We start from the raw sequence: 1,036,439 nt of genomic DNA on the forward strand, positions 1-1,036,439 counted from the left end.
CAAAATGTAAAGTCCATCAATGCTAGGAAGAAACTGCATCAACTAGTGAGCAAAATAACCGGCTAATATCATAATGACAGGATCAAGATCACATATAACAATATTAACCTTAAATGTAAATGGACTAAATGGTCCAATTAAAAGACACAGACTGGCAAATTGGATAAAGAGTCAAGACCCATCAGTCTGCTGTATTCAGGAGACCCATCTCACATGCAGAGACACACATAGGCTCAAAATAAAGGGATGGGGGAAGATCTACCAAGCAAATGGAAAACAAAAAAAAAGCACGGATTGCAATCCTAGTCTCTGATAAAACAGACTTTAAACCATCAAAGATCAAAAGAGACAAAGAAGGCCATTACATAATGTTAAAGGGATCAATTCATCAGGAAGAGCTAACTATCCTAAATATATATGCACCCAATACAGGAGCACCCAGATTCATAAAGCAAGTCCTTAGAGACTTACAAAGAGACTTAGACTCCCATACAATAATAATGGGAGACTTTAACACCCTACTGTCAACATTAGACAGATCAATGCGACAGAGAGTGAACAAGGATATCCAGGAATTGAACTCAGCTCTACACCAAGCGGACCTAATAGATATCTACAGAACTCTCCACACCAAATCAATATATACATTCTTCTCAGCACCACATCGCACTTATTCCAAATTTGACCACATAGTTGGAAGTAAAGCACTCCTCAGCAAATGTAAAAGAACAGAAATTATAACAAACTGTCTCTCAGACCACAGTGCAATCAAACTAGAACTCAGGACCAAGAAACTCAATCAAAACCACTCAACTACATGGAAACTGAACAACCTGCTCCTGAATGTCTACTGGGTACACAACAAAATGAAGGCAGAAATAAAGATGTTCTTTGAAACCAATGAGAACAAAGATACAACATACCAGAATCTCTGGGACACCTTTAAAGCAGTGTGTAGAGGGAAATTTATAGCACTAAATGCCCACAAGAGAAAGCTGGAAAGATCTAAAACTGACACCCTAACATCACAATTAAAAGAACTAGAGAAACAAGAACAAACACATTCAAAAGTTAGTAGAAGGCAAGAAATAACTAAGATCAGAGCAGACCTGAAGGACATAGAGACACAAAAAACCCTCCAAAAAATCAATGAATCCAGGAGCTGGTTTTTTGAAAAGATCAACAAAATTGATAGACTGCTAGCAAGACTAATAAAGAAAAGAGAGAAGAATCAAATAGATGCAATAAAAAATGATAAAGGGGATATCACCACCGACCCCACAGAAATGCAAACTACCATCAGAGAATACTATAAACACCTCTACGCAAATAAACTAGAAGACCTAGAAGAAATGGATAATTTACTGGACACTTACACTCTCCCAAGACTAAACCAGGAAGAAGTTGAATCCCTGAATAGACCAACAGCAGGCTCTGAAATTGAGGCAATAATTAATAGCCTACCAACCAAAAAAGTCCAGGACCAGACGGATTCACAGCCAAATTCTACAAGAGGTTCAAGGAGGAGTTGATACCATTCCTTCTGAAACTATTCCAATCAATAGAAAAAGAGGGAATCCTCCCTAACTCATTTTATGAGGCCAACATCATCCTGATACCAAAGCCTGACAGAGATACAACAACAAAAAAGAGAATTTTAGACCAATATCCCTGATGAACATTGATGCAAAAATCCTAAATGAAATACTGGCAAACCGAATCCAGCAGCACATCAAAAAGTTTATCCACCATCATCAAGTGGGCTTCATCCCTGGGATGCAAGGTTGGTTCAACATACACAAATCAATAAATGTAATCCAGCATATAAACAGAACCAAAGACAAAAACCACATGATTATCTCAATAGATGCAGAAAAGGCCGTCAAAAAAATTCAACAGCCTTTCATGCTAAAAACTCTCAATAAATTTGATATTGATGGAATGTATCTCAAAACAATAAGAGCTATTTAAGACAAACCCACAGCAATATCATACTGAATGGGCAAAAACTGGAAGCATTCCCTTTGAAAACTGGCATAAGACAGGGATGCCCTCTCTCACCACTCCTATTCAACATAGTGTTGGAAGTTCTGGCTAGGGGAATCAGGCAATAGAAAGAAATAAAAGGTATTCAGTTAGGAAAAGAAGAAGTCAAATTGTCCCTGTGTGCAGATGACATGATTGTATATTTAGAAAACCCCATTGTCTCAGCCTAAAATCTCCTTAAGCTGATAAGCAACTTCAGTAAAGTCTCAGGATACAAAATCAATGTGCAAAAATCACAAGCATTCTTATACACCAGTAACAGACAAACAGAGAGCCAAATCATGAATGAACTCCCATCCACAATAGCTTCAAAGAGAATAAAATACCTAGGAATCCAACTTACAAGGGATGTAAAGGACCTCTTCAAGGAGAACTACAAACCACTGCTCAGTGAAATAAAAGAAGACACAAACAAATGGAAGAACATTCCATGCTCATGGATAGGAAGAAACAATATCATGAAAATAGCCATACTGCTCAAGGTAATGTATAGATTCGATGCCATCCCCATTAAGCTACCAATGACTTTCTTCACAGAACTGGAAAAAACTACTTTAAACTTCATATGGAACCAAAAAAGAGCCCACATTGCCAAGACAATCCTAAGTCAAAAGAACAAAGCTGGAGGCATCATGCTACCTGACTTCAAACTATACTACAAGGCTACAGTAACCAAAACAGCATGGTACTAGTACCATAACAGAGATATAGACCAATGAAACAGAACAGAGCCCTCAGAAATAATACCGCACATCTATAGCCATCTGATCTTTGACAAACCTGACAAAAACAAGAAATGGGGAAAGGATTCCCTATTTAATAAATGGTGCTGGGAAAATTGGCTAGCCATAAGTAGAAAGCTGAAACTGGATCCTTTCCTTACTCCTTATACGAAAATTAATTCAAGATGGATTAGAGACTTAAATGTTAGACCTAATACCATAAAAGCCCTAGAAGAAAACCTAGGCAATACCATTCAGGACATAGGCATGGGCAAGGACTTCATGTCTAAAATACCAAAAACAATGGCAACAAAAGCCAAAATTGCAAATGGGATCTCATTAAATTAAAGAGCTTCTGCACAGCAAAAGAGACTACCATCAGAGTGAACAGGCAACCTACAGAATGGGAGAAAATTTTTGCAATCTATCCATCTGACAAAGGGTTAATATCCAGATCCTATAAAGAACTCAATCAAATTTACAAGAAAAAACAAACAACCCCATCAAAAAGTGGGCAAAGGATATGAACTTCTCAAAAGAAGACATTCATACAGCCAACAGACACATGAAAAAATGCTCATCATCACTCACCATCAGAGAAATGCAAATCAAAACCACAATGAGATACCATCTCACACCAGTTAGAATGGCAATGATTAAAAAATCAGGAAACAACAGGTGCTGGAGAGGATGTAGAGAAATGGGAACACTTTTACACTGTTGGTGGGACTGTAAACTAGTTCAACCATTGTGGAAAACAGTGTGGCGATTCCTCAAGGATCTAGAACTAGGAATACCATTTGACCCAGCCATCTCACTACTGGGGATATACCCAAAGGATTATAAGTCATGTTGCTATAAAGACACATGCACACGTATGTTTATTGTGGCACTATTCACAATAGCAAAGACTTGGAATCAACCCAAATGTCCATCAGTGACAGACTGGATTAAGAAAATGTGGCACATATACACCATGGAATACTATGCAGCCATAAAAAAGGATGAGTTTGTGTCCTTTTAGGGACATGGATGCTGCTGGAAACCATCGTTCTCAGCAAACTATCACAAGAACAGAAAACCAAATACCACATGTTCTCACTCATAGGTGGGAATTGAACAATGAGAACACTTGGATACAGGAAGGGGATCATCACACACCAGGTCCTATTGTGGGATGGTGGGGGAGGGATAGCATTAGGGGATATACCTAATATAAATGACGACTTAATGGGTACAGCACACCAACATGGCACATGTATACATATGTAACAAACCTGCACATTATGCACATGTACCCTAGAACTTAAAGTATAATAATAAAAAAAAAATTTTTAAAGAAAAAAAAAAAAGAGAGAACAGTGAACCAAGAGCCTCCATGTGCAGCAGGAACCTCTTCACAATTGAAGCAAAATGTAAAACCCAAGTGGGCTCTGCTGTTCTCCTTCAGTCCACTTAAAGAATGAGCTCTGATACAAAATGTAAACAAAATTAATTCAAATAGATCTATATTCAAGTTGAAATGATCAAATGCATCAGAACCTCGGGAAATGGCCCAGGAACTGACTGTGATCAACAGGGATTATTTGAGGAAGTATTGCAGAGAACATCATTAGGGCAAACTCATGGGTGGCAATGCAGGTGATTTTAAGAAATAAGAGGATCCAGCATTAAACACAGTAAATCACAGAGTGAGAATGTCACCTTCTTCCAATGTTCTTTCAGTTAGACTCCCTCAGTTTGGCCTGCTAACTCACTACCTCTAATACTTGGTAGCCTTCCCTCTTAATAAAGAAAATGGCAACCTCTGGCTAATTGCTTTCAGTAGGTAAGAGTATCCAGTAATAATTGTAACATTATTTTGTTTTTGTTTTATTTATCTTCATGACTCCCTTGTACTTTTAACAAGTGATGCCAGTTTGCAATTTATAGTAAAAACATAAAATTTCCCTTTAATGAATTTATGGTTTTTTTAGAAAGTGAATTTATGGGCTGTTTTTAGAAAGTGTGTCTTTTCACCTATCTTACTGGGAGAAGCTTAGAAGTCTGTATTGAGGAGGGTGCAGTTTTATGAGATCCCTGTACATGGCTGCTGGCAGAATTAATTGGTATGAGCACTTGGGAAAACAGTTTGGCATTATCCCCTTAACTTGAATATTTGCCTGCCCGAATAACCTGCCAGTTCCACCTGCTTGTCTGAATCTAAGATAGGTTTTTGTGCTTAAATAGTGGGTAGAGAACCTTCCCAGCAGCCCTCTCAACAGGACCAAAAACATGGAAACCACCCAATGCCCAATGGCAACAGAAGAATGAATTAATAAATTATTAATTAATAAACGATGGAAACTTCATATCATAGAGTATTATACAGTGGTCAAAATGAGTGAACCATTGCCATGCAGAACACTATGGATACATCTAAGTAATATAAAGTGAAAAAAGCAAGACCCAAAAGATTATATGTGGTTAGATTCTTTTCCTAAGAATAAAACCAACTAAAATTCAAAGTGAAAATGAATAAAATGAGACATATTGATAAAAAAAAAAGACTGTACAGAAAAGAAAGCAACAGAATGATGAACACAAGACTCAAGATGATTTTGAGGCATCAGAAGGCAGCGGCAAAGGTTGTGGAGGGTTGTCATATGGTTGGATTTAGACTATCACATGGTTGGCTTTTGTTTTTCAAGGTGGTTCACAGATACTCATTACATTATTCAAAGTAATTAAGCCACTAACAAAACAAGGAAAAGTAAGCCTTGAGTGTGCCAATAATGAGAGTCTGTCATGAACCAACAATTATGATTTACTCAATTCTGTACATTTGAGGTCCAATAAGATAAACAAGAGAAGTAATTTTTAAAAGGATAGTAAGCAGAATAATGGCACATGTGGGAAGGAATATGCAACTGACTAAAATTTTAAAAATATTGCAACAGGGAAAGACCTTTCCCAGGAAGAGTGGTTTAGACAGTCCCAATAGACTGGAGCTTGGGAGTCAGGTCCGAGGCAATTGGGAAAGTACCTGTATTAGTTGGTTCTCATGCTGCTAATAAAGACATACCTGGGACTGGATAACTTATAAAGAAAGGAGCTTTAATTGACTCACAGTTCCACATGGCTGGGTAGGCCTCACAATCATGGTGGAAAGCGAAGGGGAAGCAAGACACATCTTACATGGCAACAGACAAGAGAGAGAGAGAGCTTGTGCAGGGCAACTCCCATTTATAAAACCATCAGATCTCATAAGGCTTATTCACTACCATGAGAACAGTATGGGGGAAACTGCCCCCATGATTTGATTGTCTCCACCTGGCCCCACCGTTGACACCTGAAGATTATTATAATTCAAGGTGAGATTTGGGTGGGGACATAGCCAAACCATATCGGCACGCCAGTTGAAAATGCAGTTAACCACTGGGACCAAATAAGCAAAGAACTAGGGGCAATATGAGAACTGTGTGGGGACAAATGGAAAAATAGGATGCATAACTGAGAATTAGGAAAGAAAGCTCAGACCATCAAGGGCTCCGCAATGTGGTCAGGGGAGGTGTCAACTCTGACTTTTTTTTACATTTGGGGCCTTGGCTTTCTGTCTCTTGGAGTGTCCAGAGCTGGGTCCATCTTTAGTACTTACTGGTCACCTACCTGCTTTCAGAAAGAATTTCTCATGCTTCACAGAAAGACTTAAAATATAGCAAGGTAACCTAGGTGAGGAGCAGGTGAAGGATAAATGAATAAATACAAGGAGAAGAAGCCAAACTGGAGTCTGCAATACTCCTAATACAAAAAAATAACATGCCAGAAGGTTGGCCAATACACTTGCTCTGTAACAGATGTGGAGGGACAGCGAACACTCCCTTTAGCTGCTCTTTTGGAAGATTCACAGGCACATTCTTCAATTATTGTTATCACAGGGCTCCTCCATTGAAGGCAGGGGTACAATAATGTTTCTCTGAGAAAGCCTGCCTTGGGAGAGCTAAGCAGGTGCACTGATTTTGTAACCTAACTTATGAATGAATGAAGAACCTACAAAAATGATTGGGGAGTACAAGCCCTAAATAATTTCTACCAAATAATAATAGTGTCAGCAATATTTTTTGTAAGGAGCATTTAGAAGTTGAGTTCCAGAATGTGCCTGAAGTGGGTGTTAATCTCTAAACAGAGAGATCCATGAGTTTCAGATTCTTAGGGTTTTGTTTGTTTGTTCAGGGTTTTTTGGAGATGGGGGTCTCACTATGCCGTCCAACCTGGCCTTGAATTTCTAGACTCAAGAAATCCACCTGCCTCAGCCTTTTGAGTAGCTGGGACTGTGGGTGCAAGCCACTGTGCCCACCTTGTTTCAGATTCTTAATGAGCAAGTGGCTTAGTTGGTTTTTGGATACTAGATACTAGCATGCAAAAGCATGACCTGCGTTCCAATCCAGACTGGAGGCTGTCCATTTTCCACACCAGGAGAAATGTCGAATACATAGAATTTAAATGGGTGTTTGGAGATGGCACCTCAGTGAATTAAATATTCTCTGTAGGAAGTGGAGCTGAATGGATGATTTGGAGTCTCGAATGAGCCTGGGGGTGATGGGAGCCAAGCTGGCAAGAAAAAAAAAATTTTTTTTTAGTCCACAGGAGTGTTTATCTCTGAGAGAAATTGGTGCTTTTTCCCATGTGGAAAGGAAAAATAGAATAATTATTTGAGCTGCAGAACAGCAAGAAAACATTGGCACCTGGAGAAGATTAGCAGCGCAGTCGCTGGGTGCTGTTTGGGGCTGGACATTGGAGGTATGAAGCCAACTGAGGAGTTCTGGCAGTAGCTCAGGCCCCGAGGTTATGAGCTCACCTCTCAAGTGATCGTATTTTCGCAGCACCTTCCTCCCAGATGCTCCTAGCTCTCTATAAGTCTTCTATGTTTTGCTACACACAGTTTCAGCTGACTTTATTCTCCAATGTAATTATTTTTAGTTGTCTAGGGAAATAATTATTGTTTAAAATCAGCCCTTTCAATAATAACCAGTCCAGAAACCAGAAAGTACACAAGATGTGGCAGAAATGAATAAGAAACCGGTATTAGGGGAACTACTTTCAAAATTCCATTCTTTTTCCGTTTACAATACACTTGAGCAAAATAATACTTGAGATTTCTGAATGAAACACTGCACGGATGTCACACGGTTCCTCTTGAAATGACAAGAAGGTTGAGATACCAATAAATCAATCTGAGACATTCCTTAATATCCTGTAGCTGAGGAATGGCTGCAATAGGAATCCCTGCAAAACACAGCATATCCTTTTCAACATCCAAAACCATGGGCTCCGCTAGGCTTTGACACCTTATATCCTCTCTGGGTTCTGTTGGGCATTTATTACAACACATGCCATGTGATGACCCCTCCTTACCTCATTTTTTTAGATTATAGCAAAATCTCAAAGTAAATCCTTCTGGCAAAACAGAAGGAAGCCAAACAAGTTACAGTTTATTTGAGCTGGCTGGCCGGGAGGCTGCCGTGTATGTCTACTAGGGCACATAAGTCCTGTGGAGACCTAAGGAGAGGGAAAAACAAGTGGTTAATGAGACAGAACACTGAGTCCAGTGCTATTGAAATTTTTGGCCAGTTCCTAATTTTTTGTGCTTAAGTGATATGACTTCTGAAATAAAACAAAATAAAAAGTATGGGTGTTACCACCAGTTGAACTTTCATACTGAGTAAAAATAAAATCCTAAGCCCCACAGCTGATTGAATAGACCCCCTCTTGGTCTTATAGGAATAATGGTGAGATTGAAATAACAGGACCAGCCTTGCTGGAGGGCCACTCTGATCCAAGTATTATTAAGAAGGAGGAAATTCCCATTACTGTACAACAAGAAGTCTATATAAAGAGAACCTAAAACTTTTAGGAAGAGATTCTGAGGAAGCAGAGTGCTTGGAATCTAGCTAGTAACATGGGAAATTAACTCCCAGACTAGATAGCGGCTTCAAAAGTAATGGCACTTTTTTTGGAGTTTTTCAGTATTTAGATTGTTTTCCACTTTCGAATGGGCTTAATACAATTTGACCCCTAAGAAAGAAATGGACAACTATAGTCTGGTTATTTATACTGGGGAGGCGAGCCAGAGGAAAAGGAAAGAAGAACTGGATTCTGAAGTAGTTGTATCCAAAAGACACAGACAATGTCTTCTTTGACTGGGCAGCAGTTAAAGAAAAGCTGTTGGGAAGGCCTTTATCCCAAAGATGCTCGAACTGCCAGTGGGAGCTGGGAGGAGATGCCAAGGCTGGAATTAAAGGACATCAGCAGTCACATCTTCAGAGTAAAATTTGAAAAGTATTTTTATTTTATTTATTTATTTATTACTTTAGAGACAGGGTCTTGCTCTCTCACCCAGACTGGAGTGCAGTGGTGTGATCACTGTAACCACAGGACTCTGAGAATGTAAGGTATTCCAAGGAGGCCAGTGATGAATTGCTGCCATTCGGCATGAACATAAAACTCAACATATTCAATACCGAACACTAGAGTAATAAATCTGGGAATCTCAAAGATGACTTATATCTCTAAATGCCAGTCACAGAAATTTCTTAAGACTCACTAATGTAGTCCAGAAACTGCAAGAGGATCAGGTACTTCAACTATTCCACCATGAAATATACCTTTTATTAATCCTAAATGCCAACTGCTTCTCACCTAGCTGGCATTTCCTGAACTCAACAGGGAAATATTACTTGATCCTTTAAAATTAAGGAACTGTGGTATGGAAGAATTCAAGACAACCCCAGGTTTTGAAGATAATTATAAAAATACTTTATATTTGTATAGCATTTGATGTACAAATGTGTACATAAGTGCCCACGTATTAGCTATGCCTATGAGCTTTACAGCAGTCCGATGAAGTGGGTGTCACAGGCATTCCCATGCTACTGTTAATTTCCTCCATTTTCTTTATCTTCATCCTCTGTGAGTTTGCACAAATGTATATGCCAGTATTAATGATTCCAGTCGTTCCCAAGTGTGGTCTCTGGACAGAAATATCAGCATCACTTGGGTACTTGCTAGAAATGCACATTCTCAGGCACCCCCCTGCAGACCCACTGAATCAGAAACTCAGGGGTTGGGGCCAGGAATCTGTGTTTTAACAAGCCTCCAGGTGATTCTGATGCATGCTTGAGTTTAAGAGCCACTACACTATGCTCAGTCTCACTCCAATTCCTGAGCAAATCCTGACTGCTGCAGGATACAGATCAGACAGCTCAGGACTCCACTTGTTGGGACTTAGACTATTTGTCTCTCCAGCTCCAGAATCTGGGTGCCCCAGAGCCAAGTTTTAATCTGGCCCACTTATTACTCATCTCCGTTCTGAGTTTCTAGACTCAGCTGAAACTTGATCTGGGTCCTGGGAAAGCCAAAATGCACCTGAGAAAATGATTTTGCAGGACAATGTTCATTCATGAAGGCAGTAAAGGAAAGGAAACATCTTTCCCATCTTAAGTTCACGGTTAAGGCACCTATAATAAAAGATAGACTAACAGGAGAAAAGTGTACACATTTAATTTTAATATAAGTTTTATGTGATGAAGAGCCTCATGAAGAAATGAAGACCAAATAAACAGGTATTTCTATGCTTAGATGAAGAATGGATAGTCATGGAGAGATACAATTTGACAAAGAAGGTATGATCTAATATAATAAACTGGGGGAAATATAAAAAGACCTGTTTGTTCAGATTCTTCTTTGCATCTCTGTATCTCTGGCTTCTTTCCCCTGAGATACAGGGAGAACACCTCATAAATGAGGGTCAACTTCCTGCTTCTGCCATTTTCTCAAGTGCCAAGGTGGCATAGTTTGTGGTAGTGTGTTCTGAACTCCATCAGGATGAAATATTCCTCAATGCTACAGTTCCTTAATAGAGGCTGGGCCGGAAGAAGTCACAGTCATTGAGGAAGGGTGGAGGTGGGTCTTGCCTCAGAATATGGAGAGCAACGTGGTCCTTGTTTTTTGTTTTGTTTTGTTTTTTGTTTGTTTGAAAACAAAAGGGTAGAGGATTTCTTACCTGTCTCTGCTTTCCAGGAACACGTGGCTCAGATGAAGTTCAAAGTTGCCAGCACCCATCTAGGCTACAGCTTGGGTCTCCCTCCCCCATCCATATTGGCTTTTTCCTGAGGCTGCTTCTTCTGTCTCAACCCAGTTCTCCCAAATTCTGATGTTCATTTCACAGTGTCTACCTGTCTTCTGATGGACTTTCAGCTCATAACTTGCTTTGGCCTTCCAAGTCTCCCTCCTAGGCACAAACACCTTGTCCCCGGACCCCAGCACAGTGGCCAAGGCTGGTAGCCCATGGCAATCCCTTCCCAGGTAAGGTAATGTCTGCTTCATGCCTAAGGAGCAGATTCCAGGATTTCCTGTCTTCAAATGTCTTCCTGCCTGTTAAAATCTTGACCTTGCACTTTCCCAATGTCCACCACTACTGAAATCAGCATATACACTGGGGACATTATGCATTTGAGACATATGCATGTGGGACATTGTTCCTGACTCTTTGAGCCATACCCAGAGTCTGCCTCCACAGTCAGATCCCTTTCCCCAGCCTCATTCCATGGTCTGGATGTTTATCAGGCTACTGGCTGCCTCTGCCTCCCTGCCTGGACCATGTTATTTCACTGGACCCATAAAGTCTCATTTGAATTGTGAATTGTAACTAATGAACCAATACCACAGAACCAACAAGGACCAGTTTTTTTCTTTTTTCATTTTAATTTTACTTTAAGTTCTGGGATACATGTGCAGAACGTGCGGGTTTGTTACATAGGTATACATGTGCCATGGTGGTTTGCTGCACCTATCAACCAGTCATCTAGGTTTTAAGTCACGCATGCATTAAGTATTTGTCCTAATGCTCTCCCTCCCCTTTCCCCCAACCCACTGACTGGCCCCACTGCATGGTGTTCTCCTCCCTGTGTCCACATATTCTTATTGTTCAACTCTCACTTATGAGTGAGAACATGTGGTGTTTGGTTTTCTGGATAAAGAAAATGTGGCACATATGCACCATGGAATACTATGCAGCCATAAAAAAGAATGAGTTCATGTTCTTTGCAGGGACATGGATGAAGCCGGAAGCCATCATTCTCAGCAAAGTAACACAGGAACAGGACCAGTTTCGTCAACTGCATACCTTTAACCAGCAGGTGACTTCGGGAAATACCTCATGTTTTATGCTTTGTTGTGCATGATATATAACAAAATGCTTGGCACCTAGTATATCTGATCAATAAATATTTATTGAAGGGAAGAGAGATGGGGGAGGAGGAAGGCAGGCAGGCAGGAAGAAGGAAGGGAAGGAGGGAAAGAGGAAGGGAGAGAAAGTAAGGAAGGGAGGGAGGGAGGGAAAAAATGTAATGTGCTCCTTTTCTTACTGGGTTGTTGGGGGAGTACATGACTGATTATATGCAAAGTATTTTCAGCTTTTTGAAAATTCGCTGCTTAAATCTCAGGTTATTTTAATGTCGACATTAATAGTATAATGAGTTGTATCCACAAGATTCTGGTACATTTTTAGTGAGGTCAAGCTCACAGCTACTGGTGGTGGTTATCTGTTAAGAGAGTTAAAAACTCAAAGAAAAAGAAGATGCAACAAATTCAAGGAGAAGGTAGCTGAGCGCAGGTGGGGAATGACTGCACAGGACACGAAGAGCCAGAGAGGCCTGAGACCCTGGAGGCCTCCAAGGAGGCGCTACCGGCGGCTCAGGAAGGGATTGGCAGGGGCAGGCTCATTCATCACGCAGCCGCTTGCGAGAGATGAAAACGCGGTTCCCTTGCAGGGAGGCTGGGGATGGGGTGAGTCTCGCAGCCACAGGACGAACTGAGCACTTCCACCTGCCAGCAGCAGCCCGTGCTCCGGACCCCTCCCCGCGCCTCTCGAGCTGCCTGGCAGGAGCCCTCCTCCTCCTGCCCGCCCGCCCGGAGTCCTTTCCTTTCTTCTCAACTGCCAGGCTCCAGATCTCCCCGAAAGGAGGTGGGAGCCCGAGGGTTCCCACCTTCAGAAAGAAATCTGAAGGTGCCACCTGTTTGCTCCACACAGGCCTCTTAGAGTTCTAGGGTTGGGGTGGGAGGAGGGGGTTGATTTCCTGAGTGAAGTTGGTATTTTTCTTAAACAGTTAATTTATCCGCTTTTCCTTTTCAAGTGAGCAGATTTCCCATGTTCTCAGACTTAAAAAAAAAAAAAAATCTTTTTACTATTTTCCTTCTGCCATAGGGAGATGCGCGGCATCCTTAGAAAAGCCGGATGCTAGGAAACCTGTACCTGTGCAATACAGTTTCAGGGTTTGGGGAAGACCACCTGAACCCCAAGACCACCCCCCCACCGTCCCCAGCCTCCAAGACCACCCCTCCCCCACCCCGTCCCCAGCCTCCACAGAGCCTGCATCCCACCGCTGCACTCAGCTCTCTGCTGCAGCGACAGGCCAGGATTCCACCCCGGCTCTGATCCCTCTTTCGCCTTGCTGGAGCAGGTCGGGAGAGGCCAGGGATGGGGCAACACAGCAAGGCCAGGGCGTCTCCTTCCTGGTTCTTTCCTTCGTTCCCCACTGCCAGCATTACCTGGCTTCTTTCACCTGCAGACTCTGTCTAGATCCATGTCCTGGACCAATTCTGATCTCAGTGGTTATCTACAGATGCGCACTCCATCTGGTGACTCAGCTTCGAGTTTCTGTGGCTCCTGGTCCACCTCTGCTTTTCAAGGAGGACAGGGGCCATAATGGTTTGGTTGGCCCGGGAACCCTGTCCCAGGCCTGAGCCCTCAGAAATGGGATTCAAAATGCATTTGTCCGGGCTGTGGTCTTGGTCTAGAGATCAAGCCACTACCACATTTCCTAGACCCAGCACTTGAAAACTTGCTCAAGCTTGAGATCCTCCAGGCAGAGACCTGCCTCATTCTTGATTTTCTCTCCTTTTGTCCTGAAGTCGTGGAGCCCTGTCTCTGAACCACATCCATGTGACTTGACTCTTGCTATCTGTGGTCAGCTTCCCATTCCACTAACTGTGCTGGTCTACCTGGCCCTCCACTTCCCATGTAAGTCAGCACTGCCTGTTGCTACCTTCTTGGCGCTCTCCTATGCACCATCTTCTCTAAGCACTGAGGTGCCCAGTTGCAAAACACCTGGAGGTGATGGGAGGGGTAGTGTAGACCTACTGGACTTTCTCTTACTGGCAAGGATGACAGTAGGCAGAGCATGCTTGGCTATTTAGGCCAGGGCACCCACCACTTCCTACATGAGTGGGTCTCCTATGCTTCAACATGGGATCATGTAAACATTTTAAGGTAATAGATCACTTTCTTTTTCTCACACTGAGCATTTGAAATCTAGTGTGTCATTTAAACTTACAGCACACCTGCATTTGGACCAGCCACTTTTCCAGTGTGCAATAGCCACACACAGCCAGTACTACTGTGTTGGACGGCACAGGTCTCCATACTCTCAGGGAAGTCAAAAGTGGGTTACTGTACAAAAAGAAGATAATATTTTAGATTTGTTGGATTAAATGAAATCTATTGTTAGAGTTAATTTCATCTACTTTAAAAATTTTTATTGTTTTCAATTATTATACAGTAATATTATTAACTAACTGCATTGTGCACCCCCCCAAAATTAAGCCTTAACCCCAATGAGACTGTATTTGTAGACAATGCCTTTAAGGAATGAATTTATTTTAAATGAGGTTATAAGGGTGGGGCCCTACTCCAACATGACTGATGTCCTCATAAAAAGAGAGAGAAACGTCAGAGAGATGCGCCCCCACAGAGAAAAGGCCATGTCCGGACATGATGTGGTGAGAAGGCCAGAAGCCAAGGAGAGACAGCAGCCTGCAGAGAAACCAAACCTGCTGATTGACACCCTGATCTTGGATTATCCAGAACTGTGAGAAATAAATTTTTGTTGTTTAGTCACCCAGTGTGTGGAATTTTCTTATGACAGCTCTACCAAATTAATATACATTGAAATTAACTCTTGTTGTGCAGACCTATGAGTTCTAACACATGTATAGATGCATGGAACCATCCCCTCCATACAGAGCAGTTCTATCACCCCCAAAATGCCCTTAGGTTTTGCCTTTACAGGCATCTGCACATTCTATCCATAATTTTGGCAACAACTGATATGTTCTCCTTTACTATGTTTTTGTCTTTTCCAGAATGTCATATCAGAGAAATCATGCAGTATGCTATGTTTTGAGAATGGCTTCTTTCGCTCAGCACAATGGCTTTGAGATTCATCAGCGTGGCCGTGTGGATGAAAAGTCTCATTTGTTGCTGTGTGGTACTGCTGAGCTGTGTGAGTTTGTTTGTTTTATTCACCCAATGGACGGCATTTAGGCTGGTTCCAGTTTGGGCAATTATAAAAGGAGCAGCTATAAACATCCATGCACAGGTATGGGAGGCCAATAGCTCCTCAAAGATATCCTAATCCTGAACTCTGGAACCTAGGAATATGTTGCCTTTCAAGACAAAAGGGACTTTGCAGATCTGATTAGGCTAAATATGCAATTAAGGTTAAGATAATGAGGTGGGGGAGATTATTCTGAATCATCAAGGTAGAGGCCAAAGTAATCACAAGGGCTTTTATAAGAGGTAGACAGGAAAGTCTGAGTCAAAGATGGAATGATGAAAGCAGAGGTCAGAGTGGTTCAGAACCATGAGCCAAGGAATGCAGGCAGCCTCTAAAAGTGAGAAAGACAAAGTAAGAAATTCTCCCCTAGATTCCCTAGAAGGAACACAGCTCTGCCAATCCATCTTGGACTCAGGACTTGCAGAACTGTGAAATAATACATCCACATTGTTTTAAGCCACTAAGTGTGTGGTAATTTGTTACAGTAGCAATGGAAAACTAATACAACAAGTTTGTGTACAAAGGTGCTTTCATTTCTCTAGGTTAGACACCCATGGGTGAAATTGCTGGGTCAAACAGTAAATGTATATTAATTAGAAGTTACCAAACTGTTGTCCGGAGTAGCAATAAAACTTTTTATTCTCATTAGCAATACATGAAAGTTCCAGTTGCTCTACATTTATGTCAGCTCTTGGGATTGTCAGTATTTTTTGTTTTAGCTGTTCTGATAGGTGTAGAGTGATGTCTAGTTGTGGTTTTAATTTGCATTTCCCTAATGGCTAATGACACTGAGCACCTTTTCATATACTTTTTTTCATTCTTACTTTCCCTTTGATGATATGCCTGTTTATGTCTTTAGCTCATTTTTTAAATTCATTTTTTGGTTTTCTTATTGTTGAGTTTTGAGAGTTTTCTTAATAGTCTGTATACAAATCCTTTATTAGATATGTGATTTGCAAATATTTTTATCTTAATCTGTAGGTTGTGTTTTCATTCTCTCAATATCTTTCACAGGGCAAAGTGTTAAATTTTGATAAGATCCAATTTATCAATATTTTCTTTTATGAGTAGTGCTTTCGGTGTCATGTCTAAGAATGCTTTGCGTGACAAAAGGTCACAAGAATTTTCTCCTGTGAATTCTTCTAGAAGGTTTGTAGTTTTATTTTTACCTATAATCCCTTTTGGGTTCATTTTGGGGAAGCTGTTAAGTTTAGGTTAAGCTAATTTTTGGTATACAAAATTCCAAATAATCCAACACCGTTTGTGGCATCACTTTTGCACCTCTGTCAAAAATCAGGGAGACATGTTTGTGTCATTCTGTTCCACTCCTCCACTTGTCTGTTTATTCACCAATATCATCATATCTTGATTGCTACAGCTTTATAGTAAATCATTAAATCTCATAATGTGAGTCCTTGAATTTTAGATTCCTTTACAAAAGGTTTAGCTGCTGTAAGCTCCTTTGCTTTTAAATATAAATATTAGTATTAATTTGTCTACATCTACAAAAAAAATCCTGCTGGGGTTTTTACTGGGACTGTGTTGCATCTTTAGATCAATTTTAGAAAAATTGGCCTCTTTACTATGTTGAATCCTTCAATTCATGAACATGTGCTGTCTCTAATTATTAATATTTAGTTATTTCTTAATTTCTTTCATTGGTGTTTTGTATTTTTCAGATCACAGACTCTATATGTTTTGTTAGATTTATCTTTAAGTATTTCATTTTTGCACCTATTGTAAATTAGACTTTTTAAAAATAATATTTCTATTGCTTGTAATATATATTTGTATATCTATTTTATTCCTATAATATATATTTGTATATATTTCAGTATATTGATTTTTATGTGAAACTGTATCTTGCAATCTTGCTAAACTCATTTATTAGTTCTAGAAGTTTTTGTTGTTGCTGATTCCTTGGAATTTTATACATAAATAATCACGTTATCTGTGAATAGGAATAGTTTTATTTTCCCTTTTTCCATGTATATACCTTTTATATGTTTTTGTCTTTTTTTATCTTATTACTCTGGCTAACACTTCTAATACAACATTGAGTAGCAGATGTGAATATGGACATTCTTGCCTTATTCTCAGTCTTAAAGATAAAGCATTCAATTTTTCATGATCAAGTATGATGTTAGTTGCAGGCTTTTTAAAAATGGCCTTTACTGGAATCAGGAGGGTCTCTTCTATTACACATTTTCTCTGAGAGTTACTAACGTGAATGAATGTTGTATTTTGTCAAATGCTTTTTCTGCATTAACTGATATGATCATGTGGATTTTCTTCTTTAGACTATCAATATTGTGGATTGCATAGGTTGACTTCCAAATACTGAGACAACCTTACATTCCCAGGATAAACCCTACCTGATCATGATATATTATTCTTAATACGTTGATGGATTCAATGTGCTAATATTTTTTCTTGAGGATTTTTGTGTCTATAATCACAAGGAATATTGTGGGCATTTTGGAAACTGTGTTCCATTCTGGTTATGCTGGCTTCATGAAATGAGTTGGAAAATATTCCTTCCACTTCTGTTTTTTGTAATAAATGGGTAAATTGGTGTTATTTTTACTTTGAATGTTTAGTAGAATTTGCCAGTGAAAGTATATTGATATAGAGGTTTAATTTTGGAGTGCTTGGCAATGAATTCTATTTCTTTATATTCATAGGACTTTTTAGGTTACCCATTTCATCATCTTATGTGAGTTTTGGTTGCTTGTGGTTTTTGAGAAATTGGACCTTTCATTTAAGATATTGAGTTTATGTGTATACAGTTGTTATTATTCTTTTTGATGAGAAATCCACAGAATAGTTGTTCCTCTATAAATAAAATGTCATTTTTCTCTGGCTGCTTTGCAGATTTTTTTTCTTTTTTTACATTTCAGGAGTTTTATTAAATGTTGGGTATGGATTTCTTTGGGTTTTCCTATTTGTGGTTTGCTTAGCTTCTAATGCTTGTAGGTTTGGGTCTCTCACCAAACTTAAGCTTTCAGCTGTCATTTCTTCATATATTTGGTCCAGATCATACCCTTTCTCCTTTTCCTCTGAAACTTTGAAAAGAAGAATGCTAGACCTTTGGTTATCGTCTCCCTGAGGTTCCCTTCATTTGTCTTCATCCTTTTTGGTCTTTGTGGTTCAGACAGAATAGTATCTGTTAGCCACTCTTCAAATTAATGAACTGTCTTCCTGTCAATCTATACTGCTATTGAGCCCATCCATTAGGATTTTTATTTATTATATTTTTCAGTGCTAGAATCTCAATTTGGTTCTAATTTATATCTTGAATTTTTTGTTGAGATTTTCAGTTTTAACATTTTTTCCAATAGCTCGCAATTACCAATTTGAACATTGTTATGCTAGCTTTTAAAAGTTGGCCAGATAATTCCAACACCTTTTTCATCTCAGTGTTTGCTTTTGTGGTCTTTTACCATGTGAGTTATAATTGTCATCATTCTTCTTAGACCAAGTAACTTTGAATTGTGTCCTGGACATTTTGAATACTAAGTTCTGAGACTCTAGATCTCACTTAAAGGCCATGGAAAACTTTGATATTTTTGCTACGGAAGGTAACTGAACTGGTTAGGTTCAAGCAGAAAGTTCCAACCCACATTCGGGGGGCTATGGTTTTGATACCAGTTCAGTTTTCAAAGCCCTTACAGAGTTCTTCAGCTGTGTCACGGGTGTGTGCCACCCAGCGGCCTGTCTGGGGCATGGGCAGTGAACTATTTGTGAGTGTAGTTCCCCAAATATTTGGTTGCTAGTTAGGACCAGATTCACATGTGTGCAGCTCAGGGATTCATAAACAAGTTTATGGGGTACCTTTCCTGATCTCCTTCCTCACTGTGATCTCCTCAGTAGTTTTAGGTTTCTAGAGGCTCTGTTTTTATATAACCTCTAGCCAGAAACCTGGGGTTCTAGTTCCCCTTCTATTCTGCATACTTCCATGGTAGAGGGCAAGCAATAGGAGGACAGAAAAAGGGAGGAGAAAAAGCAGTGGGGATTTGTCTCTCTCATTGCGTCTACACTAAATGGAGAGGTAGGTTCCCCTCCTCTACTAGTCAGGGTTCTATAAAAAAATACAGAACAATAGTCATTTGTATTTTGTTATGAATGAGTGTGTGTGTGTGTGTGTGTGTGAGAGAGAGAGAGAGGGAGAGAGAGAGAGAGAGAGAGAGAGACTGATTTATTTTAAGGAATTGGATCATGTGCTAGTGAGGGGCCTGCAAGTCCAAAGTCTGCAGGGTAATCTGGCAGGATGGAGACCCAGGAAGGAGTTGAAGTTACAGCTTGAAGACAGTATTCTCCCTAGAAGGAAAACCTCCTCTTCCTTGGGAGTCCTAAGTCTTTTTCTTTTAAGATCTTCAACTAACTGGATGGGGGCCACCCACATTATGGAGGACAATCTGCTGATCTCAAGTTCTACTGATTTAAATGTTAATCTCATCTGGAAAACTACCTTCACAGCAACATCTAAACTGATGCTTGGCCAAATACCTGGGTCTTGTGGCCTAGCCAAGTTGATACATGAAGTTAACCATTACAAGGTCATCCCTTCTCAACTTGGCACCCATGCACATCTCCTTAAACCACACTTAATCTCCAAATAAAGGCAATACTCCTGCCTAACGAGATACCACCATCCTGCACAAAACTGAACACGCACTATTCCTTCCCCAGTTATAGGATGCAGAGTCCTTGGGTGATGTTTACACTTTTCGATATCCTGAGTAATATGATGTAAAGTTAACAATATACTTAAACACCATAAAGTAGAGCCAATACATCTTATGTTATATGATAAGGAGATAAGAGAGGGAAGAAAACAAAGATATTTGCTTGATATACACACATTACACATCTCACACACACACACACACACACACACACACACATGCTCGTAACAAAATACAAAGCAATACCCATGACAATTGTATCTCTCAGAGCTTTGACTCCATCAGCTTCCTGTTAACAGCTACTGTCCCTGCTGCCTCCGGATCACTTGCGGTCTCAGTGAAGAGAGATTAGAGATAAGAAAAATAATTGTTTTAAAAATTACGGATTCTCTCACTGGCTGCATTAGGAGTTCACTTTCCACCTCCTTAAGCTGGTGGTACTAGAGGGGCTCTTAGAGTTCTGTCTGTCTGTGCCCTGATGTCCCCTTCTAGGTTTGGAATATGAGGAGTACAGACCAGGGGACACTGAGGGGGCAGGAAAGCTCACTGCCAGATCCATGGTACTTCAAACTTTTGTGCTCTTTTTCAATTTTATTACTGCTGTTTTCTTTTCAGGGTCTTTACATAGCTTCCCCATGCATTCTGCCCAAGTTTTATGGTTGTAATCGGAGGGAGAAAAAATGTGGGTGCGTACATCTCACCCACAATCAGGACTTCTCACCTGTTTTGTTCACCTGATAAGGGAAATACAAAGTGACTACTAGAAAATTTCAAGTAATATATTTGACTCACATTTGTGGTTTTCTTTCTTTATATTTTCATTGGATAGTGCTGGTCTAGAAGTTTGGTAGACAATTTTTTAATCCATATAATTAATATCAATGAAGCACCTACTTTGTGTTAGAATGTTTGCTAAGTGCTGGGATACCACATTGAACAAGATAAACACAGTGCCTTCCATCATGGAAGAGTCTAGAATGGTAACAGACTTCAATAAGTGATAACACACCCAAAACTATATCATTATTCTTACAATAAGCACCGTGAAGGAAATAAAGAGTATGCCATAAAGTTTCAAACCTAAGAGTGTAATGCAGCAGGGCAGGCCGTGGAAAACTTCCCTAAAGGAGTGGCATTTAAGTTAAGGTGTGAAGGTAAGTAGGAGTTTCCTGGTTGAAGAGGGGAGGGAAGGAGCATTCTTGGCAGATATGACCCATAGGTTGCAGATTTTAAGGCAGGAAAGAGCTTTCCTCAAGGAAAAGAAGGTTGGTGCTGGTAGGAGCAGAGCAGAGGCCTGAGTTGGTTGGGTGAGGTACATAGTGCGCCTTGGTAAGACCCCATCTGGAGTGATGCCTGACATACACTAGTTATGTATTTCTCCACAAGATTATCCTGTTTGCTTTGGGGTTTGTTTCGGAGAGGAAGTGGGCCCAGGAAAATGTGCCCCACAACTTCTAGAGAGTAAGTGTTTTGGAAGCCTGAGAAGATCCATTAAGTGTTTCCTAGACCACTTCCCCTTTCTACTCTTTCCTCATATCACTGGACGCCACCCAGGGCCTGCAGAGTATCAACTCTCGAGTTTGAGAAGTTTCCTTGTAGTTTTTGTAGTTTTTCTAACACAATACCCTCATAAAGGTGTGCGATGCAAAATTATGAGGTCCAGAGGAATTACAGATGAGTCCAAAATAATAATGCAAGTTAGTAGCAGCAGAGCTAGGACAGAGCCTGGAACTCCCTCACGTTTGCCATGAAAAAGGAAAAAGCAGAAGTGTTGACCCTGACTTCTTTTTAAACCAGTTGTTTCCCACTTCCCTAACTCGGCTCACACTGGCTGGAGACACAAGGTCTCTTTGTCCTCATCTTCCCACATACAGCCAAGTTACTCTGGTAGTGATAGCGGCAGGCGGCAGTCAAATGCCTAAGCAGATAGGGGCGGGTCCCCAGTGAAACCCCACCTTCAGACCAAAGACAGTTTAAAGCCTGAAAACCAAGCTACAAGTCCTGGGTAAATCCATAGACCAGATTGAGAGCTTCTCTTCCCATTTGGCACTTTCTTCTGATTGATTCCCACCCTTCACCTATTTTATACATACCTACCCTTCTCTAATTAGTTTTTTACACTGTTGTGCCCACCTTTGAGTGGTCCCTTTGTTTTGGCCCTTTTTGCATACTCGCAAACCAGTCAGCATGCACTCTCCCATTCTGAGTCCATAAAAGCCCTAGACACAGCCACACTAGGAGGGAGACCACCCAACTTCAGGTGGGGCACCACCCTCACATTCTCTCTCCACTGACAGCTGTTCTGTCACTCAATAAAACTCTTCTCTGCCCTCCTTACCCTTTGATTTTCAGCATAACCTCATTCTTCTTGGATGTGGGACGAGAACCAAAGAACCGCCAAATATGGGTACGAGCTGTAACATAGGTGGGCTGGGATGCACCTGGTCCAGCTGCAAGCTGAGCATGGATCTCACTGTGTGCATGGGATCTGGGCCAGTGCACAAGCTCAGGTCCAGGGCTGAGAGAGGCCTGGGCGGGGACTTCGCTGGCCACGGAGGTCCCTGGATGGCAAAATGACCAAGAAAAATCCTGCATCAGTAGTTTTTTAAAACCACTGCCCTGGTATAGATTATCGCCAACTTTTATGACTTTCCAAAAACTAAAGGGTGGAACTAAATCCATTCTAGAACATTCCTTTGACTCCCAACCTGTATGTAAATAAAGTCATATTTATCTGAGTAACTTTTAAGAGTATTGCTAAATTTTCTCCTTTTCCCTTTATCAATTGCATCCACATTGAGCATACTGACAGAGGAAACTTTGGGTTTCATTTTTCATAAAACAAAACACTATTAAGAGGTTCACTTTTACAATCAGCTTGACACATGTGAGTACACTCTTTCAAATGCCATTTGGATAGTGGACGCCATCAATGTGAGGGGCTTTGTGGCTTGGATCTCTTCTAATCCCAGTTTAGCTGGCTACAAGAGAACTTTGGACACTAGTTACAACCTTCCCAGCCCTGGAAAAGAGAGACATTTTCCTATCTTGCAGCATCTGTATCTGGCGAGTAATAGAAGCATTCATAATCAGGCCTGTGAAGGAATTTCATCTGGTTAGATATTTATTGGCTGACATTAGCCCAGTAGATGGAGGGCATTGTATATGTTTATTTAATGATCAGTCACATTAAGTGTTAAAAAGCAAAGTTAAGATTTTGGGGAGAAAATGGCCATCTCACACATCTGGTGAGTGCATGTTGCTTAACATCACAGGCAGACCAGAGATTTATTCTTAAATATCACATTAGCCAATATTTGATGGTCCCTTTTCTATACCTGTCTGTTACTTTTTATTTAACAAACAACTATGTAAGACAAATTAATCAGCAGTGTAAAGTCACCTGTAGAGAACTGTACCAAGACTAAGTGGATGTTTGACTATGGGTCTTGCTCTGAAAAACTAGACAAGAGTCACAGGTTCCTGATTTGGGAACCACTTTCACTGAGGCAAAAGGCAGAAAAGGGTGATTGTAAATCCAGGCTGGCCAAGAGGAATTGCAGTTCCTTCTGCTGTCAGCCAGAGAAAAAGCTATTATGCCCCCCACAAGAGGAACAAATGGCCCACGAGTGTCTTCCTTGGCCACTCTGTAGGATGCTCCCTCTCTCACTCTGTTTCCTACTCCTGTACTCCAGACACTGCTGCTCACACACATCCTGAAGCAGGTATGAGTTTTGGTTTTCCTGGCAGCTTGGGTTGGACAATGTCAAAAAGAGAACCAATGTTAAGACTGAACTGGAGAGGGGATTCTAGCACACACTGAGTTGCTTTAGTATGCAAGTAAGTTTCAACTGCAGAAAAAAGAGTTTAAGACAGATGACATGGCTGTCTACAGATGTCTTAAGGACCACCAGAAGGAAGAGGGTTAGGCTTATTTTGTGTAACTCCAGGATGCAGAATTTTGTCAGGCTGGATTTATAACCAGCTGTTTCCCCCTCTTGCCTCAGCGAAAACCAGTGAAAGTCTGACTCTTCCAAGCACTGACATTGCAACCTAAGAGTAAGATATAAGACAAGGTAGGTGATCACTTTGCCAGGATTGTTTTTTCCTCTCCTATATTTACTTTGCTATCAGTTAAAATAACACAGTATTATTGATAATTGATAATATTGATAATCCAATGATTGTAATCATTAACTAGAAAATTACTTTTCTTCTGGATTTATTACTTTAAAGCCCACTGTAATCAAAATTATTATTTCATTACACTCAGCTTTTACAGAATTCTCAAAGAAAATATAACTTCAACTCTAAGAGAAAATTAATGCATACACAAGAAATTTCATTTCAAGGTAGTGTTGGAATGCTTGTGCTCAAACGAATAAAGAACATCTGCCCTTACACCATCCACCTTTATAGTCACATTTTCAAACTTGTATTTCCTTTAATTTGCTATATCAGAATCTCTCTTTCCTGGACGAAGACAGGCACAGAAAGAGACAGTAGCTTCTCCTCTTCATTTTAATAACCATCAAAATGTTTTTCAATTAAACATGAGATTTGAAAAGAATGAATAGTGTGCAGAAAAAGTGAGCCTAGTTGTCAATCCACCTTTTCTAGCTATGTCTTGACTTTTAACTGTCAGCAGCTAAAGACCAAGAGATCAAAAAGCCAACAAAGAGCCTGTATTGTAACCCCCAACTGTGAACCGCGTGTTTTCTCTCAAGGATTGAATGTTTGAAAGATAAGCAGATTTTTAGCTGTTCAGAAAAGTTTGCACACAGTAGGAAAGGAAGAACTTCAAAAGCTCCACATCCTTCTCCTAGTTCCTGCACCTCTGCCAAAATCCAGATATATTCTAGTTACTTCTGGGAAAGCCTCTTTCTCTGCTGCAACAGAAAAACACATCAGCCTCGACATTTAACCGGCAGATGGCTTCCAGGGAAAATATAAATGATCCACCTGCTGAAGCAAGGAGCTGACATAAAGTTGGACATATTTACAAATGACTCATGGTGATGACTTCCTTGTGGTTGTCAACATGTAGCCTCCTCATCCACCTCTAATTGCTGGGTGGACAGCCCAGCAGGTGATGTAGCTTCACTGTTTGTCCTGCAGGGGGACTGCGGGGACCCATCTCTAACATGACCCTTGAGCCCTGTGGCAAGGATCTGGCCTCATCTTTCTTGCAGCCACAATGCTTACCCCACTTGCTTCCTGCAGCAGGCACTTGTAAATATTTGTTGAAATGAATTTGAATCCAAGGCAGCGAATGAGGATGCTAATTTCTCTAGTTGTCTTTCAGGACATAAGTAGGCAGGTTTATTTTTAGAGTATTGATGGAAAGTCCACACTTATGTCAATGTCTCTTCACTAAGTTGTTCTCCTAGAGTCATAGAGCCTCAGACTTAAACAACCTGTTGGAGGTTACCTGGTCTTGCAGGTCCTCTGTATACATTTATGCTTCTCCTAGGAAGCAGTGGCTTCTAAACTCTTCTGAACAGCACATATTCCACCACCATCTCATAAGGATGTCAAATAAAATCTATACTTAGATTTAGAAATCAATTCTATTCATAGATAAGAATTATTCATTTTTTGTCAAGGAAAAAACACAGGGGTGCTATGGTGTGAGCATGTGTCAGGAACTTAATCCCTAATGCAACAGTACTGGGAAGTGGAGCCTAGTGAGAGATGATTAGGCCATGAGGGCTCTGCCCTCGTGAATGGATTAATGCTGACATGGCAAGAGGGGGTTTGTTATAAAAAAGTGAGTTTAGTCCCCTCTCTCTTGCTCTCTGTTGCCCTCTCTTTGCCCTTCTGCCATGGGAAGACATGGCAAGAAGGCCTTTGCTAGATGCCACACGTCCCTCTCAACCTTGGACTTCCTGGCCTCCAGAACCATGAGCCAGTGAAGTTCCACTCATTGTAAATTGCCCAGTCTGTGATATTCTGTTACAGCAGCACACATTTGACTAAGACAGGAGGGTAATATAACTATTAAGTATTGTAATAAGCATTAGTTGTGTTATTTTGGAAAGTGAAAGATATTTGACTTGCCTCTTTTTAAATTAAATCATTCAAGATTTACTAAATCTATATAATACAGTATTCTGTGTGTGTACTGCATGTAAACATATAATGCTAGATCAGTGAGCAACATTACTGATTATATACCGTGGTCTCCTTATTTACAGAAAAGGAACATTAGGAACATAGAGAAAAGGGGTGTACCCAGGAACATGTAGTGGCAAAGCCCATTAAAGGAAAGTGAAACATCAACAGAGCCTGGAAGATGAACAAAGATCAAGACAGAAAGAACAAAGAGGAGAAATGGAAGAGGAGAATAAAGAAGCAAGGTGGGAGAAGAGATAAATAAGAGCCTGGTAGAAGTAGGAAAAGAAGAAACAGAGAGGACAGTGAGCAAGGGAAGGTGAGGAGTGGAGGAGAGGAGGAATAGTGAAAGGAAAGCTTAATGTAAGAGAAACTACAGTCTAATAGTTAGGAAAATGGGCGTTGGGGACTAATGACCTAGGATGATATACCGACTCTGCTCCTTACCTGCTGTGTGATCTTGGGTAAGTCACTTTCCTCAGTTTCCCTCATCTGTTAAATGGGAATAATAGCAGTGCTTCCTTCACAGTAAAGTGCTGGAGCAGGATGAGCACTATAGAAATGTGTCGTGTCTCATTATTGTCTTGTGATCCATCCCCTAACCTGAGGCCCTGGCAGCTCCCATGTGTCTCATTCACTGTCAAAATCAAATAATAAGCATTTATGAACCATGTCTTATTGATTTTTCAAGTCCTAAATATGAAAAAATTTCTCCTAATACTATATATTTTTTTCAATTTCAGATAATTAATCTATTAAAAGCATTATTACGGTGATTAGATTTTTGGAATAGTCTGGACTTTAGATATTCTTTCCCAGTGTCCCCATAAGTAAAGCAAGTCAGACCACATGTTTCTAATTCCTCAGATACATAGACATGGTATATTGTTGTTTTGGCATGCGGGGCAAAGAAATTGTCCAGACAATGAGCACAGGAGGGCTAACTCATGTGGTTGTCAGTGTGGTGACATGCACTTCCAAAAGGCTTCTAAACAAAACCTATCCTACATTTCCACAGGGAGCCCCAGCCTATCAAATGAAATCCATTTATGGACTTCTTATTTGTTCTTCCTTTCCATGCTTCACACTTCTGCCCTCCACTCCCTACCAGTTCACCCAACTGCCATTTCAGATCAATCTGAATTACCAGTTTAGATGCCTAATGCCCTAGAGTACATTGCTCATTGACACATTGGCTATGTGAAAGTCCCTAAAAGTCAAGACAGGTTTAAAGTCCAGACAGTTTTGATGGTTGTCTTGGACAGCCCAGTCTTTCTGAAGCCACATGGCTATAAACAGACAGAACAAATATTATGGTCTAGTCCTATCGGATTTCTTGGTTGTGATGAGCCCATAATCTACACTTACTAGAGAAGCTAATGTTTTCATTATTTTTATTTTCAAAATTGTGTCTTTGGTATAATTGACTCAGGGCAAAAAAAGCAAATATTAACACATTTATTAAAATGCATAAAACGCGGACTGGAAACAGTAATTAAAACAGCTGAATTCTGCCTCAGGGGTATCTAACCTACAATTTCATGGGAAGTAATTCAGAAATCCTGAAGAGTTCAATAAAGTTCACTCTGGCCCTCATATAGTAAGTATTAGTTCTCCATTGGATCTCAGCTTCTATACCATTGTCAGCAATTTGCAAAATGTACCAAATAAATACTAGCTTTTTGAACTGAGTACTTTAGGGTACAGTCATACTCCACATTACCCCCCATTTAAGGCAGGTAAGTGACCAAAGACAGTATAAACTTACCCACTGCTGCTTTCCTTCTTCTCCTAAAGCTTCTTTTACTTTCTGGGGTGATTTTAAACTAAGGGTCATATGTACAGATGTAGACATGGGAAAGAGAGTAGGGGCCAATAATAAACATTGAATTTTTGAAGAAAATAGACAAGAGTATTTTAGAGGATTGTACTTGGGGATGGGGGTGGGGGGAGAGCAAATACAGGCAAGCTCTGCCAGTTCTTAGTGCCCGCACCTGGTTTTCTGTGGCATGACTGTTCAAAGATAGCTTTTAAATTATGGTGTATTTCAAATATACTGCATGTACTACATACACACACACACACATACATACACACACACACTACAAACCTTGTGCCCAGCTAAAAAATTAAAATTTGAAAATTCACTGAAGTCCCCATATGTCTCCCTGATCTCATCCTCCCCCGCCACACAGTGGAGAGCATTATCTGTGAATAGGTGTTCAGATGTATCCTCACGTATATAGAGAATATTGTTTTCTATGTTTGCATATTTATTTATACTACTATGTAAAATTCCATTAGCCATTTTTTAATTCTAGGCTAGCTTCTGTCATTTACTTGTCATTTTGCAGGATAATCATTTCTGCCACCAAATGGCTACTCATTATGGAAATAAAATGATGTAATTTAGAGGTAAAAAAAAAAAAAAAAGAAAAGTATATATCAACAATTAATTCAAAGCTCCATGAGTGCAGAAATGGGCCTCTTAGCTAGGATTCTATTCTGTTTTCAGCACCTAGTGCGATTGCCTGGCATAAACTTGGTGCTCAGTGAATAACTGTCAGGTGAGCAGATCAGCAGATGAAGACAGGAAGAAAAGATCTCTTGTCCCATGATCGCTGCTTGGTTTCTCCTCACTGCTGTTTCCTCCAGTGGTGTAGCCTGAGTGCTGAAATCAGTCTTTCATTCCCACAACATATTAACATCGCAACGATTTCAGTTGAAGAAATCTGCAATGCATTTTGGGGTTGTAACCAGAGAAACAATGCAACTATTACAATTCTCTAAACTCTAGTAAAATGTATTCAGGCAGGACCTCAATCAATAACCCTGGAGTTGAAGAGAAAAGGAGGAATTGTTGAGCAAGGGGCTAAATTATCTTGTTCGAGTGATTTGATTTCCTCTAAATACAAGGTCACATGTGGCCAATTTAATTCTCCCTACTCATAAAGAAGTCCAGATCAAAACAACTAAATTGAACCCAAATTTCACAGTTCTTTTCCCTCAAGGCCCAACTCAGAAGCTCACAGACATCAATGACTGATGATTTTTATGACAAGCTCCAGTCTTGGCATAATGGGGTCCCTCAGTTAGTTTGAAGACCTTTTCATTTGTGATATAACAGCACTGTTGTTGGCAGCGTTCGATGACATCATAGTCATAAAACTCAGCAACAGCAGGAAGATTGTCTTGGTGTTGAAGTGGGAATTCTGCCGTGGCCAACACCACGCCATCCTGTGTTCTTTGTTCAAACTCAATGTTCAGGCTGGGTTGGCCTTACCCAGTTATGGGCTATAACTAAACATGTGGGCCTGCTCATTTTTGATTGCTGTGTCCAGCTAAGAAACACAGCTTGTCTCTGACTTTTGACCCCCAGCATTCTCCTGTTCTCAAGCCTTTAGGGCTAGTAAATCTGGTAGCCACGTCTATGAGGCCTTTGATGGGTTTCTAAGAAATGCAGACATGAAATTTCACCACCAGAAATTTGGCTCTTTAGCTATCAAGGGTATTTCTGACTTTGTTGGACCTAAAAAATGAAAATTCTCCAGGAAAAGGTCCGACAGCTCTCTGTGGGGAGAAGGAACTTGTGATCATACAACATGGCCCAGTTTCTTCTCTAGTAGCTGGCTCTATCCCTGCCCCGCTGGCCCCAACCCAACCATGGGCCAGGTGTGCAAGGCCCACGCCTCTCAGGTCTTGGGTACTCTTAGGCCGAGAGCAGGCAGGGGATGCACAGGCAGCTCCACTGAGAGTCTAGCAGAGCCCTGCTCAGATCTCAGCAATATAGCATCTGTCCTTGATGAGGACTAGAAAATGGTTCACTCACCCTCCGTTTGCTTCAAGAGTTATTAAAAATAATCAAGAGTGGAAATAAACGTAACATAACTGGGCCATTGTAGAGACAGAACGTTGCTATAAAAATCTGCAGAACCGAACTAAAATACCAGTCTATCTAGGTAAAACACAGACATGAAAATGGCTTTAACAGGAGGTATATAATATGAAGTCACATCCTCAGAAAGTGACCGAATCTGCCTACCAGTTATTCTATAGGAAGGAGGAGCTTTGCAGATAGACACTTCACTTTGTGCCTCCTGTTGCCATAAGACAAATCCGGGCATTTTCTGTGAGTTAATGCCACTGTCTCTTCAGCACCCTGTCTCTTCAGTATCTTGGAAAGTAAAAACAAACCACATCTGAACAGGATCCTAGGAACTCTTTCTCCCAGAAAAGCTAAAAGTGTTTCTTGAAGGCCACTGAATTGCGTGCCATTGCTATTCCCAAGCTGGCTTTTCCTAAGTTGAGCAGAACAACAGAGGAATCTCATGTTCCTGTCCTTAGGGAAGTATTTCCTCTTTATTAAACTGTTAGCGTTCCTGAGTGCCGTCTTCAAAACCTGCTGTTCATTCTCCACTGAATTCAGGCCAGTCATTCTTCATTTCCTCAATTAAAGTGGGCTGAGAACTTCCCTTTCCTCACAGAGGGATTGTGACTTTTAATTGCTCTTCCAAGGGTCCCTGAAGTCCCCTTAGAGCTACCCCCACAGCCTGTCTCTCCAGCTCCCACAAGCCTGCTCTGCCATGTTGCATGGACCAAGGCTAACTCTGGCAGACTGAGGGACCCTGCAGCTTCCTCCTGTAATATCCCAGGGTGAATTGATCTCTCCAGCCCTTCTTGAAAAGTCTTAACGACAGCTTCTCTGAACTAGTTCAACAGGAATAAATTCTCCCACTCTTTCTGACTAGCATTTAATTACTCTAAGTGCCTCTGCCTGGAGTCCCTGAGAGAAAGACATTGTCAGGCTTGTTCAGCAAGTGTTTCTCAGAGTAGGTTCGTTCTGCAGAGCACGCATTCTGCAGAATATTAATAGGTGTTGCCTGCCACACACACAAACTGCAGGCACTTACGCACACATACACACCATGCACCTATGCACACAGCATGCCATACATACATATACTCCTCCCTGCACACGCACATACACTACATGCCACATACAAAACGGTCAAGTAAGTACAGACGTGCAAACTTAATGTAAAACCAATATTTCACATCTGCTTTCAGAGCCTTTAATATACTAATGTGTATTGTAAAACTTCAAAAGCAGGATTTGAAGCACTGTTTCCCAACCTGTTCAAACACAGCGTTGTTGCTTTGTGGAAAGCATCTACAATGAAACACAGTCTGCAAAAAACTCTGTCACAACATTTTTTTTTAAAGACCACTTATTCATCTAAAACTGAAATGATAATGCCGAGCATTTTAAATAATATTAAAAACATAAACATTTTCAAAAGCAATAAGAGATTAGGCCAGGAGGTGGCAAACTGTGGCCCACCAGCCAAACCTGGCCTATTGCCTTTTTTTTTTTTTTTGTACAACCCGCAAGCTGAGAATGTTTTTATGTTTTTAAAGAATTGTGAAAACAAAACAAACAAAAAATCAAATATGCCATGGAGACCATATGTGACCCACAAAAAAAGCTCTCTATAGAAAAAGTTTGCATAGCTATTAACCACATGTGCTATTTAAATTTAAATTAATTGAAAATTAAGAAAAATTAAAAATTCAGTTTCTAGGTCACAGTGGCCATATTTCAACTGATCAGCAGTTACATGTGGCTAATAGCTATCATACTGGAAAATGCAGACATTCTCAGCACTGCAGAAAGTTCTGTTGCATTATGCCAGTCTAAACAAAACTTTCTGTTGAGGTTTAGGGTAACACTGTGATTCTCTCCTGTTGTTGCTGTGTTTAAGGCATTTTATTTAAGCACTGTGGATATCAGTCTTGCAAAAGAGTCCTGACAGATTTCTGATGAATTTCCAGCTGAGTATGTTTACCATCTGAAGCCCTCACTTGTACCTCGGTCTTCTGCAGCTCCCAGAAACTAGATCTTGACTGACCCCACCACACCACCAGACCCAGACAGCTCCTGAGACTAGCTAGTAGTTTACAGGAAAATTCCCAGTCTTGAGTGATTTTGGCTTGCCTTCTCTCTTCTTCAAGTTTCTGCCAGCCTCTCTACATCTCTCAGTTTCTTGAGCTTCCCTGCCTTCTGCCTTTCCTGCTAAAATGCAATTCCCTTCACTTTGTTTTTCAGAATTTTATTCTTCACCTTTTTCTTGGCGTTTGGCTTATATTGACATATTTAAAGACTCATAAATATATTCTGCTAAATATATTCTGCTATATCATCTACTTAATTATCCTTTAGCAATATGGAAGAATTGGCAAAACCCCTTAAGCAGAAAAGCTTCTTTCTGCATTTTCCCACCAATAACTAAAAATGGAAAAGAATAGTATCAAAATTTAGTATTTATAAATATATATATACACATATATATAGTATTATATATATTATGCCTCCCTCATTAGAAGGTCAAGTGCAGAGGTTTTGTGTAAACGGCATTTCCCCCTTGCCTTATGTCAAGAGTGAAATCTGTTGTTTGTTATATTTAATGTTTCCTATATTTTCTCTTTCTTTTAAAAAAAATGTTTCAGATGGGAAAGTAAACCTTGCCGGTGGGGAGGGGGAATGTCATTTACGTTTTTGATGTTATTGAAAATGATTGGCATCATCACTTCAGTTTTAGATGAGTAAGTGGTCTTTTTAAAAAAAAATGTTGTGATAGAGTTTTTGCAGACTGTGTTTCATTGTAGATGCTTTCCACAAAGAACAGCCCTGTGTTTGAAGGAGAACCTGTGTTGTCAACAAGAGTGAGAAGAGCATTAGAAGAATCAAGGGGTCAACGCCATCAAATGTTACAGAGACCAAAGAAGATGAAGACTATGCCAGACCATTTTAATGGGCTTCTGAGAATTTCTTTAATAAACTATTTTAGTACAGTATTGAGAAATGTGTAAGGGTGGGTAGAAACTACAATTTTAAGAAATTTGAGGATGAAAGAAAATAAAAGGACAAAATGTTCAAGTACATTTTATTGTTTTAAGACAGAATAAACAGGAATATGTAGACTCCAATGGATAAACCAGTTATGAAATGGATAAAAAACTGTCCTATGAGAAATTAAACTTAAGTTTACACAATAGGGCAGGTATAGGGTCAGAACTTATAACACCTGTGTGGTGTAGTAAACACTAGCCAGGTCATTAAAACAAGATTTCATCTAAGAATCAAGAATCAAGGGATTCTGCAGAAGGAGATATAAAATTATTCCATAGGATCACTTATACAATTCATGGTCCATAGACTGCAATTGTTCCAAGTAATAAATAACGAAATTAAGTAAAATAAACAAAAAAAAAAACACAGAATAAGATTAACTATAGCAATACAAAACATCAAATCGTATAAAGGAGAAAATTACTACAAAAGAGAGTTTATAGACATAACAAAAGGCAGAACTGATGTTATACAAACTAGAAACAAGAGACAAATCCTTTTAATATAAATAAAAGAGATTTTTTTTTTTTTTTTTTTTTTTTTTGAAGATGGAGTCTTGCTCTGTCACCCAGGCTGGAGTGCAGTGGTGCGATCTCAGCTCACTGCAAGCTCTGCCTCCCAGGTTCATGCCATTCTCCTGCCTCAGCCTCCTGAGTAGCTGGGACTACAGGTGCCCACCACCATGCCCAGCTAATTTTTTGCATTTTTAGTAGAGACAGGGTTTTCACCATGTTAGCCAGGATGATCTCAATCTCCTGACCTTGTGATCCACCCTCCTCAGCCTCCCAAAGTGCTGGGATTACAGGTGTGAGCCACCGTGACCAGCCTAAAATAGGTCTCTTAAAAATGAGTAACAAAAAAATAGTAGTAGTAGATATCATCACAAATAGTAAAGGATTGCTGAAACAAAAATAGCCATCGAATTCAAAATTTATTGAAGAGTAAAATGGGTTAGACAGAGCTGAAAAAAAGAATTTAAAGCTGGAAGATTGATTTGAAAAATACAGGCAGAATGAAAAATGGAGTGATAAGGACGTGGAAAATATGAAAGAGGTTAAAAGACATGGAAGTTACTCCTGTTTTCTAAGATGGAGTAACAGGAACTAGATTTACTTTCCCATCTGAAGCAATTTTTTTAAAGAAAGAAGAAATACAGGAAACATTAAATATACCAAACAACACATTTCATTCTTGACATGAGGCAATGAAGAACAGTAATTTCTGAAATTAAGCAAACAAATGAATTGAGCTCTACCTTTGCCGTAACTGTCTTAAGAGAGTTTTTAGGTAATGGCACAAAGAAGGGAACCTAGGCAAAGCCCAGTGGAATCCCTTAGATGAGGAGACAAAGGCAGCTAAAATATACAAGGCAGAGTGCTGGGAAAAGACAGAAGCGCACAGAGAAAATTATAGGGATATGCAAAGTGAACCCCTCCAGTATTCAGCTGAGTGTGAATTAATTCATGGATGTGAGGAAAATACCCAAGACTAGGAAAAGAACCACCTGAAAGGAATAGAAGTAACAGTACTCTGACCAGGATTAATGCCTATTCTAACCAGTGTGAATTGCTAACTTCACAAATCATGGTACACTGGGTAGAATGCCTGAAGAATCTCGTGTCGCTAGTAGAAAAATATTAGCCCTGGTCAAAAACTATCTAACAAATCTTTAAAACAATACCCAAAAGAATCAACGTGTTTTCCAGTAAGTCACATCTCTCCAGACCAAACACACACACACACACACACACACACACACACACACAGCAAACAAAAATTGAAAGAAAATCTTCAAGAGTATTGACAGGAATACAAAGATAACCTGCGTCCAACATGATAAAATACACAATGTCTAGAATCCAATAAAAAAATTACCAGACATGCAAATTAATGGGAAAACACAATATTTGATGAGAAAATAAAGCAATCAACTGAAACCAACTGACATCGATATTAGAATTTGAATATACAAACTGACACAGATATCAGAACTAGAATACAAGGACATTAAAATAACTATAATTCATATGCTCAAAAAGTTAAGTGGAGAGATGGAAAATACAAAAAACAAACCCACAAATCTACTTCTAGAGACAAAAAAAGGATGGAAAACATATGAATGAGATTAATAGCAACTAGACAGTTCAGTCAAAAAAAAAAAAAAGAAATGGTGGTCAGGCACAGTGGCTCAAAACTATAATCCCAGAACTTTGGGAGGCTGAGGTCGGTGAATCACTTGAGCTCAGAAGTTCGAGACTAGCCTGGGCAACATGACAAAACCCCATCTCTACGAAAAACACAAAAAATTCATCAGACATGGTGGCATGTGCCTGTGGTTCCAGCTAGTCAGGAGGCTGAGGAGGGAGAGTCACTTGAACCTGGGAGGCAGAGGTTGAGGTGAGCCGAGACTGCCCCACTGCACTCCAGCCTGGGTGAGACCCCATCTCAAAAAAAAAAAAAAGGTTAGTCAACTTGAAAGCATGACAGTAAAATCTTTTCAAATTTAAATGTGAACAAAAGAAGAATAGGAAAAAATGACAGAAGTAAGTAGTGGAAATGAGTAGCAAAACTGGAAAAACATCGAGCACATAATTACAGTCCTGGTAGAAGAAAAATGAAACGTGGGCCAAAAAAAGTATTTGGCCAAAATGTTTCAAAAATGACAAAAACTGTAAACCCATGGATCCTAGAAGCATAACAACCCCAAGATGAAGGAAAATGAAGAAAACCACACCAAGGTACATCATATTTAAATTGGCCAAAAGCACTGGTAAGGAGAAAAATCTTTGAAGCAGCAAGAGAAAAAAAAAAGACATATAAAAAGAACAAATAAAGATTACAGTTTATTTTTTCAGAACAACTCAAACAAATAAACATTGAATAAACATCTTTAAAGTACTGAACAACAACAAAAAAAGCTATCGGCTCTGAATCCTATCTTAGTCTTTCAAAGATGAAGGCTAAATCAAGAAATATTAAACTAATTAATCACCAGCAGACTGATACTATAAAAACTGTTAAATCAATGTTTTCTAGCAAGTAGAAAAATACATAGATGAGATTAATGGCAACTAGACATTGCAGAAAAAAAAAAGATTAGTAAACCTGAAAGCATAACAATAAAAGCTATTCAAATTTAAATACAGAGAAAATTTAAATACAGAGAAAAGGAGAGTTGAAAAAGTGAGCAGATAGAAATCTGGATCTATGCAAATGGGAGAAATGGAAACAAAATGCATAAGTATATAGGATATTTTCTTATTTTAATCTCTTTAAAAGATGACTGACTGTTAAAAAAAACAAAAAATATTAGCAATGCGGTGAGGTGTTTATAGCATATAGAAAAAACAAAACATTTTATAACAATAGCACAAAGTTTGGGAAGGGTGAAACGAAAGGATACTACTGTCAGGTTCTTACACTATATGTGAAGCCATATAATATTTGGAGGTGACCTTCGATACAGTAACAATGTGTATTGTAACCTCTAAAGCAACCATTAAACAAAGCAAAGGGTTATAGCTAATGAGCTAACAAAGGAGACAAAACAGAATCATAGAAAATATCCACTCTATGCACAACAAGGTACAAATGAGGAAAATGTAACAAAGAAGCTTTGGGACAAACAGAAAACAAAGAGCAAGATAAGAGACTTAAATTTAACCATATAAATAATCACAATAAATATAAATGGTTTAAACACCCCAAAGCAAGACCCAACTATACGTTACACACATTAATGGAAAGACATAATTTAGTTAGGAAAAGTGTTATGTGCTAACACTAATCAAAAGGTGATAAATTTTCTATATTAGTTTCAAAGTAAATTTCAGAGAAAATAATATTGGCATAGATAAAGAAAAAGATAAAGATAAAGAAAAATGAGGAAATCCTGCAGGAAGACAAACAATGCTGTGTTTATTTACCTAATAACAGAACTTCGAAACACATGGAGCAAAACTTGATAGAACTTCAAGGGAGAAAAATATTCACAGACAGTTGGAGATGTCAATGCTTTTCTCTCAGTAAAAACAGAATAAGTAGGCAAAAATTCAGTAAGAATATAGAAGATTTGCAGAATTATAGACTACTCCACACATCAACAAAATATACAGTCTTTCCAAGAGCATACAGAAAGACTATGTTCTGGGCCATAATACAAGTTTCAATAAATTCAAAAGGATTGAAGTTCATGCAAATTATGCCCTCTTATTACAGTGGAATTAAATCAAAATCAGTAACAAAAAGATCTCTTGAAAAAATCTCTTAATACTTGGAAACTAAAAATGTCACTTCTAAATAACACATGGGTCAAAGACAAATCAAAGGAGAACTTAGCATTTCAAACTGGGTAAAAATGAAAGCACACCATGTTAGGTGTGCTTTGTGGGATGCTGCTGAAGCAATCAATAAAATAGAAAGCAAAACACAACAGAGAAAATCAGTGAAACCAAAAGCTGGTTACTTGAGAGAATAAATAAAATTAAGAAACCTTTAGCTAGACTGATCGGGATGAAAGAGAATACACAAAAAATTACCAATATCAGGTATAAGAACAGTGATATTTACAGATTTTACTGATATTAAAAATATAACAAGCAAATATTATGAACAATTTTGTTCTAATAAATTTGCCAACTTAAATGAAAGGGACAAATTCCTTGAAAAACACAAAACTACCAAAATTCATTGAAGAAGAAATACATTACATGAATAGTGCTATATCTATTTTTAAATTGAATTTGTGCTTTAAGTCTTGCCACAATTGAAACACCAGTACCAGATGGCTTTTTAGGTGGATTCTACCAAACTTTTAGGGAAGAAATAATCCCTTTTATATACAAACTCTCCCATAAAAGGAAGAAATATGAATACTACCAAATGCATCCTATGAGGCCAGAATTACCTTGATATCAAAACCAGATAGGTATTTACAAGAAAAGGAAACTACTAGACCAATTTTCCTCATGAACGTAGATGAACATTTTAAATGAAGTCTTAGCAAATCAAATTCAACAAATATAAAAAGTTTAATACATCCTAAGTGAGGTTTATCCTAGGAATGCAAGGTGACTGAACATTCAAAAAGCAATCTATGTATTAAAATTTTTTTTAATGTATGATCACCTCAATAGACACAGAAAAGGCATTTCGCAATATCAAACATTTATTCCTGATAGAAATGCAGCAATCAAAAAACAGAAGGGAACTCCCTCAGTGTTCAGAAGACATCTCTGAAACCTCTGTAATGGTGAAAGACTGAATGCTTTTCTTATAAATTGAGGAACAAAAGGATATCTACTCCCATCACTATAATCAACACTGCACTGGAGGTTCCACTGGGGTGTCCAATCTTTTGGCTTCCCTGGGCCACACTGAAGAATTGTCTTGGGCTGCACATAAAATACACTAACAATAGTGATAGAAGATGAGCTTTAAAAAAAAATCACAAAAAAGTCTCATAGTGTTTTAAGAAAGTTTACCAATTTGTGTTTGGCCACATTCAAAGCCATCCCAGGCCACATTCAGCCTTCAGGTTGCAAGTTGGACAATCTTGTAGACAGTTTGGACAAAAATTGCATCCAGAGTAGAAAGGAAGAAATTGAACCATTTTTATTTGTAGATGACATTGTTATTTACATAGAAAACACTATGGAATCTACAAAAATCTGTCAGATCTAATGAATAAATTAGCAAAGTTATAAGGTCAATATAAAAATACATTGCTTTTCTATATACTGGCAGAAAATAATTGAAAAATTTAAACTAAAACCCAACACATCTTATAATAGCATTAAAATAAGTATTGAGAGATATAGCTGACAAAACTTAGGATAGATGCATAAGGTAAAAACTACAAAATATGGCTGAGAAAATTTTAAATGGACCCTATGTAAATGGAGATATTCATGGTTCAGAAGACTAAATATTAAGATATCAATTCTCAAATTGATCTAGGTTGGGCATGGTGGCTTATACCTGTAATCCCAGCACTTTGGAGGCCAAGGCAGGCCAATCTTTTGAGCCCAGGGGTTCGAGACCAGCATGATAAGACCCTGTCTCTACAAAAAGTAATTTAAAAATTATCCAGGCATGGTGGCATGTGCCTATATCCCCAGTTACTCAGAAGGCTGAAGCAATAAGATCCCTTGAGTCCAGGAATTCAAGGCTGCAGTGAGCTGTGATCATGCCACTACACTACAGCCTAGAGTGAGATCCTGACTCTTAAAAAAATTTTTTTTGATCTATTGATCTATAGATTCAAACCTCAAACCTGATCAAAATCCCACCAGGCTTTTTTGCAGGGAGTGTGGGGGTAGATGTTGACAAACTAATTCTAAAATATGTATGGAAAAGAATAAGACCTAGAATATCCAAAACAACTTTAAAGAAGATAAAGAAAGTTGGAGTAATGACACTACCTGATTTTAAGTCTTATAAACAAGTCAGTGCAGTGCATCAATATCAAAAAATGGGTCGATTGAAGAGAATAAAGAGTTTATAAATAAACCCAAACAGAGATGGTCAACTGAATTTTTATAAAGATGCAAACAAAATTTAGACGCAGAAGCAATTGGATGCCTGAATGCCAAAAAAGGATAACTTCATTTCACTCTTCATACCAAGTAAAAAATTAAGTCAAAATTTCAAAATCATCATTTTGACCTTAAATGCAAAACCTACAATTATAAGACTTAAGCAGAAAATAGAAAACCTTTGCAAATCTGAGTTAGATACAATCCTTTAGGTAAGACACCAAAAACAGGATTTGTGAAAGAAAAAAATGGAACATTGTACATTATCAAAATTATGAACCTTTTGTTCTACAAAAGGCACTATTAAGAAAAAGTCACATCACATACTGCAAGAAAACATCACAGATCTGATAGCGGATTTGTATCCAGAATACATAAGGAACTCTTAAAACCCAACAATAACGATAGGAAAACAATCAATGTTTGTAATGTGCAAACAACAGATGCTCCACCGAAGAAGATCTACATGCAGAAGCTACCCCTTATTCACAGGGGATGTGTTCCAAGACCCCGAGTGCATGCCTGAAATCATAGATAGTACCAAACCTTACAGATAGATAGATAGATAGATAGATAGATAGATAGATAATAGATTGATAAATAGATAATAGATGATAGATACATAGATAGATACATAGATAGATAGAGTTTTTTCCTATGTATACATACCTACAATAAAGTTTAATTTATAAATTAGACACAGTAAGAGATTCACAGTAATAACTAATGGCACAATAGAACAATTATAAAAATATGCCAGCATCACTACTCTTGTGCTTTGGAACCTTTATTAAGTAAAGTGAGGGTTACTTGAACACAAGCACTGCAATACCAAGACAGTTGATCTTATAGCCAGGGCAGCTAAGTGACTAATGAGTGGGTGACATAGGCATTGTCCTAGGATATGCTGGACAAAGGGATAAGTCACATCCGGGATTGAATGGCACAAAATTTCATCATGCTACTCAGAAGGGCTTGTAATTTAAAACTTATGAATTGTTTATTTACGGAATTATCCATTTAATATTTAATATTTTTGGATGGCTGTTGACCACAGGTAGCTGAAACTGTGGAAAGTAAAACCACGAATGAGGTGGGAACTATTGTATAGCAAATAGGCACATACAAAGATGCTCAATATAATTTGTTATTTCAGAAATTTAATTAAAATTAAAACCACAATGAGATACTCTACAAACATTTTAGAATGGCTGAAATTAAAGACTGACCATATCAAGTGTTGGTGTGAATGTGGAGGAATAGACTCCCTTAACTTGCTGGTGGTTTAACTATAAACAGTTAAATATCCATCTACCTTATGATCCAGTCACTCTACTCCTAGGCATTTACTCAAGATAAATAAAAGCATATGCCCATTCAAAGACATGAATACAATTTTTATAGCAGTTTTTAAAAATAATAGGCAAAAAGCTGGAAACAATATAAATATCCACCACGAGCTGAAGGAATAAGCACACTGTGGTATGTCCATACAATGAAATACTAGTCAGCAATAAATAAGAATAAACTGTTGATACATGCTAAAGCAAGGGTGAATCTCAAAATAATTATGCCAAGTGAAAGAAACCAAACTCCAAAGAGAGTCCACACTATATGATTCTATTAATATAAAATTCCAGAAAATGCAAACTAATCTGTAGTAGATTAGTAGTTCCAAGAACAAGGAAGGATGGACAGGATGGTGCAGAAACTTTGGGAGCACCTGGACATGTTCATTATCTTGATTGTAGTGATAGTTTTACAGGTATATACATATGTCAAAATTTATCCAAGTGTATACTTTGTTGATTATTTTTGTTGTAGCCATAATGATACAATCATTGTGTATCAAATAAACCTCAGTGAAGCTTTCTAAAAAGTAACAAAAGACATAGAAACAGGTTCAACTTATATTTAACAAAAATTTTAGAAAGAGTAAATACAATGAGTCAAAGGTAATATTTGCATCAAAATAGCTAAATATTTTTGAGAATCAGGAACAACAAAAACAAAAATGTGAGTCTACAAATTTAGCAAGCTTATTTAGTTCGAGCAGAATAATAACAAGAGAAAAATTATTAATACCTAGGCATAAGTGTAACAGCAGAAAACCAACAACAAAGACTAAATCTTTAAAACACAAAACAGAAACAGAGCAAGATTTACAAACATACACATTTCTAAATACAAATGTTATCGTCTGCAACAACAGAGCCCAGATGACAATGGGAAAATAGCTTAATGGTTGCAGAAACTCACTAGTCTGAACTTAATCCTGAGGCGGTAGTGGGTCCTGAAGGCTTTTAAGTAGAGGAGTGATAAGATCAGATTTGTATTTTAGGAAGATCCATCTGACAAAGTTTAGACCAAGAGGATTTAAGCTTTTTTGTATTTCAAGAAGTAAGCGATGAGAGCCTGTACCAAGGGGCAAGGGGAATGGAAAGAACTAATGAGGAGGTGGAATTAAAGGGATTTGGAACTGAATGTTTTAGTGAAAAAAGACAGGAATCAAGAATGACTCCCGAGTTTCTGGATAATACAGAAGAAACTGATTTGAGTGGAGAGTAAATGATGAGTTCAGTGTCCTTGCAGAGAGAATTTGAATGCCTAAGATTATCCAGTTGGAACTGTCTAAACAGATCTGTGTTTTTTGTTTTGTTTTTTTGGATATGTGTCAGTCTGGAGAAAAAGACTGGGAAGTTATCCAGGATCTTCATAGGTATGAAGTAAATTCATCTGCCATGAGTGCATTGAATAAGAAGGGAATTTATCATACAACAGGATTATCTAAGGAATCTTGTTTTGTTTTGACTATTATAAAAAATTCAAATAATAAGTACAAATTGGATAAACCCCATTGCCCACATATAATAGTCTTGTTGACAGCATTCCATTATGTAATGTATATTTGCATTTATAAGGAAAGGATATATAAATACACAAACTTTTTTTAAACGGCATTATATTATACATGTTACTTTCAAAGTACTTAATTACTTTCATTTTAACTGAATTTCAAAGAAAATAAAAACACCAAAAAGAAAAGGAATCACTGAATTTGAAGAAAATGTTTCTTCAACCTCAAGAAATATTGTCTTCTAAAAGATTTCAGAAATGTTATAATATTATGAAAATATGGAGTGATTTTTTAATATACATGTTTACAAATCAAAAAGTTCCAGTGGGCCAGGCTCAGTGGCTCACGTCTGTAATCCCAGCACTTTGGGAGGCTGAGGCGGGTGGATCATGAGGTCAGGAGATCGAGACCATCCTGGCTAACACGGTGAAACCCTGTCTCTACTAAAATTGCAAAAAATTAGCCGGGCATGGCGGCGGGTGCCTGTAGTCCCAGCTACTCGGGAGGCTGAGGCAGGAGAATGGTGTGAACCTGGGAGGCGGAGCTTGCAGTGAGCGGAGATGGCGCCACTGCACTCCAGGCTGGGCGACTGACCGAGACTCGATCTCAAAAAAAAAAAAAAAGTTCCAGTGGCTCCTTGTTAACCTTTAAACTAATTTTCCAAATCTTAGATATGTATACAAATCTTTTTCTAATCTTGTCCCAGTTTTCCTTTCCTTTCCATACTCATGTCCCACCACACCTACCCACACACCCAAACCTCCAAACCCAATTAACAACTCTAAGTAGAATGGAATCTCCAAGGACATTCAAGTTTATCTACATTGTGTTTCTGCCTTCACCCAGAGCAAAGTGCCTCACTGCAAGTTTAAGTGATCCTTAAACACGTATGACTCTGCCTAGCATGCACCTGACACTTTAATTTATTAATTGGTGATTAAGTGTGCTTTGATGCTACGATGGCTGCCTGCTAAGAGAAAGGCTCTGAAGGCTTATAAAAATCAGTCTGCTACCACTGCCTTGAGAAAAGCTGACTTAGAACCCTTTCCCTCCAATGTTACTTTAAGCAGGGGTGAGGGGTTGGTGTTGGGTGGACAACTAAGTGAATTCGCTACTTGTGAAAGGGTGGGCTGGCAGTCCCGAAAGTTCATATGCTCTTCCCTGCTGAAGATGGAAGACATTGCCCAAGTAGCACCAACATCTCCCCGCAGCACATCCCAACCCTGGCTGAGACAACAAATAATCTAGCAGTTCCTTTCTTCAGAGTGTGGAAATCTGGTGATATAACAGTAAACCTATGGGTTGGTCTCTGAGTGCAAGTCCTCCATTGATTTTCATAAGTTGAGGTATCAGTGCAGAGTGATAAAGAATGCAGGCTTTTGATTCAGAAAGAAATAAGTTCAAACCTCAGTTCCACAACTTACTCCCTGAGCAACCTTGGGCAATTTGCTGAACCCCATTTTATTTCCACTTCTTCACCTGAGAAATGGGGCTAATTATAGAACCTACCACACTGTTTCGTCATGAATATTAAATTATCTAACACATAAAACAATTGGACAAATAGAAAATGGCTAATCATATATTGAATGGTTAATAAATACTTTTAACAGTAATAAAAATAATCTTGTAAAAACTGATGGTGGCCAAAGGCTAGTCTGAGTTATGAATAGAAAGAAGGGGGATAAAAAGGAGGCAGGGAATAAAAATTTAGAGAGAGAAAATAATTATCAAAATTAAGGGCATGCCACAGCTTAATGTGCAACATCCAGCTAATTAGATAAGTCATGGTTGAGATCCTGAATTACTCAAATTAGTCATTGGTTCTGAATCAATCACTTCCCAGCCTTCTCCCTGAATCTGCACTGGATAGATATGGAAATAGCCAAGAATCAAAAGCAGCAATGTATGAAAGTTGTTTGTCTTCTATGGTAGGGACATATGAACCTTCTAGACTTACTACTCCACAAAGTGACGGGAGCTTGTAGTTCTAGCAAAAACAGTGACCGTGCTGCCATATTTGAGAAATGTTTTCCTCAGCTGGGTCCCTAATGTCTTAAACAAAGGAAGACTCTACTTCACCTCTTAGAACTTTCCTTCTGCTTACTTCTTTTTACAATCATCTTTTCCTTCTCTTTTACTTTTTTTCTTCAGTAAATGTTCTCTCAATTATCACTTGGAAGAAAAAATGACATCTCATTTCCATGTAGAATTTCTGGGGCTTAATTCCCCCAAGCTGTCTTCTTCCTGTTGTGGTAAATTCTAATGCATCACATTAAGTTAAAAACACCACGGAATTGAAGTGGTGTGTATTGAAAACCATTGCATGGAGGACAACTCTCCAAAAGAGATTTTCAGATCCATATTAGGCTTTGCACAAGAGAAAAAGGAACTCTTCTTGTGTAAGTCACTGAGATTTGGCTGTGGTTTCTTACTCAGCATTACTTAGCCTATTCTGACTGATACATAGTTGCCTGTCCTTTCCATCCTGCTACAAATGAGATAAAACAATAATGATTCTCACTAAGAATTTGCAATCTTAAATCTGCTCTCCAGCAGATCTAGGGTTCAATTCACACCACCTGCATACAGAAAAATCCAAGCCCGAAAAAATTTAATTAAATGTTAACATGTTATTCATATCAAACTCACATTTTTCTGAAGAAAATTTTCACCAGTGATACAATAGCTCATGTTCAACTAAGCAGGAGCTTAGAATACTAGAGAGTGTATTTCCATACACTGGGGAAACCTACCACACTGTTTGGTAGAAAAGTAAGCAGATAAAGAACAAAGATCAGAGCCCCTCCAGGACAACTGGTGTTAAAATGATAAGATTTACAACATAATGTCAATATGTTTGAAATATTTCAAGATAAATATGGACTGTAAAAAATTAGCAAGCAACATGGCACTACCAAAATGATCAGGTTTAGAAATAGGTATAATTATTTCAGTAAAGGCAAAAACCTTCACTGAATTAGGCAACTGAAATGAGAGTTAGTAAGGTAAAAGTTAAAAATAAAGAAACTTACCTAATAGGCAGCATAGAAAGCTCAGGAGATGGAAAATATAAAAAGGAAGGGTAAGGTATGGAGGATAGGCAATGCAAAGTTATTCTTTGTGTACTCTTACCTGACAAACAAAAAGAACCTAAAGAGATTGACTTCCAGGAAAATAGTGAGACCAGTTCACGCTATAGGCAATCTACGGAGAAGAACCTCCAGCCATGTGATCAGAGCTGCCAATCAACAACATAGAGCTCTGCTCTGGCAATCAACAACTAGCCAAGAACCACGGGACTGCAGCAGAAGATCTCAAGCATGGAAGACAAAGTCCACAAAAAGAAATAAAAGCAGCATGGATCAAACAGACTACAAAGGGAAATAAATACTTTAAAAATCTATTATTAATTTCAGAGAAATAAATTATATTGCATCCATGAAACAAGAACTGGGTGCTCTAAAAAATAATAATAAAATTGGAAAGAGCACTTGGAAATTAAAATCATGTTGACAGAAATGAAAGACTCAGCAGAGAATTTCTGAGATAGAGAAAGTTTCCCAGAAAAATAGAGCAAAAGGACAACGTGGAAAACAATGGACACAGCAAAGATACAAATGATAGTTAGAAAATCAGTCCAGGGTGAACACAGGTACTTCAAAAACATTCCAGACATGAAGAACACTATTTTCAAATTGAAAATTACCATCTGGTACCCAATATAATGGATAAAACTGGGCAGGCAACAGATGACATTATGAAATTTCAGTATACTGAGGATAAGGAAGAGATCCTAAGAATGTACCTTGTAAAACCCATATTGGAACCTAGAAGACAATGGAATAAGGTCTTAGAAATCCTAATTAAAATTATTTGTGACAGAATTACATAGGTATCAAATTGTTATTCTATTGTGAGGGTAGAATAAAAATGTTACATGTGCAGGGTATAAAATATTTATTTTCCATGCATGCTTTCTCAGGAAGCCGGTGACACCTACATCAATTAGGTTGGCAGCAGGAACAAAGGGCACACTGAAAATGAGGGAAATCAAGTCTAATTGAGGTACATTTTACAAAGGTGTGGGGCAGGCAGCAAGGTGGAGAGGGGGTGAAGTACTCCTGTGCTAGAAATGATGGGAAAAAATTCTCATCCCTAGGCCAGAAGGGCCGAGGAAGGCAGTGGTTTCTAGAAGAAGAGTACCTTTACTTTCAATCAGGGCTGCCCTAGGAGCTTATGGAATTCAATGAAGGAACATGGACAGCTAGTGGGGACTAGGACAGAGGGAAGCCGTGGTCAAACACTCTGGCCTTGCGCCCCTCTTCCTGTCTCCTGTTGGTGCTTCCTCCTGGCCTAGTCCACTGGGAAAGTCAGAGAGCAAGAGATTTATGCAGTGCATAAAAATCAGCCTTGTAGGACATAAAGTATGGTAGAAAAGTCCAGAGAGTGGATCTGTGGGGCAACTAAGACTATCTATGCAGCACTCTCTCCTAAACCCAACAACGAGGCTGGCCAAAACCAGGAAAGAAATCGGATCCAAGAAACAGATTCTAACTCAGGAAAGAGGCAAAAACATTCCCAAAATCCCAACAAAAATAGTAGAGCTAGAGAACAATCAGCACATTCTGGAGTAGGTCAGAAGTCTCCAAGAAAATGAAAACGATACAACATCACCTAATGTGGTGGCTTGAGAGTTTGGATTTATTGTACAAACAAATGGTGGCTTTGTTAAATAGCAGAGAGTTTGGGTACAGACATTCATACGCCAACAGACACATGAAAAAATGCTCATCATCACTGGCCATCAGAGAAATGCAAATCATGAGATACCATTGTAATGGCAAATTAAAAAGTAAAACAAAGGTGAAAAAAATAGGAACACTTTTACAATTGTAAACTGTTCACCATATATAGATTCCTCAAATCTAGAGGTACATTTATACAATATGACACGATGTTTATTGCATGTGTATTATCATGACTTGGATTAATGTGGCAAATACACCATGGAATACTATGAGCCATAAAAAAGGATGAGTTTGAGTCCTAGGGACTTGGATGCAGCTGGAATCCATCATTCTTAGCAAACTATCACAAGAACAGAAAACCAAACACCGTACTCATAGGTGGGAACTGAACAATGAGATCACTAGGAAGGGGAACATCACACACCGGGGCCTATCATGGGGGGTTGCATTGGGAGTTATACCTGATGTAAATGACGAGTTGATGGGTGCAGCACAGCAACATGGCAAAGTATACATATGTAACAAACCTGCACGTTATGCCCATGTACCCTACAACTTAAAGTATAATAATAATAAATAAATTTAAAAAAAAAAAAAAAAAAGAAATTACCAAAGAAAGTAGGTATAGTTCTGTGAATTTCAGACATTATAGATTTCTCATATAAGTTTATATATTGGAGGGTAAAATAGTTGCTACACAATGAAAAAATTTCATATTACTAGGAATCATGTAACTTAATATCTCAAGTATACAAATAAAATTATTTTTAAAATTAAAAAGAGAGGCCAGGCACGGTAGCTCACACCTGTAATCCCAGCACTTTGGGAGGCTGAGGAGGATGAATCACCTGAGGTCAGAAGTTTGAGACCAGCCTGACCAAAATGGAGAAACCCCGTCTCTACTAAAAATACAAAATTAGCCAGATGTGGTGGTGCATGCCTGTAATCCAAGCTACTCTGGAGGCTGAGGCAAGAGAATTGCTTGAACCTGGGAGGCAGAGGTTGCAATGAGCCGAGGTCATGCCATTGCACTCCAGGCTGTGCAACAAGAGCGAAACTCCATCTCAAAAAATAAATAAATAAATAAATAGATAGATAGATAAATAGATAAATAAAATTACAAAGAGAAACTGACAAAGTCACTATCATAGTGGGAAACACTTAACGTCTGTTATTGATAAGTCAAATTAACACCCCCAATAGTAAAGATACAGAAAATTTGAACAATACAATTTGCAAACTTAAGAGAGATAAATACATAGATAAGTAGGTAGAAAACTAAGTACTCAATAATTAAAAAATATACATTTTCTATCTGCTTTATATACACGGTAATATTTATTAAAATATTACATACTAAGCTCTTAAAAAATCTCAACAAATTTGGTATCATCCAGATTGTGTTTTCTGATGGCAATGGAACTAATTTACAAATCTAAAAACGAAAAGATGGCTAAGAAAAAGGCACAGGACTGTATTCCCAGCTACTACTTGGGAGGTTGAGACAGAAGAAATCGCTTGAACCCAGTAGGTGGGGGCTGCAGTGAGCTGAGATCACTCACTGCACTCCAGCCTGGGTTATAGAGCTAGACTCTGTCTCAAAGAAAAAAAAAAAGACTGTATTTATATGGAAATTTTAAAATGTGATTCTAAATAATGAACAATTAAAAGTCAAAATCATATTTTAAAGTATGAACTACTGGAATGGAATGGTACATAAAAACTACATTTTAAAACTTAAAATTGGTTAAATCTAAAGTGTTTATTAGAGGAAAAGGTTTAGTCTTAAATGTTTAATTAGAAAGAAAGGAGAAAGAAAATTAATGAGCTAAGTATTCAGCTAAAGAAGCTGCAGAAAGAATCACAAAATAAAATAAAAGAGCAGATAGAAGAGGGCCAGATGTGGTGGCTCACATGTGTAATCCTAGCACAAGATTTGGGAGGCTGACGCGGGCATGGTGGTGCATGCCTATAATCCCAGCTACTTGGGAGGCTGAGGCAGGAGAATCACTCAAGCAAGGAGGCAGAGGTTGGCATGAGCTGAGATCATGCCACTGCACTCCAGCCTGGGCAAGAGAGTGAGACTCCATCTCAAAAAAAAAAAAAAAAAAAAGTAGATAGAGTAGACAGAAGCTGTAAGTATGATATCAGATATTAATGAAATAGAAAATAAAGATAAATTTAAAATGATGAACAAAGCCTAAAGTTGCTTATCAGAAAAGAATTATGAGACAAAGCTCTAAGGACATTGCTCAAGACAAAAGGAAGAAAAGGCATACATGAACAATATAAAGAAAATGCTTTTAAAAGTCAACCTTAATCAACATATTTAAATACTTAGAAAATGGCATGTTTTTACAAAATATAACTTAGCAAATAAAATGCCAGAATAATCTTGCAACATTAAGAAACTGAATCAATTGGTTAAAATCTTCCCAGAAAGAAAACACCAAGTCCAAAATATTTCATTGGAAAATTTTACCAAACTTCCAAATCACAAAATATTCCAATGTTATTTACAGTCTTCCAGAGAGCATAAACGATGGTGCACTCCTCACTCATTATATGATGAGCCTAAGATTACTATGACAAAATAAACAGAGAAGAACATTATGTACAAGAAAATTAGACCAATACCACTCATAAATATGTATGCAAAAATCCTAAACATAATTTGACAATACAAATTCACCAGCGTTAAAATAAATACGCAATGGCTACATTGAGTTTATCCCAGAAATGTAAGAATGATCTAAAGTTAAATAATCTGCAGATGTTGAAAACGGCAGGCCAGCTCTTTAGACAAAACTTCCTGCTGAAAAGAATTTAAAATGTTGCACCAAAATCTTTTTTTAAAAAAAATCACCAAACTTCTGAAATAGTGTAAGAAATTCTTAAGCAAACATCTAAGAAAAGCAGGACAGTAGGAAGAGATCCAGAACTTCAGATATGATAAATATTATATACAGAAGAAGCATGGCAGAGCAACGGGAAAAGGACTTAGTTCCTAGTGCTTGACCAATGTATTAATCTCATAGAAAAATAAATAAGAGGCTTATACCCCGACGCCAATGGAAAAATTAATTCCAGATGAATTAAAGACTTAAAAAATAAAACTTGATAACTTTGGAAGGGAATGTGGATCTTTATTATCTCCAGGTAAAAAAGGATTCAGTAAACAAGATACAAAAAGCAAAACTAAAAAGAAAATAAATTCTGCTATGTACATATTATGAATGTTTATGAAAGAATCTATTATTATTATGAAGGAACATCTTATCAGTAAACCTAAAAAGGTCACAAATTGGGCCCAGCCTTGAGTGCGACGGCGCCATCTTGGCTCACTGCAAGCTCCACCTCCCGGGTTCATGCGATTCTGCTGCCTCAGCCTCCGGGTAGGTGGGACTACAGGAGCCCGCCACCACACCCAGTTAATTTTTTGTATTTTTAGTAGAGACGGGGTTCCCCGCGTTAGCCAGGATGGTCTCGACCTGCTGACCTCGTGATCCGCCAGCCTCAGCCTCCCAAAGTGCTGGGATTATAGGCGTGAGCCACCACGCCTGGGCAAAGATATTTTCAATGCATGATCTCCAAAAGGGATGATTATCTAATATTTTGAAAGGACTTACATAAATTAATTTTTTAAAATAACATGAAAATTGGCGAGAATATAAATAGGCAACACATTAAAAAAACATGAAAACAAATTAGCAAATGACATGATGCTCAATTTTGTTAATAATGAACCAAAGGCAAATTAAAATCATGAGATACACTCTTAAACCCAAAAGACTGGTAAATTTTAAAAAATGAAAAACATTTTGTGAGCATGTAGAACAATGGGGATTCATACTCTGTTGCTGACAATGTAAATTGGTTCAACCATTTTAGAAAACGATTCAGCGTTTTCTCTTATATTTGGAGATACGCATAAGGTATGGCTCAGGAACTTTACTCTTTTTTTTGTGTCCCAGAGAAATGCTTGCAGGCATATCCAATATGACATGTACAAAGAGGTCCGTAACACCAGTATTTGTTGTAATAATAACCAGAAACAGCTGCTGTCTATAGGCATAGCCATGTAATAGAATACTATACATAGTGAAATATAATTACACTGGCACACATCTACACGGGCGAGTTGGGAAAATGAAAAGTTGAGACATCAATACAGTTGCCGAAGAGGACAGGTAGAACTGTTCCATTTCCATAAAAGTCAAAATTACATGAAGCATCACAATATCTTTGTTTGGGAAGGCATTCTTATGAGGCAAAACTATACCAAAAGCAAGTGATTCATAAATGTAAATTTCACAATCGTGGAAACTTAGCTGCGGAAGGGTGGGAGTAGTAACAATGAGAGGCACAGGAAGGTGTTTGACACTATTAGTCATGCTCTATTGCTTAAGCTTTGTTGTTTACTTGATTAATTGGATTGTTAAAAAGTAAAAACCTCATCTCAATTAGGGAAATACATCTCACCACAACCTGCAGGGATTTGCTCGGCTTGGTCCTTTCTACCTCTGCAGTTTCACGTACCACCACTCTAACATATATTTATCATTTTCCAAACATACTGGCCTTCTTTTAGTTCCTCAAAAACGCCAAATGTTTTCCCATCTCCATGCTTTTTCTGCTGTTCCTTCTGCCCAGAAAATTTAGTGATGAAGACTCAGGAAAACCTGTCCATGGGAAGCATAAAAAGGCCACTCAGAACAATGTGAAACTCAAGCAGTGACGACCGTGCCCTCAGTGTTTAACTATCATGCTCCATCCAATTCAAGGAGTGTGAGAACGAGAAGTCATGAGTATCTGGTCCAGTGTAAATTGGAGCAAAGTAGCAGCACATGCCTCATGCCATGTTTCCTAGAAGATTCCCGCAAGACTGAGAACAGCAGAAATTATACAGAAAAGCAAATTCCAATTTGTGAAATCCTACACTTCCTTCCCCTGGATATTTGTTTCCTGCTTGGCTCCAAAGCTCAGGGTGCAGGTTTGGCCCCAGAGTCAGGCGGCTGGCAGACATTCGGCGCTAGCACTAGTCTGTGCTGCACAGCAGCCGGGTCAGGACTGGGCAGGCTCCTCCAAGAGAAGCACTGCAGGAATTAGGATGGAAAAGTTAAGCAAGCAAACAAAGAAAGAAACAAGTTTGGAGTTGTTTTATCTCAAGCTATAACTAACTTTGTGACCATGAGTAAGTGAAAACAGGAAGTTTAGGAAGAAACTTGAGCATATACTAAATGCCACCCCATCCTAAATGCTTTACATGTTCCTAATTACTCACCACAATCAAAACCTAAAGTAGATTTCGCTGCATTGTTTTTCAGATAGATGACTTCACCATAGACATTATGTCACTTTTCTGAGGTTAGGAAGTAGCCAATCTGGATTTACCTGATTCCAAATCCGATGCTCTGTGCACCACATCCAGCTGTTTTCTATCAGATTTCTGTGGGCTTCAGTCTCCTCATCTATCAAAACAAACAAACAAATATGGGATTGCAACAAATGATACCTTCTGCCTCTTTCATATTTTCAGTCCTAGCAATGGCAGTGCTGGTATCAGCTCTGTATTCCTCAGCTCTTTCCCTATGGTAGGGAAGACTCATGAAGACATTCACCATATTGTGACTTTGCAGATTTGCTTTTGGACTTTCAAACTATTGTCCTAAAAGGAATGTGAAGAATAATGACTTCTTCAAAAGTTGGAGTAAATTTATAACATCTTAGGGCCTTCTCTTCAATTTGAAGACCCCATTCTTGGTGCTGACAAATGCTGAATGAAGGTTGGCTGCCCCATGCTGGAACAATCACTAAAATGAACAACAGGAAGATGTTGAAGTCAAATGTATTAGTTTTCTGTTGCTATGTAATATATTACCATAAAACTTAGCAGCTTAAAGTAACACACATTTATTATCTCACAGATTCTGTGGGTCAGGATTCTGGACAGTTTCTGTGGGTCAGGATTCTGGACACAGCTTAGGTAAATTTCCTGCTTAGAATTTCACAAGGCTGTAATCAAGGGACTGCCTGGGCTGTGTTCTCACCTGGAGCTCTACTGGGGAAGAATCTGCTTCCAAGTTCACTCAGGCTCTTGGCAGATTAATTTCCTTGCAGTTTTAAGACTGAGGGTCCCAGCCTCTTGCTTGCATTAGTTGGAGGTTCCCTCAGCTCCTGTAGGTTGCCCACAGATCCTGACCACATGGGCTTTCCCAAAATAACCTATTACTTCATCAAGCCCAGTGGCATTCTCTAGACTTCCACTTACCTTTACATATATAAACAACTGTTTTTGCGTAGCACTAGGTATATGATGTGTAGTCCTTACTCCCAATTCCATTTATTATAGGAGATTGGATGCATAAATACCTAAAATTAAGTACCCAGTCAATCATGAAAAGGTTCTGGAATTAGATAGTGGTGATGAGTGCACAGCTTTGTGAATACACTAAAACCACTGAATGGCACAACTTAAAAGGATAAATGTTATGGTGGATGAACTATATTCAACAACAACAACAAAATCCTTCAAACTATTCATAAAGTGTACATGCAAAATAAAAATTTCATACCTGCAAGGATTTAGAGAATATGCTTTTCATGTAGCTATTCTTTAAAAGCTACTAAAGAATGTGCCTTGGGAAAACAAAAAAATCAATCAAAAAGAGGAGAACATAATACTTGAGAAACCATGAAGACAGATGACAGGTCCTAGGACAGGAGCTATACAGTAGGTTATGCTGCAGGAAGGCAGTTGCAAATGCTGCCAAAATTGCCAGAAAGGATGGCCTGAATCCACTGGAGACACTCAGCCATAAATCCCCAGCAGCAGCACACAGGACATTTCTAGAGTCCAGACCTTCCCTAGAAAAGATGACACCACTGAAAAGGACTGACATTATTTAGAAACCCCCAGAAATCTAAGCTGGGAAATAAAACACAGACATTTGGCCTTCTGCCCATAAACTTGGATCCATTGGGGATTCTACTAAAATGATTCAAAACTTTACTCAGCCATTAACATGGTAGTTTGGTAAATTGGTTTTATAGCTCATCTTTCAACTTTTGCAAACCAGGCATATTTATTTCTCACAGTTCTGGAGGTTGTAAAGTCCATAATCAAGGTGCTAGTAGATTTGGTGTCCAGTGAGGACCCGTTTCCTGGTTCAAAGGCAGCTATCTCCTCACTGTGTCCTCACATAGTGGAAGGGGCAAGGGAGCCCTCTGGGCTTCTTTTATAAGGGCACCAATCCCATGACCTAACCACTACCCCAAAGGCCCCCACCTTCTAATATCATGACCTTGGGCATTAATATTTCAACATACAAATTTATGAATTTTAGGGAGATGCAAATATTCAGACCATAGCACAAGTCAATAAGTGAGTAAAACAAGGAGAGAGAGAAGCACACATTTTCTTCTGTGGAATAGCAAAGAAGTAGATTTTTGAAGAAGTAATGATAAATAAAACTCAATTCAGTCGTGGCCAAGTCATGAGAACAAGGAATACCCATTGGATGCTCCTCACTCTGCATTCCCGTACACTATATTTCAGCCTGCTTAGTGCAAACTATAAAAAGTAAGTAAGCAATACATCTGTTAAATGATAACATAAATTGTACTCTATTTGTTTTTTAAATTATTTTTATTGCTTATTATCATTCTTTTTAGAGACAGAGTTTTGCTCTGTCACTCAGGCTGGAGTCCAATGGCACAATCATAGCTCACTGTAATCCCAAACTCCTGGACAAGTAATCCTCCCTCCTGAGTAGCTGCAGATATGCATCACCACATTCAGCTAATTTTTAAATTTTATGTTGTGCAGACACAGGGTATCACCATGTTGTCCAGACTGGTCTTGAACTCCTGGCCTCAAGCAATTCTCCTGCCTTGGCCTCTCAAAGCATTGGGATTACCATTGTGAGCCACCATGCCCAGCCTATTCATATGATTTTATGACTACAAAAACATATGGATTCTTCCTCATACAAATTCCTTAAGGAAAGAAGTGTTAATTATTTCTCTCTATATCGTAAGTGCCATGCACCTTGCTAAGATATATTAGATCTGCAAAGTGTTTATTGAATTAATTTCTAAAAATACTAAAACTTTTAGCTTTGTTGCATGCTTATATATATACAAGTAAAATGCTTATTGCACAGGCTAAACTCGCTGGAGTAAAAACAACAAACAGTTTTATTTTTTCCTCCAGCACCTTACATGTGCTATACAAACCCTCCCTTCCCTTATCAACATCTGAGTCAGATTCCATGGTCCCTCTCAGGTATTGAGAATGGGGTGGAGGAAATGCTTTTAGTTTGTATTATTTAACTGTTTCTGCTGATGTAGTTCTTTTGGTCACCATGGGCTGGCCTAAAGTGGCATCTCTCATGGGGTGCATGTGCCACCTCTCTAGAAGCCCTGTGCAGACTAATGTAGCTACTGTGCTCTCCAGCTCTCCTCTGTGACCATTCGCAAACACCTGTCCCTAGGAGGACACCTGACAAAGATGCTCACAGCTGGCATGGAGTCCAAAGCTAGTCCTTTTCATAAGGGTACCTTTAAGAAGCCTTTAGACTGGGTCTCTTCTTCCATGTCTGTGCACTTTGAAAAACTCAAGCATCCTTGCCATGCACCTGACCTTTGTCCTTACCCTACAATTGCACCTGCTCGATCCAGCTTCCTGCCATCAGGACTCTCCAGGTCAGAAGTGAGCATTATTGTCCACACTCACAAACACCACAAGTTTTCAGAGACACACAAAATTATCCTGAGAACTCTTCTCACTAGTCTTCCTTCTGCTGAATTGGAAGCCCCGGAGAAGTCCTGCAGACACCATAGCTCAGCAGAACATCTCACCGTGGGGGGAAATGCAGGCTTCTTTTCTCTCAGCAACCACAGTTTCCACACATAGTTTTCTTAGAGCCCTTCTCATCTGGTTTGAGGGATGGGAAATGCTGGGCAGTCCCCACTTAGGCAACAATGCAACATAAAACTGCTAAAACTTCCTCCACTATATTTAACTCCCCTTAGCATTTATACTCTTCTCTTTCTATAAATATTTGACAATGGGAACAGAGACTTGTAAGACCACTTTGGCCAACTCTTAATAATTCCTGGAGAAGATACGCGCAGTTGGAAGAATTTGAGGTACTTTTCAATCCTTATCCTCAGCTTGGGGCCTTCGATAGAAGTGTTAGATGACAGGAAAAGTCTAATGGATGTCTTATTACGTATGAGGCATGTATGTGTCCTTGCGTGTATACCCCAGCTCATCTCAAAAAGGTTGTATGCAGCTGCAGAGATGCATAAAATACAACAGAACACAGATAAGACTCAGAAAAAAAAAAAAACCTATCTGGTACTATAAAGATATGGCAGATACATCTGAAGATTTTTGACCAAAAGAGTGACATGATGAAAAAAGATGTTTTAGAAAGATGGAGAAGATGAAGAAGGCTTTGTGGAACACGTATCGGGACTAAGTAGTGGAAATGCGTACAGGTTGTAGATGGATTTTGCTCTTCTGCTGAAGCAAGGCACAATGTGTTTGAGAAGACACACTTGAAGGCTACTACTCTTTTCCAATGTCAGGTCTCAAATATTAATGCCTGGGCAATTTCCTCCAAAATGTACTCCACAGAGTCAGCAGTGTTGTACAGGTGAGAATCACTAGGCAGGCATTAGATGATAGCAGCCAAAATCTGGGTGCTTGCTCATTGTACTTTAAGATAGAGAAAGAGAAAGAGAGAGAGAGAGAGAGAGAGAGAGATCACACAAATGAATCAGCACTAACTGCACTCTCACCCAAGTTCTGCCCAAAGGCAGTCCTTGCCAGATAACCAGCACTATATTAGACTTTGGAAAACAGTGCAACAGTGTCAACTTCCATGATAAATCATCCTTTCAGGCTCTCAGAGCAGAACAAACACCTTGACTTTCCTGCCATGGATGATACTTGCTCTCTCTCAAGTCCTGAGTCACCCTGGAGCTTCTCCAAATGTGGATGCAGAGGCAGTTAGAAGATACTCAACAAAGCAGCAGCACCAGGCTGACATATTTCTGGGGAGACGAAGCTGGGCTGTCCAATTACCCTTCACCACACTCTGTGGAGCTCTCTGTGGTTCACAGCCTGACTGCCTTCAAATGGTACCAGGCAAGTCCCCTGGAACTTTTCGCAGCTATTCCTTACAGCTGTGAAGACAGCTCCTTGGGTGATATCCAGCCTGCTGAATCATTCATTTCCTGTTCTTGATCTCAGAAAGTTCTGTTTGATGTTGTTTTCTCAAGACCATCATTTTAAAGGGAGCAATATTTTATATAATGCAGCTTTGTGGGCTTAGGCACTAAAACCAGATTATTTTGAATATGACTTACCCTTATAATCATTTTCCTATGTAGAATTCTGGGTGCTGAGAATAACTCTACCATGATCCTCCCATGACATGAGGATGCTGGATGTCATAGGCAGGATTCCCAGTTCTGTTTATGCTATAAAGTTGAAGACATTGCTCAACTTGTCAGTAACAAGTCAGGAGAAGTTGCCGTTTGTAAAAGTGTCAGATGTGTTTGCTAGTGCAACCCAAGAATCTGCTGTGTGGGTGTTTCCAAGACTTCCATCTTATGAGAGCACTCTTCTCTTTAATGTTAAAATAAAAATGAGTTTATTCCCCATCCCTCACTTAGTCAACTCCCTGCATTTCTCAGGAATCTCAGGGACTTTCCATTTCTCATAGTTACTCCCTCTTCTAATATCCTCCTGTTTAACTATCTTTCACTTGGATTCTCAATGCTTGCATCTGCTGTTTCTCTCCACTCTGCATCAAATGAAATGTGGAAACATGGATGCTTTTCCATGATTAAAACTGTTAATCAACTTTAATTTTAAAGGTCCTAACTTAAACAACTTTAATTTTGATAAAACTACTATCTTTGGGTAGTTTTAACAAAATTTATTAAGGAGTCAGAGGTAAAGGAGCACGTGACTCAACACTGCCAATCAGTCCACATGCGACCCTCCTGATCCTAGAAGTCTCCTGGCCGTCCCCCCGGGAAGCATCTCACTGGCTGACCCTTGCCTTCTACAGCTTTCCATGCAGCTGGTCCTGCTTCCTGTTCATCCAGAGCCCTCCCAGTCTTTCCTTCTTAAGTTACCATGAAAAATTTAAATGCTCCTTGTTTTATTCGGCAACCAATATAATGCTCTTTGTCTTACTCTTCCTCCTTCTAAATCAAGGCCTGGGGTCTATTTCCTCACCAAAAATTCAACAATAATCAATCGTACTGTCAGCCAAACTTTGTCTCCCTACTCCTACCTCCTACATTAGTTTTAAAATTACTAAATTTTAAAACATTTAGATACCGTAATGTATCTACTCTCATTAGAAATCAGATACAGAACACAGAAGGACTCAGTTTCAAAATACTGTAATGTATCTATTCTTGTTAGAAATCAGATACAGAACACAGAAAAATTCAGTTTCAAAACTTATCAGCCTCTGTTATGAACAACTATATGCTAATATATTTAAAAACCTACAGGAAATGGCTAAATTCCTGGACACATACAACCTACCAATATTGAACCAAGAAGAAATAGCAAACCTGAACAGACAAAAAACAAGTAATGAGATTGAATCAGTAATAAAAACTTCGCAACAAAGAAAAGTCCAGGACCAGATGACTTAATAGCTGAATTCTACTGAACTCTTAAAGAAGAATTAATACCAATTCTTCTACTCTAGGAGGCCGGCGTAACTCTGATACCAAAACCAGATAAGGACACGAAAACAAAAGAAAACTCTAGATCAATATCCCTAGTGAACATAGAGGCAAAAATTCTCAACAAAATACTAGCAAACTGAATCCAACAGCACATCAGAAAGATCACATGCAATGATCAAGTAGAATTCATCCTATGGATGTAAGGATGGTTCAACATAAGCAAATCAGTAAACATGATACATCACATCAGCAGAATAAAGGACAAAAATTATATGATCATCTCAACAGATGCAGAAAAAGCACTTGACAAAATTCAACATCCCTTCATGGTAAAAACCTTCAACAAATTAGGTATAGAAGGAAAGTACCTCAACATAATAAAGGCCACATATAACAAACTAAAATCATACAGAATGAGAACAAAATCTCACCACTCTTATTCAGTATAGTACTAGAAGTCCTAGCCAAAGCAGTTAGGCAAGAGAAAGAAATAAAGGACATCCAAATTGGAGAAGAGGAAGTCAAAATGTTTCTGTTTGCAGATAAATGATCTTATATATAGAAAAATCTAAAGACTCTACCAAAAAACTCAGAACTGATAAATGAACTCAATAAAGTTGCAGGATACAAAATCAACAACAAAAGTCAGTGACATTTCTATATACAGACAACAAACTAGCTGAAAAAAAAATCAAGAAAGAAACTCCATTTACAATAACTACAAAAATAATAAAATATCTAGAAAAAGAATTTAACCAAGGAGGAGACAGATATCTACAAGGAAAACTATAAAACACTGTTCATAAAAAATAAAGAAAACACAAAAAAATAGAAAGACATCCATACTCATGAACTGGAAGAATTAATATTGTTAAAATGGCCATATTAACCAAAGTGATCTTCAGATTCAATGCAATCCCTACCAAAATACCACAGAAATAGAGAAACACAGTCCTAAAATTTGTATGGAACCAAAAAAGATCCTGAATAGCCAAAGCAATTCTGAGGAGAAAGAACAAAGCTGAAGGTATCACATTACTATTCTTCAAAATATACTACAAAGTTAGAGTAGCCAAAACAGCATGGCACTAGCATAAAAACAGACACACAGGTGTATCTGTTCCATTGGAACAGGATAGAGAATTCAGAGATTTATCCACACATTTGTATCCAACTTATTTTTGACAAAGGCACCAAGAACACTCATTGGGAAAAGGACAGCCTCTTCAATAAATTGTCCTGGGAAAACTGGATGTCCATATGCAAAGAATGAAACTAGACCCTCACATTTCACCCTATACAAAAGTCAACTCAGAATGAATCCAAGGACTAGATGTAAGACCTGAAACTATAAAGCTACTGGAAGAAAACATGGGGGAAATGCTTCAAGACATTTGTCTGGGAAAATATTTTATAAATAAGATCTCCAAAGCACAAGCAACTAAGGCAAAAATAAACAAATGAAATTATATCAAATGAAAAGGCTTTTAAACAACAAAGAAAACAATCAACAGACTGAATGGACAACCTACAAAATAAGAGAAAATATTTGCAACTATTCATCTGACAAGGAATTAATATTCAAGAGTATACAAGCAACTCAAACATCTCAACAGAAAAAAAATTTAAAAACACTAAAGAAAAGCCTGATTTAAAAATGGGCAAATGATATGAACAGATATTTCTCAAAATACAGAAATTGCGAACAAATACATGAAAAAATGTTCAACATCATTAATTATCAGGGAAATGCAAATCAAAACTACAATGAGATATCATCTCGTCTCAGATAGAACTGCTATTGTCAAAAATACAAAAATAATGAATGCTGGTGAGGATGCAGAGAAAAGGAAACTCTTATACACCACTGATGCAAATGTAAACTAGTATAACCCTTATGGAGAATAGTGTGGAAGCTCCCCAGAAAACTACAAATAAAACTACCATATGATCCAGCAATCCCACCACTGGCCATTTATCCAAACGAAAGGAAATCAGTATGTCAAAGACATGTCTGCAGCCCCATGTTGATTGCAGCACTGTTCACAATAGCCAAAACATGGGATCAACCTAAGTGTCCAACAACAGATGCATAAAGAAAATATGGTATATATATACAATAGATTACTATTCAGCCACGAAAGAGAATAAAATTCTTTTATTTACCACAACATGAATGAAACTGGAGGACACTGTACTAAGTAAAGCAAGCCAGGAACACAAAATTAAATACTGTATGTTCTCACTAATACGTAGAAGCTTTAAAAAATTAATTTCATAGAAGTAAAAAGTAGAACAGAGCATACTAGAGGCTGAGAAGCGTAGGAGGGAAAAGAGAATAAGGAGAGATTTGTTAAAAGGCACAGAATTACAGCTAGACAGGAGGAATAAATTCTAGTGTTTTATAGAACATCACTATGTGCCCCATAAATATGTGCAATTATTGTGCCAATCAAAAATAATTTTTTAAAAAGAAAATTATTGGTCTTGGATTTATTCTGAAAATTTTTATCCATTTGACTTGGAAAAAATAACTCTTGTTTAAACTATTTTTTTCTGACTCCCCTTGAGGGTAATGAATCAGCAGCCATGATCACTGGACATGTGTATGGACAATGGTATCCTCTTTAGGCAAGCAAGAGACCAGCTCCCAGTGAAACCAGTCAAACCCTCTTCTTTGTAGACCATAAAAGTGTCCCTGCTCTTCAGTATGTGTGAGAGAAGAACACACAATGCAATATAGCACCTGCTATGCTAAACATATTCAACATACATCTACTGTGAGAGAAAGGACAGATCAGATCTTTCTGAGGGTTTGCTAACAAAGGAGTGTTACTGAAAATGTAGATAAAAGAGCCATCAGTTTGCAAGTAGCAGTCATCCCTAAGAGAGCAATCCCAATATGGACAACTGCTGCCATTTTGTGGTCAAACTTTAATTGGTTGAAGACAAAATGAGAAAAGTAACTATAATATTGTGTTTTCAAATACATACATGTAAACTTCCCATCTCTGGTAGTAGAGACAATATTGTGGCATAAGATGTGGCTGTCTCTCCGTTTTACCTTTTTAGTGTTATAATGTTCTGTACTAAATTAAAAAATGGTAATTCTAGGTGGTGGTTTAGTAGGATTTTTAAAAATGATTGTAGTGAAGCAAACTATGTCCTCAATTTTAAGACATGACTCACAAATATCTGGGAACTAGTTCTCCAGAAACATATTTGAGGGGGTTAGGAAAAGAAACAAAATAAAACATCAACATAAATCTTTCAATCCCCTAGAAATTATAGAAAACTTACAGAGGGCTTCACTGAAGTCAGGACCTGGAAGAACTGCACAGAAAGCTGAGAGACAGGACATACCTCTCTCTCAGGGTGGAGGGTCAGGAGAGAGGACTCTGGGACCCCCAGAGACCTGGAATCAGTATCCTTTCCAGTCTGTACCTCACTCATTATTCCCTTCACCTTACACTGCCAACACTCTCATCCCCCACTGCAGATTTGCATATTCTTCCTAGGAAGTCTAGGGAAATTTTAGATGCGTAGAGAAAAGAAGATACAACCAGTAGGTTTCAACTATGTACTTGGAAAAAAAAAATGGCCACGTTAATTGCAGAATGAGAGAGGCCCTTCTAGACTGTGTCTGTTCTCACAGTGGCAAGAGTGGCCTCTGGAACTGAGAATGCTCTCCTGCAGTCCCAAGCCTGCTGCTAGGACAGATGGATGTGATTTTGGACGGTGAGTTGCCTCCTCAGGCAGATAATTTTTCTAACAAATTCTCTCTCTTTCTTTTAATTTATCTGATCTTTGAGGAGACATCAAATTTTTATTACATGTAAATCTAAAATGCATATGAAATTAAGAGTTAGATAGGTGCTTTGTAAGTCTTGGGTCTATGAAGATGAAGAAAAGTAATACAGAATTTCAGTCTTGAAGAGATCCTCAGAGATTTCATTAGAGACAAGAAACTGTGGCACTTAGAAGTTACATAATAAACCAGGATGCCCAGCTCACTAGATGAGAACTTTTTGCCTACAGGGCCCCTTCAAGCAAAGCACACCACTTCTCTTATTTGTCAAGCATATATTTTTCCAGGACATAGATTTATCATATTCTTAAGAACATATGTCTTTTATTTCATCCTGTGTTTAGAGAAAGTATAATAGGAAAAGTTTGTATTCTGAAATTTCCCAGTTTTGATTCTGCCTTATGGATTTAGAAAATGACAGTAATAAATTATAGCCCCCATATCATGTCTTTGTGTCTAAGTGTTGATTTTTAATTATTTCTTCCTTTATTCATACCTTTATTCCTCCCTGCACACCCATTTTTGCTAATAAGCAAATTGCATATTACCTTCACATTTGATGAGTTCAACCCATGATTAATCAAATATACGTGTAGATCATGTATGTAAACTCTATTCTGGAAGTCTGAATAAGAACAAGAGACAGCATTAAAAGGGAAGACAAAATTTCTTATAATGCAAGTGTCTCATCTTCCATTCTTTTTTGGTTTGGGAGGAGGGAAGCTCAAAGGCCTGCACCTAGCTAGGTCAGTTTCAGGATTTCTGCATGTTGACAGATTCTAGTGCTTGAGGGTACTGTGCATGGAACTAAAGCATAGATTCTAGAAATAGTGTCCTGAAGCAATAAAAGACGAGAACAATGGCCAGATATCTGAAAGCATGCCAACTATCTAAGGGTGCTAAATGAAGAATGGAATAGAGAAACCATGAGGCTGAAGATAGAGACAGAAGAAGGTGAGACTGGGGAATTCCAGAGCAGTGCAGGACATGAGTCCCTGTGGGCATTGCCGCCAGCTTACCAGGTGCATTAAAGAGGCTGAGGCAGAGTAAACAGGGAACAGTTTATGGTGGCAAAATGCTAATAGGAAGAGATTTGATCAAAAGCAGAGGTGAAGGAGGCTGTCTTTAATCAACAGAAAGGATACTCCACTCTATGGGATTCAGGCAGCTAGAAGGATTGATGTGGTTGCACACAAATTTGAAGATGAAAGGGAGATGGGTGATGAAGCCATTCACATCCTTTCCCTTTCATTTCTTTGATACAGTTGGAGGGTAGGCCATTTTTGTAGGGTGCTGGTAAGGACCGGGTAGAGAAGAGAGGAGCATGGTGAAACCTTGCTTGCTGCTACAGGTTGCTTCCAAGGGCAGGAGAAAGACATTCCAAACAGAATTGTGGGCTCAGCTGCTGCTGCAGACCACCGATGTGCCACGACACTGATCCACACAGATGTGGGGCTTCTCCAAGAGAGCTCAGATATGGGAGTGGGGATGACCTCCTCTGAATCAGTTTGGGGATTGATCCAGAAATGGAAAATTTTCAGGACAAGCTTTCTAGAGAGATGAGGGTCTAGAGAGAGTACAGGGTGCTGACTACTAGGAGTGAAGAAAAAAGGGGGCTGGAAGTGGTGTGGTTAGAAGGTTGATGCAAGAGGAGTGAGTGTGAGTTGGAGGGAGAGGTGTGTGAGGATGCAGTGGAGTGATGCCCAGAGTAGCTCTGGTTGTGGTGGATGAGGGAAGTTGTAAGAACAGTGCTTGGCATGAATGAGTTTCATGAAGATCAAAATCTCCCAGACAATAGAAGAAATTGAGTTAAAGAGGAAGATTATGAATCGGGCACCTCCAACTTCAAGGAATGTAATGAAGCAGCAAGAAGGGGGAAAGTCACTGAAATTGAATACGAGCTTAAAACCAAGGAGCTTTTGCATTAAAAAAAAAAAAAACAGGAGGAATTCAATTATGGTAAAGACGGGGAGGTGAAGTAGAGGATGACTGAAATATTTTGGAGGGAGAAAGGGTTATGTAACCAATATGAGCCTTGAAGAAAATGTAGCTTATGGGATGCAAACTCTAACCCCACCTGCTCACTGCTGATTGAGTTCCAAAAAAAAGTAAAAACCAAGGTAGCCTCTTACGAGCAAATCAGCTTGATTGTACACTTCTTCCTGTGTGAACTATTGGTTCCCTGGATAATAAGTCCCCGTGTTAAGGCAAGTCAGGTTGATCTTTGGTTTTATGCAACATCCATCCATCCATTCAATCAGTAAGTCTGAATAGAGCACCTTTTCTATGCCAGGCATTGTGATGGGGGCTGAGGAAATTGTGTGAAATAGAGGTGACCCCTCCCTTTATAGCAATTCCAGTCTAGTGGAAAAGACATGCATGAAGCAAAGGGTCACCCTCCAAATGAACAATGACAACTATGATGAGGGCAACCCAGGAGTTACAGGTGCAATGAGAGCGTGTGATGTGGGATGGAACTCATGAGATGAGTTGGGATTGTCCTCCCCAGGACACAGCATTTGAGCAATACACGGGACCTAATCACAGCAGAGTAGCCCAGGAGCGGTTCAGCATAGGCAACGGCCCTGTGTGTGTGGCGGAGGGCGGGCAAGGAGTGTGAGCACATCACTAAAGGAAAGAAGGCCAACACTCTGCAGTCCCAAAACAGCGGGGAGCACAGTGCCAGGAGAGCAGACAGCACCCTGGAGGCCAAATAAAAAACCTCGCATATGTTCCTCAGAGTAATGGGGAGTGATTGAAAGGTTGAGAACAAGGGAATGACAAAATTAGATTTGCTTTGAAAAGATCATTTCAAATACTCAGTGGAGAATGGACTGGGGGGAGAGGGGAGGAGAAGGCAAGATTAGATATGGAAGATCAGATAGATTCCAGTAAAGAATGAGTGATAGGAGGTGCAGAGAGCACTGAGAAGAGCACATGGTGTACGCTAAGCACCTGACAAATGTTAGCTATTAGACCTATTTAGATTTCAAAAGAAGGGCCCCTAGAATGGCAAGATAGCTTAGGACCATATCAGCTATGTGTTTAGTCCTTATTTGCATATTATATCTATTTTTTCATTAGCTTCTAAAGTCAGTTTATAGAAACCTGTCTAGTCAAAGTATAAGGTTTTTTTTTTAAGTGATAGAGCCGGAACAAAGGAAGGTAACACAAAAAATGTTTTTAACTCACCCCTTGCTTATCCTCTCATCTTTTAAAAACTTACAATGGTTTCACCAGACCCTGGTCTTGCTCCTAAGTAGATTCGTATCCCCATGGCTGCCTCCTCAGATCCGTAAATTCCTGCTGGTTCCTCAGGATTCCACAGGCTTCTTTACTGCCGCCCCCCTCGGCTTCTCTCCATGAGGCCTTCTTTAATGCTGATGAGTTTCATTTCAATTACTGTCCCTTTCATCTCAAACACCAGTGAGGCAGAAGCAATGGATAAAGTCAAATTGTTTCTTTGAAAACCAGAATTTATTGTGTCCTAGTGTCACTTTTATTAATTGTTGAAAGTTAATGGTATCCAGACCTACAGAATTTTGTATAAACATTTAACTTTTTCTTTTCTTCAAAGAGAAACCTCTCTGACATTCTATATACGGCGATGTGCCTTCTGTTGTAGACTAGTTACACATAGTAGATTTATTTACACTGAAGAACCTAGGAATTTGACCCTTGAATAACATCACTAAGAAAAATCATGTTGAGATCAGGACAAAGCGGAACCTACCATACAGGTAACTGGGAGTCTTTTAAACACTGCCCATTTGACTCTCACTTCACCTGCTGGAGGATTTCCCACACTCCTGTCCCCGTTACACAGGCTCAAGTTGTGTTGGCCATAAAGGACTTTCAGGAAAAGAGCGATCCTCTTTCTTGGATTCTGAGCCAGAGTCACTTGGAGAGAAGCATAGAAAATTATCCTCTAGATAACACGAGGAGAAGAAAAGTATGGTGCCTTTTGCTTTATTTTTGGCCTAAACTATTTGGAGAAAAATTCCTGGGAAGATATCAAAGGAACCCTAACTTCAACGTTAGAAATATTTTAGCAAAACATGACACCCTGGGGAACAAGAAGTTATTCCGGAGGCATAATCTCTCCCCAGGGTAGGCAGAGTGCCTTATAATCATTGCCCCCAAGAGGGTCTTGTACCTTGTGATTTGAGAATAAATTGAGAACAAATCTTAGTAGTTAGGATGAATGCCAAAATTCATACCAGTCACTCCTGACTTTTAGGAGAAGCATGTGGATTTCTTGCACACTTAATGCATTGATCAATTGCCTGCCTGCGTGCATCTCAACAGAGAGATGCTTAGTTTTCATTATAGATGTAGCATTGCCCATTCGGCTCTGTCCTCAGAATTGGATTGTGAACATAATTCTTAGCAATGCTGCCTTAATTTATCTACAGAAACTTCATAAAAGCCATTTTATTAGATGAGCCAGAGTCATACTCTATGTCTGATGTACTGCACATGGCAAGCAGCATGATTTATATCCTGGTGTGCAGTCTGCTATAGGCAGGCATTTTAATGCTATGCCGATTATTTAGATGTATTCAGAATTTTGCCCTTTCTTGCCAATGGACACTAAGCTTTCTCCAAGAGCTTTATGTATGTGTCAAGATATTCTTTCCCTCTGAGAGATACCAAAACCAGATTTATCCCCAAGGTTAAAGAAATGAGGGAGATGTCCTTTGTTTTTCTCCACTTCTTACTCCCAGAAAATAATTCATCTACATCCACACAGAGACAGCTCTTGGCATGAACAAAGGTGTCCCAAGGAAAACCAGGAGGCATTCATGCAATTGTTCGTGATTGTATCATTATGTATTTAGCATATTGGCTGACGTTTAGGTTTATACACTAGTCTGATCCAAAATAAGGCAAAACAAAACAAAATTTGTAAATATTCACTCATTTTTTTATCATACTTTACAGTAGACCTTGCAAAATGTCGATATAGTCCAGCAGGTAAATAAATCTAATAACAGAATTAAAAAAAAAAAAAAAGGCCATGTACCAGCTTTTTTCCAGTTAAGTTTCTCTGATTTTCTTCCTTGAATCTGAGATAATTTATATATAAAATCTATTTTCAATCACATAAGCAGAGTCTTTTTATTTTTTATTTTTATTTTTTGCTTTTGGTTGTGTTATGATTTTTTTCTTTCCCCTTTGCCACTTATATAGCAGATGCTTCATGTTAACATTTATTTCAACACACATCCAGGCATGACTGGGCTTCAAGTAGGTAGAAGCAGGAAGGATGGGGTTAACAATGTATGGAAGCTATTCCAGTGCAAATGATATTTATGGAATGTTACTTTTTTCTCTCTCTTGCTTTATTTCTTTATTTAAGATTTCCCTTAAGAAAACTGTTTTGAGATCAGTAATGATTTCACTATGTATGAGCATCTCATATGTGTAACTCTCAGGTGAATTGTCCCATTCAGTCGATGATATTTTTAAGTGCAGCTGTCATTGTTAGCATTTTACAGAGAAAGAAGATATATAGTCACAAATGTATTAAACAGATCTATTAGGCAGAAGCAACCTGGAACATAATCTGAACTTACTGCCTAGAATCATCTGCTCTTTCCCTTAGAGGTGGGCCCGTGCTGTAATTCACATTGGTGGGGCATGAGAAATAAGGAGGGCTGGACCAGGTGCCACACCTGCCAGCACCTTGATCTTAGACTTCAAAGACTCCAGAACTGTGAGAAATAAATTTCTGTTGCTTATAAGCTACCCAGCCTATGGTATTTGTTATGGCATCCCAAATAGACTAAGACATAGATCAACGGAAAAAAATAGAGTGTCCAGAAGTAGATGCACACACACATGGCCAATGGATTTTCAACAAAGGCACCAAGACAATTCATGGGAGAAATAATAGTTTTTCCTACAAATGATGTGGCAACAACTATTTAATATATATCCATATTTTTAAAAAGGAACCTCAACCCTTATTCTCATACCATGCATAAAATTTAACTCAGAATGGATCATAAACCTAAACATAAGAACTAATATGTAAAACTGCTAAAAGAAAATACAGAAGAAAATCATCATGTAGAGAACATCAAAGATTTCTTAGGACACAAACCATTAAATAATGTCATATTGGATTTCATGAAAAATAAAAACTCTGCTTTTTCAAAATATTGTTAAGAAAATGAAAAGGCAAGCCACAATATATTTTTTTAAAACTCGACAACTAAATAAGACAAACAACATAACAAAGAATGGGAAAATATTTGAACAGACACTATACGAAAGAAAATAATCAAGGGACCAAGAAGCACATGATGAAATGCTCAGTGTCAGTAGTCACCATGAGATACCTCTTCATACTCCCTAGAATGAGTAAATAAAAAAAATCAACAATACCAAGCGTTGGAGAAGATATGGAGCAACGAGAACTCTCCTACATTGTTGATCAGAACATAAAATGATATGACCAATTAAAAAATAGTTTTAAAGTTTCTTGCAAAGTTAAAGGTACACTTTCCATACAACAGGCAATCCCATGCCTACCTATTTACTCAAGGGAAATCAAAACACTGGTCTATAGGAAGACTTGTACACAAATGCTCATAGCAGCTATAATCATATTAGTCAAGACTGGGAGCAGTCTAATGCCCATCAACATGTAAATAGATGAATTATGAGACATCCATACATGGGAATACTAGCTAGCAATGAAAAGGAATGAACAACAACATGGATGAACCTCAAAAACATGTGGAGCGATACAAGCTAGATACAAAAGGAGCACATACTATCTGATACCATTTATATGAAACTCTAGGAAAATCCAAAACAATCTATACTGATAGAAAGCCAGCCAGAGGTTGTGTGGAGATGGGAGTTAGGGGGGACTGACTGGGAAGGGGCACGAGAAAGTTTTGGGGTGATTGAAATATTCTGTGTCTTGATTGTGCTGATGGTTATATGTGTATATAATTTTGTCAAAACTCATTGAAAAGTGCACATGAAAAAGCTCTGGTTTGTCTCTGGGTTTTACATGTTTTTAGGGACAGGCTGTGGAATATGTACACATTGTGCTGGCCTCCACGTCCCCCTGGGGAATGCTGTGGACTTTCTACAGCCTGCCTGGGCTGAAGGAGAGCTTGTGGGTTCACACCTTAGAAGAATGAAGCTGGCTTCACCTGCCAGCTGCAGGCTTTTAAGGAGGCAGGGGCTGGAGGGGAAGTTGTGTCCTGTGGAGACTGGATGGGGTCACTCCATTTTCAACCCTGGTCCTCACAACACTAGGAAGCTGCACCAAAGCTCTGCTGAGAGTCAGTTATATTAGGGTGATTTTGCCTTATTTTATTGTTTCCAATTCCTAGTTTTCAGTCTCAAAGTCACCCTGAGGTGGCCCACTTTCCCTCCTGCAGGCATGGTCTGCCTAGCTGCAGTCACAGTGTCTGCAGAAAAGTCAGTTTTCATCAGAGATTGCTGGTCTCACCTGCAGAAGTAGTGGTACTCCCAGTCCTCTCCCCAGCCTCACTCCCAAACCTCTTGTGAGTGACCAGAAGGGCTGGGACTCACCAGCTCCTTGCTTTTTGCATCAGGAAGGCACCAAACTCCAAGTCCAGAGAAGACTCTGCCTTACACTCCAGGAGATATGCCGAGAGAGACGCTGCCATAACCACGTGGGTAGTATGCACACCATTACACATCAGCAGGAATGGACACAAGGAACTTAGGGCGGTTTTCTCCTCTGTTTTTGCCTTCCCAGGGTCCTCTCCTTTACCATATGGTGTGATCACCCTCTAGGGGTCAAACGCCTCTTCGCATCCACACAAATATTCAGACCGTCTTCAGGCCAAGGAAAATCTCTAATGCTGTAGATGTTTACCTCTTCAGCCCTCTCACAGAGGGCAAAGAGGAAGCCTGTGGGAGGGACACAGAGCAACACAGTGGCTGCTGGAAATATTTTCCTCACTCAAAAGAAGACAACTTAATGAGTGCAGGAGTAACCCAAGCGCTCGCCTGCTTTCCCCAACCCACTCCCTCTGTCCGGGGTTACTTTCAAATACACCTGGGGAAATGGGCTTTGTCATAGTCTCACCCTGCTCTCTGCTTCTACATCTGATAACCTCCTTCCTATTGCTCTTGCTCCTTCTTCCTTCATTCCTCACAAAGTTCAATACAAGAGAATTGGATGTAAGGTTTTGGGGTAGATGAGAGGTAGATAGCACCAGACAGGAAATAATTCCAAGTTCACTTCTGGGCATTACTAAAGAAAGAACCCAGGGACCATTTGACACCATAGTGGAGTTCCTTCCTGGCCTGCCCTTCCCATCTCCCACGATTTTCTCCTCTTCAAGAGATTCTCCTTCATACTGCAAATTGCCAAATTCTTGTTATTCTCTTTTCCTATGGAAGCTACACCCAAGTGGCCTTATTATTTTAAATTATCTTAAGGTATTTTCCTCACTAAAAGATGATTTTGCCTTCTTCCTAAGAAGATAGGTTCAAAGTACCACCAGGCTTTTGAAATTCTTTCTCCCCATTCTGCCTTTCATATATGTCTGTGTGTGTATATGTGATTATATATGTGTGCATATGTGTACATGAGTGTAAGTACATATACATATGTGTTATATTTTTATGTGTGTGTTTGCGTATGTACATGTATGAGCATGTGACTGTATGTGTGTATTTGTGTATACATGTATGTATATGTATGTATGTGTATGTGTATGTGTGTGTTGTGTGTATACTTGCATGTGTGGGCATATGTATGTTATAGTCATCCAAACATTCTTTACTTTATCCTTGCTTTTGGAGAGGAAATAAAATAATTCTAGTCAAATAAGTCCAAATTACTACTTTCAAATTTTATTTAACCATTTTAGTAACAAAAAATGTCTTGTTACTGTGTACATAATTTGCACCTTGGCCTGCAACTTTGTCATTTGCTGATTATTGGACTTTTTCCCAAACACTTGTTTTGACTTACACAACTCCCTGAAGAAAATAGTTCCCAGTAACTGCTTCCCCGAGGACCTAAAAATGGGCTCTGAATCTTTGAAGGCAACTCACAATATGGTTCTCAGAGATACAGAAGATCAGATAACTTCTTTAAGCTTTTCTCCCAAAGTGTGCTCCATGGAGAGGTGGATGCAGTCCCCACTGACCGAGGCCACCCCACATGGAGCCCTCCTTGATGCTGAGTTAGAATGGTCTTCGCTTCGCTCTCTTGTACGCAGGAAGCAGCCACAGTAGCGCCATGTCCTTGTTCCCTCCAGAAGCCAATTAACCCTTTGGGTAAAAAACAAATTTTCTGACCTAGCTGCAGTTTCTTATTTCCTAGTCTCCCCTTCAGCACCAGACATAGGAAGCATGAAAGCTTAGCATCAGCGTGGAAAATATGATTCAAACACAACACTGGCTCATTCCAGACGGCAACATGTTCCCTAAATGTAAAGCAAACTGTAACAGGAAACCTGATTTTCATTACGAGAGAGGAGTCTGTGTGTAGCTAAAAAGAATCTGACCAGAAAGGAATCAGTCAGTAATTCTACAAGCTCAGGAACCAAATGATCCTGTAGCAAAGAAAAAATATGAATCAGAGGGAGAACTAAGCCCTGGCAGTCATGTGTCAGAGCTCCTGGTGGTGCTGAAATCTCAGAACATTTGTTGTCTTCCTTATGTCAGCGCTTCCTCTCAGTGCCGGCTCCTTGCCTCGTTTGCTCACTGCATACACCTGGAAGGTAGGTGAGCTTTGTCCGTGGTCCTCTCAGCTCAGTTTTTAGTCTCTTCTTTCCCCAGCCTTCTCTGCTCAAGAGACCACAACCATGGTGCCCCAGTGGTCTCCAGCAAGGTGTGCATTTTCCCAGTGCCTGGCATCAAGTGCAACAGGCATCAAGTAGTTGGGGGATGCTGGAATGAATGGATCTCCTTCCTTGTCTGACTCACAAGAGAGCTACACTCTTGCCTTCACCTATGTAGCCCAGCTCTCAACCCAATAAACAAATCTACAGAGAGATGTTCATCAATAAATAACAGCTTAATGAGTTACCAACTCAACCATAATCACAGAAGCAATGCCTTCACTCAATAAAGGAAACTGTAATTGTGACAGCGAGAGTCACAAACTCCCTAGAAATAAAAAGTAGAGGACCATTCCTATTTACTTCTAATGGATAGTCCTGATCTATCCCATAGCACACTTCCCTTCCAAATTTTAAATAATTAGTGAATAATAAACTCTGACATAATTTTGAGATAAAAAAACACACAATCACAATCCACTGGAAGATTTGGCTCCTTTCTCTAAATTTTGAGCTGGGTGGCTTTATTACATTTTTGTGTAAGAGTCCACCCTGAGTTCTATTCAGCCAGGACTCCTGTGCTGATCCATGGTGGTTTGGAGTCAGTCTGCCCCTTCCCTCCCAGCACAACTCCCTGGAGTGACTGAAACTGAGAATTAGGCTTCCAAACTTCCTCACAACTCCACAGATGTGGACTGAGTAAGAGGCTGTCCTGGGACCGCACTCAAAGTTTTGGAGCGGATCTGGCCTCAGGCCCCAGCCTGGGTTCTCACACTCCTCAGCTGTCCCTGCATGCGTAGCCTAGAAGTCGCAGCCAGGAGCTTCAGCCTCCAGGTGTGATTCCCGGGGAACCACAGAATCTTGGCTAACTGCCTCTAATTGGCCTCCAAGCTTCGAGCATGCGTCGCTTCAACCTAGAACACTCTTCTCTAGCCTCCTCGGAACTGACTCCTATTTATTTATCCTCCCATTTCCAGTGTGTCCTCTGGACTCATCATGACCCGTGATGCCTGATAAATTCCTTTATACGGCACTCATCACATTTGTAACAATTTGCCTAGAGCCTATGTCCCCTATAAAACTATATGACCAAGAGGAGCAAACTCAGCACCAGACTTTGGTAAGATACTTGCAAATCCTTGTTGAATTAATGATAGAACTCACCCAACCACCATACCTTCAGTGAAAGGCGACTAGGTCCTTTCAGGCTTTATCTGAATCATGGTAATTGCATTAAACTTGAATAGAAAAATTATAACTTGGGGAAGTGACCAAAGAAGAAGGGAAAAATCAAGTTACAATATACCCAAGAAACATTATAAAACACTGGGACAAACACAGGCTCTGAAGGCATGTCATTATGGGTCAAGGTCCAACCCTGCTTCATATGAGCTATGTGACCCTAGAAAACTCATGTAACCTTGTTGTGCTGCATTTTCACTTGTACAATGAGGATAAGACTACTATGGAACTAATGGGGCCACCATGAAAATTATGTAAAGTAACACATGCACATACAACAGAATTAAGAAATAGCATAATTGTCCTCATCATTCAAAGCAGGGTCACCACCTTCATCAAAGACACTGTTCTGATAGTGTGGCCAGATCCCCACCATCACCGTAGTGGGCCATCTCCTCTCCTAACCTCTCCTCTCATATTTCACAGGCTGGGAGCAAGATCAATTTTGGGGGAAATGCTGTGTTATGAAGTGATATAAGGTGCTAAAATGTTTAGAAAAGTTTTTGGTCACACATTATACAAGTTCCCCACCCAATTCAAGTCTGGTAAACTTTGCCATAACACTCTTGGCCATGCAAAAGAATTAAAAAAAAAAAAGTCAGTAATGATTAAACTCAAACTAGAACTGGACTCACTGGTTTGCCTTGCCAGGCCCCTTCATTGAGGAAGACGCCTGTAACAAACTGTAGAGCCAGGACAGCAAAGTCCTTGGACTCAGCACTCGGGCTTGGTACCAGGACCCAATCTGAATTCTACAAAGAGCATCATGGTATTCCCTGGGATGAATAAGGACCCCAGAGCTCTGCCTCTGTCAGCTGAACTGAAAAGAAAGTTCTAGGGAAGAATGAGCTGTCATGAATCTAAGCAGCCACTGGCTCTTGGCACTGGAGCTGGAAACAGAAGTTGGCTCTAAGTCAAAGCTATAAAAGGGGTTGTGTGTGGAATACGTGTAGCTAAGCAGCTGCTGACATTGCAGAGTTCTACATAAAATCCCCAGGTCAGTTTCAGACATTACAACTAGGAGATCTCTTTATAACCTTCACCAGCAATTTCAGTCAGGTTTCCTTAGGGGAATAGAAGATGCCAGGTTGAAACAGCTACATGTTCCAAGCCTGCAAGTCCTCATGTCCTTCATTCCATATTTCTCCCAAATAAAGTGATGTGAGTGTGGTGGGGTACAGAGAGAGAAGCAGGACAAACCCCAAGCCTGCTTAGATGAAGGAGAAAGGATTGAAAGTTGGAGCAGAGACACTGGAATTGAATACAATGGTGAGTGTGATGGCCTGGAGTTAGTGAATTATTTGGACAAAGTATTTGTTATTTTAACAAATCAGGGAAAGGCTGGGCACAGTGGCTCACGCCTTTAATCCCAGCACTTTGGGAGGCCCAGGCAGGTGGATCTCTGAAGGCCAGGAGTTTGAGCCCAGCCTGGCCAATATAGCGAAACCCTGTCTCTACTAAAAATACAAAAATTAGCCTGGTGTGGTGGTGCACACTGCAATCCCAACTATTTGGGAGGTTGAGGCAGGAGAGTCACTTGAGCCTGGGAGGCGGAGGTTGCAGTGAGTGGAGATTGTGCCATTGCATTCAAGTCTGGGCAACAGAATGAGCCTCCATCTCAAAAAAAAAAAAAAAAAAATCAGAGACAGCTAGTAATTTTCCAGCTAACCTACTTTTGATCAGTTTAAAGAGGTGGAGGTATCATGACTCTGAGCAATCTTCTTCAGCCAACCTTTTGCACCTCTCCCTTCATGCCTTTCACTAAGGCTGCTGCACTAGCATTGCGTCTCCTTTCTGCTTCCCTGCCAGGGGAGTTCGTAGTAAAAATGACTTAACGGCATGTAGCAGAAGGGAGGTGAAGGGAGGAGGAGGAGGAACCAAGGCCTTAGATAATCTTTAAATTGTATGATCAAGTTCCAGAAATTTGACTTCATCCATGTTAAGGAGTTTTTAATAAAATAAATCTTATAATCAAAGAATGTTAGAGCTGGAAGAGACCTTTATAGAGATCCTTAGAACCCTATCTATTTAAGGGTATAGATAAGGCCACGTTTATCCCAGAATAAAGGACTGATAAGAATGTTTCAGAAAATAAATTTTGGAGGTTGGATATTAATTTATGCAACTGACAAGATGCTCAGTATGTTTGCAACAAGGAATGAAGAGGCATTAGGTTCAAGAAAGAGAGAGTAATGTTTTGAAGAAATACTGAAAGGCAACACAGGAACAAGACTAGATAATGTTCAGAGTTGGTCTTCGTCACTAGAAGAGAGTAACATTTATTGGAAGCCTACTATGTGGCATGTGGTTTCCCATCCTCTATCTCCTTTAATACCCATCAAAGGTTCTTCTGATCCTATGCCAGTGGCACCTGCCAAGAGTGCAGAGAGTGAGAAGGCACCAGGGAAGACTTTATGGGATAAGCAGGATCCGTACTGGCTCTTGAATGAGGAGCAGTGGGGTCAGCCACATGGCAGGGAGGAAGAGATGTGCTCTTGAGGCCAAGAGAGCAGGGTGACTTGTCTCGGAAACCAGAGGGAGCATGGAGTAGGGAAGGGCTGGCAGGAGCTTTGGGAGGGAGAAAATGAATGCACTGAGGAGCAGGCAGGAGCCAGACTGCAAAGGGTCAAGTAAGTCATGCAAGGATGTGTCACCTTCAACCTGAAGGACACGGGAACAGCTGAAATCATTCAAGGAGGAAGGATGAGAAAAGAAATCATGATTTTTATCTCTAGAAAAATTATTCCTGCTCTAGTTGGAAAGACCACAAAGTTGAAGTCAGAGAGATCAGAGAATAGGTTTCCAGGAGGGAAATGATAAAATAAGTGAAGAATTTGGTTTCCCCTGTTCACTCTAGGACATTTCCAAAGTGTGGGTGACAGGCCCTGTGGTAGTAAGAAAGAGATTAAATATTTTGAACAGTATGTAGAAGAAATAGGAGAAAGATTGCAGAGTTTGTAGAAGAAAAAGAATAATTTCTGAAAGAGAGGGAGAGACTATAGATTAAGGTGGGTCTAAGAGGAGCCATCACTGCTTCAGGCCTCAGCTGCTGCTCCCAGGAGGGGCTGCCGCAGGATGACGCGTCACAAGCAAAGAGCCATAAGACAGCTTGGACATGTCCATTGTTTTTTTCATTTTTACTCTGGCCAATCATTATCTAAAGGACCATTATACAGGCAGTTATCTGAACAAACAGGAGCCTTTTGTTAGCAGTTTGGAAGCTTACTGAAAAAGTAGAGGCAGATTTAATTCCCAAGGACTTGAGTTGGGCAATCAGAAATTCAACTGTGATGAGATATTTAGTCAATTCTCTCTCTGGTTCAGAATAGGAAACTGGGTCTTAGAGTGAGCAAGTGACTGGCTCGAGGGCATCTATATAGTGAGTGGTGGGGTTGGAATTCAAATCCACACTGGTTTTATTTCAAAGCCACTAAACTGTAGCACCTCCATGATATAAAAACTCTTGTGATAATTTATATATTTTGGCAACATATTATAAAAGTATTTCTAAGAGAACTCTATATACAATTGTTTTAAATGTCAGAGGGCTAGGTCTGTTGAGTTGTTTTATTACATAGGTGATTCTGATGTGTGTTTCCTGGATAGTTCCAAACTGGAAGAGAAATCCTAACCCACAATAACAATGAAAACAGCATTTCTCTAATTTTAGCTGCCCCACACTCTGCTATTGAGGACTCCCAGCCACTTAGTGAAGCAGCACTTTCAGTTCTAATTGTAAGTCTTCTCTTCTCAGTTGGCAGAAACCTGTAGAAGTGACAGATACAATACAAGCCTCAGAAGTGTATCTCCTCCTAATGCTGACACCTTGTCCTTGGACTGCCTTAGTATATAGAGTCTTGACTCTTACTTTCTTGGTGGCTGTCTGTGTCAATGCAAATAGAACCATGGCAGGCCTTCCTCACATTCCCTCCAGAGGTGCCTGGACATTTCAAATTGTGGAACTCAAGCATCTGCCCTCATACCATAGGTTAACATGCATCCACAGGCAATGATCAAGGTAGTCAATTGCTACCCGTGTTTGGTTGTTTTTAATAGACCTATTTATATCCATAAGGAGATTCAGGTTTGATAATACAATCAATTATAAATAGGTCCTTGGACGTATATTTGATTATCAGAAAACAGCAAGCATAATGTTTCTATATGGCTCAAACTGACACAAAAGAGGGATCCTAGAGAAGTTGGGGAATTGGTATGGCCACAGGAACGTGTGTACAGATGTTCAGATTTATTTCTTTGGCAGATAGCATTTATCTAGAGGTTTAGTTTTGTTCTAAAGTTAATCTCTCTACTGTTAGTCACACCTCCAGCATCATTCTACTTTAAATGTATGATAGGACAGGGGAACAAAGTTTGCTGACTTTAATCAAGCCAGAACGGCTTTTCATATTCACACCAGCTGTTGGCATATGCTGACTTTTACTTTATTTCCTTCTCCTGGGAGTCATTCATTAATAGGGATAAAGAATTATCCTAAACATTTTTTTGGCCACTTCACATTTCAATCGACAACTGCTAGACACACTAAAGTATTATATGCAGTCAGCCTATGCAGCGTGCAGATTTTTCCTAGTAGAGTTCTACTTTAACTCTGCCTCTGTTCTTATCCATAGAAGGGGAAAACTTAAGCCAAAAAGGAAAAAAAAAATTGGATGATTGCCACATATCTCTGCAAATATGGGTTGGACGTGAAATAATTTAAAATGCAGTAAAACTCAGTAATTTAGCATATGAGTTAGTGAACATGCACATGTTTTGCCAAGAGCCTACACACAGATGAAAAGCCCATTTTCTAGACAGCAATTCATGGGGTTCTACAAGCCCCCTGTTTACTTTATTCATTGCAGAGCTTATTTTTATTTGTAGTTTCTGTGGCAAAATTGTTGGTAGCAACTATAAAGCCCAGGCAAACGTCTTAGGAATGATCCTTTGCTACCCACATTTATATCAGCAATCAGTGGTGTGGGGGGGGGGGGGGGAAAGTGGATAAAGCAGTGAAATATAGACCTGCCAAGTGATTGCAAAAATTAGGAAACTCCTCTTGAAAGAAAGTAGTGGGTGATATATGGATGTTCTAACCTTTCACGTGTTGGATGTACCCCAGAAGTTATATATCTCTGTTGTCAGCAGCCACATGGAGGTAGATAAGGAGAGAGATTCCAGTCTCTTTCAGCATTCTGTGTATCATTTCCATGTACAAATATCTGCTTCGGTGTCAGAAGTTCTGTACAGCAGAAAAGCATGTGGAAGGGATGAAAGAAGAGAGCAGCCAGGTTCCAAGAAGATAAGGTTGTCACCTTTTCAAGATTGACCTCAGTCTTTCAGGAAGCCGAGGTAACAACATGGAACTAACGAATTCCAGTGGAGAAACACTGAGTTGAATATTTTCAGCATCCTGGGTTTTCCAGGATTTTCACATGTGAGAAATGCAGAGACGATGGTGATAGGGAAGCTCTAGCCTTGGCCACACAGCAGCATCAGTGCCTGCAGGACAGCTGCTGGCACTGGTGGTGGTGAAGGCAGCGAGGCTGGTCCAAAGAAATGGAAGGAGCAGCAGATACTTTTGAACCTCATGTTAATACTCTAACAAAATCTCGTTCACTTCATTTATTACAAAGTGGCAAAGGAAAAAGAAACCATATTAACCAAACAAACAAAAACAATAAAAAGTTAAAAATAACAGAGCAGAAAGCATGACTGCGGAATGCCAGTGGTCATTGTTTTCTTTAGCTTGTGCTACTTCAGAAAGCTTCATCTGCTTTTTACTTTTTTGTTTTCCAGATTTTCTGTGATCACTTTCTTTCTCTTCATCCTCATATGTTTAATTTTTGTATTGTATTCATTTATTAACCCGTGTTTTAAAAAATCATGTCATGTTTCAATGTCGTGAGGTTCTATTAAGCTTAGATTGTAAATATTATATTCTAGAGAATTTACTGAGTCAGAAGAGAGATAAATAAAATCAAGTTCATCAGTCGAAGCTTCAGGGACATTTAGATAAATAAACATAATCATTGCATTGAAGACAGTTAAACACCATCTGGCAAGGATCAGTTCCTGAAATGGAAAAGCTGGGAGCCAAGTCAGTAAAGCAGGAGAGAGACCTTTTTTTGGTCAGGGAAAACATAGAACTTGGGTTCAGTGTGGGAGTACTGCATTTTAAAATTTCTGTCTTAGCATCTATGGCTAGCAAAACCTTCCCCCTGCTCCCTAATAGAGGAGTCACTTTGAAAGTAGGTGGTGGCTATGTGGAGTTCCGACAGATAAGAGACCTCTAGAAATCAAATCCTTCATCACTGCTTCCCAAGGAAACTGAAGTCAGTGGAAATAGCATAAAAATTTTGTAAGTGCTATGACGTCTTACTCAAAGTTAATGGGGTTTCTCATATACCTGCTATGTGCCAGGCATGGTGCTGGAGGCCATAAAGTCATGTGACCTTGAAGGACTTTTGGCTCCTACCATCAAGTTTTGGAAGCAGTTAAAAGGAATCTTTGATAAAACTTGGTGAAACTCCAAAGTTAAATTAAGCAACAATTGATAAGAATTGGGGACCCATTTTTGCCTTGACTCACACGATTACTTGCTCTTTACTATTTCTCCTCGTTCTTTCTGGCCCTGATAATCCTGACTGTCCGCATTCCTGGCTCGGGCAGTGCTACTATGCACAGAGTAAGAACTGGGCAGTCCAAACCATGGACCCAAAGGGAGTCACAGCCAGACCTCAGAGGACTCTCAGCTTTCAAACCTATAGACCTGGATGCCAGGCCTCATTCTTTCACCTTCCATCTCTGTGACTGTATTCATCAAAGCTTTCCCAAGAAATGGAACCAATAGGATTATCTATCTATCTATCTATCTATCTATCTATCTATCTATTCATCTATCTATCTATCCCTCCATCTATCTTTCATCTATTATTATCTAAAGAGATTTATTATAAGCAATTTACTTATGAGATTATGGAGGTTGAGAAGTCCAAGATCTGCAGTTGACAAGCTAGAAACCCAGGAGAGCTGATAATGCGATTCCAGTCCGAGTCTGAAGCCCTGAGAAGCAGGAGAGTTGAGGGCTTAAGTTCCAGTCCAAGTTTGAAAGCAGGAGAAGAGCCCTGTTCTAGCTCAAAGACACTCACAGAGAGAGAGAGTTCTCCCTTCCTCAGCTTTTGTTCCATTCAGGCCCTCAACAGATTCAATGAGCCCCACACACATTGAGGAGGGCACTCTGCTTTACTCAGTTCACCCATTCCCATGTCAACTGCATCCAGAACCACCCTCACAGACTCACCCAGAATAATGTTTGACCAAGTATCTGGGTACCCTGTGGTCTAGAAAAGTTGACACATTTTGATGTGACCTTGGGCAAGTTGCTTAATCTCACAGCACCTCAAGCACACATTTGTAAAACTGGGCTAATAGGTTTAAATTATAGGCAACATCTTTGGCACAGTGTCCATTCAGTGGGAAGGACTTAACGATCAACAGGTATCAATCATATCTACAACAGTTATCATACCCCAGGAACTTTGTAGGTGTCAAACTCTACAACACCAACACTTTAGACATATTATCTCACTTAATACTCGCATCAACCCTATGAGGTGTTTTTATCCCCATTTTATAGTTGAGTAAACTGAGGCTCATTGAGTTATACCTTGTCCCATGGTCACACCGATAAATAGGCCATAAAGCTAGTATTTGAACCAGATGTTCTAACCCCAGAGCAAGCTCATAGCTGTTACACTGGGTTTCCTCAAGCTAGAGGCCACACGAATTACATAAAAGTTAATTAGCCCACCATCATTACTTGTTTTAATTTGTAGCATTACAATAGTATTATTCTCTACCATTTTTTATTATAAATACAAAGTATTCCAGCTATGTTATGTGGTAAGTAGGTTTTTATAAGGTAGCCTGGAAGCCTAACTGCCATTTATAATACCATTTCTGAAAATGTGATCTAAATTTTAACAACCAACCTAAAACTGAGCTTTGAATGGTGACATGTTTTCGAGTTGGGGACCATTTGCTGAAATCAGCAAAACGGGGTAATGTTGGTTCATAGTTGTTTCACTACAGCTTTCTTTAAATATTGTTGAAGGTTGTTCTATGAAAAGCTATGCCAGTGTCTCTCACAGCACTCCATATTATTGGACTAGGTAGCCCCAGAACACAAAATCAGAAGTATTCCCCCGAGTACTCATCCAAGTCAGCAGGCAATTGAATTGTAGGCAAACTCTGAAGTAGGGAGAAATAAGCACAGATTTGCAAGTTCTGGCTTAGAAATGCAGGAGACTTTCGGGCACCCCACCACGCAGGCATCCGGGGTGCTCTGTCCCTGCAGAGGTAGGGGTTCCCACTTGCCCTGCCCACTTAGAGCAGCTTCACAAGCACTCAAACACTGGAAACAGAGGGGCCTCAGTTTGGCTCACAATTAGCAACTTACTAGCTTTGCAACTTCGGCTTTCTAATTAAAATAACATCTCTAACCCTCATTTTTTTTCCATCTGTAAAATAAGTCTAATCATAACTATTTGTGGGATTGCTGTGGGATTACATAAAAGCTTTTATATATAGTTCCTGGCAACTGAGTACACCTTCAGTACAGAGCAATTCTTCACTGCTTCTCTTATCTTTTCTGCTATAATTTCTGGGCAGGTTGAAGGTAGAAATAACAGTGATTGTTACCCATGGCCTGAGTATAGATGGCCAAGAAAGTGGTGGAGGAAGGAAGGAGGCTGGGAAGGGATGCCCGTACGTTTGGCCATGAAAAACCCAACAAAGCTCGGCCAAATGTGGGGTTCCCATTAGTGAGGCTTTCTAGGTTCAGGTTCACTTTTTAATTTCTGCTCTGAGGACAAGCTGATGGGAAACAGAAATACCTTTATTCCACCTGGATTTCAGGCAGCTTGTTCTTAGGCTGCTGCAGGCACCGGGTCCTTCCTGGATGAGCCAAGGAGGCCAGGAACAGGTGAGGAAGGCCAGGCAGTTGAGTAGGGTCACTGCCCCTCTCTCCTTCCTTGTCTTTGTCAACTTTGAAGAAAGCCTGTTTGAGCTAGCATTTATCCTAAACACACTTTCTGAAAAATTAATTCAAATCTAATAGGTAAGATCTGTACTCCAAGGAGCAAATGCTTCCAAATTATACCCCTATTTAAAAATACAATTTAAAAACCACATGGCAATAACAAAAAACTGAAGGGTTCATAAATTAGGAAAGAGTCATACCCTTGTGCAAAATAAAACTCTGGTCTATAAGACACTTCAATCCAACCAGAAATTCTGTTCGCCCCTGGGTTTTACATATCCTCAGTTCACCCATCAGTACAATTTGAGAACTTAGAAATAAAAATAATAGAGATATTTTAGTACTCAATTAGTCATTCTGCCTACTGAAAGCAAGGATTAAAGCCTCTATTAATTAAGTCACAGTCAACAATGAAACTTTCTGTTGTGTTTTGTTCATTTGACACATATTTAGGTCATATTTCTAGACTTTCTTTCTTCCTCATGGAATACATCGTGTTCTCAGAAATAATTTCAAAATATTGATGACAGGAAGTAATAAGAAATTCCCAGTCTACAATTTTATTTTCATTTCTTTTAACCTACTATATCTTCTGCCTTTGGCTTGGAAGTCCCTTATTTTTTTTCCTAACATGTTACATCATGTTTTTATAGCATGGCTGTGCTAATAAATAGTATTGAAAAATTCTGAAATGAAGGTAATTAGTCTCAGGGAGGTTAAGTTACCCACCCATCTATTGAGTGACAGTGTCAGGATTCAACTTCTTGTCCTTTGACCCCAAATCCCATATAATTTCCAATATAAATAAACTGTCAGGATATTTCCAATGTATCTGGATATTGAAAAACAGGTGTTAGATCTATTTTGTTGGGCTCTTGTTTATGAGAAAATAATATTGGTAACTCTAAAATTTACTGAAGATTATTTTGGTCTTACTAATACATTAACTCATGATTATTCCCATGTTGATTGAGGCATGAGTTCTATATGTATAAAAAAGACTCCAGGGCCAGAAAAGGATGTCTGGGAAGCCAGAGCCTCTTGGTACAATCATGAAACAACCTAGAGTTCCTTCCTTAGTACAGACTGTCTTAGCCCTAGAGTCTTTCTGCACAGATGGAAATTGTGCCTCAATGACCTTGAGAATAATCATAAAGCTACTATAGTATATGGGTATGATGACTCCAAATTGGCACCACTGACTTCATGTTGAAGAGTTGTTAAGACTCCAGTAAGCACATTTTTGAGGTAAATAATTTGGACAAGGGAAAGTAAGTTTGTACCAAACAGGTCATTTGCAGTGCCTGCCATAATCATCTGAGAAACAGTCAAGGCCATAGTCAATACTGAGGAAGGACTCCTGCATCATCCCTTGAGCTGGGAGCTGTCCACTGTGCCACAAGGCTGTGGCTTCACAGGCATCCTAACTGAATGGGCTATCTCAAATGGCCATAGTCAAGGTGACCACTAAATTATGAGTTGGCCTGAAAAAAAAAAACTACAATGAAATAGCCTCTTAGAGAGGTTTGAAAATGAGACTCCACTTACAGTCTGAGCAGAGGATAAAATAAGGAGAAGGAAATAGTTGGGAGCACAAACTAAGTTCAAGTAATGAGTAAACTTTAAGGCAACAATAATAATAATAAACAATAATATGTAGTGCTTACAAAATGCCATGCTCTCTTGACTCATTTAATCTTAGCAACAAGTGCATGTGGATGGATAATCGCCAGGAGTTCCTCAATAGTGACAGAGGTTACTTCTGATGCCATTACAGCAACAACATGGAAAGCAATAAGAGGGCAAAAGGATTACCCGGCCCTCCAGACACCTGGCTTCCACCATGACCATCCAGCTGTCTTCTCTGCATGGCCTGGCTCCAAACACTTCTCCCTCTGAGATTCCACTTCCTCCTCTGTATCTCTAAGATAATCTCCTTACTAAAGGTAGCATAAATCGGTTGCTCTTCTTTGCAGCCTAACAATGTGAATTGACATAAAGCTCATTCACAGCCATATTGAGTATAGTTACAGAAAAAAATACAGAAATATAGGTCCATAGGTCAGCATAGGCTCTGAGGTCAGCAAAGTAAGCAGAACTCCCCAGAAGGAACATGAAAGAGTTTTCAATCTGCATCGCTAGTGGAATTAAACAAATAATGTGCAATGTATTCACACGAGTACTTTTGCCTTTTGTACAAAATCAACTAACTCTATGTCTGCAATCATGTCTGGTACTTAGCACTTCAGCAAATGTTTGAATAATGCTATCCAATGAGAAAGTGGATGTATGTGTGTGGGGACACAAACGTGTTATGTCCTACGGCCACCTGCACATGACACCAAGAACACCGCCAACATATATGTTATCTATAGATAGGGAAGAAATAACAAAGAAAAACAAAAAGCTCATGAGGTTACTGTGTGATAGTAAACACCGGGACACCATGAACTATCTATACAGGACACATTTGCCTTTGTACCTCCAGAACTTAGCACAGTGCCTCGCATATAAAGAACTCTCAATTCTTCTGTAATTGAATGGAACTGAATTGATCTAGTTACATGTATCCTTGCTTAATCTCCAGGTAGCCATGTGATTGTAGTGAATGCCATTAATGCTGATAAATTTTATTATCTGATGGAAGCATTAAACTTCTGTTCCTGTTAAGATCAAACTTCTGAAATTGTTATTGTTGCATGACTTTTCCTCAGTACAGCTAACGACTGAGTCCTTGTCCATCCCACAGTCATCAAAATTTAGGCTCACAGATGGTCTTAAGAGTAAAGAAGGATTTGAGTGAAAAGGAAGAAAAGGGGGACACAGGGACTCTCCTAAAGGCCACAGGCCCCTGCTAGAGTGCTTCCTGCCTCACTGCTTGTATCCCAGGCGACACACAGGAAGAGGAGGGGCCAGACTCCTCCTCACTGCAAAATGGCGGGAACTTCTGTAGCTCCACGCCAGTGCTCATTCGTCCCAGGGAGCAGGTCTTTGTGGCCCTCCCCCCCCCTCAGCTGGCTGTCTCGTTATTTCTGTAACATGGCTCTGTTTATGTCACACACACACAAAATAAAAACATAAAGGGACCTTTGGAAAAGATTGTATGATGTGTTTGAATTTTTATTTTTTTAAATCATAAGATGTTTTCTTACAGACAACTATAAAGAAACTTCAGCACCCACCAGCCTGCTCTATCAAAATAACATTGGTCTCTATTAACTGTTTTTTAAATTTATTTTTATTGAACCCAGATGCACAAAATCATATTAATCAGAGTTCTTGGTTCTTGACACAATATGATCCTCGGCTCTTTCATGGCTTTCAATTAGTTATAGATTAATTTATTCATGTGGTCATTTTTTATTTTGAGTGAGTACTTCTGAATCCACCACGCAATCCAAAAACTTAACACATTAACAATAACTAGGCTTCACCCTATCTTGTGTTCCTGCCTACGCCATTGGGACAAACACTAGCCTGATTTTTGTGTTTGTCATTTTCTTGGTTTTTTAAAAAAATATTTTATTATATATATACCACATACAAAAAATATCATATATATGAGATGTGTGTGTGTGTGTGTGTGTATATATATATATAGTCATGTTGTTTTCAACCAATACATTATTTTACTTGTTTTGACCTTTATTAAAAGGGTATCATGTTACACGAAGTCTTCTAATGTGTTCCAGGGACTCAGGGACTCAATATTACATTACTAAAATTCAACTGCGTGTTATGTGTCTCTGGTGCACGCAATGCTGGCTTGTTCTGTTGTGAAGACTTGCCTCAATTTTGCATGATTTGGGGTTGTTTGCCATTCTTACTATTAGAAAAACTACCGGTGAACATGCTCATAGGTATCTTTTGGTGTGCTGTGCAAGAGATTTTTCTGGGTGTACTTCTCATAGTGGAGTTTCTGGGCCATAGGATATATGAATAACTACCTCTATAATAGACTGCCAAGACGTTTTCCAAAGCGGTCGTCCCAATTTTCACTCCCACCAGTTGGTCCACACACTCTTTAACACATGGTTAGTCAGATCCCTTAATTTTTCCCAATAAAATAGGTGAAAAATGACATTTCATTCTGGCCTTGATTCTAATTTCCATGGTTACTAATGAGGTGGAATATTTCATCTTTTTTTGGCCTTCTATGTTTTCTCTTCTATAAAGCACTCACTCATATATTTTGCTATCTTTTTTATTGAATTGCTTGTTGCTTCAGGATCTTTTTACATAAAATAAAAATTGCACATAAAATTGAGGTCCTCATGTAGCTATTCTTGTCACATTTCCCTTTTCCTTCCTCGGCATAAATCACTATCAGTAATTTAATGTTTCTCTTTCTTAGGCACCTTTTGATCAATTTACCATACATTTGTGTATATATAATATATACATACTGATATTTTGCTATTTTTTAAACTAACGATCAATAGCATCCTATTGGTCAATGTTTGTAAAACTTACTTTTCTCTCAACATTATGTTTATGAGATTTATTCTGATTGTTGTGGCTCTCCTTTCGTCTTTTAAACTGGTATATAGTATTTCACTGTATAAATATACAAAAGTGTATGTATGCATATTCCTATTGATGGACTTTTAAGTTTTATCTATTTATTTTACTATCGTAAACATTCTGCAAGAACCTTATGTTTCCCCATATGCACATGTGCAAAAGTTTCTCCAGGAAACGTACCTACAAGTTAAATGGCTCAGTCATGGACGTTGCACATCCTCACATTTAATAAGCATTGCCAAAGTAATTGTACAAAATTCCACCACCAGGATATGACAGCTCCTATTTCTCCATATTTTTTCTAACATTTAAAGTTATTTAGTAGACTTGTTTTCCCCAATCTGATGTGACATAGTATATTACTATACTTTTAATGTGCATTTCTATCACTGTTAGTGAGTTTGAACATTTTTCAGATGTTTGGACTACTTTTCTATAAATCTCTTGTTCATTCTCTCCTTGTTTCAATGTTTTGAGGTTTATTTTTCCTATTGACATATATTATAAATAAATTGTCTACTTACAGTTTATGATTTATTGTATATTATTGTCATTTTTCTGTTTTGGGGGTAGATTTTGAAACATTTTCTCCTGCTCAGTACCATGCCTATTCCTCCTTCCCTCCTCCTTTCTTCCCTCTTTCCTTCCTCCCTCATTTGCTTGTTTCCTTCCTTCCTTCCTTCTTTCTTTCTTTCTTTCTTTTTTCTCTCTTTCTTTCTCTCTTCCTTTCTTTCTACAAAACTTGTGATCTTAGTGTAATTACATTTGTATTTTTTTCCTTTTCACATTTTTGTTTGTCTTTGTCTGAGATGCCCTCTCCTGAGCTGATACCATAAAGATATTCTCCCATCATTTTTTTTTCCCAAGCATCATACAGTTCCTCAGTCATCTTTAGGTCAACATTCCAGCCAGAATTGATCTGAGGGCATTAAAACAGAGAGCTGATCCTGTTGTATTTACTAAGCAGTGCATCTTTCCCCATCATTTTGTAAGGCTAGCTCGGCCATGGATCAGGTTTCCATGCATACATATGTCCATTTGTGACCCACTTCTCCGGCCCTGCACTGACATTATGCTACACAAAGTTCTCCAGCTTCCTAAGATGTCATGGCCAATAGGGCAAACACTTCCCTCATGATGTTCTTCAAAAAAAGTTGTTTTGGCAATTTGTGGCCCTTCACTGTTCAATGAGGTTTTTAGATTCAGGTTGTCAATTTCCACGAACTCTCTAGATTTCAACTCTAACTGTGGTGAATTGCATGGAAATTGCTTTTCCTAACATAATTTCTAGCCTGGTCTTGTTTTTTTCTACCCTATTTTCTCTCAATCTTAAATTTGTTTTAAATACTTTTCATATTTTACTATAAACTACTATTAATTCTTTTTGGTACTAGGCAGGATATAATTGAGCAAAATGGGTAAATAAGTGCTTCTGTATATTTCCTGTGGGTAAGCTAAGTACTCTGGAGATATAATGTTTTGGGTCGATTTAGAATCTTGCACATTCCTGAATATCAATCTCATTGTGCAGTAATATAAGCACTATATCAGTTTTAAAAAGTGTACAAGAAGGCAGAGTAAATCCATCCTAATCTCAACAGAAGAAAAATCTTGTTTAGGTTGAGATGGCAGGATAATTAACCCTCCCATCTCAAGGGGAATAAATTATTATTCCTGTACCTTTCTATAAAACATGAGCATAGGCCCAGGGTCTTTCAGCCTGCTAGTAGAATTATTTTATTTTCTCCATCTTTACCACTCAAACTTCGAGCTAAATTCATATGTGAAGCATCCTTGTGTGAACGTTGTTCAAAATAGCATCAATTTTCTTTGTATTAAATGAGCTTTACCTCCTTTGCAATACCAATGGTGGTCATTACCTCTAAGAGTTGTACTCAGCGCTAAGATAATGCCTCACTATCTGAAGATTTCATAGTGCCTTTCACCTCATCTTCACTCTACCTCTGAAAACCATGAGCGTAGGTCCCATTTTATAGATGAAGTTTGGGTACCAAAAATTGGAAGATGTTCTATTCCCCCTATTAAAACTCTATGCAGTTAAAAGGAAGCATAGTTTGGTAGTCACCTGTGTATAGAGTCCAACTGCATAATGCATACTGTGAGGGCTCAGGCTGATGCATGAAGGATGAGTTTGTGGATCAAACACTGGCGTGGTTGCCAAAGTCTGCTTTCTTTATGTGTCTTGGACCCAGCCAAGACCAGCATGCAGTGACTTTGGGATCACTAGGCTTCTCGACTCAGGCTCCACCTATGAGTTGCTCATTTCCCAGCCTTTCCCAAAGAGTGTGTTGGAAAAAAGAGGGATGTGATAGATAGTTATACATAAAAATGAATTCCTTGGCCATATAGGCTTGAAAATCTTAAAGTGTAAAAAAGCTTCTCAAGTGTAGAATTTGTGAACTCTGACTATGTCATTGTTAATTTCCAAAAGGATACAGAAAATACCACATCCTCAAATATTTTGATAATACATTCTTTTATTACACAGCAGAAGTCACAGAACTAGTGCAATACACAACTATCTGGGGACCATTGCTCAGTGGATTTCAAGCAAATATATACTTCGATACATTCAAATCCTGAATGATATGAAAGAGTCACTACTAAATGCTTGTTGAATGGTATAATGTTTAAGGAAACACTTGTACATTTTTTTAAACATTAAAATACCCAGATTAGAAACAGAATGTCTGTCCCACCTGACTGGGCACATTTGAGAAGGCTGGACCTTCTCCACGTTCTTGAATCCCACCTACCTCACAGAAAGGCAGGTGAGAGGCAGTCAGATTGTCACTCATCAAATGGCAAGAAACTTGAATCAGTGTGCGAAAAGAATGTTAGAGAATCTTCTCCCCATCATGATGCCTTAAGGCCATCTCCCACATCCTTGTCTCCATCATCTTAAATGTACTGGCAAAGTATAGATTCCCTTGGACTATTATAGCCAAACTCCTAGACCTTACTTCATGAACAGGTGCTCTGCCTGGGGGAAGACATGGGAGCGCGATGGCAGACATGCACTATACGACCACAGCTGCCTTCTCTGGTACTCTGAACTGATGTATACACATAAGGGTCCATCCTGTCACAGGACCATCACATTCTGCAGCCTAAAATTTCTGCTGGAGTGGAGGATAGGATAGACAATAATGTTATAACCCAAAACCCCACACTCCTCTAGGGTGCCATTAACTATGTTTTTCCATGTCAGAATTATTCCTGAGAATCCTTGGCAAGTTCCAAGCCAAAATGGCCATCACAGGAACTTCAGAATTGCACAAGGCACAAAGGTCATTCTGCCTAGGAGACTATCTGAGTTTAAATAGAGCCTCCTGGGAGACTGCAGGTAATTAGGCAATTTCTTAGCCACAGGGGTAATGAGGAATGAGCAGAGGCTTTGCAAACAACCAAATGCACTCTCTGGATCTACCTCTTACTAGCTGTGTGCAGGTTTTGGCAAGTCACTTTGAGTCCCTGAGATTCAGTTTATTCCATCTTAAAATACTCTGTATTAGTTGGGGTCCTCCAGAGACAGAATCAATAGGATGGATGGATGGATAGATAGATAGATAGATAGATAGATAGATAGATAGATAGATAGATAGATAGATAGATAGATAGATATGTAGATACGTAGATACATAGATAGATACAGAGATACAGAGATAGATAGAGGATTTATTAGGCAAATTGGCTCACTTGATTATGGAGGCTGAGAAGTCTCCATAATCCAGGATAGGCCACTCATAAGCTGGGGACCCTGGGATACTGGTAACAAGGCTCAGTCCAAGTCTGAAGGTTTCAGAACCCGGGAAGCCAATAGTGCATCTCTCAGTCCCCAGCCACAGGCCTGAGAACCATGGGACCAGTGGTATAAGTCTTAGAGTCCAAAGGCCGAAGAACCTGAAGTTGTTGTCCAAGGACAGGAGCAAAAGAGTGTGTTCCAGCCTCAGCATATGGCTTCATTTTTTGTCTTTTCTCTGTTTTTGTTCTTTTTGGGCCTCCTGCAGATTGCATAGTACCAACCCACATTGGGGGTGGGCCTTCCCCAACTAGTCCACCCACACTTACGCGCTAATCCTCTCTGGAAACACCCTCACAGACACATCCAAAAATAATGCTTTACCAGGTTCCTAGGTACTCCTTAATCCAGTCAAGATGACACCTAAAATTAACCACATACTCATTCATAGGGTCCTTGAGACTACTAAATGAGGTGATGTAGTCAAAGCATCCCGCACAAAGCCTAACAGAGTTGGGGCTCAATTTGTTGCATCTACATAAAAAGTTCAGAACCTTTTTTTCATGATTAAATCTTAATCAGATCTATTCTCTTATTAACTAAAAAGAAAATTTACCTTTTTCAGTAGGACTTCAACTAAGTTAAAAAGAAATAAGGATCGTATAAAGCATAACAAAATCACAATTGTCAGTGTGAACCAGAAGAACCTATTGAATCTTAGTTTCTGTCTTTGCCTCACATGAGAGATGCTAGTAAACAGCAAAAGACTTCAAAATCATGAGGAGAGGGAAGGAAGTGGCCACAAGACACTAAAAGCTTGGATTGTTTTGGCCAGATAATTCTTCATTGTCAAGCCACTGGTAGGTACATACATCCCTGTGATAGATGTCATCAAGTTCCACGCAGGCTGGAGGCTGGCAGGTCTGTCAGAAACCTGACTGGTGTCTGGAGAATTACTGAATGGTGGAGTTCACAGGAGATGGACTTCTGGCTGTGCCCTTTTAGCTTCTACTTTGCAATGAATGATGTTTCTGCTGGACAGGCCAAAAGTTGTTTATACTTCTTTTGAGCAGGTTGTAGTCCTTCTAGGAGCCAGATGGTTAATTACATGACTATGGTGCTCAGAGGTGCTATGATGAACCTGTTGTCACCTGGAAAGGAACTGTTTACATCAAGGCTACATTCATTTCCCATTGCCATTATAACAAATTGCCATAAACTTAGTGGTTTAAAACAACATAAATGTGTTATCTTACAGTTCCAGAGATAAGAAATCCAAAAGGAGTCTTATGGGGCAAAAACCAAGGTGCAGGAAGGGCTGGTTCCTTCTGGAAGCCCTGAGGGAAAATCTGTTCCTTGCCTCTTCCAAATTTTTTAGCTGCTAACGTTCTTTGGCTTGCAGCTGCATCCCACCTATCTCTGCTTCTGTCTTCACATTGCTTTCTCCTCTACTTAGCCTGATCTTCCTCTGTTTTCATCTTGTAAAAACAGTTGTGTTTATATTGGGTTTACTGAGATAATCCAGAATAATCTCCTTATCTCCAGAGATTTAACCTAAACATATCTGCAAAGCCCCTTTGGCCACGTAAGGAAATATTCATTGTCTTCAGGGATTAGGGCCTAAATAACTTTGGGAACCTTATTCTGCCTTGCCCAGACATAAGGAATGAATTTCTGTGGACTATATCTTCAGTGCCCGAGGACTGATCCGGTGCTGTGTGTCTCTGTTGGGGGTAATCAATAGACCTGTTGATGGACTCCATGTGGCACCAGGAAGTGGAACATTGGGGTCAAAAATAGACAGCTCTGGATAATGTTTTCCAAAACCAGGAATAGAATTGTGGAAGTAGGTGGTCCTGGTTATAGATAAAGGGATTGAGTTGTCTATGGACTCTGATCTGTGTAATGAACAGAGAAGTTAAATTTGGTGCAGGTGCAAGACCAGTGTTGAGGACAGATTGAGATTGTCTTGGTTATGGGAGAGGTCAGCTCCCCAAGAGTGCACATTGGAAATAGATGCATAAAATCTTCAGGAGTCCAGGGTTCATCATTGACTTATGGCTGAGTATTCATTCATTCATTCATTCATTCATTTATTCAACAAATGCTTATCGAGTACCTGCTGTGTACCAGGCCTTGGAACAGGTCAATGTACAAACAGATGAATATCTCTACCCTCCCGTGGGTCACGGAGAAATCAGAACTGGAAGGTGCCATGTCTGATGTAGGGCTGGGAGCACTTCCATGACCCAGGTTAAGGAACTTGGAATGTGGGTAGTATTGAGGCACTGCCACAGTCCTTGGGTACCAGTATCTCCTCCTGGGAGATGGAGTCCTCTGTTCTGGACAGCCAGCTCTCCATGCTGTCTGCCACTGGATGGATCTGAGCCAGGATCTGTTGTGAGTTACCATGTGTCAGCTGCTCCCCACGGATCATTGCCATTAGCTGTTATACAGTCTGAAAGGCTGAAAGCATCTCAGTCCAGAGGGTTTCTTAGAGCTCTGAGGTCCTCTTTGGTATTCTGACTCATGTTATGAATCTTCTGCCCAGGGGCCTGGGATGTCAGGCAATTGATGGTGTCAGAGTAAAACCATTTGAAGGACATGGCCCACCTCACCTGGCAGTAGCTGAATTCAAGGATTAGTAATTAAATCATGTTGTCACAACATACTGGATCATTTAAGGTAGTGCCTCTAAGCCATCAAGAACGTCCAGCTCCTACATATCCCATTATGTCTTCCTAATAAAACTGGGTTCTTTTTCCAACAGCCTAGGGAGCAATCTGTTCCAGGAGTAAGAATGGGCAGTCTGCCATGTATGGCCATGCAAGGTTATGCCCCACGGGGATTCCAGGGACACTTTTTGCATCATAGATCTTGGAAAGTGTCCCACACAGGTGGGCAATGCATAACCATACATGGAAGTCTTGAGAGAAAGAGATTCAAAGCACACCTCCTGGCTGAAATATGCTTCTGAGCACTAAGATGTCAGAGGACTTGGATCCTGGATCTAGGTCATCATATAGTTCCCAACTGAGGCCCAAGTGAACCCAGTCAGGCACTGGGACTTGGCCCAGAGATGCTCTGGAATATGTCACGGTGTGGCACTGGAGGGGGACATCTTCTAGGGGCAAGGTGATGCCTGGGGTAGGGCCTAGTTCCCAGCTGGGTACCTCTCCATGGACTCAGGGGTTGTTTGTAAAACAAAGAGAGATCCAGTTTCTGAAGGCTGGTAGGGATCCTCATGTTGAGAGAATGAGCACAGGCAAGAACTGAGTGGTGAGACAAGGTCCAAAAAACCAAGGTGGAGATTCCAATGAGTCCCCAAAGACAGACATCAAAGCTGGTGCCATGAAGTCAAGAATCTGAAAGCCAAGGACATGAGAACAAGAGCCATGGGATGTGCTGAGACACCCCTCAGCTTTCCAACTGGAACACAGTTTGAAAACATCAATTTTGACTATCAGAACCATTTTCCATATGGGGAAGTTAGGGCCAGAATGTCAAGATAGTTGCTAAGTAATGGCAGGGCCAGACCACATCTCAGGTTCCTGAAGCCTCCCAGTAGACCACTTCCTTCTCTTGATTTCATGAAACAGTCAGAGTAATGGTACACTCCCTGGAGAAATGGGCCTGCAGTCCTGAAACCAGCTCCTTCAGAGAAAGCAGATTGTGTCCATCAAGTCCCTCAATTCTCCTCCAAAGTTACTTTGGGATCTTTCATATCTCCCAGTCATTGTCTGACAGGCTGTCCAAGCCTATGGTGCATATCTGATTAATCTAAAGATATTTCAGCCTATAACCCAAATAGTTTTTTTCCTTAAGATTTTTATCGCTCTCCGGTAAACCTTATCATTTGCTAAGCTTGCAAAGTTCTCTTACTTTCCCAACAGTGAGCAGATAATTGAAGGACGGGCACCAATTTTACTGCAGACTTCTATGCACTTGCCTGGGCACTGACACCTGAATCACATGAGGCTTGTGGTCTGGGGTCATGGATGGGAAATTGAAAGACAGTTAGTGGGACTAAGGACAAAGTATGGCTCAGAAATGTTCGTGGGGAAAATAAGGGACAAGGAGAAATTCAGACTCATAATGTTTTCTAAGTCGCATGGGTGCATTTTATGGTCCTGAACTTCATGAGCTTATTAACAGAAAATCCAAGATAAGTGATGGCTCCCTAGAGCTGTAATGAGAACAAACTGATTTTTATTTGCACAAACATTCCTCAGATGGAGAAATGATGTGGGCATTTTTACTATAAAGTTTTTAGCACATTGGTTTTTGGCAGCAACTTCAAAAAGGTAGTTCTGACTATTTTTTTCCATGTTTCCATTCAACATCTTAGTTCCTGAGCTCTGAGAATCTCTAGTCCCTAATCAAACTCAGAGGCTTTTTGGGCTTATAAGTCCCAATAGAGCTTCCTGTTGGTTGAGGCAAGGGAGAGACAGAGAAATGGTTTTGAGTGGCTAAGAAGGCATGGCTGAAAGGAACACAGCAGATCTCCATCTGAGAACCACCATTCAGGGAAGGTGCTTCAGAGGGCTCCTGAAAGAGTCTTCATGACTTTCCAGACATTAGCCCCAAAGCCAGGATCTGCAGTCCCCAGTTTGTCAAAGCACCTGCCACTCTACCTGCACTTCATCCTCAGGAGTCCCTCTCCTTATTGAGATAGATCCTTCCCTCTGTGTCCAGCAATTCTTGTTTATGTTGAATATCAACTGCCCCTTCCCCACTGCCATGGTAATCAAGACATGAAACCAGGTCTTCTTCTCCGGTGCATGGTCTAAGGCTTGCCAGGGGCACCAATGGCTGGGATGATAACCATTCTAAACCCCATCCTCACTTCCATGGGCTCAGCCACCTACTGTGTGGACCCAGCCTTCACCTGGAACAATCCTACCTCTGAAAAGGTAAACTCTGATCTCCAGCTCTCAAACCCATAGCCTCCTCTTCCATAATGCTTCCTGTGACCAGCAGCCTCCTGGCCGCACTTTCTTACCTGCTCAGTCCTCACACCAGGGATAGCCCCTAAATACTCCCAGCAGCTCCTGAGTCAGCATCTTCACTCCCTTAACTTTCCCATTTGATATGGTTTGGCTTTGTGTCCCCACTCAAATGTCACCTTGAAATGTAATCCCCACGTGTCAAGGGTGGGACCAGGTGGAGGTAATTGAACCATGGGGGCAGTTCCCCCATGCTGTTCTCATGATAAGTGAGTCTCATGAGATCTGGTGGTTTTATAAGCATAGGGCATTTTTCCTGCTTGCACTCACTTTTATCCTGCTGCTCTGTGAAGAAGGTGCCTGTTTCTCCTTTGCTTTTCACCATGATTGTAAGTTTCCTGAGGCCTCTCCAGCCATATAGAACTATGAGTTGATTAAAACTCTTTCCTTTATCAATTATCTAGTCTCTGGTACCTCTTCATCGCAGCATGAGAACTGACTAATACACCCTTCCCTTGACCCTCTGAACCTTGCCCAGAATATTTCCGTAACCCACTTTCCCTTCTAACAGAGCTGCTGAGGGGCTGGAAACCACCCCATTCATGCTTTCCAGTTTTTGCTGAACCCTGAGGCTCGTCGCTGGTTTTCTTTTACTTGTCTTTATGTTTTCTTTCCTTTTCTGCCTTCCCTTCAGTGACTGCTATCCCAAGCCCTTGCGACTCCCCTTGGCCTCCTCTCAGAACATCAGCTTCCATCTCACCTTACCAGGATGGTTAGGGTTATCAGGAAATGATGATCCTAAATTTCTGTCTACAAACCCACTTACTAATATTGTAATGTTCTGCAAAATATATAATAGGTGTCTCTTTTCCTCCTCCTCCTCCATTATTAGCCTTTTATATTTGTTCTTAGACCCATTTAATCCCATTTTGTGAAGGATCTTTTTATGATTATACTCTCTTTCCTATACCTTCAACCTCTTCCTAGCTGCTAGTAATATCCCCACATCCTACAGTTATCTCCTGTCTACCACAAAATCAAAGCTGAAATGCATTTTTGCATCTCCTCACCTAAGAAATATTTACTGGGAGCCTACTAGGTGCCAGCTGCTAGAACAGGCATGAGAAAACATATTGGCATGATCCCTGTCTTCATGAAACTTTGGGTCTAGTGAAGGAGAAAGACAATGCATAGTGAATACAAAAGAAGAATATCACTGGAAATACTTGAAAACTGCAAAAGAGAAGCACATACTGTCATGTAAGCTTATGTCAGGGGTTATCTCCTTGGTCTGGGGTTAGGTAGGATTTTCTGTGACAGCATATACCTGAGCGGACAAGGATCAGTATGGGTACCAGCCCACCTACTCAATAGCTGGTCTCTTCTTAATCTTGAGCTCCGATATGGTTTGGTTATGTCCCCAAATCTCATCTTGAATTCCCACGTGTTGTGGGAGGGACCAAGTGGGAACTAATTGAACCATGGGGGTGGGTCTTTCCCATGCTGTTCTCATGATGGTGAATAAGTCTCATGAGATCTGATAGTTTTGAAAAACAGGAGCTTCTCTACACAAGTTCCCTCTTTGCTTGCTGCCATCCATGTAATACGTGACTTGTTCCTCCTTGCCTTCATCATGATTGTGAGGCTTCCCCAGCCACATGGAACTGTAAATCCAATTAAACCTCTTTCTTTTGTAAATTGTCCAGTCTTGGGTATGTCTTTATCAGCAGCATGAAAACGGTCTAACACACTGCCTCTTGCCTCTACCTACCCATACATTTCTTCTCTTTGGGGCCTCTTTTCAGAGTAGTCTATAGTTCCACATCCTTGGTTTCCTTGCTTTCTTCAACCCACTGTCCTGTGGCTTCTGTTTCTGCTCTGCCTCCGGATCTGCTGTCACCAGTGTCTTCAATGACCTTCCCATTACCCATGGAGAATATCCGTATGCCTACAGGTCTGTGGGGCAACCTCAATTCTTGCCTCCTCAGAAGAAAGAATTCGTCTGAGGAGCATAAGGTAGAAGGAGAGACCATGGCACATTTTAGAGAAGGAGTGAAAGTTTATTAAAAAAAAAAAAAAAACTTAGAGGCCAGGCGCACTGGCACACACCTGTAATCCTAGCACTTTGGGAGGCTGAGGCAGGCAGATTGCCTGAGCTCGGGAGTTTGAGACCAGCCTGGGCAACATGGTGAAACCTCATCTCTACTAAAAATACAAAAATTAGCCAGGCATGGGGGTGCACACCTGTAGTCCCAGCTTCTCAGGAGGCTGAGGCAGGAGAATTGCTTGAACCCAGGAGGCGAAGGTTGCAGTGAGCCAAGATCATGCCACCACACTTCAACCTGGGAGACAGAGAGAGATTCCATCTCAAAAAAAGAAAGAAAGAAAGAAAGAAAAGCTTTAGAGCAATGAAAGAAAGAAAAATAGACTTGGAAGAGGGCCAATCCAGTGACTTGAAAGACAAGTGTGCATTTTGACTTCTTGACTTGGGGTTTTATGTGTTGGCATACTTCCGGAGTCTTGCGTTACTTCTTCCAACTCCTGAGATCTTATCAGGAAGCTGCTGATCACCAGTTTCAGGTGTTTTCTATCTATTAGGAGACTGCCTTTCCCTGGAGCCAGCTGTGACCAATTATTACTTTAGAGAGACAGTTAACAACCACCTGACCATCACCTGATGGTCACCCAACACTCCTGGTGGGGGTGGTGAGGCGGTGGGGAACCCTCTCCTGCCCTGTTCATGCCTTACTAGCTACCTACTATAGCATTGTGGTTCCAAACACAAAGGACACTTTCCAGGCTGTGTTAAAATAGAAATTCATAATTAGTGCCCCCAAAAGAGACTTGTGTATATTACCTTCAGTAACATATAGTTAAGGTGTATAGCCATTACATCTTTTAGTCTCATGAAATTAGGAATGGAAAATAGGACATAACCACAAGCATAAGAGTTTTTAGATCAAAAAAGAATAATTTGTCAAATATTAAATACGTAATTTGAAAATCTCAGTGGAATAGACTAATATCTAGGAAAAGACTGACTCAGAAAGAAACAAAAACTGTAATAAAAAATGAAATCATGAAAGCATTGTCTTTAGTGGTTTTGCATGAGATTTTCCTTCTTTATAATTGTCAAGGGAGATATATTTCCTGTGCTATTGGCTCCAAAGCCCAGGTCAGTGCTGTCCAATAGCAGAACCACTAGCTTCCTGTGGGTACTAAGGAGTCAAAATACAGCTCATCTGAATCAGGATGCTTTGTGTGTGGAAGTACATGCTGATTACAAAGGCCTAGGAAGAAAATAAAAAGAAAGTAAAGCATCTCATTAATAATTTTTATATGGATTACATACTGAAATGATAATATTTTTCTTTGGGAACTTTAAGTATATTATTCAAATTAATTTTACCTGTTCCTTCTTACTTTTTAACGTGGCTATTAGAGAACTTACAATTACATATGTGGCTTGCTTTTCGGACAGTGCTGGTCTAGGAAAAGAAGGGACATGAGACAAATTATTGTCAACAACTAGCAGAAAAGTAAGAGCAATCTTGGAAACAGTATCAGGGGCACCTAACATGGACTGTGGTTTTACTATGTACCAGCACTGTGCTAAACATGTTAATAAGCTGTCTCATCTGTGGCCTCAGTATAACCCCTCAGGGCAGGTGCCCCCTGCAGTTTTCAACAGCGTGACTGTGACCCTGCCCAAGTCACACAGCCAGGGCAGGAAAGAGCTGACCCTGCAGCCAGGCTTGCCAGACCTCAGAGCACTTGCTGCCAACCACCTTGACACCTTCCTTCCCTCCATCCACCAGAAAGGGCTTAGGAAGGAACATATGTATAGTATGGCTCTCTTTATAACATGAGACTTAATTTTTTACGGTGTCTCTGCTGCCGAACTTCAAGCCGGTTTTTATTGTGTTCTGGAGTCCACCCTGGCATGACAAGCAAGGGGCTGGGTTCGGTCTTGCTAAATGGACCTAGGAGCCCATGATGTATGTTTGGAAGGCAGAAGAGAGGTGCAGAAATCCCCCAGGGCCAGGCTGACCACAATCAGCTGCTGGTGGTTTGGCCATTTGGATTCTATTTGCATTCCTTCTGTACTCCTCGACAGGAACAGGCCTTTTCAAATGGGCTTAGCTCTCCAAATCCACTCAAAATGTCACAAAATTAAATGAATGGTTTCTTAGACACCATGGGGAGTAGAAACCCAATAGCAAAACACTAATGGTTTCCTTTGCAGGAAGCCCCTTTGAGGATAAAAGAATTCATCTGAGAGTCAGATCCCTTCCTGGCTGGTGCATCCGTCCGCCACATGACAAGCAGTGGGGAAGTCAATAGCACCCTCGCCCGGCTCCACCTGTGATCCTGGAGAACAAGAGAGAAGCCGGCCGGAGGGAAGAAAATCCTGATCTTGTGATTTCAATTACAGGGAGGTGAAAAATTATTTGATATCTGAGCTTGCTAAAGGCGCCCATTCCTTCTGCTCCAAAGATCTTTCCTGCTAAACTGAACAAAAGAGGAGAAAGAAGTGAAGATGCATATTGAGGGGAAGGGGTAGTGGAAAAGAAAGCCGGCACAGCAGGCGGAGAGTGGATGACAATGCAGACACAAGAAAGAACTTCTTTGGATTCTTCCTAAGTGGAATCGACGCAGCGCTGGCTCTTTCATTAGACTTCTCTCATCCTTTCCCCTGCTCTCGATCTCTCATGCCAAGAATCGCATTTAGATTTTTGAATCTACATTGATAGCACATTTGGCTGTTACTCTCCAATGATAATGTCACTTCGGTCCCCGTGTCTGGGTAGAGAGCAAGTATGATGGCAGTCCCCGCCAGGGCCCCAACCCAGCCCCAGCCAGGCATCCTCTGTGATTCTCCTGGGAGCAAAATCCTGATGAGGCTTTTGACATGGTTCTCCTTCTCAAGTAAATAAGAGAGAGGACTATATGAATGGCAGCCGTGGCTGACTGGAGACATCTCACTAGGTGAAGGCAGTAGATCATGTGACCGTGGAGTCCCAGCGACCAGCATTCAAACCTGCCTTGACTTCTGGATGTGCGATGTTGGGCAACTTCCTAAGCTCTTGGAGCCACAGTCTCCTCATCTGGAAAGGGGAGGAGAGTAAAGTTTACCCAATAGAGTCATGTGAGGCTCAAAGAAAATATATACACATTACTTAGCTCACATGAGTACTCTGTGTCTCTAGAAGTCAGCTCCCCTCTGTATACAGAAAGAATCCTCATAAATTAGGCTTTTGGAAGAATAAAATCCTCTGTTGTATACAAGATCAATATATAGTATCCAATAATGGTGAAATAAATTTGCCTCCGTGCTCTGTTTCTAGTTTAGCACCATGAGCATTTTGCCTAACCTTGTCTTTAGACTCTATGTACGTGCAATTAAAATTTAGACTCTATGTACGTGCAATTAAAATGTTGCCTCTGTGTAGCGATCAAGGAGGATACCCTCTGGTTGTGTGGTGGCTGGGAAAAAAAATCATCTCATTTTTACATTTCTGCTGTCCACTGTACTTACCACAAACATGTCACAGTGCAAAGCTGCGTAACTATAATATAAACATTACATAACTGGAAATGATAATATTTAATGTAGGAACATATGAGGGAGACTTAGCCATGTAAAAATTCTGGCATGTTGGTTTTAAAAATTAAGTCACACTACCTTCGAGTCACACATTATAAATTTTGTCTCTTCATCTAGACTGCAAATTTGCCAAAGGCAAGAACCCTTTCCAACATCTGTGCATTTCCTTCAGCATCTGCCACTTTGCTTGGCAAAGGGGCTGCCTAATTAACATTCGTTACTTGGCTGATTGATTGATTAATTAAAAAACAACGACGCTTTGTCTGGAGGCTACAGAGGCTGAAATAAAAGAAGCATGGTTCTCCTTATTTCCTGGAGACCACACCCTCAGCCTAAGACTTTGAGCGCCATCTTTGTGTCACAGTCCTACAAGCACAACAGCACTGGGAGCTGGAAACTGGAAACCAGCCACCACTCTGAACCTCTTTTAAGTGCAGCCTCAACTACATGCACTACTACTCCATCAGTGGGCATGACCTCCTTGTGTTGGGAATCTGCTGAACGAAGCTCAAACCCACATGCAGCACATGTGAGCTGACCAATAGATCAGTCCTGGCCACAGCCTAATGGGCAGGTCCAGTGTAGTCAGTGGGGCCTGTTGTCGGAGACTTACAGAAACATCAACAATGTTCCCCAATCTAGAAAGCTATGCTAAGGAAGGAGCTGAGGCTGACTTCAGCTTCAGGAACATGGGTTTGGTTGTAGGGCACTCCTGACAATGTGTTGAAAAAGCTATTGTGCTGAGCAGCCTGGGCCACATGCAATGAACACAGCCCACACCACACAGGGCTGTAAGGGGCCAGCAGCAGCCCATTCCTCAGTGCCTAACCCTCCCAGGTTCCCAGCTCTGAGTGGGCCCAAAATGAGCTCAGTCCTGTTCTGTTATGGAAGCAAGGCTCTCTGAAGACTACAGTGTGTGGAGGTCAGGGGAAGGAGAGCTCAGAGGACTTACAGAGGCTGCCAGTGCCCCCTTACCTGACTTCCCATTGCTAGTATCTGCCTGTTAGTACCTAAGTACTTCCTCCACCTGCCAGAGCTCACTTTGCCTGCCCAAAAACCAGGCTGCAAGTGCTAGAGGGGTGACCTCCCCCTATCCAGCAGCTCTCCAGCAATGAGGGAGAGGAGGTGAGGTGGTGTTGCTCTCCCCACCAGGTGGGCTAATTCTGAATCACATGATCTACTCTGGCTCCTAGACTTTTCCAGTGGGATCATGCAACAATGTTTCCTGGGGTCACCTCCCAAATAAGCAACTTACACTCAGATCCTTGCTGCAGACTTGCTTAATGCAGGTCTGTTTCTTGTAGCTCAGTGCAGATTCTTGAAATTTTGACAGTTGATAAATGCTGCAAGGAATGACCACATGGAAATAGTGAAGGTCCTGGTTGTTTCGCAGCCTCTACGATGCCCATGTAGGATGTTCGAATGGCCCCGGCCAGGCAGGGCTGGGTCATGCAAGCAAGAAGCTCCCAGCCTTCCTTCCCTCTCCACGGCAGCAGGCACAAGGACACATCACATTACCTTGTGAAAGACACCTGGCTGTGGAAGTTCTCCAGAAGCCAGAACAGCTCGTTCCTGCTCATTATTATACTGTTTCTTACCAAGTCAAGGAGAACCTCATGGAATGCTTATCCCTGGCAGGGATGTACAGACAAGAATCACAACCAGTAGGGCAGCCACGAGAAAAATCCTGGCCACGGCTGCCTCCAAATTGGCACAGAGAGCAGCACAGAGATCTGTCCACGGATCAAGACAGCCATGCAGCTGGAAAAGCCATGCCATCCCGGCCAGGCTGCAGCGAGGGGAGGTTCTCAGAGCACAGGAACGACACAGAGCAGCAGGTCCGTGGATCTTAGGTGCGTAAGCTTGGGTGACAGAGTGTCTGAGTGTCTTTGTTTTCAAGCAGCTGTCACCAGGCTGGCACTGAGAGAGCTGCCTGGTGGTGCAGAGAGACCGGAGGCCTCAGTGCTGGCAGTAAGGCCAGGGACCAACAAATCCCATCAGAGGTAACTCCAGGCTTCAGAGGTGACCCAGAATAGGATGAGCCTTTCAGGGAATATTTTTCATGTTCAAGTGTTACTTTTTGGTGCTCATTTTACATGACTTTTCAATAGGCCTAGTTGTTCATCCCCTCCTTTTAAAAATTGACTACTTTTTTCTTTTTCAGACAGTGTCTTGCTCTTTTATCCAGGCTGAAGGGTATTGCTCACTGAAGCCTCGACCTCCTGGGCTCAAGCAATCCTCCTACCTTGCCCTCCCAAGCAGGTGGGACTCCAGACATGCGCCATCATGTCCAACTGATTTTTTAAATAATTTCTTTGGAGAGACAGGGTCTCACTATGCTGTCCAGGCTGGTCTCAAACTCTTGGCCTCACACAATCCTCTTGCCACAGCCTCCCAAAGTGCTGGGATTACAGCTGTGAGCCACTGCACCCAGCCTAAAAAGCTGACTACTTTTAAAATTTCCTCTCTTTTCACCTTCCTGGCCAGACTTTATCAGTCAACATTTTGTGTGTTTTGTGAGAGGTGTGGGAGTTATATCTACCTGAACTTCTTAAATGTATCAGGACTTTTCTTCATGAAGAGAATCTGTGATTGTCATATGAGACAGCTGTTTATATATTTATGGGCCTCCATCATGAAACATACCAGTTTGAATTCCATAGTGTGTTCTAATCAAATAACTTATATATTCTTTTTCATAAAGTCATGATTTAAATAATTCTTCGAGACATTTTTATATATCAATACCTCCATTGAGTGGTGTCTACCTGACTGTTGGGTTCAAGATTCTGTTGAATGGGAATCTTAATTCAATGAGGCTAGCCAGACCAGGTCCTCAACACCCTAGAGAAGGGTCTCCCTATGGCATGTGGTATTTCTGATGCAAAACTTCTTTTCCCCAGTGAAGATTTCATTTTGTCATTTTGCTTATGCAGAATTAGAACTCTTCATACCCATTGGGGGTAAAATACAAAATGATATAGACGTTAGTACGGGTGTCTAAAAAACAGCAACTGGGATGGAGAGTTTTCTAGAACAGTTGGCAAAGGCTGTCACGATGGAAGAGAGGAGAAAGGGCAGGAACTGCGCCAGGAGACCCGCCTGTGGATGAGTCTCCAGGTCACACTGAGGGAAAGAGTTTGAAAGGGGAGGCCAATCAGTGGATGTCCCCTGGAGCTCCTTTATCACTTTTTCTATCTCATTGGCTCTTACAACCAATGACTACTCCTTTCTGAACCTATGACACTGGATATCCATCTATCTTCCAGTGCAAAGGTTTAAACTGGAGTTGTGTCTGTTTAAAACTCACACTGACAAGCCTTAATTCATTTATTTAAGTACAGCTGAAAGAGAAGTTCTCTGTTACCTCAAAGATATTAAGTCCCTGGGTTTATTTCAGTGTAGCTTCAACAGATGTATGACAGGTCAGTGCCTATGACTGAGAGATGTGTCGGAGGCTCCTTTATCATCATTCATTTCATTGTTTTAGAACCCAAATCAGGAGTGTGAGAGGCTGTGCCTGATTTCTCTTTCCATTACCCAAAAAGAACTCAGGACACATTTTTAGGAGGATGTTGGGAGATGTGATTCAAGCTCGTCTCCTGAGACGGTGATTTTGTTCTTTGACTGCTTCTGTGGGGAAGGCGGAATGTATGACATTCCAGCCGACTGCATTAAAATCGTCCGTGAGCAGACAAGTTGGGTAAGCCTGAGAACCCACATGGGCTTGCAGTCTTATTTTTCTTTTGCTTAAACTCTGAAAAATAAATAAATTACACATTAATTTAAAAATCAGTTGATTCCTAAAAAAGTAATAAACTGCATAATTTTGAAAGAGGTAGCATGATATTCCCACTGCTTAATTAGCTAAAGAAGGATGCAAGTTCCCCTCTCAAATTACTTTAGTCCAAAAAGTTCCTGAGATCTGCAACTTCTGGCAAAGCTCAGAGTAACATTCTGAATTTTTTATCCATAAACATTTGGAAAGGACTCATCCAATTCCCAATAGCTTATGGCAGACCAATTAGAACTGCCAATTCTGTGTACACGTGTAATTTAAAATCTGACTTTATAACTAATATTGACAGCTTTTACCTGGGTCTAGGTGACATATAATTTTTCTTTCTATACGAAGTGCATAAATTAAATTAGACATATATTTTCCAGTGTCCACATCTGTACACAGTCTTGCAAACACTTTGGTGAAGACATAATCATTAACTGTGTGCCTCAAAACCTCCATTGTAAAATACCTTGAGAATTTCTGGTGAATCCCCCTTCTGTCTGTGAAAGATATGTGGGTAATTACTCAAACTGAGGTTAGTATTAATTTATTACCCTATCCAACGAGTGACTCCATAGTTTTAATTTAGATCACAATGATAAAAAAAAAAAAACTCCAAAGAAATTGTAGCGACTTAAAAATATATTTTATTGAAAAACTAAAGTGAAAAGCTGTCTCCTGTAAACGGAAATTACTCAAGGAACAAATGTTATAGACCAAATTTTAATCTGCATTTAGAAATGAGGTGATGAAAAGAAGGCAGAAAGTGACCTTATTACCTGTTGAAAATCAAGAAAAGGTCATTGATATCATCAACATTAGGAAAATGGGATTGAAATATTCAAGTCATGATTCCAAGGTATGAGATTCTTCAAGCAGAAAAAGAGTACTACACATCTCTAAAAAAAAAAAAAGTTACTCCAAAGAGCAGTTGTATATAATATAGATAAGGAAAAAAATGCGCTGTAAAAAAATTGTATTAACTACATCAAGAAATCACTCATAATCTAAGGTTTGTAGACAATATGATATAAAGATGAGTTGATGTCAGAGAAAATATTCAAATATCCATTGACTGTTTTTTGACTGAGATGCTATAATGTTGCAGTTATATTCTTTCATAGTTGTAGTTTCAAGTTGAAACAATGCCCAGTATTTCAAAGATTTTCTTGTTTTCTATGATAATCCTGACTAAATTTCCACGTCTTGGAGCGTTCTCCCAAACTGTTCACTGACTCTCACTCAATCCACAATGGATTAAAAACTCAGCTCACATAAAACAAACAACTTGGAAAACTGGCGGGCTTGTCAGCAAACCAACATGTTAAATGTTTGAGTTTTAAAAAATAGAAAAATGGAAAATTCTTCTATGATACTTCCACAATGGGAGCAGACGGCAGGGCAGTCATCTGGCCCTAGCTCTGTGGCAGGGAACTACCCTTGCGGATAGGTCCTTGAGTTTTATTTACCAAGATGGGCATCACCAGGATTTGCAGGCACATTCCATCATGCCAAATTTCCAAAGAGTACCTTTTACACACGCACATACACACACACACACACACACACACACACACACACACTATTTTAAATATCAAATTGATCCTTAGCCTGAAATCCCTCTCTATTCTCCTACCTTTGTGACCAGACAGACCCAGGTAAGACTAAGGGATTCTTTTGCCTGAACTAAAAATAATTGGAGCATTCTGCTTAGGCTTTCCCCCTTGGCTTGTCATCTGATTATGGCCTTCAAGGTTGGTCAATAAAAGGCATGAAGAGATAAACCCAAGGAAAAATATTTCTTCCTATAGTCTGGAACAGAGCTGGCGTGTGTCTTCTGCTCCTGTTTTCCTTGAGCCCATTTCCAAATGACCTTCTAAAGTTGAAGGAGAAAGGACCAGATACAGACATACCTCTTTTAGAAGAGAGAAAAATCAGCCTTCTCGTCATAACAGTCCCATGAGAAGGGAAATGCAGAATCAATCCGAAGGGAAAATGTGATCCAAAGACTCACCAGAACATGATTTTCAAGCTGGGCTTCTGGAGGTCTGTAGATAAGTTATCAGATGTCTGGAAGTTTTCTACAAGAATTGTGCCCTTAGTTTTATTTTTATGTCAACTATAATCTAAAATAAACTAATATAAACATAATCTAGATTTCCTTGCGGATAATTTTATAACTAAGTATGCCACACTATTTTATCCCTGCATTTCTGCTTATAGGTACAAAGCTATTAGCTCAAAGTTATTGCTTAAGTGATGTCATTTCAAAAACAATGCAATTGTTCTCAAACGATGTTTTACTGAATCTCACAAGACCAAGGTGTCCTAGCCTCTTCAGTGTAAGAAACACCACTATAGTGTATGATCCCTAGTCTGGTTCTATTTACAGTCTCACTGTTCCTACTCTAGAAAGACTATTCCTCTGGCATCGTGACCTGATTGTGACCTTGGGGCCCAGGTTGTCCTTGATTAAGACTACAGGCCCTCTTTCTTGATAGCGTTGAACAAAAATAAGAGTGAGGTAGGGAGGGGAATGAAGAAAGTGAGAGGTTCCTACTAGAGTTTAGAATGTCTAACCATATTGTTTAATGACTTAACTCAAGGTCTGAAATAAACAAATGTTATTTGAGAGTACATTTGGACTGCTCCATTTGAATCTAATGGCACCTTGAAACTGATTCACAGCACTAGGTTTTCTACCATATATAAACAAAACATTATTTTCCTCCTGACCATCTTATTAAAAGCAAAGAAACAAAAATAATGCATCATCTTATTAACTGGCCAGTAGTGCTCAGCAAGGCAGAGGCAATATAAACTTTGCTTCTCACACCCCTTACTACTCAGCAAATTAAGTGTACAAGTGCAGACATCTCCATAATAAATGTAATGACATGTGAATTTACTTTTTTACTTCATCAAAATATCCACATCAAAATATGCACCTAAGAATAAAGAAGTGAAAACAAAACTAATCTATCAGTTTATCAACTATAGAAAAATGACTTCAATGTACTACAGAAGTCTTCCATTTAAAAAAAAAATCCAATAGTATGCAAACATATGCATAAATGAGCTTCTACATAATTGACACTCAAGGTATAGTCCAAGGACCAACATCTGCAACATCTGGAACTTGTTAACAATGCAAATTCTCAGACCCCACCCAAAAACTACTGAATCACTAGCAAGTTCCCCAAGCTAAAGTATGAGAAGCAGTCAGTGTTCTGCATGGATGACAGTTGATGCATATTAGCATGTTGAAAGAATATACACATAGATATATAGAGAGATATACAATGCAAGTTGAGAAGTAATTCACATAGTCATAACTCAGAATTTTAACTCAGTGCATCAAGTGATGTGTAAAAGTTCTTAATCCCTCTTTGCTATGTCCCCTCTACTCCCTGTTTGGCTATGGTAGAGCATATTACAATGGCTTTATTTCCCCCATTTTGGTTATTTTAGAAGTTAGATTGAATGCTGAGATAAAAGAGTTCCTACATTTCTAAAGAATGCCCAGCAGGGTGCATGACACATGATTAGATTTTTAATGACTGAATTGTGTGAATTAAAATCTATCTCTATAAATAGAAATGGCAAACCTACTAAGTAATAAGCCATTTTGGAAAAGTTAAATCCATGCAATGGTGGTTCTAAGTGAAATCTTGTAAACTGTCATCTTCTCAGAATCTACTAGTATCTGAACTTAAAAATATAAATAGGTAGAAATTTTCAAGACTGGGCATACTGGCTCACGCCAGTAATCCCAGCATATTGAGAGGCCAAAGCAAGTGGATATCTTGAGCCCAGGAGTTTGAGACCAGCATAGGCAACCTGGTGAAACCCCACCTCTACAAAAAGTATGAAAAATTAGCCAGGCATGGTGATACACACCTGTAGTTCCAGCTGCCCAGGAGACTGAGGTGGGAGGACCACCTGAGCCTGAAGAGTTCGAGGCTGCAGTGAGCTGCGATTGCACCACTGCACTCCAGCCTGGGTCACAGAGTGAGATCTTGTCTCAAAAAAAAGAAAAATAAATAGAAAAAAGAAAGAAAGAAAGAAGAAAGAGAGAGAAAGAAAGAAAGAAAGAAAAGAAAGAAAGAAAGAAAGAAAGAAAGAAAGAAAGAAAGAAAGAAAGAAAGAAAGAAAAAAAGAAAAGAAAAGAAAAGAAAAGAAAAGAAAAGAAAAGAAAAGAAAAGAAAAGAAAAAAGAAAAGAAAAGAAAAGAAAAAAGAAAATTTTCAAAATGAATGTATCAAACTCTCCAAGCTTTTTTCCCTCTGCTGCCTGTGTATTACCAAAAACATCTCTAGTTTTTCTTTTTTTCCCCAATACCATTGATTGGTCCAAATTAGCTTACAATTCAAGTTTGAATTTTGACAATCTTGCCCAGGTGAATGGCTTGTTTGCCAAGTCTCATCAAATCCAATCTGCTGGAGAAAGAAAAGACAGAAAATAATTCATATTGTACATCATGCACCAACATCAGATATTCCTTTGTCATTAAGTCTTTTCACTCTGTAGTTACCTTTCTAAATACACAAAATTGTTAATGTTCTATGATATTGCTGCTGGTATTTCACTTTAGCTATAGTTCTTCCATGAAATGGCAATGCTCCCAGAATCCACTAACCTGTTTATTTTGGACAATCAACTAGAAATTTGAAATATCTTTCTGCACTACATCATGAAGGTTAAAAACTGTAACAGATATCTTTTACTACATGAATGTAATTGGAAACTTTTAAAAAGTTTATGACTAATTCTAATGAATATGTGTAAAGATTGGTAACTAAGCAAACATTACACTAAATCTTCATGTTTCTTCATAGAGTGCTTTCTTCAAATTAATCAAAATCATAAATATATCAGACCTAAATAAATCCAACTGTAATTAATTTTAACACTGGAACAGCTAATAGCAAAAAAAAATGCTAATGAAAACTAAATAAAATTATATTTCCTTTTCAAATAGTCAATAAAACAGTGCATAGTTGATATGGTTTGGCTGTGTCCCCACCCAAATCTCATCTTGAATTGTAGTTCCTGTAATCCCCACATGTCATACAAGGGACCCGGTGGGAGGTAATTGAATCATGAAGGCAGTTACCTCCATTCTGCGGTTCTCGTGATAGTGAGTGAGTTCTCCTGAGATCTGATGGTTTTAAAAGGGGCTTGCACCTCTTTTGCTTATTCTTCTACTTGCTGCCTTCATGTGAAGAAGGATGTGTTTGTTTCCCCTTCCACCATGATTGTAAGTTTCCTGAGGCCTCCCCAGCCATGCTGAACTGTGAGTCAATTAAACCTCTTTCCTTTATAAATTACCCAGTCTCAGCTATGTCATTATTAGCAGCATGAGAATGGGCTAATACAATAATCTTGACATACTATGAATAACCAGGCAATATTTTGAAATAGAAGAAATGAGCATTTTCTGTATATCTCTGTCATTGTTAGAGTCAGCAATATTTTTCTTCTTTATCAAAGACTGCAGTTTTTTGTTTTTGCTTTTGTTTTTTGAGACAGAGTCTCGCCCTGTCACCCAGGTTAGAGTGCAGTGGGACGATCTCGGCTCACTGCCAGCTCCACCTCCCGGGTTCACACCATTCTCCTGCCTCAGCCTCCCGAGTAGCTGGGACTACAGGCGCCTGCCACCACACCCGGTTAGTTTTTTGTATTTTTAGTAGAGACGGGGTTTCACCATGTTAGCCAGGATGGTCTCGATCTCTTGACCTCATGATCTGCCTGCCTTGGCCTCCCAAAGTTCTGGGATTACAGGCGTGAGCCACCGCGCCCAGCCCAAAGACTGCAGTTTTGAGGCTCATGCAATCATTGCAGCACCCTATGGGCAGTCTTCAAGCAATCAAGAAACACGTGCTATAGAAATTTATCCAACGTCTTCCTGTCTAGGGCAATCGTTCATTCCTAATGGGACTGAAAAAGAGAAACTAGCATTTATGGAGTGCCTACTATATATCAAAAGTATATAGTACCTACTATATAGTTTTACATACCCTATTTCATAAATAGAATCCTCACACTTTGGGGGAGAGCTCCTACCAGTCCCATTTTTACTGCTATCTGAGAAGAGATCCAATATGACATTGCCAAGATGTGGTCAAAATGTGCCACCAGTAGAATCTGAATCCCGACATATTTTACACTAAAGGCCACTCTCTTAAATTCATGAAAATCCTATAAGCTAGGTACAATTTTATCTTTATTTTAGACATGAGGAAATGAGGCACATAAGGTCCAAGGTTGCAGAGCCAGGAAGTGGCAGAGCCAGAATTAGAACTCAGCCTGCCTGTAGAGTTCATGGCATTAACCATGATGTCATCCTGCCCAGCCAGACTTTTGGTTCACAGCAGCATCCTGAGCAGGATGTGTGTAAGCTTTTGACCCATCCTATGGACCCACTGAGATAATATTACTCATTGTAAGTTGTTACTGCTATTTTAGCTATGGTAACTAATATTTGATAAAAACTTAAAAATAAACAAAAATATAATGCCTAAAATTACAATAGAAACTACCAAAAGTACAAAAATCAGAAACTGTCAAGTTGTGGTTTCTAAAGAGTGGGATTTTTACCCCAGGAAACAGAATGGTAACATTTACTTTTTACTTTACAGAATTTGAACTTTTTGTTACTGTGTATATTTTTATATCTATATCGTTTCATTTAGAGGAAAAAATTAAAGGAAGAAAACACAAAACAAGAACATAGAAGAATGAGAAAAGAAATAAGCATGCATGAAATTCCACACAATAGAATACTGTGCAGCTGTCCAAAAGATGGGGGCAGATTCATTGTCATGTCATGGAAAAGGTCTCTAAAACATATTGCTAAATAAAAAATAATCCTGATACAAAACAATGTAATATATGTAATACAGAAATACTTGTGTAATACGAAATTGTATACATTTGCATATCCCTAGAAAAACATGGAGAAGGACATATTCCAAATCTAAGACTCCTGTGAGGAGTAGAATTGGGGCTGGATAGAATCAGGGAGAAGAATTTGACTTACTACTTATTTGATGTGAATGGCTCTGTACTGTTAGATTCTATACTGTGTACTTCTCTACTAATTTTTACAATAAACTTATTTTTTGTATAGTTAAAAACTTTAAAAATTAATAAGGACACCGTGTCAATTAGGTCTCTTGGAAAGCCAACACTGAGAGAGTTAGGAGTGCAGATGGTTTAGTGGAGGATAAGCTGGGGAAAGATAAATGTGGAGGGAGCAGAACTGGGCAGGGGAAGGCTTCCCACCTGCAGGTAGGTCTCCTACCAGTGCCAGGAAAGGAAGGGGAAGTGGGCTTAAGCAAGGCGGCCTCAGACGATGATGCATATCCGACAGAGGCACAGCCACCCCAATGGGAGCTCCAGAGCACACACTCCCTGGGGGCTGCCTGAGAAAAGTGTGAACATGGCTGGGAAGCAAGGTAGATCCGAAGGTGTTAGCAGCTGGAGGTTGTCATCTGTCTTGCAGCTGAACAGCCAATACTTTCTCCAAGGTACACAGCAATACACCTTCCTAGCAGCCATAGCATGGTATGCCCGTTAGAAGCTCACTGTCCAGAGTCTTGTCCCACTCAGCGCTCCACAAGCAGGCAGCCAGAACAAGCATCTAACAGACGTGCTATCTCAGGTGTGTGTTAGTGCAGATTGTACCACCCAGGGGCTGCTTCCAAGGGTGCCTCCTTCAGCTTAGAAAGGCTTCCTTTCTCTACAAGGAGGAAATTGAAACCATTTGTGAAAGAGGATTTCCTTTTCAGAGTCTTATCCTAGTACCTCCGAGAACTCTGTGAGTCTGTTCATAGATGGGGAGGGAACGGGAGAAAAGACTGAGGGCTTTTTAATATCTGGGACAAAAGAACCTTTCCCTTAAAATAAAAAACACCTAAAAATTCTAAATTAAAACTGCAGTACCTGTGCAGCGTAACGTACTCAGTTTTCAAAACTCTCTGACAGATAAAGATGATGAAAACTCATTAGGTAGATTCTCATGACCTATCTCTCTCTGAAAGATTATACCTAGATTTTTTGTTCTTTGCATCTTAGTGAAGAATAACAAATTTGGAAACATTTTCTCATTCCCATTACTCAACACACAGATCAGAGATTTTTATCTAGCTACAAATTTTTATGAATCAATTTTTCCATTTATCTCTGCATGATGTAATCAAAGTTTACTGAATCCTTTTCACCCAGAGGGGGGAAAAAAAAAAGCCCATTCTCTTGCTTTTAGTAAACGGGGTCTCAATTCCTGGTGTGAGATCTTCTCTTGACTCTACTTAGCAATTCAAAGTATCCCTTGACAGGGATACTTCTTCAAGAGAAATCAAAAGCGTGCCCATTCTGGCCCACGAATAAGAATGGCTTTCTTTTTCATAAAAACATATCTATCTTTTGGTTTTATATACTCAGTATATTACATGTCTTGTCATAATTTCTAATCTTATGATTTCATTTTGATTCTAATTTGAGAGAGAGAGAGAGAAAGAGAGAGAGAAAACTCATATTAACCAAAGGTGCTCAGACAATAGAGTGACCCAAAACTTTATCTTCCTGAAATAATGTGCATACTCTAAGCTGCTACCATTCTCGTAACACAGGTAGATGGTGTTCCACCTCTGCAGTATAGATCCATTATGTAAATAATGGGCTTTGGACAGGGGTTGCCTCTCAAGAGTGATGCAACAAATGAATACTTCTCTTAGGAAAAAAAAGAAAAAGAAGAACGAAACCATATAATTCCCCAAGATAACAGTGCTCAGTCATTCAGCAAGTATTTACTGGTTCCTTACTATCTGCCAGGAAACGTTCTAAGAGCTAAGGATAAAGCAATGAATAAAACAGATGAAAAATTCCACTCTTACACCAAAGGCACCATCCATGAAAGAAAAAAGTGAATGAAGTTGGACTTTATTAAAATTAAAAACTTCTACTCTGTGAAAGACATTGTTCAGAGAATAAAAAGACAAGCCGCAGACTGGCAGAAAATCTTTGCAAAACACATATCCATTAAAAGACTGTTACTCAAAATAACATGAAGAACTCTTAAAACTGCAGGATAAAAAACAAATAACTCAATTTAAAAAATGGGTCAAAGACATCAACAGATACCTCACCAGAGAAGATCCAGAGATGGCAGATAAGCATGAAAAGATGCCCAACATTACATCCCATTAGGGAACTGTAAATTGCAACAACAATGAGATACCACTGCATATTGGAATGGACAGAATCCAGAATGCTGACAGCACCAAATGCTGGTGAGGATGTGGAGCAAAGGAACTTTCGTTCATTGTTGGCGGGAATGCAACATGACACAGCCACTTTGGAAGACAGTTTGTCAGTTTCTTACAAAAATAAGCATACTTTTACCCCACAATCCAGCAATTGTGCCTCTTGGTATTTACCCAAATGAATTGAAAACATATGTCCATACAAAAACCTGTATATAAAATGTGATCGCAACATTATTCATAATTTCCAAAACTTGGAAGCAAACATGATGTCCTTCAGTAGGTGAATGGGTAAATAAATTGTGGTACATCCAGACAAAGAAATATTATTTAGCACTAAAAAAAAAAAAAGAAGAAAGAAATGAACTATCAAGCCACAAAAAGACATGGAGGAATCTTAACTGCATATTGCTAAGTGAAAACAATAAAGCCAATTTGAAAAGACTACATGCTGTATGATTCCAATTCTATAACATTCTGAAAAAGACAAAACTATGGAGACAGTCAGAAAGATCAGCGGTTGCCAGGGGTTCAATTCAGTAAAGGAAAAGAGGGAGGAATGAAGAAGGCAAGCACAAGGGATTTTAAGGGCAGTGAAACTACTCTGTATGATACTTTAATGGTGCATACATTTCACTCTACATTTGCCAAAACCCATAGACTGTACAACACAAAGAATGAATCCTAATGTAAACTATGAACTTTAGTTAATAATAATGTATCAATATCGGATTATCCATGGTAACAAATGGACCACACTTACCTCAGGATGTGAATACAGGAGAAACTGTGTTGAGGGAGGGAGGAGAGAGAGTACATACTTGTCACTCAAATTTTTTGTAAGCCTAAAATTACTTTGAGAAATAAATCTATTAATTAAAACAATGCTACTCTTATAAAACTTATAGTCCAGTGAGGGAGGTGGAAGGAAGGGTTCAGGAAATCAATAAAGAAAGTATGGGAATGAATGATATACTATGGTAAAAGGTGATAAGTGCTATGGAAAAAAATAAAACACGTAAGAGCTATAGGAGTGCCCTACTGGAAAGCAGCATTGCAACATCAAAAAGGGAATTGAAGGAAGAGTTCACAGGCAAGTCAACATTCAGACACATTGAAGTGAGGGAATGAACCATAGGATCAATGAAAAACTAATATTCCAGGCGTGTGCTGAGAGCTGGAAGAAAAGCAAGTCAATCACAGTGGCTGGACTAGAGTGACCTAGAAAGTGTTATGGTCAGAGAAGAGCCAGGGAAGTGGGAGCCAGGATCTGTAAGGTTTTGTAGATCATTGCAACAGCTTTTACCCCGAGTGGGATAGGTAGTCATAAAAAGGCTTTGAGTGAAGGAATGATATGTTCTGATAGGATCACTGTGTTACCATATTGAAAATAAACAGTATGGAGCCAGGCATGGTGGCTCATGCCTGTAATCCCAGCACTTTGGAAGGCCGAGGAGGGTGGATCACAAGGTCAAGAGTTCAAGACCAGCCTAGCCAATATGGTGAAACCCTGTCTCTACTAAAAATACAAAAATCAATTGGGTGTGGTGGTAGGTGCCTGTAGTCCCAGCTACTCAGGAGGCTGAGGCAGGAGAATCTCTTGAACCCGGGAAGCAGAGGTTGCAGTGAGCTGAGACTGCACCACTGCACTCCAGCCTAGGTGACAGAGTGAGACTCCATCTCAAAAAAAAAGAAAAGAAAAAAAGAAAAGAAAAGAAAAAAATAAAATAAACAGTATGGGGGAAAGGGTAGAAGCAAGGATCCCAGCAGGAGGTGTCACAGTAGCCCAGGCTAGAGGCAATGAATGTTTGGACCAGGTTACAGCAGTGCAGGTGCAGAGAAATGCTCGTAGTTCAGATATACGTCAATGAAGAGCTCACAGGTTTGCAGTACAGATGAGCTCCAAAAGGGGAGTCCCAAGTAAGGCAGAAGACACTCCAAGTGGACCCAACTCTCTCCCAACAGTCACTTATCCCATGCAGCTGAGAGATCCTGGGCACCATGAAAGGAGCTGGGGCTGTGGAGTCAGACAGATCTGTGTTGAATGCCAGGTCCTCTGCTAAACAGCTCCATGGTCTTGATTAATTTCCCTCATAGGTTTCTGGTTTCCTTATCTAAAAATTGTGATGATACCTGCCTTAGAGAAATGATGCGAAGGTGAAATAAATAATATCTAGTACATAGGAGGTACTCAAACAATGGTAGTTTCCTCCACAGGAAGATTTCTGCTGCCAGCACCAACTCCTGCCCCTAAGCTGCAGGCCACACACAGAGGTTATGAAGGGGCTGACAACAAGGCCTTTTCCAATCACGGTTCACCCAGCCACCACCACCAAGGAGTGCTCCCATGACAACAGCAGGGGACTGTGGAACCCTTCAAATTTTGTCCATGTGATTCCTGACAGCCTCCCCTTCAGAGAGTGCCTTCTGTTGAGCATTCACATGGAACACAAATATCTTCATGCTTGATGCCCATTCCAAGATTCCCACCCACATGCCTCTATAAAAGCCTTCCTCATCGCCATCCTCTCAGCTTGTTCTTTTCAAATCCCTTACTGCTCAGTCACACCAGCATGGATTACACAGTTAGCCATAAACAGTGTAGATATGTACCCCTCTGGCCATCTCATCACTCAGGTAAAGTGAACAATAGGATAAAGTGTTCAACAGCATGGATCATTTTCCCTCCCCAAGGTCTTTGGGACACTCCTACTTGGATAATATTGTAGCCATCCCACTGCCAGCCAATACCAACATATTGTGCAGAGCCATGATTTTTCTTCCTCAGTCAACTCTGTCCATGGGGTTGAGGGGTAAGAATAGGGAAGAGAGAGGCCCTTTCTCTTTTGTTCTCCTGGCTGTTTCCTACTTTCATGTGAAAACTCCACCCTCAGGTCTCAGGCTAGCATACAGAGCTGTAGCAGTTCATACAACCTCACACTACATTTTCTGTTAGAGTATAGACTCTCTCTTCTCCTTGCCAACAGTCAAACTTGCTGGCCTTCATTCTAATTGGTTGCACTCTGTTTACTTCTTTCTTGAATTAATCGCTTTGATCATGAGAAAGTAAATCACTGATTGGCTTATTCTGAATTATGTAACAATTTCTGAACTGGAAACTGGAGTCATTGCAATGAAATTACATTGTTTGGCTAAGGCTGGTCCAGGTTCATCCTGAATTGATTGGTGGAGTAAATCCTACTGAAAGTTCTGACTGCTAAACAACCAAAGAAAAACCTCGGTGCCATCAGGAAAGAGGGGGAAGAGAGTAAACAATAGACAAATAACCTACAAACATCCAACACTGCCATCACTACCATTTCCATGTGTTCTAATGGATGGGATGAGGAAGAAGGAGATAGAATAAACCAAAAGGCCAAGAGAGAAGAAAAGAAAAAGGGAGTAAAGAATTATAAGGAACATCAGAGACGTATCTAATCTGCATCCAAGCACTCAGATATAGGGGGAAATGACATAGACACACAAAAGAAAAATGAGGGAGGAACCACTGTCCTGAATTTCCAGTTTGCCTCCAAAAATGAAGATGATATGAACGTATGCTTATGCAAACTTAAGAGTGGGTTCCAAAAACTATTTTGGCCGTAGTACCTGTACAAACCCTTATTAAAACACTGGAAGTGCTGTTTGTTCTTCATCCCTCTGTGAAGCATTCCAGTTATGTTTCCCATCTCTTTATAACAATTATTAATAGCTGTAGAGGACTCTAGACATTACTGTGCAAATTGGGTTGCCCAAAAAATGGACCCTGACACAAGGCTTTGAATATAAATGGTTTATTTCACAGGTGATTCCAAAATGAGGAGATGAGTGAATTAAATTTCTATTGTTGCCAAAACAAAATATCACACATTTGCTGGCTTAAAACAAGACACATTTATGATTTTACAGTTCTTAGGTCAGAAGTCCAATGTTGATCTCACTGAGACAGGATGAAGGAGTAGGCAGCCCTTGCCTTTTCCAGCCTCTCAAGGCCACCTGCATCCCCTGGCTCATGGCCCCTTCCTCCATCATCAAAGCCAACAACATTGCATCTCTCTCACCCTTTTTCTGTCATCTCTCTCACCAGCCAGAAAAGGTTCTCAGCTGCAAAAGACCCATGACAGTAGATTGGGCCCACCTAGATAAGCCAATACCCCATCTCAAGTTCCATAACCTTAATCACATCTTCGAAGTACCTTTTGCCATGTAAGCTAACAGACTCACAAGTCCTGGAGAGTAGGGTAGGGTCATCTTTCGGGGTCTTTATTCTGCCTCCCTTGGGGAGTATGGAAGTGAGACAGCAAAGAGAATGACGCCCGAAGAGCATGCATTGATGGGCAGGTCGCTGCTGTAAGCACCTGGGGCTCAGTCCCCCTGGGGCATCCGGGAGATGATGTCAAACTGGTCTCAGAGTTGTCCCACTCTAAAGCACAACATCTCCATCCATCATTGGCTGAGGTCCACTCCTAGAGGCTTCTTCTGAAAGCCCTCAGGCCAAGAGTTGTAGACACTTCCCGGAGGAAGCCAGCAGCACAGAGCGTGGGAACTGAAGAAATCTGGGTGAAGTGCCAACAGCATCTGCTACACAGAGAAACAATTTAGTGTTGGACTGTCAGAGTCGATGTAAAGCAACAGATGAATCCTTTATAATCTCTCCGTCTCTTCTTCAATTAGGAGTAGTTTAGTGGAATCACAAGATCAAGGACTGGAAACCTGGGTTCATGTCCTTTATCTGCCACACTGCGTTGAATTATTGGCCCAAACACTTGTCTGAGCTTCCACTTCCAATCTGAGAATTTGGACCAGAAAAGCTCTAAAAGTCCTTCCAGTTCAGACATGCTGCATTTTGTGCGTTTTCAGGACAATGACCCTGGCGATGGCTATAGATAACATAAAGAAGACATGATAATTTTCTGAAAAGGCAAGGAAGTCTTTTTCACCTCTGGTAGAAGTATTCTTTGGGGTTGATGGAACATGCTTTAGGGTTTTAGCTCCACACTTTCTGAAAAAATCTGCTGCTTCCATCTTTACCACTGAAGTTGAGGAATGTTTAAGGACATTTCATAAAAGAAATCCACACCACAAGAAGGAAGCAGCTGCAGATGTGAACTGTTTCCTAACTCGATTTCAAATGTCAATACAAAATTCAAGAACAAAAGTGGCAGGAAACAAAAAATAATAATAATTATGTAATGGGAGGGTATAATTATACCAAATGCTGTCTGCAATTGACTTGGGATGCTAACCAGGGAAAACCAAGAACCAACTAAATTAGACCTTAACCAACCACAGGAAAGTTGGAAAATTGATCAAGTATGCCAGACTACAATCGTTCCTGACCTCGGGAATGAGTTCTTGACCTTGGAAAAACTTGTGAGTCAATGCAGAATTTCCTGGGAATCCTCTAGGTAGATTTGAAAATGCTCGACAGACTCCGAATGTGCAAGTTATTGTGGTTCAAAATAAAAACTCACCTCTAGGAAATCAGAAGAGTTTTGAGACAACATGACAGGAGCTAGGATAGAAGCACGGGCATGAGGTGGAATCAAGCCCCGCCTGTGCACAGTCATTTGGCTGTGCTTCCAGTGTGTATGTTGCTAAACTACCTGGTTCCACCTTTGTCATCCATACACATTATCCTCCTTTGGGTCCCATTGTCCCTCTTTCAGTTGTCCTAATAAATAAATAAAAATAAAAATACATAAAATTATTTTATGTATTTATTTATTTATTTTTGAGACACAGTCTTGCTCTGTAACCCAGGCTGGAATGCGGTAATGTGATCTCGGCTCACTGAAACCTCTGCCTCCCGGGTTCCAGCGGTTCTCCTGCCTCAGCCTCCCAAGTAGCTGGGACCACAGGTGCCCACAACCACACCCAGCTAATTTTTGTATTTTTGGTAGAGACGGGGTTTCTGACCTGGATGTAGGACACAATGCTCCTCGCCCTTTGACCTTGCTAATCATACCTATACTGTTTCTAGAAGAATGCACTGCATGGTTTGGGGATATTACCTGTTTATTTGGGTGACAGCTTAGAGTATGTCCTCTAACAAGCTGAGCAGATGCTTTGCATATAGACTCTCATCCTTTTCTGTATTTTTTATCTCTATAGGAAGGTTCAACTCAAGGTTGAACAAGTGCTGTGAAATGGATATGTTAAATGCTTGAATGGTTTGTTTTTAAATTTTTATACTAGTCGAGTTAATGTGGACAAATACACACAACACTATAACAACAACACTTAATTGTAATAATTTTAAGGTAATAACCTTGTCCCTAACTTACCACATTTTCACATTTCTAGATGAGCATTGGATTTTCCCCATGTATTACTTTTAGATATTAAAATTGGATAAGCATAGATTTTAAAAAATTTTGATTACTCAAAATTTGCTTAAAATTAAAAAAGAAAAGCACTTATAATTAATAGCTGGAATAGAATATATCCAAACTACTTATAGTTGGTTCTGTTCAATTTATCTTTCAAAATAATAAATTCTAATTATAAAGTAAAAATAATAAAATTATGGATAATCTTATCCTTATGAATGAACAGCACTTGATAATTTCTTGTGTGCTTCCATTTTTGTTATCACAATCATGGTCCCTAATAATGCTCTTAGCAGAAGACAGGTATAACCTCATTTTCCCTAGAAGAAGGCTGAGGCTCAGAGCAGCTAAGCCACCTGCCCCGGGCCATTCAGAGTTCCGAGTTTCATTTCTGGCTCTATTCCTACCTCATCCTTACAACAAGAAAGATGGTGGTGGGCTGGCTGCCGACCCGGTGAAATGGCAAAATGTTTCCCTGTCTCCAGACTCTGTTCTATAACTTTCCCCTTTCGCTCTTTTAAGTGTCCAAAACCTCTCGTTAATTTCTTACCAAAACCTATGCTCAACGAAGACTTAAACTCAGTTAATATTAGTATGCAGCCTAGTGTTTTCTTTTCCAGAAGAATTTTACATTTAACAGAGTTCTGGAGCTTAAGCTCTGGGAATAAAGTTTTCAGGGAGCTTTGAACTAAAAAACTGCAGCGGAGGGTTTTGTGAAAAGGAGTGGTGAGGTGGGAAACAGGGAAGAAGACTACTGCACAACACCAACTGTTTGCTGGGCAATAAAATCTTTCATGATTAAGCTAGGTTTTTATTTTCTTTTTTTAAGCCTTCTTTACTCATACTAGACTCAGTATTCCTTATAATTTCAAAAAAAATTTTCTTTGGGGAATTTTGTTGTGAAATGAAAAATGGAAACATGGTTTCTCCAAACATGTTCTCTTAGAAACCAAGTGGTTCGCGTGGTTTACATTTCATCATTCTCTGAAACATATTTTCCAAAGGAAGGAGCCACACATGCCCGCTGGGGCCCGGCTGGCTTTGGCAGCCTGTGAAAGCATTTTTTTTTTTTTTTTTTTTTTTTTTTTTTTTGGTGACTTTGGTCATCCAACACTTAGTTCTCCTCACAGACACGGAATAATTACTCGCAGGACTATGTATGTGAGTTTTTTTTTTTTTAAGTGATGATGAAGGTTGAATAACTACAGATTTTTAAATTTTTAAACTCATTGAAATACTGTTGGTTTTGTGCCTTAAAGTTAGCATTCTGTTTATTCCTATACTTGCACAAATAGAAAAATAATCCCAACAAAAATTCCGAAGATGAATTTAGAATATCAGGGAATATCTTTGCTATGCAGACCTGTGGCAAATTCTTTTTTACACACACTCTTTTCATGCTAGAAAAGAAAAAATGTATTAAAAGGAAAGCCAGGTTTTTCATCTGTTTGTCGGCGCAGGGGGTGCTCATGAGGAAAATCAGAAGGGGAAGAGAAGAGAAAATAAGCTGAAAGTGTGATTCTGTCAAAACAACATAATGAATGTGTAACCAGAAACGAATTTGAGCCAAATTCAGTCACCAGTAAGCTGTTCAGTTTTATACAAGTCCCCCAACTCCACTGAGCCTCTATTTTCTCAGCTGTAAAATGAAGGGTTGGACAACGATGTTATAAGAATCCATCCAACACACTATGATTCCGTGAAACCCAGTCTACCAGCCACAAGGAGCAGGGATAATAGCAAGAAACTCCTGAGATTTCCACCCCAAAGTCTCGGCCAGAAGCCAGCCCTCAGCTGGGGCCTCCACATGCAAATGCATTCAATGACTGGGACACTGACTTTTTAACATATTAGGGTCCACAGAGGGAGGAGCAGAATTTTTCTAATAATATAAACACTTTTGAGAACATTTTCAACCTAAACAAAATTAGGCTTCTTTCTCAAACTGATCAATAAGTATTATTACTAAGTCTTCATAGATTATTTTGAATTGTTGTCTGGGATAGAGACACTTAATAAGTTTTTAGAGTTTAATCCCAGAAATGACTCAGAATGGAGGAATATCCAGTTGCACTTTACTTTAATCCACTCTGGTTGAGTACGCTTTACTGCTTGGGCCAGAATTCACAAACCAAGCCCAGTGGGCCTGAGAGTATGAGATCAACCTACTCTAGGATTTGACTTCATTGAGTACAAATGTTCACTGGTGTCTGTAACAAGAAGACTAGTTGGCTCCAAGCCCCGAGTTGGAAAAGATACCCAAGTATACTAGCAAGGAAGAAACAACAGCAAATTCATAAATTATAGTTCTACAGATGCCCTGATGCCTGTGCTGAGCCTGAGGCTTGCTTAGAGTTTTTAGCAGATAAAATTCTACTTGAACTTGCTCCCATGTATGCTCCTGGGTTTAAAATGTAAACTTACAGAAATTTACCCACATTTTCATTTACTCATTGTCAGTAATGGCCTTAACCAAGGCAAACTCATTTATGTACAGTAAGTTATTATCTGTTACAACAGAATCATTAAGATAATCTAATGTATCAACTTGATCATTTTTCTTCCTTTCCACAGATATTTGGTCCAGCAGTATGTAGTCCACTCATCAAACGGAAAGGAAGACATATTCCATTACTCAGCACTGTCCCTGGAGGAGTGGTGAACCCAATAGGCAAACAGCAGATAAGGCTAATTTAAACTCTAAATTCTGAAAAGGCCCCAATCCAGGGGTAATTAATCTGGGGACCAAGGAAAGAGTTGGGGGGCTTATAGAGTCAAATGCAGTATTATATGAATATGAGAGTATGTGCATTTTTCTAAGGAGATGAATCATATTCTCAAAGGATTCTATGACTAGCAAATCCATGAAATCCATATTTTTTTAAAGTCTAGGAAGTGCGTTGGGATAAGGCAGAAACTTCCAAATATAACACGCGTGTGAAGGTACTGGTAGAAAGTAAAATACGAACTGCAACCAGGTTGGAATAATGCCATAGTCACTAGCTTGAGAGGAAATAATGTGGGATGAGCCTGAATGTGTGCCTTCCCCAGGAGAGAGCATGTTCATCCCAGGTTAGAAGCCCAAGATGTATTCCTGACATGAAGGTTGACGTACATTTTTAAAAATGAAGAAGTCAGCGAAACTATCTTTGGAAAACTGGGAGCTCAGAGGAAGAATGAAGAAATCTTTGAGAGGATTAGATTCATAGTAGGCAAGAGGGTTATTTTGTGTTCTGAACTATTTAACAAAATATCTGTAGGCAGCATCCAGGGGCAGCAGTGGGGTCATGGTCTGGGTGGTTGCTTCAATCTAGGACCGAGAAAGAAAAATATTGTGCTTTCCAAGAATGAATGACCATAACTCTAAACTTAGACGGGGTGGAATAAAAAAGAATAGCAAATTTCACATAAGGGCTTGGACCTAGGAAAGCAATCAGTTGCTTTCATGATGAAGCATGAAATACCAAAGTAACCATGGAGTTCAGCCATGAGCCAGCTGTGTTTAAATAAAACTTGAGTTCCTGGGACCAAGGCCAACCCCCACCCCAATACCCTTACTCCCCAGGGCTTGGGTTTCTAGACAGGAGTTGATATGTATGATGGGATTTTTTTTCCTACAGTACATTGGGAGAAGTCTATACAAGGGTGCTAGGGAGACCAAAGGGAAAGTGATGGGTGACATAAGGTGGCATAATACCTATCCTTACTTTGAACTATTTGGGACCTTTTGGAGTTTCTAGAAAAACAAGAGCATATTTATTCCTGAGATTAGGTGACACTCTCTCTGAGAGTTTGAGAAATAACTGGTGAAGATTTTGAAGAGAGGCCAGATGACCTTGCACTAGGAATAAGGGGCTAATGATCCAGAAAATTCCAATATCAGTGTTTGATATGAATTCTTAGACACCAAAAAGAGATGAGGCCCAGCCGAGGTTCCTACCCATTTCCACTCCATTCTCTTGCTGTGTAGCTCTTTGTCTTTTCTCCAACTCCTTTGCTGAAACATATTCTCCTTTCAGCCAGAGTCCACCATATCTCTATAACCTACTGCCCTCTGTGGGACCGGGCCACATTGGCCATCCCCCGAGTTGCACAACTCTCTGATGGCTGCAAAGCACATCATCTGCTCTCCTCCCTAACTCACAGCAATCTTTCCAGCCTCTGCCCAATATTTCCAGTTCTTTCTCTAAACAATCCTTAAACTTAGGTGTCACATAAGACCAGCTGAAGTTTCTACTTGGATTTCACTGCAAAATTTCTATTTATGTAAGACAGCACGTCTCTGTAGAGGAATTTCACATTTCATAAAGACTTGAGAAGGTCCCTTATTTTACCTACACCATTCACTATCATTATATTTCTTTCTAAATAACTTCGCTGCATTTAATATCATGAATGTTATTTCAGCTGTTGTAGTCAGAAGTAATTAGATATATATGAGACTTCTTTCTTCATTGTCCAGATACTGCTAAAATTATGTCAGTCATTTGTGTTTATGATGTCATCGTTTGTAACCATGGTAACAAATATGTAGTCACAAATGCCTCATTATCATTTCATTAGAGTGATGACATATTTATAGTATTCAGGAACAGCATATTACTTCTTAAATAATAGTGCTCCTATGTTGCACACAAATAGGCTTCTTCCTCACTGTACATTTTTCCCTGTGGTTTGCATCATTTCCTATATAGACTGCACACTGTTTGCTTGTTTCATATGGAAGAAAAAAATGAAAGCTTGTTTAAAAGAGATAAGGTGATACAAAAATAGTAAAACAAATGGACCTAAGAGAAAAGAAACATTTATAATGAGAAACTCAAACTAATGTCTAAGTACTACAAAAATTAAGCTGTGTAAAACTTCACGAATAAAAGGATTTATCAACATGTTTACTGAAAATATTAATACTAAAAATGAAAATCAATCAAATACTTTAAATAATCTAAAATTACCTTTTCTATTGCCTTTTCTATTACTTTTCCATATTAGAGCATTATTAATTACATATATGTGCAGAGTAACTTGAAATTTTGGCACTCCAATTACTTAAAACAAGCATAAATTTCTATTTCATTTAAGACGTGAAGACTGATAAACAATTTCAGGTCACACATTTCAGATCAGTCAATGAATATGGCTCTTTTTTCTTGCCACCACCATCCCCCTGCCTTTTTATGAATCCTATTCAGAAGTGAAACATTTATTCAGCTCAGGAAGATTCTCTCTGGAGGGGAAATAATTTTATCAGTAAGACTCCCTGGTGATCAGGCCGACTTGGACCTGCTGTTAATCAGGCTTTTTGACATGGTAGCTTGAATAGCACTTCCCATGATGCTTTGTGATTCCACCTCAACACTTTCCTTTTGAACTCACCATGACTCATAAGTGCCTTTTTCTCCCTTTGTGTGTCTGAAGTTATCCCACTATTAACTCTAATTGGAAAGGTGCCTTTTGTTCCCCTAGTGTAGTCATACACTAACCACTGAACTCCCTAGGCTGAAATTTCAGGGGTAGCAAAAACTTAATTTTTTTAATAAGTGAGGGGGATAAATGATGATAACTCTGATAACTTGATAGCTGTTAATAGGAAGTTACTGAAAAGGAGGGATGAGACAATTATATAAATTTCACTATGTAAAAATATTTTGGTTCAAAGGTCCAGCATGAGATGAATCTGCATTCACTTTAGGATTCAACAATTCCCAAACAAAATGACGGTCTCCTCTGAAGGAGGAGAAAAGTAAAAAACACAGCTGGGGAAGTGGGGCCTCCAAGAGGGTATTTGTATGAGAATCTGAGGAGCTTCCTGGCAAAGAACTGACCATGGGGAGAGAAAAGGGCTTGGAGGAAAGTTCTCTCACCATCAGTGAGAGGGGTGATTTGAGCACCAGTGGATAGTTATTTATCTGGCCTGAAAACGCCTCTAGCCCAGTCCCCAGGGACTCATTCCTGGGCTGCACAGAATGTGCCTGTGAGCAAAAACAGAAAGAACTGTTTGACTTGAATCTCTGGAAGATTTTGAGAGCATCCGGAAATTTTACTTGGGAACCTTGTAGCACAAAGTTCAAGGAGATAGACTCAACCACATTAGGCTTTTTGTGCCCTTTGGAGCTCATGGCAGCACTTCCAGGCAGTTGGATACCAGTGCCCTAGAGAGCAAACCTCAGTAACCAAAAACAGACTTGCAGAAGCATCACCATGAGCTGGGACACCTTTGTCTTGCATCCAAAGTCTAGCGCCCCTGGTGGACGTTGCCTGCTTCATAGGGATGAGAGACCCAAAGAGTAGATCACAGAAAAACCAAAAGAAAATGGTGACTTCTCTGGGGTAGCTAAGAGGAAACACTTGTGGGTACATCAAGGATATTCTCCAAATTATTAGGAACAGAGGGTCCATGTCTTGTAGGGGCATATTAAAGTCCTACAACGTTAATTGTAGGTAGAAGTGAGAGCTATAGAAATACACTACTCTCTATGTCATATGACCACCTGTTTGACCTACAGATTCTTGTGTGGTTTAGGGAAGTGGCTGATCACTATACTGGTGGTAAATAGTATGAACAGTACCCAGGTTACCATAAGTCATAAAACTATATGTTTAGGTTGGCTTTCATCATTATCCTTGCAATCACAGTGTTCATTTAAAAATGAACAAATCAAATCATACTGACATCAGTTTCAGGAGTGAAAAAGTTTATTTTTGTTCTTATTGAATATAGTTTTTGTCTTATTTCAGGAACTGGATAATGTTACAAAGTACAAAGAGGGATCAAGATTGTTCATTGTTCATGTCATCCTGTATTTAAGTATACCTCCTTATGGAAAAAGCCCCCCTTGAGGGGCCAGATCATCTAGAGTCTAGCCACAATTTTACCTTCTACCTTGTGACCTTCAGGTAAATCCTCACTTCTCTAAATTTGAGTTTTCCTGTATTTATAATTATGTTAATAACATTCATTCCTACCTCTTTCAGAGAGGTATTGACAGGGGTGATTTATGGAAAAATGTTTTGTAGCTGTAAAGCACATAGCAAAGTCAAGACACTGTAGCTATGATTTCTGGTTTCATCTGGTTTCGAGTTTGACACGCCTTCCAATAACTTTTTGATGACTGCAGTTCTCATTCCTCCTTCTTTTGCTCTTTTTCTACCTTTGATATGGTCTTCAGAGAAATGATTGTTCATTCAAGGCATATGTGATGAAGCAATCTAGGAGTTTACAGACTTTAAATGGGATTGACTTAATATGTGACCACATCAACAAATAATGCAGAAGCAACCCCACCCTTTCTAAAGAGTTCCCTTTTCTGGCATAAATAAAAAGTTGAGATGAAAAAAGAGGAAATGACTGCCTGATGAACTTTATCTGTGTTTCTCTCTTTTGAACTCTTGCTCCTTTTCATTCACTCCTCTTTTTTTTACCCCCATGGCCTGTGCTCCCAGAAATGAAGACATGAAGCCAAAATTACAAGGTACCCAAAGGAAAATAAAATTGGAAGAAAATGTACCCAGGGACACTGAAGAGAGAAATAACTAAGAAAACACATATAAAGATTAAAAAGATGAGAAAAATTTACATAGAATATCCAACATACTCAACATATATTTAATTTGCACATACTGACCTGCCTGTCAAATCAGCCATTTCCAAAGAAATAAGTACATAATGATATTCTAATTTTATATGTAAGAAAAAAAAATCCAGGGCAGAAAAGGGAATTTTCCATAGCCAAAGAGCACTGGCAAGAACAGGTCAGTTCAGAGATTCCCTTGGGGTTAAGCAATTAATGGGGGGATGAGGGTATTGTGTGTAGAGTTATATATATAAGGAAATGAGGAAGAGAGAAACTGATGTATGACTAGGACTCAAAGAACTTTGCCACAAACATGCAGCTGGACCATATAAAGACTAAAATGGTTGGGAGCTAAAAGACCACCCAATATTCAATTATCCTCTATCTACCAATCACAGGGTGAGCATAAGAGTTTTTTGATGAATATTCTTGTGCAAGTTCTCCAGCACTATCACAACTTGCTCATCAAAGACTCCATGGGACAGATTGCTCACATCAATACTTCCAACTTTTGACATGAAAAATGACAACAGTGATGAAGATGATAATGCTGATGACCATAAATTATTAATCATGTACCATGGGCCAGGCAATGTGTTAAGTATTAGCCCCCTTAGACAGAAAATAAAACTCAGGCTGGGACTTAGACCTAGTAAAATACTTACCCTGCTGGTCTGATTCCAAAGCTCACTGTGCTGTAACATCTGCAGATTTTGTGACCTTTCCATAGATCAATTAGCTGTTTCTGCCTGAGTTGTGGGGTCATACAGAACCTATATGGTGACTTATACTTCAGGATACATCTATGGCCACTATCTTGCACAGGTGGCTATGAGAATGACAAAACCAGGATTCCAAGTCATGCAGGTGCCTTCATGTCTTGGGGTGGCTAACATGCTTGTTCAGAGGTTGCTGTCACCTCCCTCTGCTTGCACTCAAGCCTGATGCCTGACTTACTCTTGTGACTGATCCTACACCGAGATCCTGCAACTTCCACATTTAGGAAAAGTTTTACCCCAAAAAATCTAAGTTCTAACAGAAGGTCAAATACTGTAGGTTGTCACTTATGAATAGGAGCTAATCAGTGGGTACACATGGACATAAGGAATGGAAAAACAGACAGTGGAGATGCTAGAAGGTGGGGAAATGGGAGGAAAGTGAGGGCTGAAAAATGACCTGTTGGATACAATGTTCACTATTCAAGTAATAAGTATGCTAAAAGCCCAGTCACATGGCCTAATAACTGCAAGGAAGGCTGGGAAACTAAGTTTTCTCTTCTGTACTCAAGAAGGAGTAATGGATGGGTGAGCATCTTCCAGGCTCTGCCTATAAATTTTATAATCTTCTAGCAATTTAGATTCTAGATCAAACCTTGCTAATACCACACATCTGTTTACTCACCCAATTCTGTAACCTCTACATTCAAATTATATTGAGAATATAACTGTTTATCACCACCTCTGCTGGTTCCACAAGGGTCTCAGCCTCCATCATCTCTTGCCTTGATGAGTGCAAGAGATTCCTTACTGGGTTCCTTCCTTCTATCCCCGCCCAGGTTGTCTTTTCTCAAAATCAGCCAGAGTGATCGCGCTGAATGTGGGTCAAGTTACAGTCTGCCCCCTTTCACACAGAGTGAAATGTTCTTCAGAACCAACTTCTTCTCATGGCCTGCAAGGCTCTTTGCCATCTGCTCCCCATGATCTCTGACCTCATTACCTGTTCTCCCCTTTTTGCTCCTCAGATACTCCAGCATGCTTCCACCTTAGGTCCTTTGCACCAACTGTTCCTTCCTCCTGAAATGCCTTTCCCCCAGATATCACCACGGTTCATCTCTCCTCCTCCTTCAAGTCTGTGCCCAACTGTCATTCTCTCAGTGAGGGCTTGCTGGCCACATCCTGCTCCCCACACCCTGGCAATTCCCATTCCCATTTTGCCCCTTTTTTTGTGGGAGAGGGGATGTTCATTGTGCTTATCCCCTTTCAACATCATGTATAACTTACATTTCTTTTTTTCTTATCTGACCCAACATATTAATTAGAATAGAAGGTCCATGAGAGCAAAGAATTTTGTCTATTTGGTTCACAAGACCCTACAACAGTTACCTGGCATATTACACTGTTACACTGTCAAATAAATGAGTGAATGGATCCTGGCACCCAAGAGACCTAGGGCTGAATCCCAGAATGCTCATTACTATTTCTACTAGAAGATGTAGGAGAGGTAAATACATCTCCTTCCTTGATATCCAAGAATTCCCAACTTAGATATGTCAATTAGGCCTTTACCATGGCTTTCACTAAAATTCATCAGTCATGTATGTTTGTCACTTGGCTATGTTCATTTTGTAGTTTTCTGTGTTTTCTTTTGTATCACTTCTGTTTTTGACACTACCAGTAGAGCATACTTAAATGTTAAGATGTTTAAGGAAAGGATATGACTTTTAATTTTATCAGTACATCAGGTGACTTAATAAAATTAATTGGGTATTATTGTTGCTGATTTTTTACTAAACATTTTAGCAATTTATCTTAGGTTTTATATCCATGCAGTTTCTCTTCTATATAGAGAACCAGACCAACCAAAGAAAAGGGGCGAGCTGAGGAAACGAACATTCTCCCACCACACAAGAATCCCCTCAATAAGTCCTGGAGCTCCTTGGGGGCAGCCGCACTAAGCTGTCAGAACTTAGTAAATGAGTATCCCCTCATTAGAAAGAAAGTCTGAGAAGCAGACCAGAAAGTTTAGAGACCATTTTTCTCTTTCTTCCCAAGAGGCTGGGCTGCTGGTGTCTGGACGCAAGCTGAGCATTACAGTCATTGTTTTAAATAAAGGGCCTCTTTGATCTGGTTTAAAAACACAAACAGAAGGGCCTTTGCCCAATGTGAATTTGACATGTGTCCTTTGATCCTGTAAATAATCAAATTTGAACACACTGTGTCTTATAACCACAACTGCAAAGTGGAATGAGGCAAGTTTTTGTTATAAAAAGACAATTTGCATGTATTAAGCAATATTTTCCAACAATACCTTCTTGTTTCCAAGATTCTTTGCATATTCCTTCATCAGCAATAATACTACTTATTTCTTTTTCCTACCCTTCCCCATAATTCTTAACAGTAAAGGGAGGTCTATTTAAATAGCTCATTTTCCACAGATAGGGGGGAAAATAGTGTTTTCAAAGAAACCCAAGCCAAAGTCGTTCTGATTCATTCAATCTGGGATTCTGAAGAGCTTGATTTTTTAGGGTACAATGATTCTTTAAGGGTTTCACCATGCAGTCCAGAGGTTAGCACTGTCTGGATATCATCAAGTGTGTGAAACACTAGGCCCAGAAAGGAAAAGACTCAGCAGGAAGTAGGAAAACGTTTACTTTCAATGTGACTTTCTTGGGTCTTTTGGCCTCTGGATTTCTGAGCCCCAAGGCCCAAGAGAGGTTACAACCCTGAGCCCAAGCTTCCTGGAGCATCAAAGTCATTTCTGAACTTACAGGGTGAAATGTATTTAAAGCCATTCCCCAGAGGGAGTTGCAAAAGTTGGAGGTTGTTTCACTGTCAGGGTCAATTTATATTCGAGCGAGTGCAGGAGATGGGGTCTTTGCCCAGGGGACTTCCTAGGAAAAAAAGAATTGACCTATTTTTAAGGGGAATGAATTCCAGAACTCAGTCCTTGTGACCCACTCCCCACCCACATCCGTTCCCCATTCTTCCAGTGGAGGAGAAAACTTTCTGCAAATCACTTCTGCTAATAACAATTGTCACCCTTAGTACAAGGAACTGCCAGGATCCCTGGGTCCCTAACCCTCATCATTAACTCTGAACAGGCAAGGACCCTCCCTGTATTCCAAAGCCAAATTTGAATCTCAAAAGCAATTGTGCACGGGACATTAATGGCTAACATAGATGTTAGTTCCTATTATTCCTATTTTAATAGTATTAACTTTTAAAATGTTTATACCTGTCTAAAATTATTATTAATATGGAGTAACCCCTTGACATACTTGAATAGAGAACACTGCAACCTGAGTATTGTTTGTTTTGTTTTGTTTTGCACCAGAAGTTCTGAAACTTACAGAAATAGACTTCCCTATAGAGGCTACTTAGGAAGCCTTTTACAAAGTGTGTACCTTGACAGTCCAGGAAATAAGGAACCAAGACTCACATGTATTGCCACCGGAAGCCAGATCACAATTACAGAAAGTATTGTTCTAAATAACACAAGAAGTGGCTGTGGATCAGAGAAACAAGCCAGAACTGTATCAGCCTGTTCAAGTGTATGCACGCAGAAGACTTTAAGAAGAAGTAGATGTCTCAATTCTAGACGCCATTTTAGAATAAAAAGATCATCTTAATACCTTCAATATATGATATTCTTTCATATCCAAGATAAGATAGCATGTGATAATATTTCCCAAAAGATAAAGACCTCCATGTGAAAAAGTGTTGAGAAAGAAATTTACGCTCTGTTTTTTCAATAGCCACCAAAATTTGAAACCAATATAAGGAATATCTCTTGAAGAGAAAGTAAATTACTATGTTTTTCCAAAAATATTCTTCATGTTCTTGTTAAATCATGAAGACTCAAGATCAGATTTGTGTTCCTAAGAATTAACTTCCATTCTCCTGAAGAAATACAATGGCCATCTCTAATCACTTGCCTTCTAGAACCAAAGAAACAGTGCCGCTGCTTCTTTCAACACTGGCTGGCACCAAAGGTAACTGGGTGCTTTAAATATATGCTTCACTTCATGTTTTAGTATTAGAGTCTTAGTATGAGGGTCAGACTTCTACAGAGGACACAGAGACCTTTTGAACTGTCGAAAGCATCAGTCCCTCCTCTGGAATCCAGCTGCTCCCCTGTGGCTTATTATTAAATGGCCCTTCAGGCCAAGCCAACGTGGGGACTCCTTACCTATGCTGTAGTGAGGAGATTGTTGTGGTCCATTTCCTTATTTTGCTTGTTAAATGGCCAACCTGGGTTCTAATCTCTGTTGGGAAACCAATCATCTGTGTTTCTGGGGTCTGTCACTTTTGCTTTTCTGGATATCAGTTTTTTCCCCTGTAAGATAAGGGGATAGGGTTCAATCTTCATTAATAATACCTCCAGAGCTGATGGTCTAGGATTATGTAGGCAACTGTGAGGTACATGTACTTATTTAGTAATTAATAAGGACACAGACAAAATTAACTGAATCTAAGGTAAGTCATCTTAGAGCTGCTGTAGAGACATTTTCCCAAGGTTTTCCTGTATGCATATAGTAAGTAGAATGCCTTTTTTTTTTTTCTTGAAACAGGGTCTCATTTTGTCACCCAGGCTGGAGTGTACTGGCCCCATCTTGGCTCACTGCAACCTCCGCCTCCCAGGTTCAAGCAATTCTCCTGCCTCAGCCTCCCAAGTAGCTGGGATGACAGGCATGCACCACTGTGCCTGGCTAGTTTTTGTTTGTTTGTTTGTTTGTTTGTTTTGTATTTTTAGTAGAAGTGGGGTTGCACCGTGTTGGCCAGGCTGGTCTCGAACTCCTGACCTCAGGTGATCTGCCCACCTCGACTTCCCAAAGTGCTGGGATTACAGGCAGGAGCCACCGTGCCTAACCTAGAATGACCTTATTATCCTTCATATAGAAACTGATAATATAAAACATGAAATATTCACAAGGGGTTACCTAGAACCTAATTTTGCTGTATAAATGTAGCTTAAACCTGAAATTATCCTTAGAAATCTATCCATTTGACTCAAGGATTTATTCCATCTGGAAATAAAGATATCACTATGACAAATGGTCATTTATCCCTTAGAATGAATAAGTTTATCAAATCATCGTCTTAAACTTTTGAGAGAAGAAAGAGCAAGAGAGAACTTTCTGAGTGAGAGAAAAATCCCACAGGGGAGAATATGAGCTGTAACTAGAATGACCTGGGACAAACTTGGCCTCTGCACGGTTCTGAGGTCAGTTTTAATCATAGGAAAAATCATAATCTTCATTTGCTTCTTTTTTAAAACTGAATTATCATCCTATCATTTTGTCAATAGAGCAGGAACATGCATATGCAGCTTGTGGCTCAAATACAGTCTGGTTGACCCTAGGTTAAGGGCTGCTTGAGATTCTTAGCAAAATAATTTCTTACCTAATTAGCTGGTGCACATGAACTAATTAGGGCCTTACTCCTTGCCAGTAGGAAACTTGAGAAGTTTGGACTCAACATGGAAAATCTGATTTCACTTGCAAGAGTTGAGACACCTGCAATGAATGGGGAGAAGAGGAGGATTTATTCAAGTCAAAAGAGAAGACTGGTATGCCCTGCTTCTGTTACATCATTCATTAAGATGCTGTGGGGGAAGACTTCACAGGTCACGTGCATGGCATGATGGAATGGAATAAGTGACCAGACAGTGAATTAACTGGTGCATATGTGCTTGGCCATAGTTTTAAGTATTTATGGAGGGTTTAGACAAATGATTGTAGTCACATGGCTAAGCCATGGAATCACTGAAGTAATTAGCACAGCTGCTGTGTTATATCAAGGACTTTTGGGAATGGAAGGGCTCTGAGCTTTTCATGAGTAAAGAATTATGGGCAGGACTTCAAGCTACATACTGTAGAGTTAAGGTATTTGGTCAAAGAAAATCCGGACCTGCCTTCCAATTCTGTCAGTTTCTGTATGACGCTGGGGATGTTAACTGATCCAATGTCAATTTCATCTGGTTAACTTAAGGTTCCACTGAGGCAATGAATGAGAATATATTTATTTTTTCTTTGTTTTTACTACTTGCATTACTGTTTTTATAAAACTTATGTATACTTGTTATATACATTTTGAGCAATAAAAACAATTAAAAAGAAAAGTGACAAATCACCCAAAGATGTACCATACAGAAATAATCTGTGTTAAAATTTGGTGGATATCTTTCTAGATATCTCTCAAGGATAGATGGATGAATGGATGGATGGATGGATGCATAAGTGGATGGATGGTCAAATAGATGGATAGCCAGATTACATGCTATTTTTATGTGAATGTAATTTTTAATTGTATTTCCTCAAATTTAATAGGAAAAGGAAACTAAAATGACACTAAAGGAACTGCTGAACCTCTAATTTTTGAAAATGAAATGTATCAAATTAATCTGTATATTTTAAAGAATTATGTGGATATCCATGTGATAGCATAAAGGTTAAGAAATTTAAAACTCCCTGTGGGGCTTCCCAGATCACATCCCTCTCATCTCTCTTATTTTTGCAGTAATCATTCCCTTGCTTTATTTAGTAGTTTTACTATATATATGAAGGTATTCATAAACAATATTTGTTTAGGTTTGCCTGATTTAAATATTATATACAAAGAATCATACCATGTGCATTAGTTTGTTTGCTTTTACTCGTTATTATATATATAAGATTCATCTATGTTCATATGAATAATTGTAGTGTATTCATATTTGGTGTTGTATATTATTCTACTATATGAACATAGTACAATTTATTTATTCATCCCACTGACAATAGCCATTCACCTTCCATGGGCATTTTGAGTAGTCTCTGGTATATGTGTGCAAGTGCCCAGGGTGTACACTGTAGGATGGAATTGCTGGTTTGTCCACCATGCAAACATTCTACTCTTCTAGGTAATACTAACTTCTTTCCCAAAGTGGTTAGACAAATATTCACTCCCATTTGCAATAGAAAAGAGTTCCCATTGTTTCCCAGTTTCACCAGCACTCAGTATTGTTGACCTTTTAAGTTTATTACAACCAGTATATATAATACTGTTTCTCTCTGTGGTTTTAATTTGTACTTGCCTGATTACTAATGATGTGGAGTTTTGTGTCATATACTTATTGGTCATATGTTTCCTATTTTGTCAGATGTATTGCCTATTTTTCTGTCAGGTTATGGTATTTATTTCTTATGGATTTATAAGCGATATAGATAGATGATTGATAGATAAGGATACCTAAATATATAGATATTAGATGTTAGTTTTGCCAGTTATTAATCTAGCTCTTATTTTCAAATCTATCTTTCTATATTTTGCTCTGTGATTCTAGAGCTATAGGTTAGCTATTACTACGTAACAAATTAACCCCCAAAATTTAGCAGTTTAAAACAACAGATGTCTATTTTCTCCTAGACAATGAATCTCCCAGACAGTGAGCCAAGAATCCAGGCAGGGCTTAGCTGTATCCCCTGCCTCACAGTCTCTCACAGGCTACAATCAATGTGTCAGCTCAGGGCCTATGGTCTCATCTGAAGATCCAACTGGGGAAGGATCAATTTGAAGCTCAGCCAGTGATATATGACAGTAAGCATTCAGTACCTCCCAGGCCATTATCACACTGCAGATCTCAGGTCCTTAGTGGCTACAGGCTAGAAACCACTCTCGGTTACTTGATGTGTGGGCTTCTATCTCATGGAAGCTGCCTTCATCAAAGCATGAAAGCCAAGAAGAAAACAGAGAGAGTACACCAGCAAATTGAGTCATTGTTTTTAATAAACTAAAAACAGAAATGATAACCTTTACTTTCCCGTTTGCCTTGAGAATACTCACTGGTGGTGCTTGTGGCTGCAGCATTTACTGAGAGATAAATTTGCCATAAAATATCTCATTTTTATCATTATTATTGCAACACTCTAGCTCTAGTATATTGGAAACAAATGCATCATTCTATTTATAGCATTCTGTTTTTAGTAGTAGTATTTACATTTACAAAATATAGCAATTCTCGATTATTGAAAATGTCAAATTCTAAAAAACGTAGCATTTGTATGTGTGATATTAACACCATTCTCAAACAGTTGTTGGCTCAAGTTTCATTTGATAAATCCAACTTTTCCGAAATAGATGATTCTGATGATTCAGGTAATCCTGATGTTAGTTCTGTTCAGAAATAACTCCAGTAACAGTTTTTATATTTTATTTTCGCATTGAAAATCAGTCAGATTTCCTTCAGCCTCAAATACCATGTTTATGTAAAATTAAATAAGTACTGGCAACAAGCTGAACTTTTTTCTCCTAAATGGGAAAAGGGTTAACTTTTGCCATATTCTAGCAAATCTTTAGGTCCAACCCGCACTCAGAGGAGAGGATTACACAAGGTCATGAGTGCCAGTATACAACGACCCTTGGGAGCCATATAGGAAGCTGCTTACCTCAGGCTGGGAATCCACATTCCTCCATGGTCAGTGGGTTCCTGTTAAAGGCCATCAATATGGGGCCCTATAGGGTTTAGGAAGGCAGAAGAAGGGAGAAGGATTTTACTCCTTCTTATTGCCCTCTGTTCCTATTTGTATCAATGCAGCAATGGCTCTTCATCTTGGAAGCAGCAGCTGGATTCAGAAGCAGTTGATTTGAGTCTCCAGATTTTTATACTCCCTGAACCAGTCTCCTCAGACCACCTCAGAGCTCAGTGAGCAGACCAGCACGGCAGCATCCACTCACTGAGGCCTGAGCTCTAGCTCCACGTGGCCTTTCCGGCAAGCATTAGCCTGAGAGCACCTCTCTTCAGAGGTCTGACATCCAGTTTCTCTGGGCCCTCCTGCCAGCTCCTAGTTGCTCATAATTCTACCACTTCCCTGGGCCCCCATGTCCTAAGAGTGGGAGCTGCTTCCTGCAGTTACTACCTCTATGTCATCTTGGTGTTTTCTTTTCCACTTTTCAGTCCCTCCATCCTGATTTAACCAGTTCTCTACATTAAATAATTTCTGGTGAGATAACAAGTTTCTGATTGATGAACTGATATCTGGTGAAATCTGGTTTCTGATTGATGCACTGATATCTTGTCCCAGTTTGAGGAATTTGAAACAGAACTACAGGGGTCCTTTTCCCTCAGATTTGCAACTTAGTGGGGAAATAATAGAAAAGCACAAATATATATAATACAGACAGACATTTATTGGTGCCATAAAAAAAAGCTACCAAGAAAGAACTAAAGAACTTTCCTTGTTTAAGAACTTAAGGAAAAATGTTCTTCTGGCTGTGAGAATCAGACAGTCTTCAAAAACAAGGGGACAATTTTAGCCAGATCTTAAAGGGTGGTTGGTCCTTAAAAGGAAGAACAAACATCCTGAGAGGAGGAAGCAGAAAGAGAAAAAACAAAAAAGAAGACGTAAAATAAGGAAACAACGTTAGAAAACTAAGTATAGAGGGAAACACACACACACACACAGTGTAGGTCTCTATGCTAGCGCTACTAATAAAAATATACTGTGAGCCACAAATGAAAGCCACAAAAGTAGTTTTAAATTGTCTAGCAGCCAAATGTAAAAAAAAAAAAAAAAAAGTAAAAAAGAAACAGATAAAACGCTACAAGTTTTTATTCAATTCAATATATCTAAAATGTCACTTCAATAAGTAATCAGTATAATAGTATACTAGTGTTTTACTAGTAAAATACTTGACATTCTTTCTCTTATATTAAGCCCTCAAAGTCTGGTGCGTATTTTACATTTGCAGCACATCTCAGTTTAGACATGCTGCAGTTTAAGTGTTAAATAACTGCATGTGACTCTTGGCTACCATATTGGACAACTATGAAGGGAACTATGGGAGTTTTCTGAGCAAGAAACCAATGTAGTCAGAGAAGCACTTTGGGAATTTTAATACGGAAAGACTGTTTATTAAATGGGCACCTGATAAAGTAACAACAGTAAGAGAGCTACCATTTACTGAGTGAAAAACTATGCTTAATCGTCAATGAAAAACTTTAAAATATTTTTTAAAGAGAGAAAGTAAATGTTCTGCTCTAGTAATGTCTTCAGTTTTTTTTTAAACATTATTTGAATGTTATAAATACAGTGAGGCTTATGAAATTTCTCAAGATAATTAAACATAAAATTTTGGGTTTTCTAAAATGTATTCTCCTTAGAAAATCCAACAATATAAATCTGCATTTTGGATTTATGCTTCCTGAATATTTTAGGATCCACCTATCTTCTTAATCCTCTCCCCTAGAGACCTTTAATATGGGTGATTACTGACATTCCTACTAAAATGATAAAAATACAGGAAATGTCATTTTAATGACTGTGGGTTTCAGCCTTTCCAAGTTAGATGATTTAAATGAGAATTATTTACAAGTGGAGTGTGTTCTCCCCTAGGAATTATTTTGAATCACCTGGATTTATGAGGTTTGTCTGTTTTCCATTCCATTTTATAAATGTTAAGCTAGCTGTTAAGATAGGAAACACATATTGGTAATGCATGGAGTGGGAGCAGAACCATGCTCTTTCCATAATCAACAATGCTGATATTTTTTCATTTTATTTAAATCTTAGGGAATCAGTCACAAAACTCTGTATTTTACCTTTTAATATTTTAAAAAATATTTCTTGTTCCCCTACAAAAAGAATAATTTCATAATTTTTATCAAATCCTTTTTGGAATCAAGACAAGTATAAACAATTGCCAAGATTCCATAAATACTAACAGAGCTGCCCCCATACTTTCAGCTTATATCAGAGGATTCTGCAAATGCTTCTTCCTTGTTTGGGGTCACGTCACACAGGATTGTAATAAAGCAATGGAATCTGGGTTCTGAGCACAACTCCTCTGACACAGGCTTTGCTAAATAACTCGGGACTTGGCCTTGATTGTTGGCAGCATGGAGGAGGAGAAGATGAAAAGGGAATTGAAAATAATTATTTAATTCCAAAGTATTTATTTAATAAAATATGTGAGGTATTCGTTAATATCAGGTCTGCTTTTGTAAGCATATTACAACCTAGTTGGGAGCTAAGTCATATTTACATGGAAAGTGAGGCTGCAGAAGGGAGATCTATTTTGGAAAGGGACTTTATTGATAGGAGCTTGAACTAATGCCTGCGGAAGAGGAGAGGAGTCAGACTGAAGAGAGTTAGTTCTGATGAAATTCAGCAATTGATGTGATGCTGACAGACAGCGTGCCTTCAAGGATGGCTTCTCTCTGGGTTTTCTCATTTTGACCACTGCGTATCAGGCTGTGCCATTCTCCTAGAGATATCTATGGAGTGGAAGTGACTTTGGAGTCTAGGGGTGGAGAGAGAATTGCCCATGGACATGATGAATTCAACTTCGTGTAGGTGAAGATGCCCATTGGACACACAAGAGGAGATTTCCACAGCCAACTGGATATATGTGCCTAAACCTCAGGAGATGCACCTGGGTAGAAAATACATATTTCAGAATTCAGAGGTAATTAAAGGCGTGAAAGTGGATGAGCACTCCTGGGAGGTGAACGGAGAGAGAAAGGAAATGGAGCAAGAACAGAACACTGGGGAAACCAACATTTAAGGGAAGGGAAGATGTATTAGTCCATTCTCATGCTGCTAGTAAAGACATACCCAAGACTGGGTAATTTATAAAGGACAGAGGTTTAAGTGACTCACAGTTCAGCCTGCTTGGGGAGGCCTCAGGAAACTTACAATCATGGTGGAAGAGGAAACCGACACATCCTTCTTCACATGGTGGCAGGCAGAAGAACAATGAGAACTGAGCGAAGGATAAAGCCCTTATAAAACCATCAGATCTCGTGATAACTCACTCACTATTATGAGAATAGTATGGAGGAAACCACCCCCATGATTCAATTATCTCCCACCGCATCGCTCCCACCACACATGGGGATTATAGGAACTATAATTCAAGATGAGATTTGGGTGGGGGCACAGCTAAACCATATCAGAAGAGAAATACAGCTCACAAAGGATCCAGCGACTATCAATGCCTGCCACTTCACTGCCCCTGCCCACATCCAAGTAGTTTACTTGCAGCTGTGCTGGAGAGTTCCTGTGGGCTGGCAGCCTCCCACTTCTCTGCTTCTCTGCCTGAGGGCTTTCTCTGGTGCCAGGGAATTTCCTCTGCAAGTGCAAGGACATCCTACAAATTCAGATGGGAAAATAATCCAGCTTCCCATCCTTGGTGGCACAATTCTGAGATGTGTTCCGCAGGGTTCATCAGAGACCCCATCGAAAAGGAGCTTCCCCTCACTAACCTGTTCACAATCATATCCTTCCTTGCCTTTTTTTTTTTTTTTTTTCTCTCTCTCTTTCCTATTTCACATTTCCTTGCTTGTGCTTTCTGGGATCATTTTCCAAATAAATTACTTACATTCCCTATCCCACCCCCCAAAAAGATTACCCATCTCAAAAAATTGCCCTCCCATCTTGGAAGGAAAAACAAACTAAGAGAAAAGGAAAGACCAGATAGGTAAGGAAAGGAAAAGCCAAACTAAGAGAAAAGGAAAGACCAGACAGGGAAATCAATACAGTCTGATGTCCTGTAGGGTAGTGGGAGAGGAAAAGGAAGGATAGAGTTTCATGAAGAAATTGACCAACAGTGAAATATAGTGCAGGGATATGGAGCCAGATAAGGACTGAAAATATTTCTCTGAATTTAACAGCTGGAAGGTGACTTTGACAAGAGCATTTTCAGCAAAATGGCGGGAGTAGAAGGAAAATTTTGAATGCTGTTATGTGATTGTGAGAAAGAGGAAGCAGTAATGAAGGAAGAAGAAATGGTGGGGAGGTGTGTTAAGTGGTTTGAGATGGTGTGGACAAAGTGTGCCAAAGCGGAAAAAGGCATAAAGATGGAGCCAGTAAAGGAGCATGGGCAGTTACTAGAATAGAAAAGAGAAGAGAGAAAGAATAGAATCCAAAATGGAGATTATTCACCTGGACCTACCTTGTTCACAAAAACTAGACCAGATGATAAATGTACAATGAGAAATGTCATGGTGGGTAAGAAATAGAGAAAGTTTCAAACAAGACTTCTATTTTCTCTGTAAAGTAGGAGATCAGTCATTGGTCAATATCTACAGCAGAGATATTGCTGTATCTAGGTTATTCCCTGACCTTCAGGATCACTCTGGGTGAGGGCAGGGTTGCGGTTGGATGGCAGACAATAGATGCATTAGAAGAGAGAAGAGGAACCAAAAGGGATACAGTACAGAGGCAAGAGCAGAGCGTGAGGTACGATGTTGAGTACTATCTGTCTCTTGACTTTTTACTTTCCCACAGTAGAAGTGAGCAAGTGAACCTTCTTGAAAAATAAGCAGGGACAGCAACATACTTGGAGACTACAATCAAGACAAGAATTTGCGTTGTAAGAAGAGTCATCAGACAGTGAGGGAATGTGTTTTCTCTTGGAACAGGGTTGACAGGGGGAACCATGGAAAATTTGGAGGAAAGGAGGTAATGAAAGGAGGTCTGGAGCATGAGGGGTGCTCCATGACCAGCAGGCTTTTGGGGCAGAGGCCAAGGAAAACAGGATTTAGCATCTGCAGGATTCCCTGGAGTCACAGTTCCAAATGGAACTCGGGATGAGGGAAACTAAATTTTGATTAGTTTGGATGGTTTTGTGAAATGATAGTTATAGCAGACCAGCCTTTTGCCCTGGGTTCAAATTAGAATAAGCTATTTTGGTCTCCAGGAAAATCCTATCCCAGATGTGCAAGTGAAGACACTGGTTAGTTCTCCGAGACTTTGTGGAGGAAGCATCATAAGCTAGCTGTGGAAGGAAGGATGAACAGAAGAGAATTTTGGATGAATGGCTTGAGCAAAAGCACGAAGAAGAGAAAGAACAAAGCACACTGTGACTGCAGGGACCAGACATTACATTGTGGGTGCTAGATCCTGCCATGCTTGGCCCTCAGGAGATTCTCATTTTTCTCTAGGATCACTGGAGATGTCCGGCATGGGTGAGATGATTTTCTCAGAGCTGTCTATGCACAGGCTGTTCAGGGCTGTCCAGGGAGTCCTGGAAATGGGAAGATAAAAGGGAGACCATTCCTCTACTGACTTCACCTCCGAAGACTGATGGGCCCAGAGTGGCTGAGCGGGGGCCCCACCGCCTGCCTGGGACATGTTCATATCCCCAGCAGCGATTCCTAATGGCTTTAACAAAAGTCTTGGCTTTTTCTCAAAGCAGAAGAACACCAGTGTGAGCTAATTTGAGCCTGGTCAAAGGGAATGATGTGGAGGAGAACTTAGGAAAATTTTCTCTTTCCATCTGCCCCAGAGACAGCATTGCCGGTATCTTCGCTTGTAAAATAAAAGAGAAATCCTTTTGGGAATTATTGTTAGTTGTACTCATTTCAACCAAAAATACAAAGGCAAGTCCTGACATCATTTCAATATTTAGTACAAAAGCTTGAATAAAAACAGTTTCTAGAAATTTTTCATAAATTCCTCATTTCTTGAATAATTAATTGGTTTTCTTGTGAGAGAACATATAAGGCACTGAGTTTTAGTTCATTACATATCGTCCTTCAACTAGGTTCACTTGGAATCCAGGAAAACATTTTTAGGCGTTTTCCTATATTGTGAAACCTGTGTTATAGGCACTTATTCAATTTTCCTCAGTAACTCAGGAGCACGTGTGTCTGTGTGTGTTTTAACAATTAGAGGAAAATACATGTAAAGAATGTTTATCATACAATCTAATGATAAATCTCTTCCTGGGGACCTAAATCAGATACCTAATAAGATAGGAATGTCACAATGCATTTGTGGCCCCTGGCTGGATCCCTGCTCTGAATAAGGGCTGATTGTGCTGACGATAGTGATTTATGTATCATTCATGGTTTGTTAAATCAGATCATATGTAGGAAAGCAAGGTAATAAGTAAAGAACGTGTGAGTAAATTGAAGCAAAATCAAGTAAAGATTTGAGAAAACTGTCTACGTAATTCTTTCCTTAAAACTCCTTTTTGAAGAAAAGGGAATTTGTGAAATCAATCTACACTGATCAGATTACTTCCAATAAAACTGCTGGGGCACTGTTTTAAGTGCTCCTTATGAAAAAAAATCTAACCCCATGAATATAAAAGTAGCAGTGTATTTTAATTTAAAGTGGACTATGTGGACAAGGAATCTGAAATGTGGATTCTTATTAGCTACACCAGTGATCATTTTGCATGGCCTTGCATGCCCCAATCTGTATAAAAGAGACAATGATGCCCATCTTGGCTTCCCTACAGGGTTAGTGTTCTAAGAAATAAATGAGATCTCTTTTAACTTCTGAAGCATTCTGCAAATGTAAGGGATTCTTATTATTCGACTATTCTTTGGAGTTGCACTTTTTCTTAACATGTGTAGAAAAAGGCACTACGCATGAACCGAACTGAAAGAAAGGTGCTATGCATGAACCAAAAGATAAAACTGCAGCTCCCCTAAGTATCTGGGTTGTTCTCTGCTTGGCTACCTTTCGCCACTTCTGCAGCTAAATATAGAAAAATAGACTCCAATGCAGAAGGTGGAGGCAAATTGTTAAGCTCCTCTTCCAACTTCATCAGGATTTTTGGCTTTCTTCTTCATACCAGTAGTTTGAATTATTAGGTAGCAGACATGCTGTCAAAAGACTGGATAATTATCTGTCATTTTCCATGTCTGAAGGCAGCCTTCCACCTCTGCAGCTAGATGGATAATCTGTGCTTGCATTCCAAAATTTATTATATTTGGATTTTATGTGGGTGTGCATGATCCCTCGAGGGAGAAACCTCAAGCAACCTCTTTTCCTCACCACCTCCATCCAACCCACACTTCACACACACAGACAGCCCCACACATACCACTCACACGCACACAATCACACACATATCCCACCATACCACACACAAATACACACAGTCACACACACACAATCACACCTGTACCCCCCCACACACACACAATCACACACACGGCCCCACACAAACCACACACACACACACACACACACTCTAAAACAGGGCTTTATGGACAACTGACCAAAAAACTTTGGATATTTGCTCATTAATCCCTTCACTACATAGATATGTTTATATTCTCATTTTCACATCATTTCCCAGCCCAATCAGTGTTCAGTCACATGCAGTCAGGAGAAAAACAAAACCCTAAGTATTGATGGAATTTTTTCTTAAGCCACCATTGCTCTTTGCAAAAGCTTGTCTCATTCCATATAAAACATGACAGTAACAGCTTTAGGGTTGAAGATATTCATTAAAAAACTCTTCACTAAAGGCAAAAATCAAAATGCTGATTCAGTCGAGAATGTGATGCAGTTTTCCACTTGTAGAAAGGGATCTACAACAACTAATCTCTGTCCCTAGCCCAGTTCTCTCTGGCATCATCAGCATGTATTTTTAAGTCACCTTGTAAGGGTTAGAGGAAAACAAACTCCTTCACTCTTTCTTAGATTCTATCCAGACAATAGTAATCATGAAGAACGATCATGTATTTACTCAGAACAAATAATTAAATTATTCCCTCCATGTACTTTATTAAACTCTCACAGTGTGTCAGACCCTGAGAAGACAAAGATGAAAGACACAGTCATCTGTTCTCAGAGACACACACGAGTAGACCGTGAGCACGATGAGTGCCGACACGCAGCAGAGAATAGAAGGCTCTCTGCCTCTGAGCACAGGAAGAGGGCCTGGAGAAGGGAATCCTTAAGGGAGGAACAGAAATTTTCATGCAGACACAAGAACTACAGCTCTTGCATGGAGGCATGCAAGAGCATGGGGAATTTGAGGATTGGTGAGGAGCTCCACCTGGTTTAGGACTCCACCACCTGGAGGCAGGCAAGAGTCAGATCATAAAGACAATGCATAGGGTACAAGGGCTCGGCACTTCATCCTTGAGGTCAGTGATTCTCAGAATGTGGTTCCCAGGCTAGCAGCATCAGCATCCCCTGGGATCTTGAAGGAAATGCAAATTCTAGTGCCCCATTCCAGGCCTAATGAATCAGAAACTCTAAGGTGGGGCTCAGCCATCTATGTTTTAACGACCTCGGATTCCACTGCAGTTAGTTTGAGGACCATCCAGTTCTCAACTCTGACCACACATTAGAGCCACCTGGGAAGATTTTAAACACTGTGAATTCCCATATTTCACTTTGGGAAACAAATGATTAAATGAGTAGCATCGGCTACTTCATGGGTGCCCAGCCTGTACAGTTGCACAGGGTCCCAGGCTCAGAAAGGCCCACACTTGATTTCATGCTCGGCAAAATCACCATTTTGAAATTCTTAATAATTTTTGAACAAGTGGCCCTGCATTTTCATTATGTACTCATCCCTACAAATTATGTAGCCCGCCCTGGGCTGGGCCTTCAGTGTATCTTAAGTGTATCCTCAAGTTTTCTCCGGTGATTCTAACGGTGGTCATTGCTGAGAACTGCCAGGTTAGGAAATCTAGAAAAAAATCTAATTCAACTTCAATACAGGATTTTAAAAATTTCAAGATGGCCTGAGTCAAGATGGACAAATGTTGAGTGAATCAAGTTGTAATGATGTTGATTAAAAACTGATTGATAAGAAATTTTAAAGTTCACTGAAATAGACTGGTAACCTGAGGGAGTCCTCCTGGGCAAATTACCAATCTCCTTCCTGTTCAATAGAAACATTCATTGGGATTTGGATAAAGATATTAAAGTAATGCTCATATATTTACAGATGACACGATCCAATACTTTAGCTGACCGAATCAAAATACGATTGCCATCAGTGGGATGTGGGAGCTGCCTGGCTCCAGCTCAGAAGAGCAGATTGTACTCATCTCTGCCCAATCTCATTCCCAGTGGCATCACGATGTAGTTTGACATCAGCCATAACAGGAGGATTTACAACACAGAAATTGACAAGTGCTGAATAGAATCAGTTGTTAAACATTTACTAGCACACCACTGATTACCACCACTATTTATTGAATACTTTAGTTTACATTATGTCATTATACATTTACCTTATGTAATTATACATGTTGCATTTTGCAGAGAAGAAAATCGAGTGATCTTCCTAAGGCCCATAAGAGGCCAAATATCAACGTTAACATTGTCTGTCTGCAAATTTTTGTGATTTTTCCACAGTGTGTCCTATCAGTGAATAAATCAGAATATGAAAGGCCTTTAACAGACTCAAATATAATCCAAATTCAACAAGATAAAAATATGATACACAAAAAGCTTCTTGATTTGGAATCCATGAAATAACTGCACAAGTATGGGATGAAAAAAATGGACTTCAATATAGACTTATAAAAGGAGATTCGAGGTATTATTTGAGAATACAATCTGAATTGATCAGCGTGATGCCCATTCCTGATTTGGCTTTAAACTTGACTGACTTACTCGTGAATGCATCATGACCAAGGGACCACATAGCACCCGGCCACCAAGAGTGGCTCCTTGTGTAATCACCTGTCCTCACCTCTTCACATTGAGCCAGCTTGGCCCTTGTTCTATATCCTCCTTGGTGGGCTCATCCTTTTGGCTTTAAAGCAGTCTCTTTTGAGTAAACATTCAGTCAATTCAAAGTTCCGGCTCATATCAGGAATGATGTCCTCCAACGGGGTTCCCCTCTACCTTCTCCTTCCAAGTGTCTCAGAGCAGCAGGGGAGTGAAGTTTAGGTTTTATGCTCTCCTTTGGGCACCCACTGGTGCTGGCTGCAGCCTCCCAATTCCCCAAACCGCTGGTCTTCTTTAACAGATGCCCACCATCGGGTCTGGTCTTTAAAGGTGTCTGCACCTCTGACCACGACCTTCATGACTACAGTTTCCTTGCTCTGCTTCCTCATCCTGATCCTTCTTGTCCATAGTTCCATCAGCTCTTCTGTCCTCCCTCTGCCCAAACAGGACATGCAAAACATCTGCATTCCTAATATTATATACTCTGGCTGTGAGTAACAAGAAAACTGTCATATCATTAGTCATCAGGGAAATGAACATTAAAATCACAGTGTGATGCCACTGCACATCTATTAGAATAGCTAAAATTAAAAGGACACCATACCAAGTGTCGGTGGGTATGTAGATTAACTGGAACTCTCCTACACTGCTGGTGGGAATATAAAACTGTCACTCCAAATATGACCCCGCCTTTCCACTGCTGGGTATTTACTGAAGAGAACGGATAGCATATGTCCCTGCAAAGACTTCCACAGAGAGTGATGTCTCCTCAAAACTGCCTGGGGCTGAAAGATCAGATGTGGCATCCTGAGAAGGCAAGTAGACCTGGGGTCATTTTAATAGGATCTTTTCCAAGAGGAAACATGTCACAGGGCAGGGGGACAAAAGAGAATCCTGGTGGGAAGATCATGGGGGTGCAGTCAGAAAGTCACGGGGAAAATCATCAGTTTTTAACAGCATCCAGGCCCGGCGTGCAGGAAGACAGTTCACCCTCACTCTCCAGACAGTGACTTCTTTTCTGCAAGTAGCTGGCAGAAAAGGAGAAGGTTTAACTCTAAATCAAGTTCAGAAGTTTTGAAATACACACAAGATTGTACAGTCTATAATCAAATGGAAAGTCCGAAGACCGTCTATTACCTAGGACATAACAGAGAAGTCATGGGTCCTACCACGGGATGGGAAAAACCTTGGGATACAAAAATCAAAATGCGCTTTGGTCATATCCTCAGAATAATACTTGTTTAGTGAAATTGTTATGCTTAAAAATGCCTTAGGATATAGGGAAGGCTTGAATAAATCACAGTGTGTCCGTATGAAGAACTGGTTAAGATAATTATGTAATTTTTTAAATTATTTTGAAAACTATAGAGTAGCCTAAAAAATGATGCTATGTGAAAAAAAAGTTCTCAAAACATTATTTCACAGTGTGATATCATATACTGAAAATACACGTATTTATAGTATTTAAAATTATGAGGTCAGATGAATTTGTCCAGCACAAGCAAAAGTTCAGTGTACTGAAATAAAATTGTCAAGAATATTAACATGTAGAGTGGATGCCAAGCTGCTCAGTACAGTTGTGTAGGTTGTACACTGCACGTTTATGGGAACCAGTCATATCACTCCAGGTGAAGGGCAACCCCAGAAGTTGTGTAGCACACAACCTGCGTGATTGTATATGGCAATTGGGTAAAGAGAAAGTACTTATATAAGGCCGAGAAAGACTGGAATTAGAGATAGGAACAGAAGTGGGAAACAATGTGACACAGAAGTCATGGAAGCAGAATATTTCTCTAGAAGGGAACAAGAAACTATGTCTGAAAGCTCTGAAGAGATCTAATAGTTTAAAACCCCATAAGACTGTCTGACTGAAATGCAGTCTCCATCTCTAGGTAAAATTGCCATATTTAACCTATAAAAATATATTATTTCAAATATTGCATGAAACACATGTGCCAAAAAATTATTCATTGTTGATCTCAAGTTCAAATTTCACTGGGTGCCTTGTATTTTATCTGGCAAACTTATCTGTAGAGGTAGTGACTCAGGGAATGGTAATCTATCGGAGGGAAACATTTTTTTAGCCAAAGCTTTTAAATTATTTCTGCCGTTGCTCTTTTCACTCATTACCTCTTTTGGAGACAAGATTTTCCTCTGTGTTATAGCCTACTACCACTTTTCCTCTTGGAGCCTGTCCCAGGAGCATCCTGGTCCAAGATATTCCCCAGGAAGCATTTTTGGATGCTGTGTCAGACAACCTTCAGTGCCTTTTGACTGGGAAAATCCATAGACAGTAACACTTTTAAATTAAAAACTGCACATTAACAAAGTGCTTCATGGGCAAAGCCAGAGCAAGAGGACTAAAGCGTGAGCATCAGGAAGAATCACCTCCTTCTGGTTGCTCCTGATGAGCCTTCAGCCTGGCCTTGTGCCTCAATTCCCACAGTAGCATCTTCCTCCCACTGCCAGAAAGAGCCTTAAAGGACACGCCCTCCAATGACTTCCCCTTGGTCTCAGTAAAATTAGAGCTGTCACCGTGGGGTGGGAGGCCCTATGTAATGGGCCCTTGCCCATCCTCTAGCCTGCTGGCAGCTCCCCAAATGTCCAGGCAGGTGCCTGCCCTGTGGCCTTTGCACTTCCTCTTGCACTGGCCCCCTCTCTCACTACTGAGGGTCTCTGCTCAAATGTCACCAATCAGAGAAGCCCTCTCCCCACTGAACCCACGTTACTCTATCCCTGTAACCGTTCTTTGTTGCATTTTGTTCATAGCTCTCACCACCCTCCACAGTATGTACTGATGCTGTCACCCACCAACCATGTCTAGATTGTGAGAAGAAACACCGTCTAATTTAGTCCTGCTGTACCCGTTGTGCCTGGAGTCATGCCTGGCACTTGGTGAGCACTCCATTCATTCATGATGAAGTGTTCACTTCCAGTTAGAGATGCGCGGAGCCTCCTCCACACAGCAAAGAGGGCACGATGGAGGGAGGAGAGCAGATAGCCGGGAAGGGACAGGATTCAGGGAGAACAAATTCTAGAGCATGGGACCCTGTAGACCCTAGGACAGCCCCTCCCACAGGGGTAAGCCCCACTCTGGCACATGGTTGACATGTTCTCCTGACTGGGACAATCCCCTGTGGTGACCTCAGTGCCACACCATGACTGATGCTGCCTTCCCAGGGCTGGAGGGAAAGGACCTTGTTTTGGATGATGGTGGTGACTGGTTCAATTCCTTTTTTTGTTTTCACCTTAATCTCCCTCCTTTCTCACTTTTCCTGCCAGATTCTCTTTGTAGCAACTTCTTCCTTTCTTACCAACCAGCCATCTTACTTTTACTCCTGCCTCACTCATAACCATGTGCAGAAAAACCCTTCCATGACACTCCGCCCCTTTTGGCCACCCTCCTCTCTCTTGGCAGACGCAACAGTGGAGAGAGGCCTCCATTTGTAACCTCCACTGCCTTGCCTTCGATCACACTTCGACCTTCAGAGTTAAGACTTCTGTCCCCACCAACATGTGGAAATCTGTCTCTCCAAGGTCACCAAAAAATACCTATCAAGCAGACCCTTAGGATTAAACTACTAGATCACTTCATAGTTTTCAGACGTAGTTTATTGCTCCCTCCCAGAGAAATATTCTGTGGCTTCTGTGTCACATCATTCCCAGTTCTGTTCCTATCTCTAACACTAGTCTTTCTTAGCCTTACACAAATACTTTCTCTTTCCCCGGTTGCCACGTACAGTCACATAGGTTGTGCACTACACAACTTCTGGGGTTGCCCTTCACCTAGACTGTGATATGACCAATGTCTGGAAATGCACAGTGTACAGTCTGCATAACTGTACAGAGCTGCTCTGTATCCATCTACATATTATATTCTCCACAATTTCATTTCAGTGCACTTAACTCCTCGCTCTTCATGTTCACACTGGGCAAATTCATCTGATCTGATACTTTTAAATGTTCTGTATACGATGATGTTTCCCAAATTGACATCCCCACTTCAGGCTTCTGTTCTTGTGCAACAGACCTGTATTTTTATTGCCATTCTGGATATTTCCCTTTGGATGTCCCACAGGCACTTCAAATTCCGCATTTCCAAAACTTAACTCAGTATATTTATCACCCATTGAACCAGATGTTCTCCTATATACCCTACTTCAGTTAATGAGTCTATTATCCACCTGTGACCCAAGTCAGACATCGAAGAGTCATGCTTTTCAATATTCTCACCACCCAGCATGATTTATCACCAGGTTCTGCCAAATGAGCGTATCTCTGCCTCTCCTTCCCCCACCTCCACTCTTCCAGCTATGCCCCTCTTCATCACCCTTAGGCTATTGCAGAAGGTTCCAATTTCATCTCTCCATCTGCAATCCATCTTCCACATCATACCCCAAATTGTCTTAATAAAAATACAAATCTGATCTTGTCAGTTCCCTACTTAAAACTCTCATTATCTTAAAAATTACATCTCATCTTTGACAAGCAGTGCCCTCAACAATGTGGCCTCCTGCTGATGCTCAGATTCATATCATGCCAGTTTCCACCTATACCTCCTGCTCCAGCCATACCAGCTATCGCCATTACAGAGAAAACCAGACTTCTGGTACAGTTTTGTGCTTTTGCGCAAGCCAGTCTCATGATAGGACTTGTTCTCCAGGCTACCTGGAAAACCCTCAAAATCAAGTCCTCTGTAAACTCACCACTTGGCTCAGACCAGGCTAGCCACTCTGCTGTCTGTGCCACCATGTAAATATGTGTATAACTCTATGCTTTTCCTTATCCCACTACATTGTAATTGTTTTGTTTGCATGATGGTCTGTGTGATTGCTTGAGGGCCAAGCTCATATCTTGTTCGAATTTGCATCCTCTGTGCCTGGCCTAGTGCCTGACGTTGATTATGTATTCCACAATTACATGCTGATGAGTGATGAAAAGTTATATGAGTCACCATCTAAATAATACAAGGAATTGAAACATTTTACATGTTTGGAATTAGTGGTTCTAAGTCTTCCCCGAGGGAATGCCTAATTTACATACATGGAAAGGAGAGAATCTTTCACCAAGCCTCTTTCAATATTGTCCCTTTTGCCCATATTTCATTTTGTGTGAACAAATAATAAGCCAACTGCAGCCAACAGATGTCTCCTGTAATATGTCTAAGTTGCAAGCATGTGACAAGGGGGAACCCAGGAAGGGACGCAAGTTGCCAGGCCAGGGTTAATGACTGGGTGGAGAGAAATAGATGCAGAGGATGGGTGAATTAGAAGTCCAGGCAATTAAATGGCACTAAAGGAAGAGGGGGTCAGGGTTCACAGGAGGACAGAAGCTGCAACTAAGAAACAGCCAAAGGGTTCTGCTAATGGGCCAAGCAGAGGCCCAAGAAGATATTGCTGAGGCTACTTGAAAGAGAACCTGCCCTTCAGAATCCAAGTTAGAGGTCAGGCAAAAGCTGGCTAAAAGTTTTAGTCTGATAAAATGATGGGAAGAAGGGCAGGAGAAACAAACGCTTATATCATAGTACTCACTATGTGACAAATACCGTTCTAAGTTACCTTTACAGGTGTTTACAACATTCCTAGGAGTTATTTTCCCAAACTTTACAGATTAGGGAAATTGAGTCCCAAAGAGCTGAAATATCATTTCCAAAGCTGCATAGTAAGTTGTGGAGCCAGAATTTAAACCAAGGAATTCTAGCTGCTGGGAGAAGGCACTCTCAACAATATGCTGCCTCCTAGAAGTAAATTTCTGGGTCAAATTGTGTTTGATTTTTAATGATCTTTTTCCATATTACCAAATTGTCTGAGAAAAGGGTTGAAACACCTGATCTTCAGAAGTAAAGTATAAGGCTGAGCCTTTTCTCACACCTTTGCCAGCTGCGAGCACCATCATGTTTCATTCTTGCCTATCAGATATACAAAAAGTGGTCCCTATTCTCAGAATTTGATTACTAATAAAATCATCATTTGTTTACTTATTTTTATTTTTGCGAATTTTGTTGTTCATGTTGTTGGTTCTTTTTTTTCTTCTGGCATCCATCTTTAATGGTGATTTTAAAGCAACCTTATATTTTAAGTTGACTAACCTTTTGACTCTTATATGTGTTGCTAATTATTATACAATTTTGTCTTTGTATTATGTATATAGTGTTTTTTACCATACTCAAATCTTGAGTTTTTCATAGTCAAATCTATCTCCCTAGAATTTTAACTATGAAACTTTATTATTTTATACATAATTTTCATTACTACTAGTTACTTCATTATTATTCTTCATTGTAATATATTACTATACTTTAATTAATACATATTTTATATACAAAGGAAAGCACAGATTCTCACAAACATTCATGTAATCTCGTTCAAATTTCACCATTGTAACTTTTGGCTGCAAATGTATTCAGATCATTTAAAAAATAACATATCTCGAATACAACTAGCAACTCTTCCCACATTCTCTAACTCCCTAGTTATTGATAGTTCTGAAAGTTTAAGCATTTTATCACTTACATTTCAGTCTATGATCCATTGTGAATTAATTTTTGTGCAGCATAAGGTAAGAATCTAGGTTATTTTTTCCCAAATAGAATTTTTCCCAGCAGCATTTATTGAAAGGAATGTATTTTCCCCATAGGAATACCTGAGGAAAATCAATTAAGCATGTAAGTATGGATTCGTTTTTTAACTCTCTTCTGTTCCATGGATCATTTTATGTTTACACCATACCACACTGTCTTAATATATGAGGGAGTTTATGCTATTATTTTCTCTTTCTAAAAAATGTTTTGGATATCCATGTATTTGTCTATTTATATAAATTTTAAACTCACCATGTTAACTTCTTTAAAAAAAAAAAGGATTGCTAATAGTTTGACATTTCACTGAATCTGTAGATTACTTTGGGTAGAATTGGTATCTTAACAATATTGACTCTTTAAATTGATTAACATGGTGTAAGTCTCCATTTATTAATTACCCTTGGCAACTTTTCTACATCATTTATTAAATGTATTCCTAATTTTATGTTATTGTCAATAGTATGTTTTATCTCATTTTCTAAATGTTTATTGCTAGAACATAGAAATACTACTGGGTTTTGAATATTGGCCTTTATCCTACAACCTTATTAAATTATTAGTCCTACTAGATTTTTGTAGATTACGTAAGCTCATGCTGTCTGCAAATAATGACACTTTGCTTTTTCTTTTCCAATGTTTTTACCTTTTTTTCCTTGCTTTACTACACTGGCTAGGATGTCTAATAAAATTATAAATATAGAAGTGCTGAAGCAGAAATTCTTAATTTATTCCTGGTCTTAGGCAGGAAGCGCAAAGCTTTTCATCACTGATATGTGCAGTAGATTTTAGGGGTCTTAACCAGGTCAAGAAATTTTCTTTCTAAAAATCATCATTCATTGAGATTATTTTAATTATGAATGAGTGTTGAATGTTGTCAAATGTTTTTGGCAACTTTCAAAGTGATTGTATGTTTTCTTCTTCTTTATTTTATTAATATGATAAGTTACATTAATTGATTTTCAAATATTAAATCAATCTTGCTTTTCTGGAATGAAACCCCACTTCCCCATAATCATGTCTCATCCTTCACATATACAATTAGATTTGATTTGCGAACTTTTTAAAAGGATCTTTGTGTCCATGTTTGGCCGGGCGCGGTGGCTCACGCCTGTAATCCCAGCACTTTGGGAGGCCAAGGCAGGCGAATCACAAGGTCAGGAGATTGAGACCACGGTGAAACCCTGTCTCTACTAAAAATACAAAAAAAAAAAAAAAAATGAGCCGGGTGAGGTGGCGGGCGCCTGTAGTCCCAGCTACTCGGGAGGCTGGGGCAGGAGAATGGCGTGAACCCAGGAGGCGGAGCTTGCAGTGAGCCAGGATCACGCCACTGCACTCCAGCTTGGGCAACAGAGCAAGACTCCGTCTCAAAAAAAAAATAGTGGCCTCACAAAATAAGCTAAAATGTTTTTCCTCCTCCTTTATTTTTGAAAGGGTTTTGTAAGAGTAGCTTTATTTTCTTTTTTACATATTTGATAAGAGATATCTAGGACTAGAGTTTTCTGTATAGGAAAATTTCAAGTCATAAATTCCACTCTGATATGATTTTGCTCTGTATCCCCTCCCAAATCTCATGTCAAATTGTAATTCCCAATGTTGGGGGAGAGACCTGGTGGGAGGTGACTGGACCATCGGGGTGTTTTTCCCCCTTGCTGTTTTCATGATAGTGACTGTGTTCTCATGAGATCTTGTTGTTTAAAAGTGTAGCACTTCCCCCTTCATGATCTCTCTGTCTCCTGCCATGATGTGGAGATGTACTTGCTTCCCCTCTGCCCTTCTGTCATAATTGAAAGTTTCCTGAGTCCTCCCAGCCATGCTTCCTGTATAGCCTGTGGAACTGTGAGTCAATTAAACCTCCCTTCTGCCTAAATTACCCAGTCTTGGGTAGTCCTTATAGCAGTGTGAAAATGGACTATTACAAAAAATTGGTACTAGGAGTGGGGTATTGTTATAAAGATACCTAAAAATGTGGAAGCAACTTTGGAACTGGGTAATGGGCGAAGGCTGGAACAATGTAGAGGGGTTCTAAGAAGGCAGGAAGATGAAGGAAAGTTTTGAACCTCCTAGAGATTTGTTGAATGGTTGTAACCAAAATGCTGATAGTGATATGGACAATAAAGTCCTGGCTAAGGTGGTCTCAGATGTAGATGAGGAACTTACTGGGAACTGGAATAAAGGTCACTCTTGCCATGCTTTAGCAAAGAGACTGGTGGCATTTTGCCCCTGGTCTAGAGATCTGTGGAACTTTGAACTTGAGAGAGATGATTTAGGATAGCTGGCAGAAGAAATTTCTAGGTTTCTGGCAGAAGAAACTTCTAAGTGTCTGGCAGAAGGAATTTCTAAGCAGCAAAGAATTCAAGATTTGACCTGGCTGCTTCTAACAGCATATACTCATATGCATTTGCAAAGAGGTGATCTGAACCTGGAAGTTACATTTAAAAGGGAAGGAGAGCATAAAAGTTTAGAATATTTGTAGTCTGACCATGCAGTAGAAAAGAAAATCCCATTTTCAGTGGATAAATTCAAGCCAGCTGCAGAAATTTGCATAAGTAAAGAAGAGATGAATGTTAATAGCCAAGACAATGAAGAAAATGTTTCTGGGGCATTTCAGAGACCTTCACAGCAGCCGCTCTTATCACAGGCCTGGAAGCCTAGAAGGGAAAAAAAGTGGTTTTCTAGGTCAGGCCCAGGGCCCCAATGTGCAGCCTCAAGACATGGTGCCCTATATTTCAGCCACTCCAGCTACAGTCATGGCTAAAAGGGCCCAAGGTACAGCTCAGGCCATTGCCTTAGAGGGTTCAAGCCACAAGCCTTGGCAGCGTCCATGTGGTCTTGTGCCTGTGGGTGCACAGAAGGCAAGAGTTGAGGTTTGGGAGCCTAGATTTCAGAGGATGTATGGAAACACCTGGATATCAAAGTAGAAGTCTGCTGCAGGGTCAGAGCTCTAATGGAGAACCTCTACTAGGGCAATGTGGAGAAAAAACGTGGGGTTGGAGCCCCCACATAGAGTCCCCAGTGGGGCACTGTGTAGTGGAGCTGTGAGAAGAGGGCCATGGTTCTCCAGACCCCAGAATGGTAGATCCACTGACAGCTTGCACCATGCACCTGGAAAAGCTGCAGGCACTCAGTGCCAGCCCATGAAAGCAGCCACGAGGTCTGTGTACTTTGCAGAGCCACAGGGACAGAGCTGCCCAAGGCCTTGGGGAGCCCACCACTTGCATCAGTGTGGCCTGGATGTGAGTCGTGGAATCAAAGGAGATTATTTTGGAGCTTTAAGATTTAATGACTGCCCTGTTGGGTTTTGGACTTGCATGGGACCTGTAGTCACTGTGTTTTGACTGATTTCTCCCTCTCAGAATGGGTCTATTTACCCAATGCATCTACCCCCGTTAATATCTTGAAAGTAACTAACTTGTTTTTAATTTTACAGGCTGATAGGCAGAAGGGACTTGCCTTGTCTCAGATGAGACTTTGGACTTGGCCTTTGATGAATACTGGAATGAGATAAGACTGGGGACTGTTGGGAAGGCATGATTGTGTTTTGAAATGTGAGAAGGACATGGTATTTGGGAGGAGCCAAGGGTAGAACAATATGGCTTGGCTCTGTGTCACCACCAAAATCTCAGGTCAAATTGTAGTTCCCCATATTGGAGACAGAACCTGGTGGAAGATGAATGGATCATGGTGGTGGACTTCCCCCTTGTTATTCTCACGATAGTAAGCGATCCTGAGATCTGGTTGTTTAAAAGTGTGTATCACCTCCCCCTTCACTTTCTCTTTCTCTCTCTCCTGCCACCATGTGAAAACATGCTTTCTCCCCCTTCAACATTCTGCCATGATTGTAAGTTTCCTGAGCCTCCCAGTCATGCTTCCTATACAGCTTGCAGAACTGTGAGTAAATTAAACCTCTTTTCTTCATAAATTACCCAGCCTCAGGGAGTTCTTTAGAGCAATGCGAGAACAGACTAGTATACACTCCCTTAATTAATATAGAGCTATTCAAGTTTTGTATTCCTATTTTGGTAATTTGTGTTTCTCATTTCTATTTTAGCAATTTGTATTTTTCAAGGAATGTAGCCATTTTATCTTAATAGATTTTCAAATCCACTGGCATAAAGTTAATATTCTGTTGTTGCCTTTTTATTATCTATAAGTTCTATAGTAATGTCCCCTCTCTCATTGCCATTGTTATTTTAGTCTTCTGTGGACATCAATGAAATCAAGATGGTTGATAATGTTGTTCACATATTCTATCTTTGCTGGATTTTTGCTTAGTCGTTCTTTTGATTGTTGTTGTTGTTGTTGAAACAGGCTCACCCTCAGTCACCCAGGCTGAAGTGCAGTGGCACAATCATAGCGTACTGAAGCCTTGACCTCTCAGCCTCAAGTCATCTTCCCACCTCAGATTCCTGAGTGGTTGGGACTACAGACGTGCATCACCATGTCTTGCTACTTTTTAAAATTTGTTTGTAAAAAGGGGTCTTGCTATGTTGCCCATGTTGATCTTGAACTCCTGGGTTCAAGTCAGCTTCCTGCCTCAGCCTCCCAAACTGCTGGGATTACAGGCATAAGACACCATGCCTGGCCTTTTCAATTGTTGAGAAAGTAGTATTAGACTCTCCAACCATCATTGTGGAATTGTCTATTTCTCCCACTAACTTTGTCAATATTTGCTTCATGTACTCTGAAACTCTGTTATTAGGTTCATGCACATCTATGATTGTTAGAAGCAGCAGTGACTTCCAGAAACTTCTATTATTCTCTGGGAATTATCAACTTCAGAGTTACAGGCAGCTGAAAATATTGGTAACATATACTTGCATTTCCAATAATTTTTTTACAGCTTTATTTTCCTACGTTAAACTTCTTTCTACTCAAAAAAACCTTAAAATTGTTCCTGTTTTACTTGAACAACATTTTACAACTGTAAGTACAAGCAATACCTACATGATCATAATAAATACTGAATATTTATTTAGTAAAAATTATCACATATAAAAATAATGTGGGCTACATAAGACGAATGGGAGGAAGGAAGTGTAAAATTGGTGATGGGGTACAGAATTAGTATAGCAGCTAAATTTTCATCTTCCTTAGTAGGAAGTGAATTCATAATCTAATATTAATGATCAAGAAATAAAAACTTAGGTATGTTATATACAAATATGGAAATAGGCCGGGCGCGGTGGCTCAAGCCTGTAATCCCAGCACTTTGGGAGGCCGAGACGGGCGGATCATGAGGTCAGGAGATCGAGACCATCCTGGATAACCCAGTGAAACCCCGTCTCTACTAAAAAATACAAAAAATTAGCCGGGCGAGGTGGCGGGCGCCTGTAGTCCCAGCTACGCGGGAGGCTGAGGCAGGAGAATGGCGTGAACCCGGGAGGCGGAGCTTGCAGTGAGCTAAGATCCGGCCACTGTACTCCAGCCTGGGCGACAGAGCCAGACTCCATCTCAAAAAAAAAAAAAAAAAAAAAAAAATATGGAAATAACTACAAGAGGAAACATTTAAGAGTTGAAATTGTTTATTCTGGAGAGAGGCACTAGGTTTCTTCTGGAGACAGGTACTTGGGTATAGGGAAGGGTGGAAGAGAAGGAGCCAGAGAATGCTGGTTTTTATTATTAGTCCTGCATTATTATTTGACTCTTTATGTATACTTTGATAAAACCAAAATTTTAATTAAATGTAATTTAAATGTAACTCAAAGTGTGATTCCATTTGTGTGGACGGTCATACAAGTACCATATCCAGGGAATATTCAGTAGAAGAAAAGAATCAGTGGCTGCTTGATAGGTCCTGGTTTCATGGCGGAGACATAATTTAACTTGAATTCTAAAACATGAGAGCAAGTGACATTAGATTTCAGTTGGTGATATTACTAGGTTATAAGTGTTTTCTAGGGAAGATACATACCCATGACAACTTACAGGCCTGAATTCTTAGCGACATTTCCTGTCCCAAGGCTGATTCAATTCTCAGACTAACAATTATTGCCTTTCTCCAATATCCTTTTTCATTTCTGTAACACCAAAGAACTTTCTGGCCTAGAATTGTTCTACTTCCAACACAGCTGACATGTGATGTTATGGCAAATTCAGAGACTCAGGTTTCTCCTGAGAAATCTGAACATCTTTTCCAATTAATTATATTAAATAGTACATAATTTTTCTTTGAGGATTCAGAAAGCCCTTGAGTTGAGTTTGCCTAAGTAAATTAGAAGCAACAACTTAGAAATAGCAGGACTCTGAAGGGTCTGAACATTTACCTAAGCAACTATACTGTGGAATGTAATGAAAAGGCGATTTTAGCATTTTTCCACTATACCTTAAATACTTTTCTGGGTCTAATTTCTCACGAGGATGAAATTTGAGACAAGTTACATGAATCTTCAGGTAATTCTATTTCAGTGATTAAAATGGACATTTCCCTGTAATAGAAGTGACTTTAATCTAGAGTTAAATTCACTCTCTCCTGAAGTTCAAAACTAATAGGTACAAAGTTCTGAAGTCAAGAGAGTCAGTGTTGTCAGAGTACTTACTCTTTCCTATTGCATATTTTTATGTGTTCTCCCCCAACCTCAATTTATGACCTTGCCAGCTTTGGAAGAAGGGAGGAACAGAAATGTTTTACAGTGGTGAGTCTGTTTCATACTCTCTGATCCTTGCAGCCAGGGTCTCTCATGGGGTCTTTGCACAGTTTGAAGGATCCCACCTCCTTTATCTCTGGAAATCTTCAATAACTATTTCCACAGAGCAGGTGGTCCATCCTCCCTAGTTGGTCATATATCTCTTTCCTTAGTCCTTAGACACCTAGCTCAAAGGAAAATGTCTTTCTGCTAAGATCTCTTCTCCTGTCTCATTTTTCCTCATGAAACTCTCAGGAAACCCCCACATTGATCTCTATTGCAGGTGTCCCACAACTGGGAAACACTTGCTCAGCCTCAGCCCCATCAAACATTTTGAGTGCCAACTGCCCACAGAAGATGCTGCTCTTTCACTCTTCCATTAAACAGATTTGTTGGCCCATAGCTCACCACGTAGATTTTCCAGGAGGATGTTAGCAACAATCCATTATGTCACTTAAACTGCTGGGGACACATGAGGCACTCTGTACCTGGTCCTGTTGCATCCTCATTGTCTTGATTTGAGAGGATGGAGGTAGGGAAAGGCATCACAAGACACTAATATTTCTTTTTAAGAATAACGAATAATCTCTTATTGTCAATTGTTTTATACCCTTGATGTGGATGAGAGATGTAAGAGGCAGAAAACCAAATTATTATTGCCCCCCGGTAAATCCTTCATCACTGTAAGTGGTAAACATGGAGATGTGGTGCTCATATCCTCTTTCATGAAAGGACATTTATTGCCCAATTGCTGGGAATGCTGTCTGTGAAGTCTTTAGGTAACAGTCCTTTAGGAATTGATCCACCCAAGGTCACACCCTTTTTGGGGATGGCCAACATGATGGAGGCAGAGGTATCGAGGACCACCTATTTTGTCGCAACATGGAACAACTTTGACAGATCATTTTGTAGGGTTTGCTGAGACTGCTGGGCCTGCATCACAGCTCAGTTTCTTCCCCTTCCCAGTCCTGCTCCATCCTTCTACCTTTCACGGATATGGATGCCAATGGCACTACTTAATAAACATCTAGATGACTAACCTGTATATCAGAGTCAGGTCCTGGAGAACAAAAACTGTAACGATAGGTCTCATACCAACGAGCAATGTGACACTTATCAAATCTTGGTGCTCTCACCAACATTTCTACATTTATATCTTAAAACACCATTTGAGCAAAAAAGAACAAATACAGGCCTTACTTAATAACCTTATGCTGAGATGGAATATTTATCATAATAAAAACACTTTTACCTTGGTATCATTTTTACATGAAATGTCAAACATTATATTCTGGTATTAAATCTATTTGAATTACTCATCCCTTATTCTTTTGTGCTACATATATACTCTGCTTTTATCACTGTATATTATAATTATCTGAAGTAACAGACCTTGGTTTATCAAAGACAAGAACTCTCTCTTATTTGTAGATATGAAAAGACTTAAGTCAGAATTACTAGTACTTAGAAATTAAGAAATATAACTTGGGAAATAAAAAAATTATGTCAGAAATGATGACAAAATTAGAAAGAACAAGAACAAGAAAACACAAAAAATATTCCTTAAGAAAAGCAAAAGGTAAAGAGGATAAAAAATTAAAAATCTAAAATAAATGTAACAAGAGAAAAAAATTAATAACAAATATTGAATATAAGCAAAGATTTAACACACAGATAATATGAGTCTCTGAAGAAGAAAACAAATCAAGAGAAAAGAGCAAATAAGAAAGAATAATCAAGAAAACTCTCCTTAACTTGAATATGTTATTTGAAACTACATACAAAACCAAGAAAAGTACATACCTGAGAATACTGACTCAGAGTGACCAGTGCCAAGAAAGTCTAGTAAAATGACTGCACTTTGAAGAAAAAATTTGAAAATCCTTTGGACAGCTAGGCAAAAAAGCAAGAGATTAATAAGGGAAAATATTAGATTATTATTAGACTTTTCAACAGTAATGTTTAATGCCAGAAGTAAATGAAATAACATATTTAGAATACTTCAGGAAAAAAAAAATGTGAGTCGAGGATTTTTATATCCTAAAAACTCTCTTTCGAGTATAGAGTACACATACAAACTGTTACCACCATGTAAGAACTCAAACATGTTCCCAAGAGCCCTTGTGAGAAATCTATTGAGTGTAAGTTTTAGGAAACAAAGTGACCAAAGGAATATTGATATAAGAACTGATGGTGAATATAAAACATATAATTACTTATAGAAGTAATTTTAAATTTAAATTTAATACATATTTACACACAGAAGAAAAAATGAGCTGTCTTCACCAAAGAGACTTAGGTATAAAGGCCAAGAAAGAAGCAATGATTTTTCCTAACAGTCAAATTTTATCTAAAATATTATTTACCACTAAAAGAAACCAGAACTTCTTGGCTGATTTCAGGTTTGGGGCAAGAAGTGAACCAAACAAACCTGAAACATCTTGTCATATGAAGAAGACATGAGGACATATGTCCTCAGACAGTGAGGAAGCCATTCAAAACTATTAGGGTCATGTCAAAAGAACTCAGAAACCAGCTTGAAGAAGCTTCTCTCCACAAAAGATGAAACAATTTGAGCCTCAAAATAAATACAATTTCAACCGACTGAAACTCAGAGAATATGTTTAAGTCCATGAGTATATAATAATATTTCAATCTAATTGGTTTCCTTAGAAGATGATAGGTAATGAACTTATTATTTTTAAAACAGGTTAAATAAAAAGATCAATAAAAATCAACCATCTATCCTTCTTCCTGTGTGAGAATTGTACCAGAATAACAAAATAGTAAATGACATAACGTACCACTTTATAGAAGTTTTCTAACAAATAGATAAAAAGTAGCAATAGCATTAGAATACAAATTAATGAATTTAGGTATTGAGCACCAACAGCTACTAATATTACAGAGAGAGAGACAATTATACATTTTATGCCTTCTGATGAAAGAACATCAGAAGGATTAAGCAAGTCTCTGGATCCAACTATCAATTTACAAGAAATACTGAGAACTGAGGAACCTTTTAACCTACACCAAGAGAATGCAAAATTTAGACTGCGGTAAACTCTTGGGAGGAAAATAAACTGTATGAAAAACAAAAGAATAGGAGGCTGGGCGCAGTGGCTCACGCCTGTAATCCCAGCACTTTGGGAGGCCGAGGTGGGTGGATCACAAGGTCAGGAGTTCAAGACCAGCCTGCCCAATATGGTGAAACCCCACCTCTACTAAAAATACAAAAAAATTAGCCAGGCGTAGTGGCACATGCCTGTAATCCCAGCTACTCAGAAGGTTGAGGCAGGAGAATTGCTTGAATCCGGGAGACGGAGATTGTAGTGAGCAAAGAACCAGCCCCGGCAACAGAGCAAGACTCTGTCTCCAAAAAAAAAAAAAAAAAAAAAGAATAGGAGAATGACTTACAGATTAAAGAAGACATAAAAATATGTCTATCTGTTAATGGCAAGGCTATTAGCAATTTCTAGGGTGCCCATGAGGATAATAAAGCTATGAAGAAAAATAAAGAAGTGAATAATATAAAGTCAGGATAATCATTACTTATTGGGGTAGGGAGGCCGTGATTTTCAATTACACATAAAGAAACTTCTGAAGTGACTATCACAGTTTTATTTCTTTACTGAGTGGTAGTTACAATACTGTTTGATTTACTACTCATTAAGTTATATATAATATGTGTTTTTTTGTTTCTACAATAAAAGGTTTTTTTAAAAAAGTAATAAAGTGAAATTTCTTGGAAGAATTAAGAGAGTTACATGGGCATTGAAGCCTCAAACCTCTGAATACTGGAACTTATCAACCCATCGGATAGTCTCAACATAATCCCTATCAGAATCCTAGATGAATTCTTAGTAGAAATTGACAAGTTGATTTTAAAATTCACATAGAATTGCAAGAGACCCAGAATAGCCAAAACAATCTTAAAAAAGAACAAAGTAGGAGGACTCATGCCTCCTGGTTTCAAAATATGCTACAAAGCAATGTTAATTAAGACGGTGTGCTACTGGCACAAGGATAGACAAATAGATCAGTGGCATAGAATTGATAGAGTCCAGAAACCATGTGTCTGTGGTCCACTGATTGTCAACAAGGGTGCCAAACTATTCAATGGGGAAAGAATAGTCTTTTCAGTAAATGGGTGCTGGGACAACTGGATAGCCTCATGCAAAAGCATGCAAAAAAGGTAATTTAGACCCTCACCTCATGCAAAATTTAACTCAGAATGGAGTTTAAAATTAAAAAATTAACTCAAAATGGATGGAACACCTACATGTAAGAGCCCAAATGATAAAACTTTTAAAGGAAAACAGAGGTAAATCTTCATGACTCTCAATTTGGCAAAACATTCTTAGCTAAAATACAAAAAGCATGAGCAACAAAAGAAAAGAAATACATAATATGGACTTCATAAAAATGAAAAATCTTTGTGGCTTAAAGGATGCCATTAAGAATGTGAAAATACAACACAAAGAATGAGAGAAAAATACTGGCAAATCATATATCTGATAAGGCAATTGCATCCATAATATATATAGAACTCTTACAACTCACTTGTAAAAAGGAATAATGCAATTTTTATAATGAGCAAATGATCTGAATAGACATTTCTCCAAGGAAAATACGCATATGGCCAATAAGCACACAAAAGGATATTCCGCATCATTAGTCGTCAGAAAAATACAAAGTTAAACCACAACGAAAGACTTCTTTATACCCATTACAATGACTAGCATCAAAAATCAGGTAATAGCAAGTGTTAGGGAATCTGTGGAGAAATCGGAATGCTCATACTCTGCTGGTGGGAATGTAAAATGGTGAAGCTCCTTCAGAAAACAGCGTGGAAATTCCTCAAACTCTAAACACAGAGTTGCCTTATAACTCAGGAATTCCACTTTAGATGTATATCCAAGTAAAATGAAAATATATATATCAAACCAAAAACCTTATACGTTAATGCTTATAGCAGCATTATTGATAATATCCAGAGATGAAAACAACCCAAATGTCCATCAACTGACGTATGAGTGTAGTATATCCACACAACAGAATATTATTGAAGCATAAAATAATAAGTACTAACATATGATACAGCATGGATAAACTTAAGAACTTTATGCTAAGTGAAAGAAGTCAGTCGCAAAAGACTACATGCTGTGTGACTCCATTCATAAGCAACATCCAGAACAGGGAAATCTAGAGAGACAAAAGGTAGATTAGAAGGTAGATTAGCGGTTGCTGGCCGGGCGTGGTGGCTCACAGCTGTAATCCAAGCACTTTGGGAGGCCAAGGCGGGCGGATCACGAGGTCAGGAGATCGAGACCATCCTGGCTAACACGGTGAAACTCCGTCTCTACTAAAAATACAAAAAAAATTAGCCGGGCGTAGTGGCGGGCGCCTGTAGTCCCAGCTACTGGGAGGCTGAGGTAGGAGAATGGCGTGAACCCCGGAGGCGGAGCTTTCAGTGAGCCGAGATCGCGCCACTGCACTCCAGCCTGGGCGACAGAGCAAGACTGTCTCAAAAAAAAAAAAAAAAAAAAAAAAAGGTAGATTAGTGGTTGCTTAGAGCTGAGGGAGATGGGAGGTAGGGGCTTATATAATAGCCAAAGGGCATAGAGTTTCTTTTTGAGGTAATGAAAATGCTCTAAAACTGATGATGGTGACAGTTGCACAGATCTGAAAATACACTAAAAACCGTTCAATTGTATACTTTAAATGGGCAAACTGTATGTTATGTGAATTATATCTTAATAAAGCTGGTTTTAAAAAATCAATTGGAATGGACACACAGTGTTCCCAAGCAATGATTACTCATTCTTAAATATATATATAAAAAAAAAAGGCCAAAAAATGTCTAAACATAAATCAAAGGAACAACATGATACATATTTTAAATTGACCTAATTGTTATTCTCAGAAAGTTTTGAGAATATATTTATCCATGAAACAAGTACAGGATATTAAGAGGCAGAAACAAAGAGATGATTTGGAAGGTGAAGTAAAGTAAGTCTACCAAAAACAATCACAAAAACAGGATAAAAAAGAAGAAGGGGGTAGAAATGGCATAGAGAAGCAATCCAGCAGGTTCAACCTCCTGATAGACATCCCAGAAAGAGAGAATTAAGAAAAGGAAGAAAAAGAGAGTGATCAAATAAGAAAAGAAAATAATATCTAAGAGCTGAAAGTCTTCAGATTGAAAAAGGTCAACAAGTACTCAGGGCAATAAATGAAGAAAGGTCCTTACCTAGATGCTTGATGTGAAATTTCAGAACACTGAAGATAAAGAAAATGGTTTACAAACCTTCACAAAGTAAAAAAAAAATTAAGACCTCATACACAAAGGAACAGACAGACTTCTTAGCAGCACACTGGATGGCAGAAGATGATGGAGCAATGTCTTTTGTGTTAGGCCATTCTTGCATTGTTATAGAGAAATACCTGAGACTGGATGATTTGGCTCATGGTTCTGCAGGCTTTACAAGAAGCATAGCGCAGACATCTGCTTGGCTTCTGGGGAGGCCTAAGGAAGATTACAATCGTGGTGGAAGTTGAAGGGGTAGCAGGTACATCACACGGCAAAAGCAGGAACAAGACAGCAAAGGGGGAGGTACCACACACATTTAAACAACCAGATTCCACAAAACTCACTCACTATAGAAACTCAGCACCAAGAGGATGGTGCTAAGCCATTCATGAGAAATTTGCCCCCATAATCCAGTCACCTCCCACCAGACCCCACCTCCAACACTGGGGATTACATTTCAGCAAGAGATTTGGAAGGGGACACACATCCAAACTACATCACCTTCCACAATCATAGCAAATCATTCTCAGCCTTTAGGTATATTAAGTAAATATGAGTAAAAGATAAACCATGTAATGGCAACTTGATTTGTCAAGCTTGGGTTGCCTAGCACCCAACTTCCTTCCTAATAAAATCCTAATATTTTTATACATCTTTACTGCTCCCTCCTTATACATAGCCTTGGTGGAAGAAAATTCCTGGTTGATACGTCCCACTGCCCCCTACCATTACTAAAGCTAAGAGGCAAATTCTTCCTTCTTTCTGCCACATGCTATATGCTTCAGTATGGGCCCATGATATAGGTTCAACCAAAATAACTCCTCTCCATTGAACCATGAATACAAAGACTAAACAAACTTCTGGAACTCCTTCTCTTCACAGTAATGCCAGCAACTGTAGAGCAGTGGTATCATGGTCTCAGAAAACTTCTCTTTTCAGGAATTTAATGATATGTGCATATAAATAAAATAAGGAGAAAACCAAAAAGAAAAAATATATATTAGTTTACATAATACACTATATTAGACTAGATTATATATAATAATCTAGAATGATTTATATCCTGTTTATAATACATATCTTATATTTATAGATCCAGTAATTTACATATATAATTTACTCCAGAATAATTTTCTAATAATAATTTATATTTTGGTATAAATCCACTCTTTCTTTTTCCTTCCTGAAGAAAGAGTAGATCTAATATAGAATATAAATTATACAGGAAGAAATCAGCTGACATTGGAAAATCAGAGAAATCATATAATTTGGAAGTTAGAAAGATTTAATGGCATAATAAAGTAAATGGAGGGTGGAAAAGAAATCATACTTGAAGTTTAAACAAGAAGTATTCTCCATTGAAGGACACAGTGGTTATGATATTTAATCCACAAAGAAGGAAATGTAATCTTAGTTTATTACTAGGCTTAGAGTATACAACATTTACCTAGTCATAATAATAAAAAATATTTTATTGATTTCAAATTTCTAATATTGACTTGTAGAGAAATCATGGTAGCTTCTATCATATTAACAAAATAATATTATTCATCTTGTCAATGTAAAAATAAAGATATTTTCAACAGAGATAAAGAAGTTAAAAGGAGTAAGAAGAGATAGGACTGGCTATCTATGGGATAGCCGTAGATATTTGGAATCATTAGGGTGCTTCTCTTACAAAATGAGGGTTCATAAGCAATTTTCTCTGGTTGATGAAACAAGAAATGGAGGTTTAGATTGTTTAAAATCATGGAGTTTGTAAGTGAAGCTCAGAACAGTGAGATAAAATACACTGAAAGAATTTCTGGAATTCAAGGAAGATGAAATGTAATTTTTCCAATTCCTCTCACTAAGTACAACTAAAACTCTGAAAATTTTATATATAAAAAAAAAAAAAATAAGAGAACTCTACTATGTAAAAAGAATGGCTAGGGACCACAGGACAGGAGGAATAACATGATGGTGACCTCTCCAGGCTTTCTTTTTGCCTCACATACTTCAGACTTGGAGATTAAAAAGCCAGAAATTCCATAATGCCAATAGAAGCAGACAAGAAGAGCCCCCCAAAAAGCCTACTCTCTCTCTCAGAGGACAGGAAGGGGGCAACTATCAAGAGAGACAACTTTTAGACAATGGCCATCCTACTCGGGCTACCACCACAGAAAACCCATGGCCCAAACCCATCATACCAGTAGAGGCACAGTGGGGAGCCTCATCCATCCTTTTAAGTTTATAACAAGTGTGTCAACACCTCTGCAGTTTCAGAGTAAAAGAAGGACACATAATGAACCAAACCTTTTTCCCACCCCCTGGTTACAATCACCCCACCCCACCCCAACCAAAGTGCCAGTGGATACCACATAGAAAGTCTGGATTTTTCCCTACCTGACAGTAATGAGGTATCCTTCCTAACTGGTTTAAAATAGGTGTTTAAAATAACAGAAATTTATTCTTTGACAGTTCTGGAGACTAGAACTTTAAAACCAACGTTTCATCAGAGCCACACTCTCTGAAGGCTTAGGGAGAAGATCCTTCCTTGCCTCCTCCTAGCTTTTAGTGGTTGCTGGCAACCCTTAGCTTGTAGATGCATCACTTCCATCTCTGCCCTCACCATCACACCACATTTTGTGTGCCTTCACTTCATCTTCCTTCTGTGTGCATCTCTGTGTCCAAACTTTTCTACTCTTATGAAGAAACTAGTCATTGGCTTAGGGCCAACACTGTGACTCATTGTAACTTGATTACATCTACAAAGATCCTATTTCTAAGTATGGTCACATTCTAAGTTTCTGAGTGGGCATGAGTTTTGAGGGAACACTACTCAACCCAGTGGAGACAACTAAAATAAAATGTTTAAATAAGATCCAGAGTCTTATATTATGAAAATTTTCCAAGTTTCCATGGAAAACTACTCTCATACCAAGAATCAAGAAGTCTCAAATTAAATGACAAAAGACAAGCAATAGATGCCAACACAAAGATGACATAAATGTTAGAATTATGAGACAAAGATTTGTAAACAGCCACAATAAAAATAACTTAATGAGCAACTAGAAATATGCTTGAAGCAAATTTTTTTAAAAATAGAAAACCTCAGCAAAGAAATAAAAAGTCTCAGTAGAGACTAGAAGATGTAAATAAGAACCAAATAAAAATGTTAGAGCTGAAAAACACAATAACTGAAATTAAAAGCTCTATACATAGTCTGACAACAAAATGGGGGAAATAGAGGAAATAACCCATTAATTAGAATACAGAACAATAGAAATTACCTAATTTGAACAGCAGAAAGAAAAACTGAGAGAAAAAAAACAACAGGAAACAGAGTCCCTGGGGATTTGTGGGACCATAAGAGATCTAACATTCATGTCATCAGAGTTGCAGAAGGAAAGAAGAAAAAAGGTAGGCTAAAAAAGCATTCGCAAAATAACTGCTGAAAACTTTCAAAATTGACCAAGAGACATAAACCTAAAGAAACTGAGAGAATCCAAACAGGATAAACAAGAATATCCACACCAAAGCACACCACAAGCTTCTAAAAACTAAAAATTATAAACAAAGAAAAAATATTGAAAGCAGTCAGCAAAAAGCAAAAGACATCTTACCTATAGGGGGAAAATATTCCATGCTAATGACAGCAAATTTCAATCAGACACATTGGAGGTTATAAGGAAGTGGCACAATATTTTCATCTGCTGAAAGAAATCAACTATCAACCCCAAATCCTGTATTTATATCCTTCAGAAATGAGCTGAAGATCAAAATGTTCTCAGAGGAAGAGAGAATTTGTCATCAGAAGATCAATTCAAAAAGAATGAAAATGAAATGATAAAAGAAGAAATCTTGGAACATAAGGAAGGAAGAAAGAACACAGTAAGCAAAAAAAAAAAAACAGGGAAATACAATATACTTTTCTTCTCTTGTTACATTTTCTAATTTATGTTTGACATTTGAAACAAAGCTATAACACTATCTGATGCAGTTAAGGCAATTACATTACAAGCAGAGAGGTAAAGAGAAGTAAAGGAAAGTTAGATTTCAATATCTCACTTGCACTAGTAAAATGATGACACCAGCAGTGTAATATCTAAAACAACTACTTTTTTGAATACATAAAAAGAAATGCATTTAAAAACATTATACATAAGTCAAAATGGAATACTAAAATATAACCCACTGGAAGGCAGGGGAAAGAAAGATAAACAAAAAAAAGGAGAGAAAGAGAGAGAATAAAATGACATAATTAAAACTTAATACATCAGTAATTACAAGAAAGGTAAATGGTATAAATATGCCAATTAAAAGACAGAGTTTGCCACAGTGGATTAAAAAAACACAATCTTACTATACGCTGTCTAGAAGAAATTCAGCTCAAATGTAACAATTTAGGCTGGTTGAAAGTAAAATAATGAAAAAAATTTATGCAAACCTTTTTTTTGGTTGTTAAATAATTTGTTCATTGTATGACATTTACAAAGAAAACAAAAAGGATAGCAAGATAAAGTAAACTTCAGAACAAAGAAAATTGCCAGAGATGGAGAAGGATATTGTGTAATAATAAAAGGGTCAATACAGCAAGAACACATAGTAATTTTAAATGTGTATGCACCAAAAAGCAAAGTTACCAAATATGTGCAGAAAAACTGATAGAATGGAAAACAAAAATAGGTAAATCCATAATATATTTGGAGGCCTTAACAACCTTCTCTCAAAATTTGATAGAGCAATTAGAGAAAAAAATCCAAGTGAGACCCCATCTCTAATAAAAAAATAAATAAATGACCAAAGATATGGAACTCAACCACACAATCAACCAATAGGATCTAATCAACATTTATAGAACACTCCACCCAAAAACAGCAGAATATACATTCTTTTCTAGTGCCCATAGAACATACACCAATACAGATCATAGACTGGTCCATGAAACAAACTTCAACAAAATTTTAAGTTAAAATTACGTAGAGTGTTTTTCTAAACACAATGGAATGAAAGTAGAAATTAATGACAGAAAGATTTTAGGAAAATCTCCAAACACTTGGAACTGAAGAGCATGCTCCATGGATCCAGGAGGAAACTTCAAGGAAAATCAAATGGCACATTGAAATGAACAAAATGAAAACACAACAGGAGATTTCTCATTTCTGGCCAGCATGCAGAAAGCATGGAATTGCCACTCAATCCTAACAAGTAAAAAGTTGGAAAAATGAAAAAATGAACAATTCTTAGATTTGTAAGAGAAGTGAGGATGCAGGGCAAACCACTGGCCCCAAAATCAGAAAGACAGACACGTATAGAGAATCACAACTTACCAGAGCAGAAACCCATGAGCAGAAGCCTCCATGGGAACCAGTGCCAGGGTGGGAAAACCTGAACTGTAATTAACAAATCGCTGGAATCTCAACGTGGACAAGTCAGAGAATTTGAAACTTCAGAGGGATTCAGTTATTGAGGGGCCCTCTACTTTTGTGAGTTTTGCCTGCTAGAGCTCCACCAGTTTATCAAAGCAAATACCAGATTTTTTTAAATGCCTCCATGCTTACAGCAAGGGAGGGAAAAGTGCCATTTTGAAATATGCCAGAGCATTGTACTCTTCTTAACAAAGTCTGCCCTCAGGAGAAACTATTTAACCAGAACCTAAACTGCTGGGGTTTCATCAGTGCCTAACTAACTTGGAGGAAGTAAAATTACCAACTCCAGCTGGCTCTAGTCTTCCTGTGGAACAAAGGAATTACACAATTCCAGCCCCCTCCAGCCATATGGTCATACCTAAGGAGGGGAGTGGAACTGAACAGCACTTGTGAAGTTCACAGTCAAGAGGTACAGGCTCACTAAAAACTGAGGCCTAATCATAAGTAATTACATTACTTAAGGCCTATTTATAGCAGTTTCCTTGACCCAATACATCATGTCCAGCTGTCAGTTAAAAAATTACAAAACATACTAAAAGGCAAAACACAGTTTGGAGCGATAGAAAAAGCACCAGAACAAGACTCAGATATTGGAAGAAATGTTGGAATTATTAGATGAGGAATTTTTAAACAACTGTGATTAATATGCTAAGTGCTCTAATAGACAAAGTAGAAAGCATGCACGAATAGATGGGAAATGTAAGCAGAGAGATGGAAATTCTAGCAAAAAGCCAAAAGGAAATGGTTGACATCAAAACTAATGTAGCAGAAATGAAGAATGCCTTGCCTTTGATGGGTTTTTTAGTAGACTGAACACAGCTTAAGAAAGAATCTGTGTATTTAAAGATATCTCAGTTAAAAACCTCTAAAACTAAAACACAAAGGGGAAAAATTTTGTAAAAATCCAGAATATTTGAGAACTGTGAGAAAACTACAAAAGGCATAACATATGCTTAATGGGAATACCAGAAGGAGAGCAAATATTCAAAAAAATAATGATTGAGAATTTTCCCCAAATTAATGTCAGGCATCAAACCCAGATGCAAAAAGCTCAGAGAACACCATGAAGGATAAATTCCAGACAAACTACACCTAGGCATATTATTTCCAAACTACAGAAAATCAATGATTAAAAAAAAATCCTGAAAGAAGCCACAAGGAGTGGGTGCTGGCCCTTGCATACACAGGAGCAAAGATAATAGTTACATCCTACTGCTTCTCCTAAGAAACTATGCAAGGGTGGAGTGAAATATTTAAAGTGTTGAGGAATAAAAATCAGCCTAGAACTCTGTATCCTGCAAAATTATCCTTAATGTGAGAGAAAAATAAAGACTTACTCATACAAACAGAAATTGAGGGTATTTGTTGCCAGTAAACCTGACTTGCAAAAAACGTTAGAAGTTATTTAAGGAGAAGGAAAATAATATGGGTCAGAAACTCAGATCTACATGAAGAAAAGAAGAGCATTAGAAATGAAGAGATTGGTGAAAGTAAAAAAAAAAAGAAAAAAACCTTGTTTTTCTTGTTCTTAATTGATCTACACGTATATATGCTTATGTTTGCTTAGGTACAAGCAAAATGAATGATAGCGACGATACAAGGGATCGGCAGGAGGAATTAGGATTATTTTGTTATTATAAATTACTCATATTACTTGTGAAGTAGTATAGTGTTATTTGAAAATAGACTTGGGTTGAGCAGCTCTTGGGGAATCGCTCCCGTATGCTCCATGCGGTCGCTGCCACTGCTATGGTCCCCGGTCGGCCGAGAGACCGCGATACTGGTTGCCCGCAGTATGAGCAGAATTCAACGTGTACCGCTGCCGTGAAGATGGAGGGACCTTTGTCCGTGTTCGGGGACCGCAGCACTGGGGAGGCAATCCGCTCCCGGAACGTTATGACTGCAGCTTCGATTGCCAATATTGTAAAAAGTTCTCTTGGTCCAGTTGGCTTGGATAAAATGTTGGTGGATGATACTGGTGATGTAACCATTGCTAAGGATGGTGCACCCATCCTGAAGTTACTGGAGGTAGAACATCCTGCAGCTAAAGTCTTTGTGAGCTGGCTGATCTGCAAGACAAAGAAGTTGGAGATGGAACTACCTCAGTGGTTATTATTGCAGCAGAACTCCTAAAAAATGCAGACGAATTAGTCAAACAGAAAATCCATCCCACATCAGTTATTAGTGGCTATCGACTTGCTTGCAAGGAAGCAGTGCGTTATATCAATGAAAACGTAATTGTTAACACAGATGAACTGGGAAGAGATTGCCTGATTAATGCTGCTAAGACATCCATGTCTTCCAAAATCATTGGAATAAATGGTGATTTCTTTGCTAACATGGTAGGAGATGTTGTACTTGCTATTAAATACACAGATATAAGAGGCCAGCCACACTATCCAGTCAATTCTGTTAGTATTTCGGAAGCCCATGGGAGAAGTCAAACAAACAGTATGCTCATCAGTGACTATGCACTAAACTGTGTGGTGGGATCCCAGGGCATGCCCAAGAGAACTGTAAGTGCAAAAATTGCTTGCCTTGACTTTAGCCTGCAAAAAACAAAAATGAAGCTTGGTGTACAGGTGGTCATTACAGACCCTGAAAAACTGGACCAGATTAGACAGAGAGGATCAGATATCACCAACAAGAGAATTCAGAAGATCCTAGCAACTGGTACCGACATTTTCTAACCACTGGTGGAATTGATGATACGTGTCTGAAGTATTTTGTGAAGGCTGGTGCTATGGCAGTTAGAAGAGTTTTAAAAAGGGGCCTTAAACACATTGTGAAAGCTTCTGGAGCAACTATTCTGTCAAGTCTGGCCAATTTGGAAGGTGAAGAAACTTTTGAAGCTGCCTTGGGACTGGCAAAAATGGTACAGGAGAGAATTTGTGATGATGAGCTGATCTTAATCAAAAACACTAAGGCTCGTACATCTGCAACGATTATCTTACGTAGGGCAAATGATTTCATGTGTGATGAGATTGAGCATTCTTAACATGATGCTCTTTGTGTAGTGAAGATAGTTTTGGAGTCAAAATCCGTGGTTCCAGGTGGGGATGCTGTAGAAGTAGCCCTTTCCATATACCTTGAAAATTATGCAACCAGCATGGGGTCTTGGGAACAGATTGCTACTGCAGAGTTTGCAAGATCACTTCTTGTTATTCCTAATACACTGGCAGTTAATGCTGCCCAGGACTCTACAGATCTGGATGCAAAATTAAGAGCTTGTCATAATGAGGCTCAGGTTAACGCAGAACGTAAAAATCTAAAATGGATTGGTCTTGATTTGAGGAATGGTAAATCTCGAGAAAACAAACAAGCAGGAGTTTTTGAACCAACATAGCTAAAGTTAAGAGTTAGAAATTTACATGCCCCGTTCCAAGTTGGCCGAATAAGAACAGCTCCAGTCTGCAGCTCCCAGCGTGCTCAACGCAGAAGACAGGTGATTTCCGCATTTCCAACTGAGCCTCCGCTGGTGATACCCAGGCAAACAGGGTCTGGCGTGGACCTCCAGCAAACTCCAATAGACCTGCAGCTGAGGGACCTGACTGTTAGATGGAAAACCTAACAAACAGAAAGGAATAGCATCAGCATCAACAAAAACGACATCTACACCAAAACCCCATCTGTAGGTCACCGATATCAAAGACCAAAGGTAGATAAAACCACGAAAATAGGGAGAAACCAGAGCAGAAAAGCTGAAAATTCTAAAAACCAGAGTGCCTTTTCTCCTCCAAAGGATTGCAGCTCCTCGCCAGCAATGGAACAAAACTAGATGGAGAATGACTTTGAGAAGTTGACAGAAATAGTTTCAGAAGGTCGGTAACAACACACTTCTCCGAGCTAAAGGGGGATGTAAGAACCCATCGCAAGGAAATTAAAAATCTTGGAAAAAGATTAGATGAATGGCTAACTAGAATAAACAGTATAGAGAAGACCTTAAATGACCCAATAGAGCTGAAAACCATGCCAAGAGAACGTGACACATCCACAAGCTTCAAAAGCCAATTCGATCAAGTAGAAGAAAGAGTATCAGTGATTGAAGATCAAATTAATGAAATAAAGTGAGAAGAGAAGTTTAGAGAAAAAAGAGTAAAAAGAAATGAACCAAGCCTTCAAGAAATATGGGACTATGCGAAAAGACCAAATCTACATTTGATTGGTGTACCTGAAAGTGACAGGTAGAATAAAACCAAGATGGAAAACACTCTTCAGGATATTATCCAGAAGAACTTCCCCAACCTAGCAGGGCAGGCCAACATTCAAATTCAGGAAATACAGAAAATGCCACAAAGATACGCCTCGAGAAGAGCAACTCTAAGACACATAATTGTCAGATTCACCAAGGATGAAATGAAGGAAAAAATGTTAAGGTCGGCCAGAGAGAAAGGTCAGGTTACCCACAAAGAGAAACCCATCAGACTAACAGCGGATCTCTAAGCAGAAACACTGCAAGCCAGAAAAGAGTGCAGGCCAATATTCAACATTCTTAAAGAAAAAAATTTTCTACCAAGAATTTCATATACAGCCAAACCAAGTTTCATAAGTGAAGGAGAAATAAAATCCTTTACAGACAAGCAAATGCTGAGAGATTTTGTCACCACCACACCTGCCTTACAAGAGCTCCCGAAGGAAGCACTAAACATGGAAAGGAACAACCCGTACCAGTCACTGCAAAAACATGCCAAATTGTAAAGACAATCGATGCTATGAAAAACTGCATCAATTAACGGGCAAAATAACCAGTAAACATCATAATGACAGGATCAAGTTCACACACAACAATATTAACCTTAAATGTAAATGGACTAAATGCCCTAATTAAAAGACCCAGACTGGCAAATTGGATAAAGAGTCAAGAGCCATCAGCATGTTGTATTCAGAAGACGCATCCCACATGCAAAGACACACATAGGCTCAAAATAAAGGGATAGAGGAAGACCTACCAAGCAAATGGAAACCAAAAAAAAGAAAGGGTTGCAATCCTAGTCTCTGATAAAACAGACTTTAAACCAACAAAGATCAAAAGAGACAAAGAAGGCCATTACATAATGGTAAAGGGATCAATTCCACAAGAAGAGCTAACTATCCTAAATATATATGCACCCAACACAGGAGCACCCAGATTCATAAAGCAGCCCCTTAGAGACCTACAAAGAAACTTAGACTCCCACACAATAATAATGGGAGACTTTAACACCCACTGTCAATAATAGACAGATCAACGAGACACAAGGTTACAAGGATATCCAGGACTTGAACTCAGTTCTGCACCAAGCAGGCCTAATAGACATCTACAGAACGGTCCACCCCAAATCAACAGAATATACATTCTTCTCAGCACCACATCACACTTATTCCAAAATTGACCATATAATTGGAAGTAAAGCACTCCTCAGTAAATGTAAAAGAACAGAAATCACAATAAACTGTCTCTCAGACCACAGTGCAATCAAATTAGAACTCAGGATTAAGAAACTCGCTCAAAACCACACAACCACATGGAAACTGAACAACCTGCTCCTGAATGGCTACTGGTAAATAACAAAATGAAGGCAGAAATAAAGATGTTTTTTGAAACCAATGAGAACAGAGACACAACGTACCAGAATCTCTGGGACACATTTAAAGCAGGGTGTAGAGGAAAATTTATAGCACTAAATGCCCACAAGAGAAAGCAGGAAAGATCTAAAATTGACACCCTAACATCACAATTAAAAGAACTAGAGAAGCAATAGAAAACACATTCAAAAGCTAGCAGAAGGCAAGAAATAATAAGATCAGAGCAGAACTGAAGGAGATAGAGACACAAAAAAACCTTCAAAAAATCAATGAATCCAGGAGCTGGTTTTCTGAAAAGGTCAACAAAATTGATTGACTGCTAGCAAGGCTAATAAAGAAGAAAAGAGAGAAGAATCAAATAGATGCAACAAAAATGATAAAGGGGATATCACCACCAACCCCACCGAAATACAAACTACCATCAGAGAATACTATAAACACCTATACTCAAATAAACTAGAAAATCTAGAAGAAATGGACGAATTCCTGGACACATACACCCTCCCAAGACTAAACCAGGAAGAAGTTGAATCCCTGAAGAGACCAAATTGAGGCAATAATTAATATCCTACCAACCAAAAAAAGTCCAGGACCAGATGGATTCACAGCCAAATTCTACCAGAGGTAAAAAGAGGAGCTGGTACCATTCCTTTTGAAACTATTCCAATCAATACAAAAAGAGGGAATCCTCCCTAACTCATTTCATGAGGCCAGCATCATCCTGATACCAAAGCCTGGAAGAGACACAACAAAAAAGAGAATTTTAGACCAATATCCCTGATGAACATCGATGCAAAAATCCTCAATAAAATACTGGCAAACCAAATCCAGCATCACATCAAAAAGCTTATCCAGCATGATCAAGTCGGTTTCATCCCTGGGATGCAAGGCTGGTTCAACATATGCAAATCAATAAATGTAACACATCACATAAACAGAACCAACAAAAAAACCACACAATTATCTCAATAGATGGAGAAAAGGTCTTTGAAAAAATTCAACAGCCCTTCATGCTAAAAACTCTCAATAAATTCGGTATTCATGGAACGTATCTCAAAATAATAAGAGCTATTTATGACAAACCCACAGCCAATATCATACTGAATGGGCAAAAACTGGAAGCATACCCTTTGAAAACTGGCACAAGACAGGGATGCCCTCTCTCACCACTCCTTTTCAGCATAGTGTTGGAAGTTCTGGCCAGGGCAGTCAGGCAAGAGAAAAAAAATCAAGGTATTCAATTAGGAAAAGAAGTCAAATTGTCCCTGTTTGCAGATGACATGATTGTATATTTAGAAAACCCCATCGTCTCAGCCCAAAATCTCCTTAAGCTGATAAACAACTTCAGCAAAGTCTCAGGATACAAAATCAATGTGCAAAAATCACAAGCATTCCTATACACCAATAACAGACCAATAGAGAGTCAAATCATGAGTGAATTCCCATTCACAATTGCTACAAAGAGAATAAAATACCTAGGAATCCAACTTACAAGGGATGTTAAGGACCTCTTCAAGGAGAACTATAAACCACTGCTCAACGAAATAAAAGAAGACACAAACAAATGGAAGAACATTCCAGGCTCATGGATAGGAAGAATCAATATCATGAAAATTGCCATACTGCCCAAGATAATTTATAGATTCAATGCCGTCCCCATCAAGCTGCCAATGACTTTCTTCATAGAATTGGAAAAAATAAAAAATAAAAAAATAAACTACTTTAAAGCTCATATGGAACCAAAAAAGGGTCCGCATTGCCAAGACAATCCTAAGCCAAAAAAACAAAGCTGGAGGTATCATGCTACCTAACTTCAAACTATACGACAAGGCTACAGTAAACAAAACAGCATGGTACTGGTGCCAAAACAGAGATCTAGACCAATGGAACAGAACAGAGGCCTCAGAAATAACACCACATATCTACAATCATCTGATCTTTGGCAAACCTTACAAAAACAAGCAACAGGGGAAAGGATTCACTATTTAATAAATGGTGCTGGGAGAACTGGCTAGCCATATGTAGAAAGCTGAACCTGGATCCCTTCCTTACACCTTATACAAAAATTAATTCAATATGGATTAAAGACTTAAATGTTAGACCTGAAACCATAAAAACCCTAGGAGAAAACCTAGACAATACCATTCAGGACATAGGCATGGGCAAGGACTTCATGACTAAAACACCAAAAGCAATGGCAACAAAGCCAAAATAGACAAATGGGATCGAATTAAACTAAAGAGCTTCTGCACAGCAAAAAAAAAAAAAAAAAAAAAAAAAAAAAAGAACTACCACCAGAGTGAACAGGCAACCTACAGAATGAGAGAAACTTTTTGCAATCTACCCATCTTACAAGGGGCTAATATCCAGAATCTACAAAGAACTTAAACAAATTTTCAAGAAAAAAACAAACAACCCCATCAAAAAGTGGGCAAAAGATATGAACAGACACTGCTCAAAAGACATTTATGCAGCCAACAGACACATGAAAAAATGTTCATCATCACTGGTCATTAGAGAAATGCAAATCTAAACCACAATGAGATGCCATCTCACACCAGTTAGAATGGTGATCATTAAAAAGTCAGGAAACAACAGATGCTGGAGAGGATGTGGAGAAATAGGAAGGCTTTTACTCTGTTGATGGGAGCATAAATTAGTTCAACCATTGTGGAAGACAGTGTGGCGATTCCTCAAGGAGCTAGAACTAGAAATACCATTTAACCCAGTGATCCCATTACTGGGTATATACCCAAAGGATTATAAATCATGCTGCTATAAAGACACATGCACACATATGTTTATTGCAGCACTATTCACAATAGCAAAAACTTGGAACCAACCCAAATGTCCACCAATAATAGACCAGATTAAGAAAATGTGGCACATATTCACCATGGAATACTATGCAGCCATATAAAAGGGTGAGTTCGTGTCCTTTGCAGGGACGTGGATGAACCTGGAAACCATCATTCTGAGCAAACTATCGCAAGAACAGAAAACAAAATACCGCATGTTCTCACTCATAGGTGGGAATTGAACATTAAGAACACTAGGACACAGGGAGGGGAACATCACACACTGGGGCCTGTCGTGGGGTGGAGAGCTGCGGTGGGAGGATAGCGTTAGGAGAAATACACAATGTAAATGACTAGTTAATGGATGCAGCAAACTAACATGGCACATGTATACCTATGTAACAAACTTGCATGTTGCACACATGCACCCTAGAACTTAAAGTATAATAAAAAATAAATAAATAAGAGTTTGAAATTTGCAACTGAAGCTGCAATTGCCATTCTTCAAATTGATGATCTTATTAAATTACATCCAGAAAGTAAAGATGATAAACATGTAGGTTATGAAGATGCTGTTCACTCTGGAGCCCTTAATGATTGATCTGATGTCTCTTTTATTTATAACAATGTTAAATGCAATTGTCTTGTACGTTGAGTTAAGTATTATACATTAAAGTGCAACAAGCTGAAAAAAAAAAGAAAGGAAAAGAAAATAGACTTGGGTTAGCTATAAATGTATGTTTCAAACTCCAGAGCAATCACTTAAAAATGTGTTTTAAAAAGGAAAATTGATATGCTGAGAAAGGAGATAAAATGGAATCATATAAAATGCCCAGTTAAAAATTTCAAAAGGCAGAAAAGAGTGGAAGAAAAAATATGAACAAAGAACAAGAGTAATAGACAGAAGACAACAGTAATAAACACTGTAGATGTTAATGCAACTATAGCAAAATTACTTTGAACAACAGTGGTGTAAATGTACCTATTAACAGATGGAGATCAGAGTGAATCAGAGACAAGACCAAAATATATGTTGTCTACAAGAAATGCACTTTAAATATGAAAAGACATATGGATTAAAAATAAATATGAATAAGTGGAGAAAGATATACCATGCTAACACTAAGCAAAAGAAAGCAAAAGTGTCTCTATTCATTTCAGACAAAACAAACTTCATACTAGCATATTTATTAGAAATAAATAGAAACATGACATAGTTATAAAGGAGTCAATTCTCCAAAATAATATAACAATCTTTAATTTGTATGAGCCTAACAACAGAGTGTCAAAATATATGAGGCAAAAACCTACGGAAAAATAGATGAATCCACTATTACAGTTGGAGACTTCAACACCCTTCTATCAGAAATGAACAGATTCAGCAGGCATAAAATCAGTAAGGATATAGTTGAACTAAAAATACCACCAATCAACTGTATATAATTAACACCTTTAGACTACTTAATGCAACAACAGCAGAGTACACATTCTTCTCAAGTACACGTGGAACCTTCACCAAGATATACCACATCCTGGGCCATAAAACACATCTTAACAAATTTAAGAGAATTAGGAATCATATGATGTCAGCTCTCAGACCAAAATGGAGTTAAACTAAAAACAAATAACACAAAGATATCTGGGAAACCTCAAAACTTGCAGATTAAACGACACATTTCTAAATAACACGTGAGTTGGAGATAAAATCTCATTGGAAATTTTAAAATATTTTTTAAAAGATCAAAATTAAAACAAAACTTATTAGAACTCTGGAATGCAGCAAATGCAGTTCTTAGATGAAAATTGATAGCATCAAAAATAAAAAAAAAAAATTAGCCGGGCATGGCAGCAGGCACCTGTAGTCCCAGCTCTTAGGGAGGCTGAGGCAGGAGAATGGCATGAAACTGGGAGGCAGAGCTTGCAGTGAGCCGAGATCTCACCACTGCACTCCAGCCTGGGTGACAGAGCAACTCCATCTCAAAAAAAAAAAAAAAAAAAAGGGAAAGAAAAAAAAAGAAAATTGATAGCATTGACTGCATATATTAGCAAAGAAGAGAGATCTGAAATCAGTAATCTAAGGCTATACCTTAGGAAAAAAAGAGCAAATTAAATTCAAAGCAAGCAGGAAAACACATTAAAATTAGAGCAGAAATCAATAAAATTGAAAACAGAAGATCAATAGAGAAAATAAATAAAACCAAAAGTTGGTCTTTGGAAAAGATCAATAAAATTAATATGCCTCTAGTCAGGCTATCTAAGGGGAAAAAAAGATGACACAAATTACTAACATCACAAATGAAGAAACACATTAAAAGAATAGTAAGGAAATACTAGGAACAAGTCTATGCCCACAAATCCGATAATCTACATAAAACAGACCAATTACTTGAAAGATACTACCTGCCAAAATGCACGCAAGAAGAAATAGGCAATCTAAACAGTCCTGTATCAAATAAATTGAATCAATAATTAATAATTTTCCCAAAGGGAAAGGACTAGGCCAAGATACATTCACAGGTGAATTCTAAAAAACATTTAAAGAAGAAATTATACCAATTCTCTACACTCTCTTTCAGAAGATAGAAGCAAAAGGAAAATTTTCTAACTCATTCTATGAGGCCAGAATTACCTTATACCAAAACCAAACAAAGATATTACAAGAAAAGAGAATTATAGATCTGTATGTTTCATGAACATAGATGCAAAAGTTATCAAAAAAATGTTAGCAAATCAAATCCAACAATATATAAAAAGAATTTTACACTGCAAAGAAGTAGGATTTATTCCATGTATGCCAGCCTGGTTCAACATTAAAAAATCAAATAATGTAATCCATTACAACAAATTAAAGAAGACAAATTACATGATCATATCAATAGATACAGAAAATTTATTTCACAAAATTCAACATCCACTCATAATTAAAACTTTCACAACCACAGATTGCAAACACTGGAGTTACCTGGAGCACGAAATACATTCTACGACCAGACTGACTAGAATCCATTGAGTTATCTAGCCAGCAGCTCTGCCTGATAGCAGAGCCCAGCTAGTGGTCTTACTAGAGATTGGAACCCAGAAAATACACATCTGGCCAAAATCAGTGGCCCAGACAACTAGAAAACTCACAACAGCTCTGCTTGCCCAGGGTCAGTGAGGGTCATCATCAGTTGTCCCTTCCAGAATCACAGACTACACTAAAGTGAAGGTCCATCCCTAGCAAAGAACACCTGTGAAAGCCAGAGAAAGGCTTTCTTCTCAGATGTTCAGACAACAACACAAGGATGCAGGAATTATGAAGACTCAGGGAACCATGGCATTTCCAAAATAAACTAATAAAATTTCCATGGTGGACCCATAAAAATGGAGATCTATTTATAAAATGACAAAGAATTCAGAATAATACCCATAAAGAAGTTCAGTGAACTAAAAGAATATACAACAAAAAGTTTAATGAAATTTGGTAAACAATGCACAAAGTGAAAAGTTTGACAAAGAAATGGAAACAAAAGAAACAGATAAAAATCCTACAAATGAAGAATACAGTGACTAACGTGAAAAATTTAACAGAAGTTTAACAGAAGGCTGCAAGACCAGACTTGATCAAATAGAAGAAAGAATTAGTGAGCTTGAAGACAGAACACTTTAAATCATTCAGAGGAGCAAAAAGACAAAAAAAATAAAGAAAGTCTACGAAAATTAAGGAACACCACCAAGAGACCAAACCTTTGTGTAATAGGACTTACAGAAGGAAGATAAAGAAAAAGGGACAGAAAACATATTTAAATAAATAATACCTAGGATAGAGGAGGAAAAATGACGGATAGGAGGCAGGACTAACTTGCAGCTCCCACTCAGATGGACAGAGCAGCATGTGGAGACCTACATTGTGAACTTTGCTCCAAGAACTACCATAGAATTATACCAGGAAAGCTGAGAGAATCCACACACCCTTTGAAGGAGGTAGATTGCTGTTACAGGCTCCATGGGATAGTGGAGAAACTGTGAGTCTTCTTGCTTTCTCAGCTGGGAGGCTTGTAGCCTGAGGCAAGTTCTCAGTCCTGCTCACCAGCTTCCTGGAAATAAACTCACTGCTGTTGGGGTGGCACGGCCAGAGTGAGACCAGTCTTTCAGGCTGTAGGCTGCATGGGAGCTGGGTGAGGCCTATAGCTGTTGGATTTCCTCCACTTCCCTGGTGACCTGTGTGACGCAGTAGAGGCAGCCAAAATTCCCCTGGGAACATAACTTTATTGGCCTAGGAACCACACTTCCATCCCCCATTGCAGTTGCAGCAAGCTCTGCCCAAGGAGAGTCTGAGCTCACACATGGCTAACCCTGCCCCCACCTGATGGTCTTTCTCTACCTGCCCTGGTAGCCTAAGACAAAGGACATAATCTCCTGGGAACTTAGGGATACCAGCACAACTGAGAGAACTGAAGATGGATTACATCAGAGGATTCTGAATTGCCAGAAAAAGAATTCAGAAGGTCAACTATTAAACAAATCAAGGAGGCACTAGAGAAAGGTGAAAACCAACTTAAAGATATCAAAAAAGTGATACAGGATATGAATGGAAAAATCCTCATTGAAATAGATAGCATAAATATAAAATGATCACAACTTCTAGAAATGAAGGACACACTTAGAGAACTGCAAAATACCCTGGAATGTCTCAGCAATAGAATCAAACAAGTAGAATAAAGAACTTCAGAGATTGAAGATAAGGCTTTCAAATTAACCCAATCTCAAAAGACAAAGAAAAAAGAATTTAAAAAAAGAACAAAGCCTCCAAGAAGTTTGGGATTATGTTAAATGACCAAACCCAAGAATAATTGGTGTTCCTGAGGAAGAAGAGAAATCTAAAAGTTTGGAAAACATATTTGAGGGAATAATTGAGGAAAACTTCCCCAGCCTTGCTAGATATCAAGACATCCAAATAAAAGAAGCTCAAAGAACACCTGGGAAATTCATCACAAAAAGACTGTCACCTAGGCACATAGTCATCAGGTTATCTAAAGTTAAGACAAAGCAAAGAATCTTAAGAGCTGTGAGGCAAAAGTATCAGGTAACCTATACAGGAAAATCTATCAAATTAACAGCAGATTTCTCAGCAGAAACCCTACAAACTAGAAGAGATTGGGGTCCCATCTTTAGCATACTTAAACAAAACATTTATCAGCCAAGAATTTGGTATCCAGTGAAACTAAGCTTGACAAATGAAAGAAAAATACAGTCCTTTTCAGAAAAACAGATGCTGAGAGAATTTGCCAATACCAAGCCAGCACTACAAGAACTACTAAAAGAAGCTCTAAACCATGAAACAAATCCTCAAAATACACCAATATAAAATCTCATTAAAGCATAAATCTCACAGGACCTATAAAACAATAACACAATGAAAAAAGAAAAACAAGGTATTCAGGCAACAATAGCATTAAGAGTAGAATAGTACCTCACATCTCAATACTAATGTTGAAAGTAAATAGCCTAAAACTCCACTTAAAATATACAGAGTGGCAGAATGGATAAGAATTCATGAACCAAGTATCTGCTGTCTTCAGGAGACTCACGTAACACATAAGGACTCACATAAACTTAAGAAAAGGGTACAAAAAGATATCCCATGCAAATGGACACTGAAAGCGAGCAAGAAGTAGGTATTCTTTTATCAGACAAAACAAACTTTAAAGCAACAGCAGTTTAAAAAGACAGAGAGGCCAGATGTGGTAGCTCATGCCTATAATCCCAACACTTTGGGAGGCCAAGGTGGGTGGATAACCTGAAGTCAGGAGTTTGAGACCAGCCTGGCCAATGTGGTGAAACTCCATGTCTACTAAAAAAAAATACACAAAATTAGCTGGGTGTGGTGGCAGGTGCCTGTAATCCTAGATATTCAGGAGATTGAGGCAGAAGAACCACTTGAACCTGGGAGGCAGAGGCTGCAGTGAGTTGAGATCACACTATTGCACTCCAGCCTGGGCAACAAGAGTGAAGCTTCATCTCAAAATAAATAAATAAATAGACAAAGAGAGACATTATGTAATAATAAAAGGACTAGTACAACAGGAAAATATCACAATTCTACATATATATGCACTTAATGCTGGAGATCCCAAATTTATAAAACCAATTACTACTAGACCTAAGAAATGAGATAGGCAGCAACACAATAATAGTGGGGGACTTCAATACTCCACTGACAGCACTAGACAGGTCATCAAAACAGAAAATTAATGACAGAACAATGGACTTAAACTATATCCTAGAACAAAGGGACTTAACATATATTTACAAAACATACTATCCAACAACTGCAGAATATGCATTCTATTCATCAACACATGGAACATTCTCCAAGAGAGACCATATGATAAACAACAGAACAAGTCTCAACAAATTTACGAAAATTGAAATTATAGCAAGTACTCTCTCAGACCATAGTGGAATAAATGAAAATCAACTCCAAAAGCGACCTTCAAAACCATGCAAATGCATGGAAATTAAATAACCTACTCCTAAATGACCATTGGGTCAACAATAAAATCCAGATGGGAATAAATTAATTCCAGAAAATTAATTCCCATCTGGATTTTATTGTTGACCCATTGATGAATGATAATAGTGACATAACCTATCAAAACCTCCGGGATACAGCAAAAGCAGTGCTAAGAGGAACATTTATAACATGAAATGCCTACATAGAAAAGTCTGGAAGATCACTAATAGACAATCTTAGGTCATACCTCAAGGAACTAGAGAAACAGGAACAAACCAAACCCAAACCCAACAGAAGAAAATAAATAACCAAGATCAGAACAAAACTAAATTAAATTCAAAGAAAAGAAAATACAAAAGATATATGAAACAAAAAAAAACTGGTTCTTTGAAATGATAAATAACATTGATAGACAATTAGTGAGATTTACAATGAAAAAAAGAGGATCCAGCTAAGTTCAATTAGAAACAAAACAGGTGAGGCCAGGCATAATGGCTCATGCCTGTAATCTCAGCACTTTGGGAGGCTGAGCAGGCAGATCACTTGAGGTCAGGAGTTCGAGACCAGCCTGGCCACAATGCGAAACCTGTCTCTACTAAAAATACAAAAAATTAGCCAGGTGTGGTGGTGGGTGCCTGTAATCCCAGGTGCTCGTGAGTCTGAGGCAGGAGAATCACTTAAACCCAGGAGGCAGAGGCTGCAGTGAGCCAAGATCGTGCCATTGCACTCCAGCCTGGACAACAAAAAAAGAGAGAGAGAGAGAGAGAGAGAGAGAGAAGGACAGGGAAGGAAGGAAGGAAGGAAGGAAGGAAGGAAGGAAGGAAGGAAGGAAGGAAGGAAGGAAGGAAGGAAGGAAGGAAGGAAAGAAAGAAAGAAAGAAGTGGGTGATATTAAAACTGGTACCACAGAAATATGAAAGATCATTCAAGGCTACTATGACCACCTTTACACACATAAAGTAGAAAACCTAGAGGAGGTAGATAAATTCTTGGAAATATACAACCCACCTAGATTAAACCAGGAAGAAATAGAAACTCTGAACAGACTGATAACAAGCAGTAAGATTGAAATGGTAATTTAAAAGTTAACCCAAAACAAAAAGTCCAGGATCAGATGGATTCACAGCTGAATTCTATCGAACATTCAAAGAAGAATTGGTACCAATCCCATTAACACTATTCCAAAATATAGAGAAAGAGGGAATCCTCCCTAAATCATTCTATGAAGCCAGTATCACCCTAATACCAAAACCAGGAAAAGACATAAAAAAAAAAAAAGAAAACTACACGCCAATATCCCTGATGAACATAGATGCAAAAATCATGAAGAAAATACTATCTAACTGAATCCAACAGCATATCAAAAATATAATTCACCACGATCAAGTAGGTTTCATACCAGGGATGCAGGGATGGTTTAACATACACAAGTCAATAAATGTGATACACCATATCAAAAGAATAAAAAAACAAAAATTACATGGTCATCTCAATAGATGCAGAAAAAGCATCTGACAAAATCCAGCATCACTTTATGATTAAAACCCTCAGCAAAATCGGCATAGAAAGGACATATCTTAAGGTAATAGAAGCCATCTATGAGAAACCCACAGCCAACATTATAATGAGTGGGGAATAGTTGAAACATTCTCCCTGAGAACTGGAACAAGACAAGGATGTCCACTCCCACCACGTCTATTCAACACAATACTGGAAGTCCTAGCCAGAGCAATCAGAAGAGAAAGAGATAAAGGGCATCGAAATTGGTAAAGAGGAAGTCAAACTGTTGCTGTTTGCTGATGACATGATCGTATATCTAGAAAACCCTAAAGATTCATCTAAAAAACTGCTAGAACTGGTAAATGAATTCAGCAAAGTTTCAAGATACAAAACTAACATACACAAATCAGTAGCCCTGCTATACACCAACAGCGACCAAGCTGAGAATCAAATCAAGAACTCAACTCCTTTCACAATAGATGCAAAAAAGTAATAAAATACTTAAGAATATACCTAACCAAGGACGTGAAAGACCTCTACAAGGAAAACTACAAAACACTCGTAAATGAAATCGCAGATGACGCAAACAAATGGAAACACATCCTGTGCTCATGGATAGTTAGAATGAGTATTGTAAAAATGACCATACTTCCAAAAGCAATCTACAAATTCAATGCAATTCCCATCAATATAGCACCATCATTCTTCACAGAACCAGAAAAAAAATCCTAAAATTCATACAGCACTAAAAAAGAGCCCGCATAGCCAAAGCAAGACTAAGCAAAAAGAACAAATCTGAAGGCATTACTTTACTTGACTTCAAGCTACACTAGAAGGCCATAGTAACCAAAACAGCGTGACAGTAGTATAAAAACAAGCATATAAATCAAGGGACCAGAATAAAGATCCCAGAAATAAAGCCAAATACTTACAGTCAACTGATCTTCAACAAAGCAAACAAAAACATAAAGTGGGGAAAAGACACCCTATTCAACAAATGGTGCTGGAATAATTGGCAAGTCACATGTAGAAGAACGAAACTTGATTCTCATTTCTCACCTTATTGAAAAATCAACTAAAGATGGATCAAAGACTTAAATATAAGACCTGAAACCATAAAAATTTTAGAAGATAGTATTGGAAAAACCCTTCTTGGCATTAGCTTAGGAAAAACCCTTCTAGGTATTAGCTTAGGAAAAGACTTCATGATCAAAAATCCAAAAACGGAATGCAACCAAAACAAATAGGTGGGACTTAATTAAACTAAAATGCTTATGCACAGCAAAAGAACAATCAGCAGAGTAAACAGGCAGCCCACACAGTGCGAGAAAAATCTTCACAATCTATACCTCTGACAAAGGACTGATATCTAGAATCTTCAAGGAACTCAAACAATTCAGCAAGAAAAAGAAAAAACAAACAATCCCATCAAAAAGTGGACTAAGGACATGAATAGACAATTCTCAGTGGGCAAATCACGAGGTCAGTAGATTGAGACCATCCTGGCTAACACGGTGAAACCCCATCTCTACTAAAAATACAAAAAATTAGCTGGGCGTGGTGGCGAGCGCCTGTAGTCCCTGCTACTTGGAAGGCTGAATGGCATGCAGGAGAATGGCATGAACCCAGGAGGCAGAGCTTGCAGTGAGCCAAAGTCGTGCCACTGCACTCCACTCCAGCCTGGGCGACACAGCAAGACTCCATCTCAAAAAAAAAAAAAAAAAAGATATAGAAACTGCCAACAAACATATGAGAAAGTGCTCAACATCACTAATGATCAGGGAACTGCAAATTGAAACCACAATGCAAAACCATCTTACTCCTGCCAGAATGCCCATGATCAAAAAATCAAATGTTGGCATGAATGTGGTGAAAATGGAACACATTTACACTGTTGGTGGGAATGTAAACTAGTACAATCACTATGGAAAACTGTGTGGAGATTCCTCAAAGAACTAAAAGTAGATTTACCATTTGATCTAGCAATTCCACTCCTTGGTATCTACCCAGAGGAAAAGAAGTCATTAGCTTGATGTGATGGTTTATGCCTGTAATCCCAGCACTTTGGGAGGCCAAGACAGGCAGATCATTTGAGTCCAGTCATTCAGTACCAGCCTGGTCAACATGGAGAAGCCCCTGTCTTTACTAAAAATGCAAAAATTAGCCAGGTGTGGTGGCACATGCCTGTAATTCCAGCTACTTGGGAGGCTGAGGCAGAAAAATCACTTGAACCCTGGAGGCAGAGGTTGCTGTGAATTGAGATCATGCCACTGCACCCCAGGCTGAGCAAAGATTCCATCTCAAAAAAAAAAAAAAGTCATTATACAAAAACGGTACTTGCATATGCATGTTATAGCAGCACAATTCACAACTGCAAAAATATGGAACCAGCCCAAATGTCCATCAATCAACAAGTGGATAAAGAAAATGTAGTACAAATATACCATGGAATACTATTCAAACATACAAAGGAATGAAATAAAGGCATTCGCAGCAACCTGGATGGAACTGGAGACCATTACTCTAAGTGAAGTAACTCAGGAAAGGAAAACATCATATCTTCTCAGTCATAAATGGGAGCTAAGCTATGAGCACACAAAGGCATAAGAATGATACAATGAACTTTGGGGACCTGGGGGAAAGGGTGTGGGGTGGGTGAGGGGTAAAAGACTACACACTGGTTACACTGTACACTGCTAAGGTGATGGGTGCACCAAAACCTCAGAAATCACCATGAAAGCACTTATTCACATAAGCAAACACCACCTGTTCCCCAAAAACCTACCAAAATAAAATAAAATTAAAATGTTAAAAATAATAATACCTAAAAATTTTCCCAGTCTGAGGAGAAATGACAATACCCAGGTACAAGAAGCACATAGATCCCAATTAAATACAACCATAAGAGGAGTACACTAAGACAAATAATATTCAAACTATCAAAAATCAAAGACAAAGAAAAATTCAGACAGCAGCAAGAGATAAGTAATACATCATATACAAAAGAATGACAACATGTCTTATCAACAAATTTCTCAGCAAAAGCTCTGCGGGCAAGGAGGGAGTAGGATAATATATTGAAAGTGCTGAAGGGAAAAAAACTGTCCACCAAGTCTTCTTCAACCAGCAAGATAACTTCCAGAAATTAGAGAGAAATAAAAATTTCCCAAACAAACAAAAACTAAGAGAGTTCATTATCATTAAAAATGTCTTACAGGAATTGCTATGGTGATTTCTTTAAACTGAAACAAAAATATGCTAATTAATAACATGAAACATATAAAAGCACAATATTAAGGGTATAAATAAAGCATAGCCATATTCAGAATAATCTAAGACTGTAATGATGGTGTGTAAGGCAATTTTATCCCTAGTATGAGGCTGAAAGATAAAACTATTAATAACAATGATAGCTAAAATAAATTTCAAAGGGATACATTACAAAATAATGTAAATTTTGACAGCAAAATCATAAAATGTGGGAAGGGAAATAAAAATACAGAGTTGTTATGTGCAATTCAAGTTAAGTTATTATCAGTTTGATGTAGGCTGTTGTATAAGAAAGATGTGTGCAAGCTTCATGGTAACCACAAAGCAAAATCTTTAGTAAAATTACAAAACAAAAATAGAAAGCATTTCAAGCATAATACTATAGAAGACTATCAAACCACAAAGGAAGTCATCAAGAGAGAAAGAAAATACCTACAGAAACAACCTAAAAAGAACTAACAAAATGGCAGCAGTAAGTCCTTGCTTAGTAATAATTACCTTGAACGTAACAGATTATGTTCTTCCAAAAAGATGTAGAATGACTGAATGGATTTCACAAAAATAAGATCTACCTATCTGCTGCTTACAAGAGATACACCTTACTTTGAAGAACACACATAGATGAAAGCAAAAAGATGGAAAAAGACATTCCATGCAAGTGGAAATCAAAAGAGCAGGAATAGCTATAATTATATCAGACAAAATATAATTTAAGTCAAAAACTGGAACAGGCAAAGAAAGATATTATAACATAGTAAAGGAGTCAATTCAGCAAAAGGATATCACAAATACATATATCCAACATTGGAGCACCTAAACATGTAAAACAAATATTAAAGAATCTGAAGAGAGAAATAGATTGCAATACAATAATAATAAGGAAACACTGGATTCAAACAACACTTTAGACAACATGGACTGGACAGACATGTACAGAACAGTCCATCCAATAGCAAGAGAATGCATATCTTCTAAAATGCACACAAAACATTCTCCAAGAGAGATCACCTATTAGAACACAAAACAAACTTCATAAAATTTAAGAAGATTGAAATTGTATCAAGTATCTTTTCCAACCACAATAATATAAAACTAGAAATCAGTAACAAAATTCACAAGTACATGGAAATTAAACCATGCTCTTGAACAATCAGTTGGTCTGTAAAGAAATTAAAGAAAAATTTTAAAACATTTTGAGACAAATGAAAATGGAAACAAAATTGTCAAAACTTATCATATACAGCAAAAGCAGTTCTAAAAAGAAAATTTGTAGCAATAAATGCCTACATCAAAATAGAAGAAAGATCACAAAATAAACTAATGTTACACCTCACAGAACAGGAAAAAGAAAACAAACTAAACTCAAAGTTAGCAAAAGGAAGAAAATAATAAAGACTAGACCAAAAATAAATGAAACAGAGACTAGAAAAACAATATAAAACCTCAATAAAGTAAGTCGGATGCAGTGACTTACATCTGTACTCCCAGCAATTTGGGAGGCTGAGATAGAAGGATCACTTGAGGCCAGGAGTTCGATAACAGCCAGGGGAACATAGTGAGACCCTGACTTTACAAAAAATTTAAAAATTAGCCAGGCATGGTGGCACACATTTTTAGTCCCAGTTACTTGGGAGGCATGATGGGAGAATCACTTCAGCCTGGGAAGTTGAGGCTGCAGTGAACTGTGATCATGCCACTGCAATCCAGCCTGGGCAACAGAGCAAGACCCTGTCTTTAAAAATGAACAAAATGTATTGGCTTTTTGAAAAGATAAACAAAATTGACAAACCACTAGCTAAATTAACTGAGAAAAAAGAGAGGAGACTCAAATAAACTAAAAGTGAAAAGAGGAGACAATAAAACTGATACCACAGAAACACAAAGTTTCATAAGAAACTACTGTGAACAATTATACACCAACAGATTCGATAACCTAATAAAGCCCTAAAAGTATACAATGTACTAAGACTGAATCATGCAGAAGTAGAAAACTGAACAAACCAATAAAGGATAAAATGACTGAATCAATGATAAAAAGTCTCTCATCAGGAAAAAAAAAAAAAAAAAAAAAGCCCAGGACTGATGATTTTACTGCTTAATTCTAGCAAACATTTAAAGAACTAACATCAGTCCTTCTTAAACTCTTCCAATACATTAAAGAGGAGAGAATGCTTCCAATCTCTTTTAATGAGACTAGCATTACTCTGATACCAAAGCTCGACAAGGACATTCCAAGACAAGAAAATTATTAGCCAATATCCTTGATGAACATATGCTCTAGACAGGTGATGTGCTTAAGAAATAAGAATTTAATATTTTTTAAAATATCCTTGATGAACATAGATGCAAAAATTCTGAACAAAATACTAGCAATCAATCTCAATAACACATTAAAAAGGTTATCTACCATGATCGAGTGGGATTTATCCCTGGGATGCAAAGATGGTTCAATATTCACATCAATAAGTGTGATATATTACATTAACAGAATAAAGGATAAAATCCATACAATCACTTCAGTAGATGCAGAAAAACATCCTTTCATGAAAAAAACTCATCAAATTAGTTATAGAAAAAACATACCTCAACACAATAAAGATCATATATGAGAAGCACACAGCTAACACAAAAGTGAAAAATTGAAAACCTTTCCTCTAAGATATGAAATAATATAAGGATGCCCACTCACACCACTTCTATTCAACATAGTATTGGAAGTCCTTGCCAGAGTAATTAAGCAAGAGAAAAAATAAAAGACATTCAAATAGGAAAGGAAGAAATAAAATTATCAGTGTTTGCTGATGACATGATTTTATGTAGAGAAAATAGTTTTTACCCAAAAACTCTTAGAATTAATTTTTTAAAATACAGTAAAGTTACAGGATACAAAATCAACATACAAAAATCAGTACATTGGAAATAAACGATCCCAAAAATACATCAAGAGAACAATCCCATTTACAATAGTTATGAAAATAGTCCAATATGGCACAAGTATACATATGTAACAAACCTGCACATTATGCACATGTACCCTAGAACTTAAAGTATAATAATAATAAATAAATTTTAAAAAAAAAAGAAAATAGTAAGACACTTGGGAATATATTTAACCAAGGAGGTGAAAGACCTGCACACTGAAAACCACAAAACATTGGTGAAATAAATTAAAGAAGATACAAATGTGGAAAGATATTCTATATCCATGGACTGTAAGAATATTGTTAAAATGTCCATACTGTCCAAAGTGATGTACACATTTAATGCAGTCTCTATCAAACTTCCAATGCCTTTTCTCATAGAAATAGAAAAAACAATCCTAAAATTCATATAGAACTGCAAAAAAAATCCCTAATAGCCAAGGCATAATGAGCAAAAAGAACAAAGTGGAAATGTCACATTACCTGATTTCAAATTATATTAAAAAGCTATAGTAATTAAAACAGCATGATACTGGCAAAAAAAAAAAAAAAAAAAAAGATAGACACCTCAACCAATGGAACAAAATAGGAAGCCCCGACATAAACCTATGCGTGTGTGGTCAATTGATTTCCAAAAAGGTGCCAAGAATATACGATGAGAAAAGGATAGGTTCTTCAATAAATGGTGTTGGGAAAACCAGATATCCACATACAGAAATGAAAGTAGGCCCTTATCTCACATGATATTAAAATATCAACTCAAAATGGATTAATGATGTAAACATTAAAACCAAAACGGTAAAACTATTAAAAGAAAATGTAGTGATAAACTATATGATGCTGGTCTGAACAATGATTTTTTTTTAAATTTGATCCCAAAAGCACAGGTAGCAAAAGCAAAAATAGACTAATGGGATTATATCAAACTAAAAAGCCTCTGTACACCAAAAGAAATAATTAACAGAGTGCAGAGATAACTTATGAAATGGGAGAAAAACATTTGCAAGTCATACATCCAATAAGGAGTTAATATCCAGTATACATAAGAAGCCCATACAACTCAATAGCAACAAAACAGAAAGCCCAACTTAAAAATGGGCAGGGAAACTGAATAGACATTTCTCAAAAGAAAACACACAGATGGCCAACAAATATATTTTTAAGTGCTCAACTTTGCTAATCACAAGGGAAATGCAAATTAAAACCATGAGATATCATCTCACCTCTGTCAGAATGTCTATTATCAAAAAGACAAAAGATAACCATCAATATTGGTGAGGCTGTGGAGAAAAGGGAACCTTGTATACTGCTAGTGGAAATGTAGATTAGTACAACCACTATGGAAAACTTTATGGAGGTTCATCAATAAATTAAAAATGAAATTACCACGTGATCCAGCAATCCCACTTCTGAGTATTTATCCAAAAGATCTGAAATCAATTGTTAAAGATGTCTCTGCATTCCTGTGTTTATTACAGCATTAATATGATAGCCAAGTTACAGAATCAACTAAGTGTCCATGAGCAGATAAATAGGTAAACAAAATGTGGTATACATACACCATAAAATACTATTCAGACTGAAAAAAAGAAGGAAATTCTGTCATTTGCAAGGACATGGATGGAAATGAAGAACATTATGCTAAGTAAAATAAGCCAGAGAAAGAAAGACAAATACTGGATATTCTCACTTGTATGTGGAATCCAAAACAATTGAACCCATAGTAGCACAGAATAGAATAGTGGTTACAGAGGCTGGGGGTTGGAGGGAATGAGGAGATGATGGTCAAAGGGTAAAAAGTTTTAGACAGAGGGAATATGATTTATTTGATCGCTATTGCTCAAAATAGAACATAGAGTATTGTACAACTCAAAATTGCTAAGAGGGTAGATTTCAAATGTTCTCACCACAAGAAGTGTTAAGTATATGGAGTGATGAATACATTAACTAGCTTGATTTAGTTATTCCACATTTTGTTCATAAATCATAACATCACTTTGTGCCCTAAAAATGTATACAATTATAAATTGTCAATTTATAACTTAAAAATTAAGAATAAGAAAAAAGGAGAAAAATCACAGGATTACACCAATGAATATAGAAAAAGGCTGACAAAACTCAACATCTACTCACGATTTTTTAAAAAACTTAAAAATATAGAAATAGGAAACCTGTCAACTTGATAAAGACTATCAACAATAAACCTACAGCTAACCTTGTGCTTAATGGCAAAAGATTGAATGCTTTCTCCTTAAGAATTTCTGCTCTCAGTTCTCTCATTCAACTTATTTCTGGAATTCTAGCCAGTGCAATAAAGCAAGAATAGGACATAAAAGACATATAGATTAGCAAGAATGAAGTAAAAATGTCCCTATTTGCAGATGACATGATTGTCTACAAAAATCTCCTAGAAATAGTGCATCTCCAAGATTGCAGGATATAAGATAAACATGTAAAAATCTATTGTATTTCTGTATGCTAGTGATAAATATGGACAACAAAATTAAAAACCTAATACAATATATAATCACTCAAAATAAAATACTCAGGTAAATCTGACAAAATACGTACAGGACTTGCCAAAGACTATACAATGCTAATGAAAGAAATCAAAGCTCTAAATAATTGAAGAAACATATATTTATGATTGGAATAAAATGCCTCAAATTAATATACAGCTTTAATGCAATTTCTCTCAAAAACCAAGATTTTTGTAGATATAAACAACAGTATCCTAAAATGTATATGGAAAGGTAAAGAAACTGGAATAGCTAAAATAATTTTGAGGAAAAAAAAGAATAAAGTGGGAGAAATCTGTCTCCCCAATATCAAGGCACTATGTAGTTACAATAACCAAGACTATTGGCAAAGAGGTAAAAACATAGATTAATGGACTAGAACATAGGCCAATGAACTAGAAGAGAGAAACAGAAGGTGCAAAAACTATTTAATAGAGAAAAGATATCCATTTCAACAAATGGTGCTGGAGCAATTTGATATCCACAGTACAAACAGAAAAAGAACCTTGACATAAACCCTGAAACTTCTACAAAAATTAATTAATTCAAAACAGATTAAAGACATGTATAAAATATAAGATTATAGATCCTGGATATCAGCAAAATGGCAGAGTAGAAGATCCAAGTCTTTGTCTCACTAAACACAAAAACATTAGACAGCTGTACACAAATGAAAATAGCTCTGGGAGGGCTCAGAAGTCCAGTTAAGAAGTACAGCAATAAAGTGGAGCACAAAAAGAAGAAGGTAGAAGGAAGAAGAGGAAGAGGAAGGAGGAGGAGGAAGAGGAAGGAGGAGGAGGAGGAGGAGGAGGAGGAGGAGGAGAAGAAGAAGAAGAAGAAGAAGAAGAAGAAGAAGAAGAAGAAGAAGAAGAAGAAGAAGAAGAAGAAGAAGAAGAAGAAGAAGAAGAAGAAGAAGAAGAAGAAGAAGAAGACGACGACGACGACGACGACGACGGAGGAGGAGGAGAGGAGAAGGAGGAGGAAGAGGAGGAAGGGGAGGAGGAGAAGGAAAACAAGGAGAAGGAGAAGGAAGAAAGAGGGAAGAAAAAGAAGGAGAAGGAGAAGGAAGAAGCACACAGAAAGGGTGGGAAGAACAGTTTTATGTTGCCTGCCTCATTCCATTCTCAGGCCAGAACAACTCAGCATCAGTGGAAATGAATTCTGCTCACAACTTCCCCAGTATTTCAGGGCAATGCCCTAAAGGCCCACTTTGTTTCATCTCACCTAGGTAGCTGAGGAGATTTTTATAGCAAGATACCTGAAAACGGCTAGGAACAAAGATGACAGACAGAGGCTATCAGTATCAACCACACAAGGTAGCTTAAAAAATTGCTGAAGGAAGTTCTTCAAATTGAAACAAAAATGATAAACATCAGTGCAAAAGCATATGAAAGCATAAATCTCACTGGTGAAGGTAAATATGTAGACATACACAGATTAATGTTACAGTGTAATGGTGGTACATAATTTACTTTTGACCCTAATACAAAAGTTAAAGCATAAAAAGATGTTAATGAACACACAGTATAAAAAGAAGCAAATTCTGACTACGAGAACACAAAGTATGTTGGGGAAGTAAAACTGTAGTTTTCTTATGAAATTGCAATTAAGCAGTTATCAACTTAAAATAGAAGAGTATAACCAGAAGATAGTTTACACAGACCTGGAGCTAACAACAAATAAAAAACTTATAGTACAAAATACAAAGAGAAACTAAAGCAAATCACTACAAAAATTTATTAAACAACAAAGACATCAAGACAAGACAAAAGAGAAAAACAACCGCAACATAGAGAGAAAACAACACAAAGGCAATAATAGTTTTTCATTTAGCAGTATTTATTTTACATGCAAATAGATTAAACTCACCAATCAAAAGTCATTGAGTGGATGAATGGATTTTTTAAAAAGCATGATCCAGTGATATGTTTTTTACAAGACTCACTTTAGAGAGACACATAGGCTGAAAGTAAAGAGATGGCAAAAAAAGAAAGCAAGAGTGGCTACACTTATATTAGATAAAATATAAGTGTACAATAAGGCCATAAATGTCTCTAAAGATAAATTAGGTCATTATATAAAAATAAAATAGTTGATTCAACATAAAGATATAACAATTTAAATATATATGCACCCAGTAATAGAGCACCTAAATATTGAGAGAAAATGTATCAGATCAAAAGACAGAAATTGACAGAAATATAATAATAGTAGGGAACTTCAGTGCCCAATTGCAATAATGGATAGAACAACCAAACAGGAAATCAATAAGCAGGTACCTGGACAACACAATAGACCAAACTGGCCTAATAGCCTTTAGCCTCATTTCAACCTAAGAGCCTAATAGCCTCATTTCAAAGACCTGTGCAGGTCTTTCAAATAGCCTAATAGCTTCATTTCAACCTAACAGCCAAAGTATACTTACATTCTTTTCAAGGCACACACAATATTCCTCAGAATAGGTCACCTATCAGGTCACACACACAAAAATCTTCCACTTAAGAAAAATCAAGATTATTTGATGTACCTTTTCTGAACACAATGAACTAAAACCAGAAATCAGTAACAGCAAAAAAATTCACATATATGTAGAAACTAAACAACACTCTGTTGAACATCCCATTAGGCAAAAGAGAAAGCAAAAGAAAAATTTAACAGTATTTTGAGACAAATGAAAATGAAAACACAACATGCTAAATCCTAAAGATGGCACAAAAGTAGCACTAAAAGGCAAGTTTATAGCAATAAATACTTATATTTAAAAAGAAGAAAGCTCTTTACCCCTCCATAACCTAACACCGTACAAAGGAATTAGAAAAAGAACTAACTAAACCCAAAGTTGGCAAAAGACTAAAAATAAATCAAATGAGAAACTTTTTTTTTCTTTTTTTTTTTTTAAATTTATTTATTATTATTATACTTTAAGTTGTAGGGTACATGGGCATAACGTGCAGGTTTGTTACATATGTATACTTGTGCCTTGTTGCTGTGCTGCACCCATCAACTCGTCATTTACATCAGGTATAACTCCCAATGCAATCCCTCCCCCCTCCCCCCTCCCCCCTCCCCATGATAGGCCCCGGTGTGTGATGTTCCCCTTCCTGAGTCCAAGTGATCTCATTGTTCAGTTCCCACCTATGAGTGAGAACATGCGGTGGTTGGTTTTCTGTTCTTGTGATAGTTTGCTAAGAATGATGGTTTCCAGCTGCATCCATGTCCCTACAAAGGACACAAACTCATCCTTTTTTATGGCTGCATAGTATTCCATGGTGTATATGTGCCACATTTTCTTAATCCAATCTGTCACTGATGGACATTTGGGTTGATTCCAAGTCTTTGCTATTGTGAATAGTGCCACAATAAACATACGTGTGCATGTGTCTTTATAGCAGCATAATTTATAATCCTTTGGGTATATACCCAGTAATGGGATGGCTGGGTCATATGGTACATCTAGTTCTAGATCCTTGAGGAATCGCCATACTGTTTTCCATAATGGTTGAACTAGTTTACAATCCCACCAACAGTGTAAAAGTGTTCCTATTTCTCCACATCCTCTCCAGCACCTGTTGTTTCCTGACTTTTTAATGATCGCCATTCTAACTGGTGTGAGATGGTATCTCATTGTGGTTTTGATTTGCATTTCTCTGATGGCCAGTGATGATGAGCATTTTTTCATGTGTCTGTTGGCTGTATGAATGTCTTCTTTTGAGAAATGTCTGTTCATATCCTTTGCCCACTTTTTGATGGGGTTGTTTGTTTTTTTCTTGTAAATTTGTTTGAGTTCTTTGTAGGTTCTGGATATTAGCCCTTTGTCAGATGAGTAGATTGCAAAAATTTTCTCCCATTCTGTAGGTTGCCTGTTCACTCTGATGGTAGTTTCTTTTGCTGTGCAGAAGCTCTTTAGTTTAATGAGATCCCATTTGTCAATTTTGGCTTTTGCTGCTGTTGCTTTTGGTGTTTTAGACATGAAGTCTTTGCCCATGCCTATGTCCTGAATGGAGAAACTTTAAAAAAAAAAAAAAAGAAAGAAAATAATCAATGAATAAGAATTCGGTTTTTTGAAAGATAAAATTAATCAAACACTTACTTAGCCTAACAAAACACAGAAGACTCAAAATCAGGAAACATTTCAATGGATGTCTCAGAAATAGAAAGGATCATAAGGAACTATTATGAACAATTCTATGCCCAACAAACTGTATAACTTAGAAGAAATGAATAAATTCCTAGACACATATGATCTACCCAAACTTAATCAAGAAGAAGCAGAACGCCTGAACAAACCAATAACAAGTAAGGAAATTGAATCAGTAACCAAAAACCTTCCAACAAAGAAAAGTCCAGGATGTGATGGCTTCATGGATTAATTCTAACAAACATTCAAAGAAGAATTAATAACAATACTTCTCAAACTCTTCCAAAAAATAGATGAGAGACACTTCCAAACTGATTCAATGAGATTAGCATTACCCTGACACCAAAACCAAAGACATTAGAGAAAAGAAAAACAACAGGCCAATATCTTAAATGAACATAGATACAAAAAATTATCAATAAAATACTAGCAAACCAAATTAAGCAGCAATTTAAAGTATCACATATCATAACTAAGTGGAATTTATCCCTGGGATACAAGAATGGTTTAACTTACGCGAATCAATCAATATGATACAATACAGTAACAAAATGGAAAAAAAAGTATACTTATCTCAATAGACCCAGAAATCACATTTGATGAAATATAAGATACATTTATACATAAAACTCTCAACAAAATAGGTATAGAAGGAACTTATTTCAACACAATAAAGGTGATATGAAAAGCCACAGCTAACATCATAATCAATGGGAGGAAACTAAAATTATTTTCTCTAAAATCTGGTAAAAGGTAAGAATATTCACTTTACCACTTTGTTTCAACATAGTACTGGGAGTCTCAGCCTGAACAATTAGAAAAAAAAAGAAAAGGCATCCAAAGCTGAAAAGATGTAATATTATCTTCATTTTCAGATTACATATATAGAAAACCCTAAATACTCAATTTAAAGAATACTAGAGCTGATAAATCAATTCAGTAAAATCAGATACACAATTAACATACAAAAATCAAATGCTTTTCTATACACAAACAATAAACTATCCAAAAACAAATTAGGAAAACAATCCTATTCACAGTAACAACAACAAGAAGAAAATATGTAAGAATAAACAACAAAAATTTGAAAGACTTATACACTGAAAATTATAAAACACTGATGAAAGAACTTTTAAAAAAACATAGATATATGGAAGGACATTTCATATTCATGGAACAGAAGAATTAAAGAATTTTAAATATCCATACTATTCAAAGAAATCTACAGATTCAATACAATGCCTATCAAAATCTCAATGGCATTCTTTACAGAAATAGAAAAACAATCCTAAAATCCATATGGAACCCCAAAAGACCCAGAATAGCCAAAGCAAACTTGCATAAGAAAAATAAAGCTGGAAGCATAAAACTCCATAATTTAAAACATATTTAAAAGCTACAGTAATTAAAACTGTATGGTACTGGCATAAAAATAGACATATCAACAGAGAATGGAATTGAAAGGCCAGAAATAAATCCATACATCTTTGACAAGGGTGCCAAGAACACAAAGTGGGGATCTCTTCAATAAATAATGCTGGGAAAATATGATATGCACGTGCAGGAGAATAAAATTAGATCATTATCTCACACCATACACAAATATCAACTCAAAATGGATGAAAGACTTAATTAAATGGATTAAAACATCTTAGTTTTATGTCTAACATGTAGGACATAAATAACCAAAAGAAAGCAAGAGTAGCTACGCTTATATTAGATAAAATATAAGTGTAAAATACGGCCATAAATGTCTCTAAAGACAAATTAGGTCAGTAGGTCTAACATGTAAGACATAAAACTACTAGAAGAAATCATAGGGGAAAAGCTTTTTGACAATGGTCTTGGCAATAATTTTTTGGATATAACACAAACAGTGCAGGGAACAAAATCAAAAATAGGCTAATGAAATGGCATCAAACTAAAAAGCTTCTGCCTGGCAAAGGAAATAATCTTTTGGAAATAAGGCAACCTATGTAATGGGAGAAAATATTTGCAAACCATATGTCCGATAATACGTTAGTATTCATAATATATAAGCAATTCATGCAAGTCAACAGCAAAAAAAATAAATAACCCAATTTAATCAGGGATAAAAGTCCTGAATGAATATTACTCAAAAGAAGACATACAAATGACCAACTTAACTTCACTAATCATCAGGCAATGCAAATCAAAAGCACAATGACATAACACCTTACATCCATTTGAATGACTACTATCAGAAAGAAGTGTTGGGGAGGATGTGGAGAAAAGGAAACTTGTATACTGTTTGTGGGAATGTAAACTGGTGCCGGCAGACATTATAGAAAACAATATGGAGTTCCCTCACAAAGAACCCATCAATCTCATTCAAAGGAAATGAAATCAGTACCTCAAAGAGATATCTACACTGCCATTGCTCATTTTTGCATTCTACACAATAGCCAAGATATGAAATCAGACTAAATTTCCATTGATAGATGACCAATAAAGAAAACATGATATATAAATCCAATAAAATATGATTCAAGACTGGTCATGGTGTCTCATGCCTGTAATCCCAGCACTTTGGGAGGCTGAGGTGGGTGGATCACGTGAGTCCAGAAGTTCAAGACCAGCCTGAAAAACATGGCAAAACCCCATCTCTACTAAAAATACAAAAATTAGCCCAGTGTGGTGCCACATGACTGTAGCCCCAGCTACTTGGAAGGCTGAGGTGAATCATTTGAGCCTGGTAGGTCAAGGCTACAGTGAGCCGTGATTGCACCACTGCACTACAGCCTGAGCAACAGAGTGAGACCCTATCTCTCTCTCTCTGTCTCTCTACATATATATACACATATACATGCCTTTAAAAGAAAGCTGAAACACATTTTCCAACAACACAGATGACCTTGGAGGACACTATGCTAAGTGAAATAAGCCAGACACCACAACACGAATACAATGTTTGTTTGTTTGTTTGTTTGTTTGTTTGTTTGTTTGTTTTTGAGACAGAGTCTCTCTCTGTTGCCTAGGCTGGAGTGCAGTGGCGCGATCTCGGCTCACTGCAAGCTCCACCTCCCGGGTTCACGCCATTCTCCTGCCTCAGCCTCCCTAGTAGCTGGGACTACAGGCACCTGCCACCACGTCCGGCTAATTTTGTTGTATTTTTTAGTAGAGACGGGGTTTCACCGTGTTAGCCAGGATGGTCTCGATCTCCTGACATCCTGATCCGCCTGCCTCGGCCTCCCAAAGTGCTGGGATTACAGGCGTGAGCCACCGCGCCCAGCCACAAATACAAAATTAATGCTAGTGAGGATGTGGAGAAACAAGATCACTCAAATATTGCTGACAGTAATGTAAAATGGTACAGCCACCCTGGAAAACAGTTGAGCAGTTCCTTAAAAACCTAAACATGCAACTGCCATATAAAACAGCAATTGTACTCCTTTAATTTATCCCAGAGAAATGAAAACTTAGATTCACACAAAAACCTATGCATGAATGTTTATAGCAGCATTATTCCTAATTGCCAAAAACTGAAAACTATCCAGATGTCTTCCAATGGGTGAATTGATAAACACACTGTGGCAAAGCCATACCTTGGAATACTACTCAGCAACAAAAGTAGCAAACTATTGATAACGTGCAAAAGTCTGAATCAATCTCCAGCAAACTGTGCTGAATGAAAACAAGCAATTCCAAAAGTTTCCATGCTGTATAACTTAATTTATATAATATTATTAGGCCAGGCACCGTGGCTTATGCTTGTAATCCCAGCACTTTGGAGGCTGATGCCAGAAGATCACTTGAGGCCAATAGTTCAAGACCAGCCTAGGCAATAAAGTGAGACCTTGTCTCCACAAAAAAATAGAAAAACTAGCCAGGTGTGGAGGCATGCACCTGTAGTCCCAACTACTCAGGGGGCTGAGGTGGAGGATCTCTTGAGCCCAGGATTGTGCCACTGCAATCCAGCCTGTGCAACTGGTCTCCAGCAAGACCTTGTCTCCAATAATAATGCTAATATTATTATTGAAATGACAAAAGTATAAAAATGGAGAATAGAGTAGTGATTGCCAGGGTTAAAAAGAGGCTGAGGATGAGAAGGAAGCAGAGTAGCTACGAAAGGGCAAGACAAGGGATCTTTGTGGCAATGTAGTGTTCTGCGTCGTGACTATATCAATATTGATATCTTGGTGATGATACTGGACTACTACCTGTGCAGGATGGGGAATGCTGAGTAAAGGGTACATGAACTCTTTCTGCATTATTTGTTATAATTGCATGTAAATCTATAATTACCTCAAAATAAAAACTTTAAAGAAAATTAACAAAATGCATACTAAAGGATAAACAAACAAAGACACATTGGGAGAGAAGAGGTATGAGAAAGCTAAAAGCTCATCTACACACAAGAAACTGGAAAGCAATTACACAATGTCAAAAGCTGATAAGAAAGATCAGTATAAGCTCATTTTATCAATCTAATTATTAGTATAGAATCATATTATTTAGAAATATGAGCTGTTCCCAAATAATGAGGATCAAAAGTGGTTGTCTCTGAAGACAGGCCTTGGGAAGGAGAAATGTGGGAAAGAAGGCAGGTCCTTTCCATCATAAATTCCTCCATGCACTTCTATTAAACAATGTGTTTGCATTACCTTAATTTTTAACACTAAGCTAGTTCAGGGCCTTCTCTGAAGCATACAGTTATAACGCATGTGAATGTCTTTCTGTTACTGATCGTCTTGGTCAACAAATGGCTGAACTTAAACAAGGTCTTAAAGTACCTTTTCCCTTGCCCCTTTGTCGTGGATCAGCTCCTTTCCCAGATCAGAAATAAACAAAGGGAAAAGCCCACCTTACTTTCATTCCTCACATTCTGTTGACTTGTTCAACTCACTTGTGATTTTTATTTCCCTGAGTGTTCACAGGAACACTGTCCTCACTCCTTGCCCCCACCCCTCTGAGCTTCTTGATGAATAGGAATTCAATCCCACATTCACTAAGCCCCTTCAGCTTTAACCTTTTCATTCTTCTCTAGCAGAGACCTCTTCTTGAAGAATCCCAAAGCCTCCTCCTTCTGAACATCTTAGATTACAAATTAAAATTAATACATCAGTTTCAAGATAGAGTTATATTGTGATTTATTCATAATCGCCCTCCCTTCAATTACCCAAACATGTATTCACTTTCCTTGGGCTGCAGATCCAAAGAGTGATTGATTTCCAGGATCATGGTGGACACCAACTCAGGGATAAGGCTGTTCTGGAGGGGAAGGAGCCACCCGTGAGCAGAAGCTACCTTGAATTCATACTCCACAGGTGGAATTAAATGCTTTTGGCACCCACCGTCAATGGGATTTTTAACATATCATGAAAGGAAGTTGAACTAAAAAAGACACATGCAGGAGGAACAAACAGAAGGATTGTGGGGTTTTATTCTTAGGCATTATGATAGAAAAGGTAAGGTGGTGCCAATGGTTTTACAGTTCAAGTCAAGTAAGATAATTTGTGCCGGAGCCTCAGAGTTGGTTCTCGAGAGAGCTGTATCCTACAATGGAGCAGGGAGCGGTTCAGAAGGCACTAACTGACAGATTCCTGAAAATGTTTGTTCCAATCCTAGGCTTAATAAGTGATCCCCTTAAAGCAAAGTTGGTTCCCCAGAACATTCATACCAACAAGAGGGTTTGGACTTCCCTAGGAAAACATTGTCTTTCTGGTTTAAAAGTCGGAGGTTAGGATGAATCTTTTCCCTCAAATTGCATCTCTAAGGGAAATGACAAGTGGAGAGTGTGTGAGCCTTTGGCGTGAGCACCCTCCAAAACCTGAGCCCATTCAGATGCTGCATCTCCAAGGCTCTGAGAAATGATCATCCTCTTTACATCCCATTAAAACACTTGTGCTGAGATGATTTCTTCATCTTGGGGAAATAGAGTTGTGAACCTAAAGATGATGCATTGTGTGGGCTGGGCAAGTCTTATTTAACTCACCATCAAATGTTTAACTTTTGGATCACTTTACCCCAGCAGCAAAACTGCCTCTTTACAATGCATTTGGTTGAGTTTGGAGCCTCTACATCTGGTTTCGTCCAACTTCAGCTCATTTGATTTTCCATTGTCCAAAGATCACATCTGTGCATTTGAAATCCCCCACCAAATGCCACTACCGGCTCTGGTTCCCACTGGATATAGTGCTTCTCCTAATCAGAGCTGATGCTTTAATGGTGAGAAAAACAGGCGTCAAGTATTCAACAAATCTATTCTTTGGCACTTCTTTTAGCTTTTATTAAGGCGAATGTGAACAAGGGCAATGTGAAGTCTAATAAATATAGAGGACAGGAAAGGCTCACGTTGGATTATGGCCAGACCTGCTTTGCCCATAATAGGGCATTTAATTTTTCCTTTATTGATTACACCGTGTTTGCCACAGCAGCCCAGCTTGCCAAGAACATAGCATTATATGAATCCCGAGAGCAGGAAGGACTCAAGGAGTAATACACAAGGAAATTCAAGAAACTTTCTTCAAAACATTGACCATTGAATACCATTTTTCTCAATTTTGAAAGTACATTTTTTAACAAGTATAAGGCCTCACATTACGCGATGTGAAAAGGCTAAAAACAGCAATAGAAATTACATTCATAAAAGTGCACTGCCAACATACAGCAAAGGCTTTGGCTTGTTCTGTGCCTGTAGGGATGTAGACATGGTTAGCAGGGCTGCCTGGTGCTAATCCTCAGCTCCCTGGAGATGCCCATCCCTGGGCACTGGCTTGAAAATATAAATTTAAACCTCTCTGATGTTGGACATGATATGAACTTAAGCCTTACAAGTTGAGTGTCTGTGCATGTGGATATGTATATGTGAGTGTGGACTTTGATGGGTGTGTGCCTATGTGGGATCTACTCCTTTTCCCTGATTATTGTCTGTCCTGGTCATATTCTCATACATTTCTTACCCCTCAGACCCTCTTGGTATAAAAGGAGTACCTATTGACTTAAAAGGGAAATTTTAATTTTAGAGCATTAAATTCCATTGGCATTAGTGATTAAGAGACTCACAGGTCCTTGCTCATCAGACATCAAGAAATCAGAGAAGTCCATGTCTCAGGACTCTTAAAAATAAGATTAACCTCTCTATTTTTTTTTAAATGCTCTCTTCCAATAAGTAGAGTATTTGGAGTTTAACAATCATGTATTTACTATTTTGGTAGCTTTTAATCCAATATTAAAATGGTTCTGTTCAAAACATTTGGGACTATTTTAATATATCATTTGCTTAATACAATCACACAAACATGTTCTCAAAAGGTATGTATTTTATTCCCTCCTAAAGGCACAAAGGGAGGAGGGAGACTTGGCTGCTCTTTGCTGTAGAGCCCAAAGGCATGAACCATTGAGGTACCAGAGTTTGAAAATATACATGGGCTCTTTTTTGGTGCACATTTGGTTTCCATTTGCTTGAAATAGTTTTGTAGCCTAATAAAAAAAGAACCTACATTTTTTATATAGGGAAGTTAACTGGCTGTGGTTGGAAGACTTTTTTGTTTTTTACTCAGTTATTTTAAGGATATTATCACAATAATGCCCAACACTCCATTAGAGTGATGGAAATGAGCACTGACTTGATTTAGTATGTTTTATTTATTCATCATCTAAAACACCAAATGCCAACACCCACATATGGGGTTATGGCATATGTAAAACAGGAAAGCATTTTCTAGAAAGCAGTAGTTCTTCTATAGCATAATGTTCCAAGGTTGCCATCATTCTTTAACCAACTCCCTAAAAGAAATAGTAAATGGTCAGGTATTCTTTCATGCATAAAACTACCATAAACTCTAATCAAATGGATGCTTGCTTAAGGATTTGAATTCCAGAGTATCTCTCATGCAGAATAAGTTAAGAGCTAGTCTGGGTTATTGAGTAAGGGAAGCTCACAGACCTAGCAGAAGTCAGCACAGATGAACATTCAAAAGTTCACAATTTCCAGGCTTAGGTCAGTCCTTAGGATTTCACAAGCACAGATGGAATATTTCTAAATACTTCTACTCAATGTTTAGCTTCCTAAAATATCAACTAATAAGCACCACTGGAAGGATTTCTTAATTGATGAGTTCCAAATACACCCAGAATTTAGCATTTAGAATCCCCGTGATCCAGGTACTTAAAAACTCACCTGTTCATATTCAATCAGACATGTATTCTTATAGATGTTCATTTATTTGAAATATAAATTGATGTTCAGTAGAAAGCAGATTTCTCAAGAAGTAACCATAGTGGCCTAACAACAAAGAGGTAATATTTTGTAGACCAGTGTGCATCTTTCTCATTGGGGGGATTACAACATGAGTTCCTCTCTAGCCATCCCCTTCAGGAGTGTTGTAGGAAGGCAGACAATTCCCAGGCATGGTGGCTCATGCCTGTAATCTCAACACTTTAGGAGACCAAGGCTGGAGAATAGCTTGAGCCCAAGAATTTGAGACAAGCCTGGGCAACATAGTGAGACCCCATCTATACAATAGTTTTTAAAAAAGCAAGTGGACAACAGATGCTAACGCACTTGGGGAAAAACATTCTACCCTCATAAGATAACGGCTGCCAGTTAGTCCTTCTTATGTGGTACTCTTCAGCTTGCCTTCCCCTTCACAGCAATGCTGCAAGACAGGTATCATTGCCATTTTGGAGGAATAAATCGAGTTACCTAGAGGGCAAGTGGCTTGCCCAAGACCACATAAACTAGAAAGCAGAGTACTGGGATTCAGCTTGAAGATGCTGCTAAATTATTCTCACTATCCATGAGCTTAAGTCTCCCCTTTGTGCCTGGAGGAGTAAGGGGAAGGGGACCATTCTACCTTTCTCACAGACATTCTCTCCTACTCCCATCTTTCTATTTCCTGCTAACTCCTGACCCTACTCATGTGGCCAAAGAAGAGGCTAGATTGAGCTGAGTGAGAACAGGTGTTGGAGGAGGCAAAGAATGGAGAGCATTTCCTCAGTCACGGAATTCTCTGTGATTGATTTGGGGTGGTCATGGCGTTTCCTTCACCTGAACAGCAATCTTGAAGCATCATCAGTGGTCCGTAACAAGTTCATATGGTCTCGGCCTTCTCTAGCCTTTTATGTTTCCTTCCAGCATTATCCAGGTGGATGCCGCCTTCGGGTTTCTGGTGTCTGTAAGTCTCCTGCACAGTACCCTGAAATGTTGGGATTTATCAGTAGTCTCAGCAATGACAAAGCCCACCTGGATTCGTGTTTTTGGTTTTATTTCCAGCTTGTTTTTCCCATTAAGTGTGATCACTCCCTTTCTTCTCCATTGGAAGATCAGCTTGACTTGGGGAAGATGGTTCACTCTGTGTTCACAGGTGAACCCCCAGAACTGTTCCTGACACACAGGAGGAACTGGAGGCCTATTTGTTAAATGAATGAATCAATCAATAAATGAATACATGCTAGCGATTAGCCCAAATAAAGCAGGAACCCAATTGCTATGTTCTATATGAAGGTAATGAGTTGGGATAGACTCCTTGTAAAACAAACAAACAAAAAAACAGCCCAGTGGTTGATTTCTCATACCTGGCACATGGCTTTTGGCAGTCAGCAAAAGGCTCTGTTTCTACAGTTCCTTAGGGAGCCAGACTGGGGAGCAGCACCAGCCCTTCTCTGGAGCTCCTTGTCTGAGGGATATGGAACCAGGTAGAGATGCTCTGACCTAGAAGTGAAACACATCACACTCACAGGTCCTGGCCGGAACTAGTCACGTGTTTCTACTCCACCCCAGTGGGCCAGGAAATGCAAACTTCCCACGGGCCTGCAAGGCAGGAAGCCGGGAATATTTGGTAAATTGCATGTCTGGTACCACCGAAAACAAATGAAACAGTGACTCTGTAGGCATCAAAGTGCAGTGTGGAGATTCAGAACACTAGAGCCAGGAAATGGAAGGAGGTGAACATAGAAGATGGCCAAACTAGCCGCATTCAGCATAGCAGTCTTCATAAACTGTCAGAGGCAGTGCTTGCAGTGTGGCTACAGCCGCACTAGGCAACACAGTAATTGACACACAAGAAGAGCTCAAAAAAGATTTGCTGAATGAATGATCACACAAAACACGAATTCTATAGACGAAATAGAAACCGAATGAGGCTGACCATTGCTGCTTCTATTTGGAATGGTATTGTTTCATGGAAGGATGTGGGTTCATGCATAAGCCACATCAGATAGCTCACTTTTCATTTCCCTGGAGTTAAAACATGTGGCTCTTCAAAGTCACACACACAAGGCTGCAGAAACCCAATACATTGGGCAAGAGGCTATAGTCGTAAGTCCTGGGACTGTTGCCATATGAAAACACCCTCCCGTCCTGGAAGCTTTCTGCCTCCTCAGACGGGGGCTTGGATCAAGTGCTCAGCTACCCCGGTCTCTCCAGCTTTGAGATGCTGTTATTCTCTGATCCTGGCTTTGGCTTTAGCACTAAGTTATATTATATTGCTGAGGTCATTGTTTATTCTACCACATGGTTGTAGTGGCCTCATTTTATAAATGAAGGAACAAAGAACAAGAAAGTTCATATAGAGTCCAGACTCACACTATGGTTTTATGCTGAGGCCAGGGCAATGACACAAGATTTAGTGTGGGTGGTGAGTGTGAGTGTGTGTGATGTGTGGTGTGTGTGGTGTGTGTGTGTGTATATATATATATATATATATTTGTGTGTGTGTGACTGTGTGTGTATTGTGTGTATGTAGTATGTATGACTGCATGTATGGTGTGTGTATGTGGTGTGTATGACTGCATGTGGGGAGGGATTGGGGGGTAAGTTTCAACCTCTGCTGAAACAGCAGTTCAGGTGATAGAAGCCTCCCGTTCAACCACAAAACAGATTGTTTTCCTCCAAATTCCTCGGACATTGTGGAGCCCTGAGCCAGGATCACTATCTCCACCGTGGAGAGGGAAAAGGTTAACCTGAAATCAACGTGCAGGAGAGTTGCAGGTAGTCTCCCTCAGTGGCAAACTAACACATGGAAGGCACTCACAAGAAGCATTGAATAGATGCCTCCGATATGGAGTTATACATGCTACTTTATGCACAAAGCCAGGCTGCCTGAAAGTTCCTTCTAAAGTTTTAAAAAGAGTGTGAATCTGTGCTGCAAGTTTGAAGGTAGTTCCAATTCGGACAGAAAGCTCCCTCTGCTGGCTCCAGAGCTCCCCTTTTTCTTAGCGTTAGACAGTGCAACATACTCCACCTGGCAGGGCGCAGCCGAAGGACATGGGATCATGGCATGTATGTGCTGAATTAGCAATACCTGGAATGACAGGCCATGGCTCAGAAAGGATACCAAAGGAAAAAGGAGCAAGTGGCCTTTGGCCGGGGAAGGAAATGCTACTGACACAGCCAGAGCCACTTCTCAAGAATAGTCTTGCACTCCAGCCTGGGCGACAGAGCGAGATTCCGTCTCAAAAAACAAAAACAAAAAAAAAAAATGAAACAGCATCTGCACAGATTAAACACTCAAGTTATCTCCTCCATCCTACAATTCACTCTGACTGAAGCATTTGAGCACAAATTATACTCTCAACGTTTTCTTAGGAACTTATAGTAAATAGAAACTCAAGCTAAAGTTCATCTCAGGAATCTGTCAACTTTACAGACAATGTTTATTTGGAATAAACTCCCTCTCCACGGTAGAGATAGTAATCCTGGCTCAGGGCTCCACAATGTCCGGGGAATTTGGAGGAAAACAATCTGTTTTGTGGTTGAACAGGAGGCTTCTATCACCTGAACTGCTCTTTCAGCAGAGGTCACAATGTGCCACACACACACATGCAGTCACACACACCACATACACACAACATACATGCAATCATGCATACTACATACACACAATACACACACAGTCACACACATATATATACCACACACACCACACATCACACGCACTCATACTCATCACCCATACATGTTTGTACACACATGCACATGCAACCACAGACCCCATACACTGATTCTTACCACTCACATGCACACAGTCACACATGCTTATCCACACATGTTCACACCACACACCCACAAAGTCAAGCACATTTTACTTTCCAAAGTTTTAAAGTTTGTGTGCTCAAATTTAAAACTAGGATTTTATTTGGTAAGTACTCCACACCCCACTCATGCCCAAAGATTTTTGAATTATGCCTTCTGACAGATTTGAAATTCCTGAATAACTCATTCCTTAAGAGGTCACTCTAACCTCTGAAACAGATTTTGGGGGAAAGAGGGTGCCAGAAATCACTCAGCCTAGTGAGGCCAGTTTTACAAGTAGGTGGAGAAGGTGAATATTGAAAAATATAATTACCAGAGTTCAAACAAGTGTTTCAACCCTCAGATGCCTCTGCTACCCTCTTCTGATAGCCTGAAATATAGAATTTAAGCTCTACTTTTTTGGTCTAAAGCCATGTGACCCTTTTAAAGGGACATGTTAGTCAAGGAGTACAAGGTTTCGGTTTTATAAGATGATTAAATTCTAAGATCTTACTTATAACATGGCGACTAGAGTTTCCAAATCTGTATGAATCCTTGAAATTTGCTAAGAAGTTGGTCTTTGGTGTTCACACACACACATGCAACTACATGAGGCAACAGATATGTTAATTAACTTGATTAAAGTGATCATTCCACAATGTATATCAAAGCATAAGGCTGTGTGTACCTTAAATATATACAACTTTTATTAGTCAATTATACCTCAACAAACCTGGAAAAATGAGATAAAAAGAAATAATGACTTAGACCAAGAGGTTATTAGATACTCTCTCAAAAACAGATTTTGTTGGAGGCAGGAGGAGCAAGGCAAGGAAGGAACCCTAAGACATTGGGCAACACATCTAAAGAGAAGTTGGGGGAGGTATGACAGTACCAAGTGGGAGATGACTTCTAGAATGAAGAGCCTTGAAATTGCTAACAGGAGGCTTGGATCAGCTCACGGTGTGGCTAAGCCAGGATGTGGTTTGGGGTTATTAATGAGCACTGATGGCTCTTCATTGCCACATACTGAGTGCTGTGCCATGGGTCAGATACTGGGCCCATTTCCCTATCACAGAATCCTCTCACAATCCTGTGAGGAAGAGACGAATCTCTCAACTTACAGATAGAAAACTAAGGTTTGGTACCTTATCCAGGGTTACGGAGCTTTGCTCTAGGAAGTAGAACCACCTAAGTGCCCTAATAGGGACTGCTCAAATAGCCATGAATGGAGTCATTATTATTTTTCTACTGTTTTCACCACAAACAAGACTAATTCTGAATAATAAACTCCAGAACAGTATCCTGTGAGTATCAACACATTCTTCCAAGGTAATCCTTCAACCCTCCCTTTAGTGATGAAGATTTTGAAGGCCAGAGGGGGCCAGTAGCGAAGCAGCATTGCTCACAAGATGCACAAGCTGCCCCCACCCCTCATTAGGGCAGGACGAAGAGCCAGCCACGATTCTAGAAAAGAAACCAGGCGGGACACAGTGGCTCATCCCTATAATCCCAGCACTTTAGGAGACTGAGATGGGAGGATCACTTGAGGTCCGGGGTTAGAGACTAGCCAGGCCAACATGGTGAAACCCTGTCTCTACTAAAAATACAAAAATTAGCTGGGTGCCACCGTGCCTGTAGTCCCGGCTACTTGGGAGGCTGAAGCTGGAGAATCGCTTGAACCTGGGAGGTGGAGTTTGCAGTGAGCCAAGATTGTGCCACTACACTCCAGCCTGGGCGACAGAAAAAGACTCTGTCTCAGTTAAAAAACAAAGAAAAAAGAAACCAAAATGCACAGTAAATAAAGTATGATTTTTCACAATTTCAAGAACAAAATTGGCATGGGATGGTATATATAATTCCACAACTACATTAATGTTTATAACTAAAGAAACACTCATATATCAGTATTTTCATTGTATTGTGTAGTTTTTCCATTGAATGCATTTGTTTATTTTGCTAATTAAAAAAAAAACAGTTGTTCAGTTAGAAGTTTCCAGAATCTACAAAATAGATATGAATCAATTATAGTAAAATAGCAATTACATTCTAATGTGAATGAAAAAGTTTTGTTCTAATTTTTCATGAGCACTACCTCGATTTAGCCCTCAAGACTGAAGTTTTCAAAGTTGAGGGCCCTCCTTTGTGTAAGTAAATCAGGAAATACGCTGAGACGCATTTACAACCCGCACTAAAGGGACTATTGTGAAATACATTGACTTGGTAATTGCTATGAAGAGTTGCTTTGCTGTTTTGATCTTTGCATGGTAAAACTCTTCCAAATGTTTCTAAAGAAAGAGAGCAGTGTATGAAGTACAAAAGTGTTGAAATCTATTACTGATCAAAATATTCCATTTGATTGTTTTTCTCTCAACACTGTAAAGCTTAGAGTCCTAATTTAGAGAACGGACATAGGTTGTCTCTGTTCTTTCCTAAATTCATCTGCCTTCCTATTGGTGGCCCTGAGAAGCTTTTTGCTATTTCTTCGATGACTTTGCATTTGAGGCTTTGCAGGTGTAGGTGGGCTGGGGAGGTGTTTTTGTTTATGTCTTCAAGGAGAATGCCTGGACAGAGAAAGAATTATTCAAGGGTTTACTTTGGTATTTAAAAAATGATTTTCAACTTATTAAAATTACAAATTCATCTCGTCTCAGCCTTTTGAAAGTTAAAAATTCAAAACATTTATTTCTTCTGTAAGCCTTTAAATTCAATCTATATATATAACTATACGTGTCAGTCTAAAAAGTTTTAACAATCACTTTTAAGGAGACTTTGATTCATAGTTGATCCTACTTACAAAATTAATTTTAAAACTTCAAATATATAAAACAACATTTATAAATTTCAAATAATTTATTTCCTTCTAAATACTACAGCTGTCTAATTGAACAAACTTTTCCTAAATATGTAAAAATTACACTGTACATTTAATAAATTAAACTTATAAATAAGAACTTCAAGTTTTCTAAAATGATCTAATATTTACAAACAAAGCTATTTCAACTTAGAAATTACAAGTTTCAATCAATACTCAATTACACATTTTTAATTTATTGATAAGTTTGACTAGCATTCTAATAGACAAAATCTTATATTCAGATGCCTTATTACAAAAATATTAATATTATGTTTTGATTCTCTTACAGATTTTGATGTTAATCTAAATCTTTTCCTGGGTAAAAGATGCTAACCAACTAAAATACAGTAAGTCACTCTCCAAAATGTAAGGAATACCTTCTTAACAGATAGAAGTTCTTAACAGCTGAAAGTATCAGGTCTGATACAAACTGAATTCTTGTCAGTGACACAAATGGGCCACTTCAAACCGAATGGACAGACTATAACAGGGACTTCATAGTATAATGAAGGGGCTGATATCACAGAGAACCTATGTCCCGCAAAATACAGTTTCCCCAAAATGAATGAAAATCTCAATGAAAAACTGCTACCCTCACTTATGCTGTTACATCACTTAACCGGACTTTTTCATTCCTTTCCTTTACACAATATTTAAATGTCTTTTCAAAAGCTGCAAAGACCTTGAGCTTGACAGACTCTTGCACTTTTTTTCATATTAACCCTATCTCTTAGGGCCACAGAACCTTTATAGATTATAAGATGGCATCTAATCAAATATTTATCTATTTATTTATAGTTAGTTATAGCATAGTTATGAAAAACAGATTTTGCAATCAAATTTGCATGGATTGAAATCCCAGCCCTGCCGTTTTCTAATTAGGTGACCTTGGGCAAGATACTTAAAGTCTCTGGGTCTCAGTTTTCTCATCTGTGAAAAGTATTATTTTGATATTTGTTGTGAGATTTAAATAAGTTAATATAGAAAAAGACATTAAGACAGTCCCGGGCACATACATTATATAAGCATTAGCAACCATATATTGTTGCTCTTTCATAAGATAGAACATTCTCTTGATAGACTGTCTGCCCATTTTGTAGTATTCAATAATTGTCCATAAGATGTGCCTGGTAAAAGTTTCTAGCTTGGGCCTTGTATATTTCTCTATTAATTGCTGTATTAATTATTTCTCTATTATTATTAATTACTGAAGTGTAATTATTTTTTAGAAAAGAGGAAAATGATCATCCTAAAGTTTTGTTGGAGCACTGGGCCTTTTTGCTTAGCCAAAGGCAACTTCTCCAGGCTTAGCCTGGGAAGTCTGAAGCATGGGAGAGGGTGGACCCATGGACTGGCTCACTCAACATCCATCCCAGACTTTTCTCATAGGTCTCCCCTCACAGAGAGGTGAAAAGCTGACCACCTGCTATGGTTTGGATATGGTTTGTTTGTCCCCACAAAATAATGCTGAAACTTGATTCTCAATGTGGTTGTGTTGTGGGGTGAGGCCTAGTGGGAGGTGTTTGGGTCATGGGGCAGATCCCTCATGAATGACTTGGTGCCGTTCTCATGGTAGGGAGTTCTTTCTTTCATAGGACTGGATTGGTTCTTAAGGGAAAAATTAGTTCTCACAAAAGTGGGTTGTTATCAAGCCAGGATGCCTCCCCAGGTATGGTCTCTCTTCTCATGTGTCTGCTTCCCCTTTGACCTTCTGCACTATGTTTTATACAGCACAAAAGCCCTCACCAAAAGTTGAACAGATGCCAGCGCCATGCTTCCTGTACAGCCTACAGAACTGTGAGCTAAATAAACCTCTTTTCTTTATAAATTAACCAACCTCAGTTATTCTTTTATAGCAACACAAAACAGACTAAGATACCACCACGTTCTTAAACCCCCTTGAAACTAAGGTCTGCCCAGTGATGTGGGCTCTACAAATGAGGTGCACCCATACATGAGTGGGAAGGTGGCAGCAAAGATGGAGGAGGTCTGTGGTCCTTATGCTGCTTCTCCTCTTTCTTCTACAATCACAGAAGTGGAAATGTTGGGCTGAAGCAGAGATTCCAGTTCCTAGTCCCTGATTTTGTTAGTGTTGAGAACTAGCAAAAAAAAAAAAAAAAAAAAAAAAAAACACACACACACAAAAACACACACACACAAAAATGTTGCTTTCTTCCTTTCTTCACCCGAAAATTTTGTGTTTGGTCCCCAGGCCATGCACAGTCTAGAGCAGTGGTTCTCAACCAGGGGAAATGTCCCATCCTCCCAGGGGACATCTGGCAATATCTGGAGACATTTTTGATTGTTGTGAGCAGGTATCAGGTGGGATTGGGATAGAGATGACATTGGCATTTACTGGGTAGAGGTCAGGGATGCTGCTAAACATCCTACAATGGGCAGGCCAGTCTTCACAACAAAAAATTATCCAGTCCAAAATGTCAATAGTGCAGAGGCTAGGAAATCCTAGCACCTTACCCTGTGTTCTGTATCTGCTTACTAAGTGGCTCTTTAGCTCCATGAGTGTGCTTGCATTGAACCCCACAAGATGAAGCGATAACAAGTAAAAAGTGAAATTGGGAGGAGAGCATGAGATGACTGTAAGGAGCTGAAAAACTTCCTGGGATTGTGTGCATTTTGTTAGTTTATTGATGAGTTAGTATGCATTTAATTCAAGTGAGTGAATTCAAGTGAGCAAGTGTTCTAAGAGTAAAAAGATGAAGGGAATTTTGAATATGTTACAAAGCTATCAAAATCATCCCCAGACCCTCACCACCCAAAATGTGGTCCAGAAACCAACCCCACTGGCACCACCTGAGAGTTTGTTAGAAATGAAGACACCCATGAAGGGCTGTTGAATTTTGTCAAAGGCCTTTTCTGCATCTACTGAGATAATCATGTGGTTTTTGTCTTTGGTTCTGTTTATATGCTGGATTACATTTATTGATTTGCTTATGTTGAACTATCCTTGCATCCCAGGGATGACGCCAACTTGATCATGCTGGATAAGCTTTTTGATGTACTGCTGGATTCGGTTTGCCAGTATTTTATTGAGGATTTTTGCATCGATGTTCATCAGGGATATTGGTCTAAAATTCTCTTTTTTTCTTGTGTCTCTGCCAGGCTTTGGTATCAGGATGATGCTGACCTCATAAAATGAGTTAAGGAGGATTCCCTCTTTTTCTGTTGATTGGAATAGTTTCAGAAGGAATGGTACCGGCTCCTCCTTGTACCTCTGGTAGAATTCAGCTGTGAATCCATCTGGTCCTGGACTTTTTTTCGTTGGTAGGTTATAATTATTGCCTCAATTTCAGAGCCTGCTATTGGTCTATTCAGGGATTCAACCTTTTCCTGGTTTAGTCTTGGGAGGGTGTATTTGTCCAGGAATTTATCCATTTCTTCTAGATTTTCTAGATTATTTGCATAGAGGTGTTTATAGTATTCTCTGATGGTAGCTTATATTTCTCTGGGATCAGTGGTGATATCCCCTTTATCATTTTTTATTGCATATATTTGATTCTTCTCTCTTTTCTTCTTTATTAGTCTTGCTAGCAGTCTATATATTTTGTTGAACTTTTCAGAAAACCAGCTCCTGGATTCATTGATTGTTTGAAGGGTTTTTTGTGTCTCTATGTCCTTCAGTTCTGCTCTGATCTTAGTTATTTCTTGCCTTCTGCTAGCTTTTGAATATGTTTGCTCTTGCTTCTCTAGTTCTTTTAATTGTGATGTTAGGGTGTCGATTTTAGATCTTTCCTGCTTTCTCTTGTGGGCATTTATAAACTTCCCTCTACACAGTGCTTTAAATGTATCCCAGAGATTCTGGTATGTTGCATATTTGTTCTCATTGGTTTCAAAGAACATCTTTATTTCTGCCTTCATTTCATTATTTACCCAGCAGTCATTCAGGAGCAGGTTGTTCTTTGTAGTTTCCATGTAGTTGAGTGGTTTTGAGTGAGTTTCTTAATCCTGAGTTCTAGTTTGTTTGCACTGTTGTCTGAGAGACAGTTTGTTATAATTTCTGTTCTTTTACATTTGCTGAGGAGTGCTTTACTTCCAACTATGTGGTCAATTTTGGAATAAGTGTGATGTGGTGCTGAGAAGAATGTATATTCTGTTGATTTGGCGTGGAGAGTTCTGTAGATGTCTATTAGGTCCACTTGGTGCAGAGCTGAGTTCAATTCCTGGATATCCTTTTTAACTTTCTGTCTCATTGATATGTCTAATGTTGACAGTGGGGTATTAAAAACTCTCAATAAATTAGGTATTGATGGGACGTATCTCAAAATAATAAGAGCTATCTATGACAAACCCACAGCCAATATCATACTGAATGGGCAAAAAATGGAAGCATTCCCTTTGAAAACTGGCACAAGACAAGGATGCCTTCTCTCACCACTCCTATTCAACATAGTGTTGGAAGTTCTGGCCAGGGCAATCAGGCAGGAGAAAGATATAAAGAGTATTCAATTAGGAAAAGAGGAAGTCAAATTGTTCCTGTTTGCAAGTGACATGATTGTATATTTAGAAAACCCCATCGTCTCAGCCCAAAGTCTCCTTAGGCTGATAAGCAACTTCAGCAAAGTCTCAGGATACAAAAGCAATGTGCAAAAATCAGAAGCATTCTTATACACCAATAACAGACAAACAGAGAGCCAAATCATGAGTGAACTCCCATTCACAATTCCTTCAAAGAGAATAAAATACCTAGGAACCCACCTCTTCCAGAACTACAAACCACCGCTCAACGAAATAAAAGAGGACACAAACAAATAGAAGAACATTCCATGCTCATGGATAGGAAGAATCAATATCATGAAAATGGCCATACTGCCCAAGGTAATTTATAGATTCAATGACATCCCCATCAAGCTACCAATGACTTTCTTCACAGAATTGGAAAAAACTTCTTTAACGCTCATATGAAACCAAAAAAGAGCCCGCATTGCCAAGACAATCCTAAGCCAAAAAAACAAAGCCGGAGGCATCACGCTACCTGACTTCAAACTATACCACAAGGCTACAGTAACCAAAACAGCATGGTACTGGTACCAAAACAGAGATATAGACCAATGGAACAGAGCAGAGCCCTCTGAAATAATACCACACGTCTACACCTATCTGATCTTTGACAAACCTGACAAAAACAAGAAATGGGGAAAGGATTCCCTATTTAATAAATGGTGCTGGGAAAACTGGCTAGCCATATGTAGAAAGCTGAACCTGGATCCCTTCCTTACACCTTATACAAGAATTAATTCAAGATAGATTTAAGACTTAAATGTTAGACCTGAAACCATAAAAATCCCAGAAGAAAATCTAGGCAATACCATTCAGGACATAGGCATGGGCAAGGACTTCATGACTAAAACACCAAAAGTAATGGCAACAAAACCAAAATAGATAAATGGGATCTAATTAAACTAAAGAGCTTCTGCACAGCAAAAGAAACTACCATCAGAGTGAACAGGCAACCTACAGAATGGGAGAAAACTTTTGCAATCTATTCATCTGACAAAGGGCTAATATCCAGAATCTAAAAGAACTTATACAAACTTACAAGATAAAAACAAACAACCCCATCAAAAAGTGGGCAAAAGATATGAACAGACACTTCTCAAAAGAACATATTTATGCAGCCAACAGACACATGAAAAAATGCTCGTCATCACTGGCCATCAGAGAAATGCAAATCAAAACCACAATGAGATACCATCTTACACCAGTTAGAATGGTGATCATTAAAAAGTCAGGAAACAACAGGTGCTGGAGAGGATGTGGAGAAATAGGAACACTTTTACACTGTTGGTGGGACTGTAAACTAGTTCAACCGTTGTGGAAGACAGTGTGGTGATTCCTCAAGGATCTAGAACTAGAAATACCATTTGACCTAGCCATCCCATTACTTGGGATATACCCAAAGGATTACAAATCATGCTGCTATAAAGACACATGCACACGTATGTTTATTGTGGCACTATTCACAATAGCAAAGACTTGGAACCAACCCAAATGTCCATCAATGATAGACTGGATTAAGAAACTATGGCACATATACACCATGGGATACTATGCAGTCATAAAAAAGGATGAGTTCATGTCCTTTGAAGGGTCATGGATGAAGCTGGGAACCGTCATTCTCAGCAAACTATCGCAAGGACAGAAAACCAAACACCACATGTTCTCACTCATAGGTGGGAATCGAACAATGAGAACACTTGGACACAGGAAGGGAAACATCACACACCAGGGCCTGTCGTGGGGTGGGTGGAGTGGAGAGGGATAGCATTAGGAGATATACCTAATGTAAATGACGAGTTAATAGGTGCAGCACACCAACATGGCACATGTATACATATGTAACAAACCTACACATTGTGCACATGTACCCTAGAACTTAAAGTAAAATTTAAAAAAAAAAGAAATGAAGACACCTGAGTCCTACCTCTGAGATTTTTAATGAGAATCAACATTTTTAACAAGACCTCCACTATGCCAATATGCACATTGAAAATGTACTGCATAGGCAACACCAGCAGGTGTGTATGAACTGGAGAGACAACTTTTAATTGACAAGTACTTGGATAGTGAATTGCATGGTATCATACTTTTGCTCCCTGGCTGGTAAAATGCAGAATTTCAACATGAGACACAAATCAGAGTAACTTCAGATCTGCTTTGTTTTATATCTGATTGCTACTTAATCACCAGTGTCCTGGAACACATCGATTATTTCTTTCTCCCTCTATTAAGTATTTAATGATCTGCAAACAAGCTCCTGAAAAGATGCCACTTAAAGAGACCCTATGGTCCTTTTGTAATATGACTCATTTCGCCCCTTATTTTTCCTCTTTGTAAGAAAGATGTTTAGTCCGGAGCATTGGGTATACTATTTAAAAATGTGAAAGGCTATTTATTAGACAGAGATTGTATCTCCCCAACAGAAATATTCCCAGCACTGCCACCCACGCACATATACACACCACTCCTTTTCTATACCCCAAAGAGATTTTGTAGTCAGTACTTCTTGGCAGCCCTCACTTTGCTCCTCCAGAGATCACACACAGACTGTGGCTCCACACATCACTAAATTACCTCTGCAGGGATTCTGCAGGAACATCTGCCAAGAGTAAGATCATGGCAGAGGCAAATGGGTGGTTTTCAAACTCTGTTTCCTGGAGCGCTAGTATTCCTTAGGGCAGTCTCAGGGGTTGAGGGAAAGTTGAGTAGTGGGGTTTATGGGACCTTCCACTCCCACTCCATCAAGAGCACTTGTATTTGTATCTGTTTTAGAGATTGGGGTGTATAAAACTGCATTTGAAAAATGCAGACTGTTTATAAGAAACATCTGAAGGACACTGGAGCAGATGATTGCTAAGATTTAGTCAAGATCCATTATTCTTTAACCTGAAGAAACACAACTGTAACCAAAATATGAAAAAATGCTTACCCTTAACAATAATCAAACACAATTCCATTTTTTTATTGTTATTATGAAAAGCATCAAAAAACACCTACAGTTCATCGGAGTATGATGTAATACATTCAAATATATGTGTGATGAATTATAAAATGACATAAAATTTTTGAGTAGTTAGATAATATTCATAAAAATCGGAAAGATTATGCATATCCTCTTATATAGCAATCCCACATAACCCTTTCATAAAGAAATATTCAAAACTGATTAAAAATTATACTCACTAACATATTATTACAGTGCTATTAATTACATGAAAAAAGGAAAACAATCTAAAGTCCGAAATAGTGCAACTATTCAGATATGATTATAATAACTATGTAATGACATAAGAAATGCTTATGACATCATGTTAGTTAAAAAATACAATACAGAAAGTGTGTAAACTATGCATTTAAAATTTCATTATATATTTTAAAAAGAGCAAAACATTCAGAGGAATTGTATAGATTATGAGATTATCATTCATCTTTTTTGACACTATTTTATTTTCTAAATTTTGTACAATTTGAATGTTACTTATAATGAAAAAAATATTTTTGAACGATCTTAACAGACTTCAGTGATCCACCATTAAAGATGTATCTTCAAACTTTTATGTAACAGCCACCAACCTAGGCACTTAACATTTTAAAAAAGAGAAGAAGCAGTTCTCATCACTTAGTCAACTAAAGAAAACTTTTGACAAGGTAAGTATGCCTAAATGTGTGTACATAGCACTGCAGGGACCCAGCAGCTGAAGGAACTAATTCTATCAGAGTGAACCTCAGAATGTATTCTCTGTATATTAACGATATGACATACAGGAATACGTCTACTTGGATTCATTTCCTTCTTTGTAGTATGTGTCCCCTCACCCCACCCAAAAAGGCGTAAAAGTGCTGAAGGCAGACTTGACTCTATATAGAGAGAGTAACATGGGCAACAATTTTAGTCTTACTTGTGGAGACTTTTATGCATACAAGAAACAGGGTTGAAGGACAGAACTTTGGAAAGCAAGGACTCACTGTCTCTGGGCCATGCTAGAGAGGTAAAGCCAGAGGGTTAAAACAGGTACTTCCCAGATAACCAAACAGAAACAAAGGCAGCATTACATCAGAGACTCTAGGACACCTGGTGATTTCTGGTGCCCTTCTATCTGGGTATGGCCTTTTTAATTTAATGCTTATAAAGCAGACCCCTGACCTGAATTTATAAGTTGAAGGATTATTACGTATGCCAGTAGTTTGTTGGGTATGCCAGTAGTTTGTTGGGAAATAGGAAGTGGAAAGGGACTTACCCTAGAAAATTTATCTAAAGACAGAAAAAGTTTTAGACCTTAATCTAATAGATAACATCAGGCCAGCAAATAGCTCACTGGCTTCCTTTTCCACACATCTTCCTTATTGTTCATTTTCATGCTGGCTTGATGCTTGATTCAACTGGGAATAGTTTAGCTAATTACTAATTAGGGTTAAATGATCATCCCCAATTTGCTATTTTGGGGTATATGGTGATCATTTGTATTAACTGCCTAATACACTTACTGTGTGCAAGTCCTGTGCTGGGTTTTTTGCAGGTTAAATTCATTAAACTAGAAAAGATCATCTATGCTAATTGCCATAAGAAATGTCTGAGGTAGTTGTTGTTAATTCCATTTTATAGATTAAAAGATGGAGGCTTGGGAAACTTGAATAACTTGGCCATGGCACAGGGCGAGTAAGCGGCCAGCTACAAAGTAGACTCAGGTGTGAGTGGGCCCAATGCCCCTGATCTTTCTGCCATGTCAAGTAACCAGCATTCTGGGAGAGCTGATGGGTGGCATGCCTCAAGTCCTTGTGAAGGTACTGTCTCAGCAGCACCAGCTGGGCTGAACAAAGAAAGGAAGTGTAGAACAATTTCAGTGCACGGGGCACAGGGCACACTGCTGCTTGATCTTCCCAGCAGATCTGTAAGTTGGTTCATTGTGCCTGGTCCCTTTCTCCTCCTCATCCTCAGGAGCTGAAAAGTAGTCTCTCTTCATAAAGTGTCTGGGATACATCCAGTTTATGGCCTTGCAATATCATTTCTCACCAAGGGAACCAGAAGAAATGACTGATTCCAGGGCTGGGCCAAAAAAAAGTCCAAGATGAGCCTGGCACGTCTTGCCATACCAAACTGCAACAAAGCTCTTAGTGAGTACCGGGATCATGACCAAAGTACCCAAAAGTCAAGCTGAATAAACCCCCACTGGGCAAAGATAGCACAGTAACTACAATGGGTTGAAACACAAATATGCTTAAATCCATGAATTCATAATGATACCACAACAAAAACCTTATTGGTCACCTTTGGCAGATTCTAGGTATATTAGTCTGTTCTCACACTGCTGATAAAGACATACCTGAGACTGGGTAATTTATAAAGAAAAAGAAGTTTAATAAACTCACAGTTCCACATGGCTGGGGAGGCCTCACAATCATGGCAAAAGGCAAGGAGGAGCAAGTCACATCTTACATGGCAGCAAGCAAGAGAAGAATGAGAACCAAGCAAAAAGGATTTCCCCTTATAAAATCATCAGAGCTCGTGAGACTTATTCACTACTACAAGAACAGTATGGGGGAAACCGCCCCCGTGATTCAATTATCTACCACCCAGTCCCTCTCACAACACATGGGAATTATGGAAGCTACAATTCAAAATGAGATTTGACTGGGGACACAGTCAAACCATATCACTAGGTAATCAGCATATTGTTGAGAAAAAGCATATTAAATACAAGGAAAGCCTCAAACACTTATCCTGTCTCTCTTATAACATCTGAACCTAAGACAGTCAAGTAGTTGATCAAACAAAGTCTCTTTATAGAAGTGTTCCAGTTAATAAAAAGAATTAGCGAATCACAATATGATAAAAAGAGAAACAAGTATAGGTTAAATAGATAGATTATAAACAATAGATGACAGAGAGACAAAGAGAGAGAGAGAGAGAGATGCCATGTATCCAAGCCTCTAACTATAAACACCCAATTTATAAGAGACAGAAAAACATGTAAAACAACCACCACACGTGAACAACAAAATCAAAATTGTGAGAAATTCTCCAGGACAAAAGACTCAGTTTCTTTATCAACAATAACACATGAATCATGAGAGACGTAGAAGAAATGTCAACAAATCACAATGTTTAGGTTATATTTGGATTGCGATTAAAACAAACTATTGAAAAATTTACCTTACCATCGCAAAGCAGATGAGAAAGAAAGAAAATGAAATAATTTAAAAATTACCTGATAATCAGAAATCTGGGAACACTGGATAGTCGATGCTAAGGAATTAATGATGTGAGTGTGACAATAATATTGTGGTTATCTTACCTCTGAGACATACATATCAAAGTATTCCAGTGTGATGTCTGAGATTTAGTTCAAAATAACACTGAAGAGGGTAGAGTTGAAACAATATTTCCCAGGCATTGATAATTATAATTGTGTATGGTATGTATGAATAAGTAATGATACATCGGATCCACTGTACTGTTTTCTCTATATATTTGAAATTTTCAATAATATAACACCTTTTTTTAAAACGCAAAGACTCCTATGAAATAGCATCCTTTATCTTCCAAACTTGGGGACAAATTAAATTTAGTAATATTGGAAGATCTGACCAGAAGCGGTGGCTCACGCCTGTAATCCCAAACACTCTGGGAAGCCGAGGCAGGAAGATCTCTTGAGACCAAGAGCTCAAGACCAGCTTGGTCAACATAGCAAGAGCCCATCTCTTTGTTAAAATAATAATTTTTTTTAATTTTCTTAATAAAATAGAGCAAATGCAGTCTAGGGCTTATTTGCAAATCTAATCCTTTCTTTAGCTGCAGAAACGAGCTGTTCCACACAAGCCATAAAACATAACGTTGCAATGTTCTTCTACTTAAGTTTAAATTCTCACTAACTTTTTGGTGCCACCTCAGATGACTAGATTTGGTGGTCTTGTCAGAAAAGAGGCGTACATTTGGCCAAAACGTGACTATCGTCCTTGCCTCTCCATTAATATAAGGAGAGGGGCGACCGGGCTGTACAGAAAAGGCTTAAAGCTCCCCTGTGTGGTCAGTGTGGGTTAAAACAAGCCGTGCCTCTGGCTCCATGCATGTGAGTAGCTGAGTGCCTCCTTATCCCCTCAGTCCTAAGGACAGCTGTAGCCAGAGATTTTTTGAGAATTCATTTTGCTAGATCTGATACCCTCTTAAAGGTTAATCCAAACCTCCCATCCTAATGATATAATAAATTAATTTCTCAAGAAATTCTTTTTCTTTGGAAGAGAACAACCACCCAAAAATCTTCAATAGCAGTATTTCTAAAATGTTTCGATACTTCATATGTATTTACAGTCTTAGGTGTCAACTTTTGCAGAGACACAGTAGAGTTCACAAAGATACATGAAGTGCAGTTAATATGGAAGGAAGAAAAATGCAAATGAGGAAAAGAAGAGAAAAATAATTAATTAAATAAAACAAAGCAAGAAAAGGGCCTGGCATCGACCAATGATGTGAATGAACTGAGCAGTATAATTAGCACAAATGTCTGTGACTGCAGTTGGAAGGAAGGGAAGAGAGGAAGGATGGAAGCAAGGGTAGGGCGATAGATCCAAAACTACTAGAATCTCACCTCCGTACAATGTGACTTCAACTCTCTGATCTTGCTTCTCCAGAAAAAAAAAGAATAACCTCACCCCCACATCCCACCCAGGTGTACCCCTGTTGTGGTTATTCCATGACTGGGCCTCTGAAAAGCATCTGGCACATAGCAAGAATCTACTGTTAATTCTCTTTTCTCCTCTTCCTGCATCTGGGCTGTCACCTTATGCTCCTAGTTCCTGGGTCCCTGCCTAGCTAACCTTCCCAGTACACCCCAGGACAAGCTCCTCCAGGCATCTTTTAAGGCAAGGGTGTAGATGGGGTTCAGTATATGCAAACGATATCTACTGCCACACACATGGAGTCACCTCTGCAAGATGAACTTTTGCTCCAGGGTCTGCAGGTCTGTAGGTTGCACCTCGGAGCAACAAATGGCAGCAGTGCCCCTTTATGGGGTCCAGTTCCACCAGCATCAGAGTCATCCACTCTGTTCTTTAAAGGCAGATTCCTGGGTAGGAAGCCCAGGAATAAACACAGTTAGCCAACTCTCCAGACGATCTGATGCACAGTAGAGTTTAGGAACCACTTATAGAGTGGGAATGAGATAAACAGGCTAGAATCACAAAGTTTGGGGGCTTTTTTCACGCAAATATTTGAAAATATTAATTGTTCAGCTCATTACTGATCAGAAATATGTCCAGATTAAAATATCACATAAAAAGTAACACTGGTTCACAGTCCTCTATCTGAAATTCTGAGGCCCACAAAGCCCTCACAGCTATGTTGAAACAAATTCATGTGGCTGCAAAACCTGAACTGGACTGATGAGAGACTATTCATATTATTTACATATCTCACCTGATGCAACTATTTGTGTTTCACTGCTGAAATATTTATATTTTTAGAGGATGCTGCCCCAAATACAATTAGGACTATATAACACATGTTATATGCCTTTTCCTGAAATTCAAAATATTCTGAAATCCAAACTAATCTGGCTGCAAAGATTTGAGATATGGGATTGTAGATCTGTTCTAAAAAAGAATGGAGCATATTAAATACTTTCCTCTCAAGCAACTGTTCTTTATTATACCCTGGTTAATGCTAGTTTCTTCCCACTCCTTTGGAAGCATATGAGGCCTCCTAGCATCAGAAACATCCCAGAGTTCTCTTGGAGGAGCTGCTGCAGCCGGCTCCCTAGTAGAGTATGAGTCAGCCACGTTTGGTTTGCATACCTGTCAATAAGGCGCTCAAGTCACCTTCTTTCTCTGCTGAGTCTCTAGAGAAAAACTAGCTTACTGGAGCTTTCTTAGCGTTATCACCAGAGCTTGCCAATTTTCCCCAGCAGAAAGCTCTTCCTACAAAGCAAATAGGAGGCAACCCCACTGCCCTCCACTCTGGCCTTCCCAGATCAACAGAGCAATCACGTCATTGGGGCCAAGAGCACTGGTGTGTGTCACCAGACCTGACCCCTGCATTCAATTCACACACTGTCCTTAGAGCAGGTAAATTCTGCAAGCCTCGACTTTCTCCTTTGTGGAACAAAGGAATATACTTTTCCATGGCAATACTCCTTATCGTCAGTAACCAGGGTTGGAATTTAGGCACTCTCAGCCCCTGATCTGAGAGCTAAACTCATAAAAACAATGCAGATCTGTTGAAACACGTCATCTGCCCTTTAAAAGATGTGATACTTCCCAAGCAGAAATAGGCCGGGCGCGGTGGCTCATGCCTGTAATCCCAGCACTTTGGGAGGCGGAGGCGGGCGGATCATGAGGTCAGGAGACCGAGACCATCCTGGCTAACACAGTGAAACCCTGTCTCTACTAAAAATACAAAAAATTAGCCAGGTGTGGTGGCAGGCGCCTGTAGTCCCAGCTACTCGGGAGGCTGAGGCAGGAGAATGGCGTGAACCCGGGAGGCGGAGCTTGCAGTGAGCCGAGATTGTGCCACTGCACTCCAGCCTGGGGGACAGAGAGAGACTCCGTTTCAAAAAAAAAAAAAAATGAAATAAATGACCAAACAGAACAGACACTCTAATCTTCAGAAAGCCTATCTGAACTAAAGACTATGTGAACTAGGTGATATGAAATGTAGAAAAGACAAATCAGGATTTGTCAGTGGTCTCCTGTGCTTCTCAGGGGAGCAGTATGAACCATTAGAAGCGTTTGGTCATGTGCCCATGTGCCAGGCTCTAGGCAACTTCTAAGGATGCCTGTGCTCCCTGAGTGTCTTCACCTCCTGATACTGTATGATTAGCTGACAAAAGCATTCTGCTCAGCTGGGCAGTCACAGTCTTTCATAGAGACTACATGATGATTCCCATCCGTCATCATTTTCTTGTGAGTTTTGCTTATGTCCCACCACATGAAGGAGATTGAATTTACAGATTTACAGAGTTGAGACTTACACCCAGCCATGTTCTGTGGCAACTGCCCCCTTGGCCCAATCTGCCTCCTCTATTTGCATCAGGAACAAACCATCTTTGTCTGATTTTTCAGTGCAGTTCCCCAGGCCTTTCTCAAGGTCTTACTATTTTAGAATTTCATTCACCCACTTCAGGTTTCCAGCCAAGAACAAAATCTGCATGCCTCCGAATTGAAACTCAGTAAAGATGCGAGATTTTTTTCTTTCTAACACCATGAAACAAATTATCATTTAGATTTACTAAGAACACCTTATACCGTATTATAGTGGAGTCTTTGATATAAAATTAAACATATTGTAGGCACTTGATAAGGAATTATTGGCTGACAATGACCTACATTAAGAAAAAGGGAAGACCTCAAATAAACAACCTAACTTCATACTTAAAGGAACTTTAAGTCCAAAGTCGGCAAAAGGAAGGAGTAATAAAAATTAGAGCAGAAATAAGTGAAATAGAGACTAGAAGGACAATAGGAAAAATCAACACAACTAAAAGTTGTTTTAAAAAAAAATCAACAGAAATGACTAACCTTTAGCTAGACTAACCAATAAAAGAGGAGAGTGGACTCAAATACAATTATAAATGAAAGAGAGGACATTACAGTTGATACCACAGAAATACAAAGAAAGGATCATAAGAAGCTACTATGAACAAATCGAATAATTTAGGACTAGATAAAGTCCTAGAAACATACAAGCTACCAAAACTAACCATGAAGAAATAGAAAACCTGAACAAACCAATATTGATTAAGGAAATTGAATCAGTAATCAAAAACCTCTCGACAAATACAAACAAAAAAATCCCTCAGGAGCAGATACCTTCACAGATGAATTCTAACAAGCATTTAAAGAATAATTCACACCAATCTTTCTCAAACTATTCCTAAAACTTTAAAAATAGAGAACACTTTCAAACTCATTTTAGCCTCATACCAAATTACCATCATATCAAAGCCAGATGACGGTGCTACAAGAAAAGAAAGTTACATGCCCATATCCCTAATGAATGTAGATGCAAAAATCCTTAACAAAACCCTCGGAAGCCAAATTCAACAGCATATTAACGGATCACACAGCATGATCAAGGATGGTTCAATATATGTAAATCAACATGTGTGATACACCACATTAGCAGAATAAAGGATAAAGATCATGTGATCAACTCAAAAAATGCAGAGAAAACATTTGACAAAATTCAATGTTCATTCATGATTTAAAAAAAAAAACTCAACAAATCAACAAATTAGGTATGAAAGGAATGTACCTCAACATAATAAAGGCCAAAATACAAGCCCACAGCTAACATCATACTCAACAGCGAAAAACTGAAAGCTTTTCCTCCAGGATCAGAAGCAATAAAAGGATGCCCACTCTTGCCACTTCTAGTCAACACAGTACTGGAAGTCCTATCCAGAGCTATTTGGCAAGAAAAGAAAAAAGCCATCTAAATTTAGAAGAAAGAAGTTAAATTATCTGCTTGCAGAAGACATAATTTTATATAAAGAAAACCCTAAAATTCCACCCCCCAAAAAAGTTAAAACTGATTAACAAATTCAGTAAAGTTGCAAGATTCAAAAATCAACAAATGCAAGTCAGTTGTATACATTACAACCAACTACCCAAAAAAGAAATGTTAAAAGTGACTCACTTACAAAAGCATCAGAAAGAATAAAATACTTAGGAATAAATTTAACCCAGGAGGGAAAAGATCTATTCACTGAAAACTGTAAAAAATTGATGCAAGATATTAAAGAAAACACAAATAAATGAAAAGATTGTCTGTGTTCATGGATTGGAAGAATTAACATGGTTAAAATAGCTATACTACTCAAAGCATCTACAGAAATGCAAACCCTATCAAAATTCCAATGACATTTTTTACAGAAATAGAAAAATTTGTATGGAATCACAAAAGCCCAAAATAGCTAAATTAATTTTGAGAAAGAAGAACAAAGCTGGAAGTATCACACGCCCTCATTTCAAACTATATTGCAAAGCTCTAGTAATTAAAACAGTATAGTAATGGCATAAAAATAGACACATAGACCAATAGAAAAGAATAGAAAGCCCAGAAATAAAACCAGTAGTGGAATGCACAATGGAGAAAGGAAAGTCTCCTTAACAAATGATTAGAAAAATTGTATAGCCACATGCAGAAAAATGAAGTTGAACCCTTATCTCACACCATATACAAAAATAACTCAAATCAATTACAGACTTAGATGTAACATCTGACACTATAAAACTATCAGAAGAGATCCTAAGGAAAAAGCTTCTTGACATTGACCTGGGCAGTGGTTTTTTTTGGATGTGACCCCAAAAACACAGGCAAAAAAAGCAAAAATAGACAAACAGGATTGCATCAAAGCAGAAAATTTTTGCACACAAAAAAAATGAAACAATAAACAGTAAAAAGGCAACCTATGGAAGGTGAGAAAATGTCTGCAAATTACATATCTGATAAGGAGATGATATTCAAAATATGTCAGAAACTCACATAACACAAAAACCTCAGTATTATTTTTAAATAAAAAATGTATATTAATTACTCCGTATTATTTTTAAATAAAAAAGTATTGATTACTCAATATTATTAATTTAAAAAATAATAATAACCTATTTAAAAGAAGCAAAGGACCTGAGTAGACATTTTTCCAAAGAAGACATACAAATGGCCAATAAGTATATGAAAAGGTGCTCAACATCACTAATCACCAGGGAAATGCAAATCAAACCACAGTGAGATACTACCTCATACCTGTTAAGATGACTGTCATGAAAAAGACAAATAATGGCAAGGGTTGGCAAGTGTATGGAGAAAATGGAACCCTTGTACAGTGTCAGTGGTAAAGTAAATTGGTGCAGCCATTATGGAAAACAGTATGGAGATTCCTCAAAAAACATTGAGGACCTAGCAATCCCATGTCTGGGTATATATCCAAAGCAAATAAAATCAGTATACCTGCACCCCCACATTCATTGCAGCATTATTCGCAAGAGGCAAAATACAGCAACAACCTAAGTATCACTCAGTAGATGAAAGGATAAAGAAAATGTGGTGTATATATACATAATAGAATATTATTTAGCCAGAAAAAAATAAGGGAATCCTGCCATTTGTGACAATATAAATGAATCTGGAGGACATTATGCTAAGCAAAATAAAATCCAGAAATAGGAAGATAAATACCGTGTGATCTCACTTATATGTGGAACCTAAAATTGTCAAACTCATAGAAGAAGAGATTAGAACAGTGGTTGCCAGAAACTATGAGGGTGGAGAAATGGGGAAATGTTGGTCAAATACAAAATGAACAAGTTCTAGAGATCTAATGTACAGCATGGGTGGTAATGGACGTATTGATTAATTTAATTTAGGTAATCATTACACAATGTATAAGTAGATATAATCATCACATTGTACACTTTGAATATACTCAATCCTTATTTGTCAATTAATATTTTTAAATTTTTAAAGTTTTTTTAAAGAGTCATTGGCTATTTGTACCCGATTTAGATTATGTCCATATTTTCTTTTTTTATTATTATATTTTTTTGAGACAGGGTCTCGCTCTGTCACCCAGGCTAAAGTGCAGTGGTGCAACCTCAGCTCACTGCAACATCTGCGTCCCGGGCTCAAGCGATTCTCCCACCTCAGCCTTCCAAGTAGCTGGGACTAAAGTGCATGCAACCACACCTGGCTATTTTTGTATTTTTTGTAGAGACAGAGTTTTACCACGTTGCCCAAGCTGGTCTCAAACTCCTGAGCTCGAGTGAGCCACCTACATCAGTGCTGGGATTACAGGCATGAGCCACTGTGCCCGGCCTATTTTCACATTTTTCATGTCTGTGTCAATACAACTTTGGGAATGAACCTCTCCCTTCACAGCTCTGTAATTGTTACTGCTCAGCCATGTCATCACCTGTCCTTTACCTTCCTTTTACCCACAGGATAATCTGTTTTGTTTAATTTTTTTCTCCAGTTATCCTAGTATATATATTTTTTCTGATGCTTGGTGACCACTTAAGTGTTGACCACCTAGACTTTCAATAAAAGCAAATTAATCTGGGTAAACTTAATTTATTGGTGTCATCTGCTCAAATATGACAATAAGCATCTAGTAATAAGGAGGTTAAATATGAAGGAAAATAATGCATATCAGACTCTCTTAGAAGAAAATAATATTTGGGTTGGAGGCATTCTCATTGAGAACCAATGTTAGAGTTTTCTGAGTCAGTATATATGACTTGAGTCACTGTCTTCTAGATTTGTGAAAATTCCAATTTGCTTTTAACTTCTTGAATGTGTTATTTCCCTGAACTTTGTAGAGCTTAGGAGTTTTTAACACCTCCTAGAAATGGATGGACCTACTGATTTTGATCTCTGCTGACTAACAAGACTAGAATTTTTCATCAAAGTGGCTCATTTGGATTGCTCTTTTGGTACAAAATTTCCTCAAAATTCCCATGCAATTTTGAGTTACATTAGAAAACTTTAAGCTCTGCCCTTTCCTTACACTGGTTCAAGGTACAACTAAAAGGAGAATCTACGGAATATGGGATATAGGGGTAGCAGGGCACAAACAATAATTGCCTTTGTTTTTGGCTGACCTGAAGGTTTGCCTCTAACAGTCAAGGCCGTTTCATGAATACATTAGGTACCGCCACTCAAGATGCAGCCCATTAAAACACTGTGTGTCTTATTTCACTAATGAATATTACGTCTGAAAATATTATCAGCTGGGCACAGTGGCTCACATCTGCAATCCTAGCACCTTGGGCGGCAGAGGCAAGAGGATCACTTGAGCCCAGGACTTCTAGACCAGCCTGAACAACATAGTGAGACCTTGTCTCTACAAAAAAAAAAAAAAAAAGAAAGAAAGAAAGAAAGAAAGAAAAAGAAAATTAGCTGAATAGGGTGGTGCACATCTGTGGTCCCATCTACTCAGGAGGCTGTGGTGGGAGGACTGCCTCAGGAGATGGAGGCTGCAGTGAGCTGTGATTGTGCCACTGCACTCTAGCCTGGACAACAGAGACCCTATCTGGAAAAAAACAATAATGAAGAAAGAAAAGAAAATGTTATCCAATATTGTTCATTGATTAGCCACACATGAAAATTAATGAGACTGAACACCTGCTGCTAGTTTTGCTGTGTTACACCAGTGTGCCACCAAAGTTCAGGTTAGCAGGTTTGGTCAATTGATTATCGCAATGGGAGCTAAATGTGCTAAACTATATAATTTTGGCCCGTTCCAATTTAATTCTATGTAAACTATACCATGGAACCGGGACAGTATGAAGAATCACAATAAAAGGATTATAAAGGATCATAATAAAAGGACCATGAAGGATCCTGACACAAAGAAAATAGATATTAGTAAAGTCTCTGCTCACCTTTGCATCAATATAATTTTATAAAGCCCATATCTGAGAACATTTACCATAATGCGGCCCACAGCTGAAAAACCTATTGGTACTTTTTTTTCTTTTTGTACTTTTTGTTTTTGACTAAAAAAAGAGATTGGGTCAAGTGTAGTGGTGCACGCCTATAGTCCCAGCAACTTTGGAAGCTGAGGTGGGAGAATTGCTTGAGCACAGGAGTTTGAGGCCAGCCTGGGCAACATAGCGAGACTCTGCGTCCTAAAAGGGAGAGAGAGACGAAGAGCGAGCCACATGTCATTCAACTGCGCTGACCAAGGCATAATTTTTCATCTTCCTTTACCCTTAATTTTGAAGAGATACCAGATGTACACTGTTTTATTGTCCCACTCCCTATGTTTCATTTGTAAACCCTGCTTTTTCTGGACTTTTATAAAGTCTGTCTGGCTGTGAGCCTAGGATACACTGCTTACACTAGTTGCATGGAGCTCCAGGCAGAAGTATGTCAGTGATAAAAGAGTTGAAAAGTTTACCCTGAAATCCATTTAGCTCTGCTGACAAACATGACTGGAACAAACAGGGTCCCAAGAGCCCAGGCAACTTTGAGAGGAAAGAGCCAGAGCCCACGTTTCAATTTCCCAAGCTTTGGTCCTAGTGTTGTGAAGCACCCTGTGAGTCCTTCACTCATTCCCTGCTTTTCTATTTACTAGCTATGCAAATTTTAGTGAATTACTTTATGTAAAATGAGGATAATTGCAGCTACTTCATCTGGAGTAAGAGTAAAATGAGATGTAGTAAAGTGCTCTGTGCAGACTGAAGTACATTTTTAGGTGCTCATTACTTGTTAGTGACCTTCCTCCCTTCATAGTGTCACTTGAGTGTGTTGTCATTGCACAACACAAGCAATCCCATAACTTATACATGCACAACTCACATATGCCCCGTACTTATCAGTAGCTGCTTGTAGACATGAAAAACCCTCCTTCCCCTCTGGAACCCACAGAGGTTTCCCCCACATCCTTCACCCCTGCTAACCTGTCTACAGACTCAACCCCTACACCACCCACCACCATCCTTGCTCTCGAGCCCAATCCTGGAACCAGGGACTCCAATCTGCCCCAGGCAGAGCTGGTAGAAGACAGGAGAGGAAGAAAGAGAGAAGACAAGGAAAGGAGAAGAGAGGGCTTCCTCCCCTTCCCCAACCCTCCACTTCAGTACTGCTTTCAGGACAGCTAAGGGAGGGAGGAAGGCAAACAGGACAGAGAAAAGGCCATAGAGGAAACCTTCTCCCATTTTTCTCAGCAGAGACTCAGCCAGGGCTTGGGCGTGGAAGCAGCCATTCCAATGCCAGGGGAGGGATTCTCTGGCTCCCAATTCTGATCTCTGAGAACAATCTACAAACTTTTTGGAACATGGTCCTTTATAAATAGATACTATTTATATTCCACCTTATGTTTCAATATGCATATGTTTATAGTTCTATACTGAACAATATTGTTTTCTATCATATACTAAATATAGCCACTTTAGTCCATCAGTATAATTATTTACATTTGATTACAATTACATTGTAATTATTTACATAAGCACCATTGTTTTAATCATTTTAGAAACCAATTACCTTTATTATCTCACATTTTATAATCACATTTCAATACTTTTATTGTTAATGCAATTACTATTACAAATGTTCAAAGTACCTATATACATATGCATATGAAATTATACATAAGAAATTATATATTTAATATATTACATAAAATACATATTTTACATATATATGTAATATTACACACCACATGAAAAAAGACACAAAAAGACTAAAAGAAAGTAGTAAAATGTTAACAATGGGAATAGAATTATGGGCTAGTTTAGAATTCTTTCTACTTCTCTAAAGTTTCCAAATGTCTTGTTATATTACTTTTATAATTGGAAGAATAAACAAAATTATATATTTTAATATATTCATGCCTGTTAACCATGAAGTCCTGACTAAAATAAGTAAAGCAATGACAATTTTGGAGCACATGTTTCAAATTTTGATTTTGAAAAACAGGGATACCTATTACAATACTTTTAAATACAACAGGAATTTGGAAATTGTCATAGTAGTAAAACCCCACAATTAAGAGGCTTTAAAAAGATATCTTCCCAGAGGTCATCTGTGGTGGGAGAAAAATCTAGCTAATTCCTAGAAAAACAAACCGCTGTCTAGATACACAGCTCAAGTAACGGGAAGTGTCACCTGGTAAAGTCTTCCAGTCTTGGTGAATTTCCTGATTTTAAGACACACATACAGCTTTGTTATTTCTGAGGTGTATATATGTTTTTAATTAAAAATTATTTGTAATATCAGTGTTTCCATCAGAGCTATACTTGCAGCAGACAGTGTGAATGCAGGTAATTAAGGAGAGTTAGTCTCAGCACTCATGATCATGGGCGCTGTCTCTGTGGGGCTGTCACTCACTCAGAGTTCTGGGGCTGCCTCCTCCCCAGAACACAGCACCACGATACAGACTCCCTCACAGTTGCTGCAAGGATCCCATCAGATCGTGCCTACTAAAGGGCACCATTTGAACTGGTTGCCTCTGTGGTGGCTGTGGCTTCTCTGTCTCTCTTGCTGATAAATGAACCAATTCTAGGGGAGTGCACAGAGGCATGGGGTAGTGGACAGGACTCTGGTCAACAAGCTTATGGAAGACACTCCAAAGCAAGAGAAGGACATAGAGAGTAACAAAGTCCTCTGATCCCAGAGACACTGATGGACAGAAAGGAGGCCTGGATAAAGGAAAGGTGCATTTGGAGGAGAAAGTTTGCTTGTTTCCTTTCCCAAAGCCATGGAGACTTGAAGGGATCAAGTGACAGCATGTCCAGCGTGCTGAGGCAGAGCCATGGTATTTGGGACAATGAAGACAGAACAGTGGCTGGTAAACCTCTTGAAGAGACTTGCTCAGAAAGCCTCACCCAGCTCCTGTTTCTGCTCAGGGACTCCAGAGACTCCCTCAAGTGGGACCTGAGGACAGTGGGACTCAGTGAGAGTCTCCAGTTCATTTGCCGGTGAAGATCTATGATTGCTGTGTCCCATTCCTCAGACTCCTAACTAAAATATTATGATAAGAAAGCTCCTGGCAGGGAGCGCCAGCAGAGAGGTTGTGTGTATTTTCCCAGGTGCAAGCTGGGATTAGAGCAAGGAGAAATATGAACTCTTTCGATAGAGCACCTGAGGCCAGTCATCGCATGGACATCTCCAGCCATGGGTTTAAAAGGCTGCTGTTGTGTCTATGGGGCAAGACAAACCTCTGAACGATTCAGACCTTATAGAGGGATCAGATGCTCATTAGGACTTGGGGATGTCAACAATAATCTTTCAAAGGAAAAATAAAGTGCTCATAAACTAAATTCCCTGGCTCACATTTCCCAAAGATCTAACCCGGACGGCTAATTGGTGAACCACTTCACAATGGCTGTGTTTATGCCTTTTTGACTTTCCTTTTGTTTATCTAAAGATGTCTTCAATAAATCTCCACAAGAAGGAGGTTTCACTGACAGAGTCAGTATGGTCAGTGACGATCTCACAGGTCAAGCGACAGAAAGATTAGACTTGAATAGACAACAAAGAAAGGTTCAAAAACTTGAGGATGGAAACCAAAAATTATTTCAGTTGAATGAGAAATATTCACTCAATTTGAAATTCTCATGGACTTCTTTTAATGTATGTGACAAAACAGTCTGGGGTTTTAGCTTCCTATCTAATAAAGTAAAAGATAATGACCACAAAAATTTCCATTTGTTAATATTACATAATTACTTTGAGACTGGACCACAATATTTCTAAATGCCTAATAATATTTTTAAATTTCAAGGCCAAAATAATAATAATTTCAAGGCCAAAATAATAATAATAAAACTTTCAGAAATGTCTGCCCAGTGGTTCTAAGGGTTGTGAGATTTATTTTTAGGAAAGACTTGCTTTATTTTTGCATTCTCTATCTTAGAGATTAAAGGCAGATACTTTATGTCTTCAGTTAGCACCACATAATAGTGAATTCCTGCAAAAACTACTCTATTTACATAATGTAAAAATCTAATTTTAAAAATAAAGGGTACATTCCTAAAAAAAAAAAAAAAAAATTCATATAAGGCTGAGTGTGGTGGCTCATGCCTGTAATCCCAGCACTTTGGGAGGCCAAGGCAGGCCGATCACAAGGTCAGGAGTTTGAGAACAGCCTGACCAACATGGTGAAACCCCATCTCTACTAAAAATACAAAAATTAGCCAAGCGTCGTGGCATGCGCCTGTAATTCCAACTACTCAGGAGGCTGAGGCAGGAGAATTGCTTGAACCCAGGAGGCGGAGGTTGCAGTGAGCCGAGATCGTGATACTGCACTCCAGCCTGGGCAACACAGTGAGACTCCATCTCAAAAAAAAAAAAAAAAAAATTCATGTGAAGAAACTGGCCCTTTGCCCTGGGATGCTTGAAGACTGGTTTGTGGATCTGACATTATTAATGTCCAAGATAGAAGCATTGTAACTGAGTAAAGAAGCAAATTTCCAAGTGGTATCTATAGTATTTCCCTCTTTTATAGTAATAATATAGTGTATGTGCTGAAAATATCTTCAGGAATGTATAACCAAAAAGTGGACCAAAAAATCCCTTGAATGTGAGGCCTTTGCTGGTCCTATCTTACATGTTTCTGTGAAGCTTTCATTTTTAAGCTTTTCCAATCAGAAAAAAAAAAAAAAAAAAAAAAAATGAATAAAGATTTATACGTCGGCTATTATTTTGAGGCACTGACACTCTGGATATTGGAAATAGGCTGAGTTTGATCATTGCATTTCGAAGTACAGATTTTCCCGCACAAACAAAACTAGAGGAGAGAAGCCACGCAATGCAATTTATGCTAGAAAAGGCTTGGCACTGCGCGGAGGTAGCAGCTGCACGGTGAAACCTGCGTGCGGAAGGCGCACTACATCTGCACCCAGCGCGCCGCCTGGAACCGCCCCCGGAGCAGGGGAGCTGAGCTAGGGAAGGCCGAGGGTTTTGCCAGCAGGCCATTGTTAATAAAACTCATTACTCTGGGAATGTTCCGAGGCAGCCCAACCCTTGCCTGCCTAAGAAAATCAGCCTCTGTTCCTCATTTTAAGCCCTTATCCAACGTCCACCTGCAAGACAATTTCCTGAGGGATGAAGACGAGGAAAAGCACGTGGAGGATAGAGTAAAATGCATAGACTAAGAGAGAAAGTGGGATTAGGTGATGAAAGTGAGAGCCGCTTGGAAAAAAGTAGCAGAGAGGAGGATGAGGTGGGGCTTGGAGAAGGAAAGACTGCGGTGTGTGCACGCACGTGCGCGCGAGAAAGAATGGGCGAAAGTAACAGATATTCGAAAGGCTAACTGGGTTGATGAATGGAATTCCCCTCCGTTATTTTTGGAGTCATAATTTTTGCCCCTTGGCCTGTGCTTCTTGAAGTGCAGCGTGCCTGGAGCCCAGGCCATGGGGCCACTCGGCTACTGATGCTGCGAGATCTAACCAGGACCCAGGAAGGGCCCTCTGGCTGCAGTGAGAGAGGGGGACACGGGGCGACACGCAGTGTTCCCGGGAGGGCCTCACAGCTGCTGCAGGTGAGAAGTGCTGGGGACGGTCGAGATCACTGGACGCCCTCAGAAATGGTACTGCAGCTGGAGAAATCATTAACGAGGAAAGAAATAACCCAACTTCCGGGAGGCTGGAACAGGAGAATTGCTTGAACCCGAGAGCAGAGGTCGCGGAAGCCGAGATCGCGCCACTGCACTCAAACCTGGGCGACGGAGTGAGATTCCGTCTCAAAAAAAAAAAAAAAAAAAAAAAAAAAAAAAAAAAAAAAGAAAAGAAAAGAAAAGAAAGAAAGGGGGAAAAAAAGAAGAAACACTCAATTTCAGAAAGAGATGAGAATGGAGAGCTCAGAAGACACAATTTCTCTCTCACACACAGACTTCTGCCTTCTGGACACATCCTCCCAGACAGGATAAATTTGAAGGTGGTTCCCCCACGCCCCGCTAAAGAAAGATAGAGGGAAAAGTGGATGATTAATGATTGCCTGGGCTAACTTAAGTCACAGGCATTATGAATAAAAAGCAGTATGAATTATCAGCCCCTGGAGCAATCCCTATCTCCTACATTCAGGATCTTTAATGGTGCCAGCCCTGCACCTGAACTGAGTTACTCCTAAACTCGAATTTGAATTTGTTAAACTACTTAGTCACAGTGAACTCTTTAGTGAAGCTGAAATTTTCAGAGAAAATGATTTTATGGTAGAGTCCTTTTAAAATACAGTGCTTTTACGAACTAGTCCACTTTTGGCTGCCACACATCTTAGGTTTAAATTAACCACATTTTAAAATATTACGATGAACACTTCCTGTGTTGTCAAGTAGAGGCCACTGTTAAAGCAGTTTCTCAGGTGTTTGAAAACAGGTTGTTACCATTCATTCTTAAAAATATTAGTGTTGGGCTTTGGACTTAGAAGACCTGGACTTCAGGTTCCACTCACTACTAACTTGGGCAAGTTATTTACCTTATGAGCATCAGTTGCCTAATCTGTAGAAAGAAAGAAAAAAAAATAAGAATAGCACTTCACAGAGCTTTTGTCAGAATTAAATTAGATAAACCACAGAAATGGATCTGGCACCATACCCAGCACATTCTAAATGTTAGTTTTCTTTCCCTTAAAATTATTAATTTGCTTTGCAAATCTATTTTCCTGCATCAACAGTGCAGTGAACTCCAGATGAGCATTTTAGAATCACATGTAATTTTAAATTAATGGGGTATGTGTTAATAATGCTGTTATAAAAATTTATGGCAATCAATATTAAATTGCATAACAAATATTCCTTTGCAATACACACATAAAATCAGACGCTTCTGTTCAACAATCAGCTCTCAGGCCAGGCGGCAGATCTAGACTGCACCTTCCTGAGACCTGTGCAGACTGCTCATATCCAACACCTCTTATTCATGTTTAAAATATGCAGAAGGCAAAAGTAGGAAACTTGGGAGGAAGTAGAGCTAAATGGACAGTCGTGACAATTCTGTCGCCCTTTGCCTGCCAGTTCCTCCCAAGCACCCACTCCAGGGAAGCGCTGGAAAGCCTGCAGAATCACGGCAGTGATTTTTATTTTGAATGAGATTATTTTTGTCAGTGTCATTTACAAATAATTTTTTTAACTTCCAAAACTTTAGCTAAACTGAAACTGTGGTCTGACGGCTGTTAACAAGATTAAAAACCAAAGGGTCTGTGTCCAGTTTTCAATGTTGTATAGATTTTATAAATGCTTGGAATCAGTTTTGTTTCTGTTTTTTATTATTATAATTATACTTTAAGTTCTGGGATACATGTGCAGGACCTGCAGGTTTGTTACATAGGTATATATGTGCCATGGTGGTTTGCCGCACCCATCAACCCATCATCTACGTTAGGTATTTCTCCTAATGCCTTCCCTCCCTTTGCCTCCCATCCCCTGAAAGGCCCCGGTGTGTGTTGTTCCCCTCCCTGTGCCCATGTGTTCTCATGGTTCAATTCCCACCTTATGCGTGAGAACATGCAGTGTTTGGTTTTCTGTTCCTGTGTTAGTTTGCTGAAATGATGGTTTCCAGCTTCATCCATGTCCCTACAAAGGACATGAACTCATTCTTTTTTATGGCTGCATAGTAGTCCATGGTGTATATCTGTCACATTTCCTTTATCCAGTCTAACATGGGCATTTGGGTTGGTTCCAAGTCTTTGCTATTGTGAATAGTGCTGCAATAAACATATGTGTGCATGTGTCTTTATAGTAGAATGATTTATAATCCTTTGGGTATATATACCCAGTAATGGGATTGCTGGGTCAAATGGTATTGCTAGTTCTAGATCCTTGAAGAATCACCACACTGTCTTCCCCAGTGGTTGAACTAATTTACACTCCTACCAACAGTGTAAAAGCATTTCTACTTCTCCACATGCTCTCCAGCATCTGTTGTTTTCTGAATTTTTAATGATCACCATTCTAACTGGTGTGAGATGGTATCTCATTGTGGTTTTGATTTGCATTTCTCTAATGACCAGTGATGATGAACTTTTTCTCATATGTTTGTTGACTGCATAAATGTCTTCTTTTGGAAAGTGTCTGTTCATATCCTTCACCTACTGTCTGATGGGATTGTTTTTTTCTTGTAAATTTGTTTAAGTTCCTTGTAGATTCTGGATATTAGCCCTTTGTCAGATGGATAGATTGTGAAAATTTTCTCCCATTCTGTAGGTTGCCTATTCACTCTGATGATAGTTTATTTTGCTGTGCAGAAGCTCTTTAGTTTAATTAGATCTCATTTGTCAATGTTGGCTTCTGTTGCAATTGCTTTTGATATTTTAGGTCATGAAGTCTTTGCCCATACCTATGTCCTGAATACTATTGCCTAGGATTTCTACCAGGGTTTTTATGGTTTTAGGTCTTATGTTTAAGTCTTTAATATGTCTTGAGTTACTTTTTGTATAAGGTGTAAGGAAGAGGTCCAGTTTCAATTTCCTGCATATGGCTAGCCAATTTTCCCAACACCATTTATTAAATAGGGAATCCTTTCCACATTGCTTGTTTTTGTCAGGTTTGTCAAAGATCAGATGGTTGTAGATGTGTAATGTTATTTCTGAGGCCTCTGTTCTGTTCCATTGGTCTATATATCTATTTTGGTACCAGTACACACTGTTCTGATTATTGTAGCCTTGTGGTATATTTTGAAGTCAGGTAGCATGATGCCTCCAGCTTAGTTCTTTTTGCTTAGGATTGTCTTGGCAATGCAGGCTCTTTTTTGGTTCTGTATGAAATTTTAAGTAGTTGTTTCTAATTCTGTGAAGAAGGTCAATGGTAGCTCGATGGGAATAGCATTGAATCTATAAATTACTTTGTGCAGTATGGCCATTTTCACGATATTGATTCTTCCTATCCATAAGCATGGATTGTTTTTTCATTTGTTTGTATCCTCTCTTATTTCCTTGAGCAGTGGTTTGTAGTTCTCCTTGAAGAGGTCCTTCACATCCCTTGCAAATTGTATTCCTAAGTATTTTATTCTCTTTGTAGCAATTGTGAATGGGAGTTCGCTCATGATTTGACTGTTTGTCGATTATTGGTGTATAGGAATGCTTGTGATTTTTGCACATTGATTTTCTATCCTGAGACTTTGCTGAATTTGCTTATCAGCTTAAGGAGTTTTGGGGCTGAGACAATGGGTTTTTTTAAATATACAATCATGTCATTTGCGAAAAGAGATTATTTTACTTACTCCCTGCCTATTTGAATTTCTTTCTTTCTTTCTTTCTTTCTTTCTTTCTTTCTTTCTTTCTTTCTTTCTTTCTTACTTTCTTTCTTTCTCTTGCCTGATTGCCCTTGCCAGAACTTCCAATACTATGTTGAATAGGATGGTGAGAGAGGGCATCCTTTGCCAGTTTGCATAAGGAATGTTTCCAGTTTTTGCCCACTCAGTATGATATTGGCTGTGGGTTTGTCATAAATAGTTCTTATTATTTTAAGATGTGTTCCACCAATACCCAGTTTCTTCTGTGTTTTTAGCATGAAGCGGTGTTGAATTTTATCAAAAGCCTTTTCTGCATCTATTGAGATAATCATTTTGTTTTTGACATTGGTTCTGTTTATGTGATGAATTACGTTTATTGATTTGCATACGTTGAACCAGCCTTACATCCCAGGGATGAAGCCCACTTGATCGTGGTGGATAAGATTTTAATGTGCTGCTGGATTTGGTTTGCTAGTATTTTATTGAGGATTTTCACATCAATGTTCATCAGGGATATTGGCCTGAAATTTTCTTTTTTTGTTGTGTCTCTTCCAGGTTTTGGTATCAGGATGATGCTGGCCTCATAAAATGAGTTAGGAAGGAGTTTCTCTTTTTCTATTGTTTGGAAGAGTTTCAGAAGGAATGGTACCAGCTCCTCTTTGTACCTCTGGTAGGATTCAGCTGTGAAACCGTCTGGTCGTGGGCTTTTTTTGGTTGGAAAGCTATTAATTACTGCCTCAATTTCAGAACTCATTATTGGTCTATTCAGGGATTCAACTTCTTCCTAGTTTAGTCTTGAGAAGGTGTTTGTGTCCAGAAATTTATTCATTTCTTCTAGATTATCTAGTTTATTTGTGTAGAGGTGTTTATAGTATTATCTGATGGTAGTTTGTATTTCTGTGGGATAAGTGGTGATATCCCCTTTATCATTTTTTATTTCATCTATTGATTCTTCTCTCTTTTCTTCTTTATTAGTCTTGCTAGTGGTCTATGTATTTTGTTGATCTTTTCAAAATCCAGCTCCTGGATTCATTAATTTTTTGAAAGGTTTTTTGTGTTTCTAACAGTTCTGCTCTGATCTTAGTTATTTCTTGTCTTCTGCTAGCTTTTGAATTAGTTTGCTCCTGTTCCTCTAGTCCTTTCAATTGTGATGTTAGGGTGTCGATTTTTTATCTTTCCTGCTTTCTCCTGTGGACATTTAGTGCTATAAGTTTCCCTCTAAACACTGCTTTAGCTGTGTCCCAGAGATTCTGGTACATTGTGTCTTTGTTCTCATTGGTTTCAAATGATTTATTTATTTCTGCCTTAATTTCGTTATTTACCCAGTAGACATTCAGGAGCAGGTTGTTCAGTTTCCATGCAGTTGTGCAGTTTTGAGTGAGATTCTTAATCCTGAGTTCTAATTTCATTGCACTGTGGTCTGAGAGACTGTTTGTTATGATTTCTGTTCTTTTGTGTTTGCAGAGCGTGTTTTACTTCCAATTATGTGGTCAATTTTAGAATAAGTGCTGTGTGGTACTGAGAAGAATGTATATTCTGTTGATTCGGGGTGGAGAGTTTTGTAGATGTCTTTTAGGTCCGCTTGGTCCAGAACCGAGTTCATGTCCTGAATATCCTTGTTAATTTTTTGTCTCATTGATCTGTCTAATATTGACAGTGGGGTGTTAAAATCTCCCACTATTATTGTGTGGAAGTCTAAGTCTCTTTGTAGATCTCTAAGAAGTTGCTTTATGAATCTGGATGCTCCTAAATTGGGTGCATATATATTTAGGAGAGTTAGCTCTTCTTGTAGCATTGATCCCTTTACCATTATGTAATGCCCTTCTTTGTCTTTTTTGATCTTTGTTGGTTTAAAGTTTGTTTTATCAGAGACTAGGATTGCAAACCCTGCTTTTTTTTTTTTTTCTTTCCATTTGCTTGGTAAATCTTCCTCTATCCCTTTATTTTTAGCCTATATGTATCTTTGCACATGAGATGGGTCATCTGAATACAGCACACTGATGGGTCTTGACTCTTTATCCAATTTGCCAGTCTGTGCCTTTTAATTGGGACATTTAGCCTATTTACATTTAAGGTTAATATTGCTATGTGTGAATTTGATCCTGTCATTATGATGCTAGCTGGTTATTTTGCCCATTAGTTGATGCTGTTTCTTCATAGTGTCAATGGTCTTTACATTTTGGTTTGTTTTTGCAGTGGCTGGTACTGATTTTTCCTTTCCATATTTAGTGATTCCTTCAGGAGCTCTTGTAAAGTAGGCCTGGTGGTGACAAAATCCCTCTCTATTTGATTGTCTGTAAAGGATTTTACTTCTCCTTCACTTATGAACCTTAGTTTGGCTGTATATGAAATTCAGGGTTGAAAATTCTTTCCTTTAAGAATGTTGAGGCCGGGCACAGTGGCTTACACTTGTAATCCCAACACTTTGGGAGGCTGAGGCAGGAGGATCATGAGGTCAAGAGATTAAGACCATCCTGGCCAATATGGTGAAACCCTGTGTCTACTAAAAATATGAAAATTAGCTGAGTATGGTGGCACGTGCTTGTAATCCCAGCTACTCGGGAGGCTGAGGTAGGAGAATCACTTGAACCCGGAAAGAGGAGGTTGCAGTGAGCCGAGATCACACCATTACACTCCAGCCTGGGCGACAAGAGTGAAACTCCATCTCAACAGAAAAAGAATGTTGAATATTGGCCCCCGCTCTCTTCTGGCTTGTAGGGTTTCTGCAAAGAGATCTGCTGTTAGTCTGATGGGCTTCCCTTTGTGGATAACCTGACCTTTCTCTCTGGCTGCCATTAATATTTTTTCCTTCATTTCAACCTTGGTGAATCTGATGATTATGTCTTGGGGTGGCTCTTCTAGAGGAGAATCTTTGTGGTCTTCTCTATATTTCCTGAATTTGAATGTTGGCCTGCCCTGCTAGGTTGGGGAAGTTCTCCTGGATAATATCCTGAAGTGTGTTTTCCAACTTGGTTCCATTCTTCCTGTCACTTTCAGGTATACCAATCAAACATAGGTTTGGTCTTTTCACATAGTCCCATATTTCTTGGAGGCTTTCTTCGTTCCTTTTTATTCTTTTTTCTCTAATCTTGTCTTCACGCTTTATTTCATTTAGTTGATCTTCAATCCCTGATGTCCTTTATTCCGCATGATCAGTTCTGCTATTGATACTTATGTATGCTTCACGAAGTTCTTGTGCTGTGTTTTTCAGCTCCATCAGGTCATTTATGTTCTTCTCTAAAATGGTTATTCTAGTTAACAATTCCTCTAACCTTTTATCAAGGTTTTTAGCTTCCTTGCATTGGGTTAGAACATCTCCTTTAGCTCAGAGAAGTTTATGTTATTACCTACCTTCTGAAGTCTGCTTCTGTCAATCCATCAAACTCATTCTCTGTCCAGTTTTGTTCCCTTACTGGCAAGGAGTTGTGATCCTTTGGAGGAGAAGAGGCATTCTGGTTTTTCGAATTTTCAGCCTTTTGTGCTGGTTTTTCCTCATCTTCATGGAATTATCTACCTTTGGTCTTTGGTGTTGGTGACCTTTGGATGGAGTTTTTGCGTGGTCATCCTTATTGTTGATGTTGATGCTATTGCTTTTTGTTTGTTAGTTTTCCTTCTAACAGTCAGGCCCCTCTTCTGCAGGTCTGCTGGAGTTTGCTGGGGGTTCACTCCAGACTCTATTTGCCTGGGTATCACCAGCAGAGGCTGCAGAACAGCAAAGATTGCTGCCTGCTCTTTCCTCTGGAAGCTTCGTCCCAGAGGGGCACCTGCCACATGCCAGCTGGGGCTCTCCTGTATGAGGTGTCTGTTGACGCCTGCTGGGAGGTGTCTTCCCATCAGGAGGCATGGGGGTCAGGGACCCACTTGAGCAGGCAGTCTGTCCTAGCAGAGCTCAAGCACTGTGCTGGGAGATCCGCTGCTCTCTTTAGAGCTGGCAGGCAGGAACATTTAAGTCTGCTGATGCTGCACCCGCAGCCACCCCTTCCCCCAGGTGCTCTCTCCCAGGGAGATGGGAGTTTTATCTATAAGCCCCTGGCTGGGGCTGCTGCCTTTCTTTCAGAGATGCCCTGCCCAGAGAGGAGGAATCTAGAGAGGCAGTCTGGCTACAGTGGCTTTGCTAAGCTGCAGTGGGCTCCACCCAGTCTGAACTTCCTGGCGACTTTGTTTATACTGTGAGGGGAAAAACCACCTACTCAAGCCTCAGTAATAGTGGACGCCCCTCCCCACACCAAGCTTGAGTGTACCAGGTCGACTTCAGACTGCTGTGCTGGCAGCAAGAATTTTAACCCAATGGATCTTAGCTTGCTGGGCTCTGTGAGTGGGATCCACTGAGAAAGACCACTTGGCTCCCTGGCTTCAGCGCCCTTTCCAGGAGAGTGAACACTTCTGTCTCGCTGACTTTCCAGGAGCCACTGGGGTACGAAAAAAAACTCCTGCAGCTAGCTCAGTGGCTGCCCAAACAGCCTCCCAGTTTTGTGCTTGAAACCCAGGGCCCTTGTGGTGTAGGCACCCAAGGGAATCTCCTGGTCTCTGAGTTGTGAAGAACATGGGAAAAGCATAGTATCTGGGCCAGATAGCCCTGTCCCTCATGGCAAGGTCCCTCATGGCTTCCCTTGGCTAGGGGAGGGAGTTCCCCAACCCCTTACACTTCCCAGGTGAGGCGACGCCACCTTGCTTCGGCTTGCCTTCCGCGCACTGCACCCACTGTCTAACCAGTCCCAATGAGATGAACCACGTACCTCAGTTGGAAATGCAGAAATCACCTGCCTTCTGCGTTGGTCTCGCTGGGAACTACAGACTGGAGCTGTTGCTATTCAGCCATCTTGCCTGAGAATCTCTGAATCAGTTTTTAAGGCAAAAAAAAAAAAAAAATACCTGAGTGCAGCAGCTCTTGCCTATAATCCCAGCAGGAGATCCCAGCAGGAGGCCAAGGCAGGAGGATTGCTTGCACCCAGGAGTTCAAGACCAGCCTGAGCAACACAATGAGAACCCTTCTCTACAAAAAATTAAACATTTAGCCAGGTGTGGTAGTGGCACACATCTCTATTCCCAGCTACTCAGGAGGCTGAGGCAGAGGGTCACTTGAGCTGGGAGTTCAAGGCTGCAGTGAGCTATGATCGTGCCACTGCACTCCAGCCTGGGCAACAGAGCAAGACCCCATCTCCAAAAAAAAAAAGAAAGAAAAAATACATAGTTTAAAATGAGTTCCAGCTATCTTTAAACTATATCCCACTTATCACTGGTCTGAATAAAGAAGGAGAAAGAGAACTTCCCTGTGCCAGAATGCAGTCAGGTCTATTTCACAGCCAGCTCCTGCTGACTTTGAGAAAGCTCAGCTTACCGCATCAGAGTGGAATTCCTTGGCCCAGGGCCTCCAGCAGAAGCCCCCTGAGAGGACACCTTGATCCTCCAACCCATCCCACCTCCTGACCTTCTCTGTCATTGCTATCTTGCCAGTCACCCCTCTGACCCCCACTTCACCCAAGAGCTTCGCCATGGGAATGAACTGAAACATTGAGATTTTTCTGTGGTGATGGAACTGGAGGACTCTAACTTTCACTTACAAGGTCTATTCATGTTTGCAGCAACATTTCATGATGGGTGGAGAATACTAATACCAAAGGACCGAGTCTCTTTAAATATGACCAACTGACTTAGTAGGCAGCTGGTGCCTTGGTTTCTTTCTATTCCTCACACCTAAGATAACTTGCCAAGACACTGAAGGATATTTTGAACCTTTCAGGCCTAAAAGCTCTGATTTGGATGAAATCAATAAAATGGCAAGGTAATTGCAATCCTTTTCTCTATTTGTTGGCTTGTATTGTGCTATGTTGATTCTGAAGTGGAGGACTTGTTGTTCTATACTTTTTAACTTAAGAAAATGTGTTCAATATGATTTTGTGTCTTCCTTAATGAAAAGAGTGTTTATTTTCCATTGCTGGTTTGCCACAGACCCATTTCTGGCTAAACATAGAACTCTTCAGTCATCTAAACCACTGTCTGGACATATTTGAGCAAGGAAAAGTAAACGTTTTGGGAATTTATCTGTGTTGGGTTGACTGTCGTGTATTTCTATTGATCTCCAGACATAGAAAAGATCATTTTCCTTCCTAGGACACATTCAAATACAAATGCTGGTTTTATGGAAAGATAGTGTCTGGATTTAGCATATCAGATGCCTTAAGATATGTGAATCTGGTAAACTCACTAATTTTCAGGCCTGATTATCTGATCATTATGTATTAACATTTGGAGGCCAACAGCAATTCTCATAGAAGGGAGTGGGAGAGCTTACATAAACTGAATCATTGTATCTAGGCATGATTTTTAAGTGGAAGTAAATTTTTCCTGAGATAACTTGAGTCTTTATCCCCTTTTTATTATTAATTGCCTTGATTTAAAAATGGGGCACACTCAACAGAAAAATGAAAGCAATCTTATATAGAGCCGCATTTCATTTGTTGCAGGTCTTGTTTTCCAGAACTATCTCCAACTTTGCCACCTGAGAAACACAAGTCCAAGTCCAATACTTACTGAAGAAACAACTATTCCACCTAGTCAAGGAACTAGCCAACACTTAACAGAGGATTGCCCTTAGTTATAGAGCTAACTGAAAATGAAGTAACTAGAGGAAGACCATTTACCTTCTCCATTGAAGAGACCGTTCAAGAGCCAACTCAGGAACCAGGGTCTAGCAGTGTTACTGAACGGATGACTGGCACTTAAGAGTCCAGTACCCTGCTGAGAAACCAGCAACCCATGTGGGGATGCCATGGCCGGTAAGCATGCTCTGCTTCTTGACTTTATGTAGAGGCTGTTGGTTAACTTTCCAGTGCAGATTTTGCTCATTTGGATTTCCCTATTTTGTGTGTTTTTCCTTTTCATTCATGCACATTTTACAGTCCACCACTCTGCTTGGCTCCTTATATAGTTTGGATATTTGCCCCTGCCCAAATCCCACTGTTGAGCTGTAATTCCCAATGATGGAGGTGGGTCCTAGTGGGAGGTGTTTAGGTTGTGGGGGCGGATCCCTCATGGCTTGATGCTGTCTTTGCAATAGTGAGTGAGTTCTTGCCAGGTCTGTTCGTTTAAAAGTGTGTGGCACCGGGGCCAAGCATGGTGACTCACACCTGTAATCCCAGCACTTTGGGAGGCCAAGGCAGGTGGATCACCTGAGGTCAGGAGTTCAAGACCAGCCTGGCCACCATGGTGAAACCCCATCTCTACTAAAACCAAATACAAAAAAATTAGCCAGGCATGGTGGCAGGCACCTGTAATCCCAACTACTCCAGAGGCTGAGACAGGAGAACTGATTGAACCCGGGAGGCAGAGGTTGCAGTGAGGCAAGATTGCACCATTGCACTCCAGCCTGGGCAACTGAGCGAGACTCTCTCTCAAAAAAAAAAAAAGAAAAAGTATGTGTCAGCCCCCCATTCCCCTCTGTCTTGCTCCTGCTCTCACCATGTAACGTGCCTGCTCCCCCTTCCCCTTCTGCCATAATTGTAAGCTTCTGGAGGCCTCCCCAGAAGGCAAGCAGATGCCAGCACCATGCTTCCCCTAAAGTCTGCAGAATCATGAGCCAATTAAGCCTCCTTTTTTAATAAATTACCCAGTCTCAGGTGTTTACAGCAGTGCAAGAATGGCCTAATACAGCTTCCATCCTGTCACCTTTGATAAGTGTGGAACAATAAACAACCCCTCTCCTGCAGCCAAAATGTATTCTAACTCATTTCTCAGAAATGAATAGGCTCTATTAGCATTTCCCATTGTATTTCCTTCCTGCAAAGTTTTCTTCAGAGTTGTAATCTTGCCCTACTGTCACATCTTTTCTTTTGAATCCATGTTATGTATTCCAGAAATCAGGTAGGAAGAGAATAATGTGTTCCCTTAGATCACTACACATTGTAAAATAGAAAGAGAAAGAGGTGCAGCAGAGAATGCACAAGGCACCCCTTTAAATAAGCAGAAATGAATTTACTTTCTGGTCCCAACTCAAACATCCCCTATTTGTTTTTATTTCGTAGGCTAAGATCACAAGACTGTTGAGCAGAAGAAATGCCAAGAGAGCCAGAATCTTACAGATGGTGGCATTAATAATGGAGCAAACTAGAACCAATGACAAAGACATGAAGTCTGAAATTAACACAGAGAATATAAATATTGTGAGATGAATCTTCCCCCTCCAATTCTCCTTATTTGCCAAATATTTTCATTTCCTTTCCTCATTAAAGAAAATAGAACCATACATCACAGTCAAAAATGCTCCACTGGCAGCACTGTATGATTCACTCTTTTTGTCATACATGTCTTTAATAATTGATGGATATTAAAATCACACAGAATATTTAATGAGGGCTTATTTTACTTGCATCACCACTTGGATTCAAAAAAAGATTTAAGGTAGTTAATAAGATTAGAAGGAAAGACAGTTAACAAAGACAAGAACTTTAACTAGAGTCAAGACTGAAGTCAGTATTTAAGAAATAAACACCACATAGTCTCCCACGCTGTCTCTGGGTGACATTTAGAGCGGGTGACCAAGGAGAGGCTGAGTCATCTTTTCTACCACTGTCTACCCCGAGGGTTCATGCACACTTAGGCGGAGTTCAAACTCAGAATTTGTGGAACAAATGACAAGCAGCATATGCACAGATGAGCAGTCTTGAACTGGGGACCAAGGTTGATTGGAACATCTGGGTTGTCTTTGAACTGTTTACCATCAGCACTGAAACTTCCCCCAAATCTACCTGCCCACAAAAGTCCCATCTTCCCCCACTCCATCTGCCCTCCCCCACTTCTTAATACACAGGCATACAAGTAAGGTAGCCTGGCCAATGTGTTCTTCATAGAAACTGAAACTAGCCCCCACGACAAATTGCTAGGACTCCTGTTCTGGGGTGGTCACGGAGTGCCATCGTCAAGCCTCACTGGGTTCTCTAATTGTCATGCCTGAATTATTGCCAGAATTATTACCGGGAAAGAGGTGCAATTTTTCTTAGGAGTCAAGCAAAAAAGCAGAAAAAAAAATGGAATTCTCAAAATGAAAAGTAGTCGAGATGCAAAATAATAAGGAAGAAGCATGTGTGTGTGGGACAGATATAGTACATATAATGCAAATGTACACATTATTCAAAAAATAAGCAATTAGCTTGAAAATTAAAAGAATTACATTTAGAAGATACTGGGAATAATGGTCGGGCGCAGTGGCTCACGCCTGTAATCCCAGCACTTTGGGAGGCCAAGGCAGGCGAATCACGAGGTCAGTAGATCGAGACCATCCTGGCTAACACGATGAAACCCCGTCTTTACTAAAAATACAAAAAAACAAAACAAAAAAAATTAGCTGGGCGTGGTGGCGGGCGCCTGCAGTCGCAGCTACTCTGGGACTGAGGCAGGAGAATGGCGTGAACCTGGGAGGCGGAGCTTGCAGTGAGCCGAGATCACGCCACTGCACTCCAGCCTGGGCGATGGAGCAAGACTCCGTCTCAGAAAAAAAAAAAAAAAAAAAAAAAAAAAAAAAAAAAAAAAAAAGGGTACTGGGGATAAAATAACCAACAAGGCTAACAAGGGTACTAGGTCTTTATTTTGTACCAAATTCTCCTCTAAATGCAGTACAGTGTCTTATTTCATTTTAGTCCTCAGGTCTAAAGCAAAGATACTATTATTATTTTACAAGTACGAAAACTAAAGCTTGGTGAAGTTACGTCACGTGCCCCGGATCACACAGATCCTGGCAAAACTAACAATCAAATTAGGGCCTGACTCCAAAGGCCAAGCTCTGACCTTTACATGTGCTGCCTCCCAGTGGGAAGAGCTGGTAATTACAAAGCCTGATTTCTGGCTCTATTACTCCTTCACTTCCCTAGAACTCTTTTTTTTTTTTTTTTAAACAGGTTCCTAGAGAATTTACTCACAATAGCCAAGACCCAGAAACAGTCCCAGTGTTGATAGACAAGTCAAGGGATAAACAAATCATGGTAAGTCCATACATATCTAATTAGCCATAAAAGGGAATATGCTGCTAATACAATATGCAACACCCATGAAGCTCAGAGACCCCATGCTTAGTGAAAACACCCAGACTGAAAAAAAGAACTCTGTCCTCACCTGGAACACGAGATGGGTTAAATAAAAATTATCTTCAAAGTCATTTTTATTTCTAGCATTCTGAATTGCACCAAATTTAGGAAAATATGTTCCCATATCAAATTGATTTTTAAGTATCTTAACCTCATGACCAAAACGATAGCAATTCATTCAGCCTAGAATTTATAAATCACATGTTATGAATAATTAGTCACACATCCCAGTCCTGAAGAATATAATTATTGGGATATACATAAAGCTCCATGAGAACCAGAAACAAGATAACTTCATTCACCTCTGTGTTCCTGGCATCAACATTTTTCACAGCGGACATGCTCACAAATGACTGGGGAATACCAAGGGATTCACGTAAGATCACTAAACCACCTCTATGCTCCTCTTTTTGAGAAAAAGAAAAGAAAAATGGGAAACAATGGATCTTCAGAGCTAAGTTGAAGTTAAGGATTATTTCGTTTATTCTCTTTGTTTTATAAATGATTAAAATAGACCCAGAGAGGGCATTTTTACCATTGATACTGCTATGACTAGTACTGTTGTTGCTATTATCATTGTCTTCATGTTCTGAGGTAATTCTATTGGCTGAGAAATCTTTCTTTTTCATCCACCATGAAATATTGTAGGAGAAGACTCAATGGCTCTCTGCCTTTTTCTTGAACTAGAGATTTAGGAACCACAGCCCTCTGCCCACCAGTCCCCCTCCTGCACTCCCCACTCCTTAAGGGTAGAATTACTGATTGAGTTTTATATATATAAAATAACTTATAACCTATATATATATAACTCAATCAGTAATTCTACCCTTAAAGAGGAAGAGCTTTATTGAGCAATAAAGTGGGCAGGTCCCTGGTGAGGCTCCACCTTCAGGCCAGCGAGGGCCTGAAGGCTGAGGGCCAGGCTGCCAGTCCTGCAGACCACAGTGGGATCTTGTGGTGCCTTCTCCAGGCCTACCCATGGCCACCCATGGACCAATCAGCACATACTTCCTCCCCTCTGAGGCCCATAAAAGCCCTGAGATCAGCCAGAGCAGGGCAGACATCAGGACAACCAGCTGCAGAGAGAAGCAACCCACTCCAGGGCCACCTCGCTGCTGAGAGCTAAGCAGATGATGGGATCACCTGCCTGCAGAGAGGAGCTTCCCACTTCAGGGTCTCCACTCTGCTAAGAGCTGAACACTTGTCAGGACACTCTGGTTGTGGAAAGGAGCTACCCCATTGCTCAATAAAGCTCCTCTTTATCTTGCTTACCCTCCACTTTTCTGTGTACCTCATTCTTCCTGGTCACAGGACAAGAACTTGGGACCCGTCGAGTGGTGGGGCTGAAAGAGCTATAAGACAAACAGGGCTGAAACATGCCCTTGATCACCACATGCAGGCGAAGAGGAGAGAAGAGCTGTAGCCCTTCAGGGAGCCCAGACCTGGAAACAGTCTGAGCCAAGTCTGTGACTTCCTCTTTGGAGCTCTGTGGTTCCTGGTGTCTCCAAGCTTCCAGCACACCCATGTTCCCTGGTGCCAGCTGTGGAAGCTGCTTGTGGAGCATCTGGTCCAGCTGCAGCCTTGCAGAGCGCCAGCACCTGGAGTTGCCCACCCCGCTGCAGCAGCCAGCATGTCTGACTGCACAGTGGCTGGACACCAGGCTCACTCACACACCCCTTGCTGCTCCACACAGTCTCCCTTAGCAGGCATGGGATCCAGGCTGATAGTGTGAGCTGAGCACAGCCTGCCAGGCTGAGTGGCCAGAACAAGCACCACAGGATTGAGTAAACTCAAGCAAAGGTACCACTGGCCACAGGTTTCCAGCCAGAAAAGCAACACCCCAAAGATCCCATAACATAGAGACTACACCTTAGTATAAGGGCTGTGCTGTAGCACTAACAGCAAAGCTGAAAGTAATGCTGCCCAGAAAACCAAACTTTGACAGGATCAAGTAATCCACAAGTAAATGAGTTGTCCACCAGAACATAATTTAACAAATCTTTAGAGGAAGAACCTCCAAAACTTGTAATCTACAATGTCTGCAAAAAAATTATTATTATTATGAGGCACATAAAAAAGCAAAATGTTATAGATAATTAAGAGAAAAAATAACCAATAGAAATAGTGATCTAGAAGATCTATATTTGGGAGTTAGCAGACAAGGACTTAGTTGAATAACATTTTTAAAAATATGAAAGATATATTAGTCAGGGACTAACAGAGCAAATAGGGGGTGTGTGTGTGTGTGCGTGTGTGTATGTAGAGAGAAAAAAGAGAGAGAGAGATTTGTTATAAAGAATCAACTCATGCAACTATGGAGGCTGAGAAGTTCAGACCCAGAAGAGATGATGGTATCAGTTCCAGTCTTGAGTCTGAGTCAAAGGCAGGAGAAGACCAGTGTCCCAGACTAAAGACAGGCAGAGAAAGAACTCTTTCTTATTTAGCCTTTTATTCTATTCAGGCCTTTGACAAATTGGGCGAGGTCCACTCAAAATAGAGACACCAATCTGCTTTCCTCCGTCTACCCCTTCAAATGTGAATGTCACCCAGAAACACCCTCACAGATATACCCAGAAATAGTGTTAAACCAACTATCTGGGCATCATGTGGCCCGGTCAAGTTAACACATAGCTAATCATCACACACGGAAATTGGGACACTTTCAACACACCTGTGTGTCTATATATCCATATATAAATTGCACATAACACATTTACCATAGACCACAAGATGGAAGCATATCCTAGGCTCATATAACAAGTTGACAAGTTTCAAATGATTTAGATCATATACTGCATGTTCTTTCACCACTATAGAATTGAGTGCTCAGTAAGAGAAAGATAAATAGAAGCTAGAAAAGCAACACATTTCAAATTACCCATGAATTAAAGAAGAAATCACAATGAAAAAATAAAAACTATTTTGAGTTGAAAGATAAAGAAAAAACAATAAACCAAACTTGTGTACACCAAAAAGTGCTTTGGGGAATATTAATAGCTTCAAATGCATATATTGGGTAAAAGGAAAATATTGAAAATCACAAAGTTAAGCCTCCATCTCAATAAATGAGGAAAAGAACGATTAATTAAACCCAAGGATAAGAGAAGTAAATAATAAATATAATAGCAGCAATCCATAAGATAAAAGAAGTCAACATAGTCAAAGCTGCTTCTTAGAAAAATGTACTAAAATTAGTAAGTCCCTAGGTACACTAATCAGGGGAAGAAAAGTGAGAAAATTCAATTTATCAGTATCAGGCATAGAAAAGGAGAAATCACACAGAATTTAGAAATATTAAAAAGATAACAAAAAGACATTGTGAAAAACTTCATGCCCATAAATTTTAAAAAATTTGTGTCAAAAAATTAGATTACATGGAGAAAAAAATCCTCAAAATTCCAATATACCATCACTGGCACAGGATGAAATGGAAAAGGTGAATGATATTGAATCTGTAATAATAACTGTTGTTTTTAATTTACACAAAAAAAGCCAACTTCCCACAAACAAAACTTTAAGCAAGATGGGTTTATTAGCGAATTCTCCTTCACATTTATGAAAAAACTAAAACCAATCTTATCCAAACTCTTAAAGAGAGAGAGAATAAAAAGAAATACATTTCAACACATTTTATGAGGCCATCGGAATTTTGATTTCTAAACCTATGAGTGCATTATTTTTAAAAAGGAAACCACAAGCTAGTATATTTCGTGAACACATGAGAAAACTTTAGTAAATCAAATGCAAGTACATATTTTAAAAAGTAATACATATTGAACAAGGGTAGTTTATTCCAGGAATAAAAGGCTAGTTTAACGTTTAAAAGTCAATGTGATTAACCACATTAACAAAACAAATAAGAAAAACTAACCGGTAAAATTCAAATAAACCTAGAAACAGACTATTAGTAAAAAAATTTATCAAGGGCACTATACAAAAGTTGCTGGTATTTTTATATAAAGGCAACAAACAAATAGAAAATATAAATTACCATTTGCCATAATATCAAAACATAAAATACTTACAAATAAATCTAATGAGAAATGTGTAAGACTTTTATACAAAAAACTGCAAAACATTAAGAAGAAAATGTTTGAAATACTTAATTAAATAGGATGTATCCTATTCATTGACTGGAAAACTCAATATTGTTAAGATGTCAGTTCTCCCAGAATTGGTCTATAGATTCAATGCAATCAATGTAATCCCAGTAAAACTCCCTTGGTTTTCTGTTGTTGTGTTGGGGGTTGGGCGGGGGGAGTGGGAGTGGAAATTGACAAGCTGATTCTTCTCTTTTTCCCCCATTGGCTAGGCTCTCTCAAAGCAGACAAGGTGATTCTAAAATTCATACGGAAATGCAGAGAGCCTAGAATGTCCAAGGACATAAGGAAGTGGGACAAAGCTCATATGTTTTAAACCATGAGATATAAAGCCTATTAGAAAACTACAGAAATTAAGACAGTGCAGTACTGGTACTGGAATATGGAGACAGACCAATCCAATAGGAAGAGGAGTTTCCCACACCATAATGGGGAGAGAGGGAACTCCACTGCAATTCAATGGGAAGAGGTACATGGTACCAGGTCACCTCGCCAGCCATATATTGAAAACAAAAACAAGAAACCTTGGCCCCTGCTTTATGAAAGCTGAGAAAATCAAGTTTCTGTAAGAAATATAGGACAATATCTTCATGAGCTTAGAAGAGGCAAATATTTCTCAAACATGACACCAAAACTGAAACTGCCTTTGCAAAACTATGACAATAAAAGAAATTCAGTATGGCTGGGTTCATCTTGCTTCTAGCCTCACAGGCTGGCTGTCTTCGTTCATTCCCGGGTATAGACCAAGCTTACTCTGGGAGAAATTTAGTTTACAGTTTAAATGATAATAACCCTTCCCAAAAACTAAACTTCCTTTGTAAAACTAATGAAAGGCCACCAAGTTAGGAGGATGAAAGGAGTCTGAATTCTACTAGATATAGGGATAAATAATTACCAGTCATTATTCTGGAGGTCTCAAGATTTGCAACTTCCCCCATTACTCCTGCAGATAACATCACTCTTGTAGAACCTAAGATTGACCTTTTGAGATGTCTTTTAAGGCTTTTGCATTTCTGACAATCAGATGATTCCACTTGGACCTGCACATTGGACCTGGACTCCTCTAGTAGCCCCCACTCAGAAACAGCCTCAACACACAAGGATCATTTTCCACACCCCTATGATTGCATCCTCAACTAATCGGCATGTCCCCTTCTGGACCCCCTTGCCCAACAAATTCTCATGGAAAACCCTAGTCTACAAATTTCTGGAGAGATTAATTTGAGTAATAACTGTCTCCCATGTGGCATGGCCAGCCAAGTGTTGATTAAACCCTTTCTTTACTGCAATGTCATGGTCTCAGTGGATTGATGTTGTTTGTGCAGCAGGCAGGAAGAACCTATCAGGTAATTACAGAACTACTCTTAAGAAAGTAAAACAGGCCAAGCATGGTGGCTCATACCTGTAATCCCAGCACTTTGGGAGACTGAGGCAGGAAGATCGTTTGAGCCTAGGAGTTTGAGACCAGCCTGGGCAACACAAGGAGACTAAAAATTCAGCCAAAAATTAGCTGAGTGTGGTGGCCTGCCTGTAGGCCCAGTGTCATGGGACTTTTGGGATACTGCTTTGCCATCCAGAAATCCTGTAGCCAGTGACACCTTCGACCGAGTTTTGCTTGGACTTGGAGCTGGGCTCATTCTGCCCACTCGGCCTGGCAGGCTGTACTCAGCTATAACTACCAGCCTGGATCCCATGCCTGCCAAAGGCAAGCCAGGCACAGAGCAGCAAAGGTTGTGTGAGCGAGCATTCAGTCCAGCCACTGTGCACAGCCAGGCATACCATCTGCAGTGGGGTAGGCAGCTCCAGGTACTGACACAGATGCCAGCTCCCTGTAAGGCTGTGGCTGGACCAGGTGTCCGACAAGCAGTTTCCATGGCTGGCACTAGGGAACATGGTGGCACCTGGAAGCTTGGAGATGCCAGGAACCACAGAGCCTGAAAGAAGGTGTCACAGCCCTGGCTTGGGGATCTCCTAGGTCGGTGCTCCCCAAAGGGCTGCAGCTCTTCTATCATTTTGTTTTATCTCCTTCTTGTCGCCTGCAAAGTGGCAAGCAAGAGGCGTTTCAGCCCTGTTTGTGTTACAGCTCTTTTAGCCCCACCACTCAGCAGGACTTGAGTTCTTACCCTGCATCCAGGAAGAATGAGGTGAACAGACAAGTGGAAGGTGAGCAAGGCGAAGAGGAGCTTTATTGAGTGATAGAACCATTCAGAGGAGACCTGCATTAGGTAGCTCTTCTCCACAGGCAGGGTGTCCCAGTGAGTGTTCAGCTCTCAGCAGAAAGAAGACCATGGAGTAGGTAGCTCCTCTCCACAGCTGATTGTTCCGTTGTCTTCCCAGCTCTCAGCAGACAGGAGACCTGGAGTGTGCAGCTTCTCTCCACAGCTGGCAGGTCACTGTCCCCTCGAGTCTGGCTGAGTCCGAGGCTGTTATGGGCCTTAGAGGGGAGGAAGTGCATCCAATTGGTCCATGGGAGGCCATGGGTGCGCCCAGAAAAAGCACCACAAGTTCCCACTTCGGTCCATGGGACCAGCAGCCTGGATCCAGGCTTCAGATCCTCTGCAGTTTGAAGGTAGGGCTCCACTGAGGACCTGCCCATTTCCACCCAGGAGCCTGTCTGTCTCCTGCTGCCGTTCATGGCACCTAGGCTTTCATGTTGAGGGGTACGTGCAGGCCAGCGCTGAGTTGCCCTTACACCCCCTCGGTCTCCCTCCCATGCTCATCAGCACCCAAAGTGTGGACTTTGGGGGCCAAGGCACCAGAGGGCTGGCATGTGTCAGTGCTGCCCCAAGTGTGCACACACCTGACTGTGTGTGACAGCACCCGGGCTCGGCCCCAACCTCGTTCCGAGATCGGAGCAGGTGGCAGGAGTGGGGAGAAGCCAGGCAGTGGGAGCAGACACCTCTGAGCCTGTGGGGGCAGGGAGGACCAGGTCTGCAGCTGTGGCTGAATGGCTGCAGTTGTGTCCAGCACGGCAGGGCTCCTGCCTGCTCCCAACCCCCGGGAGCACAGGGAGGCCCAGGTCCACAGCCACAGCTGGGCAGCTGCAGCTGTACCCAGGAAGGTGCATTCTTGGCTTCTGCTGGCTCTGTGGAGCATGCAGCCCAGCCACACCTCCCCCACTGCAGCCAGATTCTTGGCAGTTGCTGCTCCAGGTAGGCCACTGCTGCCATCACCAGCTATTAAGGAGGCTCAGGTGGAAGGATTGCTTAAGCCAGGAAGACTGTGAGGCTGCACTGAGTCATGATGGCACCACTGCACTCCAGCCTAGGGAATGAAGTAAGACCCTGTCTCAAAAAATTTTAATTTAAATTTAGAAAAGTAAAAGAATTGAACATCATTAACAGAACATTTGCTCATGAAAAGACACAAAACAATGAAAAAGAAAACTACAGAATGGACAGAAGATACTTGCGATATATGTATATATGTAAAACATATACTACATATATAATATATATTTTATATATATATATCTTACAAACAACTTATATCTAGCATATATAAAGAATTTCTACAAATTAATAAGGAGACACAGACAACCCAGTTAAATAAGTAAAAGATTTGAACTTCAGCAAAAACGATATTAAAATCCAAAATAAACAGGAAAGATACTCAATTTCATTGATCAGCAGATAATTACAAATTAAAAATTACAATGAGACAACACTTCAAATTCAAAATAGTGTCGATATGTACAATGCTTTGGAAAAATGTTTGACAGTATTTTATAAAACTAAACATGCATATATCCCATGATCAACAATTCCACCTCTAGGTATGAGTGCGTATGTTCCGCAAAAGACATGTAAAATAACAGACATGTAAAATGATACTCATAAAAACTTTATTCACAATAGCCAAAGATTGAATACAACTCAAATTTCTATCAATACTTGAATTAAAGTTTGTAGTCATACAATAGAGTCCTACAGAAAAATGAAAGATTATGAACTACTACTGCATGCAACAATATTAATGAATCTTCCGGACAAAATATCGAGGAAAATAGTCAGAAACAAGAGAATACATAATGTATTCTCCATTTATGGGAAGTTCAAGATAGATAAGACTTATCTAGGGTACCATAGGTCAGAATATTGGTTATATCTGGGAGGGGTCTTATTAGGAATAATTAAATAAGCAATTGAAGATATTAAATAATACCACAAATACAAAAATCACAACTCAGAAAAACAGAAGAACAAATAGTGAAATAAGAACTGACAAGTTGAGCATGGTGGCTCATGCCTATAATCCCAGCACTTTGGGAAGCCAAGGTGGGAGGATCACTTGAGGTCAGGAGTTTGAGACCAGCCTGGTCAACATGGATAAAACCCATCTCTACCAAAAACACAAAAATTAGCCAGGGGTGGTGGCACACACCTCTAATCCCAGCTACTCGGGAGGCTGAGGCAGGAGAATCTCTTGAACACGGGAGGCAGAGGTTGCAGTGAGCCGAGATGGAGCCACTGCACTCGTCTCAAAACAAAAACAAAAACAAAAACAAAAACAGGCTGGGCACGGTGACTCATGCCTGTAATCCTAGCACTTTGGGAGGCCGAGGCAGATGGATCACCTGAGGTCGGGAGTTCGAGACCAGCCTGGCCAACATGGTGAAACCCCATCTCTACTAAAAATACCAAAAATTAGCGGAGTATGGTGATGGGCGCCTGTAATCCCAGCTATTTGGGAGGCTGGGGCAGGAGAATCACTTGAACTCAGGAGGCAGAGGTTGCAGTGAGCTGAGATCGTGCCATTGCACTCCAGCCCAGGTGACAGTGCGAGACTCCATCAAAAACAAAAAAAAAAAAAAAAAAAAAAAAAAAAGAACTGACATAATTAAGAACTTGAGAAAAAGACAAATCTTAGAAACAAAAATTGCATTACTAGGTAGCCAAGGGAGAACAGGAAGACAAAAAAGTACAGTAAGAGATATAACAAACAGATAAAAATAATAAAAGCCAAGAAAATGGAAGCAGAAAGAACAGGATACAAGCACAGTCGAACACAAATGTCATTAAAGAACCTGAAGAAGAAAAACCAAATAATAGACTAGGACTAATATGTAAGACTATAATCAAGAAAACTTTCCTGGGGAAAAAAATAAGTTCTGAATCTACATATGGCAAAGATACGGCACACGTATGAAAAATAGACTGCAAGAGATAGCTTAACAAATTATTGTAATTTATAGAACACTAAAACTCAGACTTCACCACTACACAATATATCCATGTAACACAACTGCACATGTACTCTCTAAATCTATAAAAATAAAAATAAAATAAATGATCATTAATGATGGCCCAATGGATACCTTCCAGAAGAATGGAATCAGTCTTCCCCCTTGTGGATAACTAGCAAAAGTACCTTATTTTCTCCACTAAAAGTTCCATGTTAGAGTTTTAAGGGAACCACAGGCTATGTGTTTTTTCCTTCTCATCTAAAGGTAATAGGAAGTCATTTTATATAAAATTTGTGAGCCGGACACGGTGGCTCATGCCTGTAATCCAGCACTTTGGGAGGCCAAGGGGGGCAGATCACTCGAGCCCAGGAGTTAGAGACCAGTCTGGGCAACATGGTGAAACCCCTTCTCTACTACAAATACAAAAAATTAGCTGGGTGTGTTGGCACATGCCTGTAGTCCTAGCTACTCAGGAGGCTGAGGTGGGAGTTTCACTTGAGTCTGGGAGGTCTAGGCTGCAGTGAGCCCTCCTGGAACCAGCACCGCTGAACTACAGCCTGGGCCATGGAATGAGACCCTGTCTCAAAATATATATATATAAAAAAATAATAAATTAAATTAAATTAAATTTGTGATAAAGTAACTACACATATCTTTGTAATAGCTAGCTGGCTTTATGACTGGTATTTTAAAATACATAATTTTTTAAAAAGTAAAAGGAGTCAAAGAGAACAAAATGGAGGAACATTTACAAGAAAACAAGGAAAGTGAGAAGTGAGGCTTCTATAACCATGCAAGATTCCTTCACATATCCAAGCTATGGAGAAACAGTTTTGAACATGCTGAAACTCAGGGGATGCTGACCCATGAGCTCTTTTTGAGAAACCTGACACCTGGGAAAACTGGTGAAACAAGATTCATAGTGAGTGTTTGATATATTTAACTGAAGATCTAAGACTAAACCAAAGGTAAGAGTCAAAGGATGATATGGAAACACGTTCTCTGACAAAGTTAGAAAAAAGCACAACCTAAAAAAAGAAAGAGAGAGAAAAGCATAATTAGCTCACTGATTTACTTACAAAAGTTGGGAAACAAATGACATCATTTCAAGCTACAAAAAAAAAAAAAAAAAAAAAAAAAAAAAAACCAGAAGCTTAAATATATCTAGGTGCACAGAGTGAAAGCAAAGAAAGAGAATATGCATTATAATAATAATTAAAATTGAATGGCAGAGAAAGGAAGGAAAGAAGAGTTTGCAAAACAAATTATATTCTTGCTTACAGGAGAGCTCCAGTCAATATTATCTAAAGGAAAGAAGGAAGAATGGGTATTATAAAAAAAGGTCAGTACTAATACAAAAGTTCAAACATTTCCAATTATCAAAAGCAAAAAAAAAAAAAAAAAACAGAACAGAAAAACTAAGAAAACAGAACACATGGTAAAAGTTTTTTATAACTCTTTTTGAAAAAATGAAGCATCTTTTAATGCCAGAACTGAGTATAAACATGTGGTGAGTGCTTATAATTTTATGTTGCCTTGGCATCCATCTTAAAATATGTTTTAACTTTCTCATACCAGAAGCAGGGCTCAGTCAGCCTTGACACCGTTTCTAATATTATTCCCCACTGGAATGGCTCCAGTCGGTGGCCAGAGATAAAACACAGAAGCATCTTTCTGCCTAGTCGGATGGGCTTCCCACCTTCCTGTTGCTTCCTTTCAAGGGACCATTCAGACATTTGTCTGCAGACTTAACGTGACTGCCTCTCCGTCAGGGGGACCTCCTGGAACCAGTGCCTGCTTGCTTTAAAATCAACAATTAAACCTGTTTGGATAACACTCTGAACCCAATAAAGGTATTGGCCTACGGGTCTCCTCTCTCTCTCTCTCCTCTCTCTCTCTCTCTCTCTCTCTCTTTCTCTCTCTCTCTCTCTCTCTCTCTCTCTCTCTCTCTCTCTCTCTCTGCCTGTGATCCTTGGTTGTGTGGTGTGTGGTGTGTGTGTGTGTGTGTGTGTGTGTGTGTGTGCGCGCGCGCGCCCTCCAGGATCTGTAAGTACCAAAAACACTTAAACTTTCACACTGCGGTTGTGTCACTGAAGCAGTGCCCGAAATCTAATCCCTGAGTGTGACGCCGCCCCAAAGGGCCCCCAAGCAGGTAGATCCCATGCAGATCTTCTTTTATCCTGGTCTCTCAGCGGCTGAGGACAGTAGTTGCGGGGCTAAACTGATAAAAAGTTTCATTCCAAACAATTGGCCTAGTCTGCAGGATTGCGGTCGCGGCTTGGACACCATCCCGGTGTCTGTGCCCCGCAGAGGGCTTGCTACCTTGCTGTATCAGCTGGCCCAGTAGGTCTGGGGCCGCGCGCTGCTTGCTGGCGCTGGATCTCGCTGCTCGCCGCTACGCGCCACCGGGTCCTGCTGCCGACCGTGTCGCCTCCGGCACTCTCCGGAATTGCAGCGGCTGTAGCCGGCTCTTTGCCTGCAGCGCGGAGGGCAGGTCCCAGTGGTAGGAGGATGTGTTCACTTTGCAGAATCAGACCCCCTCCTGGGACCGTGGGGACCCCCGGTCGCCGGCCTCCATTGGATGATGCGTTGTCCCTGGAGCCGGGTGCGCTGTTGCGTGGCCTAGGGCCTCGGTGGTGGGCGAGCCTGTCCATGGTGAAGTGCACGGCGGCGCGCTACTTCCCGAGAACCCGCCAGCAGGCTCTCGGGAAGCAGCGATTTCTCCTTAGTCACAGTCAGAGAGGGTGATGCGACACTGGGATTCACTGTGTTCGTAAAGCGGAGCCAGGGTGAAAGATCTGATGGCTTAACCCTAACCCGAATAGGAGTAACTTCACCTGCGTCCCACGGGCCCCGCTAAAGTAATGCTGCGAGGTAGGCACCTCCCTGGTCGGTTCCTGCTGCTGCCGCTCCAGTGGGTCACCCTGGAAAGGGAAGCTGCTGCCTGCAAGGCCGGTAGACACAGAGGTCACCCTCCAATTTTTTCAGTTAACATTCTGTAAGGACAGAACACCAGGAGGCTACTCCTGCCACCAGGAGCTTGTCAGGTGAACATCCAGAGACAGGAAGGAAGAAAAAATTTTATTTTAGCCACCTAGAAATACAAGCCGTTCTAAAGATTATACTTAAAAAAAAAAAAAAGGAAGAAGAAGAAGAGGAAGAGGAAGGGGAAGGAGAAGGAGGAGGAGGAGGAGGAGGAGGAGGAGGAGGAGGAGAAGAAGAAGAAGAAGGAGGAGGAGGAGGAGGAGGAGGAGGAGGAGAAGAAGAAGAAGAAGAAGAAGAAGAAGAAGAAGAAGAAGAAGAAGAAGAAGAAGAAGAAGAAGAAGAAGAAGAAGAAGAAGAAGAAGAAGAAGGAGGAGGAGGAGGAGGAGGAGGAGGAGGAGGAGGAGGAGGAGGAGGAGGAGGAGGAGGAGGAGGAGGAGGAGGAGGAGGAGGAGGAGGAGGAGAAGGAAGAAGGAAGAAGGAAGAAGGAAGAAGAAGAAGAAGAAGAAGAAGAAGAAGAAGAAGAAGAAGAAGAAGAAGAAAAGGGACTGATTATCTTGCAATCACGGAAGTTGTAGAGAGAGAGCTGGCTGCCTAGAGACGCTGGGCCCTTCCCTCCTCCCTCTTTTCCTCTTATCAACCAGAGACAGAGACTAAGAATGCCTTCAAGCAACTAAGGCCTAAAATAAAAAAGAAAGAAAAAAGGGAGAGAGAGAGAGAGAGAGAGAGACTGTTGCTTTAGGCTATTACAAGTCCAAGAAAAAAAAAAGAGATGAACTTTAAACTTTAAGTACTGCGCGACTGCTAGGTCTAGCAAACATGCTAGCCCTAGATCACTTACTGATTTATAAACAGACCCCTAGATACAAAGGGGAAAAAAGGTAATTAAATAAAAGTTTTATATAATATTTTAACATAAATATATGTTGATAAATGGTGCCTATGATATACTTTTCATCTTTTGATATAGTTAGAAGTTCGTAATGCATACAGTAATTTATATATCAAGGAATTTATATAACAAAAAGATTAAAAAGGACACTTACTGGCTTTGTGCTTCTACAATGTCAGTTCTAATTTAACTTTAACAGTTTGTTAAAATGCACTAACAAAAATTCATGGACTTAATATTGGGGTTCAAATTATATTTATACCTGGGGAATTCCACTAAACTTAAACACTCTTCCTGTGTAATCTTGAGCAGGTAACTGAATATAATATTTTGTAATATTATATTGCCTAAATTTCCCACAGTTATATATCCATTGCTGTAAGATATTCTGTATTAGGCAGAGATGCTCTGACACAATAAATAATAAGTTAAAATTAAAGTAAGTATTTGGCACTTACAAATTGGCTTAATAAAATGGAACCCCTTGTACCTCCAGTTAAGATAGTTAATATGGCCAATGTAAGTTGAAATGGATTAAGACTAATTCTAAAAAATCTATTAATAAAGGCGTGATTATTCCCACTTCCCCATTTAACAGTCCATTCATTAGGGCCCCCGTATCCAATACCTAACATTATTAAAATTGCTGATTCTATTCAATCAACAACCGGTAAATATTTTACTCTTGTGGATTTGGCTAATGTGCTGTTTCAATAGCCACTTCACTGCAGTTTCCCTCCTCCTCTAAAAGAACACAGTCCTTTTCAGACCTCTGCAGCTGTGTCATCACACACAATCTTTAATTAATCTTAACAACATCCACCTTCTCCAGGAGCACTGGTATGAGAGTACATCCAGGACATTCTCAGCCAAGGAGACTCATTTAGTACATACATTAATGACATTTAAGACCAATATTTCTTAGTACTTTTGGGTTTTGGTGGCAACATATTCCTCATTTATACATTTTACTTCTAAATTAAAGTCTACAGACACTCCTGTAAGTGCCTTCTTCAAAACAAAAAAAAATGCCTTTACTGTAGAGTCTTTGCAACCTTCTCAAATGCCTCCTGCAGTCTCTGAATCCTTTAGGATGGCCATCAGTTGCCCCAGGATTTCTGATAGAAGATATTGCCCTAGTGGCTTCATGCTATACAGCATTAATACAACAGATGACTGGCCCCCACTTACTGGGCTCTCCCAGAAATAGAGGCTCTCCCAGACCCTGAGCCCATGACTCTCTATACCCAGCTGCCCATTATGCTTTGGGCCATGGAAACTGACCCCACAAGCTCAACACAGCTACTGAGGCTCCCTAAGACAGATGGGAACAAACGTGGGTCTTCTGGTATATTCTACCCACAGGAGAGTATGGCTTCTCCTGTTCTAAGCCCCTTGCCAGACACCAGGGTGCTGGAGGATGACATCCCTCCCTTAAACCCCTTGACTACTTAGGAAGCCCTATGGATTAACTGAGTGACCAGTAAAGGGAGTTCATAAACTATGTGAATGGCACTGCCAGCCCCTGCGCATGGTGGGGCCTAGTGGAATGTGCTGCTTTCCATTCCTTAACCAGGATGTCTCTAATAAAGGATGGGGCCCAAACACAACACACTTGGACAAAACTCCAGGCGGTCATCTTAGTGCTGGATACCCTGGTCAACAACTGGTCCTGTCTTCGTGTTTATTACAAACTATGAGGCCATTACCGAAAAATTGGCCCCTTCAAGGTTAAAAGAAAAAGAAAAAAAGTCTCTGGGAATCTCTCACTTCACACTCACCCAAAACATAAATGAGAATCACACTTCTCCACTCAGAGTTAAGGCCACAATGCAAGGCCTTGCTAGCCACGCCTTATTCCCTTCAGAGTCACGGTTGTTATTAATAGTAACCAAGGCACACAATTCACTTCTTAGAACACATCATGCTGGACTCCTGAGAAACATTCAATAGAACTTTCATGTCCATGACAGGTCCCAAATAACTGGTCTCAATAAGAGACATCATAATCACCTTAAACAACTCCTTTTCAAACTTCAATACCACAAATAAACTAAAGTTCTCTAGTTTGCCCCAGGCCTTAACCTACTTTTGTTAACAATTTTTTTAATCTTGTCCCCCATCCCTTAAGGGCTGTAGGTCAGATCAAGGACATAGACTCTCCTGGGACTCATTAACCATACATTGTCCCACAGGCCTGGCAGCTGCTCATCTTATATGAAACCCATTTGAACCTAAACGTCCACCCAAAACAAAACCCTGTCAGGTACAGCTGCACACCATTTCTTTGATTGTTGGTCTTATTACTACCGGTTTGGGTGCTTTCATTGGTTTACAATCGGACACCCAAACCCTCCAGTAGACCATTGTTTCAACCAGTTATGACAAACGCTGAGGCCCACACCAACTCAAGTGGCTGCACATTAGAAAGAATACCCCAGTCTCACCTCTTGGGGGACACTGCCCCAACTCAAGACAGCGTTGGAGATGACTTTGCTCCCTGTGCCAGAGATGGCTTCACTCCGGACGCTAAAATCTCCCCCCACTGACACAGACTGCCTCTCCAAAAGCAGAAAACACACACAGGACATGTATTATTTTTCTTCCTGAACTCACTGTCAGCCTGATCCTGCTATACATCTTACTCTCTGCTACCTCCACACTCCCATACCTAAAGGGAACTCGTAATACAGGTTACTAAAATGAATGAAGATTATTGCCTTTCCCAGGAGGTACCAGCCCCACGTCAGTCAATCCTGTGGCTCCCTGGGGAGATGACCACCTACTCCCTGAAATCTTTCCTACTAAGCCCCTCCAGTTTTCACCACAATCTCTCACCCTGCATCTCCAAACATCACCACTATGATCCCTCTCTCCCCTTACTCTTGAGAAATCTCCAGCACTCAACCACAACTGCCTTACTTTTGAATAAGATACCAAAGCACCAAGAGGTGAATTGCAGTGAATTTCATTCAAAATGAAACCTAAAGTCATATATGGACTTAACTGACCAATTAAACATCATGATTTTCAAATTTGATCACATAGCAAAACTCAAACCTGTGCTATAAAACAAGAGATGCATTTAAAATATAATAACTCCAAGGACTACATTGCAGCTTCAGACAGAGCAGCATGCGGAGGCTTGCATTGTGAATTTTAGCTCCAGATCAACTGCAAGTAAAAACCAGCAATCCCAAGAGGACCCACAGACCCTCTGAAGGAAGCAGGCTGCTCCTGCAGGACCCGGGAGACACCCTAGACACTGTGAGTGCCCCAACTGCGGAGTGGGAAAGGGTGACCCTCCTCTCCCAAACACATGTCCTCACTGGAGAAGCTGAAGTTCTGTTTGCAGAAGTTTCCCACTTTACCTGGAGCTGAGTCAGGTTAGAGAGCTGAGCGAAGTGCAGGGGTAGAAGAAGCAGCAGAAAGGCCCTGGGGAGCTTGCTGGATCCCCAAGCAGCCCATTCCTGCCTGGCACCACAGGGATCTGTCGGGAGGGTGGCCAGAGGAACAGGGGTAAACCTCCACAGGGAGAAGGAATTCTCTACCTGAACTTTGTAACAATTTGAAAGGTGGAGAAGCCTCCTGGCCAGAACTCAGTGGGAGGGCACAAACTGGGCATGCACACTTCACAGGCCGGGAAGAACTAAAGTGCTTTTCTATCACAGCTGGGAGGCAGACAGCCTCTGGCAAATTTTCAAGCCAGTCTTGCCCTTCACCTGGAAATGGACTCAGGATGTTGGGGGAGTGCCCGGTGGGAGTGAGACTGGCCCTTCAGTTTGCGTGGGAGCTGGCTAAGGCCAGCCATTGCTGGCTTTCCCCCACTTCCCTGATAACCTGCATGACTCAGCAGAGGCAGCCATAATCCTCCTAGGTACACAACTCCAGTGACCTGGGAATCTCACCCCCTCCCCATCCCCTACAGCAGCCACAGCAAGACTGGCCCAAGGAGAGTCTGAGCTCAGACACCCCTAGCTCCGCCCCCACCTGATGGTTCTTCCTTACCCACCCTGGTAGCAGAAGACAAAGGGCATATAATCTTGGGAGATGTAGGCCACACCCACTGCTGGTCCCTCTCCACAATGCTACATAGAGCTAATGCTTTCTGGAAAGCGCCACCTCCTGGCAGGAGGCCAACCAGCACAAAAATAGAGCATTAAACCACCAAGGCTAAGGACCCTCAAGGAGTCAATTGCAATCTTCACCACCTCCACTGGAACAGGCCCTGATATCCAGGGCTGAGAGACTGATAGACTGTTCGCATCACAGGACTCTGTGCAGACAACCCCCAGTACCAGTCTGGAGCAGGTAGACTCACTGGGTGGCTAGACCCAGAAGAGAGACAACAATCACTGTAGTTAGGCTCACAGTAAGCCACATCCATAAGAAAAGGAGGTGAGTACTACATCAAGGGAACACCCTGTGAAACAAAAGAATCCGAACAACAGTCTTTAGCCCTAGATCATCCCTCTGACAGAGCCTACCCAAGTGAGAAGGAACCAGAAAACCACCCCGGTAATATGACAAAACAAGGCTCTTCAACACCCCCAAAAAATCACACTAGTTCACCAGCAATGGATCCAGGCCAAGAAGAAATCCCTGATTTACCTGAAAAAGAATTCAGGAGGTTAGTTATTAAGTTATTCAGGGAGGGACCAGAAAAAGGTGAAGCCCAATGCAAGGAAATCTAAAAAATGATACAAAAAGTAGAGGAAGAAATATTCATGGAAATAGGTGGCTTAAATAAAAAAACAATCAAAGACTCAGGAAAATTTGGCCACACTTTTAGAAATACAAAATGCTCTGGAAAGTCTCAGCAATATAATTGAACAAGTAGAATAAAGAAATACAATAACACAATCCAACAAAGACAAAGAAAAAAGAATAAGAAAATATGAACAAAGCCACCAAGAAGTCTGGGATTATGTTAAATAACCAAACTTAAAAATAATCGGCGTACCTGAGAAAGAAGAGAATTCTAAAAGCATGGAAAACATGTATAGGGGAAGAATTGAGGAAAACTTCTCCTGCATTGTGAGAGACCTAGACAGCCAAATACAAGAAGCACAAAGAACACCTGGGAAATTCATCACAGAAAGATCTTCGCCAAGGCACATTGTCATCAGGTTATCCAAAGTTAAGATGAAGGAAAGAAACTTAAGAGCTCGTGAGACAGAAGCATCAGGTAACATATAAAGGAAAACCTAACAGATTAACAGCAGATTTCTCAGAAGAAACCCTGCAAGGTACAAGGGACTAGGACCTTATCTTCAGCCTCCTCAAAAAAACAAGTATCAACCAAGAATTTTGTTTCCAGTGAAACTAAAGCATCATATATGAAGGAAAGATACAGTCATTTTCAAACAAACAAATGCTGAGAGAATTTGCCGTTACCATGCCACCACTACAAGAACTGCTAAAAGGAGCTCTAAATCTTGAAACCAATCCTGAAAACACATCTAAACAGAACCTCTTTAAAGCATAAATTACACAGGACCTATAAAACAAAAATTCAAGTTAAAAAGTAAAAACAAACATACAAAAAACAAAGTACGGCAGGCAAAAAGGGCATGATGAAAGCAACAGTACCTCACATTTCAATGCTAACATTGAATGTAAATGGCCTAAATGCTCCACTTAAAAGATACAGAACCGCAGAATGGATAAGAACTCACCAAACAACTATCTGCTGCCTTCAAGAGACTCATCTAACACTTAAGGACTCACATAAACTTAAAGTAAAGGGGTGGAAAAAGGCATTTCATGCAAATGGACACCAAGAGTGAGCAGGGGTAGCTATTTTTATATCACGTAAAACAAACTTTAAAGCAACAGCAGTTAAAAGAGACAAAGAGAGACAGCATATAATGATTAAAGACCCTCTCCATCAGGAAAATATCACAATCCTAAACATATATGCACCTAACAGTGGTCCCAAATTTATAAAACAATTACTAATGGACTTAAGAAATGAGATAGACAGCAACACAATAATAGTGGGGGATTTCAATGTTCCACTGACAGCACTAGACAGGTCATGAAGACAGAAAGTTAAAAAATAAACAATGGATTTACACTATACCTTGGAACAAATGGACTTAACATGTATATATGGAACATTTCATCCAACAACTGCAGAATACACATTCTATTCAACAGCGCATGAAACTTTCTCCAAGATAGACCATATGATAGGCCATGAAATGAGCCTCAATAAATATAAGAAAATTGAAATTATATCAAGCACTCTCTCAAACCACAGTGGAATAAAACTGGAAATCAATCCCAAAAGGAACCTTCAAAACCATGCAAATACATGGAAATCAAATAACCTCCTGCTGAATAAGCACTGGGTCAAAAACAAAATCAAGATGGAAATTTAAAAATTCTTCGAACTGAATGACAATAATGACACAACCTACCAAAACCTCTGGGATGCAGCAAAGGTGGTGCTCAGAGGCAAGTTAATAGCCCTAAACACCTAAATCAAAAAGACTGAAAGAGTACAAACTGACATCCTAAGGTAATACCTCAAGGAACTAGAGAAACAAGAACAAACCAAACCCAAACCCAGCAGAAGAAAGAAAAGAACCAAGATCAGACCCCAACTAAATGAAATTGAAACAAACAAAATACAGAAGATAAATGAAGCAGAAAGCTGGTTCTTTGAAAAGATAAATAAAATCGACAGACCATTAGCAAGATTAACTAAGAAAAGAAGAGAGAAAATCCAAATAACCTCACTAAGAAATGAAACAGAAGATATTACAACTGAAATACAAAAGATCATTCAAGGCTACTATGAACACCTTTATGCACATAAACTGGAAAACCTGGAAGAGATGGGTAAAAACCCTAGCTTAAATCAGGAAGAATTAGATATCCTGAACAGACCAATAACAAGCAGTGAGATTGAAGTGGTAATTTAAAAATTACCAACAAAAAAAGTCCAGGACCAGACAGATTCACAGCAGAATTCTACCAGAGAGTCAAAGAAGAATTGGTACCAATCCTTTTTACACTCTTCCACAAGATAGAGAAAGAAGAAACATGCCCTAATTTTTCTATGAAGCCAGCATCACCCGAATATCAAAACCAGGAAAGGACATAACCAAAAAGGAAAACTACAGACCAATATCCTTGATGAACATAAATGCTAAAATCCTCAACAAAATACTATCTAACTGAATCCACCAACATGTCAAAAAGATAATCAAGTGGGTTTCATACCAGGGATGCAGGGATGGTTTAACATAAACAAGTCAATAAATGTGATACACCACATATACAGGATAAAAACAAAAATCACATGATCATCTCAATAGATGCACAAAAAGCATTCGACAAACTCCAACATCTGTTTATGATTAAAACTATCAGCAAAATCAGCATACAAAGGACATACTTTAATGTAATGAAAGCCATCTATGACAAACCCACAGTCGACATATACTGAATAGGGGAACATTGAAAGCATTTCCTTTGAGAACTGGAACAAGACAAGCAAAGTTTCTGGATACAAGATTAATGTACACAAATCAGTAGCTCTTCCAAACACCAACAGCGACCAAGCAGAGAATCAAATCAAGAACTCAACTGCTTTTACAATAGCTTCAAAAAATAAAATAAAATACTTAGGAATATACCTAACCAAGAAGTCAAAAGACCTCTACAAGGAAACTACAAAACACTGCTGAAAGAAATCATAGATGACACAAACGAATAGAAACACATCCCATGCGCATAGATGGGTAGAATCAATATTGTGAAAATGACCATACTGCCAAAAGCAATCTACAAATTCAATCCGCATCTGAATACCACCATCCTTTTAAACAGAATTAGAAAAAATCAATTCTAAAATTCATGTGGAACCGAAAAAGAGCCCGCATAGCCAAAGCAAGATTAAGCAAAATGAACAAATCTGGAGGCATCACACTATGGGATTTCAAACTACACTATAAGGCCATAGCCACCAAAACACCATGGTACTGGTATAAAAATAGGCACATAGACCAATGGAACAGAATAGAGAACCCAGAAATAAACCCAAATACTTACAGCCAACTGATCTCTGACAAAGCAAACAGAAATATAGAGTGGGGAAAGGACATCCTTTTCAACAAATGGTGCCGGGATAATTGGTTACCCACATGTAACCAATTACATGAAACTGGATCCTCATCTCTCACCTTATACAAAAATCAACTCAAGATGGATTAAGGGCTTAAACCTAAGACCTGAAGCTATAAAAATTCTAGAAGATAACATTAGAAAACCCTTTCTAGACATTGGTTTAGGGAAGGATTTCATGATACCCAAAAGCAAATGCAATAAAAACAAAGATGAATAGCTAGGACCTAATTAAACTAAAGAGCTTTTGCACGGCAAAGGGAACAGTCAGCAGAGTAAACAGACAAGCCACAGAGTGGGAGAAAATCTTCATAATCTATGCATCTGACAAAGACTAATATCCAGAATCTACAACAAACTCAAACAAATCAGTAAGAAAAAACAAACAATCCCATCAAAAAGTGGGCTAAGGACATGAATAGACAATTTCCAAAAGAAGATATACAAATGGCAAACAAACATATGAAAAAATGCTCAACATTGCTAATGATCAGGGAAATGCAAATCAAAGCCACAATGTGATACCACCTTACTCCTGCAAGAATGGGCATAATAAAAAAATTAAAAAAAACAGTAGATGTTGGCATGGATGTGGTGATCAGGGAACACTTCTACTCTGCTGGTGGGAATGTAAACTAGTACAGCTACTATGGAAAACAGTGTGGAGATTCTTTAAAGAACTAAAAGTAGTACTACCATTTGATCCAGCAATCCCACTGCTAGGCTTATATTTTTAAATGAAAAAAAAAAAAAAAAAAAGACAAATTGCTACCTCTTATGAAGAAAAGGAATGGGAAAAAAAAGCTATTTGTATGTATGTGCTTTATGTGAGAAAGAAAAGAAAAAAGGAAAGAGGGAGAAAGGAAGAAAGAGAGAGGAAGGAAACAAGGGAGGGAAGGGGAGTGGAGGGGAGAATAATGAGGTGCAGAGGGAGGGACATATAGAAACAATACATTTGTGATGGCAATTTTTATGTAGTTTTTGCTTTTGAGCCACAAATTTTATATCCTTATATTTTAAAGAATAAAATTAAGTCAAAAAAGAGAACTCCAAAACTGAAAATAAACTAGAACAAATGAAGCTCACTATATATCAAATTAGTAACATAGCCTCACAAAAAAAATACAAATCATATGACTTTAAAACAGTACTTTAACCTTATATCTGGGCTAAAAGGACAGAAGAACTGCAAAGAAATATTCATATTGATTCAGTGACTTTATTGTAAGCCGTGATAATAATATTTTTGAAACATTTTTATGTAGAGCACAGCATAAAGCAAATAAATATGTTAGGAAAAAAGATTTGCAGAGCAAGAGACAAAAGTTTGAAATTAATGTTAAGTAAAAATCTGGGAATATTATATAATGTTAATTTTGATCTTCCCCATCAGTTGAAGATATTTTAATTAATTTGAAATATGTAAACATTTCCATTTTGTGCGTTGCAAGAGCCCAGGATCAATGAAAACTGAGTGGCACTGAGTCCCCCTAGCCCGTGGACTTTTCTTTTGAAATGCCACAAACTAGGAAAGTCTCCTTGAAGAAATAGTGGATTCCAGGTCTCCGGCAGAAAGCACAGGCAACTCTGAGACATCTTGTTCTGCCAGAAAGCATGAAATCAAAGAGCATGGGATTATGTGAAAAAGACACAGGAATCTTGAAGGTGTTTCTAATGGCCAAAGTTTGGACAGTTAAAGCATCAAAAAGAATGATAAATAAAAGCGCAACATGAGAGATCCTACAGTGGTGGAAATACTTGGCATCTTGACATAATCAACATTAATATCCTTGTGATATTGTACTATAGTTTTTCAAGATGCTCCCACTAGCAAAAACTGGATAAAAGGTACATAGGTTCTCTCTGTATTATTTCTTACAACTTCACATGAATCTATAATTATCTCAAAATAATAAGTTTCATTTAAAAAAGTAAGGTAATTGATATGGGCATATTTCAATACATAATTCATGAGTCCAATATAGTCCTCACAACATACAATCTTCTTCCTAAAAGGTTCATTTGATATTATTGGAGGTGATCATAACATGACTCCCTCACTCTGAAATCGTTAACTGGAGAGAAAGAATCAAGGATACGAACTGCCATTCCAGAAGGGGAGCCAAATGGCCCCAGTTCCTAAGGGAAAGCTCTTCTTCATGGAAGAATGATAACTGGTAAGTGTAAAGGAAATGATAGAATTGGGGAAATCACCATTTTGTCACTTGAATGGAATAACTGATTAGGGTTATAATCATCAATGCATGCTAAAATCTTAGGCAAAAGGGCAATGGGTAACTGAACATTCACAGTGGTGCCAAAGCATGACTTCACAGTTTACTTACTAGTCACGAGGGCAAAAACGTAACTTCACAATGGAGAGTTCTAGCTGTTACCACCTTATTCAAGGAACAATACTTAACATCACTAACAGGGGAAAAACCAGATTTTATGTGCCCCCTGGTGTAACGAAAACGAGGAACACAGTATCAACCACAAAGTATTCTTGCCCAAAATGTTTAACCAGAATTGAATCCAGCCTTTAGATCTCCTTTTCAGTTTACAGGAAATCAAACTGACCACTGGAAAATAACCAGAGAAATCAAGAATATAGGATATTCTGTAAGACAACTCTCCTGGTGTCTTCAAAAAACTCAGTCATAAAAGGGTAGGGTAATACCACAGATTGCAACGGAATTAAGGAACGCTAAACCCAAATGCAATATCTGGTGTTTCACTGGATTCTGGTAGACAAATCCCCTGACATCTGAATATAGATTGGGCACTAGATGATGCTCAGAATCATTAATTTCATTAGATGTACTCATGGAATCATGGTTGTCTAGAAAAATGTTCTTTTTAGAGCCAAGTACTGAGGGATATATGTTAAATATCATGATATCTGTAATTTATTTTAAAATAATTTCAGCAAAAGAAAAAGCTAGATAAAGCAAATAAGGCAAAATAACGACTCTGTTTAAACCTTGGTGAATGGTACACTGGTGTTCGTATTCTATTCTAATTTTTTGTCTGTAAGTTTGAAAAATGAATGTGTTCCCTCGTCCCCATTCTGTCTATTGTCTCTTTGTGGAACAAATAAACTTTAATATCAGCTAGAAATATTTTCAACTATATGTAATGGAAAAACCAACTACAGTGGCTTAAATAAATTGGGATTGATCTTTCCACATAGCAAGAAGTCCTGCGGGAAGCATATGTCAGCACCAAAGGCTACAAGCTGCACTTGGTCTTTCTCTCATCACCATAACACAGAGGCAAGTACAACCATCGACCATATCCAACCTTGTGGTGGAAGGAGAAGGCAGCACTATTGCACTTCCACTCGTGTCTCAGAGGCAAGGAATCTGGCTGCCCCAGCTAAATGCAACACTGGGAGTGTGAGGGTTTTAGTCTCCAGCCTCTATGGCACAGGCAGGCAAAGGCGGTGAGGACGGGAACCCGGCTTTGTGCTCAGTCCATATTGTCTGCCAGAACCTTTGATGGAATGGACTCATTTTTTCCTTCATGTCTCAGCATCTTGTTTATATTTTTCATCATTTAATTTATTTGTTGACTCCTGGGAAATTTACTAAGATCTATTCATTTCAGAATTTTTTTAGTTTATCTTAGCTACTATTTGAAACTTTATTTCTGAGATTGTAATTTTAGTGAGTTTTCTATTTCCTGAAGTTTTATTTGCTTGTACTCTTTCCTTATAGCTTCTTTTTTTTCTTTTTTCTTTTTTTTTATTTTTTATTTTGAGACAGAGTCTTGCTCTGTCCCCCAGGCCGGAGTGCCGTGGTACAATCTCAGCTCACTGTGACCTCCACCTCCTGGGTTCAAGCGATTCTCCTGCCTGAGCGTCCCTAGTAGCTGGGATGACAGGCGCACACCATCATGCCTGGCTAATTTTTGTATTTTTAGTAGACGTGGTTTCACCGTGTTAGCCAGGCTGGTCTTGAACTCCTGACCTCAGGTGATCTGCCCACCTTGGCCTCCCAAAGTGCTGGGATTACAGGCGTGAGCCACCACACCTGGCCCCTTATAATTTCTATGCCTTCTTTTATCCCCTTTAATCATTTGTTATTTAGGTGAAGAGGGAAATGCCTTTTTTCCCCATTCTTACTTGCATGATGGCGGGGAAATGGAGGGGTTATATCCCCCAGTATACTCCTGGCCCTTCTCTCCTGAGAATATAGAGAAATATATTTGATTGCAAGTTTGAGAGGAATGCTTGGAAGCTTGGCTTGGCTCATCTCTGTGCTTTCTCCTCTTGTGAATAAGCTTGCCACAGGGTGAGGTGTTCTCTGCAGCCCTTTTGGGACAAACTCTTCCTGACACATGCCCCAGAATTACCTGCAATCAAGTGGTTAATGTCTGCCTAATTCTGGGCTTCAGTGTTAGGAAGCATACTTGCTGCGCAGATAGACCATATCCTCCACCTGAGCTGTGTGTGCAATGTTTGATTGCAGGTGGTATTTTCAGCCTCCCTCTGCCGCTTTGAATTACTACTTCTTTTTTTTTAACAGAGGATAGATAGAGAACACTTAGAAGATCCCAAACTTACTTTATATTATATTTTGCTATTATATATTTTACGTATATATTCTATAATATCATATATTTTATTTTAATGTATTTTGTTATAATCTTAAATTTTTGAAGAACTAATGCTCCTCTTTCTGTGTTGCTGACTCACTGGTGGTGGAAGGTTTCCTTCTACGTTTTGACAGTTTCTCACTGTAAGCGCATCCAATCAAAGCTCAGTTTTTCTATAGAAATCTATGTAGCTAGGAAACTGAAATGTCCCTAAGTCCAGAATGAGGTTCCCTATGTTGTTCTCAGGTGTCTGAGAGAGAGTACTTGCCAGTGGCCAATTTTTATACTAATTTCACATCTCTAGGTTTCCCCCATGGTGCTGTTAAAAGACTTGAACTCTATGTGGGGCATAGTCTGGGCTTTGATTTCTTTCAGACTTCTTCCCCCCACCCCTTCACCCCGCCTCCGCAGAACCACTTGAGTCAAACCCTTGCTGTGTCCTTGCACAAAGTTTACAAGATCCTCTTTCATGGGCATTACAGCCTTAAGGTTCTGGTTCACTCAGTGGGGGTCTTGGGGTTACCTCTTTACCTCAAGCAGGGCTTGTGCCTCTGATTCTATCCCAGCATGGGGTTAATCCCCACAGTCCTACTATTAAGGTTGGGAACTCATCCTTGTCTTTCTTCCTCTTGGGAACAAGATTTTCAGGTGCAATGGCTCACACCTGTAATCCCAGCACTTTGGGAGGCCGAGGCGGGTGGATCATCTGAAGTCAGGAGTTCGAGATGAGCCTAGCCAACATGGCGAAGTCCTGTCTCTACTAAAAATACAAAAGTAGAGAAGTCCCGTCTCTACTAAAAATACTCTACTAAAAACACCACTGGCCGTGGTGGTGCGCGCCTGTAATCCCAGCTACTCAGGAGGCTGAGGCAGGAGAATCAATTGAACCCATGAGGTGGAAGTTGCAGTGAGCCAAGATTGTGCCACTGCACTCCATCTAGGGCAACAAGAGTGAAACTCCATCTCAAAAACAAAACAACAACAACAAGATTCCCACAGCATGAAATGTTCTCTGCCTGAATCCATTTTGTCTGTAATGCCATTTTGTCTGGGATGTTTATATATCGTTTTAAACTGAAATTTTGTTCCAGCTTCTTTTTTATGCAATCTTGTCAGGTTTTAGTATCAGAGTTATACTCATGTTCTGTAAAATGAGTTTGAAAACATTTCCAATACAATGATGACCTGAGACAGCCTGTTATTACATGAGTCAAGAAACACCCCATGGGCTTCAGTCCCATACCCAGGCCCTGTTCTCAAACAGGAGAGCAGGCCAAAGTTCTCTTCTTGGGGCAGGGGACAGGGAGTAAGTGGAACAACACATCTTACCATGTTACATATTTCAACCCCACTTACAGGGTCATGCTGCATATTACCTTTTAGAGCATGGGGATTATTCAGTATTTTAAAGTAGGTAAAAACTTGTCTAATAAAGTTAACTGGACCTGCACATATTTCGGAGAAATTATTTAACTACTTTAACAATGTTTTAAATGGTTATTGCTTATTTAGGCTTTCTATTCAATTCTAATTTACATTTCCTAAGACAGTCATCTGTTCCAATGAGATTTCCCAGTATATCACAATTGTCTATATGTTTCCCTCCAAAGCTGTTTTATATCCTTCTTGTGCTTGCAGCTAGCACTCTTATTTTATGCTTCCTGCTTTTTATGCCTCATTCACAATTCTTTTGTCTTTTTCTTTTTGAGACAGGGTCTCACTCTGTTGCCCAGGCTGGAGTGCAATCAAAATTCACTGCAGCCTCGACCTCCCAGGCTCAGGTGAGCCTCCCACCTCAACCCACCTTGTACCTGGGACTACAGGAGCACACTACCATGCCTGGCTAATTTTTGTATTTTTTGTAGAGACCAGGTTTTGCCATGTTGCCCAGGCTGGTCTTGAAGTTCTGGGCTTAAGGGATCCACCCTGCCTCAGCCTCCCAAAGTGCTGTGATTATAGGTGTGAGCCACAGCGCCCAGCCTGACTTGTCTTTTTCTACATGGACTGCATTTATTCTCCATCCTCATCTTTCGTTTGAAATTTATTCAGCTATTCAGCTTGGTTTAATTTATACTATCAGTTATGTTTCCTGTTTGACACTCAAAACTAAATAGCTCTATTTTTCAATAGCAAAATTTCAAAGCGTCTGTTGACTCTAAGTAAGATGAGGATTTTTAGCATGCTTTTACTTTCCTCAACCACTTCCAATTCCCAGGCATAATGATAGTAGATTACATAGCTTCACTCTTTAGAACTATTTGGATATTTGCTTTATAGCTATAGCTATGTGATTCCTTTGACATGCCAGTTAACTGATATTTAATTGAACATTCCTTTTATAACTTCCCTCATTTTTTTTTTTTTTTGAGACAGTCTTGCTCAGTCGCCTGGGCTGGAGTGCAGTGGCATGATCTCGGCTCACTGCAAGCTGTGCCTCCCGGGCTCACGCCATTCTCCTGCTTCGGCCTCCCGAGTAGCTGGGACTACAGGCGCCTGCCACTACGCCCTTTTTGTATTTTTAGTAGAGACAGGGTTTCACCATGTTGGCCAGGATGGTATCCATCTCCTGACCTCATGATCCATCCGTCTTGGCCTCCCAAAGTGCCGGGATTACAGGCATGAGTCACCGCGCCCGGCCCCCTCATTGTTTTTATTGTCTCTTTTTTTTTGAGATGGAGTCTTGCTCTTGTCACCCAGGCTGGGGTCAATGACACGATCTCGGCTCACTGCAACCTCCGCCTTCCAGGTTCAAGCGATTCTCCTGCCTTGGCCTCCTTAGTAGCTGGGATTACAGACACCCACCACCATGCCTGGCTAATTTTTGTATTTTTAGTACAGACAGGGTTTCACCATGTCAGCCAGGCTGGTATCAAACTCCTGACCTCAGGTGATCCGTCCGCCTCGACCTCCCAAAGTGTTGGGATTACAGGCGTGAGTCACCACATCCGGCCTTTATTGTCTAATTTTTTACCTTTATGAAAGGAATGTTTTGGCCAGCTGGAATAGACCTTGGGATACAGTGGTTTCTAGGGAAGGTGTTATTTCTTACATTCCAGGATCCAATGCCCTACGACTTGAGCATATGTACTGCTTGCATTATTTATTACATTGTTAAGGAATTGTAATCACTGGAACGCTTGAAAAAACATCATGGTGTTTGGCAGGGCCACAGCTGTGGTCACTTCACAGAACACTTTCCTAAAGAGTGCTGTGGCCTGTCCACTTCCTAGTTGGCAAAGATCCCAAGTTCTTAGGTATTGATTGATTCATAGGGAGCAAGGATAGAAATCTACCTTCTTCCTGATGCCCCTTTAAAAAAAGTCTTTTATATGCCATGCCCCTTGTACTGTGTCTGACACATGGCTGTCACTTGATGCTTATTAAATGAATGAGTACATTAATATGTCAATTCTGCCTCAAACAAATCCAACATGTATCCATGACTCTACAGTCCATCATTCCTGCTCTAGCTAAGGTCATTATAGTCCAAACTTTCCTTCCTTTAATTCTTTATCCACACTACAGATTTTTGTGGTTTCCTTAAGAGACCTGATCATAAGCCACACACTTTCTTAAAAATCACCAATGACTTTCTAATGCCAAACTCTTTAGAGAACTTTGACTTTTTTTTCTAGCTCCATCTCATTTTATAAACTGTCCACTTTAGCCTGGTCCCTGAACAGGTCCTCAAGTTCACAGTTCTGGTACTTTTCCAATCCCACTTCTCCATGTACTTTTGAGTACCCTTTCTCACACATCTTGTGAAATTTCACACCCCAAACCCTCAAACGTCACTTCCTCTCTGACTTCCTGACCCCATAACAAGTACTCCCTTACTCTGTCCCCATAGTATTTTAAACGTATCCTAGAGAATTTAGTACATTTAATTGCACTTCAGTTGTTTACTTCCACTTTAGACTTAAGAATTCCTTAGAGGAAATATTCATCTTTTCACACCAAACTATTATAATGCTTGGTACTTAATAGTACCAAGTACTACGTGACCTTAATAGGTGCTCAAAAAGCTTAAATTCAATTTCTAACACTAAACATACACCACTCTACACTAAATTGGAAGCAAATCACAGCCTTTCTGCTAGGAAATGTATTCTGACTTAGCAAAACAATCTCTCCCCAGAGAACGACCCCCATACACTTAATTTTGCATTCATTTCAGGGTGTTCATGAATGCCAATAACCAAATTCCACCCCCTCAACAGTGTGGCTGTAAACTGAGATTCTCTTCTCAACAAATAGGACATCTGGCATGGTAGAAAGAGATCAGACTGTGGCTAGAAACATCAAGTTTTAATACCAGCTCTTACACTTAGCATGAGTTAATATTTAAGCTCCAGGGCTCAAATTCCAAATTTTTTAATGTGGTGAATACATATCAACTTTGCTAGTTTTGCTTTATTGAAAACTGATAAAGTAGCGCAATGTAGCCACAGAAGTGTATTTTTAACTACAACCTGTGTCATGCAATTGGCATGGAATATTCTGTCACCATCTCATGAAAGTGAGGTAATGCAGTTGCCACTTGCAAATGAAACATGAAAATAGTATTCATTGTTCAAATACTTACAATATGGGGGCTTTTTGTATTTAAAAATAAAATTGGAATTTTTAAAATCTTTTACATAATCCTTTTTCAATTCATTCAAATTAGTATTTTTACCTTAAGTGTCCTGGGTTTATCTTATAGTAGTAAGATTGTTGGCTTTCTTTTCACAAAGGTCTACCAATGGGTTCATGGCACTCAAATAACCATAATTCACTTTTTCATTTCTTCTGTATTATGTACTTTTTGTAAAAATACCTATCAGACTGCACCTGACATACAACAATCAAGTAAGATTTTCATTAATGGTTATTAACTTTAGAATCACCATATAAAGCAATACAATGAAAAACAGGCTTGAGGTTTCTCCAGATATTTAATGCAAGATGCAATGTAGCCATATTCCATGAAACGTGGTTAGCAGTAGGGAAGTTGTAGCCCTACTGAATCAAACAAAGTATTACAATACAGCTGAAAGCTTTATATAGATATATTTCTGTTCTTAATTGCACTAATGCAGACAATTTGATAGATAAGCTTGTCTCTTGTGCTTTTTCTACTTTGGGAGGTTATATACTTTAGATGCCACACAAAAGAAACTCTACTGGTTTAAGAGTTATAAGTTTTACTTTTACTATAGACCTTTTTTCCCCCCAGTTTAGATGGGAAGACCCAGCCTTTGGTATAAATAACTTACTTCCACGACAATATTTAAAGGGTATCTTTAGTGTTCACTGTCAGTTGTGTAGTCTTTTGGTAAGGGGGTGGCTAAAGCCTCTTTACTCTCAGTAAGTGCTCTGGGCTGATGGATAAACACACTAAATTTAACACCCTGGTTGTTTGCAGCTCTGACAAAACCACTATTAGCAGTCATTGTGATGGCTTTTAGGGTGTCTCCTGTCCCAAAAATTGTTAATGAGCGGCTATTAATTTTCGAACTGGCCACTAGTCTCAAGGCACGCTCAGAAGGTTGGTCTGGTACCACATTAATTCGCTTAATTAACATAGTGGCCCTCTCTCTCTCCCCAGGTCCTCCTAAGGTATCTAAAATAGACTGAAAGTCCTTGACAGCAGATTCACAAGCAAACAACTCCTTGTCCTTCATAAAGGCCTCCAGCTGAGGTAGAACCTGCTCTTTCCTCTCTTGCTCTGCTTGTTCTGTGAGCACTTTTTCTTTGAAAATAAAGTGGCAGCCTCCATAGCTGAGGGCAGATACATATGTAATTAAAGTAGTAATGTCCAGATTTACTCTTCTGCACACATCGACCTTAATTTCTGTTGGAAACGCAACACTTGCTAGTATATTTTCTCGGTCGACTCTGGTCACCTGCAAAAGTTCAGGGCCCTCATCATCTGATTCACTCTCACTCGGTTGGAGCTCTTCAGGGTGATCTAACAGAGCGTTGACTGCTACTATGTCTCCTCTCACAGATATGCCCATTTCTTTCAGCTTCTCTGCCATGGGGCTGGAGACACTGTTGTAAAACGCAAAGATGATGTGAGGGTTGCTATACTGCACTGGCTGCTGGTGACTGGCCTGGAGGAAGTCTTCAGCCTGCTCAATGATGCTTTTGTCACCATACTGGCCCCTGCCCAGCCAGATGTTATGAAGAGCTTCAGCCTTCCGGCCAATGGCTTTCACCCAAGTATGACCACCATTTGCAACTACATCTACCACAAGGGTTTGCTTTTCTCCAAAGGTATCTGTATAACCAAAGACATGAAGCACACTAACAACTTCTTCCAGGTTTTCTGCTGATTCCACAATGGCTCTCAGGTGTGTTAGGTTAGTGCTTTGTAAATGAGATTCTTTAATAGCTACTTTCCCAGCTTCTACTTTCTGTAAGAATTTTAATTCTGCCTTCAATTTGCTGCACAGCTTTGCACCACCTTCTATGCCACCTTTTCTTGATCTAGAAAGTGATTCTGCTCTCTTGATCAGTTCCTTGGCTATGGCGATTCGTTCACAGAGCATGGAATGTGCAGACATGCTGTCAGCATTATTCCTTTCCTAGGGAAAGAAACAAGGCAAATTTGAGTAGTCTCCTAAAATTATGACAATCGATTCTTCACTGGTGATTAAAAACTTCAATCTAGCAACACAGCTTATGGAGGCTGAGTCTATGAACCTGGGCTTGTGTATGTCTCATTTTGGAGTGGCTCCTTCCTCTGATAGCTAAGGGAAGGATGGCAGCTACACTTCTGAACTCTTTAGGTATGTCTGACCTAAGACCTTCATTTCTTCAGCTTGAAAGCCATGGGGACACGGCATGGTCCTAGGTTAGGATACAATGCAAGAGTTCGGCAATCTGCTATATAAATAATTCCCTTATGTCTATCAGCGGCCTGTTTAACTGCTGATAAATTTTAATGAAAGGCTTGGACAGTCAAGACAAAAATGCTGAAAACAAAAATACACACAGACTGGCTAGTTAGCAAACTGTCCAAAGCAAGTGTCTGTCCTAAACTGAGCACCTCAGCCTCCCTAACCTTTTCCTCCTTCCTGAGTTGGTCTCCTTCAACCGGTTGCCTCATGATTTCCGCCCAAGGCTCGGGGTACTTACGCCAAAAAAAAAAAAATCAACACTGCCTCATTTCTGCATTTGACGTCAACCCAGACTATTTTAAAAGATGGAAGAAGACCACCAATTTGCGCGCCACTCCCACTTCGAAAGAAAACCCGAAGATGAAACTAAACTCCGAGGCTGCACCCCGTGGCGGCCGTGCAGGCGGCCACAGCGCAGGTCGCCGGGTGGGCGGGCCAGAGGCCGGCGGGGCCTTCTCGGTGGGCTGCGGGGCCCTCGGCCCTGCCCGGCCACCTGCACAGCCGGGCCCTGCCAGGAGGGGCCGGGGCCGAAAAGCCCCCACCGCTAGCGCCGCGGCTCAGGAGCGAGGCGCTGAGAGCGCGCGGCCGACCCCCTTCCCGCCGGGTCGGCCCTGCCCAGCCCCCTCTGGCCTCAGAAGGGGCGCCCAGCTCCCAGCCTCCCCGCCTCGCTCCCCGGCTCCTCACCGGCAGCGCCAGAACCGCGAGCGCGAGCACGCAAGCGCGTGCAGGCAGAGGCCAGGACCCGCCAGGAAATCTCAACCGGGTAGCCCCCACCCCGCTCGAACGCCGAGGCGGCTCCACCCGCGCGAGCCCCGCCGCCTCGGGCGCCTCCTGCGTCACGTGGTTCCGGGCCGGGTGACGCCAAACCTGCGATTCCCAAGCGGCAGCGCGGCCTCCCGAGCCGGGTTGACGCCGGCGCGGCGGCCATGTTTGTCGAGGGCACCTGGCTTCTCCCGCTTGCGCCGCCGAGTGAGCCTGGAAGCGCGCACCCACCTGGCTCCAGGAAGGAACAGGGACCGAGCTCGCGTGCTGGGCCTCACTCCCAATGGGGGCGTCGGCCACTCCATCGCAACCGGGTCCTAGGCATTTTGGGGGCTCATTTTAACAGAAGAAACACGCTGGAGAAGCTTGTTAGAGGTGACAGCTGAGAAGTACTGCTGCTGGGGCTTCTGCCTCCAAACCAAAGCACTTTCCACTGCATTGTTCTGGGCCCTCCATAGAAGATGTGCTGTCCTTCTGAAGAGAAAAAATGATTGCATGGCTTCTGCATATTAGCATATTAGCCTAGTAGAGTGTCCAGAGTCACCCAGAAAGATTAGGGCTGTAAGAAAGTAAAGCTAATTTAAAATATTAAAGAGGACTTCCAGTTATAATTAATCCTGTGTATCCTGCTCCTTCTCCAAACCTTAAATAACGGTAAAGCAATGACAAAGGGAATAAACCCACAAAGGCAAAAAGAACGAGAAGAGATGACTGCAGACCGGTTATACCAACACATTTTTGGAGGACAAGAGCAATAACTTATTCCTTACAGCGTGGCAGACATTGTTCTAAGTGTTTTACACATCGTTCAATCCTTTAAACAACCTAAAAGGGAGATATTAAATATATGTTACAGATAAGTGAGCCATAGAGAGGTTACCTGAACCCAAGCACCCTCTCTGCAGATGGAGGTGTCAGGAGAACTGAGGAAACTGCCTGTAGAAGGGGATATTTAGCCAGTGATTCACAAAGCAGAACCCCAGAAAGCTTCAGGTGCCTTGAAGGTAGAAGGGAGGGCAGGCAGGATTGAAAATGTAAATTGTTCAGGCGGAAGACTAGTTTAAGATGCTAAAGACAGGGCATTAGAGGGATTCTAGACACACAGACTAACAAAGGACAAGAGGTGCCATCATGAAGTTTTCCTACTGAATAGAGCAATGCTAGCAGCCACCTTCTCTGCCCCTCCCATAATGCAGGCACCCCTCCACCGCTCCCCACCACTCTCTTCCCATAACCCTATTTTTCTCTGAAGAAATGAGTAGACGAAAGACCCTAGAGAACTGGCTCGGCGATACCAACATTCAGCATCCCCTGGTGTGAGCCTCACAAACACAGCATTTCCCAACATTTTTGTTTGATATTTGAAGGAAATGGAAAACGGGAAAAAATGGTCTCAAAAAGTATTCTATAACTAGCATCTTCAAATAAAAGATATCTCAGCTATGAAACAAGAGGATTTCTTTTTTTAAGAGGAGACAGCAGAGCACAGGAAATGGTTCTTCTATAGTAAAAATGATATCCCCAATTTTAAAACATCAATATGAGTTGGAAAAATTTAGAAAGTAGAAACAGATGAAAAATGGAGCAAAAACAAAAGGATCTAGTATCCAATTAACAGGAGTTTAGAAACAAAAACAAAATGAAGAGAAAATTTTTCAAAAACCTAATACTAGAAAATTTAGCAGACAGAAACGTTTTTCACAGTGCAAGGGCCCAGAGTGCTCACCACAATGACTATTAAGAAACCCACACAAAGGAACATAGTTGTTAAGTCTCAGAACACAGCAGATAAGAGAAAAACTAAGAGCTGCAGAGGGGAAAACTTACAAAGGACTTGGCATCACATACACAATAGTATCAGGCTTCCTATCAGCAACACTGGAATTTAGAAGGGAGTAATGCTTTCAAAATGTGGAGATAATTTATGTCTAACTTAGAGTTTTAAAACCCAGCCAATTCAGAGAGAAAGCAAGGTGAATAAAGATAGTTTCAAACAAGCACCTCGCCTGGATTAGAACAGGAAGACAGGGGGTTCTAAGAGAAACTTCTCTGAGGTGTGGGGAAGAGAACTGATACAGACTGCCTGATATCTGACTGATGAGGAAAACAGTAAGCAGAAGGTGTTAAATTTCTGTTGGGGGAATCTGGCAAGAATTGGTGACAGCTACACAGAAAATAAAGTAACCAAAAAAGTGGGCTGGGCGCCGCCATGGCTCATTTGTAATCCCAACACTTTGTGAGGCCAGGACAGGCGAATCACTTGAGCACAGGAGTTCAAAACCAGCCTGGACACTGTAATGATGAGATCCCTGTCTCCACAAAAAATAAAAAAATTAGCTGGGCATGGTGGCTGACATCTGTATTCGCACCTACTGCAATGGCTGGGGTGGGAGGATCGTTTGAGCCCAAGTCAAGGCTACGGTGAACTGATTTGTGCCACCTCACTCCAGCCTGGGTGAGAGTGAGACAGTCTCAAAAATAAAAATAAAAAAATAAAAGCAGTTATCACCCCCAGGAAAGTTGTTCAGAAAATGTAATAGTAGTATACTTAGTCACAATAAAAATCTTCAACATGATTTAATTGAGGTAGGGAGAAGGAAGTCAGTGTGATATGAGGATTCTAAATTCTCATCTTGCACAATGGGAAGTTTGGCAGCTCAACTCCAAGAATCCAAGAAAAAGGCATATAATCCGACTATTTTGAAATATGGAGGCAAGTACCTGATGAAATACCTAAAAAATTCAAAAGTGATGGCTTTCAGGGAGTAGCACTCACATGTAACTTTTTAAATATGCTCATGCCTAGGAAGTTATCAGTTAATTGGCAGCCAGATATTGCTAGTTCCGTAAGTTTCTTGAGAACAGGGTAGAGGGAAGAGCTCTAAATTGAAGGAACTGTGTGAAGCAAACGTGACTTTCATACAGAACCACCAGGACTGGTTTTCAGGAAATTAGGATTCTAATCCAAGGGAACTCTCAACTCCTATATGTTCTTGGGCAATTCACTGAACATCAACTTGCTCTTCTTTGCAATGGGGGGCTCAGAGAGCTTGCCTACATGGACGAGTAGACTCCTAAAAAAAAGGTGAGGTAACTACTAAGAGTTGGCAGTTTCATTCTATGAAGAAAATTGAGGAATAGATGAAAACCCTTCAGTGTTCATTTATCACCTACTTGATGCCTGAGAGACTGTGCAAGGTAATTATATCAAAGTCGGGTTGTTTTTTTTTTTTTTTTCCCAGGGATGCTTGAGTGTATCAGCACCTGATAATTATAAGGCTCTATATTAGTCTTCTTTATTCCCCATGTATGTGAATTTTAAACATCTCCATGTTTCATTGCTAATAACTGCTTTGCAAATTTAAATTCATGGTTCGGTAGGGAACTGGGAAGAAGTAGAACAAATGGAGTTAAAATGTTTTAAGGGTTAGAAGATACAAAAAGAACCAAAAGAAGGGAGAGGCTGTGAACATTAGGAACATTATGATACTTAAGCTAAAATCCACAGGCTGGAAATGGTTCAAGAGTTTTGGAATGTTTAGGGATGCAGTGGGTTGCTACATCAAAGAACTCTTTCCTAAGAACTGGGGCAAAAAGGAACAACTTAATTTTAAGGTTCGTGGAAAGAATACACAGAACAAAGGAAGAAGTGTTATAGGCAGCTTGAACTGGAACTGGGCTTTGCATTTAATGGGGGCAGGAGGCGGAAAACAGAACCTGGATCAAATCTCGTTCCGCTGATTTCTCCTCCCTTTATTCTTTAGGACTAATTTTGCTGGCACACAATAAAAACCTACATGAGTCTTCCTTACCTCTGAAATATTATATGCCTTTAATTTTCCCTTCTTTGATTTGTAGAATTTTGACATTGCTTTGGTCTTTTGATGCTGGACATTACAGAAAGACTAAACAAATTCAACAGCAGCTAACAGAGTAATTAACTATTAACCACACCAAGCTTTAACTTGTGTTATCAAATTTAGTCCTTAGGAAACCCTGAGATATGGCCAGGCAGAGTGGCTCATGCCTGTAATCCCAGCACTTTGGGAGGCCGAGGCGGGTGAACCGCTTGAGCTGAGGAGTTGGAAACCAGTCTGGGCAACATGGTGAAACCCTGTCTCTACTAAAAATACAAAAATGAGCCGGACATGGTGGTACATGCCTGTAGTCCCAGCCACTCGGGAGGCTGAGGTAAAAGGATTGATCACCTGAGCCGGGGAGGATGAGGCTGCAGTGAGCCAAGATCATGCCATTGCACTCCCGCCTGGGTGACACACACTGTCTCAAGAAACAAACAAACCCTGAGATAATTACCTCGCATAGTCACTCAGCCAGTAGGTGGGATAGCTGAGACTTGACTTCAAAGACGCTTTTTGCTATTATGTCCGCTTTCTAGTGTGCTAAAGTGAAAATATATCAGAAGCCCATAAGAGAGATTATTAGATGAGGCCAAGATAAACATCTTGAAACAGGAAGTCAAAGTTACCATCTTTCATCTCCTATAATGCTTTTGCCACCTAAAACAAGATATGGGTATTATAGTGATGGTAGGTAACAGAACTGGGGACCCTGAGAAAAATCTCCAAAATAAGATTCTTTTGCCCTTAACTAAATCTTAGAATCTTTTGAGCTACATTTAAATCATGGAATTGCCCACTATACTTTCACATTGGTAAGAATGATTATGCTTATAAACTCTCCTTATGTTCTGTAAAGAAAATTAATGATTTTATCCTAAGATGCCTTTAAAAAAATTAAAAAAAAAAAAAAAAAAAAAAAAAAAAAAAGAACTAAGCACGGCCTTCACGAGTTCAGATACTTAATTATAACTTTCATTATAGTGAAGGTACTTATTATACTGAGATTAATGAATTAACAAGAGTCTTAAGCCACAGTTTTGACACTTATGTATTAGAATTTTATTTCAAGCACTTATGCTCATCCTTGAGTTTAAAAAGTCTAACAAAATCTAAGAACCCAGGTTCCTTTAAAACCTACTTGTGATGGAGACACCAACAGGAACTAGCAAACTATTGTTTATTTACTTACATATTGTATCTCCCATGGAGACCTATTTGGCTTACCACTCTTCACAGGCCTAGTACAATCTCATAGAGCACCCTAGGATTTCACTGATCAATACCTTCATGGCACCTAAAAGCACCTATGCTTCTTTTCTTGTCCTATGAATCTGTGAAAGTCTGCAGATCCTCCCAGCTCTAGAAGCAATGATGTTTTTCACCAAAATCAGCATTTTGCTTTATGGAAACACAGGCAACATCTGATAGTGAAGAGGGCAATAAGATTTAACTTAACCAAAATTGCTTGACAACGAAAAAGTGATTTCATCATTCTGCTTCGCAATGTAGTCTTCAGAAATCAACTGTGATAAAAAGCAGGAAGTAACTGTTAAAATTTTAGCAACTCCTAAAAGGCTGGAAGGTGGGTTTAACAGTTTATTAGGATTTATAAGTGTCATTTTAAAAACAGTCGATTTAAACCATGTAGAAATAAGTATGCAAAAAGTCTGCAAAACAAAACATACTTTAAACATGTTTAAGTAGATAGATAATCTGAAATTCTGGATTTTTCAGTCACTTCACTGTTATGCTATGGCAGCCAAGTAATCCTTAACTTCAGTTGGAGTAAGTCTTCTAAATCCAGCTTCATTGCAGATTCCAACTTCTATGTTATCCTCTGTCATTTGCCCTTCAAAGCTTTCCTATTGAGGACGGAGGAAAAAAGGTCAATTTTCTAAGCAGTTAATCATGAAATCATTGTAAATCCAGTTGTTGAATATTGAGCTAACCTTTAGGGTTAAGATGGCTGTATGAATGGCATCTTCAAGTTCCAGATCTTCATTATACCTGAAGAATTAAAAAAAAAATTACTTATATCATTGTTTATATTCTTTAAATACAATGACAGCAACAACCTAAGTTTTTAAAACTCTAAACATCTTAAAAATACTAAATTACACATTCTTTTAATCACCTCCTTGTAGCTGTCCCCAGATAAAAAAACTGACAATATCTGGTGCTCAATTCCCAACATCATGAAGGGTATGACCCTAAAATGAGTTTAGTTTAGGAAACTTTTTTCTTTTTTGAGACAGAGTTATCTTGGCTCACTGCAAGCTCCACTTCCTGGGCTCATGCCATTCTCCTGCCTCAGCCTCCCAAGTAGCTTGGACTACAGGCACCTGCCACCACGCCCAGCTAATTTCTTTGTATTTTTAGTAGAGACAGGTTTCACTGTGTTAGCCAGGATGGTCTTGATCTCCTGACCTCGTGATCCACCTGCCTCGACCTCCCAAAGTGCTGGGATTACAGGCGTGAGCCACTGCACCCAGCCGGGAAACTTCTTAAGTATAAATATTTTAACAATCAGGATGTGGTGGCATTATAATTTTTAAAACACAGAAAAATCAGAACTTTGCTAAAATCTCATCTTTTTCTCATAAGCTAAAACGTAACATGTCACTTCCTGCCAATACCAGTGTGGACAGCGTGAATAGTGGCTGGGTCGTTTCTTTGGTTCTCCCCATCCCCTACTTTCCTCCCTCCATTGTCAACTGTTGCTCACCCTTCCCCGACTCCCCAGCCCCTCCCTAGCTCCTTCCTAATCTCGTTGCCACCTTTTCCTGTTTCCCTGCCCAGCCCCAGTGTTAGGGTGAGGCCTGGAGGAACCCCGGGCGCTGTAGCAGAGAAGAGAAGACAAGGATGACCCTCAGTCCACCAGCCCAATCACTGGGTTCACCATCTCCATAGCAATGAGACTGATGCTGCTCACCTGTTCTGGCCACACACGGCCCGTGGCTGACTTGGCCTTCAGTGGCATCATGCCTTAGGGGCTTTTTTTCCCCTCGAGACACAGTCTTGCTCTGTCACCCAGGCTGAAATGCAGTGGCGCAATCTTGGCTTACTGCAAACTCCACCTCCCAGGCAGGTTCAAGCAATTCTCCTGCCTCAGCCTCCTGAGTAGCTGGGGTTACAGGTGTGTGCTATCACTCCCCGCTAATTTTTGTATTTTTAGTAGAGACGGGGGGTGGGGGGGTTCACCATGTTGGCCAGGCTGGTCTCGAACTGCTGACCTCAGGTGATCCACCTGCCTCAGCATCCCAAAGTGCTGGGATTACAGGTGCAAGCCACTGCGCCCGGCCAGCCTTACAAGTATTTCTAAATCAGTGCTTGCAAAGACAGCAAACCTATGCTATGCCAGGGAGATATAGGAGACTGATTTGGAATCCTTTTGGGTCATAAAGATGCTGTTTGGGGTATAACACTGAATAAGGATGCCATCAAAGCTGCCACAGCAGCTGCAGATCTCACAAAGTGTGGGATGCTATCCCAGGAGATGAACTGATGACCCTGGCTCATAAAAACATTGTCAAGACTATGGATTTCATGCAGGATAGTAATTATTTGTTAACCAGGGAACAGGATAAACTGTTACGCATATATGACTTGAACAAACCCGAAGCAGAACCTGAGGAAGTTAGTGATCACAGCTCTGATATAAAAAAGGCCCTATGGTGCAGTGTGGATAAACAGATTCTTTCTTCTGATGACAAAACTGTTAGACTCTGGGATCATGCTACTATGACAGAAATGAAATCTCTAAATTTTAATATGTCAGCTAGTAGTATGGAATATATTCCTGAGGGAGATATTTTGGTAATAACTTATGGCTGATCCAGTGCTTTTGATAGTACAGTAAGTTTGGAACCAATTAAATCCTTTCAAGCTCCTGTAACCATTAACTCTGAATCTCTTCACCTTAAGAATTTCTTTTTGCAGGTGGTGAAGATGTTAAACTTGTAAGTATGATGACAATAGTGGAGAAGAAATTAGAATCCTACAAAGGACACTCCAGTCCTATTCACTGTGTGAGATTTGGTCCTGATGGAGAACTGTATGCCAGTGGTTCTGAAGATGGAACACTGAGACTGGCAAACCATGGTAGGAAAAACATACAGCCTTTAGAAATGTGTGCTTCCTGAAGAAGATAGCAGTGAGCTGGAGAAGCCAAAGATTGGTTTTGCAGAGACAAGAGAAGAGGAGCTAGAAGAAACTGCTTCAGAGAATTCAGATTCCATCTATTCTTCAACTCCTCAAGTTAAGGCCTGAGCATCAAGCATGTGCCACAGATAATATACAACTGGACTAGAACGAGCAAGCAGAGAAAAACATCAGCCTTTCAGAGTTACTCTCTGCTTAAGGCAAAAGCAGTAATAAATAATGAGGAATATGAATTAGCTCCATTGCTGGAACAACTAACTTGGTGTTACCTGTAAGTGAAATCTCAAGAGGATCAGATGAAGGGAGGCTGAGTTATCCTCTTGTAGTACAATGGCCTGTCATCTTTTTAATGAGTATGTACAAGACAACATCCGACTTCTCTTATTACAATTAAAAGTTCTTGCAGCTGTTTATATCATTATGGAGAAGAAAAATATATTGGCTTATTTGTCTGACTTTCCCTTAAAGCAGAATGTCTTTGTTGTTGTTTTTTGCTTTGGTTGTAAAGAGGGAATACATGATAAAGTAACTGGTTTAATTTCTCTTTCATTGTACACTGGTTCTGAACATCTAATTATTTTTAGTTGTCTAAATAAAATGCCTCTGAAACAAAAATAAAACAAAACATATCATGTAATAACAATGTGAAATATTTGGAAGACTCATTAATATAAAAAAGAAAAATGAAAAAGTACCTTAAGAGCCTAAGATTAAATTTACCATTTAAACCCAGGCCTAAGATTTTTAATAACCTTAACATTACATGAAAAATGTACTGTGAAGGCTCATCTGTTAAACGGAGTTACAAAATTTTTTATTATTATTCAGCCATGAAAAAATGAAATCCTGTCATTTGCAGCAACATGGATGGAAATGGAGGTCATTATGTTAAGTAAAACAAGCCAGGCATAGAAAGATGAATATTGCATGTTCTCACTCATATGTGGGAGCTAAAAAAAGTGGATCTCATGGAGGGAGAGAGTAGCACAGTGGTTACCAGAGGCTGGAAAGGGAGACGGGAAGAAGAAATGAAGGAAGTTGGTGAAGGGGTATAAAAATGCAGTCAGATAGGAGGAATAAGTTCTGGTGTCCAATAGTACACTCAGGAAATTATTTTTCTTCTCCCTATTTCAGAACAGCTAGAAGATCTGCAATGCTCCCAACACAAAGAAAAGATAGATGTTTGAGGTAACGGATATCCAATTACCCTGATTTGACACACTGTATACAGGTATTAAAATATCACATATACCGCAAAAATATGCGCAACTATTACATATCAAGAAATAGGCCGGGCGCGGTGGCTCAAGCCTGTAATCCCAGCACTTTGGGAGGCCGAGACGGGCGGATCACAAGGTCAGGAGATCGAGACCATCCTGGCTAACACGGCGAAACCCCGTCTCTACTAAAAACACAAAAAATTAGCCGGGCGAGGTGGCGGCGCCTGTGGTCCCAGCTACTCGGGAGGCTGAGGCAGGAGAATGGCGGGAACCCGGGAGGCGGAGCTTGCAGTGAGCTGAGATCTGGCCACTGCACTCCAGCCTGGGCGACAGAGCGAGACTCCGTCTCAAAAAAAAAAAAAAAAAAAAAAAAAAAAAAAAAAACATTTTCCTCTTCAAAAGCTTGGAGAGTTTTGAAGGACTACAGTAACACTGAGACTAGAATACAGCTGGAAATAAGTGAGGGCAGCTTGTACTTGGGCACCGACAGATTTTTACATAGTGCTCCACTTTTTATCAAGCACACATACCAAATATTTAATATACCTTCAACTCCAGGCATTTGGTTTCACAATTTTTTTTACTGTCATAATGTAAACTATTATCATTAAATCATTTAAAAATCTGTCTCCCCAAATTTTTTATTCCAGATTCAATGTTCTTTTTCTCCCTCCTAAAATGGCAGAAAAAGTGAAGTAAAAAGTAAAACAAAACAAAACAAAAAAGCATTTAGGAAACCATAGAATGTAAAAAGACAACTCCTTAGGAAATGAATATTAATTACCACTCGATATACTGAAGACTAGGAAACTAGGAGGGAGATAAGTTTTTGATTTATCTGTAACTAGATTAATATACAGAGTAATACAGCAATTTTCTTTAGTCCCATGATATTAATTACTTAAAGAGCACCAAAAACCATAAAGTGAGTTTGCTAATGAATGTAGTTACAGTGAGTGAGCCTACCTTTTCTCAAGGAAAGTTTTCCCATTCACATAGTTCTTTCCCATTGCTGTAGCTTTCCAGGCAAAGTAAGCTCCCTAATCAGGATAGAAAGAGTAAAGAACCATATTTTAAAACACAAATACAATTATATTGCCCTGCCATTTAATTTTTAGCTTTATTAATTGTTCTCTAACTTTGAAGGTCACAGAATATTATTAGAATGGAAAACATCACAGAATAGGTTATTTTTTTTAAGAAGGCTAGAAGGATGGAAACCAAAGAGGCATGGAGAAACTTTTGGAGGTTCTGGAAATTTTTGATATCCTCATTGTAGTAATGGTTTCTTCAGACATTTACATATATCAGAACTCATCAAACTGATGAAGCTGGTGATGATGCAATTAAGTGTACATAAATTATGTCACAAAGCCAGTTAAAAGAAATTGAGGTTAACTTAAACAAATAATCAAGAGTAGTATTTTAGCTTCACAGACTGAAGCGATTTAAGTCTCTCATATAAATCTGAAAAATGGTGACCAACTCTTGATCATTAGTGAATAAATTAAAAAGAGAGCATCTCATCAGAAAAAATACCAAAAGAAACATAATCCATTATGTTTTAAATGAAAACAATTGTTTTTTAGATACAACAGAGGAAAATAGGACAAAAGAAGAAATCTGGATTCCAGAAATGGTGGCTTCCGCTACCTTCTGAAAAGGAAGATAAGAGGGCTTGTCACTTAGCTTTGGAAACTCAGAGATGGAGTAACAGCACTATCAAAGTTCCCCAAATACTTATTTTTTCTGATTTAAGTAACAACCAAAATATTTTTCTTTTGCCATCTCAGGTTTTAAGAGTAGATCATAAGGTCTGCATTGAGTAAACTTCTAATTATCTAATAATCCATAAAACATGAAAGGTAATTTCCTAATCTTGAATTTTGTCTTAAGGTTCTCATAGCAAATGGGACAGATGTGGAGTAGTATTATCCTTTACAAATCCCTTCTATTCAGATACCATTCTTCTGCATTACAGCAGACAACTCACCCAAGGTACCAATTTCACAATCATTCTTGCAAAACACTGAATTCAAGACAGATTAATGTTTTTGCTGGAAAAGTCACTCAAGTCAACCCCAAGATTCAACTGACGGCAAACACCACAACACCGTCCTCCAGATCCACATCTTCAATTGCAATATTTCCCAAAGTTACAGGTTTAAATACATTTGATAACAACTATTTCAACAAATCACCCAAGTGTATGAAGTAAACATGGCAGAAGAAAAGAGGGTAGAACTAATACAGCTTCCTTATCAGAAGACCAAATTACCAAAATTTTAAATATACACACAAAAATGCACGACCTCATACCTTCTAAAGCCCAGGTGAAAAAGAAGAAAATACTGCTAAATTGTAAAGTTTTTATGGCTTCTATTTCTGTTAGATATTCAAAGAGCACTTTTAAAGACAAATCCCTCAAATACATCTACTGATACTTACAGATGGATCTGACTGAAATAAATATGGTCGTCCCTCATTCCAACCACAAATAAGTAAAGAAACTCCAAATGGACGAACACCACTGCAGACAGGAAAATGAAAATTACTTGGCATTTTCATGAAAGTCATCCTCAAGAATGTATCAGTATTCTCAAATAAAGCAAATTATCAGGCAAACTGAATTAGACTTGTAAGTTCCTTAAAAAGTATTTAACACCTTTCTGAATGAATCAATTCAAAACTAATTCTCTTTACAGTAGTGAGGAATAGTAGCCAAAAAAAAAAAATTTGGATTGAATAGAGTGTCACCTAAGACACTGGGGTTAATAAGTGTGGAGTAACATTTAGTGTCCTAACAAAATAACAACTTTTAATTAATGCAGCTTTTTCACTAGGTTTACTTGTCACAAAATGACAACTTTCAATTGATGCAGCTTTTCCACTAGGTTTACCTATTACAAAATGACAATTTTCAGTTAATGCAGCTCTTCCACTAGGTTTACATATCAACAACTACCTATATGCTATCTCATCCACACCCAAAGAAGCTGGGGAATGAAAAGAAATATGAATGTGTCAAAGAGCTGCTTTCATCATGTGCTTACAATCATTTCTGGTTAGAAACATAAATTTGAAAGTAGAGGCCAGGTGCAGTACCAACACTTTGGGAGGCCAAGACAGGCAGATCACTTGAGGTCAGGAGTTTGAAACCAGTCTGGCCAACATAGTAAAACCACATCCCTACCAAAAAAATACAAAAAAAAAAAAAAATTAGCTGGGCATGGTGATGCATGCCTGTGGTGCCAGCTACTCGGGAGGCTAAGGCATGAGCATCACTTGATCCCAGGAGGCAGAGGTTGCAGTGAGCCAGGATCATGCCATTGCACTCCAGCCTGGGTAACAGAGTGAGACTCTGACTCAAAAAGAAAAAAATAAAAATAAATAAAAGTAGCAATGAATTTCTGCCCAAAAAGTGTTTTAATCACTGGCAAAAGAACTTTTTATATCTAGAAGCTGCTTTCTGCTGTTATATGAGCAACAAGAAAACACATTTTTTTCCTTAAGTAAATATTCTAGATCTAGATAAGATCAGAAATATTCATCATAGTGATTTTGTCCACTTGTTAGGCAAATATAGGAATGGTAAGTCCCATTCTATGTATACATCTACTCTTTAAAATGACTTCCCCCTACAATTCATGGCACATTTCAAGTAAAAAAAGCAACTTACCCTGACTGAGTATATTCTTGCATCACAGAAGCTACTCTCTGTACTAGCTGAGCTGTAGGAATGGGTTCTTGGTACACAAGATAGTACTGTTGAGCTAGCTTTCGAGCTCTGTGCACAAGCACTCTAACAAGGAAAAAATAAGATTTAATTACAAGGAAGATGCTCTACTACCCAAAGACTCATTCTTCTTTTACAGGCACGTACCTGCAGCACCAGTTTAACATGTATTGCTTTAATGGTGGCTACTGGATCAAAGCTAGTCTTACTCTAACATTGGATTCCAGTTGATATAGAAGAAAATATCGAAGCATCATAGAGTACCAGTTAGCTTAAAAGTAACAGATTTAATGTACAAAAATGAGAATTTTATCTCACTCCATGGCTTCTTCAAGATTGTCCCCCTTATCCAAGGGCAGCCACTTGTCTTTTTATAGCTCACCCCAGTCCACACGTGCATACAAGCACACATAAACACACAGGCACACAATTCTGGGCATATTTTTCTCACTTCAGGTCACTACTTCCTGCAGACTGTTTTAATCTCTCTGCCTGTGCTTCAAAGAGTACCCTTCAGAGATTAAGAAACAGTAAGAAACTACTTGTAACTAAAAATGTAAAATTCAGCTGGGTGCAGTGTTTCACACCTGTAATACCAACACTTTAAAAGGCTGAGGCAGGAAGATCACTTGAGGCCAGGACTTTGAGACCTGCCTGGGGAAGACCCTGGGTTACTTTAAAGAGAACAACTCAGATGTGAAATAGGAGTGAAATTGAAGTGAAACTTTGCGTCTACCTATCTTGCTCCACAAAATCATGAGCAATAAAGTAATATTCCTTTTACTTGTTTAAATGACAGACACAGAAAGCTGTCAATCTCTTTCAACTTGGCTGGTACCCTGAGTAACAAGATTATTCTCTCTTCCTGTGAAATATAAAGGGGGTGATTATATGAGCACTGGGATCCTGGTTGGCTGCCACACTCAGTAACTTGCAGTGGTGTTTGAGAATTTTGTTCCTTTGTGAAGAACAGGAAAAGAGGTAAGGTTAACTCTGGATGGCGATGCTTTCTTTTGTTGCCTCATACTTTTTAGAATATAGTTTATTATAACATAAATTGCTCTTATCATTTTTAAACTGCACTGGCGAAAACTAAAGCCCTTATGCCCAGTTCCTGGGTAGTAGAAGAGGAATATGTCAGAAGGGAAAGTCCACTAAACAGAGAAAAGAGGAGTTATGTAATCTATCTACCTCCTCTTTCACATCTGAGTTATTCTCTTTAAAGTAACCTACACAGGCAAACTAAATTCAGCTCTCAATGAGGCTGCTATTGCTAAACAAAGCACACAAAAAAAGAGGAATCGGAAGATAAAAGGAAAACAACATTGGTTTTTCTCCTGAAAATACAGATTACAATCAATTCATGAGATGGTGAGAAACACTATAAAAAGTATAAAGTACCTGTAATCGGGGCCCATGCCACTGTACACCAAACCTATATGCTTGGTAATTGGTTCCACTTTGTGTACACTTCGCTCATCATACAGAATGGATTTCTGTTTTTTCTCAGTTGCTAATACCACACCATTTGCAGCTTAAAAAAAAGAGAGAGACCTAAATGTTTAATCATTTATAAGACTGTTTTAACAGCTTTCTATTATGGATGCACTAAACTCAAAAGTCCTTTATTTCCTTTAATTTATAAAACCTTTTCTTCCGGAGTCCTATTACCAAAATTACCTAAGAAATGGTAAGTCCATTTTTCCCTCACTGGTCATTAGTACTACACAAAAAAATTGTCCCTACAGCTATAGGTATTACATAACCTTTTGTAAGCACTCTAAAGATACCTGAGAGTTCACGTTTTAAAATAATGGATTTCTGCCTACTTGTCGCAATAGTCTCATAACATGAAATTTACAATAAATGATACAGCCTTTTAAAGTGAAACACAACATATTTAGCTTATGTTTTATAATTAAACTTTCCTAAATTATAAGGATAAAAACTGCCAGCAAGTAGTGATATAATCAGTGGGAAAAAAAAAAAAAAAAAGAGTTTTCTGAATGAGAAAGACTACTGTGAATATTACAGCTAACAGATAAAGGTGTTATTATTTACTTTGAAAAGAAATTTGAATGACCTTAGACTTATTACTATTTAAACTCCAAAACACTGTAAATTAACAAAAAATTATTAAAAATTATACTACTGCAGCTCTGTATAAATTAACTACTAATTAATTCCAAAATAATCAAGATAACTACTAACAGGCATCTGAAATGAATGAAGCATTTAATTACCTTTAATTCCCACTGACGGGGCTCCTCCAGCTACAGCAGCCAAAGCATATTCAATCTGGACAAGTTTACCAGACGGGCTTAAAAGAAACACAGGTATTTGTTAAGTTCACATATCATCCAATATTTATTGTAAGAACATCTCTGAGATAGTACAGACATTCAGGTCAAATCCAATTTATCCAACCCCAGGGAGTAGCTGGCCTTTGACCTCTATCATGAAGTGGCACAGAAACCAAGTTTACAGCTGGGCACAATGACTCAAGCCTGTAATCCCAGCACTTGGGAAGGCTGAGGTGGGTGGATTACCTGAGGTCAGGAGTTCAAGACCAGCCTGACTAACATGGTGAAACCCTGTCTCTACTAAATATACAAAAATTAGCTGGGTATAGTGGTGCACGCCTGTAATCCCAGCTACTTGGGAGGCTGAGGCAGGAGAATCGCTTGAATCCAGGAGGTGGAGGTAGCAGTGAGCCGAGATCACACCACTGCACTCCAGCCTGGGCAACAAGACCGAAACCTCATCTCAAAAAAAAAAAAAAAAAAAAAGAGAAAAGAAAAGAAAAAACGAACGAAACCAAGTTTACAAGGCAATTAGAACATACTCCTACTGAAGCACTACTTTCTCTTTGGTTTTTGTCTGCCACACGGAGCAGTGGTATTACTGTTGCTTCTTTTCACCCTAAGTTTTCTGTGCTTGTTTTCTCACCTGTAAAATGAGCACACAGTAACCACAACTGGTTTTCCGTATCAGTGGATTCCACAGGGCTGACTATAGAACTTGAGTACGCCTTGACTTGGTATTTGTGGGAGTCCTGAAATCACCATCCCCTACAGGGGTCCTGTACCTATTTCAAAGCATTGTTGTGATTAAGTGAAGTAATTCCTATAAAACTGTCTGGCACAAAATCTGTAACAAGCACATACTGAATGGTAATGTTATTAAGAACATGTATGTGTTTGTTAAAAACCAAAGGGGGGGTTTTAGAACACAGATATGGCCTAAGACAGTAACACCTAGATATCACTCACAGTTAAGTATTCTCTACATAATACACAACTATTTCTAGAAGCCACGAGATGGTCACACTTAACAGATCTGGTTCCATGGATTTGGTAGCTAAACACAAGTCTTAAACTGGCCTTTTAGAGTTATACTTTATTTCAACCTGGTTGTTTAATTAGAATCATCACAAACCAACCTAATTTCATATATAAAGTCTGAGTGAAAGTAATTTGTCCAAAGTGACACAGCTAGATCCTTATCTCCCAACTACTATTGCAAATTTCAGAAGTCTGTATTTTCTCTTCATATAATTACAAATATTCCCTTGGTCACCCAAATCTCAACTCCATCCCTCCTTGCTCCAAACACATAGACTACTCTCAAACTTCAAAAACCTCACTCACAAGCTAATCCCTCCATCTGAAATGCATTTCTCTATTGCCCTGTGAACTCTTTTCCTTCAATCATGTCCTAACGGAAGTTGCCCTGACCCCTCAGATTAAGTTGAATACCTATTCACTGATGCCTGTGATGTCCTGTACTTCCTCTTTGCCTAAGATTCATCATATCTGAATTATTATTATTTTTTTTTTTTAGAAACAGGGTCTCGCTATGTTGCCCAGGCTGGTCTCAAACACCTGGTCTCAAGCAATCCTCCTGCCTTGGCCTCTTTATTATTTTTACAATATTTGTCTTCCTCAATAAAGTCAGCTATGTTCAGTCAGGATTCCAGCACATAACCTAGTACCAGGAATCTACAATCATTTGACTGATAGAGACACATCTAGACCAATTAAAGAAACAGACCTAAGGGTGACAGCTCTAAGGCTCTTGATATAATTAGTTAATTTGAGCAGAACAACATCAACTGACATTTAAATTAAAAAATTAAGCTGAACTTTTTTTCCTTTAATAGTCACTATTTCAATAATCATGTCATAACTTTCTGGGTCCATCCAGCTTTCAATTATTGTTCAATACCTAATTCATATACCCCTGGGTAACATTTAAAGGTTCATATAAACTTAATAGTTACCTTTTCTCTGTTCCTATTAACTGTACTTACCTATCTTTACCACTGCCTGAAAGCTCATTGACCTGTGAGCTGGCTGAGCAATCAACCATCTTTATATTCCATAATGCCACTGGCCCATTCCATAGCATCAGTATCCCTACATGGAATAACTGAAATAGCCTTCTATCTGGTTTTCCTTTCTCAACCTTACTTCCACCCCCAGTCAAAGTTGCCTTTGTACCATGTCACCTCCACTTAGATTTTGTAAGAACTTCTTTGTTCACTTAAAATAAAATTTCCTTCTCTGGCCTACAAAGCCCTATACGATTAGCCCTCTCCCACGTCACCTCCTTGCTCACAATAGCACATTTGCCTCATTTTCATTCCTTTAAGAGCTCAAGCTCCTTCCCAGTTTCAGGGCTTTCAAACATGCTGTTCCCTCTGTCTACAAGTCTCCTTATTTCTATATCTTCAAATAGCTGCCTACTTTTAATCTTCCAGTCTCAAAAATCACCCCGAAGCACAAGCCTTTCCTGATTACTCAATCTAAAGTCATATTCCTTTCTTCACCCTTTTTAAAATAAAATTCCTTAGTAAGAGAATTTATTAGTAGGCACCAATTTGTTTACTCATTTATTGTCAATTCCCCAACCAAATGTACTCCACAAGAACTGTTTCATCCTGTATGGTGCTAGTCCCTTCCACCATTAGTTTAATTCTGATTACGAGAGGCTAGAAAAAAATATTTTATTTTTATTTAAAACAGCTGAATCCACCATGTTTAAAACAAACAAAACATAAGTTTGGTTTTTCTTAAAAAAAATTTTAGACATGGGGTATCGCTTTGTGACCCAGGCTGGAGTGCAGTGGCAGAATCACAGCTCACTGCATCCTAAACTCTTGGGCTCAAGTGCTCCTCTCGCTCTCAGGCACCCAAAAGCTTGGATTACAGGCACATGCCTGGCTAATTTTTTAATTTTTTCAGAGATAGGGTCTTGCTGTGTTGCCCAAGCTAGTCTTGAACTCCTGGGCTAAAGTGATCCTCCTGCCTCAGTCTCCCAAGTAGCTGGGATTACAGTTGTGAGTCACCCTGCCTGGCCAAAAGTTTATTTTAATAAAGAAATTTGTTACAAAAAGATTGAGTCCTGAAGGTATACGGTTGTTTTATGTTTTCAGCTCCACTAGGATTACACTTTCTTTGAGATAAAAGACCACATTTGCAGCCCGGGCAACATCACAAGACCCCAAGCCTTAAAAAAAAAAAAGGCAGGGTGGTGCACACCTCTAGTGCCAGCTACTCCAAAGACTGAGGCAGGAGGATCCCTTGAGCCCAAGAGCTGGAGGCTGCCAAGTCCCTGTCTCTAAAAAGAGGACCACATTTGTTTTCTTCACAAATATGAACAGTGAATACATCCTGCACACACTCTTCTGTCATATGTAATATGACACTTTTTATTGCATAATTAATCTTGTTCAAAGGTTACAAAAAAAAACTATTACGTACACTCACTGCTTACTGAAAACTGCCAAGAGAAAGGTACTTTTGGAATTTAAGACATTATGTAATAGAAAGTGTATTAATTTTTGTTATCAGAAAAAAATCCAGTTTGAATGTCAACTCAGCTACTAACCGATGACCTCAGACAAGTTATTTAATTTGTACAAGCTGTGGTTAGTTCATCTGTAAGAAGCTGAGATAACATTCATCATAGCAGTGGAAAGAGATGGAGCAGGTTACGGTTAAGTTGCACCTACACAGAAAGTACTCAACAAGTTAAATCCCGCCTGCCTTCAGTTGTCAGGACTACATTTGAAGTAAACTGGGCATTACTGATCCTTAAGAAAATGGGTAAGTCAGAAAACTTCCCCAGTCAATTTTTAAAAGTCTTCGTTGATGACTTCCTCACATTGGGAGCCACGGTTCGCCTCAACTATTTTGGAAAGTAAACTTACTATTCTAATCCCCTGTTCTACAATAGAAAAGCCTACAAACTTGTTTAAAGTAAACATCCCCCTCTGCGTTCCCCCTCCACACACCAAAAAAAAAGGCCAAAACTCAAACTGTTGCCTCGTTGTTAAGGGTTCACAAAAAAAGTGATAGGCGCTTTCGGTTTTTACTCCTTATGTTTCTAATTCATGCATCGAAGAAATCGAAAGCGGGAGGTTTTGAAAGACACTAGTGCCAAACGGAGACCAAGACTTCGACTTAACCGTAAAGCTGAGAGTTTTCCAAGAAAAGGGGATCCCACATATTTGACCATGATTCCGAGTTTCAGAAACCACCGCATCAGGTCCACTTGAGCCAGGAAAAAAAATCCTGGGTTCGGAACGGGCCACCCAAAGATGGTTGAGCTAAAACTGCCTTCTTTTCTAGTCTCCAAAGTGAAAGCGAATCCTTGGCTATGTGCCTCACCGTCCCGCAGCCCCCCGATCCTCCAGCAGCCTCCGACCAAGGAAGCTCCAGGAATCCCGAGCCGGCCTGGCAAATGACTTTGCAAAGCCGCATTTCCACCTCCATTCTCTACTGGACCCTCCAGAAGCACCAATCCCGACGTCAGGATGGGAAAAACTAAGTCGACAGAGCTCCTGCAACCTCGACTACGCTGAGGACCTCGAGGGCCCCTTCCATACCTGAATGTAGTCAGCGAAAAGCTGTACCCGCGCTCCGCCATCTTTACCCGAAGAGCCAAAGCACATCCGCATACATGCGCACTGTGGCCGATTTTCTTTCATTTCCCCGCCCCTCGCCCTTCCTTTTCTCTCTATGATTGGAGGAGAGTCAGAGCTGCTCCAAGAGCATGCGGGGTGTTGTAGTTCTAGAAAGGGAGGCTTGCCCGATTCTGTGCCTGTGCGCATGCTGAAAGCAGGGGCGGGACCGGGGCGGTCTTCCAGCAGGGAAAATGGCGCTGGCCATGCTGGTCTTAGTGGTTCCGCCGTGGCCTGCGGCCCGGGGCCTGCTTCGAAACTACTGGGAGCGACTGCTGCGGAAGTTTCCGCAGAACCGGCCGGGCTTTCCCAGTCCTCCGTGGGGTAGGTAAAGAAGGGAGAGGGGACTGATGACGGGACCTCGGGCAGCGTCGCAGACGCAGCTTACACTCTTAACCCTCTCCCGGGTTCTCATCCGCGGCCGCACGTCCGGGACGTAGTTCGTGACATTCACATATTAGCGAGAACACGACTGTTTTTGCGCTCCCTCCACCGCAAAAACAAAAAACAAAAAAAACTTCTGCTTGCTCCATTCGTACACAGGATGTAACCTTGTGTCAAAGATAAATCATAGCCAGCCAGTAATTAAAGTGCTGAAAACGGATTTTATTCAGTAACTACTGCAGATAAAGAGCTGAGCGCCATCCCGGTTCGTGCAGAGGTGACTTGGGCGTTTTAAAGGGAGAATGAGCGAGGCGGGAGTGTAGGGGCTCTGTAGAGTCAGAGAAGTGTAGTACAGTGAAGTCAGTGCAAATGTGATTAGCCGGCTGTGTCTGCTAGCTCGCAGTTATCTTAGGTAGGATTCTGTCCTCCCGCAGATAGTGGGAGACAAAGGCCCTATCCTTCCTAATGATTAGATATCGAAGGAATGGCTCTCAGGGCCTTGAGAGAAACGCTTCCGAGTTAGTTGCAAGGGATACGTATTTACAATTATGTGCCCTTTCCAGGAAATGCTCTAAGGGAGTTCAGGGACCTACTATCAGGGGTATGTTGGCTAAAATAAATAGGAAATTTTCCAGGCAGCGTTGAGCTTTCTCAGGCAGGCACTTTAAAGGAGGGCCGAGGTCATCCTAGGATACAGTCTTATGCTGCTAGAAACTATGCTAGAGTTTGGTCAAGTCTGTTGAGTTCAGGGATTTGTACAGAGTTGTCCTGAGAGGACAGTTCTGCAGGTCTCACTTGGCATCAAGGCTCACCACTCTCTGGATCTGTCTTTCCTTTCCAGCCCTGTCCTCACCTCCCCTCCCCTTCCCCTCTCCCCCTGTACTCTTCCCTTCCCTCCCCTCCCCTCCCCTCTTCCCTCCTTTCCTCCCTCCCTCCCGCACAGTACATGTTTTCTGTGGTGTTTGAGCTCTGAGGAGATGAATTCTGTTTCCCATATTTCACTTGGAATTAATCTTAATTGGAAGTATCTTGGATGTTGAAACTGTCATTGCTTTGGCATTTACATTCTACTCAATTTCTAAGCAGCCTGAAAGTGATAATATCCAGAAATATACCAAGAAAATATATGCCACTATATGCCAAGCAATGTGCCAAGCTTTCTACATGTACTTCCTGGGATAATCTTGACAACAGTCGTATTAGGTGTATACACTTTCCAACTGAAGCAGTAGGCTCACAATGGTCCCAAGTTCACAGTCCGGAGCCTGTGTTGTTAATCACTGGGGCGTGCTTGGCAATACTTGTGGACATACTGAAAATAAATGCCAATTGTTAGGTGTTAGAGAGCTGTGTGCATTCTTAAGAGTTCTTAAAATCAAAAGAAGTATGGCGGCCGGGCGCGGTGGCTCACACCTGTAATCTCAGCACTTTTGGAGGCCAGGGCGGGTACATCACCTAAGGTCAGGAGTTCAAGACCAGCCTGGCCAACATCGTGAAACAGTCTCTACTAAAAATACAAAAATTAACCAGGCGTGGTGGTGCACACCTGTAATCCCAGCTACTTGGGAGGCTGAGGCAGGAGAATCACTTGAACCTGGGAGGCGGAGGTTGCAGTGAGCCAAGATCATGCCACCACACTCTAGCCTGGGTGACAGAGTGAGACTCAGTCTCAAAAAAAAAAAAAGAAAAGAAAAGAAAAAAGAAGTATGGCACTTGTGAGAAATAGCAAGGAAAGGGTAAAGGAGTCTCTTGATTTTTATAAGCAATTCATAGTCACATAAATAAGGCCATACAGAGAAATGGTGAGCTGGCTCTTTAGAGAGCAGACAGGAATCAGTATCAAATATGAGGAGCTAAGTGACTTAAGGGGTTGTATCATAAAGGACCTGACTCAGTTTGAATATAAGAAAGGGCCAATTGGCAGTTACATCAGTGCTGATCAGAAGTATATTCAGGAAATCTGTCTAGATTTACTTGTAAATTAATCAGGTATTTACTACCCACCAAGTATTAATAGAATGTGGACAGTTGAGTGATTCTTTGCTTGTTTTGTTCAAGTTAGGTGCCTATCTAACTTGTTAAGAAACTTGATGGAATTTCACTGATCTATTTTCAGCAGGATCCACTAAGAAAAAATTCTGTGTTCCTTAAAATTGCATTGTATAAGCTTTAGTGTATTTTAATAGCTAAGGTATCCCATTATTGAGTTTCACATTCTCAATTTTATATGTAGTCTCTGTGTGTGTGTGTGTGTGTGTGTGTGTTTTACAATTGATTGTTAAGGAAAATGATATCTGTAAATAGTAATTTAGAAGCTAGAAACTAATTCTGTATCTCTTATGTTTTATTTCCTAGGACCAGCATTAGCAGTACAGGGCCCAGCCATATTTACAGAGCCAGCAAATGATACCAGTGGAAGTAAAGAGAATTCCAGCCTTTTGGATAGTATCTTTTGGATGGCAGCTCCCAAAAGTAGACGCACCATTGAAGTTAACCGGTGTAGGAGAAGAAACCCACAGAAGCTTATTAAAGTTAAGGTAATGCATTGATTTTTGTGGGTGTGCTTTTCCTCAAGTCCTCCACTGAATAAGCTCATGGTAGATTCCTATAGCCTAGGAATAAATTCTTCTCAGATTATATGTGTCTACTTTCCTCTGGCCTAAATGGGATACAATATTCTCATTATATATGCCTGCTGTCCTCTAGCCTGAGTATTAGAAACACAGTTAAGGAAGGAGTGAGTTTGGAGACTGGGCAAGGAACGAGGCTGTGAGGTGCCTACATGACTTTTGAATTGTGAGCTGTGCCAGTCTTGAGCTGTGTGAGTTTTGAACTACAGATGAGTAAACATCCTAACTACGGCAGAGCCTAGAATTAAATTGGAAGCAGTAGGTCTACTGAATCTTGGGTTTTACAAGCCCTTACATATTTATTTTTTTTTAATCATTTCCAATAAAATACCATGAAGGAAAACCCTAAGATAAGTAATAAAATAGCTAACAACGATTAAGTGTCTATGATGTATCTCAGTGCCTTATGTTTATTATATCTCATCATGTCTTCACAATAGCCCTCCAAAGCAAATAAGATATTCTTCATTTTTAGGATGAAGAAACTGAGGCAAAAAGAATTTGCCTGTGGTCACACAGTTATGAAGCAGTAGATTTTCGAGCTCTGATTTTTGACCTCATGTTCTTTTGAAGATTTGCTTTGTGTTCTCCTATGCTCAGACAATTTCATATTCTCCTCTCTGACAACATGGATGTACTGTCTTCACTGATCTAGTAAAAAGAAAAATTACAATGTGTATGACCTCTGATCTGTTCATGTATGGTTTTAACAGTTAGGATTTCAGTTACTGTTTCCTTCATGGCGTTCCACAGCAGCAGCACCAGACCGATGAAACTCAAGAACAGAAAACTGACTTTCATAAGTGTCCACATTCTGTTAAGCAAAACCTGAGAACTTAAGCCAGAAAGTATTATTGAGTAATGGTTGGGGCTGAACTTAAATGTAGAACTGAAAAACACTTTATTACTTAAGACTTAACAGTAATTCATAAATTTGCTCAAGAGGACGTAAGATTTTAGGAATGAGATCTTGCACTGTTCTATTATGTGACTTCCCTGATTGCATTTATTCTGAGGGAATAGTTCTTATCCTGTGCATTTTCTTCCTTGAATTATTTTCTGTTACATATGGTATATTGTGTGTTATGTTGGGTACTTTGATCATGAAAAAAAGACCTACTAACTGTGGGTGTCTTCATACCTTCACTTGTACATGCAATCCAGTTTCCAGTAGTGGAGTAAAATGAGAATATGGTTAGGCGAGTAATATGCAAGCCTCTTTCTTTCCTTCGGAAAAGGAAATTCTTTCGTTATCTGCCTCACAGATGTTAGTATATTAATCTTACCAAGTGTTTAAAGCTTCTTTAATGTTCCTGTTTAGTATTTTTCTTTGTATTTTCTTTCAAACCTATGTCTAGAATAAGTTGATAAATCTTTTAGGGGTTATAATTATTTTATAGTTAGAGTTGGATATATATGTGTATATATATATATATATAAAATCATTAAAATACCCTAAGACTGTAACATAAAATAATTTTACATTAAGGAATAATCAGTGTTCATTTTTAAAAAGAAAAATTATACTATATACCAAACCTGTATTCTATGCAGGAATTTGAATTACACCGTGATAAAAAGAGAAAGCCGAGGAGGTCAACTTGTAATGTTCTTATCTTGTTTTCCCTAAGATAGATTGAAAGACAGAGGGAATTCACTTTTCCTCGGTGTCTTATTTAAGATGCTGAGTGTATGGGTCACTTAATTATGTTGGTGAATTCCTTACTTGATATTTAGTATTTGGAGTTAGGGGAAAGGAGTTTTTTTTTTTTTTTTGGTTTTGGTTTTTGTTTTGTTTTTTACATAACTACAACTGCTGTGTTTACGTAAAGATGTACTAGATTGGCTAAAGTCTAGTTCTAGTTTTTCTCTAATTCAAACTCAATGTTGCTTGTCTTCAGTTAAAGCGAGGTGGAACTAGATGATGTATGATGACCTCATGTAGCCTGAACATTCTAAGAAAGTTAAAATGTAAGCATTGCTCCTGTCAGTGGTTATTTGTTCGTTATATTGCCTCTTGTTAAAATATGTTTTTGTTTATTGTTTTAAAGAACAATATAGACGTTTGCCCTGAATGTGGTCACCTGAAGCAGAAACATGTCCTTTGTGCCTACTGCTATGAAAAGGTGCGCAAGGAGACTGCAGAGATCAGACGACAGATAGGGAAACAAGAAGGGGGCCCTTTTAAGGCTCCCACCATAGAGACTGTGGTGCTGTACACGGGAGAGACGCCGTCTGAACAAGATCAGGGCAAAAGGATCATTGAACGAGACAGAAAGCGACCATCCTGGTTCACCCAGAATTGACACCAAAGATGTTAAAAGGATAACCTCACAGTAAATCATTTCTCCTGAAATAGAGGAAGATTCTTTATGTTGTTGTGCTTGTTTTTAAATCATCAATATAGTTCAACACATTCTAAGCAGTTTTGTGTGGGATAATTTGAAGAATATATTATGAGTACACTGAAAATTTTGTTTATCCAAAGGCTCAATGGATTATGTTTCTATTATATACGAGGTTTTAAGTAAACCTAAAATTTCCAGAACAAAAATAAAAAATTTAAAATTTAGAGCAAGAATTCTGTGTTTTGGCTTTGGTTTTGTTTGCCAGCGCTTCTTCTTACACAAATACTTAACACAGATAACTCCATTTAAGTAAAACATGGAAATAGGTTATTATTTGCATTTTTGGTATTTTTTTTAAGATTGTAGTTGTGGCATTAAGAAAGGTTTTGTTCTTATTTTTGTCTTAGCAAGTTAAAATTGCTTTTGCAGGAAATTACTTCTATGAAACACACTAATTTACTTAGGTGATAGAAGTAATTCTTTATATTTTATATTAAATGAAAATCATGTTCAGAATATATGAGATAGCCCATGGTTTGGAAGAGAGACTATTAGTAAAGATGTGAGCAGATTCCATAGCACACTGAAAATGTGGTAAGAATGTTCCTTGCACTTTTCTTTGAATATGTCCTTTTAATTTATTTTACATTTTATCAATTTTACCTCATTGTAACAATAAGCTCTTTAACTTTTTGGGTTTTTTTGTTTTGTTTTTTTTTTTGAGATGGAGTTTCGCTCTTGTCACCCAGGCTGGAGTGCAATAGCCTAATCTCAGCTTCACTGCAACCTCCGTCTGCTGGGTTCAAGTGATTCTCCTGTCTCAGTCTCCCAAGTAGCTGAGATTACAGGCGCCCGGCACCACACCCAACTAATATTTGTATTTTTAGTAGAGACAGGGTTTCACCATGTTGGCCAGGCTGGTCTCAAACTCCTGGCCTCAGGTGATGCCACCTTCCTCAGCCTCCCAAAGTACTGGGATTACAGGCATGAGCCACCATGCCTGGCCTTTAACTTTCTACAGTTCATTTCTTATTTTCTTCTACGTCTCTCATTCCTTTATCCACCTTGAGCCCAAGGTTTACTATTTTGTTTCCTGCCTCATTCAAAATGAAAAAAGTGAGGTAGCTATTTAAACCACAATGATAAGCAACTTAGGGAATTATAGTTGAAGGGAATGTCGGTAGACAAGATAAAGCCCAGGGAAGTATTTACAGCAAAAATACATGCTGCAGTAACCTGAACATGTATATATTAGGCAGCATATTTGACTCAACGTTTTTTTTCTTTTTTTTTTGAGATGGAGTTGCACTCTGTTGCCCAGGCTGGAATGCAATGGTGTGATCTCGGCTCACTGCAATCTCCACCTCCCAGGTTCAAGCAAGTCTCCTGTTGTCAGCTTCCCACATAGCTGGGATTAACAGGCACCCCCTACCACACCCAGCTAATTTTTATATTTTTAGTCCTGACCTCAGGTGATCTGCCCACCTTGGCCTTCCAAAGTGCCAGGATTACAGGCTGAACTTTTTTCTTTGGAAAGAAGGAAGATTCACTTGTATGGATCAGTCTTCACAAAGTAAGACAGATAATCTAGAAGCTGCATCACTATCTTGGTACTAAGACCTGAAGTGTATTTATCTCATGGGGCTTCATAATGGAAATTGTATAATGGCACAATCTATGTTGACATTCCTAGAGGTAAAATCACCAATTTCATTGGGTACAGTATAGGCCAGTGTTATGTTGAAGTGCAATTCAGTAAAAAATTTTTAAAACTTCCAAAGTGTTAGAATCCCAGCAAATAACTCTTTCAAGGCTGAGCTTAATCCAAGCATTAAAAAGTTGAAATTCCAGAGAAATTGGTTATCTGCATATTATTTAGACAAACTTCTACAGATAATTATTTTTAACCCTGAGAAGTCATACACATGCTATATGTCAAAGATATACTTGAGGTGGAATCAATGGTTCATGAACACTGAGACTAAATATATTCAACTGTCTACTCAGTATCCTCAGTTGACCGACAGGTTGCAAAGCGTATCTCCAGGTAACAAATTGTCCTTTGATAGTATGGACTGAATGTATTCATATATTCATCTGGCTGCTACAGATGTAAGAAAAAAAAATTCTTATATTGAAAGCCTAACCTCCAATGTGATGGTGTTAGAAAGTGAGGCCTTTGAGCGGTAATTAGGGAATAAGGGTATTCCCCTATGAATAAGATTGATGCTCTTAAGAGATAAGAGTTTGTTCTCTCTGCCCTCTGCCATGTGAGGCTCCAAGGAGAAGGCTGACTACAAATCAGGAAGGAGGTCTTCACCAGAACGAAATCTGCCAGCATCTTGATCTGGGACTTTCCAGCTTCCAGAACTGTGAGAGATGAATCGTTGGACACTGTTAATTTCTTAACAGGAGTTTGAGCTAAGACAGAGGCTCTATGTGCAGGTTACCTGGTGAGAGTACGTGGGCAGAGTGACTGTTTTCTATTTTCAATTCATGAACAGAGAAACTTATTATAAATTGCATCCCCAAATTAGGCAATTATTAGATAGCAAAACCAGATACCTAGTTCATGTCAGAAAACCATGTCATAAAGGAGAGTACTTTCACTTTTAGGAAGGGGTTGTCCCTTCAAAGTTTTCTTTATAATACATTTTATCACTTCATGCCTCCAGTTTTTACTATGGCAGAAAATCATTATGAGTTGGAATTAAACCAATTATGTAACTGATTCAGGTTTTGAATTAGAAATTAATTCCCTTGTCCCTACTCATTCCCTACAACATGAAGATGTTGAGACACTTTACTAGGTTATTTTGGAAGAAGTTGTCTTGACTCTGATATCCCACCTTTTCTCCCTTTCACATCCAACCTGCGAGCAAATCCAAAAATCCCATTGACTCTACCCTCAATATATACTTAGAATCTGACCATTTAACATGAAGATTTATGCATACATATTTTTTCTTGGAAAACCAAAAATAGTTTTGGTGCACTATGGATGACCCCAATTTAAATAAATGGTGATCTTTTAAAAATATGATATTTTCATAATTTGTGTAGTGTGACTTTTAAGCTAAAAATTTATTCTTTAAAGTACAATGAGTAGGGGCCTTTGTAACATTGGTGATATAGCGATTGCCCTCCCACTCTCCTCAGAGAACTGTTTTCTACACCACCCTCCCATATGCAATTATGTTTCAGGGGCAGGATTTTCCCCTCAATATTTCTAAATCTGTGCTAAGGAACTCTGCTATGATTAATGTTTTTCTGGCAAATACACAAACATAGATGCTCTGTCTTCAACTGCAACTCTTAAGGAGCAGTGTCATTCCATGGTCTACATTAGTGAATAACATTTCCATCTTGCCTTTGTAAACAGGATGGTGTCGCTTCCACCTGCTGTCCTCTTGTTTTTTTCCTCAAAGGGTATCCAGAACAGCAACAGCTAAGGCAAATAGAGAGATGTTCCCTGGTGCTCAGTGGAATGTCCTGGGCTACTCTTTACCTTACTTCCAACCTTTGTGTTATCCTGCCCCTGTGTTCCTCTGCTGGCCCCGGTGACTGTGCACTCACCTCCTCCATGTTTGTGGAGTCTCTAGTAAGCATTAGGCATGCAATTTGGAGGAAGGACAGGAGGAAAGCTAGAGGGTTAACGAGTTCCAGTCTCTAGACCCTAGTGTTCAAGCTCAGAGCCAGCTTGATAGTTCCAGCCTTTAAACGCACATCAGGAACTGCTACAGTTTACTAGGCATCACCAAACCGCTCCACTAGGGGGCAGCAGGTGAATTGCACTGAAATTCTCAAGTGAAATAATAAACCATGAGGTCCAGCAATGCTGGGGACATTGTCTGTTTCTGCCAAAGCCAAAAGCCTGTGGCTAGCAGACAGGATTACTGCAGGGGGAGAAAAGGCTGTCGGCCACGCTGAGTGAAAGTTAGAGGCTGCCAACAAAACTGAGCCTCCCTACCACTGTGTCCAGGGGCTTCTCCTCTGCCCTGGGTCAGTTTGCTCTCTGCCAGTGTGCCCTCCTTGACCCTCTTCTTTCCCAATCCTGCATCCTTGGGTACATGCAGCCAGCTTAATTCTAAAATCCCTTCCAAGAGCATTTTTCAGGATAAAAACTCTTCTCCAGTATTCCCCAATATTACATTTCGGTGACTAAAAAGAAGTACTGATTTTCTCATTGACATTCTTCTAATCAGTAGTTCTCCACCAGGGATGATCCCCCTTCCCATCCCAGGGGACATTTGGCAATGTCTACAGACATTTTGGTTTGTCACACTGGGGTGGGGGGGTGAAGGATGATGAGAGCTACTGGCTTCCAGTGGGTAGAAGCCAGGGATGATGCTCAATATTTTCCTCTGTCAGACTCAATAAAACTAATTTTTTTGAATAAAAAATGCGACATGAAAATATTTTAATTTTCTAGAAGTCTCAGTGAGCCATCTTATTTTCTTCCGTAATTTAAACATGCAGTGACGACCCTCAGGTTTATGTATCTAGGTCTCATTTTTCTATTAATCTCCAGACCCATGTTTCCAAATAATACGAGATTTCCATTAGAACGTCACATAAGTCTCACTAGATCATAGCCTAACAACTTTTCCAAATCTCTCCCTGTAAATTTGCTTCTCTGATAGCCTAGCTTGGTTCGCTTATTCATTCAACAAATATGTCTAACATTTCTCGTACCGTAGACTACCTCTGATTGACTAATGGACATTTTGGGGTTAGCATATTGAAGACGGAACTGCTGATCACCCTGTCCCTTACCCCACTAAGCCAAACTTGTACCTCATCCAAACTTTCCCACCTTGACAAAAATGAAATTGCTCCAGCAAAATCCTACTCATTCTTGGTTTCTCTCTTCGCATCCCGCATAAGCAACTCCTTTGACTCTACCCCCATAACATATCCTGAGTCCCAAGTGGCATTCAGTTTGGAGTGACAGGAAGGGATGCCAGTGTAAGGAGAATGTGCTGGGAAGGGGCAAGAATGGATCTAGGGAGCCAGGCTAAGGGTCTCTGGAAGTAATCCAGGCTGAAGATGATGTAGCCTAAACCAGAATGGTGGCCAAGGACAGAAAGAACTGGAGGAAACAGAGATACATATTTCAGAAGAGGAATTGGTGATGACTTGGTTGTAGAAATGCAAGAGAGGGGAAAACAGGATAATTCCCAGGTTTCTAGCTTGAGTAACAGAGAGGATGTGATTAGGGAGCCTGTGAGAGGTGAAGGCAGATTATGTAGGAAACTCAAGATCCCCATTTTCGAGAAGCTATATTTGAAATACTTATTGGACATCCAAACTGAGATGGCAAGCAGGCTAATGGATATGTGAGTATGTAAATTTGGAAACAGTCAACAGATGGAGTGTATTTAAAGCCATTAAAATGAATGAGATTATCCACAGCAAGTACTTATGAAAGAAGAGAGCCCTAAACTGAGCCGTGAGGCAGGCTAGCCTGTTGAGGAGGACATTAGACTGTCACACCACAGATTCCAAGGAGAGCATTTCAAGAAGGGGAAACCAGCCACCCTGTCAAATGCTGCTGGGAGGTGAAGATGAGGACAGAAAAGTACCCAATGATTGTGGCAAATGGAATTCATCTGCAAGATGACAAAAGTGATTTTATTTCAGTGTTGATGGCAGAAGACAGATTGGAGTGGGCTAAAGAGAAGATGTTTGCTAAGGTGGTACAGGCAGTGTTCCTAGACAGTTCTTCCCGAAAGTTTTCTTCTGCTAGGGAGTAGAGAAATGAAGCAATAGCTAGAGGAAGATATGGAATTAAGAGGCCACTGTGTGTATGAGTGTCTGTAAGTGTGTGTGCTGCACACTGAGAGATCAACATGTATTTATGCTGCTGGGAATTATCAAGTAGGAGAGGAGACTGTGGATGCAATGATGCCAGGTTCAGGGGAAGTCTTTAATGCAGCTTCATCATGAGAGGATGGGCCTCAAGGCTTGCGCTTATTAGGAAGAGGAATGCATTCTCTATTGTTACACCTGAAGGTTAAACCAGGAGGAGGACCTAGGACAATACCCTAGAAGCCTGATTCATTTTGATACTTTTCTGGAATATGTTGATATGGTTTACAGCTGTGTCCCCACCAAATCTCACATTGAAATGTAATCCCCAATGTTGGCGGTGGGGCCTGGTGGGAGATGATTGGCTCTGGGAGCAGATTTCTCAGGAATGGTTTAGCACCATTTTCTTGGTACTGTCCTCATGATAGTGAGTGAGTTCTCGTGAGATCTGATCGTTTCAAAGTGTGTGGCACCTCCCTCCTCGCTCTTTTGCTCTTGCTTTAGCCATGGGATGTGCGTGCTCCTCCTTTGCCTTCACTATGATTGGAAGCTTCCTGAGACCTCACCAGAAGCAGATGCTGCTATGCTTCCTGTACTTTTCTTATAAATTACTCAGTCTTAGGTATTTCTAGCAATGCAAGAATGAACTGATACACATGTCTAGAAGCCTGAGTGTCTGAACCTGCCATCACCACAGCCCCATCTATAATTTTGCTTTTCATGTTTTTCTGCCACTAGATTTAGACAAAATAAAAAATTCCATTCAGTCAAATATATTGATTTAATGGCCAGTGTCATATGTCATATGTTTTTCCAAAGGTTTAATGGTTTTTTTGCTGATTTTGTCTTGCAGAGTATGAAGGCCAGGGAACTCAAAGTATGTACTTCTAGTTAGCATAGGATGTAGTTTATAGGGGGTTAAAAACAGCAATAGGTAAGACACATTCTCAAAGCTTTTGAAAAAGTTATTACCAGTAAACTTTCTCATTCAAAAACTATGTATTTATTAATATATGTACAGATATTTAATATGTTAAAAATAATATTTTTATTAACATATTCTTTACATTGAGCTCAAAATCATTTTTCTTCAATATAATGGATGGCATTCACTCAACATCTATTATGTGTCAGGCATTCTGCCTATGTTAATCCTTAAAATAATATTATGGAGCAGATAGTAATAATTGTGGTCACTATTTATTAGTGTTTACTATGCATCAGGCACTGTGCCAAGAATTTTACATAAATTATTGTTTACATAAAGGAAAAAAATCTGACACTAAATTAGTTATTAGTAGAGAGTTTATTTGGGCCAAGTTTGAGAACTGCAGCCCAGGAACATAAATTCAAGTTGCCCTGAAACTACACTCAGATTAGCAGCAGTTACAAGCAGGTTTTCTTTGTTTGTTTGAGACAGTCTCACTTTGTCGCCCAGGCTGGAGTACAGTGGTGCGATCTCAGCTCACTGCAACTTCCGCCTCCCGGGTTCAAGCGATACTCCTGCCTCAGCCTCCCGAGTAGCTGGGATTACAGACGTGCGCCACCACACTTGGCTAATTTTGTATTTTTAGTAGAGACGGGGTTTCTCCATGTTGGTCAGGCTGGTCTCGAACTCCCGGACCTCAGGTGATCCGCCTGCCTCCACCTCCTAAAGTGCTGGGATTACAGGCGTGAGCCCCCGCGCCTGGCCACAAGCAGGTTTTTAAAGGAAAAAAGAAGCAGCAGCTTCTAAGTTGTTTACCAGGAATTTGCATTAAATAACACAAACTGTTGATTGGCTATACATTGTTCTTTGTAATACATATTCCAGGAACATGAAGATAATGGGTGAGGCAGCAAATCAGGAACAAAATAACCTTAAACAATTGCCCCAGGTGGCGAGGTGTGACTGAAGGCCCATGTTCCTGTCTCTCTGGGCCTTTTGCAAAGGTCTGCAAAGGCTCTCTGAGACTTTTGCAGAACTCACATAGCTCAGGCTGCTCTGAGCTATTTTTCTTTTTTCACTACTTGTTAAATTTTTAGATGGCACAATATTATAAAATTTTAACTGGTATTTTTTTCTATGACATTTTCATGTGTCTTTTGGCCTTCATCTGATTCAGAGAGCCACAGCATTTTATTCATTTTCCCAAGGAAGGAAAAGCAGAAAGTTGGGGTGGGAAACATTTCAAAATCCTAGCCTTTTGGGGGAAAAAGCAAAGAACTAAAGTTTTGGAAAAATGATTGGGGAAAACACATGTTTATTTAGTAGCTGGGCTTTCCTGCCCCAACAACTAGACAAAAATGCCCTGGGCCAGAGGAGGGTGAGGGAGGTTGTGTGAGAGAAGCTAACAAGCTTGTCCAATGAAACTAGGCCTCATAAAACTTAGAAACTAGGCCTCATATAGAAAAAAATTAACACCAGGTGGCTCTGGATAGGGTCCCACCCTGCCTCGATAAGGACCCACCCTGATAGGGTCCCACCCTGCCAATTCCGGGAAACAACCTCATGGGGTCCCACCCTGCCAATTCCGGGGGTCCCACCCTGCCTCGAAGTTCCCGGAATCAACAACTCCAGGAAAAAACCTCATAAGGTCCTGCTCTAACCAATTAGCATAAGACACCTTGCTCAGGCCATAGCTAGACCCAATCATTTTGCGCCTTAAGCTTTGTTTGAATTTCGCGCCATAAGCTGTGTTTGAACTTGTGTTTGCCTATATAAACAGCCTGTAACAAGCAGTTGGGGTCCCAGGGCCAACTTAGAGCTTGGGACCCTAGCGCGCTAGTAATAAATAACTCTCTGCTGTGAATCTCGTGTCGGTGATCCTTCGCGGCGACCCCTGCCCAGGAGGGAATCGACAGTTCGGTTCCAACATCCAACCCACCTTATTTTGTTGTTGCTGTTCAGTTTTGTTTTGTTTTAGGCTTTTAGCAGCCTGAAGCCATGGTTTTTACTTTCTGTCTCTAGTGATGAGCAGAAAAGAGGGACGAGGAAGGGGCTTTACTGGCCCAACCAGAAGCAGAACCCATAACTGTATTCTCTCCCCTGGACAACCCTGTCAGAGAGCAGGAGTCTGAAAAAGATCCCTGTCCTGTCCACCTCACCCAGTCCCCAGCCACAGTCCACCCCTGCAGGGAGGGCTGCTATAAGCTTTATGGGTGGAGCCCCAGGGAGGCAGAAAGACTCCCAGGAAGAAGTGGATGTGTGGTGTTTTTAAGTGGGTGCAGCCCTTTGCGGTGTTTCAGAGAAGTAAAGGACCACAGCAGTCTCTGGTCCTGATGAGGTCATGCAGACAGGAACCAAGGATGACCGTTGAGACTCTAGGTAGTGAAGACTAAGGGCCAGAAGTTTGATGACTTCTCATTGGATGCCAAGAGTCCCCATTCTCTCTCTCCCTTATCACTAGGCAAGCCCTTCAAAAATTGAAGAAAGAAAGTAAAAGCATCTGTGGGAAAGACAGTGTGCTGTGTGTGTGCATGTGTGTATGTGTGTGTTGGGCACAAAGGGAACCCACTGTCCCGAGCTGGCAGTTGTGTCCTCTGGTGGAATAGAGCCTCACAGTAGGAATTAAGTAACCCTGTGATGTACACTTGGGTGTCGAAGCAAAGTTTTGCCGATGTCAAACCAGCAAAGGGGCCAAGATTTGAGCTTAAACTGACTCCAGATTCTAATCCTAGGGAGTCTAACACTATACTAGATTGCCTTGGGATTTATAGATGGTGAAGCATGACTCACAGGAAGATGAAAACACTTGCCCACAATCCAGAGCTCATGGAGGGAAGTTGGTGTCTGAACTCAGTCTTGGCTCTTTCTTCACATTCCTCACTGACTCCTTAGAGTTAGTATGTACTAATTTTAAAGCTGCACTTTTTCTTTTCCTTTTTCTTTTTTTGGAGACAGAGTTTTGCTCTGTCACCCAGGCTGGAGTACTGGCGCCATCGCAGCTCACTGCAACTTCTGCCTCCTGAGTTCAAGCAATTCTCATGCCTTAGCCTCCCAAGTAGCTGGGACTACAGGCATGCACCACCACACCCGGCTAATTTTTGTATTTTTAGTAGAGACGGAGTTTCACCATGCTGGTCAGTCTTGTCTCGAATTCTTGACCTCAAGTGATTCGCCTGCCTTGGTCTCCCAAAGTGCTGAGATTACAGGCATGAATCACTACACCTGGTCAGCTGTACTTTTAAAATTCTAAAACACTGTATTGGTCAGTCTCTCTAATGGAATATGGATATTTACAGCATAAACATGAACTGTCTAGTCCAATGATTTCATTTTGGAGTAAGAGATATTCATGGAGAGGGCATAGAAGATGCAGTCCCCATAAGCTCCCAGAATTTATTCCCAGGAATAGACTAAGATGGCAAAAGATTCTTGTAGCTAAAGACACTTAAGGATGGTGTTTGTGCTTATGTTGCTCTGGGTATCTTACAAATTTGTGGGGGGCCACCGGTCATCACAAACCCATTAATTCATTGCCTTTGATATTTCACAAATTTGTGTGGTGCTGCCAGTCACCAGACGGTCCCTCCTAGGACTGAATCTCCCCAGGATTAACCAGGCAACCAGGGTTGAGACCACTTACAGATGGAACGACTTAAGACAACCTGTCCTGAAGCCTGACAGGTTTGGAACAAAGAGTGTGCTGCTTAAAATATTACTTGTCTTGGGCTTTCTAATTAGTTTAGTCTGGCCACTGAATGTGACCAGAACATCATGCCTCTCAGATGGCAGAGACCAAAAGAGAGCACTCCCACTTGGTCACGACTCAAACTCTTAAGGATATAAAATAAGACGAGAGGGGAACCTCATCCAGTTTTATTTTGGAGACTCACAGCAAAATTTGTCTAAATAGACAAAAGTCTGGTCAAAACCACAAAACTGTCCAGTTTGCAAAGCCAGCTTGAACAACAGGCTTAGAGAGATTTTAGGCGCATGTTCTACCCTCTGGTACTGTGAAAATAAATAATTCAAATTCTAAGCTGCTGAAACTCTAAATTATGTTTGAGCCTTAAAGGGATGTGATTATGGTACCTGAGTCACATGACAGACAGCTGTAACCTTTGTTTCTCTGATAATAGATTAAGCCTTCTTCCTTACCTGCCTTGTTTTGTAACAATTTTAGTTTACAACATTTTAGTTGTAGATGACAGAAGGGCACCAAGGAAGACCCCTTCCCTCTACTCTGTTGATCTTCATGATAGATTAACCTCCCTCTTACCTTTTTCACACAAAGACTTCATGGCTATCACATTGTCTTAAGGTGGAAGGTGAAATTCAGTCTTGGCTATCACGTCGTCTTAAGGTGGAAGGTGAAATTCACTCTTGGCTATCACATTGTCTTAAGGTGGAAGGTGAAATTCACTCTTTCAATTGGAAAAGAAATGAAAACCAGCTATAAAGAAAACAAGCCATACTGAAAAGAAACGAATTGTACCTAATTAATTTATTATAACTCTATAACTTGTATAGAAAATGTTGAAGTTAATCCTATTACATTTCTTTGTCTTCTTCCTATATAAGCAAAACTCAACTTTTAACTTCAGAGCATTGATCCCATTTCTCTGGAGTCTGTGAGTCCCAGAATGGCCCTTCCCAGCTTTTCACTTGAATAAACTCTTTAAAACTGGATTCTGACCCTTTTAATTATATTATTTCAGGTTGATATATCTGGCTACCCAAGAAGGGACCCAAAATGAATCTTGCCTTGACCGCTGCTGCTTTGTCAATCAACACCTGGTACCAGCAGGACTGTTTTTATCCAACTGACTTTTGCCAAAGTTTGCAGGAGCCCTTGGCAAGGCCCCTCCTGGGTTCCAAACATTATCTCTAATATATCCCACCTTATTACAAGGTCCCATTCCTCAGAGTAAACACTTGGTCCAAATGGTGGGTGTTATAAATACTCCTGTATCAGCACATAAGTCTCAACCTGTAACTTTTCAACTAGGTCCCTTACAAGGGACACATGTTTTACTTTTGGTTTCCTTAGTTCCCATCCAGTAAGAAAACTTCTTAGAACTATGTAATACCCATATTTATTTCTCTTAGAAAGGTGAAATGTATTTAGAATTAGATGCTATACATGATAAAACAGAATTAACAGACAGAAAATTTTTCAAAATCAGCTAGGCGCCTGTCATCCCAGCACTTTGAGAGGCGGAGGTGGGTGGATCACCTGAGGTCAGGAGTTTGAGACCAGCCTGGCCAACATGGTGAAACTCCATCTCCACTAAAAATACAAAAATTATCCAGGCATGGTGGTGTGCACCTGTAGTCCCAGCTACCTGGGAGGCTGAGGCAGGAGAACTGCTTGAATCTGGGAGGTAGGGATTGCAGTGAGCAGAGATAATTCCACTGCACTCCAGCCTGGGCAACAGACTCAGACTCCGTCTCAGAAAAAAAAGAAAAAAGAAAAAGAGAAAAGGATTTTTTTCAAAATCTAATCTAATTGCTATCCATCTTGCCATCAAAGACACTGACTTACTAAGTGATGAATTACAAAATGCAATAAGGCAATACCTGATCAATTGTGGTCAAAGTCCTGCATTGATACAGGAAAATATTTTTTTAACTACTTCAATAAAAATTTAAGTAGACTCATTGGAAATGGCTTCCAAATAGCAGACAATATCCCTTGAGAACTGAAGCCCTAGAAGAAAAAGAAAAAAAAAGTATAATCTTAGATTATATAGAAAGAGTACTGGTCATTCTCTGTACAGGTCCTTGTAATGAACCAATTCTCCTGGTAAGAAAACCTAATGGTAGAGGGTGGAGGTTTATGCAGGATTTGAGAGCAATAAACAGCACAGTAATTCCACGGCATCCAGTTGTGCCTAATCCTCATACACTGCTCACAGCCATCCCATCTAATGCAGAAATTTTCGGTCATAGTTTTTTTTTTTTTTTTTTTTTTTTTTTTTGAGACAAGAGTCTTGCTCTGTCACCAGGCTGGAATGCAGTAGCATGATCTCAGCTCACTGCAACCTCTGCCTCCCAGGTTCAAGCGATTCTCCTGCCTCAGCCTCCCAAGTAGGTGGGATTACAGGCATGCCCCACCATGCCCAGCTAATTTTTTGTATTTTTAGTAGAGAAGGGATTTCACCATGTTGGCCAGGATGGTCTCGATCCCTTGACATCATGATCCACCTGCCTCGGCCTCCCAAAGTGCTGGGATTACAGGTGCGAGCCACTGTGCCTGGTCAGTCATAGATTTATGTAGTTGCATTCTTCAGTATTCCTTTAGATCAAGATAGCTAATTGCTCTTTAACTTCATATGGAAAGATAGACAATATACCTGGACAGTCAGGCCCCAAGGATACACTAAAAAGCCTGACTGACTTTTTACAAATATTAAAAACAGACCACTCAGACATTGACTTCATTGAGAAGTCTATCTTAATACAATATGTAGATTATTTACTTCCTTGATTAAAGAACAATGGGCTTTCATGTACAACAATTGGCCCTAAAGAGTGATAAGGTTTATAAAGGAAAAACTTCAATTTTGTCAAAATCAAGTAAAACACTTAGACCATCTGATAAGGTTTGGCCCAGTGTCCCCACCCAAATCTCATGTTGAATTGTAATCCCCATTGTTGGAGGAGGGACCTGATGGGAGGAGTTTGAATCATGGGGATGGACTTCCCCCTTGCTGTTCTTGTGATAGTGAGTGAGATCTCATAGATTTGAATGTTTAAAAGTGTTCAGCACTTGCCCCTTCACACACTCTCTCTCTCTCTCTCTTCTGCTCCACCGTGGTAAGACGTGCTTGCTTCCCCTTCACCCTCCACCACGATTGTAAGCTTCCGAGGCCTCCCAGCCATGCTTCCTATACAGCCTGTGGAACTGTGAGTCAATTAAACCTCTTTGCTTCATAAATTACCCAGTCTCAGATAGTTCTTTATAGCAATGTGAGAACAGTCTAATATACCATGTAACAGTCAAGGAAGGACTTTCTATTAATCCAGCTAGGTTGAAAGGAATTCTAGCTTTTCCACCACCGAGAAGCAAGAAGCAATTGAGAGGGTTTTGGGGGCTGACAGGATATTGTAGAAACTGGATCCCCAACTTTTCTTCAAACACCCAGCCTTTATATACTCTCTTATAACTGGACATTACAGACCTTCTAGACAGGACAGAAAAAAATCAAATAACATTAGAAATGATCAAAAATGACTTTGCTAAATCCTCAGCTTTGGTATATCCAAATTATTATATAACCTTCCATTTTCAGTACTCAAACACTAAAGTGATGGAAATGCTTTAGGGATTCTAACTCAAAAACATGGAGACCGAAATAGACTTGGGAGTATTATAGCCAATAAAGACCCTGTAGCAGGAGGATGGCCACCTTGTATGCAAGCCATTAACAGCTAATGCTTTGTTAATTAAGACAACTGAAGACATTGCAATGGGAACACTCCTTACCATCTTCATCTCTCATTCTATGGAGGCACTGCTAAACTCACACCATATTCAGTATTACTCAGTTCTCAGACTGGCCTCACATGAGGTCCTAGTTCTTTCAGCTCCTTATATCACCATATCTATGTGTTAACAATGTAAACCCTGCAACTCTTTTGCCTTTGTTTTAAGATGAGCTGCTGCACAACAGCATAGCCCTAATTGATCAATGTCTTTCTCCCAGGTCATATCTATGAGAAATCCACTTTGCAAATACTGATGTTGTTGTTTGGCTTATAAATGGACCTTACTTAATGGATGAATCTGGATTCTATAGGGCTGGATACACTATAGTGCCTTTAACTGAAGAAACAGGAAGTGCCTATCTTCCAAAAGCCACTTCACCTCAACAAGTAGAATTAATAATATTAATTAGGTCCTGTCAATTGGCAGAAAAATATATTCACTAGTATTTACACAGACAGTAGATATGTTTTTGGAGTAGCCCATGATTTTGAAATGTTATGGAAACAAAGAGGATTCTCAATTTCGTCAGGTCAATCCATTAAAAAAAAGACATCTTATTTCACAACTACTAGAAGTCATATTATTGTCCAAATCATTGGCCGTTATTAAAATTCCAGGTCATTTGAAAAAAGATACTCCAGAATGCAGAGGAAATTAGTGAGTGATGTGATAAGGTCACAAAGAGCGCTACTCTAAACACTTCTAAAGAGGAAAATCTACCTGTATTAACCTTTAAGGAAGCACTTGAAATTGATATAAAATTAACTCAATCCAGAGTCCCAAAATGCGCGCAAAAAGTTTGGGACACAAAAGGGGGAGAATAGTCACCAAAAGATGAAGAATGATGACTCGCCCATACTTCTTGCTGAATTACAGCCATCATATTTTCAAAGACAGGGTTTCAGTCTGTCACCCAGGATGGAATGCAGTGGCATGAACATGGCTCACTGTAGCCTTGACTTCCTGGGATCAAGCCATCCTCCCACCTCAGCCTCCTGAGTAGGTGGAACACGCCACCATGATGATTGGCTAATTTTTAAATTTTTTGTAGATATGGGGTCTCACCATGTTGCCCAGCCTGGTCTCAAACTCCTGGCCTCAAGCAATCCTCCTGCCTCAGCCTCCCGAAGTGTTGGGATTACAGGTGCGAGCCACTGCACCTGGCCTACAGTTATCATTTTTAACATATGTGCGTGATGTAACTTACTGGAGTCCTGCCAAAATGGTTGCCTTGGAAAAATAATATTACTGAAAACCATTTCTAACAGTAGCCCATAAGGTACACAAGTGGTCATATTTGCCCAAAATATAATCCAGGAAAAGCACTACTTACTTCCCAAAGATACTTTCCTTTATCTGAGACTCCCTTTGAAATACGGCAACTAGATTCTTTTCTAATTGCCACTTTCATAAGGCTACAGATATGTCCTGGTAATTATTTGCCTGTTTTCTTATTGGGTAGAGGCATTTCCATGAAGAAGAGCAATTGCCTTAGCAGTAAGTAAAATTATTGTAGAAAAAATTATTCCAACCTGGGCATTTCATTGGAACTTCATAGCAACAGAGGTACCCACTTCACTGGAGAGATAATTCAATCAGCATGTAGTATCTGGCCTATTTTTCAGTATTTCCATTGTGTTTATTACTCCCCATCATCTGGGTTAGTAGAATGCACAAACAGAGTAATAAAAACCCAACTGGCAAAATTAACTGAGGCTTTTAAAATTCCTTGGCCAAAATCCCTTCCATTGGTTTTGCTAAACAAAAGATTTACTCCTTTTGGTAAATACCAGTTATCTCCATTTAAAATAACAGGCAAACCTATGAAAATGTCTCCTAGAAATTGTGCCTCCTTGTGACTTAGTAAAATAATCTTTTCACAGAAAACTTCTTGGAAACATAAATCTAAAGAACCACAGAATTGAACCTGGAGATTCTGTCTATTGGAAACATTTCTTAAAAGACTCTCTCCAACCAGGATACAATGGGCCTTACCAGGTACTTCTCACTAATCCTTGTACTGCTAAATTAGAAGGCATAGACTCCTGGATTCACATCTCACATCTAAGGAAAGCCAAGCCTCCTGAATAGACTGTTTCACCAGAGAGTAATCTTCTACTTAAGATAAGGTGATGCCCAATTGAGAAGAAGATGGCAGCAGACATGGTTGGGTGTCTCAAGACCTGGACCAGGTCTGTATCCAAATTAATGCTTAATATTAACAGCCATTAATAGATGGAGAATATTTTATTTTACAAGCTTCTATAAACTTCTTTTTTTTCTCTCCTTGGTTCTCATGCCTTGGTACTACTATACCACTTGTTGCCCATAAAGCAACCTCTTTTTGCAATGGGCCCAACACTATGCTAATAGGTTACAAAAGGATGCTCATTGGGTATGTGGTCTCATATCCCTTTCCAGTAGTTCTGGATTTCCCATGGTGGAAATCTCTTCCTCAAGGGCAAGATTGGATAGAATATCAGAAACATTATATATCCATGTTTCCCCAGAACAGTTATTGGTACTTAACACTATTATGACTAAACATAATAACCATCACTGGTCTATTACTGATACCTTACAAAATAAAGGGTAAGGGAAGAACTTTTCCATAAAAGAAACTAATTCACTAGCTTTAATGCTGTGCTGCCCCAATTGAGACATGAAACAGACACTGCCCCAACTGAGAAATAAGACTGTAACCAAACGTAGGTTCAGCTGCTCACCACTTCCCAAACTGAATAACAAGGACAAGGTTCAGTAGAAGGAAAGTGACTTCATTTTCCAAAGCTAACAGTGGGGAAGTGGTTCAGGCTCCTGTCTTAATGAAACTGCTTCAAAATTCTTGGGCAAAATGCTAGGGTTTAAGAAGGGGAAGTTTGGTATGGAGGATATGTAGTGGATGGGGTTGGGGTGGGGGGCGTGCAAGGCGGTGCTGGTCTACGTGACTTGTTTTGATGACTTATCTTGAGTTATTGTCCCATCTTGAGAATAATGGGTTGGCACCATCTCAGGCTTGACCAGGTTGTACATCAGCTGCTGCCTTGAAGTAATCTCCTGGTGGGGGATAATTCCATAGGCACCTGGATTGTCTCAAGATTCAACCCCTGGAATTTCTGAGCAAACATAATTAGATAAGCTAGCAATGCAAGGAAGTACCTGGTAGAAAGAAGGAGAGTAAAGCTTATTATTTCATTACTAATAATTTGTACAAAGGACTGCAGAAGGAAAAAGGAAAAAAAAAAATAAAGTCCTTGGTTACAACACCTCACTGTCAAATGCCATTCTATTTCTATGGAACACAAGTGACATATTCATTCTAGTGACTTCCTACCGCAAAGGGGTATAGTTAAAAGGTATTGGAATGGAACTGATCTACTTGGAGGTGAAAGTGTTCTCAAGTACCTGGGCTCACGGATGAAACCTGTTGCAGCATTATGGTGAAGACCCTTGAAAGTCCCTGGGAAAGTCTATCTTGTATCCCATGCAAAAGGTATAGCATCAGTAAAACCCACAGCAAAGAAGTATCCCTATTTCCCACAATTATAGTGAGAATTACCAGTAACTGTTCCCATCAGGATGGTCCTGACCCAAACTAGGATGTAAACCATCTAATGACAATGTAGGGTCTGGGTCTAACATGACTTGATGTAAACCATCTAATGACAATGTAGGGTCTGGGTCTAATATGGCTTGAATTTTATGCATGTCTTATGTATATATGTATATATATGCATGTGTGTGTGCATATATATGTATATTTAACAGATTACAGGAGGAGCTATGAATATTGTTGAAGATGGTGATAAACTCTGTCTAGTTCTTAAGAATAGATCAGTTTAGTTAAATAGCTGTTTCCCGTTCCAGGAGGTACCATTGCAGATGGGCTAGGTCTCAATATGTGATAAAGGTGAATAGGAGGCATTTTTATGGAAACAGAAGAAAAACAAAGGTTGATGTTGGGCACAATCTATCTTCAGTTTCAAAAGAAGGCAGTGGCAATCTGACACATTTTTCTCACTTGTGTCTCAAGGAATAAGCTTTAGCTTGTAGGGCCTCAGTAAAAAGGTAGCAGCAATTTTATTGAGTCCAAGTCAAAAAAAGGGAAAAATAAATTTAAAAGCATTAGTTTGGGGAATTGTTGCCTGGAAAAAATCAAGATACAATCCAAATTGCAGAGAAAAATAAAAAATCAAAAACAGTGGACAAGACTAGACTCTAACAATAGGTGTACTATAGTTTTGTTTTTTTTTTTTTGAAACACAAATTTTCTTTTTTCAGTCCCCATTTTTACTACAGACAAATCATAGAACAAATTTATTTGTAAAACAAGTTTTAGTATTATTTTATTTGGCCTGATTAGCCTCATTATTTGTGTAAAGTGCAGCAAGAATAATTATTTGCCATATAGGCCCTTTTAAAAAAATTGACTTTGCTGGAATGCTATTTTTTAAAAAAATTGACTTTGCTGGATTAGACTTTTTAAAGCCTCGAGTTCAGCCATGGATTTATCTGCCTGCAAATATCTGTATGAATTGGGTAAATTCTTCTCCTTTCAAGATCCCATAAAAACTTGGAGCTCCTAGGCCTATCAGAAAGTGACATTTTTTACTTACCACAGGTCAGGAAAGCTATATAGGGACTATATAGACAAGAGGTGAGGCCAGTTTTACTTAGGGTTCTTTTATCAGCTCTATAAGTCAACTTTGATTCCTTAAAGCAGTCTGTTTATAACTGAAACCATGCCATTCCTGTCAATGCCTTGGTAAAATGACCAGTGCCTCCAATGGTGTCCTGTTTAAAAAAAAAAAAAGACAGATTTTTATTAAACTTATACAAATAATTATACTGCCATAAATTAAGTATACTTACAAATAGTTTTCAAATTCTGGAGAAATCAGATAAAGGACAGAAATGTTTCAAATTTTTTTCACAAGAATATACTCTGGAAATCACTCAAAAGAAAAAGAAAGATTTTCTGGACTCTGAAAAACAAAAGAATTACCAATACTTTAAATAAAAGTCATAAAAAGATTATTTTGGCCTTCCATTAGTTCAGTCTGTGTAACTAACTCTTGTTCTGCTTGATATTCATGAACACATTAGCTCTTCATGGGAGTCTTGGAAGTTTTTTACTTTATTCTAATGTCATAATCTCAAAAGTTATCAGAAACCTGCATTTAAGAGCACCTACCTATGGGATCAGAGTCCTATAGCTGATTATAAATCCACATTTTGAAAAGAATCAAAATAAAACAACAATTATGGATGAAACAATTTCAGAGCAGCCATGGTTGAAGACACAATTGACAAGGAAATTTCATCATCTCTGTGGCACATAATAATTTAACATAGCAATCATTATTACTGACAGCATATACTGAGACATATCAGAATTATAGGAACCTTATACAGTTTTGAGACAGATATTAGTAATACATTTATATGAATGTATAATGAATCCAATAAAGTTAAACATTATTTTATATTTCACAATGCTTCCTGCATGATTTTAATTTCCAAATAAGCCAAATATGTCTCTTTTAGACTTTAGGAGATGTAATATCTAAAAAGGTTAATGAGATCTAAAAAGGCTTAATTTAGAACTTGGAATTTCAATTTTGGAAGGTTTGTCATATATCAATGGCTTAAAACATCTGATAACACAAAATGGAATCACAGGTTATTCATTTAGCTGAAATGACAACTCAAAATATCAAAAGACAAAAACCTTTACTCACTGATAGAGGGGATACTCAGTTTTCTAAACAACAAACTTACATAGTTTGTATATTTGTCCCCACCCAAATCTCATGTTGAATTGTAATTCCCAGCATTGGAGGTGGGGCCTGGTGGGGGGTGATTAGATTATGGAGGTGGATTTCTCATGAATAGTTTAGCACCATCCCCTTGATGCTTTTCTCACAACAGTGAGTGAGTTCTCATGAGATCTGGCTGTTGAAAAGTGTGTGGCACCCACACTCTCTCTTGCTCTTGATCTGTGAGATGCCTCCTCCCTCTTTGCCTTCTGCCATGATTGTCAGCTTTCTGAGGCCTCCCTAGAAGCCCAGCAGATGCCAGCACCATACTTTTTATAAAGCTTGCAGAACCACGAGCCAATTAAACCTCTTTTCTTTATAAATTATCCAGTCTTAGGTATTTCTTTATAGCAAGAAAAGCCTAATATAAAGACCAAATAAAGAAATCACCAGGCCAACTAAATCTCTCTCTTCTCTCTTTCTGTCTTCTTTTTTCTTTTTTCTTTTTTTTTTTTTTTCTGTAGCTTACTCAAAAGGCAAAGAAAACCCTTTCATTATCTCTCAATGTTACATGAAAATTTTGTTTAAAAAAGAAAAACAAATTTCATCTTTGTATTGTTGCATTACTAACATTGAGGTTATATTTTTTCTTTTCTTTTTGTTTTTGAGACATAGTCTCACTCTGTCACCCAGGCTGGAGTGCAGTGGCATGATCTCAGCTCACTGCAACATTCACCTCCCAGGTTCAAGTGATTCTTATGCCTCAGCCTCCCCAGTAGCTGGGATCACAGGTGCATGCCAGCACACCTGGTTAATTTTTGTATTTTTAGTAGAGACAGGGTTTCACCATGTTTGCCAGGCTGGTCTTGAACTCCTGGCCTCATGGGATCCACCCTCCTTGGCCTCCCAAAGTGCCGGGATTATAGGCTTGAGCCACCATCCCTGGCCTAAACTTAATTTTTTATAAAATCTTGAAAGCCGGTCTATTAATTTGACCATAAGGTAAGATTTTTATAAACCCTTTATTACTCTTTGTAATTTTTTGTTAAAGAGCAGATCAATGCTCTAAGAAACCTCTGTAATTTTGACACATGGGCACAGATTCTGGCCCTGCACTAGTGTCCTTTTATTTTAATGCTCAATTTATGGATATACAAAATAATATCCTTTAATTTTAGCCAACTTGTTCACACACAGAATTTATTTTATAAGATTAATCAGGCTGGGCACTGTGGCTCACACCTGTGTTCTTAACACTTTGGGAGGCTAAGTTGTGTGGATCATTTGAGGTCAGCAGTACAAGACCAGCCTGGCCAACATGGTGAAACCCCATCTCTACTAAAAATACAAAAATTAGCCGGGTGTGATGGCGTGTGCCTGTGATCCCAGCTACCAGGGAGGCTAAGGCAGGAAAATCACTTGAACCTGGTAGGCGGAGGTTGCAGTAAGCCAAGATTGTACCACTGCACTCCAGCCTGGGTGACAGAGTGAGACTCCATCTCAAAAAAAAAAAAAAAAAAAAATTAATCTTCTATAAACTTTGTATAACTTGCTTAAAATTGGTTTTATTCTTTTTCAAAAAATTTAAAACAATCTTTAAACATCTAAACTAGGCAAAATTACTTTATCTTTAATAAAAAACCATGTTTCCATACCTTTTTATAACTTTTTACCAAGACATATTCTACTTTCTTTAGACAACTTGCATGTAAAACTGTTTTTCTAGTAGTCCCAATTACATATGTATAATGTAAACTCCTAGCAACTTTTATTCTTAGTGAAAGATATAGGAAGTAAGCAATTTTAATTATATACTAGGTGTAGAATCTAGGAGACAGGATAGAACTTCAGATAATGTTTGACTTTTTCCAGCATAGCCAGGGAGCATAACTAAGTCCGTGTGTCCCCTGGCTTTACTTAGAATTTAATGGCTCCAAAACTGGTGAGTTCAACAATTTTTAAAATGTCATAGAAGCAGTTTGTGATCTTAAAACATCTAGCAAAGACAGTATCTGGCTTGCCTAATTCAGAGTAAGTGTCTAAATTCTGAAGACAACTTTACTTTATTTTACCAATAATCTTTACCACTCTCTTTATTTCCCAAAGATTACTAAAGTCACATGACATTTTAAAGCTTTTCTATTTTTCTAATAAAATATTTTGTTTAGCTGCTTATTTTTTTTGAGCCAATTAATTAGAGCTCTTTTCTATATTTTGGTAGTGAAATATCACACACACAATACATATAAATACACAGAGAGACAGACAGAGGCAGGTGATATGATTTTTCATTTGCCAGTTTTAAGTTTCTTCTTCTCATTTTAGATGATCAGTCTCTTGATTACCTGTTCCCTGTCCCAAACAATTGTCAGCCAGACAGCTTCAAATTTACATTTTTATAGAAATATTTATTAGGTGAAATAAAATATAGAACTCATATTTGATTTAGAGTGAGGAAAAATGGTGTGGGTAAAAGTTCAGTCAAGACAGCCGATGAAGGCAGACACTCTTACAAATGGAAATTTTCTAAAAGATCTAAGTTTTTTAATTGGATTATTGGCTTTAAGGTGGAAACTTTTAAGGAACAGGGCCAGGAAACATGCATTTTGTAGGGCTAACAAGTAGGCACAGCTGGAAGGCCAACAGACCTCCCCAAATCAAGGATCTCATTTTTCCACCAAATCCTGGGTCCCCCAAAGAGGGAAATGTTACAGGATAGATAGTGCAATGCTTTCATATTGTATCCCATCAAAAGGACATTTCTGTGAGGCTGGTGGGCAACACAAAGCCAATCAGCCCATTCCATAATCAGCCCATCCCCCATTCCATACCTTCCAGTTGTCCAAGAGCAAACTCTGCTTATTTAAATGCCCAATGAAAGTTGCATGGCCCTGTAAGAAGAACTATTTATTATAACTGCCATCAGTCATTTTACAAAGTATATTTTTAAATCTAGCTATTACATATCAAAGTCAAACTTTTCTCATAATGCCAAGTAATTTCTGGTCCCCCCACCCCACAAAGTAAAAAAGATTAGATAAAAGAGGAAGGAACAACAGGCAGGAGTATATGGAGAATCGGACAGAATTCTGCTGACTAAGAAGTGTTTAAAGAGAGAGAGCAGGGTCTTTAAAACAATATATGTCCTAAATATCAGTTTTAAGTAAGTCGACTTTCAACTATAAAGCTCTCAAAATAAAATCCTTTCAAATCTTTTATTACCAGATTTTAGCTAGGAAAAGCAGCCAATATTTCTGGCATTTGAATTTTTTTTCCTTCAATTTTGAATGAATTTTTACCATTTACATTTTAGTTAGAAGTGGCTGAACTGTATAAGAAAAACAAAATCTCAGTACTAGTAACTTAATAATAGCAGATTCGAAGTAGGCAGAAAAGAAAAGAAATAAAGAAAGATAATGCCCCAAATGTAAATGGTACACACTCACACAGTCACAGTTTCAAATGGTGCTCTCCCAAACAAGTCCCCACTCAAGGGACTGGGTAAAGTGCCTGGAAACCTCCTCCGTCCCGATCACAAATGGCTCCAGGAGTAGCTGAGTCCAAACAGAGCAAAGCTCCAGTGGCATCACACACACAAATAGTGTACATGCCCAAACTGTGTTGTGAGCAGCTAAGTCTAAGCAGACCAGAGCCCAAGCAATACCACCCAAAAAGACAGAGCTAAGCTGGGTGCACACCAGCTGCCTCATTCAGTTTCCAAAGTTTGTCAACTTACTCAGAGGTCACTTTCTTTGTACCAGCGAAGTGCAGAAGCCAGCCAGTGCCATGGCAGACAGAGCAGGGAGGCTCCCCAGGACAAAAGTGTCCTGTCGGTTTTGGGGGAAATTCCACAGGGTTTTGGCCATAGTATCTGCGAGCTATAAGCAGCTGGTGCTCACAGGCAGCCCCCTGGCCCATTTGGCAGCATGAAGCCAGACTGACAGACTAGGATCACCCAGAACACACAGCTTCCCTGTACAGGACTCCAAAAATTGTAACTGAATGCATATTTGGCCGCTTGTCACTTGCAGAATCAAGTAACAAGGACAAAGTGCAATAGAAAGAAAGTGAAGTGACTTTATGTTCCATTGTTGACAGTGGGAAGTAATTCAGGCTCCTGCTTTAATGAAACCACTTTAAAATTCTCAGGCAAAATGCTAGAGCTTAAGAAGGGAAAGTTTGGTATGGAGGAAATGCGCGAGTGGGGGGTGGCAAGGTGACTTGTTCTGATGACTTATCTTGAGTTATTGCCCCAAATTGTGAATGAGCTGGTGCCATCTCAGGTTCGACCAGGTTGTAAATTAGCTGCAGCCCTGAAGTAATCTCCTGGTGGGGGATAATTCCATAGGCACCTGGATTGTCTCAAGATTCAATCTCTGGAACTTCTAAGCAAACATAATTAGATAAGCTAGGAATGCAAGGGAGTGCCTGGTGGAAAGAAGGAGAGTAAAGGATATTATTTTATTACTAAAAAGTTAATAGAAAAGGATTGAAGAAGAAAAAGGAAAAAAACCTTAAAAATAGGATACTTAGTTATAAGAAAACTCAACTTCAGTACCATATAACACAAATTTAAGATGGGTTTATCTGGCTTATTCCCTCCCGTCAACTCAGCTACTTTGTCTATGTTGGGAACAGAGAAATTACATTTAAGATACCTGGCCTAATTGCACCAGAAATATGGGATAGATACCCAAAGAACAGTATTTCCACGCCATTATATTACAAAATACTCACTGGCCTGCCACTGAATAGACACAACAACTGAGTATTTCTTGGTTAGCTTCAAATGGAAAGTTTTGGCCATGTGGCACTAGTATATGGACATGGCTACCCCCAGGATGGATAGGACAATGTTCTTTGGGTTATGCTTGGGCACAAGGTCAAATAGTTCATACCCTATCAAAACCTGCAAATTTTCCTCATTTACAATCCTGCTGGGCTTGTTCTGTGTTCCATTGGTATGTTCATTTAGCTTCCATCTTCATCCCACAACTGGATATTTCAGACTGTGTTTTAGCATGTAGAGGCCCTGATCAATTATACACAAAAGGCTCTAAATGATAGCCACATCAGTACTTTGTTATTACACAATGAAGTTGCTGTTACAAGAAAGGCTGTATTGCACAAGCTTTAGACACACCCACTGCAGCCCAAGTTACCATCATAAAAACTGAATGTTGGGTCTCTATCCTAGATGAATCTAATAACATCAGTAAATTAGTGGCTGATATGCAAACCCCAATAACCAACTTTTCAGATCCCAAATCTTCTCTAAGTGACTAGCTAAGTAGATGGGTTGGATCTTGGATAACTTAACAGCAAAAGCTGTTACTTATTCTAGGAATTGTAATTGTATATTGTGTTTTGTTCTGGTTTTGTCTACACTGTTGTTACAGCATTTCTTTAAAATGGAGTCAACATGTGACTGAAAAGACTAAAATAATGGTCACCCAAATAATTGCATAAATTGAAGACATAGCTATTTAGCCTGACACACAAAATCACTTTCTTTATGTTGACTTAAACTCAGCCTATACTACATCAGCTTACAGCTGGTTTAATCATCCTTTGCTATGGGACATGACATCCTAGGAATGAGCCTTCCTAGTGACGTGGGATCAAAATTTCTCAACATAAAAGGAGTCCAACCATTAAATTCATCTATGATGTTTTCTTCAAAAAGTTATTGAAGAACTTTCCTCCAAAAAGAAGAAAAACGTAAAAATAAATAATCCAAATTGAAGGTGTTGAAACTCTAAAATTATTTTGAACCTTAAAGGGATGTGATTATGGGTCTGCGTCACATAACAGACAGCTGTAACCTTTGTTTCTCTAGTTATAGGTTAAGCCTCCTTCCTCACCTGCATTGTTTTGTGTTAATAAAATGACAGGAATGACAGAAGGGCACCAAGGAAGACCCCTTCCTTCTTCTCTGTTGATCTTCATTATAAATTAACCTCCCTCTCACCTTTCTCACACAAAGACTTCATGACTATCACATTGTCTTAAGATGGAATGTTAAACACACTCTTTTACACTGGAAAGGAAATGAAAATCAGCTATGAATAAAACAAGCCATACAGAAAAGAAAACAAACTGTAACTAATTAATTTGTTATAACTCTTAAACCAGTATATAGGAAATAAAATCCTGTTAAATTTCTTTGTCTTCTTCCTATATAAGCAAAAACTTGACTTTTAACTTCAGAGCACTGATCCTATTTCTCTGAAATCTGTGTGTCCCAGAATGGCCATTCCCAGCTTTTCTCTTGACTAAACTCTTTAAAACTAGATTCTGACCCTTTTTATTATTTCATATTAACACAATACCTCTTTATGACAGAACAACACAGAAAGACAAAGACAAAAGAAAAGACTATTTCTGGGAGGAAAAAGACAAGATGAATTTTCATACCGAAAAGTATACCAGAGTTGCTACACCTAAGACTAGGCTCACAAATCCTTTTCCTCCATTAATCAAGACTTTCAGCTAGGTACGGTGGCTCACTCCTATAATACCAGCTCTTTGGGAAGCTCAGGCGGGTGCATCACCTGAGGTCAGGTGTTTGAGACCAGCCTGGCCAACATGGCAAAATCCCATCTCTACTAAAACCACAAGAATTAGCACCACCACTACGTAGTGGTGGTGCATGGCTGTAATCTCAGCTACTTGGGAGGCTGAGGCACATGAATTGCTTAAACCTGGGAGGCAGAGGTTGCAGTGAGCTGAGATCACACCACTGCACTTTTGGCAACAGAGTAAGGCTCTGTCTCAAAAAAAAAAAAGACTTTGGAGAGGAAAAGGGACAGCGACTTTTACTGTCTACTGGATCAGATTGCACAAAGAGACGCTTGGAGACTGGCTGTTAAGGATTTCTTATCCTACTGGTTTTTTGAGTCCTGGGCTCCCTTGACTGTGGCTTCCAGAAGAACAGAGCAGTTTTGTTATCCTGCTCACAGTGCAAAACTGTAGGGGCCAAGGGAAACTTCCGCTGCATCCTCTAAAAGTTCACTGAAAATCAACTGACAAAAGGCAGATTAATAGGAGAAAAAGCATAAAAATTTATTAACATGTGGGTGAGGGAATCAAACAGTGATTACCCCAATCTCCTAATGGGATACAGAAGCTTCTATACCTTTTTCATAAGGGAGGAAGGATATAGGGAATGTAGCCAGTTCTTTTAAGGGGTGGTAAATGATTATTAGGGAAAATGAATGAACCAAGGATACAGAAATGAGCTTGTAAATGATGATTATCTTTAGAATGTGAGGTGGAGAGGCAGGTATTATCTTGTGGAAAAGTTTATCCAGGTGTGGTTACATTCTTCAATCTTCTTTTCTGCTGTAGATAATGAGGTAACAGGGAGGGAACAGGCAATTGTATTTCTTTTGGCAAGAAGCTTTCTTGGTTAGACAAGGAAATTTCAGAGACAGTCCCTCTCTTTGCTGGGTAGAGGAAGGAGGAGAAAAGACAAGGTTAGAGGGACCTTGATTCTGAGGCTTATTTCTGAATCCTTTCAATTTTGTTTCTTTTTCCTTTTTATTGAGATGGGGAGTCTCACTATGTCGCCCAGGCTGGTCTCAAACTCCTGGGCTCCAGCAGTCCTCCCACCTCGGCCTCCCAAAGTGCCAGGACTATAGGTGTGAGCCACTGCACTGGGTCTCAATTTTCAAGAGCATGCAATATGCCCAAGTGCCATATTTGGGGGAATCATTTTCTATATCCCAAACTCTTTCTATTTCTGGGTGTCTATTTATGTATCTGTCAGGATACTCTATTAAGCTATGGCAACAAACTAACACAAGGTCTCAGCGACTTTATACAACAAAGATCTATGTCTGGCTCATGTTACATGCCCTTTGCCAGTCAGCCAGGAGCTCTGTTTTGTGTCCCTGTCATCCTGACTTGGATCCATGCTAAAGGAGCAGCCACCATCTAGAACATTGTGTAGCCTTGGCAAAGGGAAAAGAGAGAAAGGTGAATCATGCTTCCTTTTAGCAACTTCACAGAGAAGTGGTGCACATCACTTATATTTTATTGGCAAGACAAAGTTCAAGTGGGTGGATGTGATATTGTGAATTATATATTTGGTTTTTGTCCCCATTTCCTGGCATACAGCTCCTAAAAGTGATAAGAGTTAGCTCCTGGAGTGATAAGAATGCCTTTTATATGCTAATGATGACTAGTGTCTAGCAGCCCCTAAATAGCTTCGGTACAGGGACTGGTCATAGGAGAGACCTAGGCCTGACTAGAGAGTTGGGACTTTCAGTCCCATCCTGTAGCCTCCTGGGAGGGGAGAAGGGCTGAAGGTGGAGTTGACACCTATGGGCATTAATGTAATCAATCATGCCTATGTAATGAAGCCTCCATAAAAACCCAAAACGACTGGGTTTGGGGAGCTTCCACACAGCTGAACACATGGAGGTGCCTGGAGGAGACAGAGAGGACATGAAATTGCTTCACGTGGGGAAAGAATTGCTTCGTGTGAGGAAAACCCGTGTACAATTGGTGGCAGAAGTGTTGCGTTGAGTGACTGAGAGTAGAGAGTAGTGAAAACACTTCGTTATTTCTCTATCCTATAGCAGAGAAGCAAACTCTTGCCATTGTCTGGAGGGAGAGAATAATCCAAATGGCGACTGCAGGGATCTGCTCTGGGAACATCTCCATAGCAAGGCATAGAGATCATCGTTATTCCTGTTAAAGGCAGAAGAGAGGGTGACACTCCACTGTGTGAATGTTTATCCAACCAGTGTCCAAATGATGGGCGTTAGGCATAAATCATTTTGCTTTTTTTTTTTTTTTTTTTTTTTTTTTTTTGAGACGGAGTTTCACTCTTGTTGTCCAGGCTAGAGTTCAATGGCGTGATCTCGGCTCACAGCAACCTCTGCCTCCCTGGTTCAAGCGATTCTCCTGCGTCAACCTCCCAGGTAGCTGGGATTACAGGCATGCACCACCATGCCAGGCTAATTTTGTATTTTTAGTAGAGACAGGGTTTCCCCCTGTTGGTCAGGCTGATCTCAAACTCCCAACCTCAGGTGATCCTCCTGCCTTGGCCTCTCAAAGTGTTGGGATTACAGGCAGGCGTGAGCCACCACCCCCAGCCTTCATTTTGCATTTTCGTGAATGTATCTTTGTCTATTTCTAAATTTTTCTTGTATTTTTAGCCTAATCTAATATTTTTGCATTTTAATAGTTTTGATTTAAATCGCTTACACTCATAGTGAAATTGGTATATTTTTCTATATTTCTGATACCTTTAAGGTGTCCTGCTTTTTATTCTTCTTTGTTGTTTACTTTTTTTGTTGTTGTATACTATATGTTCATCTTACATAGGCTATGTTTCATTTATTTTCTTTTTTGAAGTAACATAGATATTAGAAATCATGCTTTAAATCATTAGTTTGAAACCATTTGCTTTCAAATGTATCCAGTAATAACAAATGTATATCAGGATAAAACAGTATTGTGATACCTTTGAAACAATAACTTTTATTGTTTTATCACAAAGTATTCTTTAAATATAAATATGTTTTTAATTCTGTGATTCAACCTTTGCTCATTTTATTTGGAATTTATAGTTCTAGGTTATTATTGTAATATTCCCTCCATTATATCAACAACCACCCCCCAACACACACACCCCTGAACCATTTTTGTCTTTGTCTTCAATTTGTTAACCATACCTACAATGGTCTTTTTCTCAATATTAAAGGACTTCTGAATAGGTTGCACCTTCTCCTTTCCTGAATTTTTGGTTTAGAATCATCTATCTACAGTGCATCTTACAGGATTTTGTTGTTTTTTCTTTTTTTCTTTTACTTTGTTTCTTCAAGTAGGGGGAAGAAGGGTAATCTCAAGCTTTGGTTGCACACTATTTTCTGGTTCTACTCTGACCTCTTTAAACACTCTGTTTCCCTGTACTTCCCCCAAAACGTTGGTGTCCTCTGGCATGCTGGCCTTAACGCTCTTCCTTCCTCCTCCTTTGGGAGGTCTTTTTTACATTCAGGGCTGCAGCTACTTCCCAACTCTGATGAGAACCCAGGGACCTGTATCTCTAAACAGACACGTCCTCCCAAGTACCCTGTAAGTGTTTCCCAAGTCCTTCCAGACATTCTTGTCTGGAGAGTTGAGAATAGTGCGAATCCAACATTTCATTCTTTCCTAAATCTGCCCTTGCTCCTGTTTTACCCTCGTTGAAGTCAAATAAAATATAGAAATGAATCTCAACAGTTAAAACATTTTATTTGAGAAGCAAGAATTGAGATTCAGGGCAAACACACAGACAATGTGATCTTAGGTATGTTCAAAGAACAAAGAGAAGGCTGGGAGTTCCATTAGAAACAGAAATGTCAGGCATTGTTTTTAAAAGAAAGCTCGTAGGCACTAGAGAAGCTTTAGGGAGCTAGCCAGCTCTGATTGGCAAGAGATGGTGGTGGTAACGCCAGTCAGAGACACAGCACGTGGTTTCAGCCGCTGGGCTTGTGGAAAATTTAATTACTGGAGCCGTGTCATGTGCCGTGAGTGCTTTTTTCCCTGGTCCCTTGACTCTGATTTGCTTGGGTATGACAAGAATGACTCAATTTGTAAAATTAACATTCACATCTTCCTTTAGATCATCACCATCTTTCAAGTTATGCAAGTTAAAGTCCCATAAAATCATTTAAAATCCTCTGAATTCTTCTCTAACATGTCCTGTCCAATAAGTTCCTAAATCCTGTCAAGCCACTCCTTGGTGTCTGATATGGTTTGGCTCTGTCCCCACCCAAATCTCACCTTGAATTGTAGCTCCCATAATCCCCATGTGTTGTGGGAGGGACGGGCAGGAGGTAATTGAATCATGGAGGCAGGTCTTTCCCATGCTGCTCTCATGATAGCGAATAAGGCTCACGAAATCTGATGGTTTTATAAAAGGTGGTTCCCTTGCACATGTTTTCTTGCTTGCCACCAGGTAAGACATGCCTTTGCTCCTCCTTCGCCTTCCGCCATCATTGTGAGGCCTCTCCAGCCATGTGGAACTGTGAGTCCATCAAACCTCTTTTTCTTCATAAATTACCCAGTCTCGGGTATTTCTTCATAGCAGTATGAAAATATAGTGTCCAATGCCACTGCCTTCTTTCCATTCCCACAGTTGGCTCTGCACTGGATCTGCCTTTACCTAGAAATCATTTCTCAATTTAGGTTCCCTTTCCTCACTCTTTTACTGATCTAATGTTTAATATCTAGAGTTCTGACTAAGACCATCAGTCATAAATACTCGACAATCTGGCATAGAAAGTCTTTATTTATTTATTTTGAGACAGAGTCTCACTCTGTTGCCCAGGCTGGAGTGCAGTGGTTCAACCTCAGCTCACTGCACCCTTCGCCTCCCGGGATCAAGCAATTCTCCTGCCTCAGTCTTCCAAGTAGCTGGGATTACAGGCACATACCACCACATCCGGCTAATTTTGGTATTTTTAATAGAGATAGGGTTTCGCCATGTTGGCCAGGCTGGTCTTGAACTCCTGACCTCAGGTGATCCACCCGCCTCAGCCTCCCAAAGTACTGGGATTACAGGAGTGAGCCACCGCACCCAGCCAAAGGCTTTTATAATATGATACCCACCTGCATTTAAAATGAGTATTTCAAAAGCCACCTCTTCCATAAGCCATTCTTGATGCCACTCATCAACTGATGTGGTGTTTCCTGTATACAAAACTATATCACTTTTTAAAACAAGTACACTTTTAAAATTTTATAATGGTTTCAGATTGCAGAGAAGTTGAAAAGAGAGTACAGAGAGTTCCCACAGACCCCTCATCCAGTTTCTTCTACTATTAACAACTTACATTAGTACAGTGCATTTTTTACCTTTGAACCAATATTGGTACATTATTATTGATAAAAATTTATACTTTGTTTGGATTTCTTTAGTTTTGTGTAACATTCTGTTGCTGTTGTTTCTGAGAGATGAGGTCTCTCTATGTTTCCCAGGCTAGAGTGTAGTGGCTATTAACAGGCACCATCATAACGCACTACAACTCTGAACTCCTGGCCTCGGGTAGTTATCCCACCTCAGCCTCCTGAGTAGCTAGGACTACAAGCATGTGCCACCATACCTGGTTTCAATGTCCTTTTGCTGTTCCAAGATCTGATTTAGGATATCACATTATGTTTAGTTATTATGTCTCCTTAGGCTCTGTAATGGTTAACTTTGTGTCAGCTTGACTGGGCCATGGAGTGCCCAGATATTTGGTTTAACATTATTCTGAATGTTTCTATGAGGGTGTTTTTGAATGAGATAAACATTTAAATTGGAAAACTGAGTAAAGCAGATGGTCTACATAATATAGGTAAGCATCATCCAATCAATTAAAGACCTGAATGGACCAAAAGACTAACCCTCCGCCAAGTAAGAGAATTTCTCCTGCCTGACAGCCTTCAAACTGGACGTTGTCCCTTCCTGATTTTCCAGGCAACCTCCTAGCCTTCAGACTTGAACTGGGCTATGGGTTCTGCAGACTTCGGCCTTGCCAGCCTTCGTAATCACAAGTTTCTCTGGAGAATTCTAATACAGGCTCCTCTTAGCTAAAATGGTTTCTCAGGCTTTCCTGGTTTCTGATGATCTTTGAGGAAGAGATACCCCTCAAGCTGGGTTTGTTTAATGTCTTTTCTTATTATTACACCAGCGTTACACGTCTTTGGGAGGGAAACCTCAGAGGTGAAGTGCCTTTCCCTCATATAGTACTCTTACTATAAGAGTACACATTTTTCAGTATGAGTTATTATTAATAATATTAGCCTCAATCACTTGGCCAAGGTAGTTTTTTCCAGACTTCTTTACAGTAAACTTACTTCCCCCCGCACCATCTTTTCACACTTTGCTCTTTGAAAGCAAGTCACTAAGCACACACTCACTCAAGGGGTAAAGAAGTAGACTCCATGTCCTTGAAGGGAAATTACCTACATCAACTATTTGGATTCTTCTACATGTGAGATTTATCTCTTATTTTCATTTGTTTATTTATTCAAACATTTATTTATTTATGTTGCCCAGGCTGGAGTGCAGTGGAGTGATCTCAGCTCACTGCAACCTCTGCCTCCTGGGTTCAAGCATCCTGGCATCCTGGCTCCTTCATCATGTGGTTTTAGATATCAGAGTATTCACTTCCAGCCATGCAGAGAGAGGAGAGTAAGATTGGAGTATCTCACAGGAGACTTTAGGGGCCAGCTGAAACTGGTCACTTTACTTCCATCCTCATTCTACTGGCTAGAACAAGTCATGTGACCCATTGAGAGAAGAGGAGCTTGGGAAATGCAGTTTTGCTGTACTAGGATAAAAAAGAAAGGAATAGGTCAACACAGAGCATTGTCTCTGCCAACAGTTTCATAGTACATTTGTGGAAAGTCTTGAGGAACAGTGCTATAAAAAGACTTTTGAAATGACTGAAGAGTTGCATTCATTTCAAGCTGTTGTTATTCTCTGTTTTAGGAATGGGAGATAACTGTTTTACTTTAACCCTGAACATTTCCCTTGCAACGTTCTCTGGCATTTGGAAGTCCTCCAAGCCCCTCATCATTTTTCAACAGCCAGGCTTCCCGCAGTGCCTGCTCACAGTTTCCTCAAGGTCAAGTCTCTTAGAGGAACATAAGTTCAGCTGCTCCTCTTAGAGGGCGCAGTGAATCATCCCTTTTAGCAAATATAGAATTCCCTGTGACCTCTGCAAATGGTCCCACTATGTCTGCTGCTGAGCCAAAAGCAGGAAAGCCAGAGACTGAGTAATTTATTGCAAGCAACCATCACTATTTATCCCAGGCCCAATGGGAGTCAGACAGAGGAAATAGCTCTGCTAATTACATCTGGGAAAGATTAGTGGCTTTAAAGTCAGAAAACATGAGCTTGACATCTGGTTCCTCTACCCATTGAGTGATCTTGGGCAAGTCTTTGATGCTAAAAATACATTAAGCACCTACTATAAGCCAAGTACATAGGGACAGGAGTTGTAAAAATAAATTGCAGGAAGTCAAATAACTTACTGTAATACAATATGGGACATGTTCTCTCACTTCCTCTATGTGTCTGTCTTGGCCCTTGGTGGAAAGGACTTCTGTCCACATTGTAGCCACTGCCTATTCCAGCAGCTGGAGGCTTCTGCTGCTGCCCTCACCAGTCAAACTGATGCCTCACAAACTGATGCCTGTTTCTTTACATTGCTGACTTCCAAGTCAAGATCTCGCAAGGGTGAGTTACCTGGGAATACATAGATCATAAGCCTGTGGTTTAGTTGTACAGGAGGCCAGAAAAGAGGGGAATGCACATTTTCAAATTTCCCAAAAGGATGTTTTAAAATGTGTGGGGCAGGCAGAAAATATGGCAGATAGAAAGATTTCCGAATGGTACTGAAGGGCCATTTGATGTTGGCGATCATGCTTTTGTTTTAGTATGATTGTATAAATCTGTCCCAGCTGTGCCAGGCAAAACCAGAAAGGAACAGAGAAAAGGAATTGTTGGTTTGATCCTGAGTTTAGGATGTTGGGATAGTCGCAGAAGAAAGGTAAGGCTACCAGGATGCCAAGTAGCTCTGAAAGAGGTAAATGGAGTGATAGAGTTCTCCATGAATTTGAAGAGCAGGTGGTAATGACAGAGAATATTTTATGGGAATTTAAGATTGTAGGCATTGTGAAGTTCTGGGTAATGACCTAATGTAGAAACATGGATAATATTCACGCAGTTTGCACTGTGTGGGGATGGTTCTAATGCCCTATCCAGGTTGGGGAAAATATGACATGACCATTGGGCATGGTAGCATGCACTTGTAGTCCCACCTATGCAGGAGGCTGAGATGAGAGGACTGCTTTAAGGCAGGAATTTGAGGCTGCAAGGTGCTATTATTATACCTGTGAATAGCCACTGCACTCCAACTTTGGCAACATAGCAAGACCCTATCTATAAAAAATAAATAAAATGGCACAACCAATTTGCAAGGATCTCAGGATGCAGGCATTTTGGCAGTAGTGCCACATGTTTGCCATTACTGATGTTAAGTGTGGCCACAAAAGGGTGGGTAATGAGAAGTGGTGGTTGATCGAGCAGGAGCACCGTCATCTCGGACAAACACCACCACTTTAAATTCCAGCTCCCTTTCCAGCCTCATGCATTTCAAGGAAATCACTTCTCTTCTAACTACAAGCAGCCAGAAAGAGCAGACAGTAAAACACAGATAAGACAGCGTGGGCACAGAGGGAGGTTGGGGAAAAGCACAACAAAAAAGCAAAAAACAAAAAAACACAGAAGCAGTCCAAGCCTCTGATAAGCTCTCCCAACCTGAATCATTAAAAACTCTTAGTCTATAAGAGAGTGTGCCTCTGACTTAACTTGGCCAGTAGCCTCCTCTCAGGTTTATTTTCTCTAAAATAAATCTGTCTTGACTGGCAAGCCACCTTTCATGTTTCTTTCCTCTTTCTTTAATTCTTACAGTGGTGAAGAAAACAAAGAGTTCAGAGGACAAATGTTACGAGCCTAGGGTGTTTCTAGGCCTCAAGACATGAGCACTGGGCTGTTCTGGTGGTATAATAGGACTTGACTGGCAGACTGTTGTTCAGGTGCCGATGTTCTCAGTGAATGAGGAAAAGTGGCCAGGGGATCTGCAGCACAGACATAGGGTTAGATAACCAAAGGTGGAGGGGTTAAGCATGTGGAAGAAGATAAAGCAAAATGCAGGACTAGGAGAAAGAGATGTTGCCCAGACATGGACAGGGAGAGAGGGTTCTTTTAAGAGGATAGGATAGAGGAAGATTCATTAGAATGAAGTAAAGGATTCCAGAAGATGATGGAGAAAGAATAGTGCAGAATTAAAAAGAATTATGTAAGAAGACACAGAACAGTAAACTCAAAATTAGATGATAAGAGAGCTTTGCATTGTGGGCCACTAGTAGCCAAAGGTGAGAGGGATTCTGAACAGGTGCAGGTAGGACTCTATGTCTTCTTTCAGGGAATGTGGCAAGGATTTTTTCCCTGAGGAGCTAGCATCTTAGGCTGCCTGTGGTGGTCAGGAGCCTCTCCTCCCCTTCTTACATTGTGCATTATTCCATTCTCATACTGCTATAAAGATACTCCCTTAGACTGGGTAATTTATAAAGGAAAGAGGTTTAATTTACTCCCTATACCACATAACTGGGGAGGCCTCAGGAAACTTACAATCACGGTGGAAGGTGAAGGGGAAGAAAGGCACGTCTTCACAAGGCAGCAGGAGAAAGAGAGCGCCTACCACATGGTCAGGCTACAAATTTTCCAAACTTGAATGCTCTGCTTCCCTTTTAAACATAAGTTTCAATTTCAAACCATCTCTTTGTGAGCCCATATAACTGAATGCTTTCAGAATAAGCCAGGTAGCTTCTTGAATGCTTTGCTGCTTAGAAATTTCTTCTGCCAGATACACTAAATCATCTCTCTCAAGTTCAAAGTTCCACAGATCTCTAGGGCAGGGGCAAAATGCCACCAGCCTCTTTGCTAAAGCATACCAAGAGTGACCTTTACTCCAATTCCCAGTAAATTTCTCATTTCCATCTAAGACCACTTCAGCCTGGACTTCATTGTCCACATCACGATCAGCATTTTGGTCAAAACCGTTCAGCAAGTCTCTAGAAAGCACCAAATTTTCCTACATCTTCCTGTCTTCTCCTGAGCCCTCCAAACTGTTCCAAACTCTACCTGTTATCTAGTCCCAAAGTCAATTCCACATTTTCAGGTTATCTTTATAGCAGTACCCCACTCTCAGTACCAATTCTCTGTATTAGTCCTTTCTTGCACTGTTATAAAGATACTACCTGAGAGTGGGTAATTTATAAAGGAAAGAGGTTTAATTGACTCACAGTTCCGCATGGCGGGGAGGCCTCGGGAAGCTTACAATCATAGCAGAAGATGAAAGGGAAGTAAGGCATATTTTCACAAGGCGGCAGGACAGACAGAGTGTGCAGGGGAACCTGCCACTTTTAAAACCATAAGATCTCATGAGAATTCCCTCATATCATGAGAACAGTAGGGGGGAACCACCCTCATGATCCCATCACCTCCCACCAGGCTCCTCCTTTGACACAGGAAGGATTACAATTTCGAATGAGATTTGGGTGGAAACACAGAGCCAAATTATATCACATAGCAAGGACAAGAATGTCTCAATCTTAGAGGATCGTTGTGACACTCAGTGTCACAATGGTGTCCAGGAAAGAAAGCATCCAACAGCCACATTTCCCAGGTCTCTAATGCAGGGTACCATTGAGAGGCAGTTTTCACAGTCACAGAATCCTTTCCTTGAGTGTCTCCTAGCTCTGTCTTTCTTCTTTTGTCACAAGATCTTAGGGCAGATTGCATGTCTTCCATGAAGTCAATATGGCCACTCTTCTGTGCCCCTGTGACCCACTCTGTGCTCTGTAGACCCACCTGTGCTTCTATGGGTCACAGCTCCTGGGACCATAAAGGTCACTGGTGGCCTCACGTTGGTCACCATGTACATGCTCCTGGTTGTTCATTTGTCAGAACTTTTTCCAGTGTGGAACTAGCCTCTCTTACACTCCAACCTTGTGTTGACATAATTTTTGTTGTTGTTATTAGGCTATGAGACAGAACAGATTTTGCTTTAGTTTTCTGGCATCATCCTCTGAGGTGACATCTTCTCTTGACTCATTCAGCTTATTTCAATCACCTTCTCCTTAAGAACTAGGCTCAAGTCCCTCAGGGACTGGCCAGGAGATAGCTAAGTGACAACCTGAGGTTCTGCACACACCACTCTCTATTCCTTAGACAAAGGTTTATGAGGCTAAAGCAAAGGGAAGTAAGGCATTCTGATGAGAGGGAGCTATAAGAGGAGGCTGGCGTGGACAGTTTTCATGGCGTGAGGAGTCCAGATCAAAAGGAATATAGTAAAGAGCTAGGAGCTTCTCTGGGGCAGCACCTCATTAGAGAGTGAGGGTTACAGTGTCAGCCTCTCAGAAGTTGGATATTCTTTCTAATGCAGAGTTGTTCAGATCACTGGTGATTATCTGATAATAACTAAAATCACCCAAGACTAGGCATAAAATCATGCCATCACCATACTCAGTATACTAGGAAGTTCCCATACCCCCTCAAAATTTTCTTTTTGTAGTAAGCCCCTCCCACAACCCTCAACCCCTGACAACCACTGATCTCTTCTCCATCCGTATAGTTTTGCCTTTTCCAGAATGCCATGCAATACTGATATGGTTTGGATTGGTGTTCCCACCCAAATCTCATGTCAAATTGTAATCCCCAATGTTAGAAGAGGGGCCTGGTAGGAGGTGATTGGATCATGGGGGCAGATTTCCCACTTGCTGTTCTAATGCCAGTGAGTGGGTTCTCATGAGATCTGGTTGTTTAAAAGCATGTAGCCCCTCCCTCTTCTGTCTCTTTCTCCTTCTCCAGCCGTGTAAGAGTGCCTGCTTCCCTTAGAAAGTATCCTGAGACCTCTCCAGCCACGTTACCTGAACAGCTGCAGAAACGTGAGCCAATTAAACCTCTTTTCTTGTAAATTACCCAGTCTCAGGTAGAGCTTCTTAGCAGTGCAAAAATGGATGAATACAAATATGTAGCCTTTTGAATCAGGCTCACTCAGCAATATGCATTTAAAATTCATCCACGTTGTTGAGTGGATCAGTAGTTCTTCCTTTTTATTGCTAAGTAATATTTCACTGTACAGATACACCACAGGATTCCCCAACTGAAGGATATGGAGAAGAGTAATTGCAGCCACTTTGGTAAATAATCTATCATGTATACTAATTAACTGACTTAAACAGTTTTATGTTCTTTCCTTGTACAAAAAGTCACACAAATGTAGAGAAGAAAACAAAATGAATCCTAAGATAGTCTTCACTTAGCTTCAACAATTATCAAGATTCTTTCCATCTATCCCTTTTTACTTTAGTCTTTCTTGTTGAAATATATTAAAGCAAATCTTAGATATGAGAGTGAAATATGTAGAGATTATTCCATTTGACTCTCCAAAAGTTATGAATGTTTTTCATATAACTTTAATGTATCAGTATTTTTTTCTATAAAAGGCCAAATAATAACTGCTTTTGGCTTTGTGAGCTCTGAGTTCTTTCTCAAAATTACTGAACTTCTGCTGTTATAAAAAGAAAGCAGCCTTAGACTACTCATAAACAAACAAGCATGACTGTAGTCTACCAAAACTTTATTTGCTGAAACAGGCAGCAGGCCCTAGTTTGACAAATGCAATCTAATCTCCAGTCCATGATGAAATTTTCCAGATTGCTTCAAAAATGTATTTTACTGTTTTTTTCTCTCCAAACCTTGTTTGGATTATGTTTTTAAATGATTTTAAAGTTTCTAACATAAATAACTTACATACCCATATTTTTCAGTGCATATTAATTCTGCTATCACTAGAATTTCTTCCTTGAAAAAGAACTATTTTATAAAATAAGCAATATGTATTTAACACTGAGAAAATTAGAAAAAAAACAATAAGCAAAAGGTAAGTCCTTCATAATCCTATCACCCAGAAATAACCATTGTTAATATTTTGGTGTATGTACCTCGTTTTGTTTTTTTTTTTTTTTTCCTTTGAGATGGAGTCTCGTTCTGTTGCCCAGGCTGGAGTGCAGCAGCGTGATCTTGGCTGACTGCAACCTCCGCCTCCCAAGCTCAAGTGATTCTCCTGCCTCAGCCTCCTGAGTAACTGGGACTACAGGTGAGCACCACCACACCTGGCTGATTTTTTGTATTTTTACTAGAGATGCGGTTTCTCCATGTTGACCAGGCTGGTCTCGAACTCCTGACCTCAGGTGATCCACCCGCCTTGGCCTCCCAAAGTGCCGGGACAACAGGCGTGGGTCACCACACCCAACCTGATGTATATACTTCTAAATGTAGATCTGTTGATAGAGACTGTTATACAGATATTCATCCACAGTAAAATTTTAAATTAGCAAGGGATCCAGCTATATATATTATCACTTGTTTGTTTCACTTCTATATTATAACATAAACATATTTTCATGCTGTAATGATCCTTTTACAGGTGGTGCAGATGATTGTGTGATAGGTGGGCTTCATTATTTACTTGCAACTTACTTATCTCATACTCTCATATTAGCTGGAGATGTAGGAATTAGAATCCTGAGTGCAACTCTTCCTGCCATCTTTCAGTGCCGCCACTATGGTGTGCATGAATGTCCTGGCTGATGTTCTCAAGAGCATCAGTGCTGCCAAAAAGAGAGGCAAACACCAGGTTCTTACTAGGACATGCTCTCAGGTTGTTGTCCAGTTTCTAACTGTGATGACGAAGCATGGCTACATTGTGAATTTGAAATCCTTGAGGATCACAGAGCTGGGAAAATTGTTGTCAACCTCACAGGCAGGTTAAACAAATGTGAAGCGATTAGTTCCAGATTTGATGTGCAACTCAAAGATCTAGAAAAATGACTAATAATCTGCTCCCATCCTGCCAGTTTGGTTTCCTTGTACTGATAACCTTAGCTGGTATCATGGGCCATGAAGAAGCAAGACGATAACACACAGGAGAGAAAATCCTGGGATTTTTTCTAGGGGTGTAATATAACTTTTTGTTGTTGTTGTTGTTGTTGTTTTAAGACAGAGTCTCACTCTGTTACCCAGGCTGGAGTGCAGTAGCATGGTCTCAGCTCACTGCAGCCTTGACCTCCCAGGCTCAAGCGATCCCCCTGCCTCAGCCTCCTGAGTAACTGGGACTACAGGCAGGCATTACCTCTCCCAGCTAATTTTTGTATTTTTAGTAGAGACGAGGTCTCCCACGTTGCCCAGGCTGGTCTTGAACTCCTGAAGTCCAGCAGTCTGCCTGCCTCAGCCTCCTAGTGTGTTGGAATTACAGGCATAAGCCATTGTGTCCAGCCAGCATACAATACACATTTATAAATAAAATGCCTCAGTGGAAAAAAAAAATTCTGAGCACAGCTCTCCACCAGTGCCAAAACTTATCTTGCAGAGTTCAGTCTCATGACTGGAAAGAAAAATCTTTTAATATTGATAGGTGCAGGAGCTGGGTGCTCACACACATTGCTGACAGCACAGTAGTCATCAGGTCACCAGGGGTTTGGAGATGCTGTTCTCTGCATCATCCCTGACTGTGCTGTTGCTGTGTGTGCATCAGTTCCAGGGACCTGTCTGTTGCTAGGGTGTATCAAACAGGCTTGATCTTGGCCAACCACAAAACACCGTCCTGGAGTTCTCAGAGTTTTTAGTTCCTATCCTGTGGACGACTCAAGATTCTACAAACCATGAAACATGTAAGGATGAGGGAGGCCTCCTGGCCAGAATTCGGAGGAGGGTGCAAATGTGGTATGCAGACTCCATAGGTAGGGGAAGAACCAAGCCCTTGTCTTTCACAGCTGGGAAGCAGGTAGCCTGGGGCAAGTTTTCAAGCCCATGTCACCCTCCACCTGGAAATAGACTCAGGGATGTCGGGGGAAGCTGGGGGAGGCCTGTGACTGCCGGTTTTCCTCCACTTCCCTGACAACCTGCATGACTCAGCAGAGGCAGCCATAATCCTCCTAGGTATTCAACTCCAGTGACCTGAGTATCTCACCCCATACTCCACAGCAGCTACAGCAAGACCCACCCAATGAAAGTCTGATCTCAGACACGCCTAGACCTGTGCCTACTTGATGGTCCTTCCCTACCCACCCTGGTAATGGAAGACAAAGAGCATATAATTGTGGGAGTTCTAGGGTCCTGACCACCACCGGTTCCTCTCCATACTACTACAGCTGATGCTCTCTGGAAAGCACTACCTCCCGGCAGGAGGCCAACCAGCACAAAAATAGCCCATTAAACCACCAAAGCTAAGAACCCTCACAGAGTCCATTGCACCCCACCGCCACCTCCACTAGAACAGGCACTGGTATCCATGGCTGAGAGTCCCATAGACGGTTTACATCACAGGACTCTGTGTAGACAACCCCTAGTACCAGCCCAGAGCCGGGTAGACTCACTGGGTGGCTAGACCCAGAAGAGAGACAACGATCACTGCAATTTGGCTCACAGGAAGCCGCATCCATAGGAAAAGGGGGAGAGTACTGCATAAAAGGAACACCCTGCGGGACAAAAGAATCTGAACAACAGCATTCAGCACTTGACCTTCCCTCTGACAGTCTTACCCAAATGAGAAGGAACAGAAAACTAACCCTGGTAATATGAGGAAACAAGGCTCTTTAAAAGCCCCCAAAAAATCATACTAGTTCACCAGCAATGGATCCAAACTGAGAAGAAATCCCTGATTTACCTGAAAAAGAAAAGGAATTCAGGAGGCTGGTTATTAAGCAGGGAGGCACAAGAGAAAGGTGAAGCCCAGTGCAACGCAATGAAAAAAAATGGTACAAAATGTGAAGGGAGAAATATTCAAGGAAATAGATAGCTTAAAGAAAAAACAATAAAAAATTCAGGAAACTTTGGACATACTTTTAGAAATGCAAAATGCTCTGGAAAGTCTCAGCAATAGAATTGAACATGTAGAAGAAAGAAATTCAGAGATCAAAGACAAGGTCTTCAAATTAACCCAGTCCAACAAAGAAAAGGAAAGCATAAGAAAATATGAACAAAGCCTCCAAGAAGTCTGGGATTATGTTAAATGAACAAACCTAAGAATAATTGGTGTTCCTGAGGAAGAAGAGAATTCTAAAAGCTTGGAAACATATTTGGGGGAACAATCGAGGAAAACTTCCCCAGCCTTGTGAGATACCTAAACAGCCAAATACAAGAAACACAAAGCACACCTGGGAAATTCATCACAAAAAGATCATCACCTAGGCATAGCATCAGGTTATCCAAAGTTAGCATTGTCATCAGGTTATCCAAAGTTAAGATGAAGGAACGAAACTTAAAAGCTGTGAGACAGAAGCACCAGGTAATGTATAAAGGAAAACCTACCAGATTAACAGCAGATTTCACAGCAGAAATCCTACAAGCCAGAACGGACTGGGGCCCTACCTTCAGACTCCTCAAACAAAACAATTATCAGCCAAGAATTTTGTATCCAGTGAAACTAAGCAACATACATGAAGGAAAGATACAGTCTTTTTCAGACAAACAAATGCTGAGAGAATTCACCATTACCATGCCACCACTACAAGAACTGCTAAAAGGAGCTCTAAATATTAAAACAAATCCTGGAAACACATCCAAACAGAACCTCTTTAAAGCATAAGTTGTCTGGGCATGGTGGCTCATACCTTTAATCCCAGCACTTTGGGAGGCCGAGGCAGGTGGACCACCTGAGGTCAGGAGTTTAAAACCAGACTGGCCAACATAGTGAAACCCTGTCTCTACCAAAAATACAAAAAATCACCAGATGCAGTGGCAGGCACCTGTAATCTCAGTTACTTGGGAGGCTGAGGCGGGAGAATTGCTTGAACCCAGGAGGCAGACGTTGCAGTCAGCCGAGACTGCACCACTGCTCTCCAGCCTAGGTGACAGAGTGAGACTCCATCTCAATAAAAATAAATAAATAAATAAATAAATAAATAAAGTTTGAATAAATAAGTAAATGAAAATGAGAGATAAATCTCACATACAGAAGAATCCAAATAATTGATATAGGTAATTTCCCTTCAAGGAGGTGGAGTCTACTTCCTTACCCCTTGAGTCAGTGTGTGCTTAGTGACTTTTTTTCAGAATGAGACTCCGCCTTAAAAAAAAAAAAGTGTAAATCACACAGGACCCATAAAACAAAAGCAAAAGTACAAGTTAAAAAGTAAAAAAAAAAACAAAAAAACCCAAGTACCCAGACAACAAATAGTACAATGTATGCAATGGTACCTTACATTTCAATGGTACCTTACATTTCAATACTAACATTGAATGTAAATGGCCTAAAAGCTCCACTTAAAACATACAGAACCACAGAATGAATAAGAACTCACAAGGGCTGGGTGCGGTGGCTCAAGCCTGTAATCCCAGCACTTTGGGAGGCCGAGACGGGTGGATCATGAGGTCAGGCGATCGAGACCATCCTGGCTAACATGGTGAAACCCCATCTCTACTAAAAAATATAAAAAGCTAGCCGGGCGAGGTGGCGGGCGCCTGTAGTCCCAGCTACTCGGGAGGCTGAGGCAGGAGAATGGCGTAAACCCGGGAGGCTGAGCTTGCAGTGAGCTAAGATCCGGCCACTGCACTCCAGCCCGGGCGACAGAGCGAGACTCTGTCTCAAAAAAAAAAAAAGAACTCACAAGCAACTATCTGCTGCCTTCAGGAGACTCATCTAATAGATAAGGACTCACATAAACTTAAAGTAAAGGGGTGGAAAAAGGCATTTCATGCAAATGGACACCAAAAGCGAGCAGGGGTAGCTATTTTTATATCAGGCAAAACAAACTTTAAAACAACAGCAGTTAAAAGAGACAAAGAGGGACATTATATGATAGTAAAAGGCCTTGTCCAACAGGAAAATATCACAATCTTAAACATATATGGACGTAGCACTGAAGCTCCCAAATTTATAAAACAATTACTAATAGACATAAGAAATGAGATAGACAGCAACACAGTAACAGTAGGAGACTTCAATATTCCACTGACAGCACTAGACAGGTCATCAAGACAGAAAGCCAACAAAGAAACAATGAATTTAAACTATACCTTGGAACAAATGGACTTAACAGATATATACAGAACATTTCATCCAACAACCACAGAATACACATTCTATTCAGCAGCACATGGAACTTTCTCCAAGATAGATCATATGATAGGTCATAAAATAAGCCTCAATAAATTTAAGAAAATTGAAATTATATCAATCACTCCCTTAGACCACAGTGGAATAAAACTGGAAATCAACTCCAAAAGGAACCTTTAAAAACATGCAAATACATGGAAATTAAATAACCTACTCCTGAATGAGCATTGGGTCAAAAACAAAATCAAGATGGAAATTTAAAAATCCTTCAAACTGAATGACAATAATGACACAACCTACCAAAACTTCTGGGGTACAGCAAAGGCAGTGCTAAGAGGCAAGTTCATAGTCCTAAATGCCTACCTCAAAAAGACTGAAAGAGCACAAACTGACATTCTAAGATCACACCTCAAGGAACTGGAGAAATAAGAATAAACCAAACCCAAACCCAGCAGAAGAAAGGAAATAACCAAGATCAGAGGAGAACTAAATGAAATTGAAACAAAAAAAATACAAAAGATAAATGAAACAAAAAACTGATTCGTTAAAAAGATAAAATTGATAGACTGTTAGCAAGATTAACTACGAAAAGAAGAGAGAAAATCCAAATAACCTCACTAAGGAATGAAACAGGAGATACTACAACTGACACCACTGAAATACAAAAGATCATTCCAGGCTACTGTGAACACCTTGTGCACATAATCTAGAAAACCTAGAGGAGATGGATAAATTCCTGGAAAAATACAACACTCCTAGTTTAAATCAGTAAGAATTAGATATCCTGAACAGACCAATAACAAGCAGTGAGATAGAAACGGTAGTTAAGAAACTACCAACCAAAAAATGTCCAGGACCAGACAGATTCACAGCAGAATTCTACCAGATGTTCAAAAAAGAATTGGTGTCAATAGTTTTGACACTATTCCACAAGATAGGGAAAGAAGGAATCCTCCCTAATTCATTCTATGAAGCCAGCATCACCCTAATACCAAAACCAGGAAGGGATATAACCAAAAAAGAAAACTATGCACCAATATGCTTGATGAACATAGATGCTAAAGTCCTTAACAAAATACTAGCTAACCAAATCCAACAACACCATGATCAAGTGTATTTCACACCAGGGCTGCAGGGATGGTTTAATGTATGCAAGTCAATAAATATGATACACCACATACACATAATTAAAAACAAAATCACACAATCATCTCAATAGATAGAGAAAAAGCATTTGACAAAATCCAGCACCCTTTTATAATTAAAACTTTCAGCAAAATCAGCATACAAGGGACATCCCTTGATGTAATAAAAGCCATCTATGACACACACACACAGCCAACATAATACTGTATGGGGAAAAGTTGAAAGCATTTCCTCTGAGAACTGAAACAAGACAAAGATTGCCCGCCCTTACCACTCCTCTTGAACATAGTACTGGAAGTCCTAGACAGAGCAACCAGACAAAAGAAAGAAATAAAGGGCATCCAAATTGGTAAAGAGGAAGTCAAACTGTCACTGTTTGCTGACAGTATGATCACTTACCTTGAAAACCCTAAGGACTCCTCCAAAAAACTCCTAGAACTGATAAAAGAATTCAGCATAGTTTCCCAATACAAGATTAATGTACACAAATCAGTAGCTCTTCTATACACCAATAGCAACCAAGCAGAGAATCTAATAAAGGACTCAACCTTCTTTTACAGTAGTTGCAAAAAAAAAAAAAAAAACTTAAGAACATACCTAACCAAGGAACCAAAAGACCTCTACAAGGAAAACTACAAAACACTGCGAAAGAAATCATAGGTGACACAAGAAATGGAAACACATCCCCTGCTCATGGATGGGTAGAATCAATACTGTAAAAATCACCATACTGCCAAAAGCAATCTACAAATTCAACACAATTCCCACCAAAATACCACCATCATTCTTCACAGAATTAGAAAAAACAGTTCTAAAATTCATATGGAACCAAAAAAAGAGCCCACATAGCCAAAGCAAGACTAAGCCAAAAAAAACAAAAACAACGACAAAAAAAATTCTGGAGACATCACACAGTACCTGATTCCAAACTATACTATAAGGCCATAATCGCCAAAACAGCATGGTACTGCTGTAAAAACAGGCACATAGACCCATGGAACAGAATAGAGAACCCAGAAATAAACCCAAATACATACAACCAACTGATCTTTGACAAAGGAAACAAAAAATAAAGTGGGGAAAGGACACCCTTTTCAACAAATGGTGCTGGGATAATCAGTTAGCCACATGTAGGAGAATGAAACTGTATCCTCACATTTCACCTTATAGAAAAATCAACTCAATATAGATTAAGGACTTAAACCTAATACCTGAAACTATCAAAATTCTAGAAGAAAACACTGAAAAAACCTTCTAGACATTGGCTTGGGCAAGAATTTCATGACCAAGAACCCAAAAGCAAATGCAATAAAAATAAAGATAAATAGCTGGGACCTAAATAAACTAAAGAGCTTTTGCATGGCAAAAGTAACAGTCAGCAGAGTAAACAGACAACCTACAGAGTGGGGAAAATCTTCACAATCTGTACATCTGACAAAGGACTAATACCCAGAATTTACAATGAACTCAAACAAATCAGTAAGAAAAAAACAAGCAATCCCATCAAAAAATGGGCTAAGGACATGAATAGACAATTCTCAAAAGAAGATATACAAATGGACAACAAACATATGAAAAAATGCTCAACATTACTAATGATCAGGGAAATGCAAATCAAAACCACAATGTGATACCACCTTACTCCTGCACAAATGGCCATAATCAAAAAAATGAAAAACAGTAGATATTGGCATGGATGTGGTAAACAGGGAACACTTCTACACTGCTGGTGGGAATGTAAACTAGTACAGCCACTATGGACAACAGTATGGAGATTCTTTAAAGAACTAAAAGTAGAACTACCATTTGATCCAGCAATCCCATTACTGGGTATCTACCCAGAGGAAAAGAAGTCCTTATTCGAAAAAGATACTTACACATGCATGTTTATAGAAGCAAAATTCCCAATTGCAAAATCATGGAACCAACCCAAATGCCCATCAATCAACAAGTGGATAAAGAAACTGTGGTATTATGTTATCTACTCAGCCATAAAAAGGAATGAATTAACAGCATTTGCAGTGACCTGGCTGAGATTGGAGACTATTATTCTAAGTGAACTAACTCAAAAATGGAATACCAAACATCATATGTTCTCATTGATATGTGGGAGCTAAGTTATAAAGTAAAGCTAAGCTATAAAGTATAGAATACACAAACATCATATGTTCTCATTGATATGTGGGAGCTAAGTTATAAAGTAAAGCTAAGCTATAAAGTATAGAATACATGTTGTACATCTAATTTAATTATTATTCAAAGGTATAAGAATGATCCAATGGAATTTGGAGATTTCAGGGGAAGAGTGGGAGGGGGTCGAGGGATAAAAGACTACAAATATGGTGCAGTGTATACTGCTTGGGTGATGGGTACACCAAAATCTCACAAATCACCACTAAAGAACTTACTCATGTAACCAAATACCACCTGTACTCCAATAACTAATGGGAAAAAAATTTTTGTATAAGAAAACTAAACATTAAAAGAAACTGAGGTACAGAAAAGTTGTCATTTTCTTCAGATTACAGAGCTAGTGTGGGTGGGCTTCAAGACAAGGAAGACAGGCTCCAGAGACCACACTCAACCACAAGTCTACATTGCAATCAAGACTAATCTATAAGAAGGATGACAATTTATTAATTGGTGATTGTTGGGGGGTAGGAACCCCAAGTTAATATGCGCAAAAGAGAGCTCTTGGTTTCTTCCTGCCTGTCTCTAATTTCTCTTTCTTCAGGCTTCCCTCTCTCAGCAAACACCAACTTCATTCATCCAGCTGTGCATCCCCAATTCTTGGAGTTACCCTTGTTCCCACTCCTTTCATCACATATCTAGTTAGTCAGCAAAGCCTACTGGCTTTGCCTTCACAATACAAACCTAACCCTGTCTCTCTACCCTCCACCACTGCCATCCTGGTCTAAGCCACCATTATCTTTTCCCAGATTATTGTAATAACTCATATCTGGTTTCCTGGTTTCTACTGTTACCCTCAATTGTCTATTCTCACTATAGCTGGAGTGACTCCTTTAAAGCAAAAGTCAGATTATGTTCCTTCTGCTCGAAACCCTCTGATGGCATCCCAGCTTTCTCAGAATGAAATCAAGTTGTCGTCGGCTCACACCGCCTTACGTAAATCTATCCATCTGCTACCTACTCTCCAGCCACTTTCCCGGTCACTCCCTGCGCACCAGATTTCAGGTCCTTTCAGTTTCTCATATATGTTGGCTCTGCTGCATCCTCATGTTGCTTGACACATGTTGCTCCCTGTGCTTGGAAGGCTTTCATGGGTGGCTGCAGAGTTTGCTTCTCTACTTCATGCAAGTCTCTGCTCCACATCACCTTCTTAAAGAGGTTCTCCCTGACTACTGTGGCCTCCTTTCCCTTTCCTGTCCTCACTAGCCCTTTCCCCAGCCTAGTGCTCATGCCCCTGCATATATTACAAATACACGGTTTATTGGTCTGTTATCCTTCCCAGCCCTTTCTTGTTAGCCACACAAGAGAAAGGATTTTGTCTGTTATTTTAGTGTTGCTCTCTGTGCCTCAACTGGTGTCCAGCACATAGAAGGCATGCGATGAAAATTGTTTGAATGAATGAATGAATGAATGAATGCAGGAATGCCATCATTCTGTACTGTGAACCATAATGAACATGAAACGAAGCAAGAGAATGGAGACACATAATAGGTCAGCCTACTAGTGGTCCTTTTAATTGCCTGATTGATGTTGGAAAATGAAGCTTTCTGGATGATAAATGAAAGCTATTAAATGCCATTCATCACAATTCTTGTCACAATCAACTCAATAAAGTATAGAATGCACATTGTATATCTGATTTAATGTGTGCAAACCAGGCATGTAATGGCACGAATGTACAGTTTGTGGGTTGTAGTTAGTGCAGAAAAATGTAGTATTAGCCAAAGATAAGAGAGTTGCTGATGCATTCTCTATACTGGCAGATCAATACAGTATTATAAAGAATGAAGAAATGAAATCAAAGGATTTTTTTCTGACAAAAGAGAGAAAAGAATGAAATGGAAAGGGCACAATTGGCACCATTTAAATCTATGCCTTTATGTTTTACCTTCTAATTGGGACCTGAGGTTATAAATCAAGATAATAAAAGCTGATAAATACATTGCCTTATTTTTCCCCACAGGGGAGGTGAAGGAAGATGAAAGAAGGCATCAAAAGAAAACCACTCTGGCAGGGACTTCTCATTCCTTTTCATTTTATTTTCTGGCAAAGACTACAGTGCATCTATTACTTGTCTGAGAGGTTACAAAAGAGGAAGGAGCATGGGGTTGTATAATAATGTTGGAAGCCTAGGAGAGGCCACGAAGAGTATCTTGTAGAGTGGGCGGGATTCAGAAGGTTCTAAGCCATGCTGTGAATCTGGCTCACAGGTCTTTGTGCTCAAAACACAACATCTGGGGTGCACTCCCAGCTCTTACAAGGAGCAATGAATGCTGCTAATGATTTTGCATTTGGGGGTTTTAATGGGGGGATAGAAATTTAACCAAAGTTGGAGGGAATTAGTCTCCAGTTTAGCAGGCTTCTTGCTAAAAGTCTACCTCCTGAGGTTCTACTGCTAAAAGAGGAAGCATTCTAGACACTTGGCCTTTCTCACTTCTTTTGTTAAAATGATATAAATGCCAAAAAACAAAACAAAACAAAAAAACAAGAGGAGATGTTCTATAATATGTAACAACAGGCCTTAACCCCAGAGATCTCCAAAGTATAACTCACATAGTCACTTTTTTTTTTTTTTTTTTTTTTTGAGCTGGAGTCTCACTCTGTCACCCAGGCTGGAGTGCAGTGGCACAATGGCATTATGTTGGCTCACTGCAGCCTCTGCCTCCTGGGTTTAAACAATTCTTCCATCTCAGCCTCCGTAGTAGCTGAGATTACAGGTATGCATTACCACTCCTGGCTAATTTTTGTATTTTTTAGTAGAGACGGGGTTTCACCATATTGGCCAGGCTGGTCTCAAACTCCTGATCTCAAGTGATCTGCCCATCTTGGCCTCCCAAAGAGCTGGGATTACAGGTGTGAGCCACCATGCCCAGCCCTTCACGTAGTCACTTTTATCTGTAATAAGAAATAGGAAGAAAATGGATGCACAAATGATCTCTCAGATCCCTTCAAAACAGAAAACTTTAAGTTTCTATGAAATCAGGATGTTGCTTTATGAAACTACCTTAAGCAAATAGCTTCAAAGTACAACATTTCTCCAGGGTGTTCCTCAAAGATTAAAGTCCACAGCAGAGTGCCCCCCGCTTCCATTGAGGTTTCCCTAGGTAAAGGTCATATGAAAGAGCAAGTGTGACAATCAAAGCTCCAGGAACAGGAAAGGAAGAATGTAGGGCCTGGATGACACACAAGTCCACGAGTCCATGTCTGAGTAATCAGGTATGAGCTGTGGCTCACAGGTCTCCCTTTTGTTTGAACAGCAGCAGCAGAGAGAAGTCCACAGATGGGAATCACTTTTACTCACATGCCAGCTCACGTTGACAGTGCCCTGAGCAGCAGTACCATGGAGGTGGGAGAGGCAATCTGAGTCCACGTCCTGGCCTCTCACTTGTTAGTTCAGTGATTATGAGCAAATCGTTCACTTTGTCATCTGTCAAAGTGGACAATGACATAATGTATAAATGTACCTCAACTGGTGCCTACTGCATAGCAGATTCTCAGGAAATGCTAACTTTTTAAGTTCCCTTTTACTTGTACTGAGATGCAGGAAGAATGCTGCATTAAAATCAACAATACATACAGGCATACCTCAGATATTGTGGATTTGGTTCTAGACTGCTGTAATAAATTGAATATCACTATAAAACAAGCCATACAAGTTTTGTAGTTTCTCAGGGCATACAGAAGTTATGTTAACACTATATTGCAGTCTATTAACTGTGCAATAGCATTATGTCTAGAAAAACTATGTACATACCTTAATTAAAAAATACATTTTTGGTAAAAAATGCTAACGATCATCTGAGCCCTCAGCAAGTTGTAATGTTTTTGTTGGTGGAGGATCTTGCTGATTGATCAGGGTGGTGGTTCTGAAGGCTGGGTTGGCTGTGGAGATTTTTTAAAACAAAACAACAATGAAGCTTGCTGCATCAACGAACTCTTTTTTTCATGGAAGATTTCTCTGTAGTATGCAATGTTCTTTGATAGCATTTTACTCATAGCACAACTTTTTAAAAAATTGGAGTCAATTCTCTCAACTCCTGCCACTAACTTTGTATAATATTCTAAATCTTTTGTTGTCATTTTTAACAATGTTCATAGCATCTTCACCAGGAGTAGATTTCATTCCAGGAAATCACTTTGATCATCTGTAAGAAGCAACTCTTCATACACTCAAGTTTGATCCTGAGATTACAGCAATTCAGTCACATCTCCAAGCTCTACTTCTAATTCTAGCTCTCTTGCTATTTTCGCCACATCTGCAGTGACTTCCTCCACTGAGTCTTAAAATCTTCAGAGTCATCCATGAAGGTAGAATCAGCTTCTTCCAAAACCTGTTGATGTCTATATTTTGACCTCCTCCCATGAATCATGAATGATCTTAATGGCATCTAGAATGGTGAATCCTTTCCAGAATATTTTCAACATACTCTGCTGAGATCTTTCAGAAGAATCATTTTGATAGCTATAGCCTTATGCAATGTATTTCTTAAATAATATAATTTAAAAGTCAAAATTACTCCCTGATCTGTGGGCAGCTGAATGGATATTATGTTAGCAGGCATGAAAATGACATTTCTCTCCTTATACATCTCCATTAGAGCTCTTGGGTGACCAGGTGCATTGTCAATAAGCAGGAATAATTTGAAAGGATTCTTAATGAGCAGTAGGTCTCAACAGTGGGCTTAAAATATTCAGTAAACCACTCTGTAAATAGATGTGTTGTCATCTAGGCCTCGTAGTTCTATTTGTAGAGCACAGGCAGAATAGATTCAGTATAATTCTTAAGGGCTTAGGATTTTTTTGAATGGTAAATGAGCATTAGCTTAAGCTTAAAGTTACCAGCTGTATTAGCTCATAACAAGAGTATGCCTGTTTTTTGAAGCTTTGAAGGCAAGCATGGACTTCTCTCTAGCTAGGAAAGTCCTAGATGGCATCTTCTTCCAATAGAAGGCTGTCTTGTCTACATTGAAAATCTGTTGTTTAGTGTAGCCACCTTCATCAGTGATCTTAGCTAGATCTTCTAGAAAACTTACTGCAGCTTCTACATCAGCACTTGCTGCTCCACCTTGTACTTTTATGTTATAGAGCTGGCTTCTTTCCTTAAACCTCATGAACGAACCTATGCTGGCTTCCAACTTTTCTTCTGCAGCTTTCTCACTTCTCCCGGCCTTCATAGAATTGAAGAGAGTTAGGGCCTCACTCTGGATTGGGCTTTGGTTTAAGGTAACATTGTTTCTGGCTCAGTCTTCTATCCAGACCACTCAAACTTTCTCCATGTCAACAATCAGGCTGTTTCACTTTCTTATCACTCATGTGCTCACTGGAATAGCACCTCTAATTTCCTTCAAGAACTTTTCCTTTGCTTTCACTACTTAGTTAACTGTTTGGCATAAGAGCCCTGGCGTTTGGCCTAGCTCAGCTTTTAATATGCCTTTCTCACTAAACTTCATCATTTCTAGCATTTGATTTAAAGTGAGAGACATGCAACTCCTTCCTTCATTTGAACATTTAGAGGCCATTATAGGGATATTAATTGAACTAATTTTCATTTTGTGTCTCAGAGAATAGGGAGGCCTGAGGAGAAGGAGATAAATGGAGGATTGGTTGGTCAGTAAAACAGTCAGAACACACATTTATTGATTAAGTTCACTGCCTTACATGAAGGCACTTTGTGGCACTCCCAAAAATTGCAATAGTAACATCAAAGATCACCCTAACAGATATAATGCTAATGAAAAAGTTTGAAATATTGGAAGAAGTACCAAAATGTGACACAGAGATGAGGTGAGCACATGCTGTTGGAAAAATGGCCCCGAAAGATTTGCTGGACTTGGAGTTACCACAAACCTTCAATTTGTAAAAAGTGTAATATTTGTGAAGTGTAATAAAGTGAAGTACAATAAAATGAGGTGTGTTTTAATCTCTTCCCGGTAGATTTGGTGAAATAAATACATCCCCAAATAACAAAGCACACTAGTATTTGTGCCATAAAGATACACTAAAAGGAAGATTATACATATATATATATAAATCTCTCTCTATATATATAATACATATATTATATATATTCCTTAAACCTCATGAACATAGATAGATAGATAGATAGATAGATAGATAGATAGATAGATAGATAGACAGACAGATGGAGTTTCACTCTGTGTCCCAGGCTGGAGTGCAGTGGCATGATCTCAGAGCACTGCAACCTCTGCCTTTCTGGGTTCAAGCTATTCTCCTACCTCAGGCTCCTGAGTAGCTGGGATTACAGGTGTGTGCCACCACATCCATCTAATTTTTGTATTTTTAGTAGGGACGAGATTTCACCATGTTGACCAGGCTGATCTTGAACTCTTCACCTCAGGTGATCTGTGGGCCTCAGCCTCCCAAAGTGCTGGGATTACAGGTGTGAGCCACCATACCCGGCCTGCAAGGAAGATTTTCAAAAGGAGATATTTGCTAGAGGACTCAAGGAAATCTTCCTAGAACAGGTCGCATTCAAATGGTACCTTGAAGGACTGATGGAATATCAGGAGCCAAAGCCAAGAGAGGTGGGGTTGGACTTAACAGGGAAAAAGGACAGCAAACCGAAGGGGCAGAGATAGGCAGGTATAGGCAGGTTTGGGTAATCATGGGTGACCCATTTTGGATGGAACATAAAATACATAAAAGAGAGTCATGAGAGACAAGCCTGCAAAGATAAGTCTAAGTCAGACCATGAAGGGACTTGCACATCAGGCTTAAGAGTTGGGCTTGGCTGCCATATCTTTAATAAAGCCATTGACGTGTTTGACCGGAGAAAGTTATGTGATCAGAACAATGCTCTAGGTCAGGCTGACACTCCCCACCCTACTCCCTCTCCACACACATTTTCCTCCTTCCTGAATAATAATCAGCCATAGATACCCAGCACAAGTTTGACGTAATTGTTGGGACGATTTTGCTTAATCATGAGATTTCATTGTTCATTCAACATAAAACATCTAACGAAGACCTTGTCCCTGCCAAGCACTTTCAAAATGACGCCAGGACTGATAGACATGGTCACTCCCTCCAGAGGACTCAAATCTGTAAACTATAAATGCAATGGAGTGCTGGAGTTATTTTATAGAATTAAGAACAGGATATGGTAGAAAAATATATATATAGTCAGTTCTGTATGATGGACAGGCAATTAAGAAGTCTTCATAAAGGAACCATCATCAGAGCCTTGGAGCATAAATATGGGTTTACCAAACAGACCTGAAGGTGCAGGATAGGAGAAAAGAGAAAAGAGGAAAGGGTGTAGGTATGGCTGTGGAAAGAAAGATAAGACTGGTAAGAGTACAGAGAGCATGGTATTGGGGAGTATTTCACCTTGTGTGAAAAAGTTTGAGCTTTATCTTGTAGAACCAAAGGTGGGACATTGGATGATTATAACCATATTTTCAGGATGTCAGAACGGCAAAGAATGAGTTGAGAAGTTTAGGGTGAAATGAGGTAAACCAGCTAATATACTATTCTAATGGTCTGTCTGATCAATATCAAAGGCTTAAAGTGGAAAAGAAGAGATGTTATAGAAGTAGGACATATATAATTAGAGAGATAAATAGGAGTGTGGTAGGGGATAAAGGAGAATAAAAATAAATAACTAAAACAAAAGCAAGGCCTTGAATGGACCACTGATATCCACGTGTCAGGAAGGAAGAAAATGGTTTGCCCAACTCTCTGCATCTGAGATACAAAAACAAAGCTGAAGAAAAAATGTTTTAAATGGGCTTGATTTTGTTTTTCATTGAATATGGGATATGAGGGAGTCAAGGCTCAACAGGAGACTGAGTTTCTCACCGAATTAAACCCATTGTTTTGATACTGGTTGTGGGATGGTCCAGAGGCTCATTGGCTCTTCTCTGGATTATACATGAATGTAAAGTTGGGGAGGACACCCTTTGGTGAGTCAAAGAGTAGAAAAAGAATAAAGAAACATTATGTAGAGGTCACATTAACAAGATGGAAGATCAATTTTGGCCCATGATTCCTACTGGAAAACTAGAAAATTTTTATTGAAATTTAAATCATTTAAGGTCATAGAAACAATAAATTCTATATTTTCATGCACCACTCTCTACAAGAATTCAGCTCAGGTTCAACCTCTGTGTTATAGAACACCCACCTGGAAGCTGCCTTCTTCATCAGCTGTGACAAGCAGTCTGTAATGAAGTGATATGGTTTGGATGTTTTTCCCCTCCAAATTTCATTTTGAGATGTAATCTCCAATGTTGGAGGCAGGGCCTGCAGGGAGGTGTTTGGATCATGGGTGTGGATCCCTCATGAATGGCTTGGTGCCATACTTGTGGTAATGAGTGAGTTCATGGCAGTCTGGTTGTTTAAAAGAGTGTAGCACCTCCCCTTCCCCCACTATCTTGCTCCCATTCTGCCATGTGAGTTGCTGCTCCTGTTTCACCTTCCGCCATCAGTAGAAGCTTCCTAAGGACTCACCAGAAGCCAATAGGTGCCAGCACCATGCTTCTTGTACAGCCTTTAATTAACTGTGAGCCAAATAAACCCCTTTTCTTTATAAATTACCTAACCTGTTATTTCTTTATAGCAACACAAGAACAGGGTAAACACATGAAGTACAGGACTCCTGTCAGCATCGTGGTCAGTGCTCCATCCTGGACTTGAAAGGAGGGCAAGGTTAAAATCTTGATTTCCCCACCTCCATCTTTTATCTCCCACCTAAGATTGCCCAAGATGGGGCTCAGGTCAAATGTCAATAAGCCTAACTGGGAGATTTTTCTGCCTGACTAGGGTTTTGTTTGCTCCACTCCTAGTCCTTTAAAACAGGTACAGCAAACCACGTAACATTCTAAAAGGTGAGCTTCAAACACAGCAAGATTCCAGAAAGTAGCTCAGGGACCCTGTCTGATCTTTTCATTCACATTCTCTTGCCTCCCAAAATCAAACCTAAGCTCAGACTTCAGTTTTTATCTTTAATCTCATTCCATCTTTATTCCTCTAAACATTAGATCCTCAAACTTCCTTTATGGGCCCTAGATTATCCCACAGCTTCACTCTCTGATTTCCCCCTTTTTCTGAGGTAGCAGTGTCCTTCCCCCAGCCCCAACCTGAGAAACCCAACCTCACTTTGGCCACTTAATCCAGCTACCACAGAGGGAGCAACCCATTCCAGTGATTAAAAGTAGGAGATTCAAAGTCTTAGGTACAATAGAGCAAAAGATAGGCTTCAATTTCAAATCACGATTTGCTTTTGTATAGTCTGCCTTGGCTGTACAGGTATGAAGCCTCAAGTGTAATCATCATATCAGGGATTTGAATGCTTCCATTTCCATAACCAAGACTTAAAGAAGTGATTTGAAATGCTCATTGTGTATTGAGTGCTTCAGATTTTCAAAAGGATTCTAATTGGAATGTGGTAGCATTAGCTGAGATAATGAGCTAATTCTACACCAGATACAGAAAATGTCTTTTGGAGGAGCCAACATCAATATAACTCGATATCAATATCAAGATAACTCAAACATGCAAAACTGCATTAGATCTGCAAGCTTTCTCAACTGTTTAAATTTTTTAAAATTCTGTTCTCAAGATCTGTGGGGAAGATAAAGAAATAGGGAGTAACCTTGCCTTGTTAAGAAACTGTGGCTCAACATGGAATGTGGTAATAAGCAGAGGGAAAAAATACTGCCTGACTGAAAGACTGGTTAAATTATTTATGATACTGTGTACAGGTGGTGGGAGTATGTGTGAAACGTTGTTTTTTTTTTTTTTTTTTTTTAATAAAACATAGAGAAACAGTGATTAATATAAGCCCTTAGGGACTCTTCCTATCCAATATCAAGAAAATAATTCAACTTTGTAAATCAATCTGTATACTGAAAATTAAATGTGTGTTGAGCTAAGAGCCATAGGGAAGCCTCCAACACTGGTTTCTTTCTCCCCTCCCGTACACTAAATTTGAATATATCCCAGATCTGTTTCGAATCTCCAGTCCTATCATCAAAGCAACCCACCTAGGGTTCTAGTCTACTACTGTGGTTTCAGCAACCAAATCAGATCTCCATCTTTAGATCAGACACTCTCCTGAACTCCAGTTCAACTTTTACAATTGCTTTTTGTGCTTGGATGGCACACCAAATTCACTGTTTACAGTTGGGAATATCTAACTAAAACCACCCTGTTTCTTCCTGGATGCTGACATCTGCCCTTTTGTATAACACCAGAATCTTGACTCCTTTCACACTGTTGGTAAAAGGAGCCAGTTTTAGTCTACTTGGGAGATTCTTTCATAAATCCACAGATCCCTTGCTGTGTGGCCATTTCTAAGTCACACCACTGGTGGCCTCCAAGGAAAAGCCATGGCCCAAACTCCCCATGACATGCCTACTTTTAAATTCTCAGAGTATATATGAATCCTGGAAAGCTCAACTTTCCAAGGGCTTTATATTGTATTCATTAATTTTCATGTCTATTTCAAAAACAGAATTTCAAAATACATATCCTTGGAAACAAAAAGGTAGGGGTATCGGACATGTTTCAGTGAAATATTCCCAAATAGACATTTTGGGATGAACAAGTACTTTCTCTAATTATCTCTCTGTTGAGGTTATTTTTGTTTTCCTAGGATTATTTTTACATTGTGAGTAATAACAGGTTATTGGGACAAAACCAAATATTTATGTTTCTCTAATCTCAGACATTAAGTATAATTTTTACTGTTTTCCATTTTAAAAATTTTACTTTTTTGTCCTATCTGGTTGTGAACTTAACTAATGTTACATGAAAATATGCACTGAGGGCCTAGCACGGTGGCTCACGCCTGTAATCCCAGTACTTTGGGAGGCCAAGGAGGGCGAATCACGAGGTCAGGAGATTGAGACCATCCTGGCTAGCACAGTGAAACCTCATCTCTGCTAAATAAATACAAAAAATTAGCCAGGCATGGTGGTGGGCGCCTGTAGTCCCAGCTACTCAGGAGGCTGAGGCAGGAGAATGGCATGAACCTGGGAGGCGGAGCTTGCAGTGAGCCGAGATCGGGCCACTGCACTCCAGCCTGGGCCACACAGCAAGACTCCGTCTTAAAAAAAAAGAAAGAAAGAAAATATGTACTGAGATGCTACATATTCTTGGCTGAATTTTAGCAAACACACACTTAAAAATCAGTAATTCTTAGTAGTAAATGGGAAATAATTTTTTTTTTTAACAGAGCCATTAAAATATACTTATGGACAAGAAATCCCAACCCAAACCCCAACTTCTTCTTCTTCTTTTTTTTGTTTTTATTTTTGTTTCACATCTTTAAATACATAGGAATTGGCCAGATCCAGTGGCTCACTCCTGTAATCCCAGCACTTTGGGATGCCAAAGTGGGAGGATTGCTTGAGCTTAGGAGTTCAAGACCAGCCTGGACAATGTGACAAAACCTCATCTCCACAAAAGATAAAAAAAGAAAAATAGCTAGCAGTGGTAGCATGTTTCTGTAGTCCCAGCTACCAGGGAGGCTGGGGTGGGAGGATCGCTTGACCCCAGGAGGCGAAGGTTGCAGTGAGCCAAGACTGCAGCACTCCACTCCAGCCTGGGTGACAGAGTGAGACTCTATCTTAAAAAAAAAAAAAAAAAGTTAAATATTTTGGAACTGAGTATAAACGAAGCCATTTGTTTTCATCCATAGAGTCAACTGGATTTTTTAAAATTTGTAAGTCAATAGAAGACAACATTAAACCCTGAATAAAAATATATTACTTTTCTTACATCAAAGTTAGAAGTGTTTTTTTTGTGTGTGTTTATGTTTCTGTTTGTTTTTGTTTTTTGTTTTTTGTCGAAGGTGGGTTCGGCCTTAGAACTATTTAAACACCAAAGAACAAATTCTTAATAAACTTTGCTTTTAATCAACCAACATATTACAAGACTGGAACAGTTAAAAAACAACACTGTAAAAAGATGATGAAATCAGCTTCTGATCAGCTACACACTTTCACAACTTAACTAAGAGTATCCGTGGAATTAAATAGTCAAACACATAATTGACAACCCTAACAATTCACTCACAAGGACGAATTTGTATTGATAAGAATGCTTCTCCCCCAAAAGCAAGAGAAATTGCCCCATGAATTATGAAGAGGCTGTCTCCATGTGCTGCTCTTTAATAGAATCTGACCATACTGCACCACCTAATGCATTTGCTCCTGAATTAGTAATAGCTTTCCAACCTCAATGCATTTGCTACTTGAGCCATTTTCCCTCAAAGTCCCACCTTGTTTGGTACAGAAGGCAGATGACAAACACGGTTTCTCTTTTATTTCTTTACTACTTTATTTTTTTAACATATTACCAAAAGATGCAACATGAATTTATAATGATCTGGGTTGAAACTTCTATTTACAATGCTTTCACTGGACAGGAAACGTTTTTTATTCTCCCCCTAGATCTTACTTTGAATTTAACATTAACCTTATAAAACACATTTCCTGAAATTTCTTGTGTTCAATCTTCTCTAGTACCTCAGCGTTTATTTGCTTTTGAATAACATTCAGATGAAATTTGAGAGAGGAAAATCTGATTCCTTTTATAACTTAGGGAGAAGAGCAGGACAAAGTATTGGTTAAAAACAAAACAGGCTTTTAGAGCCTGAAAATGAAATATGATCATTAGGTTGTTCTCAGCTGACCCTGAGATAATGCGACAAAAAGACCCCCTTAACACAAAACAAATTTAACTGTACGCTCTATTATCTCTAGGACAGAGAACCACGGAGCCCCCTTCCCGCCACCTGCTACTGTGCCCCTACCGTGTCTGCCACTGGGCAGCAGGAACAGCAGGGGAGAGCCACCCAGGGCGGGGCGGGAGGGCACTGCATGAATTCCCCCAGGGAATCTTCTTCAAGTGCCAGGTCTCTCGGTGCTCATGCTTACCAAGGGTGGCTGCTCATGAAAATCATGTGGGAAGTGAATGAGGTGTTTAAGAAGTGATTCCACCGTGCCCTCCCTGTCTCCTTCTGCTACTTCCGACCGTGCCCTCCCTGTCTCCTTCCGCTACTTCCGGAGCACATTTGTGCTGGTTCTGCCGGCTTGGAGTCTCCAGCAGGCCTCCTTGTGGGCTTTGCCCATGCTTATAGATGCTTTCCCTTCACCTGTAGAGATTCCGACTCAGGGAGCCTGAAATACAACTCATGCATCTGCACTGTTTCCCAGGGGACTGCAATGCCCAGCCAAGAGAGCATGACTGCTCTACGCTGCGGGTTAAACTGCCGTCACCTCCTTGTTACCCCTAGAAAACTAGAGAAAGTGCAAATCAGTTCTTAGGGTGATAAATGCTTCCTTGTCTCTAGGGGTTTACTGTTTCAGTACAGGGTACATATTATAGCAAAGTTGCAAACAGATCTAGCTGCCCAGGCTAATAAGAAAACTTCAGACCAAAAGAACCTACAAGTTTAACGTTTCCCAGGTTACTTCAACCTTGATTGCAGAAAAGGATAAAAAAGAAAAGCAATATTTCAGGAACACTGGCTCTCTATCTTTCCATAAACGTATTTGTACCACGGGAGATCATTTGAAAACCTAAAAAAGTCTGGAGTTCTCGGGCCCTAAAATATTACTCTTTGATTCTCAACATGTGTTACCCAAGGGACGTATTTATTTCAGACCTAGATTTCCAAAAATGAGTGATAGCCAGTCTGCTGTGAATGGCCGATCCTAATAAAAAAGAACTCTACTTTCTTACCTTTGTTTTAGTTTAGTTAAGTGTTTCCTTAAACTAAAACGGGTTTCTTAGATCTTGCCGTGATAACTCTTAAACACCTGATCATGAAATTAATAAAGGCCAAAGAGCGATCACCCTTTTGAAGCATCACTTGAGTGATGCAATCTCCTTTCTCTAAAGCCTTTACTCTCTCATGCCTGGATGGAATTCTTCAGAGTGGCTTTCAAGCTGTTTAAGAAGTGACCCGCAGGGCGCTCCCAGTCCCCTTCCATCACTCCCAGGGCACCTTTCAGCTCGCTGTTCTGCTGGCTTTGTTCTTCCAGCAGGCCTCCTTGTGGACTCAGTATGGACTTTCTTTCCGGTTTATTTTTTCTTTTATCTGTGTATCTAACTAGACATGTAAAATTCCTGGTAAGAGAGAAAAACATTTTTAATGAGAATTTTTGGAAAATACTGAAAATACAAAATCTGTTGGTAGAAGTTCTAGAATTATTTTTTCTTTGCTTTTGTTTTGACTTTTAATTTAATCTACACTGATATATTTTGTGTGTCCTTGTAAGCCACCTTAAATAGATTTGGGGATAAGGTAAGAAAAAAAATCAGTAAAATTATAAGAGCAAGAGGACTTAATACAGGCCGGATATCAACCTAAGAATTTTCTGTATATTAACTCATTCACATTTCAACCACCTCATGAACTGCATGCTGTTATGACCCCTACTTGTATAGATGAGGCACAGAGAGTGAAAAACCTTGTGCGCACAGCTAGTAAGTGTCAGAGCCAGGATTTAGACCCAGGCCAGCTTGCTGTGGTATGCACAATCCTGACTGATAAGCTACACCCCTGATTCAAAAATGCATTACTTACCGTGTTACAAGCGGAACTCACACATGGGATCCAGGTTTTATGACTAATGATCACTAGTTTTTATATATTAATATTTTTAGTCAAATGAATTGATTGTCAAAACCTCAACAGGCTTATTTTGTAGAAATTAATAAGCTGCCAGAATGACTATGGAAAGGCAAAGGAGCTAGAATAGCCAAAGAAATCTTGAAGAACAAAATTGGAGGACTGACAACCTGATGTCATGAATTGCTCTAAAGCTGCAGTAATCAAGACACTGTGAATTTGGCAATTTTACTGAAATCCAACTTATCAATTTTTTTCTATTACAGTTTGTACTTTTTATGTCCTAGCTGAGAAATCTTTGCCTATCCCAAATTTGCCAAGATGTCCTCTTGTGTTTTCTTTTAGAAGTTCTATAGCTCTTGTGTTTAAATAACATACTTCTTAACTTTACAAGTTGAGTCATTATTGACTGACTTCCTAATATCGAATTTTAGACCTCTAGTCCTCTGACCCTCCCCACTGTCCCCACATTCACTTCCCTCCCTCCATCTCTTAATATAGCATCATACTATATCTGGTTCAATCTGTATCAATTATTTTCCTTTCACAGTTGAGCCATGCACCATGCTTTCACTTTTTTTTCCCCCCCCGAGATGGAGTCTTGCTCTATCACCCAAGCTGGAGTGCAGTGGTGCGATCTCAGCTCACTGCAACCTCCGCCTCCCGGTTTCAAGCAATTCTCCCTCAGCCTCCCAAAGTGCTGGGATTACAGGCGTAAGCCAACATACCCGGCCCATGCTTATACTTCTTTTCATGTATATGTTTGCTTTTTCTGGAGCTAATAACTACCTTGTTTTTTCATCTGCTGAATTTTTTTTTTCTTTTTTTGAGACAGTCTCATTTGCTTAATTTTCTTTTCTTTTCTTTTCTTTTTTTGTTTGTTTTTGAGATGGAGTCTTGCTCTGTTGCCCAGGTTAGAGTGCAGTGGTGCAACCTCGGCTCACTGCCAGTTCCCTCCCAGGTTCACGCCATTCTCCTGCCTCAGCCTCCCGAGTAGCTGGGACTACAGGCGCCCGCCACCATGCCTGGCTAATTTTTTGTACTTTTAGTAGAGACAGGGTTTCACCATGTTAGCCAGGATGGTCTCGATCTCTTGACCTTGTGATCTGCCTGCCTCAGCCTCCCAAAGTGCTGGGATTACAGGCTCTTTTTTTTTTTATTTATTTTGACAGAGTCTTGCTCTGTCACCCAGGCTGGAGTGCAGTGGCACAAACTCAGCTCACTGCAACCTCTGCCTCCTGGATTCAAGCCAGCATATCCAGTGAATTTTTGTATTTTTGGTAGAGATGGGGTTTCACCATGTTGGCCAGGCTGGTCTCCAACTCCTGACCTCAAGTGATCTGCCTTTCTTGGCCTCCCAAAGTGCTGGGCTTACAGGTATGAGCCACCACGCCCTGCCTCATTTGCTTAATTTTCTATATACTATTGTTAAATCCTGCCCAAGTTCACCTAAAGAACTCTAAACTTCAACATGTTCACCAATCACATGTCAGGAAATCTACTGCTTTCTTCTTCTTATTTTTTTTTTTTTAGACACAATCCCTGGGCCTTTCAATCACCTCCTGTTCTTCTGGTCTTTGCTCTCTCACTGCATAATGAATGGCCAGGCACGTCTCTCCACTCTTTTCCTGAATTTTTTTTTTGCTGTGCTAGGTTGAACCTCCTCTTGCCATGATGATTCTTAAACATCTGATTATGAAATTATGAAATTTATAAGAGTGGATGTGATGGCTGGTGCCTGTCATCCCAGCACTGTGTCAGATGACTAGCTTTCTTAGCAGTTCATTTGAGAACCACAGGTAGGTTTCTTTCTCAGAAAGAAAGCAAGGGAAGCAAATGGAGACATCATGGGTTTCTTGATTCTACCCTCACACTTGACTGATAATTTGGCTGTTGCAGAATTAGAAGTCGGTAATAATTTTTAGGAAATTCCAAGGTTTCCAGTATGACTATTGCTAAGCACAATGTGATTCTGATCCCTGATCTTTTATATAAGCACATTTTGTTTGTTTGAATTTGTTGTTTGTTTGTTTTCAGGAAACTTTAGGATCCTGTCTTCACCTCTCGTTCTAAAGTGCAGGGTTCACAGTCGTGAGCCTTGGTGTGGTGCTATTTTGTGGGGGCCCTTAAAAATGGTGTTATCTCGTTCTGGAAAACGTTATTTTGTTTCTTTGACAATATGCTCCCATCCACCTTCCCTTTTTCATTATTGAATCTACTAACCAATGAGTATAATAACACCTTCAAGGCTGATCATCTAGCTCATTTATTTTCTGTTTTCTATTTCTTTGTCTTTACAGACAATGTCCTGGAGTTTATCTTCTTGAATTTATTATTTTTTTTAATTCTGAAAATCACATTTTTATTTCTTAAGAAATGTTTTGGCCGGGCGCGGTGGCTCAAGCCTGTAATCCCAGCACTTTGGGAGGCCGAGACGGGCGGATCACGAGGTCAGGAGATCGAGACCATCCTGGCTAACACAATGAAACCCCGTCTCTACTAAAAATACAAAAAAATTAGCCGGGCGAGGTGGCGGGCGCCTGTAGTCCCAGCTACTCGGGAGGCTGAGGCAGGAGAATGGCGTAAACCCGGGAGGCGGAGCTTGCAGTGAGCCGAGATAGCGCCACTGCACTCCAGCCTGGGCGACAGAGCGAGACTCCGTCTCAAAAAAAAAAAAAAAAAAAAAAAAAAGAAATGTTTTTATTCTATGATTTTTCCTTTTTTAAAAATTGTAAAACAGCACATGAGATTAAGTTATATGTAACAAATGTACACCTTAATGAATGACTATAAAATGAACCCCCTGTAACCACCAGTCTCAGCAGAAACAGAAGATTGCCAACCACCCCAAAGCGGCCTCACACAGGGCCCTCTCCAAACAGTCTTGTGATAGCCCCAAGATGGAGCTACTATTCTGAGTGTTATAGCAGCCCATATGCTTGCTTTTGTTACAGAACTTATATCATCTAATCATGCATTCCTAAACACTTGATACATAGGCCAGACATGGTGGCTCATACCTATAATCTCAGCATTTTGGGAAGCCAAGGCAGGAGGATTGCTTGAGCCCAGGAGCTTAAGACCAGTTTAAGTAACATGGCAAGACCCCCAACTCCACAAAAAATAAAAATAAAAATAAAGATTATCTGGGCATGGTGGCACCTGTGGTCCCAGCTACTCAGGAGACTGAGGTGGAAGGATCGTTTGAGCCCACAGGTCAAGGCTGCAGTGAGCTTTGATTATACCACTGTTCTCCAGCCTAGGTGACAGAATGAGACTGTGTCTCAAAAAATAATAATAACTTTTAAAAGAAACCTTAGTTTTGCCTTTTCAAAAAACATATAACTGGAATTATACTATATACATTATGTTTCGTCTTTTGCTGAACTTCAGGTTTGAGAAATTCATCCATGTTACACATAATTTTGTATATTCATGTTCGTTCTTTATGGCAGTCTATTATATGTATACGTTACAATGTGTTAATCCTTTTTACTTTTGATAGAGATTTATGTAAAACGTTTACATAGAAGTGGGCTTTCTGGGTCACAATGTAGGCATATCATAATTTCAGTAGAAAATGTGAAAATGTTTGCCAATATGGTACACCCATCTACACTCCAACCAGCAGTATGTGTGAGAAGCAGTTGCCCTTCACCAACTCTTAGTTTTGTCTGTCTTCTTTAATTTTAGCCATTCTAGGAGTGTGAAATGGTGACTGGGTGTGCTTTGAATATTTACTTTCCTGATGAACAAAGATGCTTATTTATTTATTTTTATTTATTTAGACTTAAAATCCACCAAGAATTGATATGGTACATATCAGATTGTCTCAGCACAATTCAATGAAATCTATGGTTTTCTGCTTTGTGGTGCTGCTTTCACTATAAATCAAGTGTTCATGCGCACGTGCTTCTGTTTCTGGGATTTTCATCCTGTTACACTGATCTATTTGTTTTTCTATCCACCAATTTCACACTATCTTAATTACCATAACTTTATTTTGTTATGAAATTCAGTAAAGCAAGTATTCCTAAATTCTTCTTGCAATTTTATATCAATTTTGAAATCCGCTTGTCAAGTTTCACCCACTCATATGTACATACAAAAGTAGGGCCAGGCGTGGTGGCTCATGCCTGTAGTTCCAGCACTTTGGGAGAGCAAAGTACAGGGATCACTTGGGTCCAGGAGTTTGCCAGCCTGGGCAACAGAGTGAGACCCCTTTTCTACAAAAAAAATTAAAAATTAGCTGAGTATGGTTGTGTGTACCTGCAGTCCCAACTGTTTGGGAGGCTGAAGTGTGAGAATTACGTGAGCCCAGGAGTTCAAGGCTGCAGTGAGCTATGGTTTTGCTGCTACACTCCAGCCTGGGAAACAGAGTAAGAAACTGTCTCTGCAAAAAAATAAAAATAAAAAATAAAAAAAGCAATATCTGGGAGTTTTTATTGGGTTTGGGTTTGCACTAAATCTATGTACAGGCATACCTCAGAGGTATTGCAGGTTTTGTTCCAGATCACCACAATAAAGTGAGTATTGCAATAAAGCAAATCACACGGATTTTCAGTTGTCCAGTGGATTTAAAAGTTCTATTTACACTACACTGTAGTCTACTAAGTGTGAAATAGCATTCTAAACAATGTACAAACTTTAATTAATAAACACGTTCTTGCTAAAAAAAAAAAAAAAAAAAAAAATGCTATTAATCATCTGAGGCTTCAGTGAGTTGCAGTATTTTTGCTGGTGGAGAGTCTTTCCTTAATGTCAATGACTGCTGACTAATCAGGGTGGTGGTTCTGAACACTGGGGTGGCTTTGGAAATTTCTTAAAATATACAAGCATCACTTGCTGCACTGATGGACTCTTTCTTTTGTGAAAGATCCATCTGTAGTGTGCAATGCTCTTTGATAGCATTCTACACATAGTAGAACTTCTTTCAAAATTGGAGTCAATCTTCGCAAATCCTGCCACTGCTTTATCAACTAAAATTATGTAGCATTTTAAATCCTGTTATTTCAACAATGTTCACAGCATCTTCACCAGGAGTAGATCCCACCTCAAGAAACCACTTTCTTTGCTCATCCATAAGAAGCAACTCCTCATCCATTCAAGTTTAATCCTGAGACTGCAGCAAGTCAGTCGTATCTCCAGGCTCCACTTCTAATTCCAGTTCTCTTGCTATTTCCACCACATCTACAGTGACTTCCTCCATTAAAGTATTGAACTCATCAAAGTCATCCATGAGGGTGAAATCAACTTCTTCCAAGCTTCTATTAATGTTGATATTGTGACCTCTTCCTATGAATCATGAATGCTGTTAATGGCATCTAGAATGGTGAATCCTTTCCAGAAGGTTTTCAATGTACTCTGCTCAGATCCCTCAGAGAGATCACTATTGATGGCAGCTATAGCTTTAGGAAATGTACTTCTTAAATAGTAAGACTTAAAAGTCAAAATTACTCTTTGATCCATGGGCTACAGAATGGATGTTGTGTTAGCAGGCATAAAAGTGACATTCCTCTCCTTGTACGTCTCCATCGGAGTTCTTGGGTGACCAGGTGTATTGCTAATGCAGCAATATTTTGAAGGTAATCTTTGTTCTGAGCAGTAGATCTAAACAGTGGGCTTAAAATATTTAGTAACCCATGCTGTAAACAGATGTGCCATCATTCACTCTTTATTGTGCCATTTATGGAGCACAGACAGAGTAGATTTAGCATAATTCTTTTTTTTAATTTTTCTTTTTTTTTCTTTTTTTTATTATTATACTTTAAGTTCTAGGGTACATGTGCACAACGTGCAGGTTTGTTACATATGTATACTTGTGCCATGTTGGTGTGCTGCACCCATCAACTTGTCAGCACCCATCAACTCGTCATTTAAATCAGGTATAACTCCCAATGCAATCCCTCCCCCCTCCCCCCTCCCCACAACAGGCCCCAGTGTGTGATGTTCCCCTTCCCGAGTCCAAGTGATCTCATTGTTCAGTTCCCACCCATGAGTGAGAACACGTGGTGTTTGGTTTTCTGTTCTTGCGATAGTTTGCTGAGAATGATGGTTTCCAGCTGCATCCATGTCCCTACAAAGGACACGAACTCATCCTTTTTTATGGCTGCATAGTATTCCATGGTGTATATGTGCACATTTTCTTAATCCAGTCTGTCACCAATGGACATTGGGTTGATTCCAAGTCTTTGCTATTGTGAATAGTGCCGCAATAAACATACGTGTGCATGTGTCTTTATAGCAGCATGATTTATAATCCTTTGGGTTTATACCCAGTAATGGGATGGCTGGGTCATATGGTACTTCTAGTTCTAGATCCTTGAGGAATTGCCATACTGTTTTCCATAATGGTTGAACTAGTTTACAGTCCCACCAACAGTGTAAAAGTGTTCCTATTTCTCCACATCCTCTCCAGCACCTGTTGTTTCCTGACTTTCTAATGATTGCCATTCTAACTGGTGTGAGATGGTATCTCATTGTGGTTTTGATTTGCATTTCTCTGATGGCCAGTGATGATGAGCATTTTTTCATGTGTCTGTCGGCTGTATGCATGTCTTCTTTTGAGAAATGTCTGTTCATATCCTTTGCCCACTTTTTGATGGGGCTGTTTGTTTTTTTCTTGTAAATTTGTTTGAGTTCTTTGTAGGTTCCGGATATTAGCCCTTTGTCAGATGAGTAGATTGCAAAAATTTCCTCCCATACTGTAGGTTGCCTGTTCACTGTGATGGTAGTTTCTTTTGCTGTGCAGAAGCTCTTTAGTTTAATTAGATTCCATTTGTCAATTTTGGCTTTCGTTGCCATTGCTTTTGGTGTTTTAGACATGAAGTCCTTGCCCATGCCTATGTCCTGAATGGTATTACCTAGGTTTTCTTCTAGGGTTTTTATGCTATTAGGTCTAACATTTAAGTCTCTAATCCATCTTGAATTAATTTTCGTATAAGGAGTAAGGAAAGGATCCAGTTTCAGCTTTCTACTTATGGCTAGCCAATTTTCCCAGCACCATTTATTAAATAGGGAATCCTTTCCCCATTTCTTGTTTTTCTCAGGCTTGTCAAAGATCAGATGGCTGTAGATGTGTGGTATTATTTCTGAGGGCTCTGTTCTGTTCCATTGGTCTATATCTCTGTTTTGGTACCAGTACCATGCTGTTTTGGTTACTGTAGCCTTGTGGTATAGTTTGAAGTCAGGTAGTGTGATGCCTCCAGCTTTGTTCTTTTGACTTAGGATTGTCTTGGCAATGTGGGCTCTTTTTTGGTTCCATATGAACTTTAAAGCAGTTTTTTCCAATTCTGTGAAGAAACTTGTTGGTAGCTTGATGGGGATGGCATTGAATCTATAAATTACCTTGGGCAGTATGGCCATTTTCACGATATTGATTCTTCCTATCCATGAGCATGGTATGTTCTTCCATTTGTTTGTGTCCTCTTTTATTTCACTGAGCAGTGGTTTGTAGTTCTCCTTGAAGAGATCCTTTACATCCCTTGTAAGTTGGATTCCTAGGTATTTTATTCTCTTTGAAGCAATTGTGAATGGAAGTTCATTCCTGATTTGGCTCTCTGTTTGTCTGTTACTCATATATAAGAATGCTTGTGATTTTTGCACATTAATTTTGCATCCTGAGACTTTGCTGAAGTTGCTTTTCAGCTTAAGGAGATTTTGGGCTGAGTTGATGGGGTTTTCTAAATATACAATCATGTCATCTGCAAACAGGGACAATTTGACTTCTTCTTTTCCTAACTGAATACCCTTTATTTCTTTCTCTTGCCTGATTGCCCTAGCTAGAACTGCCAACACCATGTTGAATAGGAGTGGTGAGAGAGAGCATCCCTGTCTTGTGCCAGTTTTCAAAGGGAATGCTTCCAGTTTTTGCCCATTCAGTATGATATTGGCTGTGGGTTTGTCATAAATAGTTCTTATTATTTTGAGATACGTTCCATCAATACCGAATTTATTGAGCGTTTTTAGCATGAAGGGCTGTTGAATTTTGTCAAAGGCCTTTTCTGCATCTATTGAGATAATCATGTGGTTTCTGTCTTTGATTCTGTTTATATGCTGGATTACATTTATTGATTTGTGTATGTTGAACCAGCCTTGCATCCCAGGGATGAAGCCCACTTCATCATGGTGGATAAGCTTTTTGATGTGCTACTGGATTCAGTTTGCCAGTATTTTATTGAGGATTTTTGCATCAATGTTCATCAGGGATATTGGTCTAAAATTCTCCTTTTTTGTTGTGTCTCTGCCAGGCTTTGGTATCAGGATGATGTTGGCCTCATAAAATGAGTTAGGGAGGATTCCCTCTTTTTCTATTGATTGGAAACGTTTCAGAAGGAATGGTACCAGCTCCTCCTTGTACCTCTGGTAGAATTCAGCTGTGAATCCATCTGATCCTGGACTTTTTTTGGTTGGTAGGCTATTAACTATTGCCTCAATTTCAGAGCCTGCTATTGGTCTATTCAGGGATTCAACTTCTTCCTGGTTTAGTCTTGGGAGAGTGTAAGTGTCCAGTAAATTATCCATTTCTTCTAGATTTTCTAGTTTATTTGCGTAGAGGTGTTTATAGTATTCTCTGATGGTAGTTTGTATTTCTGTGAGGTCGGTGGTGATATCCCCTTTATCGTTTTTTTATTGCGTCTATTTGATTCTTCTCTCTTTTCTTCTTTATTAGTCTTGCTAGCAGTCTATCAATTTTGTTGATCTTTTCAAAAAACCAACTCCTGGATTCATTGATTTTTTGGAGGGTTTTTTGTGTCTCTATCTCCTTCAGTTCTGCTCTGATCTTAGTTATTTCTTGCCTTCTGCTAGGTTTTGAATGTGTTTGCTCTTGCTTCTCTAGTTCTTTTAATTGTGATGTTAGAGTGTCAATTTTAGATCTTTCCAGCTTTCTCTTGTGGGCATTTAGTGCTATAAATTTCCCTCTACACACTGCTTTAAATGTGTCCCAGAGATTCTGGTATGTTGTATCTTTGTTCTCATTGGTTTCAAAGAACATCTTTATTTCTGCCTTCATTTTGTTTTGTACCCAGTAGTCACTCAGGAGCAGGTTGTTCAGTTTCCATGTAGTTGAGTGGTTTTGATTGAGTTTCTTAGTCCTGAGTTCTAGTTTGATTGCACTGTGGTCTGAGAGACAGTTTGTCATAATTTCTGTTCTTTTACATTTGCTGAGGAGTGCTTTACTTCCAATTATGTGGTCAATTTTGGCATAAGTGCAATGTGGTGCTGAGAAGAATGTATATTCTGTTAATTTGGGGTGGAGAGTTCTGTAGTTGTCTATTAGGTCCTCTTGATGCAGAGATGAGTTCAATTCCTGGATATCCTTGTTAATTTTCTGTCTCATTGATCTGTCTAATGTTGACAGTGGGGTGTTGAAGTCTCCCATTATTATTGTATGGTAGTCTAAGTCTCTTTGTAAGTCTCTAAGGACTTGCTTTATGAATCTGGGTGCTCCTGTATTGGGTGCATATATATTTAGGATAGTTAGCTCTTCCTGATGAATTGATCCCTTTACCATTATGTAATGGCCTTCTTTGTCTCTTTTGATCTTTGATGGTTTAAAGTCTGTTTTATCAGAGACTAGTATTGCAATCCCTGCTTTTTTTTGTTCTCCATTTGCTTGGTAGATCTTCCTCCATCCCTTTATTTTGAGTCAATGTGTGTCTCTGCATGTAAGAATGGGTCTCCTGAATACAGCAAACTGATGGGTTTTGACTCTTTATCCAGTTTGCCAGTCTGTGTCTTTTAATTGAATCATTTAGTCCATTTACATTTAAGGTTAATATTGTTATGTGTGAACTTGATCCTGTCATTATGATATTAACTGGTTATTTTGCTTGTTAGTTGATGCAGTTTCTTCCTAGCATTGATGGTCTTTACATTTTGGCATGTTTTTGCAATAGCTGGTACCAGTTGTTCCTTTCCATGTTTAGTGCTTCCTTCAGGGTCTCTTGTAAGGCAGGCCTGGTGGTGACAAAATCTCTAAGCATTTGCTTATCTGTAAAGGATTTTATTTCTCCTTCACTGATGAAACTTAGTTTGGCTGGATATGAAATTCTGGGTTGAAAATTCTCTTTTTAAGAATGTTGAATATTGGCCCCCACTCTCTTCTGGCTTGTAGAGTTTCTGCTGAGAGATCTGCTCTTAGTCTGATGGGCCTCCCTTTGTGGGTAACCCAATCTTTCTCTCTGGCTGCCCTTAACATTTTTTCCTTCATTTCAACTTTGGTGAATCTGACAATTATGTGTCTTGGAGTTGCTCTTCTCGAGGAGTATCTTTGTGGCGTTCTCTGTATTTCCTGAATTTGAATGTTGGCCTGCCTTACTAGGTTGGGGAAGTTCTCCTGGATGATATCCTGAAGAGTGTTTTCCAACTTGGTTCCATTCTCCCCCTCACTATCACGCACTCCAGTCAGACGTAGATTTGGTCTTTTCACATAATCCCATACTTCTTGAAGGCTTTGTTCATTTCTTTTTCCTCTTTTTTCTTTAGACTTCTCTTCTCACTTCATTTCATTCATTTGATCCTCAATTGCTGATACTTTTTCTTCCAGTTGATCGAGTCGGTTACTGAAGCTTGTGCATTTGTCACGTATTTTTCGTGTCATGGTTTTTATCTCTGTCAGTTCATTTATGGCCTTCTCTGCATTGATTATTCTAGTTATCCATTCTTCCATTCTTTTTTCAAGATTTTTAGTTTCTTTGCGTTGGGTCTGTAATTCCTCCTTTAGCTCTGAGAAGTTTGATGGATTGAAGCCTTCTTCTCTCAACTCATCAAAGTCATTCTCCGTCCAGCTTTTATCCATTGCTGGTGATGAGCTGCGTTCCTTTGGAGGGGGAGTTGCGCTCCTATTTTTTGAATTTCCAGCTTTTCTGCCCTGCTTTTTCCCCATCTTTGTGGTTTTATCTGCCTCTGGTGTTTGATGATGGTAACTTACTGATGGGGTTTTGGTGTGGGTGTCCTTCCTGTTCGTTAGTTTTCCTTCTAACAGTCAAGACCCTCAGCTGTAGGTCTGTTGGAGATTGCTTGAGGTCCACTCCAGACCCTGTTTGCTTGGGTATCAGCAGCAGAGGCTGCAGAAGATAGAATATTGCTGAACGGCGAGTGCACCTGTCTGATTCTTGCTTTGGAAGCTTTGTCTCAGGGGTGTACCCCACCGTGTGAGGTGTGGGGTGTCGGTCTGCTCCTAGTGGGGGATGTCTCCCAGTTAGGCTACTCAGGGATCAGAGACCCACTTGAGCAGACAGTCTGTCCATTCTCAGATCTCAACCTCCATGTTGGGAGATCCACTGCTCTCTTCAAAACTGTCAGACAGAGTCGTTTTCATCTGCAGAGGTTTCTGCTGCTTTTTTTTTTTGTTTGTTTGTTTGTTTGTTTAGCTGCGCCCTGTCCCCAGAGGTAGAGTCTACAGAGACAGGCAGGCCTCCTTGAGCTGCTGTGGGCTCCACCCAGTTGGAGCTTCCCAGCGGCTTTGTTTACCTACTTAAGCCTCAGCAATAGCGGGCGCCCCTCCCCAGCCTCACTGCTGCCTTGCCGTTAGATGGCAGACTGCTGTGCTAGCAATGAGGGAGGCTCCGTGGGCGTGGGACCCTCCCGGCCAGGTGTGGGATATAATCTCCTCGTGTGCTGTTTGCTAAGACCCTTGGTAAAGCGCAGTATTGGGGTAGGAGTTACCGGATTTTCCAGGTGTTGTGTGTCTCAGTTCCCCTGGCTAGGAAAAGGGATTCCCTTGCCCCTTGCACTTCCCAAGTGAGGCGATGGCTCGCCCTGCTTCAGCTCTTGCTGGTCGGGCTGCAGCAGCTGACTAGCACCGATTGTCCGGCACTCCCTAGTAAGATGAACCCAGTACCTCAGTTGAAAATGCAGAAATCACCCATTTTCTGTGTCACTCACGCTGGGAGCTGGAGACTGGAGCTGTTCCTATTCGGCCATCTTGCTCCACCCTCTAGCATAATTCTTAAGGGCCTAAGATTTTCAGAATGGTAAGTGAGCATTAGCTTCACCTTAAAGTCATCAGCTGCATTAGCCCCTTACAAAAGAGTCATCCTGTCCTTTGAAGCTTTGAAGCCAGTCATTGACTTCTTCTCTTTAGCTATGAAAGTCCTAGATAGCATCTTCTTCCAGTAGAAGTCTGTTTTGTCTACACCGAAAATCTGTTGTTGAGTATAGCCATCTTCATCAATGATCTTAGCTAGGTCTTATAGAAAACTTACTGTAGCTTCTACTTCACTACTTGTTGCTTCACCTTGTGCCATTATGTTATGGAGCTGGCTTCTTTCCTTAAGCTTCACACACCAACCTCTGATAGCTTCCAGCCCTTCTTCCTCACCTCTCTCAGCTTTCATGGAATTAAAGAGTGTTAGGGGCTTGCTCTAGACTGGGCTTTAAGGGAGTGTTTTGGCAGCTTTGATCTTCTATCCAGAGAAGTAAAACTTTCTTCCTATCAAGAATCAGGCTGTCTTACTTTCTTATCATCTATGTGGTCACTGGAGTAGCACTTCTAATTTTCTTTAAGAACTTTTCCTTTGCATTCACAGCTTGGCAAACTGTTAGGCACAAGAAGCCTAGCTTGGCTTTTGACATGCCCTCCTTTCTAAGCGTAACCATCTCTAGCTTTTGATCTCAAGTAAGAGATGTGTGACACCTCCTTTCACTTGAATATTTGGAGGTCCTGTAGGGTTATTAATAGGCCTAATTTCCATATTGTTATGTCTCAGGAAATAGGCCCAAGAAGAGGGAGAGAGATGGAGGAATTGCCAATCTGTGGAGAAGTCAAACACACACCTTTATTGAGTAAGCTCTTCATCTTACATGGGTGTGGCTCATGGTATTCCAAAACAATTACCATAGAAACATCAAAGATCACTGACTGCAGATCATCATAACAGATATAATAATAACGAAAAATTTCAAATATTTTGAGTATTACCAAAATGTGACACAGAGACACAAAGTGAGATCACACTGTTGGAAAAATGGTACCAATAGACTTGCTGAACTCAAGGTTGCCACAAACCTTCATTTGGTAAAAAATGCAGTATCTGCACAGTGCAATAAAGTGAGGCATGCCTGTGCTTGCTCTCTTTTTCCATTTGATAAGAAACCCCCACCAGGAGTTTATCGATTTCATTCATCTTTTAAAAATGAATTTTTGTTCATTAATAAAAATAAAAATAAGACAAATCAGTCTATGGAATTAGAAGCCAGGCTAGTAGTTTCATTGGGAGAGTCATAGTATCAGGCAGGGATGAGGATGGGGCATCAGGAGTGCTTGGGGTGCTCTTTTTGTTGATCTGGATGTTGCTTACAAAAATGTTCACTTTGTGAAAATTTGTTGAGCTATATGCTAAATGATGTGTGACCTTTTTGTATGTATGATGCACTTCAGTAAAAATCAATTTGAAAGACAACTGTTGGGTTGTCAATTCTATTTGTATATTTCCTTTCTATTTCATTTATTTTTGTTCTTGTCTATTATTCACTTTCTTCTACTTTGGTATTTTATTTTTATCTTTCTGATTTATTGAGATAGATATTTATGCTTTTTAGCATTGAAAGCTAAAATACTTCTTTTTATACACAGTTTTAGGTATATCTAACAAGTTTTGATATGGATTATTTCATTATCATTTGGCTTGAAATATTTTCTAATTTCCATTTTTTTCTTTTTCATTTTGATTTAATTGTAACTTCAGTCTAACTTTAATTTCTTACTGCTTTTCTTTTCACCTTTAGATGACTTATAAATATTTTCTTAACTTTAAAACATATGATGTTTTATGAACTATATTTATCTATTGCATTGTGGTCAGAGAAGATCTTGTATGCTTTTAATCTTTTATAATTGGTAGAGACTAGCTTAATGATTCAGTATATGATCAATATTTATAAGTGGTCCATTTACTTTTGAAAATAGTGCTCATTCTGCAGCTCTTGGATGCAGTAATTCTATATATGTCTTTTAGGTCTAATTTGTAATTATCTTATTCAAACCTAAATCCTTACTGATATTTTGCCTATTTGTTTTATTATTTGCTACTAATTGTGTATTTATCCTTATATTTGTCTAATTTTTCATTTTATGTAAGACTATGTTATTAAATGTGTACATGTTTAGAATTATATCTTCTATGGGAATGAAATATTTTATAATTTTGATGTGTCTCTTCCCTTATCTAGTAATTTTTGTTGCCTTAAAATGTACTTTAATATTAATATTGCTATTTCAGCTTTTTTTTTGGTGTTTGTATGATACATTTTTTGGATTCTTCTATTATTTAATCAATTAATTTATTGAGACAGGTTCTCACTCTGTTGCCCAAGCTGGAGTGCAGTGGCACAATCAAAGCTCACTGCAGCCTCAATCTCCCAGGCTCAAGTGATCCTCCTGCCTCAGCCTTCGCAGTGGCTGAGACTACAGGCATGCACCACCATGCCCAGCTAATTTTTAATTTTTTTCTCCCAGTCTTGCCCAGGTTGGTCTTGAACTCCTCTGCTCAAGCAATCCTCCTGCTTTGGCTTCCCAAAGTGTCAATCCTTTTGTTTTCAGTCTCTGTATATTTGTTTAAGGTATGTCTTTCTTAAATTGCATATAGGTTTTTATCAGTCTTATAAGTTTTTTATTCTGAGTTATAATTCTTCTGGTTTTTAATTCTATTGAATACAATATGTGTATATTTCAATGTAAAGTTATAATTTTACTACATGATTTCTAATTTTTTATTCTGTATTCTCTTTTCTTAACTTTTTTTGAATTTAAAAAATGATTAGTTTTTTGGCAGTTTGGAAGATCTGCACTCTTTAATATTTTTCAGTAGTTTATCCCTGAGATCACAGCATGCATCTGACTCATCAGAGTTTGACGTTACTTTGCACTTCTACTTTCTTCCTGGGCAATGCAAGGATATTGGAACATTTTAATTAAGTTTAATCACTTCCTGTTATCCAATTTTAGTTCTAACAACAATATAAACCTTTTGAAAATAATATACAGTCAGCATTCATTCTGATTAATCTATATATCATTTTTATTCTTTCCTGTTTCTCAAACTTTTTATCTGGGATAAGCTCTCTTCTGCTTGAAATATATCCTATAGTTTTCCTTGTAGATCAGGTCTGCTAGTGAATTACTTCAGGTTTTGTTTGTTGGAAAATATATTTAATTCACCATTTTTTTCTAGAATATATTTGCTGGGAACTAGAAGTCAGAACACTGAAGATATTGTGCCACTGATTTTCGGCTTTTTTTTTTGAGACAATGTCACTCTATTGCCCAGCTGCAGTACAGTGGTGCGATCACAGCTCACTGTAGCATCAACCTCCTGAGCCCAAACAATCGTCCTGCCTCAGCCTCCCTGGTACCTGGAACTACAGGCACATGCCACCATACACAACTAATTATTTTTCATTTTTTGTAGAGATGAGGTCTCGCCATGTTGGCCAGGCTGGTCTCGAACTCCTGGGCACAAGTGATCTGCTCGCCTTGGCCTGCCAAAGTGCTGGGATTGCAGGCATGACCCATAGTGCCTAGTCTGCTTTGTTATTCTTTTGGAAGTAATCTTTCTTTCTGCTCTGATGATTTTCTTTTTAGTTTCCCCTCCTCTACCACCACCACAGTTTTACTCTGATGTTTTTAGATGTACATTTCTGTTTTTCTGGCTTGGGCTTTTTGTTTTTTGCTTTTAATTTCTTGAATCTGTAATTGATGCTTTTCATTAGTCTTAGAGAGTTCGAAGCCATGATGTATATTAGGATTTTTAACTGTATCCCCTATCCTCTCTCTTGTGTTTCCTCTTCCTTTATCTTAAATATTTTTTGACTTTTTGAATATTTTTCTTCTGACCTTTTATCAAATTCACTAATTTTCTCTTCAAATTTGTCTAATCTGCCATAAACCCTGATCGTTGAGTTCTTAATTTTACTATATTTTTATTTCTATTATTTGAATATTGTTCTTTTTCAACACATATTATTTTCCATGTTTTGTATTCTATGTGGAAATATTCAATCCTGTGTTTTTAACTACTTGACCATAATGAAAGGAGTTTTTTAAAGTTTAGGACTAATAATTCCAGCGTCTGGAGCCATGTAAATCTCTTTCTGCTTGTTCTCTTCCGTGTAGTATTGACTCCTATTCTGACTGATTTATTTTGTATCAGCTTCCAGGAATTGTATTTGAAAATGTGTTTATGTTTATGACATAAACACATTTTGTAAATGAAATGAAATGTATAAATGTAAATGAAAATTATAGATGTAACTTGAAGCCTAGAATTGTGACATTTTCCTCCAAAGATGCTTTTCATCTGCTCTTGCCACATCCCTGTGGGGTCTGAGACATCGGGCTCATGTTGATTCCTTTTCAGCTTTTGACATTTCCAGGGCTGCTCAGGTGATGGTAAGCTGGGATTCAGTGGGAATGAGCACCAGCTTACTCCCAATTCTCCTCTACTCCTAAGGCACCGTCCTTTAGAACCCACACCTGGAGCACACAGGGTTTTCCAGGGACCGTACCCTTGGTGCTTTTGAGCTCTTCCTCTCTTCTCCGGAACTCCACACTCTGATAAATACCGATTTCTCTCAGCCACCTCGTCTGGGTTGGCAACTGTCCCTGGACAGAAAGATGTCTCAAATATTAGGCTTCTTTCTTTTTTTTTTTGGTTTCACTTTTTGTTTTGCCTTGTTTTGTTGTTGTTGTTGTTGCCGCCTTTTCTCAGCTTTGTCTTAGTAATTTTTACCTCCTAGTCAACAAAGCAGATTTATTTAGTGTGGTAGTATACATAGCATAAAATGTACTATTGTGACCATTTTTAACTGTACAGCTCAGTGGCATTAAGTACATTCACATTGTTATAAAACCATCACCACTATCCATTTGCATAACTTTTTCACCATCTCAAACTGAAACTCTGTACCCATTAGACAAGCAATTCCCATCCCCCTCCCCCAGCTTCTCCTCCCCTTCACTCTCTGATAACCACTATTCTACTTCCTGTCTTCATGAATCTGACTATTCTAGGTATGTGGCTTATGTAATTGGAATCATACTATACTTGTCCTTGTGTGTGTCAGGCTTCTGAGCCCAAGCCAAGCCATCGCATCCCCTGTGACTTGCATGCATATGCCCAGATGGCCTGAAGTAACGAAGAATCACAAAAGAAGTGAAAACGCCCTGCCCCGCCTTGACCGATGACATTCCACCACAAAAGAAGTGAAAATGGCCGGTCCTTGCCTTAAGTGATAACATTACCTTGTGAAAGTCCTTTTCCTGGCTCATCCTGGCTCAAAAACCTCCCTCACTGACTGAGCACCTCGTGACCCCCACTCCTGCCTGCCAGAGAACAACCCCCCTTTGACTGTAATTTTCCTTTACCTACCCAAATCCTATAAAACGGCCCCACCCTTATCTCCCTTCGCTGACTCTCTTTTTGGACTCAGCCCGCCTGCACTCAGGTAATTAAAAAGCTTTATTGCTCACACAAAACCTGTTTGGTGGTCTCTTCACACAGACGCACATGACAGTGTGTCTGGCTTATTTCACTTAGCATAGTGTCTTTAAGGTCCATCCATATTATAACATGTGTCAGAATTCTCTTCCTTTTAAGGCTAAGTTATATATACATATATATACACACACACATGTATTTATGTATACATATATATACACACACACATACAAACACACACTCACACATATATATACACACAAATACCACAAATACCACATTTTGTTTACCTATTCCTCCCTGGATAAACGCATGCATTTCTTCCACCTTTTGGCTATTGTGGGTAATGCTGCTATGAACATGGGTATACAAATAATATCTGCTGAAGTCCTCTTTCCTTTTTTTTTTTTTGTTTTGGTTGAGACGGAGTCTCGCTCTGTCGCCCAGGCTGAAGTGCAGTAGCGCCATCTCGGCTCACTGCAAGCTCCGCCTCCCAGGTTCAAGCAATTCTCTGCCTCAGCCTCCCAAGTAGCTGGAATTACAGGCGGCTGCCACCATGCCCAACTAATTTTCTTTCTACTTTTAGTAGAGATGGGGTTTCACCATCTTGGCCAGGCTGGTCTTGAACTCCTGACCTCGTGATCCACCTGCCTCAGCCTCCCAAAGTGCTGGGATTACAGGCGTGAGCCACTGCGCCCGGTCCTGAAGTCCTTTCTTTCAATTCTTTTAGCGATGTACTCAGAAGTAGATCTGGATCATATGGTACTTTTACATTAATTTTTTGAGGAAGCCAATGAAAGGAATGAGGCACATCCCCCATATATCTCCCAACTTCCTGAGCCCAGCACAAACACATTCCTCCATATTTCTTTCAAACTTCAGAAAAACATCACCTGGGAGATCTCCGATAAGGAATGCTAAATGTATAATGTTAACCAATTGTAATGCTGTAACCGAGAGAATTACCTTGTTCCCTGTAACTTTACATATCCTGTTTACATCGGGCTATAAAAAGCAAGCACTCGCATTGTTCGGGGCCCTCTTGTATGCTGTGGAAAGGAGGGACCAAGTTCGAACTTGTAGTAAAGATCCTTGCCGCTTGGCTTTGACTCTGGACTCTGGTGGTCTTCTTTGGGGAACAAACGGTCTGGGCATAACACCGCCATATTGTTTTCCACAGCATCTGCACTATTTTGTATTCCCATCAGCAAGGGCTCCATTTGTCTGGGATCTTTGTTTGTTTTAATAACAACCATCCTAATGAGTATGAGGTGGTATCTCATCATGGTTTTTATTTGCATTTCCCTAATGGTTAGAGATGTTGAGTACCTTCTCATGTGCTTATTGGCCATTTGTGTTATCTTCTTTGGGGAAATGTCTATTCAAATCCTTTGTCCATTTTTGAATTGGGTTGTTTGGGTTTTTGTTGTTGAGTGTCAGGAGCTCTTTATATATTCTGGATATTAATTTCTTATAGATATGTGATTTGCCAATATTTTCTTCCATTCTGTCCATCTTCATATCGTTCACAGAGGCATCACCCTCCAGCAAGTAGACTTTCGCTTACTCTTCCTGCCTCAGCATGTCCCCTCAACTTACCTCTGCCACACCTGCTGCCCTGAGTTCTGTGCTATGTGTGCCCAATTCCCGCAGAAAATACATTTCTCTTTTCTTGCTGGGGTAGGAGAGAGCTAATCACGTGGATGCGTGGGAGTAGAAGGTGATTTACAGACCTAGGCATTCCTTATAAAGCCTCTTCTCAGAGCTTCCTGTACTTAGCCTGCTCCCCAGCCATGCCTCCAGCTCCTGGGCCTTTCTGGAATTCTGTGGCACAGTCCTTGCTTCTTGTCAGTCATCCTTTCTTTAAACACATGGGATTTTACTTTCTCTACTAGGTCAGTTTCCACTTCTATTTCACTTTTCATCTTCCAGAACAAGTGCTGATATCGGCCATCAGCTGTCCTTTTCTTTCCTATTCTGTTTTCCCTGAAGAATGTATATGCTTTTATCTCAATGCTGCCACTTTGATGGGGTTGCAGGAGGGACTGGTGATAATATGTGTTTAAGTCCCCAGGTCTACCAGAAGCCCATTTAATTCTGTCAATCAAGAAAATGACGAGACAAATCTCAATCATTTTTTGGAGATTTATTTGCCAAAGTTAAGGACAAAGTTAAGACCTGCCCGGGAGACAGGTATATGTCTTTCTCCCAAGATGATTTTGAGGGCTCCAAATTTAAAAGGGAAAGGGCGGGATATTGAGAAGCACACAGTTTTTACTTAAACAAAAGGGCAAAGAAAAATGTGGAGAATCTGCATTTTACGTAAGATAACACAGACAAAATGGGGTAGAGGAACAATCGGATATGCATTTGTGTCTGGCAGGCCGGGGTGACTGCCTGTAAAGCTATCAATTAACATTGCCATGGTGAAGTTTTAACAGCTTACCAGGTATTTCCTTGTTGGCAAACTATGGGGAAGGTGGGTAGCTTTTCACCTTGTAGCCATTTCATTTAGGGGCCAGAAGGTGGAGGCAGGTTTGCGTGACCCAGTTTCTAGCTTGACTTTTCCCTTTGGCTAACTGAGTTTGGGTTCCCAAAGTTTAATTTCCTCTCAATTCTCTCAACAACACTAAGAATACGTGTGCTAATTTTATTTATTTATTTATTTATTTTTTTTTTTATTTCTTTGAGACGGACTCTTGCTCTGTTGCCCAAGCTGGAGTACAGGGGCAGGATCTTGGCTCACTGCAACCTCCGCCTCCCAGTTTTAAGTGATTCTCATGCCTCAGCTTCCCGGGTAGCCGGGGTTACAGACGACCACCACCATGAGGCGGCTAAATTTTGTATCTTGGCCAGGGTGGTTTCCAACTCCTGACCTCAGGTGATCCTCCCGCTTCGGCCTCCCAAAGGGCTGGGATTACAGGCATGAGCCACCGCGCCTGGCTACTTGTGCTAATTTTAAAGATAAAGTGTCATGGTCACTCAGGAGGTGGCGAGGCTGGGTTTGGAGCACAAATCTGTCTGATGCCGGAGCATGTGCTCTCATGCTACACCAGCATATACTCACCTTCATGTTATGCCTTCTGCTGTAGTTAAACAAAGTTTATGCTTAAAAAATCTATTAATTTAATGTAGAGAAGTCCTAGGCAAAATAAAAACATTTTAATTTTTTTTTCTAGTAAAGAAGGAAACTTACTTCAAAGTTCTTAAGTAATTATGCATATCTCAGGAATTAATCTTTCAACTCTTGTGTTGCCCGGATTCACTGTGGCATGTAAGAATTTAGCGATCAAAATATTAACAATAGCAATAATAGAAAGTACAAATCTGTTTATTAAATGCAATATGTATCAAATTTTCAAAGAGTCTACAACTTACGAAATAACTAATTACACTGCAGTCTCTCTCTCTCTCTCTTTGATGTACATTTCTTTTAGTAAATGTCAATGTCATCTGAGAAAGCACAGTAGTGATACATAACCCTTAGAATTCATGTGCTTTGGCAGAAGCCCCTGGAAATATCACCTAAAAGTCAAATACCAGAGAATTATCTGAACATTTGTCATCCATGAAGACTCACAGTCAAAACTATATCTTCTTGGTTTTAGGTTACATGTCTGGCAATACAGTTGATTGAATATTAATTCGATTACTTTTTACACTAAGAAAAAGACTGATCATTTCTTCTGCTATGCCTCTTAAGAAAGAAGAAATTATAGAGTGGTGGCTGATTGCATGGACTTTAGGACTTGACTGAGCTTTGTTCAAATCTGGGACGTACTAGTTGCATGATCTTGAGGAAGTCTACATCCCTAAACAGAGAGGTTCCTTGGATAATGAGGATGATAAGAACTGTGTCTACTTCATGGAGTTTTTGTAAATATTAAAAGAGGAAATAGAGGTTGGTGCAGTGTCTAACACCTGTAATCCCAGCACTTTGGGAAGCCAAGGTGGGTGGATCACTTGAGATCTGGATTTTGAGATCAGCCTGGCCATCATGGTGAAACCCCATCTCTACCAAAAATATGAAAATTAGCCAGGCATGATGGTGGGCGCCTGTAATCCCAGCTACTCAGAAGGCTGAGGTTAGAGAATCGCTTGAACCCAGGAGGCAGAGGTTGCAGTGAGCTGAAATTGAGTCACTGCACTCCAGCCTGGGCAACAGAGCAAGACCCTGTCTCATAAATAAATAAATAAATAAATAAATAAATAAATAAATAAAGGAAATGCAGGTAAAGGGTTTAGCATGGTGTTAGGCACATAATCAGAGCATAGTAATAGGCAGGGGCTATTACCCTACATTTGTTCAAAAGCTTTACTGGGAAGGCCCCTAGAAAAGTGAATGAAATGGAAATAAACAGAAAGAAGAGAGGGTGGGTATGAGAGAAACAAAGATTTGTTGAAGGCCTACTTCATATCAAGCATCAAGCTACAGTAGTCACATAGCTTAATCACGTCCATCCTGCAACAACTCCTGGGGTTGTGTGGGGTCACCCATTTCCCAAACAAGGAGGAAAGTAAGTTGGGGCCACATGGATGTGGAAGTGGAATTTGGATTCCTGTTTGCCAGACTCCAGTCTGCTCTCATTTTTACAACATGCACTTTGCTGAAGCCAGATGCTGAAGTGACTGGAAGTCAGGTCGTCTGTGAATTTGTATTCTATTCTATTTCTGGATCTTTCTTCCTTGTTTTAAAAAAGCAGATCCTCCCAGATATTTCTGATTATTTCATTAATGTTATGTTATGTGTAAAGTACAAAATTAATTTCTTCTCCTTTATTAATCATCCTTGGGGTGTGGGGTTAAAAATAATTGTCCCTGATTTCTCATGGGGTATTTAAAAATAATAAATTTCATGAGTTATTTTAGAGGGCAAGTCTCTAGATAAAATAATAATCAAATTTTAGAACTAGAAGAGCTTTTAGAGATCACCCAGGAGAACCTGCTCATTCAATAGAGGAAGAGACCCAGGCTTAAAGAAAAAGACTTGTCTATGTTCTGACAATGAGTTAATTGCAGGGTGGTCCAGACTCTTTTCCACAACCACCACCTTAGGCATTTTTTCCTCTCTGCCTGATGTGGGAGGAGAGAAGCATCATGTCTCCCTTCTAGGGTTGTAGATTCCTCGTCAACTTCAAGATATTCCAATTCAGTCTTGCAAACCTTCCTCTAATTTCACCCATAGTTAATAAAAGTAGTTTCTAACAGTAATAATAAGTGGACTTATTATGAGAAGTATCTATCATATATAAAATAGACCTGGTAGGTGGTAATTCCATTATTTTCACTGATTTTTCCCTCTATCTTTTCCTATTTCCTTTGTCCAGCAGAGTCTAGGCAATTCGTGCTCCAATGCATCCTCAAAATGGCAGAAGAGACACCTGCAGAACTGGAAGGTTGGCTGTGCAATAGGTATCGGTTGAGAGGTCACAAGACAGAAAGCCCAGCCTAATAACACTCCAAACCAAATATGTGTCTCCAACATCTATGTCTCTATTTTTTTTTCAGAAATAAAATCAGGAATCTTGCTACTTCTTTCAACAGATGTCCGTTCATCTTTCAGCTTTAAAAAACAGTCAGTCAGTGTCACTGATGCCCGCAGTGGAATGGGAATATTATTTCTCTGGTCAATTGCAGATGTGAAAAAGGGCAGTAGCGCCCAAACTCTGCCTTATCAAACAAGATATGCTGTGCACAGTGCTCAGGGGAGCTGTTAGGCTTCTCATTGTGCCCTTATTAGGAAGTGAGCAGGTGCCACACTGTGTAAGCATTAGCAGAATACACTGAATGCAAGTTGCTGGCTCAGCCTATTGTGCTGATGGAGACAAAGTGAGAGCAGGACCATTACAAAGACTCCTAGTCCCAGAGCATGAGGAGGACTGAAGCACTATGTGCTACATATTTTTTTCTTTTTTTTTAGTTTTGCAAATTTGAACTTCATTTATTCAAACATACATAACCCTATCATTAAACACCAGGAAAATACTCTCTAAAAATTCATCTGTCTTTAGAAGAATGCTTTCAATCCGGATCGGCCTTGCTGGTGGAATTCACCAAATCATAACTGTCAACAGTCAAGGCATGCAATGGCCCACATGGGGTCCCTTCCAGAGAGACATTGGAAAAATGGAGAAAAGACTCTCCTTGCTTCTGCCAATAGCCCCTTAATTTAATTGTGTTGTTTTCCAAAAGCATGAGAAAGGAAGGGACGATTTAAGAGACAAAGGAGTTTGGAAGTGAGGTCCAAGACCCCACAGACAGGAAAGGGCACCCTTTAGAGGCTGATTACATCATTCGCTGGTTGTCAAGGTCCCCAGTCTTATCTACCTCACAGGAGTGGCCTGAGTCCTATTTCTCAGCACTGTTTGATAAGACTTTATGCTAGTCAGATAAGAAATAAAAACAATTTTTTTTCCATCATGCAAAAATTATTTGGGGCAGCAACACTGAACATTAAAATTGAGAATTTTTCTGAGCTCACAGTAATTAATGAGACCTTTTCAAGTTTCTCAAAATTTGTGAGTCTGCTTAAGGGAAAAGAGTCATTAACATAAGCAAAAAAGGAAGAAATTATTATTTGGTGCTCACTGGAAGCAATGGGTGTGGTATTTTATTTATTTATTTATTTGTTTATTTATTTATTTATTTATTTATCATTCAAATCTGCTGGCTCCCAGCCTTCTTCTTATAGTAGTCTCAGGGGTTTTTTAAATTTGTTTTTTGAGTTTTTTTTTTTTTTTTTGAGATGGCATCTTGCTCTGTGGCCCAGGCTGCAGTGCAGTGGCGCAATCTCAGTTCGCTGCAACTCTGCCTCCTAGGTTCAAGCGATTACCCTGCCTCAACCTCCCAAGTAGCTGGCATTACAGGCATGTGCCACCACGCTTGGCTCATTTTTGTATTTTTAGTAGAGACGGGGTTTCACCATGTTGGCCAGGCTGGTTTCAAATTCCTGGGCTGCAATGATCTGCCCGCCTTGGCCTCCCAAAATACTGGGATTACAGGCTTGAGCCACCATGCCCAACCCAGGTTATTTTAAAAGGAAAGATTTGGCTCTCTCCTTAATCACATTCTCTCTTGTATTTCCTGTCTACCACCATCCATTGTCTGTCTGATTCTCTAACATTCTGAACCTTCTTCCTGGTCCCTCTGAAATGCAATTCTGTCAATGCCTGTCTATAGTGCCCAGAGAAAAAATACAAAATTGGAAGCTTCTGAGGAAATTACAGTGACCAATGGAGCAGCTCTGAGAAACAACCCACTCAGAGGCTGCCTCTCAACTCCGCCAGTAATGACCCAGTTCCTGACCTAACCCGTCCTCAGGTATGAAGGCTATTAAGGGTTTAGTCAAACAGGTCACTTCATGGCTGTAGTGGACATCTGCCCTTTTTATCAGCCAGACATCTATTCCCTACTAAGAAATAGACATTTACTAAGATTGCCACTTGCAACAAGCAAGTGCTGAACTAGGGGAAACTACTATTACTGATTTGCAAAAATTAGTCTCTGGGGAGGACTGAGATGTTCCACTGAATATTTACTGCAGAAGCTCCACTTCATGTCTTCCAACCTTTTTTTTTTTTTTTAACTTTTATTTTAAATTCAAGGGTACAAGTGCAGGTTTGTTACATAGTAAACTTATGGACATTTGTTGGAAAGATTATTTCATCACCCAAGTATGAAGCCTAGTACCCATTCATTATTTTTCCTGATCCTCTCCCTTCTCCCACCATCTCCCCTCTAAGAGGTCCCAGTGTGTGTTGCTTCCCGCTATGTGTCCATGTGTTCTCAACATTTAGCTCCCACTTATAAGTGAGAACGTGCATTATTTGGTTTCTGTTCCCGTGTTAGTTTGCTAAGGATAATGACCTCCAGCTCCATCCATGTCCCTGCAAAGGACATGATTTTATTCTTTTTTATGGCTGTATAGTATTCCATGGTGTATATGTACCACATTTTCGTTATGCAGCCTATCATTGATGGGCATTTAGGCTGATTCCATGTCTTTGCTATTGTGAATAGTGTTGCAATGAACAAACGTGCATGTGTCTTCATAATAGTGCAATTTATATTCCTTTTAGTATATACCCAGTAATAGGATTGCTGGGTCGAATGGTATTTCTCTCTTTAGGTATTTGAGCAATCCCCACACTGTCTTTCACTATCAACCTTTTGAAAGCTCCTTCCACCTGCCCACTCATTCTCCACTTCCAAAATCCCACTCTGACATCATTGGAGTTCTACCTGACCTCCTCAGTGCTAGTCCTGTAAAAATCCTGCATACTTTCCTTATTGATGAGACTGCATTTGTGAGTGTTTTCCCTTGCCCAGCAAGAGTAAATTTAACTCAACCAACCAATTATCCCCTAATGGCCTTGTGGGACTTTTGGCATTTCCTTCTGGAAAAAGCACCTTGAATTCTCTTGGGAGAACTCATCCATAGTCCCAATGCACGTGTTTCCAGGCATTACTGACTTTGCTGTCATTTCTAAGTGTGAACACATGGCTCTGGCCTATGCAACTATCACATCCCTCTTGACAGATGAACCAGTGCTGGTACGTGAATCAAGTCAGATGATCAGAACGTCAACCTGAGGATAGTTTTAGAGCTATTGGTAAATAAGCATTTTTCTTTCCACTGGGGTTGCTGAGTCAGTGAACTGGAAGCCTGGAGCTTCCTGAGGCCATTTTGAAACTGTATGAAAGAGGCTGCCTGAAACACAGAAAAAGCAATTCCTAGGGACAGCATTTTTGAGCATAGATCTTTCATGCTTGAACTCTGTTTCCCATAATATTGTTTCCAAGTATTTGCTCTTTCTCTACAGTAGGATTATATATCCCCACCCTGTGTGGTGATCTGTCCATATGCTAGGGAAGGAGCACATGAGATCACCTCATTGATGGACTTGGCCCACTGTGCTTTAGCCAGTGGGTTATAAATGTCCATGACATAAGCTTTATTTTACCAGAAGCTTCACATCACATGGCAAATGTGATGTAAAGATAGCCCAGGGTCTTCTGCATTCCTGCCCTCTGCCATGAAAACAGCAGTTCTCCTATGGAAACTTTTTGTTCAACCTGGGTGCCAGACATCTACAACCCTCATGTATCTTTAGCAAGAAATACTGTTCTCATTGGAAGCCATCCAGATTTCTTGGAGCTGTTTCTCACTGTTGCAAAAACTAAAGCATCTTAGTTCATCTTGGCCTAGCATTGCCTTGATTTGACAATTCTAATCTCACACTTTTAAATGACAAGCTCCTTATTCCCTGCTGTCTGTCTGAATCTCCTAACCCCGAGGGGGAGAAGGGGCAAGAGGATCTGGGGAAGAAGGAGCCAGGGCTGGGAGTCCACCCTGAGACAGCATGAGTTCAAAGACTCTAGTGCCAGAAGACTCAGAAACAGTAGAAACAACACAGACTACAAAAGCTGGAGGAAAGACAGAAACAGCAACAAAGCTGTAAAGGTCCAGATCATATGTGAAGCAAGGAGCCAAGAATTTAGGACCTAGGGCTCAAAACTACTAAGGGTAGGAGAATTAAACCTGGCGGATCTGGGCATGGTGTAGGGTGGGAAAGTGAATCCTGATTACTTTGTTAAGTTCACATTAAACGTCCTTGATGGAGAAGAAATCACCTCTACTCCCATCCCCTCACATTTCCCCCAGTGCTGGGATGTCTCAGTGGGCTGCTTTGATGCACTTTAAGCCACTCTTAAGCTGGCAAGAAGATTCATTAACAGTTTTCCACCCCATATCCTTTCAATCACCACTGGCAGTAGAACTGAGTGCAGTGCTGGCCAAAGTCCCATCTTTCTCTCCCATGTGCCCAATTATTTCTTCCTTTCACGTGCTTGGTGTGGGAAGTTGGAATGGGGTGTTGGGGTTTCACATTGGGCTCTTTGTGGAGGAGCCCTGGAGAAAGCTGTAGAAAAAAGGACAGAATCCCATGGTGCTGACAGCCGAAGGTAGAATGCTGCAAATTTGATACATCTTATGCTTTCCATGAAGTTATATTTTCCCTAGTAGTAGTTTTCTTGATTTCAGAAACAGTGGGTTAGGCACAGTTGTCAGGAGGAAAACCAGCCAGGTCTTCGACTCAGATTGTCTCCCCTGAATTCTTTTCCTGTTTGCATTTGTGTTTTGCTATACTTGGCATTCCAGAGGGTGTCATGGTGGTGATCAGGAATGCTAAAAGCAGTGGGAGGGGTCATAGTTGCTATGAAATGGTGCTGTGGGTAAAGAGTGCAATGAGCTGTTAAACCCCATTCTGTGCAATGGAAGGGTAGGTGGACCCATTATAAACGAAGCCTGTCAGATGTGCGGCAGTAAAGGTGCTTTATTAGAAAGACCCATCTGTAAGATCTATCCATGGGTGAAGAGTATGAGAGAGAAGAACGAGGGCATGTACACTTAGAGACAAAGACTTAGAACAATGCTCTTCAAGGCTCAAAATGAGGCCGAGATGCAGGTGCCAGGTAGTCTGGGGAAGTGAAAAACTTCCGTCATGTACAGTGTGGCTGCGGCTGATGTGGATGGAGTAAACTGCTGTAAGTTAGGTGGGTGGTGGCGGGAGTGAGATTTCTAATACTCTGCATTTTGGTGACCTGCTACATGTACTAATTTGCTATGCTATTACATTCTGAACTCCTTGTATACTTTCTTATGTATTGTTTTAAAGCCCGCTCCCCCAACTTAGCACAAGCATTGTTCTTTGTTTTGTGGGTGCTTGATAATTGCTGAATAATAAAAATTTTGGCAACAAATAATTAAATGAATGAATGAATGACATAGATCTACACAGAAGAACTACCTGGTAAAAATAGCCTTAACACCAAGCTGTTTTCATAAAGTAGATTCATTTACAGATTTTTTATTATTGTTAGAGACAGAACTTCTTTTAATGAAAAAAATGTTAGATGATAGCCAGTAAAACACATTTAATTGTTAATTCTGGGCTTAGAAGAAGAAAATACAATAAACAGGAATATCGCCAACAGGTTTTACAACAATCATTTGAAAAGGCAGTCATTTTCCCAAGCAGTTCACATTTGATCACTTCCATTAAGGACTTCACACAAGGGAGCCATGGCTCCTTCTAACAAAGGCATCGGAGGTATTCAAGTCATTGTCATCTAATAGCAAAGCCCTTAATCCTGCCTGCCTACCTTCTAATCTTATATGGCAATATAGTTAGTTTGTAAAGCTAGAGAAAAACATGCATAGTTGACTAATTATTTAGGACTCCAGGGTAATTCTTAAAGGAGAGGGTGTTAATTCCCAGGCACCCCTCAGCAAGCCTCTCCTGATGTTTTTCTTGCATCAAAGTAAAAAGTTCATGTATCATTATAGGGTACAGTCTCTGAAGATCTATTCCATCTCAGAAAAAAATGCCTTTGAAGAATTTAGGCTATACACAGTCCCATTAATGGTGCATTGCACAAAGTAATTATGCACACAGAATCATTACATTTATAAGGAAGTTTAAACACTTTTGAAATGAGGGCTGTTGGTTTTTGTTTTGCTTTGTTTTATTTTGTTCTTGGTAGCTTCCGGTACTATTATGTTCATCTCATGACTGAAGATAGTCTTAGGGTTAATTTGTTAATTTTTTATTTTTTTACTCCCAAAGAGCCAGTTACAATTAGGTTAATAAAGCTTAATTTATTTCCATTTCTGTCCACCCAACAAGTTTGGTTAAACAGGACCAAAGCTAGTAATTAGAAACCAGGAAGTTTGCCACCCACCCACCATTAGTAAGGCAGGTACGTGGAATTATTTTGGTAGTAGCAGAAATGAGTAGGTCTTTTTTTTTTTTTTTTTTTTTTTTTTTTTTTTTTTTTTTTTTTTGAGACAGAGTCTTGGTCTGTCGCCCAGGCTGGAGTGCAGTGGCCGGATCTCAGCTCACTGCAAGCTCCGCCTCCCGGGTTCCCGCCATTCTCCTGCCTCAGCCTCCCCAATAGCTGGGACTACAGGCGCCCGCCACCTCGCCCGGCTAGTTTTTTGTATTTTTTTAGTAGAGACGGGGTTTCACCGTGTTAGCCAGGATGGTCTCGATCTCCTGACCTCGTGATCCGCCCGCCTCGGCCTCCCAAAGTGCTGGGATTACAGGCTTGAGCCACCGCGCCCGGCCTTTTTTTTTTTTTTTTTTTTTTCTTTTTTTTAAGATGGAGTCTCACTCTGTCACCAGCCTGGAGTGCAGTGGCTTCATCTTGGCTCACTGCAACGTCCGACTCCCTGGTTCAAGCGACTCTCTGCTTTAGCCTCCCGCGTAGCTGGGATTACAGGCATGCGCCACCATGCCCAGCTAATTTTTGTACTTTTAGTAGAGATGAGGTTTCACCACGTTGGCCAGGATGGTCTCAATCTCCTGACCTCGTGATCTGCCCACCTTGGCCTCCCAAAGTGCTGGGATTACAGGCGTGAGGCACCACGCCCGGCACGGGTAGGTCTTTATATATTCACATTATCTTACTGATTTTAGCTAACGGATGATTGCAATTGGGGAGCATAATGTTTTGCCTCACTTAGCACAGCATTTTAATCTGTCACCCGCTTAACAGGTATTCACTGAGATAACTTTACAAGGCACTGTAGGGATACACGTCATAAAAAGTAATTCCTACCTTCAAGAAACTAATACTCTCTTGTTCTAACCAATGAAAAAGAAAATAAATACTCAGTCCCTTTCTGATTCCAGTTCAGATCACCAGTCTTTTGGGAAATTTAATGAGAATAATGCTGGAAATGGGAACAAGAAGCTGGTTTTAGGAGACAGGAGGAGAGAAGCAGTTGAGTTTCAGGTGTGCTTATTTTGAAGTGAGAGAATGGGAACATTTGAATGGTAATATCCCAGAAACAGCTGAAAATAGAAGTTTGGAGATCACAAATTTGTATGTACTATATCAGGATACAGTGATCAAAGAAAACAAGGAAATGAACAAGGTTCCTGAGCAGCCAATTTAGTGATAGAAAAACAGATGTCCTGGAATAGAGCGGCAGATCAGGACTGTGGTTAGAAAGAAAGGAAAATGCAGGAGAGAAGTTGGAAAAACAAAAAGAGTTGTTTCCAAGCTGAGCTTCTAATTTCCCTTACATTCTAAATAGTCATAGAGTACTACTACTATCTCTAAAGTCACCAAGTGTCTGAGAGGCTCAGAAGATTGAGAGCCAAGAAGGCGTTCAATTGACATTAGTGATGATGGTAAAACAAATAAAGCCTGTTAAAACTGAAAGACCAAGAACTTGTCAGTTACTAACTTTGTCATATAAAGTCTTGCATTCCTGCGAAGAAAATGGGGGGCAGAGGTACTAATGAAACCCGAGTTAGGGAATTGATCTCTAAAAGGGATATTTATTTGCAGATTATTTTCCAAGCTTTAGGTAATAAATAAATAAGCAAATACATAAATTAAAAGTCACATGGAATACTACAACAAGAGGCAGATGAAGGAGTTTAGTACAAATCCATTTCAACCAGAAAATAAGTAGACACCTCAAAGTGTAAGTCTTTGCATGGATATTCAGCATGTCTCCTCAACCTACAGAAAGAAAACAGCCTGCTCTGAGTGCAAGATGGTATTTTATTTTGGTGTCTGAGCGACTAATGATCCTCCTGGAATCCACAACTATTTCTTTAAATCCTTTTGCAGCTCAGTTTTGAAGAATTATGTCAGTTTTTTAGTCTTCTTGCCTACTTCTCTAGATCCCAGAAAATTAGGCCACTAACAGAGTAAATATTTTTTTGGGGCACCGTAGCAAAATTTTGGTTGTCAGACAAATTAAGTCACAGCATCCCGCAGGGAAGCCATATCAGAGGAATACGGAAATGGGAAGAATGAGGCTAAATGCCACTACATTTAAATGCTGGGTGTAGCCCAGGAGGCTCTGTACGGGAAGCCTGTTCTGACTTCTATGTATATAATTGTGTGTTCCACGCATGTGAGTGCTGTACGCTGTGTCCTGTGTCTAAATGTTTCATGTTGCTTGCTTTCAGTCCCTGCAGGTTCATTTCTTGTCTATACTATTCTTGTCCCAGAGTATAAAACACCATGAGGATTTTACTAATTGGAAAACACCCCAATATAATTAGTCTGTAGGAAACTCCAAGTTTACAGATGGCGTTTATCACTGTTAAAAGAATAAGCAAAAATATTACTTTAAAAAAATTGGCGCACCAGTAAACATTTCTCTGAAAGAGAAAAGGATTCTTTAGACACGGTGCAAGTGCTTCAGAGTGGTTTTCATGCTGTATACAGCTGTTTTGAGGGTAAATGAGGCTTTCTGAATAAAAGGAAAGGAAGAAAGGAAAGGAAACGAACATTTCAAACAACATGCTATGTGTAGATGCTGTAGTAGATGCTTCATAGACATCATTCCCATTCTATTTCATTTGTGAGAAGCCTTAATTATATTTGCAATTGGCAGAAATTTCAATTTTCATTAGGGAAATAATAAAAGGAATTGAGGATGACTGGAAGGACAAGGTGGCATTGAAAGAGCTATTTTAAGCCAAAGTATATTTGGCAGCTGGCATGGAATTGAGGAGTTTGAGAGACACCAGAGGCCAAAACATTCATAGTCATCTCTAAGAGCAAGGCTGTTTTCTGAGGAAGTACAATGGCAAATGTTGGTTGGATGAATCATAATTAGGTAAGAGGAAACAATTAAACCTGTATTAAAGAGGACAAGGAGAGTAAGAAATGAATGAACTGAAAGGAAAACTGAAGAAATTAAGAATATGAGCCAGGCATGGTGGCTCATGCCTGTAATCCGAGCACTTTGGGAGGCCAAGGCGGGTGGATCACCTGAGGTCAGGGGTTCGAGACCAGCCTGGCCAACCATGGCAAAACCGGGTCTCTACTAAAAATACAAAAATTAACCGGGCATGGTAGCACATGCCTGTAATCCCAGCCACTCAGGAGGCTGAGGCACAAGAATCGCTTGAACCCGGGAGGCAGAGGTTGTGGTGAGCCAAAACCATGCCACTGCACTTCAGCCTGGGCAACAGAGTGAGACTCCATCTTTTTTTTTTTTTTGAGACAGAGTCTCGCTGTGTCGCCCAGGCTGGAGTGCAGTGGCAAGATCTCGGCTCACTGCAAGCTCCGCCTCCCGGGTTCCTGCCATTCTCCTGCCTCAGTCTCCCAAGTAGCTGGGACTACAGGTGCTCGCCACCACGCCTTGCTAATTTTTTTGCATGTTTTTAGTAGAGACGGGGTTTCACTGTTAGCCAGGATGGTCTCGATCTCCTGACCTTGTGATCCGCCCGCCTCGGCCTCCCAAAGTGCTGGAATTACAGGCGTAAGCCACCGCGCCCGGCCGAGACTCCATCTTAAAAAAAAAATTAAGAATATGGGCATTGCCTAGCTGTTCTCCAAACATCTGCAAAAATTTATATATAAATATAAAGAGCATTTATATACTCTTCCCTCAATCTTATTATCACTTGCGTATCATCAAAACTTTAAATTGTTTGCCAAATTCGAAATTAAACTAGGCTTTTACAAGTCAGGATCCCGGTTGCTGGGCGGGTAGGCAATAGCTGGACAGAAGCACAGGGGAGGATTCCTGGGAGCTGGCACAGTTCTGCTCTTGGTCTGGCAGCTGGTTACACACAGGGGTTCAGTTTGTGGAAATTCATCAAGTTGTACAATTATGTGTACTTCTCTGTATACACACTAGACTTCAATAAAAATGCTTGACAATTTTAATAAAGTATCTTGTTACAGATGCTTTGAGTTTCCCTGATTACTTCTGTGTCTGTGCACCTTTTTTATTTTGTTGGTCGTCAGTATTTCCATTCCATACATAGATGAAAAGAGACTTCAACCTAGCATAGTAAAATTCAGATTTTCAAAGTTAAAGAAAGAATTCAGCAAGGCATACACACACACACACACACACACACACACACACACACACACATCTTACATATAAATGCAATACAAAGTCTACTTCACCATGTTATTAAACCAAATTTGGGTCCACTGGCCGGTGCAGTAAGGCAAACATCCACACTGAGATTTGCAGCAGGAGAAACTAGGGTGTTTCTTTGCAGGGCACCAAGTATGGAGACTCCGGCAGCTCTTGCTTCAGCCCTGACCTCTCCAATGGCTTACAGGTAAGGGTTTTTAATGGTGGGAAGGTGGAAGCTACAGGAAAAGTCATAAATCAGTAATGGAGGCTCTGTATTGGTTTGAGTTTAAAAGGCAGGACATCTCAAAGCAGGGGCCATGAGTCATAGGTGGATTCAAAGCTTTTCTGCTTTGTGATTGCTTAAGGAGGTGAAGCTTTGTCTAAAAATTTTGGGTTATCAGAAAAGAATGCTAGCTCTGGCTCATGAACGTGACCTCCTCTAGGCCCCTCAGGAAGAAATTTAGAACAAAACATGGCAGTCAAGGTTCAGTCCTCAGCTCCCCCCTCATTTGAGGTCTGTGCCAGCCGATTCGTTTGGTGGGGGTCTGGGTTTCTGAAGAACGTATGTATGTCTTAAGATATGAAACATATGTTAAGATGCTATCTTTAGTTTCTATAGGGAATGAGTCTCCTGAGTCTAGCTTCCTTGGCTATTGTTTTAGGCTGCTATTACCTTCTTACTTATTAAGTTGCTTATTTACTTCTCAGGCCTACCTATGTGCCTGGAATTTCCCTTGACAAAACTCAAGATTTTTCTTTATTTCCATGCTTGCCAAGGGTTGGGGGTGGGTCACAGGTTGCTAAGAGAGCTCCCTGTTCTGTCTCAACAATAGGAAAAATTTCACCTGAGTTAATTCTAAAGAAAAAAAGATCAGACTTCAGACCTCACCTTCACAATATTAAATGATATATAATCATCAAGGCAAAAGAAATGCTATTCCATATTAAATAATTCTGAAATAAACCTCATATATAATCTTTCTATAAAATGTATCAAAAGCATTTCCAGTTAATTAATAAAAAGAAAAAGAAAATTATCATATAAATAAATTGCAGGTTAATATTAACACCTAAATATAGAATTTAAAACCAGTGCACATATCAAAAACCATTCTAAGTAAAAAGTCTTTAGGGAAATTAAAGTGTACAGAATATATAACAGAATAAAAAGGGGGAGAGGGGAATAAAAGAAAGGGAAAGCAAATCTAAGGCAACAACATTAAGTTTGGTGTGAAATTTACACCAAAAACGTATAAATATATTTAATTCTCTTATTAAAAGAATAGGTGAAGGCTAAAGTGCACTAAAATAGACAGCTTCAAAGATGGTCATTGGAGCATTCCTTTTAATAGCTAGAAGCATAAATTTCCACTTATTCCTTCATCTTGGCTTGAAGTAAGGGACCAAGATGAGACCATTTTTTGACCATTCTGTCAAAAAATGGCCAAATTGTGTATGGAACAAACACAAATGTCTTCCACATAACGACGAACAAACAGGATATAGGACAACATGGAAAAAGGCAGGAGTTCAGAAGAGGGAGCACCGTTCTGAGTTAATAGATTAAATTCATTCATTTAATTTTATTATTTCCCAAAACCCTGCTAAAATCCCATTAAAAAAAGACATTTATAAAGAGCACTTAAATCCACAAGAACATTGAGAATATGGAAGAAGACAACAGTAACACATTTCTTGAAAATGGATGCAAGGAAACAGATTAGGTGTAAACAGGCCAGTCGTGGAGGAAGCCGAGAGCCCACAGCTATGTGTGGCTTGGTCATGGCAAAAAGGTGCTCACTCTGAAGGCTGAGTTGGAGCTGAAATCCTGGCCACCCATTTCTCCAGCCAAGCATGCACCCTGACATGGGGCTATGTTTGCTCTGAAGAAGGGGTGCCTTTGCTAATTCATTCAAAGCCATTGTGGGTTCAGCAACTGCCTTTGTCTAGAAGAGCATTCTTATCCATATACCTCAGTGGGGGCTCTCCTGAGAGTTCAACCCAATTTACACTCAGAATCCTCAAAATGCTTGAGAATTGTCAGCACTAAATCTTTAAATCTCTGGCTCATGGGGCATAGAAAGCTGCTAAATTAAGGAGAATCACACAAGTTGTTTGGGAAGCACCTACATCTCCCGACTCCTTACTCTATACATGAGGCAACTGCCCCTCACTGCTGCTCCCTCATCCTCTCTCCTAGATTTCTGAAGGTTTTTTTTTCCCCTAGAGACTGTAAAAACAGGTTCTCTGGACTGGGAGTACAGTTGAGAGCCTTTGGATCTTATCAAAATCAGGGAAATTAAGTAGACTGCTGGCATACAGAATGCCGACTCCCAAGACACCTCCTCCCAGCCTCATGTCTTGTCTTTGCTCTCAGAAAACCGGCAGTCAGACCTTAACCTAACAGGCAAGATGCCTCTCTGGGGAATGTGCTCAGACCAAAGGATCAGATCTGAAAATACTGACATCAAGGCAGCCCAACCAGTGGCCCACCCAAAATATCTTAAAGTGAAGCTCAGAGTTGACGAGCCCCACCACACCAGCATGGGTTTAGAGCTTCCACGTGACTTTCTTTCCTCCCACTCTTTATCTTGACCATGCCATCAAGAATGGCCGTACATATGAGGAAAGCCCCTTATGTGGAGGATAGGCAAACAGAAGGATGGGGGATAGTTTAGTAGTTATGAGGGTGTTAAAATGCACTCTGAGGAGTTGAATTTAGAGCAAACTCTTGAATGAAGCAAGAAAAGGATGCATGCAAATATCTGGGGAAAAAGCGTCAGGCCAAGAGCAGAACAGGTGTGCTAAGACAGCATACTGTCTAGGGTACATGAGGACCAGCTAGTTTGCCAGTGCAGGTGGACTCACAGGTAATAAGTAAGAGGAGAGTGGTGGAAGCTGAAGTCGATGGGGGAGCTCCCTTGGGGGGAATGGACCTTGGTAGATGTGATCAGCTGTGACAAGGGATTTGAAATTGTTAGTGTGATGTGAAATTGTTATTGTAATGTAAAGTAATTGCAGGGTTTTGAGTAGAAAAGTGGCATAATACATGACCTAGTTCAGCTTTTTTTTTTTTTTTGAGACGGAGTTTCGCTGTGTCACACAGGCTGGAGTGCAGTCTCGGCTCACTGCAACCTCTGCCTCCCGGGTTCAAGCGATTCTCCTGCCTCAGCCTCCCGAGTAGCTGGGATTACAGGCATGTGCCACCATGCCTGGCTAATTTTTTGTATTTTTAGCAGAGACGGGGTTTCACCATGTTAGCCAGGATGGTTTCGATCTCCTGACCTCGTGATCTGCCAACCTCGGCCTCCCAAAGTGCTGGGATTACAGGCATGAGCCACTGTGCCAGGCCCTAATTCAGCTTTTATTTATCTATTTTTAATTTTTTTTAGAGACGTGGTCTCACTATGTTGTCCGGGCTGGCCTCAAACTCCTGGCCTCAAGCCATCCTCCCACCTCCAGCTCCCAAAGCACTGGGATTACAGGCATGTGTCACTCAGCCTGGCTCTAATTCACATTTTAGAAGGATTCCTTGACTGCGGAGTGAAAAATGGACTGCAGACTAGGCAGGAATGGAAGCACAAAGATGGGTTTTTTGGAAGCTATTCTAATAGTCAAGGTGAGAGATGATGTGGCTTGGACTAGAGTCAAAGCAATTGGAGCAGTGAGAAGCAGCTCTATTTGGGTCTAGTTGTAAAGTAAATAATGGCCCTAAGGATTTTTGTCCAATCAACTTGAATGGAGATGCCATTTCCTGAGTGGGGAAGACTGTGGGAGGAGCAGGTTTGAAGAAAAAATGCTAAACAAGTAGTTGTGTTTTTGAGAAGTTAAGGTGTAGATATTCTCAGATATCTCATTGCAGATATTGAGTACCCAATTGTTTATAAGACTCCGCAAGTCAGGGCAAAGCGGCAAAGCTGGAGGTTGGAGCTAAAATTTAACCTGCCAAAAAGTCATGGAATTGATTGTCAATGTGTAGGAAATAACTGTTGGCTGAGAAAGCATAGCTTGCAAGACTGGGCCCTGGGGCACTCTAATATTTAGAGGTCAGTGAGATGAGGAGGACACTGTACAACCCAAAGAAGGGGCAGCCAATGAGGACAGTAAAACCAAGAGTGTGGTGTTCCTGAAGTCAGTATAGCTTCCACATAAAATCTGTGATTGCCAAGTTTTAAACGCTTGGTAAAAATCTGCACCAGAAATATATCAGCATGTTCTCACATAACACTTAAAAAATAAATGTACAGAAAGAGCACAAAGTAAAGGTCCTCATCATGGTCCAATCTTATTTTCTAGCATAGAAGTAAACCTTTTTAAACTATTCATTGTATATATTTCCCAGTTAATTTCCTCAATTTTATGTGCATGTGTTTGTGTGTGTGTATGGGGGGATGTATACATATTCATGTATTTTTGTGTGTATATATACGTGTGTGTGTGTGTGTGCGTGCGTGCGTGTGTGTGTGCATAATTTTTACTCTTTATATAAATGGGATCATTTATTCATAGTGTGTGAAATTTCTTTCCATACTTAAGAATGTGTCATGGAGTGGTTTTTCCTCATGTCAATATGTATAAATTCATGTCATTTTTCTTTAACTTGCACAGATTACCCTACAGCATGGAGGCACCATAATCCATTCAAGCACACTCCTATTGATAAACATATGCAATGTTTCATGTTTTCACAATTAAAACAATGCCATAGTAAAAATTTTTGCACACACTTTGTGTATACTTATTCCCAAGGATAGATCTCTACGGATAGACTAGCCAGATTTATGGTACACACTTTTAAAATGTTGATAGATACTACCAAATTCCTTGACAACACTGAATATTATCAATTCGGTATGCTGCCACTCTGGTAATAGACACTTGATGTGATTTGCGTTTCCCCAGTTACTGGTGAAGTTGAGTCAAGTATCTGTTCATGATTTTGGAGTGTTTGTATTTCTTCTCTGGGGAACTGCCCATTCATTTTTTCAGATTTTTCTAAAGAATTGATTCTCTTCTTCTAAGAAGGTCTTACCTAACTCATGATTCTAAAGATGTTTAACAATATATTCTATTGGTTCTTTACAATTTTGTTTTTTAGCTGTAGATGTTTAATCCTCTTGGAGTTAATTTTATGTACAGTGTGATGAAGTGGTCTAACACTTTAGGTTTTTTTCCCCAAGTGAACAATGAATTTTTCTAACGCTTCAACTAAAATTTCTTTTTTTTTTTTTTTTGAAATGGAGTCTCGCTCTGTCTCCCAGGTTGGAGTGCAGTGGCCCAATCTCAGCTCACTACAACCTCTGCCTCCTGGGTTCAAGTGATTCTCCTGCCTCAGCCTCCCGAGTAGCTGGGACTACAGGTGTCCGCCACCACTCCCGGCTAATTTTTGTATTTTTAGTAGAGACGGGGTTTCACCATATTGGCCAGGCTGGTCTCAAACTCCTGACCTTGTGATCCGCCCACCTCAGCCTCCCAAAGTGCTGGGATTACAGGCTTGAGCCACCGCGCCAGGCCTCAACAAAACTTTCTATTTCTTTTTCCCTACTCACTAGGCTGCTTCTGGCTTCCCAGAGTTGAAGCAGGGCCAAAGGTGAGACTTAAGAGTCAAGAGAACCCTTACGTGACTGGTTCTGATACAAGATACAATTGACATAATCTGTTGTTGGTTTCCTCTGACCACAGCAGTGGCTTCAGACTGACTCTTTCTCTAGGGCACTTTTATGGGCTTCTCAGGAATTCCCTTGCTGGACACCTGCAGCTGCAACTCCCATGGCCATGTGGCAGTGCCTCATCTTCACAGCCACTTCCACGTCCCTGACCTTTGCAACCAAACATATATGTCTAGGTCATCCAGACGCACACAAAACTATCCTTTCAAAGAAGAAACTGTCCCACTCTTAATGTGACTCTGAATGTTTTATTAAAGATGCCTATAATTGAAAATGCTTTTTATAATTGTATAAACCTAGAATGAATTCCAATTTGCATAGACACACAAAGTATTTTTGCATCATTTCTAATATATTCAATGATCTAAAAGTGAAAATACTAAGTGAATCAAGAGATGATTGTACTTTTTGTGTTCAGCATTTCTCCAAAGTTAACATTTCAGAAAATCACGTCAAATGACAAGGTCCATGACTCGCTAGTTCCGTGTCCCTGTATTGTTTGTATTTGTAGCTGTCACATCTTGGTGCTTCTGTGTATAGTCATAAACATCCAACCACTTCAGTATGTTTTCTTTTTTTTTTAAGTCAGATTCAAGCATTTACATGAAATACATATTTTCCTTTGATGTTCTTCATGTCAGGCCATTATAGTGATTTTCATTTTTCTTTTTCTTTTTTTTTTTTTTTTTTTGAGACGGAGTCTCGCTGTGTCTTCCAGGCTGGAGTGCAGTGGCGTGATCTCGGCTCACTGCAAGCTCCGCCTCCCGGGTTCACGCCATTCTCCCACCTCAGCCTCCCAAGTAGCTGAGACTACAGGCGCCCGCCACCACGCCCGGCTAGTTTTTTGTATTTTTAGTAGAGACGGGGTTTCACCATGTTAGCCAGGATAGTCTCGATCTCCTGACCTCGTGATCCACCCGCCTCAGCCTCCCAAAGTGCTGGGATTACAGGCTTGAGCCACCGCGCCCGGCCTCATTTTTCATTTAATTTTTCACTGTGTATGTAGGTAGGATATATGGTAATATGAATTTCATTTCAGGATATATAGATGACATTACAAAATACTTGTTATAAAAAGGGCTATTGGATGTGGTAGGGTTGGGAGTTGCTGCTATTCAGAGAAAAATCTACACTTTTTATTTAGCTCATTATCCAAACCCTGTATCGTCGGAGCTCTGCCTACTTTTCTAGACGCATTCACCTGGTCCTTCCCCATGGGCACCCTACACACCAGGCATCCAGAATAGCTTGTCATCCCCTGAACATGCCACCCTCATATATGTCCCTGTGCCTTGCTACTCCACTTCACTGCTTCCTGGAGTGCTTTCTACCTCCTGAACCTGGTGGACCCCACTTTGGCCTCCATTTCTTAGCCCAAGGTCCCCCTTCTCTGCAGAGCTTCCCCGTTTTCATCTGACGTTGTCAGTGCTGCGTTCCAGTTTATCTGTGTACGCTTCTCTTTCCCCACCTGAACTTAGACCTCTTTGAGCACATGGTCTAAGGACTCATCTTGCTGTCCTCAGATTTTCACCCTGTACTTGTGTGGCAAATTGCAGAAGTATAGACAGTATTTAGTAAATACATTTGATTCTCACAAGACTCCACTCTCCCATTCCTCTGTTTCTGTCTCCCACTCCCTGCCAGTTAAATGCACATCAGTGAGCTACAGCTACCCAATGAGTGTGGCAGGAATTCAAAGCACCAGGCAAAGCTATGAGAAAACGTGCATGTTTGCAGGGCCCCGGCCAGTGTCTGACAGCTCTGACAGGCACGGGTCTTGAAGAACGTGATATGGATCTTTGCAGAATATTGGTCGTTTGGAAGTGTCCCCAAGTGCCACAGTTATGACATCACAGACAAGAGAACATTAGACTGTATCTCGGGTATTCCCAATCCTTCATATTACCAATGAGATGGCTGAGTCTTGAGAAGGGAGGAGAATTTCCTAAGATCTCTGCCCAGAGATTGCCATGAATGAGGAGGCCCAGCCAGATGACCTGGACTCCAGCCTGCACTCAAAGATCACTAGTGTGGCTCGGGCACATGCATCAGTCAAGTTCTGTCATCCTGACTGATGCCTTCTCTCTCATGTCCCAGCAGAGGGACGCTTGGAGTCACGGTGCCAGCTGGAAGCCCCAGAATGTGAAATATAAAAAGTCAAATAACTGTTTTAATGGTGTAAGTGTATAGCAACTGTAATACCTACATATTAATATATAGATATGGAGATATAAAGCAATAGAATATAGATTTAAAGGAATAGAGACATAGAGGGAGTATACACCCAGAGAAAATTTCTAAAAAGGGGCACAAGAAATGATCATTATCTCTGAGGACTGCATAATTGGGATGTCAGGAGTTTTTCATCTTTTTCACAGTACCTCTTTCTTTTTACCATTTGAATTATTTTTACCGTACACGTGTAGTGCTGTAGCAGTAAAAAGTAAGTTGTTTTTAAAGATCAGCTATCTCATTCAAAAAATGAATTCAAAGTAAAGGCCTATGGAAAAGCATTTCTGATATTAATAACTCGATTACACAATCAGAATCTTCTTCCAAGACTTCCAGCCTCCCTTTAGCAAATAGATCTCGGAATTCAGGTTTCCTTCATTAACATCCCAGGTTGTCACCACGCTTTGAGGTTTGAAACCATAATGTACTATTTCTTTTGTTGAAACACTTCTCATCTTTTCTATCAAAAGTAAAGACATTTATCTCTAAAGATAAAGGTACCACAATACTATTTTCAATAGGCAGACTCCGGACCTAAAGATTAAAAAAAATTTTTTTATTTTTTTCTCTTCACAAAACTAGTACGTGCTCATTGTAGAAAATTAAGAAAATTCAAATAAACAAAAATGGTGTATATTACAAGTAGAGAAGCATTTTTTTCAATTTACATGAAATGTTTATTTCCCAAATCGTGGTATGGCTCAATTAATGTTTGCTTTTTCATTGAAGAGGAGAAGAAAGAAATGTCTGTGAGTCTCAATAGAATTGTGTGGTACTTACATACAATTGGGATGCAATGAGTAAGAATCCATGTGTTGAATTGCTGCACTCTGTTCATTAAGTCACTGTAGGATTACTGAAAAGCAGCGTGAATGATCCATTGCTTTAATTAGACTACCTTAGGCTATGGCGAGTGGTTCAGAGAAAAACTACTATGCTTGGTAGTGGGAAATCTTGGAAGAAAATAGAAGACAAATAGAGGTGGCTAAATGAAATGTCTTGGGAAGAGAAATTCTATCATTTTCTTTTGCCAAGAAGGTTCAGCTTTTAGAATTAAAGTACTAGGATAGTTCACGGCACCTGATTGCCACATTGGATTAATGTAGTTTCTTTTGTTGATATCTAGGTTTTTAAAGAAATAGTACCACAAATAGCTATAGATTCAGAACTTAGCCTTGTGTAGCATCAACACAAAAGGGGGAGTCACTGAGTTACCACAGTGACTTGGTAAGAATTGTTCCATTATTGCAATTATCTCACCTCAATTATCTCACCTCAGGGTTTCAGTTCCAAATTGGGTCCCTGGGAGGAGAGGAGGCCAGAGAGACATTCTGAGGACAAGAGAGAAAGAAGAGTCATAATCCTCTTAGACAACTGGAGGTTACTGGAGGAAAGAATGTGAGAAGTGTTCCAGGCCCTGGTGATATCTAGGCCAGCCTCCCTTGCAGACATTTGCTATTCCAGCCAGACCTTTCGTTCATATAAACCAGATACCAGGCCGGGCGCGGTGGCTCACGCCTGTAATCCCAGCACTTTGGGAGGCTGAGATGGGTGGATCACAAGGTCAGGAGATCGAGACCATCCTGGCCAACATGGTGAAACCCCATCTCTACTAAAATACAAAAAATTATCTGGGCATGGTGGCGCGTGCCTGCTGTCTTAGCTACCCGGGAGGCTGAGGGGCTGAGGCAGGGGAGTGGCTTAAACCTGGGAGGTGGAGGTTGCAGTGAGCCAAGATGGTGCCACTGCACTCCAGCCTGGTGACAGAGCAAGACTCCATCTCCAAAAAAACACAAAAAACAAAAACAGACACCAGTTTTGCAAGTCTAGGAGGTAGGACACAGCTGTAAACTGTAATACCTGTTGGAAAGACAGGAGCTGTGAGAGGGTTTCTAGATTCTACAGTGGAATTTAGTCATCCCAGGTGAATCTTCATCTCTTGGTGCAATGGTTGGAGACCCATGTGTAAAACGCAGACAAAAAGGAGAAGGGGTCAATTAAGACATCCAAGAGAAATTATCCATCAACAGCAGAAAGCTCAGTAGATGGGCAGAAGAGAAGCACTTCACCACGTGGATTTGGGGCCAAACTTGTTAAATCCTTCATAAGAGAGTGTGGCTGAGGTGGAGAATGAGGTAGGGGAATCAAAAGCGGGATTTGAGAGCTGGAGCTTGGGCGCCAGCCCTTTCATCCCCATGTGAATTAAGGAATACATGACAGTCTCTTAAGATTTTGCTTCTCACAGTGTGATCCCAGAGGTGTCTAAAAGAACAGAGAACTGGCTGGGCACGGTGGCTCACGCCTGTAATGCTGGCACTTTGGGAGCCCGAGACGGGTGGATCATGAGGTCAAGAGATCAAGACCATCCTGGCCAACATGGTGAAATCCCATCTTTACTAAAAATATAAAAATTAGTTGGGCATGGTGGCACACATCTGTGTTCCCAGCTACTCAGGAGGCTGAGGCAGGACAATCGCTTGAACCCGGGAGGCGAGGTTGCAGTGAGCCAAGATAGCACCACTGCACTCCAGCCTGGCGACAGAGCAAGACTTGGTCTCCAGAAAAAAAAGAAGAAGAAGAAGAAGAGAAGGGAGAAGGGAGGAGGAGGAGAAGCCGGAGAAGAAGAAGAGGAAGAAGAGGAAGAAGAGGAAGAAGAGGAAGAAGAAGAAGAAGAAGAAGAAGAAGAAGAAGAAGAAGAAGAAGAAGAGGAAGAGGAAGAGGAAGAAGAAGAAGAAGGAGGAGGAGGAGGAGGAGGAGGAGGAGGAGGAGGAGGAGGAGGAGGAGGAGGAGAATCATCAAGGACTCCCGGACCTGGGAAAGGCTCTTGCTTCATGAAGGAGCCCTGGGCCAGTGCTGAGGTTCCCAGCCAAAGGGAATGCAAACTCATTCTGTAACCCATTTTCTTTCCTGCTGGGACTATTTCTGAGCACAGGCTATGCATGCGAGTACCATTCATGTTTCTTGAAGCTATTTGGAATATTTTGGAGGCTATATCCAAAGGCCATTTCTGGAGTTCTTAGCTAAGTGATTAAAATAAACAACAACAACAAACAAATCTAAAATCAACAACATGACCTCTGCCAATCTTCCTATCACCGTTGTAGGAATCTCTGGTCAAGAAGCTGCAAATATTAATATTTCACTGGGATGTTCTGTGGGAAGTAAGGAGGGAAATGTCCATACCAAAACCTTCCAAGTGAAATGTTCTGGCCAACACCTCCAGGAGAAAGTGAAAGCTAGAATGGCAGAAGCCATTGGTGGAAAAGAACATGCAGGCAGGAGAAGCCCCTGGAACCCGGATGGAAAGAAAACTGGAATAGACTTCTTCGTGGGCTGCAGAAAGAAAAAGGCTGGGCCACGATGAGGGCTGTTTCCAGCAAGCAAATTTCAGCAGCTTAATCTCATCACAAAGGAGATCTTATCCATGATACAGGGGCTCAGGTGCCACAGAGAAATCTATCTGGGAGTCTGCAGACGGCCCACGTGTGCCAGTGATGAAGAGAGATTCCACTGGAGCCACTGAGCACCATCTTAGCACCCTGGGGGGCCAAGAAGCTACACCAGCCCCAGGGAAGGGTTAATTTGCAAGGCAGCTAATGGCACTCACCATTCTCCTGGCTTCCTTCCCAGCCTTTTTACCTTCTCCAATGTGCTGGAAAAAGAGATTTTGATGGAAACTAGAATATCCATAAAGACAGTAAGGTTGAGGTCATGGAAGATGAAGATTAAGAGTGAAGAAACAGAGCAAGTGGAGGAACAAGCATAAAATTAAAGAAATCACAGAAATGCTTGACACTTCAGGTTAAAGATGCTCTCAGTATGTCAGGTTGTGCTTTGTTTTGTCTTTTTACCTTAGAAAATGAAAAGACATACCTATATTTATCCCGATGAAATTTCAGATTATCAAAGATAAAGGAAAATTCCCAAAAGACATAGACAGTAAAACCAGGTTAACTATAGGATTTGTCTCCAGGCTTCTCTGCAATATAATCATGCCAAAAATCATGGAATAAGATCCACAGAGTTTAGAGGGGAAAGGATGTGGCTCAGGACTTGTAAACCAGGACAATTTATCATCATAGCATCAGAAAATGACAAACGTATTTTGAGATAGGCAAGTATTCCAAGAGCGAATTACCCATGTTATAGTAAAAATATCCAGGAAGAAGGTGAAAGAGGTAAACAATAGTGATACCAATGAAACAAAGTATCCCAGTGAATAATTGCTGTTTCTGTGGTTATGAAATATACTTAAAATGTCCAAATGGTTTTTGAAAGAGAAATTGCAGAGTAAAAAACCTACTTGTAATATCCTGGTTTTAAAATCTGAGATAATGCTAACATAATCTGGGAGACAGAGAAAAAAGAAGAAACTTTTTAAAGCAAGCTGAATTCCTCATCTTATTTGAAGCATTGAGGCTTTATTGTTTTTATAACAGAGAAATAAAGGCTTACATGCTTTTAATGAAAGATGTTCTCTAACAGTAGAATGTATATTTTCCAAATCAGTAGAAATATAAAATACAATACACTAAAATAAACAAACAAAAAAAAGCATAAGTAAAGAACAAAGCAATAGAAAAGCATGAAACACAACTGCATCAACTAAGATAAATGTAAGTTGATCAAATTTCATCTTTAAAAGATAATAATTTGTAAATTGGGTCAGCAAAACAAAATCTAGCTAAAAGTTATTTTCAAAAAAATATATAAAACAAATTGAAGCAGAAATATTTTTTGAAGAGGTGGACAAAGACACACCAGATGAATGCAAATATAAAACAAATAAGAATATTAATACTAGACCAACTAGAATTAAGAAAAAAATCACTTGAACAATTGAGACTTTATAAATAAAATACATAATCCAAAATGAAGATATAATGGTCATGAATAATTAAGGGACCAACAAAAGAACAGCATCCAGAGAAATGAAACCAATGTTCTTAGTAATGACCTTAGAATATGCAAACTGAAAACACGGTGGGGGGTTACCTGCTCTTTATTATTTTGTGAGTTTTAAAACAATTTATTAATGTTTGTATTAGGGTTCTTCACAGAAACAGGATACGTATAGAACATATATATATCACTTTCTCTACATCTACATATACTTGAGAAAGAGATTGATGTATTGTAGAAATTGGCTCATAGAGGCTAAGTTGCACAATTTCCTGTCTGCAACTGGTGAACCATGAAAAGCCAGTAGTGTGATTCAGTCCAATGACCTGAGAACCAGGAGTGCCCACGTCTAACATCAGAAGACAGATGTGGGCCGGGCCTGGTGGCTTAGCGCCTGTAATCCCAGCACTTTGGGAAGCTGAGGCAGGTGGATCACCTGACCTCAGGAGTTTGAGACCAGACTGACCAATATGGTGAAACCCCGCCTCTACTAAAAATACAAAAATTAGCTGGGTGTGGTGGTTTGCGCATGTAGTCCCAGCTACTGGGGAGGCTGAGACAGGGGAATTGCTTAAACCTGGGAGGCAGAGGTTGCGGTGCGCTGAGATCGCGCCACTGCACTGCAGCCTGGGCAACAGAGCAAGACTCCATCTCAAAAAAACAAAACAAAACAAAAAAGAGGACAGATGCACTAGTTCAGAGGGAGCAAATTCCCCCTTCCTTTGCTTTTTGGCTCTATTCAGAACCCTTGAGAGAATGGATGATGCCTGCTTACATTGGAGGCGGTGATCTTCTCTCAGTCTATGGATTCAAATGCTAATCTCTTCCAGACCACCCTGACAGACACATCCAGAAATAATTCTTTACCAGCTATTATAGCCTCTTTTATGCATTTGTATTTTCAAGAATTTGTATTTTATTGAATGCTTAACTAAAATTTTTTTGGATTTGTAATAAGAATATTTAAAGTCAGGAATTTTATTTTAAGTATAGCTCTGAACATATTTAATTAGTTTGGGTAGTAGTGTGTTACCTACTAGTCTTATAAACTGTGACTTGCTTTAAATTTAATTTTTCTCTTTTATCCAAGACTTATTTAGTAATGTCTACTTTTAATTCCTAAGTAATGAATCCTAGCTTCTTCATATTGCACTCAAAGAATATGAACTAAATAAATTTTATAAACACTTAACATAAATTGAGAAAATATATTCTTTATTTGTAACATGAATCATTTTTATTTGTCTCAATGCTTTCTCAATTCTTAATTTAATTTTCTAAAATGAGCATTAATATTTTTAAGAGAAAAAATAATTACAATTAATAAACTCGATAACAACAAAGACAAAACTAACAACCCAATTTAAAATGACCAAATGACTTGAATAGGTATTTCTCTGAAGAAGATACACAAATGGCCAATACATGAAAGTGTGTTTAGTGTCGCTAGTCATTAGCAAAATGCAAAGCAAAACCACAAGAAGATATCCCTTCTCACCCATTAGGATGGCTACTATAAAAATCAATAATTAAACAAATAACAAGTGTTGGTGAGTGTGGTAGTCCATTCTTGCATTGCTATAAAGAAATACTTGAGGCTTATAAAGAAAACCTCTTTATAAAGAAAAGAGGTTTAATTGGCTAGTGCTTCTACAGGCTGTACAGGAAGCATACCTCCTCTTCTGCCTCTAGGAAGCCTCAAGGAGTTCACAATCATGAAAGAAGGCAAAGGGGGAGCAGGCATCTCACATAGTGGGAGAGGGAGCAAGAGAGAGAGAGTAGAGGGGAAGTGCCACATACTTAAATATCCAGATCTTGTGAGAACTCACTCAGTATCTTGATGACAGCACCAAGCCATGAGGGATCTGCCCCCATGGCCCAGTCACCTCCCACCAGGCCCCACCTCTATCATTGAGGATTACAATTCCACATGAGATATGGTGGGCTCATGTATTCAAACTAGATCAGTGAGAAAGTAAAGAAATTGGAACTTTTGTGCATTCCTGGTAGAAATGTAAAATGGTGTAGACACTATAAAAAACAGTATGGTGGTTCCTCAAAAAATTAAATACAGAATTACTATATGATCCACCAATTTCACTTCTGGGTTTATACCGAAAAGAAGTAAAAGAAGGGACTTGAACATATATTTATAAACTCATGTTCCTAGCAGTATTATTCATAATAGCTGAGAGTAGGAAGAAACCCATGTGCCCAGGCAGGGATAAATATATACACAAAGTGTGGATATATACACAATGGAATATCATTCAGCCTTAAAAAGGAAGGCAATTTTGTCACATGCTACAACATGGATGAACCTTGAAGACATTATGTCAAGTGAAACAAGCCAGTCACAAAAGGACAAATGCTGTATTTTTATTTGTATTTATATGAGGTACCAAGAATTGTCAAGTTCATAGAGACAGAAAGTAGAATGCAGTTGCCAAGGACTGGAGTGAGAAAGGAAAAGGAAATAATGTTTAATGGGTAAAGAATTTCCATTTGGGATGATGAGAAAGTTCTGGAAATTGATAGTGCTAATGTTTGTACAACATATAAATGTAATTGAAGCCACTGAACTGTACACTTAAAAATTATTAAAATAATGAATTTTATGGTTATGTATATTTTGTCACAATAAAAAGAAAAACAATAAAGAGTAAGAAGAGAGATGCTAAGAAGAGTGGAGGCGTTACAGGATAAGCCTTGGGAAACTCCTGAAAGACGGCAATACCCTAGGAGCCACACCCTGGGTTGGTGGCTTCCAGTTTGGCCAGAGCTTCCTTTTCTATGAACTGTGTCCTCTCCTTCTCCTTTATCAGTGGCACCTGATGGAGGTGAATGTCTACGGTCACAGTGCCAGGGACAGAAGAGGAGATGGAAGCATAGGTCACATACCCTGTGCCTGGCATCAGTCCAGGGTTTTGTCTGGGTGGAGGGAACCACTCTGCAGAAGTCAGAGGCTGGCCAGAAAGAGAGGAAGAAGATCGTAAGGGCGACTGGAAGAAGAGGAAATGAAAAAATGGTAAAGGAAAGGGGAGGAGGTAGTGGAGTGTGAGAAAGAAACAAATGCCTCTTCCTTCTTGCAAAACGGTGAAGTAGAGGGAGCAGATAAGATGGTTGCTGAGGCAGCCATGTTCCCCAGAGCTAGAAAACTAAGGGCGGGAGAAGTGAGAAATGGAACAGGAGGCCGCTGCAGTAGCAAGATGTCAAGATGGAAGAGACTTTGTATGCAACTGTCCTCCACTGGGACACCACCTAGTACGTGAGTGCAGTGGCCTTATGAAGGTGAAGTGCAGAGAGCCACTGAATTACTGCTACCTTCAGTGATTGACCTATATCCAACACACAGAACCCTCTGCTCACTGTAAGAAATGTGTCTGGGGCATATCATTGTGGGTGTTGACAGCTTAACATGATCGATATGTCCTGGTGTAATCTATGGTCAAGAAGGAAGATAAAGTTTTGGGGTCAGCACAGTAGGAATGAATCTTACAAAAGAAAGAAATTGCTAGCTCAAAATTGATTGGTCTGCTTCTGAAAAATGAAGTTTTCCATTGCTGTTGAGATCTTTTGATACAGATCTTGCTGAGATTGTCTTTTGTGTAGTTTAAGTCACTGTGGAATTTGAAACCTGTGTTGCTCATTGAATGGAGTTTGGAAAATGAGTATTTCCTTCTATATTTTAAAGATGATATCTAAAACTTTTCATCTTAAATAGAGGCAAAATATGTGATTTCTGGCATATTGTAAATGTTAACATTTTCAAATAAAACTGTTACATTGCTCTGATAAATATAAAATGTGTTCTGAAAATGGAATATAAATACTATTGCAATTTGATATGCAATATCCATTTTTTAAATACATGAACATTTGTTATTTAACAGGGAGAAAATGTACATCATTCACTTCTGACTTAAATCACATTTCCATCACACTTCCTCCATCAAGTTGTCCTAGTGCAACTTTTATTCTTTATGCTGTCAAATTTCTTTGAAAAAAAACATGTCCATAAATTAAAATTTATTTTTTATTTTTTGATTAAAATTCTCTAAACTTAAAATTTTCATTTTAGTTTAATTATTATAAACCAAAACACCTTAAACATATAATACATTTTGATAAATTATTTTTAACCATAAAAAGAAAATTTTATTGGAAATGAAGCTGTTACTAAAATAGATTGGGGGAGGAATTCTATGAGGTCTTTGCTGAAGGTGACTTTCCTGAGTGATATTGACAATTGTTCTTTTGCTTACAGCCCCAAACACTTTTGCAACTTGAGTCACTGTACCGGAATTGGATTTCAGTTGGGTAAATCTTTTGTAAGGTGCATGAAAGGAAGTCCTGGTAGGAAATTTGAGAAAGCATTAATGTGGCAGATGAGCTCCCATGTGGTTCCAAGTGAGAAAAGAGTACTTATGAACCTTGACGGCCCGAAAACTGATTGCCCTAGGAAGACTTCGTCCAAGCCCAGGGAAGTGAACTTCAATGTACATCTGCCTAAGGAAAACAGTCTCCAAGGACAAGTTAAGGAAAACAGTCTCCAAGGGCAAGTGGGATATGGATATATCCCAGTTGGGGGTGAAATGAAACCATTAAAACTTTACTTTTTAAACTCTCACTTCTAAATTTTCTACCTTTTCTGTGGTGAAGAATATTTTGGGTATAATTTCTAATACATTGATAAAGTAGAACAAGGGTGTAAATGTGAAAATCTCCCCTGTGGAGCAAGACAGTGATGAACATGATTTTAGAATCATATCATTCTGTCTCAACTTGAAGAACTATCTTGCCTATGATTGAGGTCTGTGAAGCAAAATTTCTCAAAGGAGGGTTCCAGATGCATCACCAAGGTCTGTGAGTTCTCCACATAACCTATAAATTATGCTTTCACTGTAATGATAACTTGGAAACAATGTAACTTTAGTGTAGACTGCAGCATCTGGATGAAAACTCTATCTGGAGACCTCCTGTAGGATTTTGGTGTCCTCTGTGTTATGGAGGCCCCAGGTCTAACTCCTTGAACCTCTTTGTTTCTCCAGCCACATTCACTCCCTTGCATCTTCTTCATTCAGTGCCTTGGCTTCAATGCCATCCATCTACTCCCTGACTCTTAACTGTAAATCTCCAGCTCAGACCTCTCTCCCAAACTTCAGATGCTAGAACCCAACTTATACCCCACTTGGATGCCTACCAGAGGTGCCAAAGTTAATTGAGTCAGAACTGAGCTTGTTATTTCTTTCCACTTTGGAACCTGCTCTATCCCCAGCTTCCCCACCTCTGGTGAAGGCAGCTCCATCCTTCCTGGGTGACACTTCTTTATTTTATTTTATTTTTTTTCCGAGACGGAGTTTCACTCTTTCACCCAGGCTGGAGTGAAGTGGCACGATCTTGGCTCACTGCAACCTCCACCCCCCGGGTTCAAGCAATTCTCCTGCCTCAGCCTCCCGAGTAGCTGGGATTATAGGCGCCTGCCACGACGCCTGGCTAATTTTTGTATTTTTAGTAGAGATGGGGTTTCGCCATGTTGGCCAGGCCGGTCTCCAACTCCTGACCTCAGGTGATCCACCTGACTCGGCTTCCCAAAGTGCTAGGATTACAGGCGTGAGCCACTGAGCCCAGCCACCTGAGTGACACTTCTAAACTGTGAGTGAGATCATGCAATGACTCTGCTCCAAGCACTGAAATGGCTCCCCATTTCACTCAAAGAAAAAGCCAAAGTGCTTACCATGATTTCCTGGAGTTTTCACATTCTTCCCTGCTGCTATGCTTTGAATGTTTGTCCCTTCTGAAACTCATGTAGAAACTTATCTCCAATGTGGCAGTATTGGGAGGTGGGGCCTTTAAGAGATGATTGGGTCATGAGGGCTTTCATGGATTAATGGATTAATGTGTTACCACAAGAGTGGGGCTGGCAGCTTTATAAGAAGACAAAGAGAGATCTGAGCTAGCACGCTCAGCTCCCTCACCATGTGTTGCCTGGAGCAACCCTGGGACTCTGCAGAGAGTCGCCCACAGCAAGAAGGCCCTCACCAGATGCTGCCTCAACCTTGAAGCTGGTCCCAGCCTCCAGAACTATAAGAAATAAGTTCCTTTCCTTTATAAATTACCTAGTTTTAGGTATTCTGTTATAAGCAACAGAAAACAGACTAAGATAACCTTTACTTCTTCAACCTTCTCTCTTACTCCTCCACTCCCAGCTCACTGACATACAGCCACATTGACTTTTCAGCTCTTTCCTGAACACATCAGGTATATCCCCACCTCAAGAATCTGCCCTACCTGGTCCTTCGGCCTGAACTGCTCACTTCTCCTACACAGCCCCTTGGCTCACACCCTCACCTTTCGCAAATGTTTTCCCTCATCACACTTTTCCAATGAAGCCTATACTGACCCCTGTTTCAAATTGCAACCTGCTCCACTCCAGCCCCAGCAGTCCCTAAAGCCCTGTCCTACTCTTTTTTTCTTTAAAAAAAAAAAAACTGTGGCTGGGCACGGTGACTCAAGCCTGTAGTCCCAGCACTTTGGGAGGCCGAGACGGGCGGATCACAAGGTCAGGAGATCAAGACCATCCTGGCTAACACGGTGAAACCCCGTCTCTACTGAAAAATACAAAAAACTAGCCGGGCGAGGTGGCGGGCACCTGTAGTCCCAGCTACTCGGGAGGCTGAGGCAGGAGAATGGCGTGAACCCGAAAGGCAGAGCTTGCAGTGAGCTGAGATCCAGCCACTGCACTCCAGTTTGGGCGACAGAGCGAGACTCCGTCTCAAAAAAAAAAAAAATTGTTTTTAAACACACTATACAATTTACTTATTAAAATAACTTTTGTTTTCTGTCTCCTCCTGCTGGAATAGGAGTTTCATGAAGACAAGGAGGTTTTCCATTTTGTCCACCAGTGTATGTAATTGCCTAGAGCCTGCTTGGCACATGGCACGTGCTTGAATGAGTGAGCAAGTGAGTGAGTGACTGAATAAAATGCAGAATAGAATGAATCATGCATAGCTCACTGCTTAAAGGAAACTTTCATCATGCTTTAAATAGATAACAGTTGTGGGCCATGTGGTTCTCACACAGTGCATGGAGCCAAGGTTTATAAAACTCAAAGGTCTGCACCAGACAACAATCGAGCCAGGTTTCCATTTCAGGCAGGCACATGGCACCGTATCCAGCCAGCCCCTCCTGCTCCGTAGTCACTTGCAAAAATTCAAAAGCAGCAACTATCGGAATTACAATGAAGATTTTTTTATCTTTTCAATTCCAGAAATAATTGGATTAAATACCCATTTATTACAGATTCAATAATATCACATTGCCAATCTTATTTTCAGATGAACCAGTCAGCCTTACAAGTTACTACATGACGCCTCTTCAAAAAAGGCATTCAATGATTGCTTGCCAGCAGAATTTGGGTTAAATATGAAGTCTGTTTATCCTGAACTGAAAAAGCCTTGTAGTTATTCATATCACTTTGCCCATCAAACTTATCCAAATAGGCATTCTCTAAAAATTTCTTTCAAGTTAAAATATAGAAATGGATTAAATAAAGAGTTGAAACTAAGGCTCTTTATTTCATTAAGCCCAAATTGAATGATTGAGTTTCACCAAAATAACATCAATTATTATATTACATTAGGGTCATTAATGTGATTTTTTTATACTTATATTTAAGTTTTGTTTTAGTTTTGTGGTTAAGAGCCATGCTTATAAGAGCATTTATACCTAGTTTCATGTTTGTCATAAAAACTGAGTCCTAACAGGTCTCTATCTGTTATTTACCAGAATTTGGGACAAATTCTACAAGGAAAGTCATAAGGAATAGGCATTACTGAGAAGAAAAAAAAAGTAACAAGGTTGGATTAAGACAAGAAAAGGCAATGAGATCACCCATGTTCCCGTCACTCCATAGACAGGAAGCCCAGGGCCAGCCAGAACATGATGGACACACGATGGAGCTTGTGTCCCAGTGCAGGGGCCCTTTCCCATGCGGAAGTTCCTCCTTACAGAACAAGTATGCAAATGTTGTCTTGTCAATGGGGAGATAACCCCAGCAGGGTGCCAGCAGCTGGTATATGGATGTCAGCTATTTGCAGGGGTGGTCTGGAAAGGACAGCTCAGGCCCTGCCATCAGGGGAAGGAAGCTGCTGGTCCCAAGGGAAAGGAGGATCCCTGGTCCCTGTTTGCTCATTGCCCAGGCAACGCAGCATGCAAGCATGATGATTCTACTTCGTGTATCACCGTGTTTGATGTATTTTAAATAACAGTAAAATAAAAATCATTTAAATAAATAACAGATGTTTGTTACTTTCCTTTAATAAGTTCTACACAAAACTCAAGTTCTTAAATGTTGTCGGATTATTTGGTGGGATGCCAAATGCCATTGGTGTTTGCTGAAAAATAGCCTCATCCCACCAAGATATCTTAGTTTACTATCAGCAAGTATTTTAGGAGACCTGACTACTACGTAAGACCAAGTAAATCTTTCACTTCAGAGAACTGCATTTCTGGGATCTGGGTTAAGTGCATAGTAGAAATACATCCCTTGGCTATTTTCTCCTTAGCGGTAGTGGTATATTCCTTAGAGAGTTCCTCAAAAGCTTCAAGGTTTTCCAAAGATCAAACTAATGCCAATCCACAGCACTGTCAGATAGGAGTTGATCCACTTCTAGCTTCAGATTCAAACATAGCACATCCTATGGTGCAGTCAGTGAAGAATGAATATTTTTCCCTTGCCACACAGCATTGCCATCAGCTTAACCAAAGACCAGATCTTCTTATACCACCTGCTCACTGACCAGGTAAGGGCTGTGAAATCAATGAAACTGGCAGTCTCTGAATTCGGCTGTTTTTGTTTGTTTTGAAAAATAATCACTCTTCAAAAATGATGTCTATATATATGACAGATAAAAATATGTCTATAAAAAATAAATTATTTATGTAGAGACAGGGTCTCTCTATGTTGCCCAGGCTGGTCTCAAACTCCTGGCCTCAAGTGATCTTTCTGCCTTGGCCTCCCAAAGTATTGGGATTACAGGAGTGAGCCACCATGCCCAGACTATGACAGATGAAAATCTTAAAGGATAATTTTATCTTTTTTGTGCTTCAGTTAGACATATTAAGGGATTATTTCAGTCTGCAAAAGCTAGGACACTTAAAGTTGAGATGACCAACTGCAAGTCCAATTAGTTGAAGATGCATTGGCTTAGTTCCAGGAATTGGTACAACCTTTGCATTTCCTGAAGAAGCAATTATCTTCTTCATGGGGCATAATCCACTTCTTTGTTCACTTTTTCACACTGCCAATTAAGGAAAGTTTTGTAGAATTAACTAGAGTTCATTTGAAGTCATTATACCTTTCTCAGGAAGCTTTGTTGGAGGTCACACTCTATGATTACTTTGCACTTTATAAGCAAGAACTTTTCCATGAAGACCTCTCAGGATTTCCTTTCATTTCCTTTATAGGTTTAGTGTGTTTTAGAATAGCATACTACAGCTGATAATGCAACCTAGATGACAGATAATCTCTCTAGCAGAGAAGTCAGCTTTAGTTTCCAGCCAAGAGGAGCCATCCCTGTGGGTGGGCATTGATCAAGACAGAGCTTGCTTAATTTGGAGAGCGTTTTGGCAGTTTGCAAAGCTCTTTCTCCTATAATTCCTCTTTTTTCCCTTCCAACAACCCTGGAAAAAAAGCTGTTGTTATTCCCATTGCAAGGATGGGCTAATCAAGCTTAGAGAAGTTGAAGCCCAGCCAGGTAATGAGTTATAAATGAGGGAAGAATTGATGTCTTCTGCTCATGAATCCTGTGCACTTCCCAACATATCACACCCTCCTTATGATATGAGGTGTGGGGTGAAGATCGCTCTTCCTAACAGCTGCCGCACCCCCACAGGTTACAGACTTATGATGGCTTCCAATGGTGGGAGTCTGAAATATGCCAGGTGATAATCTCATAGACAAGGTGCGTACCACTCCACTTGGAAAATGTGTTGAAGTGAAAAATAAGGCCATTATTTAAAAATACCCAGAAGGTTTAGAGTACTTAAAACTCTATTTTTAAAAATCATTTATTGTTTTCATTATTAATCTACTCTAGTAGTATTCGACTTTCCCCTGAAGGATTTCTGGTACAGAAAAAGATTGATTTACAAAACCAAAAATAAATCACATGCAAATTAATATTAAATATTGTCAATATGGTTTCTGATATATAGAAGTTTTGTGGCCCTTGGGCCGTAATCGCCTTTTACCAGTCAGGAGAAGATTAAAGAAAACAAAATGAAAGATTTAAAGGAAGCAAAAGGAATGCTTTTTAAATCCAATGGCTCTCAGAAGGGTCAGAACTAATAATTTAATATTATTATCATATATTTTCGTTCTTATATTTTCTTTTTTTTGGTTTTTTAATTTTAATTTTATTTTTTTGTTTTCATGAAAAATAATATTTTAATGTGATCTGGAAAATCAAATGAATGCAAAAAATTCATGATGAATCAAATATAAAATTTTTAAGTGAAAACTGGATAGGTATAACTGATTTTTCCTTTCACTACAGGCTCAAATATGGCTCAACATAGCACCATTACTGATCCTCTCTTTATTTAGAATTTTTATATTTTGTCCAACATGAATTTTTTTCATTTGAGTTTTAAAAAAATATTGCATTAAAATATTCTTTACAAATTTTGCACCCAAGCCAGGTGCCTACTCACCTCACCGTCATCCTGGCCCTAGCTCTCAACACACAATCTCCATCCCTGGACACTTACATCAGAAATAACCTTTGGGTTGTTCAGGTCATCATGTACTTGGATATGTTAACAGCCCTTTGAGAGCCCGTCTACCCACCAGGGCCCCTTGTTGCAACTGAAACTGTGTCCTGTTAGATACAAGACACTGAGGGAGCCAAACCAGCAGCACACAAGTAACAAATGCCTCTCCCTTCAGATTCCCCATGGTCTAAAGAATGCATAATTCCCACAACCCGGAAGCATTGCATGGCTCAGCTATGTATTTCTTTCTACGACTTTATTCATGAAAATGCAAACAGATTGAGGACTAAGCACACAAACAAATACTGCACCTCTACATATTCAGTAAAAAGGATTAAAAAATTATTTCAGTAAATGTCCTATTTTTTAGAGTCTTGAAGAAATATCCAACTCAGCTAGTCTCTCAGAGACCAACTTGCAGGAGAATCTCACACGGGGCAGTATGATGAACACCACAGAGCTGACATGGCACTCCAACTACACAGACCACCTAGCTTCTGGGACACAAGGGGACAGGCGAAGGGGCATTTACTCAGCTTCTAAGCTGCATGTGCCCAGCACTGTTGGGACCCTCTGCCTCTGAGGGTATGTAATTGAGGGAATGGGGGAAGTGGAAATTTCAGAATGCATGGTTAATAGAGTGGAGTGGGCAAGATTGTAAGAGCAGAATCTGATGGATATGAGAGCCTTGACTGAGGGAGCACTTACAGGAGAAGATGAATTGGCAGTAGGACAAGAAGAGGGGTCTTGCCTCATGGTAGACCCCTGATGGCTAGAACCCACTGACAGTAGACCACTGACTGCTAAAGGTCCAGGTGAATGGGGCCATTGAGGGCCTTGCTTCTCACCCTCCTGGTCCTTTCTGGACTATATTCCCTCCCACCACTATAATTATAGGATCACTGTGGAAACAAGAGCATGGAGTAGCATTTGACACATGGGCTGAAGGAAGGATTACAAGAGCACAGCAAGACCCCAGGAGGCCAATAGGCTATGGCCCTCTCAGCTCAGGCATTGTGCAGCAAGCTGCTAAGGGACTGTTCTTGGCACCTGGGCAATTCTTCTGGCCAAGCTTGGGATCTGCATGTTTCCAGTGACCCCAAGTGAGAGGAAGGCAAAACACTGGGTAACACAACAGTCTGGATGGGGAGCCTCAGGATTAACTTGTGTATGCTGCCTCACCTCTGTCACACAGCAACCTACAAAGTAGAAATTGCTGTCCCTAAACTGCAGAGGAGGAAGCAAGTTCAGAAAGATTTGTCAGCTTGTCTAAAGTAATGCAATAAATAAGCAGTCTCTAAGTCACATGGATAATCTCTTGGGCATTGTCTCTCTCAGCCATGGAGAACTGGAAAAGGAAGAATCACTGCTTTTCTCAAGCAAATCAGTTCCTTGATGTCTTTTGGTTCTCATTCCTTGCCTTCTCCTGATCCTTTCACCCCTTTTATAGATCAGGGTGCTCTAGAATAATGGATGGTCTTGGGTGGTGAATTAAGGTGGATAAATAGGGACAGAGACGGTTAAATTGGGAGCCTTTCTTACAACCTTGATGGGTTTTTTTCCCCCAACAAGTTTCCTTTTCTACTGAAATGCCACACCAATGCTTGTTGGATTTATGAGGTGGCCAGACTAATGTGTTGTTTTTTTTCCTTTTTCTTTTTTTCTTTTCTTTTAAGTTTCCCTTGAGAGAATAAATGGCAATGGAGAGAACTATTTAACAAGGTCCTGGTTTATCTTGCAACACAGTAGCTAAATCTGCCTGATTTTATGTGCATTTTTGTAGGGATCAGCTTGGTAGACAGTAATAGCAGAGAAATGACACCTTGATCTTGGTTTGCAAGCACTTCTCCCATCAGTCCTAGATTAGGCCATGTAGAGATGTTGGTTTATGCATGCTGCAGCAGTGGACATAATGAATATAATTTACCCAGTGGACAAAGGTGTGTACCAAGTGAATTTAAATAATTGGTGTGGATTGACTAATAGCTAAGAAGTGGGCTTTTAAAGAGATACTAAAGATTGAAAGGTTTTTTTAATTTTTTTTCTTGAAAAACAAAACAAAACAAAACATTGATTGTAGATACTGAAAAGCTAGGGTTTGCCCTCTTCATTTCTACTCACCTTCCAAATAGTTATATCCAAAATGTTTTTCCCTCTCCCCTACCTTGCCCCCCGTTAAAACAGAAATTGGCATTAATATCCTGCTCCTGAATGCATGTAAAATTTGTACAAAATTATCTTCTACGAAAATGATTTGTAATCTGTAGACTTATTACCTGGGAGATGTCTTGAGTTGTAAAATCCCATCCTTTTGGGTTGTGGGTTTTTTGTTTTCTCCAAATCTGATCTTTAAAAAGAAAAAAAAATAAGTTGTAGAAGTGAGAACCCAATACAATCTGTTTGACCTCAAAGACTGTGGTCTTTCCACCAAATGACATATCCTTCAAAACTTCTATTTCAAAAGTATTTAAAACATAAACAAATACTTAAGCTAGCAAAGCCATCTGAGACTTGAGAATTCTTGCAAGCAAAGAACAACAAAAAAATTGAGCACCAAACTGTCAAGAAGTCAATAAAACTCAATGGCCTCAAACTAGACTGATACACGAAGTAAAAAATACCAGGGAGGCTTGAAAATGTTTTGCATTCACAATAACATTGATTTCAACAATGGAAAGACACCAACTTTGTTACCAATTCAAAGATACCAACTCAGAATGTAGAAGAAATAAAAGTAATAGGATATCACCAAAGTTTTGCTCTGTAGCCTGTATTTTGCAGGTTATTTTCCTGTGAAGGATTTTAAAGCTTTGCTCTTGTTTTACAAACACATTTTATTGCCTTCAGGTTGGAATCAACTACCAACTACACAAATCACAAATATGTTTAGACGTTGGACTGAAGAATTTGATATTTCAGGGATTTCACAGTCACGTTCCCTGAATCTAATTTTACAAAACAGAAAATCAACATTTTATCTTATGATTTGGGCATAAATAAGGTTTAATTTTTATTATCAGTAAGGAAGATGAATTACACTGGGTAATGTTTCAATTAAAAAGTGAACAAAGTGTATGGCAGCCATGAAAATTCATTTTGCAGCCTTAAGTACATGGAACACATTTGAGCAAGAGCCCAATCACTCATTTTTAAATTAATTGCCATGTTTGACCCAAAGCAACACTTCCCATGGGCTGTTTCCAGCCAGCAGCTGAGTACGGCAGGGACAGCCCCATTTTGGGGAGACATAGGACTCCTCTGACAGCCAACTGTGCCTCAAGGACCCCTTGAGTCTTGCTGAACCTTCATTATTACCACATGGGGTCTAGAATGTCTCCCATCCAGTCATTCTTCCCTCTCTCCTTCATTCAGGGCCAGGATTGCAATGCAGTCTGACAGCTCTTTCAGCTTTTCCCAGCTCTCTCTCCACTTCCTATTTTATAACTCAATAAAATCCTTGCATGTTTAATCCTTTCTTGGTGTCTGCTTCTCAAAAGACATACATTCACATCAAACATAAATAAAAGTAAAAACTGCGATAACTTATTTTCTGGAATTTTGTATTTATTTCTGAAGTTTTAGAGCTTAATTTAGCTCCTTTTACATAGTACTCAATCGAACTGGTAAAAAAAGGATATTCATTTAATCAATGAATATCACAGTAAAAAATGTGTGAAATATGTAGCTTCCAATTGCACACCAAATTTTACATATTTGTGATCGTCCTTTTTTATGACATTTTATTCATAGAGTATTAGATATACATCTAAGATTGGAGACGGCTGAATAGAAGCCTTCACTAGTCATTCTCCCCATAGGAACACCAAATTGATCAACTATTCACACACAAAAAAAGCACCTTTGTAAGAACCAAAAATCAGGTGAGTGATCACAGTACCTGGTTTTAATTTCATATCACAGAAAGAGGCATTGAAGAGGGTAGGAAAGACAGTCTTGAATCACTGGCACTATCCCTCCCCATCCCCCAGCAGTGGCTGCATGGTACAGAAACAGAATCTGTGTGCTTGGGGAAGTGACAGCGCGGTGACTGTGGGACTTTGCGTTGGAACTCAGTGCTGCCCAGTCACAACAGAAAACAACACCAGGCAGAACTCAGCCGACACCCTCGGAGGTAGCATTTACACCGGCGCTAACCAAAGGGGAATAGTCCATCCCAATGGTCTGAACTTGAGTTTCAGTGAGCCTCGCCACCACAGGCTAAAGTGCTGTGGGGACATAAATAAATTTGAAAGGCAGTCTAGGCCACAAGGACTGCAACTCCTAGGCAAGTCCTAGTGCTGTGCTGGGCTCAGACCCAGTGAACTTGTGGGGCATGTGACCTAGTGAGACACCAGCCAGGGTGGCCAAGGGAGTGCTTGTGCCTCCCCATCCACAACCCCAGGTAGCACAGCTTGCAGCTTCAAAAGACACTCCTTCCTTTGGCTTAATGAAAAGAAAGAATAAAGAGGGCTTTGTCTTGCAACTTGGATTCCAGCTCAGCCACAGTAGGATCTGGCACTGGGCAGGGACCTGAGGCACTCATTCCAGGCCCTAGCTCCCAGATACATTTCTAGACATTCCCTGGGCCAGAAGGGAAACTTCTGCCTTGAAGGAAAGAACCCAGTACTGGCAGGATTCATAACCTGCTGACTAAAGAGCCCTTGGGCCCTAAATAATCAGCAGCAATAATGAGGTAGTACACATCATGGGCCTTGAGAGAGACTCTGAGACATGATGGCTTCAGATGTGACCCAGTACATTCCCAGTTGTGGTGGCTATGGAGAAATACTCCTTCTTCTAGAGAAAAGAAGAGGGAAGAGTAAAGGGAACTTTTTCTTGCAGTTCAGGTACCAGTTTGGCCACAGTGAGGTAGAGTACCAAGCAGGCTCTTGAAATCACTGATTCCAGTCCTTGGCTCTTGGGTGTCATTTTTGGACCTGCCGTGGGCCAAAAGGGAGTCCACTATTCTGAAAGGTGAGTCCAAAGCCTGGAAGCATTCACCACAAGCTGACTGAAGAGCTTTTGGGCCTTGAGTGAACACTTGTAGTAGCCTAGCAGGACTCCCCATGGGTTTGTGGTGGTGGCCATGGGAAGATACTCCTCTGCTTGTCGAAAGGGGAGGGAAGAGTGGGAAGGACTTTGTCTCGTGATTTTGGTGGCAGCTCAGCCACAGTAAGATAAAGCACCAGGTAGATTCCTAAGGTTTCCGACTCCAGGCCCTTGTTCCCAGATGGCATCTCTAAACCTGCCGAGGACTAGGAGGAACTCACCACCCTAAAGGAAAGGATGCAAGCCTGGCTGGCTTTACCTGAAGCTGACTATAGAGCCCTAGGGCCTTGAGCAAACATAGGCAGGAGTAAGGTAGTGGTTACAGTGGGCCTTGGGTGAGACCCAGAGCTATGCTGGTTTCAGGTCCAAACCAATGCAGTCCCAGTGGTGGTGGCCACAGGGGTGCTTCTGTCACCCTTCTCCCAGCTCCAGGCAGCTCAGCACAGAAAGAGACTCCACCTATTTGAGACAAAGTAAGGGAAGAGAATGAGAGTTTCAGCCTGGGCATCCAGAGAATTCTTCTGGATCTTATCCAAGACCACTAAGGCAGTACTCCTATGAGTCTGAAAGAGCCACAGCATTACTGGGCTTGGGGTGCCCCTTAATGCAGATATGACTGCAGTGACCAAAAACATAGATCACAATACCCAAGTACCTTTAAATACCTAGAGAGCCTTTCCAAGAAGGACATGTACAAACAAACTCAGACTGTGAATACTACAATACCTAACTCTTCAGTGCTCAGACACTGATAAACACCCACAAGCATCAAGACCATTCAGGAAAACAAAACCTCACCAAATAAACTAAAAAAGGCACCAGAAACCAATCCTGGAGAGACAGAGATATGTGAACTTTTAGACAGAGAATTTGAAATAGCTGTTTTGAGGAAACTCAGTGAAATTTAAGATAACACAGAGAAGGAACTCAAAATCCTATTGATAAATTTAATAAAGAGATTGAAATGATTTAAAAGAATCAAGCAAAAATTCTGGGGTTACCAAATGCAATTGATATATTGAAGAATGCATCAGAGTTTCTTAACAACAGAACTGATCAAGCAGAAGAAAGAATTAGTGAGCTTGAAGATAGGCTATTTGAAAATACACAGGTAAATTGTCATCAGTTTAAAATAATGGGTTATAAGATATTATTTGCAAGCCTCATAGTAACCTCAAATAAAAAAATACAATGAATATACAAAAACTAAAAAACAAGATACTAAAATATATCACCAGAAAATTCCTTTCATTAAAAGGAAGACAGGAAGGGAGGAAAAAAGTAAGAGAAGACCACAAAACAACTAGAAAATAACACAAATGGCAGGAGTAAATTCTTACTTATTAATAATAACATTGTATGTAAATGGACTAAACTCTCCATTCAAAAGACACAGAGTTTCTGAATGGATTAAAAAAAAAAAAAACAACCAAAGACCTGTTGCCTACAAGAAACATACTTCACCTATAAAGACACACATAGACTGAAAATAAAGGGATGGAAAAACACATTCCAAGCAAATAGAAACCAAAAAAGAGCAGCAGTAGTTATACTTACATCAGACAAAGTAGACATCAAGACAAAAACCATAAAAAGAGACAAAGAGGTCTCTTTATAACAATAAAGGGGTCAATTCAGGAAGAGATAATAAGAATTGTGAGTATATATGCACTCAACACTGGAGCACCCAGACATATTAAGCAAATATTATTAGAGCTAAAGAGAGCTCTAGACCCCAATACAATAATAGCTAAAGACTTCAACACCGCACTTTCAGCATTGGACAGATCATCCAGACAGAAAATCAACAAAGAAACTTTGAACTTAATCTGCACTACAGACCAAATGGGCCAAAATTTGTAAAAGAAAAGAAATAATAATGATTAGAGCAGAAATAAATGAAATTGAAACAAAGAAAACAGTTCAAAAGATCAATAAAATGAAAAGTTGGTTTTTGAAAAAATAAACACAATAGAAAAATATTTAGCCAGACTTAGAAAAAAAAATAGAGAACACCCAAATAAACAAAATCAAAGATGAAAAAGGAGACATTACAACCAATGCTGCAGAAATTCAAAGGATCATTAGAGGTTACCACAAGCAACTATATGCTAATAAATTGGAAAACTAGAAGAAATGGGTAATTCCTAGATATATGCAACCTAGCAAGATTAAACCATGAAGAAATTCAAAACCTGAACAGACCAATAACAAGTAATGAGATGGAAGCCACAATAAAGACTTCCAGCAAAGAAAAGCCTAGGACCTGATAGCTTCACTGCTGAATTTCACCAAACAAGAACTAATACCAATCCTACTCAACTTATTCTGAAAAATAGAGAGGAGAGAATTCTTCCAAACTCATTCTATGAGGCCAGTTTTACCCTGATATCAAAACTAAAGACACATCAAAAAACAAAAGCAAAAACAAAAACAAAAACAAAAATACTACAAGCCAATATCCCTGATGAGAGCTGATGCAAAAATCCTCAACAAAATACTAGCAAACCAAATTCAACAACACATTAAAAAGATCATTCATCATGCACAACTGGGATTTATTTGTGGAATGCAAGGATGGTTCAGCATATTCGGATCAATGATCACATCATATCAACAGAATGAATGACAAAACCATATGATCATTTCAATTGATGCAAAAAAGTGTTTGATTAAAATTCAGTAACCCTTCATGATAAAAGCCCTCAAAAAACTGGTTATAGAAGGAATATACTTCAACATAAAAAAAATCATATACAACAGACCCACAGCTAGTATGATACTGAGTGGGGAAAAACTGAAAGTCTTTCCTCTAAGGTCTGAACCATTACAAGGATGCCCACTTTCATTACTGTTATTTAACATGGTACTGAAAGTCCTAGCTAGAGCAATCAGACAAGAGAAAGAGAAAAAGGGCATTTATCTAACTTGGAAAGGAAAAAATCAAATTTTCCTTGTTTGCTGATGATATGATCTTGTATTTGGAAAAACCTAAAGGATCCACCAAAAAACTATTAGAACCGATAAACAAATTAAGCAAATTTGCAGGATACAAAATTAACATAGAAAAATCTGTAGCATTTCTATATGTCAACAGCAAACAATCTGAAAAAGAAATTTAAAAAGTAATTCCATTTACAATAGCTACAAATAAAATTAAATACCTAGGAATTAACCAAAGAAGTGAAAGAGTTTTACAATGAAAACTATAAAACATTGATGAAAGAAATTAAAAAGGACACACAAAAAATTTGAAAGGTATTCCATGTTCCTGGTTTGAAAGATTGTTAAAATGTCCAAAGCAATCTATAGATTCAATGCAATTCCTACTAAAAAAAAATGACATTCTTCACAGAAATAGAAAAAACAATCCTAAAATTTATATGGAAACACAGAAGACCCAGAATAATCAAAGCTATATTGAGGAAAAAAAAAAAAAAAAACTGGAGGAATCACATTGCCTGACTTCAAATTATACTACAGAGCTAAAGTAACCAAAACAGCATGGTACTGGCATACAAACAGACACATAGACCAACAGAACAGAAAAGAGAACACCAAAAGAAATCCATACATCTACAATGAATTCATTTTCAACAAAGGTGCCAAGAGCATACAATGGAGAAAGGACTCTTTCTTCATTAAATGGTGCTGGGAAAACTAGACATCCACAGGCAAGAGAATGAAACTAGACCTTTATCTCTCACCATATACAAAGATCAAGTCAAAATGGGTTAAAGACTTAAATCTAGGACTACAAACTATGAAACTACTAAATTCAAAGTATGAAAACATCAGGGAAATTCTCCAGGACTTTGGATAGGGCAAAGATTTCTTGAATAATACCCCATAAGCACAGGAAACCAAAGGAAAAATGGATAAATAGGATTACATCAAATTAAGCACCTTCTGCACTGCAAAGTAAACAATGAACAAAGTGAAGAGACAACCCATGTAATGGAAGAAAATATTTGCAAACTACTCATCTGACAAGGGATTAATAAACAGAATATATAAGGAGCTCAAACAACTCTATAGGAAAAAAATCTAGTAATCGGATTTAAAAATGGGCAAAAGATCTGAATAGACATTTCTCAAAAGAAGACATACAAATGGCAAACAGACATATGAAAAGGTGCATAACATCACTGATAATCAGAGAAATACAAATAAAACTACAATGATATATTATCACACCCCAGTTAAAATGATTTTTATCCAAAAGACAGGCAATAACAAACACTGGTGAGGATATGGAGAAAAGGGAACCCTCATACACTGTTGGTGGGAATGTAAATTAGTACAACCCTAGGAGACCAGTTTGGAGGTTCCTCAAAAACCTAAAAATAGAGCTACCACTTATCCAGCAATCCCATTGCTAGGCATCTACCCAAAAGAAAAGAGATCAGTATATCAAAGAGATATCTGCACTTTCATGTTTATTGCAGCGTTATTCACAATAGCCAAGATTTGGAAGCAACCTAAGTGTCCATCAACAGATGAGTGGATAAAGAAAATGTGGTATACACACACAATGGAGCACTATTCAGCCACAGAAAACAATGAGAACTTGTCATTTGCAATAACATGGATAGAACTGAAGGTCATTATGTTAAGTAAAATAAGCCAGGTACAGAAAGACAAACTTCATATGTTCTCACTTATTTGTAGGAGCTAAAAATTAAAACAACTGAACTCATGGAGATAGAGAGCAGAATGATGGTTATCAAAGACTGGAAAGTATAGTAGGGTGAAGGGAGGATTGTTAATGGGTACAAAACTATAAATAGACAAATAAGATACAGTACAACAGAGTGACTACAGTCTACAATAATTTATTATACATTTAAAAATAACTGAAAGAGTATAATTGCATTGTTTGTAATACAAAGAAAGGATAAATGCTTGAGGTGGATAAATACCCCATTTACCCTGATGTGATTATTATGCATTGTACTCCTGTATCAAAATATCTCATGTACCCTGATATAGTTTGGATATATGCCCCTGCCCAAATCTCTTGTTGGAATATAATCCCAGTGTTGGAGGTGGTCCCTGGTGGGAGGTGTCTGGGTCATAAGGATGGATCCCTGATGTCTTGGTGCTGTCCTCAAGGTACTGAGTGAGTTCTCAGGAGATCTGGTTGTTTAAAGTGTGTCCTATCTCCCCAACTCTCTCTTGTTCCCACTCCTGCCACGTGAGATACTTGTTCCCCCTTGGCCTTCCACCATGATTGTAAGCTTCCTGAGGCCCCACCAGAAGCAGATGTTGGTGCTATGCTTCCTGTTAGCCTACAGAACCATAGCCAATTGAATATTTTTTCTTTATAAATTAGCCAGTCTCGGGTATTCTTTTATAGCAATGCGAGAATGGCCTAACACTTACCCCATAAATATATATACCTACTATGTATGCACAAAAATTAAAAATCCCAGCACTTTGGAAGGCCAAGGCAGATGTATCACTTGAGCTCAGGAGTTTGAGACCAACAGTACATGGTGAAACCCCATCTGTACCCAAAATGCAAAAATTAGCCAGGCACGGCCCAGTGCGGTGGCTCACACCTGTAATCCTAGCACTTTGGGAGGCCAAGGTGGGTGGATCACCCGAGGTCAGGAGTTTGTGACCAGCCTGGCCAACGTGGTGAAACCCTGTCTCTACTAAAAATACAAAAAATTAGCCAGGCGTGGTGGTGCATGCCTGTAATCCCATTTACTCAGGAGGCTGAGGCAGGAGCATCACTTGAACCCAGGAGGCAGAGGTTGCAGTGAGCCAAGATTGTACCATTGCACTCCAGCCTGGGCAACAAGAGCAAAACTCTGTCTCAAAAAAAAAAAAAAAAATTAAATTAGCCAGGCTAATGGTGGTATGCATGCCTGTGGTCCCAGCTACTTGGGAAGCTGAGGTGGGAGAATCATGGGAGCCTGAGAAGTCAAGGCTACAGTGAGCCCATGATTGCGCCTCTGCACTTCAGCCTGGGTGACAGAATGAGACACTGTCTCAAAAAAAAACAAAAAAAAAAGAAAAAGAAAAATTGGAAAAAAAAGTCAGAGAATGTGGGATTCAGCAGATGTCTAATGAAATCTTTGATTTAAAAAATATTCCAGTCAGGTGTGGTGGCTCATGCCTGTAATTGCAGCACTTTGGGAGGCCGAGGTGGGTGGATCACCTGAGGTCAGCAGTTTGAGACCAGCCTGGCCAATATGGTGAAACCCCGTCTCTACTAAAAATACAAAATTAGCCTGGTGTGGTAGCCCAGCTACTCAGGAGGCTAAGGCAGGAGAATCACTTGAACCTGGGAGGCAGAGGTTGCAGTGAGCCGAGATTGCACCACTGCACTCCAGCCTGGGTTACAGAGTGAGACTCAGTCTCAAAAAATAAATAAATAATTTTAAATGTTCCCAATTCTAACTGGGAGACAAATACATTTTTTAGGCATTAGATTAAAAAGGATTTTAACTCACCACTTCAGTGTCAATAGATGATATATCAATATCTATTACTAAAAAGAAATAACAATGACTACTGTTGCCTTAATCTTCCTTGTCATTTCTAGCATTATTATGTCCTAAATAGGTGGCTTGGAAACTACCCTTCATTTTCTAGAATAGCATAAAAACATCAAATGTACGTTACCACCAATACAGTGGGTGTCTTGGAAACCATGCAGGAGCCTTTAATCTCCTGGTCACAATTTTTTGTATCCTTTCTGGCAATTTTAGGGAGCTCACTAAGAGCCAAATGTTATCATAGTTTAGCCTAAGCAGAAAATAAAAGTCCCTTGAGAGCTTACCTTATGGTTTTTAATAAAGTGCTTTCTCACTTTCATACAAGCTAGACGAAGTTAATTAGTTTGGATATGAGAAGCTGCTCCCTGTCCTCTTTCCCCTCCAAGCACTAATTAATATTAATGAGTAAAGGGATAAAATTACTAAGTGCTCCCATAATTGTACTAGTGGATCATTTCCATAGGATGATCCTGAAATCCAGATAAATAGGACTAAATGTGGACTATCAACCATGAGAGAGTTGCCAGACCTTGCTATAGATTTCACTGAAAACCCTGATAAGAGGGCTCTCCCCACCTTTAGGAAAGGATTTAAGAGGATTATTTTCCAGGAACTGATTGATTTTCTAATAGTGATGTTCCCGCTTTCCCTTCCTCCTTATTGCTTTCTTTTTTTCTCCCTGTTTGGCAGAGAGAAGCATCGAGATTTGAGATTCTGCCATGCAAATTATTTTAACTCTTTAGATGCAATGCTTTCAGGCTTTTATCCCAATGCTTCATGAGACTAAGAAGACAAAAGCGAGCACCACATTTTTTTGTGAAGTGAAGCTCTTGAAGGAGGATGTCAACAGTGTGATAAAATGGAAAGATGGTCTGCAGACTGAGAGATGATGTCAAGATTGGTAAAAAGCAAGGCCCGGGCTCCTTCAGCTGCTCCTGCAGGGAGCTGAAAGTCATCTTCTGTGAATGTCTCAAGCCCAGGTAGAGTTAAGGTGTTCTCAGCATATTAATTAGGCTGCCAGACTTGAGACAAAGAAAACCCACGTCTCTAGGGAATTACATCACTCAGTTGTAACCACCTTCGCTCCGTGGTTCTGGCATCACTGGGACTGAAATCTGACCCGGAGATGTTTCATAGGGGTTAAACGTTACTACTTTCCTACTGAATAGTAGAGTAAGGCATTTTGTGGAGATTCTGGGTCTGAAAAATGAGGAGAGTATAAGAAAATGAAGAGGTAGGCATCTTGTAAAAGGAAATCTATTGTGTTAGAATAAAACCAATAGTCATTTGTAGTGAAATGTATATATACTCATGAAAGCTACATTTGTATGTAGTAAGAAGCTTTAAAAACAGGAAGAAGGTCCATGTCATACATACTCAAAACGTTTTTTTTTGTTGTTGTTGTTGTTGTTTGGTTGGTTTTCTTTTTGTTGTTGTTGTTTGAGATGGAGTCTTGCTCTGTCACCAGGCTAGAGTGCAATGGCGCAATCTCGGCTCACTGCAATCTCCACCTCCCGGGTTCAAGTGATTCTCCTGCCTCAGCCTCCCGAGTAGCTGGGACTACAGGCGTGTGCCACCACACCTGGAAAATTTTTGTATTTTTAGTAGAGACGGGTTTCGCCATGTTGGCCAGGCTGGTCTCGAACTCCTGAACTCAGGTGATGCACCCATCTTGGCCTCCCATACTGTTCGGATTACAGGCGTGAGCCACCGCACCCAGCCATACTCAAAAAGTTTTAAGCATCTTGGTCGACAAGATGAATAGAGAGCTATATGGCTGACTGACAGAATCAGGGGGAAAAAATAACTCCCAATTATATTTACAAGTAATTAAAGATATGGCTAGAATGCATCCAAATGATGGAAAGTCTCCATAATATTTAAGCTCTGCCTGTTTCCCTCACAAATGTCTTCGTTACAGATTCTAGCCTCGTTAAGACAGCCACACAGAAATGAAGAGATTCTAAATAGGGTAGTGGCAGAGCTTGGGAAGGGTTTGAGGGATAGTCTTAGGGTTATAAATAAAAACAATGGGCTGGGTGTGGCGGCTCATGCCTATAATCCCAGCACTTTGGGAGGCCGGGGTGGGCGGATTGCTTGAGGCCAGGAGTTCAAGATCAGCCTGGCCAACGTGGCAAAACCCTGTCTCTACTATCAGGTTGGTGCAAAAGCAATTGTGATTTTTTTTACCATTAAAAGTAATGGCAAAAAAACGCAATTGCTTTTGCACCAACCTAATAAAAATACAAACATTAGCTGGGCATGGTGGTGCAAGCCTGTGTTCCCAGCTACTCAGGAGGCATGAGAATCACTTGAACCTGGGAGGTGGAGTTTGCAGTGAGCCCAGATCATGCCACTGCACTCCAGCCTGGGTGACAAAGTGAGACCCTGTCTAAAATAAATAAATAAATAAAAACAGTGGAGCAAGCCTTGAAAAACGCGGACCTGCTGTGTACCCCACAGCCACGCTCCAGATGCTTCCTGTGGTGGTTGCTGCTTCACTGAAGAAAACCTAGGATGGGAAGATGCTGGAGCTTTTCTGGTGAGATGATATTTGTGAACTGTCTTTGCTAGCAATTTAGAAAGCCTGATACTTTGATAGCTCTTTCTGTCCTTTTGCTGCTTCCAGAAGGGTTTAGAACAGGTGGCCAGGGGAAGGGAGTTAATGCTTCCTCCCATTTTTCTTTTTTACCCTCTGAATTGCTATTTGGACAAAGATGGACTATAGCTCACGAGTACAGCCTAACCCAAAATGTTCTCGAAAGCAAAAAGGACGATGTACAATATGCCCTTATTTATATCAAATGTTAATGATTCAAGCATTTCTTTACTGCAAAATGTTGTTTCTCTATGCCAGGCTAAAATAATTCATAACAACGGCCCCTGAGGTCAGGGTTAGCCAAATAAGTGACCGGCAAAGGATACACTCCAGGGGCTCTAATTCTTTTCCTGTACTCTTACCCTTTATTCCACAATTAAAGACAAAGTTTAAAAACAATTATTTTCAAAAGAGAACGAATATTAAATTCACATTGAGTACATGACATAAAACTTCACTTTAAAAAATGAAACAATGAAAAAGCCCTTCCTATGCCTTTATGCCTGTCTTCGTTCATGTGCTGGAATTCCCTTCTTTCTTATTGGTTTCCTATTAAAATCTTACTCGAGGTTTTGACTGAACTAAATAAAATCTACATTCAGTAGATCCATTGGTTTTGCTCTTCAATCCATTACCATTTTGTTTTGCCCTTAGTATTCCTGGATCAGAAGTTACCAGCAATGTTCTCCCTCCAAATCAGCACCTCATTTTCAGGTCCCATCCAGCAGAAACTTGGTTACATTGAATTTCGGACAGCCTCTTATACATTCTACAGTTCTGTATTTCCCTGGCTTCTGCAATACCACTTTCCCCTGCTTTCTATTTGTCTTTTTTGTTGTTGTCTTGGCACAGGGTCTCACTCTGTCACCCAGTCTGGGGTGCAGTGGTACAATCTTGGCTCGCTGCAGCCTTGACCTACTGAGCTCAAGCAATCCTACCACCTTGGCCTCCCAAGTAGCTGGGACTACAAGCACACACAAACTTCATCCAGATACTTTTGTTTGTTAGTTTGTTTGTTTTGTAGAGATGGGGATCCCATTGTGTTGTGCAGGATTGTCTTGAATTCCTGGCCTCAAGTGATCCTCCCACTTCGACCTCCCAAAGCTTTGGGGTGACAGGCATGAGGCATGCCACCTCACCTATCCTACTTATATAAAAATCTGAACCCCAAGACTTACTTTTTTTGTTTTTGTGTTTTGTTTTGACACAGAGTCTCATTCTTGTTGCCCAGGTTAGAGTGCAGTGGCACAATCTTAACTCACTGCAACCTCCACCTCCAAGGTTCAAGCAATTCTCCTGCCTCAGCCTCCCGAGTAGCTGGGATTATAGGCACATGCCACCACGCCTGGCTAATTTTTGTATTTTTAGTAGAGACGGGGTTTCACCATGTTGGCCAGGCTGGTCTCGAACTCCTGAGCTCAGGTGATCCACCCGCCTCGGCCTCCCAAAGTGCTGGGCTTACAGGTGTGAGCCACCATGCCTGGCCTAAGATTTAGGTGTTTAATGGAAGGAAGCAGTGTCAATGGAGTGCCCTCAGTGACTCCTCTCTGGCTAAAAGTAAGGAAAGCAGTAGGTGTGCGCATGTGCACGTGTGTGCACACGTCTCCACATTCTTGTAGATAGGAGCCTGTTTAGGTCAGACCAGCTATTCCAGCTATTTCTCTCCATATTTAAAGGGAGGGGATGTGTGGGACTAGAAAAAAGTTGTTTCTCAAGAAGGTCTGTATACTAATGGTCCCAGAGTTCCAAAAGACTAGAACCTTAACAATTGGATGCTATCCTTACACTTTCCCGACAGTCTCATCTGTCTCCTCCCTCTGCTCTTCCCAAAACATTTCAGATAAGAATTACAAGACATCCAACCCCTTCTAGCACCTCATGAAGTCATAGACCTTGTCTCATGGTTAATCCACCTACCTTATAGGTTGCTGTGGGAAGGAAACTTGGCAGCCCACCCATGTCAACCTTCAGTTCCCTATGCAGACTGCCATGCCCTTGAAGAACCCTGGAAGGTTATTGGCTCCATTGGAGTAGCCAGCATTTTGGTGACACGTGGGGTTCTTTTGCGACTCAGTGTGTGGGCATTCCTTACCACTCCTTAGTCTGTTCTACAGGGAGATTTCAAGAGTTGAGCTCTCAGTAGAGTTTCACTTCTGTCTTACATTCTTTGATACAAATGGTCCTCTGAAACCCCCATTTGCTTTGAGCTCATCTGCAGAAGGGCCATTTACAGATGTATTGAACAAACAGCAGAGTAACCAGCCCTTCCCTTTCTCTAACACAGACTCCTGGAAACAGTGAAAATCCATTTCTGACTGAGAGTATATACATGTTTGCCCAAGAATATGGTCTATAAACATACGATCACTGCAAGCAATTCTCAACCCTTTTTGAGCACATTGGCCTCAGGTGCCACAGGTGCCTGGGTCAGAGGTACCAGGTGACAAAAATCAGGGGACACTGTCAAGAACAAGAACTCCAGAAGAAGGCTGCCTGGGTTCAAATGCCAACTCCACTACTTATTCACACATCACCTTTGAGTCAGTTATTTTACTTTTTTGTGCCTCTGTTTACTCATCTAAAAACTGGAATAATGATGACAACTACCTTATATATTTTTATAAGAATAAAATGATTTAATGATTTCAAAGTGCTTAGAACAGTGCCTATTACATAGTAAATGCCATATGAGAAATAACCACTTACTACTTATTTATTTTAGAGACAGGTCTCACTCTGTTGCCCAGGCTAGGGTGCAGTGGCATGATCCTAGCTCATTGCAGCCTTGAACTCCTGGGCTCAAGCGATCCTCTCACCTCAGCCTCCTGAGTAGCTGGGACTATAGGCACGCAACACCATGCTGGGCTAATTGTTTTTATTTTTGTAGAGTGTTGTTATGTTGTCCAGGCTTATCTCAAATGCCTAGCTTCAAGTGATTCTCACATCTCTGCATCATTTATTATTATTATAAAGATAGGACCAAGCATAGTGGTTCAAGTCTGTAATCCCAGCACTTTGGGAGGCCAAAATGGGAGGATCGCCTGCACCCAGGAGTCTGAGACCAACCTAGGCAACATAATGAGACCTCATCTCTACAAAAAATAAAATTAGCTGGACATGGTGCCATGTGCTGGTGGTCCCAGCTACTAGGGAGTCTGAGGTGGAAGGATTGCTTAAACCCTAGAGATCGAGGCTTCAGTGAGCCACGACGGTGCCAGCGCACTCAAAAAGAAAAGAAAAGAAGGAAAAAAGAGAGGAAAAGAAAGAGAGAGAGAAAGAGAAAGAGAGAAAGAAAGAAAGAGAGAGAGAAAGAAAGAAAGAGAGAGAGAAAGAAAAGAAAAGAAAAGAAAAGAAAAGAAAAGAAAAGAAAAGAAAAGAAAAGAAAGAATGAGAGGGAAGGCTTCAGAATATAAGCATCTAAGATGCAGATTAGGGAAAAGGAAGATCTGGCTAATATGTCCAAAACCAAAAATAAAAACAAACCACCTATGAGAGAAGTAGAAGCAAGAAGCTTTAGAAAGTCAAATTTGCTTGCTAAATGGACTGAGGGCTGGGGATTTTCCTGAAATGTCCGTTCTTTTAGACTCCCATGCCTCAGGAGTAAGATAATACAATAATGGAAATGGTCTTGTTTGTTGGAAGTTGGTACATTTTGGGCTTCTACTGATCTAAGATGACCTAGGTTCATTATGTCTGTCTTTTAAGATGCGATAAAATAATGAAAACTTTATAAATACTTGCTATATTATTCTTATGGTAATTAATCCATGCAATTAAATAATCACCGATGGCACACCATTCAGGGCTGTACAGATGATATTTAAATAGCCATTTGGCTATTTGGATTTCTAAAGGTTTGACTGAAGCAGAAATTTAATGTTATATTTTGGCCAAATACGGAGGTGGAAGCTGAATTTCAGAACATCGCTATAAAAATGACAAATTTCTGCCAAGATGAATAAAGAAAAGAGAAAAAAAAGGAAGAGAGGGAGACAGATGCACAAATAAATAAATTAGGAATGAAAGATAAGAGGGGAAAATACTGTGAACAACTTAATACCAACACATTTTAAAATGTAGACAAAATAAAATCCTAGGCAGGGCACAGTGGTTCACACCTGCAATCCCAGCACTTAGGGAGGCCAAGGTGGGCAGATCACTTGAGCCCAGGAGTTCAAGAGTAGCCTTGGCAACATAGGGAGACCCTATCTCTACAAATAATAAAAATAATTGGCCAGCCATGGTGGTGAATGCCTGTGGTCCTAGCTACTTGAGAGGCTGAGGCAGGAGGACAGCCTGAGGCCAGAAGGTCAAGGCCGCAGTGAGCCACTGCACTCCCTCACTGCAGAGTGCCCCTGCACTCCAGCCTGGGTGACAGAGTAAGATGCTGTCTCAAAAATAAAAAAATAAGATTAAAATTTGAGAATAATATAGCTTATAAAAAATCTAACTCAAGGTGAAATAGCTTGAATGCTTCTCTAACCATTAAAGAAACCAATAGTCTTCCCACAAAAATATCAAGCTCAGATGGTTTTACAGTCAAGTTCTAGGAAATTTTCAAAGAACAGATCTTTCCAATATTATGCAAACTTTTTTTCAGTCAATCTAAAAGAGAGAACACTTTCTAATTTATTTTAATACCAATACCAGAAAATGGTACTGTGAGAAAGGAAAAAAATTAATTATCCATAAATGAGATTAAAAAATCCTAAACAACATAATAGTAAATATGATCTAGTCATGTACAAGAATGAATAACACAACACAGCCAAGAGAGATAAACAAACCACAGAAATGCAAAGATGGATTAACATTAAAGCAATCTATAAATATAATTCTCCTCAAGAAGAAGAAAATTTAAGAAAATATAATCATCTCAATACTTTTTTAAAAAGCTTTTGAAAAAATTCAGCACTTGTATATGATAAAAAAAATTGGCAAATCATGAATATAAGTGTATTATTTTCTTTTCCTTTTTTTTTTTTTTTTGAGACAGTCTCGCTCTTTTGCCCAGTGCAGTTATGCAATCTCAGCTCACTGCAACCTCCGCCCCCTGGGTTCAAGCAATTCTCCTGCCTTAGCCTCCCGAGTAGCTGGGATTATAGGCACACACCACCACACCTAGCTAATTTTTGTATCTTTAGTAGAGATGGGTTTTCGCCATGTTGGCCAGGCTGGTATTTCCTTAACATGATAAATGATGTCCACAAAAAAACTTACAGGAAATAATAAATATTATTAATGGTTTAACATTAGAAGTCTCCCCTTGAAAGCCAGGAATAAAACAAGGATATGTACTGTGGCCATAATAGATATCCTCTATCCCTCATTATGCTGGAGATCTTATTCAGCAGAGTAAGAGGAAAGGAAGAAGAAAGAAAAGAGAGGCAAAGGCATAGGAATAGAAAGGAATAAACAAAACTGCCATTATTTATATATAATATGATTGTCTATATAGAAAATCTCAAAGAATCTGCATATAAATCATGATAAATGTGAGAGTATAGCAAGGTATCCAGATGTAAGCTTATTAGATTTATCAATTGCTATTTTTTTAAGAGACAGGATCTCGTTCTTGTCACCAAGGCTGGAATACAGTGGTGTGATCACAGCTCACTGCAGCCTTGACCCCCCAGGCTCAGGTGATCTTCCTGCCTCAGCCTCCTGAGTAGCTGGGACTACAGTCACACACCACCATGCCAGGCTAATTTTTGCAATTTTTGTAGAAATGAGGTTTTACCATGCAGACGAGGCTGATCTTGAACTCCTAGGCTCAAGCGATCCACCAGCCTAGGCCTCCCAAAGTGCTGGGATTACAGGAGTTGGACACCACTCCCAGCTGTCAACTGCACTTTTGTACACCAGTCAGAAAGGACTGCTTGACATGCGTTGGTGCTTCAGAATCTTTGAAGAGGGGACCCAGAGAATAGGGCTTAGTTTTCCGAGAAACAGAAATTACCCAGGTGATGATTATACCTTTAAGGTGATATAACTAAGTCGATTAAGTCGGGTCTGAGAATAAGAAAAAAGAACTGGAAACTGGAACCAATTATTCTGGAACCAAATGTTCCTGCCACGGCAAAAAATCCATTGCTTTAGTGAACACAAGGCTGGTCTCCCTTCCTGCCTTCCATTCTTCCCCAGCATCCCTCATCGTGGAACCCAAAAGGGAGCCATTTGGCAGAAATACAGTTTACAGAGACTTAGCCCAGTATCCACGGCAAGGTATAGAAGGCTGGGCTTGAAACAAGAGACAATAGTTTAATAATCCAGCCATATGTGTATAGAATATTTTAATATTTAATATTTAGATTTTTTTTTTTTTTTTTAGAGATGGGTCTAATTTTATTGGCCAGGCTAGATTCCAACTCCTGGGCTTAACCCATCCTCCTGCCTCAGCCTCCCGAATAGGTGGGACTACAGGCTTGTGCCACCAAACCTGGCTCTAAAATATTTTTAATATTTAATTATTAAATGACATTTAAAAAGTCTTAACAGGAGAAATATACTGTTTTCACGGATAAGATGCCACATTCCAAAATTTATCTATATTCAAGACAATTTCAATCAAAATTCCCACAGGTTTATTTTTGGTGAAACTTGTCAAAATAGGATTTTAAAATTGATACAGAGAAGCAAAACCCCAGGAAGAGTGAAGCCGTTTAGGAAGAAAAATAACAAAATATAAAATTACTGTTTTGGAAATGTTTCTAAGTCACAGTAAAATTTGTTCAGCTCTGAGTGTTGACCAATATATGTAGCCATATAATCCTCCCCACAATCAAGTTACACTTTATTTCTATGACCTCCTCCCTCAAATCTCCTCATGTCTTCTTGTGGCCAATCCCTTTCCCCACTCCTATCCCCAGCAACCTCTGATCTTCCTTCTGTCTCTACAGTTTTAACTTTTTGAAAATGGTAAGTTTTAAAATATGTTTTTAATGCAGAATTAAACATACTGACCAAGGCAACAAAACAATGAACCCGGAAACAAACAAATACATAGAAGGAGACTTGATATGTGACAGCAGTGCGATTGCCCATCAGGGGGAGGAGGGCAGATTTGTCGATAAATGATGCAGAGGTAATTGGCTTATCCACATGGAAAAAAATGCAATTGAATTTCTCTCTCATGCCATACAGAAAATTTGACAGATTAGTGACTTAAAAGGTACATAAAAGTCATACTTAAACACTTGGTGGAAAATATAGGACACTATCTTTCTGACTTTAAGAAATGTTTTCTTAAATAAGACCCAAAAGCCACCAACGTTAAAAGACTAATAAAATTAAAGAAATTAAAACTAAGACTTACTGTTCTTCAAAAGACACCATAATGAAAATAAAAAGATAAGCCATAATCTGAGAGAACTTACAACAAAGAGTAATATCCAGAAATATAAAAATTCTTATGATTTAATCATAAAAGATAATCCACTGGGAAAAGGAGTAAAACATGAACCGGGATTCTATAGAAAACAAAAATGACTGGGAGATGATAGATAGATAGATAGATAGATAGATAGATAGATAGATAGATAGATAGATAGATAGATACAGTGATAGGGAAGTATGTTTAGTAGATGCTTAGCAGTCAGGGAAATATAAAACAAGAACATATTTTTGTTAAATGGGTAAATACATAAGAACTCTAACAATACCAAGTGTCAGAATGCAAAAGAAGAAAATGCATGCTATCTATGAGTACTGACTTGGCATTACTTTGAAAAAGTTAAATATTTGAGTTTCCTGTGATTCAGAAATTCCATTCTCAAGTATATTTTCATGAATACGTGTTCTAGAAGTCCTACATACAAATATACTCATAGTAGCATTATTTGATATTTCAAAATATTGAAAAAACCTAATATTGATTGACAAAAGAATGAATTATTATTTATTGTAGAATGTTTATTTAGTATGCAAAATACTCATCTCACTAGTGTATAATAAATTGTAGCTAAATGGAACAAAATGGATGAATCTTAGAAGTAATTATTCAGTTTAAAAGGGTAAATAAATAAAATCAAATTACAGAGAACTAAATAAAATATTGTGCCTTTTTCTAAGACTCAAGTACAAGTAAACGTGAACAACATAATGTTTAGAGATCTATGCATACATGGAAAGCTATGGATTTTTAAGCTATGGCTACCTCTGGTGGGGCAGGTGGTAGGGTTGTAACACTCAGGTAACTCCAGTAAGACTGGGAAGATCTTAGTTCACAATTTGAGTAGCGGATTCACAGGTATTCATTTTGTTATTATGCTTATCACTTAAGAAAATATTACACAGATTCAACTATTATATGATAAAAGCAAGACAATAAATAAGATTTATTCTTTTTAAAAAGGGTGCTGGACTTTAACAAATATTTACTAATATTTGGTTCTAAAATATCTCGAAAAAATATTAAATACTTGGAAATTTAAATTTGCATTGCATAAAGATTCTTTTCTTGTTTAAGCAGTCAATAATGTTGCCTCTGAAGCTGTCAGTTGCACAACAGGGTGGCTATGAATTTATAGAAGTGGCTTCCTTTTGAAACTGTATTACAGTGTGCACTGAAAGCTCCAGAGGCTACAAGGAGAAGGTGCCTTCTTTTTGATAGAGTATTAAATTTTCTGTGTTAAAACTGCGGAAAACAATCTTCCTCTACATTCTCTTTTAGAAATTATTGATGCTTTGGGAACATAATTACCATTTCCCTTGCACATCCCATTTCTTAAAATAAAATCTTTTACAATAAAGATTTACCTGTTAGCCCAAATCTGTCAAAGCCTACTATAATATTCGTTTTACATTCCCATAGTAAATACCAGCATACAAATTCATTTGAGTGTCATGATTATTCCACGGATCAATGAGTGTAACAGATTGTGTGAAGTTGGTATAAACTGCATTCCCATTGAGGGTTTCTTTTTTTAACATCTTCCACTTGAGCAATAAAAGAAAAAAGTAGCTCCATTATCTGAAATAAAATATAACATAGAATATAATTAAGAAGATTATTAATGCTTTTTATTTATACATGTTTGACATTCAAGCCATCTGGTATCCCAGCTCTCTGCTTTATTTTTCTTTTGCCCATATTTCTTTCCTTACTTATTGTTAATGTAGCTTTATCTTATCTATTGGTATTTGTGAATTTCCCTAAGTTCGTTTTAAGATTTCAGGTGTAAATGAATAAAATAACTGATAAAATATACTATTGTTAACAGAAAAACCAGCTCTGTAAAATATTTTAAAGAGGTTTATTCTGAGCCAATATGAGTGACCATGGCAGGCGTAACACAGTCTCAAGAGATCCTGAGGAAGTGGATTTTACTTTTTCATTTTTCTCAGTTGCACACTAGGGTGGGTACCAATTTATAAAAGTGGTTTCCTTTTGAAACTGTATTACAGTGTGCTCTGAAAGCTTCAGAGGACTACAGGGAGAGGGTGCCTTCTTTTTGATAGAGTATTAAACTTTCTGTGTTAAAACTATGGAAAACAATCTTCCCTTGCATTCTCTTTTTTAAATTATTGATGCTTTGGGAACATGATTACCATTTCCCTTGCACATTCCATTTTCTTAAAATAAGATTTTTTTACAATAAAGATTTTAAAAATAGAGGCAGCTGGGTTACAGTTGAGTATTATACCTTTCAGGGAGGCAAGAGTTACAGGCAAAGACATCAATCAATATTTTGCAGGTCTGTTCCTTAGTTCAGTTAAAGATGGGGTCCTTGTCTGTCCCACGGCCATTAAAATTTAGGCTCAAAGACGGTTTGAAGGGTGGGTAAGACAAGGTTTTATTGGGTGAAAAGTGGGGAGAAAAAGGGGAAAACAGGGCACCTCCACAAGTCAGAGTCTCTGCTAGAGTGCTTGCCGTCAGCAGCTTGAATTCCAGGTTCCACACAGGAAGAGGAGGAGCTGCCTCCTTCCTGCTGCAAAGTGTGTGAACTCTTGTGGCTCCACCCCAGTGTGCAGGTCAGCTGGAGTTTCTCTGAGGATCCCCTCCCACCTGGGTGTCTCATTCCCCGCGCTAGAGAAGTATATCTAACTGCTATTAGAATAAGCGTAAGGACGAAGAGCGATCTTAACTGTCACCTGCTGACAGGGGGCGCTGTTTTGGGGAAACCGCAGTCAGAGCTCCCTCAGAGGCCTATTTAAGGGTTCCCAGCAGAAAGGATCGCCATCAGAGGCTCCGGTTGCATGACTGTTTGTAGTTTGATGGCCTGAAGGCAAGAATAGACAACATGTATCAAAACAAAACAAGGGGAGGGGTAAAAATAGCTCAAAAATTCCAAGACCTTTTACCAGTTTGCACAGGGAGAGGGAGGCCAACAGCCCAACTGGTTAAAAAAAAACTTTACCCTTTTGCCAGCATGTCAGGCTTCTGGGTTCCCTTCCCTTGAGCCCATTCCAAAGCCAGACAGTTTAAGGTTTGGGAAATTAATTCTTTCCGGTTTGGAGGATGTTTCTGAGGGGAGTGTCCCATAGTATGAAGACACAATTACCTATCAGTGAAGAGGACAGAGGAAGAAAAAGGAAAAAAAGAAGGTGGTGTTCTTTTTTTTTTTTTTTTTTAAAGGAGTCCCAGAGGTTCAGGATGTATTCAACAGGGGTACAGACTGAAGATGAATGCCTATCCATCTAGAAAGATGGGGGCAGGCATCCCTGGATCCCTTCTCTTCCTAGCGGATACCCGAGGTGTTGCGGGACAATCAAAGATGGGAGAGACTGAATAGAGTGAGTCCAGGAAAGGTCTTTATTAAAAGGTGATCACCTGGCTTAGTAGGACTAGCGTCCAGGAAAGTCTGAGCAGCCTGGCTCAGTAGGACTAGCGTCCAGGAAAGTAAAAGCAGCCACTTTTTAAGCAGCCAGTGGCCGGGAGCTATGTGATGCAGGAGTGTGCTTACAGAAGTGAGAACAAAGACAGTTGATCAGTCTTTTACATTTATTTATATTACATGTTTCACATCCTTGGGAAACCATTAACTGTATAAACCATTTCTGTATTAACCTTGTAACTTTGCAGCTGTGCTAGGGAGATGAAGCAGGAACTTGCTGAGCCTCAAGGAATGTGAAACTAGCAAGTACAGATAAGGCTCGCTGAGCATAGAAGGAAAAACAGGCAGTTAGTATTTTTCTCTAACTTACCTACAGGGTGGGGCTACACTACATTTAGCTTTTGAAGGAAAAAGTAAAAATTTTTGGTTGTCTTTGATTATACTTGTAAAATTCATTAATTCCTTCTTCAGAGGTACATGAGGGAGAGAGGGAAAAGCATCCTCTTTCCTTTTCCATCCTTGCATCCCTGGGTCCCAGCAACCTTGGTGGTGCCACCTTGGGTGTAAGAGTGGCTTGCACCCATGAAGCAGGGGGCCTAGTGGGTGAGAATCATCCGCTCTTATCCACATATGCTCTGTCTTACCTGCTGCCAGCAGCCTTGGATTCCCTAGACCTCATTTATGCCACAGATACCAACGCGGTCTTTCTCCATGAAACAGGAAGCTTGGGGTTGACTTAATCGGCAGGAATCAGCCATGCTTACCTGTGTTGTGCCTTTTAATTTCTGTTATTGTCTGCCTCTGGATCCCTCAGATCCAGTTTTCCTTCCTAGGGTTTTGACCCAATGCTTGGAATTGAGTTTGGGACAAAAATGTGTCTCAGCTGGGGGGTTGCATGGACTTCTTATCATAAGCCAAATGCAAAAGTGAAGCTATGGAAGGATGTCTTGCGACACATCCAGATAACTGGTAGCTATATTTATGCTTGATAGAATTTGGGTGCATGGTGCTTGGCTTTGGTTAGCTCCCATGGTCTTACTTTCCCAAAAGGAAACCTCCAAGTGATGGGCATCCTATTTATTCCATTACCTGGCAAGATTTGGAGGATAATTGCTCAGAACTAGCATATTGGTCTGGATTTCTAATTACCTATCCCCTTTGTTCTTTCTGAACTGCAGCCAGGGATTGCTGGTTGGTTCATAGGAGCAAGCAGGGTTAGTCTAAAATGTAGGCAAAAACTTAAAAACAACTAATGAGTTTAGAATTTAATGACAAATGTTGACCCAGCAATGCCATTACTGGATGTATACCCCAAGGATTATGAATCATTTTACTATAAAGACACATGCACATGCATGTTTATTGCGGCACTATTCACAATGGCAAAGACTTGGAACCAACCCAAATGTCCACCAACAATAGACTGGATAAAGAAAATGTGGCACATATATACCATGGAATACTATGCAGCTACAGAAAAGGATAAGTTCATGTCCTTTGCTGGGACATGGATGAAGCTGGAAACCGTCATTCTCAGCAAACTAACACAAGAAAAGAAAACCAAACACCGCATGTTCTCACTCGTAAGTGGGAATTGAACAATGAGAACACATGGACACAGGGAGGGGAATATCACACCCCGGGGCCTGTCAGTGGGTGGAGGGGTAGGGGAGGGATAGCTTTAGGGGAAATACCTAATGTAGGTGACGGGTTGATGGGTGCAGCAAACTATCATGTGTATATCTATGTAACAAACCTGCATGTTCTCCCTATGTACCCCAGAACTTAAAGTATAATAAAAAAAGAAATTAGTGACAAATGTATAAGTTTTGAGACATGGTTTCTCTCTCCAGTTCTCATTTTTGTTAAAAAAAAAAAAATCATCATAGGACTGAATAGTTTATGAAATAAATTTTAGCCTTATACTTGGCCTGATTGCACAAAGTGCAGCAAGAATAATTATTTCTAATTAGGCCTTTTAGATTGGCTTTGATGGAAGTTTGTTCCACAAGAAATCTCAGATAAGACCTTTTAAAACTGAGCCCAATCATGGGTTTGTATCCTCAAAACCCTGTGAGTTAGGTGATTCTTTCCTCTTAAGGTCCCATAATAAACTTGGAGCTCCTGGACCTGTTAGAAAGTGACATTCTTTACTAACCACAGGTCAGGAACCCTGTACAGGGACTGCGTAGACAAGGGTATGAGACCAGTTTCCTCACTGGGCTTTTATTGGCTCTACAAGTCGAGACTGACTCCTTAAACGGAAGCATACCCTTCCGGTCAAATCCTTGGTAAAATAACCACTTTCTCTAGTTGTGTCCTGTTGCAAAAGAAAAATGGATTCTTATTGCACTGATGCAAACAACTATATTGCCATAAGAATATTCACAAAATAGTTTCCAAATTCTAGAGGATTCAGGCAGAGAGAAACAAGCACCAAATTTTGATCATAGGAGTGTATAACTTAGTTATTAAAGGCTGTGAATGGTTCAAAATAAGTTTTCCTTGACTCTGAAAAAACAAAACGAGGATCAGATATATTCCAAGCAAAGATCAGAAAGATTTGCTTCAGCTTCCTGAGTTCAGTCCAGTTAGTTAACTCTTGTTGTGCTTGATATTCATGAACATTTCAGCTCTTTATGAGTCCTATACATTTTCCTTTATTCCAATGTTACAACCTCTAAAGTTATCAGAAGCCTGCCTTTGAGAGCACTTGTTAAAGTTCTATAGCTCATTATAAACCATCTTTGAAAAGGATTAAAACAAGACAACAATTGTCTGTGAACAGCAAAATGTCCAGGATAGTTACAGTTAGAAACACGATTGACAAAGAAGTTTGGTTATTTCCATGGTTTACAATAACCTGACATAATAATCTTAATTATGTTGGATAGCATATACTCTCACATTAGAATTTTAGAAATCCCATTCAATTTTGGAACATCTATTAGCATTATTCACCAAAACATAACCTAAAGAAGATTGAGCATCATTTTGGCAATCCCATGTACCTAAATATGTTAAATAATTCCTTTTACCTCTTTTCTGGACACTTCATGGGCCTTCTGAAGTATTCAAAAAGCCAGGTGTCAGGAAAGACAATTTTGAAACTTAAGGTTGATTTTGGGAAGCCTTTTAAATATCTTTAAAACACTTGATATTATGGAATAGAATTCCAGATAACCGTAAATTATTTATTTTGCCAAAAAGATGACTCCGGAATTTTAAATAAGCAAAAACCTTTTATAATCCTTTAAAAATTTTGCCAAAGAGCAGATTAGCACCTTAGGAAAACCTTGTTATGCTTTTATTTCAATGCTCAATTTGCAGGAAAAAAACATATAATACCCTTTTTTGAATTTAGTCAATACGTTCACAAACAGAACCTCTTCTGCAAGATTGATTTCCATAATTCTTCTACCACTTCTTTGAACCTTCAGCTTTTTCCTAATTTAACTTAAAAAATCCTTTAATCCTTAAAAACTTTAGGCAAAAGTTTACATTTCCATGCCTTCTTATAACCTTCTACTAAAAAATACATTTTACTGTTCTTACACACATTGCATGCAAATCTATTTCTAGTAGTTTCAATTAACTCCTAGCAATTTTTAACTTTAAGGTAAAACTTGGTAAGTTGCTAATCGTGTGCTAACTGCAGCTAAGCTTTGCCTTCTTAGTTAAGGGCATGGTTAGTTCCATATGTCCCCAGGTCTTACCAGTTGTGGAGCCAGAAAGTCAAATAGTTCTCAAAACCCCAAAGTCAGTTTGTAACCTCAAAACACTTAGCAAACCTTGCACTTTGAGGGACTAAGTAACTAAGTTGGCTAGACTTCTTGGGTTCACAGGGACTTCCATAAGGGGACTTTCCCCTAAGCCAAACTAAGTCATAGCTGCAAGCTAAGGGCTTGAAACTTCTACCAATCAAAGGGGACTTTCCCCTAAGCCAAAATGAGTCACAGCTGCAAGCTAAGGAATTTAAACTTCAACCAATCATACAGGAGTTTAAGGTCTAGCTGCAGCCTGATGTTTTTAACCAATCAGGCCCGCCAACCCACAGGTGGATAGAACAGAAGCTAATTCTATAGGCCAGAAAAAGGAAAAGAGGAGGGGTCGTAAGGGTATATAAGCATAATATACCCAAACCAAAAATGGCAAACTTTCCAGGTTCCCTTCCACCCGCGTGGAAGCTTTACTTTTGCTTTAATAAATCTTGCTGCCACACACTCATCGGCTGTGCGCCTTTCTCTAATCGAGCTGTAACACTCGCTGCTGCGGTGCACAGCTTCATTCCTTGAAACCCGCGAGACCACAAACCCTTCCATGGAGAAAAACCTTTGACAGGAAGACTTCTTGTCTCACATCTGACCTGCATTTTACCAGTAATCTTTAAGGCTGTTTTCATTTCTCAAAGATTAAAGTCACGTGAACTGAAAGGTACCACAGCTTTTAACTTTCCTTAAAAAAATATTTGATCCAAGCACTTGTTTTCCTTTAGGCCAAATTAATTAGAGCTCTTTTTACAGACATTACACACAATACACACAGAGAGACGCAGAACAAAACCCAGTCTTCACAAGATCCTTTTTTACAAGCAAAACTTTACAGACTACAAACAGTGATAGTTGGGGGAACTGGCCTAGTTAAAAAACATCTTCCAAAAAAAAAAAAAAAAAAATCCTTTAAAGGTTAACTGCTGACGGGGTAGAGAAGGGGAAGCAAAAAACAGTTTTAAAATGCCTGGAGAAGAACTTCTTCTTCTTATGCAACTGGTTCCTCCACCAGGGTAAAAAGCTTAAATTTAATTACTATCTAATAGAGTTAAACCCCTTGGCCAGGGAAGGGGAACGCTGTGGCAGCAGTGTGTGGCTGGGAAGCAGACAGCCAGGACCCTTGGGCCATGCATCCTAGGCCCGGCAGGGAATAGCCGGTGGAGGGGAGCTGCTGCTCACCGGTCCCTCCCAGAAAAAGAAAGAAAAGCTGGGCGCGGTGGCTCACGCCTGTAATCCCAGGACTTTGGGAGGCTGAGGCGGGCGGCTCACGAGGTCAGGAGATCGAGACTATCCTGGCTAACACTGTGAAACCCAGTCTCTACCAAAAATACAAAAAATTAGGGGGGTGAGGTGGCGGGCGGCGCCTGTAGTCCCAGCTACTCGGAGGCGGAGGCAGGAGAATGGCGTGAACCCGGGAGGCGGAGCTTGTAGTGAGCCGAGAACGCGCCACCGCGCTTCAGCCTGGGAAACAGAGCGAGACTCCTTCCCAAAAAAAAAAAAAAAAAAGGAATGAAAAGGCCCAAGAGTGACGGCGCGGGGTGGGGAAATGGTTTCCCCCGCTGCCCCCTCAGATGTCTGAGGATGAAAAGGCTTAGAAGCAACAGTGAGAGTTTTTGAGTCCCCGTTTCACTCCCCGCTTCTCAAGCCCCACATTGGGAGCCAAAAATGTTGCAGGACTTTTTAGTTCAGCTAAAGATGGGGGTCCTTGTCCGTTCCACAGCCATGAAAATTTAGGCTCACAGACAGTTTGAAGGGTAACACAGGGTTTTATTGGGTGAAATGGGAAAAACGGGGGAAACAGGGATCCTCCACAAGGCCAGACTCCCTGCCGGAGCGCTTCCCGCCCAGCAGCTTCAATTCCGGGTTCCACACAGGAAGAGGAGGAGCCAGCTCCTCCCCGCTGCAAACGGTGCAGACTTCTGTGGTTCCGCCCCAGTGTGCAGACACGTTGGAGTTTCTCTAGGAACCTCCTCTCACCTGGCTGTCTCAAATACATGGAAGATATACATTGATTCAGCCCCAAAAGGTGGGATATCTTCAAGTAGGGGCTTACAGGTTATAGATGGATGCAGAGATTCTTCAATTTGCAAATGGCTAAAGGAAGAATACTCCGTCAGCAGAAAGGAATGTTTAAGATAAGAAATTCTGTTAACCTGGGTCAGAGTGACCTATAGGGGTGTGTGACTTAACCATTGTCTGGCATGGCCTTAGGTTTGGTTTATGATTTGATGTCTTATTGTTACAAACAATTCTTTCTGTTAATGTTATGATCTCTATTTTAGCATTAATGCCAATCGGTTGTGCCTGAACTCCAAAAGGGAGGGGGTGTAACAAGGCCTGTTCCACCTCCCTTCCTGTTATGGCTGGGGATTCAATTTTTAAGGTTTCTCTGGGGTACTCTTGGCCAAGAGGGGATCCAGTCCGTTCAGTCAGTAGGGAGCTTGGGATTTTATTTTTAGTTTACACTATAATACCTATACCTATGTCAATATATATCTTTTAAATCAGAAACTAAAAGTATTTAAAGTGGGCAATTATTTCAGCTAAGGAAAGGGGATTCCTGCTCATTCTTGGATCAGAGTGGGAATAAATTTCCAGGTGTAGTTGAGGTAAATGGGATGGCAAACCAGCCAACCCATGGGACCCTAGACTGACTGGTGTATAAAATGATGACACAACCTCATCAAAATATTGGTGTACCTGCATAAATGCATGGCTGCAAACTTTCACAAAAATGAACACAGGAAAATATAAATGTGTATCGTGTACATATTTTTTCATTTTCTGTGTATTACAACGTTTTGATATCTTAAAAAACTCTTGAGTACAGACTGACTCTCCTGGGGCTAGCCAGCTCCTGGAGGTAACAGAGAACTCAGCTTGGAGCATGGCTTTGATATGCAAACTAACCAGCCAGAGCCATACCTCCTCTACCACCCCAGGAGGCAACATTATCTGCCTTATTACCCCAGGCCAGGTTCCAGGCAACTAGGAACCACCTTTCTGATTTAGAGCCCACCAAAATGATTCAAACTAGCCAACCCTACACTGCCTACGCTGCCTTGCCTTTCCTTTTCTGCAAAATCCAGAATAAAAATACTGGCTTTGACTTTCCTCAGCCACTTGACCAAAACCCGGCACTTCCCCTGTGACCCTGATGATTTACTGTGACCCCTGCTCTAGAACCTGGGAATATAACAAACTTTGTTTTCTTGTGCCTCTCCTGTGTTCCCTCTTGTGGCTGCACCTGACTGACCATCACCTAAAAGAGGACAGAACAAAACACTTGACAGCTAGTGAAAACCTTAAAAAGACAGAACTCAGAGAGCAGCTGGAAGGAGAGAGCCCTACTGTATGAGCATTGTGTGCTGAGACCTGCTATTAACTCCCAGGTACATTACACGTACAATCACTAAGCTCCAAAAACACCCTACAAGGTAAGAATTACTGTACTTCTGTTACAGATGAGAAAATTCGAGAATTAAAAAGGCAAAGTAAAACACCTAAGACTTCATAGCAAGTCTTATGAATTTTATACCATCACACAGGATGTAAGAAATATAATCTCTTCTTACTTTCTAAATCAAGTTTAATTGAATTACTGGCAGAGGATTCAGTCTCTGACACTACTTGGGCTCCCTCACTGGCCCGGTTCCTACAGAAGTCTCAAGAGAATCATGTCATTCAAAATAGCACTAATATCAGAACTATAAAAGTTGATCTCATGGAGATAGAGAGTAAAATGATAGACACCAAAGGCTGGAAAAGGGAGAGAGGAGGGAGAAATGAAGAGAGTTTGAGTGAGTAAGCAAACACAGTTAGATGGAAGGAATAAATTCTCGTGTTCAGTAGCATGGTAGAATGACCGTAGTTACCAATAACTTATTGTATATTTCAAATTAGCTAGAAGAGAAGATTTGGGATGCTCTTAACACAGAGAAATGATGAATGTTTGAGTCAACAAATATCGCAATTACCCTGATTTGGTCACTACCCACTGTATGCACACCCCAAAATATCATATGTACCCCATAAATATCTATAACTATTATGAACCAATTTTTAAAAATAGCTCCAAAATACTTATTATAATCTTTAAGTCACACCAGTAACCAGAGATATGCTGTTATTCAAAGCTCCATGATCTTTTGTCAATGGTACAGCACTAAAAGGTCTTCCCACAGACTGGGCACTTTGGTATTTACTGATTAGTCCCCCCAGCACCCCAAATGCTAGTCCCTTCTGAGGCCTAAGCAACCCTCCTCTCTCCAGCTCATATTGTAAGAGAAAGAACTCACTCCCATTCTTTTCCTTCTCCTTAGAGACACTCTTCCCACATTAGCCTCTTCCAACCTATCTGCTATTCCTCAAACACTACATGCATTCAGAGATCACAGCCACCAGAAACGATACAGTACAGGGAATAAGAGTAAGCATGGTGATGGTGGCAGGTTGGATCTAGGTGGCCATAGTGTCCACAAGTTAAAAATGCCCTTTGGTAGTATTGCATGCTACCTATATTACAGTTTTATATAAAAAGTCATTCTACCAGATTCTTGTCTGTGGTTTTAATGCTTAAGAACAGGGGACACTGGGGAAAATTACATCTTAATCCGGCTCCTCACAGGTGCAGCCCATCACTCAGCCTCTGACTATACATCAGGGCAGACATCAAAGCACATCAATACATCAATAGATCCAAAAGTACATTTCAGGTACAGTATCTCGTGTGATCCCACTCTATGGCATCATGTTTGACACTTGGTCAGCACTGAATACATATTTGCTGTGTACATTCTGTAGGATGTAGACATCAATGGGTGGTAAAAATGTAGGGAAATGATAAGATTATACCTATGCTTCATCAAAATCACTCACCAGGTGGAGGGACTTGATGTGGTAGATAGTAGAAGCAGAAAGAGCAGAAAATCTTTTAACATTTATAGTCAATCCTCATTACTTTCTGATTAAAAAAAAAAATGAGTTTTACCTCTAGCTAACATTTATTTGCAGCCCCAGAATCAATACTTGCAGCATTTTGAGGCCATCTGTGGGCATGCACAGAGCAGCAAAAAATTTGAGTCACTCAGCATACACATTCTCCACCAAGGCTGAGCAAGCCAACACTCTGCCTTCTTGTTTCAGCTCTCATACTGTAAACAAGTGTCCTGTTCACAAGCTATTTAATGCCACATTTTTTATGGGTTTATGCGTTTTGATGGTAATTTCTTTTTTGTTTTTTTGTTTTTTTTTTGAGATGGAGTTTCACTCTTGTTGTCCAGGTTGGACTACAGTGGCATGATCTCAGCTCACTGCAACCTCTACCTCCTGGGTTCAAGTGATTCTCCTGCCTCAGCCTCCCAAGTAGCTGGGATTACAGGTGCCCGCCACCACACCCAGCTAGTTGTGTGTGTGTGTGTGTGTGTGTGTGTGTTGTTGTTTTGTTTTGTTTTTGTGTTTTTAGTAGAGACAGGGTTTCACTATGTTGGCCAGGATGGTCTCAAACTCCTGACCTGAGGTGATCCACCCACCTCAGCCTGCCAAAGTGCTGGGATTACAGGCATGAGCCATCATGCCCAGCCTTTTGATGGTAATTTCTCTACTTAAAATGCCCCTCAGGGATAGTACTGACATGCTGTCTAGTGTTCCTAAGCACCAAGTTTCTGCCTTATGGAGAAAATACATGTTAGATAAGCTTCATTCATCCATGAGTTGTAGTGCTGTTGGCCATGAGTTTGGTGTTAATGAATCAGCAATTATAAGGTATCTTTAAAGAGAAACACATGTACTACAAGGTTATATATCAGTCAGTTGACAAAAATGTTGTGACCAGGGGCTTGCAGGAACCTAACTCTGTATTTACCCTAGGAGCAATGGTTCAGTCTTCACTAATTCTGTGTTCAAGGTGACTTTATTCTAACTACTATGAATCATAAGAATAGATTGTATAACCATATAAATATTTCATCTTTTGTTTTTATTTGAAAATCTGGCAATAACACCCATTGACAGTAAAAGGGGTCAGAATGCAAGAATTGGTTCACAAACACCAGGTTTGCAAATAGCCCCTTACTCAAAGACTCAAAGTCTTTGGACTCAAAGTCCAAAACATCATGGGCTCAGAGGCAGGGCACTAAGGAAAAAGTAGACAGAATCAGGGAAGTGGAATGAGATCACCAAGTCTCAGAAGAGGAACAGATGACTGAAACTCTCTTTTAGTGAGATCAGGAGAATTTTTTTTTTAACTTCTGTATCCCCACATCAAATTGCAGACATGGTCTTTGAATAAATATCCATAAGGAGAGAACAGGTTGAGAAAATTTTAAAGATGCAGAATGAGATTTCTAAATTAGGAAAGTCACACAAGGAAACCCAAAATACAACAGAAGAGTTAAAACACAAATGATGGCGGAAAATGACAAATAAAATTTGCCCCCAAATAGTAAGTGATAGGAGCAACAAACCTGGCTAAATCTCCCAAAGTGTAAAAGTCTCCCAGGACAAAAGGGCAAAAATATGAAAGTTTCAAGAGACTGTAGAGTCTACGCATGATAAGCAGAGAATGGAGATCCAACCAAAGAATCATGGAATCTCTAAATCAGGAAACAGACAAATGAACTTAGCAGTGAAAATTAAAGGCATAATTTAAGAAAACTTTCTTTAGCTGACAAAACATCAGATTATGCAGAAGGAAAAGCTCCACAATGTTTCAAGAAAAACAATAAACAAAAGTGATATACATCTAGACCCTTTCTAACCAAAACTCTGAATCATAAAAATAATCGTCTAGGCAACAGAACAAAAAAATGTTTGATTCTGAAAAATTGGAGTTAAGATGTACGGTAGGCCAGGTGTGGTGGCTCATGCCTGTAATCTCAGCACTTTGGGAGGCCAAGGCGGGTGGATCATAAGGTCAGGAGTTCGAGACCAGACGGAGTTGAAACCCCTTCTCTACTGAAAATACAAAAATTAGCCGAGCGTGGTGGATGCACCTGCAATACTAGCTACTTGGGAGCCTGAGGCAGGAGAAATACTTGAACCCAGGAGGCACAGATTGTAGTGAGCCGAAATCATGCCACTGTACTCCAGCCTGGGCAACAGAGTAAGACTCTGTCTCAAAAAAAAAGAAAAAAAGAAAAAAAAAAGATGTACTGTAGCTAACTGGAAAGAGAAAGCAGAATTCAGAACTCATACAGAGAAAGTCATGTTCTAAAAAGACAAATGATAAATAACACTGACACAAGTGAAATGCTGAGATAGCTCTGCATAGCTATGGTTTTTGTGTTCTGATCACAAAACTGAATGCCCAGATCCAAAGTCCTGAGAAAGAATCTATGTGGTTAAAAAAAAAAAAAAAAATTCACATATTAGCAATAACCTAGGTCTATATCTAAAACCATTTAATCTATATAATATCACTAATAAATTATACTGTATAATATGTTAATCAATTTATATTATATTATGAAATAACAAGATGGGAAGGGAAGGAAGAAACTGTTGAAAATCCATAGATTCTTCATCTTAAAGCAATGTCATTCACTTCTCACTATGACATTAGAGAAACTGATGATAGAACACTTTGGAATTTGCAGGTAAATGTAAGCCTGAGTAAAGAATAAGTGGCGGTAGCAAAATCACAGTGGCTTAGCACAGCAGAGGTTTAAGACCAGTGTGGATCTTCTGGTTGGATGATTCTTCTCAAGAACTGTGCTTCTTCTAACATATGGCTCTACCATCTGGGAGACTTTCACTTCCAGCCATATGGAGGAAGAAAGAGTGTGCATGAGGAAGACTGTGCTATTTCATGACCAGGGCTGACATTCTGTGTCACGAGATCACCATTGGAGGCCAAGTGGGGAAGAGCCAGTTGCTGGGAAAGGTAGCTTAGTTTTTGAGCCCAGGAGGGAAATGAATAGTGGCTGTCTTTGTCACAATAATCAATACACACATATTTGCCTTCCAAAATACTTGCAAGGATAAAGGTAAAGAAAGTATGGCATGGCCAGGTGTGGTGGCTCACGCCTGTAATCCCAGCACTTTGGGAGACCGACACAGGTCAATCACCTGAGGTCAGAGTTCAAGACCAGCCTGACCAACATAGAGAGACCCCGTCTCTACTAAAAAAAAAAAAAAAAAAAAAAAAAAATTAGCTAGGCATGGTGGCACACACCTGTAATCCCAGCTACTCGGGAGGTTGAGACAGGAGAATCACTTGAACCCAGGAGGCGGAGGTTGCAGTGAGCCGAGATCACGTCATTGCATACCACCCTGGGCAACAAGAGCAAAATTACATCTCAAAAAAAAAAAAAAAAAGAAAGAAAAGAAAAAGTATAGCCCATATAGCCAAAGGTAGGAAATAAAGAGAATGGTATGTTCTGCAATTATGCAACACAAGTCTAGTTTAGCCTACTAAAGGGCAGGTGACCATGAAGAGGGAACAACCCAGCAGAAACCACACACCAACAGCCAGACAGATGAGTGAGGCTTTTCTGGACCAGCAAACAGCCAAATTATCAATTGACTTGAAATGCATGAGTTAGCACAGTTGATACCATAAGGAAAGGAAGAATTATCCAGTCGAGCCCAACCCAAATTGCCAACACATAAGATTGTGAAAAAAGAAACAAATGGTTATAATATTAAACCACAAGTTTGGGGGAGGTTTCTTGTACAGCAATAGATACCTGATAGAAATAGTTATGTAATCATGCTTTCAAAGCCAGTTTCTAGAGGGTCTTCTGTTGCTAATCACGATGGAGTAACAGGGATCAGATTTATTCTCCCTCCTTAACTATGTACAAAGCCTGACAAAATATATGAAACAAAAACTTTCAAACATGAGACAACAGGTAACACAGGTCAGTGATCCCTGAGAGGAGAGAAACAAACCAAGTAAGCCCTGTGATTGTTTCAGCTTAGTGCCTAGAGAGACTTTTTGGGCTGCCGTGCGGGAAAGGGAAACCCAAAGAAACAGAGCCTGGCAGTCTCCCTGCAGTGGGGTGATAGGATGAGAATCAGTGAGGCCGCAGAGGCTGGAAGTCACAGCACAAAGCACAGAGAGGAGGGAACTGCTCAGAGGAGGAAGCTGAGCAGGGAGAACCTTGGAGATCCACAGAGGGTTCCCCTCAAACTTTCAGCTGAGTACTAATCAGTGTGTGTGAGGAACTACCCCAGGCTGGTGAAAGAACTACCCAAGCGGATTAGCAGAAAAATCCTAGGAACTCACACAGGGCCAAGAATAGTTTGTATTTTTACCATCAAGAGTGAAACAACTATATTTAATATGCCCAAGTAGGCAGAGGAGAGAGTGAGCATGCTAAGAAGAGACATTGGGGGTATGAAAAAGATCCAAATTAAGCTCCTGAACATGAAATATTAATGTCTGAGTTGAAAAATATATATGATGGGATTAAAAGAAACTTGGAGACTACAGAAGAAGATTGCAGTCACCAATTGAAAACACAGCATTAAAAGCTATACACCAGAGAAAAAAGTTTAGAAAAAAAAGTGAAACATTGGTGACCTATGGAACATAGTTATGCTACACAGCTGGCTGATTTACATGAAACTGAAGTCCCATGGAGGACTGGGGACTTATATTTGAAGAAACAATGGCTTCAATCTTCCCAACTTTGGTGAAAATGTAAACCCACAGATCCATAAAGTTCAATTATTCAAACACAAGAAACATGAAAAAATCTTTACCAAAGAACAACATATAATCAAATTGCTCAAAACCAGTGATAAAGGAAAAAATCTTGAAGCAGCCAGAGGAAAAAAGACACACTGTGTACAGAGAAATAAAATTAAGAGTGACAGCCAACTTCTTGTTTGAAATAATACGAACTATTATAAGACAGTGGAACAATATCTTTAAAATACTGACAGAAAAAAAAAAATAACCTGTCAACCTAGAATTTTATGCCTGGCAAAAATATCTTTCACAAACACAGATGAAAGCAATCCGAAGCAAAACAACAAAGCTACAGGCATCTTACCCAACTTCAAGTTATACTATAAGGCCATAGTAACCAAAACAACATGGTACTGATATAAAAACAGACACATAGATCAATGGAACAGAATAGAGAACCCAGAAATAAAGCCACATACTTAGAGTCAACTGATCTTTGACAAGTTGAAAAAAACATACACTGGGGAAAGGAGACCCTATTCAATAAATTGTGCTGGGAAAGTTGGATAGCCATATGCAGAATGAAACTGACCCATATCTCTCCTCATATACAAAAATTAACTAAAAATGGATTAAATACTTAAATGGGAGACCTGAAACTATGAAAATTCTAGAAGAAAATCTACAAAAAACTTTCTGGACATTGGCTTAGGCAAAGAAGTCATGACTAAGACCTCAAAAGCAAATGCAATTAAAACAAAAGTAGACAAATCAGACTTGATTAAACTAAAAAGCTTCTTCACAGCAAAAGAAATAATCGACAGAGTAAACAGACAACCTAGGGAATGGGAGAAAATATTTGCAAACTATACATCCAACAAAGGACTAAAAGGAACTCTAACAACTCAAGAAGAAGAAAAAACAAAGAAATAACTCCATTTAAAAGTGGGCAAAGGACATAAACAGACATTTTGCAAAAGAAAACATACAAATGGTCAATGAGCATGTGAAAAAATGTTCAACATCACTAATCATCAGAGAGATGCAAATTAAAACCACAAAGAGATACCATTTTATACCGATCAGAATGGCTATTATTTAAAAGTCAAAAAATAACAGATGTTAGTGAAGATGCAGAGAAAAGGGAACACTTATACACTCTTAGTGGGAATGTAAACTAGTACAATCTCTGTGGAGGTTGGAGATGCCTCAAATAACTGAAAATAGAACTATCATCTGATCCAGCAATCCCACTACTGGGTATCTAACCAAAAGAAAAGAAATCACTATATCAAAAAGATTCTTGCACTTGCATATTCATTGCAGCACTATTCACAATAACAAAGATATAGGACCAATGTAAGTGTCCATCAATGGATGATTAGATAAAGAAAAAGTGATACACACACACACACACACACACACACACACACACATATCATGGAATGCTACCCAGCCATAAAAAGAATGAAATCATGTCTTTTGTAGCAACATGGGTGGAACTGGAGGCCATTGTCTTAAGTAAAATACTCGGAAACAGAAAGTCACATATCACACGTTCTCACTTGCAAGTAGAAGCTGAATAATGTGCACACATGAACATAGAGAGTAGAACAATAGATGTAGGAGACTTAGAAAGGTGAGAGGGTGGGAGGTGGGTGAGGGATGGAAATTACCTAATGGGTACAATGTACACTATTCAGGTGATGGGTCCACTGAAAGCCCAGACTTCACTGCTATGCAATATATCCATGTAACAAAACTACACTTGTATCCTCTAAATTTATAAAAAGAAAAAAAAAAAAACAACAGAGGTGAAATAAAGACTCTTTCGGTCATACAAAGTCTGAAAGAACTCATCAACAATAGACCTACACTACAAAAAATGAAGGAAGCCGTTAGAGGGCATAAAATTGGAAGGAATAGAACGTTCATGTAAATGGCTTAAACATCACGATTAGATGACAAAGAGTTTTGAATCGTGTCCCCAAACAAAGTTCAACTAGTGTTGTTTAGGAGACTTTGTCATGGTTTAAAAAGAGGTCAACAAATTAATTACTGAATATTCCTCCCCAAAAGATGTAGCCTGGTCAGGTGCAGTGGCTCACACCAGTAATCCTAAGACTTTGGGAGGCTGAGGTGAGAGGATAACTTGAGCCCAGGAGTTTGAGACCAGCCTGGACAACATGCCAAAACCCCATCTTTACAAAAAACACAAAAATTAGCTGGGCGTAGGGACACATACCTGTAGTCCTAGCTAATCAGGAAACTGAGGTGGGAGGATTACCTGACCCAGGAGGTTGAGGCTGCGGTGAGCTGTGATCACACCACTTCACTCCAGCCTGGGTGACAAAGCAAGATCCAGACTCAAAAACAAAAACAAAAAAAGGTAGCCTTATTTCCCTCCCTTTAAGTGAGTACTTAATGACTTGTTTCTAATGAATAAAATGCGGCAGGAGTGATGATGTATAACTTTCAAAACAAGATTATAAAAGGCCTTATGGTCTCCTCCTTTCTCACTCTCTTGGATCCATCCCTTGAGTAGGAGTCACCTGACATGTCATGATGACACACTTAAGCACTCCTACAGAGAGGTCCGCATGGCAAGGGACTGAGACATTCTGACAGCAACCAGCACTGACTCATCAAGTATGTGAGGGAGCCATCTTGAAAGCAGATTATTCAGCCCAGCACAGTCTTCAGATGACTTCAGCTCTGGGTAACGTCTTAACTGTAACCATGATCATGAGATGCCTTGAGTTAGAACCATCCAATAAGCCATCCCTAGATTCCTGACACACTGAAATCATGAAATAATAAATGTTTATTACTTATTTTAAACCACTAAGTTTTGGGGTAATTTGTTATGTAGTTTAGATAGTAAATAAGAAGTTAAAATCTCAAACAAAATGATATGCTAAACCTCTTAGAATGCCTAACAGCATAGCAAGGAGATGCAGACAAAATATTATTGGGATCATGATGTTGATACTAGTTGATATAGACTTCAAGTCTACCAAACTTCCTTTCATATCTGAATCTGGAGAGATTTAAACACCACTATGTGGGCAGATGTTAGGTATAATTCATCATAGCCCAAGATGGAAACATTTATATGGAGAAAATGGGCTGATATTCAAATTTCTCTGGACTTGCTTACTGCTGCTCCAGGGTAAGAAGGGACATGAGTACAGAGAAGGCTAGGTAAAGGTGTGCTACTTATTACTAGCTAGGGGCAAAATGTATCATTTTTTTTTTGTAAAAACTAACATTTAAAATCAAGCTATCAATGTCATGAGCTCCGATATAACAAAAATGCTTTGAAAAAGTACATAAAGCACAATCTTTTAGAAATATATGGAGAATTGGGAAAAAATACAATATTAGTATAAACTTTGCCCAATTCAAAAGGCAACTGGAATGATCTACAAATAGTTGGACTTGGAATTACTTGCTGTTCCAACAGTTTATTAAATGAAACATTGCCTAGAGGCTTGACCACTGAAGAAGTCGGCTGAGTCCAAGGCCAGGACCCAGTGCTCCCAGAGGCCGCTCTTCCTCCAGGGGTGCACCTACCTCAAATACACAGCTGCCTTGGCCCAATGCTAAGTGTCTGCAAGTGCTTTGGCAAAAGAGGTTTTTGGAATTCTCCCAGCTAAGCATGAGAGCTTGCCTGCCTCAACAATCATTATATGGAAGACTCCTTCTTTGCTTTGTCTTCAGCAGCTATTTTGGTTCAATCCATCTGTTTGGGTGAACTTGGCCAGCTTGCTTTAAGCCTCTCAGCAAACTCCTGCTGTAAATATAAGGGTGTCTATAAAATATTTTCAACAGTGAAAAATAACCGATGAAGCTAAGTGATGGGTAAATGGATTGTGCTAGCCTTCCAATGTCTTTCATAGGTTTGAAATTTTAAAAACTAAAATGTTAGAGAGGGGTGGGGGATGCCACGTATTAAAGAAATAACATTAATCCAAGATGCGGGGGAGGTGGATAGGTGAGGGTAGCATTAAAATGAGTGGGTACTTGCCAAAGCTCTGTGGTGAATGCATAGGAATTCATTATGCTTTTCTCTCTACCCCTGTACATGTTCAAGATTTTTCACAATGAAACACTAAAAGAAAATCAATTGTAGATGGAGTATAGTATGATTCCACTTCAGAAAAAACAATTATAGAGAGAAAGCAGATACGCTTAAATGTGTATGTGAGGGATAGGAGGGCTGGCACACAGCATGCTGTTAGCACTGGTTAGAGAGGATTCGCTGTGTCATTATACCTATTTATAATGCACTGTTTGACTTATTATATAATATGCATGTATTATTGTTATAATTTTCAAAACATAAAAAAGAATTTTTAAAATGATACCGTAAAGGGAAATAGACTTAAATGCCTTCAGGCCTTAGGAAGATATCGATGTGTGACAAAGTCTGGGATTTTGGAGAACTGTAGCAAACAGGAACAAACCAATTCCATTAAAAAGAAATTCACTCTGTATGTCCAACCAGACACCTCCAGTTTTCAACCTCTGAACAGACCCCTTCTCAATATCCCTTTCATAGATAACAGTCTAACAGCCGTACTGAGCTGAAATGACCTCTTCTAAAAATAGCCCATTTGCAATCCCTGCCACCCGTATTCAGGAACCAGAAACCAGTTCTTGCTGCTTTCTCACAGACTTCAACATACTTACTTCAGACTTTGACATTTTCTAAGACATTGATTCCAGCAGAGACAAACCTGAATAGACCAATAATTGTGGAAAAGTTTGGGAATATCATCAAATAACGTCTGTCCCAAAATATACTGGACTAGGCTATTTTATTGATCATTTAGACCAATCTCTCCAAGAACAGATGATGCTTTGGTTCACATGAATTGCCTGGGGGCCTAGATAAAATTGGAAATCCTCTCAACACATTTTGTATAGCTTTGAAAACCCTCACAGAGCACAGAGAAGAAAACTACTTGGCCACCCTTGATTATAAATAGGCAAGTATGAACAAGTTGAACCAATACCATATTAAAAGAATAATGCACTATGGCCAAGTACAACTGTCTTTCCAGGTGTGCAGCAGCAGGGACTCTAATAGAACATGTGTTTTTACATTAATAGGTTAAAGGAGGCAACCCATTACATAATTTCAATTAAAGTAGGGAAGCTGCCTCTGTGATTGTGTGTAGGTGACTGTTCTGCATCAGAACCTCTTCTTATGTCTAGGGAATTCCATACCTTGTGAGTACTGTATGGTGTGAGAGAGAAGATGGAAGTAGAAATTATCTATTCTTTCAGCTTCTTCTGCATCCAGGGCATGAGTACATCTCCTAGGTTTGGCCAATCATACTGACACCAGATTTGAATAAAAATTAAAAAGGTAAGCAAAGAAGTCAGGGCAGCAGCAGCATCATGTCCAGGCTCTTGGGTGGCAGCACAGCTGTGCCCCCAGACGAATCCAGGGTCATCTGGTATGCAGAAGTGATCTCACAGGTTTCATGGATGATTTGGCCGTCATCCTGATTGATGTCTCCCCACTTCTGAGGACTTTGCCAGCCTGATTCCTCATCTTCCATGGGAATGGTCTGGGCCCCCCAGGTTCCAGTTTACAAATTCCCTTTCTGATTAGATCTGCTAGTCAGTTCTTTCACTTGAAATTGAGATCCTTGAATCATAGAGGCTGAAAGGGGATCTGGTAAAATTAATTAGCCTTCTTAAATTTAAAAATAAACAAATAAAAGTAAACTTTTAAAAAAACAAAAATAAAAAGTGGCTTGCTTGATGCAATACATACCTGCCACATATATTCTACTTGATAGTGAAACACTAAAAATAGTTCTATTAAAATCAGGGCAAAGACCATGGCTGCCGTCAGTGCAGTTGTTAACATGTTTGAGGGAACCAATGCAATAAGAAATAAAGAGAAAATAATGGGAATACTGAAAAGGAAAAGAAAGTCATCATTATTTGCAGGTGATATGATTTTATCTGGAAAAGCCAACAAAATTAACTAAAAACTCATAAGATCATACAGATAGTTAAAAACATTAACCTGTTAAAAAGTAAGTAGTAACAAGTCAATGAATTTTTCTTTCTTTTTTTTTTTTTTTTTTTTCTTCCGGGGGGTTAAGTCTCGCTCTTGTCCCCCAGGCTGGAGCGCAGTGGCACAATCTTGGCTCACTGCAACCTCTGCCTCCCGGATTCAAATGATTCTCCTGCCTTAGCCTCCCACGTAGCTGGGATTACAGGCGCCTGCCACCAGGCCCAGCTAATTTTTGTATTTTTAGTAGAGACGGGGTTTCACCATGTTGGCCAGGCTGGTCTGCAACTCCTGACCTCAAGTGATCCACCTGCCTTGGCCTCCCAAAGTGCTGGGATTACAGGCGTGAGCCACCGTGCCTGGCCAAGTCAATGAATTTTTCTATATATCATCAGTGACCAGTTTGTGCTAGAATGGAAAAATAATACCCAGAAATATTTCCTAGAAGATAATTCCTACAAATACTGTTGTTGGGAAATATATATATAAGATCTATATTAAAATCTACAAACCTGTAATATATAAATGTAAACTTGAGAAACAATGTAAATAATGATTGATATTTATTGAAAATTGTTGAATAAATAACAAGACATATCCATGGATGTAAAATTTAATATCGTAAACATGCCATTTCTTTCTAATCTGTATTTTAAATTCTAGTGAGAACATGAGTGGGATGAGATATTTTTTGGAGAACCTGACAAAACTATTTTCAAATTCATAACTGTGAACGAGTGCCCAATAAGAGCCAAGAGAATCTTACACAATGAAGAGGGCTTGCTCTGTGAGCTATCACATCATCTTATAAAGCTAGGAAGAGTAAAACAAGGTGGGAATGTGACCCAGAATAAACAGAAAAATAATAGAACAGAAAAGAAAGTTCAGAAACAGAATCAAGTGTGCATAGAATATAGCAATTACAACGTAGCACAAAAAAGTGTTTCTCCATCTAACCAACATATGAAATTGTAACATAGTACATTTGTCAAATGCAACTACAGCCATACTTACATGAAATTTATAGCATTAAATGCATATATTAGAAAAGAAGAAAGACTGAAAAACAATAATCTAAGCATCCATCTAAAAATTAGTGAAAGAACAGCAAATTAAACCCATAAGCAGAAAAAAATGAAATAAAATACATCAGTATAAAAAGTATGACATCATTATCATTATCATGTAGAAAAATGTGAAGGATTATCAATTCCAAAAGTTGGTTCCTTGAAAATACTACTGAGGCCGGGCCCGGTGGCTCAAGCCTGTAATCCCAGCACTTTGGGAGGCCGAGATGGGCGGATCACAAGGTCAGGAGATCGAGACCATCCTGGCTAACACGGTGAAACCCCGTCTCTACTAAAAAATACAAAAAAACTAGCCGGGCGAGGTGGCAGGCGCCTGTAGTCCCAGCTACTCGGGAGGCTGAGGCAGGAGAATGGCGTGAACCCAGGAGGCGGAGCTTGCAGTGAGCCGAGATCGGGCCACTGCACTCCAGTATGGGCAAGGGTGCCAGACTCCACCTCAAAAAAAAAAAAAAAAAAAAAAGAACCAGAGAGGAAGAAAACATACATCATTCATATAAGGAATGAACAAAGGGACATCTCACAAATATTAAAATGACAGAACAAAAATATTATCAACAAAGGGAACATTGCCAGATTCATATTGTAAAGTCAGCCAAACTTTGATACTGCAATCTAATAAAAAAAATAAAATCTTACTACATGCTAGTAATATGTAAAAAGAAATAATACATCCCTAACCTTTTGATTTATTCTTAGAACATAAGGCTGATTTAACATTCAAAAATAAATAAATGTAAACTACCAAATTAGCAAAAATAAAAAAGTGAAAACCTTATATAATAACCTCAATGAAATAGAGAAAGCATTTGATAAAATTCATCATCCATTTATTGAGGGGGAAAAGACTCTCAGTATATTAGGGAGAGAGGAGAATTAACTCCTTAACGTAGAGTATCTGCAAAAACCTATAGCAGATCTCTGAACAGTCAAATGGTAAAATGTTGGAAGCTTTCTGAGACTGGGAACCAGATAAAGATTTCTGCCTATTTGACTTTTATTCAATATTGTACTGGAGGTCTTAGTGTAATTAGACAAGAAAAAGAAATAAGAGATAAAGGATTAAAACGGTAGAAAGAAAACTCTCACTGTTCTCAGATGGTAAGATTGTGTATTTGTAATTACCTTAAAAAATACTGATAAATCATTATAATTAATACATGAATTACCAAGGTCTATGGAAACCAGATTTTAAAAAATCAACTTTATTTCTATATACCAGCAACAAACAAATATAAATTAAAATTTTTAAAATAATGTCTAAACATCTGATACATAAAAATAAAACTAACAAAAGATAATGAAAAGTTCTTCACAGAATCTGAAGCACTATTGCAGGAATTAAATACTTTAAGAAGAGGTATATGAACATTCAATATAGCAAAAATTTCAGTGTGCCCTGCAACTAATATAAGATACAATGTAATCCCAATCAATATTTAAATGTTTGGGGGAGAGGAGGTTGAAGAGGATTCTTTAATTTACATGGAAATGGAAACTATCACAAATAGAAGAAAGATACTTTCCACTATATTTAGTAGTATAGACCTATATTACTACCTATATGATACTATCAGGACTAGTAAACGTACAGTAATTATTATTATTTTTCCATTCTAGCACAAACTGGTCACTGCTGATATACAGTGCCTGAAAAAGACTTGGTGGGGGCATCCCAGATGCTGGCAATGTTTTATTTCTTTGGCTGGATGGTGTTTTTATGAATGTGTTCACGTGGTGATAATTCACTGAACGGCATCATTTATGAAAAAGCAGGAAAGTGATTGGTCAACAGATTAAGTTATAAAATTTGGTTAAGTTCTAGCAGAAAATGTTAGATACGATTTCACACCATATAGTAAGATTAAGTTATAATATCTGGTTCCATTCTAGAGGAAAGGTTAGATATTAATAGCATTTCATGCCATATAGTAAAATAAATTCCAATAAGCTAAATAATTAAATGGAAAAAATAGCACAATTTAAAGTTCAAGAAGAAAATATGGGAGAACATACAACCTTGGGGAGCAGGAAGAAGACGAGAAATTGAAGATCATTTGACATACGATCCTCAGTGCACAACAATGAAAAGCAAAAAGATTTCTGGAAGTATATACACATTTTAAAATGATGATATGTAAGACATCCAAATACGATAAACTGGGAAAATATTTATACTACATAAGCAGTCTAAGAATCAACATGTTTACTAGTAAGATTTTTTTAAAGATGAGACTCAAGAGACTTAGACGTATGCAGGTGAATGACAATGGAAAGAGCCCACTGGGAAGAGGAATTTTACATGGAATAAGTTTCCTGAGACTGTTGGTGGCCCCGCTTATAATTAACATAGGGCTGTTCAAAATATATAAAAGAAGACTCATTTAATTGTAAAACCATTACATTGTTATTTGTTCTTCAGCATTGCCAAACATTGTATTCAAGTCTTATTCAAAACAAAAAGTAAATCTTACCTTTTCCAAGAAGAGCAACTTTTCTCTCTCCCACATAGTGGTGGTCTCCCTGTGATGACAGAAGACAGAAACCAGGTCCCGGGTCATTCTGTCCCTTCTCAGAAGATGCCCCTCTCTGAAGGAAAGTGACCGTCTGTGGGAGATGTGTCGACCTGGGACCAGTCTGGTGCCCACTGGAAGCCCACTCTCTGTTTACAAGACCCTACACAGCCCCCTCTGGGTCCGAGTGGCCTCTTCCCAGAGTCCTTCCTTCTGTGAGTGGGCTCAATAGTTCTGAGCCACCCTTAAGGTGGAAGGGAGGTCAAAGGTGGCTGTTTGGGGGTTGCACAGAGCTTGGACCTGCAAGAGAGGTCCCTTCAGTGTGGGATGGAGCCTGAGGCCAGAAGAGAAGGAGGGCAGGCTGAGAGTGAAACCAGGGCCAGCCATTCCTGCACCCACCTTGTTCAGCTCAGAACTTCCCAAGAATTTGATTTCCAACTTGGTTTTCTAAGTCTTAGGAAGGCATATTTGTTCATCAGGAGGATTAAACATATTTTACATAACAGCTTGAATTCTAACTTTACATTGTTTATGCACACAATATGTGAGTCTCCATTTGAAGTCTGTCCTGCACTTCATTTATTACAAGGGGGGCTAGATTGCTGCCAAAAGCCCAGGTGATAGAATGAGCTTGGAATAGATAAGGGAGTACCTTTTTACTGTCAGAGAGAGAGAGAGAGAGAGAGAGAGAGAGAATGAATGAGAATATGAAGCATCCATGGCTGTAAATCAAGAACCTTGTAGGTGTCATGATAGAAATTGAGAGAAGTCCTATCTTTACTTTAAAACAGACATTTCCAATCTTTTGGCTTCCCTGGGCCACATTGTCTTGGGTCACACATAAAATACACTAACATCAACGATAGCTGATGAGCTGAAAAAAATTAAAAGTCAGAAAACAATCTCATAATGTTTTAAGAAAGTTTACAAAATTGTGTTGGGCTGCGTTCAAAGCCATCCTGGGCTGCATGGGGCCCACAGGCCATGGGTTAGACAAGCTTGCTTTAAAGGAAAGATTTTTTTTCCTTTTAAGTAAAAGTCGAGAATGTGTGAATAAAGAAAGTGTGTTGGATGAGAAATTTGAAGGATTATGAATGTTTGAATTGTGTTAAGAAAAGAACGCATAGCTAGAGAGTTTTCTAACCTTCTTTATGTCTTAAAATGCCATAAATATTTTTCCATATCATCCATAATCTTTCTACAGTATCACTGTCAATTTCTGTATAATAGTCCATTTGAAGAATATGCCATATTACATTGAACAAATGTACTATTTTGGATTTGTGGGTAATTTGTAATTTTTTTCAATTACAAAAATTACCCCCTAAGCATCACTAGAGATAAATATCTAAATATTTCTTAGATAACTTTCTAAGATAAATTCCTGTAAGAGTAATTTTTGAGTCAAAGGATAATGTTTTAAAAGCATTTCCAGATTCAAACTTCTACAAAGTTTGAATCAACTCATCCTCATTTTCTATGCTGTAAGAGAGTAGTAGTATTCCAGCACCATCACCAAAATCAGGTAGTTTTGTTTACTTTATCATTAGTATCCACAAATTTCTTAGACAGAAAGATCCGGCTGGTCTGAAGGTAGCAGGTTATCTCAATTGATTGTTCATAGTCAGTTATAGAGCAAACTGCTTGCTCTACTCTTTCACCCCTTATCACTACTGCACTTGACTAGTTGATATGGTTTGGCTCTGTGTAGCCACCCAAATCTTATGTTGAATTGTAATTCGCAATGTTGGTGATGGAGGTCATTGGATCATGGGAGTGGTTTCTAATAGTTTAGCACCATCCTCCTAGGGCTATCTCATGATACAGTTCTCATGAGATCTGGTTGTTTAAAAGTGTATAGCACCTCCCACTTGGCTCTCACTTCCTCCTGCTCCAGCCATGTAGAACATGCCTCCTTCCCCTCGCCCTTCGGCCATGATTGTAGGTTTCCTGAGGTCTCCCCAGCCATGCTTCCTGTACAACCTGTGGAACTGTGAGTCAATGAAACCTCTTTTCTTTATAAATTACCCAATCTCAAGGAGTTCTTTATAGCAATGTGTGAAGAGACTAATACACTAGTCTTAAAATGTTTTTTAAGACCCATCATTATCTTAAATTTGCTACCTTAGATTACTAGTATAACTTTTTAAAATGTTTTAATTCTTCTTTCATAACTAGTTTGTCCTTTTTATTTCTTTCTCTAATGGATTACTCATTTTACTTTTTGGTTTGTCATTGTTCTTTAAGCATTATTAATATCTCCATTATATGGGTGACAAAAAATTTGCCTAGTTTTTCTTACCATTTACATTTTGTACTTAACTTATAAAATTCAGGTTGCAAAGTGAAAATTAAGAAAACAAGAAGACTTGTTGAGACTTCTTTTGTCTTTTTCAAAAAGGTCGTGTGAACATTACTATTTTCCCCCAGATTTTAGAAAATTATGCTCTTCAGGGAAAAAAAGGCATAAATTCCAGAATTCATCTTTGCATGCTTATTTCTAATTATAAGAATGCTATTTAAGACACATTGCTTGTCTTACCCATTTGAATAAGGCAAATGTTGAGTGTAAGTCTCTTCTTGGAGCGAAAGAAAAAGAGGAGAATGGCCTCCCATTACAACTCTACGAGGGTGTTGGCAGCCACATGCTCCCAATATTCCTGGGGGAGAGAACGCACTCTTCAACATGTACAGAAATGGAATTTCACAAATGAGCTTTATGTCCAACAGGAAGCTCTGAAATCTGGATGCTGTGCAGGCATGGCTAGAAAATATGTCACATGGATCTCGTGTGTGTGTGTGTGTGTGTGTGTGTGTGTGTGTGTGTGTGTGTGTAGAAAAACATGAGATTCAGTCTATTTTGCTAGTCTTTAGTTGGAGAGGTAATACATTAAGAATGGGATAGAGTCTTATATGAAAAAACACAGCCCAGCAATTTGGGAGGCCAAGGCAGATGAACCACCTGAGGTCAGGAGTTTGAGACCAGCCTGGCCAATATGGTGAAACTGTCTCTACTGAAAATACAAAAATTAGCTCAGCGTGGTGTTGCATGCCTATAATCCCAGCTACTTGGGAGGCTGAGGCAGGAGAATCGCCTGAACCCAGGAGGCAGAGGTTGCAGTGAGCCAAGATCATGCCACTGCACTCCTGCCTGGGTGACAGAGTGAGACTCCACCTCAAAAAAAAGAAAAAAAAAACAAACAAACAAAAAAAAAACATGGAACTGAAGGGTGGGGGAGTACTTTGTAATAAGTGCTATTTTAAACTGGCAGTGGAGTTTCCCTAACAGCTCCTGTTCTGCCCCTTGTTGACATCAGTGACATTCTGCTGCATTACATTATACTTTTTTGGCAACTAGAGAACTCTTGGGTCCAGCATGTGCTAATTATAATGAAAATAGAATGATTAACATATATCAGAAACTTATTTGTGGTAAGCACACACTAAGTGTCTACATGTATTTATTTGTTTAATCCTCATAATAAACTTACGAAGACGTTATTGTACCCATTTTCAAATGAGGGAAACTGAGAAAAAGAAGGTGAAAAACACACCTGTACATATATGAGCCACTCCTACTGAGAATAATTAGAAAAAGAAGGAACTGAACTTTAGGACTACATAAGGCAATAAAGCATGGCAGAATGTGAGTAGAAATGTTTACCTTGGGATAAATAGATCTTGATGGTAGATGAGTATTCTTGTATCTTTGTAAAAGCATTAGCATTATGCACTCTGAGACTATGAGGGGATAACAATGAGTCAACGTTAGGAAAGTATAAGAGAATAACTAATTTTATTATTTATGATTTGTATGTCTGATAACAAAAGTGACGAGTTGAACAGCAGCACCTTTCTGCTGGGCTGAAGGGTTTGTGTGGGAAAGTTTGGGAGAGGAGTTAGAGGGAAGCTTATCTCTTCATGAAGATAAGGAGGAAAAACGATTCTGGTTTCCAAGGCAATCTTGGTGGAAGGAAGTTAGGACCAGAGGAAAGGGAAGAACCTGTGAGGTGGGGCAAAGCTCCAGTAGCAAGATGATGGAGAGAATTTGAACAAAAGATTGTTAGATTTTGAGTCAGTAAACATTTGCTATGCCACCTCCCCTCCCCCACAACCTATTCCCAAACATCCAGAAATACCTCCGTGTGTAGTTTTTTTTTTTTTTTTTTTTTTTTTTTTTTCCTCTTTGAGTAGGTGAAGAACAGCCTCTGTTCTGTCTGGCTGATCCTGCAGCCTGATTCATCCCAAAAGCAGTGACAGTGAAGTTTTCCCTCAAGTAACTGCCCCAAACCATCCCAAGATGGGGCCCTTTGTGATTGCAAAGACAAAAGCACTAAATGCCAGGGTGCTCAGTCCAAAGAATTAGTATTAGGATAACTTACATCAAAAGGGCTGCAGCATTCTCCAATGGACAGTGAGACAAAAGATGTCCTATCCAAGTGTGTCAGTAATGGGCTGGGGTAGGGGTCAGGTGATGGAGTTTATTTGACGGTTTAAGGAATTTGGCTCAAGGCTGGGGCTAGCTTCTACAAGTTTAGCAACATGGTTGGTCTTTCAGTGTTTTGAGCAAAAACCCAGACAACTTTATCGGTGCCTAGGAATAGTCAAGGCCCCCTCTTTGATTCAAGCCTGCAGGGGAAATCATGCAGCTGGCTGGGTCACAGAGCAGTCAAAGTACTCTGTCATTTTTGGTCAGGACAAAGAAAGAAAACAGGGGTAACTGGGGCATCCTACAGCATCACATCTGTGTCAGTGCAGTCCATTATGATAGCAAGCAGAGGTTGTCCAGGGTCAGAGATGACTGTGAGAATATGGGCACACCAGGAATTTGGGTAACTCTCTAGCAGGTTTAGGACTTTCCCCAGAGTGTGGAATTAGAATGTTTGAGCTGATCATAAAGATATCAAGAACCACTGTATGGAAAGGTCCCTGATGACCTTTTATCTCCAACAACGCACATCCAAAAAGGCGTCTTTTTTCAGTGACTAGATGTTTATTCAAATATTCAATACCTACCATTATTTGAGTAAACATCCAGTCACTGCAAAAGGATGCCTTTTTGGATGTGTGTTATTGGCAATAGAACAAAATAATTTATAACCCTATCTTTGTAGATGCACGGGGAGTAACATCCTGAGTGGGTTTTCTTAATTGCTTTGGAATCCTTTAGCAAAGAAAATGGCAGACTTAGATCAGCTAACTATGCACTTCCAGCATGTTATAAAAGCCAGAAGGTCTTTGTAACAGGACTGTGGGAAATCCTTACATCTTTTAGTGACAGGGAAGACTGCTGAAAATCAGGCCAAGGATCTTATTGTCAGAGAGTGGTAAAGCTGCAAAAGAGGCTGAATGCACAGCCCTGATAGGTTGCCTATGTCAAAGTTAGGTCCCCGGTTGGAAAAAAATGGGACCTAAGACCTGAGGGTGGGACATATGGTTGATTTTCCTGAAAACCATAGTCCAGCAGAAGCAGCTCTCTCTCCTTTGCTAGAAGAGTTTTCCTTGCTTGGAGGCCTTGTAGAGGAACATGTGAGGCAGGAATCTTACAAGATGAATCTTGTCCTCTGTCAAATTTGCCCTGATTTCCTGTCATTATCTCTATCCTGTTAAATTAGGGTCAGGTCTCAGCATAACGACTGGTGATTACTGTCTATTTTCCAAGATAGAGAAAATAGGATTCACACTGCAGGGTTTGCAGGACCTGGTTAATGTGTACCAGCAAGTTCCAGGATTTTGCAGTTAAGAACTAGAAAGAAAGAGTCAAAGAATATTTATACTATGGAGGAAAATATGAGAGAAGACAAAGATGTTTTAACCTATTAATATAATATATGAAGTATTCAATGTTTTATTTTAGATATTCAGGAGGTTTACTTTGTAGCCTTGTATGTAGTCCATTTTTATAAATGTTTCTTGGCTGATTAAATCAAACATATCTGTTTGATTTTTAAAAACATGTGATATGTGTCTACTATTTTCTTCTACAATGTTATTCTAAGTATGCAATTTAAATTTCTCTGTGCAATATGGTATTAATTGGTTCAGATTTACTGAAGTCTCCCCAAAAAAGATTTTGTGAACAATTTCTCTGGCTTAACACTTGTTCACATCTTGATACAAGGTTACTCTACACATTCTGACTTTACAAACTCTTTTTTGTTTTGTTTTGTTTTCTATTTCTTTTTCTTTCTTTCGCTTTTGTTTGTTTGTTTGTTTGAGACAGGGTCTCACTCTGTCACCCAGGCTGGAGTGCAGTGGTATGAACATGGCTCACAGCAGCTTCAACCTCCTGGGATCAAGTGATTCTCCCACCTCAGCCTCCTTAGTAGCTGGGACTACAGGCCTGAGCCATAATCACTGGCTAATTTTTTATTTTTATTTTTTGTAAAGACTTGGTCTTGCTATGTTATCCAGGTTGGTCTTGAACTTCTGGGCTCGAGTGATCCTCCCACCTCAGCCTCCCCAAAGTCCTGAGATGACAGGTGTGGGCCACTGCACCCAATCTTAAGAGCTTTTTTTTTTTTTTTAAATAAATAATATCAATATAAAATTATTCATTATGCAATTTGTTGGTATGTTTAAGGCTTAAATTTGTCAGTAGAGTTGGAAATGCTATTTTAATGTATTATTTTGCCTATTCTGCCTACTTTTCCTTTTCAATCTCCTTATATTTACTTTACACTTTTAATATATGTATATATGATACATATGTGTGAATCAACTTGTTATATTTGTTTTAAAACTTACTTCAGGGTTTTGTGTGTGTGAGTGTTTTTGAAACAGAGTCTTGCTTTGTCACCCAGGCTGGAGTACAGTGGTGCAATCATGGCTCACTGCAGCCTTGACCTCTAAGGTTCAAGCAATCCTCCCACCTCAGTCTCCTGAGTAGCTGGGACCACAGGTGGGTGCCACCATGCTTGGTTAACTTCAGGGGTTTTAGAAGAGGAATGTAAGCCATTTATTTTAAATAGGGTAACAATTATCAGACCCAAATGGTATGTTCAACCTTAATTCTATTATTGCTTTATCTTTCTCTGTCTCTATGAATATGGTTTATGAGTTGTTTGCTTCTATTTTGTGGATTGAAAAGATGTTGAAATCTTGTTTTATATTCTGCTATTTAAATTGTTTAAATGAGCTCAAGCTCTCCCATGCTTAATCCTCAGAGGAAAGCACTATTAACAGTTTGGTTTTTGTCCTTCCTGTATTTTCCCTATGATTTCATAGACATAAAATATATTTATATTGGCATGAATCAATATAGAGATGTTTAGCTATTAATATGCAATAACATATGTTTTATTTACAAAAATGGGATCATATTATAATTTTTCATTCTTTCTTACCAATAAAACATGGACAACTGTTCAGACCAGCACATATAGCTCTCCTCCACTCTTCTATAATGGCTATATAGAATTTCTTTGACTATATGTATCATTTCCTTATTAATGGACATTTAAGTCCTTCCCATATTTTTGCTTCATTTTGTATTACAAACATTACTCCAATAGCTATCCTTGTGCATAACTATTTTTACTTATCTGTTTAACTATTGCTTTGTCTAAGAATAGACTCATAAGTAAAACTGCTGGGTATTTGCATATTTCATATTTTAATAAATACTCCACAACTGCTTTCCAAAAAAGTTTTCTTAATCAACTAAGTACTTATATATTTTTAAATTATCAAAATCAAAACAAGGACTATTGTGTATCCTTACCTCCCACCCAACCATCAATTTTCTTGTCCTTATCCACCCAGTGTATCAACACACAATTACAGTTGTACTTTATCATGATTTTTCCACATATAACTTCTACTTCAACAAGAGCATTTTTTCATTTGATTTTGTCACTCTATTACCAAAGTTCTAATGAAATTTATATTTAATTGGTTTCAATGTTCAGTTGTTATATTAATCCATTTTCCCAGTGCTATAAATAACTACCTAAGACTGGCTAATTTATAAAGAAAAGAGACTTATTTTTTTATTTTTATTTTTTATTTTCTTCGAGCGGGAGTCTCACTCTGTTGCCCAGGCTGGAGTGCAGTGGTGTGATCTCAACTCCCTGCAGCCTCTGCATTCTGGGTTCAAGCGATTCTCCTGCCTCAGGCTCCTGAGTACTGGGATTACAGACACCAGCCACCATGCCTGGCTAATTTTTGTATTTTAGTAGAGAGAGTTTCACCGGGCTGGTCTTGAACTTCTGACCTCAAGTGATCCTCCTGCCATGGCCTCCCAAAGTGCTGGGATTGCATGAGCCACCACACCCAGCCAAGAAAAGAGGTCTAATTGACTCACAGTTCTGCATGGCTAGGGAGGCCTCAGGAAACTTACAATCATGTAGGAAGGCAAAGGAGAAGCAAGGCATATCTTATATGGTGACAGCAGAGAGAGAGCAAGGCGGAAAGTGACAAACTTGAGAACTCACTCACTATCAGGAGAACAGCATGGGAGAAATCTGTCCCCAGGATCCAGTTCCCTGCCACCAGGTCCCTCCCGTGACACGTGGGGATTATAATTCAACATGAGATTTGCGTGGGGACACAAAGTCAAAACATGTAAGTTGTAGTCCCACATTTCTGCATTTTTATTTCTATCTTGCTGTCTTGATGTATATTTAGAGGAGATTTTTTTAGGAAGGTACAAAAGTAGTATGTTTCTGAATTCCTCGATATCTTGAGCAATCTTTCTATTGCTTTTACATCTGAATAACTTAGTAAGGTATAAAATTTTTATTGACAAAATATTTTGCACTTTCAAATGTTGTTTTAATGTATGTTCGCATTTGATGATGGAGAATAGAAATCAGTTCAGCCACTCTTTTGTTCTTTTGTTTTTTTCTATATGTTTGATGTCACTTGTATAATTTTTTCAGTGTTGATAATAAGCTAAAATTTAGTATATATTTAGATGTAAGATTTTTATTTATTTATTTATTTTTGGAATACCAAGAATTATTTAGATTTATAGACCCAAGGATTACATCAACTCAGGAAGCTTTGCTTCTGTAAGGTTTTTGATTGTTTTATTTTACTTTTGGTTCAAGTTTTCCCTCTTTCCCCTGAGAAAAACAGAGTTTTAAGGTTGGGGCTCCTTTATCTGCACTATATAGCTTGCATTTATTCTCTTATCCATCTTATTGTCATTCCTCTGGAATTTGGTAGTCTCCTCAGTGTTATTTTTTGTATCAATCCTTTATTTTCTATAGTGCCTTTTCTTCCCTGTCAGTCTCCAATATTGATTTTTAGTTTATAGGTTCTTGGAGTGTGTGATGCGAGGAACATTCTTAGCCTCCTCACTGCTGACTTAAGTGCTTTCCTTTAACTTTCAGTGCCTTGCAGGCAACAGGGGTCTACAGGATGGTGGTTGGGTGTATACATCCTTTGGTAGGCTATGTTATTTAAACTGGAAACCCAGTTTGCAATGTTTCTGAAGAGTGTACTTCATTTAAGTCTATACTCCTGCTCCAGTGTTCACTCCTTCCATAGTTCATCCTGGATCCACTTTAGCTCATAAAGCTTTCATCATGGGTGACTAAGCATTCCAGAGAGCAGTGCAGCTCTTCCTGGCCCTTATGTTCTCTGTCATGTCTATTCTGTGAGATATAGATCTAAGGGATGCATAGAAAAAAAAATAGAGGGACAATTGCAAGACCATTTTTAGCCAGCTCAAAAGATAAATGTCACACAGTAGAAGGATGACCCTTGGTGTGTTAAGGTGAATGCCTCAGAGTTGGTCAAAGACAATGTGGTGGGAGGAGGGCTCAAAATTTTATCCTTCCTCATTTGGTGTTGTATGATACATGCTAGATTCCAGAGGTGAGATCATGTGATATATAGTCCAAGAATACAATCTCAGTCCTTCATTTTAAGGGTGCATTTGTTAGAATCCTGCTCAGATTTTGGCCACTGTGGTTTTCTTATCTCTTTTATTTCTGACAATACTGTTGTTTTTTTCTGGCCCCTATTCTCCATCCTCTCTGTATTCATACTCTTTACCCTGTGGCCTGGCAGTTCCTGCCATCAATGAGTGGAGTCTCTTTCCCTATCACTTGAATCCGGGCTGGCCTCGTGATGGGCTTTGGCCAGCAGAATATGGTAGAAGTGACAGTGTGCCAGTTCTGAGACCAGACCTCAGAAGCCTTGTATACTTCTCTCTCTCTCTCACTCACTCCAGCTACTGCTATGAAAACAAGACGGGAAAAGCCTGTTACAGGATGAGTGACCACATGGAACAGAGCCAAGTTGTCCCAGATGAAGTTGTCCTAGATCAGCTAGCTCCCAGGAAACCTGCCAACTGCCCACACAAAGGAACCCAGCTGAGATCAGCTTAGTCTGGACTAGATCAGCAATTTGTAGTGGATTTATAGACTCAGGAGAAATAGTACATGGTTGTTACCTAAATTTTGGGATGGTTTGTTAGGCAGCAATAGCTAACTGATGCATTACATTTAATCACAGGAGCTGTTTAAAGATCCTTGACATAAATGCAAATTATACTTCAGATATGTTGGAATGATTTAAGAGTATACTTCATTTAAGTCTATACTCCTGCTCCAGTGTTCACTTTCCTACCAGGAAAAATACAAGCCCTAAAGTCCTAAAATGAGGAAAAAGGTATCTCAATTTAATTTGCACTTAATTGAGTCATAGGGCTATTTAAGAATTTTTCATGCATTCATTGCAGATTTTAAAATTGTCCATCAAAGTTTTTTGGTGCTGTTTTCCCACTTTACTTTCATGTAATTTGGTTTTTAAATTTTTTTTTGGTTAAAACTTAAAAAATTTTTCAATATCTCACTTTCCTCAAAACACTTTTAAACTTAGTCATGTACGTTACAGCCTGTTGAAATCTCCAAATGGACTTGAAAAGAACATTACTGATGGAATGAGCTAAGGAATACTGAAAGCTACCATGTATTAATCAGCATGTTATAAACTTTACATTTGTTATCTCACTTAAATCTCAACAATTTTTTTTTTCTTTTTGAGACGGAGTCTTGCTCTGTCACTCAGGCTGAAGTGCAATGGCGCATTCTCGGCTCACTGCAAGCCCCACCTCCCGGGTTCACACCATTCTCCTGCCTCAGCCTCCCGAGTATCTGGGACTACAGGTGCCTGCCACCACGCCTGGCTAATTTTTTGTATTTTTTAGTAGAGACTGGGTTTCACTGTGTTAACCAGGATGATCTCGATCTCTTGACCTTGTGATCTACCCGCCTCAGCCTCCCAAAGTGCTGGGATTACAGGTGTGAGCTACCGTGCCCAGCCAACAATTTTTAAAGTAAAAATATTCATAAGTAGTTTTATAGATGAGGAAATTGAATTTAAATAAATTGCAGAAGAGTACAAACAAGTAAATATAATCTATCCAAGTTTTAAACCCAGGTGATTTGTCTTGTGTCTATACTCTTCATCATCACCCTCTATTGCTGTTCCTAAATGAAGGCTTCACCTTTCTAAAGGTATTTGTTTCTAATTTTTTTCTTTTTCTTTTTCTTTTTTTTGGTCTGGCTGTGTTTTAATGCCTAAACACACTTTGATTAGATTAGTGAGAATCTTTCTGGCATGTGATAAATTGTTGATAAGCATGCATAGTTCATACTTGTGTGTCAGTTTTCTTTGTCTCAAGCTTTTTAATAAGTGTTTTGATGGAAAGGTGGGTGAGGGCAAATTAGCCAGCTGACATCCTCATCTGACACTTGTTATCAACATCTCTCTCTTTTTTTAAATTTTTACCTTTAATTTTTGATCAACATATCTTAATAATCCAAAACTATTACAAATAATAATTTATAAAATTTATACACTGTAAATTTTGCTTCACAATATGTTTTTCATTTATTTATATTTAATTAAAAAAAATAGAGACAAGGTCTCATGATGTTGCCCAGGCTGGACTTGAACTCCTGGGCTCAAATGATCCTTCTGTCTCAGCCTCTCAAGTAGCTAGAACTATAGATACATGCCACCGCACATGGCTTTTGCTATATATTTAAATGACAAATCTTGTTGTTTCCGTTCCTGGCTTTAAAAATCTTTAGGGTTCTCCATTACTTGCCAAGTGAATTGTAAGAGTTGGAGCAAGGCATGTTTGGCCTATCACAATATGTCTCAAACCTTTGCTTGTAGTCTTCTCTCTGACACCACTCTCTTTGCTCCAGTCAAATTGAACTCTTCACCAAGTGCATTCCCAAGTACATTCTGTTCCTCCTGTCTTCTGCTTTTTCATGTATGCTTTTCTTTCTTCTTCAGATGTCTGTTGGTCACCCAACAAACTTCTGTTCTTCATTCAAAGCTCTATTAATAGAGGCGTTTCTAGCCTCCCTAGCCATATTAGCGTGATTGCTCCTCTCACACTGACAACACATCTCTCTCTTAGCACTTACATCATATTGTACTTACATGTTTAACTTGACCACAAGTTTAGTGTGATTGATATTTACACTGCCTATCATAAAGTAAAATCTCAGTAATAAATTAATTAATAAAATAAAACGTATATGCAATAAATAGAAAGGATATCTGGTGAAATAAGGTGGAAAAAAAAGAAACAAAAGGCATACAGATTGGAAAGCAAGAAATAAAACATCCTGTATTCACATAATTATCTACATTGAAAATTCCAAGACATCTATACAAAAGCTCCTAGAACAAATAAATAAGTTTAGCAAGGTTATGGGATACATAATACACACACCCACACACACACACTAATTATTTGGTGTTTTTTTCTATTCTACCAGTGAATGAGTTTTAGTTATGTTTTTTATTTTCCATATTTTGTGGTGCCTTGACATGTTAGCGGCTTTGCAGGTTTAGAAGAAACTGCCCCTCCCAGGGCTAGCTAATTCCTAGAGCTAGCAAATAACTTGCCTGAGAGCCCAGCATTCATATGTAAACCAACCAATCCAGAGTCCATGCCCACAACCACCTCCTTTATCCAACTCACATAGCAAGCCAATTTCCCTTGCCCTAAATCTCCCCAGGGACAAGTACAGGACAACTAGAGACCACCTCTATAGCCCACAGCCACTGAAATTATTGGAACTATCAAATCCTAGACTTGCTCAAACTGGCCTGCCCTGCCTGGTCATTCCTTCCCACAGGATACAAAATAAAGGCTCTGAGCCATGCTGTCCCGGGCGGCTTCTGCCTGCTGACTGACCCAGGAGCTCCCCCTGTGGCCCTGTGCGGTATGCCATGCCTCCTGTTTCTAGGGATCTGTGAGTATAACTTCTCCCTTCAGAAGAAGCGTTTCCGTGTCTGTATGTAAAACAAATCCCAGTTACACTTTAATACAAAGTGAAATTCAAAATTAAAATCAATACCTTTTACAATAGTACCAAAAAAAATGAAACTCTTAGAATCTACGTGGAAACTCTTAGAATCTGTGTAGAATTTACGTGCTGAAAACTTCAACTACTGATGAAATAAATCAAAGGAAACCTAAATAAATGCAGAGAAATGCTAAGTTTGTGGGTTGAAAGATATTCAGAAATTGGAAAATTGTTAAAATGTCAATTCTTCTGATATTCATCTGTAAATTTAACACAATTGCAATCAAAATCCTAGTAGGCTTTTTTTTTTTTTTGTAGATATTGACAAACATTCCTAAATTAATATAAAAAGGCAAAGAAATGAAAATAACCAAAATAATGTTTAAAAAGGAAAGAACTGGAGGGTTCACACTACCTGATTTTAAGGCAGTATATGTCTACAAAATAGTGTAGTATTTGTAAAACAATAGAAAGATCAGAGGCACAAAACAGAGAATATAGAAAGAGACTCCTACAAATATAGCCAAGTGATTACTGAAAAGTTGCAAAAGCAATTCAATCAAGAAAGGATTGTCTTTTCAATAAATGGTGTTAGAAGAATTGGACATCCCATGTGCAAAAACCAATAAGCCAACGAATAAAAAAGTCACCATACATAGCTCCCACCTAAAAAATAATAAGAATTCAAAATGAACCAAATACTTAAGTGTAAAATGTAAAACCTTAAAACTTATAAAGCAAAACACAACTCTTTGTAAACTTGGCTAGTCAAAAGAGTTCTTAGATATACCAAAAACATGATCTCTAAAAGAAAAAGTTGATAAATTAAACTCCACAAACTTCAAAGACATTTACTCTGTGACAGAAACTACTAAGAGAATGAAAAGACAAGCCATAGATGGGGAGGAAATATTCAGAAAACTTATCTGACAAAGACATTGTATCTAGAACATTGAAAGAACTCTCAAAACTGAACAATATAAAAGCAAACAAACCATTTAAAAATGAGCAAAAATTTTGAGCACTTTACTACAAATGATAGACGGATAGAAGAGAAGCACAAAAGTAGATGCTCACCATCATTAGTCATTAGGAAAGTCCAAATGACAATCTTGTATTATTGGCTACAATTTGTTCCTGTGCAGAGACTGTGTGAGATAGCTTCAACAGCTCGGTCCTTTTCCTCCCCTCGTTATAGTGCATTCACTTCTGACATTATGTTGAAGGCCTGTCCCCAAAGATAAAGCCTCGGATCGATTCAAGTTATCGTTTTCTCAGCATTGTAGGGACCATTTGTGAATTGCACTCTGTTTGCTAATCTTTATCTGCATGTGGCCTGAGATGAGCAGGTGAGCAGGCATGTCAGCCCCTCCCTGGGTCCTCCTGGGCCTCGAGTTACAAAAGGTGGAAAACACAGTTGCATGGGCATTATGATAATACAGGTGTTTGTATGTGCATCTCAAAACCTTCATCACCTTACACCATTGTATAAGGTTAGTATTAGGAGGGACACATTGGGACTGTGACTTATTATTGTATTTATAACAGTATTTTGAGTACATTAGAAACTTAATAAATATGACTACTAGGATGGCTTTAAGATTCATGCCATGTCTTTTCCTTTCTCCACCGAATACTCTTCTCTTTAAGGTTAGGGCAGCTGACATCTGCAAACTCTAGATTCAAGGTCTTGTGCTTCAAACAAGACCTTAAGGAAATTACGAAACTAACATAGCCTTTTTGCTTTCTTCTGTAAAATAGGATCATGCTACCCAGACTACAGGGGAACTGTTAGGAATGAAAAACAAAACAGGCCAGGCATGGTGGTTCACGTCTGTAATCCTAGCACTTTGGGAGGCTGAGGCAAGAGGATTGCTTGAGCTCAGGAGTTCAATACCAGACTGGGCAACTTGGCAAAAACCCATCTCTACTAAAAATACAAAAAACAAATTAGCCAAGCATGGTGGCACACACCTGTACTCCCAGGTACTCAGGAGGCTGAGAGGAGAGAGTTGCTTGAGCCTGGGAGGCGGAGGTTGCAGTAAATGGAGATTGTACCACTGTACTCCGCCCTGGGCATTGGCGTGAGATCCTGTCACAAGAAAATAAAAATAAAAAAGGACAATACACAGGAGTCTGTATATGTTGCCATTGTCCCTGGCCTGTAGAAGCTGCTCTATGAGATTTCTTTATCTACTCAGGATGCAAAACTTTGTGTACTGCTACTTTAATATATTTTGTCTTCCACATTAAAAAAAAAAAAAGCAACTCCTCGGGAGAATAAAGCACACCACAAGGATTGCTACATCAATAAACTCTGTGAGAGATGTTGACTTGTCATCTCCATGATGGATAGAACAGAGAGCAAACATCTCTGAGCCAAGTTGATGCTGATTCACTGAAAATAATGAGGTGAACATCCTGGCAATTAGTTGAGGTAAAAAAAATTATCCTTTATTGTGGTTTGGTGACATTGTGCTAATTTAGAAACCATGGATGCTGGTTTATGTGAGAGTTTTTGTTTTCTTTCAAGTCTCTGGTTGGAAACATCACATGGTTGGTTGCTGTTGCTGTTTACTGCCACAGCCTGTTCAAGTCTATTCTCGGAGAGTTTTCTTCATATAGGAATTGATACTAATCCAAGTGTAAAATCCGGAAAAATGTGTGCACAGCTTTCTGTGTGGATTCTTAGATGAGGTTTGAAAAGTGGTCTGCTTTGAGCTCATCTGACCAGAAGATCTGACTGCTGCCAGGCAAAGAAAAGGGTCTGTCAGGAAAGGACTGGGCACCCCAAGTGCAATACGGAAAGAGAAGGGCTGTGCCTCCTTTCGAGAGGGGCACAGCTGGTGAAGCTGCCTTCACATCGTCCAAAGTTTCCAGTTCTGGAAAGTTCCAGCTGTAAGAGTGAAATCAATGCCAAGAGGCAGGTCAGTGGAATGAGGGCCACTGAGAAACTAGCCACAGTGGGTGGAAGGGGAAGGAGATTTGATTTTGGGAAGTCTGTACTCAGGTCTTCAGTAAGGAGTTCTGAAGTCAGGGTGAAGCCTTTGTTTATTCTAGAGGAGGCAGGGTTTGGAGTCTGGGAAAGAAGATAACTTCTCAAAAAGTGAAAAAAGCTCATGTAAAGGGTGCTGGACAAAATAATGGGAAGGAATAAATCAGCATTGTAGAGAATGTGGTTGGATCATAAAATCCCAGGCTATAGAGATTATGTGCTCAAAGCCTCTGCATTTTATGTGAACACACACAAACCAAATGTCGACCAAATGCACAAAAATGTGCATACATGGAACAGTCAGCCACCAATAGTAACCAGCATTTCGCTTCTCTTTGCATCTCAGTTGGCTGTACCTGTAAGGGTCTAGACTTTGCCTCCTTCTAGTTCTAGCATTCTGACACTGTGTGCAGCGAAACAGAAAACCCGGTTTGGGAGTTAGGTTTGCCCGACAATGGATATTCTGGGGTGATTTTCATCCTTTGCATTTGTCATTACGATGTTTGTTTTGTGTGCTTGTGCAGATACAGGACGGTTCCTGAAATGTGTCTCTGAGCATTCTTAACTGTGTGTAAGGTAAGTCAGGAAAGTGTGTAAGACAGAGGCCAAGAACACCTGTCACAGGGTACCCGCCTAGAGTGTCTGTACTGCATCCTTTCTGCTACACTGTTTGCACACACACAAAAGGGCCGAGGAGCCGGGGCTGGTGTTGAATCTGCCCAGAACGCGTGCTGGGTGTTGGAAGGATGGGGCCGGCGGTAACAAGAATCAATATATATTTACCGCGGGGGCGGGGGTGGGGGTGCGCGGAGGCTGCAGGGCGGGGCAGCGCTAATGAGAGCAAGCCCGGCTTGTGGTTGGTTCTGGAGTCTGGTACCCACAGAGGAGCAGGCAGGGAGGGAGGGGATGCAAGCGGGAGGATAAAGCGATGAAGTGTGCTGCGTTACCGCGCATCAGGCGCTGTTGTTGGAGCCGGAACACCGTGCGACTCTGACTGAATCGGCCCCCTCCACGCGCACACACTCGTCGAGCCGCGCGCGCCCCTCCGCCGTGACAGTGGCCGTGGCCGTGGCCGCCGCTCGCTCGGGGCACCCGGCAGCCAGAGCGAGGCGAGAGCGGGCGGTCGCCAGGGTCCCCTCCCCAGCCAGTCCCAGGCGCCCGGTGCACTATGCGGGGCACGTGCGCCCCCCAGCTCTAACCTGCGCGCTGACAGGAGCATGATCTGTGCCCAGGCCAGGGCTGCCAAGGTAAGCGGGCGTCGCGCGGGGACACTGCCTGCCGCCCCTTCCCCCCGCCCTTCTCTGGGCGGCTTCCCCGCCGTACGCGAGGCCCCGGCAGCGCCCTCCCTTCCCGGGGACGAGATCCACCCTCCTTCCCACCCTCTCGCTTCTCCCGCGAGGTTCAATTGTCAGCCTGGGACGCGCCGCCGCCCGGGCTGGGCCGGCATCCCCGGGTGGCGACCCCGGCTTGGGTACGGCAGGCGCACCCGGCCCTCCTGCGGGGCACGGAGAGAAACAAAGAAGCCCCCAAGCGGGTTCGCAGCGCCTCGCCCGCTCCTCAGCGCCCTCCCAGAGGCGAGGAGGTGTCAGGGGAGGGGGCGGAGAGACCTACGTAATCCCCCTTCCCAGCCCACACCCACCCCTTGTGAACCAAAGCTCTGGATTTGCGCTTCGCCTTGGGCTCGCTTTTGAACAATTGTGTCCCATGCAATGCCGGTGGTTAGCCCAGCGAGCGCCCGGAGCCTCCGCACGGGCTCGCCGGTGCTCGCTCGAGGGGCGCGTGGCCAGGTCCGGCCCTTGCTCCCATGGATGGTGCAGGAGGGGAGGAGGCGCGGTGTAGGTGCTCCCCCAGCGCCTCCCTGTTCCCCGCCGGCTGCGCCGCTCAGCCGGGCCTGCCACCTGAGTTTTAGCGGGAGCAGCCCGTCATGTCGCCTACCGTATTGCGACTTGCATACAGGCAGGGAGGGAGCCACCGGGGGAAAAAATGCGTCCGGTCCATTTTTGGCTGGAGGTGCGCTTCCTGCTACCCCTACGTTCCCGGGCGGTGACAATGCAGCAAAATCCGAGGGCTCAAACAATGTGGCCCCTCCATCCCCGGCTCCAGGGCATTCTGATTGCTCTGCCGCTCTGACGTCCCGGCCAGTTGGCTGATTTTCAGAGCCATGATGCGCGGTGTCTCTGTCTTGCACACAGAGGCTGGGCACCATAACTTCTTCCCTGCCGAATTTCAGCGCGTGGGGGGAGCTGGCAGGGACACAGGCTGCAGAGATGCCCGGCTTCCTGTGGTTCCGGGCACAGCGCGCCTCAGTCTGCATTGGGCTGACACCAGATAGCATGTGGGGATTTTCCTAGTTGCCGAAGAAGATATTATTTGACGTTGCTGTAGTTTTGTGCTTACTTCTCTTGGAATCTGCAGTGGTGCAATTCTCCCCTTGTTTTTTCCCCCTTCTCTTTGAAAAGATATCAATGCTATGTTCAGCAGAAATGGATACAGCAAGAGCAACATAGTTCAAAAATTGAGGGAGGCATCTTCTCTCTTTTCCTGGGATTTTAACGCTATTTAGGAGGGCAGATGCCCTACCCGAAAAGGCCAACCTTTAAAGACCCCGGCAGTGTTGTGGTCCAAGGCGTCTCAAAGCAGGTGGCCAGATCTGCGTTTCTCATCAGCGGACTCGCTCCGGCTGTGGCTATTACGGTAATTCATTCTAGATTGGGGATTCATTTTAAAATGTGTGTTTTCCACTAAGAAGGGATTAGAGTCCACATGCCCACCCTGATATGAATGTGTGTGCCTGTTTGGTAGAGAGATAGATTGTGGTAGAATTCCCTGTTGCCCGTTCCCTCCGCTTGCTGCCTCCTCTGGAATGTGGCATTGGAAAAACAAAGCACTATTTTAATTCCTAGACCTCCAGGCAAATTGGCCGTTATAGTGTTTTATTTAATAAACCACGTTCTGACTAATTCCACACTATAATCCCAGTCTAGTGCAGTTGGCTGCTTTGTGGAATGACAGTTCTCTTTTTTTGTCTGGGGCAGTTTTTTCCTGAAGGCAAATTGCCTAAGTTTGTTTAGATTGTGACATTATTGACTTGGTAGGGAGGCCACATCCTGAGCTGGAACAGCCCATCAATGCATCAATACAGAGGGACTGCAGCTCTGTTATTTGTGTATTTTGACTTGATTCCTTTTACACTCTGGCTTGTAAAGATGGATGTATTACAAGATCACTTTGAGCTTTACCTTCTATTATGCTTCCATCTGATATGATTGTTAACAAAAGAAATATTAAAAGGCCAGATGTGATATTGAAAAACAAGCCTGAGTCTTATTCCATATGGTAAAGGAAGTTGGACTGGTTGTTTTCTATCGTTCTTTCTGGTTCCAGCATTCTGTGGTAACTGACAGAGGAGTAAGAAAAGTTACCCAGTGTTGGAAAGGCAAATAATTATAACGTGAACCATGCAAGCAAACCAAGGATTGATTATAGAATCTATGGCTTATTTTTATACCTTGCAGCTTTTAAAACCCAAGTGTCTGCATTTTCCCCATAAGTGAAATTACTCACCAACTCAAACAGGTCTTTTTTTTTTTTTTTTTTTTGTCCACTATAGCAAAACATTTGGTGGGGGTTGGGGAAAAGAGAAGAAAATTGAATTAATTGGATAACAGGTTTTCTCCTTTTGTGGAGTTATTCATTCCAACCCCATCTTAGATAATTAGGAATTTGCTTTTTCCAATAATTGGTTTTTGTTTGTTTCTAATGAGAGACTCCAGATAGCTGTTTCATCCTATGCAGTAATTGACAATGGCATGAGACTTACTTTCTCTGATGTAATTTGGTGTTGCTCACAAAACTTGCTAGTGCTGTTGCTTGTTATAAAAATGGTGAAGCAATGATTGGCCTAAATAGGCAGGCAGGCAGGCAGTGTTTTCATGCGCTATGGTAATTTTTATAATTTAGGTATAGTCAAGGTATTTGTTGATTCATGCTTAGCCACACAATTTTCTGTAGTTGTGCACTCATTTGTTTTAAGTTACAATCAAAATAACATCCTGAAATTACATTCCCTGCAAGGCATAATTAACCACTTCTCCTATTTTCCTATAGCCTTTTTGTTCATAGAGCCAAGATAGCATTTCAATATTGAAGTTATCTGAGTTGTAAATGTGCCACAGTCTCCTTATCTAAATATGGGATGAGCTTCTTCAGAACAAGGATATGTTTATATTCATCTCTCCAGCACCTAGCAGTTTGCCTGGTACATCATGTGTTCTCAGAAATGTTTATTGAGTGGATTTCAGGTCATAAAAATGCCCTCTAATTGTATAGGCAGGAGGTAGGTGGGAATCCTTCACTTTGTGAGTCAGCTGGGGGAATCAGAGAGGTTATGTAAGATGCTTAAGGGGGAACCGAGAGCCAGGACTCAAATCCAGGCCTTCTACCACGCTGCCTCTGAGAGAGGCTCCACCCACCCTCAGTGAACAAAAAAACCTGTAGAGAATGAGTTCCTATGCTGTAGGTTTTGGTTATTTATTTTTTCCTTGAATGATCTGGATTATCCATTTTGACAAAATTTATCTGATAACTGCTCTGTTCTGTCTTGCTCTGGCCTTAGAAGGAAACATGACCCAAGCACTCTGTCCTCTAATCCACACTTAAACAGAAGACGTGAGCACCCTTCTGCCCACTGTCTCTCTAAGTCCTGATTCTATCAACTAGAGCTTGCTAGGATGATGGACATGTCTAGGGAATGTCTACGCATTATTTGCTCAAGCAACATTGAACCACTGTAAATGCTTCTGAAATGACCTACAGTTAGACCAGAGACAACCATCCTTCCTGGGCCAGCCAAGCTTGACTGAGTCTCCCAATAGTCAGGTTTCTAGACTAACAGGTGTGACTTACAGACATCAAGACACCTGCTTCTCTCCCATTTACCTGCTTCCTTTTCCATCTGAAAAAACAGGACAAGCTACATTAGGAAACCAGGAAGTTGCAATACCCACATGTCCTTTCTGTAAAGCAATTGTTGGCACATTTGATGTTCACGGACTTTTAGAGAAAACAGTATGAAATGCTGTGTAGGGTTTTCTTCAAGTCACTTTTCCTCTTTGAGGGTTAGTTTCTTCTTCTTTAAAAGTGGAAAGCTGAACCAAGTAATCCCAAAGGTCACTGCTAACATCATCATTCTGTGATTATTTTTGTTGGTTTATTCAGTTGAGCAAATTGAAGGGAGAAAAAGATTAGAAATAATTTAACTTGGCAATATGTAGAGAAGAAATAATTAAGGCTACATGGGTCAGCCTGTGGGTTATCTAATAACTACTTAGAGCCTTCTGTTAAAGCTATTCTTTATACATTTCTATAGTAATCCTTTCTTATTTGTAAAACTAAATTTACTATACTGAGGGGAAAGATTTGTGGCATTTCTTTTTCCCAGTGAGGAATGCAGTGGTGGAAAACATATGCAGTCTCCAAAATGTACAAAATGTTTAGAATTTGGGGGTTTAATAGCCAAGGTTCCAAGCATTTTTATTCTCACCACTGAGTATGTTTCACAGCTGAATAACTCTTATGGTCAAAGTGTTCCCTGCAATTCATCCAACAAATTCCCCTTTCAGTTTCTCTCTGGTTCCTCATTTTGCTCTTTTTTTTCCACTTCTCTAGCTCCACCCAACTTCCTATAACATCCCCCACATGCATAAGCCATATGCCAGTAGTACACTGCCACCCCCCAGCCACCCCACCAAAGGCAGAAGTCAGAGCTTCACAACCTCCTTACTCAGCTCAAGCTTTTCTACTTTCTGAGGTTTATTCATTACCATTGCTTTTCCAAGTTAAGACACAATGAGATATAGAAGCAGATCTAGTCTTTTAACGATTTCGTTTATAGTTTTAGTCTTTTTCTCACAGACTTTCTGACCACCATTTGGAACCTCAATGCCATGCATTTAGGTGTCTTAAAGCCTCTTTAAATATTTTAGGAAGCAAAGCAGCATATTAGTGATTGTATGTATCCCATCTCATAGTGTTTAGATGTGTGGGTATTGGTAAATAGTTGTATTGTTCTGTGACATGGGCACTGTAAGGAGAATGATAATAATGCCATCACTTACTGGCAACATATGACAAAGATCACTAAGCTCCTAGGTCGTCTGGATTCCCACAGCAACAAGTGGTATACACTGTTTGCATTATTCGTTCAGAACCCGTACTTTCTCTGATTTATTGGTCTGAAGCGTGATGCATATGGAGGCCTGAAAAATAAGGATGTGGCATACAGACAGGCTCTCCTGGTGTTATCAGGCATCTATACATGTGATGTGCAGGGAGAATTTGGTGGATGGAACTTAAGCCGGTACGAGCGGGGTGGGGGAAGAGCTGGGAAAGGACGCCATCTGTGCCCATGATGACAAATGCCATCATGGAGACTTCATTCGGGGTCCCTTTTATATATTTAGTGAAGCAGATTTTCCATTTCACACTTTCCAGATATATTTGTATTGCACAGATGTCAGGGAAATATCATGTGTGTGAAAGAAAAAAAAGATCAAAATTCACATCCATGGCCAGGGATTGTAATTCAATCATTTTGTCCTGAAACTGACACCCATTTAACGTGCATGAATGTTCCCTGCTTTTGCTTTTGCTTTGGAAGTTCAAGTCAGAGCAGTTTGAGAAACAGAAATCTCAGCCCTACACGTTGTTAAAATTCAGAGACCTAGGTTAAGGGGGAAAAAGATGGGGAGAATAAAATTTAACATATAAGACCTTGCCATCAGTGCCATCAGTACCAGAGCTGATGAAATCAATCAGCAAGTGATTCCTCATCCTCTTTCCTGTAACACACAGATGAGCTGAAGAAACCACAGGATGCAGTCAATAAGTTTTTATCCTCAAAAGGACTTCTTTTTTTCTTTACCGTTATTCATAATTCCTTTTACCATCAAAACTTAAAACTACTTAATGACGTTTTCCCTCTATTTTGAATACAAATTATTTTTGTAGAAATGAGTTTTTTGAAATTGAAAAAAAAAATCGTTTTGAGGATTGTTGCCAGCTTTGTTTCCCCCTGCCCACCCCAGCATTGTCTTTGGTGTCCCCTCTACATGACCAGGCGTAGGACCCACATATAAAGAGGACGATGATAAGGAAATAATTGGCATACAAATGGTACTGTGATATATGACATTTACAAAACCCCTCCCTGACTCCACATCCCCCATGATTGATTTTCTGTTCCCTTTTAAAGAATATGCTTCAAAAAACGTTGTCCCACTGGCCTTCTTCACTCCCTCCATCTCAGCCTCTAAAGACATATTTTATTGTGACATATTTGATTTAGACAAACAACACATTGAACATACATGAAATGCATGAAGCAAAATACAACACACACACACCATGCAGCCTGAGACCAGAAGATTACCGTCTTATTTGAAGCTACTTTTGTGTTTCTGCCCCCTCTCACCTTTTGCCTGTCTTGAGAGCACTTCGATCAGGTATCAGGCACTCGTTCCTGTCACTCCCCTCCCTGTTGTCATTAGGGTCACCAACGATCTCTACCTGGTGAAGTACAAGGGCACAGCTTTGCTGATCTCAGCAGCATTTTCCATGGGGGACCACTCTCTCTTTCTTAAGCACCTGGCTTCTTCCAGGATACCAGATTCTCCTGGTGTTCCTGCAGCCTCTCTGGCTCTTCTCTTTCAGGCTCTTTGGATGGCCACTGAGTTCCTGCCCCTATTGACTTCAACTGAATTTTGACCTCTAAATGCGGGTATGGGGATTCCCCAGGCCTTGGCTCTCAGATTTCTTTCCTTCTTACTTAAATTTCTTCTCTCAACACTGTCTTCATGCTTATGGTTCCAAGTTTATTTCGTCAGCCCTGACTCATTCCCAGAACTCCAGACTTGAAAATGCAACCGCCCAGCATTTCTTCTTGAATGGCACGTAAGCTTAAAATTAACATGTGCAAAACACAACCCCCGATTTTTGCTCCCCAAACGTGCTTCTCTTCTGGTGTCCTCCATCTCTGTCAGGGACAGAGACTCTGTCCTTTCAGTTGTTCAGGTCAAATACCTGTGAGTCCTCCTGATGTTTTTCTCACCCAGATCTAGCTTTTAGTAAATCTCTCTCCTTTCTCTCTCCCTCTCCATCCAGCACACCCATCCCTGTCTAAGCCCCAGTAAGCTTTCCTAACTGTCTTTCTGTAGTCCTTGCCCATCTGCAGTCTGTTCTCTATGTAGCAGCCCAAACAAGCCTTTAAAAATGGAAGTCTTCTCATTCATTCATTCATTCATTCATTCAACAAATACTGTCTAGACATCTGCTGTGTGCCAGGCATTGGTTTAGGTGCTGGGATGTAGCAGTATCACAGTGCAAAAGAGTCACAAGTCCCTGTCCTCCTGGAGTGGACATTGTGTTACTTCTTTGCACATTGCCCTGTTCAGGATGAAACCCAAACTCCTTACTTTGCTTACAGGGCTTGCCTTGCCACTCTCCCAGTCCCCAGTTGTCCTTGCTCTTCCTAGAACATACCAGGTACAAATACTATTCCCTTGACCTGGAGGGACGGTCCCCTAGCCACCCGCATCCTGACCCCCTTTATCAGATATCACGTCCTCAGAAAGACTTATTCTGACCACACACAATGTGCTTTCTTCCATCTGCTTGCTTGCTTGCTTTTTCTTCATACCACTGTGCACCATGCAATTTGTTATATAGTTTCTTGCTTATGTGCTATTATCTGTCTCCCCTTGAACTTGTAATCTCCTTTAGAGCAGGAACCTAGTTGTTTACCCAGTGCCTGGAAGAGTGTCTGTAACATATTAGACACCACACTGAATGTTTGCTGACTGAATGAATGATGTAACAGGTGCTTTCCTTAACCAAAATCCAATCTCAGAACTTTCTCTATGTCCACATTATATTGGATAAATCCCCTTTATTTATTTATTTATTTGTTTATTTATTTATGTTTTATTTTTTGAGACAGGGTTTCACTCTGGAACCCAGGCTGAAGTGCAGTGGCATGATCTTGGCTCACTACAACTTCTGCCTCCCAGGCTTAAGTGATTTTTCTGCCTCAGCCTCCTGAGTAGCTGGGAATACAGGTGCACACCACCACACCTGGCTGATTTTTGTATTTTGTGCAGAGATGGGGTTTCACCATTTTGGCCAGGCTGGTCTGGAACTCCTGGCCTTGAGTGATCTGCCCACCTTGGCCTCCCAAAGTGCTGGGATTACAGGTGCAAGCCACCATGCCTGGGCACATAAAACCCCCTTAAAAGCTGCTGGATTAGAGTTTGGATGATATTTTCAGGTCTTGGGATCCTCTGAGTATATATCTTTCCTTTTCCATACACTATTTTTCCCTCCCCTACAAGGAGGGGGCTGGGGGGTCTTCCTGCCTGCCTGGACATTTTGTTGGTCTTGAACCTCCGTGTTTTTCTCCTGGCTGGTGTTCTCTAACAGATAAAGAGAGTGGCTAGCTTGAGCTTGTCTTTGCTTCCTCAGCACCCAGCAAGTAGCACCCAGCAACTCAATTATTGTTGAGTTGAATCACTTAGTTGTTGCTATTGTTGCTGCTGGGACTTCATAAAAACTGTTCTTTGCCCTCCGATTTCTGCTTCCTCTGGGCCACACTGACTTTGTCATCTTGAATGTGAGCATGTCAGTCCTGTGTTCAAAGCTCTCAGGAGTGGCCAAAGTACGCACAATTCCCTAGGCTGGCATCGTCGGGCTGTAGGCCTTGGCCAGCCCATGTCCCCATACACTCTTTTGACCCTCTGTGGCAGCCAAGCGAATCACTTTCCCATTTCTCCAAACATGTTCTGTGCTTTTCTGTAATTGTGTAAACATATAGTGATATGTAAACATATAGTGATATGTAAAATATCACTATATGTGTAATAAATGATGCTGTTTTCTGCTCTTAGACTCCCCACCCCTCTGTAAATGTAACCATTTTTAAGATCTAGCTTAAACCTTACCTCCTAGCAGAGTCCATCACTCAGTTTCCTAATAGGATATGATTTATCTCCCTACAGAATTCTCCTGGAATGAATATCATTATTTGCTTATTCTTCACTCTCCTGTCTTTCAGCCTCCCTACTAAATGCTGAGCACCTCTAGATTAAGGGCTGTGTCACACTTCTCTTAGTATTCCTGAAAATACTTGTCCCAGTATCTGCCTCAGCAGGTACTTCTTTCTCCGAATGTGAAATGAGCTCAAGGAGCAACCTAACAGTTGAGAAGGGCTGCATTTCGTTGCTTCTAGAATGCTGTACGCCATGTATGTATCCACAAAATGCGTACCACAAACGTAAGTAGAAAGTTAGAAGAGGTGCACTCCACAAGGACAGATTTGTATTTGTTTGTTGATTCTCTAAGGACAAAGAACAGTGCTCTTCACTCAGTAACCATTTAAAGAATGAATGAAGTACATAGCTGGCATCTTAAATTTCTAATACCCTTGTTCTATAAATGAGCAAAGCCGAGGACTGCAGAGCTTTCCCAGGTTCACAGGGTCAGAGGTAGAGCCCGGTTTTCCACAGCGTGAATCCCGTCTTTCTCCTGATCGCCACCCCTGCCATGAATAGTGTCAGACCTGAGTAAGAATTGCCCCAATAACTCTTTCCAGGTGATGCTCACTAGTGTTAGTTTCTTACCAATATCTGAGAAGCTTCCTTCTTTAGGCAAGGTCTAATTTTTAGATCATCTGAAAGAAGCAAGAGTAGAAACTGCAGAATTTCAAAGGACTCAGAGACCCAGAAAGGGGGATTATTGGCAGTGCTCCTCTCCTGCTTTAGGAACAGCTTTTAACAGCAAGTAGCAAACTTTTTGATGAGACCTCTCTCATAGGAACTTTGCAAGCACTCTCCACCCTGTTGTCGCAATGAAGTAAAATTTATCTTTCTTAGAAACATACATTCAGATCGTGGTGTGACATCCTTGGGAAAAATAGTGGAAATTCACAAACTGTTATTTTCTCCTTTTTCCCAGGAAAGGGGAAAAATATCACTATATGTATAATAAATGTTAAGCTTCAAGATTCTAAAGAGAAATTTGACCAAGGGACTACTAAATCACAAATCTAAAAAAAAAGTCCTGTATATCTATACAAAAATATGTATAAATCTACCTACACATATACGTAACATATATAAACACATGCATAGAATTTTTAAAATGCTGGTTAATTATTTTCAAGTAATTTTCAGTTACTTATTTATTCCAAAAACATTTCTTGAGCTATTATGTGAAAAGCATTTAGGTTCTTTTGTGTTTGAGATTTTTCCATCTAGACAAAAATCTGCTTATGGTTAAAGGTGAAAATGTCCAAAGACAAAGCAGAATTAAATCCCTCCCATGCAGAAACATCTAATTTGAGAAGGCAAATTGAAAAACTTGTAGCCTTGGCCGGGCGCGGTGGCTCAAGCCTGTAATCCCAGCACTTTGGGAGGCCGAGACGGGCGGATCACGAGGTCAGGAGATCGAGACCATCCTGGCTAACACGGTGAAACCCTGTCTCTACTAAAAAAATACAAAAAAACTAGCCGGGCGAGGTGGCGGGCTCCTGTAGTCCCAGCTACTCGGGAGGCTGAGGCAGGAGAATGGCGTAAACCCGGGAGGCGGAGCTTGCAGTGAGCTGAGATCCGGCCACTGCACTCCAGTCTGGGCGGCAGAGCGAGACTCCGTCTCAAAAAAAGAAAAGAAAAACTTGTAGCCTTTAAGGGTGATTATTTTATTTTTCGCACTATTCATGGAGAAGCTATTTTGTACCAGACGCTGGGCTGGGGGCCGTTACCACGATGAATGAATCCACAGCGCATTTCTTGTCTTTACAGGGTGAGCTCCTCAATTTTACAATATTGCTTCCGGAGGAGCTACTCACAGTTCGGTCATTAAACAGAACATTGCCCTTGTCAGGAGCTTAGAAATCATCGTGACAATCTTGGCTTAAACTTAATTTTACTAAAACTGAGTGTGCCTGCCGTTGACCTTGGGTCCCTTAGGGCCAAGGCACCAGGTCCACTTCCCAACAGACCACCGGTGTAGGAACCTGCTCCCCTGTGACCCTGGGCTTTGACATAAGTTGCCTTTTTCCAGGGGATCTAGAGAATCTTCTGGAGCAGGGAGCATTTTCTGTCTAAATATTCCATATGGACTTTAATGAACAGCTGTGTCAAGGGACATTCTGAGGTTCAGATTTGGCCTGAAAGTCAAGTTTCTGTGGTTTTGCCTGGTCAGGACCCATGCACAGAATGAATGAACTGGCTTGGTGCACATAATTAGCAGGTGGATGAGGCCAGGGTGGCAGATGTTTCTAGACCACACTGGACAGGAGCCCCAGGCCCTCTTGCCTGCCTGATGCTATGGAATAGTGGTACCATAGCCCTTCCAACGGGGTGGGCTGTGGGCTGGGAGGGGAGGCTGGAAGACCAGGCCCTCCTCTCCAGAAGTCTGTGTCCTGCTCTCAGTTAAATGGCACATATTGCCTTATTCTAGAATGTGTTTTAGTTTCTTGGAGAAAGCATTGAATGAACCATTTAAGCTATATAGAGATAGCTGGGGGATTATGGCAAGAGATAAAACAAATCTAAACCCAAATTGTATCTACAGGTGTGGGAGTGATTGGGGGTGGATAGGAACTGGAGGGAAGCATCAAGCTCTAAGATAGAAAACCTTCAGTCTGTGCTCCTGACTCTTTCAAGTGTTCATTTGTGTCTACTAAACGATGTAATCAACGCGCTATTTTTATAGAAATATGAAACTTTGTGGTAGATATTTTTTTCTTCATTGTTAGAACTCCTGCCTTTGAAATTTCATTTTAGAGGCAAATGAGAGTGAACGGCTTTGCTTTTACATTTAGCACATGTTGGTATAAATTTGCAAATGGCTTTTGAGGGATCCAGGTATTTTATTTTTCAAATCTGTTTTTTCAAAGTGCTATTAGCAGGTGGAACTCATGACTTCAGGCAGTTTTCAGGCAAGGAGCTCAGTGAGATTTGAAAATTAGCTAAGCCATTTATAGATTCATAGGATGCTGTCTGGGTAAAGAACCTAAGCCACGGTCCCATTCAACCCACTCATTTTCCACACAGTGAAACACGTTGTGAGCACCCATCTCCCAGGGCCACAGAACTTGCATTTGTTAAACCTAAAAGAGGAACCTGTCTCTGAGCTTGCGGTCTCATGTTCTGCAGCACCTTTTGCTAGCTCTCTTCAGGAGCTGTCCTCAGGGTGCAGGCCGGTGGCGTCAACGATCGAGGTGCAAAATCAGTGCTGGGGTAGGGGACTGGGAGTAGCCAGGAGCTCACGCTGGTTGCTCCTTATCTTCAAGCCCATTATTAACAGTATTGCTAGTTCTTCAGATTTTTCTGAGAAAACCAAAAGATTGGGTTTTTAAGATAATTTTATAGTTTTAAGATTTTTTTCTCATTGGATTTAATGATTTTACAATAAATACTCAGTGGGCCAAACCAAGTATAACTGTAAGTCTCCAATTTGCAACCTCTGCTACAGGAAAACCGTGCTTTCAGAATGCCTTAGTTTGGGGTGTTATACCAAATACCATAGACTGAGTGGCTTATAAACAACAGAAATCTATTTCTTACAGTTCTGGAGGCTGGAAGTCCAAGACTGGGGTGCCAGTGTAGTCCGGTTCTGTAAGAGCCCCCTTCTGGGTTGCAGGCTGCTGACTCTTGCACCTTCGCTTGGTGGAAAGAGGGCTAGAGAGTGTTCTGGGGCTTCTTTTATAAGGGAACTAATGCCATTTGTGAGGTCTCTAGCCTAATGACCTAATTACCTTCAAAGGTTTCTCCTCCAAGTATCATCACACTGGGAGTTAGGATTCCAACCTGCGAATTTGAGGGGTGCAAACATTCAGTCCCTAACAAAGGATTTCTATGAATGGAAAGAGACCATGATCATGGCTTCGAATAACTAAAACCTGAATGTGGCAGAGGGGCTTGGCACATCCTGACTTGCTCTGAGTCCAGAATGAAAAGTAGCGGGTAGAAGATTTTGACTCAATAACAATATATATTTTCTATTACTCAGACTTATTCAAGAAGAGTGAGGCATTAATATGTAAGTTGCCATTGAGTGGAGCCAAGCAGCCGTTGTAGGGGAAGCTGGAAAGGTCTCTGCTGGATGAAGGCTGGTCCTGTCCCATCCTGGAGAGGTGAACCCATAACTTCCTCAGTCTAAGCTGCAGGAGAACTTGCTTTCTAACCTGGCTTTGCAGTCATTCTGAAAACCTCCAGCTGCCTCAACATGCTGTGGGAAATGGTCCAAAAGCTTTGGGGGACAAAATCCATTTAAATGCAAGTTATGCATATATGTGAGTTTGTTCTCACTTTTTTTGTTTGTTTTGTTTTGTTTTTACTCACCACTGTACTGACACGTACAGTTTCATTATTATTTAAATGAAATGCTACCAGCTTGAGTCTCCTTGGATTCTGAGGGATTGCTCCTTCCCTTCTTCTATAATTGTTCTATTTTCTCTTGTCCATAAAGCATTGTGCAAACCTTCCTCATCTTCTACATCTCTTCCCCACCACTAGAAAAATTCCTCTCTTTACTTGATTTTTGCTACAACACCTTAAAAATGTTATTTTGAAAATATAACTCGTATATATCATTGTCCAAAGCAAGGGTCTGCAAACCGAATTGGCGGGCCTCCTGTTTTCGTAGACAAGGTTTTATTAGAACACAGTCATGCCAGTCATTTACATCGTGATTAAAGCTACTGCCACGCTACAGTGGCAGAGCTGACTAGTTAAGACAGAGACCATAAGACCCACAAAACTTGACATGTTTGCTAACTAGCCCTTTAAGAAAAAATGGACCTAACCGCTGATTTATATGAAAACAAATATACAGGCATACCTCGTTTTATTGCATTTCACTTTATTGCACTTCCACAGACATTGCATTTTTCTTACAAATTGAGGATTTATGGCAACCCTGAGTCCAGCAAGTCTGTCGGTGCTGTTTTTTCCAACAGCATGTACTCACTTAGTTTCCGTGTTTCACATTTTGGCAATTCTTATAATATTTTAAGCTTCTTTATTATTATATCTGTTATGGTGATCTCTGATCAGTGATCTTTGATGTTACTAATGTAATTGCTTTGGGGCACCAGGAACTACACACATATAACATGGCGAACTCAATCAGTAAATGTGGTGTGTGTTCTGACTGTTCCACCCATCGGCCATGCCCTCATCCCTCTTCCTTGCCTCAGGCCACCCTATTCCCTAAGACACAACAATATTGAAATTAGGCCAATAAATAACTTAAGTGTTCAAGTGGAAGGGACAGTCCCATGTCTCTCACTTGATATCAAAAGCTAGAAGTCATTAAGCTTAGTGAGGAAGGCATGTCAAAAGCCAGACAAGTCAAAAGCTAAGCCTCTTGCACCAAACAGTTAGCCAAGTTGTGAATGCAAAGGAAAAGTTCTTAAGGAAATTAAAAGTGCTACTCCAATGAACTCATGAATGGTAAGAAAACAAACAGCCAGCTGGGCAAGGTAGCTCATGCCTGTAATCCCAGCACTTTGGGAGGCCAAGGCAGACAGATCACCTGAGGTTGGGGGTTCGAGGCCAGCCTAACCAACATGGAGAAATCCCGTCTCTACTAAAAATACAAAATTAGCCAGGTGTGGTGCATACCTGTAATCCCAGCTAATTGGGAAGCTGAGGCAGGAGAATTGCTTGAACCCGGGAACTGGAGGTTGTGGTGAGCCGAGATTGCACCATTGCACTCCAGCCTGGGCAACAAGAGCAAAACTCCATCTCAAAAAAAAAAAAAAGGGAAAACAAACACCCTTCTTGCTGATATAAAGAAAGTTTTTGTGGTCTTGGATAGAAGATTAAACCAGCCACACAGCATTCCTTTAAGCTAAAGCTTAATCCAGAGCAAGTCCCTAATTCTCTCCAATTCTGTGAAGGCTGAGAGACATGAGCAAGCTGCAGAAGAAAAGTCTGAAGCTGGCAGAGGTTGGTTCATTAGGTTTAAGGAAAGACACTATCTTCAAATATAAAAGTGCAAGATGAAGCAACAAGTGCTGATGGAGAAGCTGCAGCAAATTGTCCAGAAGATCCAGGTGAGATCATTGATGAAGGTGGCTACATTAAACATAGATTTTCCTTTTTTTTTTTTTTAAAGACAGGGTCTTGCTGTGTTACTCAGGCTAACAGGTAGTAGTGTGATCAGAGCTCACTGCAACCTCGGCTTCCTGGGTTCAAGTGATCCTCCTGCTTCAGCTTCCTGAGTAGCAGGAACCACAGGTGCGCACCACCACATTGGGCTAATTTTTTTATTTTTTTGTAGAGATGAGGTTTCACTATGTTACCCAGGCTGGGCTCGAACTCCCGGGTTCAAGCAATCCTCCCACCTCAGCCTCCCAAATTGTTGGGATTACAGGCATGAGCCACCACACCTGGCCAAAAATAGATTTTTCAGTGCAGATAAAACAACCTTCTATTGGAAAAAGCTGCCACACAGGATTTTCATAGCTAGAGAAAAGTCAGTGCCTGGCTTCAAATCTCCAAAACATATATTGACTTGCTTGTTAGGGGCCAATGCAGCTGGTGACTAAGTTGAAGCCAATGCTCATTTACCATTTGAAAAATCCTAGGGCCCTGAAGAATTATGCTAAATCTATTTTGCCTGTGCTCTATAAATGGAACAATGAAGCTTGAGTGGCAGCACATCTGTTTATAGCATGGTTTACTAAATATTTAAACCCACTTAGAAAAAAGATTCCGTTCAAAATATTACTGCTCATTGACAATGCACCTGGTCACCCAAGAGCACTGATGAAGATATACAAGGTGAATGTTGTTTTCATGCCTGCTAAGATAACCCATTCCGCAGCCCATGGATCTAGGAGTAATATTGACTTTCAAGTCTTATTATTTAAGAAATACACTTCTTGATGCTATAGCTGCTGTAGATAGTGATTCTTCTGCTGGATCTGGGCAGAGTCCATCGAAAACCTTCTGGAAAGGATTCACCATTCTAGGTGCCATTAAGAACACTTGAGGTTCATGAGAAGAGGTCAGAATATCAACATTAACAGGACTTTGGAAGACGCTGGTTCCAACCTTCATGGATGATTTTGAAGGGTTCAAGATCTCAGTGGAGGAGGTCACTGCAGATGGAATGGAAATAACAACAGAACTAGAATTGGAAATGGAACCTGATGATGTGACTGAATTGCTGCAATATCGTGATAAAACTTTAACAGATGAGGAGTTGCTTCTTTTGGATGAGCAAGGAAAGTGATTTCTTGAGATGAAATCTATTCCTGGTGAAGATACTGTGAACATTGTTGAAATGACAACGAAGGATTTAGAATATTACATAAACTTAGTTGATAAAGCAGCAGCAGGGTTTAAGAGGATTGACTCCAATTTTGAAAGAAGTTCTATTATGGGTAAAATGCTATCAAACAGCATCACATGCTACAGAGGAATCTTTTGTGAAAGGAAGATTCAGTCGATGGGGCAGACTTCATTGTTGTTTTATTCTAAGAAATTACCACAGCCACCCAACCTTCAGCAATCACTACCCTGATCAGTCAGCAGCCATCAACACTGAGGCAAGACCCTCCACCAGAAAAAAGACTGTGACTTGCTGAAGGCTCAGATAATTGTTCAGATATCTTAGCATATTTTTGAAATTAAGGTGTGTGCATTATTTTTCTAGACATAATGCTATTGCACTGCTAATAGACTATACTATAGTGTAAACATAACTTTTATATGCACCAGGAAAGCAAAAAATTTGTATGATCCATTTTGTTGAGATAGTCACTTTATTGTAGTGGTCTGGAACTGAACCTGCAGTATCTCTGAGGTATGCTTATATTAAACAGGTAATTGAAAAACAAAAACAAAAAGGATAAAGGATAAAATAACCATCTGTAATGCAATGACTAGCTGGACAAACCACTGGTGTCTTAATTTCCTCTAACCTTATACAGTTGTCCCTTGGTATCCATGGGGGATTGGTTCCAGGACCTCCTGTGAATACCAAAATCCATAGATGCTCAAGTCCCTGGTATACGATGGTGTAGTATTTGCCCATAAGCTACATACATCCTCCCATATACTTCAAATCATTTCGAGATTACTTATAATACCTAATATAATGTGCATTCTATGTAAACAGGTGTTATATTATTTAGGGAGTAATGAGAAGAAAAAGTCTGTACATGTTCATATAGATACAATTTCTTCTCAAATATTTTCTTTTTTTTTTTTTGAGATAGAGTCTTGCTCTGTCCCAGGCTGGAGTGCAGTGGTACAATCTCGGCTCACCGCAACCTCCGCCTCCTAGGTTCACACCATTCTCCTGCCTCAGCCTCCTGAGTAGCTGGGACTACAGGCGCCCGCCACTACACCTGGCTAATTTTTTGTATTCTTTAGGAGAGACGGGGTTTCACTGTGTTAGCCAGGATAGTCTCGATCTCCTGACCTCGTGATCCGCCCGCCTTGGCCTCCTAAAGTGCTGGGATTACAGGCGTGAGCCACCACGCCCGGCCTCTTCTCAAATATTTTCAATCTGCAGTTGGTTGAATCTACAAATGCAGAACTTTTGGATAAGAAAGGCTGATTGTATCCATTGCAATATTGAAATCACACCATAAATACAATTTTTTAAAACTTTGACTTAGATAATTCTAGGTGTGATTTTACACTCCAAAACACCTATGTTCATTTAGCAAACTATTAGATGCATTTTCTTCCCAGAGATTTTTTGACATTGTATATGTATATATTACAGGTTGAGTATCCCTTACCAAAGTACCTGGGCTTAGAGTGTTTCAAATTTTGAAATAGTTGCATATACACAATGAGGTATCTTGAGGCTGGAACCCAAATCTAAACATGAAATTCATTTACATTTCATGTACACCTTATACACATATCCTGAAGGTAATTTATACAATATTTTTGATAATTTTATACATGAAACAGTCTGTGCACATTGAACTGTCAGAAATCAAGGGTGTCACTATCTCAGGCACCCATGTGGACAATCTGTGGGTGTTTGACATCACCATCATTCCTGACTCAGAATTTGTATGCTACAAATAAAATGATAAGTAATCATTTTCTTACACATATTCGTACTTCAGTACTCAACAGTAAAACAATATGGTGTATCATTAATATAGTGATAAGCAATGTGTTCCAGGTAACCAAGCAACACAGTAACATCACCAGAATACCTGTATCAGCTGTTAGACAGCGACAACAAGCAGGAGCGGGCTGGATCAATTGTGTGTGGTGCGCCTGCATTTTGACTGTGACCTGGCACATTAGGGCCACTGTGGAATTTTCCACTTGTAGCATTATGTCAGCGTTTAAAACATTTCAAATGTTGCAGTATTTCAGACTTCTGATTTGTGGATTAGAAATGCTCAACCTGTATTTTATTAATAACTGGGTATATAATAATCTACTTAGTACTTTGTGTATATGTGTGTATCTATTATGCATTGATTATTTAGTGTGGCACTTTACTGTATGTTTTATATATAAAATTTTATTTGGCCAGGCATGGTGGCTCACGCCTGTAATCCTAGCATTTTGGGAGGCCAAGGAGGGTGAATCACTTGAGATCAGGAGTTCAAGACCAGTCTGGCCAATATGGTGAAACCCCATCTCTACTAAAAATACAAAAATTATATGGGCGTGGTGGCACACGCCTGTAATCCCAGCTACTTGGGAGGCTAAGGCAGGAGAATTGCTTGAACCCAGGAGAGGAGGTTGTGGTGAGCCGAGATCTCGCCACTGCACTCCAGTCTGTTGCACTCTGGGCAACAGAGTGAGACTCTGTCTCAAAATAAAAATTTTTTTCTTTTATTTAATCCTTCCAAGTTTGTGTGGGAAGTATTATTAACTTCAATTTACAGATGGGAGTACTGAGACCTGAAGTGTTTCTATGGCTTGACCAGCTCACATAGCTGGGCTTTCCAATGACCAACCCTGCATTTTCAGCCTTTCACTTATTACTGGACACTGAAGCTAAATGTACTTTTTTTTTTTTTTTTTTTTTTTTTGAGAGGAGTGGATATTAGAAACATTGAATTGATTAATACAGTGTACACAAATCATTGACAGCATTTTTTTTAGTATTTCCATAGAAATGATTCTCAAAAGCAGAACTGATGAATCAAAAGGTACACTGGGGTTTCCTCAAACATACTGAAGAATGTGGCTTTTTAGGAAAGTTGTAACAACATATATTGTATTCTAACCCTCTATGAAGGTGCCAGAGTACCTTCAGTGCTGAGTACTATGATTTAAACCCTTTTAGTTTTACTCTTTTGCCGAGGGAAGAGGGATACTGGAGGTGGGCTCTTTGCAGGTAGGTGCAGCCAGGTGACTCCTGAGAGTGGCGTCTGGGAAAGACGTTGTTTTCCTGATAAGAAGGGACATTTTCAGTTGTCACAAGTGTTCACCTTGTGTCTTTCTGTGTCCTCCTGCTGTCTTGTGACCGAGGATTGAAAGCTGCATGCTGAGGACTCCACATGGAGGGAAAAGTGGCCTGGGAGCCTGGGTTACAAGGGCATCAAGTGGGGAAAATACCCAGTTTAGTGAAACCTCTGTTGTTAGGTTCAGGTGCAAAGGCAAATGCAATCCTATCCACTGCTGTTTTCTCTGACTCCTAGTGAAAGGATCATGTTTGTATCTCATTTTCTGCAAATTCTCTGTACTGGTACTTTGCATCTCCACACGGCCCCTCACAGTGCCCCCTCCAAAGTAAGGTTTTGGTATTTCTCTTGCCAATTTGAATTAAGTCTATATATTATAGATATTAACTATCATTTTTGATGCAGTTTAAGATGTGTCTTTTAGTTTTATTTATGATGACTTATTGGTTAAAATAGTGAGCTTCAGATGTCTCTATCAAAAAGTACAATTTATCTTCACAGTTACTAACAGGGACAAATTCCTATTCCTCCATAATCTTGCACTTAATTGTCTTATCATCGAATGGATCTCCCCTGAATCTACATTGGGGTTGCAAAATGGTAACTCTACAATCATATAATTCCCTTCACATTCATTAGCAGTCATTCTTCTGTAAACAAGAGTTTTCCTTCTCTCTCTCTCTCTCTCTCTCTCTCCTTTCCCCCACCCCTCCCTTTGGGGGAAGAGAGTCACTGGGTTCTTAAGGATTTTTACTTACTCAGCGTGATATAATCATTTACAATCATTATTCTTTCTGGTGCTCAAATTAACCCAATTTTGCCCAGTGAGTGCCTTTTATATTATCTCTAACACAAGAAATTGAGTGCTTACATTTTTCTTTAATTCTTGACTCTTCTTGCTTCCTTCTTTCCACCCTCCTGCTCTCTTCCCCTTCCTCTGTTCCTTCCTTCCTTCCTCCCTTCTTTTCTTCTTCAGTTGGAGGTGGGAGGTGCTTATAACATTGGCTAAAATTAGAATGATAATAAATACTAGTGGTGAAAGAAGACTTCTATTTAGCTCTTGTCTTTAATTAAGCTGGATTGAGTTTTTCATTATTAAATAATAAGGGCTATTTGTTTCAGTTTTTTTAATAAGAAAGAAAGATGGTTCTATTTCTAGTTTTGTCGGTGTTTTAAATCATGTCTAAACATTGAATTTGGGGGAATTTACTGAAGTTAACTAGTGTGTTTTTTCCTTTGATCTAATGAAATGATCAATTACATTAATAAGTTTCCTAGAATTAAACTATATTTACAGTCTTCAAATACACCCAACCTGAACACTATTTTTTCAATTCTGTGATGACTCAATATGTTTAGTTACATATATATAGATATACTTACATATGAACCATATACACATTTATATATAAATGAATAAATAAGATTGGTCTGCGTTTTTATTATACTATGTATTTAAAATTTATAAAATGAATTGGTAAACTTTTTAAATTCTCCTGGGAAATGAATAGCATGTTGTGATTATTATTCCCTGGAAAATCTCCTTGGGCTTTATGCCTTTTTCTGTATCAATCTGATAAATTAATTCATTAATCTTATGGTTATTGGTGTCTTTAGTTTTTATTTCTAGTTGAGACAAATAAATTATCTTTTCCTAGAAAATTATCTATTTTTCTAAATTCAAGTTTTTGACCATTTTCCTTTTATAGTTTCCTGTTTATTAGTAGCTTTAATTTCTTTCATTGTTGTTTTTACATTTTACATTTCTCTCTCTTTCTCTGTTCCTTCCTTACTCCGTTCCTTACTCTTTCCCTCTCTTGCTCCCTGTTTTTCAAATAAGATTAGTTGTAAATGTGTCTATTTTATTGTTAATAATTTTAAGCCATTCTTTTCTGCTAAGTCTAGATTTAGCTTAAGAATTCTTCTCAACAGAGAGCTGTACATTGTCACATGTAGGCTAGGAAATATAGCTGTGTCCATCTTTGGCAAATATAATTAGTCACAAGGCCTCTCTAACTTGTTCAAACTTACCTAAACTATGCTTTTTTATAGCCCAAGTGTCTCATTCTTAAATTGTAAGAATAAATTTGTGGCCGAGCACAGTGGCTCAAGCCTGTAATTCCAGCACTTTGGGAGGCCAAGGTGGGTGGATCACCTGAGGTCAGGAGTTTGAGACCAGCCTGGCCAACATGACAAAACCCTGTCTCTACTAAAAATGCAAAAATTAGCTGGGCATGGTGGTGCATGCCTGTAATCCCAGCTACTCTGGAGGTTGAAGCAGAAGAATCGCTTGAACCCGGGAGGCGGGGGTTGCAATGAGCCGAGATTGTGCCATTGCACTCCAGCCTGGGTGATGGAGTGAGACTCTGTCTCAGAAGAAAAAAAAAAAAGAATAAATTTGTTTTAAAATATGAATGGAATGAGCTTCCCACCTATAGATTTTTGGGAAAGTCTATGTTTAAGTGTTTTTCTATTTAAATTTAAATTTAATTTTTTTAAAGACAGGGTCTTGCTCTGTCCCCAAGGCTGGAATGCAGTGGGGCAGTCAAAACTCACTGCAGCTTTGAACTCCTGGGTTCAAGCAATCCTCCTGCCTCAGCCTCCTAAGTAGTTAGGACTACAGGCATGCACCACCATACTGTGCTTCTGCAGGTTTTTAAGTGGCATATCTTTCAATATTTGGGGGAATTTTTTTCTTACTTTAATAAATAGTGTTTTGTCTGTGACTATCATTTTTGTGTTGTGACTTTTTCCCCAAGATTCTTGACATATTATTTTACCTTTGGTGATCATGGAGAAGTCTGAGGGCAGCCTAAATTTAAATGCTTTGTAGATAATCTGGATTGTTTTTCTACTTGGGTACATTTAAGAGTTTTAAAAAATGTATCAGAGCATTTTGCTAAAATGTCTAGGTATATAGGTTTTTGCTCTTATTAACTTTACCTGAAACATGAAGAATTCTGATTTGCGTACTCAGCGAAGGAAAATCTTTACTTATTATATTTTTGCATATTGATTCTTCCCCCTATGGTACTGTATTTATCTCAGGGATGTTGTTACAGGCTGTTGTCTATCTACCAATATCTTCTCTCTCTTTTTTCACTTACTAACAGGACCATGACTTAATTTGGGAATGGTCTCTTCTTAACAGCTTTATCTCCCAGTCTTCCTTACAGGGAGGGGGTAGTTATATGACATATTTGAATCTAATGAGATAAATTTGGAAGCTGCCAGGTGAAGCTCCTGAGAATGCTCTTTAAGCAGGGAATGACTCATCTGACATGCTACATCCACCTCTGACTCTTCCTCTGTTAGGTCTGGAATGTGATTGTGATGGCTGGAGTGCCAGCAGCCACATTGGAAGTTGGGGAGGAGGGCCACACACTAAATTTGATGGAGTTAGGGCTAAAAAAAAAATAGTCTGGGGTTTTTAGAACATCACGTAGCTGCCCTACCACCCCAGATCTGTCCATCTCTGGACTTCTTACCACACAAGAGAAAATAAATATTTCTCTTGACTAAGGAAATGCTCATGGTTTGTTTGGTCAATGTCTGAACAAAACAACTTCTCTTATAAACTAATAAAGGTAAATTATCCATCTACACCTATCATCTTTTCATGCATAGCTTTTTCCTTTGACCCATTCTTTCATATTCTTAAAGAGCTTTTTATTCCTTTTTGATACCTCTAATTTGCATTTTCACTCCAAAGCAGATTTTGTTTCTATTACTTTTAATTTTCATGCTGGAAAGATAATAGCTCTAATCCCCTATTTGAGTTATATCTTTTTCCATTTCAACTTGTGTTTCATTTTGTTTGATTTCTGAATTTAAGTTTTTTCTATAATCAAGATTATTAAGTTATTTTTCACATCATTTCTCACCTGATTTCACAAGGCCTTTTATGCTTTTATGACATTTTATTCAGGATGCAAAATAGATACCATTTATACTTTTTTTTACTATTCACTGGTAGCTCCTTTTCAAACTGTGATTTTCCCCGAATCCTTAGAATTGCACTCCCCTATCTGTATTAAACTTTTTTTTTTTTTTTCAGTTTATTCACCTTTGGACAGTAAAACAATCCAGGCTGATATTTACTAAATTATTAGAGGAACCTAGTCCTGTCTGTATGTGGGTTCTGCCAGAATCAGAGGCGCCTGATACTACTATAGACAGGATGAGGACTCTAGACCCTGCCAAATTTTAATGCTTAGTTGGCACTTATCTATTGAGGCACATCTCCTAGGGCTTATTTTGAATGAGTAGATACTCAAAGCTGTTATATGTGTTTCTCTCATGACTGGAGCAGGGGTTGTTTCCTGGGTAATAATATAAGAGGATGCACTTGCAGGGCTCTTTAGCTCTTCATTCCCAAAGGGGGCCAATTCCAGCCCCAGGGCTGAGAGAGCATGCTCCTTCCTCAGCTTGGTTGAAATTACAGGGAGGTTCTCTCATCTCCCAAAGGGTGTAGAACGAGACTGCTTAGGAAGGAGAGCTGGCAGAAACGGATCACCTCTGGAAGCACTGCCTCCACAATGGAGAAATGACAACCCATTTTCTGGCAGTGTGTGGCTGTGGTCTCAGCCTCATATCTGAAATAGGGTGGTAGGCTACAGGTGGAAGATTTCCAGCCCGTTTTCTTCTAAATTACCCCCTCAACAGATCACAGTTCTGCAATCCAGCCCATCCACACTGCAGATAAGAGAACTTTCTCCCAGGGAGCTGCAAAACATTGGTTAGCATTAGCAATTCTCAGTGCTGTGCCTTAGGGAGCATTACAGTCAATGTACAGTCCACTCTCACCTGTTCTGGTGGTGGCCCACCCTAGCCCAGGATGTTTCCAACCTAAGTCTGATCCCACTGCTTTCAAGGCATTTCAACTGAGAAACCTTTTATTAGCTCAAGTTTAATATGCCCAAAGCCAAATGTATGACTTTTCCTGGTAATGACATTTTAATTCTCCTTGCCCTTAAAACTTGTAGTTAAGCAACTAGACCCACTGTCCAAGTCAACCTGTTAGAGTTAAGCAATAAGACACAGATGTTATCACCCAAATACCCTTAAGGTAATCCAGAATTCCACTTTCTCTCCTTTCCATTCTTACTTTTGCCACAAGTGTGGGGGGTTCCATCACTTCATGTCTGAATCACCAAAGGAGCACTCCTGCTCGTCTCCTCTGCATCTCCTCTCTGCTTCCTCCCAGCAGGCATGTCAATCCCAGGGTGATGCTTTCAGCAGAGCCTCAGTCATGCTACCCTTAGCTGAGGAGCTGCTGTCTCTTCCCTGTGATCTGCGGCATTGGGTTCCAAGACCATGATTGAATGGCCTAGGCCCTCCAGAGTTGTGGCCCACATTCATCATCCATCCAGTATTCCTTCCTGCCTCTCTAAAATGGATACTCATCTCATCAGTAGATTCCACACATTCCATTCTATATTTATCCTCAACCCTTAGACTTTTTAAAAAATGATATCTTTTCTGCCTGGAATGCTTTCTGCCTTCTTTTCTTTCTTTCTTTTATTTTTATTTTATTTTATTTTTTATTTGAGACATGGTCTTGCTCTGTTGTCCAGGCTGGAGTGCAGTGGCACAACCACAGCTCACTGCAATCCCCTACCTCCTGGGCTCAGGTGATCCTCCCACCTCAGCCTCCCAAGTAGCTGGGACTACAGGCATGTGCCACCATGCCCAGCTCATTTTTGTATTTTTAGTAGAGATAGGGTTTCACCGTGTTGCTCAGGCTGGTCTCGAACTCCTGAGCTCAAGTGATCTGCCTGCTTTGGCCTCCCAAAATGCTGGGATTACAGGCATGAGCAATCATGCCCAGCCACTTTCTGCTTTCTTGATCACCCATTTAGATCTTACTCCCTCCCAAAGATGCAGCTCAAATCCAGACGTCATATTATTCTGACCAACACTTTTTTTTTTTTTTTTTTTTTAAGATTCTGGCCATTATATACTGAATAAGAGACATACACATTTGGAAATGATTTCAATGGCTTTGTTTGTAACTTCTTTTGCATCTCTCTCATTTACGTGTGTGATTCCTCAAAATAATGTTCAATAAATAGATGCTATAAAAGTCAGAATAATAACCCTCGAATTTTTTTCTCTAGCTATAAAAGTCAGAATAATAACCCTCCAACTTGGAGAGGTAATGAAAGAAGATGTTTTCTCAGTGGTTGGAATTGCTGCTGCCTGTACTGGCATAACCCAGTTGTTCAGGAACTATTGGATACTGGTGAAGATATCATTTCAACTTTACATTTTCTCGGCTTATGTAGTCAATGGTTTAATCTATGCTGATGATTAAATATCTCTTTATTAAAAACATGAGTTTTTTGTTTTGTTTTTGTGTCTATTTTTCCTTTTTAGTTCCTAAAGCACAGATCGCTCCAGCACCGCCAGTAAATTAATTAGGAACCACCAGGTAGTTTTATTCTGGGAGTAGGAGTTGAGGGTCGCTTTGGGGGAGTTCATTGTCGTGTCCTTTCTTCCACATTTTTCAAGTGTTGTTATAAAACATCTTGCTTTTCTGTCTGGATATGTACTTGCCTGCCTGGTCTATTTACCACCCCTATAGAATCATCATCTTCTCAAACTATGTCTACTACATTTGCTTTTGCATGAGTTGGACAATTAGGATAGTGTTCTGCGCCTTAGTAAAACCCTCTCTCTCTTTTAGACCAAGTGACCTAAAACCTCAAGCAATGGTTTTAAGTCAGAGTATTCCAAAGTGCTTTCCATAAAACTGTTTTAGGATGAAAATAGAGCTTATTCCGGGGTGGGGGTCGGGGGAAGGGTGGGGGAGACATTTTAAATGTCAGATAAAGTGGCCTCAACAAAGAGAAACAGATTTCTTTGCTTCTTTGCTGCAGGACTTCTCAAGGCCTTTGGCAGGCTGCTGTGCATGGTAAAGCTTCACCAGGGCCAGGTTTCCATGTGCAGCTGTGCAGACAGTTTTTTTTTTTTTTTTTTTTTAATAACATTTAGTATTTTAGCATTGTTTTAACAAGGCGTTTTCACATCCTTCGTGCCATTTTCATTGGTGTTCTTTTTGTTTCCATCTCCATTTTATTATGATATCTTCTTTGTTCTTAATGAGCAGCTCTGATGTGAATGGTGCCTCTAGGAGGGAAATAGTGACCTGAAGCATTTGGCATGAAACTCTTGTTCTTCAAAGAACATCTTTCAGGCCTAGCGTTTAATGGGGAGCACCGTGGCAAACTTCAGCCTGGGCCATTGCAAATCCTGTAATCAGAGTAAAATTGAAGTTTTGCCACACAGCTTGTCTGGCCGCTAAAATGCTACCGGCTTGGCTCAGAAATGTTCAAAAGAACCCCTGCATAGAGGATGAGTCAAAGACTCAACATGCAACTATTCTTTTGTGCTGCTGGGAAAACCATGCTGTGAATCCATTTCCTCCTTAGAGACTCCTGTTTCCCTATTTAATTAATGTCATATTTTCTCTTCTATAACATTTAGTATTTTAGCATTGTTTTAACAAAGCGTTTTCGCATCATTCGTGCCATTTTAATTGGTGTTCCTTTTGTTTCCATCTCCATTTTATTATAATACCTTCTTTATTCCTGATTTTTCTGCTTTTTAGTTTTCCCTTATTTCTTTTCATTCAAAAATTTAACACAATTGTATATTGTTCTCGGCTTCTAATCTTTTAATTTACTTTCTTAATCCAAGTTTGGTTGCATTTCTCTTAATTGCTTTATTTCATTATTCATTTTGAGGCTTTCATCTTTGGAAAAAGGGGCAAATTTGGGGATCAGATTATATGGTTTTGACTACCTTCCCAACCAGTACCTGCCTGGGTGTCTTAAGTGAGTTGTTTAACCATTCTCAAAGCCTCAGTTTTCTAGTCTGTGAAATGGACTTCGTGATAAGTTGTTGTAAGTATTAAATGAGAAAATGCATCCAAAGTTCTTAGCCCAGTGCCTAGCTAGATAAGAAATGTCTAATAAAGGTTACTTATAATGTGAATATTATTACATTTTAAGTTGTTTTGTCATCTTTTTATTGTTAAATTTATACTTATTTAATATTTTTGATTATTTGTTTCTTATTTTTTTCCCTATTCACCTTTAATCTTTGGAATTTTGGATTCTGACATCCTTTTTCAGTTCTGTTTCACCTATATTTCTCCTCATTAATTTATTCCATTTCTTCTGAATTTGGTTATTTTTATGCTGACATCTTTATACAGTACATGAAGCAGAGACGAAGGGAAAGCTGAAGTTAGTGGACTCACAGGGCTAGCAGGGAGGTCCCAGGCCACAGAGGCACTTCTTGACTGATGAGTGACTGCGCCCACTCGTAATTCTCCTGTCTCTTTTCTTGTCAGTTCTCCAGAAAAATCCTACTGTGAGCTATTTCCCATTGGTTAAGGGCGCATCTAAGTGCTGAAGTAATGCTGGTCCGTCACACTCATCAACCATGAAGAACCACACATCGAATCCATCGTTTCTGGGTTTCATGGTCTCTCATTTATCTTCTTTTGTTACTTTTCGAAGGTAGTTTCTAAATGGCATCCTGATAGATCCTCTAGTCTTAGATTATAATGTGATTCCATATATCGTGCTCAGTATTTTCCCACGAGATTAGGAGAACCCAACATAATGCAAATGCTCCCTTTTTGCGGTATCAGCTCGGGCTGCTGTAAGTGATGCCACAGACTGGGCATCTTCAGCAGAAATTTATTTTCTCACAGCTCTGAAGGCTGGAAATCTGAGATCAAGGTTCCCACTGCGTCCATTCCTGGCGAGGGCTTGCTTTCTGGCTTCCAGGTGGCCACCACCTCACTCTGCTCACGTGACCTTCTCCATCATGTGTGCAGAGCGAGACAGAGACAGGAGCAGAGAGAGACAGAGCTCCTAGGGGTCTCTTCTTCCTAGGACATCAGTCCTATTGGATCAGAGCCCACCCTTCTGACCTCATTTAATCATAATTACTTCCCTAGAAGCTCTGTGTCTTAATACAGCCATGTGGTAGGTTAGGACATCAACAGGTGAATTGTGGGGAGACACAGACATTCAGTTCATAACACCCATCTTTGGTATGGAGAAAGCTGACCAATGGCCTGGTCTGCCAGCACTGTGAGGTGACATTTCTCACCACCCACTCCTGGCTGAAAGCTGGCTCCCTCTGGCTGTGACATTCTTTACCTGATTCCACTGACTGGGGTCATTGGGAAACTCTATTCAGTTGCCTCACCAGTGCACCCACCCACACAGCCCTGGAATCTCACCGAAGCCACCTGTCCAGGAATTGCCCAGACACAGGCACACTGACCCCTGCTGGGTCACAGTGCTTACCTGAGAGAACTGCTGCATCTGGGGCCGAGCCCTTTGAAGCTAGTGGTTTTCTTAGAGTGTGCTTTTCTTGGAATGTAGCCAAGAGTGTTGATATTTCTCTTGGGTTTTAATATATTTTTGTGAGGCATTTGGATTTTTTTTTTTTTTTTTTTTTTTAGACGGAGTTTCGCTCTTGTTGCCCAGGCTGGAGTACAATGGCGCAATCTCGGCTCACCGCAACCTCTGCCTTCCGGGTTCAAGTGATTCTCCTGCCTCAGCCTCCCGAGTAGCTGGGATTACAGGCATGCACCACCACCCTGGCTAATTTTGTATTTTTAGTAGAGACGGGGTTTCTCCATGTTGGTCAGGCTAGTCTTGAATTCCTGACCTCAGGTGATCCTCCTGCCTCAGCCTCCCAAAGTGCTGGGATTACAGGTGTGAGCCACCGTGCCCAGCAAGATATTTGGATTTTAGAAAACTAATTTCTCAGTTTATAAGGAACCAAAGAAATACAAATCCCTCCTAACAGCATGGTTGTACTGGCGACTTGGAGTCTATGAGCCAGACACCTCAAGTCCTACCACAGGATTCCTCCCGCTGGCTCTACTTTAGGCTTTGAGAGTTTGGGTGCAACTGACCTCAAAGTTTTATTCCTCCCGAAAACCTACACACGCTGTGCTTGCACTGGAGTCTGTATTTATTTCTCCATTTATTTTCCTGCATTCCACATTCTCTATGATAGAGAAAATTCTCTGAGGACTTGAAAACTAGATTGAGGTCTGGGTCTGATGGAGGTGTGGGATGCCTGTTTTTGTTGTGAACACCTGGCCTGGATACCCTGCATCCAGGGGATGGGGGTATGCCAATTAATTTGGGGATGCCAATTAAACCTGCAGATTCTGAGCTCCCAGGAGGGGGCCCATGGAATCAGGCCCCTGGGACTTGGACAACACTGTGGATATTGCCTAAAATCAGCACTTTTAAACAAGTTCCCGAGATAATTCTTACTCTCACTCTAGTGTTCCTCTAGGGCAGCTTTGTCACCCAAACAGAAAATTCTTAGAAATGTATTCATGCACAGAATCTAGCATGCTGAAGGGTAGCACTGGAGACCAAGCTAGGGGAAGTTACCTCCTCCCTGCTGAGGGTCGAAGGTGGGCTGCTGTGCCCACCAGTCCTGACTCTGGTTCAGCTCCCTCCCCACACAAAGCCAATAATATCCTGCTAGGTTTCAGCTCAAAGTGACAGCAGACTGGCTCCCCATCCTCTCACATCTGTTTCCCCAGAGGCCTGGCCCCTCTGTCCATCATATGTGGCTTCTAATTTTTTGTTTTACCTCTGGAATTTGACAACAGTTCCTGGAGGATCTAGCATGTATACACATTGGTTCTTTTAGCACTCCAGTTTCAGCATCCACTTGATAGCTTCCTGTGCCTCATGCTCAGAAGCGGGAATTCTGGCTTGTCTTGCACCCACTCCTGTCTGTGAGGAGCACAGGGTGTAAAATCGACAGGTCCCAGAGCTTAAGGCTGGCTCGGGGTGGTGGGTGCTGTGGTAGCCAAAGCTGGGCTTGGCCATGTAACACTTCAGACTGGAGAGTGGCAGGCTGCCTATTTTATTTTATTTATTTTATTTTATTTTATCTGGACAGAGTCTTGCTCTGTTGCCCAGGCCAGAGGACAGTGGCGTGATCTCGGCTTACTGAAACCGCCACCTCCCGAGTAGCTGGGATCATAGGTGCATGCCACCTCACCCAGCTAATTTTTGTAGTTTTAGTAGAGACGGAGTTTTACCATTTTGGCCAGACTGGTCTTGAACTCCTGAACTCAGATGATCCACCCACCTCAGCCTCCCAAAGTGCTGGGATTACAGGGGTGAGCCACTGTGCCCGGCCAAGGCTGCCTTTATTTTTTTATACATTTTTTTGAGACAAGGTCTCCCTCTGTCACTGACGCTGAAGTGCCAGGGCTTGATCACAGCTAACTGCAGCCTCAACTTCCTGGGTTCAGGCAATCTTCCCGCCTCAGCCTCCTGAATATCTGGGGCTACAGGGATGCACCACCATGCCTGGCTAATTTTTTTATTTTTTTGTTAGAGACAGGGTCTCACCATGCTACCCAGGCTCGTCTTGAACTCCTGGGCTCAAGCAATCCTCCCGCCTGAGCCTCCCAAAGTATTGGGATTACAGGTGTGAGCCATGGTGCCCAGCTGGACGCCTCCTCTAGATGTCAGCTGTCACTCCCCAGGTTGAAGCTGTGGGCATAATTGTAGGAGTCTAGCCCTAGAACCCTTATGCAGCTGCTGCTTCAACTGCCCAAAGGACTTTGGAGAAGATCCTCCCTGCTACCAACCGCTTGTTCAACCTGCAAAATGTGGTCATTCCATGTACACTCACTGGGGAGACTGAGTTATTTGCCTTACTTTATGGCCGCTTGGGATGGGTACAAGACATTGATTAAGTTAGGAATTTTCCCAACTCAAAAGTCTAGAGGGAACCAGGTAGTTTTTCTCTGCATACTCAGGAGTATAACTCATAACCTTCCTGGTCAAGATTTGACCTGCTAAGACTGCGTTTGTCAGCCAATGGCCAGCAGGCTTCTTGCCACTTTGCCATAGATGATGATATTGCTGCACTCACAGTCAGCAAGTCCAGTGTGTTCCAGGATCCCATTCCTGATGCCAAATGACATTGAGTCATCATGTCTTCCTAGACACCTGTTGGTTCTAAGAGCTTCTCGGACGTTCCTTGTTTTCGATGACCTTGACAGTTTTGAAGAATGTTGGTCAGGTATTTTATAGAATGTTCCTTTGTTGGGACTTTTTTCTCACAATTATACTGGGGCTATGTGGTTTGAAGAGTAAGATACCATTTCATCCCATTATATTAAGGGTATACTCTATCGATATGACTCATCACTGTTGACCTTAATCACTTGGCTGAGGTAGTGTTTGTTGGGTTTCTCCTCTCTGAAGTTTCTCTTTTTCCCCTTCCCCATGCAGAGCTCTTTGGAAGGAAGTCACTATGCAGAGCTCACACTGAAGGAGTAGGAAGTTTGTTCTTCCTCCTTGAGAGCAGGTACCTACCTACCTATGGAATTTTTCTCCAAGGGAGACTGAGCTCTTCTCCCCCATTGATTAGTTTACTCACTTATTTTTATCAGTATGAACTCAGGAGTTTTTTTTTTATTATTTCAATTATAATCCAGTAATACATTATTTTGTTGTTGAACTTGTCTGGGAGCTCTTTTATTGACTTGTGTGTCCCTTTGATATGCTGCATATTGTGGAGTTTTCTTATGTCTTTATCTGTTGCTTTATTTTCTGGAGCACTTTCTTACTTCCTGGCACCACAAAATACTCCAGACTTATCTTGTCTATTTCTTGTTTTAGTCCTAGAATCAGCCATTTCTTAAAGGTGCCCTGTTTTCTTTTAATGGGGAATAGAATCAGACATCAAGATGTGGGTGCTGGTTTTATGGTATTTTCGATGTTCAAAAACTCATACAATTAAATTTTATGTAGCAAAATCTATCAACCTTTTACATTCTATTTTCTCACTTGCTTTTAAAATTCCTTCTTTCTAAAGACAAATAGGTGGATAATTATATGAATTTAGATGTAAATAATCTGCATATATGCTCTTTCATTTTTTTTAACATTTGAATCTTTAAATATATGCGCTATACTTTTGGTACATGGTGTAGATGTTTTACAACTTTATTCCCAAAATAAATTACCAATTCTCTCAACAGAAATCATTTTATACTTTTTAAGTTATTTTTCCTTGTATTTTGAATCTCGAGATATGGGTTGATTGGATTATGGGTTAAGCTGTATGAACTCAATGTAGTCTGCAGGCCCCTTAATATGATTGATGGAGTGTGTTTCCCTGGTAAAATCAGCATTGCTTTGCCCTTTCCTTCTTTTATAGATATATATATTTGAGACAGGGTCTCACTGTGTTGCCCAGGCTGGAGTGCAGTGGTGTGATCTCACCTCACTGCAACATCCACCTCCTGGGCTCAGGCAATCCTCCCACCTCAGCTTCCTGAGTAGGTGAGACCACAGATACGTGCCACCACGCCTGGCTAATTTTTATATTTTTTTGTAGAGACGGGGTTTTGCCATGTTGCCCAGACTGGTTCTTGAACTCCTGGGCTCAAGCAATCCTCCTGCTTTGGCCTCCCAATGTGTTGGGAGTACAGGCATGTCTTTCTTACATCTTCATGAAGAGCTTCTGAAGGCAGAGGTGTCTTCCTGCTGTAGAAGTCTAGAGAATATGTTTCTGCCCTTAATTGAAAAGTCTATATGCTCTCATGTATTGCCACAGAGAAAACTTCAAACTCTCTGTTGCCCAAGTGTTATCCAGAGCATGGTTGTAAGAAACAGAGCACTAAATCATTTTATGAAAGATCTGTAGGCTACTTGACACTCTGTATCTTCTGTGTGTCACCTCCAGGGTAATAAATAAATAAATAAATAAATAACAGAGTGGAAGTTGACTTGGGTCTACCAGTTTGGGTCCTCTGTAGAACTGCTCTTGCTAAACGGTGTTGGTTTTTGCTCCTTCCTTGCAGAGTGGTATGCAATGAGAAGTAGCCACAGTTAAATCACACCTGGATATATCATTTGGGGCCCTTACAATGGAAGATGTGATTCTCTCCACTACCAGTGTCTCCTCTTTGGTTTGGCTGATAGGAAACTCAAAGCCAAATCTATCCCCATTTACAGCAAAATGTTTGCCTTTGACCGAATTTTCCTGTCTTGCTTCCAATTTTGCTTTGTCCTAATTTCCTTTTCCATTTAATTTTCCGTGGTATTGGATTTAGGGTTTCTGCACCTTGGCACTATTGACATTCTGGGTCCGATGATTCTTTCTTATTGGAGCCTGCCCTTTGCTTTGTAGGATATTTGGCAGCATCTCTGGCCTCTGCTTGCTAGTAGCAGCTGCACCCACCCCACCCTCTCCAGTTGTAACAATCAAAAATATCTCCAGAGTTCTCCAAATGTCCCATGGGGACAAAAATTGCCTCTGGTTGAGAACCACTAGATTATATCAATGCCATCACTGAAATATTTTGGTTATAAGGCAGTTATAAAATTTTAAATTAATAATAAGGAAATGAATAAGTCTTACCTGGTGAAAAGGGGAGAAAGGGAGTGGAACATTTATAATTGGACCTGGAAATTAGAGTCTTACTACGTTGCCCAAGCATTACTATAACAATTCTGAACCACTGCTTGTCTATTCACCTGGTGGTTCTTAGATGGAATTTCACTGAAGTATCATGTCTTTAAAGAGAGAAGCTTCTGAAGGGGAGAAATAGAGGATGTATGATGGACAAGGCTTCTTTGGGGATGCCCACTCCATGCAGACAAGGAAGATGCACCAGGGTAATCAGGAGCCAGTGGCAGCAGGGTACTGGCCAAGCCTGATGTCCATGTACAGGCAGCTCATGGCCCATTAGTGTATGGTACTTACCCCAGAATATGTGGACACGAAGAAATGAAGATGGAGGACTTGAGTAGGTGGTGAAGATCATCAAACTGGGATACAGGAACTAGGTTATTTGCCACTTTGGGGGCGCCATATTGCTTCTAAAGACTATTTTATGGCTGCTTTATGTGCCAATGCATTTGTGTACCCCTTGAGGAACCTGCCTGTGGCCAGCAGTGGGTAATGAAAATTTTGTACTTTTAAATTTTATTGTGAAAGACTATTAAAGTTGTCTATTATCCAAGGAAACTTTTACTAGGCTTTCAAAGCCAGAGCTAAAGAAAGAATAATAGGTAGTGCCCAGGCAAATATTTTAATGTGTCTATTCTGATTTATCTAATGGTAATATGCATTTAATCATGAAAGAATGTAGGTTGTTTTTTTTTTTTTTTTTAACAGCACTCCAGGCTAAGGATCTTGCATTACAGTAAATAATTGAGAATTGAGCTTTACACCATTTCAGCCAATTGAAGTAGTGACATAGAGTACATTTTGCCCTTTGCTTGAAGAAACATGATTTTGTTCAGCTTTCAGTGCACATTCCTTTGCAATTGAAGCACAATGTAGTTTCTCTTTTGTTATTGCAGAACAGCTGAAATGAAAGCATAAATAAACGTGTAAGAGGTACTTTTGAAAGCAGAGCTATAAAACTCAGTTCCATATTCATCATGGCTTGGATGTCCAGAACTTGCTTACATCTATCTGTGGACTTTTTTGTATCAAGGGTAGACAAAGAGTTTTTAAGAAAACAATAAATGTCTTTAGTTTAAAATCAGGTCATGTTCCCTTTTTTAATTAAAAAAGGAGTGATGATTCATCTTCCATCTCCCAACTAGGGTTTTCCAGTAATGGCCCTTGATGGCGCTGTTTCAAGTTGTGTATATCAGGAGAGTTTCAGCTGCAAAGGGACTGGCCATTGGCCACAGTAGTCTTGCCAAAATGATGATTTGGTTAATTGCACCGTCTAGTTTTATTTTCAGTCTTCCCTGCTAGACAGCACTTAGCATTGTTTTGCTAAATTCTATATCCGTAAGCTGAGCACTAGGCCAGGTGTATAATAAAAACTTACTACGTATCTGGGTCACTTTGTATTTAGTGATAGTGGGCAATTTGCAAAGCTCATCCCCCAAAGGCATAATAATGGTATTTATAACAGTTGTTCCCAATTCTTGAGAATCTGTTTTGTGCCATGTGGCAGTTTGGGTTCTCCTGGAAATGAACCCTGAAATGGACTTGCGTGTAGGGAGTGCCCTTGAATTCAACATCTGTGAAGGAAGGGGGCAGAAAGGGGAATGAGCCAAGGGAGAGGTGAGGTATAAAACAGGACAGAGCACAAAGAAGGCCAGCAGATCTCATAGAGTTCTGGAGCTGAAATGGTCATCAGGGTTGTTCCATTCTGTGTCTGGCCAAAATGGCTGGGCCTCCACATCCCTGTCTTTGGATGTGAGTCACCACTGAAAAGACATGACCTTGGGTGAGGCTTGAAGAGGCTGGCAGCTGAAGGCATATGCTGACAGCACTCCCAGCACCTGGCTGCAGTCCCTCCTGGAAGAGGATGTGCCTGCATGTCTCTGTGTCCTCATGCCCAAGCCATTCTGCCAGATGCTTTCCACCTGGTGGCTCTTGTCTTCACTGTGATCCTTAAAGTTAGCTAACATTTCCCCCCCCACTTTACATATGCAGAAACTCAGGTTCAGAGAGGTTAAGTAGCTTGCTAGGTAAACAATGTTAGATATTTAAATTAGGGTCTGAGTCCAAAGCCTGTACTCTTTGGATTTCTCTAGAGAATGGATCAATTAAATAAGAAAAGAAGAGCGCATTGGGAGTCAGGAGACTGAGGTGTGGTCTGGCTCTGCTGCTAACTTCAAGTTTAGACTCAATTGATCAAGTCCCTTGATAACATGGAATTAAAGTGACTTTTGAAGAACATGAGTACCTCAAGGATCTTGCTAAAATACAGATTCTGATCTAGTAGGTCTGGGATAGGGCCTGAGATTTTGCATGTCTAAGAAGCTCTCAGGTGATGTCTACACTGCTGGCAAACTAAAATCTCAGAAGACTCCAAAGTCTTCTTCAGCCCCTCAAGTCAATGAGTCTCAGAAATGTAGGGACAGTTCTTCCCTACAGAAGAATTCCAATTGATAAACATAGAAGAAATTAAGAAAATACAAAATTATCACTAGAACACCCCTGTAATAATTGTGGCAGATAAAATCCACAGATGGATGCTAACATTAGAAGCTAAAAGTTTTAGGAGAAATACAATATTTGCATAGTATCAATGTATCTCCCCCTTAAATACTTATTGATTACAAAGAAGAAAAACAAGGTTAGAGCAGAGACCCCCCTCAACCATGTGATCAAAGTCAATTATCACCAGTAATAAAACATGTTGTCATCATATTGACATATCTACATCACCTCCATATATGATGCACTGAGAAGGACGCATCACTTCTGTGTATTCTTATCCAGAACACACAACCTCAATCTAATCATAAGAGAATATTAGACAAACCCAAAATAGGGATCATGCTACAAAATAACTGTCCAGAATATTTTGAAATGTCCACATCCTGAAAGACAAGGAAAGGCTGAGGAAATGTCATAGATGAGAGGAGAGCAAGGAGACATAACAGTATAATGTGGGATCTTGGATTGAATCTTGGAACAGAAAAGGGATGTTGGTAAAGCATGCAAATGTCAGTAGTTTATAGTATTGTACCAATACTTAATTCTGACAAATGTATCATGATAATGTAAGATTAGATGTTAACATAAGAGGATGCTTGGTGGAAGATAAATGGTAACTCTGCTTTATTTTGCAACTTTTCTATAAGCCTAAAATTATTCAAAAACAAAAAGTAAAAAAAGTAAAAATATTTACAAATATATTCTTAAAAAATTTTTTCAGACATATTTTATAGACAAACACACTCATACAATAGAGTTTATTTTGACTTTATGTATTGCATGATTTGCAAATTATGATTTTGCTTTTAATTTTCTACTATTTTTACCTCTTTTTTCATCAAAAAAAGTAAAACTCAGACAATTTTGAATTACTGTAGTGGTCATAGATACCTTTCGGCATTGCTGAATGCAATGCAATTCTATTTTGTAGAATGTCCATTATTTTGGGTTTGTCTGTTATCTCACGGTATCTTCTTGCATTGCAAGATATGTTATGGTTAAAAATAATGAGATAACTAACATTTATTGTGCTTACTGCAAATGAGGCACTGTGCTGAATTGTTTTTAGTGCCTTACTTCATCATTCTGCCCAATAACCCTATTATTATCACTACTTTACAGAAAAGGAAATAGAGAAGTAAAATAACTTGCTCAACTTCACATAGCAATTTGCGAAACCAGGATTTGAACCAAGGTTACTTAACTTTCTAAGAAAGCTTTTAGTTACGCTGTCTATAACACCGTGGAGTCATCTGACCAATTTATTTCAGATAGATTTGCTTTAACATGAAAGGCTACCATCACTGAACCAGCATTTTATTTTATTTTTTATTTTATTTTAGATTATTTTATTTTATTTTATTTTAGATCAAGTCTTGTTGTGCCACCCAGGCAGAAGTGCAGTGGCATGACGTCAGCTCACTGCAACCTCTGCTTCCCAGGTTCAAGTGATTCTCATGCCTCAGCCTCCGGAGTAGCTGGGATTATAGGCACCTGCCATCATGCCTTGCTAATTTTTATATTTTCAGTAAAGACAGGGTTTCACTGTTCTGGCCAGGCTGGTCTTGAACTCCTGACTTCAAGTGATCCACCTGCCTTGGCCTCCCAAAGTACTGGGATTACCGGCATAAGCCACTGCATCCAGCCTGAATCAGCATTTTAAAGATGGCGTCACAATGGCAAAGAAACCAGTCGGTGTTTTGTGATCCTCCACCCAGTACAGGCACAGTAGGGCTTCCAGAAAAGATAGGGGTCCCAGGTTGATCCCTGCCAAATTCTTGGCTCAGAACAGCTGTGGTTGGGAAGGTCCGTGGGCCAGGGAGCAGGTGATGAAGGACTTCAGCATCTGTATCAGCGCCCCCCACACCCCCACAGCTGTGGCCCAGTCCCCAGGATTCACTTGGCACGGACAACTTGCTAAGTAAAGTGGGGGGTGGACCATGGCTGGCTCCTACCTGGCCAGGCCTCCAGCTAACTCCAGGCTTGCACAGCAAATACAGGAAAAAAAGAAACAGAAAAATCAGTTCATGTGCCCTTTCCTGACTTCTCCTGGCACCTACAGCTCTGACTGCAGAGATGGTCCTGTGGTCCCAAGACAGAGGCTGCAGAAGTGAGTAGAGCCAAGAGGCAGAAAGATATCAGTAATTTGGAAAAAATTTCCAACTGGGTGCAGCTGGCTACCCCTTTTCTTCTCCACGTGACACTCAGGGAGGATAACATGCTCTCATAGGATTATTTTGTTTGACTTAGAGTTTCCATTCTTTACTATTCTTTACTATTCTGCCTAGGGCACAGAAAGTACTTAATAAACCTTGTAAAAATGATGGATTTACACTTTTCTTTGATAAACATGGACAGACAATGAAGGATTTTAACTGAAGACACTTTAAGAAAAGCAGCAGGTCAGGTGGGTGGGGGGAAGATGTGAAGTGTTTGGGAAAATGCATAAAACAGAATTAATTTTTAAAATAAAAATTGAAGAACATCTCAATTAGCAATCTCAAGGAGAGTTGTGGGGGATATTGTGCCAAAAATGTAGGCTGCTGTGAAAAAGGAAATTTAAAATGTGATTGCTGAAGGAGCCCCACTGATATTGGCAACAAATACCAAATAAACACTGCTAAATTTGAATTAGGGATTTAGAAACTAACTTGAGGGATTTTCACAGAACATAGAATGAAAATATAAATAGGAATTACAAGATGGAAGTGACTGAGAGGATTGATTTAGTGTATCCAACATATGTTTATTCTCTTTAATTGAAACAGATGGAGAAGGGTTAATATTTAAAGATATACAAGAGAAAATTTTCCTAGGCTAAAGAAAGATTTGAGGTTGCTGGTGAAAATTTCTCCCAAGCCCATACAAGATATTGAAAAAGACACACACATATACATATCCTAATAATATGTTCTAATTTCATGGGTAAAAAGATAAATTCTATACATCTCTAAACAAAAAAAAAGCAGAGGGTGGGGGTAGAAATCAACCAAAAGTGTCATCGAATAGCTCATTTACCACACTAATTGCCTGATGACAAAGGAGCACGATTCGCCAAGATTGTGAACCTGGATTCCTTTGTGTAGACAAACTAGTATGTGTATATACTTTGAGACATGAAAATACTGAGGAAATATTCTATTAATGCATTATTTCTGGCAAAAAAAGTTCAATGACCTATACCACTCATTAAAACCCATCAGAATACAAAACGAATACAAGGGAAAGATAGTGCATATGTGAGACAGTTATAAGCATTGAAAGCAGTAATCCCACAGATAAGCCAAAATATATTTTGAAACTATATATTTTGGGAATACAACTGTGAACAAAAAAGTCCTAATAATAAGAGTCATAAATTAATAACATCATAACAATCCAGAACTAAAGTTTCAAATGGTTTTTTAAAATATGTTGGATAGAAGTATTTAATTTTTCAGAGCATTATTATTACTCTTTATTCTTTTTTATAGACTCATGTTTCTGTTCCATGGATGAGCTCTCTCATATAAGGGTACGATATTGCTTTTTTGTTGTTGTTTTTGTTAGTTTTCTTCTGTTCCTTAATATCTCTGTTTCTTCCAAGTTCTTTTTACCTGCCTGTTTGTTTTGGTCTCTGTATTTCCTGTTAGAAGCTTTCTTCAACTATCTGGCAATCCTTGACTGTGTCGTCGCATTTAGGAATGAGATTTAGTCTATCAGTTGGTGGAACTCACTTCATTCCGGGGGCCCTCGGGTCTTCACATCTATAGGTGTTTCCCCCTGAGCTGGTTGTTTTCTTCAGAGAAGGCTCCAGACTTCTTCCTGTGGATGTGAGTTTGACTGCGAGTTTGGGAGCTGGAGAAAGCTCAAGTCAGCATGGTGCAGTTTAGTAATGTCCATCACTCTTCTTCTGTGCCTGGTGCCTCTTAGTCCGGAGCTTCTTTTAAAAAAATTTCTCTGAGAATAAACTTTCTGTTGATTGCTGCGGTGGGTAAGAGGATGCGAGAGCCAATTTTCCCTATATACACCTTCTCTTATTTTGGCTTCTCTCGAGTTCTAGAACTTTCTATGATTCTGTGATGTGAATTGGCTCGTTTCCTGCTGACTTCCTTTTTTGGGCACTAGTTTTTGGTCTTTGCATTTTTTTAAAAAACTACTGATCTCCGTCAAGCCCATTGTTAAAAAAATATGTAGATTGTTTCTCATTCATTGTCATTATTTCTTGAATTTTCTTGTCCTTGTGAAATTACTGCTTTTCCAGTGTTCTTCTGCTGTCTGGACAGCATTGGAAAAAGGGAGTGGAGATGGGCATATTGCTGTCGATGTATGTCCGTGAACTTTGGGGTAACATTTCCACAAAAGTGTCTCCCCCCACAAAAAGGAAGTCTCATAGAGATTTTGGTTGGAATTACATTAAACCCATACATTATTTTAAGGGGAAAAAGTCTTTCTCATGTCTAGTTTTCCCATCTGGGGACGTCGATGTCTCTACATTCAGTTCAGAGCCCTCTTGTCAGCATCTGTTTTCTTTGTATTGGTCATGAGGCTGATCAAGGGACAGTGGGGAGTGGAAAGACTTTGAAGAGGCTTTGAAGAAAGAGTTTTCCAGCCTGCCTCTCCAAGAGCTATGTGACATCTGACAATTTACTCAGTTGTCCAGACCTCATTTTCCTGAGGTCCGACTGAGGAAAATGGATTTTTATATGTATTGTTGAAATGCTTTGTATAGTAAACATGGAGACAGTAAGCCCGCTTGTGGAGGTTTGAGAATCAGAAAGAGTTCATGTGAAATGTACAGGATTGAGATAATATTTACTATTTTATTAGAACAAGGCACTTCTAGGTACATGCCTATGTATTTTATGCTTTTTGTTGATGAGATAAATGAGATGTTTGCTTTTTGAAGATTGCAATTTTTTTTGGTAGTTGTTAGAAAAGCAATTTCTCTTTGGAGATATAGTCTTAATCTTCTTACTCAAATTCCATGTCAATTCTAATAGTATTGTAAAATCATTTCTTGGATTTGCAAATAATGAATGACTGCCTCCATTTTCTTAAGGTTCTGTAAATGTGGTATTGATTTCCTCTCTGGCAAAATACTTATTTACAATAGTCAAAAATCTTTCCAAGTAGTCATGTGTTTGCATGTCTGTGTCTAAAATTTTATTAATAATTTCTAACATTTCTGCATTGTGGTCTAGTGATGTGGTTTATCAAATATATTGATATATTTGAGCATGTTCCATTTACAAGGAAGATGTACTTCCTGTTTAGTCGGTACAAGTTTGATATGTACTATTAGTTTTTCCTTATTAGTTAAATATCAGAAGATCAATTTCATTCACTCATTCACTCACTCACTCATTCATTCGTTCACCTGCTTTATCTGTCAAAGACAAAATAAATTATGCTAAAATATCCCCAGTTTAGTTTTTATTTGTCCCCTTTGCATTTCTAGGTTAGTGAAAGTTCCCTCCATTCTCCAGTGAATTATCTTCTCGTTGTAGTACTCAGTGGTTTTCACAAGCATTTGTATTGTTCTCCTTTACGCCTTAGGTGTATTTGTTTGAGGAGGTAAATAGTGTATACTAGGAAACATTAGTAAGCATTTGAAATGAAATTTTTACCCCTAGCATCTTAAAGAGGAAATTTCAAGAAAGCCCTGTATTCCAGCACAGGAAGCAGGAATGTCTTAAGCCACACTGCACTGTTTCTGCTGGAGAAATCTCCCTGCTCTCAAACCTTCCTTCATTGGTAGGTTCTAAGATGCATTTTTAGAGTGATGTTTCTTCCATAGTGAAATAGGTATAATGTTCTGGAAAGGTTAGATGTTATATTTTTGTTTTGTTTTTAAAATTATGTAACATTTGATATGTACAGAGATCTGTAACCTCAAAACTGGAACATTACTGAAACTGCTTCATCTACCTGGTTGCTCCTCCCCAGTCCTGAACTTTGTATTTAGCATGACCTTCTGTGAGGGGTACAGACTGGAACACAAGGCTGCGGCTCAGGTGACTTAGGGAGCCCGCCTTTTGCTTTCAAATCATGGAGTAAATTCATGCACCTCCTGAGGAACATCCTCAAGTGGCTGGCTAACTTGTAGCATGACTTTCAAACTAACAAACTTTGTGCTTTGCTCTACCAAGTGAGACCACATGTAGGAAAGTTCTTGGAAATTATGAAATTGTACACACATGTAAATGTCCTTATGAAACACAATATACTGCTATCAAATTTAACAACTTTCTAAAATGTCCTCAAAGAAATAAATTCTTAAAAATAAACAGTAAACAGAGAATATACCAAGAGGGCTAGAATACATGGCAACTGGAAGTTGGAGGGGAAAAAAGGAGACTTTGGGGACAAAAAGGCTTCATAACTCTTCAAAGGAATTTTTTGATTACAATCCAAGATGAGAATAGGAAGAACAAGTGAACAGAGGAAAACAAATTCATCTTATAAGGAATCTGAGTTTACTAAAAATTATTATAACATCTTTACAGAAATTTGTATTTTACTTTGGCAAAAGAATTTTATATATATATATATGTATTATTGAAATGCTTTGTATAGTAAACATGGGGAGGTTGATGTAAAACAGGCTATTTGATAAATTTGTCGAGTGTGTACTTCTCTACTCAGTGAGTATTACTGTTTTGCCTTTTCTCTGTGGCGATTGTCTCTAAGATAATAAAAGCTGGCGAGCATTTATCACGGTATACAATGGACACTGATTTTATGAAATTGACTTCAGAGAAACCCTTGTGCTCACAAGCGTGCTGAGCTCAGAGAGGTCGTGCCACCTTCCTGGGTCCAGTACAACAATCTCACAGGTGTAACAGCGGATTCATGAATGAACACAAAAGGGCTTTGCTCACAAAGGTCTTTTATTCATGGACAGAACCACTTGGACTGGCAACAGTCTACATTTCACTGGTGTCTTTCCTTGTTTGTTTAAAACACTAAATCCAGAATGAATCCAGTGACAGTGATACAGGAAGAAAATTAGCACTGCAGTTAAATACTTAAGAACGCTTAACTGGGAGAAATAAGTTCTACCAATTCTAAACTGTGATAAAGGATCAATAATTAGAAGTTTTTTAAAAATGACTTTTTAATAAAATTATAAAAGAAACACAAGACCAATATCTTGTACATGAAAGACTACCATATAAAGAAAAACATATTCTTTGCAATACTTTAAGATTTTGGTGTGCATTAAGTGTTCGTCAGCTTCATACTCACAGAGTCTCTGAGGTATCTGGGACAGAGCAGGCCCCCAGTAGATGTTTACTGAATTAAGTGAATGAATTATGGGGTGTGCCCACGCCAATCTTTCTTCTCTCACTTTTCTTATTGGTCATTACTAATCAATGGTATTTCTCTTATCTTAGTACCTCTGGAAAGATAAAACTAGTGACTAAATGTAGAATTAATATGAATTTTGGCACACATGAAATAAAATTAATATTTCAGCAGTAACACAACTGCATTATACATTATATATCAAAACAATGTATAATGCTATCTATTTCCATGTTTGGCTTGATTCGTCTCAGAAAAGATAACCTCAGATAGTAGGCTGTCACTAGTGAGTAAATGAATTAACAAGTGCTAATTAACAATTTCATGATTCATTCCCAAAATCTTTTTATGTCAGTCCTTAATATTGTCACCAGACATTTCTGGTTCTCCATCTTCCAGGCATGTGGTAGCGCTGCCCAAGTTAGGTGTGGTCATGTGACCTGTGCTGGCCAATGGAATAAGTGGAAGTGATGTGTGTTACCTCTAGGTTGAAGTTTATGAGGCCATTCACCACATTATCTTCCCACACCAAAGTGATCAGGAAAGCATGGGTCAAGCTGAAGCATCCATCAGCATCTGTTTCTTATAAGCAGGCCTTCCTTACCCACCTAGATTAGACACGTAGTGTGAATGAGAAAAGAAACTTTTATCAGATTAAGTCAATGAGATTTGAGGGGCTACTTGTTACCACAGCATAATTTAGCCTGTCCTGAGTGACACATGTTCAGTCACAAACCTGGGATTTGTGTTAGGCATAGTGGAAGTCAATACTAATAAAATATGCATCTTTATTTCAGAGGAATTTACATTCAATAGGAGAGGCATGCATATAAAAAAGTGCCACTCAGCCTGTAAGCACAAAGTCAAACATTTATGGGACACATTAAACATTGTGGGAAGTGTTGCTTCAGGTATAATGGCTTGAATTAATCTTTAGGAAACTCCAGAGTTTTCATAGTTGAAAATGGATTCTTTCCAGTAGGTTCTATCAAACACCCTAAAAAATGTTATCAGTAGATTCATTCCTCTGGCTGCATTATTCAAGTCCAGAGTGAAAAAAACATGTTTTTACATTTGATATATTAAATCATTTCTGAGTAGCCTATTAAAATAATAATTTTGACCGTGATATTCAGATACTTATATGAAAACCATTGCTGTACTCATAGAATAATAAATTACCATGTGAAATTAATGCAGTGAATTGTGCTGTCACAGGGTTTACATTTATAAGGATAAAACTGATATATTCTTTTCTTTTCTTCTTCTTCTTCTTTTTTTTTTTTTTTTTTTTTTTGAGACAGGGTCTCACTCTGTCACTGTCTGGAGTGAGGTGGTGCAATCTCAGCTCACTGCAACCTCTGCTTCCCAGGCTTAAGCAATCTTCCCACCTTAGCCTGCCGAGTAGCTGGTACTACAGGCACATGCCACCAAACCTGGCTAATTTTTCTAGTTTTTGTAGTGGTGGGATTTCGCCACATTGCCCAAGCCGGTCTCAATCTCCTGAGCTCAAGCGGTGCGCCCGTCTTGGCCTCCCAAAGCGCTGGGACTATAGGCATGAACCACCATGCCCAGCCGATACATTATTTTCAAAATAATATTCCCTCACATCCACAGAAATGTAGAGCACAGATTTAGGCCTTAAACAGTCCTGGTATGAGTCCTTGCTCCCCTAAGATGAAAAGTGAAGATGTAGTCTTGTACAGGTAACTCGTGTATCTTAGCTTTAATTTCCTTATCAATACAGTAAGTATAATAATAAGGCTTTTAAGCTTCTTGTATTGATTGAGATAATTCAAGAAGCACTTTGTGCAGTGTTTTATTTGGAGTAGTCACTGAAGAAATGTTTGCTAAATAGTACTAACTATTACTTACTACATTTTCTCTTCTTATAACCACATTGCTTCCAAAAACTTGTCAAGGTAAAAGGCAAGAGAGGTTGGCCAATATGGGTGGTTATTATACATAAACCATAAAAATTAAAGATATTGGGGAAACATACCAATTTTCCACTTTTCTTTGAGATTCTTATATTCATGATTTTGCTTAAGGGAATGCATTAAATTTTTTTCTTGCATGTTTACTGTAGAACTTTTAGAAAACATAGATAAGCAAAAAGGATCAAGTAACAAGAACTTACCCATTATCTCAAGATCTGGACATAACTACTGCTAATACTTTGGCATATATCCTACAAGCATATTTTCATGCATATGGTGGGTGCATACAAAATATGTATGATATATATTTCTGAATGAAAAAGGAACTGGGTACCGCTTTTTAAAAATTGGATATTTCATAAACACCTGCCACACATCTCCCATCTGCCCCTCCAATCCCATCCCCTCCCCTTTCCATCTTGCCTGCTCCATCAGGCAGTCATTCCCACCCAGCAACCTCTCCCTGGGTTCCAGTTACCATACCCTCCAGACAATGATAACTGCACCATGCTTGTAGTTTACTTTCTTTTTGTGAATAGTTCAAAAGGCTTCAAAAACCCAATTCAAGTGTCTCATCTAGTTCCTCCTGGGACCCTGACTTACACACCAAGAGAGGTTCTCAAACTGTAGTGTGCATCAGAATCATGCAGAAGGTTTGTTAAAACACAGATTGCTGGGCATCACTCTCCAGAGGTTCTGATTCCGTAGGTGGGAAAGGGCCAGATAATTTGCATTTTTAACAAGTTCCCAGATGGTGCTGGAGTTGCTGGTCTAGGGACCACAGCCTGAGAACTGCTGCACTAAGCATTCACACCGTTGCATGAATGTGACAGTTTATTTAACCATTTATCTCTTATGCAAGTAACTCTGGCTTTTATATCCTTTTAGCTAAATCTTTATACATTGATATGTTTGTTTCCTTCAAAAAAATTTCTAAAAAGTAGAACTTGGGCACGGGTATACGCATATTTTTAAAGATTTTGAGATTGCCAAATTGTCCATCAGATAGTTTTTATGAATTTATGATTCTACTAACATACAAAAAGCATTTCGTTATATCTTTACAAATCTATGAAAGCATTTCCTTGTATCTTTACAAATATAGTACATATACTATTTTCTTGTTTATTAAAATCCTCACCAATTGATAAATGATCCAATTAAACTATTGTTTCACTTCATACTATTGTGATAACTAGTGAGATTAAACAGTTTTGTAGATACTTTTGTTCCTTTGCACTTACTGATTGTGGGTGGCATCTTCATGATCTTTGCCCATTTTTCTGTGGGTCTATTTGTCATTTGTTTTATAATTTAATATATCCTTTATATGTAAAGAATTGCCTTTTGTACATATTTTCGATATTTCCCCACAATTTATTGTTTGCCTTTGGATTTTTGTTTATTTTTTTATGCAAATACTTTTTTTCATTCTATGATCAGAGCTCTCAATGCTTCACTTGTGGTGTCGTGGTTGTCTTGTGGTTGGAAAAATGAGAACTGCCTTCACCCCAGCAGTATGTTACTATCCACTTGGATTTTCTAATACTTTTATGGGTTTCTTTCTTCTTACATTTCAATGCTTCGACTTTATTTTGATAAAAGAGAGATATAATGTTTTCCCTCCATAAATGTCCTAGAGCCACGCGTTGAGTAATTCATCCATTCTCCCTTGGTTTGGAAACGTCACTTTTACTCATCGCAAAGTCTTCAACATATCAGTGTTTGTTTTTGGAGTTGCTTTCGTTCCATTGATCTGTGGTTCTGTTCCAGAACCACACTGTTAATTATTGTCATTTACTATACTTTTAATTCATCTTATTCATCTTTTTTTGTCAAATTTCTTTAGCACTTATAATGGCTTATAAATAAAATAAATAAAATGTTATTTCTCCTCTTTCTTTCACAAAGGCCAATAAAATTGTGTCAAATTTCACCTCAGGGACAAGCTCTTTTGTTCATGAGTCTCAGCACTTCTATGTTCCGGCCCACTGTGCTGTGCCTTTTACAGTTGCTGTCATATTTATTTATTGGTTTATTTACTTATTTATTTTTACCTTATTCAATTTACTTTCCTTATTTAAATTTTAGGACATATCTCCATTTCTACAGGTTTTTTTCTCCTTCTAAACCATCAACTTTCTTGAGGGGATGTTGGCCCTGGGTGTGTGAGTTCCCTGGGTCCTGTGGGGTGAGGCAGGGCTGGGACCTTTGAAAACTCAGAGTCCAGGGAGCGGTGTCTCCTGCCAGATCCACAGATGGAACTGTGTGTCATGACTGATTGGGAATGAAGGATGACAAAAGAATCTGAATTAGTGCCACTTTTTCGAGAGGGCTCCCTTTTGTAGTTGCCCATTGGTTTCTATGATATGGTTTTTGAGATTGCTTTGGATTTTTTTAATGCTGTTGGTACAATTATTTTTCATTATGTTGTTTAATGGTATTCCTATTGGTAATGTTTTAGATTCCATCTGAGAATGAGAAGAGCTGGTGGAGGGAAGTTAGAGATCCCATAGCAACCTCTCTGAAGTGTGGCCTTGTCCTGAGAGCAGAGGGCTCCTAAGCCTCTAGATCCCTTGTGTAATTACAGTGCTTGGTGCACAGCACAGGCCTAGGCAGTATCTGTTGAGTAAACAAATGTAAGGATTGTGTACAGTTCTTAAATCAGAAACAGCACCAGTAGTGCATCATACTGCGAGATACATTTTCTCTGGCTCTGACTGAGGAAGATACTTCAAACAATGCTTTCAGATAATGCAGGCTTGTGAGATAGTGAACTCCCCATTCCTGGAAGTATTCAAGCTAAGGTTGGAGAGGTGATGACTGCTTCCATTATTTTGGAGGGTGAACTTCTATGGTCCCCGTGTCACTAAGACTGGGTGATTCTGTTATTCCTGGCTAATTAAGCTTATGTTTTAGCCTTTTTCCTTTTGCTTTTTCTCCGGTCCCTAATTCCCATATACACTTCTCTACAAAGTGTGCTCGTTGTGGTGTCACTTGTGTGCATCTGTGTCCTCTGTGCTATAACTGCAACATGATCCGTTTCCCATGAATGCCCATGGGGGAGGTGGTGCTTGTGCTTTTCATGGGCTTGCACCTTTTGCCGCCCACTTGTCTTTATTGAACATGCAGATGTGATGGTGGCATCTGTCACTTGCTCTATGATTGCTTTTCTCTCATAACTGGTGGAAGAAAAAAATGATTTCACGTTAATGAACACCATAAACAATTGTATGTCCACTTGAGTGAACATCAAGATCTACCCATTAGTGTGTCTTACCACTCTTGGTTATTTTTGTTTGTTTCCTTGTGTTTTGTAAGGAATTGAAAAAGAAAGCAAGATGATATTTAGAACTTACTTGTTGGTGGATCAGTTTCCTTGGGCTGCCATAATAAATTACTACAAGCTTGGTGGCTTAAAACAATAGGAATGTATTTTCTCAAAGTTCTGGAGGCCAGAAGTCTGAGATCCAGGCATTTTCAGGGCTGCACTCCCTCCTAGAGGCTCCAGGACCCAATCAGTGCCTTTCCTCTCCCAGCTTCTGGGGGCTCTGGTTGCTTGGTGGCTATGACTGCATCACTCCAACCTCTGTCTCCATGGTCTGCCTCCTCTTCTCTCTGTCTCTCCTCTGTGTGTCCCTCACAAGGACACTTGTCATTGGATTTAGGATCCACCCGAATAATCCAGGATGAACTTTTTATCTCAAGATACTTGACTTAATTACATATGCACCCTTTTCCCAAATAAGGTCATATTCACAGTTGCCAGGCATTAGGATGTGGACATATCTTTTGGAGGCCCACCATTCATCTTATTAAAGGCAGTAAGCCAGGAGATTCTGTATGGAGAAAAACTGGGTGAGATCTCACTTGGAGATCCTGGGAATGCCTTTTAATACTGAGTTAGTGGTCCCTATAAACAAAGCTCCCATATTACTGTAATAATAACATTCTAATAATAGCAGCAGTAATTTATAGAGCACTTGTTCTGTGCCAGGCATTGTTCTAACTACCTTTACAAGCATCATCTGAGCTAATCTCTCAACAACTCTATAAAGAAGCAACTATTGTTACTGTTGTTTTGTAGATGAAGAACATGAGTCTTAGAGAAGTCAAAGAAATTGCCTAAGGTCACATGAGCAATGGGCAGAGGAGTTGCTTACCTTTATTAAACTCCAAAGCCTGTGTGACTATGAAACTCATTAACTGAAACAACCCAGTTCCTTCGGACCTGTGCAGGCAAAGGCAAGGGAGTTGACCAGGAGCACACGGCACAGACGAGAACAATCCTAAAGACTTTTGCTCTCTCCCATCTGTGCAAACCAGTCCCAGTAAACAAACAGACAAACAAACAAACACCAAGTTTCTTGAACAATGTCTCCCCATTGCCAAGCTATTGGAAGAAAATAACGTAAATCCCATCAGATTCATTACTAGTTTGAGGATTGCAAATACATTTCACCTTGGGTTGGATTGTGAACCATATATGGAAAGGACACCATGTTGATCAGTGTGTATGCACACACACATACACACCCCCACTGCGTGCAGTGACAGAAGTGCTCTTGGTGTGCCAAACACCTCCCTTGTTCTGTCTGGAGGGAGGTGCTGCGAAGACTGGGGAGATGGAGGCAGGTTCTGCTTCTGGCTGGATTCCTCAACCCACCCCACTAGGCTCCCTGACCTTCCATTTGAAGGTCCAGGCCAAGTCACAGACCATACGCCAGTCATCTGGGGAGCTTGCTACAAGTCACCCTCAGGCTCCCAGTCTTCTATCCCTAGCCATCAGCCAGAACCCAGATTCAGTGACCAGTTATGACCCCTGGGAAAGAGTTGCCCCAGGTTCGATCAACTGATCTCCCCCAAATGGCTCTGCTTTAATTCTTCCTAATCCTGTTCATTCCCTCCCTGCCTGCTACATATGGCTTCCCGGAACCCTCACATCTTGGGTCTAACTCCTGATAAATGGTGGAGATGTTTGGATTTGAAGGAAGGATTTGGACAAGCAAAGACGAGGATATTGCAGGTGACTCAAACAGTTGAGTACAACTGTAAAGAAGGAAGTTATTGTCCTGTTCTGGCGAGAGCAAGTAATTTATTTAGTATTTCTAGAATCTAAAAGAAGAAACTGGGCCTTGGGTGGCAGGAGGTGGGCAGGGGTTCATCTTGCCCTGGCTGGCAGATTTCACACAGGGAGAAGAGCCAGGGCAGGCAGCGAAGAGTGCGGTTGGAGGCCCAGGCTTGGGTGGAGGTAGCGGGAATGAAAGGGAGCCAATACATGGGGGAAGTCAAAGAGCAGCTGAGGACCAGACTGGGGAGAGGAATGGCCAGAGAGAAGTCAGAGTTGGCCCGAGGCATCTGGTCTGTGTGGGCTGGAGACAGGGAGGCAGCAGGGAAGGCAGGAGGATGAAGGGCTCAGCCATTGGCACTTATTAGTTATTTTTATGATTTATTTATGCCTCAATTACTTTCAAAAAATTAAAGCAACTAATAAAAAGTGTACAACCAATAAAACGTTAGCACGTATTGAAACAGTGTTTTGTATAAGTTGAGTTGAAGGTGCCGGTGGGGCCTCCTGGGGGAAGATTCAGCAACATTGGGAAATCAAGAGGGCACCAGCGTGTCCTCTGGATTGAGCCTTGAGTGGAGGGGGCTGCTTGGCATCCGTGCTGTGTGCCCGGACTCCCTTCAGTGCACCCCTCCTGTGCTCCCCACAGGAGGACGCACCCCTGCCTCCTTCCTTGTCAGGCCTCCTGAGGGTCAGGCCCCTGCAGGGCCAGCAGCCCTGGCACAGTCCTTGGTGTATAGTGGGTGTGTTTCAGGGCCAAACTGGACTGGACTTTCCTTTTGGTGTGGAGAGAGGGAGAACCGATGGAGAAAAAGGCGAAGACAGAGAGCGCCACGTCCTGGGGTCAGATCTCCAGGACGGATGGTGCGTGTGAGGCAAGTGCACACTCTTCCAGAATTAGAAAGGAGATGCCAAGCACGGAGCCACACTTCCATGGTGTACGATTTAGAATATCTGCAGGTCATGATAACACAAGCTCATTCACCAGGGAGTGTCTTAAGAGTGAAGAGTCGTGGCTGAAGGCAGAAGGATGAATCCGTGGTTTCTAAAGGTTCCTCCCTCTGTGAGTCAGGGAATGCCCCTTTGTCTTTATTTGTAACTTCTCACTTGTTTCAGAACCTTCCCACTTTTGTAGAAATGCTGTAAGTTAGTCTGGCTTGAAATGTGGTTTCAATGGTAAGGGCTTCTCAATCCCTAAATGATGGAAATAATAAAAGAATGGAAATAAAAGGGATTTTAATTTTCCCTGGCATCTATTTCAAGTATTATTACAGTGCACTGATTGTTTGTAATGTTTATTGAAATGTATCAATTTCCCTTTTTCTTTTCCTCTGTTTTCACTTTTGTGTCCAGAGTTGGAGATTTCCAGAACACATTGGCAGCCATGTGCGTACAATTTCCAACTTTAGAACACTGTGTATGAATTACGTTACAGTATACGTATCATGAGGTTAGAAAATAATGCAAAGGACACTGGGCTTTTTGGTGGGCGGTGTTTGTGTGTGTGCACACAGATGTGTGTGTGTGTGTGTGTGTGTGTGTTTGAATACAGCAGCCTCTAATGACATCAAAAGACATTAGTAATAATTCAATCAATTATCCATGAAGGTGTAAGATGCTTATTCTGTGCAGTTTAGATAGATTTGAGAACATAAGAGTGGTTTTATTTTTGCTTTTTGAGCATTTGAAAAGGATACAGCTCTCCTATATAGGGTTTTTGGTTTCCGGTTGTATGATGCTTTTTATCCATACGCAGGCATTGTAAGCCCACTCTAATCACTTAGGGTTTTTTTTTAGTAATAGTTTCCTTACAATCAATCATAACAGCAGTTGTGAAAATATGCTATGAGTTTATATTAAGACAAATAAAGTTGAGATGCTGTGTCTCCAGCAGAAATAAACAACTTCCTTTCTATTTCTTATTTCAATCAGTCATGCCAGAGATATAAAACCATGCCATCAGCCATTCACATGTGTTGAGATTCTGAGTTCCAATTTAGATTTAAAAGAAGAGTTTCCCTCTAACTGCTTGCCTATTAATATACCCATCCATTCATTCAATTATTCAGCCAGTGTCTATGACCTCCTGTGTAGTTCAAGCACAGTTGGAGTGTCTGGGTCACAAAGATGAAGTGGACATGTCAAAAGTCTTCCTTCCTCTCTGGTGAAGGAGTTTTTGTTTGTTTGTTTGTTTGTGTTTTTTCTTGGGACGGAGTTTCACTTTTTTCTCCCAGGCTGGAGTGAAGTGGCGCTATCTCGGCTCACTGCAACCTCCACCCCCTGGGTGCAAATGATTCTCTTGCCTCAGCCTCCCAAGTAGCTGGGATTGTAGGCATCCGCCACCACGGCCAGCTACTTTTTGTATTTTTAGTAAAGATAGGGTTTTGCCATGTTGGCCAGGTTGGTCATGAACTCCTGACCTCAGGTGTGTTCCATCTACCTTGGCCTCCCAAAGTGCTAGGATTACAGGCATGAGCCACCGCGCCCAGCCTGCTGAAGGAGATTGACATGACTTTGAAATGGTGAATGATAAGCTAGTAGCCTGCCCAAGCTATAACACTATTAGGATCTAGAAGAAGCACCCAGGCCAGCTGCAGGGTGGAGATGGATAAGGGAAGGCTGACTCCTGAGCCAACTCTTATTATTACTGATATTTTAAGAAAGGATAGGGGTTAGTCACATTACAAGTAAATGCTTTTCTTTACTAAAAAGATGTTTTGTTTATTTCACATTACACAGTGTACATTATCCTTCAAATTACATTTTATTGATGATTATAAGTGATTCATAACTTGAGAGAAAGTATAATAGGAATCTCTGTCCACTAAAGAGTAATAAGACACTGAGGTGAGTGCTCCAAGCATTCTGTTGGTCAGGTGGAAAGGGCCCATTTGAATTATTGATCTTAATTAATTACCAGCACAGGACTGAGGGTGGGGCCAGGGAGGGCAGCACAGGCACAGGCCATGGCTGGCCATGGGTGATGACAAGTGCACCTGGAGAGTTCAGCGACAGTGGCCACATGTGGATGACCCTGCGTGCCAGGCCCCAGGGAACCTCACCTCTCAGGCTGTGGGCAGGCACTGAATGACGCAAGGCAGGCAAGAGGCATGACCAGAGTGGGGTGTTTCCAAAATACACCTTTCTGACGAGATGGTGGATTCGCTTCCCATTGCTATAACAAATTATCATAAACTTTGTGGACTAAAGCAACAGGAATTTATTCTCTCAGTTCTGGAAGCCAGAAGTTTCATATTAGGTATGGGAAGGGCCATGCTCCCTCCCATGCCCTAGAGGAGGATCCTCCCCTATCCTCTTCCAGCTCCTGGTGGTGCTTGACTTTTCTCGGTTTGTGGCCACATAACTCCAATCCCTGCCTTCATCTCCCCATGGCCTCCTTCCCCTATGTCTCTGTGTCTTCTCTTCTATTCGAGGAACACCAGTCGTTGCACTTAGAGTCCACCCTAAATCTAGGATGATTTTTTTTCTCAAGATCCTTGCCTAATCACCTCTGCAAACACCCTCTTTCCAAATAAAGTCACATTCTGAAGTTCTAGAAGGATGGATATGAATTTAAGGGGTCCACTATTCTGCTGACTCCAGATGGGGGGAGGTTGGAAGAGGTTCAGAGGATGAGATCTAGCAGGACCTGGGAGGACATTACAGAGGAACCTGCAAGGAGAGAAAGAGCATGCGTAGGTGGAATACTGGGGCAGGTTTCAGGAAATGTGTGTTCAGGAAGAATAAGGGAGGAAAGGGTAAAAAAGAAGAATGAGAGATTGTGGAGTAAAAGCCAAACCTTCACAGATTTGCTTTCCGCCCATGCAGGTGTCTTCTAGCATTAAGTCCTAGTTCAAGTACCACCCTCTCTCCTGTAATGGAGAGAGTTACTAGGATCACCTCATTTAATTCTTAAACAGTACTATTATGATCACTCAAACTCTAACACACCCTGTTTTAAAGATGAAACAAACTGAGGCTTGGAGAGGTTAGGTGGCTTGCTAGTAAATAAATTCTGGAGTTAGATAACCATACTCTAAACCCAGCACTCCTGAATACTCACACATCACACATACCCCTCACCAACACCGCACCACCAAGTAAAATTGTCCCTCCCTTCTTTGAATCCCCATAGCTGGTGGTCTAAACTTCTCTTTCGGCATGTGTTCAATTACTAACTAGTTTATTTTTACAAATAGATTAGAATACATGTCATGAAGAGAGGGACTGGGCCTGTTTTACTTTTGCGTGATGTCCCCAATATCTTGCACCTGCATTGCACCAAGATCATGTTTATGAGTGTTTGTTGAATCATAGAATGGTGTCATTAATTCAGACCACAATTATATGTTCAGCCTATGTGAGAGAGAGAGAGACAAGGAAACATACCGCTATTATACAGTATGTAGTGTGCAGGGATACAGGTGAACACACAGAGACCTTGGGATGCACCTCATATGTATGTGCCAGCTGGGCATGGTGGCTCACGCTTGTAATCTCAACAATTTGGGAAGCTAAAGTGGGAGGACCCCTTGAGGCCAGGAGTTTGAGACCAACCTGGGCAACATACCGAGACTCTGTCTTCTCAAAATTTTTTTTAAAAATTAGCCAGGCTTGGTGGTATGTGCCTGAGGTCTCAGCTACTCAGGAGACTGAGGGGGATCGCTTGAGTCTAGGATTCTGAGGCTGCAGTAAGCTGTGATTGCACCACTACAGTTCAGCCTGGGTGACACAGCAAAACCCTATCTCCAAAATAATAATAATAATAATAATAGTATGTATTAATTAATAGGGATAAGAGACACATCCATAGACAGACACAAATCAGTGAAGGAGGTGAACAGGCAATTCACAGAGGAAATAAAAGTCAATAAGTATATGCAAGGATACTCAGTTTTACTTGCAATTAGCAATATGCATGTTAAAACACTGACAAGATATGATTCTACTCCAACCAGATTGGTGAAATAAAACATTTAAGGGGGGCAAGAAATTTGCCATTGTTCACTACAGAAAGATATGCACCAAACTGATAATAAACTGAAATGGTGACTTCCGAGCACTCGGGTCAGGGGTGATTTCTTGGAGAACTTTACTTTCATCTGTAATATTTAAATTGTTTTACCAGGAAAATACATTCATGCATTACTTGTATATTTGAAATTAGCAGGGAAAGAAATCAAATGCTCCCCCTCAATTTACATTACTGGGTAATTACAAGGAATCATATACTATTCATTGCTACTCCCATAGCCGAAAGAGGACCTTGCATTCCCAATTCTGTCATCTTTCCACTACATTTTGATGATAAGTTAGATGAGATCTGGAAGTTCAGGAAATACCAGTATGGAAGTGAAATGTAGAGCCTAGAGCTGTGTTTCCCAGGGGCTGGACACTTTATTGTCATAGGGGCTGTCCTGTGCATGGCAGGGTGTGCAGCAGCATCCTGGCCTCTGTCCGCCAGATGCCAGTAGCAACCCACCCCCTACCCTCTCTACTGTAAGTTGTAACAACCAAAAATTTTCTCCAGACATTGATGGATACTCCTGGGAGATACACCCTTTTCTCCACAGAGAACCACTGGTGTCGAGGAAAAGCTCAGAAAAAGAACTTAAGCATCCCAACTCAGCCCAATTTCACTTCTATGAGAGTAAAAATAATGGGCTTCATTATCATATGCTAGTACTTTGCTCTTGCCTAAAATGACCAGTGTTATAAGCTCCTTAAAATAAATTACATTATATTGCTTTTCTTATCTTTGTATCTTAGACACATCTTATCTCCCTCCTCATGATGCCAATTCCCCACCCCCAGGGGACAATTCCCTACCTGGTGAGGCTGATTGATTTTGAGCCTCTTGGGTAGCACAGAGCCACATGTATAGAGAGTAAGTGATTACTTTGTCTGCCAACATCGTCTTTATCAGAACCACTGGACAGATCATTTAATGCAGGGGTCCTCAACCCCCGGGCCATGGGGCTGGTACTGGTCCATGGCCTGTTGGGAACTTGGTCTGACAGCAGGAGGTGAGCAAGCATTACCACCTGAGCTCCGCCACCTGTCAGATCAGTGGTGACAAGATTCTTATAGGAGCGCGAACCCTATTGTGGACTGCACATGCGAGGGATCTAGGTTGCAGGCTCTTCATGAGAATCTAATGCCTGATGATCTGTCACTGTATATATTATATGTAATAATAAATACATGTATATACCTTATATATTACAGTGTAACAATAGTAGAAATAAAGTGCACAATAAATGTAATGTTCTTGAATCAGCTCAAAATCATCCTCCCCCAGGCCCTGTCTGTGGAAAAATTGTTTTTCATAAAACAAGTCCCTGGTCCCAAAAAGGTTGGAGACCACTGGTTTCATGGACACCCTTGGCTCCCAGACACATCTGAGTTGGGACTCTTGGTAATAGCAGAAACCCATGCAAATTAGCTTAGGCCAAAAGAAGGGGTTAGTCACCATAAGGTTGCAGCCCGCGAACAGACCCTGAAGGGAGAGCGCACTCTCTCTGGCAGAGGTCAGGGTGCCTGGAAAATAGTGGTAGCAGGGGTTACATTTGAAAGGGCCTTGTCAAAGGTGCATGGTTTGCATTAACAGAAAGCGAATTCACAGATCATCCAGGCCTGGAGGATGGGATGGGAAGTGAGAGTGAGTTCAGGAAGGACTTATTAAGTGGATGCCAACTGTCCAGTGAGAGATGAAAGTGGCCCAGCTGACCGTGCAAAGGTAGGGGTAGAGTGAGTACATAGACCCCAAGGAAATCAGAGTCATCTGAGCTGAAAGTAAGGCGGAGCAGCACATGTGCAGAGTGAGTGTCCTCTCCCACACAGGGAGGAAAAGAAAAACATTTGTGCAAAAGGTTAGGCAGCCAGGGGAAACATGAATGAAACCAGCGTCCTCGAGCTAGAGAAAGTGACACTATTGTGGATCAGCCGCATTTTTGCTTGCTTACAAAAGCTCAACAGGGGTACACTGTGGTAGGTCAGATGGGAGTGCACAAGCATGAAAATCCATGGACTTGGTATTTGAGTCTGCTCAAATTTAAACTTAAACATGAAAATAAGTGTGTGAGTTTAGAAAAAATAAAATGCTTGACTTTCTTATGCGGAATGAAGATTATGCCTTTACAGTCAAGGAGTTCCATATATTCTGAGTGCTGGGAAATGCAATTCCACTAAATGTTGAACTGTCCAAAGTCACTAGTGAAACATGCACGTGCATACACCACGCACACACACTCAGATGGTTAAGATTTTGTGTGCTGCTTTTATAAAATCTCATTTTTCACAGTTGTATTTTCCAACCTGTAAGTCTGCTATATCTTTAGGTCTTGCTCAAAGCTTGAATGAACGTTGAAAAGTTTGGGCATCACACTTTTGGTCAACCACTGCGTGCTGGCCAGGCTCCAAGAAAAGTACAACCCTCAGGGGCTCCAAGGAAAGGACGACCCTCAGGAGCTCCATGTGCGCATACAAGTGGGAATCAGCCTCATAAAGACCAATTCAATACAACAGGTTTTAACAGATGCATGTGGTACAATGAAAGGAAAAAAGCGGTGTTTAGTTCATATCCTAGAAAAATCTCTAAGCCTGAGATTTTGAAGAATTGTCTGAGAACGAAAAGCTATCAGACTTGAAAGTATTTAATACAGAATCTTCCTCAATGGATTGGGCATTCTTATCCCTTCTCCCTGTTGTTGGCTTCATTGCAAGGACTCTTTTGCAGTAAGATGGCATTTGTAGATAACAAAAGTAAAATGCTTTTGGGGTCTTTCTTTTGACAGTTTTTGAGATTAGTTTAATGTTACTTGTACGCTGTGAGCTTTAAGTTTTGATGAGCTGAATCTTCAAGCAGATAAAAGATTTTTACAGTTGCTCAGTGTTATGTAGATTCCTTATAGGTAAAAAAAATAAAATAAAAGGCCAGGCACGGTGGCTCACGTCTATAATCCCAGCACTTTGGGAGGCTGAGGCAGGTGGATAACTTGAGGTCTGCCGTTCGAAACCAGCCTGGCCAACGTGATGAGACCCTGTCTCTACTAAAAACACAAAAAATATATATATATATTAGCCAGGCACAGTTGGAGGGGGATGTGTAATCTCAGCTACTCAGGAGGCTGAGGCACAAGAATCACTTGAACCTAGGAGGTGGAGGCTGGAGTGAGCCAAGATTGAGTCACTGCACTCCAGCCTGGTGGACAGGGTGAGACTCTGTCTCTAAATAAATAAATAAAATAAAATATAAACTACAACTCTTAATATTTTCATTATTGGAAAAAATAGAAAAAAAATGTCTAGTTTTAGAAAATTTTTAGTATTTTCTACAAATCTCTAGAAATCCTAGAGATTTCTACGATTTTTTTTTCAATAAATTGTTTCACACATGCCCATGTTTATACATCAAATCCATATATACATCTAAGGCAGGGTTGAATTACACCCATGTTTACTAATTTAACTATTACTATATGCATTAAATGTAATGTGTTACCTAATGTTTAATGTCACTTTTATAAACATGCTTTACGTGTGAGGAAAATAAACAAAAAAGACATGAAACAATTAGGGTTCAGCCCTTTCTGCCCTATGTCCCTTCCCCAGAACTCAGAATCTTCTTAATTGGCACAGATCCCTAAAGGGAACAAATGTGACAATTAGAAGTCTGCCCTAATTATAAGAGGCTCACAGGAATACCTGATATTGGGAAATACTCTTATTTTCTGAGTGGCATTGTAAGTGATCCTTGGACACAGCATGAAGAACTCATGTGTGTGGGAGCAGGGACACTTTTTTACTCAGGATAGAACAAACAAGCAGCCAGAAGGACACATACAGCTAGACCACTTCACATTCATTTGCCTTTGTCTAGCACTTGAATGTGCCTTTAAGCACCCACTGTCTGTGGTTCCTAATCCTGAGTCTCTCCAAAGCAGTGGTTTCACACCACATTGACAGAAGCCTCCGCGTTCAGACACCCCACTCCTTACAGCTAGAGTTGCTCTGATTCTCTATTTTACATATTCTGGCTCTATGTAAAATTTAATCTAACTGGGGTTCTCTGAGGAAAATTAAAACAAAGACAGCAGATCCAGGTTTCAGATGTATGATACCATTCCAGTCACCTCTGAACCACCTGCCAATGGTGACTAAAAAAGACGCAGAGGAAATTAAAGGGCCACTTTGCATGGCTAAGCAGGGGAGAATGGTTTTGCTATCTGGTTTCTGGAAAGAATGGTTTGGTTTCCTTGGGGCCAGTCAATAGAAAGTTTGGGTTTCTTCTGAGTATCCAGTGACCATATGTTGCCTCCAGTGGCTGTCCACTCCTCCCCATGTGTTAGGAAAACCATCTGATTAAATCAAGTTCTCTAGGGCAGCAGTCCCCAATATTTTGGGTACCAGGGACTGGTCTCATGGAAGACCATTTTTCCACGGGGTTGGGGATTGGTTTGGGGATGAAACTGTTCCATTTCGGATCATCAGGCATTAGTTAGTTAGATTCTCATAAGGAACACGCAACCTAGATTCCTCGCATGCGCAGTTCACAGTAGGGTTCACCCTCCTATGAGAATCTAACACAGCCACTGATCTGACAGGAGGCAGAGCTCGGACAGTAATGCTGCCTCACCTGCCACTCACCTCCTGCTGTGCAGCCCAGTTCCAAACAGGCCAAGGACCAGTATTGGTCTATGGTCCAGGATTTGGGGACCTCAGTTCTAGGGTGTGAAAGACTAACAGTTTCACCTCCACCACCCATGTGACTATTGTTTTAAATGATATTTATTTATTTATTTATTTATTTATTTATTTATTTTTTTGGAGACAGGGTATCACTCTGTAAGGCTGGAGTGGGGTGGGGTGATCAAAGCTCACTGCAGACTCCAACTCCTGGCTCACGTGATCCTCCCACCTCAGCCTCCCCAGTAGCTGGGACTACAGGCATGCACCATCACACCTGGCTGATCTTTAAAATGTTCTTGTAGACACAATGTCTTGCTTTATTGGCTAGGCTCGTCTTGAACTCCTGGCCTCAAGCAGCCCTCCCACCTCGGCCTTCCTACATGCTGGGATTACAAGCATGAGCCACAGTGCCTAGCCTTAAATGAATCTTGATAGGTGGAATATCAGAGCATATTGGGAAGATGTCCTAAATATCCTACTACATTAGAAAGGGGTTTGTCCCCCAGTTCCTGACAAAGCCTCAGTTTCTGAAACATCATTGCTACTGGACGATCCATGGAGATCCCTTATGAGGGAGGCTGGACCCTTATCAGCCTGGGTTTTCTAGGTCATACATAGTGGGTCTCAGAGCCAACCCTTCTCCCAGCCAACTTTGCAAATGCTGTTTCTTTCTTAGTTTCTGCAACTATTCTACTCCTTGATCCAAAGGTGTGTCTTGTTCTGCTTACTATTGATGTCATTCAGAGATAACCCTTATTCCTTCTCTGCTTCCTTGATCTTCTCCCAGTGTCAATCCAGATCAAGAATAATTCTCTGGACTAGCCCCGGACGAAGGTTCTTGTCTCCTGGGATTGAATGAGCTCAGATGAACTCCCTGGCCACTATATCAAAGCTTCACTGTTTCTCTCCTTTACACTCAATCTTAGTAGCTTTTTTCTCTTTCCTTATGAAAAAAGGTTGTCAGCTCACAATAACAAAAACAGCTCCAGGGAATTTTGTTTCCTTTTTGGGAGATGCACAAAGTTTTTATTTTAACCAACTCATTGACATACTAGAGAACATTGTCACAGTGTCCCTTCCCTTGCCATGTGTGGATAGTAAGCAAAAAAGAATGGTTTAAAGTAGTTGACATTTTGCTGTGCCCCTAACAGCGACTCGGATGGAATATACTTACTCATCTCTGTTTTGTTCTATTTAAAATTTTATTATATAATATTTGAACAAAAGGAATAGATATTATAGGTATGTGTATAAGCGAGGCATATTAATAAAACAAACACATCTCCCAACTCAAGAATCAGAACAGCTCGAGGTACCTATGTGCTCCCCAATCCCATCCCACTGATTTCCTGATACCCTTTTCCCAACATTTTATTATGAAATTTTTCTCTTTTTTTAAGATGAGGAGTATACATTTTTGTTGGATTTTGTGGTTTTTTGGTGTACAACATGACGTGTGTGTACACATACACATACACACACACAGTGACATGGCTAAATCAAGCTGATTAACATTCATTTCTTCACACACTTACCATTTTCTTGTCATGAGAACATTCAGAATCCACCCTCAGCAATCTGTAAGTATATAATACATTGTTATAGCTACAGTCACCATGTTGTACAATAGGTCTGAACTTATTCTTCTTAAGTGGCATTTTGTATCCTTCGACCAACATCTTTTCCATCTCTTGTTATGAAAATGTCCCAGCATACAGGAAGATTAAAAGAATTTTGCTGTGAACATTGTCATTATTTTTAAAGTGAGAATTTCTTTGGGGATTTTTGAAGACCATTTCATGAACATCAGTGCTAAGTGAGTTATGAGTTTCCCTCACGGTGCAGATTGTGAATTTCCAGATGAAAGGCTCTTTATAAGCACCACAAATAACTGTCAAAAATGCAACCCATGTGAAGGCAAATAGAGTAAATCTAATCTTTGCTAGACCTTGTCCGTGGATGTAAGATGAAGTGTTTTGGGAAAAGCACGAAGCCTTTGTGTAACGAACAAGTCATGAACACACGGAGCTAACGTTTCACTCCAGGCTTGTGCAAACTGCCCGCTTTGATACATGCAGCCTTCATGACGGCTTTTGGTTGTTCTGGTCACGTTTTCCTTCTCACAGGCTCACCTCATGTTAACACCCTCTCAGTTCTGCCACCTTTTCAATACCTAATTATATCTCAAGTCTTAAATTTCCCTTACCCACCAGAGCACACTTCCTCTTAATGCTCACAGTGTCTAATGCCCAGCTCAGATTTGGATAACCTTTTGGATAATTCTTCTCAGTGAGCCATGGAGTGTTTTCTCAGCATAATGTTTACCTATTTCGCAAGTGCTACTTGAGGAGGAAAAATGGATTTCCTGATACAGTAGATGGGATCTGCAAATAAAAGTGGCAAATATGGGCAATTTATTTGGTAAATAATGGTAGACATTTGTACCCCCGCATTCGATTCTGGAGTCCATTGCTGTGTGCAGAGGGCTCTGTGGGTGAACTGTGAAAGAAACCCTCAACGTCTCCTTTTGCCCTGCCATATTTTTTTCAGAAAGCAGAAAGGGGCTTCAGTCAGAAGGAGTATACAATAGAGCTTCAAGAAGAGTTCGTGAAGCAGTCCTCATTTTGTATTTTAGAGCCATTTTCGTTATGCTTCTGTGTCTCAGTCAATTTTCTGTGGCTGTAACTGAACATATAAGACTGGGTAATTTATAAAGAAAAAAATATTCTTTATTTGAATCCTGTAGGTTGGGAAGTCCAGAGTCGAGGGGCTGCATCTGGTGCGGGCCTTCTTACTGTTGGGGACTCTACAGAGGCCTGAGGTGGCAGGGGCCTTCACACAGTGGGGGGCTCACAACAGATGGCCAAACTGGCTTTACAACAGACCCGCTTTTGTGATAACTAAACCCCTCGCTCAACAACCCATTAATCCATTAATCTACTAAATCATAAATAGATTAATCCATGCATGAAGGCAGAGTCCTCTTGACCCAATCATCTCCCGAAAGTCTCACTTCTCAACACTGCTGCATGGCAGACTAAGTTTCCAACACATTAACTTTTGGGGATACACTCAAATCGTACCACTACGTGATGTTCTAGAATAGGGGCTCTTTCTCTAGGGACTGGGGGCCCCTAGGTCTGAGTTTCTAGAAGTTTGTCTAGAGGCCACCTGCATTGCAAATACGAGGCAGTGTCTGTTCTCTTGCAGGCTCCTAGGCCTCTTCCTGAGATCCCTTAGATTACTGTTTTTGGGGCTGGAGTTTGAAAATTTGCATTATAACAAGCTCTCTGGCTATTACTTTATGTATGTTATAGTTTGAGAACTACTTCTCTATAGAGTTTCAGGGTTGAAAGCTGCCTGAAATTGTAGGCAAACATGTTTGCGATTTGCATACTAACTTTTTTTCTGTGGCATTCAGCATATTTGGAACTATTAATCTAGAAAACAGAAGCTTGGACCCTGGAAGAATACTGCTCTCTCACACATTTGGGATTGAGTGGTTCAGCTTCTGTGGGAAATGATGCCCAGAGAGGCTTAATGAGAACTTTCTGGGAGAGTCCCAGCACTCTCCTCTCTAATCATTGGTGGTGGGGCCTTCCACAGTGAATCTACCAGTACACAGGTCTGATCATGTCACCCTTCTTTCAAAAAGGTCATGTGATCCCCAGTACCTAATGGCCAGAACCCCAGGATCTGAGCCTGACCCCAGGGCAGTCTAGACTGAGTTTGTCCCTCATCAAGTTTTTCAGTGTATTCTCCACAGTCATCTTTCCCATGCTGTCTTCCAGCCAGGGTTTGAGCCAGTCACCCTTTTATTCTCCATGTATTGTGGTTTTAAAAAAGACTGTGGATTCAGACAACTTGAGCTCTAGCGCTGGCCCCGCTACTTGTCAGCTGTGTGAGTCTAGCCAAAGTGACTTAATCACTCTGAGCCTTCATTTCATCCTTAATAATAGAAGAAAAATAGCACCTACTTCAACCCATTTTGCAAAGGTTAAATGAGTCTGTGTGAACATGAAGCTTAGCACAGCGTCTGGCACAAACACTTTGGCTGGCACCCTTCCTCCCATCTCACTGCCTTCTCCCCTTCTCTACAGATCCCAAACTATCCATCTCCTCCTGAAGTCTTCTCAGTTCTTCCCTTTACTCCCCTGCAGGAGGCACTGTCTCCCTCTTCTGAATACTGGTAACACATTATTTTCATCTTTCTTTAGCACTTAACCAATCCTGACTTTGTGAACTTTTCAGGCATCTTTTTGATCTCCCCTGCCTCTGTGGGCAGGGTTTTTTTGGTTTGGTTTGGTTTTTGAGACAGAGTCTCACTCTGTCACCCAGGCTGGAGTGCAGTGTCATGATCTCGACTCACTGCAAACTCTGCCTCCCAGGTTCAAGCAATTCTGCTTCAGCCTCCCAAGTAACTGGGTCTACAGGTGCCCGCCACCATGACTAATTAATTTTTGTATTTTAGTAGAGATGAGGTTTCACCATGTTGACCAGGCTGGTCTCAAACTCCTGAACTCAAATGATCTGCCTGTCTTGGCCTCCCAAAGTGCTGGGATTACAGGCGTGAGCCACTGCACCTGGTCTGCAGGGTTCTTATCTAACTATCCCCATGAACCCAGCCACAAGCTTTCTTGCACATTGGAACTTGGTTTTAATGCTATTCATGATAGAGAGGAATTTAGTGTAAGATGTATTCCATGTTACCCAAGAATTTACTGGATTAAATAAGCTACCACTTCATAACATGAAAGTGCCAAATATCAAGTGATCCTCCAGCTTGGCCTCCAGAGAGCTTTCTGCAAAGCTGCTGCTTTCTATGATAGCTCACATGTGTTGAGCTCCTTCATGGTTATTAGGCACTGGTCACTGCAGAGCACTGCCTCCTCACACTCGCCCCTTGACTTGGGTTCTCTCACATCCCTAATTTAAAGGTGAGAAAGTGGAGGTTGAAAGATGGAAAGAAACATGTCCAAGGTGCCACAGCTAGAGGTTGGGCAGCAAGGGGGACTATATGCTTTGAATCACTGTGGTTCGCTACCAAAGCCGCTGTGGCGTTCCTCAACTCCAGCCCACTTGGACCTTCAAGTCTTACAAAGATCCTTTCATTGTAGATTCTTTAAATTAAGGATGGCTTGTTAAAATGGAAAGCTCAACTGCAAAAGCAGCCATTTCAGAACACTTCCTGAAAACATATTTTTTATGGAGCATGATACCTGATTCATATTCACCAAGCACTGAAAATAATATTGTCTACAGAAAAAAGCCTTGGAGAATATCAACTACTTTCTTAGAAGTGCCAGGCCCTTCACAAGTAATACCGAGGAAAAAGAAAGCATTTTCTCCAGAATAATTCATCTCCTTTCCTCTGAAGTGAGGAACCATCAAAGTTGTTGACACTCAAAAGACACAGGTTCTTGCTTTCCACAGAAAATAATAAATGGAAAATAGCCAAACCAAGATGCTGGAGAGAGTGGCTGACAGCAGCACCCAAGGGCTCCAACTTGAATCGAGCTGTATTATTTGTGCGGCATCAAAGTGAAGCTGAAGTCTACAGCATTGAGAGCAAAGGAGACTGTAATATTAATAGAAGCCTCTTACTCCCAAGTCTGAGAGTTCCAAGTGTGGTAAAAATGGCAACCTTTGCTTGAATTATGCCATGCTTCAGTAGAAGTTCTTTGTGCTTAAGAGCTAGGTATGGTACTAAAATGGAATGGCTTTATATTTTACTGGTACCTGAACGTCTTAACATGGCGATGTTCACCCATTAAAAGAAATACCATTGGTTATTTGGGAGAATTGTATATTTGCTAAGTTTGTTGTTGTTGTTTTGTTTTTGCTGAGATAGCAAAAAAACCTCTAAATGCAAGGTTTGTACTTTTTAGTTTTAAGAACAAATGACTACAAAGAAGTGTTTTAAATACATTTAGTATTGCTTATTGTCTCTATTAAATACTGCAGCATAGAATATGACTGCCTTAATTTACACCTATGGAACGTTAGTTAACATCCAAATTTTCCCAATAGTAGCCCGTATCTCGGTGTTACATAAAAGAGCCTAAGGGAGAGTTCATTTTCAAAAACATGATTGAGATTTACTTATCACCATCTAAATCGACCCTGAAAGGTGCATTTATTAGATGTTATACAGGAAACTTTGCTTTGTCTGTGGAGGGTAAAATAATCAGACATCTCCAGCAACCTTAGATCTGACACTCTGATCCTGTGACCCCCAAATCAGTAGAGGGCTCTCACAACTGCACTTGCCAGTTTACCTTATCCTGCCCTTAGCAGAGTTGGTAACATTCACTTGTATGCAAGATGCACTTTGCAGAGCCTAAAAGAACAAAAGATGGGGACATCACCAACTTATAGCACAGGTTGTGTGACTGTGTTTGAGCTTGCAGGTAATAAATGTTTGCCCAGGATTACTTTCACTGCACTGTGGCTCCTGGGACAAGCTGTGTAGGTAGAGTCATCCAGCTCCCACCCCCTCTAATGGTTGGAGGGTACATAAAGAACTTGAGGATTTTGAGTAATCAAATTGACTTGTATTTTTTATTGTTTTCTAAGTTTTATTTTGTTTTTAATCGACACATAATAATTGTACATATTTATGAAGTACAATGTGATGTTTCAATACATGTGCACATTGTGTAATGATCAAATCAGGGTAATTAGCAAATCCATCACCTCAAACATATATAATTTCTTTGTAGTGAGAATATTTATAATCCTTTCTTGTAGCTATTTTGAAATATGCAATACATTATTGTTAACCATAGTCACCCTACTGTGCAATAGAATAGCTGAACTTATTCCTCCTATCTAACTGTAACTTTGTAACACATTGACCAACCTCTCCTCATTCCTCTCTCTCCCCTGACCTCCCAGCCTGTGATAACCACTATTCTACTCTCTTCTTCTATGAGATCAACTTTTTAAGATTCCACATATGAGGGAGTTCATGTGGTATTTGTCTTTCTGTGCCTGGCTAATTTCACTTAACATAATGTCCTCCAGGTTCATACATGTTGTGGCAAATGACACAATTTCATTCTTTTTTATGGCTGAATAGTATTCTACTGTGTACATATACCATACTTTATCCATTCATCTCTTGATGGATACTTAGGTTTTTTCCATGGCTTGGCTGTTGTAAATAGTGCTGCAATAAATAAGAGAGTGCAGATCTCTTGGACACATTGATTCATTTCCTTTGGATAAATATTCAGCAGTGGGATTGCTGGATCATATGGTAGTTCTATTTTAAATTTTTTGAGAAACCTCAATACTGTTTTTTATAATGGCTGTACAAATTTACATTTCCTGCAACATTGCATAAGGGTTTCTTTTTCTCCACACCCCACCAGCACTTGTTTTATCTTTTTGATAATAGTCATTCTAACTGGAGTGAGACAATATCTCATTTTGATTTACATTTCTCTGATGATTAGTGATGTTGAGTATTTTTTGACATACTTGTTGACTATATTTCTTCTTTTGAGAAATGTCTATTCAGATCTTTTGCTCATTTTAAAATTGAATTATTTGGGTTCTTTGCTGTTGAGTTGTTTGAGTTCCTAATATATTCTGGAATATTAACTCTTTGTCAGATGTATAGTTTCCTAATGTTTCATCATACACTTTTTTTTTTTTTTTTTTTGAGACAGAGTTGCACTCTGTCACCCAGGCTGGAGTGCAGTGGTGTGATCTCGGCTCACTGCAAGCTCCACCTCCCAGGTTCACGCCATTCTCCTGCCTCAGCCTCCCAAGTAGCTGGGACTACAGGTGCCCACCACCACACCTGGCTAGTCTTTTGTATTTTTAGTAGAGACGGGGTTTCACCGTGTTAGCCAGGATGGTCTCGATCTCCTGACCTTGTGATCTGTCTGCCTTGGCCTCCCAAAGTGCTGTGATTACAGACATGAGCCACCACACCCGGCCTCTCATTTTCTTTAAATTCTCTCTTAACTCTGTTGATTATTTCATTTGCTGTGTAGAAGTGTTTTCATTTGATATATTTCCATTCGTCTATTTTTACATTTGTTGCCTGTGCCTTATTTAAGAAAATATTTAACCAGTCCAAAGTCATGAAACAGTTCCCCAATGTTTTCTTCTAGTAATTTTATAGTTTCTGGTCTTATATTTAAGTCTTTACTCCATTTTGAGTTGGTTTTGGTATATGGTAAGAGGTAAGTGTTAAGTTTTATTCTTCTGTCTATGGACATCCAGTTTTCTCAGCTCCATTTACTGAAAAGATTGTCCTTTCCCTAATGTGTGTTTTTGGTCCCTTCATGGAAAAATCAGTTGGCTGTAGATATGTGGATTTATTTCTGGGCTCTCTATTTTGTTCCATTGGTCTATATATCTGTTTTTATGCCAGTACCATGCCGTTTTGGTTACTATAGCTTTGCAGTATATTTTGAAGTCAAGTAGTATGATACCTCCAACTTTGTTCTTTTTTCTGAAGATTGCTTTGCCTATTTGAGGCATTTTGTGGTTTCATACAAATTTTAGGATTTTTTTCTTTCTATTTATGTGACAAATGGCATTGGTGTTTTGATAGGGAGTGTATTAATATGTAGATCACTTGTGGTAGTATGGTCACTTTTGGTAGTATGATCATTTTCACAATATTAATTCTTCGAATCAATGAACATGGAATATTTTTCTATGTATTTGTGTCCTCTTCAATTTTTTTCATCAGTGTTTTATGGTTTTAAATGTAGAGATCTTTCACTTCCTTGGTTAAATTTTTCCTAGAAATAGATTTTTTTTTTCGGTAGCTACTCTAAATGGGATTATTTTCTTGATTACTTTTTCAGATAGTTCACTATTAGCACATAGAAGTACTACTGATTTTTATATGTTGATTTTTATCACTATATCTTTATTTTAGTGCAAGTTTTTATCAAATATTTTTGAGCATCTCCTAAGCTCAGTGCTCTGTGAAGGTAAGTACAGAGTTGTGGGGAAAAAGGCATATAAGATAGTCATTTGCGTGGGTACTCATCTACCATTTGCAGTTGACCTCACTACTTAGGTTATAATTGAGTTACGGTAACATCAGTCTCATAAACCTTTCCCCTGGGAAAACAGCTCTTCCACTTCTACCACAAGTCTCACTTCCCTGTCGACCTGGTAGGTGGAGCCAGGCTGGAGAATAGATACCTGGTTTTCCTCCCTTATTCCTAGTTTTCCTGCTCCTGCCCGCAGGTAAAGATACTGCAAACATCCTCCGCCCCCAATACACAATGGAGACTCATTATTAAGTAAAGTAATTTATCTACTATAGTCAGCATGAGTTAGTGTCATTGGTATGCTGGTAAACGTTTAAAACCTGACAATTTTTGAAAAATGAAGAATATATATACACATACACTTATTTTAAAATATTGCTAATATAAAGGATGTGTAGCGCACAGTTTACAAATAATAATAAAATGTAAAATCTTCTTTATATAAATTCTGTGAAGTCAGTTGATTTTCATACAATGTTTACCTTGATTTTTGCCAAATTTCTGACGATCCATAGTCAATCTATGGTTACAACAGATGGATGAGTATAATTCAAATTGAATGCTGTTTGATACTTTCATTTATCTTAACTAGTAAGACATATATTGGAACTTCACTTATTCTTCTGGAATGTGAGTAACTATTTTGCTAAGGATAGAATTTTTCTGAATACTGGAAGAATATATCATCAATGTTTTTTGCTACTTACAATGTAACAAGTGTAGGCACACTTTTAAGTTTAATCTATGCTATTAACATTTTCTTCATCACTGTTTTAAGACTACACAATTAAAAAAAAAAACAATAAATCAAGACGTGATTTGTAGCATTTGCCAATTCTTTTTTTTTTTTTAATTTAATTTTTTTTTTTTTTTTTTTTTTTGAGACGGAGTTTCACTCTGTCGCCCAGGCTGGAGTGCAGTGGCTAGATCTTGGTTCACTGCAAGCTCCGCCTCCTAAGTTCACGCCATTCTCCTGCCTCAGCCTCCTGAGTAGCTGGGACTACAGGCGCCCACCACCACGCCTGGCTAATTTTTTGTATTTTTAGTAGAGACAGGGTTTCACTGTGTTAGTCAGGATGGTCTCAATCTCCTGACCTCGTGATCTGCCCACCTTCGCTTCCCAAAGTGCTGGGATTACAGGTGTCAGCCACTGCCCCACCAATTCTTACATTATATTCTCACCATGTCCAATTTCAAGCTATCAGTGTGATGCTACTGAACATTGAGTTGGGAAGAGATGCCCAGTAGCAAACCATTATATAGCTGTGATACTATGAAATATGTATTTGGTCTTCATCCCAATTTCCTGAGATAGAGTTTCTAAAATCCTTGGAATCTCTGGAGAAATAAGAGTGCTTTTTTTTTCGTGCTAAAGAAATGACTGGTTGCTGGACGTCCCTAGATAGCTTCAAGATAGGGGCTGGTCATAAGAAAGAACATTAGCGGATTGGGATTTTCAGCACTACCCCTCAACTTCTGGGGAAGGGAGAGGGGCTCAAGGTTGAGTTGATCACCAATGGCCAATGATTTAACCAATCATGCCTGTATTCATCTGTTCTCATGTTGCTATAAAGAAATATCTGAGACTGGGTAATTTACAAAGAAAAGAGGTTTAGTTGGCTCATGGTTCTGCAAGCTGTCCAGGAAACATGACGGTGGCATCTGCTTGGGGAGGCCTCAGAAAACTTACAGTGATAGCAGAAGGTAAAGGGGAAGGTAAATGGCTGGAGCAAGAGGAACAGATGCGGGGAGGTACCACACACCCTTAAACAATGAGATCTCAGGGGAACTCACTCACTATACAGTACCAAGGGAGCATGGTGTTAAACCATTAGAACCACCCCCATGATCCAGTCACACCCCACCCCCACCAGGCCCCACCTCCAACACTGGGGATTACACTTTAACATGAGATTTGTGTGGGGATGCAGATGCAAACCATATCAATGCCCGTGCAGTGAAGTTTCCGTTAAAAACCCAAAAGGACAGAGATAGTGGGGGGGAAGGGGCTGGCTTCGTGATGGCTGAACACATGGGGAGATTCCTGAAGGGTAGCACACCTAGAGAGGGCACGGAAGGTCCAATCCCCATGCCCCAGAGCTTGCTCTGTGTGTCTCCTCCATCTAGCTGTTCACCTGTATCTTCTGCAATATCCTTTATGATAAACTGATAAACATAACTAAAGTGTTTCACTGAGTTCTGTAAGCTCCCAGCAAATTAATCAAACTTGAGGGGTAAATGGTGGGAACTGGCTCAGAATTATAGGTGACAACCTACTTCTTGCAACTAGCATCTGAAGTGGGGCCAATCTTGTGGGACTGAGCCCTCAACCTGTGAGATCTGATGCTGTCTCCAGGTACAGAGTATCAGAATTGAATCAGAGGACACTCAGCTAGTGTCCACTAGAGAATACCCTGAAAGACTGCTTGGCGGGGAAAAATCCCCACACATTTTGGTGGCCAAGGGTCACAGAAGTATTCTTTGCTGATTATTGTGTGAGAGTAGGAAAGAGCACTTTGGCTTGTTTTTTTCTATATTTAATAGTAGAATTTCCATCATTATAGATTCAGTGCACACAGAAGTACTTCAAAAGCACAGATGACTGTATAATGTAGTAAAATCATTAGGATATGATGAGGTTTTGGTATTTATTACATTTTCCTTTAATATAATTTAATTTTAAGTTACATAATCTAATTTGTAATAATGATTTCATGGTTTTATTTAACAATTGACATGCAAAATTTCTGAAAATTTAACAATCTTCTCTCACAAGGCAGTGTCAGCTGGCTCCAGCAAGCTGGAATGGGATATGGGTTAGATTGTATGTTGAAGAACCCTTAGATGTATTGCAGGAGAGGATGGGCCTATATTACTTGGTAGGTCCTGGATAACGGGTGGTTTCCAGGGCTCACTTGCTCGAAGATCAAGAGCAAGATAATCCTCACAGAGCTTCTTTGGGAATTTCATGCTCAGAAGTCACCTCTCTTAAACGGGAGGATTCTATTAGAACACGCCTTCTCTGATTCATTTCTAACCCCTAGATGATTTATTTGCTTATTTATAAAACATAGCTCTGGCAGTTTGTGCTCATTATCTGTTTGTGCTTTATAAATCACCTAAAAGTTCGTAGCTTAAAGTAACAATTACACACCTATACCACATAACAATGTTTCAGTCAAAGATGAACATTATGTATGCTAGTGGTCCCGTTAAGATTATGATACCATGGCCGGGCGCGGTGGCTCACGCCTGTAATCCCAGCACTTTGGGAGGCCGAGGCGGGCGGATCATGAGGTCAGGAGATCAAACCATCCTGGCTAACACAGCGAAACCCTGTCTCTACTAAAAATACAGAAAAATTAGCCAGGCATGGTGGCGGGCACTTGTAGTCCCAGCTACTCAAGAGGCTGAGGCACGAGAATGGCGTGAACCCGGGAAGCGGAGCTTGCAGTGAGCCGTGATTGCACCACTGCACTCCAGCCTGGGCGACAGAGAGAGACTCGGTCTCAAAAAAAAAAAAAAAAAAAAGATTATACCATAATTTGATTGTGCCTTTTGTACATTTAGATATGCTTAGATGCACAAATACTTACCATTGCATTACAATTGCCTACAGTATTCAGAACAGTAACATGCTATGCAGATTTTCAGCCTAAGAGCTATAGGTTATATAGGTTATATTGTATAGTCTAGGTGTGTCTTAGGCTGAACCATCTAGATTTGTTTAAGTACACTCTAGGATGTTCACACAATGATACATTTCCCAGGACATATCCCAGCCATTAAGGGACATGACCGCATTGATTTTCTCACAGTTTCTGAGGGCAGGTGTCTAGAGTGGCTTATCTGGAAGGCTCTGCCTCAGTCTCTCATGAGGTTGCAGTCAAGATGTCAGTCAAAACTACAGTGTCTGAGGGCTTGACTGGTCTGCCGGGTCCTGCTCCTATGAGGACTCACCACATGGCTGTTTTCCTTGCTACGCGGACCTCTCCATAGGGCTGCTCAATCGTCCTCACAACATGGCAGATGCCTCTTCCAGAGCAAATGGTCACAGAAGAGAGCAAGTCAGAAGTCATGATGTCTTTTAAGACCTGGTCTCAGAAGTCGCACATCACTTCTCCTCTATTCTCTTCACTAGGAGTGAGTCACGAAGTGCAGCCTCTCAGGCTCCACCTGCTGAAGGTAGTGTCAAGGAATCTGTGGACATATTTTGAACCACCACACATACCATAATTTTAGGTAAACTTTAGCTCATTTTGTTATTTTGATTCATGCTTTCAAATTTTAGGGTTTTTATTTTACTTTGTAATAGTTCCTTATATTATCTATATTTTATTCCTTTAGACACTATTACCTTTTACTCATTCTAAAGTCGTTTTTGTGACTTCTATTACTAATATGCCTAATTAATGTTGTTTGAAATTTTGATTTTATGTGATTGAATTTGGGCTTTTCATTGATAGTATAATTTGCTTTTTCTATATTAACAATGATAATCTTTAATAGTTGGATTTATTTCCAAGTCCTTCAAGCTTGCCTTTCTTGTCTATTCGTCTGCCTTCTCACCCAATTTGACCAAATAGGTTCTTTTGATAATCATCAGATTCTTTTGGTAATTATAGGCAAGCTCCGACATTTAGAGGCAGGTGGGAGCTCTGTATCTCCTACCCCAAAACTACACTAAAAAGTGATGTGCTACAGCACAAGCCAGTCGCAGACTGAATTTGGTCACCTGTTAGCAAGCAAGCACTAAACGGCTGACTGTCCCATCCATGGACTCTGTGAAGACCCTACCACTGCCTTTTTGGCACCGTAGCACATACCTTGTAGGAAGAACTAATTCCAGCACAAACATAACAAATATCCTGGCCGGGCATGGTGGCTCACGCCTGTAATCCCAGGACTTTGGAAGGCCGAGGCTGGTAGATCATGAGGTCAGGAGTTTGAGGCCAGCCTGGCCAACATGGTGAAACCCCATCTCTACTAAAAATACAAAAATTAGCTGGGCGTGGTGGTGGGTGCCTGTAATCCCAGCTGCTCAGGAGGCTGAGGCAGGAGAATCGCTTGAAACTGGAAGGTGGTTGCAGTGAGCCAAAATTGCACCATTGCACACCAACCTGGGTGACAAGAGTGAACTCCGTCTCAAGAGAAAAAAAAAAAAAAAAGCAAATATTTTGATGACAGGAGCGGCTTACCTTGTGATGGGATCAGGTGAGGGATGTTCTCTGGGCACAGGGCAGAATGTGGTTCTAGACTGAGGATATCTCTTCAAAGGGATTGTTTTCTTGGCTCACCAGTTTCTTCAGCCCCATTCATTCCAAGTTGGAGATGCCTGTACAATACTCTGGTTGATGAAAAGTTATTTCCAAATCCCATAGATCAACTAGCAGCCTCCTCTGATACAGATTTAGATTGAGTTTTTTGAAGGAAAGCCACATTCTGAACTGAACACTCCTGTAGGAGCTAAATAACTTCTCCTACGATTTGTGTGTGGGGATTTTAACTCAAGGAAATTCAGTGTTATTTACCCAATCCTAGGTTAATGGTTAAACTCAAGCACACCATCCATATGAAGGCATTTTAAAGCTAACTCCTGATAGATGGTGTGCTTGAGTGTAATCACTAACCTCGGGCTGTACCCTCTAAGTGAGAATACTGTCTCGGTCAGCACTGACTAGGTTCTGCTGTGAGAAACTCCAGAACCACAGGCAACTAAAATGTTGACGGTGTTTCCTTGCTGGCTCGTGGCTGGCACCTCTGATATTGCTGGGCCCAAGGGAAATTAAGGGCTCTGAGGAGTTCACTAAAAATTAAATGTACTGGCTGGAAATAACACATGTTACTTTGGCTCACAATTCATTGACCAGATGAGCCTCCTGCCCCCATGCCACATCTGGCCAGAAAGAGCAATCCTGTGAGTGGCTGGAGGGGGAAGAACTGGGGATACTTGGCCAGCAGTACACTGCCTTCTGCTAACACCCTCCTGCCATCTTGTCATGGGAGTTAGAAACAATTCATGAAAAGTCATCAGTGAATATCAATTACAATTATAGGGCTGGTTCTTTTAAACAGCCCACACTTAAGCCAATCTCTGGATTCCTAGAAACTCTCTTCCCTCTGTCATGCATCCTGAGTGATGCCCACAGGGTGAGGCGCACTTGGCTAATCCTACACTCATTCGCTTCCTTTCTCACAGTCGAGCTGAATGCTTACAGAGGCAGTTGTGTGTTTGCCCAAGCTTGTTTATGCCAGTAATACTTACTTTTACAATGACATAATTTAGTTAAATAGTACATAATATTATAAAATATGAGGACAGAAAGAAAGAACGAATCTCTTTTAAAATTGCTACTGAAATAGGAACTGAATAGGCCATATCATAGCTACTCAGATTTTAATGTGCACACAGACCACCCAGAGAGCTTGGTAAGGGGCAGATTCTGATTCAGTAGGGGAGGATAGGGCCTGAGACTTCACATTTCTAATTAGCTCCCAGGCAATAGGGACACTGCTGGTCCACAGATGACGCAGGAAATAGCAAAATATGAGACTGTTACAAAAGCTTATTGGAAAATCATTAAAATACAAAAAGAGATTGCCTGCAGGTCGCTTTGCTAGTACTTTAAGTTATCCAAGAGCTCACACCACTTTGGAAAACCTAGACCTGGATATCATGAAGCTGCTGCTTCTTGTAAAGATAATGTGAATACCATTTAGTAAAACACATTTTAAAAAAGAAGAGAGAGAGAACTTGACCTTATTATGAAAAATAAATACATGGGGTTAAAAGTTTCTGGAGGCATTTTATTGTTTTTAAGTGATCCATTACTTAAGAAAACTTTTTGCACTGGAGAAGAGAGTTTCTGTCATATTGTATTAAATGCACAATTACCAATGGAAGTTGATAACAAGACTTTTGGCAATTAACCAAACTTTAAGCAGATACGTCTCATAAAATGTCAGTCAAACTCACCTCACTGCCCAGCTCCAAAAGTGCCTGGTACATAGAATACACAAGCAGACCTGCAACATATTTTGAATCTCGGGGCTTTTGGTGTATTGTTTTGTTTTCTAAGAAGGGGAAGGTTAGTAACATTCAATATTTCAGGAGCCAATATTGGGAGAGAGAAAAACTTGCTAGGTATATTCAAAGCAAATAAATGCTCTTTACGTGTGATATTTCTTTCACACACCCATGGTCACAGCTGTGGAAATTTTTGTTGTTGTTGTTTGTTTTGTTTGTTTGTTTGTTGAGACAAAGTCACACTCTGTCACCCAGGTTGGAGTGCAGTGGTGCGATCTCAGCCCACTGCAACCTCCACCTCCTAGGTTCAAGCGATTCTCCTGCCTCAGCCTCCTGAGTAGCTAGGGGATTACAGGCGTGCAGCACCATGCCTGGCTAATTTTTGTGTTTTTAGTAGAGACGGGGTTTCACCATATTTGTCAGGCTGGTCTTGAACTCCTGACCTCATGATCCACCCGCCTCGGCCTCCCAAAGTGCTGGGGTTACAGGCGTGAGCCACCGCGCCTGGCCGGAAATGTGTTTTATAGTCACAGTGGGGGTGGGGAGGGATAATGTAATTCTTCATTGTACGACTAAATCCTGATAAGCTTGAGGGATTTTCAAAGGAAAAATGACAATGAAATACATTGATATAGGGGAGCCATGGATTGAGAACTATTTCTCATATTCAGTCGATCAGTGATACATTTGTGGAATAATTTCAGTCCTCATCTTTCTACGCTGTCTCCAAGGGCCAGAGAGCTTGCTGCTAAAGGAAAGATTGAGAAATGCTCCAACCATCCCAAATGGGGCAGTCTTAAGGTTTCCAAACAGACCCATCTGCACACAGATCCACTTCCCAGAATGCTCTCCCTCCATGTTCCAAACTCATCTCCTCCCTTATTCAAGGCCTCTAAGTTTATAAGGGATTGTTCTGTGTAAACTATTCCTTCCTGATTTAGACCCAGTCTTGTTTCTGACTGCTAATAGGTCACTGCGTGACTTCATGTCAAATTCCAAACTGGAGTCTGTCTCAAGTATTAATACCATTCTGTGAAAGACAAGAATATTCTCCCTCTTCCACAGCTGTGTAGTGAAGGACCGTGGGCAAGTACCCACCAAGCAAGGTATCCCAGAAATCACAAAACAAAAAGGCTCATAGACCAAATTAAGATGCTTGAATCCCACAGTTTACTAAATGAATATAAAACACAAACAATCGAAAACTATGGGGTAGATTAACACACTTGGGATGGATATATATATATGCAGGAGGAAGGTCCACGCTACCTAAATCGTGGGCTAGTAGGATTTAGGCTAGTAGGATTCATGTGTCCTGTCTGTCTGCCACAGGAGCCTTGTCCAATGATGGTGTCATTAAGATGCCAGAGTTGAGTTTGAGCAAGAGTACTCCCAGACTAGAAGGTAAGTGAGGCCACTGACATACCTTAGCTCTATTACAGCGATGTAGCCAGCCTATAGCTGTAGCTTGCCAGTTAGCTGCGAAACTGCCATGCTTTCTAATTGCACCTCTTGGACAAAACACATGCAGAGCCAGAATGGGGACATACTAGGTGTCACCAGTGGATCATCAATGTCAGGCGTGACCCAGCTGTCACCCACAGGTGTGTGCTCATAACTCGGTCTACCCATTCTTTTCTAGATCTAAGTAACACATTTTTGCTGTCATATATTCCATTTTCTACGTTTAGCATTTCAGGTTTCTAATTTACTGTCAGCATTTAGCATATATGATTAATTCTGCCCAGGCCTCACAGGCCATTTGCTTACTCACTGTCGGGACTTAACACAGACTACGAGATTCTCCTGTGGCATACAAACCACTTGCTAACTCGCTATCTATGCTTTTACATTGCTTATGTATTTCATCCACTTAATTTGCTTTTCTTGTCTTCTTCAGCAGAATCAAATAATCTCAAATAATACAGCAAACTCATATTATGCAGTAGAATAGGAGGACTGATGGAAAACACAAAGTACAAAATACATTTTTGATGGCTTAGCCAATAATTAGTGCTCCTTTAAAAAGTGGCACATGATTCATTTAGAATAAATAAGACCTAGTATTAATAGATCAGTAGGGTGACTATCACTAACATTAATTGGGTGTACATTTCAAAATAGCTAGTAGAGAATAACTTGAATGTTCCTGGCATAAAGAAAAGATAAATATTTAAGTTGATGGATATTCCAGTTACCCTGATTTGATTATATGAATGTATCAAATTATTATTACTTTCACACGAACCTAATATGACATGTACATTGAATATACATATATCTAATATGTATCAATAAAAATGACTAAATAAGTAAAGATAGACATCATAAAAAGAAAAAAATGGTACATTATTGAAGATTCTTTTAATAAATTCAACTAAATCTCCTAATTATAGTAATAACTTATGCATGCTTATTTTAGGACATTGGAAAATATAGAAAAGTATAAAGAAAAAAAACATTGTCCTTAATGCTACCAGCTGGTAACAATCAATGTCAACATTTTGGTATACTTTATTTTTTAGATCTTATTTTAATAGGTATCTTTCCCCATCTGTTTAGGTTGTACATACATTTCTATATCCTTGCTGTCACAGGGCAAACCCCAAAATTGGGATTCAGCCTGGAAGACCACCTGGGCTCTTGGCTTTACACAGGAAGGAATTCAAGAGCCGGCTGACAGGGTCAAGTGAAAGCAAGTTTATTAAGAAAGTAAAGTAATAAAAGGGTGGCTACTCCATAGGCAGAGCAGCCCCAACGGCTGCCGGCTGGCTGTTTTTATGGCTGTTTCTTGATTATATGCTAAATAATGGGTGCATTATTCATGAGTTTTCCAGGAAAGGGGAGGGGAATTCCTGCAACCGATGGTCTCCCTCCCTTTCACGCCATATAAGGTAACTTCTGGACATTGCTATGGCATTTGTAAACTGTCATGGCACTGGTGAGAGTGTCTTTTAGCATGCTAATGCATTATAATTAGCGAATAATGAGCAGTGAGGACTACTACAGTTTCATTTTTAGCCATCTTGTCTTCGGCAGGTTTTGGCTGGCTCCTTGACTGCATCCTGTTTCATCAGCAGGATCTTCGTGACCTGTATCTTGAGAAACCAGTCTTGCCGAACTCCTATCTTATGCCCTTTTTCCAAAATTTTATATGTATTGTATCTTCCTATCTTCACGTGTTTTCTTTTGTCTTTTTTTTTGAGATGGAGTCTTGCTCTGTTACCCAGGCTGGAGTGCAATGGCGCAATCTTGGCTTACTGCACCCTCTGCCTCCCGGTTTCAAGCAATTCTCCTGCCTCAGCCTCCTAAGTAGCTGGGATTATAGGCGCCCGCCACTACACCCAGCTAATTTTTGTAATTTTAGTAGAGAGTTTCACCATCGCCAGGCTGGTCTTGAACTCCTGACCTCAAGTGATCCACCCGCCTCAGCCTCCCAAATTGCCGGAATTACAAGCATGAGCCACTGCACCTGACCACTTCACATATTTTCTATCTAGTGGGAGACTGCCTTTCCCTGGCACTGGCTGCAACCAATTATTATTTTAGAGAGACAGTTGACAGCTGCCTGACCTTTGCCTGAAGGTTACATACAGGTTGACATTCCTGGGTGGCCTCTACTGCTCTGTTCCTGTCTGCCTAACTGTGTACTCTAACAGAAAGACCTAGTAAGGGAAGGAGATTCTCTGCAGACTGTGAATGCCCCCGACAAGAGACGGCTTTGCAGGGCCATTTCAAAATATGTCAAAAAATGTATTTTGGAGTTAAGTACTTTGATTCCCTTCAGCACTGGCTATGTGTTATGTGATGCTATGCAAACATGTTTGGAATTTGGTAACTTATTGTTACAAAGAGTCTGTTCTGTCAGTCTTGGGATCTCTATTTTAATGTTAATGCTGGTCAGTTGTGCCTGAACTCCAAAGGGAGGAGGGTATCATGGGGCATGTCCCGTATGGCCTGAACTGTTTTTTCAGGTTTCTTTGGGTCCTCTTGGCCAAGAGGAGGATCTGTTCAGTCAGTTGAGGGACTTGGAATTCTATTTTTTGGTTTATAAGACCATGGTAATTTCTGTATTTAGTCAGCATTTAATCACTAAATCTTAATCTTAGTAGGCATTTTTTTTAAATGCTGAACTAAAGTGAGATTTTCTCTTCCCTAAAAATCTGGGATTCTCATTCATTCTCTGATCAGTTCAGATGCAGTGCATGAAAAACTATAAAGCTAGTATTACAGCTATTTGAGAATTTGTCTAGCAGGTTTTCCGGTCTTTACTGGAAAGCCACCCTAACCTTAAAAAAGAAAGAAAAACCATAAACCTGTGTGTGTGCTCCCTGGACCCTTCTTTTCTGCAAAACTTTGCTCAAATCAGAGACAAGGACCTTCTTTTCTTGGCTAGTCCCTGCCTGTCCTTTCTCTGAAATCCTTTAAGATGGCCAAGCTCTGTAGTTTCAACCAGGCAAATGCTTCAACAGAAGGGGAAGGGGATGCTCTTCACCCTTTCTCACTCTGTCACCCAGGCTGAAGTGCAATGGCATGATCTCGGGTCACAGCACCCTCCGCCTCCCGGGTTCAAGCAATTCTCCTGCCTCAGCCTCCCAAGTAGCTGGGATTACAGGCACCTGCCACCAGCCTGGCTAGTTTTTGTATTTTTAGTAGAGACAGGGTTTCACCACGTTGGTCAGTCTGGTCTCGAACTCCTGACCTCTGGAATCCACCCTTCTTGGCCTCCCAAAGTGCTGGGATTACAGGCATGAGCCACTGCGCCCGGCCACTCTTCACCTTTTATTACCTTCCTTGAGCCAAAATAACTGTGCTGTGGCAACCAGCATTCGGCACCCTGCTACCTCATCTGAGGCAGGCCCAATGCAGGTTTCTCTGAAGGACTATTTTTTAATGAGGGAGATTTTTTTTCCCAAGACTTTGGCAATCATTGTGTTCCCCTTACTTACTGCCACAAGTGTGATTTACTTTTTACATAGCAGGATTCCCAGATCCTAAGAATGACTTAATAGCAATAGATAACTGTCACATATTGCTAATTCTATTTATTTCCCAAGAAAAAGAAAGAAGTGTTAATGGTATGGTGTTCGTTACTGGGGCTTCAGTCTTAAAAGGGGAATATAAACTTCACAGGGCTGTGCACTGCACTGTATGTGAGGTCACACAGTCTGGGAAGCCCTGTGTCACCTTGTCAGGCTTCCTAAAGGAGCTCTCAACTTCCATCCACACACAAAGGCGTCCCCTGGGGGCCAGGCCCTGGGCAAGGCTAGCTGCCTCAGGAAGTTGCCCACACAGCCACAGGGCAGCAGATCTGCCTGGTAACTTGAACAACCACTAGCCCTCCCCGCTTGGTAGCCATACTTCTTATGTTACTGCCCCAGAAAGCAGAGCCCACGGGCATCATCACTTCCATCTTAGGCTGGCACCATTGATACTGGTGGGCTGGGGTCATCCCCAGATACCGGTAGGACCTGGACTCAAGCCTATGTCCAGACTTTTTACACCAATTGTGAGAAGGAACTTGAGGATGAATCCAAACATCGTGAAAGTTGGGAGATTTATTTGCAAAACAAAAAGTACATACTCAAAAAAAGGAAGTGCAGGCATACTAAAGAGTGAGTTTGCTCCGTGGATTTGAGCTGCTACCTTTATGGGTTTCTTTAACCAAGGGGTGGAATATTCATGAAAATTCCTGGAAGAAGGTAGAAATTTCTCGGAACTGTGGTGCCACCCGTTTTTACACCAAATATAGGTATTCCCAGAACTGTCACGAGGTGGTGGGTGTGTGATTGAGGATGTTAATGAGCATATAATGAGGTTCTAGGAGAAACCCAGGCCAAATCCGGCACCACGTTGGGTCCAGTCGGTCTTAGCCAACTTGGTCCACACCCTGGTTTTTCAGGATTTTATAAGCTCACAGCTTCTGCAGCTATTTCGAGTGTCCTTTTGCTAGTCATGTGAAACTGCCGCCTGGAATTTTCCACATCTCCTGCAACCACTTTGTATTATTCTTATCTTACCATCAGTGTGCTATAGCGGGTGAAATCCCTCCTATCGGCAAATGATTGACTGTTCTCCTTCCTCTCCAATACTGTTAGGAGATATGTGTTTGTTTCCTAATTTTGACACATTATGAGATTTTGATATTTTGGTATTCTAAAGAGTTTAGTATTTTGCAGGTATTTTAATTTTAAAAAGTAGGCACTGCCTCTATCTTTACCTGATTTTATCTGAACCCAAATAGGTCTTATTGTTTCTAAGACAACTATTTTAATCAGTGTCTAGGGTTTGTTGCATTCGATTGTTCAGTTTTGCATAAGTGAACCCTGCTTTGATGACAAACAGCCAACACCTCTATGATGATCTCATTCAGCATTCGAGTCCAGGGTAGTTTGCCACAGGTCTCGGCTCTCAGAGGGTAACTGCATATGCATGAATCTCCTGCCTCATTGATTTAACGCCCTCAGAAGAAGTGCAGTGGGCCGCTCTCTCTGCACACTTCTGCCCTGAGTGGGAGATGGGCCGGGCTCCGGGGAGAGGCGCTAGGAGTGTGTTTTGATAGTTTCTTCCACAGTATGCACGGCTACGAAGTCAGCTCAGCAAGTTTTTAATTAAGTTTGAAGTTACATTACATACTTTATTTATTAAATTTAAATCTATGGTAGTTTTAAAACTCATATGAAGGAGAATTTGTAATATTTTACATTCATGTACATCAGAAAGTGAGAAAAAAAATTGAACTATGTTTTAAATTGAGTTTTATTTTCCCCCTGCCCTTGAGTCATTTTTAAGTATATACATGGTAGTGTGTGCATCATATTCATTTCATAAAAGCACCGATGGTTGTAGGAGATCGGTGAGCTAAAGGACAGGCACATATCTCTCAAACTCATTCATATTGTCCAATAAATTAAATTCTTAAAGAAAGGAAAAAACGCCTATTAACTGGAACACAAAAGCCCCCATCCCTGGTCCCAGGGCACCTTTCTCTAGTGTGATGTAATCCAAAGGAGAACTTATGGAGGAAAAAAAAAATAGTTCTTGTTTTGTGTACACTCAAGAAAATTAGGAAAGATGAGAACAAAAAGAAAAAGGAAAATCTCTTCTTTTGGGGGCATGGGTGGGGGTCACAGTCTTACCATGGTAGGAACTCACTCATTCAGTGGAAGAGGGAGCGGAATCCCCCCACCCACCCCCACACACTCACACAGAGAAACAACGTTTCCAGATGATGACTTTATGTAAATCAGAGAAAGGCTCCGTTGCCCTAGAACGCCTTCCTGCCACCTGTGGAGAGGCATTGATTAGCCCCCTGCAAAGCGATGCATCCTGGGTGGACAGATGCCCAGGACCGTGCACAGTGGCGCAAGGAGAGGGTGGGACCTGCCTTTTGGCACAGAGCAATCGCTGCCTCTGCTAAATAAACTTCTATAGCTCCCCCAGCCCTGAACGATTTCTCCATTTTCTGAGCCCCTAAATCTGTATCAGGCACTGCTGCATGAAGAACAGGTGTGGCACATGGTAAGACAAGGATCAGCAGGACTCTGCCCACTGGGAGAGGAGTGGTAAGGTGAAGGGGATGTCAGTATGCTGGGCAGGTGGGGGCCTCTGACGAAGGGAGACCGCTTCCAGGACTGGCAACATAACCGTGGCCCCAGTGACAAAGGAAAATGCGGGACAGGTTGTGCAAAAATTATTAAGGATTTCAAGATGGCGACAGCAGAGCATTAAACCCAGCACAGGGTTCTCAGTGGAGGCGCCGGTTCACAGGCCCCTGGAGGTGGCACTGGGTCCCTGATTCTGTCAGCTGTGGCTGCCCCGTTCAGTCTGAGCAATGACAACCCATGTCTTTCCTGCCATTGCCCCTAAGTCATCTCGACCCTCAACGCACACACTCCAACACCCTACACACACACACACACACACCATAGTCACACACCCCACACTCTCTCACACACACAACCACACAGATTCACACATTCACCCTACACATACCCACCATAGTCACATACCCCACACTCTCTCTCACACACACACACCCCCCACATTCACACACACCACACACATCCGCACACTCACCCTATACACACCCACCATAGTCGCACATCCCTCAGTCTCTCACACACCCACTCACACACTCACACTCACACACACCCCTGTTACACACCACACACATTTGCATACTCCCCCTATACACACCCACCATAGTCACACATCCCACAGTCTCTCACACACCCACTCACACACCCCACACACTTACCACACATATTCGCACCCTCACCCTATACTCTGTCACACACACACACACCCTACATACACCTATCATAGTCATACACTCCACACTCACACACAAGCACATCCTACACACACCAGTCACACACTTGTACTTCTCTTACATACACTCATACTCACATTCACACACTCACCCACCCTAACACACCCACCGTAGTCACACACCCCACACTCTCTCCTACACTCACCATAGTCACACACCACACCACTCACCCCACACTCACACTCCACACTCTATTTCACATGCACCCTTCAGTTACACTCACATACCACACACACCATACACACCCCACAGTCATACACACTCATTCACACACCATAGTTACACACCCCACACTCTATCTCACACACACCCCCCACACTCACACACACCACACACACCATATTTACACACCCCACACTCTCACACACAATACAGATTTGCACACTCTCACACATACTATAGATTTGCACACTCTCTCACACACTCCACACTTACGTGCACACACACATCCTCGCACACCCGCAGTCCTCCTGAGACCCCTTTGGGCTGGCCATGTTCTTCTCCCCGGAGAACTGGTGAAGTAGGAAGCACCCTCTCCAGCGTTCTCATCATCAAGAGCTGGCTGTCTATTGTTCCTCTGAAGGCTCTCACAGCCTGCTTCCTACCTTGTATTTGTTCAATAATGCTAAGCTAAACCATTTCCCTTCCCAGTTCCAAAGCCTGGAATGACCTCAAATCCAATATAAGAGAGTCAAAATATCCTGCCTCCACACGGAGAACCCTCCAGACCCTCATTGCCCACTGTCTCTCTCCACGGTTTTCTCCAGGCAAGCTGAGAGCTCCCGCTCAGGGAGCAGCCTCTGTGCTTCCCTTTTGCACGCCTGGTCTCTTATGGTTACAGTTTGCCTGCCTGTCTTTAGCTCTCCCTTCAACTCACGAGTTTTGCACTTTTAATGTTGACATTTAAAAAATGTGTTTCATAAGTCTAATCAGTATCAAAGTATATTATCTGTATTTACTTAAATATCGACATTTTACAATAAAGTTATCTGTGTAACTGAATCTGAATATAAATAGACTTTGAGAGTTTCCATGATCAGTTTATAAAAGACATGTAAAGCTTTTCATTAACAGTTGAATATTTACATTATTCTTTTCCCCCTGGAACTTACATTTCTATTTCACCAACCCCACTGCATTTTATCCTAATACAGTATATCCCTCTGACAGGAAGTCTTCCTCATCACTATGTCATATGTCCTGTCAACAAAAATAAGTACATAGGGAGAATTAGATTTTTTTAATTCTTTGTAAACATAGAGTTTTTATATATGAGAAATATCTAGATTAATATATTTTACAGTTGTGATTCGTACACAGTTGATTGCACGTTATACATTTTTAGTAGAAAAAATATAGAATTTTATCCGAAATGTATCTCTTACTGAGTAGGAAGGGGCTTTTATTTCTCTGGTGTTCCAGTACCCACGACTGAGGGCTATTTCCTGTTAAAATGAGACAGTTTTGGCATCAATTCTATATATATATGTTTGGTTTGTTGTTGTGGTTGTTTTTTAATTTCACTGTTGTAAGTAGTTAGGGCAATTTTTAGATTCAATTCTGTTTGTATTTAGGGCCATGGTTATGGTAATAATCTGTGAATAAGTACATAGGAATGGAGGAAGTCACTAAGCGTCACTCAATTTTTATAACTCCTTCCAGGGCTCGTGCCAAAAACCACAAAAAAATTATTTTTTAGGTCCTATTATCTGACAATTTGATTAGGTTCTCCTTTATTTTTTAAAGGTACTAGAAACCAGCTAACTTTCAAACAGATTTCATTGGCCCAAATTAAAGTCATTGTCTCAGTTTCTGGAACATCTACCAAAAAAAAGCTTTCCTAAATGACATTAATTATACCTATTTTATTACAGATACCTTCTATAATTGATTAATACTGTTAGAAAAAGTAAGATTGAAATATTGTTCAGTTAGTACACCTTTGTAATATGATGCAGTATTTTTAAATCTTCTTTTAAAATACTTTTGTCAAAAACTTGAGAATGGCAAATTTTGGCTCATTCATGTCACTCAATTAGTAAAATGGTCACCTTTTAACAAAATCTGCAAAGCCAGTCCTCTTCAGCAAATCCAGCAACCAAGTCAGATTTCTTCTCTGTTGGGAAATCCTACCTTCCAATTTTTTAGATTCAAACCCTTTGTGTTAATGTGTGTGCTGAGATGGCCATCCCACTTCTGAGGTTGCCTTCTAAGATAAATACACAGGTGAGACACAGAGCTTTGCCATGTTCTCTTGTCTAATGAAATAAAGCTCTTCTGCTGCCAATGTTTTGTCCTGGGCTCATTGCTCTGCTCTTATGGCCAGTATGCAGGAGGAATTTGGCTTCAGCTGGGAAATAGAAGAAACAGGGTCTTAAAAACTTATTACCACTTCTGCCTCCCTGTTGGGTAGTAAGTCTTATTATCAAACATAGCAACATGGCCCAGCATGCTCACCTCTGACTCTGTTTCCATGCTTTACCCTAAACAAAAATAGTTACAAAGCCAGCAAGATGGAAACCTTACCAAAGTGCCTCGACGGAAGGAAGCTTCACAAGGACGTGATCTCATTAACCCTTTCTTCATTTTCCAGAAGGTTTTTATTTCCAGAGTCTATGTAAGATTCACAGTGGCGAAGATATACCTCTGTTATTTTGAAACATGGTAGAAGGACATTTGTGATAGGGGAAGTGTGTGTGTGTTATCTAGCTTGAAGACCATGGACAGAAAGTAACAGACTTGCTCTAGGGTGGACTCAAATCCATCACACACTGGCCCTTGATGTTCCTTTTCATCAAAATGTCCCTTGACTGGCCTGCCCGAGTCCCTCCTGCTCTCTGGGCATGGTGAATTAGAGGACACTCCAATGAAAGAGGCAGTCCCAATCACAGAGCTCCAGAGAAGGGGATTTGGAAGCTGGAAATGCTAGAAATGCAGATTTTTGAGTCTTTCTTCTAGAATTGAGGCTGTGGAAGTCCATGAGCCTGTAGAGGCAGGATGTACAGAGAATTACCTCTGTGTGTGTTCATGGGGAAGCATGCTGTGTTAACACAAAAGGAGGAAGGATGCCCAGAAGTCAAATTGAGAATCCACATTCGATGGGATGCTACGGGGCTTTTCTGTAAACCTATAATATTTTTAGGGTAATTATGATAAGAAAAACAGGAGTGGAACAGCCAGTGTTAATTCATCTTTACATTCCCCATGGTAGATTTGTGACTTAAGGAACACCAGTGGTAAAGCTGAGGTTTTCTTCACAATTCCACTTTCCAAGTCTTTTTCCTGCACAAAGTCACCAAAGAAAATCGGCAATTCTCCTAAACTCTAGACTAGGGAATCTTAGTCAGAGAATTTGTCTTGCAATGACTTATGTCCAGAGAATGGTCTTGTGTGGAGAGAAATATCTACGCTGAATTCTTACAACTAAATGAAAAAATTATATGCTTGAAGATTTCATTAACATTGGGACATTGGCCAGGCGTGGTGGCTCACGCCTGTAATCCCAGCACTTTGGCAGGCCGAGGTGGGTGGATCACAAGGTCAGGAGATTGAGACCGTCCTAGCTAACACAGTGAAACCTGTCTCTACTAAACAAACTACAAAAAATTAGCCGGGCATGGTGGCGGGCGCCTGTAGTCCCAGCTACTCTGGAGGCTGAGGCAGGAGAATGGCGTGAACCCAGGTGGAGCTTCCAGTGAACCGAGATCACACCACTACACTCCAGCCTGGGCGACAGAGCAAGATTCCGTCTCAAAAAAAAAAAAAATTAGAACATAAAAGCAAAAAGAAAAATGCCTAAATGTTCAAATATAGATAAAGGACTGACTAAAATAATGGTTCATGTGAAATGAGTATGACTTATGACCCTTGGGTAGAATCAAAGTACATTTTATCTGTGAGAGCTTCAGAAACATTCATAACAAGGAGACTTCTATGTAAACAGGTTACTTGATAATAATAAAAATAATACTTAGCCAACACTGAACTACTCATGATGCTCCAGATACTGTTTTAAGCACTTACTCATTTAATCCTCAGAGTAACCCTATGAAATACAAGTAGATGGGAAAGCCAAGGTCTACGGAGGTTGACTAACTTGCTGAAGGATACCTAGCTAGTCAGTGGCAGAGCCAGAATTTGAACACAGAGTCTTGTGCTAGAGTCTGCACAATGCACACTGTCCTGTCCCAACAGGTTTCTCATTTGTTTTGGTCAAGTTCTGTACTTTCTAGGATCTCTCTCTCATCAAAAAATTGTGTGTGCAGGTTTTGGGCACTAAAACCATGACATCAATAATGACAATAATTACAGGACCAAAAAGAAAAGTATCCTTCCTTTTCCATATTCTTTTCCACATTCATATGCATACTAATTATTATAAGATTATAAACATAAAATTTTTCTCCTTTCCTTTTCTTTTTTTTTGGAAACAGAGTCTTACTCTGTCCTCCAGGCTGGAGTGCAGTGGCACAATCTTGGCTCACTGCAACCTCTGCCTTCCGGGTTCAAGCGATTCTCCTGCCTCAGCCTCCTAAATAGCTGGGATTACAGATTACAGGTGCCCGCCACCACACCTGGCTAATTTTTGTATTTTTAGTAGAGATGGGGTTTCGCCATATTGGCCAGGGTGGTCTTGAACCCCTGACCTCAAATGATCCACCCGCCTCAGCCTCCCAAAGTGCTGGGATTACAGGCATTAGCCACCACTCCCGGCCAAGCCACATCACTTTTTAATGGGTAATTGTATATTGTCATCAGTAACATATCACAAGTATTATTGTATTTTAATGTTATAATCCTTTTGCTGTTCTATACCCCACTTTCTTAAATTATATGTATTTAATAGCTGACAATTCTTACTATTATGTAATGTCTTGTATTCACTATGTTTAGATGTATATTGCTGAAAAAAGCACAAATTGAATTATAAATGGACTGTCTTTGTCTTACCTGAATAATTTATTTTGAACTTGTAATAACAAATGAATTGTTGCTTAGCAAGAATGCTGATTGTGACATTTAGCTCAAGATATCAATAATTCCTGCAGTTCTTGCCAGATTATGGTTAGAGATCTTATACCTCAGCACCATAATAAATAAATATTTTTGCCTTCTACAACAGTAGGTGTCAAAGCAGCTAATTTTGTTGCTCCATCATTGTGTTAGTTCATTCTTATCCTGAGGAAATTTCAAAAGAAAGCTTGAAACTGAAGACCATTTTACATGACTGATGTAAAGGTTGTTGAATAAACAAAATAAACCCATGGCAGTGAAATCACTCCATGATTAGTTGGCGGTAGAGTTTGTTCAAGAAACCCTAAGTCATTTTCTTGGTGCATTCATTTGTCCAGCACTGTATTTTTTGCAAGATGGCAGTTAAGGGATGCAACTCACTATCATAGTGCAAATTAAGTGAAAAAAATATCTTACGTTCATTTATCCATTATGTGAATATCTACTGAGCACCTTGACTCTGCTGGTGGCCAATTACATAAGACAGGCATGACCCTGCCCTCATGGAACTTTTGGCCCCAGCTTGGAATTGTCAAAGAAACACAAAGCTGGACACTAATAAAGAAGACCAGACAGATTCTAGTCAGTACTACTGCAGTAAGGAAGAGACCTCAGTGAAACCTCAGCTTAGCTCCCCTGAGACAAAGGTGGTATGTGCTAAAGGAAAGGGACTAAAGGAAGGTAAGGGGGTAGTCTATGGGTTTAGGCCATCTGGGTTTGTTAATTGACACTTACCTGGAGGAGAAACAAAAGTCTCTATCTTTAGGACAGGACATAGTTTTGCCAACTGGATCAGGGCCCCACAAAGTTAGGATCTTACTCTCCCTCAGGAACTGGGAGACAAGAGAGCTATCTTACTGAATGTTTGCATTTCGAAGAGATGGCTCCCACATACTTGAGAGGACATTTCTGGGTGGTAGAAGGTTTCTGTCTCAAAGGGGCACAAAAAGAATATATAATTGCAAGCTTTCTAAAGTAAATGTTCTAAGAAAAGTGAGCTCGGAGGCCTATCATCAGGTGTTGTCTGAAACAAACAGTAAATTTTTTTTTTTTTTTTTGAGACGGAGTCTTGCACTGTCGCTCAGGCTGGAGTGCAGTGGTGCAATCTTGGCTCACTGCAACCTTCACTTCCTGGATTCAAGAGATTCTCCTGCCTCAGCCTCCCAAGTAGCTGGAATTACAGGCGCCTGCCACCATGCCCAGCTAATTTTTTGTATTTTTAGTAGAGACTGGGTTTCACTATGTTGGCCAGGCTGGTCTCAAACTCCTGACCTTGTGATCTGCCTGCCTCGGCCTCCCAAACAAACAATAAATTCTTTTGGCAGCATTGAGTTTTCTCAGGCAGGCATTTTAAGGGGGCTGGAATTGTCACCCTAGGAACACAGCCTGGAACTGATAGGAACTATGCTGGTGTTTATTCAAGACTTTTCCTGTAGTGGGGTGGATGAAATCACCTGCGCTGCAAGTTGTAGTTCTTCTAGGCCAAGGTCAAGGCCTGCTTGAGAACTCTGAATAGAGTCTGGTCAAGGAGAGTCTTTGTCCCAACATTGGCAGTTAAAACAAAGCTCACTGTGTCTGCAGTAAGAATGTCGTGCAGGTTGTACACTCCACAGCATGCCTGGCCATGAGCAGTGGTCTCGTGACCACAGCTGCTTCAGCTGTTCAGAAAATTTATAATCGGTTCTCCTCAGTTTCATCCTGGTCAGTGGACAAGGTCCCTTCTGTCCTACCCCTACCCAAGGTCTTCAGGTCCCTTACTCTCATTTCAGGGCAAGATGACGGGGGAGTTATAAGTGCCCAGGGCTGTTGGATGATTTGTGGTCCACAGTGCAGGGGGCTGGGGGCCTCCTACACTGAGCACAGCTGGGCACCATCTTCCTTCCAGCCTTTCCTGTAGCCCTCCAAGGAGAAGGTATGTGTTATCCCTCCCCATCCAGGACACCCTCTCTCCCCTGCCACTTCTTCCCCCTGGACACTAAAATTCTCCATAAGCAGACATCATCTGGCGCTCAGGCTGTGGCTCTCTTTCTCCTCTTTGTTTCCTCTTTGCATTGGACTAGGGGAGAAAACCCATCTTTTGGAACTGGAGAGCAAATTAATGTACAGAGGAAACACATGAATTAATACTTTTAGATGAGCCTCCACCATGTGCACTCACAAGGGAGCATTTTAAGGGTTCTGATGATGGAGTTCTGAGAGCTCTGGGAACAGACACCAGGAACACAGCAGCCGATCTGCCACGGAGTCAAGAGGATCTTCCGGGAGGCTTTGTCATTCTGTAAATCAAGGGGTTAGGAAGACAGGGGAGAGGACAGGGAAATGGAGTGTGAAGATAAGCATTGGCCAAAAAGGTCTACCATGCTTTTTTTTTTTTTTTTTTTTTTGGTCTTTTATTTTTTGTCTCTTCTGCTCTCCATTGGATCAAATACGTTTTGTTTTATAGCTTTCTTTCCTCCCCTCAGTCCCCCACTGACTTGGAAGTAATGTGTTCTACTTCAATTATTTAGTGGTTAACTTTCATTTTTTAAGAGGCATAATTAACTTTATGAACACTGAAGCTCATTAATCTCTGTATTGTACTCTAACACCACAAAAGCCTTACAATGCCCAGCTTCCCTCCCCCACCTCCCATACTTGGGGCTGCTTTTATTTCCTTCTTTTTGTAAACTTCTAGGTCTGGTCATTTATCATTATTTTTACACTCAGTTCATATTTAAGTGAATCAAAGTGTTTGCCAGTTTCATCTCTTCAGATGGTTTCTTAAATCCAACTCACTTCTAGATTCAGTATTCTTTGTGCTGAAATAATCTTTAAGCTATTTAGAATGAAAAACTCTCTCGGTCTTTGTTATAGCTGAGTTAACCCTTATTCTTGAAAGACAGACTTGCTAAATATATAATTCTAGGATAGCTGTTGTATTTTCATGTGGCACTTTGATTATTGCATTATCTTCCGAAGTCCTTTGCTGCTTTGTAAAAAGGTGCTTTTGTCTAATTTCCATTACTTTTTAAAATTTGCTAAATATATAATTCTAGGATAGCTGTTGTATTTTCATGTGGCACTTTGATTATTGCATTATCTTCCGAAGTCCTTTGCTGCTTTGTAAAAAGGTGCTTTTGTCTAATTTCCATTACTTTTTAAAATTTTATTTTTTTATTTTTGAGACAGAGTCTCGCTCTGTCACCCAGGCTGGAGTCCAGTGGTGCGATCTCAGCTCACTGCAACCTCCGCCTCCCAGGTTCAAGCAATTATCCTGCCTCAGCCTACAGAGTAGCTGGGATTACAGGGGCATGCCACCATGCCCGGCTAATTTTTGTATTTTTAGTAGAGACAGGGTTTTACCTCGTAGGCCAAGCTAGTCTCGAACTCTTGACCTCAAGTGATCCGCCCGCCTCGGCCCCCAAAGTGCTGGGATTACAGGTGTGAGCCACTGTGCCCAGCCTAAAATTCTATTTTTAAATTGACAAATAATATTGTACATATTCATGGTGTACAAAGTGGTGGATAGTGATGCAATCAAGGTAATTAGCATATTTGCTGTCTCAAACATTCATCATTTCTTTGTCTTGGAAACATTCAATGCCCTCCTTCTATTTAATAGCTATTTGAAACTATATAATTTATTACTGTTAACTGTAGTCATCTTACCATGCTATAGAACCTAGAACTGATCCCTCTTGTCTAGCTGAAATTTTATGTCGTTTAACATACCTCTCCCTATCCTTCCCTCCCCATTCCCTTGTCAGCTTCTAGTATCCTCTGCTCTACTTTTAACCTTTATGAGATCAACATTTTTAGTTTCTAGGTATGAATGAGAACATGTGGTATATAACTTTCTATTCCTGGCTTATTGTACTTTAAAAAACATGGAATGCTTCACAGTTTGGCATGTCGTCTCATGGGGGAGCCATGCTTATTTTCTCTTACTGTTCCAATTCTGACAGGTGCATTGCAGAAATGAACCCTAACATTACTTTTGAGATAATCTTTCTTCTCCTGGTAATTAAAGTAGTTGTCTTTTTATGGTCTGCAGATTTACTAAGCTGTACCTATGTGTAGATTTATTTAATTTATTCAGATTAGGAGTTGTGGTGCTGCCTCAATTAGAAATTCCATATTTCTTTATATCTGGAAACTTCACCATCATCCCTTCAAACATCCCTCCTCTCCCATATTCTTTTTCTGTTTTTGGAACTCCTTTTAATAGATAATGAACATTTTCATTTCTCTTCCCTATTATTGAAACCCTCATATTTTCCAGATCTTCGGGTGACATCTGAGTGATTTTCTCAAATCTTTTCTCCAATAGACTAATTCTCTGAAGTCTGCTCTTTCAACCTTCTATTGATTTCTCTATTTCAATGGCTAGACGTTTCATTGTAGAATTCCTTTGCTTCTTTTGCAAATCAACTTGGTCTTTTCCCGCAGGGTCCTGTTACAGTCTTATGACTCCCATATCTTCCTTTACCTTGAAACAATGAAAGGTGACATTCTTATTTTAAGTGTTCTCTTGGGCTGTTTTATTATCCTGAGTTATTGGGGTTAAAGTCTCCTGGTGTTTCACCTGCTGCCTCTCCTGGCGGTTTTCTATCACTGAGAGTCCCCAGGGTCTGGGTCGGGCAGTATCTCCAGGGGACAGCTCACATTAACCTCTTCTGGGCCTCGTAGGATTCAGCAGTTTAGGGTAATGTGTGTCTCTTCACTACCCACACAGTGTGAGTTCTGGCTTCATTCTCATTGGGGGTTTGGGTGTAGGACATGCTCCTCTTAGGCAATTCCTATCCCTCTTGGCCTCTTTGGAGCCACTGCTTCCTAGGGGCAGCACTGGTCGGCAGTGCTGTTTCTTTCCACTGAAGCAACAAGCCAGCCCTCCGAGGTGTCTGGTTTCCAGCATGTAACCGGGGGTCTGGAATCATCTCCCTGCAAGAGCATCAGAAGCCACACACTCCTGGAGACTGAGGCCCGGGTCTGTCTCCGAAATACCTGTGCCTACCTCTGGCTTCCATTTTAGCCACGTCGCCCTGGCTTTTAGATTTTGCTTCATTCCTGGCACCTCTTTTGATATTGAACTTGGATATATGCACAAAGCATTACCTCTTATTTAGCATTTTTATGTATTTGAGGCAGTTAGAAGTGGGAGGCGGGCAGCCTTTCATGCCAGCTCCGCTTGCCCTGTGGTATGAGGCCCCAAATTGTTTTATGAAGCCAGCATAACAGTGGCATCAGACCCACTGAGCCCCTCACAGTCTTGCCCATGATTGCCATCGTGGTGAATGGTTTCCAGACAAGACCAGATAGGGCACGCTGGCCCCCTGAAGACCCACGCTCCCCTGTCCCCTGTCACTCCTGCTGATCAGAACCAGAGCTGATGACGCCTCGCAGGCAAGTGTCCTCAGCCAGGGCCTGCGGGCGTGTGACACTCTCCAGGCACCAGGCATCACTCTGCTTCCTGAGCCGCTTACTCTGGATCCGGTTCTCTGCTTTTTTAGGCCAATGACTATTATTTTAATTCTCAGGGGTATCTTGGGGGCTCCTGTCTCCTCTGTAAAGCACTGTCAAATTAACAAAGGAGCTTCTCTCTCTCCTGTCTTGAAAACATTAGAATTTGCACGAAGGAGCCTCCTTGCCCATTTTTTTCTCTGTGAAAAAAGTTTCAATTGAGAGTGATTTTGCAGCCAGGCTACAACTGGGTAAGATTTGATGGAGACGTACAGACACGAAGCCAGGAGTATCAATGTCTTTCCACAAGTCTGCTGGAAAGGAGAAAAGAAAACTGGTTATTCGAGTGAGAGGAATGTGGAGAAGAGTGGACATATCTGAATGCCGGCAGGAAGGAGCTGAAACAAAAGGAGTGGCGGGCATTCCAGAAGAGGGAAGGGAGCATTAATAGAGCAAGTCATGAGACGGGCCGGGCACTGGCGTTCACCCCGAGGTCATCTGCCGTGCCGGTCCCACAGCATCTCTACTTAAGGTGAGGTACTCAATATGTCAGAGCGGAACTTTAACCAAAGGAACACAGCCACCACTCCAAACTTTGGGCTCTTCTCCAAAGCAAAGGTCGGACAGAGTTGAGAGAAACTTAAAATCAGCTGCTCTTGATGGTTTTAAGTCAACAGCCGGGGACTAGCAGTTTTCAGGCCTGAGTGTACCCAGCCATACGTGGGGTCTGAGTGCAAGCAGGGCCTTCCTTCCTACAGAAGGATCCCTGCAGCCTGTCCCACTGCCTGGATGGGGAGACCTTGCTGACCAAGGACTCTTTTAATGGGAGGGGTTTCATAGAAGTTGATGTGTCTATTATCACTGCCCAAAAAGAACTTATTGTGGCGATAGGTATTGAAAAGTTGCATAGTGATGAGGTGAGAATAGGAAAACTTTCAGAGTATGAGGCCCTAGGTGGCTGTGGTAGAACATGATTAAGAGGGGCTCAGGTCATCCTGAGACAGGATTTTTGCACGCCTGGGCCACTGATAGAAGACTCAAGAAGGGTCAATTAGAAGTGTGTGTGTGTGTGTGTGTGTGTGTGTGTGTGTGTGTGTGATGATATTGTTACCAGGGGGTCCTTGCTCTCAGAGCTCCCAAGATGGTGGCGGGCCGCTTCCAAGATGGCAGCAAGCCTCGTATTCTCTCTGACCTGGGGTTTTTGGCCTCACAGACTCCAAGGAATGGAATCGTGGGCCATGTGGTAAGTGTTATAGCTCTATTAAAAGCCATGGGTCACAGAAGAGAACCGTGGAACCTAGCGACTAGCGTTCAACTCAGTTAGGACGAACCCGGGCACTTAGCGGAGCAGGAACAATGGCAAGCCTTTGGCCCAATCCAGAGCGGGCAATGGGTGCCTCCCTGGATCAGGAGCGCAGCAGACACCCTGCCTGATCCGGAGGGGTAGAAGTCAGTGGTGGGTCTGCAACGGGGGCAAATAGCAGTGGTGGACAGCGAGCAAAAGCTCAACTCGAGCGGTAACAAACATGGACCAGAAGAGTGTACAGTTGCAAAATTTAATAGAGTGAAAACAGAGCTCCCATACCAAGGGAGGGTATCCAAAGAGGGTAGCCATTGCTGGCTGGAATGCCTGGGTTTATATCCTGATCATTGTCCGTCCCACTGTGCTCTCAGGTGGTAGATGATTGGCTATTTCTTTACCTCCTGGTTTTGCCTAATTAGCATTTTAGTGAGCTCTCTCTACTACCTAATTGGTCAGGTGTGAGCTGAGTTGCAAGCCCCCTGTTTAAAGGTGGATGCGGTCACCTTCCTAGTTAGACTTAGGGATTCTTAGTCGGCCTAGGAAATCCAGCTAGTCCTGTCTATCAGTATGGAGGCAGGTAGGCTAGATATCAGGATAAAAACTCCAACCTTTACCATTTTATGTAAATAAAACTGCTTTTGGCTTATTCAGGCAGTTCCCATTGTTTAAGTTCCATCCAACACATCACCTTTCTCCTCTGTGAATGAATGAACCGGTTCTGTAAGTGTCCAAGTGTGAATGCTCTGTGCGGGCACTGTGTGGGTGCTGGGGATGCAGGGAGAGTTAGGATTGATCATCTCTGTCCTCAGGGAACTCACAGTCTCATGGGACAGTGTCCTCCCACCAGAGGACATGATTCCCAGGGGTAAAAGACTTTCCAAGGGGCACTCAAGCATGGAGATTCTATGGAATCCTGTACTCAAAACCTCAACTTATATCTATTCTTTTCTAAAATTGACCTGCTAGAATAAACCTGTGTTCATAATAACCCTTCATAAAAGGGGGCGTTCCCCCTTGCCTCCCTCAAATTTTGCCTGTGCATTACCCACAGGGCATAAAACTTTGAGGATATTGAACAAAGGGAAAACCTTTTTCAAAATAATAAATCAAGACTTCATAAACCCTTTGAGCTTCCCTTCTGTTTCTGCCTTATACAGCTCAGTTAAGAATAAAGGGTGGTGTTAGGAGGGGATGCTTTGTCCTGCGTGTTTGTGATGTTCGGAATTCTTCAGATGTATGGTATGTGGAGTAATGACAAGTTTCATTTTAATGACTTTGCCTCTGCCTATCTACTATGCAAGGAGTTCTTAAGGGAGACTCACTAGAGAACAAGGCAAAGAGAGCACTGTAAGAAAGACTGAATATTGGAAACAAACCCTACCCGTATTTAAATGTAAGCATTTCTTTACACCTGTCCTCAGCACTCATCCCTCAGCTAAGAGAACAGTCTCTTCAAAGAGATTTTTGCTATTGATTCTTGTAAACACAGTTGTGATGTTTCCTGAACTATCAACATTTTCAAGGCTATTAAATGAAATGCATGAATAAAACTTGTACCCAATCTCTCTCAGATTAGGGTTGTATTATTAATTAAGGTAGTCAAAATCTGGTTTATCAAATGAGATCATACCTTGTTTATTTATAGTCATTTGCCATCTTGTAAAACATTCAATAATTTTTTCCTACTATTAATACAAAACAAAATTATAGACTAACTGCTAGACTGATAATTTTTAGCAAAATATTCTTTTCACTTTTTAAAATATATAAATTATGTTATAATTATGTTTAACAAGACTATTGGAATTATTTCTGGTATTTATACATGAGACTCATTTAACTGTCCCTCAAAACCAAATCATATGCACACAATTACAGAAGGGAGGCCACGGCTATTATGCTGCACTCTTCTTAAGTAGCTGGTAATTTTAGCTGCAAATTACATTGCACTATAGCAAATTAAGTAATGAGTGATTTATTATCTTGTTCATAAGACTTACTTTAAAATGGATAAATATATTAGATCTTCATTATTTTCTCTTACCGGAATGTCTTAGTACTCTTACAAATTGCATCTTTTACTTTATTTCTAGTCATATTTCTAATATTCTTTAAAATGTACATTAACACATTTATCTGGATTTTAAGATGAAGTCAGACATTTTTCTGAAAAAAATCTTATTTGGCTAATTGGTTTGACAAAGAGGACTGGCTTTGCCATTTATATTATATGGTAGATATTTTCCACAAATAAAACAACTAAATCTGTAGCTCTAAGATTATGACAAAAGTATATTTAAAGCATGCTAAGATTAAATCATTTTATTACAATATTATATCAGTAAAAGAGTAATGAAATTAGTAAGATGTCAATTTTCTTGCCTTTTATGAGTTAATCAATGTACTTCTCAGTGAAAGAATAGCAGGTGTAATTATCGATCACCTGATAAGGCGTGGTAAGTCTTTTTTATATACTTCCCAGAAAGTGCATTACTCTGGGACTGGGTAACAAATCTTGCCCCAAGTGAGGTGTTTTCAAGTTCTTTATGTTCATCAAACTGAAGCAGGACTGACTTGATTGAGTTATTGACTTGTAAATCATTAAAGATGATTTCATGATAAGAGACTTTTATCATAAATGACATGTGCTTATTTTGTTTGGATCAACTGTATGCTACTAGTGATAACTCTAACAATACTAATTGATTACTCAACCTGGAAGAAATGGTTTAACACTTAGAGCTGGGGATCAAAAGAATTTTTTTTTTTTTTTTTTTGAGATGGAGTCTCGCTCTGTTGCCCAGGCTGCAGTGCAGTGGCGCGATCTTGGCTCACTGCAAGCTCCGCCTCCTGGGTTCACGCCATTCTCCTGCCTCAGCCTCCCAAGTAGCTGGGACTACAGGCGCCTGCCACCATGCCCAGCTAATTTTTTGTATTTTTAGTAGAGACGGGGTTTCACCGTGGCGTGTTAGCCAGGATGGTGTCGGTCTCCTGACCTCGTGATCCACCTGCCTCAGCCTCCAAAAGTGCTGGGATTACAGGCGTGAGCCACCACGCCCAGCCAAGAATTTTTTTTTAATTAAATTTAAATCTTTATACATATTTTTATCAGAGAAAAGAATGTTATAATTAATAAAAGAGTTTATGTCATAAATAACTATAGCATTAGGATGAAATCATGTTGGGGAGTTAGAATGGGAATGTCATTGCAATGAGAAAAACAAAAGGTATAAAGTTTCTATGTGATCAAATCAGTATGTATTTTTTCAGGAAATTAAACATTTCATCAGGATTTTGGAATTTATTATATTAGACCTTTAGAGACCTTTATTTTAATTTTTTAAAAGCTGTTTTCCCTACTGGTGGCAGTTCTAATCTTCTATATTACTGGTATTGTTTATTTGCTTTTTCCTTATAGTTTTTCTTTTCTAATTGAACTACACATATGTATTTCTATAGTTTTTCTAGTTTTTCATATATATTTCTCTCTAAATTTTATAGTTATTTTTCATTTTTTCAAATACATTTTTTCTGTTTTTATACGTGGATGTACATACATGTACATTAGAGAAAATAAAGCAAATAAATAAGATTAGAAATGTGAAAGGAGATTATAACTGTCCTTGACAGGGAAAACAGCTTTTAAAGAATAAAAGATTGCCATCTAAAGGACTAGAGTAATAAATATCATAATAAAGAACTTAGGAAATAATACATTCAAATATATATTCAAATAACTTTTCTGAGTAATAGATATAAAAAAACTAGACAAACTAGAGTTTCATGTGTGTGTCTATATGCGTCTATATATCCTTGTGAAAAAATAGCTGCTTAATTTAGGTGGCAACTTAATTTAGGTGGCTACTTTCCCCTGCCCCTGTTTTGTTTTGTTTTGTTGTTTTTATTGTTCTGTGTGGTGGTGGTGATTGTTGGTATGTCAGTCAGGATCCAATCAGGAAATTATGGTGAACTCAAGGTGGCTAGTTTAAGGAGCCTTTCATAAAAGGACTCTTGACCAAGGCATGGGCAGAGCACAGGAGACAGCAAGGTGGCTGGGCAGGCATGAGCAGACACAGGTGGGCACGGGCACTAGCCCAGAAGGAGGAGGAGCCCCCAGAGAGGGGCCAGCTCACAGCCTACAGTGAGGGAACTGTGTGGGGGCATGCTCTGACCTTCACTTCTCCCTCCTTCCAGTCTTCTGTGTGTTCCACATTGGCTGAACCCAACTGGGAGGCAGCGAGTGAGGGAGCTCATGAATGCCTCCTCCCACTCAGCCTCCCAGGACCAGGGCAGGAAGAGCAAAGAGGGACAGAAGAGGCAGGTGCAAGGTAGCCTACACATTTGGGTATTTATTCACTTCCTCTTCCTGCTCTCCTTGGGTTTGCTTTGCTCTTTTTCTCCTGATTTTAAGAAATGTAAGGATTGAATTCTCAGGTTCCTGATTTACATTCTTCTTGTTTTATAACAATAGCAACTAAACTATACAATATTTAATTACCAGTGTCTAGTCAGAATGCACACTGCCCTGGGACTCCTGGAGAGCCCTTGCTGTGCCTGCATTAACCCTTTAGCTGCTGCACCTTGCAAGGGTCGGTTGCCCCGAGAGAGGCTGAAAGCAGTGCTGTTTTCCAGTCCTCACAGAAGCATTGCCCTGTCCTAACGTGGGTCAGCATGGCTGACCCAGCCAGTGCTGGCTAGATGGCAATCCTATGTAATGCTATGGATTCCACTATTGCACATAATTTTATTTGTATTCCTTTTGTGGCATTCTCATTGTCTTTCATTTCTGAGCAGTATGTAATTGCGATTTAAAATTCCTGTTTAACCAAAGGTTAAATTGTTAACAAATGGTTAAGGTATTTTTAAACTTCAAACTTGTATTATTAATACGGTATCTATCCTAGTTGCTTTGCAGTCAGAAAATGTTATCACCACTCTTTATGCATTTCATAATTTATCAAGGTTTTCTTTGAGGCCCATGTGTAATCAATTTTTGGTAAATGGTCCATGGATATTAGAAAACAAAGTCTATTCTTTGATTGTTAAGATCTTGAAAGACATCTACTTAACTGATATTATTTAAATCAGAGTCCCTGTATACTGTTATATTTTATCAAATTTGTGTGTCAAATCCTGAAGGAGTTAGGTCAACATCCTCTGCCATGTCTGTGCCTCCCTCTGTAGCTTTGTTCTGGTCACTGCTGTGTCTCCAGGGATGTATAGGGCCAGTGTTCAGAGACCAGGCAGAGGAATGGGGCAGACAGAGACCACTGTAGTTTCTTCAAACTGTCTGACCCCATGACAGAGAGATGTTGTACAGTTTATGGAAGTAGTGTCTGGCCCTGAGTCAGGGAGAAGACAGAACAGGAAGTCATATGAGTCTGTCATTTTATATGGTCTTTGTTTATAAGATGAAAGCTGAGTCTGGTGAGATGAAGCAGGTTTGTCTTTTTTTTTTTTTTTTTTTTTTTTTTGAGATGGAGTCTTGCTCTGTGACCCAGGCTGGAGTGCAATTGTGTGATCTGGGCTCACTGCAACCTTCATCTTCCAGGTTCAAGCGATTCATCAGCCTCAGCCTCAGCCTCCTGAGTAGCTGAGACTACAGGTGTGTGCCACCATGCCCAGCTAATTTTTGTATTTTTAGGAGAGACGAGCTTTCATCATATTGGCCAGGCTGGTCTTGAACTCCTGACCTCGTGATCCACCCGCCTCAGCCTCCCAAAGTGCTGGGATTACAGGCGTGAGCCACCACGCCCAGCTGACGCAGGTTTTTAATGCCTTAAAGGTTTCTGCTGTGGCAGAAGGCAGTCCGTCCACGTTAGCCATCAGCACCATTGAGTTTTTCTCTTTCATGGATCATAGTAAGCTGAAGATGTTGCCTGATACTGCTCCCCAGATGCTGTGTTAGCCCTACGGAAAAAGGTCTCCACTAGCCCATATCCTGCTTCCCTTTAGCAGTGTGGCAAATGCAGTGTAATTTTATTTATTTATTTATTTATTTATTTATTTATTTATTCTGAGAGTTTTACTCTTTCCCCCCAGGCTGGAGTACAGTGGTATGATCTCAGCTCACTGTAACCTCTGCCTCCCAGGTTCAAGTGATTCTCCTGCGTCAGCCTCCTAAGTAGTTGGGATTACAGGCGCCCACCATCATGCCCGGCTAATTTTTGTATTTTTAGTAAAGACGGGGTTTCACCATGTTACCCAGGCTGGCCTTGAACCCCTGGCCTCAAGTGATCCTCCCACCTCAGCCTCCTAAAGTGCTGGGATTACAGGCGTGAGCCACCGCTCCCAGCTGCAGTGTAATCTGAAAGCATCCTTGCACCAGAGGGACCAGCTCTCAAGGGTTCTGCGGCTCACAGCCTGGTCATAGTGGCAGCATTAGAGTGCTTTCCAACACCACTTTAATAGCTCCTTCTCTGATCACATTCTCCTGTTTGGGTCCCATCCCTAGGCCAGGCACACATTTTAATGACAGCAACTTATTACCAAGTACATGAAAAAAGTGAGCCCTTTATCTAATAAAATTTTTTAATACTGGAATAAATGTAAACGCTCACTTACCTTTCTCATATCTTCGTATTTTGCTGTATAGGCACTTTATGCTTGAATTCTGACCCTGAGCCCACTACTGTAAATTAAAATTGAGTCTCAGTTAGCTATGTAAAATACGCTTTGGGTTCCAGCTAAATGAAGTGCCTTTCTGGGAATACAGATAAGAAATAAAAAAACATGTTTCTCTCTACTTCAAGGGCATGAGTTCTGGTAACTAGGGTAGGTGTTGGATTATAGTTGAATGTCTGTATCAAATTAAAGAGAGATACTTTTGCTGCTTTTCATCTGTAGATGAATTGGGGTACCCTTGAAAGCAGGGAATGTCTCACTCCCTCCAGAATCACTGATTGCAAGGAAGTGAAACCTACTTGAGCTAATTTCAAATGACCATAAAAGGGGGAAAAGGAGAGAAGGATCAGAGTAATAAGATTATACAGCAGACAGCTTCACTTGCAAAATGATGAGGGACTTAGGCATCTCTCCTCTTCTCTTTCTGAACTATATCCTATTTCTTGGCCATGTCCTTACACAGCTCTTGGCGTACGGTTTGGAGGACTTCACAGAATTTACACCTACCACTCTTGTCTTTTAGAATTATCAGGAAAGGAACTATTTTTGGTCACTGAGCAGCTAATTAATTAGATCCTTTGGGTGCCATGACCATCTCTGGCCCAAGAGCAGTGTTATCTAGCAGAAGCCTGGCCACCAGCACCCAATCCTTCTGGGGCTGGAGAGTGCAGGATTTCCTGGAAGAAAAGCCTCCCAGGGAGGCTTGTGGGGTCCACTAGAGGGAATGGGAGCATAGCACCAGATAGGTATTAGGAAGAGTTTTAGATTCCCCTTTGGAGGAGAGCTGTGTAAATGGCCCAACAAAGTCTGTGTCAAAAAGGATTTTGAAGCTTTAGAAACAGAATTTTGTAGGTGAAAACTGATAGTTCATCTTGTATTTTTAACTTAAAAAATCAATACCACAATGCTGGGCCATTCAGTGTAAGATATATTTAGATCACGGATTGAACTGTTATTCCTGAGCAGCAATATGATCCAAGGGAAGGAGAGAGGAGGCAGGAGGCCTCACTGCTTTCTCCTGCAGCAGCACTGCGTCACCTTGAGAACCTGCTCATCTGAACCTCTAAGAACTCAGGGTACTTTTTTCCAACCAAGAAGACAAGACGTATCATGGATCTGAACACAGCAGTGGTTTAGGATATCACATCTTGGATGCACATCTTTATCTTAGAAGCAACTGAGTCCTGATAACACATTTTGGTGGAGAAGGGAAGGAAGCAAGGAATGTGGTATGGCAGGGCAGAGGGAATGAACCTGGCCACAGTGTGCCTGTGACCAGCAGTATAGATCACAGTGTCTTGGAAGGCACAGTAAAGCTGGCTTTGGGCAGCATTTATACCTAGGGTGCTTTACTGGTGGGCTGATAAAGCCACCCTCATCTTCTGGATTGACAGTCCTTGATAAACAAAACCCAAGGGAAAAGACCGTGTGATGGTTTAAGAGGTTCATTAATTTGGAGCAAGTTCCCAGCCACGGTTGGAAGGTGTATAGAGAAAGTAATACAATGAGTGGAGGAGTACCAGGGCTCTTGTCTCACATGATTTAGATAAAATGACATGGACACACGTGGAGTGGTTTTAAGGAGCAGAGAGTTTAATAGACAAGAAAGAAGAAGAAAGAAGGAAGAAGCTCCCCTGTACAGAGACAGAGGGAGCAGGGCTCCAAAGCCAAGAGAGGAAACTCCCTTTCAGGGGACACCAGCCAGGTATATAAAGAGGCTGCAGGAGGTGTTGTCTGATTTGCATAGGGCTCAAGGGATTGGTTTGACCAGGCATGTCATTCACGTGGCCCACGAAAAAACTGGCCTTCCCACCCTAGCCTTTTAATATGCAAATACAGTGCACCATGATGTTCTACACGCGTGGGGATATGTGGGAGTGGCCATGTTGCCAGGCACATGTAGGGGCAAGGGCAAGAGGACAACAGTGGAATCACCATGTTGGGTGGACCCAGTTTCTAATGGCCTGCATTTGCATATCAAAGGTTGCCAGCCAGGCTCTAAGAGCCAGGGCTTTCCTGCTGGACAATAAATGTTTCTGGAGCTGCTTCAAAAACGAAAACATTCCAAGGACCCCTTTTCCTCTCTATCTGCCTAAAATAATTTCTTTTTTTTTTTTTTTTTTTTTTTTTTTTTTTTTTTGAGACGGAGTCTCGCGCTGTCACCCAGGCTGGAGTGCAGTGGCCGGATCTCAGCTCACTGCAAGCTCCGCCTCCCGGGTTCACACCATTCTCCTGCCTCAGCCTCCCGAGTAGCTGGGACTACAGGCGCCCGCCACCTCACCCGGCGAATTTTTTGTATTTTTTAGTAGAGACGGGGTTTCACCGTGTTAACCAGCATGGTCTCGATCTCCTGACCTCGTGATCCGCCCGTCTCGGCCTCCCAAAGTGCTGGGATTACAGGCTTGAGCCACCGCGCCCGGCCAATAATTTCTTAATAACTCCTACCACAAAAGATTCTTTTGCGGGCGTGAAATGGACACAGTCTCAGTCAGCTGGGCCAGCCCTCCAGTGCCGTGCTGCTCAGGAAACTGAGGAAGGCTCCTGCAGTGAGTTCTGACACCAACTACCTGGGGCTGGGCCAAACTTCACAAGTCAACACTATCCCCCACACACTGCCACAAGGCCATGGGCCCCAGACCACCCACACTTCTACCAGCTGGCTACAAATTTAGGGTTCCCAGTACCCCTTAGGTTTGCTAATTTACTAGAATGACTTTCAGAACACAGGAAAGTGGTATACTTATTATTACAGTTTTATAAGTATAAGCAAAAGGAGACAAATCAGAACCTGCCAAAAGAAGAAGCTGCATAGGGTGAGGTCTGGGAGCACCTAGAATGCAATGCTTCTTATGTCCTCTCCCTGCGGAGTCAGGATGCATTACCCTCCCAGCACAGAGTATTGCCAATAGGAACACTCGCCTGAGTCTTCACATCCAGAGTTGTTATTGGAGTTCCATATGAAGGCATAGTTGACTGAATCATTGACCATGTGCTGACCTCAATCATCAGCTCCTCTCCGAAGAGCAGGCTGATGTCACATGACTTAGAGATACAGCACTCTAATCACAGCCCTCATCTCTTAGGCATAAGCTAACTAGGAGCCCACCAGCTCTAGCATAAACTATTAGAGCCCACCATGAATAACAAAGGCATTATTATCATCCGAGAAATTCCAAGGATTTAGAGGCTACCTCCCAGGAATTGGAAACAAAGTCCAGCCAAACTCTAGAACACAGGAATCCCAATCATTTTTGGCTGAGCAGGCATATGAAGGAAAATGTTGACATGTGGGTGCCTGGGCCTGACAACCAGATAGTAGCTTTAGGGCAGCCACTAATCCCTTCCACCCCCATGGCCTGCCCTAGAACAAAGGAGAGAAGGGAGACCAGCTTCTTGTGAGCTTTCCATTATGGTGCCCCTTGACTTTAAAAATGGGCAGGGCTGTGCCAGAAATTAACAGGCCTCCCTGTGCAGTCCAGGTGTGGCTGGTGTCACAGAAGGAAGCCATTAGAAATGCATATTCATGATCATGATTCCTACTGCTGGAGAGGGACCATTTGGGCTCAGTATTTAGTGCCCATCTCTGCAAGACACTGTGGGCTTGATGAATGTTTTAAAGAATCTTTCTTCTAGTGACCTGGAAGCACCTTGAGTACTGTTTGGTAAGGGGACATTATACTTTTGTTACTTGGATCCCTTATTGAATAGTAGGATTAATTACCTGGGCTTTAGGGCTAAGAGAGTTTAGGTAGGCAGCTATGAGTCAACAGTTGCCAGGGGTCCCATTTCACATACATAGAAGAATGTGATAGTACCTGGCACCATATCTAGAGGATTAGGGAGATTCTGTGGTTTCTGACACTGTGTTTCCAGGGTCATTTTATATTTTGATCTCTTTAGGCCAAGGATGAAATATGTACCAATCAATCAGAGAAGAAACTTGAAATGAAGCCTATTTACCCTTCCTAACCCTGGTCAGAACGATCATTTTCTAAATCTCTCTATCTCTTAAAGCCCCTAATGCTAAGCCTCGTGCATAGGAAGTGCTCAATAAGTATTTGCTAAACTAAATGTCAGAGGGATTAGTTTTTAATTGTTGAACTGACTGCATTTTATCATCATAGGTGGCAATGCCAAATAACTGTTGCAGAGACGATTATGAGATGCAGATCCTTGTTGCTCAAATGTAGTCCTTGGACCAGAGTGTCCTCACCTGGGAGCTCAATAAAAATGCTTAGTCTCAGACCTACTGAATCAGAATCTGCATTTTAAGCAGATCTGCAGGCCATTCATACGGACATTAAGGTTTAAACGTTCTTTTAGACCAGCGTTCCTCAACTGCCATGGCACATTAGAATCTCAGAGCAATAAGGTTAGAATTTCTGGGGTTGGAACCCAGGCTTTGGTACTTAGTAAAGCTCTCCAGGAAAACCACTGAGGTAAGCATTGCAAATCACAAGGAAGTAACCTCGATCCATTCAGAGAACCTGGGCTTTTCTTGCTCTGAAAATAAGAAGCCAAATACTCATGAACCAAGTCAGCTTTCCTTCCAATAAAGTCTGGTTCCATCTCTGTATTTTGCACATCTTTCAAAGATTATGCAAATGATCTTTAGTTTATGCTAGAGCTGGTGGGCTCCTAGTTAGCTTACGCTTAAGAAATGACTTAGGCTGAGGGCTGTGATTAGAGTGTTGTATCTCTAAATCACGTGACATCAGCCTCCTCTCTGGAGAGGAGCTGATGATTGAGGTCAGCCACATGGTCAATGATTCACTCAACTATGCCTTCATATGGAACTCCAATAACAACTCTGGACATGAAGACTCAGGCGAGCGTCCCTATTGGCAATACTCTGTGCTGGGAGGGTAATGCATCCTGACTCCGCAGGGAGAGGACATAAGAAGCATTCTAGGTGCTCCCAGACCTCACCCTATGCAGCTTCTTCTTTTGGCAGGTTCGAAGGTTTCAAAGATTATGCAAATAATCTTTGAAAATTATGGACTATTCTATGTCCAGAAGATACTTTGTATAAGAGGGATTGCATTTGGGGCATGTTTAATCTAGGATCAGATGTTTTCAAAATGTTGACTCTGAAGAGGATTGATGCGTCTCGAGGAAGAGCACAAGAAATGTACAATGCATCTTTCTGGGGTGAGATCTTTTGATCCTATTTTTTTCAGCTGCTACTGCTGAATTAGAGTCTAAAGAAATTGTTCTTCTTCCATAAAGAGCCAAGTTCAGTAGGGGGCAGCTTGCTAGCACAGGAGTTTCAAATTATGCAATTAATCTGGAAACCTGACATGTGTGAGATTTGTAGCATTCAGTCTACCTTCCCATGGCTGCAGGTGACCTTCCCTGCCATGTGGGTGCCTGTTTCCTTTGCAGGCTCCTCCTTTCCTTGAGCTCTTACCACTGGGCTGTCTCAGGGCTCAGGGCTGTGATGTCCTCTCCTGTCTCCACTTGCTGCCCTGGTCATCCCATCCCATCTTATGACCAATTTCACCTGTGTGCTGGTGACACAAATTTTCATTTCCATCCCACATCTCCTTCTTGAATGCCAGACTTGTTTTTCTATCACCACTTGAATGTCTAAGGAGCCTTTCAAACAGAAAATGTCCAAAACCAAACTCTTGTTTTTCTTCTCCAAACCTGCCCTGCCCACTTCCTCATCTCAGTTCATGGCCAATCTATTCTTCTAATTCACTCAGGTTAAAAAACGAAGTCATCCGTCTCTTTCTATCCTGCTCCACATTCAATCTAGCAGCAGATCCTTTGCTTTTATCGTCAAGGTATATCTAGAATCCAACAACAGCTTCTCACCACCATCCTGGTCCAGACCACCACCATTTCTCACCAGACCTATTGCAAAGCTCCTAATCTGTCTCTTGCGCTTGCTGTTGGTCACCTTCAGGATATCCATGGCATGACATCTGGAGAGAGCTCATTAAAACATTTGCCAAGGCCGGGCGCTGTGGCTCACACCTGTAATCCCAGCATTTTGGGAGGCTGAGGCAGGTGGATCACCTGAGGTCAGGAGTTCCAGACCAGCCTGGCTAACATGGTGAAACCCTGTTTCTACTAAAAATACAAAAAATTACTCAGGTGTGGTGATGTGCACCTGTAATCCCAGCTACTCGGGAGGCTCAGGCAGGAGAATCTCTTGAACCTGGGAGGCAGAGGTTGAAGTGAGCCGAGATTGCACCATTGCACTCCAGCTTGGGCAACAAGAGTGAAACTCCATCTTAAAAAAAAAAAAAAAAAAAAAAGCATATGTCAAGTTACGTCACTTCTCCAAATCCCATCAGTGGCTTCCTATTCCTTGGGAGCAGAATCAGAGTCCTTGCTGTGACTTACAAGGTGCCACCTAATGTGCTGTCTCCTTACTTCTCAGTCTGCATCTCTGACCCTCCTGCTAGGTCTCTGCTCTGGCCACTCCAGCCACTCCTGCCTCAGGGCCTTTGCCTGTGCCATTCCCTCTGCCTGAAAGCTCCCCTACCCCGGCCGCGAATCTCCAGGTCTCACTTCCTCCCTCCTTATCAAATCTGCAAAAATGTCGCCTTCTCTCTCCTTTGATTGCCCTTTCTGAGATTCAACCCTTTCACAGCCTTCCATCCCCTCTTCCCTCTCCCACATTCATGCTTCGTCGTCCTCAGAGTTCACATCACTTTGTACTATACTACAGGACTCCATTAGTTTTATTCATTTTCTGTCTTCTCACTCTAGAATGTAAGCTCTGTGATGGTGGACAAAGGAGCTTTGATTATTTTAGTCACTGCTGTCTTCTGTCATCTAGAAAAGGCACATAAAATGAATGAATAGATGCATTTGAGATTCTAAAGAACATTGAACTGCATTTAATGTAAAACATCATGCATTTCTCACCCAGTACTTACCAGGCCCGTGCCAGGAGTTGGGGAAGATCAGTAAGACATTATCGCTGCATCTCTAAGTTCATAGCCTAGTGGAGGCTCTGATGTACAAACAAGCACAATAATAATTGATCTGTGTACTTGTAGCTCAAAATCAGATGCCCTGGGAGCCCAGGGGGACACTCACAACTCACAACCTGGCTGAGTTTGGGGATGTGTCATTTGTACTTGTGCAGAATGGGAGTCCCAGGCAAAGAAAAAGAATGTGCCTTAGACAAAGACTGTGCCCTGTGAAAAGGGGCACAGGTAAGGCCGGGCCCAGGTAAGGCCAGGCACAGTGGCTCATGCCTGTAATCACAGCACTTTGAGAGGCTGAGGTGGGCAGTTGCTTGAGCCCAGGAGTTCAAGACCAGCCTGGGCAACATGGCAAGACCCTGTCTCTACAAACAATAAAAAGTTAGCCGGCCATGGTGGCTCATGCCTGCCGTCCCAGCTACTCAGGAAGCTGAAGTGGGAGAATCACTTGAGCCCAGGAGGTTGAGACTGCAGTGAGCCATGATTGCACCACTGCCTGGGTGATAGAGTAAGGCCTTGTCTCAAACGAAAACAAAACAAAACAAAAAAAGCAAAAGAACCCAGGTAGGAAGTATCTCTGGGATTGCTGGGCAGCAGGAGGGACGTGGGTGCATGGGAGTGGTTGGCTGGGAGAGGCCTGGCAAAAGGGCAGAGATGAGGCCAGCTTGTCAGGCTGTTTGCTGTGCTGGTGAGTTTGTATTCATCCTGTAGGTAGTTGGGGAGCTATTGAGTGTTTTGAGCAAAGAAATGACATGATTAGATTGATGGCAGGTCAATCCTCTAGCAAAGGTGTGGGGGAAGCAGGTGACACGTTAGAGGTTTGTCGGGGGCCTGGAGATGGACTGAGCCAGATCAAGGGACTCACCCAGCTATCAGATGGTGGCTGGCCTGTTTTTCATGGTTGAAGCCATGACTGGGGACTTAAATCATTTTACAACCATCGAGTTAAAAACAAAGAAGGCTGGTGATAGCAAGTACTGGAAAGAGTGTAAAAATAGGTGAACTGCACAGATGGTGGGAGAATCAACTGGTCCCTTCCATTTGGTGAGCACGATGGCCCTACCTAGCAACGTGGAGGATGGGTTGACTTACTGCACCAAGAGACCTGGGCTTGTGCATACCCTGGGGAACCACTCATATATGTATAAAACCAGTTGTAGGTAAGAAAGCGATTTGCTTGAAATAGCAAAATAAAAAAACTGGAAACAATCTAAATGCTCATCTGTAGGAGAATAGATACATAAATTTTGGAATATACATCAATGAAATATTATAGAATGATTAAACCAGAAAACCAGAGATGCCTGTATTATGTAGGTAAATATCCCAAATAAGAAGTTTATTCCTATAGTGTGAGGAACTTTTAAAATTATGATTATGAAATTATTCATGCTACCAAAAAGATTATTAAAAATCATGAATAATGATAGAAAATGCTGCTAATTTTCTATGAGATCAATATAGAATCTACATAGGATGCCATGATTATTAATTGAATAGACCTTTTTTTTTTTTTTTTGAGACAAGGTCTTCCTGCCTCAGCCTCCTGAGTAGCTGGCACCACAGGCACATGCCACCACACCCGGCTAACTTTTTTTTTTATTTTTAGTAGACACGAGGTCTCAGTATGTTGCCCAGGCTGGTCTCGATCTCCTAGGCTCAAGTAATCCTCCTGCTTTGGCCTCCTAAAGTACTGGGATTATAGGTGTCACCATGCCTGGCCAGTTGAATAGACCTTTGATTTGGATTTGCATCTTATTATATTATTTTTAGATGCCTACATGAAAATTCAAAATGCCACTAAATACCATATTTGCTTTTGTAAACCAAATAATAATATCATGTTTTATATGAATTTAGGGAACATTGGGGTTAAAATGGAAATAATTTTGATAAAAATTCAAATGATATAAACTCTAGCCTTGACTCTGTCCTTATTTCCGTAACTTTGCTCTTATCCTATAAACACCCTGAGACATCTATTGTTGGTTGTTTTGTCTTAAAATCAAGTCAGGAATATCTACCCTGCCTCCCCAGTGGGGTGATGATGTTGAGGATCCCGAGATGGCATCAGGAAAGGGGCTCTGCCACGTGTAAGTGCCCTCCAGCACTTGTTACTAGTAATTCACTGTCTAAATGCTTTACTTTTTTCATCTCCTGGAAGTAAGAGATTTCAAAATAACACTGTCACTCAAGTGACAGGTGGAAAAGGACAGTAAAGCAGCCTGGCTTTTCTATTCACAGACCAAACCATTAGGGTCTGTGTCGTTCCAGATCCTTGATGAAGCAGGTGCCAGGGTGGGACTGGGCATGCAGGAGATGGATGAGGAAAGAGCCTGTGAGGGGAAAAGGCCAGGGAACTGTGAGGGCCTGAGCTTCCTGAAAGAGAGTGCAAGGGAGGAGGGTGGAGCAGAAGCCCCCAGGCCGCAGCGTCATTTCCAAAATGCTGCCCTCAGAAGAGCCTGGCATCTCCCAGACATGGGCACCCTCTGCATCCCTGCTGTGTGCAGTCATTGGTTAGGGCAGCCTGCAGAGGATGGCCTGGGCATGGGGGCTCTAGAGTACAGGTCGGGGGCCATCTCCGGCCGTCCGAAATCTAAGCACTACATTTTCATGGCTGTCACAATGTCATGAAAACTGCCTGTCATATTTGGATGACCATGGCTGCATTATTTTTAGCAAAATGACATATTAAAAAAAAACATTCATCTAGACAATATAATCTGGAAGTCAATGCCTCTCTCGTTATTAATGTCTCATTATTAACATTAACTATTTCATTATTTAATGCCCAGTGTCCTGCTTTATGTTAAATACATTCCTGTCACTGGCAGAAACAATGTGAAATTAACCATTATTTTTAGTGATGATTTAACATTGATCTTGAAGTTCAGGCTAATCAAATAAAATGTGAGGCAAAAGCTACAGGGATGGTTATTTTAACAAGAACAAATGGTCATTTTTTTTTTAGGGATGTGAGTTTATACCTGTAAAGTGTAAGGAAAATATCTAGTTATTTGAATTAATAAGAGTTTACAAAGCTAACAGCATTCAAATATAAAATTTAAGTCATTTAAAAAGCATCTGATTTTCAATGATAATGAAAATATAAACTATCCATACTTTAATCACTAAGTGCAGAATGTAATAGAAGACAAAACTTTACTAAGAAACATAAAAGACTTAAATTAATCTACTAATATCCCATGTTCTTTCATGAGGAAACTGAATATTGTAAGTTACATTTTATGTTAATTCATATCTGGTTTATGATGTTATTAATAAAATATCCTCTATTTTTCTTTCAATTGACAGTTTTTCTTAATTGAAATTATTAACATTATTTTAAAATATTCTCAAATAATGAATAGTCCAGAAGAGGTACATTTCAAGAGGGCAAAGAAGAGGAATGAAATAAGATTAATACGACTGTATTTTAAAGCTACAATAATGAACAAAATGTGATCCTGACTCCAGAAAAAGCAATAGGTCCATGAAACTGCATAACTCAGAGTAAATTCTGGCACACAGAAAAATCTGATACATAATAAGGGGGAAGCAGGTTACCAGTAAGAAAGAAGTATGTTATTCACATGCACCCAAATAAATTACAAATGGATCTAAGAGCTGATGTTTTCAAAATAGTGCTATCACATGCTAGATGGGTGCAGAAATAATGTTTACCTCTATTTGGCTGGGAAGGGTGAGTAAGTAGAGCTTTCCAAAATTAAAGTGTTAGAAGGAAACAGAAATAATAGTTTTAACACATAAAATTGGAAATCTTCCATTGACAGCCAGATACACAAAATTAAAAAGCAAATAATACCCAGGGAAAATATTTGCAACAAGTATGTCAGACAAAATCTTGTAGGCCAGGCACAGTGGCTCACGGCTGTAATCCCAGCACTTTGGGAGGCCAAGGCAAGAGAATCGCTTGAGTCTAGGAGTTCAAGACCAGCTTGGGCAACATAGGGAGACCTCATCTCTACAAAAGAAAAAAAAAAAGCAGTTTGATATTTTAGAATTCACAGAGCTCATATACTTAAGTAAAAAAATAATAGCAAGCGGCCGGGCGCAGTGGCTCAACCTGTAATCCCAGCACTTTGGGAGGCCGAGATGGGCAGATCACGAGGTCAGGAGATCGAGACCATCCTGGTGAACACGGTGAAACCCCGTCTCTACTAAAAAAATACAAAAAACTAGCCGGGCGAGGCGGCGGGCGCCTGTAGTCCCAGCTACTCGGGAGGCTGAGGCAGGAGAATGGCGTAAACCCGGGGGGCGGAGCTTGCAGTGAGCTGAGATCCGGCCACTGCACTCCAGCCCGGGCGACAGAGCCAGACTCCGTCTCAAAAAAAAAAAAAAAAAAAAAAAAAAAAAAAAAATAATAGCAAGCTTGAGTAGATAAAGCTTTAAAGAACAAGATCAGACAACTCACAACAGGGCAATATAAATTGGCTAAGAGAAGGTTGAAAATGTACAGTCAGGAGATGCAAAGAACTATGGGAACACTCAGTGTTGTTGAGTTTTGGGGGAGAAGAACACTTGCGTGAATCACCAGTTGGGTAGAAATTAGGCCTTTTTGTAAGTTCACTTGGCTATGTATTCATAGCCTTTCACTCAGCTATACTCATTCAGGCCATAATATTTCTTACACAAATGAAGCAAAATGCAGTACACATTTTCTGTGTGTGCAAAGATGCTTCTTCACCATTATTTAATAGCAAAAATATAAACAATCTATGTGTTCAAAATGGTATCAAAAAACTAAATGGTAGTATGTTCATAAAAGGCATCCGTTAAAATTTATGAAACTATCTTAGAATTTTCAATGAATTCCAGTTATTAAAATTGGAATACAAAATTGTATATACAATAGGTCTTAACATAAAAGAAAAGGAAAAACAAATGACAATAAAGAATCTACCAAATTGGTTAACAGTGGTAGATTCTGCATCATGAGTGTCTTTTTTTCTTCTGTTTTCTGCTTTTTATGAAGTTTTCAGATTTTCCACAGTACGAATGAATTATTTTTGTAATAAAAAGGAATAACTATTAATGCTATGTTTAAACCAGATGTGAGATAGCTGCTGTAACTTAAGGTCAAGAGACATTTAATTTGTATTTGCTTTCTGGTACATTAGATATATTTCCAGTGTTGAGCTCTCTCCTCCTTCCCTATATTGAAGTCTTTGCAATCAACTGACACCAAATAGGAGTTCATTTTTTTGGAGATATGCTTTACACCATAATGGCTTTGATGAGTCTCATAAGATCCATTGCCATGTAAAATATTTCTCAAACGATAGAATTCAAAACTCTGTTTAAAAAGAGACCTCTGCCATTATCATTAGCAAACTAATGCAGGAACAGAATAAAAACAAACACAGCATGTTCTCACTTACACGTGGGAGCTAAATGATGAGAACTCATGAACACATAAGAAGGGAACAACAGACACTGGGGTCTACTTGAGGGTGGCGAGTGGGAGGAGGGAGAGGAGAAGAGAAGATAACTGTTGGGTACTAGGCTTAGTACCTGGGTGATGAAATAATCTGTACACAATCCCCTGTGATGCAAGTTTACCTGTACAACAAATCTACGCAGGTACCCCTGAACCTAAAATAAAAGTTAAAAAAAAAGAAAAAAATACATTAATGGGCTATAAATAAATAAAAAGGCTTCTGATGCAAGCAAAAACTAATTAACGGGTGGTAAAGGAAATGGGTGAAAGTTTGAGAAGTAACAGTGTATTTATGTAATTTCCAAGGGTCTCTCCACAAGATACTTATTATTTACAAAGGATAAAATAGTGACTTTACAGTGGAGAAATCTGACAGACAGCACCCTAACCAAGAGTTGCCATCACCAGTGCAGCTTGTATTGGGTTGGTTCAAAAGTAATTGTGGGGTTTTATTGCCATTACTTTTGATGGCAAAAACTGCAATAACTTTTGCACCAGCCTAACACCTCCTGATACAGGGCATTGAGGGCTCAACCTGGCTTCTGTGACTCCTGCTGAAGTCAGAGCCTGACTCTGATCACAAGGAAACATCAGGCAAATTTAAAGTGGCAGTATTTTACAAAGTAACTAGCCTATACCCTTAGAAACCATCAGTGGGCTGAGAGCAGTGGCTCACGCCTGTAATCCCAGCACTTTGGGAGGCCGAGGTGGGAGGATTGCTTGAGGTCAGGAGTTTGAGACCAGCCTGGCCAACATGGTGAAACCCCATCTCTACTAAAAATACAAAAAATTAGCTGGGCATGGTGGCGGGCACCTATAGTCCTAGCTACTCAGGAGGCTGAGACCAGAGAATCACTTGAACCCTGGAGGCAGAGGTTGCAGTGAGCCAAGAATGCACTGTTGCACTCCAGCCTGGGTGACAGAGAGATTCTGTCTCAAAAATAAATCAATAAGTCTGGGCGCGGTGGCTCATGCCTGTAATCTCAGCACTTTGGGAGGCCAAGGTGGGCGGATCACGAGGTCAGATCAAGACCATCCTGGCTAACACAGGGAAACCCTGTCTCTACTAAAAAAGTACAAAAAAAAATAGCCAGCGTGGTGGCAGGTGCCTGTAGTCCCAGCTACTTAGGAGGCTGAGGTAGGAGAATGGCGTGAACTCGGGAGGTGGAGCTTGCAGTGAGCCAAGATCACGCCACTGCATTTCAGCCTGGGCAACAGTACAAGACTCCGTCTCAAAAATAAATAAATAAATAAATAAATAAAATTAAATTAAATAAATAAATAAAAACAACCAGTGTCATGAAATACAAAGAAAAACAACTGAACTGAATATAACACAAGATCTTGCATCTTGGATTTTTCTTTTTCATAAAGGATATTATTGAGAAAATTGATGAGATCTGAATAAGGTCTGTAGATTAGATAATAGTACCATGTTGAAGTTAATATCCTGATTTTTATAATTATACTGTAGGTATATAAAAGAATGTCTTGTTTTTAGGAAATATGCATCATAGTATTTAGGAGTATGGGAGCATACTGTCTACAGATTACTCTTGAATGGTTCAGAAAAACATGACACACACACATATGTATATATAAATATGTATACATGTATAAATTATATGTCTCTCACATAGAGACAGTGAGAAAAAGGAAAAACAAACAGCAAAATGTGAACATTTGGAGAATCTGTGTGAAATGTATTAGGGAATTCATTGTCATATTCTTGCAAGTTCTCTGTAAGTCTGAAAGTATGCCAAGATTTAAAAAAATAAATTAAAGCAGAAAGGGACTGTTGGTTGCAGCTCTTCCAAGCATTAGCACATCATCGGGGCCCTCCACTTCCTGAGTTTGACATGCCTTTTTCAACACTGAATCCTCTCTCTGTCCTGTAGGGAATAGATGCTATGTGTCTAGTGCTATTCTTAAGTCCTTTCCATATATTTTCCCTCCAAAATCTGTTGACAGCACTATGAAGTAGATAGAATTCTAATTCTAATTGACAAGTAAGAAACTAACATTTACAGAGGCTAAGTAACTTGCATAAGATCCCACAGCCAGAAAGTAGCAGAATGAGACTTGAACTGGGGCTTCTCTACCTCCCTCTGCTCTTCTGTCCTTTCCACAGCTGGGAATCATATGTCCCTCCCATCACAGTCCCGTGAATGTAAGTCTTTTTTTCTGGGCATTTACAAGTCTGAAAGTATCCCTGTTGGTGTTCTCACATAACATGGATTCACTGAATTGATTTCCACCAAGGCATGTTATCTTGCTTTGCTCAGTGTGCTAAATCATGTTCCACCTTAGAATTCCTCAAACTATTGGATGCCAGTTAGGGAACATGAAGCAGTGGGCTATTTCACTAAGTCTATATATGTGAGATCTTTTAAGCTCTTTGGCGTAATATGAGCAATCTCCAGCATACTCCGGGTGCTGTTTTGTCAGAAGTCCCTCCTGGGCCATGGTAAACAGTGAAAGGAGCCAAGATGATAACCTCCCTTGGCAGGTCTTCCTCCTACTCCCTCCCTGTTCCGGCTGCTATGATGGAAGATGGCACTTCTAAAATGTAAATGCCTCCAGGAGGACCCAATTTAGGTCTGTGAAATTCAACATTATAATTATGTTAGTGCCTTCATGGGGACTCACTGCTTGCCAGCTAAAGAGATTGAAAAGGACCCAAGAGAGTAGATTCAAGGAGAATATGTAGACCTTGGATGGTGCTAGAGACATACTTCCCCTGGTTTTCAGTGCTTGGGATGAAAACCTAGTGAAGATACAGGAATTCAACTGTGGGCTTGTACCAGTAACATAGCTCCTCAGCTGCTGTAAGCAGGAACCAAGTCCTGGTGGCAGCATTGAGGAGGGCACACAAAATGTATTCTGACATAACAACCTCTGGGAGGAATTTGATCCCAGAGTTGACAGTAATTGGGAAAACTGATCATAAGGAAAGAGCTTGGAATTTCAATGAAAGAAAGAAATCAGCGAATACAAAAAGAAAAAGTAACCTGCACGTTATGCACATGTACCCTAGAACTTAAAGTATAATAATAATAAACAAATAAATAAATAATAAAAAAAAAGAAAAAGTAGAGGACCTGGTTGATTGGGATAGTTTGAATAGGCCACAGGAAAGAAGAAAGACACCCCTCAGTGCAACCTTACAAGTCTCTATTTGTACCAGAACCTCTCCTCCACTGGTGAATTATAAGACCCCTCCTTCAAAGTAGGTCAATTTAGGGAAAAGCCAAGTGCTGGTGGCATAAAAGAATCAGGACATGCCGTCTTGCCCTGAGCAGTGGAATTTAATTCGAAGAGGAGTAGAAATGGAGGCTGGCTGTACAGCTGCATTAGCTTGCTTTTGCTGGTTATGCTGTGAAATAAACATCCACACAATCTCAATGGCTTCCACAACAAAGGCTTATTTCTCACTCACATCACATTTGGCTGTGGGTCAGCTGCAGCTTTCCTTCCCCTTGTGGTTTGGGCTCAGATGTGCTTCTGAAGTGTAGGCTGAAGGCATAGCCCAATCTGGAACTAGAACATGGTGTTCTTGCGGGAAAGCAGGCAGTAGCAAGAGGGATGGTGAAACTCATGATACCTCTTAAAATTTCTTGCTTACAGTGAACATCACATTTAATTGGCCAACACCAGACCTCTGCTCTGGAATGTAAAATAATCCTCTCTGGTGAGAGGAGGCAAAGGACTCTAGGCTTTCACCATCTCCAGAAGAGAGACTTTATGTCTCCAAAAGTCTCTATTTTTAGGGTAGCCAATAATCATCCTTTAACCCATGTGCCTTTGCTCAGAAATCATTAACACCAAAAACATAAAAATATTCATGGAACATTGTTTCGTGACACTCATGCTTTTTAATATTCTGATTACTGTGTTTAATTGTAGAGACCCAGTTTTCAGAGTTGTGGAAATGAGTGGCTCATAGTTCTCAGTAGGCACATGTTCTCCTTTGGCTGACATATAGAGACTGGATCCAAAAATCTAACTTCTCTCCTTCTCCCTAGCTGGTTGACACTATCTCCCAGAACCTCTATTTCTATGTTCAATATCACATCTGGAAACTCTTAATGTTTTCATACGTATTCAATGTAGAAACAACAATTACTAAAAAAAATCACAATTTGGATATTATGATTTTTCTTGCCTCATTAGCCCTCAATATCTTATCACCAACTAACATAATTTATTTAGTCTCCAGGAGTTTTTAGATTCTATTATGGTAAAGACAAGAGTTGACCACACACAGTCGCATATATCCAAGTCAGTGCATGCCTATGGGTTTTAATATCTTTATGTTGAAAGATGCGCTGTTTGCTTTTCAAAGTCTTAGACACTCGTGTGTCTGTAGAATCTGAAAATATTATCCAGTGGAAAAACATGTAATTGGAAAAGGTGGTGGTGCCATCCATTTAGCAGATCGATGATAGATTTCCTGGATGCCTCTCCTTCCCCGCAAAAGTAATTTCCATAAAAATAGTTTTATGAAAGCCTCCAAACTAGTACAAAATAATACTGTTGTAGAAGCTAGAAATAGGGATCGGTATATCTGACTCCAGAACTGATTTCCAGGATAAAGGTGCAACTGGACTCTGAAGATCAGCCCAGACCTCTGCCTGCCTGCACATTTCACCTGCCCTCTGTAGCTCCAGGCCTGCACCGGTCAGTCTCCACTTGCTCCTCTCCACTTGCTCCTCTCTTCCTGTGTTTATTGGAGCTCTCCAGTTCCCAAAAATGCAGCAAAGTTGGAAGTAGGTATAGCGACACAATGGGCATAATAGAAGCTGTGATAGCCACAATAGAAAAAGGCAGATTCAGAGAGAGAGACATGGAAACAGATTATAGCTTCTGGTACGGGAAAGACAAGATGCTTCATATCCAGAAATAAGCTTCATGGCAGGTAGCGAGATGAGCAGGTGAGGAGCAGCCAGCTTCTCTCCACAGTCTGCAAGAGCAGCGTAGGATATACAGGTTGCTAAACAAGCAAAAGGTTAGCCACAGGCTTTACAAATTAACATGCAATACCATCCTGCCAGTGACAGCTCTCTTCTATCTACAATTCTGCCAAATTCTCACCACCCACACCACTCCCACCCTGTTCACACCACCGTGATTGGCCTAGATTTTTGCAAGGTCTCCCAGCTTCCTCCCTCCTCTTCCTTCCAGTGTGTTCCTAAAGCAGCAGCAGGAGAGCTCCTGCTCAATGCCAGCCACATCATGTCACTTCCCCACTCAGGGTTCATCAGTGACTTCCCACCTTGCAATGTGTGAACACCAGAGTCCTTCCAGTGAACTCGAAGCCTAACACCACCTGGCCCCTTGTGACATCCCCAGCTTTATTTCCTTCTGTCCTCCCCTTTGTTCCGCATGTTCCGGCCACACTGGCCTCTGCAGATGCTCTCCCACCTCAGGCCTTTTAACCTGGAATATTCTTCCCTTGGGCAGGAATGGATACTTCCTTTTCTTCCTTCAGGTCTTTATTCAAAACCTCCTTGTCTTTGAAGCTTTTTCTGGAGACCCAGGGAAACCTTCATCTCCTACCCACATCTTAACATTTCATTTCTCATTGTTTCTTGAAATTGCATGATCTCTAACATGTGCAGTTTACTTATTTATTGTGTTTTTGGTTGCTCTCTTCCCCTCAACATGAGCTCTACAGCCAGGGCCTGTGGGCTGTGTTGCTCACTGACATATTGCCTGATCCACAGTGCCTGGTATGTAGTTGGCTCACCACAGACATTTACTGAGTGAATCTGCGAATGAAAAGCCCCCTCCACATGAGGACCTGAAAGGAAATATGTGCACAGCAAATGAAACAAGTGCTGAATAAAGTCGCCTTTTGTGACTCTCTGGGTCCCTGTGCAGGCTTCTCCTCCCTATCTCATTGCCCCACAAGAGTGAATCACCAGCAAATCCCGCGAATCCTCTGCCAGACCCATGGTCCAGACCCAAGTCTTGACAACACTAGTCCCTTGGAAGCCAGCCAGAGCACACCTGGGGCTGGTCAGGTCAGGAGAGCCTCCCCTGGAACTGGCAGAGCCATATCCAAGGGAGCCCAGAGCTCTGTCCCTGGGGACCGTGCAGGAATAAGTGGAGCCCCCCTACCCCCACACCCAGCACCTTACTTGGGGTGAAATCCGCAGAGAGTTCCCCCTGTTCTGAGGAGTGGCCACAGCGGGAGGAGGTTTGGCACCCCTTGACTGGGGACCTCTGCCCTCCCAGCCTGCACTTCAGACCAGGAACCATGTTTAAAGATAATACTTGGGAACAAATACTAGGCTGATAAAAGACAACAGAGGGGAATCAGGGACTACTATTCTTTAAAAATGTGGAATAAGAGAAGCATCCTTGGCCCAAGCCTATGATCATTTCAGAAAACATTTTGAACTCAAGAAAAAGAAAACATGGACTACCAAGCAGCCAGGACTTTGCATGAGCTACATGAGGAAATCTATGAAGATTCATTTAAAGAATCAAAACAGGAATGTAATCCGTACAGAGACATGGTGCTCATGGATGGGATAACTTAACGTGCAAAACTTTTCCCTATTCATTTGTTAGTTTAATTTAATCCCACTAACAAGATATGTGAGTCTTTATGTTCTGGAGGATGGCCAATGGGTCTCAGTATTGGGCTCTACTGGCACCTTGGTGGGGAGTCCTGAGTGTGGGCATGGGTGTGGGTGGCATTCTCCTACACATCCAGCACACTCCCCTGGGCCCACAGTCACCAGCTTTCTGGATTCTAGATGGACAAAAATGCAAGCACCGCTAAGAAAACTTATTTCAAAAATTAATGAAGGGCTGGGCACGGTGGTTCACACCAGTAATCCCAGCATTTTGGGAGGCCAAGAGGGGCGAATCACTTGAGCCCAGGAGTTTGAGAACAGCCTGGGCAACACAGAAAGACTCCATCTCTTTTATAAAAATGAGAAATTAAAATTAATGATGGAGGTACCTGTGCTACCCAATGTGATACATGCAATAAATATAAAGTAAATATGTTTATATGTGCTAGTCCGTGTATACACACACATGCAAACACTAAAACTTCATGTGTGGGCATATGAATAGAAAGAGCAATAGGAGTAAAATCCTGAAATAGACACAAGTTAATAAGAAATCTCATATATTATGATATATTAAGTGATTACTTAATCTATATCATTATTTAAGTAATTACTAAAATTATTAAGTGATTTGGAAAACCATTCATGGGGAGAAAAGCTAAAATGAAATAGTGTGAATTCAAAGTGTCTGAGACAGATCTCAATCAATTTAGAAAGTTTCTTTTGGCAAGTTTAAGGCTGCACTCCTGACGGTGTCAGGAGGTCCTCTGAGGCCCAAGGTGGTTGGGGTACAGCTTGCTTTTGTACATTTTAGGGAGTCATGAGACATCAATCAATATGTTTAAGATGTACATTGCTTTGGTCCAGAAAGGTGGGAAAACTTGAAGCAAGAACTTCCAGGTCATAGGTAGATAAGAGACAGAAGGTTGCATTCTTCTGAGTCCTTGATCAGCCTTTCGCTGAATACTCAATGTAGTCTGGCTCGGTGAATCTGCATTTTTACATAAACAACAGGGCAGAGGAAGCAATCAAATATGCATTTGTCTCAGGTGAGCTGTGAAGATCAGCTGTCAGTTTACATTGCCAGGGTGAAATTCAACAGAACTGTTTGAGGGTAAAGATCTTGAGGCCCACAAGAAATTTCCTTGTGGGCACATTATGAGGGAGGTATGTAGCTTTTAAAAAATCTTTGTTAACAGCCTTATTTAGGAATAAAATGGGAAGCAGGTTTGCCTGCCGTAGTTGCCAACTCGACTTTTCTTTTGGCTTAGTGATTTGGGGGTCCCAAGATTTATTTTCCTTTCACAATAGTAAATAAAACAAAAAAACTAACTATACCCAACAATAAATTTCAGAAAGAAGACACTATAAAGGTAAAGTGAAAACTAGAGAGGAGAAGGAGGGAGGGAGGGAGGGAAGAAGGGAGGAAGGAAGGGGGGATGGGAGGGAGGGAAGAAAGAAAAAGAAGGAAGCAAGGAGGGAAGGAAAGAAGGAAGGAAGGAAAGAAAGGAGGGAGGGAAGGAAGGAGGCAGGAAGGGAGTGGGGAGGGAAAGTGTGACTGTTTGCCTAATGGAAGCTGGGGCTTCAGAGGTTCTGGGGAAAAGGGACATTGCCTTCAGTGTCTTAAAGGTATTTCTGACCAAAATAAAATGTAAATCACTGGAGAAGACCTGCCTGGAGCCCTCCTCAGCTCTTAAATGGAATGCTCTGACATCTTGTTGTGTGTTCACCTCATCTGTTCAGTGTGTCTCCCTTCCTGAAGGGCAGGGACCACACTAGTCTTTGCAGGGTGGGCCACTGAGTATGGGCACTCTGGAACCAGGTGTCTGGCTCTGAATCTGCTTCTGCTCCTTACTACTTGCATGACATTGGGCATATTACAGCAACTCTCCATGCCTCAGTTTCCTCCTCTGTAAAGTGTAGACAGTCATAGCAACTGCCTCGCTAGATTATTGTGAGGATCAAATGGGTTAATATGTGTAAAGCACTCAGAACAGTGCCTGGCACATAGGAAGTCACATCAATACTAGAGATGAGTGTTTACCACTGTATCTGCAGTGCTCAAAACAATGCCAGCTATGTGGGAGACAGTCAATGCATGTTGGGTGACTCTGAGCCTGTTTTGCTAGATAATACCTCTCCAACTCCCTAAGAACACAAACAAACCACCCCTCAAGGATAACTGGTGACAGATTTTGAAAATAGAGGCAGAAGTGCACTTCATCAGTCTTTTTCTTTTTCCCCCACTTGCAAAAGCGCTGAGTAGGACTTAGTCTGCTTGCATACCCATGGCGGGAAATTTAAATGAGATACTGAAGCCAGTGGGAGAGGGCCCTTGGTTGCTCAGGGCAGAGTGAAGCCCGTATCCTTTGCGTAATTCTGCCCTTTCATATTGCTTTTTGTAAAAGGAAAATGTTTTGATAGTCTGTCACTGAAATCTGTTTTTAATGAAAACACCCTGAGATTAGCTATTATTCTTAGAAGACAGCTCTGTTGTGGAGTTATTCAAGGATGGAGTTCTATTATGTGTGTTTGCCAATCACAGATGTACCTCGGATGAAACGTGAAGGTTAGGGAAGAAAGGAAACAGTTCTGGGCTGAGCAGCAATAAAGTGCTGCATTGGGAGGGATGGAACTGGTCGGGAGGGGTCCCAGCTCATGGCCATGACGCTGGCCCCAGAGTGGGTGCTGGCCAGAAGCTGTCCCCACCCTGTTCTTACCACCTTGGCTCCAGGACCCACCTTGACTTCTCATGTGACTTTTCTCTTTGGTGCTCAGAATGAGAATCTGAGGAGTAAGGCCTGGGGAGGAAGAGGCCACCCCCACAGGTGGTCATATTTATGTTGCCTGGTTATGGAGTTAGAACTGTTCCTTTAGGGACAAACTGGATCCCTTTGGACCAGTGTATCTAAGAACAAGGATGGGTCCCTCAGGTTGGGAAGAAAGTTCCAAATGGGACGTTAGGGAACATGGAAGTTTAAAGTGAAGCAATCTTTATTTTCTCCCTGTGTGTCATTGTTTAGCCATGGATATGCTAGAGAAGTGAATAAATATATGAATGAATGAAAACGAAAAATATATGAGTAAAATAAATATCTTTAAAAAGGAGTAGCCCACTGGCTATACCACTAAGTTCATGCTCTTCAAGTAAAGCCTGGACTATTTGTCAAAGCCTTTTTTTCCCTCTAATGTAAGAGGGACGTTCTGTCATAGTGGAGGGGCCTGGGAATTTGGAAGGCGTCGTAAGTCATTGCTGACAGGAAATGATGCTATTAGGTGTTGGATCATGAAGAGACCTCCTCCCAGGAAAATGAATTCAGTGACAATAACACCATAATGTTATAGGACAGTACATTTTATATTGTTTAAATTGATGTTGGATCAAAACAAGGGACTGAAAGAAAATAGATTGGGACAAAACAAAATCATTCAGACCCCAAGTCATGCTGATGGAATCAAGGTCACAAAGTTCAAAACAGAACTTCCAACATGAGACCAGACGGCCGCTTTTTTGGCCTGCTATCCAGGCTGGCTGATGGCTGATGAATACTTGCTGTGACATCAGCCAAAAGGGAGAAGGTCTAGTGAAACTCTTCATCCCCCCTCTTGGGTTCTCGCCATAAAGCACAGTTTTATTAAATTAGCAAATGTAATTTTCTGGTCTCTAAGAAGAAGAAAATTTTTTAAAATCTCCTTCAAAATATGTGCAACTGAGCTTACTTTGTCTTTGCAAGGGTGTCTGGTGTGACGTTTCCGGAATTAACCACATATATGGGAATGCACACACAGCCTCTTCCTTCCTTCGTGTACCGGGTTGGTCGGTCTGTTGGCAAATAGTTATCAGATGGCAAACACTGCGCTAGGGTCTTTGCCTGATAGAAGAGGAGAGCCGTAAATTTCCTTGAGGGGTTTGGGGTCAATGAAATAGGAATTGTATGTCTTTAAATATCTCTATAGCTTGGCACCTCCTGCTGGAACTCAACAAATCCTAAAAGCCAATTGTCTATACTTAGGACGACTTAAAATAATTGATAGTCACAATGATTTGTGAGGGGCAATTGCCCCAGCTGACCAGATTTCTGGGGATATCAGATATACCCACTTAAAATAAGTGTAAATTATTTTTAAATATCACAAGCCCCCTTTGAGGACCAGCCACTCCCGGGCTTCTTAGCTGTGATGCCCTCTTAGAGGCCCAGACCTGTAGGCACATGTCCCTCCCAGAAGGCGGCACACTGGCTGGGCCGCCCTCAAACTGCCCCATAAAAAAAGAGAACCTTACCCGAACCAGGACTTCTGGCTTTCTTACAGTGTGGGGTTCAGAGTGACCGTTCATCTTGTTGTTTGTAGTCCGTATGGCATGGCTTTTCAAAAGCAAATGTACTTTGTTTCTATAATTAGGAAAAAAAGTTGTTTTTAAATGTCATCTTTCGCCAGGCGCGGTGGCTCACGCCTGTAATCCCAGCACTTTGGGAGGCCGAGGCGGGCGGATCACGAGGTCAGGAGATCGAGACCATCCTGGCTAACACGGTGAAACCCCGTCTCTACTAAAAATACAAAAAGTTAGCCGGGTGTGGTGGCAGGCGCCTGTAGTCGCAGCTACTCAGGAGGCTGAGGCAGGAGAATGATGTGAACCCGGGAGGCGGAGCTTGCAGTGAGCGGAGATTCAGCCATTGCACCCCAGCCTGGGTGACAGAGCAAGACTCCATCTCAAATAAATAAATAAATATCATCTTTTATATTGCTAGCTTTTATGTATTCCACCCATGAATGATCTTGACCTCTTCCTCAAAAAATCCTCCACTTATCAGATGACAGACCGAATGAAACACGAGGGAAGCAAAACAGTGAAACAATTTGTTTTAGCCTATGGTAAATCACAGTATGGTCTGAAGGGTAACATGCTTTCTAATATTTGGTTTTTAATCTTAGTTCATTTGGGTAGGGACAGATCGATATTTACCCAGGAGTGACATCCTGCTTGGCTCCTTTGATTTTTAATAATCCTAACTCTATTCAGTTGACCTAATGGCTGTGGCAGAGCATCAGGCCTCGGAGGTAGTGTCACTGCCAGTCAGTGCTGATAAGTAGTGACAGGCCCTGTCGGATGGTTGATTCACAGGGCTCTAGAGAGGTGCCAGGGGTTTACAGGGCATGAGCAGGGTGCAGCAGCCAGGACCTATGGAGGAGCAGCGTTAGGCAGGGCCGGGCCTCCAACACCGCTCCGCTCTCCTGTTGCTGTGCTGCAAGGGTCGCAGAGGGACCCTCCCCACGTGACTTCCTGCTGCCCTGTGCCGAGCACTCCTAGAGGATTTTCCTGAGGGTCATGGCCACTTGAGTCCAACAGAGGAACTGGCTGTGTATAGCTGTGTATAAACTAGTTGTGCCTTTGAAGGAAGAATCATCTAATCTCAGGTTATTTTAAAGTAGTACTTTGTTGATTCCTATACTCTTCCTTGCCATTTCCTGGGGATTTCCTCTACCTGAAATCTGTGCACTCATTTGCTGCTGTCAGGCTGGATCCCAAATGGCAGAAGCAAGGGGCCATGCAGATCTGTATAGCTGAAGGTGGGCTGAGAGCAGGGAGTAGAAGTACTCATCAGGTGGCTTTTGTGTAGACAGGTCACTTGGTCCCCATCTGATTCCTTCATTTCTTTGGGCTCCAGTTTATTCCTGATGGAAGAGGGTTCCATCCAGGTTCTCTTTGGTGGAGTGGGGTAAGCTTCCAGGATCTGGAGCTGGATCCTTTTTGCTCCCCATTCACTTTCTTTATAAAGTCTCCACTTCTGCTCTCATTCCTTTCTTATTTCCAGAGTCAAGCTTTGCAGTTAAAAAATTAGTAAACTGTAAAGAAACAATTTACAGTAAACTGTAAAGTGAAATACACCAGTATCCCCAGTGCTAAGTGCTAAATAGATAATGTCTAAACAGCCCATTTGAATGGTCTTTTTTCCTCTTCTTTTTACTCTCCTAATATGCATGCATGTGTGTGTTTAATTAATTGGATCAACATCTGGCTTAGGACAGTGAGCACGCCCTGTACCAGGCTCTGTGCTAAGTGCTGAGGATGGCAGCCCCAGCTCCCAGAGAATTCTGAGTCAATTTTGCAGGATAGATGTTAAACAAATACATACATAAATAGTTCATTAGAATTATTTTTTAAAACTGTCAAAAAACAATAACTACAGGGTACTATTCCCAGGCCTCTGTTGTGGGGGAAGGGGAAGCACAGGGAAGGCCAAGGAGTGAGGGGTGTGGAGGAAGAAGGGCTGAGGGCAGCTCAGGTCAGGCAGCTGGCTGGCATCTGGCTGGACAGCACACTGGCATCTCCAAGGAAGGGGGAAAATAAGTGCCTCTGGAGACTGTGGGATTCCCAAGTGGCCAGAGTGTCACAGGTCAGGAGGAGGGAGGTAGCAGTGAGGCCGGGGAGGAGGGAGGGCCAGATCCACTTTGCATGTTTGTATAAAGTAAGTCTCAAACTGGTATTTAAAGCTTTAGCCTAAAGGAAGTGTGAAGCCACTAAAACAAGGAAGGGCGACATCAGGTTTCCTTTTTCAATAAAGCGTTCTGTCCATTGTGGAGACTGTATTAAGAGCAAAGGTGCAGACGAGGAGGCCGGTTAGGCTCCATGGGAGTTGAGTGGGAGAGGGAGGTTTGGTCCATGCTGAAGGAGGCAGAAATGGTGAGAGGCAGATAAATTCTAGAACCATTAAGAGGCAGGAACAGATGAACTCAGTGCTTGGTTGGACAAAAAGGATGGAGAAAGAGGACTGGAGAAAGAAAGCTGTCCAAGTTCCTGACAGGGAGTTCTAAGCGGTGAAGGAACCATGACTAAGGCTGGACTTTTAAGGGAGGCGTGGGCATAGGAATAAAGACCCTGAGTTTTTCTTGCACGGTGCTTGGGTGGCTGCGCAAAGCTCCAGTGGATGGGACTGGATTTGGACATCAGATGAGTGCTCTGACCTATCACAGAAATTGGAGAGTTGGCAATGTTCACATGGTAACTAAGGCCAGAGGCAGGGACATGGCCCTAGTGTGTTCCTTCTTGCATCTTTTCCTAGTTGGCCCTTCTCCAAGGGGGAAGGCAGTGCAGGGGAGCCTGCAGATGGGGCAGAACTGGGGCAGCTTGAGAACCAGCCGGGAAGCCGGTGGCTGTGGCAGGGAGTAGGAAGGAGCAAGGGTGCTGCACGGTGTGCATCACCACTGAGAAGTCCAGTAGCATCCACCAGCGCGTTGGACACAGAGCAGGATCTCAGTACGTGGATGTTGAATTCTCTCCCTCTTCTATTCAGATCTACTTGGACCAGGGTTGAGAACATAATCTCTGCACCCAGAATGCAAGCTTGCTACTCGTTTCTTACACGAATTCATTTGTCAGCAAAGCTTCAGGTTTCATCGGAGTTTGGGAATGCTGACATCATAGACTGCTTTTTTTCTGGAATCAGGCCATATTGATTATTTTCATGGTGACTGTAACTCCAAAGGAAGATGAGGTTATCAAATCAGAATAAAGACTCATGAACTAAAACAGTACCTGGATTAAGAGGGCCCTGATAGACGATGCCATCAGCAACTTTCCCATGCCTGGTATCTCTGCTCAAGTCCTGTATGCTAATTTTGGACATGGTAGCTCTAAAGTGCCAGTGGTGAGACCAGTGATGCCAAGTTGATTGTGGTGACAGTCACTCTGCAGGACAACAAGTGGAAGGGGACAGCACTTCTTGAGTCTTTCCCATCTGAGTAAATGCCTGAGGGAGTAAGGGCACTGAAACAGGCAGTGAATTTTCAGCAGTTTAATTGTAGATTCCCCTTCCTTTGTGGTCGAGGGAGCTTCAGGAGTGGATCATATGTGAGGATGCTTTTAGGTGGCCTTCTCAGACAGCTGGGAGAGCAGAACTTCTCTTTCCCCACAAACACCTACACCAAATCTTTGTTTCTTGAAAAAGAAAAAAAAATTCTAGGCCCATGGGTCTCATTCCTTAAATTAAAATTTAAAATCAAATCAAATTACTTATGGCACAGAATAATGTTGCTTGCAACTTTTTATCCACTTTATCAAAATGAGTGTGGTCCTTGTGTGATGTTTCCTTTTGCACGTCGGTTGCCCAGGCCAGGTATCTTGGCAGGGGTGGGGGGAACAATGTTGTTTGTGCGGGTAATGTTGCTGATTTTGTTTGCTTGGGATACACGCTAAGTTAACCTCGTTGGACTTTTCCCCAGGAATTGATGCGCGTACACGTGGTGGGTCATTATGCTGCTGCACCTGTGTAGTGTGAAGGTCAGTGTGCTTTTCTGATTATAAGAAACCATCCATGTCATTCCATTATAAACCCACTCCACTCATAATGGAATGTGCCTCAGCCCAGGGCCATTGCTGTTGCCCAGCCCAGGAATTATCTCAAGTGTGGCTGGACATTTGAGATCCATCACCCTCCCTCCCCACCACCTGCATCCACCCCAGAATTTGACTGTGCTCCATTTTGAGATGATGTTTTTGCATGTCGAGTCCTCCTTGTGTGATGTGAACGTACAGTTGTTACAAGTGAATTTGTACCTGGAAACACTCTATGATGCTACTTCCAGAATTATAGCTGAGAGCTCCGCTGTCTAGGGGTAATTGCTGTACAGTTGATATGGACAGACAGAAATAGGCCTTGAGACAAGAGCAACGGCTTCTCCTCCTGACTCAGAGCCAGGCCATCCTCTAGGAGGCTGATGGCTCATTAGGATGGGCCCTTGCAGCAGGGTGCCTTTCCCTGAAAGTACTTTCCACCAGCTCCCCAAGACTTCCTGCCAAGGCTCCTCCTTCCTCTGTGTCATGGTTTTACTTTTGGTGACAGCCCCGGTATACAGTCATCACAGCGCACATTTACTGGGCACCATGCATCATGGTAGGTATGATCATTGTCCCCATTTGATGTACGAGGGAACTGGGTCATAGAGGGTTGACTGATTGCTCTGAAGTCTCCCAGTAGGTAAATGAGGAGCACTGATTCCAACTGAGGTCTGCCTGTCTGAGCTGGAGTCCATCCACTGGGCCCTGTGCTGTTTGGGTAATACTCAGCCAATCCTGATGTGAGGCTTTTCTCTAAAAAATAAATAAAAGCCCACATTTGCATAGCACTTTGCAAATTTATTAAGCATATCCACATGCATATTCAGCGAATCCTTGAAATAACCCTGCAAGAAGAAGAGGGACGCCCTGAGATGTTCAGTGCGTGCCTTGCTACGCGTCAGTGGGCGGAAGGGTGAGGCCACGCTCGCATGCAGAGGCAGCTTCTCCTCTGCCACAGGGCCCTGCTGCCTACTCATGCAGAGGGCAGCTCTCTTAATTCACAAGTTCTGCCTAATGCACTTAAAGAATGAGCATAGCATGTGTTGGATTCAGGAAGCATTAAATTAATACTTAATCCTGTGCTGCCAAACATCCAGGAATAGTCTCAGCACAGTCACTTAAATTCCCCTTTGTTTCCTTGAGTATCCCAGCTTGGTGTGCACTCAGGAGCCACTTCCTCTGTACTATTTTCACACCTCAGAGCTCAGCAGAGCCTTGATTTTCCCAGTTCACTCAGTTTACTCCACCCTCCAGCTGTCCCTTAGGGAAGGTGTAACTTTTGCTAAGAGAAAGTTTTCATAGCAGTCAGTCTGTCTGCATTCCCTTTGGACTTCGGTGTTTTCTCTTTGGCTTTAAAGATAGAGTGAGAAGTATTTTTTAAATACCAAGCAGTTCCTTCTGGGTGCATTTCACATTCAGGAAGAATGCCCCCTCTTTCTTCTTTCCAGGATTAGTGTCCTTGGGAAGTTAGGGCTTCTCAGTCTTAGACGATCTCAGCTCATGGCATCTTCAGATACAAGCTTTGCCTTGAAATAAAACTCCTGGAACCGAACAGCAAAGCCAAATATGCACATGGATCATCATAGGGGATTTTATTCAGTGATCCAGGAAACACGAAGGCCAAGTATTCTCCCCTGACATTTATGTGAGTGAGTTCTCACCAGGTAACATGAGAGAAGACTGGGATCCCAGCTGATGCTGTCAAGGACTTAGCTTGTGAAACAAAACATGAGCATGAGTACAGCCTCCTGCAATGACACAGGGAACGTGAAAGGACAGGATGCAGCAGCCTTATTTCCAGGTTCCCTGGAAGGTAAATGCAAAGCTCTTTACTTTACCAAACCTTACTCAGTAAAGGGAATCTATGGCCCCATAACTTCTGTGCTTTCATGTAAATCTTCAAAATTAAAAATAATGCCACAGTTCCCGACACCTTCCCCTAAATTTATAAGAAGATTCATCATGCTCTGAAATGAGTCTGCAGCACTACTAGCTGGACTTATAAAAATATCTGGAAATAAGCTCTGGAGGCTAAGGTGGGAGGATCGCTTGAGGCCAGGAGTATGAGACCAGCCTGAGCAACATAGCGAGATCCCATGTCTACGAAAAATTAAAAAAAAAATTAATTGGGCATGGTAGTGTGTGCCTGTAGTCCCAGCTGCTGAGGAGGCTGAACGGGGAGAATTGCTTGAGCCCACGAGTTCAAAGCTACAGTGAGCTATGATGGCACCACTGCATTCCAGCCTGGGTGACATAGCAAGACCTTGTCTCTAGAAAAAAAAGAAAATAAAAGAAATAAACTAGGCATCATTTAATTGACCACTTAATGTCAGTATATTTTCAGCTTCTGGAATGATCCTCAGTAGGATGAATGCTCATCTCTGAAAGAGGCTCATACAAGGGAGAATTTTATGCTATAACCACCGGTTCTCAACCAGGGGTACATCGCAAACCACCAAGTCTAGCTTCGCATGTGAAGCCTGCCTACTTGCACACTGAAAAGGTCTCTAGGTGATTCTGGCATGCACTCCTGGTTGAGAAAACACTAGCTAGACCTGATGGGAACTAAGCCTCTCCACTTCTGTGAATAAGAGAATGAGAAAGAAATCTGTGCTGAAGATCTTTATGCTACAAAAACAAGTATCTTGTCACCCAAAGATGGCTTTCTGAAGCCTATCAAAGGCCCTCTGCGGAGAAAAAACAAAACATGCATTGCAAATGACTGGCATCTCTGTGTCTGTTAGGTCCCCTGAGAGGGCAAGAGAGAACTAATGCTTGTGACAGGGAAAGGGAAGAAGTGGAATTGTGTGGGGGCTGCAGCCTGGCAGAGCCTCTGCCAGCCCAGTGGACTCTCAGGAGCAAAAACAGCCTGTTCAGAGACCCAGTGTTGGGTGGGAATGGCGAGGCCCTTGCACTCCCACCTAGTTTAGTGTTAGGCCAAGGCACCCTAAAAAGAACCAGAGAACCCCTCCAAACATAAGTAGAGTGGAAGGAGTTGGTGGCTGGAAGCTGTCAGCTAATAGCATCCTGACAACTGGGCAATGAATCTGTTTTTAAAAGAGAAAGCACAGCTCCATGTCTGCTGTACTCTCCAAAGACCAGAAAATCAGCTTCTCTGGGCTGTGCAGAGTTTAGCTCTGTTTTGACTGCAATGCCAAGGTGTGGTCCTTTGGTGGAATGTACTGCCTTAAGGTAGAGGAATGAAGGGAGGACAATGGAAGAAACAAGCAGGAAAACTTGGTTCATTTGATTTCCTTCTGTTTAGGGCATGTGCTAGATGGCAGGACATGGAAGAATAGGGCACTAAAATTCAAGGGATCATAATAACTTCTCATGTTGAAAGTGAAGCCCAGACCAGGCACAGTGGCTCACAGCTGTAATCCCAGAATTTTGGGAGGAGGATATCAGGAGGATAGCTTGAGACCAGTCTATATAAGCCTGGGCAACATAGTGAGACCCCATCTCTAATAAAAATTTAAAAATTTAGCCAGGCATGGCAGTGCGCCTGTAGTCGCAGCTACTCTGGTGGTTGAGGCAGGAGAATTGCTTGAGCCCGGGAGTTAGAGGCTGCAGTGGGCTATAATCGTGCCATTGCACTCCAGCCTGGGCAACAGAGTGAGATGCCATGGAAGGAAAGAAAGAAAGAGAGAGAGAGGGGAAGGAAGGGGAGAGGGAGGGAGGGAAGAAGGAAGGAAGGAAGGAAGGAAGGAAGGAAGGAAGGAAGGAAGGAAGGAAGGAAGGAAGGAAGGAAGGAAGGAAGGAAGGGGGGGAGGGAGGGAGGGAGGGTAAGGAAGGAAAGAAGGGAAAGAAGAAAAAAGAGAAAAAAAGAAAAAGGAAGGAAGGAAGGAAAAGAGGGAAAAAGAGAGAAAAAAGAAAAAGGAAGGAGGGAAGGAAGGAAGGAAAGAGAGGAAAAAAGAGAAAAAAGTAAAAGGAAGGAGGGAAGGAAGGAAGGAAAGAGAGGAAAAAAGAGAGAAAAAAGAAAAAGGAAGAAGGGAAGGAAGGAGAAGAAAAAAAGAAAGAAAAGAAAAAGGAAGGAAGGAGAAAGAAAGAAGAAAGCAAACAAGAAAGGAGGGAGGGAGAGAAGAAGGAAAGAAGGAAGGAAGGGAGGGAGGGAGGCAGGGAGGGAAAACAATGGAGGGAGGGAAGAAAGAGAAAGATAAAGGAGAGGAGGAGAGGCGAGGAGAGGAGAGAAAGAAGAAGAAAGAGAAGAGCCCAGAGACATTGTGTGTCATCGGAGGTCACCCAGAGACCGCAGGGCTGAGGTGGAGCCTCAGAGCTCCTGACAGCACACCCCTCTCCTGACACAGAATGGGCCTTGTTACATCACTCTCCTTCACTCCAAACTCTACACAATAAAGAAAATCTGTGGCTCCAGAACTTTCATGTTCTTTCTTAAATCTTCCAAACTGAAAATGATCCTGAGGTTCCCTATACCATACCCCGCCCCACCAAGTCCTTCATCTAGACACATCCTGGGTCTAGAATGTATCAGGAGACAGAGGTGTAGATCCTCAGGCGTCTGAAACCATAGCCAGCTTGCCTAAACTTCCACTATATCTCTGGCTTGCTTTTGGTTATAATGTTGTGCAAACATAAATTGACAGTCATGAGAAGCCTCTCTTCTAACTCTGCAATTTGTCATCCTGACACCAACAGAAAATCAGGACATCATTAATTCTCTGCACTTATTGATTTGGGACCTCCATTGTAAGGCTGGCGTCTTTCCTCTCCCTCCTCCTCCTCCTCCTCCTTTTCCTCCTCCTTCTCCTGTCCGTCTTCCCCCATCTCCCCGTTCTCCTCCTGTTTCCCCTCCCCCTCCTCATAGTTTTCAGGGTCGGAGTCCTAAGCCACTCTATTGCAATAGCTACCAAAGAGAAAGGGGCTGAATCTGTGTGCATGTGAGGCCACGATCTCTAGACCCCACTGACTTAGGGGCCGCCCTGCCTCCCCTCCAGCTCTTCTCCAGTCACTGCCTGAACTCGGCTCTCCTGGACCTTAGGAGATAAATAGTGTGGTCCAGCACTGCCCTGGGTGAGCTGAGTCATGCCCTTGGCAGGGTCGAGGAGCTCCCGTGAGGAGACCAATCGCCTAGCGTGAATCTTCTTCGGGGACTGCTCGCCCTCTGCCCCCTAGGTGCTGGGCGCCGCCCGTCCCCACCTCCATCAGAACTCGGGTCATCTGCAGAGCCTCGGCTGCGGCCCCGGTACCCGGGTGTGACTCCACCACCACCATTTTCCCAGCAGGAAGCAGCAAGCTCAGCACAGAAATAAAACTGTCCTGCTGAGTCGCTCACAGCCTGTCCCAGTAACTGTTCCGGAGCGTCAGCCTGACGCAGCACCCCTGGAGGACCACGCCGTGCGGGCTGCAAGCCTCGCCCTTAACCATGCCCAGCAGGACCAGAGCCGCCAGCACAAATCAAGGTCCTGGCCATTGAACAACTTCTGAGCCTGCACTTTAAGAAGGCGCTCTTGTTTTGAATACGTAGTCTGTCCTGTTCTTTCAAAGTAAGTGCTTTTTATCAAGGGCCTGGACTGTCTTTTAAACATATTTTTTTCTCACTTGTACATTAAAGGGAAATGTATTTCTGTCTAGAAAAGGAGACCGGGAGAGGAATGAGACTGTGCAGTATTCAGGCTTGGTTTAAACTAGGGCATGCACACGGCATAGCTATTTTCTTCAGGCAGCATGTGGCCAAAAAACATGCGTGTGTAGCTGACTGTTTTGAGCTTTGTTTATTTTAAGTACTGTATACTGAGGGATTTTGTTCAAGCAAAGGAGTACCAGCTTTATATGCAGCCACAGATGCCTCTCTTGCTTGGTAGTGCTAGATTTAGAGCTCAAAATTTTCCTTTTCAGCAAGAACTAGAAGTTCCCTAGTAGTATTTTTCCCCTCATGCCTGTTTGCACTGTGCAGAATTCTTAGAGAACACGGCTTTGCAAATGTTCTGCGGCAGTCTCAGGATAGCACGGTATGTCAGCAGATATGGGTCCCGGGCCTCTTTGCTTAGCTATGCTTTCTTAATGCAGGTTCTTGCTTTACACGATTTCAAACAATAACTCAGTATTTTCATGATCACAGCTGAATATACGCCACGGATGGATGTGTATTTTTCTTCCTCTCTTGCAGATTTTAACCAAAACACACACACACAGAAATACAAACTAAAAATGGATTTGGGAGCATTGTATTCGTCTTAAAATTTTTGGATAGGGATTATCCTGGGTCACTCTGGTCCACAGCAGCCTCATGAACTATTCTGAATTCGATGTCAGACCCTGAAATGAGGGGTCTGTGACACCAGCTCAGCCTGGCTTGGATGTTATAGATGGGAGCATGGACCAGTCATTCCTTTTCAACTGGGCCACTATTTATTGAGCGCCTACTGTGTACCAGATATGGTCAAAGAAGGAGAGATACAGTTGTTAGCAAACAGGTCTCTGGCCGCCTGGAGGTTTTATTCTAGCTGAGAGGAGGGGTGTCAGAAAATGAAGAACCCACACAAGTGCAGAACACGATGTAAAGCCCTGGGAAGTGCTAAGAAGAGAGGCCAGGGGAAAGAAGGTGGAGAAGGGAGTGCCAGGAACGCCCTGTGTGTACCTGCCCTGCCTTGTACCTCCGCCTCTGGGTTCAGTCTAAACACCCATGCTGTCTCTCTATACTTGCGTAAAAAAATAGCCCAGAGGTCACCAACTCATGCTTCTTTGCAAGTGTATTTTATTTGGCTGCCGGTGTTTTTTTATTTGATTTTATTAATGGCTTTTTAAATAAAAATAGGCAATTTATATAAAAATTCAGAATCTTAGCTTCTCTTGAAAAAAATCAAAAGCTCCTACAGTCCTGGGCCCACCCTCTGCTTGGCCACAGAGCCGAGTGAGGAGGGCCCTGTTAGGCCGGAGGGCATATGACCTTCAGCTCATCACCGCTCCTACTTAACTCACCTCCTCTGAAGGCAGCTGTGTTTTAGCCTATTTTGTTGCTGGCCCTACAGTCATTCATTACTTCTCCCAGGGCAGCAATGCTTCCGGTGTCAGGACCCCACCCCCCTTACCGGATGGGCCCTGTGCGTGCTTCCTCCTCTGGCTTTCCCTCCCAGTCATTTTATTGAGGTTTACCTCTCCTTGAGGGCTGCAAGGGGCTGTGGAGGTACCATGCTGTCGGAGTCCCGGGCCAAGTCGCAGAAGCCTCTGTTGAAGAATGGGCCCTGTCCTTCTGCAATTCCAGATGCCTTTTGCTTAGCCTAGTGGGACAGGGAACCGAATGTGGATGCACAAAAATCTAGTTCCTTTCTGTTTTCTTTTATTTCTTTGAGACCGAGTCTTGCTCTATCACCCAGACTGGAGTGCAATAGCGTGGCCTCGGCTCACTGCAACCTCCGCCTCCCAAGCAATTCTCCAGCCTCAACCTCCTGAGTAGCTGGGATTACCAGTGCCTGCCAACACGCCCAGCTGATTTTTGTGTTTTTAATGGAGATGGGGTTTCACCATGTTGGCCAGGCTGGTCTCGAACTCCTGATCTCAGGTGATCCACCCGCCTTGGCCTTCCAAAGTGCTGGGATTACAGGCATGAGCCACCATGGCTGGCCACAAAATCTAGTTTCTTTGTACTCATTATACTCACAGGTCTAAATGGCTAAGATGCTCTTGGAGTTATGGGTTCATTGCACTCCTGCTTGATTAAACCCCAGCCCATGCTCTGGTTACTTCATCTTTTCTCCCTTATACAATTCTACCCACAAAGTCCTTCTCAGACTCTTTCTTCCCCAAATGGAATTAGCCTAAGCATATGTTATTTTGCTCCAGTTACTGTTTATTTCCATGTAGCTGTTTAGAGTAGAATGCTATTACCTGACAGGTAGGCGTCAGGTAATCGCAAGGGACAGTGTCATTCATCCAAGCTGGACCCAATGCTCTAGGGGGTACATTTCACAGGGTCCTTGGCTCACCTTGTAAGAATCTCAGCATCCAGCAGTATCCTCCTCCTGTCTCCACTGATTCAACCAATGTTGGTCTAGAATTCACTCCCTTACCATACAGAATATTTCCAAATGTGCACCATTATCAGAACCACACACCTGCGAGCCCTCTACTCAACATATAAGTGTGCTTTTCACTTACACTCATCACCCTTCCTTGCTCCATGATAGATAATAGGTTCTTCTCTGGTCAACGCCTTCCCCTGCTACGTGGGTCTTTCTTCACTTCAGTAGCTCACCTCTGAGTGTCCTCCCCAACTTTCTGCCCCCAGTCAGTATCCGTGTAAGTGAGGAGCTGTCTGAGGCTCACTCCCGGGGCTTCTGGTTCTTCTGCTGAGAGTGGATCTCTTCATAGCTGTCTTAGGGCCATGTGTACTTACACCCAAGAACCGGCAGCTTTAGCATCACCTGGGAGCTCAGAAAAGTAAACTCCGGAGCCCACTCCAGAAATGCTGAATCAATCTCCGCACTTTAATAAGATTTCCAGGTAATTCATGTAGACATTTAAGTTGGGAACACACTGGCTTATACCATGGCCCAAGCCATGCAGAGGCTTTCACAGCTACCTCTGGGCCCATTGATCCCAGTCTCTCATTAAAAACTGCTTTCACCAATGTACAGACGTCATTTGATCATTGGTTATGAGTTCCCACAGTCATACCCATGCATTTTGTAACCTTCATCATGGATAGACTCTCCATCTATTAGTAAATATCACTAGCAGTTGGCCAGACTATAAAAGATCCTTGGGAGCTGAGTCATTCATTATAAAACACCTAAATGGTTACTGGGGAAAAGCAATCTTGCAGTATAGTTTAACAGTAGATGTAGAATGTGGAAAAACTAATTAAAGTCAATAAAAGACAGTTGTTGTTAAATAGCCTGTTAACCGCCAATTGAACAAGACAGAAAAGTGGTTAAGAGCTGACACAGAAGTCCAGTGGCCAACCTTGATTAGAGTTCAGCTTTGCTTCCAGCTGTGTAACCTTGGGGGCATTATTTAGCCCAGTCATTTGCAAGTCTGTCTGCTCAGTAAAATCATCTGTAGAGCTTGGACAGGGATTTTCAGCTGCTTGGGATTTACCTAGTTCAGTAGCTGGTCAAGGCTCAAACAGCTGCACTTTAAAAAAAAAAAAATTCTTGGTCATTTTGATGCACAGCCCGGTTTGGGAACCACTGGCAACCTCTTGGAGCCTCTCATTGCCCCTTTCTGGAATGAGGACAGCAATAGAGAAGCTTCTTGAGTTTTTGAGAGAATTGAATGGTAGCATGAAGGGAAGGAAGGGTCCTGCCACGTGCCTACACATAGTTGTTGCTCACTCATTGATAGTGATGATGACAGTGATGACCATGGTGGTGGTGATGGTGAAGAGACAGGCTCCATTTACACACCCACTGAATAAACTCAAATCTAGCCTCCTTTATTTCTCAAATACAAGCCTTACTTTATATACACATCTGTTTAGAAGCCCACAAACATAGATTGTGAGAATAAACCCTATCATTTTATTATGGCTGCTGGTAGCTCTGTTCTAAGCTTGATTCCACCTTTTAATAACTCTGACTTAGGTTTGTTCAGTGCCTTCAGTTTTCCAAGGGCTTTAAATACATCATCAACTTTTACATTCCCTCCGATGTTAAGAGATGTGCATTGGGAGGCCAAGGGGGGTGAGGGTGGATCACCTGAGGTCAGGAGTTCAAGACCAGCCTGGCCAACATAGTGAAACCCTGTCTCTACTAAAAATGCAAAAAAATTAGCTGGGCATTGTGGCAGGTGGCTGTAATCCCAGCTACTGGGGAAGCTGAGGCAGAAGAATTGCTTGAACCTGGGAGGCGGAGGTTGCAGGGAGCTGAGATCGCGCCATTGCACTCCAGCCTGGACAACAAGAGTGAAATTCCGTCTAAAAAAAAAAAAAAAAGAAAAAGTCGGGGGGGAGATGCAGAGATATCACATGAATGCATTCATTTTATAGCTGAGGAAACCAGCTTAGAGAAGTGAGGGGCTTGCTTAAAGCTGCCCACTGTACCACCTGGAGTGAGGTTTAGATCTCTGGACTCTGAGTCTATGCTGACTGCTGGTCTTTCTATCTAAAGCTCATGTTAAGAGAAATTTTCCAGGCAAATCTCCTTGATTGACTGGTAATGAATATCCCCAGATTAGATGAACAATTGCCTGGGAAGTGTCTTTGTTTCCTGAGTCAGGCTCCAATTTAGTCTTATCTTCAGGTCTTTTCAAACCCGAGGAGACCAAACACAGATCCTTTTTTTTTTTTCCAGTAGAGAATCAATGGCCACTGAGAGCAAAATAATGAAGCCCCACTTAAGTGAAAATAACACAGGTAATTGTTAGAGAGAAGAAATATGGCATGGCCCACTAACTCTATATTGTAGCACTTGTATTTGCAATTTTTCATGAATTTGTTCAGGTAATTAATTTTATGAAATAGTGCCAGGTGGCACGGTTCCACTTTCCCAGCCCTCCTGGAAATATCTGACTTACTAGACAAGCACTTTTACTGGAAAGTTATGTCAAGGAGTTCAGGAGAATGTACTGGAAAACACGCAAATCAAACATTAAGTCGATATACAATCTGCTGACACCATACTAGCAGGAACCTCGACAAAAGCCTCCTTACCTCCCCAACCATTGTTTCCCCTCAGCAGAGAGTTCAGTCTTCCAGCTTTCTTGGATATGATATACAAAAGTGTGTGAGGAGCCAGGAATTTCCTCAGCTCTACCTCAGTTTAATTACCATCTCTCTTCACTTCCAGCACTGTTCCTAATGCCCAGAGAGATGGCCACTCTCTACTTTTGAAAACCACAGAACCAGCCGTAACTGTATCTATCTAAACTTGTCTTTGCTAGAGTCATTTATATACCCTACCCTTCTTCTATGTCACTAGAAGAAGGGATATTGAATCATCCCTACTAGGGGCTGCCGTCTTGGTTTGCTCCCCTCATCACGTTTTCTATTGTTGACTAAGGATAACTTTGTCATTCCTCACTGGGCTGTGCAATAGCTACTTTACACTCAGTCCAATGATCCATAATTACAAGTTTAGAAGAGGAAACACAATGCCCTAGTCGATTAATACAATTAGAGGTTAGAACACAAACTCTATGTTATTTAAGAATTAGGGCATCTAAAAGCTTGACAAGTGTGCCCAATGTGATCCAAGGAGCTAACCCAACTATGCTAATTCCTCATCTAGAATTCTACTTCCAAGCAAAAGAGTTTGAAATAAAAATAGCTGGAGAGTCAAGTACTGTTCCAGGTACTATGTTACCTTATTTTGATAACTTCAGTCACCATTGCATAAAATGAGATTTATTCAGGCCGGGCATGGTGGCTCATGCCTGTAATCCCAGCACTTTGGGAGGCCGAGGTGGGTGGATCACCTGAGGTCAGGAGTTCAAGACCAGCCTGGCCAACATGGTGAAACTCTGTCTCTACCAAAAATACAAAAATTAGTTGGGCATGGTTGCATGCCTGTAATCCCAGCTACTCAGGAGGCTGAGGCAGGAGAATCGTTTGAACCCAGGAGGTGGAGGTTGCAGTGAGCCCAGATCGCACCACTGCGCTCCAGCCTAGGTGACAAGAGTGAAACTCTGTCTAAAAAAAAACAAAAACAAAAACAAGATTTATTCAATAAATATGTATTTTGCAACATATTTATTCATAAATATTTGTGGCGTGGCTCTTCTGGGCCATGCACTGTGCTGGGTGCAGGGGATGACATGATGAGCCAAGCCAGCCCCAGCTTATTAACAGGCTTCCAGTTTAGTGAAGGAGAAAAGCCATTCCACTCACAGGAAATGTGGATATTCTGAAGGGGGAAGGAGCCCAGCTCTATGAGCATGCATGAGGGAGGAGGGAGGACTTTATTTGGACTGAAGTTGAGGAACTAAAATATGAGTTGTAGTTAATTAGGTGAGAAGGAAGGATTTCTTTTCCTTATTATAAAAAGTGATGTCATCTGCTTCCAAGAAAATCTGACCTAATTATTTAATATGCAGAGGTGTGAAAAATAAAACAAGCTCAAGTTTGTCATGACTAAAACTGTCCTTTTAATCTTTAAAGTGTGCTGCTCACCATCTTGCATGCCATCTCCTATTATTGGATAGGTAACTCACGCTCTAGGTCCACAGTAGGCCCTCGTAAATGTTTTGAGAGCCTTTAAGGCAAAGAATAATGATTGGCTATTTGTTTTATCATACAATCCAAAATAGTAAATGTGAAAAGTTAGTATGTGGGTCTTGAAACTGTGTTTGGCATTGAAGATATCACAGACCACTGTGAAAAGGGAGTGTTATAGTACAAACCAAGTAAAAACATAGTGAAGATGAACATCGGCTGGGTACTGTGGTTCACACCTGTAATCCCAGCACTTTGGGAGGCCAAGGCAGGCGGATCACCTGAGGTCGGGAGTTCGAGACCAGCCTGGCCAACATGGTGAAACCCTGTCTCTACTAAAAATACAAAATTAGCCAGGTATAGTGGCAGGCGACTGTAATCCCAGCTACTTGGGAGGCTGAAATAGGAGAATCATTTGAACCTGGGAGGCAGAGGTTGCAGTGAGCCAAGATTGTGCCACTGCACTCTAGCCTGGACAAAAAGAGCGAAACTTCATTAAAAAAAAAAAAAAAAAAAAAAGATGAACATCAAAGTAATTTCTGATTAATAATATCATGGTGAAATACTGCAATAATTAATAAGTAGTACATTAGCTTAATGTGTGCCAAGGGAGTGATAAGATAAGTAAAAGCTACTTCACTAAAAGCAGTATTTCCTAGAACAGAACCTGCTATTCTTCATCCCCCTTCTCTGCATCTGGCTTCCCCTCCCCCAACATCCCCCCCAAAAAAGAAAGAAAGTAAGGTGTATAGACCATGTATTGACAATCATTTATTCGATTCTATTTATGCCAAGTAAGACTTAATTTTAACTTGAGAGCTAAGCATTTTAGAATATTGATACAGAAATCAGGAAACAACAAAGAACAATGCCCACTCTCTCTCCGTTCCAAAATTAACAGTGTCACAATGATTGTTGTTAGATACTCACTCATCCTTTTCATCGTTCATTCATTCTGTGAGCCTTAACTGATTATTGTACTAAGGGCTGTGGGGCCACCCGAATGAACAAGACACAAAGAGATGTTCACACAAATATAGTGTGTATGTTAATATTCCAAAGTGAGCTATTAGTAGTTGGCCATGAAAGAGTTCTGTGGTAAAGTAAATTTGGGAAACACCCAAGTTAAACAAAATGATCTGATGTATTTGCTGAAGGACCTCTCTGAGTCTAATATATGGCAAGAAGGGGATTTTGAAACACAACATTAATATCACATTTTTCTAACTTATCATCTTGTAACTCATGATTACTTGGGTACACTCTGGGAATCACTAACCTAGGCAGTAAAACAGGGTTCTGCCTTCAAGGTAAGAAGATTGATATTAGTAAGACAGATTAGGGCCCGAAGCAAGAGGCTTGGGGTTCGGGTGGGTTAGATTCCCACTCTGATGGAGGGGTAGCAGCAAACCTCCAGTGGAGAGGAGGTGAAAAACCAAAACCAAGCACCATCATCTAGACCAAGCAGACTTGATGGGGGATTTATTTTATTTGTGTTATTAATGTTAATACTATTAATTATTATTAGTAAAAGCAGTGTGTTGAGGTGACCCTCAACAGAGTACCAGGAATTTTAGCACAGGGTCTAAAGAGTATAGACTCTCAGCTGAGATTTTAGGTTTGTATCCATCTTTTACCACTGCTGACTTAGATGACCTGAGGCAAGTTATTTTGCCTCTCTATGTCTTAATTTATTCATATGCAATTGGAAATAATAAAAAGAATAGTGGTATTCAGTGAGATAACATGGGTGAAGCACTCTTCACATTCCTGGCACTTGGCAAGTTTTCATTAAGTGCTCATTAATTATTAGATGCTCATTAGTCCTCCCAATCCTATGAATCTGATATTGTCTTCTCTATTTTATAGACAATAAAATTGAAAAAGTTTAATACGATGTTAGAATGACACATTAAAGGCCAGGCATGGTGGCTTATGCCTGTAATCTCAGCACTTTGGGAGGCCAAGGCCAGTGGATCACCTGAGGTCAGGAGTTCGAGACCAGCGTGGACAACATGGTGAAACCCCGTCTCTACTAAAAGTACAAAAAAATTCAAATAAAATGAAATCAATATGTTGGAAAAAAAAAAAAAAGTACAAAAAAATTAGCCGGGCATGGTGGTGCATGGCCTGTAGTCGCAGCTACTCGGGGCTAAGGCATGAGAATTGCTTGAATCTGGGAGGCGGAGGTTGCAATTAGCTGAGATTGTACCACTGCACTTCAGCCTGGGCGAAAGAGTGAGACTCCATCTCAAAAAAAAAAAAAAAAAAAAAAGAATTACACATTAAAAAGTAATGGAGCTAACATTCAAACCCATGTTAGTTTAACCCCAAGCCCCATGTTTTTCTAGTGTAGTATGCCAATAAAGCAACTGAGAGGCATTTTCATACCAGATTATGGAACTAATTATACACTTCATTTACAGGTAGATCTTGGTCAAGAATGTCTCCAAAACTGGATTAAGCCAGTGTAATTGAATGGGAATCTAGACAACCAGGACAGACTCGGAATTTTTTTTTAATGTATTGGCCCAGGAAGGCTAGAAATCCTCCACTTGACCTAACAGAAGATAATTAGAATTAAAAATGGCACTAACTGAAAACGTACTTGTTAAATTGCCTGTGCTTATAGAGTTGTTGTTGGCCCTGTTGTTTTTGGTCAGGAAAAAGAGACATATTTTTATTTGTTGGAGCTAACAGAGGCAAATGTCTTGACTTGGGCAACAGTTACATTGCTGATGGTAGGGAATGGCTTCTGTAAGGTTAAAGCTTGGATAGAAAATCCCTACATGTAGCAGTGGGAAGTGCACCTCAGTTTTTTTTTGTTGTTGTTTTTGTTTTTGTTTTTACCAATTCAACTCTTAGTGAAATATGAGTGATCACTTTTACCTTAGCCCCCAGATTCAGGAAAAAGTCAGCACTCTCAAGGAAAACAAAACAAACAATAGTATGCTTCAGTCTGCACTATTCTTCTACAAAAAATGTTCAATTTGGCCCAAGGAGGGTGAATCACCTAAGGTCAGGACTTCGAGACCAGCCTGGCCGACATGGCAAAACCCTGTCTCTACTAAAAATACAAACATTAGCCGGGTGTGATGGTGCATGCCTGTAGTCCCAGCTACTTGGGAGGCTGAGGCAGGAAAATCGCTTGAACTCAGCAGGTGGAGGTTGCAGTGAGCCAAGATCATGCCACTGCACTCCAGCCTGGGCAACAGAGTGAGACTCCATCCAAAAAAAACAAAAAAACAAAAAACATTCAATATATAATTTTTAGAGTTATAAAACATGGAGAGAAGCAAGATAATATGATAAGTAAATAGAAAAATACTATCAACAGAAGCAGACCCACAGATGAATCAGATATTGGAACTAGCAGAGAAAGACTTTAAAACATCTACTGTAAATATGTTCAAGAATGTTCAGAAAAAGATGGCCAGAATGAATAAATAGATGGGGGATCACAACAGAGAAATGGAAGCCATAAAAAAGAAACAAATAACATTCTAGAGTAAAAATAAAAAAGAAACATCTGATGTAAAGAATGGATTGAATAAGCTTAACAGCAGAACAGAAACTGAAATAAAAGATTAGTGAACTTAAAGAATGGTTAATAAAATTGTTTAAACTAAAGCACAGGGAAAAAATATTTAAAAACACTTTACCCATCATCAGTGACCTATTAAATGGTCTAAAATGTAAGTAGTTGCAATCCCAGAATAATGAGAGAGAAAATGGGCCAGAAAACATATTTAAAGAAATAACAGCTGAAATATTTGGGATACAATGAGAAAATATCAATCTGTAGATTGAAGAATCTCAGTTAATTCTAAGTAGTGGAGATACAAATAAAACCACACCCAGGTACATCATGGTCAAACTTCTGAAAACCAAAGATAAAGAAAATATAACAGCAACCACAGGAAAAAATGATATGCTGCATATAGAGGAATAATGACAAAAAATTATGGCTGACTTCTTATCAGAGCAATGAATGCCTAAAGGCAATGGAAAGTCATCCCCAGTTGAGAAAGAATTTGTGGAGGAAGTGTACACCATGCTCTGACGACAGATAACAGAGGGTACAATCTAGTTAAGGGATCAAGAAAGGCTTTCTTAAGAAAGGACTATCTGAACTAAGATCAGAAGGGTGAGATGTTAAGTAGGCACAGAGAAGGGAAGATGTTCCAGGTATATGCAAAGCCCCCATTGCAAAGGAAAACATGTCACATGGAAAGACTGAAAAGTGCCAAGATAGGTGGAACATAGGGACCAAGGAAAAGAGATGAGCCACACTAGCCATCATAGGACACAGTGTGGATTATTGTTTTTATTCCAAGAAAAATAAGATTTTTGAGTATTTCAAGCTGTGCAGATCACTTCTGCTGTCATGAAGCAGCAAATTTGTGTTTGAAAAATTCTGGATAAAGTAGACAGACACCAGAGTAGCTGAAGAGATACCAGGAGGCCATAGGAGTGGCTCAGGGGAGAAATGATGGTAGCTTGGACTAGGTGATGGATGGTATCTGTGAAGATGGAGAGAGGTGGACTGATTTAATGTTGATTTAGTAGATAGAAGTCATAGGACTTAGTCATTGCTTGGATGTGGGAGATGAGGGACACAGAGGTATCAAGACTGACTTGTAGGTTTCATCTAGTTTGGTGGATGAAGGTGCCATTTACTGATGAGGGAAATTCTGAAGAGGAGCAAGACTTATTTATTTTTATTTAACGAGCACTCACATAGTGCCTATTGTGTGCCAAGCACTGTTCTAAGACAGTTTGCAAACATTAACCTCTTTCACAAGAGTGAGAGGTTGGTACAGTTTTTGCCCCAGTTTTACAGATGGGGAAATTAAGAAATTAATTAACTGCCCAAAGCATTAATTGGTAAGTGCTGAAGTAGGATTGGAACCCAGGCAGTCTGGCTCCAGGGAGCAAGTTCTTGAGCGCTGCACTAGGTTGCTTACAAGGAAGTATAATGAGGATGAGTCGCAGGAGACTGAGGCATTCAAGTGGCCACAGGCACCTGGAACTGAGAAGAGAAGTTAGGGCTAGCGATGAATATTTGAAAATGATTGGCATAGGAAAAGTAGATTGTCTTTATGTAAAGGAAATTGCCTTTTTTTTTTTCTTAAACAGGAGCCTTATGTCTAGAGCTCCAGTTCTGTTGCTGTGCTGTGCTATGCTGTGCTGTGCATAGCATCCCAAGCCTGTTCTTTGAAGAGGGCAGAGCCTTTTTCCTAAGGAGTATGACTTCTATGTCTTCCTCGTCGGGTTTGTTCTCTTCTATTTGCTCTTTCTCACCTGTTTGCTGACCCCTAGTGGCCCTTGGAAACGCTGCCCCAAGTGCAAGGCAGTTTAAACCCTTGCGGGTAAATGCAGCTGGTGCAGAGTGACCTGGCTGACCCTGGTAGAGGACCGGGCAGCTCTGAACTCCAGGAACACGTGGCACAGACTCCACCCCAATTACATGGTACCTTCAGTTAAACACACGAGATAATCACAGCAGCAGGGGATAAGCCAGAAAGCATTTTGTTCTGTGACAGTGATGTTTTTTAGCAAGTGGCTACTGACAAAGTGAACATTCAGATTTCAGTGGTTGCTGAATGTTGGCCATATCAATCATATCTTTATTGTGACAGTAAGGGGCCCATCAATGAGTGCTTCTGTCTCATAACAAAAGAGTAACTGGCAGGTTTTTGTTTTGTTTTGTTTTGTTGTGGATTTTGTTGGTTTGTTTTTAATTTTTCAGCATTACTTATTTGTTGCTTAACCAAATTAGTCAGTAAAAAATTACAAATTGGTCCACTGCAGTGGCTCACGCCTGTAATCCCAGCTCTGTGGGAGGCCAAGGCAGGAGAATCACTTGAGGCCAGGAGTTCAAGACCAGCCTGAACAATGTGGTGAAACCCCGTCTCTACTAAAAATACAAAAATTTGCCAGGCATGGTTATGCACACCTGTAGTCCCAGCTACTCGGGAGGCTGAGGCATAAGAATCGCTTGAACCCAGGAGACGGAGGCTGCAGTGAGCCAGGATTGCACCACTGCACTCCAGCCTGGGTGACAGAATGAGACACTGTCTCAAAAAATATATATGTGTGTGTGTATGTAACAAACCTAAAGAAATCAGTAAATATTGAGGCTACAAGAAAAAAGAAAACAATGGCTATAATTCATTGAATAATATCTGTATATCAGCCACTTTATAGATTTCATCTGATTTAACATTCACAGCAACTTGCAAGGTATTGATGATACTATCTCACATATGATGAAACTGAAGCTGCAGGGTAAGTCCTGGGCTTTCCCAGGACTCCATAGCTATGGAGGCAGAGCTCAGATTCAGACCCAGTCTTCATGATTTTAAAAATATGTTATTTCCCTGGTGTTAGGATGCCTTCAAATGAATCTATAATTACTTACTTAGCAGTTACCTTACAAAAACTAAGCTATGAAAAGTAGTTTTCTCCTCCAAAGAGTCTTCAATGCAGTAATGAGGTTAACATGCATTCCTAGGGGAAAACAAACTATTAAAATTAATAAATTTACAGTTTAAAATGCCATTTCCTCCTTTGCTTCCTCTGAACAGCTACTATAAATAGATCAGAGATGCTCTATAAGTAAATTATACAGCCCTGGGCCATTTTCCTTGTCCATTTGCATTTCCACCTTCTCCCTACTTCTCAGTCCCCAGGCCCTCCTGCCATTCAATTACATCCTCAGGACTCTTACATGACACATATATGGCTTGATCTGAGTATAAGGTGGTCACTTCACCCATTTATGAACAGTCACATCACATGTCTGTTGAAAACAGAAGGCTACACATCTGCATGTAATAGTTATATTTAAAAGAATTGATATCAAAATGACAAGAGTGGTTATGATGGCTAGTAGGATTTTGCATAATTTCTTCTCATCTGCATTTCCTGCGATTACTTACCGATGCAATGAAAAGAATACAATTCAATTTCCACATTCTAAAGAGAGAAAAATTGTTATTTTTCTCAGAGAGGAAACAGGAATTTAATTGAAGCATCTAAAAGCTTCAAAACTTCAAAGATTTTTGCCTCTTAAGGACATAGAGATGAGGGTTTTCATTAACTTATTAAACACAAAAGAATTAAAGAAAATTACAAATATTCTTGGCAGCATAGCACTGCAGAACAAGCCCTGGAATTGCTAAAATAATCTGAGCTCTGTTTTTTTGTTTTGTTTTGTTTTGTTTTGTTTGTTGTTGTTTTTCTGTTTTGAGATGGAGTTTCACTCTGTTTCCCAGGCTGGAGTGCAGTGGTGTGATCTTGGTTCACTGCAACCTCCGCCTCCTAGGTTCAAGCAATTCTCATGCCTCAGCCTCCCAAGTAGCTGGGACTACAGGCGTGCGCCACCATGCCCAGCTAATTTTTGTATTTTCAGTAGAGATGGGGTTTCACCATATTAGCCAAGCTGGTCTCGAACTCCTGACCTCGTGATCTGCCCGCCTCAGCCTCCCAAAGTGCTGGGGTTACAGGCGTGAGCCACTGCTCCCGGCCCTGAGCTCTGTTAATAGGAAGGAAAACACAAGGAGAAATACTAGGGAACAGAGAAGAAGGGAGGGAGGAAGGTGAGGAGGAGACAACGAAGGGAAGGAGAGAGAGAGAGGGGGCCAAAGAAAGAGAAAGAAGAGGCTGCAGGATTTGTTGTATTCTTTCTAGCATTATTATTGTTTTTATTTAAGTTCATGTTTCTCCACTCCTTACCTCTTAATTGTATTATTTACCATTCACAAATCACAAAGTAATGATAAAGATGCATAAATCTCTAATTTTTAAAAATTGTACTTGACAAATAATAACTGTGGGATTATCCCAACAAATATATATTTGTGGGATACAATGTTATGTTTTTATATATGTTTACATTGTGGAATGATTCAGACAAGCTACTTAATATATCAATCCTCACATAATTATTTTTTGTGGTGAGAACATTTAAAATTTACTGCTTTTGCAATTTTGAAACATGCAATACCTTATCATTAACTACAGTCACCATACTGCGCAATAGATCTCTAACACTTATTCTAACTGATGGAAACTTTATACCTTTTGACCAACATCTCCCCATCCCTCCCCCTCCCCCCAGCCTCTAGTAACTACCATTCTACTCTCTGCTTCTGTGAATTCGACTTTTTTAAGATTCCACATATAAGTGAGATCATGCAGTATATGTCTTTCTGTGCCTGGCTATGTCACTTAACATATAACCTGAACATCCTCCAGGTTCATCCAGGTTATTGCAAATAATAGAATTTTATTCTTTTTAAAGATTGAATAGTATTCCATTGTCTATGTATATACCACATTGACTTTATCCATAAATCTCTACATTTTGCTTTTATGTTTGCTTTCTTCAACATAGCATCTGTCTTTTGTAAAAAATAAATACTATTGTTGGCCGGGCGCGGTGACTCAGGCCTGTAATCCCAGCACTTTGGGAGGCCGAGGCGGGCGGATCACAAAGTCAGAAGATCGAGACCATCCTGGCTAACACGGTGAAACCCGTCTCTACTAAAAGTACAAAAAGTTAGCCGGACACGGTGGCGGGCGCCTGTAGTCCCAGCTACTCGGGAGCCTGAGGCAGGAGAATGGCGTGAACCCGGGAGAGGGAGCTTGCAGTGAGCGGAGATCGCACTCCAGCCTGGGCGACAGAGCGAGACTCCATTTCAAAACAAACAAAAAAAATTACTATTGTCAAGAAATAGTTCTTGCAATCTGCTTCCCCTTCTAAAATATCTGAGGATAATTAGTCTGTATGACTTGGTATATTAAATTTGCTCCTCCATTTTTTCTTATTTACCATGAAAACTTGATATGATAATATGGAAGCAAAAGCATATATTCATGTAGTCAAGAAATTAGGAAAACAAAACGGACAGAAAGTAGGTCAGGATGCACTAGCTTCTATCATGGAAACAAACAACCCTCATATTTTAGTGCCTTAAACAGGGGGCTATATGTTTTGCTCATTGTCCTAGTCTGTGGGTCCGCAGGGTAGCTCTGCTCATTCTAGCCACTCTTGGTCCTGGTGACAGCCACCATCTCTGAGGTTGCCAGTTTCCATCTCAGAGGGAAGGAGAATTCTGGGGTTCTGCACAGCCATTTAAACACCTCAGCGTGGAAGCTACACTTACTCTGCTTACAACTCCTTGGCCAGAATTGGTCCCATGGCCATCCTAACCACAGGGGGCCAGGAAGTGTCATCCTGCCCTGTGCTGGGTAGCTGAGAGCAGACAGGATAGGAAGAGCACAAATTTTATTACAGAAACATAAAAAGAGAAACTATAATATCAGATAATATAAGTTTATGTTGAAATGTATAAAATTGTTCATACTTTGCTATCTTGACCTACATAAGGCTCATGCTAATAAGTTTAAAACACCTTTTGTTGTCTTTTTTCTGACACCACTCCTGACACCAAATGTCTGGTCTTCCACGCTAATTCTCCAATTCCCTGACACCAGCTGGATATCCAACAATTCAAATCAATTCTGGCACTCACTCCTGGAGTTAGCCCAAACCCTACAGGTTAAAGGCTTATTCTCACAAGGCTGCTCCCACTTCAGGCATCAGCCGAAGACAGGGTTCCCAGGATTCCCATGCTTTTGCCCAACCAACTACAAATTTGAAGGTTCCCAAAACTTCCCCTTCAGGTTCAGTGATCTGCTAGAGTGACTTATAAAACACAGGGAAGGACTGTACTTACTATGACAGCTTCTCATCAAGGGTACAAATGAACAGCCAGATGAAGAAGAACCTGGGGGTGGGGATTCTGGAGGGTGGGGTGCCCCACCCTCCTGGCACCCAGATGTATTCACCAGCTCAGGAGCACCCCTGGACCACATCATTTAGGGTTTTTTATGGAGGCTGCATTATGTAGGCATGATTGATTAAATCACTGGCCATTGGTTGTTGGATCAATCTCTACCCCTTCCCATTCTCCCAAGGTCAATGGGTGGGCTGAAATTTCCCACCCTCTTGTCACATGGTTGGTTCCTCTGGTGACAGCCCCCCATCCTGAAGCTGTCTAGGGACCGACCAAGAGCTACCTCATTACCATAAACTCTGGTAGGGGTGAAGGGGCTGGTTATGAGTAACAAAAGACACTTCCCTCACTCAGGAAGTGTTTTTTTGTTTGTTTGTTTTGTTTTTGTTTTTGTTTTCTGACAGAGTCTCACTCTGTCACCCAGGCTGGAGTGCAGTGGCGTAATCTCCACTCACTGCATCCTCCGCCTCGCGGGTTCAAGCAATTCTCTGCCTCAGCCTCCCGAGTAGCTGGGATTACAGGCATCCGCTACCACGCCTTGCTAATTTTTTGTATTTTAGTAGAGACGGAGTTTCACCATCTTGGCCAGGCTGGTCTTGAATTCCCGACCTTGTGATCCACCCACCTCGGCCTCCCAAAGTGCTGGGATTACAGGTGTGAGCCACCACGCCTGGCCTCAGGAAGTGTTTTAAGAACTTCTATGCCAGGAACTAGGAACAAATGAAGACCAAATAAAATATATATTTTTTATTATTCCACATACCTCATTCAAGAATAAATGTAAATAAATATCACCTAACAACAGAAAAATTCATCTATATTCTATTTAAAAGAGACACATAAAAGGAATGGTTAAAAGTAAAACCATAAAAGTAAAATAAATAAATAAATGTCAGCTTAATCTGAAATCAAGTGAGGTCTGAAGAGGACAAGTATTTAATGGGATGAAGTTGTTAATTCTATATTGATGAAGTTATAATCCACAGTGACAAAGGGCCATGATCCTCTACACTCCTAATAGTGTAGAATCGAAATAGGCAAAGCAAAAACTGCTAGAAGTTAGCAGAAAAGTATGCACTTGTGTTGGGAGTTTTAATTCATTATTTTGCACATAAAAAAGATAATATTACATACAATCAAATAATATTTACAATAAAACTTGTACTGACCATTTTGCCATGAAATAGAATATGTCATCATTGCAACGATCTATACAGCATCTATACAATTAGCAATATACTGCTGGGGCATGAGAACATCCTCGATAAACTCCAAAAAGGAGAAATTATTGAAGGCACATTTTCCGATCACAATACAATTAGACATTAATGTTTTTTAAAATTTCAAACATTTTCAAATAGAAAAATAACTATTGGCCAAAGGGGAAATTGAAGCCATAATTTTGACTATTTAGGAAATAATGTCAATATAATAATTATACATTAAAACTTAGCAGATGTGACTAAAATTATTTACAGGGAAAAATTTCACAGTTTTACATGTTTTTATTATTTAAGATGAAAGAAAACTGTGTTCAAGTAAAAAAAAATTAGGAAACCCTCAGCCAAAGAAACCTAGGGAAAGAAAAATTAAATAACTAAAATATAAGAAGAAATTAATGTACTAAAAACAAAGTATAGTGAAACAGTGGCATTGATAAATAAATCTAAAAATATTTACTTGGGGGACCAAACACTCTGGCGTAGCTAATTAAGAGAAAACAAATATTCATGATTAGAATCAGAAAAGGAATATAAAATTATGTATAGTTCAAAGAGAAATATTAATAGAAATTTTTATGTTCAGAATTTTAATAATATATTTGAAAGACTCGATGAGTTAATTTCCTTAGAAAATTCCCATACTTAAGAAGTAGAAAATTTCAAAACACTGAAGTTATCAAAGTAACTATAAAACTTGCCAGATAATTTTTAATAAAGTTTTCAGAACCACACCATTTCACAAATGAATATTGAGAAATTTTCAAGCAGTACGATATTCACCTGATAGTTATCACAGACAAATAAAGATAGAACACTTGCCACTTCATATTGGTGCTAAAATACCTTTAAATTATTAGTAAATCAAAACCAACAACTTATAATTTATGCCTTTATTTTAAAATATTCATTGAGTCTCTCTAAAGTGCAAGAGACTCTACTAGGCATCCTGTGTGTGCAGAGGCTCTGCCCTCAGGGTGGTTACTTTCTCCTCGGGGAAACAGACATTTCCAACTCAGCTACAGAATTAGTTCCGTAAGCCAATGAGATAAATCCTAGAAGGAGGCTGGCAGTGTTCTGTAACAGTGTGTGGCAGGGATCCTTACACATGGCTCAGTGGAGAAGGGCTGTAGTTTAGAGACAGGCCACCAGGATTTGAATCAAAGATCTGCGGCCTTATTCCCTGTGAAACCTTTAATACAGAGGCTCTCACCTGGGGGTGATTTTGTCCCCCGGGGACATTTAGCAATGTCTGGAGACATGTTTCATTGTCATGACTTGGACGTGCTACTGGACCTAGTGGGCAGAGGCCAGGGATGCAGCTACACATCCCACTGTGCCCTGGACAGCCTCACAGCAAAGCTGTATCTGCCCCCAAATGTTACCAGTGCCAACACTGAGAAACACTCCTCTGTAGGATGATGAATCCCTGGGGGATCCTGAGAGTCAGATCCACATTTCTAAGTGTCCACTGGGCTTTTCCACTCCGTGTTCCTCAGGCACGACAAACTCAAAATGTGTCATCTTCCCCGACCTGTTTTTTGTTGTTGTTGTTGTTGTTTGTTTGTTTGTTTGTTTGTTTAACAAGATCTTGCTCTGTCACCCAGGCTGGAGTGCAGCAGTGTGATCATGGCTCACTGCAGCTTCAACCTCCTGGGCTCAAGTGATCCTCCCACTTCAGCCTCCTGAGTAGCTACTGGGACTACCGGTGTGCACCACCATCCCCTGCTAATTTTTCTATTTTCTATTTTTTGTAGAGATGGAGTCTTGGTTTGTTGCCTAGGCTTGTGTTCATTTTTTTTTTAAGTAAACAGCACCACCCTCTACCCACTTTCATGCCAGAGCTCAGAGTGCCATCCTCTCCCTCACCACTGAAATATTTAATAAAGTTCTGACCATCTACCTGTTGACATCTCTGGAACCTATCTACTGCTTTCTTTTGTCAGGCTTCTACTTACTTCTGCAGTTTGCTTGCCATCCACATCCCCTGCCCCCTCCTATAGCAAGCATGCTGGAAACATTCTCTGTTTTAGTTGTACTGAATTCAGCACAGCTGGCATGTGCCATGCTCCTGCTGGCCACAGAACCCTCACATATTCTGCTCTTTTTGTCTGCAACAGTTTGAAGTTGCCCCCGATCCCTTTCCCTGACACACACTTCACTGGATGAGTTGGTTCCTCTAGGAGGTTTTCTATGAGACAAGGCCTGGGAGCCCCTCAAATGGACGCCCATGGCATTTCCCTAACATAGAACAACACTGTATTGTAGGAACCAGAAAGACACATGTGAAATTCACACTTGAAACATATTTGGGTTAGGAAGACAATTTCAATATAGGAGTGAAGGAAGCTGGAGAGGACAATTGGAGTGCTGGAGGAAATAAATGAATTGAAAGACAAGACCATCCATCTGGGAATTCCCCACCACAGAGTCTATGGAGTAATCAGGAAGTAGAAAACTGGGGCATTCCTGGAGCCTTTTTAACTACTGTCAAAAGTCTAGCCTGTCTGATAACACACGAGTAGTCTAATGCATGCAAGAAAACAAAGCTGGGGGCGGGAAGTTTGAGGGTGGGGTTACATTTGAGGAGACAATTGGCAATGTCTGGAGGCATTTTTTGGTTTTTACAATTGGGTTACTGCTACTGAAATCTGATGTGCAGAAGCTAGAAACCCTGCCATGCATGGGACAACTGCCATAACAAAGAATTATCTGGCTCAAAATGTAAAACAAGTTTGAGAAGCCTTGCTTTACCTTAATATTTCTCAGCCTCTATAGCTTCATCTCTGAAACAGGAATGCCCACATTAGGGTTGTTGTAAGCCCTGTTACTAGAATATAGTAAGTGCTCAATAATTGTTGGATTTTTTTTCACTTACATTCTTTTGAAACTCTGTGTGTTATCTATTGCTTAATAATAAATCATAACAAATCAGCCCCAAAATTTAGTGACTCAAAACAACAATCATTTAATAGTCTCTTGTGGTTTCTGCAGGTCAGTCATTCAGCAGCAGCTTGGCTGGCGGGTTTAGACTTGGGATCTCTCAGGAGGTTGTAAGTCAGATGTCAGCTGGGGCTGCAGTCATCTGAAGGGTTGACTAGGGCAAGAGGACCCACTTCCAATGTGGCTCACTAGTGTTGCTGGCAAACTAGGGAAACTGTCAGATGGAGGTATCAGCTAGCAACTCAGGCTCTCCACAGGACTGCATGTGCATCCTCAAAGCATGGCAGCTGCCTCTCCACAAACAAGGGAGCCAGGAGACCGAGGGAGAAGCTGAAGTGCCTTTATGACTTAGCCTGAGAAGTCACACATTGCCACTCCTGCTAAATTCTATTGGTCACACTGACAAGTTCTGGTTCAGTGTGGAAGGGCACTTCATAATGGTGTGAACATCAGGTGGTAAGGATAATTGAGACCATCTCAGGTGCTGGCAAAAACTCTACTAAAACAAACCAACATATTAGAAGAAATCAATATAGCATTTGCAGATGTTTAATTATTGAACTAAAAAATTCCACTGATTCAACTGAAATATTATTAGGATTAAAAAGAATTAAATAATACGCAGTATACAAAATAAGTATGGTAGATATCAATAGATTTCACTTACACCAGTGATATCAAATTGGAAAATATAAAAGTAAGAAAATCTTAGTTATAAAGTACCTAGAGATAACTTCAAAAAGAGGTATATGGAAACTCTCTGAAGAAAACCATAAAATTTCACTGAAGGACCTAAAAGATAGGAACAAATTGAGAGGTACATCATGTGGCTGGATGGAAACACTGGGCTTTAGATAACTTCACTTCCCCACAAATTAATATACTGGCTGAATGCAAATCTAAAAATGTCAAGGAGATAGATTTATATACTTTTATGTACATGTGTTGTATATATATATATAATTGTATGTACATGTATTTCATTCTACAATTCCACAAATTAAGATTGAATGGAAAACATAACCAAGAAACTTTGGGGAAAGAAGTGTGGATGTTCCATGTAACATTAATGTATGGTTACAAAGTAATTGACAACATCATATGGAATGAGCAAAAACTGGAAGCATTCCCTTTGAGAATTGCAACAAGATGAGAACACAACTCTCACCTATTCAACATAGTACTGGAAGTGCTAGCCAAAGCAATTAGGCAAGAGAAAGAAATGAAAGGCATCCAAACAGGAAAAGAAGAAGTCGAACTCTTTCTTCTATAATGATATGATTCTATACTTAGAAAACCTTAGGACTCTGTCAAAAGGCTATTAGAACTGATAAACGATTTTAGCAAGGTTGTAGGATATAAAATTAATGGACAAAAATCAGTAGCATTTCTATACACCAATAATGTTCAAACTGAGAGCCAAATTAAGAATGCAATCCAATTTACAATAGATAAAAAAATTGAGATACCTAGGAATACATCTAACCAAAGAAGTGAAATATTTGTATAAGGAGAACTACAAAACACTGATAAAAGAAATCATGGATGACAGAATCAAATAGAAAAAACATCCCATGCTCATGGATTGAAAGAATCAGCTTTATTAAAATGGCCATGTTTCCCAAAGAAATCCACAGATACAACACCATTCTTATCAAACTACCAATGTCATTTTTTACAGAATTGGAAAAAACTATGCTAAAATTCATATGGAACCAAAAAGAGCTTGAATAGCCAAAGAAATCCTAAGCAAAAAGAACAACACTGGAGGCATCACATTACCTGACTTCAAACTGTACTATAAGGCTACAGTCACCAAAATAGCATGGTCCTGGTACAAAAACAGACACATAAACCAATGCAACAGAATAGGGCACCCAGAAATAAGGCCACCCCCCTACAGCCATGTAATCTCCAACAAAATTGATAAAAATAAACAATAGGGAAAGGAGATCCTAATAAATGATACTGGAAAAACTGGCTACTCACAAGCAGAAGAATGAAACTGAACCCCTGTCTCTCACCATATGCAAAAATTAACTCAAGATGGATTAAAGATTTAATTCTCAAACTGTAAGAATCCTAGAAGAAAGCCTAGGAAACACCATTCTGGACATCAGCCTTGGGAAAGAATTTATAAGTCCTCAAAAGCAATTGAAACAAAAACAAAAGTTGACAAGTGGAGCCTATTAAACTAAAGAGCTTCTGCACAGCAAAAGAAACTATCAACAGAGTGAACAGACAACCTACAGAATGGGAGAAAATATTTGCAAATTATGCATCCAACAAAAGTGTAATATCCAAAATCTATAAAAAAATGTAATTGAACAAGCAAAAACAACCTCATTAAAAAATAGGCAAAAGACATGAACAGACACTTCTCAAAAGAAGACATAAAAGCAGCCAGCAAACATATGAAGAAACGCTCCATGTCACTAATCATCAGAGAAATGCAAATCAAAACCAGAGTGAGATACCATCTCACATCAGTCAGGATGGCTATTTTAAGGTCAAAAAACAGATGATGGCAAGGCTGTGGAGAAAAGGGAACATTTATACACTGCTGGTGGGAATGTAAATTAGTTCAGCCACTGTGAAGAGCAGTTTGGAGATTTCTAAAATAACTTAAAACAGAGCTATCATTTGTCCCAGCAATCCCATTACTGAGTATATTTCCAAAAGAAAACAAATCATTATACCAAAAAGACACAGGCAAATGCATGATCATCGCAGCACTGTTCACAATAGAAAAGACATGGATTCAACCTAGGTGTCCATCAATGGTGGACTGAATAAAGAAAATGTGGTACATATATACCATGGAATACTAGGGCAGCCATAAAAAAGAATGAATCATGTCCTTTGCAGCAACATGCATGCAGCGGGAGGCCATTATACTAAGCAAATTAGTGCTGAAACAGAAAACCAAATACTACATGTTCTTACCTATAAGTGGGAGCTAAACATTGGGTACTTATGGACATAAAGATGGCAACAGTAGAAACTGGGGTCTACTAGAAGGGGGAGGGAGGGAGTGGGGCAGGGGTTGAAAAACTAATTGTTGGGTACTATGCTCAGTACCTGGGTGAAAGGAACATGTATACCTCAAACCTCAGAATCACACAATATACCCAGGCAACAAACTTCCACATGTACCCCTGAATATAAAAGTTGAAAAAAATTAAAGATAAATAAATAAATAAATTGAAATGGTAGATATGAGTGCAGCAACATAATGACAGATTAGTGGAACTATATAAATTGAACAGAAATTGACTCTAATATAAATTTTAGAAACAATAGTGATAGAATAAAAAATATTTGAGTAAAGAATATACTAAACCATAAGTATTACTGATACAATTAGCTAGCTACTTTGAAAAAAACTTTAAGATGTAGTTCCTCTTTTACCCATACCTCAATCCCTGATCGATTTGAGTGAAACATAAAGTATGAAATCATAAAAAGTCAAAAGAAAATATGGATAAATATCTTGAATTAGAGACAGAAATCTTTTAAGCCTAAAATAACAGAATGATAACAATGGAAAAGAAATCAAGATATTTGACAATATAAAATGTTGAAGTTTTGTAAGTTAAAAAAAAATAAGCAAAATAAGAAGATAGCAAATATGGAGAAATTGTGTCATACTTACGAAAACGGTGGATAGTTTCCCATTTTCCCTTAATATATGACAGAAGTTGTAAAATATGATTTTTTTTTTTTTTTTGAGATGGAGTCTGTCACCCAAGCTGGAGTGCAGTGGCACAATCTCGGCTCACTGCAATCTCCACCTCCCGGGTTCAAGTGATTCTCCTACCTCAGCCTCCCGAATAGCTGGGATTGCAGGTCCGCACGACCACACGCAGTTAATTTTTGTATTTTTAGTGGAGACGGGGTTTTGCCATGTTGACCAGGCTGGTCTCGAACTCCTGACCTCAGTTGATCCACCCACCTTGGCCTCCCAAAGTGCCGGAGAAAAGCGCGGGTGGCGGCAGGCACGGAGAGGACGCCATGAAGGCCTCGGGCACACTACAAGAGTACAAGGTGATGGTCTCTCCTTGCCCACCCCCAAATGCCACACACTGCCCCTCTACCGCATGCGAATCTTTGTGCCTAATCATGACATCTCTAAGTCCCCATTCTGGTACTTCGTATCTCAGTTAAAGAAGATGAAGATGTCTTCAGGCTAGATTGTCTACTGTGGACAGGTGTTTGAGAAGGCCCCTCTGCGGGTAAAGAACTTCAGTCTCTGGCTGCTCTATGATTCCTGGATCTGCACCCACAACACATACAGGGAATACCAGGACCTGACCACCACGGGCCGGCACCGCGCCCGGGCCCACTGCAACCAGATCATGAAGGTGGAGGAGATCGCAGCCAACAGGTGCGGCGGGGCCATGCTTCACCACCAAGAGGCCCAACATCTTCTAGGTGCAGGATCCTCGCCCAGGTGTGCGAGAGAGAGAGAGAGCAGTAAAATCCTATTACAAAAGCAGACACAAACCATCTCTCCATTTATTGTTTTTTATTTGATACACACTTATTGAGCACCTATGGTGTACCAGCCACTGTGGTAGATGTGAGTCACATGTGAGGACATGTAAAAAACCTTAAAAAGACTATGAAATCAATGAGAAGATATTTACTCATACTAGAAAACAAACCACAAATTAATGAAAAGTACTGTCATTTTGCCTATCTTATTAAAAATTTTAAAAACTGTACAACGCAATGCTGTTGAAGATGTCCTGAGACGGGCACTCAGTGCAGAGGGAAGTGTCCAGGGGTCTCTACATATGCTTTGCAAGCAGTTTGGCACTCAGCATCCATGGTGTCACTGAGTTATCAGGGTCCTCAGAGAATAACAGAGCAAAGTACTCAGAAATTGGTGCAAGGAATAAGTTATACAGATGTTCGTTTGCAGCTTTATATATATATTTAAAATAGTGAAAAATTGGGACTACCTTTAAAAATCCAACAAAAAAGATTACTTGAAATCCTATTTAGTAATACCATACTATGGAATAATGTGTAGCCTTTATGAAAGAAATCTCTAAGACTATTTAATAAAATAAAAATCTCTGATAACGTAATGTTACATAAGTAAATCATAACGTTAATGGTATATGCAGTATAGTATTTGTTGGCTGAAAAATACACATGCATGCATTGAAAATAGAATGCAAGGAACTCTCTAATATAATAATAGTGCTTCTCTTGGGGTGATGACGCTTGAGGTGGTTTTTGGTTTTCTCTGAATGCTTCTTAAAAGTTTGTTATAAACTACCTATAATTAGCAAGCATTGTTTTTCTCATAAAAACTGTGAATATGGAAAAAATTGTATTAAGTTTTAGCAAAGTAAGGGTGGGGGAGAGTGCAGGAATCATCTCCCCAAATCACGGAGCTGCCTTGAAGCCTGGTCATTAATTCACCCACACTATCTGCCTCCACTATTTACTCACCAGATAGTCTGTTCTTATGCTCGCGCACACACACACACACACCCCACCCTCCCACGCTCCCCCACTCACTCCCCACAACAATTTCAGTCATTGTTCATTTGCTGGATAGGTGGCTGTAGGTTTATTCAATCAAACGCTTTACAGAGTTTTGCCAATATCCTGCTAATTGATCCACAGGCCACCTCTGGTGATTTATGGTATTTTATAGTGTCAGCTCTTATTGAATTTTCTTACTAGATTTTTGTGGTTAAAATTGTTTCATACATTGAGATCTATTATGGGGTATGGCAGTCAATACTTGTACTGGAAGACAGAAGCAGAGGTTTAAGGAATAAGGAAGTTTAAAGAATCAATTGTGCAGAAGGTCCCTTATCAAAGGGCTCAGGTCTAGTTCCTGTTGATGGAGGCCCAGTGGGGAGATGTGACCTTTTCATTTTTTTTCTTGTCTGTGTAAGGGATATCAGAAATGGTAAGAAATGATGTTACGTAACAACTGTGCCAGGGACGGTTTATTTTGGATCAATCTAACAGACTGACTCCTAGCATAGCCTGTTCTTCAGAGTTATTAAAAGGCCAGCGACATTGATTTCCATGTCAAGACTCATAAGCTCTTTGTGTGGGGCTCCCCTGAGAATTCCCCTTATGTCCTGGCAAGTAACTAGAGACCTCCAGTGATGCTGGTGTCAGTATGGCATTGATTTTAAAAGGATAAGTTCCTCATACAGTGGTTTGTAAAATTTAAGTAGAGACTACTTTTTTTTAAATATAGGTAATAAGATACTATTCAAAATAAAATGCAGGTAGAAATTCACATTACGATTACTTTTAAAAATCATAAGTAGCCTGTTCTTTTCCTGTATTATGTGGAATTCCATCATCTTTATGTCATTATAAATTATGCCTAATCCCGATAAAATGTGCTTTATTTATTTGATGATACTATTTATTTTTGCAATGCTAAATGCTTTAGGCCAGTGCAGTCTTCCCTGTCCACTGACACACTCCAGGTTTGAAACTAGACCTAAAACTGAAGCTGACTAATGTTTTATAGTACGTACAAAATTAGCTCAGCTTTCCTGTCTCCTGAGGAACAAGTTCTTTATTTGGCACATGCTCCAGCTTCTCTGTTTTCTTAGTTTTACTTTTCCTAAAGTGAAGTCAAACACCTGAACCACGCAGAATGCTCTGCAACCCTCCTTCACTCATGGAGTTTAGAAAGTGCGTTCAGCAGAAATACAGACGACTCTAATCCCACTTCGCCAGATTATATTTGTACTCAGAAAATATTTGTTGGATCTTCTCAGTGTTGGCCAGAAGCCTCATTTAGGGTTTCTCTTGGATTTTCAGGATGCTCAGTGCTCTTTGTTCTCCTCCTTTCTCTAGTCCTCTTTCTCTTCTTTCTCCATCTAATGTAAGAACAGATTTTATAATATATATGAAAGAGAAATCAGTCATTCATTAGGTAAAATGTGATGATGAACAAACCTCCCTCATCTCCTCCCCATCCCCCTACTCGGGCAATGGACGACCCTACTTCACACTTTGTTGAGACAATTGCAGGGATCAGAAAAGAGCGTCCACTGACTCCCACTGCCACCTGCCGCCAGGATGCTGCCTCCCTGCCTCATATGACAAGTGAACTGCCCGCATGTCCAAGCCTGTCCAACCCATCTTATCTTGTTGTTGTTCTTCTGTTTGGTTTTGTTTTATGTGTTTCTCAGCCTGAAGCCATGGTTTTTCGTTTCTGTCTCTACTGATAAGCAGATAAGAGGGATGAGGAAGGGGCTTTACTGGCCCGACCAAAAACAGAAACTAAGAACCCATGACTGTATTCTCTGCCTTGGACCCCCCTGGGACACACCTGCACACCAGGCCCTGCCCTTTGCCACCTGCTAGGATGTCTTTCCAGCAGCTCCTCTCTCCCTCAGTTAGACCATTTCCATAGGCATCCACCAGCAATTTCTCCCAGATCTTCTCATCTCCCACTTCCTTCTCCACTTACCACACATTGCCTTCTCCCCTCTTCCAGCAGAACTTCTTCCAAGAAGCATCTGGACTGCCTGCAGTTCCTCCCCACTCCCTCGGTAAAGCTGTTCTTGTTAGAACCACCAAGGATCTCCACTTTGGAAATTCCCCTGGCCCATTTGCAGCCCTCCCCTTCTGTGCTGGACACAGTTGACAGTACCTCCCAGGAAATGCAGCTTGCTCTGCTTCCAAGAAATCACCATTCCCTGTTTTCTTTTTCCAAATTCCTGCTTCTTCTTGGGCTCCTTCCCTGACTTCCCCAGACCTTTAACTGTGGGCTGCTCCTGGGCTCAGACCCTGGACCTCTCCTGCTATCCATACCCTTCCTGGTGGTCGCATCCACTCTTGTGACTTGAAATAACATCTATTGGCAGGTGACCCCCAAATGTATATGCCCATTTCAGACCCTGGCCCTGGATGTTCCCCTGAATATTCAGCTCCTGCTTGAGGTCTTCAATTGGGATGTCTAATAAGCATCTCAAACTTAAAACATCCCAGCCAAAATCCTTATCTGATCATCAGCCATCTCAGTCTTCCCCATGTCAGTGAACAGCGATTCCCTCCTTCCTGTTTCTCGGGCCAAAACCTGTGGTGTCATCCCTGACTCATCCTTTCTCTGCACCCCACATCCAAACCTCTAGCCTCAAAAATAGATCTGGAATCCGATCGTCTCTCGGCACATCCACAGCTTCCACCCTGGTTCTAGCAAGCGGCAGCTCCACCATCACTGCAGCGGCTTCCCACCTGCTCCTCCTGTTCCCACACATGCGGCCCGTTCTCATCACAACCCCCGGCATGGGCCTTCTCAAAGCATGGAACATGTCACTTCCCCGTTCAGAGCCTCAGATGGCTCCCAGAGCCCCAACCATGGCCTCTGAGGCCCTGTGTGATCTGGTCCCCCTTTTGCCTTATTTCCCCTTCCCCTCTTCTCTCTCTGCTCCAGTCACATGGCCTCCCTGCCGCTCCCCAGGTGCACCTGCTTAAGGATATCAGGCTTAGTCTCCCCTCTGCTCCCAGTGGTCTTTCCCCTGAGGTGTGAGTCGTCGCTTCTCCTCCTCCTCCTACGTCACCCCTGGGAGGTCTTTCCTGACCACCGTATTTAAAGTTGCAACCACCCACGCTCCCTAACTCCCTTCCCTGCCTCACACTCTACGCCCTCGTCCCTTTCTAATATAAATTATAATTTACCTGTCTTGTTTGTAGTCTCCTCCCCATCAAGATTCAAGCTCTGTGAGGACAGAAATTTCTGTCTATGGTTTGCTGCTGTATCTGGAGTGCCTAGCACGGTGCCTGGCATACAGGAAGTCAGTTGCATAAATGAATACATCCAGCAGTTTTCAGTGATTGAGAACAAGGACGGTGTTATTCCTTTGAGCTGGGTTAGGTTGTATTTCCTACCCGTTTATCTTAGATTCAACATTTGGCATGGGCTTGATGTTGGGTATTCAATTTGTGCTATGTGTAAGGGCATTCTCCTTCCAGCTGAGGGGACTCTGTGATGATGAACTGACTGAAGAAGTTTTATTTTTGTGAACTCATTTTAAACAAGTAGCAGACAAAGCAAAATGCTCCTCTGTGTCTTTTTTTAGGGTGTGGGAGGGATTACCTCACAGTTTCAATTGAGTGAGAAGAAACATTTTAAATAAAATATTTGTTCATAAACCAGTGCCCCTGCGCTTCCATCGAATCCTGTTGCCCTCAAAAGTGTCCCATGGCATTTAGACCAAATTGCAAATCCTCTCGGTGAGCTGCGAGGTTCTGCCTCATCTGGCTCCTACCCCACCATCCACGCTCTTCTTTTTTACTATGCTGGGGCCTCACGAGTCTTCACGTAGTTCCTTGAACCTGTTGGGAATTCCCATCTTCATACCTTTCCACAGGCTGTGCGTCTGCTAGAATGCGCGTCCTCCTTGTCCCCATTTCATTTGTTCTGAAGCTGATGTGTTGCCTCTGCAGATAGCTCCTCTGCCACCTTCTCCAAAATATCTCCCACCTTGATTCTCTTATGGCACCTGATTTTTTTCCTTCATGGGGTATAGTAATTTGTAAGTATATTTTTATTGGTGTATTTGTTTCCTTGACTGTCTCCCTGAAACTCTAAGTTGCCTGAGAACAGGGACCATTGCTTGTTTTGTCTAAACCACAGCAGTGCAGCGGCTATTACAGTGGATGGTCAGTGGGCCTTTCACTTGGTCAAGAATCACCAAGAGCTCCCTCCACGGGGGAACTCTTCTGAGTTAGACCATCTTCTGAGACAGACCATCTGCTGAAGACAGACGGTCTTCATAGCTCATTGGGAAGGCCGAAGAGGAGAAGGTCAGAATGGGATTGGGGTGGTCTCGGCATGGAAAGGGAGTGGTGAGTGAAGGGACCCTGGATCCTGTGATAAATCTCTGTTCCAGATGCTTGGTCAGGCCTAGGAATTCCTTTTTTTTTTTTTTTTTAATTACACTTTAAGTTCTAGGGTATATATGGACAACGTGCAGGTTTGTTACATATGTATACATGTGTCATGTTGTGCACCCATTATCTCGTCATTTACATTAGGTATATCTCCTAATGTTATCCCTCCCCCCTTCCCCCACCCCACAACAGGCCCCCGTGTGTGATGTTCCCCTTCCTGTGTCCAAGTGTTCTCATTGTTCAATTCCCACCTATGAGTGAGAACATGCAGTGTCTGGTTTTCTGTTCTTGCGATAGTTTGCTGAGAATGATGGTTTCCAGCTGCATCCATGTCCCTACAAAGGACATGAACTCATCCTTTTTTATGGCTGCATAGTATTCCATGGTGTATATGTGCCACATTTTCTTTTTTTTTTTTTTTTTTTTTTTTTTTTTGAGACAGAGTCTCGCTCTGCCGCCCAGGCTGGAGTGCAGTGGCGTGATCTTGGCTCACTGCAAGCTCCGCCTCCCGGGTTCACGCCATTCTCCTGCCTCAGCCTCCCGAGTAGCTGGGACTATAGGCGCCCGCCACCTCGCCCGGCTAGTTTTTTTGTATTTTTTAGTAGAGACGGGGTTTCACTGTGTCAGCCAGGATGGTCTCGATCTCCTGACCTCGTGATCCGCCCGTCTCGGCCTCCCAAAGTGCTGGGATTACAGGCTTGAGCCACCGCGCCCGGCCGTGCCACATTTTCTTAATCCAGTCTGACATTGATGGACATCTGGGTTGGTTCCAAGTCTTTGCTGTTGTGAATAGTGCCACAATAAACATACATGTGCATGTGTCTTTATAGCAGCATGATTTATAATCCTTTGGGTATATAGCCAGTAATGGGATGGCTGGGTCAAACGGTATTTCTAGTTCTAGATCCTTGAGGAATCGCCACACTGTCTTCCACAATGGCTGAACTAGTTTACACTCCCACCAACAGTGTAAAAGTTCCTATTTCTCCACATCCTCTCCAGCACCTGTTGTTTCCTGCCTTTTTAATGATTGCCATTCTAACTGGTGTGAGATGATATCTCATTGTGATTTTGATTTGCATTTCTCTGATGGCTAGTGATGATGAGCATTTTTTCACGTGTCTGTTGGCTGCATAAATGTCTTCTTTTGAGAAGTGTCTGTTCATATCCTTTGCCCACTTTTTGATGGGGTTGTTTGCTTTTTTCTTGTAAATTTGTTTGAGTTCTTTGTAGCTTCTGGATATTAGCCCTTTGTCAGATGAGTACATTGCAAAAATTTTCTCCCGTTCTGTAGGTTGCCTGTTCACTCTGATGGTAGCTTCTTTAGCTGTGCAGAAGCTCTTTAGTTTAATTAGATCCCATTTGTCAATTTTGGCTTTTGTTGCCGTTGCTTTTGGTGTTTTAGACATGAAGTCCTTGCCCATGCCTATGCAGGACTAGGAATTCTTATCACCTTTTCCCAGAGGAGTCAAATGCTCCAAGGAGAGAGTGCCTCCTCTAGGTAACAGCAGTGGTGACGGAACCCATCTGCACTTTAGGTTTAATCCAAGGTTGCTATGGAAATAGCGTCATGCAGGAGTGCAGGGGGGTCACAAGATGGAGCGGCCATTCCACCACTGAACACCTGTAACCTTACCCGTCCAGTGTCAGGGAGGGGCGGGACCTTGTGGATTTGGTCCAAATTTACTCTAGGAAATGGCAATCCACTCCAAAAAAGGGCGAGTCACATGTCCAGAGTCACACAACTAGTTAACTGCAGAATGACAACTAGAACCTAAGTTACCTCAATTCCAGGCCACTGAGACATAAGACAAGTTTTGCCAGCTTCTCTTTTATTTGACGAATTGTAGTTCCTGGTGAGCAGAAATACAAGGAGAAAAGTTTTACAAATTTAAGCAACTAGCACAATAGCACACTTGGAAGACTTTTGAGAGGAGGATGAATACTCATCATAATCCCAGTACAATGAGAAAGCCAGCACCCCTCTTTCTGGGATCTGAAATGGATCTCACACAAAGGACCTCAAGACACTGCCAGAAAAGGACACTTCAAGACACTTGAAGAAAAGAACCTGAGCCAACTATTTCCCCAGGTGGACAATAACGCTCTTGTTCACTAGGAGCAAATGGGTTTGAGGAACAGGGCAGTTTGAGGAACAGGCAGTTAAGAGAGGGGAAGTCTCCAGTTAGGGGAAGACTGGAAATGTAACCCAAATGCTGAGGTTTTCATGCATTCCCAACACAGTATTCTCTTTTCCCATTTTGTTTGGGGCTGTTTTTCCCCCCTGAAAATTGGCATTTAAGATTTTTGATGGCTTAGGATTCTCGGATCCTGCACTGCCAGACTGGGGGAGTGGAGTTGTGATTTCTGACCCGCTGCTTCTCGTCACAGCAGTTCTGCACCCCTCACCTCACTGCCCACCCAGGCAAGTGGCAAAGAGCACCGCCGAGAGTCCCTTCAGCAGCCTTTGGCCCTGTCATTGCAGAAAGCCCCAGCCTGAATCATTTGCGTCATGGCCATCACCGTCTCAGGCTCAGCTCCAACAGGGCATCTCCTGCTCTCCTGCTCTCCTGTTTCCTCCAGACTGAGCCCCTCTCTGCGACTTGTTGCACCAGGCTCTCCACAGCTGGTGTCCAACAATAGCTGACATTGGGTGGACACCTGCTGTGTGCCAAGCTCTACAAATGCATTAGCCCTTATTTTCAAACGACTTTATCATGGCAATACGATTATTCCTCATTTACAGATAGAAAACCTGTTATTCAGAGATTGTACAATATCACAATAGCAAGGGGAGAGTTGGAGTTTAAACCCAGACCTGACTTCAAACACAAGCTCTTTGAAGTCTGTAGCCTCCTCTCCAAACTCAGCTCTTCTTTCTCTCGGTCCACTCTCCCTCAAACACACTGCAGCTAATAACCAGACTGCTTGCTAAGCCTCTTCTAGCTCTGCCTTCAGAAGTAGATCCTCCTCTTTTTCTTCTTTCTCTCTCTCTCTCTTTTTTTTTTTTTTTTTTTAAGAGACAAGGTCTAGCTGTGTTGCCCAGGCTAGTCTATTGTATTCCTGGCCTCAAGTAATCTTCCTGCCTTAGCCTCTGGAGTAGTTGGGATTTAATATCATGGGTGTGAGATGCCATGCTGAGCTCAGAATTGGATTCTTACGGCATCCTGCATGTGCAAGAACTCAAAGTCCTGCCCTGCATCCTTTAAGTCCCAACATGTCTGACACTCTCTCCATGAGCCTTCTTCCAGTCCCTCCTCATCCAGCTTAAGTGTGTTTCCTTTCCAGCTGTCATAGAACAATGTGACTTTATTGTACTCTGCCTCAGATTTTAGTTGTGCAGCTATGTAGTTACAGGTTTCATTTCTACTGCTAGATTGAAGGATGTGTATTTACAGCAGGAGCAATGTCTTGCTCTGCTTAGATCATTGAACGTGCCTCTTATGGCTGTTTGCATGGGTCACTCATGTCCCTCCAGCCAGGATGCTTGATGGGCAAACCCAGTTCAGTGGCTGGTGCATCACTTTAATGAACAGAGCAGGAGGAAAGGCAGGTGGCAGGACAAGGCGAGGGCTGCTATGGCAAGGGCCCCGCATCACACTCTTTTTGGCTAACTTCACTCGAATGCTGAGAACTTCCTTCCCTCTGATTCCATCAGGATGACAGGAGCTGGCGACAAAGGTCAGATTTGCCTTCTATAAAGTCGTTTCCAGCCCCTATGGGCATGTTTCTTGCCTAGTGTTCAATGTTCACAAGCTGTCTCAAATCCCACTACGTGCCAGGCCCAAAGCAGAGCAAGAGTAAGAAAAGAGGCCCAACATATGATTAAGTATTTGGAAGTTATAAAGTGAGATACAAACTGTTCAAGAAAATATAATAAATAGGTATCATTAAATATATCTTTAAAATTGTTAAATAAAATACCAAATTTAAATGCAAGTCACTAGTAAAGCTGATTTTAAACACTTTCAATAATTGTATTTTATTAAATATTATTATAAGACCATCTGCCTCTCTAGCATCCAATAGTCATCTAATTGACAATGTATAGAATTAATATTATGCTTCACAACATAATATTCACAGCATATCTTGAACAGAAATTCTCAGTGTTGGCTGGGTGTGGTGGCTCACGCCTGTAATACCAGCACTTTGGGAGGCCAAGGCAGGCAGATCACCTGAGGTCGAGAGGTCGAGACCAGCCTGGCCAACATGGGTAAACCCCATCCCTACTAAAAATACAAAAAGTAGCTGGGCACAGTGGCAAGCACCTGTAATCCCAGCTACTCGGGAGGCTGAGGCAGGAGAATTGCTTGAACCCGGGAGGCAGAGGTTGCAGTGAGCCGAGATCATGTCACTGCACTCCAACCTGGGTGACAGAGTAAGACTCTATCTCCAAAAAAAAAAAGAAAAGAAAGAAAGAAAGAAAAAAGAAAGAGAAAGAAAGAAAGAAATTCTCAGTGTACGGTTTGGGGATCCCTGGAGGACCCCCAGAGCCTTCAGTAAGGTCTGTAAGGTCAAAACTAATCAAAACTAATTTCATCACAATATTAAGATTTTATTTGACCTTTTCACTCTCATTATCTCATGACTGAACACCAGAGTTTTTCAGAAGCTCCATGAAGTGTGATAATCACAACCCATTGAAGTCAGAAGTATGTGTGAGAATCCAGCTATGTTCTGTTAAGCCAGCTCTTAAAGACATTTACAAAAATGTTAAATGATGCCATAATTCTCACTTTTTTAAATTTTGGAAAACGTATTTATTTTGCATAAAATATGTTATCCATGTTAATGTTACGGGTTTCTTATTGTTCTCAAATGAACCAATATAGCTTGCATTTTTTGCCTTAATTTCTAACATAATAAATCCTAGTAGATATAAGCCACATAAATAAAAGTTCTTTAGGATCCTCAATAATATTCAAGATTGTTGGTCAGTCCTGAAACCAAAACATTTACCAAGCACTGATTTAGACCTACAGATGTACTGATGTAAGAATAACATACATTGTTAGATTTTGCAAAATGTCGCTCAGCCTCCATCACACTAAGTCAGGAGCAAAAGCAGGACCTTGAATTGGAAGAGGAAAAAAAACATAAGACTGGACACAGCTGGGAAAGGATGCTTTTTTAATGCAGCAATCTATTTCCTCCATGTTTTCTGACAGAAACAATTGACAAGTTAATTAAATTGTCATTTCTCCTACCTGAGCGTGTCATTGCTGAAATCTTCCCCCAGCTGTGGCTGCCTTGAGCTTCAGGAGTGGAACAGCCACACCTCTTCCCAGCACCGGGATGCTGCTGCCCTTTGATTCAAGGACAAGGGGAGTAGAGGTGGGGGGCAGTGAGTCGGGGGCCTGGGCTAATAATGGGGTCTCCAGCAGCAGGGCTCTCTTGTGTTTGAGATATGTGACTCTCTAAAGCAGGACCGTGGGGCCGGGACCCTTCTCACCCGGTTCTCTGCAGGCTGCCTAGTGACAAGTAATCTTATAGGAAATGAGAGGACTGTTTTTCCCAGATCTGAAATAATTTTCTTTTTTAAACATTTTTAATTGACAAATGAAAATCATATTTCTTTATCATGTACATGTTGTTTTGAAATATGTATGCACTGTAGAATGACTAAGTCAAGCTAAGTAACATATGCATTATCTCACATACTTCTTATTTTTTTGTGGTGAGAGCACTTAAAATCTATTCTCTTGAGGCCAAGTGCGGTGGCTTATGCCTATAATCCTAGCACTTTGGGAGGTCAAGACCAGCAGATGGCTTGAGACCAGGAGTTCGAGACCAGCCTGGGCAACAAAGTGAGACCCATTTCTCTCTCTCTCTCTCTCTCTCTCTCTATATATAGATATAGATATAGATATAGATATGTGTATATATATATATAAAGACAGAAAGAGAAGGAAGGAAGGAAAGAAAGATCTATTCCTTTGTCAATTGTCAAGAATACAATACCTTGTTATTATCTACAGTCACCCTGTTGTACAATAGATCACTTGAACTTACTCATTCTTTCTATCTAACTGAAATGTATCCTTTGACCAACATCTCCCCATTTTCCCTGCCCTGAAATAATATTTATTCTATTCTTAATAAAATAATAACCTTATGAGGTGCATTTACAAGTTTTATTCCATTTTCTTTCCACAACAAAGGTGGGAAATCATGAAATTTACATTTGATGTTATTAATGAGGAAATTGTGGAGGAAAAAGGTTAAGAAACACCCAAGTTTGCAGATCTGGCAAGTGGCAGAGCCAGGACTTCCCCAGGTCTTGTAATTTGAAACTTCGACGGGCTCTGATTTTATTCCCTTCGTGCTTTATTCACATTTATGTGCTTTCTGTATGGAATTTTTTTTCGCTTTAAGGTTCTCATATTTGAATTTATTAAGTGTAGTTATACAAACTTATTACAATTTTCGGGTAAAAAATGGACCAGCTCTTTTTAAAAAGAGCAAGCCTTAACTGCTAACTGGGTCCTGCTAGGACAATATTTATAGACACAATAAAATGCAGTTCAAGACAAAGGGGGGAAAATGGAACAGGTTGTTGTGAGAGCTTCCTGGAATTAGGTGTGTAGACAAACTGGATCAGGGTCTCACCTGTGGAGCTCTGAAAATCCCTGATACTCAGACCACACCACTGGCCAGTTAAGTCAGAATCCCTGGCGGGGATTAACATCTGCCTTGGTTAATGCTCTTCAAGCTATTTCAACATGCATCCCAGGTTGGCAACCACTGGACTAGGAAATCAAAAAACAGGCCTGCAGAGGTCAATGAGGATATCTGAAGTTCATGAGTCATATGCCACTTGGACTGTAACCATTCACCAGGAGTGCAGTCAGGAATGAGCTCACCCAAAGTCAAAAAAATAAAGAACCTGCAGTGGCCCACACCTATAATCCCAGCACTTTGGGAGGCCAAAGGAGGTGGATTGCTTGAGCCTAGGAGTTTGAGACCAGCCTGGGCAACATGGCAAGACCCCATCTCTACAAAAAAAAAATTTTAAAAATAGCTGGGTGTGGTGGCTCGTGCCTGTAGCCCCAGCTAGTCAGGTGGCTGAGGTGGGAGAATCTATTGAGCCCAGGAAGTCAAGGCTTCAGTGAACTGTGATTGCACTGCTTCACTCCAGCCTGAGTGACAGACCCCATCTCAACAAAAAATAAAATAAAATTAAGAACCCTGAGTGGGCAAAATAAATAAATGACAATGAGCTAGATAGCAAACTAACTCTTTTTAATCCAGGAAAATGCTTAGACATGAAGGGATAGATTATACTGAAAGTACTAGGAATCCAAGTGTTGGCAAAGGCCAGTATTCTAACCACAAGAACTAGTTAGGGACATCTTAGTCTATGTCAGTAAGTCATATGGCTTGCAAAAAAATCAGAGACCACAGAGATAGATGAGAGAGACCTTGGAGCCATGTCCAGATGGAAAGGACAAGCCAGAGGGTAAGTACATTATTGTCCTTGCTTTCAAGAGAGGAGCTCAGGACCCTGAGAGGGTAGATGACTTGGAGGGAAGGCAAGTAGAGAAATGAATTGAATAGAGAGATAATGAGAAATCAGCACCATCCAAACAGGCAAGTTTGCCTTGAAGAAAAGAGGCCTCTGAGATCCAACTACTGGGACCACATGAAGCACAGAGCATGCAGCCCAGTGATGATGCCATCAACACTGACCAATACTGATGCCTATGACAGGGGGAGCCCTATGACAGACTTCCTTGATTTTGAGGCTAGCTTGGGTCCTCAAGCCTTCTGAGATGCAGTGCAAGCAGGAAGGCTGGCTGCTGCATTCTCCTTTCTCCTGATCATTCAGTTGACCATTGCTCAGTTTTTACCCTGGGAAAGTAAATTTAATGCCAGTTTCATTATAGTGAATATTTAAAGGAATATTTAGCAAAGTGTTGGCAAATGATAAACTCTCAAAAATGGCAGCTATTATTTTTTCTTTACTACTTCTATTGGCAAATGCACACTTTTTGTTTGCCACTTTTTAAATGATTTTTGTGCCCAGTAAAAGTTCAAACTGCCACCCACCCCTCAAAGGTGCTTGGGAGGAGGGATATCACCAACCAAGGCCTCATCCAGAATCACACCTTATAACTACTAAAAAGTCATAGTCTCGACCTGCATAGACTTTGAAAATTGTGGACAGAGTTCAGGAAGCTCCATATGCTACAGGAATGCCTGCCTTTTGTTGAGGTACCCTGAACTTCATGGGTCATCATTTAAGTTGTCCATACTAATGAAATGTGAAAGTCAATAGATTTGAAGGATTTGCATAGAATAGTAGCAATGACATTCTCTCATTCATCCACTCAAAAGTTGTTGAGTAATTTGCTGTGTCCTGGGCATTGTTTAACAATGGTTGGGGGTCGAGGGAAGTTGTTTAAGGATGGTTGGGGGTAGTGGGGAGGTATGTAGTAGTGAACATAACAAATTCCTCATGGAATATACCTTGTTGTGAGAGAAAATGAACAATAAACTAACAGAATGTATGTTTGTTTTCAGTGGTGTTAAATTCTGTAAAAAGAAATAATACAGGGAATAGAGAAAGAGCATGAGCATGGCAAAGGATATTACACAGGAGATTAGGGAGGAGTAGATGAGCAGGTGCTGTGGAGATGCTGGAGTGGAGGCCTGATGAAGGGAGGGCCAGAGGCCCAGAGATGTCTGGGAGTGCACATTCCTGGCAGTGGGCGTAGGGAGTGCAGAGACCCCGAGGCAGGGTTGTGATGGGCGGGCAGGAGGAAGAGCCAGGAGGCCAGGGTTGCTGGAACCAAGGGAAAAGGAGGCAATAGTGGGAGAAGGAAGTCATGTTTGTCAGAGGGGATGTGATCTGATTTAGGGTTGTTTTCATTTTTTTCTTTGTTTGGAGACAGGGTCTCACTATCTGCCTCAGGCTGGTCTCCAACTCCTGGCCTAGAGTGATCCTCCTGCCTCAGCCTCCCAACTTGCTGGGATTACAGGCATAAGCCACCATGTGCAGTCCTGATTTAGGTTTTGTAAAGGTTTCTCTGGCTGCTCTGTGGAGAGCAGAATGTAGGAGAGAAGTTGGGAGACCTAATAGACCAGGCAAGAGATACTGGTGGCTGAGGCTGGGAAGACAGCAGTGGTAGACTGAGAAGTGATCAGAGGACAGGGCAGATTTTGAAGCCAGCATTGTCGATTTAGACAGTTTGCATTTCAGCATTGGCTGGATTGTACCTGAGGAGTGTGAAGAATCATCAAGGATGCCTCTAGGTATTCAGTCTGGTACCTGAAAGAGTAGAGTTACCATCTACAGAGATGGGGAAGAGCACATTTACAGCTGGGATAACCAAGAACTTGTTTTTGGAGGTGGGCTTGAGATGCATATTAGATATCCATGTAGATGGAGATAGTTGAGGAAAGCAACTCACCAGCACTCATTGTTCAATTTTCTGTGTGTTACAAACGGGAAACATATTCCCCTTGTCTTGTTTCATCAAGAGTGTTATATTGACATCTCTTCTTTCTCTAGGGCTTTTGCAATTAAACTCATAGCCCAAACCACCAGGACTGAACTTTCTCAATGAGGAGGGGAATTAGCTGGACATGCTGCAGTGAAGGCTGTAGGTAGCAGGGTCACAGGAGCTCTTGCAAATTAGACACATCTAAGTGACACTGTCAAAATCTGGGAGCAGGGAGGGAGGAAGGTGGCCATGTGTATTTGAAAAAAAATCCCCAGGCAATACTGATAGTATTCCTCTCTCTTGACATTTTTCTGCAAACATTGTAATAAAGCTTTCCATAATTTTAAGTTGAATATCCTCCTTAAAGAGAAAACGTGCACTGTGTTTGGTAAATATAGTCTTTGCTGGGAAAGGGAAATACGCAGACTAGCAGATAAGATGCCACAAGGCAGAGCTTTGAGGCCCCGCTCTTCACTCACCCTGTGGCCCCAGGCTAGTCCCTCCCTCCGTGCCCAGGCTTATCTCTGAATGGGGCGTTTATTTGACTCCCAGAGCCCGGGGGAGGATTGTGAGACCTGATAGCTGATAAAACCTGTTATAAATTGGAAAATGCTGTGCAAAGGTTTTGTTGTCGTTATTCACCCACCCTCTCTTGTCAGAGACGTTTTTCTAAAAGTCCATTTTTGCCCTGTTACTCTCCAGTCTTCCTGACAAATGTGCAGTGGTTCATCTCACCCACTGTTGGTAATTCAGCCCAAAGACAAATTCTTCTGCTGACATTCAGGGCTCCCCAGACCTGGCCCCAGCCTACCTCTCTTGCCTTATTCTTATATTTTAGTTCCGGGCATATCCAGGTGCGCTATATGCAGTCAAATACAAGCTTCACACAGGCAGGGCCTTTTGTCTCTTTAACTCACCAATTTATCCCATGGCCTACAACAGTGCCTGGCTGGTACTAGGCATTCCCCAATTCCCATCCAGTGAAGGAATGGAATGCCATCTCCAACAGTTTCTCTCTTTTTTTTTTTTTTTTTTTTTTTTTTTTTTTTTTTTGAGACGGAGTATTGATCGCTTTGTCGCCAGGCTGGAGTGCAGTGGTGCAATCTCGGCTCACTGCAACCTCCAACTCCCTGGTTCAGGTGAATCTCCTGCCTTAGCCTCCCAAGTAGCTGGGACTACAGGCACACGCCACCACGCCCAGCTAATATTTGTATTTTTAGTAGAGACGGGGTTTCACCATGTTGGCCAGGATGGTCTCAATCTTCTGACCTCATGATCCACCCACCTCAGTCTCCCAAAGTGCTGGGATTACAGGCATGAGCCACTGCACCAGGCCTCCAGCACTTTCTAATGCTGTCCCTAAATGCAGTGGCAGCTCTACCCTTACAGGGGCTGGGTTCCAGCCTTTTTATGAGACCTCCCTGATGTTCTTACTTGTCTGAATGATAGCTTGGACTTCAGGAGGTCATGGGCTAGTGTAGAAGAGGAGGAACGAGGACCCTGGGGACAGTAATCCAGCCACCATTGGTAGATCAGGCATGTGCCCATCGGCCTGGCCCATAGGTGGTCCTGTTAACGGAAGAACAGAACTCTGTAAAATATTTAAAGAGGTTTATTCTGAGCCAGTATAAGTGACCACTGCCTGGAAAACAGTCTCAAGAGGTCCTGAGAAAATGTGGCCCAGGAGGTCGGGTTACAGTTTGGTTTTATACATTTTAGGGAGACAGGAGTTACAGGAAAGGACATAAATCAGCACATGGAAAGCATACATTGGTTAGGCAGGAAAAGGCAGGACATCTTGAAGTGGGGGCTTACAAGTCATAGATGGGTTTTAGGGATTCTTTTGTTGACAATTGGTTCAGAGAGTTGAGCTTTGTCTAAAGACTTGAAGTCAGTAGAAAGGAAAGCTTGAATTAGGATAAAGGGGGTTGTGGAGGCCAAGGCCTTTGTTATGTAGATGAAGTCTTATAGGTAGAAGGCTTCAGAAAGGCAGATTGTAAATGTCTCTTTTCAGAACTTAAGGTGTCAGACTCTTAGTTAATCTCTCCTAAATCTAAGAAAGGTCTAGAAAGGGAAGGCCTATCTGCATTCATGGAGATTCTCTACAGATGCAAATTTCCCCCTCGAAAGATGAAAGACGGCTTTGCAGGGCCATTTCAAAAGATGTCAAAGAAATATATTTGGGGGTAAAATATTTTTATTTTCTCCATGGTCTGCTATCTGTCATGTGATGTTATACCACAGTCAGGTTGGAAAGTAAGCCACATGACACCAGGATAATAACAATTTTTAAATACCTGTTTAATGAGATTTTATGATTTGTAGGGTGTGACTTGCCTTGTATAGCTTTAGGTTTTGTTTATAATTTGGTATCTTATTGCCATGAAGAGCCTGTTTTGTCTATAAAATAGAGGTCTCGTGATTTTAACCTTAATGCTGGTTAGCTGTGCCTAAACTCCAGAAGGGAGGGGGTGTAACGAGGCATGTCCGGCCTCCCTTCCTGTCACAGATGGGAATTCCATTTTTCAGGTTTCTCTGGGGTCCTCCTGGCCAAGAGGGGTCCATTCCGTCAGTTAGAAGATGTCTGAATTTTATTTTTGGTTTACAGTCCCAGGAGCTTGACAGGGAGGTCATAATGTCTGGAGCCCCAGTGACAAGTAGCAGGTGATAGTCCATGCAGTCAGAGGGTCTCTGAAACCAACAGGGAGTCCCTCACGTGAGTGCCCATGGTGGGGCCCAGGGAGGTGGTGCTTGGGATCCAAGCCAGCTGTTGTCATGGTAGAGACCTAGCAGCCATGGTGGGACCCAGTTCCAGGAGCAGTTTTCAGTCCAGGGAGAATAGCAGGACAAGGCAGAGACCCCATCCCAGAGGAACCAGGATGAAGTTTCCATCAAGAGAAGACTACATATGGAGAATACTCACAGTAGTAACATGAACCTTTGCCAAGAGCCTGCTGGGGCCAGGCTTCCCACCTCAGTTCTCTTTACTGTTTAGATCTGCGGGGGGGGATGGAAATAGTTTTCTCCTCCACCCTGTTATATGTACAATGTTTATTTAGAAACAGAATGTGTTATGCCCAGACCGTTTATTCCCCGAAGAAGACCACCAGAGTCCAGAGTCAAAGCTAAGCAGCAAGGATCTTTATTACAGGTTCGAACCTGGAACTCTCCCTCGCTCGTGAAATGAGACTGGCAGGAGAGCTCCCCCACTGAGCTCCGAGCAGTGTTATATAGTCTAAGAAAAGTGGGCATAGAGTTATTATACAAATCAGATATATGATTGGCTAGTGTTTGAACAAGGCGATTTGGCTAACTATGATTGGTTCCCGCCATTTCTGATATTTTGGTTCAAACTTTGGGGGGGGGGGTTTATGGCAGCAAGAGTTTATCTTACTTAAACACGTCTTGTGACCTTGCCTCAGAACTTACAAAATCTCTGGTATGTGCAAAACAAAATCTCTGATACGTGCAGAAAACCAGGTACTCACAGAACTTACGAAATCTCTGGTATGTGCAAAGATTAGAGAGCAGAACAAGGGTGTAGCGGGTGGGGGGCGGGTACACATCTATCTTTGTGTCCTTTCAAATGCTTGTTCCATGGTGCTGCAAAGAAATAGCACTCTAATGTAAATTTAATTCTCTCAGCAAGGCAATTTTTACTTTCTGCAGAAAGAGTACACTTGCTAGCATTCTTGCTACGAAAGTACACTGAACAAAGGAAAAGCAGACATATTTATCCTTTACGCATTTGGGTTGTCCTTACTGCTGTGTCTTGCATCCATTGGCTGGAGCTAGACTTCACAATCTAAACTGAATTTGATTGGCTAACAGTTTAAAACTTTTTTAAAATAGGTAAAGGCAAGGGAGAACAAAGGAAAAGAGGAAGTTGCTTATGCCAAGTAGAGAAGGGGCATAGGTGGCAAGCTGGAACATGCCTGTGAGCATGTCCAGCACAACTATCTTGGTTAAAGTACAAAGACATAGAATGCACTTATTCCTTTATATTTAACAGCTACATAGGATAGGGCTTAACAAAGAATTATTAGCACAAAGCAAGGAAGCTTGAAGGAAGTTAGTCTTTAAAAGAAACGATTATTTCTAACACGATTTATTCTTCAATGACAAAGGAAACTTTGAAGAGGAAACTTTTTACTCTCCACAATTCTTTATGAATTCTTAGCTGGGACTCCCTCTAACAAAAGACAGATTAACATTAGCAAGAGAAAAACAAGCAGAAGTTTAATAATGTATATCTCATCTGTACATGGGGGAAAACTCAGAGAAATGGGTAAATCTCTAGTAGATTTCAAAGTATTATCTTAGAAGTCAGGCTTAAATACCATCGTTCTCTAATACAAAGAGAGAAGGGTCTAGGGAAAGGCCCAGTTAAGAAGAGGTGGCCAGGAAAAGCACTTTAAACAAAGGTAAGGCTTTTTATGCAGTTTTAAGTCCCTGTCTTCTCCATTAATTCAGTCTCTAGTGATTCAGGGTCACCCTTCTCTTCCTGGGGCTGAGAGAGAGAAACCCTTACAAATGGAGATTTCCTTTATAGATGTAAATTTCTCTTACAAAAGGGTAACAGTTTCAGAGCTTCTCTGCATCTGCAGTTTCTCAAAATAAACAGCTCAAAATAATCCTTATGCCAAAAAGGCATATTTTGGGGTGGCGTATTCTGGTCTCCTACAATCATATCTTAGGATAATGTGTCCTAAGCCCCATCACAACCAGCCAGGATGGTTATTCACCTGATGAAACGGAGGCTCAGAGAGGCCAACTAGCTTGCATAAGAGCACATTGCTAGTAAGTTTTAAGGCCGGCACTTGTGCAAAGGTCTGTCCAGACCTAAAGCACATGCTCTCTTCTCTGTATCACAAGGCCCCTGGGAATCAGCCTTGATAACAAGGCATCAGGACAAACGTGTAGTTATAAGAACAACTGAAGCCCAACTAATACCTTGGGTCACAAAGTCAGAGTAGAATAGAAGCCAGTTGTATTTTTTGCTGTGTCACCTGAAATTCCCCACCAAGGACTAAGCACAAGTGTGGCCCAGAGCCTGAGAGGGAGCTCAGGGGACAGCTGAGCAGTAAGTGGCAAGGCATGAGGAGAGGAAGGCTGGGAACAGAGCTAGGAAGGTGGCCTTTGGTGATATACATCTTCCATCCAGCACTTGGCACCCGGACCTCTTCTCTGAAGTTATGCGTGTGAGGCACACTTTCCCAGCAGGGTGTGAGGGCTTTGTCTTCAGCTCAGCTCCTATGATAGTACAAGGCAAAATCTGGATATGTCACCAGTAGAGGGTTGTGACTGCAAATTGTCCAGGTTCTTGGCATTTTGAACAAAGAACTGGACAAAATGCCCAGAAAAGCAAAGAAAGAATGAAGCAACAAAAGAACAAAAGCTGGAATTTTTTGAAAATGAAAATACATCACGCCTGTAATCCCAGCACTTTGGGAGGCCGAGGCGGGTGGATCACGAGTTCAGGAGATTGAGACCATCCTGGCTAACACGGTGAAAAAACCCTGTGTCTACTAAAAATACAATTAGCCGGGCGTGGTGGCGGGCGCCTGTGGTCCCAGCTACTCAGGAGGCTGAGGCAGGAGAATCGCCTGAACCCAGGAGGTGGAGGTTGCAGTGAGCCGAGATTGTGCCTCTGCACTCCAGCCTGGGCGACAGAGTGAGACTATGTCTCAAAAAAAAAAGAAAAAGAAAAAGAAAAAAGAGAAGAGAAGAGAGAGGAGAAAAGAAAGAAAGAGGAGAGGAGAGGAGAGGAGAGGAGGAAAGGAAAGGAAAAAGAAAAGAACAAAAGAACACTCTATAGTGTGGGAACGGACCTGAGCAGCGGTTCAAGGGCCCGAATACAGAATCTTCTTGGGTTCAGATACCCCCTAGAGGTTTCCCGTTGGCCACTTCATGCTCACCTCCTGTATCTGAAGTGGTAGCCTACAATCAGTCTGACTGGCTGCGAACAGCCAGTTTCCCATCTGCAGTACAGAAAAGGTCAAAGGGAATAGCCTCTGGTCCTTTCATTACTTAAGCCCGGAAAGTTAGGGTTTTCCTTTCAATTTAGTTCTAGGAAGTCGGCATGAAACAACCTTAGGTTCCCTGGCTCCAGACCCTATTCTGCTGCCTCAGATACGTGAATCAAATAACGCGCCATTACTTGTAGCTTCAGTGCTCCAGATCTGAAGACAGCCTCTAGTGTGGTGGTAGGATTTTCTTTTTTTAATTAGAAACTTTAATTTTAGTGCATTATATAACCTTTAAACCCTTAGGGCAGGGGTCCTCAACCCCTAGGGCACAGACTGGTACCAGCCCATGGCCTGTTAAAAACTGGGTCACACAGCAGGAGGTGAGTGGCAGCAAGCAAGCATTACCACCTGAGCACCACCTCCCATCACATAAGCGGCGACATTAGATTTTCATACTAGGTTTCAGCATGAACCCTATTGTGAACTGCACATCTGAGGGATCTAGGTTGCATGATCCTTTTGAGAACATAAATAATGCCTGATGATCTGGGGTGGAACAGCTTCATCCTGAAAACACCCCCTTCACCACACACCGTCCTTGGAAAAATTGTCTTCCATGAAATCGATCCCTCGTGCCAAAAAGTTTGGGGACTGCTGCTACAGGGGCAGTCTCATGTGCATTGCAGTGGAAACCTCTCAGTGAAATTCACTGTTTTCCAAGCACTTTGAGCTGCTCGCTCCCAAAAGGAAAAATGGTGCTACATCTCCTAGGACCTCTGGTGCCTTTGGCATGTCCACTAACTGGCTTTAAGAGCAACATGTACATCCACACAGGTGACCACAACAGGGAAGATCTCCAAGACAATGGCAGTAGTCCTGCAACCAGCTGCTCCCGTGGGGGGAGGGGGGAGGATGAGAGAGGGAGGGTGTTTGTAAGATAGCGCTTTCTTGGCAGAGAGAGGCGAAGTGACTCAGCCTCCCAGGAGCCTTCCAGAAGTCCTGGGGAATCAGCTGCCACTGTTGCTGTAAAACTAGCTCCCCCCAGTCTCACTGGATGCAGTCAGAAAAAAGCAGATTATTCACCTGGCTAATATTTGACTCCGCGGTCCCCATCGTAGTCCCAGCTTCCAGTTTTGTGGCTATAGCAACATTTCCTGAAGGGGTCAGGCCTTACTTGATGGAACCTGCTGACACTGGGAGAACTCAGTCATTGGTCAGGATTGCGCAGCAGGTAGAAGAGAGTTTAAGCCCAGGTCAGTCTGACTTCAAAGGCTTTTGTCCCCATAAACCAAAGTATCTGAGATGGGTCTCAATCAATTTAGAAAGTTTATTTTGCCAAGGTTAAGGATGCACCTGTGACGCAGCCTCAGGAGGTCCTGACAACATGAGCCCAGGTGGTCAGGGAACAGCTTGGTTTTATACATTTTAGGGAGACATGAGACTTCAATCTATATATGTAAAATGTACATTGTACAATATGTAAGATGTACATTGATTCAGTCCGGAAAGCAGGACAACTCCAAGTGGGGAGGGGGCTTCCAGGTCATAGGCAGATAAGAAAAAAACAGTTACATTCTTTTGAGTTTCTGATTAACTTTTCACTGAATACACAATTTACAGGAATAGTCACTTATGCCTTAGTCTGGCTTAGTGAAACAATAGGGCAAAAAAAAAAACACATCAGATATGCATTGTCTCATGTGAGCAGAGGGATGACTTTGAGTTCTGCCTGTTATTTGTCCACAAGGCATTTCCTTTTGTGAGAGAGGGAGGGAGGTATATATCATTTTTATAATTGTGAGGGAGGTATATAGCGTTTTTGTAATTGTGAGGGAGGTATATGGCTTTTTTATCTTTCTAGCTATCTTATTTAGGAATAGAATAGGAGGCAGGTTGGCCCAAGACAATTCCCAGCATGAATTTTCCCTGTGACTTCAGTGATTTTAAAGTCCTGAGATGATTTTCCTTGCACTCTCCCCATCTTTATGTTCAGGGATGTTCCACTGTCATGCCATCCTCGATGTGGACACCAATATTGAAGACGAAGAAGGTCCCGCTCCCTGGGCCCTGGATTAGCCTGCTCGTGGAGGGAGCCTTCCCCTAGAATGAAGACAAGACCAGAGGGCAGGGAGGCAGGAGGCCCAAGGGGGAGGGGAGGAGTGGTGGAGGAGGGCTGGTGGCGGCAGTGGAACATCCACATGACCTCCGTATTTTCCAGCTCCTTTAAAGACCTTCAAAGAGACCTTTGTTTATATCCCACTATCTCTCAGTCTCATAGCTCTAAGCAGTAATTCCTATATCACTTTGGTAAGGGAGCCTGTTCATTGTAAGCCCATTTATACTCATACCAGATAAACAGAGAAAGATGCAATAGACTGTTTTCCAAAAGTAATGGCATCTATGACATTGACATATTGTTTTTAATCATTTTTTAAAAACTCAAATCTATAGACAAATTGCTGCTTTTGACTTAGATATTTTTCATTGGCCCATGGTCATGCCTGCTTAATTAGCATTACTTATAATGGAGAAAAATTAGAGCAACCTAAATTTACAAAAATAGAATTACCTTGCTAATTATTATTATAAATATCCATGTGTTAAAATGTTATGGTTATTGAAATAATTTTGTGATATATTTTTAATCACATAAGAGGAATTCTTCTACTCTAATAGTTAAGGATTTAAAAAAGCAGAATACAAAAATATGTGGTCCCAACTATCTTGCAAAACACATGAAGGCAAAATGAAGGAAATATTTCTGCATAATTATTCTGGTAGTCTCTATGTTACGTAGTTATGGGGGCTTGCTGTTTTTTCTTAATTTTCTGTACTTTTTTTTTTCTTTTTTTTTTTTTTGTTGAGAAGGAGTCTCGCTCTGTCTCCCAGGCTGGAGTGCAGTGGCGCAATCTTGGCTCACTGCAAGCTCCGCCTCCCGGGTTCACGCCATTCTCCTGCCTCAGCCTCTTGAGTAGCTGGGACTACAGGCGCCCGCCACAGCGCCCGGCTAATTTTTTTTTTGTATTTTTTAGTAGAGATGGTGTTTCACCGTGGTCTCGATCTCCTGACCTTGTGATCCGCCCGCCTCGGCCTCCCAAAGTGCTGGGATTACAGGCGTGAGCCACCGCGCCCGGCCAATTTTCTGTATTTTTTCAAATTTTTAGCATGGACTGGTTTTCCTCAAAAGTCCGGACTCTGGACTTCTCTCAGGCCTTTGGAATTTGCAGAGTGTGGCTCAGCCTTTCTTGATGCCCAGGAAGGGCTATGGTGTGTCCTCCTAGTGGTGACACTGAGGCCCCTGGTTCATGACAAACACGCACTCATGTTCAACTCTGAACTTGCCAGCGCAGCTGTGGACGCGGCGGCGGAAGCCTCAAGTTGAAACATGAGCCCTCCTCTTTCCTCTCTCATCCCTGGTGCTCTGATGTCCAACGAAAATTTATCCATGTCACTTTTGTTTGTCTCAGTTCAGGTTTATGGTTCCTTTGCATCATTCTGGATTGAGAAATAAGGCCAAATGTGAACTAATGGAAAAAAATAAGGCTGATGAGTTCATTTAGAAATGAACTGTTCCAACGTTCTTCTTGACATCTCTCAAGAGGGCCAGCCGTTCAAGGTGCACTTTGCGGCCTCTGCAGCTCTGCTCCTTGCTGGAAACATCCCCCTTCTCTGTCCTCCACTTGCCCAAGTCTGACCTGTGCCTTCAAGGCACTTAGCATGCAGTTGTTGTTGAAATATCTCAAGGTGACTGTACCTCCTTTTTGCAGCTTTTTGTGACAACCGCCAATTAGAGACAGTGATGGCCTCCTTCTGAGTGCTTGCCTGCTGGTCAGAACCAGGCTGAGCTGATGCTTGGTAAAATATAGCTGCATGGGCCCCACCCAGCCTATTGAATTAGAATCTCCGGGAGGAAGGCTGTTTTATTTGTAATTTTGTTTTCATCTCATGCATTCAGCTTTTTCTGCCTCAGTTGTTTTGACCTGAGAACAGAGATCATATGCTGAACAACAGCTAGCCCAGAGCTTAGATACTCAATGGATGTTTGTTCAATTGAACTGAATTAGATACAATCAGAGCAAGGGCACATTTCAGTCCTTAAGTTGGAACCCTTGCCAAAATGCCACAATTACTCTTGTTTGTTTATTTATTTCTAACACTTCCTAATCAGCAGGTGGAAATTTATTAATTATGAAAATTGCTTTTTATCATCTTTCAGATTGTTTTTGCATGCTGCAAAGCAGAGACTATGTGGAACATGTCTTCTGTGGATGTGTGTGGCCAGTATTCTCTAGGGATAGTACTCAGAGTGGTAGCCAAGGAGAGGAGTGGTTCAGGCACACTCAGAAGGAGCCATTCTCCTTGGTGGTTTGCAGGGATGTCCAGGCACCAGTCACAGCAAGGATCCATCAGGCCTCCTCTATTCCTGTAATTGAGATGAAAATTACTGCCCAGATTTTGATGGACACTCTAAGACTGAGAAATACAGCTGCATTGGGTTTGGCTGTAAGGATTCTTCTCCAGTGTGTTTATAAGATGGCAATTTAAACACATATACAGTGGAGTCACTAGAAAACAACATAGTGATTTTTCTAAAAAAAAACCTAAATTGGGTCAGGTATCGTGGCTCATGCCTATACTCCCAGAACTTTGGGTGGCCAAAGCAGGAGGATTATTGGAGGCCAGGAGTTGAAGACCAATCTGGGCAAAATAGAGAGACCTGTCTCTACAAAAACATTTTTATTAATTAACCAGGCACGGTAGTACATGACTGTGGTCCCAACTACTCAAAAGGCTGAGGCAGAAGGATAGCTTGAGCCAGGAATTTGAGGTTGCAGTGAGCTTTAGTGGCACCACTGAACTCCAGCCAGGGTGACAGAGTGAGACCCTGTCTCTGGGGAAAAATAGGAAAAAAAAATTTAGATTGGATAGGACTTAGAGTATGTGCCCTGATACCTTTATATTCTAGTTGGAATAGAGTGCACCATTCTCTCCTTGTCCAGAATATTCACCCCACTCTCTCTGGGCAATGGTGCTTTCTTCTAATAACCTCATTTTGGCAATTAGGTATGGAAAACTCCACAGAATATTTGGAGTTATTAAATTTTCACACGAATAAGTCCTGACTCTCCAGGGCAGATGCCATCATTTCTATTTCAGTTCATTTTCCAGGGTTTGGCATGTACATTTGTTGACTGAATAAATAAATGAAGCCCTGCTGGGAAATGCACCCTTAGCAGTTTATAGTCCCCCTGACATGTGCTTCTAACTGCCTCCAAGTAGTATTAATAAAGTAGTAGTCATATGCCAGTCTCCGACTGGGGATCATAATTGAAGCACTGACATGATGACTTTATCTCTGATGACTGATGGCAATGAGACCTGTCCTTTGCAAAGAGCAAAGCCCAAGTCTTGCAGTATGTGGGCATTAAGACTCATTAGCATGTACCTGTGGCTCTGGCTTCCTCACAACTGATGTTTCCTCTTGGAAAAATCCAAATTACTTTGATTTTCTCACTTTCCTTTTAATACTTCATCTCTTGGAGCTTTGTAGAAAGCCTGAGCAGAGCCGTGTGAATGGCAAGCCAGGGGCCTCACTGCAATGAGCTGGTCTCCGTCGCCACCACTGTGCATGAGGTGCAGGCTCTGTCTGCCACCCCTGCATCTCAAGGCTCCTTTCACAACTCTTATTCTCTGGAGCGAGACCACACGTTAATCTCTGCTGTTTTCCGCATACAAGGTAAAATGGAAAATTAGAGATGTTATCTGAATAATTTATTCAAGCCTCAAATAAAAAGGAAATTCTAAAATATCCAGATCATTGAGACTTCTGAGTTTCTATTAGTCTGGACATAGACGACTTGTCTTGTTACTAGTGGAAATGGCAGTGAGTGCCCTTGAATACATTACTGTATCCTTGAGGCCAGAGATGTCTAAGCATCAGCTTACAAGTGAAAAATGTCTTAGTGAGATGATAATCATTGGTTTGCCATCTGATAATTGCTGCAGAGAGTCAAGGAGGTAGCAACAATTAAACTGTTTATCTCATGGAATTTAATGTGAACCTATATCACACTGTTGAGCAAAGATTCCACGAGGCCAGAATCGGTGGGAGAGGCAGTGGGGCTGGTACCTTCCGGTATCTTTGGTGTATCTTTGGTGCATCTTTGACATATCAGAGACAAGTTCAGGAGATGGTCACAGGCATCCAAGCAAAAGAGATGGACTGCATGAAAACCATGCCTTTTCCCTCATCTGTAAAATTGAAAATACTGTCCAAAATCCCACAGCAGACTGTAGCTTCTGTCCATGAGTTCAAAGGTTCCAAGTTTAGTCCTTCAGCATAACTGAGAAAGAGACTTTAAAAAAAAAAAAGTTTCCAAGCTGCCTCAATTGTTGTCCCTTCCTTTTAGCTCTAAAAAATCAGAAAGGTTAGTTGTGTGGAAAATGTCAGAAGAGACTTTCTGTTAAATATGTTAAAGAATTTCAGCAGTAAGTGTCACCTGAGACGTTTAAGAGATCATAGTAGCGGCCGGGTGTGGTGGCTCAAGCCTGTAATCCCAGCACTTTGGGAGGCCGAGATGGGCGGATCACGAGGTCAGGAGATCGAGACCATCCTGGCTAACACGGTGAAACCCCGTCTCTACTAAAAAATACAAAAAAAAAAAAAAAAACTAGCCGGGCGAGGTGGCGGGCGCCTGTGGTCCCAGCTACTCGGGAGGCTGAGGCAGGAGAATGGCGTAAACTCGGGAGGCGGAGCTTGCAGTGAGCCGAGATCCGGCCATGGCACTCCTGCCTGGGCGACAGAACAAGACTCCGTCTCAAAAAAAAAAAAAAAAAAAAAAAAAAAAAGAGATCATAGTAGCTAAGTGTCCCCTTTCTTTTAACGTTCTTCTAGAACCCAGAGAAACTTTGGACTGAGGCAATTCCTCCACACTCCCAGCCCACATCACAGAGTCTTAGTGATCATTCCTCCATTGCTGTCAGAGCTGAATATCATATCCCATTTTTTTGTTTTGTTTTCAAAATGGAGTTGTTCCTTTCTTTTACCATTCCCCTGAATAATTGCTAATAAAGCAATATGACACTCATCTAGGTCACCTGATTTGCTGGTTTTGATCACAGGGATATCTTGATGCTGTTGGACTTTTCCCCATGGAGCTCTTACTCTGTTAGACAAGTGTCCATTCTGCTGTGGCTCACTTGAAAAGCAAGGCTTTGTCTTTGCTCCTTTGTGATTTATTTCTTCCATCAATGTTAAGAGCTTGATGGAGCTTGGTGGGTTAATTATCCTTAAATCTCCTTATCCTTTCAATTCCCCCATTCTATCCTAAATCACTACAGATAGGCCTATTCTATACACATATTGCCAGTTCTTCCTTATTTCCTTCCTCTTCCAATAAGAATCTCTTGATGTAAACCACCTCTGCCAGTCCTCCTTTCTCAGCCTGGTGCTGAGATGGTGCAGCCTGGTGTGGCTAAGGTGTGTGGCAGTCAGAATTGGAACTGAGTGACAGAGCTAGAAAGAGCACAAGAGTGGGCAGAGTGATGACCGGGAAGGAACCTGGGAAGGAACGTGCTGCCTGTGGCCCCATCTGAGATACGAACTGGCTTTGTCTCCCTTCAAGGGTGGAAGAGGAATAGGTATGAAACGTGGAAGGAGCGAGAGATGCCTTTATATTGCCAGTATAGGTATGAAATGTAGGAGAGAGAGATGCCTTTGTATTGCTAATGGCCATGCCTGCTTTACTCTTCATCACTGCTCTATGTTGCTCTCCTAAATGCTCTGAGACCTCAACACTGAATTTATATCAGACATGGCCGTGTTCATCCGGGGCACTTTGATCACAATAGGAAAGTGCTGCTGCTGCTGATTCAACCCCACTGGGTACTGATGATGGGCATTATGGTTCATAACCCCAATGACTGGCACACTTATCAGAGCTGCAGTCCAAGATGGGGCCTTCCTCTGGCCTGATGGGTGATCTGGAAAAGCAGGTACGATGACCTCCCACACTGAGGTGAGAGCTGCACACTGTCCCTGCACCTGCCCAGGAGCCACCCCTGCTAGTTCGGCAGTAACTTCTGCCAAGGTGTCCCTTGTTTAGACTTGAGGGTCCACTTGATCAGTAAAGCTTCTCCCTGCATGTAGACCTTGGCATTCAGGAGAGCTATACTTGGGCTCCCCAAGACATAGCAGCTCTGTCCGCCTTGCTGTACCCCTCATTGCTGCAGCGTGAAGTTTCTAAAGTGAACAAAACCTCCGTGGCCCCCCCTCTCCAATGGAGGAGGTCTTATTTCTTGGTGTGCCATGGGAGACCCCTTTTGCATACTTCCAGCTGCCCTCAACACTGTCTGGCAGGCAGCTAAGAGGAGCTCTGCTGAATCTGGAAGCTTGGCATGCTTTTAGTAAAGACATGCTTTTACACGAGAAGTTCCTTCTGCTTAGATTGGATTTGCTTCAGCTCTTGCCCCTTCCTTCCAGGTCCAGCTTCCATGTCCTCCCATCTGGGAAAGTAGTCCCAGCATCTCTGTCCCTCCTAGGCGGGACCGTGCCCACCACCCCATCATTGCCCTCACCATTGTGTCACAGTTGACTGCTTAAATGTCTGCCTCCTGTACCAAACTCTCCAAGGCTATGAGCACTGTTTAAGTCCTCTCTGTATCCGTACTCAGCACTTAGCACAAGGCCTAGTACACACTAAAGACTCCATCTACATTTCCTGATTGACTGGGCTAAAGAAAGAAAGAAGAGGTCAGGTGCGGTGGCTCACACCTGTAATCCCAGCTCTTTGGGAGGCCGAGGCGGTTGGATCACTTGAGGTCAGGAGTTCAAGACCAGCCTGGCCAACACGGTGAAACCTCATCTCTACTAAAAATACAAAAAAATTAGCCAGGCATGGTGACACGCGCCTGTAATCCCAGCTACTTGGGAGACTGAGGCAGGAGAATCTCTTGAACCTGGGAGGCAGTGGTTACAGTGAGCTGAGATCGCACCATTGCCTTCAGCCTAGGCAACAAGAGCGGAAACTCTGTCAAAAAAAAAAAACAAAAAAAAAAAGGAGGGAAGAAGACCAAAGATAGGATTTACTTAAAAATAAACCCAACTATGCTGGGTCCAACCACCCAGGGGATATAAGAATTTAAACAAGAGCATCTTTACAGCACCTTGAGCCTCCACAACAAATGATAACATGCTTTCGAGCATTAATTTCAATGAGGATACAAACTCAGTGCTGCATCTGAAACCCTCCTAAGTGTATTTCTTAGAGCTGTACTCCCTGTCTGGCCCCATCACCTCATAACAGGCAAATGAGGACACGACTATGAATGGAGGAGGAAAACACACACTGGCTTACGCTCTCATCAAGCCTGAGGCTCCCTCCCGAGCCAGGCAGCTCAGGCAATGGACGAGGCAGCTAACAGGCCTCGGGGAGTCTCAAGGTCCACTTGGGGCCCTGCTGCTCCCCTGCTGCATGGTCAGGGCAGCCCTTCTCAGGCTTCAGCTTCCCAGTGAATAAGAGGAGGGGTTGGCTCAGAACCCTCCCATGAGTGTCATTGTGGGATCCTGTGTGATTCACGGTATTGTGGGTTGGCTTTTGGAGACTAGACTTCAGCCAAGCAGGTGGTGGTGCCCTGGTTATGGGAAGAGACACAGTCACCCCACTCAGCACAGCGCACCCCCTGCTGGGCTTAGGGTGGAGTGAGGCTGAAGTCATCATGGGGGCTCCTCACAAATGCCGGCACAGGGCCGCCCCGGGAGGATGATGTGGCCGGCTCACAGCAGCTCCACCTCCCTTTCTCTCCTGTATGGTCCACAGGGCCCCTGGAGTCGGGCACCTTGGGCCCCTGGAGCCACACTATGGTTCTGGGAGGTGAACACATATCCTTTTCCTCTGCAGTGTCAGTAGGTAAAGAGGAAACGTTTCCTCTTTCAATCAGGCTAGTGCCTTCCTGAGGAAGAAACGGTATTTCCTAACATTGAGAAGGGGAAAGTGGGTCTCTTTCCCACATCTGTAAGTTCCCATTCATTCTGTCTCTGTGTCTTACACACACACACACACACACACACATACACACACACAGGAATACCACTTCTCACCTTTCCTTTCTGTGTAAACCAGAGGAGGTGCTAAATATTATGAACAGGAATTTGCCCCAGCTAACCCGATGAGGCCCTCCTGCCTGCCACCTTCCTCCCTCTCCCATGCCCACAGCCGCCTGCCCATTCCTCTGCCCATACAAACCGCCCAGATTTCAGCAACTTCGCTGCTGAACACCTCCAAACAGAAACCTCCCAAATAGCCCAGAGCTGCACCAAGCAATTCCAGACTTGAGCAAAGCAGTGAAAGGTCTGTTTGCGCCCCTCCTGGAGCCTGGTTTCTCTTACGTGTGCGTGAGAATGGCGTGTGAGCAACAAGGAGCAAGACCACCCCACTCCCCGACCCCCCGCACCTGCCATCAAAGGGCTGCAGAGTCAAAAGTGGGAGGGGATGTCCAACTCTCACGCTTATTGGTGGGTCTTTTTTTGATGTGCGATAAGGCATCATGTGTTCCTAAAATAATGTGCCTGACTGTCATTTTAACAAGTTCCTTGTATTTTAAATCATGACTTCCTATGTGGATATTATCTGGCTTGCCTTGATTTGCTTATTAAAATTTTCTCCCCCTAATGTTCCCTTTCAGCCAGCAACGAGTGGGATTTTATTTCTTTTTCAAAGAAAAGAAGCCCACACAGTTTAGTTTATGTAATTCTGTTATATTCTTCCACACAATGGCCAGCACGAAAGAAAGCTTTTTTAGCACATGGCTTTGAGGCTGAAAACACAAATTTAGGCACAGGTTTCAGGAACAGGTGTCTGGGAGCTGAAGAGTTAGATAGAGATGGTGGCCTAGCAGCCACCTCCCACCCTACTCCCTTACGCCTGACAGCGGGTCAGGACCACCTCACAGCCCCTACACCCGCCCCTGTCCCACAACATCCCTCATACACAGCAGTTCCCAAGCAGAGGTACAAATGGGTAAGCAGCACTCAAATCTCAGGATGCGAGAGGGAGAGGGGGACCCGGGGGCAGTATTTAATCTCATCCCAACACTTTCTTCTTCTTTGACAGGTGATGAAGGCAATTCCCAGAGAGGTGGAGCCCTTATTTTTACCCTAACAAATTGTTTTCCTTAACAGTGGTGACTCAGAGGAAATGCGTGGGCTGCAGTGATTTTTGTGATCTCTTGTGCCTGCCATTGGGTTGGGTAGGAGGTTTCTGCTTTTAGACTGTTAGGACCAGCAGGGCCCAGCAGCGAGTAGAGCTCTGGATAAAGCTGCCCTGGCCTTGTCTCTGAACCCTCCAGCCCAAGCCATCCCCACTTCTCCTGTGCTGCCTCAGGGATTCCTGGTGCTTCTATGCTGGTCCTGTATCCGGACACCTGACCCATCCCAATGCAGTCCAGGAACCAGGAACTCAACTCGAGCGATTCTGGGCACCAAGCCTTGTGCTTAAGGCAAAAGAAGTGCTTAGAAGAGTTCCTGAGCTCAAGGAGCAGAGCCCCATGTCCAGGTGCCCCCCAGCCCACACATTACCCACACATGCATTCATTCATTCAACACAGTTATTTATTTATTTATTTATTGACTGATATGCAGTCTTGCTCTGTCACCCAGGCTGGAGTGCAGTGGCGCAATCTTAGCTCACCGCGGCCTCTGCCTCCCTGGTTCAAGCAATTCTCCTGATTCAGCCTCCCGGGGTAGCTGGGATTACAGGCACATACCACCACACACGGCTACTTTTTTTGTATTTTTAGTAGAGACAGGGTTTCACCATGTTGGCCAGGCTGGTCTCGAACTCCTGACCTCAGGTGATATGCCTGCCTCAGCCTCCCAAAGTGTTGGGATTACAGGTGTGAGCCACAGCACCCAGCCTCAACAGAGTATTTACTGAGCATCATCTGCATTCTTGCCAGGCACTACTTTTTTTTATTTTTATTTTTATTTTTTGAGACGGAGTCTCCTTCTGTTGCCCAGGCTGGAGTGCAGTGGCCCAATCTCGGCTCACTGAAAGCTCCGCCTCCCGGGTTCATGCCATTCTCCTGCCTCAGCCTCCCAAGTAGCTGGGACTACAGGTGCCCGCCACCGCGCCCGGCTAATTTTTTGTACTTTTAGTAGAGACAGGGTTTCACCGTATTAGCCAGGATGGTCTCGATCTCCTGACCTCGTGATCCACCCGCCTCAGCCTCCCAAAGTCCTAGGATTACAGGCGTGAGCCACCGCGCCCGGCCACCAGGCACTACTTTTGCTGGAAATGCAGACCTGAAGTTGCTAGGCCGGGCTGCTGTCTTGGTGCCTGCCGTCTAAGTAGAGGGGACTGACAGAAAATAAGTTGACAGGTAAGGCAGTTTTAGACAGAACATCTCATTCAGGCTCTGATGGAAATCTCCATTGAGGCCAGAGAGGAAGCTGCGGGACTGAGAACAGTCACTGAGTTCAGAGTGGAAGCTTCAGGGTATAAGCGTCTCCTGGAAGTGACTAAGCCAGGTAGACTTCGGAATGTGGTCAGAAGGCGACACAGCACAGTCGCTAAGTCCCTAATGAACTCTCTTCCTGCGATGACCTTGGCTTTTGTCAAAGCCTTGTACCAGGAATCTGCCACTATAATCGTGATTAAAACTCTCTTAAGATCTTACTCACCACATTTCATTGTGTTTCCTACAGAAAGTCTAAGATGAAACATTTTGTTAAGAACTTGGAGGAAGAAAAAAGTCCTTGTATTCTGATCATAAGAACTAAGCTTTCCTTTTATCTTCTTGGCTGCCAAGACGCTCAGAGAAGTATCTGAATTTCAATTACTGCAATTCTGTCCTTCTGTTTTATAATTTGGAGAGAATGCTTAAGAATGATAAAAGTGCCCTCTTATAATCGTCCATACACAGGCTCAAATCCCCATTTCCGGCCACACATGGATGACCTCAGAATTTTTATTAACCATTCTGAGCTGGGTTTTCTAGCAACCTGAGAATAGTGAAACTTGATACTGTTGTTGTTGTTGTTGTTGTTTTGGGGGGGACAGAGTCTCATTCTGTCACGGAGTGCAGTGTATGATCTCGGCTCACTGCAACCTCCGCCTCCCGGGTTCAAGCAATTCTCCCTGCCTCAGCCTCAACAGCTGCGATTACAGGCGCCCATCACCATGCCCAACTATTTTTTTTTTTTTTTTTTTGAGATGGAGTTTAACTCTTGTTGCCCAGGCTGGAGTTCAATGGCGTGATCTCAGCTCACTGCAACCTCTGCCTCCTGGGTTCAAGTTATTCTCCTGCCTCAGCCACCCAAGTAGCTGGGATTACAAGCATGTGACACCACGCCTGGCTAATTTTGTATTTTTAGTAGAGACAGGGTTTCGCCATGTTGGTCAGGCTGGTCTCGAACTCCTGACCTCAGGTGATCTGCCCATCTCAGCCTCCCAAAGTGCTGGGATTACAGGCATAAGTCACCATGCCTGGCCTTGATAGTGTTTTAATGAGATATACAAAATTTCACTGCATAGAGCAAATGCTCAGAATTATTTTATTTTTGTCTTCCTTCGTATCACTACTTCCTGATCTCTGTCTGTTTTGTATTTTCCTATTTTATTATATATTTCTTGGGTTGTAAATTTTCTCAAATCCTTTGTAGAAAAAGACAAGTTTTGATTTTTTTTTTTTTTTTTTTTAAGTTCCATTACCCTCCTGGTGTCATAACAAAGCCGAGTGCAGGATAGCTTTGAGCAAGAAGCTGCAGGCGTCTTCTTGATCAAAGTAAAATCTGCTCATGGACTAAAAAAGTATTACGTTCTTTCTTCCAACTAAATAATGCCAGTTTCTATAACCTCGTCTTATATACTTTAATGAAGCTTCCTTCAAGGGCTGTGTATTTCACTAACAATTTTTGATTCCTTGGTGTAGAGGCAATTTTTAAGAGTCATTTACTCTATTATAGACATGCCTTTGTCTGCTTTCTTTTCATTTCTGAGATGGCACTCACTCACGGCTTTATACTGCAAGACAGAAACGCTATTAATGACTTAGTTAGATAGAAACTGACAGAGCAGAATCTTTTGTCTCCAGGTTCTTAAAAAAAAAAAAAATCGATACATAATAACATGTTCCATCCCTAGAAGTGATGATTTTCTGCTTTTAAGATTCTGGGTTTTTTTACAGGTTTTATTTTTGTTAATGTGCTATACTCCATGAGAATATCTTAAAACATATTAAACCCACAAGGCCTGTTCCAAGATTAAGAAAAAAAGAAAAACAACAAAGAGCATATCACTTAATTCAAAACATTTCAACAATTACGATGTTGTTTAAGTTGGAAAGTAAAACAAATAAACACAACATTGGTGGGTCCTCTGCTACAAATAGGAAGAAAAAAAAACCAGCAGATGGTATTTACTCCCTATAAAGCAGGGCAGTTTGTACAGTGTATTTAAATTGCTCTCAGAGGCTCACTCATCAGACCCACTTTTTCAAGGGTCAGCTAAAATCTATGCTTGACTTAGCCCGTAACTAGGGACACGTGATTACAACCAATAACTGGAAAATTACAGTGATACTGAAACTATTGCTGATATTCTTGTGGTCCTCCTATCAGTTCCTATTGTTTATCACCAAAGGGAAAAGAAGACGAAAGATACTTGAGTTATTAGTGGGTTGGAGAAAAGGCTGGGAGAAATTTAGTGATATCCACTGATTTCCCATACATACAGAGATCGGGAGGGCCACCCTTTGCAGAGAGGAAAAAGAAAGGAGGTCTCCTGGTGGGGAGATCTGCTTTAGAGGTTAGGAAGAATGGCGGAGTTGTAAGACATTGGAATCACTGTCTAGGAAGAGAGTGGCCTTTTATCCAGGGCTATTTAAAAACAGGACAGAGCTTCATCTATCTCCCACAGTTCAGATGTGAAGAGAGAATGATTAAATTGCTTCTTCCAGCCTGATGAGTCTATAGTATATGCTAGAAACACTTGTGAATGCCTGGGAGAAACATAGCCACAAAGGAATTGCATGTTAAGCAATCAGCTTTATCCACCTGCTGTGTTCAAGAAGCAACTGTTGACGTTTGCTCAATGTGCTCACCACAAACCAAAACAAAATAAAATAAAAATGGGGTAACTAGGTGAGGGATGGATGTGCTAACTAACCTGATTGTGGTAATCATTTCACTATATATATTACATATATATATAATATATATTTCACTATATACAGTGAAATATATATACTTACATATTGTATATAATATATATTATATATTTCTGTCTATATAATCTTCACATCGTACACCTTAAAATCATGCAATTTTATTTGTCAATTATACCTCAATAAAGCTGGGAAATTAAAAATAAAAAGGAGCAACTGTTGTGAGTCTTTAATAAAAACCTGTTTTGGACATGATGGAATATAATTTTAAGTTCACCTCCTTCCTACATAACTTTGTGTTCATATCTTTATTTTCTTCTCTCTATGTACCATCTACTACTAAATTATCATGCCTTTCTGTATTTTTTCTTTTTTTTTTTTTTCTTTTTTTTTGAGACAGGGTCTCACTCTTGTTGCCCAGGAGTGCAGTGGCACAATCTTGGCTCACTGCAACATCTGCCTCCCAGATTCCAGCGATTCTCCTGCTTCAACTTCCCAAGTAGCTGTGATTACAGGCACCCATCACCATGCCCGGCTAATTTTTGTACTTTTAGTAGAGACAGGGTTTCACCATGCTGGCCAGGCTGGTCTTGAACGTCTGACCTCAGGTGATCCGCCTGCCTCAGCCTCCCAAAGTGCTGGGATTACAGGCCTGAACCATCGCTCCCGGCCTTTTTATCTATTTTTATAAGCCATCTTAAACCCTTTCTGGAACGAGAAGGGATATCATTGAATAAAATAATTTCTATAAATTAAAGCTTTGGGGGTTTTTCGTGCCAGGAATAATGCAAGGTACAGGGGATATACAGAGGAGAAAACTTCACAGTGTGGGAGTGAACGTGGACAGATCAACTAGCAACAGTACCTAAGAATCCCTGCAGGGGAATGGGATTCCTGTGCATCACAGAGCAGAAAGTTCCACTTTTGGGAATGGGAAGGAGGCAAGGAGCGGTTACAGCAGAGTTGGTGCTGGAGCATAATTCTGACGCAGAAGTGCAGATCCTGCCTGCAAGTAGGAATGGGGAGGATGTGTGCAAAGACAGGGTGGTGGGAGAGGGTGGGGTGCAAGGGACAGCTTTGAGACTGCCCTGCTTATCCCTGGCAAATGTCATCATTCCAATCCAGTAATTGCTGACAAATGTCTTCTTTAACTAATGTTCCCTTCTCTACCTTTGCTCTCGCCGTGTGGACAGTGATCACTGCCGTAATTTGACAGTTTCAGGAGAGTTCTCTAGTTTCCAGGGGATTTTAGTAAAAATGCAATAGCAGAATTGTTGTCTTCAGCAAAAGAGAAACACCCTATAATCCTTTTGAGGCCCTGATGGAAACCACATACATAAAAATCTTTATCTTAGGCTCTTCATCATTAATGCAGAAATATCCTACTCAGTCGTAAACCTTACAAATAAAGGAGCCTCTCCCCTGAACACCGGTCTATGGAGCACCTTTACAAATACACTAGGCTGTTTAACCCTTGGTACTTTGATTTTGTAAGAAAACCTGAGGGTTTCTTGAATTTAATGCATGAACTTAAGAGTGAGGACTCTGGGGTGGCGTGAAGGAAGCCTGTTCAGTGACGGAGCCTGGCTGAGTGCCCAGGCCCTATGTCTCAGTGAGGTTTCCTTCCTAAAGCATTACCAGTAGTATCTTAGCAGGAGATTTTTATTTATTGAGCACGTACTATACTAAGAACTTGACTTGCACTGTCTCATTAAATTCTGACAACAGCCCATTTACAGAGGAGGAAACCGAGGTCCAGAAAGATTAAATTGTCCAGGGATAGATCCACAACTGGGAAGCTGGGAGGTGTTGCCTCAGCTTTGATTATGGTCTAACTCATAATTATTTTGAATCTCCGTAATACTATAAGATGGTATTAGTCTACTTTAAGTGGACTAATAAGTCCGCTTATTAGACTATTTTAAGGGAACTAAACAAACCTTGTGCTGTTGCAGCAGCCTTTCTGTTCTGGGGATTTTACAAAGGTCTCTGGTCAGCGCCTCCTGGAGGGGTGTCAGTTTACTGAGATCCTCCCTGAACTGCCCAGAATAGCCATGGTGCCTTGAGATAGGTGGGTGGTTCCTGCTTCCCTGGTCTTCAGCGCTTTGCCTGTGTTCCTGAGAGGAGGGACGGTTTCCAGGCAACACCATGGTCCATCTATTTTCATACTGCTATAGTGACAAGCATTTTGAAAAAATAAGAAACATGGTCCCAGTAGGGTGATGAGATGCTTTTTGCAGTCTGGCTTGCCTGCCCGTCATAATTCTACAGCAACCACCAGTAGGGCCAAAGGAATTCCAAACAGGAGACACAGATGAGTGAAAGGGCCTGCCTGCCCCATGGCCATAGAGGACCAAGACTCCGAATGCCAACACTGTGCTTTCTCAGGCTGATAGACTTTTTACAACATCCTGGTCTTAGAGGATGGAGAAAGTGCAGGCCTAAATTACCGCTAACTATGTTGATGTAAGTGAAAGAGTACACTGTTGCTGTAGTCTGCTCATCATGGCTGGTAAACAAAAAGTCAATAATTTGCATTTGATTAGGTGCATAATAAGTTACAGTTCCTGGGATCTAAACTTCATGAGTCAACACTTTTTTAGGCCTTAATCTTTTCTTCTTGAAAACTACATATGGAACAACATGAACTTCAATAACCAGGACCCCCCAAAAATGTTCATTTAAACGCAATTTTAGTATACTTTGATGAAGTCAGAATCACCCTTGCTTGTTTCAAAAACCAATCCTCTGCGTGAGTTCTATCTGCTGCCCGTCCTTCTGTGTTTTCAGAGTTATCTGTGCCCAAAACGAGTTATTGCTCTGCATCGGCTTGGCTCATTTTAAGTGCTCAAAGTTGTAAACAATACAAAAATGCATCTTTTTCTCATCAATGTTTTCTACACTAACACCGGCTCCAAGGGAGATACAGTCCTCTGAGATTGGATTTTATTGAAAATCGTGGTGTTCAAAGCGTACTAGGATGTTTGAAATCCTTCACAGAAACTTCATACAGCCCAAAGGCATTCTGTAGAGTGAAAGATTGTAAATGGAGGAGTGACTGCCTCTCCCAGCAGGGACCACTTCTAATTCTGGGCTGTGTGTAGGGACCTGAATGCTGCAGGGATCACTCAGAGGTTAATAATGATAATCGTCGTTTGCCTTAAAGAAGGATCAAATCAGATCCAATGTAATTGACATTGGAGAACTCGAGGGATGGTGTTTGGTTGAGGAGTAGTCACACCTTCAGGGTCGTTCTACACATCCCAGTCCTTCTGGTATCAAGTGGGTTAAAGCCAGGAGAGGCAGAGACTCCAACAGAGCATGGAAACACAGGACACCCTGGTGCACTCGTGTTTTTGTTCTTGCTGTCCCTGTGTGAACCCAGAGCTGCAGCCTTTGTCACGAGGAAGATGCTCTATGCCATGTTTCAGATCTGCCCAGCAGGGCAGCTCACTCACAGCGCGTGTCTCCCAGCACATATTTCATTTTCCTGTGATGACAGCAACTGAGTGGCCGGCGTGCCCTGACCCTGCTCACTGTCTCTTTGCTCCCACAGAATCTGTACCAGAACAGGTTTTTAGGCCTGGCCGCCATGGCGTCTCCTTCTAGAAACTCCCAGAGCCGACGCCGGTGCAAGGAGCCTCTCCGATACAGCTACAATCCTGACCAGTTCCACAACATGGACCTCAGGGGCGGCCCCCATGATGGCGTCACCATTCCCCGCTCCACCAGCGACACCGACCTGGTCACCTCGGACAGCCGCTCCACGCTCATGGTCAGCAGCTCCTACTACTCCATCGGGCACTCTCAGGACCTGGTCATCCACTGGGACATAAAGGAGGAAGTGGACGCTGGGGACTGGATTGGCATGTACCTCATTGGTGAGTAGAATGTGCCAAGTGTATTATTCATAATTCACTTTTACGTATGCTGTCACATTTTAATAAACCTACAATATAATTAAAATATACAAGCAACTGTGTTATATGCCAGATTCTAACACACTGAAGACCACTATTGCATGACCTTGTTTTTCTGCAAAATGGATAATAAGTCCTCTCTTGCCATCTCTATTCCATGAAAGAAAATCATGAGATATAGCAGAGTGAGGTGTGGTTAAACACAAACATCATTATCATTTGCAACTATAGAAGCTCTTCTACTTATGAATAAGTTAATATCAAAGCCTGTTTTTAAATCTATGTGCTTATAAGACAAAGTAACACCATATGCCCAACCAATGTAAGCACACCTACATGGAGGTCATTTCACTTCAGTTTCTAGCATAATCTTCACCAGCTCTTCCAACATTCTTACTGCTTTGTATTCAACAGACAAGCTGGGATTATACATACAGGCATACAGGCATGGTGCTGGAGAAAGGTGACTTGCCTTACTTTAGGTGGAGATTTATTAAAAATTTTGAAAGTGCCAAAGTTGAAAGTTCACCAGAAGAAATTGTTCTATGTGAATTTTCTCAAGTCTTTGCAAACAAAACAAGTTATGCAAATAAGTTGGATGCTGAGGCAATTATTTTTATGAAAGTTTCACCATTCTCATGGATTGGTTTTGAAAATCTTGTAATTATGAAAACCAATTTAAATGAAAAATGTATTTCATCTATTTTATGTGATAGAATCAGCTGTCATGGAAATTGATGTGTTTACCCAAAAGTCAAGTTATAATTGCTGGAAGGCCACAAGAGTCAACAGATTCAACACCAGGTCCATCCGAGGCCAGGCCTTCTGTCTTCAGGCTGTGCAACATTTGCACATTCAGACACACAACACCAGATTTAACATCACAGAAAGTAATGGATTGTTACGAGTAGTTTACAACCTGGACAGTTTTTCTGATAAAATAAAGGGGATCTTATCTGACTAACTAGTTCTCAGGGAAATATTCTTGGGTCTCTTAAAGGTTTTTCCATCAGCTTGGTTAGTGTGTTTATAATACACACATTAATGTAAAGATGGAGATGCATACATTGTTGAAATTTTTACACAAATAGCTGTGACTAGCTAAACTAGATTTCCAAAAGTTAAAATTCAATTTGTTTCTGAAAAACAAAAATCGTTCTTGAATAAAAGTAGATACTATCCGTCAAGAACAGAGATTGCAAAATAACAGCCCAACGAGCATTTTTTTTTTTTTTTTTTTTTTTTTTTTTGAGACAGAGTTTCACTCCTGTTGCCCAGGCTGGAGTGCAATGGCACGATCTCAGCTCACCACAACCTCTGCCTCCCGGGTTCAAGTGATTCTCCTGCCTCAGCCTCCCAAGTAGCTGGGATTACAGGCATGTGCCACCACACCTGGCTAGTTTTGTATTTTTAGTAGATGGGGTTTCTCCATGTTGGTCAGGCTGGTCTCAAACTCCCGACCTCAGGTGATACACCTGCCTCAGCTTCCCATAGTGCTGGGATTACAGGTGTGAGCCACTGCCCCCGGCCACATATTTTGTTTCATTTACATTGTTTTGTTTTAAATTTGATTGATTATCCACACTTAAAATGTAGAAGTTTCAAGTTGAAACCCAACTTTCTAGCTTCTTTCACAAAAGCCTCCAATTTGGCAGTCTAAGCCTGTGATACCATACGGTTCTAATCAGCTGGAGTTAAGCCTCTGGACCCTCCCTAGGCTGGCCTGTGACCTTCAGTGTTGCCACAGTCCCCTCCCACCCATTCTGACCTTCATCATGAATGTTTTTTGTTTAGCACTTGAGGTAATTAGGTTTAGCTTCTGAATCTAGGGTTTTGGTTTGGTTTGATTTGGTTTTGGTTTTGGTTTGTTTTTTGGTTTGTTTTGGTTTGGTTTTTTATTGAGATGGAGTCTCATTATATTGCCCAGGCTCAAACTCCTGGGCTCAAGTGATCCTTCAGCCTCAGCCTCCCAAAATGCTGAGATTACAGGCATGAGCCACCATGCCCAGCCCAGATCTAGTTTTGAGTCATCTCCTTACAAGGGCATCTTCCTGCAGCTGATGAGTGCCGATGCTATTCCTCAAGTTAGGGACCCACTGGAAGAGAAGCCTGTTTGGGGAGAAGGTAATGAGCTCAAGATGGAATTACTGAGTGTCGGACACCTGAGGGACGTGCATCCACAGTGAATGAATGAATGGGTCTGAAGCTCAGCCAGGGATCCAAGCTAGGGTTGTAGATTTGGGGTAACAGACATCTTGGGGGTGGATAAGCTCACTCTAGTGCTGTGTACAGAAAGAGAGCACCAGATAGTCACAGTGAGAGAGGGGCAGGGGAGAGGCAGACAAGGAACTCAAACAGAAGAGGAGGAGGTGGTGAAGAGGCAGGACAACTAGGAGACTGGAAAGAACAAAAGAAGAGGGAGATAGAGGAGGGGGTGGGTAGCTGTATCAGGTATTACGAAACTCCATGAATGAATAAGATCTGGTGTTAACATGACATTTTGACTGAGATAAAAGTAACCACAACTCATCATTCTAGAACCTTAATTTGACAGTTTGTTATTCTCATTGTAGCTACACATATATAACTGTGAAGTTATGTAATGCAAAATGCCAACACTTTCAATGGCATAGCATTTCAAAAATAACTTCCAAATCCGAAATTGTCTGTGAATCTTAAAAGTCAATAATGTGTAAGTCCTTAGTAGCTTATCTTCCACATTTGCCGTGCTTTGCCAGAGATCAAATCAGAGATCTAGGCCGAGAAATGTAGAGACAGTGATTTCATCTCATCTGTCATTTCATGAATGAGGAGATGTCAAGTCAGTGGCTCCCACAGTCGCACAGCTGCCTCCCCTGGCTCAAGACTCACGCTGCCACAGGACTAGCACAGCATTGTGGTGCAGTGTTGGGTATGGGCCGTGGCACATCAATGTGCCATCAAATGTCCAGGAGAGGCCAGGGTTGTGATGCTTTCAGCATGGTAGGACTTCTAGAGCTCTCAAAGCAAATAGGACTGTTCTGCCATAAGAGGGGGAAGATACCTGGATGTGGAGGGTGAAGTGTGGCTGCTGATTTATGGAACCCAACTCTTGAAGAATTAAAGTTTTTCCTTTACATCAGGCACCCTATTAGAATCTAAAAGAGCAGCGGCTGTATTTCTCAGTTAAGGCACAAACAGAATTCGTGTGTCCAAAGAAACAATGTGAAGGAAAGGCCACAGAAGGGGAGAAAGTGGTATTGATTTTTAGGAGCTCCTCTATCACTTTATGCTTAGAGTCCCTGCTTCTACAAGAGAATGGAGCTTCTACATCATTGGCTTAGTAGTAAGAAAAACAAGTAGATTCTCCCCATATCTCCCGTCCCATTATTATTATTATCATCATCATCATTATTTTGAGATGGAGTCTCGCTCTGTTGCCTAGGCTGGAGTACAATGGCATGATCCCAGCTCACTGCAACCTCCGCCTCCCAGGTTCAAGCGATTCTTCTGACTCAGCCTCTCAAGTAGCTGGGATTACAGGCATGCACCACCACCCCTGGCTAATTTTTCTGCTTTTAGTAGAGATGGGGTTTCATCATGTTGGCCAGGCTGGTCTCAAACTCCTGACCTTAGGTGATCCACCCACCTCAGCCTCGCAAACTCCTGGGATTAAAGGAGTGAGCCACCGCACCCAGCTCTGTCCCATTATTTAGTGAAGTCATGGTCCAGCCACAGTGGGAGAATACTCAGAGATATTTTCCCAAGATTTGGTTGTCCGAAAGCCTGAATTACTCTGAAAAATGGAAGCCATATCTTTTTTCTGATGCATGTAGGAGACCTGGGTAGCATATTGATTCTCTCTTTTAACCAGTTATAGGCTCACTTGCTTATTCCACTCCTAACAGCAATAGCGTGTTTGTTATCCACTCTTCTATTATAGATTGTGGCATGGAAACCATAGCTACAATTTTTATTTTGAAGACAAATCAAGAGAAAATATATTACTTGTTTCTTAAGCATGTCTGTTTCTGTAAGCTTCATTAGAACTTTCTGATTAAAATTTTAATAATCCACAAAGATCCTTTTCCTTTCTCTATTATAAAATGAGGAGCAGGTGGTAGGATTCTACACAACAGAGGAAATGCATACCACTCAGAAAATATAATCTTTTCTTGAGGAACTGATCTCTACATGTTCTGTACAAAATGTACGATGACAAAATCTTAAACAGTACTGATGTGAGCTAGTGCTTCAAGTTATTATTAATGGTTTTACATAGTAAGTATCACAGGGATTTGCAATAGAGGGCCCTATTTTTAGCCCAGATTCTAAGCAGAAATAGCTGCTTATTAGATGTTGGACACCGGTCTAAGATCACTAGCTGTATTAGCTGAAGGAATCCTTTCAACAAGATTTTGAGGTAGGTACTTATAGTATTTAATCCCCATTTTGTAGTGAATGATTAAATCAACTGCCTAAGATCACATAGTAATGGTAGATGTAAGCTTCCTGCCTCAAAGGGGATGTAATATTGCTCCCACAAAGAGGCTTCCATCATGACAAGAATGCAGAAAATAACCGCCTCCTTGTAGAGAGCCCAGAGCACCCATTCCACACTGATGTGGAGAGTGTGGCTTGGCCACAGCATCCATTCCAGTTCTCCTCTCCCCTCCTCTCTCCTCCCCTCTCCTCCCCCTTCTCCTCTCCCCTTCCCTCCCCTTCCTTTCCCTTCCTCCCCTTCCTTCCCCTCCCCTCCTCTCCTCTCCCCTCCCATCTCCTCCCCTCTTCTCTCCTCTCTCCTCTCATCTCCTGTGCCTTCCCCTAGTGCAGAATCTGATCCTCTAAATTTACATTTCCCAGACTCCTGTGCAACCACGTTCTGGATGCAAATTCGATTCATTTAGCTGCACCCGTGCAAGATCCGGAAGGTGAATATGTGAAATGTGGGGATCCTGCTCTTGGGCCTGTGGCTGCTACAAGCATGGCCTTGAGAAATGGAGCTTTTCTGCAGCAGTGTCCCGAGTCTACTCTCTAGCTTCCTGGACACCAACAGGCAGTGGAGGTGGGGGCAGGCAGTGACCTACTCCGCTTGCCACTGGCTGGTCACTGTCTTCGCGGGTGGAGAGGCAGCCACCATGGCCTGGACAGCAGCCTTCTGCTCTCCAGATTGCAGTGACTGTACTGAGCAGTCATATTCAGCAGGTCCCAGGGCAGCCCTTGTGAGTGAGACAAAGGCATCAGCATCGTTGGAGAGCCAGTTAGGCAGTTATCCTGATTCCAGAGGCCCTGCCTAGAGTCCACTTCTCCAGCCCTGAATTCCCTGTATTAAATCCCTTTCTGCATAAAATATGTAGACTGATTTTGGATTTCTGCAACTGACCCTGTCAATGCATTTTGATTCCTAAGCAAAGACTAGTAACTTTTCTAACAATTCGTAACAAATGCCTGTGGGGAAGGGTTTGACCTCTCAGCCCAGATGGCCCAGGCAAGAATACAGACTATTCTATTTTTCTTGCATGATATTTGTGATTAAATGTTATTGTTAGTGTGAGGGAAGGGGATGCTTACCAAGACTAGTGGCCAGTCCTTTAAAATGTATTGTGTTTAAATGTCTACAGCAAAATATGTTTTTCTCATTAATGTGTGTGTGTGTGTGTGTTTTGCCATCCTCATCATCCTTTTCTGATTCTTCCCACCTCCCCTTCATCCTTTTCTCATTCATGTTCCTGTGGTTCCTTGATAATTAATCCCCTTTTGTACATTCTATATTCTAATGAAATTACCTGTTTTCTTGAATAAATCTCCAAATATATTAGAAACTCCCTGAGAACACAGACCGTGTCTTGTTCACCAGTGTATCCCCAGGGTTTAGCACAATGTCTGGAACAGAACAAAGTACCCAATACCCATTATCTCATGCATGAATGAACATCCTTCTTCCAGGTATTATTGTCTATAAATCCCACCATGACCATTAAAGGGAATATCCAGTGGTCAGAGTAGAGAAATTCAGGGAAATACCATCCCTTGGAGAACTGCTATAATGAGACAAATTTCTACCTGGGTGTGAGACTTGTTATATCTGTGCTGAAGACCCAGGGAGCTAGCAAAATATTACGCCTTTTTGCAGAAATGAGGCAATTACTGTAAAAGATGTATTATGCAATCTTCTTGGTAACCCAAACAGGGCTGTGAGCACACACTGTGAATAAAAAGACAGGCAAATTTTGCAAACAAGTGATTTTCCAAAGGATACAAACAGTTCTTATCAGTAATGAGTGTTCATTTGCCCAGTCATTTTTTTTGCCAGAGAAGGGGCAGCCTAAAATGTGCAATCCACATAGCAGATTACAAGTACGCTTACAGTTATCTCATTTAGTGCTCCCCTGTAAGACTGAAGTTATTACTACTCCCCACTTTGCAGATGAGGAAAGACTGTAGAAGTGACACTATTGGCAAATGGCACAAAAGGCCTCAAGAGCTGGGCCCTTTGGCTTCAAGCTCAGTGGTTTTTGCACTTCATCTCTGCCTGTTTTCTCAGTCCAGCCAGATGCAGCATGTGAACCACAGGGTATCAGGAGAGAAAAGGGCAATCATGAAAAGGGCTCTCTGCAGAGCTGGGGCTCTGGGCCTGCCCTCGGGTGCCCTTGCCCAGGTTGTCCCTCCAGCCCCTACAGTGGATTTGGACTCTCAAAACTTGGTTTTCTCCATAGCCTCAGATCCATCTAGCTCAAATTATTTCTGGTGAAGTGGAAACTACAAGGGCTCCATAGAAGATCAGGGTAAAAGTCATATCCATGTCTTAGTCTGCACAGAAAGTGTGGGGTCTGGAACCAAGAAGGTGACAGGCAGCTTGGTATTCTCAGATCTGTCCTCCCCAAGAATGCTGCATTTCTCTCTGGGCACTGGTTTTAAAGAGGACATCGATGGGTTGCAAAGTGATGAGCAGAGAACAGCAAGAGGTGAAAGTGCACAGTCACCCAGAGCTCCTCCCAGGCCTCGTTTCCTCCCTCAGCGCTCTCCTGACCACCCCCCACCCCACCCTCTGGCCTCCTTCCTTGTCACTCTCTATCACAGCACCCTGTTCTTTTCCTTTCTTTCTTTCTTTTTTTTTTCTTTTTATTTTGACGAGACAGAGTCTCGCCCTGTAAACAGGCTGGACATGATCTCAGTTCACTGCAACCTCCACCTCCCAGGTTCAAGCAATTCTCCTGCCTCAACCTCCCAAATACCTGAGATTACAGCTGCCTGCCACCACGCCTGGCTAATTTTTGTAATTTTTTTTTTTTTAATTGGAAACGGGTGTTTCACCATGTTGGCCAGGCTGGTCTCAAACTCCTGACCTCAGGTGATCTGCCCACCTCGGCCTCTCAAAGTGCTGGGATTACAGGTGTAAGCCACGGTGCCCGGCCTCCTTTCCATCTCTTATCACAAGTTACAATCAAACATTTATTCCTTTGCTTAGTGTTTACAGTCTGTCTTCTCCATTGTTTGTAAGCTTTGGTTCAGAAGAGACCATACTGGTTTTGCCCAACACCACAGCCCTTGCACCTTCCCCAGCATCTGGCAGATGGTTGGATTTCAGCTGCTGAATGAACAATGAATGCATGAGTGCATGATGGATGGATGGATAAGTTCACGGGTGCGACCATGTGTAAGGTGGTGGTGATGCCCAGGTGGGAGGAGAGACGATTCGAGATGGAGTCCATGAGAACCAGACCCCAAATGGAGACTTTCTTTATGTCTCGCCCTCAGTCTCAAATTGGTTCGTAGAAGCTTTAGAAGGAAGATTTTCACACTGAGCTTTCACACATGGAAGAGCTATTTAAAAGTGAAGTGAACCGCAATAGCGGTAATTATTTCTCTGTTTCTGGAGGTGTTCCAGAACCAGCTAGATGATCTCCTGCCAGAAGTGCTATGGGGTTGGGAGGAGATCCCTGCATAAAAAGCGTTTGGTCCCAATGGCATCTTGGGATGCTTCCTGCTCTCTGATTCCAGGTGCTTTCTCTCCTGTTGAGATGGAAGCAGCATTTGTATCCTTTGCTTGTTTTCTTTTATTTCCCTAAATATGCTGTTGACTGATATGTTTCTCTGCTCTGCTTTCTTCCTCTGGGAATATAGATGAGGTCTTGTCCGAAAACTTTCTGGACTATAAGAACCGTGGAGTCAATGGTTCTCATCGGGGCCAGATCATCTGGAAGATCGATGCCAGCTCATACTTTGTGGAACGTGAGTATCTTTATCATTCTTGTGGCTTGGCAGGCATGGATGAAGCAGAATTCAACTGTTTCATTATTCGTTCTGCTGCACTGCCTCCACTAGGAAATGGGCCCTCTAAAAAAGAGGTATAGATTTAAAGAGATCCTTAAAAATATGTTCAGTAGTAAGTGGTCAGGTCTAGGGCAGTTGGATAAAAGTCACCCAACCAGCCCAGAGGGCTGCCCCTTTAATACCAAGGAAGAGTTGATTCCTGTTCATAAGCCTCTGGACTTGGGACACTTTGGCTCAGGTCCCTTAACTTTCACTCCATAACTCCTCCGGGGGCGTCTCCAGTGTAGCCATAGTTAGATCAGGTCTTCTCAACAGGCATCCTGCCCTCCAGTTCTGCCTTTGCTTGACCCAGTCCTTCAAGGCTTCCTGCCCATGGTCCCAGTCTGTCAGTGATTTTCCACATTTCGCTCTGACTTTTGGCTGTAGCCACAGCTCCTCTGGAGGGCTGTGAGACATTGGTACTGCCATCCTATTTCTTTGATTTTTAATCTACTGACATTTCTGAATATATAAACTTGCTGTCATGTATCTTATGTATATGTTTTCTAAAATTTTCTTCTGCCTTTGAAAATAAATCATTATCAGAGTTATGGCAGGCTTTTTTCATGGGTCCCCATACTCGTGTATTTCTTATTGCATGAGGAAATACCTAGATGGGCTTCATGTATAGGTATTTCCTACATACGAAGCTCAGATTATGGGCTTGACATTTGCCAGTTGAGGAAATGCACAGCTTACCTTCAGTCCACAGCTGCTTCTCCTCCACTTGGGTATGGAGTGATTTCATGGACAAACTTCTTCATGCACTTTCTGGTTCTTAGCAGATGTTCATTCAATGTGGCATGTCAGAAAGGAAATGGAGTGGTCTGTTATTCCAGCTATCCAGTTCTCAGAGGAAAAGATGCATGGCTAGGAATCTGAAGTTATCCATTGGCATTTAACTTGTGGTCCAAGAAAAACTATATCCTCAAGTATATTTTGCTTTCATTTTCATTCACTTTTATTTTTATTCACTCCCTTGACAAATGTTTTTGTAAGACCTACTATATTCCAAGGACTACAGATGTGAAGATGAAAGTCCTGGTGTCTGTCTTTGAAGAAACTTATGGTATCTCTGCTCCCAGCGATGACACCAATAGCTCTTTTTTGTGTTGGCTCATGCAGAATGAATAAACAATGAGGAAATTTTTATGCTATCAGGGTGTAGAGGGAACATGATTTTAGAAGATACGGTTTCTGGCTCTTATATTTGAGATTGGCGTCATAAAACTCCCAGCAAGAGAATTTCTTTTCTTTTTTTTGAGACAGAGTTCTGTTCTTGTGGCCCAGGCTGGAGTGCAATGGCACGATCTCGGCTCACTGCAACCTCTGCCTCCCAGGTTCAAGGGATTCTCCTGACTCAGCCTCCTGAGTAGCTGGGATTACAGGCACCCGCCACAATTTTTTGTATTTTTAGTAGAGACAGGGTTTCAGAATGTTAGCCAGGCTGGTCTCGAACCCCTGACCTCAGGCAATCCACCTGCCTCGGCCTCCCAAAGTGCTGGGATTACAGGCGTGAGCCACCGCACCTGGCCAGAATTTCTTTTCTTTACTTATCTCCCTGGCTCTGGCTTTTCTCCTCTCTAATCCATGCCAGGAAAAATCCCTTAAACCCAGTTCTGCTACCATCTGCCCCAAAGCTCCATGGCTCCTCTTTCCTACTGCATCGGCTGCAATCTCTCTACTCAGCTGGCAAGCCCCAACATAAACTCACCCTCAGCCCACAGCCCTACTTCTCCATCCTCCCCAGCAGACACCCTTCACCCTAGTCATGCTGACCTCTCCCATTACCCAACAAATAGCATCATTCAGCCTAGGAAATATGGGCTTGTTTGGGGTGTAAAGATGGCTACAGCAAGTGGTACCTAATATAAACCTCCTAAATTTCAATAAGAATGGAAAGGATACAAACTTGCGTGAGTAATGATTGTTAGACATAATAATCAAATGTGTGCACAAACCTACAATGGAAGTTTGGTAAGAGAGGTTTTTCTTTCTTACTAGGTACCCACTTTTTCCCTTTGGGTTCTAATTAATTGAAAAATAGACATAAGAACCCATTTTAAGGTCACAGTAAAGTAGCAGTTCTCAATGGTGCTGGCACAAACACAACTTGCAAGTTTTTATCTTTTTAAGTCAGGAAGATAAATATTAAGGAAGAGGAAATCTCTGGATGGTAATTTCAATATACCTGACTCAGTCTCAAGGGGCAGTGACCACATCCCATAAAGCCACATCCCTTCTACACTTTGATACTATATGATCTCCTGACTGTCTCCTCATTTGCATGAGCCAACACACTAAAAAAGGGGGAATTTGTGTTGTAAATTAATCCAGCCCTAGTGCCATTCCCTTCAAGGCAATTTTTAAAGATTTCTGTAACATATATAGAACATTTCTTGTATATTTATTCCAAATAACCGTTTCACATAATTGTCTTCATGGGCAGTATGAAAACACACTTTAAATATTATTAGAAAGACATCATAGGCCGGGCATGGTAGCTCACACCTGTAATCCCAGCTTTGGGAGGCCAGGGCAGGCAGATTGCTTGAGCCCAGGAGTTCAAGACTAGCCTGGGAAACATGGCAAAACCCCATCTCTACAAAAAATTAGCCACATCTGATGATGTGTGCCTGTAGTCCCAGCTACTTGGGAGGCTGAGGTGGGACCATCACCTGTACCCAGGAAGTTGAGGCTGCAGTGAGCTATGATAGCACCACTAAACTCCAGCCTGGGCAACAGGGTGAGACCCTGTCTCATAAAACAAAAACAACAACAACAAAAATACATTATAATATAAAATCAGCTCTTTATAGTACATAAATATCAGCATAATTGAATGAAAGCATATTCAAACTTGGTCAAGTAGCAGCATCCTATAAAAACAAATGGCTTGACCGTGAGCCATGATGCATGCCTGTAATCCCAGCACTTTGGGAGGCCCAGGCGGGCGGATCACTTGAGGTTAGAAGTTCAACCTAGCGTTTCACTCTGGCCAACATGGTGAAACCCTGTCTCTACTAAAACTACAAAAATTAGCCAGGCATGGTGGTGTGTGCCTGTAGTCCCAGCTACTCGGGAGGCTAAGGCAGGAGAATCACTTGAACCAGGGAGTCGCAGGTTGCAGTGAGCCGAGATCACGCCATTGCACTCCAGCCTGGGCAACAAGAGTGAAACTCTGTCTAAAAAAAAAAAAAAAGGCTTGCAGAAGGCATATTCCAAATAACTAAAAATTGAACACTTTAGATAATGACATTGCAGAAATGTTTTTGTGCAGACTTGAGAAGATGCTGGTCCTCAATATACCTGTTGGACTAGCAATGTCCCAGTGTTTTGGGAATAGCAACGAAAGTGAAATGGGAAAGGCAGGTATTTACATTTTGCAAATATATCAAACTAATGTAGTATAATTTGTCAAAAAGTAAAAATTTATCAAGACAAAGCTTGAGTTTGCAAATGATTAGAGTATTAACTCAAGGCACATATATTAATATAAATAAAATAAAATGCTATAATGAATTATAGCTTTAGGAGTCTGAATGCATTAAAATTGTATATAAGATGCTATATAAATTTATATGTTATGTGAAATAATGAGTGTTTTAAAAAATGTATGATTGAGAGGTGCCAAATTAACAAGTAGGGAGAGATGGCTCGACGAAACATTCTGATATGGCTATCCTTCCCTAACACATCCAAGCATCAAAGCGCTCTTGCTATAATAAAAATACAGAATCCCAGCCATGATCCAAAGGGTTACAGAAGCTTCTGTTACAAACTAAAAATAAGACTCTTTGCAGTCTCCCGGCAGTAATAAACACAATTAATCTAATTGGTAAATTATACTCTCTTAAAATTAAAAATAATTTTGTAAACATTAAACATTGGCCAGATTTTAAACATCGAAGTACAACAGAAGGTCATTCTTTCTACCTGGGGATTAGATTAACATAATAAAATAAAATGAGGTGTTCCTTTTATTTTGGTTTTTATGTTTCCCTTTATTTTTTCCTTTTGTTATTTCTTTTTTATGAGAGTGGAGGTATATTGCAGATGACCTGAAGTCTACAGTGTTCTAACAGCACTTTTCTTCAGGGATAATGATTCAATTAGAAGTAGGTAATTGCTATTGATTTGTACAATTTTTAATGGTCTGATTAAATCAGATTTTGAAAGTACCATCAAATTAGGAATATTTTAAACAAATATTTTCTACACTCTCCAAGGAGTAACATACCTGATAAAAATACTAAAGAAAAAAAACCTGAATCGTTTCTTATTCTCTGGCATAATTTTCCTCTAGTGGGCACCTGCCTATTTGACCGTAGTATCAATGGCTATAACATGAGAACTGTAAAGATACAAACTTCAACACTGACAGAAGACAGAACTGGTGAAATTTTAAGTTGACCCATCCTGTAAAATCATATGATACTGTATTATTGTAGTAACTCAATTATCGTTTTTTAATACATGCATTTGAGCTCCGCTGGCCCGTTCAAACCTTCAGAGGGAGCTAGCACAGTCATTGTTCATTGTGTACTTTGTCAGAGTCCTTCCAAATCAGGGCTTGGATTGCCCCAGAACACTGAGATGAGGTGATCCTGAAAAGAGGGTATCCTGTCTTGATCTCTGGTCCAGATCTGCTCTGTGTACCTCCCTGTTCATCCAATTTTAGTAGGAAGAACTGGGCAGTGTGTCTGGAGTGACCTCTGCTTACAGCAAAGAGACCACTGCCAAAGGGGCTGCCCTTCTCCCCCGCCCTTGTGTTGTCGTCACTGTCGTGGGCACCGCCTCCTCACAGCTGTCCAGGCATAAACAAGAAATCTGGAGTCAATTTCAACCTCTGTGCCTTGCCCTAGTGTCCTGCACCCGCCAGTCAGCACCACTCATCCCGGATCCCATCTCACCTCCACGGTCAGTCTCAGGCTCAGCCCATCTCTCCCCTCCCTTCCTCGTGTGGAAACCTGGCTGAATGCATACCTAGATTGCTGCCTGCTGTGGTCTCATCATTCCCTGCACCCATCAGAAGAACGCCCCTCAACCTTTTTAGCACATCATTTTAAAATCCTTTTCCATATGCCGTCATCAGTCTCAGTCCATTCAGGACTATAACAAAATACCTTACACTGGGTAATTCATAAGTAATAGAAATTTATTTCTCACATTTCTAAAGGCTGGGAAGTCCATGATCACAGTGCCAACAGATTCCGCTTCTGCTGAGGGCCTGCTCAGCTTCAAAGACGGTGCCCTCTTGCTGTGTCTACATAGGGGCAAAGGGGCCAAAGGGCTGGCGCACCCCTTCAACCTCTCTTACAAGGGCATTCATCCCATTTAAATCATCGTCCCATATTTTAAAAACACACAGGGGCTCCTGATTATACATAACAGAAAATCTAAGCAGGCGACCTTACTGTCAGTTTGTAATGACTCCCCCTCGACCATGGTGAGGTGAGCCTCACACAGGTAGGAGCTGTCGGGATCTGCCTCCTTACTCTGGGCTTCAGACAGTGGCTTCTAAGCCAGAGGTAGCATGATGGCCACGGCGACGTGGGGCTCAACCCCATGCCCAGGGAGGCCCTCTGGACTCTGAGATTCTGTTTCTTCATCTATAAGATGAAAGTGATGCACATCCCCCACAAGGCGACCCCGTGAAGATGAACTGAAAAAGCTCAGAAGTGCCCAGCCATGCATCTGGGCCAGTAAGAGCTCAGTCAACACCAGACCCTCTGCCATAATCAGAGGGCTGTGAATTAGGAATTACAGGTGTCGCTCTGAGAGGAAACAGGGCAGGAACGTACATCCAGCTTTTATTTCTGCTCTGGAAATGGATATATTGGTGCCTTGGTGAGAATTGAGACATGAATGGCTTCATGCTGAGAGTCTTCTGTGGGGAAACCCCCTGCAGCCAAAGCTGGAGACCAAAGGGCACTGGAGGAAAAGCAGGGCTCCAGAGGAGCCGGCCGCCTTCTCTTCCTTGACGTTCTGGAGCAATGTTTCCCTGCGGCGGTGCAGCCAGAGCCAGAGCAAGCTCGCTGGGACCAGAGGCACCGGCACCGAGATTAGATACAGGGGCTTCATCAGGCTACAGTCCAGATGGTTAAGGTGACATGTTGTTAGAGCCTTTTATTTGAACTTGGGCATGTTTTCACCAGGACTGCTCTGCCTTTAAAGCCAGCATGGCTAAGGACTGCACCGCGGGCTGCCATTTTCAATCACTGTTGTGTTATTTCCAAGGAGATGTCTCAATTTGTGCTACAATAAATATTTGGGCCATAGGCGCTAAGCCCTTAAGAAGGTTAAGTCTGCATGGGGATACTGAACCCAATCTGTGCAACGTAAAGGTGTGATCATTGCACTGCTTCACAGGTTTTCTGTTAGGAAAAAGTATGACTCCATATACATATCTGCAAGATAATAGGCATATTTATATTGTTGTGCCATCTGATTTTTTTATAGAGCTCCCTGGAAACCAAGACTCCCCCCGCCACTGCCCACCCACTTTAGCACTACGCTAAAGTGAAATCATGGTTAAAATTGCACTGTGTAACAGTCATGAAGTAATTCGTGTTGCTTATATTCTTGCTTGTGTTTCTTAAATTGTAGGAAAAGAATATACAGTTCACAGTGATACTCCCGAGATTCTTTTTCTCCTTTCACCTATGTCCTTTCACCGCACAATTAACTCCCCTCCCTGGTGTCCCTACCACCTAAACTTCTCCATAAACCTACCTCTGGTTATACCTCATACTCATGTTGGTGTTTCCTTCCTTATTTCCCTCCAGTTTTGCTTTAAAATCCCAAAAGAATTTATCTTGCTAGAGAGGCATCCCCTGGGTAGAGAAAGGAGTCCAAGCTACCAAGTCCATAATCAGGCACTCTCTAGCAGCCCAGAGTGAAAGGGCTGGAAATATTCATACAGTGATAATTTTGTCCCTTTGAGGTTATCATGCATCATGTGATATTAGATATTAGACATCCTGTGTGCTAATGGGATGTAGAAAGAACATAATAGTGATTAAAGAGCAAGATTAAAGGCACGGCAGGGTGGAGCTGAGAAGTACAGGAAAGATAAGTGCTTAGACTTTATGTAGTCTATGAGCCATTTATATTATTTTTTTTTCCTCTTTTTTTTAGTTTCAGGATGACATGGTAAAATGGATTTGGGGCCAGGCATAGTGGCTCACATCTATAATCGCAGCATTTTGGGAGGAAGAAAGGTGGGAGGATCACTAGAGCCCAGGAGCTCAAGACCAGCCTGGGCAACAAAGTGAGACCCCATCTCTACAAAAAATAAAATTTAAAAATATTAGCTCTGTTTGGTGGCATGCACCAGTAGACCTAGCTACTTGGGAAGCTGAGGTGGGAGAATCACTTGAGCTGGAGAGGTCTGCAGTCTAACCTGAGCTATGGAGCAAGACCTTGTCTCAAATTTAAAAAAATAAGTAAATAGATAAGGGTTTGTGACTATTCGTGCAAGACAACTTCAGGGAAACATATCCACTTTCAGCAATCCCAGCCAAGGCTTGCAACATGGGACACAGAAGAAGCAGAGAACTAGAGGGGCTGCGGTTGCGGCTGATCCCCGTCTGAACTGCATGGGGCTGCCAGAGGCCAATCTGACTGAACACGGCCAATGAGACAATGGCGTGTGGCAGTGGAGGGCCCGATCCACGTGGGAAGACAAGATGCAGGCATGCAGTCCCTCCTCAGCACATCAAGGATTCCATTGCATCTGGGGGACATCAAAATTGACCTGCAGTCCTTGGAGGTCTCAGTCCTTCAGCTTAAATAACAAAGCATGACTGAGCATTATTACAGAAAACAGCCAGAAAGATATAACCAGAACATTCCATTCAGATTCGCAGCAATACAAAACGATGGTGCCAGCTTCCAGTCAGATACATGTCAGATCTTCCCAATGAGAAGAAAACCCTCAATTGACATAAATAAAGGGTCAAGGCCTATAACCCAAAGTCAGACTTTTCTGGATTAACCTTGAGTTGCCAAGTCGGTGTGAGAACATAACAGATACAGCTGCCTCTCTGAGCCCTATTGTGCTGGAGGCCCGCTGGGGACAGTGCTGGTCTCCAGGGGCTCAGATCTAGACATGCAGGCTCCATCCCTGCATGCCGAGGTTCTGGCATTACACTGGGGAGACAAGCATGTATTTCTTTTTGTGCCTTGTGTGAAATAGTATGAGGAGGAGCCCTAGCCTGACCTTGGCTAATACCTAATCACCTCCAAGTTACAGGAACTAGGCCAGTGGGAAGGAAGGTCTGGACTCGGGGTCAAGTGGCGTACAGGGGTAGGAAGGGGTGAGGCTGGGGTGGGTGAGACAGAATTGGAAAAGAAACATTCCAGGGAAGGAGCCCAGGGTCAGAGGTTCTAGGCAATTTGGACATATGCATGCAGAGCACACAGAGCTATGCAAATACGTTAAGTAGAAAAAGCATTCCGATTAGACTTGCATTCTAGAAACTGCCTTCTGGCAGAAGTGTAGCGAGACGACTGTAAGGTGCTGATATTGGAGGCTTGAGACCACCAAGAAACTATGGCGTGAAAACAGGTGAGAAATAAAGAACACCTGGAATGAGAAAGATGGAAGAGGCTGATTCAGAAAGAGGCTTGGGAAGTAAGATCAACATGGCTTGGTGAGGAACTGGATGTGTGCCTGGGGAGAGGAAAGGGGCAGAAGAAGAATCAACTGCCTCTACAGCACATCATCCAAGACTGAGGGGTCAGAAAGGGGGTGAGTTTGGGGAATGAAGACGCCAAGTTCAGGCTGACGTGTCTCTGGGCTGGAAAGGTGCAGCACACAGTTGCCTGGACACGGCGTGCTCAGGAGAAGAACCTGGCTTTGAAGCAGAGATGAGAAAGGAACAAGCAAGTGCTGTGTGAAGTGAGCGTGTGAGGACTTTGTGTAGGGGGAGTGTAAAGTAGTGTTTCTCAAAGTGTAGCCTGCTCAAAATTGCAGGAGAGTCCTTTACCCAGGGTGGTTATTAGAAGTGCAGATTCCACAAGCAAGAGCCTTTCTTTTTAATAAGCATGCCATGCTGTTCTGATGTGCCTGTAAATGTGAAGATGACTGATACAGACTGTGAGAAGAGGAGAGCTGAGGATGGAATTCCACCGAGGAGCAAGAGGAAGAAGAACAGAAAGAGAGATCATGGAGTTAGGCAGGTTAAGGGTGGCCATAAATTCCTTGACGCTCCTCCTATTGAGAGGCGAGGTCCATGTCGCCTCCCCTGGAGCCTGGGTGGGTGCTGTGACCTGGACTGATTTCCAAACTAAAGTGCCAACTTCCATCCTAGGCCTCAAGATATTGGAAGTTCCTCCCTTTTGGGACACTCACTCTTAAAGCCCTGAGACAGCTGGGCTGGGAGAAGCCCTGGCTAGCTATGATTAAGGCTCTGTGACAAGAGCATGCTGGCAGGCCCAGAGCTTCCAGCCATCCCCAACCAGGCAAGAGACCACATCAGATGTTTAGCCCTAGCTGCTGTCAATGGCAACAGCATGTGAGAACCGCAGGAGAGCTGCCATGCTGAGCCCATACCTCACAGAACTTTGAGAGATAGTAAGAGGGTGCTGCTGAAACTGTCAAGGTTTTGGTTTGATGATTATACAGCCACAGTAACCGGAGCATCAGGGAAACCATCAAGAGCAAGGCCCTGAAAGTCAAGAGAGAAGAAACCATCAAGGGTGTCATCAATATGACCCGCTGAGCGCCACAGAGTCACAGAAGATACAGAAGTCACCTGTGGAGGGTGGCCATGTGAGGGCTGTGGACTTTGTCTAAATAATTCAAGGAGTTGGTAAGAAAGACTGCAGGCCAAAGGGCAGAGTGATCAGTTCATCCTGGTTTGCTGGAACTCTCCTGGTTTGGGCCCTAATAGTTCTGTGTCCCAGGAAAAAGCTCAGCCTGGACATGCTGGAGTGGTTGGTGACCCTCTGGTGAATCTGCACTGATAAAGAAGAGGCCAGGGGAATACAGCAGTCCTATGGGACACTGGCAATGAGAGTGGCTCTGAGAAGGTAGCTGGATGAGGAATAAAACCAAAGTGAGGTCTTTTAAAGATCAGGGTGGGGCCAGGCATGGTGGCTCACGCTTGTAATCCCAGCACTTTGGGAGGCCGAGGCTGGTGGATCACGAGGTCAGGAGATCAAGACCATCCTGGTTAACATGGTGAAATCCTGTCTCTACTAAAAACATACAAAAAATTAGCCAGGCGTGGTGGCAGGCACCTGTAGTCCCAGCTACTCGGGAGGCTGAGGCAGGAGAAATGGCGTGAACCCGGGAGGCAGAGCTTGCAGTGAGCCAAGATCATGCCACTGCATTCCAGCTGGGGCAACAGAGCGAGACTCCATCTCAAAAAAAAAAAAAAAAAAAAAAAAAAAGATCAGGGTGGGCTTGCACATGTTTATAGACTGAGTGGAATAGGCCATAAAAATAGAGCCTCTCATTAACTTAGTGCTTACAGGTATCAATGTTCTTGGCAAGGATGTTACACCGTGAGGTGTACGTCATCACTGTTGTATCCAGTGAGAAATCTTATTCTCTGAGCATCATGGCAGCTTGCCTAAGGTTCAGAGTGGTAGGTGGTGGAGCTGGGATTTGAGCTCAGGATTATCTGTTGTGCTTCAGCACCATGGCAGAGCCCACGGGAATGTCAGAGATGTAGGACATTGAAGGGCAGTTTGATAGATTGAAGGCCATGAGGAGTCAGAAGGCAACAGGACCCAGAGAACAGTTATGGGACAGGCCTTTCCTAGAAGCTCTTGACTGGCTAGGGGTGGGATAACCAGAAATGTGGGTGAGGCTGGTGGCAGATGCAGGATGGGAACAAAGAGACAGGAAGAAATGTGTTTCTGCTGACCACTCTACAGTGCCCGCTTTCCTAACAAGAAGGGAAATAAGAAGAAGAAATTGGAAGAATTCAGGAGTGATTTTCATCTACACAGATGTGGTAGAGTGAAATTGGAACGCTACAAAAATAATATAATAATAGTAAGCTATTTATTTATAGCTTCTCCTCTTCCCCCTCAAAGCCACTCTACACACAAAATGAATCTCTTTTACTCAAAATCACAGACACACAGAGCTGGAACCTCAACCCGGGCTACTGTGTCCCTCTAAAAGCTTCAACAACCCAAGGAAGGGACTGTTAGCCTGTTTTGATCTCTATGAGGTGGGTACAGATCCCCAGGCATGCACACAGGCCACATTCTCGAAATGGGGCCCTGCTCTAAAGACCTGTGGCAGGTGGGTGTGGCGAAAGGCCAAATTTGGCAGGCAAGAATGTGGGACAGACAAGGGACACTGACCCAACTAAGATTCTGTGTCTGGACCTGCAGCCAGGTGGGTGAGGCAGTGTCTGAAGGGCATGGCAGGCTGATCACCACGGTGTCCAATTACACAGACAGACGCAGCAGATGGGAGTAAAGGTGGCTGCGGTCATTTCAGGAGTGTGGCCTGTGCTCATCCCTGGGGAACAGTACATGCGCTGCAAGGTCTGACCCCTGGGCTGTTGTCGGGGGTAAGGCTACTGTGCTGAGTAGAGGAATAACACTAATAATACCAACAGCTAAACTTCTCTGAGCCCTCCTGATGTACCTGGCATCATGCTGAGAACCTTAAATATATTGTCTCATTTAATCTTTATGGAACCCTAGGTGGCAGATATTTTTATTTTCCCTTTAATGAGAAACCTGAGGCAGAGGAATATAATGCAACCGGTCCAATAGTCACAGGTAACAAACAAGTGATAGGACTGGGATGGGAACCAAGGCAGCCTGCCTTCAGAGACTGCTCTTTAGCCACTGTGATGTCCTGATAAGACCGAAGTAGGCCAGTAGGGGTCCCATGACTAAGGTAGAGGATTGGTGCAAAATTCTGGTCCCATGGAGAGCTGCAGTACTGGCTTATCCACTGGATAGAACTTTGAAGTAGGAGCCATTCCTGGGGGTTTTACCTCCCTGGTGTGATAGGCAGGGAAATGTGGGGGCATCAGCAAACACAGCCGTCACTGGACTATCACACTCTGCCAAAACGGAGATCTGGAAGGAAGGTCAAGATGGTTAGTGTGCAGCCTTCCTCATATCCAGATGATCCCAATGGGGAGCTCAGTGTGCCTCCTATAAAAAGCTGTAGAGAAAGTCACATTAAAAGAAAATGCTACACAGGATTTCAATCACTTCCTCACATGTAAATCCAAAATCACCCCCGTTTTGGTACATTTGTTACGTATGGATGGATTCCATTTGTGTATGCATTTATAAAAGTATTACTTATTCCCTACAGAAAATTCGAGGAAAAGATCAAAGCAAAAGTCATCTATAATTTCAACACCTAGATAACACTTTAGAAGAGTGTTTTATTGCTAGTAGCATTTCCCCTTAGAGGGCTTAATAAGTATGTATTCAATTATTTAATGAATGAATGAAGCTGGTGCTCAGTATTCCAGTGCAGGAAGCATGAGACTTATGCTCAGGGACAGCAGCCATTACATCTTCTCTTTCCCATAGATGCCCCTGAGCCTAAAACGTTGAGTTTCCCTGCTAGATGAAGAGACAGGGAAATATGGGCAGAGGGAGGGGGCCAGATGGTCTCCGGGTCAGCCACAGGAAGATAACAGAGTCAACTGACCTATCTACCTTTCCCTTGTAATAAAGAGGTGGCAGAAAGGTACCACCTTTGAAAACAGAGGACTCTGCTCTCTGTCGAACATGGCCCAGTCCACACTGGGAATCTGACCAACCAGTTTAGCAACTCCTCCTCCCTCCATTCGGACCAGGAAACTGATGTTAGAAAAGCAGTGGAAAGGGAGAGTTTTCACTTTTTCCACTTTATTCCCACCTTAGACTTCCCTCTTTTAACCTGTTGAGTGTTTCAGCCAAGTCAATGGTTGTGCATAGCCACAGCTGTTTTTGGTGAGGACAGAGATCTGTGGAGCTTCAGAAAGTCCTGCCTGAACACTGTGTGTGCCTTCCTGGGTACTTTCACAGCTTCTGTGCACCTTACCTACCTGGGACCAATTCAGAGGTCACTCTCAGGACTTTCTGACATCAGTCAAGATAGGTCTCTAGTCAACTGCAAGGCCATTGTCAAATGGTGCCAGCTACATTGTCTGCTCCAGCTTTGAACAACCAGGAAAACGTTCAGAGTCCAAATAATACAAAAGTATACAAAACCTGTCCCAAACTTTGGTTAATGCAGACTTCTCTGTCTCATGTATCATACTTCCCCAAAATTGTAGAGTCAATATGGTACCCAAGAATACTGAAAAAATCCACCAACACCCACAAAATTTAGACACACACAACCCTTACCCATTGCAGCAGCTGCTAATCTAAGCTTTGTTCCTTCTTTCTAAGCAAAACCAGAGTTTGCAGAACCTGGTCCATATTTAGACTTACATTGCTATTGTCAGCTGTGTTACCTGAGGAAAGTGGGCAGACAAAAAGCAGAAAAGAAAAAGGAGAAAGTCATCCTTGTTTGATTGTCATTAGAATGAAAGCCAGTCTCTTCCAGGTTATCCAAGGCTTATGAATTTAAATCCCAAATCAAAGAACTCACCTTAGAGGGGAGAAATTGTGACATTATGCTTCTCATATCCTTTGGGGAAAATACAGTTACAAATAATCCACCCTCTACCAGAGAATGGCATATGAAATACTCTATCTCTAAACAAAGTCTAGAAATTTGGACCTATAGACACAGCCTTTTCTGGGAACTTCTGTTCCTTTCTCTCTTCGTATTTACCCTTGAAAAGAAGAGGCTTGCCGGGCGCGGTGGCTCAAGCCTGTAATCCCAGCACTTTGGGAGGCTGAGACGGGCGGATCACGAGGTCAGGAGATTGAGACCATCCTGGCTAACACGGTGAAACCCTGTCTCTACTAAAAAATACAAAAAAACTAGCCGGGTGAGGTGGCGGGCGCCTGTAGTCCCGGCTACTCAGGAGGCTGAGGCAAGAGAATGGCGTAAACCCGGGAGACCGAGCTTGCAGTGAGCTGAGATCCGGCCACTGCACTCCAGCCTGGGCAACAGAGCGAGACTTTGTCTCAAAAAAAAAAAAAAAAAAGAAAAGAAGAGGCTCATTTTACAATATGAATTTTCTGTAACACAGAAGATAAATTTCTGGTGAAAATTAAACCGTTAAAACCTGCCTAACCCTTCAACAATGAAAAGGATAAGTAGTAAAAGAATATGATGAAATATTTTTCAGAAGGGGGAGAGTAGATTATGTCAATTCTTTTTAAACAGTCAATAATAGAAGGGAAAAGGTGGAAAGAGTTTAGGAACATGCAGAAAAAAGTAGTCAAAATAATCCACAATTAGGCCTTAGCCTTATTGCTTGCCTAATCACCAGCAGTTCCCAAATTAGAGAAAAATACATTTCGGCAAACTCAATATAAAAAATTAATATTCAAGCATCAGAACCAGTTAAATGGAAGTCCAGCTGCTTGATACATAATGAAGTGATTATGGTGACCTTACAACCTCACTGCTATAGACTAATCTTTGTGAATGGGCCCTCCTAATGGAATTAATGCCTTTATAAAAGGAGGAAGAGACGTGATTTCTCTCCCTGTGCCATGTGAGAACACAGCAAGAAGGCAGCCATCTGCAAACCAGGAAGAGAGCCCTCAGCAGAAACCTGATCCACCAGCACCTTGATCTTGAACTTTCCAGCCTTCAGAACTGTGAGAAATAAATAAATGTAGTTTAAGCAACTCCGTCTGTGGTATTCTTTATAGCAGTCCAAAATTACTTAGATACTCACAAAACCAATTCTTACAAGATTTCGAATCTTTTTTTCTTTCTTTCTTTTGCATTCCTTCCTTCCTTTCCTGCCTTTATCTCTTTCCTCCCTTCCTCCTTTCCTTTCCTTTCTCCTTTTCTTTTCTTCTTTCTTTCTTCCTTCGTTTCTTCCTTCCTTCTCTTTCCTTTTCTTTCATATTTCCTCTTTCTCCCTTGCCTCCCTTTCTCCCTTCATCTCTTTCTCTCTCTCTCCTTCATCTCTCTTTCTCTCTCTCTTTATCTCTTTCTTTCTTTCTCTCTCCTTCCTCCCTTTTTTTCTTTCTTTCTCTCTCACCTTCCTTCCTTCCTTTCTCTCTTTCTTTTCTTTCTTTTCTTCCACCCTCCCTCCCTCTCTTTTTTTTTGCCTTCCTTCCTTTCTCTCTCTTTCTTTCCTTCTTTCCCTCCTTCCCTCCCTCCCTCCCTCCCTCCCTCTCTCTCTCTCTCTCTCTCTCTTTCTTTCTTTCTTTCTTTCTTTCTTTCATCTCTCACTCTGGAGTACAGTGGTGTGATCATACCTCACTGCAGCCTCAAGGGCTCAAGTGATCCTCCTGCCTCAGCCTGCAGAGTAGCTGGGACCACAGGCACACACCACCATGCCCAGCTACTTAAAAAAATTTTTTTTAGAGATGACGTCTCACTATGTTATCCAGACTGGTCTCCAACTCCTGGCCTCTCGTGGTCCTTCACCTCAGCCACTCAAAGTGCTGGGATTACAGGTGTGAGCCTCCACTCCCAGCCAAGATTTGGACTTTTGAAAGAAAATCCAGCCTCCTCCTCAGGACTCTGTGCAGACCATGACTTTTTTTTTCTTGTTTATTTTCTCTTATTTCATTTTAAATTTAGGGAGCACATGGCTTGTTTGTTATAAGAGTATTACATGCATAATAATGAGGATTGGGCTTCTAATCTACCCATCACCCAAATATTGAACATCGAACTCAATAAGTAATCTTTCAACCTTTATCCCTCTCCTAACCTCCCCACTTTTGGGGTCCCCAGTCTATTATCTCCATCTTTATGCTCATGTGTACCCATTGTTTATCTCTCCTATAAATTAAAACATATGATGCTTAATTTTCTGTTTCTGAGTTAGTTCACTTAAGATAATGGCCTCCAGCTCCACCCACGTTGCTGCAAAGGACATGATTTTATATTTTATGGCTGTGTAGTATTACATGGTGTATATATATATTTTATTTATCCAATCAACTATTGGTGACACTTAGGTTGGTTCCATGACTTTGCTACTATGAATAGTGCTGCAATAAACATAGGAGTGCAGATGTCTTTTTAATTAATGATTTCTTTTCCTTTGGGTAGGTACCTAGTAGTGGGTTTGCTGGATCTAATGGTAATTCTATTTTTAGTTATCTGGAATATCTCCATATTGTTTTCCAAAGAGGCTGAACTAATTTATACTCCCACCAAAAGTATATGAGTGTTCCCCTTTCTCTGCAACCATGGCAACATCCATTGTTTTTTGACTTTTTAAATAGTAGCCATTCTGACTAGTATAAGATAATATCTCACTATGATTTTAATTTGCATTTCTCTGATGATTAGTGATGTTGAGCATGTTTGTTGACCACTTGTATTTCTTCTTTTGCAAAATGTCTGTTCATGCCCTTTACCCAGTTTTTAATGGAGTTGTTTGTTTTTTTTTCTTGTTGGGTTGTTTGAGTCATCTGATATAGACTTATCTCTGAGCCTACCTGGACAAAGATATATTTGAGAGCCCCAAGGTGACATCACTAGGTCAGTCAAGTAGCCAAGAGCCCCAAGATGACATCTCTAGGTCAGCCAAGTGACCAGTACATGCTGGACAACATGTTGTGGAAAGGCACACACTATTTTCCAGGTGTTACAGGATGGTATGTGCATGTACTTCATTTCTCACCTTTTCTTCTAACAGTCTGACACTAACCTGCTTCATCACAGCATCTCAGTGTCTTCAGATGCTCTTCCTGGATGGCCTCTCCAACTCAGCTGAATAGCCAAGATCATTGTCTCCCAAGAGGCAACAATTCCAGCAAATTCTAAACCTACAGACATTATACTTTCATGAAATCCCACCCCAATGGAGCACAATGTCTTTTTTTTATAAAATACACTCATTTGCTGTGAAGGCTGCATTTGCAGTGTCAGGGGCCCCTTAGAAGGACCCAGCATCCAGTTCCTGCACCCTGAATCTGAATCAACTGCAACTGGGAAAAGCAACTACCAACTGAATATGCACCATTCCAGATGGTCTGGCATATTTATGTGCTCTGAGTTTCCATGTTCTATGTGCCAGAGAGCCAAAACTGGTTTCAGGCAACTCAGTCCTCCACCATCTGACCAGTCAAAACTATTCTCTCCACTTAGATTGAAACACAGAGACCTACTCCAGTGATCTAGGATTAGGGACTTTTGTGGCACAGAAGGCACTAGAGTCGGTGATGATATTACTGCTGCTCTTGTCCTTGGCCTGGGAGATACTGCTGGGATCCCCTGCCTCCAGCTTGAATGCTTGGGATAGGCTTAGAAAGTACTCAGCTGGTTCCACCAGGACAGGTGACTGCAGCGTCAGTGCTGTGTGATGCCCTGTTTTTGTTCCTTGTATTCTTTGCTCTTGCCTTCTATATCCCTCACCAAGAATTTTTTATTTTATTAGTCTTCTCAAAGACCCAACTTTTGGTTTTCTTGATCCTCTATATATGTTTGTTTTCTTTTTAATTACTTTCTGCTCTTTATTCTTTATCATTTCCTTCTTTCTACTTTCCTTGGGTTTAATTTGTTGTTCTTTTGCTAATTTCTTGAGATTGCTGCTTAGCTCGTTGGTTTGTAGCCATTCTTGTCTAATGTATGCAATGAGACTGTCAATTTTCCTCTAAGCAGTTTTTATTTTGCTTTATTTTGGTAAAATTCTTGCTGAAGCACAACACACACACAGAAAAGTGCACAAATTTAAGTGCAGAGCTTATGAATTTTTCAGAAAGGGAACTCTTTCACGTAAACAGCACCCAAATCAAGAAGCAGAGCTTTACTCACATTTTAATCTGTTCTGTTTCTCTTCATCCTTCTCACACATCTGTGTTTCTGTCTGGGATCATTTTCCTCTAAAAAAAAAAAAAAAAAAAAAAAAAAAAAAGAGTTCCCTTTAGTATTTCTTTTAGTGCAAGACCACTGGAGATAAAGCCTCTCAGTTTTTGTTTGTCTGAAAGCATCACTATTTCACCTATACTTTTGAAGAGTAATTTCAAAATATATGTAGAGAGAACTCAAGGTTAGCTGTTTTTTTCTTTAGCACTTAGGAATGTCATTTATCTTCTGAAAAGTCAATGGTTAGTCTTTTTGTCATTCCTTTGAAGGTCACTATCTTCCCCCATCTTATGCTTTTAAGACTTTTATCTTTGTCTTTGGATTTCATCAGTTTAACTACGATGTGCTTACCAGAGGTTCTTGTTTTTATCCTATGGTTTATCCCGAAGCTTAGTGAGAAGCTATTATCTTCTCAAAAGTTGCCTTTACCCCATTCTCTGGAACTCCAGTTACATCAGTGGATGATTCCATCGTGTTCCTCTGTTCCTTTTTCTCTATGTACTTTCTACCCTTTTTTTCCCTCTACCTTCTTTTGATCCGGATATTTTCAGTCGACCTATCTCCCAGTTTGTGAACCCTCTTTCTGCTCTACCTGATGTCCTGCTAAACACATGTATCAAGTTCCTAATTTCAGCTATTCTATTTTCAGTAATAAAATCCTCATTTGATTCTTTTCTATTGGTTTTAATTTTCTGGCAAAGGCTGTACTTAATATATCCATTTTCTATGTACAACATTGTTTCTTTAAAGTCTTTGCCAGATGACCTCAACATCAGGATTCTGTTTCCCGGCTTCTATCTATTGCTGTACTTGGTAATTTTCTGTCAATTGCCATACATTGGGTATGAAATATTATACACGTGAGGTACTTTAGGTGATGACGTCTTCTCCCAAAGAGGGTTTGCCATGTCCTCAGCTAGGCAGTTGGGGTGCTGATGGCCTTAGCCCGATAAGAGGGGAGACCCGCGGGGTGCAGTCCACTTCTGGTAAGACACAGTCTCCTTCTGGCTCACCCGTGTTCCTTAGGACCCCTCTCAAGGGCTTTCAGTGGGAGCCCTCTCCCTGCCAGATCTCCTCAATATCAAGAGATGGAAAATTTTGCCTCTACTTTTCAAATGTTTTCATGATTAGATTTTTAGTCTTTTGCCCTCAAAGCTTCAGTATTTGTGAATGTCTGAGGGGAAACAAGCTGTGTATTTGAGATCTCCCATGCTGTAACTCTCTCCCATCTAGTCACTCACCAGGAAAAAGGGGCTGTAGTTTACCGGAAACCCCTCATCTAGAAGTTTTAGTCCTATCTGAGATTGCACTGCTCTGCAGTGCCTGGAAATATTTTGTTTTAAAATCAGCTTATTTAGTTACCTGTAGAAGCATTAATCTGCTGCAACAACTATATCCTAGCAAAAACAGGAAGTCTTTAATTCTCTCCCCTGCTTTTTTTTCTTTCTGAGACGCAGTCTTGCTCTGCGGCCCAGGCCAGAGTGCAGCGGAGGGATCTCGGCTCACCACAACCGCTGCCTCCCGGGTTCGAGCAGTTCTCCTGCTTCAGCCTCCTGAGTAGCTGGCATTACAGGCGCGGGCCATCACGCCCAGCTACTTTTTGTATTTTTAGTAGAGACGGGGTTTCACCATATTGGCTAGGCTGGTCTCATTCTCCTGACCTCAGGTGATCCACCCACCTCAGCCTTCCAAAGTGGTGGGATTACAGGTATGAGCCACGGCGCCCTGCCTCTAATTACCTTTGAACTGTGCAAGCAGTAGCCCCAGGGATCAAAAACTCTGTCTCGGGGTGGTGACAGTAATCAACACTGAAATGAAAACAAAATGCATTTTTCGATTGTTTTTGAGTTTAGAATTGGCCCCCTGACACGTGAAGTATTTCCCATAAATAAAAGCTACAGTGTCGTCTGTTGGTGGGAGTGTGAAGTAGTTCAACCATTGTGGAAGACAGTGTGGGATTCCTCAAGGATCTAGAACTAGAAATACCATTTGACCCAGCGATCCCATTACTGGCTATATACCCAAAGGATTATAAATCATGCTACTATAAAGACACATGCACACGTGTGTTTATTACAGCACTATTCACAATAACAAAGACTTGGAACCAACCCAAATGTCCATCAATGATAGACTGGAGTAAAAAAATGTGGCACATAATACACCATGGAATACTATGCAGCCATAAAATAGGATGAGTTCATGTCCTTTGCAGGAACGTGGATGAAGCTGGAAACCATCATTCTGAGCAAACTATGGCAAAGACAGAAAACCAAACACTGCATATTCTCACTCATAGGTGGGAACTGAACGATGAGAACACTTGGACACAGGGTGTCCCTGGGGCCAGTCATGGGGTGGGGGGCTGAGGGAGGGATAGCATTAGGAGAAATAGCTAATGTAAATGACGAGTTGATGGGTGCAGCAAACCAACATGGCACATGTATACCTATGTACCAAACCTGCACGTTGTGCACATGTACCCTATAACTTAGAGTATTATAAACAAATAAGTAAATAAATAAATAAATAAAAAGTTACAGTGTCATTTTACATATTGGTTTGTTGCAGTCACTTTTGCTATGGTACCATATTTAAAGGCATTAACATGGGATTTATTCTTCTAAATAAGAAATTAGTCAAGTAATACACAGTTCTTCGTGTAAAAAATATATATCAGCTATCACAATTACTTCAAAAAGAAGTTGCAATTAACCATTTTTCATTCAAATAACTAGACAGCTCATAATTTAGCTATTAGAGAAGCATGAGTTTATCACGTGGCAATTTGTATAAGTTAGGGAAATGTGAAATTCTTAAAAATACAAACATCTTCTGGTTATTAAAACTTTATGACTTTTCCAGTTATTTTCAAATTAATTTTAGTTTAGTTTTAGTTAACATAACCAGTCCGTAATACAGCATTCTAAATCATGATGACTTTTGGAAGTACAAATCCAAGTTAGATGATACCTGTATCAAATTATAAAATTTTGACAAGTCAATATGACATTCTGTAGTGCAGTAAGATTTTTTCTGTTAGAGTCATTGTTAGCAACAATATCATGACTTTCAGGGCTGTTTATAGTAGAGCAAGTGTTTGTTTGTTTGTTATTGTTTTGGTACAATTTAATATGGCTTTAAAAATTATATAATTTTATCCCTTTGAATGAGTTCTTAGATACAAGTTACTAAAATTAAATGCAGCAGGACAAGTATGTATAAAAGACGACTCTGTTTCATTCTGGTGTTGGTTAGAAACCAGACTCATGCCTGAAAAGCTTTAACATTTTACCTTAAGGAGATACAACAGGTAATATCAGTTTTAAAATTAACATAAATTTTCCAACATTTACTATTAATATTTACACTTATAGTGGAATCATCAATGTTAGATGCCTCATCAATGAACATTATTTCCATTTATCCTCATTTATTTGGAAACCCTTCACCATTCCTTTTGTGTTGATCAAAAGTCACAACCTTTCTCGAAGCTGCTTATTTCTTACAATCCATTTAATTCATAAAAAGAAATACAAATGGATAGATTGCCATATAGGATAGACTGGCAGGACTCAAGGTTTTATACAATTAATGTTGATTATTTCTCTTAAAGTGCTGCTCTTACTGTTTCCTCTTGCTGAAATCAAACACTCTTCCGACTCAATTTATATCACATTATTCTACTGTTACTCAATCTTTTTGAGCATTTGAAGATATTGTACTTTCCATTACTCCTTCTAGATAAGTCTTGAGGCTAACTCTTTCAGAGTAATTATAGCTTTTTTTTGGTTAAAATTGCTTTTCTTGGGGTTTGAGGATATAGTCTCACATCTGTTTTGTAAATGACATATTAGTAGATTTAAGTTCATTATTCTTAAGAATGTTTCTACGTAGAGGCCGGGCATGGTGGCTCATGCCTGTAATCCCAGCACTTTGGGAGGCTGAGGCAGGGGATCATGAGGTCAGGAAATCAAGACCATCCGGGCTAACACGATGAAACCCCATCTCTACTAAAAATACAAAAAAATTAGCCAGGCGTGGTGGCAGGCTCCTGTAGTCCCAGCTACTCGGTCGGGAAGCTGAGGCAGGAGAATGGTGTGAACCCGGGAGGTGGAGCTGGCAGTGAGCCGAGATTGCGCCACTGTACTCCAGCCTGGACGACAGAGCAAGACTCTGTCTCAAAAAAAAAAAAAAAGAAGAATATTTCTACATAGATAATTTGATTCTTTCTGCCAAATAAGTGACTTCACAATGGAAGGCTGTTCTGATCTATGTCTGTCTAATTCATTAATTCTGATTGTACTCTGGTTCATAAGATCTGAGTGTTTTTGCGTTGCAGATATTGTAACACCTGGGTAGCTAAAAACTTGCCGTGAAGTTCAGATATTCATGGTGCTGGCAAACTGCAATGTCTGGGCAACAGTATTCTTTTTTTTTTTTTTTTTTTTAAATTATACTTTAAGTTCTAGGGTACATGTACACAACGTGCAGGTTTGTTACATAGGTATACATGTGCCATGTTGGTTTGCTGCACCCATCAACTCGTCATTTACATTAGGTATATCTCCTAATGCTATCCCTCCCGCAGCCCCCCACCCCATGACAGGCCCCAGTGTGTGATGTTCCCCACCCTGTGTCCAAGTGTTCTCATTGTTCAGTTCCCACCTATGAGTGAGAATATGCAGTGTTCGGTTTTCTGTCTTTGCCATAGTTTGCTCAGAATAATGGTTTCCAGCTTCATCCATGTCCCTGCAAAGGACATAAACTCATCCTTTTTCATGATTGCATAGTATTCCATGGTGTATATGTGCCACATTTTCTTACTCCAGTCTATCATTGATGGACATTTGGGTTGGTTCCAAGTCTTTGTTATTGTGAATAATGCTGTAATAAACATACGTGTGCATGTGTCTTTATAGTAGCATGATTTATAATCCTTTGGGTATATAGCCAGTAATGGGATCGCTGGGTCAAATGGTATTTCTAGTTCTAGATCCTTGAGGAATTGCCACACTGTCTTCCACAATGGTTGAACTAGTTTACACTCCCACCAACAGTGTAAACGCATTCCTATTTCTCCACATCCTCGCCAGCATCTGTTGTTTCCTGACTTTTTAATGATCGTCATTCTAACTGGTGTGAGATGGTATCTCATTGTGGTTTTGATTTGCATTTCTCTAATGACCAGTGATGATAAGCATTTTTTCACGTGTCTGTTGGCTGCATAAATGTCTTCTTTTGAGCAGTGTCTGTTCATGTCTTTTGCCCACTTTTTGATGGAGTTGTTTGTTTTTTTCTTGTAAATTTGTTTAAGTTCTTGGTAGATTCTGGATATTAGCCCTTTTTCAGATGGGTAGATTGCAAAAATTTTCTCCCATTCTGTAGGTTGCCTGTTCACTCTGATGGTAGTTTCTTTTGCTGTGCATTACTCTTTAGTTTAATTAGATCCCATTTGTCTATTTTGGCATTTGTTGCCATTGCTTTTGTTGTTTTAGTCGTGAAGTCCTCTGAGCAACAGTGTTCTGAAGGCACATTTTTATGTTGACAGATATCTCCTTTCAGCACTTTGAAGTTCTCATTCCTTTGTCTTCCATTGTTTTTGTTTGTGTTGAGCAGTCATCTGTCAGTATGATTGTTGCTCCTTTGAAGGTAAGCTAGCTTTTTTCTTCATTGGATGATGATGTTGTTTTTGTCTTTTTTTTCTCTCTCTCTGATGTCTGATTGCTTTGTTCCTTTTGGATTCATAGAGCTTTTTGAATCTATACCTTGAGGTCTTTCAATGTAGCACTATCATCTCTCTGCTCTCCTTTTAGATTTCAGTTACCTATATTTTAGACTACCTGCTAGTATCCTGTGGGTTTCTTGCTCTTTCGTCTATATTTTCCATCCTTTTCCTCTGCATGCTTCATTCTGGATTTTTTTCTGAACTGTATTCCAGTTCCTTAAATTTTCTCCTCTATATTGTTTAATCTACTGTTAAACCTATTCATTGAGTTCACTATTTCAAAATTACAGTTTCTCAGAATTTCTCAAATTCAAAATTTCTGTTTGGTTCATTTTATAGACTTCATTCTTTGCTAGTAGGTTCAATCTTGTCTTCTTTTTCCTCGAGTGTTTTAAGTATATGTTTGGTGACATCTACTTGTTTTTTGTTTTTAATTTAGAAGGGGGACTTTATTTTGTATATGGGTTTATAGTCTGCAGTGTGGCCATTCCACAGGCTGGGAAGTATAGACTCCACTCAGCAAAGACCGGAAACAGGCACTTTGAGGGAGGAGAAAGCAGAAGAGGAACTTAATGTTGAACAGGTTGGCCAAGTATACGTATTTAACAGGTTTTAGCAGGAGTTATGAATATTCACAAAGGGGGTCCTGACACATGTATATTGAACAAATATGTATGTAACATACAACACAAGTTCACATTAGGGTAGAGACTTAACATTTAATTGAATTACTATTAGGCCCTATCCATCAAAAGCTAAAGCAGGGACATGGAGGCACTCAGGTGTGCAGCCTCTGTAAACAAGCCAGAACCAGTCTATGGTCAGCAGTCTCTTATCAGAAGAAAGTTACTGAAATCATTCTCTTTTATGGTTTTTTATTTTTATTTTTGTTATTTTATTTTATTTTCCATAAGTTATTGGGATACAGGTGGTATTTGGCTACATGAGTAAGTTCTTTAGTGGTGATTTGTGAGATTTTGGCGCACCCATCACCCATGCATACATCACACCATATTTGTAGTCTTTTATCCCTCGCCCCCCTCCCATTCCTCCCCACAAGTCCCCAAAGTCCATTGTATCATTCTTATGCCTTTGTATCCTCATAGCTGAGCTCCCACATATCAGTGAGAACATATGATGTTTGATTTTCCGTTCCTGAGTTACATCACTTAGAATAATAGTCTTCATCTTCATCCAGGTCACTGCAAGTGTTAATTCATTCCTTTTTATGGCTGTGTAGTATTCCATCATATATATATATATATACACACACACACACACACACACACACACACACATACATATATATACGCACTACAGTTTCTTTATCCACTTGTTGATTGATGGGCATTTGGGTTGGTTGCACGATTTTGCAATTGTGAATTGTGCTGCTATAAACATGTGTGAGCAAGTATCTTTTTCAAATAATGACTTCTTTTCCTCTGGGTAGATACCCAGTAGTGGGATTGCTGGATCAAATGGTAGTTCTGTTTTTAGTTCTTTAAGGAATCTCCACACTGTTTTCCATAGTGGCTGTACTAGTTTACATTCCCACCAGCAGTGTAGAAGTGTTCCCTGTTCACTACTTCCACACCAACATCTACTGTTTTTTGATTTTTTGATTATGGCCATTCTTGCAAGAGTAAGGTGGTATCACACCATGGTTTTGATTTGCATTTCCCTGGTAATTAGTGATGTTGAGCATTTTTTCATATGTTTGATGGCCATTTGTATATCTTCTTTTGAGAATTTTCTATTCATGTCCTGAGCCCACTTTTTGATGGGATTGTTTGGGTTTTTTTTCTTACTGATTTGAATTCATTGTAGATTCTGGATATTTGTCCTTTGTCAGATGTATAGATTGTGAGAATTTTCTCCCACTATGTGGGTTGTATGTTTACTCTTCTGACTGTTCCTTGTGCCATGCAAAAGCTCTTTAGTTTAATTAGGTCCCAGATGTTTATCTTTGTTTTTATTGCATTTGCTTTTGGGTTCTTGGTCATGAAATCCTTGCCTAAGCCAATGTCTAGAAAGGTTTTTCCAATGTTATCTTCTAGAATTTTTATAGTTTCAAGTCTGAGGTTTAAGTCTTTAGTCTATCTTGAGTTGATTTTTGTATAAGGTGAGAGATGAGTATCCAGTTTCTTTCTGCTACATGAGGCTAGCCAATTATCCCAGCACCATTTGTTCAAAAGGGCATCCTTTCCCCACTTCATGTTTTGGTTTGCTTTGTCAAAGATCAGGGGTTTACTTCTGGGTTCTTTATACTGTTCCACTGGTCTATGTGCCTGTTTTTATAACAGTACAATGCTGTTTTGGTGACTGTGGCCTTATAGTATAGTTTGAAATCAGGTAGTGTGATGCCTCTAGATTTGTTCCTTTTGCTTAATCTTGCTTTAGCTATGTTGGTTCTTTTTTGGTTCCATATGAATTTTAGAATTGTTTTTTCTAATTCTGTGAAGAATGGTGGTGGTATTCTGAAGGGGATTGCATTGAATTTGTAGATTGCTTTTGGCAGTATGGTCATTTTCACAATATTGATTCTACCCATCCATGAGCTTGGGATGAGTTTCCATTTGTTTGTGTCATCTATGGTTTCTTTCAGTAGTGTTTTGCAGTTTTCCTTGTAGAAGACTTTCGACTCCTTGGTTAGGTATATTCTTAAGTTTTGTTTTGTTTTGTTTGTTTGTTTGTTGTTTTTGCAGCTATTGTAAAAGGGGTTGTGTTCTCGATTTGATTCTCTGTTTGGTTGCTGTTGGTGTATAGAAGAGCTACTGATTTGTGTACCTTAATCTTGTATCTGGAAACTTTGCTGAATTCTTTTATCAGTTCTAGGAGCTTTCTAGATGAGTTTTTAGGGTTTTCAAGGTAAACGATCATATCATCAGCAAACAGTGACAGTTTGACTTCCTCTTTACTGCTTTGGATGCCCTTTATTTCTTTCTCTTGTCTGATTGCTCTGGCTAGGACTTCCAGTACCATGATGCAGAGGAGTGGTGACAGTGGGCATCCTTGTTTTATTCCAGTTCTCAGAGGGATTGCTTTCAACTTTTCGCCATTCAGTATTTTGTTGGCTGTGGGTTTGTCATAGATGGCTTTTATTGCACTAAGGTATGTTCCTTTTATGCTGATTTTGCTAAGAGTTTTAATCATAAAGAAATGTTGAATTTTGTCAAATGCTTTCTCTGCATCTATTGAGATGATCATGTGATTTTGTTTTTAATTATGTTTATGTGGTATATCACATTTACTGACTTGTGTATGTTAAACCATCCCTACATCCCTCTTATAAAACCTGCTTGATCATGGTGGATTATCTTTTTGATATGTTGTTGGATTCGTTTAGCTACTATTTTGTTAAAGATTTCAGCATCTATGTTCATCAAGGACATTGGTATGTAGTTTTCTTTTTTGGTTATGTCCTTTCCTGGTTTTGGTATTAGGGTAATGCTGGCTTCACAGAATGAATTAGAGAGGGTTCCTTCTTTCTCTATCTTGTGGAATAGTGTCAAAAGGATTGGTACCAATTCTTCTTTGAATGTCTGATAGAATTCTGCTGTGAATCTCTCTGGTCCTGGACTCTTTTTTGTTGGTAATTTTAAAATTACCGTTTCAGTCTCACTGCTTGTTATTGGTCTGTTCAGGATATCTAATTCTTCCTGATTTAAGCTAAGAGGGCTATATTTTTCCAGGAATTCATCCATTTCTTCTAGGTTTTCTAGTTTATGTATAAAGGTGTTCATACTAGCCTTGAATAATCTTTTGCATTTCAGTGGTATCAATTGTAATATCTCCTGTTTCATTTCTTAGTAAGGTTATTTGAATATTCTCTCTTCTTTTCTTGGTTAATCTTGCTAATGGTCTATCAATTTTATTTATCTTTTCAAAGAACCAGCTTTTGTTTCATTTATCTTTTGTAATTTTTTTGTTTCAATTTCATTTAGTTCTGCTCTGATTCTGCTCTTGGTTATTTCCTTTCTTCTGCTGGGTTTGGGTTTGGTTTGTTCTTTGTTCTCAGTTCCTTGAGGTATGACTTAAACTGTCTGTTTGTGCTCTTTCAGACTTTTTGATGTAGGCATTTAGGGCTATGAACTTTCCTCTTAACACCGCCTTTGCTGTATCCCAGAGGTTTTGATAGGTTGTGTCATTATTTTCATTCAGTTCAAAGAATATTTTAATTTCCATCTTGATTTCATTTTCGACCCAATGATCATTCAGGAGCACATTATTTAATTTCCATGTATTTGCATGGTTTTAAAGGTTCCTTTTGGAGTTGATTTGCAGTTTTATTACACTGTGGTCTGAGAGAGTGCTTGATATAATTTCAATTTTTTTTTAATTTATTAAGGCTTGTTTTATGGCCTATCATATGGTCTATGGTCTATCTTGGAGACTGGAGAAAGTTCCATGCACTGTTGAATAGAATGTAAATTCTGTGTTTGTTGAATGAAATCTTCTTCTTCTCCTCCTTCTTCCTCTTCTCCTTCTCCTTCTCCTTCTCCTTCTTCTTCTTCTTTTGAGATGGAGTTTCACTCTTGTTGCCCAGACTGGAGTGCAGTGGTGCAATCTTGGCTCACCGCAACCTCCGCCTTCCGGGTTCAAGTGATTCTCCTGCTTCAGCCTGCCGAGTAGCTGGGATTACAGGCATATGCCACCATACCTGGCTAATTTTATATTTTTAGTGGAGACAGAGTTTCTCCATGTTGGTCAGGCTAGTCTCGAACACCGACCTTAAGTCATCCGCCCGCCTCAGCCTCCCAAAGTGCTGGGATTACAAGTGAGAGCCACTGTGCCTAGCCTGTTGGATGAAATGTTCTATGTATATCTGTTAAGTCCATTTGTTCCAAGGTATAGTTTAAGTCCATTGTTTCTTTGTTGACTTACTATCTTAATGACCTGTCTAGTGCTGTCAGTGAAGTATTGAAGTTTCCCCCACTATTATTGTGTTGCTGTCTGTATCATCTCTTAGGTCTATTAGTAATTGTTTTATAAGTTTGGGAGCTCCAGTGTTAGGTGCATATATGTTTAGGACTGGGATATTTTCCTTTGGACAAGGTCTTTTATCATTACATACTGTCCCTCTTTGTCTCTTTTAAACACTGTTGCTTTAAAGTTTGTTTTGTCTTATACAATAATAGTTCCCCCTGCTCACTTTTGGTGTCCATTTGCATGAAATGCCTTTTTCCACCCCTTTATTTTAAGTTTATGTGAGTCCTTATGTATTAGGTGAGTCTCCTGAAGGCAGCAGATGGTTGGTGAGTTCTTATCCATTCTGCAGTTTTGTATCTTTTAAGTGGGGAATTTAGGTCATTTACATTCAATGTTCATATTGAAATATGAGGTACCATTGCTTTCATCATATTCTTTGTTGCCTGTGTACTTTGTTTTTGTTTTTATGCTTTTTAACTTGTTTTTTTTGTTTTCTAGGTCGTGTGATTTATGCTTTAAAGAGGTTCTGTTTTGATGTGTTTTCAGGATTTGTTTCAAGATTTAGAGCTCCTTTTAGCAGTTCTTATAGTGGTGGCTTGGTAATGGCAAATTCTCTCAGCATTTGTTTGTCTGAAAGAGGCTGTATCTTTCCTTCATATATGATGCTTAGTTTCACTGGATACAAAATTCTTGGCTGATAATTGTTTTGTTTGAGGAGGCTGAAGATAGGGCCCCAGTCCCTTCTAGGTTGTAGGGTTTCTGCTGAGAAATCTGCTATTAATCTGATAGGTTTTCCTTTGTAGTTTACTTGGTGCTTCTATCTCACAGCCCTTAAGACTCTTTCCTTCATCTTAGCTTTAGATAGCCTGATGACAGTGTGCCTAGGGGAAGATATTTTTGCAGTTAATTTCCCAGGTGCTCTTTGTACTTCTTGTATTTGGCTGTCTAGGTCTCTTGCAAGACCAGGGAAGTTTTCCTCAATTATTCCCCCAAATGTTTCCCAGGCTTTTAGAATTCTCTTCTTCCTCAGGGACATCAATTATTCTTAGGTTTGGTCATTTAACATAATCCCAGACTCCTTGAGGCTTTGTTCATATTTTCTTATTCTTTTTTCTTTGTCTTTGTTGGATTGGGTTAATTCAAAGACCTTGTCTTCAATCTCTGAATTTCTTTCTTCTACTTGTTCAATTCTATTGCTGTGACTTTCCAGAGCATTACACATTTCTAAAAGTGTGCACAAAGTTTCGAATTTTTTATTGTGTTTTCTTTAAGCTATCTATTTCCATGAATATTTCTCCCTTTAGTTCTTGTATCATTTTTTTGGATTTCCTTGCACTGGGCTTTGCCCTTCTCTGGTCCCTCCCTGATTAGCTTAATAACTAACCTCCTGAACTCTTTTTCAAGTAAATCAGGGATTTCTTCTTCGTTTGGATCCATTGCTGGTGAACTAGTGTGATTTTGGGGAGGCATTGACGAGCCTTGTATTATCATATTACCAGGGTTGGTTTTCTGGTTCCTTCTCATTTGGGTAGGCTCTGTCAGAGGGAAGGTCTGGGGCTGAAGGCTGTTGTTCATATTCTTTTGCCTCCGGAGTGTTCCCTTGAATTAGTACTCTCCCCCTTTTCCTATGGTGTGGCTTCCTGCGAACCAAACTGCAGTGATTGTTGTCTCTCTTTTGGGTCTAGTCACGCAGTGAGTCTACCCGCCTCCGGGCTGGTACTGGGGGTTATCTGCACAGAGTCCTTTGATGTGAACCATCTATAGGTCTCTCAGCCATGAATACCAGTGCCTGTTCCGGTGGAGATGGCAGAGGGTACAATGGATTCCGTAGGGGTCCTTAGTTTTGGTTGTTTAATGCTCTATATTTGTGTGGTTGGCCTCCTACCAGGAGGTGGCGCTTTCCAGAGAGCAACAGCTGTAGTAGTGTGGAGAGGGACCGGTGGTGGGCGATGCCTTAGAACTCTAAAGATTATATTCCCTTTATCTTCCACTACCAGGGTGGGTAGTGAAGGACCACCAGGTAGGGGCAGGGCTAGACATGTCTGAGCTCAGACTCTTAGGGCAGGTCTTGCTGTGGCCGCTGTGGGGGATGGGGGTGAGATTCCCAGGAGTGACATCTACTCCTTACTGAACACAAGCCTGTATCTGATGACTCTGATATCTGGAAATTCTATATATCTGCTTTTTGTCAGCTGTTTTTTTCTTTCTTTCTTTCTTTCTTTCTTTCTTTCTTTCTTTCTTTCCCTTTTTTTTTTTTTTTTTACATTGCCTTGTCTTTGCATGTGCTTGGTCAATTTTAATTAAGAACTGTACAATGTAAATGAGAACTTGTAGAAATCAGTTGAGGCTTAGAATGATGCTACTTTCCTCCTGAGAGGTTTTGCATTTTCTTCTGACCAGTGTCTAGCAATCCAGAATAACCTCAATTGAATTTCAAGGCTTGAGATGATTCGGAGGGCTAAGGCTGGTATATTTCTCAACAATATATCTATTTACTTATTCAGAGTCCCATCTTGAATCGTGAGGGAATTATCAGAGCTTTCCTTTTTGACAGGCTTTAGATTTTTAAGTTTTATCCCCTTAACCCTACACACCTGTCAAACATTCTTTTCAGCTTCTCAGCCTCTCAGATGCTTCTTTTAGAATCAACACATTTACCCCTAGAGAAACAACCCCAAATCCTGGACTTATCTCTGAGTTTTCATCTTCTGTATCCTGACCTCATTATTTTATTTTCCACTGCCTTGCTAGGTCTCTGATGCCTTCAGGCTAGGGTTTCTAGATCTAGGGGAAAAAACTTTCAGGACATCTAATTAAATTTAAAATAAATAATGAATAATATTTTTAGTGTATGTGTATTCCATACAATAATCGAAACCTGCTTATACTAAAAATTCATTCCTTATTTATCTGAAACTCAATTTTAACTGGGTGTCCTGTATTTGATTTGGTAACCCTACTTTTGGCAGAATTATTTATACATTTTAACAGCTTTTCTAGATGTTCTCTGAATTACCTAGTACATCATTACTGAAAGTGGAAGTTTACTTCTGCTAGCTGGTCAGCAAACTTGAGTTACTAAAAACTTTTGAGAGATAAATCACCAAGAAAGGAGTTAATGTTTGCTTAAATCCTAGGTCTGCCATGAACCATATGTGTGACCTTATGTAAGTGGCCTTAATTTTGACCTCATTTTCCTTAGATGTAAAATAAGAATGACAGGTGACATTTACTGAGGACTGATTATATGCCAAGCATTGTGCTAAACACTTTTTTAAAGAAGGTTAATAATAATTGGCTATACTTCATAGGATTCTTGTGAGGATCAAATTAGAAAATATTATTAATGGCCTGGTACATAGTAAGTGCTAATTAACTCTTAAGACAATTTTAAGTCATTGCTTTTAAACTTAATTGAACATTTTACTTACTCGGGTCTCCTATCATCATTGCATACTGATGTCTCAAGTGCTACAGCTGGCCTACTAATCCCTTAACAATATAGGAAGGTGGGGGGGCAGGGAAGCAATTTTCTCATTTCTTTAAGTGATAATAAACTGAAGTGAAACAATCCTTACTCTCTGAATACATGCCTTTAAATAAAGATTAGAGCTGCAATCTGTGTGTAAATAAGCGTATTTATAGTGGTAGAAACTTCAGTTTTGCTTTACTTCATGAACGACATGGTCACCCCTGCCCAAACTTGAAAATATAAATATATATATTATCGATGTATGTGTTTTAATATTTATGGATGGCTTTCATTCATAGCTCCCTCTTAAATAAGAAAAAACTTTAATGATTTAATATCTCTTTTGAGCTAGAATGGAAAATCATTTTAAATTACAGGGATATTTAGGTTAAATAAAAGGAAGATCAATTTGTAATCAAGTTGCTAAACACTGGAACATATTGTTGTTTAAGAAAATACTTGTTTAAGAAAAATACCTGTTTAAGAAAAAGGAAAACAACCTTTGCCAACAACTTCTTAGGAGAGTGCCATGATGTCCATTTCCAAAAAGGTAGTATAGAAGCAAGCTGGCTTCACTTCCCCCCACAGAAAATTTAAAACAATTGTATAGCACCAAGATGATCATCAGCAATATCACAGAACTCAAATATGAGGATAAGACAGCTCTCAGGACCACAAAGCAGTGAAAAAAAACTCTGAGCAGTTGGTAAGAGAATCAGACTTCCATATCCACAATGCCCCTCCCCTCAATCTACCTGGCACCAAGTACATGGAAAATTTTTCCCCAGCTCACGATTTCTACACTGGAAAAAGTGAAATGGAGGTAGACAACTAGCTTCCCCATCATTTTGGGTTCCCTGGCAGGAGACTTGTCCCTGCCTCAATGCACAAGAAGCATTGGGAGTGCCTAAAGAGAGAACTATTCCTGAGAGCAACCATAGACAAAGCATGGAGGAAAGACCACAACCCCTGGAAACTCTGCAATGTAGCTCAGCCAAAGGAGACACTAAATTGGGGTGAGTGTTCAGCAGCACCATGCCATGGAAAGCTTGTTCCACAGATCCCCCATGGCATGAGCCCTTAGCCAGTTTTTCCATAGTCCTGGGATAACCCCTTTGGGACCTCCTCCATTCAGGATGGGCAGCAATCTGATTGTTTACTAGAAGTGAGGCAAACCTGGGCTTAACGTGCCATCTAGTGTCAAAAAAGAGGCAACCATATATAGTAGGGGAAAAAAAGAAAGATATCAACAGGTAAATTACAAAGAATCTCTACACAAACATATCCAATAATAAAAAAAAAAAAGTCAGACAGAGAAGACGGAAATAAATAACTAATCCTTCAGTGCCAAGAGACATATGTATATCTATAAGAAAAACAGCAAACAGAAAACCATGACCTCCTCAAGAAGGCAAAGAAAGGAACTAGCGATTGACCCCAGTGAGACAACAATATGTGCACTCTCTGACTAAGAACTGAAAATAGCAGCTTTAAAGAAACTCAGTGATCTCCAAGATAACACAGAAAAAGCAATTCAGAAATTTATCAAGGAAATTTAACAAAGAGATTGAAATAATTTAAAAAGTAAAACAAATCTTGGAACTGAGAAATATATTTGCTGAAGTGAAAAATTTATTACAAGTTCTCAACAGCAGACTGAATCAAGCAGAGAAAAGAATCAGTAAGCTTAAAGACAGGCTATTTGAAAATACACAGAGGAGAAAAAAGAAAAAACAATAAAAAGGAACCAAGATCACCTACAAGACATAGAAAATTACCTCAAAAGACCAAATCTAAGAATTATTGGTGTTCGAAAGGAATTGAGCAACAAGGAGTAGAAAACGTATTCAAAGAAATAATAACAGAAAACTTTCCAAAACTTGAGAAAGAGGTATATATCCATCCAGATACAGAAAGATCAGAAAACACCAAACAGACTCAACTCAAATAAGGCTATACCAAGGCATATAATAATCAAACTTTCAAAGGTCAAGGACAAAGATGGCATCTTAAAAGCAGCAAGAGAATAGAAGCAAAGAACATATAAAGGAGCTCCAGTTCATCAGGCAACAGACTTCTTAATGGAAACCATACAGACCAAGAAGGAGTGAGATGACGTTTTTGAAGTGCTGAAAGGAAAAACAAACAAACAAACAAAAAAAAAAAAAAAAAAAAAAACTGCCTCCCAGGAATTCTGTATCCAGCAAAGTTATCTTTCAAATATGAAAAAGAGATAAATTCTTTCCCAGAGAAACAAAGCCCAAAAGAATTCACTACCACCAGACCCATCATACAAGAAATGCTAAAGAGAGTTCTTTAATCTGAAAAACAAAAACAAAAACACTAATGAGTAAAAAGGAAACATTTGAAGATATAAAATCCACTGGTAAAATCAAGTACACAGACAAACCCAGAATACTCTAATACTGTAATTATGGTGTGCAATATACTCATATCTCTAGTAGGAAGCCAAAAAGACAAATTGATCAAAAACAATAATACCTATAGCAACCTATTAAGAGATAAGTAATATAAAAATATGTAAATTGAGACAACGTAAAATTCAAATGCTGGGAGGATGGAATTAAATTATAGAGGCTTTTTAAAAAAATTTGTTCTTTGTTTCTATTCTTTATGATCTAAGATAAGTTGTCATCTCCTTAAAATAACTTGTTACATCTATAAGATTTTTTTGTAAGCCTCATGGCAACCAAAATGCAAAAACCTATAATAGATTCACTAAAAATAAAAAGCAAAAAATTAAAACATACTACCAGAGAAAATCACTTAACCACAAAGGAAGACAGGAAACATGGAAAAAAGGAAGAGAGCAGTTAAAAACCAATCAGAGGCCAGGCGCAGTAGCTCACGCCTGAAACCCAGCACTTTGGGAGGCCGAGGCAGGCAGATCATGAGGTCAAGAGATCAAGACCATCCTGGGCAACATGGTGAAACCCTGTCTCTACTAAAAATACAAAAATTAGCTGGGCATGGTGGCACGCACCTATAGTCCCAGCTACTCAGGAGGCTGAGGCTGGAGAATCACTTGAACACGGGAGGTGGAGGTTGCAGTGAGCCAAGCTCGTACCACTGCATTCCAGCCTGGCAATGGAGCGAGACTCCATAAAAAAAAAAAAAAAAAAAACAGAAAACAAGCAACAAAATGGCAGTAGTCAGTCCTTACTTATCAATAATAAAAACAAATATAAATACACTCAATTCTCTAATTAAAAGGGATAGGGTGGCTGAGTTAATAAAGAAACAAGATCCAACTATATGCTGCCTAAAAGAAACCCACTTCAGCTATAAAGACACAGATAGACTGAAAGTATAGAGGTGGAAAAAGATATTCCATGCAACTAGAAACCATAATGGGCAGGAGTAGCTATGCTTACATCAGATAAAATAGACTAAAAATCAAAGACTGCAAAAAGAGATAAAGTAGGTCACTATATAATGATAAAGGGGTCAATGCAGCAAGAGGCTATGAAAATTATAAATATTTATGCACCAAACACCAGAGCTCCCAAATATGTAAAGCAAACATTAATAGATCTAAAATGAGAGATAGACTACAATATGATCATAATAGGGGACTTCGATACCCCACTCTCCATAATGCCTGTATCATTCCAACAAGGAAATGTTGTAAGTAAACTACACACTGACCACATGGCCTAACTGACATCTGTAGAACATTTCATTCAACTGCTGCAGAAGATACATTTTTTTTTTATCAGCACATGGAACATTCTTCAGAATAGACCGTATATTAAGCCACAAAATAAGTGTCAACAAATTCAAAAAAGTAGAAATCATATCAGGTATCTTCTCTGAACACAAAAAGAATACAACAAAATCAATAACAAGAGGAACTTCAGAAACTACACAAACACATGGAAATTAAACTACATGCTCCTGAACAACTAATGGAGAAATTAAGAAAGAAGTTTTAAAATTTTTTGAAACAAATCAAATAGAAATACAGCAAACCAAAATGTATGAGATACAGTAAAAAGCATTACTAAGAGGGAAGTTTATAGCAATAAACACCTATATCAAAAAAGTAGAAAGACTTTAAGTAAACAGCCTAATGAGGTACCTCAAGGAACGAGAAAAGCAAGAACAACCCAAACCCAAAATAAGCAGAAAAAAGAAATAAAAAAGAGCAGGGCAGAAATAAATTAAATTGATACTTCAAAAATACAAAAGATCAACAAAATGAAGACTCAGTTTTTTTGAAAGGATAAACAAAGCTAGAATAGCTAAGAAAAAAAGACAGGAGACTCAAATAAATCATATAAGAAAAAAAAAGGAGACATAACAACTGAGACCTCAGAAATACAAAAGATCATTAGCGACTATTACGGACAACCATACACCAACAAATTGGAAAACCTAGAAAAAATGGATAAATTCCCAAGTACATACATCCTACCAAGAGTGAACCATGAAGAAATAAAAAACTGCAACAAACCAATAATGAATAATAAGACTGAAGCCATAATAAAAAGTCTCCCTTCAGAGAAAACTTCAGGACCCGATGACTTCATTGCTGGATTCTACCAAATATTTAAAGAAGAATGAACACCAATTCTGCTTCAACTCTTCAAAAAAATTGAAGAGGAAGGAATTCTTCCAAACTCATTCTACAAGGCCAGCATTATCCTGGTACCAAAGCCAGACAAGGGCACAACAACAACAAAAAAGGAAACTACAGGCCAGTATCACTGATTAACATAGATACAAAAGTCCTCAACAAAACACTAGCAAACCTAATTCAACAACACATTAAAAAGAGTATTCACCACGATCAAGTGGGATGCATCACAGGGATGCAAGGATGATTCATCATATACAAATCAATAAATGTCATACATCACATTAACCCAGAATCAAGAACAAAACCATATGATCATTTCAATAAATGCTGAAAAAGCATTTGACAAAATTCACGTCCTTTTATGATAAAAACCCTCAACAAACTGGGTATAGAAGGAACATACCTCAAAATAATGAAGACCATGTGTGACAAACCCATAACTAACATAGCACTGAATGGAGAAAAAAATGAAAGCCTTTCTTCTAAGATCTGGAACAAGACAAAGATACACACTTTCACCATTTTTACTCAATATAGTACTAGAAGTTCTGGCCAGAGTGATTAGGCAAGAGAAAGAAATAAAGGGCATCCAAATTGGAAAGGAAGAAGGTAAAGTAGACTTGTTCAAATATGACATGATTTTATATTAAAAAAAAAAGATTCCACCAAAAATTGTTAGAACTGATAAGCAAATTTAGCAAAGGTGCAGGATACAAAATAAACATGTAAAAGTCATGTATATATGCCAACAGCAAACAATCTGAAAAAAGAAATCTAGAAAGCAATCCCATTTACAATAGCCACAAAGGATGTAAAATACCTAGGCATCAATTTAACGAGCAATGGAAAACTGTAAAACACTGTTGAAAGACATTGAAGTAAACATTTAAAAATAGAAAGATATTCCATGCTTATGTATTGAAAGAATTACTATGACTAAAATGACAGTTCTACCCAAAGCAATTTACAGACTCAATGCAATTACTACCAAAATATCAATGATATTCTTCACAGAAATAGAAAAACTAATCCTAAAATGTATATGGATCCACAAAAGACCCTGGATAGCCAAAGCAATTCTGAGCGAAAAAGAACAAAAGTGGAGGCATCATACTACCTGACTTCAAAATATGCTACAAAACTGTAGTAACCAAATCAGCATGGTAGTGGCAAAAAACAGACACATAGACCAATGGAACATATAATAATAGAGGACCCAGAAATAAATCCAGGCATTTGCAGCCAACTCATTTTCAACAAAGGTGCCAAGAACATACAATGGGGAAAGATTAGTCTCTTCAATAAATAATGCTGGGAAAACTGGAAATCCATATGCAGAAGAATGAAACTAGACCCCTATTGCTCATCATACACAGAAATTACAACAAAATGGATTAAAGGCCTAAATCTAAGACCTAAAACTGAAACTACTAGAAGAAAATATTGGGGAAACTCTCCAGGACATTGGTCCGGGCAAAGATTTCTTTGTGTTAGACCTAAAAATCACAGGCAACCAAAGCAACGGTTGACAGATAGGATTATATCAAGCTGAAAGTCTCCTGCACTGCAAAGGAAACAATCAACAAAGTGAAGAGATAAGCCAAAGAATGGGAGAAAATATTTGCAAACTGTCTGTCTGATAAGGAATTAATAACCAAAATTACAAGAAGCTTAAACAACTCAAGAGCAAAAAACAACCTGATTTTTAAGTGGACAAAAGATGTGAATAGACATTTCTTAAAAGAAGACAGACAAATGGCCAACAGGTGTATGAAAAAAAATGCTCAACATCAGTAATCATCAGGGAAATGCAAATCAAAACCACAATGAGTTATCATTCACCCCAATTAAAACAAGACAGGTAGTAACAAATACCGGTGAGAACACAGAGAAAGGGGAACCCTCGTACACTGCTGGTGGGAATGTAAATTAGTACAGCCACTGTGAAAATCTGACAGATTCCTCAAAAAACTAAAAAAAGAACCACCATATGACCCAGCAATTCCATTACAGGGTATATAGCCAAAAGAAAGGAAGTCAATATATCGAAGAGATATCCGCACTCCCATGTTTATTGCAGTACTGTTCACAACAGCCAAAATATGAAATCAACCTAAGTGCCCATTAATAGATGAGTGGATAAAGAAAATGTGGTATGTAATATTATTCAGCCATAAAAAGAATGAAATTCTGTCATTTGCAGTAACACGGATGGAACTGGAGGTCATTATGTTGAGTGAAATAAGCCAAGCACAGAAAGATAAATATTGCATGTTTTCATTCATATGTGGGAGCTAAAAAAGTGGATTTCATGGAGATTGAGAATAGATTGGTGGTTACCAGAGACCAAGAAAGGTAGAAGGAAGAAGAAGATGAATAGAGATTGATTAATGGGTACAAATATACAGTTTGATAGAAGAAATAAAATCTAGTGTTTGATGGATCAGTAGAGTGACTATAATTTATAATAATTATCATATGTTTCAAAATGGCTAGAAGAGAATAATTCAAATGTCTCTAGCACAAAAAAGACAAATAATTAAGATGATGTACATCCCAATTACATTGATTTGATCTCTACAAATTATATGAATGTATTCAATCATCACATGTATCCTGAAAATATGTACATCTATTATGTATCAAAAAAAACTAAAAATGGAAGAAACAAAGAAGAGTACAGAGTTTGAAGGGTTCCATGAATTCTTGGCTCAAAATATGCACTGATCTGCTCATCTAGCAATAGGGTTCAATGCAGGATTGTATATCATTTCCCTGACCTTTTTGCTCAAAGGCATTGAAATAATTTTTTATTTAAATGGAAATCTAGTACTGCCCATTTGGGATCCCTGGTACCTAAAAGTCCCTTCCACCCAACTGAGCTGAAGGTGAGGCCATTTGGCCCCTCCATGCTGATCCCACCGGCACCTACAAGCAGAGTAACTCCTGGACTAGGCAACACCAACTCATTGTGATTAACTAGATGGATGGCTCACTGCTTTATTCAGAGTCCTTCCCTGATCCCTGACTTACAGGAAACTTGCCTCTCAGGCCAACACAGTGTTGGATCCAGATGTGTAGACCTAACATGGGGACAACGTTGAGGTGTCTTGGAGAATAAGTACAGAACTGGGTTATAAGATTGTCCACCAAGAGCTTGAAAAGACAATCAACAGACATGTGAAAGAACTGTAGAGAAAATAACTCAGGAAGGAAACTCAAAGTATAGGCATATCTGAAGTAAGAACACGTCCACTAACAAAGGGACTGATAAGCATCCAGGCATCATCCAGGCAATGGAAAATCTGAACAACTGCAATTCAATTCAATGACTTCAAAAAAAATTTAAATAGCTAATTAAAACTTGATGAAAAAGTTTAATCCTACTAATAATCAAATAAATGAAGTAAAAATAATAATCGGATTCTATTTTAAGCCTGTTTTTAAGTGATGATATTCAGTGCTAACATGGATTCTATGAGATGGTCAGACTCACATTTCCTCATAGAAATATAAAGTATTATTTGGAAAGCAATTTGGCCACAAGCAGGGAGGATCCCTAAAATATTCTTTTTTTTTTTTTGAGACTGAATCTTGCTCTGTTGTCCAGGCTGGAGTGCAATGGCGTGATCTTGGCTCACTGCAACCTCCACCTTCCGGGCTCCAGCAATTCTCCTGCTTCAGCCTCCCGAGTAGCTGGAATTGCAGGAGTGCACCACCACGCACAGCTAATTTTTGTATTTTTAGTAGAGATGAGGTTTCACCATGTTGGCCAGGCTGGTCTCAAACTCCTGACCACAAACGATCCACCCACTTCGGCCTCCCAAAGTGTTGGGATTACAGGCGTGAGCCACCACGCCCGGCCCGTATCTTTTAGCCTAAGGAAGACTACTGCTATATTCATATCTATAGCACTGAGGAAACCTTTACATATCAGTTAGGTTTAGGTTTAGCTACATATAACAGAAATCCTAATGGTAAATGCATAGGTGTTATCTGCCAGGAAGGCTGCAAAATATAGTACTTTAGCTGGACATTATCACTCAAAATAAAATTGAGATTCTGTTATTAATGAGGAAAGGTAGAATGGATGTCAGGTAGGTATCTAGCGATTTTTGCTCCATTGTCCTAGGGAGAAAATTTGAACTTAAAAAATAATTTGTAAAAAGTAATTGGTTTTCAGAGAAAAGCCTGAATTTCCAAATATAGGAAATATTTGCAATGTGTAAATCTATACAGTTGTTCTACATAATAAGTAATGTTATTTGAGGAGTTTTTAATGATAGTTGGCCATGCTTATTTCATAATGTCAACTTTTTTAAAAAGCAAAATGTATTATTCTTAGTTTATACTCTCAATTATGTAAAAATCTCAGAAAATTGTTATTTCATTTATACTTATCTTCATTTTTTGTATTTTCCATTCTGAGTACATTTTAAATGCATGCTAAAAAAATTGTAGACATTATTTTTAATATGATACTTGATGGCAAATTTTCATATTTGAGAGAAAAGATCTCAAATTGGAGATTTCTCATATTGTTTCAAACAAAATATAAGGGACCAAGACAAAGCCTGGTAATTTTTTTTAATTTTAAGAAAACAAATCCTATAAACAGTGAATTGGGGAAAGCAAGTCACCTTCAAATGAACTAAACTCATGTTGGCTACAGATCTTATCCTCTACAGAACCAAATGCCAGAAGGAAAAGGACTCATGTTATTGTCATTTAGTCATCACATCATCACAATCACTGACACTTACTGAGCACTTAATTGAATCTAAGCACTTTTATTTGCTTAACCAACATCTTATGAAGTCCTCTTTTAACAGGGGGTACAGGGACTTATCCATTGTCTCACAGATTATAAATAACAGAGCTGAAATTCAAACCCAGTGTGATCCCCCTAAACTCTTTGTATTCTGCTAAACATCTATAGAACTTTTTTTTTTTTTTGAAATGGAGTCTCACCCTGTTACCCAGGCTGGAGTCCACTGATGTGATTATAACTCTCTGTAGCCTTAAACTCCTGGGCTCAAGCGATCCTCCTGCCTCAGCCTCCCAAGTAGCTGGGAACTACATATGCGTGCCACCACTGCCAGCTACATCTATAGAACTTTGAAGGAAAACAAATTGTGGTGCATTATCATCGATGGGTATAGGAGTTTAGAAAATATGCCTCCCTCCCATGTACTTCAATAACTTCTCAAAGTATTTCTGCAAATTGCCAAGATATTAATCACAATGAATTGAATAATAGGACATTACAGAAGGAACAGACAGGTGGTAGGCTGTCTCAGAACATCTTAGAACTAAGGGTTTAAAATCAATGACCTCTAATGGGGTCGGATGGATCCTGAGAAGTCCAAATAATGGACTTAATTTGGATACAAAATGTTAAGGCCAAAACAATTTTTCATGTCACAGTTTTAGGAAGAAGTCAGACCTGTCCTTGAAGCCACATGAGGAGCATCATTGTCGAGTGTGGCCTGGCTTGCTCGTGGGGGGAATTAGGTTGCAGTTCTTAGAGATGTCCTCTGTGGCCATAGCTGCCTCTCCCTGGGTTATACCCTACTTCTCAGTCTCGTTTTTTGTTTGTCTTTCAGCTGAAACTAAGATCTGCTTCAAATACTACCATGGAGTGAGTGGGGCCCTGCGAGCAACCACCCCCAGTGTCACGGTCAAAAACTCGGCAGCTCCTGTAAGTCTCATTTCTCCGTCTGCGGTTACACCTAACTCTGGTCTTTCTTCACTTGCCTATTTTGTGTGTGTGTGTGTGTGTGTGTGTGTACATGTACATACACACATATGGAGATATACTGATAGATTGATTATGAATAAATGGAGAGACACCTCAAAATAGTCAAGAGGAATGAGATCCATAGTCGACCTTATTAAAGCTCATGCTACACTTGTGTGTTAGGGAGGAGCCAAGCTTCTGTATTTTCCTTAGATGGCCAAACGTTTCTAACAGAGACATGTGCAATCACAGCGAAGAAGCCTTTTCTTTGGATCACATTTTTTAATTGTTTGGTTTTAAATATTGATATTTTCTTATGTTTTTATTTCTTTTAGGCTTGTAAATAAATTAATGAAGTGGGATTTATTGCCTCAGGTTGATTTTAGTCATAGAATTATAACGTGATAGGCCCGGAAAGACCAGAATCTCTCACCCTTCTCTGTGTATAAATGAGGACAGTGGCCAAGGAGCCTAAATAATCTATCTCAGGTCACAGAACTCATTGCAGATCCAGGATTTAAGTCACATCTTTTGTTCCCTGCTGTGTGACTTTGCTCAGGCCTATGGTAATAGATGCCATCTTTCCTAATTACAATCCAGTTTTTATCCTTGTAGTGCTTCTCTCTTAGTTCTTAATACATCTGATTAGGCTGAAATGCACTGAGAAATGGCATTCCTTTTCCTTTTCCTTTTCACATAAATTTAAAATGACCAACTGGGGAGGCTGGACAGAAACCAGTGGGGGACTTTGTCATGCTAGTGGAAGTGAAAAAGACTCTTCTTTTTTAACGTTAAAAAAAAAAACAGTCCAGGCCCAGTGGCTCACACCTGTAATCCCAACACTTTGGGAGGCCCCAGGCAGGCAGATCACTTGAGGTCAGGAGTTTAAGACCAGCCTGGCCAACATGGTGAAACCCTGTCTCTATTAAAAATACAAAATTAGCCAGGCATGGTAGCGAGTGCCTACAATCCCAGCTACTTGGGAAGCTAAGGCAGAAGAATCACTTGAACCCGGGTGCAGTGAGCAGAGATCGCACCACTGCACTCCAGCCTGGGCAACAAGAGTGAAACTCCGTTTCAAAAAAAAAAAAAGAGAGAGAGAGAGAAAGTATTTGACATCAAATATGAATGATTCAGAAAGGACTTTCACTCCAAAAAATATTCCACTTTGCTGCTTTGCAAATCAGTTCTACAGCATCCTAAAGTTGAGCTGATTGAGGCCTTGGTAGTAAGCAGTAAGGTAAGCATGCCCGAGCCCCAAAGCCTGGCTGGACACTGAACTGGGTTTACCGTCCGGGAACTCAGTGGGAGGTGCAATGGGAAGAGAGGGAGAGGCACATGTGCTTTTGATGGCTTTGGTGTTTTTCCCTCACTGGCCATGCAGATCGGAACATGATTCCTGTCTGTCTGGGACAGCAGTTAAGTGTGAGAATCTAGGGAGGTGTCCTCAGAGTGCCAGAACCTCTCTTCCAGGCCCGTTTGTTTGGGCATCCCTCAAAAGAGGGTACCCCCTAAAACCAGACAGATCCTGATACCTGTTAGCCAATCATTGAGGCTGGAGGGACAACTAAGTCAAGGTAGCTTAGGGACAGCTACATTGAGGCAGAAAAGAAAAGGTGAACCAGAAGCTAGGGAGACAGAGCAGGAAGGCATTGAACACACAACAGGCAGAGAAGGAAGGAGGCAGGAAGTGGAGTGAAGCCAATTAGGGAAAACCCTTCCACTGCAGGCCTGGCCTCTTGCCACTGCACAGCAGGTCACTGAATGAGGCAGACACAAGGATCCCTCAGCAGGGATTGGCCGTGCCCACTGACGGGACTGGCCTGTTGGCTCAAGGCTCGGAGGGGAGAGGAGTTCCTCACCTTCTTCTGCTCTGGAATGATACTCTGGGTGTGTTGGCCAGCCCTGGAATTCAGACAAATTCTTACCTGAAGCACTTTTTCTTATTTAAATAAAGCTCCCTAGAGCATTTGACTTCTCCGAACTCAGCCTGCTGGAGACTCCAGATGTTCACCTGCTGCTCGGACCAGTGCAAAGTGTGACGTACATCATCACAGTGTTGTGCAATGTAGGCTTAAAATTAAGCAAGAGGCCAACTGCCCAGAAAATGGCCTCTAAAGTATGATGTACAGCCCCTTAGGGCAGGATAAATTGTCAACAAGCATATGCTCCCCAAGGGCTGCCATCACCAGAAACAAAGGCTTGTACCTCAGAAGAGGAAATGAGATGCTTCCATCACACTGTTGACATAAGGTTCAGCAGGTGCCTGATTGCTACTGCCCTGACCTCACCTTTGTCATTCCACGTGAGCTGCTGCTGCTCATACTTCAAACTTTGGCATCTTGAAATATTTTGACATATTGCTGTCATCCTGATTTTTATCTCCTTAATGATTTTCTCACACAAATCAGTAGACACTTGGGTTGACACTTGAATGTACATCCTGCAGACAACTTTTATTCCCCAAGCATGTGAGAGCTCGATCGCATAGCCCCTGTGCCACCAGGGACAAAGAGAGAAATCCTGGGCTCCCGTTGTCATGGTGAAAATGAGTCCCTGGAGTCCCGGGGCAGAAGGCAGCACACACTATCCCACAAAACTGTATTTTCATGGGCAGTTAGGTTTCATAGGAGCCACACTAGGAGGAGCCCCCTTTGTTTGATAGCATGGCACACTTCTCAAAGCTGTTTCTCACACATTACTCTAGTCGATGCCCAGCACGTCTGTGGAGAGGCAGGAACTATCATTCTGGTTAAGTGATCATTTGGCTCTATGGTGATGGAGCAGAACCACATTTCACTTACACTTTTTGCAACCCAGCTCAGTTTGGGTATAATCTAGCAACCTTCCGGGTTAAATAAGCCTTTGCAGTCTGGTCTGAGGACTTGAACACACTGTTTCTAAGGGGAAATGCTGTGACGTTTCCCTAAATCAATTTGTTAATAAACTTGGAGTGTCAACTTCTAGGTTGAGGATTGCTGCTGCTGCATTCATCCCTTATGAAGAGTTACTGTGTATTACCATTATGTCACATCCCAAAAGTCACTGAGTTGGTTTGTGACATTACACTAAACCTACCATTCTTTGAAAAGGAGGAACAAGCTGTCACATGCTCCTTTGGTGTTTTAAAGCACTCAGAAAGTGCTTTAACTTTCTGAGCATTGTATGGTCTCACGATGCATCAGTTCTTCTTCTCATTGTCTTGTTCCCTCTCATCTTTGTCTTTGTCCCATGGGCAACTGTTGGGGTCCTTGTTTAAAAAGAGGTTGTCTTCTGCTCTTGTCTTGCTAGGGCTCTCATTTATTGTATATCAGAAACTATGATGGATGTGCTTATAGAGATAGATGAAATATAAGCCCTGTCACTGAGAACTCACAGTTACTCCATTATAAATTATAATACTGTGTAAAGTCTCCAGTACTGGAGTGTGCTGTGCTGGTGTGTAGAGAAACCCATGACCAGGCACCTGCAGCAGCTGTGCTGACTGCGGGAGGAGGGGGCGTGGCCTGAGGCAGGCACCATGAGAGGGCCTTGGCCATGCCTTGAAGACAGACAGGCAAGGCCAGCAGAAGGGATGGCCTGTACAAAGGCATGGGGTGAGAATTGGCTCAGGCCGACAGGGAAGGAACCTAGTTGTCTTAGGTTTGAAGAACATGGGACTTCTTGTCCCTATGTATCCTCCTGTTTTTCATACTTTTTGTGTCTTATTGGGAGCACCTATGATATTTCGTATCTTTCTTTTATTTTCTGTAGAAAATCACTGTCAAAGGCAAGCTCTTCCTCTCCTTATTCTGGCCCTTGCTAACTCCCCCTTGTGCATTACCATTACAGTCTTCTTAAATAAGCCCCATGATATATTTTTCTTTCTCTGATTATACATCAAAAAACAGAAACCAGCCCATCCCTACAGTTTGCCAAAGACAGGGTGGGTAAACTCCTCAGCCCAACACACAGTCCACTGAAAATAACCAGGCTGCTCTGCCGGGTCTGGACCTGACAGTGAGTTTTCACATCCTCCTCTTCCCACTCTCGGGCACCCAGCCGGCGTCATCTGTAGGGGCTGCTGGAGGGAGTGGGGGCCCTCCCTTTGCCTGCTGGTTCTCTTACAGTGCCAGAGACTCTGATGCAGTCTGAAGCTGTTGATGTGAGCCAGCTAAGTGAGAGTCCCGAGCATACTGCTCCCACACCTGGTTTATGAGACCCTCCCTGCACAGCGTTCACCTGGCGGTACAGTGGGCCTCCTCCCCACCCATGCTGAGGCCTGGGACTGCAGCCTTCAGATACAGAAAATAGGTAGCTGAGGAATGACTCTGGCAGAGTCCAAGCAATCGGGAAAGGCTACCAGCATGCAGGGCAGGCTGAGGACATGCAGGGCAGTGTAGAGGACCCCGTGCGGGACCATCTACTCTGGAGTAGAGACTTCTCTCAGTTTAGAGGCTGGGTCATGTATAGTTGAAGATGTATTTTTTATTTTGTCTTTATCAGCATTAAAATATGTGGAAATCCCATCAAGGATTATGTTACACTGGATTATTCTTATTCTCACCTCAGATTGCTATTGTTTATTTATTTACTTCATACTTTTTATCTTCTGACTCTTTCAATGAGAAGTTGGAAGGAAACATAGGGAAGTCCTCTCCTTCTTCCTCCATGTTAATCTAGTGCGTCTGCAACCAAGCTTTTGATAATAACTGAACAGCATAACATTCAAAGTAAAGTTCTTTGCCAGAGAACAAAGAACAGCTGGGTGCAGTGGCTCACACTTGTAATCCTAGCACTTTGGGAGGCCAAGGTGAGTGTATCACATGCGGCCAGGAGTTCAAGACAAGTCTGGCCAACATGACAAAACTCCATCTCTATAAAAAAATAAAAAATAAAATAATATTAGCCAGGCATGGTGGTGCACGTCTGCGATCCTAGCTACTTGGGAGACTGGGGCACAAGGATCACTTGAACTGTGAGGCAGAGGTTGCAGTGAGCCAAGATCACACCGCTGCACTCCAGCCTGGGTGACAGAGCGAGACTCCATCTCAAAAAAAAAAAAGGACAAAGAAAAAAGAACAAACTTAAACTATCTTTTCACTAGTTCATGTTTACAGATTCATTGACTTTGTCAGATCCCCTGAGCAAAGTGCTGACACTATCCTCTAAAAAAAAAAAAAGGCAACTCAACAGGACATTTCCCCACCAATATAGGGTAAATTAGCACTCTAAAATAGGGACAAGATTTTCCCCCACATCAGTCTGAGTCTCCTGCAGTGGACAAATAATTGATGAATACCCTCCCTTCCCCAAAGTCTAGGTTATTACCTTTGGCTATAGTAATATTTTTCTTGGGGATTTTAAAAGTAGATATTTCAAAAAATATTTCAAATCATAATAAAGCAAGTAAGGACCAGCTGCTATGGGTTATAAAATGTCCTGGAAAATACTTCAACCACGTTAGTAGCAAAGGGAATCCACAGGTTGCCAACTGATGGGACCAGCTACCCAGAATTGTTAGACACAAGTCAATTAATTTGGAAGACACCTCAGCTTTATCATAAATGATCTTGAGCCCTTGTGATCTAAAACCCTCTAGTAAATGTCTGGGCAGCATTGATCCTTTGCATGTAAATAAATCATGTATGTAATTCTAGCTCAAGCACTCAAGATTACATTTATTGTGTTTTATCTGTATCATTTGATCTATAGCTCCTACAAATCAAAATGCTTTCTTAAATTCTCCTCTAAGAAAAGGCTAACAGACATTTATGAAGGGAATAAATAAAAAATAGAATATTGTACTGTTTAACTTAGAATGACTTTTTCAGGGGTTTTTCTTATAAGATCTTCTGACTACTGTTAACTGTTAAACTTTGTCTCCTTTCTCAAAAGTCAAAGGTGGAATAGAAAAGGAGTTTCCAAGGGTGATAGAAGTTGATGGTTAGATATCAACATAATGTATAATTTCTTCTAGCTGAGAATTCACATCACATTTTTTTCTCACTGCTCATCTGGCAAATTGTTTTCTAATGCTCAAAGCCTCTTGCCTCTAATCTTCTTTCCCCAGAACCTGTTTCCACCTCCTCAGCCCTTCTGCTCCCACCTCTCCAGTCCATGCAACACTCTGTCCCTCAACCATGGAGGTCTGCTTGGAACAGTTATTCTGGGCATCTTCATGTAGCCTGTAGCTTCAATTTCATTTATGTACTTAGTAAATATTTGTCAGTAAGCTCCTTGGGGCTAACCATTAGGCATGTAAAACTAAACAAGACAAATACCCATGTTCATCAAGCCACCTGCCTAAGATAGGGGCAAGTGTGTAGCGGGGAGACAGACAAGAAAACAGGCAATGACACAGCACTATTCCATGCCTCTGGAGGTGGACAATACAGGGTACTTTGTAAGGACCAATTATGGGCAGGCCCAGAATATGATGCAGGGTTTTCCAGAAGGAGTCAACTGAAATATGCACACACAACAGCCATGATTTCTGATCAAGCCTTTATTTCTCGTAAGCATATTTAACCCAGAATATAGTGGCATGTTATTCATAAATGTGTCTCCTGCAAAAGTCCCTTCAGGTTTTGATCAGACTAAAGCAGCGGGGACATTTGTACACTTGCTTTTTGGGCAAGGCATCATCATATGGACTTGCCCTTCTAGAACAGAAAGAAAGGGAAGGGATTGGGCATCCTCTCTCTAGATAACTTACCCCGGCCCTGCTTACAATCTCTAACCTCTCAAAGAGGCATCTTGGAAGTTTAGAGTCTATCCTAGCCCAACCTTAAGGAATCTGTGCAGTTTGAGGGGAAGAGGTCCAGACCTCACACTAAAGAGGCATTCTGGGGTCTCCATTCTGGAGATACTGTTTTCTGAAACACCTTTCCCAGCAGCCATGGTTCAGCTGCCATAGTGCAGGGGTGGGTGGTTTACATCCTTCCTTTCTGGACTCTAAGAAGCAAAACACCAAATCACATTCTGTGATCCTCAATAGTTGGTTCTAAACCTTCTCTCCAAGTTGCATTTTCTGTAGAAACGACATTAGAAGAAATTTATGGAAAGTGGAAATGGAAATCCTAATGGAAAGTGGAAATCCTTTCTATGTTTGTAAGAGCCACATTCTGAAATTGGGGTCAGGACATCTATGAAGCACTGGTGTTTCATGGACACATTTGCACATGCTCCTAGAGAATGGATCAAAGGCACTCATCAGATAAACAGGGTTCATGGCTCCAGAAAGATAATGGACTTCTGTCATAGGAAATATCAATGTCACTCTTTGCTGACATACAGAAAAAATTTAGGGCCAGGCACAGTGGCTCACACCTGAAATCCCAGCACTTTGGGAGGCCAAGGCAGGCAGATTACCTGAGATCAGGAGTTCGAGACCAGCCTGACCAACATGGAGAAACCCCATCTCTACTAAAAATACAAAATTAACCGGGTGTGGTGGCATGTGCCTGTAATCCCAGCTAGTCAGGAGGCTGAGGCAGGAGAATCGCTTGAACTTAGGAGGCGGAGGTTGCAGTGAGCCAAGATCGTGCCATTGCACTCCAGCCTGGGCTACAAGAGTGAGTGAAACTCTGTCTCAAAAAAAATAAAATAAAATAAAGAGACAATTTGACAGTCTTGGTACGGTTAAAAGTCTACCTTTGCCCTTTTGGGAGAGAACACCTTAATCTTTGGCAGCACTATGAAAGCTGGAATGTTCTTACTTACTACCTAGGCATTTACTACGTGACCTAGAAATTGTGAATGAACACATCAAAATAAATATATTCATATGATGAGTCTTGACATGAATATATCCAGTGACCTAGAAAAAAGAGGACATGAAAATTGAATGGAGATGTCTTAAACAAAAGGCTTTTCTCTTCTTTCTCTGCAGCAGGGTCCAAATGTTGACTTCTCAGGGATTAGAGGCAAGGAGCTTAGCACAGAATAGACAAAAGGAAATGTTAACTTTCCCTAAAACAAAACAAAATGGATGAGTTCACAGGTGAGGTCTTTCAAATGATGGAAGGATAGATAAATCTGATACAGCTTAAGCTTTTAAGAGCAAAATGAACTAATTATATCATTAAAGAAAAGACAAGCTATCTGAAAAATGGGCCAGAACCTAAAGTCGGTTTTTAGGGGGGGAAATGCAATGACCAATAAACACACAAAAGATGTTCCATCAAGAGAATGAGAAGACAAATTACAGACTGGAAGAAAATATTTGCAAAATACATATTTGATAAAGGGCTAGCATTCACAACGTACCAAGAACTCATGAAAGTCAACAATGAGAAAGCAAACAAGCCAATTTTTAAAAAGGGGGCGAAAGACCAGGATAGATATCTCACCAAAGATATACGAATGGAAAATTAGCATATGAAAAGATGCCCAACACAAAATTCTGTCAAGGATATGGAGCAACAGGAACTCTTATTCATTGCTGGTGGAAATGCAAAGTGGTACAGCTACTTTGGAAGACAGTTTGCTTGTTTATTACAAAACTAAACATACCCTTACCATATGATTCAGCAATCTCGCTCCTTGGTACTTACCCAAAAGAGTTGAAAACTTATGTCCATACAAACATCTGCACATGTTTACAGCAGCTCTATCCATAATTGTCAAAACTTGGAGGCATCTTGGAAGCAAGATATCCTTCAGCAGGCAAGCAGATAAATTGTGCTACATCCAAACAATGGATTATTATTCAGTACTAAAAAAAAATGAGCTGCCAAGCTATAAAAAGACCTGAAGAAATCTTAGCTGCATATTACTAAGTGAAAGAAGCCAATCTGAAAGGCTACATAATTTTACAATTCATCTATATGACCTTCCAAACATAAGGAGACAGTAAAAAAGATCAGTGGTTGTGAAGATTTAGTGGGGAGGGAGGGATGTATAGGAGGAGCACAAAGGATTTTTAGGGCAGTGAAACTCTTCTGTATGATACTATGATGGTGGCAACATATTATTACACATTTTTCAAAACCCACAGAATATACAACACGAAGAGTAACCTCTGATGGAAAGTATGCACTTGGGTAATAACGATGTGCCAGGGTAGGCTCATCAAGTGTGACAAACATACCACTCTTGAGTGGAACATTGGTAGTGGGGGAGGCTGTGCATGTGTGGGGATAGGGCATATATGGGAATGCTGTGCTTTCTGCTCAGTTTTACTGTGGACCTAAAACTGCTATAAAATAAACGAAAGGCTATTTTTTAAAATGCTCCAATCAGAAAGCAAAAATTCAAAAGTTTTACGGTACCCAGGGATGATGAGAGAGTAGAAAAAGCACGTGTACAATATTGGGCCCATTTTTTTCAAGGCAGTTTAGCAAAATTTATCGAATTTATCAAAATTTCTCTTGGGCATATTTGCAAAAGCTATTTGGGATATATAGACAAAATTATTCATCACTGCATTGTGGGAACAGCAACCACAGGAAAGTCAGTGTCTCCATTAGGGAGACTGGATAATACACCCCAAGGGCAAGAGCAGCAGGGGAGCAGATAGCGATTACGGGGAAAGGTTCTCAATACATTTTTTGCTGATGGTGGATTTTGTTTTGTTTTCTTTTGAGACAGAGTTTCATTCTTTTTTTTTTTTTTTTTTTTGAGACGGAGTCTCGCTCTGTCACCCAGGCTGGAGTGCGGTGGCCGGATCTCTGCTCACTGCAAGCTCCGCCTCCCGGGTTTACGCCATTCTCCTGGCTCAGCCTCCCGAGTAGCTGGGACTACAGGCGCCCGCCACCTCGCCCGGCTAGTTTTTGTACTTTTTTAGTAGAGACGGGGTTTCACCGTGTTAGCCAGGATGGTCTCGATCTCCTGACCTCGTGATCCGCCCGTCTCGGCCTCCCAAAGTGCTGGGATTACAGGCTTGAGCCACCGCGCCCGGCCGAGACAGAGTTTCATTCTTGTTGCCCAGGCTGGAGTGCAATGGCACAATCTTGGCTCACTGCAACCTCCTCCTCCCTGGTTCAAGTGATTCTCCTGCTTCAACCTCCTGAGTAGCTGGGATTACAGGTGACCACCACCACGACCAGCTAATTTTTTTGCATTTTTAGTAGAGATGGGGTTTCACCATGTTGGCCAGTCTGGTCTCGAACTTCTGACCTCAGGTGATCCACCCATCTTGGCCTCCCAAAGTGCTGGGATTACAGGCGTGAGCCACCGAGCCCGGCCTCAGTATGTTTTATGAAGTGCAAAAGCAAGGCTCAGAGCAGTGCTTTTAATATTACCCCATTGATGTAGTTTTTAATTAATAGTTAGAAAAATTATTTCTAGGAAAGGATAACAAGAAATGAGTAACAGTGACTACCTTTGAGGATTATGTGGAGGTGGGGTGTGCAGGATCTCACTTATCATTCTGTGCCTTTTCTTTTTCATCTGTTTATATTTACTAACAAAGAGTCATGTTCCTTTTTTAAACTTGTTTATGTTTTCTAACAATAGATTTCTTTTCTAAAAAATATCACAGGTATTATCAAAATAGTGGGATTGTGGGTTTTTGTGTTTTCTCTGTTAACTATTTTAACATCTATAATTTTTTTAATTTTTTTTTTACAAGGAAAAAGCTCGTTATCTTTTTAAAAATATTCTCTTTTCTCTCTTCTCATGACTGGTCTGGCTTTATCTAGATGCTCTAACTTGTAGTGTCACAATTTAGTCCTTGATGCAAAGGGAAAGAATGTTGGCATGTGCTAATATAAGAGTGCTAAAACAGTTGCCACATCCCTCCTTTTCCAGAGCAGGGATCAGACATCCATCAAGTGATATAGATGCCTGTTTAGTCTACCCATCAACCCCACAGCCATTCCTATGGGAATAATAAACAGAAAAGACAAAACCAATCAATACTGAACCCCATGATTTAATTAAAACCAGAGACGAAGACAGTGCTCAGGCCAGAAATGGAGAGGAATTTCTGATGATTATAATGTTGTTAAGATGCCCGAAACCTGCAGCAGGAAGAGATGGAGGCAAAGCAGACTGAGGGCACTGGGAGTCGCTGCAGGCATCACAGTGAACTCTGCGGTGCTGCCAGTGGACTTCAGTGTCGTTCTGCCTTTTCCTTTTTTTTTTTCTTTTTGAGATAGAGTCTCCCTCTGTCGCCCAGGCTGGAGTGCAGTGGCTTGATCTGGGCTCACTGCAACCTCTGCCTCTTGGGTTCAAGTGATTCTCCTACCTGAATTTTGTATTTTAGTCAAGACGGGGTTTCTCTGTTGGCCAGGCTCGTCTCAAACTCCTGATCTCAAGTGATCCTCCTGCCTTGGCCTCCCAAAGTGCTGGGATTACAGGCATACGCCACCATGCCCGGTTCCTTCCTTCTTCTTTCTTTCTTTTCCCTGTCTCATTCTGAAAAAAGAATCTCGCTGTTTTGTTTTGTTTTGTTTTGTTTTGTTTTTAAGCTTATTTTTTTCTTTGCGTGTACCTACAAATACAAATTTGAGTAAACTGTGCCTTCTAATGGCTGGGCATAGTAGATTTACATGGTTATTTTTGTGGTTTTTTTTAAATTTTTAATTGTGGTAAAATATACATAACAAAATTTACCATCATAACCATTTTTCAGCATATAGAGCTCAGTGACACTGCATGCATTCACATTGTTGTCCAACCATCATCACCATCCATCTCCAGAACTTTTCATCTTCCCAAACTGAAATTCGTCCCCATTAAACACCAACTCCTCATTCCCCCCATCCTCAGAGCCCTTGGCAGCCACCATCCTACTTCCTGTCTCTAGGAATTTGACCACACTAGGCACCTCATGTAGGAGGAATCATACAGTGTTTGCCCTTTTGTTCCTGGCTTATTTCAGTGAACATAATATCTTCAAGGTTCAACCATGTTGCCGCGTGTGCCAGAATTTCCTCCCTTTTTAAGTCTGAATAGTATTCCCTACTATGTATATGCTCTATTTTGATTATCCATTCCTCTGTAGGAGGATCCACGGGTTGCTTGATACAGGTATTCCTTGGAGGAAACGCCACTGGTTATTTGGTCAGGAAAATTATTTGTTGTTACATTCTTTGCATTGAAATAAGTTATCACTCATTTCATATAAAAAGTATTCTGCGGTTCAAATAAAAAGAAACACTAAGAAAATTCATAGAGATTGGCTTCTTTTGAAATAAATTCAATGTAAAGAAATTCTAGAAAATTACACCTGTTCTCTACATGATTCAAGAGAACATTGTATCTTTGAAACTTTCTAGGAGAGCAATGAATGGTAAGAAGGGCAGTAAGGAGATAATGGGTCCAACCTTTTGACCAACAGTCACAGGTATGTGACTTAGAGACCATGGGAAAAGGAATTACTGAATTAGAAGACAAACTGAAAAAAAATCATCCCCAACCCAGTGGAAACAGAAGATGAAAACAGAACTTTTTAAAACCCAGAAATCTAATTTATGAACAATAGATGTTTCTAAAAAATAACATACAGAAATATAATAACCAATGAAAAAAGATGAAAACATTTTTATCTAAAAAAATACCTAATTAAAATTGAAATTCCTCATATTTCAGATAGCTGGAATTGATATAATAAAATATATATGTAGGTTCATAGTGGAAAATTTAGTAGACACATAAATAAGAAAAAACAATAATAATCCAATACACAGCAAGCTTCCAGAACTACACAGTCCTTCTCACCATTCTTTGCTCTAATAAAGTTTTAAAAATAAAATGTTCTCTTGAATCATGTTGAGAACAATCTGAAATTTCCTAAAATTTCCTTCAGTTTCTTACATTGAATTTACTCCAAAAGGAGCCAAGGGGTTTCTGGAGGAAGAATTTTTGAACTGAAGAATGCTATAAACAAACAGAAGAAACTGTTGGACGCCTGGAAAATAGCAAAAGCCAAGAAAATTTGAATGTTCTCTTCACAGCACAAAGATGTGCTTGGTAAGATGTCTATTTAAAGGGAAAAAAAAAATTGTTCTCTACCATACCAGTTGTCAGTGATGTGTGACTATGCCGAATACAGACATTCTCAAGCATGTAAAAACAGAGAAATTGCCCACATGTCAAAGATACGATTTCAGGATTGAGAAAATTGTGGATGGCAGAAACCGGTAGTGAATAAGGAAACTAGTTACTTATAAAGAGATATGCTAAAATGATTGCAAGGATGTATTACTATTTTATTACTTAAATATATATTGTATGGCTTATTATACCAATTAGCTAAATGAAAAAATAATAAAGAGGTATTCTGTAACACTTGTTTTTTAAAAAAGCTCCAGGCCAAGCACAGTGGCTCACACCAATAATCCCAGCAGTTTGGGAGGCTAAGGTGGGGGCAGATCACTTGAGCCCAGGAGTTCAAGACCAGCCTGGGCAACGTGGCAAAACCCTGTCTCTACAAAAACTACAAAAATTAACCAGGCATGGTAGCATGTGCCTGTAATCCCAGTTACTGGAGGGACTATGGCGAGAGGATTGCTTGAGCCCTGGAGGTCAAAGCTGCAGTGAACCATGATCGTGCCACTGTACTCCAGCCTAGGTGACAGACGAGATCCTTCTCAAAAAAAAAAGAAGGAAAAAAAAGCTGTTTAAAAATCAAGACTTGCCATGGTAAAGATAACATTTGAATGAAAAAGGCAGTATAATTACTGGTTGAGGTGCATATATAATCATATATATGTACATACACATATATATACACACATACATATATATACACACACTATTTTATTTGTTTTTATATGAGCTTGATCATCTCCATATAACCCAATAAACCAAACATATACTCACCTATTACAATACTTAACCATGAAACACTAGAGTTTTTAGAATTAAAATTAGGACCAAAATAAGCGTGTAAGATGTCACCAACTCTAACATTTAAAAAGTAAAATAGTACATGTTCCTTGGGAATACATACAAACAAAAGAAAAATGTCACCGTAATAATCTCACCACGCAAGGAGCCTCAGGAAGCTGCAGAAAGGACGGGCTTTTTGATTATCTCTGACTGCAGAGCCAGCAATTAAAATAAGTGTAGCAAGTCTCCCTGGGATGGGGGTAGCCAGCCAGACTCTGGGCTATGCGGATTCTGCAGGCCATCGGGCACCATGCTCTTTACTCAGTAGGTGCCTGTGAGTTGGCAAAAGTCTAGCTGATTATATCCTGGTTTTTAAATCTTAAATGGCCACTCAAAAAAACTGTTTTTATTAACATTTCACTGAAGGATAAAAAATTTCAAATATAGCTCAGCGCAGTGGCTTACACTTATAATCCCAGCACTTTGGGAGGCCTAGGCAAGTGGATCACTTGAGGTCAGGAGTTCTAGATCAGCCTGGCCAACATGGTGAAACCCCATCTCCACCAAAAATATAAAAAATTAGCTGGGCGTGGTGGCAGGCGCCTGTATTCCTAGCTACTCGGGAGGCTGAGGCAGAAGAATCACTTGAACCCAGGAGGTGGAGGTTGCAGTGAGCCAAGATTGTGCCATTGCACTCCAGCCTGGGTGACAGAGCGAGACTCTGTCTCAAAAAAAAGACATTTCAAATATAAAGATCTTGATTTCAGAGTTGTAACTTTCAGCTCCAGCATTCAATTTAGTGGTCACACTCTGGGGGAAAAAAAACACTTTTCTTCAGGTAAAAGCCTTGAGAAAAAGTAAATTCTTACTTCCCAAAGATCTCACAGAGCCAAGTAAAGTTAGTGTGACTTGTAAGCAGGTAAATGAATGTAGCACAGAGGCATTCGGGCAGGTCAGAGATGCCTGGACTGTGCTCTTCCCATCCCTGGCCTCACCCAACACCGTGAGACCCAGGCTAGGGAGGAACGCAGCCCAGGCCCATCACCTCCCCATACCAACTGCATTTTCTTTTTCTTTTTCTTTTCTTTTTTTTTTCTTTTTTTTTTTTTTTTTTTTTTTTTTTGAGACGGGGTCTCCCTCTGTCGCCCAGGCTGGAGTGCAGTGGCACGATCTCCACTCACCGCAAGCTCCGCCTCTCGGGTTCACGCCATTCTCCTGCCTCAGCCTCCCGAGTAGCTGGGACTACAGAAGCCCACCACCGCACCCGGCTAATTTTTGTATTTTTAGTGGAGATGGGGTTTCACCGTGTTAGTCAGGATGGTCTCGATATCCTGACTTCGTAATCCTCCCGTCTCGACCTCCCAAAGTGCTGGGATTACAGGCGTGAGCCACCGCGCCCGGCCGACCAACTGCATTTTCAAGCCTGTTCTGAAGGCAGAATGTTCTGCGCTCAGTGCTTTTTACCCTTCTTGCTCTGTGAGGACAGGGAAGTTCAGGTTGATGAACAAGTGGATTAACTATGATCAACTCATTTCTTTTGCTTCAAAACACACGGTAAGACTAATCCAAGGAGCAAAGCCCTCAAAATGCGCTTACTCAAGAGTTTGTGGTTCACTGTGACCTCACCCTGCCCCCTCACAATAATTAATCTCAGGTTCTAGTAGACCATTAGATCCCACTTCTTTCAACCATCTAAACTAGGTGAAAGTGTCCCTGGATTTAAGGTGCTGTAGCTTAAGACAGGATTGGTGCTTTTAGATCAGGGGTTTTCTCCAGTGGGCTGTTTCCTGAAAGAGTCCAAAAAATTAGAATCAAATCCTTGCATATGAATGCACAGAAATAACATTTTGTTTCTCTTTGTGAGTTTTTCCTATGTTACTTACAGCAAAGATGGCAGAAGCCCTTAAGTTAATGAAGTCCCCAGGCATGTTGCCAGGGTGTAAAGGCCCTTATCTGTGCTCTCTGCCAATGGGAAGTCGGAATTATCAAGCAGCCCTTGGATCAAAGGGAAGTCTGATCCTGGGGACTTTCTTATGCCTCCCCCAGAGCTATGGATAATTTCCCTGCCTGCATTCTTCACTGCAACTATCTTTTATGAGAAATGGCTGCTCTGGCAGAACCCAAAGATGACTGCATTTCCAAGGAGGTTAGTAGACCCTCAGCATTAACGCTCAGTTTATGGGTACAATGTAGTTATACATCCAAATCTATACATTTACACATAGTCACTAATAGATAGTTGCTGTTTTAAAGAGTTGAGTTTAATTGGAAACTACTTAATTTTATCGGCCAAGTATATAATATGTATATATGTGTGTTACACTTTCAGATTTTAAAAAAAGCTTGCTTGCTTAAAATTGTCAACATTAAATTTTTGTAATCTAGTTATTCTAATCTAATCGTTTTCTTTGTAGACCGTTCATTTCTAGAAATTTCTATGTCTCTTTAGTTTGCCTTTTATTAAGCACTTAGAGAGCCAATATGAGGTGATTTTGCTCTCCTGTGTGCACAGTGACTACTGGATGAGGAGAGAGGAGAGGACTTGTCAGGAATAGGATTGTTCAAGAACAGGAGAATCTGACTTTTCAGAGACCAGCCTGTAACAAAGAGCTATCTAGAACAATCACATGGTTTCTGAGCAGAGCTCTCTCAGATAACTTGCCTTAGAAAGATTCTGCATTGTCCTCTCAGACGTCTCAAATTCACATGGATAAAACCCTTTGCACTTTCAGCCAGACGCGGCAGCTCCAGCACTTTGGGAGGCCAAGGCAGGTGGATCACTTGAGGTCAGGAGTTCGAGACCAGCCTGGCCAACATAGTGAAACCCCATCTCTACTAAAAACACAAAAAAAGTAGCTGAGTGTGGTGGTACGCACCTGTAATCCCAGCTACTCGGGAGGCTGAGGCACGAGAATAGCTTGAACCCAGGAGGCAGAGGTTGCAGTGAACCGAGATTGTGCCACTACACTCCAGCCTGAGCAACAGAGTGAGACTGTCTCAAAACACAAACAAAATAAAAAACTCTTTGCACTTTGAACAGGAAAGAAAATAGGGACAACCTACATTCCAGGCATAGAACATGGGGTGGTTATTTCTTATGGGGGGGTCGGTGTGCCCTTGCTCACACAAGCACTGTGTTGGACTAATAGGCATAAGAAGTTAAGAGCATGACTGAAATAAAACAAAACTCATCGCTCTCACCTGGCAAAACCCCACCCTCGTTAAACTTAATTCTCCGTCCACTCTTTGCTTGCATCCAGGCTGCATAAGAGTGTTCCTTTAATCTTATGACCACAGATCTCAAGCTCCCTTTAAAGCTCACTCCCAGAAGCACTGCGCCTCTGTGTGTGGAGAGAAGGCTGCTTTACACTTTCATTTTCCTCACACCTAGAGTGCACTTCCCTCTCTCACCCAGAGTGAAGGCAATCAGAACACACCCAGCCTGCCTGCACACACACTCCTATGCTGTGCCTCCTTCCAGTGACAACTGTCTCAGGCCAGCCTCTCCATTTGCACGTGGGATCCCATCCCATCTTGTCTTTAAGCACCCTTGATCCTGAAAGTAGCTGCTCCTTCTCCTGCGTATTCCACTCTCCTCTCCGCTCCATCCCATTACATAATAATTCCTCTCAGAACTCTCCAGAGGCTTTTTCACCATCATTCCTGCTGCTCTGCCCTTGCCTGACACTGCCTCCTTCTTTTCTACCTAATTCCAGCCTCAAGGGTCCTCTTTCTGACCCTTGAATACAGCAAGATGGTTCTTCCCTCAGGGCCCTTGCACTTCAGGGTTCTCTGCTTGGGACAATTACCCCAAATAAATAATTCACTCCCTCCCCACATTTAGATCTTTTTCCCAAATGTCACCTCCTGGGAGAGGCCTTCCATAACCACCCTATCTAAACTATTCTCCACACAGGTCTTTATTTTCTCCAATCACTATTTTCATTCATGGTGCTCGTGTTGTAATTGTGTTTGCCTCCCTCCCAGAGGGCAGCCTCCAGGGGCAGGGATGTACCTGCCTGTCCTCTTCAGGGCTATTCCTTATCACCCACCAGAGCAGTACCCGACACAGCAGACGGCCCATAAAACATTTGTATCCAACAAACATGGGTTATTCCCTGGCTCGGCCACTTAATAACTTGGTGGCCTTGGGCCTCAATTTCTTTTTTGTTGAGACAAGGTCTCATTCTGTAGCCCAGGCTAGAATTCAGTGGTGTTGTCAGGTTCACTGCAACTTTGACCTCCTGTACTCAAGCAATACCCCTGACTCAGCCTCCTGAGTAGCTAGGACTACAGGCACATGCCACCGCACCTGGCTAATATTTAAAACTTTTTAAAAATTTTTGTAGAGATGAAGTCTTGCTTTGTTGCCCAGGCTGGTCTCTAACTCCTGGGCTCAAGTGATCCTCCTGCCTTGTCCTCCCAAAGTGCTGGGATTATAGGAGTGAGCCACTGTGCCCAGCCTCTTTGAGTTTCTTTTGCTCAACATTACTTTTGTAGGATTAATCCATGTCGTGCTGTAGTTTTTCATTCTTTTGTGTGACTGTACCAGTTTATTCTACTGTTGATGGACGTTTGGGTTTAGTGTTGCTGCTATGAATATTTTTATACATTTTTTTGTGAATATATGTGATTTTTTCCCCCTAGATGAAGTTTTGCTCTTGTTACCGAGGCTAGGGTGCAATGGTGCTATCTCGGCTCACTGTAACCTCCGCCTCCTGGGTTCAAGCGATTCTCCTGCCTCAGCCTCCGAGTAGCTGGGATTACAGGTGCCCACCACCATGCTCGGATAATTTTTTGTATTTTTAGTAGAGACGTGGTTTCACCTTGTTGGCCAGCTTTGTCTCAAACTCCTGACCTCAGGTGATCCACCTGCCTCAACCTCCTGAAGTGCTGGGATTACAGGCATGAGCCACCAGGCCTGGCCAATATATGTGACTTTTGTTGGGTATATAATTAGGGTGAAATTATTAGTTCATGGTTTATGCATATAATTTTTAATAGATTCTGCTAAAGTTTTACAAAGTGGTTTTACAAATTTACACTTCCACCAGCAGTATATGAGAGCTCCAGTTGCTCCACATCCTTGTCAATACTTGATATTGTCTTTTTATTTTTAGTTGTGAAAGGGTGTGTAGTAGTATTGCAGTGTAGTTTTAATTTGTATCTTCCTGATGATTAATGAAGCTGAACATTTTCTCATGTTAGGGACCCCAGATTTATTGGCCATTGGATTCCTGCTTTTGTGAAGGGTTTGCAAAATCTTTTGTCCTTTTTTCCCACTGGGCTGTTTACTTTTTTCACGTTAATTTGTAGTTCTTTGTATATTCTGGATATAGTTCTTTGTTATGCATCTTCTACCTGTGGATGGCATTTTAGAAACTTGGTGCTATGGTGAATTAAAGTTCTTACTTTGAGACCATCACCCTCCCAGGAGCAAGGCGGAAGTCTGGAGGACGCCGAGGGGCGGAGGCGGGATAGGCGAGCTCCCGATGAGTGGTCTCGGCAGGCTCTTCGGGAAGGGTAAGAAGGAGAAAGGGCCAACCCCTGAAGAAGCAATACAGAAACTGAAGGAGACAGAGAAGATACTGATCAAGAAACAGGAATTTTTGGAGCAGAAGATTCAACAGGAGCTACAAACAGCCAAGAAGTATGGGACCAAGAATAAGAGAGCTGCCCTACAGGCTTTGCGGAGGAAGAAAAGATTCGAACAGCAGCTGGCACAAACTGACGGGACATTATCCACCCTGGAGTTTCAGCGTGAGGCCATTGAGAATGCCACCACCAATGCAGAAGTCCTTCGTACCATGGAGCTTGCTGCCCAAGGCATGAAGAAAGCCTACCAGGACATGGACATTGACAAGGTAGATGAACTGATGACTGACATCATAGAACAACAGGAGGTGGCCCAGCAGATCTCAGATGCCATTTCTCGGCCTATGGGCTTTGGAGATGATGTGGATGAGGATGAACTGCTGGAGGAGCTAGAGTTGCTGGAACAGGAGGAATTGGCCCAGGAGTTGTTAAGTGTGGGCGACAAGGAGGAAGAACCCCCAGTCAAATTGCCTGGTGTACCTTCTACTCATCTGCCGGCAGAGCCAGCTCCCAAAGCGGATGAAGATGAAGAAGCACTAAAGCAGTTGGCTGAGTGGGTATCCTGATAAATCTGGGCTTGTCTTCCTAATGCTACCTTTGTTGGTCCTTTTTTCCTTAAGTGCCAAATGCTGCGCTAAAGGAGAATAACTTTTTGGGGAAGTCCTGCTGAGGGTGGTAGTATGATCCTGCCTGAAAAAAGGGTCTCTTGCCCTCCCAGCCCTGGCTCAACTCTGAAGAAGATCTTGTTACAGAAGGAGCCCTTGGGCTCCCTTCTCTTTGATAGCAGTTATAATGCCCTTGTTCCCAATAAAACTGGGCAGATGGAAAAAATAAATAAATAAATAAATAAAGTTCTTACTTTTATTTATTTATTTACTTCTTTGAGACAAGAGTCTTGCTCTGTTACCAAAGCTGGAGGGCAATGGCTTGATCACAGCTCACTGCAACCTTGAACTCCTGGGCTCAAGCAATTCTCCCATCTCTGCCTCCTGAGTAGCTAGGACTACAGGCACATACTACCATGCATGGCTAATTTTGTTTTGTTTTGTTTTGTTTTTTGGGTTTTTTTTGAGATGGAGGCTTGCTCTGTCACCCAGGCTGGAGTGCAGTGGTGCGATCTCCACTCACTGCAACCTCCACCTCCCGGGTGATTCTCCTGTCTCCTGTCTCAACCTCCCGAGTAGCTGGGATTACAGGCATGTGCCACCACACCCAGCTAATTTTTGTATTTTCAGTACAGACAGAGTTTCACCATGTTGGCCAGTCTGGTCACAAATTCTTGACCTCAGGTGATCTGCCTGCCTTGGCCTCACAGAGTGCTGGGATTATAGGCGTGAGCCACCATACCTGGCTGATAATAAAAAAAAAAAAAAAAAAAAAAAAAATTTATAAATGGGGTTTCACTATGTTGCCCAGGCTGGTCTCAAACTCCTGGCCTCAAGCAATCCTCCTGCCTTGGCCTCCCAGAGTGCTATGATTACAGGTGTGAGTCACCACACCCAGCCGAGCCTCAAATACAGGATTTATAATGGTATGGATAGATGATAAAAATAGAAGCCCCTTCAGAGGACTGTGGAAACTGTGTCTGAGGATACGGTGAAGCAATGCCGTGATGCTGTCAGCACTTGCCCCACATGGGATAACTACCCAGTAAAAGTTAATTAGTACTGTTTGTGAGCCTTTCTGTAATGTTTCTCTCTGGGACTACTCCAGCTCTCTGGTTACAAAAATACATAGATTTCAACATCATGGAGAAGTCAAAGGCATATTTGGACAACATACAGAAAACTGGAAAGTGCAAAAAATAATGAGTTACTGCCTATAAGCAGGAGCTTCATTCCTCAGTCAAGATGTTTCTTTTAAAGGAATTTACTGACCCTAGAATAGTATCTGTGAGATGAATAGACAGTGGATCTATCCCACCAGATGGAAGGATGGATGTGGGGGGAGGGGCTGGATAAACAAGTAAACTGAGTGGGTGGATTGCACATAGTTCAAAATGATGATTGAAATGTGGATTTACCATTATTTTACTTTAAGTTCTGGGATACATGTGCTAAACATGCAGGTTAACATAGGTATACCTGTGTCATGGTGGTTTGCTGCACCCATCAACACGTCGTCTAGGTTTTAAGCCCCACATGTATTAGGTATTTGTCCTAATGCTCTCCCTCTTCTTGCCCCCCACCACCCAATAGGCCCTGGTGTGTGATGTTCCTCTCCCTGTGTCCGTGTGTTCTCATTGTTCAACTCCCACTTATGAGTGAGAACATGTGGTGTTTAGTTTTCTGTTCCTGTGTTAGTTTACTGAGAACGATGGCTTTCAGCTTCATCCATGTACCTGCAAAGGACATGAACTCATTCTTTTTTATGGTTGCATAGTATTCCATGGTATATGTGTGCCACATTTTCTTTATCCAGTCTATCATTGATGGGTATTTGGGTTGGTTCCAAATCTTTGCTATTGTAAATCGTGCTACAATAAACATACATGCACGTGTGTCTTTATAGTAGCATGATTTATAATCCTTTGGGTATATACCCAGTAATGGGATTGCTGGGTAAAATGGTATTTCTGGTTCTAGATCCTTGAGGAATTGCCACACTGTCTTCCATAATGGTTGAACTAATTTACACCACCACCACCAGTGTAAATTAGTTTCTCCACAGACTCACCAGCATCTGTTGTTTCCTGACTTTTTAATAATTGCCATTCTGACTGGCATGAAATGGTATGTCATTGTGGTTTTGATTTGCATTTCTCTAATGACCAGTGATGATGAGCTTTTTTTCATGTTTGTTGGCCACATAAATATCTTCTTCTGAGAAGCATCTGTTTATATCCTTTGCCCACTTTTTGATAGGGTTTTCTTGTAAATTTGTTTAAATTCCTTGTAGATTCTGTATATTAGCAAATATTTCTAAGAAAATGCAGTTGACCCTTGAACAACACAGGAGTTTAGGGCTCCCAATCCCCCATGCAGTCAAACATTTGTGTATAACTTTTGACTCCCCCAAAACTTAACCACTAACACCCTGTTGTTAACTAGAAGCCTTACCAGTAACATAAACAGTGATTAACATATTTTATATGTTATATGTATTATATACCATATTCTTACAATAAAGTAAACTAGAGAAAAAATATTAAGAAAGTCATAAGGAAGAGAAAATATATTTGCTAGTCATTAAGTGGAAGTGTATGATAACAAAGGTTTTCATCTTTGTCATTACATTGAGTAGACTGAGGAGGAGGAGGATGAAGAGGAGGAGTTGGTCTTGCTGTCTCTGAGGTGGTGGTTTGTCTGCAAGTTTTTTCAAATTGTTGCAAACTCCAAAATTTTTTCAAATATATTTATTGAAAAAAATTCATGTATAAGTAGACTCACACAGTTCAAACCTATGTTATTCAAGAGTCAACTGTAATTTGATGAGAATCACTATTGGTTACTTCCAGAGCACAAGTGAGTGTTGTTTTTGGGGTTCTCCACCTATCCCCTGGAAATGCAGAAGAAGGTAGGTGTGAAGTTCTTGGATTCTGACCAGTATTTAATGAAAGATTAACTCATTCATCCCATGATCCAGCAACCTGTGGGTAGCAGGGAGCTCCAGAGACACCTCTGGAGGGAATGTGGCAGCTGCTGCGGGAAGACAGAGCCCCAAGATGGTGGTGTGCCTGGGGCTGGCAGCAAGCCCATCCTTAGACCTTAGAGAGCTTCTCCTAAGTATCCGTGTGGCATGTCCCAGGACAAAAGATGTTACATTAGCAAGAAAAAATACCTTTGCCTAAAACTTACATTTATTTTTAGATGGGAATACAACTTAGAAATTTTAAAGCAAGTCACTGAGGGGGAAAACGTTTGCCTTTAAAAAAAAATCATTTTCTAGGCGTCTTTTCATTGAGTGAGGAGTAAATATTATCATGTTTTCGCCGTTACATTCACATGGATGAGCCATGTCCATTCTTCTTTAGATTATCCCTCAAAATTGCTCATCTATTCAGTGAGAGGGAGTGGGTGGCTAGAAAGAGCTCTATGCAAAATGTAGCCCTTGTCTTCACTAAGCAGACTGTCTGACCCAGATGGAATAGCAACCGACACACTTCCTGGGATTTCATTTACCCAAAGGCTTTGCAGTCATGTGGTTTCATCGCTGTTTTAAAAAAGTAGAATCAAAGCAGTTTTTCCCTCCAACCTCATATGCTTAGATGCAAAGAGCTAACTCTTATCACTCCTGCATCCTTAATTGGACTTGGTGATAAAGGCCAAAACCCAGGTCTGGAAGGACAGTAATTATAAGGAGTTACATAATTTGTAAGAAAAAGATCCTGAATTCAAAGAAATGGGTTCAGCCAAAGGGGCGTCTCTCTTTCCCTCAACACCCTCTTCCAATTGGTCACCAAGTTCTATCCATTTTATCACTTGGCGGTCTCCCCTCTCCCCTCCCCTCCTTCATACCGACAGACAGGGTTTGTGTCATTGTCATAACTCAGACACTGTTACAGCTGCCTCCAAATTAGTCTCTCTGCCTCTGTCTTCTGCCCTCTAATTTTGTGGTTCACATCATTGAGTATACACTGGACTAACCTGGGAGCCTTAAAGAGGACAGATGCCCAAGTCCCACCCCCACCTCCCCACCCCCAGTCTGACTCACATGGTCTTGGTAAAGCCTGGGGCAGCTCCCACACCATGGCAGAGCTGTCCCTCAGAGACCTGGGATAAGGGGCTGATCTCCATGAGTTCATGCTGCCCTTGCTAACAGAAGAGCAAGGCCACTTACACAATTAGTGATTTCCAGAAGATGAAGACTGGCCACAGTTTCCCAGGAGAAATACAACTGCTGTTGGTTCTACAATCAGGCAGATATTTCTCCCAAGGCAAAAGAATATGTTGAAAATGAGCTTTGGATCATAAAGGAAATCGCTTAAAGAAGGTTGTATTCCTTTCCTATTTTGTTGTGTTACAAATTACCACAAAGTTAGCTCATGGGTCTGTAGGTCAGAAGTCCTGGACAGCATGGCTGGATTCTCTGTTCAGTCTATTGTAAGGTAAAATACCTGAAATCAATGTCAGCCAGGCTGAGTTCTCATCTGGAAAGTTCTACAGAAAAGCCTGCTTTCAAGCTCATTCTTGTTGTTGGCAGAATTCAGTTCCTTGTGGTTAGGACTGAAGTGCCTGTTTCCTTGCTGACTCAGCCAGGGGCCACCCTGGGTCCTTCACGCTGCCCACATTCCTTGCCACATGGTCCCCTCCATCTTCCAGCTAGCAATGGTATGTCAAACCCTTCTCACCTTGAATCTTTGACTTCCTCTCTCTCTTTGGCCTCTAGGTCCAGATTGAAAGAGTTTGTGTGATCAAGTCAGCCCCTTATAATCTCCCTTTGTTAAAGTCAGCTATCCTAATCCCAGAGTAATTCACAGTCCCTGGACACATACACCACAGAGGCAGGAAATCTTAGGGCCCATCTTAGAATCCTGCCTGCTGCAAAGGCTCAGAAGGGTCCCCCCAGTCCTCCTGGTATCTGGAGGTTGAAGGTGGAGGACGAAAGAGAAGAGCCAAGCTATCCCAACTCAGCCCAGAGTTTCTAACTATCCACACGATACAGAAACCCACTCCCAGGGATGTGCATGAGCCCTGAAGAAGCAGTGCTGCCCCGGCTCAAACAGCTTACCCTACATGAGCTGCCAACACTTGCCCCTAGATCCAGCCTGATCCTAAAGTAATCAGGGAGATGCTCCTACCCCCCTGCATGTTTCTCCTGTCTTCTAATGAAACCCTTGCAGAAATTCTGCCCCACTCACTTCTTCACCAGCTTCAGCTGTGTTACGCATCATCTCAAGCTGTAAGCCCTCATCTCAGGTCCATGGACTCCCAAATCAGCTCAGATGAGGGAGGAATGTGTGCGTCAGCACCCTCGCCTGGGCCAGCTGGAGGGTGTAGAAGCTAACAGAAACTCACCGCACTGAGCTTTTATTTTTTATTTCACATAAGGACAGGTTTTGTTTACAAAATAATTAAAATAGCAGCTTGACATGAATTCCTTAGAAAACGGGATAGAAACATAAGGCCAAGACTACCCACATATTAAATCAATCCAGATGAGTGTGGCATGCCAGGCAATGCATTTGTTTTCCTGAGATGTGTATTTCAAATAGAGTCTGGATGGGCAGAAACATGATCCAGCTGTTTAGAAGGCACTGAAGCAGCTTCCAGAACTGCGTTTTGGTCCCATCTTTTCCTCACAGCAGCTTTTTCTTGTCATGAAACCAGCCCTCATTCTCCCACTCCCTCTCTCCCCCCGCACCAATCCCATTGTTCTCCCTCCCCTCCTCACACAGCCCCCAGCCAGCTCCTTCCCTTGGACTGACTTCAAATGGATCGAGGTTATGGAAACCGATTCCTCTTTACTCTTCCTGTTCTACCTTTTTCTAAGTCTTAGAGGATCCAGGTCTTTCTCTGTTGTCTTTATTCATCAGAACTACTACAGTGTTGGTGTCTTTCTGATTAAAGGACTCAGGTTCCTCAAGTTTGAAGGAAAAAGTAAGTTTTTTTTTTTGGTTTTGTTTTTTTTTTGTGTGAGACAGAGTCTCACTCTGTTCCCCAGGCTGGAGTGCAGTGGCACAATCTCAGCTCACAGCAAGCTCTGCCTCCTGGGTTCATGCCATTCTCCTGCCTCAGCCTCCCAAGTAGCTGGGACTACAGGCGCCTGCCACCACGCCCAGCTAATTTTTTGTATTTTTAGTAGAGACAGGGTTTCACCGTGTTAGCCAGGATGGTCTCGATCTCCTGACCTCGTGATTCGCCCGCCTCAGCCTCCCAAAGTGCTGGGATTACAGGCGTGAGCCACTGCACCCGGCCTGAGAAAGTAAGTTCTAAATGCTTTTTACAAAGGAAACTTTCCTTCTTGCTTCTGCCTGTATGTTTATCTCATTCCACAACGACTAGAGAAACAGGACCATCCATCTTCAGGTCTTTTACAGACTTGTAGACATGCAGAAAATGCTAACAGCAGCAAGACATTTACATATGAAGCCTTTTTAAAGAATATAAGTGTACTATACTGATAACTCATAGGTGTCAGACACAGACCAATGCTTTTTGTTGGTTTTCAGCTTATGGTATATTTATAACTCTTCTAAGCTGGACCAAATGATCTAACAAAGGGCAACAGATTTCTCCTCCACAGTGAATGGAGGGTTCAGCATTCTGGGCTCTGGCCCTGATTTGTCTGGCGTGACCAGTTATGTGACCTCGTGGGCCCCTTGATTGACCAGCTTATGCTTCACGTTTTTCATCTATAAAGGAATCGGATATTAGACAATCTGCTAACATAATTCTTAATGTTAGAAGTCAGAGGTTAAAAAACAAATACGATATAAATAACAACATTAGCCTGATTTAGAGCATGTATTATGTGACACTTTTATGCACATTATGCCATTCAGTTCTCTGGAGAACTCAGTGAGATAAGGTTTATTATAATCTCCATTTGATGGAAAAGAAAACTGAGCATTAGAGCGATTGATTGCCTCACCCTAACACAGACAGAGGAGGAGCTGGCAGAGAAAGGGATGTGCTGGCTCCAGCCCGGCTGCCTCTCAACACCATATTGTACACCTGCCTGTGACCACCTCTGTAAATGCTCCCAACCATCCATCCAATCCACATTCAGGGAATTCAACATCCATTCCCAAATTGTTTATCTCTTTATGAAGAAGGAATACAACATGACTTGGTTATCATGCAATATAATAATGGCCAACATCACATTTGTAGGTCAAATGTTCAGGACAAGAACTGCAAATTCAAAAGCTTCCAGGGAGCCAGGTCAGTATCACACGTCGTCAGATCTAAAATGCCATGGACTTTCAGACCAACCATTGATTTTCATATTGCCAAGCTAGAAAAACTTTCTAATTTTAATTACAAGATTTATCAGTGGTATACTGTATAATGATGGTCAAATGTGAAGCAGTGGGTGCTTGGAATTAAAGAAGCAGTCACAGGACACCTGGGGACGTGTGATGCTTATGAAGAGGATGCTGTTTCTCAGCCCCAGGGAGTTGCTGCTGGATATTCTGTGGGGTTTTTTTGGTTTTTTTTGTTTTTTTCTGAGACTAGCCCAGGCTGGAGTGCAGTGGCATAATCTTAGCTCACTGAAACCTCTGCCTCCTGGGCTCAAGCAATTCTCATGCCTCAGCCTCCCAAGTAGCTGGGATTACAGGTGCATGCCACCATGCCCAACTAATTTTTTTATTTTTAAATTTTTAGTAGAGATGTGGTTTCACCATGTTGGCCAGGCTGGTCTCAAACTCCTAACCTCAAGTGATCCACCTGCCTCGGCCTCCTAAAGTGCTGGGATTTCAGGCATCAGCCACCGCATCCAGCCAGCATTCTGATTTTTTAACAGAAGTCTGAAATCCACATTTTAAGTAAATCTGATTTTTAAAAATATATATGTTAAAAATTAATTTTTTTAAAGCTGAAACACTCTGTGAGCCAAAGAAAACCCATCAGTTTGCCATGCAGCCCACAGCCCAGCCTTCCCTGCGCCAGGTGGGTGCCTCTTGGTAAGTTTGAAACAGGTAAGAATGATCGGCCTACAGAAAGTGGGATGATGACCCCTTCATAGGCCAAGGGGACAGCTGGCTGGGTAATGGTCTCCCAGACAAGAAAGGAGTGGGGCCTGGACCAAGGTGCCAGTGATGGGGATGCAAAGAAGCAGGTCATTGTTTCTGGTGGAAGATGCAGGCCCAAGTCCTGAAAACAAAAGCCTGTGTGGCCAAGGGGCCACCAGAATCTAATTCTCATGCTCAAAGTCAGGGAAAGACAGTTTTGAGGGTAGGTGAGGTTTAGTTAGAGACATCGTTAATCTTTCCATTACCATTTAAGAGAGGTAGACCTAGACCTATTTAAGAGGTAGACCTAGTCCCTCCACTGCCAGCGTCAGCGTCACCTGGGAACTTGTTAGTGATTCATACTGCTGGAGCCCTCTCCAGACTTGCAAAATCAGTCCTTCTGGGGGTGGGCCCAGCAATGTGTGTTTTGTCAAGCCCTGTAGGTGATTCTGATGCATGCTCAAGTTGGAGAACCTCTCCACTACAGCAGATGCCACTCAATTATTTTTTAGGACTCCGTACAATCTATGTCCTCACTTTTAGAACAGTCTGCACTACACAAGAAGCTATGTTAGAGAAGAACCACTTTATAGCCTAAGAACCATCAGGGAAAATCTACTATTGGATTAATCTCAGCTAGCATTTTCATTTGCGCAGTGCTTCTTACACATTCTCATCACGTTGTCGTTGTTGTTGTTGTTGTTGTTTTAAAGAGACAGGATCTCATTTTGTCACCCAGGCTGGAGTGCAGTGGTGTGATCACGGCTCATTGCAGCCTTGAACTCCTGGGCTCAAGGGATCCTCCTACCTCAGCCTCTCAAGTAGCTGGGAATATAGGTGTGCACCAGCACGCCCAGTTAAATTTTTGTAGAGATAGAGTCTCACAATGTTGCTCAGGCTGATTTTGAACTCCTGGCCTCAAGTGATCCTTCCGCTTTGGCCTCCCAAAGTGCTGAGATTACAGGTGTGAGCAACCCACCTGGCCCCTTCATTACTTTTAGCAAGTTAAAAGCAGCAGATCTTTGCCTGAAGGAGCTGTACTCCTGGTGCTAAAATCTTGCAGGCCTGTGTGGTCAAAAGCAGAGTAAAGAAAATCATTCCTAATTAACTCATTTCTAATTCGCACCATGAAATCTATAGGATAAATGCCTCATTTTTCCAACCCCTCTCTTTTTCCCCATAGTGATTAGCATAAGAGCCCTGAAATTGGGCAGCCTGTGCCTCGTCTTCAAGGTGGTAAAGAAAGCAAGAGCTGTGCAGACTCTGGAAGCTGGCTTGGTGATGATGGCATCAGAAAGCAAAGGGAGGCCACGCATGGTGGCTCACACCTAGAATCCCAACACATGGGAGGCCAAAGCAAGAGGATCACTGGAGCCCAGAAATTCCAGACCAGCCTGGGCAACATAGTGAGACCCTGTCCCTACAAAAAATTTTTTAAATTTGCCAGGCATGGTGGTGCACACCTGCAGTCCCAGCTACCCAGGAGTGTTAGGTGGGAGGACCACTTGACCCTAGGAAGTCAAAGCTGCAGTGAGCTATGATGGTGCTACTGCATCCAACCTGGGCAGCACACCAAGCAACTCTTTAAAACCAACAGAGTTGTGGAAGCAGAATATGAACAAAATATGAGCAAAAGAGATGCAAGCAGCCAGGCTAGATCTGAGGAAATGGCACCAGGGGGTTAATAGACTCTATGGAATGAGGCTGATGAGTTCTGAAACTCTTGTTTTAAGTCTTTCAGACCATTGATTCATCTCAAGTGAATTTTGTGAAGTTGTGGCAGGCCAGGTCTCATTAACACAGGTCTCCATTACAACTGTCCCCGCACTGACTGAGGAGCTAGGTTAAACATTAAAAGCTGATTGAGTCAATGCCCTTTTACAATGGCTGGAATGTAACAAAGAGCCCACCAAGAGTTTTGCCTAGGCTTTTCCTGGGCCTTGAAGCATGACAAGATAACAGGACCCTTTTAGAATTAAATAAGTTTTATTGGGGGTCTGAAAAAACTCCCCAGGCCTCCACAAACAAGTTTATTGGGGTCTAAAGGAACTCCCAAAACCTTTATCATTTGACAGGAGACAAGATAAGTGTAATCACCCTAGCACCTAGACCCATTTTGATTAAATAAACTTACTGAGACTCCAGAAGAAGGTCTTCAGGACTCAGACTTTAGTTATAGATTAAAAGAAGTTAATCCCTTACGTCTTTAGATGAATGCACACTTACACATAGACATATAGCTTAGAAGGTATGGAAGTTCTGGAAAACTTTGTAATTTTGAGTTGGTCTGGTGATAATTTCCAGATCTTCTCCCTGTAACTGGTTACAGAAATAAAAACTCTCTTCCTCCCCAGTTCATCTGTATCTTGTTATTGGGCCACGAGAAATAACAGCCTGACCCTCAGTTTGGTCCGGGAACAAAGTCATTGAATTGTTCTTAGCTCAGCTTTCACATTTGTAAGTGGGAGTGGGAGTGAATGACACCTAATTCTTAAGCAGTTAAAATAGTGCATATGGAAGAACTGGCTCTGTGCTTGGCACATGATTGCCACTCACCTGTGTTGCTTTCCCCACCCCCTTTGATGGGCCTTCTTCTAAATCTTTCATCTAAAGTGTCCCTGAGGTTGGGGAGATTGCCTTGGGATTCAGTTGGCTTATGTTTCTTTTGTTTAGGCCCCTAAGTTGGCTTTACCCTTTCAGTTTACAGGTCTTTCTGTTGGAGATCTTGAAATGTGCTGCCTCCAACAGCAAGCAGTTAGAATGACACACATATAATAAGGGTCTAATGAGGGAAATGCACTCAGCAGTGCTCTGTAAACGAGGGTAAGGTGTGTTTACTTATCTACCATTTACTTGTTTGAACATCTCAGAGATTTGGAGGTGGAAATGGAACTTGGGCCTTTGGTTGGTTGGCTTTTTAGTTTTTGATTCTTGCTCTTTTAAGGTGGCTTTGAGGCCTATCCAATTATTTAATAGACTTTGTCTTGGAGGTAAAAGATACTGAACTTTAGAGGAATCCCTGGATCTCTGATGCAAAGTAGAACTCATCATTCCCTACTTTCGGCTGCCAATACACCGCTGCTTACATATTATTGATAATGTAATGATATTTGCGCCTCATTTTTAGGTTCCATTATTATTATGGAGCCCTGTACTATTCATTTACAAGCAAATCAAAGTTTTCTGGGCCAGATGAATAAGACTCAGTGACATAATGAATTTCAATCTCCGCCTCCTTGTCAATGTAATTGTTCTATAACTAAAACAAACCTTGTCAGCATGTTTAGGGGAAATAATTCTGTAATTACTTGAGAATAATTGTGGGTATGTAAATGGAGTTATCACATCAGAACTGAGCATAACGTGGCCACACTCCTATTGGAAATGCCATGTGCAGTAACGGGAGCAGCCCCAGCTTTTACCCAAAGGAAGTAAACCCAGGTCTGGGCCATTCCAGGAGGCAGCTTAGAAAGTTCTTTGAAATCTCTTGCTTTACCTTCCAAATGCATGCTCATTTGGCACTCAGTCATTTGGCATTTCTTCATATTTGTTCTTAAAAATAATTTTACCCAAAATTTTGAGTAAAATAATGTTCCCAGGCAGGCACCCTTGCCCCTGGGCATAGCTGCTTACCTCTGGGAACAGAAGGGGCCTGTCTGAGAAGCCCTGATGTCCTGGGAGGCTGGAAGACCTGGGATATAGGTCAACACACATATATGACTGTGTGATTAGATGCTGCTGTGTATTTTTAGCAAACCACCTCATCTTTCATGCAGTGATACTGTGCAAAGAAAGGGTAAAATTTGAATAACATGCTGGAGAGTAAAGGCCGAGGGAGCCCTGTCAACCGAGCCATAGTTTCCGGACTGCTGAAACAGAAGATCCCCTGCCAGGGTGAAAAGAGCTGATCGTCACACTCTTTTACTGAATTGCAGTTTTAGGGGTGTGCAACAGTGGTGTGAATTTATATTTACAACTTTTCAAAAGGCAATTGTAAAGAGAAAATGAGAATGAGAGTAGGAGAGAGAGGCATCTGAATTAACCTCAAAGCCCTTATTTAACTCCAAGAGCTTCTCAATACCCTGCAGAATCTTCTACACCCCACAACAGATTCAGTTTGGAATCTGTTAAACCATTTGCCAAGTCGGCTCTGTTGTGGAAACATTTGGGTGCAAGACATACACAGTGAAACTGCCAGAGCTTCGTCAGAGAGAGAGGGGCAGCAGGACCCAGCACCAAGCAGTTGGAACGGCAGTCAGGCATCAGACAAGCCTCAGAGCAAAGGGAGCTTGTCAGCCCTGAGAAGACAAGCCATCTCCCTGACAGGCCTGCAGCCTCAGGTTGCTCCAGGGTGAAACTATTTGGGCTGAATCTTCACGTCATTTTCACAGTCAATAAACTGTAAAGAGTCTGTCTGTGAGTACAGCACATTTCTCAACGTCAAACATGCTTGTGCAACGCATCTCAAGCAAGAAGTCAGGATGTCAAGCTCCCTAAGACTGGGCAAACATTTTTACTTCCTGGAAAATGTTTATTATGGCTACCATTCCCTCCATTTTTGTATCATCAGTGTGGTGCTTAGATGACTTCGTAAATGATGGTAGTAAAACTCCAAGAATTTAGGTAGAATTTTATGGAGACTTAAGTGATGTGTCTCCCCACTGAGCTTAGTAGCTTTTAGAAAATATACCTTTTCTTCTTCTTTTTTTTTCATCTACAGACCTGTTTTTGATGCAATAAAGATGAAGAGGCTTCTTTGTAAATACTCTGAATGCCAGCAGAGGAATATTTAAATATGAAGAACCAAAATATGTATGCTTAAAAAGGAAGGAGTAAATGTACCATCCTTTGTTATCACTGCATGTTTCAGCTCATTTCAGCTTAGCATGAAATATGCAGTTTAATCCTATACCTTTATAAAAATATACATTGGAATGCACATACTCTATACTTATAATTCTATAAAGCATAATTATTAAAATGATAGTTTCTATTGTTCCCCTAAAGAACTTATATTCTTAGAAAGAGACAAGCTTGGGGTGGACATTTTAAAATTAGAATTAGGGGCCGGGCGCGGTGGCTCAAGACTGTAATCCCAGCACTTTGGGAGGCCAAGGCGGGCGGATCACAAGGTCAGGAGATCGAGACCATCCTGGCTAACACCGTGAAACCCTGTCTCTACTAAAAAAATACAAAAAAACTAGCCGGGCGTGGTAGCAAGCGCCTGTAGTCCCAGCTACTCGGTAGGCTGAGGCAGGAGAATGGTGTGAACCCGGAGGGCGGAGCTTGCAGTGAGCCGAGATCGCACTACTGCACTCCAGCCTGGGGCACAGAGCAAGACTCCGTCTCAAAAAAAAAAAAAAAAAAAAATAGAATTAGGAACCAGAGGCTTTAGCCATTGATTGTTAATTGTCCTGGTGGTGCAGTATAGCACTGTGAGGAGGGGTGGTCAGCATGCAGAGGTCTCCCACAGCCATGTCCAGGCACAGGCTTGCAAGAGAAGAAAAGTCCACAGCATTAAGGAATTTGGAAGCCCTGATTATGCCATGAGGACTGGCCACCTTCAGAGTTAAGAAGAGCGTGGTCTAGCCTGAGGATGTGGTCTCTGAACTGATGGCTGATTTCCATTTTTTAGTGTCAGCCATCGATGGGAATAACAAACAGAAAGGAGGAAGGAGAGGGCCCTCTGATGTGAAGAAGGCTAATTGTTATCAAAATGCCAGGGATTTGTTCTAGGTCCCATTGCTCCATGCATAGAAAGCCAATCACTGAGACAGTGAGTATTGCCAGGAAAGAAGGCTTTTTATTTGGGTGATGTTAACTGGGAGAATAGGAGTTAAGTTTCAAATTCATCTCCTTGACCAACTAAAATTGGGGTTTATGTATCAGGGAAGGAATGTAAAAGAGGAACAAACGAGGAGTCTAAGGAACTAAGGTAGACGAATAAGTGGTCTGGCATCCATTGGTCTAGATCTGGGCATCTGGTGAGTTTCAGTCTCTCACCTGAGAGTCAGTTTCCTAAGGGAGGAATTCCAATGAGACTGTAACTGCCCAAAGGGTGCACCTTGCCCACTGCCTAGGCAGAGCCAATTCATCAAGACAGGGGAATTGCAATAGAGAAAGAGTAATTCACACAGAGCCAACTGTGTGGGAGACCAGAGTTTTATTATTACTCAAATCCATCTCCCTGAGCATTCAGGAAACAGAGTTTTTAAGGATAACTTGGTGGGAAGGGGTGGGGTAGGGGGTGGGGAGGTGGAAGCTAGTGAGCCAGGAATGCTGATTGGTCAGAGATGAAATCATAGGGAGTCGGAGCCGTCTTCTGGCAGTGAGTCAGTTCCTGGGTGGGGGCCACAAGATCAGACAAGCCAGTTTGTTGATCTTGGTGGTGCCAACTGATCCATCAAGTGCGGAGTCTGTGAAATAGCTCAAACACTGATCTCAGGAGCAGTTTAGGGAGGGCCAGAATCTTGTAGCCTCCAGCTGCATGACTCCTAAACCATAATTTCTAACCTTGTAGCTAATGTTAGTCCTACAAAGGCAATCTAGTCTCCTGGCAAGAAGGAGGTCTGCTTTGGGAAAGGACTATTACCATCTTTGTTTAAACTATAAACTATAAACTACATTTCTCCTGAAGTTAGTTCAGCCTATGCCCAGGAATGAACAAGGACAGCTTGGAGGTTAGAAGCAAGATGGAATCAGTTAAGTTAGATCTCTTTCACATCTCAGTCATAATTTTGCAAGGGCAGCTTTAAGACAAATGTAAGTTTCAAGTTTTCATAACATCTCAGGACCTATGAGAGTTTTGACTCACCAATCCTGGCCATGTTTTACTCTGATTCTTATCAAATGAGACTCTAAGGGACAGATATGTGTCAAAGAGTTTGACAGTCTCTTATCTGGCCTGGTTCAGGCCTGGCCATTCCATATGTCACTCCATTGGTTGGCTCCCTCTGCTGAACAGCCCAGGATCCCTGAGATGAACATCACAGTTGGGCCTCAGGGCAGTCATACCAAGATTTGTCCACAAGCTGCAGCCAAGCTCACAGGCTCACCAGGGGCACCTGCTTCAGTGTGAAAAGATGAATAATAATCCCTTTGTACTCCACCTGGCTGAAGTGTGAGCCCTGGGATGCCCAGTCATTACTCCTGGTCTCATATCAGGCAGGTTGATGTGAATATCCAGTCACAACCTATACAGCATCAAGAATACTAAGAGAAGAAAGAAAAAGACTGAACCCACGCAACCTACAAATAATGAGACTCTGAACAAGAGATTACAGATATTTTCATTTTTCTCTTCCTAGTACAGATTATCTTCTAAAAAATGGACACTGTGGATTTGCTTAATACCCAGAGTTTTAAAATTATTTTCTGCAAACATACAACACATGCAAAAGTAAATAGGAAGTACCTTCAAATACCCAAAAGCATTTCTGAATAAAACCTTCCTAGAAGAGAATGGGAGCAAAAACTAGCTATTTTGATTAACCTATTACTAAATATTGAGCAATGATGAAAAACAAAACATTTTAGCAACATTTCAAATACCTACTAGACTCCAGATAATCCATATAGTGATTGTGTTCTGAAATTTCCCAGGAAGGCAACTGATTGATTAAGAGAGAGCTCAGAAGAGCTGCTTAATGCCACATTCAGGCTCCTCCCCAGCAGTTTCCTGGAAATCCCTAAATAATAATAAGTGGAGATGCAGCAGTTCAACACTCTACTTTGCTAAATGGAAATACATTATAATTACGATAGTAAACATCTATTGACCTATCATTCTAGTGCCTTAGGCCCTGCTTTAATAAATACTTTTTGAAAATTTGAATGTGAAAAGACATTGTTTGCATAAGTAGTTACAAAGGGTCTTTTCTATTACAGTAATTATGTTTGTTGATTTCCATTTTCCTGAAAAGTACCCATCACCCCCACTAGCAGATCCTCTACTACTGGGAAAAACATTAGCTTGCTAGAAGCTTGTCTTAATCAATAGTTACCCAGTGAAATCACTGTCTTCGTTGCCTGTAGCTGGTAAAATAACTGTGAATAAGCATGATTGTGTTGAAGTGTGAATATCCATTTCAGTGCTTGTTTTGCTTGTCTCCCATTTTCCTTCTTTTTACAGATTTTTAAAAGCATCGGCGCTGATGAGACTGTACAAGGACAAGGAAGTCGGAGGCTGATCAGCTTCTCTCTCTCAGGTATGTTTTGCTCACCTAGAGACTTTGTGGAGAGAATAAGAATGTCAACCGAGAACGAGGACACTCGCTTCCATTTGACTCTTACCTACAAGTCAGTCAACCTCTCTGTGCCTCAGTTTCTCAATCTGTAAAGCAAAAATGTTTTTTAAATCTGTTCAATTTCCCTTGACCACATAAGGATAATAGAGAGCTTAGGAAGTAATAGATGTGAAAGCATGTTGAGATGACGGGAAGAGAGGCTGCAGTTGTACCTTTCCCCCAGGGCCACACAGCAGTAGTTGAGCATATACTAGGGGAGGTAAGGAAAACCTGGGAAGAGACGCAGCTATTCAATTCTTTGTCTAAACAAAACCTCACATGGGGCACAACTGGCAAAACAGATAACTGAGCCACTCAAAAATGCACATTCATGGGAAAAAAATCGGTGGAATCCAATTAAGTCTGTTAACCAATAATATTTTCGTTTAATATTTAAGAGTAAGTTAACGTTTTAGTTTTCATGAAGGTACCATGGTTCTGTCTGTCATGTGTGTCTGCATGAAGAGAGTCCACCAACAGGCTTTGTGTGAGCAACAAGGCTGTTTATTTCACCTGGGTGCAGGTGGGCTGAGTCCTAAAAGAGAGTCAGCAAAGGGTGGTGGGAGTATCATTAGTTCTTATAGGTTTGGGATAGGCGGTGGAGTTAGGAGCAATATTTCATGGGCAGGGGGTGGATCTCACAAAGTACATTCTCTTTTTTTTTTTTTTTGAGACAAAGTCTAGCTCTCTCGCCCAGGCTGGAGTGCAGTGGCCCGATCTTGGCTCATTGCAAGCTTCACCTCCCAGGTTCACGCCGTTCTCCTGCCTCAGCCTCCTGAGTAGCTGGGACTACAGGAGCCCGCCACCACGCCTGGCTAAATTTTTTTGTATTTTTAGTAGAGACGGGGTTTCGCTGTGTTAGCCAGGATGCTCTTGATCTCCTGACCTCGTGATCCGCTGGCCTCAGCCTCCCAAAGTGCTAGGATTACAGGGGTGAGCTTCCGCGCCCAGCCTGCAAAGTACCTTCTTCAGGGCGGGGGAGTATCACAAAGTACGTTATTGCAAGGACGGGGAGGGAGTGTTGTCATAAGGTCAATTGATCAGCTAGGGTGGGGCAGGAACAGATCACAATGGTGGAATGTCATCTTTTGTGGTTCTTCAGTTGCTTCAGGCCATCTGGATGTATACCTGAAGGTCACAGGGGATATGATGGCTTAGCTTGGGCTCAGATGCCTGACACCATCATATGTTAATAATGGGACAAACTGGGCAAAGGGTATGTGGGAAATCTTTGTATTATCTTTGGAACTCTTCTGTAAACCCAGAATTATTTAAAAATTAAAAGTTCAGGGCTGGGCATGGTGGGCGTGGTAATCCCAGCACTTTGGGAGGCCAAGGTGAGTGGATCACCTGAGGTCAGAAGTTTGAGACCAGCCTGGCCAACTTGGCAAAACCTCATCTCTGCTAAAAATACAAAACTTAGCCAGGCATGGTGGCGGGCTCCTGTAGTCCCAGCTACTTGGGAGGCTGAGGCAGGAGAAACACTTGAACGTGGGAAGTGGAGGTTGCATTGAGCTGAGATTGCACCACTGTACTCCAGCCTGAGCAACAGAGTGAGACTCCATCTCAAAAATAAATAAATAAATAAATAAATAAATAAATAAATAAATAATAAATAAATAAATGTTTAAAAGGAAAACTGAGCTGTTCTGGCTAACATGAGATATACAAAGCTCAGGGCCTCACACACTCAATCCCACCCTAAACAGTCTTTAAGGGGACATAGCAGCATAAAGCCTGAGGATTCTGTTGAGCAACAGTTGGAAAACTACTACCTTAGCTTGTCAAATCAACAGATGTTGCAGGCCTTGAATGCCAGGGGTCACAGACATGAAGTGCATGTGCCTCCTTGGGAGCTACACTGTTAACTGGGCTTTCAAGTCTAAGTGAGCCCAGTAAAGCAAATATGTTTTGATCCATTGACAGTGTTAGCATGTGTATAGCTATGCTGAAGAAAAAAAAAAAAGAAGAAAAAACTTGTAACCACCCAATGCGTTTACCTTGCCCACTGCCTAGACAGAGCCGATTTATCAAGAGAGGGGAATTGCAATAGAGAAAGAGTAATTCACACAAAACCGGCTGTGCAAGAGACCAGAGTTTTAGTATCACTCAAATCAGTCTCCCTGAGAATTCGGGCATCAGAATTTTTAAGGATAGTTTGGTTGAGTAGGGGCCAGTGAGTCAGGAGTGCCGATGGGTTGGGTTGAAGATGAAATCCTAAGGAGTTGAAGCTGTCCTCCTGTGCTGAGTCAGTTCCTGGGTGGGGGCCACAAGATCAGATGAGCCAGTTTAGCCACCTGGGTGGTGCCCGCTGATCCATCAAGTACAGGGTCTGCAAAATATCTCAAGCACTAATCTTAGGTTTTACAATAGTGACATTACCTCCAGGAGCAATTTGGGAGTAGTCAGAATCTTGTAGCCTCCAGCTGCATGACTCCTAAATCATAATTTATAATCTTTTGACTAATTTGTTAGTCCTACAAATGCAGTCTAGTCTCCAGGCGAGAAGGGGGTTTGTTTCAGGAAAGGTCTGCTATTGTTTTTGTTTCAAAGGTAAACCATAAACTAAGTTCCTCCCAAAGTTAATTGGGCCTGTGCCCAGGAATGAACAAAGATAGCTTATAGGTTAGACACAAGGTGGAGTTGGTTAGGTCAGATTTCTTTCACTGTCTCAGTTATAATTTTGCAATGGTGGTTTCAGCTCACTAATTTTGTACTTCTAAGGCAAAAGCTAGCAACTCCTATTGAAATGCTTAAGAAATAACAATTATTAGAACCAACCTTCAAAAACAGTAAAAACAAGGAATGCTGCACAACTATGTGCCAGAAACCAAGAGGAATTATCACTAACCAAAGCTCCAGTGAAGTCCAAGTCGTGAAGCCCAAGAGGAATGCCATGCACAGTGAGCAGGGCAGGGCTGTGGAGGGGACAGTCTCTATTCCTTCATCTCTGCTTTGCCTCTGCCATGAGGACATGGGCTCACAGACCTACCAGAGGAGGAAGCCCCGCCACCACCACCCCAACTTGGTTCACAAAGCTACTTTATAAGGTGATCAGGGTTGGTTCATCTCCTGCAGTCCCCAAACACATCACTTTTCCTACATTTATTCCAAGACAACAATTCCCGGCAAAGGAAAGTGACTAGGGATATAAAGTTAGTAGCTAGCAGAGCAAGCTTGGAATGGTCATGGATATATAATGCTTAATAGTTGGCTGTGTATATGTGTGTTGCGTTCACTATGTCTGCCTAGGACAAAAAGCAAATACTGCTGAAACTATCAAAATAAATTCCATGCGGCCAGGCATGGTGGTTCATACCTATAATCCCAGCACTTTGGGAGGCCAAGGCAGAAGGATTGCTTGAGCCCAGGAGTTTGAGACCACCTGCGTAATATAACAAGATCCCATCTCTACAAAAAGTTAAAAAAGCCAGCCATGGTGGCATGTACCTATAGTCCCAGCTACTCAGGAGGCTGGGGCAGGAGGATCACTTGAGCCCAGGAGTTAGAGGCTGCAGTGAGCTCTAATTGTGCCACTGTACTCCAGGCTGGGTGACAAAGCAAGACCCTGCTTCAAAAGACTAAAATAAAAATAAATTCCATGCCTCAAAAAAAAAAAAAAGACAAAACAGAAAGATCAACAAAGCCCACAAAATATCAAAAATTTGCTCCATGCTGGTCAGCTCTGAGTATAAGAGCAGAGCTGAGGATTCCAGCAACAACCAGTTGGACAACCAAACTCACTAAAGATGGACAAATGCCAGGACTACATGACATGCTCATAGGTAAACAATAGAAATTTTTACTTGAACAATGTGTGGAGAAAATACTCTACCCTATTAAAAAGTTGAAGACTATAATACTCAAGAGAAAAAGAAACTATTCTATTGACAGATACCTACTAAAGAAAACTAAAATATTTATCACTCATCTGCTTGTACCCTCAACAAAATAGAGGGAAGTACAGAGCATATTAACTAAGAGATCAAAGATGAGAAAAGATGATAAGGGAGTTTTTTAAAGCTTGCAAAAATAGAAACTTAGAAAGTCAAGTGTATTTGCTTTCTCTTGCTGCTATAACAAATTGCCACCAACTTAGTGGCTTAAACAACACAAATGTACTATTACTGTTCTACAGGTCAGAAGTCCAGAATGAATGTTAAGGGACTAAAATCAAGCTGTCAGCCAGGCTGCTTCCTTCTGGGGGCTCTGGTGCAAATCCATCCCTTGCCTCTTTCAGCTTCTAGGGGCTGCCAGCATTCTTTGGTTCATGGCTACATTGCTCCAATCTCTGCTTCTCTCATCACATTGCCGTCTCCTCACTTTGCTCTTCCTGCCTCCATCTGACAAGGACTCTGTGATTACATTGCACCCTCCTGGACAGTCCAAGATAAATCTCTCTACTGCAAGATCCTTAACTTAATCACTCTGCAGAGTCCCTTTTACCATGTAAGGTAACATATTCATAGGCTCCAAGGATTAGGATGTGAACATCTTTGTGGGGTCTACCACAGTCAATAAGAGATTTAAAATAAACTCTAAAAAGTACAATCACAGAATTAAAAGCCTGCAAAAGCAGTACAGAGCACAAGCACCACTACAGAAAGGGAATCAGTGATATGACAGTCTCTTGAGAGTCTCTCCCAGAAGGCATCAATGAAGGGCAAAGCCCAAAATGGATGAGGGAAAAAAGATGAATGGCACATACAGAGCCAACACATAATCAATGTTTTTGATGAAGAAATCAGAACAAACTGAACAGAAACAGTAATAGAAGAAAACTTGCTTAAGTTGAAGATAATTTTGAGTATTTAAATTAAAGAAGACCATCAGGTGCTCAGAAAAAGAAATGTATATGAAGAGACCAACACCTAGACAAATCTCATTTAAAAAGATTTTTTTTTTTTTCAAATATAGCCACAGTAGACATCTGGGCTGAAAATGCATGATACGTACAAAAGAACAATCCTCATGCTAATCTCAGACTTGTCTTCTGAGATGCCAAAATAAAGAAGCAAAGCCTACCAAGTGATAGGGACAGGAGACAGGGAAATACAGGATAGAAGAGGGCAGTTCCCCAGCAAAGGCCCCACCCTCAATCCTGGAAACCCACGGCCCTAAATGGGAACAGGCATTCATGTTTTCACACCCAAATGTTGCCTTTTGGCCCGCCATGCCCCTCTTTCTTGTACCCATATAAGCCCCATATCCCAGGCTCCACAAGCAGATGAACAGAAGAGCAGAGCAACAGAAGAGTGGCACGGCAGAGAAGGAGAGAAGAGAAGGAGCATCCGAATGTTGAGAGGAGTTCAGCTGGGGAAGGTCGAAGAGGAGATCAGCTGAGGGACAGCCAAACTCCAGGGGAAGATCATCTTCCCACTCCATCCTCTTTCTAGCTCCCCATTCATCCTGCTGAGAGCTGCCTCCACCAATCACTAAAACCCCTGCATTCACCATCCTTTGAGTTGGTGTGTGATCTGATTCTTCCTGGACGCCAGATAAGGATCCAGATACCAAGAGGGCAATGAGTTGGTTAACACTTAAGCCACCCGCAGACAGCAGAGCTAAAGGAGCACTGTAACGTACCCACTGGGGCTTCAGGAGTCACAGACACCCTCCCCTAGATGCTACCTCAGGGCCGGAGCCCAAAAGCACTCACCCCAGCTCCTGCACCTGCCTGTCTGCATGTTCCCTCTCCCGTAAGGGGTTTGAGCATAGGAGCCACACCCCTGTTGCATGTCCTGTGCGGGGGAGGTGGGATGAGGGAACTCTCCCATTTCACAAGTTCTAAGGGGAGAATTTTTTTACCCAAGATTTCCATGTCCACCAGATTTTCATTTATGTGGGAGGGCAAGAGGAACACCCTCAGGTTTATAAGGGCTCAAAGACTCCACCCTTACACCTCACTTCAAAATAATATGTGAGCATGTACTCCAGCATACGGAGATAAAATCCAAGAAAACTTGAGAATTGGAGACATTGCAATATAAAAAGACTGATTTTCTTTTTAGGGTTTGAAAGGAGAAATAACCAGAAAGTAGATGATGGAATTGCCATCTTAGAAAGCTCCAAGAGTACAATGAACATATCGAAGCAAGATTGCTCATGCAAATGCTTTAATTGTCAAGTCTTTTTATATTTCCTGTTTTTACCACTTCCTGGAGGTAACATATTTTCTAGGTAAATATTATCACTTTAATTTTCAATGAAGTGCACTTTTAGCATTCTAACTGAAAAAATCAGAAATGCAAACAAAGATTTATTTACAAATATATTGGAGACAACTTAAATATTCAAAATTAGGGCTTGGTTAAATAAATTACCATAGAGTCAATTTATTAAATACTGTATACCCTTAAGAATTGTGTATACAAAATGTTCTAAAAGGCATAGGAACATCCTTATGATGTTGTTGGTGTGGGAAATAATTTTTCCTCTAGTTTTCTTAAGTTCTTGGCTGAGGACCCCCTGTAACAGAAGATAGATTAATAAGAGAAAAACAAACAAGTTATTAACATGTATATCTTATGTATACATAGGAGATACCCAGGGAAAATGAGTAAATCTCAAAGATATGGTTTAGAATTTCAGCTTATATAATGTCTTCAACAAAGAACGGTTCAATTTTTAGTGAAGTGACAGGGCAAAGGAAAAGGACTTTGAGTCTTCAAGGGCAGCAAGTTCTGGGAAGGCTATGGTATGGTAGATAGATGCTGTTTAGTACAGTTTATTATGCAGATTCATCTGGTGCTGTCTCCTGGTTGGTACTGGTCTGAAGTCATCTCTGGTGATCAACCTTTGATCCCCCTGGTAGAAAGCGGAAGAGGGACACCTTTGTAAATTTATGCCCTGCTTTTGGGAAAATAGCAAGAGGGCAAAGAGCTTTTCTTTTATCTACTTCTTCTCAGTTGTCTTCAGCTCTAAATAATCCTTATACCAAAGTCACAGATTTTGGGATGTTGTTTCCCGGGCTCTCACATATAATGGGGTGATATATTCTGGTGTCTTACACATATAATGCAAGTCAAAAGAAAAATCTTGGATGCAATAATGAATATGCAATATGTTCTCAACCGTGCAAAGAAAAATACTAGGAGGAAATAAGGTTTGGCAAAGGTTGCCACTGGTGGGGAGGGGGTACTTACTTGAAATAAATAATTATTTCCATTAGTTATTTGAAATAACTTTAAAATCTTATTTTTTATTCTATATTTTTAAGTATTGTAATAAATGTACATATGTTTATCACCAGAACCAAAAAATACAGGCAAAAATGAGAGGAAATTAACTATTCTCCTTTAACGTAGCATTTACTTTTGGAAAATTCTAGAACTCTACATGCTCTTATGGACATTTCTCCCAACAGTCTCACAGTGGAAAACATTAAGACCTGAAAGAGTTAAATTGGTTTACTCAAAGTTACAAAGTTCAATAGTGAGTGTTCCCAAATGACTAGCAGTCCAGGGCCTTTAAAATTATACCTCTTATTGCAGCAGTTTTCAAATACTTTTATTCCATGAAACGTATATCTCATTGAGTATTCAGACTGAACTTAAATACATAAGTCTTTATAAAGGAAAGTGTAAACATTTGCTGAAGGACAGGAAAGAAGACCTGTACAAATGAAGAAACATGTGCCCTTGAGTGGAAGTCTCTGTTTTCTAAAGCTACTAATTATCCCAAAGCTAATGTATAAATTCATTGCAGTTCTAATAAAAATCTAAGTGTTTTGAAAGGAGTTATTAAAATTTAATAAGATTCATCTGGAACAATAAATGGCTGAGTGATAAAGAAAGGTGTTTTCTTTTTTAAAAAAATAAGAACAATAAGAGTGACTTAATTTAGCAGCTATCAAACATTTGATAAAAACATGTTGGTGCAGATACGGACAAGTTGTTTGATAGAACAGAACAAAGTGTATGGAAAAAGACTCATTTATAGTTGAGAATTTAACCAATGCCAAAGTTGACATTTTTATAAAAAGACAATATAACAGATTGATTAAAAGCACAGACTTTGGGCTGGGCACGGTGGCTCACACCTGTAATCCCAGCACTTTGGGAGTCCAAGGTGGAGCACCCTAGGTCAAGAGTTCAAGACCAGCTGGCCAACATGATGCAACCCTATTCCTACTAAAAATACAAAAAATTAGCCAAGGGTGGTGGCGAGCAACTGTACTCCCAGCTACTCAGTGGGTTGAGGCAGGAGAATTGCTTGAACCCAGGAGGCAGAGGTTGCAGTGAGCCAAGATTACACCATTGCACTCCAGCCTGGGCTACAAGAGTGAAACTCCGTCTCAAAACAAACAGACAAACAAAAGCACAGACTTCGGAATCAAAGAGGCAGGTTCAAATCTTATCTCTGATGTCGACCAGCCCTGACAATCTGTAAGCCTTCATTTTCTCTTCCTTGTATTAAGGATATAATCTCTACCTTGTGGAGTTTGTGGTCAGGATTAAATCAGAAAATGTATTTTAAGTGCTTAGAATGGTTCCCAGAATTTAGTAGATAGCAAATAAACGGTAGGTGGTGGTGGAGGCAATGGTAGTCACTATTTTATGATGAATTTTATATATATAGTAACATATATATATGTAACACATATATGTATATATGTAACACATATATACATATATATGTATATGTCTTTCACACTCTAATAAGTCAGGGTCTCCAAGACCACCCCTAGGTTCAACAATTTGCTAGGAGGACTCACGAGACTCAGCATCTAGTTATACTCTTGGTATGACTTATTACAGTGAAAGGATACTTAGCAAAATCAGCTAAGGGTAAAGGTGCTTAGGGCAAAGTCTAGAGGAACCCAGGAACAAGTTTCCAATGGGCCTCTCCCGGTGGAGTTACACAGACATGCTTCATTCCCCCAGGATGAACTGTGACAACATGTGGAAATGCTATCTACCAGGGAAGCTTCTTAGAGACAAGAGACAGGGTTTCTACTCAGTGAGGTGTTGGGGGACAGTGGGGGCGGTGCTGGTCATGTGTGCATCTTCTGCTTAGCCCACACCAAACTTCCAGCCTCCCAGAAGGAAAGCAGTGTTCACCATAAGCCACATCATTTACACAAACACTTAAGGCACAGTGAGCCACTCTTACCAGTTCTGGGAAGGTAGGAGCCCTCTTGAAATCCAAGTTTCTAGACATTAGCCAAGAGCCAACCAAATAAACAGTTGAGTAGTGTCAGGCTGCTATGTTAACTTCTGTCTACACATATTCCTGCAGATGTGGCCTGGGTTTTGCAAATTTCTGTGATGCTTGTACTTCTTGCCTTCTTTCTTTCATTGGCAAGTGTGGGGGTGAAAGTGACTCCACTGTGGATGTGAATCCACTGTGTTGACTTCTGATCACCCCCAGTCCTGTGAATGCCTCCTCTTCCTACTTTATCCACTGTCTCTAGTGTAAGAACACGTCAACCTTGACGTTATTGCAGAAACAACAGGCTGTGATGCAGGCAGCATTCCTGCCTGTTCTGGAGGGCTGCCTTTCATTGTCTTGCACAGAGCAGTGGCTTATTTACCCCTTCCCTATGGTACATAAGCCCTGGATCTGGCGAGTAACAGTGCAGAGATCTACCAGTCTCCTGCAGCCCAAGACCATGCTTGTCTGTGAGTTCCCTAATAAAACTCCTTTTACCGACAAACTGGATTTGTCTGCCTCGTTCTTTGGTTTCTCAACTCCTTTGGCATTTGGGGGCCATTTTGACTATATGGCCCTTTCACAGAGCAGTAATATATTATCATGCCAGAGAGTAGGAATAATTTTATTAAGCAGATAACCTTGGATCAACTCAAAATAACTTTTAAATAAATGCATATGAAAACATCTGTGCTTTTTCATCAGTAACAAATTATTGAAACCCCTCACAACTTATACCTTGACTGGGAATCCCTGATCCTGTGTATCTTTACCTCCATTTGTTACACTTGTGTATAAATGTAAATAATTTTGTTTGAAAAATACTTCAACAATAGAAAAAGCTTTAAAAATTACATTCCTTGGCTGGGAGCGGTGGCTCACACCTGTAATCCCAGCACTTTGGGAGGCCGAGGCGGGTGGATCACCTGAGGTCAGGAGTTCAAGACCAGCCTGGCCAACATGGTGAAAACGCGTCTCTACCAAAAATACAAAAATTCACCGGGCGTGAGGCATGGTGGTAGGCACTTGTAATCCCAGCTACTCGAGAGGCTGAGGCAGGAAGAAATGCTTGAACCCGGGAGGCAGAGTTTGCAGTGAGCCAAGATCCCACCACTATACTTCAGCCTGGGTGACTCCATCTCAAAAAAAAAAAAAAAAAATTATATTCCTTGACATCATAAATATATTTCTAATAAATATAATGTGATTTCAAATTATCCAACTATAAACCATTGCCATAAATGATCTTGTGCACACACACTCTTTCTGTCTCTCCTTGTGCAGCATGAAATTGTACATGGTCAGATATCTTCAATTAAACAGAACAGCTTGGTTTTCAAAGCCCTGCCCTCCCTGGCAGCAGGGTTTCTCAGAACTCTCCTCGTTGACTGCACTCAGCCCCATGGAGGCCAGGTCTTGTTTGTTCTTTCCTCCATTGTCCACGCTCTGTGCTCTTTTCATCCTCTTCTCTCTCTTTATTTCTGCCAATTCTCTCACCTTACTCAATGAGGCCCACATATATTGTGAGACTCCAACCCTTATTTTTTTAATGTCTTCACCTTGCAGAGGAATTTTACACCCAGACCCATCAAATTTCCAAAGTTGAACTTTGTCTCCCTGGGCTACCCACGTTTCCTGGGGTGACCCTCACTCCTTCACCCCAGCCCATTTACCTGCCTGAGTAACACTAGAGATCTAGTTCATAAGGGCCAACGGTCCTCTCATGAAAGGTGTAGTTACCAAGTGCCAGTTGTTAACCTCCCTAAAACATATTTAAATTAAAGTATCCTTTATTTTATAGATTTCCAAGCCATGGGGTTGAAGAAAGGGATGTTTTTCAACCCAGACCCTTATCTGAAGATTTCCATTCAGCCTGGGAAGCACAGCATCTTCCCCGCCCTCCCTCACCATGGACAGGAGAGGAGATCCAAGATCATAGGCAACACCGTGAACCCCATCTGGCAGGCCGAGGTGAGTGCTGTGGGCCCTGAAAAGAAGCCCAAGTAACAAAGTGAAAGGGCTGACTATGAACCAGCTCTCCTCCTTCCCTCCATTCATGGAGCCCTGGGCTCTGCTGCTGAATCTGTGGCTGTCATGGTCTTAGAAGGGAGCCATGTTCTCCAGCAGTTGCAACTCAGGGATCTTGATCAAGTCTCCCCAGACAGAACTAACACACTTTTCATTGCACTGCATGCAGTAGCCTCTTCTGATTCAGAACCCATGCCATGAGAAGGACGGCCTTTCCCTCTGCCCTTCATGTGGGAGAAGGAAGAGAAGAGTTGTGATCAGAGCCTTCCAGTTTCTCCACAGCTCTTACCATGCACATGATCCTTGAGCAAGGGTGTCAAATCTCACATGTAGCCTTCTAGACCAGTTCCAGAGATTCTAAAACTATCAGGTTCCTGGGATAGGTGAATAAGTAAGCCCTAGAATATCCCTGGTTGGGTTAAATATTATTTGATTTAAATAGATAGTGAAGCCTAATGGTTTATCCCATCTTCATGGTTTGCACGGGGCTGGGCAGCTTGCTAGAGTATTGAATAGTCTGTGTTGTCTACAAAGGCCCTTCTTCACTCCTAAAAGTGTCGCCTTTGCCAGGGGTTTGGAGGGTCCTCAAAGTTCTCTCCTAAAGGACACACAGAAAGTTGTCACCACTTATTTGGCCAGGCAAGGTAGCCTGCACTTATAATACCAGCACTTAGGAAGGCTAGGGCAGGTGAATCACTTGACTCCAGAAGTTCAAGACCAGCCTGGGCAACATGGCAAAACTCTGTCTCTACCAAAACAAAACAAAACAAAAAAAAATTAGCTGAGCATGGCGGTGTGTGCCTGTGGTCCCAGCTACTGGAGAGGCTGATGTGGGAGGATTTCTTGAGCCTCACAGGCAGAGGTTGTAGTGAGCTGGGATCATGCCACTGCACTCCAAGCTGGGTAACAGAGCGAGACCCTGTCTCTGAAAAAGAAAGAAAAAAGAAAGTCATCACCACCCATTTGGCTGCCTCCCTGCCAGACCTGAGTTTGAAGCTATAACCCCCAAACCATGTAGTTGAGGGGCGGGGAGGCCTAGGTCATGAGAGTGGATGGAGTATAATGTAGGTTAAAAGTACACTTTTATAGTCATAGAAACCCGAATTCTAATCCCAGCTTGGCCAGTTAATAGTTTTATAAATTTGAGAGATCAGTTATCCTCCACCCGAGGCTTAGATTACCCTCCTCAGCCTATTATTGATGGAAACATGCTCCCACTGAAGGAACTTGCTTTGGAGAGGATTTCTTCCTTTATTTTTCAGAGTAGATCATCTCTGACTTAGAGCTTTCAAGCATCCTTGACAAGAAAACATAATTAGACATATGAGAGCAAATATTTTTTATTATCTATTAAATCATACCACTCCCTTCCTGGGCTTAATTAACCCTCTCCCAGGTTTCCCAGAAGAGCTTCGTTAGAGCTTTGAAGTAGACATGAGGGAAATAGACTTGTACTGAAACTTCCTCCTAGCGCTGGTTATCAACGGATTCTAAAACACTGATAGCACCACTCGAATGGAATAATGAATCTTAATTTGTTTATTCAGTCCTGGCTGTGCTCATCAATTATTTCTGAACTCTTCCCTACATTCCTAGGGATAATAAAAGATACCACAGGAATTTATTTTGTATGAGAGGGAAGGCTTCTCTCTTCTGAAGGACTTTAGTGGAACCTATTCTAAGACATTTAGTCATAAAGGTGTTTTAAGTGGCAGAGAATGTTTGGAAAATCCAGCACCATCAGAATGTTTTTTGGCTAAAAACATCAACTAGAATACACTTTAAGTTCTGAAATGATTTCTGAAGCTTTGATTAAGACTGATTTTATTCTGGCAGAATACTGGCAAATCCTCCCCAGCCCTCTGCTCTGGGCTGCCTCCCTTCCATCCCACGTGGTGCAGTTATAGTTATTCATCTAAAATATCCCTCATCTCATGTCCGCCTGATAAGGCTCAGGCTGAGGATAACTGATGTCTCAAGTTAAACAGTGTGTAACTGGCTGAATGGAGATTTGAACCAAGGTTTGTGTTGCTGCAAAACTGTCCATTCAGCCCCTAAATTGTACAATAGTTCCCAGGGTCCAAATGTCAATGTCATAGCTCCTCTGCAGAGCATTCAAGGCCTTCTTTGATCGGGCGTTGCTTACCATTATGTCAGTTAAGTATGTATTTGGCTCCAAGCAAGAGGAAATCTGACTGGCTCTGATATTTCTCACAAACAAGACGTCCAGAGGGAGGTGATCCAGGCAGTGCCGCTGTTGAGTGAGCCCCCAGGGCTCCCAGCTCTCCGGGCCTGCCCACTGCACCATCCTTAGCAGATGGCCTCATCCTCCTCTGTTAAAGCCTCAAGTCCAAATTCCAGGCAGGAAGAAAGCAACAGGCCAAAAAAGCCTTCTCCTTGCAGGACTTTGCATTTTCTTCCTGGGAGAAAAGCCCTTCTCAGCTAATACCCTGTTCCCTCACATATGGCCTCGCCTGGATGGAAACACTTAGCATTTCACCTCCCTGATTCTGGTAGAGGAAGGCAGGAGAGAAGATGGTTGAACACAGGTATTGAATAAACTAGCTAATAGCACATGTGACATCCTCCAGCTTCACTCCCCACTACCTTTCACCTCAGATCTATGCCAAGGCCACTCCCCAAATGCTCCACATGCTTTCATGTTGTCGTGTATGTGTGTGTGTGTGTGTGTATATATATATATATATATATATATATATATATATATTTTTTTTTTTTTTTTTTTTTTTTTTTTTTTTTAGAAAAGTCTTACTCTGTCACCCAGGCTGGAGTGCACTGGCCTGATCTTGGCTTATTGCAACCTCCCCCTCCTGGGTTCAAGCAATTCTCCTGCCTCAGCCTCCCGAGTAGCTAGGATTACAGGCATGCACCACCACACCCAGCTAATGTATTTTTAGTAGAGATGGCGTTTCTCCATGTTGGCCAGTCTGGTCTTGAACTCCCGACCTCAGGTGATTCGCCCGCCTAGACCTCCCAAAGTGCTGGGATTACAGGCATGAGCCACCACCCCCGGCCTGTCTTTCATGTTTTATCTTTACTTATATTTGTCTAAAATGCACGTCCCCACCTAATCCACCCAGCAACTACCACTCATCCATCAAATCTCAGCTAAACTACCACTTCCCATATGGGGTGCTCCTGGACTCCTCCACCCCAGGCCTTAGGAACAAAGCACTTCCTTGTACAGACTCTGCCATGGTGTTGCCAGGTTCCTTTTATATCCACCTCTGTCTTTCCCACAAGACGATGAAGAAAAGGAAATCACATCTAATTCATCTGCATATTTCCAGTTCCTGGAACCTACTAACAGTAGGTTACATGGGGTTTATAAAGGGCCTACTATGCCAAGCAGTGTTCTAAAGATTTTATGTAATCAATTCACTTAATCCTCACAACACCCCTATGAGGTATACACTATTATAATCTTTGTTTAAAGGGGACGAAACTCCTAAGGCACAGAGAAGTTAAGTAAATTTCCCAAGGCCACACAGCTGGTAAATGGCAAAACCAGTATTTGAACCAGGTAGTCTGCCTCTAGAGCCTAATACTGAACAGTTTTATTCTTAGGCAGTTGTGAGTAAATTCTGGAAGGGTATCAACAGTTTATACCAGACATTCAAACTGATCACAACCTCTCCCTTTCATTTAAGAAATGTCTATTAAATGTCTACTCTGTAGTAAAGATAGAAGTCACTGAAAGGACACATAGCTGATTGACAGATAAGACCTCTCAGATGGCCAGGCGTGGTGGCTCACGCCTGTAATCGCAGCACTTTGGGAAGCTGAGGCGGGTGGATCACCTGAGGTCAGGAGTTCTAGATCAGCCTGACCAACATGGTGAAACCCCATCTCTATTAAAAATACAAAAATTAGCTGGGCATGATGGCAGGCGCCTGTAATCCAAGCTACTCGGGGGGCCGAGGAAGGAGAGTCGCTTGAACCCAGGAGACGGAGGTTGCAGTGAGCTGAGATCGTGCCATCACACTAAATGACCTCTCAGATTAGTAGAAGGAGACAATACAAATATAACACAGTAAATGTTCTAATCAAAGTATGAACAAAACACTACAGAATACAAAGAAAAGAGCAACGTGGCCTGAGAGAAGACTTCACAGGGGATATGCTACTGGACGTGGTCTTCACAGGGGACAAAATGCTTTTCAGGGTAGAAGGGTCCTTCCAGGCAGAAGGAACAGCATGTGCAAAGGTACCAAGGCATCCCACAGACACTTAGCATACTGTTTGGAAATATCATGTGGTTAGAGCTTGTGGTGTGCATGGACAAGTGATGGCAACTGGGCTGGGCTTATTCTAGTCGCTCTCATTTAGTATGGTTCCCTTATTCCTTGCAAATGAAAGCTAATGTTGGCTTTGAGGTCCCATGTGGCACCCTGGTGAGTGAAATGATGATACCCTGTTCCTACAGGATTCATGCAAGTCTTCAGATTTCTATGCAAGAGGGTAAGAACCAAACTGCCCTGCTTTCTGCGTTTACTGACTAATATATAAAGGGTATTCAACGAGAAATCATTGAAGTTGCCTGCACTTAAGTGCAAGAATATCCTTTAATATGTAGTTTAAATGCTACATTTATTTCTGTGGTTAATGTTGCATTGAAGTCTTATACGATTCTTTTCAAATTTATGTAAATTCAAACTTGAAACGTATTTTTTTGCTAATTAAGACATGTTAGTCACAGCTACTTGGGAGGCTGAGGTGGGAGGATTGCTTAAGGCCAGGAGTTTGAGGCCAGCCTGAGCAACATAGTGAACTTCTGGCTCAAAAAAAAAAAAGACAAAAAACTTAAACCTTAGAAAAATTAAAGTTTCTATTAAGATAAGGAGGGAAAAATTAAGAGACATAAATACATATGAAATGCAATGAAAGTGAATATAAATAAACAAGAGAGTTCCATGTTGATTGATCAATCTCCTTCTCTTTATTATGACTGTAACTAGAAACTCTTTGCACCCAGGAACACTCTTCTTGATTTTCAAGTTCGTTTTCTTTCCTGGATGGATACAATGAACACCTTTAAGATGATAGTTACACAGAGAAGTTAAACACAAACAGCAGCAACTAGGGTCTTGGGTGCTCACGTAGAGAGTATGTTTAGACATCTGAATAAAACAAAGAACTCCTAAAAGCAGATTCTCAGCAATATCAAGTGGATGGAGCAAATACCAAATTCCAGCCTGAAGCCATGGTGTTTGTTAGCCTCCAGTGCCTTCTCTCGGCCTTTGCCTTCCAAAGCTGGGTGGATTAATCCCCATGCATGCACGGTCAGCAGCATCAATCTGATCACAAGATTAGAAGATTAGACAGAGAAGGCCTAGCGTTTGCTCATGGAGCTTATATTCCAATGTGAGAAGACAAAACAAAACACACAAATAAGTTAACAATATAATTTCAGTGGGCAGTAAGTAGTGTGAAGGAAATCTCACACAATTACAGGATATGCATGACTAAGGGGCTCCTTTCGTTAGCAGTGGCCCAGGCAGGCCTTTCTGAGTCGCCGTCACATGACCTGAGAAGCCAGACATGCAAGAAGAACCTGGTTAGATCCATGTTCCAGACAGAGGATGCAGCTAGTGTGAGGGCCCGAGTGTAACGAGCATGGCAGGAAGGTCGTTGTGGCTGGAGTACAGTGAGTGTGTGAGGGGTGGGGCATAAGAAGAAGCTGGAGAGAGGCAGGGCCAGCTCCTTGTAAGCCACAGAGAAGAGTTGGGATATTACTCTAAGAGTGATAAGAAGCCATTGGAGTGTTTTTAATAGGGAAGCATCATGGTCTGATTAACATTTTATGAAAACCTCCCTGCTGCCATGTGTGGGATAGATATAAAGAATCAGGAATAGAAGCCATTGATTTCCTACTTGGTCAAGATGTATCATTCTTTCCATACATTGTTGGATTTGGTTTACTAATGTTTTGCCAAGGATTTTTGCATGCACATTCATGAAGAACATTGGTCTTCAGTTTTCTTGTATTAGTCTGTCTTGGTATCAGTGGTACTGGTATTGGTTTTGGTATCTGCTGGCCTTTAAAATGATTTGGGAAATGTCTGTGTCAACCTGGGCTGCTATAACAAAACACCATAAACTGGGTGGCTTAAACAACAGATAGGTATTTCTCAAAGTTCCGAAGCTGGGAAGTCCGAGCCCAGGGTGCTGGCATGGTTGGGTTCTGGTGAGGGCCTCTTTGGGGATGCAGATGGCTGCCTTCTGGCTGCATCCACACGTTAGAAAGAGAGAAAAGGAAAGAGAGCACACGGGTTTAAGTGAGTGAGCTCTTGATTCCTCTTATAAGGGCACTAATCCCATCATGAGGACCCTATCCTCATGACCTCATCTAAACGTCATGACCTCCAAAGGCCCCGCCTCTTAATACCATCACTTTGGGTGTTAGAGTTTCACATATAAACTTGGGGGTTGGTGGTGGAAGGAGAAACACACACACACACATTCAGTCCATAACAGGTTTCAGTCCACAACAGGAAGTTTTCCTCTTCTTATATTTTCTGGAAATGTCTGTGTATAATTATTATTTCTTCCTTAAATGTTTGATATAATTTACCAGTGAAAACATCTTAGGCTGGAGTTTCTCTGTGAGAATACTTTAAATTATGAATTCAGTTTTTTAAATAAAAAGAGTCATTTAGATTACCTATTTCTTCTAAAAGAAAACATTTGTCTTTCAAGAAATGTTGCCATTTTTTCGTGTTGTTTGGCATAAAGTTGTTCAAAATAATTGTTTTATTGTCCTTTAATGTTTGTAGGCTTATTAAGTACAATACCTCTTTCATTTACATATTGGTGAATTGCTTTTTCTCTCTTTTTGTTAACCGATCTAAATATCGGTTTATTAAATTTGTTAATTTTGTCAAAGAACTAGCTCTTGACATCATTTCTCTATGTTTAACTGTTTTCTATTTATTTTTATATATGCCCTTATTTTTATTTATTTATCTCCTTTATTGCTTTCTTTCTTTTTTTTTTTTTTTTTTTAGCTCCTTAGGGTAAAATTCTAGATCTTGATTTTAGACTTACATTTATTCTCTAATATAATTATTTAAGCAATAAATTTTCTTGTAATCTCTTAACTGCATTTTATAAATTTGTATATATTTTATACTTTCATTGTCATTCCATCAAAAGTATTTCTTCATATTCCTCCTTTGACCCATGGATTATTTTGAAATATGTTGTTTAATTTCCAAACCTGGGTATTTTCCTAAATCTCTTCTGTTACTGACTTTTAATTTTATTTTATTGTGGTTAGAGAATATACTCTATATGAATGCAGTCTATTTAAATTTATCAAGCCATGTTTTACAGTCCAGCATATGATGCATTTTGGTAGACTTACCATATCAACTTGAAAAGAATGTATATTCTCCTATTGTGGCATATCAAGTCCTATAAATATCAGTTGAATCAAGGTGGTTGAGTTGTAGAGATTCTCTGTGTCTTTATTGCTTTCTATGTCTAGCTGTTCTATCAGTTGCCACAAGAAGCATGTTTAATCCTTTACTATGTTCATGGAATTGTCTGTTTCTCTAATTCTGTCAACTTTTGTTGCATGTATTTTGAAGCTCGTGTATCAGGTACTTGCATAGTTATGTCTGTGCGTCATGTTTATAATTATAAAATATTTTTCTTTATTTTTGGTAATGCTCCTTGTCTTGAAGTCTGTTTTATCCCACTAATATAGCCACTCCAGCCTCCCTTATGTTTAGTGTTTGAGTGGTATACCTATTTCCTTCCATTTACTTTCAAAATGTTTGTGTTTTTACTTATAAAGTGCATTGCCTATGGACAGCATATTCTTGGGACTTAATTTTGTTTATTACAATAATCTCTGCCTTTTAATAGGAATGAATGGCCCATTACCATTTAACGTATTTATTCATGTAATTGTATTTAGGCCCACTATTTTATTATTTGTTTTCTGTTTGTCCTCTGGATTGTTTTCCTATTTCCCCTTCCTGATTGTTTTTGGATTATTTGGATATATTTTAGAATTTCATTTCAATTTATCTACTGGGTTTTTAGGTACACAGTTTTGCGTTACTTCCTTCATAGTTGCTTTAGGGACTAGAAAATACCTTCCTATATTTTCATGATCTACGTTGAGTTAATATTGTACCACTTTACATAAAATGCAGTAACTCTTCAACAATATTACCTGCATTTATCCACACTCATGATCTTTCTTGTTGTAGTTATTGTATATATCACATTGTATGTACATTATAAACCCTACATGACGATATTAACATTTTTTGCTTTAAGTGGATGTGTATTTTAAAGGAACTAGGAAAAAAATATAGTCCTTAATGCATCCCCATACATTTCCTATTTCTAATGCTTCTCATTTATTTCTTTTAATTTTGTTTTGTTTTGTTTTTTGAGATGGAGTTTCACTCTTGTCCCTCAGGCTAGAGCGCAATGGCGCAATCTCGGCTCACTGCAACCTCCGCCTCCCGGGTTCAAGTGATTATCCTGCCTCAGCCTACTGAGTAGCTGGAATTACAGGCACCCACCACCACACCCAGCTAGTTTTTGTGTTTTTAGTAGAGATGGGGTTTCACCATGTTGGCCTCCTTGTCTCAAACTCCTGACCTCAGGTGATCCACCCGCCTCGATTTACCAAAGTGCTGAGATTATAGGCATGAGTCATCGCACCTGGCCTCTTCATTTATTTCTGAAGACCTGGGTTTTCCTCTGATATCATTTCCTTTCATCGTGAGCTCCTTCCCCTGGCTTTTCTAGAGTGGGTCTGCTGAGACTAATCCTCTTATTGTTTATTTGAATGTCTTTATTTAATGTCCTACAGATATTTTCTCTGCAGATATTTTCACTGGATATAGAATTCTGGGTTAACTGGTGTGTTTCCCCTCAACACTTGAAAAAATATGGTTCCACCCAGTGAGATGGCACACACCTACAATCCCAGCTACTCAGGAGTCTATGGTGGGAGTATTACTTGAGCCCAGCAGTTCAAGTCCAGCCAGGGCAACATGGCAAGACCCCATCTCAAAAAAAGGTTTAAAACGCAGTTCCACTGTGTTATGGTCTCTATCATTTCCAATAATAAATCTATAATAATTTAAATCATTGTTGCTTTCCTATCTGTCAGGTGTCAGTTTTCTCTGGCAGATTCAGGGTTTTCTCTTTGTCTTTGGTTTTCAAGTTGGATTTTGGCATTCCCAGGCGTGGTTTTTGTATTAGTTTCTTAGAGCTGTCATAACAAAGTCCCACAAATTGGGTGGCTTAAAACTACAAGCATATATTGTTTCATAGTTCTGGTGGCCAGAAGTCCAAAATGAAGAGTTGGTTCCTTCTGAAGGCTCTAAAGCTGTTCCATGCCTCTCCCCTAGCTCCAGCGATGTAGGCAATTCTTGGCATTCTTGGCTTGTAGACTCCATCTCTGCCTCCATCTTCATGTGGTGCTCTCCCTGTGTGTCTCTGTGTCCAAATTTTCTTCTTCTTAGAGGGACATCAGTCATACGGGATTAGGGCCCACCCTAATGGCTTCATCTTAACTTGATTACATCTGTAAAGACCCTATTTCCAAATAAGTTTGCATTCAAAAGCACCAGGGTCTTAGACTTCAGCGTACCTGTTGAGGGACACAATTCTACTCATAACAGTTTTCCTCTGATTTATTCTATCGTTGGTTCACTGAACTTCTTGAATCTATAAGTTTATGTTTTCACCAAATCAAGGAAGTTTGACCGTTATTTATTTTTTCAAGTATTTTTCTGTTTAATTCTCTCCCCTTTTTCTTGACCTCCAAATGACCCATATGCTAGATCTTCAGAGTCCCACAGGTCCCTGAGGCTGTCTTCTCTCTCCTTGTAAATGGATAATTTCTATTGATCTGTCTTCAATTTTACTGTATGTTTTCTCTATAAAGTCCATTCTACTATTGCTTCTAGGCAATGAATATTTTCAGATATCAGAATTTTTTATTTTAAGATTGCCATTTGGTTTTATTTTATGTGTTTTATTTTGCTGATATTTCTTACCTATGTATATTCATCATAAGTTAATATTTTCCTTTACCACACGGGATATAGTTATAATAGCTGCTTTAAAGTATTTTCCTAATAATTTCAACATCTGGGGAATATTGAAAATGGGTCATATTTTGTGATTTTTTTAAATAAATTAAGTCATTCTGGATGATGGTCTCGAGCATTGTTAATGTTATACTGAAGAGACTCTGGATTTTGCTTCAAGGGGTATTGATGTTTTTGTTACAGCAGGCAATTGATTTGGCGCGGCTCCTACTGTCATCCATGTGGTGGGAGGCACCTCAGATCTAAGTTCAGTTCTTTAAGCCCTAACTGCAAACTGATTTCATTTGCCCTGTGCATGTATGATTCCGGGATCAACCATAAACTTGGGCTGAGTTTCCATACATCGTTGGGGGCTCTCCTTTGGCTCTCTTCTTTCTGGAGTTCCTCCTTTACTCTCTGGTGGTGCTGGTTGCCCCAGGCTTCTTTGCCTGGTTCATCCAGCCAAAAAGATGGTGAGATTTTTATAGGAGTTTTAGCTGCTCTGTACCACTATTGCAGCAACTATGGCTGCATTCAGGACAAAGACCTCAGTGTGAAGAATTCATTCCATACCCGTCTCTTGTTGCAGTGAACAAGTGTCAGCAATTAACTGTGTAGCAATTAGAAACAATTATTTTATATTTTTCTGGGCATTACCAACATTTGGATTTTTTAAAACAAGCTACAAATGTGTTTTGTAGCATTTTTATCATCCAGTAGATTCCATCTCTTCACTGTACTTTGTAAGTTATCCTATAAGCCAATATAGGTTTTAATTGTTGTCTTCTGTGCTACTCTTTGTAAGTGTACTAGTAAAATAATTTAACTTAAAAATAAATTAATGTAAGTCACCACATTGACAACATAAAGGAGAAAAATCATGTTTATCTCTGTAGATCCATAGAAAGTCTTTGATAAAATTTAATATTCATTTATGATTTTCAACAAGTCCTACAAAACTAGGAATAGGAGGTAACTTTTTTGTTAGAAATGTTTGTTTCCCGATGCCGTAAAGAAATAGCACTTGAATAAAAATGTAATTTCCTCAGCAAAGCCGTTTTTACTTTCTGCAGAAAGGGTACACTCACCAGCAGTTTTGCCATGAGAGTATGCCAAACAAAGGAAACAACGTCATTTATAACCTGACATGTCCACCCTACTGCTGTGTCCAGTTTCCATTGGCTGAAACAGAACCTCACATTTTGTATTTGTCCCAATTGGCTAGCAACTTAGAACTTTTAAAAAGAGGCAAAGGCAGAGGAGAACAAAGGAAGGAGGAAGTAACTTGTGGAATGCTGAGAAAGGTAAAAACACCTTCAAATAAGGAAGAGGAACAGGCTATGACCTAATGCTTGCTTGGACCAGTATAAGCATGCCAGGGTAAATATTTAGGCTAAATTGTGGGAGCTAAGAACATAAAGTACATTGATTTCTTTATTATGGCTAGCAGATATTTAAGAATGTTAGCACAGGTCTTTGAATAAATTTTGCTTCTAAGAGAAGTGACTATTTATTCCTAATTAGAAGGGGAGAAAGGTCATTGAAGAGGAACCTCTACTTTACTTTTTACATTTTCAATCCAATAGAGGACTTAATATATTAATAAATAACAACAATAAAATCCACAGCAAGCACTATGCTTACTGGTAAACTATTAAAATATATTTCCTGAGAATCAAGAACAAGACAAGGATGCACACTTTAGACACTTCTATTTAATATTGTGCTAGAGATTCTAGCCAGTGCAACACGGTAAAAAAATAAACAAATAAAGTATGTCAGCACTGGAAAGGAAGACACAAAACTGTCTGTATTCTCAGATAACATTATTGGGTCAGTATACAGTATAAAACACTACCCAAACTACCCAAATTAATTAGTGAATTTAGCCAAGTCATTGAATAAATAAAAGGTAAATATGTACAATAAATCATATTTCTATATGCAAGCAGAAAATAAAAATTGTTAAAAGATATTATTTACAATACCATCAAAAACTAAGGAATAAATCTAACCAGAGGAGGAAGATGGTTACACCATGCACTACCACATTGCTGAGAGAAATTTAAAACAGCCTAGATGAAAGGAGATATTGTTCAAGGCTTAGAAAAGTCAATATTCTTTAGGTGTCAATTCTTCCCCAAATCAATCTGTGGTTTCAGTGATATCCTAATCAAAATCCTGGGAGATACATTAATGTAACTTGACAAGTTAATTCTAACATTTGTATAGGAATACAAAATGCCACGTAGAGGTAAAGAGTCTTGAAAAAGAAAAAAAGGCAGGAATTTTATACTGTCAGATGTCCATACAAAATATGAAGCTCTAAGAATTAAATAGTGTGGCATGGGCACAGAACAGACAAATAGCTAATTAAATCGATTAGAATCCAGAAGTAGTTGCACCACATATCATCGTCGTTTTATGACAGCGGTGCTGCTGCTGTGCATTACGGAAAGGACAGCCTGTTCAAAATTTGATGTTGGGTCAATTTGCTGTCCATATAGAAAACAAATAAACCTCAAATGCAGTCTCACAACATACACAGTCTATTCCAAATCCATTGTACATCTAGACATGAAATTATTATAATAAAGCTTCTAATTCATAAGAAAACAAGTGAGAATACTTTCACGACCTTGTGGAAGCAAAAAAAAAAACTTAAATGGAATATAGAAAGCATTAATCATAAAATAAAAGATTAATTAACTGAATGACAATAAAATTAAGAACCACTGTTCATCAAAACTTTACATTAAGAGAAAGCCACAGAGTGGGTAAAGATGTTGAGCTAAGTCTAGGTGACAAAGAACTAATATCTAGACTACAAACACTACCCCCTAGAAATCAAAAAGAAAAAGGACAGACACCAACAGAAAAATGGACCAAAGACTTCAACGGGCAACGCACAAAGCAGAGATGTCCAAATGCCACTAAACCTATGAAAAGCTGCTTAACTTCTTTTGACATCCAGGAATAAAAATTAAAATGACAGTGTGATACCACTGCACACTCACCAGTGTGCAATGGTATGGCCAAACTGAAGAATATCAACAGTGATGGCTGCTGGTGAGGTGTGGAACACAGACTCTCTGACTCTGCTGATAGGAGGCAGGGAGCAAGGACATCAGTTAGGAGACAATTACAGAAGCCAGGTGGGAGATGAGGAAGCCTGGATCAGGCTGAGGCATGAACACAGACAAGTGTGGAGGTAAATATACTTAGCCACAATCCCTCATTTTTGTCTTCTGGTCTCCTCAATATCCCTTTGCTTATCTCCCTACAGTACGTTTAAACTAGGGCTCTGGTGTGTGAGAAGAACATCACACAAACAGTACAAGGAGCTCAGGCTGTTTTCTAATGCTGATGCTGTCTGTGAGACATTAAATATTACATTGGTGGAAACGTAATTGCGGCTTTACCATTAAAAGTAATGGCCAAAATTGCAATTACGTTTGCACCAACCTTACCAAAACATTACCAAACAATTTAAGCATAACCAAAACATTACCTACAATTACCCAAACCATTGCCAGACTTGAAGAGTCAAATATGGGCATAAACACCAGGGGTCAGGGTTGGAGCTGAACCTTTAGAGTATACTTCTTGTTTTTTATTGTTTTTTGTTTGTTGGAGTTTTTGTTTTTTGTTTTTTTTTTTTGTTTTTTTGAGAAGGAGTCTCATGCTGTCACCCAGGCTGGAGTGCAGTGGTACAATCTTGGCTCACTGCAACCTCCGCCTCCCAGGTTCCAGCAATTCTCCTGCCTCAGCCTCCCGAGTTGCTAAGATTACAGACACACACCACCACGCCTGGCTAATTTTTTTTGCATTTTTAGTAGAGATGGGGTTTCACCATGTTGGTTAGCCAGGCCGGTCTTGAATTCCTGATCTCAGGTGATCCGCCCGCCTCAGCCTCCCAAAGTGCTGGGATTGCCAGCATGAGCCACGGCATCCGGCTTTTTGAGGATACTTCTTGATGCCGAGTGCTTTACCAGAATTATATATACCATTACATTGTTTACCAGAGTTACCACATTTAATCATTTCAACAACATCATGCGTAAATGAGAATGAGACTTATTAGAAAGGGAAATTGCCAAAACCTTATTGATGGAGCAGAACAAACAGCCAGGTTAAGCTAAAAGCCCCATTGCCTGGAGATAAATCGCAGTGCCTGGCCAAGACTCGTGGTCACAATTGCTAAATGATTACTGTCATCAGCTAGCCCCAAGGAGTTCTAAACAATCTCTGATTGGTTTAAGATAGATCATTCACTTCAGTCCTGACTGATTAGAGATTATGAGATAATTTAATCAGACATTAAAGTGTGCTTTTGAGCTGGACAAAGTAAACATAGTGTCATTAGCACAAAAATCACATTTATGGAAGAAAATCAGTCTCTGAAATGCAGAGCTGGTACTGGTGGTGAGTGTGTGAGCAGCCCTAAGGACGGCATTATTTCCCCAGGACAGCAGTTTCACAAATGATTTTTTAAGTCCCCAGACGTAGACAACCATCATCTAAGTACTAAATCGGTTCTTTTGTTAGTAAAATCAGCTGCTGAACCATTTTATGAAAGGAACTCATGAATGGAACACCAACAAAAAAATACAGGGGACACTCTCCTGTTTACACGGGGTGGGAGACTAGAGGTACGGCCTCTTGTTCTACGGTGATGCCTGAGGCTCATTCACTGAACCTGGGACCCAGAGACACACTGTTTGGTATTCACTTGCCAAAGTGTTCCTTGTACTTGTCTGTTAGCATCATTTTTCAGCTTCTGAGGACGTAAGATAGAGTTTTTGAGAGCAGCAGTAAAACTTGAAAACCATTGCCAATGTCTTATGGAGGAATAGAGTGAGCTGGGCAAGGGTTAGCTTGGCACATCCATCCATGGTGGTGGGTGGTGAGCTGGAACCACCTCATGTGAGCTGACAGGAGCCAACCGTGCGCATCTCTTCCCAACTCCACATTTAGTGAAATCAGCCATCGTGGGAGTATTTACACCACGAAAATTAGCAAACACTACAGATTGGAGCTGGAACTGGGTGCCTTGTTCATTGATTGAAATTTGTTAAGCTGAAGACTAACATTAAAAGTGACGTCCTCTAAGACCGGTACCAAAAATCCAAGGTGGGGCTAGAGTCTGAGGAGAGCAGATCTAAGTAGATTTCTAAGCATGAAGGCTTCAGAAGAACATGAAACCAGGTACAGACAGAGCCAAGGGAGTATCTAGAAACGAGGAAATACAAGAATCAGGAATGATGGAGCAGGCAGGTGGGAGAGAACCAAAGACATTTCAGAGACGGTAGGCAGTTAGTTGTCTTTGGCATATCTACATAAAACGGCCACAGCAGAAATTCCACTTCAGCCAGGCTCATCTCTGACTGTGAATCTATCCTTTTGGGGGCCCTCTTAGTAGGTCCCCATCTTTGTCTCCATCAGGCTTGTCTTGCTGGAAGAAAATAATTATGCTCCAATGACAAATCTCAAGTCATGACAGGCTTTGCTCCGTGTAGCTTTCTCAGCATTTTTCAGGACAATGGGTTATTAGCCTGGAAAAAAAGTTACTAAAAAAATATGAACAGGCCAGGTGCAGTGGCTCACGCCTCTAATCCCAACACTTTGGGAAACTAAGGTGGTAGGATTGCTTGAGTCCAGGAGTTCAAGACCAGACTAGGCAACATAGCAGAACCCCATCTCCACACACAAAAAATTTTAAATTAGCTGAGCATGGTGGTGTGTGCCTGTAGTTCCAGCTACTCGGGAAGCTGAGGTGGGAAAATGGCTTGAGCCTGGGAGGTCAAGGCTGCAGTGAGCCATGATCACACCACTACACTCCAGCCTGGGTGGCAGAGCAAGACCTTGTCTCAAAAATAAATTTAAAAATAAATAAAATAAAAAGAACAGTCTTTTCAAAGTTAAAAATATCAGGAAAAATCAATAGAGTTCTTGTCATATTATAAATTACTTTAAATTGCAATTTTGTAACAACTGAATTACTGTGGTTATGCTATTGATTTCATGTATTATGTAATTATTGCTATACTAATACCATGATTAATTAGCTTATCTCACATTTTCTGGGATTTTTTTTAAATTTTAAGCCCAGAACAGGAGCAGAGAAGGTATTATGTATCTTGTAAAAGCTTATAACAAACATTAAGTTATTAATGCATCCATTCTTGACTAAGAGAACATTATATATTAGGGAGGAATTAATGGGCATGGGTATAACTTAGTGTGTTTTTGAGAGAAACATACAAACAGAATTAATACAGCACAAGTCCAGTGATTATACAGAGTAATCAAAAGGGGATATTATGCAGCCTGCCGGTAATGTGGAACAGTGGAATGGCAAAGCCATAAAGCCATAGCAATGGAGTTGCAATAAGCTTTTAAGCCCAGTTAATATAATTGAGGACATTTGAATAGAAGGGGATATTTTATATATTTACCAAGACACTCACGTACACACACACACACACACACACACACGTGTACATATATGCAGATGTACACATGTGGATGGATGGATGGATAGATAGATAGATAGATAGATAGATAGATAGATAGATAGATAGATGCTTTATTGAGCAGCCTCAATTCAGTAGGGTATCTTAATAATGTCTTGGGCCACATTCCGTAACCTTCTGGTCACTTGTATTTATAAGTAATCCAATCAAGTCTAATTTTATATTCAGCTTACATCTCTTGTTTCTTGCCCCAGCCTCCTGTGCCATCCAGTACAGGTCAGAATTGTGGTTTGAGGGTCTTGGAAATTGTCTTGGTTCATTTTCTGTTGCTGTAATGGAATACTACAGGCTGGGTAATTTATAAATAAAAGACGTTTATTCAGCTCACAGTTCTGGAAGCTGGGAAGTCCAGTAGCATGGCACTGGCATCTGGTGAGAACATAGTAGAAAGACAGAAGCAGAAGCAAGAGACAAGAGAAAGGAGAATCAGGCCAAAGTCGTTCTTTTTATCAGGAACCCATTGATAATTAATGCTTTCAATAATGGCATTAATTAATTTGTGAGGGCAGAGCCTTCATGATCTAATCACGTCTCAAAGGCCCCACCTCTAATATTGTTATAATGGCAGTTAAATTTCAACATGAGTTTTGGTAGGGATATTCAAGCCATCACAGAGAAGAAAGAGGACATATATTATTTTGTCCCTTTTTTCTACTCCAGCACCTTTGAGAGAAAACAGAGTCATGGAAAGGGATTTAGAGATCGCCCTCAACTTTTCTCTGCAAGGATTATGGCTGCATTGTTGGGACTGGGATGAGGAGAGACGGAGTCAAAATTTTCTTACTAACAAGCTGTCTGATGGGATGAGGAGGGTATCTGGCCCCAATGGTTGACCAATCATGGGGCAGTTAATGACCTGAGTTTTCCTATGAGCACAAAAGTGCCAAATCTGAGGTCACAGAACATCCTTTTACATCCATGTTTATATATAGATACACTTCCAAATATTTGCATCCCTTCTAGTACTGAAAACATAAAAAATACATATAATACAGCAAGATAAAATGTATTTAAATATAGGTGAGAAACAGGAAACCAGGGAAATGTTTTAGTAAAAAGTAAGATGAAATAAAGTTAGTATATAAGGTGAATGTCAAAAGTCTTGCACACCCTCCTGAATAACATTAGAAATGACCGAGGAGAAAGGGTCTCTTGATTTCAGAGGAGGGATCATATGGATAGCACTTGGCCTGGAAGACATATTTTAGTATTTTTCATACAAATACTGTTTTTGATTTGCAGCTAATTTTATTTAGGATTTTTGTAATTATCTATGTTAATAAAATGCCTTTCATTTCTTTTCTTATGCTTGTTCAGTTTATATCAAAGATGTCTTATCTTTAGAAAATGATTTGGGTAGCTGTCCCTTTTTAAAAATTGTCTTGGTTGGCTTATATAAGACAGGGATTATCTGATCCAATAAGTTTTGGTAAAATGTACTTATAAGGTGTTCCGGTTACACGACGTTTGATTATCAATTCAATTATTTGTTATTTATTCAGGTTTTCTATTTCCTCTTGAATTAATTTAAAAATTTTTATTTTCTAGAATATATATATTTTCTATGTAAATATATAAATTAAAATGCTATATAATTAAAATTTATATAGAAATTTTATTTCTATATTTATTTCTATATAAATATTAATTTATATAAATTTTATTTATATAGAAATAAAATTTCTATATAAATAGTAGCACTGCATACTATCTTGCAAATTCACAATGCGCCTTTGTATAATTAAAGGCTTTGAGACACCTAACAGTAAAGAAATCTCTTCACCCTTTTAACCTAGTACTTCTCTTCAGAGTTCTTTTTCTTAGAATTGTCAACATCACATAGAAACCAGTTTCAGAGATCTACATCATATACTGATTTAAACATCAACTGTCAACAAGTAACTTCATATTTGTTCAAAATATATCTCTATTCTGCTGTTACTTGCCCTAATTTAGACTACTGCATTAGGTTTCTATCAGTATGTAATAAATTGCCACAAATTTAGTAACTTATAAGAGCAGCCATTTATTATCTCACAATTCTATAGGTCAGAAGTCTGGGCACAACCTGAGTTCTCTGCTCAGGATCTCAGAGGCTGAAATCAAGGTGTTAGTCCACTTGTGTTCTCATCTAGGGGTTTGTCTGGTGAAAACATTGTTACCAAGATCATTCAGGTTGTTGGCATAATTGAGATCCTTGCTAGTTATTGGCCAGAGCAATCCTTGACACCTGACCCTCTCCATCATCAAAGCCAGTGATGGAGAATGTCCCTTGCATTGAATCCTTCTCACATTTGTCCCTCTGACTTCAGACAGGGCCCACTCTTTTTGTTTTTAAGGGTTGATCTAATTAGCTCAGGCCCACCCAAATAATCTCCCCTTTGACTGATTAATTCAAGGCCAGTTGCTTGGTAATCTAATCACAGCTTGGCATCCAACACATTCACAGGCCCCACCTGCACCCAGTGGAAGGGGATTATACAGGGTGTATACACAGGGAGCAGGAATCTTGAGGACCATCTCAGAATTCTCTCTACCACATTTATTATCCTTCAGTGCCAACCTGTGTAGGTGGCCACACCCCACACCAGATGAAGAGTCACTTTGCCTCCTCTTCAGAGAAGTCCATCACTATAATATAATCCTTAGATTTTCTGCCAGAACAATAACTGGTATGAGTTGGGCTTTGAGTGTGCCATCTAGCATGCATAAAGGAGTATATTTAAGCTGACCCACAACCTTGGATTGTATTCCATTTTTGCAGTATCATTATCCAGTTACCACAGGAAGTTGCCATTCATTCATTTCCTCATTTATCATTGTGCTCAGTTCGTCGCGTGTGGTTTCTGTGTACAAAGCTTTTCTGTGTTTCAGAGATATAACTTTACTGGCAATTGTAAGAGAGAAGCTGAAGACAGGGACACCAGTTAAGAAGTTATTACAGGACAAGCAATGACAAGACCCACACCTAGACCAGTGGCAGTGGAAGTAAAGAGAAAAGAATGGACTCTGGAGTGAGGAAGAAAATTTAGACTCACTGACTGATTGGGCTCCTGAAGGTTGACCAAGGGTTGATCAAGGTTGACCAAGATATGCAGATGAGGAGCATCATGGATGATGACAGTTTACCAACAAAGCACGTGCAGAAGGCAAAGTTAGAATAATAGCTCTTTTCTTCCTTCCGTGTTCTGGGTACTTTAAAGTAGGCACAAGAAGATCAGTTAACATTGCTTATGATCACACAGCAGATTTTGTTCTTAGTTTCCAGTCTGTTCATCCAATCCTATGCTTTCTTTATAGGTGTTTAAGTGAATCATCTCCAGAAGTAAAAGATTGGAGATATACATATGGATATAAATATAGATATGGATACAGATATAGACAGAATACATATATGTGTAATATGTGTATGTGTATATGTATATATATAAGTATGTACAGATATATAATATGCAAATATATAATATACGCACTTTTATATATAATATACAATTATATACATATTACCTATTTAAACACACACACAGAGATCTTACTTCCCATTCTCCCAAGTTACAACTAAATATTGGCCTAATTTCCCATAGCAGTACCTATAAATAAAAATATTATTATTCTATTTTGTGGCTGAGGATTCTCATATGGAGAGAGATGGTGAAGGCTTGACAAAAATACAGCTTATTGGCCGGGCGCGGTAGCTCAAGCCTGTAATCCCAGCACTTTGGGAGGCCAAGACGGGCAGATCACAAGGTCAGGAGATCGAGACCGTCCTGGCTAACACAGTGAAACCCCGTCTCTACTAAAAAATACAAAACTAGCCGGGCGAGGTGGCAGGTGCCTGTAGTCCCAGCTACTCGGGAGGCTGAGGCAGGAGAATGGCATAAACCCAGGAGGCGGAGCTTGCAGTGAGCTGAGATCCGGCCACTGCACTCCAGCCTGGGCAACAGAGCGAGACTCCGTTTCAAAAAAAAAAAAAAAAAAAGAAAAGAAAATCCAGCTTATTTGCTCTTATGCAAATATTTCAAGAAGAAATATAATCTTTCCATATATGTATATATGCAGATTCCCTGCAGTTAGGCTTACGTCTCAGCAGTATGGTCTCTGGCATTTCCTTCCTAGGATAGAGTCAAACCACACACTACTGGGAGGGGCAGATCTTCTCCCATGACCAGACTCCAAGGGCACCACTTCTTAATCTAAAACGCTGTTATGTTGCTCGCGAGATGGGGGAAGAATGCTCCTGATTCAATTCCTGCTCTACTAATGGAGTTGTCTATCATTGTCCTTGACTTTAGACAGCACTATTTTTGAATGTCATTTTTAAACCTAATGACTAGTGCCACCTGAATTGAAAGTCACATACATCGCAAGGTTCTAAGGAAAAGTAGCTGTAGTTCACATGCTCCATTTGCTTCTTTCCTGTTCTTTCTCCTCCAGGGAGAACTTTTACACAGAAAGCACCAAGCTCAGTCCATTTAATTCCCATTAGTAATAAATAATGGTGTTGGCTGAATGGTACCAGGCAGCCTCTTGTGAATGAAACCTGTGTTTCATTTCCCCCGTTTATATCTGGCTGCAAGAGAGGAGAGACAAAGCTAGATGCCAGTCTAACCGATGTCATGACTTATATCACACAATTAAGACCACCCTTCCTCCACATCGTGAGGTGTCTAATCTCCACTTCTGATTGGTATTCCTGCCTGACTCTTGAATATCCTCTACCCCTTCAAACTTCACACAACCCAAATCAAATTAACTTTCCTTACCAGTTTTCCATCCTTAACCTTTCCTGAATTTCATAAATTTATGAGTGTGCATAAATGAATCATTCTACCTCTGTTCTCACAGACTGGAGTCATCTTTTCTCATACCTCTCCCTAAAGGAAAATACCAAGTGAAAATACTTTCTAACTCACGTCTGAAATTTCTCACGAAGTTTTCTCCTTTTTGATTATAGCATCACCCTCACATCCATATTCTTAATCATCTTAGCTACATTGAGGCAATAATGGGTCCCCACTATTTACTCTGCCACAGCCAGTAAAACTCTTTCTACCCATGGCACAATCTTCCCTTTGTATTATCAACAATAAAAGCAGATCAAGTTAGGAAAAATTGCTAAGTTTATTGTCACACAAAAAGTACAGATTACAATCTGGGAGACTTCAAACCAAGTGGTAAGAAGCTCCACTAAGCAGTTACAACATAAAGCATAAAGGAGGAAGTATTTTGAATTTTTTCATGATTGGCTGTTATACATTATCATTTTTCTTTTCAAGCAAAACAGAGCTGTTTAAGACGATTTGTCTATAGCTGGCTGGTTTAATTTCGCTGAATCTTGTGGAGAAGGATGTTAAAGCTTACATTTTGTGTTTGTAATTAGAAAGAACCTTTCAGGGAAATTAAGATGACAAGTTTGGGTTACATGGTAATGGGCAGTTGGCCTTGGGGTATATCTAGACTGTGGCCTCTATTTTTATTTTTCTTTATTATGATGATGATGATTATTACTATTATTGAGATGGAGTCTTGCTCTGTCCCCCAGGCTGGAGTGCAGTGGCCTGATCTTGGCTCACTGCAAACTCCGCCTCCTGGGTTCAAATGATTCTCCTCCCTCAGCCTCCTGAGTAGCTGGGATTACAGGCGCCCACCACCATGCCTGGCTGATTTTTGTATTTTTAGTAGAGACGGGGTTTTACCATGCTGGCCAGGCTAGTCTCAAACTCCTGACCTCAAGCATTCGTTCCGCCTCGGCCTCCCAAAGTGCTGGGATTACAGGCATGAGCCACCATGCCCAGCCCCATTTTTATTTTTCTTTAACAATGCCCAAGACCTACAATTCTCCAGATGATCAAGGTCGACATGAATGACTCATAGTTTCCTTGACCACTGCAATCTCTTTGACCTTCAATTCCATTCACCACGAGCCATCCATTCCTGCACTTATACCCTAGATCTTGTTAAAATATCACAAGCCCTCCAGCCCTGTACAGTCTTCTATCCTTCCATACCCAGGCCCCCATTTCCATCATTCTGTTCCTTCATTGCTTTGGGACACACATTCAGCCCCTCTCTGCATTCCTAGCTATGTTACTATGTTCCCACATGCTCTCAATCTTGGGAATCCAGGCTTGGGAATTTGTGACCTCTTCCTCCCCCACGTGCCATAACTCTCACTGACATTTAACCAGTCCACACTCTGCCACCCTTTTCTCCTTGCCTGCTAGTCTTCCCCCGACCCCAACTTTGCGCTTACCTTACCTGATCTGCCTCCTCCAGGCCTGACCCATCTATGGGCCACCCCTCAGCACTGCCACAGTGACTTCTCTACACTGCAGATCTGAGTATATCATTTGCATGGTGCAGATCCTTCAGTTGCTCCCAGATGCCTTCAGGATAAGTCCAAGCTCTGGCCAGGAGGCTGTTCATGGTCTGGATTCTACTTATCTATTCAGTTTCATCCACAACCAGATCCTTCAATATGACCCAGATGTAGTAAGCCACTTTCAGTTCCCCAAGGGACTCATGTACTCTGTGAACTTCAGCCCTTGCCCATGGCACCCCTCTACCTGGAATGTTCCTCCCACCCCTTCTTCATCCCACCGATACTTGCTCTTTTGTTTGTTTGTTTGTTTGTTTGAGACGGAGTCGCGCTCTGTCACCCAGGCTGGAGTGCAGTGGCACGATCTTGGCTCACTGCAACCTCCACCACCCGGGTTCAAGCAATTTTCCTCTAAAAGTAGCTGGGATTACAGGCGCCTCCCAAGTAGCTGGGATTACAGATGCCTGCCACCATGCCTGACTACTTTTTGTAATTATTAGTAGAGGCAGGGTTTCGCCATCATGGCCAGGCTGGTCTTGAACTCTCAACCTCGTGATCCACCCGCCTTGGCCTTCCAAAGTGCTGGGATTACAGGCGTGAGCCACTGCACCTGGCCAATTGTTTATTTTTTAAGACTCAGTTAAAGCATTATTTTCTCTGGGAAATCATCTCTACCTGTCCACTGTGCTGGGCCTTTGGGAAGCCTTACTATAGTATCTTCTGCTTTGTCATTGTCTGCCTGCAGTGTAACACTCTGAAGTCTAGAGTTGGAGGCTTTGGCCCCAGCACTCCAGCACAGAAGGGTGGTAGCTGTGTCCAGCACCCAGCTCAGAGCCAGTGCCCAACAAATGTTTATGAATGAATGGAAACAACGTTCCCCCCTTTATTTACCAACATTCTCCTAATCTCTGCCTAAATTGCTCATTATGCAACTGCTACCAGTTTACTTAATTGCCAATTAAGTATTTCCTTTAGTTAGTTACCCAGTTTTAATTTCATTAAGTTCAATTTATAAAAGTTCTGTTTTAGAGGCGATCTACCTCAGATCTTTTCTGAAGCAAAATGGAATATAATAAGTTAAGCATCGTACTTCTATAAATGGCCTATTGAGTAAACAACACAAATAAAATAAATAATATCCTCCTATATTGCAGCACCAGCCCTAATATCTCTCTGGAAGATTGAATATGATAGGAGCACATCAGTGGTTTTCAACAAGGGTGATTTTGTTTCCCCAAAGGACATGAGGCAATGACTGGAGACATTTTTGGCTGTCATATCTAGGCGGGTGTCACTGGCATCTAATGGGTAGAGATCCACTTCCATCCACTGCCATTAATAAGAATGCCAACAAAAAACAAGCTATTAAACTCAGGCTTGAAGAATGCTTTACAGATCATTGGACTAAATATTGAGGCCACAGAGGATGATTTAGATTTGGTGTAAGAAATATTTTCCTAACTGTAACATTATTTGATATTAAAATAGATTATTACTGAGAGAACAGTAGTTCTCCACCCAGTTGCACAGTGGAGTCACCTGGGAACCTTTAAACACTACCAGTGTCCCGCTCTCTCAAGGGAGTCTAATATAGTCAAGAGTGGGACCCAGTAATGGGTACTATTGTGGAAGCTTCCAGATTATTCTGAGAACCAAGGCTAAGACCCACTGGTCAAAGAAAAAGTAAGAATCCCAACACTTGCACTTAAACAAAAGAAAGCTTTACTTTTAGCCAGAAGGGCCCTTGACCCTGTAGGAATACTATATGCATCATGCTTGCTCATAGTGGCCCCAGCGGTGGGCCTTGTACAGCTGTCTTCCTGGTGTTGCTGCTCAGTTGGAAAGATCTGACAGTTGAGTCCTAAAGTGAAGCCAAGAAAGAGAATTCAGACTCTGATGAAGAAATGACCTAAGGAACTTTCTTTTCTGACCGGAGTGTCAATAGTCTTTTGTTTAGGACAGTTTCACGGCTTGTGAGGAGGTGAGGAGCCATTTATTCAGTGGTTGGCCCAAGCATGTGTCACAGTTGCTCTGAAAAGCTCAGATCACAAGGTAAAGGACAAAGATGGAAAATAGCCAGACATCAGACCCCCAAGGATGCCCAGGATTGGCTTTGTCATTTCCACTCTGGCTTTCTTTCACCAGTGAGGTAAGATGCAAGGAGATAAAATTCCCAAACCAGCAGAGGGCTCAGGGCAACAATATATACTTTAAAAAAAAAAAAAAAAAAAAACCTTTTGCAGATATAGTTCACAAATTTGTCCTTTAACCAAGAAGTGGCTGTTTCTCTGGAAACAAAGAGTGGGCATTAGTAATAGGATAATCATAGCTTTTGTCTGCATGCTAAGCATTTGAAATAAGCCTATAGATTACTACAGACAGCCGTATAGGATTACTGGTCATTAAGAGCCAGCTGAAATGAGTTAGTAAACTTAAGAAAGTTCAATAACCAGAGAATCAAAAGGAGAAGGTGATAGTAAATCATGGGGCAGGTGGGGTCTGGAAAGAATAGGAATGGAGAGGGAAGAAACTTGGTCTAACATGGCGTGGGCCTTCTTTTCCCATTCTACAGGTGAAAATGCTGAGGTTTGGAGTGATTGTGAATGACAGAGTCCAAAACTTGGATGTGCAGAGCTAGGAATAAAACTGAGTTTACCTCACTCCAAAGTTTCTCCTTCGGAGCCTTGAAGTAAAGGCCAAGTCAGGGTAGCCAGGTGAAATCCATGATACTGGCTTGAGGCCCATGGGTGCAGGTAGCTTGTCCACAAACAGACAGACTTTTACATTTTCAGGACTACTCACTAGTTCTTAACAGAACCTGACCTAGCTGGGGGTCTACATGGACTCCAGTAACCACGGCATGGAGACAAGGGCCTCGTGGGGAGAGAGGTCGGTGTCTGGGATGAAGGGGTGGGTGTGTGAAGAGAGTTTAAGAAGAGAGTTGTGGAGGGAGGAAAGAACCCAGAAGCTCCCACTAAGTTTAATAATACATTTTGATAAGTTAACTTCAGTGTCCCATGTAGGCTACTGTGGGTAGAAATAGTCTCATTTTAATAAAGGTGATTATGTTTTTCCTTGTGAAAATAATAGGTGCTCATTATAGAAAGCGTGGAAAATACAGAAAAAGGAAATGGGGGAAAATATATTCTTACTTGGTAAAACAACTGTTATAAAATCTGTTGTAATTTTTTCCAGTCTTCTTTTATTCATACAATTCATATTATTGTGATCATGAATTGTATTTGTCCTGATTTTGTTACTTAACACTGTAAAACAAGCATTTTCCATCTCATTAGCATTTAGTGTTACATGTAATTATACATATTTATATATAAATTATTATAATTTAGAAAAGTATAAACTATTATTTGTGCATGTCACAATGTACCTAACCTATTGTTGGGCATTTAGATTAGAAGATATATTATAATACACTCCAGAATGGAATAACTGGACCAAAGATATAGAAGTTTTAAGGACCTGAGACAATCAGCAGGGCTGGATTCTCACTTAGGAAGGCCTTTTTAGAGTAGTACCTATTCCTGGGTTTGATCCTCAAACTTGACATGCCCATAATTCAGTTTTCTTAGTACTGGGAATGATTAGTTCTTAGGAGTTATATAGGAGTTAACTAAAACTAATTTATAATGGCAATCAGATGTACCTCATGGTTACTGTGGAACTCATTAGCACTGTTTGTCAAATATTTCTTCAGTCCATCTCCCAGGTACTCTATAGGATTATACTTCCTGCTCCCTGAGGGTGGCTGGGGCCTGTGTCTAGTTCTGAGGAGCTGTGTTTGGAAGTGAATACTTATTTGCAGGGGGAGCTCTTTTTGCCTCTGTCATTGTAACTGGCAATGCTTCAGAGGGTGGCTGCCCCATCAGCCCACAGTGAGAATGTGAGCAAGAAATACAACTTGAAGCCCCTGAGACCTGGAAGTTGGCTGTTAGTGCAGCATGCCCCAGCTCATCCTGACTGCCACAAAGAAGATACTTACGTTAGCATGCCCAACATATTTAATCTCTGTAAATAGAAATCAACTAACGTTAAAAGATTGCTAGGCTGGGCGTGGTGGCTCACACCTATAATCCCAGCACTTTGGGAGGCCGAGGCAGGCGGATCATGAGGTCAGGAGATCAAGACCATCCTGGCTAACACGGTGAAACCCCATCTCTACTAAAAATACAAAAAATTAGCCGGGCGTGGTGGCGGGTGCCTGTAGCACTCGAGAGGCTGAGGCAGGAGAATGGCATGAACCCAGGAGGTGGAGCTTGCAGTGAGCCGAGATCGTGCCACTGCACTCCAGCCTGGGTGAGAGAGGTAGACTTTGTCTCAAAAAAAAAAAAAAAAAAAAAGGTTGCTGTTAAGATTCATCAGAATAAAAGAAAATATGTATTTATTTCAGGTGTTTCACAGCCTTTGATCAAGGCGACTGTAACATTCAATGTTAATTAAGACTTCTCCTCCCAAGTAGTTTGGGCTGGCCAATGCCAACCTTTACCTTCTGGTGTCTCCTTTTTACACTTGTAATTTTTACGCGCATCTGTGTGAAGAGACCACCAAACAGGCTTTGTGTGAGCAATAAAGCTTTTTAATTACCTGGGTGCAGGTGGACTGAGTCTGAAAAGAGAGTCAGCGAAGGGAGATAGGGGTGGGGCCGTTTTATAGGATTTGGGTAGGTAGTGAAAAATTATAGTCAAAGGGGGTTGTTCTCTGGCGGGCAGGGGTGGGGGTCACAAGGTGCTCAATGGGGGAGCTTCTGAGCCAGGAGAAGGAATTTCACAAGGTAACGTCATCAGTTAAGGCAGGAACAGGCCATTTTCACTTCTTTTGTGATTTTTCAGTTACTTCAGGCCATCTGGATGTATATGTGCAGGTCATGGGGGATATGATGGCTTAGCTTGGGCTCAGAGGCCTGACATTAATATTGACCAAGCCAACTTCTGATGGTCACAGTCTTCCTTTAATTGTTACTGTTTTATTTTAAAAGTCACACCATACACTATTTAACAAATGAATACTTTTTAAAATTTTTGTGTATATTGTTTTGAGATGGAGTCTCACTCTGTCATCCAGGCTGGAGTCCAGTAGTGCAATCTCAGCTCACTGCAACCTCCACGTCCCAGGTTCAAGCAATTCACCTGCCTCAGTCTCCCAAAGTAGGTGGGATTATAGGTGCCCACCACCACACCCAGTTAACAAATGAATACTTTAGAATCAAATTAAGTAAAATGTAAAAGACCTGCTTTCTCCCTCCCCTACCAGCCCACTTCCTGGAGTTCAGTTTGGAGCGTCTCCCTCTAGACGTTTTCTCTGCAGTTCAAAGTACAAATGGAATCCTACTCTTTGTATTCTTCTGCACTTTGCTTTATCACTTCATTTCTCGGGTGTCTTTTCATGTTGGTGCATGTTGATTCACCCCTTTCTTTTTAACGATGGAAGAGTTCTCAGTTTCAAAGATTTATCAGCCTTCACTTAACCAGTTTCCTCTTTGTAAACAGTTTTGTGTTTTTCCTCAGTCTTCTGCTATTGTTAGTAATGCTCCAATAAACATCCCTGTTAAATGTATCTTTTGCACACTTGCGCAAGTTAATCCAGAAGGAAATCCCTAAAAATATAATTCTAGGTTGAAGGGATTTGCAGTTTAAATGCCAGTAAATATTGCCAGTTCCCTTCCCAAAGGTCAAATCAATTTGCATTCCCACCAAAACAGTGTGAGAATTCTTGTCTCTTCCCCCTCTCAAGGATACAGGGTATTACCAAACTTCTAGAAATCTCTTCCATCATAATCATGAAAAGCTATATTGCATTGTTGATTTAAAGTACATTTTCTTAATTACAGGTGAGTTTGTGCTTGTTCTTTCTTTAAGTATGATAATACCTTTAATCAAGTATGGTGAGGCTTTGGTGGCATTCTTTCTCTTTAAAGTGTGCTGATTTTACTGTTTGAATCTCAAAGAATAAGCCTGTTTTTAAGCCCTGAGGAAGCATCTTGTCGCTGCCCCTCATTTACTGAATAAACAGGGTTCACAGCATTTCTAAGACCCTTTATATATATGTATATTATAGCTGGGGTGTTTTACAGTGACAGCATCAAGGCAGATGGACTGGGAATTGGCCAGCCCTCCAACCTCTCAGTTAATTGATGTGACATATTCTTTCATTGCAGCAATTCAGTTTTGTGTCCTTGCCCACTGACGTGCTGGAAATTGAGGTGAAGGACAAGTTTGCCAAGAGCCGTCCCATCATCAAGCGTTTCTTGGGAAAGCTGTCGATGCCCGTTCAAAGACTCCTGGAGAGACACGCCATAGGGTAAACCTGTGACTGAGATCTTACTATCACTAGGTTCCCACCAACAGGCCGTGCCCAAAGGTGGCCTGTAGGCTGCAATAGTATAGTCTCACAGAGAGTCAAAATGTTATCACTATATTTCCTTGGCTTTTCCTACTAATTATGTTGCTTGAGCCAACATAAGTGTTTGTTCGATTAAACAAACCCTTCCCTTTCCACTTGATGGTGTAACACTGGTTACTTACCCAAGAGAGTAAAGAATCCTATTAAAACTATTAAACAGGCCGGGCGCGGTGGCTCACGCCTGTAATCCCAGCGCTTTGGGAGGCCGAGGCGGGCGGATCACAAGGTCAGGAGATCGAGACCACGGTGAAACCCCGTCTCTACTAAAAATACAAAAAATTAGCCGGGCGTGGTTGTGGGCGCCTGTAGTCCCAGCTACTCGGGAGGCTGAGGCAGGAGAATGGCGTGAACCCGGGAGGCGGAGCTTGCAGTGAGCCGAGATCGCGCCACTGCACTCCAGCCTGGGCGACAGAGCGAGACTCCGTCTCAAAAAAAAAAAAAAAAAAAAACTATTAAACAGTATTAAAAGAAGCCGTCAATGGGACATTTTTCTGTACAGGTAGAAACTCAAGTTTGTTTTACTATGAAGAATATTTTTTCATTCATATATCAGTCTGGTATGTAAGATTTAATCATGTGTGACATTTCCGTAACAAGATGAAATACTGGGTAACTACGGTAGAGTGTCTTACTTAGAGGACACTAGTATCTGCACATGCTAGATAACATGGATGAGAATTTGAAAGCATGATTCTTACGGAATGACAGCAGTTAAGATGCTCACAGAATTCAATTGCATATGAGAATGGGTTTCGGTTTTGTCTCTTACACATTCATGTCCACTCATGGTTCTCATTAAAGTGGACTATGACCAGATAACAGCCCTATATATCATCTATATTTCTTTAAGTAACAGGGACTACATTTGAAAACACGAAATAAAGCTTTCTATTGATAAATATATACTTATATACAATGTAACTCTTACAAAGATAGCAAAAGAATGAGAAAAATATGCAGAATTTCCAAGTATCTTAATTTAAAGTTCTTTGGACTATCAGAAGGACTTTGGAATCACTGATAATTATCACAAAGACATTTATTAATAATTGGAACTTTATGGTGTGCAGGCAGCGGAGTGCACAGAGGCCTGCCACGAACTCTCCAGCCAAAGGGAGCTGAGTTTATGGAGCTGCAGTCACATATCACATGCAGTGTTTGCACTTGTCATTCATGGTTGTGAGGATTAAACAGGCAAAAAGTGTACATAAAGAACTTAACATGGTCACTGGCACATAGTAGGAACACAAAAGAAAATGGTATTCCTTGTGATCTTTTTTATTTCATTTAGTCCTCATAATGCTTCTGTGACAGCATTATCACCATTCCTCCACGAGGAAACAAGGCTTCAAAAGGATCAATAATTATGTAAACCCAAGGCTTGTGGGTAGCAGAGATCCAGCCGGAGGTCCGACTCTTACCTGTGTCTCTCCAAAGCCCGAGGGCCATCCCTGCACTACAGGCTTCTCTCCGGGTTCCTGGGACTGATTCTCTGGTTTATTGTGGGCCACGCTTTTCATTTCTCTCCTTCTCTGCCCTACTGGCTGCTCTCACAGCTGTTAGCACCTCTGCCAGGGGGTGGGCTGGAGAACAAAAACAGGGGCTGTGTGGAATTCTTTCTACCCCAGCACCTAGTGCACCGCCGCCCAGCATGCATTAGATATCAATTTGTACCTATGGAACAGAACTTCTCTCTCCAGCTCGCTGCAGCCGCAGAGCCCCTCTGCCCTCCCGTGCTGAGTTCTCTCCTAAGTCCAAGCTGCCGGCTCCTATCTTCTTGGCACTGTCCCGCTCTCCCAGCCTCCCACTGTGGAAAGGCACATCCCCAGCTGAAAGCAAGTTTCTGAGGTGGAAAAGGGTGTCCCCGACCAGAAGAAGGTTAGCTATGATTTTCCCAGTGTTCTTGCCACCCAGGGAAATGGAGAGCACAGATCGAGCGTGATTGAGCTTACACCTCTCCAAGAGGCGGCAACAGCAAGCCATGGAGGTGTTTCTCCTCCCACCCTCTTTGATGGGATGACAGACCGCCCTCTGGTGGCGGGGCAGAGCAGCTCCTCCTCCAAAGCCTTCTGCTTCCACAGCCCCTGGGGGCCACTTCTGTAGTGCTGCCCCTTCCGGAGGTGTCCCACCGTGGGTAGGAGCAGAGTGTTGGGGTGATGGCCATGGAAGCAGTGGCCATGCAGCCTGAGCTATGGCAGAACCCCAGAGTGCACCCATAACAAAAGTGAATCCACTTTGCACCGCAGCTTCCCTCTGCCCTCAGCACATGCACTCCCCATAAAGCCCCCTGCATCGATGGCTTCTGAAACATTTGGCTCCACCTGTACCGGCTCCCTCCCTGCCCTGAGATACTTGCACCTTTCCCCCCGGGCACACACGCACTCTGATTTCCAATCCTACCTCGATTCCTTGGCCTGTAAAATCCCAGGCTTCAGTTGGCTCTCTGCCTCTAACTCTAACCGTCTCACCTTGGCATTGAAGTGTCACTGTCTGCCTTGAACCATTATTTAGTGGTCCTACCTTATGCCCCCAGCTGGACATAAGCTATTTAAAGGCAGGGGCGATGTATGAAATGCTTTGTATCAACTGCAGCACTTTTCACGTGGCAGGGGCTCAAAAAATATTTGTTGAGTGAGTGAAAAGCAAAAAAAAGAAAAGCCCGGAAAGTAAATGCAAAGCATAATAAATGTAATTTTTGTGCCATTGTCTGATTGTCTTTAGGCCTCCCCTGATTTCAATTAAGTTTTGGGTTCGGGATGTCTTTGTTATGGTCGTAATAGATGTACTTCATAATATTGACCAAAGGCTCTTTCTAAATAGACAAAATACTGAGGTTCCTCCTATTTTTTTCTACATATAATGCTTTACTTAATGGACTTCTGAGGAACTCCAAACACTAAATCATGGCCTATCAAAGAACAATTTTAAGTCAGGGGCTTGTTATTTATCTCATAATGCCAGTGTTTTCTAGAAAGAAACATTAAAACACTATTAGCCAGTGATTTATCTTTTTATTTTCATGTCACAAACTAATAAATGGAATAAATACAGAGTCATCTGAATAACAACTGGTTTGGGGCTATGTGTTTGTTACTACTGTGTACCCTGGGTTTGTTAACTCCTGAATATCCTAAGGTGGTCACTCTTCCTATTTAGGCCAAGTTAAGGGGCAATTTACTCTGCTGAAGCTGTATTGTTAATGAAAATATAATAGCAAAGTTTCAGGTTGATTGCCTCTAGAAAGTTTTCTTTTTATAATTAAGAAATTGCTTTGAGGGGGTGGAGGGGATGGCACGAAAGTCCAGGGTGGAGACTCGGGGTCCCTACATGTGGAGCCCTGTGGTTGGTGTTAAGTGGAAGTCTCAAGTCAGAGAACCCAACCCACAAGTCTTGCTCTGCTTCATCCTGGAGCAGGTGCCATTCTGTAGCGCCCACAGACTCTCCAGTAACCATGACAGCATCCTTTCTTAGACATTACATATATACCACAAGATATGTATCTGCTGGCACTGTCCATCGTTGAAGACATATTTGGAAAATGGCAATCTGCACAGGAAAAGCAGACCAAGGACATCCGTGTCTTTTTTTATTCTCTCTCTCTCTCTTTTAGAACACAGGTTGGCAAACTTTTTTGTACAGGGCCAGGTAGTAAATATTTTAGGCTTTGCGAGGCCCACAGTCCCTGTCTAAATTACTCAGCTCTGCCATTATAGCATGAAAGTTGCCACAGACAATATGTAAGCTAACAAGTATGACCGTGCTCCAATTAAACTTTATTTATGGACACTGAAATTTGAATTTCATATAATTTTCACATGCTACAAAATGTTACTCTTCTTTTGTTTCTTTTTCCAATCATTTAAAATATAAAATGTCACAACTGCACAAAAACAGGTAGTGGGCCACATTTAGCCCTTGGGCTGTAGTTTGCCTACCCCTGCTTTAGGATACAGACGGTTAGTTCAACTTAATCATTTTTTACTTTACAATGAATTCAGCAGAAACCATACATCGAATTTTGATTTTTGATCTTTTCCTGCGCTAGTGATACACAGCATGATACTTTTGTGAAGCTGGTAGCAGCAGCAAGCCATAGCTCCCAGTCAGCCACGTGATCACAGGGTAAACAAGTGATACCGTGCTCTACAGTAGACTGTATTCAATAAATTACATGAAATATCCAGTACTTTATTATAAAATAGTTTCGTTTTTGTGTTACGTGATTTTGCATACTTGTAGGTTAATGTAAGTGTTCCGAGCACTTTTAAGGTAAGCTAGGCTAAGCTATGATGTTTGGTAGGCTAAATGTATTGAATGCATTTTTAACTTGCCAGTATTGTCAACTTTTGATGGGTTTATCAGGTCGTAATCCACGGTAGGTCGAGGGGCATCTGTATTCGATAAGGACTTCCTTGCAGTTTTGTATTGCTGTTGAGCACATCAGGACTTCCCTGGGCTTGCTTGCCTCACCCACTGGTGTAGAAAGCACACTGCATGGTCATTATGAGGAGAGGTATTGACCAGAACTGTGATGGTGCTTATTTCCTTCTAGGGATAGGGTGGTCAGCTACACACTTGGCCGCAGGCTTCCAACAGATCATGTGAGTGGACAGCTGCAATTCCGATTTGAGATCACTTCCTCCATCCACCCAGGTATTTTCAGCATGAACTTCATGTCTTGTCCTAGGCTAGTGTATAAGTGTGGTTCCTTTCTCTAAAATACAATAACCATGGTTCTCTCCAGACATATCCTAGGTTTTGTGGTTCTCTATCTTCTCCATTTGAGGCCCAGAAGCCAGTGATCTATTCTGGAAGCCAGGTTGCTGTCCCCCTGATGGAGAAGCTTCTCTTCATTCTAGTGACCCAAAGGTAGAGGTTAGACAGTGGACTGAAGATTAACAGTGAGGCCAACATGGATAGGGATCTCTGTCTTATTTATCATCCTACTCCCAGCACCCACATAGGTGTTTAATCATCACATACATGAATGAATGAATGAATGAATGAATGAACGTGAAACATCTTTCTACCTAGTAACTAGATATAGACTAGCCAGTTGCTGAAGTATGTCATGTTGAAGAACTATAATTGTACAGTGAATTTTTATAATATCACAGAAAAACATGAAAAGTATAAATAGGACAGAAAACTCCAGAATCATCCAATATTCCATTTAATGCTAAACAGATTTCAAAATACGAATGATAATATGCCTCATAATTCTACTTTTGCTCTTCTTCTGTAGCCCCCATACATCTCAATATAGATCACACTGAGAACTGTTAGGACCTCCTGGACCATTTACAAGTTGCTGTTAAGTCTAATGAAGCTCTTGAGGACTTAAAGCCTGGAGTTTATCACTACCCACTCGTTAAACTCCAGGTGTACTTTCCTATGCCACTATACAACTTAGATTGTAAGAAAACACCTTGACTGTTTCATCTTTTCAAATTCAGTCTATTTCTATATTCTGAGAATACAACTGACTCTTCCTTTGGTGTAGCCATAAGGACAGCTTTACAGCTCACCAGAGGGACTGATTTTCTTTAGTGAATTGCACTAGTGCATTTGAAATGGGGAATTTCACATCTGGCAGGAATCCAGTAGAAGAGCTGCAGGAAGGTAGAGTTAAACACTGGCTACTACCCCTTGAATGACTGCTTAGGGTGAAGACCTTGTTTTTTTTTTTTAAATTGGAATAAACTCTGAATGTTGGGAACCTTCCAGCCTGAGATATTGAATGACTGTGATTGTTCCCATTCTTCATCCAGCCTTTTTCTTCTCTCTGGTTGCGTGAGAATACCACTTACCCCTTATGCCACCCTGCAGGACCTAAGCATAGGAAACATTCTGAGCAAATGCGATTAACTAAATATAATCATCAAGGAGCTATAAATAACACCACTACTACCCTCATCCCTGGAAGTCATTCCATGTGGCAAACACTGTTGAGCACCTACTATGTGCCCAGAACTGGGTTAGTGCTAGGCTTCGGGCATTTTAACCAAAAGATGAATTCCCTTGAAACAGATTTCAGAAATATATCCATGACTGCAAGTTGTTGTTAACATAGCAAGAGCTCAATCTTGCAGAATTTTTCACTAGAGCTCCGGCCAGTGAGAAACCCTCATCAATCGACATTCAATATCCTAATGTAGAAATCCCTTAGTGATGGCTTACATGTGCCACAGGGTATCCTAACACCACAATGCTCTCTTCTGGGAGAAATGACATATTTTTCTTCCTACCAGCAGATGATGAGGAGATTTCCCTGAGTACGGAGCCTGAGTCAGCCCCCATTCAGGACAGCCCCATGAACAACCTGATGGAAAGCGGCAGTGGGGAACCTCGATCTGAGGCACCGGAGTCCTCTGAGGGCTGGAAGCCAGAGCAGCTGGGTGAGGGCAGTGTCCTGGATGGTCCAGGGAACCAAAGCATGGAGCTTTCCAGACCAGCTGAGGAAGCAGCAGTCATCACGGAGGCAGGAGACCAGGGCATGGTCTCTGTGGGACCTGAAGGGGCTGGGGACCTCCTGGCCCAGGTGCAAAAGGACATCCAGCCTGCCCCGAGTGCAGAAGAGCTGGCCGAGCAGCTGGACCTGGGTGAGGAGGCGTCAGCACTGCTGCTGGAAGACGGTGAAGCACCAGCCAGCACCGAGGAGGAGCCCTTAGAGGAGGAAGCAACGACACAGAGCCGGGCTGGAAGGGAAGAAGAGAAGGAGCAGGAGGAGGAGGAGGGAGATGTGTCTACCCTGGAGCAGGGAGAGGGCAGGCTGCAACTGCGGGCCTCGGTGAAGAGAAAAAGCAGGCCCTGCTCCTTGCCTGTGTCTGAGCTGGAGACAGTGATCGCGTCAGCCTGCGGGGACCCTGAGACCCCGCGGACACACTACATCCGCATCCACACCCTGCTGCACAGCATGCCCTCGGCCCAGGGCGGCAGCGCGGCAGAGGAGGAGGACGGCGCGGAGGAGGAGTCCACCCTCAAGGACTCCTCGGAGAAGGATGGGCTCAGCGAGGTGGACACGGTGGCCGCTGACCCGTCTGCCCTGGAAGAGGACAGAGAAGAGCCCGAGGGGGCTACTCCAGGCACGGCGCACCCTGGCCACTCCGGGGGCCACTTCTCCAGCCTGGCCAATGGCGCCGCCCAGGATGGCGACACGCACCCCAGCACCGGCAGCGAGAGCGACTCCAGCCCCAGGCAAGGCGGGGACCACAGTTGCGAGGGCTGTGATGCGTCCTGCTGCAGCCCCTCGTGCTACAGCTCCTCGTGCTACAGCACGTCCTGCTACAGCAGCTCGTGCTACAGCGCCTCCTGCTACAGCCCCTCCTGCTACAACGGCAACAGGTTCGCCAGCCACACGCGCTTCTCCTCCGTAGACAGCGCCAAGATCTCCGAGAGCACGGTCTTCTCCTCGCAAGATGATGATGAGGAGGAGAACAGCGCGTTCGAATCTGTGCCCGACTCCATGCAGAGCCCTGAGCTGGACCCGGAGTCCACGAACGGCGCTGGGCCGTGGCAAGACGAGCTGGCCGCCCCTAGCGGGCACGTGGAAAGAACCCCGGAAGGTCTGGAATCCCCCGTGGCAGGTCCAAGCAATCGGAGAGAAGGTTAGACCTCAAACCTGATCAGAGTGAGAATAGGACCGTCAGGGGGACAAAGGTGTCACCAACCAGTTTAAAAACAAGAGGGGCGAGGGATCGGTGTCAAACGGGGTTGCTGGGGCAATGTATGCCTGTCTTATACATATATGTGTGCATGTGTATCTGTGTTTGAGTATAGATGACTGTGAGTAGCTGACACCCCACCATGTCTCAGATACACACAAGGAATTATGACTGGTTGGATGTGAGCGTGCACTTGTATGTGTGCTTCTATGTTTGTTTTAACTAATCACCAGAAGTGGTTAGTGTACATGTTATCCTAGTCTTGACAGCAGCCAGAGCCCCAAGACTAGTATCAAATGATATATGTGGGAAATAATCTATCTACATTAAATGGATAATGTGTAAATATCTGCTGACTTTCAAAGCACATGGAAGATTAGCAATAGATGTTAACATTAGTTGAAGAACAGATTTTACCTCTGTTTTAGAATTCAACTAGCCCATGTACGTACATGTAGATATGTCTAGCCTACATATATTTGTCATTATTTATGTCCACTCAATTCTTGTTATTACTGTTGGTTTTGTTTTGTTGTTGTTGTTGTTGTTGGCTAATGGAAGGGAAAATAACATGATTGTGTATAAATCACTTTGTTTCCGATAAGAATCAAATCCAAAAGCTGCCACCATTAGTTTTAAAACATATTCTGTGTTTTAACCAAAGATGTTCTTTCTTAGTCATGCCTGTGGAATTATATGTGAAATTAATTTGCATTTCCTTATCCAGGAGTGGGAATTGTCTTCCAGTAAAGTGACAGTGGTATGACTGGGAAAAAAAAAAAAATTGAGAAGTCACATAATAATATGAAATAATTCAGTTGTTTTAAAAGAGAAAAACATAGCCTCTGCTATTTTGCTGTTCTGCTGTTGAAATTAGCCTCCAACAAAAGGCGGGGATATTTTCTCTAGATTGTAAGCTCATCAAGGGCCAGAGTTGTGTTTCTTTATGTTTGAATTCTTAGCACCTAAACAATTGTAGGCTGAGGTGCCTACAAACTTTTTTGAACAGGAGCTAAAGTGAGCATTAAAAAAATAATTTTAAGTATTCAATAATGCCCGCTTCTACATTTCAGAAAAAGAGTGAGAGAAGGTGGCACATGCAAAAATGAGAAACGCAAGGAAATTGGTAGAGAAAAAGAAACACAGGCAGAAAGGTCAAACAGACAGCATGGAAAGGCACCCACAAGGAGCGGGATGGAAAATCCCTCTTGTGAGGAGAAGGGAATGGGAAATGCCTTTCTGTCATAAGGATGTTTTGAGGACTTCCTTTATTCTAGGCCAGATGTAATGCACTGGGCACAGGAAAATGGATTGGCATCAGGTGATGTATGGACATTACTCGATAATTACAGCATAATTAAAAATAATACAACAAAAGGAGATTGGGGGATTCCCACATAAAAGGCACACGTAGGAGCTGGCAGGGATGTTGAGTTACAGAGGTCTGCAAACTTTTTCTATGAAGAGCCAGATAGTAAATATTTTAGACTTTGTGGGTCAAGAGGTAAAAAATTAAGTAACTGTTCTCGCTAAAAAGTTTTTAGTACTGAAAAGTGTACTGACACTTTTCTTAGCTCAGAACCATACAACCCTGTTTTAGTGCACAGTCTTTTGGCCCCCATGTTAGGAGATAATCTACACACGGTCAATTGAAACTTGGCTCAGTGTAAATTTATATAAAAGCATGTTTTACAAACAAAAAAGTCACATCCTTGCCCTTGAGAGGTGGAACAGTCTAGCAGGTGGAAGCGCAGAAAGTGTTTCAGGGCCACAGTGGACATCTCTGCATTGGCATTGGCAGTGTCTAAAGAAATGTCTAAGTTCCTGAACTCTGCAGCGTGTAAACGCAGAAAAGGTTAAGAAGCACCTACATGTTTCATTATGGTGATCACAAGGGGAAATACAAAGATTCCCAAGGGGTCTCTTGATCTCCTGAAGGCCATGCACATGCTGGCATGTGACTTCTTCCCAGCCAGCCTTCCCGCCTTCAACAGTGAGTCCCCAAGCTAACAGTGTCTGCATTGTGTGACTGTCCCTCACTTGCCACCAGGCTTCACAACAGCAGGTGCTTCAAGAAAGCAGGGCTTTGACATGACCTGCCTCATATGTGATTGTGTGGGTGACCTCTGCTTCCATAAAAATCCCTATTGCTCTTTCGCCTTGACTTCCAAGATTGCAAATCCCTTTCCTGTAGAAACTGCATTAGATGGCTGGGTGTGTTGGCTCATGCCTGTAATCCCAGCACTTTGGGAGGCCGAGGTGAGTGGATCGCCTGAGGTCAGGAGTTCAAGACCAGCCTGGCCAACAGGGTGAAACCCCATCTCTATTTAAAAAATACGAAAAATTAGTTGGGCATGGTGGCGGGCACCTGTAATCTCAGCTACTTGGGAGGCTGAGGCAGGAAAATCACTGGAACCCAGGAGGCAGAGGTTGCAGTGAGCCGAGATCGCACCATTGCACTCCAGACTGGGCAACAAAAGCAGAACTCAGTCAAAAAAAAAAAAGAGAGAGAGAGAAACTGCATTAGATTAACTCATGTGGATTTGTTGTCCACGTGCCCACATAGATGAGGTGACAACAATTTATAGAGGAACACTCTTCTAAGTCTGAACTGACAACTATACGGGCTAGTATTCTTTTCATACTTTTTGCTTCATTTCCCTCTATGAATAGCTCCTTTTTATAAGTTCAATTTAAAATAGTTCTTAAAAGACCTTCTGCAGATGAATGGAAAGAGTAATATAATATCATGGTTGTGAGCTCAGGCCCTGGAGTCAGGCCTCTTGGATTTATATACAGTCCTCCCACTTCCTCACCAAGTTACCTAGCTGCTCTGTGCCTCAGTTTCCTCATGTGCAAAATGGGTATAATTATAGACTCTCCCTCAACGGGTTGTTGGGAAAATTGAATGAGATTATACTACAAAAGCACTCTGCCTCCCACCAAGTGAGGGTTCTTCCAGGCGGAGAAGCAGTGAGGGTAACTGTTTAAATTATGTTGTATAAAGCATCTAAAACAATCCTTTGAATTTGCATTTCGTGTACTTTATAATTCAAGAGACATTTTCACATTATTAGGTATAAATCACTTTGTTTCAAATAATATGTGAGGCAACCTATCTTTCTCTACAATTAGGTCACATTATTTATAAACAGAAGGGAATTTAAAAGGATGTCACTTGCTTTTAGCTGAGGAATAGATCTCCTTCTGGGAGGTTCTGGTGGGTTTCAACACTTGCTTTGTGTTTGAGGCAAGGGTGATGATGTGGAGCCCTGTCCTTGTGCAGAATAGAACTGCTTGCTTCTTCAGTGCCTCCATCCATTCAGTCGGCTGAGATATGTCGGTCACATCATTGCATTTGCTTGGGGTTCACAAGCAGGTGGGATCAGCTCCATTAACCCCAGGCAGTCAACAGTATTGTATTTCCACTAGCTTGGAGGAGTAATTAACCTGATTGGTTGCCTTAATTTCAAGAGGTAAGTCTATTGTTGTTTTTAAAGAAACTAAATTAAAAATGCAGCAGCTGATGACATAACAACTGTACCATGGTTTTGTTTAATTTCGGACACTAACCACATATACAAACAAACATGAGTGTGGTATCCACTTAAACACAGAGCCCATCTTTGAAACAGCAGTCTGTCCACAATGAACTGGGTGCCGGCATGAGAGGAACCTTCATTGTTTTCTATTAGCATCTCCAAGGACCCAGAGGATTTGAGTAACATGCCAGAATTTGCTCAACAAATGATGTTCTATATTTAATATTTAAAAGGACCCTTTGTTCCTGAATATATCTCTACTTCTGTTTGCCAGTTAGCTCTAGGAATTAAATCACAAAATTAAACCCACCTTTCTTCCTAATTAATTTATTTTTATTTTTGATCAGTTCTATAGAACTAGAGTGAGAAGAAATAATCATCCTTTCCATGTGTGGATATTCTAGGAAATATTCAGCATTTGAGATCCTACAACCATTTGACCACCATTTTCCAGTCTCTCTTCTTTTTGACCCAAGGGATAATGGAACACTTGCTATTTGCATCAGCAGAGGACAGAAGAAGGAAAAGGCCTGACCTTTGCCCTCTGGCCCTTAAAGGCTTTTGCAAGAAAACCAGCACGGTGTGAGGCAGGAGGAACCGTCTGAAAAAAGGCCATCCTTTGTCCTGGGCCCTTCTCACTCTGCAAAGATCAAGAGCACTGGCCTCTGATTATGTGACCCAAGCAGCTGGTGCTGCAGGCCTGCCTTCTGCATGGCTGCTCTACATGCCTGAGGACACCACTTCAGAACATTGTTCAGTTCGTTATAAGTCTGAACTGAGAACAATATAAGCTATGTCTGTCGTAGGTTTCCTTTTAATAATCTGAGGCATGCATCCTGTGGATATGTTTATTTCTAAACTTTCTCCGTGTCTGTCTTTCTTCCTCCTTCTTTCCCATTTCTGTGTTTTGAGCTTTCCTGTCACCATCTTTCTGCTTTTTATCTACTTCCTTTGTCTCTTGTCCTTTCCTCTTTCTGGAGCACCCTGGCTTGTCTGATTTCTCCTCAAAATAATCTGGACAGTTCTGAGACCCCTCAGCACCTTGGCTCCCCTCCCCTACCCCCCAGCCTCCAGCTTTCCTACTACAGGAATTTACATTACATTCTTGGCTTGCCAGCTCCTTGACCTGTCTTGGAAAGGTAGCATCTAAGAATTCATTCCCCTCAAAAATCTGAAAAACAGCCTTTCGGCAGCCCTGTGATGAAACCTATCCAAGTAAGGAGGTGTCATTTTGCACAAGCCCAAGGAACTTTTATGGAACCTTATAAAACGCTGCATTTCCCTCAAACAGGCCTATTTCCTCCACTGGGCTGCAATCAGGCTCTGCTAATTTTCTCTTGTGTTCCTTTCTGGTGCCACCTCCTGATTCAGGAAATTCGGGTCATTACAGAATCAGACTCAAATCCTACATATTGGACTGTGTGGCACAGATCATTAGTTATGAAGTGTTTGGATTTTCTTCTTTTTTAAAAAAATATTTCCCCCTCTCATGAATGACTGTGAATGTAGCAAACTGACACACACAAATGGATTTCCCGCTCTTTGGGGTTGTTTCTTGTGGTACTTAGTTTTACAGTCATGCTTTTTTGATGATGTTGCCACAGCAGTGAATGAATCTGAATGTATTGACTATCTTGTCCGTAGGTGAATGTCCTATACTCCATAATTCCCAGCCAGTAAGCCAGCTTCCTTCCCTGAGGCCTGAACATCATCACTACCCAACAATCGATGAGCCTCTTCCACCAAGTAAGCTTTAGTTTTTAAAATCTGTGTCTTAACTCTTCCTATCAAGTCTAAGCAGGTCAGTATGAATTTGTGTGTAAACATCTAAAGTCTTTCCCAACTCCGTGCCTTACACTGTTAACAAAAACCAATATGACACCTACTCTAAAAACTGGTGGGGTTTTTTGGGTTTTCAGTTTGTTTTTTTGACTAGTCGTTTCACCATGTGATCCTGAAGAGAGAACACTGTGTTTTCAGCGCCTCTCAGCTTCTGAAATGGAGAGCGTTTCTTTATCACATTTGACTAGTCTTTGCAAACTGTTCATGACCTTTAAGTCCCAAATTTTACATTTTATATTTAAAATTGCAGTTCAAGATAGAATAATCCTATTGTTCTCCATTGGATCTGTTACGTCACAAGCATCTCCATATGTTAAAACAACTTCAATCCATCTGGGCACATGAACTTGTACTTCCCTTGCTATAACTTGCATCCATAGGTAATAGCTTCACATTTCTTCTGCAGTTCTTAGGGGTTGCCAGGCAAAATATCATCTTTAAGACAGAATTCAATGTCAGTTTCTCCTGGTAACTGTAGTATGTAATTAATAATTAACTAGTCATCTGAACTTGGGAAATTCATTTAATCTCTCAGAGACTTAGTTTTCTCATTTGTAAAATTTTAAAAATAAAATTTAAATGTCTTCATCTGCTAAATGAAAGGTTTGACCTAGATAGTCTCTAGATACCATTCTAGCTTTAACTTCATAATACTCCATTTAATAAATTTATAGGAAGAATTCGGTACCCCAGACATTATGCATTCACTTAGCATCACATATGTTCGTGAATTCTGGAACATCTCTGTTTTGGTTTTGACTTATTTTTCAAGCAAAGATAATATTTAAGATTTGATAGATTTTACAACTACAGAATCTTTCCAGAATGCAAGGAACCAGTGTTTCTTTACATTCTTTTGCCTGCGCTTACATGAAGCAGTTACAGTTTTCAAAAGGACAAGTGCTTATTTCTTAATTCATCTGTTCTTGGTAATGTGCTGTACTTTACCGGAACACCACTCCTCTCCCTATTCAATTGTAATTTATTGGTGAGAAATCAAAGGACATCTTTAATATGTGGACTAACTTAAAGAAACACAATATTTGTTTTTCAAGGGCCAAGCCAAACATCATGTCCTTGAACTTTTGATGCCTGATTTCTTTCTTTCTTTATACACTGATTTATGGACATTCCATAAATGAATAGTAAAATTTTAGCATCACTATAAATACTTCCTAAGTAACACTTAATTGAAAAATATGTATAACATGTTATCTTCAGGAAAGGGACGCTTTCCCCACAACAAATAACCTTTCAATGCATGAATCTCCTTCAAATCTGTGCAGTACAGATAACTAGTTATACATGCAAATATTATAAATGATTGTATATAAATCCATTGTAAAATAATTACTTTATATAAGCCACTTTCAATAATGAGAACAAATTTCTCCAGATATTTTTCAATTTTCTATCCATATAACAGTGAAAGACCTTAGAAAAACTGGTAATGAATCCTACCAACTGCATATTGTTAAATAATCTCAAATAGTACAAGAATTACCGTATTGCTGATAGTCATTCATTCAACAAATATTTATTGAATGTTTACCCTGTGCTAGGTACTATTGTGGGTAAGCAAAACAAAGATTCCTGCCCTCATGGAGCTTACAGTCTAGTCTGGAAGACAGATTAGCAAACAATAATTAAAAAGGGACTGGCCTAGCATAGGAGATGCTATGGAAAAGCAAAAATAGACCAGGGTGAGGGATCTCTGAGTTCGTGTGGTGGCGGCTGGTTTGCAATTTTAAAACAAGTGGTGAGAATAGGCTTCATTGAGAAAACAACACCTGAGGGTTAAGGGAGTTATCCCTGCAAGTGTTGGGCAGGAAGAGCTTTGCAGGCACAGGGAATGGCCACTGCCAGTCAGGAGGTGGAAACACCCTGGTGGGTTTAAGGAACAGGAGACCAGTGCGTCTGAAGCAGACTGAGGAAGGGAGAAGGCAGCAGGTGATGTAGTTAGGGAACTAGCAAGGCCCAGATCACGCAGGGCCTTGTAAACCACTTAAGGGCTTTGGCTTTTACTCTGAATGAAAGGAGGACATTGTAGAGTTTTCAACAGAGAAGTGACATTGTCTGCCTCAGATTTTGAAAAGTTTGCCCTGGTTGCTGTGTAGGGAATAAATTGGGAAGAGGAAGGATAGAAGCATGAGATTCAACATAAGATTATGTCTTTATGCAGTAACCCAGGTGACAAACAATAGTGTAGCTTGGGCCAGGGTGGGAGCAGTGGAAGTGGTGAGGAGTAGTCTGATTCTGGCCATATATTTTAAAGGTAGATTTGATGACAGATTGGATATGGATATGAGAGAAAGATAGGTATCAAAAATGACCTAAGAGTTTCAACCTACAAAGGTGGAGTTGCCTTCAACTGAGATGGGTAGGAAAGGCTGCAGGCAGAGCAGGTTTTGGTGGGAAGGATCCGATACTTGGTTTTGATCATCTTCTATTTGAGATGTCATCCAGGTAGTAATGTCAAGAAGGAAATTGGATGTGTGACTCTGAAGTTCAAGAGAAAGGTCTAGACTATGCAATAATATTGCATTTGTTAAAATTGTTCAAAATGTACAGTTGTATAGGTTTTTGTTAATATAATAACTAAATATGATACATGATCAGGTTCTACATTGTTCTTGGACTTTATGGAGAGCATATAATTTAGTGTGCAATAGATCCTATAGTCTCAAATGAATTGACCTGATCTGCACTGCTATAACTTGCACCAGCATCATGAAGGTACTGTTTTCAGGTGGTCTTTAGACAAACCCATGGCATCACAGTGCTGAGCCCTTCAAGTCATGCTGATGCCTGAAGTTCCATTTGGAATTTATTTCCTTTGGTTATAAAATATGTGAAAGCAAATTCTTTACAAAGCAATCCAGAAAACATGTACATAATTTCTGATTACACTTAGCTATGATTTTCTGAATGTGTATGAGTATATAATAGCACAATACATTCCAGATATTTAATGTATTGACAAAAGAGCCCAGCTGTTGGGTTTACTACACTTTTCCATGAGGAATTGAAACATGTGGTGATAAATTATCATTATTGCAACTTAATTTTCTAGCTTTTTCCCTTAATTTATAAAACCCAACCTTTCTCTGCAAAGGACCCCTCTCTTTACTGTAGGTTCCTGGAGGGCAGGGTCATGTGTCACTCAGCTCTGTGTCCTCAGGACCTGGCACGGTCTCTAGTTCAGAGTGAGTGCTATATAGTTTGTTCAGTTGAATTAAATTGCACAATGCTCTTCAAAGACTAATGGTCATTTTTTGTTGGAAGACAGTCATGTTGGATTCAAGAAAAATAGTTGTCCTGTTGCTTTTACTAATATTAGTTTGGGATCCATTAAAATTTTTAAGTTTCTAGATCAAGAGTAATTATCTAGTAATTGTATGTATATACAATTTCATCCATGAGCTAATTACCATTTACACCTAACACTTGACAGCTGGATTATCATTAGATAATCATTAGATCAATTTTAATCAAAACCTAGCACATATTTATACAATCTGCCTACATCTTTTCTTCAATTTCTCTCATAAGTTACGTTTGGTGTTTGGGGGTACTTTGGTTTTTACTGGGCATTACTTGACAATCCGTCAGGTCAGGCATAAGCCATAATGCCACAAACAGATATACTATGTACATATAAAACAATAAATATGCCAAATATATTTTTTCCCTTAAAAAAATGAGAGTTGCTATGTCATTACCTGAATGATAAGTTTTCAATGGAACTGTTAATATATGACCTACTCCCAAAAGCTATGGCTTTTCTCACTGAAAAGGCTGGATGGTTTTCCTCCTTTTGCGGACATTTGTGCTTTTTCTTCTTCTTTAGTCTTGTGTATTTTCAGCATAACTTTATCACACTGCTGCTATTTCCACAATGCGATGTGTGGAATCTAAAAGCTTTGCCCATCTCTGTACAGCAGGCATCGCTCTTCTATGTTTCGCTCAAATGTGAACACATTGCTTCCAGCTCTTTTCCACCCACCTCACCCCAACGCAGCCCCTGCCTGTATTATGTAGTGACTCATCCATGCTTCCACCTTTTTGTTTTCTATTTTTATTTTCTTTTGTTTTTAATTTGGGAAGCAAGGGAACTTTTCTTTATCTCGGGCTCCCTCTACTGTTTGGGATGGTTATTTATCAACAAAAGGGTACTGCCTAGTTACTGGTTTGGTTTGGTGACCAGAGATATTTGACAACTGCGGATTGAATATACACTGTTAATTAACAACTTATCAAAAGGCTGTTTTGAAACCCTAACAATCATTTCCTTCCATTCACCCACTCAAGAGGAAAGTCAATCGATTAAGTTTGCTAACTATAAGACAGAGGTCATCTAAATTCACAGATCCAAGATTTTAGAACAGTAGTTAAAACTGGTTTTAATCTGAGGGCCATTCTTCTTTCCACTGAACCCAGACTTAGCAAAGAAAGCGTTCTCCAGCACCACAGTGTCAGCTCTCACTGGAGGATACTCCAATCTTCCACAGCTGTCATTTGAGTAGCCAACAAGAGTGACAGTGGGGATGGACATTTCTAAAGAAATAAATTCATTAAACATTAGATTTTCTCTTTAGAAATTATTAGAATTTTGGCCGGGTGTGATGACTCATGCCTGTAATCCCAGCACTTTGGGAGGCTGAGGTAGACAGATCACCTGAGGTCAGGAGTTCAAGACCAGCCTGGTCAACCATGGCCAACATGGTGAAACCCTGTCTCTACTAAAAAATACAAAAATTAGCCGGACCTGGTGGCTGGCACCTGTAATCCCAGCTACTTGGGAGGCTGAGTCAGGAGAATTGCTCGAACCCAGGAGGTGGAGGTTGCAGTGAGCCAAGATCGCACCACTGCACTCCAGCCTGGGTGACAGAGCAAGACTCTGCTTCAAAAAGAAAAAAAAAAAAAAAGGAAAGTATTAGAATTTTAACATAGGTCTTGGTCAAGGAACCACAATTACTGTTTAATATGGCCCAGCAGAGAGTCTGAGTTCATTAAACTGTTTTCTGAGCTCCCGAGTTCATGCCAGTGTCCCAGAAGTCGTGGCAGGTGCTGTGGGCAGGGTCTGGCCTGCAGCCATGAACCAATGGTGAGTTCTACCTGCAGAAGACCTGGAAGTTGTATGCGTTTCACATGGGTCAGTGGTTTGTCCTTGATTTTTCTTTTTGCCTTCTTGTTAAACACTAGACTGGGAAGCTCGAATTGACAGCCACGGGCGGGTCTTTTATGTGGACCACGTGAACCGCACAACCACCTGGCAGCGTCCGACGGCAGCAGCCACCCCGGATGGCATGCGGAGATCGGGGTCCATCCAGCAGATGGAGCAACTCAACAGGCGGTTGGTGATCATTATGCAATGAGCTCCCCTAAACCACAGTGAAAGGAGAATGGCAGCTAGAGACACTCCCCTTACACTTTTCTGCCCAGACTGTATGAGGAGACTGGAAAGTAATTAAGTATCTTAAGAAACCTGTTCCTAGCAGGTATTTGGAAAGCTAGATTTAGAATTTGGTGGCAAGAGACAAGTTAAGCTTGAGTGTCATTTAAGGATGGGATATCATCTAAACTTCTTAATAGCCTAGGCTCAAAAACAGGAGTTCTTGACCAAGGACCGGTGTATCCCCCTCTCCTGGGATGTTCACCAAGGATGTCAGTGTTCCTTGAACTTTCCAGGCACTGTACCCAAATTATACATAGATACACATTTTTCTGGCTGACTGATCCATACCCATCATACAGTTCTCAAAAGGATACAGACCTCGGTTAAGAACATTCCAAGGACAGGTTCCATAAGAAGACTAAAAGCTGCCTGGAGAATAAACTGTCTCATAAATCACTGTATGCATTCCTACCCTGATCCCATAATTGATATATGCCTATCAATAATAATTCGTGAAAAGCCTTCATCTTAGAAAAAGAAATGTTTAAAAACATTTTTTGAGAATTATTTTTTTTGAGAACTTGTAAAGATATCATTTTGTTTTTAACCTACAAACAAAACCTTAAACAGTATCAGGCTTAAACAGTGGTCCATTCATGTCAGAGATGATGCAGTAAGCTAGTATAGAGCATTGTCTCTGACATCTTGCTCTTTAAGACCGGAGTGGCAGCTTCAGGATACTTTTGATTACCAGGAATTGCAAACTGAGGCTTCCTTCAGTTGAAATTGCACCCACATGCTGTCTTGCTTTCATGTCAAGTATGAAGGTGAAGGAAAAGTTGAGAAAGACTAAAAAGAATGAAGAACTGGGTTTGTGGAACACACCTACTGATAGCAAATGCCTTTGAGACTTAACTGTTATCTGCCAGAAAAAAAGGAGGAGAAACAATTTAGTCCTATTAAAAACACATGGGGCCGGGCACGGTGTCTCACGCCTGTAATCCCAGCACTTTGGGAGGCCGAGGCGGGTGGATCATTTGAAGTCAGGAGTTTGAGACCAGCCTGGCCAACATGGTAAAACCCTGTCTCTACTAAGAATAGAAAAAAATTAGCCAGGCGTGGTGGCAGGCACCTATAATCTCAGCTACTCAGGAGGCTGAGGCAGGAGAATCGCTTGAACCTGAGAGGCGAAGGTTGCAGTGAGCTGAGATCGCACCATTGCACTCCAGCCTGGGAGACAGAGTAAGACTCCATCTCAAAAAAACAAACAAGCAAAAAACATGGAAACAAAAAAAAAAGAAAATGAACTTCTGGTTACTGTTGTACACAGAGGAGCATACTTTAGGTGAAAATCACCAGAACATTTTTTCATTGCCTGAACGTTTGGAAGACATTTGCTTTCCACCTTTCCCCATCAGCAGCTGAGTGTTGAAGTCATTAACAAAAACCATAAAAGACTTGCATTGGCAGCACACTTTACAGTCATTCCCACTCCAACAAAGCATGTTACAGAGAGGAAGTCCTGATAACCCAGTTTTACAAGGCATGAATGGACCAAAATCCATGGGAGAGTCCTTTCATGGTGATTGCAACAAGATTCGTGTAACTAAAAAATGTAGAAGACAAAGTAAGCTCATCTTAGATAGAGACCCTGTTGTGATTCCATAGGCAGAAGTTAGCCCCTAGGTCTCTCTTGCCAAAACTGATAAGCTCCAATTGTTTAGCAGAGAAATAGGGGAAGGCATCGTCAGGCTGTATTCATAAGAGGTGCTGTTTTGAACACTAACCAAAGCAAGACAATGAATCTGAAGCAGAAGGAAGCACCTCGACCTATGGCATAAACATCCATGGAAGTTTATCGGGGTGATCAGCTTGCATAATATAAAAATTAGGCCAAATCCATCCTGAACCAGGTCTCCAAATAAGTTTTATAGCCTTTGATATGAATTCCTGTGCCCTCCAGTGGAGATGAACATGCTGGGAGAGGCAGCTGGACTTTGCCGAATAGGAAGTTGCATTTGCTACATCCATCTGGTCAGATAAAAAGAAAAGGAATTTAGCACTTTGAGAAGGTACTTATTTCTTGTGAAAAAGTGTACCTAGGGAAGATCAGATAACCTTCAAATAAGTATCCAGGCTTTTCCATACTTAACCTATTGCTTTGAAGCATTTAAGATTTTCTGTATTTGGCATGATAACAGGCAGCCCCAGAAAGTACACTTCCAATCTTCTATCCATCTCACATGCGACCACACACACCAGGGTCATTATTTTGATAACCCACAGTTATCCGGAGAAATTTACAATGATTACTGGCTCACAGCCATGTGAAAGTATTACTTAGTGTTGCAAGGAGTTTCCCTTGAGCCTAACCAGATGACTGTGAAAATCAGATGTGTTTGTGCAAGGAGACATAACACTAGGAAGTGCAGAGTACACAGTAGCAATCAATGTGGAAGCTTATGTGGTAGGTCGCAGTGACCATGTTCCAACTCAGCCATTCCCCAGACGTGGCACACTCTTCCAGGCCTTTATGGCTTGGCCACATGGTCCCACTGCAGGAAAATGCCTCATGCCTGCCTCCCACCTGAAACACAGCTTGTCCTACAGACCTGACTCAATGTCATGTGCCCCAGGACGCCGTCCCAGAATCCTCCACACAGAGCCAGTGACTTCCTCCCCTGTAGCCTCCAGAATGTGCCTGCCTCTGTTGCCACTTCTTACCTTTTTGCCTTATTCTTCCTTCTACCATTCTCTGCTCCCAGCACCTAGTATGGTGCCAGAAGGTTAATAGGACTCAGTACAAGATCGTTTTCTGGGTTAATTCCCATGCTTTCAGAATATCCAGAATTAATTCTACTTTCACAAATATTTACTGAAAAGCAGAAAATATAAATATGTATTCTTATTTTAAATAATCAACTAAAGTTTGATTTTTTAATTATTTGTATAAAATTATGATAATTTAAGGGAAATCGAAGTTTTAAATAGAAAAAAGTGATCTATACTTTAGCTACCCCAAGGATAATTTAGCTTTTTTTTTTTTTTTGAGACAGAGTCTCACTGTGTCGCCCAGGCTGGATTGCAGTGGCATGATCTCAGCTCACTGCAACCTCCGCCTCCCGGGTTCAAGCCATTCTCCTGCCTCAGCCTCCCAAGTAGCTGGGATTACAGGCATCCACCACCGCACTCAGCTGATTTTTGCATTTTTAGTAGAGAGAAGGTCTCACCATGTTGGCCAGGCTGGTCTCGAACCCCTGGCCTCAGGTGATCCTCCTGCCTTGGCCTCCCAAAGTGCTGGAATTGCAGACATGAGCCACTGTGCCCAGCCAATTTAGCTTTTTAAAAACATGTGTCCATCTTCAATTTCCATATGCATGCACAATTCTTACATGATTACAATGGTGATATGTAGTTAGTTTCATATTCTTTTTTCACTTACTACACTGTAAGCATTTAATATTGCCACATAGTCTTCAGATTAACATGTAATTACTTGTATAGTATTCCACTGAATGGCTGAAGTTTAGTTAACCTAATTTCATACTGTTGAATGTTTTGCTTATTGCTTTTGTCACTGTTTCTTGTCGCAAGGGCCTGCTAAATATTAAGACTGCCTTATAGTGGAGGGTTTCCTTAGGGTTCTATTCCCAAAAGATTAGGCCAAGGGAGATAAATGTGGATTTGGCATTTGGTATCAATGCCTAACTGCTTTCTACATTAGACATTGTGGTTCTAGGGGTTTACTCTGCCAACAACTACAGCTTCACTTCCATCTTATCTTTTGGTTTGTTTTTGTTGCTATAAGAGGTGATCCTGGTATTTTGATGCCACTTAGATTTCGCTTGGTTTTGGAGGGCTTTTTTTTTTTTTTTTTTTTGGGTTTGTATGTGTGTGTGTGCGTGTGTGTGTGTCCATTTACAAATTATGTATGTCAGCTGACTTTTTAGCTAATTTTCATTAGCCCTCTATCTATTATAAATATTTAACCTTTTGCTACAAAAAAAAATGGAGGAGGATATTGATGGATAATTCCTAATGAAATAGAAGAGAGCTGCTGCCTCTCTCTCCTGTTTAAAGCTGGGGAACCTCTGAGGCTGCAGTCCTGCCCTGAGAGATTGAGACCCTCCTCAAGCCACTGCATGCCCTGCTTCCCCAGACGCCCTCTGTGCTTCGGCAGAGGTCAGACATGGGGCCAAATGCAGGATTTGAGGCTGTTGACTCAGTAAGACCTGCGATAACCAAGGTCCAGCTGAGGACGTGTGAAGTAGGTTGTGACACTGCTGACATTATCCTCATCAAATAAGATCATATTTACTCATAATGCTCTGCTGTGGTTACTGCACATTGGAAAGGAAGGGAAGGTTACTGACATTTTTCTAAGCCCTATTCCAGGCATCTGTTGCTGAGTAAAACTACACCAAACGTAGTGGCATAAAACAACCACAAGCATTTCTTCTTACCATTATTTCTCATGGTTCTGTTTTGACTGAGCCCAGCTAGACAGTTCTCTCCCGGGATATCTCCTGGTTGCAGTCAGAGGGTGGCCGGGGCTGGAGACTCACATATTAGGAGCTTGATGCTGGTGGTTGGCTGGGCCTCTCAGCCAGGACACCTGCACAGAGACTTTCCATGAGGCCCAGGCTGCCTCAGAGCATGGCTGCTAAGTTCCATCACGAGCTGCTACAAACTCTATTAGTCAAGGTAGTTGAAGGGGACATGGATTCTGTCTTTTAAAAGGAGAGATACAGTTCTGGAAGAGTATGTGGGTCTAAAAATATCGTTGTGCCATTTTGAGAAATGCGGTCTGCCATAAGGCGTTTAGGGAATCCTCCCGGTAGCAGCTGCCTTAGTCTTTGGCAGGCCCCGTTCCCCGCCTTGGTCAAGGTCACACACTTGGGCAGCTTCTTGCTGGCACCCCCTGCTTTCCTGCCACAGCTATATTCCCTGAGTCCCCAGCAGGGAGAAGATCACAGAGGGCCATCGTTCACCATCCATCACTCTTCACAACCTCCCACCACAGATGTACGGGGTGGTGAATTACCACAAATATTTCTGTCTGTAGATACACCACCGCTCAGCTCATCGCCCCCTTCCACATTTTGTTCTAAGAGGCCTGCTCAGGAAATGCCTTGCAGTAACCACTCCAGGCAAAGGTGGCTTCTGAAAGGTGTCAGAAGTGAGTGGGAGTGTCCCCAGATAAAACAACAGTGAAAGAAAGCCCTTAGACCAGTAGTTCTCAAACCTAGATATAAATAATACTTCCTAAAGAACTCGTTAGAAATGCAGATTTTTATTTTGCTTCAATTTCTGTAATTTTAACAATCACTCAGATGATGCTCTTGCAAATGGCCTGGAGACTACAGTGAGAAAGCTTTCCTCTGTAAGATCAAGGAAAGGGCGGGGCACTGGTCTGCAGAAATCCTGCCATAATGGAGCCTCATCTGTGCAGCGAGCATCCCCGCGCGTTCCCACCTGGGATTGCACTTGGAGACTGGCTATTCCCTGCTACCCCATCTCTCATCCTCCTCCTCCTCTTCACCCCCTCATTGCTTTCCCGGAGACAGAAAGTCTCCAGCCTAGGCTGTTGCAGGAGCCCCCAGCTGCTCTCCGCAGCTCCAGGCTCCTCTCCTGCAATGCATTCTCCACTCCGACACTGGGTAATCACTCTCCGTGTACATCTGGCCCTGCCTGGTTTTTTTTGGTTGTTTTTAGCAGCCACCCATCACCAAGAGCAATGGTTCATTCTCAAGATTGATCCCTAGGCCAGCAGCATCAGGATCACCTGGGAACTCATCAGAAATGCACATTCTTAAAAAAAAAGAAAAAAAAAAAGAAAAAAAAAAGAAATGCACATTCCTGGGCCCTACGCCAAACCTACTGAATCAGAGACTCCGGGGGTGAGGCCGGCAGTCTGTGTTTTAAGTCCTGCGGATGATTCTGCGTGGCTCAGGTTGGGGAACCTGTGGCCTAGAGAATAGCACCCATCCTACTGCAGGGCGCCCTCTGGGGCTCCTTCCTCCCTCTCCACTGGTCTCCTGGCCCTGCCCGGTGCCCACACACCCTGATGCCACTGCCAGGTGTCTCAGAGATCCCCGAGGGCGGCCTGCTTTCGCACATGTTGTTTCTCTTCTGAAATGTCCTTTCCCAACAAACTCTCCAACAAATTCATACTCCAACTTCACAATTTACAAACCTTGGGAGGTTCCTCATCTGTGTCCCACACACCTCTTGCCTGTCTGTGACAGCCTTTCACCTGGCTGGAGTTATGGCTTCCGTCCCATTTGCCTTTTGTTACATCTCGACTGTGTGTGTTTAAAGGGCAATGTCGTATTCTAATCCTCTCCTCCATCGGAAAGTCCAGCACAAAGCCTTCACACATTGGAAGGGTTAGCAAATATTTGGTACTTGGCAAGGTGGCTAGCTGGCTGGCCAAATGACTAAGTCCCCAACTTGGGAAGAAAAACAAAATGAGCCTTTGAATAAGCAGAAAACATTTATTTATTTGCCAGCATGCTATTAGGTATAATATTTCCATGACCTTTGCCCAATTATATCAATTATCCAACAAATAAAACTAAGTGAGTAGAACCGCTAGCCCAGTTTGTACACTTATTACAATAATGTTGAGGTAATTTGATATCTTAGTTGTAGCATTTTAATTTACTTCCCACACTCTTATTTTAGACTTAGCCTGATTTTGTTTAATGCAGGGCACAGGCTGTTTTGCATGATTAGTTATTATTTGTGTTGATTTTTGAAAAGTCACCATACTTGAAACTCATCATAGCTTACAAAACAAAAAGAACTCGAATCATCTTAGAGATACTTGTCTTGCTAATTGTGCTGGCTATCTTGTGGGAATTTTAAGCATTTCTTTCCTGACACTCAAGACAATTCTTTACAGATTTCTCCAATTATCTGATTCAGAGTATTGGCCCCCAAGGAGCAAACCAAAGTTAACTCCTGTCTTTCCATTTTCTAATGCAAAGGTATCAAAACATTCAGCGAACCATTGCAACAGAGAGGTCGGAAGAAGATTCTGGCAGCCAAAGCTGCGAGCAAGCCCCAGCAGGAGGAGGCGGAGGTGGAGGGAGTGACTCAGAAGCCGAATCTTCCCAGTCCAGCTTAGGTATTGGAGGAGGGGTCCCCACAACCTGTGATGGCTTCCAGGGGCTGTGTGACAGAGGGCTACAAGCCTGTCACCCTGCCTCATGGGGAGCAATGTGCCCCAGGGTGAAGAGAGTGGAAGGCCAGGGTGGAGGATGGTGGCATGCCTAGTGCCCCCAAGGGAAAGCAGACAGAATGAGCTTCCCACCAGGAAACTTAGGAGAAGTGATCACAGTGAAGGAAACACCACCGCCCTGGCGTGGGGATCTGGAGACGGGAAAGTAGATGAATTCCGGGGATGGAGCTGAATTTGCTAGAGTGCTTGTGGAGCAAGGCAACTTTGTCAGTGGCTCAATCACGTAGTGTTAACTAAATGTTTTATTTATTTATTTATAATTTATTGTTAAGTAAATTTATTGTATTTGTTGGTGTCCTAAGGATTTTTTCACTTATAAATAAAACATGCAATAAAAATTCACAGTCTATTTCAAAGGAGCTGTATGATAACACTAGGAATAATCACTCATTTGCACATAGAATAAAATTCAGTTCCCCCAAGAGAAGAACCTAGGAATGAAGAGGTTTTCCAGCATGCCACAGGAGGGAATTTTTACCCACTACAGTAGGCATTCACCTGGGGCCTGGTTTTCCTGGTCTTCATTTCTTTAAATTGGCCCGAGTGGAACTCCGACAAGGATAATCGAAAGGCATGAGACTAGCTTCCACCTTTTTTTTTTTTAACCTGTAGTGAGATAAGATTATCACAGTGACATCCTAATAATCCACTTTCTTTTTAAATTGGGTAAATGATGGCAGATTTATTTGCCAAAAGAAGGGTTAGAGAACAGTCTGGGCAGGCAGCACTGGGATCCCAATCCTGCCAGGTCTCAGCCGTCTAGGGCAATGCAGAATATTGGACATTTTCATGTGATTTTTAAAAAGGCACATCCACAGTTCCACTACCAATTTTAATTCCCCCCTTTCAATTCATTTTACCAGATATGCTAACTAAACTGACTAGTTTAGGTTTTTCTGTTACTATTATTATTATTATTATTTATTATTGAAGAGAGAGTGTCTCTTTGTCATCCAGGCTAGAATGCATGGTGCAATCATAGCTCACTGGAGCCTCAAACTCCTGGGCTCAAGCAGTCCTCCCAACTCAGCCTCCTGAGTAGTTGGGATCTCAGGCATGCACCACCACGCCTGGCTAATTTTTTCTTTTTTTGTAGAGACAGAGTCTTGCTATGTTGCCCAGGCTGGTCTCAAATTCCTGGCCTCAAGCGATCCTCCCGCCTCAGCCTCCCAAAGTTCTAGGATTACAGGCATAAGACACCACACCTGGCCTGTTATTTATTTCTTTGTTCAAACTTCTGAGAGAGACAAGGTACAATAGCCAAGTAACTAGAAACACGAGGAAAAGGCAGCAGAAAGTTTATTTCTGAGTTTCATATTAAATGAGTTGGCATTTGCTGTATTTAAAAAAAAAATCCCACAATTAGTGGCTGAAACTCACAGCCATGCATCTACCCCACAGTTCTACAGGTTGGCAATTTGAGCTGAGCTCAGCTGGGTGGCTCCTCAGAATGCTACTGAGCTCACCTGTCCATCTTGGATCAGCTGTGGAGTCGGCCAAGGGCTGACCTGAGACGGCTGCCACTAGGGTGGCTTGTCCCTGCTCCCATGGCCCTGTGGCCTCTCATCTTGCAGCAGCCTCGCCCGAGCTCATTCTCATGGCCGTGGCAGGGTTACCAGAGAGTGGAGACACACAGGTCTCTTGAAACCCTGATGCAGAACTGATCCGTTGTCACTTCTGACATGTTCTGTTGGTTGAAACAAGGCACAAGGCCAGCCCCAATTCACCAAGGGGAAGAGCAGCAAAGTCCCAATGCAACTGGGTGTGGATACAAGGAGAGGAATTGTGGTCCTTTCCGCAAACAGTCTATCACAGCTATGGTTAGCAATTTGTAAAGGAAATAAGAAAAAATAGCCAGGCATGGTGGTGCCTGCCTGTAGTCCCAGCTATTCAGCAGGCTATGTATCTGGGAGGATGGCTTGGGCCCAGGAGTTCAAGGCTGCAGTGAGCTGCGATCGCGCAGCTACACTCCAGCCTGGATGACAGAGTGAGACCCCATCTCAAGAAAAGCAAAAAGAGAGAGAGGAAGGAAGGAAGGAGAAGGAGAAGGGGAAGGGGAAAAAAAGGGGAAGGGGAAGGGGAAAGGGAAGGGAAAAGGAAAGGGAAAGTAAGGGAGAGAGAGAGAGAAAGAAAAGGAAGGAAGGAAGGAGAGAAAGAAAGAGGGAGGGAGGGAAGGAAGGAAGGGGAAGGAAAAAGAAAATCATTGTGATAAAAGGGAAGAGATGTTGGAGGACTTGAGCCTTACTGAAGTTATGCAGAAACACTGCTAGGAAATGATAATTCTTAACTGACATACATAAAGTAATGACACTTGGCCTAAATCCAACAGTCTGCTGTGTGGGTGAAGGCTTGTGTGCTGCTGCCATCAGGAGCGAAGTACAGAGGTTGAAATGCCTTTTTCCCAACTTCATTTTTTCCAGATCTAAGGAGAGAAGGGTCACTTTCTCCAGTTAACTCACAAAAAATCACCTTGCTGCTGCAGTCCCCAGCGGTCAAGTTCATCACTAACCCTGAATTCTTCACTGTGCTGCATGCCAATTATGTGAGTGCCCTAAAATGCGGAGGGAGGGGCCTGGCTTGGCAAGACCCAAAACACAGCTTTGTAAAGTCATCTGATAGATCTAAAAGGGTAGAATTTTAACGTAAGCAAGAAAAAACAAAGAAGACAGCTCAGTCCACTCTTGACTATCTGTGAGTCTCCCAAAAAGGACAAAGGCTGGATTTGGAAATGCTGTTGCCTCTTTGGGTTTTTGTTAGGCTCAAATGTGTTAATGTCAGTGAAAGTGCTTTGGAAGCAAACTTGTTTTTATTATTATTAAAATTTTAAAGGAGCAAGATTATGAATCGGCCAGATTCCCTTCAACCTAATCATTTTAGAAAATCATTTTCACTGATAAAATTTTAAAGCAGAGTTCTTCTAGGTAAATAACGGGCTTTCTTTTTGATATGGTTTTTTCAAATATCACACTGAAGTTAAATTTGATATGATTTTACATATGTAGTTTTTTCATTGCTTTTTTTGGTATTTTCAAGAAAGCAATGGCATGATATCACTATATTCATTAATTTTTCCATTCAACAAACATTTTTTGCGGTTCAGGCTCAGATCTAGGTGCTGGAGTCACAAAGACAGATTAACGTGACACCTAAACAGTAGGAGATCCCATTTTGTGGAGCAATGATGTGAAAAAGATCAGCCCAGTGTGACAGGACCAGGCCAAACTGAGGGAGGACAGAGTGCTCTGGGGGCGCTAGGGAGCATTCTTGGGGAGGCGGCTGAACTGAGTCCTGAAGGTCGAAAGTGGACAAGAAGAAGTCCAGACAGAGGGACATCTGTAGAAAGGATGCACCCGTGAGGGGGCCTGGGGGACAAGTCCAAGGTGGTGAGTGTGAGTGACTGGCAGGAGGGAGAGAGGAGGAGGGGCTGGAGACTGGGCAGCAGAACACCTGGTAATTCATGCAAAGGAGCCTGGATCTACTGCAGCAGGTCACAGGAGTCAACAGTAGCACTCGGGCTGCCTGACCAGGGGGGTTGATGATGCATTTTCTCTGGCAGAGTGTCAGGGAGAGAGACTGAGCTGAGGGGGTTAAGACACAGGCTGATTCAACCGCTGAGTGAGAGATGATCTGGCTGTGACCTAAGGAAGGGGTGGGAGCGTGGCAAGGAATGGCTCCATTCAAGGACATTTCTCATGGACTCAGCAGCACTTAGGTCCACCGTGATCATGAGTGGGCGCAAGATGATAACTCAAGAAAGACAGCGTAGTTTCTGCTTTGGGCACCTGGGTGAGGCAGTGACCGCACTAAGCTGGAGCTGGAGTTTGACTGGGTGATGGAGGGCATGGCTACAGAGGGGGATATCAGTTTTTAGCAGGTTATTTCTGAGAAGCCTGTGGGATGCCCAGTGGCTCGATCCCAAGCAGCTCCCCAGAGGCGTTGTGGGGGCCACAGGGAGAAAGCGCGTGGCACATGGCCATGCCCCAGCTCTGGGTGCAGGTGGCCCTGGGCCAGTAGGAGCCACTGGCCCAACCAACCCCCTGTCTACATGTGGTCTGTCCTTTCACGCACGCCCCTGCTGCCAAACACACACACACCAGCCCTGTGTACTGTCACATTGTCATTTCTTTCTTCATCTGTTCCCATCCCCCAACCCCCTACACACACACACACACACACACACACAAGTTTTTACATAGGATTCAAAGAAATGACAGACCTCTCACGTCCAGCCTTCAATCCCCAGAGGCCCTAAATTAATGCTCCCTGTTTTAGACAGGTAGGAGGACCAAAGGCAGACCTCAATAGTCAGAGAAGGGACCATGGAGGAGAGAGAGGAGTGAGGTTCAGGCAGGTAGAGGGAGACCAAGGAGAGCCAGACGTGACTGAGACAGCGAGAAAACCGTGTGGAGTCGCATAGAGGGGTGGTGGGCCGCGTCCCGTACTGTGCAGCACTCAGGTGGAATGGGTGTCACAGATTGTCCATGTGGGCCAAGGGGGCATGATTCAATGCACATTTACTTTTTTTTTTTTTTTTTTTAAGACAAAGCCTTGCTCTGTTGTCCAGGCTGGAGTGCAACAGCACAATCATGGCTCACTGCAGCCTCTATTCTCGGACTCAGGTGATCCTCCCACCTCAGCCTCCCAAGTAGCTGGGACCACAAGCACGTGCCACCACGCCCCGCTAATTTTTAAAATTTTTTGTAGAGATGGGATCTTGCTATGTTGCACAGGCTGGTCTCGAATTCCTGGGCATTTACTTCTTGAGCAAGAGCTCATTTTCTGAGGCCTCTACCTCACACTCATAATAAACCGCTGTGTCACAATCACACTTAGCAGTGTTAGGGTGCTCACGGTGTGCTTGCTCTGTGTTTTTCCTCATTCCCCACTCCTTACCCCATCGCCCTGACCCGTCTCAGAGTGCCTACCGAGTGTTCACCAGTAGCACCTGCTTAAAGCACATGATTCTGAAAGTCCGACGGGATGCTCGCAATTTTGAACGCTACCAGCACAACCGGGACTTGGTGAATTTCATCAACATGTTCGCAGACACTCGGCTGGAACTGCCCCGGGGCTGGGAGATCAAAACGGACCAGCAGGGAAAGGTGAGTGTGACCCACATGCTGGGTTTTCATCAAACAGGCTCCTTCCCCAAGGTGAAGATTAGCGAGGATGTGAGGAGGAGGGTATAGGGAGGAGTTATGTCTGGGAGATGCGCTGTCGGCTGCCAGCAGGAAAGAGGGTGATGACCATCCACATCTGGGCTTCTCAACCTCAGGGCTACTGTGGGGAGAAGGGGGCCAGGCCAGGGGAATACCCTGTGCCTTACGGGACATTAGCAGCATTCCTATCCCTCAAGCCACTAGATGCCAACTGTTGTGACATTGCTATGTGTTCCCTGGGGGGGCAAAGTCACACCTAATTAAGAACCACTGTCTGCATGATTTTAAATTTAGGTTTGGAACATGGAACCGAATTCTGTCCAGTGAACTTTTGGTTGTTTGCTTCCTTAGACAGCTAACTCTCAGGGGATAAACTCGTTGGTTAAATGCAGTGACACTGTTAGAGGATTTGTTGTGATTTCCCTAATACACCTTAAGTTTTCTGTAAAACAGCCTAACAAGCAGAGTGGGGTGTGCTGGGCCCGTGTGATCTTCCCTGGCTTCCAGTTTGCTTCTGTGTGACCTTAACCCAAACCGGGCCTTTCTGGCCATGCTTTAGAAGACCAGCTGAGTCTGAAAACAAGAAGGTTTCTTCCTAATCTTCATCAGCCATCTCAATGTATTCAAAGGACAGGCCAAGTAATTTACTAGAACTGAACCTGTGTAACCTTCTATGAACTTTACCAGAGAGAATCCCTCCCTCTTTCTGGTCCAAGGAACCAGAAGCTTTGCCTGCAGTCATGTCTGTGACGTGTCCTTTCCTCTGTGAATGTGATCCTGCAAAGCTGTGTTCCTCAAAGGGAGCTGATTTGGCATCAATGTCCCCTCGAAGCCTTGCGTCTCTCTCCTACAAACCCCTTAGCATGCCTCAGAACCTGGACTCTCTGGAGTGTGTGGGGAAAGAATGGGGGACTCATTACAAGTCCATTCATAAAATCAATCTCTAGGACCAGCTCCTCTGTAACCAGGGATGAATTAGGGGAGGGGAAAGAGCATGCCTTGTGTAGTAGAAAAGCCACTGTAGCCAGCATCTGCTCCCTGGGATCTTCTCGTTGACTGGACGTGGCCTCTGTTGGGAGAGGGACAATGATTTGTATGTGGGGACTTGGTGATACGCATTAGGGTGGGAAAATGAAACCTGAGCCAGAACAGAAAGTAGAGGAGCGGCTTATCAGAGCTGGGTTTCGGGTAGCCACGTTTACATTTATTGCTTAACCAGGACGCCAAGACAACACCACCATGTTCATCATGCAAACAGCACACACCAATGTGAACAGCTTGCTGAGTCTTGGATTTCCATGACTGCAGTTTTTGTACCAGGATAAGGATGTCAGGGAGCCCAGTGGAATGACAAGGAGGCTTCCCAATGCAATAAGCCCTGGTTCTCCATGGTACACATGCAGATAATGTGACATCCCCTGGTCGTCACACCAGCAGGGAAGCACAGAGGCTGAGATGCACTCTGAGAGTTTTGTTCCATTTGGGAATGCATATGAGGGAATTTCTGGCAAGAGCTCTTCCCCCTAATTCTCTTTAGCAAGAAGATATCATACATGAGAGAGAAAAATTCTGAATTTGAAATGAGAAGACTTTCAGTTATGACACCAACTAGCTGTGTGCCTACACACACATGCACACACACACACAAATGGTCTCACCTATTTCTTATTAATTGAACACACACACACACATACACACACTCATAGTGACAGAATGTCTAAGAGGCATACCATGTAGTGAATTGCTGGGGAAAGTTGCCTTAGACTTGCAATGTATTACCACAGTCCATAGGGTGGTCAGAAAGGAACAAAGAAGGATAGTGGGAAAAATACATGGACCAGTCCATCTCCGTCTAAATACATGACCCTGTGCAAGTCACTCCACCTTTCTGAGCCTTAAAATAGAAACAATAATGCCTACATTGCCTTCATGATTTTACAACCAGATAAATAATAAGTTCATGAAGGAATGATTGATAATATCATGACAGATTAGTAGTATCTGCCATTCTTTCTCTTAATGTCCCCCAAAATAATCCAAGATCAAGATCGTTAAGTGGGGGAAATAAAAGAATATCTCATTGCCAAAGCCCATTGATGAGGGGAATAGATTGAGAAGAACATATTAGGACTGTGTCTCACAGGTTTCACCCTTGGAAAGGATATGCTGCACAGCAGGCTGAGAGTTAGGAACACAACTCCCTGAACAATGGGGTGGCCATAGCTCACTATGCAAAAGCCACCTTCATAGCTGTCCAGAGCAGGTCCTTGCCCCTCACCCTGGACAATCTGCTTCTTGCTTTATCTACAAATTCAAACATGGCAACATTTGCTTTTATTATCCACCTTGATAGGAAGTAGAAGGGCTGGGCAGAGCTGTTTGGTGTCTTTGAATGCATGGTCATCTCTACAAAGGGGACAGAGGCAAGGAGCTCAGAGCTCTGCTGCTTCAGGAGGACTGGAGCAAAGAACACACTGGCCTCTGACTCATCTGCCATCTTCAGATTCTGAGAAAGGAGGACAGAGCCTTCTGCCCAACTTAATAGAGATTGCATGTGTGCCTTATGCCTCATTCCAAGTCTGAGCTGAGGGAGGCAGTCACCATCAGAGAGGTAGGGCGGTGGGCCCCGTGGGTCCTATCTTGTAGCAGACATGAGGCCAAGGCAGCTTCTGCTAAGGAATGAATAAATAAAATGAGAAGGGGCCTAGGAAGAGACACTAGTGCAAGAAGCAAACAGAATCTTGGTCTGACAAAAAGCATGTCTCTTTTTTCAGAAAGCATATTCTTTCTCAGAAAGTATAATTTTCTTTGGAAAATAGAACTGTTTAAAAGACATCTATTCATCATCCATGAAATGGCACAGGAGCACATGACTTCTGTTATTAACCAAGAGGAAAAAGCCACAAACAGAAAACAAGCTGGGAGGAAACAGACATAGGTAGTCTGAAAATAGCTGTTTTAAGATTGCAGGGAAAAGCAAAAGGTAATAATAATAGCATAAGGATAAAACAGAGCAGCACTGATGCTGTGTGAAATGTCATCACCGATATGGCGTATGAACATGGAAACAGCCCCTGAAGCAGAAGGAAGGGACCAGATTTCCATCAGTGGAGGAGACGGTTTAAAAAAAAAAAAAGCAAAAACTGAAAAAAGAAAAAACTTATCTTCTCTATGCTTATCCTAACCATTCAAGTTAATGCCACAACCTTCCCTGACCCCTAGACCATGTGCTCCCCCATGTCACTTACACATTTATTAGGTTTATTGCTTATTGTCTGTTTCTTGTGGCAGGATTTTAAGCTTTTTGAGAATAGAAATCTTTGTTTTGCTCACTGATAAAACATCAAGAGCCAAGAATAATGCCTAGTATATAGTTGGCACTCAATAAATCTCTGTTGCACCAATGACTTATAGAGTTACCTGAGGGAAGAAACCAGAATACTAGGTACAGCAGGAATAATTAAATATTAATGTTAATTATATTAAATAAATATTAAATATTAAAATTAAAACGTTGCTGATTTAAAATAAATTATTTAGGTGAGCAGATTAATTGGGCTCACTGAATTACAGTAAAGGTAATTAAAATACATTAGATATCTACACATGTTCCGGAATGTCTTTAAATAGAAATTCTTTAAAAATCTTATCAACATGCAGCCATGATAATATAAAAGTTACCTACAAAAGAATAAAAATCAGACAAGCTTCAAATTTCCCATCCTAAAAATGAAACTAGAGAAATCCACAGAGCAATGACTCCAAGATATTGATGAGAAAAGATTGTAGCCCAGTAGTCCTAAATACAGACAATGATTGTCATTCATGGGTGAAAACAGAAAAACAACCTCATGTGCAAAAGCAGAGCTTACCCTACTCTTTTACCCATCCTGATTGTTACAGTTTGATAGTTTGGATATGATTTGTTTGACCCCTTAAATCTCACACTGGAATTTAATCCCCACTGTGGCAGTGTTGGAGGTGGGGCCTAGTGGAAGGTGTTTGGGTCACAGGGACAGATCCCTCAGGAAGGACTGGTGCCATCCTTGCAGCAGTGAGTGAGTTCTTGCTTATTAGTTCCCTCTAGAGCTGGTTGTTAAAAACAGCCTGGCACCCATTCCCTACCCGTACACTCTCTGGCTTCCTCTCTTACCATGGGATCTCTGCACATGCTCCCCTTCACCCTCCATCGTGAGTGGAAGGAAGCAGCCTGGGGCTTTCACCAGACGCCCAGTCTTCCAATCAGCAGGATCATGAGCCAAATAAACCTTCTTTCTTTAGAAATTTCCTGGTCTCAGGTATTCCTGTATAGCAACACAAACACACTAAGACACGGATGAAACACCAAAAGCCATTCTCCAGATGGATCACTAACAAATCAAAGCACGACATTAATAGTGAAAAAATGATGGTATATAAAGGACTAGTGGTGAGTATTTAAATCAATCAAATACATAAATATAAATAAAAGTCATTGTTGTTAAAATGCTTTAAAACATATTGGAAAAGTCTAAATAAAATGTGTGAAAAGCTGTATAATACAAATGGAATAGTTGTATAGTAACAGTCTGGATCGATGTCACCAGACTGGAATTAAAAAAAAAAAAGTAAGGAAGTGAGAAGAGGGAAGATGAGCAGGGGAAGGAAGGTTATGCTGAGTTACTAGTTGGGCTCAAGGGGAATAAAACTGGATCGTTTAAAAAACAAAGGCTCAATATAGTAATTTGACAAGCTTAAAAGGCACCTCTTTGTACCATTTAAAATAGAATTTTTCTCTTCCAAATTCCTTCAAAAGATAAAATCAAACAAAATAGAGTTTGTATGACAAAACACAAAAAACTGCAAAGAAAATGGAAACAATAAAAGTTAAGATAACAAGTAAGTAAGTAAAGTAAAAAAGTAAGTAAAGCCAAGCATAACAGTTATGGCAACAGGTGGAAACATGATAAACTTATGTACCAAAAGGAAAACACTTTCAGCTTTGGTAACAAACAGATCCGGTTTACAAAAAGACATACCTAAGAGGTGATTTAGAAAGTTTAGAAATAAAAGAATAAATATTAATGTAGTATGAAGACAGTAACAGAAAAACCAGTGGTGCAGTATTCATACAATACAAAGGAGAGTTTCAACCATAATCCTTAAATGGGGGTCAAAGAAATATTTACTATTAATCAATGGCACAATTAAGATAAAGATATAATAATCATGTACCTTATGAGCCAAATAATAACATATTATATTAAATAAAGAAAAATCAAGAAGAAATGAAAGGAGATGAAAGAAATACAGTTGTAGTAGGAAAATGTGTTTTACATCCATCAGTTTGACAGACTAAATAGACAAAATAATTTGAGATTTAAACAATATAACTTTATGTGAATGAAACATATTGATTCTTTTATTAGAAATAAAGTTTACATGAATGAACAAACAAAATGTGGTATATATCTGCAATGAAATGTTTGTCCTTACAAAGAAATGAAATTCAGACACACGCTACAACATGAATGAACCTTGAAGACATTATGCTGAGTAAAATAAGCAAGACACAAAAGGATAAGAGTTATATGATTCCACTCATATGAGGAACCTAAAATAGTCAAACTTACAGAGATAGAAAGTAAACCAGAGGTTACCAGGGGCTTGAAGGAGTAGAAAATGAGGAGTTATTATTTCGTGGATACAGTGTTTCAATTTGGGAAGGTGAGAAAGTGCTGGGGAAGGAGAGTGCCTATGGTTGCACAATCGTGAGAATTTATTATACTTAATGCCACTGAACTGTACACTTAAAAATGATTATCGTTTTACATATATTTTGCCACAACAACAAAAAAGAAAAAGGGCCCCCCAAAATAGAGTTGACAACTTCTTTTCATGATTATTTTTGTAAGTGGTGATATTCTACACTCCAAAGAAAACAAAAAAGCAGAATATAATCAGGTCACATCCTATGGTCATAAAGCAATAAAACTGAATTGTAGGTAAATTTGAGCACAATCATAAAAACAAAATCCTTGCCAGCTGGAAAGTAAAAGCAATGTTCTAGATGACTCTTGGATTTAAAATAAAATAAATACTTAGAAACCATTGAGAAATGTTGAAAATACATGTGAATAATACTTAATAAAATATAGAAAGGATATACTCAAAGACTTAGTAGCATTAGAGAATTTCAGTTGATTACTTTAGGAAATGTTTTTAAAAATTACTTGATAAAAATTACTTATTTATTTATTTATTTAGTGAGACTGGGTCTCGCTCTGTCACCTAGGCTGAAGTGCAGTGGCATGATCACAGCTCACTGCAGCCTCAACTTCCTGTGCTCCAGCAATCTTCCCACCTCAGTCTCCCAAGTAGCTGGGACCACAGATGCACACCACTACGCCTAGCTTTTTTTGGTATATTTTTTGTATTTTTTTGGTAGAGACGGGTTTTTGCCATGTTGCCCAGGCTAGTCTCAAGCTTCCAAGCTCAAGAGATCCACCTGCTTTGGCCTCCCAAAGTGCTGGGATTACAGGTGTGATGAATACATATTCATATTTTAAAAACAAATACCCTTGGTCAACTAAGAATGTAAATATGTTTTCGTGACCTAATAAAGCCTCCTTTAAAACAATGGACATCTTATTGTACAATTGGGCCTAGTAGTTTTCCCTTAAAAATCAAGAATAAGAAAAGATTTCAACCACCACTTATTTAACGTTGTTCTAGAAATACTCACCAATATTACAAAACAGGAGGTAAAAATGAAAGAGTCCTCCTAAAGAAGGAGACAAAATTAACATGATTTGCAATTAAAAATCAAAGAGGATATACTTAAAAGAGTCATTTATTTGATGGAAGCATTTAATGTGATGAGCAGACAAAAAGTAAATACACAAATAATAACTTTCCTGAGTACCAGCAATGAAGGGTTATAAAACGTTATAGGAAAAGATGCACTCAGAATAGCAACAGACAATATTAAATACCTATAAATCATCTTAACCAGAAAGATGTGTCTTTCAGTAAAACAACTACAAAACTGTACTATGAAGAAAATTCTTTAATAGACATGTTCAGAAATGGGAAATGGTTACACAAACTCTCACAAGGAATGAATTCTCTCCAAAATCATTTGCAGTCTCAAAGTGATTCTAAACAAAATCCTGATAGAACTATTTTTGGAACTTAATAAAATTCATATTAGTTCCTCTGGAAAAATGAAAGCAAACAGACAAGAATATGTAAGAAAATCTTGGAAAAGAAAGAGGAAACTTGCCCTACAGACGTTAACAATTGGAATAGTGCGGTACCAGTGAAAAGCCTCAGACCATTGGAACAAATAAAATATCCTGAAACAGAGAGTAGTATTTATAAGAAATGTATTTATAATAAAACAATAGGAAATGAATGATTTGGAAAAATGAGCTCTCTGATAAAAAATATCAAACTATAACTTAATATTATACCAAAATAAGTTTCAGAAAGGTGAAAGATTTAGTGTTAACGATTAACTCACCTAAAGCTAGAAAAATATACTTAAACACTTAACTGAGCCCTGGAGAGAAATGATTGAGAGATTTGAATATATAGGAATATTAAAAATTCAGTGTATTAGAAAATAAAGCAAACAAAAATCAAAAGCAAATTTGAAAGCAGATGTATAACTTAGCACATGGATAATAAATAAGAAAACTTTAACATCCCAACAACAATAACAAAAAAGGGAACAGACATCACAGGCAATACACTAAGGAAGGAATTGACTAATTAGCCTATAAGAAAATGTTTTTCTTTTGTAAATTCCCTGGGAAATTGTAATTCATCATTATTTACCATGTAACGTTTCTAAGAGTTCTTTCAAAATTAGTATTTGTGAGAGAATTATAAAGAGGAAGATTCATGAACTAATGATAACATGATAAATCTGAACAACTGTTGTGAAGATAGTTTATTGGTATGGATCAATAATCATAAATATTTTTCTAACTTTAACCAAGTAATTAATTCAACTTTTAGAAATGCATACCAAAGAATTGCCACAGATACACAAATATAAGGAACCTATTTAATTTAATTTATAAACATCTCAGCATGTATTTGAATAATGAAAAGTCTATTTTTAATATTTATTAGTTTAGCTTACACTTGTGTGTTTAAAGTGCATGTTGATGCATTTTGTTTTTTCCCATTCCCAGTTAAGTCTCCTTCCAGTTCCTTGTATTTTTTACATCACTAGTGTCATTTTTTGAGTCCTCTACCAATTTTTCAAGGGTATATCATCTTCAGTTCCAATTGAACATACAGCCCTTTTTGAATCTGTGTGGGTTGCTGTCTTGGGGAATTTTACTGCAAGTCACAAATATTGATTCTCATGATATTAGAAGTGTTGTTATTTACCTTTTTCCTGGGGGGTATATTTTTGTCTCAATAAACCACTTCCTGTATGAGTTTTTATAAAGCTCTTTAAACTTCTTGTTTACAATGACATCCAGTAGTTGAAATTATAAGCTTACACCTTCCAAGAATAATTTCTAAATCTGTATAAAATTTATTTAACTACTTTTGTCAGGTTAACCTAAAAATATCTAAAACTAGCATTGATTGAGGTCGTTTAAAGCTGATATGACTTCACCAAATGTTACTGTTCATTGAAAAGAGAGTAATTAAAAAGTTGTCTTATGGTACAAAGGGTTTGTTGGAAAAAAAAAAAGGTAATAATTTTCTTTTTTATGAGAGATAAATTTAAAGAACAATGTTGCTGTATATTGGAATATATACAGTAATCAGACATGGCACAAGGATTTATATTCAAGAGTGTTTGGCCGGGTGCGGTGGCTCATGCCTGTAACCCCAGCACTTTGGGGAGGACGAGGCAGGCAGATCACCTGAGGTCAGGAGTTTGAGACCAGCCTGACCAACATGGAGAAACCTCGTCTCTACTAAAAATACAAAATTAGCTGGGCATGGTGGTGTGCGCCTGTAATCCCAGCTACTTGAGAGGCTGAGGCAGGAGAATCACTTGAACCCAGGAGGCAGAGGTTGCAGTGAGCTGAGATCGTGCCACTGCACTCCAGCCTGGGTGACAGGCAACAAAAGTGAAACTCTGTCTCAAAAAAAAAAAAAAGTGTTCATTGAAGCATTATTTTAAAATAGTAAAAAACTCAAATGTCTGACAATTAAGAGTACTAAAATTAATTGTTATACTTCCATCAAACTTAATATCATGTAGTCATTAAAATTCTCTGTTAAAAGAATACTTAATAATTTAGGGAAATATTTACAAAATAGTAAGTGAAAAAATGTGGAGAAAATATGTATATATTTGTATGTACGGAAAAGAAAAAACCGAGGAGAAAAAAATCAAAATATTTTGGTGATTATCTTTAGACTCTGATATTTGGGGTGATTTTTATTATCTTCTTTCTACTTTTTTATCTTTTTAAAGTTTCTTCTCAGTGAAAATATACACATTCTGTAATTAAAAAAAACATTTATCTTAAATGTAAATAAAATACTCTACAAATTAATTACTAGTGTTATCTTAACCCAGTAAAGAATCTATTGCTGTCATTTGCCATGTTGAATAAAGTATTATAGTCACTACTTAGAAACTCCATGAACCATGTAGAGTGCTTATCTATGACTGATACTGCTTCATTCAGCTACTGAGCAAACAGGCACAGTGTCCTGTTCCCCATCTAGATCAGTGGTCTCCAACCTTTTTGACACCAGGGACCAGTTTTGTGGAAGACAATTTTTCCATGGATGGCAGGGTAGGGGATAGTTTTAGGAAGACTCAAGCATGTTACATTTATTATCACTTTATTTGTATTATTATTACATAATAATATATAATGAAATAATCCTATAGCTCACCGTAATGTACAATCAGTGGGAGCCCTGAGCTGGTTTTTCTGTGATTAGATGCTGCCATCTGGGGGTAATGAGAGATAGTGACAGATCATCAGGCATTAGATTCTCATAAGGAGTGTGCAACCTAGATCCCACACATGCGCAGTTCACAATGGGGTTTGCGCTCCTATGAGAATCTAGTGGCACTGCTGATCTGACAGGAGGTGGAGCTCAGGTAGTAATAATGCTCACTCGCCCGTGGCTCACCTCCTGCTTGCAGCCTCCTTTAGCCTGAACTAGATAGATGAGTTTTGAGTAGATTAAAAAAGGAAGTAGGGTGTAGGGGAGGCTGGGCAGAAATAAACCTGAGGCTTGGGCCCTGTAGCACTCCTGTATATTACTGACTCCATTTTGGCCTTTTCTCACACATGGTGCTTTTTTCACTGGTCTGTTTACAGTCTTTTTTCGTGGACCACAACAGTCGAGCTACCACTTTCATTGACCCCCGAATCCCTCTTCAGAACGGTCGTCTTCCCAATCATCTAACCCACCGACAGCACCTCCAGAGACTCCGAAGTTACAGCGCTGGAGAGGTAACCCTCCCTACACCCCACCCTACTGTTCACCGGTCACAGTCTCTGCCTCTTCCATGGGGACAGAACAATTCTTTAGTGGTTAGGATCTAGGGTTGCCTGCGCTGGAAGAGACTAAGCCATATGCGCCCTGCTCTGTAGAAGAATAATGACTGGGATGCCCTCTTAACACCCCAGACCTTCACCCTGTCTCTACTAAAAAAAATACAAAAAATTAGCCGAGCGTGGTGGCAGGCACCTGTAGTCCCAGCTACTCGGTAAAAGGTAACTGTCTTCAGTTACCTTTTCTGCCTTGCCTTTTGTCCCACACAATCACCACTACTAAAAACCTGTCTAGTTGAAAGGAAACTGAAAATGCAATGTCGGGAGATCCCTACACTTATAGCTGGAGCTGTGCCTCCTGAGGCCTGTCACGTGTGAATACATGGAACTGCTATGTTATGTCTGACTAACTTTAAACTTCTACCTCTCCATAACATCCTAGAAAATACTTCAATAATGTATCCATGGACTAGAAACTAGGGGAAATTAACCAGGCCACAGGAAGTGGTGCCCTATTCCTACTCTATTCCCACTCTACCATGTGCTCTTTCCTTGGCAGCACTTTGTGGCTACCGTGAAGGGCTAAGCATCACTTCATTGCTTTTCTGAATTAGTATCTATATTCCATACTCTTCCTGTCCTTCTTTCTTGAGCCAAAACTCAAAACATAGCTCTTTGTTTGCTCCTGATCACTTCCTGACAATATCATGAGCAAATGTCTTTTTAGGTCCTAACTGACATTTCCCAAGTATCTGTGCCTTCTTTTTGTGGAAACCACCAGGATCTCAAGAGATGTGGCCTCTGAAAACTACTTCCCACAAAACAGCTTTTAGAATTGGATTATAATGAGGTTAAAAAATGAAAAACATGGTGTAGGAAGGAAAGGAATATATGTGTATGTAGGTGAGGGAGTTTGTGTGTGTGTGTGTGGGTGTATGCATGTGTGCGTGGGTGTATGCATGTGTGCATGTGTGTATGCATATGTGTGTGTGTGTGTGTGTATATATATGGAGAGAGAGAGAGAGAGAGAGATACTTATATCCCACAGTGAGTCATTCCAGGGAGAGCCAGGGAGTTTGTCTCCAGAGAAACTGGGAAGATAACAGTTCACCCTGCAGCCACCTCCTCCAGATAGCAAACATAAGTCTCAAGGGAAGAGCCTATTGTTGATGTATTGGCACCAGTTATTTACCACTGTTTCAGGAGTCCTCTGCATACTCTGAGAAATGTAACTGTTTCCAACCAGTGGCATTCATGGCTTAATGCCAGTGTGATAAAATGAATTTTTTTTCATGGAGCCGTCTTAAGTATCATTGTTTCAGGAGACTGCTGAAAGCATGCTAAATCTTTCTTTCTTCATATACATAAGGTATATGTGACCAGGCAGAGAGGAAGTACTACACATCCCTGAGCATTACATGGGTGTCAGGATTTGCTAGATGCGGATATGTTCACAGACTACAGAAAGCAATGCCCCAGCTTCCCAGTTCAACATGCATAGTCTCTCTCCCTGGTGGCATTCCTGTAACACTCCACAAACTACAAGGTGGATTGTCTTGAGATTATAGGGAATAAATTCAAAATTCTTCATGAACTTGAATATACCATTTAAATTTACTTAAAACGTTCAAGCTCTTTAATCTCATTAAGAGAATTTCAGTATCCACATAGGGTAACTACATGTGATAAAGTAGCTGAGTACTGCAGACAGATTCACTGCCAATAAAACAAAAACTTCAGTTGTGCAAGATGAGTTCCCTAAAATACAGATCTCTTACAATGACAAGAAAATAATCTGAAATGTAAATATTTAAAACCTTTCTAACTGAAATAACAAGACTGAAACCATGGACACCACTTGCATTACCTGTTTTAAAACATGTGTTTGATGGGATTGAATAGCCCAAATAGAGTGAATTTAATATCATTTAAATCATTAATATCATTTGCCATAACATGTATGGCAAAGTGCCATCTGTATCAGTTAAGATCTAGCCGGGGCCGGGCACGGTGGCTCACACCTGTAATCCCAGCACTTTGGGAGGCCGAGGTGGGCAGATCACGAGGTCAGGAGATCCAGATCATCCTGGCTAACACGGTGAAACCCCGTCTCTACTAAAAAAAATACAAAAAATTAGCTGGGCGTGATGGCGGGCGCCTGTAGTCCCAGCTACTCGGGAGGCTGAGGCAGGAGAATGGCGTGAACCCGGGAGGTGGAGCTTGCAGTGAGCTGAGAGAGTGCCACTGCACTCCAGCCTAGGCAACAGAGCGAGACTCCATCTCAAAAAAAAAAAAAGAACTAGCTGGAGGACTCTAACACATACGATGAAAGGGCGTTGCTGTGCAATAGCCATCTGTCTGCTTCCTAATGCATCCACCCTGACTGTTCGTCACATTTCCAAACCTCATCCATCCCTGTGCCCATCCTCTCTCTTCTGGTAGCTTTTGACTGACACAAGGGGACACTAAGAAAAGCAACAGAGAGAGAAGCCAAGAGGCAGAGGGTATCTGATCCAGAGGCAGTGCACCAGAGAAAACAAAGACTCGGCCTCTAAGGAAATAAATATGTGGTTCCTCCCACTGCAAGAGCCCTCAGCCTAGGGACAAGGAGACAGAGGGACTCTGGTATCAAAATAGAGGGGAGTGGGTGGTAGGAAATGTTGACTGCATTTGCTGTGATGTGATTTTGCTCAGTGAAAATTGATTCCATGCTTGGCTTGCTATGAGCACTGTGGAATGCAAAGTATGAGACAATCCCTGCCTTGGAGAAGTTTGTATTCCATTTTTGAAGCCAGGCCAAAAATACATACAGAGTTAAATAACAAGAGAAATCAGAATATGGTTGAGTGGCAAGAGAGATGTTAGGATAAGTGCCACAAAAGTTCAAAAGAAACCAAAGAAAAGTATCTTTTAAAATAAGGCACCTGGCATGCCTGTAATGCAAACACTTTGGGAAGCTGAGATGGGAGGATCGCTTGAGCCTAGGAGTTTGTGACCAGCCTGGGCAGCATGGCGAGACCCTTTCTCTACAAAAAATTTAAAAATTAGTCGGGTGTGGTGGCTTGCACCTGTGGTCCCAGCTACTTGGGAGGCTGAAGTGAGAGGATGGCTTGAGCCTGGGAGGTAGAGGCTGAAGCAAAATGTGTTCACACCACTGCACTCCAGCCTGGGCAACAGTGCAAGACTCTGTCTCAACAAAACAAAACAAATAATAAAATAAAATAAGGTACCTGACTCGAACTTGAAAACTGGTAGAATAGCTACAAAGGATGGGGAAGGGAAGCCTTACAGAGCACAGCCTAAGCAAAGGTGCAGAGGTCGGATTGAGAAAGGCTCACAGAGAGACAGTGACTAGTTCAGTCTGAGCTGAGCAGCAGGTCCCCGCTTGCTGTGCCTTGGTTTTCAGAAAACTTTAGTGCCGCATGGAAGAGTTGGAACTTTTTTAAGGGGCCACTGAATGAATTTGAGGAAAGTAATTGAATCAGCCATTGTTTCAGGGTGAAATAATCTCTAAAACACATTTTGAGAGATAAGGAAAGACTCTTGGCATTTGGGGCAGGACAATTCTCTGATGTGTGGAATCGTCCCATTACATGGCAGGACGTTTTTTTCCTGACCCCATCCATTAAATGTCAGGAGTGCCCCCCACTTCCCTAGTCATTATGACGAAACAAAAACAGAACAGCCCCCCAGCACTTCCACACACCCATAGATGGTAGTATTACCCCAGTGAAGAACCATTGCTTTACAGTCTAGTAAACTGAAATACCAAGAGCTCACTTCACACAGGGAGTTCAGGACCACAGCTCAGGTTTCCCAACAGCCATCCATGCAAACTCATTTTTTTGTTGTTGTTGTTGTTGAGATAGAATCTCGCTCTGTCACCCAGGCTGGAGTGCAGTGGCACAATCTCGGCTCACTGCAACCTCTGCCTCCTGGGTTCAAGTGATTCTCCTGCCTCAGCCTCCCAAGTAGTTGGGATTACAGGCATGCACCACCATACCTGGCTAATTTTTGTATTTTCAGTAGAGATGGGGTTTCACTATGTTGGCCAGGCTGGTCTCGAACTGTTGACCTCAAGTGATCTGCCTGCCTCAGCCTCCCAAAGTGCTGGGATTACAGACGTGAGCCACCACGCCCAGCCACAAACTTATATTTTTAAAAGAAGACCATGAAAGCCAAGAAGAGGAAGGGCTGTGGCAAAGAGGGATTCGAGAGAGGCCTGCTGGAGACCACTGCCACAATCAGATGGAAGGGGATGAGGCCGAGTTGAGGTGACAAAGAGGGAAAACAAAGGGCAGCCCGTGGGGAGAAGCCTCAAGGAAGTCGGGGGGTGTGGAGGAAAAAGTCACTAGGACTTCAGTCTGCAGACAGGCATTCCAGCTCCAGCATGTCCACAGAAGAGCTGGGTATCAATCATTGTTCATTCCTCCCCTGCTAGGGACCCCAGCTTCCTCTGCAAATGGGTGACCACTAACGTGTGTTCCAGCTCTGTGATTCTCAGAGTCTGTGGGGCTTGATTCCACGTCTTCAGGACCGCGTAACTATGAGTCCCATTAACAGCACAGAGCTAAGAGGAGCAGGAAAGGCAGGAGGGGAGGATGGCAGGTTTGTCTTTAGGCAGGTTGATAATGTGTGTGAAAATAGCAGGATAGGCCGGGCGCGGTGGCTCAAGCCTGTAGTCCCAGCACTTTGGGAGGCCGAGGCAGGTGGATCACGAGGTCAGGAGATCGAGACTATCCTGGCTAATATGGTGAAACCCCGTCTCTACTAAAAATACAAAAAACTAGCAGGGCGTGGTGGCGGGCGCCTGTAGTCCCAGCTACTTGGGAGGCTGAGGCAGGAGAATGGCGTAAACCCGGGAGGCGGAGCTTGCAGTGAGCCGAGATCACGCCACTGAACTCCAGCCTGGGAGACACAGCAAGACTCCGTCTCAAAAAAAAAAAAAAAAAAGAAAATAGCAGGATATCTGATTAGATATGACAGTTCAACAGATGGAAATATGAGACTCAGGAATCATCAATGGGTTATTTCCACAATCCATTGTTTTTCTGTGTCCTGTATCACAGGCAACAGGGAATTAAGCTATAGGTATTTCTTAGACTACAATTTACAAGTGTGGGTATTTTCTGTTCACCTACATAAGCCATTCTCTTGAGTGTTATTCAGCAGTTAATTTTTTATAAATTGCATGTAAGGACAAAATTAAAGTGAGTTTCTATATTAAGGATCCTAAATGGTAAAATGTTTTTCTCCAAACCCCAATGGCAGATTATTAATAGAAACATTGGTAAAAATCTTTTGGATTGTCGTTTACCTCACCTGGAAAATTTTCAGACAGATTCCTGAAAGCAGTTATTACAAATAGAGGATTTATACGTAAAAAGATAGTTACTTGACACTTTGACTTGCATTTTAATGCGGAGGCACATCTGTCTGCAATATATTCAAGCACCAGCAAAGTAGGACTTACCGCTCCTCAGAATGTGTGACCAGAATAGGTCACAGATAAGTGGAGTGCTATGAATACTGGATCCCATCTTAGCAAAGAAATCATAAAAGGGTAACACATTTGCCTTGTCTACACTGCAATTCCTAATATAAGTTGACATCAATAAGGAAGGATAAGCAGAGCACATACTTTTCATTTCTTTTGCCATCTTATCTTGGTCAGGTTAGAAAATCGTTAGTCATAGAAAATTTCTGGAAGGTACACACCCAAAAAAAAGCTTCACAGTGACTGCCTCAAGAAAGGGCAAGAGTCTAACAGGGAAGAGAAACCTGCTTCTCACTTTAGAAGCAGAAGTCACTCTTAGTCATTCTTTGCCACGAGCTTCTTTGATGGCAAAAGTCATTTCATTGGCTCTGGTGACATGGAGGAACCTTCATTCAGGAAGCTTGCTTTTGGGGAGAGTAATCACTGCATTGCTTCTTAAAATCAGTCATTTTCCTCTTGGTTCAATATAACCTGCACTTGGTCACAGGTTTGGCTGGAAGTTTGTAAAATTCAGACAACTTTGAACATAAACTTTTTAATTACAGTCATACATCACTGAACAGCAGGGATACATTCTGAGAATGTTGTTGTTAGGCAATCTTGTCATTGTGGACATCCTAGAGTGCACTTACACAAACCTAGATGGTACAGCCTACCACACACCTAGGCTGTACGGTATGGCCTATGGCCCCCAGGCTGCAAACCTGTACAGCATATTAACTGTACAGAATCCTGTAGGCCGTTGTAACACAATGGTATTTGTGCCTCTAAACATATCTAAACGTAGAAAAGGTGAAGTAAAAATACAGTATGAAAGATTTTTAAAATAGTATACCCGTATAGGACACTTACAGTGAATGGAGCTTGAAGGACTGGAAGTTGCTCTGGGAGAGTCAGTGAGTGAGTGACGGTGAGGCCTAGGACATTACTGTGCACTACTGTAGAATATAAATACTGCGCACTTAGGCTACACTAAATTTTTTTTATTATTATACATTAAGTTGTGGAGTACATGTGCACAATGTTCAGGTTTGTTACATAGGTATACATGTGCCATGTTGGTTTGCTGCATTCATTAACTCGTCATTTACATTAGGCATTTCTCCTAATGCTCTCCCTCCCCCCACCAACCCCACTACAGGCCCCTGTGTGTGATGTTCCCCTCCCTATGTCCATGTGTTCTCATTGTTCAACTCCCACTCATGACTGAGAACATGCGGTGTTTAGTTTTCTCTTCTTGTGTTAGTTTGCTGAGAATGATGGTTTCCAGTTTTATCCATGTCCCTGCAAAGGACATGAACTCATCCTTTATTATGGCTGCATAGTATTCCATGGTGTATATGTGCCACATTTTCTTTATCCAGTCCATCACTGATGGGCATTTGGGTTGGTTCAGTTTTTTTTCTTTTTTTTTGAGAATGAATCTCACCTTGTCTCCCAGGCTGGAGTGCAATGGCATGATCTCGGCTCACTGTAACCTCCTCCTCCTGGGTTCAAGCGATTCTCCTGCCTCAGCCTCCTGAGTAGCTGAGGCTACAGGCACACACCACTACACCCGACTAATTTTTTGTATCTTTAGTAGAGACGGGGGTTTCACCATGTTGGCCAAGCTGGTTTCAAACTCCTGACCTCGTGATCCACCTGCCTTGGCCTCCCAAAGTGCTGGGATTACAGGCATGAGCCACCGTGCCTGGCCTAAATTTATTTTTTTTTTAAAGCGATTATACCATGATGTTATGACAGCTATGACATGACCAGGTGATAGGACTTTTTCAGCTCTATTATAAGCTTATGGGAACACCATTTGCCTATGCATCCGTTGTTGACTGAAACATCGCTATGCGGCACATCGCTATATGAACGATAAGTAATGAATGCAGAATACAGACACAGATGGAAAAGCATAATTCCCCATCTGGAGACACTGGTACACATAAACATAAAGACATTAGATCATGTTGTCTATGGTTCTATATCCTAGTGCCTCGTAGACAATTTCCACACCATTAACATTTTTCTGTAATGTTTTATCACATGGATCTACCATCATTTAACGCAAGCCTTTTTTGAACATGATGTTTATTGCCTGCTTTTAATTATAAAAATATTGAACAACTCAAATATCTCTCTTTTGTTTCCTTCAGATAATTCTGACAACTTTGTTAATGATCCGTTTTCAGAACACAGAAAGAATCTAGAGATGAATGTAAATTCGTCCTTTGAGCCCTTCCTGTGAACTTGCTACATTTTTTTTATCATCAAGTCTCCAGTGTTTGCAGAGAGAGGGTTAGCTGATTATTAACCCAAATTCAGTCTAAAACATACAATTTTCAATCACAGCTTTAAGGAAACCCACAAGGGTACATTCCCAAACTGCAGCGCTGAAGAGCAGCTTGTTTACCAGTTGCTGAAAACTATTTTCTGAGGATATCTATTTTGTTTTGTCTGGAGAGCCAAATGTTTGAAGTTTTCACATTTACAATTATGATGAAAGCTATCAATATCAAAAGAAAAAGAAATCCTAAAAGTAGTCCCTACCACAAACTGGGTTTTACCCAATTATGGAAGAGTTGTCACAGCATGCCTGGGGAGAGGCAGGCCACCAGGGCCTCTCTCTCCCCTCGCTCGCCGTTACCACATGTGCCCACATGCACACACACACCCCCAAGAAACTAAATAAGACCAAAGGGGTCAAGTGCCAGGACATTAGAGTCATGTCATTTTGGTTTTAAATGGAAAATCAGTCCTGTAGTCATTTTCTGACCTTAGGGAAAAAAAGCAGGCCGGGGATGGTAGCTCACACCTGTAATCCCAGCACTCAGGGAGGCCAGGGCAGGAGGATCTCTCGAAGCCAGTAGTTCAAGACCAGCCTGGGCAACATATCAAGAACCCATCTCTACAAAAACATTTTCAAAATTAGCTGGGCACAGTGGCGTGTGCCTGTAGTCACTGCTACTCAGGAGGCTGAGGCAGGAAGATTGCTTGGGCCCAGGAGTTTGAGCCTGTAGTGAGCTGTGATTGCACCACTACACTCCAGCCTGAATAACAGAGACTCTGTCTCAAAAAAAAAAAAAAAAAAAAAGAAAGGAGAAAAGAAAAAAGGTCAGGCATAGTGGCTAAAGCCTGTAATCCCAGCACTTTGGGAGGCCAAGGTCGGCAGATCACCTGAGGTCAGGAGTTTGAAACCAGCCTGGCCAACATAGCAAAACCCCATCTCTACCAAAAATAGAAAAATTAGCCAGGCGTGGTGGCACATGCCTGTAATCCCAACTACTCGGGAGGCTGAGGCATGAGAATCACTTGAAACCGGGAGGCAGATGTTGCAGTGAGCCAAGATCGCACCACTGCACTCCAGCCTAGGCAACAGAGCGAGACTCCATCTCAAAAAGAAAGAAAGAAAAAAAAAAAGCCATCTTGGCATCATGTTTGCAGTGAGATTCAAATCAGTCACTCAGTTGCTGTCAGACGTCCCTCAGGATGGATTGTTTAGTACCACTGCCGGGCTTCAAGGATCCTGGCACATACTAAATCCTAGTTCAAACTTAGACCCTCAGAATTTCCTCCAGCCCTGCCTGAAACTGTCTTCATCACTGTCCATTCCTGGGCCCCTTGTTGGAGAAGAGTGTTTCTATCCAACCCTCCTGTCCTCCAGGCTCTGGTCTATGAGCCATCCAGTACCAACCAACCTTTTGCAGACATTTCTGTGGCTCAGGGACCAACAAGCCCTATCTCCCCCTGTGTTATTTCCTCTATCACATTCGTATTAAGCCTGAAGAATGTTGGTCAGTCAGCTAGCCTTTGGGCTAGCTGGACTGCAGCTGGTTTCTGAAGTTTTTCAATCTGGCTTAGTTTTACCCATGAGTGGGTGAAACTCAGAAGTAGGCACCATTAATGAATTTCCTGTGAGGGCCAGGAATAGAAGTGAGCCTCTTTCTGTTTCAACGCCTTATTCATTTCTGGGTGATGCCCTGACAGTTAGACACTTTCACTCAGGGCGAGACAACAAATGTCTCCTGAGCTCAGTGCACAGCCAAGCCTTCCTGAGCTCAGCGAGCAGATCTGGCTGTTTCCCAGTTTCGCTCTGTAATTTATCACTTAGATAACCTTCAGCTGGTGGGTCTCTGCGACTCCTGTCTTTACAAGGTCAATAATATTTTAAATACACATGAAGGCAAACTGACATGATTCCCTCCAAGAAAAAGAGGCTTATCATTTCAGTCCCAGAAAGCCTTTATGTATTTATTTATTTATTCATGGAGAAAAAAGAGAAGTATGAGGATTCAATACTGCATAGTTTATTGATCAGCAAACTTTTCTTTCATCTTTTGCTTTGTAAACATTTGAGACTGGAATGTGCTGCTGCAGAAATACCAGCTTCTAAACCCTGGTCTCTGGCTTTGCCAGCTGAGCAGAGTTGAGAGCTAATGACATCAAAGTGAGAAGTCCACCAAAGTGGCACAGAATCTATTCCCTTGTCCTTCAAGTAGCCATGGGCAATGAGAAGGACCAGGAGAGAAAACAGAAGCATCTGCATCTCTACCCAACTTCCAGAAGAGCAGCAAAGACTACCACATACAGAGAGTGAACTGGTGGCCCCTGTCCGCATACAAAGGATGTACTGGTGGCCACTGTCCGCATACAAAGGATGTACTGGTGGCCACTGTCCGCATACAAAGGATGTACTGGTGGCCACTGTCCGCATACAAAGGATGTACTGGTGGCCCCTGTCTGCATACAAAGGATGTTATCCTTGGGTGTGGAGTATGGAAGTGGGAACCAAAGGAAAATCAGCAATGCCTGTGTTCTTCATTAGGGATCGTTAAGTAATTTGCCCTACATTAGGATCTGCAATATCGCACATGGCCTATTCTTAAGTGGCCGTTTTGGAACTGACTTGTCTAGACTGTGTAGCACCGGTCCTCATCACCTTCCTAAAATCTGTGTGAGTGAGTTTTATGCTGGTCTCAGAGGGAGAATTGTCTTTCCTTTTTTTAAATCTGGATGTTTGAACTCTTTCTAAGTGTCTTACAAAATTATCATCTGTTACATGAAATTAAACTTGGCTTGAGGATGCCTTCATACTTTCGAGTCGTTACGTAATGGATTGCCACCTCACTTGGGACATGAATTAACTGAAAGCCTAATTTGGGAGTATACTTTGGCAACAAAGGGTTGAGTCTCAGCCAGTCACAACAGCCAAGCTTCAGTCAATCGCAGGTGGCTAACTGATCAGACCATGTTCAAATAAGGCAAACGCTGAGCCGTAACCAGTCCAGCTGCTTCTGTACCACGCTCCCATTCCCCCTCCATAAATGCTGCCTGCCCGCGGTTGCAGAACGGTGCTCTCTCCACCCTTTCTGGTTCTGGTTCTGAGTGAGGACCACCCCATTCTCACACTGTTCTTTGCTCAATTAAACTCTGTAAATTTACTTTGTCTAAAGTCTTTATTTTAACACTTCAAAATTCTTAACTATTTTAAAGCCTATTTTAGCATACTTTGCCAAATATCATAGGATGAGTTACACTCTACATTCAATCCCATATATCTGGTGAATGTACTGCAGTGTGGAAAATCTATAGTGCGTCTATAGATTTTAACATCTTACTCTGCGAAGATCTTAAAAAACAAAATGTATGTAGAATCATAGTGAGAATGTCCATTATCATGCTGTAGAACTGCATAGTTTATTGATCAGCAAACTTTTCTTTCACCTTTTACAAAGGTGATGTTTTTAAATTTACAAAATTTAAAATTGAGCTAAGTTAGTTTTTTTTGTTTTGTTTTGTTTTGTTTTTGAGATAGAGTCTTGCTGTGTCACCCAGGCTGGAGTGCAATGGTGCAATCTCGGTTCCCTGCAATGTCTGCTTCCTGGATTCAAGGGATTCTCGTGCCTCAGCCTTCCGAGTAGCCAGAATTACAGGCATGCGCCACCATGCCTGGCTCATTTTTGGATTTTTAGTGGAAACGGGGTTTCACCATGTTGGCCAGTCTCAAACTCTGGTCCTCAAGTGATCCACCCGCCTCAGCCTCCCAAAGTGCTGGGATTACAGGTGTGAGCTACCACACTGGCAAAATTGAGCTAATTTGGTTTAAAGTTACTCATCACAAGTATCAACTTTAGGCTAAGCAAGTTATTTATCTCTGAAGTTTTGTAAAAATGCTTAAGCAGAACCAAGATATTGGAAGCAGGCAGGCAGCATGGAAGGAGTAAATACGTTCTTTGCAGTCAAGTATTAGAACCCTGGTTACCACTCTAATGGTTGTAAATCTGGGGAAACCTTACTTTTCCTGGATCCTCAGATTCCCTGTTTGTAAATTTTGGTTAATAATGCTTATCTTGCAGAATTTGTTAGGATATGTAAGATGCTATGTGAACAGAAGCCAGCACAGTGAATGCAATAACAGGCATTCAACAAAGAATGAATGTAATCAATAATATTTCAACAAGAAGTCCATTATACATTCAGTACTGAAGTTCAGTGCTACCTGTTGGAAAGTTATAGGCCTACCTTACCAATAATATTTATCTGGAATTTATCTCTCCTTAACAGATTTATGATGAGAAATGTTTCTTGAGCCATTCATTGTATTAATTTGATTAATATTCATGACTTTGGCATGATTACTTCTTTTTTTTTTGAGACAGAGCCTTGCTCTGTTGCCCAGGCCAGAGTGATCTCGGCTCACTGCAACCTCTACTTCCCAGGTTCAAGCAATTCTTCTGCCTCAGCTTCCCAAGTAGCTGGAATGACAGGCACCTGCCACCACACCTGGCTAAGTTTTGTATTTTTTAGTAGAGACGGGGTTTCACTATGTTGGCCAGGCTGGTCTCAAACTCCTGACCTCGTTATCTACCTGTCTTAGCCTCCCCAAGTGCTCGGATTACAGGGGTGAGCCAGATTGCTTTCTTAACCATAGTATAGCACATCATCAACTCTGCTTAGACACTTTTGTATGCTTTCTTTTCCATCATTTTATTACTTTTTCAACTTAGGTGACTTCAGAATCTTTTACCCCTTAGGCTGAAACATTGGTATCAAAAGACATCTGAAACTGATACAAATTTCTAATGCTTATGCTTTTATTCTAAAATTAGGCCTCAGAAGTTTCTAGAAACAGAGGAGCCTCTTTACTGGCCAGGCCAGGACACAGCTTAGTAGCTGCTATTCGAAGCCAACATCAACATGAGTCATTGCCACTGGGTATGTATCATGCTTCTTTGAGCCAGGGGCTCACAGAATACCAACACCTAGCCTTGATTTTTTGTTTGTTTTTCTGGTTTTTGTCAAAAAGCCTTTACTACTCAACATTCTGTGTTTCCTTTCTCCTCTTTTAGGATATAGTGCATTCCCTGACCCCTGCTCCCATTCTCCCCTCTGTCCTTTTCCCCTCTCCCTTCCTCCTCATCTCTCTGTTCCCCTCCCTCTCTTTTCTATTCTTTCCCAAACTCGTAGGTCCTTTCTTCCTTACTCTGTTCAGTGATTTGTTAACCCCGTGCACAAGAGCATGGTTTAAATAGGGAGGTGAATTTTACTGTTGCTAGACAGTTTTTAATGTATACCTCTCTTTCCACGTATGTATGGCATAAAGTTTGCAGTCTCCATTCCTAACTTCAGCCACCTCTTTCCAAAACATATGCCACTGGTATCAAGGAAAATGAAATGAGAGCATCTAAAAGGTGTTTCCATTATCACTACTGGGAAATCAACACATGGATTTCTTTTCACTCATAAAGAATCTTTTACCATAACTGTGGCAAAATGACCAAGAAAAGTTAGAAGGAAGAGAGGAGAACTCCTCTTCTGGGAGAGCTATTTTGTTCTCCTTTACCTGTTCATGCAGAGATGCATTAATGCCCAGTAAAGATCCTGAAGCGTTAAGGACAATTAACATAGATCTGGTTCACTTTTAGTTTGATCCCTTAAAAAATTATAATGCTATTATGTCCCATTTTAAAAGCTTTCAAGAGCTTGCATTTTTTTGATGAGTATGCTGCCTGCCCTTCAAATGCCTTCATTAATCCTGGTATCAAGCAGCCATTTTCCAATCATCAGAGTGATTATCTCCGGGCTGCAGACTCAACCACAACTCCTGTGCTTTTGTCTGTTTCAGCATATAATGACAAGATTGTGGCATTTCTTCGCCAGCCAAACATTTTTGAAATGCTGCAAGAGCGTCAGCCAAGCTTAGCAAGAAACCACACACTCAGGTAAGCCTCACCCCTTACTCCCTGGAACTCTAGGTCTTTGCAGCCATTTTTCCTGGTGGGAAAACACCTCTGTGGAGAAGGAGCAGAAGCTTGTTGTGCATTCTTTTTGTGCATTTAAACGAGAACTTGAATCCTCAAGATGAAGGGTTCGGGGTTCCTGTATTCTGGGAAATGGCATCATCAGAGATGGCCATATTATCAGATTACGTATCATTTATATGGTACTGAAATGATTTCCATTGACTTGGAGGAAAGGACAGGAAGGAAACAAAATAGCTTCCATTAAAAAATTATTTATGCACAGCACCATGTAAATTACTTTTAGTTTTGAAATATAATTGTTGAATGGTAAACCAAATATTGAGTGGTCATGTTCGAAAATAAACAAGCAAACAAAATGTTTCCTGTGTGTTCTAACTACTTACATCTTATTCTTCATCAGGGTCATTTTTGAACAAGTGCCCCTGAAACTCTGAATCACTTCATGTGGAAGGGATAGCGATCTAAAATGATAAAAAGAGAAAATATTGCCCGAACTTAAATCCTGCTTTCTCACCAAAATATTCACACATCTTTTTGCTTTGGTTTACTCTGCTACATTCCAAAAACTGGAGAGGCATGGGGGTTAAGAGCACATCCCTTTGACATTTGAATTCTTACTCCAACAGGTAGGGACTATTGATGGAGGTGTGTTATTCAACCCTCTGCCCTTAGTCTCCTAAATGGAGGTCACAAAGTGGGCATGGTTGCGATACTTACATGAGGATGTGTAAAGGTTAAGGCAGGGCAAGCGAGAATCCCAGCAATGGCTGCATTTCATTCTTCCCTGCCCATGTGGTGCAGTCTTGTGAATGGGGCTGATACCTGCGATACTCTACTCTGACTTCCTCGGGGAATCGCTAACAGCTTCAAGTAGGCTCTTTGCTTTTCAACCCTTGCCACTCCTGCCAGAATGGATCATTCACCATTCTTTCCCCTCCAGCACCCCCTCTTTGACACCTCTTTTCCCTGTATTTTCACTCTGTAAATTAGAGCCACTACCCTCCCAGCTGTCTCTGATCTCCTCTCCTCCCTCTTCTTCCACCTCCACATCTAAACATTCACCTCCTCATACTCTCTCCTCCATCCTCGTTTTCTCTTCTCCCTGCCATGGTTCAAGTTTAGGTGCTCATCGTTTCTCTTCTGGACCATACAGGGGTTTCTCCTAAAATATTCCCTATCACCCTATCATAACCAAGTGGCCTACTCAAAACATAGATTAAATCATGTCCTCCCTACCCTTCAAGAAAGCTTTCATGGTTTCCATCACATATGAAATAAAGTCAATATTTTTGTTTGTTTGTTTTTGAGACAGAGTCTTGCTCTGTTGCCTGGGCTGAAGTGAGGTGGTACAATCTCAGCTTACTGCAACCTCCGCCTCCCAGGTTCAAGCAATTCCTGAGCCTCAGCCTCTTGAGTAACGGGGACTACAGGCACGTGCCACCACACCCAGCAAAATTTTGCTAATTTTTGTATTTTTAGTAGAGATGGGGTTTCCACCATGTTGGTCAGGCTGGTCTCAAACTCCTGACCTCAAGGGATCCACCCATTTCAGCCTCCCAAAGTACTGGGATTACAGGTGTTAGCCACCTTACCCAGCCTGAAGTCAAGATTTCTAAGCACAATGTCCATGGTCTCCAAAGTCTGGCCCTAACCTAACTCTCTATCCTATGCTAAGCTTTTCCTTCACCACCTCCACCACACAGGCTGTGTACCCTCCTGCCTTTGTCTTTCCGGGAATGACTTCCCTGTTAAGGACCTCTCATCCCATTTTAAAGGCTCAGATCAAAAGCAAAAATTTGGTGATCTAGGCAGGCTTTAGTATTTCTTTTCTTTGGCAGGGGTGGGAACTTCCTGATGTTGCCAAGGCATTTGTGGGTTTTTTTTGGTTTTTTTTTGTTTGTCTGTTTTTAATTTTTTTATTATACTTTTATGTTCTGGGATAAATGTGAAGAACGTACTGGTTTGTTACATAGGTATACATGTGCCACGGTGGTTTGCTGCACCCATCAACCCATCATCTACATTAGGTATTTCTCCTAATGCTATCCCTCCCCTGGCCCCCTATCCCCTGACAGGCCCTGGTGTGTGATGTTCCCCTCCCTGTGTCCATGTGTTCTCATTGTTCAGCTCCCACTTATGAGTGAGAACATGCAGTGTTTGGTTTTCTGTTCTTACGTTAGTTTGCTGAGAATGGTGGTTTCCTAGTATTTCTTTTGTCCTGCTTTGATAGCATGCTTTTTGTGCCTCAAAGATATTTTTAGATCTCTCGTATTCAGTCATTTACTTGTGTCTCCCTACAGCACTCTAAGCTCTTTAGAGCAAGGCCTTTCTCTTCCTTGTCTTTGTGCCCACTCTGCCCCTTAGAACCGGGTCCTCTACTCTGAAACTAGGAAACACCAATTACTTTTAGAGTGAATGAAAGATCTTTAGCATGAACCAATGATCTTTAGCATGATGAATGGTCACTTCCATTTATGTTCAACTCTTAAGAAGTCTCTCCCCAAGTTTCATTACTGTACTGCTGCAGAAGACAGGGTCATATTCAACCACCTGGGTCATTCATTCATGGACTGCTCTTTGACTCACCTAACAACCTAAGGGAATTTTCAAGGGATTTCCAGGGGAGTTATATTATCTTAAGGGTTTTTGACGCATGGTTGTTCTTGAACATTATTTACATTACTGATTCTACCACTAAGTAGTGAGTTCACTGCTTGCTTTTTGGAAGAATTTCAACTCACCAAAGACACAAAAGTCTCATTTTAATCATTAGAAAAGTTTTTTTTTTAAGTAATTCCCTATATAAATGAGTGGAATATATTTCCAAAGGGCAGTAAACTGTTTTCAGCCCTATCATGTATCACATTATAATAAAATCCAAGAAACTTTAAATGTTTTGTTGCAATATGGGATTGTACAATTATGATTTTGCAGAGCTGGGGTAACTTGAAATTGGGCCACGTTGGAATTGGAAAAACAACTTGGAAATTATCTAGCATAGAAACTAATAACCTATTTTAAGGTTATGGACTCCTTTGAGATGCAGATGGAAGCTCTTTTGGACTCTCCTCCACATATAAATATAAACCTCTGAATATAATTTCAAATAGTTAATGGACCCTAAAGAAACTGTGGACCCAGGTTGAGAACCCAAATATTTCATCAAAAATAGAAGGCTCACAATGACTATCAGAAACTAGACTATGTGATGATAGAATTTAAAAAGCAGAAAGAAAAGAGCAAGAACTTGTTCTTCAGGAGGTCAAGCTTAAGAGGTGCAGGAAGCCGGGCCCTGCTCTCCATGACGAGGCCTCCACCTGCCCCTGAATACCATGTCAGGGTGAGTCAGATCCACTTGGAAGGTTCAGGAGTTGAAGAGAATACCACTCTCCTCAGGACCCCACCTGGAAGAACTCATGGCTTCCTCTGTGGTCCCCAAGAGCAGATGGTGACCTCTGTTCAGCCATTGCTGTTCTCAGGGAGTCATGGAGTCGCTGTCTTGGGTCCGCAAAGCCAGTTGCTGGGTTTGAGTATTTAGAAAACTGTCCAGTTGACAGCAGTGACTTGCAGTGAAAGGCAGGAAGCCACATGTAGAGAAGGGGATGGAGCCAGAAAACCCAGAGGTTAGTGGCATCTGTTATCTTTAAGGGGCATGGAGGCGGTCCTTCAACTAGTGCTTTGATTGTGTCACTCATCTGAATCAGGATTGTCCCAGGGCTACGTATGCAGTAGCAAGCAAAACAGACATGTACATTCCCAATGAATTTGCAATCTATGGAGGGAGACAGATAATAGACAAGCTTGGGGTTTGTTTTTTTAAGCCAAATATACAGCTACATAATATGTTAAGTGCCATGAACATGACTAGAATTCAGCAATAGTGGAGAATATGCTGGTACAAAGGAAGAGGACTTACATCCTAAACAGAATGCAGGGAAAGTTTTTCCAAGTAGGTGGTGCTTAAGCTGAAACGTGAAGGATGAGAAGGCATGGTCCCTTGAGATGCAAAGTAGAGGTCAGGGAGAGAGTATGCAAAGGCCCTGAGGCAGGAAAAGCTTAGACCTAGGTGAAGAATGAAAGAAAGCTAGTGTGGCGCAGGGGTAGATTGGGAGGGTAGGCGAGACCTACCGTGGTGAAGTTGGAGAGGGAGGCCCTATCACCAACAGGAAAGATTTTATTTGAATTGCAATTCTATTTGAGAAGTGATTGAGAAGTTTTCCACTGGAAAGAAATAGGATTGCATCTGTGTTTTTAACGACCACAGCTGCTTTTTCATGACCTTTTTCATCTGTTTTTCATGACCACCGATGAAATATGTTTGCAGCTGTGGTCGTTAAAAACACAGATGCAGGCCGGGCGCGGTGGCTCAAGCCTGTAATCCCAGCACTTTGGGAGGCCGAGACGGGCGGATCACAAGGTCAGGAGACTTCATCCTGGCTAACCCGGTGAAACCCCGTCTCTACTAAAAAATACAAAAAACTAGCCGGGCGAGGTGGCGGGTGCCTGTAGTCCCAGCTACTCGGGAGGCTGAGGCAGGAAAATGGCGTAAACCCGGGAGGCGGAGCTTGCAGTGAGCTGAGATCCGGCCACTGCACTCCAGCCTGGGCGACAGAGCAAGACTCCATCTCAAAAAAAAAAAAAAACACACACACACACAGATGCAATGTTTGGGCAGCTTTGTGGGGAAAAGATAGGCTGGGGAGGGGCATAAGATGGAACAGGGGCTATGCAGGAGACTATTATATTCATCCACGTGAGAGATGATGGTTGTGTGGATAATGGGAAAATATGGATGAAGAGGAGGGAGCAGTTTGGGGTGATACTGTGGATGCAAAAACAACAGGAGCTGATGACAGCTTGAACATGGTGGGTGAGGAGAAGAGAGCAATTAAGAATGACAGCCAAGTGTGGGGCTTGCGCAGGTGAGTGGATAATGGTGTCATTTACTGAGATGGGAAAGACTGGAGGAGGAACTGGCTTGAAGACAGGAAGAATGCCAAGGATTTCATTTTGGATATTGAGTTTTGAGGTCTTTGAAGCCACAAGTGGCTTCAAATGTCAGGATGTCAAGGAGGCAGGCGCCTGTCCTGTCCTGAGCTCTAGGGAAAGTGTGCTCCGGAGTTCTCCTGACGGTCAAGGGATATATGTAGGAGAGACAGCCGGCATTCTCACCCTCAGATGTCTTCCCCAGTTCTCAATGCACTTTGGGATGGAGTTCCAGGGGCATCTGGAGCTCCCTCACACCACTGGCTCTGCATGAAATGTTGCTAGACATGACAGAGAATATAATGTCTGATGGGAGAGCCACCAAAACTCTCAGACAATTGTGCTTAGCATTCAGACACCTGGATGTGGTCCATACAGTGGTGCCACAATAGAACCACTGCACTAGGTGGCACTTTCTAAACTGGGGACTGCACTTTGCTGCCCTAGTGGAGATGGCCCTCTCTGGGCTTCTTTTTCCTCCAGGAAGGGAGGCCAGGGGCTTAACCAGATGTGGATCCCTTGGGGCAGGAGGATAACCTGCCCAGGGGGACATTATCATTGGCAGAGCATATAAATTTGAGGTCATTCATAAGGCCAAAGTCATTAAATTAGAGATGATTCAAGAGCATCTTCCAAACAACAGGGCTGTGAGGTAGTCTCAGGATTTGGAGGAGAAAGCCCAGGGCTGGGGTCAAGGACATAGGCAGAGGGAGAAGAAGGTGACAAGAGGGGTGGGGATGTTCTGTTCTCTTGGCTGGGTTTCCACACGTTCCCTGCTGAATGACATGTGGACAGTGCTGCTCCCTTTTTCAAACCCCCATCAAAGAAGCCACTGTGAACACCCCCTAGGTTCTGGCGATGCCATTTCCTGCAACGGTGCTTCACCCACACTGAGGTTGGATCAGAGTGCATTTCCCTGTTTAATCCCATTCTGTCTATCTTTGTAGAGGCTCAAAATCTTCCCTTGCCTTAAAAAAAAGATCTCCGTGCCAAAAGGTCAAATTGATTATATTTTTTGCCTGAAAATCTCTAAGTTATGGTGAAGATTTGGATTTATATTAATACAATCAAAGAGAGGAAAAAGTTGTATCTGCAGTATTTTGGAAAATATACATATATTTTTTAATCATTCATCTTTTGGGCCAGGCGCAGTGGCTAATGCCTGTAATCCCAGCACTTTGGAGGGCTGAGGCAGTCGGATCTCTTGAGCCTAGGAGTTCAAGACCAGCCTGGGCAACATGGTGAAACCCTGTCTCTACTAAAACTACAAAAATTAGCCAAGCCCGATGGTGTGTGTTTGTAGTCCCAGCTACATGGGGGAACTGAGGCAGGAGGATCACTGGAGCCTTGGGAGGTTGGGGCTTCAGTGAGCCATGAACAGGCCACTGCACTGCAGACTGAGTGACAGAGTGAGACCTTGTCTCAAAAAAAAATTTCTTTTTTAAAGAAAATACAAAAAACTAGCTGGGTGTGGTAGTGCATGCCTATAATCCCAGCTACTCAGGAAGCTGAGGCACAAGAATCGTTTGAACCCAGGAGGCAGAGGTTAGTGAGCTAAGATTGCACCACTGCCTCCAGCCTGGGCAACAGAGCAAGACTCTGTCTCAAAAAAAAAAAACAAAACAGAAGAAAATAAAATCATCCATCTTTTACCACTGGGAGAAACTGAGTGAGGGGTATACAGGATCTGTCTGTTTATTTCTTATAATTACACATGACTCTCAAATTACCTCAAAGTAAAAATTAAAAAAAGAAAAAAGTTAAAGATTTTTAAAAAACAGATCCTTAATTTTCCCTGATTTCTACTGCATCTCTTCAAAAAAGGCAAAATATATTAACTCCTTTGAAGCGTGCATACAATAGAAAGATTCTGGGTATGGTGTTTGTAATATTTGAATAACGTCAGGGAAGCAAATTAAAAAGTTAATTTGATCCAAAAACTCCTACTTATCCATAGACTTACTTGAAACAATTTGCCGAGTTGGAGTTGGAGGTTGTCTAAAAGGATCAGAATAGACGAAGTTGTAGCTAACAGAGACAAAATTGATGCCTGTGCCTTGACTGACCTGGGAGACTGTTCTTGGTTCTTGGGGCCGGGCCCCCTCTGTGCCCAATGTGGCATTATAAATTTTCCATCAGGCACAAGATTTCTCAAGAGACACCCACCCGCCAGCTCACTCTTTCTTCCCATGGCTTCCAACATGACATGAGCCCAGAACAGTCTTTTTTTTTTTTTTTTTTTTGAGATGAAGTCTCACTCTGTTGCCCAGGCTGGAGTGCAGTGGCATGATCTCAGTTCACTGCAACCTCCGCCTCCCGGGTTCAAGCGATTCTCCTGCCTCAGCATCCTGAGTAGCTGGGATTACAGGCAGGCACCACCACGCCTGGCTAATTTTTGTATTGTTAGTGGAGACAGGGTTTCACCATTATTTCTCAGGCTGGTCTCGAACTCCTTACCTTGTGATCTGCCCGCCTTGGCCTCCCAAAGCGCTGGAATTACAAGCGTGAACCACTGTGCCCGGCCCCAGAACAGTCTTTCAGGAGCCGTCTCTTACCCAGCTCCACTCCTGACTGTCTTAGCTACCTGAGGACCTAACTTTGCTGTGTTCCTCAGCTTCCGTACCTGTGCAAGTCTGTAGAAAAGCCATCCATTATAGAGCATCCTGAGAGCCTGTGATACGAGCTTAGAATTCTGCAAAATACGTGGGACGTTAGGACATTGCTATTCAGCAGTATTGGAAGAGGAAATAAGAGATCCAAAGAAGATGTATTCCTGAGCTTATGTGTTGGTGTCTAATTTTCCTCTTCTTTCTCACATGATTCAGGGAGAAAATCCATTACATTCGGACTGAGGGTAATCACGGGCTTGAGAAGTTGTCCTGTGATGCGGATCTGGTCATTTTGCTGAGGTAAGGGGCTAGGCCTGAAATCCTTCTGGAAAAGCTTCCCTGGGCAGCTCTCCTCTGTCACGACCACCCTGAAAATGGCCTAGACTGAAACACTCACTGCTTGTTCTAGAGGATTCTAGTAACTGCAACGCAAATGGGGCCCCACCCTTGTACCCGTGTCCATCACAGTCCTTAGATTTGCCAACTGAGGTAGCAAGAGCTGCCTAAAGTACTTGATGGAGACATTGTTTTAGGATTAATCAGGGTTTAAAACAACACTGAGAATTTGCAAGCGGGATGTACCTATTTTTCTATAATACATTTAAATCTAATTGCTTTTGTTGCTTTGTGAGAACTGTAACTGCTGCTACCCCAATTCATGAACACTTTCCCAGGGACGTAAAACTGACTTTTCTTTTTCTTTCTTTCTTTCTTTTTTTTTTTTTTTCATTTGCAGTCTCTTTGAAGAAGAGATTATGTCCTACGTCCCCCTGCAGGCTGCCTTCCACCCTGGGTATAGCTTCTCTCCTCGCTGTTCACCCTGTTCTTCACCTCAGAACTCCCCAGGTAACAGGAATCTGGCCTAATAGCTCCTGTTAAGTGGCCATGTGTTTCCTCCAGTGAAGGTGAATGAAAGGCAACTGTATGTGTGTGTTCTTTCTCTTGGCCTTCCCAATTCCCTAATTGAAAATGCACTCTATCAGGTTTTGACAAATGGCTGCCTGTTTTTTGTAATGCCCCCCAAGCAGAATGGGGTTTACAGTTTGAAATGGTTGGGAAAAAAAAATTTTGCTGGGCAGGTGTCTCATGCTTGTAATCCCAGTGCTGTGGGAGGCCAAGCCAGAAGGATCATTTGAGCCCAGGAGTTAAAGACCAGCCTGGGCAACATAGCAAGATCCCCTTCTCTACAAAAAAATTAAAAATAAGCCAAGTGAGGTAGCATGTGCCTGTAGTCCCAGCTACTAGGGAGGCTGAAGCAGGAGGGTTCCTTGAGCCCAGGAGGTTGAGGGTGCAGTGAGCTGTGATTTCACCACTGCACTCCTACCTGGACAACAAAGAGAGACCCTATCTAAAAAAAAAAAAAAAAAAAAAAGAAAGAAAGAAAAAAAGAAAAAAAATTAAGACAGTATTTTATGACACATGAAAACTGTATGAAATTTAAATTGCGATGTCCATAAATAAAGTGTAATTGGACCCCAGCCATGCCTGTTCTATGCTAGCTTTCACACCAGACATGAGTAATAGCAACAGAAACCACATGGTCTGCAAAGCCTAAAATATTTACTCTCTGGTCCTTTGCAGAAAAAGGTTACTGTCCCTGCTCTAAATTACTATTGCATTCCAAAGTCACTCTCCAAGCATGTCGAAGGGAAGAGCCCTTTCTGAAACATTCTGTCTTGTGACTCTGAATCGACTGCACACCACTTTTGGTGATAGAGCTACTAGGAACCATTGTTATATCTCCACAAAGATTCCAAAGAATTTTCTTACACATTTCAAAATTATTCCCCATTTTCTTTATGTATGAGAATGAACTTGTGGTACAAAAATTCTTTGCAGGTATTTTCCATTCCAAGTGAGGGAATATATATGTTGAACTGTTTAGTGAATAAAAGATATTTTTGCCAGACACAGTGGCTCACACCTTCAATCCCAGCACTTTCGGAAGCTGAGGTGGGTGGATCACTTGAGCCTAAGAGTTCTTCAAGACCAGCCTGGGCAATATAGTAAGATCGCATCTCTACCAAAAAAAAAAAAAATTTAAATTAGCCAGGTGTGGTGGTGCACGCCTTTAGTATCAGCTATTCAGGAGGCTAAGATGTGATCTCTTGAACCCGGGAGACAGAGGTTGCAGTGAACCGAGATTGTGCCACTGTACTCCAAGCACTAGTCAACAGAGCAAGACCCTGTCTCAAAAAACAAACAAATGAAAAAAAAGATATTTTCTGGACTCATCAAGATAAAGAGCTTAGGTCAAATCCATACCTCCAGACTGGATCCAGATATTGGAGAATTTTTCCATTCGTATTTGACTTGCATTATCACATCGTTGTAGGTTTCATTTAAAATAAAAGAGATTAGTTTGAAACATCTAGGAACATCCTATCTCACAAACTCTAGGGCCAGGGTTGGAGCATGGTTTCTGAAGCCAGTGGTGAAATTCCCAAGAGAAACAGAACTTGGCAATAAGCTTTTTCTCTGAGAAGGGATGTCACACTCAGAGTTAGTATCATTCAGTACTGCCGTAGATCTCCAGACTAGAGTATCTTTTAGTATGATTCCTCCAAGTTGTAGCATTCAGAACTCTCTCTTAGAGGTAGTTTTGCTGTTAAAATACGTTTTCAAGATTGTATCTCCCTGTTGTCATTTCCTCCAAACAAGTGTCCCAACAGCATTGTTAAGGAAATGTGCAATGCTTACTACCTCTGACACACAACATAATTAAGATCCCCTTGCCTAAGGGGACCAGGAGCTTTGCTAGAGCCGACATCAGTACAGCCACACACTTTCAGCGCTCACAGGATGACCTACTTTTGGGGAGCGAAGACAAAAGTAGGGGGTTTTGGGGGAAAAGTTTGAAGAAGCTATAGGACTGCATGATGGTCTGCCATGTTGTAGAGATTGTCCCAGCCCAATAATGTGCTTATGCTTTGATACTAGACTATGATGTTAACATCATTATATGGGAGAGATATCATACCGCAAATAGAAAAATAAGAGTAAATGAAGAGTTATTTCCTATATGAAAATTATTTGGATATTCTAAAAGGAATAAACTTGCCTGATAGAGATATGACTGATGCCATGAATTTAAGTAATCATCCAATTCATTTTGTCAAAGTATTTCTTTATTCTCTAGCATTGACCACAGGATCCTAGAATATGTAATCCAAATATGTTGATTTTAAACTTTACAATCCCTATTCTCTTAGACCTGTATGAAATCTACCCAGGTGCTACAGAGATGGTGAATCATGAAGTTTATGCCAAAGTACTCTGTAAAGCATAAATTATTTGAGAAATGCACAGCAGTCATCATAGGAACAGGTGGCAGTACCAGCGGTAGTGAAAATCATAATTAATAAAATATACTGAAATGTGCAGGATAGAAAATTATACTTGCACTGACAGACCTGTATTCTAGTTCTGTGTACATCCCAAAACCTGGTATTCCAGCAAGACCACTTATTTGCAAGTGATGGCCATTGGTTCCCTCAGGCCCAGGTGTTGTGGGGCCCAGGTGGGCGGGGCTCCCCATGCTTCCTTGCTTTTACCATTCAGCCATATCCCTCCCCTCCCTTTCTCCCAGTTACTGTCATCTACCAACCTTTTTCTCATTCTCAAGGCCTGTGGCCCCTGCCTTGTGGTCTTCTTCTCCTTCCCAAGCAGGTCCTTCCATCCTCCTGGATGACTTCAACATCGACAGGGACCCTCATTCCGTTCCCTGGCTTCCCAGTCTCTAGACTTTGTCTGCAATGACTTTCTCCTCCCCTGCCTCAACCACTTACTCCCAAAATCACATTCCTGACCTTGTGATCTTCTCCACAATCACTAATTCAAACCTCCTCTTCCCTTCCGATGTGCTTGATCCACTACCCTCCCTAGTACCATCCTTTGGCCTCATCAAGGCCTCTGGTTCATGGACTTTTCTCCTTTCCTTTCTAAAGTCTTTCCCGGATGCAGCATAGATTCTGCAGTTCATCATTTCAGTAGCACCCTTGCCAATGCCCTGAACTCCCCTGGCCCTGTCCGCTTTGTTTGCACCCTCTGGCAGAGCTTCATCCCTAGATGAACCTTCCTATCTGCTTCCCCGACTTCTGCAATCAGGCACTCTTGGGCAAATTCACCTCACAAGGCAGATTATTAATTCTAAATTAGTCATCTCTCATCTCACATGAATCTTGAACACCCAAAGGAAAATTCTAGCACATTTTTTTCTATCTCCTCTACTATTATTTCAAACATTTCCCCTAAAGCCTCCAACCCTCAGCACCCCTCCTCTCTCCTAGCAAATGACATCCTGTTTTACTTCACTGAGAAGCTGAAGCCATCCAGCAGAAATTTTCTCAAAGGCCTGCCATCAGACCCACAAGACTAGCAAACCTGCACACATCTTCTCTGTCACACCTGGAGGTCACGAAAGGAGGTATCCTCACTAAGGTCACCATGAACTCTGGCCACCCAATCCGGCAGGCCATTCTCAGCCACCTAATCTTCAGCAGCCTGTAACATGACCAGCTGCTGTCCCCCAGCATCCCCTCTTCAGTTTGCTTCTGGGACACCACTCCTGACATCTCGTCTACTTCCCTGGCCATTCCCGCGGCCTCATCCTCCTCTTCCTATCATCCTTAAGGCTCAAACCCAGGCTTTTTTCTCCACTCAAACTGTGTCTCTCTCCAGACAAAGGGACTATCATCAAAGAAAAAGTTCATACTCTTCCCCCACAAATGTATTCTTCTTCCACTACTCCCCGTCTCAGTGAATGTCACCGCAGGGCGTTCAGTTACAAAATCTGAAACCCAACCCTCCCTCACTACCTATATCCAATTCATTGCCTCTTAAATACATCTCCTCTCTGCCCACCTCACTTCATCTCCACTGACACCAGCCTAGTCCCATTTGAGCTCTTTAAATCCACCTTGGTCCTCTGGGGTTTTGTTCTCTTCTGCAGGAAGATGGATGTTTTTATGATTCAAGTGACATCATGCCAGCCGTTATGCAAGGGCTTCCTACTACCCTTAGCATAAAACAAAATTGCTTAACAATGTACCTTGTCCTGTTTTGTGCAGTTCCTGCCCACCTCTCAGGCCTTGTTTTTGTACCACTTTGGTCCTTGGACCCTGTGCTCCAAACTGGAGTACCACTTTCCATTCTGCCACAGGACCTTTGCACATGCTGATCTTCCACCTGGAGTGCTCTTCTTCTCCCAGCTCATCTTCTCTCTCAGTTAAAGCAAAGCTTTTCTTGACCCATGCAATCTAATTTGTGCCTATTTATTCTTCAGATTGTCCCCAGAGATGCCTTCCCAGACTTAGCCTGAACTCCCCTGGCCCTCTCCGTTTTGTTTGCACCCTCTGGCAGAGCTTCATCCCTAGATGAACCTTCCTGTCTGCTTCCCCCCCCATTCTGCAATCAGGCACTCTTGGGCAAGCAGCAGATGAGATCACAGCAGATTCTGTGATCTCAACGAACTGGGTTTCTTTACTTCCTGGATAACAATCATTGTAACTTGTATTATATACTCATTTCTGAGAGTTCACCAGCATCAGTCTTCTCTAAATTGTAAGCTTAGTACCTGGAATATAGTAAGTAACTAATAAATGGTTATTGAATGGGCAAGCCTTGATTCTGACCACCTTTAAAACTCGGGTAAGAATATTAATTTTCCATTCTTTTTTTAATTAAAAGGTATATATAGTAAAGTATTTACAAAGCACTCTAAATGAGACAAAAGTTCTCACCTATATAGAGTTAGCGAATTATTATTATTGTAAACTTCACTTTTATGATGCAAGGCCATCTAATATAAACTCTAATCTAATATAAACTCCTAAATGCTCTGAGCCTTTGTGTACAGGTATGTTTATTTGAGCATCAATATCAATACAGGAGCATGATGGACACATATACTAAAGTCCTACTTACCTCATTATAGTTTCAATTACTTCTTGTAGCACCTTACAAGGAAAGTTTAGTTCAGTTTATGTTAATTATTTTAGATTATACAAGTACAATTAAAGCCAAGAAAAATGCTCATCCAGGTCCTTTTAAGAGAAATGTAACTTGAAAGAATTAGAGAGGAAGACATAAATATTTATTCTCATTAGAACTCATAAATGAATTTAGTATATTATTTTTATACTTTAGTGTATTATTTCTATTTATTATAAAAGCCACTGGTGGAAATCAAGGGACTTCTTGGAGAAGAAGAATATGGAGACGCCAGAATGTGCCTCTGTTGGGCTCTCACTCTACTGTCACTTTGTGTATTTGTTCTTCCACAGAAAGTGATGACCTCATGCCTGTAATCCCAACACTTTGGGAGGCCTAGGCGGGCAAATCACTTGAGGTCAGGAGTTCCAGACCAGCCTGGCCAACATAGTGAAAGCTCATCTCTACTAAAAATACAAAAATTAACAACAATTAGCTGGGCGTGGTAGTGCACGCCTGTAATGCCAGTACTTTGGGAGGCCAAGGCGGGTGAATCTCCTGAGGTCAGGAGTTTGAGACCAGCCTGATCAACATGGTGAAACCCTGTCTCTACTAAAAACAGAAAAAATATCAGCAAGGTGTGGTAGCACACACCTATAATCCCAGCTACTCGGGAGGCTGAAGTAGGCGAATCACTTGAACCCAGGAGGTGGAGGTTGCGGTGAGCCGAGATCACACCACTGCACTCCAGCCTGGGCAACGGAGCGAGACTCTTTCTCAAAAAAAAAAAAAAAAGAAGAAGAAGAAGAAGAGAAAGAAGAAAAAAGAAAGTGATGACCTCTGTGTGCTTCTCTCTGCAGGTTTACAGAGAGCCAGCGCAAGAGCCCCTTCCCCCTACCGGAGAGACTTTGAGGCCAAGCTCCGCAATTTCTACAGAAAACTGGAAGCCAAAGGATTTGGTCAGGGTCCAGGGAAAATTAAGTGAGTGTTCCAGTGCTTAGCACTGAATTCAGACAGTAGATTTTTCTATCCTCTTCTCCCCTACACCCTTGTAATATTGTTTTTGAGATCGGCTACTCTGGTGTGGTAGTGGTTATGGTCTGAAGCGGGGGAAGAAGGAAGTTGGGAAGCTGGAAGGAAAGAAGAAAGGACATTAGGAAATTGGAAGGGAGGCAGGAAGAGAAGGTAAGAGAGGGAAAGAGAATGAGAAAGAACATAATATTTTAGACAAAGGCATGTAGAAAATCACAGGGTAGACCTTTTCAGAAAACAAGGAATCTTGAACTAAATAAAAAATCTCATATTTCCCTTCACTTATTCTTGGGAAAAACTTTAACTCATTAGTCAAATTTAAAGATTCTTGGTAACTTTGTAATTGAAGTCTAAGTAAAATGTTGTTTATAGTTTCCCTTCTGGGTTTATTATTTTCAACTTAAAAAGCTGAACCCAAACTCAGGAATCTTAAGCGATATCCTATGAGTTGATCAAAATGAACTATCTTAAAAGCAGTTCCATATGATGGCATGCACAAGAAGTGTACACATTTTCCTTGCGCTCCTGATGTTTTGAAAAGCATGTTCAGATAATCCCTCGATGAACTGACGAAAACTGCATCCTGCTCTTTCCTCTCGTTGGAGAGGCTGTGGAGTGAGAACCTAAACCTGGGCACTCACAACTCACTTAGAACCCTGTCCAGCATCCTGACTTGAGGGCCACCACTCACCACCCCTTCTCCTTCTCAGGCTCATTATTCGCCGGGATCATTTGTTGGAGGGAACCTTCAATCAAGTGATGGCTTATTCGCGGAAAGAGCTCCAGCGAAACAAGCTCTACGTCACCTTTGTTGGAGAGGAGGGGTGAGACACCAGGAGTTTTATGCAGACACCTAAGCGTGGGTGGGCCAGAGCCTCAGGATCAGGGGTGATTTTTCTCAGGAAGGAGCAGGGTAGCTGTCAGCCTTCACCCCAAGGCAATTCCCTCCCAGGAGGTCCTTCTTTTCAGGTATTGCCAAGCTTCAAAAAATGCCATGTTCTTCAAAAACCTAAGATTATTGACATGCACAAGAGGCTGAGATCACATGGTCAAAGGATAAGCCAAAAATACAGTCCCAGGGCACTGGATCTTTCCTTTTTAGGTGTTGTACGCTTCTGAGTATCTAATTTAAAAACCTCTTTCTCTTAAAGCGTATGTATACAACTTCATGCCAAACTTTTCATATCATTTCAGTGATTTCATGGGAAACCACCTCAACCATGAAGGACAAGCCCACATGCACACACACATGCATGCACACACTCACTGTTGCAGAAAATTCTTTTATGTGTCCCGTGACAAAGGCCTTGTGTTCAATGGGCTGGCTGTGTGTTTTAGCTCTGAGGTGTTAGATGATCAAAAGAAAACACTAAGGAAAGCTACCATGAGAGTTTATTCATGGACATCTGGTTAAGAAACATCTCCAAACCAATTACTGCATCCTCATTTTCTTGATGAGGATTGATACTTCCACTGAGATTCACGCCAAAGAGCAGAGGCTGCTCTCTGCTTTCCCCAGCACCCAACTCTGAAAGGGCACACTAGAATTTGGGTGCGAACAGGTCCCCTCACCTCTGGGCACAGAATGAGCTTCCTGGACCTCTGCTTTCTTTGCAGCCTGGACTACAGTGGCCCCTCGCGGGAATTCTTCTTCCTTCTGTCTCAGGAGCTCTTCAACCCTTACTATGGACTCTTTGAGTACTCGGCAAATGATACTTACACGGTGCAGATCAGCCCCATGTCCGCATTTGTAGAAAACCATCTTGAGTGGTAAGCTCTATAATGTTCACTTTCTTGTGTTTGAAAGTTCTCCTCTTTCTTAGTCAGAATTCAGAAGCATTTCTCAAAGGCCACTGTGTTTAGAGCAGTGGCCAGATGTTATGAGGGATGAGCGTGAATGACACAGCCCAAGAAGGAAGACTCTGTTAGTCTTCACCCAGAACACAAGATGAATTTAACAAGGATGCTGATAATATATCAACTGCAAATTGATGTGAGAAAGAATAATTGCCTACTGAGAAGACACTAAGATCAGTAGACATAGGTCATGAATGTTGATAATGTTACTAAAATCATAAGGTCCCAGTGGAGGCTTCTTGGAGGTATTTATGGGTTTGAAATTCTTTGACCTTGGACCGATGTCTTTAGCACTGTGGACACTGGCTTCCACATCTTATTGTAAGATACGGCTATTGGGTCAGATGATCTCTAAGCATTCTTCTGACTTGAAAATCCAGTATATCTTTGGTTCCTGAGTTGTCTGCTGTTGAGGCATTCTATTACCATTTACTGATATGTGTAGGAAGATTGGTATCAATCAATGCTGTGCAGTTTTGTGGTGCAGATGTGGGTATTAGAGGTCTCCAGAACGCTGCTGGGACACCTGGGATGCAGGCACTTTCCTGCTGCATCACCACATGCCTGATTTGAAAATTACCGCTGCTCTGACTGCAGGAGCTCCTGCTGTTGAGAGGGAAAGGAGTCCTGGAGATGGCTAATGTGGGTTCTTCTGACATGGTTTATTTATGCTGCTGTTGAGGGGAGCCACTGGGGTAACACCTAAGCCTGCTGGCCTTAGAAACCAAGTTCCTATAGTTTGGCTATAAAGCATCAGTGTAACCCACCTGTGCTAAGGCTTCCAGCTATTGCACATGCCTTCTCTCCAAATGCACTCCCAGCCCCTGAAGTTCTTGAGCTGAGGTAGAGTGAGTGAGAGCACATCGAGGGTTTGGTACAAGATGAAACAAAACGTGCCCTTTGTCGCCCCAGAACTTGTGAATAAGTGGATGATGGAGCAGAGCAGGCAAGTCACCGTGGAAGGGCCCGAGAATGGAATCTGCCTCTCACTGAGCTCACATTCAGGCAGGCTCCATTCTGATGGTGGAGAGTGCTATGACCTGTAACACAGGAATATACACATACACAGATTATACCTAATACAATCCCTCAGCTAGCTCTTAGTTTGTGAGCATGAAATTTAAGATGGTGTCTTAGAGGTCATGAATTGGAATCAGCAATCAACAGAGAAATATTTTCATCAAATATCTTACCATATAAGACTATGCTAGGTAGTGTCAGGAATACCTTCACTAATTTAACGATTATAAATCAAGCACATAGTGTGTGCTGGGAGGATACAAACATAAAATGAGCAAGGTCTCATGCCTCAAAGAGGCTAGTGTGAGGAACACATGAGCCAACCAACGATCACAGTACAATAGCTTCAATGCTCACTTATTCACATCTACACATGTGGGCATGTGTTTGCCTGAGATACATAGATAAGCCTGAGAATTGTATTCAATCACAAGGGAAAAATATTTCATTCTGTCCGAGGTAGGGGGTCAGGGAGTGGGGAATGGAGTCTGTGAATCTTACAAAAAGAGGGGACAGTGGCATAGGACAACAAGGACAAGCACCACGGTGGGATGAATGAAAGCCGACATTTGAAGAAAACCTTGGTGTCAAGCATGTTTCAGTGCAGCCACAAAATAAGGCCACAGGTGAATGCCTGATGGGAAGCAGAGAAGATAATGTGGCCCCCACTCGGCTGGACTGCCTGCTAAGAGTGGCCTCCGTCGCTTTCCACAGTGACCATGCCTCACCTGCTGCCCCGTCCCTGCAATCAACCTGGCTTTGTGGCCTTCTGCTCATCCATGCATTGCAGGGCTGAAGAGGCTCTGCAGATGTTTCCGTTACACTTTATCACATTAAGGAAGGAAATTGTGTGATACAGGGATTTTGCACGAATTACCAAAGTTCTCTGGATGGATCCCTGATGAGGGCTTGGCAGTGCCTGCCCTCGAAATGCAGGTTAATCGCTGTGTCCTTTGCTAGAGGACTTGGCCCCACACTAAACATGCTGAGTTTCATCCGCTGATGGTCTCATTCATGTGGAGAGTATTTGTGATGCATCCTGGAAACACAATTGCAGGTAGTTTTCTGAGCCGACTAGCAATCTAAACTGAACCCACGGTGATGAGATTTTCTTCAGCGCAACTCTTTGGATGCTGCTGACTTGTGATGAAATTGGCAGGGAACTCCCTTCTGATTTAAAGCTTCAACTCTGAATGCCTCAGTCCGGAGAGTCCTCAGCCTGGCATGCAGAACAAGCCCCTGCACCTCCACGGGGTCAGAGAGCAGATTGTATCATGACCTTCCAGGTGGAGTCACACTTTTCCTCTCTTATCAGTGGCTGCAAATTCCTGAGCAAGGGAAACTGGTTTTCTTTGCACAGAGCCACAGCTGACTGAATGTAAGCCACCTAAGAAGAGTCTTATTTAGATTTTAACAGGAAGCCCTGATCAGCTTTGGACATGTTAACAAAACCATGATGCCGCAGTTATTCCTTTTGTTTATTTTCATACAGTAAGCCATCTTGTGCCATGAGGCAAATAGTTTAACAAACAAAACATGCAGGTTTCACCTATCTTGTGCCCCTGAGTGGCTCATTAAGCTCTTTGGCCAGCATTTTAGCAAAGGGAGGCTAGGAGAGCCCAGATCTGGTGATGCGGCTTTGGGTATTTTGCACAAAATGCTGGCAGTGTATGGGTGCTGTGGCACCTGCCTGAAGAACTGTCGCTGTCATTCCTGCAGCCGGCAGGTCCAGGACACTCGGGAAACCAGAATCCTAAGTCCTCAAATCTGATGGCCCACGACTGATGCCACTGGCTGCCTCTTAACCACCCATAGGGTGGGCGTGGCTGCTGCTGATCTCGGGTCAGTGTCAGGCGCTCCTTCCACCTTCTGAGGGAGTTCATCAGGAGATTCATGGAGGCTGTGAAGAGGATGACAATCATCAGGGCCTGTGCATCACTCATGAGCAAATGGAGAAACCAAAAGATTACAAGGCTTTTTATGGGCAAAGCCTTGACTTTGTAAAGCAGGACATTGTCCCTAGACACAAGACAAGCCAGGGCAGGATTTGACCTGCAGGGAGGACAGAGGTGCCTTCATGGACACCCACACCCTGCCCACTTCCCTTCACTCTGGAATCAGAGATAAGCATAACCACAGACCCGAAATAAACATGGCAAACACAGGTCAGCTTCAAAAGTTGTTGTTGGTTTTTTCCAAAAATAGAAATTTTATTCTCTAGTAAGGCATATCAGAAAATGCTGTGTAATTGGTATTCATCTTTTATAAAATTTATAAATGTATAAAACGCTGATGAGCTAAATAGATCTATTTTGTACTACCAAGCATAATTTTATATGTTATCATAATCATTAATAAAAATTGGATGAATTTAAAAGTCAGTTGCTTATAGGCTAGTGAAATAGTGAAAGGACTGGAGTTTTCCCTTAACTGGAAGAATTGTTACCACTTAACATACACACGTTTAATACCGATTGGCTTGCTATGGAGGAATAACTGAGAAACCAAATGCACTGAGTAGAGTTTATATGAATGTTTTAACACAGCTGTTCTTACATGATTATACTTTTTAATGCCTAGCAAAAATCCATTATAAGGCTTCAAAGGATTAAACATCACTCAGGATTGACATGATACTCAGCTGTGGCTAGAGGCAGCATCTTTGCAGTGATCAATTTTATCTTTTTTTGTTGTTGTTATTCTGCTTCTTTATCCTTTGCTGACCTTCTTCTGGGTCCCATCCTCTTACACATTTTCTGAGTTCCCTCTAAAAAATAAGCTCTATCAGAGCAGAGACACTTTTGTCTTATTTTACTCTAGCACAATGCCTGGCACTTTGAGGTGTTCAGAACAGCTCCCCGACCACTGGGTGCATAAATGAATATTATTCCACAAGTCACACCAGTCTCTTCCTTGTACCAGGGTTAAGATTAATAGAGTGCTCCTTCCTGCCATGTGCAATTAATTGCTCAAAGTTCACACTTTTCTGTATTGTCTGTGGTTTTAAAAAGTCAGCAATAAATGCACATGTCCCTTAAGAGCTTTACACTCTGGGAATCTGCTCTCCACGATGCGTGAATGCTGCTTGTTACTGAAGAAAGGCCTCCTCCTTCTCACACTGCACGTGCTCCTACAGCGACCACTTCCGGGTGAGGCACTGCCCGAAGACATCAATGGAGAAACCCCTGACACTGTGTCCGTCCTCTGAAAGCTCCCCTTTGAGAGTAGGTACTTGACATTCTGGGCTTCCTGCTTCCTGTGTGTGGGCTTTGTATCCCTTGGAATAGAGCCAGCTTAATCAAAAGCCCTAGCAGGGCATCATGATTCCACCCAGTTCCTTTCTTTCTAGTCCAGTGTTGAGACATACCAATATGAATAAATCTAGTGAAAATTCTGTGTTACACATGTTGAATAAGCTGGAAAAAAAAAAAAAACTGTGGGTTTTGTTTTTTTGTTTTTTGTTTTTGGTCAGGTTTTTTGTTGTTTTGTTTTGTTTTGTCATATTGCCTTTGGCCTAAAGAGACTTTCTGCAATTGCTGTTTCATTACTGATTTGTACGACTGACTTCCATACTGAAAGGACCCTGTCAACGTCAGCAGTGATAATATTCAGGCCAAGGAGAGAGAGGAGATAGAATCAGAAGAGCTCTTTCAAAGCTGGAGCCTATAAGGGACCACCCATGAACACTGTGGTCACTCATGGACACAGCCCCGGCTAGACCCGGCCACAGTAGGTCAAAGCTGGGAAATAACCCTCTCAATCAACACTCTTCTCCCACTCTCCAGTCCCAGTGGCCAAACCCAACCATAAACCAGAGGACAGAGGCTGTCCAGATACTGCAACCCACAGTGGCCAGTCCCTAGGTCACAGAGCAGGGCACAAAAAGATGAGAAATTAGTGGAGGACAGGAGAGCAGGGAATGGAAAATTACCACAAGAGCCTATACATTTCAGGACATTCAACACATCCACCAGAAATCTTACAATTTACAGAACAGTGTGTGTCTGTTGTATGTGTCTTTGATGACAGAAGTCGATGAATACTATTCCAAATTTCTTTTTTTTTTTTTGAGATGGAGTTTCGCTCTTGTCCCCCAGGCTGAGTGCAATGGCAAAATCTCGGCTCACTGCAACCTCCACCTCCTGGGTTCAACGAGTCTCCTCCCTCAGCCTCCCAAGTAGCTGGGATTACAGGCACATGCCACCACGCCCAGCTAATTTTTGTATTTTTAGTAGAGACAGGGTTTCACCATGTTAGCCAGGCTGGTCTCGAACTCCTGACCTCAGGTGATCCACCTTCCTCGGCCTCCCAAAGTGCTGGGATTACAGGCATGAGCCAACGTGCCTGGCCTATTCCAAATTTCATATCTTCATTCTTTGATTATGATGATGTCATTTGCATATTGATGAGGCACTCATATGCTACTTTTTTATCCTTTTCATATTTATTGTATCCTGATTTTATATCTTTAGGGATACAGAATTTAATAATTAAGCTAAATAATGAAGGATCCATTGAGAACCTGCTAAATATAGCAGCCACTGTCTAACAATATTATAACCCAGATGTAATGTTGTTATAACAATATTATAACCCAGATACTGAGTTATCCTACTTTTACAGATGAGGGAAAATGAGGCACAGACATAAACAAGGCTATAGTTGAGGACCAGGCAGGAATAGGAACCCAGGTATCATGGCTCTAGCATCAGGATCTAGCCCCCATTCAAAGGCAAAGTCAGATATATAATTGGTCAAATTAAAACACAATGTGACCACCGCTGTGTGTACCTCTATTATAATATTTATCACATCATATTGTAATAAGGAGGTACAAGGAACTTTGGAAACATGAATGCATATAGTTTCCATATAGTTTGCATATAGTTTCAAACTATTATGTTTATATAGGAAAGATTCACATTTAAGTTCAAACATTCCCTTCTCTAAGGGTCTTTCCTGAGCACTCAATTTAAAATAGTGCATCCATTTATAATTTTCCAACTTAACATCTTACTTTAATATATTGACTGCATTTATCACTGTATAAAGTATTAATATGTTTATAATTTGTTGTCATTTCTTCCCGAAAATGTAAGCCCAGTGAGACCAGAGTCTTGCCTGTAGCTTTCCTAGTCACAAACTTGGCACTCAGTAAATATATGTGGAAGGAAGGAAGGAAAAAAAGAAAGGAGGGAGGGAAGAAGGGAGGCTGGACAGATAGATGGATGGTTGAATGGAAGGATGGATGGATGGAATGCTTCTCAGGTGAAACTTCTTGGTTAATGAGAATTTTTATCCCATTTCAATTTTTAGTTCAGAATATTTGAACTAAAATAAAATAAATAAAAACAGTAAAAAAAAAATAAATTTGGGGCTTTTCACTCATTGTTGAGTGTCATTTAAGCTCCTACCAACTATTCTCTCTGAAATCACCACTGGAAATTCTTTCTGTCCCAATTATTCTGAATGTCACTTTTCCCGGAGCAAATCTAAGATGCCCTAAGTCTGAACGATTGAAATAGGTGAGTTCCTTCTCTATTTCTAGGAAGAATACCAGAGCCTCAGACACATTTTGTTTGTCTTAAGTACAGTCATGTGTCAGTTAACGACAGGGAGACTTCTGAGACATGCATCACTAAGCAATTTTATCATTGTGTGAACATCATAGAGTGGAATTACACAAACCTAGATGGCAGAGCCTACCGCACACCTATGCTCTATGGTATAGCCTATTGCTCCTGGGCAACAAACCTGCACAACATGTTGCTATACTGAATACCTTAAGCAACTGTAACACAATAGCAAGTATTTGCATATCTCAACATAGCTAAACATAGAAAAGGTACAGTAAAATTATTGTATAGAAGATAAGAAATGGCACACCTGTGTAGGGCAGCTCCATTATAATCTTTTGAGACCACTGCTGTATGTGTGGTCTGTCATTAACTGAAACGTGGTTATGTGGCCTATGCCTGTGCTAACATGTATCATTTTAAGAAATGACTACGTTATGAGTCACTCTTTACATAATTGTCAAGTGTGAGAAGGATTTTCAGAGCCAGATTTCAGATTTGAGGCTGTTAATCAGTTTCTCTGCAGCCACCAAAATGTCTGTGTCCTCCTTTATGTCTGGGGTGGTGACGAATCTAACCTTACAGGTGTCACAGACATTCTACCACCTCTCAAACTGAAATTTCCAAGAGGATCCCAAGGCCCTTTGCTAAGTGCAGAATAAACAGACTCCCCTGCCTCCTTCTGCCCCAGCCCCGACCTCTCTCCCTTCCCAAGCAGATACTCCCTGGGTGGTAAAAATCTTCTGTTTTCAGGTCTTTAGCAAGGGGAAGTGGGGGAGGAGGGAAGCTCTTTTGTGCATGTTTAGAGTTTGGCCAAGTGGGTAAGTGGGTATTAAGTGTAATTGTAGAGTTTTATGGAACTTAAGAAGTCCTGGATAACACACTTTAAATATCCTTTGCTACATCTGCAGAGTCTTGAATTAGTAGGTAGAAACCACAACATTATGAGATCCCACTGGGTGTCTCATGGCCCTTCAACCTCCCAGGGCCCTCCTGACAGAAGAGCTCAGTGTGGACTTTTGATCTGAGTTTAAGATCAGGTAAGCCCCAGCCCCAGCCCTACCCCTAACAACAGTTCCTGGGTTCTTTCATGAACACCTACAAGAGCTTTGCTGACCCCATCTCTGGCTGAATCTCAGTAGCCTCCCTATCAATTCTCAAACAAGATGTGGAGCAAAAATTAGATGAGAAGTCACCATAGAATGAGTGGGATTGGTTGGGACTCTGCCTGTCCTATGTCTGAACCCAGCTTTCTTTAGAACATGTGAGAAACTTTCAGTAGGAAAAGAATGAACTATTTAGTTAATGATGCCCGTACTGTAACTGGGTATGCAACCAAAAGAAAATTATGTTAAATTCCTCTCAACTTTGAAAACACGTGAAAAAAAAGGAATGAAATTTCTTCAGGAAAATCTACGTGAATTTATGCATATGCTAGAACATAAAAATTATTGAGAACATAAAATGAACCCAAGAAACCTTGAATGGTAGAGACCTTTTTAGAGACAATCAATCTTTTTAATCAACAACTAGAATCTATAAAAGAAAAGAAAGGCCGGGCACAGTGACTCATGCCTGTAATCCCAGTACTTTAGGAGGCCGAGGCGGGTGGATCACTTGAGGTCAGGAGTTTGAGATCATCCTGGCCAACATGGTGAAACCCCATCTCTACTAAAAAATACAAAAATTAACCAGGCCTAGTGACACATACCTGTAATCCCAGCTACTCGGGAGGCTGAGGCAGGAGAATTGCTTGAACCCAGGTGGCGAAGGTTGCAGTGGGCCGGGATCGCACCACTGCACCCCAGCCTGGGCAACAGAGTGAGACTCTGTCTCAAAAAAAACAGAAAGATGTATTTGAATATATAAAAATTAAAATACTTTTATGACAAAAATACCATAAACAAGGTCAAAAGACAAGCTTTGATCTTGAAAATTAATCTTTGCAACTCAAGAAAATCAGAGGTTGAAAATCTGTAATACACATTTCAAAGAGCTCTTACAACTTGAAAAAGAGAGGAGATACAACCCTGGGAAAATTAGCAAAGAATAAGAAAAAGCTGTTCAGAGAAGAACAAATTCAAATGATTGATAAATCCATTAAAAAATTTGAACTTTTCCAATGGTGAAGGAAATGAAAACTAAGGTAACAATGAGATATCATTTTATAACGATCAAATTGCCAAAAATTAAAGAGTTATTTATCTTTGGAGGGGACATGAGTAAAAGGATGCTTTCATACATTGTTGGTAGAAACATGCATGAAGCAATTTTACAGCCTTTTGCGGGGGAATCCAACCCACAATATAAACTAAAATTTTAAAAACCCATATACCCTTTAGCCCATAAAGTTATCTCATAGAAACAAAAGCACTAATATCCAGTACTTTTATAATAACAGGTAATATTTATTGAGCCCTTATTATGGGCCAGGTATTTTTGCAAAGGCTCTACATGAATTACATAACCTGTTATAATCCTCTATGTTACAAATGGGAAACTGATACCCATAGAGGCTTAAACTTGCCCAGTATAAGAGCTAGTAAGTGGCAGAGGTGAGGAGCAATCACATGCAGTCTAACTCTAGAGTGCAGAATTTCTTTTTTGGGGGGGGGGGACAGAATCTTGCTCTGTCACCAGGCTGGAGTGCAATGGCGCAATCTTGGCTCACTGCAACCTCCACCTCCCGGGTTCAAGCGATTCTTCTGCCTCGGCCTCCTGAGTAGCTGGGACTACAGGTGCCCGCTACCACACCCGGCTAGTTTTTGTATTTTTAGTAGAGACGGAGTTTCACTATTTTGGCCAGGTTGGTCTCAAACTCCTGACCTCATGATCGGCCCGCCTCGGCCTCCCAAAGTGCTGGGATGACAGGCGTGAGCCACCGCGGCTGGCTGAGTGCAGACTTTTAAAAGCTTTGCTGGACTGCCGCACAAAACACACTGGTGTGTTTATTTCAGCAGTGTTCTTAAAGACACAAACCTAGAAGCAATGCAAATGTCCATCGGCAGGGGAATGGTTACATGTATTACAGCAGATCCACACTGCACAGTCATATGGAGCATAAAAAAGACTGAATTAGAACCTTCCAGGTGATGGAGAGAGATTTCCTCAAGATATTGACAGAAGAAAAGCAGAAAAGCATGAAGAATACAATTCAAAAATTGAAAAATAGTAACCCCAAGCCTGTGTGTATGTAGCTAGAGATACATAAATATAAATATATTAGTATGTGATTATGTGATTCAGATTTTAAAAATGGAAGGGCACATTTTAGATTATCAATATGTGTCACAGGAGATGAGCCAAGGTGACAGGAGCCAGCCAGCCACGCCAGAAGAAGCCAAAATCTATATAAAAATTACATCTGTGTGTAAAAAATAAATAAATCTCTTACAGCCAAGATGCCATTTGGTATAAATGTCTTAGCTTAATTATTAGTGGAAAACAAGTATCTTAGATATGCATTCATCAATGCACAATTCTTAGCACCTAAGGACTTGATGCTGGATTCTCCAAACTGTTCTACACGTGAGCTCCTGGCATATTGTAAATGCCTCATGTACGTGGTACGACTATGCTCACCCTACCCCTGGTCTCTTCCCTTCTTTATCTCTCTTTGCCATTTCTCCCCTCTTTACTCAGCACAGACCTCTTTACTAATTCCCCACTGTCTACAAAATGGAGTCTGGACTCCTCGCATTCTCAGGACAGCCAAAGCACAAGACCACCTGCCTTGAGACACCATCTGCCTCTTCCCGGCAGCTCCTCCTCTGCCCTCCCCACACTTCCTTAGGCTTTGCTCCGCTGCCCATATGTGCTCGATTGTTTCTTCTGTTCCTCTTCTCTCATTTACGTGGGCACAAATTTCCCACCCTGAAAATCCACTTAAAATACTGCATAATTTCTTCATGATTTCCTGAACCTTCTCAAGACAAATATGTTCATCTTCTCTTGAATTCTTTTAAAAAACAAAGATTCCAAACCCTTTTAGCGGGAACCTTGTTCTCCAATCTAGAACAGATGGAATTGGAGCCAGGCTCTGGCAAAGAGGAGGGGTGACTGGTCCACTGAGCCCCTCAGGCTCTTCCTCCTCCCCATCTCTATGCTTCTGTGCAAAATAGCTTGAGAAAGCACTGCTCTAATCTACTGTCTGCGTCTCTCCTTCCATCCGTCCCTGGCCACTTTGTGTTAGCTTTGAAACTGGATCAGGGCAGCATCTTATTGTTCAGGTTTGCCCTCTGCAGCCAGCGTGGTTTCTGGCATGGAGGCAGCACCCTTCAGGTCCTGAGGCAGGTGCCACACAGCAAAAGGCAAACCCAGGTTTCATGCCTGCTCCAACTCTCAGTAGACCCTGGGCAACTTTCTTGACTTATCTGAGTCTCAGCCTCCTAGTTCACCAAAAGGATGTAAGAGTGCCTGCTGTGGTTTGAATGACGCATCCCCCAGAATTCATATGTTGAAACTTAATCACCCATGTGATGATATTAAGAGGTGGGGCCTTTAAGAAGTGATTAAATGATGAGAGCAGAGTCCTCATGAATAGGAGTAAGGCCCTTATAAAAGGCCTTGAGAGAGTGAGTTTGCCCACTAGGTACAGTAGCACCACCACGAGGTACAACCACCCCTAGCTGTCACAACCGAAAATGTTTCCAGACATTGCCATAATTCTCCTAGAAGGCAAAACCACTCTGTTGAGAACCACTGTTTTCGTGATGGAAGACTGGAAAAAGAAAAGGTTAAGCAAAATTTTTTTGCAGGATAAAAAGTATTTCTGTAGGCCTAGAGTTTTAGGAAAACATTTTCAACCTTGGAATATGTCATTGCTGCAGTTGGAATATATGTATTTTTCCAAAATTCATTAGTTGGAACTTAACCCCCAAGGTGATGGTATTAAGAAATGAGGCCTTGGCTGGGCAAGGAAACTCATGCCTGTAATCCCAGCACTTTGGGAGGCCGAGACAGGTGGATCGCCTGAGGTCAGGAGTTTGAGACCAGCCTGACCAACACGGTGAAACCCATCTCTACTAAAAATACAAAAATTAGCCAGGCATGGTGGCACATGCCTGTAATCCCAGCTACTCGGAAGGCTGAGGCAGGAGAGTCTCTTGAACCTGGGAGGCAGAGGTTGCAGTGAGCCTAATTGCATTGCACTCCAGCCTGGGCAACAAGAGCAAAACTCCATCTCAAAAACAAACAACAAAAAAAAGAAATGAGGCCTTTGGGAAAGTGATTAAGTCATGAGGGCTCCACCTTTGTGAATGGGATCAGTCCCCCTATAAAAGAGGTTGAAGAGGGTGGCCTAGTCCCTTTTGCTCTTCCCGTTCTGCCATTTGAGGATACATCTAGATGTCCATCTTAGAAGCAGAGAACAAGGCCTTACCAGACCCCGAATCTTTTGGCACCTTGATCTTGGATTTCTCAGCCTTCAGAGCTGTGAGAAATGAATTTCTATTATTTGTAAATTACTCAAGCCATGGTATTTTGTTATAGCCACAGGAATGAACTAAGACACTCATATATTAGACCTCTCTGGTTATTGGACCAGCATAACTGAACCACACACTTTAGTTTTCAAATGTTGGCAACTGAAGAACTTACTTTAAGTAATGACCTTCAAGTAATGACCAGGTGATTCTCGGTGCAGTCAGTCCACTGAGTTCATGTCCTGATTCCCTGCTAGTCCATCTAGAAGAGAATCTCCCAGATGCTGTTATCATTTGCTTCCCAAGACAGTGGCCTCCTGGACTGAGTCAGAGGGAAAAGCTTAGACAGAAGCCACACCTCTGTCTCCAGCCATAAGCGGGCTGCTGGAAGGATTCCCACAGAGTTGCCGTGGGCTCTTTATGAAGGCTGGAGGTTAGCTATGGCCCTGGTGTGCTCTCACCTGCCCCACAACAGCCACCTCACCCTCCAAGCAGGCCTGTAGCTGCACAGGAGTTCCAGACCCCATGCCTCAGTCCTCCCACAGACCAAGAGGGAAAAATTACAAAGCAAACCACTGGTGGGGATGCCAGGGCCTACACCAAACCCACTATTAGCTGTGGAGACAGGAGACTAGCCTATGACCAAACCCTGAACTCAGCCCACAAGAATGTGCACAGAGCACAGGGAATGACAGCAATGCTGGCCTTGGTATAAAAGCCAGGACCAGGGAAATTTGATTGTGCCAGTAGGACAGGGAGCTGCAAAGAATCAAAACTCCGCTTCCCCCATATTTATTCCAAAAAGAGCTCCATGGTGCAGATGTTATTGCTGGTGCTTCCCCTTACTCTTTGTATGGTGTGTTCACTTTCCAAAGGTAGTTCTGCTCGTTCGTTTGTTTGTTTGTTTTGAGACGGAGTTTCGCTCTTGTCTCCCAGGCTAGAGTGCAATGGCGAGATCTTGGCTCACTGCAACCTCCGCCTCCCGGGTTCAAGCAATTCTCCCACCTCAGCTTCTCGAGTAGCTGGGATTACAGGTGTGTGCCACCAGGCCTGGCTAATTTTTGTATTTTTAGTACAGAAGGGGTTTCACCATGTTGGCCAGGCTGGTCTCGAACTCCTGACTTCAGGTGATTCATCTACCTTGGCCTCCCAAAGTGCTGGGATTACAGTCATGAGTCACCATGCCTGGCCCTGCTCGTATTTTTAAATACCAGCATCAAACAGCCCTGAAAACTGCTCTTTCTAGGAGCTTGGCTGTGTAGGACCACTAGAAGGATGCAAGGCCTTTGAGGAGACAATGTCAGAAGAGAGAGAAAGTCTTGAATTATAAGAGAGAGCAAAAAGTGGATGGAACAAGAGCGCAGAGGAGGCAGGGAAAGGGGATAGATAGCCCAAGTGGAGAGATTAACTTTGAAAAAGAGTCAGCCCCGGCAGGAGAATTGCTTGAACCCGGGAGGTGGAGGTTGCAGTGAGCAGAGATCTCGCCATTGCACTCCAGCCTGAGCAACAAGAGGGAAACGCCATCTCAAAAAAAAGAAAAAAGAAAAAGAGTCAGCCCCTTTTTCCTTGAGATTGAGGGAAATAAATGGCAAGTGTAGATTGCAGATGTACTTACTAATGAGAGAGGTGACAAAAGCAAGAACCAGAGAGAGGGAGAGTCTGGTGATATGAGGGGGATTAGATAAAAAGAAGACCCCCCCTAATAGTGGGGTGTGAGGAGGCAAGGATGCATGTGCCTGTAGGTGATGGTGTGAGAGGAGGCCAAGTAGAGCCCTTCATACTCTCAGCTTCTAGAAAAGCCTTTGTCCTCCATCCCTTCTTCCAGTATCCATGAGGAAAATGCAATGAGTGATGCCTAAGGCAAAAAACTTCACTTTTGACCTTCAGATTATGTTTTTCATCTTAAAAATATGATGAGGGACTTGGAATGGGTGGTTCTCAAATTTTAGTCAGCAACTGCAGAATTTATTTTAAATGCAGATTTCCATAACCCACCCCATAGAGTCTGATCTCCAGGCACCTAGATCTTAACAAACACCCCAGGGACTCAGATACCAATGGAAGGGTCACCCCCACCTTTGAGAAATTCTGCCTTAGATGCCAGCAGCGTCAAGAGCCTTTCAAAGAGTGGGAGGAAGAAAAGCTGGCTGTTCATGCAATTTTCACACTCTGAAATGAAATCTACCCCAGGCAGACACGATAGATTTTCACTAGACTTTCTAATACATAAGGAGTTAGAAAATATGAAAGGCCCGAACCTGAAGGCAGTAACACTGAGTAAAGCATGGAAACATACATTGTGTGGGAACGTCATGAAGGTCTTATGCACTTAAATAATGAGGTTGAGAAAGGATAATTATTTTTAATTAAACAAAGTTAGGAGGATAAGGAAAGAGGAGTATCTTTGAGACGGGTTTTAAAAAATGTAATAGAACTTAGCAATTATGAAATACTTTTCATCTTCAAAGAACCTATTAACATTAAATTACTCTTTCTTTTCATTCTCCTGTGAGGTAAGTAAGCAAATATTAACATTATTATCCCTTATTTGTAGATGGGAAGAGAGGAGTGGAGAGGCTTTGACATGCCCATGCAGAGCTAAAATTGAAAGAATTTTTTTTTCACAAGTTCCTACTGGAGACTGTGGAGATCCGGGTTTGGGGCTATTGTTTCACCTCTAGCTCTCCTGTGTGCTTGTAATAGTTGGAAAAGAAGTTACTGGTATGTAAGCAAGCATTAGTGGGAGGTGGAAGGAGCTCATGTGTCCTGTACAGGGGCATGAAATGCTATTTACAAGTCTCCAAATTTCCCTGGTATATCAGGATTTAAACTGAGGAGGTTTTCACAAGAATCAGAATTGATTAACTTGAGCAGACTCTTTACATTATCTTATTTCAGCATCCTATTATAAAATAGAGCTTAAAAATTAGGCTTTATTTGTTGATTCAAAACTCTTTTTTATGAATGTATTATGGCTTGATTACACAAATGAACATCAATGCCGCCTACGTTAGAAATTTGCTTCAAGGACAAAGGAAAGTAAAGCACTCTAGTAATAATATCAAGCCCAAGAATCAGTCGGAATATGTGGTCAGCATCATGGCTGAGAAATTTTTAGGCTTGACTCTGAGTATGAAAATTAACAAAATGGGGACTATTATTTAAATTACTGCAAATGTACTTTCCATGAAATCAGTTCATTTCCTGGATGTTTAAATGCCAGATAGAATTAACAGAATCAATATATTGCATTCAAAAGTCTTTTTGTCTGTTGGGAGAGGTTTAAAAAGCAAATTATATGTAAGTATAAAGACGTCTTTCTGTTCAGCCCAGTTTCACGAGAGGAGGGATGCATTCAGCGGGGTGGAGTGTAAAGAGTTTGACAGCAACAGTAACTGGAATGACAGGAGGGGTGGGGCCAATGTAAACCACCTACCATGGGTTATTCTCAATTAAGAGTAACACAGCTGAAAAAAGTACTGAAAATGACATTGGCAGAGGTGGACCAGGGACAGAAGTACAATCCTAATCAAATTGAGAACAGAACCAAGATAGCCCAGTGATCTCAGGATCTGAGAAGCGGGATGGTTGGTGGAGATATATGCAACTAATGATCAGGAATATCATTGTGAACGATAAATGGGAATCACTGTAGACCTCTAGGAAAGTGTGTGATGTAATCCAGGAGATGGATCCTTCAGCCTAGGCTGAGAACAGATCGGCCTTGGGACCTTTAGTGGTGGAAAGGGGAGGCTCCCTACTTTCAGATGATGAATAGCAAACAGAGGCTACACTGGCTGTCCCTACTATCCAGACTTCTATGAACTTTCTCTTTATAGTCTAATTTTAAAGAATATCAATTAATTCTATTATCTAAAGAAAAATATCATTAGTAGGTAAATCTTCAAAACAATAAAGCATCATAGAACATAGTCATAAACCTCAATATTATGCTGATTTAGTATATTGTTTGGCTTATGCATTCCGTATTTTCCCTCTATCTATGCAATTAATTCAGAACCAATTACTTAAATAGCTTCAGGTATTTCTGGTATCCTGATTGTATCAGTACATAGATCTTTTGTGGCATGGCAACTTGATGTTGTCAGAGCCATTATTATTTTGCCAATCGTGTGAAAATTACAGAATGCTACATCAGTTTAGACTTAGGTCATATTTAAATTATTCTAACATCTTCCTGAAGCATAATGTCACTAGATTGTACACTCCATGGGAGCATGAGGGCCTTGTCTATTAGGTTCACTAAGTATGCCAGCAGTTAGCACAGTGCCTTGCAGATGATAGATAACTTATGATTTGCGGAAAGATCGAATGAGTGAATGAATGAATGGAAATTCTAAACATTGTTTGGTTTAGCCCAACTTGATTTTTTTTTTAACTCGATGCAGATATATGGAAATATTGTGCATTGACTAATGCATCACAGGTAAGAGAGAGATAATAACATTTAAAGGGTCAATAAGGTACTCTGGGTTCTGCCTGGAACACAATGGCATTGCCATTCCTGTATTTTCTGGTCTGTGCAGCTCAAATAATTAAGACTTCTAAACCTCACCTTCCTGGATTATCCAGTTAGATAAAGATATAGCAGGGCCAGGTGCAGTGGCTCACACCTGTAATCCCAACGCTTTGGGAGGCCAAGGCAAGAAGATGGCTTGTGTCCACAAGTTCGAGACCAGCCTAGGCAATACAGCAAGACCTGTCTCTACAAAAAATAAATTAGCCAGGCGTGGTGGTGTGCACCTGTGGTCCCAGCTACTCGGGAGACTAAGGCGAGGGGATCACTTGAGCCCAGGAAGTCAAAGCTGCAGTGAGCCGAGATCGCATCATTGCGTTCAGCCTAGGCAATAGAGTGAGACCCTGTCTCCAAAAAAAAAAAAAAAAAAAAAAAAAAAAAAGATAAATGTAGCAGGTTTCAGAGCACTTTAGTTATCCAGGCAAGCAGCTTTTTATGATCAAATTTTCTATATAATACTGGGCTTGGAACTAGACACTGTATCTCATTCTAAAACTAGATAAATTCTCTTCTTGAATGAAATTAAATATATTACTTTAGTGGAACAACTTAAAAATTATGAGATCCTATGCTGAGTGAAAACTGTTCTGGACAAGCAAGGAGGAGGGCTATGCTCTGATTGGGCGCTCCCTCACTTTCCTAAGGCTGCTGTAGCAAATTACCACAAACTGGCCATTCTCAGTTCTGGAAGCCAGAAGGCCAAAGTCAAGGTGTCAGCAAGGCCACACTCCCTCCGAAGGCTCCAGGGGAGACCCTTTTTTGTCTCTTTCAGCTTCTGGGGTTTCAAGGGCTCCTTGACTTGTGGCTGCATCACTCCAGTCTCTGCCTCTGTCTTGCGTGGCCTTCTCATCGGTTCCTGTGTCCTCCCCTCTCTATCTCTTATAAGAACGCTTGTCGATGGATTAGGACCCACCTGGATAATCCAAGATCATCTTATCTTGAGATCTTTTACTTAATCATATCTTCAAAGACTCTTTTTCCAAATAACATCACAGTCACAGGTACCAGGGTTTAGGACATGGGCATATCTTGTGAGGCCCAATATTCCACCCATTCAGATACCTCCCATCATGGAAACCTCCAAGTTTAATAATGCAGTATTATATTTCACTCTGAACCTTTGGAGTGTCTGTTTCTGAAGAATACACAAGATTTTGATAGAAAATTCACCGATCTTTCCAATAGCTCCCAAAGGCCTCTGAGAAGAAATCAGTAGTATTCTCCCAAGGTAAACAGACAAACCGGTGAAAAAAATTTCAACTGTTTACCTGAGCTCATAAAGCAAATTCACAAAAAAGTCAACCTGGGGAACTAATGACTGAGGCTCAGACAATGGTAAATAGCTAGAAACTTAAATAACTAAAAACTGAGCTATTAGCTAATGTTAATAGCTAAACTGAGAGCTGAGCTATTTTGGTCCCTTGATTAACTACTTTGATTAATTTTGTCCAATGAATTGTTCAGTCGTTTGACCATGAAAGGCTGCTTGCCTGGATAATTAAATGCACATCGTTTTTGCGACTTGTAGACATAACCTCAGTCATGAGCATCCATGATACTGCAAAACAAAATATTTGAACTCTCCCAGTAAAGAATACTTGGAGGCTAAGGAGGAATCATGCCTTAGAGGTCAATGAAAGCATCTTTGAGGGCCAGATAACATACCTGCACACATCTAGACACAGGAGGAAATCAAAGGTGGGGTAATGTTCTCTATATTTATGGGAAGGTTTATTTTCCTAGATCTTTGTTCCTCAACTCCTTTCCACATTAACCTAACTTCATCCTTATAATCTGTGAAAATGCGATTGATACAGTCAGTATTAACACAAGCTAACCAGAATGCTGGGTCAAAAAATATCCACACTTTCAAATGATCAATTTTACCACAACTAGTTTTTCGTTGAATTGAAGAGCAATACTAAGTATGTTATTTGCCATCTCTCTATAGTCAGAGGGTATGTTAAGAGTCTGCATAAGGTACTTTTAGAAGTGCTTTCTCTAAAAGGGAGGTACACCACACACTTGGCCTACCATGTTGAGGGGAAGCAGCTCTGGTCTCAGTCCTCTGCCCCCCTGCAGGGCAGATATTAAAGGAGGGGACTTGGCGGCACCAGGGCTAGACATTCATTTCACTTACTAATTAGCAATCTGAAGATAATATCCTGTCATTATCTTGTGTTGGCAGAGTCTCTTTCATGGCAGATGAAGAAAACTTCAAGTTTTCTCAGCTAATTTGTAAAATCGTTTCCACACAGAGGGAAGCTATGAAAACCAAATATAAATAATGCCTTGCATCTGCAATATTTAAACAATTTTTATGGGACATTGAGGAGGGGATTCTTTATACATTCCCCAAAACGGTATCTGAATAAATGTGGGTGTAGAGAATAGACCAAACCTACCTAACCCCTGTGGCAGTGACCTACATTCCACTCCAGCCACCTGCTCCCACAGTGGCCCTCCCAACCTCATTATCACCCAGAACTGTGCCATGTCAGAAACTGAAAACTCTAAAATCCCACTGTCAATCATTCTGCAGCCGGCATTCCCACCTCCTCCCCCTACCACCACTCCTTGCCAAGCTTGTTCTCACCTTGGATTCTCTGTCTCCTCATATTCTGGCATGGCCTCCTTCATCCCAGGCCTCCTGAGCGCCTTTGTTCCCTGCACACCCAATTCCCTCCCTGCTCCATGCTTGCACCCCATCTGACGGACAAAATGCCACTGTGGATTAGTATTGTAACTCACTCTTCCCCATTCCATGCCAGGGTAGTTTTCTACAGCTCTAGCCCTGGAGAAAATGAAGTAATTCCAAGAAAGGGTACAATTCTAAATCATACTCTCTGACCTCAGAAAGTGCCAGAGCAAAGTTCACCAGTCCTGTTATGGGGGCATCTTCCATTTTACTGTCCCAAAAGCCTCCACCAACCAAAATCACCTCCACTGTGAGGTGACTTCAGACCCTACTGAAATGGAAACACTGAGGTGACCCCTTCAATTTCTCACCCCCAATACAAATGCTACCCAACCTTAACAGCCTCCCTGGAGTCCTTTCCTCCACTCAAGGTGGACCCACCCACGCAGGCTGGAGGCCCACCAGTCCCCATCTCCAGGCCTCTCCAGCAGTCATCCCTTTCTCATGGATCTTTACACGTCATGCTCTCCCCCTGCTCTGCTCCTCTCTGTTACTCACTTCCTCACCTACTGAAGTCTGATTCAGTAATCGTCAGCAGCACCGCCCTTTCCATGAGCAGCAGAGACCATCTCATCAACAGAGCCAGTGAACTCTTACCACTTTTTACTTTTTTATTTTTATTTATTTATTGATTGATTTGAGACAGAGTTTCGCTCTGTCACCCATGCTGGAGTGCAGTGGTGCAAACTCAGCTCACTGCAACCTCTGCCTCCCAAATTCAAGCAATTCTCCTGCCTCAGCCTCTCGAGTAGCTGGGATTACAGGCCTGTGCCACCATGCCTGGCTAATTTTTTTTTTTTTTTTTTAGTAGAGATGGGGTTTCACCACATTGGCCAGGCTGGTTTCGAACTCCTGACCTCAGGTGATCCACCCACCTCAGCCTTCCAAAGCGATGGGATTACAGGCATGAGCCACCACACCCTGCCCACACTTTACTTTAATGGACACTTTACTGCAGTAGATACACACTGCTGTTTGAAACTCTACCCCCTTAGATTCTGACATGCCATTGTCACCTAGTTTTTATTATATCTTTATTATAAGTAAATAAACATAGTTTTATCACATCAGTAAGGTACATTCATTATGAAAAAATTTAATATACACAAGAAAATATCTCCATACAGAAATAAATGTCATTATTCTTCTGACCTAAGTTTTTCCATATTCTTTTATGGATGGATGGATGGATGGATGGACAGATATAATTTTATATAAAATATAGCAATATAATCAAAGTTTACTACTTTATAAACTTCTCTCCATACTAACATATGAATTCTAAATTTATATTTTCAGCTCTGACCTTTCTGTTAAGCTTCAAACTTTATTATCAAAATACCTACTAGACATCTCCATTTTGATCCTCCTCCAAGTTAACAATTACTCTCTCCCACCAAGCCACTTCTTCCTGTCATCCTTCTCTTCTGCTGTGTCTCACTGTCCTGCTGATTTACCTCCAAAATGTTCAGGATGATCCCCTTGACACATTGTAATAACCTCCAAATCTGTCCCCTCCTAAAATCTATATCCTTCATATGGGTGCAAAGTGATTTCTCTAAAAATGCCAAAACAAGCGCATCACTCCCCTGTTTAAACCAGTCAATGGGTTCCCATCATCTACAATTTAAAGGGTGAACTTGTTGGCATGGAAAATAAGACCTTCCAGGACCTCCTGCTATCTCTCTCCACAACCTTATCTCACATCTTGTCCTTCCTCATTTTGTATGCTCTAGTAATCATGAATTGCATGCTGTTCTAAACACATCCCATTATCTTTCCTTATTCTTTTCCAATGTGATTTTATTTTCTTGGAAAGCCTTTCCCTGTCTTCTTAAAGCAGACTAATTTCTATTCATTCTTCCAGGCTAATTCTTAGGGTTACCTCACTTGTCACCTCCTTCAGGAGGCCTGCCCAGATTTAACGCCCCCAGAGCCAAGCTGTGCTTCCTCCCCTGAGTTTTCACAGCACCCTGTGCACTCCTCTTCTCCACCACTTGCTCTGTGGTGATGAGATGCTGCATTGCTGTGTCTATCTCCCTTCCTAGCTTGTAAACTCAAAATGAATGGGTACCTTAGGATCTTTCTATGTACCTGGCACATAGTAGGCACTTGATAAGTTTGTTGAAATTGGAAATGTATGAACACACTGCAATTTCCCTCACACTGAAAAAACAAAAACCCAAACCTCCATTGATGTCACACCCTCCTCCACTGACCACCCCACTGCTCCCCTTTAGAGGCGCATTCCTAGAAAGAGTTATCTGTGCTGGCTTTCTCCACTGCCTCTCCTCCCATTCTCTCCAGCCAGCTTCCTCCCCTGCACCCCTCATGAAGGTTGTCAAAGCCATCTGGTGACTCTCAGACCGCCTACTTCCTGATCTCAGAGGCACTTGACACAGTTGGCCTCTGCCTCCTTCCTGCACCATGTGCTCCACATCCCTGTTCCTCCAGCCTCACCGCCTGTTCCTTCTCATGTACTTTATGGTTGCCTCTCATCTTCCAGATCCCCAAATGCTGCATCAATTAACATTCAGCCCTGGGTCCGCCTCTCCATCTGCACAAACTTCCTCCGTGATCTTGTCCAGATGCCTGGCTTCAAATGCCATCTGCATCCTGACGGCCCCACAGTGACATCTGTAGCGCGGCCCTGTGCCCAGAGGCACTGACTCCTCAGTAAAACTGCCTGCTTCACAGCTCCACTCAGATATAAATAGGCAGCACAGACGTAATATGTCTGAAAGAGAACTCGCCATTTCCTCCTCCAAACCCTCTGTTCTGGTGTTTCCCATCTCAGTAAATGGCACCCAGTTGCTCTGGCCCAAGGCCGTGGACTATTCCTGTTGCCTTTCTTTTTCTCATCTCTCCCCTTAAATGCATCAGTAAATCCCCTGGGCTCTATCGTGAAAATACATCCAGACTCTCACCTCATCACCTCCACTACCACTCCCAGTATAAGCCACCATCACCTCCCATCTGGATGCAGAAGCCTCCAGACAGATCTCAGCCTTCATTCTTGCCAGAACTCACCTCTCTCCATGCAGCATCCAGAGTGATCATTTTAACACATCAGTTCATTCCAAAGACCCTACATGAAACTTCCAGTGGATTCCCATCATACTTAGAATGAAATCTAAAGTCCTTTCCATAGCCCACCAAGTCCGGCATGATCTATCCCCTGGGTGCCTCTCCAAACTCATGTTCTGCCATTTCCCCCTTCTCACTCTGGGGTCCACCCCCACTGGCCTCTTTGCATTGCTCAAACAAACCACACATCTTCCCACCTTAGATCCCTAAGCTGTCCCCCAGTTTGTGATGCTCATTCTCCAGGAGCTCACTCTTTTTCTTTACTCAGATCCTGCATCATCCCCTCAGCAATGTTGACGCTCTCTGAAGCATTCAGAAGGAATTATTCTCCCCGCTCATCACTTCCCCAAAAGAAACCTGGAGCCCAAATTCTTGGTGGGAGTTTAAGATGATATTTGGTGGGGTAGGAAGTACACTTACAGATTCAGAGAATGATGAAAAGCTGCTCAGATGTGCAGAGTGGAGCACAAAGCCATAGGGGTAAGATGTGCATTGCCCCGGAGGGCCCAGGCAGCCTTCCTCAAGTTTTCAAGAAAGGCAAGTTAGAAAAGAGTATGTCATCACATGTTTAGAAATATTTGCCCACACCCTATGCTCTATTCCAGTGGTTCTCAAGAGAGGTTGATTTTGCACCATCACTCTCCACCACCAGTGGAGACTGGCAATGTCAGGAGGTAGTTTGGGTTGTCACAGCTTGGGAGGCTGGTACTACTGGCATCTAGTAGGTAGAGGTCAGAAATGCTGTTAAACATCCTATAATACTCCAGAAAGCAAACATCAGTAGTGCCAAGGCTGAGGAACCAACTCTCTTCTTTTGAGAACTGCAAAAGACTCCTTAAAGGAACTTAACCCATGCAGGTCCTGGTCCATTACCAGGGAAGCAGTGTCTGGGAAAGATCCAGGGAGTATCAGAGATAGAAAACATGACTGCTACAGACAGAATCTTCTAGAACTCAGCTGACTCAAACCAGCTGGTTGTCAACCTGCAGGTGGTAGGCAATGCATAGGTGAATGCAGTCCCCAGAGTCATGGCTTGGGAAACAGGACATTACAATGGTGTCCTGGGGGCATCCAGGCATGGATGCAGTTATAGCAACCCTCTGGCCTCATTCACTGACCCAACAAAATGTGTGAACCCCTAAAATTTGCCAGTACAGTGTTCGTTTCAACAGACATTTGTGCTCCAGAAGATGCCATAGTGATTAGAAGAGGCCTTTATAGACTAACGACTGTGTGCAGAGTTTTTAGCAGACCTCAGTGTCCTGCCAGGTGTTCCTGCATCTGCCTCAGCCCCCATCTCCTCACCAAAGGCACAAGAGCCAAGCACATTACCACCAAATGCCCAGCCTCTTTACAGTGCCCAGTGCACCATGTGATCACCTCTCCAGGCAGGAAGGCCCAGCTTTGGGTCTCCCAAGTCTGAAGCTTATCAGGGAGTATTTTTCATGCTGGGCTGTGATGCATCAAAAGATGCAGAAGCCAAGAATTAAGCAGAGGGAGATGAGTAGCCTGATCTGTTGGGGCAACAGGTCAAGAAGAAGAGACTAAGAAGGTCACCAAAACCAGGAGGCCCCTTGAATCAATCCTTAGCAGCCCAAGTTTAATGCCAGGAAATAAAACTGCCAGAAATGCCCTACAGAGCCTTTTCAGACTTGGCATATTGCCTGGGTGCTGCACTGAGGGTTTCACTCAATTTTTATATCACTTGCATATAAAAGGATTAACTAGAAGCCTTTTAAAGTCTTTTCTTTCACTATCCAAAATGTCCTTCCAGAGTATTATTAGGTCTTTTATTTTCTTGGCTTGGCGAGCTATCCCGCTTCCCCTTCCATAAATCATGGCCTGTAAATAAGAGATTCCTCTTGCAGACTTCCCAACTGCATTTTTTTGCCATTACAAAAACTGCTTTCATTTAAATAATCTGTTGAAAAATACACTGAACTCATTACATACTAATTCCTGCTGAAACATGTTCCCCCACAATGGTTCACTGGAGAGACTGAAGAGGGAGAGAAGACAGGGAGAGGGAGACCTGCTATTTCAGTCCTTTGATGTAAAATATTTGCCACATCTTTCCATATATTGACTCAACCCCTAAACTCTTCTCTGCAGTTTGCTCTTTCTGTCCATCTTCCTGGGTGGAGACCTACTGCAGATATTGGAAATTTGAGCAATTAACCTAGTCAAACAGGGTTCAAATGGTATATGACATTTCAGACATTTTCTGTGGGTTTGTATAGTTGCGCTCCACTGGGATAAAACCAAATGATAATTTTCAATTTAATTCCATTCAACAAATCTTGATTGAGACCTTACCTTTGCCAGGCACCATGACACATAAATGCTGTTTGTAAGCAGAGCAGAAGTTTGCAGCAGGAAGTTTCAGGCTACCACTGTCAGCCCAATCCACATTTTCACTCTTCAATTCAGAATGGGTTTTTAGGTCTAGGGTTCTGAGTGTAAGAAACTAGACATGCCAGTCTATGGATAGGAATTCATTAGACTCTCAGGTGGACTGACCTCCACTAGTCCTTGTACAGAGGACTTTTAGCATCTTAGCAGCTGTCCTATACAGTAGGTGCCATTATGATTCCCATTTTGCAGGTGAGTTAACTGATATTAAACAGGTGTCCCAAGGTCACACAGGTCAGAAGATCCAAACCAAGGCAGCCTAACATCAGACCTTGTGATATCATCCTCCACAGCACATTGCCTTGTTTGGATTATTGGCAAATGGCCCGAAGAGGAGTCAAGTCAACAAACAGTAATGCACTCAAGGGGAGGGTTGAGTCGTTTTGAGGCCTTTAAGCCACTTGGGGAGATGTGCTGGAAATGTGTGAAACTCCATTACCTTTTGAACTCTCACTAAAATGTGCAAAACCCAGACGGAAATATGAGAAATCCTTGCCAATAATATTAGCTCCCTTCAGATCTCCTGCTGTAAGAGCCCTCCACGTATTTTTGAAAGGTCAGAGTGGCTGTTTCTTCAGCGTAGGTCAAGTTCATCTCCCAGGCATATGGGGAGGTGCTGATGTGCACGCACCAAGAGTGACGTCTGCTCATTCCCAAAGTTACTCCACAGTCCCACGGCACACTGGGTCCAGGCTTCCCCTCAGGATCTATGAGCAGACAGATAAAGATGAAAAACATATATATTTCCATCAGAGGGGAAAGGGCTGAACCAAGCATAGAGCATTCCTGAAAAGAAATGTTTTGCAGTGTGTTAAAGGATAATGAAAACCACTATTTGCATGTATCGAGGGTGTCCGTACTGTACCGTGGTGGGAACATGATGGCACGGAGGATCTATGTTTGTGTGACCCTGCTCTCACCAACTGGTAATCAGGGGAAGAGTCATCTCAGTCACAAATATCACCTTGGGTGACAGAGTTGACTCACTTTTTAAAAAAATTTTATATATCACTTGTATTTTACTTCACATTAAAAAATACCCAATTCTGTTATTTTTCTTTGGCAGGAGGGAAGGGGTTGATGATACCAAAAACAAAAACTTGCAACATACTAAAACCAAGGATGTGAAAATAATTTATATCAGAGTCCAGGAATGTTCCCACAAACCACGGGGATGTGGTTTGGATTGAGGAATGTAACCATGAACTGTCTGTGCTCTTCATCTGAAGGAAAATAGAGCATGCCTTCCACACAAAGGAGACTTGGCCTTCATTGATCCTCAATAGAAAGGATTTTGTTGTTGTTGTTGTTAAATGTGGGTTCTTGGTATTTTGCTATATTGCTAATCTTTCTGTGGTCTCAGGTCTAAATGGGTGGAAACACATCGCTAATTGATAAATAAGTAGAAAAATATGCTTTATGTGTTTCTTAAAAGTCAGGAATATGTTTTATGGTGATGGCATGTCAGAATCTCCTGGGAGGTTTCAAATTACAGCAAAAACATTGCCAGAGAGAGAGACTCATGCCCCTTCACTGCCCAGGGGAGGCTCCCTTCCTGACCCATCCGGGTGTGGCTAGAATGGGGAAAAGGCTGGGACCCACCACCCGCTGCTGGGAGGCTGCATGGGCTGACCCGCCTTGCCTCCTCTCCTCAGCCCCGTGTGCATGTGCACCTGCTGGGTACCTGGGGGCTGAGGTCTCTCTTATGAAGAGGAGTTGAAGGGCACCCATGGTTGGAACTTAGACACACGTGGGAAACAGCAGAAAGCAGATTTTGAGCAGGGAACCTGGGGGCCCTTAAGATACAATAGCCCCCACGAGAAGCAGAAGAATGGCCTAGGGAGCCGGGGTGCCCAACACGGCCTGAGGGGTAGAGGTGAACCCGTGGTAGCTGTTCCCTCCACCCACCAGGCCCTGGTTGCCCTAGGGATTAAAGGACGTGAGCAAGCTTCAAAAGCAGTCCATGTAAGCTCTTAGGGCCCAGGCAACTCCTCTGCAAGGCCCCTCTAAGAAAGCAGGACAACACGGAGGAGCCACTCCCTCCTGGCAAAGTAAAACTGAGCACGGGCCAGGAAAAAGCACAGACGCGGAGCCGCAGCCTGGTCGGGCAGCGGCGGCACCAGCACAGGCAGCGCGTCGTGACTTGTTGAGTTGCAGAGGCTGAGGCGGCAGAAGCTGCGTTCAAGCATGGCCTCCAGAATGTCAGCACAGAAAAAGCGGGGAGCAGTGCTACACCCCAGGAGCTAGGCTGGCCTGCAGTATCGGTCGAGACTCCTGAGATCCACGGAGAGAAAGGAGTGAGCAAAGCCCTGCAAGCTCACACACACAGGCTCTCGAACGGGGCCCTGGGGCCGGGTATTTAAGTAACAGATACACCCACAGGCAGGCGGAGTGGCTCCGCTACTTCTATAGGGTCTTATTTTAGTTTATCCTCTGGACTCTATTTACGCCAAGTAACTTAGCTCGAAACCTCAGCACTTTATTTTGCTTAAATTATTGGGATAGTTTCTTCATACCTAGACACACTATCTTAGGTCCAGAGACTAAGGAAAAGTATTTTCTTTCTGTCTCATACTTCCTCCCCTTTTGTAACCTGTGTTAACAGCAAATGTAATCAACTTCCCCACAAGCAATTGTTTAGTTTAGGGGAAATAAATATAGAAGATAAATAAAGGAGGTGCACCATTACTAGAAGGTGTTTTCTCATTTATGGAATTGCACACACAGCAATTCATCAGCTATTGTTGTTGGTTTTTTTTTTTTTCCATCTGCTATTGTTTTAGATTTGAATTGTACAGTTGCTGTATTTTGCTTTATACAAACATGTCCCAGATCATAGTTCGTGGCTCTGGAATATATTTTACAGTACATATGGGACTGGCTTAGAGCCATCCCGTCTGTGGTTATGTAAAGCCAAACCACGTTATCATAGCTTTGTTGCACAGTTACTTAAAAATAAACTAGGACTTGTTTGTTGCCCATGTCAGTCCTTGAAACCAGTGTAATTCTGACTTTGGAAATCCCACCTTATGGTCTACCCAATTCAAAGCAAATACACAATTCTCTGTTGGCAGTCTGCGCTGCAGTCCCCTGTGCTAGGAAACCCCATTGCCACACTCCCTGGTTGAGAGACATACAACAGTGATCCCACCCCCTGGCAGAGAGTGATCCTTGCTGCAAAGTGGTCCTTGCTGCAAAGTACTCGAGACTCAGATTTCCTCCCTGGTTGCTCATGATTGATCCCAGTGGGCATCCAACCTGAGTTAGAACAGTCAGAATCATGCTGAAAATTTAGAACTAGGTCAGAGGGAGTCAAGTTGGTGTCTCCTGTGCTTGAACTCTGGGATGTAAACCATAGGAGGTGTTGGCAGTGAGAGAGGAGAAATGAGCTTAGAGAAGCCAAAGGGAGAAACTGGATGAGGGAGAGCGATATCACTCATGTCCCTGGCGTTCCTGAGGCCCAACTGCATTCCTGATCCTGGATTCCTTGAGACACCGCCATGGCCTTAGAGGGCGTAAGCTGGTTGAAGGTTACCTGAACCAAAATATGTCTAATTAGCACAAGAGATGTTGGTAGCCAACATAAAATACTAATAACAAAAATAGGTAACACTTAAATAGTGAAGTTTTCCAGAAGAGGAAACTGAGAAGAGGGAGGTTAAACGCTTGCACAAGATCACACAGTAGGCAGCCTGGCCCCAGAACCCAGAGGAGCAACCTCTCCATTGCTCACATCTCAAAATAGACACAAAGGAAAAGGCCTGGTTTGGTGTCAGGCAGATGTGGGTCAGTTTCCTTGCTGAACCACTTGCCTGGGGCTAATTACTGGCCCTCAGTTTCTTAATCTGCAAAATGGAGATGACCAAAACAATAAAATAGAATTGTTGCAAGGGTCAATGAGATATTGTAAATAACGTGCCTTGGCCCAGTAGGCATTTGATAAAAGTTACTTCTAATCTGTTTTCAATTTTTCATTTATAATTAACTGCAGTGACTAGAACTGATAGAATATTATGAAGAGGGGTAGTAACAAGCATCCTTCGGTATTTTTACTGTTAAATATATTGCTGAGATAGATGTGCTTTATTTTGTTAAGGAAGCATTCTTCTATTGCTGGTTTACTACAAAGGTTTTTTTTTTCTCCAGAAATTGGTGATGGATATTTTCAAGTAACTGTCCAGTTTGTAACCCAAAAAAAAGTCATATAATTTTTGTCTTTTGACCTCATACTTGATTTTAGTAATAAAATTCTTAATATTGAATATCCTTAGTTGTCTAATTAAACATCCTTAATTATTCTACATTGTTCTGGAAATGAACTAGTAGGTTCAATTCTCTTGTGTGTGTTTAGGATTTATGTACAAGTGAAATTTCTCTTGTTTTCTTTCTTGTTTTATCTTTTCCAGGTTCCACTTTGTGGTTATGGTAGCTCATAATGATGAATTAAGAAGTTTTCCACCCTTTTCTGATTTCTGGAACTGTTGAAATAGCAGAAAGGTTTTCTGTCCTTGAGTCTTTGAAAGAACATGTCTTCAAAAATATATATGTCCAGTCCCAGTATCAATTTTGGAGATAGTCCTTTCTCCTCAAAATTTTCTACTTGGCACTATGGTTATCGGTCTAAGTTTTCTACATCTTTCTGAATAAATTTGAATAATTTTTATTTTGCTAGAAAATTTTTAATTCATTGAGATATTCAATTTTTTAGCACTAAGCTGAAAATAGTAATCTCATTTAATGTTATCATTTATTCCATATCTGCATATATTTGCTCCCTGCTATGATTCCCAGCTCTCTTTACTGGACCCTCAGGGGCCACCTCTAAGTGGGGAAGCCACGGGCCCATCACTTCTGTGCTGACCTTTAGTCTTTTCCTGGTTTGGATCATCTCGGTCGTCTCTACCTAGATGGCCACAACCCTACTATCATGTTAGAAGCATGGGTTACAATGCCCTAGAGTCTATTTGGAGTAGGTGAGCCAATCTTCTATTGGGGTAGAAGATAACTGTTTTTATACACAGGATGTGGTTACTGTCTTGGGGACCAGTCAGTTATTGGGGTGGTCAGGAAAGGGCACCCAGGAATGAAGCACTGGTGGGGTACCCAAGCCCAACGACCCATTGTCCCAGAAGCCCCCTATCCATAGTGCCCCATAGCACTTTCACTGAGGTTTTGTTTGCCTCTGGTCTCTTCAGAGTCAATAACACTAGCATGTTATTTCATGGAAAAAGAATCAACTACTTCAAACATACCAATTTGAAGTGTTATTATAAATATATGTATTCTATGGAATCAGATATTCTGTTCATTTTACCATCTTTATAGCAGCTATAGAGTAGGAAACCCCGTGAGTCTAAAAAGACCCACATAAAAGCCACTGGAGATAGATTAGTTGGAAATTCTGACAGGGAGGATCGGAGAAAATTCACAACTAAATCCCTGATTAGGTGAGAACCTACTTAGAGTGGACACCAGGGAGACTCCAGTTATGAAAGTAGGTGTCAGAGATAGGCAAGGCCCACATGGTGGGGAAAGCATAGGGTGCTAGACCAGGCAGGCAAGAAGCTGGTTTAGGAGCAGGCAACAATGGAATCAAACCCAGGTAGCCTCAGCATTTTGCTAAGCAGGTTACTTGCAAAATGCTCAGGAAGTCAATGCTCCGACAAGGATTTAAATCAGTAAAGGCACTTACATCTGGAGGTGGCCAGATCTGTATGGCCAGTTCTTCCTAGCAGTGACCTCATTCTGTCTTTTATGTGGCTGGCAATTTTGAAGAGTGATGCTCATTCAGCTTATCTCTTACCATGCTGGGATTCTATGTAACTCTTCCCCACTGTCTGCAAGCACAACTGCCATATGGGCTCCATACTCAAGCATGGACCTTAGGTAATGTAGATAAAATGTTTGAATGGGTAAGGACGCACATCCAGAAAGCCCTCTGTGTCACTGGATCCAGGTCCTCCTCCAGTTCAGTGTGGGCGTTTTATCTAAGATTCCTGAATTCCCCTTCCCAGTGCTTTCCTCTTCTTGGGTCCTCATTCTCCCAGGTCTGAAAAAGGTTCTGAAAAAATGACTCGAGTCTGCTACATGGTGGGAAGAGGAGGCTTCCTTTAGTACCTAGCAAGCACACAGGCATTGTTCATGGTAAAGCATAAGAAGGAGGAGAACAGGCACCTCCTTGCGTCATCAATGAGAAGATTCCTTAAGCAACTTGAGATGAACACTCAAAAGAAACACATCAGATAAAAGTGCAAACTAAAATATTTAATAATGTAAATTTCCACTTATCCATTTCTCTGCCTTGTCTGTGTTCCAGGTTCAGGTTTAGCGGTCGCATCCTGGGCCTGGCTCTGATCCATCAGTACCTTCTTGACGCTTTCTTCACGAGGCCCTTCTACAAGGCACTCCTGAGACTGTAAGTGCTTTGCAGACCATGCTTCCACCCCAGCCCTGTCTGCAGGGCAACGACACTGACCTCTCTGGTGCCACTGACCCTTTTGTCCCTGTTTTGCCCTAACCATTCCTGTTAGGGCTATGGTGGCTTCCTGTTTTGAGTGCTTAGATATCATATACATTTTTTAGCCCAATAAAAAGGCATTTAGGGATTTTGTTGTTGTTGTTGTTGTAGGGAAAGATTCTATTATCAAAATGTCATATCATGGAGATGAATCATTTTATACAAAAATTATAATAATATTACAAACATTGCATTAAACTGTTAAATAGAACTGATCAGTTTATAACATAGTTGTTTTAAAATGATAGTTTTCTCCAATTTTCATGCAGAGTCCATGAGTCAATAATTATTTCGTGTTTGCTATTGTAAAAAATTTCACATTTTCTTTTCAAAGGAAAATCTTTTGAATGAACTAAAATGACTGAATGATTGATTCATTAGTATATTCAAAAGAATCAAATTGTTAGGATAAGTTTGTGATGTTTTAGCCAGGAATGATATAACCACATTTTGAAGTGAGGTCTGGGTAGCCATTTGTTCAGTAATTCTGTTTGCCTTTCTCACTGAATTCACCCAGGCCCTGTGATTTGAGTGACCTGGAATATTTGGATGAGGAATTCCACCAGAGCTTGCAGTGGATGAAGGACAACAACATCACAGACATCCTAGACCTCACTTTCACCGTTAATGAAGAGGTTTTTGGACAGGTTTGTGTGATATGGAGCTTGGAAAAGGGATTTTGGTTTTTACTATGGAAAATACACATAACATGAAATTTATCATCTTAATCACTTTTAAGTGTAGACTTCAGTGCTTCAGTCTATCTACATTGTTGGGCATCCAATCTCCAGAACTTTTTCATCTTGCAAAATAGAAACTCTACTCATTAAACAATAACTTTCCATTTCTCCTACCCACAACTCCTGGCAACTACCATTCTATTTTCTGTTTCTATGAATTTGACTACTCTAGATACCTCATATAAGTGGAATTATACAATATTTGTCTTTTTGTGGCTGACTTATTTCACTTAGCGTAATGTCCTCAAGGCTCATCCGTGTTGTAGCATGTGTCCGAATTTCCTTCCTTTTTAAGGCTAAATAATATTTCATTATATAGATATATATGTATACACACATATATATACAAATATACATAGTATTCTTCCTTTATATATATAAAATATTCCTTCCTTTTTAAAGCGGAAAAATATTTCATAATGTGTATAAATTATATATATATAAACAAATATATATACATATATGCCATATTTTGTTTATCCATTCATCCATTTGTCTGTTGATGAACACCTGGGTTTTTTCCACATTTTGGCTATGGTGAATCATGCTGCTATGAACGTGAATGTACAAATATCTGTTCAAGTCCCTGCTGTATATATCAATTCTTTCGGATATATACACAGAAGGGATTGCTAGATCATGCGGTAATGGGATTTCGTTTTTAAATTAGCAAATATGGGATCTCATTCATTCAAACCAATTCCTTGGGAACCACTTCCTTTAATAAATCTGCCCGTGTCCTCTTTCTTCTTTTTCTTGTTATGACATGGATCTACTTTATGTAGTTCTTTGAAAATCAGATATGATAATGGATCAGAAAGCATGTTTGTGAAGTACGCCATACATATATCAGATATTTCTGTTATCTGTGCCATTACAGAAATGATTCTTTCTATTACATCCAGATAGCTACTCCTCCAAAATACATATATCTCAACACTAAATAATAAGATAAAGTTTCCCATTTGCTTTCTACTAGCATTTATATAACATCAAATCTTCTGATCAAATGGCCTACAGTTTTAACAGAAAATAACCATAGCCTGAGTAGATTTAACAAACAAGGTTTGGCGAACCTCATTTTCTAGACGTAAAGCCCGTGACATATGGTAATTCGTAACAGAGTTGTTGTGATAGTTAAGTCAGAATGCTTCAGAGGTGCCTCCCATCAATGTGGACAGTGCACTGGGTCGCTGCATGAGAATGAATGAATGCTGCAGGCCACCGAGCACCCACATCCCAGTCAAGAATCTTGGATAGGTCCTGGAAACATCAACATTCTGCTGTATTTCCTCTGTAAAAACATGCCTCTGAAGAATGCTGTTACATACTTGAGGAAAAAAAATATTTCTTTCTGCAACTCTGGAGAGCACATTTAAATATGTTCAAGAATATGCTACTCATGGCTGGGCACAGTGGCTCATGCCTGTAATGCCAGCACTTTGGGAGGCTGAAGTGGGCAGATTACCTGAGGTCAGGAGTTCGAGAACAGCCTGGCCAACACAGTGAAACCCCGTCTGTATTAAAAATACAAAAATTAGCTGGGCATGGTGGCGGACACCTGTAATCCCAGCTACTTGGGAGGCTGAGACAGGAGAATCTTTTGAACCTGGGAGGTGGCAGTTACAGTGAGCCTAGATCACGTCATTGCACTCCAGCCTGGGTGACAAGAGCAAAACTGCATCTCAAAAAAAAAAAAAAAAAAAAAAAAGCTACTCATTTAACTTTCCTGCCATGTACTCATTGAACAGGCAAAATACACTGTTCTCTGTGCATGACTACTTTTAGCCCATCTTTCACATATGCCTAATTGTAGAGCGTAAATTTGTAAAATACACACAATTGTATTAAGACAACTGGGTAGCCATCTGTAAAAGTTTTAAGTTAGATTCCTAACCTAACTCATTACACTAAATAAACTCCAGCTGGATCAGAAACCTGATTGTAAAAATTTAAATTTAAAAAAAAGGAAAAAAGAGATAATTTTTATCTTTAATCTTGCACTAAAGAATGCTGATACAGATATGGCACAAACTCTCAAAGTCATAAAAGTCATCTGACATAGTCAAATATTATTTTTAAATTTCTGCATGGCAAACTGAAAGCGACATAATGTTTAATACATAACATAAAGACTATTTCTTTCAATATCAGAGATCCCACAGATCAATATGAAATTATCAGTCAACAACCTAATAGAAAAGTCACAAAGAATATAAATAGATAGTTCCCAGAAAAGGAAAGACAAGGAGATAATCTCATTTACAATTTTTTAAAATAAATTAATGCTATAGTGAGATACCATTTTCCCTTATTAGAATGTCAAGAATTAGAAATGTAGCAGTATTTTGGGATGGTGTAGAGAAACAGACCCTCCTGTCCATTGTAGGTGGAAGTTTGATTCACTCTCTGTGAAAGGCTCTTTGGTGATATCAGTTCATATTTTAAATCACATGCCTTTGACTCAGCACACGTCTAGAAATTTGTCCTACCGATACATTAACACCTAATTGAAATTACTAATATATTAGGATCTTCATCACAGCCTTGTTGATAGTTGAAAAATATCTGTAACAGTCTAAATGTCCAGCAGTAGAGCACTGGTTAAATAAATGACACATTTACTAAGTGGAGTAGTGAAATCATGTGGGGTTATTAAAAAGCAAGAGGACACCTCAGCCCCTAAATTCACATATAATCATGAGCAATAAACAGGTACACTAACAACAATTAAGAAAGAAAAACACAGGTCTAAATTGTCATGAAAAATTTCTAAGATATATTAAAAAAAAAAAAAAAGACAGTGAAGAACAGTGTGTAAAACACACTACTGTTTACAGGGAAAAAGAGTTTATATTGGTCAGGCACAGTGACTCACGCCTGTAATCCCAGCACTGTGGGAGGTGGAGGTGGGAGGATCTCTTGAAGGCAGGAGTTCAAGACCAGCCTGGGCAACATAGCAAGACCCCATCTCTAAAAATTTTTTAAATTGAAATATATACATTCCCCAGCATATGCATAGAATCTCCCTGGAAGGGAAGTAGAGATGACTGTTTCCAGAAAGGGAGAATGCATGGCTGGGAGGTTAAGTGGGATAAAACCTTACTTTTCATTTTATGGCCTTCTATACCACTTGAATTTTATTCCATGGTCATATACTATATATTCAAGAAAACAAAGTCAACTACCAATAACTGAATGCATAAAATTAGAGGAACAAATAAAGTTGAAGATACAAAAGAACAATCCTCTAGTGTAAAGTGTAGGAACTCGACAACTTAGAAAAAAAGCTTAAATGTTCCCAATGATAAAAATAAGGATGTGTTGTAGATCTAGAATAATGTACAGTTGACCCTTCAAAATGCAAGGGTTAGGGCGCTGACTCCTGGAGAGTTGAAAATTCATGTATAACTTTTGATTCTCCAAAAACTTAAATACTTGTAGCCTACTGTTTACTAGAAGTCTTATTAATAACAAAAATGGTCAATTAACAAATATTTTATAGGTTATAGGTATTATAAACTGTCTTCTTACAATAAGGAATGCCAGAGAAAAGAGAATGTTATTAAGAACATGATAAGGAAGAGAAAATATATTTTCTATTCATTGAATGGAAGTGGATCATCATAAAGGTTGTCTTCACTTTGAATAGGCTGAAGAGGAGCAGGAAATGAGGGTTTGGTCTTACTGTCTCAGGGGTGGAAGAGGTGAAAGAGGGGGCAGGAGAGGCAGGCACACTGGGTGTAACTTTATGAAAATACGTTGTAATTTCTGTCGTTTTTGCATTTTCGTTTCTCTAAAAATGTGTCTATATAGTACCAATCCTTCTTCTACCAATCCTTTGCTTTAGTTTCAGTGCCCATATCTAGAAAGGTTCATTATCATAAAAGAAGTCAAAAGCAGTCTTAAACAATCAGAACCCTTCTGCCAGATTGTCTAACATCGATTTGTTTTCTGGCACTGCTTCTTCTAGATCTTCTTCCTCGTCACCTGGCCCTGGTTCAGAAGTACTCATCCCCGTCAAGTCATCTTCTTTTAGTTCCTCTGGCATGGTGTCTATCAGCTCTTGAATTTCTCCAAGATCCATATCTTGAAACCCTTTACCCTCAACTTTTTTTTTTTTTTCTATATCTACAATCTCTTTCATGATTTCCTTGATTGGCTCTGTCATAAATCCTGGGAGGTTATGCATAACATGTGGACACAGTTTTCTCCAGCAGAAATTTATTGTTTGGGGCTTGATGACTTTCATGGCTTTTTCTATAACATCTTCAGTGGCATAACTTTTCCAGAATTTCACAATGTTCTCTCTATTGAAGTCATCCATAATGTTGACATCCTTTCCATAGAGTGCCCTGAGTAATGAGACTTAAAGGTCCTATGACTCTTGATCTAAAGGCTGAATTAGAGATGTTGTTTTGGGGGGCAAGTAGACCATTTTGATGCCTTGGTGTTGAACTCAGGGGGTTCTGGGTGGCCAAGGGCACTGTCCAATATCAAAAAAACTTTAAAAGGCAGTCCCTTATTGGCAAGGTACTTCCTAACTTCGGGAACAAGGCACTGACAGAACCAATCCAGAAGAGACGTTCTCATTATCCAGGCCTTCTTGTTGTCAGCTGGTGTTATCTTTTCTCTTCAAGGCTCGGGGGTTAAAGCTTTAATGGATAAGGGCAATCCTGATCATGAATCCAAATGTGTTTGCACAAAACAGTAGAGTTAGCCTATCAATTCCTGCCCTAAATCCTGGTTCTTACTTGTCTTCCTTACTAATAAAGGTCCTGTGTGGTGCTTTTTTTCCAGAACAGGGCACTTTCACCTGCATTAAAAACCTGTACAGGCAGGTATCTTTTCTCCTCAGTGATTTTCTTAATGGTGTCTGGGAATTCGTCTGCTGCCTCTTGGTCAGCATGAGCTGCTTCTCTTCTTATCTTGACATTTTTTTCAGCCAAACCTGTTTCTAAAATTATCAAACCATCCTTTGCTGGCATTAAATTTTCCAACTTTAGATCCTTCACCTTCCTTTTGCTTTGAGTTATCATATAATGACTTTGCTTTTTCTGGAATCATATTAGAGTCTATAAGTATGCCATTGTTCTAGCAATACTGCACTCACATAAAAGCTGTGTTTTTGGCCGAGCACAGTGGCTCATGTCTGTAATCCTAGCACTTTGGGATGCCAAAGCAGGTGGATCACAAGGTCAAGATTTCAATACCATCCTGGCCAACATAGTGAAACCCCATCTCTACTAAAAATACAAAAATTAGCTGGGCATGGTGACACGTGCCTGTAATCTCAGCTACTCGGAGGCTGAGACAGGAGAATCGCTTGAACCCGGGAGGCAGAGATTGCAGCGAGCTGGGATTGCACCACTGCATTCCAGCCTGGCAACAGAGCGAGACTCTGTCTCAGAGAAAAAAAAAAGCTGTATTTTCAATATGATATAAAAAGGTATTCCACAAAAAGTGCCAGGTTTTCACACCTGCTGGCATAGCTGCAGTGATGGCTTCATGAATTTCCTTTTCTTTTTTTACAATGGCCCCTATGCTGGATTCATTTGTTTTGAAAAGATGGGAAACCACATCTGCAGACCTCAATCTATGGTGCCTATCAAGCAATTCAATTTTCCCTTGTAATATCATCATTTTTCTCTCCTTCTTGGGATTACTTCCAGCATCATTAGTGGCCCTTCGTGTGGGTCCCATGATGTTATTCAAAGTTCACGGTATTGCACTTAAACACAGTGGAAAATATGCAGTAAACAAGAGAGATCACTTTTTACTGTGATACACAGTTTACTGGAGAGAGGCTGTTCATCAGCAACACTTGAGCTCATCGCAAAAACAACAGGAGGTGGCTACAAAATTATTACAATAGTACAGTATGTACTACGTTAATTTTATGCAGTTGTGATTTAATGCTGCATTTTTATGTTAGTTTGCTTTTCTCTCAACTGCCAGTGGCACCATGTACAGGCTCTAAGTGTTTGTGTGTGTACGTTTTCATAAATTTTAACTTTTTAATAATAGATTTGTGTATATTTTGTGTTAGTAAATGATAAAAATAGACTACTATCTACATATATTTTATGGACTCATGACATTTCTAACTCTTTTTTTCATTTTGAAAAAGCTTCTATTAATTTTCTGGGTATGCAGGCCATCTGCGAGTTTTTTCAAATTGTTGTAAGTCTCCAAAAAATTTCCAATATATTTATTGAAAAAAATCCATGTACAAGTGGACCCATGCAGTTCAAATCCATGTTGCTCAAGGGTCACCTGTATACCTGTTTAAAGTTTATCCCATTTCTCTTCAAAAGGAGGTCACCAAGAACAATGAGTGGTTTTAGAAGATTGAATTGCAGCCCTTCTTTTGTCAAGTTGTTAGACAGTGGAGAGCAGAAGGATGCAGGTGAAAGACACCATAGGCTTTAGGATTAGATTCAGCTACTAGTGAAGAAGCCAAAAATGACCCTGTTGAAATTAATAGAAGCTTTTTTTTTTTCTCACATAAAAGCCCTGTTTAGGCTGAGTGTGGTGGTTCACGCCTATAATCCTAGCACTTTGGGAAGCCAAGGCGGGTAGATCGCTTGAGGCCAGGAGCTCAAGACCAATCTGATCAACATGGCAAAATCCTGTCTGTACTAAAAATAAAAATTAGTCAGGTGTGGTGGCATGTGCCTGTAGTCCCAGTTACTTGGGAGGCTGAGGTGGGAGAATTGCTTGAGCCTGGGAGAGAGAGCTTGCAGAGAGCTAAGATTGTACCACTGCCCTCCAGCCTGGGTGACAGAGTGAGACCCTGTCTCAAAACAAAAACAAAAAAAGCGCTGTTTGATAAAATCCTCAGGGATCAAGCTCCTTCCAGGTCTCCCCACTGCTATCACTAGGATAGGCGCCCCGCACTCTTAGCCCAGATGAGTACAGCATCCCAACCATCATGACTGTGTTCAATGCAGCAGGACAAAGGAACACACAGCCTATCCCTTCAAGGAGGCCTCCTGACAGTGCCAAACACTTCTGCTTTCATCCCATTGGACAGAATTTACTTACGTGCCACACCTAGCTGTGAAAGAGGTTGGAAAATAAAGTCTTTAACTGGGCAGCTAAAAATCAGACATCCCAAAGAATATGGATGCTGGGTGGTAACAAGTATTTTATTGTTAGCCAATATTTTATAATTAGCACTGATCACCTAAGTGATAAAAGAAAAGGTAACCATCAGATTACTTATGGACTGTTTTGTTTAGGTACGTGTGTCCACAAGTGCCAAATATACAAGTATTTTTTTCTTTAAACCAGTAACTAAATCCAGTGATGCCTCATTTGTCTTGCAGCATTGAGCATTTCAGTGAACACTTAAGTGAATTTAAGATGACTGAAGATTACCCCCTTTACACATGAACACATTTTGATTTTTTTTAATGTCTAGTATGTTATCTACCTTCTTGCCTGTGGAAAGATGGCACACAGCCTTCCCTGATGACTCAAGCGTGTCCTAACAAAACATGCATTATCACACAAGTGGCAGCACCATTTGCTGTGTGTGCCTACGTGCTTCTGGTTCCCTTCCCAGGATCAGGCTGCCCTGGCTGTGTAATATTATACCCCACCCTCTGCCAGAAGCCTACTGTCTTCTGGCCAGCTGTGGGAGTGGAAGCTGATGGCTGTTAAGAATTTGCTGTCATTGAGATTTGGGGGCATCAAGTATGTGATTGTAGCATTGAGACATTCAGCTTCACCATTGGGGACAACCTAGCACATTTTCCTTTCATTTCCATCATGCCTCTTGAGTATAGGAAACCTGTTTCCTCTGTATAAAACGAAAACTGTAGCCCTTCCAAGGTGCATAACAATCTGTTTAGAGGTCAGGTGCAGTGTCTCACGCTTGTAATCCCAATATTTCGGAGTTGGGAGGATAACTTAAGGCCAGGAGTTCAAGACTAGCCTGGGCAACATAGACCACATTCTACCAAAAAAAAAAAAAAAAAAAAAAAAAAAAAACAGAAGAAGAAGAAAGAAGGAAGATAACCAGGCAGAGTGGTGCGTCTGTGATCCCATCTTCTCAGGAGGCTGAGGCAGGAGGATCACTTGCCCCCAGGAATGCAGGGCTGCAATAAGCTATGATTGCACTACTGTGTTCCAAACTGCTTAGAACAGCCAGAGCCTTTTTAGTGACCTTGAGAAAGGAAAAAAGATTCCAGGGGTAATAATGCCAAATAATGCCCTGTAGAGGACTTTTGGTATACAGGTGTGCCTCCCTGAGAGATAAGCTGAACTGACAAGCATCTCCCTGAGAGATAAGCTGAACTGACAAGCATTGCGATATTTCTGTTTTCCTACAAGGTCACGGAAAGGGAGTTGAAGTCTGGAGGAGCCAACACACAGGTGACGGAGAAGAACAAGAAGGAGTACATCGAGCGCATGGTGAAGTGGCGGGTGGAACGCGGCGTGGTACAGCAGACCGAGGCACTGGTGCGCGGCTTCTACGAGGTGAGGCCCGGTGACCTGGGGAAGGCAAGCTGTGGCCAGGGTGCTGCTTCATGGGGCCTCATCCTCCAGGCTCCCTGGGGGAGCAGCAGCTCAAGTGGTGAGAACAGACAGGGAGAGCCAAGGCGGGCAGTGGACTCAGCAAGTGCTCCTCACCAGGGAGTGCTGAGGACTTTCTTGGGGTGGAGGGCTGAGAGGTCACAGTTCTCTGGGACACTCAACTCTTATTGGTGAAAAATGCTTTCAGACAACTGGCATGTGACCCTGGTGTGCCAGATGTGAAAACATCTAGCATCTCTTCACAATATGTGCAGGTGGTGTTTCCTTTCATTCAACGAAACAAAAATAAGTGAAGAGAAGGTATTGGGGGGTATTGTCCACTGTCGCTAGAATTTTATTTCATTATAGCATCACGTTGTGCCACATAATCTATGCTGAGTGGTAAATGAGGAAGACAGGGAGGGCCGCTAGACATCCTATGACATCCTTGAACTTCTCCAGTTTAAAAACCAGAGGCTATAAATGTTTTCTCACGTCTTGGGTCATGGAAGGCTCTCCTTCCCTGCCAGAATGGAATAGTGCACTGGCCATGGTCTCGTCCACCTCTGGTTTGATTAGAGGAGGTTCCACCACAGGACCTCAGTTGTGCCTGGTACATTTCACCCGAGATGCAAAGTCAGAATGCAGAACCCTAACAAAACAAGTCTTCCCAGATATCTAAGGAGGGAGGAAAGAAGTGAGAGAAGACGGGAAGGAAAAGACAAATTTGCACCCAGCTAGCTCAGTCCAGTGAGCATGAGGCTCTTAATCTTAGGGTCCTGGTTTGAGAAGGGATGGAAAATGCAGTCGTTTTAATACAAATGCTAAATTTTAGGAAATAAGTCATAATTGCATGTGAAAGACTACATTTTAAGTGAAATAGTAATACTAATAGCTACTAAGTCCTTCAAAGTGATGTGGACTTTTTGCCTTTAAAATGCAATGTTATTTGAAAATTTCAATGTGACTGCAGAAAGTCGAGTCAGATTTGTTGACAAAATCATTCTGAGAGGGAGCATTAGGGGTGGAGCATGGGATCCTTTTTTCTGTTCCCTGCTTATGAAGGCTTGTGTTCTAAAATATTGAAGTCAATGATCATCGTTCGAGCTGCTGTAACAAAATACTGTGAGATGGGTGACTTACAGCAACAGTCATTTATTTCTCACAGTTTTGGAGTCTGGGAAGTCCAAGATCAAGGTACCAGCAGATTTGGTGTCTGCTAAGGGGCCACCTTCTGGTTCATAGATGGTACCTTCTCCCTGTGTCTTCATGAAGGAAGGGACACGAGGTATCTCTTGGGCCTGTTTAATAAAAGCGTGAAGCTCTGGTGATCGAATCACCCCCCAAAGTCCCCACCTCCTAATACAATGCCCTCCGGGGTAAAGATTTCAACATATGAATTTGGGGAAGGAAAAGGATATAAACATTCAGATCATAGCAATAATTTCTGAGTTAAAAATGATTGCAGACTGAAAGAAAGTATTGCCAGTGATGGTGAGTTTCCCAGTTTAACCCACATAAATATAATAATGAACATAGCCTTTCCACGTGTTTGGACCTGGATACTGAAGCCTAACCTGCATTTCAGGTTGTAGACTCGAGGCTGGTGTCCGTGTTTGATGCCAGGGAGCTGGAGCTGGTGATAGCTGGCACCGCGGAAATCGACCTAAATGACTGGCGGAATAACACCGAGTACCGGGGAGGTGAGTGGGCAGAAGCTGTGATGATATAATTATCACAAATAGAACTCGGCACTTTCCAAAAGATTGTTTTGTTGAGGTGAAATTGATGTAAAATAAAATTGACTAAAGCGAACAAGTCAGTGGCATTTAGTACATTCATAGTGTTGTGCAACCATTACCTCTAGCTACTTGCAGAATATTTTCATCACCCCAAAAGGAAACCCTGTACCCATTAAGCAGTTGCTCTCACTCCTACGCCCCCTTCCCCCAACCCCTGGCAACCATCAATCTGCCTTCTGTCTCAATGGATTTGCCTATTCTGGATATGTCATATAAATAGAATCATACAAAATGTGGTCTTTTGTGTCTGGCTTCTTTGACTTAACCTACTTGAAGTTCATCCATGTTGTACGTAGCATGTTTCATTATTTTATTCCTTTTTATAGCCGAATAACATTCCATTGCATGTATAAATAATTCGTCACTTTTTGGCCGGGCGCGGTGGCTCAAGCCTGTAATCCCAGCACTTTGGGAGGCCGAGACGGGCAGATCACGAGGTCAGGAGATCAAGACCATTCTGGCTAACACGGTGAAACCCCGTCTCTACTAAAAATAAAAATACAAAAAACTAGCCGGGCGAGGTGGCGGGCGCCTGTAGTCCCAGCTACTCGGGAGGCTGAGGCAGGAGAATGGCATAAACCCGGGAGGCGGAGCTTGCAGTGAGCTGAGATCCGGCCACTGCACTCCAGCCTGGGCGACAGAGCAAGACTCCGTCTCAAAATAATAATAATAATAATAATAATAATTCATCACTTTTTGAAGACTACAAAAAGCTTGGCCTTACTTCAGTACAAAGCAGGAGTTTGTACATGCCTTTCTCCAACTCCCAACCTGAACTTTCCTTCAGGTGACATCCTCCTCATATTGGTCGAGTCTCTGGCCTAACTTGGTATAGAGGCTTACAGAGAACATTCCATCCAGGACCCAGCTCCTGAGCGGCATGCGTGCCTCCAGCGAAGGGTGTCTCATTTCCTGCAGAATTGGAGCCCTCTCTGCCTCGATCCTAGTTTGCCACAACACGGTTCTAACCGTGGCCATCACTAAAGCTAATGTCTAACCCCTCCTAGCTACTCACCTTGCACACTGCCAGACCTGTCTTCCTGAAACATTGCTTTCATCGGGCCACTTCCCTACCCACAAAACAAGTTCCTTATTACTTCTAGATTTGAAGGGTTTTGTTAGCCTCAAAACTCTTCATTTAAAATACCACAGAGAAATCCATCAATGCAGTAGAGAGTGAGCTAGGGGCATCACCTCAGCCTCCCTCATGTCCCCAGTACACTCAGCCCCGCAATGCCTCTTATATTATAAAACTGGTATAGTATGAAAACTGCTGTCTGCCTTGCTGGGCATGGTGGCTCCTGCCTTTAATCCCAGCACTTTGGAAGGCCGAGGCAGGCAGATTGCTTGAACTCACAAGTTCAAGACCAGCCTGGTGAAACCCCACCTGTAAAAAAAATACAAAAATTAGCCAGGTGTGGTGGCATATGCCTGTAGAACCAGCTACTCAAGAGGCTGAGATAGGAGGTTCCCTTGAACCCAGGAGGCAGAGGTTGCAATGAGCCGAGATTGTGCCACTGCACTCCAGCCCAGGCAACAGAGTGAGATTCTATCTCAAAAAAAATTCTCTGCCAGGCTGTTAAAGCCCCATAACACCCCCCAGAAATATTCCTTCCTGCCTTCACCAGACACGCCTCTACTCCAGTGGCTTACAGTTGCCTGCATATTTCCTCCTCGTTCTTGTTATTCTTTATTTTTCCTGCCAGGAATGTCCTCCTCCTTCCCTTCACTTGCCCAAGCCCTTCGCACGCTGCTCGTAGCTTCACTTCCTTTCTGAAGCTTTCCTTGCTTCTACCTTGGCACGCATGGATTTCTTCTCTCTCTGAATGCCTCTTGCATTTGCAGTCAATGGCAAATCATTTAATTGATATATCCAAGCATGGTCTCCCCAGTTTACTGTGAGAGGGACCCAGTACTTAATCCATGGGCCCAGCATGTATCCACACAGGGCTGGCCTGAGAGCAGCTGCTCAAGGGGAGGGCCTGGGATCTCCTGTTCACCAAACTGGCTGTTCACCTCCAGCCTAGACTGGTAAGTCCTAGACTCTCCCGTGGTATGTGGTTGCCAAGACCTAAGACAGCAGAACAAAGGAAACATGATGCAATATTGTGTTCATGGGCCCTTTGGTCTCTACCAGACCCTTCTATTCCTTATCTACACCTATATCAGGCAGGGGCATTTTAAGTGGAGTCCCAGTTGTTTAAATAGAAAGCAGACATCTCTGAGAACATCCCTCAGAACATAAAGTCCTTTTATAAAATGACTATTTTCTAAATCTACTCTTGTTCTAAAACTTGACCTAGTTGCACAAATTGTTTTAGACCTCTCTAAAGGCCATCACGAGAGAAATCAGATCAAAAACCGCGATTCCGTTCCTATCATACCTGATGTGTTTGATCTCTCTCCCCCTCCTCACCCCTTCCTCTTTTCTCCGCATCCTGTCTTCCTCCCTCCCTTTGCCTCGTGCAGGTTACCACGATGGGCATCTTGTGATCCGCTGGTTCTGGGCTGCAGTGGAGCGCTTCAATAATGAGCAGAGGCTGAGATTACTGCAGTTTGTCACGGGAACATCCAGCGTGCCCTACGAAGGCTTCGCAGCCCTCCGTGGGAGCAATGGGCTTCGGCGCTTCTGCATAGAGAAATGGGGGAAAATTACCTCTCTCCCCAGGTACAGAGCTCCTGCCAGCCTTCGGGGAAACCTGCTGAAGAGGGCAAAGTATACTTTGCTATTTGATTTTGAGTGACCATCCTTTGGGATGGAATTCTTTCCGGTCACCCAAAGTATTGTCATGGCAGTTATTAGGGAAAGGTGAAGGTGAGGTAGCTGTGAGACTTGGATTGAAACTATATTATTCTTAGGGAGGTTTTGATGACTGATGGTATTTCAGCGGTAATATCTTGGTCCATGTGTCAGTCATGGGATGCTCTCACAGCCCAACTTAATTTAAAGATGAATGTCTCACACAGGAGAGGGCAGAGGCAAGGACATTAATATAAAAAAGCTGGAACCTGGAAGTAACGCCTCGAGCATCGTATCAGTACTTCTGCAGCGTATCTCTTAATACTTCATAGGATCATTATATATGCGTGATGTGTCGGATTTTTCCTACCAAGTTTTAAAACATGTGGGGATGAGACCACACGTATCTCTGGGTCTCTATGGTGACTTCTATTTAGAAAGCACATCTATTGTGGGATAAATGTGAAAAAGGAGACACTGGGGCTCCAGGCAGTTTTACAGAAGAAATTCCCTGCACTGTGAGTTTTAATCCCAGCACTTCCTGAATCCTTTCTATGCCACTTTGGGTAGTGCATTCCTAATCAGGAAGCACTGAAGAGACAGTGGTGCATAGCGCTGTAGTGAGAAATGCTGCTGCAACAGACAGAAGAAAAGATGGACCCCTATTATCTTTTGTTAATAGGATACGTTCTAATTATAAAGAAGCTTTGCATTGAACTCAGCTCTATTTCTACATGGCCACCCAGACACTTTTGCTAAATCCTTATTGCAGAAGGATTTACTGGACTATAGCTTTCATCTAGCGTTCCCAGATTTTCCCCGAGGACAATTCGCCTGGTGTCAGTCAGCATTCGTGGGCGTGCCTAGCTGGTTAACCACAGCTGAACACCCTGGTGCAGGCTTCAGCCCTGGCTTCACCCACGCTGTTCAGCAGACCCTCAGCTCCAAGGGTCTGTCTTGTTTGCATGGCTCCACCAATAGCTAAACCTAGTGAATTTAAGTCTGGCAAGAAAAGAAGACTAAAAAGGCAGAATTTCCATTTGTTAAGTTGAATGATAGATTTCAATAATATAGTTATTTGGAAACATCTTGCTTTTATTTTAGAGAAATGCAGCTTGAGTCATCACTGATGATAGCCTACCCCTACAGCATGCAGCTTGAGGAGGGGCTGAGCTACAACCACACACCTGCCTGTGGGAACCGGCAATCTAGGGAGAACACGGCCTGATAGTAACTAATCACAGCACAAGGTAGAATCAGAGGAGCACAGAGTGAAGAGCAGCATGCTGCGAGAGTGTGAAACAGAGACTCCTAATCGAGTTGCCTAGAGAACATGCCACAAAGAAACTGGCATTTAGGGGAACATTGGGAGATGAGGAATAGGGAGAAGGGGCCTTCCAGGCTGAAGCAATAGCACATGAAGCAATAGCACAGCAGGGAATGGCAGCACATGTTCAGGAAGGTGCGGCCGGCCAGTGCAGAGGGTAAGATGCCCGGAACATCATCACAGGGGATGCAGTTGAGAAAGCGTTTGGTGAGCCACAAACAACCTGCTGGCTGAGCGCAGTGGCTCACGTCTGTAATCCTAGCACTGTGGGAGGCTTAGGCAGGTGGATTGCTTGAGCCCAGGAGTTCAAGACCAACCTGGGCAACATGACAAGACCTCATCTCTACAAAACATTTAAAAACTTAGCTGGGCATGGTGGCGTGCACCTTTAGTCCCAGCTACTTGAGAAGCTGAGGCAGGAGGATCACTTGAGCCCAGGAGGCCGAGGCTGCAGTGAGCTGTGATTGCACCACCATACTCCAGCTGGGCAACAGAGTGAGACCCTGTATCAAATTAAATTAAAAAAAAAAAAAAAAGAAGAAGAAAGAAAAAAGAAAAGACTGTGCTGAGGAGTCTCTATTATTTAGGAAATGGGAGTCATTGCCTCTGTTATCTGGGGTCACAGATTGAATGTAATTTCTGTATTTGCTTTGGAAGCTTTGAAATATACATTAATATTATTAACCCACACAGAGAACTTCTAAGGCAGACACTGGGCTTATGAACAGATTCTTCATATCTGGACCAAGGCACCCCTAAGAGGGCTGCTGCACCACAAGCCCCAGAGGTGGTTTCTTGGGGAAGCAGGGACCTCTTCTTGGGACAAGAAGCAAATGCCTCTAAGAGGACACTGAAAATAACCCCCTAAATAGTGACCCCTGTCCAGTCTCCCTTGGACAGTGTCTGAAGATCCAAGAACGTAAAAAAATGTCATCTATGTGTGGATAGAAGGAAAGAACCTCTGACTTCCAGAAACTGTCATTCAGGAAGACCTGGCCTGGCCATGGCAGGTAGCAGGAAGCCCTGAGCAGGCACGAAGCAAAGCAGACCCCGGGTGGCATGGGCTTCCCAGGTACTGCGAGCCACAGTGCATGTGGCCTGAATTCTGGGAGAGGCGGCCTTCAGCTCTTTCCTCAGGTCTTCCCTCTGCAGAAAGGAAAGACAACTGGCTTCCCAGATGAGAGCGCCAGACACCGCCACAGCAAAACCCAGTCATAGCCCAGGCTACATAAAACCTTTGTGTCAATCCAAGTCCCTGCCTGCTAAAAGATGTGTGAGGGTCAGGAGAAATGACTTTGAGGGTAGGGGCTTCTGGGATATAATTTCATAGTTGAAGTAGATGAGAGGCAGGACTGTCACTGGAGTTGAGGTCAAGGAACTGGGGGTTTGGGTGTTCACCCTGTCAGCCCTGTGGACTTAGTTGCCACACAGTCTGGTAGGAGGACTTGAAATGGAAAGGAAGACTTAAGCAAAGTGCCAGATAATAATTATAGTAAGTTAGAAGTTCAGAGGGTCAGAAGGAACCAAAGATCTATCTAGATCACTTATTTTCAAGCTTTTTAAACCATAGTCCACAGAAAGAAATGCCTTTTATATCACAACTCAGGACATGTACTCATTTGCACGTATGTGTGTGTATATCTGAAACTCAAGTTCCTCAAAACAGCACTTTACCCTTATTATCTGCAATAAAATCTATTTTCTACTCTATCCTATTTCATTAAAATGAAATGCCAGCCAAAACCTATGGTTTTAAAAATAAATTATCTAAATGACATGAGATTCAAAGGAATGGAAACTGATCAAGGATTGCAAAGTCATGACATGGAATTGACAGCAGGGAGTGTGAAGAATGTCCATCCACGTCACAGCGTGTGGGGCAGTGAGCAGTTTCCACCCATGAGGACTGGAAAGGGGACACTAGGACCTGGAGGCAGCATCTGGAAAGAGCTTAAGGAGGTGGCAAAGTTTCTTTACTTTGAACAAGAGCTCAAAGGAGGACAGAGGAAAGGCTTGGAAGGAAAGAGAAGCACAGAAGCTAGGTCAGAGTCAAAGTAGCACTGGCCAGTGTGGAGACAGAACAAAGGAGAGGGGAGAATCTTTGGGTTTACCTTTGGGGCAGGGACCAGGGATATCAAAGCTATGAGTCATTTAGGCAATTAACTGGCCTAAAAGTTGCAAACGAAATTCTAATATGAACACGTTTCACTGCAGATGTAAACTGAGCCCAGGCCCGGGGTGGAGTTGGAGGCCTGGTTAAGTTAGTAGTTGGTTTACTCTGTAGCAATGGTTCTCAAGGTGGGGCTAGGGAAGGCGACTTTGCCTCTCTTTCCCCACAGGAGGCAGTTGACAATGTCTGGAGACATTTTTGGTTGAGGGGAAGGGGTGCTACTGGTGTCTATTGAGTAGAAGCCAAGGATGCTGCTAAACATCTCACAATGCACAAAACAACTCCCACAACAAAGAGTTATCCAGTTTGAAAAGTGAATCGTGCCAAGCTGAAAAATGCTGCTCTCTAGTACCTAAGGCCAGAAGAGGACCTACAAAGGAGGCCTGAGGGTGCCATCAGGGAGCTCAGCAGAGAAAATGGCAGCCATTGAGAAACCAAAGAGAAGCCAAGGAGGAAGATGTTCCAGAGGAAGAGCTGTCAAATGCTTTTAAAGAGCTGGAGCAGGAGGGAGTAGAGTATAGGCTTCTGGATTTAGGGATCAAGAGGTTACTGACAAACTTGAAAAAGTAAATTTAGCAGGGAAGAGAGCAAGGCCTATCTGAAGAGAACAAGGCTATAGTTAGGCAGTAGAAGAAGATTGGCATGAAGGGAAGACACAGCTTACATAACCGGCTGAACAATTGGCAGCAAAGAGGAGTGACTGCTGCCTCTTTTGTGTGTTTCTAGCCAACCTTAAAGTGGTCTCTAGTAGAGAGGAGCAAGACTTTCTTTGGCCCTATGTTGGTTAACATTTCAATCTATAACTTGGAAAAAATAGAGGAGACAGGGAGATCAACTGTGTAGATGACACAGTTAGAAGGATAAACAATACAGGGATTGGCATAACCCAATCCAAAATTATCTCAAAATGCTGGAACCCTAGCTTGACACCAATGGCATGGAATTCAACACAATTGAAAGACCCGTGCCGATCTCCAAAGCATCCGTCGTACCAAGTGTGAGAAAAGAGTGAGTCACCTGCCAGTAAGTCACGTGCACAACCCCAGAGGCTTCAGCTGCCACAAGTATGACACAGTTCCCCAAATCATTATCACAATCATGGTTGCATTAAGAGAATCTTATGTTTAAATGATGATTCACAGGTTACAAAACGCATTTACGTGTGTTCTAGCGTTGATCCTCCCCATAACCCTCTGAGGTGCACGCAGCATATATTATTATCCCCACTTTACAAGTGAGAAAACTGAGGCTCAGGAAGATTAACTGACTTTTCCAGAGTCATAAAGCTGGTAAGTGGCTAGACTGGGGTCAGCATAGAGGTCTTCCAAGCCCTGGTTTCTTGCTGTCCACTGCCCCACACCACCGGGCAATGCTTGGTTTGGTGCACAGGAATGAGGTAAGCGGCACTCGGTGCTGTCAGAACCACACCTGGAGGATGGCGAGCTCTTAGGAATGCTGAATTGGATCATGATTTGATTGTGTTCGTTCATTCTAGATGACAAACTAAGGGAGTTCACCAAGGCTCTAAATAAATGCAATAAAAACAACTAGTAAGGAAACCGTGGGTGTTCAGACTAGGTGCTATTCACCAATGCTTTCTGTTTACTCCCAGAAATGATCTTTTACAGAATTAATTTGGTTCCAACTAATTTGTAAAGATGATTTTTTTTTCTGTAATATTTCCACTCATGAGTGCCAGTTAAAATGACCAGAGGAAGAAAACTACGAAGATGATGCCTGCTCCTATCTCACCCCTGGCTAATTCAGCTAGTTCCAAAAGCATGCTTGGGATTTCTCTGCCCTACTTCGCCTGTTTAGCCATAGCCCAATGTATGTTCTAGTTTCATTGCAATATTTTTAACATAGAGAGAAATCACTGTAATCATCCTAGTCGATTTACTGAGTTCCCTTTCACTCAAATATTTACATCTAGATAAAGTATTTCAATTATTTTCTTTTAAAGTAAAGGAAGGCCTGTATGAATCTTAGATAACAGTCTAAGAATTCTGCTAATCTCTATTCATATGTTTCTTCCCAATTATGTCTTTAAGGCCTAAGACCAGACACTCTACTACCCTATGCCTGCCTTTGGAGTTTGAGCGGGGATGGGACAGGGAGGAGGGAGGTAGGGGTTAGGGAAGTTCCCCAAGGACTGCCAGGAGGAGGAATGGGTGCTGGGCAGACGAAAACACCAGCATCCTCCCTAGATTCTCGCTGGGCAGGAAGCCCCACCTTCCCCCTTTCCTCTTCCCATCTTCCTCATTCCCAAAATAATCTCCCTCCATAACCTGAGTGCTGCATCAGCCTGGGCAGTGATCTGATACTCTGATTTATATACTTTAAAACAAAGGTGTGAATAATACACAAGTCCCCTAGGGATCTTGTAATGAAAAGAAGAGTTTAATATCCCAAATAAAACTCTAATGAAGAGAGTTTAGTTTTGTTTGTTTCTTTGTATGTTTGTTTTGTGATTTGATTTGGTTTGATTTTAGAGTGCCCTTTTCTGTGCTGGTTGGTGTCTCAAAACACCATTGCAACACACTACTCTTAGGGAGGAAAAGGCAGGAAATGAACTTTCACCTGCACCCATCCACCTTTCTCCCTACTATGGTACAGGCTCAGCATCAGCCAAAGTTTCTGTAGAAACAAAGAACTACTGGCAGGGAGCAGCTAGTCAGGTGATTCAAGGCTCCACAGCAAGGGATCTATGTGTACTGGGCTTCTTGTACCCACTGCTGGAGACCCACATGAGTCTTCCAGGTCCAGGTGTTAGCCTCTGGCGAGGAAGACATTCCTTGTCTAAGGCAGACACTGGCCGTGCAGGAGGAAACACATGAAGCAAACTAGAACCCTGGGTGCCAGGACTCTCCAGGCATCCGGGGAGGACTGGCTCACATGGGCAGCTTTTCTTGGAAATGTAGCACTTCAGCTTTAGGTTCTGTGGGTTCTACTGGGGTAGAGGAGTCAGACTTGTCTCCAGCGCACACTTGACTTGAATGGAGAACTGGATCTCAGAATTCCAGGCCATCTCAAGTTCCTCTAAATAGATGCATGTGGTTCACAGAGGCTCAGAAATCAGAGCTGGGCAAGAAGACTTAGGAATATAATCCTTCAATACTAACTATATTTCTGCCTCCTTCATCGACCACATCAAAATTTATAACGCAATTGCAAATCAGGCTGATACCATAGAGTTTATAATCAGTTTGCTAGTGTCATTCTAGTGTAGTTGGTTTGCTTGCAAATGCAAACAACCCATTTTTAGTTATTCCATTCCTTCCACCGGTCTATTCATTCTACAGGAATATGGCTCTTTAGTGTGCAATGTTTTATGGTGGTCCTGAATCACAGTCCTGCTCACTTTTGATTCCCTTTTGAATCACAACTTCAGACAGTCACAGATCCAGAACCAGTTGTATCGAAACAAACACTCTCACCGATCTCTTCTCCCCATTCAGGGCACACACATGCTTCAACCGACTGGATCTTCCACCGTATCCCTCGTACTCCATGTTGTATGAAAAGCTGTTAACAGCAGTAGAGGAAACCAGCACCTTTGGACTTGAGTGAGGACATGGAACCTCGCCTGACATTTTCCTGGCCAGTGACATCACCCTTCCTGGGATGATCCCCTTTTCCCTTTCCCTTAATCAACTCTCCTTTGATTTTGGTATTCCATGATTTTTATTTTCAAACCAAATCAGGATTGACAAAAGCTGTGCATGAAGAACTGCCTTCTTCTAAGATCTAACCTTCAGGCTTCTCTCCTCTGTTTTCAATGAACTGCTAGCCTGTATGCAATATTAAAAAAACAGCTGTCTCAAGGTCTGTGTATATCTCCACATACCTCCATTACTAACAATGAAATATGAATGCAAGTTAAGCTACACTTGACCAAATGGTAATAAATGTTTACTTCCATTTCTATAATTTAAGGGAAAACGTGAGCGTTAAGCACTCCAAGCTTTTATATGCCCATGTCTTCTGAGCAGAGCCACCATTTTTTATAATTTCTAACAACCAACTCCAGAACTAGGAGCTGATCAACTCTTTGTTTTCCTCTCTATCTACTTTTCCCTGTGCATAATATCCATCCAAAGGACAACAGTGGGAAAGCTGAAATTTTTATACATTCAACTCATGATTCACATGTGGCATCAGTCCCATCAGCCGGAACTAGCCTAGACACACGGTGCAAATATGACACTCCCAACGATTAACAACAGCAAGAAAACACATCGCATCCCAATGGTTGCGGGGATTGTGGGCTCAACTCAAGAGAAGTTTAGGAGGGGGAGCATTGCTAGTGAATACTCACACCACAAGAAGGACAAACTTGTGCACATGTCCAAGAAAGAAACCTTCTTGATTGATGTAGCATGAAGGATGAGGCTTCAGCCCCCATTGTCTTGTGTAGAATGTGGCAATGCCAACTGGAGAAAGGGAAGAAGGACATATTATCTTGCTTTGAATCCCTGAGTTCTGTACTGTTCTATTTTGTTTAGTCTAGCCACAGTTCTTCATAAAGGAAAACAAAATGTGTAGATGATACCATGACTTTTGTTAAAGCCATGACTTTTGTTTGCTTGGCAGACAAACGCTTCTTTTTTTAAACTTTGATATTGGTTTTTTTCACGTTTTCTTTTTTCCTTTTCCTTTCTTAATCATGGAGTTCAAGTTCCTTTACATTCGATTGTCCATCAGGACCACACTAGGAAGCTGCAAAGAGTGATGGTGCTTGTTAGGGATCAAGGGCAACACAGTACTTCTCCTTCACCCATAGTAATCCTCCTGGGGCAGAAACGTAACACCCCAAAGGCACGCTGATTTGTGTCAAAATAAATATCCAATTTCTTTTAGCATTCAGTGAAAACATATCTCAGAAAACTTCAGGTTGTCAGAAAAACAGTTGCAGGCTCCAAAGACAGCCTAACCTCTAATTACATTTGAAATAAACCCAACCATAATGGTCATTTGCTATTTTTCTAACGTTGTTATCCATGTTGTCTGAAATAGGTCATAAATGAAAGTGTTTTTCTTCACTGGGAAAAAGAAGAGCTCAAGAGACCCAACTATTTAAATGTCACATTATTGTTTTCCATATTAAAACAAGGGAGAAATGTAAGACGAAGTGAATTTCCTATGAAGCCAGGCCTCGTGGCTCATTATACCAGTTTGTGTCCGGACAGTGTGTTATTTGTGTTTCCTACACTCTAAAGCATTCCAGCCGGGAGCGGTGGCTCATGCCTGTAATCCCAGCACTTTGGGAGGCCAAGATGGGGAGATCACTTGAGGTCAGGAGTTTGAGACAAGCCTGACCAACATGGTGAAAGCCCATCTCTACTAAAAATGCAAAAATTAGCCAGGTGTGATGGCACACGCCGGTAGTCCCAGCTACTTGGGAGGCTGAGGAAGGAGAATCACTTGAACCCGAGAAGCAGAGATTGCAGTGAGCCAAGATTGTGCCACTGCACTCCAGCCTGGGTGACTGAGGGAGATTCCATCTCAAAAATAAATAAATAAAAATAGAAGCATTCTTTTAGTAGGAAGTATCTACAATGCCCAGCACCCCTTGCAGCGACGTGTCCGGTGTCAATCAAGGAGTATACATTATAGAAATTTAGCCTTTTATTGTCTAAAAAGAATTTACTGAGACAGGATGGAATGTGTAAGTTATATGATAAAGAAGTTGAGGGATATGTGAAATTCAGTACACATTCAGCATCTGAAAAATAATGGATTCCAATGGAGCTATTATTTTATTTATGAAATCAGAACATAAGGACTATGCAAATAATTGAACCATACCCTTATTCTAACTCTTGCAACAGCATCTCTAATATAGGGGCATCTTTTATCTTTAGAACTTGGTATTATACATATGTAAATACTCATTAATTCAAACAGTCTCTTTCTAGTACTTACATTATTTGTCAGGCATTGGAAAGGGAGAAAGCTGTTTACAAGATGGACCGGCTCCTGGAGAGCTTTACAATTTATATAAATAACGAATTAATCTATTAATTAGATTAATTAATATATATTCTAACCATATACAAAAAGAATGCAGTATCTCAGAAATTATATATAGATAGGTAACTTTGGCATACATGATTTTTCAACTAACATTTCCTTATCCACCAGCACTGCTGATGTCACAGCTCTAGATCTATCCCACAAAGCATAACAGGAACATTATTTCACAAAAATGCAAAATTTCATGAAGAAATGCTGATGTCACGGTCGCCTGAAAGAAGATGAAGCTTGTAATACTTTATTGCAACCTTGCATAGAATCCTTAAGGAAGAAAAACAAAGAGAAGAGGAACACAGAAACAAGTTGTGGAAATTCATGTTTACCTTATTTATAAGGCTGATGTTTAAATTATATATAATTTTTCATTCAATGTGTATATGAAATGAAATAGCTATAGAACTAAATTTCACTTATGTGGAGGTGTAAACCACCCTAAATTATATAGTTCGGCAGACAGATCTATTTGTTACCACCTGTAATTTTTTTTTAAGCATGAGTTTTCTCCATGGAGGCAAATTGCAAAATTAATCACTTATAAATGTATAAGCCACAATCTCCCTAAAACAAGATCTTTTAGATTTGGTTTTAGTAAGAGTGTAACACCTTTAATCAGGGGACAAACAAGAGCAATAAATAAGAGAAGATTTATGTTACAACCTTCGAAAAATGCTTTTAAAAATCTATAAAGTGTTATAATAATAATTCCATGGATATCACAAATGTTTTATTCTACAGTGTGAAGATGATAATCCTAAAAATGGAAATTGACTCTGTGGGGTCAGGAGAAGTATTCTAAATCTACTGAACTCTTTGTAATTTCTTATGTATATAAATTACTGGAGGTTGTGAAGATGCCTAGAGAGTGGTGAAAAAATTAAGAAAAAGAGGCATATGATTTGGGGGAGCAAACGTTAAACATGCAAGACCTAAATTTTCTTTTAATACATGACCATATGTCCTTGAACAGTAAGTATATTTGTGTGGCAAGCCAATGGCTGAGTTTTCCAGGGTAGTTTTAATATTACATCCATCATATTGTCAGTCCATGTGTCAAACATGTGTCCAAAATTTGGGTTCAGAAATTTCTCAATTACCACAAATATTTTCCCAGTCAAGATGAAACACTTTCAAATGAAAGTAGTTAGAACTTTACATAACAAATGTGGTGCTTTATTATTATTATTATTATTACGTACTTCAGTGTTCATTATTAAAACTACTGCAATACTATATCATAAAAACCTGGGATGGATGTTCCAGCCATCATAAATGGTCCAAAAGAGAAAGTGTTATTTTCCTGTTAGCGACACGTAGTCCCTTTGTTCTAGTAGAAAAAAAGGTGCCTAGAGGTAGTATATAGAGTAAATATTGTTCCTTTAGCCTACTTCCTGCAGCTTCCAATTTATCTAAGGAAATGTCTACAACAATTTTGTTCAAAAGTCTGTTCTAGTCAATAGCAGGAGAAGTCCACGTTACTGGGCTGATTTTGCTTACATCAACAAGAGAAATGTCACGTGATACTCAGGCCGCGCTTTCTCTTGCATCACACCATCTTCAAGGAATGTCAATAAACTCACTTTGGTATGGCATTGTGTATGCTCCTTATTGCAACCGGAAGTCTAGGACAACACATAACAATCTGTATCCTGCCTTATGCTCTCGCTGGATGTAAGCAATAAAACAACACAGAAGGCTACCAGCTGCTATGATTTTTTTAAAGTCCCAAGAAAAAAATTTTCTATCAAAAAAGCGTAATATGTGCTCACAAATTCATGAATAAAGAGGAGAGCTTTTGTAGCAAGTTCCTTGTGTTTACCTATAAGAACCCTAAACAAACCACATGGGCAGCAATTTTTTAAGTTCCCTTTGTGTAAACCAGTTGTGCACTGGTTTATATACATTCCTAGCTATGGAGATGCTTCTTTGAAAGCTTCAGGCTACAGCCTAACACCCAGTGTCATCCCAGGACAAGGGTTACCACTAGGCAACCATATTGTGTCCTATGGCTCATATCACAGACTCCCAAGATGGAAACAGCATGATCTCCTTCCAAGCCTCTAAAAGACAAACCATGTGGCTCTTACTGGGTGGTTAGAAGCTGATTTATTCTTTAGACAGAAAATATTCTATTATTAGAAAAAGTGTGGGGAGGACTGGGAGAAGGAAAAACCTGACGGACTGATTTGGAGACAGAGAGGCATCTTATACTGCATTTTTCTTTTCTTCTTCTTCTTCTTCTTCTTCTTCTTATTATTATTATTATTATTATGAGACGGAGCTTTGCTCTTGTTGGCCAGGCTGGAGTGCAATGGTGCAATCTCGGCTCGTTGCAACCTCTGCCTCCCAGGTTCAAGCAATTCTCCTGTCTCAGCCTCCCAAGTAGCTGGGATTACAGGCATGCATCACCACGCTCGGCTAATTTTGTATTTTTAGTAGAGACGGGTTTTCTCCATATTGGTCAGGCTGGTCTCGAACTTCTGACCTTAGGTGATCCACCCGCCTTGGCCTCCCAAAGTACTGGGATTACAGACATGAGCCACCACGCCCGGCTGATACTGTGTTTTTTCTACACGTCCTGGGCTGACTTCAGATTTATTCTAACTGAAAATCACTTTTCTCCTAAGGCATAAAGAGAAAATCTGAACTCGATCATCATTTATAGTGAGGCATATAGTATTCTGCTTTAATCTTACTCTGAAATCAAGATTGGACTTCAAGTCTCCTGATTTCTTTTATTTATTTATTTTTGTTTGTTTATTTGTTTGTTTGTTTGTTTATTTTGAGACCGAGTTTCGCTGTTGTTGCCCAGGCCAGAATGCAATGGCATGATCTTGGCTCACTACAGCCTCCCCTCCCGGGTTCAAGCAATTCTCCTGCCTCAGCCTCCCAAGTATCTGGGATTACAGGTGTGCACCACCATGCCCAGCTATGTCAGGCGAAACCCCATCTCTGTCAGGCTGGTCTCAAACTCCTGATCTCAAGTGATCCACCTGCCTTGGCCTCGCAAAGTGCTGGGATTACAGGTGTGAGACACCGCACTCAGCCAGGTCTCCTGATTTCTATGGCCAAACTTTTCCAATTAATATGCTGACAGCTCATTAATTATGTACTGTAGGGGGGAAAGTGACACACATAGCTTGTGCTCCAGACACAGTTTAGAGGACGGCTCTCTATGAGAATAAGTGAAGGGAGTTATGGAGGATCAGGCTAACCTTTATCAGCGCTGCAGGAATTACATATCACATTTATGACTGAGAATAGGCTTAGACACTTTTGTCCAACAGGTTTACCTTGGAGATCTGAGAATAGAATAGTTGATGTCAAGGTCACTGAGTTTTATCTTGAAGACTACTGCCTTGTCACAAAATATCCTGTGGGGTCCTGGGCTCCTGGACCTGGCATAACCGTTCAAAAATGTGCCAGGAGCATGAGGTATGCAGAAGAGATGGAAGCTCAAAGAGTACAACTGGATGCCAGGAATCCACGGTCAGTGTGCAGTCACCAAAGAAGGATGTGGGCTGCTGGTTCCCACGGCCCCTCTGTGCGAGTTTGCTAAGGCTGCCAGAACAAAGAACCCCAAGTTGGGTGGCTTAAACAAGGCTAGTAGTTTGAGATCAAGGAGTCGGGGTCTGGTTTCTTCTGAGGGCTGTGAGAAAGCATCTGTTCCACCCCCACTCTCCTAGTTTCCAGTGGTTTTCTTGCAGTATTTGGCATTCCTTGGCTTGTAGATCTCTGCCTTCATCTTTGTGTGACTCTGTGTGTGTGTGTATGTGTGTGTGTGTCCACATTTTTCCTTTTTATGAGGACACCATCATATTGGATTAGGGCTAACCCTAATGACCTCACTTTAACTTGATTAGTTCTGTAAAGACCTTACCTCCAAATAAGGAAATAGAATCACATTTGAGGTACTGGGTGAAGTTAGGGCTACATTATATCTTCTCTGGAGGATGTGATTCAATCTGTAACATCCTCCTTCCCTAAGAGCCTCCAGCAATAATAGTAACAGTCATAAATTCTGACATGCCTTTTATGTATCATCTTATGAGATAGTTACCTTTATAGCCCTCTTTTAAGCTGAAAAAGGAAAAAAAAAAAAAGCATAGAGAAGTTAACTAACTTGCCCAAAGACACACAGTTAGTAAACAACATAGCCAAGATTTGAGAACAAGGAGCCAGCTCCAGGGCCCGAGCACTCAACCACACACCATCTCATTCAAGTAACCATTTATTGAATACTTGTTACACGTTAGGTCTTGTGCCAGACACAGGGGTCAGTGGCAGTCCTTGCCCTCAGGGAGCTCATGGTCTAACAATAAAATGACGCATCCTTCTCCTCCAGGTGAGATTTGGCTTCTGATTCCAGTGTGAGTAGTCACCCTGACCCAACTCGCCAACCCTGGCTCCCGAGTACAATATGATGCCATTAAAAATTAATAAGCAATGTGCTACAGGAAAAGGGAACAAGAGCAATTGTCTCTGCTGGTGAGGAAGGATGGGCAGTAATGAACTCAGATGGAGACAGAATTTGAACATGTATAAAAATGGGAAAAATAATTTAAATGTATTATATCAGAAAGAGGGAAACGGTTTTTTCTGAAACAGTAAACAGAGAAATGAGCAGAGGTGACTCAATCAGCCTAAGAAACTTCATATCTTTAAAAGCTGGGAGAATACAGCTACAAAGAGATTTTTTTAATATCTGGAACTTCTGATTGAATTAGCATTAAAACTTGTTCAGATTAGAATTAATTTGTTCAAATAATTGGGCAAGTTATATATGCCCAAGAACTTGTATTTCTTTCCATTTTATTCCAAAGAGTACATCCTATAGAGTCTTCTTTTTTTCTTACACAGTTGTTATATAATCCCTATTACTTTTTAAATGTAATAAAAATTGGGTCCTGGCTTTTATCCTGTCCAGAATTTTATATTCACTCATAAAAAGAGCTTCTTCCCTTTTTCCAACCTTATTCCTTCAGTAGGAAAAATTAAATGACAACAGGAAGTAACTCTTTTCTAAGATTGTGGTGGATCACATAAAAGGGCCTCAATTCTTCAGCCCCCCTGAAGCCACACCCTTTACCCCGTAACTTTGCAGTCACCTCCACCTGTGGTTGGACATTCTGACTCATTCCCTGAACCACCCACCCAGTGTAACACAAGCAGAGGCATGTAAAGTACTTGCACGGCTGAGCTTGCCCTCTCTCTCTTGTTGCTGTGCTATCACCATGAGAGCAGGCCTGGAATAAAAGGAGAATGAGAGATGTCGGGGGCCAAACTGAGCCAGGCTAGATCAACCAACAGCCAGCTGACCACCAGGTACTTCAGCAAACCCAGCCAGGATCATTAGAGCCACCCAGCCAACCTCCAGCTGACCCCGGAGACATCAACACTGAAAGTGCATGGTTAAATATCAATGATATTTTGTGATCACTGTACTTTTTTGTGGCAATAAATAATAGACTCAAAGACCATTCGGCATTCTTTCCTTTTTAGGATAACTTTTGAGAAGAAACACTTAGAGTTTAACCTTAGGAGTGCATTCACTATGCATGGTAGCTACTCTTTAGTTTAAATTGACAATGGCCAAGTCTGGTGGCTCACACCTGTAATCCCAAATACTCAGGAGGCTAAGGCAGGAGGACTGCTTGAGGCTCAGAGCTTGAGACCAGCCTAGGCAACATAGTGAGACCCTGTCTCAAAAAAATAATAATTAATCAATTAATAATGAGACTGTAGAGAAAAGAGAAATTGGCATGTTGGCATAACTTTTCCGAATATAATTTGATGATATGTATCAAGAGTTTTAAAATATCAAGGGCCCAAGTTATGGTTCAAAATTGCATCTTGCTGGTGGATCCGGAGAAGAGGCCTTTCATTCAGGTCAGACACTAAACTGTTCTTAGGTATTCTTCCCATCCCATCATCAGTAACACTCTGTGTTTATCCAGGATTAGAACTCCTATGTAGACAGCAGGAACTAAAGGAAAATTATACTGTATCACATGTTCCAAAAGATGAAGGCCCATACACAAATTCTGTAGGGGAGAGTAGGAGAAAGAAGAACCCTAGTGGCAAAGCATTTATTCATTCAGTTTATCAATAAATGTTCATTGAACATCAACACTGTGCTGGGCATTGTTTTAGGCACTTGGGTTGCATCAGTAAGCAAAACAAAGAATAAGTAAATAATATAGTATGTTGAGAGGTGATAAGTGTGATGGGGAAAAAGGAAAGGAAATGAAGAGAAAGGGAACAGGGTTGAAATAAAAGAGATTAGAAATATAAAAAGAATTTTTAGTGACGGTGCTGACAAAAGATGATGTTTGGGCAAAATCTTCAGAGATGAGGGAATGAGTGCTGACACTCTCTGGAGGAAGAGTGGCTTGGTCAAAGGCTACAGCAAATGCAAATGCCTTTGAAACTGAAGCATTTCTGGTCGAGCCTGCGGTGGCTTGTAGTTTTCATGTAGTTTTTCAGAAAAGCCATCAGTAAAGGTAGAAGGCAATACTTCCTCAGTTCCACTGAGCTTCACTTAGATGAATACTTACCAGATTCTCCAATTGGTCTGTACTCACCCACCTGCTGTTCAGATGTAAGAGTCCAGGTGTCCAAATGGGTTGAACTAAAACACACACACACACACACACACACACACACACACACACACACAGTTCCTTAGCAAAAGCTAGGTCTAATTTACTCACTGAAGGACAAATAATTCTGGAAACTATGACAAACATCACAGAACAAGAAAAAGAATCAGCACCCTGAAGACTCAAAGGGAGAGTTCATCCCTGAAGATGACTCACTACCAGCAACAATTGAAATTATTTAAAAATTTCTAATTGGGCCAGGTGTAGTGGCTCATGCCTGTGGCCCTAGCACTTTGGGAGGCCAAGGCAGGAGGATTGCTTGAGGCCAGGAGTTCAAGACCAGCCTGGGCAACATAGCGAGACCCTATCTCTCCTAAAAAAAAAAAAAAATTTAACTAGCCAGATGTGGTGGTACACACCTGTAGTCCCAGCTACTCAGGAGACTGAGATGGGAGGATTCCTTGAGCCTGGGAGTTCAAAGCTGCAGTGAGCTATGATCATGCCACTGCACTCCAGCCTGGGCAACAGAGCAAGAGTCTGGCTCAAAAAATATATATATTTTCTAATTGGCATTCTGAATATCAGCTAGCTAGAAGATACGATCCCTAAGAAATAGAAGCAAAATACATAAAAAGAAAGCTGAATTGACTGAAAAATAAACCGAAACAAAAAAACAAGCAAACAATAGCAGACTTCCAATTAAGATGGAGCACTAAGTTAACTTGAAAACAACCACCACCCTCATGCTCGAAATGTGTGAAAAAGATGGTGGCTGACACCTGTAATCCCTGCACTTTAGGATCCTGAGGCGGGCTGATCATGAGATCAGGAGTTCCTGACCAGTTTGGCCAACATAGTGAAACCCCGTCTCTACTAAAAATACAAAAAATTAGCTGGGTGTGGTGGTGTGTGCCTGTAATCCAAGCTACTTAGGAGGCTAAGACAGGAGAATCACATGAACCCAGGAGGTGGAGGTTGCAGTGAGCCAAGATTGTGCCATTGCACTCCAGCCTGGGCGACAGTGCGAGACTCTGTCTCCAAAAAAAAAAGGGAGGCCGGGCGTGGTGGCTCAAGCCTATAATCCTAGCACATTTTGGGAGGCCAAGGCAGGTGGATTGCCTGAGGTCAGGAGTTCAAGACCAGCGTGGCCAACATGGTAAAACCCTGTCTCTACTAAAAATATAAAAATTAGCCAGGCTTAGTGGCAGGCACCTGTAATCACAGTTACTCAGGAGACTGAGGCAGGAGAATCACTGGAACCCAGGAGGCAGAGACTGCAGTGAGCCAAGATCATGCCACTGCACTCCAGCCTGGGCGACAGATCAAGACTCCATCTCAAAAATATATATATATATTGTTTTTAATGTAATATACAGTGAAGCTAAGAAGCTAGAAATAAAAAGAAAACCTACAGCTACAGTGATTAGTGAGAATTAGTTAAACACTTTAAGGACATGGGTTTTCTTCTGTGTCAGGACTTGAGCCCTCAGTCTTCTTGTAGAGCAAGGAACTGAAAATGAACTCTTGGCATTGAACCTAAAATTGGGGAAGTGCTGACCTCTTCATGAGTAAAAACCTCCTCTGCTGGCACAGAGTCCTAGCAGGCAATAAGTTGCTTGATGGAGGAAGTGGTGTGAACCACAGATCCTGAATCCTGACTCATGGCTCATGACAGTGCAGAACACAAATTCACGTCATCCAAATGCTTCAGAACCCCCAAGCTCCATTGAGAAATTAAGCCAGAAATTTGTCTCCCAATCAACAAACTCTGTAGTCAGGGCAGAGACCATTTAGAAACCACATCATAGAGATTCTTTCCTAACTCAGACCCTATTTGGAACCTTTAAAAATACAAAATTACAGTTAAAATAGGAGCCCATCATCAAGAAAGTATAAAATATATGAGGAACTCTATCACTAGGAAAGAAAATCCACAGATGGAATGAGCCAATGGAACTTGAAATAGTACTGCCCTCTAAAAAAGCCACAACATAAGTACTTTTAAAGGTCCAAATTGATAAAGAAAGATTCAAATATATGAATCAAGGATGAAAGATTAGAAACCATAAAAAGGCAGGTTTGAGAAGAACAGTTTTCTGTTGCCCAAGCTGGAGTGCAGTGGCGTGATCTCCGCCCACTGCAACCTCTACCTCCTGGGTTCAAGCAATTCTCCTGCCTCGGCCTCCCGAGTAGCTGGGATTACAAGCGCCCATCACCACGCCCAGCTAATTATTTTGTATTTGCAGTAGAGACAGGGTTTCACCATGTTGACCAGGCTGGTCTCGAACTCCTGACCTCAAGCCATCTGCCCACCTCGGCCTCCCAAAGTGTTGGGATTACAGGCATGAGCCACCATGCTCGACCTACTTTTTTGTTTGTTTGTTTGCTAGAACAAACCTCTTGAAACCTGTAAGTATTTAACATGAATGAGAATGTTGGCAGCTTACAGCACTTGAAAGACCTAGCTTCTAAAATAAGTGAATCTATATTTTTCATATATATGTATTTATAAAGTGTACTTTTATTATAATTGTATGTTTAAAAATATTGCCCAGTCGATTTTTTTAGATTAAACTTCCATCAGATTGACCTAAGAAAACTGATTTTCTACCCTAAAATTTTTTTTTCAAAAAGTTGATATGTAAGTGCCAGGCGCCGTGGCTCATGCCTGTAATCCCAGCACTTTGGGAGCCCAAGGCAGGTGGGTCACCTGAGGTCAGGCGAGACCAGCCCGGCCAACACGGCGAAACCCCATCTCTACCAAAAATACAAAAATTAGCTGAGCATGATGGTGTGCACCTGTAATCTCAGCTACTCAGGAGGCTGAGGCAGGAGAATCGCTTGAACCCGAGAGGCAGAGGTTGCAGTGAGCCGAGACTGTGCCACTGAACTCCAGCCTGGGCGACAAGGCAAGACTCTGGCTCAAAAATAAATAAATACATAAAATAAATATGTCATTCAAATTTGTTGTTATAGGAATTATCTGTTTCATTGGTATAGCAACATTTATATATATGTATTTATATATAATAATAATTAACAAACCAAATCATATTTATATATATATCATATATACACTATATATAGTACAATACTTATAATTTGGTTTGTTAATTACTATTACTAATTTTTGTAAAGTTTATAAGTAAAATTTTTTGTATTTCTAATTCAATAAGTCACATATTTTGAGTCTATATTATTATGTACCTATAAGTTAATGATGGTTAGGTCTCTTTGGTGGCTTGTATCTTTTACAAAGATTTAATGGCCTTCTCAATCTCTAACAATGCTCATCTAAAATTCTATTTCCTTGGTTATTAAGAGTTATTAAGGGTACACATACCACCTACTGTCTAGATACCCATCAAACCTTGTACCCAACATACAGAGAATATGCATTCTTCCCTAGTTCAAGAAACATTTGCAAAAAAGAAAAAAGATTACATTCAGGATGCAAACAATATCTCAATAAATGCCAAAGAACTAATATTCCACATTCTCTCACCACAATACAATAGAACTAGAAGATAATAGTTTAAAAATTACTAACTGTAGAATAATAACAAAACACTAGGTATTCATAATTCATGGATACAGCTGAAACATCTTCTTATGTATTCGATTATCTAATGCACATCTCTATTCAGTGGGCTAATTGACATATCAAACTTGTATCAGTTAGGGCTTTGATCTGGAAAGGAGAGCCACTATGAATGCTATGGAATAAGGATTTAGTATAGGGGTAAGCCCGATGCTGTTGTGGAACTGGTGAATAAATATGGAAGCTTTAGCATCTGACGGTGGATCTGAATCAGGAATGGAAGCCAGATATAAAGCAAGAGAGAACTAAGACAATTGAATCTTACAAGGATAAACTAAACCCAAGAGGGAAAAAAAAAACAGAAGCCCTTCTGTTTCTCACTGCCTCCAACCTCAAAAGTGTGAGTAACCTGCTGAAAACGTTGTCTCTTCTCATCACGAAGCTGCGCGCATACCTGACCCAGGACTCAGGGAAACTGCATGAGGAGATCCTTCTCTCAAACCCCTCATCTAACCCACCAGCAATTCCTGTTGGCCCTCCCATGAAATAATTTCTATTGCTTTTTTACCAATTACATTGCCACTTCCCTAATCCAAGCCACAATAATTTCTCACCTATGTTGTCACCATAGTCTCTTATCTGGCCTTACTACTTCGAATTTTGCCACCCTCCGTCTATCCTCCACAGTATAGTCAGGCTAGTCCTTCTAATATGTGTTAAATCATGCAGCTGTCCAGCTCAAACCCGTCAACGGTTTCCCATCAGCTCATAAATTTCTGCATGGCCTGCCCCGGCTACCATCCTTTCTCCAGGCCAACACCCCAGCCACCTTTTCACCGGAGAGCCTTTACATCGTGATTTCCTCTGGGTGGGTTCCTCTTCCCCTGGACTCTACGTGGCTCTTGCTCACTTCACTTAGGACTCTCCTTACACGTGCCTGCCCAATGTATCTGAAGTACTGCCTCCAGCCTCTTCCCATTTCCTTTTCTTGCTTCCTGTTTTTCCATACTGCTTATCTCTAAATTATATTCTGTATCTATTTGTTTATTGGGTGTCTCCTCTATAAGAACGTAAACTCTAAGGAAGCAGGACTATTGTTTTGTTTACCATTACAGTGCCAAGGCCTAGAACAGTTCCTGGCTCTGAGTACACATTCACCAGCTATTTCTTGAGTAAATGGTTGAATTAATTTTATACAGAGCATAAAAAATAAATGACAAGTTAACTAATTCATATTATAAAGTCAGTATAACTATAATATCAAAACTGGAGAAACTAGGCATAAGAAAATAAAACTATAGGTCAAACTCTTCTTTAAAAAATGATGTCAGCTGGGCGCGGTGACTCAAGCCTGTAATCCCAGCACTTTGGGAGGCCAAGGTGAGTGGATCACGAGGTCAAGAGATTGAGACCATCCTGGCCCACATGGTGAAACCCTGTCTCTACTAAAACTACAAAAATTAGTTGGGCATGGTGGCATGCACCTGTAGTCCCAGCTACTCGGGAGGCTGAGACAGGAGAATCACTTGAACCCGGGAGGCGGAGGTTGCAGTGAACCGAGATCATGTCACTGCACTCCAGCCTGGTGACAGAGGGAGACTCTGTGGCCAAAAAAAAATGTTGAATTAATACAATTCAATGCAATCCCAACCAAAATCCAAGTAGGGTTTTTGTAGAAATTGACAAAATGCTTGTTTTTGAAATGACAAAATTTTAGAATACTGATTCTAAAATTTACATGAAAATTCAAAGAACCTAGAAAAGCCATAAAAATCTTAAAAAGAAAAACAAAGTTAGAAGACTGAATGTACTGACTTCAAGACTTACTGTAAAGCTACTGTGATCAAGACAGTGAAAATAGATCAGTGGAACAGTCTAGAGCAGCACTTCTTAATAGAATTTTCTGAGATTATGGAAATGTTCTATTCTTACACTATCCATCACGATAACCATTAGTTACATAAAGCTATTGGGCACTTGAAATGTGGCTAGTGTGACTGAAGAACTGAATTTTTAACTTAATTTTAATGAATTTAAACGTAATTTAAATAATCACATGTAGCTAGTGGCTACCATATTGAACAGTACAGGAATAGACAGTCCCATAGCAGAGCTATAAATACATGGTGAAATGGTTTATAACCAAGGTGCCAAAGCATTTTCTTATAAAAAGGAAAACTCCTTCAACAAATGGTGCTGAAAAACTGAATAGTGATGTTTAAAAAAAAAAAAAAAAAAAGAACAAAGCAACTGTCTCACACCATATGCAAAAATTAACTTGAGATGGATCCTACACATAAGCCTAAAAGCTAGAACTAGAAAGCATAGAGGACATCTTTACAACCATGGAGTAGGCTAATATTCCCTGGAAAGCACATAGAAAGCACTATCATGAAATTACAAATCGATAAACATTATTAAAATTTAAACCTTCTGCTCATCCAAAGATGCTGTTAAGAAAAATGGATGCACAGACTGGATGTATCTAGCAACATACTAGATGAGAATATTTACAACACATAAATCTTCCAAAAGATTTATAGATTGAATATATAAACAATTCAGGAAAAAAAATTTTAAATGAGCAAACGTCTTGAACACATACCTCATGAAAAAGATATACAAATAGCTAATAAGCACAAGAGAAAGTACTCAACAGCATTAGTCATCAGGGAAATACAAATTAAAACAATAATATGGGGCCATTATACACTCACCAGAATAGCTAAAATGTTAAAACTCAGAGAATTCTAAATATTGGCAAGGATCTGGAAGTCTCTACATTGCTGGTAAGAGTGTTAAATGTTATAATTGCTTTTTGAAACCCTTTTGCAGTCTCTTAAGAATATAATTATATATCTACCCTATGACCCAGCAATTCTACTTCTAGGTATTTCCCAAGAGAGAGGAAAATATGTCCACACAAAGCTTAGTAGAAGAATTTTTGCTTTATTCATAATAGCTCAAAACTGGAAACAGTCCAGGTATCCGTCAACAGGAGAATGGATAAATACCACGTGCATGTATTCTATTCTGTGCATAGAACAGAATACTACTGAGCAATAAGAAGGAACTTCTGATCTATACAACCACATGGGCAAATCTTAAAAACATTATGCTGAGTAAACAAGATACAAATAGCACACTACATGGCATGGGCTAAACAATATTACTCAAAGTAATCAAAGCAATGTTTTAAAAGAATCCAACATTATGATGGAGTAGATTTTATCCAGGAATGCAAAGATGTTCACTACATGTTCAGATGAGAGGTAAAAAAAAAAAAAAGTATCATCTTAATACATACTGGGAAAAATATTTTATGACATTCAATACCCATTCATGATTAATTTTTAAACTGCGGTAACCTGGCTGGGCGCAGTGGCTCATGCCTATAATCCCAGCACTTTGGGAGGCCGAGCTGAGAGCTTCACTTGAGCCCAGGAGTTTGAGACCAGCCTGGGCAACAAAGTGAGACCACATTTCTACAAAAAATATAAAAAATTAGCCAGGCATGGTGGCATGCACCTGTGGTCCCAGCTACATGGGAGGCTGAGGCAGGAGGATCACTTGAGCCTAGGAGGTCAATGAAGCCACAGTGAGCCTTAATCCCACCACTGCCCTCCATCCTGGGTGACAGAGTGAGACCCTGTCTCAAAAAAAGTTTTTTTTATATATATATAAATTATATACCTATATTATATATCTATATAAATTATATATATACACACACATATATACAGACATACATATATATATACATACATACATTAATCTAAGAATAGAAAAATATTTCCTAAACTTAATAAGTTATATCTCTCAAAAACCTTCACAATGGAGACCATTACTTATGCTGTCCCCATAGCCACTGCAGAATCGAGAAAGGCTGACCTTTCCTATCCTCCAATTTCCCAGGAGAAGATCATCAGAAACAACTTCTAAATCATACCTGTTCATCTTGTTTTCTAAACTGATGTCTTCAGACCTCAGAACTGTAAATAGTAGAAACTAATCCTAGAATCAACCCCGTGGTATATTTTGTTCATTCTTATCTTCCAGAGCTCAGGTGGGTATTTCTAAAGGCAGGTTTTTGTTAATTATTTACCTGAAAAGTTATGAGAGGAGATTCCATTCACCTATGCTGCTGATGCTTCCTGAGACACTCAGACTCTTTTCATGATGTTGATGGCAGTTGTAGGCCATCTGGGGCAGCCACTGCCATCACTCTGGCTACAGCAGGGATGCAGGCCAGAGCTGCATGCTCCCTGGAGCTGGGGGGTGCTGGGGACAAGTGGGAGCCCTGCCTTTTCTGAGTGGGGACAAAGAGTTCCCTGGGTGCCACTGCAGCTGCCCAGACCCAGGTCTCCTGCTCCCCCAGCTGCAGCTGCCCAAACTAAGGCTGCAAACCCATGCATCCCAGCACTCTTGGGGGCCCGGGAAGGCCCCCACCAGCCCCCACAAGCTCAGAAGTACCTGCTCCTGCTGCCTGGCTTCTTCCTGCTGTCAGCATTCACCCCAATCTTGGAGAAAAGTCTGGGCAGAGCCCAGGCATGATGAATGGCAGCAGGAGGCAGACAGGTTCCTAGGTAGAAGAGGACAGGTCCCCAGTGAAGCCCCACCTTTCAGCCAGGGAAGGCCTGAAGCCTGGGGGCTGGGTTGCTGCCAGTCCTGCAGACTAGAGGGGAAACTCCTGGTGCTTTTCCTGGGCAGGCCCATGGCTGCCCATGGACCAATCAGCACTTCCCCACTCTGAGGCCCATAAAAGCCCCAGGCTCAGCCAGAGCACGGGAGACTCCAGGACAACCAACTGCAGAGAGTAGCCACCCACCCCAGGGTCTCTTTCTCTCTGCTGAGGACTGAATACTTGTGGGGACACCCAGGGTGCAGAAAGGAGCTACCCACAGAAGGTCTCTGAGCTGTTCTACTGCTCAACAAAATTCCTCTTTGTCTTGCTCACCCTTCACTTACCTGCATACCTCATTCTTGCTGGTTGCAGGACAAGAACTTGGGATCCACCAAATGGCAGAGTTAAAGAGCTGTTACACAAACAGGGTTGAAATGTTCCCCTTGCTCACCACTTTGTGGATGAAGAGGAAAGAAGAGCTGCAGCCTTTTGGGGAGCCCAGACCTGGGAGTTCCCCAAGCCAGGGCTGTGACTCCCTCTTTGGGGTCCTGCAGTGCCTGGCATCTTTAGGCTTCCAGGCACCACTGTGTTCCTCAGTGCCACCTGGGGAAGCTATTTGCAGTACACCTGGTCCAGCCACAGCCTTGCAGAGAGTGAGCACGTGTGCCAGCACCTGGAGCTGCCCACCCAGCTGCAGCAGCTGGCATGTCTGACTGTGCAGTGGCCGGACCCCACACTGGCTCACACCCTCCTTGCCACTCCACACCTGACTCTCCCTTGGCAGAGGTGGGATCCAGGCTGGTAGCATGAGCCAATCACAACCTGCCAGGCTGAGTGGGTGGAACAAGCCCAGTGGGCCCAAGAAAAACTCAGGCAAAGGCACCACTGGCCAGAGGTTTCAGGCCAGAAAAGTGACACCCCAAAGATCTATGACAATGTCATTGCTTCATGCTCAAAGATTCCTATAGTAATTTACATAAAAATAAATAAAATCCCCAAGCATTACAGACAGTAAAATACCAGCAATATTACATTTTCAACCAATTCAAAGTGCTCCACATTTTCTTTCTTCAGCCAACATGCTCTCCTTTTAGCACTTTCATTGTAAGACACAAAATTGCAGAGAAGTTCACTCAGTCCATGAAAATGTTTCTTATATTTTCATTAACTCTTCTACATGTATTAAGATATTTTGGTTTCTTAATCAGTAAACATATCAGAAGTCATGTGTCACATTTTAACCTGGGAACTGAGTCACACATTTATCAGTCTTTCGAAGTTGATAGATGTTGGTTTATCATTTCACTGGATTCTACAACATTCTCCAAACAGCTGACATGTAACATGGTGTAGCTACTTCACTACTTAACCTCCCAGATCCGCATGCCTTCAAATCATGACCCTCAAATGTTTGTGGATTTTTGTTTAGTTTCACAACAAATCTCCTCACCAGAATTGCTGGGTATAATTTTGATAGAACAACTGTCATTCTTTCAAATGCTCTCTGTTGTTGCTGTTGTTGTTGTTGTTGTTGTTGTTGTTGTTATTTTTGAGACAGAGTCTTGCTCTGTCAACAGGCTGGAGTGCAGTGGCACGATCTCGGCTCACTGCAACCTCCGCATCCCAGGTTCAAGTGATTCTCCTGCCTCAGCCTCCCAACTAGCTGGGACTACAGGCACCCGCCACCATGCCCAGCTAATTTTTGTATTTTTAGTAGAGATGGGGTTTCACCACGTTGGCCAGGATGGTCTCGATATCTTGACCTTGTGATCCGCCTGCCTCAGTCTCCCAATATGCTGGAATTACAGGCGTGAACCACCGCACCCGACCGTTCTCTGTTTTTAGAAAGGCTAAATGGCAAGGAAAAAAAGAGAGGAGATGACCAATGTAAGCTGTCTCTTTCTTACCTAAATTCTAAAAAATAGTTACTGAAAGATAATAGTCCAGACTTACATTTGACCTAAATACTAATTTTGGCAGGAGAATGAGAAGTACAAATCAACTTTCTTTCTCTGACAGCAGATGTCAAAGGAAATAATGTTTTTTAGCTTAACTACTGATAGGCATACTTATCCTTGAAGGGCTTAGATCTGTAACTTGCACATAATTTCCCAGAACAGTACTCTGTTATTTAAAAACAACAGAGGTTTGGACATAAGGCAAACTTCAACTTGAATTGATGTGGGGCAGAGAGGTTGTGACTTAAGCCCCCAACAATAAATGGAGGGATAGAGAGTAACTAGGTGGGTGTGAGTTGTGTTTAAAATAATCACAGTCCATGCCTGCCTGGCTGGACTGTGGAGTACTTATGTTAAAAACAATTTTTTTTTTTTTTTTTTACTTCTGCAATAAAAGTAATATGTAATCATTTAAGGAAATTTGGAGAGTACAGAAAATAAAAGAAAATTACTCAACAAAGTACAGTAAAAATGATTTCAAATCATTCTTTTTTAGAGTTTTTTTTGCAAAACCAATATTGTCCAGTGTTCTTAAATCCCTTTAAAAGTATTGCATAATGGCCAGGCGCTGTGGCTCACGCCTGTAATCCCAGCACTTTGGGAGGCCAAGGCAGGTGGATCACCTGATGTGGGAAGTTCGAGACCAACCTGACCAACATGGGGAAACCCAGTCTCTACTAAAACTACAAAATTAGCTAGGCATGGTGGCGCATACTTGTAATCCCAGCTACTTGGGAGGCTGAGGAAGGAGAATGACTTGAACCCAGAAGGCAGAGGTTGCGGTGAGCTGAGATCATGCCATTGCACTCCGACATGGGCAACAAAAGAGAAACTCCATCTCAAAAAAAAGGTATTGCACAATAACCTATCAGGTAAATATATCAAAATTCATTTAACCATTATCTTACTCGGATAGTGAGAGTGTTGCATTTTCAACTCAACCACATCTATTCATCAATATTTACGAAGTGTCACTCATACACACTGAGGATATAGAATAAATGGTCCCTTCTGATCTATCTAGGAAGAAAGAAAGTATACACTTATAATGCAATTTGATAAAGACAAACTCAGGTTGATATTAAAACAGGTGGGCCATGTAAAATCTCTGATAGAATCAGGTATAGCATTCTATACGGAAAAACACAGATCAGAACAACACAAGGAAACAAAAAGCATTTATGTTTTTATCTTTCTAGTGTTTCTCCCCATTATCACTAACAATGGGCATTGAATTGCCCTAAAAATCTTCGCCAATTTTATTTGCAAAACTGAAACCCATTTATATTTCTCAAGAAAATATAAATTAAATTTGAACATTTCACTATAAAAAAATATTCTATTTTCTTTGACCTCTTTCTAATATAGTGTTGGCACACCTCTTATTATGTGTTCTTCATTTAGGGTATGATTTTTGTCTATAATATTTTTTGCAAATGTATTTCCAGTTTGTTTGCCTTCTAATTTTGCATATAATGTTTTTTGATATGCAATAATGTTTTAATTATTATTTTAAAAAAATCAAATTATTTTTCTTGGAGTTTTTTTCCACTGCTTTATTTCTTAGAAGTTACTTTTTGTTTCAGAAATCAGCTAATTGTCAAGGCCAGGCAAAGTGGCTAATGCCTGTAATTCCAGCACTTTGGGAGGCCAAGGAGGATGGATCATTTGAGACCAGGAGTTCACGATCAGCCTAGCCAACACGGCAAAATCCTGTCTCTACTAAAAATACGAAATTTAGCCAAGCATAGTGGCACACGCCTGTAATCCCAGCTACTCGGCAGGCTGAGGCAAGAGAACCCCTGCAATCCAGGAGGCAGAGGCTGCAGTGAGCTGGGATGGCACCACTCCACTCCAGTCTGGGCGACAGTGAAACCCTGTCTCAAAAAAAAAAAGAGGAAAAAGTCAGCTACTTGTTATATGTTATTTCTTTCTAGATTTTGTAGTTTTTGTTTTACATTTAATGATTTAGAAGATTTGGGGCTTCTTGTGGTTTCTTAAATATTATAACTCTATTTCAAAACTATTCTGTTATGTTGAGCTATCTTATTTCACACTGTATTTTAATATGTTAGGACAGTTCTCTCCTTACGACTTTCTTTTACAAAAATCTTCTAGCTACACTTGTTTGGATATTCTTCATGATGAACTCTGAGATAATTTTAACACATTCCAAAAGACATATTTTTGAGACTTATTAGAATTTTGTTAAATATATTGATTTATTTCCAAAGAATCACAGAATCTGATCTTTTCATCTATGCATCTCTCTTGAAGTATTTATGTCTCTTAGAATAACTACGCTCTTTAAAATAAAATATAAGCTTTATGCATTTTTTGTGAGGGTTACTTCTGCATGCTTTATTTTCATTTTATTGCAAATGGAATAGTTCCCCATTAGCTTTCATATCTCATTGTTATTATGTAGGAAAGCTATTGATTTATTTTTATTAAACCTAATTGTCTTTTAAAATGTATTAATTTTAATATTTTTCAGTTGATCCTTTTTTATTACATTTTACTTATTTATTTATTTTGTTTTATTTTGAAATGTTCTTTTTTGAGATGGGGTCTCACACTGTCGCCCAGGCTGGAGTGCAGTGGCACTATCCTGGCTCACTGCAACCTACGCCTCCCAGGTTCAAGCGATTCTTCTGCCTCAGCCTCCTGAATAGCTGGAATTACAGATGCCCGCCACCATGCCTGGCTAATTTTTGTATTTTTAGTAGAGACAGGGTTTCACCATGTTGATCAGGCTGGTCTTGAACTCCTGACCTCAAGCAATCCACCCACCTCGGCCTCCCAAAGTGGTGGGATTACAGGCATGAGCTATCACACCCAGCTTTTTTAAATTACATTTTAAAATAGCATTAATAGAAACAAGGTTTCACTATGTTGCCCAGGCTGGTTTCAAACTCCTAAGCTCAAGCGATCTTCCCACCTTGGCCTCCCAAAGTGTTAGGATTACAGGCATGAGCCAGGTCCAGTTTATTCTTTTGGATATTCTAGAAGTAGAATATAGAATTCTCTACATTTAACAATTGTGACAATTCCTTCATGACTACTTAAATTCTTCCTTTCCAATATTAATGCCAGTGTAGTCTTACAGCACTATTTAGGTTCTCAACTGCAACATTGAATAGGAGTGGTGATAGCACGTAGCTTTGCTGTGCCTCTGACTTCAACAATAATACTTCTGTAGATTTTTTTAGAGATGCATCTTCTTAAGTTTAGGAAATTCCTTTCTATTTTAATCAGTCATGAGTGGGTATTGCATATTATGCAATGTTTTTTCCCAGCATTTTCTGTCAACATAGATGAGAAGTAAATTGGCCAAGTTCCACCTATTTGTGATTGTGGCTTTTGGTTGTGGTTGTTGTTGTATATCGAAATAATAGAGGACATTTGGTTTCTTCCTTAATTCCGCTATGGTCATAGGGAATGCTCTATAGAATTTCAGTCCTTTAAAATTGTTGAAATGTGCTTTACGACCCACTACATAATCAATAAATATGCTTTTTGCAGCAAAATAATATATATTCTGTAGTGCTGTATTTGTATCATGTCAATTTTGTTCATTGTGTTGTTCAACGCTTCTATGTCCTTTCTATTTTTTTCCCTGCTTGTTCTATCAGTTACAGAGAGGAATGTGTTGAAAATCTCAGGTTGTGATGGTAGATTTGTATATTTGTCCTTTTAGTTCTGTCATTTTGTTTCATATATTTCAATACTATCTTTTTTAAGATAGCACTGAATTGATCCTTTTCACGAATGCATTTTATCTCTTACAATACTTGGCTTTAAAATCTACTTTGTCTAATATTTGTATAGCTACAACCAATTTTCTATTAGGCACAACAGGCATACATAACCCGGAGATATTGCAGATTCAGTTCCAGACTGCTACAGTAATAATATCATAATAAAGCAAGTCACACAAATTTTTTGGTTTCCCAGTGCATATATAAGTTATGTCTACACTATTCTATGGTCTATTAAGTAAGCAACAGCATTATGTCTAGAAAAACAATGTACATACATTGTACATTTTAATGAATGTATATGTGAAACAACATACATTAATTTTAAAATATACTATATTACTAAAAAGTACTATTGATCATCTCAGTCTTCAGTGAGTTGTAATTTTTTTGCTGGTGACGGGTCTTGCCTCCATGTTAATGGCAACTGACTGATCGAGGTGGTGGTTGCTGAAGGTTAGGGTGGCTGTAGCAATTTCTTAAAATAAGACAAAAATGATGTTTGCCACATTGATTCACTCTTTCTTTCACAGAAGATTCATCTGTAGCATGCAATGCTGTTTGATTTTACCCACACAGTAGTGATGCAGGATTTTTTTGCTCCTTAGCTAGGCTCCTTAGCCAGGCTCCTCCCCTGCATAAGATGCGAATTCCTGATGGCTCCAACCCATTCCCCCAGTGCTTGTGGGTCTCCAGTCCACTATGGGCATGCTCAGGCAAGTCCCCTGTGCAGGTTCCCTTATCTGCACAAAACATCTGATGTAAACACTTGTGGGGCGAGTTGGAGATTCTCTGGGGACCCTTCCCTATCTGCCTAGGCCTTTGTCTGCCTCTTGCCTCTATCAGTAGGACTTCCTTGCCACCATTTTATCAACTAAGTTTATGTAATACTCTAAATCATTTGTTGCCATTTCAACAGTGTTTACGGCATCTTCAACAGGATTAGATTCCATCTCAAGAAACCACTTTCTTTGCTCATCCGTAAGAAGCATCTTCCACTGAAGTCTTGAGCCCCTCAAAGTCATCCATGAGGATTGGAATCAATTTCCTCCAAACTCCTGTTAATGTTGATATTTTTTACGTCATCCCATGAACCATGAATTCTCTTAATGGCATATAAAATGGTCAGAAGATTTTCAATTGACCTTGCCCAGATCCATCAGAAGATTCACTATCTATGGCAGCTATAGCCTTACAAAATAAATTTCTCAAGTAACAAGACTTGGAAGTCAAATTACTCCTTGATCCATGGACAGCAGAATGGATGTTGTGTTAGCAGGCATGAAAACAATATTCATCCCCTTGCACATTTCCATCAGAGCTCTTGGGTGTTTGGTACATTGTCAATGAGCAGTAATATTTTGAAAGGAATCTATTTTTTTTCTGAGCACTAGGTCTCCAGACTGGGCTTAAAATGTTAGGTAGACTATGTTGTAAACACATGTGCTGTCATCCAGGCTTTGTTTTTCCATTTCTAGAGCATAGGCAGAGTAGATTTGGCATAATTCTTAAAGGCCCTAGGATTTTGAGAATGGTCAAAGAGCATTGGCTTCACCTTAGAGTCACGAGCTGCATTAGCCCTTAACAAGGGAGTCAGCCTGCCCTTTGAAGCTTTGAAATCAAGCCTGGACTTTTACTCTCTAACTCTGAAAGTCTTAGATGACATCTTCTTCCAATAGAAGGCCATTTCATCTACATTGAAAACCTGTTGTTTCATATAGCTCTCTTCATCAAGTACTTGAGCTAGATCTTCTAAATAAATTCCTGCAGCTTCTACATCAGCACTTACTACTTCACCTTGAACTTTTATGTTATGCAGATAGTCTCTTTCCTTAAATCTCATGAATCAACCTCTGCTAACTTCAAACTTTTCTTTGGCAGCTGCCTAACCTCTCTCAGCCTTCAGAGAATTGAAAAGAGGTAAAGCCTTGCTCTGGATTAGGCTTTGGCTTAAGGGAATCTTGTGGCTGGTTTGATCTTCTATCCAGACCACTCAAACTTTCTCCATATCAGCAAGAAGGCTGTTTCACTATTTTTATCAATCCTGTGTTCACTGGAGTAGTATTTTTAATTCCCTTCCAGAACTTTTCCTTTGTATTCATAACTTGGCTAGCTGGCTCAAGAGGTCTAGTTTTCAGCCCATCTTGGCTTTCTACATGCCTTCCTCACTAAGCTTAACCATTTCCAAATTTTATTTCAAGTAAAAGCCATGAGAATCTTCCTTTCACTTGAACACTTAGAGGCCATTTTAGGGTTTTTAACTGGCCTATTTCAATATTGTTGTGTTTTAGAGAATAGGGAGGCCTGAGGAGAGGAAGAGAAATGGGGGGCTGATTGGTGGAGCAGTTAGATCACACACATTTATCAATTAACTTTGCATGAGTGCAATTCATGGTACCCAAAAGCAATTGCAATAATAACATCAAAGATCAAAGATCATGGTCCACCATAACAGATATAATAGTAATAATAAAGTTTGAAACATTGTGAGAATTACCAAAATGTGACAGAAAGAAATGAAGACAGCATATACTGTTGGAAAAATGGCACTGGTAGACTTGCCTGATGCAGGGTTGCCACAAACCTTCAGCTTGTAAAAAAAGTAATATCTGCAAAGTACAATAAAGCAAATTGCAATAAAATGAGATATGCCTGTATTTACGTGGCATAATTCTTTCCATCCTTTCAATCTTTCTGTAGCCTTTTATTTGAGGTGTCTCTTAGAAGCAACATATAATTGATAGTACTTTTTAATTCTGTCCATAGCATTTGCCTTTTAATTGGAGTATAGATTCCATTTATATTTAATGTACTTGCAAAAAAAACTCCTGTTTTAAAAAATTTACCACCTATTTGCTTCTTTGCTTTTTAAAAACTTTTTTATTTTATTTATTTATTTTTTTTTTTTTTTTGAGACAGAGTTTCACTTGGCTGCCCAGGCTGGAGTGCAGTGGCACAATCTTGGCTCACTGCAACCTCTGCCTCCTGGGTTCAAGTGATTCTCCTGCCTCAGCCTCCTGAGTAGCTGGGACTACAGGTGCCTGCCACCATGCCCAGCTAGTTTTTTGTGTTTTATTTCAATAGAGATGGGGTTTCACTATGTTGACCAGGCTGGTCTTGAACTTCTGACCTCAGGTGAGCCACCCTCCTTGGCCTTCCAAAGTGATCATCTATTTGTTTCTACTTGTCTGAGTTCCTTTTTTTCCCTTTCTTGCATCTTTTAAATATTTTTTTATTATTCCATTCCCCCTTTTTTAACATGTTATTTATTCTTTTTCTATTACTTTTGCTGTTATTCTAGAGATTATAATATTCATTCTTGATGTATTAAAGCCAAGTACTTTTATCAATTCCTATACAATCCTAGGACTTTAGAACATTTTACTTTCATTTACTCTATCTCACTTTTTGTGCTATTATTGTGTATATTTTAATTCTACATATATTTAAACCTCACATGTCATTTTTATTGTTTTATACAAATTGTGTGTATTTACTTCTATCCATATATTAACGCTTTGATTGATCTTCATTCCTTTAGATGTCTCCATGATTTCATTTGGGATTATAGTCCATCTGCCTGAAAAACTCCTTTTGGAATTTCCTTTAATGTAAATCAGCTGATGATCTTAGTGTTTCTTGGTTATAAAACTGTCTGTATTTTATTTTTAATTTTGAGAAGCATTTTTACTGGGTATATAATATAGGCTGACAGGTAATTTCTCCTAGCGCTTTGAAGACATTTGAAAGTGTTTAGGCTTCCACTGGTTCTCTGAGAATAAGCTCTTAATTTTATTGTTGCTCATTTACAGATTATATCTCTGTTTTCTCTGCTGATTTTAAACCTTTTCTTTTTGACTTTGTTTCTCAGTAGTTTACAATGTGCCTAGATATGGTTTCCTTTGCTTGAAATCCTGCTCTATATTCATAATGTTTCTTGACTCTGAGAATTGTAGTTCATTCATTTTAAAAAATTTCCAGCCATTATCTTTTCAAATATTACTTCTTTTCCTTTTTTCTCTCACCTCTCTTCCTGATATTCCAATTACATGTGTGTTAGAATGTTTTACCACATGTGTTATAGTTTCCTTTCTGAAACCTTGTCTTTTATATAAAGATTTTATATCTCTTGTATTTAATTTTGCATATTTTGTTTTGCTTATTAGCTTCACTAATTCCTGCTTAAGTTGTATCTAATCTGTTATTAAACCCATAATTCTGTAGTAGTTTTAGTTAGTGTGGTTTTTTCTCCAATTCCAAAATTCCATTGTATTCTTCTTTGGAGTTTCCAGTTCTCTGCTGAAAACTCTTAATCTTGTCATTTAATTTCTTGAAGATATTAAACAGAATTATTTTAAGATCTGTCTTTAAACTTTAATATCTGGATCTGGTTTTTATTTCTGTTTTTTTCCCTTAGTTTTTAAGACAATTCTGTGTCCTTTGTTTAAATTAAGTTTCAGACATGGTGTATAAAATATTATATGCATAATGTGTGGCTCTGGATGATGCTCTTTTTCCCCAGAGTGAATATTTACTATTGCCTTTGAAGCTGGTCTTCCGCCCCTTGGGTCTACTTCCCTTTCATCCAGGCCCCTAGGGTATAGCCCTTCGGAGTCCCAGCTGAAAGCCTAGTTGCTTACCAGCCCCTCATCCTAAATAGGCCCTAAACTCCATTTTTTTTTCTCCCCAACCCCATGAGATGGCTGAAAGCTTTGCTTACTTTCTCACTCTTCCAGCCATTGCTTTAAAATCATCGAATACCTCATGGGAAAAGTGGCAGCTTTCTGAGCTGCCTATCTTTCCAGGATTTCAGTCATCCAAGTCTTTGCTGGGAGAGGAATTTTTTAACTTTTGCCAACTTTTCTGTTTTTTCTTAGTGAGAATGTTGATCACAAATAAACTAATATTATCAGTGCCAGAAGCAAAACTCCGAGACAGTTTGAGCAGAGCAGTGGCACGATTTGATTTCGATTTTTTTTTTTTTTTTTTTTTTTGAGACGGAGTCTCACTCTGTTGCCCAGGCTGGAGTGCAGTGGCGCCATCTCGGCTCACTGCAAGCTCCGCTTCCCGGGTTCACGCCATTCTCCCGCCTCAGCCTCCCGAGTAGCTGGGACTACAGGCGCCCGCCATCACGCCCGGCTAATTTTTTGTATTTTTAGTAGAGACGGGGTTTCACCGTGTTAACCAGGGTGGTCTCGATCTCCTGACCTCATGATCCGCCCGCCTTGGCCTCCCTAAGTGGTGGGATTACAGGCATGAGCCACCGAGCCCGGCCTGGTTTCGATTTTTAAAAGATCACTCTCATTGCCTTGAAAATGAACTATGCGGCATTAGGGAGGAAGAAGGATGGAAGCAGGTGGTCCAGTTAGTAAACTATCACAGTAATCCGGATAAGAGATAACGGTGGCTCAGGCCATGGTGGTAAGGTGGAAATAGAGAGAAATGATCAAATGCCGCATTGACAAACTGCAGATGGGCATGAGAGAGGAGTCAATGCTCATCCCAAGATTTTTGGCCTGAAGAGTTAGAAGGAAGGAGATGAAGAAAACTGAGACGGGGAAAGCTGGGTAGGAGTGCATTCATGAAGACCAATCAGGAACTCACTTTTGTGTATGTTAAGCCTGAGATGCTAATTTGACATCTAAGTGGAGATGCCAAATGCATAGTTGAATACACCATTCTGAAGTTCAGGAAATATTTGAAAGCTAGAGATACAAATTCTGTAGTCATGAGCATATAGATGGTAATTAAAGTAAGACTGGATGAGAAGACCTCTAAAGTAAATATAGGGACGACTACAGACGATATAATAGTGTCTATTTCAAAGGGCTGGCGTGCAGGGTTAATAATATTTATACAACTCCTGCCTCCAGACCCCTCCCCCAGTGTACGGAGATCAGGGTCTCATCACCCCTTCCCACCACGTGAAGTCCCGCTTACAGCTCAAATGCCTTTTATTAACCGAAGGTCAGCTTTTGTGACTCAGATGCTCAACAGGTGCACAACTCTGCTAACGCAGTAGGCAGTCCTGGCCAAAGGGTGGTGCTGTGAGTCGCCTCCAGCCTCCGGGCCGTCCTGAAAGCTGCACCTTCTCCCCCTGAGCTGCAGAGGGCGCGCGTGAGGCATCGGGCGCTCAGGACCCCGCAGGAGCTCAGCGAGGGGGCGGGGCAGCCACGGAGTGAGGCTTGGACGGGGAGGGGCGGGGTTAGGTGCGGGGCGGACGTGGGGTGGGGTTGGCCGGGGCCAAAAGCAGGGCGCAGGGCAGGCGCGGGATGGTCACGGGGCGGGGCCAGGCGCGGGGCCATGGGCGGGGCCGAGCTGCCGGTAGCCTGCCTGCCGCAGTCCGAGCGCCGCGCTGGGGAGAGCGGGTGTTTGAAGGCTCCGCGGACCGGCACTAGGAGCCGGGGGCGGGTCCGTGACCCTCCGGCTTCTCGGAGCGAACAGGCGGCCAGGAAAGAAGCGGGCCTGAACACCATGATCCCTCTGGAGAAGCCGGGCAGCGGCAGCTCCTCCCCAGCCGCCACCTCAGGCTCGGGCCGGGCCGGCCGGGGTCTGAGCGTGCCGTGCCGGCCGCCGCCGCCGCCACAGGCCCGCGGGCTGCTGACAGAGATCCGCGCCGCGGTGCGCACCGAGCCCTTCCAGGACAGCTACAGCCTGTGCCCGGGGCGGGAGCTGGGCAGGTGAGGACGGGCGGGGCCCGGCGCGGAACCTTTCCGGACGCGCGGGGCGGGACGCGGGCGCCGATAAGCGCCGGGGCCCCGGCGGCGAGCCTGAGGTGGCGTTGCTGCTGCCGATAACGCGCTTTGTGACTTGGCACGAACTTGGGTGCTGACGGCGAGTAGGGCAGCCGAGTCGCACCAGCGCCTCCCCACCCCCACCACGCGCCGCGCCCAGCGAGCGAGTGATGGTAACTCGATGGCGGTCCCGGAGGCGCGGACACTTTCCTCTCCTCAGCCCTTTGGTTCTCTGTGGCGTTTCGAATGGCGATTTAACGAGAGAAGGTGCGGACCGCGCTCTGCTTTTCACCCCGAGCAGCGGGTCTGAAAACCAGAGGTCTGTGGAGCCGGCTTTGCTTTTTTCCTTCAACTCTTGCGACTTTCTTGGTCTCTCTGTGTGGTTTTAATAAAATACAGCATCCGTTGTGACAGCTTCCTTTGCACCGGTGCTCTGTTACCTTGTGTCGGTCTTCTGCTGAATTCATTTTCGTTTTCTTGGTTGGTTTTGTGCCTTTTTAGTTCTAAAATATTTAGGTCCCTTTGCCTCGAGTTAGATTGGTTTCTTTCGTAGGCGCTTGGCCCTTTTCTCGCTCTTTTTACTTTGCTGGGAACCGATTCTTCCCTTCTCCCCTCACCCTACCCTAGCCCACCGTTTTTTTTTTTTTTTTGTGGGAATAGGGAGAGCTTGTCTCCAAAGTTGCAAGTGCAGGCTATTCGGATGCTTTACATTTTGCATGCTGAAGAGGGGTGATCGAGTGATTTTTGTGGGATTTGGGGACTCTTCCTTGAGAACAGCTTTGGGGGCAGACTTGAGTTCATATTCGTGCCCTGGTTGCTGTGTTTTCCTCTGGAGGGGTTAGACTCCCCAGCCTCACTTTCCTCATCTGTAAAATCACTATAATGATGACACTACCTACCTCAGAGGTGTCCTGAAGATGCCATGCCTGTCAAGCGCATACCACTGGGCTTGCCACATGGCGTTCAGTAAATGTTCTCATTATTGCCAGCATTTGTCATGGTTGCAAAATAGCACCATGTTGTAATGGGAAAGGGCCTGACAGTTGGAACAGCCTTCAGCTGGGGTCTTGAAAAGGCAAACAATGTAACATTGGTTGTAATGTTAAAAACACACTGCCTTACACATATTAAGGTAACTTTTGGAAATAGTTTTTTTTGGGGGGGGGCGGGGTAGGCAGTGTGGAATCCTACCTTAACAAAGTCTTACTTATTCCTAAATGTTAACAAAAGGAAAAATACCTTTCAGGAGCAAGATTTACTTCACTGCTAGGCCCTAGTTGACTGGATCTGTGCATACTTTAATTGTGACAAAAGGTGAAGGGAACTATGACTTAGCTGTGTATTCTAATTTGTCGACATTCCAAACATTCTGAAGTAACCCATATTACCCGAAAGAAGGAAAACTGGACGGGCACAGTGGCTCACGCCCGTAATCCCAGCATTTTGGGAGACTCAGGCGAATGGATCACCTGAGGTCAGGAGTTCGAGACCAGCCTGGCCAATGTGGTGAAACCCCGTCTCTGCTAGAAATACAAAAATTAGCTGGGCGTGGTGGTACATACCTTTTCTTACATAAATTTCTTTACAAAAGGAGTAGGTCATAAAGCAGCATAACAATGCAATTATTAGATAAATACTTGATATAAGAGCCTGGAACTGAAAAATAAAATTAAATCTATTCTTTTCCTTGTGGCACCCTTTTTTATCGCATAGCAGTTTAATGCAGTGCTTAAGAATATTGGCTTTGGAGTCGGACAGTGTGAGATTGAATCTTGGCTCTTACTAGTTATGTGGACTTGAGTGCATTACCTAACCGCTTATTGCCTCATAGGGTTGGTGAGAGAATTAAGTAAAACACATAGCCTTAAGGCTGTGCTTAGCTTAAGGGAAGCACTCAGTAAATGTAATTCATAGTGTAATTCAATAAACGTTATTATTTTAAATGTAACCAAAAAAGAAAACCTGCACAATCTCAAAATTTGCCTCTATTTCTGGCAAAAGTAATGAAGTCTCAGGAAGTGAAAGTTCTGTTTGTGCTATAAGCAGTCCTTATTTAAGGTTTATAAATTTTGCCTGTATTTATGGTTTTAACATATAGTTAAGTGTGTTTTTGCTTGATCTTTGATAAGGTAGAAAACTTATTTTTCCAACTATTAACTCTGGTTGCATTTCTGATATAACTCTAATTAATCTCATTCTGATAAAGAACTTGCAGAATACTCGTTTATATTTTAATAATGTGGGAAGAAAAACAGATTTTTTTTTTTTCATTTTATTCTGTGGCCTTTCATTTAGTAAAATGCAGAAGGGGTGTGAAGAGTTAACTGTTCAAACAAATAGATCTTTTTCAGGTGCTACTGTGTTATCACAGATCTAAAATTTTCAATGAGATCACTGTTCAAAGAGAATTTTTTCAATGGTCAACATTGATTCCAGAGTAATGACAGGATGTGATGTTGATCGTTTTAAGAAATGTCACATTCTTTCATGTCTCCAGTAAAGTCCATAGCAGCATAAGTAAGAGTAAATATATGATGTAAAACATTGTTTTATTACTTGGAGCTTGACTGGTTATTCCTAAGGCTTGTTACTTTTCTTTGAGTCAGGATGTATGCCAGTGTAAACCATATTGACGATTTCCTTACTGGGGCACACAAGAGAAATGACCTTGGGTTCTGAGAATTTTTTCACATTGATTTCCCTTGAGTTTATTGATAATATAGGAACAGAAAGATGTTTCTAGGAACTTAAAGATACACCAATTTCATATCAAATGATTTGCCTTACATTTGTTTTCATTATCTAGTCCTCAACTGTAATGTTTTTAATATACTCATAAATTTTTTCTTAAAAAAAAAAAAAAGCCAAAAGAACACTTTAAAAATATCGATGCATGCTAATAGTTGGATTTTCCTAAGGCAAAACATTACAAATACAAGTTCCCATCTGAAACAGGTACTTTATAAGTGTGCAGGCTTTACAGTTTTGCAAGCGCTTTCACATGCATTATCTCATTGATTCTCACCACAAGGCTGTTTGGAAAGTCCCATTTTTCAGATGAGAAAACAAAGACAGAGTTTAAGTCTTGTGAGAGATAACAGAGCTGGGACTCCTGACTTTGAAATCATTCTCATTACACCACACATATTTTTCAAAGAATAATCTGTAGTCATATCTTACGACTAAAGCAATTTCATATCATTCTAATGAAAGGATATGTTAATGAGTTTGACGTTGGAACAAACATGGTCAAGCTTCAGTGTCATATAGTTAAGTCACCACTGAGGCCTTGAAGTAAATTAGGGATGTCCTATCTCCTTCTCCTCAGAGCAGTAGGGGTAACAGGGACAAGAAAGGATTTTTTTTTTTCAGAGAATAAGAATATTCAAACTGAAAGGGGACTCTGGGTGGGTATTTTGGGGACTGTGTATCCTTACCTAGATTTATGGCTGTAGGTAATAGCTTCAGTTTTTGTATCTGACAACAACTTAAGCATGTGTCATAAGTTATTTTTTAAGAAATAAAGACCTGGCCGGGCGCGGTGGCTCAAGCCTGTAATCCCAGCACTTTGGGAGGCCGAGACGGGCGGATCACGAGGTCAGGAGATCGAGACCATCCTGGCTAACCCAGTGAAACCCCGTCTCTACTAAAAATACAAAAAATTAGCCGCGCGTGGTGGCGGGCGCCTGTAGTCCCAGCTACTCGGGAGGCTGAGGCAGGAGAATGGCGGGAACCCGGGAAGCGGAGCTTGCAGTGAGCGGAGATCGCGCCACTGCACTCCAGCCTGGGTGACAACGTGAGACTCCGTCTCAAAAAAAAAAAAAAAAGAAATAAAGACCTTTATTAAGTAATATCCATGCAGAAATTGCTTTGTTTTAACAGAGATGTTATTTAAGATTTGACAACTCGTCATTAGTTTGAAGAATTTTATTTACAAACAATTTTGGATAATCTGATACTTTGGATGGATAAAAGAAAATTGGCCATATTTGTGGTTCAACAATAAAGTTGCTTGGAAAGTATGGCTTCTGCTCTCAGACAGGTACTTTAAGTCAGTCAGCTGTTCAATTTTGAAAAGTTCATGCTTAAAATGTTAAATTAATTTAAAATACATAAATTTAAGAATTTGAATTTTAGTCTCTTCATAAAACTATAGATGACACAGTTTTATAAAATCTGATTATTGAACCAAATGCATTAGAAAACTAAGTAGCTATAGTCATTGAGTCACCTCTTCAGGTAAGTAAGAAGTTAACTAGATTTCTTGAGAGAATTTATACATTATGTAGACTAAATAGCTCACCCCCAGAACTCCTGTTCTATGATTTTTTTAAAAATTATCATTGGTTATATCATAGATCTGAAATTAATGCCAAAATCAATAAAAATAGCCACTGATTACTGATCATTTGCTGAATGCTACACACTTTAAAGATGCAGTTTTGTATAGTCTTCACTGCCCTGTATGGTAAAGTGCCATTGATCTTATTTTACAGATGAGGAATCCCAGGATCCAAAGGATTAATAAATTGCCGAGTATTACACAGGTATTAGCCAGAATTTAAAACCAAGTTTGACTTGTAAAGCCCTGCCTTTTCTTATCACGCATGCTAATGTCTTATTTGAATGGACTCACTGATTTTTATGCCTAGGGTCTTTTCCTTGATCCTTTCAGCGGTAAGGAAGACAAAATCCATTCTAGGTGTTTCTTGAATGGAACTTCTTTACCTTTAAGACATCACTCGGCTGGGCGTCGTGGCTCACACCTGTAATCCCAGCACTTTAGGAGGCCAAGGTGGGTGGATCACTTGAGGTCAGAAGCTTGAGAGCAGCCTGGCCAACATGGTGAAACCTCATCTCTACTAAAAATACAAAATTAGCCGGGCACGCACCTGTAGTCCCAGCTACTCGGGAGGCTGAGGTCGGAGAATTGCCTGAACTTGAGAGGCGGAGATGATGCCACTGCACTCCAGCCTAGGTGACAGAGCGGGACTCTGTCTCAAAAAAAGAAAAAAGACATCACCCCAGTGTAATTAGGCAAATACTGTACTTATGTATCAAGTACATAAAGGCGCACTACCATAGGCTCTGGAAGCTATTCCCAATGTAACAGATCGATCACTGTCCCCTTATAGGCAAGATGATATGCCACTGGAAGGTCTTATGGGGGAAATAACATTTCAGTTGGGCTGTAAAGAATGGGTGGAATTTCAGTAGTAGTTACCATTGTCAGTAAAACACCAAGTCAGAGCGGTAGAAAAATTCAGTGAAGAGAGAATAGCAAATAGTCCAGTATATTAAATGTCATGAGGTTAAGTTGCCATAAAACCTTTATTTAACAAAATAATAAGAGCAATATATATACTAGGTGTGCTGATTATATTTGCACACCTGCCATGTGCAGGGCCCTATGGAGATAAAAAGATGAATAATAAGTGAGGTCCCTGAAACTCACAATCCAACTGGGAGACATAGTACAACAAGTTGTAATATGTAAGATTGACATAAATATGATAAAGGTATAAGCAAAGCACTTCAACCTAGAATAAAACAGGACCTTGGACATTATTTTACTTACCCTCTGTACTGCTCAAATTAGCATGTGTGTTTTCTGATGTTTACCTGAATGTTATATATTCTATTATCTCTTCACCTTTGCCTATAATCCAACACTTGAATTTATATTTGGAATCCCTTCAATAAATGGGATTCTCTTTACCAAAAAAGGCAGCTCAAACTTCTGTCCAACTATAACTCGTACCACATTACACAGTACTATAACTGGTACCACATTTACATAGTACCTATATTAAAAATCTGAAAGTCATCCGTGACTTTCACCTTTCCCTTCTCCTTCATCTCTGCCTACAACTCACACCTGCCAGGGAGTGCTAATAAATCTTGACTTTAAGTGTCTTTTAAACGTTTTCTGTCTTGCCAGTCCCTACTGCTGGTACTTGAGTGCAGGCCTACTGCTTTGAATTATTTTATTGGCCTGTTTCTAGTTATCACTGGCAATCTACTCTTCGTAACACTATTAGAATTATCTGTTTTGTTTTGTTTTATTTGAGACAGGGTCTCATTCTGTTGCACAGGCCAGAGTACAGTGGCATGATCTCGGCAGCCTAGTTGTCCCAGGCTCAAGTGATCCTCCCATCCCAGCCTCTCAAGTGCCAGGACCACAGGTGCACACAACCATGCCCGTCTAATTTTTGTATTCTTTGTAGAGACAAGGTTTCACCATGTTGCCCAGGCTGGTCTTGAACTTCTGGGCTCAAGCAATCCGCCTACCTCAGCCTCCGAAAGTGCTAGTATTACAGGCATGAGCCGCCGTGCCCAACCAGAATTATCTTTTTTAAACAGTTATTTTCAGTATTCTAATAGGTTCCAATTTTAAGCCTGATGAAGCCCAAACTCCTTAGCAAACATACCTACCTAAAGATACCCCCTGTCTCCCTAAGCACTGTTTTTAGGCACTGATAATGCAAAGTTCTTAAGGAGCTTGGACTGGTGGGTCTCAATCAAATGTCACCTCCTCTTGTTATAATTGTTTATGTATCTTACCTTTCCCACCTCTCTGGAATATGTTTTCAATGAGTAGTTCTGAAATGTATTCATTTCTGATATTTATCCCAAAATATTTAATGAAAACCTAAGTTCCCAGTTTTGTACCTATTAGTGAAATGTAGATGTTTTTGAAATGAAAAAATAAACCTGAAAAGCATGGCAACTGTATATTCTAGGAAGAAGTTTGGCTTTTGAGTCAACAAAAAAAGTAGATGTGCAGCAAACATGCCCTTCGGACCTCATCAGCCCCAAGTCAGTTATATATAACCATGGCCCCTAATGTCAGAGAAACATCATTTTTAAAATGTTTTGTAGAGGACTCAATAACCTAAAGTTAAAGGTTAAGGTATAGTCACAATTTTTACCATAAAGTCATGGTAAAATATGCATGTTGGAACCCTTTTGAGGTATGGAATTTAGGGAACTCTGTCAATGTAATTCTGAGCATATACACTGGGACTTTGCAGCTTGAATACTGAATCTCATGTTTTCTTTATACAATGTGGCTGTGTAGAACAGCTCCAAGAAATCTGTTGTTATCTCCTCTGACTCTTTGAATGGTTTGAAGGGTCCCATTCCCATTGCACCAGTCATTTAGAGATGAAGGCATGCATGCTTCCTCAAATCATTGCGAGCTGCTGTCATGATGTCAGTTTCAGTGGTATGTGGTGTTAGAACGGTGGAAGAGTTTTATTCAGCATAGGATAGAGCAGGGTTCAGCAAACTACAGCCAACCACCTATTTTTGAAAGGGTAGAGCAGGGTTCAGCAAACTACAGCCAGCCACCTATTTTTGAAAGGCTCACAAGCTGTTTTATCATTTTTTATGTTTTACATTTTTTAATAGTTAAAAAAATTAGAATAAGAGTAATATTTAATAACGTGAAAATCTTATGAAATTCTAATTTCGGCGTAAAAGTTTCATTGGAAGCCAAAGACACCCATTCATTTACCTTTCTTGTATGGCTGCTTTTGTTCTACAACAGTGTACTTGAGTCATTGCCGCAGAGACCCTCTGGTCCACAAAGCCAAAAAGAGTTACCATCCTGTTTGCCCTTTACAGAAAAGTTTGCTGACCCCAGTATAGTACAGGATATGATGGAAAGAAAATAATAAATCTAGAACTGTGAGGAATGTTTCCAGAAGAACAGAGGTGGTGTCAGAGTAGTCACTGATATGAAAAGAGAGCCGTGGGAACTGCATTCTGGCACCTAAAGGAATGGGTGAGGAGCATGAGCAGCAGATGAGTAAGTATGGGGAAGAGGCCCCAGAATTTAGCAATGGCTGTTCCGTAACAGGGCTCCCAGAGTTCACAGGTTAGCAATGTGTGTGAGTCCGTGTTTAATTTGCCCTGTTAAATTCTAGCTTCTAGATTTTGATCTTTCGTTCTAGACTACTGATACAATTTTGAGTTCCAATTCTGTTTGCTGAATTAGCTGTCTTCCCATTCGGTCCTTAAAAATATACTTTCAGGCTATGTAATAAGTAGTTTTTTACTTACTGCACAGTACTTTATTGCTTTGAATGTCAGATGTGGCAACAGTAAACATTTGTATGTGTGATATGTGTTTGAGGGCCGTTCTACTGAGTCATTTCTAATTTACCAGGAACATGTTTGCTGCCAATTATATGTTGAGGCTTCATTTCAGACGAATTTTTTACAAATTAAACTTTTCTCTTAACTTCAGACATGTAGGTATGAAAATATCAAATTATTAATAATTGTTTTCTTTCTCAAAGGAATTAAGAGATCATTGGGAACCTTTTAAAACTTGATGGAGATGTTAGCCTAATGATTTTGTGGGATAAAATGAAAGGTATTAGTCTTTGAGGAATTCATTTATAGTTACTCTCTCCAATATCTGTAGAAGTCTTTCATATTTCTGTGAACAAAAGAACTTTGATCTGAATAAGGGTGCTATTAGGTACGTTGTTTCCAAACTGAACAGCCATAGGCCTTTGCCTAAGGATTTGTCATTCCACATTTATATTACTAATGATAAAAACATGGAAGAAATGAAAATTATATTTGCAGTTAACAATCGCTGGGAAGGAAGAATTACTACTCAAAATTATGTCAGTAGTCTAGAATGCTGGCTCAAAGCCTAGAAGTTAGAATTTAACAGGGCAGGCCAGGGACGGTGGCTCACACCTATAATCCCAGTATTTTAGGAGGCCAAGGTGAGTGGATCACTTGAGGTCAGGAGTTCGAGACCAGCCTGGCCAACATGGCGAAACCCCATCTCTACTAAAAAAAATAAAAATAAAAAAATTAGCTGGGCATGGTGGCATGCGCTTGTAATTCCAGCTATTTGGAAGGCTGAGGGATGAGAATTGCTTGAACCGGGGAGGTGGAGGTTGCAGTGAGCTGAGATCGTGCCACTGCACTCCAGCCTGGGCAATAGAATGAGACTGTGTCTCAAAAACAACAACAAAAAAGAATTTAACAGGGCAATTAAAGCCTTGCACTTAATTTTTTAGAAAGCTTTTTTTAAAAAATAGATTTATGGGTACAAGTGCATTTGTGTCACATGGATGTATTGGGTCATGGTGAAGTCTGGGCTTTTAGTGTGCTCATCACCTAAATAGTATACATTGTACCCAATAGGTAGTATTTAATGTCACCCCCTTCCCACTCTCTCACCTTTTGGTCTGTTTTCCACTCCGTATGCCTGTCTGTCCATTTAGTTCCCTCTTAAAAGTAAAAACAGGCAGTTTTTTACTTCCTGCTTGAGTCATCTCACTTAGGATAATGACATCCAGTTCCATCCATGTTACTGCAGAAGACATTATTTTTATGGATGTGTATTAGTCCATGATACATACACACACCATATTTTTAGTCCAGTCATGCACTGATGGACACAGGTTGATACCTTTGCTATTGTGAATAGGGCTGTGATAAACGTATGAGTACAGGTGTCTTTTTCATATAATTTCTTTTCCTTTGGGTAGATACCCCGTAATGGGATAGTCAAGTCAGATGGTAGTTCTTTGAGAAATCTCCAAACTACTTTCCATAGTGGCTGAACTAATTTACATTTCCACCAACAGTGTATAAGCCTTTTTCTTTGTATGTTCGCCAGCGTTTTTTTTTTTGACCTTTTACTAACAGCCATTCCAACTGGTATAAAGCAGTACCTCATTCTGGTTTTAATTTGCATTTCTTTGATGATTAGTGATCTTGAACATTTTTTCATGTTTGTTTGCTGCTTGTATGTCATCTTTTGAAAAAAATGTCTGTTCATGTCCTTTGCCCACTTTTTAATGGGGTTGGTTTTTTTCTTGTTTTTTGAGTTCCTTGTAGATTCTGGATCTCAACCGGTTTTGGAGGCATAGTTTGCAAATATTTTTTCCCATTCTGTAGGTTGTCTATTCATGCTGTTGATTATTCCTGATTTTTTAGCAATCATTTTTAAAATGTAGTATGAGGATACTGACTTGACAAAAATTCAAGGTGGAAAAAATCTAGGTAGTTTATCAGCCCAATTTGAAATATGAAAAACATGTCAAGTTTTTTTAACAAGCAATCTTAGGTTGTATTGTCCCAAGAGCAACAAAAGTAATAATGATGTAATGCTTTGATTGATTATACCTGGATTAGTTGTTTCAGATTTGGTTAGCACATTTTCTGATGAGCCATAATAGGAAGTGAACCTTATGGGGAGGTGGGCATGGTGGCACGCGCCTGTAATCCCAGCTATACAAGAGGCTGAGGTGGGATGATCACTTGAGCCCGTAAGTCCAAGGCTGCAGTGAGCTATGATGGTGCTACCGCACTCCAGCCTGGGCAACAGAGTGAGACCCTATCTGATAAAGGAAGAAAAAAAAAAAAAACCCCTATGGTGATGAGGATTTATTGCAAATTGGGAAAGGGAAGAGGGAATGGCAGCTAACAGATGGTGTTTGCTGTGTTCACTATCTGATAGACTGCCATGTGGAAAAGAGTGTGAGGTCTGGTCTGTACTGCTCAGCAAAGGACCCTAACTGTAGCCCTTCAGCTGAAGTCAGGTTTAGTCTTGTAGTGAAGACCTTATTATAATAATATGTACCCAGTAGTGGAAAAGATTACCTCACAGTCTGAAATAAGACATTGGCATTTGGCGTTAGGTAAAATATTATATGATTTCTAAGTTGTCTTTCAACCTAAGGATTCAGTGGATGTTTATGGGTGATGACTATCACAGCTTAATGATGTTTGTGTGATTAATAATATTTTATTGAGCACTTACTGTGTGGCAAGTACCATGCTAAGCAATTGAAATATATTATTTAATTCTCACAACCCTGTGAAGTAGATGCCATTTATGTCTCTATTATACAGATTAGAAAAATGAGACTTAGGGCATGGAGGCTCATGCCTTTAATCCTAGCAGGATCACTTGAGGCTGGGAGTTCAATACTAGCCTGAGCAACATAGAGAGACCCGGTCTCTTTAAAAAAAAAAAAAAGAAGAAGAAGAAGAAGAAAAGAAAAATGAAACTAAAAGAGGTTAAATAAACCGCCTAAGGTTACTGTCAAGTGCCACTTACAGGGTTCAAGGCCACATAGGTTTAATTCTAGAGCTCATACCTTTAATCAGTATGCTATACTGAGTCCCTGGTTTACCTGCTTATTAGTGTAATGACAAATAGTAATGCATCAAGATAACACTTTGTTATATCTGTCTTTGTGAGAAAATACAACATTTCTAGCTGATGCTCTAGTTAAAATGATATATGAGTGAGATCCTTACCTTTAGAAAGTGATAGTGCTCTTTAGAGTCAGTTAATGCAGTGAAATTCATCGCATTAGGGATTCTGGTGACCAATTTCTCTTAAAAAAATCAAATGGCTTCCCCCCACCCCCCGCCCCCAGAGACAGAGTCTTACTCTGTCACCCAGGCTGGACATGATCTTGTCTCGCTGCAACCTCTACCTCCCAGGTTCAAGCGATTCCCATGCCTCAGCCTCCTGAGTAGCTGGATTACAGGCATAGCATTACCATGCCTGGCTAATTTTTCTATTTTTAGTAGAGGCAGAGTTTCATCATGTGCTAATTTTTGTATTATTAGTAGAGATGGGGTTTCGCCATGTTGGCCAGGTTGGTCCAGAACTCCAGACCTCACGTGAGCCACCTGCTTCAGCCTCCCAAAATGCTGAGATTACAAAGGTGACCCACCATGCCTGGCCTCAAATGGCTTTTTTAAAGACTTAAATCATTTTGTGTACAAATGTGCCAAAAATTAAGTTATGTGTAACTCTGCAAAAAATATGGACTTTAATATTTGTTATTCTTTATTTAGAAAATGAATTGTGCAGATTTATACATTTTGTTTTATTTGATAAATCCATAAATCTATAGATGTAGCCTATATAAATCTCTAAGTGATATTTCTACTTTTGTGATTGTATATGAGCTAAATTTGAATATCTACCAATGGTTATTTGGAAATTTCGTTGAAATCTGCCATCTGTGGAAAGTTGTCAACTTTAACAGTGAATGTTTTTGTTTAATTCTAGGGGGAAATTTGCAGTGGTGAGGAAATGTATAAAGAAAGATTCTGGGATAGAATTTGCTGCAAAGTTCATGAGAAAAAGAAGAAAAGGCCAAGATTGTCGGATGGAAATAATTCATGAAATTGCTGTACTTGAACTAGCACAGGACAATCCTTGGGTCATTAATTTACATGAAGTTTATGAGACTGCATCAGAAATGATCTTAGTTCTGGAATAGTAAGTATTGTCTTTCTTAGATTAAGTTTGTTTGGTAGTCTACACTTCCTTTATGGGATACCACTCATCTGTGATAATGTTGCCAGGCCTGGTTCTCTGGAAATCTCAGAATTTTCTAGATCATCTTCAAGTGTTCCTCTTATTTATTTAACATGTTCCAAATTTGCAAGGATGCATGTATATTAGCTTTTTTATTTTCATTCTTTAATGAAATTCTTCTCATAATAGGATAAAATGTTATCTTACGATTTTATTAGAGGCACTCTTAACGAAGTAATACCAAACTAATATTACAATAAAAGGCATTTTATAATCCTTACATGTTCTTATAGTCTGAGTTAATCTCCTTTTAGAAACAGTAGTCTTGATTCTTACTATGTTTTCAATTTAAGTAGGTAGATACAGCACAGAAAACAGCTTTGAAAAACGAAGGACTGTTCTTTCTCCTTAAGAAATCGTGGTTTCAGGCCAGGCACGGTGGCTCATGCCTGTAATCCCAGCACTTTGGGAGGCCGAGGCAGGAGGATCACCTGAGGTCAAGAGTTCAAGACCAGTCTGGCCAACATGGTGAAACCCAGTCTCTACTACAAATACAAAAAAATTAGCCTGGCGTGGTGGCATGTGCCTGTAATCCCAGCTACTCAGGAGGCTGAGGCAGGGGAATTGCTTGGACCAGGGAGGTGGAGGTTGCAGTGAGCTGAGATTGCGCCACTGCACTCCAACCTGGGTGACAAAGCGCGAGACTCCATCTCATAAAATAAAAGGCCTTAATACTCATGCCTATAATCCCAGCACTTTGGGAGGCCAAGGCAGGAAGGATTACTTGAGCCCAGGAGTTTGAGACCAGCGTGAGCAACATAACAAGACCCTGTCTCTTTTAAAAAATAATTAATTTAAAAAAGAAAACAAAAAAGACTTAATACATCAATAAATCCAAACAAAATGAGAAGACAAACTCGGAAAAATACCTCTAATATTCATCTAGCCAAAGCAGTTAAAGTTGCTTGAATATATAACCAGGTCTTACAAATACACACAAACACATGAACCTCCCAGTTTGAAAAGGGCTTGGCCCATAATCCCAAAAGATGCAATCCTAAATGTTGAAATTCCAAAAAATCAAAAACCCTAAGGTCTAAAATCTCAAAAATCACAATCCCAAAAGATCAAAATCCTGAAAATATAATTATGGAAAAAATAATCCTAAAAAATTCTCTAAAAGACATTTATTTGGTCAGGTGCAGCAACCTCCACCTCATGGGTTGAAGCGATTCTCATGCCTCAGCCCCCACAGGTAGCAGGGATTACAGGCGTCCATCTCCACGCCTGGCTAATCTTTTGTATTTTTTGTTAGAGATGGGGTTTCACCGTGTTGATCAGGCTGGTCTCAAACTCCTGACCTCAGATGATCCACCCGTCTCAGCCTCCCAAAGTGCTGGGATTATAGTCGTGAGCCCAGTCAAATCCCAGCACTTTGGGCAGCTGAAGTGGGAGGATTTCTTGAGCCCAGTAGTTGGAGACCACCCTGGGCAACATAGCGAAACCCTGTCTCTATAAAAAATACAAAAATTAACTGGGTGTGGTGGTGCACTCCTGTAATCCCAGCTACTTGGGAGGCGGAGGTGGTAGAATCACCTGAGCCCAAGAGGTCAAGACTATATTGAGTTGAGATAGTGCCACTGCACTCCAGCCTGAGTAACAGAGTGAGTCCCTGTCTCAAAAAACAAAAAAAATTTTATTTACATTTTAAAAGGGGATTGATTTAGGAAACATAAAAATAACTATGTATACCATAAATTGTCCAATTATGTTAATTAAAAATAAAATTTTAATACATGACATTTCATGGCCACTTTATTTACATGCTAAAACAGACAGTAATAATATACGTTTTTACAGACATAACACTCAGATATACTAACAGTCACACAAATGTAACAGTTATGAGCCAGATAAACCATATTTATAAAAGAAGTAGTTCAGCCGGGCGCAGTGGCTCACGCCCCAGCACTTTGGGAGGCCAAGGCAGGTGGATCACGAGGTCAGGAGATCGAGACTTTCCTGGCTAATACGGTGAAACGCTGTCTCTACTAAATATTCAAAAAATTAGCTGGATGTGGTGGAGGGCGCCTATAGTCCCATCTACTCGGGAGGCTGAGGCAGGAGAATGGCGTGAACCTGGGAGGTGAAGCTTGCAGTGAGCAGAGATCGCGCCACTGCACTCCAGCCTGGGTGACAGAGTGAGACTCCATCTCAAAAAAAAAAAAAAAAAAAATCTAAAAGTGAAATATATAAACGTATATCTCCATAGTTGATAATTCTGTACACTTAAATTGATAATTGTGGTCATCTGAAATACCATGACAAGCAACCTAAGTCTTTTGACAAAATTGATTGAAAATCTCAATATGTCATCACCATATATGCAGTTGCCCAAAGAGCCAAGATCTCAAGAAATTTTTTTCATAAATGCAGATGTACAAAAAGGACATATCTTCATTTATTAATAAAGTTTCAATGTTTTTGTTGTTCTTTTTTGGTTTTTTTTTTTTGTTGAGACAGAGTCTCCCTCTGTCACCCAGGCTGGAGTGCAGTGGCATGATCTTGGCTCACTGCAACCTCCACCTTCCAGTTCAAGCAATTCTCCTGTGTCAGCCTCCTGAGTAACAGGGATTACAGGTGCACACTACCGTGCCTGGCTAGTTTTTTGGTAATTTTAGTAGAGACAGGGTGTCACCATGTTGGCCAGGCTGGTCTCAAACTCCTGACCTCAGGTGATCCACCTGCCTTGGCCTCCCAATGCTGGGATTACAGGCATCAGCCACCAGGCCTGGCCTCAGTGTTTTTACATACACAAAATCAACATTGTGATAATATATTTTGATGGAGTCAAATTTGCAAAATATTCATAAAATGAATTAACTCTCCTCAAAATTTCACCCAGTTCATACCTCCAGTTTTGAAAATTATGCGAAGATGAAATGCATAGCATAGTGAATTGGTGCTATATGTGAAGGGGCAGATGTTGTACATGATTGAATAATTTGGCAGGGGAGAGTTCTTTTTTACCTGCGTTTTCATTTCTATAATCTTTGAAACACCTGCTGCACTTGTATTTGGACAGTGGTTGTGATCTACAAATTTTGTAAGTATGTGTTGTCCACCGGAAAACCTGGTTATTGCTCAGCCATTGCAATTCAATTATTTTCTGCTTTCAAAGCACCGATAATAATTAGCTTTTAAACCGTTAGGTATCATTGTATGCTTAACTTAATCACACCCTTTTTTGGAGGAACAATTTCACAGATCTCTTCCATTGTATTGTAAGGAATACAGTGAAAAGGAATGATATTGGACTTCCCCAGGACCAAATCTCTATTATTTAATAGTTAACCTTCTCCAGAGAGACAGAACCAATAGGATATGTGAATAAATACGAGAAGGAACTTATTAGGAAACTGGCTCATGTGCTTATGGTGACTGAGAAGTTTCACAACAGGCCTGCAAGCTGGATACCTTGGGATGCTGGTAACATGGCTTAGTCCAATTGCAAAGGCCTCAGAACCAGGGAAACCAATCATTACCTTTCAATCCAGGCCAAAAGCCTCAGAACCCTAGGGAGTGGGAGTATAGGGAGCAGGGGTGGTCAGGTATAAATCCTGACATTTAAAGGCTGGAGTTCTGATGTCTACGGCAGCAAGAGAAAAATTGGTCCCAGCTCTCAGAGAGAGACCAGCTTGTTTTCTATATTTCTTCTCTCTAATTAGATGGTGCCTGCCAACATTGAAGACATATCTTTCCTACCTAGTCCACTCGGACTCACACGCTAATCTCTGGAAACACCCTCACAGACACACCCGAAATAATATCCTGGATTTCTAGGTATTCCTTAATCCAGTCAAGTCAACAACTGAAATTAAGACCATAAATCCACCCCTTGTCAGTTTGGCATCCATAATGCATCTCCTTTAAACTGTACTTAATTTCCAAATAAAGACAGCAACAAGGTAATAGTTCCACCTAACAGGATGCACCTACCGTGATGCACCTAGCCTCATACAACTGAAAACACAGTGGAAGTCCCTTCCCTAAATCCCCTCCCTCCCTAGAATTCAGTTTTCACGATTTCAACAGTCGAAATTTTAATTGTTCAAGATTGTGATTTGGGGATTTTAGACTTTAAGGACTTTTTTATCTTTCAGGATTTTGATCTTTTGGGATTTTGACATTCTGGATCATGGCATCTGAGATTGTGTCTTTCAGGATTATGATCAGCTCTGGTTTTAAAAAAATGAACAAATGATATGAAATTTTCACACATGCAAATGTAAATTACCTATATACACATGAAAATATTTTTATTTTTATAATGTAAATTTTAAAATAGGTTGTGAATTTCCACCTATCAGACTGGCAATGATTATAAACAAAAGTGATATTCATTAATTGAGCCATTTTAGTATAACTTTTCTGGGGTACAGTCTGAAGTATGTATCAAAAGCCTTAAAAAAATATGTTTTAACCCAGCAATTTTACTTAAAGTTTTTTTTAATAGTACATAATGGGGTCTCACTATGCTGACCAGGCTTATCTCAAACTCCTGGCCTCAAGCAATCCTCCTGCCTCAGCCTCCCAAAATGCTGGGATTATAAGCATGAGCCACCATACATGGCCTAATTTTAGTTTTATTAATTTTTTCACAAGGAAATATTAGGCAGTTTTGCAAAGATATGTTACCAAAATGTTCCTTATGGCATTCTCTATGTAGCAAAAAGGTAGAAATAGTCTAAATGTTTGTTAGAAAAAAGGTTGGTTAAATAAGTGATGTCACAAAATGGATTACTGGGCAGTCATTAAGAAGCTAAGGTAAATATATTTCAAAGATTTAAAATATTAAGTTTAAAAAAGAGCATGTTACAAAATAATGTGTATGGCATTATGTTGTTTTTATTTAAAAGTTTATAGAGGGTGAAGTCTGGATGACTAAAATATTAAGCGTGTTACTCTTGATAGTGTAATTCAAAAGTATGGTGTTTATATATTTTAATTCAATAATTTCACTTGTAGGAATCCCTTCTAGAGAAATAATACGAACATGAGAAGCACAAAAGTGCTTGTCACAATGCATTTCTAATTTATGATAGTAAAAATAACCAAAAATGGCAGAATGGTTAAAAGTTTTTTTAAAAAAATAAGTTTAGGAATCTCATATGGAAGCCCACTGCTTACCAAGGATTTGTTTTTTTCTGTTTATTACAGAGGGGATTAAGGTAGAATTGGAAATTGATCCAGAAAAGACCACCTGAAATATTCTGTCTCCAAATTCTCCTCCTTCTTGCAAAACCTGCTCTTCAGCCTTTCATCCTGGGACCCTTTTCAGTTCTTCCAGTCTTCACCCGGCTCCTGACTTTTTTCTTCCCTTTTCTTCCCTTCTCCTCTTTGGTAGTTAATTTAACTTCTCTCTTACCAGCACCTACATTATTTCCCTCTTCCTCTTGGTCATCCTCTGCAACTCATTTGCCCATTTTAAACCCAGAATGCATGCTGTGTGTCCCTCCTCCTGTGCTGCCACACATTCTTGGAAGGACTTGGATCGTTTTTCATCTACTTAGTACAAGTGTAAGAGTTCCATCTTCAGCTAGGCTCATGGTATAGCTTAGCAAGTCTGTACCTAATCTCTTACGTCCTTTTAACACCCCTACCCCCTGAGCTAATCAATATCTTTACCACACTTACTGTGTCACCTACTTCCCACCTCTCATGAGATACTTAGCCTTTTCTCCCCCATATGGAGAAATCAAGGCCATCAGACACACTCCCCAAGCATCCCTCCCCCCTTCCTCTAATATCTGTCTTTGTTGCTCTCATGCCCGTCCCTGCTGTTCGATGGAAGAGATTCAGCTAATCATTTCCAAGACTGAAACCCTTATTTAAGTTCTTTAATTCTCATCCTTCCTTTTCTAGGACCTGTGTTTCGTTTTTTTGTAAATTATGTAACCTCTTCTAGAGTTTCAGATCCTCCTCCCATGGTGGTTCTTTTCCCTTTGTCTTCTAATATTTCAGTCTCCTCTATGCTAAAATTCCTTCCTCAGCTTTGACTCTTACGTCTTGCCTTTCTCTTTTCCTTACTGCTATACTTCTTAAAAGAATAGGCTGAATTTACAGCATTCCTCACCTTACAGTTTTGTTCTACTTCATTGATCCACTCATCTGTTCATGGGCCAATACTCCATTCACTTTTTAATCTAATGCCATCTGCTCTTCTGATACTTTGATGAGGTCACCAGTCCTGTGTGCCAAAATTAGTCTCCTCGTTTTAGTATTCATTCCAGTTCTTGCTCTCTTTAAACACTTGATATTATCCTTTCTTTCTTGAAATCATGTTCTTCCTTGGCTTTCACAGCCCTATTTTTTAAAAATCTCCTCCTCCTCTCAGAACCTTTTATCTTTTTCTACTATATAAATGTAAGTGTTCCCCACAGTTCCATCAGCGTTACTGATGTCATATATTTATGTTTTATACATTTACCCTGGATGATAAAATCTATTTTTGTGACTTCAGCTATCATTTACATGCTGGATATTTCCAAATCTTTGTTTCCAACCTCAGCCCCTTTCTTCTCCTTCACTTATGAAGCTTAGTTTGGCTGGATATGAAATTCTGGGTTGAAAATTCTTTTCTTTAAGAATGTTGAATATTGGCCCCCACTCTCTTCTGGCTTGTAGAGTTTCTGCTGAGAAATCCGCTGTTAGTCTGATGGGCTTCCCTTTGTGGGTAACCCAACCTTTCTCTCTGACTGCCGTTAACATTTTTTTTTTCCCTTCATTTCAACTTTGGTGAATCTGACAATTATGTGTCTTGGAGTTGCTCTTCTCGAGGAGTATCTTTGTATCTTTGTGGCATTCTCTGTATTTCCTGAATTTGAATGTTGGCCTGCCTTGCTAAGTTGGGGAAGTTCTCCTGGATAATATCCTGCAGAGTGTTTTCCAACTTGGTTCCATTCTCCCCGTCACTTTCAGGTACACCAATCAGACATAGATTTGATCTTTTCACATAGTCCCATATTTCTTGGAGGCTTTGTTCGTTTCTTTTTACTCTTTTTTCTCCAAACTTCTCTTCTCACTTCATTTCATTCATTTGATCTTCAGTCACTGATACCCTTTCTTCCAGTTGATCGAATCGGCTACTGAAGCTTGTGCATTCGTCACGTAGTTCTCATGCCATGGTTTTCAGCTCCATCAGGTCATTTAAGGACTTCTCTACACTGGTTATTCTACTTAGCCATTCGTCTAATCCTTTTTCAAGGTTTTTAGTTTCTTCGCAATGGGTTCGAACTTTCTCCTTTAGCTTGGAGAAGTTTGATCGTCTGAAGCCTTCTTCTCTCAACTCGTCAAAGTCATTCTCCGTCCAGCTTTGTTCCGTTGCTGGTGAGGAGCTGCGTTCCTTTGGAGGGGGAGAGGCACTCTGATTATTAGAATTTTCAGCTTTTCTGCTCTGTTTTTCCCCCATCTTTGTGATTTTATCTACCTTTGGTCTTTGATGATGGTGACGTACAGATGGGGTTTTGGTGTGGATGTCATTTCTGTTAGTTTTCCTTCTGACAGTCAGGACTCTCAGCTGCAGGTCTGTTGGAGTTTGCTGGAGGTCCACTCCAGACCCTGTTTGCCTGGGTATCAGCAGCGGAGGCTGCAGAACAGCAAATATTGCTGAACAGCAAATGTTGCTGCCTGATCATTCCTCTGGAAGCTTCGTCTCAGAGGGGTATCTGGCTGTGTGAGGTGTCAGTCTGCCCCTTCTTGGGGGCGTGCCTCCCAGTTAGGCTACTCAGGGATCAGGGACCCACTTGAGGAGGCAGTCTGTCCGTTCTCAGATCTCAAACTCCGTGCTGGGAGAGCCACTGCTTTCTTCAGAGCTGTCAGACAGGGACATTTAAGTGTGCAGAGGTTTCTGCTGCCTTTTGTTCGACTATGCCCTGCCCCCAGAGGTGGAGTCTACAGAGGCAGGCAGACCTCCTTGAGCTGCGGTGGGCTCCACCCAGTTTGAGCTTCCTGGCAGCTTTGTTTACCTACTCAAGCCTTAGCAATGGCAGTCACCCCTCCCCCAGCCTCGCTGCCATCTTGCAGTTTGATCTTAGACTGCTGTGCTAGCAATGAGCGAGGCTCCATGAGCGTGGGACCTTCCAATCCCGGCATGGGATATAATCTGCTGGTGTGCTGCTTGCTAAGACCATTGGAAAAGTGCAGTATTAGGGTAGGAGTGACCTGATTTTCCAGGTGCTGTCTGTCACAGCTTCCCTTGGCTAGGAAAGGGAATTCCCGGACCCCTCGCTCTTCCTGGGTGAAGCGATGCCTCGCGCTGCTTCGGCTCACGCTCGGTAGGCTGCACTCACTGTTGACAAGCCCCAGTGAGATGAACCCGGTACCTCAGTTAGAAATGCAGAAATCACCTGTCTTTTGCATTGCTCACACTGGGAGCTGTAGACTGGAGCTGTTCCTATTCGGCCATCTTGGAGTGTCGCTCTCTCGCCCAGTCTCCTCAGCCCCTTTCTTAAGCTCCAGCTGCCTGTTGCGTATACATGTGTCCAACTGCAGATCATTATTAGTCAATATATCAGTATCAGTGCAGTCAGTAGCAGTCAATATCAGTACTCCTGCATTACCCTATTAAGGCCTGTTTTTCTTTTGTTTAGTATCCCCATCTGTTTCATTGCTCAAGCTAGAAACCTTGAAGTTATCCTTAATTCCTTTATTCTCTTTAACACTCATGTACAGTATAATGAATTACCAAGTCTTCTACTTAAACCTCTCCAGTAGCTTTTCAGCTGGTCACCCTGGTTTCAATCCTGGGAAATCCCTCCTGCTACTGTTAGATAGGTAATAAAAACAGATTTGGTGATATTATTCCCTTGCTTAGAAACTTTTGGTGGCTTCTGTTTCTTTGATGATCAGATTTTTTTAGAACAAAAATCAGTATGATTTGGTCAAAAAATTTCATGTTCTACTTTTAGTCTGAAGAGGAAGTCTTAGAGATATGCTCTGGATACTGAGATATCAAAATTCTCAGCCACATCAATATATTGTTGTTATGGAAACAGGCAGGTTATGATCACTGCATCAGTTAATCATTCTTGAAGCACCTGCCATGTGCACTAGATACTAATAGGTACTGATAATATAAAAAGTGAAAAAACATAGCCCCTTATCTCCAGGTGCTAAAAGTCTAGCAAAGGAAATAGATATGGAGGTTGAGCATTCTTAACCTGGAAATGAAATGTCCCAAAGTTTGAAACTTTTGAGCACTAATATGATGCCACAGTAGAAAATTCCACATCTGACCTCATATATTATCCCAGAAAGTTGCTGACCACAGCTGATGAGATCACCTTTACAGGAATTAAGGATGCTAAGGATAGAATAACTATGCTAGGGGCTGGGCTAATGCAGCAGGTGTGCATAAGTGTAAACTCGCTGTGATTCCACATGGTGGCTGAGAGTGGCACCTTCACTTTCTGATGGTTCGGTGTACACAAACTTTGTTTCATGCACAAAATTATTTAAAATATTGTATAAAATTACCTTCAGGCTATGTAAGTTGCATATGAAATATAAATGTATTGTGTGTTTAGACTTGGGTCCCCTCCCCCAATATAGCCCATTATGTATATGCTAATATTTCTTTTTTTTTTTTTTTTTTTTTTTTTTTTTGAGGCGGAGTCTCCCTCTGTCGCCCAGGCTGGAGTGCAGTGGCGCGATCTCGGCTCACTGCAAGCTCCACCTCCCGGGTTCCCGCCATTCTCCTGCCTCAGCCTCCCGAGTAGCTGGGACTACAGGCGCCGCCACCACGCCCGGCTAATTTTTTTTGTATTTTTAGTGGAGACGGGGTTTCATTGTGTTAGCCAGGATGGTCTCGATCTCCTGACCTCATGATCCGCCCGTCTCGGCCTCCCAAAGTGCTGGGATTACAGGCTTGAGCCACCGCGCCCGGCATATGCTAATATTTCAAAATGTAAATCCCGAACGTTTCTGGTCCCAAACATTTAAGAGAAGGGATATTCAGCCTATAAATGATTGCAGCAATGTTGATGATTTACCAGGAGTTCTTACTAGTTGTTGTGTGAACTAGAGTATAATAGTCAAAATGTATTAAGCATTTACTATGTGCCACGTGCTATGCTGTCTTCCAGCTTCATATATATTATTTATATGCTTTATTTACACTGTTCATAAATTTTAGAACACAATTTTATATATAAGAAAACACTCAGAAAAAAAAAATCAACCTTAGGTTGTGCTATATTACAAATAGCAGAGCCAGAATTTAGTCCAGGAGTATGAGATTCCAAAGCTTCTGCTTTTATCCATATACTGTGCTCCTTTACTCTGCCTGGGAGGTTAGGGAGTGCTTCCTGGAGGAGGAGGCATTTCACAGTATATATTAGCCCATCATTGCCTTACTCTGAATTTTTTTAGTTGTTTTGCCCTCATCCTGTGCTCGTCTCCCTGACTTCTGTTCTACCTCATCTCCTTTTAGTCCTTTTCTACCTTACCCTACATTCTCGGCACACTTCTTTTTTTGTCATTGCATTGTCATCTTCCCTGCATTATTCACGACAAGAAGTCTGTGATCATTCTTACCTTGATTCACCTATGAATGTGCCTTTTTTTTTTTTTTTTTTTTGAGACAGAGTCTGGCTCTGTTGCCCAGGCTGGAGTGCAGTGGCACAATCTCTGCTCACTGCAAGCTCCGCCTCCTGGGTTCACACCATTCTCCTGCCTCAGTCTCCCCAGTAGCTGGGACTACAGGCGCCCACCACCATGCCCAGCTAATTTTTTGTATTTTTAGTAGAGACAGGGTTTCACCTTGTTAGCCAGGATGGTCTCGGTCTCCTAACCTCGTGATCCACCCGCCTCGGCCTCCCAAAGTGCTGGGATTACAGGCGTGAGCCACCGCACCCGGCCATAAATGTGCCTTTTTAAAGATTTTCCTCTTTCTCACTTGTTTTTAGCAATTTGAGTATGGTGCCTTGGTTTTATTTGTATTTATCTTGCTTGGAGTTCATTGATCTACTTAAATTTTTTTGTTTATAGTTAGTTTTTATCAGATTTGGAAATTTTTCAGCTATTATGTTTTTTAATATTTTCCTACCCCTACCTCTCTTCTCTTATTCCTACAGTGTATTAAACGGCTTGATGCTGTCCCATAGGTCCCTGGGATCCTGTTTGTTTTGTTCAGTCTTTTCCCTCCCTCTCTCTCTGTGCTTCACATAGACAGCTTATTTTCCTGTGTTTTAAAATTCACTGATTCTTCTGCAGTGTCTGATCTGCTATAAAGACTATCCAATGGGTTTTTCGTTTCAGATACTGTATTTTTCACCTGTGAAAGTTCTTTTTGGTTCTTTTCATAACCTCCATCTCTTACATGATTATGTTCATATTTTACTTTAAATCTTTGCACATCTTTATAATGCCGGTTTTAAGGTCCTTATCTGCCAGTTCCATCATCTCTGTCATTTCTGGATCTGCTTTTATTATTTTTCCTATTGGTTGTGAATTGTAATTTGTGGCATTTTCAGATATCTAGAAATTTTTGGTAAAATGACGTACATTTGGAATGTTGCAGGGTTAAGTAGATTTTATCCCACTAAAGAATGGTGACGTTTGTTTTGGCAGTCATTTAAATTACTTGTGGATCAGCTTGGTTAGGACAGACCTAGAACTAGGTTAGCCTTAATACGAAGGATGGCCCTCCCAAAGGAGTCTGTTCATTGCCCCAGTGTTTAGAGTGGCTTTTCTACTCCAACTTGACAAAATTCAAATGTCTTACCTTATTCTCTGTGAACACTGGGAATTTCTCAGCCTTATGATTTTCCAGAGTTATTTTGTCTAAGACTTAAAAATACTGTTGAACAGATCTCTCTCTGTAGCTCCCTCCTCTCTGGTACTCACCTGCCAATTCCAGCTGTCTTAGCCTTGCCAAACTCCGAGTCTGTCTTCTCAGCTTAGCAAGGCTGCTGCATGCTGCTTCTGCTTGGGTTCCTCCCCTACCCTGTACCACTATCCATATATTGTTACCAAGTAGGAAGATTAGAGGGCTTAACCTCTTCTCACAGCTCATGGTCCTATACCTGTTGTTCTAATGCCTGAAATAGTTGATTCATATGCTTTAATTTTCTAGTTGTTTATAGCCAGAGGGCAAATGCCATACCATTTGGTTGGATGGGGGAGTAGAAACTTGCCCTTTAATGAGTGTACCATGTATTTTTTATACAATGTGCCGTCACACATGTGCTCCCTCTATCTGGGATGTGCTGTTAGCATTTCATCTAGTGGACTCCTAGTAATCTTTCAAGTTCAGAATAAATGTCATCTTTCCAAGATTGTTTTTCTACTTCCTTTCCAATTAATTGCTCAATTGCTTAGTTATCAAGTCATTTAATATATAATTTCACATATAAATGCATATGTATTTGTTATTTAAATATCTTTCATTTTTCTCTTCCCCACTAGAGCTTGAAGGACCAGACATACTTATTTGTAATAATCTTTCTATCTCTAGGACGGAATATAGGGCCTAACGTATTTGATGGTTTGTTGAATTTGAATAATGAGAAAGTGAAGATCCAGACTGGGCCTCAGAGCAGGACAGAAATGGAAATGCTAGTTTAGATAGAAAAAACAGTGTTTGGTCTGAGGCGGGAAGCTATGATACAGCCAAGGTACAGGCAGCTAGGGAAACTCAGTTACTGTTAGCTTCTAAACATCAGTTATATAGCTCTGAATAATGTTGGTCAAAAGATAATCATCTCAAAACTTTCCAAGGACCACTAGAAAGTTGAAATTTTAAAGTTCTAAATGTTTTTTTGTAAAAGTAGTTTTTGTGCAAAACTTTGTTAACAGTCTTTTAATTAATTTCCCAGTGAAATTTTTTGGTTAAAAAGTAATGTTGCTGTAGTTAAAGATAGAAAAAGCAAAGCTATTATAGGGCTTCTTTAGCTTCCATGTGAAGGAAAGTACTTTATGTAAAATAGTTAATATTATATTTACTATACTTGAGAGATGCTTTTAACATCTCAGATTGTTCTTTAGTGAGATCCCATTTAGTGATATTAGTTAATATGGTATTTAGTTTAGTTAATGGGTAAAATCCACAGTTAAACAGGGTTATATGATTATATGTTGTACCGAGAGGAATATAGTCTCTTTTTTTTTTTTTTTTTTCTTTTGAGATGGAATTTTGTTCTTGTTGCCCAGGCTGGAGTGCAATGGTGTGATCTCGGTTTATCGCAACCTCTGCCTCCCAGGTTCAAGTGATTCTCCTGCCTCAGCCTCCTGAGGAGCTGGGATTACAGGCATATGCTACCATGCCTGGCTAATTTTGTATTTTTAGTAGAGACGGGGCTTCTCCATGTTGGTCAGGCTGGTCTCGAATTCCTGATCTCAGGTGATCCGCCTGCCTCAGCCTCCCAAGGTGCTGGGATTACCGGCATGAGCCACTGTGCCTGGCCTCAATTTTCTTATAATAGTCTATATTTGAAATACATACTTGAACATTTTCACAAAACTGTAGTTAGCAGTATATTTTGTGCTTATGTAAACTACTTAAATTGTTGAGAAAACCAAGAGGGAATCATTTGTTAAAGCAAGAATGGGGCCGGGCGTGGTGGCTCATGCCTGTAATCCCAGCACTTTGAGAGCCCAAGGCGGGTGGCTCACAAGGTCAAGGAGATCGAGACCATCCTGGCCCACCTGGTGAAACTCCGTCTCTACTAAAATACAAAAAAATTAGCCAGGCGTTGTGGTGCATGCCTGAAGTCCCAGCTACTCAGGAGGCTGAGGCAGGAGAATCGCTTGAACCCGGGAGGCGGAGGTTGCAGTGAGCCGAGATCACGCCACTGCACTCCAGCCTGGTGACAGAGCAAGACTCCGTCTCAAAAAAAAAAAAGAAAAAGAATAAAAAGCAAGAATGGGTAACTTTATGTGTAAAGAGACTAATTGCTCTTAAAATTTAGGTAAAGAAATCCTTGTATTTATATAAATTGATAGTAATGGGCTGAGGGACTCAGATGACAATAAACTGCGATTAAGAAACTGTTTCAGCCAAAATGCAGTTCTTTATTTCAATTGAGGAACAAAGTTCTTTTATCAGCAAATTGTGGCCTATATGTGCAGAGTGCTTAGTAAACTGTACATTACATTGTGGTGCATCTCGAGCTGCTTGGGACTGAGTTGGCTCAGCCTATACTGTGTTTTGATTCAGGTTGTCAAATCCATACTAACAGTTATACAGGCTGGGTACGATGGCTTATACCTGTAATCCCAACACCTTCGGAGGCCAAAGTGGGAGGATCGCTTGAGCACAGGAGTTTGAGACATAGTGGGCACCATAGTGAGGTCCCGTCTCTATTTTTCAAAATAAAAATACATTTTTTTGAAAAGGTATACCGTTACTGCCAGACTGTAATTAATTTACTTTGTAGTTTTGGTGTAAGTGTTTGCCATTTCTTATGAGTCATATATTACTTTAATTTTGCCCTTCTCTAGTGCTGCTGGGGGTGAAATCTTTGACCAGTGTGTTGCAGACAGAGAGGAAGCCTTTAAAGAAAAAGATGTTCAGAGACTTATGCGACAGATTCTAGAAGGTGTTCACTTTTTACACACTCATGATGTAGTTCATCTTGATTTGAAGGTAAGGTTCAAATTACTTTACAATTTTGAGATTGCTAAAGAATGACATTCAAGACATAAAATATTTAACAGTGATTTATTCAAACATATTTCATGTTTGTGTATTATTAGCTAACAAGGATATTAAAATTGAGTCTTTACTCCTATCCTCTAGCCAGTTAGTTTTATCAGGGAGATAAGGCACATGTGTGTACATGAAAAGATACATAATAATACAATGCCAAAGAAAGGAACTCAGAATATGACAAGATAGAACTTGAGCTAGATCTTTTGAAAAGTTAGGATTTAGGTAAGTTGAGAAGAGTAAGAGAAAATTACCTCACAAGAGTCAGGAATATTTGTGATGTGTTTGGGAAAAAAATAAATGGAATCATTTCACTGGAATTGAGAGATCAATTAGGAGATATTAAAAGCTGGGAAAAGGCTGGATTCTAGGGGTTTCATATGTCATAAAGACATAGATGATTTTTGAGCCAGGAATATTCGAGAAACAGTGTTTTGGAAAATAGGCAGCAGTAAATAAATGAGAAAATTAAAGAGATTAAAGCAGGTAGATTTCTAATTTAAAATTGTCAAAGGCAGAGAAGAGGAAGGAAGGAAAAACAAAGGACGGTATATCAGTGATGTTCCTTTCAAGTGATCAAGATGCCAACTGAAACCAGGGTAAGCAAAACAAGGAAATTTTAGTGGCAAACAAGTCCAGAGATAATTCTAGCTTCAGTTATGAAAATATTCAGGGCTCAAAAACTGTTGCTAGTACTCAGTTTTTCTCCAGCATTCAGCTCTGCCTTCTTTGAATGACAATAAGATGGTAATAAAGTAGATGCTGCTGTTCAGCCTTGCAACTACCCGGAGACAACACGAAAGTCAGTCTCTACTTACAGCTCTGTCCAAAGTTCTGAGATTCACTCTGATTACACCAGCGTAGATCAATCTGGAACTAATAAGTGTGCTGATGGGTGTAGGGCTTTGGCTTGCCATGCCAGTGTCATCAGTGTCATAGGCTCCAACTCTGGAGGTATAACCCTTTCTACCATCCTAACCTTTACGCGGACTGAGTGGAGAAGGGATGGATTCTCAAACCAGTTCTTTTTCTGAAAGAACAGAGAATGGGATGCCCAGGAGACCGTAAAGGTCCACTATGATTATTCTTAGTATATTCCTGCAGGTGTCTGCATGGCAGTATTAGCCATGCAGAGGAATTCCCAAAATAAATATTTATGCTGTAGCTTCTTTCATGTTTGGTTTTACACTCTTAACTTTGCAAAATCGTGTATCTGTTTTATTTTTTAATGATGTTTTACTGGTCTTATGATGGACTTCCAGGAACAGAACCCCAATTTAAATAGCATTGCACCTATAGGAAATGAGCTTTCAGTAAGTTTAAGATTTCTGTTGATTTTCTGATGGTTACTTTCATATCAAGTCCAGGTGAAACTGTGGGAAAATGAAACAGTCCTCAAAGAGAGAACATGCCGCAGCGACCCTAGTTCCTAGTGTTTATTCCATTTACAAAGATGGCCTTACTGGCGAGAGGAAATAGGGTTAGGAAGGATGGTAACCTGAGAAGGCTGAAGCCTCTAGACTGACCCCAAAAAAACTTTCCCATTGTGAACTGCAGGGTCATCTCACACCACGATTGACATCTGCTATAATATCCCCTCTAGCAGAAAGTAGATGCTTTATGGCAGTGTTCTCTGACCCAGACGTGAATCAGAATCACCTGGAAGGGCTCGTTAAAATAAATTGCTAGGCCACAACCCTAAAGTTTCAGATTCAAGGTAGGGCAAAGTGATGCTTAAACTTCAGGCCAGAATTGCTGTATGGCCAGGGCCGGGTGTGGTGGCTCATGCCTGTAATCCCAGCACTTTGGGAGGCTGAGGCAGGTGGATCATGAGGTCAGGAGATCGAGACCATCCTGGCTAACACGGTGAAATCCTGTCTCTACTAAAAATACAAAAAAATTAGCCGGGCGTGGTGGCAGGAGCCTGTTGTCCCAGCGACTCAGGAGGCTGAGGCAGGAGAATGGTGTGAACCCGGGAGGCAGAGCTAGCAGTGAGTCGCGATCGTGCCACTGCACTCCAGCCTGGGTGATAGAGTGAGACGATGTCTCAAAAAAAAAAAAGAAAAAAAGAATTGCTATATGGCCAGTTGTGGTGGCTCATGCCTGTAATCCCAGCACTTTGGGAGGCTGAGCTGGGCAGATCACTTGAGGTCAGGAATTCAAGACCAGCCTGGCCAACATGGTGAAATCCCATCTCTACTAAAAATACAAAAAGTTAGCTAGGTATGCTGGCGCACACCTATAGTCTCAGCTACTCCAGAGGCTGAAGTGGGGAGAATGGCTTGCATCCGGGAGGTGGAGGTTGCAGTGAGCTGAGATTGCACCATTGCACTCTAACCTAGGCAACAGAGCGAGACTTCATCTCAAAAAAAATAAAAACTGCTATATGGCACATTCCATAATACCTTTGTTTATTTATATAGATAGATAGAGTCATACTATATAAATATAAATTCATATATGTACATATTTAATACTGTATAAATAACTGCCTAATTTTTATTGCATGAAGGCACACTCTCAAGAAGGAGTGTACAGACTGGGCGTGGTGGCTTATGCCTGTAATCCCAGCACTTTGGGAGGTCAAGGAGGGCAGATCACTTGAGGTTAGGAGTTCAAGAGCAGCATGGCCAACATGGTGAAACCCTATCTCTACTAAAAATACAAAAATTAGCTGGGAGTGGTAGCAGGCACCTGTAATCCCAGCTCCTTGGGAGGCTGAGACAGGAGAATCGCTTGAACCCGGGAGATGATGGTTGCAGTGAGCCGAGATTGCGCCACTGCACTCCAGCCCAGCTGACAGAACGAAACTCCATCTCAAAACAAAAAAAAGAGGATACGGTGTATGTAATCTGGAGGTTGACTTCTAAAGCAAACTTGATAATGTCCCTTTTGAATTTAGGTGGAAAGGTAGTTTCTTTTTAAATACTAGTTTCCTACAGAAAAATTTGCTGGTTTCCTACAGAAAAATACAGGGAAAAGAAAACAATCTGGAAGTTTTCTTGTTCTCTTTTGAAAGATGCCTATGTAAATTCATTTTATACACATTTATCTTTTTTCAAAGATATTAATTTTTTAATACCATGGCTAAAATGGACACTAAGGACCCAGTAGCCACATGGTATACAGTGGCATTTTTTGAAAGCGAGTGTGGACATGTGCACACCCACATGCTGAGGTGGCCTGATGTTAATGCTCAAGGTTAACTAGTTAAAACCTTTCACAGCTTGGGTGGGGACTTCGCTTTTCCCCTTCAGTCTGTCATATGCATAAGAAGTTCAAAGATCCTTGCTGCAAGAAATTTCCACCTTGCTTCCCTCAGGAACATTTACCAGGAAGAGATGGTCTCTGCAGTACAGACTTTCACTGGGGCTGATACTTTAAGAAGCCTCGGTATTAGCCATGCAGAGGAATTCCCAAAATAAATGTTTATGCTGTAACTTCTTTCATGTTTGGTTTTATACTCTTAACTTTGCAAAATCGTGTATCTGTTTTATTTTTTAATGATGTTTTACTAGTCTTATGATGGACTTCCAGGAACAGAACCCCAATTTAAATAGCATTGCACCTATAGGAAATGAGCTTACAGCTTATGACAGTTCAACCTGTGACTATTCAAGAACTAATTAAGTAGCAAGTCAAACAGGTTGTCAACACCATGTGTCATGGATCTTTGATGTCACTTGAGAGTATCAAAGGTGAATATTAAGTTCTTGAATACCAACTTTAAGTGTGTGTTTACACAAGGAAATTATATCCCTTTCTCCTCAGTACATTCAGTATCATATTCCTTTCTCTCTAATACACTTGGTGTAGAATTCTTTCCAGATTCAGTAGAGGCCTTGATGATGATGATGGGCCTTTGATGTTGAAAACTGGACTCTCCATGTTTCCTCGACCCAAAGGAAGTAGAAGACAAAGTGGTCCAAAGGGTTCTCAGCCTTCCTTCTGCCTTTTTGCCCCTCCATGTGCAGTCAGACATGTCTGTGAGTCAGCTACTGGAGGGAGAGGACAGAGATGGGTTGGTATGGCAGCTATGCAGGCGAGAGTGATTTCTACTAAAAGGTCTTTCCAGTTGGCCTCTGTGAGTCTGGACGAAGTGAGTCTGCTGTCCTCTGTCTTCGACAGTGTGTGCTCATAATGTTGACTCTTGGTCTCTAGAAGAGCTTGAAAGACTAGGCTATTTTTTAAGAAATTATTTTCCCACATTGCCTCAAAGCTAAATATACTATGTTTTCATTCTCTAAAAACTGATAATCCCAATATATATGGTAATTTTGAATTATTAAGCTATTTAGTCTCCATGCTGGTTAAAATGGGAAACTCCTGTCCCTGTGACAGAAGTTAGTTGGAAGTTAAAATAACTATTATAGTTGCTTCTTTTTTTTTTTTTTTTTTTTTTGGAGACGGAGTCTCGCTCTGTCGCCCAGGCTGGAGTGCAGTGGCCGGATCTCAGCTCACTGCAAGCTCCGCCTCCCGGGTCTACGCCATTCTCCTGCCTCAGCCTCCCGAGTAGCTGGGACTACAGGCGCCCGCCACCTCGCCCGGCTAGTTTTTTGTATTTTTTAGTAGAGACGGGGTTTCACTGTGTTAGCCAGGATGGTCTCAATCTCCTGACCTCGTGATCCGCCCGTCTCGGCCTCCCAAAGTGCTGGGATTACAGGCTTGAGCCACCGCGCCTGGCCTATAGTTGCTTCTTTTAAGGATATAATTGACACTATGGGAAATACACTGTTTGGCTTTGGTGCAGAACCTGAATGATCAATTTGCCAAAAGACTGATTCACTGAAGACTCTCAGCCAAATATCTTAAATTGAGCTGGGAAAGTTCTTGGGGTGGGTGAGGGAGTAGCAGATACAGATTTAGGAGTCTGTAAAAGTATGAGTCCATAAATCCACAAAAATAGAAAAGACAACCATGATTAAGAGAAAGCCCATTCATTAAATATATAAAATGTTGCAGAAACTGCAAATCTGAGAAACAACAACTCTGGCAAAGTCAGAACAAAACCAACTAAAAGTACCAAAACAGTCTCAATAATTTGGTGAATTAGTCATTCAACAGAGTGACCTGGTTTTAGTCCTGTCCAAGGGAGGGAGGACTGACCAAAAATAGCACAAAGAAATCTGGTCTTAAAATCCATTGCTCTTTTTTCTTCAAATGGTGGTGTACTGGTTCAGTCTTTCAGGAGTGTTAGTACAGTCAACCCTCTGCATCCATGGATTCAACCAACCACAGGTTGAAAATATTCAGGGGGAAAAAATTCCACAAAGTTCCAAAAAGCTAACCTTGAATTGGCCCCCCACCAAGTATTTCATTGAATCCATACAAATGAGGTGATGTGTGGCATTATAATAGCTATTCTGAGTAACCTAGAGATGATTTAAAGTTTACAGGAGGATATGCTTAGGTTATATGCAAATACTACACCACTTCCTCTCAGGGACTTGAGCATCACAAATTTTCGTATCTGCAAGGAGTCCCTGGACCAATCCCCACCAGATACCAAGGGACAACTATACTAGGATTCTATCACTTAATTTTTCCACCCAGTTATGCTCATGGTTAAAAGTGGACTAGAAGAAGGCCAGGTGTGGTGGCTCACACCTGTAATCCCAGCACTTCAGGAGGCTGAGGTAGAAGGACCACTTGAGCCCAGGAGTTTGAGACCAGCCCAGGCAACATAGCGAGACCTCGTCTCTACAAAAAATTAAAAACTCAGCCAGCCATGGTGGCATGTGCCTATAGTCCCAGCTACGGAGGAAGCTGAGGCAGGAGGATTGCCTGAGCTCAGGAGTTCGAGTCTGCAGTGAGCTGAGATTGCACCCCTGCATTCCAGCCTGGGGAACAGAATGAGATCCTGTCTCAAAAACTTTTTTTTTTAATTAAAACCTTAATTTCTAAAACTTAATTTCAAAAAAAGTGGCCAGAAGCTGGGACTTTCCATATGAGATTTAAATTTAAGCATCAGTATATTACTTGAAAGTAGGGGTAACAAAAACATTTCTTTTTTTTTTTTTTTTTTTTTTTTTTTTTTGAGACGGAGTCTGGCTCTGTCGCCCGGGCTGGAGTGCAGTGGCCGGATCTCAGCTCACTGCAAGCTCCGCCCCCCGGGTTTACGCCATTCTCCTGCCTCAGCCTCCTGAGTAGCTGGGACTACAGGCGCCCGCCACCTCGCCCGGCTAGTTTTTTGTATTTTTTAGTAGAGATGGGGTTTCACCGTGTTCGCCAGGATGGTCTCGATCTCCTGACCTAGTGATCCGCCCGTCTCGGCCTCCCAAAGTGCTGGGATTACAGGCTTGAGCCACCACGCCCGGCCACAAAAACATTTCTAAACAGTCCCCCAAATTAATTTAGACAGGATTATTTACCTATTTCTCTACTCTAACCTGGGTTTTAATAGTTAATGTACTAGAACTTTAATTGCCTGATAAAATGTTCCTTAAAACCCTGTCCATAATACCCTAAGCCTTATTGAGCAGGTTAACCTCAACTTTACAATGATCTTAGCCACTAAATCTTCTCCAGTGGTGATTGTTCAGTAAACGTTAAATGGATTATGTACAAAGATGAAGATACCGAGATAAATAAAAGACTTCCCTACAGCCACCACTATTTAAGGACCGTCTGCAGGTTTTCTGCTTATTCCACTGTCATCACCTCTCTACTGATTGACCTTGCTTCTTTCTCTCCCTTACTACCTGGGATTCATACATTTTAAATAGAACTAGGTTTTATGTGCCACAACTTCTTTATCATGAACTGGATTCCCTAGAAAGGAAGTTTAACTAAATTGTAAATGCTGAGGTACTTAGCTTTGTTTTCAGGACATGTATTTCAGCTTATTGGAAGTAGATACATTTCACTATCAAAGAAGAGACAGAGATTATAGTCCTGTAATTGTACATATATTTTATTCAGAGGAGCAAAGTCTATTTTTAAAAAGAGCCCTGTGGTCAAAGTAGGGCACAGTTGGTAAAGGCCACATAATAAATATTAACTGAAATCCCCTGAAATAGCTCTGATTTTATGAGAAATGTGTTTTTTCTAGCAACCTCTCTCTCAGTTGTTTAACTTCATTTTTAGAAAGTCTGTCACACTGGTGTATCACAGATGCATGTAACAGGGCCTAGGCGTCTCATACAAGAAGATTTTAATAATTTGATCACACTAATTTAGGATTTACAACATTACCACCGAACCAATTAGTTTTTGCGTAGTAACTAAAGAAAGCATTTCTCAGGGAATATAAAGTGTACACACATAAAAGGGAAAAACATTTAAACTATTTTAAGGGAACAAATGGTATTTAAGAACATTCATATAATGTACATGTTTACTAATCACAAGAATATCTCAAGATTTGGTGAAGATTTCCCTAGCAGTATTTCACTTGGCATTTTGTGTGCACTAGAAAGGGCAAAACATTCAATTATGAATATGTGTCACTGAACCAAACCCCTCCTATCGAATTTGCCTGAATAATTGACATTTTGTGGTCATCAAAAAATTACTATAGTTTTTTTTGTTTTGTTTTGTTTTTTGATTTTGACAGGGTCTTACTCTGTTACCCAGATTGGAGTGCAGTGGCACTATCTCGGCTCACTGCAACCTCTGCCTCCCAGGCTCAAGTGATCCTCCCACCTCAGCCTCCAAGTAGCTGGGACTACAGATGTACACCACCAAGCCTGGCTAATTTTTTGTATTTTTGATGGAGACAGGTTTTCATCATGTTGCCCAGGCTCCTAAGCTCAAACAGTCCACTCACCTCAGCCTCCCAAATTGCTGGAATTAAAGACATGAGCCACTGCGCCCAGCCCTTTTGTTGTACTATAGTATTTTATTAACGTACTAAAATTAAAATTGCCTTGAAAAGTCTGAGGACTCATAGTCATGATGCTACATAGGTGTTTTTTTCCTGAAGAATTAGCTAGAAGCTAATTAACAAAGAAAATGTGGCCTGCCTTCTGCCATTTACTCCAGAATAGCCTACAAAGCCCTATGATCTCCTAGCCATTTCCTTTCCAACCTCATGCCTCCTACCACTCATACCCCTTTTGCCTTGTGCTGTCCTCCAGCCACACAGGATTTCCTGCAGATGCTCCACAGCAGTACGGCCTCTATACTTGCTCTTCCCTCTGCCTGGAATGCCTCCTGTTTACCCCAACCCCTCCAGGACACTGAGCCGTGACTGGCTCTTTTTTAACATCATCCTCTCCTCCTTCAGGTTGCCTTCTTAGAAAGGCCTTCTCTGACTCCCCTAAAGATAGCATGCCCGTGCACACACCCCAGGCAACCCCTCTCACCCATCACCCTGCTTTGAGTTCCCCATAGTGCTTAAAGCGACCCAAGGTGTATTTATTTGTCTCCATTAAGATGCAGGGCTCCAAAAGAGAGGACTTGTGTCTTGTTTTCTGTTATTTCTCCAGGGCCTACCTCATTAGGCAATCAGTAAATATTTGTTGAATAAATGAGGAAATCTTTTTACCCTTCAGGGTCTGCTCACATAGCTCCTCTGTAATTTTCCAGGGCAGAATTAATCACTCTGATATATTTATCGCCTGAGTACTTTGTATATATTGCTCTCACAGTGCAATTCACAGAGGAGTGACTTGAGCCTGGCAGGTCCGTCTATTTTCTCTTGATTATAAACTCTGACAGTAGGGTGTTCTTATTCCTTATATTTATACTACTACCAGTCCTGACACAAAATAGACACCCTCTTAATTTTTTTAGTTATGTTTCTCCCATTCATTCACCCAACAATATTAATGTGTGGCTGGCACTGATCACAGTGATAAAAGATTAATCAGTACTGTGGTTTCTGTGCTCATGAAGCTGTAGATTCTTCCCATTCTTTGAATTCAGCCTGATAAACTTACAGGCATTTTCATAATAGAAAAGGGTAGGATGGGTGGTTGGGTAGAAGGTAAGATCCTTTTTAAAAAGAGGGACCATCTGGCTGGGTGCGGTGGCTCACGCCTGTAATCCCAGCACTTTGGGAGGCCGAGACGGGTGGATCACAAGGTCAGGAGATGGATACCATCCTGGCTAACACGGTGAAACTCAATCTCTACTAAAAATACAAAAAATTATCTGGGCGTGGTGGTGGGCGCCTGTAATCCCAGCTACTTGGGAGGCTGAGGCAGGAGAATGGTGTGAACCCAGGAGGTGGAGCTTGCAGTGAGCCGAGATTGCACCACTGCACTCCAGCCTGGGTGAAAGAGCGAGACTCGGTCTCAAAAAAAGAGGGACCATCTATGCCTCAATTTCCTTTTTCATATTGCAGCCCCTCTCATGGATGGAAATTGTAATCTGCTTCACTGCCATCTTAGGCCTTCTCACCAAGTTGAGACTAGGCAAAGAATGGAAAAAAGTGTTCTAGACTGAGAGAGTACCATATACAAATTCACTCTTGTGAGAGGGAGCATGGCAAGTGTGAGAGACTGGAAAGTGTCCTGTGGGACCCATCTTCATGGAGCCAGGGGTATCATGGCATATGATGAGTCTGGAGAGCTAGCTCGGCAGAAGCTGGACCTCAGGACATGCACACCATGCAAAGGAGTTTGGAGGTTATCTAAGAGCAGTGGGAGGCTGTGGAAGGGTTTAGGAAAGGGGACAACAGATCTAATTTATATAATACAAAAGAACCTCCTGGCTGCAGTGTGGGCAAAATGGATCCTAGCAAACCACTGAAGAGGCCATCGCAGTAGAGCAAGAAAGGTAGCTTTGGTTTTCTGTGGATGGAGAGGAAAAGGCCAAGTCTAGAAATGCTTGGAATTTAGTACTTAAAATCAACTATGGTGACATGTTAGCTAAATGGAAGAGCGGGGAGGAAAGGAATGGCCAAGATGATTGTTAGTGTTCTCTCCTGTTCTGAGGGATGATCATAGCATTCACTGAGACACCTGTCATTGGCATAAGGAGAATATGATTTAGGAAGGAAAATAGGAGTCTGTTTTTGGTCATGTTGAATTTGAGGTACCTTTGAGACATCAAAGGGGAGATAATAGGTAAGCAGCTGGTTGAAGAGGTCTGAAAGAAAGAAAAAAATTGTGAGTCATAAGGTGTAGGTGATATTTAAGCCTTGGGTGCAGATCATGCAAGCTGAGAGTTTGGAGTAAAAAGAGGAAAGGCCTCAAGATCAAGCCTTGAGAAACCCAGCATCCAGTGGACCAGGTAAAAGAAGGTGGCCCCTCAGAGAAAATGGAAGACGCAGCCAGAGATAGGAAGAAAGCCAGGACAGTGTTTTGTCGTGAGAGCCAAGAAAAAAGTAATACATAAACAAGGAAGGAGTGGTTTGTCAAACACTGCTAAGGGAGTGGTTCAGAAGAAAGCATTGAAAAATATCACTTGATTTTGTGATTTGTAGTGGAATGAGAGGACAGAAGTCAGACGGAGGGGCAGAATATGAATGGAAGGAAAGGAAATGTGAACATTCATTCTGTGCATCTAGGGGACCAATGTGATGGAGACAGAAACAAACAGCTAACCAAACAATGGAGTAAGCATGCTGTATACACCATGCTGTGCAGCAGGAACGGGGCAGCCATCAAGCCCTCCCTGGAAGGAGCAGGGGAAGCCAGGGCAGGCTTTACAGAGGAATTGGTGCTTTATTGAGACCCATCATGCATGGAATGAGGGATGAGAATAAATCTGTCAGGGAGAGAAGGGGAGAGGGCATCCTGAACAAAGGCGGTACATGTGCAAAGGCATGAGATGTGGGAGTAGCTGTCTTATTTAGGGATTACAAACTGTTTGATTTGGGGCACAGATTGCCTTTGGAGCCATGACAGGAAATTAATCTTGAAAAGGAAGCAGGGACCCAATCTTAAAACACTGGGTGTTATAGTGAAGTATTTGTAATTTACCCATGTTTCTCAGCTTACCTTTGGAAATATTCTTAATGTCAGAAAACATTAAGTGAGGACTCTTTATAATGCAAACACAAACTTTCCTTTCAAATTTCGTGTTTTAAAAATTCAATGAATTTTACATTCTAGTCCATAATATATTTACTTGTCTTTTTATGTGAAAGTATCTTAGGTTATTTTCCCTTGGGTAAAAATGACTCCACGGATATGAACCCCACTGATTCTGTGGCTCTGGGGAGCTCTTTCCCATTACTTTACGTGTCCTCACCCCACATGTCCCCACTCACAAGTCCGGAGAGAACTTAGGGTAGAAGTCATCAGTATGTAAGTGGCAGCTGAAGCTTTGGAAGTAGATGAAATTGCTCCAAAATAGAATGCAGAGTGGTGGGAGAAGAGTTGGCCATGCAGCGAGAGATCCTGAACAGCACAAATATTTAAAAGGAGGACAGAAGGAAAACATTGAGAAAATAGTGAGGGCTCTGTAGAAGAAGGAAGAGATCCAAGGTGGAGAAAACGGGGAGGAATTTCATCAATATAAGGATGCTTAACAGTGCCCAGTGCTACAGAAATCATTGCATGCAAAATAGTCCCTGAAAGACACAGATGGGATTTGGTGGGTCTTTGATTATTGAAGTTATTGTGACCTTAATGAAGGCAGATTCAGTCGAGGGGGCAAAAGAGATTTAGTTGGACAGAGAAAACGATACCAATTGTGCTTGACCATGCTTTCAAGAAGCTGAGTTTTGAGGGAATAGTAGGAGATACTACTACCTGCAGGAGATTCAGGGTCATGGGGAATGGTTTCCATGAGGTGGGGACAGAAACCTGTTTATATGCTGAGGAAGAGCCAGGGTAGGGGAAGAGACTGAAAATACAAGAGAGTACAGGCCTGCTACCTTATACATAGTAGGAAGTATATTGTAAAAATATTTCTTTAACAAATGACTGTTTACTGTTAAATTCCTCAGTCTCAGTTTCACAGGTGAAATGTATGTTTTATGGGCTACATGTTTTGTGTACTTAATCATAGTTGTATTGATTTTTGTGGGGGTATGTTGTTTTTTAGCCTCAGAATATTCTGTTGACAAGCGAATCTCCATTGGGTGACATTAAGATTGTTGATTTTGGCCTTTCAAGAATATTGAAGAACAGTGAAGAGCTCCGAGAAATTATGGGTACCCCTGAATATGTGGGTAAGTATTCATAAAAGTAGTTTTGCTCTGGGGTTAGGCATCACCTTCATTAGGGGACTTGTCCATGGGGCATGACTCATAGTGGAACCAGCTGTCTGCTATGTTGAAATTCTACCATCAGAGATTTATTCCTTTGGATTACATTTTACAATGGAAAACTTTCAAGAGTAAGATACTAAACTGGTGATGTCTTCACTGTCTCTTCACTACAGGGCTAAGAGAATTTGAAGGGATTACTTCTAAAATGAATAGGACAGGATTTTCTTAACAAAGTAGGATATTAGCTTATTTGAGGGTGGGAGGATATTTAACAAGTAAGGATCTTTAAGGATGTTTTGGTTGGTAACAAACATTGACGAAGGCATTGCCAAGTCTGAGGTTCCATAGAAGTGTGGAGCAGAGGGCATCTGGTTGGATCCATGGTTGAGTGTTTCTGGGAGAAAGAAAAAGGAGCTTAAACATTGAAGGTAGCAGCAAGAAAGCAGCTGAATGATGAATACGCCATGGGTCTAGGCGTATCATCAAAGAAGTCAACTATGACTTTCTTTGATAGACTGAGGAAAATTGGAGTTTGAAAGATTAATAGTTTGATTTTTTTTAAAGGTATCTATAGAATAAGGCTGTGAAATTGAGAGGTTGTGACCAGAGATTAGAATATTAATATTTAGGCCAGGTGCAGTGGCTTACACCTGTAATCCCAGCACTTTGGGAGGCCAAGGTGGGCGGATCAGTTGAGGCCAGGAATCTGAGACCAGCCTGGCCAACATGGCAAAACCCCATCTCTACTAAAAATACAAAAATTAGCCAGGCGTGATGGTGCATACCTGTAGTCCCAGCTACTCGGGAGGCTGAGGCAGGAGAATGGCATGAACCTGGGAGGCGGAGCTTGCAGTGAGCCGAGATCGTGCCACTGCACTCCAGGCTGGGCAACAGAGTGAGACTCCGTCTCAAAAAAAAAAAAAAGAATATTAATATTTAAAATTTCAGTGGTGAAATAGCTCTTTGTAATTATGAGGACTTGGATGTAAGGCTGGAAAGGCAATTTTTTAGACCAGGAAATCAAAAAGCTGTGAAGGTAGGCTGTCTTGAGTCATGGACATCAGTGTGGAAGTCACCTAGGCTGCCAGCAGACCTGGGAGAAGGGAGGGTGGCTGTGGTAGGAATGGAGAACGCTGTGGCCTGGGCCTGAGGGAAGACTCTCTGCCTGAGAGTAGAAGCGTGAAGTGGGCAAATAGGCTATAAGAGGGGGAATGAAGAGAGAGGGGTCTCCTTTCAGAGAGGAGGGTAAAAGGAGTGAGTAGTTCTTGAAAGACTGAGGATGTTATAAGAAAAGAGGTATCCAGAGCACAGAAAGACTGAGGAGGGGCGATAGGGTTGAAGAAAACAAACCTGTATGGCAATGATAGTCCAGAAAATAATTTAGAGATTTTTAAAAAGATCCTTAATTAGGTAATAAAAGATGCCACAGGCACAGAAACAACCTTTAAAATTTTTTATATATTTTAGTGGGCCAGAATACTTAATTTTCAGTATGCTGACTAATATGCATCATGACCACTAAGTAAGTTTTTGGGATGTGACTTAATAGTGTCTCTTTAGGGAAAGCAGCAACCCAAGTGTTTTAGCCAAAATTAATGGGTACCATTGTAAGCTCCAATATACAAGACTGAAGAATGTAGGTCTGTGAGCTGAAAAATCAAAATAGTAATTATTGCCCTGAATGGGGTGGGTTTTTGTTTTGTTTTAATGCTTTCTTTGTTGTTGTTGTTTGAGAGACTCTCACTCTGTCACCAGGCTGGAGTGCAGTGGCACCATCATAGCTTGCTGCAGCTCCCAACTTGAACTCCTCCTGCCTCAGCCTCCCAAGTAGCTGGGACCACAGGCACGTGCCAACACAGCGGGCCAGTTTTTTGTTGTGTTTTTTTTCTTTTTGGTAAAGATGGATCTCACTGTGTTGCCCAGGCTAGTGATTTGTTTTAGAGCTTTCTGTTCCTTAGTAAATTTTACATTTTCTGTCAAGAGCCTTTCCCCATCTCAAAACATTATAATGGAAATACAAGCTCAATCCAAAAAGAAGAAAACTAAAAATAATTCAGAAGTACATTATACAGAAAAACAAAGGGACTCTCCTCTTTTTCCTTCCCTGACTCACCTTTTAAGAGGTGAGTTTATGCTTCCCACAGTCATTTTACATATACACAGAAACTGATGTTGAGTTCTGGCCCTGTGTGACCTTGACTTAAATCTCTTTATACCTCAGATTCATCTGTCCACAAAAAGGGGCTAGTAATAGTACCGACCTCATAGGGAATTTATAAGGATTTCATTGGATTTGCTGTACAAAGTCCTTAAACCAGTATTCAGCACATAATAAGCACTCAAAAAAGTAAGCTATTGGTATTTTCTGCACCCCTCCTCCCACAGTCTTGCTATGTGGTCTCTGTTTTACCGTTTCTTCCCCGGTAATTTGGATGCTATGCATTTCATTTTTAATTTCCTAGTCATTTCCTTTGAAACTTTAACATTTACAACCTCTGTTTCTCACTCAACCATTTCAGAAATCAAAATTTAGGAGATTAGCATACCTAGCATTTCCTTTCCAACCTCCTCATCCCACTCACTTATTCTATGGGGGTTTGTCACAAATTAGTAGTAGATACATGACCTTGAGTATTTCGTTTTTTCATAGAAATAGAACATTTTCATTCCTTTTTTAAATTGTAATTACCACAGTTTTTTAGTTTTTAATCTGTTTTTCCATGGATTCAGTACTTATTGACTGCCTATTAATAGTTTAGCCTCCTTATTTGTATAGTTTTGAAAAAAAATTATCTTTAGTTAACTGGATTGAGTAGATTTTTTTAAAGGAGTATTTTTATAATATTTTTCCTGAATCCTTGCATATTTGACAGTGTCTTTCTATTGTGTTTATGTGTGGCAGCAATTGACTTTATATCAAAGCTTTTTTTTTTTTTTTCTTTTTTTTTTTTTTTTTTTTTTGGAGACATGGTCTCACTCTATCACCCAGGCTGGAGTACACTGGCACTGTCTCGGCTCACTGCAGCCTTTACCTCCCAGGCTCAAGTGATCCTCCCACCTCAGCCTCCCCAGTAGCTGGGTCTACAGGCAATGCACCATGACACTCGGCTAGCTTTTATTTTTTATAGAGACAGTGTCTTATTGTGTTGCCCAGGCTGGTCTTGAACTCCTGGTTCAAGCGATCCTCCCGCCTTGGCCTTGCAAAGTGCTGGGCACCCAGCCTCGAAGCATATTATTTTTCTCACTTCTATAGATGCAACTTAGTTGCCTTTGTCCCATGCCTGTAGTCTCAGAATGCCCAATTTTTTTTTTAATCTTGTTGACTTTTTGTTAATGGGTAGATGTTTTAAAAAGCTCACTCTGACTGCAACAGAAAGAACAGATCAGAGGGGTGGGACAAGTAGTTGAAAAGGCCCAGGTGAGAGGAGAAAGTGCCACGGGTGAGGGTGGGGCAATGGAGAAGCAGAAATGTCAGTGGCAGTGAGAAAGTTTTAAAAGCCATCATCTGATAGAGACAATGCTTGATTACGTAGAAATTGTCAGTTTATATTTGATGTTTTTAAAATATTTAAATATTTGTAAAATACTAGGACTCAACAATGATGGGTAGAAGTGTGAAAAGTAAACAAGTTAATTACAAACATCTGGTCAGGCTTTATATTAATTTATATTAATTCATGGTAACCTTTCATTTTGGCCCAAACATTGAATAGTGCCTTATAGTTTCTAATGCTTAATTTTTTATCTCTAAGAGCAAATTAGGAATTTTTTCCACAAAACTAAATGTTTTCTTCTCTTTCTGATACTAGCTCCTGAAATTCTTAGTTACGATCCTATAAGCATGGCAACAGATATGTGGTAAGAGTTATTAATGAAAAATTGATCAAATTAGTATCAAGAAATGAGTATGGTACTAAATTTTTCTTGCATTTTCTTTCTAATTTAGGAGCATTGGAGTGTTAACATATGTCATGCTTACAGGAATATCGCCTTTCTTAGGCAATGATAAACAAGAAACATTCTTAAACATCTCACAGATGAATTTAAGTTATTCTGAGGAAGAATTTGATGTTTTGTCTGAGTCAGCTCATGACTTCATCAGGACACTTTTAGTTAAGAAACCTGAGTAAGTATTACTTTTATTAGTTTAATATTGATCTTGTCAGTTTTTTATTGAATCTCCTCCAACCAAAAATAGTTCAACATCTAAAACACCAAAATGGGAACACAAAAGTGAGACCCTTGACTTAATATAACTGTTGAAAGAAAAGGGGGCAAAAATGAAAATATTTTGAGAAAATGTGAACCATACCTCGGTATAACAGGATTTAAATATTAATTAGCAAAACTGTATTACTGCAAATGTGTCATGGCAGTAAACAGCACTCATAATTCATGGTTAGTAGAAGTTGACAGTGAAATGACAGCTAATCTCTAGCAGATACTTCCCATCTGTTCTTGGTGTCTCTCAAGAGAGCGTTTCAAACATAACTTACTTAAAATATTTCAACATTTTCACAAAATTTTCAGCGTTGTGGGAAATTGCACCCAAATTCCAAGACTAATAGTTTTATTCAGGAATCGCAGTTAAGATTTTTGCCAACTTGTCATACTTCCCAAAGTATAATACAATAAATACAGTACCTTATGCTCTAATTTTAACTGAAGTTCTAACATGTCTTAACTGTAAAACATGTATCTTTACAGGGATCGAGCCACTGCTGAAGAATGTCTAAAGCACCCCTGGTTGACACAGAGCAGTATTCAAGAGCCTTCTTTCAGAATGGAAAAGGCACTAGAAGAAGCAAATGCCCTCCAAGAAGGTCATTCTGTGCCTGAAATTAATTCAGATACTGACAAATCAGAAACCGAGGAATCCATTGTAACTGAGGAGTTAATTGTAGTTACTTCATATACTCTAGGACAGTGCAGACAGTCTGAAAAAGAGAAAATGGAGCAAAAGGCCATTTCCAAACGATTTAAATTTGAGGAACCTTTGCTACAAGAAATTCCAGGAGAATTTATCTACTGAGCAGTATTTCCCTTTAGAACTTTAAGATTTCTACATTGAAAAATGTTAATATTATTTATGGACCTCTGGCCAAATGGTACATGTACTGGAAGTGGATAACCAGTATCACTTACACAAACAAAAATAACTTTGTCAAATTTGTGGAGTTAGGTGGAAGTCACATTTTAAAAGTTGCCAACCAGGAGATTTAACAGGTACAGTTATCCATTTCAATGTTATTTTTAAGAAGGGAGATGTTGGTACCTTGTAATTCTACACCCTGTTTCTCCAGAATGAGAATTTGTGTACAAAGATATTTGTATTCACTTTCTTTAAAAAATCCAAGTAAAAGTGCCAAAACTACATTTCTGTAAATCTCTTGCATTATTCATATGTGTATCTATATCTGCATATTTGTTAATGTGTTTACTAAAATTGCTGCTTTTTCACTTTGGATTTGTTTTTGGCAAAATTTTAGTTTAAGCAGACATCTAAATTTTCGAGACCTAGAATAACATTCACTAAAGTTTGATACTGTCTTTTTTTAATATTTTCTTACTGCTTTATAGTGACTTGATTTGGTTTCTGTTGTGTTTTTGCCTAAATGCTTGTAACATATCAGTGAAAAACCCTAATTTTTTTTTCTCTTCAATATCACTAGTAAGACAGGTGGTAATTTTTCACCTCTGAAATTATTCTGGTTTAAGTGTCAGCTCTTCAGCCACTTCCCTCATCACACCACACTCACATGCATCTGCTCTGTCTCACGTGCTGTACCCCTGCCGCTTCCTGGCACCTCCCCCCATGCTTCTCATTTAATTTTGGCCAATTGTAGGTATCAGTGTGATCTGATCAACACTCTGGTTACCTTGGTCAGTGAAAAGATGCTACTATATTGCTTTTGTCCCAAAGTGAGTAAAATCCCCTAGAACGGAGAGAGAGAGAATGTGTCTTCATGCTGACCACTGAGCCTGTTTCTGCTGAGTTTCTTATCAGCCCTCAAGCTCTGCTAGGAAAAGCTATAAAATGCCAAAATATTTATAAACATTTACTTTGTCCATAAAAAATTTACATTGGATACTCTGTCATTAGGAGGTACTTTGTCCCAAAAAGATGTATAAGAATGTACTAATAGTTTTCTTTGATTAGGATTGAACAGTTCAGGTGTATCTAGGCCCCACAGTGACCAGTAAAGTCCAACTAAAAAATGGAAATGTGAAAGTGTATGCCGAATACCTTAAAGTAACTAATCATCCTCACACACAGAAGTCTGAGAGTCCTTATTTATCTTTTATTAGGCTCAGCGCATTAAATATTTGCCTATCACCTGTGTGCTGTGTACCGTGGCCATGCCTTGCTCTGTACTATGAACAACTCAGACCTGTCCCTTCACGGTCTGATTAGGGTGCTGCACAAAGCTTTCTCCCTAACATGGTTTCTCAGCTGTCAAAATCATGAAAAAGACAGCACCTAACCACTATTTTAAAGTATGTACAGTAAATACCCAAATGTGTGTAAATGTCATAGACATATACAAAGTCAGTAATCTCGCCCAGTCCTGCTGAGTGAACCTGTCGAAGCACCTGGGAGCGCTCTTTACACCATTAGATGAAATTCATCAGGCAGTTCAGACAACCAGGTTGCACTGTTTTCTCATTAAATTGGCTTGCTTTATACAGTTTCTTGGAATCTAGCATTCCTAAACAAGCTCCAAAAAGCAGAAGAAATTGTGCCACAGTGATAGAGTTTTTAATGAACACCCATGGCCACAGTGTTGAGTCTCAGGTAAGTCTTGGAAGAAGTAAAACACAGTATTAGGCAAATTTGTATAAGTATTTCTCTGAAAAAATAGGGAGGGAGGTGACCAGCAAAAAATACCCACTATTGAATGACACGTTTGTACTTGATGGATCTGTCATCAGGTTTTAAAATCAGAATCATTTGGGCTTTTTAAAAACCATTTTATACTCGTAATAAATATATTTAATATAATTGCTGTATTTGTGAAAAAGATCTGTTTTCTTTTAGCTGGCCACTTCAGTTTGCTGCGTATCTTTAGCTGCTGTTGTGCCTTAAATACTGAGTCATAGGGTGCTTTTTTAAGAAGCCCTTCAGAATATACTTGTAAAGATAAATTGGCATTTTTTGGTTTATAAGATAAAAACAGGGCATGAAGAACCTTCATAATACTAGGCCAAATAAAATCTATTAATAGCTGCCAGCTAGCTCTACACTTATCTAAAGCTGTTAATGTTCCTTTTTTTCTATCACCAAATTTATAAAGGACTAAACAGTGCTGTTGAGTTTACTTGGTTTATAAATCCAGTTTTAACTATAATTCAACAGTATTTTGATGGGATAAGATGTTTATGTAATATGCAAGATGTATAAGTAGTTTTAATCAACTGGGAAATGATATTTGATCTTGTGTTTTGTTGTTTTCACATGAAAACTAGGAGGTAATTGATACCTTTCTCTAGTAGTGGTATAGAGGAAGGACAGATGCTCATTGATGAATCTCTTAAATTTCTCCAGCTAACCTCAGTTTGGAAGAAAAATGTATTAAAGGGTTATAAAGATCACTTAGAGAATGTGAGACAGAACGTGAATTATAGTCCTCAGTAATGTAATGGCGGTGGTGTGTGGCTCAGTCCATAGAGGCCTATGCATGTTTAGAAGTAGTAAATACCAATCCATGGACACCAACATACATGAATATAGACAGGAGAAAGATGACTAGCATTGGCAAACTAATCCTAAATACATTTTAAATTCACACCTCAATTTGAATTGCACTGATAAAAATGAAAAATAGCCATGTACTGTATTTATTGTCTAAGATTGGCCACCTCATCCATTCTATCTGTTGCAGAACTTAAAAAGCTAGATTGAATACCTTAATCTTAACCTCGAGAGCCTTAATCACTATTGTTTTGTTTTGGAGAGAAGGGGATATAATTTACATATCATGAAATGTACAGATCTAAATCTATACAGTCTCATCAGGCTTGACAAATGTATTCACTCCTTTAACCACACTCCTGTTCTGTTGCACTAGTTTTCCTTATCCTCAAACTCATATACTTGGAATCATACAGCAGGCACCATTTGGCTTCTGTAACTCAGCATGATGTCTTTGAGATTCATCTATGTCGAGGTTTATATCAGCAGTTTGTTCCATTTTTGTTTTTGTTTTTGTTTTGTTTTGTTTTGAGATGGAGTTTTGCTGTTGTTGCCCAGGCTGGAGTGCAGTGGCGGGATCTTGGCTTACTGCAACCTCCGTCTCCCAGGTTCCAGGGATTCTCCTGCCTCAGCTTCCCAAGTAGCTGGGATTACAGGCATGCACCACCACACGTGGATAATTTTTTTTTTAGTAGACATGGGGTTTGACCATGTTGGTCAAGCTGGTCTCAAACTCCTGACCTCAAGTGATCCACTCGCCTCGGCCTCCCAAAGTGTTGGGATTACAGGCACGAGCCACCGTGCCCAGCCTGGTTTGTTCCTTTTTATTGTTGTGTCATGCTATTTGAATGCATGAATTTATTTAGCTGTCCTTCTGTTCATGGACCCCTGAGCTGTTTCCGTGGGGCTATTATAAATGTGCTATAAATATTCTTGTACAGGAATTTTTGTGGACATGTTTTCATTTCTCTTGGATTAAAAAGCTAGGAGTAGAATTGCTGGGTCTTATGGTAGCTGTATATTTAACTTTTTAAGAAACTGCCCAACAGTTTTCTAAAACCATTGTGCTGTTTTCTGTTCCTACCAGCACATTGTATTTTGGTTCTTTTTTACATCCTTGCTGACATTTGGTATTGTCCACCTGTTTCATTTTAGCCATGCTCCTGGATGTGTGGCGGTATCTCATGGTGGTTTAGTTTGCATTTCCCTGATGACTAACGGACAGTACTTTTCATGTCCTTTTTTCCTTTTAATTGGATAGGACTCCTTTGTGCATCTGGATTGTCAGATTTGTGTGTCACATATGTCTTTTCCCATCTATAGCTTGCCTATTTTCTCAATAGTATCTGTTGATGAGAAGAAGGGGTGAAATCCAATTTATGGCTTTTTGTTTTATAGTTAATGTTTTCTGTGTGCTCTTTAAGAAGTCTTTGCCTACCCAAGCTCATGAAGATACTGTTTTTTCTTAGGAGTATGATAATTGTAGCGAATATTCAGGTCTGTGATTCACCTTGAATTAGTATTTTTATATGCCATGAGGTAGGCAGGCGTCAAATACCTTTGAACATTCTAGTGAATGTTCAGTGGTTCCAGCACCACTTGTCAAAGATTCTCCTTTCACCATTAAACTGTTTCGGTGCCCAGTCTAAAATCATTTGATCATATATCTGTGGATCTAGTTTTCTGTTCCATTCTGTTATCTTTTTGTCAAAACTTGGTAAGTCTTGATCTCAGGTAAAACAGATGTTCTAATTTCTTCTTCTGCAAATTGCTTTATTCTAGGTCCTTTGCATTTCCAAACAAATTTTGTCAATTTCTACCAAACTACTCCCAGAAAAAGCCCTGTGGATTTTTGTTAAGATTCACTGAATCTGTAAATCAAGTAGTCATCCAATCCATAAACATGTTTTTCCATTTACTTCATTTTTTCTCAGCAGTGTTTTACCTTTTTCAGTGCAGAGATCCTGTATATCCTTTAACTTTATCCCTGTGTATTTCATGGTTTTTGATGCTGTTGTTTTTTGGATACTCTTCATATTTCAGTTTTTTGTTTGCTTTTAATACCCCAGCTCTCATTTTTAGCTCATGATGCCTAACTAGAACTATGTTATAAATTATTTAAATGAGTCTTTTGAAACTTTTGTTGGTAACAGTGGGAGTAAGTTCTCTGAATTGAAATTTATAGTAACAAAATTGGACAGAATCCCTCCTCTATTTTTTCAAATTAGAGATGCAGTAATGGAACTGCAGAGGGAATATGTGATTTGTCCAAGAGCTCACAGCTAGTTATGGGCAGAACAAAGGACAGAATCATTCAGATTTCCTGACTGCTTGTCAAGAACTTTTATCTCAGTGGATACTACCTTTGGCCCCATTTTAATGTCCAAAGTAGTTTTTAAAAATTACTTTTGTGTAACTTAATTTTGGGTTTCTTTTTTAATAACTGGAGGACAGGTAACCTGAGATGAGGCTAGTGCAGAGGTCAATATTCTGTGGCCTGTGCTGCCTGTTTGGTGAGGTTTTATTGGAATAGCCACACCCGTGTGTTTACATTTTGTCTGTGGATGCCTTCACACTACACCACGCAGGTGAATACTTGTGACAGAGATCTGAAGGCCTGTACAGCCTAAGGTATTTAGTGTCTGGCCCTTTACAGAAAAAGTTTGCCAACCCCCAGGCAATTATAATCTAAATATATTTAAAATAGATATTTTCTATTTAAAACCAATCTTGACACAGTCCTTTGGGGAGCAGCTTATTTTACATGGCAGGATAATCTTATGACTTGATTACATTTTCTTCTTGCCATTTTTATTGAAATAAGTGGAGATTTTATTTACTAAAAATAAAAGTATTTTTCCTAAGTATGTTAGCAACAGAAAAGTGTCTCAGTTCAATACATTGTGATGGGTTTGCATGAAAATTAGTATCTCTTTAGTTATCTCTATTAAGTAACCAGCTTTCTAATAAATTGTAAGAGAAGTATACCTAGAAGATAAATCAAAATATTTGGGAAGAGGTATGTTTAATCCTCAGCTGGAATTATTCAGGCGAGGAGGACCGTCACCTCATCCCTGCCCCCGTTTTTTTCTCTAAGCCAATAAAACTGTACCCTGTCCCTTTTAAAGCAGCATATTCAATAATTTCATCCTATACTTTTTAAAGTTTTTGATTTTGCAATAGTTACAGAGTTACAGGGAGTTGAAGACAGTATAGATACATCTTACATAACTACAGGAAATTGGTATTTGCACAATGTATATCGTTTTATGCCATTTTACCTTCCTACCAACACATTTGAGATACAGAACTGCTTCATTGCTATATAAAGATCTGTTGATATCTACATTTTACCAGTTTGAGTGAAATGTAGAAAACTCTCTTGCCCGTCCCCTCCCCACCCCATTTATAACTGTCTTAAACATAACCTGCTACGTGCATTGAGATCTATGTCACACAATTTTGCTTCTACTACCAAATAATTTAGAAACCTCAAGAAGGAAAGTCAATTGTATTTACCCATATTTTTGCTGTTTCCATCGTTCTTCCTGACATCCCCAAACTTTTTTTTTTTAAACGTTTCCTTTCTGGTTCAAGAACTTCCTTTGGTCTATTCAAGGTCTGTAGGGTAGACTCATTCAACAAATTCTTTTAGTTTTCTATTATCCAAGAATGTTTCTATTACCCCATAATTCCTGAAGGATCATTTCACCAAATATGGAATTTGGAGTTGACAGAGTTTTGTTTGTTTTGAGGCAGTCTCGCTCTGTTGCCCAGGCTGGAGGGCAGTGGTAGGATATCGGCTCACTGAAACCTCCACCTCCCAGGTTCAAGCAATTCTCGTGCCTCAGCCTCCCAAGTAGCTGAGATTACAGGCACGTGCCACCATGCCTGCCTAATTTTTGTATTTTTAGTAGAGACAGGGTTTTGCCATGTTGGCCAGGCTGGTCTCAAACTCCTGACTTCAAGTGATCTGCTCACCTTGGTCTCCCAAAGTGCTGGGATTACAGGCATGAGCCACCATGCCCAGCCACAAGTTGACAGTTCTTTTGGCACTAAAATAATTTGTCTCACTTCCTTCTGGCCTCCATGGTTTCCAAAGAGAAATCCACTGTCATCTGAGTTACTTTTCCCTATAGGTAAGATGTCATTTCTTTCTTGATGCTTTCAAGCTTTTTTCTTTGTCTTTAGTTTTCAGAAGTCCTATCATGGATTTCTTTGGGTTTCACTCAGCTTCTTAAATACAGGCATACCTCAGAAATATGCATCACTTTCAGTTCCAGACCACTGCAATAAACCAAATACCACAAGAAAGCAAGTTACATGAATTTTTTGCCTTTCCAGTGCATATAACATGGCTTATACTGTAGTTTAAGTGAGCAGTAGTGTTATGCCTAAAAATAATGTACATACATTAATTAAAAAGTACTTTTAAATGCAAGAGGAGGGTAGGAAAAGATAATAATTTTAAAATACCTTACTGCTAAGAAATGCTAACAACCATTCATTGAGTCATAATCTTTTTGCTGGTGGACGGTCTTGCCTCGATGTTGGTGGCTGCTGACTGATCAGGGTGGTGGTTGCTGAAGCCTGCAATGACTGGAAATTTCTTAAAATAAGACAACAGTGAAGTTTGCTGCATTGATTAACTCCTTCTTTCATGAAAGATTCCTCTGTAGCATGCAATGCTGTTTGATAGTGTTTACCCACAGTAGAACTTTTCAAAATTAGGAGTCAATTCTCTCAAACCCTACCACTGCTAAGTTTATGGAATATTCTAAATCTTTTGTTGTCATTTCAACAATGTTCATGGCGTCTTCACCAGTACTAGATTCCATCTCAAGAAACTACTTTCTTTGCTCGTCCATGAGAAGCAACTTCTCATCCATACAAGTTTGATCCTGAGATTACAGCAATTCAGTCACATCTCCAGGCCCCTCCACTTCTAGTTCTCTTGCTGTTTTCACCCCATCTATAGTTCCTTCCTCCTCTGAAGTCATGAAACCCTCCAAGTCCTCCATGAGGATTGGAATCTATTTCTTCCAAACTCCAAATAATGTTGATATTTTGACCTCCTCCCATGAATTGAATGCTCTTGATGGCATCTTGAATGGTGAATCCTTTCCAGAAGGTTTTCAACTGACTGCCCAGAACCATCAGAGAAATCACAAAATGTATTTCTTAATAAGTCTTGAGAGTCAAAAGTACTCCTTGATCCATGGGCAGCAGAATGGATACTCTGTTAGCAGGCATGAAACAACATTCATCTCCTTGTACATCTTCATCAGAGCTCTTGGGTGACCAGGTGCATTGTTAATGAGTAGCAATATTTTGGTTTTTTAGGTTTGTTTTTTGAGACAGGGTTTCACCATGTTGCCCAGGCTGGTCTGGAACTGCTGACGTCAAGCAGTCCACCTGCCCCAGCTTCCCAAAGTGCTGGGATTACAGGCATGAGCCACTGCACCCGGCCATATTTTGAAAGAAGTCTATTTTTTCTGAGCACTGAGTCTCAACAGTGGGCTTATTCAGTAGACCATGCTGTAAACAGACCAGCTGTCATCCATGCTTTGTTGTTGCGTTTATACAGCATCTCTTAAGGGCCCTAGGATTTTCAGAATAGTCAGTGAGCATTGGCTTTAACTGAAAGTCACAGCTGCACTAGCCCCTGACAAGAGTCAGCTTGTCCTTTGAAGCCAGGCATTGAGTCTTTCTAACTATGAAAGTCCTAGATGGCATCTTTTTCCAATAAAATGCTGTTTCATCTACACTTAAAATCTGTTGTCTAGTGTATCCACTTGCATCGATGATCCGAGCTAGATATTGTGGGTAACTTCTGCAGCTTCTCCATCAGCACTGCTGCAGCACTTTGTACTTCTATGGAGATGGCTTCTTTACTTAAACCTCATGAATATTGCGAGCTTCAAATTTTCTCCTGCAGCTTTCTGACCTCTCACATTTAGTGAGAGGCCATTGTGGGGTTATTAATTGGCCTAATTTCAATATTGTTGTGTCTCAGGGTATAGGGGGGCCTGAAAAGTGGGAGAAAGATGAGGGAATGGCCAATCAGTGGAGCAATCAGAACACACACATTTATCAATTAAGTTCACCGTCTTAGGTGGGTGAGGTTCATGGTGCCCAAAACAATTACAATAGTAACATCAAAGATCACTGGTCACAGCTCTCCGTAACAATAATTTAAAAGTCTGAAGTATTGTGAGAATTACCAAATGTGACACAGATGCAAAGTGAGCACAAGCTGCTGGAAAAGTGGCACCAAAAGACCTGCTCGACAGTTGCCACAAACCCACGATTTGTAAAAGACATAGCATCTGCAAAGTGTAATCAAGTAAAACACAAGAAAACTAGGTATATATGCCTATAAAAGGTTCATTTGTTTTTGACAAATTTGTAAACTCTCAGCCATTATTTTTTTCAAATACTTTTTCAGCCCCACCCTCCTTGTCCTCTTTCTTAGACCCATGATTCAAATGTTAGGTCTTTAGCTAGAGGCCCACAGGTACCAATCGCAGTCTGTTTTCTCTGCTCAGATTTTTATTTCATCTTAAAATTCAGTGATTCTTTTCTCTGTACTCCTCATTCTGCTGTTTAACCCATCCAGCGAGATTTTTATTTCATTTAATCTTTTCTCAGTTCTAAAATTTCCATTTGATTTGCCGTCTTCTAAGACTTCCTGTTTTTTCATTTATTCCAAGCATGTTCATAATTGCTCACCGAAGTTTTAAATGATGGCTGCTTCAAAATCCTTCTCAGGTAATTCTAAGATCTGTGTCATCTTGGTGTCTGTGTCTGTTAACTCTCTCTTCTCATTCAGGTTGACATTTGCCTGGTTCTTGGCACAAGAGCATGGCTTTCTGTTCTATTCTGCCCATTTGGGTTTGAGACCCTGGACTTGTTTGAATGTTTTAGTAGGTCTACTCTGACACCACCCCCGTGGGTGAAGGGGGCATGTGGTGGGTTTGACGGTTCAGGCTCACCACTGAGCCCCGTTTGAGTACAGGCGGGAGGGAGGAGTGGCTCAGTGCCGCTTCCCACTAGAACACGTGGGCCCCACTGATACCATGGGAGTGGGGGGAGTTGTTCCTCCTGGGTCAGGGTAAAAGTCTAGGCTCCCAACATGGCTTCCACTGACACTATGGGGGTGGGCCTCATTACCATCCTGCAGGGATAGAAGTCCCAAGCGCCCTACTGGGCTAGCTCTGACCCCGCTCCAGCAGGGGTTGGGGAGGCCTCATTGCAACAGGCAAAGGAGAAGGTCTAGGCTCCCCACTTGGCCCTTGCTGGTGAGGCTGTGGGGTTGGGGCCATGGGTTTTTCCACGGTGTTTGGATAGAGTAGGGAAGTTACTGTCTGAGACTTCTCCATCTTTCCAGGTTGCCCTGTCCTGATCCTTGGGCTAGAGATACCAGGCTTTTAGCCATTGGCTCCTATTGGTGTTTCTGGGGTGCTGGTTTCTCCAGTGCCTCGTATTTACCCAATATGAGGCAACAGAAAACCCAGGGAAGTCAATGCTGTGTTATTCCTTGGGTACTGAAGTTCCTTTCCATTCGGTCTTCTCAGCTTTCACAGTAGTTTGATGTTTGTTTTATGCAAGTCCAGGCTGCTCTTAGTGGAGGAATAGGGAGAAGTGCGTCTATTCTTTCTTGTCTCTTCTACTTTGTTTTGAATAGTGAATTTTCTAAAAATGTGGTCCTAGAAAGTAGCTTAGTTTGCAAAATATAAACCTAACTTTTATATAATTTTATAAATAACTACTGACTCAGTCAAACCACCGAGGACATGTTCTACAATCAATGGTTTGTGTGTGTTTCCAATTGAATGCTAAGTCCTCGATCTAAGCCATGTCTTAGGTTAAAATAATTCCAGGATTTCCTGATATTGAACCACCTTTGCATTCCGGGAATAAACCTCGCTTAGTCACTGTTAACAGTAGGGTGCACTAGGTTAAGTTGGGGTAACAAATAGCCCCCCATCTTAGGGGCTTGTAAGGGTTTATGTGTCTCTTACGCTCCATGTCCCACTGTGGGTCAGCTGTCCCAACCCCCAAGCCCTTGAAGTAGCCACCATCTGGAATATTACCAATCTTAGGGACGAAGGCAAAGTGGACAGTGTGAACCAAGGGCAGGCACTTAAAACTTTTACTCAGAAGTCCTATATGCCACTTCCACTCACAAGCCACACAGTCACACCTAAGTTCAACGAGGGGATGTATAATCCTCCCACAGGAAAGAGCACTGAGAGGGAGAAGCACCAACCCATTTCGTGAAAAATAATACAATATACCACTACATATCATTGGATTCAGTTCACTAATATTTTATTTTGAATATTTGCATCAACCTTCATAAGGGAGACAGGTCTATAGTTTCTCATTTCATAAAAATAATCTGGAAGTGAAAAATTACTTTGCCATTAAGACTGCAAGGTG

At 40.8% G+C, this 1,036,439-nt stretch overlaps 6 protein-coding genes, 1 non-coding gene and 4 pseudogenes across 15 annotated transcripts; 8 read left to right on the plus strand and 3 right to left on the minus strand.

The window, feature by feature from the left end:
• Positions 1 to 174,026: 174,026 nt before the first annotated feature.
• Positions 174,027 to 181,512, plus strand: LOC126951441 (T-complex protein 1 subunit alpha-like; annotated as a pseudogene).
• A 105,073-nt stretch (positions 181,513 to 286,585) lies between these two features.
• Positions 286,586 to 289,481, minus strand: C3H7orf25 (chromosome 3 C7orf25 homolog). Its single transcript, XM_050783349.1, has 2 exons — positions 289,233 to 289,481; positions 286,586 to 288,233 (listed from the first exon to the last, which is right to left on the minus strand). The coding sequence occupies exon 2, from the start codon at positions 288,210 to 288,212 to the stop codon at positions 286,947 to 286,949; it is 1,266 nt and encodes a 421-aa protein (XP_050639306.1). The 5' UTR covers positions 288,213 to 288,233; positions 289,233 to 289,481; the 3' UTR covers positions 286,586 to 286,946.
• Positions 289,482 to 294,753: 5,272 nt separating this feature from the next.
• On the minus strand, positions 294,754 to 911,885 carry PSMA2 (proteasome 20S subunit alpha 2). Its single transcript, XM_050783440.1, has 9 exons — positions 911,882 to 911,885; positions 309,180 to 309,247; positions 304,531 to 304,607; positions 303,689 to 303,821; positions 302,231 to 302,353; positions 301,000 to 301,081; positions 299,518 to 299,591; positions 295,120 to 295,177; positions 294,754 to 295,032 (listed from the first exon to the last, which is right to left on the minus strand). The coding sequence occupies exons 2-9, from the start codon at positions 309,218 to 309,220 to the stop codon at positions 294,916 to 294,918; spliced, it is 705 nt and encodes a 234-aa protein (XP_050639397.1). The 5' UTR covers positions 309,221 to 309,247; positions 911,882 to 911,885; the 3' UTR covers positions 294,754 to 294,915.
• On the plus strand, positions 296,634 to 297,966 carry LOC126950192 (serine-threonine kinase receptor-associated protein-like; annotated as a pseudogene).
• Positions 309,267 to 314,846, plus strand: MRPL32 (mitochondrial ribosomal protein L32). Its single transcript, XM_050783448.1, has 3 exons — positions 309,267 to 309,578; positions 311,994 to 312,175; positions 314,320 to 314,846. The coding sequence occupies exons 1-3, from the start codon at positions 309,449 to 309,451 to the stop codon at positions 314,572 to 314,574; spliced, it is 567 nt and encodes a 188-aa protein (XP_050639405.1). The 5' UTR covers positions 309,267 to 309,448; the 3' UTR covers positions 314,575 to 314,846.
• HECW1 (HECT, C2 and WW domain containing E3 ubiquitin protein ligase 1) lies at positions 499,270 to 955,538 on the plus strand. Of its 8 annotated transcripts, none has more exons than XM_050783354.1 (29): positions 499,569 to 499,644; positions 629,821 to 629,878; positions 700,044 to 700,368; positions 708,511 to 708,618; positions 750,922 to 751,016; positions 787,160 to 787,235; positions 798,268 to 798,437; positions 827,607 to 827,749; positions 832,404 to 832,504; positions 834,103 to 835,458; positions 840,702 to 840,803; positions 846,105 to 846,255; positions 853,290 to 853,429; positions 855,964 to 856,085; positions 858,460 to 858,645; positions 869,001 to 869,135; positions 881,772 to 881,877; positions 882,788 to 882,884; positions 890,738 to 890,821; positions 891,258 to 891,367; positions 897,313 to 897,433; positions 898,195 to 898,308; positions 899,102 to 899,254; positions 930,411 to 930,509; positions 931,129 to 931,258; positions 939,692 to 939,838; positions 941,463 to 941,577; positions 944,146 to 944,344; positions 951,372 to 955,538. In XM_050783354.1, the coding sequence occupies exons 2-29, from the start codon at positions 629,852 to 629,854 to the stop codon at positions 951,481 to 951,483; spliced, it is 4,824 nt and encodes a 1,607-aa protein (XP_050639311.1). In that variant the 5' UTR covers positions 499,569 to 499,644; positions 629,821 to 629,851; the 3' UTR covers positions 951,484 to 955,538. The 8 variants fall into 8 exon arrangements, with proteins under 8 accessions (XP_050639307.1, XP_050639308.1, XP_050639313.1 ...); XM_050783352.1 differs by lacking the exon at positions 499,569 to 499,644 and adding an exon at positions 500,986 to 501,091; XM_050783355.1 differs by lacking the exon at positions 499,569 to 499,644 and adding an exon at positions 500,986 to 501,091 and having other exon boundaries at positions 834,106 to 835,458.
• LOC126951802 (U7 small nuclear RNA) lies at positions 580,117 to 580,178 on the plus strand. The gene has a single exon (XR_007724657.1). It is a non-coding gene; the product is annotated as a U7 small nuclear RNA (small nuclear RNA).
• On the minus strand, positions 593,103 to 593,203 carry LOC126951796 (uncharacterized; annotated as a pseudogene).
• Positions 659,760 to 660,989, plus strand: LOC126950189 (60S ribosomal protein L18a-like; annotated as a pseudogene).
• LOC126950179 (charged multivesicular body protein 4a-like) lies at positions 770,215 to 771,242 on the plus strand. Its single transcript, XM_050783442.1, has one exon. The coding sequence runs from the start codon at positions 770,309 to 770,311 to the stop codon at positions 770,975 to 770,977; it is 669 nt and encodes a 222-aa protein (XP_050639399.1). The 5' UTR covers positions 770,215 to 770,308; the 3' UTR covers positions 770,978 to 771,242.
• Positions 955,539 to 980,655: 25,117 nt separating the features above from the next.
• On the plus strand, positions 980,656 to 1,025,677 carry STK17A (serine/threonine kinase 17a). Of its 2 annotated transcripts, none has more exons than XM_050783415.1 (7): positions 980,656 to 981,112; positions 993,234 to 993,446; positions 1,007,988 to 1,008,132; positions 1,020,136 to 1,020,262; positions 1,024,111 to 1,024,159; positions 1,024,248 to 1,024,427; positions 1,025,009 to 1,025,677. In XM_050783415.1, exons 1-7 carry the CDS (start codon positions 980,736 to 980,738, stop codon positions 1,025,331 to 1,025,333), a joined length of 1,416 nt encoding a protein of 471 aa, XP_050639372.1. In that variant the 5' UTR covers positions 980,656 to 980,735; the 3' UTR covers positions 1,025,334 to 1,025,677. The 2 variants fall into 2 exon arrangements, with proteins under 2 accessions (XP_050639372.1, XP_050639373.1); XM_050783416.1 differs by lacking the exon at positions 980,656 to 981,112 and adding an exon at positions 981,322 to 981,485.
• The last annotated feature ends 10,762 nt before the right edge of the window (positions 1,025,678 to 1,036,439 follow it).

The sequence above is a fragment of the Macaca thibetana genome, chromosome 3 (assembly GCF_024542745.1).
Source record: "Macaca thibetana thibetana isolate TM-01 chromosome 3, ASM2454274v1, whole genome shotgun sequence".
Lineage (NCBI taxonomy): Eukaryota > Metazoa > Chordata > Mammalia > Primates > Cercopithecidae > Macaca > Macaca thibetana.

What these genes read in the sequence shown, in the direction of transcription:
- C3H7orf25 (XM_050783349.1), bottom strand. Translation starts at nt 288,212, where the DNA reads ATGTCTGCACATTCCATGCTCTGTGAACGAATCGCCATAGCCAAGGAA.
- PSMA2 (XM_050783440.1), bottom strand. Translation starts at nt 309,220, where the DNA reads ATGGCGGAGCGCGGGTACAGCTTTTCGCTGACTACATTCAG. An exon ending in GGCATGGGCCCCGATTACAG is followed by an intron (nt 302,354 to 303,688) that starts GTACTTTATACT and finishes TTTCCTTGTTAG; the next exon opens with AGTGCTTGTGCACAGAGCTC. An exon ending in CAGCCATCTTAACCCTAAAG is followed by an intron (nt 295,033 to 295,119) that starts GTTAGCTCAATA and finishes CGTCCTCAATAG; the next exon opens with GAAAGCTTTGAAGGGCAAAT.
- MRPL32 (XM_050783448.1), top strand. Translation starts at nt 309,449, where the DNA reads ATGGCGCTGGCCATGCTGGTCTTAGTGGTTCCGCCGTGGCCTGCGGCC. An exon ending in CTTTCCCAGTCCTCCGTGGG is followed by an intron (nt 309,579 to 311,993) that starts GTAGGTAAAGAA and finishes TTTATTTCCTAG; the next exon opens with GACCAGCATTAGCAGTACAG. An exon ending in AGAAGCTTATTAAAGTTAAG is followed by an intron (nt 312,176 to 314,319) that starts GTAATGCATTGA and finishes ATTGTTTTAAAG; the next exon opens with AACAATATAGACGTTTGCCC.
- HECW1 (XM_050783350.1), top strand. Translation starts at nt 499,615, where the DNA reads ATGATCTGTGCCCAGGCCAGGGCTGCCAAG. An exon ending in CCCAGGCCAGGGCTGCCAAG is followed by an intron (nt 499,645 to 700,043) that starts GTAAGCGGGCGT and finishes TTGCTCCCACAG; the next exon opens with AATCTGTACCAGAACAGGTT. An exon ending in CTGGAGAGACACGCCATAGG is followed by an intron (nt 827,750 to 832,403) that starts GTAAACCTGTGA and finishes ATTTCCTTCTAG; the next exon opens with GGATAGGGTGGTCAGCTACA.
- LOC126950179 (XM_050783442.1), top strand. Translation starts at nt 770,309, where the DNA reads ATGAGTGGTCTCGGCAGGCTCTTCGGGAAGGGTAAGAAGGAGAAAGGG.
- STK17A (XM_050783415.1), top strand. Translation starts at nt 980,736, where the DNA reads ATGGGCGGGGCCGAGCTGCCGGTAGCCTGCCTGCCGCAGTCCGAGCGC. An exon ending in TAGTTCATCTTGATTTGAAG is followed by an intron (nt 1,008,133 to 1,020,135) that starts GTAAGGTTCAAA and finishes GTTGTTTTTTAG; the next exon opens with CCTCAGAATATTCTGTTGAC. An exon ending in GGGTACCCCTGAATATGTGG is followed by an intron (nt 1,020,263 to 1,024,110) that starts GTAAGTATTCAT and finishes TTCTGATACTAG; the next exon opens with CTCCTGAAATTCTTAGTTAC.